Below are 1,028,970 nucleotides of genomic sequence, written 5' to 3'. Positions count from 1 at the left end.
TCTTCCAGCCCAACCAGTTCTAGTCTGTTCCTTCAACTAATTCTGTTCAATTTCAGTATTTCCTTAACAATTGCTTCCTTGCTGTGATTCGTTCCAGCCACTACTCCCATTCCAGCTCTCATCCACACTTCATTAACTCATATAGCTTACTCCTCCTTCATGCAGACTAGTCCCTGTCAGTGGAAAAGATGAGACAATAGGAAAGAGAGAGTCTCTTTACTCAATTACTTGCACCACAGTAGCAATAGTTACAGTAACAGTCCTGCTCACCCCCTGAATCCATAAGCTAAAGTATACTCAACCCAGGTGGAATCCTTGGAGAATTTATCTATTAAAATCTAAATATATGGCTGAGACAGTGGTGTCAATGTGAAGGTTTTGGATTCTTTGGCAATGGGCAGAAGTTCTGGGAAGGAGAGCTGCTATCAAGAGCTGGGATTCATTTGACCAGAATTAGAAAAAGCATCTTTGGGTGTCATCTGGCCAACCTAGTAAGGAAGGCTTTAAATTGGGTTCCACAGGGGATGTTGACAAAACCCCTCCAGCAACTGAGCAACAACCCAGAGGTGAAAGGACAGGAAGAAGTATTTCAACTCTGGAAAAGAGCTAGAGAACCACAGGTAAGCAATAAAGTGGTGTAAAATGGAACTGGGTAGATCAAAATGCAAAATACATCCAATATATGCATGTGTGTGTGTTATACATATATATGCATGCAAGAAATATGGGGAATAAGCAAGATGAGATGCAGCCTGTGAAACAAACTGATCTGATGGGTATCACAGCGATTTGGCAGGACAGCTTATGACTGGAATGTCAACACTGAGGGCTACACTCTTTAAGAAGAACAAGGTTGGGAGAAAAGGTGCTGGTGTCAACTTGTATATCAAAAACATATACACTTGTTCCCGGATTCAGGGAGGAAGAAGATAGCAGAGGAGAAGGCATTTGGGTGAAGATAAAAAATTAAAAATGCAGCATTGATATAATGGTGAGGGTTTATGATAAGCCACCAAGTCAGGAAGAGAAGGTAGATGAGGCACTCTTCAGAGAGGTGACCAAACTGTCCAAAACCTGTGAGAGGTCCTGATGGGAGACTTCAATTTTCCAGATATCTGCTGGACGAAAAATACAGCCAAACATAAAATGCTGAGCCAGTTCCTAACTTGTGTGGAGGACAAACTTTCTGTTCCAGAAGATGAAGATACATCCAAGACATTATCTATCTTAAACCTTGTATCTTGGATCTCATCCCGACCAACAGAGAAGAACTGGTGGAGGATGTGAAGGTGATGGGCAACTTGGGAGGAAGCAATCATAATATTATTAAATTCTGGATCCTGAGACTGGGAAAGCATGAGGTTGGCAAACCTAGGATGACAGCTTTCAAAAAAGCAGATTTCAGTGGACTCACGGAGGTAATAGCATGGTGCCATGGGAAGACAGACTGAAGGATAAAGATGCCCAGGAGAGCTGAGATCTTCTAAAGAGCACAGTATTGGAAGCCCAAAAAGAAACTGTTCTGACTCTACATATTGCATGCAGTTTTGGGCTCTACATTTTGAAAAGGACATGGAGAAGATAGAAAGGGTCCAGAGGCAGATGACAAAAATGATAAATGTCTTGGAAGGCAAGTCATAGAAGGAAAGGCTGAAGGAGCTAGGCATGTTCAGCTTGTGGAAAAGGTACTTAAGAGGGGACATGATAGTCTTCAAATACTTGAAGGACTGCCACAAAAAGAGAGAGAAAACACCTTCTCTTTCTTACTTCAGAGAGAAATGCACCAGTGCATGTGGACCAATGGCTTGAAGTTGCAGCAAAGTAGGTTTAGATTGGATATCAAGAAAAACTTCTTCACAGTTAGAACAGTGAGGTAGTAGAGCAGACTGCCTAGGGAAGGTGTAGATATCCATCACTGGATGTCAACAAGAGCTTGGACAACCACTGGTCAAAGGTGATCTAGGCCTCACTATGCCTATGTTCTACTATGGATATTTCCCATGCTTCTGGGATTTGCTCATTCCTGCATGGGACTGGGAGGGAATTTCACCCTTCTCTCCCCTGCCCCTGACTGCTACATGTGTCAGGGTCTTTTTTTTTTAAGCTTTCCTCAGAAGCATTGTGTGGTGGCTGCAATCAAGACTGGGAATTTTGACCAAAGTGTGCCAATGCTACCACTGGGACTTAAACATGGAGGTTCCCAGCTAAAGGGTCTTGTGCCTCCACTCAGGGTCAGACTGGTCACCATATTTGGGGTCAACAAGGAATTTTACCCAGTGGTAAAATGAGTTGTGGGTGGGGTTTGCCTTCTGTAACAAGTGGGCCTGCCCTGTTACTGGGCATTTCTACACGTACACTTTAATGCATAGTAGCCTATTTAACTGCACATTAAAAGCATTGCGTAAAAAACCATGCTACAGTAAAAGCTTTGTTATCCGGCATAAGCGGGGTAACAGGTGTGCCAGTTATCTAAAAATTCCAGTTATCTGAGAGTTATACGGGAAATACTTGATCTGGCATGCGCATATGCATGTGCATACTAGATAGGCTTGGCAAAGATTCCAGTTGCTAATGCAAGGATTTGTACTGGGAAACATTAGGAAGTCCAGTTAATAGAGTATTCTGGTTAGTAAAATACCAGTTAACACAGCTTTTACTGTATTACGCTATTGTGCAGTAAATTAGGCTACTGCGCATTAAGCATCACCTAACAAACATGCATTTGTGCTACTGCCCATTAGGGCAGCTTAATGTGCATTAAATTTAGTGCCTCACATTGGAGGTACTAAATTTAAGGTGCATTAGGAAAAGCGCATTAATGCATGTGTAGATGCACCCACCGAAAAAGCAGTGAAGTGAGGACTGCATCTTTAAGGCAAGCTTCTGAGAGACTGGAAGAGGTAGGTTGTAGGGGTATAAACCCTGCAACAGAGGCAGAGGAGGTCAGGCAGAGCTGGAGGCAGAAGTTTCCCGCTGGGAGTTGAGGAAAGCAGTACTGGGAACTGGAGCCTGGCTCAGGCTGTACAAGCAGAAGGAGCCCCTTGCACAAAGCTGAGAAGCAGGAACAGATGCTAGGGGAACTGTGAGTAGGCTCAAGCAGGCCAAAGCTGCAAGAAGCTGGTAGGATTTGGTAGGAGCCTGGGAAGGCCTTTTAGCAAGGATCCTTGAGCTGCAATTTAGTCGAGATGGAGTTTTGCTCATTGCATTTTGTGCTGCCAGGCCTGGGAGGAGCAGAAGGAGACCACTGAGAGCACTTGAAGAAGGTGCTGCAATTGGAAAAAAGATAGAGGCTGGGGGTTCACACTGAGGGGCTTCAGCCCAATGAACTGAACTGAGCCTGAGGGGCTGAGGGTCCTGAGATGGAGCTGAGGGGCAAAAGGATCACTCTGGTGGTCTGGGGCAGCCTCCAGAATTTCAAATAACATCAGTCAAAAAGCCTGAGGCTGAATTGATTCAGTCTTAGATTAGTCTAAAATGCAGAGATTAAACTGAAACAGAAGTGAACAGATATTTACCTTTGATTCAGTAAATGCAGCCACTGCCTCCAATGGCTGGGGTCAGAAGCCAGGGGACACTAGAGCATGGCTCTCTGGCTCCTAGCCAGATGAGCTGTGTGTTTGCTTCTACTTCCTGATGCCCCTGAGGTCTCTGGGATTTGCAGTCCACAATCACAGTAGCAGGACCCTGCAGGGTTATTTATCACTTCCTCTTCCTGCTTCCAGGTGCCTCTGGGATTTGTAGTCCACAGTTGCAGCCAGCAGTAAGTTTGAGTGGGGGGAAGGGGTGTTTAACCTCCCTCCCTAGCCCCAGCCAGGGTTTGCCTAAGGGGTTAGTCTGGGCTGCATCCCTAGCAGAGCTTACCCCCCTCCCCACTGCCTGCCCCCTTGTCAGCCAGCCCTCACTGCTCCAGCTAGGGAGCAGAGGGGCAAAGCCAGCTCTGCTCTCTGAAGTAGACAGCACAGCCCAGCCCAGCCCAGGCATGAAAAGCATGCTGGGATGCTGGAGGACTGTGATTTAACTTAAACCAGGAGGGGGTCTGGGACAGAAGTTTCCTAAACTGGTTTGACCCAAATCAATTAAGTCTGATACTACATTCAACCAGGTTTATCTGAAACCAGTTTGGGCCATTTTGAAACTGGTTTATGTGCACTGAGATTCTGTTCTGTTATAGGTTTAAACCAGTTTCTGATCACTTAAACTGGTTTATGTGTAACTTCTGTTGCTAGCCCAAAGGCACAGCAGGTGAGTGCAGGGAGGTACCCAGATTAACTGGAGAGGAGAGGAGTGGCCACCAGGAGGTGCTACACCTGCCTTAGTAATGGGTCCTGTTACAGCTTCCTCTGTGTCAAGAGGTGTGGCCCTCTTCCTGCGATCTCTCAAGCATCTATTAATAACCTTTGCAGCAGCAAGATATTGGCCTTCATGATCTTCCTGACATACCTGTGGCAGGTTAGGTTGTTAGGTCTTTTGTTGTTGGGGCTGACTGTATAGCTTTGCTAAGAGGATAGACAACAGATTTGTACAGGATAGTTTGAATAATGATAATGCTGGGGGGTGGACTAGATGACGTCTTGAGGTCCCTTCCAGTCCTGCTTCTCTGTGATTCTATGGCCATATTTAACCAGTTTTATATGAGTGCCTGCAAAAGATTTAGCCCTGATGTTTTAAACCTTTTTGTCAAAGCATGGAGGCGCTAAAACTTTTCTACTGTGGACCTGGTAGATTTATTTTTAACATGGGTAAAAAAGTTTATTTTTCTTGCTCTTAAAAATGGCTGAACCAGTTTTGCTGCAGTTCTCCAAAAAAGATTGTCTGAGGCAAATGCCCAGCATGGAAAATTTTGGCCTAAACATTTGGAAAAAAGATATTAAAAGGTGAAATGTCAAGTAACTTTAAGTGCTACAACCTTCTTTGCCTGTCATTTTAAAATTCAGATATGACCTCTTTATGATTACCCTGACTTAATATAAGTTAAAGCTACAGTAGAACAATATCAGTTACTTTCTTTTGATCCCAGTATAGGGAAAAAAGAGCATTAGTGAAACTTCTTTTCAGTTCCAGTAGGTGTCACTCTCCTTTGCTTTTTTTTTTTTTTCCACATAGCATCAGCTTTCAACTTCCAGATCTGTGAGCCACTGTCAGTATTGCTCAACGTGTGGATTCAATCTACTCTGTCTGGGCACTTGTAAAATTTGCAACTTTTGATTAAATACTGTGCTGTTTGTTGGACACCGCCTTCACACAGGGGGCTAAAATGTTCATCTTATGAAGTGTTGTTTTGAAGTGTCCGTATCCAGATTTTAGTATGTTCAGCTTGACCCAGGCTTCAGTATCAAGGTTGTGCCAAAGTGGGACTCATTTGCTGGTGCATGCCCCACAGTACAAAGCTTGTTGTCAAGTTGAAACCTAGGAACAAAGTTCAGACATGTTTGGATCCAAAACTTTCCTGAAAGACTGATCCATAATCTATGGGTATTTTTACATGTGGCACTGAGCGCTTTACTTAGTGAGCCACACTAATTAAAAGCACCTGCGCATCACATGCATCAGTGTTCCCTTGCTGAATAAATGATGGCACACTTTGAACTAAAGCTTATCGAACATGTTTTATTTCAAAGTTCCCTGCCATCATTTTTTCAGCGTGGGGACACACAGGGATGGTGAGACACATGATGCAGAAGGCTGCTGGAGCGTATCGATTTCTGTGCTCCAGCAGACTCGACTAATTGAGCCTGCTGCATTGCGTTGGATTTCTAAGCGCGTAAGAGCAGACTTGCCACGTGTCTATAGGAGCCCTAAATGTCTATACAGAGTTCAGAGCCTCGGCAGGTATAAACTGATTTCAGTCCAGCTGAGGATCTGCCCTGTAGACTCTTTCTATGCAAAAATAAGATGTCTTCCAATAGTGCCAGTCACTATAATTGCTCTAGCGCTTTCATCTTCAGATCATCAAGCAAACAGTAATTAAAGCAACCGTACAACAAGCCTGGTAAATAGGGGAGGAAACTTATCCCAGTTTTAACACATGGGGAAACTGAGACACAGGCCCAGGTTCTTTTCTGCACTAAAATCTGCCCTCCTCAGATGCTGGGGAGGCAGAGGCAGCAAAAGATCTGTAACTGGGCACTTGATTCTCATTGTTGTGGCAATGAGACCCCTGCCAGCTGGGAAGGGTCCCTATGAAACCTGACCTTGCTTGAGAATTGACAATTGAAAATGTGATCTGCTCTATGCCAGAACCACACTAAGGCCTGAGGGGTGGAACTTGCATAGAACAAGACGCTGTGGAGTTAATCCAGCTAAGAGTTCCAACATGCTGAGGGAGTTCCCAGCTGGTCGGCTCGGGGAAAAATTAGGCCATGCTGTATGAGGCAAAGAGGCTACAAGAGAGGCAGAAAATCTGAACTACAAAGAGATCAAGCAACTTGGCCAAGGTCTCTTGGGTAGTCTGTCTCTGAGACTGGGTATCAGAACTCTTACTTTCTAACCCAGTCTTCCCTGCTCTAACCATTAGGTACTGCTGCTTCTTGTGAAATTTTTCATCCACTTTTTTGCAAGAAGAATGCCCTTGTGTTATATCCCTAATACCCCTGAGCTTGGGACCTGCCTTACTCATCACCATTCAGGCTTCCCAGGCTGGGACTGAAGAGATAACACTGCAAAGAAGTCAGACCTTCTACACAGCAGCACTGATTAAGCCTTCCTAACTAATCCTTATTCCCTAGATTTTTGCACTAAATTTAATGCTGACTCACTCCGCTATATCTGCAAGAGGAGATTAGCTGAGTCAAGAATGGCACAGGCAGGCCACAGCAAGGTCATCCAGCTGCATGGCAGAGGAGAAATCGCACATAATTCAGGGTAGCTAAACTAATGTCTCTGCTTACCCTGACTAAACTGAGATGCACGTGGGTTACTGCATGCCATAAATCTGCTGAGGAAAGAGGAGTGAAGCCATGTGCTTTCAACCCAGGATCATCATCAGCACATGGGGTGATGACTCTAACGAGGCAAAACATGCCTAAAATGGAGAAGGAACAGGAAAACATAACACCAGTCTTGCTTTGTGTAAGGTCAGCAGTTCTAGCACTTCTGCCTTGGCCCTCTCCCCATCTTAGTGATGACTCTGAGCTTGTGGCCTGCCAGGGGTGGATCCAGAGGGAGTGCAGTGGTGTGGTCACGCTCCCTTTCCACAGTGAAAGCCCCCTACCACTATGGCTCTTTCCCCATGCCTGGGTTCCCTGTAGGGTCACACCAAGGCCCAGCTAGAGTGGGATAAAATGGGGAGCAGTTAAGGAAGGGGCTACTGGCAGCTGCTGTTCCTGTCTCCAGCTGACCCGGTGGTGAGGGAAGCCCCAGAGTTGCTCCTGCCCTGCTCCAGCTAAGAGTTGCAAGAAGCAGCTGGGTTTGATGGCAGTGGTGGGGTTTTATCCCTGCTCCCTCCCCTTCCACTGTGTTTGGAGGCTACACCTTCAGGGAACAGCCAGGCAGAGTTCTGGACAAGGCTGAGGACAGGGGCATCAGTGGATGATTCCTCCACCCCTGTCCTTCCCAGCACCTGGGGACACCTGGGGAGCAGGCAGAGTGGCAATGCCTGCTGGAGAGGGCGAGAGGGGAATGGAAGGGAGGTGCCTGCACTGCAGGGCGGGTGTGGAGAGAGCAGTAGGGGATGTATTAACTGCTTTGGGGACTCCAAAATGTGCCAGGACAGACTGCCTGCAATTATGGCGTGCGGGTAAGAGAGGGGGCTGCAACCCCCTTTCGGCACCAGTGGCATCTCCTGCACCCCACTTTTCAAATTCTTAGATCCACCCTTGGGCCCAGCTACTGTCAACTTGCTCACACCCCATCACTAATGGGATTTCCAAACCCAAATCCTCTGCGTGCTGTCGGACGTTGCTACCAGTACAAACCAGGTTCCATCAACCTGGTCTGTGCGGGGCTGCACTTCACGTGTCTTCTCCGTTAGGTGTCAGATCTTCCTCCTGAGTGCTGTTTAATAGAGGAACTCTTCTAGTCAGCCTCTTCCACGTGTCTTTCCAGCTGCCCAGTGGCAGGACGACTGCTATGCTTGGTCTCAGGCCCCCTAGGGAACACCGAGTGAAAGAGGCCGTGTCTCCTGGTATGTGGATATTTGCCTGGCTGTCTCCTGGGCACAACAACTCCTTTTAAATACGTTGTTTGTTTTAAATGAACAGCAAGAAACCCCACAACCTGCAGTGAAGTCAGCCCTGGCAGCCATCCCCACCACCCACAGTGCCTACAAGAAACATGCAATTGGCCAGTCTGGGAAATCCAAGTTTCAGTAATACGCCCCACCCCGTGCCTACTTCTGAGTCTATCCCCTCCGCCGCAGTGAGACAAGTCAGCCTTGTTCTGTGGAAGCATGTGACATGCTTGCCGAGAGATCAGAGGAGCCCTGCGTCAATGGAATATTGTTTCAGCTGGGCTAGGGAAATTTACAGGGGACCCTTGCCCAAAACCCATCCTTAATCCTTCCTTATTGCCCCTTATTCCTAGTCATAATGCCCTGTGTCACTACAAGACTGGAATGAAAACCTTTTCTGTCCCTTCCATCCAGATGCTAGAGAGAAGCAGCAACAGCTGCCTCAAGACTTTGATATTTGAGATAAGCATTCCCAAAGTCTCCTTCTGACTCTTACGCACACGCCAGATCAGATGCATTAATGGTGCTCCAGCAATGCACGTATCCCCGCAGCAGCACTGCCTAGGATTCCTGAGGGGAGAGATTTCCCCATGCCGGTGCCCTGTCTACACTGGTTATCCCAGATTTGTGGCTGTGGTTTAAAGGAAAGGAGTGAGGGGTGGAGACGGGGGTGCTTCAGGGAGGGCCTTGGCAATGCACCAAGTGCTTAGATGCTAACTGACAGCTCCACTGATAGCGTCTGAAATTGCAGCTTTAACTTTTGGCTGCATCTCAAGAGTATTTTAAAAACTCTGAAAACAGATAAGGCAAGACGTAAATGGATGTGTGTGTTAGGGAGGTGTACAGAGGTGTGTGTGTGAGTGCATATGCCAGTATTTGTGCACAGAAGTATAGGTAGAAGTGTTGAGGGTGGGGTTTCAAGTACCAGAAAGTATGCAGGGGAAAGGATTTCTGAGTCTCCCACACCTGGCTGCATGTTGGCTGCTGTTGCCCCCATGGTGTGGTCCAATTGCACACAGGCCACTGCTGCTATGGGCTGCCGCCGCCATGGTGCAGGCTCTCCAGGGGCCACCATTCTGGCACTCCCACTAAATTGGCACCCAGAGCTGGTGCTTCACTTAGTGTGCCCCACCCCACGTTATGTTACTGTTTGTGCCTATGTCTGTGCGTGTCCGTGTATATGCACACGTCTGCACATGTGCTGCTACATAAATTCAGCCACACATGCCTCATTTTCGTTCATCATAGAAAATTCATAAAAAGTAGCTTTTGTTTGAATGCCTGCTGAATTTCTGGATAAAGGACACACACACAGCCTGACCCAGTAAGATACTACAGCAGCAAAACACTACCACTGGCAAAAATGTTTCCGTGTCTCAGTCACAGCAGAAATTCCTTAGCATCAAGTGTGGAGTACTACAGCACTTTGAAAGGGAGCGAGCCCAAGTGAACCTGCTGCAAATATACAGAGCCGCTGAGTGTTGCATCAAGCATCTCTATGTGACCGCAGCTGGATTTCATGGGTAGGGCGTACCTTTTGAAGATTTCTTTTCAAAGAGCTTTATTAGCATTCAGTGATTAGTATCGGGAGAACCAGTTAACAAGTGGTTTGAACACCCAGCTGAGTGTGCAGAAAATTGCCGTGTTTGTGAAGGAGCTCAATGGGGTCCTTCACATGCTTGTCACCCTCTGCGAGTCAGTCTCTGAAAGAGGTCACTGAAGATGGAGAAACCCTGTTGGTCCAAACTACCCTTTCATATTCATCTAGTGCTACATCAAAAAGCAGCTGCCAAGACAAAGGTCAGAAGGGAAGTTAAATAGGTGGCTCTTAGCCATAAGCATTGCTTATTTCTCAGGTGCAGGAGCTATGAAGCCATGGACTGCTAGAAAAGGCAGTGCCAAAAGCTAGCAGTCACATCTTTCTGCCAAATAGGCTGGCTGATCAGAGTAGGCTGAAAAAATCGGTGAAGTCTAACAATGGCAAAGGCCAGAGTCAAAATATATAGAGAGACATAACAGGTGAGCTTCATACCCAGAGCTTCATGCAGCTCTGCACAGGGCAGCATTGCCTGCCATGCTGTCAACAGTGGTGGCATGGCTAAGAACCAGCTGCAGGAGTGGCTTTTTTTCTTTTTTGTTCCCCTTTGGCACCCAGGGTTGCAGCTCTTGTCACCCTTTATCTGATTTCTGCAGATAATGGGGGTTACCTGTATCAAACAGCCAGAAATCTTGTGATTCTTGACTTCCTGCAACCATCTTCAAAGAGAGAGAGAATATTCTTCGTCTTGGAGCTCTAGTCCTAGGGACAGTATAGTGCTGCTTTTATCCGAGATAGGTGGGTCTTCCTAAGTCAAAGCTTACCACATGAGCCATTTCATGCCGGACTTTTTGCAACACGGATTCAAGTTCCCTAGGAAATGAAACTGAGGCTCCAACAACCCCCTTTTGATTTGAACCAAATTAGAGCCCCACTTTGTAGGTTAAAGTAATAGGTTTTACACTCTTACTGATCTATCACCTCTCCCTTCCTTATCTCCATGTACCCCTTCTATTCCCAGCATCTTTATTTTCTGTAGCATTTCTTGCCAGGCTGTATTTAATTTATTTAGGATTTGGAGTAGCATTCATTACAAGTTTAACTAAGACACCAGTTTGGGTTCATATGCATCTAGCATTCAGTGAACTAAAAGGCCCAGGCTTTCTCCCTCTTGGCAGGCAGACATTGGCCCTATTATTGGTGGAGACTGTCAATGCTATGCTTTGAGAGAGCAAGACACCAGCTTCTCTTAAAGAAGCTACTGTTAGGCCTTTGCTCAGTAATAAACTATTGGTCAATGTTGATAATCTTGCTAATTATCATCTGGTTTCCTGTCTCCTTCTTTGGAGGGAGTCAGCAGAGAAGAAAGTCTGACAATAGCTGGTGTCCTCAGAGTCTCTGACCCTGACCTTTACCTCGGATTATAGCATGGAGGCTACAGTCATGTCCTTGGTCAGTAGCTATCTCCCAGCAATGGACCAAAATCAAGGTCCAGATTCCCAGCTGAAATGAGGAGTGTCTGAGAATCTAGAGCCATGTATTCATTCGTATACTTTTAAATCCATAGGCTGCCTTTTAATAACACAAACCAGAAGTTTTCTTTGCCACAAGTGGAGGAAAATGTTTTTGACTGGCTTGGGTGGGCCTGGTGGTTTGGGTTACGTTGCCGTCAATAGGCAGACGACACCAGTTCAGGTCCATCAGAGCACGAGGGCATTGCTGATGACCTTCTCAGTGCTTCACCGATCTACAGACTTGGGCGAGGCTAAACCAGCTGACATGGCCTAGATCAGAATGCAGTAAGGCCAGCTGGCAGCATAAACAACCGGAGAAAATAATGACTTCCATATTTCTCAGTCAGCTTCACAGCCTGCCACACTAGTCCTACTGGCTTCTCAGATGCTTCCAGAGACTTGGATAGTATCAGGAGCTCTTGTTACCCCCTAGAACTGTCTTGGAGGATTGGGGCCCTTTCTTTTGAAATTGCTCTCATGAAAATAGGCCACTGCCTCTCCCTGCCGTGCTTGATTAGCATTTTGTGAAAGAAACAGTTATTCCCTATGGTCCCTTTGTTTTTGGATTTGACTAATGAGAGGGCCTGTATTGCGGAAGACAAGGAGTCCACCTCCCACCCTACAGCCTGCAGCAAGCTATGCAATGTATAACACCCTCATTTTCTAAGCAGGTTCATCAAGGAGTTAGCAAAAAATAAATAAATTCTACCAGTCAGTTGTCAGGCTGCATCTTGGGGCAGGTAATGACACAATCTTTCTTTCTTTGGTGGATTACCTCATGCTGTCTACAGACAAGGGAGGAACCTCCGTGTTCATCCCACCTAACATCTCTGTGGCATCTAATACGGTCTGCCCCACCTCAAGATGCTGTAAGGCTGAATTGGCTCAGGTCCATCCTGTTTCACTGAGCTTCTGGAGTTGTTATGCATAACTTCTTCCACCCTTAAAGTCTATGAGACTTCAGCCCCTCTCTTGCATTATTCAGCATCTCTATACCTCTGTTGGCCAGCACTATTGGGTGTGAGCCAGTGCAAGTTTCCATGGATTCCTGGAAGGCTGGGTCCGCCTCTCATAACTGAGACTCAGGATCTGTGCTGTTTTGTTGTTTCCTCAGCAGAGGAAATCAAATAGTGCAGAGGACTAGCACAAGGGCAGTTTACCACTGAAGTCTCAAGGGCTCAAGTGACTATTTAATAGTCTGTGGACCTCTTGCTGAATCTCCACACCAGGAAGAAGCACCATCATTTTTCAGTAAGTGGTGTGCCTGCTTACATCAGTCCTGGAGCTGTCTGATTCTGGATGTCATCCCAAACATCTGCTTTGACATTGGAAGAGTTGCACCTTCAAACCTCAGTTTTCTCTTGGGAAGCAAAGGCTCAGGGTGTTTGAATAATACAGTACATAGTTTGGTTGGCAGCATAAAGAGTGATCTTATCTGGGTGGTGTCCTAATAATTAAAGGGAACTTAGTGCTGCCACATAGTGTTGGCTTGATGATCCCTCCAGGTTTGAATCAAATGTTCTATAGACCATCAGCAATAAAAGCCTCCCTATTCTGCTCCACGCAATGGGAAAGTAATTCTCTCTATGAATGCACTCAGTCTTGGTGGCTTTGCTGTGTTTTCAGTCCAAGTCCTACACCTTTTCTCTTGCAACTGCTCTTCTGGTGCCAGCTGATTCCTCCATAAATTTAAATGTTTTAAAGATGTGAGAGAATGCAACCCAAGTGCCTTGAGCATGTTCTTTCAAGTCAGTAAAAGGGAAAAAATGTGGGACATCAGCCTTTTGCAAACATATGACACAGCGTGAAAGAAAAAAGACCAAAGAGGAATCTGGAAATGCTGTAGTTGTAGTTTTTGCAACGGACAGTATTTCCAGTCCTCAGTCTTATGATTCAGGATTTCTGCTGCCCTGTTGCATTGGTCAAAAGCACTGACTTCATCCATATCTATGTGGGGCAAAAGTGAATCAGTCAGATTCTAGGGTCAAAGAACAACGAAGACTGTTGTCTCACCTACCAGACTTCTATGCTGCTATGCAGTCTGTGTTGGGGTGGGTCCAGGTAGGCCATGACTGTAATGGACAATTCTGCTCCTCTGGGTCTTCAAGCAATGATCTGCAGCTACTGCATGATGCTGGACCACTCTGCTGGTAAGAACCCCATTGTCCTGGTCTTTTCTAGCATCCCTAGCAGGAAGACATGCTGCTGGATGAATCCATTCTCCCATAATCCACCTTCTTCAGTGGCCATGTGACCTCAGGTGAGGCTGCTTCACTGCCTTTGGCCATAATAGTCCCTCTTCCCTCCAGCAATATTCTGCCAAGCTAGTCCATGTTGATCGTCATGTCATCTGTGTTGTTGATATGATAAGTATGCACCTCCATTCCCTGTTCCAGCTGTGGACCTCCTGCTGAGTCTCCACACCAGGAAAAAGCACCATCGTTATTCAGTAACTGCTGTGCCTGCTCACACCAAGGGATGTGTGAAAACAAAAACTCATCGGGATGTGTGAAAATGAAAACTCTTTGGAAGGAAATCTGCCTGCAGAAAGATTTGGTTTAGGCTTGGGTGAAGTTCTGGCCAGAAGCTCAAGCCTGCTCTTACTTGATGTAAACTAGTTCGTAGTTCTCACCCACATGGAGTGAGAGCTATGAACATGGAAGTGATTTTTAATGTGCTATAGATGCTACTGGATACTGCTATGATGGCTGAGAGAGAGTTGTTTCACAGCAAAAGGACCACGCTTGGAATAAGGAAACACGCTGGAAATTTGTACAACAAATAGGGAAGCACCCTACATGTAAGAGGTGCTCAGCAGAAGCAGAGATGCATGTCAAAAGCATAGTTGGCATGGAAGAAGATGCTTAAAATGGTGGGACATATGGGCACTCCTCCATCCACCCCTTTCATGGGTGGAACTAGCATAGCAGGCTGGCAGCCTTAACCCACATATCGGTTGTACCATGTCACGTAGCAAGATGCAGGCCCAACTTCTAAAGCAGGGGTGGGCAAAATAGGGACTGGCAATTCTTTGTCCAGCCCACAGCAGGTCCTTGGTCCTACCTGGCACAGGCACCATCCAGCCGTGGTGTGCCCTGCCACCCCCTGGGCAAGCAGCAGGGCTAGGGTGGTTCTCTGGCTGGACTGCCTTTCTTGGAAGCCTAGGTGGCAGCAGCTCCTTCCAGCTGCCACCACCACTGCCCCCAAGCCCCGCAGTACTGGTGGGGACCCACGCTGCACAGTCCTGACCCCATGCACCCCACGCATGCTCTGAGCTCGCCTGCCCGGGCTTGGTAGTGGTGGCACAGGACAGAAGCTGTTGTTCAGTGCAAGGGGAAAAGTGGCCCCTCACCCTTGCCAGGCAGTTTCTGCTGCAGCTGCCTAGAGCTGCACCACGCCAGGCTGCCCAGCACAGCAGCAGCAGCAGTGCAGAGCAGACACAGGACAGACATGGGCTCTGGGCTGTTGCGGGGCAGGAGCAGGTGCTGACCAGTTCAGGGGAGCAGATGCAGGGGCTCCCATGCCTACTCTACCATACCCACAAACCCTCCCCTGTAAGCCCCACAACCACACCCTCCCCCATGCACACATTCACACACCCCACAAACACTGTACCTATCCACCCTCACCCTCCCTCACACCCCTCCCCACACACACAAACACACACGCACACACCCGTGCCTTTGGGTGAAACCCCGCTCACTGTACACCCACCCACCCCACCCACACCCCCCTCCTCCTCCACACACCCCACAGCCCACCACCAACCCCATACCTATGCACACACCCACACATCCCCACAAACACCCCCCAGAAATCCCCATACCCACCCCCCAAATCCATACACACCCCACACCCTTCCCTACACCCCATACACACACACACACACACACACACACATACACACACAAAACTCCCCACAAACCCCATACCCACGCCCCCCACCCCTTCACACAATATACATGAGTAAGACTTCATTTTGAACTATTATGCAATCACCTCTATATACACCACAAAAACACACACAAATCAGGACAAAAATATTTTTTTAAAGAAAATTAAAATATGTTATTGTTAATGTTTGATCTTTAGTATATAATTGGGGGGGGGGGGGTTCATTTCCAAGATGGCAAACCCCCTTTCCAAAAGCAGTACTTCTGGAAGCAAGGAGAAGGACTTCTGGTGGCAAAGTTCAGGGGTTTGGGGGTGGGACTTCTGGTCCCAAAATGGTGGCCAGGGGGTGGGGCACCTGTCAAGGGGCGAGGCTACCCTTGAAGCCCTTGACAGCTCACCAAGACTCGTTAACTGAAAAAAATAAACAATCATTACCATTTATGTACCATTGTAGCCTCTTGATATTCCCCATCACATTCTGTCAGGGTGAGAGGAAGTGAAAAACATAAACAATCATTACCATTTATGTTTATGTAATGTTGTCTATTTATGACCATGGTATAGCTCTCCTTGGCCAATCACAGACTTCTAACCAAATATAATAAGAGGATGCTATTACTAACTGTGCATATGACCATATTAATTTTGATAGTGCTGCATAAAAGGCAGATGCAATGAGATAAATCATAGGCTCCTGCCCCAAGGAACAGACAAATAAACACAAAACAGCTCCTTAATACCTGCCTTCTAGCTTAAATGCTTAAGTCCTTAGATGTGTTCTCTGTAAGCAGAGACGGGAGCCAGAAAAGCCTGCACTGAGTGGGAGGGTGTTCCTAGCTGATGGGAGCGGGTGGCATAGAAGAAAACCTGAAGTCTGGAATGGGGGAAGATGAGAAATGGAGCAGTGAGGTTGCATGGGCAGAGCAAAGGAAACAGGAATGAGGATACCAGAAGTGGAGGGGACACAGAAGGCTAGACATGTGGGAACTTTGAAATGAAGGAGGAGACTTGGCTTTAACCCAGTAAGGCACTTTAAGCACATGAATAGTACTCTCCAGTAAAGTTATGGAGAGTACTCAAGTCAAAGTTCAGCCAGTATTCCAGTGTTTTGTTGGATCAAAGCCTTTTGCATGTGTTAAGATCAACATTTCTCCTGGATATGGTGTGCCATTATGCTTTTATGAATAAGATGCGCCTGTTTCTTGAGCCGACGGCACACAAGGGAGTGATGTAGCTAGCAACACACCTGGCTAACTTTTGACTCACCAGTCAGAATGAGTAGGTACTCATTTACAGCTAGGAAACTAGGGGCAGCGTTTTGCATAAGTCTGCATAAGGACTTGAACTAGAGCCATAGCAAAGCACCCTAAATGTTCTGTCCTCACCTCCTCCCTTTGTACAGAAGGGGAAATCAACAGAAGGAGCAGAGCATCAGGTAGGCACAGCCTAAATGGAAGGGAAAGAAAGACTGTCAGACTCTCTATGCTTGTACACTTGCCCTCTCCCCTCCCCACCAGCCCAATCACCCTAGTTTCCAAGCTCTCTGGCATCCATGTTGTGGGCGAGTATGAGAAAGCTGATGGTTTATCCTGCAGGTAGTTTCTAGATCCCTGGCAGCTCATGGGCGGAAGCTAAACACGGTACTCAAGTTTCAGAGAGAAGGGTAAAGCTCCTGGGAGCCTTGTGGCCTAAGAGGATGTGAGTGGATTTAATTAAAGTTAATTTGGTGTGTAATTAGAGGGTTGAGCATCACAAGCTGAAAAGGAGGAAAGAATTGGCAACGGGGTGTAAAGACAGTCAGGGTTTCAATTAAGCCTACGGAGGTATTTGCAGTGGGGGAAGCAACATGGGAGAACCTTCCACCCCCAGGAAGGTAAGGGAGGAGGAAGAGGAGTGGTGGAGTTTGGAGTTTACATTTGTAATGTGTGAAGCCAAACTCCCAAAAGACGTGAAGATGTGCAGAACAGCTGTATGCCCGCTGGCTCAGCTTGCTCCCATAAGTATGGGCAGGGTTAAAAGCACAATCTCTGTTGCTGAGGATGGATTCCCCTTCCCATTCACACTTGCTCAAGAAAGGTGAGGCTATGCTCAAAGCAGGCCTTCTCACCAGTGACAGACCATTGCCAATCTCTAGAGAAGAAATTCCTGTTGTTCGGGGCCTGTAGTTGGTCACGAGTTCACAACCCTTGCAAAAACAGGATGTCTTATCTTGTACATGTTCTTATTGCACTGGGAGCTCCCAGGTAAAATTTGTGGCTCACACAATCTGGAAGGGAATAAGATGGCTGCGTTTAACTCCTGGGCAAGATGGGGCCTGTGGGCAATGGAGGGGAGACTTGGAAGGAGGTGATACCCACTATTGGCTAGTCAGAGGGGCCTGCCTGTTGCAAGCCCAGAACAGGAGTCAGACTACCTGGGCCCTGATGCAAAGGTACCTGGGAAGCCTGAGAAAATGAATCAGACACAAGAGGAATGGATGACCAATTCCTATTCAGTATTGGTAACAGACCAGGCTTGCCAAGGGAAAGCATCAGCTGACCTACCAGTTGTGCCCATGTATGTGCTTAAAAGGGCAGGATGAGGGGAAACTGAGGCATAGTGGCACCCCCTCCTAGGGCCCAGGTCAGCCAGCTTTGTTATCCAGGTCAGTGATGCCCAACCTTTTGGCCACATGCTCTAGGATTGGGTCCTGTCCAGCCCCCAGGTACTGGGATCGAGTCCTGTGCCACACCTATGTGCCTGATCTAGTGTACAGGGCCATGATACCCAGCCTGGTACCATGATACCAGCAGGGCTTTCCACAGGTCCAGAAATTTAGCAGCAAAGAAGTGGGAATTAATGCTGCCAACACTCCTCCACTGCCAAATTTTCAGACTGTAGGGAGCCCTGTGAGCTGAGTGACACTGCTCCAGGGGCCAGATTAGGCCCATGGGCCAGGGGTTGAGCATCCCGATCTAGGCCAACCCTGGAAGGTACTGAAAGCCTTGATTCCCAGAGTGAGATTCCCCTTGCTCAGAAGTCAGCCGTGCATTAGAGCTCAGGTGGGACTGACATGATGCTCAGTCTGGATCTCCGCACCAGGGCACAGTTAACTACCTTCCGTGATTGGCCAGGCTGTGCCCAACCACTGACAAAACTGGGCTGTATGTGAGAGGTACCCCAAGAAAAATAACTATAATCCAGCCTTGGCTTTTTGCAGCTAGACTTCCTGTCTCTTCAAGGTCACCGCTGTCCTCACTGAAAATAAATGTTTGCTCAGGCATAGGGCCAGGTCTGCCTTAGAACTGGATGGAGCTGGCTGAGTATCTCAGTAGTTCAAAGAACTAGATTCTGGGTGACTTCTTTCATCCCTGAAAAACAGGACCAAGGCTTAACCCAGTAAATCATCCTCCCTCGCTGCTGTCTGCACAGATGGCTGGTTCCTGCCACCTTCCCTGAGGAAAAACAGGTCATCCTCACTGGAAAGAAGAGGGAGCACTCTGCCCTGTTCCTCACACCAATAATTAGAGCAACTTGACGTGCTGGTGGGCCCAGAGGGGATGATGTTTACTCAGCACCATTTAGAGAGATTTCTGTCATCTTAATGTATTTGTGGCTATCCACAAAAGGTGGTACAGCTGAGAGTAGCACCTGGTATCAGGCCATTCATCTGATGCCTACAAAAGCTTATGCCTCTCTGGACAATTTAGTCTCTAGTGCTACCCTGCTCTGCCCTCTGTCTGAGGTCAGACAAAACAGGTAACTACCCCTCTCTACCTGGGTATCACAAAGGGCAGGGGCCTTGAAGGATATAGATGTTCACCTAGGTGTCAAACCTAGCTCTGAATGATATCCTGCACACTCCTACTGGCATCACAATATTGATTATGACTTAAAGAGCCATCTCCTCAGTATATTGGTGTCACTCTACTGATTCCAAGGTAGCCACTGAGGGTTTGGTACATCAAACAATATAAACCGGCAGACTCATTCCTTTTCCCCTATGCATGTTACTCAAAAAAGGCACTAGCAAATATGTCACCTCCCCGCCACAAACCCACACACTTATATTTTAAATATATTTACCTCCGCTAAGATTTATGTGAAGGAGGAGTTGAGAGCACAGGCCACAAAACAGGCAGTTTCTGGGCTTATTCCACTCTCTTCTGGCTGCCATTGTTGCCAAGCATATCTCTGGCCACTGCACCTCCCCCTGCTCTTGCCTCTTCTTCCATCCTAACCTTTCCAAAGACCTCACCCCTCCTCTGTCTGCAACACTGACATTCTCATCCAAGCCCTCATCCTTGAGGCTTGCAGCCCCACCAAAGAGCTTCTGCTGTAAATCTTTCTTCTGTGTTAGATGCCTGCTCCAAAGGCCGCCAGTCAATGGGAGTTCTGTTTTGATTGCAATGGCTTAGGATCCAATAGCTCTATTCCATATTTTGCTGCTAAGATGACCCTTCTAACCCACCATTCTGACTGCATCGCTGCTGCAAACTAAACATAAGCTTCTTGTCATCTCCTTACAGCATAGTTCCCTCTACCCACTGGATATTATCTTATCTGCAACTACTCCCATCTCACTTTGGCAAAGACAATGACTCCCACCAGCTGTTGATCTACTGCTCCTCACAGGTAACTTTGCTACTTTTTCCATGCGACTCCATGCACATGAAACTTTCTCCCCACTAAAATCCAGAAAGCTACCATACTGTCTTGAGACTCACTGCTAGGTGCTGTGGGACACGGTCTGCTGATAATACTTGGAAAATGGGGAGTGGAGGCCGTTGTTTTTCCTCTGTTAACAGCTACTTGATGTACATCCACCATTGCTTTTACTATCGACTTGTCTCTACCTTCCCTTCCCTTCCCAGCTTTGAGTGTTTGTTTCAATTGCTTGTTACATCTTGTCTTCATCCTTTGCTACACATCCACACAGCTTCATGTCATGAGGCCCTCATCTCAGCTGGGCCTCCAAGCATTATGCAATAAAGATAATAGCAGCAATAATAATAATAACGAACAGTAAACTATTACTTTGGCCACTCCTGTGCTACACCTGTTTGTTGCTGTTCCTTTAACAGGAAAGAACAGGATAAGTACAATATTTACTTGCATATGACATGCACGTTTTCCCCAAGAATCAGGTCACCAAAATTGGGGTGGATGTCTTAAGTGTGGGAGCTGATTTTTCTTCACTGGAATGGAAGCATGTAGGGATACAAGCATGGGGATTGTCTACTGTAACAGCTGCCACTTCTCTCTGGCAAGGAGGAGGGGCTAAATGCAGTTTTAATAATCCCACAGCTGCTTCCAAATTGGTAGTAGCTTTTGGCTGCAACTAGGAAAGGGTTAACACTGGAACTTGTTCCTCAAGCAGTCAGTGAGCTGCTGCATGCATTCAATTCTCTTCTGGGACTCTGAAAAAATCTTTTTTTCTCTATACTCGGCTTCCCCAAAACAACGTGTGTATCTTATTTGGAGGTCTGTGGCATGCAAGAAACTACAGTACTATCTCCATCGAGCTTCAACAAGCAGCTTCCTTGCTTTCTATGTCTCCCACAGAAAGAAAACTTCTACATCATCCATGCTGTGCCTGCATGAGTCAAACTTATATTTAAAATATTCCAGATGATATCAGGCATTTAAATCTCCTGCCTAGCGTATTTGGTAAGCTCTTTTATAAGATCAGATAAGAGCTCACGTGTGTGGAAGTGAGTCATTTGGTCTGTTCTTCAGTTGTTATGATCCTCAGCAGTCAAGAGGAAGTTTGTCAATGATTTCTAGTGACCCAGTGTCAAACCTTAAGGAGAGGTTCAAAACTGCTGAACTCATTGGAAAGACTCCCCTGATTTCAATGGGCTCTGGATTAGGCCCCAAATATACAGGGAATATTTATAGAAGAGTTGAAGTGCTTTTCTAGGGCAGCCATTCACTGACACTTCTGGCCACTTGGCATGGGAGACTGTCTTGTCAAATACTCCAAGACAAATACTCCAAGCCCTTTTCCCAGTGACTGCTACTCCTGCTGTATTGACAGGAGAAAGTCATCATGACACAGAAGATGCTACCGTAGCTCTATACCGGTGGTTTTCAACCTTTTTTTATTTTGCACCCTAAAAACTTTTAAATGCAGATGTGGACCCTTTGGAAATTATGAATTGGAGGTGTGGACCCCTTTGAATTGTAAATGTGTGTAGTCATTCATGTATTTTTGATTGATCATAGTCATTTTTCACAGACCTTTTAGACACAGTCTACAGACCCCCAGAAGTCCACAGACCACAGATTGAAAACCACGGCCCTATACCACTTGAAGACTAGCCTGCCCCTAAGACATCTTTATGAGGTGAGTGCTGCTAGCTCTGCTAAACTGAAGCAACACTTAGCAGCTCCAAGGGGCTGGAAGGTGAGACTCTTTATGTGAAACCAAAGATGAAACGTTGGGCACTGCCTAAATAGAAGTGTAATGGATTGAGACCCCTGCAACACTTCTACTTATATCCTGTCTCCTGTATAGCCTTATATCCTGTCCCCTGTGCATAGCCTTGTTGGTCATGTTCCTGGTGATGCATGGTTGCTGGTTCTTGCCTTGAATGCCACAGTGACCCCAGCCCCTCAGACAGAGCCCCTTTGTGGCAGGGCAGCAGCACCAGTGCCTTGGTGGAGAGGAGTGCACCTAAGGAGGGGTGCCAGGGCCGGGGGGGGACACAAAAATACAAGTTTGTTGAGGGCACCATTTTCTCAGCCCTGCTGGTGTGGGTGGAACCCTAGTTCTCAGCCCCTGCTGGCAGTTTGGATGTCTGAATGGAATAAACTAGGTGTGCTCAACCTCCAGCCCACAGGCCAGATTTGGCCCACGACACTGTGTCATCTGGCCTACAGGACTTCCCAACATCCAGAAATTTGGCAGTGGGGGAGTGGTGGCATTGCTCCCCTCCTGCCAAATTTTTGGACCCATGGAGAGCCCTGAACCCTATGCGTCGAACCAGAAATCCAATCCCACCATGCAGGGCTGGACAAGGACAGTGCCAGGCCCTTAGGACCTAATTCTAGCAGGATGGGGGGTTGGGGTGGGATGGGTTGGTGCCAGACCCTCAGGGCTCAATCATGGCATGCAGGGAAGGGAATGGGACATGCCAAGGCCCAATCCTGCCCACAGACAGACCCCACTTCCCTCCTTTGACCTATGGAGCCAAAAGGTTGAATACCACTGGAGTAAACACGGTCAAGTGGGTGGCCAACTGGCTTAGGGACCGCACCCAGAGAGCGGTGGTGGATGGTTCCTTCTTGGCCTGGAGGGAAGTGGGCAGTGGGGTCCCACAGGGTTCGGTCCTCGGACCGATATTATTCAATATCTTCATCAGCGATTTGGACGAGGGCCTGGAGAGCACCCTCTCCAAGTCCACTGATGATACCAAGTTATGGGGCAAAGTTAGTACACCGGAGGGCAGGGAGCAGATTCAGGCTGACCTGGACAGGTTGGATCAATGGGCAGAGAGAAATAGGATGCAATTTAATAAAGATAAATGTAAGGTACTCCACCTGGGAAGGAGGAACCCCCAGCACACCTATAGGTTGGGGAGTGTCCTTCTCAGCAGCTCGGAGGCAGAGAGGGATCTTGGAGTCATAATTGACTCCAAGAAGAATGTGAGCCGGCAGTGTAACGAGGCCATCAACAAGGCCAATCGCACTTTGTCATGCATTAGCAGGTGCATGACTAATAGATCAAAGGTGATGCTCCCCCTCTATGCAGCACTGGTCAGGCTGCAGTTAGAGTACTGTATCCAGTTTTGGGCGCCGCACTTCAAGAGGGACGCAGGGAATCTTGAGAGGGTCCAGAGGAGGGCCACTCGCATGATTAGTGGCCTTCGTGATAGACCCTACAGGCGGAGGTTGAAAGAGCTGAATCTCTTCAGCCTTCACGAGAGACAGCTGAGGGGAGATCTTGTGGCCACCTATAAATTTATTAGGGGAGGTCAACGGGGAATAGGGGAAATGCTGTTTACTAAGGCACCCCAGGGAGTGACTAGGAATAACGAGTGTAAACTAGTTAAGAGTGGATTTAGGTTAGATATTAGGAAGAAATTTTTCACAGTAAGAGTGGTCAGGATCTGGAATAGGCTTCCAAGAGAGGTGGTGCTATCACCTAGCTTGGAGGTCTTCAAGAGGAGGCTAGATAATCACCTGGCTGGGGTCATCTGACCTCAGTCCTCTTTCCTGCCAGGGGCAGGAGGTCGGACACGATGATCCATTGTGGTCCCTTCTGACTCTACAATCTATGAATCTATGAAACTCTGAATAGCTTCCGGATAACATTGACGTGGAAATACCCAAAGTACTGCTAGAACTCCTGTTTTGATGGGAGGATGCTGTTTTCTGCATGGTGAAAGGGGTTTCTGAAGCTTAGTTTGAAGAAAGTAGTGTTTTTCATATCATAGATTCCCTAGGTGGAGTCACCATGTTCTGGGAAAGAGTCTGACGTTTCACTTCTGCCTTATGCGGCTCAGCCCCCTGTGCTGTCACCAGGCTATGGAGGCAGTGCAGCCCAGAAGACAGACCACTAGCGCAGAACTCAGAAGACCTGACTTCTCTTCCTGGCTCTGCCACAGACCTGCTTTGTGACCTTGAGCAAGCCTCCCTGGGCTCTTCCTCGTGCCTCTTGCCAACTTAAACTGTAAGCTCTTCAGGCAAGGGATTGTCTCTCACTGTGTGTGTGACTCAAGTGCCTTCAACAAGGAGATCCTGACCCTGTCTAGGTACTACATTGCTACAACAGTGCAAATACCAGACAGAAGGTTACGTTCCCTGCTGGTCTAAAAACACTGTGTCCCTTTTACAGCGGCTGGCCCATCCCTCCCATCAGTCTTTGACATGAATCCAACAGCTCCATGAAATGTGGCTGGGAGTGAGTTTTGCAGACCTGTCTGGAAAGCCTGCTACCTCGTTACCCTGGAATTGGTACCAATGAAGCAGGCTTCGAGATAAGCGACCACATCTATTGCTTTCTGATTGACATCAGAATCCACCCTGTCATTTTTTTCACCTGCTTTTCGCTGGCCAGGGGGGAAAGGGGGGTGGTGGTTTAGTGTTCTCCTGGTGCTTGCTTCCCAATGTTCCCGCACACACAGGTATCACCAGAACATGTTTCATCTTGCTGTCCGCATGCTTTGTCAAGGTGTAGGTGTCACTCTATCTGCTTTCTGTTCAGGGGTAGTTTTCTTTTTTTGTTTAGCCCTACAACAGGCTACAAAATATCATGTGATGGTTCTTCAGCGGGTGTAAAAAAATCAGCAAGAATAGGTGTACTTTCATTATCTGCTGAGGAGTGGTGCCAGCTTGAACCAGCAGGGATTTAGCCCCACATCTAATACGCTGTATATATGACCCCCTGCCCAGCTGCTGCTGGTCCCTGTACTGCTAATGTGACTTCTCTTGTGCTGTGTATCTTGTTCCATGTCCCCAGGCACCCCCCTGTAATTCATTGATTAACTCAGTGCCTGATGTCTGTGTGACTCAAATGCCTTACTCCAGTCAGACAAGGGTAAATGTGATATCTTTTATTAGACCAACTAAATAGTTGGAAAAATTGTTCTTTGCAAACTTTTGGATACAAACACCCTTCTTCAGGAAGAGGGAGAGTCAAGCAGGTTGGGCAGCCAGCATGCAGCTGGCCTGGCACTCAGACTGGTGGTTGCACTGTTCGGCCCTATAGTTTTGGTTCTTTCTCTGTCCATATCTCCTGTGCTGACGTGTGAAGTTGCCTGCTGTGGCAGTCTGAGATGTGTATGGCAGCAGGCTGCTCTCTCCTCCCAGACTCTCTTTGCCTGGTTCATAAAGAACCTGATTCCACTATCTGAACTCTGAGTGACTTATCCAGTTGACTTCAGTGCAACTGCTTGCATGAGCTCGGGGAGCTTGCATGAGCACTTGGCATGCTGTAATTTTCTCAGCAGCCAGCGGATAGTCAAGGGTCAGATCCCTGGCTGCACTCCAGCCACTGTACCAGCAGAACAAAGCAGCCATAAAACCTAGTTAACCGGTCCCTTGAGGATTCCCCCTGCTTCAGGAGGGGAAGAAGGGTCATGGCTGGAATGTCACCACTTGCCTGAGATACCTAGCTGTCGTTGGCTGGTGTGACAGCGCCAAAGCTGCTTTAATTTATACTGGGACCTGGACTGGCAGTCAGGGGAATTTGTAAAGCTGCCTGAAAGCCAACTTTGCATGCATGCACACACATCCCCACCCCTCCCAAGTTGCAGCAAACACAATTTCAGCCCATGGCATTTTTCATCACTCAGTGAAATAGTGTTTAATAAAAAACCACTGGCCTTAGCCCACATGGAGAAACAGGAGAGCACTTTGATCCTGGTGCTCAGAGCCAGCATTTGGTTCACAAATATAACCATAGACTTTTTTTCCCCTGTCTCAGTCCAACTGCACCTCATCCTCATATCAAAAATGGGCAGCATATACACTCTTGTTGTTTCCTCTTTGGCAGACAAAGGCTTTGATGGGCACTGCATTAAATAAAGCCATTTGTCCCCAAAATGCTTACATTCACTAGCCTGGAGGATGTTAAAGTCTACCTGTGTGATAGGACCTCTTGCAGTCGGTATGCTAGGATTTTCTCTGAGTTATGCTGGTTGGAACCAACTTTTACCCCAAATTGCACCTGCCTAAGTAAGAACAGTACTTTGCCCTTCTGGTTTCTATAGAGAGAACTGGAGGGACTCAGCACATGTACTGCAGATTTACACGGGCCTGTTTTTCATGCTGAAATTTTCAGGCAGAAGTGCTGCTGTTACTGTATACAGATTTAGGATGTGTTATTCTAAAATCTCCAATGGAGAAGACTCCATAGCTTCCTTAGGCAGCTTGTTCCACTGTCCTACTGTTCTGACAGTTAGGACATTTTTTTCTGTCATTTTGCTGCTGTTAAACCCATTGCCTCATGTCCTGTCCTCTGGAAAAGGAGAACAGTTGTTCTTCCTCTTCTTTATGGTAGCCTTCTTAATATGTGAAAACTGCTTTTATGTGGTTCCCCCACACACACCTCTTTTTCTTCTAACTAAGCATTTCCTCATACTGCTTGCATTCCAACTCCTTTATCATTGCCTGCCTTTGGATCCTCTCAAGTTTCTCTACGTCCTTCTTAAAATGCAGAGTACAGAACTACACACAATATTACAGCTGCCTAGCCAGTGGCAAGTATACTGGGATTATCACCCTGTGGGTCTTGCATACATTACCGCTGTTAATGCAACCCAAAACTGCCTTAAATTTTGTTTGCGTGTTTTGACAGCATCACATTGCTAGCTTGTGATCCTCCATAACCTCCAGATCCTTCTCAGTAATGCTACTGCCAAGCTAGTTATCCCTGTGTTGCCTTGATGCATTTGTTTTTAATTCCCTTGACCTAGCACCTTACACTAGCCTTTGTTGTATTTCATTTTGTTGTCTCAGTTTAACCCCTTTCACACACATAGGTTGACTAATCCTCACAGCACCTCCAGGAAAGAAGGAGTGTTATTTTCCCTATCTTCCCTATCTTACAGCTGATACACTGAGACAGAAAGTGAAATGACTTGTCTGTGGCCACAATACTAGTCAATAGCAGAGCCCAGAATAAAACCCAGGAGCTCTAATTCTCCCTTAAGGTATATCTATATCACATGCCTTGTATTTTCAGGGATACCCACTTCTGAGCATACCACACTCATGTCTCCACCTCATGTATCAAACCCAGACATGTATCAGTGGAACCCTCCAGGTGATCCGATCCCCTTCAGCTGCCCTTAAGCACATCAGAAACCAACGCTTTGAGAGCAGCTGCTAAGGGATGCCCCTGAAGCCACTCCACCGCCATGTCTCTGGGCTTGGCACCTGCAAGTGGGAGCAGGTAGATGGGGTGTGCTCAACAGCAGGTATTCCTGGTAGTGGTGGTAACGGGATGGAGACATAGTGTCAGTATCCTTCTCTGGGTATCTTTGAACCCCAGGGCTAGGGACAGAAGTTACACATAAACTGGTTTAAGTGATCAGAAACTGGTTTAAACTTGTAACAGAACAGAAGCTCAGTGCACATAAACCAGTTTCAAAATACCTGAAACTGGTTTAAGATAAACCTGGTTGCATGTAGTATCACACTTAACTGATTGTACTCAAACTGGCTAATGCAACTTCTGTCCCAGACCCCTTCCTGGTTCAAATTATATCACAGTCCCCCAGCATCCCAGCATGCTTTGCAGCCCTGGGCTGAGCTGTGCTGTCTGCTCCAGAGAGCAGGGCTGGCTCCGCCCATCTGTTCCCTAGCTGGAGCAGTGATGGATGACAAGGGGGTGGTAGGGTAAGCCTGGCTGAGGATGCAGCCTAGTCTGTGGGAAGGGGGTCTTCCCCATCCAAGCAAACCCCAGCTGGGGTCTGGGGCCAGGAAGTGGGGTTAAATACCCTTCCCCCACTCAAACTTACTGCTGGCTATAACTGGACTACAAATCCTAGAGGCACCTAGAAGCAGGAAGAAGTAGTGATGAGCAACCCTGCAGAGTCCTGCTGCTGTCATTTTGGACTGCAAATCCCAGAAATCTTGAGGGCAGCAGAGAGAGGAAGTGAACACGCAGCCCATGCTGGCTACATGCCAGAGAGCCATTCTATAGCACCCTCTGACTTCTGGTCTGAGCCACTGCAAGCATGTGATTGCATTTCCTGAAACAAAGGTAGATGTCTGTTCGATTCTGTTTCAATTTAATCTCTGCATTTTTAGACTAACCTGCAAAGACTGAATCAATTCAGCTTTGGGCTTTTTGATTTTCTGTACTTAGCCCAGGTGACTGGGTTTAGATGTCTTGACAGAGAAGTCACACTTTCAAAAGAAGAGGTTTCTTTGATGTAAAGGCTTTGGGCTGGAGTTTGGGAGACCTTGCTTCAAGGTTCTCCTCTATCATATTCTCCTTGACTGATACCTTGGCCAAGTCACTGAATCTTTCTACGTCTCTTTTCCCTGTCTGGAAGTCAAGGGGCAGGATCCTAGCTTAGCCTGTCTTTTCCATTTAGACTGTAGCCTAGAGGGGCTCTCAGGGGCTTCAGCTGAGGGTGCAATAGAAATAGTCACTCCTATTTTCCAACCTGGATTGAGAAAACAAGAGATCTTCAGATTTACCAGCAGCCAAGACTGCTTTAGGGCAGAGGGATCATGCTGTTTTGCTAGGATTCCAGAGGTATGAGTTCTAGACTTGTTCTAGAGGCTGCTGCCAATTGACCCCACTCGAAAATGGGTACCTTGTCATAGTCTCATAGTTGGTAGGGTCAGAAGGGACCTGAGCAGGTCACTAAGCCCAACCCCCTGCCATGGTCAGGAAAGAGTACTGGGGTCAAACGATCCTGGCTAGGTGATTATCTAGCCTCCTTCTGAAGACCCCCAGGGTAGGAGCAAGCACCACTTCCGTTGGAAGTTGGTTCCAGATCCTAGCTGCCCTGCCCTAATGTCCAGCCTGAACCTACTCTCAGTCAACTTATGGCCGTTATTCCTTGTTATTCCTGGTAGTGCTTGGGGGAACAGGGTCTCTCCCATTCCCTGCTGGTCCCCCTTGGTAAGTTTATAGATGGCCACCAGATCCCCTCTCAGCTTTCTCTTGTGGAGGCTGAACAGGTTCAGGTCCCGTAGCCTCCCCTCGTAGAGCCTGCTCTGCTGCCCCCGATCATGCGAGTGGCCCTCCTTTGGATACTCTCAATGCTGTCCACATCCCACCTGAAGTGCAGCGCCCAGAACTGGACGCAGTACTCCAACTGCAGCCTGACCATTGTTGCAAAGAGGGGGAGGATCACCTCCTTGGACCTGCTCGTGATGCATGTGTGGATGCATGACAAGGTGTGGTCAGCCTTACTGACAGCGTCCTCACATTGGCGGCCCATGTTCACCTTGGAATCAATAGTGACTCCAAGATCCTTTTCTGCCTCTGTGCTGACAAGAAGGGAGTTCCCCAGCCTGTAGGTCTGCTGCTGGTTCTTCCTCCCTAGGTGCAGCACCCTGCACTTGTCAGTGTTGAGATCCATCCTGTTCTCATCCACCCACCCCTGTAACCTGTCTAGATCTAGTTGTAGCCTGTCCCTCCCTTCTAGTGTGCCCACTTCTCCCCACATCTTAGTGTCATCCACGAATTTGAACAAGGTGCTTTTCTCCCTCTCCTCCAAGTAGCTGATGAAGATGTTGAACAGTGCAGGCCCAAGGACCGAGCCCTGGGGGACCCCACTGCCCACATCCCTCCAGGACAAAAATGACCCGTCCACCACCACTCTATGTGTGCGGTCCTCCAGCCAATTGGTGACTGTGGCGGCGAAGCGCCCCCACAGGCGAGCGAGGGGGAGCAAAGGGAACCCACAGACCCCAGACCCCGAGAGCAAGCCCCCAGAAGGGCATATGCACCGTCAGAGGGGCAGCGGGAGGAAGAGCCGCATCCGCGGCTGCAGCTGCGTGAGCCGCCATTACGCCGGCTCTGGCAACAGCTGTTCCCCGCACGGCGAACAGCTGAGCCAATCCCAGTGGCCGGAGCGGCCGCGGCGGGAGGATTTAAGAACGCCGGCAGAACAGGGAACACGCGGGAGCCAGGGAGAGAGAGTACGGGTGTGCTGCCCATGCCGCAGGCTCTCGCACGGGGCAGCGAGGACCCCGTCTGCGGGTCTCAAACAGGCAGTGTAGGCAGGAGCGGGAAGCCTGCCGCCAGCATCCAAGTGCGAGGCAGCCAGAGAGTGCACGCCGAGGCACTCTCTCAGCGTCCTGAAGCGGCAAACGCACAGGAGGCAGGGGAGCGCCCTGCGGATGGGAGGAGAGGGGAGACAGCGGAGGCCCCAGGAGGGGGCTGGCACCAGGGGAAGCACCCACCAGCTCCCCCTGGTGCGGAGGAGTATTATCTTTAAGGAAGGAGGAAGGAGAAACCCCTCTTAGCAGGAGGGAGGACAACCAGAACCGGTCAGGGGCCATCATACTGGGCCCGGCAACATCTGGACAACATCACCCAGCGGTTGGCGTGTGGACGGGGTGTAGGGGAGGCGGAGCCCCCTGGATCACCGCGTCCCGTAACCGTGAGTAACACCATCTATCGGGAGGTCCCACCCAGGATAAAGATCTCCACTGGAGACCCCTCTGAACGTAACTGATTACATCCAAGTCGTGGCAGGCGAGTTGAGGGGAGGGGCCACACCCCGATAGGCCAGGCGGAGCGAGGCACGGGCTCCACAGTGACCCATTTGACTGTGTGGGCATCGACACCACAGTTGCTTAATTTTTTAATGAGAATGGGGTGAGAGACAGTGTTGGTGTTCCTAAAGTTCAGAAAGACTACGTCCACTGCGACACCTATGTCCAAGGATTTTGTCATCCACACTAGGGAGTCAAAGGTGGCTGGACATGATGCTAGCCACCATGCTGCTTTGCTGTGCTGTTAGGTATAGAAGCTGGGGTATATTAATCATACTAAGGTTAAGTAAAATGTTGATCTTAATGTTTTGATGACTGGCCTATGATATCGCATGCAGCATCAGAAGTGATCAGTGAAAACTGCACCAGCAACACATATGTATTCGACAGCATTTATAGATTGTTGTAACACTAATATCTTACCATAAGAGCCATTCACTTGAGTACTCTGCTCTAAATTAAGCCTGGGAATGTAATAAAGTCAATATTAGCCTAGTGCTCCATTCTCTCTTGAGAAATAAGTCTCTCTAATGATATGGGTTGTACAGAGGAAGTGCTTTTTATCGCCTCTCCTGCACAATGGTATTAATTTAACAATTTCCCATGAAGATAGGATCATGCCTGTGCTTAATGGCAGGTAAAATAAAAGAGGGAATATAAATGGAACATGCAGCCAGATGTAATAATAGAGGTTCAGCATTATTGTTTTTGGTTCAGCATTATTGTTTTTGGCAGATTGGTGCTGGGCCCTGAACAGGAGAGTTGTTATAGAAGTAAAGAAGAGCTTGGTTATTTGAAACTAAATCATTTCAGATAATTGGTTATTCCATGGGTAGCATGTGCAATATCCCAATTGCAGCGGCAACCAACCTGTTTTGCAGCATGTAGCTAACCTGGGGTGGTGAGAAGAAAGGCAGCTTGGAAAGCTGGGGCCAGCTTCACAGCCCATGTAACTTCCTCCAGCATAGCTCCACAGCCCATGGGACTGGTAGAGATATGTCCATTGGCACCAGCTAAGGTTCAAGCCTCCCCCTGCAGCCATTAGTCAGGGAAGCCATTAAAGGATGAATCACTCTTGCCGTGAAACATTTGCAAAACTATTGGCCAGCTTCCAAAATCAAAATGAAACATTTTGTTAATGACTGAATGACAAAATCATTTTTTTAAGTGTTGGTTTATTAAAATAAATTTGAAAAATTCTGCTTTCAGTTAAAATGTATAAATCTTTTGGAATTGACAATAAGCCAAAAACTCCAGGTTATTTATATATACCACATCCAACACCCTTCCATCACATGCTGCTATTTTTTTAATCTACACTTCACAACTGGACAAATCAAAACACCAAGATCACAGAGGTGATTATTTTTTCCTGAAATACCTCAATTTTATTTTCAAAACTACCAGACCAGTTGAGTTCTCTTGAAATCAGGACTTGGGCACAAAAATTTCTTTGACTTTAGTGAGACTTAGGCTCCTAAGTGACTTGGGTACTTTTGAAAATAGGAGCTAAACACTTGTGAAAAATTCACCCTTACTGACTTTCCCAATGTCACAAAGGAAACTTTTGTTAGAGTCAGGAATCAAAGTAATCTCTCCTGTTTTCCAAGCATGGGCCTTAATCATAAGATTAACTCTTCTTATCATAGGATCAAGCTACCCATACCCCTGATCCTACCTGCTACAAGGTGTGTGCAGATGTGCATGTAACCCCATGGAGATCTGCTCCCATAAGGAGCTTGCAGGCCTAGGATACATTTACATGCAACCCACCATTATATATATATATATATATCACTGATGCATATAAGATAAGAGTATAGCACAGGTCCTGGCTACATGTGGGCCCAGATCTACAAAGATATTTAGGTGCCTGGCTCTCCATGATTTTAAGGAACAGAATCACATCCTCTGACTTCCAATCATAACCATCATCTAGGGATCCTGTTTCACTGGCAGAAGTTAGGTACTGAAACATTTTTAGGGAAATAGGCCCTGATCATAAGTTCAAAATGGATTTGCTTCCTCTTCCTAATTCTGAAGGCTCCCTGACCAAGGAAGTGGTGGGTATGTAATCTATTGTCCTTTGCTCATTGCTGTAGTAGCTGGATGCTCCATTGATAGTGGTGGTACCACGACCTATTGGAAACCCAAATATTTAAGACTTATTGCTATTTAAATTAGAAGAGCTGCACATCTCTAGGCATTGCCTATGAAGAGCTCTCCTAACCAGTAACTCACCATGGCTCCTCTGGGATTATATTTGCTTTGTACCCACACCTCTTTCAAGAAGAACTCTTTCAAAAGGCAGTTCAGATCAGCCAGGAGACCAAATTCAGGGGTGAGTCAAGTCTGAGTGGAGGGAGTTGACAGTAATATAAATTAGCCCTTTCAGCCTCCTCAGCATGCATTTTATTGCAATACAACTGCCACTGACATTCACTCAGGGAGCTACACCCACTTTTGATTTTTCATCCAAACCCCACCCTTGTATTTTGCTTGGGGCTGACAGAGAGAAATGTAGCAAAGAAAGCAACAACTGTGCAAGAATAGGAATAGGTGCAAGTTCAGGTACAAGACTCCTTCCAGCCCCTTATTTTCTTATAGACACTGGCAAAAAGGAGTCAGAAGCTCTAAAGGAATTTTAATATCTGTGAGTCTGTCTCGTAGGAGCCTTACTCATCCTATTTACCTTACATACCACCCAGTAGTGTAACTAAGGTGAGGGGGACTGGAATGCCAGCTGTAGGTGCTACTAAGTGGGGGTACTAGATTTAATATGCATTAACTTAAGCACATTAATGCACACATAGATGTGCCCACTGGGCACATCTACACATTCATTAATGCTCCTTGGATACTGCGCATTTAGTTTAGTACTCACTTAATAAAGTACTATTTAAATGCGCAGTACCTAGAGTTCTTGTACAGTAGCACTGGCGCAGGGTTATTTAGTGATGCTTACTGCATGTTAGCCTAAATAACATTGCGCAGGAGGCTATTAGCATGGTTTGTGCCGTGACATGCTACTGTGCAGTACTATTAAGCTAATGCCTGGTAGGCATTTCATGTAGACACACCCACTGAGTAGCAAACAAAGGATTTGACCCATGGAGTCTTATATTTTGTGCTTTAGCCCTTAGTGGGCTACAGTTATAAATATTATTGTCCATACATACATTTTTACAGTACCGGATGCTGCAGTAACCAGATCAGGTGATAGAATGGGAAATAGTGAATCACGCATGATAGCTGTGTGACCTTAAGTAAAGCTAATACTTGGAATTGCATGCTTTAATCCTGTTTAAAAAAATCCCTCTCTTGTGTTAACTGCATTAAGCCCTGTAAGGTATTTGGGGACAGAGGTTGCACAAAGGGCTCTGTACTAATCATTGCTTCATGCAGACTCTAAGATCAGCAGACTTTCCACTATGTTGTGGCCCTTATGATTCAGACCATTTTCATGTGAATGCACTGGCGTTGGTGTAGGCTGGAAAAGTGGGTTCCAGAAAGCCCGATCTGTGGCATTCATTGCTAGCTGGCAGATGATATGCTCTGGAATTTCTTCACATGGCCTCTAGTGCCCTTGTTAAGCTTTCTCCATTGGTGCCAAGTACCTGAATTCTCTCTGTATTGTGGGAGCCAAAAGAGGAATTGGCTTTGTATGAGTTTCACAAAAACACCCTTGTTCCTTTTCCCAGGCACTGGGTTATGCACAGGACATTTCCACACAGAGGCAAAAGGGAGAATCCTACCTACATCAATTGCCTCTGCAGAGCATGAGTAGATCCAACACTTAGCCAGCACTCTGGTGTTGCCCCCCCAAGGCTAGGGACAAACATTACATATAAACCAGTTTAAGTGATCAGAAACTGGTTTAAACCTGTAACAGAACAGATGTTCAGTGCACATACACCTGTTTGAGATAAACCTGGTTGAATGTAGTATCAGACTTAACTGATATGGGTCAAACTATCTTAATGCAATGTCTGTCCCAGACCCCTTGTTGGTTTAAGTTAAATGAGACTCCCCCAGCATCTCCACATGCTCTCTGGGCTGGGTGGGGCTATCTGCTCCACAGCAAAGCTGGCCCCTCCCCTCTGCTCCTTGGCTGGAGCTTGGCAGAGACTGCAGGGTCTGCCTGGCTTCCCCCTGCTCTCCCCTACCTTCCCCATCCCCTCCACCTTACACAGACACCTCTCAGCAGGTAATGGTAATGTCCCTCTGTTGGTTTCTTAATGGGGTGATAAACACTGAGTTAGGGCTGATAAATACGGTGTTATCAATCCTGCTGGGCTGGGCTGGGCTGGGCTGGGCTGGGAACCCCTCCCTAATCAGAGCATCCTACCCCATGCCCCTCTCAGCTCAGCACTATAGAAAGGGAGGGCTGCTCTAGCCCCCTCTGGCTTCTAGCCTGAGCCACTGCAGGCATATGCTTGCATTTCTGGGATGTCTGCACACTTACAAACTGGTTTAGCCTAGCCCAGTTAGACTAACTTGCAAAGATTGAATCAATTCAGGCTCAGGCTTTTTGAATGTCTGTCCTTAGCCCTAGAGATGATCTCAGAACAACGAAAGGTTTGGTGAGCCTGACCACCAATCAAGTACTTGAGAGAATAAGCTTAAATAAATGTTAATAGCATTTTAATATTGAAATACAAACCATATATGAATGATAAGACAGTATAAATAAAGTGTATCCAAACAAATAAATAAAAGAATTATCAGTCATTGAAATAAAAATAAATTAATCTTAAATTTACTAAGTCCTAAAGTCTCAAATGCCCCTAATAAGTTGCAAGCCTCTTAGGGAAAAAAGACTACTTATTTAGGGTTAGCAACTAAGTTTCAAAGAAGCGCTTATCTGCAGATGAGCCATTGAGCAAGAACCAGAAGCAAGTCCCAGCTCAGTTTCTACTTGAAGCCTACTCCCTCTCCCTTAAATATGTAGTCACAGGCCAGTAAGCAAAATGCTCGGCAGAGACCTCTCAAGACTGGAGAGCAAGATTCTGAGGTGAACCTGGATTTTTATACTCGATTACCTGGCCCAACTTCAAAAGCTTTTAAATAAGGCTTGAAAAAATAGACGTGTGCTTAATGGGTTACTTAGCCATTAATATCAATACAAACTCTTTTCTAATATGCTTATCAAGCCTATCTTGCTTGTTGTCCAGCAGAAATGCTTACTCTTAATCATCTGCCCTAAAGCAGATCTAGCTGGTGTAAAACCACTGACTTTAAGTGACCACAAGCTGATTTCTTTTAACTTGCATTTCTCTTGCCTTCTGTCTGACTTCAAATTAACACACCTAACTACCTCTCCTGCCTTCTGAATTCTTCTCACCGATGACATTTGCTTGCCTGCTCATTTCCTTTGGCCCTTACCCAAACTCTGATCAATCAGGCACAAACAAACACTTTATAGTAATGCAGTTTGGGGACCAACCTTTGTGGCAAGTATGATACAAATTAACCAGGCACCCTCTCAAAAGGCCACTCCAATCCTCTTCCAAAGCCTGATCTGCTGCTCTGCTTGCTACCCTAGCTGTCACTGTGCTGCCTGCCCCCTCCCCAGTCAGCCGTGTGCCCCACACACAGAGGCTGCCCAAGCCACATGTAGCACCTATGCCACAGGTTGGCAGTCTTGTCCTAGTAGGTATAATGTACTACCATTAAGCAGCTTAGGGCCTGCTACAGTGTACAGGACAGAGGCATCATACAGAAAGGAGGCATCATATCCCTGCCCCATTCACCAGCAGACAGTGTACTCTGTGTGTATTGTTTCCAGCTCCCCCTACAATATAAGACTTTCTTAGGGCCATGAACAAGAACAGGCAAACAGGATTTACCCCAAACTTTATTTTCCTTTGCCTAGAAATCACCTCCTGAATATCAGGAGCAACTAGGTTTACAGTCCCATCCTTCCCACGTATTTCTACAATAACAACTGAAAGCTTGCACAACAACAAGTTTTTCATGTGTTTGCCTGATGACAAACCATGCCACAGAAATCGCTTGGCAATCTAAAAGCTTGCCCACAAGCCAGATCTGGATCATTTCACTTCCAGATCTGACCTTGATTCCAAAAGTCTCCAACTACTCCTAGGAACATGAAGTGGGCACTTAGCAGTTTACTTTTCCTTTCTGAAATAAGCAGCTTTTTTTGTACTATGAGAGTGGTGGTTTTGAGTTCCACTCCTACTAGTTGATTCAGGTTGCTGTATAGTTATATTTTCCACATTCATCTCCCTCTTTTACCTTTCCTCCTCAACCCATCCCTCTCTCCACACCATTTTGGGGGATCCTTCCCCCAGAATAGCCTATTTCATCCTGCTACCCTCCCCCCTTTTTTTTTTTTTGATAGGAGGGGAAGAAAACGTAACTCTCTTGTCTTAATTCTCCTGTGCTGCCTTGATTCATCTTGCTATTTGATTGCCTCTGTTGTTACTTAGTTTGCTTCTCCGTGTTTAAACAGCACAAAAAACCCTCTATAAAAAAAACAAAACAAAACAAAACAGGATTGTAAGCCAATATCTTCATACTTGGGAGCTCAAATCCATGTGACAGAGTAGCAACAGGCCTGAAAGGCTGTGTTCTGTAAGTGTAGGAACTGTTGTACCAGATTGGATGTATGGCTCATCTGGTATCCCCTTTCCAATGATGGCCACCACTAGATGCTTCAGAGGAAGGGGCATAAACCCTGTACTAAACAGTTGTACATTAACTTGCCCACCAAGCTGTTTTCTCCGAAATCCCCTCATGGAGGGGCTGAGGTTTTATTTCTACTCCAACCATCTGGTTCTTTGGAGAAAGGGTTAAAAATGATTTTTTGCTAAGTCACTCATGCATGTGGCCTGTGGCCTTTCTCTGCTTTGGCCCTTGGTCAGGTTGAAGGAATGCTGCTTGTAACTCAGCTCAAGGGAAGCCTTTAGGAGTATCTTTTAGATGGTGAAGCAGATCCTGAACAAAGGTGACTTCATCCGGACTTCAGGAGAGTGTAATATTTTTAGACGGATACAGAGATGCCACTGGCTTATGTCTGACTCAATCCTATCCACTGTTTTAGACCACAGGAACACTTTTACTGTGCTGGGGCTGACAGAGAAACTGGCCAGAGTGAATTTTCTCTAAATTAGTGAGTTTGGGGATTGCACAGGCTGACTGGAAAAAAAATAGATACAATTTGAAGGGAAATAAAAGTGATAATATTGTGATTGGTGGAACAACCATGATCAGCCTCTGGTGCCATCTGGGACCCTTAGATTTCATAGATTTCATAGACATTAGGGCTGGAAGGGACCTCAGAAGATCATCGAGTCCAGCCCCCTGCCCGAGGGACAGGAAGTCAGCTGGAGTCATAGGATCCCAGCAAGATAAGCATCCAATTTACTCTTGAAGGTGTTCAATATAGGTGCTTGAACCACCTCCGATGGCAGGCTATTCCAGACCGTGGGGGCTCAGACAGTAAAGAAATTCTTCCTTATGTCCAGGCTGAATCGGTTTTGCAGTAGTTTGTAACGGTTCAACCTCGTCATCCCTTGGGGCGCTCTAGTGAACAATTGTTCCCCCAGATACTGGTGGTCACCCCTGATAAACTTATAGGTGGCCATCAGATCACCCCTGAGCCTATGCTTTTCCAGGCTAAAGAGCCCCATGGCTCTCAGCCTGTCGTCGTAAAGTCTGTTTTCCTGACCTCTGATCATGCGCGTGGCTCTCCTCTGGACTCTCTCAAGCTTCTCCACATCCTTTTTGAATTGCGGAGCCCAAAACTGGACGCAGTACTCCAGCTGCGGCCTCACAAGCCTGAGTACAAGGGGAGAATAACGTCCTAGGATTTGCTTGAGAAACATCTATGGATGCAAGTCAGCATTTTGGTCGCTTTACTAGCCGCAGCATCACATTGCAGGCACATGTTCATTTTGTGGTCAATGATGACCCCCAAGTCTCTTTCTTCTGTAGCGCTAGCCAGCATAGCACTGCTGAGCCTATAAGGATGCTGCAGGTTTTTCCTCCCAAGGTGAGAACCTTGCATTTTTCAGTGTTAAACACAATCAGGTTCCTGTCTGCCCATTTGCTGAGCCTGTCCAGGTCAGCCTGGATCGCCCTCCTGTCTTCAGGTGTGGATGCTTTGCCCCAAAGTTTGGTGTCATCGGCGAACTTGGCCAGTCCGCTTCTGACTCCAATGTCCACATCATTAATGAAGATGGTGAACAATATGGGTCCAAGGACAGAGCCTTGAGGTACCCCACTTGTCACAAGGCACCACGACGATTGACTTCCATCAATTACTACCCTCTGGGTCCGACCACGGAGCCAATTTCCCAGCCAGCAGATCGTGGTGGACCCAAGGCCACAAGTGGCCAGTTTTGCCAAAAGGTGATCATGGGATACCAGATAGAAGGTTTTTTTGAAGTCAAGATATATGACATCAATCTCTTCTCCCTTGTCCAGATGATAGGTCACCTGGTCATAGGAGGAAATGAGATTGGTCAAGCAAGACCTACCCTCAACAAACCCATGCTAGCTATCCCTCAGGATGTTGGTGTTGGCCAGTCCATTAAGGATTGCCTCTTTAATAAACTTTTCTACTATCTTCCCTGGGATAGAAGTCAGGCTGCTGGGCCTATAGTTTGCTGGATCCACTTTCCTCCCTTTCTTGAAGATAGGCACCACATTGGCCTTCTTCCAGTCTTTGGGCACTACACCAGAGCACCAAGAGTTTTCAAAGATCCATGCCAGTGGCTGGGCTATGATGCACTTGCTCTTGTTCAGGACTTTTCTGAACCTCAAGTGCTGCCTGGAAGCCCCAGCCCACCTGTAGCCATCACTGAAGTGGAAGATAGTACAGGGATGTAGCTAATTATGTTGGAATGGATGACTACTACTGCTTCATGGGAGAAGGAGCTCTGACTTAGCCACTGAGCACCATTCCTAATGAGAGAGAGAGAGAGAGAGAGAGAGAGAGAGACCAGCAGTATATCAGGGAGTGGAGCTGGCATTGGTCCCAACACTGCTCCAGCTTCTTGGAAATGTTCACACTTGGCTGCACTTGCTGGGATCCTATGATCCCTGCTGACTTCCTGCCCCTGGGGCAGGGGGCTGGTCTTGATGATCTTCCAAGGTCCCTTCCAGCCCTAATGCCTATGAAAATACCTACAATCTACTCGGGCTGAGGCAGTGCCAGTGACAGACAAATATGTACATCACTAGCACCCAAAGCAGAAGGGGTAGTAAGCAGAAGCTGGAACAAAGGCAAATAAGGCTGTTAATTGAGGTGGTTGGAGGGAGCCTCCAGGCCCCTGTGACCATATCCCTGCCATGACACACACAGTTCTGCCCTTATTGTTGCAAACTCTGGGACACGCTGCACATGTTAAATGCACTTAAAATTAGAGGTGCAATGATACACTGGTCTGATACCAGATTGGCACCAATATAAAGAAAACTGATTGCATCAGAAATTGGCCTGATGTGGCTGATAATTTGGCCGATAAATGCCCGTGCGTGTATGTGCAACGGCAGTGCAGCATGCAAGACGAGAGAAGCACAACCCGGCAGCTTGGAGAGCTGCGTGAAGCTGTTAAGTCTGTTGTGGTAGAAGGGAAGTGGGGAGGGAAGGGGCGTGGGGGAGGAGATCAATGCCCCTGCAGTGAGGGAGGGAGCGGGGCAGGCACTGCTCAGCCAAAGTGGGACAGGACACAGAACAGAGCCACGGCTTGTCTAGGGGGCAAAGCTCCCACTGCTACACGCACCCTGGGAGGGCACCAGGGCAGGGCAAGATGTGTGTCCCCAGATCTGTGCAAGGCAGGGTGGGCTGCCCAGCAGCACTGGGCTCTTCCTGGCAAAAAGCTAGACTAGGCTGTGCTCGGGGCAGGCAGTGGTCATGTTGAGAAGGGGACTATGGGGGGGGGCTGCAGTCACCCCATATTTCACTGTAGCCCCCTCCCAGTGCCACTGCCTGCCCCAGCTCTCATCCCCCCACGTGCCTGGGAAGAGCCCTGTGCAGCCCTGGTCCTAGCCCGCAGCTGCAGCCCACCCCGCCCCGTGCAGATCTGGGGGACACCCCCCCCACCATGCCCTCCCATGGTGTGTACAGCAATGGGAGCCACCCCCTCACCCAACAACCCCTGGATGAACCACAGCTCCATCCTGCACCCCGCCCCACCCTGCCCTGGCTGGGTAGAGCCTGCCCCAGCCCCAGCCCCAGCCCCACTCCCTCCCTCACCATGGAGGGTGTTTATATGCTCTCTCCGGGGCCCCTTGTCTCCCTCCTCCCTTCCACCACAACATACTTACCAGCTGCACGCAGCTGTATTGGAAATCAGATCGGTATTGACTGATATGCCTCCTTAAAATCAGCTAGAGGTATTGTCTTCCAAAATCTCTATCAGTACACCCCTACTTAAAATATGAGCATCTGCCCGTTCAAGCAGGCTAATATTTGCTGAATGCACTCTTATCACATCATAGCAAAGTTAGTCCTCACTGGGAAAGGCATATCTCTAGGTCATCTTAAGTAACACATGTTGAGCTAATGTTGCACTGCTCCACAGAGATAATACCATCAGTTCCGGTCCTGCTGATTGTGGGTCCCAGCCCCAGGACTGCACAGGAGTCTCAACATGGCTCCACTGCAGTCCTGGGGCTGAGACCAAAAACCAGCTGGCTGTCAGTTCCAACTGTGGCACTGCACTGGAGTCTCCAGTTGGCTCTGGTCCACAGCACTGGCACGAGCTGTGCATGTTATGAGATCGTAGCAAGCAGTCAGGCAACTGCACAGAACATGTTCTAACTTTAACATGTGCTAAGTGCCCAATTCAGCAAGGCTGAGGAAACTGACTGATAGGGAGACATGAGAGCTCACAGAAATCTCAGGGTGCCAGGACCCAAGCACTGCCCTCTACCCGTGCAGGTGAATTGAGGGAGAGTGAACAGTACAGGGGACACTGGGTCTACCTTCACAATGCAGTGGATAGAAATGGTCTTCCCTCTGCTCCTTCAGGTGGAGGAGCCCATTGGATATGAACAATGGGCCATAACCTGGCTGTACCCAATGGTTAAAATGGATGCAGAAAGAGAGGGTGTGACTGAGAAAGAAGGGCCCACATATTACACCTATCTGCACTTGTGGGACATGAGTGGAAACCTTCTGTATACTATATCCTGGGAGATGCCCAAAGAATGGGTATGGTTTAGGGGGTCTTGAACCAGGAACTGAGGGGATTTGCTACCCAGGCTCTCTGGTAACGCCAATGGCCCCCAAGAGTATTTGGTAATTGAGCCAAAGAGCATGCCCAGGCTACTGCTGAAGGAGGAAAGGATAGGATGCCGTACTAGCCTGAGACACCCCAGCCTGTTAGCAAGTGTTGCTCCTTTGGGGAAAGGAAGTGATTTTTGCTGACTCTGTTACAGCAGAGAAGGAAGCAGGCACAAACAGAGCATTAGGGTCTGGAAGAGTTATATACTGACCACTTTGCTGACTCATTGGCAGAGCTGGCCCATGACTACATATTCAATGGAGGTGGGAGTAGGCTTCAAGTGGAAACTGAGCTGGGACTTGCTTCCAGTTCCATGGTTTTGCTGACTCACTGGTTAGCTGGCACCTTCTCACACACTCTGGGGACACAGAGGAAGTAGGATTTGGCACACTACCGGCTTGCGGGTTTTGCTGACTCGCTCAACAGAATTAGTGCTTTACCACATGCTCGTAGGATACCAAGAAAGAAAGAACTGACGTGCCCCCAGACAGGGGGAAGGGATGCTAAGGGCCCTCAAGGTGGCGGGAAGAAGCCTGAGGCCCTGATATATCGACTTTTAGGAGCAGCCAGGCCTAGGGTTTCATGGGGGATAAGTTTTAGCAGTAAATAACCCTCTCTGAGCAAGCCTGAGCACAGGAAGGAGACTGTTCTTACTCTACAAACTTGCCAATGTATGTTGGTGACTTGGAAAGCCACTCACTGACCAACAACAAAGTAACTGGCTGCAACTCCTACTGCTGGCAGGGGAAGGGGTTTAAACATCAGACAAATTACAGGTAGGGCCAAAACTCTCCAGGAACAACTAGTGTTTTTTTCTTGGGTGTCTAACACAAGATGCCTACAACTGATTCAATTTCCAAGAAAATGTTGAGTTTTGGGCTTTTGAAAATCTGACCCTGGTAAAGAAGTCTGAAGCAGGGAGCCCCAAAATACTACATGTTCTGGAAAAATCTTGGTCTTGGCACCTAACTTTTAACCAGAGTTAAAAGATGCAACCCCAGTTAATGCATGCCACTCAGCTGTTCTCACCCTCTTGTCAATTTATCTTCCAAAAATGGTCAGCCATTACATCCTGGCAGCAGGTAACAAGGATGTTGATTAATATATTCTACTGAATATAGTTCCTTATGAGCAGAAAAATCTAAGTATTTGGAAACCCTGATGTGAAAACGGCCCTTTCCAAAGACAGAGTTGTTGTGCATTGAGCTGTAGAAATGTGGTACTCATAACCCTTGGGCTAGATACAGACAGTCAGAAGGCCTGAGGCTGAAATCTATCCAGTCTTTGCAGGTTGGTCTAAACTGCACAGATTAAATTGAATGAACTAAAGGGAGAATGGGGGAGCAGAAATGCAGTCTAAAAGAACTAGATATAATTCAATAAGACCAGAATACACCGGCAGGTATTGTCAATACATTTTGGGGAATAGCAAGGAAATGCAGAAATTACTGCCGTGCATCATAAACCTGTATAATAATAGCACTAAGGCTTTCCAAAGGGACTTGAAATTTTGGGTGCCTAACTGATAACCCCTTAAAAGGCCATGACTTTCCATGGGTATAGTCTCTGTTCTCTTGGAAAGTAAGACTCTATTAAGGGCATCCCAAACAGGGCACCAAAATTCACTTTCTAAAAATCTCAGGCCTTGAGCTGTATAATTAGCTCCTAGAGAGCTACCAGTTCCCACCTCATTTTACCTGACTCTAGTCTAGGAGACATGTGCCTTATCCATCAATCATTAGATGTCAAGGTGATCCCAGGTGAGACATGACATACAAGTTAACATTAGAAGGGTGTGGAGAGATTATTGTGAGGGAGAGTGGACCAGGAAGGATTCCTGGAAGAAATAGGTCTGGCATAAGAGAAAGGGTGCCTGGTGGACACTCAGAAGCATAAAGGGAGGGAGCACAAAATGGAGGTATGAGCGTGAGAGAGAGAAAGGGGCTGCAGGAAAGAAGACTAGGAGGGGCAAAGGGAGCAGGAAGAAAGGAGGAAGAGTGGAGGTGAGGTTGTGTAGGGTCTTCCAGCAGGAGGCATTTAAATCCAACACAGATCATTTGTGGGAATATAGTATCTACAGCACCAAGTCCAACTGACTGCTACAACTGGAACTTGGCAACCTGAGTAGAAAAATAGAAACTCAATGGGTTTGAGTGTGGAGAAGCCCCAGCTGTATCTATGTAGCGGATAAACAAAGGGTTGCAAGTCTGGTGCCATTAACCACCACTGAATCTTCTGAGAAGCTGGGCCCCTCACTCTTCCCTCCCTTCCTCACTGGTACTGCTCATAGCAGCATTTCCTGCCACTCTGTTATTAGTAGGGGTCGACAACCTTTTCTAGCAATGGGCCATTCTGGCCAAGCTCAGGTCTGAGTTGGGCCAATGCTAGGACCAAGCTACCACCACCCCCGCTTCTTCTCACAGCCACTTCTCCCTGCAGCCTGTCTGTGGCATGGTACAGGAAAGCTCCCAGTCACCCAGAAGCCTCTGCCACTGAACACCACCGAAGCCCCAGCTCCATGGGCTGGGTCCAGTCGCTCTGCAGACAAGATCCAGTCTGTGGGTCATAGATTGCTGACCCCTGAATTATTATCATTTTTCACATTGACTCAAAAGAAGATCTCAAATTCCAGGGGTGCATTTCATTAAGAAAATCCCAGTCTTCTATTACCTCTTGGCAACATAGATCATATAGGAGCCAGATTCACTATTTCACATAAGCCTGAAGCACTCAGACTGTATTGTTAAATCTGGCCCGCCGATTCCAGTCAGATAAAAAATGTACTCAAAACTACATTGCTTATAGTCAACTTTGCTAGCTCCCATGTTTCTTATCGAGAGTCATGAGATATCTAGTGTTTTCTCCCTGGCCCAGATGCTGGAATTAAGAATGTCAAGGTTTGGTTTGGCTTGGTTTGGTTTGAATGTTTCTAAAGCTCATGGTTGAAAAGAGAGGCTTGAAATGAGAACCAGTTATTTTTTTAAAGGCTCAAAACCCAGAAGAAAAAGGGAAGGAGGCCAACATTTATTATTCCTCCAGAGTTTTAAATCAGCCTTGTGATTTTGGGAGGTTGATTCCTGAGTTCTGATCCTAGAGATTAACTGCTCTGCCCACATCTTACTGTGCTTTCTGAACAGAACCCCACAGCATAAGCAAGTGGCAGACAAGGGCAGAGAGATAGCACTTTGCTTTTCCACTAAGTCTGGAGCTACTGTGTGCAGCGAAACTGTGCAGAGTAAGACCATCCTGTTCACACCTCCTTTCCTCCAGCTCCACTCTGTATGCTGGCAGAGGTGATGGGGTGGGGTAGGGGTCTTCATGGGAACTCTACCGCACTGGAAGTCCCTGCATTGGGATGTTTCTCTGGGACTGGATAAATAGCCTTGGAGGCTAGGTCCTGGTAGAAGTGTCAGTGACCTAGCCCCACACTACAGGAGGAGCCCATCAGTTATCTTCCATGTATGTAGTGTTTTCCATCTGGATAGATCACAAAGATTTTGCACACGATTCACCCAGGATTTGCGTTTCCATCTTTAGGGCAGACAGGAGCTGCAACAATGTTTGGAAGGGACACATTTTTTGCCCAAGAGCCATTTGCTTCTAAAGAAGTGCCACAGGATCCATAACCTCCATTGAGACTGGACAGCAGTAATCTTTTAGCCTCTGAAAAATCCAAAAGACCTGTTTCCCCTGTCTTGAAAGGATGTCTCCTCCCATACAGAATTCATACTTTGGGGACCAGGAGCCAAGGTACCACAAGCCTGCCAAGGACTCCTACATTGTGATCTACTGAGAGCCCACAAGGCTCTTGCTCCTGCACTTTAGAGAAGTGGCAGGTTGAGTAGGGTTACCTCCTCATCTCCAGCTGCTGGACTGCATGAAAAGGCAGGTGCCATTATGTTAAATACTTCCCTGACTACAGGTGAGCAGTAGCTGCCAAGGCCACAGGCAAGTTTGCAGGCCTACACTTGAGAGGGAGAGGTACTTAGATGTGTTAGTCAGGCAGGAGGCCCAGCACCTGTTGAAGGGAGCTTGCCTACAAAAGCTCATGCATCTCTGATTCAGTTAGCCCTGTGGTTTTCACCCTTCTTTTTAGACTTGAGGTGCCCCTCTGAAAATGCCAGCTCTTGGTTTCCACTTGCTTTTTGACTTGAGAAAGATATGACAGCCGTCTTCTGTGGTGAAGAACTCAGACCCCCAACAGATCAGAATGGTTTTGTAACGCTATGGATTCCTCTTGACAATCTCTGGTTTTATCTTGCTCACCTAACAGTGCAGGGCATCCCATGGAAAGGCTCCCCAGACATCCTGTGGCACCCTGACTGTGTTAATCTGCAAGGTACACCTCTACACTGCATGAAAAAGGGGAGAAGGAGGTACAGGACAGGTTTGCTCCCCCACTGCGTCCTTGTATTGCTAAACAGCAGCTCCCATCCCTATGCCTTGGAGTGAATGCAGTGTTGCTGAGGTCCATGATGATTGTATTTGTACAATAATTTCAGCCCTTATATGATGTACAATCAATAACAGTAAAAGTGTTCAAAACGTACAATGATTTTTGAGGGAGCTCATTGACGCAGCATGTGCAAAAACCCAAGTTGCTGTCAGGGAGTCTTAACCAACTTTTGGGTTTGCTGTCAGTGCTTTCTTATGACTCCTTGCCTCAAAATAAAGAAATGCTTCAACTTTGATTCAGTTCTCACTCACTCACTGGCAAGTTACAGCGAGCAATGCAATAAGAAGAAGGCTTATTTGTGCACTTACTTGCATAGTTGTTTGTAATTTTTTTCAGCGTATGATATTGTATTTGCTGAAAAACTAATTTTGCATTTCCAGTACAATGGTTTTGTATTTAAGACCTGGCAACGCTGAGTGCAGGTCATGGGAAGAGCTCTGAATTTCTGCTTGCCTGGCAGGAGAGGAAGGAAAAAAGGCGGCTGCTCACCCTAGCAAGAGGAAAGCAAAGGAAACGAGAGCCAGGTCTCATGATTGCACAGGGGCTGACTCATGCTGACAGGTTGCTGCAGCAGGGCCAGGGTTAATTCTTCCTTCCCCGCCCCTTGCTGGTCATGTGACCCTCAGTTGGCAATTTTAGGCTGTCAGCTGATCCTGTCTGCTGCTGCTGCTGCTGCTCAGTCATTCCTGTGAGAGCAGGCAGCTCAGCTGCAGCACTTGCACCCATGGCGCTCCGCAGCCTGGCCCTGCTCCTGACCCTGGCGCTGGCCTGCTCAGCGCTCATCAGGTGAGGAAGTGGGGGGTCCAACTTTGCAAAGTTCAGGGGTCAGCAGTGCAAGCCAAGCGGGCATGGGCCTTGCGGGTTGGAGAGCTGCTTGCTTCTCTGGCCTGTGCATCTTGTGGGGAAGGCCCTTGAGGCTGGGGGCGAGGAGCCAGCTGCAGGGTTTGGCTTCTGCAGGGAGGCAGGGTGCAGCCTCCAGCAAGAGCCCCTGAAGGAGAGACTTGCGGGGGAAAGCCAGCAGAGAGACAAATGCTGCTCCTGCGAGGCATTACTTTCATTACCTGGGAGAAACCGCTTTATCCCAGGACAAAGTGTGGTTGTGCAGGTTTTAGACAAGGCCTTGGCTAGGATGATCTAGTTGGGGAAGGTCCTGCTTTGAGCAGGGGTTGGACTAGATGTGACCTTCTGAGGTCCCTTCCGACCTTAACTTTCTATGATCTGTTGTTCTAAATGGCTTCATGGGGGGTGGGATGCAAGAAAGGGCTTGCCCTGGGATTTAGCAAAGTGTGCCTGAACTATAGTCCTGGGATTGCATTGTATCCAGGGCCAAAAAAGCAGCTGTGCCTTTAGCTGCTTGCTGAATCCTGACTGACAGGTATGCACAGGTCCTCCCAGGACTGTCCTGTTCTGGGACAAACAAGTGGACAGGCAGTCCCAGGACAAATACCATGTCTGTTTATAGTCTGGGCATGCCACTCCTGCAGGCTTCCATGTGGGTGTGGTTTGATCCATAAAGCTTTCACCTGGTTTTCTATTATAGCACCTGCAAGTGTCTCCCTGTCTTTAAACTTTTAAGAGCAAATACTTGGTGCCACCCAGGATACAGTGTACATGTTTCCCTAGTTGCCAGTGTGTAAAACAGCTCTGCCGTGGGCTAGGCATGCTTGCCTCACTGAAGTCGATGAGTTGTGGGTAAACACCGCTGGGTGGAATTTAGCCTTTGTGAAACAGCTATGGCTCAGCCTGGCTTCTCAGTGCTGAGCATTTACAGCCCCCTGGCCTTGTGGGTGCTCATCAGTTCTGAAAATCAGGCCTTGGCTATGTAAGAGCTAACATTGCTTCATGAGAGAGGTTTTGAGGCTTTATGTGACCAGTCTGGAGTTTTCCTGTCTTGTAGAAATAAAATGGTAGAAGGCTAGCATATATTTAACCAAATGAACCCCTTCCAGAAAATATATGCCTACCTGGAAAGTGGTTTGTTTGTTTTTGTTTGTTTTTGTTTGTTTTTGTTTGTTTTTGTTTGTTTTTGTTTGTTTTTGTTTTTAGCAGTTAATCTTGAGTGGGGATTTGTTGCAAGAGGAAGTCTTGCATTGTGGAAGCAAGCCTGCCATTTGTCATGCAATTGCTTTCTAGTGGCTGTGTCAGCTCAGTTGCTGAGACAAGTGACCTGTTGATTGTTGCTTTGCGCTAGCCAGAACAACTATGCAAGATGCAAAGTTGGGTCTGTGGGGCTCGGAGCAGATGGCAGCTTACCACCCTTCTCTGCGTGGATGAAAATAAGGGCTATGACCTTTAATTAGTCATGAATTAGGTTGTCAGGCTTTGCTGTATGAGCTGTGGCATACCAAGCTGGGCCTATGTCACATTAAACTGCTTTGTGATTTTTCTCATAGCTTTAAGACTTTAAGATCTCCATAAGAGTAGGGTTTTTTCTGTTTTGTACTCCTTTGGAAATGAGTAAGTGCATTCAATTGTTACTTCTGGTATGTTGTAAACAAAGAAAAAGGGTGGTATTTCTGTAGACAAGTAGTGTGGTTTCCTTCCCCTTCCCCCCGCCAAACAGGAAAGCTCCAAGTTGCATAAAGTCTCTGCTTTGTAGCTCATGGTCACTGAACTCTGAGTAGTTCTCAACAACTCTCTTGCTATAGTTGCTCTCTTCTGGCAGGCAGCAGAACTGTTTCCTGATGCAGTTTACAGGAATGTGGCCAAGTGTCAGGTGTGGATAGGGTTTGATCTACAAATGCATCCTAGAAAACAAAACTGGAAGTTGGGACATCAAGAGATCGTTCAGTCCATCCTGTTGATCTGTGTTAAGATCAACCATATCTAGACCAGGGTGGCCTGTTTTAACCTTTTAAAAAAAAACTTCCAGGGGTAGCGATTCCACAAGCTTCCTACGTTATCCCATTGCTTAACTGTCTTCACAGTTGGAAAGCTTTTTGATAACCAGTCAAGATCTCGCTTGTTGCAACTGAGGCTTGTTACTACCACTTCTCCTATCTCCACTGGAAACAGAACAATTTATAACCTTTATCTTTCTATAACCTTTTGCATATCTGAAGACTATAATATTCTCCCCTGAGTTTTATCTCTTCTAAACTAAGCAAGCTCGCTACTTTAAACTCTTGGTGGTGGGCCCATGTTTTCTAGATCTCTGGTCAGTTTGTTGGCAGAAAGGAGTTGGCAGAGTCCTTCCAAACAATATAGTAAAAATAGATTTTGTTATGAATTGGGTTGGTTTGGAGTGACAGGCTGGCTACCACATCTTCACAAGCAGGCAAGCCTCTTGAAGAGTTGTCCTATACCAAAACCAGCAGGTACAGACAGAAAAGCATGAGCAGTACAGGAGTTCTGGGCCTTTAAACTATTGTGAGCCTAGTGGTCGCAGTGGGAGACCTTCTGGCAAACAAATGCTGCGCTTAAACCAGCCAGTGTATGGTTGCCAGTGGGCCCGTCTACACAAGATGCTTTACTGCGCAGCAGACTAATTTGCTGTACAGTAAAGTGTCACTGTCTACACATGCACAGCAGTTAAGGTGCAGCAGGCTAATTTACTGCACTATCAGATAGTCGCATCAGATACAAGAGGTATTTAGCAACACAGTAAATCACTGTGCTTAAACACGTGTGGATGGTGATGTCAAGACTGAATATACTCCAGCTCAATTTGAGCTGGAGTACACTAGTCACATTAATTGCACATGTAGACATGTCCACTCTGTGGTGTTGTATAACTGTGATCAGGTGACTGGCTCAGGATCCAAAGAGGTTAGCTGCGAGCTTTGTTCCTTGATTCATAAGTACAGGAATTCCTGTTTCTGAGCCAAATGGTGCCATGTGCTACTCTTCCCCACCTTCCAAACTGCTGACTTGAAAACCCTTTCAAAGGGGAAATCTCCATTTGTACAGTGACCAGCACAAATCCTTTTGGATGTTCTTCATTATAAGGCAAGTTGGCCTCCTAGTGTGGGGTCTGACTACTGCAGTCAATGAAAAGATGCCCATTGACTCAGTGGACTTCAGATCTAACTCTGGTGTTAGTCAGCATGCACCAACAACTTCCACAATCTTTTTTTGGGCAAGGCTAAAGTTGACTTTGGCTGTGCTTATGGTCTGAGGAAGGCCATAAAGCTTTTCCAACAGGGAGGGAAGAGCAGAGGAGGAAACGGTAGCAGAAACCAAACTTGCTACCATTGTATTCTTCTGGCACTGGTATCGCACTGTTTACTCTTACAAAAACTCACCTGGGTCATGGAAACTGAGGTGAGCATCCAAAAACTGGAAGTGGTTAAACGTGGAAACATTGGAAATGGCTGTCTGTGAATTAGGCTTCCTGGGAAGCAGTGAGCTTGACTTCTCAGGCATAGACCCTGGGGGCTGTGAAGGCAGCATGACTTAGTAGCTAGGGGACACATGACTAGGTCTCTAGGGATATAGATTCTCTTCCTATCTCTGCTATGTAACTCTGCAAGTCAGTCTTATGTGGAGATAATCCTAGTTGTCATCTCCCCAGTATTTTTTTAAGACTGTCCCAGCTGGGACGAACTGTGAAGGGTTTACTTCAGACCCTGCCAGGTCCTCTTCCCTGTCCGAATCTTAATAGCATCGCAGAGCTCAGCATACCTTAATGTTGCTCATTAGGACCTGGATCTGCCTGTTGACACCAGAAGAGAACCCATTTGCTGTGCTTATTTTTTCAGCAGAAATTATAAGGCCCCATGTTCCTACAGAATCTGTTCTGCCTTTTTGCATACACAGTCCCACAAGATGAATCCAGGTGGTGACAAGTGCTGCAGCATGGCACTAGCAGGGTTACTTGTTCTAATGCTGTTGTTTTTTTTTTTCCTCTTTCCAAATAGAATCCCGCTAACCAAGTTCCCCTCAATGCGGCGTGTCCTAAATGAGGTGGGAAGTGAAATACCAGATCTGAACACTGTGAATGAATTCCTAAAGTACAAGCTGGATGTCCCAGGTATAGGGGAACCCACTCCAGAGATCTTAAAGAACTACATGGATGTAAGTACAGCAGGTGAATTGCCTTGCTTGCTGCCCTTGAGTACCACGGTTAATGGGAGACTCCCCTATGACACTTGGCACCTTGCTGTCACCCATGCCTCTTCATCATGCAGAAGGGCAAAGGAAAGAAGCAGTGGTTTGCATACAAGAGTAGCTGACATATGCTGTTAGAAAGGCTTTCTTGAGTGCCCAGCTCTTTTTGCTGTGAATATTAATAGTCACACTTGGACTTTGTTCCATTTGACCTGTCTAGCACATGAGCATTAGTTGTCTTCACATTTATAATGCACTTTTCCAGTGCTATGCTTCCCTTTTAGAATTTCTTCCCCATTTCTCCTGTCCTCCTTCCCCACCAGATGGACGTGGGGCCTCCATCTGCAATATCCCAGTATCCACAGTGATTCCCTGGAAGCTTTGGCAGATTAGCAATACTGGGTGATTTATACCTGCCTGGATCACAAAACCAAATGGGCATTTGAGGAGGGGTAGCAGGTGGAAGAAAAGTGGAGGGAGGGCTGCTAAAGTTTTTATTTTTGTCTTTGACAATGTGGAAGGTTGCTATTATCCTCCTCCAAAGATGTCTTGCCTCATCAGAAGTATGTCATGAATGTGGGCCCATGTTGTGCGTGTCATTGAAACAACCTTCTCTAAACCAGGTCTTAGAAGAAAAGACTCCAAGTGCACATCCAGTATTTTACTGCTGACTTCTTTGACTCTTACCAAAACCCTTCTCTTGCTTTTATTCTCCATATGCAAAGGGACATAATACCCAATTCACAGAAGTATTTCAAGGCATAGCTAGTTGGAGTCGGACTCAGCTTCCATTGAAGTAGCATTCCAGTTGTCTTGCGTGTGGTGTTTTGGATGGAGCAGGCCTTTAAAAGCTGAGGTGCTTTGGAAGCTGTACAACAGCTTCCAAATATGTAGGTGTGGTACAGATTCCCAGGGAATGGGGAGACATGGTATAGCAAGCCAGTCCCTCTTTCTCTAACTACTGTTGAACACTTCTAACTTAAGGTTGGGGGGGGGGGGAACAAACCTGCCACACCTATGCAAGTTTCCAAGCAGTTTTCCTAGCTTCAGTGACCTATTATTTTTTTTTTTTTTCTCCCTCTCTCACTAGTAATTAACCAACCTAAATGACTGGTAAATAATGCCTTTTAATCGGTCACCTTGTCCTAGCCCCATTTATTGTGATCTGCTGCCTGTGATCTAAGGACAGAATCAATTGTAGCTTTCTCCAAAAATGCTGAGCATGAAAACAACCTATTATTGCCTTAAGGCAAAGGCCTTGGGTCAAAACTGACTCTTGGTTCTGTTCTCTGATTGGCTAGCTGACCTTGGGCAAACTCTTCTGCAATGCCTCTACTTCCCCATGTGTAACATGGGAATAATGATGCTGACCTCCTTTGCAAAATACTTTTGGGATCTCTAGCTAAGAAGTGCCATGTGAGAGCTAATTGTTGTTTATGTTCCTGCCCTGCTCCAGCTAAGCACTTAAGCAAGTACGTAACTTGAAGCTCTTGGCTAACCCCATTAAACATTGATGCTTAATGGCTTTGCTGGAGCAGGGCCTGAACCCATATGTGGGAGATGCTGGGTGCTTGTATGCATGTCTGGCCTCGGTTGTAGGCACTAAGCACTTGACAGTCTGGCCCTGTGCTCTCTGGAGATTCTGGCCTTAATTTACCTGGCGATTGTGCCATCCAGAAGCCAACGGGCGGAAAGATCTTTAGGATCAGTTTTTATTTATTAGAAGTACTCATGATGGAAGACCAGGAAGAAAGGGAATCCAGAAAAAGAATGTAAGGTTTGACCTTTCACGAATGATGTAAACGGAGCTAAATGTGTCTCCAGAGCATGGGCTTCCTCCACAGAAGTGCATTAACTGGGATTGCTTTGGACCTGCAGTAAACCCATGATGTTTCATTTAAAAGAAAACAAGTGAGTCTTGTAGGCCGAGGCAGCTGTCCACTTCCAGTCTCTCTAAGGAGGTTGTATAACTCCAATTCTGGAGCCAAGTTTAATCATACTCTTAGCTATAGAGGGGTAATTTGTCAGCAGCTAGGAGGCTTTAATGGATCAGGTCTGAGCCAGAAGACTTGTAGGGCCCATAAAAGAGAGCCTACTTGTGATGTCATTACTGTTGTATGATGAATTCACTGGAGTGAGGCTGGTACTAGTATAGGATCATAGGAAAGTAGGGCTGGAAGGGACCTCCTGAGATCATCTAGTCCAGCCCCCTGCTCAGGGCAGGTTCTTCCCTGACTAACCCATCCCAGCTAAGTGTCTGTCCAACCTGCTCTTTAAACTTCCAGGGATGGAGATTTCACAACTTCTCTAGGGAGCCTGTTCTGATGCTTGAATACCTTCATAGCCAGAGATTTCCTCCTAAACACCAACCTAAATTTCCTCTGCTGTAATTTGGGGTCTTGCTTCTAGTTCTGTCCCATAGGGCCACAGAGAAGCCCATGTCCTTTCTCTCTAAAATCCCTCTTCAGATATTTGAAGACCATTACCAAATCCCCCCCCCCCCCAAAATCTCCTTTTCCAGACTAGACTAAATTACCCTAGTTCTTTCAGCCTTTCTTCAGAAGTCATGGTTCCCAGGCCTCTAATCATTTTTGGTTACTCTTAGCTGGACTCTTTCCAATCTGTCCCCATCTATCTTGAAATGAAAGTCCTGGAACTAGGTACAGTACTCAAGGTAAGGCCTTGTCAGTGCTGCATGTGGATATCCTTCATGCACTCAAGCAGCTGTAGGTATTTGTAGATGCGTGACAAGATGAAATGATAGGAAATGGATTACAAAATGGTGGTATAAGGCCAGAGCAGCAGAGTGATTGGGGAACAGCACTTGCAAGGATGTACCACTGTCAGCTGGGATTTAGGCATGCATCTTTACAAGAGGTGGGTGTTTTGTTTTGTTCTGTTCTTTGTTGGGGGGGGGGATGGAGATACATGGTGAATACCTGGGTGCACAAATGGGAGGGACTGCTTACTACCTGTGGTAAAGCCTCTTCTCTCCATCACTGACTTACCCCTAACCTTGTAAATAAACCTTCTAGTGGACTTTTGCTCAGGGTCTATATGGCACTTTATTTCCTAAAATTGGAGCCTACCCTGAGAGAGCTGTATGCGGCGGTTTTGTTCACCTCCAGGAAAGAAGTGTTTTCACTGCAGGAAGAACCACGATTCAAGCAGGTTTGTTCTCCTACCTGCTAGCTTTGCTGATGTACTCTAGCAAATTTACCTGCTCTTCTCCTTGGATAACCATACTAGGTCCCAAACTTCAAGGTGCTGCAGTGTAGCTTCTGGTTCTTGTTCTCACCCCACCCTCAAGGAGCTGTCCCTGCCTACCTTGTGATCCATATTGCCCCACACCTTTCCACTTGCCACTCCCCACTTCCTCTTCCCAATCACTGCTTCATGCCTTCTTGCCCCGTCTCCGCAGCAGGCTGCTTGCTTCGTATTATCTTGGACTTTTGTCATAAAAGTTAAACGCTTGACTCTGTCCTTAGACCCTTAAATAAGTGGCTTCCACCCCCTCCCTGAGATGCCAACAGGACCCACCGCTGCTCAGCCTCCTAGGTTGGGCCACCAAAGTTGACAAAGTCGTCAAGCTTCTTAAACTCGAACTGAAGGAATCAGCCTTGCAGATGCCCATGCATGTGTCCTGTGTTGCTCTCCTGGGAAAGGGAATAGTCTTCCCCCGCATTTCCCCTATCCTCTGGGCTCTTGTCAACCAGCCAATTTCTGCCTTTCTCAGGGAGGCAGTTCTCTGTTCATAGTAATCCCTTGGGAGCAGCAAGGAGGAAATGTGCATGTTCAACCAGCCATGTCGAAACGGGGAGCTGCGGATTGCACAACAGTGCAGCTCCGATTCCAAAATACTTCTGTTAGACCTGCTTGCTTGTCAGGAGCAGACACCAAGTCATTTTTCAGGTGCTACTTTCCTGCCTGCCAATACTACCAGTGAAAAACTACTTCCAATCCTCTTCATTTCATTTTTTTCCCAGTCCTAAGACTTCTGATTGTGACCAAGACAGAGGAAGGGATGAGACCCCTCAGCGCCAGCATGGGCAATGGTGCAAGTGAGAAGCCAGCACCTTCACATACTGAACAGAACCTATGTTCCTCTGGTCCTGTAGGCTCAAGTGTTGAGTGAGAGGAGAAGCCCCCATCTCTCAGGACCATTGTAGCCCTCTTGTCTGACCTCATTCACAGCACAGACCATCTTTCTTCCATCTCCAACTGTGAGGAGGCGGGTGTTCATTCCAGGCAGTGTCCCTCGTACTCCCTTCTTTTCCCCACCTGTCTGCCTTGTGCCTGAAGTAAAAATTAGAAAGGCTTCCATCTTCCTTCCCCTTCTAGTAAAATGTGCTCCAGTTGCTGCTGATTACTACCTCACGCTCATTGCTCTGCTGTTTTTAAATAGGCTGATCATCCTGCCCAGATATTTCTAGGAGATAGACTAGCAGTGTTCCCCTTTTCCAGAAACTGCCTTGCAAGTAGCCCATGGTGGTGCCTACTGCGCTGCAGGTCTGTGCTCCTTTTGCATTTGTTCCTCTTGGAAATGACACATTCTATGTTGGAGTAGAGTTTAGGGGGTTTTTTTGGGGGGGGTTGTCATCTCTTCCCTCCCCCCCCCCCGGTTTTGACTTTGTCTTTTTGGAAACAAGGTGGGGAACTTGTCTCATGCTGCCAGGGTGGGATGGCCGAGTCCTAGGACCCACCTAAAGAGCCAGGGGCTGGTGGATGGGTTGGGGCAGGGTGCCTCAAATGCTTCACAAGAAGTAGCTGTCTTCATTTTGGGGCCTACATGTGCAAACCTCTGGAAATCTGTGTGGTGGTGTAAGAATATTGTGACACTGTTTCTATTGCTTCAACCCTAGCCACACTTCTCTTCTTGCCCTACTCTTACAACACCCTCCTGATTTGCAGGAAGCAGTCTGTCTTCATTCAAATCTCTTCTTCAGGTTCCCCTTTTGGAGCTCACTGGTAATAAACAGTGGCACTTCTAGGTGTAGTTTCCAGTGTGACTACATGGAAAACCCCTCTTCCTTCTGTGTGTCCTAGCTAGTGCATTGTTCTCTCTGACTCTTCGGCTGTCTACAAGGGTGTAGGCTGTAGCTGTGTTGGTCTAAGGACATAGGCAGACAAGGTTCTTAGGGTGAATCTGTCTTTTTATTAAACCAACTTTAAATAGTTGGGGGGCGGGGGACAGGACATTTTTTATCAAGCTTTTGGGTTTTAAAACCCTCCACCAGGCTGAGGAAGCCTCTCCAGTTGGTGTGTGCTCTTCCTGGATGGAATGAATAGTAAAGAAGCCTTAGCTGTCTCCTGAATTCTTGCTGCAACGGCTTGCTATGGGGTCAACCTGTGGATTCCCTCAAATATAAACTTCCCTAGGAGGAAGAGAGATGAGTGTCAGGCCTCCCAGCCCTTTCCAACTCCCAATCTAGGAGGGGGACATGAGTAAAGTATTGCCACACTCCTGTGATATCCACATACCTGGGTAAAAAAAAAAAAAAAAAATTTTTTTTTCAAGGCAGGGAGGGGGTGGAGTGGTTTATTGCAGACAGATTAACGCAAAGAAACCTTAAGTTTCTATTCCAAGATGAACTAGGCCTGTGATCAACTTGGGTCTCGCTCTGGTCAGGTAATTGGGATCAGAAATTGTATTTTCAGTCTAACCAAGCAAGGTACTTCACCACATGCTTGATATTTTATTGTGAGATGAATTGTCCTGCTAAAACTGACATAACTGCTTTGTTGAATAACACATTTTTTGAAAATGCAGCTCTGTTCTAAAAGCTAAAGCTGTCAGGTCAGGGACTGGGGTTGAGGGATTTAGTGTTGTGTTTTTTTTGTTTGTTTTTTTTCCGTCCTGTTTTCTGGACAGATGAGTATTGTACAGTGCTCTACTTGGCCTCATACATAAGAGGGAGTTAAATAATCCATTGCTTGAAAGACCTTGTCACTGGTTGGACTCGGAGGCCTCTCAATATTTTGGGTCCCAATAAAGTGGTTTAGAAAAGTATTTTGTGGTGTGGGTGCTTCTCGTTCTAAACTCTTTGCCCGTGTACCCTGGAAAAAATTGCTGCTCATACCACTACCCCAACATGTTTCTGTGAACATGGATACTAATGTATAGCAACACCATTACTCATCATAAATGTTCAGTCAGAATTTCCACCACCATCATTAAAATGTAGGCATGTACCCTTTGGAAAAGCACTGCATACCCCAGTTTGACACCTCTGTCCTAAACCAATGGCTGTCCAACTCAGAACTGGTTTGTGGACCAGACCAGAACCAACACCCCATCAGATGATCCACAGTGCCAGGTGCTGCTCATGTTTCCTTCCAGTGTGTGGGTTGGACCTGGTATGGCAGGCAGCACAGAGGGTCAGCCCAGTCTGAGTGAGCCCTGGGGCTGGATCAGCCACATGGCTTGTATTCCATATGGCACCCTGCTTGCATGCTCTGTGCCCTGGCTCCAGTTCCAGCAGGACACTGCATGGAGCATGTATCCTGTGCCATTTAGACTTCAGGAAGGCCTTCGATATGGTATCCCACCCCATACTGTGACGAAGCCATCAAAAAAGCCAGTGGCACTTTATCGTGCATCAGCAGATGCATGACGAGTAGGTCCAAGGAGGTGATACTTCCCCTCTATCAGGCGCTGGTCAGACTGCAGTTGGAGTACTGCGTGCAATTTTGGGCGCCGCACTTCAAGAGGGATGCGGATAACCTGGAGAGGGTCCAGAGAAGGGCCACTCGTATGGTTAAGGGCCTGCAGTCCAAGCCTTATGAGGAGAGACTAGAGAAACTGGACCTTTTCAGCCTCCGCAAGAGAAGGTTGAGAGGCGACCTTGTGGCCGCCTATAAGTTCATCACAGGGGCACAGAAGGGAATTGGTGAGTATTTATTCACCAAGGCGCCCCTGGGGGTTACAAGAAATAATGGCCACAAGCTAGCAGAGAGCAGATTTAGACTGGACATTAGGAGGAACTTCTTCACAGTTCGAGTGGCCAAGGTCTGGAACGGGCTCCCAAGGGAGGTGGTGCTCTCCCCTACCCTGGGGGTCTTCAAGAGGAGGTTAGATGAGTATCTAGCTGGGGTCATTTAGACCCAGCACTCTTTCCTGCTTATGCAGGGGGTCGGACTCAATCTATTGAGGTCCCTTCTGACCCTAACCTCTATGAATCTCCCTATGCTGTATACAGCACGCATGGCTAGTCCAGCCCCCACATGCTGTATGCTAGACCAGCTGAGCCTGGGGCTTTCTATACATGCAGCCCTGGTCCAGTACAGGGTACACGCTGCCCACAGCATGTGGGCTGCCCACAACATAGGGGTCCAGGGTGTAAGCTGCATGTGGTATCCCAGACCCAACCCCTTTTGCTGCCTACAGCACACGCAGTGTCAGGTCCAGTGCATGCTCCAAGTGTACTATGCAGGGCTCAGGCTAGATGCTCTGACACCCTTAGTTTAGAAGGTCCTTAAATGTAAAGGAAACAGGAGAGACTCTGTCTTTGGAAAGACAAAAGTGCCTTGGCCAGGCACTGGTGACTGGTCAGAAGGTAAAAATCTCAGGGTACAGTTAAGCAGTTTCATGAGTGAAGATGCAGTCACTGGTCAGGCAGGCTGGCCTCCCTAGGTCAGCATTTTACTGGCAAACCATTGCAGAGCTGGATAAGGGATAGTACTATCAAATAAGCTTTTTATGTGCATAAAACCTTCTCATCCAAGGCAGTGAAAGGGAGTGGGTGGGGATGTGTGTCTCGCATTCCGTTTTGGGCTAAATGGGGGAGGGTGCTCAACTCCCAGTCTGCAAGTCGAATCCAGCTCATGGTGCTGATGTTATCCAGCCCGTGGGTCCAGAAATTTTGGCAGTGGGGGAGAGGTGGCAGCGCAGAAACCCAATCCTCACATGGAGCTCAGTCCAGCCTATGGACTGACCCTGCATCACTCACCTGGCCCACATGCCCTCCTCCCCAATTCTTCTGTTTTCACTTCTTTTCTAAGAGTTGCCGTCTTCCAGGGGGCTTGAGTCTCAGGGATTCCTCAAGTATAAAAAAGACTGGTCTAGATCCTCCTTGTTCAGTTTGGATCTGGTGCCATCTAGGTTTCATTAAAAAATCCCTCCAAGACTCTTACTGCTTTTGTCAAATTAAATCATTTTGCAACTAGCAATGAATTCTGTTGGCTTAATAAATACAGCTTAAATGAGCTGAGACAGCTGCTGCTGCTATTCTCTTACTATCCAGTGCCCCTGGAAGAAGATGCCTCTTTGCTGAGTTGATGGTAGTTGTCAGTAAAACAAATGACTCCAGCAGGGGTAAGACCTGTGCAGAATAGACTCTAGGAAATGGGGTGTGAACCTTACATGATGCAATCCTGAAATGTGCCCTAGGCTGACCCCTTCTTGCATGCACATAATGGGTTAACTTTTTCTGAGCTCCAGCAATTTATCATAGAACAATGGTGACTAATGTTGCTTTGCCTGTATACTTGATTGTAATGGATTATTAATTGCTTAATGAGCAGAACTCCTGTTTAAAAATACACTGCTAATTCTTTAGTAGCCAGACCTCTGCAGATGGCTCTGATTTACGTTGGACAAAATTGACCTTCTCCTATTTACAGTCTTTTTCCTAAAACCCTAGTCCTGTAAGCAGATCCCAGTTCTTGCTAGAGTCAGCAGAGCAGGCGTGGAGTGTAGTGATTATAGAAGGGTGGGCAAGGTGACCAGGTGACAGCTGACTGGGGTCCCTTGCACCATGGAGCCATTCCCAGGAGGAGCTGGGTGTCTCAAATCCCACTAGATCTGGCAGGTGCAAAACTGGGGTGGGGCTCTAACATAAACAGGGATTATATTGCAACAAGTCTCTTACTTCAGTGTGGTCACAGAGGATGGGGCATGTATGAAACCAAGCTGAGCTGAAGAGGAAGGGGTGGGATTGGCACAAACTACCAATCGGACTTGTCTAGAGGCAGCCCAGCTAGAACAGAGACAGGTCCTCTTCGTGCTTACAGATCGATAAGTAGGGTTCTGGATTTTCTGTGCACTTCTGGAGTTGCAGAAGTTCTGGATGGCCCTAGCTTGTCACTTCGCTCTCCAGCAGTACTTTTGATTTGCTTTTCCACGTGTGAGAATTTGTCTAGCACCAGGCACTCTCTGGACTTGGAGGCCAGGGAGACTGCAGAATGGATGGCAATGTTCATCTCTGACACTTGCCAGTAAGCCTTGAGCACCTACTATGCACCCTGCCTAAAAGCTCTGGCAGCCTTGGGCTTTCTTCTGCAGTTACTCAAATACAGGAAACCTGTGCTGCTGCATCCTGGTCGAGTATGGAAGCATCAGTACCTGGTAGGGTGTATTTCCTCCCTGAAGCTCAGTTGCTTGGCCATCCAATGTGTTGGGTGACCCAAGAAATCAGCTGGCAGATGCATCCCTAGTCCAGCCCTTTCCATAAGAATGACATATTCTCCCATTCTCTTTAATAAACGAGTGGAGGTGCAACTAAATGCAGTGGCTTCCCTGAATCTTAGGTGGACAGTGTTTTCTTGCATCTGGCACTTGAAGTTTAATTAGAGCCCTGCTATCCTCAGGATGAAGCCTGAAAGCCAGGGTGAAAGAGGTCTGTGGAGCTCTTGGGACCAATCATTGCCTTTTACACTATTGTTCAGTTTTACTCTGTGTGTGTGTGTGTGTGTGTGTGTGTGTGTGTGTGTGTGTGTGTGTGTGTGTGTGTGTGTAAATTATTGTATTGTATTATACAATATATAGCATTGTAGTACAATTTTCTACATGCATAATGTATAAATTATATACTGTATAATGCACCATAATTATTGCATGGATTATATTTTATTATATTATGTATTTTAAAGTGTGTGTGCATCTTTCCCTCTCTACCCCCTTTCCTCTTATCTCTCCTTCTCACCCTTTTAATATAACTTCCCCTATATTCAGTCAGGATGGAGTATTGTGCATTTGAAAGATACATTAAGGACAAGAAAGAAAGGTGTGGAGGAGAGGAGGCAGGGTAATCATGGAAGAAGAGGAGTATGGACAGATTTTGCATATACATTAAGTTGCCTCTTAAGAAAGAGAGTAAAGGCGGAAGGAAGGCAGGAATGGAACTGGATTGCTTCAAACTTGAGATGCATCTGAAAAACTGTTGGCCCAGCTTGTTTTGTCATCTTAAACTCGCAGATAAAATAGAGTATTTCACCTGACTTCTGCTTGCACGAGGTCAAAAGCCAGGGAGAAATGGCAGCAGTAGAGCCTGGCTCCTAGCATCAGCCTGCTTTCGGTTCCAAGCTGGGTCATTCCAGCTGCCTCTTGGAAAAACACTGCCAACAGCTGAGCTAGAGCACGGGATGATACCACCCCCACCCCCTCTCCTCCCCCATTTCTAGCTGCTAAGAAAAGGGAGGGTGGTGGAAAGTCTGAGGGTTGCCTTCCTCCATGGCAGCTTGAGACATCAAGGGATGATGGGCCTCACCACCTGTATCTGCTCCCTGTAGCTGGTAGCATTTTCTCTGGCTCCCTTTCTTGTTCCAAGTAACTCCTCAGCAACAAGTGAGAACTTCCCTTTCTACTATACTCCCCTTGCACCCTGTATTTTAATTTCCCCTTCCCCCAGGTGTTAGCTTTATTACTTGTCTCTACTTCGGATGCTGCAGCTGCTGAAGCGGGGTGGGGGGAATAGACAGATTGTTCAGACTTGTCTGGTTTTGCTGCCGTGCATTGGGTTTTAGAAGAATGACAAGGAAGCTTCTCAAAACTCTGGTCACATTTCACCCTGCTACACCTGGTCATGGAGGCACAAGAGCTGGCTGGTGCAGACTCAGGCAGACAGAACTGTATCCACAGGAGGTTGCCTGCACCATCAGGATTTGTTTGTTTTTTTTTTTTTTTAATGATGGCTAAGACTCCACAGAAGCTAAATCAGCTTGCTCTGACTAGAGATGAAAGCATGCATGGTCTTCTAGTGAAGCCGGAACAAAAGCTCCACTCAAGGCAATCTCTACTGACAGTGCATTCCTCAGACCAGATGTTTTTGTTTTCTTTACACTTTAAAAAATGTAAATTTATTCTTCAAAAATGGTTTTGGGAGGGAGGCCCACAGTGAGTGACTAGATAAGAAACAAAAGGAGAAGCAGGCTAATTTTGGTATGGGCTGCAATTGCCACCAAGGCGCACTCATCTACCCGGTGAACTGGAGCCATCTGCCTCCCCCTGTTACTACTTCCTCCTCCTCCCTGCCCCCTCGCCCCCAACTAGAGAGGAGGGTTACCTCCTCTGTTCTGAAGTGACTGGGGATGGAAGGCAGGGGTTGATAGCACTGATTTGGAAGGCCTCATTCTTTCGCATATGATCTTCCTTGTGTTTGCAGCTGATAGAAGGTGCCCTGTTGGGAGAGAAGAACCATTACAATGAAATAACCTCTGTCTGGCACTGCCTACAACGTACTGAGGAGTGACTGTAGCTCCTGTTGACATAACTAATGTAAAGCCAACACGGATAACTCAAGTGCTGAGTCCACTATAATTGTGGCAGCACAGAGTAGATCGGGGCGGGCAATTATATTGGGCGGAGGGCCGCTTACTGAGTTTTGGCAAGCCATTGACGGCCACGTGACAAGCAGCTAGGGGCAGATGTATATATTAATTTTCTACACTTCTTAGGAGCCTGCAAGCTGGATAGAATGGCCTGGTGGGCCGCATCTGGCCCGCGGGCTGCATTTTGCCCACCCCTGAGTAGATGCCCAGGTATTTCCCCAGGGGCTTGGGTATATGGTTCAGCCTGTGTAAGAAGGGATGTGTTCTTACCAGTAATCCAGCAAGTTTATCATTAGCTTGTGTAGGTCCATCAAAAATTCAGCCAAGGCCTCTGCTTTGCAGTGTAGATGTAGCATCAGTGTCCAAGTGGGATCTTTCCCAGGCATTTCTCTGTTTGGCCTAAAAGCCTCTCTACCATTCTGGCTGGCAGTATGCATGCGTGTAAAGACGACTCCTCCCTAGAAGAACATGAGCTCCACAGGCAAGACAAAGGGAGGTATCACTCTTACAGTTACATAACTGAGAGTTATGTGACTTTCCAAGATAGCACAGGAAATTGATGACCTCACTGAGACCTGAACGCAATTTTCTGGTTAATGCTATGATACACCAGACTGTCCTTTCTGTTCATTCTTTGTCCCTATGCATAGCTGGGGGAGGAGGGGGAGAGCCCCTATCTATGCAAATCGAGCCCATTGTGATGTGGTTGTATATGAGCAATACTATTTTCTATGCTGACTTACACCAAAAGGGCCTGAGACTGGGGTAGTTTTGAGCTCGCTATGACCACACTCTGCTACACTTCATAGAGCTTCTGGGGTGGGGGTAGGAGGGAGCAGGATTGCTGCTGTATTATGCCATAACCCTATATTTGCCCTTGTATTTCTTCTGGGGCTGATTCTCTCCCTGGTGCACTATGACTGTGTGATAATCTAAATACATTTGTGTTGCTCAATGTATTCATCTGTGTTTAATGCTCCTCCTTTCTTCCTTCTCCCTTTTTTCCTCGTACCCTACAGGCTCAGTACTATGGCGAGATTGGCATTGGGACCCCACCCCAGAAATTTACTGTGGTCTTTGATACAGGATCTTCCAACCTTTGGGTGCCCTCTATCCACTGTCACCTCCTGGACATTGCCTGCTGTAAGTACCTCTTTCCCTATGGAGCTGCCTGGTTGCGTGGCTTCACACAGCCTTTCATTCTGTGTATTGCAACTTCGGGCACCTAGCTCCCCACTAAGCCATCACAAGGGATTGCCTAGAAACCTTCCCTCCCCTCTGGCCTGCACAAGGTAGTGTCAGTTTCTAACAAGCCTGTCTCATTGACTCCCTGACCCATGGCAAAGCCAGCTTTAGAAATCAAGTGGCAGGTAACCCAACTGAACGTGGAAAGCTTTGGAAAGTCAAAACCTTGTATGCCAGTCCCCAGGACATCTCTTCCAGTTTAAGCAGCTGCAGCTGAGCTGGACACCAGCTCTTGAACAAGATGGGGCATGTCTGTGCTACATATGGCACTGTGATTTGCAACACATCATCCAGAGGCACCCACTGTAGTTTTCATCTAGGTTATTGATGGCAGCAAAACTACAGCAGCCATTAAGTAATTGCCTAGAGACCCACGTGGCCTTCTGCAGCCTCCACAGATGCCCCAGCTGTTGCTGTTTCACTGTTTTCAGCCAGAGCTAGTGAGATTCAAGCTAGTCTGAACTGGTCTGCGTGCTGAGCTGGTCTGCACATCACAACATACGTGACCACAGTCAGACCTTACCTGCCTTGCATACCTGTAGCCAGGAACTGGAGTCAGAATCCTCTCCTTTTTTTCCTACCTTTTTCCTTTTTAATTTTGTCCTACTCCAAGGCAGGGGAGGGAAGTTGAACACTTTGTATTCTTCAGTATTGTCAGAGGAAGCCTCTTCCTTCATCCGTCTCTCTAACAGTATCCCCACTGCATCATTGCAACTCTCACTCTGCTTTTTTTTATCTGGAAAACAATGCCCTTCTCCCCTTTTGAAGAAAGGGGAAAGAGATAAAACTATTTTGATTTGGGTTCGGCAGCTCACCCAAAATAGAGGTGTGGAACTGCAGGTGATAGGGAGTGGCATAGAAGAGTAATCACTCCACTAAACTCATGCAAGGGTTTTCATCCCTACATACACAAGCTTCATAATACCTGACTGAAGAGGGAGGGGTTGAGGGGAAATAAGGCATAGAGGTAAAGCAATTTGCCTGAGGTCCTCCAACAAATCGGTGGCAGAGCCAAGACAAGAACCCACATCTAAACCTCAGTCCAGGGTGCTGTTAATTTGGAAGGCCTTTGCTTCTCTCCTCTGTTCTTGTTTCTTTGTCACACCGCTGCCCACAGTCATTCATTTTTGCAATGTCCTTGTTAGGGTTAACAAGCCATTCCACGTGTTGCATTGCCTCTTCCCAAATCAGAGACCTATTGCTCAACATGAGCAAAAAAACCAAGCAAGGCCTTGTCTTGTCAGCTCTATTAAAAACTAGGATGGTTTGCATTTTGTTATTGTGAAGAGTATGTGCACCCATGTTTATGGATCTATAATTTAATAATAACCATGTAGACATCTTTTGTAGCCATCTAGCTTGTGAATTACAAGCTTTTTTGCTGTGTGATGCTACAATATAATAAATCACAAAAGAAGGTGGTGTCAAACCCAACCACAGGAAAATGCCTTTTAAAAGCCACTAGATGTGCTGCTTAAGCAGAACGGAGAACTATGTGGAGCCAACAAATACGTAAACATGAAAGGTGACCTAGAGTAGGTCTTCTGAAGAGGGAAGGGAAACTAGATTTGAGACTTACTTCTTCTTTGCAATGCAAAGAGGTGGCCGGGTACTTGGTGCATTGTGGGGTTTTTTTTGGAAGGGCAGGGGGGATTCTATGATTAGGAATTTGAGTATGCGTAGACAGGATACTCTGACATCTAGAGAGCAAGGGCAATGTTAAGTGAGAGCTGAGCAATAGAGGAAGGACTATAGTCCAGGAGCTCAAACTATGGTTCTGGTTTTCCATTTGTCTGGGAGTTCATTTTACATCTGTGCAGAGTGAGTGAAAAATGCTACCAAACCACAGTTCCGCCTACATAGGTAGAAGTGGCTGGACTTGAGGTGAAGGGAATGAGGTATGACCATCCTCTGTGGGCTTTTTAGCTTCCTTCTCTTTGGACAGGGCCCATTTAACTCCCTGAGTAGTAAACCTTCTGAGTAACGATATATTTGCAAAAGACTTGGTGCCTCTGCCCATTTAATTAAGAAACAATCCACATCCCCTGATGTATCCCTGAGGCCCTCCAGCAAAACCAAGAAGAATTAAAATCCCTGATCTTTCTAAGGCATAAAACAGAAAAATGAGAGTGAACTCCTCACACTTTTTAATGTAAAAGTCTCTCAGGGCATCTTCATAAAAAATCGAAAGAAAGGCTTGTGAACTGTTTTTAAAACAAAAAAAAAATCTTTTGGGTAATGTGTTAAGTGTTGTAATTGAATGAATGAATGAATGAATGAATAAAAATATTGAAACTTTGTTTACATCTGAGTAGAGTTAAAGGCTCCCATGTACTTCACAATATATGCTTCCTTCTCTTGAGGCACTTAGGATGACTTAAGCATCACCCTCTTGGTTTCTAATGTCCCCTGACACACCCGCCATGGCTAGTCTAGCATCTTAATATGTAGCAGCCAAATCCTATTAAACGGACAAATTGGATCTTGTTATTTAATTCCCCATCTGGTAGACACACGTGCTAAAGCAGTCCTGATTTTAAGACATCCTGGGGAGTGGCGGCCTGTTAAGCTTGGCTGTACAGCTCCCTGAAGTGTCTACAAATTTAAAAATGTTGTTTGAAATGTAGGAAAACCTGCGTGTGTGAGGGAGGGGACAAATGAGGAATTTCTGCAACACTTCCCCCTTCCCTTTTTTGACCTGCTTCATTTAACTAGTTTATCTCTTCACCGCTTTGAATGGACACAAAGCTGTGTGAAATCTCAGCAGTATTGACTTTGCATGCTTACATTGTATCCTTGATTGCAGTGTTGCATCACAAGTACGATGCCTCCAAATCTACCACATACGTGAAGAATGGCACGGACTTCGCCATCCATTATGGTACTGGGAGTCTGTCTGGATACCTCAGCCAGGATTTTGTAACGGTTAGTAATAACCACTGTCTACTTCTGCAAGCCATTAAGGTCACCTTTGTCAGCAAAGCACATGGGATCCTTTGACTTTCCATTAGGCTAGGGGCAGAGGTAGGAGTAGATCCTGTGTCCCTTGAGTCATGCTCCAGTACTACGGACGCTTGTCAACACTGCCTCCCTCTGCACCCTAGAGGTACATACTTCTGTTCATTGTTGAAGCCAGATCTTGCTTGGTGGTCTCAGCTCAGCTCCCTCAGGGACACATCTCTACATTATATTTGGCACCTTTTTGGCCAACTAAGCACTACATGGGAAGGGAGGTTGGACTATCCTGCCAGCACTAGAGGTCCTCCCATCATTCAAAGCCTGAAACGCATCTTTCAGAAATTGGGAGTATGTGAACTGCCCTTGACCTGGAGCCAAGTCTGAGGGAGGGAACTGGATTTTTCAGAGTTAAGAGGGTAGATGCTCAGTAAATTGGGTTCCTTGGAAACATCTTGGGCTGGACACCCAAGAAACAAAATACTCAACTATCACTTGTTACATTTGAAAATGTGTGCCTCCAGCTTTTAGAAGCACAGAGGTGAAGATCAGTGGGGCATGTTCTCCTAAACTATTTGATCTCCAGTGCTGGGTTGGGGTTCCTAAATATGCTGAGAAGGGGGCCTGTCTTTGATAGACATGTACACTGTAGGTATGTGCTACCTGTCCCAGTAGAAAAGTGTTAGCCAGCACTCTCTCCAGCTTTGTGGAATAGAAAAACTGCCTCAACCATACTTCCGGTCTGGCTAGGAATAGATTTTGCCAGACCCCCACTGCCAAAAGTTGTGCGCATTTTTTGTGCATGAAAACCTGACCTACAGTACAAACATCCCCCTGGCTTATGTTAGCACCTTTTTAAGCAGCTGGTGACTGTTGGACTGACTCAGAGTAGATCTCGGTCTATGCCACATCTGACCCCCCACCCCAGGCAGTACTGCAACATGTGCCCCATGACTGCTCATGTCACCATACCAGGACATGTGGTGTTACCTGCTGAAGATCTGTCTCCAGTGTTTTTGAGAGCAACTGTACCACCGCATTTCTGACCTTCACAAGTGTGAGCGGGAGCAGGGAGGTGGGGCTTGCTTGAGAACAGGTGCCACAGGCAGTTCTGGGAGAATGACCTAGACATACCCACAGTTGCTGGACAGACTTCACAGCTGCATCTGAGTTTTCCATTAGGGAAATTGATTAATTGGCAGTATTTCCTCAGGAGGAGCAGGGATTTGTCAGCCCAGAATGAACGTGGAGGTAGAACCTTCTAAAATGAGTAGAGTCCTTCTCCATTCATAAGCCCTGTCCTGGACTTTGGGGCTCTGCTATCCCTGACTGCTGCCTCCTGCAGCCACCTCTAGGTTCCTGGCACTGTGTCAAAGAGCTCGAGGAGGTGGTCTATGATAGTGATTCTCAGCCAGGGTGACCCAGCACTCTGGGGTGCTGTGAGATTCTTTTAAGGGTGTCACTCAATTTAAGCACTGTTAGGGGTGCAAACACCTACACAGGATTCACAGGATTAAACCCAAAGATTTGAAGTAGGAATCCCTAATGTCAAAAACATTATGACCTGTTGTGGTTGTTCCAAGTTTTGTAACAGAAGAATAGCGCTAATATTTTTCTGTAGTCAAAAAAATGAGTAAAAATTAAGAGCTGTCACTTTCTAAGGGTGGAAGGGCCCTTGAGTCTAATGAGGGGTGCCGTGGGTCAAAAAGAAGTTGAGAACCATTGGTCTAGACCCTAGTTGTTCAGTTGGGATCTGGTGGCATTTAGTGTGTTTTTTAAAAAAAAAAACAACAAAAAAACCCTCCAAGGCATTTACTGCTTTTGTTGAATTAAGTCATTTTGCAATTAGTGATGAATTCTGTTGGGTTAATAAATAAGATCTGAGCAAGCAGACAGCTGCTTCCATCCCTTGCCATCAGTTGCTGCTAATGGCATCAGTTGCCAGCAGGGAGAGAGCAGTGATGTGTGTTGGGTTTAGATGAGTGAAGGGAGGTGGTTTGGAAGGGGGCTTCTTTGGCAACAGAGTGGGAGCGGTGATCCAAAGCAGCTAGCTTTTTACTGAGCTGCAATTGTGCCGGCAGGTTTCGGTGCTTTCCGGTTTAATGGAGTGAGTGAAGTGAGTCAGAAGCTTTTTAAAATGATCATTTTAAATGCCGCCTTCTTAATTAGCTGTCTGCTTTCCAATGACTCTGAGGAAGGATTCTGCACCTGAGCCACATCACGGCCAACACAGTTTACCACTTGGTTTCCACAGGGGCAGGCGCGACAATACCTCTGGGCCTAATACTTCAAGGAGCTGAGTTCACAGCCCAAAGAAACTTTGAGTTCTCAGCACCTCATGGGTTCTAAGATCAAGGGCCCCAAGCCCAAGTGGCCTGATTTGTGTGCTTTGTGCACCCCAAACTCCCAGTGAAGCTTTGACTTAAAATACAGGCTTGGGTTAACTCAGGTCCTCGCTGGGGTGGAGACTGGCATAGCCACATCAAAGTCAGCAGGATTGTGCTCTGAGGGTATCTGGCAAGGAAACCTAAATAGTAGCTGAGCAGGAATGGGAGCCTGTGTTCTTTCCTGCCCTGGTTTCGCTCAACTCCTGCCCCTCACCATGAATTCTGGTGCTCCTGAATCCTGTATGCGCCACCCAGCAGATGTCTCGGAGCACTGGGCTTCCATGGTGGAGATGGGTTTGGCTCACCAAACAGTGGATGTGCCCATAGTAGGAGAATCCCTGCTCCTCTGAGTCCACTCAAGGCAGAATTCTACCAAGGTTGCACTGACTTAGTAGAAATTTTGAGGATGGGGCTGCTTCACAGCTGCAGTAGAGAAGGTGAAGGGAGCTGGAGAGTGAAGTCCTTCCTTAGCCACACAGCAGGTATAGTAATCTGGGTATGTGTTCCTCTGGCAGGCAGACTCTTCCTGGATGTCTCTCTGGATGGGAGAACTTGGGGCCAAATCCCTAACTGGAGTAAATGGCCACTGTTCCAGTGGAGTTGATGAAACTACTCAAATTTTATAGACTGGTTCCTCTGCAAATATTGTCTCCTGGCCCCTTTCTGTTCTTGGTCTTTCTGCTGACACTACTAACAAGCGTGCAAATTTGTGCTGCATGATGCAGACACCTGTCTGTAAGGAGCTGGAGTGAGGCCACCAAGCAGCCAACAACTGGTAATGATTTTTCGGTCACTTTGTACCTGGGCAGGTGCCAAGTGAGTGACTTGGAGGCAGAAGGTTTTGTAATTCATTGCTGGTGATCTGTTAACAATGCTTTCAGTTTTGGAGCTTGCAACCCTTCCTCCATCTGGTGAACCTGACACAGGAGGTGGTGTGAGACTGCTCAGAGGCAGTTACTCATGGGCATAACTGTTCAGTCGGATGTCACTAGGCAATTTTCTGGAAGGCAGATTTTGGAACTGAAAGAGAATTGTCTGGTGCCTCCAAACATGTTCCAGGTAATGTTCCAGCTGGTTCAGGCCAATAGGGGATATAGCTCTTCAAATATTTAATTTCTGATAAAAAGAAACGAAGGGTCAGGCTGGTACAGTAATCGCTTCTGCAGATTACACTGTATAACTGACTGCTGAAGCATGTGATACAGGATGTACATCCCAGCCCTTCTGCCCCACATCCTGTTTGTGTGGCTTTTAGTGTTTCATTTTAGATGACACGTGACATTTTAGATTACCATACTTGATGTACAATTCATGTAAAAGCTCCCTGTGCTACTACCATGCACTTCTTTGCATGTGCACAACCACCCTTGCTCAAACAAGGGGACCTAGTTAGAGGGATTTTTTTTTTTTTTTTTTTTTTTTTTTTTCCAAGTCAACTAAAGGAACTGAGCTCTTCATTGCAGGGTGGGACTTCTCACTGTGATGCTGCTGTTTGGAGTCTGACTCATCCTCGGTGGACTGCTGAGGAACAATTGGGATGCTTTCAGCATCCCAGTCTCATTAGTAAAGGCACCTGTGATTTGCTTTTAAGACCTTAGGAACTGCTAAAGTGAACCCCAAAGCCATCTCACCATTGGGTGAAAGCTGGCAGGGGAGTTTCAGAGGGGCTCCCTGGTTTGTGAGTTGGATACGAACACCATAGGAAAGCAAAAGATTTCAGCTTTCCTGTTACAAATGTGTGCCAGCCCAGGTGCCTGGCACAAAATATCTAACCTTAAATTCACATCCGCCTGACTGGCAGTTTGCCATTCCTGCTACCCCAAAATAGCACTTCCATTCCAGCTTCTTTCATGGCTGCTTAGCTGAGGGGGAGCATCTTTTCAGCTGGGAATGTTTGCTATCTCTGATCTCAAAGGATGTAGTTGGGTCCATAAGGATAAATGAGAAAGGTACCTTGCTGTGATGGCCTTACAGCACAAAGTGGACAAACATGCCACAGAGGCCAACAGTTGAGAAGGGAAGTTGCAGTGATGAGAAGTAGTAGACCAAGGGGTGAGGGATTGGGAGTCTTGAAGGAGGAGAGGCTATTTGAGATGTAGGAGCAGCATGATGCAAGCACTGAAGCTTGAGACACAGAGTAAAAAGGTGCGATGTAGGTATGGACAAGACTGGAGGGCCTTGTGGCTAGAGAGCAGGAGCTTGAATGCAATGCAGTAAATAACAAGAAGCCAGAGGAGGCTGGGTAGGGAGCAGTGAGGTGGTAAAGGCAAACAGATAGTGACTATCAGGTAGTAACGGGGAGAATAAGCACAGGGCAGGCTGGCCTGCTATAGGACTTGGAAACCAGCTGGCTAATGGCAGGGTGGAGAGAGCAGGGACTGGGAGACAGCAAGCGGGGTGAATTCCAACCATGTGGTTGGACACGCAAAGAGCAGAGACAGAGGGGAATGAAGGTGGGAGGCTTTCCACAGGAGCAGGGATTGGGAGGGGGCAGTGGGCTTCTCAGGCAGTGTCATAGAGGTGCTGGGTAACAATGAGCTGGGAAGTCTCATCCTGCACATGGAGGAGATGGGACAGGGGGTGCTGGGAAGCAGTTGCAGCAGAACATATGACCCAAGGAAGGTAATGTGAGCATTTCTGGCTTGAGAGCTGCAAGGAACCAGTTATTTTGCTCACTCTAGGCAGGAGGCACATCCCCAATGGCCTGTGTTTGCATCATGGTCTCCTAGCTTGGGATCCCTCCATGGCTGCTCTACTAAGCATGCATCAGGAGTGTAATATCTATAACTGCTCAACCAGAAACGGGTGGGAATGGGGACTGACTTGTTGACTTATGGTCTCCTGTTTCTAGGAAAGCAGCTTCTCCTATCCCTGTCCTGAGACGCTCTTTTCAACTGAATATTTTTATCTCCCTTCTCTCAGCTTGGTGGTTTAAAAGTCAAGGACCAGGTCTTTGGTGAAGCAGTCAAGCAGCCTGGCATAACGTTCATCGCTGCCAAGTTTGATGGCATCCTGGGCATGGCATTCCCAAAGATCTCAGTGAAAAAAGTCACGCCCTTCTTTGACAATGTCATGAGACAGCAGCTGATAGAGAAGAACATCTTTTCCTTCTACTTGAACAGGTGACTGGGGTTTGGGTAGTACAGAGTTTGCCTGCGAGGGCAAGAGTTTCTAGTTCTCTTCATTTACTGGAGGCCTCCTTTTTATTGCCTCCCTCCAGCTTAATCCTAGCTAGATTCTAACTCTGAGCCATGTCCCCAGCAAATATAATTGGGTGCAGCTGTAGCAAGCTGGTGGTGCTGTGCGATTTGGCCCCCAAATCCTATTTCTGTGGTATGGTCTGTTTCTGAACTGTATACTCCTTTGAAGGAAGTGGGGGGAGCTTGCTTCCACTCTAGAGTCTCCTTAAATATCAGCCTACTGAAAAAGTTAAGTTCTCTAGTCCTTGTCCCATCTGATATAAACTAGCATGACTTGGTCACTGGAGCTGTGCTATCTTACACCAGTTTATCACCTGGCCCTTTTATTGTATTTCTACAATGTTTCTGACACGGTACAAATTAATACAAACCCTGCCAGGGGAGCTTTGAAGCAAAAGGCCTGGTTGTCACTGGCCAAGAGAACTCTCCTCTCCCACTGGCTCACCCTGCATTCCTCTACTGCTTTGCCCTTCAATCAGAATGGAGGCTCTTTGTGTCCTTATAGGTGTCAGTGACTACACGGAGCAATGAAGTATTGGGCCCTGGCTGGATAAGCCCAATCCAGTATTTGAAAATAGAGGGAGCTGGTGAATTCCTCTTGGGTTTGTCCACACCAGCAATACATGTGCAGTACTTGATGGGTCTCGCTTCTAGGCCTTTCAGAAGGCCTGACCTTCCGCTTTCTTATATTGGTGTGTGGCATTCCACTGCTCTCAGACCAGCATGAGGAGACAGAGAATTGGGTTTTGATTTTAAAGAGGGAAGTGGGGGTGTTGTGTACCAGGCTATGAGCTGCTTGGTGGATAATGGTTGTGTGTAGGTTCCAAGCAGGTGAAGGGGCATGGAGAAGAGGGACCATGGCACGAGGAGGTGCTGATACTCCAAACAAGTCTTCTGACTTGTGAGAGATTCAAACTCCTCTGGCTGAAAAGCATCCTATCTTTTTAATTCTTGCAGCTAAAAAGCCAGCTCACCTCCCCCATGCCCTCAGTCACCATACTTCCTCACATCTGCTCGGTAGCCTTCTTGTCTTACAGTAACCTTGAGAATTCAGTTCTGTGGGTTGGTGGCTGTAACGGAGTCAGGCACTGATATCATAATCATAGTCAGCTGCATCTGTTCTCCTTCCTGTTTCCCCCTTCCCCCAACCACCTAGAGATATTCCCTCATTATTAGTGGAATGGAGGGTTTTGGCTCCGTGCCCTGTACAGGTGCTCATCCTGCTCTGGCCACCGCACCCTCTCTTCCTAACTTCCCCCTCACTCCAGTCACCCAGACAAAGAAGAAAACACCTGCAGCTACTGGTAAAACAAGTTGGTTAGCTTTGGGCTGTCACTGATCAGTGAGCTATCTTCCATTTGCCTTCTCCTGGCACGTAAGGATTTTATTTGGATCTCAGCATTAAAGGTGTGTGGCTGAGGCTAGATGAAATTGTGACAGAATACCTTGGCCCTTGGGCAGCCTCTAGAGTCCCCTTTTAAATCCACATACCTTCTTCCCTAAGCCTTAACTTCTGGTGGACCTTTCATATTAGCATCCTGCTTTTTCATTACTATCCCCTGCACCTGTCTGAAGTGCTCCCTGGTGGTGTGGGGGGAGGTGGTAAGAGAAGGTGTGTTCCCACCTCCACCCTTGAACTGAATAGACCTTGTTTCTTTTTCAGGGACCCAACAGCTCAGCCCGGAGGGGAGCTGCTGCTGGGGGGCACTGACCCCAAGTATTACAGTGGTGACTTCAACTGGGTGAATGTCACTCGCTCAGCATACTGGCAAATTCGCATGGACCAGTGAGTTCCTCTTGTTTTTGATTGCTTACATAGACACTCACTCACCCTAACGCTGGAGCCTGTCCCAGAGGCTCATAACCCAGAGCAGAACTAGACTAGCCAAGAGAGGAAATGCGTCTAATCTCTAGTCCAGCCTTTGGCCTTCTACAATGGACTGTACTGTTATCTTAATTTCAAGTAGGCTAAATCCCACCAAACTGTGGCTCCTAGCAGCCTCACTTGCCTCCCAAAGTAGTTTGCCATATGGATGACTGATGCCCCTAGTGGGGATGAAGCATCAGAACTGCCTGCATGTATGCAGGGACAGAACAAGGCCCAAAAAATTCGGCACTTGACTGAAGGGCCCTCTTAGCATGGGCTCACACTAGTAATCACTCATCATTGTTCGGGGAGAGCCAGAGAGAATGAACATGATTGAGTGGGCTGAGCTGTGAGCCAGGAAGCCCCGAGTCCTATTCTAAACTCTGCCATGTGGTGAGGATTTAATAGCAGTCTGTAATTACAGAGTGCCTTTTATCCACGGATCTCCAGTACCTCCCTTCCTTGCTCCTCCCTGGGACACAGTTTAAGTGTAATTATCCCCAGGTTATTTAGTGTTTGCAAAGTGACTTGGAACGCTTGGCTGAGAAGTTTTCACATGAGCACAAAGGACTGGGGTATTTAATGTGAGCCAAGACCCAGCCAGCCCCCAATCACCTACCTAATGTACTTGCTCTCCTCCCAAGATGGAAATGTTATTTAGTCCTTTAACCCTTTGCTTCTCACGGTAATACACATTATAACAAAAACCCCTGTAAAAATGGGAATAAAATATCTGCAGGGAAAATGCCAAAGAATGTGAGGCTTAATGCCTCACCATCCAGGGCTTCTGGCTCCCACTCACTGAGATGACCAGGTTTTGCATGACAACCAGGTTTTGCATGACAGGCTCCAGCCTTCCATGCTTGCCCTAGGCTCTTTACCTGGAGAGCATGTAAAACAGCAAGAGTACAAAGCAAAAAAATGTTGCTTTGCCCACCTATTGCTGCCCCCCCGGCACAGACTCTAGGAAAGCAGAGCTACAGTCCTTGCCCAGCAAAGCACAGGTGCAACTGCCAGCTCAGAAGTGCTGTCACTGATGTCAGGTGGGACTACTTGCACACTTGCAGTTCAGCTTTTGTGCTGGATCAGGACTTCTGAATGTTCATGCTCTGGGGTTTTTCTCTGCCTTCCCCAGTCCATGTTAGCATGTGGTTTTTATGTGGTTCTGTTTAAGCTTCATCTCTGGTAGCTGATTGTTATATGTGCAAATTCCACTCCAGCTGAACAAAGGTGTCTCCTTCTCTCCCACACACCCTTGCATGTGTGCCTGGGAACTGGGAATCTTCTGTGCATAGGTTGAATGTTGCCAATGGGCCGACGCTGTGCAAGGAAGGATGTGAAGCTATTGTGGATACAGGAACTTCCCTCATCACTGGGCCAACAGAGGAAGTGAAGGAACTGCAGAAGGCCATTGGAGCTAAACCACTCATTAAAGGACAGGTAATAAGTCTTAGGCAGGGGTGTTCAGAGTTGCCCTTTCTTCCTTGGTGTCAAGGTCCCAGGCATCATCACCTCCTTTGAACCTTGGCACTGGCTTCTCCCCCTCTTTCAACATATTAATGCCAGGCCTCTCTTCCATGTTTTGCAGACCTTCTTCTACCTTTTCCTCTCCTCTGCCCACCTTCCCATTTCTTGTGCCAACAGCCTCCTTTCACCTCCTTTGCTCAAGCCTGTCCCTATGCACTTGAGAGAAACTCTTGACTAATAGGCAGGGAGACAACTCTGAGCATATCACCCCTGAGCTTACACCTGTCCCATGTAAGTCCCAGGATAAACTCAGTCTAGATTTGTTCTGCATCCTGCCTGTTCTTGCCTCTAGACTGCCAGCCTCTTGGGGCAGAGACTTGCTACATCTCTGCCACAGTGAGGAATGAGCTGGACATCTTGCAGCGCTGCATAGAGACTTTTGGGCAGCAGCTTGTCAATTCCAAACAGCAATCGGTGCACTTAGATTTTCTCCTGCTTTGGAAGCTGACCTCTTTCTCAGTGAGAGAGGAGCCAGTTGCTATGGAGAAACTGTAGCTCCTGAACTGTAATGGCCCTAGTCCTACATAAACAAAGACTGAAGCAGCTAGTGATGGAGTGGACTGGAGACAAATTTCCTCCCCTCATCCTTTTATAGTTGGATCCCAAGTACCCTCCTTGGAAACTCAGGGAAGGGGGTTAGCCTGATATTGGAGGACTTCTATACTAAAGTCAGGTAGGATCCAGTGGGCAGTTCTCTTCTTCATTTTTTAAATGATCGTATGAAACCTAATAAAGAATCACATCTGCATCTCCATTCTAAAATTCTCCAGTGAAGTTTAAAAATCTCATTCTTTGGTAGAGATCTATAAAATAACCTCCTATAGATCACTGCTGGGTTCAGCTTTATTAACTTCCATAAGTCTTTCTTGTAGGACAGCAGGGCATGTATTGCAATGATTTCTCTGGACCTGTCCCCCTTCAGGACTCATCTATGCCACTCAAACTTTCATTATTAATGGAGGTTGACCTAAGCTATTAAACTGATCTCAAAGGTGTTTGTTTCGTTTGTTTTCATTTTGTTTTTTAAAAAGTAATTTTTATTTTTTATTTTTTTTTCAAGAGCCTGGAATTTTCCTGTGCAAAGGGAAGAGATGCTCCCCACTGCAAAGAGTGACAATGTTTAGCAGTTCAACTTGTTTTAGCAGTTAAAGCAGCTGTCTCTAAGCTTGGTAGCCACTCCTTAAATCCATCTTTACTGGATGCAAAGATAATCTATAAGTTTAACTGGCACAAGACCTTGAGAAGTCTCCTCAAACAGAGGGCTCTGTAAGCCCCATTGCCAAAACAGGGTCCGAGAAAAGCAGTATGAAGCACCAATGGACTTGGTCTCCTGTTTTGTCCTCCTGTTCTGCTTCCAGTCTTCCATGACTTCATGCCTCTATCCTTACTTATAGTCCAGTAGCTCTTAAAGGCTTCAAGTAAGACTAGCTTCCCCACCCCTGTGTTATAGAAAGATAATTCCTACTCTGATGCCCAGCCTTGGAGTTCTTCAGGCTGTTTTGTTTTTAATTAGACAGCCTGATGAGAAATGGTCAGAGAGACAAGGTGCCTTGCCCAAGATTACATGGTAGGTAGGAAACAAAGCTGGGAACCCAGGCTTCTACCTCAAAATCCAGTGCCCTCATTATTGGGATACATTGCCTCTTGATCCATGTCCCCTGCTGCACTAAACTATGCGGAGCCCATCTATTAAAGGACACCCTTCCTTCCCACACCTCTGTCCAACCCAGGACCTCATTTGGATTTGGCTGAAGGCCAGAGGGCAGTAGTTGGTTTTGGCTGCCATTTTTAAACTGTCAGAAGGGGGTTGTCTGGAGGTGGAAGTAGACCTGGATATCTCCCAGAGGAACTACCTTTTCCTCGGCGTGAGTAGGCAGAAGCCCTTACGTGGCTCAGGTTTTGCTCCTCAGTGTACTATTGCCGTTTCCTTTTCAGTACGTGATCCCTTGTGAGAAGGTGCCGACACTTCCTTCTGTCTCTCTTGTGCTGGGAGGAAAGCCCTATCAGCTCACCGGAGAGCAATACATCTTTAAAGTAAGTCCCAAGCACCCTTCACCTGCCTCCCTTTTTTTTCTATGCTATCCATTTTCACTAGGCCCCCAAGAAAATGTTGCAGTGGGTGAGATCCTTGCTCTGCTGAACCAAATGGTAGTTTTGCCATTAACTGCAGTGCAGCACTGACTTCACTTCATCATACCAGTTCTAGGCTACTGGATCTGTGAATAGCTGTGGAGAGCTCTCCCAGTGTGTTGCAGTAGCCTGACACCACCGAGTATAGCCATGGATATAGCATATGATAGATGCATGCATGGATTGAGTCCACTATACCATCGTAATCTCTCTATCATTAGGTTTTGATTGCGACAAGGCCTGGCCTTGAGCTATGGATATTAATGATGATTGCTTTCAATAATTCCCTCTCGCTGTAGACTCAGGTTTTCAACTGGCTCTGTAGAGTGGGCTTTTGGGCTGAAGGGAAAAAGGAGATTCAGTCTTCTTTTAACATATCTTCCTCTTTCTGTAGGTTACTGTACAAGGACAAACCATCTGCCTCAGTGGATTTTCAGGCCTAGATGTCCCACCTCCTGGAGGCCCACTCTGGATCCTGGGAGATGTCTTCATTGGCCCCTACTACACAGTCTTTGACCGTGATAATGAAGCTGTTGGCTTTGCCAAGTGTAACTGAGTACCCACTGCAACTCCCCTTACCACAGCCTCTCAAACATTGGAGCTGTAGAGAGTGATTACCAGGATTAGGAAGCAAATGAGAAAATGGAAATAGATTTAAAATGAAAAAGAAAAAAAAATCATTGGTGCCCTGCTAGCTAATGTTTGCCCTCTGTTAATAAGACCACTCTAGTTGATGACTCAACATAGAGTAATCTCCTGCCCTGTTAAGTCTTCCAGCATTTTGTTTTTAACATCAACTGTCAATGCTGAACGCTTCCCACTCTTGATTCCAGGCACTAATTTCACAAATAAGAGACAAAGCTTATTAGATCCACACAATGATTCCATTCCTCCTGCTGAGAAACCATGCTGATAACATAATCTTGGCATGCACTGTTTTGTTTTTGCTTTTTACATACTCAAACTTTCAGTTCCTTCTTGGGCTGATCATGGGGAGAGAAGCTGAGTTTGTCTCAACAGTTGATCTAAAATAGATGAGGAAGAAATCGGTACACTGATGGCTTTCAATAAGCTTGTTCTAGTTTAACATTCTTAATGTGCTTTGTGGTGCTGCATTGGAGGGCATAATAAGCTGACTATGTGAGAGATCCCTTTAAAATCCTTCTGTCAAGGTTTAGAATAAAAATACTTTCATCTTCTTTCCCATGTCCATGATGGCACATAATAAGAACATATAATTGTGAGTATCCACCTCTGTTGGAGTATCTCACATACCTAACTGGGCCGTGATGAAAATAGCAGCTCCAGATTGCAGAAACCTTCAGGAAGTAGGACTAGAAAGGGGGTTGTGGTAAGTTTTTGATAGCGGTCACCAAGCTTGTATCTACAAAGGCCTGTGTTCACCCTTGAGGTCAAGCAAACCAGTTTGGGTAAATAGATGACCCAGATTGTCTTGTGTGTAGTTAATTTTTCTGCCTCTTAAAATTTTCCCAGGTATCAGGATTTACTAGCTTAATCTAGACCTGGATCTGGGGGTAATATTTTTCTTTTCTTTATTTTCTTTTTTTAAGCCTAGATCCCATTGAAAATCAAAGGGAAAGGAGGCACTTCTACACCATGTAGTTGCTCTTGAAAATTATATTTGTAGTATTTTTGGATGGATCAAAATTAGATTGATTAGCAGTCATATGAGAGAGCTGAAAGGCCTCCAGATCAGAAGCATGGGGAAGCATCTGACGTTCCACTTGCTTCTCTCAGACAGTCTCTGAACCTTTTTGAAGCCAACTTATCTCTGCTGTACACTCCTTACTCAGTACTGTAGCTTCCTTATGAAAAACCTTTGAAGAGTCCTGTAAATGTATGCCAGGCTTCTCAAAAAGAATGAGGTGTGTTCCCAGCTTTGCAGAGCTTACAGTCTAAGGGTTTAGTTGTGCACACAGACTCTCTCTTACCCACACTGAGCAAGGGCCTGTACACACAGAAGCTGTGTGCACAGTTGGGCTGTAACTAAGAGAAGACAAACGCAAAGCCACAGTCCTGAGCAGAAAATGCAAGTTGGGGTTGGTGGCAGGAAGTAGGGTAAAAATGGGTTTTAAACGAGGGTATGTGGAAGAATGCTCCAAGGCCTAGTGAGCAAATGGAGAGACTCCAGTGGACATCATTAGGTTTGGAGTGAGGCCCCAAACATTGCCAGCAAGAGCAAAGTCAGAGCTGAAGGGTGGAACATGGAGATAACGAATCAAATCCTTGACTTGCTGAGGATGCAAAGCAATGTAAATAATAATTATTGTGGTGCAGGGATTGGGAGAGACCTAATGGGTGAAATCCTAGCTCCAGTGAAGTTGGCATGAGTCTTGCCGATTGACTTCATCAGAGCAGGATTTCACCCAGGAGGTAGCAGGTTAGAGGTGTTGGGTTTGGGTAGGTGGGAACCTGTCAAAGGAGAGTGGATCCATTGTCTTCCCAGGATTGAACCAAGTTGGAGCTTGGTGTTCAGGGACAGAAAAAAGCAAGGACACAGCTGACACTCAATGCTAAGTTCCACCCTTTTCTGGCCCTTTATCCCTGCTCTGAGTTTGCTAAGAGGGTTGGACTTGGGCTCTGATAGGTTGTATTTGACAGGTAGGATCACTACTATTCCTTACCCACAGGGAGAGGCCTAGCCAAAGCAGCTGTGACTGCAGGTGTAATCTAAAGCCCCAGGAGTAATCCATGTGCTGCTCCCAGAGCTTCCTTCTTCCTGCCTATCCTTAACTGCAGCCCTGGATTAGAAGCCTAAAGGCATCTGTTACAGCTGAAGGGCAAGAAGAGGTCACTAAAAAACGCATCAAATACAGATATTTATGTGCTCCCCAGAGAGCCCCATTTTCAAATTGATCAAGGGCCCAGAACTTATTAGTTCTGCTGATTCCTGTTTCTGCTGAAGACTTCATCCGCCACGGCAATTGAAACAAAGCAGGGGTTTTTTTGGTTGCAGGTTCCCATTAATTGGGCTTAGGGTGGGAAAATCCACCAAGAGAATTGACTGTTAATTTAGAATTTATTCAGGATTTAGCTTACCCCATGGTAAGATGTATGACTTACAATGTACACCCTCTAGTAACTCAAAGGTGATAAGATTGGGCCATTGTCTATCCTTAGACATGGAGAGCATTGACATCTTGGGGAAGACTCTGACGCATGGTCAAGTTCTAAAAGACATCTGTCTTTGGCCAGGCTGGGGGAGCATTTTATTTGACATAATGTATTTGCAATGCAAAGACCAGGGAACCACTGTGTGAGCCTCTTCCTCCCCCTGCCTCTCTGCCATTGTCTTGCCTGCTTTTTCAAAGTGAACTTTAAATGCTGTGTGACTTTAATTTTGGGGCTATTAAACTTGCTGTCAGAATTATTGTCTCATGGAAAGTTGAAATAAAAATGTTATTTTTTCTCCCTTACCTTGAGAGAGAGAGATTTGTCTTCTTAGGCTTTGGGTTGATAAAGAAGTATGCATATGTGTGTGCATACATATGTTACCTCAATCCATAGGTGCCAAGTACATGGGGGCCCAAAGGTGCTGGCCCCCCTTGGGAAGAGAATAGGGTGACCACCTGTCCCTAATTGGGAGGGACAGTCCTGAAATGGGAACCTCAAGTCCCAGTCCTGGGCTGCATGACTCTGGGACAGCATTTGTCCCAGATTCCCAGTGTCATGCAGGGATCCAGGTTTTCTGTTCACCGTGGAAAAATGCGGGGAAACATTAGGTTTTTCCTTGCAAGCTGGCAGTTTCAACCTGCAAGGGGCTGTGGGGAACGAGATGTGCACACATGCACGTGGCCAGGAATACAGCCCCAGGCACTGGTGAAAAGTAGCTTTTCCAGCTGCCTGCAGGTAAGTCTATGGTGGAGGGAGGAGTGGGGCAGGGGCTGGGCCTGGGGGTGCTGCCCAGCCAGGGTGGTGCATGGGGCCCAGGGCTGGGGTGGGGAGTGGGACAGCCATGGGCAGTTCATCCAAGGGCCAGGGGGAGGGGAGCATCTCCCTGCTGCTGTATGTAATCCCAGGGAGTGGGCCATGGGAGGGGCATATGCCCTCCAGACTTGTGTGTGGGGTGGATGTGGGATGCTTGGAGCTCTCTGCCCTGCTGCCTTCTCCCTGGAAGCCCTGTGCCAGCCATGCCACCTAACAGCAGTGGGGTGCACAACTCTGCGTGACTGCCCCCACTGCTGCAGGTGGGCCAGGGCCCCTCAGCTGGTGCAAGGCTCCCTGAGGGAGGGCAGAAGGGTGAGAAGCCCTGAGCCCACAATGCGTAGCCTGCATCCACCCCCATGAGAACTGCTCTGTTCTGGTTGTGCTGTTAGGGGGGGGCCATCATCTTAGCCCCCCTCACCTCCAGCAGAAATAAATGCACTGATGCCTCAGTTGGTTGCAGTGGGAGATTCTGTAGCAGGATGGAGAGGGGATACAGTGTACTTTAGTCAGTCACTTGGGGATGGAATTAAAAAGGAAATTCTCACAAGTTCAGTGGATGTTCCTTCAGGCATCAAGGAAGAGGCCAATACCTAGACTAGGCAAAATACAGCCTTAGAGGCTTCTCAGACACTGCTTCCTCTCTTTGCAGGTTTTGTGTCTCACTAGCTGCTCTCAGGGTGGCTCCTCTAGGCGCTCTCAGGGTGGCTCCTCTGTGATGGGGCTTAAGTGTTCTTGATTCTTTTCTTCCCTCTGGCCTTTCAGTTCAGAGATTTGGAGTGGGAAACAGGTACAAGGCAACACCATATGGCACTTAGGTGAACAAAAGCAGGTTGTGCAGAGCATTCCCAATGTTCTCCTGTCTCTACCTCAGTTAATAGTGTTGGTATCTTTCGTGTCACAAGTGGAAATCCAAGTTAGCACTCCCCTGAATAGGACTCTTCACATCTGTCAGACCTAAGGGTTCAGGCTGTCCTACAATCTGGGGCAGACCAAAGCATGTGGCTTTCCATAGGCGTACTTCTCAGCTGTTGGGGTTAGAAGCAGGCAGGGAGTTATTGTCTTGTTTTGCGTTTTGGTCCAAAAATATGACAGCTTTGTAGTGCCAGCCTAGCACAACTTGGCCCAATACGAGCTCTAGCCCCACTGCAAGCTTTACTGTAGTGCATCTGCAAAGCTGGCTATATCCTGGGGGTGTCAAACTCATCCAGTGTGCAGGGTTTTGGGACCCATCCGCATGTAGCACATGGGGCCAGTCTGGGGCACATGCTGCAGGTAGGGCTGTTTTGGCACAGGCACCATGTGCTGGATCTGGCTCAGGCCCATGGACTGGTCCTGGATCCAGCAAGCAGGGCTGCTCCAGGGTGGATGCCACATGCAGTGCTCACTCAAGGCTGGCCTTGTGTGCTGTGTACAGCCCCTGCACCATGTGCAGCCCATACCACATAGTCTCTGCTTGCCACACAGGCCCAAGGCCAGCACATACTGCATACAGCACACTCGCACAAGACTCAAAGGCAGTGCTGCAGGCCAGATGAGCGGGCTCCAGAAGCTGGATGTGCTCTGCAAGCTGTAACTTTGACATGTCTGTCTGCCATAGCCTAATCTATGTGAGGATTGTTCTAACAGCATGCCAGGGGCTTCATAGTGCAGTTGCTGAAGGTAGTCAGTATCGTTACCCACATTTTATAGTGAAAAAAAACCAGGACGACTTGTCAGGCTAATGGCAGAGCTAGGAACCAGAACCCTGATCCCCTGAGGGTTAGGTCAGCATAATATCAGCTCACTTGTACTGGCTTCCACTAGGAATCGCTCAGCCATTTGTAATCTCTTGCCCTCTAAAAGAGGGTGACATCATATTGGCTCTACCCACCGGATCACACGCTTACAGCAGGCTAGTCTTCCAATATCTGGTGGCTTTGAAACTATTTTGTGCTAGAAGTATGGCATAAACCAGTCCTACATTGGTTCAAGAGTGAGCCAGGGTTAGAAACCTGGGATCTTGTATCAGAGGTGTACTACAGGGTACACATCCCAAAGTCTTTCTGTGAGTCTGTTAGCGAAGTCCCCAATTTATAAAGTTGAAAGGTTTGGTGGAGAAGAACAACATTTATTTATTTATTTATTTATTCAATTGCCTGGAAAAGCCACCCTATTCTCTGTGCACCTTGGTATTATCTCTGCTGGTAATGGGGTGGTATTTACCCTTAAACAAGGGTAAAGCTTCTTTGCATTAGGTCCTGTACAAATACAGAATAAAACTTAAAGAATGTTAAAATACATGGGCAGAACAGACAAAGCAATGCAGTATTGTTTCCTTTTGACACATGAGGAACTGAGAATACAGAGAATTAAATGATTTGCCCAAGGACAAACAAGGAGTCTGGGATGGAGCAAGAAATGGAGTTTTTATCTCTTTAGTCCCAGTTCAGTGCTTACCCACATAATCCTCCTTGCCCTTATTAAAACAGATAACAATACAAAAAGACTGGCTGCAAAGATCCACCAAAATCCCAACCCTCCATCTACTGTTTCTTCATACCCCAAGAGAAAAAAAAATGCAATCGATTGCCAAATGCTTATTAATATAAATGAGGGGATGCTTCCTGCCTTAAAGACTTTGTTATACTAACTCTGAGGGAAGAGTTCCTGACACAGACCCATGCAGATGGCAGAGAACTGGGGCCTAAAATAGACTCCAGGGTGGAGGGAAGAAGGGGTGCGAAAAGAAGTTAGTAAGGGAGCAGTGATGTTAAACATGCCTCATTGCTTCCAGAAATCATTTCTTGTCTGGATTCAGATGTTCCCTGCAGTGTTTGCAACTGAGGCATTCTAGTGGGGCTGAATGAGAACCGAGTTTCAGGACTCCCTGTGGTGAGTGGGGAAACTGCCTGAAGCCCAGCACAAATGGTGTAAGCCCTGATACCTGGACCTGTCCACAGATCTAATGGTAGGGTCTGAGCCCAAACAGTGTCCAAGGAGAGAGAGACCCAACAAAATAAACAATCCTCCATAAAGAAGGTGGAAAATAAATTACTGAGTGTTCTTCAGTCATCACTGGTGCTCAGAGCCAGGCCTGGGGAAAATGGTGCCCTGGGCAAACTTGTATTTTGGCACTCTGTCCTGGCCCCAGCCCCCAAGTCAGTGGCAGTGCTGCAGGCAGAGGCACAGGGACAAGTGTGGCAGGGAGGCAGAGCAGCATGGTGCATCAGCAGTAATGTCAACTCTCACGAACAATCATGAGACTCCCAATTTCCAAGTCAAATAAACTCTGATTCATGGTCTTCTGATAGAGAGAGATCAAATCGCGGGATTTTTTCTTCCAGAGCATGTAGAGTGTGCCAAGCTGGGGGGGGGATGGGGACAGACTGAGGCCCCCATGGGGAGGAAGGGCATGGGGCAGGGGCTGGGATGAATGGGGCCCTAGGGTCAGGGGGGAAATAGCAAACATGTGCCCCCCTGGATTCGTGCACAGGGCAGAGGCAGGCTGCCTGCTGCAGGCTGGAGCTCTGCACCCTCCTGCCTTTGCCCTGGGAGCCATGCGCACACACTTCAAAAATAGCATTTCATGATTTACACTCCAAATCTCTTGATTTTTAAGAGTTTGTCTTGTGGTTTTTGACACGGTGGGGTTGGCAATACTGCATCAGGCAGGTGGGCAGTGGCTGGAGGCAGAGGGAAGGCTGAGCTGGGCACTGCTCCTCCTGCCTGGGGCAGGGATCAGCTGGGGTGGAGTCGGGGGGAGAGCACTGCTGTAAGCGTAGGCACGCGTGCGCGCGTGTGTGTGTAGCACCCTGGGTGGTTGCCCGTGTCACTGTCCCCTAAGGCCAGCTCTGCTGGTGGTGCTAATGCTACAGTGAGTAACCTTTGGGTTTGAAAATTGGACTGGCCAGCAGTTGGAGCCCCTGGAATACAAAAGGATTGTCAGATCTTTGTGGGCAAGGACTCTCGTTTTGTTGTGCGTGCAGTGCCCAGCACAATGGGGTCCTGTCCAGGATGAGGGCTAGGGGAGCGCTACTGCGATATAAACAATAATAATAATAAAAAAAAAGAGTGCTAAACAGCAATTTGCTCAGGCAGCACATGTCCTCTGAGTCCTCCCTGCTCTTTGCCTTCTCAGCATATCTTTGCCCCAGTGTGATCCAGTGAACACAGACTAGGGCAGGGGTCAGCAACCCCTTGCACAGGTGCCAGAGCATGGCACACACAGGCATTTTGCTTGGCAAATGTGCCTCAAGGCAGACAGTGGGGAAGGGGCCAGGGCTGCACTTCCACAACAAGGATTGGGCCCTTTGCAGCTTTCCCCTCACATGCCAACATCTTACAAGTTGAAGTTGGGGTGTTTTTGACACTCAGCCCAAAAATATTGCCAACCCCTGGGCTAGGGCTTTCTGCCTCTTGGCCACTGACTTTTTCCCATATGTCTGCAGACCACACTGTTTTCTAGGCAGCTGGAACTGAAGAGGGTTTTGTACCCACACGTGTCCTTTCATCTCCCCACTAGGAAGTGTTGCTGTTGCTGGAAGCAGTAACTTTTCCATGGCCTGTCCCCTTTGCCTGAATGGTTTCACCATAGGAAGGTGGCAGCTTTCCCCAGCTCAGTTCCTCTCAGGGGAACCAGAAAAGGCTGAAAGGTGGGAGCCCAGGCAGATATGAGGGCCATGGCTGAATGTGGGAGAGGGGCAGTGGAGCTGAAAGAGTGGATCTTCAGAGGTCTTGAGCACCCACAATTACTTCAGAAAATTCGGCCATTAAAATAACAGGAAGGAGAAGACCTGAGGGGATGGTTCACAGTATAGTGGGAGAAGGGAACAGACCTGGCGTCTAATTGGAAGAGGTCAGATAGTCTGCCAGTAGTTCACCACTTACACCAAAGCTGATTGGCAAGACTGCTCCTAGAAGATGACATAGGTAAAAGGGAGAATGGGCTTAGGAGACAGTGTATTATGTAGGTTGTATGGTCTAGTTCTCCTTCCCTCTGACCCGGCAAAAGTTTTGGGTGCTTTCCCAAACCTTTGGGATGTTCCCCATATGTGTTCTTGCCCTGCAGATGCCATGCTGTGCTTATACATCAAGCTCTGCATGCAACTTGTATTGTTGCAAGTCAACATCACACAACACCAATGCAAAGTTTTAGTTAATAGAGTCTTGGACTGCTTAGAGTTGACCTTGAAGATCCTGCAGCCGCCACCAGGAGGCCTGACTACTCAGGTGGCCATAGCTAAATAAGCTGAAATCCATCAGACCGTACCCATAGGATATGACTCACAGCTAGTCTGCACCTAGTGTCATTGTTGTGGACACCTGACTAAATGTTCTCCACCCTCCACAAGGCCTGAGACCCTCACAGCCCAGATCCTACTTCACCGCACTGTTTCATTACGTGTGTTGATGTAGTGTTAAACATTAGCCTTGGTTTCCCTTCCCCCTCCCCCCCATTTTCTTTCTGCAGAACTTGATCCACTTGCCATCTTTGGTGGCTGACTCTTAGGAAATTTTCCACTAAAACAACGATAAATATTATCATGGCAACATGGACAGAACAGCAGACGTGTGATGTGAGTACCAAGCATCCTCTTCTTGTGCCCTTTTTCTCCTCTCACTTACTCTCCTGCAAGTCAATTAGCTGCCAAATGCTTATTAGGTAATGAATCAACTTGGGTCCATGCTGTTATACCAATCCAAAAATGTGTAAGTAAATGGAAAATCTGGCCTCTTGTTCATGAAATCAAGATGCTCAGATAGTTGGTACAGCCCCTACAAGACAATTGGTTGCCTTTGGAAATAATTTTATTCCGAATGACTAAGCACTTTTGTTTTGAGGTTGTTGGGTTTCTCTTTTCTTTCTCCGCTTTGATGTATTTATTTTAGATTCCTTTGGGAGGAGAAAGGAAGTGGAAAGCAGCCTAACAGCTAGAGGACGAGAGAGAAAAAAACGTGGGAGGAGTGGGGGTACTTGCTTTTCCAAGCTTTGAAACCATATTACGATGCAGCAGGCTCAGAAACTGTTATAGAGAATCTCAAAGTACCGGGATAGGAAAGGGGAACTGGCTGCTCACTGCTGTGCCTCCTCGGCACAAAAAGGTGAGGAAAGCAGGCCTGTGGAAGTCTCCCAAGGTTGCTAACCTGGTTCAAGCCAAGATTTCTGAGACAGGACTTTATACACAGTGTTGCCAATGTGTGAGTCTCAGACATGTGGTAATTCTAAAGCTCTCCTCTAAAAAAAGGGATTTCAGCAGAATCTCTTAGTGACAAGGACCATCTTCTCGTTCTAAGTTTGTAGAGTCCTGGTCCAGGGCTGGGAAGCCAGGCTGAAACCAAAATGCAAACAAACCAACATTGCAGCTTTCATTTTAAAAAAGAAAAAAACTTTTAGTCCTGATTGTGGAAAAAACCTTGGATATGTAATTCCTAATGCCTCAGCCACCAGGAGGCAAATTAACACACACACACACACACACACACACACACACACACACACACACACACACAGATATATAGATAGATATATATCTAGATATATCTAGATAGATATATAGATAGATATATAGATAGATATATCTAGATAGATATATAGATAGATATATATCTAGATATATCTAGATAGATATATAGATAGATATATAGATAGATATATCTAGATAGATATATAGATAGATATATATCTAGATATCTATGTGTGTGTGTGTGTGTGTGTGTGTGTGTGTGTGTTTAATTTGCCTCCTGGTGGCTGAGGCATTAGGAATTACATATCCAAGGTTTTTTCCACAATCAGGACTAAAAGTTTTTTTCTTTTTTAAAATGAAAGCTGCAATGTTGGTTTGTTTGCATTTTGGTTTCAGCCTGGCTTCCCAGCCCTGGACCAGGACTCTAGTGTGCTTTACACACACACACACACACACATAGATATATAGATCTATATATTTATCTATATATCTATGTGTGTGTGTGTGTGTGCATGTATTAAAAGGACATATACACATCATGAGACTTCTAAATATATATACATTTAAAAGTCTCATTATATTTAATGATGTCTCATGATATTTAATTATATCTAATGTTAGAGGGCTTGACTCATGATTCCTAATGCTCAGAAAAACTCTTGTTTCTGATATTAGATTCAGTAGTCAGGTGACCTTGATAATATGCCCATTTATAATTTAGAATTGTTGCTGTCCAAAAGCATTATTAATGATAATTAAGAAAAGATCCTACAATGCTTTGCAAATTCTGAGCCTAATCCAGCACCCACAAGTGTAATGGGAAGATTCCCACTGATTTAACAGGCTGCAAATCAAGCCCCATTTATCCCACATGTAGCATTACTGAAATGCAGCCATCTCTGGGGTACCACAATAACAGCCAGCTGATGCACAGTACTGAAAGGGCTGACTTTTTTGGTCATGGAATCAGAGACTAGCAGGTATTCTTTTTCAGTGTCACTGTATCTAGGGAGAGCAGGCAGGGTCTTGGTTTTGAGGGTAACAGCCAAAAGCCCTATGTGTACATAGCAAATCCCATGGGACACACTCAACCAATTTTCAGGTGTGTTAAGACTCTTTTATAGCACTCTGACAATGCAAAAGGACCAGAAAAAGTGGAGTGGCACGTCATCTCAAAGCTTTGCAGGGAAAAGGGACAGGCATAGGCCACCATTCTGTGCCTATTCTCTGCTTTCCAGAGCACAGCTCACCTGCTTATCTGGCCTATTGAATTCGCTGGGAGGACGAAGGTCTGAGTCGGTGGTGTTGGCACCTGGGCCCATGGTTCCCGAGAGCCTGTGGTGTTTCAAGTATCCTCTGGCACAAAGGCCCTTTAGGGACTCTTGCAAACTGCAGGTATTCAGGTTGTAACAAGATCACGAGATCATTACAGAGGCATAATTCTGAAAGAGTCAAAGAAGGGAACGGTGTCTGTAGTGAAAGTGGAAGAAGAGACTGCCCCTCAGAGCTCCTGTGAGTCGGGCATTTCTCACACAGCTTTTGATGGTTTCCTCACCCTTCTCAGGTGGAATTACAGCCTTATGTTCTGCCACCAACCTTACAACCTTACATTCTACAATCGTTGGCTCTGGTGTGGCAGGGTCACCCTTCACTTCTGAGGCTCCTTCTCTAGATCCGAGTGAATGTTCCTTCACATTGTTATTATGTATGGCCACAGCTTATAACCTACCATCATGCACTCCTAAAAATCTACCTTTCCCAAATCAGGAGGCTCAAATTGACTACTAAAGCCTGGACAGAATCTCAGTTGACCTGCACTACTCGCCTTGCCGAAGGCAGAAGGTAAGGTCATTCAAATAGCCACCTAGGAGGCTCCCTCGTGTTCCCCCTATGTCAAGGGCGGGCAATTATTTTGGGCAGAGGGCCATTTACTGAGTTTTGGCAAGTCATTGGGGGCCGCGTGATAGGCAGCCAGGGGCAAATAAATATTAATTTTCTAAATGTTTTTAGGGGCCCCGCGGGCCAGATAGAATGGCCTGGCAGGCCACATCTGGCCCCCGGGCCGCATTTTGCCTGCCCCTGCGCTATGTGCACTCCAGCTCCACCTGGTTTCTCAGCTGCCCAGCAGAGCTAAAGGGACCAACCAGGGATTTCCCTTTGCAAAGACTTCTCCTTGCTGGTGGGGACTGCTGTGGTGTTGACACCGAGGCCAAGGAGACTGTGTCTCCCAGGGGCAAATCCAGGGAGGGTGCAGTGGTGCAGCTGCACTCCTTTTGGATTGAAGTGCACTGCAGGAGTCTCTGGGGTCTTTTCTAAGTCCCTGAAGCAGGTGAAAACCCCATTCCCTTCCCTTTGGTGCTCATAGGCATGCCCCTTCCCCCCGTCCTCCCTTCTCTGCTAGCCATTAATGCTTTCCTCCTGGTCCCAGGGATGAGGGAAGCCCTTTTGCCCCACCCAGCGGGGCTTTACGGGGAGGGTGCTCACCTGGGGACAGGAGCAGCAGCAATAGTGTGATGGGAAAGTAGTTTTCCCCTCCCTGCCTGGTCCCCTGATAACAAGCATGTGGAGGAAGACCCCCCCACACCCATCCCTACAGCTGCTGTCCAGCCCCTCTCCCTAGCTGAGCGCCCCCTCCTGCTCAGCCCAGGGGCAGCGGGCAGAAGCAGCTCTGGAGTTTCCCCTGGACAGCAGGGAAAACAGTAGCCACAAGGGAGGGAGCAAGGGAAGGGGAGGGCAGGGCATGTGCCTTTGAGCATGAAGGGGAAGGGAGGGAGGATTTTCATCTACTTTAGGCATTTGACAAAGTCCCTGGAGGCTACTGCAGGGGGACGGGGAGAAAGGAGGGTGGGGAGGCAGGGAGCAGGAGAGGTGCAGCTAACCCTGCAATGTAGGGTGCTGCTCCCTCACCACTCTTGGGAAATCCTGGATCCACTCCTCCTGCAAGTACTCAGCCAAAGGGAGCAGGAGAGACCAGGCCTTGTCAGCAGGGTGGGGATGAGTTCAAAGAGGGGACAGAGGCTGTCTTTGAGCTCCTGGTCTCCTACAGCGTGTTGCTTCTTGAAGCCCTGTACAGCCCCTGTGGAGTCCAGCAGTTCATTTTCCCTTTCGAGTGTGGGCCAGTCTGTCAAGCTGAGATAAGCTCTATGTACCCAGTAACAAACCTACTATCTCACTGGGCCAAGCCAGAGTAAGTCAGGGTGTTACTGCTCTATCAGCTTGAAGATCTCCCTGCCTCGTAAACAGCTGGTCTGTATGAACACAGCACACGAGACAGCCATGCCCAGGCTCACAGGCTCCAATAAAATCACAGCCCGGGGTGACACTGCTAGGAAGCTCAGAGGCACAAATTGCTGAGGCTGGCTAGTTAGGAACAAGGAGGTGGTTGTGGCTGTGCATCAATGAGAGGCTATCTCTTTCCCATCCCTTTCTCATAGAGATCAGCATTGAGGCTTTCTCTCCCTGGGTTTCTCACAGGAATAAACTCTCCTCTGTTATCTTTAGCAACACATCAGACTCGCTGTATGGGGGAGGGAGCCCAGCCTCAGCATTAGATAGCAGGATCAGAGGGCATCCCACTGATGGACATAACGGCACTGTGATCTTGTTGCCTCTTTGCCCTCAGCACTTTGCAGCTGGGGTTTTGAAGGGTTTTTCTTTGTTATGAAGAGAAATCAATTATATCCGGAATTGGAGGTTTTCTTGGCATAACCTTGTCTTTTTACAGTGAACATACTCAAATCTCTGTTTGCTTGAACACAGTAAAACCAAAGAGCAGGCAGTTTCCTTGCTCATAAATCCCCAAGTTTCCCATGCCAGTGCGATTGGTGCCCAGGATGTCCTGTCCATCTGCTCTTTCAGGTTCACACTCACAGTTCCTTCTCCTGGCATGGCCTCCAACTGTGACCAGTCTCCTACCCCTTGTTCGCCACCTAGGAAGATGCCATGCCTCAGACCTCTTACCACTATTTATTATATTGGTTTTGACTATGTACAGGGGCCTGATTCCTCCTTTTCTTGAGCCTGAAAGAAACTATTTGGCACACCTTCTGGATGTAAGGAGAGTTGTGATTGCCTTTGGATCTCTGGTTCCCCTAACGCAAGTCAGTATTACCTTTGAGCGTAACATTTTCAGTCCTGCATTCCAGTATATTCCCTATACATCCTTATACAGCTTTGTTTTTTATCACCACTGCTGTACATTGAGTAGAGGTTTTGCTTAAACCATCTACAGTTACCCCCAGGTATAAGTCCAGATTTAAAATTAATTTAGAGCCCAGCCCTTTGTCTGAGTAGTTTAAATGATCCCTGCCATTCTGCATTACACTGCAGCAATTGGCAACCATAGTCTTCTACTCATTCACTTAGCTTTGGTAGGTTTCTCTGAAGTCCCCCACAGGCTTCTTTGGGCTGGACTAATCTAAATACTTGTGTCTCATCTGCATGCTTTGCCACTTCATTGTTTACCTTGTTTTCCAGATCGTTAATGACTGTATTTAAAGACGCAGTTCTTTATATGGAACCTCATAGGGTCTCTGCTGGTAATTTTTCACTGTGCTGAAAATTGACTCTATTTTTCTATTGCCCAGAGCAGTTAACTAATATTTGGGGCCTTGCAGTTTGTTTCCATTAAGAGAGAAAATGGATGGCATGAGTCAGGTCGTTGTTTGATGCAATCTCACTTGTTTCCAATGAACATACACAAAGTCCTATTTCCTCGAACCCAGTAGGAACAAGGAAAAGCGGGCAGTTTCCTCCCTCACTGTTTCAATGTCTGTCCCTCTAGTCACTTCTATGCTCCAAGAACTTTAATGTCTCTGCTTCTTCTCAGGCACTTGTAAATAATGGCTTCTCTCTCTGCTTGCTGGTTTTCTCTCTCAGCTCTCTTTTCTGCATGTTAGACCCACACAGAACGTACCAAACCATCTTGTAGGCTCTACATTTGCAAATCAGCATAGTTTCCAAACGGGCTTAACTACAGAGCCCCTTGCCTTGGGCAGTGACTTTTTTTTTGTTTCCAGCAATTGCAGCACAAAAAGAGACTGCATTGCTTCTTCCACCTAGCATGAAGGAAAGAAAGATGCTCACCATAGGTTTGTCTATGGATCAGATGTTTGATAGCTTGTTTTACAGCACAAATTGATACCTTCCAGCAGATCTACTCTTTGCTTTCTGTCTCAGCCAATCTCCTATTCTCAGGGGGATTTTACCTCTCATCTTAGATACCCCAGTTTCCTTATTAGTCTCTTGTGAAGGACTTGCATCTTGTGTACACACAACAGTAGCATAATATTCATTTTGGCAGAAACAGATATGCATCAGCGCGTACCTCTGTTGCCCATTAATATATCCCTGTGTTAAATCAACAGACTGGTTCCCCATTTTTTATCCAGCACAGCTCTGTACCAGCTGAGTTAAACCAATGTGGTGGCAACACAGAAACCGCCTTACCTCAAAGGAGCTACATAGATTCATAGATTCATAGATGTTAGGGTCGGAAGGGACCTCAATAGCTCATCGAGTCCGACCCCCTGCATAGGCAGGAAAGAGTGCTGGGTCTAGATGACCCCAGCTAGATGCTTATCTAACCTCCTCTTGAAGACCCCCAGGGTAGGGGAGAGCACCACCTCCCTTGGGAGCCCGTTCCAGACCTTGGCCACTCGAACTGTAAAGAAGTTCTTCCTAATGTCCAGTCTAAATCTGCTCTCTGCTAGCTTGTGGCCATTATTTCTTGTAACCCCCGGGGGCGCCTTGGTGAATAAATACTCACCAATTCCCTTCTGTGCCCCTGTGATGAACTTATAGGCGGCCACAAGGTCGCCTCTCAACCTTCTCTTGCGGAGGCTGAAAAGGTCCAGTTTCTCTAGTCTCTCCTCATAAGGCTTGGACTGCAGGCCCTTAACCATACGAGTGGCCCTTCTCTGGACCCTCTCCAGGTTATCCGCATCCCTCTTGAAGTGCGGCGCCCAGAATTGCACGCAGTACTCCAACTGCGGTCTGACCAGCGCCTGATAGAGGGGAAGTATCACCTCCTTGGACCTATTCGTCATGCATCTGCTGATGCACGATAAAGTGCCATTGGCTTTTTTGATGGCTTCGTCACACTGCCGAATCATGTTCATCTTAGAGTTCACTAGGACTCCAAGATCCCTTTCCACTTCCGCGCCACCCAGCAGGTCATTCCCTAGGCTGTAGGTGTGCTGGACATTTTTCCTCCCTAGGTGCAGCACTTTGCATTTCTCCTTGTTGAACTGCATTCTGTTGTTTTCTGCCCACTTGTCCAACCTGTCCAGATCTGCTTGCAGCTGTTCCCTGCCCTCCGGCGTGTCTACATCCCCCCATAGCTTTGTGTCATCTGCAAACTTGGACAGAGTACATTTCACTCCCTCGTCCAAGTCACTGATGAAGACATTAAAGAGTATCGGTCCAAGGACCGAACCCTGCGGGACCCCACTGCCCACACCCTTCCAAGTCAAAACCGACCCATCCACCACAACTCTCTGGGTGCGACCCTCTAGCCAATTCGCCACCCACTGGACTGTGTAGTCATCCAAGTCACAACCTCTTAACTTGTTCACCAGTATGGGGTGGGATACCGTATCGAAGGCCTTCCTGAAGTCTAAGTATACAACATCCACCCCTCCTCCTGTGTCCAGGCGTTTCGTAACCTGGTCATAAAAAGAAACTAGATTGGTCAGGCACGATCTGCCTGCCACGAACCCGTGCTGATTTCCCCTCAGCATAATTTGTCCTGCTGGGCTCTCGCAAATGTGAGCCTTGATAATTTTTTCAAAGACTTTACCAAGGATGGAGGTGAGACTGACTGGCCTATAGTTGCCCGGGTCCTCCTTCCTCCCCTTTTTGAAAATGGGGACCACATTGGCCCTTTTCCAGTCCTCCGGGACTTGGCCCGTGCGCCACGAGCGTTCAAATATTCCCACCAGTGGCTCTGCAATGATGTCGGCCAGTGCCTTCAGCACCCTCGGATGGAGCTCATCCGGGCCTGCCGACTTAAAGGCATCCAGTTCTTCCAAGTGACTCTGCACCATCTCAGGATCTACGTATGGAAGTCTGGCACCTTGCTGCTGCCTCTCTACAACCCCAGTGAGAGACTTGTCGTGCCCCTCACTTAGGAACACTGAGGCAAAGAACTCGTTGAGGAGTTCAGCCTTGTCCCCCCTGTCCATCACCAATTGTTTCTGCCCATTTAGCAGGGGTCCTATTCCTCCCTGGGCCTTCCTTTTTCTCCCTATATATCTAAAAAACAATCTCTTGTTGTCTTTTACTTGGGTTGCCATCCTCAGCTCCATGGTACACTGGGGAAGGAAGTCTTCCTCCTGCTGTCCCAATCACTTTTACTAACAGGCTTAAAGCATTTGGAGAGGTGTCCCTTTCCTTTGAAAATGCTGTACTCATGACCTCTCCCAACCCAGTCTTTTTCTGTTTATCTTCATGTCTCACCATCTATTTTCACTTAATATTTGAACACGAGTGTCTCATCATTTTTACCTGTTTCCCTTTACTTTTCTCTACCCAAAGTCACAAAATGCAGCTCCTGTCCTCTGAACGAAACAGGTTAGGACACTCATTTATCTGGGCCCAGGGTCTTCTCTTGCTTCAGAGAAAGCTGGAGTTACTACCATGACTTGCTGGTGTGGTCTCCCCACCAACTGTGATACTGGAAATCAGCCCACAATCTCTGAGTCCACTACCTATCACCAAGAGTGACGATGTGGGCTTCAACTGAAGATGCAAGAAATCTCATGGTTAGAGCGTTTTTACATGCTCAGGGTGGGGGTGGGAGGGCTGTAATTAGAGCAGCTCTGAGAGCCACTCAAATTGAGAGTCTCGTGTATCAGCATCCCTACACTTCAAGATGGGGGGGGTTATTTAAAACTCCTTGAACAAGCTTTAGTTAAAGTGCCCCGCCACCATTTTCAAAGCGCAGGGATGCTGATACATGAGACGTGGAGGCTGGCTGGAGTGCACCAGTTAGCACACTCCAGGAGACTCATCCAGCAGACACAATGTGTCGGAGCAGCCTCCCAGCGTGTGCACAGGCACCCTACTCCAAGCCCATCTGCACCAGATCTAAATCCATTAATTGCAGAGTGACGTGAGAAGACCTCAATCCACCACCGCTATGGCTATGCCCTCTGGGATGAGCTGAAAGTCACCACCTGACACACAACTCCTTTGGCTATGCAGTTGTACCAACACCTGATGGGTATCCTTGCTGTTTCTGCGTAACGTTTGTGACAAGTGACAACTGGAAGTGGGAGCCATTTTGTCAAATCCATGCCAATACACAGGGCTGAGAGAAACGAGACCCAGATCCCAATGCTCCCAAGCTCTTTTTATCCTTAGTGACATCCCTGCATCCCCTCATCTCAGTGACACAGGGTACTTCTTCTTGTGTGCTTCCAGTTCCTGCTGGCCGGGGCATACTTCCATTGTTTTGATTCTCTTTCTGCTTGCACACACAATTATCCAATTTCTATCCATTCCCCCCGACCAGAGCACAAACACCATTTTCCTCCTCACAGCCCTGCACTCCTCGCTGAATACCGCTGCTCTATTATTCTCATCCTGGTTGCATTTAGACTGGCAGGGGAATCAGCCAACCCTTTATGGTATTTTTATTTTCAAGTTATACCATCCAGGCCTCCGCAGCAACTCCATAGTTAAGGCTGCATAGATCCCAATGTAAATACATCTGTGGATGCTGCTGCTGCTATGTTTCTGAGCCGATCTTCGGATCAAGAGCCTGTAACCCACCACCGCCAATGCCCACGCCATGGAGATGTGCTTTCCAGTAGGTAGGTACTAAGACATTTGAACCAGAAGGTTGCGCTCACATATGCGGCAGGAGGCCAGGAGGGCACGAGGAAAGGGCATCGGCAGCTGAAGTAAAGCAGAACTGTGTTGCCCAAAGGCTATAATGAGCATGTGCACCTTGTACTGTGTTTCGGGGAGGGGGGCAGTTGACCTCTTCCCCCCTCCACACACATACACACACGCGCGAGCGCGTGCTCTCCCTCCCCTCCTCCACCAACTCCAGTTATTAAGAAAGAAGAGCCGGAGACAGTGCGGAGACAGATATGCAGCAAGTCTCTGCATTCCTCCTTGTGAGTATCTCTCTCTTTCTGCTTTCCGAGGAGACGGATGGACAGACATGCGGGTGGCTAGAGGCAGACTGTTTCTCTAATTACACAGCTAATGGGGGGGGGAAGAGAAGGAGACGGCCTCTTCTCGCATCCCCTTCACCATCCCCTGTTCTCAGCCTCTCTTCCTCCTCCTCCTTTCTGACCACGGCGTTGTCCGAATGGGAGAAGCTGCTGACAGGTAAAAGAAAATGGGAAATTCAATTACATCAGGAATCCCACAGAGATGAGGACTCAGCAAAATAAAACCCAGAGAGAGAGAGAGGAGCTGGGGCTGTTCTGCCGCAGCTGCTAGGCAGGCTCCTCTGTAGAGATGGACAGCCGTTCTAGCTGCCCCCAGCAACCAGCTTTGATCTCAGAATGGGACAGGGAGCAGGAAGGCCCTGATGGACAGATGGACAGGCAGACGGGAAGGGTTGGACGAGGGGGTGGGGGAGGGTACCCTGGGCACAGCATCTGTTTGGGATCTCTCTTCATTCTCCTTCCCTTCCTCCCCCCTCCCCAAGCATATAAACACGCACACATGCCTCTTCAGAAGTGTTTCTTTCTTTCTTTCTTTCTTTCTTTCTTTCTTTCTTTCTTTCTTTCTTTCTGATATGTCCTCGATGTGAGGACTTTATATTAAATGGATTTTTGGAACTGGGAGATGGACTCGGAGCTTGCTCCATCCACTCCACGCATCTTTCTTTCTTTCTTTCTTTCAAGGATGACGCAAATTCGTGAAGCGTTCCATTTCTTTCTTTCTTGATGACACGCAAATTCTTTCTTTCTTTCTTTCTTTCTTTCTTTCTTTCTTTCTTTCTTTCTTTCTTTCTTTCTTTCTTCAGCCTCCTTCCTCCATTTCAGCTGGGGTTTTCTTGGGGAGGGGGGGCAGGAGCACGCAGGTTATGCATATCTGTGTGTATCTGTACGTGTGCGTGCATGCATGTGTGTGTGCAGTGCCAAGTGAGGAAACAGACCCATATGTTCTTGCCGGGTGCTACAGCAAAGGACTTTGGCAAAAACGCAGGAGCAAGAGAATGAGAGAGATTGGGGGAGAGAGAGAAAGGAAGAGGGTGATGCATGTTTAAGCTCCTTACCCTTTCCCAGTGTTTTACTGAACTCTAGTAGGGCTGGTGTGTGTGTGTGTGTGTGGAGGGATGGGGTGGGAGGAGGGAGGAAGGGAGAGCATACTGCAGGAGCTGGGACACCCAGCTGCATGGAGACGGGGAACTGTTAAGCTGCTGCATGCATTAAAGACTGCTCAGTGTGCAGGAGAAAGCTCCTTTGTGGTACATGAGTGTAAATAGTATTCTCTCCTCCCCTTTCCTTTCTGCCATCCTCCCTCTTTTCTACCTACTCCCTTTCCCTTCTCCTCACTCTCTCCTCTGTCCCCCTTCTCTGGTTTCTCCCTCTGTTGGCTCCTTCTGTCTCCCATTTTCCATCCCTTCTCCCAAATCCCCTTCCCTTTTTCCATCCCCATCGCTTTCCACCCCTCCCCCCACCTCCGTCTGTCACAGAAAATTTCACTTTGCCAGGATACAGTTTTGTGAATTCACGGCAGCCACCACGGAGAAAACACAAGAACCCCCCTTGGGCCCTCCATGTCCCTTTGAGGGGGCGTTCTGGACCCAGAGACCCACGAACATCCCCCACCAGGGGTGTTTCACTTGCATTTCCAAGCCCCCTGCCATACAGCCAGCTTTGCCTGTCCTGTCTCCTTCTTCTGCTGTTTACCTTATGGAGAACAAGAGCTGCAAAGGGGACAGCCTGCGGCCAGCGGTCCAGTGCAAGCACTCGGTGGAGAAGAAGACGATGACGAACCCCACCACAGTGATTGAGATTTACCCAGACACCACCGAAGTGAACGATTACTATCTCTGGTCCATCTTCAACTTCGTATACCTCAACTTCTGCTGTCTTGGCTTCATCGCCTTGGCCTATTCTCTGAAAGTAAGTACCGCTCCTACTAAGCTACGCTCCGGGGCTGCCTCGAGGGGAAACACGCTGTGCCATATCTGGTGTAAATTGGCATTGTGCTGTTGAAATCAGTGCAGCGATATTGATTTACACAGGCAAGGATCGGGTCCCGTTCCAGTAATACATGCTGTCAGCAGGAGATAATGGGTTTGGGAACATTGCTTTGTGATTGACACAGGTATTTTGCCTTGTGATTTTGATGTAAATCCATTTCTGTGAGATGAGGCTGTTGAATACAAAGGCACCTGGATACTTTGGTGATGGGCTTTGTAGAAGAAGCCAGGCTGAAAGATCAGGAGGGATCTCTGATGGGTCTGAGTCAGCTTTTGTTGTGACTGGAGAGATTTATAATTCTTTCTCTTTTGGTGCACTTGGGTACCCTGTCATGGCAAGCACGAGAATAGCTGAATATTTCAGCGGAAGGAAAAATAACCTGGTCACCAGCTAGCCAGAATCCCACAGCGTCTGGAGGGGTGCAGAAGGGAAAATACCCATTGTCAGAGGAGATGTTCTCAGGGTGCGGGGGAATCCAAATCGCAGACCAGTTGCTGCGTATCATAACAACAAGCACATTTATATTCTCCTAGCACTTTTGCAAATGATTCAGCCTTGTGACTTTCCTTAGGAAAAAGAGTCTGATCCCCATTTTGCAGATAGAAGTGCTGAGGCATGGTGGGGGGCTAGCATTCAGAGACCTGCCAGTGATCACTCAGGAAACTCATAGGAGAGCTGGGAACAGAAGCAGTGAATGTCTGGCTTGCGGTCCTGTGTTCACCACCCTAAAATCTCTTGCTTCAATATCACGCCAGCATCCTGAGGCACTGGGTATGGGAGTTTAGCTAAAGACCATGGGTCAGATCCACAGCTTGTATAAATCACAGTAGTTCTATTGACTGCGATAGAGCACTGCTGATTTACATTATTTAAGCCTCTGGCTTTGTACTGGAAAAGGAAGTTTTCATCCTTTTAAGTACCCTTTGATTTCAGAGGGTATGCTTCCTTTAATTTCAATGGGCCTTGGATCAGGACTATAGTAAGACTGTTTTATGGCATGAAGTGGGTAACAAGAGCTCCAAAGAGAAGAAATCCTTTAAGGAGAGAGAGTACCTGTGCAAGCTGGAGGGCCTCACAGACCCAGAAGACACCACTAGCCACTTCTGCCCTGTTTCTTGTCCCCTCTACACTATTCCTTGCATGCTCTGTCATTCAGAGCACAGCCCCTGCCTCCAGTGTCCTTCAGTGGTGGGACCAGAAAGGCATAAAACATTTTGCTTTTTCCCCTGTTTCTGCATAAAACACCAGGAAAGAAAGCAGCTCATGGCCTCCCTCTCCCTTGACCTCATGAATCATTAGGCCATATTCAGAGACCTGCCAGGACTGGCAAAATAAGCTCTGCTAACTAAAGAGGTGGGAGACCACAGCAGGCTTCACACACGAGAACTGTGGTTCTGGAAACAGATGCATTAGTGAAGCAGGAGTCCGTGTGTAAAGGCAGCTATGAGAGGGCCAGTGGGACTGTGTTGCTTCAGGGGTATCCAGGGTTAGTCTTGCAGCACTTGGTTTACTGGATCATCCTAGAAGTATTGCCCCGGTCTGGTACTTCTCCCTGATAGCGCTGTAACCTTTCATGAGGTAACATGATCCTTTGAGTCCATGAAACCTTCTGTAATTTTTCCCTGTAGCTGCAGGGTGAGAACAGACCAGCTGAGCTGCAGGATTTCATTGCTGGTGAGCTTGGCCAACAAGCATTTCCTGATCATCTGTCCAGAAAGGATCTGGGCTTTTGTTACCTTTTTAACAAAAACAATTAGGTGAATGTATATACAAATGAGATACAGTATGTACAAATGATTGGCCCTGAATGTAGCTTGGGTGGCTTCGGGGACAGGAATCAAGTTGATGAGCTTGGGTAGGGAGCATTTACAAAAGGCCAATCTACAGATGGAATTCAGCACAGAAACAGAATAGTTAACCCAGCGTTAGTGATCACAAACACTACGGGAGTGCAAGGAGGATGTGTCTAAATCAGGTATGCACCAGGGCTGTCTGGGGGTCAAGGCAGTGTGATATAGCACACCAACCACAGGACTTAGGATGGGAACAGTTTCATGTCTTCCCTTCAAACGGGTGTTGGGAACCTGAATTCACCATTGTTTATAAGACATTGAATGTACAGGGCTCTGCAGGTGGCAATCATGCCCACTGTCAGGACTGTCCCAAGGTCATACATTAACCTCAAAAGAATAGTGATAAGGATGACTGTCTTCTCACAGGTGACTCTCTTGAGTACAGTAAAGCATGTGGCAAGAAACAGGCTTTTTCCATCACAAAAAATGTATTTATTAATTTGAATGGGCTTTAATAACCTGTAATCTTCCTTACAACATGCACACACACACGGGTTGTAACCACGTAGGTTGAGGAAAGATTTAATTTCTGGAGCGCTAGGAATAAAACCGGAGATTTCAATACCCGCGACTCGCTGATGGGAAACAATAGCACGGGCAATACAGAAGCACCACTCAATCCCTTCAGGGATGCAAAAGAAAAGTTTTGTTTGCTTCTTGCAAGTCTTGTAAATAGCTTCCCCCTCTGCTCTCCCCTTATACCAAAAGGAAATGCCAGCTGGCAAGGAGAAGAAAAATCTCCATGCAAATGTTGTATAGTGGTAGGGCAGGGCCAGATCCTGACCTCTGTGGTAGACGAAAGGGCTTCTTCATCTTTCATGGGCACAGGCCCATAATCATCATCTGCAGAGATCTCATCCGATGAGAACTAGGGAAAAAGGAAATGCTGAACCTCAAAAAACAGCAATGTATTTTGGAGTGTGCAATCAGTAGCCTCTCAGACTGTGACACAATAGTCTCCTGTAAGGGAATCCCCATCAGTTTCTCTGCACACATACCCACCTCTACACCGAACCAAGCAACAGTGAATAAGCTGTAGGGAACAGTGGTGCTCTAGCACAGGACAGACTAAACCCTATAGGTCTTTGCCATCTCTCATGCTTTTGATTTTGTCACAGAAAGAAAACTAAGAACAAAACTGTTCTCAGTGCAGGGTGGTGACCACTACTTCTCAAGGCAGGCTTCTAGGGGCAGTCTAGGAGAGCATATCAGGCATATATGGCATCACATCAGGCATATCTGGAAGCAGCGAAAGTGCTTGTCTGGGAAAGCCCTACAGAACCTGAAAGCAAATGATATTCTCCTGGTATTCTTATTTATCCTGGAGAGTTTAATTTTTAAAGAACTGTATCCCTACTGAAGAATTTTTCTTGAGGTGGTGGGGGGCAGTGTTGTGTGCGTGTGTCCCTCTCTATTAGTTCCTGTGGAATTTTACAGTCACGCTTTCATCTCTGTTACATGCAATCAGCCTTTGCTGCAAGGCGAGAGGAGCCTGGAACAGGGAACACACAAGTTCCCTACTTAGACCTTCCCCGGAAATGAACTCTGAACTCAACATTTACAAACATGGATTTAGGCCTTGATTGTGCAAGGATCTCTGTGCCTAGAAGAGACCCCATGGGGACCTGACAGTCCGCTCATATGGAGTTCAGCACAAAACTGGGGCCTTGGTTGTGGTTGAAGTCAAAAGGCCAATCTTTGGAATCCCAGCTCTTTGCTGGGGATGCCTGGGTCTCTTGGTTGGAGGGCTGCCAATACGCTGAAGGCTGGGGACCCTGAGATTTGGTTTTTTACCCTTCTTTTTAACATAAATTAAACATTAAAAACCTTGTTTTAAATACCTGAAATAACTGCTTTCGATAAAACATAGTCAACATCATATATATTTGCCAAACTCAATCTTTTTTGTTTTATGACCCAGTTCAGCAAAGTACTTAAGCAGCTGTCTAATGCAGAGCATGTGAGCAGTCCCACTGACTTCACTAGGACTACGCAGGTGCAGGAAGTTAGGTATGTGCCTGCACTCCTTGCTGAATCAGGATCTTTAGGGTCCTCTCACATTACATTTTAAAATGTCTGATTCTCTTGCCTATCTTTTCACGTGCCTCAGGCACCATCATGAAAATAATACACTGACTTCTCTGCTTCCCATGACTTTATGCATCCCAAAATATAGGTAGCTAGCTAGAGCTTTCATTATGTGAATATACATAGGTTGTAGCACCAAAATGAGGTAGGTGGGCTAGAAACACATAGGTTCAAGCACCCTAGAGCTGACATTCTCAGTCAAAGAAACATACAAAGTTCTGGAGAGGCCAAGTCCACCAGCCAAGTGTTTCAGGTAATCTTTGTGGCTGAATATCTTGTCTTTTCTTATACCCTCTCTTTATAACCCTTGGTGAGCCAGATGCTCAGCTGGTATAAATCAGCGTCACTCATTGACTGTTACTAAGTTTTGCTCATTTCCACCAGCTAAGAATTTGTTCCAACATCTCAAGCTGCTCAGAAAAGGAAGCAGCAGGATTTGTAGCGAGCAGAAGTATGTTTTTAGAGGTAGGTAAAGGATATGATTAGGGATGAGGGTAGAGAAATGTTAAAGTCCCAGTTAGCATTAAGTTCAGCTTATACCGTCTCCTATCTTTGGATGGATAGATAGAGAGATATACGTTGTTTTCTCTTGCTACGAAGAAAAGTTGTGGCCTTGACTTGTACATGAGTTATTTAGCTTGCTTCCCACCTCTCCCCTATTTCCCAGTTCTAAGCTCTAATAAATGATGCATCAGCACTTGCTGTTAGGAGATCATACTTCAATCACCAGTAGATCTATCACAAGAGACTGCTAGAGAAAGCCAAATCCTTTGCTGAACCAATTACATAAAGAGGCAGTAGATCAGAGAAGCTGAGTTCTCAGTCAGATTTTATTATGGAAGGTTTGGACCTGGGGAAAACAAGGAATTCCAGCTTCTTGTTGTGTTCCAGGATTTTGCTTTCTGTGTATTATGTCCACCAGGTGATTCTGTCCCACCACAAAAGGATTCAAAACTACAAACCTCTCAGAGCTATAAGGCACCTGAGATCCCTGAATACCAGATCCCCACATTTTCTGTCTCAAAGCCCATAACTGCTGTCTATGAGAAAAGTATGCACTGCTGCCAGGTTGATGGGTAGATCCAGGACCTGCTACATATCAGGGAAAAGGAAACCAGTGGACTACTCACTCTGGGAGAAATTTCAGACCCTCTTTCCTTGCTAAGGGAGACCAGTCTGAGAAGGGCAGAAAGGTGCAGAAAGGGATATTGTACTCAGCTGTCATTTTGCTTAGGAGCCACTGAACTATATAATTCAGGGCTCCTAAAAAGCTTCCCCTCCTAGGAAGCCCCATAGGCAGCACAAGGTGCCTCAAGGTTTTGCCTTACCTCTACAAAATAGTATGTGCATCTCTGCACTTTCTTACCATCTAACCATGGGGAGTCAGCAATGATTCTCAACTAAGGTGCTGTTGCACCATTCAAGGAGATCCTTTCAAGGGTGCCTCAGGGTGTCCACTGTTGGGTGTACAAATATGATTCACAAGATAAACCTAGAGAGTTCAGGTAGGAATCCACAGTGTCAAAAACACCCTGACCTTTTGTGGTTTTTCAGAGTTCTTTGCAACAGAAGAATTGCTCTCATATTTCTCTGTAATCAAAAAAATTAGTGAAAACTACAATCTGGCATTTTCTAAGCCTATGAAGAGGTTCCTCAAGTCTAAAAATGTTGAGACACCTGGTCTAGTGAGTAGGGCTTGAAAATAGGAATCAGGAAACCTGGGTTCTAGTTTTGGCTCTGCCACTGATCTCCCATATGACCTTGGGCACTTCCCTTCTCTGGGTCCCCACCCACCCTTTGTCTGGGTTATTTAACTAGGTGTAAGCAGATGAGGATAAGTGTATGAATGCTGCCCTTGTAGGACAGGGTTGGGCTTGACCACCTCTAGTGTCTGTGACTGTGGTTTGAACTCTCAGGCAGATATTTGGTTCAAAAAGGACAGACACCAGTCTGCTCCCTTAGGAAACCAATTGCTTGTGGGAATGCAGGTTGAGGCAAGACAGCCACCTCCCAAGAAGCACCATGGCAGAAATAGCCAAATGAGACCGCGTTAGTCACCAAGGAGATGGGTCTGTACATGAAGTGTTCCAGAGCTGGAAGGCTTGTATCTGATTTCTGAAGCAATCAAATCCACCCCCTGCTACGTGGGAAGCTTTTTTATGTCTAGAGAAGCAGAACTGTATGTAATGTGCAGGGGACACGGAGTCACAGTCTTCTCAGCCAGTGCATGCAGCATATGCTATAACCAGCAGCAGGTCAAATACAGAAGTCTAGGCAATCTTAGACATCACCCCACCGGAAGTGTTAGTAGTAAGCCTGTAGCCAGTACAGCAAGTTAACAGCACTTTACTGCCCTACTGTGTAACCCATTAAGGATAAGAGGGAGACAAGGCCTAAAAACAGATGCTAGCATTCATGAAGAGATAGTTGCTGAGGAAGATGCAGAGAGAGAGTTTTCAGGGATGGTTGTGAGGAAAAGAAAGTGGGGTCCAGAACAGACAAGCCAAGGAGGGATCTCCAGGTCTAAGGGAAATGAAAATACAAAGTTTAATTGAAAGAAAAAGACAAAGGGAAGACATGATAAAAGAAGCCTGGGAGGTCTGCAAGGGCAAATTGAGCAGGAGTTTGGTGGGAGCTACTGGACTTGGGAGTTGATAAGCTGAGAGACAGGAAGCCAATGACAGGATACTGTTGCAGTTCAAAATATGTCTTTATCATTAACAAAGAGAGAGGAGGAGAGCCCGCACTGATAAAGGATGATCTTCTCTGAATGGCAATAGACTGGAATCCAACAGATCTGGGTTTGGTTTCTCTGCTCTGCTCCAGACTTCCTGTCTGGCCCTGGGCAAATCACTTAGCTTCTGTGCTTCGGTTCCCCTTGGGTCAACTACTCTTCTGCCTTCCAGGGTAGTGTGAAGAGCTTTCCTCAATGCTTGCAAGGTGATGATGGTGAACATGAGCTTGAAGATCAATAGTGGTGAGACAAAGATATAGGAAAGATGGGCATTTCCTTAATGATAGAGTAGGCAAAGAGAGGAAATGTGCATCCAATGGCAAAGAGATCTACTCCAATGAAAACCAAGTGGCAGGATATTTAAGGGGAGTGTGAGTTTAAGATGCAAGATCAGGCTGGACAAAGGAGGAGCAGAGGCTAGGGGAAGAGAGATGTAGGAAGCTTACCCAGCCTGTGAGCAAAGTCTGTCTTTTTGTTAGATCTGTGCACAGTGCCTACTACACTGAAGCCTTGATCCTTGGCTGGAGCCTCTGGACTCTACTGCAATATAAACGATAATGAATCACTTGTACTGAGGGGAGAGCTGAAGCCACAGAGTGTGTGAGAAAATAAGGAGCGAGGAGGAGGGGAGTAAGGAGAGAAGGCTGAAGGAGTCCTGCAGACTGCAGGGGGAGGGCCGATGAGGCGTGAACAAAGGGGAGGCCAGAACAGCCACTGAAGCAGTTTTAGGAGGACTGGGAGAGGAAGTCAAGAGGAAGAAAAGAATTGGGCATGCGGAGATACAGCAGAACACAGAGCCCCTTTGAAACTGCTAGAAGGAGGTGGGTCATCTCATGTCTTCAGCTGATATGTTGCTGGTGGACAAGAGCACTACATTGGTGTAGGAGTTTGCAGAAGGCAGACCAGACAGTCTTTAAAGAGGCAGGCAGGGCTGTAGAGTCAGCAGAGTGAGTGCCTTTGCTGAGGGGAGAGAGCCAGAAAGGAGGACTAAGGAGAAATGAGACAAAATGTGAAAAAGACAAGCTTTGACAGGAGGGGAATGAGAGGACGGGCTGAGGGACTGGGACACATTGGTCAGAAATGAGGGTGAAGAAGGAGAAGATGGGGCTGGACAAGGGAGTGGCTAAAGGTGTCAAAAGAAAGTTCTTGGCATACTAGCATGCAGTTTGAACACAAATGGAAAGAGCCTAGGTTGGGGAGGAGGTAGAGAAAGGCAGGAGCAAGGAGGAGGTTTTAGGGAGTGTTCAAGGCAGAAGAGATGGAGTGTCAGCAAAGAAGGCAAAAATTGATCCGGGACAAATAGCGGGTGCTGTGAGCAAGGAGGAGGGCACAGCTGGAAGGAAAGCGGCCATCTCTGCTGCCCAGGGATCATCCAGGCCTGTTCAGCAATGCAGAAACTGGAGAAGGAGCAAAAGAAGGGAAGAGCCAGGGTGGGCGATGGGAAGAAGGGGCAGCTCATTGCAAAGGGGAAGATGGAAGCTGTGCAAAGGAGAAGGTAAAGGTAGAAACAGGCCTGTCAGCAGCAAGTGAGGATAAGAAAGGGGAAAAAGAGAGGGAAGAAAGAGTACCCAATGGACTGAAGACAAAAGAAGGCATAGTGAGCTGTGGTGAAGGAGAGTAAGTAGCTGTCAGAGGACTAGATGAAAGAAAAGCACATGGAAAAAGTGTGGCTGAGCTGTGAGACACTGTCTAGAACTGGAGGCCGGACGAGGACCTCAGAGAGAAGTAGCAGACTCAGCTGGAGTAGGCTGGGGAACCTAAATCATTTATTCAGAGGGCAAAAATGGCAAAACTGGGCCCCACCAACTTGCTTGAGAGGGAAGAAAGGACAGCCACGAGGTCAGTAGATGTAGATCACAGGCTCAGAGAGGGTGGCAAGTGAGAAGTGAATATAGTGGGTCTCAAAGAAGGCAAACCAGGATGTAGGAACAGGAGACTGAAAATAGCATGGGGGAGAGGGGGATCCTAGCACCATAATTAGATCCAACTGCTGGGGCAGCTTCAGAGTTGCCCAGTCTCCATGGCTTGAGAGACCCAAGGCAAGAATGGGGGTGGCTGCAAGAGTGGGATCTTTCCAAAATGGACAGCCTTGACACCAGGTTCTGCCTAGCTGCTGTTTCTGGATAAACCAGTGAAATGTGTTTGATTTAAACACAGCCTGGGATCCCCACATGCCCACCTCAGCCATGCTTCCTCTCTCAAGTCCAGGCACCCAGACCTCCTACATCCAGAGGACAGATAAAGGAAGCAGCTTACACAGCACATTACTAGCTCAAGGCAGTCCAACTACTTGCAGTGATGCTGCATTACAGGACCTGCATTATAAACCTAAAGAGCAGGTGGTTTTGGCAGGCAGGTGCCCCAGGGCTTCACTCTTTATAGTCAATGCTTCAGATCCACCAGCCTCCTGGGCTTTGCTGGGCTTGTCTGAGGGAACTATTCCTGTCTGTCTGATTCCCAGCACAGCAATTGCTGCAGTTACCTGATATTAACTTAGCACTGATAATGCTGGTTGTTTCAAGAAGACTCTAAATCTGTGGAGTCATATAAGAGGCAGGTAACACAAGCACATCTAGTACAGGCACAGAGGGCTGCTGGAGTTGCCAGAAGTAACTCTGGCATCTCCTCAAAGCAACTCCTCACACCTGAAATCATCATTAAATCATGTGACAGAACCAAGCCCAGTTTGGGACTGAGATAAATCAACAAGGGAGGGTGTATACTAATCTGCCAGCAGTACCTTCCATCCTCCTGGCCTCCACTCAATGCCAGGCAGTGAAGAAAAGGCTCTTAGTATTGCATGTCCGCCTTGGAAAGCCCAGAAAAAGGAAAGGGGGAAGGGAAAATGGGGGCTGAAAGCTCCATCAGTCCATGGAGAATGGGGGGAGGCCCTAAGGAAGAGACATCAGCTGAGGGTTGAGTAAGGGCAGAGCACAGCCTATGCTGTTACACAGCTGTGCTATATTCAGAAATGTCATAGAAACATCACAATGTCTCAAATTGAGCTCCAAGACCTGCAGCCCTGATCCTCTCCCGGTGTTGACCAGCATGACTTCATTGTAATCAATGATCTTGTCTACCCAGTTATCCCCTACAGCTGGTTCTTCACAGAGTAAGTAACTGGAGTCATTGCTTCTTCCCCATCTATATACCCTGCAGATTCCCTGCCACACTCCACAAAGTATTAAGCTGTGCAGAATAGGAGATAGACCAAATTAATCTACAAAACAATAGGGAGGGGAGGACAGCATGCAGAGAGAGGAAGAGGAGAAGGTCAAAATAAAAAAAGAGAAGCTGAAAGAGAAAAAGGATACTAAGCTGCCTGACTTCCCTGCGTCGCTTCTCATTTTGACAGGGACATCTCACAGTATACAAGATAATGCCCACATTTTCAAATATATCCTGTACCCATGGCTCCCATTGACATGAAGGGGATTTGGATGTTCAGCACCTCTAAGAAGCAGCATGTGAAAGTCCTGAAGCAGCCTTGGGTCTGGTATGGTGCTAACATGGCTCAGTGCCTCTTAACATTAGCACCACAGTAGACTGATTGGAGGGGTTTTTCCCACAGAGTAAGTATGGGCAAAGGGCATGCCCAAGAGAAAGGAGGAAAGTAAAGGAGGAAGCAGGAGACAAGGGGTGTAGGGGAGAAAAGAAGGAAAATTTTTAAAAGGCAAAAGGATGGGTGGGGTGAAGATGGGATGAAGATGAATAGGGAAAGAAGGGTGAGAGAAGGGGCATGGAGCAGAGGAGGAGGCTGGAGAAGATCCTGGGGAGCAGAGCAGAAGCCAGGAGGAGGGAGATGGAAAGGCAGTCAAACGGCAGAAGATAGTTTCACTGGGAAGTGTGTTTTGTGCCATGAGTACCCGTTCTAGGCATAGGCACACTTGGGTTTCCTTTGACTCCAGCTCCCCCATGGTCCTCCTTAAAGTGACTTCCATTCCAAAGAGTGGGATATGGACCATGCCATTCTTGGGAAATCCCTGTTGAGTCCTTTGCCAAACTGACGTGTGCCAGCCCTGAAGCAGGCACGGGTGCTCACTACATGGTGTTTTGAGCCTTGAGTCCCACCTACCCTTTCTGTCCAAAACCCTGCTGTCCCAGGTTCTGCATCAGCATGCAAATGATCGTGCAGTAGTGCTTTGCACAGAAGAAGAGTTCTTGATTTTATTCTCTTATGTAGAAATCACAGTAGGTCCCCCTCTGAACATGGCTCGCTTCCCAGCTCCAGCTGCACCATGCTCGACCTGCCTACACAGCAGGAGCCCTCAGTGCCAGCCAGAATTTCAGAGTGCCCAGCCCATAGCAGATGCTGCTGTTCTCCATGGAACCTGTTGGGTGCTGTGCAATTCAGAAAATTTGGTTGTGTAGATAGCAGACACACTGAGTCTGGAGGCACCAACCTTGTGGTGGGGAACAGAGGAAGGAGGGGAATGTGAGAATTCAGCACTTATTGGAGACAAGAGAGGAAGAAAAAAAATCTCAGCAGCATGGATACAAAGCTAACATGATGCCTGTTGCAGTAGGTTCTCCCGTGCAACCATATGTGGGCAAACTACTCCATTCTGGAGGCTGGTATGCGGCATTCATTAAAAGCAAGGGGAAGGTTGGCAGAGGGATGTCCTTGCCTGGGTGGCAGAGGGGAAGATGTTGTATATTGGAGTGCACGGGACATTACTCTGGGGTCTGGAACAAGCTTTAGGCCCTTGGAGCTCAGCTAGCTGGAAGCACGCAGTGATTCCCTGGAAGGGGTGGGGGGCATAGGCTGCTGCTCTGCATGTAGTGAGGCCCTCCGGATAACGTCGCATTGTGAGCGCTGCGGGAGCTATAGAGGAAAACACTAGAGCATGGCTTGAATCAACCCTGGCATGTTTTCAGAAGGCTCCTGGTTGATAGGAGTGTTTGAGCCTTTCGAGGCAGGGCTCTGGAGCCAGCTCTGGGGTTTCAGTAGCTCACCAGTGACATCTAGTGTCCAGATGGGAACACTGTAAATGAATTAATGTTGAGCAAATGTAAGAGTGGTGGGAAGGAGAAGCGGGCTTCAGAGCCTTTTAGTCTGTTCACAGAACAGGTGCAACAAGGACCGACACCCTTACAACATTCCCAGGCTGCCTCACTAATACACCTTCACTCTGACTACGGAGGGACCCCCCTCATGGGGGCAGGGGTAAATCTTTGGGCCTATTCAGTTCTTACCCTATTTTCTGAGGCTGCCAGCAAGGACCTAATTAGTGCCAATTGTGCTGAGGGTTTTGTGATAGACATACTCCCCATCCAGAAGCAGTTAGAGATCCACATATTGTAAGCTACTGAACAGCTCCTGGAGAACAGCATCACCAATTACTGTCAGCCTGAATGGCGTTTGGGTGGGGGACATACAAGCTAGCAATATAGATGTACAAGGTCATTACCAGTCTTCAAAGTTTACTAGCCCTTCCCACTCCCAACATGGATGTGTTTAAAGTTACAGCCTCTGAAATAATGAACACACCAGACCATAACACAGGAACTGAAAAGTGCCGAGTCTAGTGTTGAGAGGCATAAGCTGCATAAGACCTGCAAAAGGAGTTCATTAAGCCAGGCCTATTAATATGCTGTAGGCTTGTGCAAAGCCTCTAACTGCAGTAGGATCCAGTGCCAGGTTTCACACTCCCAGCCCCTGAATGCAGTAGGAAGCACCCACACAACTGAGCAAGTGCCAGCTTTCCCACTCTTCAGTCAGTGGGATGCAAAGCCAGGTGTATTTATGTTGAGATTCACCGTCCTGGCTTCAGAAAGCAGTGGGGAGAATGCGTATTCTGTGTTCAGACTGGGATTCACAGAATGAACACAGAAAGGACCTACATCCCTGATGCACTATTGTGTTAAGATTCATGTGCAGTAGCATGGCCTGAACTTCGAGATGCAGATGAAGCCATGCGCTAGTGCCGGGATTCATACTGAATGCAACAGGATTGCCCTAAGGCAGGCAATTATAATGCCCAGATTCCTACCCAAGTGTATTAAAGTGCCTGGTTTCATGCCCCAATACATTATAGTGCCAGGATCTACACCTCAGGGCATTCTAGTGCCAGAATTTATGCTCCCCGCCTGCAAGTGCAGTAGGAACAGAACTTTAAAACTGATTAGCTTGCCTATATTTTTTCATGCATCTCCCAATGCTTTTTGTCTCAGGTCCGGGATAAGAAACTTCTCAATGACCTGAACGGAGCTGTTGAAGATGCCAAGACAGCCCGGCTTTTCAATATCACCAGCTCAGCACTCGCCACCTTCTGCATCATCCTTGTCTTCATCTTCCTGCGATACCCGCTCACTGACTATTAGAGCGAGGCCAGCAGCAGTTGCAGCCAAAATGCCTCGGTGCCAGAAGTGTCTGCCGTTATTTCCTGTAGCAAGGACACAAACAATGACCCATCTTGATTGCAAAAAATACAAATAAACCAATAAATAACTAAACCCAAGGGAGCATACCTTCCCTGACCCCAGCTGGTATGTGAACTTCTGTAGAAAAGGGTTTTACTTTTACATTTTTACAGGAAAATATTTATTTTTCGTGATGAAGAAAAACGTGCAACGATGATGATGGGCAAAGCAGAAAACTTTGATGCATCTTGAGCCAACAGACCTAGCTAGGGACAACAACCACAGCAGCGGAGGAGAAGACACCATCTAGAGAACATGGTGCCCTCCATAACCCAATGCTTCAAGTGAAGTGATATGACCAGCTCAAATGGTGGGCTGCTCAGGGGATGGAAACCAGTAGATGGCCTTATTGGGAGAGGGGACCTCCAGATCTCCCAGGCATCTCTCTGGAAGCATGTGCACTGATTAAAAGCTGGGGAGAGGGAGGAAAGAGTCCAGCAGCTGAGAGAAAAACCTGACAACCAAGACAGGGCTGATTCAGAAGCTATCAGATGGTTCAGGCCACTATTAAGCCCTCTTTCTTTCACTCTCTCTCCCTCCCTATGTATGTTTTGCTCTTTCCCCTTCTTTAATATAGGAATTTGTTCAATTTAATTTGAAGGCCATAATAATATCAACCCCACCACCACCTCCAGAGAGTGGAATTCTAGAGAATTCATACTAGAAAAACCCCTCAAGTCTCCAGATAAAGCCCCAAAGAATTAAAAGGAAAAACCCTCCTTGAAATCCTTCTGAGAATGCTGAGAATGTGGACGGATTCTGGAGGATTTGCATAGATCCTGTATACTGAGTGCTACTGTATTTCTGTAAACGTTCAATAAAGATACCTCTGACATCCGATGCCATTGGCTTTTTGTACAGTTACCTCTGATTGGGTTTTTCTACCCCTTCAGCCCATGTTTGGATCCAAGGGAAGGCAGAGGGGGAAATTAAAACACATGTTGGATCCTGTCTATACGGCTTCCCTCCTGAACAATGACAGTAAGTCCTGCCCACTCGATCCCACTGGGGCACACCAATGACCACCAGGTAGGTAGAGCAGATGATTCAGGAGTGGCCCCAAAAGGAGCTGAGCACCAGCCTTGCAGCACTGCCCCTATGTTCTCCTGAGGCAGAGAGCCTCAATATAGTGCTAATTGCCCGACTCTGGTGTCTCCAGATTGGGTGAGCAGGTAGAGTTTATTTTGTTAGAAGCAATGTAAACCTAGCTCTCCACCCATGACTGCTGGAGAAGAGTGTGATATCACTCAAGCATCCATGGAAAGGGGACCAGAATGAACACAGAAAGGACCCGCATCCCTGATGCACTATTGTGTTAGGATTCATGTGCAGTAGCATGGCCTGTACATGAAATACAGAGAGTGCTCCTACGGGCTAGTAACTTGTGGAGAAAGGTCCTGGCCTTTCTTGTAAGTCCCTTAGCAAAAAACGATTGAGGTAATATCATGCTTGCAGTCGTCTTAATGTGCTGTGACCCTAGGATTTCCAGAAAGGAAATGCAGTGTATGTACACCATGAATTCAGCTGTTAAGGGATTCAGGATCGCTGGGGGTTAGCATCTCGCTCTTGTCTCAGGACAGCTGGGTTCATAATGTGATGGGCCTTAACAGGAAGTCCACCTGGGCTTATTGCCTAGCTGGCAGCCCCTGCCTGGGGCTTTGACCCCGGTGTACCCTGACTTTGGCTCTGACTCCTGGCTCATCTTGACCTCAGCACTGGCTATCAGTTCCCAAAACTTGATTCAGCCTGTGACTGGGACTCTACCCATGGATTTCCCTTTGGATCTGGTAACTTGGTCTCTGATTCCTGCTCCCTGACTCAGCCTGCGATTTGACCCCTGCCCTCCCCCTAGGCAAGACTTTCTCTGCCCTGCTTCTCACACACAGAGCTGCAAGATGGAAGGTTAGCATTGACTCTGTAGAGAGCTGCTGCTCAGAAGAGCCTTCAGCTAGGAATAACAAGAGTCGCTGCAGGTCAGGGCTGACATGTACTGCTTGAGCTGTATGGGCACCTACAAGAAAACATCACACACATCAATCTATGGATAGAGATAGACCTCATCCTCCCCTGCACGGTTGTTCTCAATCCACTGAGAACAAACTGAAGTCCTAGCAGATAGATTCTTGCTCAGCTGGACTGGCCAGTTCTACATGTTTCTATCGGGGTTGCACAGTTAATATATAAAGTAGATGATGCCCATATACAGTAGTTTTCAAAGGGCTCCACAAAGGTGCAGAGGTTTTGCTCCATTTTGCAGGTATAGAAACTGAGGCCCATAGCTGTCATGGGACACCACCATCATTAGAGTTGCACATACCCAATTCCATTTGGAGGTGCCTAGAACCTGATGCTTAGCAATGCTGTGCACCCACCACTGGCTGAAGCTGTTGTGCAACTCTGTGGAAAATCAACTTGTGGGTATCCCAAGTTGGACACCCAGAAGTTGAGGTGCTGCAAATTAATGGACTTTTTAAAAATATAAGCTTCAGTGACTTGTCCAAGTCCTACAAGTTAATGGTAAAACCAGGTCTGATATCCAGCTTACTGAATGCATAGGCCTGCACTCAGTCTAGATCAGTGGTTTTCAAGCTGTGGTCTGTGAACCCCTGGGAATCCACAGACTATGTCTAAAGGGTCCGCAAAAGATGACCATGATCAATCAAAAGTAAATGAATACCCAGACTTTTCAAATGGGTCTGCACCTCTGTTGGAAATTTTCAAAAGGGTCTGCACCACCATTTCAAATTTTTCAGGGGTCCACAAATTTTAAAAGGTTGAAAACCACTGGTCTAGACCAATGGTGCTCAACATCTTGGCTGCACGGATCAAATGAGAGGTGTGGGGCTGGTCTGCTGACTAGATAGGGCCCACACACTGGGAATAGGCCCTGCACCACCCGAGACTAGTCCCATGCAGTGGGATTGGGCCCTGTGCTGCTCTGCACACCCAATCCAGTGCATGGGGCAATGCTATTTGGCCTGCAGGGCTCTTCACCGATCTGGAAATTTGGCAGGAGGGGAGCAGGTTAGTGGGTAAGTACCCCTGGTCTAGACAACCAGAATCACCTCATGTTGTTCTACCAGAGCTTGTGTGTTGACCTACCAGGCACACTGCAAAGCCTACCTGTTATCTCTGTCTTGTTCCTTTCTTGTGTGTGCATGCACATATGAGTGTTCATAAGCATTTTCCACCAGTGAGCCCTGCTTTGAATCCATCCATCCTTCTGCCACCACCCTTTTGACCAGCTATACTATCTACTCTCTGCCTTGTGAAAGCATCTTTAGGGGCATATCTTTACACCATTACCATGACAAACCTGGGCACACTGCTGAGAGATACAGCTGCCTGCTGGCTCCCACTCCTTATTCAAAGCCCCAAAATCAAGCAGTGTAGCCACTTTAGTGCTGCCCCTGAGCATGCTGCACCCAGGGCTTTTCTCAGCTGCTCCTTGGCATGCCCAAAGCCTGTGCATGAAAGATTACCTTAAAAATCCTTCCATACAGCCTCTGATCAGACGGGTTGGGATGGTGGGTTCTGGTGTTTCAAAGCAAATGCATTGTTCCTAAAAATGATGTATTGCAGAAACTCAGAACTGTAGCCTGGTCTGCATTTGAATAGCAAAACCAAAGATGGGAAGATCCATAACCCATTAGTAGCCTGAACTATGTAGTTCCCTGTTTGACAGAGAAGAACTGACATACTGGATGTCACTAGAGGCTCATCATGCCCGTAGTCCTGTCTCTGACAGCAGGCAGTATGTGGCACCTCATGGGGATCCTTGTCATGAACAATTATGAAATAATCTGCCCAGAGGCATGATTTCTTCTAACCTCTGTCAGTTATGAGGCATTTTACTCCCTGAAGCAAAGCATGAGGGCTTTAGGCCTTTGGAATTTTTATCCTTTCTAAAGAGCACCTGTTTCTGGTTCCCCTGTGGGACTAGGTGGTGCTCCAAGGGCCTGACAGGGGCTCTGGTGAGAGTGTGGCCAATGTGGTTTGCACTCTAGTTTTCCTGGGCTTTCACTGAGTGGTCCATTCATGGCTAACATAAAGTAAAGCTTCCCTAAAACTTCTGTACGTTAAGTCAAAGTCTGAATTGGCCTCTCAGTCATCTCTAGGCTCAGGGGCAGCAGATAGATGAAGTAATATAATTTCTTTCCTCCTCCTGTTGTCCTGGAAAAATTAGTTCAGTTAGACCCAAGTTCATCATCTTTTGTCTGATCAAGGCAATAGTTAGCATCACCTCACTAGTCGTACCACTCAGACTGCTGCACAGTATATAGCAAAAACCAAAAATGAGAGGTACAAAGAAATTATACATGTGATACACTTTAGAAGCTATAGGGTCCCTGCCTTCAGTGTCAATGATTGTGTCCTGTCAGGTTCATGGTTCTTTATTTCTGGTCTGATTTCAGCAGTAAAAGGAAGGAGCCACTGACTTTGTTTAACATATAAGCAATTGTCAGACTAAAATGATTGATTCCCCTTGAAACAAGGGACAGTCAAGCGTTAAGCTACTAGCAAATTTGTCCTTTATGCTGGGCCCGAGATGCTTACTGCTCAGTAGACTAATCTACTGCACAGTAAAGTATCACCATGTAACCGTGCGCAACAGCTACTGCACATAGTAAATTAAGCAAATTAAGTAAATTAAATTAAGTAAATTAATGCATGGTTTTCTACTACTTCTAAATACAGGTAGTAGATGAACTGTGCGTTAGCTACTGCTCAGTTGCACACATGTAGAGAGAAGCAAATAGCTCCCCGCAGGCAGCAGGAGGTGGGGGAACTGTTCCCTCCCCTAGCCATTTCCCAGTTTCAGGGTGCGGGGCTGGGAAACAGCTGCTAGGGGAGGGGACAGTTTCCAAGCCCCATGCCTAGATCTGCCAGTCAGGGCATGGGGCTGGAAAGCAGCTACCCCAGAGGTGGAACAGCTTCCCCTGCCCCCCAGAGCCCAGGCCTGACCCCAGTGCCTTGACCAGCCTGGGGCTGGCACCCAGGGGAGCCCAGAGCTCCCTCTGGCTGCTGCAGGTGGGCAGAGCAGGGCAGAAGTAACCCTGCACTGAATTGCTCCCATCGGGAGCAAATTTGCTCTCAACAGGTGCACATATAAATGCACTCCCAGGGAAAGCTTACTGTGCATAATTTTTCTGCCCAGTAAGCTTAAAGCACGTTAATAGCACATGTAGATGCACTCACCTTGGGTTTTCCAGCCATACAGGTTTCACTGGAGGGTGCTTTCTATGCTGAGATTATATCTTATTAGCTTCTGTGAAATCATATAGCCACTTCTGCAGCTCTCTTCATCTTGAGGTCTGTGCTTTAAGCAGAGGATATAGCAGGCTTATTTAGTATTCACAGCGCATGGCAAGGTTCAGATAAAGCGGAAGCTGACACAAACTGGAACTAGCCCAAACCAAGCCTTTCTTTCATTTAACAAGGGTTACAAGTGACTCAGGATCATCTCTATCTGTGATGGATGGTCTTATCTGAAAGAAAATGGATGATGTTTTAATGAACTCCTGGGAATATGGAATTGCCTCTCTGTCATTTTTGTATGTCTAAACTGCTAAGGACCAAGAGGGTGGATTTTTGTTAGTAGCAGTAGCTTTCATATTTATGGTCTGTTTTCAGTAACACCCAGGCTATTTTAAGTGTTTCCAAACAAAGGAACACAGGCATTTCAGTACTTGATTAGACTTGCAGCCCACCACCTCTCAGATCCCATCTCTCTGATGCCCATTCCTATGGTATCAAGCAGCCGCTTTTTGCACTTGATCCCAAACTGAAAGCAGGGAAAACAATGGGCTTGATCCTTTTATTTCCTAATGCTTCTCCATTGACTTTAGTGGAGGTCCTCTAAACTTCCACCGGTGGGAATGTGTCAGGGCTATTCATTCATTAAAAAGTAGCCCCTGGAAACTTCTAAGGAATTCACAAGAAATAGGCAAAAGGTATCGACCAAGAGCATTTGTTTTCTGCAGGAAGCAGTCTCCTCCTCCCAAACAAGTGCTACCGCATACAGAATAAATTCTCCTCTGGTATTAAAGAGTACAACTCGAGTGTACTTATAATCTCCCTCATTAGAAACAGCAAGTAGTTTGATTCTGCCTTTTCCCACCTTAGCTCTGTTCTTACTGTCATCATACGCTCAGTCTAATTTAGGGCTGCCACAACCCAATTAAGTAGTGCCCATGTCACAAACAAGTAAAACCATTCAAAACAGGGGGTTTTTTGCACTAGGTTAACTAAGGGTTAACAATAATGATAATAACCGCTTTTTTGCTGCGCATGTCAAAAAGAGATTTATAACTGCGACACTAACATGAAATAGAACTTAGCCTTCTGTGCTGTACATAAATCATTGTAACTGGTCAGAAAAAACAGGGAGTAACCCTATGATAACACCCTAGCGAAGACGGCTAGATAATTGGAGATTCTAATTAAATTTATGACGTGGCAAAAAACAATTGGCTATTACACAAATAAAACCCATCTTCACTTCCGTGAAGAATGGGAGACCTCCGCACACACAAAACCTCTGAACGTATGTGTAAAAATAACTGACAAATTGATCACTTGTCAGTCTCCCCCATCTCAACCTAATCAGACGTAAATCAACGACCTGCCGGCCCGACTTTTTTCTCCATTTATCTGCCCGACCGACGAACTCTTATGCAGACTGACGTACGACCTACGAACCTTAAGCTATAACTAACCAAGTATCTCTGACCTCCGCTATTCACCACCTTAACGGCGTAAATAAGTAATCTTGCTTTGCCACCGATAAGCATCCGCCTAATTAATTCTACTCCAAGCGTCACAAGTACCTGCATAACGGCCTTCTAAGGCCCCGGACCCTTATCTGCCCGGGTAGGAGTCAGAGAGAGCTGCTGGCTGGCTGCCCTGGGTCCCGACAAGGGCCTGCTCCTAAAAAACCATGTTCACACAAACAGTCTCAGCAGTTTAAAGACAGCAATTGCATGTGTAACAGTTTGCAGACGTGAGACCCACCACATGCACTCACGCTGCAATGAAAATCTTCGTAACTTCAGAGCCTGCTGAGCTGCCAGCCCCCACAGGCAACATGGGCCTAACTGCAGCTCCCGCCCCTGCTCTCCCCAAGACAAAACGTAAGGTGTTTGTTGTAGGAGACTCCCTCCTGAGGGGGACTGAGGGGCCAATCTGCCACCCCGACCCCTTAGCCCGGCAAGTCTGCTGCTTCCCAGGGGCCTGCATCCGGGACATTGCGGAGAGGATCCCAAAGCTCCTTAAACCCACAGACCACTATCCCATGCTCCTAATTCATGTGGGCACCAATGACACGGCTCGGAGCGCTCCCAGCCAGGTCATGAGGAGCTACAGGGATTTGGGAGCGGGGCTTAAGGGTCTGGGGGCACAGGTGGTGTTCTCGGCGATCCTCCCAGTCTCAGGCTATGGGCTGAGAAGGGACAGGAGGATCTATGTGGTCAACCAAAGACTGCAGCGCTGGTGTCGTCGGGAAGGCTTTGGCTTTCATGACCACAGCCCGCTCTTTGGCGAGAGAGGCCGCAAGCTGCTGGGAAGAGATGGCCTCCACCTCTCTCCCCTAGGGAGGAGGCTCTTCTCAGCCAGACTGGCTGACCTGCTCCACCGGGCTTTAAACTAAGCCCGTTGGGGGACGGGGGGACTACCGCCACTGCTGGCCCGCTGAGCAATCCTTGCAAAGCCAGCGGATCACGGTGCTTCAGGGAGCCCACCCCTGCCCCAGCCCTGGTAAAATCTGTGGGCAAGGAAGGAGCCCCCCAGGGGGCACTTGCCTGCCTGTACACAAATGCCAGGAGCTCATCCTCCTGCTCAGTGCAAACAATTACGATGTCATAGGGATAACGGAGACCTGGTGGGACTCCACCCATGACTGGACCACGGGTATAGATGGCTATACGTTGTACAGGAGGGATCATGTAGAGAAAAGGGGTGGGGGTGTAGCTCTCTATGTTAAGGAAAGCTATGCGTCCCTGCAAACCGATATTGGCGACCAGGGTGGACGGCTGGAGACCCTCTGGGTTAAAATCCATGGGGAACACGGCACAGGGGACACAATGCTGGGAGTCTACTACAGACCTCCCACCCAAAGTCCTGAGCTTGACCAGGAGTTTGCCCAGGAACTGGCTGAGGCAGCTTGCTCCAGGACCATAGTTGTCATGGGTGACTTCAATTACCCAGACATCTCGTGGGAGGATCGCTCAGCAAAATCTGAGTGGTCGCAGAGCTTCCTCTCATGCGTGGATGACCTCTACCTGACTCAAGAAGTCTATGGGCCAATGAAAGGCAAAGCGCTGCTCGACCTGGTACTGGCTACTGGCGATGACCTAGTCAGCGACCTAGTGATTGATGGGAAGCTGGGTGACAGCGACCACGAGCTGATCACCTTCACCATCCGCTGAAAAGCTGGCAAGTCAGTCAGCAACACGCAAGTCCTTGACTTCAGGAAAGCCGACTTTGACAAGCTCAGGAGGCTTGTCAGTGAGGCCCTAAGGGACTGTGACCACAGGGAGAGGGGAGTTCAAGAAGAGTGGTTGCTCCTCAAGGGAGCAATCCTCAATGCACAAACTAAGTCTATTCCATCTCAGAGGAAAGGCAGCCAGAGGGCACAGCAGCCCCCCTGGCTCTCCAGGGACCTAGCAGACCTCCTGAGGCTAAAAAGAAAGGCCTACAAAGGATGGAGGATGGGAGTCACCTCCAAGGAGAATTATTCTGCACTGGTCCAGTCCTGTAGGGAGCAGACCAGGAAAGCCAAGGCTGCAACTGAACTCCAGCTAGCTTTGAGCATCAAGGACAATAAAAAGTCCTTTTTCAGATATGTGGGGAGCTGGAGGAAAAGCAGGGACAACATTGGACCCCTGCTGAACCAGATGGGGCAACTGACAACTGACGCCCAGGAAAAAGCCAACCTATTAAATAGGTACTTTGCGTCAGTCTTTCATCAGCCCCATGGGACGCCCATGCCCGCTACAGGGCCGGGAAGTCCGGGTGAGGGTGATCCCCTGCCCTCCATTAATGCTGACTTCGTGAAGGAACATCTTGAGAAGCTGGATACCTTCAAGTCAGCTGGCCCTGACAATCTTCACCCCAGGGTACTCAAGGAGCTGGCGAGCATCATAGCCCAGGCTCTAGCACGGATCTTTGAAAACTCTTGGCGCTCTGGTGTAGTGCCCGAAGACTGGAAGAAGGCCAATGTGGTGCCTATCTTCAAGAAAGGGAGGAAAGTGGATCCGGCTAACTATAGGCCCATCAGCCTGACTTCTATCCCAGGGAAGAGCTTAGAAAAGTTTATTAAAGAGGCCATCCTTAATGAACTGGCTGACGTCAACATCTTAAGGGATAGCCAGCACGGGTTTGTTGCGGGTAGGTCTTGCTTGACCAATCTCATTTCCTTCTACGACCAGGTGACCTATCACCTGGACAAGGGAGAAGGGATTGATGTCATATATCTTGACTTCAAAAAAGCCTTTGATCTGGTGTCCCATGATCGCCTCTTGGAGAAACTGGCCAATTGTTGCCTTGGGTCCTCCACGATCCACTGGCTGGAAAATTGGCTCCAGGGTCAGACCCAGAGGGTAGTAATTGATAGAAGTCACTCATCGTGGTGTCCTGTGACCAGTGGTGTCCCCCAAGGCTCTGTCCTTGGACCCATACTGTTCAACATCTTCATTAATGATGTGGACACTGGAGTCAGAAGCGGACTGGCCAAGTTCGCTGATGACACCAAACTTTGGGGCAAAGCATCCACACCAGAAGACAGGCGGGTGATCCAGGCTGACCTGGACAGGCTCAGCAAGTGGGCGGACAAGAATCTGATGGTGTTCAACGCCGATAAATGCAAAGTTCTCCACCTTGCGAAAAAAACCCCGCAGCATCCTTATAGGCTCAGCAGTGCTATGTTGGCTAGCACTATGGAAGAAAGAGACTTGGGGGTCATCATTGACCATAAGATGAACATGAGCCTGCAATGCGATGCTGCGGCTAGTAAAGCGACCAAAACGCTGGCTTGCATCCATAGATGCTTCTCAAGCAAATCCCAGGACGTCATTCTCCCCCTGTACTCGGCCTTAGTGAGGCCACAGCTGGAGTACTGTGTCCAGTTTTGGGCTCCACAATTCAAAAAGGATGTGGAGAAGCTTGAGATAGTCCAGAGAAGAGCCATGTGCATGATCAGAGGTCAGGGAAGCAGACCCTACGAAGACAGGCTGAGAGCCCTGGGGCTCTTTAGCCTGGAAAAGCGCAGGCTCAGGGGTGATCTGATGGCCACCTACAAGTTTATCAGGGGTGACCACCAGTATCTGGGGGAATATTTGTTCACCAGAGCGCCCCAAGGGATGACGAGGTCGAATGGTCACAAACTACTTCAAGATGATTTCAGGCTGGACATAAGGAAGAATTTCTTTACTGTCCGAGCCCCCAAGGTCTGGAACAGCCTGCCACCGGAGGTTGTTCAAGCGCCTTCATTGAACACCTTCAAGATGAAACTGGATGCTTATCTTGCTGGGATCCTATGAACCCAGCTGACTTCCTGCCCTTTGGGCAGGGGGCTGGACTCGATGATCTTCCGAGGTCCCTTCCAGCCCTAATGTCTATGAAATCTATGAAAGTCTATGAAATAATGAAGCCATATCAGTGGCAAGCAGGTTCAGTGTTACTCACCCGGCAACATGCTCTTGCTAGGGCTGTGCAAAATGGCTATGTCTCAATTTGATTTCAGATTTGGCCATTTTAGAGGATAGGGATTCATTTTGGTGTTTTGGATCACCGTTCCATTTCGATTAGGCTGAATCTGTTTCGGAGTTTCGACCCTGCTTTGGAGATTCGACCGTAGGCTATAATGGGGAATCATTAAAATGCTTATAACTTTGTCATTTCTTGCCTGATTTGGATGAACATTTGAGATGGTAGCCCCTTCTGAGGGCATGAAGCCTGCTAAGTGCCAAGGAGATAGGTACAGGGGTTTCTGGGAAATTGCACCTCAAACTGTTCAAAGCATAACTCATGCAACATGTGTGTGTTAAGGTGGAGTGAGATGAAAACAGCAGGGATGGTAGCCCCTTCTCAGGGCATGAAGCCTGCCAGGTTTCAAGCAGATAGGTGCAGGGGTTTCTGGGAAACTGTACCTTAAATTGTTCAAAGCAAAACTCGTGACACTTGTGTGACTTTGTGTGTGTGTTAAGGCGCAGTGGTATCAAACCAGCTGGGCTGGTAGCCTGTAACAGGGGCCTTCCCAGTGCTGGTTAGATCTCTGCCCACCCACCTGTTTCTGGGCCAACCGCCCACCCCTCTTTTTCTGCCATACCTTAATGGAAAACTGATTCAGATGTTTCCCAGGTGGGTGGCTGCCCATTTAGGTGTCTTGGAGTGACATCCTTTCCACAACTCCATACCTCCCCTAACACTGCAGCCCATGACTCACACATTGCATCCTTCACCCTCTCCAAGACCTTTGGCTCCCCCTTAACCCCTGGCTCTGCCTTCAGGCCAGTCGAAATCCCAAGCCTCTTGCTCTGGGCACTCCTCGCCATGGGTCTCTGGCCCTTTGACCCCCCTTTGGGTCCTGGCCCCAGCACGGACCAGTTAAGGGTACCTCTGACATCTTTTATTAGACCAACTGAATAGTTGGAGAAATATCTTAGCAAGCTTTCGGGTTTAAAAACCCTTTGTCAGGCTGAGGAAGCATCTAGTTGGTATATGTGTGCTCTTCCTGGATGGAATGAATAGTGAAGAAGCCAGAGGCTGGCGTGCAATGTAGGCAAGAAAGCCAGTCAGCAAATACGTAAATTGAGGTGTCAGGGGGTAAGGGACAGGCTGGGGTGAGGTAGCAGGTAAAAATGGAGAGGTACCTGGGGAGTCAGATGTCAGGCAGGTTACAGTGTGTCATAAATCCAATGTCTGCATTGAGTCCATGAGTTTTTGTATCCAGGAGGTTGATGAAATGAAGTTCATAGGCTCGTCTGGAAAATGTGTGTGTGCGTGTGTAATATATCTTCTATGTCTTTACTATACCTTGTTCTTCTATTTGCTTATTTTACTATATGTGTTTAATATATCTTCTTCTATCTGCTTATTTGATTATATTTAGGGCTGTGCGAAACAGCACCATTTCATTTTGATTTCTGTTTGGCTGTTTGGATGGGACAGTGTTTCATTTCAAGTTTCATTTAATTTTGAAAGCACTGTTCCATTTCATTTCATCAAAACTGTTTCACTGTTTTGAGGCCGTTTTGACACTGTTTCAGCATTTTGCCCATAGGCTAAAATGGGGAAGCACAAAACTGCCTAGAACTTTGTCATTTTTTGGAAGATTTGGATGAAAACAGCAGGGACAGTAGCCCCTTCTAAGGGCATGAAGTCTGCCAAGCTTCAAGGAGACAGGTGCATGGATTTCTGGTAAACTAAACCTCAAAGTCATGAAAGCAAAACTCATGTCACTTGTAAGTGCGAAGGCACAGCAGGGTGAAAACTGCAGACTTGGTAGCCCCTGCTGAGGCCATGAAGCCTGACAAGTTTCAAGGAGATAGGTGAAGGGGTTTCTGGGAAACTGCACCTCAAGCTGCTGACAAGCAAAACTTGGGACATGGGTGACAGTGTGTGTGTGTTAAGGCGTGCCCTCACTGGCACTGGGGCCTCTACATGACATAGTAGTGTGTCCCAATAAGGTCTCCTCCACCTCTACAGCCTCATCTCGGTCCACAACTTTAAATAACATCAGGTAATAACTTAGTAAGCTGCACAGTAGCATCAGCAGCATCTCAAGCAGCCAAACTGTCATAAACTAGAGCCTTTCTTTCATCCTCAGCAGGAGCTGCTTCTCCAGCACCTGCCAGAGAACTCTCCCTGCCAGCCCCAGCCCAGGGGCTTAGATATGACCAGGGCCCTGTGTCCTTCAGTCAAGTGCTAGGGATGTTGGTCTAAGGACATGACACTGGCAGACAATGGACTTTGGGTCAATCTAATCTGGTATCTTTTAGCAAACCAAATGAATAGTTAGAGATATATATTTTAGCAAGGTTTTGGGTTGAAAACCCCTTCATCAGGCTGAGGAAGCACCTGCAGTTGGTGTGTGTGCTGTTCCTGGATGGAAGGAATAGTAAAGAAGCCAGAGGCTGGCACGCAATGCAGACAAGAAAGCCAGTCTGTGAAAATAGAAATGGAGGTGTCAGGGGGTGAAGGACAGGCTGGGGTCGGGGGAAAGGGGAGGTAGCAGCGCAGGTAAAAGTGCAGAGGTACCTGAGGAGTCAGATGTCCGGCAGGTTGTAGTGTGTCAGAATTCCACTGTCTATATTGAGTCCATGAGTTTCTGTACGTAGGAGGTTGATGAAGTGCAGTTCATAGGCTCATCTGTTAAAAGTGGTTTGTAAATTCAAACAAACACTGAACCTCACTAACTTCATCACCAGAAGCCAACTTCCTGCAGCCCAAAACATACTGAATGGATCCAGGCCATGCCATGACAAGACACGCAAAACCTGCCAACAATATCTCCAGTATGGAGATATCTTCACAATACAATACATATCTCCATCAGGTGCCCTGATGGAAGATATGTAGGAGACACCAAGCAACAACTGTGCACCAGAATGAGCGCACACTGGAAATCTACTAAAGACAAGAACAGAGCACCACCTGTCTCCAATCTCTCAGGCCTGATCCTCCAAGGGAATTTACAAACCACTTTTCAGCCAGGCCAGCCTCTGGCTTCTTTATTATTCCTTCCATCCAGAACCAGCACACACACAGACCAAATACAGGTGCTTCCTTGGCCTGACAAAGGGTTTTTCAACCCAAAAGCTGGCATCCCAGGCCTCTAAGCTGAGCTCACCTGGAGCTTCACAACTTCACTGTAACCAGCAAGCTTCAGGCCTGTCAAAGACATGATGGGTCTGGGCCTTCCCCAGCCAGGACTGTGTGTGTGCGTGTGGTGGCTGGAGGTCATGATGCTTTCTACCTGCTTTTCACCAGAGGGATCCTCGGTCCTGGCATTTCCTGGGGCTGTCATGCTACCAACAGTCCCACCAGGGCCCATGACCCTGGCAGAGTGCAGTTTTAATGGTCATGCCCAGGACCTGGGGTCTTCTCCTTCCCCATAGCCCCAGCCCATACCTCCAAGTTCATCCTGGCATGGAAGCTCAGCAGGGATATGTTCTTCCCCTGCTGGCTGGTGATGCAGTGAGTGCTACCTCCAGCTCTGAGAGTGGGACATTAAATGTTTTTTTAAAAATGAAAAAAGGACATAGGTGTGGATGGAGTGAGGAGGGTGGCACTCAGTCCATCTGCACGTGGAGCTTGGGGAACCCCCAACAGCAGAAGGTTCACCTTGAGGAACACCAGCTGCTCCATCCACAGCAAGAATCTCTCCAATGCTCAGGGTGATCCCGCTTGCCCTTGCAATGTGCCCCCCTTTCTGTCTGCCTTTCCCCCACTGTTCCAGCATGGCCTGCCTCTGCTTTGGGGGCATGGGGGCTTCCTTTTGGGCACGCTTCCACTGGTGCCAGGCTGAGGAGGAGCAAAGGCAAGGGGGTGGTGCCTGCAGAGATGCATCAGCACCCCCACGGTGCTCATGTGTTTTGTTCCCTTCCCCCGGCTGGTTTTGGCTTGGCAGTGCAGGCAGATAGTGTATATGGGATTATCTGTCAGCTCAAAATGATCCCAGACCTGCTTGCTTCTGGGGTGCAGGTACATGTGCAGATGGTGCCTTTTTCCCCTCCTCAGCAGGCAGAAGCACAACAACAGGAGGAGCAGACTCAGCTGAGCTGCTTGCCTCTGCAACCTCTACCTCAGCCTCCTCTGAAGTGCCTTCTGGGGAAGAAGACCTGGCTCTAGGGGAAACTTGAGGGGTGTGGAGCACAAACTCAGATGATTCCTCCTCCTTCCCCAGAATTTCCCTTGCTATGGCGCTCAGCTCCAGATCCAGCTCCAGCTCTTCCTCTGGCACTGGAAGGCCTAGCATGGGAAGTGAAATGTGGGTGGAGGAGACTGTCATGCTGGTGCTGCTGTTTGTTGTCATGATGGTGGTGGTGGTGGGGGTTATGGCTGATGTTCTTGGAGGGGATGCAGACTCAGGCACAGGCAGTGGCACTGGCGCTGCTCCCCTCTCCTTGCTGCCTGTAGAACTGGAAGTCTCATACCTGCTAGTTGTAGGAAAGAGGCTGTGTCTCAGTTTGGGGGACGGGGAACTTACACCTCTCCCTCTACCCCCTCTTCTGCCCTTCCCTGAAGGCTTGCCAGCTGCCTTTCCAGCACGCTTCATGGTGTGTTTCATAGTGTCTTGTTTTTATAAAAATATATAAATGTATATGTGTGTCTCTGTCCTCCTATATAAATTCTATAGTATAATATGCAATATAATTATGAAATTGGAAAGAATAAATCAATGAATATAATAATAAAATAAAAGGGTCTAGAAAGAAAGCAAAAGTTATTGCAGAATCCCACTTGCTAGGCTGGCAGGTAGGAAATCAGATCAATGGTAGTAATAGCCTTTGTTGTCTAACGCTCCTGAGCTTCTGGAAGACAGCTCAGTAACTGACCCCAAGTCAGAAAGCAGGCCAGTTCCAACAATGCTGCCTTTTATGCTGTTTTTCCATCCCTCCCCCAGAGCACTGGGACTGGAAGGGACCTCAGGGAAGGATGACAGTCACTGGCCAGCTACACAGTCAGTAAGAGAGCAGTCCTTCCCCTCTCTTCCCCCTCCCTCTCCTTTCTTTCTGTTTTCCTGCAAGCAAACCCAGATTCAGCTTTGAAACTCATAACTTTTAGAAGCTTTCAAAACATTTCAACTGCTCTTGTTTCATTTCGAGACTGTTTCAAAGCCCTTCGTTTCTTTTCAATTTGGCTGTTTTGAGCTCAAAACAAGTCAAAACAGTGTCAAAACGAAACAGCCAGGGAAATTTCGCACAGCCCTAATATCTATGTGTTTACTATATCTTCTTCTTCTATCTGTTTATTTTACTATATCTTCTATTTACTATATCTTCTATTTACTATATCTTCTTCTATCTGCTTACTATATCTTGTATCTGTAATATATTGGAAAGGTTTATCCAATCTTTTCCAAAAAGAGAGACTAGCAGGAAACTAACTAGGAAGCCAATCACTGCAGCCAGCCACGGTACCTTTCATGCGTTGTTGCTTCCAAAGAGACAGCTCACAAAAGGGACAGAAGGGCTTCACACAGAGCCTTATATGCTGTTTCTCCGTCCCTTCCCCAGAGCACTGGAATTGGAAGGGACCTCAGGGACAGATCGCAGACACTGGCCAGCTACAGATGTCAATACCAGAGCAGTCCTTCCTCCCTTTCCCCTCCCTCTTCTGAGTTTCTGTTTCCCTGCCAGCCTGGCTCTGAAACGCTGAAATTTTTTTAAACGTTTCGGCTGGTTTTGTTTCATTTCGGAGAAGTCTCAGAGCCTTCTGTTTCATTTCGGATTAGGTGTTTTGGATGCCAAAACGGGCTGAAACACCTCCAAAACAAAACATCTGCTGAAATTTCACACAGCCTGGTTCTTGCCACACTGACTGCCCAAAGCCACAGTTCAGTTCCCCAGTTGGGCCTTGTCGGTAATGTTCCAGCCACACACCATCTCCCATGGGTGCCCAGCTGAGACTGCTCTACTGAAAGGACATGTAAGTGGCATCTGCTCCAGTCTAACAGCCAGCAAGGAAGCCAACCCTGCTGTCTTTCTGTGCAGCTCCCTTCTGGATAGCTGCTTTGCACCACAAAGCAGCACTAACAGGCCACCTATTATCTGTCCAGTTGCTCAACCTCTTCTTTAACAGCTTGATGCCACCTATTCTATTGCAAATGACCCCTACCCAAATGTGCTTTGTTGCTCCAAGAACAAACCTTGTCTGGTATAATTGCTCATGGGAATATTATTTGCCTGTATATACAAAGGACAGGGCTGGACTCATAATGAACTGTTGTCCATGGCGCAAACCACCTTATGCCACTTGTTCTGTTCTACATGTAAGCCACAGCAGAGCATGTCTTGCTAGCACTAATATTCCCTGGGAGTAAGATCCATCAGTGCAAATCCCAGCTTTCCTTGTCAGGGATACTTCCCCACATAGACTTGGTCTGAGACTTCAGGGGCCCTTCCCAAAAGCTTGGAAGGTCTTGTACTCTTCTTGAGCCTACAATTATGCTTATTCACCTCTAACAAGATGCCCAGCACTTCTCAAAGCAAGCCAGTAGACCAGGTGTCAGGTCTGGTGCAACTAGGGTGACCACCTTTTCAAAATGGAAAGGCGGGACACGTACCTCCCCGCCATAGCCCTCTGCCCACCCTCCCCCACCCTCCACCATGGCATGGCCGGAGCAGAGCCAAGTGGAGCGGAGCCAGATGTAGGCTGCCTGCTGCAGGCTTTGGGCTCCCTGCCCCACTACTTTTCCCCAAAAGCTCATGCCAACTGCACGCCCCCTGCCCACCAAGCAGCAATGGGCGCTCAGCACTGCTGCTGCCCCTGCTGCTGCTGGGTGGGCAGGATGTGTGCAGCCGGCATGGGGGCATGGGGAATGGCATGGGGGGGCAAGAGAAATATAGTAGGGCAGGGAGCCCAGAGCCTGCAACAGGCAGCACACATCTGCACCACACCACGCACAAATCTGGGGGGGGGGGGGGCATGTGCTCCCTAGGGGGTGCATGCAGCAATGAGGAGTTGCCCTCTCCCCCCCATTGAGCCACCCATGGCTCCTTCCCATGCCCTGTCCCAGACCCTGGCCCCATGCACTGCCCTGGCTAGGCAGCACCCCCATTCCCAGTCCCTGCCCCACTCCCTCCATCAGTGTGGGGGCTGTGATCTGTCCCTTCGCATGCCTCCTTAACCCCCCATAGATCTGCCTGCAGGAAGCCGCTTTCCACACTGCCTGGCTGTCTTGCTGGCCATGTGCATGAGTGCAGGTGCTCACATGCATATGGTGCACCCTGCATCTTGCTCCTGGCAGCCCCAACCAGCCAACCTGCAGGGAAAACATGCCATTTCTCATCCCTACACAATATTATGGACCCGGGACAAATGCTGTCCTGGAGTCATGCAGCCCAGAACAGGGACTTGATGATCCCATTCAGGACTGTCCCACCCAATTAGGGACGGGTGGTCCCCTAGGTGCAACTCTGAACAAATGAATTCTGGGAAATGTAACCCAGAGGGGTGGACACAAGGTATGGATTGGGGAGCATGTGACCCACATCCAGTGTTTGGAAGTCTATGCAAAACATACTCCTTGCTCAGCAATCACCACCTCCCTTGGAAGCCCATTCCAGATTCTGGCAACCCTTACCATAAAGCAGTTCTTCCTTCTGAGCTGGTTAACTTAGTACATGGGCCAAAAGTGGTTGAGACAGACAGGTAGCTTCTTAGCAAGTCTTTCTGAGGCTTGTCATCATTATGGACTGGCTAGGGAGTGAAGCAGAGACACTAGTATCTATGCCATCCACACACTATGGAGGGCAGCAGCATGCTCAAATGTGCCTGCTGTTCTGTGCAGGCTAAGTCCTGAACTGGAAGCAGTTTGGCTCCATTTAGTGCAGCATTGAAGGAGGGCTAATATGCTCAGCATCTCCTTTGTACTAATTAGCCCACCCACAGTGCCACACAAATGGGATATGCTGCTTCTGGTCTGGGAGGCAGCAAGTGCAAAGCAGTGCTGTGTGTTTAAAGCATTCCTGGCACAATAAAGGTTCAGTGTACCTATGGCTTAAGTGACTTGACCAGGTTCATGTGGGAAGTTTGTGACAGAACTGGGAATGAACCCAGATTTTTCATCCCTGTCCAGTATCTTAATAACTGGAAAGTCCCTGCTTCTGCCTGTTGAGTCAGGCAAAAATCCTTTAGGGGCAGTTTCTTCACCCTTTGGTTTGGAGGTGCCATGTGTATTCCAAGAGGTATAGGCCTGGGATTTTCACATGGTGAGGTGATTTGCACAACCAATGTTCAAAGGGTGAAAGGGGCACTTAAGCCCTTGAGATGGGGTAGACGTGGTGCTCATGCTTCTGCACAGGGGTAGTTTCACCCAATGAAAGCAAGTTTTCACAGTGCTGTCCACCCTCTGCACAGCTGTGTAAAGGTGAACAAGGGTTCCTGGTCCATCAAACCTGGGCAACAAGTGTGTGTAGAGAGAGGTGAAGCACAGATGTTACTCTGGAACAAGATGTCAGCACCCCCAAAAGTATATAAACAGGTCCACTGTGACTCCCGGCATGTCTGCTCCCAGGCCTGTATTTAATGAGGAACTTTTTTATTAATGCTGAGGACCCCTGAGCATTGTGTGCATGCAAGTATAATGGTGTTTAGCATTAGCTGTGTCTTCCTGGCCTTAGGGGACCCTAAGCTAAGACCATGCCTTCTTGTCTTGACAGCACTGTCAAGACAGGGGCTGAGAAAGTTGCTTCCCGGAGCTGCTTATAAGCCTGTATCAGTCCTGAAGTTGTGTCAGGGACTGAAACATCTCCCCATCACTTCTCAGAAGTTCACAAGCTGCCTCTCCCTCTGTTTCAGTTTGGGGCCTTCTGGCAAGGTGTTCCCAGGGAAGGCATCTAGAATATGGCCTCTGGCTTCTCCCCCACCTGTAGTCTGCTAGAGCCTGAAGTTTGTCTGCTGTGGGAGATTCCCACATTGTTTCTGAGGCATCAGTACCTGGACTGATAGTGTCCTAAGCTAAGCTATGAGAGGGTGTGTCCTTGAAACTATGTAAACTGAAAGAAATAATCATTTGTCTGCCATTAGGCTCCTTTTTGAGAAACAGCGTTGTCTAATGGATAGGGATGTGGCAGAGCAATCAATCTGGTCCTGGCTCTGCCATTGACTTGCTGTGTGACTTTGAACAAATTAGTTCACTTTTTCCATGCCTCTCATCCTCTGTCTGTAGGACTGTCTCTTACTGCATGTCTGTACAGCTCCTAGCACAGTGGGATGTGACCTCTGCAACCAGCTGGAAATTGCCAACAAGACACATTCTTTAGCTGCCTCCCCCACTCCCATTTCAGGGAAATTCTGCAATTTCAGGTTTTCTTCCTTTTTACTACCAAATACCTCAGAAGAACTGAATCCAAGGAGCTGGTGCTCTGCTTTCTCCCATCTTCTTTTGGCTACTGTAAGAGAGACCCCTGCCCCTATTACTAGGAAGGACGGGAGTGGAGCCAGAGGCAAGCTGTGGGGAGTCCAAGGGCAAAGTGGCAGTAGATGAAAGCTGCCTGGGTGAACTGTGCAAAGGTGAGAAATTAAAGGACAGACTGATAATGGCAGAATTAACAGCACCTGGGCCCTGGGAGCATGAGATAGGGGCACTATAAGGGTGCTGGGCTTGGGTCATATAAGCCCAGCCTCTGGCCATAGAGGGGTATGGCTGCTACAGGATATAGAGCTCCTGGGAGAGAGCTAGCTGCAGTAAGGAGTTGAACTAGCCTAGCAGAGGTACTTGGAGGGATGGAGGCAAGCTGGCTAGAGAGGCAGGGCTCAAGCACTGGAGGCCCAGAGGGATGCATCTGAGTTAGGACTGATTAGGTGACTGTTTTGAATTGAACCAGAACTGTGTCGTAGCCACAGGGGAGGAGGTGGCCAGGGGTAGGGTGCCTGAGAGGCATTATCAGGGACCTCTATCTATCAGGGACTGGAGATAGACTAAACTTGAGAAAGCTGAAGCTGATATGAACCCACAAGGCTTGCTACACTACTCAAAACTTTTCAAAGTCTTCTCCATGACCAAAAAAGGTATTGTGTCTTTTATTCATAAAGAGATAATCTCTGTTGCACTTGCTAGCAAAAATGTGCTGTGTCAAAGGAAAGGGGAACACATTTCGAAAGCCTCTTCTGAAAGAAATTGTCTTGAAATTTCCTTTGAAATATCATCAAATCTATTTCTGCATGAAATGTTCCTTGACCATTTTGAGGGGTTAAGAACATTTTGAATAGTTACAAGCTACACTTGGTTCCTTCTTTCAATAGATGGGGCTGGCAGGGCTGAAATATCAGTCAACTGATGCCCTTGAGTTTTGTACAGGTCTACAGACACTTCCACCTAAGTGTTAATACTCCCTACCTCTCTCTGACTAGAGAGATGTACTGTAGTCAAGTTGTTTGCCTGAAATCATGAAGAAAGCAGGATAGAGGTGTGCCTTATAAAGGTCTATTTCTATGATTAACTAGGCCGGTCTTTCCTGCTTAAGAAGGCTGTTTGGGGGGGTTGTTTTGTTTCTCTCTGTCTCATGGTCCCATACACATCCAAGAACCATCCCAAGGTAAAAACATGCAGTGAAAACAAGACAAACTTATAAAGGTGAACCTCATGATCCCATTTGGAGTTGACCTTACCTACTCTCTAATATGGATATTTTTCCATGTTTCTGGGCTTTGCTGGTTGTTGCATGGGGCAAGGAAGATCGCCCCACCACACACACCTTCCTGTAGCTATGTGTGTCAGGGGTTTTATTTGCCTTCCTCAGAAGCATTGGGCACTGGCTGCAACCAAGACTGGGGACTTTGATTGGGGTGTGCCAGTGCTTCTGCTGGGACTAAAACCCGGAGGTTGCTGGCTAGACAGTCTTGCCCATCTGCTAAGGTCAGACTGATTGATCATCCCATTTGGGGTCAGGAAGGAATCTTCTTCCATGGTCAGAATGGTACAGACTGTGGAGCTTTTACCTTCCTCTATAACAAAAAAGGTGGCTCTCTTCCTTTGATCTCTTGAATGCATTTTAACAAGCCTTGCAGCAGCAGGACATTGACCACCATCATCCCATTGCTTTACCTGTGGCAAAATAGGCTGCAATGCTTTATGGTTTCATGGCAGGATTGCCTATGTAGTTGAAGTAATAGGTTAGACAAGGTTTTGCTTGGGATGGTTTAGATAGGAGTGGTCCCACTTCAGGTAGGGGTGGGTGGTTGGACTAAATGACCTCTAGGTTCCTTCCAGCCCTGCTTTTCTATGCTTCTCTTATCATAAAATAAAAATAATAGGCCTTGTTTGTTTTTACATCAGATATAGATCATGCTCACGAGTTACCTGGATGGAGTGGGGGGTTGGAAATAACCTCGGCCTTCTATCGGCAGAAATGTGTCCTTCCTCTGTGGACCAGAAAGGCTAAAACTTCAGTCTAACAGTTGCTGACTGAAAACATGAGCAAGAAGACTGTTTTAAAACAGGCAGGTAGAGGGCTCCCTTTGACTATCCAATGAGAGCATAAGGAACAGAGCCTCTCTGGGTTGCTGCACACATTTCAAAAGCCTCCACACTTAAAGAAGCCAGGAAGAACCAAAATGCTTCCCTCCCCTCCTTGCATGGTATGGACTCCCAATGCAGCCCCAGGGCAGGCTCTGGCTCATCATTTTGCATCCTTCTGAAGTGTGCCATTCACAGGTGATTCCTCTCTGTGCTGTCACCCCTGGGTGCTGGAGAAGTGCATGCCATGAGCCAGAGAAGAGGGGAAAACTCATCAGCTGCGTGAAAGGCTTGTGTAACAGGCATGGGATTGTTTGTTGGCATGACAAGAAAACTAAGCATTGGCCGGTGCATGACAACCACAGCCCCTTCCCACAAGACATTGACTTCATGTTTGTACTGATCACAGGTATGTGTGATGATGATGATGATGACATGCAGGGTACAGTGTGTAATTGCACATTAACCTCTTCCACGTTGCTGGTGACTAGTATAAGGCCAAGCAGAGCAAGGGGTGTGTAGCAGGCCTGTGAGCAAACGTGACTGCTGTTATGCAATGCTTGGTCTTGCCGCATGCCTGCCAGCACTCTCCCTGAGTCTGTCAGACACTCAGAGCTTATGCTGTTGCTGCAGCAAATGTCATCAAGCCAGTTTCAGATGCTGGGTCATACTCTCCGTGACAGTAGAGTAGGTTGACTCCTGTCGTGCTCCATTCTTGGTAAATGTGGCCCAACAGCCCCTCTTGTCCTGATGTCCAGGACAAAATAGCCCACAGGGAGCTCTGTGTTCAGTGAGTCAGACGGCAACTGGGGCAGCAGCAGCCTCCATGTTATACCCCTGTGCTCCCCAAACTATGTTGTTTCTAGTACCAGAGCCAACTTGGCTACCTCTGCATGGCACCTCAGTGTCTCGCATAGGCCTAGAGTCCCATAGCATGTGTACAGTGACAATCCTGAAGCTGAGCAGACAGCCTGTGCTCTGGTGCCACAGCACAGCATGGGAAGTCGGTTGAGCAGCCTCAGCCTTGAACCTGGCTGCCCTGAATTCTGCATTATTTCAATGCAACCATTCATATATGATTCCTAGTTCCTACTAAATAAACATAAAAAAAATCTGAGCAGTGCTAGTGTACCCTAGTGCTTCTGATTAAAACACAATGTTCTTCCCTGCCATCACATTGGCCCCAGATCCCTTGATGATGGGCTCCCTTCTCTGAGGGATCCAATGAGAAAGCATTTACTTTGGGCAGCCCTGTCCCAGAGTCAGGGCAGCATATGGGGACAGCACAGGGAGCTGCAACACTGGCTGCTTTTCTTTGCCCTGCTACTGACCTGCTGTTTGCCCTTATCCACATCACTTCACCTCCATTGCCCCTCTCTCCCATTTGTCATGTCAACTGTTGGCCTCTTGGGGAAAGGACTGTCCTGTTCTATGACACCACTTGGCACCACTGGGGCATAAGCTTGGTTAGGGCTTTGAGAGGCTCCTGCAGAACTAATAATTGGAAGTCAGTGCCGCAGCCATCAATAAGCAAAACACTGGGAGGAGAAACTGGGTAATAATGTTCTACACTACAGGGATCATTCACAATAGGTGAATGCTGACATTCATTTTAGGGATCCAAAGAGGAGTAGAAACTTGGGCAGATGAGACTAAAAAGGCACCATCATGTACACATATGTTAACACAGTTAAACTGAGTGCTAGAATTTTGGGTTGAGTGGGAAGCTTCCCTGTCCCCAGTTCGTATATAGGCAAAGAGACCACAGTGAGTGGGGAGGGAAAGGATTTGCTTTGCTTTGAAGTGCTGGATAGGGGATCATTTGCAATGATTTCCATAGGGGAATCCAAAGGTTATTAAGGTCTCTCTTCCCTCAGTTGTGTAACATGTAGAAGTGTTCTTGGGGGATCACTATTTGCAATAAAAGTACTGTTAAGTTTCTGTTCCTCCTTTTTTTAGTGCAAAGCCATCCCAATGACAGCTGGTCCTCAAGTTGTGGGTAGGTTCACTTGAAGGACTGGAGGCTGTTACAACCAAAACTTCAGTTGTTGCCATTGAGTTTGAATTCCTGAGAAGTTGCACTGGATACAGGACAAAGGTCCCTCCACCCCCCACAACTTTGACTTCCAGTCTCTGCAGATCAGCCACACCTGGGCACCGCACACTCATTGTAAGAAGAAAGGCTGCTTGACAGTGATGGGGCAGAAGCAGCTGCCACTTATCTTAAGTATGACATTCCTCTTTTGTAGCCAAGTGACCCCACCCTGATGCCTGCTGAGCTGAGGCAGAGTTGGTTCATCTGCAGAGTGAGGACCCACCTGACAACAAGACAGGCACGTTGATTTGAGGATTTAACTCTTCCCGGGCCTAATTCAAAACTGGTTGCAGCTCAAAAGGATCTCTGAGCTGGCTTCCTTGGTTGTTGATTTGACCCTTTAAAAGCTGCCAGCCAGACTGCACTCCTGTGAAGTGGGTCCTGACTAGTCCACGCTATAAGATGGCATGCATGGAACTCCAAAAATACAGAGCACTGCTTTCCCTGACACCTGACAGCTCTGGGCTGGCTTGCTCCTCAGTGCGTTTCTAGGACTCCACCCTGCACTCATTCAAATCTATGGGAAACCAGACCGTGGACTGCAATGATAGAGGATGGTGACCCTGTATTGGAGCTCAGCAGTGATCATCTTCTGGGGAAACAAGAGAGCTCCCTGTGCCTCAGTTGCTGTAAGGATTTACACGCACGTCCACCACTGATATAGCTGCAGTGGCATAAACCCTTCACATAGCCAGAATAAACTGCTCTTGGCTCCATTGAGTATGTTTGACTTACCCTGTTTTCAAACAGGTGTAAAACAGCAGCTCTGCCTCTTGACACCAGGGCTGTGCTTTACCAGCCCATTAGCTGCAATGGAGAGGTGGGGAGAAGAAAGGGGGGCGGGGACAATCCTCAGGAGTATAAAGAAATGACAGGTCAGTTAAAACTTGGTTCCTTTTTAAACGGATAAAGCTATGCTACCAGCCATTCCTTTCACTAGTTCTCTGACAGGTTGTGAGGTTGCAGTTTATGGGTTACCTAGCTGGACTAAGACTAAATGTACTAGATTTGCAGAAATATAGAGGGGGAAAACATTACAGCTGCAAGCATAGCTTGTATTCTAGGCATGCTGTTCAGATACAGTCGCTGTTCAGGTGTTCCCGACATTTTGGAGAAAAGGGAAAAATGGAGGGGAGGAGGGGAAAGCAGGGAACAGATATAAAGTAAGATAAAATTTATTTTACCTGAAGCACCGCTCTGTCCTTGTCCTCAGGGAACAAGCAGCCTGCTTAGTAATTCCTACTGAGCATACTAAGGAGAATGGAGCCTAGCCTAAACCTGAGTTCAGCTCATGCTGCCAATACATGTTTCCTGTCTGACCAGGGCAATGTGGATGCTTTTCTTTTTCTGCTTCCATTCTCCATCTATAAAATGGGATCAATAATTCTCAATTCAGACATGAAGAGCGCTCACTATGGATCTGCCCGGTGTTTAGCAGAGCAGTACTCAGATCTCAGTTGAGACATGGGACACCTACCTTCTGCAGCAGTACAAAGAAGAATCATTAGTCTCCCTTGTGTCCCCTGCCTGAGCCACAACCCTGGCTTCGCATCTCCGTGAGCACTGGAGGTTCAGGCAAAACAAGATTTGGTTCCAAATTATGTCAGCTCCTGGCTTTAGGCTTTGAAAGTATGACACCATCTATCTCCTGCCTCTGAAGTCCTCAGAATCTAGCAGAAATGAATCATTGTTTTGGACTCTATGCCTGCCTCTCTGGGTGAAGTAGGTGGGGTTGGTAGTAGAGACTGTAGGTTAGATTTCTCTTCTGGTAGCTACATCAACAATAACAAGTTTTCCCACTGTTGCCCTAGCCCAGATGAAGCAATGAATAGGTGTGCTAGCCTGCAACACGGGCATGAGGGCAAGCTTTGGAGTAGTAAAATGGGTGTGTTTGGTCTGTGCTCCTCCTCCACTGGCTAGGACCAACTGATTCCAGCCTCAGGCATTTCTCCTCTCTTGAAAGTTTGTTTTCCCTAGAGATTTTATGTTAAGTCTTGAGTGTTTCCATTAACCTAACCCCTTCAAATGTGAGGATCTCAGCTACACAATTTATGGCACCCCATTCTCATTAAGAAATTAGGCAACTGTGGCGTCGATGCCCACACAGTCAGATGGGTGGCAAATTGGCTGGAGGGTCGCACCCAGAGAGCGGTGGTGGACGGGTCATTTTTGACCTGGAGGGATGTGGGCAGTGGGGTCCCCCTAGGGCTCGGTCCTCAGGCCCACACTGTTCAACATCTTCATCAGCGACTTGGACGATGGGGTGAAAAGCACCTTGTTCAGATTTGCTGATGACACTAAGATGTGGGGAGAAGAGGGACAGGCTGCAACTAGATCTGGACAGATTACGGGGTGGACGGATGAGAACAGGATGGGTTTCAACACTGACAAGTGCAAGGTGCTGCACTTGGGGGGGAAGAACCAGCAGCTTACCTACAGGCTGGGGAACTCCCTTCTCGTCAGTGCAGAGGCAGAAAAGGATCTTGGAGTCATTATAGACTCCAAGATGAACATGAGCCGACAGTGTGGGGACGCAGTCAGGAAGGCTAACCACACCTTGTGTCATGCATCCACAGATGCATCATGAGCAGGTCCAAGGAGGTGATCCTCCCCCTCTATGCGACACTGGTCAGACCGCAGTTGGAGTACTGCGTCCGGTTCTGGGTGCCGCACTCCAGGAGGGATGTGAACAACATGGAGAGGGTCCAAAGGAGGGCCACTCACATGATCAGGGGGCAGCAGGGCAGGCACTACGAGGACAGGCTATGAGACCTGAACCAAGAGAAGGCTGAGAGGGGATCTGGTGACCATCTACAAACTGGCCAAGGGAGACGAGTAGGCTATGGGAGGGTCCCTGTTCCCCCGAGCACTACCGGGAGTAATGAGGAATAATGGCCATAAATTGACTGAGAATAGATTCAGGCTACACATCAGAAGGCACTACTTCTCAGTCAGGGCGGCTAGGATCTGGAACCAACTTCCAAGGGAAGTGGTGCTGGCTCCTACCCTGGGGGTCTTCAAAAGGAGGCTAGATAATTACTTGGTTGGGGTCATTTGACCTCAGCTTTTTTCTTTCCTGCCATGGCAGGGGGTCGGACTTGGTGATCTGCTCAGGTCCCTTCCGACTCTGCGAACTATGAAACTATGAAACTATGGCGATCCAGGATTGTTCTGGGGCTTTCCTTCTAGCTTGCTCCTTCAGCCTGTTGGATAGGGGCACATCTGAACTCGAAGGCCTCAGGGCTTGCACATAGGATGCTTGCTATGTATTTGGGAGTATCTGAAACCCCAGACTGAGAGTCAGTGGTAGCACCACACAGACTTGAATGATCAAGCTCTGCTCAGTCAACACAATTTGGAATGGATATGACTGATTTGGCCCGAGACACAAAATTAAAAAAAAAATACCCATCCCTTCTCTCCTCTCAAACCACTCATCTTGGCTGTGGTGACAATCGCAAGAAAGAGTTAACTGGCTGAGGGCTATGGGGAAATCTGAATCAGCTTCCCTCAAGAGCTGCCCCCTCACCCTGCACCTAGTGCCAAAGCAAGCTAGTGCCACAACACAGTTGCGGGCAGCTACTCTTGCAGTGTCTTCCCACAAATCCCTTTCCCATGGTTTCTTCTTCCTATCTTCCTAATCCTTGTCTCTTGACCAGGAGCAGCTTATTACTGCAACCAGAGCAGCTTGAAATCCACCCCCCCTGCAGTTACATGCAACTTCCAGTACCTGCAGCTGCTCTCATCACTGGTACTGAGCTGACTGCTTGCCACAGTCATCCTCTCTGTCGGCTGACATGGGGATTCTGATCTAGCACCGTGTCATTACAGCTGACTGGCAAAAGTGTTGGTTATAGAAGGAAAAATTTGGAATCCTCTTCCTTCTGCAGGTTTCGGTAGGCCATGACGCTTTGCCTCTGTAACAAGACATGAGCGAAAATCTCTGGTTTCAGACTTTTCAGTCATGTTTCCTTTCTCCACCCCATTTCTATGTTACCAGTATCTCTGGAAAAGATATGTAGGAGGGAGGGAGGGAGGGAAAAGGGGGTGGAAGGCAAGGGCATAACTAGCCTGTACTGTACCCCGGCTGGTAGAGGTGCATGGTGCTGAAGCAGTGGTAGGAGGCTCCTTGCTGCTGAAGATGTCACCTTTTTTTCTACTGCTGACCTGCAGGTTGATTGGCCAATCAACCACTGGTTTTCAGTGTGTGCCGGTGCTGCTTCTCTGTCCTCCCTGTCCGAACCAGAGCTGCTGCAGGGAAGGTGCAAGGGGTGGGAGGTGGAGGAGGGGAATGGGAAGGTGAAGTGCCCCTTTTGCTTCATTTTGGTGCCCCCTTTCCACTTAGGCACTGCCTGGCTCATGCCCTGCTTTCCTACACATCCTTATGGTCCTGCTGGGGTGGGGTTTGGTATCTAAAGAGTGGAAGGAAACCTGAAATTTTGAAGGAAAAAAAATCAGGGTTCGTGGGTAGGGGGTGCTCAGAATTTTATGAGTAAACTTTCTGGGGAATTTTCAGGTTTTGGAGAAAAGGTTTTTGTTTGTCATGTTTGAGCAGCTGCTTGTGCGTTACCTGCACTTTGCCCAGATATAAAGGGCTGACTTCACAAATTGCAAGGCACTGGAGAATTGGGCAGGGTTATAATGGTGCTGGAGTGCACTACAGGGCAGAAAAGCAGAGCTGGAGAGAGGAGATAGATATACATGATGTTTGAAAGACCCCCTCCCCTCCATGCCACTGGGGCAAACAGTGCAAATCCTTGATGCTGCTCAAAGCCAGCAGGTCTCAATCTTCTGAGCCTCCCTCGTTTTTCTGATTTTCACAGCACCTCAGTGGAGAGATCACTTTTCTAAGTTCAGAAAAGATCTGGAGGGGACCCTTGGGGATAAAAAAAGAGTTAAGGGTGGTTAGGACTTAACCCTGATGTAATCTATGTCCGCTGTCTGCACCCGCCCCACCCCAGTCTGTACCTGAAGGGGTAAGGGCAGTCCCTGTCTCTGATGCTGCTCCTCTAGGGCCTCATGTGCTGGTGACTGGTGACTGCTCTGTGGTCCCTCCAGCCTACCCCAGAAGGAGCAAACGGGATGAGCTGAGCTGTTAAGTATGGTTATAGCCCCATGTCTGCCCACAGCAGAACTTGCTGCTGGGAGCACGGTGGCAGCTGACCCAGGGATTGCCAGGGGAATGAGGGAGGGCAGCAGTGGTGGCAGTCCCAGAGGAACAATGGTGAGCAGCACCTCTTAGACAGACACAGATTGCCAGACATTGAGAGGAAAGCACTTACCTCCTCACTTAAAGCCAGGTGCTATGGTACTGTTGAAGGGATCTCGTAGCACCCCAGGGTGCCGTATCATCTCAGTGGAGAATCACTGCTCTAAGCCATGGCTTGGATTGCAGTAAGCTGACCTGGGGCAAGAGTGGCTCTGCCCATCAAGAATTGTACTGTTGCTCCTATGCTAGTACCTGGCCACTTACAATTGTACTGTGAGTCCGTCCCTGGTATAACCAGACCCGAAGCCATCCACTTCAAGCAGCCTAAGGACACAAAGTGAAGTCGGTACAATTGTTCCTCTCCCTATGTGCCCTGGACATATCCTACAGAGTTGATTTCTTGTGGGTGTAAGTGGGTCCTGAAAAAGTGGGGAAACCACAGTCCTTCCTTGATGCTGGTGATAGTTGTTTGCATCTCAGTAGTGCCAGGGCACTGTGATGTTTGGCACTGTGCAAATTTATTGCTGAGAGATGACCCAAAATTGCACCGTATATAAGCACCTGTGATACCCTGAAGCCTTTGTCTGGCCAGCTGATCTACAGGTGTCTGAGGAAAAGAGAGTTAAAATAAATTAGTGCAGCTCTTTCTCTGCCTTCCTGTGGGGCTGGCAAGGAGACTTTCCCTGATTTCCTAAGTACCAGCAAAAGCTTTTATAATGTAATCCCTATGTAAGGGGGCATCCATGGGCAGGAAGGAAATAACCACATCTTTTGCAGATGTTGAAGGTGGCCGGATGGTGCTCCTGAACCCCTTTGGGTGATGTGAGGGGGGACAGTTGGGCAGGGTACCTACTCTGGCAGTGGTGGTATCCTCTAGGCAGCGTGTTCTCACGCATGCCCCATCCACCCATTCCCTTACACCCATTCCCTTACACATCCTCCTAACTTGGAAATATGCCTGCAAAGGCACTCCAGGATGCCCCTATTCCACTGTTCCTGAGACCTCAGTGTCTGGCACACTGCAGAGGGACCACTGGGATGAACCTGAAGCAGCCTCACTTGGAAATACTCAGGTACAGATTGAGTCAGCTGGAGTGGAGTGGGGAAGTCTGGTCCTGGCCTAAGCATGTTCCCACTTGGATGTAGGCACATCCCCCAGAGGCCAAGACCTGGGCTGGTTCTGAGAGTTGCCTGTTGGGCTCACTGGAGCCTCCAAAAGGCTATTCTTAGGAGCTGACATTTCTTCTTCCAGCATTGACTCTAGTTTCTCCTTCCATCTTCATTTGGGCTGCTCGAATAACAGCTGGCTCCAGAGGTCTATATTAAATGTTCTGCACATTGCGGGGTGCTGCTTGCCTCAGATGGGGGTTCTTGTGTCTCCTGTGCTGTGCCTTTCTTATTTACCCACTGCAGGTAAGCTGGCCCTGAGTCACCTGTATGACCAGAAATAGGATCCATGGGGTTAGATCTTTCCCTGGGGATTTCATAGTTGCCTTTGTATTTTTAATCCCCCCTAATACTGGCACAGGAGGCATTCCCGTGTGAGCCAGAGCATGCACTCTAGTGGTTCCTAAAGGCCTGTTGAAGCTGATATAACTTAGAGCAGCCAATAAGTTGCTCTATGTTAAAGCAGACAGTGATTCAGACCCCAAAGCCTGGCAGAGCAGAATCATAACCTGAGGACAGAGATGATCAGAAAAATAGATTTTCTAACCCAGGGGAGATTTCAGAACCGATTTATCTAGATTCGGATAAAGTCAACGCGGGATTTTTTTTTTCAGAGAGCAACATGTTCTGAAACATGTACTCAACCCTCTTGCAGACGTGGTTTTAGATTTTGTTCTAAAAGTCAAACTTCATTCATTGGGCTGAGCCATTGTTTTCTGATGGTAAATTGATGGGAGCTGTCAAATCGCTGTTCCCTGAGAGCAAGGAGTTCCTCTGAAAATTTTTCAACCAGCTATGCAGAATAGTCACTTTTATCCCTCTCAGCTGCCACTCCAACACCAAGCACCATGGGAAATCGGGCCATTTCACTGGAGACAGACCCCATATTTTAAGGAAGTTGAGATCCAAGCCCAAACTTTGCTGCTCAGAGCAATGTCTTTTGTGAACTGTCACTCTCCATTATAAAAGCAACTAGAGGCCCCACTTGTGGATCATTGTGCTAGGTGCTATCCAGATCCATAAGGGAAAAGGGACAGTTGTGGCCCCACAAAACTTTCAAGCAGAACAAATGAGGAGAGACTGCCTGTGCATCTAATAGCTGGGGAAGCACAGGGTAAAAATGAAATTCCTATGACAGCCCACTAGCTGCCTCACCAGCATAGCATATATCACCAGGGGCCAACCTTTTTGGTAGGCATGACACAAGGTAAGCCCTGCCCCGTTCCTAAGTGCCACTCAAATCCCCATCCCTTTCCTGACCCGTTGCTCCGCTCTCTAGTTCTTGCTGCCCAGTCCATTGCTCTACTTACCTTATCTGCCGGATCTGCTGTGTGCCACATTATGCAATTGCATGTGCCACTTGTGGCATATGTACTGCGGGTTGATTACCCCTGGTGTATATGAAGTGCTGTAGTAGAGGAGAGATTGGGAGAAGAGCAACTTTGTGATTTTCCAGGGTGCTTATTTGCCTAAAAAGCAGCAAGGAGGCAAATGCTTAATGAAATCTTCTTACAGCTGTGGACCAGGGAGTGACTGGGGCCATCCTGTGTGCTCTGGAAAAACTCCCCCCTGTCATGTCCCTATGCTACAGAGGTGGGCATGCTTCTGTATGGGAACAGCACTACACTGAGACCCCAGTGCAGTAGGGCTCTTGCCTCATGGGCCAGCTGCCAGAAGGCAGCACCCTCAGGCCCTTTAGTTGGGGGGGTGGGGGAAGAGAGCCTTGCATGATTCAAAAGCTGATTAAGTCACAGCAGCAGTGCTGATGAGCTAAGGAAGCACTTTTGTCCAGTTGTCTCTGACCAGATGGAGGGAGGCGGTTGCTGTGTGAGGCTCTGAGGGTTAGATGGTGTTAAAGGGGAGGGGTGAGGGAGCCCATGGGATTTCTCAGGGGCACAGAGGACGCTCTGGGGGCAAGGGTTGAAGAAAAAAACAGTAATGAAGATGTGAGTGAACATTGCAGGCTGCCTTGGTCCCAGCAGGACCCACAGTATACGGTGGGGGGTGGGGGAGTACAGGTTAAACAAGAGGAGAAAGCCAAGCAACAGCTGGGCAGGGTGGGGAGACCTTGCACTGAATAAAGGCTGGGTTCTCATTTCCCCCCACACCTCTTCCTTTGTCCATTCTTATAGGAAGGTGGTGGAAGGCAGATGCTCGAGGGACCTGATCCAAAGCTTCTGGGATCTGTGGGGTAGGGTGTGTATGGGGAGGGTGAAAATAAGGACTTTAAAGGAAGAGAAGGGGGGTTAACACCTCATTCTTCTTGTTTTTTAGCACCACCCTTTGAATGAATCCAAGACTAAGCCCTGGCAGGGGTGGGATGCAGGGGTAAGTGGAGTGAAGGGAGCTTTCCAGGTTAGTAAGCTCTCCGCAAGCTTGTTAGCAATCTCTGCCCCTCCAGCTCGCACCACCAGCTGAGAGAAACCGTGCAGTTCCCTACTGCGTGTGGTTGATCTGTTTAGTGGGCAATAAAAATAAATGCCAAGGAGAAAAAGGCGCAGCCGGCCCTGCTGGGAACAGCCGCAAGAGAAATAAAGCAGGGGAAACTGTCTCTCCTTTCAAAAAAAAAGAAACGATGGGGTCTTTGTTTCACAGGAGCTCCAGGAGGCAAATGCCTGGGCATTTGTCACAGAATGAGCTGGAAAATTTTGCTTCTGCATTATGTTTCCCAGTAAGGAACCAGGGTCTCCCTCTTCACCTTCCCTCTTTCCTTAGCTCCCCGCCCCAAGGGGCTTATAAACACTGTGGTCTTTCCTTCCCATCCAGAGCATCCTCAGCTGAGCCAAGCACGCTGGAGTTGCTGCCTTCCTGTGAACAGCATGGCTCTGGGGCTGTGTTACCTAGCTTTCTTTTTTTATTTTAAGCATAAAATCCTCTAAGAGGTCACTGGAACAATCCATCCAAGAGGAGATGTAATTGCAGATGTGAACCTGCTACACCTTCTGTGGAGGGACGAAAGCCTTCCCCTCCCTTGGCAGCACTGGTAAATGCTTCCCAGTTCCTCTCTACAAGCAGCCGGGCATATCTACATGCTGATGAAACATGCTCTCCTTTACAACTCCCCCCCCCCGCAATGATAAATGCCAAATTGACTGCACACCAGTGGCTTGCTTTTTTGCACTGCTGCCTCCAGCTCCCTACACCCACTCTCCCATCTCCTTGGGCAGATGGTAAAACAGTGCATTTCCCTTTTAAGAGCTTGCAACCAGGGAGGGAATGAACTCAAGAAGAAACTAGGCCATTGCCCCTTTTAAGCTGCAGCTCTGCCTGCCTGTCTCCCTTTTAATCTGCACCCAAAGCCCCAGGATCAGAGGCTGACGTCACCCTGCCCCTAAGCCTCCCTCTCTGATTGGCTGGGGGTGACGTCAGGTGCTTTTTTTTCAAGGCATGACCTCATCCTCAGTTCATTTTTAGTTCTAAAGTGCAACCTTCTGTCTTCCTGGATCCCTTTAGCCCTGTTAATGCTTATCTTTGCCATCCACCCCCCACCCCTATGCAGGGACATGCCTGCCCCTTGGCTGCTGGGCTAGCATGATGATTACCTTTCAGTGGGAGTGCATGCGTGTGTCTGCAAGGGGCTAGAACCTGCATCATCAGCACTTGCACCAGCCTTTGCATGGCTCCTCATTTGATCATCTTGCAGTTGTGCTTAATTATCCCGACGAATGTGTAGAAATTTGCAATCAGCTGGAGGATTTCAGGAGCTCTGATTCCCTCCTCTCCTTCCCCGGCTGCAGAGGAAGTGCAGGAGGGTAAGTGTTTGAAACGTTGCATGGGAAGAGAAGGGGGCCTAGGACTTTTAATCATGCTTAATGTTTGAGTGACCCTGCGGGTTTTTGCAGGAGAGTATTGGAGGTTGGAATGGGAGAGAAGGTTTTAATATGCATGTGTCTTTACATGGAGATGTTTACTTCCTACTTCTGACCCCATTATACATAGTCCACCATGTACATTCATACACATGCATGTTCTATCTGCTTAACTATCAGGATATGTACCCATGGGTCCTATAAGAATAGGTTGCTAGGCATAGCTATCATGGGCATCTGTCATGGGTGCATGGCATGTATAGTGTCCTTGATCATGAAGATGTAGTGACTGGCGCACAAATTTGTGATCACAATGCAGGTCTTGCAGGGAATATTTGGGGTGAGACTGGTACATCTATCTATATCTATATAGATCTACATATCTGTATATCTTTCTAGATATAGATAAATATGTATATACATAGAGATCTATATAAATACATTTTGACTGTGTTTGATCTGTGTCATGCCTACCTCCTGGAGATGCTTTTGAAACAGATATTTGGAACGGGATTTGAGGCATCAATTCCTTTTGCACCAGAGGAATTAAAAAAAAAAAAAAAAAAAAAAAGCAAAGCTCTGCAGTAGACTGTATTGCAGTGGAGAGCTGCTGACAGGGAATTGCATGCTTCCTAAATCCTGCTTATTTGGATGGGAGTTCAGAAACAAACCTGCTTGATTATATGGGGAGTGAATAACATGGGAAGGGGATGGTGTGATGTGGGGGGAGTAGTATAAGGGGAGTGATGGATACATGTTCTTGCACTGTGGGATCTAGATCTTAAAAATATCTGGTTTCCCACCAGACATAAGGTTTAGCAGGGCGCTTCTCTCTGCTAAGCTAAGGTTTAAGATTTGAGCGGTTGATGTTAACAGCCCTGTGGTTTCCTGATGATGGAGTTTGGAGTATCACCCTATGTCCTTGGCATTTAAACGAACCCCAGGAAAAGGGCATGTGTGCAGCAGCAGGGGTTTCCATGCAGTGTTTCCTTGCCATGGCTTGAAGGGAGCTGCAAGTGATCCCTGAGTCGAGCATCCTACTCGCAGTGATTTCCCTCCTCTTGCAGTAAGGTGTAAAGCGTGGAGCAATTAATCAAAAGCACCAGTGCTCTTGCAACAATTGTTTTGCCTTCTGTGCCCTGACTCATCTCTGATGCCAGAAAGGGCCAGGAGAGCATAGTGGCTTGAAGATGCCTGGGTTTTCCTTTATTGATCAATAAATAAGGCACTCCTCTCCCATCCCCAATAATTAAATTCCTTGGCAATATCAAAAGCTGACGTCAGTCCTTAAGCTCACATTAGGCGAGCTGTACACATAGGGCTGTAATTTGTGGTTTTGTTTATAAGGAAGGAGGTGGTACAGTCACTGCTCTCTGTTAAAGATGTTTGGATTTGCTGAGCACGGATCAGAATGGTTGTCTATTAGAGCTGGACTGCGGTGGTGCCAAAAGACTCCAGGGCTGGCATCGGAGCACCTTGTAGCAGGCACTCTACTAGCTCACAACCAGGAGCTAGTCCCTGTCCCAACCAGCTTGCAGTTGTGAAGAATCTGTTGCCAAATGCTGCTCAACCCCGTCCAGTTATATAGACTCTGCACTGTAGATCAGTAACTCTCAGCCAAGATGCTGTGGCACCCTGGGGTGCCTTGATATCTTCTCAAGGGTGCCACGCAGTACGATGATCTGCTATCAGGTGTGCAAGCATGACTGACAAGTTAAAAGGAGAGAGCAAATAAGAATTTGTTGTGTTAAAAACATTGTGACCTGCTGGGGTCTGAGTTTTTTTGCAACTATAAAATTTCTCTCTCACTTTTCTATAGTCAAAAAACAAGTGAAAACTAAGAACTGGTATCTTCTGAGGGGTGCCTTGAGTCTAAAAAGACTGAGCAACTGCTGTAGATGAATATCCCTGGGGTAAAGGCCTTTAAAAGCTGTGCCTAGCACTGCTGTAGATCCATGAAGCCCTAGGTGGGTAACCAGGAAGGTCTTGATTGGCCATTCAGTAGGAGTTGTTTTGCATCTGAGTAACAGATGAGGTCACTCCTGAACTGAGTTTGTCAACCTCCACTGATTTATGTTTTGTTTTCACTTAGTATTGTCCAATTATTTTCTGGTGGGCAAGCTGGTTGGGAATTGACACAAAATAGCTAATGTACTGGTGAATGTGAGTTTGTTGCAAGATTCCCCCTTACTTTCCTACCCTGCAATTCACCATGAGGGATTTTGAGACATATTTAGCACCTTCTGGCCTTGTATTGCTTGTCCCATTAACCCCAGTCGAGGCAAAACCAAGTCCACCTAACATCACCTTTAAATCCCATTTTAGACAAGGGCTTAGGTACCTGAGTGCATGGCCCTGTTTAGAAATGGCAGTGGGAGGTGCTGGTGCTGAGTACAGTGTGAAAATATGGCCCTCGGCATTTGTTTGACTATTACGTTTTGCTGGGTGGTAGGCAGCTTGCAGACAAATTGGGCCTGGTGCCTGATTTGGAGGATTTACAATCTAAGTTTAGAGGCAACACAATTGCCGATAGCAAAATACAATAGAGGTTAGGGTGAGACTTCTTAGTCATCCATATATCCCTTATCACCAACCTACTTCTTTGGCAGACTGGAGAGTCCTACATTTAAAAGAAAGACTTAGAGGCTGAATTCTTCCTTCTTGCCCCAGACTGACAAAGTTTTTCTCTCTGGGTGAGTAGAAAGTTCTCCATCCCAGTCTCCATTCCTCTCAACAGATGGAGCTTTAGCATGGAAGCATATGCGATGTGTTCTAATCTAGATGGTGCCTTCCTAGTCTTTTGTAAGGCTGTTCTTAAAAACCAATGGCCAGTTTCTCAGCTAGTATAAATCAGCATAGCTCCTCTGCAGTCTGGCTCCAGAAGCAGATGCATGCTCAGAATAATGTTGAATGAAACCAGGGGGGGGGAAAAAGGCAGTTGCATGGGCACTTTCAACACCTTTGATTTATGACATCTGCTCAAAAAGTACCTACCCCTGTGGTATTTGGACAGCTATTGGAAACTGTATCGTACAGAGAATGAGGAGGGAAGCTTGTAAATAATGACAGAGAGACAGAAGGAAGGTTAAAATAGGCTAAAGAATTTGTAGATCTTTTTATCCCAGCCTGAGAGTTGGATAACAGCAGTTAAAGGAAAGGCAATAGCAAGAATCTGCAGAACTGGGGGCTCTGACTAATGCGCCCGAGCTCTTTGTGGCTGTGCAGATGCAGAATGCAATGTCTCTTCCAGCTTTGCAGTGGCTTCAGCGTTGGGGTTCTTTGAGGGAAAAAGACACATTGCTTGAAATTGCTTTTTGCACCCTTACGCCTGCTAGGTTTCCAAACCTGTTTTTCCAGCCTTGAATGTCTTCTTTTAAGATACACCTGTCATGCTTGATGCAAAATGAGTAGAGACGCCTGACACAATCAAGGACTGGCTTGGAGGTGGGGAAGGGAGGCTAATGGGCCAGAAGAATTCATCTGATAAGAAGCTGAATTAGCTCTTTACTAGCAATTTTCTCAGGCTTGCCTGGGAAAAACATGGTATGTACGAACATGGCTTTAAACTTGATGTAAGGAGTGCCAATATTGCAAAACTAGCTCTGCCTGGGCACTGTGTGATACTAAAATAAGTTTGTCTCTGTTCTAGCACAGCTAGTTCTTGCTGGGTGGGCAGCGATAGGATTGTGTAACATAGAGCAGCTCCACGTATGCAGGCCAGACCTTCCAGCGAGGCACTTTTTTCATTGTAACATCATAGTGCCCCAAAGTGATGCATTTCATTGTGCTTAAGGATGCTGAGACAGAACATCATTCTGAGCATGCTTGTAAAATGGCTTTGTTTTGTCCACGTGATGCTTGTTTGAGCCAGTTTTAGACACTATTGAAACACTGTGGGTTTTTTTGCTTTTTTATTGTTGTTTGTTTGAACCTGGCTGGCAAAGCCATTATAAAGGTAGAGGGGCAGGTCCTGAGCCATTGACTGAGGCGCACCATTTTGTCACCAATTTTTGTATTCAGTATAGGGTCCTGGACAGGAAAGCAGTACTTGACTGCTTCCTGCTCCAAGAGCTGCCTATAGAAATTTTACTTCATGGGGGGGAAAATAGTCTGGCAGCAGCATTTCCCAGGAGGATTGTAGGGTTGAGAACCAGACAAGCCTCACGTAGGTGGTAGGGACAGCAGTTAGACCTAAAGGTTTGTACACGCAAAGAAACGTACTAGCCTGTCTATAGCAAAATAAGCCGTTCTCCAGTAGCTATGCTGGAATAATGCCCTGTGTAGATAATATTTTGGGAGTTGTTCAAACAGAGCTATTTGATTGATTGATTTTTCTTTTAGCTGTGCCAAGCAATTTCCCCTTGTAGAGAAGCCCCTAATAAAAAAAAAAAAGGGAAATCTGAACTAATGACAGGCCTCTGTCTTTGCTGCATATGAAGCTTTTTCTGCAGCCTCACTTTTAAGACTTTGCATTTCTGGGTCAAGACTTTCAGAAGTGGCTAGTGGCATTGTGTGAACAATTTATGACACCTCAAAGAGGCCCGATGTTTCAGAAAGTGCTAAGTACAGAGCCCATTATATCAACCATCTTATAAACAGCGAGAGATTGTGATGCTGGAGTTGGTATCGGACTGGTGTGGCAGAGGTGGAAGTGGGTCTGAAGCAAGTAATGTGCTTTGTACTGAGGGAAAGTTAGGACATGTCCCAGAAATTTGGTTGCTATTGGGAGCATTTGACTTTCTCTTTCCTCCCCACTCCCACCCCAGGACTTTCTTGGTGCATCAAACACCCTCTCAATTACTGTCTACCAAGCCATCCACCTTGTATCATTGCCACAACTCCAAGATACTGTATTTACCTTGTCCAGATCACCCAGGTGCCATGACTTGGGTTATACCAGAGCTGTGCATATATGTGGATTGTGGAGATGTGCACACATTTAAACCAAGGATGGTAGGCTCTTACAGTTACCTCTGCCTGAGTTCACTCTGGCACCTATGTCTTGACTTGGCTTATGTGTCCCATCTAAAATGAATTAGTGTTTCCTCGGGACAAAACCCTTATGTTCTTCTGGGCGGCTCCTTAAAGCACTAAGTGGTGTTCTAATCATTCTTTATGACGGGGACTTTTCCTGGCATGTCTGTATTATGGGTAGCAAGAATATCCAGATTTCTAAAACGACTGAAATTTTGAAAACCAACGTAAACTCTAATGTTAGGGTATCAGCTAGTTTTCAACGAGAGATTACAAATTAAATGTGTATAGCAACAAGGCATTCCTTAATGATTTACAGCCTAGCTTTCTTCGCCTTCCTCAGAAGCATCTGGTATTGGTCAGTCTCCATGTGAAGTCGCTGGAGCAGATGAACCACTGGTCTGATGCTATATGACAGCACCTCACTGGCATCCTCCCCTTTTCCAGCACTTACCCCTGAGCTTTGCTGGTTACCTCACAACATCTTTCATGTTAGTCTTTGGCTAGCAGTGTTAGTCATCTGGCTAGTAGGTGTGTGCTACACCCACATCCATCACTTTTTAATTTTCTTTGCAGGATATTGCTATAAAAAGCAAGCAGATGATATTTCAGGTCCTGTTAGAAAGACTTGGGTAGAAGTTATGGTGGAACAAGACTGCACTTTATTGTACTGCTTGTGGTTCCTTCCTCCAGACAAAGCAATAACTTGCATCAAGGCTATGGTTCTCCTAAACGACCCACCTCCCATTGAACTGCAGATGTCTTGCGTAGCTCTCAAACTTTTCTCTTAAGCAAAGAGAGCAGAGTGCTATACAGAAAGCAATGGAGGGAAAATAGGCAAATTAGGTCTTTGAACAACTCTTGTTTCTGAATTCCTCACCTTGTGACTTGCTTTCTCATTGACTTTTATCTTGAGTGGAGGTGTTTTATTCCATCTTTATATGTCTTAGCCAGCAGCCCTTCTTGGAATACAGTTGGCCACATGCTGAAACCAGCTGGGCACCTCAGGCTGTTGGGTCGAGATGGCTTAGATGGTGCCAGCATTGCTGACCTCTATTAAACCAATGAATGAAATCATATAAACAGCACCAGAAAACAAACCTTGTGCTTCTCTCTTTTTCCCCCCCCCCCAACAATTTTTTTGCTGCTCACGTTGCAATTGGGGTCTTGCCCTGGTCTGGCTAGTGCCCAGCTACAAGTAGGGCAGCACTGTGATCTGGTTCTGTTTCTATTGATATTAGTGGGCCTGGGCCTTGTTAAGTAGCCCCACACAACTCTGCCAGCTCACCTGGGCTGAGATCCAGAAGCTTGAAGATGGTTTCCCAGTAGCCAGTTATTGCCAAAATAGTTGGACTGCGTTCTTATTTACTTGCTGTCTGCTGTTGGATGTATGGTTTGCATCCTGGTGGAAGGTAGATAGAATGCAGCAGCCCAGGGATGGAGCAGGACATAGCTATCGGCCTGCTCAGGCCTCAGAAGTTGCCTGCTGAATTGTTACGTGCTGTGGGGTAGCAGGTGAGAAAAGTTCAGACTAACCGTTGAATCCCAAGTAAAATTGCGTATTGCAACAATACCAATGCAGACATCTGACTGTGCAGATTCTGACTGAATGAACACTTACGTAAAGCAGCTGCATTGTACCATTAAAAATGGATGGAGCTGTGTGGGTTTTTTGTTTGGTTTGGTTCCCCCCCATGTGCTTGCTAAATGCTGACATGTATGATCCTGTGTCATCCTCACACTGCTTTTGGTTTTGGTATGGGTTACTTCTCTCTCTTTTGACTTCCCATGCATCTTGTACCCCAGCAAGGTTTGCTCAGCAGTAGTAGATACAAAGATGGGCGTGAGAGCAGAACTTGGAAGGATGGGCTTGGGGAAGAAAGCAAACTGATCTCACTGGGCTGAATGGCAGCTAGCAGTTCTGAAGTTTGAGACTTCCTAAATTCAGTGTATTATGCCCATGGAAGCTCTGGTCATCCGGATCTGCTGGTGTTGGGACTAGTTAGAGCAGGAGTGGGCAATTATTTTGGCTGGAGGGTCACTTGAGGAATTTTGGTGAGCTGTTGTGGGTTGGTGGGTGGTGCTGACCTGGCCTGGCATGGCTGGAGGGCAGGACTGGGCAGCAGGCAATTGATCCTATCCTACCTGGGTCCATCCAGCCTGCACCCACTGCAGGAGGCACTGGCAAAGTGCATTGGCGGGGTTGGCTGGGACCTCCACAAGCAGGAGGGCACACTCAGCTGGGCAGATGAGAGGGCTGCAGGACGGGGAGAGTGGTATCCAAGAATGGGACCGGCGGGTTGGAGCTGGGGCCAGGATCACAGGGTGGTGACAGCATGAGGCCAGGGCCCAGGTCCAGGGCAGAGTCGCGATCTGTTCCCTGCACGTCCCTGCGAGAGGTGCCAGTTATGCAGGCAGGGATGTGTGGGGAGCAAATTGTGGCTCTGCCCTGGGTCCTGGGCCCTGAGCTGTCACTGCCCTATGAACCTGACCTCAGTTGCCTGGCTATCCCACTCCTGGACACTGCTCCCCACCTGCCCATGACCCCATCCCATCTGCCTGGCTAAGCACTGCCTGCCCATGGGGGTCCTGGCCTGTGTCCATGGAGACCTCTCCCACCTGCTCTGTCTGGCACCCCTGGCAGTGGGTGTGGGACAGTCAGGCCAGAGTGCCTACGCAGTGGGACTGGGTCCAGCAGCAGTGGAGATACTAGCGGCAGCAGTCGGAAGGAGCCACTGCTACGGGCTCCTGGAAAACAGAGTCTGGTTACTGCATTGCCCTCCCCCCACCTCACTGTGTATGTCGTGGGGGCAGTGGGACTGCTCTCGCGTGTCACAGTCCAGGCTGCCTCCTGCTATGCCTGGGATGGGTGGGGCTGAGGGGCCTGCCATGGGCCATAGTTTGCCCACGCCTGAGTTAGGGGGACCTTGGGTCCCCATTGTATTGAATGCTCTGTTGTTTGACATTTGTGTGGTATAATTGCACAAGGTATACTCTTCTCTGGAATATGGCTAGGAGAGTAGATGCATACCACCTCCTGAGTTAGAGAGTTAACCCATCCTGTTCGCTATTATACTGATGACCCCTTTGAGAGGGTCTGCCGTGGAAAGCATGCGGTATCCAGCCTTTTCTAAATACGATAAACAGTGATGTTTATGATCTGGGAATGCAAGCCAGTGGGACACCAGTAAACCTTGACTCTGCATGGCGATTGACCATTTGTGGGTCTGGGATGGTTAGAAGAGAGGGAAGGGCTGAAAAGTTGCTTGGCTTGACCTCCACATGACTTAAGAATGACCAAATGAAACCAACCTACCATAAATTGCAATCTCAAGGTGAAAAGGTTAGAGCAGGGTAGGAATGTAGCATCTGTCTGCCAGATGTTCCTCCTCCTACCCTGTGTATTCTAGATAAAGATGAGCTTTTGAAACCCAGGAGTGGTGACTTCTCTTTGTGGCTCTGATAGGAGCATAAAAAGTACTAAACTGCTCACTTGTATTTGGCTAGACTTTCTATTGAGCATGCAAGGAATTAGGCAAGCTTTAAACACCCAAAATAACTACTCAAAGCCTATATATCTGGGCTTGGAGTTACGCAATCTCTTGGAAAATCAGTGTGGGGCCTCTCTTAGATTTGAGCTTAATTTCTGAGTCTCCCAACATGCCTAGTAACACAGGGCTAGGTTTTCAACTGGTGTAGAATGATTCAGCTCCCTTGATTTTCTGAATTGCTAATCCTGATTTATGCCAGCTGAGACCCTGTTGGAATCCATTCACAGGCCTCCTTATGCATCAGCTGGCATCAGAAATTACATAAAACCTTTCAGAGGAGGGACAGTCGCACTTATTTCTATTAAACTGTGAGTGCCTACTTTGACTCTTTCCATGTAAACTTGAATTTGTATTGCTTTCAACAGCTGGGCAGAGCGCAGACAGATTATTTCTACCATTGCACTTTGTCCTGACCTGCATTTCTGCTGATTTTCCTGGGCTTCACAGTTGACTATCGGTCATCCTGGGTAGCTTTGTGACTCAAGCGGTATATATCTGAGACTTGGTTGAGAGCAACAAGCATGTTTCACTTGCAGTTTGCTTTTTCAGAGGTGAAATGGGGGAGGCATTTATCCATTATGTGGATTCATCCAGAAGCACTTTTCTTTGAGATCTGTAGTTTAATTCAGTACAAACCTACCTCTCGCATGTAAACATTGAGCAAAGTACTGGTAGGCCTTTGCTACAGTCTTCTTCTCTCCTGGTGCACAGATGGTAGCACCTGACTCAGTGGCCATCTAATTTCAGTGCTTACTACAGTTTAACCAGTAAGAGGAGGATGGGGAAGATGCTCTTGCTCCCAGCCTAGATGCTACTCATCACAGGGAGGCACCTGGAGCCTGCAAACTCCCTGCTTTTTATAATCTGTGGTCTCTCTTGAGCTGAGTTTGCCAGCTGTGTCAAATTCACTATAGCTTAATATTGGAAGGGAGCTTTTTCTTCTTTTCAGGTGCTATATGTGGGCCCCAGATACTTTTTAAAGGTGCAGTTCAGCTGGTTTGTTCTCTGGGAAACCCCATACAATCCTCCATCTTGGGTGACAAGGCTGAGGTAAGGCATGTTTGTGCTAGCATATGTAGGAGGCTTTCTTTTATGTGGTGTTGACACATACATAACAACACCAAGCGGATCTGATTGTCTTAGTATGTGGAATGTCCTCTGACAAGAAATACCCCGTGCCTTTGGATGTAAGGGTATAATTAGACCAATGATTCTCAACTAGGGTGTCTTAAGAGCCTTTCAAGGGTGCCGTAGAGTGCCACGCAATGTTCAGTTAGCACTGCTGGGTGTTCAGGCATGACTTGCAAGATAAACTCGGAGATTTCAAATGGAAATCTATAATTGTGGTCTTTTTTGAGCTCTTTGCAACAGAAACTGCTGTATTTTTTCTGTAGTCAGAAAAAGAGTAAAAACTAGGAACTGGCATATTCCAAAGGGAGCCTCAAGTCTAAAAAACCTTGAGAACCACTGAATTAGGCTCTTGTGGGGAAAACCCATGGTCCAAGACCATGACCGTGTAGTGTTAGCTTGACAGTTTGGTGAACAACTCAAGCCCTAGAAATAATGATGGTGTTCCAGGATGCATTTGCCACAGCATTAGGTACACGCAAGACTGAAGATATTTCTATTCCATAGCACACATTTCTGACCGCATTAAAAAGAAATCCATTCTAAGAGCTGGGTATAGGAATTAAATGATAGATATTAAGAAGAATATGTGGCATGCAGTAGAGGGAAAGATCCAGCTAGTCTATGGGTTTGGTTCATTGACAAGTGCTGAGGGCTGCTGCTCAGCTGAGCAAAATAAATTAAAAAAAAAAAAAAAAAATAGGAAGCTCCTGGTTCCAAACTGCTGAAGGTTTTCTGGGCTCTGTTGGCACAATCAAGGTGCTGTGTAGAACCCAACTGCTCATGCTGGCCCTGTTTTTAGTGCAAGAGAGCAGACAGTGCTAAGGAATGGAGGGAGAATAGTGATCCCAAGTGGTTCCCCTGTCTTCAGGAGAATCCTCTCCACATTCTTCAGGGTGAGATGGGCCACTGGGCTGGGAGGCAGGAGATGTGGGTTCAATACCTGGCAATTACACTGACGTGCTTGCTGTGACCTTGGGCAAGGCATGCCCCTTCCTCCCCTCTGCCTGGCCTGATCTGATTAGAAAGTGAGTTCTTGCTTTGTGTTTGTACATTGCATAGTGAGCAGGGCTGTGCAAAACTTCGGCAGCCGTTTTGTTTCGGAGGTGTTTCGACGCCTGAAACACCGAATCCAAAATGAAAGGCTCTGAAACATCTTTGAAATGAAACTAAACCATCCAAATGTTTTGGAGGCACTCCCCCCAGGGAATAAAAGGAGGGCTGAAGGGCTGTGTGGACTAAAGTGGTGGGGCTGGGCAGGGCAGCCATGGGGGCTTCTCCCGTGGCTCCCCCTGCCTGGGGAGAGGCAGGCACAGCTGGAGGAGCAACACAAGAAGCGCACATAGCTGCCCTGCCCGGGCCCATCTACTGCCCAGTCCAGCCTCCTGGTACTTAAAAAAGCCCCGCACTCGCTGGGTGCAGCAGTGGCAATTGGGGCCTCTGGGTGCTCGTGGCAGAGCCCCCCCCCCCCAACACAGTGGGGATCGCACAGCTGTCCCATGGTGCGGGTGCAGTGCAGCTTGGCAGGGCACTGTGTGCTGTCTGGGAGCTGGGGCTAAGTGGTGCCAGGCTCCAGCTGACAGGTGGAGTCACCACAGCTCCCAGAGCGCGTGGCACCCTTCTGAGCTGTGCTGCACCTGCACAATGTGACATCTGCCACACGGGTGCCAAGTATGGGGGGAGGGTGATCTTCGTTGCCCCCACTACCCTGTGCTGCATGGGGGGACTCTGCCATGCGCCCCCAGAGGCCCTGTTCGCCATTGCTGCATCTGGTGAGTGCGGGGCTTTTTTAAAGTTCTGGGAGGCTGGGGCCAGGCAGAGTAACCATGGGGGCTTCTTCCATGGCTCCCCCCACCCAGGGAGAGGCAGGCACAGCCGGAGGAGCTGCGGTGAAAACCTGCAGCCACCCAGCTGTTCCTGCCTCTCCCCAGCTGATCTGAATTGCCAAAACAGCATTGAAACTCTGAAACGGATTTGGCCGAATCAAAACGGAACAGTGATCCGAAACACTGAAACAAATCGCTGTCCCTCTGAAACGGCCTGAAACATAGGGCTGTGTGAAATGGCTAATAGTGAGGCTCAGACATTGGCTGGGGTCTCTCGGCATTCGTGCAAACAAGTATGCAGTCTTTCTGCGTGGACTTGTTCTCCTGGAGTTCCCCCATTCTTGAGGTGGTACAGCAAATCTCTGCAGTCAAATGGATCCCTTCCAATCCCCTCTTTTTTTTTTTTTTTTCCTTTTTTTTAAGGAAGCAGTCCTGAGGCAAGTCAAACCTGATCTTGTGGTGTTAAACAATTCTCTGGGGTGAAGGCGGATGGGTAGACTTTGCATGTGAGCTAGTAAATCTTTGTGGCTGTGTGAAGCCTTCTCCAGTGAGGTTCCTTGTCAGTGATGTGCTAATTAAAATAACTCCCTTTCTGAGGGGGGAATTCCTTGAAGTGATGGTGAATCCTTTTAACTGGCATTGCTAGTAGCTGCTAATAAATCTCCAGGGGCTGTTATAATGCAGGTGCTTATTGTTGGCTCCTAGCTGCCTCCTCCAACGGCTAACCCAAATGTCCACCATCCTCCATGCAGGAATGCTTAGATCTCTCTCTGGGGATGAGACCAATGAGGCCACTTAACTGACAGTAGCCAAAAGGAGAATTGGAGATAGGCAACAGCTGGAGGCCAGCATGATGAAGGGGAAGCATCCTGCCTGCACTCTGCTTTGTGAGTTTGGTCCCTGCTGGGGATGCCTGGCACCATCCAAACCTACAATTAGGCTGTTTGGAGTTGACCAGGCCATGCCTATTGCAGTTAAGACCGGGCCAAGGCTTCTGTTGCTTGCTAGGTACCTTCACCACTGAGAAACCCAGCTAATATCTCCATGGGGCCTGAGAGGCAGCTGTTGCCTGGCAGCTACATGGTTGCCAGAGTAACCAAAGGTGCTACCTTGTTAATGAGCCCCATGTCCCTGATTTGCTGCTTCTGCAAAATAATAATAATAATTAGTAAGAGTCCTGTGATTTAGGAATCCCTCAGAGCGTGAGCCTGCCGAGGGGAGTTTACTAAGTGTTGGAGTACATGAAAGAAGGGGGGTGGTAAAGGTGCCAGAATAAATGCCTGGGGAGCTTAAGCCACCCTGCCTGTGGTTCAGGCTGTAAGCTGACAGTTACTTTCTTGGCAATCCTTTCCTCTGATGGTTATCTGCTGTCCCTAAGGTTGAACCAAGAATTGCTGAGAAATTCTGTCAGCTCCTGACCTGTGCACGCCATGGAAGGCAGAACGGGCCGGGTGCTAGCGTGAGATTCAGGAGACCTGGGTTGTGTTCCTGGCCTTGCCACGGTAAGGTAGGCAAATGACTTCAGTTCTCTGGGCTTCTGTCTCTCCGGGGGATGTGGGGCAGGGGGAGGATGACAACTGCCATGGTAAAGTCCTTGGCAGTCTGGGATAAAAAAAGTAAAGGGGTTGCTCTTCTGGCCTCTTTGCCCAAACAGGCAGTGGCTTTTCTCCCTACCAAACTTGACCCTCTGCACCTTGATTTCTGCCTTGCCATAGAATGGTAGAAAATGAGGGTTGGAAGGGACCTCAGGAGGTCATCTAGCCCAACCCCCTGCTCAAAGTAGGACCAGCCCCAACTAAATCATCCAAGCCAAGGCTTTGTCTACCTGGGTCTTAAAAACCTGCAAGGACAGAGACTGGGCAACCTGTTCCAGTGCTTTGCTACCCTCCTTGTGGGAGTTTTTCCTAATCTCGAGCCTAAACTTCCCTTGCTGCAGCTTGAGACTGTTGTTCGTTGTTCTGTCATCTGCCACCACTGAAAACAGTCTAGTTCCATCCCCTTTGTAACCAGCCTTCAGGTAGCTGACAGCTGCCCTTTAAATCCCCCCTCAGTCTTCTCTTCTCCAGACTAAATAAGCCCCGTTCCCTGAGCCTCTCCTCAGAAGTCATGCACCCTAGCCCCCTAATCATTTTCATGCCTGAGAGCCACTGGGCTACAAGCCAGGGAAAGCTTGTGGCATCACTCCCCTCCTTACCTGTGTCTTTTTGTACCAGGGCAAGGTGAATCCAGACTAGTCTGCTTCTGGGCTTCCCATGTTCTTGACTACAATATTAAAACAGACTGTGTGTGCAGGACAAGAGGCACATGCATGAATCCCCCAAGGACACAACAGTGCATGTCTGTCGTGTATGTGTAGGGAGTGAGTAGGTAGTTTATGCCAGTGATATTTGAGATGTACTATAATAAGTGACAAGCTTTCAGCTTGGGGCAGAAGGGTGAGGACCAGTGGCTACCTGTTGACCCATCATCCTCTGTCCTGTTTTAGAAGCCAGGTGCCACAAACTCTGCTGTTCCTTGGGAGATGCTGCTGAATCTCCTGTCTTGAGTCATCAGAGAGAGTTGATTTGGCTTCCCCTCCCCTCTCCATTGCCAGGCTCCCAGTGGGTGCAAGTCCCAAGCCCGCTGATGCTCATTTTGGAGGCGAACCTGCCCACTGTTTTCTGAGGGGCGTGTGGTTAGTGTAATGCGCACATTAAGCTGTCTGTTTTTCAGTCCCCAAGCTGCAGCATGGTGCCTCCTGCTTGGCTGTCCCCATTCACCTAAGCCTTGTGCCCATCTCCTCATTATAGGCACTCTAGGGAGAGGTGGGATTAAAGGATTATGGTAATGTTCTTCAGGAACACTTGAGACGATTAAGGCGGCTTTAATAAATTGGTAAGAGGGACATGGCTTTGTTTCTGAAACTATCATTTCAGTTCCAGGTTAACCTTTTTCCCCTCTTAGGAGTTTGTGGTCTTGTGTCATCATGGCAAGATAATAAGAGACTTCAGGCATGTTCATGTTTACTCCCTGTCCTTCCCTTTGACCCAGTTGGCAAGAATGAAGAAGATGGCGCTCTGATTTCTCTCCTTCCCCCTACGTTCTCCAGCTAACTTTGTGTTACCGTTTGTCTCTCTAGAAACTCTATGAAATACAGCTCTATGAGGCTGCACGTGAATCTTTCTGCTGCTCCCTCTCAAATGTGTTCACGTACAAATATCAAGGTTTTTTCTCTTCCCGGTCGGTACCCACTCTACATAACCAAACTCACTTGGTTTCATCTGCACTAGTGTGCTCTCCAGCCCCAAAACACCTTGGTCACTGACACTAGTACAGCTCTGCTGGCTCTGGTGAGGTTGGGAGCATGCATATAAGGGAGCTTTTGGGAGTGAAAAGGATCTCAGCTGGGCTGTGTGTGGGAGGCATGGCATGATGGCAAACACATTGGCTGCCACATCTCCTGCAGCCTCGGCCATACACTTCTTGGGATAGCAACAATAAACACTACATGCTGGCACCAGCCGTCTCTGGAATACCCACAAATGCAAGCAGTTTGTGTCTGCACAGGTATTACTGCCATTGCCCCCAGGCTTGAGCTAGGTGGTAAAAGCTGAGAGTTGGAGAAGGGGAGCAGTGACCAGTCTCTCCCTCCCCCTGTCCAAATGCCTAAACTCTTGGAAGTCACATTTTTGTTGTGCAGTTGGGGGATAAGCAATTGGGGATTGTGCCAGCTTCTCTGTTAAGAAGGGCAGGCAATAGGCACAGCCACAGCAAATGAATAACTTTTTTTTTTTTTTGTGCCTAGAGGCTAGAATTGAATTTTAGCCCCAGTTCCAGTGCAAAGAGTGAGGGTCTCTGCTCCAAAGCATTTGCAGCTGAAGCAAAGGGAATAGTAGGGGGAGGGACAGAAGTGAATGCTTGCTCAGGGCTCATAGCAGATTAGCAGGTGAACCAGAAACACAACCAAGCTCTCCTGAAACCCAGTCCAGTGCCTCTGTATCCAACAGACCCCTATGCCTCCCATGGTGCTGGCTGGGGATATGAGGGAAGGAGTACATATGCATCTGCTTAGTCACCTCAGCTATCCAGGTGGATCATGGCCATCCTTGTAGCCCTCATTCAGAAAAAGCCATCATGTTTCTCCTTCAGCATTGGAGAATGTTTACCTTTCTGCTTTTCTGCACCCAACTCATATCTGACAGGGATGTGGGGGGCATCCGTTGAACCCCTTGGACCTTAGGCCCATCATTATCCACAGTCTCTTTTAGTTTCATCCAGCTAAATGCTTGCTGGTCTGTCAGGATTCACTGCATATAACACCTCTTCCAAGCAGATTTCTCTATGAGCAATTAGGAGATAAAGGGGTCATTATCTTGCCTGGACCCCTCCAATTGTGTTTGAAAACCCCAGTACTATGCCATGTTCGTTATCTGGAGAGGGATGGGAATGGATCCTATTATCTCCCTGGATAATATGCCATTTTTCTTCCCCTTCTCTTCCCTCACCCTCCATCGGATCACCCCTTCATCCCACTTGAGTGTGTCATTCTTATCCTTCAGTCTCATCATTATCTCCACCTCTTCGTCTGTTGCCTTTCAATTAATATTTTTTCTTAGCTGGAATTCAAAGAATCGGGAGAGGAATTCGCTGCTTGTGTCTCTGGATGGGAAAGGGAGAAGGGACAGGAGCAAGGCAAGGGAGAGGGATGTAGCAAAAGCCAGCTTATTTGCATCCTTTCTGATTGCTCTGGCTCTATAGCCTTGGTGCAGCAGGGGGTCTCTGGCGAGGCTGTAACTACATAATGAGGTGTGTCATATCACAGCAGGAGCCAGCCTTTCCTCCCTCCGACCCCTTAATTAGAACTGTTTCAGTTCTAAAAACCCACCCTCTGAGGGGGGATGGGGTGCATGAATAGCCATGCTCCAGTGGCCGGGGAGGGATCACGAGCCTACCTCTAGAGGGGCAGCTGTAATTGGAATGCCTGCTCTGAGCCAAAATGACATGGGTACATGCTGGGGCAAGAAGCAGAGAAGGGGCAAAGCCATTGAAAAGCTTTTCCTGCTGTTGGGGGCAGTAATGACAGCAGTGGCGGCCATTGGGGCATTTCTCATTAATGTGGCAGGGTGCATGTGGGTTTGGGGGGGGGTTCTCTTGCCTTGTCTTTCTGATGTTATGTTTGGAGTAGAGTTTTCTGTTGTGGTCAGCGATGGATCAACTTGGAGTCTGGCACCACTGGTATCATAGTACTTGGGGTCGGAAGGGACCTAAACAGATCATCAGGTCCGACCCCCATGGTGGATGCGGGGGACAAGTCCTCATGTGTTGGGGTGCAGACCTGGTTGTTGAGAAGATGGGGATTTGTTACTGTGGCAGCTGCTTGAAAGTACAGCTAGTGGAAACACCCGTATCTTGAGGGCTGGCACCCACTGCCTGCTTCTAGTCTCCCATCTGCAGAGGTCTCCTAACTAGCTTCCTGCCTCCTCTCTGCTGAGAAGGACTTTTGCAAGAAGAATGGAGGCAGGGTTGAGTGTGTGCTTTGTCTCATCATCTGAAACCATGAGCTCTTCGAGGCAGGCACCGTCTTGCCTCATCAGCTTTAGTACGGAGCCAGCTTGATGATCTCGGGTAGGGCCCCCAGTTGCTGCCTATTACAGGATATGAAGAATAAAGACTGAATTAGCAGCAGCAAAAGAAAAGTGTGCGCGCTTTTTATTTTTTTGTTTCCCCCATTCCTTTCAGCTTTAAGTGGGAGTTGGTGTGAAAGCTGGTTATTGCTGTTATCTGACAGATTGGTTAACCAGTTCACTGCTGGAACTTGGATCAGATGCCCACATGCTTCCCCTACATGAATGGATGTGCCATGTGTTACTTCATCATAATATTTGAAAGGCTCTTTCCGTTTCTAGGAATGAGTCTGCAATAATTGGCTATCTCTGCAGTTGCTACCAGGAACTGGAGGATCATGACGACCTTTGTTCAGCTTTTAACCATTGTTGGGTGGCAAATCCTGCCTGTGTAGTACAGGGATCTAACTATGGAAAAAAAACTTAGCTTGATCACTAATGTAGCTTGTCAGTGGGTGTTGCAGAGATCCGTTACAGTCCTTGGGCCAAAACCTGGCCCAGGGAAGTCTGTGGGAGTCTTGGCACTACCCTCCATTGGCCTCTCTCTCATAGTGGTGTTCATTCACACTCTTCCTAGCTAGGGTGCATTGGACTACTGTAGTGCAGCTTCTGGGCTTTCTATAAAATACTGTCTACCAGCAGCAAGGGAGGCACTGTCATAATCCTGTTCTATTTCTGACCGACCTCTTGCATCTACCGGTGATGTGTGGCATTGATGCCCAAGGAGAGAGCCTGCGCCACCAAAAGAAACCACACCCCTGCACTTGCTAGGTAGAAACTCTGCAGATTTGTGTGAAGTGCCCCAGGATACTTTATCCATTCCTGAATTCTGGGCCCTGTGTAAAACTTGGCATTTCTGCAGAGGCTTACTTTGGGGATCTCTGACCGCTTCACCAGCACTAATGATCTTGGCTGCTTGACGCTTTTGAGAGCTAGTGAAGTCTCTGATTTGTCCAATGGTCCCCCACCACCAGCTTTGCAGAAGTGGTCAGCGTGTTTGGGGTTTTTTGTACGTTTGGTTTGGTGGCTTTTTTTTGCATGTATAGACTTCAGAAATTTTTAGAGTGCCCAAGTTCTAGAAATCTCTGAGCACCTACTCTCTGAAAATCCAGCTCTTTTAAAGGTATCATAAGTTCAGCTTCCTCCTTGAAATTCTTGGCCAAAGAGGTGCCAATTGTGAATCCCTTTTGATGTAATATCTAGCCTGTTTCTCCTTTGAACCCAAAGTGCCCGCTGTGTAGGTAATGCCAGCCCACTTGTGTTGTTAGCAGGCTCTGGCTTATACTGGCTGGTTCCTGTCTGGATACCTCTGAGAAGCTCTGCACTGTTGACCTGGGGAACTTCATTTCCTTCGAGGAAAAGTCATGATTTGTTCTAAACACTATGCAGCCTGCAGCCAGCTATGGAGAGAGGATGGTGGGTCATGAGCTGAGCTGACCAGTTTTGACTGGTTGATCCTAATTAAATGGCTAATATATCTTGGGATTCACTGTAGGGGAGAAGAATACCTTTAACTTTTTTGTTAATCTTGTGATATTTCTGCTGCTGCTGCTTTCCATCCTGACCTGCCTCTTACGCTGTCTCTTGGTGAGCTGACAGTGTTGAAGTCAAAGCAGCCTCTGTGGTGCTGATTCAGAAGTGTGTATGTGTTGTTGGGGATAGGGGGAGGGGATAAAAATGAGCTGCACAAGCTGGCAGTGATTGGGAGAGTAGAAAGCCCTGAGTTACATTGCTTCACAAAATTGCCACCTGGTATACTAAGATGATTGCCTGTGACCCCTCTTGCTTCCAGAGCCTAGACTGGGGTTCCTAGAACTGGTGAGGGAAAGGGTTTGGGAAGGAGGCTAATTCGCTGGGAAACTGCGAGATGTGCTGCAATAGAAAAGTGGAGACGTCTTCTGTGGTAGAGAGAGTTGGGCCCGAGGGATTTGCATGGAGCTGAGCAGTGGGATTGAGAGTAGGTAATGGCAGGATTGGGTTTTAGGGGCTGGAGGAAATCTTGCTGTAGATAGATAGTCTGCGAGGGGAAATAGGCCCTGGATGCTAGGGAACTGATTCTGAGCAAAGATCCACCTAGAGATGCTGTGCCAATTAGCGGGGATACCAGGCAAATAATATTCTGTGACCCAAAAGTTCTTGGCTCCATTGTGCCATCACTACTATCACCTTTTTGTCTCTGAATGGTTAAAGGTAAATCTAGTTAATTAGACTTAGATAAATGGCTGACACTCACTGTAGGAAGTGCCATGGTTGGGGTCAGATTCTGGTCTGGGTTACCTCTGTGTAGTTTTAAAATAATCCCAATGCACTCAGGAGCTTGGTCCAGGACTGAGATCTGACTTGAACCCTTGTGGGGAGTGGTGCTAGGGGAATTCTTGAGACTGCCCTTGCTGTCTTAGAGCCTCACTTTAATTTCCCTTTTCTCCTCCTTTCTCCACAGGTTTGACGCAATGACTTGGCATCCTGGGCTTTAGCAACACAGTGAGAAGCAAGACGGGTGCTGCCCTGCCTACACCGTCCCCCCCAGCTCCCTCTCACCCCTGGGAGAACTGTGCTGGCATCCCTGCCCCTGGCCTTCCCTCCCTCCCTCCCATTAGCTGTGGAGGGGACGGATCCGTTATGGCCGGGGACAGACTCCCACGCAAAGTGATGGACCCAAAGAAGCTGGCCATCCTCCTAAGGAACGGGGCTGAGGGCACCCTGGTCATAGACAGCCGCTCCTTCGTAGAGTACAACTCCTGGCACGTCCTTAGCTCTGTCAACATATGCTGTTCCAAGCTGGTCAAGCGGCGGCTTCAGCAGGACAAAGTCTCTATCACTGAGCTTATCCAGCCCGCCTCCAAGATGAAGGTACTGAATTTTGCCTTCCTTTGTCCCAGAGGGCCCCGCTTCCTGCTGCTATGCTGCAGGTCTTCTGACAACAGGGCCTGGCCATTGGTGGTGTGCAGTGTTGAACAGAGTAGCCTGGTGACTGGGCTACCAGCCCTTGACTGACTCACTCGCTTGCTCTCTCCAGCATCATTTCTGTCCCCCTTAAGTGCAACCCAGCTACTGCCCTTTCCCTCTGCCTGCACCTCCCACTTGGTAAAGAGAGAGCCCTTGTGCTCCAGCTCACCAGTCTGCCCGCCCATGGAGCTGCTGATGTGGCAGGGAGGGAGTTAAAGGGTATGGGGGATATCCTTTCCTTCTCCCTTACCTCAGGTGACCATGAGAAGGGGCTGACAGGCGCATTAGCCTTGGGTGAGAGGCATTGCTGAGAATCGGTTCAACCAGTGTTGAAAGTCTTCCCATCCCTAGCTCCCTTCAGGTACCTGCAACCCTCCTGTTTGTGTGGGCAGAAGCCCTTCTCTGATGTCACCACACCGTAGTAGCTGCCCTGTGCTTTTCTTGTGGCATCTCCCCTGTTTAAACAACAGAGGTGGCTCTGGGCTACAGAGGTCAGATCCAACTCTGATCTTCCTTAGCTGTTTGGGGTCAGACCTCTCTCTTTAAACTGGTCCAGGTGACCAAATTGCTGCCTTGGAGAGAGGGGGAGGAAGTGTCCAGCCCAGAACACAAATGGCAGTCAGAGGCACCACTGTCCCTTTGCCTTGGTGACATGCTCTGGCTGGATGGGAGCTTTGTTCCTCTCCTCACTGCCCTGAAACGAGCCAGCTGTCCACTGTGCGCACCCACGTGTTGGCTCCAAGGTATAGGTCAGCACTGCATGGGGCCTCTGTTCCAACCACTGGCATGGCTGGTACATCCCATGGGCCCCACCTTGCCTAACGGAAATGCCTCTCAGCATGCAGGCAGGCAGAGCCCATCTGCAAGCAGCCTTCCCTCCAGGAGCTTGGGGGTTAATGAAGATAATCCTTTTCAAGTGAGATTCATGTCCATGAGAACTAATTGCTTTTAGGGCATGCCATAGGGTCAGGGGAGGGAAGGCTCCAGCCTGCTGGCAATGGGGCATCATCGCCCCTGGCTTTGGCTCATTCAAGTGCTGCAGCCTCAGGGAAGGTGTGAAGGTGCACATCGTTGCCCACTTCAGGGTTTTCCCTGGCAGACTGGCCCAGAGGTTTGGGGGTTGGTGTAGAAGTCTTGCCCTTTTGCCCATGGTCTTCATTGCAGGACTGAGGTTATCCCCAGAGGCCATGTACCTTCTCCCATGCCCACTTGCTTTTGAGCTCTAGGGTCTCTTTGGCTGTCACTTACCATGTTTGTAGCTGGCAGAATCAGCCCACAAATCTTCTGGGCATGGGGTGGGTGGTGTTTATTGGCCAGGAGCCTCCATGGTGGGTAGGGGGCTCCAGGGAGCTGCTTCCATGCAAACTCGAATGTGCCAAATGCCCCTGTGCGAGTGCAGTCTCCTGTGGTATTCTCCTGCGAGTGCATTCTCCAGCTGGTGCTGAGCTTGTGTGTCTTCCCAGTGTCATCAGAGCCCTGAGTACCATGGTGCATCGTCCCTTCTCCTGCATGCCCCCCCACTCTGCATCCTCCTTCACGTTAACCCAGGTATGCAGGGTGCTTCCCAATGAGGAGCTCCCTCCCTCCCTAAGACTCTGAGGTTGTAGCTTGCTCTCAGCAGTTGGATTGCATGATTCCTGCTCTGCCGTTTTTCTTCCACGCCCTCCCCCCTTTCCCACCCACCCTCTGTCCTTATTTTATGGCAAAGTGAGGGTAATTCAGGCGATTAATCAAATGCTAGGCCCAGCTGGAGCCATCTGTGGAGTCCTCACACCCCCTCCCCATCCATGCATGCACACAGGCATGCTGATTGGCTGGTGGTGACATCATCCTGCCTAGATCAAGGTGGTTTGTGCTTGGGGGTGGGGGGGCAGAAGGGGGATTTTGCTTCCAATCTGTTTTGCTGATGCTCTGGGCCAGGTGATTGGAGGGGATTGTAGAGAATGATTCCTGAACGGCTTTAGCTGTTCTCAAATCCCTTGGAGAATAAAGCAGAATAATCAGTTTTTGCAAGCTGGGAGGAAGGGAGAGCGAGAGGCATCCACCTTCCTTTTGGCTGGGGTCACCCCTGCAGTGGATACCACCATGTGTAGAAGCGGCAGCACTGGTCTCCCCTGCCACACCAGTGCACACATCCAGGGTGCAAGACAGCCTATGCCAGGAGGGAGGAACAGGCTAAGCCATTAATGTCAGCTGCTAATTTACCTTGTGCCTTCCAGAAATCCAAGAGCACAGTGCCTTTCCAGTCTAGCAAAAAGGCACCAGCAGGAGGGGGAGGGCAATCCCTTCAGCACAAACTAGGGAGCACTTGGCGAGCCCTAGGAGAACAACATCCTATGATGCATGTTGATGTCTCATGGTGCACCTCTTCTCCCCACAAGGCCAAGGGCCCTCAAGAATTCTAAGGCCAAACAAGCATCCCAGATCACACCAGTCTAGCCCAGCATCCTGACTCTGACAATAGTGGCTTCAGTGCAGGTGCAGGAGATCCTGGAGTGTGTAGCAATCCAGGCTTTAAGCAGAGACCCTATTCTAGCTTTCTGACAGGGATGCTGCAGTGCTGGGAGTGGACTTCCTGTCCTATCCTTAACTTCTCTTTATTTGTAAGCCTAACACTTCTCATGGTGCTTCTGAAACCCAAAGCTCATGTTCTCCCAGCATGCCGAGATTGCCCTTCATTAATACCATCCAACATTAATAAAGGGCACTCTTGGGAGGGCGAGCTGCTTGCTGTAAGAAGCGGAGGATCTCCCTATTATAACACCTAGGGACCAGGAATCAGTCTTGTCTGTAATTTGAGGGTAGTTCTGTTGATGTCAGTAGAAGCTCCACTGTTTAACTACAGCTGAAGACCTGGCCTTGGGCTTGCTAACTCCAACTCACATCACTTAGGGGCCCACGTGTGAATCTCCCAAGAAACATGTACACGGGGCTGAGACAACTCCCTGACTTGACATGAATTGAGCATGCGCTGTGCTCCACTGAAGCTGGTGTGGGTATTGCTGTAGACTTGAAAAGGAGCCGAATGGAGTCTTATGCTTTCAAAGGGCCATTGCCTAACTGTTTTAGACTACAGTAAAAATGTTGCCCTTTCTCTGCTTCTCCTCTCCCCTGCCTCCCCCAGAATCCCACCTCCTTAATGTATGCATTGCTCTGTCATTTTTGTAGGGCATCTTATATTTGTGGTTGAGTTGGGGAAGTGGGGGGTGGGGGGGATGCTAAATGTTCCAGCTGGTAGGGGGTTGGCTCTTCCATGTAGCAGGGGGAAGGCAGCCATGTGGAGTTGCTGGTGAATAACTGATCCTACTTAGGGATAGTTGCTTCCCCCTCTCATCATGCAACCCTACTTCCCAACAAGCAGACCATTGCTCTTGTTAGGCATGACTTCCTATGCCATTTTGGAGCTGACTCTTGCTTTGCTAGCCTGCATGCCAGGAGGGGCCTGTAAAGCAGGGCTTAATGGGTCAGACAGAGCATGAGCATGTCACCAGCAAGTACCGGGATGGGTGAACAAATTGGTCCTTGCTGGCATAGAAGGCAATGTTGCCAGTACTGGTATTTCTATAATGCCTGGTGTTCAGAAGGGTTCAGCTCTTGTGGCTCAGACTAGAGCTCATGGAGCCCAGAACTAAGTTGATGACTCAGTTGGGTTTCCTTGGGCATGTCCCAGATTAGTCTAAACATGAGGTTGACACATGCAGGTGGCTAAGGAGTGCAAAGCAGCACTCTAGGAGGCGGGTTAATGACCCATGACAGCTCACCATACAGTGCAATGGCTGAGAATCTGGCCGAGGGAAGAATAGTGTAGACGGTAAAAGCCAAAGTGAAGGACAGGATCATAGTAGAGTCATAGAGAAGTAGGGCTAGCAGGGGTTTCTGGAGGTCCTCTAGTTCAGCCCCTTGCTTAAGTCATGATCATCCCTATCCAAACCATCTCACAAAAGTACTTGTCTAACCTATTCCGAAAACTACAGAAGCAACCGTGTTGCACAACGATGGGGCATGTTTTGCCCGTATACCAAGAGCATGGGAACCTACCATAGGCAAAGCTGGAGGACGAGGGCTGTCAATGTCCTGCCACTGCAAGAGGTGTTAAAACACACTTGGAGCATCCAAGTCAAGAGTCGGCTGCACCCAAAGCCTGGAAGTGAACTCTCCTTGCATCCCTTAGGGTCAAATCCAACTGCCCAAATCTGACCCTACAGGGTTTTGAAATCCCACCCTGGATTAGGAGTCCTGGCATGCGGTTTGGATTCGGCAGCTTGTTCCAAGGAAAGGCTTGGCCTGGCAACCAGGTTTCCATGCAGGGCTTTGGACAGGATTTGTTTGATCTGAAAACACTGGCCCTCGGCTTGAATTCCTGCTACCACCTCAAAAGCACTGCCTGCTGAAGTAGTAGGCAACCATTGATCCTCCTAGATCATGGTGTGTGCATAAGAGGTTACCAGGACCTTCGGCGCATATACCTAGGCAGGAGTATGGAGGAGTAGAGGCTGCTCACACCTTCCATTCCCCACTTTAGACCACTAAGACAGTATCCAAAGATCAGACCGAGTCCGGATGTTTGGTGCCTCTATGACTGTAGTTATATGCGTGTGGGGGAATGGAACCAGGGTCTCCCTCATGGCAGACAAGGTGGCATTACCACTGAATGGGACAGCATCCCCCTCTGGTGGCGAGCTGTAGTAAAGCATGGAGCAGGCTCCTGGATCTCTGTCCAATTTCCCTTGCCAAGAATAGTGTGAATGGATTCAGGAGCAAGCCTCTTTCCCCCTCCCCTCCCTGCTATGGTCCATTGAACAATATCAGTCGTGCTCTCCCTTGCTCACCAGTATTTTGTGCTCGGAGGAGGGGAGGGCAGCCGTTGAGTGAATCGTGCTCATGTGATCATGCGTGTGTGAGCTCTTTGCTTTGTGGGGGAGGGCGCAGGGGCGAGTGAGGCGGCTGCTGCTGAGTAGCAGATGGCAGGAAGGGTGACATCATAGGCGTGATTGTCCTACCCCATTATTCTTCCTGACAGGCCTCCCGCCCTCCTCCCTGGTTTCCTGCTGACAAGGTTTGGAGCTGGAGAAACAAAGGCAGCCAGGGCTCCACACCAATTTCTCACTTGAAGTCGTTGCTTTGGGTTCTCCTGATCTCTTCCTAGCCCTTGCACTCTTGGCCATCTTGCATTTCCCTCCTTGGTCAGGGATGGCTTCTGTCTGACTGTGGTGGGCCATTGCTGGAGGCTCAGGTATTGACGGGAGCTGTCCTTCTGTAGGCCGGGTCCACTGGGGAATCGCCTCAGCACTGCTTTCCCATCACTTTGGGCACAGTCCCTGGGGAGAGTAGGAGGCAGGGACGGTGCCTGCCATTCTGCAGCCATTTCTATTCTGAAATGCAGTTTGTTTGGTTTTTTTCCTCCACCTGCACCTCCAGCATCCTCATTCTCTTCTGTCTCTACACCTGCTTGACTTTCCCTCCATCCCTCTAATAAGGAGGGCAACAATTTCCATTGTGTCATTCTGGCACCAGTGACATCTCCTCCCCGCCCTCCCCCCATAAAAATGCTGTTTCGGATGCCCTGGGTTAGATTGGAGCCATCAGATGAGTAATGACAGACTCGTGGCTTCCCTTCTGCAACATCAGGGACGGGGGCACGTTGGGAGGACAGCAAGGCCTTGACAATGAAATTTCTCCCTTGGGATTTGTTATGAAATCTGCCGATGACCTGCCCCAGCGAATGCATAAAAGCAAACTGCAAGCCATGGGTTTGCAGGCCTCTCAGCTCAGCAGGCCCCTCATCTCTAGCAAAGAGGAGAAATACACTGCCAAATATCAAAAGTTTAAAACCCCTTTTGTCATGTATCCAGCCATGCTACTAGATTGCCAAGTTTGAGTTGTATTTTTTTTTCTAATAAGAAAAGGTCTTGCTCTAAGCTGCATCATGTGTTCAAACTTTTACAAGGTTTTCAGCAACAAACTGAACAGCTTTTGCCTCTTCTTTGTTTTTTTTTGGGGGGGGGGGAATCATCTTGTTTTATTACTTTGAAATGATTTTTGAAGAAGACAATGTATCTTGTTTTGAAACCTTTCATAGAATTTCTGTTGCTGGAGTTTTGTCGTACAGGTTAGACAAACATATGTGTGGGATGATTTAGACAGGGAAGGTTGTGGGGGTTGGACTATATGACCTTGTGAGGTCTTTTCAGCCCTATTATTTTTTTTTTTTTTTTTTCCAGTGGAACTGTGATATACTTAGTATTTTCTGACCTGCTGCACCTGTTTCAGCTCTTGAAATGTAGCTGCCTCTGGTGTAGAACTGCATCATTGGCTTAATGGTCCAGTGCCACATTACACAAGAGACCATCCCTTTTTTGGAAGGATAGCAGGGGAATTTACTCCGCGAACCTTTCTTGGCAATATTGTAGATGCGGCACCCGGCCCAGCCACCGGGAGCAACCGCCGAAAGCGTCCGCCCTCCTGGAGCGAAGGCCCGTTTCAAAAACCTCATACGGACTTCCAGGGACGGAGCTCGGGCGCCAGGTCGACCCCGGGCCAACCTCCCTGGCCCCAGCGCGGCTCAGCTCCCCCGCGGGAGTCGTCCGCCGCTTGCTCCGTAAGCCCCTGGGGCTGCCCAGCCTCGGGGCAGAGCACCGGGGCGAAGCTGGAATCGCGGGCGAGCTCCTGGAACTCCTGCCCGTCCTGCCCCGTGCAGGCCTCCCCGGGCTCCCGCCGCCTTGGCCCGGGACGACCGCCCCTCGCCGGGGTGCCTGGGCGGGCTCCGACCCCAGAGGCCCGGGTCCCTGCCGGGGCCCTTGGAGCTGCCCCCAGCCTGCCCTGCCACGGAGCTCTTGACCGGGACGAAACCGGAATTGTGGCCAGGCTCCTGGAACTCTCGCCCGGGCCGCGCCCGGGCCGGCCCTCCAGTCGACATGGATCCGAACTCGGCGTTGACCCCCTCCTGCAACACGGTCCTGCCCCGGAGGTTCCCCTGTTGGACCTCCTGGAACCGAAGATGGGCATCTAGGGTCCTGAAAACCGTGTCCCCGAAAATCTCCGCGAACCTTTCCTGGCAATATTGTAGATGCGGCACCCGGCCCAGCCACCGGGAGCAACCGCCGAAAGTGTCCGCCCTCCTGGAGCGAAGGCTCAGGCAAGGCCCGTTTCAAAAACCTCATACGGACTTCTGTGGCCGGAGCTCGGGCGCCAGGTCGACCCGGGGCCTCCCTCCCGGACCTTAGGGCGGCTCGTCTCCCCCGCGGGAGCAGCCCGCCGCCCGCGCCGAAGGCCCCCGGACCTGCCCAGCCTCCGGGCAGGGCACCGGGGAGAAGTAGGAATCGCGGCCGGGCTCCTGGAACTCCCGCCCGCCCGGCCCCGCGGAGGCCTGCCCCGGCTCCCGCCGCCCCGACCCAGGCCTTCCACCCCTCGCCGGGGTCGCTGCGCTCCGACCGCGGGTCCCCGCCGCCCTGCCGGGGCCCTGGGAGACGCCCCCGGCCCGCCCGCCCGCCGAGCGATTGACCGGGTCGAAGCCGGAATCGTGGCCGAGCTCCTGGAACTCCCGCCCGGCCTGCCCCGCGGAGTCCTGCCCGGGCTCCCGCCACCTTGGCCCGGGACGACCACCCCTCGTCGGGGTGCCTGGGCTCCCACCCCAGAGGCCCGGGTCCCTGCCGGGGCCCTTGGAGCTGACCCCGACCTGCCCGGCCACGGAACCCTTGACCGGGACGAATTCGGAATTGTGGCCGAGCTCCTGGAACTCTCGCCCGGCCTGACCGCCTTCTCCGGCCCTTTTCCGGATTTCCCCGTTGACCTGGCTCCAAACTCGGGTTTGGCCCCTCAATACGGCACGGTTCTGCCCCGAAGATCCCTCTGACCGACGTTCTGGAACCGAAGATGGGCATTTAGGGTCCTTAAAAACGTGTTCTCGAAAATCTCCGCGAACATTTCTTGGCTATATTGTAGATGCGGCACCCGGCCCAGCCACCGGGACGAACCGCCGAAAGTGTCCGCCCTCCTGGATCGAAGGCCCGGGCAAGGCCCGTTTCAAAAACCTCATACGGACTTCCGTGGGGGGGGCGGGCACCAGGTCAACCCCATGTATGCCTATGGGCGTTTTTGCTCCCCAGGTCAACCCTATGTATTCCTATGGGCTTTTTTCGCTCCCCGGGTCAGCCCCATGTATTTCTACGGGCTTTTTCGCTCCCCAGGTCAGCCCCATGTATGCCAAGGGGGATTTTTGGTGCCCAGGTCAACCCCATGTATTCCTATGGGGATTTTTGGTCCCCAGGTCAACCCCATGTATTCCTATGGGCTTTTTCGGGCGGCAGGTCCCCCCCATGTATGCCTATGGGCTCTCTCGGTCCCCAGGTCCCCCCCATGGATGCCGATGGGGATTCTCGGTCCCCAGGTCAACCCCATGGATGCCGATGGGCTTTTCCGCTCCCCAGGTCCACCTGCCCCTTGCATCGCAATCGGGACTTGTGGGCACCGTCTCAACCCCATGCCTTCCAGAGGGGCTTCCAGGCACCGTGTCCACCCCCAGCGAGCCTCTGGGGACCCCCGCCAGAAGGAGGTCCTCTGTTGTAGTATTGGGCCAATGCCATAGCACTAGCTTGGAGAAAAGTGCTGCAATTTGCTACCTGGAGCACAGGGATACTGGTGTTGCATGCTACAGTTGTGGCCTGAAGTACTTCCAGGTAGCTGGCAGGATCCTGTTGAGAGCAAGACTCTCTGGAATGGCATCATTAAAAAAGAGGGTTCAGTTCCTTGCAACCAGCCTATTCATCTGTGAATCTGGTGGCTCACCTTGTCCTAGTTACCCAAATGCCTCACTGGGGGTTTACTCAGAGCTGGGTCTAAAAGGGGCGGGGTTCTCCTCCAAACCCAAAGCCTCTGAGCTGGGCACTGTCCTGCCATCAGCCCCATAAGGACTGGCGCTCAAAGATGCAGCTGGTTGAAATGGACCTAGTGGTCCCCCTATAAAAGTGTCTATGCTGAAGCCTGAATATGGTGATGGCCTTGTGGATGCCTGGCTTATGAGTGGGAAGGTGTTGAAATAAGCCTGGGGTTTCTCAAAAGCCATTCTGAGTCCTGCCCCCCCCCCCCGGCAGGTGTTTATAATTATACCAGGGCAGTCACATACTCCTGGATGCATAGCTGCTCACAAATGTCTTGCCAAATTCTGGGGAGTCTCTGTGGTGTGCAGTTCTAGGCTTGGCTGAACCTCGGCCAAAAGAGAGGGGGAAAGAGACTGACTCTGTGGTTAGAAGGGGAGTTGAGTCTGCCTTGGGCACTGAGAAGTAGTGTCTAGTCTTCTGTTGCTGTGGGTGGGCTGGCTGGGCTACTGGGCTTAGCTCCATTCCCAGTGGCCAGGTGGGTTCTGTGATGAGCATACATGCACATACATGGTTTGTAGTATGGGCCAACTCATTGCTGGTCCTAATAGGAAGAACAGGGAGTATATGGACTTCTACACGTTGTTCCTCTCGAGATAATCGGAGCATCCAGTCCCATTAGCCACTGCCCTCTGCACCCAGACAGTCTGGCTGTGCGGCTGACAATCCTACCTCAGTCACTTGCATTGAGTTGACCCTAGGCAATATGGGGGGCATGTGTGATGGGTAGAATGGGCTGTCTGGCACAAATTAGTTAAACCCTAAGCCAGTGGCTCTCAACCTTTCTGGGCTTGTGGCACCCCTTGATAGGCTTGAGGCAGTCCTTGGAGAATGTCAGCTCTTAGTCTTCACTTGTTTTTTGACTACAAAAAATTAATGAATTGTTGATGGTAGTCTTATGTAGAGTTTAGTTATGTTTTGGATTGGTATGATCCTTTCTTAGGGAGAGGATTGGACTAGATGATCTCTAGAGGTCCCTTCCAGCCCTGCTTCTTCGTGCTTCTAATGGAGCAATTCATCCATTGCAAAGAACTCGGAAAGGCCACCACAGGTCTGAATGGTTTTGACGCTGTGGATTCCTAGTTGGCATCTCTGGGTTGATCTTGTGAATCACGTTTGCACACCTCAGCCCTCCACCACCCTGGTTGAGAATCACTGCCCTGAGCAGAAAGAAGCACTAGGTGGGAGCAGAAGTCAGTAGGGTTTGAAGTAGCTGGTGCGTTTGTTTTCAAACTGGCACTGTGCTTGGCTTATTGTCAAAAGACTAGATGTGATCTCTATACTGCTTGGCCAGTGTTGGGCAGAGACGCATTCTGGTAGCAGGAGCAGCTCCCAGTAGATTGTCATGTCCTGGGACGCTTCAGAATTGCAGTTGAGCATCCTTCCATCTGGATTTGGGACATAGGGCCATTTTGGGAGCCCTACAGGATGAGTCCAGGTGAGGTTGAAGTTATCGTTCATGGCGAAATGGTTAATTTACCCCCAGGCTGCTTCATTGCTTTACAACACTAGGTCACTGGCTAGACAAAGCTTTCCAAGAAAGCGTGCTAGGAAATGGTTAATGTTCTTTAACTTTCCTATGCCGTTAGTAGGAGATGTGGATTCTGGCTCCAGCATCTGATCCCCTGTCAGCTCTTCTCCTCTTTACAGCCAGGTCTAAAGTTGGGCCTAGCCTTCCCTGAAGTGCCAAAAGCACATTACTCCACAGGGAGTTCTGCTGTGCTGGCATGGTTGGGGTAGCCTAAGTGGCCATGTAATAAGGGTCCTTCCTCCTCACCTCTACAAGTCTCATCAGCCAGGAGCCCACCCAGAGCACTGTGTGTTTCTTCATAGCCAGATCAGCTAGGACTCCTCCAGCCCTGTGAGCTTCCACCCACCAGCATCTCAAGAGGCTTTGCAATCCCAGAAACATGACTGCCCTTTATATACTAATCCAGTTGCAGATTATTGCTTGCATCAGCTCCCTTGGCCACAGCATGCAGATGCTGGCCTGTCACCTTGCCTACTCTGTGGCACCTATTGAGGCGCAGTGTAGAGTTGGACCCAGGCCACAGTGGTGCTGTAACCCTGTGAAGCCCTGTCTGATCAAGGGCATCAGTGGTCTGTTTTAATGGTTGATGAGGAGAAGCCAGGGTCCTGGAGAGTAGAGGCAGAAACGGTCTCTCCTCTGTTTCTACACCAGCACCAGATCAGGGCTGGATTTGTCTGCTGCTCTTCACTCCAAAGACAAACAAATTAATTTTGATTAGATCCCAACCCTCCCATCACCCTATTTCCAGGGTCTCTCCCAGCAAACTTAGTATTTATCAGCTGCAGTCGGGCCATGTGAGGCCAGTGTTTGTTTGGCATTTATGTTGCCTGAAACCTTATAACTTTAATAAGATGTAAACCCTGTCACATATATCTGCTGTTGCCCAGCAACCCTTCAGTAATGGCCTAAACAAAGCCTCCCTGTGTGGAAGGAACACTAAATCCTATTGTGGGATAATTCTGCTGCCCAATGCTGTTATCTCTCTGACATGCCCCGTCCCCACCATCTCAGTGGTTTAGGTTTCATGGTGGGTAAGTGTCCTCTTCTATCCTCTCTTTCCTGTTTATACAGCGGTGTTTTGCTTGCCTTGCTTTTACCTGTAGGGAGGGAACTCTAATGCAGGGTAGCATCAGCAGTGGTGGGGGATGTACCTTGCAGGGCCACACTGGGTGTGGAATGTCTATATATTGGAGATGTGGAAGAAGCCTTGATGAAGTGGGTACAAGCAAAGCAGCCATGTTGCTTTATGGATTGTGTGGGACTAGAAAGTGGTGTTGTTCCCCTTTATTCCTCTCCCCGTCGTACAGGCCCAAATCCATTTCTCTTCCTGGCACTGTTGGGCACTGGCATTTTCCCAGGATCTGAACAAGAGTGCCCAGCTGCATGGGAAGCAGCGTTGTTCATATTATGAAACATTGTGAGACTCTGTGCTGAAGGGAAGAGGGGACCCTTGTGGTCATTTAGCCTGACCTCCTGTAAAACACAGGCCAGAAGGCTCCCCCTCATATGTCCCCATTTGGATTAGATCATATCTTAATTTTAAAGTTCCCAGTGTGGGAGACTTCACCTTGGCCTTTGCAAGTTGCTCCCTCTGTTAAAGCCCCGTGGTTTATTTCTAGCTGAATTTGCCTAGTTTCAGATTCCAGCTCTTGGATCTTGTTCTACCATTGTCAGCTAGACGGAAGAGCCCTTGATTATCTAGTTTCTGTCCCCTCTGAAAGTACTTGCAGGGCTGATCAGTTTTCCCTCTTTACTTTTACCTTGGAATTGTTAAGATATGCAGATGACACTCCTACTTTCCTTCATGATAAGGCCTAGGTCCTTTCAGTCCTTTCTTTGTTCTTGTGGCTATTCTGTAAACCCTCCCAGTTTACCAGCATCCTTTCTGATTTTGTGGCCTGTGTTCCAGCATGTGTGGTGTGTATCAGTTGATATTTGAGGTTGCATTTTTTTTTTCCCCACAATTTTTTTTTAATGATCCAAATTTATACCAGATTTGGTCTGCTCCATAGACTTTCACTTTCTGTACAGCCTATTTTCCATTAACTTGACTCAAGGAAGCATATGGGAAGGCTTTGAATTGTGTACTTTCACTCCAGTCCTAACAGTGGTGCAACTGTGCTGGTCCCAGGGGCCTCTCTTTCTCACCCACCTTGGTCTCCACCAGGAACAAGCAGCCGGCTGCCTCTTACAGATTCATTTCTGTTACTGCTGTTGGACTGGAGGATGCTCAGTACTTTGCAGAATTGAGTTCAGTGTCAGTCTAAGCACGAATTGTTCCCTTCAGTCAAGGAAGTCTTGGTTTGGGGGTGGAAATTATGGATAAGTTGGTGTCCATTCAGGACCTCGGGAAATCCACAGTCCCAGTGCTCCTCCTGCATTGCCTTAAGAAAGGTGTAGAGCTGTTGAAGAGAGTCTTGCTTTCTTGCACAGGTGGTGCATGGAAAGAGGTTGCTCCCACTTGCAAGGAATAGCAAGCCATGGGACAGCTCAGGCTCAGCTCCTGGAACTGAACCAAGAATGCTGTAGGTCAGAAGTCAACAGAAGCTGGGCTTCCTGTGCCAAGGGCACTTCCTGTGCAAGCCTCTGATGTATGGAGGGCCTGATTAGGTCCCTGGAGGACCCCTCCTCAAGCCCGAAGCCTGGGAATGCCAGTAATCCTGCCTTAGACGACATCCTGTAAAGCAAGGGCACTTGAGAGCAGCACTGCACAATATGCAGTGGTTAGCACTGCAGCATGGGGCTGAAGGGACTGGGTGAGGGAAGGGAATGTGAGTTTGGGGTTGTTCCTGTTCCCGGGAGAATGTGTTTGTCTCGGAAACTGGGAGGGCAACACTGCACCACTGGTGGCCAGGTGGGGCCTGATTTGGGCTTGACAGTGTTTTGCTTTTGAAAGGTGGGGTGACTGCTGAGTGCTGGGCAGGAAATGTGGCAGATGATAGAGCTGGAACTGGAACGCAACAACCTGAGGGATGGGTAGCTCTGGTATTTATATGCAGGGAGGTGGTAGGTTGGTGGTATGCAGCTGGGAAATGTGGGAAGCAATTGGACCCTGTTGCTGTGAGGGTTGTCCCTGAATCAGTGTCCTGAAGGGCTTGTGAGTATAGCACTAGGGAACAAGAGACTTGGTGGGACAACCCAGTTTGGTCCCCTGTGTTTTGTTTTTGTGTTTTTTTTTGTTTTTTTTTTTTTTTTTTTATAAGCAACCACATAATAAACATCAACCCAAAAAGCTCCACAAGAGCATATCTTTCTCACCCTCCAGCTCAGGGGAAATTTAAAATGTTATAGTACAAAAAATCTACTATGCGCTAGAGGAGGAGAGCAGGAGAGACGGGAGTGCCACTAAAGCCAGTGGCACGCAGTGTGTCTCTTACCCCAATACCAGATTTGGGGAAAAGATTCACACTCCAGACCCTGGACACTGGAGAGCTGTGACAACCAAGGCCCTGATGTGATATTGCAGTGAACAGATACATCTCACCCCAAGGGCTTGGAGACTGATAGTTCCTAAGGCAGGTGTATGCCACCCTGTTCAGCAAGTGCACTGAGCCATCGGGGCTCCTGGATTCTAGTAGCCTTTAATGAACTCATCTTTTGGGCTTCAGTGCCTCATAATCCTGTCACTGAATGCATGCCATGAGCCTCTTGGAGCACCATCTTCTCCAAAGGGTCTAGTGCTATGCCTAGACAAGAAGCTGGCAAGCCTCAGGGGTATGCCACCATGTACAAGCTTGGTGTAGCTTGGGCCTTGAGACAATAGCAGGGCTTGTGTGTGGTGCTCATGCACAGAAAGGGACACACGAGCTGGAAAAAGCCCTCCCATCATCCCTTGGAGTGCTCTGCTGTGTGTGGTCCCTGTTAGGAGTACCAAGAAGAAGGAGATGCTGAGAATCCACTTAACAAACTGAAGCTAATAGGAAGATATTGCCACACGTTTATGTGCTAAGGGCTATGTTTGATCCACAAGAGGTTTGGAATGAGCTAAAGCTCTCCTGGCAGAGCTAGAGAGGGGGGAGGCACAGCAGGTGGCAAATTACTACCCATTAATGTTGTGGTGATACCGAGGGAGGTCCCAGACTACAGGGCACTGTACGTACACAGGCTGAGTGCAGCCCTGCCCCAAAGAGTATCCAGTCCAAGCAACAACACAGGCACTGGGTGGGAAGGGAGATGAAGGCAGAGAGAGGGGAGGTGACTCCTATGAGATTACATAGCAGGTCAGTGACAGAGCAAGGCCTGAAATGCAGGTATCCTGAATGCCAGTCCATAGCCCTATCCACCTGAACCCGCTGCCTCATATACAGACTTGCGCACTGTCAGAGTAAGCTAATGCAGTTCTGGGGTTTGGATGCACAGATATTGTGCAATGGAGGGTGTGTAGATACCCCCTGCCCCTTGCCTTCAGACAGTGGAGCAGAGACTCTTTTCTCCCTCTGCACAGCTTGGCTAGGAACACCCTGACCTACAGAATATATTCCCTAGGATTTGAAAGACAAACAGGCAAAGAGTAGTGCAGGTCACTTGGCTTGTGAGGAAATAGTAAAAGAGCTAAATGGGGAAAACAGACATCCGCAGGTGTCTGGAGGTGCCACAGAGGGGAAGGTGTACGTATGTGGAGGTGTAACAGATGTGGCATGAAGTACCAGAAATCTTAGGTTGTAAACAAGGGAGCTAGTAGATTTGAGGTTGGAGTTTTGCAGGTGCTCACAGCTGGCCTAACCAGTCCCACAGGAGTCAATAGTAAAATGTTTGTAGGCATCATTGATCATTCTAGAAAATCTCAGCCTTCCTATCCAAAAAATCCTCTGGGCTGTGAGCTAATGGGCAAATTTTCTCTGGTTTTCATAGATTCATAAATGTTGGGGTCGGAAGGGACCTCAATAGATCATTGAGTCCGACCCCCTGCATAGGCAGGAAAGAGTGCTGAGTTCAGATGACCCCAGCTAGATGCCTATCTAACCTCCTCTTGAAGACCCCCAGGGTAGGGGAGAGCACCACCTCCCTTGGGAGCCCGTTCCAGACCTTGGCCACTCGAACTGTGAAGAAGTTCTACCTAATGTCTAGTCTAAATCTGCTCTCTGCTAGCTTATGGCCATTATTTCTTGTAACCCCCAGGGGCGCCTTGGTGAGTAAAGCCTCACCAATTCCTTTCTGTGCCCCCATGATGAACTTATAGGCAGCCATAAGGTCGTGTCTCAACCTTCTCTTGTGGAGGCTGAAGAGGTCCAGGTGCCCTAGTCTCTCCTCATAGGGCTTGGCCTGCAAGCCCCTAACCATACGAGTGGCCCTTCTCTGGACCCTCTCCAGGTTATCCGCATCCCTCTTGAAGTGTGGTGCCCAGAATTGCATGCAGTACTCCAATTGCGGTCTGGCCAGCGCCCGATAGAGGGGAAGTATCACCTCCTTGGATCTGTTCGTCATGCATCTGCTGATGCACGATAAAGTGCCGTTAGCTTTTCTGATGGCTTCGTCACACTGCTGACTCATGTTCATCTTGGAGTCCACTAGGACTCCAAGATCCCTTTCTGCTTCCGTGCCACCAAGCAGGTCATTTCCTAGGCAGTAGGTATGCTGGATGTTTTTCCTCCCTAGGTGCAGCACTTTGCATTTCTCGTTGTTGAATTGCATTCTGTTGTTTTCTGCCCATATGTCCAACTTGTCCAGGTCTGCTTGTAGTTGTTCCCTGCCCTCTGGCATGTCCACTTCTCCCCACAGTTGTCATCCACAAACTTGGACAGAGTACGCTTCACTCCCTCGTCCAAGTCGCTGATGAAGACATTGAAGAGTATCGGTCCAAGGACCAAGCCCTGTGGGACCCCACTACCCACACCCTTCCAGGTCGATACCGACCCATCCACTACGACTCTCTGGGTACGATCCTCTAGCCAATTCGCCACCCACTGAACTGTGTAGTCATCCAAGTCACAGCCTCTTAACTTGTTCACCAGTATGGGGTGGGATACCGTATCGAAGGCCTTCCTGAAGTCTAAGTAAATGATGTCAACCCCTACTCCTGCATCCAGGTGTCTTGTAACCTGGTCATAAAAAGAGACTAGATTAGTCAGGCATGATCTACCTGCTACGAACCCGTGCTGGTTTCCCCTCAGCATAATTTTTCCTGCCAGGCTCTCGCAAATGTGAGCCTTGATAATTTTTTTCAAAGACTTTGCCTAGGATGGAGGTGAGACTGACTTCCCTATAGTTGCCTGGGTCCTCCTTCCTCCCTGTCTTGAAAATGGGGACCACATTGGCCCTTTTCCAGTCCTCCGGGACCTGGCCCATATGCCATGAGTGTTCAAATATTCCCACCAGTGGCTGCAGGGATATTTGAACACTCAAATGTTTATAATGGAGTGGGACAGAATTCTTGATGGGCTGGGATAGCAGGGGCAAGAATGAGGGAGGCATAACTGCTTTCTGGTTCCTCTTACAGCAGTAGAGTCCCGCTCCATCTCCCACCTGGGTTAAGATAGGAGCCAGAGGTATGTCCTCTCTTTTCTGTGACTACCTGCTCCTCTCTTGTCTGTACCTCCATATTCAGCTCCCCATCCCTGATCTGCAGTCTAGACAGTGGAGGAGTTTGCTGCCTCATTCCTCAGGTTGGGGAATCCTTTCCAACAGAGAATGGGGAATCCCTGGCGATGCGGGGTATGAACTATGGGTAGCACAACTCCCTGCACTGTGGTCCCAGGTCAGGGATGATAGTTGTCCACCCCTGCATGCTGTAATGGTCTGTTGTGGTGGTTTCCTCCACAGGTGGAGGCAGAAGAGCACCAGGATGTGGTGGTCTATGACCAGAGCACCCGGGATGTGAATGGTTTGGCCGCCGACAGCTTCCTTTCTATCCTTCTGGGCAAGTTGGACAGCTGCTTCCACAGTGTCTCCATCCTCACAGGTAGGATTTGCTTGGATGTCCTTGGAGAAACCGGAGCTCTGCCTCTCCAGGACAGGGCAGAGAGGCCGTCTCTCGTGAGTGGTGATAACTGGAGGTTCTGGTGGGGGCCAGAGGGAGCATTTGAAGCCACTGCTTGGTTTGCTCATACTTGTAGTGATATTCCACGGTGTACTGCTTTGCTCTCAAAGGTGAGGTTTCCCTATCTGACATCATGTCAACAATGCTGTGTCTGGCTGCAGCATCCACCTCCTGGCAGGTGTGTGCCCATTACCATCATATGGGCTCATCTCTACCCCTGTCTTAACTTGGCCTTGGGTGTCCCGTATCTTGAGGCAGGTGCTTTAGCAACTTGCTGTCCACTTGTATATCTCTCTTTCTCTTCCCAGTGTGCTTTGCGCTCATACAACCTGTATAGGTCCACCTATCACTGGAAAGCAGCCTCCTCTGGGGTGTAACCCAGCTGTTGTTTAATAACACGGTGGAGTTAGCTCAGGAAATGAGGAATGATGTCACCACAGTAGAAAATGCAGAGGGAGTTTGAGTAAGGCAGGATGTAATTATCTGAGCTGGCATGTTGCCTGGGCACCAGGATAAACACCCTATACTTGTGCCATGGGATCTTTTACAAGTACGCAAGACTACTGCGTTATAGCTTCTCTTGGAGGATGCTTGATTATGGTGGGTTTAATGTGGCAGGGGCTGAACACACACACAGGTGTCAGTATGGTATAGTCTTCTGTATTAAGACCAGTTAGACTGTGTGGCTTTTGCCTGCTGAGCTTAAGGAACATCTCCCCATGGTAAATCGGCTCAGACACCAAAGGGCACCCACTGGTTCAACTTCGGAGTCTGGTCACTTTCCCCAGGAGAGGGCAGTGTTGCACATCAACACAAACCCACATGCACACACATGCAGAGGAGGATCCTGTGCTGTGGCGCTCTTCTCCTTGTACCTTCTGGTTCTTGGAGCATCTAGGGGACGTTTTCCATCTGCCTTCTGCTTGGAGGACAGAGCTAGCGGCAAGCAGAGCTATTATGTTACAGAACAGCTCTGCAGGGAAGGGCCGTGTGGGGAGTTGGCTGCACGGATGGGAGGATGCTGATGGGGCAGGAGGGGAGGGAGATCGTTGAATGTATCCAATTACCTACTTCCCTAAAGAAATCATTTGTCCCCGTCCCCATGCTGCTTAATATTTAAAGAGTGCACGCATGACCAGGAGCCCTTCCAGAGTAGCACACATTCTCACCCCTATTTAAAGAAAAAAAAATCCCAATGCATTCATTTGGAAACGGAATGGGAGGGCTGGGGGATGAGGGGGGGCGAAGGTTATCACTGGAATGAATCGGGGGTCTCCAGGGGACTGTGTTATCCAAGAGCACAGCCCGCAGGAGAGCAGGCAAGCACAATGTTCTAATTATAGCCTTTCGGCGGAGCGAGTGCCACAGTGATGGGGCAAGCAGAAACCGAGGGAGAGAAGACATGAATGAAAGGCTCCATGACATGTCTCCAGCTGGACAAAGGGAGGGGATAAAGGCAGCGGGTGGAGAGGAGGTTAAAAGCTCCTATTGATCCCAGTGGCTTGGAAGAAAGGGCTCCATCGGTGAGCCATCTGGCCTTCCAAGCACTCTATGTGGGTTGCCAGCAGCTTGCTTCTGTCCTTGGACACATGGCATAGGCAGCCTTGGGCAGCAGCTCAATATGTATTGGCACTGGTGCTGTGTTGAATATGTCCAGGTCAGGATCTGGTAGTTTATAGCAGGGGACTCCTGGGTCCTATTCCTGGCTCTGCCATGGATGGGCTGTGATTTTTATTTTGGACATAGGCAGATAAGACGTGTGGGGGCTGGAGGTGCTGACCTCTGCATCTGAGGTTTGCCATCTGAGCAAAATTGGATGAAATCTGTGAACACCCATGAAGAAGTCAGCCTTTACATCATAAAGGCTATGACTGGGTATAAATAAATCCAAAGCCTGTGGTAGTTGCATATTTTTGTCCTAAAAGGCAAAGCTGTGACAGACCATCTGCCCTGATCTGCAGCCTGCTGAGCACTGGGGTGGGGGGAAAGGTGCTTAATAACATGCCTGGGGGGGTCATAGTGGAGCCCTGGGAAGGAGACTCTGGGATGTAGGAGACCTGCGTTCTGTTTCTGGTTCCACCGTGGACCCGCTGGGTGACCATGGGGTACTGCATCGGCAATCTGTGCCTACGTTTCTCTTCCCATTTCTTTGTTGAGCTTGGGAGCTGTTTGGGGCAGGTCTTTTTGCTGTGTGCATTGCTCAGACTTGCAGGGATGAAGTCAGGAAGGCCAAAGTACAACTGGAATTGCAGCTAGCAAGGGACATGAAGGGCTTCTACAAGTATGTCGGTAGCCAAAGGAGGATCTGGGAAAGTGTGGTCCCTTACTGAATGACGGAGGCAACCTAGTGACAGAGGATGCAGAAAAAACTGAAGTGCTCAATGCCTTTTTTGCCTCATTTTTCACAGGCAAGGTCAGCTCCCAGACTAATTCACTGGGCAGCAGAGTTTGGCAAGGAGGTGAGCAGTCCTCAATGATGAAAGAACAGTTAAGAACTGCTTAGAAAAGCTGGATGTGTATAAGTCTATAGGACTGGATGGGATGCACCTGAGGGTGCTGAGGGATGTGATTGCAGTGCCATTGGCCATCATCTTTGAAAACTTATTGTGATCAGGAGAGGTCCTGGATGACTGGAAAAGGGCAAACATAGTGCCCATATTTAAGAAAGGGAAGGAGGAAGATCCAGGGAACTACAGAACAGTCAGCCTCACCTCAGTCCCTGGAAAAATCCTGGAGCAGATCCTCAAGGAATCCATTTCTAAGTACTTGGAGGAGAAGAAGGTGATTTAAGAACAGTCAGCATGGATTCACCAAGAGCAAGTGATGCCTGACCAACCTGATTGCCTTCTGTGATGAGGTGACTGGCTCTGTGAATGTGGAGAGAAACGGGTGGATGTGGTGTACCTTGATTTTAGCAAGGTTTTTGATACAGTCTCCCACAACATTCTTGCAGGCAAGTTAAGGAACTACGGGCAGGATGAATGGACTGTGAGATGGATAGGAAACTGGCTGGAGCACCAGGCTCAGAGTAGTAATCAATGGCTTGATATCTAGCTGGCAGCAGGCATCAAGTGGAGTGCCCTAGGGGTCAGTCCTGGGGCTGGTTTTATTCAATGGCATCATCAATGACTTGGAAGATGGCATAGAGTGCACCCTCAGCAAGTTTACAGATGACACCAAGCTGTGGGGAGTAGTAGATATGCTGGAGAGTAGGGCTAGGATTCAGAGCAACTTAAACAAATTAGAGTATTGGGCCAAAAGAAATCTTATGAGGTTCAACAAGGACAAGTGCCACGTCCTGCACTTAGGGTGGAACAGTCCCAGGCTGGGGGCTGACTGGCTGGGCAGCAGCTCTGCAGAAAAGGGCCTGAGAATTACAGTGGACAATAAGCTGAATATGAGCCAGCACTGCAGTGGCGACGTGTAGGGGGTGCACATGCACCCCCTGAGAGCACTGGTGCACCCCCTGATGGCTGCACTCGCTGCTTAGGCGATGGGCATGGGGCACAGATGGGAATGCCGGTGCCCCCCCTGCAAGCACCGGCTGATTGCTGCACTCACTGCAGCTGCTTTTGGGAGTGGCTGCAGCGATCAGCCGGTGCTTGCTCCTAGAAGCAGCTGCAGCGATTGGCTGCAGTGATTGGCTGTTGCAGGACATGCCAACTCTCTGGTGCCACACATGTGCATTTAGAACAGGGAGAGTCACTTCTGGAGGCAAGTACCTCTTGCCAGGTCTTCTGCTAGTCACCTCACAGAAGCCACCTAAGGTCTTCTCAGCTCTGATATTGTGCATGGACTTTGGGTTTCCCCTTTTACCTGTCCCCAGAAAAACTAACTGCATTTGCTCTTCCCTTGGCTTGTTTCCTGATGCCACACACTCTGCAAGTGCCAAACTGGGAAGGTGGGCAGAACAAGGGAAGAATGGAAGTATAACTAAGCCTTGTGCTAACAGACTTCTTTGGTTATAGCTGGGTTGTATTTCTGGATGCTAAAACTGGTTTTCCCCCCTAACTCCCCATGTATGAAAGCACCAGTGGCTGGGTTGTGAGCCTGATTTTTCTTTTTCTTTTTCTTTTTTCTCTCTCTCTTTTTTTTTGATTCTCAACCAGGGTGCCTTTTGAAATCCTTCAAGGATGATGTGGGGTACCATGTGATGTTAGCACTGTCAGGTGCACAGACACAATTGACAAGTTAAGCCCAGGGATTTCAAATAGGAATCCGTAGCACTGAAAACTTTCTGACCTATTATGATATCTGAGTTTTTTGCAACGGAAGAAATTCTCTATTATTTCTCCATAGTCAAAAAAACCGAAACAAAACAAACAAAAACAAGTGAAAACTAAGAGCTGGTGTTGTATGAGCAGGATCCCAAATCTAAAAAGTCTGAGAACCACTGCTCTAGAGCTTTCCCTGCCCTGGGATGATGACTGTTTCATGTTTGGGTGATGTGTTTTTGGGCAGCATGGGCAAAGTTTGGCCCTAGACATCCCCAGCTCCAAGCCCATGTCATCTCACTCTTTCTCTGCTCTTTGAAAACAATTGGTGTGTTCAACTGCTAGGGTTAGTCACAATGATGACCAACTGCCCTGTTTTCAAGCAGGCCTTTATCTGCCTAGACCAGGTGCCCAGTGGTGTTTAAAACATGCTAAATAAATCCTGCTCACGGGTTTCTAAGCCCTCCCTCCCCACTCCTCCTCTCTTCCCTTGTCATTTTCCCTGTGTAGAAGAAGCCCTCAAAGAGCAATCCCAGCCAGCACAGGAGGGAGTATGTTCCCAGAAGTGGCTGGTAATTGCTTTGCTGAGGTTTTGGCAAAATCTCCTGTGCTACTTTCATTGTGGCGTCATGAGCTGCACACCCTGGAGCCTGCCGATTTGCTAATGGGAAATACAGACCGCTAATGTGCGGGAAAAAAGGAACCGAAATGTAGAACACTGGGTCATGGCTGCTGAGTTTTATATGGAAACCATGACTCAAAAAACACTGCTGAAAACATTTAGAGGGTGACTGAGCACACTTTCTAACACACGCAGTTTCCTCCTTCCTGTAACGTGGGCAGCAGCCAGCTATTTTAGACCCAAATTGTGCAGCTCTTGGGAGGTCTGAGGGGGACGCACATGCTAGGCCAGATTCTGATCCCATGCCACAGTAAATGGGGCGATGCTGCTGAAGTTGGTGATGTCATCCCCTTGCAAATCTGGTGCAAAGGGAAGCAGTTTCAGGCCCCTTTTTCCTGCTTCCATACAAAGTTTTTGGTGGCTTGCTAAGACTGCAGAAGCACATGGAAGTATTGACTCAAATTCTGATCTGGCTTAGGTTGGCAGTAGTCCAAAGTCAGTCCACTGAAATCAGTGGGCGTACATATGCTAGTACACATGAGATAAGCAAGTCCTTGTCTGTATGGGATATGTAATGTGATTGTTTTGGGGATGGCTTTTTCATCTTATCCACATCCTATTGTCCTCAGCACAGGTTTTGGGGGTCAGTGCTGCAAGAGGCTTTGCAAGCTCTGTTTTCTGCAAAGCCCAGTTTTGTGGCCAGGGTATTGAACTTCATCTCAAAGTCTGAGTCAGTTCCCAGCTCCACTGCAGGTTGCCAGTGTGATCTTGGACAAGTTGCTTCATTTTTGCCCTAGTGTCCTTTTTCTATCCACCTTGTCCCTCCTAGGTTTTAAGCTCCTAAGGCCAGAGATGGTCTTAATATGTGTTTTGCACAGTGCCTTGAACAATGCACCCCAGTCTGCTTTATTATTATTATTCCATCTTTAGCCAGCCAGCTTCCAAGAAACTGAGAAAGTAGACCTCCAGAGAGACTGTCATGCTCTGGGACATCTGAGGACAGACATCTGAAGGAAAGCATACTTTGAAGCCTTCTCATAGCAGGAGTTCTTGGGCCCACCTTGGTGGTGGTGGTAGTGGTGGTGGTTGTTGTAGTAGCAGTGTGCATGAATCTGGACAGCCAGGTTAAAGGCGTATGAAGCCAAGACTTTCTAAACTGACTAATGCAGGGGTGGGCAAAATATGGCCCGTGGGCTGGATCCAGCCTGTGGGGCCCCTAAAAAAAATTTAGAAAATTAATATTTATCTGCCCTTGGTTCCTGTCAAAAATTACAGGAACCAAGGGCAGTAGGACCCAAGGGAAGCCTGGTGGGCTCCCACAACAGCAGGGCCTGCCCAGCCCTGGCCCAGCCCCCCCAGCTGGAAGCCTCAGGAGGGGCTTCTGGCCTGGGAGCACATGGCTGCCCCAGTGGTGCCAGCACCTCAGGTAAGGGGGAAGGGCAGGGGAGGACCCTGGGCAGAGAAGGAGCCTGGGGAGAAGTGGCCCGGGAGAAGCTGAGTGCGGGTAGGGGGGAAAGTGTCCCCTTGCCCACCCTATGGCCGGCAGCCTGTGCTCCATCCACTCGCAACCTGTGTGGGGCTGCTTGTGCCTGCTCCGGACAGCCCCACGGGCGGCGAGAGGCTGCATCAGGGAGCACTGGCCATGGGGCGGGTGAGGGACTGCTTTTCCTCGTGCTCGGCTTTTCTCCAGACTCCTTCCCAGCATGGAAGAAAGCGGCCCCTCCCCTGCCCTGTGGCCGGCACTGCAGCTGCTCGCAGCCCACACGGGGCTGTCCGGAGCAGGCACAGGCAGCCCCACATGGGCTGCGAGCGGCTGCAGCGCTGGCCACGGGGGGAGCGAGGGGCAGCTCCCCTGCCCCCCTCACTCAGCACCACCTTGTAACCTGGCCCCACTGCCAGCCTGGTGTGGGCGAGGGGCCGCTTTTTCCCCATGCTCAGCACCAGCTTCTTCCCTGCCGGCAAGCAGGGGGTCAGGGCTGTGCGCTGTTCCCTCCTGCCTGTACCGCAGGGCTGGGGGGCACTGGGTGTGAGTGGGTGCGGGAGCCATTGGGAACATGGGTCCTGCACCGGTGTCCCAGGGCCAGTGCCAGCAGAGCCCAGAGCAGGGTGGCAGGAATGCAGGGTCCTAGCTGCAGGGGCTGTATGGAGCCGGGCCAGCTCCCCCCTCTCCTTGCTGGTGCAGCCTAGCTCCACAGGCCCCTGCCAGCCTGTGCCCCACTTTGGGCTGCACCGGTGCTGGCCCTGGGATATTGGTCCCAAGATGGCGACCAGGGGTGGGGCTACTCATGCGGCCCTCAACAGCCTGCCAAAACTGGGTAAGCAGCCCTCTGCTTGAAATAGCTGCCCGCCCCTGGACTAATGGTTCTGGCTGTCTCCATTTTTGGGTGGGTTCAGCATTAAGAAGGAGGGGTTTTTTGCTTGTTTGTTTTTTCAGGTGGGTGCTGAAGACTCTTTGGGGCCTCTTCCAGAAGAGCACCCAAAAGCACTAGTCAGATTGGGAATCTTGGCTCATGAACCTTGTTCTGTGATGCTCAAAAAGTCGGTGCAGTCGTTCTACCCTGTGATGGCTGTGTTCTTCCTTTGCTAGGGAGAAAGAAGTCGTTCCCACCCTTTTCACTGCCATGGCTTAAAGTTGTAGCAAAATAGATTTAGATTAGAGATCAAGAAAAACTTCTTCACTGTTAGAACAGTGAGGCAGTGGAACAGACTGCCTAGGGAGGCAGTGGACTCTCCATCACTGGAGGTGTTCAAAAAAAAAAAAAAAAAAAAAAGAGGACTGGACAGCTACTGATCGGGGATTATCTAGGCATAGCTGTGCCTATCTTCTACTATGGGTATTTCCCATGTTTCTGGGCTTTGCTGATTGCCACATGAGGTGGGAAGGGAATTGTTCCCCCCCCACCAATTCTACATGTGTTTAGGGTTTGGTTTTGTATTTAAGCCTGCCTCAGAAGCATTGGGTGTTGGCTGCAGTCAAGGCTGGAGATTGTGACTGGCATATGCCAGTGCTTCTGCTGGGACTTAAAGCCAGAGGTTCCCAGCTCGGGGTCAGACCAGTTGGCATATTTGGGGTCAAGAAAGAATTTGACCTCATAGTCAGATTGGTATGGACTGTGGGGGGTTGTGTCTTCCTCTGTAGTGGGGAATGTGGCTTTCTTCCTGGGATCTCTTGAGCATATGTTAACGTTGACAACCTTTGTAGAAGCAGAATGTTGACCACCATGGTCCCGTTCCCCCGCACGTACACTTTACCTGTGGCAGGTTAGAGAGCTGCGTCTTGTGTTTGTGTCAGGGTTGACTGTATTTTTGCTAAGACATTAAACAATGGATTTGTACAGGATGGTTTAGGTAGGCATGATCCTGCCTCAAGCAGGATCAACCTAGGGGGTTGGACTAGGTGACCTATGGAAGTCCTTTCCAGCCCTGTTTCTCTGTGGTTCTGTAGCAGGTTGATCCTGATGCTAGAGCAATGGTCTTCAACCTGTGGTCCACGGACCCCTGGGGGTCAGCAGACTATGTGTAAAGGGTCCATGAAAGATGACTATGAATCAAAAGTATGTGACGACCCACACTTATAATTCCGAGACGTCTGTGTCTCCATTTGAAATTTCGAAAGAGGTCTGTCTGCATCTCCATTTGAAATTTTTTAGGGGTCTGCAAATGAAAAAAGGTTGAAAACCACTAGTGAGCTTTCTGCTGACTTACAGCTGCACTCTGAAGGAAGTTACATGATGATGCATGAGCTGGAACTCTCAGAAGCCCTGGTGACTTCATCCTGACCTGTTCATTCTCCTCCTCCAACAAGTGCAAGAGTTCTTAAAAACAGAGGAAAGGATGGTGTCCGCTCCCCAACCCATTTGATCAGATCCAGAGTAACTCGGCCTAAATCCCAGCAGCACAAGCCCGAAGGGAAAGGTGTCTTGTAGAGGAGCTGACTTGTCCTTCACCTTTTGGTCCAAAGTACAAATTCTGGTATTAGAAGCCAGATCTGTCTCTGGTCCCTTTCTGCACCTGACTTAAAGGCCATGCCATGACTAAAGGCCAGTGGACATCTCCTTGGAGTGGTGGTATTTTGTTTCACAGCTTGTGGGGAGATGAGGGAAACCCAGTGGAGAGCTTTCCAAAGCACTGCTCATCAGTCTAAACCCGGGGTGTCAAACTAGTCCAGCCTTGTGGGTCAGATGAGCATCCCTGAACTGGGAGTGAGCCCTTGTGGAGTGGCCACGGAACTGGGTCCAGCCCATGCACTGAGCACAGCACACACCAGCCCCAAGGGCTGGCATGGGGAGTGGGCTGCCCAGGACAGGGAGACTGTATGCAGCCCACCCCCAGGTCCCCTGTACCAGGTCTAGCCTGTGTACTGCAAGGAGTGTATGTTCCATACCAGCCCTGGGATCTGTGTGCCCAGCAGGCCCCAGGGCTAGCACCTGGGCTGGATGTGGCACTGCATGTGGCACAGGGGCTGGGTTGCAGGCTGCATTTGGTGCTGTGGAGCGAGCACTGTGATGCCTTCAGTGCATGTGACTTGGGTTCCATCCTATGTGCCACATGCAGTATGTAGGCTGGGGCTGGTTTATGGGGTCAGTCCAGTGACCCACAAGATGGATCTGGCCCGTGGTCTGTGTGTTTAACATCCCTGGTCCAAAACTTGCCTATGCTGTGAATTTTGGCAATTGATTGGTGGCTTGTCCCAGCTGACTGAAATCATAGACATACAAACAGGGATGGAAGGGACCTGGACCCCCCTGCCTGAAGCAGAGTCATCCCATCCCAGACCAGGAACTGTTTTACCCAAACATGGATAAGCAGTTTGTCCATCTTCACTCAAGGTCCAGAGGATGGTTTGCCCTTGTACACCTTGCTCCAGTTCCAGGCAGAGGTTACTTCCATCAGGACAAATGAGAGTTTTTCTTGTCTGCCCTAGGAGTGTGTGAGTGCAGCTTTACTGGGGACTGTAACCAAGGCAAATCTGCAGGGTTGGCAGCTTCTACCCTCAGTCTGTTTCACACAGTTCTCATGGGTTTGGGTTTTCTGAGATGAAACAAGAAACCTGAAAGTCAAATTGGTGGTTGTTTTTCTGTTTCAAGATGCACAGGCTGAGCAGTTAAACTCATGGCACTTGAGATTACCCTAGAAGAAGAATGGGGAAATTGGTGCAATTCCTGTGAAGCACCAAAACCTTTTGTTTTCTGCATTTGTGGCTGGAATTTCCGGGTGGCTGATGCTGATGAAATCTGATGGCTAATGAAGTCTGCCATAATATCTTGCACAGAGAGGAATTCCCAGTCATAAAGAAAGCCCTTTTTGCTTTCAAATAGCATGTTCTAGTGGCTAGGACAAGGAATCGAACCCAGGAGTCTTGGTTGTGCTGCCTTTGGTGAGTCTTTCCCTCTCTGTGCCTTGTTTCCCTGTGCTGTAGAAATTCAGCACCCTGCCCTGGTGGTACTGATAACTGTCCCAACTGATCCTTCAGCCCCAGTCAGCTGCATGGAAGGGCACTGAACATACAGGCACCTCATAGGGGCAGATGGACAGGAAAGGAAGAAGGTAAGGGGACAGAGGGCAGGAGTTTGTCAAGAATAAACACATCAGCAGCAAGGTAACCAAATGGGTTTGGGGGAAGGGAAAGAATCGGTGTCAATTATTCCCAGTGATGGAAATCATCATTGTCGTCTTGTTGTCTCCCCTCCCCATCCCCCCCTTTTTTAAGTATAAATAGTGCTGCTTGCTGCCCTTCATCTGTGGGAGCAGAAAGCCCATTGATTTATATGGTTTTCCTGACATCACATGAAGTGGTGGAAAACTGAATGGAGCCAACATTTTTCCTGCATTATGTAATGCCCCCTCCCTCCCTCCCTCCCAGCCACGCTTTGCTATTCCTGCAGGAGCCTGACTGTTCTTTAACCTTTGTTTATTCCAGCACAAACCCTTTGCTTTTCAAAAAAAAAAAAAAAAAGTCTCCCTCTTTTAAATTAATCGTTATTTATTTATGAAGCAGCAACAGCAGCCTGGCTCCACCAGCCCTGACGGCTTCTGGAGATGGGCTCTTGGACTGGAGAGCTCAATGCTCTCAGTGCTGCTGCTGTGATGTGCTTGGGCAGAAGGGTGTAGGTTGTCCTTAGGAGAACTAGTCTCCCATTCTCAAGCCCAGAACTTGGGGGAGCTCCCATGACTCCCTTTATCTCCAGGGCATGGCATATGTGTATCCATGCTGCCCCACAGACTGTTCTGCCTCGGTCTTGCATCTCCCTTACCCCAAATCATAGAGCCGAGCATCATGTTCTAATGTAACACTGAACAACCTTCCTGAGGTTGGGTCTAGAGTGACTTACCTGGCCAGGGAAGCAGATGCACAGCTCATTGGGCAACTTGGCTACTGTTTCCCAACTGCACTGTAAGCGTGGGGTGGGCTTATGAATTATTCTTCTTCCCTGGACCCCTGCTACAGCAGTGGGGAGAAGTGTATTGCTGCAAGCCTCTGTATAGATGCTGCATCAAAGTAAAAAGTGACATATGCTGCTACAGATTTATGCTGGGTCCAAGAAAAATAAAACAAAATGCTTAACAAGCAGTCTGGATGGCAAAGCTTCCCCTGGTACGCCCAGGAATGGTGGAGAGCCGTGGCCCTAGTAGGGAAGAAGAGGGAGGGACAGTGCATCAATGTGGCTCTTGATTTTTTTGGGGCGCAGGCACTCATACTGTAGCAATGGGGTGCCAGATAAAGGAGTGGTGTGCAGCCTGCTTCCAGCAGCTGGAGCATGCACTCATGCAAACCCCTTTTGCAGACAGCTTCATGCAGAGGGAGAAGCCAGGCCAGGTTCAACAGTGCCTTGTACCTATCTGCCTTACAGCTACTGGTCAAGGGTCTTCACACATAGCCTGTGGCCAAGATAGATGGCTCTAGACAGAGAGCACATCTGTGCCCCCTCTGGGATGAGAGGAGCAATGGCTTGTTTTGCTTTTTATTTATTTATTTTTTTTAAGGGAGGAGCAATTCTTGCACACTAACCTGAAATAGGCCCCTCGCTTGCTTTCTGAACTCAAGTCATGAGCTTTTCATCTGGCTCCGATGTGTGAGATCATCCCCAACCCTTCCCCCCCACTCTGTTTTGTACCAGTTCTTCAAGGAATGTTTAAATTTTCCAGTCCTGTTCTTTCTAAATTTGGAGCGTCTGTTTACTCCCAGGATTCGGAAAGAATTTAACAATATCATCGGTGAGAAATCCCTCCCAGCCCCTCCCTCCACCCTCTTCATCCTCCCTCCAAGCACTTCAGCAACCAGACTGGCCTTGACAGAATTGGCGAGGGTCCCAGACCACGTACACTCTAGTGGGACTGTAGCAAGGCAAAATGTTAGGTAGGAAGGAGCAGTATAAGTGTCAACTCCCCCACCCCTTTTATTTACTTTATTTATTTATTTTATTTGCTTCCTGCAAATATATAAATAAAATATATAGGAGAAGTCTTCTGGCATCCCTATGGTGTATGAGCAGCCTTGGAAGTGCGTCTTCATGCCCCTTTTGACAAGACAGTCTTTAGGTTGGGCCTTTTGATCCTTCCCTTTTTAGCCATGCTGCTGAAGAAGTGCCTGTTCCCAGCAGGATATCTACAGCTGACTGGACCCTAATTTTGTTGAAGGTATGTGAGCAAAAGAGTGGATTTAGGAGAATTAGTGGGCATGATTTACTGAGAGTTTCAAGGACCTTTTTGCTGAAGTCCTTTCCCAGAGGTGCTTATGGAAGCTCTCTGGTACTAGGAGCTGGCTAAGAGGCAGGTAACAAAGGCTGGCCATTCATTCTTTCTTTCCCATCTTTTTCTCATACCTCTACACCACATTTGACCATTATGTTACACATGCTTGTGCTCATTTATTGCACTTTGCAAGGTCTTTCATTATACATGTGCCTTCAAACAGCAGGCATTGCAGCAGGTGTTGCATAGTCTGAGACTCTGTGCCACAGTCACCGATGGTTGAACCAATGGTATAGCCCTGCTTCATTAGTTCCTCAGAGCATCCATCTCCAGTGCATAGGCAGTTGAGACATCACCACTTTTTTGCCATGGTCTGTCAGCCCCTGGTGGTAAAGACTTGGCTGCTGGAATGTCCATTTTTTTGCTGTCAGGTATTTTCTTCAGCCTCTCATTCCACATCTGTAGTTGTCTCCTTGGGTTTGGTGTCAAGAGGTTGGGCGCTGGTGGGGAAGCTCATGCGTGACTTCAGGCGTTTGTGTGCTGCGGGATGGTTGTACAGTGGGTGTCTCACATTTTCAGTTTGTCTTGATCGTTCTGTCTTTCTGGCCACTGCTCTTCTGATGTCGGGCAGAGTGATACCAAGCAGAAGGTACACACTGTTTTAGGCTGGTAGGCTTCAGACTTCCTATGATGCATCAGCAGCTTTCATTCAGAATGGGGTCAAGGTGCTTCTTTACCATGGCAAAGGTAACTGTGCAGAGAGGTCCCAAGTTGGCACGGGGTATAAAAACCAAAAAAACCAGGACTGTTGTGGGGTTGGCCATGTTGGCAGATGGTATATGAGTTTCAGGTATAGGCAAGCCCACAGAGGACTGGGGAACTTCAGAGGGGGCACTATTAAAGCCACATGAACTGGCAGCACAGGAGCAGCTGAAATCTAATGGGAATTCTCATTGGAAGGGAGAGCCTGAATTGCTCATACCTTTGCTTGGCTCAAAGTTACTTGCAACTGATCCAGAGAAAATGAGCTGGGACAGCTCAGTGAGAACCTCTGCTCAGTGTGCTCTGCTGAAAGCCAGCCAAATGTTAGGTTGGTAATCAACATGTTGAAAATATTATCCCATCTCTATGTGTAATTCATTGGACACTTTCCACTAACACAACACATTCATTGATAGTTGCTCTGTTTTAAAAACAGGTTTGGCTAAAATAAGAGGTCCAAGGAGTGCTGACAGAGAGAACCAGACATAGGGAAAGATGGCCATGTGTGGGGAAAGTGAAGAGGCTGGGACTTCTTAAGAGGCGATGAATAAGAAAGGGCATGCTAGAGGCAAGCAAAAGGACGAACGGGACAGAACTGAGAACAAGGCACTTCTGTATACCCATTCTTGTAATGCAAGACGAAGGGGGCAGCCGGTGACTCGAGACTTTAAAATAGAAATTACACTTTTTATTCAAAAACCCACAACATTCATTGTCATGGCTTTTACCAAAGAGAAGAGCTTAGCAGGAATCAAAACTGGCATCAAGGTATTTTTATAGACCCAGTTAGACTAGGTAGAGAGAGAACCCCTTATTGCTCAGGGTGTAAGCTGGAAGTTGACTGATGGGGGCTGAAAGGGAAGTTTCCCAGAGGGCAGGTTATTTCCTAATTGTCTATCATGGGACACTAGCACTTTCAACTGAAGCATGTAGTGTTTGTTCCACTCTTGAGTATAGTAGGCAGATTTCTTTTCTTGCCTGCGATCCAGACAACATGTTAAATAGCAACTGGCTGGACTGTGCCATCAGCCCTGAGATCTTTCAGATTCCCTGGACAGTTCTCTTTTGTGTGAGCTCCATATGGCAAGATACCTGGGTCCCTGCACCAGGTGCTCTGCAGTTTTGGCAAGTGTGTACATGCACATGTGCACACCTCTGCTAGCTAGCTGCTGTGGCTGGCAGCAGCCTGTGAATGGGGCAGCTCTGTTATGGGATAAATGGAGGCGGAGGGTGCCCCAGTAACAATAGAAATCAGTTCCAGCCTTCAGGTGGTGTCACTGACTTTCTGAAAAGCGTGATAGTTCAGACCAAAGACATGGCTCTGTTGCATGGATTTGCTAGAAAGTCTCTTTATTCAGCTGGCAGAGCATTTGCCCAAGATGCCCAGGGCACTGGGATTCAAGTTTTTATCTGTAATTTGCCAATTAATTGGCAGATAAGGGTCCCTGGTGGTGTAGCCTGCAGCTGTGCCATGCAGGGTCAGTTTTGTAAGATCTCGTAAGTGAGGCAGGGAAGAGGCTGCATTGGCACGCGGGTGGAAGATCTCAAAGCTAAATCCAGACTGTGAATCAGCAAGTGGCACTCTTCTACAGTCTATGGCAGCATCAAACTGGTGTTCCAGCTGGAGGGCATTATGCTGCTGGAAGCAGTGGGTTTCCACTTGTGGTCATTAATGGTCCCATGGCAGTTGTCACAAAAAAAAACTATTTTAAATTTCATTTCATGGCTGAATTCCAGCTTGAGTAATTATGTTTCTGCCAGCCTGCCTTTCCCTGCATGGTTTTAATAGGATGCAGTATTCCTCTTCCTGTTGTGAACAGTTGTAGCGCCTTCTTGCCATGACTGCTAATTGCCTGCGGCGTTCTGCTCCAGCCATGCTCTGCAGGTGGGTGAAGTGAGCTCTCTCTGCAGACAGCCTGCAGAATGGTTTGGAATCCCCCCAAAAGGGGAGTGCATTAGTGCTGTGGCTGCGGTGAGGTGGCTGGGGTGAGATGTTCCAGTTGTGAAACAAGGCCCTGTTGTACAAGAAGACCATCCTTGCTCCAGAGAGCTAGCTAAGCTATTGCATCAAAAATGTTTGTTCAGTTACGATTGTAGCAGAAGGGAGGCTGTGAATCCAGATCAGTTTTCTGAAAGCAGAACTATGTTTCCCCAAACCTACACAGAAAGCTATCCAGCTCCATATGAGCCCCAAGGCACCCTGTGTCAGCCTTCAGACTCCATATTAATATCACAGCATGCTTTCCCTGGCTTGCTTTCACCTTAAAGTTGGCTCTGGTGCTCCAAAGTAGATCCAAGGTAGTATTGTTGATAGGCATGAATCTATACAGCCATATGTTTAAGAAAAATAAGGAGATCATTCAGACCACTGAGCAGGAGCCTCTGTTTTATCTAGTGATTTCTTTAAGCACTTTCTATACCAGATTCTTAGCTAGTGCCAATCAGCATGCCTCTGTTGAAACTGCTTCCAATTTGCCATCAACCTGCATGTTGTGATGGGATTTACACTGGCCCAAAGTGGGTACAGCGTGTTGCTGTTCTGATTGGGTTACATTTTGCACACACTTTGCGCAAGGTGTGGGACGATGGTGAATCCAGCCTTTGAAATGGATCTGCTCCAAAGGTGGCGCAATGCATTTTTAGATGAGCACAGGTCTTTCCCTCTCAGTGGGATATCAGACTTTTTTTTTCCTTTAGGGAAAAAAATGTTTGTTCCAAGCCAAATCCATTCCAAATCCATGAGTCAGTCAAGAACTATAAGTGGCCCTATTACTGGCAAACATCCTCTACCCCAACCTGGGGCTTCAGATGTTTCCAAATCATTTGGCAAGCATCCTACGTGCAGGCCCAAGCCTAGAGGCATGGGGTTGGGATGCCCCCAAGTTTCGCTTGCCCTCAGCTGTCTGGCCACAGGAGCAAGCTTGGGAGGAATCTCCTGTTTCCATAAAGTGAGCATAAAGCCAAGATATTCCCACTGAAGCAGCAAGTGGAAGGTTTACTATATATTACCTCTGCAGGTACTAACCGGTGCCAGAAAAACAGTTATCCCCAGTGACTAGGAAAATCGCCTTAGTGGTCACAGTTTTTCCCCTGCTAGGTAAGTATAGGTCAGAGAGCTACCAGATAAATACGTCTGTCACTGTTTACTGCACCTTAAAGCTCAAGCATCGGGCAGTTTACAGCTGAGGTCCTGCCACAGAGAGCACCTTCTGAGTGTCCGGACACATGTAGCTGTTCCCAGTGATGGCTTTTTCAAGAGGGAAAGATGCTGTTTGTGAGTAGGCTTTACCTCTGCAACACCCGGGCATTATCAGAGAAGAGCCAACATCAGGAGTGTTAGGACTGTGCTGTTGTACATGTTGAAGTACTCTAGAATTGGAATAATTGCCTTTGTCCAATAGTTATTATTGTCTCATCTGCATTGAAGTGAGAAGCAGCAAGCTTTTTGACAGAATGGAGGCCTGCCAGCGCTGTGCTAAGTGGATTGAAATGTCACCTCTTTCCAGGGCAGTGTCTTTCCCTGCCTTTGTCCTCTGCGGGGGTGTTATTTTGTTCTCCTCTGACAATCGTGACAGATATCCCTATGCCTCCCCCCACCCCAAACTATGCTTCCTTTCTCCAGCAGCTGGAGAGTGCTGCTGTCCTACAGGCTGTGTTCAGTCAAGGCACTGGCCCTTTCTGCTGTGATAACAGCATCTGGAAAAATATATGCCCATGTGTTAAAGTGTTCAGCCTATTTTCTAGTAATCGAGTGCTCCATGGTAATCTAATTGTACTGTGGTGCAGGCTGACTGTCCAAGGCACTTAGAGTTACCAGCCCCTGTTCTCCCCTCAATGACAGCCATGCATCTCCCTTTCAAGTCCCACTACTTCCTCCTGAGCCAATTTTGAAAGTTGCAGCCCTCTGCATTTGTGGATGTCTCTCTCCTGGAGCATGTGCCTGTAGGCCCAGTCAAGCAGATCCTCAGTTGAAGTAAACGTGGTATAGATCTCTGCCAGAATTGCACCAGGCCTGGCTAGCATGCACCCTCGGAGTGCAACTGCACCAGCTCTCATGAGCCAAGGCCAAGCTCTGGCAAACCTCAGGAAGCCTGTATTCCTCAGCGAGGGTGACTTGCATTCCAGCCTCTGAGAAGAAAGGAGCTGCAGCCTTCCCCTGCCTCAAAGTGTGTTTCGAGCAGTGGTTCTTAATTAGAGCAACTCCTGGACAGCTGCTCTAATTAAAATGCCTCAACGTCATGTGTATTAAGCATCCTGCATTTCAAAGTGTCTGTGGGAGCATTTTAACTAGGGCTCATTCAAGTCAGTTAATCAAGCCTGCCTTGACACGTTCTAATTGGAACAACTCACCAGGGTATGTGTATATGCTTGTGAATATAGGTGTGACTATGGCAATCCTGATCAAACTATGGATCATGTAACAACACACTGGCCTGTATACAGATTTGACAGTGACATTGCAGAGATGCATTCCCTTTCCTTAAGAGAACATTAGACTGGTTAACTAACCTTAAACTGGACTTATAATTGTTGCTCCAAGTCAGCCATATGAAAGAAGAAGAACATAGGTGTCAGTTGTAGATACCACCTCACCTTGCCTCACTGGATGGTTTGACACGGTTGACCTCTCAGAGTGCCTATGTTTGGGGGGGGGGGGGAACCAGCAGCAGTGTTGCTTTCTTCTTAGCCGTTCCTGGACATTTGACTTTTCAGAAGGGTCAAATATCCAGAACTCTACTTAAGCTCAGTAAAGAGTGGTGACTATGCAGCACTTTTTTAAAAAATCAGCCCATTTTATTTAGGCCTCCAAGCATGGATGTGGAGTTGTAATGGTAGGGATCTGTATTTTGACTGTTATTGTCTCACTGGCCAATCGCCTTTCCTCCCATGCACAACTGTGCTCATGTCTGAAACAGAGGAGCTGCTTTCTTCACTGCAGCAAAATCCTGAGAGTGCCTCAACCTGGCCACAGGAGAGGATCTGTGGCACTGACTGCTGCTGTGTTGGATGAGCGTAGGCTGTTTGGAAATGGACATCACCTAGGCTGGCATTACTGGAAGGTTCTACATTGTCTTACCACCCCATCACCACTCTGGGGTGTGACTAAACCTAGTTGCATTCTGTCCTGATCAAAGCTGAACTGGGTGGGGGTTGGAGAATGACGTCCAAATCCCCCCTGTGTATGCACGGAAGGATTTGTTGTAGTCTATGCAGGCTGAGGTGTAGCATCCTGGTAGTGCTTCCACCCCTTCTCACCACACCCCAGCCCTACATTGGAAGCTGTCAGTGTCTTTGCTCTTTCTGAGAAGAAAAGAGTCAACTCTGCTTCACTGGGAGGGTTAAGCCAGGTCACATATGTGTGAGCTGACTGTATTCCAGCCCCATGTTCTAAATGTCCCTGTTTAGTAATGCTGTCATCAGAGGACTTGTTTTCCTGATTCTATAATTACTCTGTGGAGCTTTTACCTCCCTCAGGCTGCATTTTTAACAATTGGACCCTGAACAGGAGATGAGGGGGGCAGAGTGAAAAAAGGGAGGGGATGATAGGGTTCTTGTTGCCAAGACTTACAAAACCATCATGTCATTTCATGTTGCATTTCTGGAAAGCGGAAGGAAGGAAACTTTTCCAGTAAGAAATCCTGATAGACAGGAACCTGTGCCCAGTTATGATTTCCTTCCTTTGGAGAAGACTAGCTTCCCCTCCTCCACATCCCCTTTTCCTGAGGCCCTTGTCTCTGTGTGAAAGGTCTGCAACTGCAATTATTTTAAAGTCCCTATTCTGGGTGGGGTGGGGAGGAAAGGCTGGACCAACCCCAGCTGGGTTGCTGCTATGCTGTAGGTACAGTCATCATGCATGTAAGTGCTGGAGAGGAGCTCTTTGCTCCTCAGTGCTGCAGACATCTTGGCCCAGTTTCCTCCTAGGCGTAATGCTGCTGATTTCAGTGGAGCTGCAGCAAAGAAGATTTGCAGCCTTCCTGATTAGCATTTACTGTGGGGATGGCTGTTGATCTTGCCTGGAAGACCCAACTAGGATTGGAGCCCTGTTTGACTTGGCAGAGGGCACGTGTATAGGGGCTGGCTGCCCCTGCTGCAAAGAAGATAGTCTAAATAAGCAAGCTGGGTAAAGGGTGGGAGTAATGAGGAATTATTTCTCCCCCCAGAAGAACTGAGGCACTGAGAAATTAAAGGCTTTGCCTAAGGTCACAAAGGAAGTCTGGAGCAGGGACAAAGATTGGAGCCAAATGTCTTGAATCCCAGCCCAGTGATTTCACCACCAACCTATCCTAACTCTCTGTGCTTCCATCACCTCCCTGGGACGGATGGATTCCTTTTGCCACTGCCCTTCCTCTTTGAGAAGAAGCTCCTTCCCCTGATATTGCTTAGCAGCTCTCAGCACTCTTTATTTAAGTCGGGAGAAACCGGTGGGTGAGACATCCCATCTCTGAAGATGCTTGAAGTGAGATTTTGACAGAATGCTGAGATATGTGCCAGGGGGAATGACCCAGGACAAGCTACCGCAAGAACTTTCTTCCAACGGAGGAGAATCTCTTCTGACCCGTTTGTGTGCAGAACAGGCTGCTGTGGGTGGTCCACATGAGAAACAGTGTCTTTGCTGGGGAAATGTCTCTTCCCCTTCCTTCTACCCAAACTGGTGCCAAGAGGAACAGGGAACCCTGCAGGAGCCAGACCTGGAAGGAAGGGGCAATTCTACAAGGGCTCTCTGCGTGTGGATGGGTGGGCTGCAGATGGTATTTCTATGTGGGAGGAATTTTCATCTGGAATTGGAGTTCATTACTGTTTCTGGTGAAGAGGGGTTTTGTTGCCTGCTGCATGCACATGTCATTCAGGCGAGGGTGGGTGCAGATGTAGGGCTTTTCTAAAGAATCCTGCCTGGGGCTAGAGTTGCCAGCATCATGCAGAGACCAGCCAGAGCTGCCCCATCCATGCTGGCCTAAACCAAAAACCAAATTCATCCTGCGGGAACTTGGTAGCACAGAAATAACTCTTCTTTGGGATCTCGCAGGCACAAGGGAGCCAGTTTCCCACCAGTAAATTAGTGAGTAGCAAAGGAAGACGAACGCATTCTTAGCTTTGAAGGCTGTTATGACCACAAAGCGCAGTGCTGGCTGTAGAATTTCACCCAGTAATTCCTCTAGTTAAGTTAGAGTTACTCATGGACAATACAGATTGTCCAGGCAGTGCCACAATCACCAGTTGTGTAATAGTGGTCCTATTCAAACCATGTATGCAAGCGTGTTGTTGGAACTGGTTGCAGCAGAGTTGCCCCTGGTGTGAATGTGGCATGGCTTTGCTTTGCAGCATTCGGGGGGGGACCTTGGAACTTGGCTGTTCAACAGTCCCCCAGGCAACCTGTGCCTCATGGTGAAATCCTTTTTTATGTTGCTTCTCAACAGTGTTGTGAACAAGTCCCCTGTCACGTTTGCAAGCGTAGAGGGAGGACCACGCAACGGCAGTACAGTATCTGTTTTTTGGCCTTTGCCCACTGATGTCATGCTTCTTCAGAAGAGAGTGCAATGTATAGGACTGAGTTCCAAAGCATTGTTCTGGGTTTGAACACTGATTTTTTTTTTTTTTTTCTTCCCCCTTCCTCCCCCTGCCCCCCCACCTCGTTAGAGCATGCTTTGAATTTTATCCAACCTCTGACCCACATCTGATAATAATCAAACCATATTTGTTACAATAACAAGCCCCACTAGAACACTGGCTCCACTCAGGGCCGGGAGGGATGGGGGAGCTTGTTTAATAACCATGACTTCATCTCATGTGATGTCACGTTAAGGAAAAACACAGAAGTCACCTGTATCTAACTCAACCTTGGGTGTTCTTTTGTTTTCCTAACTTGTAAAGCTTCAGGGTTTCAGCAGCACAATGTGTCCTGTCCAGATGCTCTAATCCCGAGCGTTTTTTATGGAAGTCTGGGTACAGATCAATAAACCTTGAAAGAGGTGCTGAGACTAAAGAGTATGGAGTACGAAAGGGGGAAATTGCTTCTATCACAAAAGAGAAGGAATCGGGCTCCTGATCCCATCTCTGACTAGAGTCATCTTTGATGATTCATGAATCAAGCCCTATTATGAGTGAGAACTGGCTATTTGTACTGTAACTTTTTCACTATGTTGCCAATGACAAGTGTTGTCTGAGGGGTGTAATTCGGTCCTGCCCAACCTGCAAGTGCACTGAAGGACCTGGTTGCAGCAGAGTTGTCCTCCAGCATAGATAAGGCATGTCTCTGCTTTGCAGCACTAATGAGACCTTGACACTCCCAGATCCCTTGGTATAAAACACCAAAAAAACCCTCAAAAACCCAAGGGAGCACATGTGGCTCCTCCAGTAGACTTTACAAGAGCAGAGGGTGTCTTGCAGAAAGGAGAGGCAGTGGCTCAGGAGAGAGAGAGTCTTTCACTTCTACGTTGGTAGTTTGACTCTGCTGCAGATTGTGAGTGACTGTAGGCCTGTGTGAAGCAGCTAGTATTCGCTTCAGATTTGGCCAGTTTGGGGGACAGTGATTTGATTTGGATGACTCTCCAAATCAGCCAGGTCAGGCCCATTCTCCACCCCTCTTCCAGCCTGGCAATGGCTAGCCCAGATCCTGGCACTTGGGGGACTCAGCGGATGCTGCCAGGGAGGGAGCGATTCCCACTGCCCCCCATTGCCCCATGCTGTGTGGGGGGCTCTGCACAAGCCCCCAGCCCCCTCACAGGTGACCTGCCCAGGCCAGTTCTGGCCCTTTAAGAAACCCTCCCCCCCAGACTTGCCACTCCTGCTGGCAGGGGGTGATCCCTGCTGCCCCCCACTGCCCTGTGCCACGTGGAGGGCTCTCCATGAGCCCCAGAAGCCCAGAGGCCACTGCAGGAGCAGTGAGTCCCGGGGCTTTTTTTTCTTAAAGGGCCAGAGCTGGCCTGGGCAGACCACCCATGGGGGGCTGGGGAAGTGGGAGGTGGGGTCAGGGGGCTTGTGCAGAGCCCCCGATGCAGTGGGGGCAGCAGGGATCGCCCACTGCCTGGCAGGACCCAGTGAGCACCAGGGCTTTTTTTTTTTTTTAAGTACTGAGCTGGGGTGGGCGTGTCAGCCATGGGGGAGCGGGGGTGTTGAGGGAGCTGGCACAGGTCCTCCCGTGGTCCCCTCCCCGCTCCCCCAGCTCCGCTCCCCCACCCCCTGCTTACTAGCTCAGAGTCAGCTACAGCTCCCTGTTGCAGCCACTGGGGACTGTCCAAATCATCAAAGCTCTCCGAATCTTTTCCGAAGTTTTGGAGAGCTCTGAATCAATTTGGACCTTTAATTGGTCCCCTGATTCAGTTCAGATTCAGAGATTCAGCCACCAAATCAGACCAAATCTTCTCCGAATCGAATCACTACCCAAAGCTTCACGCAGCCCTAGTAAATTGTAGTCCATGTGACTTCTGTGGTCTCTGTGCAGGGCCTTGTGAATGAGTGACTGTATTGCTTGAAAATACCACCAGACCTGACCCTCATCGGAGTCTTTGTGGATGGTCCATTGCCAGCCTTGGTACAAAAACCAAGAACGAGATGGGGGAGGTTAGGGCCCTGGCCTTAGACTTGAGGGATTGAATTCAAGTCCCTTCTCTGCCACAGGCTTGTGTGATCTGATGCAATTCTCTCTCTCTGCCTCATGTTTGCCATCTGTAAAATGGACATAATTTTACTTCTCCGCATCTCAGAGGTGGTGTGAGAATGAATGAATGTGTTAAAGATTGTGAGGTTTGTATGTGTTAGGGTGATGGGGACCATAGAGTACCATAGAAAGAACCATGTGATAATGTGAACTGGTTTGCCCCCTCAGCCCTAGCTTTAACTTCCATTAGATGGAGGGATCTTTGCAGGTCAGCTGGGCAAGACCAGCTGCCATTATATTGTTGTGGGACTGAAGTGAGCACTCTGGGGTCTTGCACTATTCTCAGTCCAACATGAACGTGTCTCACTGTAGTATTTTAGGATCTAAAGAAATGGGAATGTGGAAGAATTATGGACTGGGGCTACCTAGCCTACAGATGTCCCTGGAATCTGTTTCTGTGCCTTTTTTCTTGCAGTCAGGGCTTTCCAGTTGTAGAAGTCTGTTGCAGAGCAGGGACTTGAATTCAGGTTTCCCCAAGTCCTTAGCTTAGTGCCCCAGGCCATCCTTCCTGTAGGCAATCCTTGCCTCTTGGAACGTACTGTACAAAAAAGACTTCTCACAGATGTTTAGCCCATCCTGCCATGACCAGCCCTTGCCCCATATACTTCCCCACAGGACAACAAGGAAAAGACCCATTTCCATCTCTTTCTCTATTGCTGCCTTGAGGCCCATCTGTCCTGCAAAAACCCACCTCCTTTGTGAAAGATGAACTTCAAGGCTGAATCCTCTGGGCAGGATTTCCTATTGCCTTTCACCATGGGCTGTCATTTGCGCTGACTACTCATTGCAGACAACATAAAATTGGACCCATTAACTTTAGTGGCAGCTGATAGGCTCTCAGGATTGGGTCCCCTGTGCAACTGGACAGGATCCCTGAATACTTCAGGACTTCCAGTAGCCATTAGCTCCCTCCTGGACCTCTTCCTGTGGGCTTGAAGCTGCAGTCTGTTCCTTAGGACTTCCAAGGGAGGTCTGAACATAGGGTAGTGCCAGCATCAGGCTTTGGAGGGCTTGTGATAAAATCAGCATGGCTAATTACAAGAACTTGTTTTCCTCTGTATGAGGCATAACTCCTACTTGTTTTATATGCTGACACTCGAGCAGAAAGCCAACTCGTTAAACAGACAACCAGGAGATTTTCTTGCTTCTTTTCATCGTGGAGAGCACTTGGGGCAGAAGAAAGGTTTCTTGCAGCCAGAAGTAATAGCAGTTTTCTTAGCACTTGCATTGGTGCTTGGATACCAAGGTGATGAATGCCTTATCATTGCATTAGAGCAGTGAATCTCAACTGGGGTGTCGTGGCACCCTGGGGTGCCTTGAGATCCTTTTGAGAGTGTTGTGGGGTGCTGCATGATGTTATCACTGTTTCACAAGATAAACCCAGTGATGTCAACCAGGAATCCATAGTGTTAAAAACTTTCTGATCTGGTATGGTCTTCCTCAGTTCTTTGCAACAGAAGGATTGCTCTAATATTTTTCTGTAGCCAAAAAACAAATGAGAAGTAAGAGCTGGCATTCTCTGAGGGGTGCCTTGAGTTTAGTGAGATGTACCTTGAGTAAAAAGGTTGAGATCCACTCCGTTAGATAGGAAGTGCCATACTGTCTACCTCCAAACCATTGTTCAAGCCTCAGCTGCTCTAAGCACACTGTGCTTGGTGCAAGTGTAGCAAAGGTCTTGTTGCCTGAAGCACCTTGTGCCTTCAGGGACCTGTCTGTCTTGCATCACCATCCAGGCAGCAATTGTTTGAGAGGGAATAGGGTTAAAGGGAGGAGAAAAATAGGCTGTTGCCCCTTTAAGCAGCTCAGCGAGCCATATGTCAGTCGTGTAGCCCATGAGTTAAACTGCGTGTCTGTGTGCTGAGTAAGGAATGCGGTTGCATGCCTGACCCGTTAGCTATGACTGCTCCTTGGTGGATCAGCAGGGCTCTTGCTCATGTGCTGAGCTCATTCAGGCTCGCTGGAGCCGGAGCTGCGCACACACAGGGAGGGAGAGGAGAGGCAAGAGGCAGGCAGCTGTGCTGGGGAAGGGTTTTAAAAGCTCTTCCCCTCTCCTTCGCCCCTTTTTCATTTTTCCTGAAATCTGGATTTGGGGGTGGGAGGGGGGGGGGGGGCTTTTAGGCTCCTTTTGGGGTTTTTTTGTTTTTTGGGTTTTTTTGTGAGAGAGGAAGGAGGGAGGTGGCTTTTTTTTTTTTTTTGGCCCGCCAGCTGTTGTTTTGCTAGGGCAAGAGGTGGCTCTGTGAGACGTAACCCAGCTGCCTGGATGCCTTTGGATGTGATGATCGCACCTCCTGAGGACCAGTTCTGGACAGACATGCACGAGGGGCAGATGAAGCTGAAAATCAGGGTGCGGAGGATGAAGGAGAGCAGGGATATGCGAGGTTGGTCAGCCGGCTTGCTTCCTCAGGGTGGGGGTGTGGAGAGAATGGGAACAAGGGGCGATGGCTCTGCCTGCCCCCGTGTTTTGCACTGCAGAGAGAGAGGCTGACTTTACTGCACAGCTGATGGGTGAGCGGTCCCCTGTGGTGTGCAGCGCAGACGGGGCAGGCTGCTTGCTTCTTTCAGGCATCTAGATGAAAGAAGGCGAGCAGTACTTTTGGATCAGGAGGGGAAGGTCAGGAATTTGCATCCTTCTGCAATTCCAGAGAGCTGTTTCAGAGCATCTAGCCTGATTCAGCAGAGTGCAGCAAAGGCAGATGTGAGGTCTTGAACCACAGGACAGCAGCTCCTTGCTTGAAGAAGCAAGTGAGATGCTGCTGGTGCAGAGCTCCCTGACTGCAAGAGGAAAATAAATGATGAGGCTAGCCTTAGGAATTGGCAGTCGGCTGGATCCCCCCTTTGTTACAAGAGTATGCACCCTTCCAGCTTCCCTCTAGAAACCAGGTGTGCTGCCAAGTGAATGGGACTAACCAGGTTGGGACCAAACACTGCTCAGTTAGGCAAGTTGGAGGTGCCAAGCAGAAGCGCTCAAAGGAGGAAAGCTCTGAGGGTTTTTCTGTTCTTACATAACCCACACTCTCACTTCAGCGGGACACAGGGGAGGTACAAGATTCTTGTGGACCTCTCTGTACATGAAGCTGCTTCATGCACTGGGCATCCAGGGGAAACACTGTCAGCTGTCATCTGCCCATGAGGCAAAGATTGTGTGTGGGGTGGGGGGGCTTCCCGCAGAAGAAAACGGCTGAGAATAAGGCACTGAAAGCACCAGCAGTAAGAAAGCAATGCTTTTGCTTCTGCCCAGCCATGACCAGATAACCACTGTCATTGTTTTACTTCTCTCTGGTGAGATTACACCACCTCCACCCATGAAAAGGTGACTTTTCAGAAAAGTCTCACAGGACTAGTTCTGCAGTACTAGAGGAAGGGAGAAAAAAGGGGGAAATGATACAGAGCAGCTTAAAATATGCCCAGCTGAGAATGACCTAGTTTGCCAAATGCTTGTATTAAGAAACTTCCCCTCCACCACCACTTAAAATGGGAATCTGCTAAAAGTGTTTGACGGGTTTTTGTGGCATGAGCCACATAACCCAGTGATGGTGTCATTAGTAATAAGTCACTCGTGGAAATGACACATTTTTCTTTACTTAGAACAAGTATGGCTGGTCAAGAGCAGGCAGTCACCAGAGGAAAATCAGGACCAGCAACTTCAGGGGCTGTTTCTGTGGGGTTTTTCCATCTCTTTCTTTAAGGAAATACCAAAAGCCCCTGTGGCCAGATTAAAAAGGGGCAGGCAACTGGAGTCGCCTGCATTTTGGGCATCTGGAAAGAACTTACCAGGTCAGCCAGTGGTGGCAGGTGGTCAAGGATTGGGCAGGATAACCAAGGCAAACTGGAGACAGATGGGTGGGAGCAGTTTGGGATGGGAGGAGGCGACTGTTGGAGAAATGGGGAATGCACCTAAGTCAGAATGGGGCTGATTCATCTGCTTCTCACTCACAACCTAGAAGAGGGAGTCTGCCACAGAGTGATGAAATCGGTCAATGTTGCCAAACCAAGAGAGAGTCAGAGGAAAGTTGGGGGCAGAGGAGGAGAGGTGTAAAAAGAAAAGGGTTGTGTGTGTACACACACACACACACACACACACACACACACACACATTAAAAGGCACTGAGATTTGGGATGACAAGGAGCATAGGGGAAAGATGTAATGGTGCATGTTTCTCAATGCTGCAATAAGGGGAGAAGAGTGAAAGAAAACCTAAATAGAGGTTTCCTGTGCTCAGGGGCTGTAGAATCCCTAACACACAGAGCAGTCTGGGAAGACCCTTCAGGACTGTCCTCAGCAGCAGTAAAAGCCATGTGAGCACTTGACTTTGCAGAGGCAATAAACCCAAATAAGAGGCACTTAATTCTAGCCCCTGCATGTGGGATGAGTGAATCCACATCTGGATATGCTGAGCAGTTCTGGCCATGTCTGATTTGCAGAAAGGGACCCTGGAGAAGAATCGAGTGTCCACCAGAGGGCGAGTTGACCAGGCTGAGAGGAGCATTGGATCTTTTATTAGGGAAAGAGAGAAACCAGAGCAGACCTTTACTGAATTATAGAAAAGGTAGCTGAAAAGCACATATTTCTCCTACAGCTGCCTGTCTGCCTCAGTCCTGACTTACAGCAATCCTTTGCTGGCCCAAGTCTGAGCCAAGGCTACTACTTCAAATGCTGCTGAACTCTGCTAGCATAGTAAGTGGGGATATGACACGGACAAGGTACAGCTAACTGGTCTAAACAGGGTCTTTTGTGCTTGAATTTCAGCAGGAAGCTGGGGCCAAGGTGTGAGAGGGGTGGCATTCTGTGAAAACAAAGGGCTATACATGGGACAGCCTCCGGCAGTGGAGAAATACTGAGAATGGCAGCAGTGGGAAAACTCCAAAACTTCCCAAAGAGCAGGAAGCTCTGACAAAGCCCAGGAAACTTCCCAACGCATGATGAGTAAGGGTGTCGGTAAATGCTATTTCATCATCTGGCTCCAATGCCCATACACATGGGTTGCCCTCAAGTAATAGAGGAGTCAGATCTAGGGGTGGGAGGTCAGTGCAGCAATGAGGGATTTTCCCAGTGGCTCAGCGGTGCTTTATTGTATGAATGCAGCTCTCTGCGTGTCTCCTTGTTTCTGCCTCGATCCAAAGGAGTCGTGAGCAATGTGTCTAGTCCTGTCATCGGGAGACCCAGGTGCATTTTGCCAAGACTAAATATGAGACGAGAAAGGGGCTGATGTTTTTTTAGGAGCTAGATCTCTCAGTCCTTATCCAGCCTGTGTTCAAGCCAAACTCCCATTGCTTCGTGGTATGATTCAGGTCCCAGATAAGCGATATACTTAGGCACGTACCTTGTGTAAGGAGTGCATTTCTCTGTACTCGGTGTGCTCAATGGGACTCACCTCCATGGGCAGTGCCCACAACCCTCTCTCACTGAGACGCTGACCCTTACCTTTGCTTCTCATTACTCAAAAGCAAGCTCGTCATGTGCTGAGCTCTGCCATGAATATCACCAGCCCCATCGGAGGTGATACATTTGCTGCTGAGGCTGCCAAGCAGCTCTGGAATGCCAGGCACAGCTCTGAGCACAGAGGCTTTAAATGGAGACATCACAGAGGCTCGGGCACTGAGAGCTGTTTCCCTGCTGAGGGGTGGGAGATCTGAGAGCAGATGGCCATACGTAACCCTGGATTGGAAGCCAGCCCCAGCAGGGGAGAGGGAGAGCCATATTAGCCTAATTGTCTATGAGGCTACACTTGACTTGTGCGCTCGACTGCATGTGCCACTGTACTTTCCTATGTGTTGCTGAGGGAGCATCTCTGAAACCTCTGCATGTTTTAGTGAGACCTGTGTGTGGCAGACCCTGAAGGAGAGAAGCCCACTGTGATAATGTGCTTTTCTTCCTCAAATGCTGGAGGCATTGGCAGTCTGGGAGTGTGCATGTCCCAGAGCAGATGCACTTAAGCACCTCCAGGCACAGACTGCATCGATTTATACAGGCTTTAGACCTGCGCCATGCTGTGTCAAACCAGCAGGTGGGGCTTTAAGCTGCAGCACAGGCTCCAGCACCTGTCTTTAAGGCAGGTATTGTGACAACATCAGGAAGGTGACTGTAGCAGCAGCTGCAGTTAAACAGCAGTTCCAGGATGGGTGCAAACCAGCTGCCACCTGTCCCTATAATGAACCTCCAGGGTCTCTGTCTACACCCTGAGAGAGGAGAGAAAGACACAGAAAGGGCAGGAGTCCTGCCAAAGCAAAGGGTAGCTGTCATTCTCTCTTCCACATAAACTTGGTCTCCCCGCACACCGCTCCAATAGACACCTTGGCTTTTGCTGACAGGGCAAAGTGTCAAGTGAAAGTGCACCTTCCCCTCGAGGTGCCCTACTGGAGGGACTATGAGATGAGGAGTGTCATAGCTCATGGCATATTTGTTCTTAGCAGAGAGGGAGATGTTGTATGTTCACTAAGGGGTCACAGGCACTCCTGGGAGTGGGAAAGATGGCACCCCCATGAGTGAAGGGCTGCCTCTGTGCTAGGGCATTGGCATGGGTGGTTGTTTCTTATTTTACTTACCTCAGACCTAGCCCTGCCCCACTGAAGTCTTGCCATTGACTTTACTGGGAACAGGACCTTGGTCCCAGTGCTGTGGATGTGGAATGTGCTTCACTGGAAAGAAACAGGAAGCCAAGGGCTCAAAACAAAAAGTTACCAGTCTCTCAAGCCCGGTTTGCCCTGTGTTCCCTTCTGTGTATTTCATGGTACCAGCTGTTGCTTCCAGCTTGCAAAGAAACCCTGACTGGGAGGAACAAACATCACAGCTGGCTAGGCCCAACATGCTCCCATAAAGTGGAATGGAATTCCTCCCTTCCTCCCCCCATGTGAAGAGCAGGGAATCCAGCTAGCCCTGCTTAACATGCCACATGTCCCTTTTGATCTCACTTCAGCACCTCCCCTCTCTTCTCCATCTAGCCTTGTTATCTCAAAGGCTTTTCCAAACCTTTCAATCCACAGACAGGCATAAGAAGTGTGCAGTCCTCCACCACTCTCCCTTGCAAAGGAAAATGCTGGTATCTTTTTATTCAGTATTGCAAGCTTTTAATCGGAGCCCCCTTCCCTGCTCTTAGAGCTTCTTTCACAGCTGCTAGCTTTGTCTGTGATCCTTGTAAGAGTGGCAGTGGAGTGGCTTCATGCTGTCTGGCTTGATGTAAATAAAGCTTCTTGTTCTTGCAGAGCTGGAGCTTCCTTCTGTGATGCTGTTCACCGTATGGGTTTATAAACCCCAAAAGCCTGGGCTTGCAATCTAGAGATAAGGCAGCATGGCACGGTGTCCCTGCCTCCACATGGAACTTATTCAACTTTGTGCAGTACTCTGCCCCTCCACATGTGCCCAGTTCAATGAAACACTAGGGAGTGTGCTAGAGAGAGCACTCCTTCACTGATGGAGAATGTGGACTAGAAGACCCAGTAGGTCTTTCCTGTCCTCTATGCCTTGGATGTGATCTGGCACATCCTGGCTGGTCTCAGTGCACGAGGCATATAGCTTAGAGGCTGGGCTTGAAGGCCAGGCCAGGGCACCCTATGGATCCGAAAATTTGGTGGCTGGGGAGAAATGCCAGTATTAATTGCTGCTCCCCTGCTGCCATGTGGGGCACAAAAGACTGGATAACATGGCCTTGCATGCTAGATCAAGTGTGCATGGCCAGGCCAAGGTGGCATGTGCCGGGACTGGGGGGGGTATAGGGCCTGATCTGGGCACATGGGGCCTGACCCCGCAAGGTACCCAACCCACAGACTGGCTCCACACTAGTCATCTGGCCCACCAAGCTGAAAGTTTGAGCACCAGTGCCCTAGTATTAGGGGGACAGGAAAGATTCGTACCATGTTTGTGACTGTACAAATGGGCCAGATCTCCTCATCTCCCTTGACATCAGCAGAGTGACAGCAGTTTATGTCAGCTGAAGACGTGGCCCTGCATGAATAACTACACAGCTATACTTTAAAGGGCGTACCAGGAAACCAATCGTTCCCGCTCACTCGCCACCATCCTTTTGTCCCAGGCCATTCCAGAGCCCTCCATCCCAGGAGTGGCTCTGACACAGTGCGGCTCTTTGTCCCCCTGTAGTTATAGGGATTTTCAGTTATTTTTGTCTCTGTGTTTGCTGGGTTTTGTGTGCTGGATTGTAGCCAGGCATGTGGTGAGATAACAGCACAGGGCTAAGAGGAACCTTCTTTATTTTCTCTATAAGCCCCATATTGTTGAGTTGACGGCTCTCCTCTCTTCCTATAGGGGAAGCCCATAGGATTCTATGTGATCCACAAACAGGCAAGGTAGTGAAAAAGAGAGAGAGAGAAAGGATACTGCAGCTCAGAGTCCATCTGCTGCCCCAGGTGACTAATTGATGAGCTTCTCCAAGACCCTGCTTTCTTCACCCCTGAACTTTCACAGTTCTCCCCCAGTGAAATTTGTTTTTAATGGGAAGGGGTCACTGATCTCAGCTGGGAAAACTAGGCAGCTGGGATGAGCCACAGGAGCAGTGAGGAGCTAGAACTGAGGGAAAAAAAAGTATTGTCCTTTAGAGTAGAAAGGTGTGCTTTTGAAAGGTATTAGGAAGGGAGGTCTGGCAATGAAGGTACAGCACTGAGGAACAGGAGTCAAGAGTCTTGTTCTGATGCTCCCACTCTAGTCTTGAGCTCTTACAGAAAATCAGTGGTTCAGTTTCTCTGCCTCCTAAACAAGGCTAACAGCATGTCTAGACTCTGTAAGGTGTTGAGTTCTTGAAACTCCTGGTCCCCATCCCTGTTCTCCCATCTCTCCCCATGGAAGTGGTAAGGCGTCAACCCTCTTAGCATGGAGGGGGAGAGGGGGGCCACAGGCACACATGCCCTCTGTTCACTTGAGCTCCACCCTTGCATGACATAGGTAATTCTAGAAGGCAGGAAAACATTGGATTTAGTAGGGAATGTTTTCTAAAGCCCTCAGGAATGCTGGAGTCTTGGCCAGGCCTAAGATTGTGTGCAGTGCGAAGGGACCAGCTCCCTTTCTTAAAGCCTCCACCAAGGCTGCTGCTTAAGGGGACATAAAGAAGAAACCCAAGATCCTTTTCCACCTACTCCATGCCCTCCCCCTTGTTCTTAATTCCATGCATGCCAGGAGACTCCCATTTCCCACCAATGTCAGGGAGAGGAGAGCAGTACAAATAAAGGAAGGTAGCCTAGAAAGGGCCCCCTGTTCTGAATTACAACTAGAACGTGCAGCCCTGTGTGTATCGGGGAAGGCCCAGGTATCGTTTGGAGTGCTGCCAGGGACATTCACTGCCTTTGGGGGTTTTTGGAGAAGCTGCTTTGCTGTCTCACAATGAAAGGCAAGTAGGAATAACAGAGTTTGGGCTGGGTCTTGTACTACTTGGAGTTTGGGGTTGTTGGGGTCCAGAGTGTCAGAATCTGGGATCCTTGGCTCAGACTGATTTCTGTGATTCTTTTGGAGGCCCACAGAGCTCAACAGCTGTGAGCAAGGATGTTTGAGAGGGAAAATGGGGACAGCCTTGTAATGGCCTAGGAATGTGCTGGGGAGGGGTTTCGGAAGGGTCAGAGCAGAAAATGGTAATGGCTTTGTTAGCAATGGGCCCTATTGGGTAAAGTGAAGTGCCACAGCCGCCTCTCTGACTTCGGTGGGAATACCCATGTGCTCTGCTCCAGTCTGTGGTGAAGGACCATGTCTCCTCCAGAGGGTCAGGAGGGAGATGCAAGCTAGAGCCAATAGAGACACTGCTGCAACTAGTGAACACCACCGTGTACACTGCACCCCCCCACACCCCCACCCTGGTGCTGCTTGCTTGTACTTTCCCCAAAAGAGCTGGCAAAAGATCTGCTGACAAGCAAGTGCTGGCAGGGGCAAGAGGAGAGGGGGAGATAGAGTTGCTAGGAGAGGGCAGCACGTCCCAGCCTGCTTTAGCTATGATGTCACCTCAAATGCTCCTGGCTTTTGAAGAGCATTTTGAGCTTTTTGCAGAGTGGGCTGGCTGTTAAAGGGCACAAGTGAGGGAGAGCAGGAGGGGAGCGACATGGGCTCCGACTTGCAGCCTGTATACAAGGGCATTGGGACAAAGCCAGGGAATCTGCACATGTCTGCTCCAGGTGGGAGGCTAATTTCAGTGCCATTGAGAGAGTTCCTAAGCCTTTGCAGTGGCTATTTTGTGTGAAGCAGATTCTAGTTCCTTTGAAGCCATGCAGTTTTTGCAAGAGGAAATACCATCTTCCCCCTGGTTACACACCCTCCGAATGAAAATGCAGGAGAAGGTCTTTTGTTTTCCTGGGGGTCAGAAGCTTGGATAAGAGAAAAAGTAGCCCCAGGGAAGAGATTAAGAAGTACCCTTTCTCCTGGGCTCCTAGTAGGGTTGCCTGTGTCAACTGAACCTCTTCTGTAGCCTCTAGATGTTTGGGTTATTTGCACTCAGAATTGAGATGTCCACATATACTGCCTCTACTCAGCCTGATGATTTATGTCCCTTGTTCACACTGATGTGATAGGGGAGGGGGCAGGGGTAACCAGAGCTCTTTCTTTCAGTCTGATTTCATATCTCAATTGAGGAGTTATGTCATGGCAGAAAGAGCAAGGGGGAGGGAAATACTGGGTGCTTTAGCATTTCATGTCCCAGCTGTGCCAGGTCTTTGGGGTGGTTCTGGTGATATCTGTCAGTGATGTGGAGGGAGTTTTACAGGAGAGGAGACGTGTTACAGGTTGAAGGTCAGTTTGTCTCCCAAAGTGGTGGCTTCAGGTGCGTGCTGCTGCAGAGTGGATATAAAGGAGATAAAGCCCTGGACTGTAGGTGAGGGTGAAGTAAGTGCCCCTTCAAAGCAGTCTAGGGTCTCCAGAAATTGGAATATCAAGTATGTCCTTTGTTTGGAGGGGAAAAACTAAGAATATCTTCCAAGCCTTGATAGTCAAGGCAGTCAGTCAGAAGCCTAGCTGCTGTAGATTTTCAGACATATCAGGTCTGGGGCTACATACTGTGGAAACTATTGTCTCACTCTTGCCCCAAAGAACTCAAGGTTTGGAGTCAACCCCAATGTGGGTTTCTCAGACAGAGCCTTATACTATGCTCCAGTTAAGGTAAGGAGGAACCCTTGAAAGGGTGAATCTTTGAGTAGGGAACTGTTGGCAAAAACCTAGTGAGGGGCTATCCTGGGTCTTCCTATATATCCCTAGAGAAAAAGTGATAGGATGGAAGGTCCTTTATTGAATAAAAGCTTTGGTTCAGTTGTGAGGATGGGACTGGGACTCTAATTCTGTTGGATCCATCTTTGTAGACTTGGATTTTCAAAAGGAATTAATGGAGTCAGGTATTCACGGTTGTTTGAAAGTCACCAGGAATTGTGCATCAACTCTGCTTAGCCCTTTGAAACATACCAGCATCTTTTACTCTTTAGCATCCACTGATTAAACCACCAGGGATTTACATCACTTACCATCCCTTGTAGTGATGCTGGCATTTGCCTTTGTAACCTAAAGTAGAGTTAGTTTTTTCTTCTAAGTGTTTCCAGACTTAACTCTGGTATGGAAAAGGCAGAGGTGGATGTTAGAAGACTGCTTCAGAAAATATAACTGATTTCTTACTTGTATAAGAAACCTAGGATAGCATGAGAAGGGTGTGCACTCAGCATTTCTGTAAATTCTGCATTTATATACACCAGCAAAGGGGTTGACTCAGGTCCCCATTCGGGCTATGCCACTGATCTTACTCAGGTCACTCCACTTCCCAGAGCTTCAGAATCCCCAGCCACAGGATGAGATGATGCTGCAACCTAGTGACATGGGGAGGTCCTAAGATCTGTTAAGGTACATACTGTACCTGGAGACCCCTGGCTGGAAAACATGATGTCATTGTCATTCCTGCCATTTGAGTTGGGTGATCATTTTCAGACACTCTAGAGCAGTGGTTTTCAATCTTTTTTTCATTTGCAGACCCCTATGGAAATTTTGAACGGAGTTTTTTTCATTTTTCATGTGTAGGACCCTTTGAATTGTAAATGTTGGTATTCACATACTTTTAAGTGATCGCAATCATCTTTTGTGGACGTGTCTGCCAACCACAGGCTAAAAACCACTGCTGTAGAGGAACTGGTTTGCATGTGGACCAGAGTATTTACAATTCTAGCAACAGTATCAATTTTGATGGTCAATCTATCTCTCTCATGCCCACCTCTGGGTTTTCCTTCCTAAGGTTGGCCTGTAGGGATTCCTGGTTTGAGACTGCAGCCTGGTGTAGGGCAGCAAATTGGACAGTACTCACTATCACATTTAGCAACATCTGACCATGAAAAATTGCCCAGAAATCTATTCAAAAGAAATCAGATTCCACCTTTTTGGTCCAAATATTTTCTGTCCCAGCCATCTTCCCCCCTCCCTCACTGTCTGCAGACTCACTTTTCTAATTGGTGTTCTACACACATGGCCATGCAATTCAGCTGCGAGTGAGGGAAGAGCTGCGTTTGTGTGCGTCTGTATGTGGATATTTGTAAAATGCCATTAATATGTTGTGTGAATGTGACTCTGATCCAATCCAAGTACAAAGGCCCGCAGCTATTGGTGTTGAGATCCGGTCAGAAATAAACAAGGTAAGCAGGGTTGGACTGGATGTATTAAAGACCTCCAAGGAATGGCTGAGCCCTGTCAGAAGGAGTGATGGGGATTGCTTAACTGACCCTTGTCCCTAAAGAACAGCCAGTACAGTACAAACAGCTTCCAGGCTGGTGGGTTGCTGTCTTCTGGATAACTCGAAAGCTGGGCACTGACCACTTATAGCCACTAAAGATCCTATGGCCCCCTTCAAAAGAGGAAGTGAGTTAGTCCAGGGGGTGTGGCCAGATTCTAACAGAGATCTTGCCTACCCAAAATTCTCCTTTTTGCTTTCAGTGTGTTTGTATTTAACTATAAGTTTACAATGCCCACTGCTACGATGCTTAGTTTTCTGCACTTCAGCTCCATAGTCACTGACTATGACTGGTGTGTCCTGCTTGTTAAGGAAAACCACACTTGATTGTCTTCAGCATGTAGGTGGATGTGTGAAGAGCGATTTACCCCACTGCAATTATGAAGAGGATGCCTTCAATCAAGTTAGAAATAGCAGGGTGTAGGATCGTGCTGGAATGATATGTGCTGTAACATCCAAATACAGTCAGGAAAGGAAAGGGCTAAGGGTGTTGCTTGGAATCTTGAATCTCAGTTATATGCTGGCTGGTTTAGAGATATGCCGCACAGTTGTCATAGCGTTAAAACTTCCAGTGGGGCTGGTGAGATCATGCTTGACTGTGGTTGTGTCAGATGCCCAACATGGTGTTCAGATTAGTGGCATGTTAGCACAAAGTGACTTTGACCATGTTTGAGGCCCCATTGTGCTAGGCACTGTATATACAATGAGCAAGAGACAAATCCTGCTGTTAAAGAGTGTATAATTTAAATCTCCTTCTCTCCACAGGGGGCTTTGCCACCTTCTCGTCTTGCTTCCCAGGCCTCTGTGAGGGGAAGCCAGCTGCCATTTTGCCAATGAGTATCTCCCAGCCATGCTTGCCAGTGGCCAACGTTGGTCCCACCCGCATCCTGCCACATCTCTACTTGGGCTCCCAGAAAGACGTTTTAAACAAGGTACACATCCTCACTGGCAAAAAGACACACCAACCCTATGCTTGGTTTTGCTCTTTTCATACATTGGGGGTGGCACTGCTCACACAGGTGGGGAATATAGCTCATTTCCAGTTTGAGGATAGTGTGCCTATAACTTTCAGTGGTCTGTCTAATGGTTTTGCCGGTCCAACCCCAATAAGGAGCAGCAGCACACATACACAGAGGGCCTTCAGATTGGCAGGAGTCTTACTAAATTTTTGCTATTGTGCTGCTGAGATGTAGTCCTGAGGAAGTTGGGATCGGCATGCCTTTCCTCTGCATTGTGATGGGAGCTTTGCAATTGCTCTTAGCACTGGACTCAACAGCAGCAAAGTGCAAGGAAGCATAGTCGGGAAAACAGATGGAAAAGTAGATCTGTTAGGAGATGGAATCCAAGCTGCAAGGGAGCAGAGAGTAGCACCAGGACCTCACTCCAAGGGAATCCCTGAGAGAGTTGCAGCAGGGAAGTCATCTTCTCCACACTGCTCCTTCCTACCAACCAGACTAATAAGACTAATACTACCCCCAGTCATTTCTTGAGCAGCTAGGGAGCCAGAGGGAGGAGAGTTAAGCTCAGACTATTAGCTGTAGGAGTGAGGTGTGGGGTGAGCAGTGACAGTTGGGAGCAGGGGCCTGAAAATGGACAAAGATTTGCTTTTGGGAAGGAAGGAAAGGAGGGAAAAGAGGGGCACTGTCTTTTTAAAGGTGCCAGAATGTTTGGGCAGTGATGTCACTGCAAGGAAGGAATTTTGTTTAAAGGGGAAAAAAACAAATAAGAGAAGAAAGAAACAGAAATTGTAGTTAAAATTCCAATGGGCGCCTACCACAGAGCAGGAGGGAGCCAGCCAGCCATTCGTGCCCGGGGGCAGTGCGGGGGGAGTGGGCCAGGGTAGAAGCATCTGACGGGTAGTGGGGGTGGACGTGGAAAGGAGAGAGAGAAATTATATACAGGGAGTAGAAGGAAATGAAAGAGAAACATGCCAGGAATGCGAGCTTGGGAGCCAGGCTGGCTCTCTAGAGCTGAGGTTAGGCTTCTACAGAGCCTGCTGAGGAACAGACTCTTATGTAAGCATAGTTAGGACAAGACCCACGATGTGGATCAAATGGTCAAAGAATCCTGAGGCAAAATATCAGATGCGTCTCCTGTATGTTAGGCTAAGTCATTTTCAGTACCGTCTTTCCCTTCCCAATCCCTGAATTGGCTTTTTACTCACTCCTTCACTCCAAGAGTTGTTTTCTTCCCCCCCCCGCCCCACCCCGTGCACTGAGATGATAGGTACCTTGTGGCCACTGGAGCATTAAAAATCATGGCCAAACATGAGGATGAGCTTGCAGAGAGCGACTCTGTGATGCTTCAGCACCCCAAAGCCATGGATATGTACTGCTGACCCCATTCATCACAATCCCACTCATTCCTCATGCTGGCTCCACCTGCCTGGCTTCTGCGATAATGAAGGGCTCACCCTGTGATGGGGGAGGTTTCTCTTATTCCTCTTTTTTTCCTCAGATCATTCTCTCTTCCACAGTGATTTTTATTTCCAACTCCTTTTCCCTCCTGTTTAATCCTGTATCATCCTCCAAAGTAACACAGAATAAATTTTAAGATCCAGCCACTGTAATCCCATGAGTTACAGATGATCCCCCTTGTTTCAGGCAATGTAATTTGAATTTTAAAGCATGGGAGGAACAACAGGCTGCATTCACCCCTGTGCTCTGGTGCCTTGTGGCACACTAGCACTGCTTTGCCCTTGAGATGGATTAGAGATTGCTACAGGCAAAAGGAATCAGAACTCATGGTAGAGATGATCTCTTTTATTAGACCAAGTAGATATCTGTAAAACAAATTCTTTATTTGCAAGCTTTCAGGCACACTCACCCTTCTTCAATGTGAAGATTGTAAAATTTCTCCTAGGTGGAAATTAAAATTCATATTTCACAGGAACACTGAAGGTGCTATAAGATCTCCTGGTTGGAAAAGTTCATATTGTGCAAATTAGGCTCAGATAAAAATGAGAGTTTATCTCAAAATTGTCTGATGACAAACAGGATGTTAGATTATATTTCCTTCTGGTTATGATATTTCATATTTCACAGGAGGGGGGATAGATTAAATGCTCTCCTGGGTAAGGAATTTCTCTTGTGTTGAGGCAGCTTTGTGCTCTGTAAAATGCAAATTTAGCTGGCAGGAGAAGCAGGGTGTCAGCTTCCAGGTGTCTACATGTTGATTTTTGCTTCCTTCTTGTAAAATTATGAAGTTTTCATTTTAAAAATGGCAAAAGTCAATATCTTCCATGTTTCAGGGATACAGGTTGTATCTGTATTGGTCTACAGGCAAAGGAATCAGCACTCATGGTAGAGATGATTATCACTTGCACAAAACCAATCCCAGAATGATTAATCTAACCCCAAGTGTTTCCTCCAAAGCCATGGTTACAATAAGGAAACAGTCCACCAGGAAGCAAACTGAAATGCATCACATGACTGCTGTGTCCCCCAACCAAAACAGCTTATATTCTGAATTGCCAGTTGCCAGTGTCCGGAACTGTATTTGGCCACAACCATTTTTTAAGCCGCTCATAGGCTGACAATGACTTCTGTAAACCAGCTAGTGAAAAATGTTGAACAGCAGGCTTTTCTCAGGCTATTTGGAACCGGAGAAAATGGGCTGACTTTGATAAATGAACGCATTGTTTGTTTCCAGTAGCAAACACATCTCCCAGTGAGGTGCTCAATCCCCCAAAACAATCTTTTCTGAGAGTTCACGTACAACAGACATTGTTTTGTTTTTCCTCATCGTCATTTCCCACTCTTTCTCTAGCCCCTGGATTCTTACTCTTTCCCCTACCACAACTCTGAGACGTAAGGGAAGGGCAGAATGGTTAGGAACATAAAGGAGCATCGTTCGTGAAGTTTCACCTAGGAACAACGGCTACAAAAATAGAGTAGCCACCACTATTTTAAGAGCTATGCTGCCTTTAATGTGCCCAGACCCTGTTCTATCACCCAGTCGCTTCTCTCTCCCCAGGACCTGATGACTCAGAATGGGATAAGCTACGTCCTCAATGCCAGCAACTCCTGCCCCAAGCCTGACTTCATCTGTGATAGTCATTTCATGCGCATTCCTGTCAATGACAACTACTGTGAGAAGTTGCTTCCCTGGCTGGACAAGTCCATTGAGTTTATTGGTGAGACAGCTCTCTGAATAGCTGGGCCTTTATTTATTAGCTTTGTCTTAAGCATTATCCATGTTATGGTGACCCCAGCCACTGGGAATGGGCTCTGCGTTCCTTGTCTTTGCCAGTTACAAAGCACAGACTCGTCTTCCCCCATTTTCTTGTTCAAACAGCCCATGCCTCTTCACCCACAGCTATGTGCAAAGTACAGGGTGTGCTTTCAGCATCTACACATGCGCAGCTATTAGGCTGCAGTAAACGAATTTACTCTGCAGCAGGTTAGTATATACAAGTACTATCCTGCTGCAGAGTAGAAAACTCCCTTGTGCCTCAGTCAGCCCCTCCACAGCATATGGAGCCGGCAGGAGCAGCCCTGGGCTGGCAGGCTGGCCACCAGGGCCCCCTGCCAGCTGGGGCCGCTCCAGCCCAGCTCCACATGCTGTGCGTGAATAAACCCAGAGCTGCTCCAGAATTAATTTCTCCCAGGTGCACGTTCAAACAGTGCACCCAGGAACAAAAAACTCCAGAGCAATAAGCCCTGGAGTTTATTCATGTGCACTAATTACATGTGTAGACATGCCCAACACCTCAGAGACTTGCTGTCTTCCTCAGTTCAGACCAATCCCTGGCCTTCAGTCAGTGAGAAGCGGGTAACGGAAGGAACAGTTCTCCTGGGAATGAAACACTAACTTTAGTCTGGCCAATACCTCCACCAGGAAAACCACCGCTGATTAACAGCTTTGGCAGAGGGGCCAAAGGTGGGCTGGGTCATGGAGACTGAACATCCCCGTCCCACCCCTAAGTCAGCCCAGAATCCTGTTGACGGGGTAGTTTGTGAGGGATGTCTGCTTTGTGGCCAGTCAGGTGATAGCCATTCTGACTCATCCTAGGGCTTTGATCTCCAGGACAGGCAGCCCGGCACCTTCACCAGAACTCAGGCCATTTCTAATGTGTGACCCCAGGGAGCACATTGTGCAGATTATAACACTGTACACAATTAAAGGGAGCTTCTCATGAAGGTCTAAGGGAGACTCAAAGACCAGGGTCCTTAGGCCTGTATTACAAATGGGGAACTAAGGCACAGAGAAGCTAGGTGGTTTGCCCTAGGTCCCACAGTGAGTCGGCACCAAAACCAATAGAGCCCAAAGGTCCTGACTCAGTTCCCGCTGGAGTCCATGTGTGTGGGTGGAGAGTGAGGATGGAATAAGTCTGTCCACAGTCTCTGGGGACATCACACTGAAAGTTGTTTTTTTCTGCTTCTTGTCCTGTGCTGCAGACAAGGCCAAGGTGTCCAGCTGCCAGGTGATAGTACACTGCTTAGCAGGGATTTCCCGCTCAGCCACCATTGCCATTGCTTATATCATGAAGACTATGGGCATGTCTTCAGATGACGCCTACAGGTAGGTGCTCTCCAGAAGAAGGAGGCAAAGAAGCTCACTACCAAGCTTTACCTTCACAAAGGGAAATAAAATGGGCCTAGGAGGAGTGAGGCTGTAGGAGAGGCTTTCCAAAAATTGTCTGGAGTGAATCTCCTGAGTGTTACCAGGACTGGCCCTATATTACCTGTCAGGAGGTGCTGTGCCCCTACTGGGATGCACACTGTATAGCACTGCCAGGGTGGCAGCATGCAACCTTCCTCCTCACTGATGTCCCATTCAGAGGAAGTGGTGGGCCCAGCTTCAAGCAGCAGTAACCTTGACCTGGCCAGCTAACACCACAATGGTTTCATTTCAGGAGTGGTTTCTAAAAATTTTATATCCATAAAGAGAACTTGTGGAAAGAGAGAAATCTGGAATCTAAGCAGTGCTGGATCTACCTACAGCGTTCTCCCTAAGCTGTGCAGTGTGCGAGGCTGCATAGGCACACCTGGCAGTGCAGCATGAGCACATCTGTGCAGCCACGCATGCCATGCAGCTTAGAGGGAGTGCTGTCTACCTATCCAGGCTGCTGTGAGGCACTGGTGTGATTTTTTTCCCCTGCTCTCTTTAAGTTCTGGCAGAGTGCTCTGGACACCAGTGATGCATCCTGAGCAGGGGCATCCTGACTGGTAGGTGAAAGATCCCATGATGATCACGACTGTTTGTCTACACCTGCAGGTTTGTCAAAGACCGACGCCCGTCCATATCGCCCAACTTCAACTTTCTGGGCCAGCTCCTGGAGTACGAGAGGAGCCTGAAACTCCTCAAGGCTTTAAAGGCCCAAGGCGATCGGAGTGAGGGTGATGCACCACAAGATGCAGCTGAGGTGCCCGAGAGCAGCAGGCACCTCACACCTACCTCAGACAAGGCTGAGGAGACACCAAAAAGCACAAGCTCAGTGCCCCCGTCCAGTGACCCTGAGAGGCCTGCAGGAGCTCCCAAAATTGTCTCACCCACAGCACTACAGCAAGGACTCAATGGCTTGCACCTGTCCTCAGAGCGCATTCAAGACACCAACCGACTAAAGCGCTCCTTCTCCTTGGACATCAAGTCAGCCTATTCCCCTGGCTTGAGGCAGGATGCCCCAGGCCCTGTCGACACAGGGGAAACCCCCAAGCTTTGCAAGTTGGACAGCCCTTCTGGACCCAACAGCATGTGCCAGTTCTCACCCATGCCTGACAGCCCTGACTGGCCCAGCGGGCCAGACTTCCTTCTGGAGGCCAAGGTACGGCAGAGGCGAAAGCACAGGCACCAAGCGGGCTCCCCCGCCCATGGACTGAGCCTCAACTTCAGTGGGATGTGTACCATGCACAAAAGCACCAGTATGGAGGATAGCCTCAAGCAGACACTTCGGCTGAGCCTCCCCAATACAGGGCAGCAGCCTATGCAGCCGGCCGCAGCACCGAACTCCACTGGCGGAGGGGGGGTTGGCTCCTGGGGCGTGCACTTAGAGTCGCCCAGCACCCCATCTTCAGAGACCCCCTGGTACTTTGGCACAGACTCAACGGTGAGCAGTGGCAGTGGTGGAGGGAACGCAGCCCTGTTTGCCAGCGCCAGCTCATACTCCTCATTCAGCTGCAACGCCATCCAGAGCAGCTGTGAGATCAGACTGAGAGACAAGCAGAGGGCAGAGCAGAGGGACGGGCGGCACAGCTGGCATGAGGATGCCAACACTGAGAAGCAGTTCAAGAGGAGGAGCTGCCAAATGGAGTTCGAGGAGACCATGTCAGAGGGCAGGTCCCGGGAAGACCTGGGCAAAATCGGGAAACAGTCTAGCTTTTCAGGCAGCATGGAAATCATTGAGGTGTCCTGACATTGATCCAGGAAGTTGGAATGCTGGGGCGGGGTGGGATATTTAATGGGGATAAGACAAGGTGGGGTGGCAGGGCGGGGGGCAGGGAGGGGCGGAGTATTTATATCGGTGTGTGTATTTCCAGGTGCACACACGCCAAAACAGAAGCAGAGACGAATGGATCTAAGTCAAGAAACATGATGGTCCAAGCTTAGTGCCTCTTCCCACTCCTCCCCCCAGCCATCCCCTCCCTTCCTCCACCCAAGCTACCCCACCCCAGACACTTTCCCTTTTGGGAGGGAGGAGCTGACATACCTTTTCCCATCTGAGTCCTTTGCTCCTACGTGCAGAGAATGGCTTGCGGGAGTGATGGGGGAGCTAGCTGACTATCAGCTGGAATGAGATGCAGACTCTTGATATCTGAGTATCCAACAGTTGAATTCTCAGCTTAAAGTTCAGGGTGGGGAGGGGAACTGCTTTTCTTTTTAGCAGCAGTTAAGCAATCAAAGAGGGGTGCTGGTCATCGTGCAGAGCACAGCATTTTCCTGACCCATGGGACAGGGCAGAAGCATCGCTTGTCCCTGCTCCCTTCCCTTTTATCAGGCTGGGGGAATGGAAAATTGGCAGTTCCCTCCCAGGGGTGGAACAGGGAAACCCATTGGGGATGTTTGCCCTTCTTTTTTTTTCCCCCTCAATGCACTAAGCATGTGCCCCCGTGTTTCTCTGGCTAAATATGCTAATAATGCTGCACGAGAGCGGCCCTATACATATATAAATATATATTATATATAATATAAAAAACACACACACACAAAGAAAAAAAGTAAATGGTTTTACTGCGATTTTTATTGAGACGTAAATAATATTTCAATTTTTTTTGTTTGTTTTTAATTTATTGAAGCTGTTCATTCTGGCAATGATTTGCAGACAATGTGGGGCGGTACTTTCAGCTCTATTTTTACTGTGTATGGTATTTAAATCTGAAACACGAGTTTCTAAGCAATATCTGAGGCCTGTGGCTCCTTCTGTAGCACTTGTCGGCGACAAAGATACCCCTCTGGGCAGGGCAAAAATGGGACAGGAAAATATCTTTTTTTGTGTGGTTTTTTTAAAAAAAAACAACAAAATAATCTCCTTACAACACAAACTGAGCCAAGAAAATCCCTCCTCAAAGTTTCTTCTTTACCTCTTGGTTCTTATATGTTTCTCTCCGGTCTCCATCGCATACACAGAACAATTTCTTCTCCGGGCGGCGGGCCGGAAGAGCTGGCTTTGTCCTGTGGTCATGTTGCTGGAGACTCTTAAGATCATTGAGGGAGGGTTCGGGGTTGCCTGAAATGAGGGTGCTGTGGAGATCGGGGGGTGGGGAGAAGTCTTGGTCGGGGGGCAGCATCCTGTCCTGGGCAGTGTTAAGAAAACTGACCACTGTGTAATGTTTGAAGGGCTTGATGCAGGGAGGGCTGAGCTCCCAGGGAAAGCTGCCCTTTCCCTAAGCTCAGCCTCCCCTTGGGAGCAAGTGAGAAGACCAATAGTGAGCCCTCCCAGATCCCCTAGTTCCACTGTTGCCCTTCCAGTGTTACTGCCTGAAGGGAAGAGGCCTGAGGCCTCCGGAGAGAAATAACAGCCTCATCCCGAGGCTCTCCGTGTGTGTGCGTGCTCATGTGAGTGTGCGTGTGTGCATGCGCACACGTATGTGTAAGGGAGTATCCAGGGTGGGAGTCTCAGTGGGAGTGACAGCAGGCAGGGAGAGAGCCATCTGAAGACAAAGGTGAAGCCAGTGAAAGACTCCACTGACTGGCCATTTCGGGGAAGAAGTAAAGAAGGGAGTGGACTGAAAGGCTAGAAACCAAACCAGAACGTTTGGGATTTAGCCTGGGCACATCTCCCCCACCTCAGCCTTTCACTGCCAGGCCCACGTCCAGCAGCCAGCATCCTCCCTCCCTCCTCCAGTGTGTTGCTAAGAAGATCTGTTTCACCATTCTCTTGTCCGGGTTTCTCCTTTTATTTTGCTTCAGAGACATTCTGTCAATTGATCGTTTTAGTGAGAGTGAAGTGAACGTGACGGCTCATTCTTGTGCGGCTAAAGGCAAGGCCTCCGACCCCAAGGAAACGTACCTCATCTGTCTCTTGGGGAGGAAAGGGTGAGGGTTTCCTAGGGAGATCCTTCTGTCTGGGATTCTTCAATTGATTTATTTTTGGGAATAATGAAGGGCCCCTTAGGACTCTACCATGGACTGAGGAAACAAGGTCCTACTGTCTTTGAAGTGCAAGGGAGATCCGCCTCCAGCAAGGAAATAAGCATTCAGAGAGCTTTGGTATTTTGGAAAGGACGGGCAGGGACGCAGGAGCACAAGTGACCATTCTCTGATGCATCTCCCCTCTCTCAAAAGTCCCTGTACTGATGGGGAGTGAAGCCCTTGTCCCAAAAACCCGTGTTTCTCCCAGGCAGCAGGAGACTTTGACCTGGCTAAGAAGCCCAGGCTTGATATGGCAGACTCAATGCTGCCTCTGCTGCTAAGGACATTTTTTTTTTCTCTCTGTGGCTGTCTTTGCTTTCCTTCTTTTAGTGTCATGCTAGTTTTCAAGCTAATACCTCAGGGTTTTTTGTTTGTGTGTCATTATTAATGTTGTATAATTTTGGGATCTTCACATACGTTCTTTCCCTTTCCCTTTCTTTCTCTCTTTTCTTTTTTCGTGTTGTTTTTAGTTTGGAATCAAACTACACAAGACAAAAAAAAAAAAAAATCTCAGGTTTAAATCTTAACCACAAAGCAAAGCTGTGAGGAGCTGCAGTAATAATAATACTGCTCTGGTTGCATCAGATTGTTGCTTTCCTTCTGACCATGGTCTGTCTCTGCTGCTGTATGCATGTTCTGAGCAAAAAGGGGTCTCCAGGGAGAGACTGCTGTCGTTAAGATTTTTGAGTTTTGGTTTGGTTTTTTTAAAGGAGTTATATAAGTTCGGATGTTCCAAATGATCCTGTCTCGTACCCCAAAAATGGGCTGGTGTGGGTGGTGGGACAAGGAGGAATGTGGATGATGAAAGGTGTATGTTTGGGGGGAGGTTTTGGGGGGGTTGTTTTTTTGCTGGGAGATTAATAAAATGTAAGCTTTGATTGATGACCCCTTTGCCTACCCCACCCTCCCCCATCTCCTGACAACTGTTTTGAAAGGGGGGTATGCTCACTTTTCCCCTTTCTTCAAAGCATCACAGTCATATTTCCTCTTGCAAGCACTTCATGCTTGCTCAGTGTTGCCGACTAGACTGCTTCATGGGGTAGGAGGATTGTGTCTCCTGCCTACTTGTGCAGAGCTGTATCTAGCATTGGTAGGGGATGGTACTCAAAGGGAAGCAGTGTGTCACCTAACACTTCCCATTCCTGCTGGATTGGGAGGCCTACAATGCAGAAAAGCTTTCCACGGGATTCTCCAGTGTTTCTTCCTAGTTGTTTTTGCACCATCTAACCCCCCCATCCCCAGCCATTGGCTGCAATGTGACTTGCCTCATTTTTTGACCCCTTATCTCCACCTTCCTGGAGCTGGTCACAAAAAAGGGAAACTATTTTTGCCTAGTCGCTTTTTCTCCCATTTAAAATGTTAACAAAAATGTGGGTCATAACTGAAAGGTTTTTCTGCTGAGCCTTGTCCAGAGGCTGATCAGCCCTATGAACAACACTGGAGAGCCAGTGGTTGCACTCAGAATCATCCCCAGTAGGCCACGTTTCCATGCTCGTACCTTGCCTGCGTCCTATAAGTCTAGTGCCTGGTGATGCACCATGAATGGACAGTTACCCTCAGTAGCCTCAGGACTATCCCATCATGCCCACACACAGGGCATGCTGAGAAAGCACCACTCTTTTTAGCCATCTCTCTAAGAATTCTTGGACACTGACCCTCTAGCAATGAGAAGAGCTATCTAGCTTCTTCACACCACTGACAGATGTGGTGTATCATTCCCCAAGTCACAAGGCCTGCTCTTGATCTCCCCAAGAGAGTGCAGACAATATATTGTTGGCCAGGTTTGTGGGAGTCCTGCTTACCCATTATTGGCTAAAGCATGAGCCAGAGCTATTTCAACAGCTATCCCAAGAAAACAGTGCTAGCAGAGATCCAGAGCAGGGGGTGGGGGTGGCAAATGGCTATGCCCCTTCTGCTGGAGCTGGCATTTCACACTTGTCGATCTCATTAACCCATCAGTGTTAGAGAGCGTGGGGCATTCCTTCTTCCTGCAGTACAAAAGTGCACAAGGCCTAAGCAATGCAGGGTGGGATTTTCCATAGCTCTCGGTGGGCACATCTGCACAAGATGTTTACTGTGCAGTAGACTAGCTGCACAGTAAACATTGTGCGTCTACCAGTGCACCCCAAATAGGCTGAAGTAAACTAATTTACTAGTCAATACAACTACTATCCTGCTACGGAGTAAAAAACTCTGCAGCAGTGCATGAGTAGATGCTGCCCTGGCTGGCTGGGGCATGAGGGTGCTGCAGTGCAGAGGCTGCCTGCCAACTAGCCCCACACTGGAGCACCCTTGTGCCCCAGCCAGCCCCTATGCAACATGTTGAGCTGGGTCGGAGCAGCCCTGGGCTGGCAGGCTGACCCCCTGGGCCTCCTGCCCACTGGGGCTGCTCTGACCCAGCTCAGCATGCTGCAGTCCCAGGCACATGTGTAGATGGGACACCTGGAAGCAATAAACTTTGGTGTGATATGTGCCAGGGCTTATTGCATCGCATTCATATGCACATGTAGATGTGGCCAGTGAGAGCAGTTAGACTAGCAACAAATGCTTTGAAAAGGGTCTAGGTAGAAGAAAAACACCACCTACCCTGTAAAGGTGAAAGGAATCTGTGTCTCAGGACATTGTTCACTTTTTTGGGGTGACCTACATCTCCATTTTCAGTGTGCCCCATTGGCCTCTGCAGCTCAAGAGACAGGGACTTTTCCTGCTTCCCTCTCTCCCTGTGTGGCATTGCAAAAACACCCCCGTCCTTCCCACCTCTCACAGAAGCATGAACATCACTGAGTGAGATGCCTTCCCAGCATCCTCTCAGCCCATTGCATAGATATTCATACATCATGTGCACATGATTTTGGTGAGAGCTGTGCTGCTTTGCCCTGGGCAGGGATCCATTCTAGAAAGAATATGTGTTCACAAAATCTGTTTCCAGATACTCAAACTGACCTATTTCTGGCTGCAATTGCTGTTCATCCCCCATCCATCTTATTTTCTATATCGTATGCGGAGAAGAAGAGGCTCTGACTGTTGCTCAACTAAAATCCCTACTGCACTCCCTTTTATTTTCTTCAGTGTCTCCCTGTTGCTAGCACCAACCCAACACCCTCATAGTAGCTCTGAAGAATGCAAGGCACCAGAGCATTTTCACCACTGGGGCATCTTGACTTGGTCAAGGCTCTTCACTGTCACTCCCACCATTGCTACTCCTGTTGCAGATGGAGTCATGTGAAATTGGGGACAGAGTTAAAGGACAGACACAAGATGGGAAGATCTCAACCCCCTTATCCCTGTATGAAGTCACTGCATGGGGTGCTGTCAAGCTCAGTCATGATTAACAATGAGAAGAGAGGGCCAGTGAATGGCAGAGTGTGGAATGGGTGCCACCTGGTGGCACACTAGGAAACAGCTATAGCAGCTTTGGAAATGTACCTGGATGTCATGGCTTTGGTCTACTCTCCCCAAGGATGTCCCTTTCCTCCAAGCCCTTCTCCAGATCTGTACACACCTTCAACTGTCTCTTCTGCATCCAAGAAAAGCATGCTAGCAATCATAGAACTGAATTAGAATCATAGAAAATGAGGGCTGGAAGGGACCTCAGGAGATCATCTAATCCAGCCCCCTGCTCAAAGTAGGACCAGCCCCAACTAAATCATCCCAGCCAAGGCTGTATTTAGCCAGGTTTTAAAAAGCTCCAAGGATGGAGATGCAACAACCTCTCAATTGGGGTGTTTATAATTCACCTCCCTGTGTGGCTTTGCACATGTCAACATTTTATTCTGTTCCTTCTGCTGGGCTCTGTGCAGGCTGGAAGCCAAGTCATCCCAGGCACTGGGCAAATGTTACCAAATGCCCTGCATGAGAGCAGTGCTTTAGGGGAGGAAGTGCAGCCAAAACCATGAAAGTCAAAGAAACCTTTCCAGTGGGCTTTGGATCAGCTCAATGTGGCCTGATACATCTCTTTCTGTCTCTGGATCAGGGGGCATCTGCTATTTTGAGGATTTTCTCTATTGCCCAGTGGATCTGCTTCACTTCATCCCAGTCCTCCTATGAACACTCCCAGTCAGGAGATCTGATGAGGAACTGGGCCTGATTTTGATTTCTGTGAGGTCTGATTCACAGCAGTGTAATTCCTTTGCCTTGAATGGAAGGACTTTTGACTCCCATCAGTGTAAGTGAGATCAGAATCTGGCCCACCGACATAAGTAGGGACAGGATTCAGCTGAAAGAGAGCCAACGCTACTCTCCATGGGACAATCGGATATAATTGCACAGCATGTGACTGGTGCCCTGCTGCCCGAAACGTCTGCTCATTTTTTGTCAGCCCTGCTCCATCTTCTTCAGGACAAACCATGTTCCTACCCAGATGACCATTCACTGGACCAGCAAAAATGCCCCCAGCTTCTCAGTGTTTGTGAGGCTGAGCTCTGCTCTGTTGCACTTAGCTGGAAATCTTCTTGGCACCATACTGCATCCCAGTCTATTTTTGCAATTTCAGAGAAGTGGGGAGGGAGCAGGAGGTTGTAGGAAAGGAGTCGGCAACACTGCAGCACAGAGCCTGTGTGAGGGGGACACTCCCAGCAGCTGTTTGTCTAGCTTGTGCTGTGACCCCAGCCATTCTCCCACTCTGATCTTTTTCTTTCTGGCCATTCATCCCTGTCTCACTTCCCCTTGCTGGGAAGCCGTTCCCTTTCTTCTTCCTTCCCCCACTTTGAATACTAATGATAATAAGCTATCAATGTTGTAATTGCAATCTATGAATTATAGATTTAAGTATTTATTATTATTATTATTACTATTATTATTATGTATTTTTTGCTTCTTAATCTCTGTATGTTGCTCTCTGTTTCTCTGTTGTGAATAAATGCAAGGCCTCCCCTCCCGCCCCCCCCAGTGGGGCTGGCTGCACTGTACTGTGCCAGGCTTCGCTCAGAGGTTGGAAGACACACACGCACCATGCTGGCAGGCCCACGCAAGATGTTGCGGAGGGTGAAACCTTCAGAGGTTCCCAAACCTCCAAGGCCCAGAGTGGCACCCTTCTCTTCTCCCTTGCCCCCCTTCCTTTTTGCATGCCTTGGAATCTACTCAAGTTTGTAAGGAGCAAAAATCCCCTTGGGTCAGAAATGGACAATTGCACAGGGAAAGCTTAAAATTTATGAAGAAAATTGACCAGCTGTCCAGGAGACAGTGAGTCAATTCCCACCTACTCTCAGGGTTTCTCCCACCCCCACTTCTTCCCCAGGGTGGCCAAATCCAGGAGTGCACCTTTACCAGGAGCAAATGAATGGTCTGGCATTTGCCAGCCAGTTCAGAAATCCCACCACCAAAGCCACTGAGTTTTTTGCACTGGCACTTTACTTCGGCAAGCTCTCCTGGTCTTTCTTGGGCTTGGCTTCCCAGCCACCCTGATGATCTTTCCCTATCCCAAAGGCAGCTCCTCCTGGGGAATAAGGATGTTCAGTATTAGCGTGACAGAGCATGCAACTTGAGGGAAGTCCATCACACTGGCCTCAGGTAGGATGCAGAAGAAGGGGAACGGCTTCTAACATGCATGTGTTGCTAACAGAAATGAATCTAGTTTTCCTGTCTTAAGACTGCAGAGAGACCTCAAGGGTCATATAGTCTGACCCCCTGCACAGATGCAGGGTATAGTGGTCTGTAACTATCCCAGATAAAATACACAGTTAGCAATGTTGTTATTTCTGAATAACCTTGCTGGGCAAAACCCAGTACTTACCCCAGCCTGATCTCCTCCAATCATCTCCCAGTGCCTAGTCTACTGCTAGGTAGTTGTTTTGCTGGGCTAACATATCAGAGGAAGGGGAAAGAAATAATTTCTGTGCCACATGATGAAATAATCTCTTTTTAGCTACCCTACCCCATTAAGAGTCATTTTAAGTCAAGGGAATTAATACTGCCCTTCCAGGAGCAGCCTTGGTCTCAATCATGAATTTGATTTACTATAGGTAGGGGGGTCTTTTTCATTATGCTGTGTTGAATTTATATAAAATGTTAATCTGAGTCCATTCTAGAGGAACAGAGAAATCTTCCTCAGGTTTTATTCTCCTTAAGAGTCATATGTAGACTACACTCCAGCCCTCCTTGCAAATTCAGTTCAGGCTCTGCTCTTCCCATCTCAAGTGTATTTTCAGCCTGAGACAGATAGAGGGTTAAATGCAGTAGGGAGGAGGGAGTCACCTATTTGGCTGATGATGTTGGGAGACTTGGCTGCCTTAGCTCCCATTAACACAGCTTACAGGTCCATGCCCTTCGTTAGCAAGCAAACAGTGACCTCAACACAGGTTTGGGATCCAAAAAAGCTCAGGTGGACCTGGGATGTATTCTGAGCCTGGAGTGGAGAGACAGTATCTTGCAACCAGCCCCTGCGGCCCACTGTTCCAGCCCCCTTTCCATTAGTCACTGTAACCAAATGCAACTCCTTTCTCCCTGTTAAGCAAATGCTGAAGTTGGATGTTGTCTGGCAGGACCAAGAGAGACACTCTGCCCCCAGCCTCGTCTTTATTTATTTATTTCCAGAGGCTGTAAACAACAGTGCTTTTTTATCCTCTTTCTTTTCCTTTCTTTTGTATTTTGGAACAACGTGTTGTAATAAATACCCAAATAGGTGTTTTACCAGCTGGCGTGAGCCTTGTTCTTTCCTTGCTTGACCATCGCAGGGTGGTGGTTGGGGGCTCCTGCCTGGAGCAGTGATTTTGGGGCAAGGGGGTATACATGTTGGCTCACAAGGGTGCACACTGGTATCAGTCAGCATGGGGAAGCCCTGGTAGAGATCTGCTCACCCACACTAAGGGTCTCATGGGTGGAAGGTGAAGCTAGACCAATTCACACCAGAAATAATAGGTACATGGAACAACAAAGTGAGGAACATGGTTTACTTTCCATCACTTGGCATCTCTCAATGGAGGTTAAATGTCCTTCTAAAAGGGGGGCCTCCAATTGGCCACAAACCCTTAAGCTAAAGGCAGAAAATGCTTGGCTTTAGTCTGTGGCTTCTGTTACAAAGGAGTCAGACAAGGATCCTAATCATCGCGTCTGGCCTTAACATCTCCAAATCATGTGCTGCCAGCACGTCCTCTCAGACGGTTGAAAACTGGCGAGTCTGCTCAGGACTGGAATAGCTGGGGGAGGCAGGGAGGAGAGGGCCAGGGGTGTTATATCAGTCAGGCTGAAGTTGGAAAGCACTGAAAAACTCCCAGGAGCAAAGGGTGATTTATAATATTGTACTATGACTGAACTAGGTCCCATCCAAATTGGAGAGGAAGGAGTTCCTTAAATCAACCACTCCCAGCTTCCCCCTGATCTAGCACTGGCTGATATTATGTCCTCCCATCCTATTCACTGTAAAGAGGAGAGGTTCTGTATAATTCCTACGTGTTGTGGGTATTTCTTAGAAGTCTGCATGGATCAAGCTGCAAATACAGACTCAACTGAGGGCTCTCCTCTTCCCCACCTGAGCAGCCACAGCCACTTCATTTCACAAGCCCAGGGTATATAATACTGGAACTTTCTTATGCTGCAGGCAGTCACCGAGACACTATTCCCCCACTATCGGCAACATTACCTTGAGCCAGGAGAGAAGATGAGCAGATACTCTGCAAACCAGCCTCCAGGAAACTACCATTGCTAAGTGTCATCAGCACTTTAATAACATCACTTTTCAATGAGTAGCTGTGGGCACAGGCACTGCTTACCCTCACAATCTTTCACAAATGCAACCCCACCTGCCTGGGTGAGCATTTAGCCACCCTGACCCATGCCCATGGCTACAGGGTCCCTGGAACAGCTATCGCCTCTCTCCTCATAAATGTTCTGAAGCAAGGTTCATGTCCCCTTTTCCGCTGGATGTGGCTGGACCTTGTTGGGACAAATCTTTACTATTTGAGCAGCTGGAGGCGACTGCTTGGACAAGCCCAAGGTGTGGGAATGAGTTGACAATCAGCCAGCTGAGACGTGCTTGAGCAACACTTCTTCCCGCTGGTTGACTGACCCCCTGCTATTTCTGCTGCAGAGGGACCAAGTGATATCTGCCTTCTCTCACGCAGATGGATGCAACCCACAGCCAATGAAGGGAGCAGGGGCCTGAGCCCCTTTTCTGGCACACATACACACCTCTCTGTCTCCAAGAGGTGCATCTTTCCTAGGACCTGAGCTCAAGGAAGCTTCCTAGTCCCAGTCACACAAGAGTGTACCTGCCAATACCCACAATGCAAGGTGATTTGCAGGTATCCAGGTTTTTCCTTTGTTGTGGAAAAAATGAGGATTTTCTCTTCCAAAGGAGAAAATCATGCATTTCTCCTTTAAAGGAGAAAAATGCAGGAAACTGCAGGTTTCCCCATGCAGGCTGGCAGTCTTCCAGACTGCAAGGGGCTGGTTGGGGCTGGTTGGAGCAGCACGCATGGGGCACAGGGTGCTACGTGCATTTGCGCATGCATACATGCACGTGACAGCCAGGCAGTGATGAAAAGCAGCTCCCACAGCTCCCTCCAGGGAAGTCTGTGGGGGCCAGCACCATACCTAGACTCCTGATGACCCTGGGCAAACTTTTAGTATTGGCCCCTCCTTCACCAGAGATAATGATAATAAGAATCATTATTTTCACTATTTTCAGGCCCCCTTTCTGTCCAGGCCCCAGGTGGCCACCTGGTTTGCCCATGCCTTTGTCCAGCCCTGATGGGGGCAGGGTGGCACAGGTGATGGGGTGTGGGGGCTGGGAGGACACGTGTACCCCCAGTTTTCTGTACCCACAGCACGGTACAGGACTGCAGCCAGGCTGGACCAGCTCTGGGCAGGAGCTGCTTCATGGCCTAGTGAATGGGACCCAGCATGGGAGGGAGTAGTGAACAGCCATGGCCACCAAGGTGAGGTGTGACAGTGGCATGTAGCTGCGTCCCCCGCTGCTGCCAGGTGGGCAAGGGGTGCCTCACCATAGTGGCACAGTGCTTCCTTCTGCCCTGGGTTCTGCCTGCTGGGCTGTGGATGTGTCTCCTCAAGAGCTGGTCCTACTCAGCTGCAGCCCTGCACCCCACTGTGGGTGCAGAAATCTGGGGGGTATGTGCCCCCTCACCCCCATACTCAACACCTGTGCCCCCCACCACATTGCCTGTGCCCACACACCCCTTTTCCCCACACACCCTCCCCGTTTCCCCCCCCACACACACCCATCCCCTTTCTCAAACACTGGGGGGCAGGGGCAGCAAGTCAGGAGTGATGGGTGCTGGCAGGGCCAGGGGGCTGTAGGCAGGGAGTGAGGAGTATCTACAGGGCCACGGGGCTGTGGGTTGGAAGTGAGGGGCACCAGCAAGGCTGCTGGGGCTGTGGGTCAGGAGTGAGGGGCAATGGTATAGACAGGGGCAGGACACTAGCATATCAGAGCTGCTCAGTGCCACAAAGCAGCAGTGGGGACAGCTACAGCTCGACCTGCGTCCTGGTGGGTGAAGGGAGCAGGGAGAGCTCTGATTTGCCATGATAAAAAAAACAAAATCAAACGCCAACATAGATAGGTATTTATAATTTATTTTATTATAAAGATTGAGGCACTGGTAGGCTTCCAAATTGCTTTAAAATTGTAAATATATCATTAAAACATTGTGTTCAACTGATACCTATATATAGTGGCATTTCATTTTAATTGCATAAAAATGGGTTTTGTGTTTTTTAATAAGAGAATGTGGGATTTTTAAACAGAGAAAAACAGGCTCCTAGGTGATATGACTACATAGCTGCATGGATTTGCGTCCTGGCCTAGAGAGGCTTGCAGCCACACGTTAGCCAAGGCCAGAGGGATGTAACTTGGCAGGGGCAGAGGGAAGTGTTCTAGCCTCATTCATGGCTTGTGTGGTATGATATCAGGGACCTGGCAGGGTTGCAGGGGGCCACTGAACACCACAGAAGGAAATGCTGCAGAGCCAGATGGTGGCTTGCTAGTAGAGCAGGTGATGGGGGAAACTTGCACAGCACCTGCTGGCAGGACCTCTGGCATTATGCAGCAATGTAAGCACTGTACTTTCCTAACTGCTGACCTCTTCAAAACGTAGGCACGTGCAAGCCAGCATTCCCTCTGTGCCTGCCAAGCTTCTGCTGTTTGAGATCAGCAGGCTGTTCCTTGCCACTGCATGCAGAGCACCTCCCACCACCGCCTGAAGCCTCCATGCCTTCTCGATCTATGCACCTGCATGTTACGCTAGACAGCAATATCGTGCAGCTTTGCTCAGGTAACTGGGAAAGGAGGTAACCTTGAAAGGGTTGGGAGTGGAGGTGAATGACTTCCCTATGCTTCAGGGTGGTGACAGGCTACTGAGTGGAGAAGACCCGTGGGTGACCTCCACACTCCCTTCCTTGAGTGAGAATCAAATCTTTGCCCTTCTGCTCAGGAGGCAGCATTGATCCAGGTGGACCCCAGGGGTGTCTGGTTCAAGCTGAGCTAGTAGCTGCTGTGTAAACTGTTCAGGCAGAGGTTTCAATCCCAGCTGCCTATCACAGGTGCTGGTGGTAGTCTGTCAGGCAATTAAATGAAATTAAAAGGAAGGAGCTGCACCCCTTTCCTCCCACCCCCCAGTGCAGATGTCTGTGCTGTACAGGGAACAAGGTCAAGAAGGGAAGTAAGCAGTCCCCACCCCCAGGGGACAGGGCCATGCAGGGAATGAACAGTACCCCCAAGGATACCAGATGGCAAGGTTTTGTGTGGCCAGATCAACCCTCCCCTAGCAGCAAGACTCAACACATGCTGATGGCACCACTGAGGCAGGAGAGCAGGGCTGCTCTGACTGTAAGGTTAAGGCACAGAGAGGAACTGGTTTCACTCCCTGCAACCACATGCCATGGACCAAAGGGAAGGTGAGAATCAAATCACTGGACTGAGCCTCCATCCTGGAGGAGCTTTGGTTCCTACCAGTGTTGGAAGGAGTGTCCCAAGGCCTGAGGAGAAAACGCAAGTAGGGGGCTGTGGACTCTGCAACTCATGGGGCCCACCAGTGTAAATGCTGAAACCAGAGCCCTGGGGACTCGGTGTGACTGTGTAGGAGCTAAAGCATCTGCCTCCCAGCAGTGTTGGGTCAGTGGGCTGATTCTTCTGAATTACCAAGCTCTGTCCCTTCCTCCCGAGCTCAACCTGGAATTTGGAAAAAGTGTTCCTTTTCCTGCTCCTACTTGTTGAAAGAAATCTCTTGTTAATGCAACTGTCTGGCTTGTGTGTGAATGTTTTGAGAGTACATGGCAAGAGCCGTGTGCTTCTTTACCTCTGACTACATCAGGTCTTGGTGGGGTGGGAGCCGGAGGGTGTCCCCACACTTTTGCTGGAATGCACATGAGGACATGTTGTTATGCATGCACTTCTTGGGGTGCCAAAGCATGTCCTCACTGGGGGGTAGGGATGTGGGTGCCAGTGAGGGGGGCGGGGGGAGGGAGTCTTTGGACCCATTTTGGAGGGTACGGACATTATACTTGGCCTACTTCCATCACCTTTGCCCTCACTTCACACCCTGGGGCTGCACCCTGTCTTATTTGTCACATCCCATATAGCAGCAACTGCAATTGCAAAAGAAAACCAGGACTGTCTTTTTTCCAGCTCTCAGGCTTTTATTGATTCAGAAGGGCTGCCAAGCCTATAAATAAATGTTCTTGTACTAAATATAGAAGGCATTGAAACAAGCTGCAGTCTATTTATTTAGCTTGTGGTCTCTTTGAAAGCTCGCCAAGGCCAGTATTACTTCTACCTTAGGTTTGACCCACACCATGCTGTGGCCACCCATGGAGGGGAAAAGATTGAATCAATGCAGGGAGAAGGGGTCATGAAAAGTATCCAGCATTTCAGAGGGGGTGGGGGGAAGTGGGGATTGGGTGTCAACCCACTGCTAAGTGCTCCCTTTCAGGGCCTCTTCAACCCACATCTGTCTGGGATAATGTCAAGGTGGTGGTAGCCTTATTGGGACACTTGGTAAAAGAAGAGGCCTTGGGGGCTCCCCAAACTAAGGAGATGGTGGGGTGGGAAGGGGCTGTGGTATCTGCAGCCTTCCAGGACAGCCTGTGTGGTATAATTCATCCTGCCACTGGGAGGGGATGTTAGCAGAATACCACATTCAGAGGATCAGAGCCAATGAGCCCCAGAGCACTTGCATCATGCTGACTTCCATTTCTGTCAGGAATTGTGGGGTCTCATACCAGTTAGGTATGATGTAACTCAAGACAGCTTGATATCAAACTTGCTCACTGCCCTGTCCCCAGTGCCATACCTAGACTCCTGGCGGCCCTGGGCAAACTTTTAGTATTGGGCCCCCCCTTTGCCAGAGATAATGATTTTTTTTGTTGCAAAATCTTTATCACAGCTGTGGTATCCATATCTTTAAATAGTTCATTCTCAATTGATGACATTGCCAGTCCCATATATGCGCAACATTAAAACTTTTTTTGTAATTGTACTTTTTTTTTTCATTTTCGGGCCCCCTTTCTGTCGGCCACCTGGTTAGCCCATGCTTGTGTCCAGGTCTGCCTGTTCCTACCAGAGAGGGCAGTTAGTTTGATTTTCCATTAATGTTGGGTGGAAGGGGAAAATGTAAGGAAGCTTCTGGGGAAATTTCTGACTTCAGCATACAAGAGTAGATATCTCCCCACGTCATAAAATCATGAATTGCCACATAACTCTATATAGAGCATACCTACACAGCACAAAACAGTGCCATGCTTAGGGATACCTGAGCTACCTGTGGTACTGGAAGCGGAAGAAAAAGAGTAGCTCGTCACTCGCCATATGCTAATAAACCCTGTGTTCCCCACTGTGTGAGAATTAACCCAGACACAGTTCCACGGTCACAAGAGCACACCACTTCCAGCACCTGAGCCAGCTCATTCAGATCTAGCTTGGTGATCACTGCTGGGCACTAGATTATCCTGCACAGACATCCCCAGAGTGGAGCTGCCATTAAGTTCATAAGCACGCTTTCCACAGCTGGTCTGTGCCACTGGATCTCATGGAGGCCAAGTGCCTAGTAAGACTCAGGAAATGACCAGACATTGGTATGGATCACAAGGTCATCTACCGTTACAGTGGTAAGGACTGTAATAGAACAAGAAAGCTTCAGGGCATAACACAAACCCTAGCCAGGGGGGTTAAGGGGAAAATATTTCAGAGAATTTGCTACCTCATTATGGCCTCTTGTACAGTTTCTTGCAGTACCCTGGAAAGCATCCAATTCTGGCCCCTGTCAGAGAAAGGATGCAGCATCAACTGAACCTCAGGTGTGACAATTTCTATGCTCATAAAATGACAGGCTCATTCTTTCTGAGGGCATCAGTACATCACAGAACTCACCCAGAACAAGGGAGTCGGATGTTTCTTTTTAATCTGCCCACTCTTCAAGGCCCAGGCTGTCCTTTACCACATCTCTGACCATTGCCTAGGACACTGAGGCCCTGAACCCACTTGGAGCTTCTGGGCACTACCATAATGTGAGTACTGCCTAGTAATGGTGAGGAACTCATTCTGAGAATCTGACCCATAGGCTGAGCTGGTGCATTGGAGGCTACTACCTCCATCTACCAGTGAAATCTTACAGAATTTTCCTTCTCCTCCCCCACCTTTGTGAACGTGAGCTCACAGTCCTGGTTGACTCCTTGCTCAGCTTACATGGGCAGGTGCGATCTTTCTGAAAATGCCTTCTTTCACCTCTAGCTTGCTAGGAAACATCACCCTCCCTTCTAGGGCAGGGCCTAGGCACAGTGATTGATGCACTTGTCACCTGAGGTTGGATTATGCTAATTCACTGCATCTTCAGCATTTTGATGGTACACCAATTAACAGAGATATTGGAGATCACTTCTGTAGAGCTGGTTGTGAGTTTAGGGTCCTAGGCCATGTCAGCATGCATGGTTTAACTAAGCTTACCCAGTTTAATTAGCACAGGGCTGTGGTGGCTGCCTGGAAGTTGGCTGCGTGTTAGTGACCCTATTCCCCCTTCTTCCATCTCCGGTGACGGAGGAGTCCTTAGGGTGCCTTAGCACAAATAGGGACATGCACTTGGGTTGGGCTGGCTCTCTGAACAGGGTCAACATGATTGCCTTGCTTACTGGATAAACAATCAGGCATATAAGCAGGGAACAACTCCTCTTGGTCGTGCATTGGCTTAATAGCTGATGGTGGAGGGCTGAACCTTTCTGGAACAGAAAATAGTGAAGGAAAAAATGTCAGAACTCCTTTTCCTGAAATAAGCACTGCAGCAGGCACTACCCAGTGCTTCATGCTCAACAGAAATAAGACACCACTCACCATGGGCTGTGATGACTTTACTGTAGTGTAGCTCCATGCCAGCTGAGGAAAAACCTAGTCACTCCCTGGAAAGGTATATTCACTCCTGGAGCAATAGGCAACATTAATAATGGCTAGAGCTTACACACAGCTTACCACACAGGCTGTCCTGGAAGACTCCAGATGCTATCTCCTCAGTCCGGGGAGCCTTTAAGGCCTCTTCTTTTACCAAGTGCCCCAGTAAGGCTACAACCACTTTTTCGCCCATGCGCGTCTGGGATAATGACATAGACCTTGGAAGGACATGCTTAGCAGTGGGTTTCTGCTTGACACCCAATCCTTCCCCCTCCCCGCCCCCCAGCTCTGAAATGCTGAATAATTTTCATGACCCCTTCTCTCTGCATTGATTTAGTCTTTCACCCTCCATGGGTGGCCACTGCATGATGTGGGTCAGACCTAAGGTAGAAGTAATACTGGGCTTGGTGAGCTTTCAGAGAGGCCCCAAACTAAATAAATGAACTAACCTTCACAGCACCAGAGGGAGGGAGAGAACTAATTATTATTATTATTGGGCCTGATTTTCCTTTTTCTTACCCCCTGAGGATCAGGATTATCCCCACTGAAGTCAGTGATTTTCCATGGCTGTAAATGAGAGGAGACTTGTGCCCATTATTTCAGCTTTGCAGATGGGGAAACTAGAACAGAAAGGTCAAGTAATTTCCCCCAGGTTACAGAGCAAGTCAGTGTCAAAGCTGTGATTAGAGCTCAGGGAATTATTGGCTCCTAGTTCTGTCATTAGGCTGCATCTCTCCAGTCCTAGAAGGATCAGTGTTTCTAACTACTGACTGTGAGCAGTCCCCTTGAAATCCTAGCCATGGATAGACACATGGAGGCTCTCCATGCTCATGCCACTGCTGGGACTCCCTGCAGACTAGAGGGCATCACAGCTGCAACCTAAGGAAGTGGGAGTAAATAGCCATGCAGCCCGCCATGCAGTAGCTAATTGCTCCAGTCCAGCTGGACTCAGAGAAGCATAATGAGCTGCCCTCACCTGTGCAATCCCACAAGGGTCCCATGCTATCCCTTGCTTCTTTTCAATACTCCTATGATACCAGGGGGGAGGGAGAGGAAAATGCCACAGACTCAGCTGCCCACAATATGCTGGAAATACTAACAGGCCGGGTGGCGTGAAGTCCTGGAGAGCAGGGAACTCACTACTGACACCTGATGAGTTGGGAGAAGAACAACTCCTTGCTGCTTGAGAAGTCCTTAGGTCAGAGGCTCTGCAGGAGCTGAAGAGCATGGGGAACTGACTGGATGGGCCAGGTCTCATTTGCATTTCAGGCATGAGAGAGAGATAGGCATTTTGGCCAAGCTGCAGATATGTTATGAGTTTGGGAGTAACAAGATGCCTTTGCCCCTACTGGGTACTGAGTAAGCAATAGAACTGTATCAAATGTAATTGAGTCCTTCAAACCAGTAAAGCGTCAGCCTAACAAGAGCTACCATCTAATGTTGTTGGGTAAGAGAGACAACGAGTGATATCAATTGAGAGTTTTTATTTGGTACTAATGGTCCTGTGTACTGTTGCTCCATGTCTAAGGGCTGGAACAGAGAAAAGTAGGGAGTGAGGAAGGGAAGGAGCTGAGGGAAGATTCACTACAACTGGCTGAGGTGACATGAAGGTATCAAGTGAAACTGGAAACTGGACTGCATGGCCTAGAGTCCCAGAAAGCTATAGCCTAGTGGTCCCTCTAGGACCAGAGCTGTAAGCACTTTAGCTGGGGAAGGTTTGAGGGTCCCTGGAACAAGACACAGACCTGCCTCTGATTTTTGTCCACACCAGCCTTGTACAACAAACTATGAGTAAGGCATAAAGGAGGTGGGCACTGTCTGACTACATTACCAATGTGTTCACAGCTGTGAGAGGAGGACTAGGGTAAGCACTTTTATTAAAATGCCCTTGATAAGGCAGGAATTCCTCCTTTCTGCCTTCCCCCCCCCCCCCCATACATTTCTCCTTGTTTTAAACCCAGTGAACTCATTGATTGAAGAAAGGGAAATAATACATCTTAGGCAATGCAATTTAGTATCCCAGGTTTCTGGGGGGAGGTCAAGCCAGTGTTTGCAGGGGGGGATTGTTTTGGGTCTTTTTTCAGAGGGAATTTCCAGACAATTGAACCCAGGACTTCTTACTGCTAGTAGCACCTGGTGGGGAGGGGAAAATCACACAGGCTAGGGACAGACATTACACATCAACCAGTTTAAGTGATTAGAAACTAGTTTAAACCTGTAACAGAACAGACATTCAGTGTACATAAACCAGTTTGAAAATGGCTGAAACCAGTTTGAGATAAACCTGGTTGAATGTAGTATCAGACTTAACTGACTTGGCTCAAACTGGTTGCAGTGTGTCCCAGAACCCTTCCTGGTTCAAGTTAAACCACAGTCCTCCAGCATCCCAGATGTTTTGTGGCATTGGGTGGGGCTCTCTGCTCCAGAGAGCTAGGCTGGCCCCACCCCTCCGCTCCCTGGCTGCAGCTCTGGCAGAGACTTGCAGGCACAGCAGGTCTGTCTGGCTTCTCCCTGCCCCATTCCTCTCCTCCACTTGCTGCTGAAGCAGAGATCCCTCCCTCTTCTCTTCCACAGCATGGACTGTAGCCAACATGTGGTATGCTAGCTGATGCTGAAAGGTACCTGTGTAACGCATACAGGACAGTGTCTGCTTAGGGCTTTTTGGAGCTAATCAGCAGGTAGCTGGTAAAGTCATTCCATTTCTTCCTTGGAAAAAGTTGTTTAAGAAGAGTTTGAACTAAAGAGAGGCTATTGCTTCGCTGATGGGCTGATAAATGCTGTGTAATTCCTTGCTGACTCCCTTGTCGCTGGTCAGAGGAGCAGCAGTGGGGGAACCCCTCCCTAATCAAAGTGTCCTGCTGGGGCCTGGCCACACACCCCTTCAGCTCAACACGATTGAAGGACTGCTTTAGCACCCCAGCTTCTAGCCTGAATCACTGCAGGCATGTGCCTGCATTTCTGGAATGAAAAGGGAACGTCTATTCACCTACAAATTGGTTCAAGATTTTCAGGTTAGACTAACCTGCAAAGATTGAATCAATTCAGGCTCAGGCTTTTTGAATGTCTGTCCCTAGCCACAGGCAACTGCATACCTCATTTTGCACTGATACAGCCAACACCATAACTAACATGGCAGAATTCCTGCAAAAAAACCAGTTTTGAATGAAAAAGCAACCCAGACAAAACAAAGGAATAATGGCTGGAAAAGGGAAATGCATTGGAGGCTAGTATCTCCATCTTCCAGTGAAAGCTTACAGAATTTCCCCCTCCTCCCCCACCTTTGTGAATGTGAGCTCACAGTCCTGGTTGACTCCTTGCTCAGCTTAGATGGGCAGGTAAGATCTCTTTCTAAAATGCCTTCTTTCACTTCTAACTTGCTAGGAAACATTACCTTTCCCTTCTAGGGCAGGGCCTAGGCATAGTGATTGATGCACTTATCACTTGAGGTTGGTTTATGCTAATTCACTGCATCTTCAGCAATTTGATGGTACACAGATGAACAGAGATATGGGAGACCACTTCTGTGGAGCTGGTTGTGAGTTTAGGGTCCTAGGCCATGTCAACATGCAAACTTGAACTAGTTAAACTGAGCAAGCTTAGTTAAATAAGCACAGGGCTGTGGTGGCTGCCTGGAAGTTGGTTGCATGTTAGTGACCTTATTCCCCCTTCTTCCATCTCTGGTGACGGAGGAGTCCTTATGGTGCCTTAGCACAAATAGGGAGACACACTTGGACAAGCCCAGGCTGGAGCTGTAGCAGGGACACAGTTACTCAGCTGCTCCAACCCCTAAAGTTCCTGATGGAGTAATTATTTTGTTTTATTTTTTGGAGCATTTAGCAAAGAGCATATTGCCCCACTTTTCAGGTTTGCTGACTAGGAAGACTGGGTTGGGGAGACCAAAGGGTCCACCCTCTCTGCACCTGCACACATAACACCACAGAGGGCACACAGTACCTGTCCCCTATACCCCATGTTTCAGCCAATATGTGTGCAAGAGGGTTGCTTTGTTATCACACCCCTCCACCCCGAAGACACATAATGGCTGGGCACTGCCTGGTCCGTTGATGTGAGCACAGGGTCTTGGAGTCTCCCTGAGGACAGTTGCCAGAACTAGATCCCCAGTTATTTTAGGCATTTGGGCAATGATACACATGTGGCCTGGTGCCTCCTCAGTCCCTGCCTGGAGAGGTTTATCGGTGAAGGACCCAATACTGCCTCAGGTACTTCCACAAAGTGGAACATTCTAATTAAATTAATGGACTCATTTGTACAGTAGAGTGCACCTCTACTGATGTATGGGTGGCAGAGTCATGCCTTGGGTTAAATGTAATGTAATGTAATAATGCTCCCAGAGGGGTGATCTGCAGGGGCTAAAATTGGGCCTCTGAACCTAAAAGTTTCAGCTCTCCCCTCAACCAGTTGCCTAAGCTAGAGAACCAACTCTGCTAATCCAAGAAGCATCAGCAAATTTCTGTACCTGGTATGTCGATATGAGTAGGCAATGAGTGAAGGTGCACTGAGCACATGCTGGCCATAAAACCACAGAAGGGGTTGAATGATGTAAAAATGAACCCTCCTCCACATCCCTCCCCTTCCACTTCAAAGCTGCCGCTTTCCCTTCTGGGGCATCTCTTGGAAAGGGAGCACAGTTAAGAATAGCCATCTCAATGGCTCCAGGATGGTTCTGTTTATTCAGTGACTCAGAGCTGGCTGGTGAGACCATTACTCAGAGGGCCCCATTACTCATCTGTCTGCACTGCCCCCAGGATGGGGTTTGTGTCTCTTGCTCTTCTCTCCGTTAAAGATATTTTCTTTATCTTTTTAAAAAGCCACATCCTAGTAGAAGAGCAAATCATCCAGCTGAGGATTCACCACTGAGTACTTTGTTTGCCCCAGAACTTCAAGCTCAGCTCTCTGCGTTCCCTGATAGCCCCAGGAGGGATCTTGTCAGCTCCATGCCAGAAAGCAGTTGTGTGGGCAGGAGCTGGACAAGGAGAAATGCTGCCAAATCAGGTTTCATGGCACTATGTGAAACACGTTAATACGATCCTCTACCTCAAAATGAAATGCTGGAAGCTGGCTTAGTGCAAGACTGGTCTCAATGTGACTTGCCAAAGGCAGTCTTTGAAGCCATCACGTATGGCCAGAACTGCCCTTACATTTAACCCAGGGGTAGCAAACTCATCTGGTCTCACCCTGCCTCATCTGGTCTGGACCCACAGACCAGCCCCACATTCTGGATATGGAGCAGAAACTACGTGGCAGTGAGGTCCTGCTGCAGCTGCCCCCTGGCTGTGCTACGGGGCCCCAGAGCCACTTCTGCCACAAAGCTGTGCTTCACAGCCCTGGAGCCCCAAAGTGGCCACTGCATGGAACACAGCCCCAAATCAGTGCGTGGCCACTCCATGGCTGTGCTGCTTGCAGCCATTGATTTGCCACCCCGAGATGCAAGCTGATAATGGATGCCCTGTGCAGTGCCCAGAGCCATCCAACACACTTTACATGCTGCCTGTGGATCACTCCAAGACCTATGGGTAGCACCAGAGGCATGATGCTACAGCTCCACTGGCCAGATGCAGCCTTTAACCCAAGCTAATTGCAGGCCCCAGTATTGGTGTTCTGCCCTTATCCAAGCAACTGGGCCTCTTTGCATGCTGGTGACTAGGACTTCTGCAAGCTGTTGGCACTGGCTTTATGACCCAGATACTTTGTTCTGGGTGGATGCAAACCCTCAGACTGACCATGACCTCTCCATTCGATCATAGGCAAATTTTATTGATACACAGTGATAGCAGATAAGAATAATGGAAACAATTCTATATCTACCCATCCCAGGGTTCACAGAGGGAAGGTACATTTGGCCAGTACATGAGTTTCACCATGAGGTTCTCTCTTGAATGTCAGATGTCAACAGCCTGGAGGTCAGAGGTTGAGGCCTACCCCCACCCAGTGGGGTGGGTGAGATGGGCTGGTGGTATGCTTTTATCCATGGGGGCCTTGGGTTCCCCTCTCGGGGACACTTTGCTGCTCTGAAATCCCTCCTTTTATATCCTTTCTCCCCTCTGATTCTCCATTCCTGGGCCTCACTGATTGGTCTCCCTGTGGTTGTCATACTGTTCACGTTCTGTTCTGTCAGCATATTCTTTTGCTTCACAAACCCATCGTATGCACACATCCTAATTTGGGCTTTTACCGGTTTCTCCTAATTTGGTCTGTTCACCAAAGCTGGAAATCTTAAGGGCCCTGCAGTTGGGCACTGTGACCTGGCCAACACAGCAGAGTCCTTTATCTCTATTAAGGAACAATGTGGTACAAATCTTCAATTTGCCAGCCTGTGCATCTGCTTGCTGCTCACCTGGGTCATACACAGGGTGTCTTGAAGGCAACTTTGTCACAAACAGACTTTTAGAAACCGATTAACCCTTGCCATTCCCCTGGACCATTGTTCTAATGCAATATCTAGTTTACCTATAAGCCAATTCCCAAAAGCAAACCTCTAAATACCATTTTATAGCCATCAATCCCCTCCTTGAAGGTCTTATACCTTCACATTATAAATGGAGCAAAATCAAGGCAATTACCTAGCAGGTTTATGAGATTTGTGAGGAGGATCTCCACCAGTCATCTTGGGAAAAGTATAATGGCATTCAAGATTAGGGGTTCCAATAGGCTGGATGTTGTGATGAACCCTTAACCGTTGTTCAAATGTTGCCCATACCCCCTGTGACTCAGTCTCTTGCCTCAGCATTCCCTAACCCTGCAACTGAGTTTTAGCCAATCAAGTTTAAGTAGGCCTCCTATACTGGGGCCAGGGAATGTATGGCCCAAGATACCTATTAAACCTTTTACTCAGCATTCTACTGAGCAATCAGCACATTATCTGATTGTCAAGGTGGCTGTTTAAACCAGAGAAACATCCCATGGTTAGAATTTTTGAGGATCAGATATGTTCCCAGCAATGTTATCCCTCCTGTACAATGGACGATAGTTTCCTCATTGTCCCAACTGTATTGCTTGCTTGGTGCCATGGTAGCACTGCCAGTGCCCCTCCTGCAAAAGGCTGGAGAAACACCAAAGGTTAGGCCATTCCTGTGCAAACAGCATGTGTGATTTCAATTGGGATGCCAAACTAAAGTGGGCTTCCTGTCTTACAAAGGACTTCATAAGAAAGGTGTCATCTTACTCATTTGATTTGCCCCCCAGGGGCCTTCTGAGCCACAATTGCTCTATGGTAGCAACAGAGAGATCTTTCCACTACTCCTTGCCCACAGTGAGCCCTGCTGTGCTATTGCATTTGAGGAAGAACCATTTGGTCCTGTTCCTCCTTGAGCATTGTTATCGCAATGATTATGGGGACCATCAGTTACATGTGGGCAAGATCTCAAAAGGCCTGGGGCTACACAGGTATCACTGGGAAAGAATTCATGCAGCTTTACTAGCAATGATTCTGGAAAAGGAAGCAACCCAGCTTGATCTTGTGGGCTGAATTTTAAAGGTTGGTAGTCAGAAGATAAATGTTTTTCCCAATGAAGTGGGTGTATCTGGTCTGCAGGGATCCTGGTTTTCCGTGATAAAAAAACTGCAAATTCTCTGATAAAAACCCAAAAATCCATGATAAAATTAAAGGCCCCCCTGGCCCTGCTGGTGCCCCTCTGCCCTCACAACAGTTCCTCAGCACTGCTTATGCCCCTTGCTCCCCACCCACAGCCCCTGCCCACTTGCCTTGCTGGAAAGGGCCCCAGCTGTCAGGGCTATGGGACCAGGGACCCAGGTCCACAGCTCCCTGCCCCCAACAGAAGGCAGTTGCAGCGGAAGCACGGAGCCGGCTCCCCCGCCACTGCTGCCTGCTGCTGACTCAGGCAGGGGTGGGGCTGGCTCCCGGCAGCCGCGTGCACTCCTGGGGAGCAAAGGGGACCCATGCCCCCAGATCTGTACAATGGGCAGGCTGTGGACTTGAGCTGTCTTCCTGCTTCCCTCCCGCATGGCTGCTGTAGCCCCACAGGCAAGACCCAGGGTGGCTGGGAGCAGTGGGGCCATGCCAGGATCTCCTTGCCTCCCCACTGCGCCTTCTGTGCCCACTGCTGCTCTGAGTGGTGGAGCCCTGCTTCCCTCAGTGCAGCTCTACATGCAGGAAGTGCATTGCTGGGGCAATGCGGAGCGAGCAGCTGCTAGGAAATCACCACTTGTCTCCTCTGTCCCCAACTGTATTGGGTCATAGGGAGGGGAGCAGGGTGGCAGGAATTTGCCTGTAGGAGATCACATGCCTCCTCTGTCCCCAGCCATGCCAGGTTGTGGAGAGGGGAACAGGGTGGCAGATCTGCCACCCTGCTCCCCTCCCTGTGATCCAGTGTGGCTGGGGACAGAGGAGCCATGCAGGGATCTCCTAGTAGCGGCTCACTGTGCGCTGCCCCAACGATGCACCTCCTGCACCCAGGGCTGCACTGAGGGAAGCGGGGCTCTGCCACTCAGAGCAGCAGCAGGCACAGGAGACGTGGCGGCAGGGCAAGGAGATCCCGGTGTGGCCCCACTATTTCTAGCCACCCCGAGTCTCACCTGCAGGGCTACAGCAGCCCCGTGAGAGGGAAGCAGGGAGAGAGCTCAAGCCCACAGCTTGAACAACACGGAGTACCCGGCTGGCTCCACATCTCCCAGCTCCTGACTGGCACCTCCATGTGCAGTTTCCCTTAAGGGCTGCTAGAGCCACTTCAGTTTCACCTGCCCCCAGCCAGGCACTCCGGCCATGAGCGGGGAGATGTGGAGTTGGCCGGGCACTCCATGTATTTCCCTAACACCTCCCTGCTCGCGGCCAGAGTGCCCGGCTGGGGGCACGTGAAACCTAAGCGGCTCTAGCAGCCCTTAAGGGAAGCCACACATAGAGGCACCGGCCAGGCACTCTGTGTATTTCCCCAGCACCTGCCCGCTCCCTCAGCCCCAAGCCAGCTTCTGCCCCAGGCCTGCCCCACAGCCCCCCAGCCCCCTGAAAGCCCCACTTACCAGTTCACAGGCTCCAGGAGGAAAGCAAGCCTGACCTAGGCCTTGTGACTGACTAAAAGCCGCAGGCTCCACCCTTCTCGCTCTGCCTCCCCCTGCCCCTCCAGGCAGGGTTGGGGCTTTTCCGCCCTTATTGCAAACAGCTCTTACAGGCTGGAGCTCAGCCAGCCTGCAGAACTCTTTGCAAAAGGGGGAAATCCACAGGTTTCTCTGCTAAAAAAGAAAATCCACGTTTTCTCTGATAAAACCAGGAAATCCATGGTTTTCTCTGTTTTTCCATGGGAAACAGAAAACCTGGATCCCTGCTGATCTGGATACTATTGAGATCTATTGGGACCCTGGGATGCCATTTTGACACGGCCCTTGTCAGCTTCCTTCACAGTCCTGCAATCTAACAATTTAGCTGAAGTGGGCTGGGACAACCAAGCTATGAGATTGTCATTCTCGGCTGGGGTATTGCTATGGGGCAGAGACTCCCCTTCTGCCTCTGGAGCCTGAGCTCTGGTTTTGGGCTGGAGGTCAGGCATGGGAATGAGTTTGTGGGCTTCATCCTAATCTCTCACTGAGTGGGTCAAAAAACAGTGGCCTGCCATTCAGTCAGAGTGCAGACCTGTAGAGGCACCAAGACAGAGGGATGGTTTCTGAGGATTATTTGTTAGGGATAGTGCCCAGGGGGGCTGCACACTTTCTAGATGGGCATCCCCAGGGGCCTCACAGGCACATCTATGCTGTGGCACTGACATATACTAACTGGGCTGTTCCAAAGCACAACCCATCCACTACCTACACCTGCATTCCCAGCACCTTTTGCTCTGTCACTGTTCCTGGTCTGCCTGCCTGGGCCTTGCATGTATCACAATTCTCTTTGGCTCCCCAAACTCCTCTACCATGCCCTGCCCTCTCCACCTTTAAAACCCACCTCTGTCCTGGTTTCTATAGCAAAGTTGATTGTTTTGGTTCAAAAAATCCCTTTAGCTGTTCCACAGTCCCTCATGCCTGCGTCCTTGACTTTCCATCTGTCCATCCTTGGAGTCTGTAGGTGTGTCAGCACTGCTGCCATGGGCTTTTCCAGCCTTGCATGTTTCTGAGTCCACTCTGCCCACTTGCTCCCACTCACACACTTGAAGACCAAAAATGCGTGGGTGAGTCCTTCATGGCCTCCATCTTTGGCATGCAAGAGTGGCTGCTGGGGGCGATCACAGAGCAACCTCACTGGTACATTTCTGGGCTGGGAACGCAGGTGTAGGTAGTGGATGGGTTGTGCTTTGGAGCAGCCCAGTCAGTATATGTCATGAATCCTCACAAGGACAGAGAAGTTGGCTGCTGGACTTCTACAGCTCAGAATTAGAGAGTGTGAGGAGTCAATGACTAAAAGGTCTTTTGGGATGGGGCTTCTCCCTGGGATGCTAATACAGGCCCTGTTACAGTGGTACCTCGGGGTCTCACCATCTTTTTCAACACATTTGTTACCACCACACTCCTGTGCTGCAGGAGTTTTATAGATGGGGCAGTGACATACCAAGAGATTGGGCAGTCTCGGGGTAGGGATTTGTGCATGGGTCTTGAGTTGGCCCCCTGACCAGCGCACCCTCCTTCCTCACAAGTGACATCACACTGCCTTCCCCTCCACTACAGTTCACCCGCTGTCCAGGGATCTGTTAAGAGTGCATGAGCTGGCCCTGCCAATCTAGGAAACCTGCCAGTTGAGGGAAATTTGGATCCCAAAGCAATTCTGGTCTCTGGAACTCGGACGCATCCCAGGTCAGCGCCACCTATCCACCTCCATTCCTCCCTTCCCACATATTCCCTGAGTCACAACTGAGCAAACAAAGGCGGCTCCGGTGGTTGGTGCACACTGGCTCCTCAGTCAGCTTAGGCTGTTGTTGTTTGAGTGAAGGTATGAGAGGGGGTGGATGTGCCAGACATATGTTTATGGCTCTGATGTGCCTTGTGGTTTGAGGAGTGCCCAGCGCTCTGGCTGCTGAATTCGCTGCAGTGAAGTCATTGCCGGCTTATTCCAGCAGAGACAGATGACATCAGCGTAATAGGGCTGCGCAGTGTAAACAGCACTGTGCAGCCAATGCAAATGAGGACCGGTGGCTCCATCTCACCGGTGCATTCTGCTCCCCTCTCCTGCTCTGTCGCATTCATTTTCTCCTCTTGCTGCTCCTTGGTCTCCTTTGTTCTCCTACCCCCTTCCTCTCCTTGAGACCCTCCACCTCACTCGCATCTCTTGGCTGACCCTCAGCATCCTCAGCACCCTGACTCATCCTCCCCTCTTTTCTTCTCACAGGCCAGTTTCTCAGCACAGTTTCAGCAGCAGAATGGGACCTTAATGGCAGCAGAAACAGCCCTCGGAAAACTCTATGTGAAGAAGGCCTCCTGACTATCTTAGGGTCTCTGCACTGGCCCTGCTCCCAGCCCCCAGCATATGCCAAGGCACAGCTGGAACGGCACACCCTGCTACAGTGGTTTTCTCTTTCCCATGCAGAAAGTATATTAGAGCTGCCTTTGAAGCTGCTTTAATTTTTACCAGGGGCAGGAGAGGTCTTCAAATGGCTCCAAAATATGCAATATCCCTTCCTCACATGTTTAATTCTAGCCACAAGTGCAGGAATGCAGCACCTGGTAGTCAGGCCATGAGTATTTTTTCCACTGTTGAAATCCCATGTCAGTCCACATAGGACCAAGTTGTAGGTGGCTACAACTTTTCAGGAGTCTCTACTTCTGCACTGAGTGGTGGTTGCATATATTCAATTTGACTGTGGCTTACAGCGTATGGGACAAGCACATCCAAAAGAAGCTAATCTAGAGACCTAAGGCTGCAGAAAAATAACAGGCCAGATACTGGTATTATAGCCCTCTCTTTTGGTGATTGTGAGATGAGAAGTGGCTTCACATGTCCAGCCAAGAGAGGGAAATGTTTAGTCCTGGAGGAAGCCCAAGGGATTCTTGGTACGTGTATGCACATGTACCTCTGCTCACTCTGCCCGCTTATGGAGCATGAGATCATGGTCTATTCAGCACCCTGAAGATGGTCTGTGCCACGTGAAATGTTGGCAGCCAGTGGGGGAGGAGCAAGCTGCTACCAGCATAGGAACTGAAAGGGCCATTGGATTAAGGCAGAAAAGTTTATGTGCCATGAAAATAGCTGTAACAGCGCATCTCCAGCTGCCCGAGATGGGGACACTGAGCCAGACAGCAGGAGTTATCTGCACGGACTGGAATCCATTACTCACTGTATGTAATGGGCTGACATTACCTCATCATGTCACTCTAGTTTGGAGGATTAACTCACTAAGAAAATAGGCACCAACGTGCACAGCTGCGCATGTACGGTACATATGAACACAGGCACCCCCCTGTAAACATATGCATGGACAGCAAATGGACATGCTTACCCAGAGACCTCTACCTAAATGCATGCATGAACAGCAAATATATACACAGTGTGTGTGTGTGTGTGTGTGTGTGTGTGTGTGTGTGCGTGTGCATGCACGTGCATCTGCGTGCATGTGCATGTGTGTACATGCATGTGACCAACATGTTGTGGCCCACATTCTCAGCTGATGTAAAGGGCTACAGCTCTGCTAACCTCAAATTGGCTACACTTGTTCCCAACAGGTGAGAATCTGGCCCACTGTTTTTACTCTGCCCTGTTCTACTCTGGGCAGGGGGCAGCCTAGGTGCTGACATGGGATGTGTGCTAACAGTTGGTTTCTGTCTCTCTTATAGAGGGAATGTGTGCTCTGCATCCTGCCCTGCCTTCAGAAGAGTTCCTAGTGCAAGGCAAGAACAACTCAAGGCAGGCAAATAAATGTCTTTCTGAATATTGTGAGCCAAGTCACTGGCTTGAAGCGCACCCAGAGGTGTGCAGGCCTATCCAGACCCGTGGGGTCAGCATCTTATTTGCATTCCCAAATTCAGCTCAAACTCTTCTTAGCCCAAGGCTGACCCCCATGGCTTTGAGCCATTTCCTCCTGCAGGCTATTCCCAGTCCAGGAGAGTCAGTGTCTGGCTTCCTTATCTGCTGGGCTGCACCCATCAGTAATCCCAGACCAGCAGGACCAGCTCCAGTACTGGACAGGCCTCCAGAAGGCTCCAGTGGCTCCATTTACATGAAAAGAGCAAGAAGCCAGTCACTAACAGTCAGGCCTACGGTTCTCCTAGTTCCCAATAAATTGGTAGATGAGGCAGCTCTTCCTCTTTGTCCACGCTGGCATGGTCTTTCCTTTGGTAAACCCCAAGTCAAATTTTCATATCCAGCCACGTGGACTGACTTGGCATGCAGCCTGCAGCCACTATGGCAGTGCTTTGACAAATGCTGCTTTGGCCAGGAGGCCATGCTGTGCCTGTGCCTCATGCATCCCAGACCCTCCTCTCTGCCAGGACTCATGTGGATTTCAAGAAGGGCTGGGCAATATAGGTCTGAGTCTCACTGAGTAAGCCAAGCTCGTCCCTGTCTAGCACTGCGATGGCCAGCTCATTCTGCTAATTTCAGAGGACTTTAGATCCAGCCCCAAAATGCACAGCTACTAGCTATGCTAGCTGATTAAGCATTGCAGGGCTTTTATATCATGGAGTGATTGATAGGAGGAAAGTGCTTCTGGACCAAATGCATTAGCTCTGCAGAGCTGAGCCCCAGGAAGCCCTCAGCTGCCAAGTCTCTTACAATGGGCAGGAGGGAAGCTGGAGGTGAATAATTGATGCAGCATTTCAGAGATGAAGGTGGGGGCTGGCAGACATGCCCCCAGCCCCAAATCATGTCTGTGGTGCACAGAGGGAAGGCAGGACACCCCTCCACTCATGAAGCTGAGGGATGCAATTGCAATGCGCAATTCATTTTTACTAACCACAAACCAGCTAATGTCATTGTCTGGATTACTGTGAACAGGGATGTCATCAGTGGAGCCATGGCAGTTGATGCTAACTCTGGATCTGGCCCCACCATGGAATTCATTAGCAGTAGCAGAGAAGCACCAAGTTCACTGGTGCACAGTCTATAGTGCCTGTGTAGTGGTTAGTGCAGTGGTGCCTGAGGAACAGATCATTGCCTGCTACCGTAATATTTGCATACTTCATCCTTGCCTGGCTCTTCCTTTTGGATAGTCCTTTACTTCATGTCACAGCCAGGTCCTAGTGGCAGCAGGACAGAAACTAACCTGGCCATGCAGCAGGGTGCCTACCTTAAAGGAATTGCTAGGGACAGAGTTCTGTTAGCCATGCTCATGTTGACTCCTGCTTTGCCCATGGCAGTCAGTGGGCCTGATGCTTCATTACCCTTCATCTTAGGTAACAGCTTACATCAGAGGAGAATGAGTAAAGCAGTGATGTAACATGCTACCAAACCAGAATAGTGGCATTTTGCACCTACTTTCCCTTGGTGCTAGCTCTATAACCATGGCTCCATGGGGCTTAAAGCCAAATCAGGGTCCCATTGCACCTGGCACTGTACCAACATGTCCAAAGAGATAAATGGTTCCTGCCCCAAAACACTTAACATCTAAATATGTACAGAACAGACAAAGGGTGGGAGGGGAAATAAAATATGGCAGGGGGTGCCTGAAGTGACTTGCCCATGATTGTCTGGAGCAGAACTAGGAGTACAGCCCAGGTCTCCTGAGTTGCAATCCAGTGCCTACTGAGCCACACTGCCACTCACACTGATTGCTATGCATGGACCCACTTGAGGTAAAGCGACTCGAGTCAGCCGTGCTGAAAAGGAATTGCCTCTCTACACGGATCTGAAGCTACTGTTACAGCCTCCATCCACCTTAGCTGAAATCTTTTAATGGACCACCTGATAGGGAAGAAGAGCTGTCAGACCGCAGAACCCTGTCTGAGGAGAAGATGGATCAGCAGCAGCCCAACAGCAACACCTCGTGGCCCGTGGATGCAAGTACAAACACTCCTTTCATTAGTGCTCTGAATTACCAAACCACAGGGAATTGACCCTGATTTGAGATTCTTTATGACTGGTCTCCTGGGCCTCTCTTTAAGTCAAACAGAGACAATTTTCTGGGGCTCTGGCAGAGCCGTTTGAGTGACACTATGGAACTTTAGTGCAAAAAAAATAAAAACCCAACCCCAAAACATGTGATATTCTGCTATTTGTACTGAGGTGCTGGACATCAGGAGGCTGAGTGTTGAAAGGGAACTTGGGGTTGGGGGATGAAGTCTTGCAGAATTTGCAGGGTGGTGTTTCCTTGAGGAGAAGACCAGGTCAGAACCCAGGAAGTCTATGGGCTAGTCCTGGTTTCACCATAGTCCTGCTGTACAGTGATAGGAAAAGTGCAACCCCCTGGCATGCCTCAGTTTCCCTACCTGGAAATAGGTATGCTGGTACTTATCTTGTTTGTAGTCTCTTGAGATCTGTGACTAGAAACTGCTGAGATACAGGGCATTTTCATTCTTTAGGGATCTTTGTCAAGTTAAATCTCCAATTTCATGCAGCTCTGCTTGGAAGGTAGAAAAGCACCTAATTCCCTGACCAAGCTAAGCCCAGCCACTGGCATACTCATTTCCAAGAGACAAATGCTGTGGTTCATAGAGCCGTGTCCCAGGTCTTCACCCTTATTCCTACTCTGTAAGCCACCTCTGCAGAAGGATGCACAGCAAGCTCCCGTGTTTTCCCCTTATCAGGGAGGGTTGAACCAGAGCCTTAGGAAGCCTTGGCTTCTGCCAGGTGGTGGTGTAAGTTTAAACAACCCTCACCAGTCAATATTTGCCATGGATGTGGTTACAAAGAGACCCTGAGGGGTCACCACATCCTCTTCAGCATGTACCAGAACCTTTTTCCCAGTATCCCAATCTGACCACATCATCAGTCTTGGATGAAGGACACAGGTACTTACTCTCCAGACAACAGATATAGCCCACTTCTCTTTGAATCTCCATTCTCCATCTCTCCCAAGTATTGACAAGCATCTTCACTATCCCTCTTCCCCATTCCCTATCTCTAAATACATTGCCTATGTGTATTACCACAACAAACTGTCATCTCTGACCTGATTCATCCCTCCCCGCCCCCCAACCCTCTTGCTGCCAGGAGTACCCTGAATATCTGCTTCTTGTCATTCACACAAGACCCCACAGGGTCAGAGTTTCCCTCTCTCCCCCTACTCTGGCTGTCTCCTGAAGGGTTCACAAGTTTGAGGAGCTCCATTTAGGTCAGTGATTAGGAACAACACAGCTTAGCTCTAATTTTTGCCCCCTCTGGAAATCTGTGTCCCACCATCTTTTCCAGGAGTGTTGCCTGGCCTGTCTGTTGACTTTGGGGTGGCGGAGAAGAGAAAAGACCTGCCCACCCTTTGCAGAAATGTTCACTCACGCCTCTCCTGGGCCCACTGAAGTGGCAGCTTAATGAAAATAACACCCTCCCTTGTGCCATTTATGGCAGTCCCATACGCACATGCCATCAGCTTTTTGTGTGGTGCAGTCCAAGTGCTGGGAGACAGATAGACTTCCAAATGGGGTGAGCTCCACAGAGCTCTTGTTAGCTCAAGCAGACGGACAGTTCTGTTTGGCTTACTTGGTAGAGCTGTGCTGCCTTCAGCTCTGTGGTACAACCGTGTGTCCAGGCACTGCAGAGAGACGTGGCTCCTTTTTTCAGACTGCTGGAGCATGTGGTCGTCACTTAGCAGACAGCGCAGTGACCTGGGTGCAGGTTAGGCAGCCCATTCTTTAGTCAGAGCCCATTAACAGGAACTGCTCTGAATCTTTCAGTTGAGGCAAGAACGAGAACACAACCTTCAGCATGATGTTTGCACTTCCTGCATCCCACTCCTTCTTTGCAAGCATGGTCAAGTGCTGGATGATGCATTCCTGAGCACAACGCCCAACTGGAACCTCCCTGGTACCTGATATACTTGGTTCAAATCTATTGAAGACTCCATGTGTGAGACTGCCTAGGCTGATCTGGGTATTTAGTCATCCAGCTCTTGTGGAAGTCAACAGGAGCTGTGAATCTGAATATCCTGGTGGATTATGCTCTCCCTATGCATATGTCTCTGTGATGCTATCTTCTGCAGGAGGGGTACAGGCAAACTGGGGAGAGCTCAGCATAGAGCAACCAGCACGACTAGGGTGGCAGAATCTGACTTAGTGACATGTAAGGGGAGATTGGCCATGCTATTCTTCCAGTAGCCAAAGGATTTATGAGGCTTGTGCTAGCTGATTGGGAGGCAGGTTTTTATTGCCTTCTAGTGGTTGCTCCATGTCAGAGATTTATGAGTCTGCTGCTGCTTCCACCTAGGGAAGTCTGTCATCATGCACAAGCTTTCCGTTCTGAAGGGCCTAGGCTTCAAACCTGGTTGTTAGCTGAGCAGGGTCTATCACAGGAACCCTGAGGTGGGATCCAACAAGACTTTGTATGGTGCACCATGAGATCTGTAAGACTGTTGTTCTCTTGCACAAGCGTGAGCAGAGGCCTCTCATATAGCAAACATATAAGGAGTGGCCTTGGGTGTTCCCTTCCACACAGAGTGGAGCTGAGCAGCCAGGCACAAGCCCTATGGGTACGCGGTAAGACAGAGACTAGGGGTAGGTTGAAAACAGCCACGGCCAAGGTTTCTGCACAAGCATCATGAGGTTTGTGGCTGCATACCCCCCTCACTCCAGCTGTGAGGTGCAGTGACTGGGTGAACATAAAGAAGCACTTCTACAAGTGCAGGATAAGACTCCTCTATCATCTAATTTTCCCTGAACCTAGATGTACCACCCTCATCTGCTGAGCCATGGAGAGCCAAGCCTTCCATGCAGGATATAGGGTTCAAATCAGGTGACCGATGAAGCTGGGCGACTAAAGCACTTGGGGCACTTTAACTGAACTAATGGGGACATACACAGAAGTAAACTGCAGAAGACTGAACTGTGGAGACTAGTCCTACATGAGCATTGCTGCAAGGGTTGGGACAAACCAACATGGCATTTCCACCTCTACCTGTCCCCAGTTATCAGTTATTTATGAGTCTTATCGTAGCACCCCAGAATCCCTATCAAGAAGCAAGACCCAACATGCACAGACAAATAACAGACAAGACAGTCCTTGTGCCAGGAAGCTCCCAGTCTAGGTGTCAGCCAGGATGTGTGCCCTCAGCTCCATGCACAGTGCTCTGGCTGCCTGCCTTCCAAGAAGCCACTGACAGAACTGGCTAACAGAGGCCCAAGGCAATGATCCCAAAACCTTGCTCTCCGTATATTGGCTGCCCTTGGTTTCAGCTTCCATCAGAAAAGCTAGCAGCAATGAGGTCACCCTGTATTATATCTGATCTGAAGCATCTGGGAGGCTCTCGGAAGCACAGTTATCGATTGGCATCCTCTTAGACTTCCCCCTCGGGGCTTCAGTTTCAGGAAATATCTTTGCCTTCTCTCTCTCTCTCTCTCTCTCTTTCTCTCTGTCTCTCTGCTGGGACTTAAAAGGAGCAGCAACTGAAAGTGCTATAAAAGGAGTTTGGCAATTATTGCCTGTTCAGTTTGCCTGGCTGCAATTTTTTTACTTTGGGAGCAGGAGTGAGTGTTGAGGAGAGGGGCATATTTTCCCTCACCATGAGTCAAGTTTCATATTGGAAAACCACTGCAGAGAACAAAATGAATGCCTGCAGATTCAATATTCCCATACCCATCTAACAAAGCTGGTTCATAGCCAGTGCTGCACAATCACATGAGAGAAAGGAGTGGCCCCAACCCTTGTGCCAGAGCTAGTGACAGTATGGCAGGGAGGTAAAGACATTGCCTATGGCTAGAGCTGCCAGTGATGCTAGCATTTCTAAAAGGTGTAGTATGGGCAGGATTACCTACCTTGCCAGGCATGGACATCTGTGTGCCCTGCATCCTGCCCAAGGTATGGGACCTGCCAGTCTGACAGGTCCTTCCCAGGAGCCCTCAGCAAACCTCTTCCCAACTCTTTCAAGGCAGGCCATGGATGGACCGAACTCACTTGCCTTCTGTCTGCCCTCAGGGTTACTTGCACCTTCTTTTGAAGCTTCCTGCTGCTGTCAGCAAAAGGTACTGGGACGACAAGATGGGCATGGGCTTTGGCCATAACTTAGCCCAAGGGCTGCAGTCAGTGAGGATCCAGTGCAGGTGGCCACCAGGTTCCATGGCAGGTGCGTCTCTACCTACAGACCTGAAGTGTTGCCAATCTCAACCAGGAGAGGAGGTAGCATTTCTTTCTCTTATTGCCAATGGCGAACTGAGGCACAAAGTGATTAAGTGTGCTGCCTGAGGTCTGGGTGGACAGGTAAGAGGAGAGGGAAGGAGAAGAACAGTTGCAGAGAAGGCACAAAACTCAGCTCCTCGGACTTCACACCAGTGCTTTAACCCTTACCGCTATCCTCTTTCTCTAGATCAGGGCTTTTCAACTTCTAAGCCCCCAGGTTCCAGATGCCGTGGGGACTGTCCCAGGCATGGGTGACTGGTACCACCTTAATTGGGGGAGGCACATCTCCCCCTCCCCCCCACAACCAATCTTGCCAACTGAGGGGGGTTCCCCCACGGCCAATCTCACTGACTGGGAAGTGGCCGTGGCACTCCCAAAAGGGGCTGCTCTACTACGTCCAGCGCTCCCACTCCCCAGCCAGCACTCACGTGAAGGGGGAGGGGGACACCAGCACTCCTGCCTGACCCCCTGCCCATCACCTAAGCAGGGAGCGCGGCCTGTCAGGAAGTGCACCAGCGACCCCTTATGCATCACAGCTGGTCGCAGACATGGTGCGCAGATGCTCTCCTCCCTCCCCCACCACAATTGCTGCAGCACGCGCCCACACAGCCAGCCCCCAGCATTGTCCCATGTGAGCAGGATTTCCCTCCCCACTCCCCACATGGTCCTGGACTAACCCTCAGATCTTTGCACTGCCACACTTCCCCACTCCCTGGAGCAAAGGCAGAAAGTGGTAGCTGGAGTGGAGTGGGGGGCTGGCAAGTCTAGCTACGATTGCAGCTGGAGCAATAGGGGGAATGGTAGTAGGTGAGAACCTGGGAGCTGCACATTAATCCCTCATGAGCCACCAGTTGGACAGCCCTGCTCTAAACTAATGGTGTTCTCTTGACTTTTCTTTTGCAAGACCATTGCATTTCCAGAATCTGTAGTTTTGGGTGGCTTAGGCTTTATACAATGATTTTTTGTCCACTCCCTCCTTCCCCTTCAAAGACTTTCAGTGCCCGGGCAAATTTTATAAATTAATAAGGAGCTATTGCAGGCATTTGCACGAAGGCTCTTTGCCAACAAATGGCAGAAATGAATCCTCCCCTGCTTTTATCAGCTCCACCCAGAAAACAAACTTGCCTTTGACAGCATTCAGTTAAGAAACAGTCAGACAGGACAACTGTGTGGTGTTCTAACATGGGTCTGGTAGACCACAAGGAGGTGTGAAGTCCAAGACAGTAGGAGTTTTTCCTTTCATCATCATAACCTACATGTAGGCATCTTCTGTGGAAAAAGCACTTTTCATGTTGGCATTAACACAGTTATTTTCCCTGTGGGGCAGGTTAAAATTGTACGCTGCATGAGTAGGGTGGCCATCATAAAGGACAGTCTGGTTGTCCTCTATTGATACAAAACTGGACACCTTTACATCAGACAGAGGATAGAGTAGCAGAAAACCCTATGCATGAGGCAGAGACTAGCATTTTCTTGTGTGTGTTTGTGGACCTGATTAGGCTCTCTAGGCTCTCTAGGCCATATTGGAGCACAAACTGCAATCCTAACACTGCCTACTAAAGGTCTTTTTAATTTCTCTGATTTGTCTGATACCAGCCACTCCTGAAGACAGGACACTGGAGTAGGAGGACCACTGATCTGATTCAGTATAGGGTAATATAGCTCCCAATGCCGTAACAGCCATAGCAGAAATGTTCACATTGCAGCCCCTGTCAGATGCTAATGAGTCTGGTAAATCCTGCTAAATACCTTGTCATCAACAATCTCAGATACGTATGATTCTGGCAAAACATCTAGTTGATGACAAGGACATAAGGAAAAGGAAAAGGAGAAGGTGTAGTGCAGGGTAATTCCTCTGCTCCCATATCTCAAGATAGAGAAAACTCCACATATTTGTTTTAGTTCATTTCATCTAGAAGATCTTAGCTAGTCTCTGCTGGGCCAAACTGACTATAATTCATTGAGTTTTCTCTGTGGGATCATTTAACTATAATGGCTGTGACAACCTAGGGCTGCATAAATTACTCTGGGCAAAGGCTTTTTCCTCAAATGCTACCATCACAATTTCTATGCAGTAGCATGTTAAGATATGAAGTTTACTACGTGGCTAACTCCTTATAGTTATATTCCTTTGTAGACACAAATGATGAAAGTGCAAGGGTACAAAAAGACAGGTCCCTGGCCATTGCTAGCACTCAGAACTACAGGTGAATTAGTCCAGTGAGGCAGGCACAGGAAAAGGGGAAGGGATATTCCTGCTCTTGCTAAAGAATTAAAACCTTCTTCAATAGAAAAATCGATTAAATATGACCTAGTAATTAACTACTCGTTGACTCTCATCTAAAACTAAACCACACAGGAGCAATGAACACACAGTCTGCCAGCTCCTCCTGCACCCACTCCAAAGCTCAGCCCCACGTGTCTGTACTGATCATCTTTCCAAAATGCCTCTGAGGACAGTGACTGTCTCTTTTTTCAGGGATTGCAGGTTATACAATAAATAGTGTTTTGTACCATGCACCCCTGCAGGCTTTGGCTGCATGAAAAAGCCACTGGCCAGCTAAGCTGGTACAACCGGCAGTGGAAGGCTAGCTAGGCTCAGATAAACTCAAAGATGCCCCCTGCCGCACCCTCAACCCACTGGGGTGGAAACATTGCTTCTGTGTTGCCTTCTTGACTTCTGCCAATCTACCAGTAAGATGCTAAGCTCTTAAAGCTGCTCCTGCCTCCTGATCAGGTTTGCAAATCTTGCTGTCCTCCTCTCCACACCCTGCTTTCAGTAAACCTGGTTCAGAGATGCTCTTAGCCCTTCTGACAGCTGCAACAGAGGGTGAAAGAGGTTGAGATTCCCCTTTTCCTCCTCCAGCACGCCCAAACCTTCTCACAGGCACCCTCCTGATTCCCCACCAAGACTTTCTGCTTTTACCTTACCCATCTTCCAAGTCCAGCTCCCTGGTCAACTTTTGGGAAAACACTATTACAAACCCCCTTGGCCACCCTGCTCCCCATCAATCTGAGAAAGGCTGGGTTTTTAAACTGTACTTCTTGCTCTTCTTTGACCATCAGATGGTGCCATTGAGTCTTCTTTGGTACTCATATGAAGCAACCAAGGCAACAGACTACCATCAGAGCCCAATAATCACTAATGTAACTGGTCCTTCAAAATCTGCTGCTTGGCCAGACTTGGAGTTTGGATTTTAAGACTGTGATACTAATTGGTTATTAATCTCCAGAATGCGGCTGATTGAAGAGAGCTTCTCAAATAGGGAGGCATTGGCCAGCTCTCAAAATCAGAATAACAGCAAACCCCAGTGTCTCTGTTCTCATGATTTTATCATCAGCTTTGCAATATTGCCTGTTCTTCTTAAAGTGCCAGGCCCTGAAGTCATGTGAATACAGGATAATCTCAACTTTAATATAGAGAAAATGAGCTCCTGGCCTTCAGGGTTGCAGAGAAAAGTCTGGAAATACAAGCCAAGTGTATCAGAGACCAAAAGGCAAAGAGAAAGAAACCTCCAATTTAGTGCTTCTAAACAAACTCATGATTTTTAAGCATATCTCATGCTTTTGAGGGCTCTACTGGTAATTCCTGAGTGCCTGGGGCTGTCAATATAGAGTTCAATATGACAGTCCCAGGAGAAATGATCTCATTTCTTGGGTCCTTATGCTAGTGAGTTTTCCTGTGGGGATAGTTGTACTGGTTCAGCTTCCCCAGCTGTATACCAGTGCAAAGCCTAGCATCTCTTTGTTTTGTGTTTATACATTACCTAGAACTATGGGTTCTGGTCCATGCCCAGGGTACTGAAATAAAAATAGCAATAACAAATATAACAACACTTCCCCATCCCTGTCTCCTAGCCCATTTTCTCTGGTCACACAATGTTCAGTTTGGCTTGGAGTGCTGAATCACTGCTAGAGGGACAGTCAGTGGTGTGGTTTCTCATGATCAGTACTGATAGCACCCTCTGAAGAGGTTAATGTATTTTCCCTTTCCTTGTTAGTTTTGCCCTTTTCTGTTTTCAAAGTAACCTCCCTCCCCTCCTCCCCACACACACCAGATAAATTTATTTAAAGCAGCTGGAGATGCAGCACGTCTCTGGGTTTCCTCCTTTGCTTCTGTGCCAGCATCTTCAATAATGTCCGCACAGCTACAGGAGGAGGGAAGCAGCTTGCACCAGTGCCAGGATGGAGATGCAGCTGGTCCCTCCCCAGTTCAGGGGTATTGTGGCGTAGACCTCTTGCTTGCCAAGGTAGCCCTCAGGGCTATTCTGAGTTATGCTTATGGTTCCTATGGGGTTTTGCAGGGACACCTGCATTCCCAGGTATGCCCTGGCTAGAAAGCCCCCTCCTCTTACTTCTGGCCACCTCCTCTTTTACCTCCTCTTCCTTCTGATTTTCCTGGGAAGGCTCCTGTGCCTGGAAAGGGTGCAGAGGTGTATCTTGATCTGGAAGAGAAGTCTCTTCTGCTGGGGTGTGTTCTTCTTAGGGGAAGCCCTATAGATGTCTGATGGCATTTCTGGGCTAGTTTAGACAATACACAGAGACTGTTGTGCAGCAGGAAATGAGTCTCTGGCTTGGTAGACCTACCTAGGCATTAGTGCTGTGCTCCCCACTCTGAAATCTGTGCACCTCACAATAAGCTGCTGCAGAATCAGGAGGAGAAGCCTGCAAGCCAAGACCAAACCAAATTAATGGGTTTTTTGAGAACTTAGCAAACTGTTGCCATAAAACACATTATCTCTACCTTGTTGGGTGGGTGCCCAAGGACACCCTCGATGCACACTGAGGATCACTTCACCCTGCCTGGGAACCTCTCAGAGATTTCATCCTCTAACGTTGTCAGGCTGGCCAGCAGCTTTCTTAGGGGAGGTGAGGCTGCAGGGCTGTTTTTGGAAGGGGCCATACCTAAGCATCCTACTGACCAACCAGGGATGCATCCCTACTAGGGTAAAGGCAGAAGGCAGGACAGGATGGCACCCTAGAGACTAACAGGTTTAGAGAAACATAAGTTATCATTGGGTACAGCCTGCTTCATTAGAAAGGAAAGACGCCAGTGGGGAATTAAGATGCTCAGCACATTGCTGGATTGAGCCCTTTGTTTGTACTCAACCGCATTAGCTAAGTGCCACTGTTTAGAGGCATTGAGCACACACAGTTTACTCAGATGAAGTAAGATGTCCCTTAGGAAAGCTTATGCCTCTCTGAATCAGTTAGTCTCTAAGGTGGCCCCTGCCCTGCCTTCTCCCTGACTTCAGACAAACGTGGCTAACTACATCTCATTAGTGAAAAGGGAGATCAGCTCTGGGTGGGGATAAGGCAGTTGTCATTTTTTTAAGTCAGCAGTTCAGGGTTAACACTAGTGTTTAACTTGACAGATAATCACCTTGTCCTTTTAGTTAGATGTAAGCTAGCACTTCTCCACCCTTCATACACATGCACATACACACCTCTGTCCCTAGCATGGACAAGCCTTTCTGTTTAAGGAGGCACACCTCCTCCAGATCCCTGGCAATTCAGGGAGCAGCCAGAAAAATGATGCAAGCTTTGTATACTAGGTGTAGGTGTCAGCCCCTCCAAGACTTGTCCTGCACTTTATGCAAGAAGAACAATTTAGAAATGATGAGACCCAGAGCTTGTGCTTCGATCTGGGAAAACTGCAAGAGACTTTCTGGCCACTGTAACATCTCTTTTCCAGACTAGGAGTCCTCTTGAGCACTTGTATGGATAGAGAGAGGAAGTTAGCTGTGTATAACACTCTTGAGAGCACAGATTGTCTTTGGTTACATGTCTTTAAGCATCTACTGCAAGTAGGGCTTTTTTCATGACTGGAGCATTAGCTACTATCACAGGTGAAATACATACATGGGCAGATCTAAAGTTTTGAAAAGTGGGGTGCATATGGTGTGGTGCATCATCACATATGAACTATAAGTTAAAAATGAACTATGAGCTTTACTAATATGCTAGGGATTTGGGCTGTATTATTCAATTTAGGATTGAAGTAAAAACAGCTATAACTGTGACCATGTGGCCTAATGGATCAGGTGTCTGACTTCGGATCAGAAGATTGAGGGTTTGAGTCCCTTCATGGTTGAATAGTTTTATGAGGAGAGACTAAGGGACCTGGATCTCTTCAGCCTCCACAAGAGAAGGCTGAGAGGTGATCTTGTAGCTGCCTACAAATTCATTAAGGGGATGCAGCAAGGGATTGGAGATGCTTCATTCACCAGGGTGCCTTTTGGGGTAACAAGAAACAATGGTCACAAAGTGACAGAGAGCAGGTTTAGGCTGGATATCAGGAAAAACTTCATGGTGAGGGTGGCCAAAATTTGGAATGGGCTTCCAAGGTGGGTGGTGCTCTCCCCTACCTTGGGGCTCTTTAAGAGAAGGCTGGATAGGCATCTGGCTGGGGTCATCTGACCCCAGAACTCTTTCCTGCCCAGGCAGGGGGTTGGGCTCGGTCTGTTCAGGTCCCTTCTGACCCTAGCAACTATGAATCTATAACTTAATTGGAATGAGTTCAAACAGTGGCAATGTGTAGCGGGGGCATGGGGGTGCACATGCACCCCCTGAGAGCACTGGTGCACCCCTTGACCGACCGCGCTTGCCACTTAGGCAATGAGTGGGGGGGCAGGCAGGAGTGCCAGTGAGCCCCCTGCAAGTGCCATCCGATTGCTGCAGCCACTTCCAGAAGTGATCGGCTATCACAGAATCGGCTGCGGGGGTCCTTCTGGGAAGTGAGATTGGCCGCGGAGGGACCACCCCCAGTCTACAGGATCAGCCAGTGGGACTGGTCACAGGGGGTCACATGCCTTGCCCAACTAAGGCGGCATCAGTTGCCCATGAGTTCAAACCAATCTTCAGGGCTGTGAAATAGGAGCTTCATCAGCAGAAGCAGTTAACAGACAGCAGAACTGCAGAACAAAGGGTAGCTTGACTGGTGGAACATCAAGACCATGAAACAGAAGAGAGGGTTCTTAATACCTGTGGAGTGAAAAATTTAGGAGGGATATGAAATCAAGTGACTCTCTCATCATTGCCTGAAACTTTGGGTGGACAAGAAATTAAAGGGGGGTGAAATGTGGGGGGGAGGTGCAATTGCACCAGTGCTCCCCCCGGGTTCTGCTCCTGAATACATCATCATCATCATCATCATAATGCTTGTTGTTATTGTTGTTATTTCCTAATATGGCTTTAGGTTTTATTGCCCCAAAGGAAATTTAAGTAATAAATATAGCAGTGTGAGAGAACAGAGGGGAGAGAGAGTGAGAGAAAGAGAAAGAGAGGAATAGTTGAATTTAGCCAGGGATAAGAATGGCAGCTGAGCAGGACTGGATAAGTTCTAAGCACAGTGGACTCCTGTTTCAATTTCACAGCATAATTTCTGTCTGTCCTTAAAATAACTTCTCTTCTCAGAGACCCTCTGGTGTTACAGTAGCCCAAGTAATGACCTGTGTTCCTCCCTCCCCATCCCTCACCCCCCACCCCATCCTCAGCACTAGGTTATTTTGGGAGCTATTTTTGGTGTCACACGCGTTGCAGCCAGGCCCAGCACTTCCAGCCCACATGGCCAGGAGGCTGTAAATGGAAGGGGGTTGGCTGCAAAGTCAAACCCAGCACTCAGTGAAGAAGGGGGCAGAGAGTTGGAGCAGGGGGAGCTAATTGTTCTGATCCCTGCCAACAAAAGGCTGCTTCCCTGAGCCAGTCAGCAGGGATGGGACCCTCTTTATTGTCTGGGCTAATTGCTCATGTGAGATGTATTTATAGAAGAAACTGTTTGTGCCGAGGCTGCAGACAAACAGGCTCCTGTTCTGCCAGGCTTTCTTTGTAATGGGTGGGGGCTGGGAATGCTTTAGTGCTGTCATGGGAAGCCTCATTTTCTACCAGCAGGTCCAATCCTGCACGGTGCGTAATGGCTGCTGGGAGTTCCTGAGTCCCCTCTATTCCCAGTGACTCCAACGGTAATGAAGGTGCCCAGTCTGTTCCCGGATCAAGCCCTTTGTTTGTACTCTACCATATGAGCTAAGTGCTGCTGTTTTGGAGGCGTTGAGCGCACACAGCTTTTGTTGACTCACTTGGCACCCTGGGCATTCAGCATGTCTGTAAACCAGGCCCTGGGACTAGATCCTGACAAAGGGAAGGTGAATCACACATATCCCCTTGTGGTTTGCATATGCAGGGCTTTCTCCATTTGGCAGAGCAGTCTGTGCACATGTGTGCATAGGAGGAGAGGACTGAGCCTAGCTAGTGACACCAATTTGTGCTGTTCTCTCTGTGGGGGAGGCTCAAAAGATTTGGTATGGAGTCTCAGACAGTAAAGATGATGTATAAGGAGCCCTGTGGGTGTGACGGGCTGTCCCCAGGAGCCATTCATCCCTATGGCTTAGTGATGCCATTACACAGTGAATGGGGTGTCTTTGTGGATGGTAGTAGTGACCGAGTAGAAGGCTTTTGCTCTCCGACTTAGTATGTTTCCCTTTTCAAGAACATGGCTTAAGGGGACTGTGCTGAAGGTTGTGGTTCCAGGGTCAATACAGGGAAGCTAGTCCATGGGTTAAATGACTTAACTGTACAGATGTACAGCATCTGACTGTACTGATCCAGTTATGGGATGGCCAACTGCTATGGGGAAATGCCAGAAAGCTGTTCTTGCCTTTGCAAATGTTCTCTATGCCCAGTCTAGCTAAAAGTTCCTAGGACTCCACAAGAGAGAAAAATGAAAAATACTTGAGCAGATTGTTTAGAGGCCTGACGTTTCTTCAAAGCCAAAGCCTTGAGAAGTCTTTTTGGCTTTTTGGTTTTTCCCCCCTACATGGGAAAAGGATGAGGCTTAAGTGAAGTAATGTAAACAATTTATGGAAAAAATCCAGGGTCTCCATCATTCTATGAACCAGTAAGGAAGGGAAAATTGTAGGTCTAGCTCCAGGTGTGAGGCATGTTGTTTGATGCTTCACATCTCAGTCTCACTAAGAGGGTGTCCTGCTTTTTATTCAAAGAGGCAGCCCCTGTTTCTCATCTTATGCCTTTCTTCCTTCCCTGGCAGTCATGACAGGTAAAAGGCATGTATCTGATGGCTGCTGCTTGAGGCCAATGCAGCACCAACCACAGAAGTTTACACAGCATCATTTTTACTGTAGCAATGGAGGAGAATGGTAAGAAGAAAATCTAAGCTAGAGTGGGGAGAAAATGCTTCCTGGAAATAATTTGCTTGTGGGGACTGGGGTTGCAGCATGGAATTGGAAGTATTCTTGGGAAGGCAAATGGGAGCTGAGCCCCTGTCAGCACATGGTCCCAGACCCCTGATCCAGGGGTTAAGGGCCCAAGCACTAGCTCAGCTCTCCACTAGGCCACAGCTCATGAAGGAAGGCAGAGTGGCAAAGAAAGGGGCCCTGCCAAGGAAAAGCTTTCTACCACTGGCTCTTGATTGGCCTAGGGCTCCCAGCCCCTGTTTGGATCCTCTTGCCTATATATGTTTTCCTGTTTTGTTGGGAAGCTGTCTGGACAATAAGACTTCTGCTTTCTGTGGACTGCCCTGATTCCAGATCTGACCACCCATTGCCGACCTTGCTTGGACTTCAACTTCTGCCTCACGTCTTGGTTTGTTGGAACTTGACTCTCACAGGCAAGACCTGGCTGGATCCCTGACCTTGCTCTGTCTCCTGTTTCAGCCCTGGCTCAGACTCTGGCTTTGACTTTGGCTATTCCTTGGACCTTAGCTAATGGCTTGTGCAAACCACCAGCCAGACTACGTATACCTCGGTACGTGACACTTCTTCCTGGTGGTACTGAGTAGTATACTGGATTTCTACTAAAGCTGATGGGAGTTGTGAGGGACCTTTAGCACCTCATGGATTCAAACTGTGGTGCAGTTCCTCTTCTAGTAAGTGTATGTCAACTAGTGCTTGATACAAGCAACATGCCTGAGAAGTTTTAGATTTACTGTCCTATGGCAATCCTGTATCTAAGATATTTTACTGTCATTGGCAGTGATCAATATTTATAACCACTTATGATACTTTTTCTTTTTTAAATCAAATGTTCCAGCAGGAAAAATATGTTGTTATTAATACCCAGGATGATTAATAATCACATTCTGAGCTGCAGACAGGCCCACGCTGCAAGCCACATGCACTTTATTTTTTCTAATGGCTATGCAGGAATTTGAACTGTAACATGTATAATACACACAGACAAAGGCGTTTTGTCCTAGGGAAGGAATATGTGGATGTTGTTGACTTAAAGAGCCAGTGCCACATTCAGGAGAATTTTACTTAGTGAATCTACCTACCAAAATGCCATAACTTTCTGCTAAACGTTGATTTCCTTTCCCTGCTGAAGAGAAGGTTCTGAGCTGGTATAAAATGATATAATTTTATATATTTCAAGAGGACCAAAGTGATTTTCATCAGTTGAAGATCTAACTCAGAGTGCAGTGGTAACTGGAGGAAATTAAGAAAGGGAAAAAATCAAGATACAAGAAAAATATTTCCAGTGAGACGTTTAGCAGTGGGACACTCTGTCAGGGGCTGGTGGGGAGAAAGTAGCAAATTTCATCACCTGGGACAACTCAAACTAGTTTGGACAACATGCTGCTAAGTGATCAGTAGTCAGGCACCCTGCCTCGATCAGCCGACGACCTACTATGGGTGGATAATTTGACATTACCCGGTGGGAAAAATGGAGTGAACGTGTGATGATAGCCTTCTAGCAGTTTAGGTCAGCTTACCTTGGGATAAAATTAACCTTCAGAAAGTCAAAAATAAGTATGCCCTGCGCAATCTACTAGCTTGTGAACAACTTGTTTGTCCCTTCTTCTGGCTGCTGTCCTACCAAATGTTTCTATTTTATCACCTACCCCACAGATGAGAGGGAATGGGCTGAGGTGGGCTTTCTTCTTCCCTTCTCTCTCTGGAAGGGTGAGAGACCCAGTTAGGAAGCACATTTTCTTCCCATGGTGTAGTGGTCATCCTGGTTTGTTGTGTAGTCTTCCAGCTCCATGACCCATGCCTGACAGTAAGGAATCTTACCTTCCACACCCAATCTTTTTGTGCCACTTCTTGTTTTTTGGATAGGCAGGAATTAGCCTCAGGCATTCATGTTGCACTCAGGTGAAAAAACCTCAGTACAGAAGATCATTCAAGGGCCCCTACCATGGACCATACATACATCCCTGGAGATATATTACAAGGTACAGAGTCACCAGCTTAAATATACAGGGTATTACTAACTTGCCCCATCAATAGTCCAGTCCTCTTCAAGACTCTCTGTCCTTACAGCAGGTACCTATTGCCTTTCACAGAATCTGCCACTGTTTGTGAATATTGCAAGCTTGGAATAACAAGTCCCACTGTACATATCCCTTCCATTGCTCTGGACTTCTCTATTGGGTGGGTCTAAGCTGCTCCTCCAGCTGGGCTAAGTCTTGTCTCCCTGATCACCTAGCCAGTATTTGGGCCTGCTTTCTCTGGCACCAAAATCCTTAGGCCCTAGCTATGTGTTACCCCTCTACTGTTATAACTGTGCCAGCAGACTGGCCCAGTTGATCAGGAAATGCTGGAATACAGTAGCAAGAGGAGGCAATATAAAATCTAAAATAACAACCTCTTTCTGTCCCCTTCAGGGCAGGGCTGTGCTCTTCCCTGGGAGAGGAATTGTTTCTACTAAGAGGAAAGTATACAGAAAGAAGTCATTGCTAAGATATCCTCCTAGCCTTCTGACCAACCAGAGCTCTAAACCAGTTTCCCACTCTGCCCATCCCCTAAGCCAGGAGTTGGCAACCTACAGTCTTCAGGCCATACCCAGTCCTTCAAGTGATTGTATTTGGCCTGTAGTGCAGTAGTGTAAATAAGGGAAGGAGATGGGGTCACCTTGGCCAACCTAAAGAGGGTGTCCCCAAGCTCTCTCCATCAGCATGTCACCTTTTGCTTCCAGTTTTTCGACAGTGCCACCTGCTGCTGCCTTGGCCCTCCCATGTGTGCCCCCTTACGGCAGTGGCCACTTTTCTTGCCACTGAGTTCAATGCTTGCAGCAGTCAGTGGTGACAGTTCATGGCAAAGGGTACAGAATGGCAACAGTAGACCTGCGCAAGAGTACAGAGCAAGGAGGGCTGGGATGACAGCAGGTAGCTTGGAATGGTGGCAACAGTAGGGGCACTGGCTGGGTTGCAAATAGTGGCCTGTCTCCAGACTCAGTTGCCTTTAAGAAGTGACAGGCTGAAATAAGGTAGCTAACCCATGCTTTATGTAGTCAGGTCTTATGGGAACCACACTGAACCTTTGACACTGCAGCCATGTGCCTGCAGATTAGGAGCTCAATGGAGAAGAGCTCCATGGACTCGTTGCTGAGACACCCATTCTCTCCTATCATGTGGTGCTATTGCTGCTCCACCCCCTGCCAGAACTATTGGGAGCCATGGAAAAGTCTCATCCAGGCATATTTTTTTCAGATTCTCCTACCTGTTAATGCCCTTCTGCCATTAGCTTAGAATAGGAAAGAGCACTCCATGGAAATGGACCTTCCTCTAGCCAGAAAGGGGACATCTCATTCTGTGGTTAACTATACCCTGACCCTTACCAAAACCCATGCTCTGCCAAGTACCTTCCTAGCCACTGTGACAGAGAAATATATGAGCCTACTTAAACCTTTTCTTTGTTTATAATACCTCACCTTCCAGATAAATTGGCTCATTCATTTTGCTGCCATTAGTTAAGTTACAAGATATTGGGTGTACTAGTTCAGCTGCTCATGTGAGGTTGTGGGGAGGGGATAGCTCCATCATCCCTGATGTGATAAACCAATAAGAGGGGCAAAGTTTGACTCCACTCCTTAGCAGCCAGCCATGTAAAATCAATGTTTGCCCACCTGCTAATTGTACTCACCATGGGTGCAAAAAGTAACACTAATAATATTGAAGGCATTGAATTAGGGGAGTGAGCTTGCACAGCCTCATATAGCCTTGATTACTTCCTTATGACAATCCTTTACAACACCCTTTTATTGTACACTAAACACAGAAAAGCACTTTTAAAAGCTGATACCAAGATCAGGTCTGCATGAGAAGCATCTGTTCTTTTATCAACATCCTGTTTTGTATGATTTTTGTACATGAGAAAAGCCACAAAAGGGGAAAAAGGAAGGAAACCATTTTTAATGTTCCTCAGACGTGCTGTTTGATTCCAAGGCAACTCTGAATACACTGAGCTGGATTCAGAAATGTGACTCCACTCTTCAGGGGCTATGAGGTCAGTGTGGCCCCTTCCTCAAACTGGGGCTGCTTTTAGAGATCCATTAATTTTTGCCCCTTCTTTACTGGACTTTGAACAACTGCCACAGGGCTGCTCTCATCCTTCCCTCTGCCAGGCCTCACTCACCCCTTTCTCTGCTAGTCAACCTCAAAATGCCCCTGTGCTCAGAACTGCTGCTGCAAAATGACTCTTCATCTGGGCATCAGGTGCCTATGGAAAGAGAAGGGAAAGAGGAATGCTTGTCTTACAAACCCTGTGTGCCAGCCATGCTGGGGAAAATGGACAGTAGGACAATGATGATGACTGGATCTCTGTGGAAGATATCAAGAGTCAAAGAGCTTTGCCTTTTTGTGCAGTCCTCCCTCTGAGAAGACTAGGTTCTAACAGAGAGAAACATAATACACAGGAGAATGGTTCTGGTGTGAGTCCATGTAAATATCTCATTACATTAGTTATAACCATCTCCCCATTTCCTTGAGCTCCCTGTCTTCATCTCTTACTCACTCATTGTCAAGAACTGATTGTCTAAGCCCTTTGATGGCAAAGGTCATCTTTTCATGATGTGTGTATACAGAGCCTGGTGAAGAGTCACAAACCCTGAATGGTCACGTACTGTCAAACAAATCATTGCTGCAGAGATCAACATTGGCAGCTTTTATGAAGGAATGGGCTTTCAATAGGGTTTAGAAATAGAAGAGATAAGTTATTGGTGTCAGTCACTGAGGGAGCATCATTCTCTTGGAACGTCTCATCATCTTCTGGGCTTCTCACTGGACAGGAAAATGTGACATACCTGGCCTCACTAGGGCAGGGGTTCCCAATGTGTAGGGGTGGCATGAAAAGAATTATAGTTGTAACTGGTAGTGCTTGAAGGGTGTTGTAGCCATGGTGGTCCAGGAAATATGCAGATGGCAAAGATTATTGTGCGTTGTATCTTCTATTGGACAAACTTCATGGTTAGGATAGACTGATCTACTGGACTGCATTCAAAAGCTTGTTTAAGTCTATCCCAACCATGCAGCTGGTTCAATAAAAGATAATCACCCAAACAATCCTTGGCTCTTACAGTTGTAATAATCATTTTAGCTCCCATAAAACCTATACCATACAAAAAATATGCTACTGTTTTTCAGTTAATCCAACACTAAGGTTTCAGGATATTGCAAGATATACTATAAACAATTAATGCCATAGGGCACGTATACAGTATACGCAAGCAGCAAGCTGCTCTGATGTGTTATAATTCTGGCACATCAGAGAAGACTTGATTAATGGAGTCTGCTGGAGCGTGGCAATTACTGTGCTCCAGCAGACTCTGGTACCTTGTGTAACAGCGTCCCTGCACTTAAAAATGGTGGTGGGGGCTCTTTAACTAAAGCTCATTGAATGAGTTTTAGTTAAAGTGCCCCCGCTGCCATTTTTAAGCATGGGGATGCTGATACACAAAATGCTCTGGGCGCTTTAATTAGAGCCACTGTAATTAAAGCATCCTCCCCATTCCCGGAGCATGTGTATAAATGCCCATAGATGTCAATATTCATGAGTTTATGTTGTGTTGGTTATTTTTCTTTGTCATTTGCCATGTATTTTCCTTGTTACTAGCAGGAAAAAAAATAACAAATTGTGCATGACAAACCCTTTGTATTAAGAGCCATCTATGGATTAAAATATGTGTCAGATGACTGAACACCCTACTCCTGGTACAATGCACCCCACAGTAAAATTGGATAGATTTCATCCTTAAGCACCCTGCCAAAAATACTTTTTACAAAGGGTAACAAGAAAACATAATTCAAATGAAGGACATCTGTTCTCCAATGTTTGCAGATAATGACTGGATCAAGTGTCTGCATAAAGGATAATTATCTTCTGCAGATGGTTTGATCCAGTATTTTAAATATTGTAAAAATGTTCCCATCCAAACCTCACACTAGAATATATGAGATTTCACTGGAAAGAGTGTGCGGGGGGCACTTTTCCTGTCCATTTGTTATTTACCAATGGGAGGAAAAAAAGAAAGAACAAGCTAATGTGATAAAGAACAATATTTTACTTGACAACAAAACAAGAAAATTTGGTCTCTTCTGCCTAGGCCATGCTGCCTTACATGGAGGTCATTTGCAATATGGAGGTTTACTAGGGGAAGAGGCAAATAAAGGGTCTAGATCGTGTTAAAAGAATTCCCAACAGATTTCTATGAGGAGTTATGCCTAAGAACTGATGGCATAGTATGGCTCTCAATGAAAAAGAAATTGCACCCCCTCTTCCAAGGAAACAGAGAAATAAAACTACCTCTGTGACATGCATTCTTATGCTTGCTTTTATTAAACCACCCTTGCAATTTATTTTTAGCTTAAGGATGATGTCCTTTGATTGCTGCTGTCAGCTGAGCATTTATAACCACTGGCAACTCAGTCATTCCCTTTGAATCTGAGTGGAGAGCACTCGGGTCAAGTGAATCTGGAGTTAGAGATGCTGAACAGCAGGGTCTTTGTGAGATCCTTCCCACATTCAGACAACCTCTGTCTTGAAGCACAGGAGGGTGTGTCACCTGCAGGCTGGGAGAAACAGATGATCTGTGTCCCTTGAGATGTATCCACTCAGGACTATTCAGAATATAGGTGATGGGAGGAGTAGAAATTCTAGTCATCTCCTAAGCACCTTGCACAATTCAGACTCCATTCACATACAATGCTGAATCCAGATGCCACCCAGGGCTGGACCACACACAGTTTTTGCACTGGTTTACTAATGATTATGATGATTCATTTTATTGCGTGTGTTTGTATTTGCAATAGTATCTAGAGCATCACTCACTGACAGAAACTCCCCCCAGCCTTGAATGTAGTCTCTCAAGCAACAGGCTACCTAACTCCCAGTCTCACCAAAGGACCAGTCCTCGCAATAGCCCCAGATGCCTTCTGTGCCCCAAATCAATACAGACTACTTTATCACTGGACCTAATTACACAGATTATAAATTATAACATCTGAGGTTCATTCACTTGCAATTCTACCAATGTCATATATACCATCACCTGCTCACAGTTCCCCGCTGCTGTCTGCTTTTAACAGACAGGGTGATCCCGACATGAAAGAATGAACGAACAGTGATCTGACATCAGCTGAAGAAAGACACAGAGGCCTGTGACAGAGCACTTGAACCTTCCTGCACACTCCATTGCTGACCTAAGAGTGACTGTTCTTAGATAGCAAACCTTTAAAAACCAATATGAATGGAAAATTGCAGGACAAGAAATCATCCACAGACTGGATTGCATTAAGTACAGTTTAAACAGGGACTGTGGATTCTTATCCTGGTACCTAGATTGGCTTTTGTGACTCCTTTGTTCCTATCGGTTTACTGCTTGCACGTTTGCTTCTCCCAGCACTTAACCCTTCCCTCCTCCCCTCTTCTGCTTTTATATTCAAATTTCTGTCTCTTTATACAGAGCTTTGTGCATATATTTTATAGCATCTGATGAAGTGAGCTTTGGTCCATGACAGTTTGTACTAAAAATCTACTTTGGCTAATCTATAGGGTTCATCTCTTCCTTGCCTTCTACTAAGAAGTATCAGGTACTGTACAAACACTGAACAAAAAGGTGGTCCCTGCTCTAAAGAGCTGGCAACCCTACACACAACTCTAAAGAGTTGGCAACCCTGCTTTACCTCTCTGATTTAACTTTTATCTTTCTAATTTCTACCTATTTACATTCTCACCGGCACCCTGCCACACTTTTAGCTTCTCTCATTTCTTGGAGTCTCAGAACAGCAGAGACTCCCTGTGCCTGAATAAGGGTAACTGTGCCTGAAAGCTTGCCAAGAACCTTTTTCCAGCTACTCAGTTGGTCTAATAAAAGATATCACATCTACTCAAAGAACTTTGCCTGCCCAACCCTACATATAAACCCAGAGACAATGGGTGGATTCAGACAAACAGGGAAGCATAAGGAAACAGTCAGACAATAATCTGTGCAACCTAAACCAATATAAACACTTTTAAAATTGATACACATCTCCCAACTAGATGTTTGAACCAATTTATCTATGCCTGTTATATCAAAACAGTGTATAGATCAGCCTTCAGAGTTGATGGTGCAGAAATCCATGAAATTAACAACCTTCTTTTTGGTTGCAGTTATATAGGTAACAATAATGAATGGCCATTCTTAGGCTTCAGAATTATTGCTTCCCTAAAAATGGATAGGACAGTTAACATCCTCAAGAGGTGTGGTTCCAGGCTGTCTTCAGAGTTAGTCAGAGAGCGCTGTCCCTGTTTTTGTCTGATTTACATTTGGGAAGTTATCTTTGCAACCAGAAGGACTGGTTGCAAAATCTCCAGCATGTTAAATAAAAGATTCTGGAGCACAAGATGCAGCCAGTAAGGGGAAGTATTAGCTTGCCCTGTGGGCTGCTCAAACCTAGTGGCCCTTTACAGGACTGTGGCAATCTTCCCTGCTGGTCTAAGACAGGCACTGTTTGGATGGCTAGCCCCTTATGGTAGAAATTTGGAAGGAGTTTTGAAATCTTGAAATCTTTGTTTCAATGGACCATACCTTGTGTATGGTAAGGATTTGGAAGAAGGTTTAAAATATAGCTCCTCTGATGAAATAATTCAGCTGTAGTTCTGGAAATGTGATCTCAGCACTTGATAACCCACCAGCATTAATTTCTGGACCATCACAGCTACAATATTACTCTTACATACCATATTATATCATATATTAGCATATATTATATGCATGATATATGTTATTTTACTGTATATTATATACAGTATACAATGTATTATATATTGGAAGCTTGATTCTGTTTTACCACTGAGCTGTTAAACATCAGATTGTTTGCCCTGGCTCTGGATGGTTCAGTCATTAAGTAATTAACTAGTAACCTGGGATGGTTATTATTCCATAGCGGTTATTAATATATACATATATCATGAAATATATATGTATATACGCATGCATGTAGGTATGTGTGTGTATATATATGTATATATGCATGTATATATGTATATATGTGCATGCATGCATGAAAGGTGTACATGGGTATGTACTCCCTTCTCCAATTGAAGGGGATTGTTAGCTGGCAGGTGTGCTATGGATGAAACTGCAGACTACTCACAGGTTCCCTCTGCCCCAAAGGAATGAGGCCAGGACAATCTGGAACATAACTATACACAAATTTATTATTATCTACACAAGTGGGTAAAATATAAAGATAAATGTAAACATATGTATATATATATATATATGTGTGTATATAAGTATATATTCAGATATATAACTATAAACCTTATGTTCTATAATGGGTTACCACCACCAGGGTTTCAGGTAAGTGACAGGTAAACACAGGTAAGTAATAGCAAGAGATCCCAGTGGATCCCCCAGGCAGGGTTATAGACTCTATATTGCAGCTATTCTACTGACTGGTGGCACATTTTCTCTTGTGGCTTTAAAAACCAATGTTTGACTTGCAGATCCTGCCACAGTGGTCACAGGTGTATATGCCATTAGGGGCTACTGTACTGACAGGCTGGTTCCTTTGGTCACATTTTTTTGTTGTAATTTGAGTGACCATTTCTCATCATGATGTTGGACTCCACAATTAAGAAGGGAACACCACTTTGTCCTGTCTCATGCTAATGCCTCCCAAAGGTTTGGGTCAATTCCAAAAGTCATCATATTCTGCTTGCAGACATCTTTGAAGTGCAGTTTTGGGTGCCCTGCTTTTCTCTCCACCTGCAATTTTCCCATACAATTTGAAATTTGCAAAGATAGCCAAGCCAACATAGGTGCTACTGTTTGAGTAGCGCAGTGATGGTTGGCAGGTTGGCTTTGGCAATGACTTCTGTGTTGGTGAATCTGTCTTGCCACTTGATGTCAAGGATGTGCTCTAAACAGCGTAGATGGAAGCTGTTCAGCTTCTTTTCTTGATATGCATATGTAGCCCAGGTATACACGGGTATGTACTCCCTTCTCCAATTGAAGGGGATTGTTAGCTGGCAGGTGTGCTATGGATGAAACTGCAGACTACTCACAGGTTCCCTCTGCCCCAAAGGAATGAGGCCAGGACAATCTGGAACATAACTATACACAAATTTATTATTATCTACACAAGTGGGTAAAATATAAACATAAATGTAAACATATGTATATATATATATGTGTATATAAGTATATATTCAGATATATAACTATAAACCTTATGTTCTATAATGGGTTACCACCACCGGGGTTTCAGGTAAGTGACAGGTAAACACAGGTAAGTAATAGCAAGAGATCCCAGTGGATCCCCCAGGCAGGGTTATAGACTCTATTAAACTACCAATTCACAAACACAGAAATACACAAAATATAAGGCACAATATTGCAAAATGTAAGGCACTCTCTCACAAAATAGAAGATGCATCAGCCTTAGACTAAACTTAACTCTTTAAGCCCCAGGGTCACAGGCTGATGCTGGGGCATTGGCTGTGCTCCAGCATCCAGTAAGGGGGGTGGGAATTTTGGGTCCCTGGTAGGGATGCCACCCAAAATAGCCCACCAGGGAGGGCCTGGCTGGGGTGTTTCTTCCCCTGTGGAAAAGACCCTTTTCTTACGTGGTAACTCAAGGTTCTGAGGGGGTCCCATCCAGGCGGGGGGGAGTCAGCGTACTCTTGGTCCTGCTGTTCCTCACTTGTGAGGAGGCCTCTGGGGCCAATGGCTCCCCTTGGGCTGCTGCCCACTGTGGGCCCTGGGCTCTGTCATGTGCACGTCGGACTGGCGTGGGGAGTCTTTGAGGCTCTTCTGGGCACTGGCTCCACCTGCTGAGCAGGTCTTCTGAGCTCTTCTTATGCCCCGCTCTCTCCTTCGTCCCCTGACGCATCTGCCGCATGCTGGGCACATTGCTTCTTTTATACCTTTTGGAGGCTCTGCCCCTGGATTGCAAACGGACCAATCGGGTTGAAGCAAAGTGCAGGCTTCAACCAGGTTTGGGGCTTTTCACCTCACCCCAGGTAGGGGCAAGGCAAGCCCCACCCAGCAGTTACCTGGTTGGTGGGCGTGTTCCACCAATAACAATGCAGATTCTCCAAGCCCAAACGTGCCAGGCTGTTATCGGTAAATCTGCCACAAGTACGTTGACCATGTCTCACTGCTTATATATAAGGACGCTGAGGATGAGGATGCAGGCTTTGTATATAAACAGCTTAGTTTTAATTATGAGTTTTGTTTTGTTCCAGACTCATTTGGAGAGTGTACTGAAAGTGGTAGCTGCCTTTCCAATGTGCACATTTAGCTCTTCATCTAGTGATAGGTTGTTGCTCACTGTGGATCTTAGATAGCAGAATTTGCTTACTGCCTTGAGAGGTGTGTTGCCAAGGCTGATAGATGGTGACTGGCAAACACCTTACCCTAGGACCATAGTCTTCTTGATGTCACTGCTCAGGGCAAACATAACGCAAGCAAGAGAGAGGCAATTCATAAGTTTTTATAGTTGGCCTTGAGTGTAGCATCATCAGCAAAAAGGAGCTCCCTAGTAAGTATGTGCCTCACTTTTGTCTTGGCTTTTTGATGTAATAGATTATAGAGTTTGCCATCTGATCTTGTGTGAAGGTATACACTTTCCTCCAAGCCACCAAACACATAGTGCAGCAGCATAGAAAAGAAGATCCCAAAAAGTGTAGGCACCAGAACCCAACCCTGCTTCGTTCCACTCTTCATCACAAACCTGTCAAAGTTTGATCCATTAAACTGAACTGTGGCCTGCATGTTTTCATGGAAGGAGTGTATCATGCTGAGTAATGTTGAGGGACATCCAATCTTTATCAGGACCTTGAACAAAGCTCTGCTGATAGTGTCAAAAGCTCTTGTCAGGTCAACAAATGTTACATACAGTGGCTTATTTTGTTCTCTGCATTTTTCTTCCAGTTGGCTTAAGGAGAATATCATGTACACTGTTGATCTCTCTGCTCTGAATCCACACTGTGATTCTGGGCAGACATAGTTAGCAATCTGTTGCAAGCATTTCAAGATGACTAGCAAAACCCTTGCCTATGATGCTGAGGAGACAGATGCTCCTATAGTTGTTGCAGTCACCCTTGTTCTTGTAGACAGTGACGATGTTCGCATCATGTGTGTCCTGGGGTTCTTGACCTTCCTTCCAGCATCGCACTAGGAGTTGATGAAGATGTGGCAGCAGGCTAGATTTCCTGCACTTGAGAATCTCAGCTGGGATGCCATCCTCCCCTGGTGCTTTTCTGCTTCCTAGAGTCTATGGCTTTGCTCAGTTCTTGGTTGTAGGTTCTTTGTCTAGCTGTGCCAGTACACGTAGAGTTGGGAGTTGATCCAGTGCCTCTTCTGAACTGTCTGGTTCATGGGAGTAAACCCCTAACGTTCAACCCAGTGTGACATCTGCTTGTTCTTGTCAGTGATTGTTACTTTGCCATCTTGAGACTTGAGGGAGGCAACTTTCATGACAGTTGAGCCAATAGTTTTCTTCAGGCCATCATACATAACTCGCATGTTCCCTGCATCTAAGGCAAACTGTATCTCTTGATATAGTTTGTCCAGTACCAGTTTGTGCAGCATCTGGCTGTTTTCTGTACCATTGCCCTGGCATGGTTCAGCTTAGTTTTGGAACTTTCTTTTGGATTAGGGTTGTGTTTCAGGTAGGCTGTGTTCTTGGTTTCAACAAGTGGTAGCATCTCTTCTGAGTGTGCCTCAAACCAGTCTTTATTTGACAATTTCCTTTTTCCAAATACTTCAGTGGCTCTTTCCTGGATGACTGCTGTTAGTCCACTCCAAGTTCCTTCAGCATTTGCAGTTGTTGCTTTTGTAAACATAGCTAGCTCAAAGGTCCTTTGAAAGTTGAGGCACTTGCTTTGGACTTCTGTGCTGTGTAATCTTGGATGACTCTTATGTTTGGCTCTGTGCAGCTGCATTGGTATCACTTTCACTTTGCAGACAATAAAAGAGTGGCCTGTGTCACAATATGCACTGTGATAATTGTGGGTGTGTAGTACACTGGGCAGGTCTTTCCTCCTGGTGATCAAGAGGTCTAATTGATACCAGTGGCCAGATTGTGGCTGTCTCCGTGATATTTTTTGATGCTCTTTGCCCACAAATTAGGTGTTAGTGATACACAGGTAGTTTAACGTGCAGAGTTTGAGACGAAGTTGGCCATTTTTATTCATTTTTCCAATGCCTGATGTCCTAGGCAGGTTGGCCAAGATTTGTGATCTTGCGCCTACTCAAGCATTAAAATGCTCTAGGAGGAGAAGCTGCTCATTTCATGGTAGGTAGCTCAAAAGCTTAGTGGGGAGCATTGTAGAAGCCAACTTTATCATCTGAACCTGCCTGTAAAGTTGGTGCATAGGTGCTAATGATGTTAAAACCGTCAATTGACAGTAGTTGGACTGCGATGATGTGATCTGATGTTTTAGTGGGAGTGTCAATGGTTTTGACCAACCTGTTGCAAATTGCAAATCTGACCCAGTGTAGGCAAGTATCTTTTGAACTCCTGGCTTCCCAGAAAAATGTGTGGATGGCCTCACAAATAGAGCCTGAGTTGGCCAATCTTGCCTCCTGCTAGTGTTCAATGTCAATGTTAAGTTTTTGCAGCTCTCGATCAATCAATGCTGTCTTCCAGACATTGTCTATCATCTGTAAATTGTCATTCATGCCAGGACATATGGTCCTGACATTCCAGCTTCCCAGCCGGAAGGTTTTAAGGTTTATTTTCTTGTTGCCTGTTACTTCATTTGCTGTCTGTTTTTCAATTTTTGGTCTAGCTGCATGCACCAAACAAGGCAGGAAGACCATGGTGGGTCAGCAGCTTACTGGGCTGCCCAGCTTCAGGTAGGTGGTAGCTGACCAGTGGAACACAATTGTTCCTCCCACCAACAACGGTGACCCATGGTGCTCTACTGTACACCAGTGGAGTTGAGCTTATAACCTGTAACTGCCACCTTTCATGTTGTGTCCATGCAAGTAGCAAAGATAGAGTGTCCTCTCCATTCAGTTTTGGCTGTGATGGCCTGGGCAGTCGATATGTAGATGCTTGAGTTGCCCATATATCAAAGTCCTCTTCTTGGCCTAGCTGGTTAATCCCAAAGGAAAGGCAGAAGCCAGTACAATTGGAGCCAGCTTGACTGCAGGAGCTGCTGGTATGAAGAAGATCTTCAATCTACCCACCTTTTGGGGCTCCACTCCTAGACTGGATGCCAACCAAGGCTGGAGAGCCCAGTCCACCATGCCTTTAAGTGGCATTTCCTCCAACAGCGGTAAGGACTACCAGCACTGTACATAGACTCCTGGTGGCCCCAGGAAAACTTTTAGTACTGGGCCCCCTCTTGCCAGATATAATGATAATAATAATAAAAAAATTACCATTTTCGGGCCCCCTTCCTGTCCAGGTCCTGGGCAGCCACCTGGTTCACCCATGCCTGTGTCTGGCCCTGAGGACCACTACTTCCCTCTAGGTTGCTCCTCCGCCTAAAGCCTTTTGCACCCTAAAGGTTGCTGGGCTATTTCCCGCCACCCAGCTCTTGGCATTGACAGCTGAAGCTACTACTGTCTACTGTCACAACAGTAGCAGACCTGGCGTGGTCTGACTTGATGTCTATATGTTAGGTTAGACTACTGCATGAATGTATGTGCATATATATATGTATATGTGTATATATGTGTACCTGCATATATGAGCTAAAGGAAAGAAAGTGCTCTCAGGGAGGCCAGAAGAAACACTTCAAGAACTCCCTCAAGTCGTCTTTGAAACATTTTAACATTGACCTGAAGTCCTGGGAAGATCTGGCTCATGATTGTTCCACCTGGTGAAGCTGGAGGTACCGTCTATGAACAGAGAAGAACTGCTGAGGCAAAGCAGAAGTGCAAACAGTGTAAATCTCGCAACAGCAGCACATCTGCCGTTGATCAAGCAACCCTTGCTTAGAGTGCCACAGACAGTTCAAAGCACAAATTGGCCTGATCAGCCATTCTTGTGTTCACATAAACCAAACCAGCCAGTGATGTCATGGTCATCATCACTCCTGCCACCCGACCCTGGTCCCTGCTGGCCCTGGCCCTGGGCACTGGCCCGGGCTCCATGCTCACACCCCCTGCCTGGTCCCCCACCTGCCCCTTCTCGCCCCTGCTGCTGCCACTGCTCCTCCCAGCTGGCTCCAGCACTATGTACCGGAGTGCACCCCACGCTCCTGCCGCCCATCCTTGGGCCCCTGCCGACACTCACCATCTCACTTTACGATGCTGCCACCGCTACCACCACTTCTACCCACCACCATGCCCAGAGTTATAGTGAAACGTGCTGAGCGCTAAGTGAAACCAGGTAGGCATTTTAAGTGAGCGCTATAGCAAAACCATGGTAAGAAAAACTACGTTAAGCAGGGGTTGCCCGTGTATGTGTGTATATATGCATGTATGGGCGTATATATATCTATGTGTGTGCATACATGTGTGTGTATCTATTTATTTGTGTTTATATATGGGCATATATGTGTCTATACATGTGTGTACATGTATGTATGGGTGTGTGTGTATATGTATGAATGTATATATGCGTATATATGTGTATGTGTGGACGTGTATGTATACATATATATGTATGTATGTATGTGTGTGAATATATGTATGTGTATACGCATGTGCGGGTGAGTATGTATGTATACATATGTGTGCGTACATGTGCATGTATATATGTGTGTGTGCTGCATTTCATAAAATCACGACCACTCATAACCAGCACCCAGCAATAACCACCACGGGCCATTAGCGTGTTAACTCCCTGCTAACTCCATCGCCCACCGCCAGCGCAGGAACCCAACGGCCCAGCCCGCGCCTGCGCGCACAGAACCTTCCCCCCTCCCCCCCACAGCCCGTGCCTCAGGCCTCCTCCGGCGCCAACTACACTTCCCACACTGCCCCGCGGGCCGGCACAGCCGCTTCCGGAGCGAAGGGGGCGGGGCTTCGCGTGTGTTTACTTCCGGCCAGCCTGCCTGTGTGTTCGTGTGTGCGCGCGCGCAAGGGGGTAGCCGGCGCGAGACCGGCGGAACCGCCTGCGTGCCTGCCTGCCCGCCCGCCGGCCGGGAGGGGGCGGGGCGCGGCCGGGCCGGGCCGGGCGGGGCGGGGCGGGGCGAGGCGAGGCGAGGCGCGGGGCGGGGCGGGGGCCTGCGCCAGCCCCATGCGCCGCGGCCGCCCCTGAGCTCGGCCGGCGTCGCGGGACAGCCATGGACTGGCTCATGGGGTGAGTCCCGCGTCCCCACGGAGCCCCGGGGCAAGTGGGGGCACCTGTCGCCTCCTGCCGAGGAGGCTTCTCCAGGGCTCGGACCGGGTGGGCGTGAGCTGCCCCTGCAGAAGGAGCCCGGAGCGAGGGAGCGGACGGGCCCCTGGGGGCAGCCCCCTGCCCTGCAGACCGGGGTGCGTAGCACTCACTGCACGCAGGCACGAGCCCGGGTCATCCGACGGGAGGGGATAAGAGCTTAGGACATAAATTTGGTGGTGTGCTCTGGGCCCGGGCACAGGTGAGCTGCAGGTAGGATGGAGAGTTTGCAGCCAGGCTCCTCGGCCCGGGTGGTGCTGCTCTGAGCCGGCGCTTGGACGATGTGCCGTCCAGCCCTGTGGCTTCTACCATGTCACGCGAGCAGGTTTTGTGCCTTTCAGCAGAGACTTGTGTTTCCGCACTGCTCGCTCTCGTGTTGGTTTCTTCTGGATCGTGGTTCGATCCCAGCGGGAGTTTTGTGGTCGATGTTTCCTCCCTTTTTGAAAGGGAACAGCACTGGCGGAGGGGGGCGCTGGGTCCAGCGGCCTGTTTTCCACACGTGTGGGAAAGCTGCTTGGGTCTGTTGGCTTTTATTTGGTTCTTAATTCATTGGCTAATGAGCAGGGCCATCGCCTGTGTCTGTGCACTTGTGTTAAGAGGACATCTTGAGACTGTGTGGCCAATACTTGAACTGTTTCCCTGTACTAGTTACAGAAGATTTGAGGCAGAGGTGGAAGACTCAATGGTTAAGTTTTGACTAATCAGTTAATGGGCATGAACTCCTGAGTGTGTACTGTGTGGACCAGTGGTGCCCAACTGTCTTGCCTTGTGGGCTGATTGGAGGGACCTGGCTCTGCCCGTGGGCCAGATCTGGTCACTGGGCCCGATCCAGCTACAGGGGGTTGTGCAGGCTGCCCCTGGCCTGTCCACCCTGGGGCAGGGGTTGGGGAGCAACCTGGGTCCTGATCTGGACACTTGGTGGGGAGGAAGCAGGGTAGTGGCCTGGATCCAGATGCTTGGGAGGGTCTGGGTGGGGCAAAGCATTTTTCTCCTCAAACCAGGCTTGAAGGGGCAGATAAAGGGAGCAGCTCAACTGGATCTGGATGTGCAGATGGCAACCCATCCTGCTGTGTGGGTAATGGTTTGGGCACGGCAGGATCCAGCCCTGCAGGGCTTCTGTGGCTCCCCACTGTCAAATTTTGACCTATGGAGCTCCCTGCAGGCTGCATGTTATGGCCTGCAACATAACATGCAGCCTGCAGGGCTGGCCATGTGGGCTGGGTTTGGCCCGTGGGACAGAGGTAGAGCACCCCTGGCATATGCCATGTTAGCATAGGTGTCTTCCAGTGTTCTCATGTTAACCTGGCCCTGGTGGGGCATGTAGTGGAAAGCTGCTAGAGCTGGTTTGGTTGGAAAGAAATATTCTGTTACGAAGTCATAATGAAGATGAGAGTTTAGCTAATGGGGTTTTCTTGATTGTGGTGTTTTAACTACAAAAGCATCTGGAGTTCAGTATATTTGGGTAAATAAACTTAACATAACACTGTGGAGAGCTAAGTGTAAGGAAGCTTTGTATTTTTTTTAAATATTGGATCTATAAAAGTACTGAGGTAAGATGGTTTTAAAATAGCTTGGATAACATAGTTGCATCTATTTTTGTGCCAACTAATCGCAGACTAGAAAAGAATAAAGCTTTGTGATCTAATTGTCAGTTCATCCCCATGTCAACTGATCTTCATTAGTATTTTTGACTCTTTAAAGCTCACTAATATTCTATACTTGATCTTTCCACAGAATGAGCGAACTCATGTTGAAGTGGAAAAAAGGCTGCCTGTGTTCCCTATTCTAATTAGGATTGTTCCCAAGTCATCTGTGGATTACATGCTTGTTCTTGGCTATTGCTTGGTACTTTTGTTGCAGGACCAAATCCTGCAGTGTCCACACTGCAGTCTTCAGTATTGTGCTGATTTCAGAGTTTGCAGAAGTTTTTCTTGTGCAGAAGGGAAAGCATTGTGGGTTTTTGGGGAGAAGCCCTCTTAATCCGTCCAAGTCATCGCAACTATCAGCACCCTTGTGCATCTAAGTGAAAAACCATTCCTTTGCCTATTAACTGGAAAAAAGACACTTATGGTATAAGTCACTTAGAACAGTGCTTTGAGTGAAGTCGGTCTGCCATATTCTAATATTATAAAAACCTTAGTATGTCTGTCTGTCCATAACGTTTTATTTGCCTACACTGGGGTCACTGCCTGCAGGGCTGACCTGGCCATGATATGGGGAGGAGTGGGCCTGATTGGGGCGGGTGGGGAGTGGAGGAGTGGGCCCAGGCCTGATGTGGGGGGGTGGGAGCAATGGGCCTGGCCTGATGCAGCAGCAGGTGGGGGAGGGGAGGAGTGGGCCTCCTCCCCCCTCAGGTCTGGGTCCACTCCCCCCCTCCCCCCCCATGTCGGCTCTGAGCCTGTTCCTCCTGTCAGCCTGCCACTGCCAGGTCTGCCCAGACCTGCTGCTCTTCCCTGTTTCTCCCCCCCCCCCACAACATTGGGCCCAGGCCTGCTCCTCCCCTCCCCTCCCCCCCCCCGCTGTGGCCAGGGGGGAGGATGGGCTCGGACCCCAAGTAGCAGGTGGGAAGGGGGGAGCAGGCACGGATGGGGCAGGGTGGAGTATGGGGCTCCATCACTGCTCGCTCCCTATCCCCTCCCTGTCATTCTTGACGGGCAGTTGGGTAGTCTTTAACTAAAACTGCAACTGTTCCAGCCTCTTGTAAGGGAAGGGATGAGCTGCAGAAAAACCTGCACAACCAGGCAAGATCAAAATGTCACACTTCACTAATTCTTACGTTTAATTTCTTCTTATGCTCTTCACATTAAATTGTACCAATCTGTTTCAATTGCATCAATCTAATAGTGTGTGTCTGCAATAGTACAGGGTTGATATGGAAATAATGGTATTTTTATTTTCAATTAGTTTGTAAATACCATTTTACAAGCTTGCTAGTGGTCTGCTATTCCTCTAAAATCGTGTCCAACTCCTCCATTTCATCTTGTCAGTCATGTGTTTCCATGACTGCTTTGGACTGGGAAGTGCTATTTTAACTAGCTATTTTAACTTTGTATCCTTACTGGAAATGACTTTCAAAAGGAATCTGGGCAGGGGATAACATTTAACCTTTCTGTTCTAGATATCCTCTCTTTGAGCTCATTTTGCATTTACCTTATAATGATTCGGAGATTAGGGTAGAGCGAGAGTCCTTTATTTCTTAAAGATCTTGTGTGCCTGTATACTAGGGAATGGGGGAAGGGTAAGTTTTCTTCATACCACAGAGGGCGGCAGCCTCAGGGTCTTGGATTGCTTCAGACAACTTTAGATATGAAACTGGAAGCCAAATACCATAAACAATAGCAATTTGTCACAAATTAAGTAAAAAGTAGTGTGCGCATGGTTACACACCAGAACTTTACTGTCATGTAGCTTGGCCTTTTCCTGTTGTCAGGTGCTTCAAAATGAAATGAAATCTAGAGAAAAGAGCTGAACAGCTGAGCTACTGGCATGTGTATAATCATACCTCAGTTTAACTCCAGAATAAGCCTTAATAAAGTCTCGTTGCATTAAGTAAATATCCTACATCCTTATTACTATTGTTAAGGGTATTTCTCAACGGTATTTGAGTAACTCTTATTAGCCACAGAAGAAGTAAGACACAAAAGGTTGTGTGTGTTTCTCTTGGAAGGAACAGAAGAGAAAGTTGTTTAGTGTCTCCAATCTTGATAAATATATATATAAGCTAACAAGCTTAAGCTTTTCGATTATACATAAGAAATATTTTATGTGGCTCTGACTGGAGATGGTTGATGTCTTTGTTCATTGGCATCTGAGGGGGACATATACTATACTTATTGGAAAAGGAATGATTTGTTATTAAAGATTTGGGCTGTATTTGTAACACCAAGTTTAAGTGACAACAAAGATGAGCTTTGTTCTTCCAGTTACATAACTTTTTTTTTAATTTGAATTTAAAGTTCTTAAGAGGAAATGCAACACTTTTTAAATGCAATTAAACCTGAGAGGACCTCCGTTCCAACTTTTTATCTTGATATCTGATGAAAGTTCTGTAACATTTCCTTTTTTTCTGAAAGTCTATATAGTAAAGTAACAAGCTTGCCAACAGTTCCCTGTTAATTACAGGCTGCTCTTATGAAGCCGTGTCTAAGCTACAAAGCTTTATAGGCATAGCATTGGGTCAGGAGTGGGAGGAGGGAGGTCATGCAAACCACCATGCATATGTTGGTGGTCACACACCCCTGATGTAGATGCAGCTTATATAGGCAAGAGTACTTTGACTAGAAGTTTAAATATAGCAGAAAAGACTTTTTGCCAGTACAAGTTGCATCTCCACTAGAGGGCTTTGGCAGTGTAAGTATGCTGATGAACCCTATGTAGTTCAGAAGAAGGGAGTGATTCAGTGGAGGAAAAATGAGTAATTAAAAAAAAATAAATTTTAAAACATCTCTCTTTATTAAATGATCAGCTTTCATTTAACTAATTCTTATTTGTACTCATAGGAGCATAGGACTGGAAGGGGCCTTCTGGGCCCTCAAGTCTACTCCCCAGTGATCACAGGCCCACACTTAGCAAATGAGTTTCCAAAATCGCTGCTTCAGGCCCTCACCTACAACTAACCAGACCAATATCTGAAACCCCTGGAACAGCCTAACCATGCAATAAGTAGAAGCAAAAGAGATAAAAGCCCTGCCACTTCAATGACGGGGAAGGATTTTGGTTAAGATTCATAGACGTTAGGGCTGGAAGGGACCTTGAAAATCATCAAGTCCAGCCCCCTGCCCCAGGGGCAGGAAGTCAGCTAGGGTCAAAGGACCCCAGCAAGATTTCTTGAATGAGTCCGGAGTAGGTGCCTATACCACTATGGACTCATGCTCAGAAGATCTGTGGAAAAAGACAATAACCCATGCTACAGAGGACTGTTTGTCTCCTCCACCCTCCCAGCCTGACATAGGTACACAGAGTCCACGTCAGTCTGACGTAGGGACGAAATCTTCCTGACTCAAATTAAGTGGTTGGTATGACCCTGAGGAGTAGAGCAAAGTCCTGTAGCAGTTTAAGAACACTTCAAATTGGAAAAGGTAAAAGTACAAACGTTTCAGAGAAGGAAAAGTAAATTCCTTGAAGTACTAATATCTGATAGTAGCAGTGCTCCTAATGCTCATGTATAACCACATGAAAGCCCTGCAGTTGAAGTCAGTTTGCAGAAATGAAGCGTTGTCAATACACGTTCATGAATATAATTCTCTGAATATATATCAGCAGTCAATCTACAGTAGAGCATAGGGTATTCCAGTATCTGTATTAGTGTCTGGAATGCTTGTAGGTTCCTGTATACAAATGTTTTATAGGTATTTCTGATGCCAGTAGTGCCTTTGAGCAAGTCTCATTAGTCCTCCTGTCCAGATTGGTTCAGTTTGTACGGTTTCAATGAAAGCATAGATGGTATTGCTGCTGTACTATTTCATTTGGTCTTCCCATTAAGTTGTCACCAGTCAAACTTCTATCACCAGTTTCTGGATCTACAAAGTTGCTGTTCAACTGACTGGTGTTTGTCTTTGTTCCATATGCCCTGGTCCTATCTTCCTTCAAAGAAAAGCAGAATTTAAAACAGTGCATTAGAAACCTTTTAAAATGTGGGATTTTTATTCTAAACATTTTTTCAGTAAAGCTTTACAGTAATTTTTGCGAGACCGTCTCTTGGAGAAAAAAATTACAAACGTTAATACAAACATGTTATACCCATGTTAATTTTACAGCAACCGAAGAATGTATTTGCCTTTGTGGGTTGAAATGATATGGGAATGAAGGGATTGCCTCAGTTGTATCTCAAAGACTTGAGATCTTGATAGGGTAAGAAGATTGGGATATACCCAAATGAGGCATTGTACACCCCAGTTAGATCCTAGAATTTTCTGTTCATGATGTTACAGCAGTCACTGGTCAGTGCTGTGTCTCTAAGTACTTGTACAGTGTACATGCACTGGGGGAGGAGAGAACTTGAACGGTTGTCCTTCCTCGAGACCACTTTTGTGCCTCCATCTTCAGGATAAATTAAAAAAAGGGAGCAGTTCAACAAAACTTAAAACTAGAAAAGTAAAAGATGCAAGCAAAATTGAAGAATTAAAAACAAAGCTCCTTATCTTGGAATATGAGCATCTAAAGGCCGCTGTGCTTGTAACAGATTCTGTGTTCAGCCTGTACAAGGAATCTCTGCCATACATGTGAATACTGTTATGAGGGGGAAGAGATCAAGGTACCTGCAGAATGCACAGAACCCTTGGGTGTAAATATTTGGTAACTTCACTGAATTAAACTAAAGTGGTAATACTAATGGCAAAAAATTGCAGTTGCATTACAGATTAAGCTATAGGGATTATAGATTCACTGCATATATGTAGTTTATAGAGCATGATTTTCATCCTGCTGCTACCATACATCTTTTTCTGGAGTTATAGGATAAATACCACAATTCACGGAGTGAATGTATCAGTCTTCACAAAATGCACTGTCATGTATAGACTTGGGTCCCTTTTAATAATAAACATTGCAAGAAAATCTCAGCTGTGATGTTTGACCTTTTGCAGAGATGCAGTCTTCAAATGTAGACAGGCTACACAATGTGAGTTAAATCTCACCCAGTATAGGTGTTTCAGCTTTATAATAAAAGTAGCAAGCAATGAAAGTACTCTCCCATTAGCAGGTCTTCTGACAATTGTTTCTTTTTCATTCAGATCATGGTTTGGAAAGTTCAAATGGTCCTGCAAGTTGTGAAGTTGTGGCATGGTTTAAAAATATTGCTACCTTTATAGATTCTGAAACTATTAGTACCTAATAGCAAAACCCAAGCTGGATATACCTAACTTGAGCACTTGAACTTTTGAACATGTGGAAGTCTCTCTGGAAAAATTCCTGTATTCTTGAGGTGCTGGCCAATTCAGAATTTACTTTGGTAGTTATATGATGCAGTTACAGGGAGGAGGCTTAGCATGGACCAGTACTTCTAGGCTAATGACTAGAGACTAAAGCTGAACAAGTAGCACTTAAGGTTAACCACTCTAGCAGCATCTAGCTCTGATTCAGTAAGAATAGGCTATGCTGGCATAAATCTATTAAACTTAATCATGGCTGCTTTTGGAAAGGATGCACTATTATAAGGAATAATGCATATTGCTAAGAGCAATGAAGTATGTATGTAGCATACTTCTTTCAGGTTGACTGATCTACCTAACACAGTTGAACAAGTTAAGGCTAAATGAAACGCATTCCTTGCCTGTTTAAGATGGGTATTTGGGTAAGAAAAGCTATCCTTGCTTTTGGAACTCGCAAATGCACTTCTTTACAAGCAGAGTGCCGAGGGTTTGGAACTGGCTTCCCCCAGAAGAGGTACAGTCATTCACCCTGGTGATCTTCAAAAAACGTCTTGATGCCATCTTGCTGGGATAATTTGATCCCAGTAGTCTTTCCTGTCCTTCCAGCCCTTAACAACTATGAAAAAACCCCAAATGAAACTGAATGTGACGGAGACAGCATTTCCTGCAGCCGACATAACCAAAGAGGCCAAATTATTTCCCTTCAGGCTGCTCTCATGAAGGAAATCTCCTGTATTATAAGGCGAACTCCCCCAGGAAACTTTCCTACAACCTTTCATAGTTGTACTATATATGCTTATTTTGTTTTTTTGGTTTTAAACTGACCTCACAACAGGTGTTTCCCTTCCATTATATTCCTTGCAAATTCTTGGTTTCATGAGCTGTTTTCCTTATTTGGCAAAAGTTGAAAATAACTCAGAACTCATAAAACAGACCTGCTTGGTCCCAGGGGGTGAAAGATTCACGTATTAACATACGAATGCAGTAAATAAAGAACAATGCCTACGCTCATTCAGAGGTTTGCTCCCAAGACCAACTGGTAGGTCTACCCAGTACAAAGGACCACGTGCTGTTAGTTGATAATTTAAAAGATACTGCTCCTGTTCCTCTTTAGATGGTCTTTAGCAAAAATCATCTTTACAGCTCCCAGAGCAAAACATCATATAGCTTACTAGTAGCTTCTAATCATTCTCCTGTGCAGATAAATAAAAGTAGGGATTTGAGGGGAAAATATTTATTTTAAAAATATTTCTTAGTATTAGTTCTGTCTACTTTATCACTGCTCACTTTACATCTCTGGATACTGAAGTTTACCCCTTGCAAAAACGAAGCAAGGATTAGACAACAGTAATTTTGACTTCTCTATACACTATGTACTATTGTTCCTTTGCACTTTGCCTGAGAGAGTCCAAGTATTCTGATAAGAACATAGCTGGTATTTGAGTTGTTGCCTTCTACTGTAGTGGTGTGTGGCCCTCTACCTGGGATCTCCCGAGCAGATATTAACCATTTACAGAAGCAGGGCATTGGCTGCTGTGGTCCCCCTGCTTTACCTGTGGCAGGTCAGGAAGTTATGTCTTGTGTTGTCATGGTTGACAGTAATTTTACTAAGAGGTTAGATCATAGATTTGTATAGGATTCTTTGGATACAGATGATCCTTCCTCAGGTAGGGCATTGTGCTAGATGACCTATGGAGGTCTCTTCCAGCCCTACTTGTGTAGGATTTGAAGTATTCTGTTAAGAACATAACTGGTGGCTTTAGGCTTGAACAGATGCAGAGACTTGCTGTCAAAAGAGACAGTAGTCATAATGGAATTGTGATGGAGGGGTTGCTCAGGATGGAAACTGAGACTGTCATCTCACTTTGAGTAAGCAGTGCACCATCAAATCATACATATTTGTGTTACTACTGCTCTAAATTGGATTCAAACCAGCCACCTGTGTCCTGTTACTAATCTCTTTAGATACCTTGTCTCCCAGATAAAAATACTTACCCAGCCCAACAGAATACCTGCTTTCTAGATTTATCTTGTAGGATGATTTTTAAAAAGTAACTATAGAGGCATGGACCCCCAAACACATTGGCATATCTGCTTACTGCTGTGTTTTGTGGCTTTGTGAAACACAAAAACAAGGCTTGCATTTTATTGGTGTGAGACTTGTGTTATTTTAGCAAACCTCGGAAACCTTATTTGTCATGATGAAGAGCCTTTCTTTAGTGGAAACAGACTTTTCCCTAAGAAGATGCTGCTTTGATCTGTACTCTTTGTACCCAAACAAAGTGTCTCTAGTAACCTTTAAAGTGAAGTCAAACTCTGTTCAGAGGAAACAAGCAAGTCATAGAACTGAAAGTTAATTAAGATGGTCACAATGGGTTTGTACCTCTCTCCTGGTGGGTTGAAGGCCTAAAGAAGATCAAATAATTCAGCAATTACTGTCCTGGGGATAGCAGAAAAAGCTTTGTCTTTTGCTATTCTTTAGAGATATTAATGGTTTTGCATACTGTGTTGAACTTCAGTTATTGATGAATTGCTTCCTCCTCTTGTTATGCAGCTGTACCACTCTGTGAGTAAGAGTGAATTAAAATTTCCTGGAAAGAGATGGAGCTTGTGGGGGGAGTGGGGTAGAGAGTGTGAACTTGTTTAATTTTTTTCCTCCTAGCCAGTTCCCTCAGAAGTGCTTGCTGTCAGCCATACTTTGCCCTCATTTACTTTTCTTTCTACGAGCAGCACAGCCACAGGGATGATAATAGCTACAAAACATATGCTTTTATATATTCATGTACATGAACAGTAACTTTCACATTGATTTGAATATCACCTGGGAAGAAAGCATTCTTTTCATCTAGCTTAATTCCAATCTTTGATCCACCTTGACATTATGGTAGTGATGAATTAAATAATCAACCTTTCTCCTAGTAGTATTCTGCCTACCTTATTGTGGGATATGTTAAATTAAAGGCTGCACCTCTTATCATGTAGGAAGTTCTGTAACGAAGGCATGTGATGCCTTGGCAGTGATGCATCAGTTTTAGTATTTGTTGGGGATTGTTATATCAGTAAGTCATGTCAGACTGTTGCAATACTTTGTGCAGTTGGCCTCCTAGACATTTCTCTCCTTGAGGTCATCCGTCTGGAGCAGATTTAATTTTAAAGTTAGTTAAAATGATGAGTATAACTTTCAGTACTCAGCAGCAGTAGGGAAATCTTGGAGTTTTAAGACACAAATTTCTTCATTTAAAAAAAAATGGTTTGACTACAGTCAGTCCTGGGGGAAGGGGTGGGGGGCAGGGAGAGAAGCTGGTGGGGGCGCTGTTCTTCTCAAAGCTTGCAAAAGATATGTTTGACTGGGGTGGGAAGGAGACCATGTGGAAGAAAACTAAATTGAATCTATTTTGTCAAGACACCTAAAATGGTTTTTACTGTAGACCAAATTTCTCGTTACTGAAACTGATCTTTGCGCCCTCAGCAAAGATCAGTTTCACTAAGCTAAAAATATATTTGTGCAAAATGTTTAACACTTCTTTTTAACAAGAATATTAACCTGCTAACCTAGAGTCTAGACTAGCAAGGCTAAAGACAAAATTGTCCATGTCACCCTTATTCAAATTCTTTAGTGTATACAACAGGAAGAGCACACACCAACTGCTGAAACTTCCTTAGCCTGACAAAGGGTTTTTGAACCCGAAAGCTTGCTTAATAACTATTCTACAACTATTTGGGTTGGTCTAATAAAAGATATCAAATTCACCCAAGGAACCTTGTCTGCTTAGTGTATACATTGTATTCATTTTTCATTATGTATTGGCATACTCTGTATTTTACATCAGTTGGACACCTGCCTCGTCCAGTGCAGAGTAGATGGTGTTCAGTGACTAAGACAGCTAGCTGCCTCATAACATTTTTTTGTCATTAGTGGCTAGTGACTGAATTAGTGAATCATTTGCTGTCTCCTGAACCAACTTCAGTGAGCGAGTTCCCCAAGTCACACTCTCATTGGCCATTTTGGGTGCTGTATAGCACAAGTCGCAAGGGGAGGGGTGTGGAAAAAGATATGATCTGTAATTGGAGATGGAATCATATAAGTGTGCATACTGGAGAGAATGGACATTGTGTAGGCAACCTTGATATTTTTTTATTTCTGAAATTCTTCTTTTCACAACCTTAATATTCCTTCAGTGCTGGACTGTGTGGAATTCTTTAATTAAAGGAAAGAAACTGAATAACATAATATTAAATGAGCCACTGTTCTGGAGTGTCATTGATGCACAAAAGTCAACTGACTCTAGGTTCTCTAATATTGTGGGGGGGGAGGGGGGAATTTGGAGGGGTTGTGTTAAAAGGTATTTTCCATTCTCTTCAGAGATGACATTTCTTGGAGTAGTTTGATCATCTTTGTGGTGTCAGGTCTGTCATGTGTAATAAGTAAGTAACCTTGTCTGATGTGAGCCAGTTTGAACTACCTCTTGTGAGCGCTCTCGCACACTTTTTTTTCCTCTGCTCTATAGGTATTGATGAAGCTTGAGGCTATGATCTTTAGGTGAAATGCAGGGCTCATGACCAGTAAAGAATAGCGTATTACTGCTGCCAATGGGAAACTTGTTCCTTTCTGATTTGGCAAGGTGCTGACATCTTAAGTTTGAAAAAAAATCTTACTGTTAATTGCCCTTACATGACTCTCTCCCTCCTCCCTTCCTTTTCCCCCTCCCCCTCCTCCCCCCACCCTAAAAGAGGGAAGAGATCTGAAAAAAGAGATTGTAACAGTGCAGTTTTTCAGTGGGGTCTGGAATTCACAAATACACTCAGTTCCATTCAACCTCTCCCACTCCCTCTCCCTTTTAATTTAGTTATGTTAGCCTTGCTTGGTTTGTTTGTAATACTTATTTGGAGGGTGCATGTGCATGGCTGCAGTTTCATCTGCTTGTAGTTGTTAAACTGTTATGTATCCTTTTTGTTGCTGCCAGGTAGTAAAATTATTTTGGATTAATGGCTGGCTGAGTTTGAGGTTTAGAAAAGTTAATGCTTATTGGGTGGGTGGAAAGAATCAGAAGATATCATCTCTACTCTCTCTTCTAAGATTTTGGGGGGTTTCTGCATGTGTTAAATTATATAATGTAGAGATCTTATTGAAACCTCTGCTGTTTCTGAATTGTCTGGTATAAATTATGGGGAAGAGACTATGCATCTTCCTCCATTATTGCTAAATTATAATGCTGGTACTTTTTTTTTTTTTTCTTCAGATGTGCAGCTAATCTAATTATGGTCTAACTTCCTGTTTGGATTACTGCAGTGCCCTATGTCAGGGGTGTTACACACCCCAGACCCCAGCCCTTCCTAGGCCAGCTCTGTGGGGCCAGCAGCAACTGCGGTGGGGTTGGTTGGGGCTGGGTGGTGCCATTGGTTTGAGGACCCCAAAGTCTGCAACAGACCACGCCCCTCAACTTTTGGTAGCCTGCTTGACAGGCCAGATGGAGCAGTTCTGTGGGTCAGATATGGCCCATGGGTCATATGTTTGACATTCCTGCCCTATAGTATGAGATACTTTGGGGACCTTTAAAAACTTCAGTTATCGCAGAATGCAGCTTCTTGCATGCTTAGTTGTATTTCTTGTACAGCTTATGGTACGGTTGTAATTGATAATTGTCACTGGCTTCTACATTCTTTATCGTTTGTGTTCTGAAAACCTAAGAGTATCTCTGCTTTCTTTCCTGTTCTCCCAGCCTGTCTGGCTGTTGAATTCACCTGTGGTGTTTGATCTGGTAGTGTAGTATACCATGCTCTGTAACTGTCTCCTTGACAGAAGAGAGCCTCTGCTAAAATTCATTTTGCACAACGAGGCATTTAGACTTGTATGTATATAGGGGATGTACTTAGTTTACTCTTCAGGTCTGTGGCCTTCCTGTTTTCATACAGTGCATGAAAAAACCCCCAGCAGAACACCTGTGCTTCTCCTATAACTAATGGTCATTTTAGGTGCATTTGAATAATAGAATCATAGGAAATGAGGGTTGGAAGGGACCTCAGGAGGTCATCTAGTCCACCCCCCTGCTCGAAGCAGGACCAGCCCCAACTAGATCATCCCAGCCGAGGTTTTGTCTAGCCGGGTTTTGAAAACCTCCGATGGAGCTTCTGCCACCTCTCTGAGTAACTCGTTCCAATGTTTTACTACTCTCCTAATGAGAAAATTATTCCTAATATCTAACTTAAACTTCCCTTACTGCTCCTTGTTCTATCATCTGCTACCACTGAGAACAGTTTAGCTTGCAGGCAGGATGTGCCCAACCATCCAGTGAAAAGCTGTGTAGCTATGTCAGAGCTACGTAGCTTCTCTGGTATAATTATCCAGGTGGACAAGATACTACCATCAGGCAAACAGCAGAATAGTTCTTCCTCGGGCCTGCTAAGAGTTGTTTTGTAGACTTGTAATCTATATATTCATCTGGGTTTTAAGTAAAATTAAAACCACCCTTGTTTGGTTAACTGGTAAAGTGTACTTAAGATTAGCTGCTTTAAGGAAAAAGTGTTTCTTCATTTCATAAAATAGATCTGACTATAATGTAACTGCTACTGCCCATAGTCATAAGGGTAGAATGGGATGCTAATATGATTTTGTGTTCTTGCTTATGTGATTTAATAAATGCCTGTAGAATGTGGATTCTTCAGCTTTAGTAGATTTTCTTTAAGACACATTTTTTCTGTTAAATAAAATGTAAAGAGGGACTCTTAAGCAACTGGAATCAATGTGTTTAGGATATGGCTGCATGGGATACACTTAGACTGCTTAAGTTAAATCAGATAAAAGTGTAAAATAACAATGCCCTTTGTGGACTTTGCAAATGGAACCAAAGTAACTTGAGGTCCCTTAACTCCCAAATGAGAGCACCTACATAGGTTGAATGTGCTTTAACTGATTTTTTAAAAAAAAATAAATTCATACCTTTAATTAAGCTTATCTTTCCGAGTTGCCAAGCCCTTGCCCGAGCACTAATAGTAAAGATTCTGCAATTACAACATAGCTGACAATGCATGAGATGTACTAGGATCCTGATGGTATGCTGTGCTAAGAATAGCCTACCATCAGAGTAAGCAGATATGATTCAAGCATACAGGAAGCAGCTATGTTTAGTAAGAAAGAGCTGTTCCATATAAGTAGAACCTTGTTAACCCACACACACAATGTTCTTTCCTCCAGTGAAGATTTAATAGCAGGATTAAATGATCTCCCATTAATATTAATACCCTACTTTTTAATAAAATACTGCTGGCCATTAATTAGTACATTGTAAAGTAGTATTATAAGTTTAAACTGATCTGTAACTGCCAAAATAAATGCCCCCAAAAGAACAAGTACTTCTGGTGATGAGCTTGAACCCTGGATCTTGATTATATGAGCTAAGAGCATAAATTGGTGTTTCTCAACCTTTCTATACTTGGTGGCTCTCTTTCCCGCTGCACGCCCGCCCCCCCCCCCCCCCCCCGAAAATGCTAGCTTTTAGTTTTCACTCCTTTTTTGACTACAGAAAAATAATAGAGCAGTTCTTTTGTTGCAAAGAACTCAAAGATCAGAGCTGGTCAGAACATTTTTTAACTCTATGGATTCCTATATGAATTCTGTGGGTTTGGCCTGTGAATTGTGTTTGCACACCCAACCATGACAACCAGGTTGGGAATCACTAGCACAAATAATGGATCAGTTGCTGTAACAGGACTTGACATAAGTGCATATTCTGCCATTGGGTTTGCGAGTCAGTATAGAATGGGCATCAGAAATCCTGGGTTCCTTTTGTGGATCTAGGAGAAAAGCGTTCTCTAATGCAGCATTTCTCAACCCATGAGTCATGACCCAAAAGTGGATCTCAAGAATATTTCAAAGAGTCATTGTGAGATGGGAGGAGAGAGCCCACCCCCCAGCTCGCCCCATGCCTCCCCTCTGCGACGCACTCCAATACTCATCGCAGGTGCAGCAAGGAGCGACAACTGGGGAGAGACGCAGAGATGGGGAGAGCAGGTGCGGCAGTTTCAGAGCTGCCCGAGCCTGCAAATCAGTGGGGGAAGGGAGTGTGGCCAGAGAGAGGTGCGGACCGCTCAAAAGGTAGCTGAAGACTCGGCTGGGGAGCACAGAAGGAGAGAGCCGAGCACCGGTAGGGAGACGCCAGCAGGAGATCCAGGGAAACCAAGCCCCAGGAACAGAGGGATGCCAGGGAGTGCTGCTGGGTTAAAGCAGCCCACTGGGATGCTGACACGGGCAGTCAGGGCTGCAAGGGGGAGACCCAGGAGATGCAGCAGAAGGTGGCACTGAGGGGCTGCTGGCACTCTTGGGCAGCACAGCAGGTAGAGGGTCATGGAGTGCCACAGAGCACAGTGAGGGATCCTCTCCAGAGAGATGAGCCGGGGAAACCGTGAAGTACGGGGAGAGAGAGATGGGCAGCACCGGCTGGTGGGACCCATACAGCTCAGCTTTGGGTCAGATGGGGCCAAGGTGGGAAGGGGCGGGGACCCAAAGGAGGTCCCCCCCCAACAGAGCTGACAGGCCCAGCAGGGAGCGGCTGCACCTCCCAGACAACTATTGGGCAGAAGGGAGCCAAGAAACCCCAAGCAGGACAGAGGACCCAGGAGGCAAGATCTCAGGGACCTATCAGCAGACACTGACCTCTTATGTTCATTGTATTCCTAAGTTTATAGTTAACCCAAGACTGGGGTATGTTAAGTTGCCAAGGCCGTGGTTCATAGGCAAAGGACGGCCTTTGGAAGACTGACAGCCAGAAGGTCACTGACCCTTGGAGGCGGGCAGCGTGGATGAGATGGGATCGTCTGAGAGCAGGACCTGTTGAGAGCAGAGTCCACCTCGGCTGTGGATGTGGTAAGGGTTGGGTAAAGGGCATGTTGGAGCCCCATGAAGAAACCCAGGTGTGAGATCCCATGGGCCATCTACTGGGAACTGTCTCCCTAGAAAATAATAAAACATCTAAGACGTGGCAAGCAAGTAGGAGCAGCAACCAAAGCTCATCGGTGGTACCAAATCCGTATCTCAGCCTGATGTCGCTGGGGAGCAAGGCACCAGTCAGGAAGGGGCCAAAGCCCTACAACACCTACCAGTGACTGTAGTGAACAAATTTTAAAAATAGATCAGCAGACTTTAAAAATAGATTCTTCTTTAAAGGAGAAAAATGTGGGAAACTGGCTAGAGCTCCAGCCTGCAAGGGGTTTACTTGGGACCTCCTATGCCCCGTGCACCCACTCATTACCCCATGCACTGGGGGCCAGTTGTAGAGAGTTAGTTGGGACATATGGTCCCCTTAAATGGTATGACTCTGACCTGGGCCTGTTATATTAGGGACCAAGGGCAGATCCAGGAGGGCTGTGTGGTGCAGTTGCACCCCTGTACCCCTTTTGATTCCTGGGTCATCCGGTGTTTAAAACTAACTGCTTGGCAGTGGCAGCAACAGTTCTGTTCAGGCAGCAGTGAGAGAGTCAGTTGACTTTATGGTTCATAATTAGGGTGACCATATGTCCGGGGCAAACTCTGCTTGTCTGCCTACCTTGCTCCCGCCCAGAAGCAGCAGTGCCATTGCATCTACCTGCCTGGCACACCATGCTGCTCTGCATCCCCATCTGTCTGCTCTGGGACATTTGACCAACCAGACTATTGGGACTGTCCTGGTTTGTCTGGGACATATGGTCCCCTTAATTATAATCTGTTTTATTCCTTTTTAAATTCTTCACTTCACAAGTGTTAATGACCCCCTCTCCTTTTTATTGTTTTTGATGTTCCACTGATCATTTTATCGTTCTGCTGTCTGTTAGCTGCTTATGGTAATACAACTTCTATTTCACAACCCTGGAGACAATATTTTTAGCTAGAGTTAAAAAAACTAACTCAGATGTGGAAATAACTTTCAGTAAGGCATTAGATGCACTGTCAAAACACCCAAGAAGGCTAGGTTTTGCTTTATGAATCTAAAAAAAAGGATGTTTTGTTAGTCCTGTAGACATTTGAATTAAGTGTACGCTTGATTATTTTTTGCCTAGTTTGGTGTGTTACATAATATATGATACAGGAAATTAATGCGTATTTCAATAAGGGTACTTTAGTTTTTGTTTTGATTTTAAATTGAATGATATAGCCTTAGGCATTTAGCGTATTAGTAAAGCTCTTAGTTTCTGGAGAAAAATGTGTTGTGTTTTCATTGGATGAGGCACCACACCATCCGCACAACACTTTTCAAAATTCTAGATCTGCCCATATTAGGGACTAGCTTTTTATTCCTAGCTTTGCCTGTAGTGTCCTTTTTTTGACTTGACTGCATCATAACATTTGCCTGTATGGCCTTCTACAATGTTGGAAGCTAAGACAGACACGGAAACAAACAATTTTTAATAGATGTAAGATTTGACTGCGTCTTCTAAATCATAGATCAGTGCACCCCCTCCTAGACTACCAACTGTTTTGATAGGAAAAGAGTCCTTATGTGCTTGAGAGCATTACCTTGCTTGCTTAGTTGGAAAGGTAGCTTGCTGAAGATGAAAGTGGGACATCCCACACAATTTGTATTGCACTATTTGGGCGGGGGGAGAGTTTGCTAACTGAGCCACATGGTCAAACTACACTTTTGCTAAATGGGATATGGAAACCAGAGGCTGCTGTAAAGAGAGAACCAGGCTGTGCTTATAAATCCAATTCACCCTGCACTTTGTCCGTAGCAAAATGGAAAACTAAGTAGGATGCAGCTTCCTTTTTCGTCTCCTGTGCACCTCTGAGCTAAATTTCCATCTATATTTATGGCTGGAAATGTTTCATAAGCTTGAGGGTGATCTTCAATACAGAAAGTGAAAACATAGTATATGTGTAGTTGCTGGTAACCACACATTTTTCTAGACAGACACCTGTAGGACCAGACTATTTCCTGGAGTTATGAAATGTCTCAGCCATATTCAGTGAAAAATGAAACTCTCTAGGCATTTGGAGTGGCATTAAGAAGTGATGTTGAACTAGCAAAGCTGATTTTCTGATGAGGTTTTAATGCACTTAGGATCCAAAGTTCAGTAGCCTTAAATAAGCAGAAAATTGCACTGGAGTTTGTCAGGATAAAGTTTTTTGTGAAAGAGTCTGTGAAACTGAATATGATTATCCCTTTATCCTGATGCCACTGTACTTCTCCCATGCAAGAAAAACAAAACAGCTGTCAGAATGATTAATCTAAATTGAATCCATTTTCTTGCTGAAAGTAAATGTAGTTGCTTATGGGAACTGTCCCCTTGGCATGTTTTATTGCGATCCCTGGAGCATACTAAAGAGGGTGGAGTATACAGTACGTGAAATGAGAAAACTATATAATAAACCTGTCCAAAAAGGAGTCTAATGTACAAGGAAGATGGCGATTATCATATAGCCACGGGCTACTTATTAACCAGTAACTTCCAAACAAATATTACTCAAAAGCAGCAGCCAACTCTTAAAATTAAATTACATTTTTTTTTTTCCCCTTGTCATCTCAGTTTGAACTTGCCTGCACGCCCCCTGGTATTAGAGCCTATAAGCACAGCTGGAATGGCAGTCTGAATGGATGTTGCCTCGGACCTTCTAACATAGAGAATCGATTCTTCAGCATGCCCTTATTCCCATTAAATGGGTTACAGGAGTCCTAAAGAACTCCAGGTTAGCTAAACATCAGCTAAATGCTTCATGATGTAGAAGCACAATTGCAAGATCAAGAGAAGGTGCATAAATGAATGTGGATGATAGATGATGTTCCAGTTTACTTCTACTGTAATACAAGAGAAACGGTGCCCTGCATACAGTTAAAAAGCTGGAAGGGCATAAAACTACTAAAAAGAAATACTTGTTTTATGCAACATCACATTAATCTGTAGTTGCATGCTATCACTAAGGTAAGTAGCTAAGTATAATTCAGTTGATACTAAATGCATTTAAAGCCAGAATATAAGCACTGCCCCTAGCTGCGCTAATTAGGATAAAATGTCTTCTTTTTTTTTCCCAGTCCTTTGGTCAGGGCATAAGATGGACATCCACAGCCAATAAGAAATTTTCCCTTGTGGGATACCGCTTGGTAATTAGTTGCATTTACAGAAACTCATGGTTTCATAGTTGTTAGGGGCTGAAAGGGACCGTATATATTATCGGGTCCAGCCCCCTTGCACTTAGGTCTCATTTGTCTGGTGTTGGCCATTGCTAGAGACAAGATATTGGGGTTGGTGGGCTATTTGTGTTTTTCTTAGTCTCATCTTGCACATGTTACTCTGCATCTCTCTCTCTGTCTCCAAAATACATTTTAGACTTTTGTGTAGTACAGAGTTAACCTTTCTGTTGCAGGGAAGCCACTTAGCTTCTATAGGTAAGCAAAATGATATCTTCTGTTACCAAGGGACAAAAATGCATTCATTTTTTTTTTCATTTTTCATATATACCTTTTTGTATTTCTACTACCTTCTTTACAGTAATAGTAAATGCATTAATCACTAATGTGACTTCCTTTGGAAGTTTAAAAGAGGGGAAGCAACTTATGCATCTTCTCAGTGTTTCAAGTCGGTGCTTTCTGTCTTTTCAGTGTTGAGTGCAGTTTTGCTTCCATGAGGACTTTCTATTGGATTGAGTTTTAACATCTCTTTATTTGCATCTTCTTGTAAAAGCAGTATATTATAGCAGCTAGTTTTTAAAAATGCCAGGACACTTGTGTGTTTCAGATATTTACTGTTCCCTAGTGTTGTGACATCACCTTTGAGATTTTGTCACATGTTTAGTACTTGTAGTGACTCTAAATGATAATGGAGGCCCTGGGGAGCTGCAGGGTGAGAGATCTGGACTTAATAGTAGAGCTGGCTGGACTTTCAGGGAACTCAGTGACTCTCCCAGACTGTAGTTGCATGTAATCACTGAGTCTGTTTGAAGACACTAACTCTCCCCTCCCTCAAAAACAGCGCTTTACTTTAAACTTGGCACACTCCCATGCATGTGAGAAGAGTCATCACGTTAGCTGAACCTGGCTCACCCAACATCTGTATAGATCGGGCACTTTAGTGGGGCTTTTTGCCGTTTTTATCTAATAGCCAGTTGAATCAGCTTTAGATAAAAGCCCCGCTGAAGTGCCCAGTCTATACAGATGCCACAGAGATGGGTTGAAGTAATGTGCTGCTTCTTCCAGTAAAGCATGTTTTAGTTTGGGGTTTTTGTGGTTTGTTTTGTTTTGTTTTGTTTTTTTTTAATGTCTGCAAGCAGCCTGAGAGACTTTTCTCTTTAGGACAGTGGTTTTTAACCTGTTGTCCATGGACCCCCGTGGATCTGAAGAGTATGTCTAAGAGGTCCGTGAAAGATTACCATGATCAATCAAAAGTATCTGAATACCCACGCTTACAATTCGAAGGGGTCCGCACTTCCAGTCAAAATTTTTTTAGGGGTCTGCGAAGGACAAAAGCTTGTAAACCACTGCTGTCTAGAGAAGAAAAGAGTAGAACATGGGAAAAATAATGCAGGAGTTGTATTATTGACCTGCTCTGCTCTTTACTCATGCAGGCTTTTATGTGGACAGCAAACTGTTTTTCCTGATAGTATTTCTTTTTTGGTCATGGCTGTAATTTGGGAAACAACAGCATATTGACCGTGGTCCTCTGTATTTGCTTATTTAATTATTTCTAAACAATTTTTTCTACTGACAATTAGCATGCTGTATTAGCTTTTATTCCAAGCTTATGCCTCATAAAATTGTTTTTTAGTAGGATCTTACTTGGATTAATTGTTTGGCTTCAGCTTGCATTCTTTTATGCGTATCAACATAAATAAATACAGAGGAAATGTGTAAGTACTATCTGTGAATTATAATACCTCACGGGGGGGGGGGGGAGGGGGGATGGGGATACACACCAAGCATCAGGAAAGATGCACTTAAGCTGAGATCCTGGGCTAATGAGTGCTTTTCCTAGACATAATCTGCCACTTAAAGAACTTCAGTGTTGAATTATTTATTCTCAATTTTTTTCTCCCCAAAAGAAGGGTAGGGAGGAGCCATTAAAGAAAGGACACGTGTTTGCTGGTTTGCTTTTAACACTGTTCAGCAGCACGTTTTTAACAGACATGCTAGTATATATAGAGAACAAGTGTTGACTCAAAAAAAAAAAAAAAAACCAACCAAAAAAACTTGGCTCTAAAAAATTTTCAGGTTGCTGACCCAGTACTAGCTAAATTGCCAAAATGTAACTTCATTCCCCCAGTGCTAGAGATGAGAAACTCCAATACATAGGAAACGTACAAAACGGTATGTAAAAGTGTACATGACACCCTTATACTGCAAAGTACAATTTGATTACCAGAACTGAGGTAGGAGGTAAGCCTTTGTATTTGGTGAAACTAGGTCAAACAACTTGATCACCTTGACATTGTCTCAAAGAGGGCACTCTCCTAGTAAGATAACTGAGTATTGTTTAGCTATTGGAGATGACCTTTTCCTGTTGCCTGAAACCCTTTCCTCTGTCCAGGCTTCATTTAATCACTTTTCTCTTTCTGTGCCATCCTCTCACCTGCCCAGTAAATTAAACTAAGATGAGATGAACCGCTTGTGAAAAGATTTAAGTGTCTGCACAGGATTTGCTTTAACCACATTGATTCAAAATGTCAATATAAAACAAGATGTTGAAAAGCCTTTTGTGCTGCAACTCTTGTTACAGGCACATATCTGAGATCCCTTCTCATAAAAATGCATTTGAATTTGGGTTGTTCAGATATACTGATATTCAAAGTTCCCTGGAGTAGATTAAACATTTCCTCAACTTTATTCCTGTAATACTGGAGACTACAGCAACTTTTACCTTTTTGGGTCTTTCATTATGAAAAGCCATCTAAATTCTGTTTGAGCGCTTTGCAGAAGTCTTGGTGAAGAAGTTGCTAATTGTTCTCTGCAAGGGTTTGAAAAATAGTTCCCATATTCAGGAGATGACGTAAGAAAGAGAGAGGTGAAGAAAGAGAGTGGTTGCTTCTTTGGCAGCCTTATTCAGCCACCCATTCACAGTAAAGGTATACAGTAAAACCCTGTTAATTCAAAATGCCTCCAAAAAACACTGACTTTGAAATAAATGAGTTTGAAATAGATGTATTCATGCTGATAGGGTCACAATGGCTTCCAATGCTGTTGACACTGCTGGGGTGCCCAGCCCACTGAACTGTATGGTAAATCATGAGCCTTTTGGCTTTGGGCTAATATCATACATAGTTTGTATTATATAGAAGCAAGTACAAAAATGCTGCTTAGAAACCTGTGATGAACCTTGCAGCATTTTGCAAAAAGATAAAAAGCACTGATTGTGGGTGAACTTAGCTGTGGCTTTGGATTCTGGGTTCTGTGACTAATGCCAAGGGATAAATGTTTTACCAAATGAGAACTGGTTTTGGTCAGTCCAGTTTCTCTTAAGCATGCTTTGTGTCTTAGTGGTTATTTCTGTGCAGTACCTGTAATTAAGGGGCAGACCTTTTTAATTTAAAGAGTAGTCTTACTGTAAAGTTGTGCAGTCATTATTTTACTTTACTACAACCTCCCACAAGAAAAAGAAACCATACAGAGGAGAACTTTTAAACCCTGCCTTCACATTGAAATACTTGAAAGTTGCAACTGATAAATGAACAGACCTTTAAAGCTTTTTGTAGCTCAACCTTGTTACTTAAAACCATTTGATTTTTTGCTACTTTGATTGGTATACTTTAGACAATACTTTTATGTTAGCTTTCTTGTTTGTTGGAAGTGGGATACTTGCAGGCATTCTCAGAATAATTGGTTCTCGTTGCTGTATGTGCGAAGTAGATGTTCTTGACTGAATATCTAATAAAAGAATATTGTATTCTCTCCTGGTGTACGATTGCAACCTAAAAGAAACTATGAACCCTAGTGGGAATATTAGTAGGGGATTAACAAAAGCCTTGTAGCTATGGAGTGAAGCTGGGGTTGTGTTTTTGGTGCCAATAACATCTTGATTTATGCATACTGGGAATGGTTTTTAAACATATAAGCAATAGGAAGTCAGTCAGTTAGCTTGCTTCAAGCCTGTGTTTCCTGCAGGGCTATTTGGCTTTGCCTTCCACTTTGACAACAGCCTTAGTCTAAGCATAATCTTACTACTCTTCCTTCATTCTCTGCTTTTTTTGGGGTTGCCAGCTATGTAAAACACTAGGTTTTGAAGCTATTCTCTGTTTCTCAGATCTCCAAAATCTCTCTTTTGCAGACATAAGTCGGCAGCGTACATGCACAGAACCTCCGATGTGCATCCTGTTTGCAGACTGCGTGTGCCGTGCCGTTTCTTTAGGTCTGTGCAAGGGCTACTTTAGAACGGGCCTGGAAGATGTCTCATTTTTGCAGCTGACACAGTTGGTGAATTCTGGCTTAGAAAAATGCACTTGTTCATGGGCTGTATACAAATTTAGGAGAACACTCTGGGCTTGTACCTAGTGTTTAAGCTTCAGTGTGTTTTTAGCTGTCTTGTCTTGTCTAGCATGTGTCTTGACTTGGAGGATTTTTCTTAGCTTCAGTAGTTCAAATAAAGCAATACTATAGTGGCATGATTATTTAGACTCTCATTTTGAAAGATCACCACCATGGGTAAAATACTGAAAGAGAGTCTAGGACAGGAAATTCAAATATCACCCAACATACTCTATTTCTGTGTTTCATGTGTGGAGATTGCTAGGTAAGCAAGCCTGCAAAGTCCAGAAAGTTAACTATGTTACTCTATGCAGACACACTCTGCTTTTTGATATCACATGGTTTTGAGAAGCCTGCTGCTGTTGACTTGCTGAAAGATGATGTCATTTGTGATCCTAATTGTGTCGCATCTCATTATCAAATATGTTTATTTGCTCTGGAAACGTGTTTAACGATACTTGAATAAATGGTCTAATAAAAGATATCACCTCTACCACGATTGCTTTTTCCCCTAGATCAATATGGCTACGATCTGGATACCTGAATACATGTTCACTTTTTAAATATATTGAAGGATTTTTTTTTAACATCATTTATCAAGACTTAAACAAGTAGCAGTTGTCTCAATTAACAAGTAATTTTTGAAGTGCTGGTTCTAATATTAATCTATACTATGTGCTTCTAGAGATGCTAGATGGCTGGACTGAATAAGCTTATTGCCTTACCAAAATTATTGATATAAGTTAAGCAAATATTACGGAAGAAGATGTTTTGAATGTACAGAAAGAGTTTACTACAGGGATGACTGGACCTCACTACTCCCATTTTGAATTCTTTAGGGACTGCCTTTGTTACAGTTTAAGATTATTTCTTTTAGTAAATATTTAACTAAAGTATTTAAATATGTGCTAGTTAACTTTAGTAAAAATTAAACATTTCACTTACTATGAGTTTTTTTTATACTGAACCAAATATTAATACTTTAATGTTTTGAAGTTTCTAAAAACATTGATGTTTTTTTTTATCCCATGAAGAACTAATTTGTATAGACTCAGTCTTTCACTAAGTGTTTAATGCTGTACACCACTGACTGGAGGAGCTTTATAAAAATGCATTGCCACTCTTCAGTGTGAAATGAGGGAAAGGCTTTTAAATGAAACATGGTGGAATTCGGTAGTGGGTTGGAAAGTATCTTAAACATGTAAGATGCTTTTATGATGAATAGAGAAGGATGGTGTGGGACAGATGCCTTTTTGGGGAGTGGAAGAAGATCTGGGCTGGAGCAGAACTAAGTCCAGTTACCTCTCATTACAGATGTAATGGTATATAGACAAGGAGAGGGTGCTGTATGAGCATAGGGGGCCTATGAATGCAAGACTCAATGGAGCAGGTTGCAAATGTAGTTAATATCTTTTGAGAGCTGCATCTGACTTCCTTTGCTTGGATCCACACTGTCTGTTTTTAAGCTTTGGAGGAATTGGAAACAGATGTACAATATCTACCGACTAGAATGGAACACTATATAGATCTATATATATCTATAGATGTATATCTATATCTAGATAGATATATAGTGTCCCATATAGATATTGTGCATCTATTTCCACAGCAGATATAAATATATGTATTTTTATCCATGGTATAATCTGTTTACTTTTCAGTGTCTCTTGCATTACATACCCTACATCTTTGCACCCTCTATCAGGGGCTGGCAATCTATGGCCCACAGTCTGGTTCTGGCCCACGAGGCCATTGGATCTGCCAGTGGAGCTGGGACTTTGCCTTTGGTATGGCCGGGTGGCTGCTGTGTTGGAAGCAGTGGCTTGCCTCACACGCGAGCTGTGTTGTTTCAGCCTACTGCTTGAAAATGTTTTCAACTGCTGTTTTACATAACTTGTGATACTTGTTGGTATTTGCATCCAAAAAAGTATGGGACTGTCTTCAAAATGTCTCTACCAGGTATATGCAATGTTGAAAGAGAGACCACCGCATCTCAAAAGGGCACTGTACTGCATCTGAAAGGCATAGGACTACTGGTTAAAGGAAAATAAAAAACCCCTCTCAACACTTTGAAATGTTTCTGTAAAACACCTGAAAAGCAAGACCTGTTGCTTCATGCTTGTTTGGGTCTCTACGTTTTATTCTTACATGCTGTGCCAAAAAATGTTCATACTTTTATAGCACTGTGACACTTAAATTATGCTGGCCTACTGAACTTTCTGGTTTTCAGTGATGCCCTTTGTTTCCTGTCCAATGCTAATAATGGCACATTTTTTCTGCAAAGCAGACTAACAGCCAGTCTTCAACTGAGTAATTGGCTTACATGTCCCCCCTCCCCACCTCCCAGGTATCCCTTCTATGCTCGACATTTGCATTTTACAAACGTCATCTCTGTGATGCATTTTCTTGCTTGCATCAGCTACAACAGGGATGTCAAACTCATCCAGCCCCATGAGCTAGATGAGTAGTAGAGAGCAGTCTGCAGGCTGGATTGGGTCCACAGACTAGTCCTGCATGCTGTATGTAGTGCACTGCTGTATGTGGCATGTAGGTCCAGATTGAGACCCGCAGGCTGAATATGTGACATCCTTGAGCTGCAGCAAATGCACTTGACCGCCTCTGCCCACTCTTGTTAAGGCAAGAAAACTAAGCTTAAGGTTGGTACCATGATGTAAAAGTTAAGCAGAAAAGCCTCTCTACTCTGCTACAAGAGCAGGTTTTTTTTAAAGTTGATATCCTGTTTTGTGTTGCATGAACTTGTCACCTTTCCAGATTGTTCTTATTTAGGGCTGATCTTGTAAGGGTTTGTAAAGGAGAATGTGTGATGTTTTGGAGAGCATCAGTGAATTCAGTCTGCTTAATGTGAGCCATGGCTCAGTATCCAGAAATGAACAGCAGTGACTTAAGGTCTAGTCTTTATAACCTGCTTAGCATTGGGCTACAGTATCAGTTTGCACAGCATTTCAGTCTTATTTTGAGCTAAAATTAAATTAGCATTCTTATCATAAGCATTACAGAATAGTTCTCAGCAAAGTGAACAAAGCATGTAGATCTGTTCGGTCTTGTATTTCATCTGCTGGGCTTCATCATTGCCAGGGAGGCAATAGCCAATGAAAGCACCAACTTCTAGTTTGCCTTGCTCCTTTTTCTTCTGGCATTAGGCATCTGAGTGATAAAGAGGGATGCTATGTTTTGGAGACAGGAATGGATTCCTCTATCACCTCTCTTTATTCAGATACAAAGGAAGCATACACATGTGATCATCTGATAAGGGAATAGGCCTGGTAAACAGCACTTATTGTCCATTGATTTGATGTGGCTTTTACAAGCAAAATCCTGTTAAATGAATATCTGATTATAGAAGAAATAATCCCCTCCCCACCGCACACACTCACATGTGCATGCACACACTGGCTCCCTCTATGGTTGCCACAGATGATAAAAGGCATTGGGACTTGTGGTAGAGGTGATATCTTTTATTAGACCAGCTAGATTTTTGCAAAAAATGTTCTTTAATTGCAAGCTTTTGGGCACAAACAGCCCGAAGGGTTTTTGTGCCCAAAAGCTTGCAATTAGTGCCAAAAAACTTGCAGTTAAGGATTTTTTTTTTTTTTTTGGCAAAAATCTTGTTGGTCTAAAAGAGATGACCTCTACCACAAGTCCTGATTGCTCTTTTCCCTAGACCAATATGGCTACAACCTGGATACCTGACAGATAGTAAAAGTATTCTGCCCAAGTGGCCTGGGAGTGGAAAAATGTGGCATCCTTGTTTTCCCTGGGAGGGGCCTTGCTAGGTGGATGTCTTGAGGCAAAAACAAACAAAAAATATCCCTCTTCTTTCTGCCCTACCCCAGTCCACGGTCAAGAACATGAAAGTATTGCTTTAAAATTGGTAACAGAAATTTTTCACACTCTGTCCTGCAATAAGCTTGAATCCTAGATTCATGAACAGAATAGGCCTGGGATTACGGGGTGCAGCTGTGTTCACTCAACCTCAAGTCCCAGCTTCCACTCAGAGTAGCTTCTTTTTGCTATGTTTATACACCCTGTTTTATTGGCTTATTTTCGCTATTGTTCCTCCTTGACCAAGTTGGGAGAAGCAATGACTGGATGCACTTGTTACAGAACGAAGTGTACTGTGTACAGTGACTGTTTCAGAGCTCTCGAGTGTATTATGAAATGCAGCCGTGTAGGTTTATTGGGAGCAGCTGCTTTTGTTCGGTTAGATGTTCCACTGAGGGGAGGGATCCAGTGGCTTTCAAGCAGATTAAACCCCCTGGGTGACAGTTTTGCCTGGGAAGTCTACCAAGTTTGAACAGAACTCAAAGTGGAGAAGGAGGGGAAGTGTCCAAATAGGCTCTCTGTAGCAATAGAGACCTTCAGAAATGGGTGTCTGTGTGTTCTTATTGCAGTCTTGCTATAACATGTTGAATATTGCTTCAAGATAGATCTGCTTGGTCTGTTACAGAAGCAAGCTGGACATACGAGGCCCTGGTGAGGGGTCAGAGCAGCTGTGTCCTTGCTCAGGGGAGAAGGAGGATGTCTGGTTTATTGGATTACCTTGTCAGATCGTGGCAGCAGTGCATGCTTCCTAAATCCCTCAGCATAGGCAGGGAGTGGCATTTAATAAGGGATGGCTTATTTTAGGCACATTGGCTTACATAGCAGCCTAGTTCATTGTTTTGTTTCTGCTGGGATACACTGTAGTATTTGCGTGGCAAACAATTTTTAATCTTCCAAGTGTGTTTATTGGGAGTGTATTGCTGTTTTTGTGAGTAGAAGTTGCATGGCAGATCTAAACTGGACAGAGAGCCTGCAGCAGTTAGTGATTTAGGTGTTTGTTGCTTAGCTTAATAGACTGGGGAGTAATCACTTTTTTCTCTTTGCTGCTGTTCATAGTCTCTCCTCTCTTACCTTTTCTTTCTCCAGGCATACATTAGCTAATGGCTGGAAATAAGTTTTTAATTGGACGTGCTTCCCTATTTTGAAGGTTGGGATTGATGGAATCTAGTTTTTGAGTAAAAGAGCAACCTGGGCTTTCCAGTCTCTTTCTTTCTTTTTGGAGCTCCACTGCTGTTTGGAGTTGCTGTGTTGTGGGAAGTTGGTTTTGCCAAGCAAGGCTCTTCACTGCTGTTGGAACCTGAGGTTGACCTGCCACTAAAACCTGGGCCCTTGCACCTACTTGTCCTGCAGGCTGTTTGCCTAGCCTGTGGAACAAATGGGGTTTCTGTTGCGTCCTAAAGAAATTAGGGGGGCAATTTTTCAATATGGTGTCAAAAATACAGTACCCGGTTGGTTACATTGAGGCACAAATAATTAAAATGCCTATTTTAGAGTGGTTTCCTGGTGGCTGTAACTGGTGCAGAAAGAGAAGGCTCCTTCTCTAGATGAGGGAGCATTAAGGATTTTGCAACTTACTTTCTCAACTGAAAGTAGCATGGTCTGTCTGTGAAGAATGGTGGCTGTGACTTGAGTAAGGCATAAAAGAAGAGTGACTTTAGGACTCCAGCAGAGCTGACCACTCCAGGGAAGGAATGTGGCATTTGAATTGTACAGGAGATGTGAAACAGCTTGCTGTAGGGACTAGCTCTATACAAATGTACAGCATGTAGCTGTGTGCTGCCTAAAACACTGAACTTGACATCCAGCTTTTTCGGGGTGATGCAAATAAAGATGAACGGGAGTTGGAAGCTGCTGAAGTAGCTTGTAGAAGGACAGTTTTGTAACAAAGAGGCTTGCAAGTACTTTTTTTCATGGTAAAAATATTGTGATTTTATAATTACTGAAAACCAATAGCAATGCACTTCGCTTCTTGGTCTCACCTGTTGCCTGAAAGTGGGGCTTACTAACTCCTATAGCTCTGAGAGCAGAGACTTTCTGCTGTTCTCTCCTCCCTCCCTACCTCTCTCCACCCAATTTTATTCGGGAACATTTCACAATGGTAATGAATTTGGCAAGAAAAGAGCCCTCTGCCTACTGCCAGAGGAAAGCAAACAAATAAGGAAAACAAAGGATCTCCCTGCTTGCCCTTCCTCCTCCACTCTCCCCTCCAATGGTTGCGGCAAAGTGGCTGGCACCACTATGCCATGCTGCAGGAAGGCTAGAGCGTCTTGCCTGGCATTCTACACAGATGGTCTGGATTCAATCCACAGTGAGCAAGGAAGAAAATGCTGTGATCTCAGTCCTGTTGCTTGTGACTTTAAACCCAGGAAAGGCCAACTAAAGAATTATATATAGTCAATTAAGGCTGTTTCATACTTCTAAAAAAAAGGTGCTTCTTGGGCATTAGTAATTTCCTCTCCCCCCCCCCCCCTTGTCATTGCACAAGAGCTGATTGAATGCATCCAAATAAAAGCATGTTGGCGCTCTTTCTTCAACCTGTACTTTACTGAAAAGAGCAGATACATTATCTGAGGGCAGAACAGGCAAAATGGGTGCAAAGGAACCTTCTAAAGAGAGAGAGGTTGTAGCTGTGTTGGTCTAGAAGGAAAGGCATCCAAAACTCTTGAGCAAGAGGTAATCAATATCTTTTATTTTAGACCAACTAGATAGTTGGAGAAAACTTCTTTGCAAACAGTTTTTTTTTAACTATCTAGTTGGTCTAATAAAAGATATAGCCTCTTCCTCAAGAGTTTTGGATACCTCCTAAATAGAACCACTTTTAAAAAATACTGTTGTGCTCAGCCTGGACATACCTCACAAACAACCAGTCTTTGCAGCCAGAGAGCACTGCTTCAGAGAGATCTTTGCCAGCTGCTTGTAGACAGTGATTTGGATGTGGGGCACTATAATACTCTTCAGTAGTGCTGCTACTTAGGAGTGGATAGGACTGGGAACAGCTGGTTACCATACTGTTGTATTGGAAGTGAATCACAATTATGAAAAATCTGCTTTCTCTGTTATGAGAGATTCACTGGTAACCCAAGTCCAGGTATTGGGTCCTGGGACATGTGGTTTTGACCCATGAGCGAGTCCTAGCCAAATATTTGTTAAAAGAAGTAACTTTCAGTCCAGAACTCCAGTATTGCCAACCCCACCATGCCAAAAATCGTGAGAGAAACTCTTTAAAAAAATCAAGAAATAGGCATGTAAATCATGAGATGTTATTTTTGAAGTGCGTGTGGGAGGGGTTATTTGTGAAGGGGTGGGAGTGCCTGTAGGATTTCGAGCCTGGGGAGGGAGGCTCCCAACACACCCTGGCAGGATGCAGGGTACTGTGGGTCAGGAGTGAGAGGCAGCAGAACAGCTGGGGGGCTGTGACTTGGGAGTGCAGGGCAGACCGAGAGGGACACACAGACAGCACCCAGCTGGTAAGTGGAGGGGGAGGGATGGCGGGAGAGGGAGGAGAGAGGAGGTTGAGGCCCCAACAGTGAAGGAGGTAGTGGGGCTGGGGTGAATGTGGCCCCGGGGTCTGGGCGGGTTGTCCAGAGGCACGGACAAAGGTGAGGCTCCCTGCAGCTGCGTGTGCCCCCAGGGGGGGCATGGGAGGCACATGTCCCTTGTGAGGGAAAGGCAGGCTAGGGGCTCAGTGCCATGCTGCCTTTTCCCCTGGGAGCTCAGCCGTGTAATTCCATTGTCACCCACTGGGCGGGTGGGGGACGCAGGGTGTGCTGGCTATGCAGTGCACCCCCTGCCCACCCAGTGGCAGAAAGCATGCTGGCATTGCGCGGCTGAGCTCCGGGAGCAAAGGCAGCAGGGCACAGAGCCCCAGTCCATAGCGGGCAGCCCAGTGCTGGCTTCCCCCCCCCCCCCCCCCCCCCCCCCCCGGATGACCTGCCCTTGCTCCTGCTCCCTCCCTTGGTGTGTGGGGTCCTCAATTCCACGCCCCCCATTCCCTTCCACAAACCTACCAGTTGGGAAAATCCAGATATTTGAGCGTTCGATTGGGAGCTCATGAGTCAGAGTTATTTTTACTTAGAAATCCCGGGTCTTGCGATTTTTTGTGACAGTTGGCATTACTGGAACTCTAAATTGATCTGAGCATGAAGGAAACTGTCTACACGCTGCAGTGCATAGGACGCTTCTAAATTAGGGGCTTGTCTGAGTCCCTTGTAAATGCAGCCTTCTGTCCCAAGACCGCTCACTACTTTATGCCTCCTTATCCAAGTTTGTAGATTGCACAAGGGGAAAAGTTTCTCCTTTCCTGTAGATCTTGTATTGTTTGGTCAGACACCATGAAGGAAGTATAACGCCCTACTCCTGATTGAAGGATATGGTAAGAATACTTTGTATCCATCCAGGAGGCAGAGTCTGCCTTTAGCATCAGGAACTGTTTGGTATCTGGAGAAGAAGAAACTAAACCTGGAGCGAAATTAGTTTATTAAAAAAACCCCCAAACAAATGGGCAATTAGTTGATGGACCTGATGCCATAACAGTTTTTGAGTAAAAGGCTTTTAAAAATATATTGTGCGTGTGTGCGTGCTCACACACACACGTTTGTGTGTTCTCCTGAGAATGGTGGCAGTCTGCTGTCTTTGGTATCTAGATGGTTGCATAAGGTTCCCCCCACCCCGTAATAGTATCATCCAGCATGTTAGCAAGCACAGTCTTGCATACGTTGGTACCAGAGGATATGGCAAAAAGTTAATTTCCAAACATTCTTTGCTTGCTTTTGACTTGCAGAGTTGTACTGTCACATAACCTGTTGGTTCATGTAGGAATATCCTCTGGGGATATGCAGCCTTTACCATTAATGGAGAAAAGGATTATGGTTGCAAGCAGTCATAATGGTCTAGTCATAAAAATCATAGGAGTGCAGATCAAAGGTTATTAATAAGGGTTCCCTGGGGAACACCCACTGCTCCTTGAACATGCATCTAAGCCTGTGGAAGCTGCCCAGTGAAACGGCTCCAAGATGTGCATGGATGAGCCTCATAGCCACCCAGGCTCCCTCTGGCAAGTGTTTACTTCCTAGTCTGATAGGTATAGAGTTTGGCCAGAGCCAGGAGGAAGCAGACAAAGTCCTGGGACTTGGTGGGACTATCTTTGCAGAAGTTAATCTTTCTTTTTAGCCTTCTGGTGATAGGAAACCAGAATCATTGTGTTGTCTTTTTTGGTTTCCATCTGTTTTTGAGCCAAGATTGAGTCCACTTGGGGGAAATGGAAATGTTTGTCCTTTCATGTCTTATTTTTGTAGGTAGACACAGTTGCATGTCCAATACTTTAGGGAACTTTTAGGTATTGCTTTGTTCATCAGTAGAAATATAAAACCTAAGTGCAAACCCAAGCCCAGTGAATTTAATAAATAATTTTTAAGTTTTGCTTTTTAAGCCTCCAACTTCACTCTTCAAATCTCTTAATTCCTTTAGTACAATTTTTACAAACTTTAATGGAGCAACAGTCTTAGAAACCTGTTTTGATTTTGTTAGAAAATGTTTGTTTTTAATAACTGAAACTTCTGTGCTGACCTTAAGAGGTGTTGCAATGTCGTTGCTAGAGTGAGACACTTCATATTCCTCTAGAAACTAAAGTTCCTTCCAGAAAGGAATCTTTACTTGTATTGCCAGATAAAGGGTAGCTTGGTTGACTGATATTTGGCCATCTTTTTTTGGCAGCTTGTATTTCACAATGCTTCTTCCAAAATTATCTAGCTGTTATTACCAAATGGCAAATTATTGTTGGATAATGGAGAATAGTATTGCTGGGAATCTCTTATTCTAGTATCTCCTTCCTTCTAACCACAGTTTAAAACAAAAACAAAAAACCAACATTAGTTAGTAGGGCTGTGCAAAGCTTTGGTTGCCAATTTGATTTGGCGGAGATTTAGCCAAACCAGTTTGGGAGTTTTGGTGCTGATTTGGAGAGTTGGATCAGCTGGGAAGTGATGGGCACAGCCAGGCAGCTGCAGGCTTTCCCGTGGCTCCTCTGGCTGTGCTTGCCTTTCTCTGGGCAGGGGGAGTCGCAGGAGAAGCCCCCAGGGCTCCCCTGCCCTGCCCTGCCCAGCCCAGTCATCCTCTCAGTCCCAGCCTAGTCCTGGCACTTAAAAAAAAAAATAATAATAATAATAAAAAAAAATAAAAGCCATGCACTCACCAGCTCTGGCAGCGATGATTTAGGGCCTCTGGGTGCACAGCCCCCCCATGCTATGGGGGGCAGCGGGGATCATCCTTTGCCCCCTGCTTGGCACCTACCACCTGCATAGCAGCTGTCGCATCTCATGAGTGCTGTGTGGCTTGGCAGTGCACCGCGTGCTGTCTGGGAGCTGAGGCAGCTCCACCTGTCAGCCTGGCACTGCTCAGCCCCAGCGGTCCCAGCTCCCAGACAGCGCGCAGCACCTTCTCGAGCCACGCTGCACCCGCACCATGGGGCAGCTGCCATGTGGGTTCCAGGCAGGAGGGGAGGGGGGTGGTGATCCCCGTTGCCCTGCCCTGCGCTGTATGGGAGGGGGGGCTCTGCCAAAATCCCCCACAGGCCCTGATTGCCGTTGCTACAGCTGGTGAGTACAGGGTTTTTTTAAAAGTGCCGGGACTAGGTTGGGGCCGGGCGGAGGATGGAGCTGAGCACAGCAGCCATGGGGGCTTCTCCCGTGGCTCCCCTTGCCCAAGGAGAGGCAGGCACAGCTGGAGGAACTGCGGGGAAAACCTGCAGCTGCCCAGCTGTGCCTGCCTCTTCCTGGCCAATCTGAATCTCTGAATTGGCACCAAAACAGCATTGAAACTCTGAAACAGATTCAGCCAAATCTAAATGGAACAGCGATCCAAAACACGGAAACGAATCACTGTCCTTCTGAAACAGCTGAAACCGAAATGAAACACAGCCGTTTCGCACAGCCCTATTAATTAATTGTTTGAAAATGACAACAGTTTTTGTCTTAACAAGCCATACAGTTCTTTCCATCACTCCCCTCATCCTTTTCGCCTGCCCAGTTGAGCTGAAAGGGGAGATAAGCTTCAGCTGGGCTCTGTATTTTTTCATAAATTGTTGCCTCCGACTAGTCAGGATTTCCCATCATTGTTTAGTTATGATGTTGGAAATTCTAGTGAGTTTTGGTTTAGTTCCTTCTGGAACAAATAGGTGAAACCACGCGATCAGTTAAAATAGGTACAACAAAATAAATGCGCACGTCCTTAGTGACACTACAGGTCCTGCCCTGTGAAACTACCCAGAGGCATGCATGGATGAGTGAAAAGACAGCTGCACAGTCACCCAGGTTCCCTCTGGCAAGCATCTCATTTCTGATCTGATAAATGAAGAACGCTAGAGCTTCCCTGTAAGAGCTCTGGAGCTAATAAAACCCTTGTTTACACCATGTTCCTTTTTTCATCCTATGTAGGACATGGCCTGCATTGGCCTATACACATTGTAACTTGTGAAACCCTGGCTTGCATGGTAGCGCCAACAGTTAAATCCCTTGTACATTGCAGCCACTACAGAGCAGCAAGATCACGTGTGAGCATGTCTGACATTCCTTTCAGTGAAGAGCTGGGGAATGTGCGCGCACAAGTGTCTGCATGTAATTCCAGAGAAGTGCTAAGATTGGAGATCAAATAAGTTGTTGTATTCAAAATTTGACCATTTTAAAAGTGTCTTATTTTGTAAGGGTTGTTGGTTATAGCCATGTTGGTCTAAGGACATAGGTAGGCAAGGTTCTTTGGGTAGTTGACATCTTTTATTAGACCAGCTAAATAGTTGGAAAAAAAGCTCTTCGATAGGATTTCAGGCACGCACATCTTCAGGGATTGGGAGATTCTTTGTGAGAAGGGTGTTAGTGCCTGAAAGTTTGCAAATAACTTTTTTTCCAACTATTTAGCTGGTCTAATTAAAAGATATTATCTACCCAAAGAATCTTGCCTGCCCTCTTACTTTGTAAAGAACTCGCCAAACTTTCTCCCCCAAAGAGAACAGTCTTATATTTAACTCTTAAACTCATAAAACTTAAAATAGCTCTTAAATTACGTTCCTGGTGTGAGTGGAGGAGGAAACCCTTCAGTGACATTGACATCAAGGTTTTCTAATACATTGTGTGTAATAAAAAAAATCCTTATTTGTAACAGAGGTTCTTTCTAAGGCAAACCAGTCCCTGCTGCAAGGTGGTATGTTTTTGTCTCAGTCTTGGAGTGAAATACCTGACTTAGTCTGACAGTAACTTCTATTTTCAGCAGTGACTTCTAAGACTATGTTATCTCCAGCTACATGTTCCAAGGCTTGCTGCTACTGACAGTAAAAAATCAGTTGATAAGATAAGATAAATGGGCAATACTGTTATAATGTAGGATAAGATTAAATTAATTTCACAAGCCCAGTCCAAATCCTGTTGAATCAGTAGAAAAGTTTGTGGTCTAGAAAAGCTCTAGACCAGGCTCATGTCTGAATGGTGTATGTTAGGAATGGGTTTTTTGCTATCAAATATTTGTCTCCAGGTTTTAAGGTAGGGTGAGTGGAATGATCTCAGTACCTAACCACCCTCATGATTTTTAAAAAGTAGCTCTGCCGAACCATTCCAATTCCATTTATTTAACTGCAAAAAGCACATTTAGTGACCTACTTTAATCCTAATACAATCAAATTTTGGCTTGACCTTGATATTTTACTATAAACTTGGGTGTTAACTGCAGCTGTCTGAACATTCTTAATTCTGCTTGCCTTGTATCTTTTGCATCTGTTTCTTCTCTTATCCTTTTATTCCTTTTACACTCTGCATTACTGAAGGGTATTATAGTGCCCCACATCCAAATCGCTGTCTACAGGCAGCTGGCAAAGATCTCTCTGAAGCAGTGTTCTTTGGCTGCAGAGACTGGTTGTTTGTAAGGTATGTCCAGGCAGGAGTCCAGTAATCTGTGGCAAATTCATTGGGCATAAGTGCTTTTGGGAAAAGATTAAATAGCATCCATGACTTGAAGTATATGGCAAATAAAATGCTTTACATTTTTAAAAAATGTTGTCTTTTTTATAACTTTAGAGCGGAGAAAAGTTATTGAATTTTTAGACCGAAAAGCCAAAGTTCTCTTGTCATAAAACAGACACTGCATGGATGGCAAAAATTAAAAAAGCTTTCTTCTCCACCATGCTATGTCCTGGAGGGATCACCATGGAAAGGTAATTCAGTCTCCATGCTCATCCATTTTGTGGCCTGTCCTCTGAGAATACCCACAAGAGTTTCAGTTTTGAGATATAGCCTCCTTTTTGCTAGAAACAGGACTGATGCTAACCACTGTCAAATGGAAGTAACTTTGAAATTACTGCTTCCTTGAGCATTTTTAAATTGGTTAGCTATAGATTAAAAGATCCATATTTTCTGCCACTTCCTCAAATTGTCCAAATCTCAAAACTATTGTTCGCTGTTCCTTTTCCATAATCCATAATGATGACAAGCATCAGAGAGACTTGCTGTCTGTCTCAACCACTTTTGGCCCATGTACTAAGTTAACCAGCTCAGAAGGAAGAACTTCTTCATGGTAAGGGTTGCCAGAATCTGGAATGGGCTTCCAAGGGGTCTCTTGTGGGTTATGGAATAGAGAAGATCCCACACAATTTACTGATTTGTTTTGATGCGCTGGCTGGGGGAGTAGTTAGCTGATTGCACGATTTCACAATGATTACACACTTAATTTATACAACACAATTTTATTTTAAAATTCTTTGCTACGTATATAACACTGCTTAGCTTTAAGAAACACCACAAACATTAAAAACACAATAATTACATAATCAGAAACAATGCTCCGAATGCACTTCCTTCCCAAACAATGCTATAAGAATTAGTATTACAAAAACAACTACGATTACAACTAAAAGTTAAATTTGAATCAATACTATTATTTTTCATAATATACTTACAATCCTAGAATTCCGAGAAGCCAAACACCTAAATACGGTTTCATTCCTCAGTAGTACAATTTAATGGGCTCGCCTCAGTAGTACGGTTCAATGGGCTCGCCTCAGTAGTACGGTTCAATGGGCTCGCCTCAGTAGTACGGTTCAATGGGCTGGCCTCAATACTGACAGGACTAAGTCCCCTTCTTTCAGTCCCTTTCGGGCGCTCTGCAGCTTCAGCGTGGACTAAGAGATTTGTGTTCACGGAGAAGGTGGTTCAGGTGATCAGTCTGATCCGGCCTACACTTGCGATTCTTCCTTCGTTGTTCTGCAAGTATAGTCACCTCCAATTTGGGAGAGTAAGTTACAGTTTTATTGAGTGAGCTGCCGTCTTGGGCCACTCCTACTCAAACCTGTCGTTACCCCCAAATTTGGGCTCGGATCTTACTCAACAGATTCTTTTGCTTAGTAATTAGTTTCTTTTGTTGATCATTTTAATTACTTTGGGGGAACTTCCATACCACTGCAAGTGACCTTTTCTTACCAATCTGGTCAAAAGGTTCTAGGGTTTGATCTCTCGGAACTCAGGATATTTGCTGAAGGGTCAATTTTAGGTTCTCTTTGTAAAAGACTTCTAAAGATAAAATTCAAGAGTTAAAACTTTAAGCAAAGTCTGGATTTTCCACACGTAGTCCAAAACAATGTCCTAGATAAGGAGATAAATCTTATCTTCTTCCTGAAACTGGCTAATGGGCAACCATTACAAACATTCAAACTATTTCATTCAATATGACACAAGGGAGGTGGTGCTCTCCCCTACCTCGGGGGTCTTTAAGAGGAGACTGGACAAGCACCTGGCTGGGGGTTGTCTAACCCCAGCTCTCTTTTCTGCCCAGGGTATGGGGTCAGACTCTGATTTGCTAAGGTCCCTTCTGACCCAAACATCTATGAATCTATGAACCCAGCTCTGAACGTTGCACTAGAGTAGACTTGGGGGGAACAGTGGATGTGTTATGGTATAGGATGCTGGATTGGGGATGTGGGGAGACCTAGGTTTTATTTTGGGTTTTGCCACTGTCCTGTGGGATGATCCTAAGCAAATGTCTTCACTTCCTGGTATTTCTGTTTACATTTGTGAAAGGGCAGGGGCTCCTTTTGGAAAGTGCTCTAACATCTGCTGATGGGATAGTTACGCAGGAGTAAGTGAATATGGTTGTTCGTTTTGTTGAGAAATCTTAAAGAAACAATGTTGTCTGGCCACAAACTTGTTTGATGTAAACATCTCAGAGGCACAGATAAGCTATTTCAGTGGTAACTCTGATTTTGGCTTACAGTTCAGGTAAGGGTGTTGCAGTGTGAAGCACATCTTGGAGGTTAGGAAACTGATGCCACAGGGACAGAAATATAAGTGAATAGACTGGAAATGAATGGTTTGTAGACCCATGAAGGTCTGTCCTCAGCCAATTGACTTGATGTTTGCAGCAGCCAGGTGGTCATGTTTAGCCAGTTCCTTTCCTGACACAAGATCTTCATCCTGCAGTGGGCAGAATGTGATGTTGGTGAAGACAGCTTTCAGTTTAAGGGCTGATTCACTGATGCATAACTACAGTTGGGACATGTAGCTTTTGTTATTAAGGCTCAGTGCATGTCTAACTACCTGAATGAAGGCAGAGCAGGTTGACATCTTAGATGCAAACTTGTTCAGAAAGGTGTGAACTTTTGTAGGTGATGGCCTACTTCGTTGCATGCTATGAATGGCATGTTAGAGCAAACATATGCCTCTCTGAGTTGGTCTCCAAGACTGTGATCCTTAAATAGGGTGTTGTGAGATCTTTTCAAGAGTGCTGCGGGATGCCATACAGTGCTCACACTGTTTGGTGTGCAAACATGATTCGCAAGCTAAACCCAGAGATTTCAAATAGGAATCCATAGTATCAAAAACATTCTGGCCTGTTCAGGTCTTCCTTAGTTCTTTGCAATAGAAAAAAATGCTCTGTTATTTTTTCCATATTAAAAAAGAGTGAAAAAAAAAAGCTAGCAATTTCCTTGAGTTGCTTGGTCTAAGGTGGTAGTTTTCAATCTTTTTAGACTTGAGGCACCCTTCTGTAACTTTTTGGAATTTAGCAGCACCCCATTTAAAGACTTTTTTTTTTTTTTCTTCAGCACCTACCTCCTTATATCCTGCAGCACCTACAAGGGTCTTGCAGGGTGGCAAGGTAGGCAGGCACCCTAGAAGACTGGTGCATGATGCTTGGCACTGGTAGGGACTGTTTGGTGGGGCAGGTTGTGAAGCTTGCAAGTAAGTCATTAGACCCCCGAAGTAGGCAGCTGTCCCTGCAGGAGGTGGAAGGAGGTGACAGTGGCTGCTACCAGTGGAGAGGCTAGTGCCAAGTGAAGGCAGCAGGTGCAGCACCCTGCTGAGCCCTGCTCTTCCTGCTGTTTGCCCCCTCATTAGCTGTCTCTACTTGAGGGAGGTAAGTGCAGCCCCTGCCATTGCAACTGCTCCTATAAGGGCTTGAATGAGCATACCCAGAGCAGCTGTTCCCTGTGGCTTTTTCCACCAGCTCCAGGAGCTTGGCCTCGCAGGGGAAGGGCCCTGCAGGTGCTGTTCAGAGCACAGGAGCAGTCACTGCAAGGGCAGTGAGTTATGCTTTCCAGCTCAGCTCATTGCCCTGCTCCTCCCGTGCTCCTGAAACTGGTTAGAGGGATGCAGAGAGTACTAATGCTGGGATGCTTAAGCAGGTGCAGGGTGCCTGGCATAGGGAAGAGCCAGTGCTAACCTCCTTTTATGGGGGCTGGATGTCATGGCACTGCAGCACCCTGACTGACAATGGAGCTCGGCACCGCAACACCCTGGCTGACCATGACCACTCTAAGTTGCCACCATGTGCTGCCCTGACTTCAGATTAACACAGCTAACTGCCTTTCTGTACCTGAGTGAAGTTTAGGACTTAAGGCTTTAGAGGCTGTGAAGTGTTAGTTTCTTCAAATCTCATTTAATATATTTAAAACTCGTTTCCATCTTGGCATGTGTGTAACCATCTTACTGAAGCAGATTTTTCAGCCTGTTTCAGGAAACGTGCATGCACAGACCTGCAAGTCAAAGTGCTGCAGGGTGTGAAACTAATTTGCCTTGTTGCTGTTCCACACAGAGGAATGGCTTAAGACAGGGGTATCCGAACATATGGCCTGTGTGCTGGATCCAGCCTGCAGAGCTCCATTATCCAGCCCCCAATGCTACCCGGGTCTGAACTGACCTGAACCTGGGATGCCTACTGCTTGCAGCACCCATTCCGGCTGCTCCAGGTCTTTATGGCTGCAATGTTTTCTGTTTGCTTTCAAAATATTGCTAAGCCTGATGTGTTTTCGCTAGATCACTGTAACCTTGAGGTCACCTTTTGATGGCTTATTTGTCCATTTTTTGAACAAGCTATCCTGTAAAATGGTTTAAAATACACAGATGAAGAACAGTCACTGTTGCATATGACACAAGTGTTGCAAATTTCAGTCCCTGTTAATCTGGGTTAGATTTTATGTTGCACTCTGGCTATGCAGCAAATGGTATTCATTTACTAATGGACAGGGTTTTGGGTTTCTTTGTTGTTTGTTTGTTTGTTTGTTTTACTGCCCAGTGTTACTGGTTCTTATTGGCAAATCTTAGGAGAAGCCAAGAACTAAATGGTCCTGGAGACTAACTAGTCCTCCTTCCCTTAGCTGAAACGGTTTCAAATGCTTTTGTATGGAAACTAGACCTGGTACTGCCTTTAAAATATCTGTCCTGAGACCCACGGACACAGGATATCAAACAGGTATTAATTCCAATCAGTATTTGAATAAATGCATCACAGAGGAGAGGAAGGCTTTTTGCAAACTTAATGCAACAAGACTCCCCTTCCCCCCCAAATGCCTCTACACATACACACGTGGGCATGGACTCTGGTGTAAGTAGAAAGTAATGAGCACTTAAGACAAAATATGCAACGGATGTAAGAAGATGACCTCACAGAAGGTTTCCAACAACCCCGATTAATTTTTGCAGTGGCTTAGAGGAGGAACTGTGTTCATGATGTATACACAGTCAGTAACCTTTGTGTGGGATCTTGCCAATCAAATAGGAAGCATATTTTTAAAAAGGGATGTGCTGAACAACTCTTACACCACTTTCTTTTAGTAGCAAGCCTTGTGGTAAGGCTACAAGAAGCACAGTTTTGTATAGTGAGGAATCCATGCCTTCTTACTGTTTGGTATGGCAGCCAATGTGCCAGATGTGAGCATGTACTCCACTAGTATCATCAAACCCTCCTGAGTAACCTAAACAGAAGGATTAAAGGACAGACCACTTGAGGAAGCAAGTTGCTACTTCTATGTTTCACAGATGTTCTGGGCTTCCCAAAAACCACATTTGTATAGACAGAATCGTTTCTCTAAACAAAAAAGCTGACTTTTTTTTTTTTTTTTGGCCAGGTTGTCAGGGCTGCTTATGTTCAAATTTTACTATGTCTTAAGTAGCAGCAGTGTTGTTGCTCAAAGGCAAGGGTGAGGTGGTTATGTGAAAGCCCGTATTTCTAAACTGTCAAAGGTAATAGTCCAATTTGTCTCATCCTGTACATCGTTCTTATATTAAAAAAATAATCAACATTTGGCTATGGAAATACTGCTCCAAATTAGTTTGTTTCACTTAACCATGACATTCTTTAAAGTTTCTGCTAAAGCTGGCATAAGAATGACCCCAAAGATTTGTAGAAATGTTCATAGTTGAAATGGTCACAGCTATTTTTATTGAGTATAATGGGTTTCCTTCCTTTTTAGATGCTGTTTGGGCAGACATGCCAGTAGGACAGCAGGATGGGCAGACTCAGTGGGCACTCTTACATATGTTCTGGGGGTGGAGGGCAGCGCTTTAATTAAAGCGGCTCCAAAAGCTGTTCTAATTAAAGTGCTGCTGTGCCTCATGTATAGGCCTCCCTGCATTTCCAAATGGCGACGGGGGGCCTTGAACTAAAGCTCACTTGATGAGCTTGATTTCAAGTGCCCCGATGCTATTTTTAAGTGCAGGGATGCTGAGACATGAGATGCAGGAGGCTGCTGGAGCACAGTATTTCCCACTCCCGAGCAGACTCAATTTAATTGAGTCTCCTTCGATGCGCTGCAATTCTGGTGTGTCGGAGCAGCCTCCACGCTCACGTATAGGTGCCTAGTGAACTTTGTCAGTCCAGTAACTGCTGGTGTTCTCCCCCACACGCCCCCCTCCCCCCACCCCCGCCCTCTGACCCCTCACTCATCCACTTTCCCATCTCTTGCCTGAGCTGGAAGGAGAGAAATGTGACATCACCAGATCCCTTGGTTTCAGCCAAGTCCTGAACACCTTAAATGGGAACCTGCAGTCCCTGCTGTCAATCCCTTGCTTGCATTTGTTTTCCTTCCTCACATGTATTTCTCCTTTCTGTGTTTCTCTTTTTTGCCTTTCGTCTAATAAGAACTGGCTTGGTCACCCAAGACGGCTTCACTTCTCACAATAGTGGTATGATTACATCGCGAGAATGGGAAGGTAAAAACAACCCAAGACTAGTAAAAACTGTTCAGGTCTCTGACTGACGAAGTTGTCTGCTGTGCCTGTAATTTCTTAGCAGCTAGATCATAAGTCGGAGAAAGCATCAGAATCCAAAACCTCATCCTGTGTCTTTTTATTACCCTTTTCTCTCTCTTTCTGGTGTTTGTCTTGTTTTACTTTTCAAGAAAACAGGGTTAGACTTCAGCAGTAGTCCAAACCTTTAAGAGAACTCTTTTGTGCTCTTCCCAGGAAGAGGCGTAATACCATTTAAAGGCTATCTAAAAGGGCTTCTGGTGTACAGCACTACATCCAAGAGAAATAACAATAAAACAGTTTGCCTTCAGTGATGAAGTTCTAAATGCTTCAACTAATTCACCTTTTTCGGTTTTCAAAAAAATGTAAGACTTAGCAATTGTGTTGGTTAAAATAGAAGCAAATAGTTCATAACTTGACAGAAAACCATGTACGACTATGGCTAACACTATGACTTCTTCACTAGCATCTTATCACTTATTGAGCATGGAGCACCCTTTTCTCGCAACAGAAGCCCAGCAGCAGAGGTCACAAAATCTATTTTTAATAAAAATTTACAGTAAGCTTTTAAATGCATTCAATTGCAGTGGATTCCATAGAGCCCTATGTTCCCCGCTGATGTCTAAAACGGCTGATTAGGAATGATTATTCTTTTGAAGTTCTCCAGGGAAGATTCACATCTTCTGTGCATAGTGGCTTGTTCATGTACAAGCATTTTGGTTTTGTTGAACACCTTGTCAAGGAGCTTTTTCACTTGTTTTCTAAAAACTCTAGTTCAGGTCCTTTTTTTTTTTTTCTCTTTCAAAACAGAACTTTCTCTGAGCAGAGGGGAAGGTGTGCTGTTTATGAGTGTGTTGTCTTCTCTTCCTGATTTTATGAGGGTTGGTTAAGGGAGGACTTTTTATTTAAAATCAGACTTCTTATTGCCAAAGTACAGAAATAGCATATGAAGTGGTGAGATGCAGCTCATCAGAACATAACGTTTCAGTGAAGGAACGGAGGCGTTTACCAAACAGGAAACTATTCTCTCAACTCGTGCTTTGCTTTTGCCTTTTATTTAATCAGTTGTCATAAGCTGACGGTTTCAAAGAGATCCATTAGCTTCAAAGGCAGACAAGGTTCTTTGGGAAGATGTGATATCTTTTATTAGATGAACTAAATAGTTGGAAAAATTGTTCTTTGCAAATTTTCAGGCACAAACACCATTCTTCCTTTTGTGCCTGCAAGTTTGCAGAGAACATTTTTTTTCCAGCTGTTGAGTTGGTCTAATGAAAGATATTACATCTCCCCAAAGAACCTTGTCTGTCTGTCTTTAGATTAACACAGCTACAGCCAGCAACCCCATAGCTTCATAGTGCTTTGCAGACTTGAAACAATATCCTTTGCAGTGGAGTTCCAAAGGCAGGGTTTCTCCATTTCGTAGAAGGGAAAAAGTGAATAGCTTGGACAGGAGGGAGGCTCAAAGGGGGCTTGGAAAGGGATCTTGGAGTCATCATTGACTCCAAGATGAGCATGGGCTGACAATGCGAGGTCACAGTTGGCAGGGCCAACTGGACCCTATCATGCATCCACAGGTGCATCTCAAGTAGGGCCAAGGAGGTGATCCTCCCCCTCTACGCGACACTGGTCAGGCCACAGCTGGAGTACTGTGTCCAGTTCTGGGCACCCCACTTCAAGAGGGATGTGGACAACATTGAGAGGGTCCAGAGGAGGACCACCCGCATGATCCGGGGACAGCAGGGGAGACCCTACAATGAGAGGCTACGGGACCTGAACCTGTTCAGCCTTCACAAGAGAAGGCTGAGGGGGGACCTGGTGACAGTCTATAAGCTCACTAGGGAGGACCAGAAGGGTTTGGGGGAGACCTTGTTTCCCCCAGCGCCCCCCGGGATAACAAGGAATAACGGCCACGAGTTGTTGGAGAGTAGGTTTAGATTAGACATCTGTAGGAACTACTTCACAGTCAGGGCGGCTAGGATCTGGAACCAACTTCCAAGGGAAGTGGTGCTGGCTTCTACCCTGGGGGTCTTTAAGAAGAGGCTTGATGCCTACCTGGCTGGGGTCATTTGAGCCCAGTTTTCCTCCTGCCCAGGCAGGGTTTCGGACTTGAAGATCTACAAGGTCCCTTCTGACCCTACTTCTATGATTCTGTGAAACATATGGTGAAGGTAATTTGTTTTAAAAGGGATGCTGCTTTGAGTTTTGAGAATGGGAGGAAGTGGAGCATTATTTCTTGTGGTTGTGTGAAGAGACTCTGTGGATCTGTGCTGTTGCATAATCGATTAGAAGTTAAGTCAGGTGTGGGATAAGACTAGTGGAGCAGCATGCTTTTATTTTGTTTTGTATGTGTCATATTTAGGAAGGTTCATAATCAGGAGATCAGAACTACAGTGTTATAAATGGATGGTGAGGCCATCCCCTTCCTCTCCAGTCACCCTGGTTAGCTTTTCTTTCCCGTACTTTTGCACTTACTGGGACTTTTGCACTGTTCTGGCTGGACGTAGATTTTCCATTCCAAGGGCTAAAAGATGTTTCCCAGTCTGTCTAGGAGTTTTGGAGGATACCATCCACTATGTTTTTTGCAATGTTCTTTATATAATGACATAAGGAGAACCTATTTATTACCGTTCTTGCAGAAATTGATACATTTTTTCAAACAGAGAGAAATTAATCTGGTTTTCACAGCAAACGGATCCAAATTTGGTAAACTGTATTGCAATTTTGCTTATAAGGCTGAGGTGATTAGGGTTAAATATCCTTTATTACTGATATGAGTGATGCATTTTAACATTAGATTTGATTTCATTGTCTCAATTGTGGATCTGCGTACAGCAATATTATAGATTTGTCTTGACTTACTACTATATTGTTTTTATGTTGGTGGGCTCTATTTTTAGTATAATATTTGTAGTTTGGTTACTTTGTTCAAACTTATTTATATTATGGTTGTATGTGTGTTATGTCGTTTTTGGGAGCATGGCATTTAGCCATTATCCTTTAAAGGAATTGAATTGATGGTGAGGCCAGTGCAATGCACCTTGCTGGTCTCTTCACTTTTGTCCTTAAAGACACTTTTTAGGGAGTCTTAAAACAATACTCTGGTATTGCTTAGAAGGCATAGGACAGGGGTCAGCAACATTTTTGAGCCCAAAACACCCTTGCAACCTTGACTTGTAAGATGTCCAGGGGTGGATGGCAGGGGAGCTGCAAAGGGCCTGACTCTTGTTGTATCAGCACAGCACCAGCCTCTTCCCCACCATCTGCCCAAGGCATATGTGCCAAGCAAAATGCCTTCTACTTCTGCCATAGGAGGATAGATTGCATCTTGAAAATATGCTCCACCCTTATGGGAAGAGAATTCCATGTATGTAAGTAGTCTCAAAGTATTTAAATGTTAGGGGGGCATCTAAGGTAATGTGGTTCTAATCCTGTAGTGAGGCCTGTAGACCCACTGTGTTAAAAATGTTAAATGGGCAAGACTTGAGTTTAGCTGGGACCTGAGTACAGTATTTCCATGATAGATTTGAAAGGAAGTGATGTGGATCCCTGAGGATCCAAACAACTTAACTTTTCCTCCCCTGGCAAGCAAGGTTCTTTGGTTCGTGATATTTTTTTTATTGGACCAACTGAATTGTTGGAAAACGTTCTTTGCAAGCTTTCAGGCACAAACCCTTCTTCAGGCAATGGGAGACTTTTTCTTCTCCTCTGACTTTCAGGTGTTGATTTGTTGCAGGTGTTTCCATCAGTCAGATTACCTGAACAGTTACTGTATTTGTTGGCATCATTGCATCCTGGTTTCTAGGCTATAAGTTTGTCAATTCAGTTTAGTCTTTTGCTCTCGCATGGTGCTGACTGCTGACACAAGTTCTATCCAAATTATCTTGACTTCTTACACATCTTTGAAGGGTGTGTATGTGTGTGTGTACTTTAAACTAATGCCACTGGTCAGCCAAATCAACATTATGTCAACCAGTGGCATTAGTTCCATTTTTCAGTTGGCTCATTTCAGTCAGTAGCACAGATTGCTTTTATTTTTGTGACCTTGCAAAACTTTGCGATTGAAAGCAGATATAAACTTAAGCTCTAGCTTTTTGCTGAGTTTCCATATCCTGAAACTTTTTTTAAGGTGAGGAATCTTGCTACATTCACATTTGTGTTTGTGTTGAACATGAGATTGGGTACACATTTACAGTCAATGATTACAATAGACACTTAAGTAAATTTGAAAGGAACATGACTGCTAGTATTTGCCCTGCATACATTGAAAGTGTTTTACTCTTGTGCTGTAGAAAGAGCTTCTGAACAAAAAGTCAACATGGACATCAGACAGGCTATTCTATGTAGCTTGTACTGTGGCTTTGAGCACACATTTTGTTTTGAATCCTTTCCAGCATGCTGGTGGGAAGAATTGAATTCTTCTTTGGATGCTAAACTAATGAAGATGGCATTGCACTTGGCCTTTCCAGTATTTCCATTTTTTAAGCTTCAGCTGGTGCATTTAGATCAGTGATTCTCAACCAGGATGTCCCGGCTTCCTAGGGTGCTTTGAGATCCTTTCAAGGGTGCCATGTTAGCACTGTTAAGTGTGCAGACAGGATTCACAAGGTATACCCAGAGATTTCAAATAGAAATGCATAGTGTCAAAACCATTCTGACCTGTTGGGGGGTGCATCCAGATGAGCATGCACGTGTAGTTTGCGGCACCTCAAACCTGTTTGTGGTGCCGCAAACCACACACAGCAAATGTGCAACTGTGCACCATGCTGCAAATTTGCAGCTTGGTGCCAAAATTTGATACTGGGATGTCCCAGTGGTTGTACGATCTGAACAAGTCCTGCACTACATAATGCTAGCTGTGCCATTGCCCTTTCATGCTCTTTATATTTGTGTTGCACTTTCCCTCAACTGTCCTATTTTCAAGAAGCCTGAATGAAATTGCTGCTTTAGTTTTCCCAATAGATGAGAGATGCATGGAAGCTAGTGCAAGTTAGGTGTGTTAAACTGTAAAGTCCAAATATTTTGTGATTCTGCATTTCAAACAGGTTTTGTAATACTATAATACACTTACAAGGAAGATGTGAACTTGTGACATCTAGATGCTTCAGAGCCACAGACATAGAGTAATTCTGTTGTCAGTCTCTGGCAGAAAAAACATGGAACTGGGACTTGGATGAGGGAAATGTTAAACGGTTCTTTTGTCAAAATGCTGTGATTTTTAGGATAAGGGTAGCCAGTATATCATTCCTATAGATGTACATGGCTGTCTTTTTGATCTGCCTGATAACATAGAGATGGTTTGTAGGGACTTAAAGTCTTGGGGTCTGGGGTGTTGCTTTGCATATTCCTCAGATCAGGTTGAAGCATTGCTGGCTGGCTCCTTAGTTTTGCTTTGTTATACCAAAAATGAGGATGAGCCCACTTGAGTCATCTTTCATAACAATTAGGTGAAATTCGCCCAATTCTCGGGTGGAGATCGCTTGAGTGAGCCTATTTCAGCTGACTATTTTTCTTTCCTTCCATGCAAAATAGCAGGTTTATGTCTACCCCCTTTTCCGTCTGATTTTTCTATCTTAATTTTGTGGGGAGTCTGTGTCGTACTAGTAAACAAGGTACTAGCTTGTTATCTCCTTATCTGTGGCCTAGAGATATGTGTGTGGTATTTGGGTATTACTCCAGTTTTACTGTTGTAGGTTTTCAGGCTTGATGGAGTGACAGAAGTGGATACAGGCTAGTCCTTTAGTCAGCCACCTCACTTCTCTGTTGCTAAGTTCTGTCACTTGCTGTTGCATGTTGCAAGGATGCTTGCTTTGGTGTTTTTAGTCAATTTGTACTTAATTTGTTCAATATGCTTATGGCTAGATTTCTAGAAAAGGTGGAGATCATAAATTTATATTGATTTGGCCATAGGTATGTCTTGACATATTCAAAGGAGGTGACGGAGGAAGCATAATATCTCAAAGTGGGAGAAACCAAGCAGATGGATGCCTCAGCTAAAGGATGATGATGATGAAGCATGGTGGGGCTACCAAGTGAAAAGTACTGCTGTAGTAATATCCCTCTGAGTTCACAAACAACTGCAGTTGAGACTTGTGGATACTAAAAATAGCCAGATCATGTCTAGCAGTTCTGTCACATTGTGGTGATATGGCCATTCTGTGATTGTTTAATATTGGAGGACAAAATTAGCTATATTTATTTTGATGAAGTGGTATTTGTAGTCTCTGCTCTTTTTTCAGAATTCTTTTTAAAAATATTTATTTTTTAGTTGACAGGCAAAATAAAAGCCATTCTTAATAGATGAAATATGCAAACATTGTAGATTTGTGCTAATTCATAGTGCAGTAACTCTGCACTGATTACATCACATCACTAATAACATGCTGACAGCACTAAGGTAAAGAGAACAAATGGACCTTGCAATATGAAGAATGTTAATCCTCTTAATTAAACCTGCAGTGTTTATAAGTTTAAGTGAGGCCAGGGTGAGAGTGTATGGCCATGGAGCTGTCACATTTGCTTCATAAGTAGAACAAAGAAAACAGTCTTTTTTTTTTTTTTAAAGTAGTGCTATAGGTTTGTTGTTTTTTTTTTTTAGAGAAATTGTTCATGCTTCTTAACTAAAAAGCAGATTTTCTAGAACTGGGGATGGTTCTACACATAAAGTTGGCAAGCCAGTTTTTATATGTTAGAGGTTCTTAAATATATTGATATGCGCATATTAAAGGGAGTTTTTTGGTCTACCCATCTATATGTGCTTTGTCATTGAAATTAATACTTTGCATCTTTTTCCTTGAGCCGTAAAATCTAGGAAAGAGGACAAGTGAGATGGGTGTATGCTCTTTATTAAAAGTTTTAGACTGCTGGCCATCATTATCATATCTGCATGCCCTCTTTGTAAAATCATTAGCAATTGAAAAGTGTACTTTGGAAAGCTAGAAAACTTCCTTTTAGGGGACACGGTAAAACTCTTGACTTTTTTGTGGGATTATCGGTGACAACCATTGATCTTCCTGGATCATGCATGAGGGCCATGCAGACTTTTGACACATATACCTTCGATGGAGGAGGGGCAGCTGCCCAGTCCTTCCATCCTTCCTTTAGGCCACTGAGGCAGAATCCAAAGACCAGACTGAGTCCAGATGTTTGGTGCGTCCACGACTAGTTATACAGGTGTCTGGGAATTGAACCCAGGTCTCCTGTGTGGTAGACAAGGATTCTACCACTGAATTACAGGGGACTCTGGGATCATTGGTAGGGATTGAGTATTGAAAGGAGATTGGAGATGTGAACATATGTATAAAGTTGCATGTTGGAGTTTCAGAACCTGTGGTAGAGTTGATATCTTTTATTAGACCAGCTACATTTTTGCAAAAAAGATTCTTTAATTGCAAGCTTTTGGGCACAAGCACCTTTCTTCAGGCATAGGAGAAAAGATTGCACAAGTTCTCCTGAGTAGAAATTAAAGTTCACATTTCATAGGAGAGTTGAAGGTGTTATAAAATCTACTGTTTGGAACAGTTCATTTTATATACAAATTGGGCTTAGAGAAAAGTTGGAATAGCTGAATACCTGACATATTTTAGAGTTTGGTGCCCAAAAAGAATATACATCGTCCACTCTACAGTTCAGACACATCTTCCCTGTCAGAATATTTTACAGGTAAGGATACAGATTATTACTGATTATTCCAGGAGAGGTGTTCATAATTAACTTGGAAAGCAGTGGAAGAATTTTTAAAGTACAGGCAGTCCTCGACTTACAACATTTCAAGTTACAACATTTCGCACTTAGGTTTATAAATTGACACCCTGTTTCAACCTTCTGACATCAGTTTAGACTTCACAGTGCTTGATCCAACGCCATGCCACCCCACACCAGCAAACAAGTTCACTGTGTTGCCCATCTCCCTGGAGAATATCTGTCCAACCTTGCTTGGATGCTTTCTTTAAGGAAGCAGACAAGACTCCAGAAAAACCTGCAACCGAGACTCCTGAGAAGACTTGAGCCAAGAGCCCTTCAAAAACTCCAGCAAAATCACCTCAAAGAAGTCCTTTCAAATCAATATGATTGCTATTTACAATATAAATACATTAATGTAGCTATTTTACTCATCTATAATTGATTGAGTACAAAATTTTGGATTATGTTTGGTGAAAATAAGGTATTGGGCCTTGGTTCAGGAACCAGCCCCCCATTTATAACTATTTGCTATGAGAAAATCAGTTCCGACTTAAACGCGGTTTTCAGGAACCAATTGTATCGTAACTCCGAGGACTGCCTGTAGAAGGAACTCATCCTTTGTATAGACCAGTCTTGCTTGTTGAGAAATCTTAGGACATACCACCTCTTGCAATGGTGAAGGAACACTAAGGCGGAAGCAGCATTTTTTGTTAAGGGGCTCAATATTTTTCATGCCCAGTGAGGGTTCTTGGTGTTGCAAAGGATCAGGCCTTGTTTTTCTCTTATCAAGTGAAAGCATCAGGCCCTTATTTTCTCCCACCAGCTGCACAGAAATTTCCACTTGTTGATCTTTCGGTCATTGTTGACAAATGAAACCAAGCACTGGATGCTGAATTGCTCTATCACTCCAGCATGATGTAATCTGCTTTCTCTTAGAAGCTGACTCCATGGCTCACCAGTTATCCAGCTGGGAGAACAGGCTAACAGCTCCCTCTGCAGCCACCTAGTTGCCAATGCTTTTACATGGATTTGCTCGTTATGATAGGTTGGGGTGTTTTGGATGATTTCTAGGGAACGGAATCAGCCTGCAGCAATGGAAACTTGCAAGTGCACAGAATGTTCTCTAATTGAATCTGAAGATTTTCTGCTGGATGCTGCCAGCTGGGATCTTGGGCTGAGGTTCAGGCTTTCCAAATTCCAGGCCAGCAGACACCCAACGTACGTACAAAGTGACCTGTTCTGCTTTGCTCTGCTCTGACCCATGTACTTACATCTTTTTTACAAGTTCAGGGACTTCATGTTCAGCTGTATGTTCTCTAATATTGCAAGCAGACTTACTATTGTGCCAGTGTCCTTTTGTGCTGTAAAAAAGGAATGCTTGCCTGTCAGGCATCTTAAGGTTGTACTGAACGCCTAAAACCTAAGAAAACGCCAAGCAATACACTGAAATGTGGAAATTGGTTTTCCTTGTGTTTGATTTAAAACAATGGAATTGTGCATACTTAGTCATCCCAAGTATTGAATTAGAATGAATTATATGAAACATGTTTTATGGTGAAACCTTTCAGCATTTTAAAATAAAGGTCATCTTATGTTGTAATAAAATTGATCTAGATGAGTTGCAAACAAAAATTAAGTTATAAATGCCTGAATTTCTTTCTTTTTGAGTCTAAAATTAGTAGCAAACAGTAAATAATGATATTCCTCCTTTTCCTCCCCCACCCTCATTAAGAGCACTTGGAGTGAGTTCCAGCAGCTGCTTGCACAAACTCCTAACTATAACAATACCCCAGGGATGGTTTAAATTTCATTTTGGGGAATGGTAATGTGAATAACTTGCAGTCTTTGCTGTGTTGTTAGTCAGACCTGGATAAACTTTTTCTGTGCAAGTTTTAATTAGTGGAATTTGTTATGATTTTCTTCATAAGGGGGTGTTTATGTTGAATTAGATGTGTAGTAGTACTGTGGACTTTTGCTTCTGTATAGGAAGAATTCAATTAGCTGTTTTGTTCCATTTGTTTTACCAGTAAATGTTCATGAGGTTGTCCATTACTATATTGTGCCTTTTTAGTGGTTTTTTCCTGCATTTCATAGAAATCATAGTAAATTAGGGTTGGAAGGGACCTCGGGAGGTCATCTCGTCCCAACCCACTGCTCAGTGCAGGACTAGCTGGACCTTAACAGCTTCCAGTGAGGGAGATTGCACCCTCTCTCTGGGTAATCTATTCCTGTCCTCCTAGTGAAAAAAGTTTTCCTAATATCTAACCTAAACTTCCCTTGCTGCAACCTGAGACCATTCTTGTTCTGTTATCTGCTACCACTGTCTACAAAATGGGAATGATCTTGGATCCTAGCAGGAATTATCCTAGAAAGCTCACTGCTTGAACAACATGGGGACTGGTGCTTTAGAAAGAAGCAAGGATTAGAAGTCATAGACATTACAGGAAGGAGCACTTTTATCTATTCATAAATATATAAAAATTAATTGAATTCCATTCGGTTGAGCAGATGAAGGTTGTCACGGGTGGCTTACATGAGTGGAGCTTTTTCTGTGCACATGAGAAGTACAGCCTTGTGTTTGAATTGATAAGAGGTGTGTAAGATCAGTATTATGCATATTTTAATCTTCATGTACTTTTAGTCTGCAAGGATAGTTATCTAGGAATTGCTGTATTCACGATAGACTATCATGTTATTGACTTAATGATTAGCTCTGAGATTTTCCTATGACCCTACTGTCTGTAGGAAGGTGTGAAAATACAAAGTAATGGATGCTTTGATTATGTTGCTGTCAAATCAGGGTGGTTTCCTTTTTTTCCCCCCTCATGTTATGTTTTCTGTATTGCTTGCTATCTGAGCACTTCAGATGCTTTGCAGAGCAGGACTTGAGTAGATTGTTTCTTTTCTGAAGGATGTGCTAAACATTGCTTTTACTAGAGCAGGATGCATTTTGTAACATGGGTGTATGTGAGAAGTGCCTGCTTGCCAAAGACAGTCTAATTATGATGGAGGCCATAAGAAGAGATTTCAACAAAAACCATGTATTTTTATAAGGTGCATGGTACAGCTCTAATATTTGAAATAAAGCTGAGTCATTTAATTACCCATTGAGTAGTGGGTATTCAATGTGAACTGGTATCATTAGCATAAGGGTTTTTTCTAGCATTGATAAAGTGACCAGTGCATGTATGATGTAAAAGGTGGTACGTTGGCACAAATCACTCACTGCAGTGGAGACTGAGTTCAAACTTGGATCCTAACTCCTCTTTTCACTTGCTTGGAATTTCCTGTTGGGAAATCCCTTTTTGGTTAAAATTTTCCTTCTTTGCTATGTAAAGAAAAGATTAAGTTTTTTGAGTTTTTGTCTTAAGCCTAAAATATATCAGTTCCACTGTTTTGAATTATGAGCTTGATTGCAGGTGTTGGGGCAGACAGAATAATTTTTCTCCTTGCTCTTCAGGTTTAAGAAATCTTTGTGTTTGGATAATTCAACCTTAACTTTTGAATGTCTTGCTGCTTAACCTTGTCATTGTTAGTATTGTATTTAAGTGGATACATCTTTTAAATAGCATGTCATTGCCTGAATTTTTCCTACCTGTGGTTCAGAGAAATGTTAAATATTTTGAATAATCATTTGCTTACAGTAAATTTGGTGTTGTCTCTGAAATATATGCTAATTGGAACATAATTATTAGTATCCAAAATTGGTAGTGTGACTTTAAGACATTGTTCCTTTAGTGAACTTTTTGTTTTTATGTAGGACAGTTGGTGACATTCAGTGATGTATATGGTCACGCAACAAGATTATCCTAGGTGGCACGTGTACACAATGTGTTCCCCTGTGCTCCCTTTGTTTGTAACTACCTGTTGTTGCATCATATACTTTGTAACTATCTGGGGCAGGACCCATTTCTTGATTGTGTGTACAGTGCCTAGCACAAAGGGACTCCTTGCTTGATCTCTGGAACTTGCATAAGTTGTTTTGATATCAAGCACTGTAAAGCATGCATGGAGCACTTCTGCAAAAACTTTTAGGTGTGTACAGAAGTCACTTTTTTCATCATTTAAAGCGCTCTATTGCTGTGATTTAACTGAAGTGCACAGTTTTGCAGCACTTAAAAAATGGGTACAGTGCTTTAAATTAACCCTTGCTTAAATGCAGTATTAAATTTGAGGCGCTGTATTTAACAGCGCTTTAGCAACCTAAGGTGCTTTAGTTAACGTCTGTACGCTTGTCAAATATCTGACCAGTGGAGAAGCCATAGGAAGTCATGGAGTGCCCCCTGCCTCCAAGCCCGAAATGTGCAGAGAGGCTCCCTACCAGTCACTGAACTTTTGCCATGTTTACGAGCACTGTGACTTTATAGTTCTATAAAAAGTATTTTAAATTAGAGCGCTGTACATAAAGCATGCATGGAGCACTTATGTACATATCTTTTGATGCTAGCTTTGCAGCCTGTGAACTTGTAGTTTCTACTCTGAAAATTCACCATCTAAGGGAAAAGATAGCAGCAGTAGCTGACTAAAGACAAGGGGCTTCAGCAAAAGGGGGAAATAAAGTACACACTTCTGTATAGGAAAAAACTAAGAGGGCATAGTAGTTAACACGAGTTGTTTGGGCATGGATACTTTTGTTTCTCACTAGAGGGCACCACTGGCTCAGTTAATATTCAAATACAGAAACTTAAAGTAGATCTAAGCAATATATATGGAAGACTGACTCTAGGCCATCCTTAAATTTGTTTGCATGCTAGCAAGTATGGTGTGTGTGTTTCTTTAAATATTATTTAAGGCTTGTTTTTAAAAGGTTGCTGGGAGGAGAGGGGGGGAAGGAGGAGGGGCTATACAGGTGAGAAGAGCTTCTAGCACTCATGGGTGATATTTTGTTAAGTCTGATATTATAAGACAGGGGAAGTTTAACTGTTTGCCTTTCTTGGGCATTTTAAAGTTAGGACTTCCATCTTTTCATGTTACCTACCCTGGATTAGTTTTCTGCAGAATATATCTGTTCACAGTTCCACATCCTCTCATGTCTGAACAGAACAGACCATGTTTGGAAGCATGGTGCTTGCAACATGAGTTTACTTCTGTTTGCTTTGCTGCCACAAAATAAAAAATATTCATCATTTGGGAGCTTAATTCACTGTGTAGATACAGGGGAAGTGCAAGTTCTAATGCTGAGCAAAGGAAATCTTCCATTAAAGCAGGGAGACAGTTGGGCACCTGGTAGATGGTATGAAGAAAAGTATCTGGTGGTTCACTGTACCTCTGTAAGCTGTATTCCATTGCCTCCACCCCCCAGAGCTACTTCCTTGTCATTTCAGGTATTTTCCGCAAGGTGGAAGTGTATAGCTCTTTACCTAGAAATCTTTTCCAGTTGAACAATAAGCAGAGAGGAATGGCTGAGAATTCCTTGAAGCAAGAACAAGCTTGCAGTGACCATTTGAAAACTGTATAGATGCAAGGGAATGGTGGGGTTTCATGGAAAAATGTCAGAAGGATGCAATATATATTTTGAATTTCACAAGGGCATTGCTCACTGGAATTGGTGACTTGTGGGTTTGGAAAAGTGCAAAGAACACAGTTTGCCGCTGGCACCATAATCTTCTACATTGGGAACGACCCTTTATCTGGTTCCAAAGTGGGCTGTTGAGGGGGTATTGCTAAATATTTCTGATGGGAGCAGTGAGTGTTGATTTTTCTGAACAGTCTGTCCTTAAACAACAGGCTGCAATTTTAATAAACTTTAGGAAAGTTACTGATAACAGCTGCTGTGGCAGATAGATAAAAGAAGGCAGGCTGCACTTTTCTTTTTCTTGAGCAACTCTCTCTTGCATGGGAGAAATCTGAGTAGCTCCTTTCTCTAGAATACATCTCTGTTTCCTTCTCTCCTTGCCAGGAGGAGTTGCTTTGCTGAAATCTGGAGAAGGGTGGTTATTTTGGGTTTTTTTCTTCTCTCCCCACCCAGCTCTGTGTCACTAACTAGGTCTCAAGGATCTACAAGAGTACCTCTCCTGTATTTTTTTTTTTTCCCTTGCGGTTTTGGCCCAACACAGGGTCCAAGGTATCATTCTTGCTTTTCTTTCATCTGATGGTGGTCCTCTTGGAAATCCCCTGATATTAATGCTGTTAGAATGGAATTCATCATCTGCTCGTCCTGCCGGGCTTGGTAAGAGGGTTCTTTATATTCACAGACATGTATGGGCTTGTACTGATGCTCCCTATGCAGGCAAAACCTGAGGAAGCAGTTGGGTGACACCTGGAGGAGGTGGTGGTGGTGGTGGTGGGAGGGGAAGCAACAGGAAGGAATTTCCAATTTTTCTGTCTTCAATTAGCTCTTTTTTCTGGGGGTACATGCAGTTGCTAACCCCTTTTCCACCTGGATGGGCAAGCACTGTTGAGATGGAAGGGACTGTTCACTGAGAGCAAGTCTACACATTCAATAATGTGCTTTAGGAAATGCAAAAATCTAGAACTCTTGGTTCAGAGATGATACCTTTTATTAGACCAAATGAGAAATTGCAACAACAAAAAATTTATATGTTTCTGCAAGCTTTTAGGCTCTCGCACCCTTCGTCAGGCTCAGGGAAAGTTCAAGATGGTAAAAATTCCCCATATGTAGAAAATAAACTTCATTTTTGCAGAGAGGAAGCTGAAGCTGGAAATCTGTTCTTCTGTGTCCACGAGTGTCTTTCTGAGGTGCTCTTTGTTGTGCAGATCAAGCAGGATTCCTTCCCTGATGGTGTCAGATGGCAGACAGGCAGGGAGGTGTAGACATCTTTCTTACTGTTTAGCAATTAAGTTTATAATCCAAACATTTAGGAAACGTGCATTAAATCTAGTACCTCCATTGTGAGGTACTAGAAAAAGGTGTGTTCACTAGGACTGTGTGAAACGGGCCCTGTTTGATTTGGATCCGACCCAAATTGGGAACAGCGATTCGATCCTTTGATTCAGATCACTGTCCCTGATTCAGTTTGGCCAAATCTGAATCTGAAGATTTGATGCTGATTCAGACACAGCTTTAAAAGGTTGTTTTTTGTTTGTTTGTTGTTAACACACCTTGAGGTAGCAGGCACAGCTCATGATCGCTGTGGTGCTGGGACGGATGGAGCGCCCCACAGGAGCTCTCCAGCGTGGACCAGGAAGTGGACCGGAAGTGCTTCTGCTGCTGAGCACTCTGGGGAGCCCCCTGTGCTTCTGTGGGATGCTGCATCTGCCTCAGCACCATTGTTTAGAGCCCCTGCTACCTAGAGGCATGTAGAAAAAACAGTTAAAACTGTATCTATGTTCAAATCGCCGAATCTCTCCGAACTGACTTGGAGGGGTCCGAATCAATCCGGGGAGATTAAAGGGTCCTCTGATTCGATTCAGATTCGGAGATTTGGCCACTGAATCGGGCCGAATCTGCCGAATTGAATCGGAGACCGAAGCTTCGCACGGTCTCCTGGTTGGGACAGCTTAGTTGGACCATGTACAGTGCTCTTTCCAAATTGGGACTATTTTTGTTGTCTCCATAGCACTAGTGAACAAGAGATGAAAAGCTAGCCATGGTTTTTCATTTGTCACTAGGTCACCAATCAGGTGCTGTAACAACTTGGATGGGAAAACTGCTGACTAGAAATAGCTCTTTTCCTCACTTGCTTAAAGGTGAACACTTGACACTGGTTTTTTTTCTGTTCTTTGGCTCCCACCTAAAGAAAACAGTACTGAGCAAGGAGCATGTTTAATGTTAAGAGCCTTGTGAATGTGGAATGTATTGTTTTTCTGTTGATCCTCCTGGGTTATATTTGGCAATGCAAGTCCTGGTGTGTGTGTGTGTGTGTGTGCATGTGAATTTTTTTTCCCCCCTATTCATGTGCAATGGGGCCTATATGTTCCCTGGTGTAAGTCTTGCCTTTTTAGCATATGTTCTGTATGCTCTGCTACAAAGCCAGGAAAGCTGAGAGCATTAGCATGAGATTTGTTAACTTGGCAGGCCCTTCTTGACTGTAAGAGGGAAGACATAATTCACATGAGCAAATAGGTAATGGAAACAATCAGAGATGATGAGTTTAAAGTGCTGGGCAAAGTTTATGGCAAATTCAGTTGAGAGCAGAGGCCATCATGTAATTGCATGGCCCAAAAGGATCTTCTAATGCAACACCAATGCTACCAACATCTAACTCTTATAGATCTTTTTTCAGTAGAGGACCTCAAAGCATTTTCTAAGGGAGGTAAGCAAAAGTTACACCCATTTTACAGATGTAGAAACTGAGGCACAGCAGTCAATTGATTTGGCCATAGTCACCCAGCAGGCTGCTGGATGAAGTGGTTCCAGGTGTGTCCTTTTGATCCTCATCAGATCTAAATGAGGAATTGTTCATTCTGTCTGTATGCTGCTATGTTTTCACAGATGCTCTCACTTTGTACACATGATCACTAGACAGCTTTTAAAAAGACATTGTTTAGAATTTCACCGGGTGTTTATGTTCACTTGCTTGCTAGCTCTAGTAACAACTGGTCACTGCTGGCTGAGCTGAAATTTGTCAGCACAATGAATGCTACAAGCCAGTTCTTTTGGACGGTTTCATGCAGAGCCCTGCCCTCTGTAATAGAACGTTAGGTTGTGGTTTGGAGATCTCATCTATCAGGAATAGAAATGTAACCAACAGGAAGGGAGTAATATGATGAGGGTGATGGCTGTAGTTCTGGCTTGCACCCTCTTGCGCCTGCATTTATGCAAAATATGGTTGGTTGTGGGCAAGAAGCTTCACTTCTTCCTCCCACTGGTCTCTGCCAGCATTGATATCCAGCTTCCAGAGACTTGTCTCCTTCATTGATATCCACCCTTACTCTTCCAGTACAAGATACGTTTTTCCTTTCTGACACTCAAAGCAATAGCAGAACCAGGCAGCTAGAAACCTCTAGATACAGACTTTTTGTAATGCTTAAACTTAAATCAGTGAGTCAACCTGTGTATTGCGCGTGGTGGGCTGTAAATCTGATTAGATGTTGTTACTTGGGTGGTTTTAGAGAGACCACAAATTGATATGTTGGATGGAGGGGAGAGGAGGTTCAGAGGGGGATGGAGGCTGAGAGTAAGGGTGCTAGAAATGCATTTAGAGGGATTGCATAGTTAAATTGCTCAGACCCATACATCAGTGTCAGGTAGATATGGCAAGAATGCCAGGAGCAGGCTGATAGGGGTACCCCTGACAGCTACAGAATGCAGTTGTCTGGGAAGAGAGGTTTTCTTAGCACTTCATAGCCAGCCAGATGATGGCTGCTTTATTTAAATCAACTTTGTCATGGAGGAATCAAAATAGCAACCCTGAAACAGAAGCTCCTAAGCTTTCTAAGGAATAGGCACATGCAAGTAGTTAATGGCAATGTAACCCCCTTTTGTATTTACATAGTTTGGTTGGCTGATGATGAGCATTTAGCTGGACTCCCTTTTATTTTCCCTTTTCTCTGAAAGTTTTGTTCCCAGAATTGATTTCAGAAGCAGTTCAGTTGAACAGTTTACTATCCACAGGTGAATGTGAAAATCCCATCGCAGTTTATAAGCAGAGGTGGGGGTGATAAAATGAGTTCTGAAGAAAAAACAACAAATAGTGAAAGCTTTCATAAGTGGGTGCCTAGATGCTGAGCTATCTGTAGTCTCAGTTTCCAATTGTTTTTCAATTGTCCGATCTGCTGCTTGATATATTTAGGGTTCATGAAACTGAAGACACATTTTATACTTTTCCTCTCATTGCTGGTCCCCTTGATCCTGGGAAGCACCTCGGTTCTTATTGCAATTCTGTGTCTTAAATTCAAAGGTAGCAGTTGTAGCTCGCTTGGATAAAGGGTTTGTGATGCGGATGCACTGATAGAGATTTTTTTGTGCCGGTACCAATAACCGATTTTTAAAGAAGCATATTGGCTGATACTGATCTGATTTCCAATACGCAACCCAGCAGCTTGAAGAGCAGTGTCTGGCTGGTAAGTCTGTTGTGATGGAAGGGGAAGGGGTGTTGGGGGGGGTGCAGATCGAAGCCCTATGGTGAGGGAGGGAGGGATTGGGGCTGGGGCAGGGGCTGCCCAGCTACAGTGGAGTGTGGGATCAAGCCACAGCTCATCGGGGTGGCGGTGGGGGGGAGCTCCTGCTGCTATGCACACAAGAGGAGGGCGTGGGGCCGTGTACCCCCAGATTTCTGTGTGGGGCCTGGCAGGGCGAGCTGCTGCTGTGGGCTGGAACCAGGGCTGCACTAGGCTCTTCCTGGCAGGGACTGGGCCAGGCTGCACTCAGAGTGGGTGTTGATGCTTGGAGGGGAGTTTGGGGGGGCTGCAGCAAATTTTGGGGTGGCTGCAGCCTCCCCCCCCCCCCCCCAGCCCTGCTCCCAGTGCCACCGCCACCTGTCCTGAGTGCAGCACGGCCCAGCCCTGGCCCCAGCCTGCAGTGGCAGCCTGCCCTGCCCTGTGCAGATCCAGGGACACATGCCCCCCATGCTGCCCCAGGGTCTGCATAGCGGCAGAAGCCACCCCCTTCCCTGTCCCCCCCACCCAAGCCCCTTCCCTTCACGGCTGTGTTCTGTGCCCTGGCCCAGAAAGGCAGTGCCTTCCCCAGCCCTTGCTCCAGCCCCACTTCCACTCCCTCCCTCACTGCAGGAGCCTTGATCTGCACCCCCCCCCCACCCAAGCCCCTTCCCTTCCCCCTCCCCTTCCACCACAACAGACTTACCAGCTGGATGCAGCTCTCCAGTGTGCTCCTGGCTCTGTTGATGCTGCAGCTAAGCCAAATGTGAAATTTGGCATCTGAAAATGGTGCTTAATCTAAAGGTACATCTCTATCCTGCCTTCTGCTCCATTCTAATGGCAATGAACCCTGCCATTTTACCAGAACAGTGTTAGTATAAAACTGCCATAAGGTAGACTGCCACTGCTCTCTAGTTTTCTCTCCTGCAAGAAAGCAATAATAAAAGCTCCTGAACACTGAAGGTGGTGGTGGTATTAATAAGGGTTAAAAAAGGCAGCGGGCATTTATTATTGCCTCTACTTCCATAAGGTACATTGAGCAAGAGATTGGTGAAATCACTGAGTGCCTTTCATCTCTAGATTACCAGTTGAAATCTGGCCAAGGTTTTTCAGTTTTCCCACTGCCTGCTCTCTTAAATTCTCAGATGCACGTAGGCACTTCAAGATGCTGTTAGTCATCTAGCAGGATGTTTCAGAAGTTTCTAAACAGCATGTAACCTGTGAAAATCTGTCCTCAATTCTGCCAGATGAGAAATACCTGGTTAATTTAGCTGTAATCGCATGCTTTCTCCTTCCAGAGGCCACAGCATATGCAGTGGAAACCTGCAGTCAACCCTTTTTTACATACTCCCTTGTTCCTTTACATCACCTATTTACTTATTCTTTCTCATAATGGATCATGATGCATCTCCTCATGCATTGTAGTCGATATCTGTACCTCCATTTTTTGTTTCCTTTCCCTCATAGTTTCACCTTTTGGTATTCCTATCTGTTCTGTGGTCTTTCCCCTCCTTTTCAAAGTGTCTATCATATATATTTTTTTAAAGCTAATGACCACAGGCTCCACGTCCCCCAATTCCTTCTCCCCTACCCGATCAACTCTCACATAGGACTTGGGAAATGTTTCAGACATCCAGGAAGTAGGTCTGTGCTGCATCCCTAATGCTCTTGGGGAGGGATGTTTTGGAGTATGCCTTGTCGCCTGCTCCTGCTCAAAGGCTTCAAACTTGGAAATGCAGGGTGAAACTGTTCTGGGGACCTGCCAGGGCTAAGACCTCTATCTGGCATGCTTGGGAGTAGTTGTAGGGCCACCTCGGAGCAAATTCAATTTGTTAAAGTAGGAGCAGTTGGATGCGTTGTGAATCCTGCCCCAGAACTCTGAGGACATAGTATATAGATCAGTGATTCTTAACTGGGGTGATGTAACACTCTTGGGTGCTCTGGGATCCTTTTTTGGGTGTCATGGGGGAGCATGCAGTATTAGCACTTCTAGGTGTGGAAACACATGTGCGTGACTCACAAGATAAAACCAGAAATTTCAAATGGAATATGTAGTGTGAAAAGCATTTTGACCTTTTGTGGTCCTTGAGTGCTTTGCTAAACAATTGCTCTGTGTCCTGTCCTGCCCTTGAAAAAATAGTGAAAGCTAAGATCTGGTTTTTCACTCAACTGTGTTGGGTTTCACAGATAGTAGCCTGGTTTAGCCTGCTCAGAAGCCCCAGCTTTTCATAGCTGTAACTGTTTAGGGGGTGGTAAAGCACATCTTCTAGTTGCAGTGAAGTATTTGGTTCCTTCAGCTTCTAATGTGCTCTGCTGACTTGAGTTAGAGCACTTCATTCCCTTGGACTATGTCTGGTTCGTTCCAACTGTGCTTAGTTTCAGATCAGCTGGGGTTAGGTTTATGGTGGGCTGGTTTTAATTTTCTTGGTCTCTGATCCCTTTTCTTCTTGCAAGTTAGATACTGATGAGCAGAACTCTAAATTCTGGGTCAGAGTCAGCTGGCATGAATTGAGCTATGTCAGTCATGGGTATGTAGGGTGTGGATTTGCTGGTACAGACTGAAAAGTCACATTTGGTAGAGCTACACCTTCAAATAAACAGTTGAGAAAATAAAGATTAGAAGAAGAAAAACAGGAAGCTCAAGTTAGTTTACCAGGGATGGCACTTGGAGGAGAAGGTGATTAGGAACAATCAGCATGCATTCACCAAGGGCAAGTCATGCCTGACCAACCTGATTGCCTTCTATGATGAGGCGACTGGCTCTGTGGATGCAGTGAAAGAAGCAGACATGATGCACCATGACTTCAGCAAGGCTTTTGATGTGGTCTCCCACAAGTTTCTTGCAAGCAAGCTAAGGATGTATGGGGTGGATGAATGGACTATAAGGTGGACAGAAAACTAGTTGTATTGTTGGGCTCAAAAGGTGGTAATCAATTGCTTGATGTCTTCTTGGCAGCTGGTATCAAGTGGAGTGCTCCAGGTGGGTCAGTCCTGGAGCTGGTTTTGTTCAATGTTTTCATCAGTGACCTGGAAGATGGCATTGAGTGCACCCTCAGCAAATTTGAAGATAACCCCAAGCTAGTGGGGAGTGATAGATACTCTGGAGGGTAGGGCTAGGATTTGGAGAGACCATGACACATTGAATGATTGGAGCAAAAGAAATCGTGTGAAGTTCAATAAAGACATGCGCAAAGTCCTGCATTTAGGACAGAACAGGGTTGAAAATCCCTGCTCTAAAGCATACAGTGGATGTTTTGTAAGAGGTTCTGATAACCTCCTCAATGAGGACATTCCTGTAAATACTTCTGGGAAGGAAGCTTGATATGATGCAGTAATTGGTATTGTTTTTTAATTATTTAAATAAAATATCACCAGCTGTACATAAAGGGGAGAGACCTGAGAACAGAGTTCTGAAAGCTGAATTACTTGTAGCTACAGGATGCTGCTCCAGTGGGGTGGTTGGGATCAGCAGTCTTCTGTTTTTCTAAAAATGAGGAAGGATGATTGAGTCCAAAAACTTGCTGAGAACTTCTTTTCAACTACTCAGTTTGTCTAATAAAAGATATCACAACTACTCAAAGAACCTTGCATGCAGAGTGTTTTGCTTTCTATAGCTAAAAGAAAGAGATGCCTGTGAGTATTCAATGTTGTGTACATATCCCATTCGAATTTTATTTTTGCAAATGTGCTGTCCATCCCATAGAAGGCAAAAGGATGGTCTGGAGCATGTTTCTCTTGTGTAATTAATAGAGCAATAGTGTAATGAACCCAGGAAGTGCATTAAGGGCTACACCAAAGTTCATAGGGCAGAATGTACTACTTTTTTTCAATGTCTTTTCTCGTTTCTTTAGCTTGCATTTTTACTCCTTGAGGGTCACCCTTCCAAAATACCTTCGTTTTATTAAGGTGTTCAGGTTGTAGCCATATTGGTCTAGAGGAAAACGCAATCAGGACTTGTAGTGGAGAGATTAAAGAAACTTTTTTGTAAAAATCATGTTGGTCTAATAAAAGATATCATCTGTACTGCAAATCCTGATTGCTTTGTTTATTAAGGCAGTTAGTCTGCCCCCAAGTTTGAGTTTGTGCGGGCCGGGTCAGGCCCCGGGCCCTTTTCGTCGCTCTGCACGTGGGCTGTGGCCGGCAGGCCGGGTCAGAGAGGGCGGGTGCCTAGCTAGAATTAGGCACAGACATGTAACGGTTGATTTTAAGATTGTTTACTTACACCGAGATGGTCGCGGTGCAGGCTGAGAACTTGCTTGAGTTGCGGTTACAAACAGAAAACACGAACAATCACGTGGAGTTTGCTAGGCTCCGCACAGACAGAACTCCGGATGTCCAGGACAAGCGCGCATAAAACTTGTCAATACATCTTATAGAAGGTTCCGTTCGAAGACGGGAAGAGGTGGGCGGTGGATCAGGCTGCCAAACTCCTCTGAGCAACACACAGGGTTTCTATTACCCTGCCGCGCACACCCAGAGTCCCCACGAGATGGATGCGGAGTCCTCTTCGGCTTGGGTGGAAACTGCTCAAGCCTCTTATACGGCTAGCAGGCCAATCGCCAGCCGCCACGTGTGAATAATTTAGCACTAGCCAATTGCGGGGTACGAATTTGCATACGACGAGCGGGAACTCTTTGCACCGTGCATTTCTGTGTTGCAAAGAAAATGCACCCTGCAAAGACAGCTGCAAAGTGGCGAGAACGCTCTCCTTTGCACGTGGGTTCTCTGTGCAGCAGAACTCCTCCGTGCAATGAGGCTGTAAACCCACGGGGATAATTCTTAGTTCCGAAGCACACACAAAAAAAATCAGACCTTTGGGTCATGACAGAGTTCACGCCAGAGCTTTTGGATATGAAATACATTTCTGCTTTTAAAAAAGAAACAAACTGAAATGATGCTGTGGTGCATAAATTTACCTTTGTATGTTGTCTTCCATTTAGATTATTCATGAGAAGGAAAAAGCACTTTCCCTTTAACCCCCATTGTTCTGTCTGCAGCAGGTAAGGAGATGAAGACCTCCAGTTCAGAGTACAGTATTGTATTCTCAGGTCCCTTCCTTTTGAATTGTTCTGACTCCACTTAAGCTCAGAAGTTTTCTTCCAGGGGAAGACTTTTACAAATACTTAGTACAAATTCATTCCTTACATTTAGCTTGCAGGCTAGAGATGAAAATCTTTCTGTTCCAGGAACTATATTGAGATCCAGTACAGAACAGGCTTTTGTCCAACATGCTTGTTGCATAATACAAAGTGTGTGAATGCTTCAACTCTGTAGCATTCAGCCTTAAGTAATTAGCATTAAAATCAGCTTGGATTCTTGTGGAGGGTGTCTCCCAGCTGGGAGGGTGTCTCCCAGCTGTGAATAATGAATGTATCAGGTGATGAAGGACTTCTAGATTCACTTTTTTAATCTCTTAATTCTTCTGCATGTGATTAATAACTAGAGTTGAATAGTCATCATGTAAGATCTCCTTTTCCAATTATCCTAGTAATTGTTTGTTTATTTATTTTAACTCCCTGGGCCACTCTGAAAACCAAAACCAAACCATGCTGGCTGTTTCTGATCCCAGCTGAGCAGGGAGGAGATAAATGAACTGACTTCTCTAACTTCAAACTGAGTTTTTTGCCATTAGCAGTCTCACATAGGTGAGAGTTAGCTTCAGCTAGCTTAAAAGGAAGAAACAGTATACTCTCCTGAGTAGCACTTTTGAGTTTGCAGTTGGAGTACTGGGACTTTGTCAGCTTCCCCTATTAGAGATGATCCGTAAACTCTCTCCTATAATAGAGTAAGGTCAACAAATCATGTTTTTGAAAAAGCTGGTTACATTATGCACACAACAGTAATATAAATTAATGCGTTTAGGCAATTTTTCCCAAGAATTACTCTTTCTTCCTTTCCTCAGCCTACATTCATCTGACTTGCAAGGAGGAGGCATTTAATACTGAACTTAGTTGGCTGCTCCTGCAGAGGCAGAAGCCAATTTTTTCTTCTTGGTAGCTACTCTCTCTCTTCCATTTTGCAGGTGTAGGCAGAGAGTCACCTGAGCTGGCAGGTTGGGGGGGGGGGGGGGGGGTTGTTCTTTTTGCTGTTTTGTTGTTGTTGTTGCTTTTCTTAAGCCAAATGATTGGTTTCTTCCAGACAGTGAGGAGGCTACTTTAGGAAGTAGTAAGAGCTGAGATAAAAATGAGGATATGAGAGCTGGATTTCTTTTGCCCACCCAGCACCATCTGCCCTGTAACAGCCCCTACCCTAGGGATGGTATCCTGCAAAACCTGTTCTAAAATCATGTACCTCAACAACCAAGTATGAAGCTGGCACAAGACACAATGCTATGCTATAAAGTCAAGGTATTGGGATGGGAAAGAGTATAATGATATGACTTTATGCTAATTTCTTGCATAACAATAGCTTACAATAATTACATGTGAACAATAACTGTACTGCCCAGGAATTAGTGCTGACTTTGAGGTAAACTTAATTTAAATTATTCTACCTATGTAGAATAGCTTGTCTTGAATTTCATTGTTTGTTCCATTATTTGGGTACTTGGCATCACAGTGGTGTTTGATTTTGATTTTTAAAAATAATTATTATTGAACTGTACAATGTGAAGCAAACTATTTTTACTCACCAGCAAGCTTATTTCAGAAGGCTGCTACTGAAGTACACAATTTAATTGTACCTTGAAATTGTTCTGGCACAAGCTTCATGTTGCCAACCTGAGTAGTCCTAGGCTTCTGGGATAGGCTCAGAGTGCATGGAAATGGATATGAAGATTTGTGTATGTCTATATTTATGCTCTTATTTCCAGCAGTTTTCCCCAGTAAATCTTGAATGGCCTGCTAGAACCATCTCTCACTGTGGAAAGACTGAATTGGCTTGTTTAGTGGTGATGGTCTGACTAACCTGCATTTCCTGGATAAAGTTGCTCATTTAAGCCCATTCCCAAGGTGGTTTGCTTTGCACATACTTTGATATCCTTTTGTTAGGACTAAACTGTTGATGCACTAAAAATCAGAATGATGGAAATAATGAATGAGGCTTGGCTGGGGAATCATCAGCAACTCATTAATGGCAAGGTGCTGTCTAGTTCTTGCATGTCTTGTTAAACAGCCCCAAACATGTGTAGCTACCTGCTTGACAAATGGTGGAAGAATGTTGGCAAAAAGCTAGCCATGATGAGTGTTCAGAGCTGTTCCTGAGCTGGTAAACATGACAGTGGGAAGACTTAAAGAACTCGTGCAACCAGAGCAACAAACTGTGGCATAATATGCAACTGTTGAACACGAGGAAAAATATTTAAGTACCAGATATATGAACTTTCATTTCTACCCAGGAGAACTTGTACAATCTTTTCTCCTATGCCTGAAGAAAGGTGTTTGTGCCCAAAAGCTGACAATTAAAGTGTTGTGTTTTTTTGCAAAATTCTAGTTGGTCTAATAAAAGATATCACCTCTACCATGTGTCCCAATTCCTTTAAACACCAGGTATATATTTGCAAAGCCCCTACCACAAAGGTAGGCATAACCCCTGCTGTAGGACTACTGTCAGTCTTCCCCAAAAGCCTTGTTTGGGGCACAATATTGTTTATTGGTTTTCCTTCAAATTTTGCTGTTGCTTTGCTGCCTTGAAATAGTCAAATAAATAAGACCTTCTAAAGTTCTCTGATGCTTTAGATAGCCTACGCCAAATGCTTACTATTGCTGAAAGTTTGTCATTATCTGGAGCAAATTACACCTTCACCCTGTTATCTCTAGGCCAAGACATCTGGGATGGTTATAGATATAAAGCTGCTCACTAGAGTTAGTTTTCAGTGGTTCTTAGTTCACAAATGGGTGTTTTCCAGAACAGATCTCATGCAGGTGATGGTGAGGAGTGGGAAAGGCACTTAACTAACTGATGTCAAGGTGGCTTCTGCTTTGAGAGAAATGGCTAGCCATATAGTGAAGTAGTAGAAGCTCTGGTTGCCCATCACATCTGATATCTACAGGGTGTTGTAAGGAGTAGATTGCATAAAGCATGGCCCTGGAAAGCATAGGCCATTAAAAGGTTTAAAATAACATCGTTGGAAGACAAAGAGGTTATTGAGGAAAGTTTAGAGAGCAAGACTGAGAGGACTTAATACAGTGCAACAGAGCCTTGTCTGTGTGAGACTTGGTTTGCCTGACCAAATTCCAACAGGCTGTTGAGAAGCAGGCCAAAAAAGGCTCTCCGGGACCCTGTTCCCCTCATCTGAAAGCTGCCATCTGGACAGAGGATGGCTGGAGGGTTCCTGGAACATATAGAAAGGAATCTTGAAGGCTGAAAATAAATTCCCTGTATCCAGTGGAGACAGGAAGCGTCTGAGACATGGAAGGGATGAAGGAAGGGAGCTGCTCAGCATTACTGTACTGTAGGTCATCCTAGCAGTAAGGATGAGAGGCAGATTAGGAAAACCACTGTGTTGCACTTAAAGGCGTATAGCTTCCCCTTTCAGGCCTAAATAGACTCCATTTAATGCTTGTGCGTGCATGGGTTTTTTAATTCACAGAACTGTTTTGCCTACCTTGTCTGGTATAGAAATACTTCTGTGGGGTGGTGTTTTCTTCCTGTATATAAACACTTCCTTTAGCCACCCAAAATAAACAAACAGGCTTTTTTTTGGAGATTTTGCATTTTCTTTTTAGTTATTGGCAAACCAGAAGTTTGGGATACAAAAAAAAAGTTTAAATCTGTGGGGAACTTTGGTGTCTAAAGTTAATCTTGCATTGCCTCGCATCCACATTTATTTGTGGTATTATATATCTCCTGACTAACAAAGCAGCAGGCCTGATTTTGTGGAAACATGGCTGTATGCTTTTGTAAGTAACAAAATGTGTGCCCTTTTGTTCTAATAGTCTGTCTCCTGTAGTAAGGCTAATGAAGAATGAGGGTATGCTTTCATTACTGTGCCTAAGTCGACATTTTATCTCTGGAGAGAAGCGTTCCGTCTTCCATGGCTTGCATTGTCTATGGAGCAAAATTCTCACCTAATATCCACCCACGCCTTTGTTTTAATCACTTCTCCTAGCCTCAGTGAAATCTTGTAAGGGGTTTTTCTGAATTTCTGCACACACCAATCTGAGTACTTTTTTTGGAAGGAGAAAGTCAAAATACTGGCAAATGTTTTGGTTGCAGGTCTTGGGGTGGTTCCTGGGCGGCATAACATTGAAAGGAGTATAGTGTACTTGCCTGAAGATCTTCACAGTGTAGTGCATTGTTCTTTGCTGCTAGCTATCATTTCAGTAGAGTAACATCAGTCTCATCTATGTCAGTGTCCTGTGATCAAAAGGACAGATTTGATCTGCTCTGATTAGTCATGGACACGCAATTGCTGACGTTATGATTGCGGGTCTGAAACGGCAAACTTTAAAAAGCATTCTGAATGGGAAATTGCAGACCAAGAAATTGTCCACAGACTGAATTGTATTTAGTATGGTTTAAAGAGGGACCATGGATTCTTCTCTTATTACTTGATTCTAGCTTTTGTGACCCCTTTTTTCCTATGAGTTCTTTGCTTATTGTTTGTCCCAGCATTGTTCCACTACCCCTTTCCCATGAACGCCGCCTTTTTGCAGGGGGTGCACCACCATGCTCAGGGGGTGCACGTGCAACCACGTGCACCCCCTACGCTTTGCCCCTGCCCCTCCTATTCCCTCTCTCCTTCCTCTTTTCTCACCTTTTTGTATTCAAATCACTTATTCCACTTTATATACTATTCTACCTTATCCTTTCACAGCATCTGATGAAGTAAAGTTGAGTTGAAAAAGGCCTGTGCTATATAGATATATATCTAACTGAGTCTATAAGGTGCACTTCTACCCTGCCTCCAGCTTTTACTGGGTCAAGCTCATTTAGGAAGGTTAGGCTGTAAAGCAAATACAGCTTGGTTTGCTTCAACTCTTTGAATCTGAACTTTGGGTAATGCCTTCATTTTGAAACTGCCTCTTTTAATTTCCTAGTGTCCTGTCAAGAGAAGATCTTGGACTATGTATAACATGTCTGTGGGACTGCTGTAGACATTTCATTGAACTTTGCAGCGGGGTGCAGTGGTCTGCAGCAGGTGTGGGATCCAGTGTACAGCAACCTTTCAGATGGGAAGTGGGAGCAGAGGGCATCTTGGATGCAGAACTGAGGACTTGTTTTCTCCTATCCAGGCACTCCTCAGACTTACGACACAATTGGTTCCTGAAAACCGTGTCTTAAGTCAAAATGTTGTAACTCAGAACCAATTTTCTCATAAGAAACAATGTTATAAATGGGGGATTGGTTCCTGAACCAAGGCCCAATATCCTATTTTCACCAAAAAATGTGAAACCCCAGAATGTTTTATTTGACTAATTATAGATGAGTAATATAGCAATATTAATGTATTTATATTGTAAATAGCAATCATTGATTTGGAAAGACTTCCTAGAGGTGACTTTGCTGGACTTTTTGAAAGGCTCTTGGCTGGAGTCTTCTCAGGAGTCTTGGTTGCAGGTTTTTCTGGAGTCTTGTCATCTTTGTTAAAGAAAGTGTCCAAGGAAGTTTGGACAGATGTTCTCCAGGGAGATGAGCAATGCGGCGAACTTGTTCGCTGGCGTGGTGTTGCATCGGATCAAGCATTGTAAAGTCGAAACTAACGTTATAAAGTTGAAACAGCGTGTCAGTTTATAAATGTTGTTAAGTGCAAAATGTTGTAACTTGAAACATTGTGAGTCAAGGACTGTCTGTACAATGTACTTAACCAGAAGGATGCTTTTTAAGGATACTTGAGAAGGCAGCTTTGGCACTGACATCACTGTAGTTGGGGAAGTTTTGTTGATACCTGATCTGGGAAGAAGGGCATAATTATAGGACAGACAGTGGAGGTACAGAAACCTGTCTAGATAGTTCCAGTAACTGCTGCTACCTTAATTCTTCGTTTTGTTGCGCATTTTAGGTCGGTATCTCTCAGTTCACTAAAACACCTTGTATAATTCCCAGGTGGTATTATGAAACTAAAATCCCACGTATTGACAGTATTCCCCTTATGCTTGTAACTTGCTAATCATGCACTGATGCAAAATGAAGTTTGAAAACCCTCTGAGAACTGAAAACTTGTCTTGTAACATTAGAAAAAAACAGCCTTTTATGCACTATGCACTTTACAGTAAATACTGTCCTTTCATGTGTGCCAGAATGACTTGCCTGATGCTGCTGAAAAGTTTATCTTCTTTGTTTTCTTGTTTTAGTTACTTGATACAATAGTTACAGACATTTCATCAGGAAAGGCCATCAATATTTCAGTGGCTCTGTACTGTAATTAAAAAAAAGTTGCAGGTTAATTTTCCTTATGTGCAACCTGCTCTATGACTAGGGTGATTTTTGCGGGTGCATGCCTGGCTTTATTGCGAAGCAAAGTACTATTATGTGCGTGTCCAAAATGCAGCATCGTTTTCTTTAATTAGACAAAGGCTGCTTACAGACATGGAAAAATAAAGCACTTTAGTGGAAGATGAAGTGAATTAGTTTGACCCGGCTCCATAGATCACGTGCTTCAGCAGGGCTTTTTGGCACTTTTATCACATGGCGGATTGCAGCTATGAGATAAAGCACCAGAAAGCCCTGTTGAAGTGCCCAATCTATATAAATGCTGGGCGAGCCAAGTCCAACTACCACAGTGACTCTGGGTATGTGCTGGGCTTGGTGAGAGGACATGCTGAGCTTGCAAAGTGCCACTTTTTTTCCTGTCTGTAAGCAGCCAAAACTGTAATGAATAATATGCACTGTCTAGTTCATTGTTTTCATTTTCCTGTTTTGCCATATACATCGTGGATTTTTATAGAATAACTTTGAAGCATTTTACAATCATAATTAAGCAGAAGTTGGTTTGGGTACACAGCTGTGTGTGAAAGGGAGTTTCTTCATGCACTGCTCATTACTATATTTTTTTTTCTGAGTCTCAGTAAGCCGGATGGAAGGAAGCAGCTTGCCAGTCTTAGGAGGAAAAAATATATTTTCTTCATTTGCTTTCAACTTTGGAAGTTGTCTGATCTTGGATTGCAGTGTTACGCCTTCATACTACCATCAGTGTTCTGACAATATGGATCTGGCAAATCTCATCTTTTCTTTGACTATCAGAAGAGAAGGTAGCAACATTGGAAACAAGTTCTCACGTCTTCCCTTCCAAGCGTGTAGAGCTTGTGAAATATTGTGCAATGCTTACAAGTGAAATGTGAAATCATATATTGTGATGAGGTATGTCTAAAAAGATGTTTTTAGTATAGGCTGTTGCTGTTTTGTCTGACCCTTTGTGTGAGCCAACTGTTTCCCGTGATGGATTCTCTGTGATAGTGAAGTTTCTGGGCAGTGTCCACAGATAAAGGAAATGAGGCATTACTTTGGCACAGTCACAAAGCGTATCTGGTGGGGAGAGGAGGAAGAGGAAGGGGTGACCTTGAAACTGAACACCCTAATATACCTTAAAACACTATAGTGCAATTCCCAAATGATAAGTTACGTTTCATGTAGGAGATGCAAGTTCATGCAAACTGTCTTCAAAGTACTGACTTAGAATATCACATTCTGGAGGCATTAGTACAATAAAGCCCCATCCATAAAATAAGGAGTCAAGGAGGTTAAAAGTTCTTTGCTTTACCAGTATCTTTGCTTAGGACTGGAACTTGTGGTTCCTAGCTCTGTGCTCATGCTGGGTGCATCTACACATGTGTTTTACTGCAGAGTAGACTAATAAACTCTGTGGTAAAGCATCACTGTCTACACATGCACCAATATTAGGGCACAGTAAATTAATTAACTCCACCATAAGATAGTAGTGTCAGTGGTCCCTACAACTTTCATTGTATTATTACCATATAACTGCATGACAAGATGAGGGGGAAACTATATACCAACTGAAATGGCAGCACCTAGCAGTAAAGCTCTAATTGTATTTACAGAGAGCCAGAACTTCCACTTTGGTTTTCAGTGTTCAAATATGTACCTTGAATGTTTAAATCATCATCAGACAAGGTTCCTTGGGTGAATTTGATATCTTTTATTAGACCAACCCAAATGGTTGGAGAATAGTTATTAAGCAAGCTTTCGGGTTCGAAAACCCTTTGTCAGGCTAAGGACGCTGCAGCAGTTGGTGTGTGCTCTTCCTGGATGGAATGAAAAGTAAACAAGCCGGGGCTGGGCTGGGCTGGGCTGGGCTGGGGAGTCAGTTGCCAGGCCGATTGTAATGTATCAAAAATCCAATGTGTGTGTTTAGTCCCTGATCTCTAGTATCCAGCAGGTTGATGAAATGGAGCTCATAGGCTCGTCTCTGGGATGTGTTGTGTAAATTTCCCTTGAGGATCAGGACTGAGAGATTGGAGAGAGAGTGGCCCTCCTGTGAGAAATGTGCCCCCACCGGTAATTGGGTGTTTCTGTCTTTGATGGATTTCCGGAGTGCGTTCATTCTAGTGCGCAGTTGTTGTCTGGTCTCTCCTACATATCTTCCATCAGGGCATTTGGTGCATTGGATGAGGTATACTACATTCCTGGAGGTGCAGCTGTAAGATCCTGGGATGCTGATGGCTCTGTTGTGGGGTGTAGTAATAGTGGAGGTGGTGGAGATGTGGGGGCAGGTTTTGCATTTCTTGTCATGGCACGGTCTGGATCCTTTTGGTGTGTTCTGGGGCTGAGGAAGTTTGCTTCTGGTGATGAGGTTGGCGAGGTTCGGTGCTTGTCTGAAGGCTAGGATGGGTGGCTCTGGGAAGATTTTTTTTAAGAATAGGGTCTTTTTCTAATATGGGTTGCAATTTTTTGAGGATTTTCCGTACAGGTTCAAGGGATGGGTGATAGGTCATAACCAGCGGTGTGCGATTTGTGGGTGTTTTTCTTCTGTACTGCAGCAGTTCTTCACGTGGTATCCGGGTGGCTCTTTCAAACGTGCGATCTACCTCTCTGGAGGAGTGTCCTTGCTGGGTGAAAGCCTTTTTAAGATTGGTGAGGTGGCGATCCCTGGTGTTCTCTTCAGTACAGATGCGGTGGTATCTGAGGGCTTGGCTGTATATCACAGCTTTTTTGGTGTGTTTCGGGTGATTGCTGGTTTTGTGCAGATATGTGTGTTGGTCTGTGGGTTTCTTGTATACTGTGGTCTGTATTTTACCCTTCTGGATACTGATCATTGTGTCTAAAAAGGGGATGTTGGTGCTGGAGTATTCTAAAGAAAGTCGGATGGAGGGATGGCGACTGTTGAATTTCTGGTGGAACTCAATTAGAGATTCCTGGTTCTCACTCCAAATGATGAAGATGTCATTGATATATCGTAAGTACAGCAAGGGTTTGATGGTGCAGTTCTTGAGGAAGTCTTCTTCCAGGTGGCTCATAAAAAGGTTGGCATACTGTGGGGGCATTTTAGTGCCCATAGCTGTTCCCATCGTCTGGAGGAAGTGTTGATTATTAAAAGTGAAATTGTTGTGTGTGAGGGTGAAGTGTATAAGCTCAGTGATATCTTTGGGCCTGTATTCTGGGTTGTAATCTTGTTCCTGTAGATATGTAAGGCAGGCATGGATGCCATCCTGGTGTGGGATGTTGGTGTATAGGCTGGTAACGTCCATGGTGGCTAGGAGTGTGTTGCTGGGAAGGTGGTCTATGTGTTTAAGTTTCCATAGCAAGTCTGTGGTGTCTTGGACAAAACTTGCTCTGTGGGTGACAAGCGGTTTTAGGATGGATTCAACAAAACCTGATATTTCTTCAGTTAGGGTCCCATGGTTGGATATGATAGGTCTGCCAGGGTTCCCTTATTTGTGGATTTTAGGGAGCATGTAAAAAGTCCCTGGGTTAGGTAGTGGGGGGATCAAGGTCTGTAGTTTTTCTTGTAATCTCGGTGGAAATGATTTGATGGTATTGTTGAGTTTTTTGGGTTTTTTTTACTTCACCTACTCTACTCCAGAAGAGACCAACTCAGGAAGGAAATCGTCATACACTACAACAACTTAAAAGATAGAAATCCATGCATGTTCCCTGACAATATACAGCAGATACAAAGAGACTACGAAAAACTTTCTACAGCATTCATCCTACATAAAAAGAAGAAATGGGACAAATTACTCCAAGAACAAGCTCCCCAGCCACAAAACAAACATCAGAGGAACAACACCAACACCTTACGACCTTCCAACCTCAGACTTGATGAAACTGCAAGCAGCAACCAACCCACAAATATTATCAATCGCTCCACACACGCGCTTACCAAAACTGAAAAATCTGTCCTTTCTAAAGGCCTAAATTTCTGTCCAGAAAAATACCCTAATAAAATACTTCAATGTGGAGAACTAGAAGAATTCTTCCGATGCCTGCGCCTCAAAGAATATTTCCACGACCACACTGAACCCACTCCCAACAACAACTCATCCTCTGACAACATTCAAGAAAAGATCAATGCCAAAAAACCCCAAAAACATCAGATTGGACACCTCTCAGTGCACGAAACCCTAACCTTGACCGCTACATTGACTACTTCAGGGAAAGAATGAACAATGAAATAATCAGCAACACGCGCCACCACAACAACCTCTCTCTACCAGAGAAAAAGGCCATAGAATCTCTAAGATCTAACCACCAAATAGTAATAAAACCAGCAAATAAAGGAGGAGCCATAGTCATCCTAAACCGTGAGGATTACATAAAGGAAGCCAACAGACAGCTCTCTGACACCACCTACTACAAAGAACTACAAGAAGATCCCACTCCCCTTTTCACCAAAAAACTCAACAATACCATCAAATCATTTCCACCGAGATTACAAGAAAAACTACAGACCTTGATCCCCCCACTACCTAACCCAGGGACTTTTTACATGCTCCCTAAAATCCACAAATAAGGGAACCCTGGCAGACCTATCATATCCAACCATGGGACCCTAACTGAAGAAATATCAGGTTTTGTTGAATCCATCCTAAAACCGCTTGTCACCCACAGAGCAAGTTTTGTCCAAGACACCACAGACTTGCTATGGAAACTTAAACACATAGACCACCTTCCCAGCAACACACTCCTAGCCACCATGGACGTTACCAGCCTATACACCAACATCCCACACCAGGATGGCATCCATGCCTGCCTTACATATCTACAGGAACAAGATTACAACCCAGAATACAGGCCCAAAGATATCACTGAGCTTATACACTTCACCCTCACACACAACAATTTCACTTTTAATAATCAACACTTCCTCCAGACGATGGGAACAGCTATGGGCACTAAAATGCCCCCACAGTATGCCAACCTTTTTATGAGCCACCTGGAAGAAGACTTCCTCAAGAACTGCACCATCAAACCCTTGCTGTACTTACGATATATCGATGACATCTTCATCATTTGGAGTGAGAACCAGGAATCTCTAATTGAGTTCCACCAGAAATTCAACAGTCGCCATCCCTCCATCCGACTTTCTTTAGAATACTCCAGCACCAACATCCCCTTTTTAGACACAATGATCAGTATCCAGAAGGGTAAAATACAGACCACAGTATACAAGAAACCCACAGACCAACACACATATCTGCACAAAACCAGCAATCACCCGAAACACACCAAAAAAGCTGTGATATACAGCCAAGCCCTCAGATACCACCGCATCTGTACTGAAGAGAACACCAGGGATCGCCACCTCACCAATCTTAAAAAGGCTTTCACCCAGCAAGGACACTCCTCCAGAGAGGTAGATCGCACGTTTGAAAGAGCCACCCGGATACCACGTGAAGAACTGCTGCAGTACAGAAGAAAAACACCCACAAATCGCACACCGCTGGTTATGACCTATCACCCATCCCTTGAACCTGTACGGAAAATCCTCAAAAAATTGCAACCCATATTAGAAAAAGACCCTATTCTTAAAAAAAATCTTCCCAGAGCCACCCATCCTAGCCTTCAGACAAGCACCGAACCTCGCCAACCTCATCACCAGAAGCAAACTTCCTCAGCCCCAGAACACACCAAAAGGATCCAGACCGTGCCATGACAAGAAATGCAAAACCTGCCCCCACATCTCCACCACCTCCACTATTACTACACCCCACAACAGAGCCATCAGCATCCCAGGATCTTACAGCTGCACCTCCAGGAATGTAGTATACCTCATCCAATGCACCAAATGCCCTGATGGAAGATATGTAGGAGAGACCAGACAACAACTGCGCACTAGAATGAACGCACTCCGGAAATCCATCAAAGACAGAAACACCCAATTACCGGTGGGGGCACATTTCTCACAGGAGGGCCACTCTCTCTCCAATCTCTCAGTCCTGATCCTCAAGGGAAATTTACACAACACATCCCAGAGACGAGCCTATGAGCTCCATTTCATCAACCTGCTGGATACTAGAGATCAGGGACTAAACACACACATTGGATTTTTGATACATTACAATCGGCCTGGCAACTGACTCCCCAGCCCAGCCCAGCCCAGCCCAGCCCCGGCTTGTTTACTTTTCATTCCATCCAGGAAGAGCACACACCAACTGCTGCAGCGTCCTTAGCCTGACAAAGGGTTTTCGAACCCGAAAGCTTGCTTAATAACTATTCTCCAACCATTTGGGTTGGTCTAATAAAAGATATCAAATTCACCCAAGGAACCTTGTCTGCCTATATCCTTAGACCAACACGGCTACAACCTAAACCCCTAAATCATCATCACACCTTTCAAAAGAAAGTTTCTGGTTTCTTTTTAGACTCATAAGTTAGTGCATCTTTACTGGATATGCTGTTACCATTTAATAGGCCTTACTAGCTTGCTTTGTTTTTAGTTAGTCATACTGACTTCTTTTAAAGGTGGTTCATAACCCAGTATTGTATTAGAGTGACTGGGATGTAGGGAAGTTCAGTGATTTATCTTTCACTGTTCTTAATTGAACTGGTTGAAAAAAGGAAAAACGTTTTAGGAATGGCTTGATTTTTTTTTTTTTTTTTTTTTTTTTCTTCAACTGAGAAATGGGATTGCAGGTATCTGAATGCTACACAGTAGAGATGGCGTTTTGTCAGTAACACCAGGTTAAATTCTTGGCAGTCTGAATGTAAACAGCTATTCTGGGAATGCAGCAGCTGCTTATCTGTTCACATAAATATCTGGATGTGCCTTTAGCTGTTCTCATGGGGGAATTAATGTATATTTAGTCAAGATCAAGGTAGAGGTGGGTGTGGATGTAGAGATGGAGTGTTCACATATGCTCAGACATGTGGCTGCCAGATTATTAAAATCTCCAAAGATGGCAGCTGCACTGCACATTTTCCAACCTGGAATTGGAGACTGAGGGCTTGCAATTGCTCTTCCCAGCAGTTGGGGGACAATTGTAGTGCCAGATATAGAAATGGAGAGCCACAGGGTGGTCTCTCTTGTTCTCTCAGTACTCCTTTTAATATCAAGCAAGCAGCAAGGAAAAGGGAAATCAGGTAGAGTAGAATGCCAAAGGGTGAAAGAAAAAAAAGGCAAGGGAGAAACAGCCCGCTTCCATCCCCCAGGGTCAGAGTGTAATGATGGTCCGGGCAGGGAATTGGTTGGGGAGTTCCAGATGGAGCCAGGTTGGGAGGTAGTTGGAAAGCTGGATGGAGAGTAAGGGAGAAGAAAAAGGCTTAGGCCACAGAGGTAAAGGGATCTCCAACAGGTATAGCACTTCTTTCTCCTAGCGCTTGGGTTTGAACCCAGGAGTCTATTGTCTCTACATCCCTCTGCTGTCACAAATAGCTGAAATACTGGCAAAGTGTCATTCCTTTCCAGATTTGGGCCCAGATGAAAAGTAAGTTTATTACTGTTACCAATTACTATTGATTAGCTCAAGTAGCAGCAGTATTGGGCAGTGGCTTTGAGTCTGTAGGTGAACATTTAGGAGGTCATTTTTGTCTTTTCCTTTTATATACCTTTTTCTTATTTAGAAAAACAAACCACTTTTACAAATGATTGGGGTGCAAAAATAGTACCCCAAATTAAAAAAAATGGCCAATTATGCATGCACACAAGCAGGTTAACCAAGGGTGCAAAGGCAGCCTCAATTTTACATTTCGTATCTGGAATGCTTGATATTTTGTAAACATTTTTAGATATATTGAATAACTAAAAATCTAGGATTTTGTTCAAAAAATTATTTTTATGCTTCCATTGTCTCTTGGTGTACAGGAGGTGCTCTTCAGACAGCCTTAATAGTACTTGCCTTACCAGACAGATGTAGGACATGTTGTGCTGCGTGCCTGTAACTTGTACTTTATAACATCTGACAGATGGTTGTATTTGTCCAAAATTTGGAAGAGGGTTCACCTGGGGTTCTCTGACTTCTTCCTACAAGCTGTAGTTCTGTGGCTACAAACTCCTACTGTATTTTACTTCTTGGGAAAAGTGTTTTTCAACCAGAAAATGTACGGACACAGATGATTCTGCAGGCTCTGGGGGATGTTGAGAGAGACTGTGGCTTGTTTGTCAGCTCTTTGGGTGTGAGGTCAAACCAGACTTCTTTGTTTTTGTGTTTTGCTGTGTTCAGTTTTCCAGATAACAAGATTGAGGCTTAATTTCAATATACTTAAACTTGTGCATGTATGGCAGGGATGACTAACCTGTGCCATGGGTCCCACTGGTGATATGGACACCATGTGTGTGATGGGGCAGATTGGGAAGAGGGCAGGCAGCATAGCAGGAGAAGGGGAAGGAAGCAGGAAGCCAAGCAGCGAATTGGTAGGGAACACCACAGGGCAAGGAGCAGAAAGCGGAGTGGCAGATTAGGTGAGGGAAAGGCATTAGAGTAGCACTTGGGGAGGGTGCTGGGCTAATTTGCAGCACATCTGCCAAAAATGTTGACCCTTGCTGATATACGGGATGGATTTCTCAATGCTTCAGGTTGTTACTTATATAATTAATGGTTCTACACACTTGTGTGGAGACAAACTGCTAGACAGCAATGCAGTCTTAGCTATCGGATTGAATGGCCTAGTGCCAGCAACTTGAGTTAAATTTTAGCTTTTACCACTGCTTTCCTATATGATACAAAACACTTGAAGTCTCAATTCAAATAACAAACTTAGTTTGTGGAAATGTATATACATTATTTGTCAATGCTGAACTGGCAGTATTTCCGCTTGCATCTTATTTCTGTATAGGTTTTTGCACTGCAGACATCACTAGTTCTTTGCCCTTCAGGAATGCAGAAAGCAAAGGGATATGAAACAAGTAAAAGAAAAGGGATAGTTACTCCAGCACAGGTGATCAAAAGCAAATTTCCCTTGATCCTCCTTGTCTAGTTCAGGGTTGGTCAACCTGAGGCATGTGTATGGGCAGCCTCTGTATGTGGCATGCAGCAGATCAGGGAGGCAACAGGCAGTAGCAGATAAGGCAGGAAGCAGAAAGCTGAGCGGGAGGTAGTCAGTTGGGGAACAGAATAGGGAGCAGAAAGCAGAGCAGCAGATTGGACAGAGAAAGGGGATCAGTGGCACTCTGGGAATATGCAGAGCTAAATTTTCCCCCACTGGTCTGGTAGGTTGTTTGCTAATACAAGGTCAACAAGGACAAGCTAATATCCTTTCCTCTAAGAGTAGCTTTAGCTCCTTTTCTAGCCTGGGAATGCCATAACCACTGGGGCACAGAAGGCAGGGTAGGGTGACACCTTTTATAAATTGACTCATTTGCAGAGTTGGGCTCAGTTCTTACATGTATTTATCAGCTGCTCTGTAGCCCTGTTTCAAGAGGAATATTGAAGTGTGTGTTTTTTTTTTTTTTTTTTTTTTCCATCCACCAGGCCTACTTTTGAACAGAATGATAGGGTGCTGTAGGGACATGGGACATCTGGGTTTAAACTCCCTCAGTGAGGAGGGCCTTTGACCCAGATCACCCACTTCCTGAGGAAATACCCTAACCACTAGGTTACTGGGCAAAAGATCAGCCCCATCACTGGTCATATGTCTGTCTCGCAAGCAGAACTAGGTCTAGTGGATCACAAGTGAATGGAGTGATTGAGGCTTTATGTGCCTCAGTTAGGCTGCAGATAAGCTCTGGATAAAGGTGAGTTCAGATGCAACTCTGTGCTTGGTATTTCCTATTTACTGCCTTCAGACACCTTCAGGCTTTCTGAATCACTTGGAAGTGTCTGCTTTTTCCCCTTTGGTGTCTATGTTTTCTACATAGTCTAATAGAATGGTGTCAAAAATACTGCCAGGGGGCTAGATATGGCTCGCACTCCTGCTCCATCCAGTCCAGTGGGCTACAAGAAGTGAGAGGCATGGGGGTTGCAGAATCTGGGGTGCTTGGATCTGGCCCAAGATGGAAGGTGAGTTTGACACCCCTGGTATAAACCTAATTGGATTCTCTCTCTCCAGAGTGGTGGCACCCTAGGTTTCAGGACAACTTAAAAAATGAAATGGGATCTGCTCCAATCTTTCAGCTAGTCTGTCTTTATTTAGATCTGCAGCAGGGGTGTGTGCAATGAGCTGTATTTGATTCAGATTTGGCTCGAATCGGGGACAGTGATTCGATTAGTTGATTTGGATCACTGTCCTGATTCAGTTCGATTGAATCTGAAGATTTGATACATAATCAAAGAATCAGCAATTCAGCCATGGACATGGCTTTAAATATTTTTTCTACATACCTCGAGGTACTAGGTGTGGCTCGTGAACACTCTGATGGTGGTGTGGGGGGGTATGAAGGGGCTACAGCAAAATTTGGGGTGGCTGCAGCTGGCCCTCCTCCCAGCGCCACCACCGGCCCTGAGCTTAGCTCTGGCCCAAACCCCATCCCCTACATGCGCCAGGAAGAGCCTGGCGCAGCCCCAGCCCACAGCTGCAGTCTCCCACACCCCGTGCAGATCTGATAGAACTGATCGTTTTGGGATTTGCACTCAACTGGTGGAGGGGAGGAATTCATGTGATCCATTCTGAGCTTGTCAGACAAGGTGGCAAGAAAAAATCTACTATTGAGAGAGACTGGGGCCTAGCTAGGTATAGGTTCATTGTGCTACCAGAAGTGGAGGGCATGGTGTCTCATGGAATCAGGGCACTTAGGTCTTGGTGGACATGGTAATGACTACTGAAAGAAAGAAATGAAAGGTTGGGAGGCTGGAGATCTCAGAGCTGGCTGAATTAAAAAAAAAAAATGCACTTGGTTAGCTGCAGGATAGATGAGATGTGGCTGAACCGAGGATGTTGGAGCCTTTCAAAGAGCTTGCAGCATACAAGCCTTTCTGAGACTAGACAGGATTTCATACAGTCCCGATATATCATGTGAAGCTTTGTGACGTCACCTGGTATTATAACACTGCGATTTCATGTTTTGAGTTTAATTAAATTGGTTGTTTTGAGCTGTTGCCACGGACTGTGCAGTGAAGAAGCAAACTATCTTTGGCCTTAGGTTAAAAAGAAGGTCTGAGTTGTTGCCATAAGTTGCTGCTGACATTTGGACTGTGTTTAGGCCAAGGCATAGAAAAGCTAGAGATGGCTAAGAAGGAAACCACAGCTGTCCAGAGCTGAAAGAGACCCTGGTGAGAGACCAAGTAAGAGACCTTTTTTGCTTTGTTTTTAAGGGAAGGCTAAGTTCACAAAGCTAGCAATAACTGTTTTAGGATCTATGAATCAATCTGGCCCAATAACTGTCTTGTTGCCTCATGTTTGCCTATTGCTTTGAGAAGGTAGGTTTATCACCTGAGCTGCTCTTCCGCTCAGATTATTGCATGCATGCCAAAAATATAAGAGGATAATTCTTGAGGGATTTTTGAAGGCAATTTAGCAGCTGCTGAATCAAGGACTATAGTGCTTTCTTTTCACTGTTGTAATTGTGTTATCCATCAAAAGGAGGTAAAGAAAAAACAACAAAAAACCCCAACAACACAGGAAAGATTACTAAAAATGAATCGGAAGCATTTATATTCTAAAACTGCGACTGTGATCAACAGCTTTAGTCTTGCTTTTACCTACTACTTTTAAAATGGTCAACTGTAGTATTGGTGTATTACACTAATCTCAATCTTATCATAAACAATCCTTTTTCACTTGCAAAACAGCATATCAGATGCGGTTGCATGAGATGCATCTCCCAGTTTTAATGGATAACTAACACACACACACACACACCCCCCCCCTGAAAGTTTGACAGTGTAGAGGGAGAGAGATATTATGTGTGATGACATGAGCAGTAGCCTGAATCCCCCAACTCAACAACACTAGCTTTTTTATGTAACTAACATTAATAACAGACTCCTAGCTGAGTAGGGTTTGGTTCCTATTATTTATATGTTCACAAGCACCCAAAAGTTTCCAGTGCAAGAAGAGGTCTTTGCAGACGTACGCTAAACATAATCCAGAGTCACCCAGCCTTTGAAGAAACAATGCTTCACCCCCCAAAATTTCTGCCTCTCACATAGTCTACATTTTTCCAAGCTGCTGAACAAACATTAATTAGTCAGTCTTTGACTATAGGAATTACCCACCTACATTTTACAGATAGGGAGATTGAGGCAGGAAATAGCTGTGGGTCAGTGGAATAGGCACAAGAATAGGAGCTTAAGATTCTGTTCTATCACTGCTGTGTAACCTTTGAGCTGCTCTGACCTCAGCCCGTCAGTCAAGAAGGTGTACTCTTAGTTCCTGTTTAGCTAAGATATGATAACCAGTGTGAAGTCGATTTCGAGACAGCTTGTCATTTTAGTGAGCTGGCAGACTGAGGTATAACCTCCCTGACATAGGTCCAGACAAACTACCAGCTAACACACTAAAACCACCAACTATCTTGTCTTCATTGGAATTGTACATTACATTGATTGCCAAGGTTTAGCTCCTGAGCTAAAATACCTCTCTGCCTCCTGAAGATGCCTCTGATTCCCCAACTATAAAATGGACAAGTATAATTGTACATATCTTTTCAAAACGCTTTGCAATTGCATAAGTTTTAAGGTTTTACTAGTACCAAATGTTCATACTATTCATTAACATCACTTTGTTTAAAGCTACATAAGCAAGTAAACGCTAGTAAGTTTCAGAACTTGCCAGTACCCAACCCAAGCCAAACCACCTTGGCTTAAGATGCTGTCTCTGGCTGTGTCCAGATGAGCGTGGCTGTGCGGTATGTGGTGCTGCATACCCACCTGTTGCTCCACACACTACACATTCAGGCATTTCCCACACTGCTACCTTGCAGTGCTGGGGGGTTTTTTTACCCCGGAAGATCCTGGGGTCCAAAAAAGCAGGGTGGCACATGTATCTGCAGCATGAGCAACTCAAAACGGGAGCCTGGCCTGCTGGAGCCACACTCCGGCTGCTAGCCAGGCTCCTACCTGCAGGAGCATCACGGCTGCAGCTTCCCTGGTCCCCAGGAAAGGCTGCTGGGGCCAGCACAGTTGCTGGCTTCAGCCTCCCCTACCCCACCTGGGGTAACTTATGTGCCAGAGGGCATATGGCATGGGTGCTCCCCAGGGACAAGTAGCAACAGCACAAGGTGTGCTGCTGCTTCTTGTCCCTGGGGAGCAAAGTACCTATATTGGTCTGGACTTGGGCCCCTGAGGGTAGCTTGGATTTCAGTTAACTCGAATTTAGCCCTGGGGCTGGGGGCGGGGGGGCGCGGGCGGAGGCGGACGAGGAGGATCTTTGATATTTCACAGGTACTGAAAGTGGGCTGTAGGATCCCAGAATAAAAAGGCTTCGTTCCTCTGCTTTTAGCTTGATGGTAACAAAGGATAACTTAGTTCGTGACAGGGTTCCTTGGGTGAATCTGATATCTTTTATTAGACCAACCAAATAGTTGGAGAATAGTTATTAAGCAAACTTTCGGGTTCAAAAACCCTTCGTTAGGCTAAGGAAGTTTCAGCAGTTGGTGTGTGCTCTTCCTGGATGGAATGAAAAGTGTTTCATTGATGAAGGGTTTTTGAACCCGAAAGCTTGCTTAATAACTATTTTCCAACTATTTGGGTTGGTCTAATAAAAGATATCAGATTCACCAAAGGAACCTTGTCTGCCTATGTCCTTAGACCAACAGAGCTACAACCTACATCCCTGCAACTTAGTTTGTGAAGTATCCAAGATAACACCCCTGCCCTTCCCCCCCCCCCCCCCCCCCCCCCCCCCCCCGTCCCCCTTGCGGACTGCAGGGAGGGGATGCAATTCAAATTAATTGCAGTTTTAAGCTGAGGGCCTTGTTACATGTTACACTGAGTTGCACAAATGTTGATGGGTGTTACTGCTAGCTCTAATTTGGAGCAGTCACATGTTCAGACCAGCAGGGGCCTGGAGAACTGAAAGGTAAGAATTCCCCCTTCCTATTCCAGGCTGCTCCCCTTCCCCCAACCCCCTTGTGGTTACCTGTGACATCTGTCCCAGGGGAGCAGGCAGAGAAGGGTTAGCCTGCCTGGTCACTGCTGCTGCTCTTGTTTAGGTTGAGTCTGCCCAGAGAGGGGCAGTGGCCAGGCAGGCAGGTTAATCCTTTGCTGCCTGCTTTCCCTAGGAGAGAGAGCATGACAGGCACATGAAACAAGGGGTTGGGGGGCAGTGAGCAGGGATCTGGGGTGCTAAGGAGGGGTGCAGTGGGCCTAATCCAGGCCAGTGGGGCAGAGGGGTTAGTGGGGTGTTTACACTAAGGTGTAGCCTAGAGTGGCTGCATGTTAATGTAACACAAATTGAATAACACAGATCAAAAATAATCCTTCCATGGAGCGGTGTAACTTTGAGCTGCCTAGTGAGTGCTTAAAACTAGTTTCAGGTGTTAATGTGCAGACAGTTCAGGTGTTAAGAGCTATGGGAGCTTCCCAGAATTACTGTGTAACAAGGCCCTAAGCATGTAAATGAGTGACTATCTGATGCAAGTTAAATCCCAGGACTGGAATAAACCTGACATCTGTTTGTATCCAAAGGAACTCTGGTTGGATTATAAGGGGAGAGTGTATCTTTAGAGGAGAGGTAGCTGTAGTTGGAGAGCTATTTGGGGTGGAAAAAAGGAGACTTGCAAAGACCTGTGTTGTGGTATCTGAGAGGTAAGTTGCAGTCACAGGGCAGTAGAACTTGAGCTAAGAAAAATATATTTGTAAACTGTCGTGATCACAGATCTACTCAACACAGCTCACAAAGACACTCTCATGGACCAAGAGGGACAGCCTTCCGTCTTCAGCTCCCTCTGTGCAAAAACAAAGTTTATTTCCTACCTATAGGGACTTTTTACCATCTTGTACCATCTACACTTTTCCCAGAGCCTGACAAAAGGCCTTTGATCCTGAAAGCTTGCAGAAAAGGACAGTTTTCTTGCCATTTTCCAGTTTGTCTAATAAGGTATAATTTTGGAACCAAGAGTTCTAGTTTTTTGTATGTCTTTTTGTAAACTGTAAAAATTCTTCTAAAAATTTCTACTGTTTTAATTAATGTTTCCTATTAAGAAGGTTGATTGATCATTCTGTTCTTAGTTGGTCATAGAAGAACCATAGGTGTTGACCCCAGTAGGACCTGTTGAGCCAGAATAGTTATAAGTGTGCGGGAGTCCTGTCTAAGGTCTTCCCTACACTTGAAATGTTTTGCAGTTTGCTTGAATTATTTCATGTTAAAATGTAGAGGTTCGATATCGGATTGGCACTGATATAAAGAAAATTTACTATTTTGGAAATTGACCTGAAGTGGCCGATAACTTGCTAATAAATGCCCTCGCACGTGCACAACCGCAGCACAGAACATAGGCAGTGAGGAGAACAGTCTGGCAGTGTGGAGAGCTGCGTGCAGCTGGTAAGTCTGGTGTGGTGGAAGGGTAGGGGAGAGAGGAAGAGCATGGGGAGGCAGATCATTGCCCCCCGCAGTGTGGAAGGGAGTGGGGCTGGGGTAAACGCTGCCCAGTCTAGGTAGGGTGGGTGCAGGACAGAGCCACAGTTTGTCCGGAGGGTGCAGGAAGAGTGGGGGGGACAGCTCTCAACTCCTGCATGCATCTTATTCAGGAGAGCACAGAGGGGGCATGTGCCCCCAGATCTGTGTGGGGTGGGCTGCAGCTGTGGGCTGGGGCCAGGGGCCATACTGTGCTTGGAGTGGGTGGCAGCGGCGCTGGGAGGGGGCTCTAATGGGGGCTATGATGAAATTTGGGGTGGCTGCAGCTCCCCCGTATCTTCCCTCCCAGCGCTGCCACCACCTGCCCCATGCCCCACCCCACACAGATCTGGGGCCATACTCTATTCTAATTGTGCAGAGACAAGAGGGCTGATGGGTAGGAATCAAGTCTGTTGTCTCTCATGTCCATGTAGAGCTGTTAACAAGGATGTTATTTCTGGGGGGAGTGGGGGCGGGAGAGGGTTCTGGCAGATGGCCAGACAGAGCCAGCGATGCAGGGAGCTCACATGTGGCCACCGCAGCCATCAATACGCTGTGTTGCTGCTGAGCGCTGCTTTCCTGTGCCCAAGTATCCCAGCTTCCCAGGTGCGCAGCAGTGGCATGGGGAGCTTGCATGTGGTGGCTGCCTCTGCCACCATCTATACACTTGGCACCACCACCGCGGGGCGGGGGGGGGAGGGGTGCTGATGGCTGGCTGGACACAAAGCCGGCGGCGTGGAGAAGCAGGAATACTTGGGTGCAGGAAAGTATTGCCCAGCAGCGGCACGGAGTGATGGCCCTGCCACGCACTGTTTTCCTGCACCCAAGTATCCCCACTTCTTCGTGTCTGGCCAGCTGTCAGCACGCCCTTCTTCCCCCCCCTCCCTCCCCGCAGCACGTGGCGACAGCACTGAGTGTATAGATGGTGGGAGACTGGCCACCACATGCCAGCAGGGGAGGGGGTGCTGCTTGCCAACCAGATACAAAGCTGGCAGCACCAAAAAGCGGGGATACTTAGGCGCAGGGAAGCGGTGCACGATGGTAGTGCCATGGAATGATGAATGGCGGCGGCCTCGCCCCCCACACCACTGCTTCCCAGGTACCCCTGCTTCTCCACGCTGCCGGCTTTGCATCGGCCAGCCATCGGCAATGCCCCTCTTCCCCCCCCCCCCCCCCCAACTGGCCGGACACAAAGCCCGCTGTGCAGAGAAGCGGGGGTACTTGAGCGCAGGGAACCTGCAATGTGGAGTGATGGATAGAGGCGGTGGCCCCACCCTGCATGCCGCCACTTCCCAAATGCCCCCGCTTTTCCACACTGCCACCGCATACCCCCCTGTGGCCTTCCCAAGTATCCCAAGAAGTACATGTACCCCTGGTTGACAACCCCTGTTCTAGACTGAGCAGTGAGTCCCACTGGGTGGAGTGGTTTTTTTAATCTTTACTAATCGACTAGCAGATTGCCTGTCATGAATGACGGAGGCGGGGATGGAATGCCACCATCCCCCATGACCCCTCCCACCCCTTACTGCTCCACCCTGTGCCACCGCCGGCTCCCAGGAACAAGGTGAGAGTGGCTGGCACGCAACATCCCCCCCCTCCCTTCCCTCACCACCGCTTCTGCCTTCCCCCTCTGCTGCCAGCTGTTGTTGGGGCTGGGCGACAGTGGCAGTGGGGGGAAGTGGGGGTGCTGCTACCAGAATGCTCCTCTTTCTCTTTCCCATTCTCTCCCCTCTTTCCTGCTGCCTCCCTCTCCCTGCCAACTGTTGTTGGGAAGTGGGGGCAGCTTCCTTGCCCCCATGTCGATAATGCTCTGGGTCCTTGCAGCCAGTCGGTGTGTGTCCTCTTGGCAGCGCATGCACAGTTGGCCTGGAGCGTTATAGATGGACAGACAGACTAAGGCTTTTATTATATTAAAATAGAGGAACCTCTGGGAACCCTATAAAATTGGGCCCCTAATATAGTCTGTAGCCTTTTGTGACTCACTTACAAAAGTTCTAAAAGTTTTATAGTTACATGAATATATTGTCTCAGATCATATATTACTAGAAGTTATAATTCCTATTCTATGATGATATCTTTGAGCTTAAACGTATCTTTAATTAAAACTACCTTCATAGAGGGTTTCTTTCCAAAAAAAAGCACCTTAAAAAAATGTGATTAAATAAAAAAACATCTGATTTTTAAATAAAATATCTGATTTTTTTGGTGTTTTTAAATAAATCGTTAATTTTTATCCACCCTGCTTGAACATGATCTTGTCAGTCAAGTGAACTACAGATGAAATTGCAGATTCCTGGGCTTTTGACCTATCCATCTGTTGCTCAAACTAGCAGCAGTGTTGGAGAGTAGTTCCAAGGCCGTGTTCCTTCCCTGCTCTTCCCACTTCGCCTCCCCCCTCCCCACCCCACTGAAGTATGCAAAAACAACCACTGTTTAAGATTGCTAGGTCCTGTCCCATGTTTCACTGTTGTGGTGCTTATTGCTGTCTCCTGCTTTGTTTGTCTCCATAGCCACCCCCACTCAAAATGATGGCACTTGCATGGGTTAATAAGGAGACTGCCTGAAGGAAAGAAATGTTCTAGGGTTTGTTTTCCTCCCCCTGTTGCAGTAGATACAGAAAAGAAAACATAATAAATCTTTCCTTTTTTTTTTTCTTTCTGGCTGCCTGTTCCACTAATTCTGACAGTGATAAGCCAGTGTGAGGTATTTATGAGGTAAATCGCCCTGCTCAGGGTATGTGGGGGCACTTACAGGGGGGGAAAAAAAATGCTTTTCAGGCACCTTGAAGGCCTTTTGTTTCTTCCTGGGTTACTGTGGAATTTTGCAGTGTATTTTATGGTGATTTTCACCAGGGTTTTTTCTGTGTGCTTTTCTAAAGTAGTAAAAAGAAAGTGCTCTAATTTGCATGGAAATGGCATGGCAATGCATATTTCTTGGTGCTGCTCTGTAGCTTGTGGTTTCCATTAACTCCTGCACCAGCTGTGGAGGCACTGCCCTGGCAAACAGCTGCCTTGCGTATCTTGTCTGTTGTCTTTCTGAACAGAATCCTTCTCTACCTTTTGGGGACACGTCCTGGGAACAGTTTGCAGAACTGTATATGCAACTCGGAGCCTGCCTCTGCTTCACTGTCTTCCTCCTCCTTATCGCTAAATACCAGCAGCTTAAATTACGGAGTAACAATGCGGTGTGGGTCAGGGGCAGATCTGGTATTTCCCATTAAGGGGGGTGCAGGAGCAGCACCCCAAATTGCAAGGGTGGCTGTACCTCTCCTGCTCCCAATCCCCATCTTCTTCCCCCCCCCCCCCCCCCACAAGTGCAGGTGCTGTCCCCAGAGGCTCTAACTTTTTAAGTCCCTGAAGAATGTGAAAATCCATCCTCTCTTTCCCTTTGTGCTCAGACACATCTTCTCCCCAACCTGCTGCTGCTGGCTTTCCCCATTGTCCCAGGGGGAAGTGGGGAGATCCAGAGCCACTTCTGTCCTCTCCAACCAGGTTCCACATAGACTGGGCTTGGCTGAGGATGGGATGGGGACTGGACAGAGGCAGCAGGAGTGGGTGGGGTGTTCTCCCTCCCTGGGGACTGGGAAGGGAGGACGAAACTGCTTTACCACAATGCTGTTCCTGCTGTCCCTGTCCCCAGTTAAGCCCAGCCTGTGTGCAACCCATGGATTGCAGGTATGTGGTCTAAGAATAGGCGAATCTGGCAAGTCCACCAAAGGAGAGGAGAAGTTATGAGACCTGACACTGTGGTGAGAACATGGGGAGGTGGGGACACAGTTGTGGGGGACAGTGGTGACGACACAGTTGTAGCACAGGTAAAGGGACAGATTTTGCAATAGTTTAATAAAAGTGACTTGCTTCAGCTAGTGGAACGATAAAGAATAGTGGTATTAAAAAGCTGGGTGTCATAGTGTTTTCCTTGACTCCTCTAAATGCTTTTCTGTTTCCTGTTTAGATTGATCCCCAGTAGTTTCTAGGTCAGTGGCTACAGGTTCAGTCTCAATCTCCGATCTACTTGTTGAAAAGCTTTTTTGGAATCCCAAATAAGCCATTTAGTTGAACGTAGCTTAAGCATTACATTTCATGGATATGGTGCCAGGATTCTGTGCCATGCCAGGGATAATGAGACCCCAATCCTGACAAAAATCTTTGTGCTGCATGTGGTTAACTTCAAATTTGAGTCAACTTTTGAAATGGCTTCCACATGAGTATTGCTTCTTCCACCAAAACCATAGATGTGATCTATGACTGCGTAACCTGCAAAACTGACAAATTTAGAAAAGCTGCCCCATAGGTGCTGGTATACTGGTGGGAATTGTACTTTATTTGTTCAAAAATGTTTTGCTAGATTACTACAGTAAGCTATTCCTGTAGACCTTGCATTTTGTATTCTATTTCTTGCTCAGAGCATGGTCTAGCTTAAAAGAATGGCATGCTGCTTCACAGTGGTGAAAGTTGTTGAACTTGCCTGAAGAGACAGAAAAATAGTTTTTCCTTTTGGAAAGGTACACAAACGTTCCTTGATTCACTGAGGAAACCAAATAGATTTATTTATTTATTTATTGCTGCTTTTGAATAGGTAATGTTGTTGCAAGGTACCTTTTTTTCTTTTTAACCTGAGAACACAGGAATTCCTTGCTTTTCTTAGGGACTGTCATAGAGATTTGCATGGGAGGTCAGAACATTTTATAATGTTATAGCAAAGAGGGCACTGACAAACAGATGGTACAATTCAGACCAGTAGCTTGAAAGGCAAGGCCTTTAAAGTTGCTGAGAAAAAAATGGAAAAAGGAAGAGAAAATGACCAGGCCAAAAATAATTCTCGATATTTTAACTGTATCCAGTAAGACATAGCTGGGATTGATAATCGAGGTTTAGGCCCTTTCTGCATTAATTCTCACTGCAGGCTGCAAGTCTTTCCCCCTCCAGCCACAACTGAGTGACCAGGTGCCAGATACTGATACCTCTGCAGGAAGGATAAGCTCAGATGCCATGAAGCAGCAGGCTCCAAATGGGAAGGAAGTACTGAGGGAGGGGATGGGCATCAGGGCACAGCTCCAGGATGCTGTTCCCCTGTGCTGGATTGGATATATTTGTGAGCCATAGGTTGAAGACCCCTGCATTAAGAAACTACCGGCTTAGGTCCATTGGTGCAAACTTTAATGGAGATAGGTCCAGGAATGAAAAAATTAACTCAAAACTCAAGAGGTGATATCTTTTATTAAACCAACTAGATATTTGCAGATAAATTTTTATTGACAAGCTTTTAGGCACACTGACCCTTCATCAGGCATAAGGGAGAGCAGAGCTTGTAAAAGTTCACCTAGGTAGAAATGAAAATTCATATTCTGCATTCTAAGTCTCTGTGGTCACACTTGTAGGCATACATGATCCAGCAAGAGTTGACCCCCGGCCAATATGAGGTGGTCAAGGCCTAGTGCATGACTGCATAGTTCTCCTGGTTTACATTTCTGCTCCAGTGACTCAACTTTCTTTGCAACTTAAAAGAGCAGGCATTTTTAACAATGAAACTCGTACTATTTTTGAAGTTAACTTTTTTTCGGGGAGCTTGCAAGATGGATGACTTGTTTTAATTCTGAAACCTAGATGATAGTTGAAATATCAGTATTGCTAATATTGCTACGTAACAGGATGCACCCTCCTGTTATGTGTCTGCTTCCAAATCCCAAACTATGCCTTGTGTCCCTGTAGTGCAGGAGCAGGCAATTATTTTGGGCAGAGGGCTGCTTACTGAGTTTTGGCAAGCCATTGAGGGCTGCATGACAGGCAGCCCAGGGCAGATGCATATTAACTTTTCAAATTTTTAGGGGCCCCACGGGCCGGATAGAATGGCCTGGTGGGCTGCATCCGGCCCCCAGGCCACATTTTGCTCATCCCTGCTGTAGAGTCAAGCCCCAAATATCCTGTCCACCGCTACCAAAATGGCTAGTCCCCCAGTAACTTCTGTAGTGCAGTTAAACATTTTTCAGTATAAAATATTTCTCTGCAAACTTAGCATGGGGCAGTGTAAAATAAATTGACTTGACTATAAATAGCACTGCCTTCTGCATTGATAGTATTGATTTTCATATTTAATGTAATTAAAATCTCTATATGTGAATATCTCAAGCTGATGTGGAATTTACAGTTTAGCCTTGCTTGGCTTAGTCAGTGAATTCTGTTGAGAGTTGGTCCACTTTCTTCTCACCATGCAGATTCTTCCATCCTATCACCAGTGGTGCACCTGACTGGGGAACAAATAAGGGCTACTTGCTCATCTAGGAGATGTTTAATTTCTCTTCATTCTTTCTCTCTACCTCTAGACACAGCTATTACCTCCTTCAAATCCAACCTCTTCAGTAGCTCCTTTATTCACTCACTCTACTCTTTTGCTTAGATGCATAAACAGCTGTGCCTGCGTTGATATCTGTGGGTTGGGGCTTATGTGAACTTCCTTCACCTTGGGCATATCTACACTTGCATTTAAGTGCGCCTTCTAAATTTAATTCACATTAGCTTAATGTACATTAAGTGGGTTTAGGCAGGTGTCTATACATGCAGACGTTAAAGTGCATTAATGCCGTGTCCCCCAAGTCAGTCGGTGTGATTAGCCCAAAATTGCCATTTTTAAAGCTCATTAAGGGTGTGCCCATGTAGACATGCACCCTAGTGTACCTTATATTTAGGCTAATGGTCCTTAAAGCGTCTCCTATATACATGCCCCTTGAGTAGAAAGGGGGGGGAGTGAGTAGAAACACTGGTTACTACTACCTACCCGAAGGAGAAGAATTGACAGATATTTGAAAGGAAGTAGCAAAAGAATTTCATAGAGTAAAAAAAAGTTTGAATAGGCAAACAGGCTTATGGGGGTGGGTCCCCCTTTGCCCAAATTATACAATTACAAATTAATTTTAATAATTAATTCAAATAGCACACATTTAATAGCCTACGCTTGATCTGTTAACTGATTTATTGCATATACTCTTAAACATATTCATATCATCCTGATGCATAGTTTAGCTTATGTTTTAGATTGCTTTCTTTGACCAGTGATACTACCTTTATTAGATTTTTAAATAAGCTTTTTTCCTTTTTTTCTGGCCCTGGCTCACTGCTACAAAAAAAAGTTAAAGGCTTTTAAGTTATGAAATGCCGAAATCATAATCAGTACACGATTTCTAGTGAAGCACATGGGTTTAAGAATGTAAAAAATTGTTTGGAACTTTATTGTGGAAGCAGTAGTTACGGGTAGATTTGTTCAAGCTCAGAATAAGAGCAACTTGGCTTAATTAAGTAAAAAAAAAAAAAAAAAGATCAGACACATAACATTGTGTCATCTAAACCTGTGATGTATTTTTTTTTTCAGGGCATTACAGTCTTTAGGTCTTCATAAGTAACAGTCTTGGTCTAATACACATTAGCTAGTCTCTTTCTCAGAAATGTCTCCTGCTCTCCCTCTGTGCTGCCTTCAAACTTTCCTCCTTCTGGATTGTATCATTAGCTAAATTTTGCAGCAAAGACTTTTATACCAAGTGGGATTGCTTGGGTGGGGCAATTTGGCAAGTCACACACAGTTGCTTCCTGTTCTTGGACTGAAGGGGTAGTGCCTGCTCTAAATTACCTGCTTGCTGCTTCTGCCAAAAACATCAATCTTCTCTTTCTGTTTATTGTGTTATTTAATGAATATTCCTCCTTAGCCATGATCTTGGGTGCTAATCTGAATGAGGGTCTTCATGCACTCCAGTTTTCAGCCATTTCTTGCAGATGTGTATCTAAGAGCTACTGTGGTCTCCTTGGTCAGTTCTATCCTCAATCTGCATAAAGCACAGGAACTTTTGCCTCCTGCCTCAAAAATGCAAGAGACTTTCATTAGCATATTTTATTAACTGTCTGTAGGCTCCTTTCTGCAATATAGAACTTCTATTTCAGTTCTTAAATTCTGCCTGGCGAGGGCTCTGTTTTTAGACATAGAAAAGTCATCTGTTAAAATCACTTAACCAATATAAAGTTTGTTTCAGCACTGCTATTAAATGTGCATTATCTGTAAGTTGTTAGGACATCCTCTGCAAGGAAAGAGCTGTCCATGCTTATTCACTTTCAGAACTGCCCCAACACACTGCCATAAATTGTAGGATCAAAGCAAGAAAAATGCCAGTGGCTTGTGTTTTGTGACTTCAGCACAGGCTAAAAATTGGCTCTTTCCAGTATTAAGCCTTGGGCAGATATCCATTGCGAATGATTAGGCAAAAAAGTTAAATTCTTGCTTTGTTTGCCTTTTTAACTCTGAATTCAAGTTTTTTGTGTGGGTGTGTATTTTTTCTAAATTTATAAAATACTGGCTTTTGTCCCTTGTGCGGTAGAGACTACTCACCCACCCTTTTCCGTTTCCAGGCGGATTGCTCTGGTATTATTTCAGTGCTGTTACTTTATCCAACCCTGTCCTGTTTGTTTATTCTGAAGTATTTGCCATAACCCTTTCAGTGCTGCTCTCCATCTTTTACCTTGTCAGGCTTGCTTCATATACAGGACATGGATGTAACATGATAGCTTTTAAAGTTGTCATGATGCTTGTGAAGCAGGGGTGGAAGGCTCTTTAGTCGGTAAGGAATGGAATGGATATGATAAGAAATGATATTTCATAACTAAGCTGGCAAGTTCTATAACCAGAGGCAGAACCATTTTCCCGTATAGACTGGATTGAAAGATCACTTATCTTTCAGTTTAAGACACTGCTGTTTCTGGATGCTCTTTTCATAGTGACATGTACATCCCTCGCTCATGCATCCCTTGAAAAGACAGGTGGTCTTTTCAAAGTATAATGTGGTCTAGGATACAATAGCAAACTGAGAATAGCAAATTATGTAGGGGTGCACTGATAGAGGTTTTTTAAGGCTGATACCAATGGCCATTTTTGTTGTTGTTGAGCCATATCAGCCTGGCCACAGCCCACCATGGCCATGCTGCCCAGTCCCCTGCCAGGAAGAACCTGGTACCACCCACAGCCTGCCCTCACCCTGCACACAGATTGGGGGGGCACATGCCCTCCATGGCCTCCTGGGGTGCATGCAGTGGCAGGAGCTGCCCCCCCACCCCTGAACAAGATGCAGCTCTATCCCATGCTCCACCCCAGCTGGGCAGCACTTGCCCCTGCCCCATTCCCTCCCTTACCACAGGAGCCTCACCCTTTGCTTCCCCCCTCCTTGCCCCTTCCCCACAACAGACTTACCAGCTGGATGCTGCTCTCCAAGCTGCCTGGGTGGCTGCATGCATGTGGTAGCTGCGCACGTGCATGTGGCACTTATCAGCAACATTTTTGGCCACATCAGCCCAAAAAAGCCAATTGTCAATAATGTCAATTTTTCTTTTATCAGTGCTGATACAATATGGGACCGATTATACCAGTGCACCTCTAAAATAAATTTTGCCTTTTTATTTCTTTAGAAGTTGTTACAGACTGAATTGCAGAATAGCTGACTGAACAGTCCTGGTTTTAACCTTTAGAAGGGATGCAATATTAAGGTAATGTTTAGCCTGGAAACAAAATGTTCTGTGAGAATGCATACAGATTATTCTTTGGGAAGGAATCTTCCTTTTAAAATATATTTTTTTTAAAAAGTGAAAAATTAATTCCAAACCAGGCATGAAAGTAATCTCCTTCCTCATTATGCATGGATTTATGCCTTTATCACTCTACTGGTTATTTGATTTACGTGATAAGTGGTGCACACGCACACATGCACGAAAAGAATTTCTTAAAGCACACCCAAGATTGAAATGCCAGTAGTCTCTATTGGCCCACACACCTTGTTCCTCCATAGGGTCCCCTAGTTACTGCACTAAATTATGGCTAAAACATTTGTTTGCTTCCAATTACTTTTAAGTATTTTGAGAACATATAGTGACTTTCCCTTTAGAAAGTGTTTTTTCAGTCTTTACTGATAAAATGAATTTCTTCAGGAGAGATCTTAAATAGGAATTAATGTAACAGTTGCACTGACCACTGGACTTTAGCTGTGTTTTTGTGGTAGGTGCTTTGACCTTGATGGCATTCTTGAAGCCCAGCATCAGTGTGGCTTGCTCAATTCTGATTGGCCAGTTTATATTTAGTTGCTTGTCTCCTCTAATAGCTTTCAGATGGAGACACTAAAGAACACGTACTGTTGTGTTGGTGTAATCCCCAAAAGAGAACAGCAGGAGGAAAAGAGAAAAGGGTATATGTTTCAGCAGGAGTTGAGTTGGAAGTGCCAGCAGCTGGTCATTGCAATGGCATGCTAAAATCTTCTATATAAGTAGTTAGATCACTAGTGAAAACACATTGATCATAGTTTAATTTAGATGTGCATCTACAACAGAGTTAAAGGACAGCAGGGAAGCATCCACATTTGGTAAAAGTTTCTGAACTCTCCAATTGACAGAATGACATGGTCTTAAATTGGTATCAGATGGTTTCTGGTAACTACTGGTCCAAGTCCCCCCAAACCATGGATGTCAGACTGCTAGCACAATGCCTAGGCATATTTATTATGTATCCAAAATACCATAACCTATTTGATTACTTTTGCCTGGCTGTATTTCTTAGGCAATTCTCAGTACCTAGTATATTGGTCTTTCCCATCTTCACAACCTGCTGGAGCTTACCAGATCTGAGCTCTTATCCTGGCTTTGTGACCACCCTCAGGAAGACTCCCCAGAGTTCTCTGCCTCAAAAGCGGACATATAACAGACTCCGAATCTTGTTTTAAAACAGATGAGTCCCCAGATTTTAAACTGTTTCAGTTTCTTCAAGAGTGTGGGTTCCCTTGCCACCCCATTCTTAAAGCTACTGAACTGAAAAGAACAAGGGGGTTTCTCATGGGAGCTGAGAGGAGAGTACTCTGCATCTCCTTCTGCCTCACCAATGGTAGACAGCAAGGCCATAGGAACTCAGTTTCCAGCCAGCATATGGGCAAGGTCAACTAGGGTTACCATACGTCCAGGTTTTCCCGGCTATGTCCTCCTTTTTTTTGATCCCCTGTCCTTGTATCTGGGCGGATTTTTAAAATGTGAGCGAATGTCCAGGTTTTTGCTTTGCCTCTGCTTTTCCTGGGCATGAGCAGCTTGGGTGCTTAGGGCTGGGAGCAGCAGGCAAGGTGATTGGTTGTCAGGGATCACATGCCCCAGCAAGCTGCTTCCAGGTAATAGTGTGTGTGGGAGCTGCGTGGGCAGCAGGCCTGGTGGGGAGCAGGGTGCTGGAAGTTAGGAGTGAGGGGCAGCAGCAGCGCTGGGGGGGCAGGGGCTTAGGAGTGAGGGGCAGAGGCAGGGCACAGGCATATCACTGCTTCCCCCCGCTCAATATAGCCCCACACACACATACTCCCCATTCCTCCCTCCCACAAGTATCCTCTTTTTTGCTCCTGGAGATATTGTAACCCTAGCGTCAGTGCTGAGATTGCTGCGAACATGCTGGTGAAACTACTTGTGTCATATGAACAAGGTGCATGTTGAGGAAGTTGAAAAATCCCTGCATGGTCTGTTCACTGAATCTTGGGGGAAGTCGCATATTGCAAACTCCGTTCTAGTAAGCCAGAGCAAAAAGTCCCTGCTTCCATTCGCCGTTCAAGACGTCCATGCTGAGATGGTGGTTGAGAAGCTCATAAAGCAATGGTGCTTAAACCCTGGCTTGCAGGCCAGATCTGGCCCCCAGAGCCATGTCATGCCCACAGATATGTGAGGAGTCCTGCGGGCTGTGCCCCTGCATGCTAGGTCAGACATGCAGGGCAGCGTGGGGCCTGATTCCAGCAAGCAGGAGTGGTATGGGCTCCTGGAGCCTGATCCCTGCTGGACAGGGGCAGTGAGGAACCTGATCCCAGCTGAGCAGGGTCGATGTGGACCCCTCTGCTATCCCCGCCTGGCCCCCACGCACCAGGATTGGGCCCCACACTGTCACCGCCTAGCTGGGATTGTGGTTTGGCTGGGCAGAAGTGATGCAGGGCCCTAGGGCCCGATCCCAGCACATGGCAGTGGCATGGGGCCCAAACTGGCCTGCAGACTGGCTGTGTGCCATTATCTGGCCCGTGGGGCTAAAAGTGTGAGCACAACTGCCTTCAAGCATTTTTCTTTCCCACAGCTTTAACTATGTGGCTATAAGCTGCCAGAAAACATGTCTGCTCCTGCAAGCTTTCTGATACTAGTGACTTGTTTGTTGCCAGTAGCTCTGGCTCTACTCCATGTTCTGTATATTTTAATCTCCACTCAGCCTGGATTTAGTAGGAGAGAGCAGAGTTTGGGGGATGATTCAGATCACTTGCCAGCAATTTTACAAGAGCTCAGAACTGCCCTATAGATTGCCTTTTCCTCGTTTTCTCTGGTAATACTTTCCCTTGTCCTTTCTCTGAAGAACAGTTATCACTCATGATGGGCTCTCAAAGGGCAAGCATATTTTAAAAATCTCCTATATGTCTCCTCTAGATTTTCTAATGATAAAGAGAAACTTCTCAAGCAAGATACCCCAGACTTTCAACTAAGAATCATGCACAGGTCAAAGGTCTACCTTGTCAACTTTTTTTTTTAGAAATGAAATGTCAAAATAACAGCAAAAATGAAATCCAGGGTTCATCTCTTAAATTTTCCTCCACATTTTCCTCAGCTGGCTTGAGGGAGTACTTAAGGTTGAATGGCAGTTTCCTTTCAAGACCTACTTGTATTTTAGGACTAAAAGGTCTTTATGGTATCTAGGGCTTAACTAGTAATGCACATACTCCTACACAGTTGTTCTGAATAGTCTATTTAAATCAGCAGAATAAGTAAGATCATTGCTCAGCCTACACTTCGGTATGGTAGCGTCAGCCGTTCATGTTGACTGTAGTTTTTGTGGTGGCGTGTGTTCCACTGAGCAACCATTGTTTGCATGCACACACACATATATAAAATCTGCTTCATAGTAAATTGCTGTAGCAGCTCTTTTACCTGACTGGTGCATTGCAAACCTCCAAAGGCATGTCCTGGCACTTACAGTTCCAGTGAAAGAAACAGGAACCTAACTACAGATGCTTTTACACTTTATTTTGTTGGTTGGCCCTTTGGGGACCATAGACAATCCATTGTTGGGCTTTCCCAAGAAGGAAAAAAGAAAGTTGGGCTTTCCCTCTCGTTTACTCCTTCAGCCTAGGGGCAAATGAGACTAGGGGGCATCTGAATTCCAAGGCCTCCAGAACTGGGGCTTGCATGTAGGATGCCTGCCATGGATTTGAGAATATCTGAAGCTCTGAAATGAAATCTGGGAGGTGGGATACTTGCCAGTGGGAGCGCCACACAGATTTGAATGACTGAGCTCTGCTCAGTCTATAGAATTCAGAACTGATTTGGCACAAGACATGGAATTAAAAAAAGCTTTTAGTGGCAGAACCTTCAAACTACTTTATTCTGAGGGGTCTTCTCTTAGAAACAGCTGCTTCTCTATGTTCTCACATACGTAAAAATGGGCTGATTGTCACACCAAAGGGGTGGGGGAGGAGATGGTCATTTACACACCTCTCTGTGTGTGTGTGTGTGTGTGTGTGTGTGTGTGTGTGTGTGTGTGTGTGTGTGGGGGGGAGGAGGGGAAGGTGTTGTCTCCTGTTTCACAGGTATTTAAAGTGGGACAATGGATTTGCATGCTTGTAGGATCCTGGAATAAAAGGCCTGATCCCTACAGAAATCTGAAGTCTGTTTTAAGCCATAGAAAATGGGTGTTTGAGATGTGTCAGGGAAAGATATTCCATAGAATTCACCCATCGTCCCCTTCCCCATAAACACTATGAACAAAACCCATCATAGCATCAGAAGATGAAAGTGTGTGATTTTTCCATGAGGCTAGAAACAGATGTGGATAGGCCTGCCAACCCTCCTGGATTGCCCAGGAGTCTACCGGAATCGGCATCAATCTCTTGGTGACTATTGAAAGCAATCCGGGAGACTGGTGTTGTGAACAGGTTGAACAGTACAGTTAATGACATTGTCATGATGGGGGAAAAAAAATCTCCTGGAGTAGCTTCAGTCAGAGTTGGCAAACCTAGACATGGATCCTGCTGCCCCTGGACAAAGCTTTTTATCCTGGGATCTTATAGAGGCCAAGCCTATAGTCCTACTTTAAGTACCTGTGAAATATCCAAATTAACACTTTGCCCACCCCCCTACAAGTTTAATTTGAGATAATTGCCATTCAGTCTGCATGTGTACATGACTTTCCAGCACCTATTTTAATGTAGGTCATCAGCACTTGATTAAACCCAAAGTCTGTTTTTAGCCTGAGACAGGTTTTGGGAAAGGTGAAGAGAAAAAACATAGTATGCAATCACTAAATCTCAGGTCACAAGGAGATTAAGATTCTGAGAGAAAGTAATGATCTAATCTGTACTTTTTCAACCTTAAAAATAAGCTATCTGGAGATCTTCTATAAATATAATAAAAGGTCAGAGTTCTTTGCTTTTAAATTTGTGACTTCTGCATTGGTATTCACAAATGCTATATCAGCCCCCACTTCATACATGTTTTTGTCCACACCTGTATGAGATGATCTTCCCATTGCTTAGAGCCCAGCAGGCATTGCTTAAGTCTTCAGAAATTTTGTTTTCAGAAAACAAGTGGAAAGGCAATTACAGTTTCTTAACACTCCAGCATGTCTTGTCATCCAAGATTATTTTAGAAAGAGATGTGGGGGCGGGGTGGGCTCATTTGTTAAATGTTAATGTACCCTAAGTCTATAGAGGGACCTTTCTAATATAGGGTCAGGGTACATGATGTTGGCCAAATTTCTTGGTGTGGATATAGCTTAATATCCACAATGCTGGGGTTTGTAACGTTGAAGTAAAATCATCGTCTAGCCCCTCTCTCTCCAATTGGAACAAGCTGTTCTAGTAAAAGCCCTGTTTTATTAATATAACTATGTCATTACTAGGGCTCACTTCTGACAGAACTGTGCTGGTCAGGGATCCACATCTCTTTTCACTTGTGGAAGGTACAAGTTAAAGATGTGATTCACTTCCTGTGCTGGTTTGTCTTGTGTGGCCCAGTTCTTGCTTTTGTTCCAACCCACAATTACAACAAATTGGTTACATACAGGTCATATTCTAGATTTAATTCTAGCTTCCTTTTGTTAATTTATTTTTGTTTATCATCACCTACCTGATATTACATCCAGGTCCCACATCTGGATCTTCTTGTATAATTTAGAGCTGGAGGGTATGGAAGTCAAAATCTGAACCTCATAGTATTGGTTTTGCTTGTAACTTTTCCTCTAAGTAGTTCTAGTACCTGGCTAACTGTCTGGAAATTTTCAACTGTCAGATATAATGAATCTGTAATCCTGAGCACTAGCCCTAAGTGCTTCTCCATGTGCAGTTGGAACTAAATATCAAATGTCTCCTGGGTTAAAATGCCAAAGATACTTAAAGTACTTAAGGATTTATCATAAAAGGTTACCCTATTCCTTTTCTATAGTGCTAGTACAGGATCACTCATCCAACCCCCTACTCAAAGCAGGACCACCCCCAACTAAATCATCCTAGCCAAAGCTTTGTCTAGCTGGGTTTTGGAAACCTCCAAGGATAGAGCTTCTACCACCTCTCTAGAGGGTAACCTGTTCCAGTGTTTCACTACCCTCCTAGTGAGAGAATTTTTCCTAATATCTAACCTAAACTTCCTTTGCTGCAACTTGACCATTGCTCCTTCTTCTGTCATCTGCCACCACTTTAGTGGTGGGCAAAATACAGCCTGTGGGCTGGATCCAGCCTGCCAGGCCATTCTATCCAGTCCATGGGGCCCCTAAAAAATTTAGAAAATTAGTACTGTACCTGCCCCTGGCTGCCTGTCAAGGATAAGAAGCCAGGGGCAGTAGGACCCAGGAAGAGCGTCTGGCAGGGTCAGTCTGCTGGAGAGGTAGGTTCAGCCCGGGCCCCTTTAGGCCCAGCTGGAAGCCTCTGCCTAACGGGCCTCTGGAGGCTTCTGGCCTGGGACTGCTCCTGCCTCCCCGCATCAAGGGAAATACAGATAAGAAAGTGGGGGGAGGCAGAGGAAGACCATGGGTGGGCAGGACCATGGGGCCTATGTCGGCAGGCCCAGAGCAGGGCAGCAGGAGTGTGTGGCGGGGGCTGCCTGGGGCACAATGGAGCCAGGCAGCACTGCTCAAGCAGGGAGAGGAGGGAGAGAGCTCGGCTCCTTAGTGCCCCTGGCAGCCTTTGCCCCAATGCTTCTGCCACCCCACTCTGGGCCCCGTTTGCGCTGGCCTGGGTCCCATGCTCCCATATGGCTGTTGCTGTGCTCCCACCTGCGCCTGCTAGCTGCCCTTTCCCCTCCCCGCTTGCTGCAGCCATTTCCCCGCTCCACCCACCCGTTGGCACCACGTGATTTCCAGCTGCAGCGCTGGGACTGCGGGAGCAGCTGGGACAGCAGAAGGGCAGTAGTGACAGATGGGGAGCAAGTGGCAGCAAGCAGCAGCATGGGGCCCACACCAGTGCCTTGGGGATAGGAACGATAGGAGTGCAGAGCCCAGGTTTGCAGGAGCACTGCAGGGGCTCAGCCTGCCATGCGGGGGGAGGTGGGAGCAGGGGCAGGTTGTGGGAAATCTCTCCCAAGCTACTCTCCCCCACACACTTGCAGCTGCCCACAAAACCCCTCCCACAATATAGAAGAGTAAGACTTCATTTTAATCCATTATACAATCACCTCTATGTATGCTACACAAATGTATGTAAATTGGGACAAAATTATTTTTTGAAATGAAATTAATGAATGTTGTAAGACGTTTAATTTTTACAATATAATTTGGTGTATTTCTGGTTCTGAGATGGCAAACCCTTTGCTGAAAGGAGTACTTCTGGGGAGGCAAGAGGGAGGGGCTTCTGGTGGCAAAGGTCAGGGGATAGGGGGTGAGACTTCCAGTTGCAAGATGGCAACCAGAGGGTGGGGCACCTGTCAAGGGGTGGGGCTGCCCATATGGCCCTTGATGGCTTGCCAAAACTGAGTAAGCCGTCCTCCACCGAAAATAATTGCCCACCCCTGGTCTAGCTCCATCCTCTTTCGAACCCTCTCCTTTAGGTAGTTGAAGGGGCTGCTATTAAGTCCCCTCTCAGTCTTCTCTTCTCTAGACTTAAATAAACCCAGTTCCTTTAGCTTTTCCTCATAAGTCATGTTCTTCAACCCCCTCACCATTTTTGTTGCCCTCCGCTGGACTCTCCAACTTGTCCACATCCTTTCTGTACTGGGAGGCCCAAAACTGAACACAGTACTCCAGATGTGGCCACCCCAGCACTGAATAGAGGGGCATAATCACCTCTCTTGACCTACTGCTCAGTCCAATCGCTTATAAAAACAAAAAAACCAAGTGCAACTATTAACTGCATTTAAAACAATTGATTAATTAAAGCGGGTGTCAGGACAATTTGGATTTACAGTACTGTTTACAGTGATGTTGTAGCTATCATGGTACAAGAATTATGCGAGAGGCAAGGATTTATTTTATCAAATACCTTGCATTTGAAAGCTTATCTGACTCTGTCCCAATTATGCAGTTGGTCCAATAAAAATATCACCCTAAGAAATCCTTCCCTCTCAATTTGTAGCACAGCAGAACACTTGAAACTCTGAATCAGTGGAAGCAACCAGAGAAAGGAAAAACGATCTCTGTCAAGTAGAGCAGTTAAAGTACATATATACCACATCTCTCTCACCTGCACTTGTGCAAAATACGTTAATACTTCAGGTTTAATTTTTGCAAGAGGAATTTCATTGACTTACCAGAAAGGAAGCAAAATGACAGACACTGTTAGAGGGACTCTTCTGCTTGATTCTGCAATCTTGCCTTTTCCATTAAGGTGATGTTTTGCTGCAGGTATCCAGGTTGTAGCCATATTGGTCTAAAGACAAAAGGAATAAGAACTTATGGTAGAAGTGATATCTTTTATTAGACCAACTAGATGTTTGCCAAAAAAAAAAAAAAATTCTTTACGTGCAAGCTTGCAGGCACAAACACCCTTCTTCAGGCATAGGAGAAGAAAACTGTAAAAGTTCTCCTAAATAGAAGAGAGAGTTCATATTTCACAGGAGAGTTGAAGGTGTTCAAAGTCTTCTGTCTGGAACAGTTCATTTTATGGAGATTAGGCCCAGAGAAAAATTGGAATAGTCTGTTTGCCTTGAAGTTGTTTGGTGGTGTGCAGGATGTAGTCTTCTTTCATTCTGATTATGGTGTTTCACATTTCACAGAAGAGTAAAAAGATGGAATGCTCTCCTGGGCAGGAATCTGTGATTTATGCTGCAAGCTTTTACTTGGTCAGGTTTGTGAATAGGTGAGATCCTGAGTGACTTAGCTGTGGCAGCAGAAGTTGGTAGTAAGGATGCATTTATCCTGGCAAAACAGCTTTACTCTGTTAACTTGTTTTGCTTATGGGAAGGGAGATGGTCATTAAACTAATAGGCCAGGTAAAATTGCATTTTACAGACTAACCGAATCCGTGATGCTTAAGCTTTCGTGAGCAACAGCTCACTTTGTCAGATGCTATGAAAAAACATGTACAGGTTTCCCTCGCTTTATGCGGGTTCTGTATGTGCAAATTTGCCCTTATGCGATGACCATTTTTATACCAAAAATTCATTATATGCAAGGTAAATTCACTCCTATGTGATCAGTGTGGTGGAAGCCCACAGTCAGCTGCTTTGTGCAGTGCATTGTGGGAGTGAAATGCACCAAAATATAATCTCCTGTCTGGATCTGTGCTTCTTGCTTGTTGTCTGCGAGATGTGTTTCTCTAGTTGCCATCCCCATTATGGTAGTGCCCTGTGTTTGTGTGTACTGTTTGCTGTTGGTGAGTACCAAAATTGTTTTCTAAAAGTGGTAGAAATGGGCCTCGGGGTCAATACAGTCGAGGTCTTGGACTGTATCCCTTTTTGTTGCATTGTAAAGTGGGTTCCCTTTATGTGAATTCGAGTTATGCGCCGTTTTCCAGGAGCGCATGTACAGCATAAAGCGAGGGAAACCTGTATCTGATGTGTATTCCATATCATCTGAGGAAGCTGGTGCTTATGAATGCTTGTGCACTTCTGATTCAGTTAATTTATAAAGTGCAACTCTAGGCAGCCTTCTGTCTGACTTCAGACTAACAAGGCTAACTACCTCTCTTGAACTTTGAGGGTGTGGACACAGAAATTCTTGGAGCCCTTTCAAAAGGGGAACAAAAGGGCAGGAACTGGTAAAATTAAATTGTGATGTCTGAATGAGCTGAGGACCTGGTAAATTCTGATTACCAGGTACTTGTGAATGGCTTTTCCTGGGCCGTGTTGGCAGAGAGAGAACTTGGAAAATTCAAGTGTCAAAATTATTCCAGGTCTGGTACCAAAAAATAAATATTCCATGCTCTTACAGAGGTGAGCAGTTTCTGGTTCTAGTACTTTATTTTTGTCTGTGATTTAATAAGCATCTCTTCCATGTTATCAGGATTTCTGAGAAAAGGTTTATGCATCTAAATTTACTTTGTCGTAACCTTTTGATCTATTCACATTTAGCAAAAATCAACAATCATCTGGTGAAAAATTCAGTTTATATAATAGATGCAGATGTCTAGTTCCCCGCTATTAGGAATGGCGGGTTGAACAGGAAAGGAAGTAAAGCCGCCTAATCAGAGATAGTGTGATCCTGTGATTTATGCAGGGCAGCTTGCCCAGCCCTAGGCTGCTGGAGGATATTTTTCTCTGCAGTGTGCAAGTGCGACTTTAGAGCTGCCTGTTTCAAACTAGCCTTGTACAAAACATAACCCACTTAAAGCTCTGTAATTCATTGTGTTCTTCTTTCTATGCAACTGTCTTCAGCTTGAGTCTTTTTACAACTTTAAGGAATCTGGATATCTGTTACTTGGGCTTGTGGAGTTGCCTTGTACTTCTGGGGTTGTGATGAATACTTGAATGATAGTCACATCAGGCTCAAGTGGAAGAGGGAAGAGCAGAAGCTGTTTCCAGGCTAATTGGAAGACAAGAAGCCTACAAATACCTTCTTCTACAAGGTTTTTGGCTTACTTTGAGGGTGACATGGGGTGTTGAACAGGTGTTTCATCTCCCTCCTCTCTGTTCCACTTTTCAGTTTTCTGCTTCTCTTTTGAAAAAAAAAGTTCAGGATTTTGGTGGAGGTTAGAGAAGAGTGGGAGTATTTTACACCTCAAGGCTTTTGTTTGGCTGGAGCGATTTCCTCTCCACCTCCTGTTAATTGGTTCAGCTGGCTGTTTCTTTTTGTTCCCTCTTGATGACTCAGAGAAACAGGAAAGAGATCCCTTGATTAACAAAAAAGCCCTACCAACAAACAGGTGCCTCCATTCTCGGCTAAACAGAGAACAGACAAAGCTCCTCATTCTGGATTTTTTCCTAAGATTCCTGTCCAGAAGTATGAGGCTCAAGAGGAATGGGTCATATACCCTAAACAGGTAAGAAGGAGACAGCATCTTTTACTACTTTGACTTCACCATTAAACCTGCATGGAACCACAACCTTCCGCATCCCAGTATGGCACACACGCACTTTGGGTGATGGGCAAGTGTTTTGCTCTAAAAGGCAGATTGCTGGAGTATGCTGTATGTATCCTAGTTAACTTCTGACTTTGTTAATTTTCTTTCATTTAGCATTTTGTCAGCTTTTTGTTTTTGAAGAGTGTACATCTGGAAAGGGATGAGGGTGGAGTGGAGGGCATGAAGGGGGAGAACAGAATGTGAAGTGCTGCCTGTGCAGTGCATTGAAACGAATTAAATTGTATCTGAGGGTGGAATAAACCATTGCTTAGTAAAGGTATTGAGTTTCAGAAAGTGCATGCTTTTTTGGGAGAAGGATGGCATTTAGTATTTTGGTCCTTGACATTTATAACTTTGTTAGCAAAAAGTCCTTACTTGGTACAAAATGAGGACCTGATTTCAGTAGCGATGCCCTTTCTAAAGGGACAACTGTCATATTCCAGTTGGTGACAAACTGGTTGAAAACAATTAATGACAAATTGTTTGCAAAATGCTGTTTTGTATAATTTCCAATATTTTAAACTGTCCTTGCAGCACTGTACAGTTTTATGGGCGTAAAAAAATACTTCTCTTCAGTTACCTCCTCTGTTGCTGTGTGAGAGGTTCTCTCAAAACAGGATACTCGATACAGAGGAATGTGTAGTAAATAATTAATCTTTCCTTAAATTGTTTGCATCCCCTTTGTTTTAAGGAATCCTATTTTGCTGTATAGAGATATGGATAGAAAAGGGAGCAGCAGTCGATGTTTTTGGAAGGTGTTAGGTTTTTCTCCCTCTAGTGAGTGAGCACCTCATCCAACAGAAAACTGTACTTTTGTCCCTTCAGATGAGCCAAATACAAGTTGGTGGCATCTGCTGATGACTGACTTCTAGAATTAAAACTGTTTCTACTTTAGTGTCATTTTACTCCAGTGTGTTGAATAGGTTTTGGGTTTTTTTTATCTGCTGTAAGGGACAATGACTAAATCTATTGTGCCCATAGGTCCTCTGTAGAGCTGTGTTGGCCCTTCACCTCTGGAGGCTTGGGAGTCAAGTACAGCTGAAGACTAGAATGAAACTCCCAAATTCATTTTCATATGTTTGGCGCTCTCTGCCCAAGACCAGCATTAGGGCTCTGCGAGGCTTTGGACAGAGCTTTGGATCCAGAGAAGCTTCAGGGTCTGAAGCAACACATCCGGGTCGAAGCGCTGGCCTCGTTCGGCTCCCCGAAGCGGTTCGGAGCTCCCGAAGAGCTTTGGAGCTGCCTCGGAGATCTAGCCATAGGGTATAATGGGGAAAACAATAAAATATATATAACTTTGTTGTTTTTTGTCCAATCTGGACGACATTTTCAGGGGCGGTAGACTCTGCAGAGAGGATGAAGCCTGCCAAGTTTCAAGGAAGTCAGTGCAGGGGTTTGGGGGGAACGGCACCCCAAATTCTTGAAAGCAAAACTCCTGTCACATTTTGTGTTACAACACAGGGGGGTCACAACTGCAGGGGTGGTAGCTCTTACTGAGGCCACAAAGCCTGCCAAGTTTCAAGAAGGCCGGTGCAGGGGTTTGGGAGAGCTGCCCCTCAAGCTGCGGACAAGCAAAACTCATGCCGTGGGTGCTTGTGGGACTGACTGTGTCTGTCTTGGGGCGGGGAGGGGAGACACTGCTGCAGGCCTGGCTGCTAAGCTGCTGTGTTACCAGCTACCAATCAGTCATGATTCACTCAGGGACCAGCTCAATACACAGGATCTAGCTACTACATAACGACTTAACGAGCATCAATTAGCACCTACAAAACCAGGCTAAGGAGAGGAAAGAATCAATACAGACCATCAAGTGCCTCAAGACACACAGTCTTGGCACGAGTTTTGCCTGTCAACAGCTAGGGCCCCAGAACCCCCCTGCACTGATCTCCTCAACACCTGACAGGTGTCATGGCCGCAGCAGGGGCCACCATCCCTGCAGCTGTCACGCTGCCGCGCCTTAGCACACGCAGTGTCACCTATGGCATGAGTTTTGCTTGTCTGCAGCTTGAAGGGCTGTTCCCCACAAAGCCCTGCACCAATCTTCTTGAAACTTGGCAGGCTTTGTGGCCTCAGTAAGAGCTACCACCTCTGCAGTTGTGACCCCCCTGTGTTGTAACACACATCTGTGACATGAGTTTTGCTTTCAAGAATTTGGGGTACAGTTGCCCCCAAACCCCTGCACTGATCTTCTTGAAACTTGGCAGGTTTCATGCGCTCAGTAGAGGCCACCATCCCTGCAAGTTTCATCCAAATCGGACAAAAAACAACAAAGTTATAGCTATTTCATTGATTCCTCATTATACCCTATGGCTGGATCTCCGAGGCGGCTCTGAAGCTTCGGAGCCACTTTGCCCGGATCAAGGTGGAAACCCGGTCCGGAGCTATGGATCAGATCGTGGCCATCCGAAGCAGCCGGATCCGAAGCCAGATCAGATCGCTGCCGACTCACACAGGCCTAACCAGCACGGGGTGTATGGGGCTTGAAGTGATCTGTTTTGGGGAAACCCACGCTGCTTTTGTCCCTGTTGTGGCATGCACAAGCCCAGTGGCAAGCTGTTGCTCATTCTTTTTAAGCCATATGTTTATGTTCGAGTCATCTTACAAACCCAATCTAGTTTTGATTTTATAGGAAAGGAGATCTAAATATTTAGATACTGAAGTCTTCAGAAAGATTTGTAGAACTATAATAGGAATTTGCTGCTTAGATATGAAGAAAAAAATTTAAAAACTAAGGTAAAACGCAACTTATCTGTAATTGAAAGTTTCTGGTGTACAGTGCATCTATAGAGTGTGAAGTTAAGTTTGTTGTATGATTAGAATTTAGTTGGGGGGGGGGGGATAAAAGATAAGAATATTCTTATTACCTGTTATTTCAGGTGGTAGCCTGGTGCAAAAAAGGCTTATCTTAAGTTAGGGCAAGGTCTAATAAAGGTTCATTATTTAGATTCAAAACACAGTATTGTTTGGTGACAACTAGTCTTAAGGTTTACATTGTGTCCTGGAAGAATAATTGTCTATTCCATTGATAACCATTTGTAATATACGGTGTAGAAGCCATGAACAAGTAAAGGTAGGATGAGATTTATGTGTAGATACTTTACCCCACTCTACATCTGAGGACACTATCATTACTTTGGGGGGGGACTTTGATCTTGATAGGCCATTGTGCCTGGTAGAGTAATCACTTGACTTCAAATGCTACCTTAATGTGAAATAGGCCAGTGGCACACTAGCTGTCTCTATGCGTGCTCCGGGGGAGAGGGGCACGTTTTAAATAAAGCCACTCTTGGGAACCTCTCTAATTAAAATGCCCATAGTGTTCATGTTAAAGCACGCCTGCTGCCAAAACATAACCCTCTTAAAACTCTGTAATTTATTGTGTTCCTCTTTCTATGCTACTGTCTTCAGCTTGAGTCTTTTTACAACTTTAAGGAAACTGGATATCTGTTACTCGGGCTTGTGGAGTTGTCTTGTACTTCCGGGGTTGTGATGAATACTTGAATGATAGTCACGACAAGCTCAAGTGGAAGAGGGAAGAGCAGAAGCTGCTTCCCTAATTGGAAGACAAGAAGCCTACAAATACCTTCTTCTACAAGGTTTTTGGCTTACTTTGAGGGTGTGGCATGGGGTGTTGAACAGGTGTTTCATCTCCCTCCTCTCTGTTCCACTTCCCATTTTTCTGCTTCTCTTTTGGGGAAAAAAAAAAAAAAAAAGGTTCAGGATTTTGGTGGAGGTTAGAGAGGAGTGGGAGTATTTGGGGGCAGTGTGCAACAGACATGATGCTGAAGCTGCTGGAGTGTTCTAATTAGAAAGCTCCAGGAGATGCAGGTAATCTGCTCTAATTAGAACATGTTGGAGCAGGTGTTGGGCATGTGTATAGGTGCCTTTAGATCAGGGGCGGGCAATTATTTCAGGTGGAGGGCTGCTTAATGAGGTTTGGTGAGCTTTTGAGGGCCACATGGGTAGCCCTGTCCCTTGAGAGTTGCCCCACTCCCTGGTTGCCATCTTGCAACTGGAAGTCCCACCCCCTAACCCCTGACCTTTGCCACTGGAAGTCCCTCCCCTTGCTACCCAGAAATAGTCCTTTTGGGCAGGGGGATTGCCATCTTAGAATCGGAAAAAACCCCAAATCATACACTAAAAATCAAACACTATCTATAACTTATTTTAATTTTATTACGAAAAAAATTGTTTTTGCATAGTGTATATGTAGAGACGATTGCATAATAACTAAAAAATAAATTCTTAGCCTTATATATTTTGTGTGTGTACACAATGGGTGGGGTGTGGTGGAAAGTGGCTGCGTGTGGGGGCATAGGGTACGATGGGAGTTGTGTATACATGGGGGGGTTGTGGGGGCAGGGTGGGGGTATGTGGCATTTATGGGGCGTGGAGGGGTGTGGGAAACCCCGCACACTCCCTCCATGGTGCAGCAGTAGGCGGGGCACTCATTCCCAGTGCAGACACTGGTGCCCGGTAGTGCGCAGTTCTGGCCAGCACTGCACGCTGCAGTGAGGGTCGCAGCCCCTGCTGGGCCTTCTCTATCGTTGGCCCTTCCCACAGTGCACACACAGTTCCTGCATTCGTGTGGCATGGGAGGATAGTCCCACATGCTGGAGCCAGCTATCTTCCCTGCCCCCTGCCACGCAGGTCATGGGGCAGGCAAGGCAGCTGGCTCCAGCACGGGGCTTCCCTCCTGTGCCGCATGAGTGTGGGGGCTGCATGTGCATAGTGGGAAGCACTGGTGATAGAGAAGGCCCAGTGGCGGCTGTGCTCTTCACCATTATGTACAGTTCTGGCTGGAGCCTTTTGTGACCTTGCCTGCTGCTGCCACTGCTGACATGGTCTGCAAGGGCTGCGCACAATGGGAGGAGCGTTGGAGGGGGTCCCCACACCCTGCCCATGCAGGCTCCACACTGCCCCCAGCTGCAGCTCGGCCCCTACCTCTTCCCTACCTGCTGCCCGGAGCAAGCAGGACATGGTAGAATCTGAGCAGGTCCCCAACAGCTGCAACAGCCCTGCCCAGAAACTGCCTGGTGACTGGACCAGGCCCTTCAGCCCATCTGGGTGGGAGCGAGGCACAGTAGGGTATGTTGGGGGCATGTGTATATGTGGGGGCCTCACTCCCACCCTTGTGGACAGAAGGGCTGGACAGGGTGCTACTTATTGGTTGGTGCCGCAGGCCAGGTGAGTGCCTGGTAGACCGGATCTGGCCCATAGGTCGTATTTTGCCCCAGGACCAGCTGGGTTTGAGGGGAGGGAGAGGTGGGGGGCACGTGCAGCAGAGCTTGTCTCAGCAGTGCTGTCCAGGGCTGCTCTGCATAAGGCTGAGCCCCACCTGGGGCAGCCCACAGTACGCTCCCACCCATGCCATGCTACCGCCTGCGCCTACTGGCCCAGCCCTGGCTAGCGCACAGCTTCTGTAGGGGCTGTTCCCAGTGATTTGCAGCCAGCCCAATGCTGCTTTGCTCCCCTCACCTCCATCAAGGAGGCAGAAATAAGATCAATTAAGGAGAGGGGATTTTCAACCTAAAATCTTTGCTCTGTTCCACAACCTCCTTTGTAGAGTTTAAGATTACAAGTTAAAAGCAAATTAGGATGACTGCCCCAGGCAGGCCCTCTTGCTTTGGGGGGCCCTGTGGTCAGTGCTGCACAGGCTGTACTGTGGCTGCCATGTGCCACTGCCAAGCACTGCTGGCTCTGGCCACTTGCTGCTGCTGCTTCTGCTGTCATGTCTGCCCCCCCCCCCCCCCCCCCCCCCCCCCCTGACCCCACACAGGCTGATATGCCCTCAGCCCCACACACCCCTAGGGATGGCTCTGCCTGATGCAAAAAAGGTTGAGAACCAGCGCTTAACACAATCCAGTCTGCAGATGATTTTTTTTGTTCTTTCTTTTCCCATTCAAATCACTTTTTAAAAGTTTGCTGTCTGAGATCAACCACCCTCAGGTCAGCGTTGGAGTATTCAGGCTGTTTAAAATGTTCCCCCATAGGCCTGCATTTCTTTCCACAGCTGATATCAAGAACAGTGTTCGTTCTTTGTTATATAGGGATTCCCATTGCCTGTCCGGTGTAGACAGCAGAGAAGCACTGTAATGAGATTTTTATTATTTTTCAGGTATCCATTGAGTCTCATTTCCAAATAAACATCTGCTCTCTATGCTCTCTGCTCTTTTTCTAGTCTAACTTACAATGTTTTTGCATGTTAATGACCTTGGCTTGAGATGTCAACCTGAAGCCAGTTACCTGTCTGCCTTGTTTCTTAAGTCTAATGAAGTAGGGCTCATAAATACTTCTGCTCTATCAAATACCTTGTGTGAGGGAGTTGTTTAGACTTTGGATTCCTCCCATAGCATGGAAGGCATTTGTAAAGGCTTTACATTTTTTTGTGAGCCTGTCCTCTGAGAGAGAAAACAAAGGCTCTTGCTTCTAATATACGCACTTGTAGAGTAGGTAAAGGAGGACACTGGAAGGGGACAGCATGAAAATTAATATTTTCTCTGCATGTCTCCAAGATTACAATTTAGACCTGTCCAGTGTGATGCCAGATAAATGTTTGCTTCTGCTGCCAAGGCTTTTCTTGTACTTGCTGCACCCTGACTTATTGAGGTTATAATGAGTCAAAAACAGGAAATTCCCATGAAAAGCTAGAAATTTAGGTTTATAAATACAGGTCTCCTAGGCTGTCACTCAGCTGGTGTGGACTTAGCATGCTTGCAAAAAATAAGATAGGGGAGAAATGAGTTGCAGAAAGCACTTCCTTTAGAAGGCTGTGAAGGTTAGCTTGGAGATGGTCGAAGGACACGTAGGAAGTCTGCCTTCATTCCGCTAGGAATGGAGCAGGAATCTCAGCTGCCAGCATCTCCCTGGCAATGCTGTAAGTCAGCTCTGCTGTTGCAGTGCTAGCTTTCAGTGTGTTGCTAGTATTTCTTTGCATTGCATATTTTCCTTTTGCAGATTGTCCCCTTTGGAGGTCATCCTAACTCTGGTGTGTTTTTGTTTTTTTTATTTGCTGAGTGTTGTACTTATTGGAAGTGAAAAATGCGTCAGTCATTAACTCTTTGTATGTAATTATTCTCTTTGCAAGTTCTGTGTTTTTATTACCTCTTCTGAATCCGTTCTCCACCTGGAATCACAGTGAATCAGCATTACTCTTGGTATGCTAGGGAGGCCAGGATGAGAGTTCTAGTGTCGTTGACCTCACACCACCTTCCTCCATGTTTTTTTTTTCCTCCATATGGTTTATTTATAGGAGGATGTATGACCAAGCATGATCCAAACCCACTTAGAGGGCATATGATGTGGGTTAAACTTTTAACAGGTGGATAATCATCTGTGCCTTGTTAAATCATTAAATATTGGTTTCCACACCCTTTGTATTGCTGTATCTATTAAAGCTGTCAGCATAACTACCCAAATTAGAGGGCTATGTCACCTTCATTGTGGCGTATCTTTTGTAGGCTTTGCTGGTATAGCTTATATCAGTGCCCAGTCCTCCTGTGGGCATGATCTGGTTCCCGTGGTGGGCGTGATGGGCACCATGTGGAGGAAATGGGAGTAGCCCAGCCCTTGGCCTTGCCCCTGGGAGGGAGGGGACATGTCCTGGCCTGGCCCCTATCCAAACATGGGGGAAGGGCCGTGACACAGCTCTGACTGGTCATGTTGGGTTTGGGAATTTGGCCACAGGAGTGGGTGGCCATATTAATGGCCACTACACCCCTGCTGCCATATTTCCATACCCAGCCCTGTGGACTGGATGGGGTGGCTCTGCGAGTTGCATTTGGCCCTCAGGCTGCAGGTTGAGCACCCCTGGCTTGTATCATAACAGCCAAGGTACTTGTAGTGTGGCACCATTCATTGACCAAACTGCACTTCTGCAAGTATAACTTCTTACAGCCCCGCCTCAAAAGAAATAAGCTGTACAGAGAAAAGCTCATGTCTACTGGTGAAACAGCATCTGCATTATGGCTTTTGCTAATGTAGCTACACTGGTCACATTTTATTCAGTTCTGGGAAATAATTTGCCAGAGAGAGGAACCTTTCCAGTGAGGTGAGATTGTATGAGCATGCAGGAGCTTGCATCCTCTTCTACAGTTTCTCAATATCTGTATTTATGCATGAGCTCCAAACTTCCACTGAGTTTGGTTGGCGCAGGCAGTTGGGTCACATTGAGACTTCATCAGATAAAGTTTCATCTTCTCTGAGACCCTGATCTAACTGAGGTGCTGAATGAATGCTGTTTGGGATCTATTACAGTCCCTGCAAAAGGTGAAAGGAAGGTAGTGAGGTGGTGCAGGTGGGAGGAAGGCTTGAAAACAGTGTTTGCAGTCAGTTAGCACCTCAGTGGTGGCTAAGCATTTGTTTAACCCTCTTGAAAAACTCTCCCTGTTCAGCCTATTGTGTCAACTGACCCTGTTGTGATTCAACCAGCTGAGCCCCCTTTTTTTACAAGGCCCTTTTGATTTCTTCTGTGTTTGGAAATGCTTGTTTGCTCCTTTCAGCTGAGGGGTGTGGATGTGGATGGTGAGAGTCCTCTGATTGTTGGAGACTACAAACACTCATTTGGAAAGCAAGCCAGCATGAGGCACCTCTAGCTAAGAAAATTGCTGATTCTGTTTATGTGCTATTTCATCCTACAATGTACAGCCAACTTCAGACAGCTTGCCATTTGTTTGGCCAATTGCCTTGAGTTTCTGCTTAATTAATAATCTCTATATGTCATCCACTTCGGCCACTGACAAACAGGATACTGGGCTAGATGGACCATTGCGGTGCAATCCTGTTTGTTTGTGGAGGGGGGGGGGGAATTTCTTTTGCAAAAACTTAGTTGGGCTAATAAGATATCACCTCTTCTACAAGTTCTGATTCCTTTGTGATCTGATGGCATTTAGGTTCCCTTCTCCCCCTCCAGTATGTTGAACTCCATCAGAAATTGGTGCGAGGCCATTGATATTTCTGTGGAAATCACATTCTATGCCACAATTTCTTATTTCCATGCAGGTAGGCCACAAAGCTATTTGTGTGGCTTTTCTTATATAGGACAGTTTTGAGCCTCAGTCTCTTAATGGATGAAAACTGGGAATGAAGCTTACCTAATCAAGATGAACTTACTTAATCACAGTAAATTAATTGCGAGAACCTTTGAAACCAGTTAATGCATTGACTTCTTAGGGTGAGGCAAGGAGGAAACTACAGGTGCAACGATACATTGTTTCGATATTCGCTCGGTACTGATATGAAGAAAATTGTCTATATCAAATATCGGCCCTATGGGGCAGATTAATTTGGCCGATAAATGCCCATGCTGCAGCGTGGGACTGGGAGCAGAGCTGCGGCAAAATATGGGGTGCATGCAGCCTCCTCCCAGCACCGCCGGAGCCCACTCCAAGCCCAGGCCCTGGTGAGAGGAGCCCTGCCCCACACCGATTCAGGGGCACATGCCACCCCCACCCCTCCCCCCGGGCTGCAAGCAGTGGCAGGAGCTGTCTCCACCACATGAGCCGTGGCTCCATCCTGCAACCTTTCCTAATGCCCCCTCCCTGCCTTCCCCTGGGCAGCGCCTGCCCCTGCCCCCTTCCTCACCATGGGGGTGTTGATCTGCCCCCTCCCACAGCCCTTCCTTCCCCTGTCCCCTTCCACTGCATTGGACTTACTACCTGGAGGCAGCTGTATCAGATATTGGATCAGTATTGGCTGATATGCCTCCTTAAATATTGGCTATTGGTATCAGCCCCCAAAATTTCTATCAGTGCACCCCTAGAGGAAACAGTCTTGCCATTAATCCATACTTTTTATTGGTATAATAGAATTGTTGATGTCTGAAGCAAGATGGTTATATGAGACTTAAAAGGTGGAAGTTGATGATAAATGAATGATGCAAATCCATTACTTTCCTATAGTATGGAGAAGTAAGATCTGCTTCCTCTTTCAAGCCATTGATTATAGCTATAATGTCTCTAATATGCTCGCCTAACTTTTTGAAATCGTTAAATTTGATTTCCAAGGTGGACTCCTCTCCTAGACCAACACAAACACAGAGAACGTGTGAAGAAAAGTCATCTTTTGCTTAACTTTTTCCCAAAATTATAGAGAGGGTAGAGAGCTGAAGATATCGTATCTGAAAGCTTTTTACTTGGCAGACCTGCAAGTGTGTATACAGCAAATGCATGCTAATAGAGGTGAAGAACCAGAGTAACAAACAGCACATGACAGCCCTTAAGGGTAGTTCATCTGAGAGACTAAGGATGTGTGAAAACCCATGACACTTTTGAGAAAAAGTAGTCGAGTAAGTTATTTGTAAAATTATTCCACACCATAGATCCTAGATCGGGGGAAAAATTACAGACCAATGAAAAATAATGTTGAGGGATCATCCTTGGAGATGCTGAAAAAGTCAGAAGCCATCAAATATATTGAGTACTGTAGTTTTCCCTGCCTTAGGAAAGGCTCCTAGTGGGGAAAAGACATGAGGCAAATTATAATTCCAGGAGTGCTGATATTAGCCAGTGGTGATATGATCTCAAGGTAAGTCTGTTTCTTTCTTGGTCTGAGATGGCTGTGCGTGCCGGTCTGATAATACCAGGCTGTAGTTAACAGAGGTTTAGGGGAATACACATCCACTTTCTTGAGTTAATTGTGAACTGATTCATTGCATATTTCACAAGTGATGTGTGAGTTGTCCATAATTCTGCTTAACTAGCATTAAAATAATCCTTCTTAGTAGATTTTTAAACACATGGATAAGTATCTGTAGGTAGTGTTGTGCACTTGTACAGCCAAATCCACCTGGTTTGAGGAAATTCTGACTGCTGAGCATGTAAAATGAAGCGAGAGGAAACAAACCTTTTGAATCAGCAGAGTTCAGCTAGCACTATCTTTGCTAGCACAATGGACAAAGCTTCCTTTTCCAAACAGTTAAAACTTTCCTGTACTCCTGGTCTTTCCCTGTTGAGTCAAAAGAGCCTGATTGTTGCTGCAAGTATGCAGCAAGTCAGCATCTGGCCTGGACTAAGAAAATGGGGAAACATTAGCACCACATATCAAGCACCATATGGAGATTTTACCTATTGGAGAGCTGCACCTTTTATGCTAAAATGATCTACAAAGTTCCACGCCCTACTGCCATTATTTATATTAGTGGTGCCCATGATTGCATCCATCTCTGATTCTTTAAGCCTGTCTTTTTCATGCATTGAGAAGTGAACAAGGAAATATATGGTACCTCAGGTATGGTCTGATAGTATTACACTACAAGATCTCAGAGGTGTAGGTTGTAGCCAAGTTGGTCTAAGGATGTAGATAGACAGGGTTATTTGGGTAAATCTGATATCTTTTATTAGACCAGCTCAAATAGTTGGAACAGTTCTTCTTAGCAAGCTTTTGGGTACAAATACCCTTTGTCAGACTGAGGAAGTGTCTGCAAATGGTCTGTGCTCTTCCTGGATGGAGTGACACTACAAGATCTCAATACTTTACAAAACTCAACTGTCTGTTGGATTGGATGCTGTGACCTATCTTCTGCTACTTGGAAAGGTTAGCACTGGCTGTCATGTAGCAAAAAATGTTTACAGAGGACTAGAAGGATACTTGAATCAAGGAATGAGATTATTAAAGGAACCTACATTTGGTTGGGGACATCTGAAACTGATTAAAGAAGGTACAGAAGAAAAAAAGTAAGGGATGTCAGAGTGGGAAGGCTGGCACTTAAGAGGGTGACACTTGAGACCTGTTGAGGCTAAAAGTCTTAATTAAAAAACTGACCAGCACAGTGGATGAATCATAAGTAGCTGGCACTCATTGGGTGGGTGAAGGACTGCTGGCAACTGTGTTAATGAAGGGTCATTTCTTGTTCATTGTTTAATACTCCCAAAGTATATAGGCATTCCTGCCAATCTGTGGCATGGACAGCTACTATACCCGAGAAAGGTGGTCTCTACTTTGCTGCCAGAAAATTGCCCAAGGCACAGTCTATGAAGGAGGTCTGCTGCAAAGAAACCCAAGCCCCTCATTCCAAAATTTGACTACAGGATGGTTGGTGCAGTACAGCTTCACCTTCATATATGGAGCTTCATTTAGGTAGCCTTAATAAAAATAGGGCAGAAACTATATATAACTGAGAGCACGCTTCTCTCTGGCATAATTGGACTGTTTTGGCAGCCTTTGCCCTCATATGTTCATTTTAGCATGTAAATGATGCCTGCTTTTTTGCAGGTATCTACTGGGGGGGAGAAATGTTTTTGGCAGTTTTGGTATCAATTGACTATTTACATTTAAATAACTTGAATTGTTTCCCCTCCCCCCCTCCCAAAAGAGCTTATAAATGTCATACTTCTAAGGATGAGATATCAGTAGCAGATGCACTAAACGTTGTGCGACATTATAGAACTGTTTCCAAATATGGACTTGGAACTGAGCCTTCCTCATGCTTCGGATGACTTAACTGTATTTTCTTATAATCAAATATTCTTTCAGATACCCTTTTCATCAGCCAATTATTCAGATCAGTGGAGCATGTAATGCAGCCTAATGCTATACCATAAATCTGGAACTTTAATCCTTAATGCCAGACTTTTATTTAAAACAACTTCAAGATTTTTTTTGTTAAAATGGGGGGGTCCCCCCCCCAAATGTGGCTATTCAATTATTTAAAAAATTAAAGGATCAGGATGCAATATTAAAAGATGCTAATCTCTAATAGACATTTTACACCATGCCAGGTTTAAATGAATTAGTCTTCCACCCTTTGGGAATAATATAAATCAATTATCATATTCCACTGTGAGTTACTTTTTAATGGATTAACTGCGTGCAGCCCACCAATAATTCTTAAGAAATGTTTAATGACAACAGGTATCAGAAGCAGTCACTAGATTTAGAATACCACGGAACATCCTCTGTGTGGATGCTTTGAGTCTTCTCATCACCACTTCTTCCCAGCATATACTTTTTTTTTTTGCCTATAAACCTTTCATGGTTGCATGTATGAACAGTGTCAGTGGTAGAGGTTCTGGAAAGCTGCTGTTTATGTTCTGATGCAAAATCTAAGTTGGTGAAAAATGCTCTGATCAGCACATGGGTGGGTGGTACTTTTAAGCAGGTACTCAAGTATTGCAGGGTTGGTCCACATTCAAGAATAGGATAAAACATGTTCCTTAACTATTAAAACTCAACATTTATTCCAGTCTCCTATCTTTTTTTAATTGGCTCCACACCCCCTTCACTAAACTGCATACTGGAGGGCTTTATATGTAGCTGGGGAAGTGCACATGCAAGGTGAGAATGCCTCTTAAAAACTGGGTGTTTTGAATTATCCACTAATATACTCCACAATACTGAAAGCCTATTTTCTAATTTCCTAGGGAAATTGAGGGTAGCCAGTAAGCCTTCCAAAGCTTCCTCTGTTCTGTCCTACACCAGTAACCACAACTACCAAGTGTAATGACTTACTGTGCGATGGGAATATCTTGCTCAGCTATATCCCCCTATCTGTTTTCAGAGGCTCTTCTGAGCCATCAGTTTTTAAGGGGAACTGACACCATAAAGAAGCAATATAAAAATGTGACCTACCCAGTTATTTTTTGTGTGACCTGAAGTATTTTATTGAAACAATGTAATACTTCACTCCCTTTCCTGTATACCCATCAGGCTGTCTGCATTATTGGTGATTGTGCAAGTTAAAGTTTGCCTCTTATTTGGTTAAACTCTTTCGTTGTCTTCTTGTCTGTTTGAGCTTTTCTGAAGCCAAGAAAGGAAAATAATGCAAAACTAGTAATTTTATCTATACTCTCCAACCATGCTGTTTTGTGCCAGCATTCAGAATAAAATACCAGTCACTTCACTTCGCTGCTATCTCAGTTTAAAATAAAGATGTTTTATTTTTGTGTTCTATGCAAGAGAACAGCAGCAGTGCTGATGTGTTTGGATGGTGAAGATTTCTTATATAATTTAATTGAAGGGGGATTGCAATACTTGTGATGATTTAGATGAGTAGCACTCAGCCCTTTTGCCTGGCAAGCTGGATTGGGAGTGCTGTGTCTGTCTGTGGGTGGAATCAGACGGTATTCCTGATCTGGTACCCAGGCAGGCATGGCAGCCACCTTCTTGCTATGCAGAAGGGGATAGGGGGCAGACCTGCCCCAAAGTAAACCCATGTGGGAAAGAGCTTGACCTGGCCCCATGGAGAGATAGAAGACGGCCATAATCTGGCTCAGGGGGCATGGCGTGGCCCACCCAGCTCTGGTGGGAGAAGGGGTGCTGCGCAGCCCTAGTAGGAGGGAAGGGAGCATGGCCAGGCTCCAACCCAGCCCTGCAGGGAGGGAAAGGGACAGACTTGGCCCTGATCCAGAAGCTGGAGGGATGGACATGACCCAGCCCTGCAGGAGATGGGGTTGCAGCATCCCAGCCCAGCTTGGCCTGCCCTGACCCTGACCCAGCTGTCTGGGGTTTGGGAATTCTGGCAGGGAATAGGGTGACTGTATTAATTACCTTCCCTGCAAGGAGCCTACCCTTGCTTTAGATGGTTTGTAGCTCTAAATTCTGACTTCTCTTTGCAAGTGTGAATGGGGGCTTGGAATCTCTCATCAGGGAGCAAGAAGGTACCTTACTTCATCTTGGTACACTCAAAATCATACATTTCTCTCTCAAGACACCTGCCAACTCATCACTTTAATTTCTTCCAAGTCAGCAAGGCTATTATTTTAATATCCATTGTTTTCAAGTATAGAGGTGCTTAGTTGCATTGAACAGAAGTCAGGCAGAAAGTGTTATGAGGTGGATGGCTCCTTTTTAGGGAGTGACTGGTTCAAAAAAGGCATGAGCTTTCATAGGCAGCCTGCTTTGTCAGATGCTGGAAAAGAGTGTTAGTTTGTGCTGCTCAGTGTAGGACAGCTGCAAAGTTTTTATAGTTTTTTTTTTGGGGGGGGGGGGGGGGGGTTGGTTGTGTGTTTTCCTCCTCCGCTCTTCACGGGGGGGCTGGGGGGGGGGGGGGTTGGGGGTTGTTTGTTTTTTTTTGTCTTGCTTCAGTTCCTGGTGCAGCTCCGTTTTTGTTACTGTTACTGTGGTTATAACAGAATTGCATTTGTCAGAGATCAACTTTATCTACTTCTGAATTTTAGTTCGACTAAAGTGTGTGTGGTTTTTTTTGCCATGTGTTGTTATAACAAATGCTTTGTAGAGCAATTTGACAAATGTGCATTATTCATATTTTATAAATGTTTATATGGGCTGTAAATGAAGTGTTTTATGTCATCCCTATGCTCTGTTTTTGTTTGGTTTTTTTGGCAGGGTGGGAGGGGAACTGCTCCTCCCATAAACAGACTTCATGCCTAACAAAACTGAAAACGGGGTGATAGTTCAGAAGTTGGAGGACATCAGGTTTTTCTAAGTAATAGCCCATATTTAAAATTTAATTTCCTTTCTTACTAGTTAAAATTAAACTTTCATAGTTAGGAACCTGGTTTTTTTTATACCAGATCAGTGAGTTTGAGTCCTGTTATCAAGTGAGACCAGTCTTTGGTGCATTTACACAAGACAAGTTCACTTCATACTGTTTGTCTTCTCCCAGTTGCACACATCTACCTACCCTGTTGCGCAGTGCCAGATACTAGATGAAGGATGGCTTCTGTGACCCTATGGGCAATCAGTTTGTGATCTGATTACCCTTATCTTAGCTTGCATAACTACAAATGTTACTAGGTGTCACTGAAATGATCTAGTCAGATGTTATTTGACATGTTCCGGTGAATTAAGCAAGCTGCCCATGTGTGCTGTGCCAAGGAGTGTTTCCTTGTATTTGTGTTGAATGTTCTAACTATTTAATGAGAATCACTTTGTTCTTTCAAGTATTGGGGTGGGTGGAGGAACTAGCCTTGCAAAATTGTACTTAGTTGGAAAATTATTGGTTGTCACTTCTTAATGGGCAAGTAAAATATCACTAGTGGTTTCTTCCCCCCCCCTCCCCCCCTGTCTTTAATCATGGCAAAGGATAGCCACATTTGTGCCTGGGCTGCTTTTTTGGTTTATTTGTTTTTAATCCAGGAAAGCAGCACCTTTATGGATCAGCGTGTTTCAAATATTTGTCAGCACCATGAAGATGAATTTGAGTTGCTAATCCAGGCTTTGCATAAATGACTTTCTTTGACCAAATTCTGCTGTGTGGTCAGGGTAACACCTGGACCATAAATCAGCTTTTTTAAAGTGTGGTGCATTTGTGAAGGTTTTTATCTTTTATTATAGGCAAAGATCTAAGCTCTCTTCTGCAGTGATTTTTACAAAGCTACTTCTGACATGACAAATGGACAAATTTTCGGGATTGGCTAGTGAGGAGCACAGGGTCTGCCAGATGCTTCAGGTCTGCAGCTGGTTTATCTCAGAATTTCCCTAACCTAGTGCATGTGTTAATGCATCTTTCAAGCCTGCTCCTAGGCATGAGAATTACCTACTACTTATGTGAGAGGCAAGATCTTTGGGTGATATATATATACCAAATATGCAGTTGGTCCAATAAAAGATGGTACCCAAGAAATCCTTGTCTCTGGCATAATTCCTGGAGCATTCCTCACTACATCATCACTTTAATGTTAGCTACTAATGTTAACTTTTTAAGCTGCACAGTGCTGGCATATGTATGTACTCTTGATTATTTATGACTGTTTATAGTTGTTACATTTTTCTAGGCTTAATACAGGCTACACCATCACTGTGTGTGTGTGGACATCTGTAGTCTGAGTTAAAATTGGCTCCAGTCCAAATGAACTAATCCTTGTTGAATGAAAATTAAAGTTAGTGCAGACTAGGGCAGTCCAAAAGAGGCAATTTAAACTGTATTAATTAACATGCATATGTGGCAGGTATGCAGGGCTTACTGTTGCTCATGCTCACCACTAGGTGTAGCACACTTTTTTGTGAGTTGTAGGCAGTGTCCAGCACCCTGCCATCTCTACTGCAGAAATGCACAAGAAAACCTCACTGATGGTCAGTGATCATCTATTAATCCTTTGTTTGATTTGAAATTTGATTTGAACTGTGTGATGCAAATCAATTAACATGGTTTAGAAAACGATGAGCATGACTGCAAATGGCCTTTGGGAGTAATTCTAAAACTGTCTGGAGCAGCTGAAGCATGGTGGCTTGTGGTAGGCAGGCTGTTGACCTTCTTTTAGAAAAAATATAGCAGTTTGTCTCGGTGAACTTTTTCTGATTTATTTATTTTTTTTTCATCCTTGTAGACACTTCTGTTGTTTTCTAGGGGCAAGTCTGCTTCTAGGCAAAAGTGTAATAATTGCGTGCCACCAGTGTTTTCTGACACTGTATCTGCACTCAAAACGGGATGGTCGTTTGTAAAAAAGGGGATAGAAATATCCAGTCACTTTCCTCACAGAGGTGTTAAATATACAAAAGTAATTGCTCATTCTTTAAAAATGCCAATTTATCTGGTGTGAGCCAATCTGTTGTAGGCATGTTGTTAGTTTGTCTCAGGAGCCCATTGGTGTGGGTCAGAACTTGCAACTGTATTGCTTCTAGATCCTTTATATAAAAGAGCAAAGGAAAGATTTTGTAGGAAGAGACAAAGCCTTTAAAAATCCAATAAATAGATGGCATTTTTATTAAAATCTTTTGATTTTTATGAGTAAGAGCACATGAAATATAAATAAATGCAAGAAGTAGAGCAGCAAGGACAAATGGCCAGAATCAGTAAATCGAGGCATCCGGTTTCTTACCTCCAAATAATTCAATGGCTTTGCATTTGAAGAACGAACCTTTAGTGATTCCAAACTCCCACCTTTTTCCTGTACTCTCCCTATGTGAGAGAGACTTTAGACCCACCTATTTCCCGTTTCCCAGACGAGGGAGGAGAAAATGTATATAGGTTTTTTCCTTGCTCAGAGAAACAAAAGAAAACAAAAAGACAATGGCTACAAATACAGTCAACTGCTGCTCAGAGGCTTGAGTTGAATATACAAACCATTGAAAAATAGAGTGAGTATTCCAGTTTGCCTCCTGGCTATACTGAATGTTATTATGATAGTCTGTCTTATTGATGGCCTTTCTTTTTGAAAGTTTTATAACTGATAACAAATTTATTACAGTTGATGCAGATGCTAGGCATTTGTTTTATTATGTCGCTTTGATCTAAAATAATGACTTCCCTTTAAAGCACTGGAAAAAGGGGTCGGCATCTTCCAAGTTTTTGCAGCAAGCCCTTGTTCATGCTTTTACCTACTGCATTTTGCCCAGGGTTGTTAGAAGCCTGTTTTGAAACTTTGGTCTAAGGCAGGGGTACTCAACCCCTGGCTTGTGGGCCAAATCTGGTCCACAGAACCATGTTATAAAGTCTGTGGGATGCCCAATGGGTCTGGAAATTTGGCAGGAGAGGAGCAGTGGCACTGCTCTCCTGCTGCCAAGTTTCCAGACCTGTAAAGAGCCCCAGGCCCTGTGCACTGGATTGGGCACCTAATTCCAGCTCACAGGGCAGGGCAGGAGCATTGTTGGACCCCTGGGGACCAATCCTGCCACACAAGGCAGATATGGGGCAGTGCTGAGCCCTAGGGCCCGTTGTGGCCTACAGGGTTCAGTCCGGCCCATCGACTAGCACCATGCCACTCATCTGTGGCCTACGGGGTCAAAAGGTTGAGCAGTATTGTTGTAAGGGATGGATGGGTCCAGAGGGAGTGACAAGCTATTGACCACTGAAATGTACCACTTTCATGGGGTGGAGAGGTAACACAAAGCTGTTACTAATATTAATGGTAAAGGGTACATTACTGTTGTAAAGTACAAGCGATAACATCTGCTTGTACAAGGAAATAAAAATCTGTTAAAACTACTTGTCATGTAAACTGGTATCAGAGTGAAGGTCTACTGGTAGCTTCAGTCTCAGACTTTTCTCGTCTGACAACCCTTTTTCCCCCTTCCCCCATCCTTCTCCTCTTCTCTTACCAGATCCTTCTTTTTTTTTTCACCAAGTATAGTTTTGTCTTTGTCTTCTGTTATGAAGCTCATTCCAATTTTGCTTTTTATTCCCCAAGCCTAGTACTTCAATTAGACTCCTGCCGCTGTTAGCATCCTTTGCTAACTTGTGTATGCGTATATATTTTGGGGAAGCCCTTGTCTCTGAAGTGGCTGCCACTCAGCCATTAAATATTTACAAATATGAGTAGTAATTAATAAATTTACTGCCTATTAAGATGCATATGGTGTCAATCTAGTTTTAAATAATCTAGCCTTAACTTTTTTTTTTTAACATTTCAGATATTGTACAGTAGTTTCCTTCTGCATATGCTGGTGTAAAATGCTACGAATTAGAATTGAAGTGTGTTATTCTTTGTGCTATAAAGCGTGTGTAAAGAAGTGAAAGATCAGAACCCATATTAAAAAACAAAAAAACAAAAAAACCCAAAACATCCGTACCTTCAATAGTTTGGAGTATTCTCATGTTCAAATCTTCCTCCTTTCCCTTTTGAAAATGGAAATAATTTATGCTCTTAATTCAAGCCTAACCTTTGTTTATAGTTCAGAGAGTTGTTTTAGCAACTGTATTGTATGTCATGATGTGTGTAAATATGGTGTCACATATAAGTGTTTGCCAGGCAATATGGGAAGCAATCTTATTCAAAACTTTTTTTCCTGCTTATTTCTTTTCTGTGTAATACATCCACCATACTTCATGAATAATCACTTTATAGATGAGCCAATTTTTATATTAAACAAAGTAAACCATATCTTAAGCCAGATAATTCAGTGCTGTGTTCAGAAAAATGTATATAAAGATTACTTCTGTCTGTTCCCCACGTGCATTATTACATATTGGAGGTAAACGAGGTATTTCCATCATAGGATAAAAAGTGTTATAAACAAATTAGTGACTTAGTCTCTCAGGGATGTCCCTCCTTAATTGCCCCTAGCAGAGGTGTCAGACTTCTATAGGCATTTTGGATCTGATACCACACCTTACACAGGTTGGTGTTTACTTCTGTCCTGCCACATGCAAGTGTGTCCTTGTTGTAAGTTCTGGTTGCATGCCTCTAGTAGTTCTTTCAGTGCGCTTCCTTGCTCCAGTGACTTTCACCTGAATGCTCTGGCAACATTAGCTGTTCTCTGTAATCTCTGACCAGCTGCCGAATTCTAAACCAGGGGTTGGCAACCCCAGCACACGTGCCAAGCATGGCAGACAAGGCCATTTTCCTTGGCATGCATTGGGGCTGTGAAGGCACAGCTATTTGCAGTCTGCCAGCTGCAGCCAGCCCCGGGTCTGGGTAGCTGCTGATAGCCACAGAGCCCAGGCTGCTCCCAGCAGGGCTTGCAGCGTTGGGCTCTTGGCCGCTGCAGCAGCAGCTACCCAGAGCCAGGGCTGGCTGCAGCTGAGAGACTATAAACAGCTGTTGCCTCCTGGCCCCGGCCCCAGTGGGCACAGTGCTGGCACCTTGGCATAGTGCCGAGGGCAGCACAGCCAGGAGCATTGCCAGTATGTGCTGCCTCCCTGGAGGCCGGGGCCGAGAGGCAGGAGATGTTTGCAGCTGGCCCAGGTTCTGGGTAGCTGCTGACAGCCACAGAGCCTGTGGGGACAAGGGGCACAAGCAGGGCATCCTGCCATGTACCCCCTGCCCTCATTTTGTTCTTCTGGCATGCCGGCACTCCGGCACCTTCTGTGGGTAGTATTGTGGGGGTTTTCGGCACTCTGGCCAAAAAATGTTGCCTGCCCCTGTTCTAGACCTTTGCTCTGAAACCTCACAGGCAATTGAACTCTTCAGCTTCTCAAGATTTTTTAAGAAGAAAAATAATTCCCAGCACAAGAAAATTCAGCCAGTCCAGCGAACTAGGAGCAGCTGAAAATCTGATCTAATGGGACAAACCTAATAACTTCACCTGTAGCAAGTACCACCGGTATACAGATATGCTACTAATACTGAAAGGATGTCACTTGAATATACAAGATTGAGTGGTTTGCTTTCATTTTAAATCGGCACATAGAGCATGATGAATTAACTGAACTTTAATTGTTTGCATTCGTATATGTGTAGGTATTTTCCTAAAATAAATAAATAGGCATAATTCTGTGCTACTTTCACTAACCAAGAAAATGCATATGTAACTAATCACCAAACTTTACATATACTTCTTCTGTTTCTTAATCTTTATTTTCATAAAAGCATCTTAAAATGCTTTCTTAAGGGAACTGCCTTAAATGTGTTGGACAGATTTCATATTTAAAACTGATTTATTAAACAAAGAAGGAAAGAATGTATTATCTGTAGTCAGGAAGTTGACCTGATGTGTTTCTAGTTGATGTATATTTCAAGACTTTTAACTCCTAGAGCTCTTCCTTTCATGTCTAGCTCTTATTCCTAGATTGTAAAAGGAAAAAATACAAGCTTTCTTCTCTTTTTTTTCAATTCCTAGCAAGTTTCTCAATGTTGAATGGACAAGTGATTGATTGAATTGAACCAGTGGAATTAACTGGAAATTATATATCCTTTCTACATATGTAGAAGTGCCTACTGCTGTCCAAAGCCAGTTTAACACTTGAACATATTCTGATCACAGGTGCTTAGTCAGTCATTTCTGCTATTTCAATGGGTTGACTTTTTATCTAAAATTTGGCTGCAAACATGTAGCCTTGAATACTCATTTCACTTAATTTACATTATTTTAATAAATTATAAGCATTTTAGGCTTTGTCACATCTCATAGTTGCACATTTTCATTTGAAATACACTTTTCCTTTAAATCTCATGTTAAACCACTCTGATTTATATTCTCCTTTTAAGTGTTTTGTTTTCTATCCTGTTGAACAGCGGTACCGGATCTGTGTTCTCTAGTATTTATTTGGAGGCTCCAATTGTTCATTGCTTTCATTGAAATGCAAGGCCATTTGGAAAAGGTTGCAAAAGCAAAACAAGTGCCAAATTGCTGATCTGATTCAAGTTGCTCACACTGTTTCTTCTTGAAAGTACAGTCTGCCAAATAGAAGCTGTGATCCTGAAGTAGATATGAACTCTACTGTTTAGGAAGAAAATCTATTTTTCTCGATATTGTACAATCATTGACTTCTATTCTCATGCATATCATTCTTTAATATGAATGAGACAATAAATGGGGGCAACAAAAACGTTAACCTCATCTGGCACTCTGGTACAACACCTTGGAGGTAGAGGATTATGTACGCAAGCTCTGACTTGCATATTAACAATCCGTTAAACCTTTTTGTTTTCATCCTCCAGGCAGGGTTCAGCAGTTCCTGAAGAATATAGGTCATGTTTGTGTTAAAGGTAGTAGGGGTGGATGAGGCTTTTGGATCTGTGAGAGTAAGGCAAGGGGAGGAGGGAGTCGGTGTGCATGCTGCGGTAGAGAGTACTTGCATCTCACGTTCTTAGTGCTGCAGGAAGCTGAACTGCTATATGAATCTTTTTTCTAAATTATAGGAGAACTTGTCTATCCATTCTAGACAAGGTTCTTTGGGTAAATCTGATATATTTTATTAGACCAGCTCAAACAGTTGGAAAAGTTCTTCTTTGCAAGCTTTCGGGTATAAATACCCTGAGTCAGGCTGAAGAAACATCTGCAATTGGTGTGTGCTCTTCCTGGATGGAATGAATAGTAAAGAAGCTGTGTCCGTAGACCAACATGGCTACAACCTATACCCTTTTATCCATTTTAGGCATTCAAAGTGGGGATTTAGTGAATGTAGTGAGACACTGGAGTGTGGTATGAGTCTGACTCCACACTGTAGCTGGTTGTTTATTACTGAAGAATTACACTCACTCAAATTAGACTCTTCTTCCCCTTCAGCCAGACAGCTTACATTTAAGCATGGATGAAGTACAGTGCCTGTTTTAATGCAAGGGAAGCAGTAGTATGATGGGACTATAGTGGCAACACTGAAATTGCAACTAGAGTTGAATTTGTGGTGAGAGGACAATATGTTGTGTGGTCCATGTGTAGTTTGATAGCTGAATTGAGTAGTGTAAAGTGGGGTGAGCAGGCAGGGCACTAGCCCTGGCTGTCAATTTAGTGGGGACACTAAAATGATACCTTCTTCTCTCTTCCCACCCTAAGGAGCTTACACCCTGGCAGCAGTGGCCAGGTGCACAGACTCCAGACTACTTGTATAGCATTAACAACTGGGATGGGCTGACCATACTGCCGCAGCAGCAATATCTGGGGACTATGGACACGTTTACACATGCTTTGGGGGTGGGAATGGGGCTTTAAGTAGAGCAGCTTCAAGAGCCGCTATAATTTAAAGTGCTGCCACACCTCATATATCAACGGCCCCGTGCTTAAAAATGGCAGTTCCAGCACCCCACCACCAGTTTTAAGCACGGGGACGCTGATGCATGAGACTTGAGGCTGCTGGAGCATGGCAATTGCCATGCTCCAGCAGACTTGATTAATCGCGTCTGCTCCAACACACTGGAATTCCAGTGCGTCGGAACAGCCTCGGCGCCTGTATGTAGGCGCCCTTTGAGTCCCTGGAACAGATAGGATTCCTACCCTGGCTCTTGGCACCCCCACTGCTCTGATGCTCAATGGCACTTCCCTCAAACCTTGCTCATTACACCTCTGGTTGAATTGTTAGGACAGATTGGACCTAGGTAAATGAAAAAAACAGAGCAAATAGATTACAACGTACTTGTTTTTTTCCCTTGAGTATTTGATAAAATACAGCACAATTTCAAATTCATTAGAGATGCAAAGGTTTTCATAATAGAACAGAGTGATATGTTAAAGTTATGTTTCTTGGAGAAAAGAGCTATAAACCTATGACTGATTTTATGTTCTTCATTTTTTGTTCAAGTCCATCATGATGCTCATCTTCATCCTTCTTCAGAGTAACCTATCAATTCATGGAACTTTGAGAAGCTTGGCACTTAAATAGAGAAATGCTTTTTCATCCTGCACCATGCATTTGTGCAGTGCAAAGTAGTGCCATGCTGAGGTATGCAGTATCTACTCAGCCTGTGTTAGTTCCTGAACCAGAAGTAGTGGTGCTATCTTAATGTGGTAGTGTACATGCTAGTAAACTCAGGCTTAAAGTGCAGGTGCAAAAGCACATCTGCACTTTATATTCTCCTTTTAAGTGTTTTGTTTTCTATCCTGTTGAACAGCGGTACCGGATCTGTGTTCTCTAGTATTTATTTGGAGGCTCCAATTCTTCATTGCTTTCATTGAAATGGAAGGCCATTTGGAAAAGGTTACAAACGCATCATGCATTTGTACAGTGCAAAGCAGTGCCATGCTGAGGCATGCGTTATCTACTCAGCCTCACATGTGAAGCAAGCATCACATGTCTCAGTACATCAACATTAAGGCTCAGCATGCTACTGCTTTGTGCTGTGTAGGCGCACACTCAGTCTTGAGCTAGCTTCTGAGAAAGTTTGGTCTCCTGCATAAAAAAGCTTTATTTTTATGGTAAAAAATTTCCATTGTGCCTGAGGAGCTGAGGTATTCACCATGGATCATCATCCTGTAGTTTTGGACTATCTTCAGTAAGGTGGGCCTAACCATTGATCTTCTTTAAATATGAGGACTGAGACCTTAAACTTGTGTAAAGGCAGTGTAGACAGTAGTGGACACATTCTCAGTGTAACTCAGGGTGGAAACAGACATTGCCTGATGTCCCATTTATGCCTCCACAAAAACTTTTTTGATAGCACAGATGGAGAGCAAATAGACACCCCTTTGTTGCACCACACCGGAGGAGAATCAGTGGTGCAGCAAAAAGTAGTAATAAGACGCTGCTGCTTTTTTGCTGTGGATGTCCGTTAGTGACAGGAGGGTACAGGCAGCCTGAGCTGCTTGTACTCTCTAGCCACCCTAGACAGGTGTTCTGGCAGCTGGAGGACCTCTTAAGTCCCTGAAACACCCGCTTAGCTTTCCCTGCTTAGAGAGAGCACCTCCTGGGTGCCTCTCTATAAGCAGGGAAGTCAACCAGACCCATCCCCAGAGATCCCAGGAGCCAGTCTGGGTGAGTGGGGAAACCCTGTGCTTGCAGATGTGCCCCCCATGTTGGGGACTGAGGGAATCCCTTGCAGGGGATTTCCTCAAGGTGCCTGTGAGATGGCAGGGAGAGAGGGGTTCCCCCTCTCCATGCTTGCAGACATGCCCCTCATGTTAGAGCAGAGGTGTATATGCCAGTGGAATCCCTCTGCATGTGTGTTTGCAAGTGGAGGGAGGAGCTCCTGTGGGAGTTGCCCATCTCTTGCACTTCTGTACACATTCACTAGGTAAATCTCTATCATCACACAGTACTTGATACCTTTCTGTAGACCTTTATGGAGCAGGATCAGCTGTGCTGCAGTATTTGGGGGCTCTCCACAATAGACATTTGTTTCCAGCCTCAGTTGTTGAAATGTCACAATACAGCATTCTTTACCAGAGCTCCTTGAGTTTTGATAGCTTTATGGTCAGTTCCAGTGTATTGCTGTGGTCCAGATGGGAGGTGATTTAAAAAAAAAATGTGTATAATTGAGGTCTTGTCATTTTTTGCCAGGGTACAACAGTTCCCTAGTCAGCTGAAGATGGTAAAACGCAGTATTTGTGGATGCTGCTGTTTGAAAGTTAATGTTGATAGGGAATCCCAGAGTACCGTTTAAACTATGAACCAACTTGACGGATTGCAGGTTTGTGTCTTCTACCAAAGTAGACTGCACCATGACTTCTATGTTCTCCAAAGTGTCTTCCTTTCTCCAGCAGCAAGCTAGGTCTTGGTTTAGCTTCAGTGAACTTCTTAGCATGTGGGCCGATTTCAGGCAGTAGGGCAGTGATGCAGGAGAATGTGAAGTTCTTACTGATGGAGAAAGGCAGAAGTGTTCAATAAATAGTTGTTTTGCACTTGTTAAGAAGCAGAATTGTACTCTAGTATTGGAGGAGGAGGAGGAAGTACTTTTTAATTTGGTACTATTTTTAATTTGTAAAATATTTTACTTGTATTCAGATTTTCTCCCCCCACCCCCCAAAAAAGGATATTTTGTATGACTGTCTTTGTCTTCATTAACAAAGTGAAAGATAAGTAGAGCTGTGTGTTATCTGCAAGGTATAGGGGAGCCATGCCATTTTACCAGCTCTTACTACCTACCTGTATGTAAATGGTAAACTGGATCAGATGGGTCCTTGATTCTTGTTGGGTTTCAAATGCAGTTTTCCATCACTCTTCCTTTGGTGTGCTTCTCTCTAGGAAATACTTCAACCGTTTTAGTTTTAGTCCATTCATCTGTATCCCCAACGCTTTGGCAGAATAGTAATATCTTACAGTTGACGGTGTCAGTTACAGCACAGATGTCCAAGAAATAAGACTGGATCCATTGACTGAAAGGGTTATTTTTCAATGCAGTCAAACCTGGTTCTGTCCTGTGTTCTGGATTGTGCCAGTTCAGTGATTTGGAGCTGGCCTTCAGTGATCATCTCTGCGAGCTTGGTAAGGAATGGAAGGATAAATAAAGGGCTGTTGGCAGAAGGTAATCCTACTAGACAGAAGTTACAGTGGTAGAGTCGAGACTTCAGGCATGAGCAAGGATTTTGGTTTTCTTTGATTTAAAAAATTACAATTTCTCTAATAAAAATCACAAATTGTCTGATTAAAAACTCCAAAATCTGTGATTAAAATGCAATGCTGATGGATGGATGGAACATAGTATGATTTTTAAAGTAATTGGGAAGCCTACCAGTGCCTCAATCATTACAATCAAATAAATTTGAAATACTGATTTTGGTTTTTTTATCATGGAAAATCAGAACTTCCCTTTTCCCCTTAGCTCACAGAACACGGGTCCAGACCCTTCACTCCCCCCAGCCCTGCTGAAGGGGGTCCCCAGCTGCCAAGGCTATGGGGCCAAGGACCAAGGTATGCAACCCTCTGCCTCCACAGCAGCAACCCGAGCCCCGGTTGCTGCCTGTGGAAGGTGGTGGCGACTGCAACATAGTGGAACCTGGCTCCTCCTCCCCTGTGGGCAGCAAAGCTAGTGTTGTGGGCTTGGGCGGAGGTGGGGGGGCAGCTTCCCAAAACTGAGCACACTTCTGTGGAGTAGGGGAACCTGTGCCTCAGGCTGGATGGGGAAGCTCCTTGCTGCTGGGCGCTTTGCACTGCCCTGGCAATACACCCCAAGCCCACCCTGCAGCAGCGAGGGGCGCAATCCTATGCTGCTGCTCCCACTGCTGCCGAGCAGGAAGGAGACACCTCACTAGGGCAATGCGGGGCTTGCAGCAGCAAGAACCTTTTCGTGCCGTGCCAGGTCCCACTTGCTGGGCTGCAGTAGCCCTGGGGAGGGCAGCAGGGTGGGGAGCTCAAGTCTGCTCCCACACAGGTCACCTCTGCCCTCCCTCCTCCTCCTCCCCCCCCCCAAGAGTATGTGCAGTGGTGGGGAGCCAGCTTCTTCCCCATCCCCTGGATGAGCCACCTGCAGCCCCATCCTGCTCCCCACTGGTGCCCTGCAGCCACACATTCCAGCTCCGGGCTCCAAGCCCCATGTACTGCCCAGCTGGGCAGCAGCCCCAGCCCTCCCCCCACCCCTTTCCCACCATGGAGGGCCCTCAATTCCCTGGCCCCCTACCTACCCCACCTGACTTTCTTGTGGGAGCTGCTCTCCAGGCTGCCTGGTGGCCATGTGCATATTCACACACATGGTGCCCCTGCTTGACCACCCTCCTCCTGCTCCCCCCAGCCCTTGCAGGCTAGCAATCTGCCAGCCTGCAGAGAGCTCTTTGCAAAAATGCAAAATCCATGCACATCTCTGCTACAGTGATAAATCCACGTTTTTCTCTAGTAAAGGCAGAAATCCATGTTTTTTTTTCTCAGTTCTCCATGATCCCTAGTCATGAGCAGAGCTCTGAATACGTGCTGGCTGTTAGATGGATATACATACAGATGCTGCTAATTTGTGAAATAATGCATTTGGTTATGCATCAACAGGCAGTGCTAAGCAGTGATTGACCTTGCAGCTGCTTATGATTGGTGTTGTATCTATTAGGACACGAAGTCTTTTATGAAGCACTTTCACAGATGGTTTCCCCTTGAGTGTTTTTGTATATAGGCATACACTGTATAGTCAACAAAAAAAAAAAGCCTTTTCTTGTGTATATGGTTTCATGTTCCCTCTTTTTTTGAGACGCTGCATCCTACTGATGATTTTTCTTTCCTAGGAGGACTGGTTTGGGCTGCTTTTAAGCCTTAGTTCAGCAAAACACTTAAATCATTATTCCTCTTCAGTTTGACCATATGGGTTGCCCCAGAACAAAGAGGAATGGAATGTACTGGCTCTACAGCACCTGAGTTTTTCAGCAGCCAAGGATATGAAAAGCTAGACCTGGAAATCTAACCAAAGGCTTTAACATGGTAGCATAAAACAATTAGCACAGAGTAACCAGGCTGTAAACTGGCTGACTCCAGCATTGACTAGAGAGTTAGGCTGCTTCCAAAGAACTTGACTTATTTCACTCTTCTGGCCAATGAATAGAAATACTTGCATAGTTGGATGTTGCTTTTAGCATGCCGCAGCGTTCTGCTCATGGAAACTTGCATTTCAAAAGCACTGTACTGCTCTCAAATCATACTTGCAAGTATGTTATATGGAAGCATTAGGAGAAGCTCCCTCCACCTTCTTCCTTCCCCCCGCCTCACCCTGTTAAACCTGTGTTTACAAGCTGAATATTAGGAATCAAAACTCGTGGAAGAGGTGGTATCTTATTAGACCAACTAATATTTGCAAATAAATTATTTTATTTATTTGCAAGCTTTCAGGCACATTCACCCTTTATGAGCCATAGCAGAGAGCAGAGATTATAAAAGTTTTCCTAGGTAGGAATGAAAATTAATCTTTCAAGCTGAATATTACAATTTTAAACAGAAAAAAATGACAGCACTTTTTTTACATGTTTTCAGTTTTCCCTTATACAGTTTGTGGTAGGAGGGTTGAGGCTGTGTGGCAAAAAGCTAAAAGGAAGATGATATTTTCCAATTAAAAGAAAAATATATATTCAGACATATATAAAGTTGCTTAATTATTTTCTTAACCAAGAGGAAAAGAGTAAAGACTTGATTGGGCACATGCAATTGTAAGTATTTGCATAATTCAGGTAAAATATATTTTAGCAATCTAAGAATAATGGTTAATATTCGTATTCGTAGCGTATCCTGGGCACAATTCAGTTGTCAGCAGAATGTACTATAATTGTAGAGGGAAGGTTGCTTTTTACACACTGGAACCGTGTGTTTTTTCCAAAGTTTCATTTCATTTTTAGACCAATATGTCAGAGACCGGGGTTTGATTATATCCTTATATGGACTAGCGACCAATTGCCTCATACACATTACCCACCTTCGTAAGTACAGGAAGTAGATAGGAGAGACCAGGGTATATACATGCCACCCCAACTATTTTTGGCATGTCTCTTTCTCTGTTAAAAAGACACTGATAGAAGTGCATTAGCAAACTAGCTTTTAGGTCACAAGTATGGACTGAATTTCCTCTGATCCTCAAGCATATTGTGCTCTTTAGAAAAAGAATGGAATGATGTTAACTAGGAGTTTGGGCAACATTTTTGTCAGCTGACCCATCTTGCTTTGATTAATCTCAAATCCTTCTTCTACCCTCTTTCCCTTTCATTGACAATGCCTTTCCCCATCACCTGTTGTACAAGAGCCTAGATATTTTTGGCTTTGTTTTATGTACTTAAAGCAGTAAAGGGCTTGCTGGTAGCAGTATAAAAAGTATTGTTTGCATATAATTGAATCATGCATTGTTCTGGTGTTTGTTTGTGGTCACCTAAGTCCCTGAAGCAAATAGCTAGCACAAACAGACAAGGTAAAGCACAGGAAAGGTAATAGTAGCATCTTCAGTTTATAGACGTGGAACTGAGGTGCACAAGCTAAGTTATTTTTGTGGATATCACACAGGAAGTCCTAGACAGAGCCAAGAATTTGGTCTAAACTACTTTGTTACCGGTCTGGTGCCTTAACCTCAAGACTTCCTCTGTCTACTGGAGCAGCCAATTACAGATGGGCCAAGGATAATTTTCTACACAGGGTTGCAGCCAGCACTGTTTTCTGCTGCATTCCTCTCAGGGCCAGAAACTGAAACCAGGCCGTGGTGAATATACCTGTCTGGAACAAGCAGTCAGAAGCTTTTCTATTGTCCATTGTTCCTACTCTCTTTTTTCTAGTTAATGAAGACCCACTCCAGAGGTATAATACTCAACAGAAGCAGGTTTGAAATACTAATCTGTGCTGAATTTTTAGATGAGACAGTGGTAGGTAATCAGAGCTCTTGGGCAAAACTGCCATCTTCATCTACATTTAAAATTATCGCATGCTAGACATCTAGCAAGACCCGCGTATGCTGTATATCCTGCTTGGTTTTCCTTTCGTGCTCTGATGACACTGATTCTTAAAAGCTTTCTTTATTCCTTTTTCAGTTAAGAGTTACAAGATTTTAACCAGGCTTTGAGGCAGTGCAGGCATGTGCCATTATTGTAACAGAGCCATTTGTGTCACCAGGGCCTATTACAGCAGGAGCTTGGGTGGCACTTCCATCATAAGCTTCTCTTTCAGGAGCTTGTAATTTTGGGGGGTTGCTATCCTTTGGTTAAAATTACTTCCATGTATTCTGAGGCCAGTGAGGAAGTGTTTAATAATTAAGAAAAATGCCATTTAGTTAATTTTTACAATTATTAAAGTGTGAAGAAATGGTAGCTTCCACCATCACTTCAATCTTTCAGATGTCTTGATGATAAAATCCCTCTCTAAACTTTGTCTCCAATTTATTCAGTAAGGAATAATGACATTAGACCTGTTTTTGAAGAACTTCTGTTTATGTGTAATAGAATTTATTAAAGCTATAAAATAGTATGCGTAGGATTCTGGATTTTTTACTTTACCAATTGCTTCATATACCAAAATGCTTTGCATCAGATGTCTGGTATGTGATTCTTGAATACCCTGTAAATCATTGTTAACATGGAGTAGTCTGGATCTTGGTCAGTCAGTTTCAGTCTGAATCCCCCCAGTACCATGCTTATTTGAACACATGATTGTAAGATTAGATGTCTAATTCAACCCTTTTTTTTTTTTTTTTTGCAGTGTCACAAGTTATACAGCCTCCAAACATGCAACAGTTGAATGAGTAATTGTGTTTGATGAAGTGCACAGACATCTTTACATGAAACAAAAAATGTAAAAACAATCTCAAAAGTGAAAGGAGATTCTGAGTGCCCCAGGCGATTTGGAAGGATGGTAGTTCAGCCTACTGCTGTCTCATGTAGCCAAGGCAGGCATGCTCCACATGCAGTAAAGTTTGGATGTGCACAGACTAGAGCCCACTTACCAGACAATCTTGGAGCATTTGCTTTGGTAAAAATATGAAGTTTCTACTATAATAAAACATAAGGAGTTTTTTGCATTCCCCACACAGGAAAATTTTAAAATTGTTAAAATTCATCTTTTCCCCCACCCCAGTAGTCCTCAACTAAGGTGCATAGCAGCAACAGTGACAGCCAATTAAAACTGTATTGTGTGCAAGGCTGTGGCATACACATGCTTCCTGCATTAGGTTTCTATAACCCTAAAGCAGGTAGGAGAGCTGCCTTGCTTGTAGCTGTTCCTGGTTCGCTGCTTTTTCTCTTCCCTGTCTCCCTCTCTCCAGAAATAAGTGCACAGGACAGTTCCACCTATCCCGCACATCCAGGAGATGCTGTGCAGGGTTGGACCATCAAGGGCTATATCGCAGGACGGCTCTTCTGCCTACTTTAGGCTTAGAGCCCCTAATGCAGGAGGAACACATGTGCCACAACCCTTCCCGGTCTGGTTGTGCAGAAGGCACACAGGGCAGGCTTAACCTGGCAGCAGAAGTTAAGAAACACTGAGGTAAATTGAGCCCAGTGGTTCTCAACCAGGGTTGCTGCAAATGCTCAAAATTGTGGAGCGAGGGGTACCCTGATTCTGAAAAGATTAAGAACGACTGCCCCATGGTCGTACTAAAAACACTTGGGACTTGGCATACATCAGGCTTGATGGTGAGCCCTCTGTCTTCAGTGCTACCACTTGCAGGCTGGACTTTTTAAAACAATCCTCTCTGCTTTGTGGTTAGTGATAAATAGTTTTATGGGATGGGGGACTGGTTAAATTCCTTCTTCCATCCTATACCTGCCTCTTCTTCAAACGGCCCTGCTGAAATGAGACGAGCAGATAAACAGCGCCACAGATAAAGCTGTTGCAGTTTAAAGTCTTTCATGCATTTCACAAACTCCTATGGGTTTGGGTATGTAATTTAGAAGACTTATGGTGCGACTTACATGCCAGGAGTTGATATGCACATATCCCAACACTGAGTTAGGATGGCACTCTTGCTGCACTGAAAATAAGCCAAAGGCTAGCATGTGTATTCTAGGTTCCCAAACCGTGGCGCACACACTTCTGGGGGTACGCAAGAGAACTTGTGTAATTGTGGATTTAATTTTCATTATAATAGTGATTGGCATTTAAGGGGTTAAATATAAACCATATGGGGTTATAAAACAAGGGGTTAAAATATAAAGCATTTAATGATAATTGGTATTTAAGGGGTTAAAATATAAAACCTTATTCCTGCCCAGAGAAGGGTGGTTGGACTCAGTCTTTCATGGTCCCTTCCAGCCCTTAATTTCTACAATTCTGTGGTATGCTGGTAGGGGTAGGTCATCAGCTGATAAATCAGGAAGGGGTATGCAGTAAGGAAGTTTTGGGGAACCTCTGTTCTAAGTGAAGCCAATCCTATAAGAATTGTAAAAGTATTGTAGGCTAACAGGTACTGGGCTGGGTGTGAACCAGCTTTGTGCCTTCAGAATTATGGGGCCTTACTTTTAACAATTGTAACTCAGAAATTATTTGGTAAGTGCCATGAGTTACAGTGAATGGGCTCCACTGTTTTAATGTTACATAATGTAAGCTGTGTTCCACATGTATTTAATAAAACATGCCTGGAGAGAATTCTCTGACAGTATACTTTAGTTGCTTTTATGAATCCTCGTTTTCCCCATGCCCTCATCTGAAGTGCATTTATTATCAGATAAAATTGTCTACAGTGCTACTGCCTGGAGCAGATTCAAATGGGGCTGGAGTCATAACACCAAAAGAGAGACATTTCAACTTCCTCAGTGCTTTTTTTCTGGAAGAACTTGGCAAGAACTTTCTGTCTCCCCCTTACCCTTTTTGGGGGGGCAGTTTTCATCTTCTCCTTTCCCACCCAACTGGTGATGGTCCTTCCCTTTCTATGCAGACTCCATCTTGCAGCCCTCATCCTAGAATTTCACACCAGCTTGCAATTAGGGCTTTGTTTGCTGTGCCATATTGACACAAGTCTGTAAAAACAGTAGTTGCGTTGTAAATCTTACAGGGAGAGTTTTGTATAAGGGTAGCAAGTCATTTCAAATATGTTAACTGATCCCTCAGGAGAATTTCTTAGCCAAGTTTTAGAAGTTCAGCCTCTTTATGAAGCTTGGGGTCCTGTGTGTTTTGAGGGGAGAGAGGGAGGAAAACAGGAGTCCTTCATTTTAGCTCTTGAGTATTAAAATGTATTATTGCTCTAATTCTTCCCTGGAGAGCAGCTTATTTTAAGCTTCGTGAATAGGCAAGAAAAGAAAATGAATGGTTAAGGTTGCACTGAAACTCCCATCTCTGTCATGAGAGAAATAGGCTTAGGTTATGAATAGGTTATGAATGACACAAAATGTGCATCCTCTTTCTTTCTGCCAGGAGTACCCATGTGGCACTAGCAACTACTAGTCTGACTTGAGGGTATCCATGTCAACTGACTTCCTTTGATGCTTTCACAGAGATGGATCATCAGCTGTGGCTCTGCTCGTTTGTGGAATCCCACTCCTTCAGCCCCTGGCGCCCCCCCCCCGCAAGTTGTAGGGGAGAGAAATGTGTCCTTTCCTCTGTCTAAGATTAATTGTTTTTCCTCCTAATTACTAGCATGTGCAGTCAGCCACTGCAAGGTTTTCATTGTGATTTGGCAGCCTGGAAGATCCTGCTAACAGAAACGGTGGCTATTCGGTTTTTGTTTTTGTTTTTTCTGAGAGTGAGAGGTACTAGTTAGGCTTGTTAGTCTGAAATCAGGCAAAAGACAGAACAAGGTGGCACCTTAGAAACTATCTCATTCAGCAAGATATAAGCTTATATAGGCAGCAGCTTACTGCTTCATCAGATGCTGTCACCTACAAAACCTTATGCCTCTCTTGGAAGAGTTACTCTAAGGTGCCACCCTGCCCTGCTTTCCATCTATTTTTCTTCATCTTTCCACTTTTTAAGCTAAGTACAGCATCTCTACTGTTGTACCAAGTAGGGTTTCTTTGCAAATCCAACTGTTCTGCCTGTGGACAGAGGTAAGGTATCTACACCAAATAATAGTTTTGTTCTTGGTGCCTTCTATTTGAATGTCATAGCATTTTGCAGACTAAAAAAAGCTCACAGGAGCTATGCAAGAAAGCTGCAAACAGGGACCATTTAATTTATTACTGTATGCAACCACCTTTACATCTGAGGATCAGGCCACCCAGTGTCATAGAGTAGTATAGTACAGGCAACGAAGAACATGCTTTCAGGCAGAATATAATTAATGTTGGGGTCAAAATCCAACTCAGTCTGCACCTCTTGCAGAAAGCTGTGTGTGTATGTACATACACATGCATTTGTTAACTATTACTAATTCAAACTTCAGCTGTATATCCAAGGGCTCTCTTCACTGTGAAGCAGGGCTGTCCAACTCATGGCCTGCAGGATGCATGTAGTTCACAAAGACCTTAGTCTTCTGAATGTTAAGCATCAGTCCCGTTTTTTTGTATGCCTTGGTAAAGATGGTTGCCTGAATGTCTGTCTGCTTCTGAGTGAGCACACACTACCGCATCATCATCATGCTAGAGCTCGATGGCTGAGGTTGGGGTGGTCTTTATTTTGGATCAGAGGTGGCTGAGATTTAAACAGTTTGCCTTCCATTCAGTAGTTTAACTCCACTTTGACTGGATGCTTGCCGGTGGTCAGATGTAGCATCGCAGTAAGGAATATTGAAGAGTGTTGGAGTGATGATGTAGTCTTGCTTAACTTTACAGTAAGGGTTGCCAGAATCTGGAATGGGCTTCCAAGGAAGGTGGTGCTCTCCTCTACCTTGGGGGTCTTTAAGAGGAGACTGGACAAGCATGTGGCTGGGGTCATATGACCCCAGCACTCTTTCCTGCCCAGGGCAGGGGGTCAGACTCGATCTATTGAGGCCCCTTCCAACCCTAACTACTGTGAAACATATGAAACTCATGTCTTAACTTCAAAAGGATCTGTGACAGATCCATTATTGAAAAACATGGCTCACATACCACCATGGAGCAGGCAAAAAATGGTGATGAATTTCAGTGGGCATCTATACTTCAGAAGGATCCTCCACAGTGGTTCTCTGTTGACAGAGTTGAAGGCTTTCGTGAGGTCAGAGAAGGCCATGTAGAGGGCTGTATGTTGTTCCTGACATTTTTTCTGCTGCTGGTGAGCAGTGAAGATGTCAGTTGTGCCTCTTGATGCCCTAAACCCACATTGAGATTCTAGGAGGAGCTCTTCAGCAAATGGAAGGAGTTGGTTCAGGAAGGTTCTTGCAATGATCAGCAAGGTGATCTCTTTGTAATTTCCACACTTGGACTTGTCTCCATCAACAAGCTCTTAATGAGCAAACCCCAGCTCCAGTAATTCATATTCATGGAGGAAAAATCTGCTGCAAGGATCTCAGTACTTTGAAACTTTATGATGGCAACGGGAGACAGGAAAATGGGAGTGGCAGAAACAGCGTCTTGTGGACCAAACCAGTAACCCAGAGCTGCCTGCCCTGGCCAGAAATATGTGCCTGAGCTGCAACAGAAGCTATTCTGGATAGGCCTTGTCAGCCATCTTCGGACCCATAGATAAGACACTCATGGAATACAGTCATCCTCGACTGTGCGGGATTGCCAATGATGCGTCCACAAGGGGCCACCATTCCTCTTATTGCTCTGGCTGCTGCTGGGGTCCCTGGGCTCCCCTCTTCTTTTGGTTTCTGCTTTCTGCCCCCACCCCTGGGGATCGAGCAGCAGGGCTCAGGACTCTAGGGAGCCCCGCATGGCAAAGGGAGAGTATGGGGAGGCCCAGGCAGTGGCAGGGGACCCATACAGCATATAGCCTGGGAGGCTGCGGCATGCAGCCTAAGCCACTGAGAAGTTGGAAGGCTCTGCTGTGAAGTTAATCAGGACCTGTAACTTGGATGTTGTCTCTAACTCAAGTCCCAGCCAAACTAATGTACTTTTAACTCAAGCATGATAGTGCTTTTAACTCTTTAGCAGCTCACCTATTCAGAGAGCTAAAGCTCAAGATAGCACACGTTCGTCGACTGTTAATATGATAGCTCTGCAGTGTAGATTCATGCTAGTGCTAATAGTCATACTCCTGGAAAGGTAAAGAGGTTTTATTAGAGCTTGCTAGGGAAATTCATAACGAGAGCCAGCTAACTACAAATGTAGAGAATCATAAAATACACCCCCTGAAGTCTCACTGCCACCCAAGCAAATGTCATGGCTACGTGGACAGAAGCTTGAGTATAATTTTGCCATGTAACTGCTTTTGTTTGAGCTAGGCAACCTCAAGAGGAGTCACTAAAGTGTAAATAACTCATGGCAGACAAGGTTCTTTGGGTAGATGTGATTATCTTTTATTAGACCAACTAAATGGTTCGAAAAATTGTTATTTGCAAGCTTTCTGGTGCAATCACCTTTCTTCAGGCATAGGAAATCTCTACTGTACTGTGGCTCCAAGGAGTGGAAGAAGCCCTAGATAACTCGTATAAACCCCACGGGAAAGACCTGGTAAGCCAGAGGACAGTTTCTGCAGCCAACCACACGAATAGTTCTTAGGTACTTATAGATTCATAGATGTTAGGGTCGGAAGGGACCTCAATAGATCATCGAGTCCGACCCCCTGCATAAGCAGGAAAGAGTGCTGGGTCTAGATGACCCCAGCTAGATGCTCATCTAACCTCCTCTTGAAGACCCCCAGGGTAGGGGAGAGCACCACCTCCCTTGGGAGCCCGTTCCAGACCTTGGCCACTCGAACTGTGAAGAAGTTCTTCCTAATGTCCATTCTAAATCTGCTCTCTGCTAGCTTGTGGCCATTGTTTCTTGTAACCCCCAGGGGCGCCTTGGTGAATAAATACTCACCAATTCCCTTCTGCGCCCCCGTGATGAACTTAAAGGCAGCCACAAGGTCACCTCTCAACCTTCTCTTGCGGAGGCTGAAAAGGTCCAGTTTCTGTAGTCTCTCCTCGTAGGGCTTGGTCTGCAGGCCCTTGACCATACGAGTTGCCCTTCTCTGGACCCTCTCCAGGTTATCCGCATCCTTCTTGAAGTGTGGCGCCCAGAATTGCACGCAGTACTCCAACTGCGGTCTGACCAGCGCCCGATAGAGGGGAAGTATCACCTCCTTGGTCCTATTCGTCATGTACCTGCTGATGCACGATAAAGTGCCATTGGCTTTTTTGATGGCTTCGTCACACTGCTGGCTCATGTTTATCTTGGAGTCCACTAGGATTACAAGATCCCTTTCCACCTCTGTGCCACCCAGCAGGTCATTCCCTAGGCTGTAGGTGTGCTGGACATTTTTCCTCCCTAGGTGCAGCACTTTGCATTTCTCCTTGTTGAACTGCATCCTGTTGTTTTCTGCCCATTTGTCCAACCTATCCAGGTCTGCCTGCAGCTGTCGCCTGCCCTCCAGCGTGTCCACATCTCCCCATAGCTTTGTGTCATCTGCAAACTTGGACAGAGTACATTTCACTCCCTCGTCCAAGTCACTGATGAAGACATTAAAGAGTATTGTTCCAAGGACCGAGCCCTGCGGGACCCCACTGCCCACACCCTTCCAGGTCGAGACTGACCCATCCACCACGACTCTCTGGGTGCGACCCTCTAGCCAATTCGCCACCCACCGGACTGTGTAGTCATCCACGTCACAGCCTCTTAACTTGTTCACCAGTATGGGGTGGGATACCGTATCGAAGGCCTTCCTGAAGTCTAAGTATACGACATCCACCCCTCCTCCTGTGTCCAGGCGTTTCGTAACCTGGTCATAGAAAGAGACTAGATTGGTCAGGCACGATCTGCCCGCCACAAACCCGTGCTGGTTTCCCCTCAGCATAATTTGCCCTGCTGGGCTCTCTCAAATGTGAGCCTTGATAATTTTTTCAAAGACTTTACCAAGGATGGAGGTGAGACTGACTGGCCTATAGTTGCCCGGGTCCTCCTTCCTCCCCTTTTTGAAAATGGAGACCACGTTAGCCCTTTTCCAGTCGTCCGGGACTTGGCCCGTGCGCCACGAGCGTTCGAATATTCCTGCCAGTGGCTCTGCAATGATGTCGGCCAGTGCCTTCAGCACCCTCGGATGGAGCTCATCCGGGCCTGCCGACTTAAAGGCATCCAGTTCTTCCAAGTGACTCTGCGCCATCTCAGGGTCTACGCTTGGAAGTCTGGCGCCTTGCTGCTGCCTCTCTACAAGCCCAGTGAGAGACTTGTCATGCCCCTCGCTTAGGAACACTGAGGCAAAGAACTCGTTGAGGAGTTCAGCCTTGTCCCCCCTGTCTGTCACCAATTGTTTCTGCCCATTTAGCAGGGTATTCCTCCCTGGGCCTTCCTTTTACTCCCTATATATCTAAAAAACAATTTCTTGTTGTCTTTTACTTGGGTTGCCATCCTCAGCTCCATGGTAGCTTTGGTCCGTCTAACTGCCTCCCTACAAGCACGAGCAGAGGAGGTATATTCATCTTTAGTGATCTCACCTTGTTTCCACTTTTTATGTGCTCCCCTTTTGGCCCTTAGGCTGCCCTGGATTTCTCTGGTCAGCCATGGAAGCCTCCTGGCCCCTTTCCCACTTTTGCCTCGCTCGGGGATCGTCTTGCTTTGTGCCCGAAGGATTGTTTCCTTAAGGCACAGCCACCTTTCTTGGGCTCCCATCCCTTCAAAACTCCTACTCTGCAGTGTGTCCGTGACTAATTGCCTGAGTTCATTGAGATCAGCTTTCCTAAAGTCTAGCACTTTCACCCTACTAGTTACCTTACCCACTCGACCTCTTATGTTGAATTCTATTATTAGGTGAACCTTACTTGCTCAGTCTGAAGCAGAGTCATTAGTGTTATCACCTGATGAACTGCTACTTCCAGCCTATTTGCATTCCTTTGAAGTTTGTGTCCAACTACAGACATGGCCTCCACCCCTGCATAATTTAAAATTTGGTGAGAACGCAATACAAGGTTGTATGGGTGTGGGCCTACATGTTTTCCAAAAAATTGCTGGTGTTACTTACCCTAATGACATATATTCATTACCCTATATTCTGTTAGTCACATACTCATCTACTTTCTTATTTTTGATAAGGTCTGAACTGAAACCTGAAATCTCAGCTTCCCTGCTTGTTTGTATTTTGGGGGATAGACAAAAAAGAAAACACACACAATCTTTGTGTAATTCCTCTTGGCACTTGAACAATATTTTGAGACTTTGTTTCTTGGCTTTTACTGATGTGCTGCTCTTGACACCAGCAGATGTTTGTTTCTGGTGTTTGCGATCAATGATGATATTGTACCAGTTTTTCTCCCTGCCTCTTGCAGAGCAAACCACAGCGTAGCCGAAGCCAAGAATAGTGGTTGCTGGACCACGTGCTTCAAGTACTGACTCTTACCACTGCCACCAGAGCTTTTAGGAATTCAGTAGAATATTGATTGGTGTCAGTACCCTTTCAGCTCAGTTTTTGAGCATTCAGTTTAACAGACTTTCTGAAATACTTGCAACTGCCGAGTTGCAAGGTTTTTACTTTGCACTGGATGGTCAAGAGGTTGAGTTTTCACCCTGGTGTGTGTTCTGGACCGAAGCTGAAGTATATTTCTGATTTTCCTATTTTTTTTTAATTCAGCATCTCTATCTCAGCACTAAACGTCTAGAGGCTTAGTTCAACCTTTCTTTTTTTGTCCAAACATAAGTCTTTAAACACGATTCAAAGTACTTCTCCCTTGCTGTTATTTGGATGATGGCAGAGTGGAGATTGAAATAACTACTTTCCACTGTAAATCCCATGTGGAGGCAAACTGAAAGCTGTAAACATTCCTGCTGCTAATTCTATAGTGGCCCCAGAGCTCTTGGGACGCATTCAGAGGTAATTGGAAAGGTTACTTGGCTAGGTAGTAGCACAAGCACATTAAAATCAAACAAAAGGGGCAATTAGCTAGCAGAATTGAAGCATTACATGTCAGGCAGGGACGTGCAATAGTCTATGATTTAATTTAAAACAGAACTTTACGGCCTGACATCACAAGGCCTTATTTCTCGTATCTAAACTCTGAGTTGCACTTCATTCAAAATGGGCTCTGTGTTTTGTTTCTTACTTGCATTGTTCACTTAAATGAGTGGTTCTGACTTGGTCTTTTCTGAGCCTCTTGATACTATTATACTTCTGGCTGTTTTACACTTAACTCTTATGGAATCCTGAAAGAGGCAACTAAATAGTTTAATTGAGCTATGCTTGCTTATAAAATGGTTATAACTAAACATAAAGCATTATTCATAATATTTCAAAATATCACAGTTTGGACTTCATAAGTGAGCATTGTGAATGGGGTAAGGTCTGAGTTTAGATGTTATCCACCATAAAGCAGCTTTCTCTCTGTGCTGGTGGTAGTTCAGATAAGCATAACAACTTGCCATCAATATATCACATATGCATGTTTTATATGTAGATGGCAGGAAATATGTCCTTCCCACTGTTTATCCTATGTTCTCAGTTTCCCATATATCATCATTCATCAGTAGTGTTGACTCGATTATTTACTCTTTTATGTAGTGATGTGTAATTCTTTTACTTGGATATCTGTAATACTGCTGCATAACGAAGTACACTTTTGTGCCTGCAAGCACCTATGTTTTTAATGGGGAGAATTCTCTAACTTCTAATGTGTTGTTCCCTCCCCACTCCACCCCCTAGAGGAAAAAAAAAAACCCTCTGCTTTCTACCACTTTCTGGGGTTGAAGGTCATATAGGAACCATTTTGTCCACTACTGTAAAAGCACCTATCGTACTTACCCAAATCCAAAGCAACTTTGAAATTAAGGTGAGCCCTCTCCCCCCCTCCCAACAATTATATCCTATACATGGAAGGCTGTAAATGTATAATTGTTGGGGTGGGGGTGTCTTAAATTAGTCCCCCCACTGCTGTGGAGGGGAAAGCAGACCCCTGCCTGTCTCTTGTCAGTCTTTGCCTTCCCTCTCCTCTCCCTGCCCAGCCACTTGCTGCTTCTTCCCTGCCCCCCCCAGCCACTTACCCTGTGCCACTTACCCCATCCATTTGTCTCTGAACATGTGATTCAAATATCTTGTTTTAAAACACTTAAAATCCAAAGTTATGACTTCCACAGCACCTGACTCGGCCATGTTTTGCATGTTTTAAGTTACTAAATCTGATGCCATACACCATAAAAATATACATGCTCGGGCTGTGTTTCCTAAGATAACTTTTTGCTTGCGACCTCATGATTTGGGGGCATTTATAATTAGAACCCATGAAGTAGCATTTTTTTTAAAGAGACTATATTGGGTTTTACACTAGACTGTACCAGCCACCCAAAAAGGTATGTCTTGTCAGGTTTTTTTCTGTCCAGTTGGCAAATGAAGGAGAGAAAAAAAAAGGATTGTTTCATAGGGTGGTAAAAAAAAAAAAAAATGCATGGAAAGTGGAAGTGGTGTGTACTGTGTACAGCAGTGGATCATTTAGTATATCAAGGGTGTAAAAGAATAGTCTGAAAACGTCATGTCATAAGTTTCTTCACTGTCACTATTTTTTTCCTTGAGACAAATCACAGCCTCTAAAGGCTGTCCTCTGTGTAGGGGTGTTGAGGGCTTCCATCTCTGCATCATAAATATTCTAGCATTCTTGGTAAAACTATTGTATTATCATAGCACTTTATTTTGGTTTGATCCATGGACTCCCTTTTAATTTACCTTGGAAACAGCAGCTGTCTCCTCACTGCTTATTGTTAGCGCAATAAAAAGATTTTTGTCAAATGCTAGTTTTAAACCAGGTTTTAAGAGGCCTGAATTGTTTCTGTATGGACTTCGTTTGTGAATAAAAAGTATATGGGTCTGTTGCAGGTAACCTGCCTCATTCTACTTGTACTCTTGTTGTTGGCTTAGTGACACGTCTGTGGATGCTTGCAGACGTGGGTCCAGGGGGAACAGCACTTCACTTTCAGCTTGGTACGCCAAGCACATCCCATGCCTGGAAGAGCAGTTGAATCAGTTTAACCCAGCTCGCCCAGCATCAGTATAGCTCACAAGCTTCCATGAGGCTTTTTGGCTTTTTTATATAGTAGCTGATTTGAATCAGCTATTCTATAAAAATGCCAAAAGGCCCCGCTGAAACATGCAAGCTATACAGACACTGGGAGGGGGATCAAACTAATGTGATTCTTTTTCTGGTAAAGCACTGGTTTTGTGGGGGAAGGGAGAGGGGCTTCCCACATCTGTCAGCACCCTGTGTTAGTTATGGAGAAGATTGGGTGGTATGAGGCTATTCCAAGAGAGGCCTGGTTTGTCCTTAAGATGCAGGGTTGCAATTTGGCTCTTCTCATCTCTTGCCTGGCTCCTGGGAGAAGTGGGGAAGTTATTTAACATCTCAGATGGATCCCCTGAAAAACAGGGACAACACTGTCTTCCTCTATGTTATTTCTCAACCTCAGAAGGACGCTGCAACCAACTTGATTGGCATTTGCAAATCTGACTTCTGTGGATAGAAGGTATTTCACAGAACAGTTATTTTGCACCTTTTTGGGTGTTTGGATGATGGAAAGTAGCAGGCTCCCCACAGGTGTTCTCGTGCACCTATATGGCGGTGACCCCTTAGGTTGCTGAATATACACCATTAACAGCCGCTCCTGTCCCTTCTGACTTTGTTTTAAAGCAAGTGATCTGCTGGTGATGGTCACGTGGATAGCATTATCAGGACTTCGTTTAGTTAAAGAAGGATACATGCAGGAATGTATCCTTACCACAGTAAACCAGTTTCTGTTTCTGGAAAGCTTGGCATTTGCCAACTTGTTTTCAGCCTGCTCCTTTCGAATGAATGGAGTTGCTGAATGAGATGCTGTGTGAAGTGGAAAAAACACTGGTGGTGGGTTACCCTCTTACTTCCAGTCTTTGGGAGGGTTTGGGGTTTGTTTGTTTTTTGAGGTAATTGTTCTTGTCACAATCTGAATGATGACGTAGGGTTTTAGATCCATGCGACTCATTTTAGCTCCTCATTTTGTATTATGACTTGACTACCTTTCCATCAGGTAAATCACTGCCTTGCCAGGTTGCAGGTATGCATCTGATCTGGCATCTATAGCTATACATTAAATGGATGTGCATGTGCCCAAGGTAAGGGATCAGATATGCAGCATACACCTAAAAATGTATTAATGGATGTCTGAAATGGAACGGAGTGTTAGTTGGACCAGTGAATATTGTAAATGTGAGGGAGAGACCACTTTTTTCTTACTTTTCCCCTCCTTCTATCTACACTTCTACAGGATTCCTTCATTAGTTAAGGATCTGGATTCTTTCAACCATGTTTTTACAATGGAAAATCATATGTCCGATATGGAACCAATATAATTCACTTATGTAACTTTGCAGAGCTGTGGCTCACATATGCCATGCAGGTCTCTGGAGAGAAACACGCAACCTTGCTGACAGTAGGTCTTAATTATTCCCATTTCTAACAAGTTTCCAGCATGGTTATTTTATTAGCTTGTGCACAAGCTGCAGACAACAGTGTGTTTGTTCCCTGTCTAGAGACCCTCTGATCCTAGATTGCCTTGTTTGCTTATTGGCTGCCTTTACAGTGTTGAACTGACTTGACTTTGATATCAAAATGCCTAAATGGCAACCGGGGCAATTGTGCCTTTGCTATGGAGGCTTTCAGGATGACCACAACTACTCCACATGCATTTGAACTTGCTTGTTCCATGTCTTGTAAAATGAAAGTATTTTATTATTTCACAGATGTGGTGTTTAATTATTTTGTTTCCTGTGTTTGGATTCATCTCTTCATGTAATATTTCTCCCTCCATTATTTCTGCACTTAGTTCTAATTTGTCATTGAAAAGCTTTGCAAGAGGACTTGCTGAAATGAGGTTATTAGACATAGGGTTTGCTGTCTATTCCAACCCACCCATGGCCACAGTTAAGGCTGAGAATAGAAGTAGCAAGGTACGAAGCTGCATATGAAAGTGCTGCTTGTTTTCCTCTGTAGGGGTTAATGCAGTATCATTCCCAACACAACATGCTAAGAGCTTGGCTGAAAGAGGCTTACTTTTCCCCCACACTACTACTCTTGTCTTGGTGCACGGCCGGCGCCGGTTTGAAAAGGGCAATTCAGACACTCCCTTATTGGCCCTGGCTCCTCAGACTTGGCTGTGGCTCAGAGTATGTAAAAAGGAGCAGCTGTTTGTCTCTCCAGCTGAGGGTTTGTGTGTGTGGGGTTTTTTTTTCCACTCTTACTGTTTGCCTATTGGTGGAGGAAAATAGGGAGGGAGGCCTGGATGAAGTAAGCTGTGTACACTCAGTGAATGTGGTTGGACTCGTTTTCAGAGGGGGAGAAGCAAGCTGGAAGAGTGGAAGAGAGTCTGTGCTGCCCGTTCCCCCAACTTTTTTCCCTTCCCGTCCCCATTTTCTCTTTGTACAATGGTTGGGGATCATTGTAACCTTTCCGGAGAAAGGCCCGTACTCTCCCAGAGTCCCAAAACTGGATTAAGCTGCAAAATGGTTCTGCAGGCGGTGGGCAAAGTTCTCAGGTAAAAAACAAGTTTGTCAGTGTTTTAAGAAGTAAAAGGGAGAGGCGGTACAGCATGCACAGCTAAAGGGGCATGTACTCTGTTTTGCTGGTGTAAGCAAGTAGGTAAGTAATGGGGGAACTCTTCAAAGTAGAGGTTTATTGTAAGCAGGCAGGGGAGGACTTGGTCCTAAGGTTGCAGCTGCCCCAGTGACTTGATTTTACCCAATACTTTTTATCCAGTGAAGTCAAGTTTTGATTTGCTTCTGTATCTAACTAGCATACATACTGTATAAAGATGGATTTTCTAATATTAATAACTTCTCTTAAACTTCTATGTCACGCTTACACATACTTAAGTACAGTACAATACTTGTAGCCATCCAGAAAGATCACACACCAGCTGCAGATGCTTCCTCAGCCTGATGAAGGGTATTTATCCTGAAAGCTTGCAAAGAAGACTTGTTCCAACTACTTGAGTTGGTCTAATACAAGATATCAGATTTACCCAAAGAACCTTGTATGCTTATTTGTTCATGCTCCTGCTTGGAGCTCTAAAAGCCCTACATTTCAGTGGTAGCTGTTCTTTATTTTTTTTTTTCCCCCACCAGTAATGTTAACTGAGCAAGGCATCTGACTCCAAACCTGAAAAGGTTTCATGTGTATTTTGTACACAAAGTGTGTGCCTCTGTGTGTGGGGGGGAAGGGGGAGAAAAAAGAGAGACAAAAAAATCTTTGGCAAGGAAGCAAGTAAACCTAGTGTGTTGACAAGGGACAGTTCTTGTCTGTTCTGAGTCAAGGGGGGAGATTGCAACACAAAGTCTTTTACCCTCCAGTATTGGTAAACAGCTATAGTTTCTCATTTTGGTTGAATGAATTGAGATATTCTGCGAAGTAGCATGGAATTGGTGCACTGCTGCAAAGAGGGGCTTTGTGAGTTGCGTAACTCTTTATTTAGCAAACCCCGTTCTGTGGCTGTTTTCCACCATTGATGACTAACTTTTCTATTGACTAAACATTTTTGGCATGATCTCTTCTCTTTCTTTCTTTATGCATAGGTTGTCTTGCTCTGCCATCTCTGTAATTAGACTAGAGACATGGATTTCTTAACACTATACTAGTACCTTGACCACTAACTAAACTGAAGTGAGAAACTGGACTGATATGTGCCTTGACTTCGACTAGCGACGTTTACCTGCACTTAAATTAAATGGATTGTTTTAAGTTTATTTTAAAGAACCACTGTATTGCCACTTTTTGTAGGTTCTTTGTCATTGACAGAGGAGACATTTTTAAAGAATATAAGATTCCTTTCCTGCCTTTCTGACGACTTTTAAACTTTCACAACTGTTTCACATTGCTTCTTTGTTTGCAAGCTCTTCCATCATTCAGTCTGGTGCTATCCAGCAAGTTGTATCATAAAATACTTTGGCCAGAGGCTGGCTATTCATGTTGTGAACCTTTTGAAGTTTTGGTAGCATTATGTTGGCATCCTACCTGAGATGTAGATAGATCTGTGTGTCTCTAGAAAAGCATTGCCAAAAGCCTTCATTTGAGGTCTGTAACAGTTGATTTTAAAGCTTAGGTGACTTCCCCAGGCTTGTGAGTGACCTGTTTGTTTGTTTGAATAGTTTTGAAAAGTTGTAATGTGTACTAAATCTGAAAAAATAATTCCCTCCCTCCCCCACCATCAGCGTGCATATCGCATTTCCATATAACTTGCATTTCAGAGCTATTAATTTCTTCTGAAGCTACTCATGTTCAAATTACTCAAAGGCATATTCCAAAACCTCTAGTATGAAATAAGGAAAAAGCTGTTATACTTTAAGTAACGTTTTGGACTTCAGTATTGTAAAAGGAATAGATTAACTTTTCTGTGTCTGGCTTGCTTTTGGGCAGGTGTTGCTGATAGGTGAATTAGTATTTTGTGTTGCCATGAACAAGTACTAGCCCTTTCTCTTGGAGTCAAATGCTTCAAGTCGATGGCCACTGTGGCTTCATCTAGTCTCTTCATTCTGGTCCATCAACTTTTATGTCCAATAAAATAAAAATATCAAATTACAATACTGTCCTGTCATGAGGTAGCACTGGAGAGCGGCCTAAGTCAATGTAAGTCTCTCTACGCATACACCACCATTACTGCTGTTTTTATGGAGTTGCATGGGTTGAGAAGTAAGCCTCAATTTTTATGATGTCAGTGCAGCCTGACACAGGGCTCTTCTCCTAGCAAATCCGTTGTATTTTTGTATAACTCTGAAATGTTATGATTAACTCTTTCCTTTTGAACCTTCAACTTTGGCATGTATTTTGTTAGCTGGTTCTATAGGTTTAAGTCCTGTGGGGTAATAGGTGTCAGGTAATGCGTCTCATTTGGAAGAGAACGGTGCGGCAAGATCAATACACATTTTAAGAATTGTATTGAAAGGAGATAAATTGGGGAGGGAAGGAAAAGTCTGACATAGAATAGAGGGAAGGAAGAAGAAAATACAGGGAAAGGAGTGAGAGGGAAGGTGATAGCAAGGCATTCAAGAAAGGGAGAAAAGGAACTAGGAGGTGACTGGGGAGTATGTAAATCAAGATGTCATATAGCAAAGAAAGGAGAGTTGGGAAATGAAACCAGAAAGACAAAAGAAGCTATACCAAAAGGGGTGGATATGTCTTCAGTCCACTTGTAGTTATTTTTATTAAACCTATGATTGTGTTTAATAATTTCTCTAACTTCCAGGGGATTAAAGTAATTTGTGGGCAGTGCCTTTACCTTTGATGCTCAGCAAAGCTTGTGAGCTTTCTGTAGTATCTAGTAGTCTGGGTTTACTATCCTTTTTCCAAGGACTCTGAAATACCGTTAGAACATCATCTCTTGGTGTAGCTAAAAAGAAGCTTCATTACTCCTTAGCAGATTCTTTGTTAAGATTCCCCTACAACAGAATAGGCTGTCCAATACAAACGTCTTTTTTAATTATGTTCATTTCAAAATCTTCCCTTACTGTAATTAACTCTGTACAGTTATTCATTCAGTAGCTGAAAGAAAACAAATGCAATTATTTTTGTTCCTTTGGTTTGTTACTGGATGGTTGTGTTGGAGGTGGGTCAGGCAGGGGAGGATAAGATTAATAAGGCAGATGCTCTTTAACAGTGGTTTTTTGCTACATTTTACCCATTTCACATCGTTCCTCAGATTTTAGTAAAACAGAAAAAGCAGCAGTGCATTACTAGACTTTTTCAGGGAAGCCTGCTTTTTATTTCTACTAAATAATCAAACGATAGAGGGAGGAAAGCTAATCTTTCCCTGTGTTTGTTTTGTTGTCATTAGTAATTGAGCTGGGCCACTTGAGGCCTTGATCCTTTCCCGAAGTTGTACATTAAAAAAGGATTGCAGGATACAGTTTTCACTACCTGCATGAGCGTCTTCATCATGTGATTAGACAACCAAGTGTGATTCAAAACCAGAGTTAGCAGTGGGAGTTGCGTGTGATGTGTCTGCCTTTCCTTTTGTCAGTTCTGACCTTGTGCAGACAATATTTGGAAATTTACTTACTTGATCATGTGGCATCTCCTCCAGTGCATTTCCTTTTTAAGTCTTTGGTGAAACCTATTAATCCTGGGTTGGTTGTTTTGGATCACAGCCATGTTGCCATGATGTAAATTGAGGTTTTGCATTCATTGTGGTGTCATTGTCTGTTAAAATACTATAAATTGTGTGTATAATGCTTTATTCTAGGCATTTCTATTCTCAGAGAATCTGTCAAAACACCAAACAAAAAATACTCTAAAAACCAGGCCACTTAACTCTCCTCTGTGGCTAAAGCTTCCCCTTCCTTTGTAGCCAGATGTAGGAGATGATTTGGAAATGAGAAAGGAACATATGCATCTCTTGTCTTGTAGGTTAACACTTAGCTTTGTTTGCAAAATGGCATGCTTCCTGTTACCATTCAGGGCTGTGATCCCATAACTTGTCTTGGTGGCAGTTTGGTAATGACCTCTTAAACAAATTAGGCTTTTGCTCTAGGAGTCTCACTGTGTGGTATTTTTCTTGTATGGTAACTACAAACAAATTTGCAAAACCAGTTTCTACTTTTTATTGAGTCTTCTCAAGTGCCAATAGGGAGGATAAAAAGAAATCCAGTGGCTTAATTTTGACATTGTGCTTTTTCACAATCCTGTTCTCTCCTAGAGGTCATCTTGACGTGGGATGCTGCTCGCTTAGATTGGTTGCGTGGGGAAGCAATGTGTATGTACAGTATAGGCAAAATGTCTGCACCATATTGGTCTTTCATCAATATCTGTGAGGGCTGTTATAAACCAGTAGAAATGATTTAAATGAGATTATGCCTGCGCAGTATGGGTAGGGCCAGACCAACCTTAAAAATATTTTCTGGTTTAAGTTAGGCTAAACATCTTAAACACCATTTGGCCCACTGTCCACCATTAGACAATGCGCTATCTAGAAATGTGTTTACTATTCCCTAATATGGATAAACTGTAGCTGGGACCAGAGACTTATAGGTTAAATACCATTTACGACTGCCTAGACTATTTTCATGGGTTTTTTTGTTTTTCTAACTTTCCATTGTACCAAAATAGCTCAGAAGGGGGAACATTTGTGACGCAGGGCGAACTGATGTCTCCAGTTGCATTGTAGTGTCTCGCTTTAAAAAAGGAGTATGATTGCCCCTTAATAAAAATCATTGTTCGTTCTTCATTTCATAATTGCAGTGGATCTCAAGCTTTTTAGATGCTAGGCAACCTTCACTAATCTCAAGGCCTCCCTTGGAAATTGTCAGCTCTTAGTTTTCACTCATTTCTTGGCTGCTGAAAAATAGAGCAATTTTTTGGGTGCAGAAAACTCAGAAAGATCACAAAAGGTTTCTTATTTGAAATCTTTGGGTTTATCTTGTGAAATTGTGTGTGCACACCTAACAGTGTGCAAACTTGTGTCACCCTTGAAAGGGTCTTGGGCTACCCTGATGGGAATCGCTGCATCATTGCATAATCAAGAAGTGCTATTGAGGGACTCATGTTAGGCACTAGGCAGGATTTTATTTTCCACTGCAGGAGTAGGAAGTAGTATATAAGGGATTTGTGAGTGATATTTTTTTTTTTTAACTTTGTTCATGTGAATGAAAATGTTAGCCAAAAAAACCCCCATTGGAGACCATTTCTAGACAAAGAAATTTTCCACTAAGCGCAGAATGGATACAGCGTTCTCCATGCTGCTTTGCTAATAGGCTTAGTATTCCCTTGTGGGGAGGCCATCCCTTGAGATAAAAACACAGCTGATTCAGCCCTTAGCAGAACAGTTGCTTCTGGTGGTGGTAGTGGTATGGCTTTCTTGGAGTTCACTTTAGAACTCGCCCATTAATACCCATCAGATTACTTTCTGTCAAAGTATACTAATAACTTGGTCTAGCTTTGGGGCTGGATTTGAAGTGATGTTCTAGGTCAGGGGTGGCCAACCTGCAGCACAGCTTGTATGTGGCATGTGGAAGACCGGTGTGGGGGGGCAGGCAGCACAGTGGCAGATAGGGCAGGGGGCAGAAAGCAGAGCAGCAGATCAAGCAGGGGAAGGGGATCAGAGTGGCACTCAGGGAGGATACAAGACTAATGTGGCACACCTGCAAATTAGTTTAGCCTCCACTGATCTGGAGAGAATTGGTGTCCCATTACTAGCAGCCTAACCAAATTGAGGCAGCAGACAGGTTATTTTGCAGGCCTATCGCGTTGCTGGTCACCATTTTCATGGGTTTATTGTGGCAGGGCCCCCCATCTCTGATTGGCTGAGGGCCCCTGGCAGTCCTGCCTCTCACTGCTGATTGGCTGAGAGGTCTAACCTTCATGCAGCCCCACCCCTCACTTGTAATTGGAGGAGAGGGGTGGGGACACAGGAAAAGCAGCCTCTCAGACAATCAGCAGCAGAGGAAGGAAGGGGTGGCCACCTTCTTGGCTCCTCCTCTTCATACTGGCGGCTCCCCGCCCCCCCGGGTATGCTGCAAAGCCCACCAGGGAGCCAGCATTTTATTGTTAGTAAGTCTTTTTTCCAGTGATTCTGTGCAAAATTGCAGAAACCGCTTTTTTATGGTTTCCACAGAAGTTGCAATTTGAGTAGGTCCATACCCATTACCAACCTACTGAGTCGTACAGTCCTCTGTCTCACTTGAGGTGGCTGTCTACTGATTGCCTACTAGCTTGCAGGAATGTCGTGACTCAAGCATTTATAAAACTGAGCTGTTGTCTGGTGTTAGATAAATGAAGAAGAGTTGGTTACATACTTTGCCTCCTGAGAAATAGTAACCAGAGGGATATGACTATTAAAATTATTTTTTCTGTATGAAATAACCCTCTACATATTTTTTTTTTTCTGTACTATTAGAGGAAGAATGTCTGAGTTTGGAGTAGCAGTACTTCTTTGGGATCTGATAATCCTGATGTATTCTTATCTGAAGATGCATCTTTGAGGTTCTTTCTGTCTTTCAGGGTCCTGTCTTTTGAGGATAAGACTAAATCACAGTAATCTGAATGGTTCTGCCATCCTTTAGCTCTTGATTTCTTGTTAAGATTTTCATTATAGGAGTTGCTTTAGGTTTTAGCTTCTCTTAACTTCTTCCTAGACCAGCAGTTCCCAAACTGTGGTATGCGTCTCCCCCTGGGGGGGGTATGCAAGACATCTCTGGGGGGTACACGGGATAAATTTGTGTAATGGCAGATTTAATTGTCATTATAAAAATAACCGGCATTTAAGGGTCTAAAATATAAAACCCTATGTTGGTGGGGGTACTCAAGCAGCTGGTAAATCTGGAAGGGGATACACAAGAAGAAAAAGTTTGGGAACCTCTCTCCTAGACTGTGAGCTCTCCTGTACTTAGAAGACATTAAATAAACTGTGTTCTTTTTCCTGGGAGCTCATTGAAATCCTTGATTGGTTTCTTTTTATCTCTCATTTTAATGACACATCTTTCTGTCTCCCCTGATGTTGGAAAGGGTATGTGTCTCTCATATTTCAGGTATGCGCCAAATATTGTGTGATAGCCATCTATGCCAGGTTTGTTCACTTTGTATAAACTCTCCCACCCTACCCCCCTGCAAACCAGAGCTTTTCCTGTTAATATATGTATGGCTTTTTTAACTGAGATGATATAACTCAGGACAGATAAATCCATCCATTGTATAGCTCAGATGAGTAATTTTCTAATCTCATTTTTATGGCTTGCACAACTGGGTACCTCAAAACTTCTGCGAAGACCTCTATATCTTTACATTACAAAAAAAAAAAAAAAGTGCCATAACTTTTAAAGTGATTTAACTTGCACTGCCAGTACTAAATCCAGGAAAAGAGGAAAGAAAAGATTGCGTGCATTCATAGTGCTTTGGTTTAATCATGGCCATTCTCAGCGAAATAATTGGTGACTTTTCCTCATGAAAGGAAATCTCCTGGTGTGTGGATTAGTCTGCCATCCACTCTGAAGGAAGATAAGGTTTTCTGAGTTAACGCGAATCTTTAAAAGATCTGCACAAGGTCCATTGAGGACACGGATACAATGGAAATCTGTCTGATGTAATAGTGTGTTTGCACTGGAGTGGCACTTCTGGCTAAAATCTGTCTTCCCATCTTTTCTCCCATCTCTGGGGTTAGGTTTAGTTCAGTGTGTGTCAGGGCCATTGCTTGAATGGGTGAAAAGAGGATGATTTTTAACAGATTTTAGGATAGATGGTTCTAACTGAAGCAACACTGTGGGAGAAGGCATGGAAGTGCAAGGGCATTATACACACATACAAACTAGGGGTTCAAAGCAGATAGTGACAGCAGGCAGCCCCCTTTTCCCCTGCCTGAATTTTAGTATTGTGCTGTTACATTTCCAAAGAGCAGTTTCAGAGAAAATGATCTTAACACCTCTTTCATAGAGAAGGAATTACTATAAATTTAACACAGGGGCAGGGGCTAAAATGAATTAGTAGGTTTGGGTTTTAAATTCAGATGCCAGTAGGATCCAATTTAAAATTACAGGGAGGGGCGGGACCTCCATTCACTAGGGATCTTTTTTACTCGCATTACTGATCAGGGCTGTGGGGTTCAGCATGTGCTGAAGAGTACCTAAAACTGATGGAAATGTATATTAAGCATCAGGACTAGGAGTGCTGATATGAAGAAATTTTAATTAGACTTTAGTCTTAAACTGTGTACTAAGAACCCAGCCCTCAATCTTAAGTGTGAGGGTAGGTATCACTCGTTTTGTCTCTTTAAAACTACTGATGCTTCAATCGAGTCATACAGAACAGATAGAATCTGAAAAGCAATATTTAATGTGCAAGATGCCAAACTGGATTCAGTCTCATCTGAAAACATTTCTGGTTTTTTGCTGTTTTCTATTTTAAACAGTCAATCTCTTTACCCCCAGGTGCAGCATACAAACCTTTCCAAAATCAAGCTTTGTGATTGACATTTTACTCCCAGTCCTGTTAATTAACCTGCTCTCTGATCCCAGCTGTAAAGTTCAAAGATTCTTCTTCTTTTCTTCTTCACGTGAAATTCCTAGGAATTTTGAGCCTAGTGGTTTCTGTAAAGAAACTATTGCAAAGCAACTGGAAGCACCTGATGAACTGTTCATGTGAGACCAGTTTTGGAAATGTTGGGGCAATTTTATCCTACAGTTCTCTCAAATGAACAAACTCACGCAACTGAAAACTAGAAAGCACATTATGCACATTGAAACATGGAGTAACTGTGGTAAGATTGTGTCTTTGCAAGAAGAAAGTTGTACTGTAAAATGTTCACCTAATGGATTTTATCTAACCTGAAGTGAAACGCAGCTTTGTGTTTGTTGCAGACAGGGCAAGATGCAGTTAAAAAATTATTAGCTGGCTGCAATCATCCCATTTTAAGGTATGATTTTTGAGAACAAGTAACCTGAGCAATAATGCACCTCCCTTATTTATGCCTTGTCATCTCAGTGAGTGCAAGCAGAGTTTGACAGTGTTTGTACATGTAAATTGGCTAATGGCAAAAAATTGGATGACCAGTTAAAGGTATAACTGGCCATTCATGTGCAGTTATAATAACTGAATGCATAAATTCATAATCAAGAATATGACAGACCGTTTAAAATAGACATTGTGCTTCAGCTTCTCCCTCAAGGAGTGAACTGTCCATTTCAGTAAACCTTTTTGAGGTAGCATTCCAAAATTTGGGGCACTATTTTATTTGCTTACTGCTCTATGCATCTCTACAAGGATGTTCTTAATAATGCTGTTTAGTCTCCCATAGGGTATTCTGTAAATTTAGAAATTAGGGGTCACTTTTAATTAGGATTGCAAATTGCTACCTGCTCACAAACCAATTAACGCTCACCAGTTGGTATGGTATAACTTCTGTTAATTAAAACTATAATACTCTGTGGTGTGTTTTATCAATCAGTCAGATAATCCTTACTTCTAAATATAATTCTATAGGCAAGGTTTTTAAATTTTAAGTCACTGCATGTTGGTATTATATGTAATGTGGGATTTTAATGAGAGTAGTTTTCTGGGAAGTGTTGAAACAGGTGTGTGCAAACAGATAAAATGGGAAGAGATCCACATCACGGACTTCTGTTCTAAAGTTAATTACTAATCTGTATTGCTGGATTAGTAAATGATTTGCACAAACCCTACGCTAATCAGGGTATTAAAATTAAATTGACCCTGTGACCTTTTCCATCTCCGTGGAGACCTAGCTATATCTTTTGGTTGTGGGTTTTAGCTCTTCTCTTTACCAAAACCCTTAATAGATTAAGACTAGAACGGATTGTCTCTTATCTTCTAATCTGACCTGCTGTACAGCAAAATGCATTGAGACTCCCTTCGTTTGATTTGCAGAATATCTCTTAGAAAAACAAACATCCAATCATGATTTTTAACATTTGCCATGGTTGGAAAATCTTACACAACCTGTGGGAACTTCCAGCAGTTAAATACCCTTCCTGTTAAATGTTTATGCATTTTACTATACTTAGTCTAATCAAAGGCAAGTACAGCATAGGCAGGTGGGCCTCACCTTGGATTCAAATACCTGCCTGAGGTATTTTTTCCAGCTACTCAGTTGGTCAAATAAAAGATATCACATCTATCCAAAGAAGCTTGCCTGCTAGGGCAGGCACTGGCTCAGCTCCAGCTTCAGCCTCAGACTCGGGGCCAAAGCTGGAGTTGAGCTACTGCCTGCCCGAGGCCAGAGTAGCTCATTTGGTGGGGGAGGGGGCTCACAGCCAGGAAAGCAGAGAGCGGAATGGGAGGTGGGGGGTAAGATGTCCCCCCCCACTCTTTTCTCCCCTTTCCCCCCCTTGCCTTCTACTTTGGTCCCTACAGTCCCAACCCAGCCTGGTTGGGAGCTGCAACTGCTTCTCCCTGGCAGGGCTGGGCTGGAGCCAGGGTACACTGCTGCCTCTAACTGCCCTGGAGGAGCAGAGCTAAGGGGAAAGTAAGGGGAGTGGGTAGGGGAGTGGAGGTTTAGTAGGCACAAGGGAAGATGGGGGCATGGGTGGCAGGGGTCAGGTAGAGGTGTGTGGGGGGCAAAGAGGGAAGCAGGGAGTGGGGGTTAGGCAAGGGCAGGAGGCATGTGGTAGGGGGTACATGGTAGAGTGCAGGCAGTAGGGGGTGGGTAGGCACAGGCATGGGGGACAAGGAACAAGGGGTGGGGGTCTGGACCATTGCTGCTTTCCCCACCACAACGGGGGGGGGGGGGGGGGAGTGAATTTCAGACGGCCTTTCACTAATTAGATTCTCTACATGGAAAATTATAACAAATTTACTATTTTCCCATGGACAGAATCTAGTTACTGGTGGGGTCATCTTAAATTTGAAGTTGTCCTGAATTTGGGTAAATGTGGTATTTCTGATTTAACACACCAACAGGTACAGTGCGAGGAAAGAACAACTATCTTCTGGTGGGTCTCTTCTCAGCTTTCACGTACATGTATGTTTTGGCATAGCTGTCTAATTCCTAGTGTTTCTATGTGCAACTGAACTTCCAACATCAGCATATAGAGGCACGCATACATTGAAGTACTGGTGCTTTAAAATAAGTACACAGGTGTAGAGGTATAGAATTGCCTGTGAAATGCTTAAGAAAAATGATTGTGAAAATCCCACCCAAAGAAACATACCGTTCTTCACAACAGGAAGACCAAACCTATACTTGGCACATTTGGTTGACGTCACATGGCTATTAAATTAGCTTCTTAGTAACATAAAGGGAATGGTAAAGTGAAATTCTGCCATTAATGGAAACAGGCAAGCAAAGAGTGTCCAAGGCATGCACACGGTCCTCCAAGGTGGCCTGGCATCCTTCTGATAAGGATTAAGTTCTTTTGTAACTTTTATCAGACATGAAACAACCTCTGTGCCTGCACAGTGGATCCACTGGCCTATTTCTTGATTTACCATTTGTTCAAGCACAAATTGACTTCCTCAACAATTAAATTTAAAACTGTGCTGGACATTTGTGGGGCTTTGAAGGTATTAAGACAGAAGGAGGCAGATATGAAAAATTTAGTTTCTGTCCCAGCCTGCCTCCCCACCCTCTCCATTCCCCTCCAGCCCTTAACAAGAGAAGGTAAACATACTCCAATTCGGGTCACTTTTTTCATGCCTGGATAGTTGCAACTTGCCTGGTCCTGCCAGAAGTTAGACAGTCTTTTACTGTTTTTCCCCTCTGGGGAGCTGAAGAGAAACAACAGCTATGACTGAGCTCAGCTTAGAACTGACATGTTTCATCGTGTTGCAAAACATTGTGTTTGAAGAGCTCAGCTATTGAAACAAGCATTCTTGTTAACTGGTTGGGGGCAGCGCTGTGGGATCTCTACAGTCCTTTGTCATGAGGGCATCTTTGTAAAAACTTTTAAAGATTCTTATTTACCTGAAAGAGGCTATAAAATTGGCTTACAGGTACAAAAAAACTGCATGCACTTGTATCCTTTCGACACAGGTATTGGTAGATAGGTATGGATGAAATGGCTGGGGTGGCCTTCATCTCTAATGAAAGAGTATCAAAATCATCTGGTCCCAGGGGCTGGATTGGACCCACAGACCCTCCCCTCTTTCCCAGTATACTAGATCTGGCTCCTGCTCCAGCCAGTCTGGGACCTGTTGCATGCGGTGCAAATCCCAGGGTGGCCAGAACAGGCACCATGTGCAATGCAGTCCAGTCGGGGACATATAGCATAGATTCCAGCCTGGCTGGAGGAGGTGCCATGATGCCTACCGCAGCCAGATTGCCACACATGGCACCTGCTCTGGGAACTGTGTTGCACATAGCGCCTGCTCAAGCAAGTCTGGGCCCCACGGTGCATGCAGTGCTTGCAGCCACCACGTGCAGCACAGGTTCTGGACTGGCTGGAGCAGGTGTTGTGTATGGTGCGGGCATGCATTACATGTGGTGCTCTCTGGCCAGGGCGGGCAGCACAGCACTTGCACTGGTTAGTCTGGGATCCATGCTGCACTTCCCCAGCTGGACTGTGCTGCAGGTTGAACCTGTTCCAGCCACTCCAGGATCCGCACTGCACATGTTCACCTGTGCAGCACAGTCCTGAAGCAGCTGGGGCAGGCCCTACATGCACAGCGTGTCCCCGGCCCTGTCGTCAGGGCTGGGCTGGCACACGTTGTGCCCCATCTGGGTCTCCACTGGGGGCCAGATGGCAGGCCACATCCAGCCCGTGGTCCATGTGTTTCACCCATGCTCTAGTGTATTTGCTTTAGATTAGGATTTCCGCAAGCTAGTGTAACACTCAAAAACAGTTAGGGTGCTGTTAGTCAGAAGTTTCTCCCAAGGTGTAAGTGTTTGCAAAGGAAAAACGACAATGGAGAAAGTAAAACAGCAGCAGTACAAAGGGAAACCTGTCTGAACCCTGCTTTTCCTCTCTGTAAACAGCAATCTGTCTGCGTGTGCATGTCTTGGGTTATAGCAGCAGAAAGTCTTGAGTGCTGAAGCCAGGTTGCCATGGTGAAACAGTTCCCTGCTATTGAACCATGGTTGTGCTTTGAAAAGTGTATATGGCATTGTGAAGTACCATGATTATGAGCCTCACTTTCCAGACCGGGTTTGCTCAGTTTACCAATGGAAAAAGTGGCCTTGCAAACTTCTGGCCCTGCAAATTCATGTGGAACTGAGAAACAAGCTCTTTTTTAGTGTGCACATCCTCTGCTGTCTAACACAGTGGTTTTCAGCCTTTTTGGACATGAGGCAGTAACCCTCATTGGACTTGGGGAAGCTGTCACTGACACCCAGCTGCAGCTTCTGTGTTGGGTAGTTTGAGCAGTTGAAAGTGGCTGCTTCTGTTTCAGCATTGGCCTCTGGAAAGAAGTCCACAATTTTTTTTTCTGTTCCTTTCCCTAATGAAGTCCTTGTCACCACTCATGCATGCAACTCCCTGGCAAATGTTGCTTGTAAGGGAACTCAGAGGAATGAAATGTTAATTATACAGTCAGAAGTCAGTCATCAGGATGATGGGAGAAGCTGCATCCTCTACTTTTAGGCAGGGGAGGAGTTCTGGCAGGTAGGCAGGAATAAAAAGGAAGCTGTAGTCCAGCATGTTTTACCACAAAGTGCACTCCACACATTCTTGTAGCATTAACTGAGATGTCTGCAGGCCCAGCCTTGCCTCTAGTTGTTCCTCTGAGGGCTGAACCAAGGGAGAAAGCTGGAAATTAGTACAGTGTAGTACCTGTATCTGGATGCCAGCAAATACTTGTAATTGAGCCTCTTGTATCAAAAGGCAGCTGTTCTGATAGGCAGCTAACATGGCTCATCAGGTCTATGTAAGCATTGTGTGCAAACAGTGTAGCAAACTTGGCTTTTTGGGGGGAAAAAACCAGTAGGACTGGGAAACTGTCATGTTCCCTTATATACCATGTACTGCAGGTATGCTCTGTTTCTCCCATTCCAAGGTGAAACCAGCTACAGCTTTGTTTGGCCTGAAATTGTGTCAATAATTGTATTAAGCTCTTTTTGAGAAGGAGCATTATGAAATAGTGTTATGGCACTTGTCATCCTTAACATGCTTGCCATGCCTTGGCACGGGCTGTTTACAGCACAGCATCCGGAGGTCAAGCAAAGATTGCCTTTTAAGGGAACGAGCTACTATGAGAATAGGGAAGAAAAATGGTTCCCTGGCATGCTTGGAACATTCTTCTTTCCTCCTCCTCTTAAACAAACTCCTAGTAACTTTTAAAAACAGAACAAAAATGAAAAAGCAAGGCCAAGGTTGCTGCCAAAGATACTTTATTCTGCGCAGCCCCCTTCGAGCTGCATCTTACCCGGGTTTTGGAACTGACCCAGGTTGGAAGAGAAGAAGAATGAAATGTTGAGGTCATGGGGGTCTGTCAGAGGGAGGAAAAGGGAGGCAGGAAATCATGATAGGTACTGTATAAAAAGTTTTAGGCTGCTTCTCTTTGCCAAGCCCTAGGGAAACAATCTGACCACGACAATCTATGAGCAATTTTGGCTTATGTTGCAATGGAATTTGGGCTTGCTCTTATTACCTTCCAAATGTCCTTTGCATGTTGACCTTCCTGTCCTCCCTTTCCTGAAAATATGCATCTGTTGGGCTTCTGTTGCCGTACTGGGCTCAGCGCCAGATATCCTAAGTCTCCAGTCAGGCTATAGATGCACATAGGACTTAAACCAATTTAAATGTAGTTTAAACCTCAAATGGACAGGCATACAAACTGTTTAGACTGGTTTAAAACTGCCTGAAATGGAGCATCAGCTGCAGGTCACCTTTTACGGGGCACTCTCAGCATAAGTGTGCCCATGCGTCTCCCCATTTGCTCACTGTAAAGCGTACTGGGCTGGATGCTGTCTCCTTCCCCCGGTGTCCGAAACACAGCACTTCAGCACCAAAAAAGTAGCCCTTCTACTTTGAACACTAGGGCACTGCAGGCACCTCAACACTTGGGCACTGGTTCCTAAAAAATGAAGTTTGGGAATGGATCAGTTGCCATGTGTGTCCATACCCTTACCAGAAGAATCTGGAAGAATATAAATTACAGTATATTAGAATTTAGCCTTTTAAAGTAATCAAAACTTGTGGAAGAGGTGATCTTTTTTATTAGACCAATAATATATTTGCAAACAAATTATTTTTTTAATTTGCAAGCTTTCGGGCACACTCCCCCTTCATCAGGCATAGGAGAGAGCAGAGATTGTAAAAGTTCTAGGTGGAAATGAGAATTCATATTCATATTTTAAAGTCTACACTTGAAACGTGGGACCAGATATTACCAGTAGGGACAGAACTAGGCCTGAGAACCAGAATAACTCGGCGCAAAGCAGTGGTGAAGTTGCAGCCACCACTCTAGCATCTTGGCTGTATTGTAATTTCTTTCTGCTTGCTAGATTAAATGAAGGCTCCACGTAGGCTACAGCAGCCCACCTCCCTGTGCTGACCTGTTAACTTCTGGAGACAGGAAAGCAGCATCATATTGTAATATGCCTAGCTGTTGGCTTAGAAAGAGGAAGGGAGAGGTAACATAGTAGTCTCAGGCTTCTGTCAAGGTAGTGGGTGAATGTTGCTTTTCCAAGTGCAGTGACTGCTGATTTGCCAAACCTGGAAGCAAATGAACAGGGCCTGCAGTTATCAGAGGGTGGTTGTAAAGGGTTAGGAAAGTTTACATTTGCTATCTCTATTTATTTTGAGCCTTTTTTTTTTAAAGAGTTGAAAGAAAGGATGGATAAGGGTGGCTGAGAATTGGGAGTGCAGACAGAGTATAACACATCTTATACCTCTTCTAAAACCATTGCTGCAGTCTGCGTCTTCCTTGTTTCAAAAAGAGTTCCTCACCTACAACCTAAACCAAAGAAATAAATCTTAAGTTTCAAGCAGTTTCTTTTCTGTGACAAATTGGTTCAGAAAAACCTTAATCTAACTTGGGTGCTCAACCTCCTGCCATAGTCACAATCCAGTCTACAGTGCTGTCATCCACCCCGTTGGTCCAGAAGTGTAACAGCAGGAGAGCAGTGGCACTGCTCCCCTGTAGCCAAATCTCTGGACCCATGGGGAACCCTGGGCCCTCAGTGCTGGATCCAGTACCTGATCCCATTGTACAGGGCCAGGCAGAGCCAGTGCCAGGGCCCAGAATCAGTAGCGGGGTTGAGAGGGGTGGCATTGCTCCCCTGGAACCCAGAGGGAGTGGATGGCATCATTTTCCTTGGGACCCAATCTCAGCATGTGGCGGCATGGGAGGTGCTGGGCTTCACACTGCTCCTCTGGCCACAGAGGCAAAATATTGAGCACCATTGAACTAACCAGTAGCATACCTCCACTAACAAAGCCTAGTGTCTATTAGGGTTTTCTTCCCGTGTCTGTTATGGGGGGGAAGTGGGGAGAAAGAACTGCAATGAAGTAATCCAATAAGAGTTACTCTACATTCCCTGTAAAGCCTTGGCCTGCCTTATGGATGGATTGTCCTCTGCAAAGAGAGCATTTAAAAATGCAAGACTTCTCTTCCAGCTGTTCATTCTCCCTTTCTCCTTCTCCTCACCTCCTGCTTGATTTATTACACAGAGAAAGGAGGTGGAGAGAAGCTGGGAGTAAAATATTCATCATAATATTCTTTTTGAATTGTATCCCTTTTGAGCTCTCTTCACTACAAAACATAAAAATCTTCAAGGAATTCAAATAAAGACTTGGCCTATAAGACGCGATTAAACTGTTGGCTCAGTGCCTGTGTAATTCCACATAAGCTACATTTTAAGAAGCCAACTCCTGTCTTTAGAGACTACTGAGAAGGTAGTGTCTGGCAAGAAAACTTCACACTAGAATAATTTATCAGTTGTTCTATCTAAGAGCTTTAAAACACAACTTTTCGTTTACTTCTGAAATCTCAAGAATAAATCGGATAAACGAGCCAAGACACTGACACATCACCTGATATTTATGGTAAAACGTGTGTAAAATGTAATATGGAGTCATGTCTGGACTGTTGGCTCTCTGAATTCTCTGGAGCTTGCAAAGCGTCCACATAGTTATTTCAGTTTGAAACAAAGCATTGGAGTTCACCAATTAATTCCTTATGACAATTTCTGAATGCTCAACGTTTTTTTTCAGAATATTTTTTTATTAGTAAATACATATACTTGTGGAGCTGGCTTTTTTTCTTCTTTCATTTTTTATGTAGCTAAACAATTTCATATAGGTTTCCATCTCAAACTGAGTTTACATGACCTTTGTATAGACATTTTGTTTTCTCTTGAAAAGATCTAAACTGATTAACCTTTTGGAAAGAACTGATTGCAATGCTCTGAAAGGATTCTTGTTCCATCTTTGCATGCCTAGTTTAAAAAAAAAAGTGGTGCCAGGTCACTAAAGCAAAGCTGTTCTATGTTAAAGAAGGTGCTTTGTCCTGAATTAGTAGGGTTTTTTAGGATTGTATTGCTTCAATCTTACCTTTGGATGACAATGAGAATTGCAAATCAATGATTTTTTTAAAAAGAAAGAGCTACAGCATATTCTGTTTCAGTGGGGACCAACCTTTTTGGCAGGAATACCACAAATTTGCCACACATCCTCCTTAAGTGTCACTCTGATCCCCTTCCCCTGCTAGGATTTCTGCTCTAAACCCTGTGAACCCTGCCTGGTTGCTGGTCTGCTTTCTGCGTCCTTTCCTGTGCTACCTACTCAATGTGCTACTTCACTTTCCACTCCCTGTCTGGGTTCCACTCCCTCCCGGATCTGCTGTATATCCCACACAGAGGCTTCCTGCACTACAGGTTGGTCACCCATACTCTATTTCATTGCTTTCTTAACTCTAGTTCCTATGCTAGAAATTTCTCTTCTTTCCTGAGATTTGGGATGGCTTGCTGTTTTAAGATTTGCAAGTGGAGAGACGGGAAACTTGGTGTGGAGTCCCTGTCCGACTTGCTATATCAATTTCCACATGTTTGAAACTGGGTTGGAATCAGAACTTGGTACACATTCCAGAAAGAGAGAAAAGCATTGGAGCTGTGCCTTGCAGCTCTCTGCTTCTCTCTGTTGCTTTCTCTTTCAACTTAGATGACTCTCAAAGTGATGATGATTTTCAAAGGGCTTTAGATAGGCCAGCCTTTTTCTTTACTGGTGATCAAAATGATTGCATGGGATCAAAATTGGTTAATTTTTAGGGAGGAAAGAGCCAGAGAGTAGAATTTTGTCATTATTAAGAAATTCAAGAGTTAAATATGTTCTGTGAGAAGTCACACAGCAGCCCCCCTGATAATGGGGGTTACCTACCATTGCTGTGCTACCCTGCCACTGAGAGAGACAGGGCACTGGGCTATGGATGAACCTGTGCTCTTATGCAGTCTGGTCTGTCTTATGTTCTTACACTGAATGTTGAGTTTAGCATCTTCAAAACAACGTACAAGTATTCATTTAGCCCTACATTATGCTTCTGGTTGTAACATGTTGGAACAACAGAGGAGTATGCGCCTTAGTGTGTAGAGACTAGTGTAACTTGCTGAATTTGAGACAGACTGTCTTTGGGCAAGTCATTGAAGCCTGTTCTGTGTGATCTAGTTAAACTGGTGCAAAGCCCTGATGCAGATATATTTATACCGGATTAAGCCCTATTTAATTTGCCTTTAGCTTAACTTGGGTCTTGTTACACAGGAACAACCAGAATTTTTTTTAACGAACTAAAGGACAATCTTAGAGCTGATTAGTTAGGCAGCATTAAACCCCTGAGTAGTTGCTGTCATTCAGAACTCGTATGAAGTAAATTTGACTTGGCTTACTTCACTTTCACTATGAATGAAAGAGGGCTATGTTTCCATAGATTGGCTTTCATTTAAAAAATGCATGCATAGGCTGTTAGCGCAGAACAGATGATGCACAGTAATTCTCCATTTCTTTACCTCCCAATAACTAGCTCATATACCCATACCCAAATGCGGGGGTGGGCAAAATATGGCCCGCGGGCCAAATCAGGCCCATAGAGGCTGGGACAGCTTGGCAGCTGAACCACATTTCTAGGCAGCCCAGGCAGTGACAGCTCCTCCTGGTTGTTGCTGCTGCTGCTGCTGCTGCTGGCCCCAGCCCCATGGTAATGGCAGGGACACATGCGTACAGCCCTGCCCCCAGCCCGCCCCGCGCCTGCTTTGGACTTGCCCCAGCCAGAGTGGACTAGCTCCATATTAGCTGGAACCTGCATGCACAGCCCCAGCCCCAGCTCGCCCTGCGCCTGCTTCAGACCTCCTGTCCACCCCGAGCAGCGGTGGCAGTGGGCGGGCAGACACTGCTGCTGGGCATAGGGGAAAAGCGGCCCCTCACCCTTCCTACTGCTGGGCCCTTTTTGCTGCAGCCACCTGGAGCCTGCACCCGGGCTGCCCTGCAGCTCCTTTCCACTGTTATGGCTGCCCTACTAGGTGACCCGGAGGCATCAGTGACAGTGGCGGAGCGGAGCCACAAGGCAGCCTGGGTGCGGGCTCCAGGCAGCTACAGCAAGAAAGGCCTGCAGCAGCCAGAGGGATGGGCCACTTTTTTCCTCCATGCCCAGCAGCAGCCCCTGCCCAGCTGCCACCACTGCTCTGTATGGGCGGGTGGTCTGGAGCAGGCACAGGATTGGGGCTGCATGCATGGGTTTCAGCTGGTCGAGAGCTGGTCTGTTCCAGCCAGGGTGAGTCCAGAGTGGACAGGGGTCAAGCTGCTGCTGGGTGCTGGTGGCTGTGGTGGGGAGGAGCTTTGGGGCATGTGGGCTCTGGGCTGTTGCAAGGGTGCGGGAGATGCTGACCAGCTTGTGACCGCTCCCCAGAATTAGTGGCCTGTGGGCCCAAATAATTGCCCACCCCTGCCCTAATGTGTACAGGCTTTGAACATCTTACTTTCCACCTGTGACCCAAGGGTAATACCTTGCAAGAGCATGGGGCTAAATTAATACCTGTACTTTGTTTTCAAGACACTCAACTCAAAAGGCGGTGTTTAGGTCAAAAATGTTATTGAACTGCAAACTGAGGACAAATGGAAGAAGGGTTGGGGTAGCAGGAGCTCCATATCTTGATTTAATGGAATTAGGCTAATAGACCTGGGACCTGAGGTGCAGGGTGTTCACATTTTTATTAAATCTTTTTAAGAAATAGAATGTGGCTGGTTAAGGAAAGTGATCAAAGCCACTCAGCTGGCTTGTTGCGAGCTGCAGTTGTCCTCTATGTCCTGTTTCTCTTGAAAAGATCCAGGCAGGCGTCCAGCTGAAATGTTTTCTCAGCTGAGTACAAAGCTGAGAGTATGGCAGCCCAGCTAGAAGCAGCAGAGCTTTAATGAATGTATTGTCTGTCTGGAGCCGGTTTACTTTCTTCAAAAACTCTTCACATAGTGACCTGTGTACTGACAGTCTCCTATCTTTATTCTTGTCCCTCCTCCCTCCCTCCTTGCTCTTGATATGGTATGGTTCATATTGTGGCACTTTCTTCCGCTAAGCTTTTTCTTTGGATATAACTTTTTACTTGGACAGTTGTCTGAAAGAGATTTGTTTGTAATCCTGCTTCCCTGTTAGTAAACAGAGCTGATCTGTATTTTCTCGTAGATGGTGGAAAGAAGTAAACTGTTCCTATATCCCAACAGGAAAGGAATTCCTTTAAATCCTTCAGTATATGCTAAATATCAATTAAAATGTGGATTATCTGACTTGTTAACTGTACCCACCAAATGTGTGCGCAAAAGACAAAAGCTTTTGCAAATTTTGTGGCCCCAAGTTAAAGAATCCTGAATAGTAAGTGGAGGTAATGGTAAAGCCCATTGAATGGAGGTGTAAAGTCCGAATCAAGACACGGTTTGTATAGAGGGTTGACAGTGCAGTGTAGTGCAGCATGTGGCTACTCTTCAAGAGGTCCCATTTTCTATGTATCCCTTCAAAACACTGGATCCAGGATTCCTCCAGGTAGGCAATGATGTTAGATATTTCTTGAGCAAGTTGTAAAAACCCCAGGATGCATCCTAGCTGTGCCATTCTCATCATAAGCAGGTTGCTGTATTTGAAGGCTGTGTGAGTTCTTGCTGTGTGCACTCTGATATTGTGGAAGAAGCCATGTAAAACTCTTATTTTTTCCTTTAATTTTTTAAAATTAAATCAAGAAATCAGAAAGACCTTCTTGACTCGAACCTTTTATAACATGCATAAAAAGGAGTGTAAAGGATGCTTCATATGGCATTGGTGTTGGAGGTATAGGTGTTTCCTAGAAACAACTTTGTGTAGTAACCAAACGTGAAATGAATGGGGATGGCAGGGGAAACCAGAGAGCTTGTTAATTTATATTTGTAGGTAACTACATTCACTATGAACATTTAGTTGAATATGTAATACCAGGTTGAGAGAGCAGTTTGCTTGCAGCACAATTAATGTGGGTTCTTCCTCAAGTGTTATCCTGCTTAAGAAATGTATTTTTCCACAGTGCAGTTGCCTGGTGGTATCCTGGTTTGTGTGGTGAGTGCGGTCACACAAAAAACCCACACACTTGTGATGACCAGCTTGCAAACTAGAAATGGCACTTTGCACCTGGGACACTTGGATAATACAATTAATTCAGCTCAGCTAATAGGCCAGGAACATTGCTTTGCAATTTGAGGTGTGCCCCTTTGAAAGAAGATATGCAGTTTTGGCAAGTGTAAAATTTGATGCACTTGCCTCTTAAATTTGCCTTTTTCCTGCAATATAAAATGATATTATTTCCACATAAATAACCTGCTACTGTTGCACCATCACCCTGAATTATCCAGCAGAAACAACTTTTGTAGGCTTTCTTCAGCACTCAGCAGCAGCAAAAGGTTAGCAAAATATTTTCTGCCGTTGTCTGCAGCTTGACTTTCAAGAGTTTTTGCTGACTGAATAAAGCTTCTGTATTGAAGACGGTATGTTGATTTGGCAGGCAGAGTTTTGGCCGTCCACTCATGTTTTGGGAGACTGACCAAAACATCTGAAAAGGGTCTTCAGGAAGCTCATTTCTGAGATGCTTGAGATTCAGAGCCCAGGTTTTTGTAGAGAGGGATTTAGCATCCTTTAACTCTGCAATGACACAAAGTAGTTGTGTACGCCAGTTGAGCAGAGTAACTAATCTACATGTGGAGAGCTAGAGGTTTTATGAAGGATGGCACATAGCAATTTGTGTTCAGAAACTTGCTAACTCAGTGAAAGTAAATTGCTTTGTACTGAGAACATCTTATTTTTGGAGGGGGAAGAGGCATTGTGCAAGGACAGGGTAGGAACAACCCACTTCTTATTCACTGAATACTGAATGAACCTCAATCTCCCCATGTCTGGCTTCCTGCGGTGGTTGCTCCCCCCACCTCCAGCCCTTCATGACAGGCTTTCTTAATCCTTCTCTTCATGCAAGTTTGTTCTTGGCTGACATGTCACAGTATCCTTCCACCCTGTCTCCAGCCCTTGATGTCACAGTGTCCTAAAGTTGAGATAAGGATCAAATTTTGTTCTTGGAGCACCACTTTCCATTAGTATGAGCCAATAGTGGTTTAGCGATTTTTATTTTTATTTTTATTTTTTTTTCATGATGGTCCTTTAGGATTGAGGACACTTGTGCAGTTTCTCCAGTTCTGAACTGGTTTCAGTTTTGAAAACTGACCCCTATTTACTGTTGTGAATGCTCTGAATCCTCCTAAAATAAGATTTTTAACCCACGCACACAGTGTTTTTCTGCTACTGGTGCCCAGCAGACGTGAAAGCACTGCACAAAACCTGCCTGGGTTGGTTTGAGCAGCATGTTGCAGGGGATATTGATCTCTGCTCGGAACAAAATGAATTGGTTGCCTGGAGTCCTCTTGGCTAGCTTGGGGCGAAGCACATAGTTTCAACTGGATTTATGCTGTTTTCTATCAGGATAAGCTGGTTCCAAGTCTGAGCGTGGCATTCCTGCGCAAGGAAGAGGTCAAACAGGCTGCTCCTATGTTTACAGGGTAGTCTGATTTAAAAAAAAGAGGCTGGCTACTGCAAAAGACTGTTTTCTTCTGGTGCTACTCAACCTTTTCACTCCACAGCAGTTGGGAGTGTTGTGAGTCTTTGAGTAGATCTAGGAACTGAGCATAAGTAAAATATACCTGCATAGCTGCTTTAAAACCCCTCAGAGCAACAGTTGCTTATTTTAGACTTTTTGTTTTTTGTACCTGGAGAATAAAATAAGATGTAGCAAACAAAGTGAAGACGAGCCATTTGTTCTCCGTACCTGGAATGGTGTGGGTTTTACTTTGCAGCTCTCCTGTGTTTAATGCCTCTACTGTAAGGCATGCTTTAATATGAAGAAATTGAACCCAAGCCCAATGCAGAATGCCTCTTTGGGTGATAGTTGGAAGAATTAGTTCATGGTTCAGGTTCTGTTAATTTGATGAACTCAGGAAAGAAACCTTCTTCTAGATTTTTATAAACTTGATCTGGTCAATTTTGCTCATGGTAGGAACTGGGTGAGATAAGCAGTATAATAAATTTAGCTAGTTTTTGCATAGGTAGAAATTTAGTTGACCTTCTTGTTCCACTTCTCTTAGTTTATATATAATACTTTGGGTCACAAAAGTACTGTCTCACAGCCAGGAAATTTAAACCTTGTTACTGTACTGAGATGAAGTACAACCATGTTCCGTAAGCTTGAGACTTCCTATAGTGTTTTCTGTGGCTTGTAAACACTCATGTGTACACATGGCATGTGTGTGTACAATGTTCAGACAAACAAGGTGAGGGAGTCCTTTGCAGCAAAGATGATCTCTCTGTTGCTTCTTTTCTTGGTCTTTTCTCAAGGCAGTAAGCAAGTTGCATCTTCCCATTACTTTTGCTGGTCCTGGTCAGAAAAAAGACAATGTGCTATGTGTAAAACTGATGTGGTTGTGAGGCACTCCCATATGGTTGTCCTAGTTTCTGCCATCTCACAGATTCACATAAGTTTAGGGCTGGATGGGACCTTGTGAGATCATCGGGTCCAGCCCCCTGCTCTGGCCAGGAAAGACTGCTGGGGTCAAATAATCCCAGCAAGGTGTGCGTCCAGTCTCCTTTTGAAGATCTCCAGGGTAGGTGCCTGCACCACCGCTGCTGGGAGTCTAACCCAGAGTCTGGTCACACGAACTGTGAAGACGTTTCGCCTTATCTGGTCTGACACTTTGGTAAATAGTTGTTTGCCTAGCCCCTGATGCTCTCCCCTGATATATTTGTAATGTCACAGAGTAAGAGAGCATAACACCAGTCTAGGTCTCCCATACAAAGGTGCAGAATAATGGCATGGGCCATGTGAATTGTTTTTTGGTTTCTTCTTCCTAGGTTTATTCCTTGAAGTTAAATCCTGATAATCCTTGTCTCTTTGGTAGTGGGAGACACTGTAGTCTTCCTTCAGGCTTTACTGAGCTGTAAATCATGGTTTCCACAGGGTCTTCTGCAGTTGTAATTACAGTTCCCATGCATCCGGACAAGGGCACTGCTTGAAGATTCCTTTGAAGTCTGCATGCTGCCCGTTTGTAGCATGAAAGTGAAGTCGGATTTCCCTGGGAGAGAATCAGGGTTAATTTTGACAAACTTGCTGCCTTGATCTCCAGAGGTGGGCTCTTCATGTAGCTCTGAGAAGCATAGTTTATACTAACCAAGTGTGATCAAAAGTAATCTTGGCATCTGCTGTCCTAGAATGTATGCGCCAGTGCTAAGCACGCAGTACTTGCAGTATTCTCCTGCTCAGCACCAAAGCTGAGTCTTCCAGTTAGGTTGGCTTTGTGTCTGCAGAGACATGGGAGACCAATGCACAGAAGCTGGAGTCTGCATGCTGCCTCCTGAAAAGGTGGTGTATTAGCACATTCAGACCCTAGTTAGTGACAGTCAGGCATAGTACTATAGTTTGGATTGAGATTCTTGGGATTGGACTCTGAGGAAGGCTGTGGCAATTGTGGGGTAGGTGGTTTCTCTTCAATAAGGTAGAGGGAAAAGATAACATGTCTTGTATGTAAATACACATTGTAGCATGTGGCTGTTTGCCTTTTAGAAAAACCCCAGCGATGGGTTCCATAACACCGTTGCACTGGTATCTGCTGTGCACTTCCAAATTTCTCATAGCTGAAGTATGAGATGTTGGGTGATTTGAAATGTGATCTAATGCATCAAGTCGTTCTGTCCAGTAGACCTGAACACAAGGGCACAGTTTGAAATGGCAAGAGCTGGTTTTATCTTAATCTTCACTGCACAGTTGCCTACCATGCTCACTCTAGAAAATCTCTCAGCAGAGTCCTGGGACTGGAATGCTGTTGCTCAAAAATGATCTTCTCTAATCTGGCTGTGTTAGGGAAACCTTGATTATGAAACCTTTACTTGTACCACTGACTTCACGTGTAACGATCTGAACTGTTTTATTCCTCCTCAACATACCCCCCCTTCAATAGCAAGTACTAAATGCTGTTGTAGTATACAACAGACATATTAATATATGTTTGCATTATGGGAGTTCCTAAAGGCCCCAGTGCCGTGTTGTTCTAGGCACTGTCCATATGCCTAATGAAACTGTCAGTGCCTGAAAAGAGCCTGCAGGCCAAATAGACAAGATAGAGTAGAGGATCTATAATACCTAAGTCTGCAAGATGAAACCCCAACTTTGCATGATAATTCAAAGAAAGTGTGTACTTTCTTTCACTGTGTTTGTTTTTAATTACCTGCATTGTCTTTAATACAAAAAACTTGTGAGAGAAATGCAAAATACCTGAAGCTGAAGGCAGGTGACCTTCAGATATGAGAGTTCCTGGGTGTTACCCTACTTACTGTAATAGAAGGCATCCCTGAATATGACCCCCCCCCAATAATTAGATTCTATATAAATTTGTTATAATTTTCCAGGTATAGAATCTAAGTATTGGAGGGTTGTCTTGAATTCCCCCCCCCCCCCAACACGCGCACACAGTACAGCAGGGGAAGGCAGTAGATGGGCGGGGGGGGGAGGTCAGGTGGATCCCTCACTCTTTGCCCTGTCCACTTCTTCCCTCTGCAGTCTTTCTGCCCCCTGCCACCTGCACTCCCCACTCCCAGCTCCACAGCCTCTGCTCTTCCCCCCTGCTCCTAGTCTTTCCCCTTCCCCCTTCAACTCCCCCAGTCTCTGCTTCTTCCCCTTCTCTCCTCCCTTCACCCCTGCCCCCATAACTGACCTTGCTCAAGTTGCAGCACAGCACATGGCAGCTCAGCCCTTGCCTGGCTGTGCAGCAGTGTCCAGGGCAGGTGAAGGAGTTCCCCAAAAGAAACCCCAGTCTGAGCCTTGAGCCAAGCTAGGAAGGAGGGAAGTGGGAGGGGGGGCAGAAGCTGCAGGAGGAGGCTGTGGGTCTGACTTTGTCCCTGGCTCAGGGCCAGAGTTGGAGCCTCATCAGCTGCCTGCTTCCCCTTCCACTTTGTATGCAAATCTAAGACAAGGGGGTTTCCCCCTCATGCTGATGGTGGGGGGAGGGGGTCATCTTATATTAAAGTAAATACAGTACATTCCTATTCTTTGCTAGTTCAAATGGCAGGGATCTGTGCAGAACAGTGAAATGAATGAATCAGATGATGTGCTACAAAAGAGAGCAGCAAATGCAGGCAAATGGGAGACAAACGTGCGGTGGAGAAATTAGATAGTCAGCACTGCAGTGCTTTCCAGGACTAATGGTAGCTTTTCCTTTCCATTTTTGTTCCTTTGCAGGAAATCCAAGGGAAAACCAAATGGTAAAAAGCCAGCGCCAGAAGAGAAGAAACTCTATCTAGAGCCAGAATACACAAAGTCCAGAATTACTGACTTTGAATTCAAGGAACTAGTGATGTTACCGCGAGAAATAGATCTCAATGAGTGGCTAGCCAGTAACAGTAAGTAACATAAATACAGCTTGAAGCCTGACATCCACACCCAGAAAGCCTCTTATTTTTCAGGTTTCCTATTTTCAACACTTAAATAGTCACTGAATGTTTTAACATGATTATTATGTAATGTTGGCCAGCGTATCTCAAAGGGAAGCTAAGGGTATGGAGAAACATACATTTTTATTATAGCTGCTTTAGAAGGGGTAGGGAAGCTGCTGGAAGCATGTCAAGCTGCATGATACAATTTAGCTAAATTGCCCTAACTTTTGACCCTAAGAATGAAACAGATTGAGTTCGAGTGGTTTCACTGCACTTCATTGACTACAGGCTCATGCAGACATAAGTTGCATCTTAACAGCTTGTATTAGTATTCTTTGATATTGTTGCAGTTATTACATCTCTCTTTACCCAAAATTTTTTGGTGCAAACCAGCTGCACTCTTCAGGGTAGAAACATTAATGTATTCTTCCCCTTCTTACCCCTCTCAATGATTCACTGATGAAGACATTAACCTCTTTAGAGGTCTCTTGAGGGCCATCATTTTCCTTTTGAAGGGTCTGCTAAGCCTGCTGACTCGACATGTTTATGGCTGGAGGTGTTGGTGTTCTAAAAACATTTTTTAAGAAGTCTGACTTGTAGGCAAGTCCTAATGAATCACCCAGATTGTCGTTTTTTCTTTCTTTCTTTTTTTTTTAAAGCAGGCAGCATATAACTTTTGGCTGGATTTTCTTCTCCATTCCCTTCCAAATCTCTGTGGAATTAGCTTGAATGTCCTCAGTCCTCATACAAGTGGCTGACTAAAAGTTATATTCTGTGAGCAAATGCTGCATCAGTACCCCATTGTCTCTTCTTTCTGACCAGTTGCCTGCCTCCTGCTGTTCAGACAACTTTACTAGTCCTAACCTGAAGCTACACCCAGTCATGGTTATTTCTTGAGCAGTTGGTGCTAATCCTGAGAAACTGCTTGCTGGCCTTTTGGGTGCTGACAGTTTCATTATGCATCTGAACAGTGCCTAGAAGGCCTTTAGGACCTCCTGTAAATCCAAATGTATGTTAATACAAAGTATACTAGTGCTCATTAGGAATTGGCTAGACCACTCTAGTCCTGTTTCTCTGGAGCAGGATTTAAATCCTGTGAGTTGACACATTGTGCCAGTTAAAACTCTTAAAATTAATTTGTAATAGTTCCCTTGCTCTTCAGTTAAATTACTGTTATGCTGATTTTGTGTGTGGGAGCTGAGGTGCTTTACAAGGGAGCACAGTGTAACAGTGTGTGCTTTAAACATAGCAGGAAAAACTGCATTAAGTCCAACTTAAAACAACAAGACTGAGCAAGTCTCTTGACTTGAGGTCGAAAGAGTTGGCCATTTGGCTACACAGGTGAAGCTTACTGTTGGGACATTTCCATTCTCGCTGGTTAGTGAGTGAGCGGAGCTGATGCCTTACGGTGTTTTTGCTAAAGGAAAACAGAACCATTCATGCCTCATCTTTGTTTAACCCCGCAGTTACTTAATTACTAAGTTGAACAGGATTTGGCCAAAGGAGACTGAATGCATACAAAAGCACAAGTACAGGATAAAGCCATTTATTAGGGGGATTACCAGTGTTAATAAAAGTGGTTTATATCGCTGAATTTGTGTCTTTTTTTCTTTTTTCAGCCACCACCTTCTTCCACCACATCAATTTACAGTATAGTACAATCTCAGAGTTTTGTACAGGAGAGTCTTGTCAGACCATGGCAGTGTGCAATACGTAAGTGACAACCTGTACATGTTCACTGTTGAGGGCTATGGTGGCTTGAGGGCTTTGGTGGCTTCAGCACAGCCTAGAGAGCCACTGGCTGGACCTGATGGGAGGGAGGGGGGTGGAAATGCAGGCAGATTGGGAGGTGGTTACAGGCACCATCCACTCAACCACAGAGGGTGAGGAAAATCACCCTTTCCCACAATACAAAGCAAGGTATAAGCGAGTTCTTGCAAAGCCAGCTTAATCAGCAAAGCAGCAGGATCATCAGCAGTAGCAAAATGCCTTGTTTGGGGTGGGCTGGAGGAGGCATGGAAAGCAAAAATGGTACTTGACTGCAAGTGCTGGTGGGAGTTCATAAGAGGCAAGAAAGAATAAAAGAATTAGTGAAAGCCTCCCAGGACTCCCTCCAGAGCTGGAATGCTAGCTGGGCACTGGGCCACTTGACAGATAACCCTCTCTGTGGGCCACTGGCTGTCTGCCTGGGCTCTTGGGCATGGAGAATACAAATGACAGCACCGCAAAAGGAAAAGGTCTCTATGTGTCCACTCTAGTCTTGATCCAGTCTCTTAAGGCTGGCTACCTGTCAAGCATGAAGGAAAGCACTGTTTCCCTGTGTACATTTGAATATGCTAGGTGCAGTTGGGGGCATGAGAAGTAAGGAATTAAATTGCTGCACTTGTCTAAGACATGATGAAATCTGAAAGCTTCAGCCAGAGTGTAATTTATCTCATGTGAGCTTCAAAAGGTGTTAGTATCTTACATGTTGACAGGACCTCAAGTATAGGAGGCTTGAGAGGCAATCCTCCTGTATCCACATGCTTGAGGACTGTAGCATGTGCGGTCTAGGTGTAGAAGTAAACAGGAAGAGACTGATGATTTTGTTACTGACAATTACCAGGAGATAACTGAGATCCATTTCTGCAAGGAATATGGAACTGTCTGAATGTTTCAGAAGTAGCCTGGAATGTTGAGTGATAAAACCAGGGCAGTCGCAACGATGGTGGGCACCGTGGCTTGGTACATGAAATCTGTTGATTGACAGGGTAAAAGATACTAGTCGAACAGTCATTTTCACCTCCAAGCTTCCTTTTCTGCTTATCCCTGTTGTAGTTCAGGCTTTCAAAGGAGTTATCTTGTTAATGTGACTAGATAAACAGCACAGGGGCTGAAGCTGGTAGGATGCAAGTGGAGAAAAGTCACAGGGTAGTCTTCATGCTTGTGCTCTACTTTAACCGTGTGAGTTTAATGGTTTTCTCTAAGCATTTGATATCCCATAAAATAGAGAAGTTGTAATTTTGCACTAACTATGGAAAATGTGAGCAAGACGATTTAAAAAAAAACAAACCAACAACCCAAAAATGAGCGACTGGGATAGAGCAAAGAAATAAATGGATTTTTATCTCTGAAAAGTTTGATAGCCTTTTTCACTTAGAGTGCACTTCATCCGAACTAGAGGAAGCGTTGCTGAAAGCTGCATTTCTGTGCACGCTGTTACGTCTCAGCTCTGTGTTCTCGGGCAACCCTGGCACAGGACGCAGCCTGTCTGACTCACAAAGGACTCACCCTCCCTCCCCCCCTCTACATAAACGAAACTGATTAAGATGCAGTGAGAGACGCACCTAAGACCCTCCAGATAAGGGTGACAAGAGTGAAACAACTGCCCTAGGTCTCATTTGCATCCCAGATGAAACCAAATGACCATTCATTTACATGAGAGATGGAGAACAGAAAGCCTGAAGCAGAGACTACAGTGAATTCTGGGACCAGAGAAGCAGGGGAGCGCTGCATGATGGGGAATCTGTGCTCCAAATGCTAATCAATCCATGTTCACACACACCCAGCTCAGCATTTATCAGACCAGTTCTAATCTGGGTTTACAAAGGACTCCTCCCCCCCCCCCACACACACACACCCCCCTACCTCTAAGTTTAATAGGCATCTCAGGCCGTACATTCCCCGGTCCCACTATGGGAGGCCTATTTAAACTTGATTGACTAAAACTCGGTTGCCAGGTTAGGGAATGCTGAGGCAAGAGACTGAATCAGAGGGGGTATGGGCAACATTTGAACAATGGGTAAGGGTTCATCGCAGCGTCCAGCCTGTTGGAGCCCTAACCACAGGTGTTGTCATGCTTTTCCCAGGATGACTGGTGGAAGTCCTCCTGCCCAAAGTTTATAAACACTCCAATAATTGCCTTAAGTCTGTTAAAAGACTATAGTAAGATCTGGAAAAGTCATGCTAAGCTGAGGCTTGTTCACAACAAGTAAAAATCCAAAATCCTGATGCTGCAAGCTATCTATTGTTTCTGAAGAAACCGTGAGATATCCCATCAGTATATCTGCTATCTGTAGGAATTTCAAGCTGGCTCCCAAGTATCTGGTTACTCCCTAACCTTATGTGTTTCCTGATTATCAATCAGTTTTTCTTGAGATGTTCCAACCCAGATAAGCCCTTGTTAAGAGAAAAGACAATGATTTACACTATTGAGAATGCTTCGAAGCAGCTAAACTGAGGATATAAAAATCCGTAAAAAGCAGCAATGTGCGTGCTTCAAGAAGAAAAATCGTGTGCTGACACCATCCCCTGTTTTTTCTTGGGACGCTGGAAGAACAGATCATCTCCCTTCAAAGATTGTGCTAAGAATTTTACCTGTCAGCTTTGAGACTCATGTACCTTGGACTGGTGAGATCCCAGTGCTCGCTCTCTCTTTCTCTCTAGGCATAAATTTCTGAACCTGAACTGTATTAGTTAAGCTTGAGCTAAGTATTCCCAAATACTTAGTGAAACCAGGGTAGTATTGTAATTGTTTGTGTGTGTTTTTCCTTTGCATGTCTATTACTACTAGTACCATTATATATTTCATATACTTAGCAATAAATAACCTTTATAGTCAAACTGGTAGTAACTGGGTACATTTTTCCTTCTCTACTTCTCCTTCCTCACGTGCTCTGCAGCAACGCTTCTTTTACCTAAGCTAGAGATCCCTGTGAAGCCCAAAAATACTGTGGGGTCTGCTCATCAAGAGGCCAGAGATTGAGACGCGCTGAGTTTGAAACACATAAGGGGATCAGCTTGTACAGGCTGATTGACCCAGTTTGACTCGGACGTGCCCTTATGAACTGAGTGCTGGCCCATGAGGGTGTCAGCTGGACACCCAGCTGGATTCAGAGGGATTCTGTTTACCTGTGTGCTTGTGTCTGACTGCAGTTTATTGTTGCTCTGATGAACTGATTCTTGGCACATGAGGGTGTCAGCCTGTCTGTGCTGATCAACCCGGCCGGGTCAGGCGTGTCATGTTAATCTGTGTGTGTTTGTGTGTATGACTGATTTGGTGACTGGAGGAACCCAGCCCCATTGAAACTGAGTCCTGCAAAATAGCTCTATTGGGGGTGAGGACTTGCAGAAGGGAGATATACAGCTCCATATAGAAACACAAGTAACACAAGCAGCACATTGACAGAATTACCAAGACCTTAAAAATGTATCCCTTAAATGAGCACACCCCAAAGTAATGGGCAAATCTGGTAACAGTGCATGGACAGAAGAGTTGACAAACTGATAAGAGGAAAGATGACTTAGAGGAGCTCTTTTTAAAGCTTCCTCAACAAAGGAAGCACCGTTTGAGTAGAAATTGGCAAAAGAAAATGAGAGCAGATGCAGGCTGTAGCCAGAGAAGATTCCGAGTTCTGTAGTTGTCTTTTCAGCGCCAGAAGCTGATACAGGCAAGGGACGAGTGTTCCTGCTCTTTGTTTCAGAAAACTAAAGTTGCAGCTGTTTGGAAATACCAGGAAGCAGGTCTGCACTTTGTTTACAGAATTTCACCCAACTGGATTTTCTTCCTTGTACCCTGGGGCAGATGAGTGAATCATATTTACAAACTTCAGCCTTGGTGCTCTTCTGCTTGATATTGAGTCCCCAGTTATGGGGAAACACAGGCCGGGGGTCATCCTCCTAAGTGCCTGTACATGTATGTGTAAAGCCAGTACATGTATGTGTAAAGCCTTTACTTGGAAGCTCTGGTCCTAGTTTCTTGCTCTGAAGGTACCTCACTTTTTACTTGTTTTAATCATTATATGCTTGTCTTCTCTCACTTCACCCCAAAACCCACCAGCACTTATAAAAGAGCAGCAGCCCCAACAGCTACACCAGGACTGTCCTGTTTTGGGGGAGCCAGGGGCTGCATACTAGAAGAGCTACAGACCTAGGGGATGCACACCACATGGCTGGGTGGGTGCTCCTCCCAGTCTTCCCCCTCCCTACTGTATGGGCTGCCCAACTCATTCCCTGTCACCTGCATAGTGTGGGTATTGCTTCCCCTCTAGCAGCTGTTCATGCCACACAGGCAACCTGGCCCCTCTGCCTCTCCTGGCCATGTGTACCACCCACCCATGATGTGGGCAGCCCAGCTCCCTTTGCCATATGCACAGCTTGGGCACTTCAGCTGCCTCTTGGCTGCTGAGGTAAGAGCAACTTGGGTGGGGACTGTCACCTGGGTGGGAGCCCCCATGCTTAACCCTTCAGGGGTTACATACAGCTCACAGGCCACCAGTTGGACAGCACTGAGCTACACTACAAGTTATGTAGTGATTGAAGGGAGTTGCCCCAGTTACTTATGCATGACTGTATGCCACTTAAACTCCACTGGCATTAGGCTCATTTTTTCACCCTGTCATATAGCATATCCCTATCCTTGTTCCATTGGACTGAAAAGCCTTGGACTGATATAATTTAGTTCAGTAGTTGGACTTATTTAAAAGAGAGTGCTGGATGTGGTTGGATATTGTGGTAATGATCTAGTGTTTTGTAGTTGTCACTTACTCTCCACCCTCCTTTCATACCATGTCTATGTAAATCTTCTCAGGGCTTAACTGCTTCTCCGTGTGTGTAGATCTGTTTAGATTATCAACTCTTATTCAAGGCTTAAATATCAGCAGCATATATAATTTCATAATATTTTCTATTCTAGGGCTACCTCCTACACCAGTGGTGCTCAACTGCTAGCCCACGGGCCAGATCAAACCCCCAGTGCCAAGTCATTTGGTGCTCGGGGTTCCCCATGGGTTATGTGGGAAACTGCAGGGGCTGTGTTCTTGCGGGTTAGATTGGATGTGCATGACAGTGCATGGCCTAATTCTGATGCACAGGGCCAAGCAGGGGTGGCATGGGGCCCTGGAGCCTGAGACCACATGTGCAAGAGTGCAGCAGGACCTGATCCTGGCATGTGGGTTCAGATCCAGCCCACAGACTAGCCCTGTACCATTCACTTAGCCCATGAGGTAGAGATGTTGAGCACCGCTAATCTTTTGGAAATAAATTCCAGATGTAATCTAGCCTTTTGCTATGTGGTGTGTTCCCTTGGAATGAGACTAGAGCTGTCTCACCTTTTTCAGTATTCATGTGTTACTTCTTAGTAGTCCACCTAGGCCAGCATGTTATGTCATCACAATATGGGATCCTGTGTTCAGAGAGATTCCTGGACATTTACCAAAAGCTTTTCTTGGGGTCTTCCTTCACAGATTTGGTCCAGTCTTTTCTTTATGAAGGACTTTTTTAAAAAAGATTTTTCTTGTCAAAATGACAGGTGAGACTCTTAGTTTATCCGGCATCCAAAGTCAATTAAATAGTCTTCCAGGTGGTGCTGGCTTTGTTAAAGAAAACTCTCTTTGTTGAAAGCAAACAGAGTAGGGAAATTTCTATAGGTAAAATATGGCACGAGGTTTTTAATCTCAAAAGATCTCGAACCAGTTCATAATCTGCAGATGGAGCCCTGCCAGGCATAGCAGCTAGTGCAGCCACAGGCAGTAGGTAGCCAGGGTGGCACCTTCACAGCTGTAAATGGAGGAAACTTCTGGTCACAGTTACCGAGGCAGTTGGCTTTTATGAAAGAAGGCCATGAGATGTTCAGTGTCCAAGAAGAGGAAACAGGAGGGGATGCAGATGCATCTGGTATAAAGGCCAGAACGGCGACTGGCTTGGCAGCCTTAATAGTGGTAACAGTGCAAATATCTCAGTAAATCCCTTTTGCAAATCACTTACTTTTTTTTTTTGCTCATTAATATGATCACTTCTGGCCCATTCTAGCTGTCTCTCAAATTAAAAGTTGTGTTTAGCATATGCTTGGTAAGAATTTTGGAGCAAATATAGGTCCCACAGTTTCAAGTGTCACACTTTTTGGGTAGACGCAGAACCCAAGCTGCTCCTGAAGGTAACTGAGCAGACCTGCTTCAGCAGGGAATTGTAAAAACTGCTCACAGATGATGGGACAAGAGCAAACTGCTAGTACATTAATTTTAGGGTCTTTCCACAATTTATGGTTGTCTTTAAATTAGCATGTTCATTTTCCTAAGGTTTTTCTCCCTCTTCGGCAATCTGTGTCAAATTCTCCTCCTTCCCTCCTCTTCTGACTTGAGGCAGAAATTTCAAAGCAGCCTAGGTGACTGAGCCTGCAAGCTGGCTAATGTGCTCACAAGTACTTACTGTAGGTCTGCTAACTTCCCTTGCAGTGAATGTTTAAGATCAACTGACAGTCACTGGAGTATAGGTTTCTAAATTGCCTGGGTGGATTTTATTCTTGTATGAGGTGTCCTGTACCATCCACTGAAATCCTGAATTTGTCAATTCTAACCCACCCCCTCATTTTCTTATCCTCTACTCTCCTTGTCAGCTGCTCTGTTCTAGGCTTTTATCCTTGCTTTAAGGAGAGTGTGTTGCCTATCTATCCTAAAGAAAGCCAGACTAAAACCAGCACATTTTGCTTCATCGCCCTTCTTACAAGCTGTTACAAGTTTTGACTCCCCTGCCCCCCCATCCTCTTCCAATCTGACTTACCCTGAAACAATTACTGAAACTCTTTTCCAAAGTCACTAATGATGACTGTAACCATTGCACTTTATCTGCCATGCATTTGATACAATTAACTGCTTTTCACTTCATACCCTTTCTTCCTTGAGCCTCTGCAATGATGGATTGTCTGTAGAGTTTCCCCCCGCTCCATTCAGCATTACTTTTGGATTAGCTGCTTCCTTCTTACCCAGATCTAGGGTGGACCTGAGCAATCTGCCTTAGTGTACCATGCTTTTCTGTCCTTTTGCACTTGTCCTCTTCTGTTCCCCGGTCTCTTATCACCTTGATGCTGACTAACTAAACTTTTGTCTGTGCGCTAACTCCTCATAATACTTATCCTCTTCTGTAAAGCATAGCAAAAAGCTACACTTATTTCTAGGGATAGGATCTCTGTGCAGCCACTATTGCCAGATCATAAGCTGCCTGCTTAGAAGAGTGTCCCCTGGGAGGTGGGTTCATATCTGCTTTGCTCCAGCATTTGTTCACTGAGTTAGGACACTTATTTCATGCAGGTCCCTGTATTAAAACTGGATAGAAACCAGCTACAGAGTTGTTACACATTTTCAAGCACTAACTTTATAACTGGTTGACTCACAATAGTCATTTTTGTGTGATAATTACTTTGCACATGTGGCCAGTCTAAATTTATTGTGTGATTAACCAGTTAATTGCATAATAAATGTAATGTAAAGCAGGGACAGTATATTAGGCACTAATATAGTGTGAGGTTAAAACAGTCTGCCACTTCTGGCTGATTTCCCCCCCACACTGCATTGAGGCCCGATTCCTAAGTCTGGTTCCAGCATTTTCTTTGTACCTATTTTGCAGAGGTAGGCTCTCTTCTCATGTGCCATCCAAAGTAGGACTCGATTATTGTACTGACTCACCCAGAAGGTGATCACAGTTCTTTGTGCCCTTGGCACAAATTGGGAAAACATTTACAAATGCTTAAACACATTAGGCGCAGTCCACACTATGTAAACAACTTAACTAAAAAGTTGATCGGGCCTATGCTGATGGTGATCCTTCCACAAGATTCAAACTCAATTGATAAAATGGTTTGTAAACCTGAGGCAGATGCCTCTGACTCCTTCGCCCTATAATGGGTGCTTTGTCAGGTAGCTGTGTGTTCTGCGGCATGGAAGAGCATAGCCAGCTCTCCGCCAGCTGCTTCCCCCTCTTGGCACAGGAGGTGTTTCAGGGCAGAGAAAGGTAGCGTCAGCACAGCGTGTTCCAACAGTGCTGGACTAATGGAACTTATTGAGCCCAGTGTAAATTATGTGTAACTGTGTCATTGTGGCTTACTCAGGTCTGGGGCTGGCTCAGCCCTGATGACTCCTGGTATTTGAGTTTTGGTTAGTTGTGTAAAGCAGAATATGTTATTTTAAAGAGAATTAAAACTGGTGGTAGGAGACAGGATCTTAAATAACGGACATCCCCCTGGGACAAAGCCTTTTATTCTGGGATCCAGATATACAAGGATTATTTTGGTATACAGATAAACAAGCCCATTATCTGAACCCAAGTACCTGTGAAGTGTTTGAATTAACACTTTGCACAGGACTAATGTGAGTTAATTGCCATTCAATTCATTTGCACTGATTGTCCTGGCCTGTTTTGATGGGAGTCTAAACCTGGAGGATCAGCCCCGGATTAAAGGGTTGGGTTATCTGTTTTTAGATTCAGATGGAGGTTCTGTCTTTCAAGGCAGGTCTTTGCCTGATATAGCTCTACAGAGATTTCTAATCAGTCAATTTTTGCACTTGCTTGCTCACATATACCCTACTAGAGTCAGACCTACTGTTTTCAAAAAGCTGAGCAAGGATATGCATTGTCAGCACCACGTTAAAAATGTGCAGAGAATGTATCAGTGCATAGTCTTTAACTTGCTGCCAATTGAGGGAAATTCCTACAAATCTATACAGGTTTGTTCCTGCAGTTTTCTGTCTCTCATGATTACTGTAGTGTGCTGCGGGTCTGTTGAAACTACAGCTGTAATGGGGAGACTGGTGCCAGGAAAGCCGCCGGCTCCCCCCCCCCCCCATTTCTGTGGACCAGCTCCAGGCAAATCTCTGGAGAGGTTTCTTCTCCCTCCGTACAGCTTGGTTCATGCATAAAGGTCCTTAGGGATATTTTTTTTTATCTGGGCAATGGAAAAATTCTGTTAATAGAACACCATTTTAATTACTACTTAATCTCAAACCCAATATTTCCATTTAATTGCTTCAGGATTTATCTGTTAATCAGTGTGTACACAAGGAGCTTCACTTCTAGCCTGTGCTCCTATATCTTTCCAGCTGGATGCGGTCTGGGCCTGCTCTGGGCAGACCAAATCAACATGTCACCCAGTCTTCTGGGCACCCTACCCAGGATATGAAGGAGTGTTCCTAGGTGAGCCTAATGCCCACCTTATCAGGGATTATTGATACATAAATGGCTAGACGTAGTGTAGTGAAGCAATAGTTTGGCTAGGGCTACAGGATTAATCTCACTTAATCGTTTCCAGAAATAGCTTGTCTGAGGAACGTCATATAACAGATCCCTGGCTTGCTGTAGACAGTTGAGTTCAGCATTTGGAACGATCTACAGAGAAGCTGTGTCTGATTTTTGTAGCAAAGAAGGAAAAAAAATGTATATCCTTCTCCAGCTTGGACTTACAAATGGAGCTACATGAAGACTTGCATGGTGGCTAGTAAACCCTGCCCACACCACAGTCTAAACTGGTAGACATCCCAGTGCAGTCTGTGTCTGGCAATTGACTGATAACTGAGGAGTGCCCAGGATGCTGTTTGAGTCAGTCCTCTTCCTTCTCTTGAAGGATGACTCAGAAATTTAAACCTGGATCTCCCAGTTCTAGCAGGCACTCCTTGTGTAACCTTGGGCAAAGGCTGCTTCATCTTTCCCAGTTCCCCATCTTTAAAACGTAACTGATATTGCTTTTCCCTCGCTCTGGCTTTCTGGGTATGTCTCTTCCTACGCATGCATGCACATAATGGATTCCTTATCTTGGTTAGGCCCTTAGGGTGGCACTATGATACAAATCAGTAGCTTTGTCAGCCTTCTTAAAGTTAGCCCTTTTGTTGATACCACCTTTTTTGGTAGAAGGGAGATAATGTATTTTTCTCAGTGGTGTAACTACTGGGGTAGCCACCCTGGGCACTGATTTGCAGGGGAAGGGATCAGAAAAAGAAGCTCATGTCACTGCTGCGTGAGCACAATTGTATGGCACGGCAGAGACCAGAAGATACTCTGTGCATGGCAGCTTCCCTTAGGTGCCTGGCCATGTCACTACGCCTCTGGTAGCCTTTATTCATTTTATTACATTTTTCTGTTGTCTTTAGAAATGGAGATCTTTGATAGCTGAAGCTAATCAACGTGCCTCTGGCCAGTGGACCCAATTATGATTGCTCTCAAGGGAATTGACGCTTTGTCAGGACTTGATGTTTTGACATTTACAGTTTGCCCGTCTCCTGCCCTTTCTAAAAAAAGGCTCAATCACTTGTTCAGAATAGTGAATATAAGGGCAGGGGTGTAGGTTGTAGCCATGTTGGTCTAAGGACATAGGCAGACAAGGTTCTTTGGGTAAATCCAATATCTTCTTTGCAAGCTTTTGGGTACAAATGCCCTTTGTCAGGCTGACAAGGTTCTTTGGGTGAATCTGATATCTTTTATTAGACCAACTTAAATAGTTGGAAAAAGGCTGAGCTGTTTGTAAGTGCAGGCACCTGCAGTAGCTCAGGAGCAGAGGAGTTGGGGTCTGGCCTAGTGAACAGCAGGGATGCAGGAGAGATCTGACTAGTTGCACAAGCTCTTGAAATTGCATGGATCTGGTATAGCAGTTAATGCTGCAGGAGCATAGGAGACTCGGAGTCCAGGATAGGGTAGCTGGTATTATGAGGCCACCTTCTGGTAACTTATTATTATTACATTAAATAGCATTTTATCTGGTCTAGAAACTTCAGCCTCCTGTCTGATTTTTTTTTTTTTTTTTTAAAGTAGAGCCAGAGCTAGAACCAATAGTGTCATTGTTTCTTCATTAAACCATAGTTTCTTAAATACTTAGCACTTGCTTCATGTGTTCTCTTGGAAGCTTTCCAAAGTACTTCACAAACAATTAAGCCCTATTATATGGAGAGTAGGGAGGTAGGCAGATTTCCCCCCCCCTCTCACTTGAAGGTTAAGTGATGTAACCAAGGTCACTCAGTGCATCTATGTGAAAGCTGGGAACATAATTGAGGAGTTTCAAGTCTTGCTCTAACAAAAGTGTCTCCCAGTGTTACCTCTGGCCCTTTTCTGTCGATCTGCCCTCTGTTGGAGGAGCGTATCACTTCAGTGAGGAAAACTTTATTTGGGGCTTTGGTTATGGAAGCATTTCATTTAGAAGCTGCCTGTGATTTTAAGCTTATTGCTAGGACAACTGAGCAAGCTAATGAGAAAAAGAACTGGCCAGCAGAAAGTGTTGTGCTGTATTAAAAGAGAAGTGGATGCATTGTATGGTTTCAAGGATGTATTTGGTAGCCATGTTGGTCTGAGACCAAAAGAAATGCAAAATTCTTGGTTCAGAGATGGTACCTTTTATTAGACCAACTAAGAAATCCCCCCAAAAATCTTTCTTTGCAAGCTTTTGAGTGCACACACCCTTCTTCAGGCTGAGGGAAAATAAAAGATGGTAGAAGTCCCCCATGGGTAGAGAACAAACTTCATTTTGCACAGAGGAAGCTGAAGGTAGATGTCTGTTCCTCTGGGTCCATGAGAGTTCCTTTGTGGGACTTGCTCTTTGATGTGCAAATAAGGCAGGATTTATTCCCTTGGGGGTATCAGGTAGCAGAAAGGCTGAGAGGTATAGAAAACTTTTTGTTGTTTAGCATTGAAGTTTATAATTCCAAAATCGGCTAAAATTCATCATCTTCCTTGTTTCAGGGATGTATTTGTTAGGCGTGTTGGTTTGAGACGAAAAAGAAATGCAAAATTCTAAAACTCTTGGTTCAAAGATGATACCTTATTTTATTATTTTATTGTCCCCAAAAGCTTGCAAAGAAAGAAGTTTTTTCCCTCCGATTTCTTAGTTGGTCTAATAAAAGGTATCATCTCTGAACCAAGAGTTTTAGAGTTTTTTTGCACTTCTTGTATGGCTTCAAGCCATTTAGCAAGACATTCTATAGTGAGCTCCTTCTACGGAATGGAATCAGAACTTGTGGTAGAGGCAATTATCGTTTATTAGACCAACTAGATTTTTGCAAAAACAATTCTTTAATTGAAAGCTTTCGAGCATCCTGTAATACAGCTACAACCTGGATACCTTCTACAGGAATGGACACCTGTGCTTCAGTGGCAATAGATAGCTGTCTTGTGGTTGAAGTTGATAGGTCACGTACAACTTTAAACTACATGGCCAGACATGCCCGTGTGTTTTTAGCAACCTGCTGTAAATTGAGCTAAGGGTCCTAGGTATAATGCATGACGCTGTCAATTTTCTCCACAGACAGTACTACTGGTATGATGAGCGGGGAAAGAAGATAAAGTGCACGGCTCCTCAGTATGTTGATTTCGTCATGAGTTCGGTGCAGAAGCTAGTGACAGATGAGGATGTCTTTCCTACAAAATATGGTACGTTTCCTTCTGGGGAAGGCCCCCTGTGAATCCCAGTAAAAGGGATTAGGGTCTTGAACGAGACATATATTTTTCTTTGCTTAGCTTTGATTTGACTCGGGCTAATTGTTTTGAAATGTAGTAAAATCTCTACCGCAGGACTTTCTATGGATTGCTTTTTGACAGGAGTCCAAGATGCTTCTGGTAGCAATAAGAAAGAGGCATTCCCCGTTACTTTCAGTAACGTGCACTGGAGTGAAACTTCAGCCTGATTTATCGGCCTTGTAGCCTCTCCTGTGAAATTTCCCTTCCTTGCACATTCTTGCATGACTTAGGGCCTTGTTTCATTGCTTCAGTAGACAACAAGGAAACCCAAGCCAATTCAGTAATGGTAGCCTAACCGGAAATAAACATGTGATATTGGGGCAGATAATCTTCAGAGTAGGACTTTCTAGGAGTCTGAATGCCAGAGGCTGTAGGGCAGTGGTGTAACTGGGTGGAGCGAAGAGGCAAGAGGGGCAACTGTCCCAGAAGTTGACCAGGGGTGGAAAAAAAGCAGCTGCTGCCATCAGCCACATCTTCATGATCATGGCAGCAACCAGAAAGTCACCACTTCCTCTTTGCTCCAGGTGCCTGGCCACATCCCAATACTGCTGCTGTAGGGGGGAGTGGGGCAGGAAACAGGCATCAGTCTGAATTGGCCCAGCATAAATATTCTTTTCATTAGCATCTGCTGGGTGTTGCTGTGAGAGATGGGATACTGGGACCTTCTAGGACCTGTGGTCTGTGCCAGTCTGGCACTTCTTATGTCCTTATAAACACAGCCTACTTAACTCCTGGTGTTTGTGACACGTTTCATGCCATGCATTTAATTTGGGAAAAGGCAACTCGCTTATCAGAATTGTCAGATATTTTCAAAATATGGACCATATCTTTAGTCAACGTTGTCCAATTTCTAAGTGCCCAGAAGCCAAATGCCCTATAGGCTACACCATGGTGAGCCTTGGCCCTCCTGGGCTGCACACTGCGGGAGCGTCCTGTCCGTCTGTCCGTCCATCCGATTTCCCCTCCTCCCCCCCCAACCTCAACTGATGCACTGTCTGGCCCTCTCCCCCCACTGCACTTTGTCCAAGTAGCCACCCTCAGGCTCATGCTCAGCTCCCTGTACCATGCTGCCCTTCCCCCTGGGGCAGAGGCAGGAAGCAGAAGCCAGAGGGAGGGGGAGCCTAGATATTTCTTCTGCTGTTGCAGCCAGACTAGTGGGAGAAATGGAAGCAGGGTAGGAGCCCAGGGGCTGCGACCTCGCCCCTCGTGGGTCACCAGTTGGACAGCTCAGTCTTGAGTCATAGGGACTGCTCCTATCACACACTCAGCTGCAAAACCATGCTGCAAAATTAGGACTTGCTTACAGAATTAATAGTGGAAGCTCATTTAATTATTTAACCGTTCTGCTGGTGGCTACAGTTGTATTGGAAGCCTTGTGCTACCACCTTCTCCCCCTCATTGTTGCCAGGCAGCTTTCTCTTTCCTGTTTCTAAATGCAGTGATCCAGGTGATAGGGCTATCACCAGGCAACCTGTCAAAGGGCTATAGATTTAATAACACACTGATACACATGTCCCTGAAGATGAATCCTAGCAGAGATAAGGAGACCCTGGAGACCTGCAGAGTCCTGTGCTCCTTAGCCCAGCATATCTTTTTGGCTGCTTGACAGATGTGGCTGTCAGATTGTTTTGTAGCCAAGCAACTTACTGGCTGATGTGCAGGTCAGGCTGAAGGGGAAAACGGACCACCTGCCTCTGTTACATTCCTAGGGCCCTTGTCCCACACTATACCTTGGGATGCTAATAATGAGTGTACAGAGCCAGAGGAGAAATTTAGCAGTGAAGCGGTCATGGTGCCATTTACAAGGACTTTGGCTGTGGTCAAATTTCTGCCCCAATCCACATGTGGTTGGTGCACCCAGGACTCTGCATGGGTATGTCCAAGGGACAGGATACCATTTAAATTTAGCTTGTCTAAACTTACGTATTAGCTTTCTGGGGCACCTGGGCTTTTTTCCTAAGACTGATGGCCTGTAGCTCTACGACACACTCCAAAAATGAAAGACGTAGTTACCCATGTTAGCCTGAGGTCAAGCAGAAGGTAGGGTAGATTTGCACACTCTGGAATACCAGAATTGTGATTCTAAATGAGTGCATTTAGGTTCTGCAGCACGCTATACATTTTGCAGCAAACAACTTTGAGGTCTGGATGGGCTGTGTACATGCTAGTACCTAAGCTGGTAATGTGTGTAGAATTTCCTTCTGTCAGCTCATTCCTTTGCTCTGTGGATCCTTCAGCTTTCACATGCATATTTGTCCCACCCATGCTAAAGGCCATGGGAAAACCCATGCATGGGTGGACTGAGACTACAGGTAGGGCAGAAATGCAGTTGGAAGTAGGGGAGTGGCAAAGGTTGAGACACAGAGAGGCATGTCTTTGCTGTTTTCCTAGTTCAGGAGTTGGTATTAGTGCAGCCATCCCAAACAACTTCAAAATTCCAAAGTCAGGCACCCTGAATTAGGCAATTAGAAATGTAAGTGGGGGTACTTCTTTATATGGTTCCTAGCTCCTGAGTCTTTAGCGTTCATTCTTTCTGGCCTCTTCTGCAATGAGGAAAACAAGAAGCTTATGTTTAAAAAAAGAAAAAGAAAAGAAAGCCGAGACTTTCTTTGCAAAATCCCTGAAGTCTTGGATTAAAAAAAAAAAAAAGACCAGGAAGTCTCATTGAACGGGGAATCGGGTGTGGTATGTCAGCTGATGGGCTGTTTTCTAGGTGCAGAAAGCTGAAGATAATGCCCCAGTGTGGGGATTGCCAGCCTGCAGCACATTTATTGTAAGTAGCATGAGCCACCTGTGTGGCACATGTCAGATTGAGCAGGGAAAGGGGATTAGAATGGCACTCAAGGAGGGTGTGGGGCAACCAGAAAGGTTGTCGTGCAATCTTGTTTCTGCTTTACTGCTTCGTAGGCAGCAAATGGTGGCACTAGCCTGCTTAATGCCCAGGAGCAGATGGAAATGACAGAGTTGACTGCCTAGAGCTCTTCTGCATGTAATGGCTTTTTCTTTTCATCTCTCTCATAGGCAAGGAATTCCCCAACTCCTTCGAGTCCTTAGTGAAGAAGATTTGCAAGTACCTGTTCCACGTGCTGGCCCACATCTACTCCTCACATTTTAAGGAGACTTTGGCACTGGAGCTGCATGGACATTTAAACACCCTCTACACACACTTCATCCTATTCATCAGGGAGTTCAACCTGGTGGACCCTAAAGAGACCATCATCATGGACGACCTCACAGAGGTCCTCTGCAGCAGCAGCAGCGGCAGTGGGAGTGGGGGTAGCAGTAACGGGAGCGGCAATGGTAGCAGCGCCGGAGCACAGAACCACGTGAAGGAGAGATGAGCCTTCCCCTAGGATCAAAACTAACATTAACCGAAAAACAATATTCTATATCCTATGTGTGTATGCGTATGTATATGTGCTGATATATACGGACATACACAGCGATGAGTTTGAGAGAATGCTGCCACCACAGGACGTGTAGTCGTATGGGAGTGTCCGGAGCTTTTGTTTAATTCACCATCTGGCGAGAAGTTGCACCAATTTTATTTTATTTCCCTCCCACTTCCTCTTCCTTTCTCCCCATTCAGACAGATGCCGAGTGCTGTTTTTAGAGAAGAAACAAGGTTTTGAATCAGGCTGCTGTTTTTCGGTCAGTCTTCGGTCGCAAGTGCAAGTCCTCCTGTCTGTCTTTCTAGGATGGTGGTACTGCCATTTTAAAAATATATCTTATTATGTTATCAGAAGTGACTTTTACTTTGAAGTGGCTTAATGCAGATTTTTTTTTTGTTTTGGTTTTGGGGTTTGGTTTTCGGTTTGGTTTTTACATAGACTGCCCCTTCCCCTGCCAAACTTCCCAGCCGATTGCATCTTGCCCTTGGCTGTCATGGAACGGGAAGAAGAAACGCCTGGCTTGACTAGAGTAGTAGTAGGGGCTTGCGACACATTTAGCGGGTGCGACTCCCATCTGTCCCGTCTACCTAGTCATGGTGTGTGAACCTGCAAGAGAATCCACAAGCCTGTCTGCTTAGTGCTCCTACCAAATATTTACTAGTTTCTCTGCCCCTCCCCTGCCTCCAGCTCCTCCTTTCCCAGGCACGCATCCAAGAGCAAGTGCAGTGAGATTGCTGGGGTCTGAACCCCTCTGCGTATGAGCCACAACCATTCATTTCCCATTGAAAAGGGAGCCCGGGGGAGGGGAGAAGGGTGCACTGAGTCAGTCACCGCCTGTGCTAGAGAGATGGCTGCTGGCATAAAATTATATTGTTGGCTTATTTTAGTTCATCTGTTCAATAATAATAATAAAAAAATTCTATCAGGCACCAGCCTCGTTTCTGTGTGCGCAGCGTCACAAGTCAAGAAAACTGCCCACAGAAGATGCAAGGGCTGGTTTGCCAGGAGTTAACACAGGGTGCTGATGGGTTGGCACACTGTCCATGGAGTTGGGTTGAAAACGATGCCATCAACCAGTGCAAACAATTCTAATACCACCTTTTTTTAAATTTTCATTACTAAAATGCTCATGCTGTTGCATGCCCTTAACATGATTGGGACTCCATAGTACTAAATGCTGCACAAAGAACTGCACAGTGCTCCTGGGCTGAACACCTTATGGTCTTGGAAGTAAAAGAACATGGCTACAATCCTGCAGATGCATCAGATGCTGGTTAATTTGCCACTGGGTATCTCTTATGAATCCAGTTCAAGCAGGATGTGAATTTGGGAAGAACTAAGTCTGTCTTAGTTGCATTTCTAATGGACTTTTTACAAACATAGTTCTTGAGATCACTCCTGTGTACAGACAGTGTCATACACTACCAGGGTAACTATGGAAATATGGAATTGCTTCTCTTGCCTGCTTTCATATCCCACCTAATCAGTGCATAAACATTCATCTCCCCATTTTTGAGCTCTGAAAAGAAGGTAGGTTAAGTGTGGAGGCTGATTTATAAATTTAGGATATCTGCTGCTCTTGAGCATGACTTTCACAGATCTGTTTTGTAACCTCTGAAGAATGTGCCACTATAGGGTGTGCACCAGTGTTGGGTAAGTGGTGCTACTTGCTTACATGCAGCTGCAAAAGGTTTGATTCTCCTTAAATTAAGGGGTAAACCTCTGCACTGTCAATGGGTTTCATATCTGTGCCCTGCCTATGCTGTGGTGAAGCCTTTGCATAGAAAGCACCAAATTCTATTGCTATTTATTTATTTGATTTATACCCTGCCCTACCCAGACAGGCTCAGGGCAGCTTACAATAAATGACAAGCAACTCAGAGATAAGAAACAGTAGGTTCAACCAACACCCTAAACTTCTAAAGCAATCCCTATCCCACCCACTCCCAATTCCCTGTCTGTCATCCATGACAGCAAGCTCTCAGGCATGTAAACTTTTAGAAACAAATGCTGCCTTAACTCAAAGCAAAGCTTAGGTCCACTGATAGCCATTTAGGTAGCCAAACCTCAGTTTTTTTCAAGCTATGCAAGTGGGACAAGCAAGAAACCTCAAGGTGGGATTTGAACCTGTCTCTCACCAATTTTCTAACGTTGTGCTTGGACCATCAGGATACAAGTTGAGCATAAGCTTGGCTCTTCTCCAGCCTTCTTCCTAGAGCAGATCCACTGCTTCTGGCATTTAATAGCCATTGGCTAAAATAGATGGAGAGTGGTGCAGTGGGGAATATTTCTGTCCCACTGAGAGCAAGGATCCAGACTAGAACTGTAGACCTGCTGCTTCTATGGCCACATCCTCTAGCTTCAGCTCTTCCTCTTGGCCTTCTGTATCTCTTTTTTCTTGGTTGCCCAGCTTCAAAAGGAGGACTGGAGAGGTGCCTAGCTAATGCCTGACCTGTGGTATAGCTGTCCTGGGCAGTCGAGAGAGAAGCAGGTTCAAAACCACTCGTGGAGGCTTAGAATCCCAGGTGTGTGCCTTAAACACTCAGCTATTAGGGCTGCAACGTGGGGAGCCCCTCTCCACACCCTGTTCCTGTCTGGCATTTGTAGTCATGGGATTTTGCTAGGCAGAATAATGTGATTTATGCTTGCCCAGCTTACACACCTATAGAGCCACAGACCTGCCTGGCCATTGCGTAGCCTGCTGCATCTGCTTATTAGCCATGTGGACATTTATTTACCTATGCTGCATTGGTAATGGAAACACAAACTACACTGAAGTGCCAAAAATACAGCTGGAAAACTGCCATTTGGGCATTTAAACAGGCAATAAACTTTAGCCCCTGGTGTATACATGCTGTATCGGGTGCAAGAAAAGCTACCACACAAATGCAGTATGTGAAATGCTGGAAGCCTCTGTAATAAGCCAGTTCAAGGGTGCTCAACCAATGGCCCACAGGCCAGATCTGACCCATGGGGCTCATCCCCACAGGTCCAGAAATTTTTTGGGGTGATGGTATCATCAATTGCTGCTTCCCAGCTGCCCAATTTCCAGATCCATGGAGAGCCCCAAGGGGGTGTGGGTGGGGAGGAATAGTGCAGGGCTGAGGCACCACCGGGCTTGATTTAGGCACGCAGGGCTTGACCCCCACATGGGATCCAGGCCCTGTGCCACTCATCTGGTTTATAGGGCTAAAAGGTTGAGCACCACTGAGCCTAGGTGATGAATTCCTGAAACAAGCTGCTTAAAACCATTTCTCCCATAGAAATGTATCTCATTAGTGGGATTGTCATCTGCTAGTAGGAGCATTCAAGACTGCTTGCTGCCTCTAACTGAAGTTGTTAATTATGTGTCAAATAAACTACTTCTTTGAGAGGACTAATTGCAAAATAGACTTCAGGCTTGTTTAAAGTGGGGAACTTTTTTTTAGTCCCAGGACTTGGTTTTGAAACATGTTACTGTGTTAGAAGAAAATTTCTTCCTAAAGATAAACCCCTTCAAATGAATTAATATTCCAGTTCACTAGGGAAATCTGGAGAGGAGATGGAAACTTTACTACACTGGCTTGGATCAGTGTTGATTCACTCTGCATGGAGACTGCTCCCAGCTTGTGAAACACAGTTGTCCTCTCTTCTACTGAACAAAAGGGGAAATCACACGTGTTCCTCCCAGGATGGGTTTGACAACCAAATGGTTCTGAAACACCTGATTTGCTCTTAGGGATAATGCTTTCAGGTTAAAGGAAGGAGCATCAGGTAAAAAAGAGCCTGTACTTCCCTGCCATCAAATCTGCATCTCTTGCCGGCATTAGAATCGTTCTGGAACTGGTTTAATGTCATCTAAACTCTTACAGAAGCAAAATATGCTAAAATCAACCATGATGCCCTTTCCCTGGTTACTTCTTCCTGTGTGATCTGGGATTTCACAAAGGAGGAAAATGTTGCTGTGCGTGAACTGGATGCGAATGATGTATATGCACACATCTCTGTAATTCTCAAGACAGCTGAATTCAAGTGCATATAGTAGTATGCTCTACTGTACTGTATTGCTACCTGTGGAAGTGGCAGCTGTTGTTCACAGGAAGCTACCAACTGAACCCAGGCATCTGTCCCGTGTTTAATCTGCATAGGTTCAATTTATAAAAGAGATTCATCATCCAGGGCAGTGGCCTTCCAGGTCTTCATTTTATCAAACACTGGTACAAGGACAAGAAGGGTAGATAGAAGCCTGTCTCAATGCAAGAGACCTTGAGATGTACAAACTGATGCCTGCCTCTCTTGCTCATCTGTCAGTGCTGTAGACCTAATTTCCTGTTGCCAAAAGCAGTACACTGATGGCCTTCTGCTTATTCACACAGCAGGCCAGCAACACTAAATTTTCCCCTGCTCATGACCACATGGGACTATGTTGAGGAATTAGAGAGATCAGGCCCAATGCTAGTGCTCAGTGTAGGGTTTGAGTTAAGATTAGCAGGTATTTGTATCCCTAAATTACTGCTGCATAAGACAAACCAAGTCTATTTGCAAAGGTCACTGAACAATTTTTATAGGGTGACTGTAATAAAGGTGTAATGCAGAGGAGTGCTAATAAGAATTGTAACCTAAATTCTCAAACCTGCACCTTGGTTTGTCAGTGAAGTTCCCTACATATCAGGCAGTTCTGGGTATTTCCAGAAGCTTGACAGTGCTGTAAGACTGACTCGTGGATGGCTGTCCTGTCATCTTTCCATTAACTTAAATAGCTGCTTTTTTTTTTTTTTTAGGTAAGAGGTGACAAGTCCTGTTCCATTCAAGCAATTTGACTTTCTGTGCATAGTCGACCTCTGTAGTCAAGAAGCAAGTGAATGCAAAGGGCTGGTATTTTTTGTGGGGAGTTTTGAGTCTAAAAAAGGTTGCAAGCCACAGAGTTAGTGCTTACTACAGGGCACACTATGTGGGGCCGAATTTTCAAAATTGAATGGTGTGCTTTGGGAATCTAATATTCCAAAATGAATATTTAAGGTGTCATGTTAGGACTGCAAAAAAAAAAAAAATTGAAGAGGGGGGTGCATCAAGCATTTGTGCAGTGGCATGATGATATCTTCTGTTTTGTTTTCAACTCCCTTCTTAATGATGCCCACTGTTTTATTGTGGGAGGCAAAGATTTCTTAGGGTGATATCTTTTTTTGGACCAGCTGTGTAGTTGGGATAAAGTTAGACAAACTTCCAAATGCCTCTGATTATAGGAAGCCAAGCAAAGCAAATTAAGCGCAGCATAGGGGGGGGGAGGGGGATGAAAGAAGTTTTCAGGCACAGCAGGCGCACAATTAGCAAAAGAAGCTGATTACTGGAAGATCAAAGCCTATCAAAAAGCTCTCACCTTCCTTGTGTAGAAAGTATTCAGGCATCAGATTATAATGGGCCATAAATCCAATATCAGTCTTTAGTCCTTGATTCTTAATGTCCAGCCAGCTTATGCATTTTTGTTCCCAATTTCACCTTTTAAAGGCATTGGGTATATTTCCCTTGAGCACGAGGATAGCGAGGTCAAAGATGGAGTGGTTGTTCTGTGAGAAATGTGCTCCTAGTGATTCATAGATTCAGACATTAGGGCTGGAAGGGACCTTGAAGATCACTGAGTCCAGCCCCCTGCCCCAGGGTTCAGGAAGTCAGCTGGGGTTAAAGGATTCCAGCAAGATAAACATCCAAACATTTCTTGAAAGAGTCCAGAGTAGGTGTCTGCACCACTTCTGGAGGGAGTCTATTCCAGGCCTTGGGGGCTCGGACAGTAAAGAAGTTTTTCCTTATGTCCAGCCTAAAACGGTCATGGAGGAGTTTATGCCAGTTGGTCCTTGTTCTCCCTTGGGGCGTTCTGGTGAACAGACGTTCCCCCAGATCCTGATGCACACCCCTTACGTACTTGTAGGCAGCCACCAGGTCCCCCCAAGCCTGCACCTTAGCACCATGAATTTTCAAATATTTTTGCCAATGGTTGGGCTATGACACCTGCCAGCTCCTTGAGTACTCTCTAGGGTGTAATTTGTCAGGACCAGCTGACTTGAAGGTGTCCAGCCTCTCAAGGTGATCCTTTACAAGGTCTGCACCGATGCTGGGTATAGATATGCCCTCACCCTGGCCGTCCCGCATCATGCTAGGCAGGACGGTCACTTTGGTCTGATGAAAGACCAATGTATAGTACCCATTAAGCAGGTTGGCTTTTTCCTGGGTGTCAGTTATCAGGATATCTTACAACAAAACCTACGTAGTATGAAACAGAAACATAGCAAACCTTAAAAACATCACTGCATCCACCCCTGCCCATCACATCCATGCTTCCCAAACCTCTGTTCACATCTGGGTCTTATTCAGACAGAAGCCCTCTTTCCACACTGGCCCATAGCAGACCCCCTATCACTCGGGGGAGCCCCCTCCTCCCTCTCTGCCAGAGGGGCTATGGTTGTTCCCCAAAATGCATCAATCTTCCCCTTCACATAGAACAACCTCATGAAAGAGCGAAAGCCCCCTCCACCCCTGGCTTTATTCCACTGTTTTGGGAAGAAATCCGTATTGAAGTTTTAAGTGAAGAGATGTAGTTTTAAGCAAGGGCAAAAGCCTGCTACTCAAGTCCAACTGCCTTGGGTTAAAAAGCAGGTGTCTCATGCTGTGCTCCACAAGCCCGCTGTCAAGCCAACCTCTCATGCATCCTCCTGGAGCGTTTCTACTGTTTGACTGCTCTTCTGGCTCTACAGGGAATGAAAGACCCTGTGACCCTCCACAGACTGGACTTGTCCCTCAACATCACTTCCCTTTTTCAAAGCTTTTCACCTCACCCGTTGCTTCAGACACCTCAAAATAAAGCTTAGCTGCAAAAAGCCAGATCACTATTCTCTCTCCTAACCCTTAGCATAGCCTGTGAGTTGGACTACTTCCCAGGTGTAGGACAGTTCTCCCTTCACTGCCCAGACCTAGTGGTGTTGATTCAATTTTCCCTACTACTCTGTACAGGGAAGTACCCACAGAGGACTGGAAAAAAATAGGCTGTAAGGGACACGAACTTCCTTTTCCCCACTACCTATGAGTGGAGTGAGGCAGCGGGTCAGGTTCAACCTGCCCTTTAAGTACCAAGAGCTGCTTCTCTGACAGCAGAACTCCTTTTACTACCTGTTCATTTGCATCTCCCACCACTGCTCTCTCCTCCTTCCCTTTTCTTTTCTATTCTAATTTTTCTCTCCTTTTATTTCTAAATGTCCTTTCACAGCATCTGATGAAGTGTATTTCAGCTTTATAACCACATGCGTGCACGCACATGCTTCGGTCAGTTCCTTGTTACGGGTTAATTTTAGTAATCTCCTTGAGCTCTTAACCCTTGGGTTGTCCACATGTCAAAACCGGAAACTAGTTTTAAGCACGCTTTAGGCGGCTTAAAGTTATGCCACTCCAGGGCAAGTTTATTTCTGATCTCATGCTACATTAATGTGTAGTCACTCTAGACTATATGTTAGTGTAAACACCCTACCCTAGGGGGCAGGGAGGAGACCAGGGTGGGAGCGGGGTGGTTAGGAAGGAAACCTGAGGGGGTCTCTTACCTTTCTGACCTCAAGGGCACTGTTGATTTGAACATGCAACTGTTCCAAACTTGAGCTAGCTCTAACATGGATCAACATTTGAGCAGCTCAAAGTGCAAGGTGTTAACAAGGCCCTTAGTCTATAAGATGCAAATCTACCTGCCTTCAGCAGAACTCTGCCATTATCTCCACCTGAGGCCTAGGATAAAGAGCACTTGACACACTGCACAGCAGTCATGTGAATGTAGCAAAGGCCAAGCACACTAAAGAGCTGATCTCAAGGAAAGGAGACCAGTTCTTATAACAGCCAAAGGGATTGAATACTATATGCTTAATGAAGATACTTGCAGGCAAAGTACTGGGAAACTCTGCTGAAGAAGCCTACAGTTGCTCTCAAGATGCTATCTATAGAGATCTATTGCCATCCTCATATGCTCCCTGAAAAAGGAGAGTTTTCTGCCACTGTGGGTCACGGTGCTTTGCTCTAATGTCCAGGCTGTTGTTCCAGCAGCTGGCCTGATGTAGAAGAACAAGCTGAAAATGAACAGTCTTGTTGCTACTGAGAACTGTGGTTACCAACTGATCAATCACGGAGCCTGTTACAGTCGATCTGAGGCTGGAAGGGGTGGGAAGTTGAGCATGCACATGCATGTGTGTGTACATGCCTCCCCTCCCCCCAGCCCAGCAGGTCAGTCCATGGGGGAGGGAATGGGCAAGGGCCAGATTGAGGCCCCCATGATGAGGGACAGAGTGCAGCAGAGATGGGAGCAGTGGTAAGGTGACTGGTGACTGGTGCTCCTAGTGAATAGTAATATGGCCTAAGTACAGGGCTAGAAGATGCTCACAAATTGCTCTTTGTGAATTCAGCTCTGGCACACTGACATCTGTGTGCAGTTCATGGAGGTTGTGTGCATTGGGCCTGCCACTCTCCAGCAGGCCGACTGGAATTGAATAGCAAGATGGCAGCCATGTGAATAAGGTCAGGTTAGAGCACAATGGGGCATCATTCAGGTCAGGCGGGGCACCCACCACTCAAAATGAGAGGGAGAGGAATGTTTCAGCCCATCAAGCGATTCTGATTAGATTAGCAGCCCTCAGTGCTTTATGACAATCTCCCCGATGAAGCCAGAAGCTGAATTACAGCTGCAGAAGAGAGATTAGAAAATCCATTATAGCAGTTTAATTGTCCATTATTATCGGATTAATGTTCATTTCTGATCCAGGTGCCCCTCAGATACACAACTCCAGTGTTTCCTAGAGGGTTGTTCCATTCTGCCTGGTCCTTTCTCGGTAAAAGGCACTTGGCTTGCGTGGTGAAACATGGTGCGCCTGGGTCTTTTTCTCTTTGTTACCATTACAGCTGGCAGGCTGCTTCACAGCTGGTGGGAACAAGGCTTCCTCTGGTTTATCTGACTCTGACAAAGCTGTTGTGTGTCTTAATGCTACCTAGCTTGCTAGGGGACTGAAGATCCCAGCAGACTCCTGGCGTGGAAGCTCTCTTTGATGGCTGAAGACTGGTGTACCTTTTGTTTTGTACATGCTGTCTTGGGTGCAGTGAGAAGGAAGAAGCTGTGAATGCCCTACCATCAGAGCAGCTCCTAAACTTGCTACGTCTGTTACATCATTAACACACAGTCTGCCTGCTCGCTCAGGAACAGGCCCTCAGGGTTGCTAGAACAGCCACCAAGAGCATGGCTTGGTGATTATAGTTAAGGCTCCCCGTCCAGATTTGGCAAGACTTGGCTACAATTCAAAGCTCTGCCACAGATTTCCTGTGTGGCCATAAGCAAGTCTCTTAATTATGCTGTGACAGCTCTCCAGGATAACAATTAAGGTAATAATACTTTCTTTCCCCCACCCTTTAGCACAGAGGTTTGCAACCTTTTTTTACAGTGCAGAGCGGGATGTGGCGCATGGAGCCAGCTGCCTCCCTCCTGAGCTTGCCCCGTTGCCCAGCTTTAACTCTGCATGTGACTGCTGTGGGTGGAAGCTGCTTGCCCAGGCGGACAGACGGGGGTCTGAGCAGGGGGCTCGTGCCACGACCCGGCAGCCAACCCTTTGCAGCCCAGTGGTTGGGAACCTCTGCATTAGCGTATCTATTTAGATTGTAGGCCTCTGGGGGTAGGACTGTCCCTTTCTAGCTTCTGTAAAGAACCTTACAGATTGTGGGCTGGATCTCAAACGAGGTATCCATGTGTTGTTCGAGATGGCACAGAGAATGATCAAGGGTACCTGGTGGAGCCTTCCTTGTCTTCTCTGGGTTTCTGAGGCAGGGGCAGTAGCTATGGCCATGGCTATCCTTCCCTACTCACAGCTGACTAGGACATTTTGCACCCTTTCTTCTCACAGAGAGGAGTTTGCTAGGCCTTTAGAGGCCGTTCCCCTAGCCTTCACACCCAATTTGCTACCCTTCAGGACAGGGTGAAAAGTGCACCAAATCCCTCCAAACATCCCCTACCAAGTCAGTGCGGCATCCCAGTGACCCCATCTCCAGCCCCTCTGTGGAAATTTTTTACTAGCTACTTATCAATTCTTCTTTGTGGTCTTCTGAGTGGTGAAAGGACAATGCATCTCCCCCTTGCAAGGAAGGGGCAGAGGGAACAGCATGTGGACTAACAGGTTTAACTCCATTCATGCTGCATTTTGCAAACCACTCCACAGCACCTGTGACTAGAGGAAGTAGCACTTGGACCCTGGGGGGTAACCATAACCTTTCCATGCTGCGCACGTCTGAGCCTGATTTATGTATTCCTTCTGAAACCAACTTACATAGCACTGCTCCATTGCCCCCCAGGATGAGGAACAGGCTGGTGGAACCAGATACTGTGCATGCACAGATGAGCACAGGATGTGGCCAATTATTTGGAGCTACAACACCAGCCATTTACCTCTCGGAGAGAAGCCAACCCTTTCTATCACTTAGAGAGTGATGGTGCATCATTCAGGAAAGACAGAGGCCAAGGGCAGAGTTTCTTGGATTCCCCACTTTGATAAATAAGTTCCTTGGGCAGTCACCTTGTTTTCCTTGCTTTGTTGGGGATCTCTCAGAAAAGGTGTCTTCTGTCTGTAGTTTCCTGTCTTTAATCAAAGCTGGGTAACTTTGCTGACAGCTGTTCAGCCAGGGCCTTCACTCTAGGGCATCTACTAATACAAACACACCATGCAGATATTTCATGTTGCATAGGGCAGGGCTCCAGTCAGAAATGCTTGTCACTGGCATGGATTAGGTCACTACACAAAGCCCAAGAGACTGCTGTGCTCCTTCCCAAAAGCCATTTATGGGCAGCAATCCCTGCATCTATCTTTCAAGTTAAGCTTTCCTCCATAGAAGGCTGTTAAATAATTTAGGTACACTGTTCTGGATGCCAGCTTTATTGTTAAAGGTCAACTGTCACACGGGACTGCCTCTTCTTGGAGAGTACAGTGGGGCAAAGGGTATCCCTTTAACACCCAAAGCAGCCTTGCTTTCCCCATATTTTGCGTTACCACGATGATCCTCCAAGCTGAAGTCTTGCACAGCACAAGGCAGACAACCGCACTGAGCGATTGATACGCTGAGCCCCATGAGCTGAACTAGAACTGGAGCACCTCCTTTAGGATGACGGCCTTTCCTTTGCTCTCCAGTTTGGTGCTGATTGCTAGGAAAGAAAGGAACATGTCCCCCAGAATGATCCAGTCATTTAGATTTGAGCTATTCAACTGATGGTCTATGGGTTCCTGCTTCTGATGTAGCTGGGATCGCTAGGTGCACGCTCCCTCTTCCAAATGCCACATCCTGCCCCTGGCCTGGGGGGGTGCAGCCTGCAGGGTGGGGATGCCAAGTGGCATTCCCCCCCCCCCCCCCCGCTCTCAGAAGTTGGCCAACCCTGATCTAGAGCAGCATTTCTCAACCCATGGGGCGTGATCCAAAAGTGGGTCGTAAGAATATATGAAAGGGTTGCAAACAAACTTTAAAAATGGGTCAACAAACTTCAAAAATGGATTCTCCTTTAAAGGAGAAAAACATGGGAAACTGTGGTTTTCCCTTCCAGGCGGTCAGAGTACCAGCCTGCGAGAGGCTGCTTGGGGCCCCTCATGCCCCACACACTACAGGGCTGGGGGCAGGGGGCAGTGGGTTGGGAGCGAGGGGCTTGGGGTTGAGACTGGCCATCAATATTTACAAATGGGTCCTGGTACAAAAAAAGGTTGATAACCACTGATTTAGAGTCCAGGTGAGGTGTAATAACCTCTGAAATCTGCTACATAGCAAGGCAGAGGGGGAGCAAGGAAGGTAGGCAAGAGTATATTCCAGAGCCCAAAACCAGAGCTGTTCCAGTCAGGGCTGTGTCTGCAGCTGGCAATAATCAGCTTACCTCCCCGGAGGCCAATGGCCACATGGGAGCTATTGTGCAACAGCCACAGGCTGATTGATCCCCAGTGAGGATGTGGTGATTTGTCTGCTCCTAGCAGATCACTTGTTTCCAAAATGTTCCTCTCTTGTGCATCCCGTGGCTGTAGCCTGCACTGTGTTTCTCAGACCAGACACGTCAAGTTAGTCTTTTCCACTTTGCATTCTGTGGCTCATTTGTCCTCTTCTAAAAATTAATTAATGTGACTGAAATGCAATTCCTCCTGGGAGTCTAATCAGATCCTTTTCATTTACAATGTTAATTTGTGCTTTATGAAAGGCTCAGACCACTCACTGGTTGGGCAAAAGGCAAGCTGTTATCTTTATGCTGCCTTCTGATGGGTTAGGGTTGTCTAACTTGTGCTAGGACTGAAGGTCTGTGGTGCATGGGGTGCCCCTATGACCCAGACGCACCTTCCACACCAAGGTGATCCTTCTGGATTGGTAAAGGTGAGGCTGGATGCAGCACAGGTGCAGAGTGCTGCAGAGATCAGGACAAGGTAAAAAAGGATAAAGCAGAAGGACCTGACTGCACTGAGAGGGCTGCAGTGTGGACCCTTCACAGAAGGATCATGGCCAACAAAGGCAAAGCCAAGAGCCATGGGAGCACAATGAAGTTAAGCCCATGTCACCACTTACCATCCAGCCTCTCCTACCCAATCACTTTCAGTAGGGAAGGGGCGGGTACTCATTCCTCCCTACTGTAGAGGATTACAGCAGGAGTGCAGTTTTCAGTAGGGCTGAGGGTCCATAGAAAAGTGTTAATACCCAAACTTTAATAGAAGGAGAGACTAAATAAGCTAGGACTTTTCAGTTTAGAGAAGAGACATTTGGGAGGCAGCGGATGGGGAGGGGGGAGAACATGATAGAGGGTTACAAAATGGTGCAGAGACAATAAATAGGACCGTATACTTGACTAGCTCTCACAATATTAGAACTAAAGGGTATACAATGAACCAATTAGGTTACAGGTTTAAAGCTAACAAAGGGCAGTTGGGTTTTTTTTTTCTCACAGCACATAATTAACTTGTGGAACTCATTGCCCCAAGATGTTGGGATAGTTGCTAGTTTAACCAGTTCAAAATGGGTTTAGATAAATTTATGGAGGACAGGTTCATCAGCATGTATTGGACATGGTAGACAGAGGGGGTGCAACCTCAGAAACAGAGCTTCCTAGACCTCTGAAGGCTGGAAGCTGCCACAGGAGAAGATCGAGGTAGTGGCAAATGCTGGACATGCCCAGTTTACCCTCCCCCTCAGCATCTACTCTCTACCATTTTGTGAGATAGGATACTGGGCTAGCTGAACCAATGGTCTAACAGTAAGTAACAGTTCCTATCATATCTTCTTATGTTAACTATACTTAGTTGCAGGAATCTTCCAACCATCATCTTAGCCACATTATGCCTGCCTCATATGTCCTCTTGCTTCTACTCTGCACATAAGCATTAGCAGGAAAGACTGCTAAGAAGAGAGACAGGGCTCTAGTTTCACCTGGAGCCCAGTTTAGACTAGTGTGCACACAACTCTGGCACACACTATCTCAATGGGAAGACATCTGTGTTCCCCATCTCTCTTTTAATTGACATCCTTTCTAAAAACAGTGTATGGATTGGCCATTAGTGCAGGTAAGTTTTCCTACAGATGGTGCAAAATCTTCCCCCCATATCCCCAATTAGGGGACATGATTTGCAATGAAGTTTTCAAAGACTGCAAGCTCCTAGGCAAAGGGCAGCCTGGAGCAATGGACCTTTATGGCACCCCACCCAACCCACCTCTTCCCCCGACATATATGCCCTTGTGTGTGGAGCACTGTGTATTTTGGCCACTGTTGCCATATAAGGTGGATGCCCCAGTAATGTCTGTCTTCCTGAAAGAACATTTGGAAGGCCCCTTGAACCTGTCAGTATTTTCTTTCCCTTCTCAGCCCTTTGTGGGCTGTGGGAACATGCCCTTCACATTTTTCCAGACTGGCATAGGCAACTGTGGTAGCCTGCCATTGATTACATGTGGAGGGATATAATCCAGGGGTGTGTGACTACAACACTAGCATATCCTAGGCTCTGTTTTTCTTTAATGCTGTGAGGGGAAGGTGGAATGCTTCTGGAGTTTGGCTTGTCAAGGAGGCTCTTACCTTCTGGACAGTGACTACACCTATCCAGCACAGTGCACTGATACTTAAGTCAGCTCTATGGGAGCTAGCCTGCATGCATACCAGGAGTCCTGACCCTGCTGGATGGTACAATACACAGGCTAATGGAGTGCAGTGCACCTTCCCACACGTGAACTAGCTCAGACATCTCTGTAGGGCATCCCCAGGGCATTGTGTCCATGCTACCCGATAATACACACCCCTGTGCTCTGCCTTGGGGTGAGCAGTTACTTCTCAGCCCTTGCTCCAGCACAGGGGCTGCCTTGGACAGAACTGGGCCCACTGAGTGCTTTGCCACTAAATCTGAAGTGGAACCGGAGCAGGTCTGAACTGTTCAGTCTTCTCGCCTCAATTCAGGGGCTGCCGGGACTGAGAAAGTTTCAGATCATGACTTGCGGGTGGCATACGGCAGATCAGGGAAGGGACAGGCAGTGCCACAGCAGATAGGACAGGGAGCAGAAAGGGGAACAGTAGAGAGGGCAGGGGAAGGGCACTGGAGTGGCACTCAGGTAGGGCATGGGGCTAAGTGGATGCCCGCATGCCAAAGAGGTTGCCCCCCCATGGAATTAGGGTTTGTATTAGAGTTGCCAACTGAGATCTGGATCCCAGAGCTATACAAACTCAGAGAGGGCATAATGCTCTATACAGGACAGACAAAGGGCAGAAGAGGAGCCATATGCCCAGAGAGACACGGGCACTTGCCTGAGATCAAGAAGCAGAGGAGTAGTACTTCAGGAACAGCCCCAGGTCTCCCAGCCCCCTAAGCAGTGCCTTGCCCATCCTCCCATACTCTCTCTATTATTAGGTCTGCCTCTTAAGGCACAGTACAGATACAGAAAACACCAGTTTGGGCTTGGAAAAAAATATGCCTGTAGCTCTGTGCTTTCATGTACCACTGCCCCATTACCGACTATCCCACCAGGAGGACGCTACTCCATCTGTTAGGCAAAGAGTGGAAACTCCTGTAATCTGGAGCTGGAACCCCATCCGTGAAGGTGAGCCCACACCAGGTCTCTGCTCAGCCACGCTCCCTGCCAAGCTTCGTGCACTTTCCCGACAGTCGGTGACTGCACAACTCCTGCAGGAAGTCTGAACCACAGGGATTGAGCCTGAACAACAGCTCCTGCAATTGTCTGGGCTGTCAAACCGGAAAGGCTCTGGAGGTCAGATCACATATACACAGTCCAGAGGTACAAGGGCAGCATCTATTTAAACAGGAATGTCCTGCTGAGACAGTATTTGTTCTGCCCTGTAGCTGAGGAAAGTAAATAAAGTATACTCTGATGAATGGGGAATCGCTGGTTTGGGAAACGACTGTATAATCTTGCATGAGATAATCGTTGAGTAATCACCAATGTGAGTTCCCCGTGCTGGTATCAATGTTCAGAGCAAGGTTATCCTGATAAGTGTAACAGGCTAATCAGAGGAATAATGAACATACTCAGAACCACAGCGGTGGTCTCTGTGGAGGGGTCAGTTCAGAGCCCTCTGCATAAACACATCACACTCCCAAACCTGCCAGCAGTAGAGCTGGGCTCAGACAGACCTCTACTGTCAGCTGGTGGTCAAGGATGGCCACTGCAGGCCAGCTGTACAATTTTTCCAATTATTTTTTAGTTGGTCTAATAAAAGATACCACATTTACCCAAAGAACCTTGTCTGCCTATGTCCTTAGACCAACACGGCTACAACCAACACCCCTGACGCATTGTACACGTGCCTCGCAGAAGCCTTGTGCAGGGCAGAAGTGCTAGGTCGCAGATGGGGAACACAGACGCAGAGAGACCTGCCTCAGGTCACACAGGAAGGCTGTGGCTAGGCAGAAAGCTGGGCCCATTTTTGTCCACATCCCAGAGTTGCACCCTGGGTACTGTTTCCTCCTATTAGGTGGAACAGCAGCTCTGTAGCAGAAAGGAAAACGCTGCTAGTTTGTTGTAACACCTTGGGGGCCTGACCCTCTCCCTCATGTCCCCTCCAATCCCAAGGTCACTAAGCATTCAACTGAGTAGGAGCTATGGGACTCAGCCCCTCACAGGACCAAACCCAAGGGAGCTAAATAAAAAGCTAAGACAGATGTGCATTACAGGGTGACCAAATTCTAGCAAGAACATGTGAGATATCAGGGTAGGTGGGGGAAAAATGTGTGTGCATGTGTGTGTGCATGCGTGTGTGTTTTGGGTGGTGGGGTGGATGGTATGGTGGCTTCTGGGGAGCTCAGTCTTGTGTTACCAAGTAGGACTCAATTACCTTTGTTATTAGCCATCCTGGAAAGCTGAGGTTGCTCGGCCTTTACTTGGAAATGAATTCAGCCCTCAGAGTTTACACCTCTTTGGCTAAGGACAGACACTCAAAAAGATGGAGCCTGAATTGATTCAAGCTTTGCAGGTTTTTCGCCATGGAAGACACTCATGCTTGGGGAAATGAGGATGGGGGCTGCTGCCCTGTCACAGTTGCTCCCCCATTGCTACACCAGTGGCTGGGTGGGGGCTGGGGCAGGGCCAGGTGCTGCCTGCGGGGCTTCTGGGCAGGGCAGAGAGTGGGGTTATTCCCTGCCCTGCCCCCAGGGCACCACAGCTGGCTCTGTCTGCCTCAGCCTCAGCCACTGCTCAGTCTCACTCGAGGCAGTGTCCGGTGGAATAAACCCCCCTCCTGCCAGGAGAGAGCTGGCCCTGAGCTGCAGCTGCCACTTGGTCTGTGCGTAGGGCCCAAGTGCAGACTGAGCGTCAGCTGCAGCTGAGCCAGGTAGACCCGGCTGCAGTGGACTGGGGTCAGAGTGGGGAATAATCCCACTCCCTGCCTCCACCAGAGGCCCTGCATCTCCCACCCCCACCTGGCTTCTGGAGCAATGAGGGGGGAGTGACTGTGATAGGGGCAGCAGCTCCCATCCCCGTTTCCCCAAGTGCTCTTCCCGGCTCTTCCTCCTCTCTCTGGCATCCAGCAGAGGGGTCAGCAAGGGGCCTATTCCACCTCAGGGAGCAAGTGTGGCGGCAACAGTGGGCAGCCCTGGCTGCCAGTAGGGGTAGAGGGGAGACTAACTCTGTGGGCCACAGGGGCCATGGTGCTCCACTGCTGCAACAGTGAGAGGGGAGCACCCAGCAGACCCAGCTCAGGTCCCTGCTGGTGGGATAGAGAGGGGGGAATTAAACCCCGCCCTGGCCAGACCTCTGCCTCTGCTTCTCCCTGCTTCAGCTGGGGAGCAGAGGGGCAGGGCCAGGCTGGCTGGGCTGGCGCAGAACCAGAGAGCATGCCGGGGTGCTGAGGGAGTCTGGTTTAACTTAAACTAGGAAGGGCCCTGGAACAGACATTGCATAAACTGGTTTGAACCAAATCAATTAAATGATACTACATTCAACCAGGTTTATCTCAAACTGGTTTCAGCCATTTTGAAACTGGTTTATGTGCACTGAATGTGTGTTCTGTTACAGGTTTAAATCAGTTTCTGATCACTTAAACCAGTTTATGTGTAATGTTTGTCCCTAGCCCTGATCTCCCAGCCCAGTCCAAGGGTGGCTAGAGCTGTGTTGCCTCCAACACTGAGCTATGGCAAAATCCATTGCTGGAATAAATCTGTGCCTTGCCTTATTTGCCACCTCACCTGCACACCTACAGCCACTGCCCCTAATCTGTTCACTTCCCACTGCTTGAAGGTTGGTTTTATTCTTAAGTAACATCATATATTAATGCTAGCATGAAAGGCAGCTGCTCCAGGGTCCCTTGTCTTTCCCTAAGGCAGACAAGTTTTAATGCCCTATGTTGGAGCTTATGAGACCCACCTGCTCTTCCCACCAGGGGTAAGCCGGCTAACTAACTCTCCATTTTCACACAGAATCATAACACTGGATATCTAGTTACAGCGAGGTAAATCAGCTGTAGATTTGTTGTTCCCACCCATTCTGCTGCCCTATTCCTTCTTCTCACTGGTAAATGGTTCGCATGCTCTTGGTTAAAATGCCTCATGGGTGATCAGTAACAGCCATAAAGGAAAATACACCAGCTTGGCTCTTCTGAGTAAGTCTTGAAGCTCTGACAGCAAAGATAAGAGGCTTGTCATGCCTCCTATGACGCTGGATGTATTGATCCATGTTCTGGATACTGAGAGTTACTCTACTGAGTACACTGAATGAGTTTTCTATACACTGTGTTTTGATTTCTATGGGAGTGCAAACAAAGGGCATGCAACACTGCCAAGCTAAGCAGTACAACGAGCACAACGTTGCCAAGCTAAGCAGTACAACGAACACACACCAGGCCCAATTCACCCCTCCGTACGGGCGTCTACACAAGATGCTAACTGCACAGTAGCCTAATAACACCACGTAGTACCATGCTGGGCAAAAACTGTGCTAATACACTACCATGCAGTAATATTAGGCTATTGCACAGTAAGCATCACTAAAAACCCATGCGCTGGCAGTACTGTGCAGTAGTGCAAGTTACTGTGCATTGATTTAGTACTTGATTATCCAAGTACTAAACTTAATGCGCAGTACCTATGGCACATTAATGAATGTGTAGATGTACCCACTGATGCCTTTTCAGCAACAGAGCTCCTGTTATGTCTGGTTTGCTCTGCTGCAACTGAGATGAGAATGAGGCTAAGTGCTGTATTGAGCCTCTTACTGAGTGCAAGAGCACAGGCTGAGGTGTTTCATGAGCAAAAACCTGCAGCTGCAGGAGACCCTACGCAAAATTAGTAAGCAATAGAGAAACCCACAGGACAAATGAATGTCCCTGTCATTTCTGATATGGGCCATTCTAGACCTGACCTCCTGTTCTACACCGGCATAAATAAGAAGTAATATAATAATTATGATGATACAGAGCAATTTTAATCAGTAGATCTCATGGTGCTTTTCAGAGGAGGTGAGGCTCATCAGCCTCTTTTCATAGACAGGGAAACCGAGGTACAGGAAACAACTTGCCTAAGGTTGTCATCTCAGCAGGCCAGTAGCAGGGCTGGCTATAGGCTCAGCACTCCTAATACAACACTCTGTCCATTAGGTCAGGAAGTGGCAGCCTTCAAGGAGATGGTGACCGCATTAACCCAGTTCAGTCCAAAAGCTGACTGCTGCTTGGAATCTGGCTACTACCCTGACTTGCTGCCGACATCCTGGTTGCAACCTGTATGTTGTCAACCTCTGCTCTAGGTCATGTTTGAATCATTGGTGCTGAGCAGTGTCAGGGTGTTACCTGACAATAATAAGGCACCAGCCTCGGCGCCAGGAGCCATGGATTGAAGACTGTTCCCAGCTTTGCTATGAAGCTGGTATGTGATGCTGAGCACATCCCTTTGCTTTTCCATGCCTCTGGTTCTCCTGGTTCTTCTCTGGTTTCCCTTGGGGAACCAGCCTGTTTGGGAGTGTTTTGGAGGTGGAAAATATTTCTTTCTATATCTCTGTACAAAGGCTAGCACAACCTCAGGTCTTGCCACTAAGCCTTTTTTTTTTTTTCATTCAAACAAGGAAGGGAGTTATATCTGTATGAGATCAGCCCCTGTGTCTTTTTGTGCGGCAACCATCTATCCTCCTGGATCATGGTGTATGCATGAGGGCCACCCAGACCTTGGATGCAGATGCCTGGGCAGGAATTTTTGGAGAAGTGGAGGCTGCCCAGTCCTTCCATCCTCCCTTTAGGCCATTGAGACAGAATCCAAAGACCAGACTGAGTCCAGATGTTTGGTGCCTTAATGGCTGTAGTTGTATACGTGTCTGGGAATTGGACCCAGGTCTTCTGTGTGGTAGACAAGGATTCTACCACTGAAACCCAGGGGAGTCCTCCACCCGTGCATCTAGTGTGATCCCAAAGCTAGTGCATTACTCTTAGGCTGTAAGCAAATATCTCAACTGAAGCTGGGCTGATTGCTGTGGGGTTTAACCTGGTTCAAAACAAAGCAGCATACTCACTTATACCCTTCTCAGCTGTGTTCCTGCTTCTTTGTGGGTAGGAGGCCAGTGGAAGCACACAGCCCAACAGGCTTGTACCTGCAATGAACCACAATAACCATACAGATGTAAAACAGGATGTCCCAGGAAAAAGCACTCATAGGCTGTGTCCAAACGAAAATGGTCATGCCCAAGTGCAACACACTGCACTTTCAGGTGTTTCCTGCACTGCTTGGGGGTGATTTTTGACCCTGGGAGATCCCGGGGTCAAAAAAACCCACACAGAGAAAAAGTGGGGCAGTGCATGTGGAGGCAGCATGTACTGCCCAAAACTGGAGCCTGGCCGGCTAGAGCCATGCTCCGGCTGCTGGTCAGGCTCCCAGCTGCAGGAGCTATGTGGCTGCAATTTCCCGGCCCCCAGGTAAGGCTGCTGCAGCCTCTCCTACTCCACCCCTGCCACATGCCAGAGGGCACATGGCATGGGTGTTCCCCAGGGACAACTAGCAGTGGCCATACATTTTATCCACTGAGACCTGAAGTGGAACAATGGACATGTGCAGCTGTACGATCCCAGGACAAAAAGCTTTCACCCAGAACAAATGTGCCATCAGTTCATAGCCTCCATGCTTTCCAGGTACTTCTCTGTCCTCTCTAAGTCTCTGATAAATGCAAACATTGGCAGGCAAAGACCCTGAACCATTATGCATGGAAGTCATTTGTTTTGTACAGAAAGCTGAGCACTCCAGGACAGTGTTTCTCGACTATGGTGCCACCAGATTCTTTGAAGGGTGCCACAGAAAGTGTGAGGAGCTAAGCAGATACAGATAGGCTCAAGCTCATCCTGCCTGGCTGTTTTCCCACCCCCACTGCTCAACACTTCTGAAAGAGGGAAAACACTGTAATAAATCAATTAGGTCTTGAAATGGGGTGCGGATCAATTCACAAAAGTTACAGAGTAGTGCCATGAGTTTAAAATGATTGAGAACCACTGCTCTGGGACATTTTACTGCCATAATGGGACCCAACCTGTGCAGTGCTGGAATAGATTAGGGTCCATCCGCACTTGAGCTTCTCCAGGAATAGTTATTCCAGAAGAGCGCTGGTGGAATAACCACAGGCGTGGTTCTGAATGCCAAGGCCTGGGTTTCTGTTTGCAAACCAGATTCAGCTGAGCTGGTTTTATTCCAAGATAAGAATGTGCATGTTTGGACATATCTGGAACCAGCGATTGCAACTTGACATTTCCATCCTACCTCAGTCTGAATTCACTTTCAAAAGCAGGCAAGCCCTGACAGTACCCAAAGCTGAGATTTCTGCCCTGTTCAATCAATGAAAGTGCTTCCCACACCCAGGAGCGGTGGAAGGGAGACAGCAGGGCTGCACAGTTCCTTAGACCAATACCAGTTAGACTAGGGGTCCAGCACCATAAGCAGCTCTTCAGCTTGTCATCTGTTGCTCCTCCTAGAAAATGTTATGGGTGGAAGGGGTGTTTCTGTGTGCACTGGGGCTGTCTTTTCTGCTATCAGTGCAGAGCAGGCAGTCCTGGACTGTGCACATGAACACAGTTATAAGGGCCTATTGTCTTTCAAACTGGAATATATTTGCCACAGTTCCCCTCAGGTCATATATACACTTGTAGCTCTTTGGCTCTTGCAACCCATGAGCCAGCAGGGACTGACTGCTTTACATGACCCTGTACTGCTTTCCTTTTTTCTGGGGTGAAACACAGTGGTGGAACTGAGGAGCAGGAACACAAAACTAGCCGCCACCTCCTTGTGTAGAGCTGCTGCCCAGGCCACGGAGTGACCTTATTATGCCTCTGGTGACAGGGCAGGCTGCAGTACTGCCTCCCAGTCCCATATGCCGAGACATGAAGAATAAAAAGTAGCAAGAATGCATGAAACCTAGGAGGAGTGAGGAGCTCAAGTGTGGGGAAATGCCTTTCCCTTAGTCTCCCCAGAAGCTGACCCTATAAACTGGTTTCCACTGCCTGGGCAGGGTGAGGGCAACTCTCCAGTCCAAATGTGGCTATGGAAATACTATCATCTTGTCTTCAAATGCTATAGTACTGCCTCACCTCGAGAAGGAATTCTTGTGTCTTCCCTGTCCTTGAAGCCTGCCTTATCTCCTCTGGCTGGGAGGATGCGATAATAGCTCCTGACAATGGGGAGCATGCTCTGAGCTGGTGGAAGAGGAAATCCCATTTCTCAGGCCTTACCAAAGCCTGCCAGCTAGGCTGGCACTGCTCCTTCTGACTGGCATGTGGTGAGATTAGGACACTAAAAATAACCAGCCCACCCTCCCACAGCAAGTTGTGTATTGAGAAATAGAAACAAGAACTTCGCCTGGGCATGGGCTTCCCCTTCTGCTTCCCAGCCAGCCAGCTCAGTTTGAATTGAACTGGAACTACAGCAGTGGGGGGGAGCTGTTAAATGAAATAAGAAGATTAAAAGGCACAATCAGAGGTTAAGGTATTTCCTAGATCGGCTCTCCCCGCCCCGCTCTGTTTTCTATAATAAGCTTTTGGAACTGAAATGTGCTTCCCTACCAATAACCTTCCACCCCCCCCCCCCCAAAAAAAAAATAAAAAAAATCTCTCTTCCATTAGGCACCTGAGCTTATTAGGTATGGAGAGGTGGAGAGAGACAGAAGGCAGGGCAGCATGGTACTTCAGAGACTGTGTTCAAGTTGTTAGTCTCTGAGGCAACCATTTTTAGCCTTTTTTAGATCAAGGCACCGCTCAGAAAATGTCATCCCTCCTGTTGCTCACCCCCTTAGCGACCTCTGCTGCAGCTCCATGTGCTCTGAACTGCTGCAGATCAAGCCTGAGACTCAGAGAATCATCGAAAATGAGGGTTGGAGAGGACCTCGGGAGGTCATCTAGTCCAACCCCCTGCTCAAAACAGGACCAACCCCAAATAGATCATTCCAGCCAAGGCTTTGTCTAGCCAAGCCTTAAAAACCTCTAAGGATAGAGAGTCCACTACCGCTAGGTAACCTGTTCCAGTGCTTCACCACCCTCCTCGTGAGAACATTTTTCCTAATATCCAACCTAAACTTCCCTTGCTGCAACTGGAGACCATTGCCCCTTCTTCTGTCATCTGGTATCACTGAGAGCAGTCTAGCTCCATCCTCCTTGGAGCCACCCTTCAGGCAGTTGAAGGCTGCTATCAAAACCATGTCTTAGGTCAGGCACACAGACAAGGAAGAACACACAGCCAGCGCTCACCTGTGGCAGAGGCAGAGAGACATCCCTGTTCTCCTAGTGCAGCTTTCAACCCCCTTAATACTGAAACCCCTTCTCTCCTTGCAGTGCCTTGTCTCATGCCTTACCCAGTGTCTGCCACAAATGGGCCTGTGGCCCTACAGAAAACAGCTTCTCTTGCCAAATACAACTCTGATTAACCCCCACCAACAGCATAGCCAGTCTTGTAGAAACAGCGTGTGGGCGATCTAACAGCAGACTGCATCATCAGGTGCATGCTCAAGGGGGTTGAATTACAGTTGTGTAGGCCAGAGAACCTTAATTCAAACAGGTCCTTGCTGCTGGGGGGACTGACTTCACCATTTTTTTAATCTACGAGGGTGTTTTCGAGGGGGTGGGGGGGAGGTGCAATTACAAATAGGCAGGCTAAAGAATGACTTTACCGACAGCTTGGGAGGAAGGAGTATGGGAACCAATAGAAAAAATATGTGACAGAACTGGAAAAGTTCTCCCCAAACATCCCTCACTTTAATTTTAGTCACCTCTGTGCCTTGCTAATAAGACTTCTCCTTTCAGTACTAGGGCTGTGGGGTACTGGACTTCCTTGCACACAACATGCACATTTTCCAAAAAAAATCAGTGCCTCTCCCAAAAAAATTGTCTGTGCATTAAGAAGCTGATGTTCTACCTGGGATAAAAACACCCTGCTTTGGTTCCTGCTCCACAGGGTTGTAGCTATGGCATTCCTGTTCAGGCTGTTGAGGGAGTCAAATGCCTTAATGGGTTTTTGTTTGTAGCCGTGTTGTTCTAAGGACATGGGCAGGCAAGGTTCTTTGGGTAGATGTGATATCTTTTATTAGACCAAGTGAGTAGTTGGAAAAAAGTTCTTGGCAAGCTTTGGAGTGCAGTCACCTTTCTTCAGGCACAGGGAGCCTCTGCTGGTCTGAGACTCCAAGAAGTGAGAGAAGCTAAAAGTGTGGCAGGGTGCCAGTGAGAATGTAAATAGGTAGAATGGCTCATTGCTCTTCACTCCACAGGTGTTAATGACCATCTCTCCTTGTTAAATGTCTTGATGATCCATTCTTCAAGCTAGACTTTCTTAGGGCAGTTTTGCTGCCTGCTAGCTGCTCCTGATTTCTCCCCTCCTATTTCACAGATGAAGCAGCAAAAGGAGGCTGAGTCAGCTGAAGATTTGCTCTATGCAACCGTGACTCTGGAAAAATCTTTTTTCCTTCAGTCTTCCTTTTAAAAACAAGGTATTATATTCCAGGGTATGTTGTATGTGAGGAAATATGGCATATAAAAAGTGCAGAAGCATGAATGTGACTCAATAGAAAAACTCCTTTCCTCTAAGCCCGCAGCATTTAAAACCTCCTTCATGTAGAGGCAGGTCATTGGACTGATCAGGGTTATCCAACTAGAGGCCAACAGGCTGCATATAACTCACAAAGAGTTAACTTGTGGCCCCTGGGCTCTCACCTAGGTGCCGCTTCCCCGCATCAACTTCTCTTGCTGCTGCTGCCAGGTCTCTGAATTCCTCCTCCTCTGCTCCAGCTTTTGATTCCTGCCCCCTCCTCCAGGCATGGAGAGGTATGTCCCAGAGGCCGTGTGGCCCATGCAGCATGCAGCCCTGGGAAGTTGGACAGCCCTGGGCTAACTGACCTCCTGCTACCACTACAGATGTGGACACCCTGTCCCTTTGTAATCAAGCACACAACTATTGCCTCCAAGGAGATGCCATTTGGTATAGAAATAGCTTGGTCCACCATAGCAGCAGTTCTCAAACTGGTCTGCAGACCACTGCTGGTCTTTCAAATGCTTGCTGACAATCTGCAAAGAGCTGGCAGGTCAAATGGTGCTGGCTACTAACCCACGGGTGGGCAAAATGCAGCCCAGGGCCTGGATGCAGCCCGCCAGGCCATTTTATCCGGCCCACGGGGCCCCTAAAAAATTTAGAAAATATTTATCTGCCCCTGGTTGTCTATCATGTGGCCCTTGATGGCTTGCCAAAGCTCAGGAAGCAGCCCTCCACCCAAAATAATTGCCTGCCCCTGTACTAACCACTCACTTCCATCTACTTCTGCAGATATTGAAGCTTCTTGTCATGGAGATGAAAAGCTGGGATCCTTGTTAAACCAGCTGGAAAGAGGGCACTCACACTACCTGCTCCAAGAGAAAACAGGGGCCTATCATACACTGAGGAGCTACCACCCAAATAGATCAAATTAACTACTTTATTTTTATTGTACTTCTCCAAATAAGCATTTGCTGTGGTCACCTCAAGGCAGAAGGGACATGTCTACAGACAGTCTCAACTACCATGTGGCTCATCCCAGGAATCTGGGTTTTCCGTTCACTGTGGAAAAACATGGAGAAACACGGATTTTCTCTTTAAAGGAGAAAAACACAGGAAATAGCGGGTTTCCCCTTGCAGGTTGGCAGAGTTTTAGCCTGCAAGGGGCTGCAGGAGTGGGAGGAGAGTGATCAGGCAGGGGACGCCATGTACATGTGTGTGCACATATGCATGTGGCAGCCATGCAGCAGTGGAAAGCAGCTCCTGCAGCTCCCTCCAGGTAAGTCTATGGGGGAAGGTAGGGAGGAGGGGGGCACAAGCCAGGTATTGGTGGGGGGGGGCACAGATGATGTGGGGGGGGCACATGCCCACCCAATTTTCTGTGCCCACAGCAGGGCACAGTGCTGCAGCCAGGCTGAAACTGCCTCTGTGGCCCAACAGGTAGAACCTGGAGTGGGAGGAAGCGCCATGCCACTATGGCCACCAAGGTAAGGAGTCCCCTGCCCGCCTGGCAACAGCAGGGGCACAACTCTGTATCACCGCCACTGCTGCACCTCACTTTGGCAGTGCAGTGGTCCTTCCCACACCATGTTCCACCCACTGGGCCGTAGAGGTGGCTCCTGTCTGGAGCTGGTCCAGCTTGGCTGCAGCCCCACACCCCACTGCAGGTGCAGAAAACTGGGATGGGGCATGTGGCCCCTCTGCCGCATCACTTGTGCCCCCTGGCCCGTGCTGCATCACCTGCTAGGGGTGGGGGGCAGCAGGTCAGGAGTGAGGGGCACTAGCAGGGCTGTGGGTTGCAAGTGAGGGGCAACAGCATAGGCAGGGGCAGGGCACCAGCATATCAGGGCTGCTCAGTGCTACAAAGCAGTAGGGGGGATAGCTACAGCTGGACCTACATCCTGGTGAGTGAAGGGGTCAGGGGGAGATCTGATTTTCCATGGTAAAAGGACCAAAACCAAAATATATAGGTATTTAGAATTAATTTTATTATAATGACTGAGGCACCAGTAGGCTTTCAAATTGCTTTAAAATTGTAAATATATTAGTAAAACATTGCATTCAACTGATACATACATACATATATATATATATATACACATATATTCATAGATTCATAGATGTTAGGGTCGGAAGGGACCTCAATAGATCATCAAGTCCGACCCCCTGCATAAGCAGGAAAGAGTGCTGGGTCTAGATGACCCCAGCTAGATACTCGTCTAACCTCTTCTTGAAGACCCCCAGGGTAGGGGAGAGCACCACCTCCCTTGGGAGCCCGTTCCAGACCTTGGCCACTCGAACTGTGAAGAAGTTCTTCCTAATGTCCAGTCTAAATCTGCTCTCTGCTAGCTTGTGGCCATTGTTTCTTGTAACCCCCGGGGGCGCCTTGGTGAATAAATCCTCACCAATTCCCTTCTGTGCCCCTGTGATGAACTTATAGGCAGCCACAAGGTCGCCTCTCAACCTTCTCTTGCGGAGGCTGAAAAGGTCCAGTTTCTCTAGTCTCTCCTCGTAGGGCTTGGTCTGCAGGCCCTTGACCATACGAGTTGCCCTTCACTGTACCCTCTCCAGGTTATCCGCATCCTTCTTGAAGTGTGGCACCCAGAATTGCACGCAGTACTCCAACTGTGGTCTGACCAACGCCCTATAGAGGGGAAGTATCACCTCCCTGGACCTATTTGTCATGCATCTGCTGATGCACGATAAAGTGCCATTGGCTTTTCTGATGGCTTCGTCACACTGCCGGCTCATGTTCAACTTGGAGTCCACTAGGACTCCAAGATCCCTTTCCACCTCTGTGCCACCCAGCAGGTCATTCCCTAGGCTGTAGGTGTGCTGGACATTTTTCCTCCCTAGGTGCAGCACTTTGCATTTCTCCTTGTTGAACTGCATCCTGTTGTTTTCTGCCCACTTGTCCAGCCTATCCAGGTCTGCCTGCAGCTGTTCCCTGCCCTCCGGCGTGTCCACTTCTCCCCATAGCTTTGTGTCATCTGCAAACTTGGACAGAGTACATTTCACTCCCATGTCCAAGTCGCTGATGAAGACATTAAAGAGTATCGGTCCAAGGACCGAACCCTGCGGGACCCCACTGCCCACACCCTTCCAGGTCGAGACTGACCCATCCACCACGACTCTTTGGGTGTGACCCTCTAGCCAATTCGCCACCCACCGGACTGTGCAGTCATCCACATCACAGCCTCTTAATTTGTTCACCAGTATGGGGTGGGATACCGTATCGAAGGCCTTCCTGAAGTCCAGGTATACGACATCCACCCCTCCTCCTGTGTCCAGGCATTTCGTAACCTGGTCATAGAAAGAGACTAGGTTGGTCAGGCACGATCTGCCCGCCACAAACCCATGCTGGTTTCCCCTCAGCATAATTTGCCCTGCCGGGCTCTCACAAATGTGAGCCTTGATAATTTTTTCAAATACTTTACCAAGGATGGAGGTGAGACTGACCGGCCTATAGTTGCCCGGGTCCTCCTTCCTCCCCTTTTTGAAAATGGGGACCACGTTAGCCCTTTTCCAGTCCTCCGGGACTTGGCCTGTGCGCCACGAGCATTCGAATATTCCCGCCAGTGGCTCTGCAATGACGTCGGCCAGTGCCTTCAGCAACCTCGGATGGAGCCCATCCGGGCCTGCCGACTTAAAGGCATCCAGTTCTTCCAAATGACTCTGCACCATCTCAGGGTCTACGCATGGAAGTCTGGCGCCTTGCTGCTGCCTCTCTACAATCCCAGTGAGAGACTTGTCGTGCCCCTCGCTTAGGAACAATGAGGCAAAGAACTCGTTGAGGAGTTCAGCCTTGTCCCCCCTATCTGTCACCAATTGCTTCTGCCCATTTAGCAGGGGTCCTATTCCTCCCTGGGCCTTCCTTTTACTCCCTATGTATCTAAAAAACAATTTCTTGTTGTCCTTTACTTGGGTTGCCATCCTCAGCTCCATGGTAGCTTTGGCGTGTATACATATACAGTGTGTATACATATATATATGTATACACACACACACACATATATATATCTATACACACATACACACACATATATATAATGTCGTTTCATTTTAATTGCAGAAAAATGTGGATTTTGTGTGTGTTTTAATCAGAGAATTTGCAATTTTTAAACAGAAAACAGGGATCCTTGGTCATCACTATGACAACATCTGAGAGCCACTGCATGTGGTATCTTCTGTCTGCCTTGCTGGACTACAGAATGGGACCTTTAGCTGGAAATGGACAGAGCAAACATGCAAACTATGTTATTCTTACACCCTGAAGGTGACTACTGACACACTTGCCTTTTCTTAGTCATCATCTCTGCAGACCACCTGACAATTTGACATACCAAGACATACAGTGAACACCAAAACACAGCAACCTCAGTTCTCTATGGGATTTTCTATGCATCTGATGAAAAATGTCCTCTTTTCACCCTTACATAACCTTCACTTTCTGACATACAGGGCAATGCAAACCTTCCTTCTCTTTTTGCATCTTTCTGTGCCCTGCAGCACAGAGGAGGACTTTCTGAAAGCTATGTTTCTGGGTCACCTCTGGAGGAACCTTTCCCCCAGCTACACTCCTCAGAATGAAATTCATTCCTCCACAGGCACAGCAGAGCCACCAAGCACCATGTTGGGGTAGAAAGTGTGGGAGGGTGGGAAAGGACCCATGCCTATATATACCACTCTGGCAGATCAGCTGCCTGGCCCTCACACAACATACAAGTGTTAATAAACCTGGCATAATATCTGACAGGTAGAAAATGGGAGATACAGGGCAAGTAAACTGGTGACCAAACCAACAAGCAACAAAAATCCATTTCAGGGAGACATACCTGTGAAGCCTCTTGAAATACACTTGAGTGGTAGGGTGCTCCAGAGAGAAAGTATAACACGTGGTTTCTTGGGTCTTACATCCAGAGCTGATGTGGATGATGAAATTAGAAATGAGACTAAATAACTGCAGCACTGATGTTGGGTGCTGGCTCTGACCTTTTCCAAGGTGTGAGCCTGCTCTTTGAGGGGTTTAGTTTAGTTCCATCTCAGATTCAGATTGGCCTTTTGCAAGAGTTACCAAAAGAAACAGCAACTGGACTATCCTTGCTGTCTGTCCAGCCTTGGTGCAGCTCTGCTGGGTGGATGCAGGACTCTGCCAGGCTGGGCCAAGCATTCAAGTCACTAATGCCTGACAAGTCTTGCATTAATTTCATGGTCAAGAAGATGCTGAGTTAAGTTGAAGCTGTACTTTTCTGCCTGGGGTGGAAGGCCTCAGTACAGTACTTACCGGAGGCTGGTACTGGTGAATGGAGAGACAAGACTGTCTGTCAAGGACATAAACAGGACACTCCACAGCTAGTATCTTTACTGAATGAATTTATTGGTTTTTGAACTAAAGTTGCTCACAGTTATTTAACAAGGGATACATCAGATCTTTTTTTGTCCATTTTAAACTGTTAAATAATGTCAGTTTGTGTCTGTATATATGTGTGTGTGTGTGTGTGTGTGTGTGTATGTGTGTGCGCGTGTGTCATCAGAGTACAAAATAGGAAGGATAACAAGAGGTATTGCTTTCGTTTATTCTTATATCTTGTGTAAGTAATCCCCTTCCTGCTTGTACCACATGGGTTTTACTGATATAGGTTTTTTAATTATTATTATTATTTTGTATTGAAATCCCAGCCTTTTGTAGAGGTACAATGTAACAGAAGCATCAAAATCTATACACAAGGGAAGAGAAAGGAGGGAAAAGAGGGGGAGGCGCATGGGAGGGGAGCTTGGAGGAGAGGTGTAGAGTGGGTGGAGGCAGGAAAGACAACAAAAGCAAAAGAGACTAATTTACAGCAATGTCATGCAATTAAAACTGTCCCCCTCTCCTGCACCCTTGCCTTCCCCCCCATCCCTGGCCATCAGCCCTGGCGCCTGACATGCATACAGCAATACAAGAGAAAAAGTTGGAGAACAGGGAAAAGAAAGAAAGAAAAAAACCCAAAAAACAAAAAAAGAAACCAAATCCCTCCCATTTGGGGGATGGGGGTCAAAGGGCAAGGGTGAAAGGTCATTGCCCTAAATGTGTTGTTAAAAAAATTGCCTCTTTTTTTTCAATCTTCAAACCTATGTACAAGTAAAACTGATCCAAGAGGGGGGAAATTAAAATAAAGAACAACGACAATCACCAAAAAAAGAAAGAAAAGAAAGGAAGAAAAACGAGAGAGAGAGAGAGAGAGAGAGAGAGAGAAACCATCCAACATTATCATCAAAAAGAAAAAAAAATCTTGTGGTACAACATACACCCATAGGAACCCAACAAACAGCAATCAAAGGTCATAAGAGAATTGCACACTAATGCTAAGCCTACATTCTTAAATCTCAGTAAAGAAGTACTTCTCATTGTGTTTTTGTCTTCGACGCATAAAAACTGTGTTTGATTTGTTTAACCTTGGAACTTGGGCCACAATAAGTTACCCTTTGTCATGTACCTCAGGGGGGAGAAAAAAAAGACGAAAAAAAGAGAGAAAATTGTAGAGTTCACAAGATGAACATTTAAGGGCCTTCATGTCTTTTTTCCCCCTCCCCAACATAAATAGGAATCCGTGTCGCCTCTACACAGTAATTAAACAGAACAGAAGATATATCTAACAGCTTATTTTTTTAAATATATATATGTATATATAAATAATCAAGACCTAATAACTTAAACACAAAAAACAGTCCCCCATCCACCCTACCCCACCCCCTAGCCCCCTTTCTAAACAAAAAGAGTTTATAAAAATATCTTGCAGTACTTTTTAAAGTTTACAGTAGCTTTGTGATTAACTCGCCCATAGCACTGACCCTTCTTGTCTTGCTCAGATGAACTAAGTGCCAGTGGTTTACACACGCACACACACGGAAACAACAGAAATAATCCTCATAATAATTCTCTTCTCTTTGTCTTTAAAAAAAATTAAACAAAACAACCCAACACATCAAATAAATAAAGTGAAACCAGCAAATAAATAATAATACTGATATTTTGATGCAGCACTAGCGACACGAAGATTGCATCCAAATGCGCGATGAGACGGAGGGTCCGGCTGGGGGAGGAAGATCTCAATGCGGTTGCGGCATGGTTGGAGGGAGTCGATAGGCAGGGTAGAAGGTGGAGAAGAAGGAGCAGCAGTAGCAGCAACGGCAACGATGGTTGGCAGCAGGAGAGACTGTCCTTGGCTAGGTAGGATCCTGTCCCTCATCTTTGCGGCCAGACGTTGCCTTTTCCCTAAGTTTCAATATTCGTTTGTGTTTGTTTGCTATCCCTACCCCCCCAAGTCTATCTTGTCTCCCTCCAGCAGGTTGAAAAGAAAAATTATAGAGTATATAAAAAAACTAAACTCAATTAAAAAAAAACAAAATAAAGAAAGGAAGAAGAAAGGGCGGTGGGGGGAGGAAAAAGACATCTGAGAATATTCCCCCACTGGAGCTCTCCAGTAACTTTCTTGGTTCAATGCTTTGATTTGACTCGTTCCTTGGTGGTCTCTGAAGACAGTGCGCCCTAGGCTTCTTGTACCATTTCCTCCCTTTGTTTCGCGCCCCCCTCCCCCTTCACCTCTGAGTTCACCTGCACAGATGAATGTTGTCAAGAACAATGATGTCGTTCCAACAATTGCAACCTGCTTCCAGCCCAGACCGTGCAATCCCATTACTGAGCAGATCTCTCTCGTGGAGCACCAAAAAGAAAAAGAGAAAAAGCGTGTGTTGGGGAGGCGTTTGGGGGTGGGAGCGTGGGGGAGAAACCCATTTCCCAGAGGGAGGGGGAGAGGCTGGGAACCTCAAACAGGACTGGTCCTTGGACAGTCTACATCGGTTGCCTTCCGTCAACAAGTGTCCGCAGAGCACAGAAGGTGAAGCCGTGGCTGGCATGTTAACTTTTCGGGATAATTCCTGGTAGCAGAGCGGAAACAAGTGGTGTCGTCAGAAACACAGAGAGCATGAACGGAACAAGAAACAAAAACAAAAGAAAAAGAAATCAGGAGGGAAAAATGGGGAAAAAAATAGTCCAAAAATGGGGAGAAGAAAAAAAATAACAAAACCAAAAAAAGAAAAGGAAAAAAAAACCCACAACCCAAGATCTGGCGAACTGGGTTTTGTCATCTGTGCTACCTTTTCTTTGCTTTCTTTTTTTTTTTTTTTGTTTTTTATTTTTGTGTTTGTTTCTGAGATATATATTATATATCATATATAAATATATATATGTATATATATACAGTCATTCCTTCATACAAAATTTGTCTATAGACAGTTTTGTACTGTTGTGGCAAGGTATATACATCCTTCTAGTTTAGAGGCTAGCTTGCTAAGGAATATTCTTTCATTCTTTCTTGCTTTTTTAAAGTTATTTAATTTATTTTTTTAAGTATGTTTATTTAAGGTTGGTCTTGTAGGCCGACCGATGAGACCATCTTTGCCTTGTCTTTGCCAGCGGGGTACTTATTGTCTCCTCTAGACCCATAGTCATTAGCATCGGAATCGCTCCGCTTGCTGTTTGCGCTATGCTTGGTTGGCGTGCCGGGGGGGTGGCTCACCTGCCCGTTCTTCTCGTCTGAAAAAAGTTGTTTAATTACGTCAAAGAAGTTACTCAATGGGCTGCCTGGGTACACAAAACAGAGGAGACAAAGAAAAAAAAAAAACAAAGAGGGAGAGAGAAAGAGAGAGAGGAGAGAGAGAGAACAAACAAACAAATGAACAATGGGGTTTTTAACGAGAAGAACGTGATGAGAGGTCCAGAGCCACGTGCGTGGGGGTGTGTGGAGGATGAAGACAATGAGCAGGAAGAGGAAGAGTGTTCGAATGGGACACCTATGGAAATAGAGAGGCTGGGACCACAGCCAAAGGGGGATGAGCTAATTTCATACCAGGGGGCAGGGTACTGAGGCCTAACCGAGCAGGGAGGGTGCTGCAGCTGCTTGAGCCTGGCACGCAACACCACACTGTTGAAACAGCTATACGTATAGCTTGGAGTTACTTGGCAACTTGAAGGGCAAGTGGAAAGTAGCCATTCCTGGAAAACTGCATTGATTAAAATGGGGCATGAATGCATGGTCACCAAATCATACTTCACTTTGCCTTGCAGCCTTAGTAAGTTCCCGGTCTCTAACTACGACTCCCCTTCCTTCAGTTTGACTGACTGGGCTTTCCCTGAACACCTGCTCATCTGATTCAGCCAGCCCTTGGATCTGATGCATTTGTGCATTATTGGGGGGGATCAAAGCACTTGAAAATACTGCGGGGCTGGCATGCAAGGGAGTAAGACTCCATCAGCACATGTGACTTGTGGTCTGATCCTTCAATGTGCTGGGCATCCTTCAGAGTGGTTGACAAGAGTGGGGGACGGGAAACAGAGAATGCTTAGCACTTTGTAGGTGCAGGTCCCAATGCATATGCTTATTTCCATTTTACATCTACCCAAAGAACCGTGCCTGCCTACACTTATTTCCGGCATCTGCCAGGACCAAGAGTTGTGATATGGTGGATGTACTTTAGGTTTTGCCCTCTTTAAAATGCTGTCTTTGTTACACTGAGCTTCACTGTACTGATGCAGGAGGCATTGCAAGGTTATACGCTCATAGAACATGAGGAAGCTCTGGTGAATCTGGACACAAGATCAGGGGACAACAATGGCACAGGTTAGGCTCTGTTGCTCTCTCAGGACACAGCTCTTCATACTATTCCCAAAATGTCTTTGTCCACCCTTTCACCATTTTGTAAAACATGAGATACATTTGATAGTTGCCAGTTGCCATTCCCAACTGTGCAATGGAAAGACACTAAGGCACATGCTGGACTTAGTGCAGTAGGTCGGTTGAGAAGAAGGGCATGTTGGGAGTTCCTCACTTTACAAGGCACAAATAGTATATAGGGAGTCCAGAGAGTGGATCTACTTCCATAACACCCATGTGCCTGCTTTTATTTAGTAACTATCATGTATCCTATGGTGGCTTCATGCATCAACTGATTGCTTGGCAGTTATACATCCTCAAAAGTTCAGAGGGCAGAAGGAATCAGGGTATTTACCCTGTATGGGTCAGGCATGTTATCATTTTAGCTGTGCTAGCATATGACAAATGTGATGTAACTAAAGGCTTAATTGTGACACTACCATGGGCAAGAGGTGGTACATAAGCTGTACCACTCCAGGAATCCTCCTTGGAAACTTTGTGACCTCTGTGTAACAGTTTCAGCTAGGCAAGAGGCAGATATTTTCTGCTGGCCGATCTCAGCCACAAATTGAGATGCTCTCCAAACTGGCACAGACATGCTGGCAAATGAACAGCAGGGAAGAGAGTCCAAACTCTTCCCATGCCTCAGGCAGGTGCTCGAGAAAGAAGGGAGGGTGCATATTACATCACCCCTGCATGACTTGACAAGAGGTTACAGAAACTTTTGTGGAGACAAAAGTAGGCATCTCTTAGTTCCTCTTACTCTCTTGCATGAAGCCAAGATCCAAAACTATGCCTGAGTAGTCTGAATCCTTGTTGTCTCCAAACACATCAACCTAAGCCTATGGTCTTCTCAGAGCTAAGAAGATTCAGGCTTGAGTGATTCCAGAACTGGTGTCCTCCCAGGTGCTATGATGCTGAAGGCACTGGTTGTCAGATCAAATATAACACAAGGTCCTGACTGTTCTTCGACCAAGATTCAAATTGATCCCTTGGGTCACCAAAGGGGATTAAGGTGGAATTCAGCTGCCTAAGTGCCAAAGAGTGACTCAGAGTGGCCCCCACAGCTCATTAACTCTCTGAATTCATCAGGAAGGCACCTTCATTTTGAACTGCTAAGTTCCTTAAATGGTAAGCAGGGGTAATGCAGGGGTGTGCAGTTTGTAGGGCCACAAACCACTTTGTGGTCCCACAAACCACATGCAGAGAACATGAAAAAGTGTGCCGCACTGCAAAAAAAAAAAAGTCCTGGGAAAAAAGCAGTATGCACCAGAAAAAATGGAGGGTTGGCCATCCAGAGCAATGCTCTGGTTGCCTGCCAGGCTCTGTGATGCTAGATCTGAAAACCTGCTGCACCAGGATACCAGGTAATAATGCTGAGGCTTGCTGGTCCTAGCCTCCCCTACCTGGGACAAGTGCTGGCCCTAGCCTCCCCTACCTGGGACAATTTGCTGCGCACCAAATTTGTGCTGCTGTTATTTGTGCCTCTGCAAGTACACACCCCTGCATGTGGGGACCTGCCCTACAGCTTCTGCAAATACTCTGAAATGATTCAGGTGGTATGCCTAACTATCACAGAGACCCCTTTAGGATTCAGTTGTTTGCTAGGAGAAGTTTAGACTCCACTTATGTCCCGGGAGAGGCTGCTGTCAGGTACCGCACAATAAAAAATAATGTCTGACTTGCCCTGACAGTATGGAGTGCAGCACATGAAAAGACAAGAGCAGTGGCACTGTTGCTCAGCTTCTGGCCAATAATCAAGTAGCAAGAGCACTTGGCTGGGAAGTGAGAGACTTGGCTTTTATGGTACATCACCCTGAGAAGATGTGAAAACACACCTCCGCTTTTCCAGGTGAATGCCCTAAACATTCAGTCTCCACCCCCACTGGGTGGATAAGAGAGCAAGAGTCCTCAGAAGGCCAGAAGAAACCTGCCTCTTTAGAGCCAAGTGGTGACAGCCTTCCCTTTGGAGGAGATGGTTCCCAAGTTCTAGTCCCTGCTTGATGCTGTTTAGTCAAAACCCAGAAATAACCCTAGCAACTAGTGTCCCTACTTGAGGGGGTAGCTATCCTCAACATGCTGCAGAGGTAAGCTCCCACATGCTCCGAAATGTTTATGCATCCGAACTTTGACCAACATGTGTTAAAGAAGCAGAAATAAGCCTGGCAGCAGAACCCAGGATTCACTGTTGACAAGGGAGAGCTTTTTCCTCTTGCCTACCTTTGCAGTGTTCATTTTATTTGTTCTGCTGGCCTACAGGACACTCCAGTGCCCTTCCCTAGCCTCTGCCCTAGCCTGGGGGAAGGGCATTTTCTGAAAGGTGGAAGATATGGGCTCAAACCTCCTAGAAGGAAAAGAGTCTGTCTCCTGCTTCCTGGATGAATGCTTTAACCATGAAGCTAATGGACAAAACGTGGGTGCTACCTTTCCAATGGCATGCCCATCTTCTGAAACCATGAGGTGGCTATCCCTTGAAGTTAGGTTAAGTATTGTGGATTGCAAGTGAATAGAAACACCTAATGGATTTGGGTGAGTTAGGAGCCTAAGCTCCTAAAAGGAACAATGGTTAAGAACAGCCCCTGTGCTTCAGCATTTCACTTTGGTAGGTTTGGCATCTCTAAGAGGAAACTACCACTCCAGGTTCTCTGTACAGGCCCCTAGGTTCCTCTGAAGTCTCTTTCAAGGATCCTAGGCACCTAATCTGGACAAACTGAATCACCCACCAGAGTGAGGAGCTTAATGTGTAGGCACTGCAATGCATAAACGAAGGCATCAAAGGAAACAATTTGAATCCTGGCTCTGGTCACTATCATCAGCACATTTTTTCTTTCAAAAGTAGGATTTTTTGGATCTGTTGCCAGAAGCCTAGTTGGGCAGCTCTATGCTCTGAGACAGTGTTGGCTGCCAAAGTTGCAGGCATTTTTGCGCCCCCTTCCACAGGGGCAGCACCCAGGGCTACTGCCCTAGGCACCCCTCTCCCCCCAGTTATGTTACTGTCCACTGTCCCATGAGATAATTACACCCTGGCTATGTACAGTGATCCTGCATCTCCTAATGAATACAGACTGCTTTGATTCCTGCTAGCAGCGCTGCTGTGTGTTATGAAAAGGCTTGTGCCTTCCAATTCAAATGTGGCTGCATTTCACTATTAGCTGCAGTAAGAAGACATTGGTGGCTGCGATGGTGCACTGTTTACCAACACTTCAGTAGCTCAGATGCCAGTGTGGGCAATTTAGGCTTTTTAATGGTGACCATTATACATAGCCGGCTTTCAGATCCTTTAATTAAAGGTGCTAGACAGGCATCAATTACTATGATTATCCATAGCTCTTTTGCAAGGAAAGAGGATATAAACTGCCTTTGTGCCTTGTAAAAGAGTGGTTGCTTTAGTCAACTCCGTGGAGCCCAAGCAGCTGCAGTTCTCTCCCCGCATGCTAACAGGCACTGAGAAATCACCTGGCTGGCACATTTAAGGTGCCAAGCCTGCCAGTCTGTTCTAGGGCAACTTGCCCTCTGTCTCCCTCCATTTGCTGCTTTAAATAAAATGTCATGTTTAACTAGGAGCAGTGTAGGTTCTGCCTGGCTCTGCCTGTGCATTCAGCTACATCCCTGCTACATCCAAATAGCCACTAGGTGCTGGATAGGTGTGACTCTGCTGACTGACTGTGTTGTAAAGATGTGGCCAAACCAAACCCCAGATCACAGTACCGCTAGACTGGGGCGGCGGGAGGGAAGTGAAATCTGGACCTCAGTTTTAGGACTGAGATGGGACAAGCCCTGAACTTCATAGGCGTGTATCCAGGTCAGGACACAGTTATCTCACCACAGAGTGGGAGGGGGAAAGAGGAACAGAAATTTCCAAGGTAGGGTTTTTATTTGGGCCCTTCTGTAACACTTGTGTCAAAACCTCTGAGCCAGCAAGCTCTGGTTAGGTCAGGTTTGTCTGCTCCGGTCAGGTTTCTCTCTGCTTCTTTTAGACCATCACTTTCTTTCAATGAGAAAAACAAGGAAGGGGGAAAACCACAACACTCAGTTGTGAATGCAAGACTATGGCCAGGTCAGGTTCTAATGTGGCTTTGGACCCCTCGTCTTCATATGCAAATGGAATCAGCAGACAGAAAAAATGGAAAAAAGCACTGAAAAAAATACTGGAGAGGGAAAGACTGCTGGGGAGGGAAGGAAGGGGAGAGGTGTCTCTAGTCATTCAGCTGAGCAGTTTATTCAACAAGCTTAGAGGAACAGGGCAGGGCAGAATAAGCAGGATTCTACAGGGATTGGGGAAGTTTAACTTTCGCAGAGCCAGGTATAGAAGAAAAAAGGTACAATTTGCAAAAATGGACCAATAAAACATTACAACATTTTATATGCAAATGCCCCGCATTTGGTGAGCCTTGATACTGGATTTTTAATCCTTATACTAAAATATGCAACCCCTTCATACTCCCCCCCTCTGCCTGCCCTATTGGCTTTGAAGTGTCTAGGGATTTACTGGGGGCAACGGCATTTAATAGGCTGCCTTCCCTTTGCTGATATCACTACTGAATTCCTTATAATCAGCATTTTCCACTAAAATTTTAATGGGAGGTAAGAAATCCTCCGGGATATTCAGAGCAAGCTACTAAAAAATAAAAATAGGCCATTTCTCTAACCCTTTCCTTTCTTTGCCTTTTACAGTAGCAGGGGCTGTAATGATATAGTTTGTCTCCATGCTCTCTCTTCTGGCAACCAAGAACCAATCCAACAGCCAGATACTATGGAGACTTAGAGCATCAATGGCATGCACATTCTTGCCTGTTGCACCACCTAGCTCAGATTGTGGCCTTGGAGAGGGTGAAAGGAGCCCTGTGCTCTATGGAAGGTAGACCTGAGTCATTGAAATGTAAAAGGTAAAAATTGAAGTGGTGAGCACTGTCGCTCTTAATGCCAGCTTTTAAATGCCAGTCCCCCTGGGTTGATGATGCCAGGAAAACAAGCCCCAAAATGCTGTAGCTAGTGGAATGCCAATAGTATGTTTGGCAGGCTCTGATTAGTGGCTAGCACAAACTGGGCTGTAGTATGCCACAATTGCAAACCAGCTGGGAGTCTCATGGGACTGTTATAATACTCAAGATCTCCTATTTCACCTGGATGGGGCAGAGACAGTTTCATATCATCAGTGCCTCCGCTCTCTCCAGACCTGCGACTCTGGGCTTCTTTCCCTCAAGTACAAACCCCTGTGGACACAATGTACACACTGGGAGAAGGGCAGCAAGGATGATTAAGAGCAAGAGGGATCAGAGCAGTACAGAGAGACGCAGAGCATTAGGTCTGTATTCCTTAGGAGGAAGAGACTGAGATGCTATATGATGAAGCACGTGTATTTCCATGCCTAGTTCAGGAGGTGAATGTTGCAAAGGAGCGGGAGAAGATAGGCTAAAAACAAATGCTGAATCTTACAGAGGTTTGGGTACTTAAAGAGTGCAAGAGAAATATCTTGATTCAGAGGGTAATTTATGTGTGGGCCAGTCACTGCCAGATGCCACAAGAGAGGCTGATGCCTTTAATGTACTAAATTCAACATGCACTTAGAGGTAAGAAGAAGGACTGGGGATAGACACCAGGTCCAGGAGATGGAGAGATGCTGCAGACTTGGGTTGCAAGGACTCCTTCTGTCCCTGATATTTAATTTCCCATTACTATGAAATCTGCCCCTGCTGGCGATAGTAGGTCATGGGTGCCGTAGGCAAAGCTGAGATGCTGCAGATGTTTGTAGTTGGGAAAGAAGATTAGGTTGGCTGCACCTTAGTCCTCATAAAGGACCTCAAAGTCCTGTGCAGGAAATACAAAAAGTGAAGAGGAGCTAGAAGGACTTGGGACAGCACCCAAAGTGGTTTGGAAACAGCTGCTGCTGCCAGAAGCCCATCCTTGCATGAATTTCTTAGGCAGCTGTACAGATCCGAACTCAGGCTAGGGTTCAAGCACCTCACAGTAGCTGCTTCAACTTAGGTGCTGTTCTGTGTAATTTTTGAGATATTCAGAGTGACCCAGTTAGGGACTTAAGATCCTTATACACTTAATGAAGAGACTTTAGATAGGGCTGTGCAAAGCTTTGGTAGCTGATTTGATTTGGAGGAGATTTGGCCTGATTTGGGGACCAAATCTCTGAATCCGAATCACATTGAGAAACCAAACAAAAACAACTGAATTGATTCTAAGCATCTGAATCGACTTGGAAAAGCTTCAGCTGCTTTGGAGATTCAGCCATAGACTAAATAGGCAGCTGACACAGCTGCCTCCAGCTGGTAAGTCTGTTGGGGTTGGGGGAGTGAGAAGGAAAGGTGGGTTGGGGAAGGAGGGATTGGGGCTGGGACAAGTTGCCCAGCCGGGACAGGGGGGCATGTTACTTAGGGAGGGGGACGGGGAGGCATGGGATGTGGGTGCGGCTCACTCTAGGCAGAAGGGGGCAAGCAGCAGCAGGGCATAGCCCCTGTTCCCAGCGCTGCCGCACCCACGTCCTGCACTCTCTGTGCCCCCGCGCCAGCTGGCAAGCGGCAGCAGGGCAGAGCCCCGCTCCCAGTACTGATGCAGGCGTGGCAGCGCTGGGAGTGTGGGCTATGCCCTGCTGCCACCCAGAGTGAGCTGCGCCTACATCACACTCCTCTGCCTCCACGCCGGCTGGGCAAGCAGCAGCAGGGCATAGCCCCCACAGCTCCCCACACCGGGGCAGAGGCAGGCACAGCCAGAGAAGCCGTGGGAGAAGCCCCCATGGCTGCCCTGCCCAGCCCCATCACGAGCCCAGCCTCCCTGCACTTAAAAAAAAAGAAAAGAAAAAAAAGCCCTGCACTTACTGGTCACTGCAGTGGCAATTGGGGCCTCTGGGCATTCATGGCAGAGCCTCCCCGTGCAGTGCAGGGCAGTGGGGAGCAGTGGGGATCGTCCCCTTGCCTGGCACCCATGCAGCAGCTGCCCCACGGCACGGGTGCAGCATGGCTCGGCAGGGCGCCGTGCACTGTCTAGGAGCTTGGGCAGCTCCAGCAGTCAGCTGGAGCCCAGCAATGCTCAGCTCCAGTGGCTCCAGCTCCCAGAAAGTGTACTGTGCCCTGCTGAGCCATGCTGCACCCATGCCATGGAGCAGCTGCCGTGCAGGTGTCAGATACAGCGGGTTCTCCACTGCTCCCTGCTGCCATGCACTGAATGGGGGGGCTCTGCAATGAGCCCTCAGAGGCTCCAATCACCGCTGCTGCAACTGGTGAGTGCAATGCTTTTTTTTTAATTTTAATTTTTTAAAGTGCAGGGACTAGGCTGGGGCTGACCAGGGGATGGGGCCGGGCAGGGCAGCCATGGGGGCTTCTCCCATGGCTCCCTCCACCCAGGGAGAGGCAGGCACAGCCAGAGGAATGGTGGGAGAATCTGCAGCCACCTGGCTGTGCCTGCCTCTCCCCGGCCGATCTGAATCACTGAATCTCTCCAAAGCGGCGCCAAATCTTCCAATGCCAGTTCAGCCAAATTGATTCAGGACAGTGATCTGAATCTCCGAATTGAATCACTGTCCTCCAAATCGGCTGAATCCAAATTCAAACTGAATACTTCCCTATTTGCCCAGGCCTAACATTAGAGATGTCTGTAGGCAATTCAGGCTTCAGCCCTAAATGTCTTACACGGAGAATGGGGAGCAGTACACATATCAGAAGGGAAATGCCAAAAGCCTGAAAGTGCCATGGGGTAGATAATAGGAAATTCTAAAGCATGGAGGGTTAAGTTAATACCTACCCATCTCGGGAGCTTAGACATTAGAGCTATTTAAACTGTCCATCAGGTACTTCTTTTCACTTGCAATCCACAATGCCTAATGCCTTTTCTACAACAGCTGTACAGTGGGTTTCATGCCTGATCTCCCTCCCAGTAATGGTGGTGGTGCCCACCTTTTGCCCAAAAGTTTAGTAGTTACAGCTCCAGGTGGTGGAGAATTTGGGTTTTAGTCTCACTTCACTAGGGCAAGATTCAAACTCATATCTTCCAAGAAGACTGTCCTAATCACCTGTCAGTGGAACAGGCTAGGTGAGGGACCCTCCACCCGTCTTGCTGAAGCTGGTGGCCAGGAGTGCAAGAGTTATGGGGGCTAGAAAGAGAGGATAAGCAAGAGGGAATCTACCCCTGTAGCTTAGTGGATACAACCCTCTCTTATGAGGGTAAGGTCCTGGGTATCAGTCTCTGCTACCAGGTTTATTTTTGTTTCTAACCAATAAGTGTCTGTAATAATAACATGCATGAAAGAGTCCTCACAGCCACAAGCACTGGATAAAGAAGCAGGCTTTGTCTTGCTGACTCTGCTTTGGCCCCAGGACTCTGGGACTCTTTGCTGCCAAGTGGCCCAGTTTCAACAGAAGGGGTGGAGAGTGCCCTTGATTAGCTTATTCCTTAGCCTGACGGTTAGGGCACTCTCCTGGGAATGGGGGCTGAAGTGCTTAGATAGGATTTAGAAGCCCAGGAATACTATGAATTGTATTCGTGCTTAGATAGGACTTAGAAGCTATGGTGCGCCTAAATGGTCTCCTTGAATCACTCCTGAGCTTGCAGAGAAGCCTACTGTGGATGCTTAGGAGAACTTTGCAGTCCAAAATGGAGGTGCCTGAAAAGTTTTAGATGCCTAATGAGTTTGGTGGCTCCTGGCACAGGGCTATGTCAAATGACTTTTTAAAATGTAGTTGCTTGAACTCCACCCAAGACCCACTTAAGTGTTTAAGGAGGCACTTAGGGTTCTGCTTTCAGTCCTGCTGCCATTGAAGCAACCGGCAGAATTCCTATTGACTTCAGTGGAACCAGGTCCTCAAGGCTTTTCTTGGGCATTTTTAAAGCATCCACCCTAGTGGTGCCTGATCATAAAGAAACAGGCTTTTAGCAGAACTATTCTCTCTGCCCTTCCCTCATGTAAAGCTGGATTTTGGTTCCCTACATCTCTTAACTTGGTTAGTGGAAAAAGACGGGTCTTATACTTCACCAAGAAGGCAAGAAGCCCCCTGTTAATCTTGTCATCTATGCTCTTCCTAACTTCCAAGGGAAGTGGTGCTGGCTCCTACCTTGGGGGTCTTTAAGAGGAGGCTTGATAATTACCTAGCTGGAGTCATATGAGCCCATTATTCACTCCTGCCCAGGGTAGGGGGTCGGACTTGATGATCTACTTAGGTCCCTTCTGACCCTACCTACTATGAAACTATGAAACCTTTGTTGTAGGTGGCCTCTCTGCTTCATGCTTGTCTTGGATCCTCATGTTTTCTCCCTGTATCAAGTTTCTTTCCCTGGTTCTCCATATTTTTTCATTCCACCCTCCTCCTGTATCTTAGTAGCAGCTGTGGTTTCAGTGAATCGTAGTGAAAATCCAACTCCCAGCTCACAAAGAATTGACACCCTCTTCAATATGCAACAACTCATTTCTCTTCTGTTCTGAGAAGGCTGTGCCTTTTTTTTCAGGTAAGAGTTATAGTTGTTTGCTTGTTCTGAGTTGGCAAGCACTGGCCTTTGGAACAAGAAGATCCAAAACAAGAGGATACACTTATAGGACATGGGGCAAGAATTCCCAGCAACAAGGGTGCAGGAAAGGTGAAAGTATCTTGTTCCTCCTCTCACAATTATTATTTGTTTATAATGCAAGCCCCTCACCATCCCTATCAAGGACCAGGGCTCAATTATGTCAGGCACTGACAAAAACTACTCACAATCTCATGATGCATGATGTCAGAGGAAAAATGCCACATGTGAATGGGTTGGATGTATGAAGCTATCATGTCTGGTGGAGGAAAACAGCAGACAGGCCTGACTCTTACCTGTCTTGCTAGAGGTCAAAATGTAAGAGTCAGTGGAAATTATTTTATTTCAAGTTGCTTTTGTCTTGGCTTATACAATTCTACTTGGATCACTGAGTGAAAGGTGAAGGAGCAGAAAGCTTAGAGTTGCTGCCACCTTTTGAAAAAGATAATGTACAGCAGTGGTTCTGAACCGGGGGTACATGTACCCCCAGGGGGTACTTGAGATATATTTCATACATTGTCTAACACGAAGGGCATAAAAAAAATTAATTTCCCATCGAAAGGGGGTATGTGAAATCTCACTCTCAGACCAAAGGGTACGTCGACTGAAAAAGGTTCAGAACTGCTGAGGTACAGCATTACAGATGTTTCTAGAGAAATTTCCTACTTGACATTTTTTTAGGTGGCATCAGAATCAGTGCGCTTGTCTTACAACCCTGAAAATGATCATTTATTTTAGTTCAATTTAGTACCAGCTGATGAATGTGGGTTGACAGGGTGGGAGACTGAGGTCTACATTCCCACAGAACAGCTTCAACTTTCCCAGTGATACACCTCAAGCCTGACCCAGAAGGACAACTTCTACAAATGAAAGGAGAGCTCAGTGTCTAGGGTCCACTCAGTCCCTGACTTCTACACTGTTCCTGATGGAGCTAAACAATGGCTACTTTTAAACAATGGATACCCTTCTTTCAAGGACTGCACAGAATCCATCATACACACATTTTTTTGTGTGCATGTCTCCACACCAGCATCCCTTGGTGGTGATGTTCAGTCTGAACTGGCACCCTACAAGTTAAATGCTCTATCTATAGCCTGTCTTTATCTTCAGTCCCCCAGATGATACACTCTTCAATGTAGGAGTGAAGTTCTGTATTTATGGCAGATCACAGGTATTGGGGGGTAGGGGAGATACCCACCTCTACCTTGTACACTCATGTTTGCTGTCTCTCATACATACACAATGCAGCAGATGGCTTGCTCAGCCTCCAGTGGGTCAGACAATATCATGTAACCAGGCAGCTTTCAGGGAATAGGTGGTGGAAGCTGCAGAGTGGGGGGAATATGGGTCGGGTATACTGAGCTCTCTTGCACCTTCCTTTTCTATTACCATTTCAGAAGTGTGGCATAGTGCAAAGACATCAGTTCATCCTTAAAAAACAGAAGCAAAAACACTAGCAAGGCTGGGTCAACAGCACCGAGTAATGTTATAATGAGGGGGCTAGTTGAGTAAGTGGAGGGGTTTGTTATCTCTGGTTCACCACTGGGCATTTTTTCTATCACAAGTTTCCTCTCTTAAATAAAAGCACCCTGCACATGTGGGGTGTGGAAGGAGAGGAGGCTGGTGTTTATACCTGTAAGGCCACAGAAATTGGCAGCATCACTAGGACCACTACTCAGTTTTCTTAAAGGTGCTTGCTTCTCTGTCCTCACCTTGTACCCAAAGGTAACACGCCCTGTGCTGTCTGCAGAACACCAGCACTTGAAACCAGGATTTGCCCCTTTTCTACCAGCTAGATGGGCAGCTGTGACCTCATGAGTTCCCAGTTTCCTGAACTGCCCCCATGGAGACAAACCAGAGCCTTATTTACATGGGGGGAAAGTTCAGTTCCTTCCTCTCAACTCTGGTTTCTTGTGTAGCAATGCCATTGCCACATGATGTTATTAAAAAAAAAGTCAGTTCAGTTTAGCTCAGCAAAGCAAAGCAAACACTCACGTGGGGCCTTCACTGACTGATGCAAATCAAGTATATATTGTATAACACCTTTCTTATTCAAAGCATACATTTCCAAGTTTTCTTCAGGGAGCTGTACAGCTGCAGTAGAAAAGGCAGGGTCCTGAGTCTGATTTAGAAATCTGGACATCAGCATCACAATAAGAGCTGCTGGATGCTGAACACTTGCAATTCTGACCCTTCCTTTTCCTCACTAAATATTTGGAAATCGGGTCCAGAGCATGCTGAAAAATCCATCCAACCATGTTTCCTGGTTTAAATTTTGACTTGGTTTATCATTTTTTAAGATGGACTTCCCCCTGCTTGGGTCACAATTCATCCCCATATCAGTCAAATTATATCAGTAATATTCATTACAGCTAATAGCCATCAGGACACAGAGAAATGTCAGAAATAGCAAATGTCTGGAGGAATCCAGAAGGAATAGGATGTCTAGTGCTTACAAGATCAGGACCGCTCTAGCTCCAAGTCTGGATACTCTGCTATTCAATATCTTTACATTAGCTACACACAGAGATGCCTTGTTTCAGCTAGAGACCAAATATAGTCTAATGAAGCATAAAGCATACAACCTGTCCCAAATCCTGGCTCAGTACAGAGGTGTCTGGCCACTGACATAGGGTTGCCAGGGGAAATAGAAAGAAGAACCTTTACTGCCCTACAGTCCTTCGCTGTGCAGCGTTCCTGTTCATTGGAGATGAAGGTCAGGTGACTCCAATTACGAAGCCATGACAAGTTCTCCAAGATTCAAGGAGCAAGAGACAAGAGCAAGATGAGTTATGGGAATACAAAAGGCAACTGGACACCACTGTGCTTCTGCTATGACCCAAGCATCACTGTAAAAATCACTAATTCACCAAGATGACCAGGATGCTCTTTAACAATTTGGGGTAGGGCCCAAGGCTTTCCAGCACAAGTAGCCAACAAAAGATACAGCAGAGTAGACAGGAAAGCTCCTAAACAGCCTGAGGTCAACAGAACTGGGCTGTGAATTCTTTGGGGTAGATGTCTGTACCCTGGACTCCTGATCTGATGCAGGCCTTGAGCTGCTACTTGTAATACGAATAATAAATACTATCCCTTTCTTCATCTCATCCCAAGCTGCTGCCATGGAAGTGCTGATGATACAGACTTAGGACTTTGCTACAGATTCATCAGGAAAGAGAAATAAGCAATGTCTGTTTTCCCTGGGGGGGATGGAGACCCAGCCCCAAACAGATCTGGTTCAGGGAATGGAAAGTTCCTGTGGTGAATGGCAAAGTGTTTCTCAGCATGTAAAATCAAGTTTTAGAATCGGATGGGCTTCTCAGAGCCCCCTGTCAGCAGCCAGCATCTGGATTGGGCTTGTACACTAGGGTACTTATTTTTTATTACCACTCTAGTAGCTCATTGGTGAACATTATTTCAATCTCATCTGATAAGGTTGCTTGCCTGCAAAGTCATAGTGGAGAGTTTCCCTGTTGTGGGTAAAATTCTGCCATCACTTGTCCCCACACAAACTGAATGAGAACTCCTCTAAAGATTGAAGGATGGCTTGGGATTTACACACTGTCCCTATATTGTACCCTACAGAATGTTTCTATATACCAGCTGTTACTACTTTCTCTCTCATCCCTTGTTAGTAGTGAGGCTGACACCCTGACAGCTGTTGGGCCTGGCTGAATGGGGAATAAACAGTGATACATTGTCTAGTGAGCCCAGAGCACTGCCTAGCTTTCTGTGTGGGTCTGTTAACTTGCAAGCAATCAGCATTTCCACATTTTTGCATGATGTTGATGCCAGTTTTAGGCAAGTATTTGAGGCTTGAAGGCAAGGAGAGATTTTCTGTTCCATGCTAAAGGAGAGATTGGAGGGCTGCCTGGGAACTAAATGAACTTCCAGGAGAAATCTGGAAGTCACATACCTAGGAGCAAAAATGACAAATCAAAATGAGCCCCCCTCAGAGGAGAACAAAAAATGCTTCCAGCTGATATGTATTTTAAAGGAAAGACTCGTGTAGGTAAAAGGAAATGGACCAAATTCAGCTTTTAGTTCCCTAGTATAAATCTGGTATGGCCTCCATTGCAAAGCCAAAGTAACTCTTCAGACACTAAGGGCATTTATACACATGCTCCCGGGGTGGACACATGCTTTAACTAGAGTGGCGCTGAGACCTTCAGTGCCCAGTGCATGACGTGTATCAGCATCCCCACACTGAAAAAATGATGGCGGGGCACTTTAACTAAAGCTCGTCGAACAAGCTGGGGGCTTCAACTACAGCTTGTTGAACGAACTTTAGTTAAAGTGCCATTTTTCAGTGAGGGGACACTGATATATGTGATGCTGGAATCTGCTGGAGTGTGGTAATTACCACGTTCCAGCAGACTTGATTGAGTCTGCTCCAATGTGCTGTAATTACAGTGTCAGACCAGCCTTGCTGCATGTGTACAGGAGCCCCAAAGCTGTTACTTTGGATTGCTGGTGGTGTAAGGGACAGCAGTGTTTGGATCAGCAAAGAGATTCCCCATGCACTTACAATTTTAGGTTCTTATAAATGTCTGAATGTTTTGGTGCTTTTCCTACCCTCTCTGACCTGCAATTCTGGCCTGCAAATTTAAAGAGAGCAGACTCTCTTGTGTTATTCGGGGCATTTCCTGTTTGGGCCAAAAGGATTATGAGAAAGGCCTCTATCACTGTCTTTGGGCATTTCTGCTCTTGCTGTCAATGAGACTGAGGAAGGGAAGATGGAGTGAAAGACAGGCTGTGTGTGGGAATGGAGCTGAAATCTCTGGAATCCTCAAGCAAGGAGAGAGTGACTTTAGGGGGAAACTGCCTCTCCCATCCCTAGTGGAGAAACTTAAATTAACTGCAGCACACATCCCTCACTCTACTAGTAGAAGTAATATCAGCTGTCAGGATCAGACTGGAATGATGCCAATTTATACAGCTTATGTATTTGCCCATGGCATGGAATTTATTTTAGGAGCTGGACTTCCAGGAGCAAAAGGTCCTTGGACATTTGGTGGGGAGGGGAGCAGATGCTGACTCTTTAGCAGGTAACACTAGGAAGCAGCAGCTGAGACTATGGTCTCAGCTTCACAGAAGCAGGGGATGTGGACACAAATTCTGACTCAGTGGCAAAAACCCCCCACTGAGAGCAGCTGAGAGTGAGGGAAGGAACTCACAAGTGGATCGACACACACCTGTGATAGGCAGGGGTAAATTATGATAGGTCCTGTGGGCCCGTGTATGGATGGGGAGAAGCAGAATAGGGGTGTGTATATGTGTGTACATAAAGGTGAGGGGCACAGTACATTGCTAGGGGGTGAATGGGTGTGCCAGGGGCATGGGAAGGGGCAGGGTGGTGAGATGTTATTCAGCAGGGCTTTGGGGAGGGAGAAAAGGTGGAAGGGAAGTTCTTACCACATTTGGAAAGTCTGCCAGTCATCAACTCCATACAGTTAGTGGTGTCTGGATCATAGAACGGAAAGAGGAGGGAGGGAGGGAAAAACATAAAAAGAAGGTTTCCATACCTCTGTGCACAAAGGAGTCACTTAGCACATTATCTTCTGAAGCAGGAAACGCACAAAGCTGGGAGCTTACACAGCCCAGGTCAAATTCTGCCCCCGTTTGCATTAGCGCAGCCCCAATAGTGTAACTGAGAGTGGAGCTTGCCTTGTTCCCCTCCCATTTCTACCCACCCGCTTATCTTAGTTGATAGGCATTTACCAAAAACCAAACAGATTTTTGCAACTCTGTTAATGAACAGAAAGCCTGCAAACCCAGTGTTCTGCCTGGCCATCCCTGAAAACATTCCTGCAAAACTGAAGTTATGTCTAGCCCCCTGACCTGTCCATCAACACTGTGAGGAAAACCTATTATGGTGTAAGTGTGCTATTTTATATGTGGCCTAGGTGTTAGCTGTGCTCTTCTGGCACCTCAATGCCTCAAAAAGTCACCCTTTAGACTCCAGGGATAACTTCCCAGCCTCAGAAATTATTTTGCTTCCCCTTCTCATGGGGAGTAGCCTGCTTATCAAGTACTCACAGACTACAGGACTGCTTAACTAAATGATGGCAGAATCTGGCTCTTAATCACTTTATCTTATCCATCAGAGCTGTCTATAGCTGCCATCACTTTAGTACCTAAGCCTTTCTTAACCGAATGCAGTAAACTGGGATGCAGAGGGAGGAAGAAATATAAGTTTCAATACAGGAAGGACATCTTTATAGAAAATGGCACAGAGGAACACTTAACACTTTCTTACCCCACTTAAATGGGGGTAAGAAAATATCTTCCCCAGTCACTCTGTCTGGGTTTTGACAGCACTCAGAACCCAAGAGAGCGGCTTTTTGGTGCTGGGTAGTCTGGAGTGTCCACTGGCTGTTCCCACCAGTCCCAAAGCTCCTTGCACTGAGTTTTGTCTCACCATTAAGACTCATGTCCCCAGGCTACAGGATTCTTGGAAACATATACATTCATATGTATATGGAACGTCCTTGAATGCTAGATGTTTTTAGGTGTTCTCTTTCTGCCAACTGCTCAGCAAGGGAGCCAAGAAGGAGGCAGGCCAGAGTAACCAGTCAGTCCTTCTACTGAATTAGTTATTGGGTAAGTCATGCTGGAGAGCAGGCAGCTGACAGACTAACTCCTTGGGTCCACCAGCACTTGTCAAAAGCAGCAGAGAAGACCTTCCAGCAGTCTCTACCACCAAGGTTAGAGTCAGGCCAGCACAGGGAAGAGGGAAATAACACCCACTGGGAACAGGCAGCCTCTAAAAAGGGACAGGGTAGGGGAAAAAGGGAAAAAGAAAGGGGTTGGGGAGCAGAGGGCATAGGATTTGTGAAGGGGGCCTAGAGGAAGGGAAGGAGGAAACAGAAGCGATATACGGCATGTGAGAAGGGGCTTAGGTGGAGGACATCAGGGAGCTGGGTGCTAGGGTGTGTCAGGGTATTTAGGGGTGGGAGTGGGGTATGTAAGGAAGGCCAGGACTTTTAATGGTTTGGCAGCCATTCTGCACCTGACAGAATGAGTGTAGGATTTCCTGGCCATGTACAGGCAGAAAAAACTAGGCTCCTCATTGAAGCTGTGCAACACATTTTAGCCCTTAATTAAAGCTGTTTGAATCTGCAAACACCCAAGAGCCAGGCTAGCATGGGCATACAGCATGCTATTCACTTGCAACTTTAGCCTTCTTCATTCCTCCAATGGAGGAATTCCTCCAATGGTCTCCAGTTTGGACTGCCTGCTCCTATTCCAAGTGATGCCATGGTATGCTGGTGATATTTCACCAACTGCAGAGCCAAGCCAGAGACAGAGAGAGACAGGCATGTACCACGACAGTCCCTATTCTACTAGGTGTCCTGGATTTTCACAGGTTTTCTTGTTCATGTTACTTTATTGTATCTCTTGTAGTTCACATAATATTTAAAACTTGCGTATTGAGTTCCAAAATGTAGATCCACAATTTTAACACCAAGATTAAGGGCCAACTCTATTATAAACAGCTTTGCAAAACTGGGCCATATAGCAAAATGGACTGTGAAATTTGAGACAGCCACTCTACCTGACAGCTACAGGCTCCATTTGTGTTCTCTGGCTGAAGTAAAGCCACCAGCATAAATATGTATTGGGGCATCAGTCTAGAGCAGGACCAGTAATCCAAATGGGTCTAGATGATAACCATTGTCCTTAACAAGGATATGGCATAGCATTGTATTAATTCTGGGAACCATAGTTCTCAGGGCATCTACTGAAAAACTGACATGCTAAAACCCCTTCATTTTTTCTTATAGACATAAATTTCATACTTAATATCATTTCTATCATGGCAATAGAAAAAATACAATTTTTAACCATAAAGCATTAACCCTCCCATCCCCCCAGCAAATGATTGAGAGTCATTTTCTGTCCATGGATAATAATATTTAATCTGATGCCTGGGGAATATAGATGTGCTTCTGAGGCAAATATGACAAATTCCACATGCCTTCAAGGCACCCAAGAACTGTGGGTGTGCCATGTCATTACCTTTTTTAATATGTGGTGTAGACTTTAATTAAAACATGTATATGGCTGTTCATGACCTATGTGATGACCCAGGTCTCTTTATGTTGCAGTGATCTGCACAGTCAATTGCATGTTGGCTTATTATCAGGAACCTGGTTATAACTCAGATCCAGTCTGTTTCATGAGGGAGTGGGCAAATTGGTTTAGTTAAAATGAAAACTTTGCATATAAACCAAGCCTGGAACATCCTCCACTCACCCTCCCCACTTTCTTAAAGGTCCCTTAACTTTTCTTTTCTTCTTTGATTTTTTCTTAACCTTTTCACCTCTTTCACTGCTGTCTAATTTTGGCTGCAAAAAGGGTCTTCCAGACTTCTGTGAAACTATAAATTGTGCCAATCCCAGAAATCTCATGCAAATAACTGCTGCCGTGAAACTTCAAGACCAAAGGACTGATGCTTTGAAGTGCAAAGCCTTTCCTGTGACATGACAAGTGACCTCAATGACCATTATCAGCACCCTGTAGGAACTGCTCAGTTCCAAGGCAGTTCACATACATTTCCCAGCTTCTAGGTGCTCGTCTAATGTGGACTGTCTTTCCATCAAGACTGAGGATGACTGCTGGGATGTCATTCTCATGGTTCAGGTCTTCATCAGAATTATTTCCCTGAAAAGCCCTACAACTCAGTCGCTAGTCATTCCTTATATCCAGCTGATGATTACAGCTTCAGTTCTTTTTATGCATTTGGTTGCCTCAAGTTTCTTCTCAGTCTTTTGACTACTTAACCAACCTATTGGATTGTTACAGCTCTGGGCTAACATGTGACCATGCAGATGTAAATGCTTATAAACTAATAAAGCTAATTCAGTCATTAAAGCATCTTTTACTCTGTACAGTGAATGTACCACACCAATGCGATAGGAGAGTGGCTCTGTATTATTTTCTGAATGTAGGCTGGTATTATAGAAGAAAGCACCCAGACAGGTTCTGTTTTGAGGCTTAAATATCGTTTCTAACCAATTGCTAACTCTAATGCTGGGAGCTGGAATTTCCAGCTGTGACACTGAGAAGCTCTGAAACCGCCAGCTGCCAAAAGGCTAAAACCTGACATAAAGCAGAAAAAAGTATGCAGAGAAGCTGAGAGTCCAGTGCAGAGTTGTTAAGAAAGGCTGCATCAACACTGCTATTTGCCCAGAAACTGGGACAAAGGGATATGCAAGAGAACTCCCTTCAGCAGAAGGAAATGCTAATGTGGGCAAAATTGACATCCAGTGAAGGGTCACTGTTTGCTCTGGCTAACCTCCATTCACCAGCTGTTCCTACTGCTATTGCTTCTATTATCCTATTGCACCAGAGGAAAGTGGAGCACAGTTTAACAGGGATTGTACTAGATTAAAACAAAAGCAAAGATCTGGGATTTCTCCCCTCTACAGAGACTGCCCCCGCCTCCCTTATTTTTCCCCCCAGCATAGAATGGTCCTTTTTCTAGGTTAGGTTTGAGGTGCATAGAGCAGGGTGTGAACTGGGATCAAGGCTGAATGTCCACAGAGACAATATTCTCTCTTGACCCAGGAGAGAGTGATTCTTTTAGGGGCAGGGCTGAACATAATGGATTCTGTGATGTTGGTTTTGTCCCAGTGGCTGTCTTATCCAAGGGATTAATTGGTGCAGCACTGGAGGAGAAGGTGGGCTGGACTGATCCTGCCCAGCTGGACTGTGTTTCTGATAGAGACTGGAATTTTTAATGAGTGACTTTTACTTCCAATATGGCTGTCATGGATTTAGACTTTTAATGGTGACTTTTATTTTATTCATTCTGAGAAGCTGAAAGGGAATAAGCAGAGTGAATTCCTGGACACAGGAAGAGGGGTGAATGATACTAACTGGGGAGCGAGACTATAGAGCATGACACAGAAACACACCTACCTCTATCAAAGAGGGAGACATACACATGCACACTCAGATACACACTCAGAAGCACACACATGTGTGCGCACACACACATAGACAACGTAACATCTACAAAGGCTTTTGTGAGCTGGAGGAAATGAGAAACAAAGGAAAGTGAGTCCTGTTCTGAAACCCAGGCAAGCCAGTTTAGTGGGCTGGCATGTTGCTCAAGTGGATCAAAGAGGGGCAGGAGAGAGAATGAGCATCAGTATCAGGAGCCAAGAGGTCCTTGCTGATGCTGCTGATGGAAGGGGAGACACTTTCAGGGATGAGCTGCCCTGCTCTAAAGCATGACTGTTGAAACATATCCTTCCACATGCCTCACTTTATATGCAAGGCAGAGGCCTGCATAGCTGGTAGGCAGTGAGCAGGGGAAGTGAAACCGTATATAGCACGCATCCTTCCAGCCTTACTGAGGCTGAGCTGCATCACCCCATGAGTAATGCTGTTGGTTTCAGAGAGACTAATACAGAGTCAGGCATTATCTGACATGCAGGAAGTGTGGGAGCATCTGGCTGTGAATGATTTGGGGTGAAAGGCTGGTGGGTTGGCAACCCCTTGCTAACTGACCTGTCTTTACCAGGCTGCAGGGGCCAAATGCAATAGAGCTTATTAACATAACATGAGGAACAGTTCTGGGATACAGCCATGCTGATGTAGAGGCTCACAGGGCCCAGGGTGGGGCTGTTAAAAGTATTTAGAGAGCAGAGCAGAGTTCAACGCATGTTGGCAGGTGCCGAAGCAGCATGAGGTGAACATCCTGATACTGCTGGTTTCAGTGCCTTTGAAGTCATCAGAGAGGAAGGTCAAAGAGAACTGTATATTAACTTTGTTTCCTGGGATGGGGTATGGGATCCATACTGCTGCCTCCTCCCCTCCCTTTTCCAAGAGAGGCCACCCTGCAGTGTGGCATCCTTCAAATGAGAAAGGCTGGGCCTGACTCACCAAAGAACTCACTGCCTCTCCCATGGCTGAGCCCCCTGCCTTCACTTCACCTTCACACCGTGTTTCCAGGCATTTTGTACATGCCACACAATTTCCATGTGTCAGGGGGACAGGAAGGAAACCGAGTTCTCTTTTGCCTCTCCCATGGACAGAGTTAACTGATCTCACTCTAGTTTCTGGGAAATGACTGTCACAACTGCCACCTAATGATGACAAGTCCTTCTGTCCAATCGCAGCCCATCTGGACCAGATGAGGAATTGCTGTTCTCAATCTCTCAAACCATCCTGTATCCCAGTTGAGCTCAAGAGATGTGTCCTATGGCTTGCCTGATTTGAGATACTGGCTATCACTTTCACTGTAATAATCTTCTTTTAATTCTTTCCCCCCAGCCTGTTGTTTCCCTTGTTTCTCCTGGACTCTGGATTCCAAGCTACATTTTCCAAGTGCATCCATTCTCTCCTCAGGAAACACACACACCTTCTTTAGCAGGGCATTTGATTACAAGGTTGGTTGTTTGAGATGGGCCACCCTACTGCCTGGATGTCTCCACATGCTGGGGGAGACTCATTTTCAGTTCCAGGAGCCTGGCTGTTCTTTTTCTAGGCATGTGCAAGTTTTATATACACTCCCCCCACCCCCCCTTTTCACTGATGGAGGGCTGAACTTTCCTTGCTACTGACAGATACTCTGGTGAAGCTTTAGACAGAAGGGAAGGAGATTCTGAATCTACAATTTGAGTTCCCCATTCCAGAAACAGAGCAAAACTGTGCATCAGATGCATTTCCCACAGAATGATTGTCCTGAACACTTTCCTTCACCTGTTAGGCAAGCAAATGTATTTCACTCCATGTCACTGATAGAACTCTCCAAACGGAAACGTTCAGGCAGCGTCCCATGTTTAGGAGAAACAAGGTCTAAATCTTTCTAGCCAGTCTCAGCAAATGAAGCAATAAGGGCCTGGGTGTGGTGGGGATTAGAGAAGTTGCAAACTTCTTTAAGGGGGTTTGCTCAGCAAATCTCCAATCCAGTTCAATGGCAGGTTTGCACAAAGATCAAAATAGAAATTGGTTCTCAGGTATAATTTTTACTGAACAATTTTTTTTATTATGTTCATCATCACACCCTGGCAAGGTTCTCTGCGCAGTGTCTGACTTCACCTTCTCTTCCTTTCACTGTCTTGATCCCTCTTCCCTGTCTTTGAGAGTCTCCTCTTTTCTACCCCCTGTATTTTCATCTCTTAAGGAACCCCTGATGCCCAACCCTCCCGAGCAGTTTAACTCTCTGCTTTCTTCTCTCTCTTAAAATGATCGGCATAGAAAGAGGTAATGCTGCTATTTGTCAAATGTCATCTGTAAAATGTCATCATTAGGTTTTAGAGTGAACGCTCTGCCATGTTTTGTGGATTGGAGCCAGTCTGCACCTCTGAGTCACTATTTCAGGTTGGCCGCAGACTCAGGAAGAGGACACCACAACGGGCTGCATTTGGAAGGCTTTCATTACAACAGTGAAAGAAACTAAATTCTTCTTTGAAGTGAAAGCTCCAGTTCTGCAGAACCTAAATGCGTTGTGTGGTCTGTGATCTCCTGGCCCTCAGAGAGGTTTTGCTGTTAATTTCTTGCTAATCTGAGAATCTCTGGTGCTGGGATTTTCACGGCATGCTTGCTGGGTCTTTAATCTGGTGTCTTTTACACATCTCCCTATGCTGAAGGGTTCTGGGGCTGAAGAAAACCTGGAATGTCGGCTGATGGCACTGTCCTGGAAGAGGGTACAAATGGCTCTTTGGGCAAGAGGAGGGGTTGCTGCTTACTTTGGGAATGTGTGTGGGATGCCGGAGTGGGAATGAGGGAGGGAGGAATGGGGTGGGTGAGAGGGGAGTTCTTGTTCTGTCTGACCAGAGCTAGATTGTAGTTGCAGTCAGAGGGACATGCTCCCTGGCCCTTCAGGCCTGAGAGATGCTTCACCTTCATGTCCTTGCTAAAGCAAAGCTCTTGACAGCTGAATGACTTACCTGATAATTGCTGCACTGAAGGCTGGTCATGTGTGCTTAACAACTGTGCCTGAATGGTTTCTACTACCCTCTTAAAGCGACGGCTTGGACCTGCGGGGGGGAGAACCACAAATGGCTGTGAGAGGAGTGTCCCCGTGCAGTCGCACAGGATTTGCGAGGAGACAGAAAAGGCATATCTCCTTCAGTCTTCTCCCCCAGCATCAGACTGGGATAGCATCTGTGACTTAGCAAAGGAGTGTGACCATGAGATGCTACTGCAGCACCATGCAGGACTCAATAGGAGGGCCATACTTAGGAGCTGCTCTTCCTTCTTGGCATCTGAGACCCCATCAGGACTGGTTTGCTAAATGTGGGGCCACTTTTTCTTCTCGAGTTTTCCTCCTCCCTCCAACAGCTCCCCTGCCATCCTGAACTGGGAATTACGGCCATTTTCACTCCCAAAGGTTGTTAATTGACAGATCCATTCCAATTTCCACCTAACCGAGTTTGACCTTAGACTATGCTATCTTACCAAAGCTGAGGCCATTTGCAAACGAGTAGTGCCAGGGCAGCCTGAAATCAACTTGTGGCACCCACAAATTCGCTGGGCCTTAGAGCCACCAGGATTCATAAATAGGAAAGACTCCTTCCTCAGACCTGACAGGCAGCCTGTGATAAGCAAGGGGATGCCAGGAGAGGAAGGCGAAGGGCACACACTAAGCTTTTGCAACCAGCAGTGGGATCTGATGAGGGACTGGGATTTATTCCTCTGCCTTTGGTGAAGGGAAGTAAATCAGAAAGAGGAGGGAGATGGGGACACAGAAGACACAGAAGAGAATCCAGGTTAGTGAGAGGCTCAGTTCTGCAGTCCCTCCCCCTCAGTTTGAGCTGGCCCACCTCTCCCACCTGTGATTAGCTAAAACAGCAGAGTGGCTATTACATGTAACATATGCTCCTGGTAAGGGAGGGAGCCCTGTGGCCACTCAATGCTGAGAGACAGACATTTACTGAAATAGCAAGGCACAACAGAATAGAACCTAGCAAGTTCAATGCACGCAATGGCATCCTGCCATGACACATAGACGATAGCACAGGACTTGGAAGGAACAAGGATAAGCCAGCCACAACATTATAAACTCTGATGTTGATGATGCTTTTGGGCGTTCCTTTACTTCCTGGTGTGCACACTGCTGCACAAGTCATCACAGGTCTATGCTGTCGTCTATGCTGTCTCTTGTGTTCCTCCGTTTCTACACTCTCCCTCTCCTCATGAGTTCTGGATCTCCATCTTCCTCCCTCCCATTGCTCAGCTCCTGCTCTGGGCTCCCCGGCAGAGGGGTGGATTGTGGCTGTTACCTGATAAGAGTGTGAAAGTGACCGAGTAGATCCCATTCTCCTTCTGGGCCTCGCCCCCTTCCGTGTATGTTATGTCCACCTGGAACTTCACCGGCTTCTGGAAGACAGCGGGACCTCCCGTGGACTTGTATTCTGCACGGAAACTTGTCTGTGAGATGACGCTGTGACTGAGGCTGGGGATCTGAAATGGGGTGGTGGGGAGCAGGAGACAGTACAGTCAGAGGACAGATACCAAGATGACAAAAATTCTAGTTAAGGAGAACCCTTTTTTTTCTCTGGAGGACTCCAAAGACATCAGAGGGGGAAAGATTTGCTTCCTCTAGGCTCAAACTTACAAAGCCTTGTGTATTTTCCTGGGAACAGAGAGAGTGGAAGGTGTCCAGCACCTCACAAAAATATACAGCACCTTGCTGGATTGAGCCATAGTTACAGAGTGCATGCCAGTCAAGTATCTGACATGCTTCAAAGCTCCATTTGTTCTGTAACTGGGTACAACCAAGTACGGGTGACACCAATACTTACAACTCAGTAACAGCTGATATCAGGTGGAGGCAGAAAATTTATGGTTCAGTTTCAAAGAGACCAGGAATAGGGATGGATACCTGATCGCTGACCTGGACACAAAGTGTACCAGAATCTGGACTACGCAAAAGGATCTGCCCCCATCAGGAAACACCAGCGCTGGTAAAATCTCGGCAGTGAAAACAATCCGTGAGCTGTCAGTACTAAGCAGAATACTCCTTGTACCTTCACACTTGAAGAGCTTCACAATTACTCAGGGCTCAGTTCGCATTCATGGCTCAGGTCAAAATTTCAAATACACCCAGCTCCAACTTATTCTTCTATGTAAGAGCCAAAATTTCACAAGTGCTGAAAGCCTTAGAAATTTAACCACTGATCTGGGATCAAAAAAAAGGAGCTGAGTTCTTTGAAATATCTAACCCTAGGGATTTACTTAGCAGGTTGATGCCTTGCTTTTAATTATGAAGCTGGCTAGGAGATAGAATTGGGGTCTTCAGAGTGAATGCACTACTAAAAGAGACAGGACTGTGAACTGAGGCACTCTACAAACCCTTTGTTCTGAGTTGAATTTGTGGACCTGGTGATGGGACAGACGCAGTTTACATAAGCGTGTGCTGGTTACCGTGGGTGACGGACACTATTATGTTACGCTCTGCTGTGTACGAAAAGGTTAGGGGGTCCTGACTATGGAGAGCAAGTCTTCAGTGTAGGTCTATCATTAGGACTGAAACTGACTGTGAAAAACAATGTTATTTTGGCAAACTATATTAAAAAAACCCAACCCTTAAATTTGGGATCTGGGAGGACACTTAAACGAAATATGGGTGTTTCCAATGCTTTTGAAATTAAAAGAGCATCTGAATCAACATCTACCTCATTTATATGTTCTTTGTGCTTTGGGCGAGGGGAGAGAATGAGATCTCTGGATTTGGAAAGGTGAATCTCTTGGTGCCTCTACACACACACACACACACACACACACACACACACACACACACACTGCACACTGTAGTAGTGGTCATCTCCAGAGGTGGTCATGATGCCCCTGGAGACCCCCTCAGCCCTTGCCTCCTTGGCCTTCTGTGGGCAATCTCCCCTTCACGTCACTTGCCATGCTTTGATGAAATGATACTTTTAGGAAAAAGAGGTTGCCCCAGGGCTCCCCAAGTCAGATCTCTCATGAACACAAGTGTCCATGCTCATTGCCTTAAGGGCTAATCACATGGCTCCAACCACCCCTTACACCCTACCTATACCTAGCAGATGCTACTCCTTCCTCCTTCCTTCCTGAGCTATGGGCTCCCAGCCCCAGTCCTTGTCCCTTTTGGGCTATGGGCTCCTTAGTCTCCTTGGTCTTTGGCTGTGACTTCCCAGTCTTTGACTCCTCTCTCTGAGGCCTGGCTTCACTCCTAGGCCAGTCGAGATTGCTGGGGCCCCCTGGCCCTGCCAGTCTCTGGCTGTGGCCCTCCATGGCCTCCTTCCTCCCCTACTGGGCCAGTGAGACCTTTGGGCTCTCTGGCCCTGCTGGTACTCACCCCTCATGGGCTACAAGCCTCCAGGTTCTCTGGCCCCTCTTTCGCTTCTTGGCCAGCTGCAACCTCCTTACCTCCCCTTAGTCCCTTCCACAAACCTCCAGACTTGCGGGCCACTTCTTACTCAGCCTCTTCCCCTCAAAGCGATAGGCATGCTAAGTGCCTTGTCACACGTACACATGCACAACATGCAGGGGTGCCAGTCCCAGAGATCACACATGTGAAAGAGAAAAACCTGAGCTGCAGATTGAAATCACCACACCCCTGCCACTGAGGTTGCAGTCCTTGAAGGAAACGAGCCTGCTCCATTCATGAGGTGCAGAGAAAGAGGATTAAACTTAAGATGCAGAAGTCTGATGTGATGCAGGTTTACCTGCCTGGTGCAAGGGAAAGAGCACTCTGAGGACTGTCAAGGCACCCAGAGGGAGAAAGGAAGGATAATGTGACATAAATATAATGGAACCATTGATTAAGGAAATTAACTTTCTACACAGTGCAGTGGCACTTTAAGCTCTGGATGTATTTCAGCTGTGAGCACAGCAAGCCTGGAGAACCTGCCTTGGATTTCTCCAAACAGATGGTAAACTCTTAAGTGGAAAAGCATTGCACCTCCCCAGTTGGACAGGTTGAAGCATGGAACTAAGGAAGGAATAGACTGCAGGAATAGGCACATAAGGGATAGATGCAAGACAGTATAAGTTTTGCCTGAACACAGTTGGGTTCACAAAGTCTCTAGAATTGAACAGTGAGAGGAGTGAACAGCACATGCTGGATTGACTTACCGAAAGGAAAGCGTGGACAATGTCAGCCTTGATGGAGCTTAGCGGTTTGTCCTTAATGACCACAAAGATCTGTTCTTCTTTTTCTAGGTTGATGAAGTTACCAAACCAGGATTTTTTGGCAAGCCTGACAGGAACAGAAAAGAAAAAAAGAAACCAAAAGAAGGAAGCTTTAAAATAGATAAGCACAATTTCATGGGCACCTGGGACTTGGACAAACAACATAGGGAACTGTGTGTACTAATTCAAAGGTGACACTGCTATGTTGAGTGGCTGGCATGATATAACCTGAAGCATCAGAGAACAATGCATTAACTCAGAAAAAAGCCACCAAACTATGGATTGCATGGTTTTGCTAGAGCAGCATATGTGATCAGCAGTAGAAAACTAGGAGCGAGTGTAGCAGTTTTAACTGTTTTAACACACCAGTCGGTCCTGTCTTTGGTGCAGGATGCCTTCAATCTGTGTGCAGGTCTCAAAAATCCCTGCAAGGCTCTCTCTGTTTCTTGTGCCTCTTTGTGGATACTGCTATCACTGGCAACCTGGAATTTGGGGGTCACTCCAGCCCAGTTTCAACCTACTTGGTTTTTCAGTTGTAATGCTTCTTCCCTGAAGATGTTGCCCTTTGCTGATGGTATGTATCAAATATACATCCTTCTTTCAAGTAAACTGTGCCTCTCACTGTCAGTGGGCAGAATATAGCCAGCAAGAGGACTAGACCTTACCATAAGTGCCATCTAGGAAATCTAAGCAAGACATGGTCCTTGTGCTAACCACTGCGCCGCTGCCCGCCCCCACCCCGGGAATTTCTTGCAGCATCAAGCCACATACATGCACAAAACACCATTCAGGAATGTAAAAGTCAGTGACATCCTCCCCACCCCTACTGTTACATGTGTCAGGGTTTTTTTAAGCCTTCCTCAGAGGCACCGGATGTTGGCTGCAGCCACAGCTGGGGATTTTGACTAGGTGTGCCAATGCTCCTTCTGGGATTTAAACCTGGAGGTTCCTGGTTAGAGGGTCTTGCTCCTCCACACAGGGTCAGACCAATCACCATACTTGGTGTTAGGAAGGAATTTCACCCCATGGTCAGACTGGTATGGACTGTGGAGGCTTTTGCTTTCCTTTGTAGTGGGGGGCATGGCCCTCTTCCTGGGATGTCTTGAGCATATATCAACATCCTTTCCATCAGTAGGATGTTGGCCACCATGGTCCCCCTGCTATACCTGTGACAGGATAGGATGTTATGTCTTGTGTTGTGCCAGGCTTGGCTGTAGTTTTGTTAAACAGTTAGACAACTGATTTGTACAGAATGGTTTGGACAGGGATGATCCTGCCTCAGGCAGGGGGTTGAACTTGATGACCTCCAGATGTCCCTTCCAGCCCTACTTCTCTATGACTCTATGACCAATCCCCAGTGCTCCATCAAGTATTCAGTCCATCAAAAATGAAATTATTTTGTTGTCTCCACACTGGCACTTTCACCAAATGTTTGTTTCCCTCCATGTGGTTCCACCAAGGCCATTTTTTTAGCATTCATTGATAAAATAAAAGGTCCTATGGGAAAACTGTATGGCCATGTACACCAATGGGAAGTTACTAGAGGCTTGAGGGTAATTTATGACCCTTATGGAAAATTAGGGGGGCAGAGAGAAGACAATTGCAGCTGCAGGATGCAACCACAGAACTACTGGTCAAATTAACCCTAAGGGATACTCCACTGAAATCAGACAAGCTGTGCCAGGGATGCATTTACTTCATTTATTAGAGATGGAAAGACCTGCCACTTAGTTCACCTTCCTAAGAATGCAAGATTATAACCTGCAGAGCATTTTACAGCACTGGGTCAAGTCTGATTTGCAGTGCATAAAGGTTCTCTTGCTTCTTGTGGGATGCTGTTTCACAGCTTAATAGAAGAAAGAGACGCTCCAGGCTACATTTTCTCAGTAAAGGAAGACCATCTGGAGAAGAAATTATTACTGTTCAAAATTCCAACAAAGCGGCATGCAGCCGAAAAAAGATGTGAGCAGGATCTGCTTCACAGAGTAGATAAAGCTGGTTAGACTGACAGTCCTTGAGGACAGACTGGGGTTCAGGGGGGAGAGAGGAGCAAACTGGAAAGCTCATTTGGACTCCTGACCTCTGGGAGGGAGAACAAAGCTTGTTTTCAGTTTAGCTGGCCTCAGTCCTGACTTGTGGATAGCTCCATGTATCCCAGTACCATCGCCTTGTTGCTCATTTAATCCACACAGAGGAAAGATCAGAGCTGGAAGATGGCTCAGTGTTAATAAGCTTCTGTTTCCATCTACCCCAAGCGACCAACAGCACAGTGCAAAAGGATACACTTGCAGTTCGGTAAATCACCACTCCCCTCAATTAAAGGAAGCTAGAAAACCATAACTCCCTAAAATATTCATAGGCAGCTGTAACTAAGCCAGTGAGCCAAAGATTAGCATAGGGAGTAGCAAAGAGAAAGGGCCTCTCATTTAAAAGGGTCGTTAAGGAGCCAGGGTTAGAGTATGAAAGGAAATTACATACTAATTAGCTCATGTGTCTCACACACACCATAACAACTCTGGAGGCCCTGGGAGAGCTGGGGAAACCGCTCCCTGCATGTTAAGGGCCTTTGCTCATTAGCTGATTTGTACCTGGTTATCCATCTAAACTGTCTGGTTGTCCTAGGCCCATATCTATCTTAATCTGAACTGGGAATTGGCTGTACTGACTGCTGGGACCTAGTGTCTCTCTCACGTATGCTCCTTGCAACCTGGGGTTCGCCAAGATGCGAATATTTAAACATGGCTCTGCAGTCTGAAATTGCCTTTTATTTTATTTTTTTTAAAATGACATTGTGAGTCCCTGTATTTATTGGCCCCTTTAATGACTGAAGGTCAAAAGGGCCCAGTTTATAAGGAAAGTAATGAGGTTTTCTCCTGCCAGCTCTGCAAACTCAGCCTGGGATCTCAGAGTCCAGATGGGTACTTTTCTTCTGATGCATTACTGCTGGTAATAAAGGCTTAACAGACCAGTTTAGGACCTCAGTGATACCTGTGCCACCCTCCTGCCTCCAGTTTTGCTAATGATATACAAGATGGCATAGACTTCAAATAAACTTCCTGGATCTGCACTGGCTGTGCATGAAGCTTTCCACTCTTCCCTTTTTATGCTTGCCTCCTACTGTCTCTTGTCTCCTGGTAACAAACTCCCTCCTCCTGATTCTCTTCAGCTCTCTTGGCTTTCCCATACTGCTTCTTTCCTAGAAAAACCTCTCAGGAGCTGTTTGAGCAGCAGGAAGATGGGAGGCATGTTGCTCCCATGACAGCCAGTCCTTTCAGCCCTCATAAGATAGGACAGTACATGGTTAAGAATGACTACCTTGTGGACATTGTCCCATTGGGTAGGGTCTCTTTTTCACTGAAACAAAGGAGAAGCATGAAGTATGTAGTCTAGTACCTCATCCTCCAATTGGCTCAGAAGTGGACAAACCTCCACCACTGACCTCCAGGGTAGGGAATCTCTCTTTCCTTTTAGTCACACTGACAATTTTCACTGCTGACCTGGTTTTGCATGGCTCCCTCCTGGTTTTCTCTTGCTCTGAAGGGCAGCAGCAGTTTGGGATTGGCCTGTGCCAAGACCTGACTGCAATATCCTTTCTGCAGGGCAGATTTGAGGTGGAGAAGTGAAAAATTTGGGGTGGAGAAGTGAAAAAAATGTTCTGCACATTCCCTACTCACCCTAGGATCTGAGGAATCAGGCAGAAGTGAAAGAGCGATTTACACGTCCCTTTACTTCCCCACATAGATCCCTGTGTCTAAGTCATAATCTAGCTTTAAGTAGGTAAAAGAGACAAAGGATGGGAGGAAGAAAGCATTCTTATCCCCAAAGCACAGGGGAAGACAATGATGCATACAAGGATTAACTGACTCATCCAGGGACTCATACAGGGAGTCTGGCAGAGCAGAGAATCAAACCTAGGCCTCTCAAGACTCAGTCTGAATCTCAAACACATCAGTATGTATGTCCAGTCCATGTTGTCCTTTCTAATCCCCGTTACTTTGCACTGGTTAACACTGAATTCCAGCTACTAACATGTTGCTCATTCTTTCCATTTTAAATGACCATAGGTCCTTCTGGATAGCTTCACAATCCTGCCTAGTCCTCACTCATCTTCCTCATTTGCCAGCTTCAATAAGGTTTGCTACCACAAGGCTCACTCCTCTTCCTTCTGGGTGGCATCAGTTTTTGAAGAAGCTGACAAGAGATGATGCATCACCTGCAGAAGGGCTGACTGACTTTGGGAGGGAAGAGTGATGGCCTGAGGAGCCCAAGACCACCTATCAGTGGGAGGAAGAGACATTGGGCCAAAAACAAAGAAGAGTAAAAGAAAACAAAGGAAGTGCATGGTGAGAAGATGCAAGAGGAGGAGGGGGGAATGGAATGAAAGGGGTGGAGAAGAGGAGAGCCAAAAGCAGAAAGGTGTGAGAGCTGGGAGCACAACCACTTCTGGCCTCAAATAAAGAAACAGGCATGCAGCAAAGACATCCTCCTTGAAAGAGGCAGCCACTGTCCAGCCATGGAAGAGAAGGAAAGGGGTATTTTGAGGAGTGAAGAGAAAGGATGGGATGTCCCTGACAGATGAAACAATACCCATCTCTTATAGCAAGGGTGTCAAACTCACATTGTACCCCAGGCTAGATCTTGGCCTGCAGGGCCCCAGATCCAGCCTGGGGCATGAGGAAGCCATGGTGGCAAGGGCAGCTCTGACTCTGACCTGAGCGTGAAGCAGCAGCTCCAGTCCCTGCCCCATGCCCCATGCTGAAGCCAGAGCTGTTGTGGCTGCATGCCGCATGCCTCTGTACCAGCTCCAGCTCCAGCACTGGATATGCAGTAGGGACCAGCAGCTGGGAGGTAGGGCTGCAGTACTGGTGACAAGTGAAGCAGCTGGAGGGCGACCAGAGCTATATCAAGCCCTTGCTGGCCCTTCTGCAGCTGCTCACCACATCCATTGGGGCCCAAGGGTCTCAGGTTCTGTATCAGGCCGCTCTTTCCCAGCTACATCCAGTGGTCCACTGGTACTCTGGCTCGCTGTAAGTTTGAGGCTTCTGCCTTACAGAAAAGACTTGCAAAAAGATCTAATCATTAGGGATAACCTTTTCAGAGTGTTTTTTCCTTTTGAATAATTATGAAGAAGTTCACAGAGAATTTTATTCCTGGCAAAAAAGTTCCAAAGCTCTACTTTCTCCCTTAAATTCTCAAGAACCCTGCGGGCCAGCTCCTCACTTAGACTTAGACTCAGCATGATATTAAAGCTCAAGTATCAGTGTGAGCCAGTGAGCAGTCCTGCTGATACAGAGGGGGCATCTCACATGTTTAATGTTCCACACATGCTGAAGTGCCTTGTCAAACTGGGGATCTCCGGCGTACCTAAGTGCAGCTCTATTCAGGCAAATGGAACAGTACTGCTTTATCCAAAAGAGAGAGAAGGTGGCCCTTTAGGACTCATTACTAAAAGATTCTCTGGGACTTTTTCATAAAAGAAAAAACAGCCATTACTTAGACATGCCAAGGTACATTACCTAATCATGAGGACTGTTAAATGAATGAAGATTGTTAAAAGATGTCATAAAGCAAAGCAGCACATTTTTTGAGGTCAATAGAGGTCCTGATGAGGCTATCTTGTTTCTTATGGGGGGAGGGGGAGGGGAAAGAAAAGAAAAGTAGAAGTGGGCACTGAGCAACAAGACATCTATCGTTCAAATCAAATCCAGTTCATTATTTTTTACGACTTTTATTATGTTTACTGCGGGGTGCAACCCAATTGAACTCATTAATTCAGCAATTATACAGAACAGGGAAAAAGGGCCTTAGGCCTTGACTTGCATCCAAACTGCCTCAAATGACAGGCTCCAGCTCTCTGCACCAGCTCTTAAAAGAGGGGAATGGAGTGAAGAAGGCAATCAATTCAGAGAGGAGCTTCCACTGACACACGTAAATGAGAAAGAAAGGAAGGATTTCACTCACAGGCCTTTTATGCTTTTACACACAACAGAGCATTTGAGGTAAGCCCATCATTTCTTTCTTTCCTGCAAATCTGTCCTCTTTATGAAGTTCCCTTACGCTTCCTCACAGCGGTAAACATGCCCATACTTTAAATACACAGTGTACTATATTTTCCCTTCTGGATTTCTTCCTGACTCTTCACCCTGCTCCTTGGTGTAGCCTCAAAAATGGGCAGCCCATCTTTCACACTACAAATCCCTGGGATGAGGAAACCTGTTTAGGCAAAGGCACTCTCTCCAATTAGAAATCTTTGGACCCAAAATCTTCATCTAGGGCTCATGAATATTTCACGCACATGGCTAGACAGAGAGCCAAATCGCCTTGGTTGGCAGGGAAATTCTATGGGCATCGGGTGCACAAACACAAGCTGTGAAAATAAAAAGGAATAATTTGGCGTCTGGTGCACGTATGAGGGAACGTTTGGAGCAGTGTTCTCCAGCAGGGCCTTCCAAATGCATTGTGCAGCAACGCATATTTGTGCAGCAAAATTGTTTCAATTGTGCACCGATGTTTAGCGATGTGCATGGTGAATATGAAACAGCTGCCAGAGCTCCTGGGGCTGCTGCCCAAACCAGTGCTGCATTTGCTACCACTGCCAATGACTTTTCTGTACTGCTTCAGGAATGACTATTGAAACCTATGCCTGGGATACAAACGGTGCTACTCTAAGGTAAAGCTGTGACTGCATGGCCACAGCCAGTTATATGATATGTATCCTCCTACCAAGCAATGGTCTGTTGGAGAAACACAGGACGAGAGAAAGAAGCAGGATGGTGTCTCAAAATGGGCAAAGTCAGTGTCCCAAAGAAAGCAAGATGGCTATTTGAAGCATGATCTAGCTCCTGCTGACATCATCAGGCATTAGTCTGTATCTATGAGCCATAGCAGAAGAGCAGCTTCACCCCCCGAGTGCATGCACAAGTGACTGGCTGTATTCACAGCATCTTTTGAGTCTTGGAACACTGTGCAGGTGCACTGCAATAGGCAGCAGGCACGGGAAGAAAATGCATGGGTGGCAAGGTAAGCAGTGTATTAATGAATTACTTACTCTGGGGAAGATTCTGGGGTTAAATTGGACATCTCCTCCGGTGTAGGTACTGCATGCACATACACAGCCAAAGAGAGGGAGGGAGAAAAAGGACACGGTGAATAAGCAGACCCTTCTCTTCCTACTTCTGTACCAATGAAATCATCTTTGCACCACACTCCCCATGCATCTCTCTCTTGTAAATAGTGAGCAAATCCAATAGTCTCAGCATAGGCCTTCTGCCTCTAGATCCCTGCACTGATTCTCCTTTAATTTAGTGATGCACTTGGGGTCTGACCCAGAGATCACTGAGGTCAAAGGGATGTTTAAGTGGCTCCAGTGGCTCTGGGTCAGGTTATTCCTGTGGTCTCTGATCGTCACTTTCCATTGTTCCCTGCCTTCTCCTGCCTTCCCCTTGCAATTAGCAAATAAATAAAAGCCCATGGTTAATTCTCACACTTTAATCAAGCTTTTTGTCCAGAGATTGTCCATATCCATTGAAAATAGGGAGGTAAACCTTGTGAACTCTCCTAGGTAAAGACAAGGTATGAAAGCCCATCACATCAGCACCTCATCCCAAATCCAGCAGGCTCCAGCCAGAGGCTCAGGCTGGTGCCTAAGTCAGGTCATGATGTCCAGTCCTTCTCTGGATGGATCTACCACCATGGATACAGAGACTCTGACAATCAGGGCCTATGCCTCAGCTCTTCAACACTAGAACTCAGGTAGTCCTCCTCCCGTGAAGGACTCAAACCCACACCTTAGCTATACAACCATAAGCAATCAGATTAGATTCTCAGAGCATCTGGGGTTATCCAGGTGACTTTAGGTGTCCTATGCCAGACAGGAAATAGCCACCTGGGTCCTGTACAAATAAACTTGTCCCTCTCAGGACTCCAGGGTCTCCAGCAATGGAAACACCCCACACAGACCTGGAAGTGCTGATTATATTCAGGGGAAGTTTATACTGAATGTACAGGGAAAGAAAGAGTTAAACAGGATTATAAAATGAGCTGCACCATGGGTAGACAATCTCACTCTGTTCTCATCAACTGAGCACCTGGCTTGGGAAATAACAAGGCGCATTCTAGCAAAGGTTCTGCAGATCAGGGCTAAAGGTCAAATTTAGCCAAGCTGTAGGAAGAATTGAGGAGTGTGGGGAGACCTGATAAGGGTCTACAGGATGGGGATAGCAGGAAACATTGCAAGTCCTAACTCAAGTATACTGGCAGAGATGTGTGGGGACTCGGGGGATGCTTCAGGCTGAGATCATAGTTCAGGAGCAGAGCTGTGCTGTTGGAATTCGTACAGAGCCTGCTCCTACTTTTCTGGGACTGGCAACGACCAGAGCTACTACTCTCTTGTTCTGTCAGCACTAACAGGCATATCTCAGCAAATGAGATTAACATGGTCACTCCGAGGTATGAGAATGCCCGGGGGTGTTTGGACAATGGACTCACCTTGCAGTTTCCGGCGATGGAAGCGAGGAGACCCCAGGAAGCTGTTCTTGATGGAGTTGAGTCGTGTCCTCCAGGGCATTCCTCCAATGCTGGGGCTGGATGGTGGCGTTGGGTTGGGTGTACCTGCTGGGCTCTCCTTTGGCGTATGGACAGGTGTCCCCTTGGGGGTAGGGAGGGGACTTCCCCTTGGAGAGGGGTGAGGGGTGACCTGTATGATGGGGATAGATTTGGTGCTTGGGTCAGTACTAGAAGGGAGTAATCTAACAGGAGACATAGGGTTGGTCTGCACTGTAGGAACGGCCAGCTGTGGGTTAAAGCCGGTGGCAGGCGGGCGACTTGGAGTGTTCTGCACAGGGGGATTCTGGGAAGAGGGGGGGTTAGCATTGCTAGTAGGGAGTGGGTTGGATTTGGTAGACTGGAGCGGTTTTTCAGCCAATTTGCTCTTGGATGGCAAAGTCTGCGTCTTTGGGTTGGGCTGCAGTGCTGGCTTTGGTTGGAGAACATGTCCAGGCCTGGAGACGTTCCTACAAGCATCGGGTTCCAAGGAGACTTGGGGTCGGGGGGAGAAAGGGAGGTCAGGGTTTTGCGGAGGGATGAAAAACTTTCTGATAGGCTACAAAGACAGACGCAGTGTGTCCATGCACATTGAGAGCAGTGAGACACCCACACGGCGGGTGAGCAGACAAAGGAAAGTCAGAATAAAATCCATTCGAGGCACAAAGAGGCAGCATGGCACAAGGAGATGGGAGAGATGGAGGTGAAGGGGTGGTGGGAGGGGGTTTGCAAAGAAACAAAAAACAAACAAACACACACAAAACAAAAAAAACATGCAGTTAGCTGGGAACGCAGCATAATCAACAACAGCGGCGGCGGCAGCAGCAAGAACAACAGTGTCATAGCAGGTGTTATTATATTAACCAACCATGTGTCAGCCAAGGAAAACCACAGAGAGCAAAGGAACACAAATTAAAAGAAAAAAAAAGGGGGGGGGAGGAAAATTAAAATAACCAAGAAAAAAGCAGAAGGAGAGAGACGCCACTTCCCTGGGAGTGCTCTGAGTGCCCCATGGTGAGGGAAGCACAAGGTGAGGAAGGGGGAAAAAGAGCCATTCCAGCCATACAGAAACTGAGACATGCTTAGATTGGGCATATCTCCCGGAGCTCTGAGTGCCCATCATTGAGCCCAAGCGAGAGGTGCAAGTTCAAAAGAAAAAAGGGCGCGAGGCACATGTGAAGTAGCAGTAGTGGCACACAGGTTACTGCAGGCACCAAACAGAACCTTTCCCTGCCTTTCCCCTTCCTTCCTCCCCTCACTCAAATTGGCACGTGGGCTCCAGACACCCATCAGTGAAAGACTGAAAAAAGGGAGAGCTTCATCCACCTTCCTCCCCTGGCCAGGTTGGCATAACCTGCTTGGCATTAGCAAGGAGAATATGAAGCACAGCAGGGAGGGGAGGGTCCTAAACCAGGGTTAAACTGGGTGCTGGTTTGCAAACAGCTGAAGAATGAGAATCCCCAAAGATCCTGGCTAGACTATCTCCCAAAGAAGGAAGGAGACCTCCCATGAGCCCCGTGGTCTCCTTCCTGGCCTCCATTCCCCCGCAGCTTCCGATTCCCTTCATCAACCAGTTGGGCACTCTTATTCCACCGCATTAGCAAGGAGAATATGAAGCACAGCAGGGAGGGTTGGGTCCTAACCAACCATGTGCTAATTTTGCACATGGTTGGTCCTAATATTAACCAACCATGTGCAAAATTGGCTATGAAGTCCCAGTAGCACATTCTGGGCATGGTGGTGGTGACTGTCACAGAACGTAGTTAAAAAGGGGCAAGCAAAATCTCATAATCCAGTAGTGAGTGATCAAGACAAGGGATCACGCCTCTTTTTTTTTTGGGTGGAGGGAACATTCACACATGTTAGTTACATGGGTGTTCTGGGAAAGTAGTTTAAATGAGCTCAGCAAACAGCAATGCACAAACACAGGAAGTAAAAGTCTTTAAAAAAAGGACACTGGTGGTCTAAAATTCATGTATTTGAAACAAAACTATTTTCTTAGATGTTGCTAATAATGACAGGCATAGTATGTGCTGAAAACATTGTAAAAACTCACTCCTTTGGCTCTTTTATTTTTGACCCAGCACTCAGCTTCTCTGGGTCTCTAATGATTTTCATTCATATTGCTGTTAACACCTAAAGGCTCTAATTAAGAGTCGTACAGACATATGACCAGGCCCCAAGTTTTAGTGAGTGGACCAATGGTTTTCATGTCCTGGGTCTCATGGACTAGCACACGACTTCAACGTTTGAACAAATATGGAGGAATGGTTAAAGGCAAACAAACAAGACTGTTTGCATTGAGGCAGACCTACTCCAAAGACCCCTGAAAGCAATGAGAGGCTTTTTATTGACTTCAGTGGGCTTTAATTCAGGCCCTGAATGCCAAAAGAAAACTACTACATTAAAACATTTCTATTAACCTTAGGTTCCACAAATCTGTTTCAAAATTAGAACATCTGATCTTTTTAGATAAGCTCCAATTACCACTGGGAACAGAAAGGCAAACAGATTAGGAATGTGGCTGGCTTGTGCAAGTCGCTAGCAGGAATCGGTCATTAACCGTTTGCAAACCATTCCAGTGGAAAAGCATGGGAATGTAATAATGAGAAAGATTCTCCTGCAATTTTTGCAGTTCATGCACCAGATGATGTTTGGCAGCTCAGGACTCAGACTTATTAAAAATCAAACTAAACCGCTCTCAGTTAAATCAGCATAAATTTGAAGTAAAGCCATTAATTTTACTGGGTTTACAGCTGTGTAACAGGAATACAATTTGGCCCATGCCTTATTGGTGCAACTAGGATACTAAAAGGTGCACTAAATTCCTGATCTTCTGGGATTCAAGCTCTTTCAACTACCACTGAACTCAGCATCTCATGGAATTGTGCCCAATAGCATAAATACATGTTTTATTGTTAAATTACTTTCCTATTTGCAATAATCTTAATGGTGCCTATACATGTGTTACTTAGCATTCTAATTAGAATGCTAATTAATTACTCAATTAATTGAGTCTGCTCCACATTCTAATTACAATGTTCCAGCATTCCCACAGCGACAAGTGTATTAAGCCCCCAGGTTTCAAAATGGCTGCAGGGGCGCAGAGTTAAAGCACCCTCACGGCCATTTTGAAATGCTTAATACATGTGACGGTGAGTTGTTTTAATTAGAACGGCTCTCTGAGAACTGCTTTAATTAACACACCCCCAAGCACGTGTTTAGGTGCTAGAATAAGCATCACTTAGGCCTTTTTAAATTAAATGATTTTTTACCCCAAGTATGTCCCTGTAAGTCCAAAATGTACCCCACTTACAATAGTTATGGCCTGTTGAGAATGCCATCTGGGTGCGAAACAGCTTTTCAAAATTTTTTTAATCAAATGTGCCTAAGTATTAATCTTAAGGCATAGTCACAATAGACCAGACACAGGAAATCTTATTCATGAAAGCATTTCTTATACAATCAAGCAGTCCCACTGAGGACAAGGGAAGCAAGTGCCCCTGTGAGAAAAGTTTGCTTACATGATTTAGGTTGGCAGGACTGGCTGCCTATTTTTGTGCACAAAACTATTTTGGGGGCTTCCAGAGCAACAGTTAATGCCAGTCTCAGAAGCCTACCCATTCCTGCTAATATCAATGATGCCAATGCACAGACAATGCCAGTGCATGAAATGGAGCTTTGCTGGCTCCTGGTGTACTAAATTCATAGAAGGAAGGGATCTAAAATGTCTGTTTGGTGCCAGACAGGAGAAATACTGATGGAAAAAGCTTCAGAACTCAAATACTTCTAAGAAAATGTTTAAAACAATGCTGAAGCTGGTAAAGTCAGTGAAGCTTGTATGTGATGGTGGCTCTGGGAATGTGAACTACACACAGCTGTTTTACTGGTAGTGGCAATTTGAAGCACATGGGATGCTGGTATTATTTATACATGTATTAGGGCATGAATTTTCATAGGATGGGGTTGTATCTTCTCACAGAAAGACTGGGGATTTGGAAAGGGCTATGATGACCCTCAAAACTGTGAGAGACAAGTCCTCAGCTGTTGCAAGTCACCACAGACTAGGCTCAAGGATAAGGACATGAGCCTTCTGTTGTGGCTCTGGGCTGGGAGCTGCACTGACAAAACTTTCCTTGCCAGATGCTATTCCTGGAATCCTTCTCTCTGCCCCAAAAGAGGCTCCCCACCAAAACAGGGCCTCTGTCCAACAGCGATTGCACCCTGGCTCTGTTATGGCTTGGCATTAGTTTCACTGATCATTGCTGAAGATTGTGCATGACATAAGGCCCCCAAGACTTTCCACCTTTTCCACCAGATCAAGCTTGATTCCCGGCTGGTGGTGGTGATGTCTCTCCTGCCCCAGCTCTCCGCACCCCCCCCCCCCCCCCAAAAAAAAAAAAAAAAAAAGGATAGCCCCTAGGTGGATAAGACAGTCTGTGCACTGATACTCAGGGAATTATTCTCTTATGTTTAATTTGGTTTTCACTCAGCTAAGAGCCTACTAGGACTAAAGGGAATTTTGCCTTGGCAGGGTTTGACTAGACAAAATTTGGTTCACTGATGAGATACAGAAATGAGTGCCTCGGTTTCCCCAGCCTTTCAGTGCACCAACCTTAGGTTTCCATCAGGCTTCTGCTCCACCCTCAGCTACCTATAATTTCTTTTCCCAGAAGCAGTAACTACAGTAGATGGATGAAGCATGGTGCTTACTACCATGTTCCATCAGAGTCCCCTGTGCTAGCCAGACTGACTTTTTGTCAAGCATGGTTCTGTTGTAGCAAGCAAGAGCCAAAGCAACTCTTGCTAACATGGTTTGCTGCTCCAGCATGGCTTTGTAATAATCTGAACATTCGCTGAAACCATGCCACACAGTCTTCAGCCGGGCATTACAGGCCCCAGCCATGCTTAATCATAAGGGTGGCTTTAAACATTATTATGATGCAAAGGATGAGGAGGGCTACAGCAAAATGACTGCATCGCCACAGGCAATACAGGACACATGTATGGTAAGAGAGACTGCTCTTGGCTCCAAAAAAACAACATCTCCCTGACCCATACAAACTGATGGCAAGTCAAGGAAAATAAAAAGCATTGCACACAAAACCACAGCTCTACCGGAATAGCTGCTGAGAAGCAATAAGCATGGCTAAGGGTATTGTATGAAGAAAACCTAAAGCAATGTCACTTACCCTTGGACTGCTGAGGGGGCTGGTGGAGAGGCCAGATGAAGCTCCGCTGATCGACCGAGACCTGAGTGGACACAACAAGTAGAGATGGCCCTCAGAACCTCTGGGCGAGCAACATCCCCTGAACACCAGCCACCCCATGCACAGGCATGAGGTGAGGAGCAGGAGGAACGCTGCCACTCAGAAAAGCACATAGCTCTCCTCATCCTCTCATTACTGTGATGCATCTGACATATATTCCGATTCCCTGGCCTCCACATCAAGTCTTAGGGAAAGGACCCTATTAACTCCCAGGTACTCTCTCTCTGAGTGGAGCTGGGCACTATCACCTGCTTTTGAGTCTGGGTATTCACACATGGACAGCTACTGCTTCCTGCTGTTGGAAACTAACACAGCTCAAGGCAAAAGGCCTTATCAGAAGCTCGGTGCGTGTGTTGAGAATTATTTTTGGCACAAGTTATCTATGTACAGAAAGAAAAATCCTTTGTATGTCATAGGTGAAGCCCTCCACAACATAGAAAACCATCCATGGGTTATTTGCAGGAGCAGGATATTGTTCCAGGTACTAAGAAAAGACTGACTCTACCATAAGCATGGTATGCTATCTTCTCACATCAGAGGACTATCCCAGTGAACCCAAAACTCAGATCTGTTGTGCGTGTTTGTTTAAAGCTAAGCCACCATTTCCAGCTCCTTGCTGGCAGGATTTGCCATGTCATGGGCTCTCCAGATAGGTTTCTATATGAAATCACTGTTCCCTTCTGCTCTCTAGGGAACTTCATGTAGGGGACCACAGGCTTTCATGCTTGTCAGAGGGCTCCTCTGTATGAAACCATCTACTCTCCTGTTCACCAGAATGGCTCAAAGACCAATCTGCTAAGAGCTCAGCCCTGCTGTGCACACACCAGGATAGCCTCTCTTTCAGATCATGAGGTCTTCACCTCTAGGGGGTTACCCGGTGGGATTACTGCCTCTTCTGCCTGTTGATGAGTTCTACGAAGCAGCAATTTCACACCAACCTGTCACTGTAGGGGCCCATGGGGCCCTTCTAATCACTGACAATATTTCTTATGGGTTGGCCTGCTGCTCTGTCAATGAGCATGTTGTACTTTATGGGAGTGCTAGCATTCACATGGAATCACCTGCCCTTGTATTCTCAAACAAAGGTCCCTGCAACAATCTTTGGCAGCTACCAATCTAAACACATCAATGCTGTGCTAAGGCAAGTAGTCCTAAACTGAAGGGACAGGCAGGCCAAATGGGGGATGTAATACTTGAGCAGGGACAAAATTATCTGCTAGAGCAGAAAGCACTTCCTGTCATCCTGCACGGATCCAGAAGTAGGACTTAAAAGCTTCAGAGGCCACTACTTTCAATCCTCCTCAACGAGAAGGTTCAATCTTGAAAAACAATTTTGGAAGAAGATTACACTGGAGAAACAACCCAGCCCAAAGCTACCATAGAAAATGTCAGTAGCCCAGTGTTGCAAGTGTCTCACCAATATATGAATATAGCACCTTCTTTTGGAAATAAAAAACAGTTATTCACCTTCAGCTAACACGAAAAAGAAATGATGAAAACTTCTAAGTGTTTGTAAAACAGAATATACATGCGTAAACATGCACACGCAAAAACGTGTGTTTTAGGTGTATACATATAAGCATAAATAGATTTAAATAGGCATTCATTACAAATGAGTGTGTATGTGTGTGTGTTTGTGTGTATAGATATATCCATATATATATATGGATTTGTAAGAATATGCAGCCCTTAAGAAAACCCAGAATACATTAAGCCAATGCCTCTTGTCTATCAGTCTTATTCAGAGCTCAGCAGCCTAGGCCTATGGGCTGGATCTGGCCCATGGAAGCACTGGATACAGCCCATGAAGCTGGGACTTTGATGCTGCTGCTCCACAGCCAGGCAGTGGAGAGTAATGGCTCCAGGGAGAAGTGCAATCCAGGTCCTAGCGCCTCAGAGCTGACCTGAGCCATTCCAGCCCACCACCAGAAAATGCTGCTGACCACTGGTTTCATTGATCTCCTCTATAAGAATCAGATCATAAATGTAGTTGCAGGATGGTTTCACATCTGCATTTTCTAAAAAAAGAAAAGATATGATAGCATTTTAAAATTCTATGAGAAGCAGGAGAAATATTTTCACTGAGGGCTTCAGCTAATATAAAACACAGTGGTAAGTCCCATCCTCATAGTTCATATCAAATGCAGAAACCCTCTGTGGAATTCCTTCCTTGTATCTCAGTGTCGTTGGGCCATTATTCTGCATCTCTATAAAATCTACAGGCCTAAACTCTGCATTTGCATCCCGGTGGGGTTCCCAAGAGTAGACAGCTGCGTAGATTCAAGTAGAGTATGGATTGTTTTGTAAATATGCTCTACTTTCGCTGGATTTTTTTAAAGTTTTCTTTTACTTCTCACTCTTAATTGAACCAGTTAAATGCAAACACAGCTGTGGCCCTGTGTACTGAATGTCCAGTTAGTTACCATCACCTCTGTGTGTATGAGAGTTATCAGGGAAAGATCCCTCCAAACCAGATGTACCAACAAACAACACATCACCCTGCAGCATGTTTTTACAGGTAATTCCTGTAAATACCTTCAAAGCACTCAGGCCCCTAACTTCCACTGGGAGCTGTTCCCATTAACACTCCAGCATGGCTAGAAGTGGATCTTTAGCACTCATCTGAATTTTAGAACCGTTTGATTAAAGCCTTCAATCCTCTAACTTCTCTCTCCAATTGGGTCTGCTCCCAGGTATCCCAACTCCCCCCTCCACCTGCCTCCCCACATTTAATAAAGCAAATAGTCACGAAGATGGGGGCACAACATAGCAAGGCCCCACCTCCTACACCACAATTCTTTATGAAAGGAGTGGTCATGTCATGAGTTTTCATCCAGTTTAGAAGTCTGTAGCAGGGGACAGAACAAAGGGTTCATGTAAACTCCACTGGGAAAAACATTCAGCATCTATATCACTGCTTATATGCAATCAGCCTTACTTATACTCAGTGGTTTCTGGTGTTCTTTATACAAATGAGGTAAGAGGTAGCATCAACCCTGTAATCTTGCTTAGCTTTACAACACTAGAAATTGTGTGTTGGGGACACTGGGCAGAGTTTAGGAGGTTCATGATTTATTTTAAGTGGAAATAAAAGCACTTCCTATTTGAAACATTTTCTATCTCCTGGAAAGCAAAGGAGGGGCAAGAGGGGGACTGATTCTTTGAGTTCTCCTTTGTACTTTCCTATTTTTAAGTATTCCCAAAATTTGCAGTGACCAGTGGGAAAAAGTTCCCAAATTGGTCGGGGGGAACTCACACATGGCAGGCTCTTCAGCTTCCCCAAAGAAAAGCCATCAAGCAAAAATCAGAGCTTTTTCTTCTTCCCAGAAAGATCACCTTCACTTGGAAATACTTGAGTCTTGGCTGCAACAGGTTATGTTGCTCCTGCATCTGTCATTCCAGTGCATGGGACCAAGGGAAAGGGCGAAAAGCAGTTGAGAAAAGGCGCCCTAGTTATGGCATGATGAGACAAAAGAACAGAGATAATTTAAATATATATATGTAGCTCCTGGACAGTGGAAGTGGAGGCAGTTTAGTGTGCCTGCAGGCAGTACATTGGCACAGCAGAACCTGAATGATCTTGCCGAGTGCGGAAAAAGAAAGATGAATGTGGGAAACCACAATGGAAAAAGTACCTTTCATCTATGACTATGAAATAAGTTTATTTAGATGAAAATATTTCTTGGTGTATAACCTTCTCAGAGTCTCTAAGGGTGCTGAGCATCATTGAAAGTTAAGTAATAAATCTATAGTTATTCAAATTTAAAAACCCATGTGAGACCTTGGGTACCTATCAGTATACCTTTCATGAAACTTGTGTGAGACTTGTTGCCTGTGCTCTGTGTTGTTCCCTGCACCTGATGGATGAAGTTAAGTTGAAGGAGGCTAAAGGGCTTCTTAAAGAAAGCAGGCAGGGAAGGAAAAAAAATGATCTGGCTAAGGAGCATCCTCTCAAATATGATGGCCAGGACTTCTCGGCCCCAACCCTATTACAATTTATCAACCGTTTATTAAAAGCCTCTCTTAATTATTTGTCCTCCTGATGCTTCATATTATAAAGGAAAGTTTAACCTAAATTACACACAAGTAGATGGATGATTAGAGGTGCTGATCTACTAAAAGCTCAGTTGTATGGGGGATAGGGGTGCTGTGAGTTGCCAAGGGTGGGTCAGTGAAGAAGCAGACAGGCTGGGAAGGCCCCCTGAGACAGAGATACCTCTCATATGCTAAGAGCAGTGCATGTTATTCCTCCTCACAAAGAGATGGGGAATAAACTAGACTTGCCTGAGCTATGCTGAATTTAGAGAAGGGGTTGTGCATGTAGGACTCTTTTTTTGTCGTATGCCTTGGCATGGGGTGGTTTGTTCCTTTTGGTGTGGGAATAAGTAGTGCTTTTTTTTTTGAAGAGGGTATTGGGTCACTTAATTAGCTACCTCCAAATGCAAACCCTTGCAGGGTCCAGCCCCATTTGGACCTGATGAGGTAGTCACTGTGAGGATGCACCCAAGGGGCTGCCCTCAGATCTAAGACATCTGGGCTGCCTATACACGTGTTGCTTTGCATTCTAATTAGAATGCTTTAGCATGGCCTTATCATGACATGTATAAGCCCTCATGCATTTAAAAATGACTGTGGGGGCGCGTTATCTAAACCTTGTTGAATGAGGTTTAGATAAAGCATCTTGCAACCATTTTTAAATGTGCAGGGGCTTAATACACATGATGGTGATATGTTTTAATTAGGGTGGCTCTCTAGGAACCACTCTAAATAAAATGCACCTGCACCCCTGTGCATATGTATAAGCAGCCCTGGTGAGGAGAGATAAAGAGATGAGGGCCAGGATCTGTGTGTGTGGAAGAGTACTCCATGGCACCCTGAGAAGGCAGCTGAGCTGGTACCTCTTTATAATGAATAATATAGCACACCTCATTTGGCCTTATGTGACAATGCTTCAGATAGTACATGTCCCAGTACTGTGTACTGTGCACCACTGCTCATCAATCTTTTTATTGGTCACACATGACTGTCTGGTCTAAGAGAAAGGCACTATCACCATACTAAATGGGTGCAAATAAAGCTTTTGGGGTGGGATTTTCAAAAGCACTTATATCACTTATGAGCATAAGCCCTTTTCGTTTTCAAGGGGATTTTGGCTCCTAAGTCACTTCAGTGCTACTGAAAAACTCATCCTCATACCATGCTGTTATGGACCTTGTATAGGCTATGTGTTTTCAGAAACAAAATATTAAAAATTTTTTTTTTAAAGGTGATTAGTGTTATTTCTCATACCCTTCTACCAGTGAAACCAAGTATCTTAGAACCATAAGTTCAAATCAGGGATAAATTCTGTAGGTTGCCATTTTACCCTTGGGTCTAATTAATGCTCTTTGATAAACTGCAGACATATTGCTTTTTCTCAGCTCCTCAACAGCCTCTAGGACACTAGAAATCATTTGTTCAAACAATTCTAAACCCATACAGTTAAGAAAAGATTAAAGGCTTGTTTTGCCTCCTCTCTGACAGCAATATTAGCAAAGAACAACCAAAATGTTTCACTTCTGCCAAAAAATTAGAATCCAGTGACAAATCTACACTGGACTTACTTTACCTTCGTTTTCTGTTTAAATAAAACTCTTACAAGTTTTTACAGTGTCAGATGAAATTCAGTGCTTTGTAGGAGACATGAATTCAACCACTTTCAGAATTTTCTTTTCTAATAAATGGTACTGTTTGGTCCCAGCATTTTAGCTATGCACATCTGGGAGTTTGCATCCAAGAATGGGAGCTTGAAGCATGAATGCAGCACATAGTATGTGCACTGAATTTGCATCCCTGGGGGGTGATCACTGAAACCAGAACTTTGGATTTGTCCAGTCCCATCAGTGGCAGAACAAATTTCTGTCAAAGGATCCAGCTAGCCACTTGCTCATTTTTTAAAAGCACAAATCCTTTGGAATCAAACAAACTAAATTCCTTTATGCTTGCTATGATAAAGATACCTAAACTGTAACACCAAGTCCAAGTTCTCCAGAAAGCTGATTGGAGAGCAGTCCAATTGGTCTTTCAACATTGGTAAATGACTGGAGAGCAGTCCAATTGGTCTCTCAACATTTCAAGCTGGGGCTGGCTCCCTAATCCATCTAAGCCTTTGGTCTTAAGCACTAACCAGAAAACTTTTTGTTGTCCCTTTGAAAAATTGTGCATAAGACTGGAAGATTGAGAGGCTAATGCAAGTTCAGCACCATGGAGAGTTAGGCCTCATACTCCTAGGGCTCCACTCTGCAACTGCTTCCTACTGTAAATAGATATGTTAAAGTTCACAGACCTAACCATAGAAGTTAATTGTACCCCAATAGAAAATGGAGGCAAAATCTTTTAGAATCTCATACACATGGCGAAATGAGCAGGTGTGAGGGATAACTTGCTCCATTCTGCTCTGGTTTCATTAAGAGTATTCTTTGTCACACTGGGCACATCTACACATTCATTAATGCGCTGTAATTATGGCGCATTAAGTTTAGTACCTGTAATAACATGTACTAACTTAATGCACCGTAATTGGTGCTACTATGCAGTAGCACTTTTACACACCTTTTTGTGATGCTAATGTGCAGTACACTAATTCTAGTGGACATTAGTGCATTAGCACAGTTTTTGCCTGCCACACTAATGCACATTAGAATTAGTCTACTGCACTTCTAGCGTCTCGTGTAGATGTGCCCACTGCATATTAAAATTAATAGTTTATAAAGAATTAATAAATAATTAGTATGTGTTATAAACCTGAGTTAACATGAACAATATGTTACAAGTTGTAATCTCTACATCAGCACAAGATGCTTTCACTGCCGGTATTCCATGGTTCAAAGTGCCTGTTGACTTTTTGGACACTGTAACATCCTACTGAAATTTATTAATAAATATAATATTTTAATAAATATTAAAAAACATTTTAAAATTATTTGTCATCCTGATGTTACACATTTATAAAGGAATGTTTATCCTAAAGTGTGACCATATTCCTAGGTATACCTAGAGTCTATTTACAGTACAGAAAAACAAAGAATTTGTGTCTATTTCTAGGGCCAACTGCTTATTTCTCTATAGAAAAAGGATTTGTGCTAAGTGGAGAGAAAATGCCAAAAAATTATTTCAGATCAAGCATGGGACTGAGTTTTGTTGTAAAAAGCAAAACAAAAAACCATGAGGATCAATAATAACTGGAGTGTGCCAGACAGACAGGAGAAGTGCATTGGATGGGGAAGGGGTTCCCATTCTCAAGGTGTTCAGGTATCTGCACAATGTCTGGGATTAACTCTATGCCCCCATAAACATTGAGACCTCCCCACCCCAAACAATCAAAAAAGAAAACAAAACCAAAAGAAGAAAAGTCTATGGAGTATGACCCCAACACAAAAACACACAAACGCATACAAAGGCACCCAAAAATGCTTCTTCCCACATCTCTCTCCTTGCTAGAAAGTCTCATTCAATAAAGGATAGAAATCAATATTTGTAAACTGTGCAAATGATAAGAGTCCTTGTACAGGATATAACAGGTCCCACAACAGGTATAATCCAAAACTGAAGCTTACCCCAATAGATCAGCACTCGCCATCCTCGGAAGAGGGGAATAAGAGGAGAGAGAGAAAGACAGAGTGGGACGTGGGAGCAAGTGGAGAGAAGAGTATGAAAAGCAGAGTGAAATACTGTTCAGAGAACTGAAAGGTCATTATTATTGCCATGGGATTCTCCCCTTTGGGAGACAGGGGATACTAGGGGTACAGTTTAATTTACTATACAATGGTTTTTGTACTGCACATAAACACTGCAGACATGCCAGACTTCTGCATGGGGAGAGCTTAGGGGAGAGACATACCAAGGCATTAGGGACCCCAACCACACCCAAATAACTCGGTCAACAGAGTGAGTAGTTCAGGTTCCTTGCTCAGTTTCCATGCAGTCTCTTAGCTGAAGCACAGTCAGATCAGTATAGCATCCCTCTGCTCCCCAAAATGTTTCCCTTGTACAAACTGTGAAAAGCATTGGTCATTAAAATGTGCATCTCTGAGCTAGCCTGGGAGCCCAGTAAGTGAGACTGTAGGCCACATAGCAATCCTGCTTTGACACTGGCTTAACAGTGGTGTGGGAGCACTTACTGTGTTAAACTCAGGGATTCAGACTGGCTTGGCCATGCCAGCTCAGCAATCCAGTGTTTATCGCTGCGGGTGAGTTACATGCTCCAGAATCTCACTTTCCATTTAAAATAAATTAAGTCTCTGGGCCTTAGAAATTGCAAAGATAACAGTTCCAATGTGAATGGAGTATAAATCAATGCAGTGCTGAAGACAGCCTGAAAGAACAGCCCTGGAAAAGGGGTGCAGGCAGTCAATTTATCTCCCTGGAGTGTTAACTCTGAAGCCTAATGATGGCAACATTCCTAATTTTTCACTGAAGATCAGAGCACCCAAGAAGAAAGGAGCTGGTCAGATTATTAATCTCTCAGGACACACCTGGCCTATGACTAACCTTCAGAGAGTATCACTACTTTTTATTTTCCCGATCTGGCCTTCAGCTTATGTAAAATCTCTGGTTTGACATTCAACCAAACTCCTTTCAAATAGGGTGGGATAGGACTGTTTTCTCTCTCTTCCTCTTTCTCACTCTCCGGCTCCTGGAATGGGCTCCCAAGTTGCCAGTGTTTCCCATATGATGGGATCCATTCTCCATGGGATGGTCACCATGAGAAATGCCAAAATGAGTATTTGCCAAGTAGATTTCACAGTTTACATATAAACGAAGCCGGGCATGCATCTCATGGCATGAACATTCCAAACACCGTATAGGGAGGTTTAAGACAGTTTAAGACTAAGACTCAATTTGAATAGAAAGAAATCATTATGTTATACATTGACAGAGAAGTGGAAAGAAGCATTAGAGTAAGCGCTTTTTCATGTGCTGAATGATGCTCCACTTGTACTTTGGTTTGGAGTTACAATTTAGATAAGTATAGGGCCAAATGTTGTTCTCAGCTGCATCTGGCAACTGAGATTAGCATTTGGCACCCAGGCTATGCATATGTGATACACCCACATTCACACTCAGCATATTTAAATATGCATATAATGGATATGTATTGATTTATCAATTTTTCTTTCAAGGTATTTTCCCCAAAGGGAAAGGGACTGAGGATTTTAACAGAGAATGGAAAGCAAATCAACAATGGGGGAAAAGGAGAAGGGAAATGAGATTAAAAACAACAATCCCAGGACACAATACACCCAGCAGCGCAGACATGTGCATTCCCTACAATACTGAAGCAAGTGAACTACGGAGCTGTAGCAACCCAGATACAGAAGAGAAAAAAGCATCGAGAGGGAGAGAGAGAGAAAGTGAGGAAAGAGAAAGAAAGAAAAAGAAATAGAAGAGAGCAAAAGAGAGAGAGAGTGAGAGAGAGAGAAGAAGAAAGTGACAGTGGCCTCAGCTACTAAGACAACCATGTGCATCTAGAGGGACAGGATCCTTAAAGATGCAGTATTCCTTTTAGAAGAATCAACCAAAATATTGGATAATGAAACATTGGCCAAAGATTTAGTGGCCACCATGACTAGTTAGAAGAGTCATTTTGCTGGGGTTCTCTTTGCTGCCCATTCTTCCCCACTCCATCAGCGGACATGGAGTAAATTTCTATTCCCTGTAGCATCTCTCTCCTTAGTCCGTTCAAGAACAGGGATCTGTGGAGGCTCTCAGGCAGTAACCTGGCCCTCTGTCTCCAGCCCTCTGAAAATATCTCCCCTAGAATGGAGCTAAAAGTGAGGCTATGCTTTTAGTGGACTGCCCCAGCAGCCTCTGAACTCATTTCTCCATGCTTCACCCAGATGCAGCAGCTACAGAAGAAATGCAAAAAGAAATGCATGGAGCCAGAAAGTCCTGGCAGACATTTACTGGGTCACAAACAAGATAGAAAGGCCTCTCTCTGCCTGTGGGGGAGGTCTAGGTGCTGTTGAAGAGCTATACTTTTTGGTAGGCCTAAAAAAGAAATGGCCACACTTTTAAGAACTCAGCTCTCTCACCTTCTGCTTCAGTGAGGGGATTACAGTGGGAAACACACAGTGTCTTTGTCTCATGATAACAGCAGTGGGAAGCTCAGTGACCAAATGGACACTGTGTGGTGACATGTCATGACCACTTCCTGGCAATAAGCTTTTATGAATTTCTAATATCTTGGGTGCCATGCTCATTTCTTTGAGGACCTCCTAAGAGCAAGTGATCCTGGAGCTGTCTCTTCATCTGCAGGCAAACCTGGTGCTTTCTGCCTGTTTTTTTGTTGTTGGTTTTTTTGTTTTTTTACTGTGGCACCCTTGCATATTTAAACAGTATGCACACTGGATTGTCTCAGCCTGCAAAAGGCTGATAGTTTCAGCCTCAAATGCTGAATGTCTCCAAAAAAGGTCCCTAGCTATAGTTCAAGGGTGCTGGGGAGGAGACTTCTCCAGTTCTCGTGTGGGGCCTTGAGGAATCCTCAGATTCATAGATTCATAGATGTTAGGGTCGGAAGGGACCTCAATAGATCATCAAGTCCGACCCCTGCATAAGCAGGAAAGAGTGCTGGGTCTAGATGACCCCAGCTAGATACTCGTCTAACCTCCTCTTGAAGACCCCCAGGGTAGGGGAGAGCACCACCTCCCTTGGGAGCCCATTCCAGACCTTGGCCACTCGAACTGTGAAGAAGTTCTTCCTAATGTCCAGTCTAAATCTGCTCTCTGCTAGCTTGTGGCCATTGTTTCTTGTAACCCCCGGGGGCGCCTTGGTGAATAAATCCTCACCAATTCCCTTCTGTGCCCCTGTGATGAACTTATAGGCAGCCACAAGGTCGCCTCTCAACCTTCTCTTGCGGAGGCTGAAAAGGTCCAGCTTCTCTAGTCTCTCCTCGTAGGGCTTGGTCTGCAGGCCCTTGACCATACGAGTTGCCCTTCTCTGGACCCTCTCCAGGTTATCCGCATCCTTCTTGAAGCGTGGCGCCCAGAATTGCACGCAGTACTCCAACTGCGGTCTGACCAACGCCCTATAGAGGGGAAGTATCACCTCCCTGGACCTATTCGTCATGCATCTGCTGATGCACGATAAAGTGCCATTGGCTTTTCTGATGGCTTCGTCACACTGCCGGCTCATGTTCATCTTGGAGTCCACTAGGAGCACTCAGCTCCCCCTCATATGGGTGATATGGGGAAGCCTCTGTCCTGGCTGTGGACTCCGGCACTGGCTAACCTGGCCCTTTAACTCGGTGAATTTCGGGGTTAATACCTCCATACGTTAAAACATACAGCAAAATATAAATATTCGGTATGACTCTGATAGCGATTAATATATGGGATGAATAACTAGAATGGACTTCTTGCTTCCTCTCTCCCTCCGCTTTTCCTACAAGACATGCACGTGTGGGAAAGGAACCCCTTAAAGACAGACCACCAGACTAGTTCAGGGAATAAGTAGGCTGGGGAAAAGGCCCATAGCACATGAGGGCTACAGTGTGGTGGGGAGCTACCCATTAGGTGTAGCCAGCCACTACCCCTAGGAAAGAGTTCCACCACTATTTATGAACAGATCACCATAAACCCAAAGAGTTTAAACTGACCCAAAAATGTCCTCTTATATCCTCTAATTTGGCTGACTCTTTGCTCCTCCTCCCTGCCTCTCTATTTCATTTTCTCTTCCCTGCTTACGCACAACTACTTACCCCACCACTGAGTCTAATATGTCATCATTATACCTTGCCTGCAACTATTCTTTTTTGTATTTTGCTTTCTAGTGAGTACTAGCCTTATAGAGCCAGCTCTTACTTGACAAACACTGATCTGAACATTTCCTACCATTCCTACCACTGGTTGGGCCACACTCTCATTGGTAATGGCAAGGAGCACAGTCTAGACCAGGCACCAGGCAGCTCCTGACCTTCTAAGCACAGTGCAACTCACACTTGATACAGCAGCTTGAGTCAATACAGTGATTAAAACACAAGTGCCCTTTCTACACTGGTCCCTGTATCAGTGTGAGAACGAGTGCTGAATCAGAGATAGCAATCACATAAAAGTTTATGGGGAAATCCTACTGCAGGCACAGCCTGTCCATGATGCATTTGGTGATTGACCCAGATGAATGGTCTGCATGAAAAGATACAGCACTGTACCCTAAAAGAGTAAAACTAAAATGGTGCCCACCCCCCCTGGCTCTCTCTAGGGCATGAGCAGCAGTTGTCCCCATGTGAAGAAGGTAAGTACTGCATCTTTAAGGTCTCAGCAGTGAGGTAGAGGAGAGGAACAGATTGTCAGTGTTTATACCTTTCTTCTTTGTTGAATTTGGGATTGGCTTCAGAGATATCCAGGCTTTTACTGAACATTGTTTTACTATGGCAGGAACAAAGTGAGAAAACAGAGTTACTAATGTGGACATTCATCAATGAGAGCCACCTGAAGCAGTCCCTGACTCCCAGCCCTCCCAACCCACCCTTTCTTTTGTAAGCACGGCTCCAGAACACCTTTTCTGTCCGCTCTTGATCACTGGGCCAACCCTGCATGGTCCTGACCATTTCTTGAACATCTCATTGACTTTAACAAGAATTGAGGCCTTAAGCACATGGCAGGATCAGACCCCCACAGAATAAGTATTCTCTAGCACTAAAGGCTACCAGCGCATGTGGTCTGTGACCTCCCCAGTGTGCGTGTGCACACACACATGTGCACACACACACACATCCTCTTTGTTGGACTAAGGACCTCAGGTAGAGTTCACTTGCTTATATTTCCTAGGGGAGATGGACAATGCCCGAATATGAAAATAGCAAAACTTTCTTTACCCCAGCTGGGAATCTGAAAGCCTTTCCTGGAAGTCATTAACACTAAGCATAGTCTGGGCAAAGATTCAAAACAGCATGCAGGTCTACTTAAAGAGAAAGGGCTCTCTTATTTTTGCCTCTTCGTAGCTCACCCCTGCCAGTGCCAATCCCATTCCTCTCTCCAACAAGACATGTTCTGCTTCTCAAACTTAGGTCCTGATTCATGAAGCTGAGAAGCAGGATTCCACACACCTCTGTATCATGGGTAAATCTGCTCTACAAAATACTGTCTTCCAACACTGGCAGTAGTGTTGGAAGACAATGTTTCTACCACTAGTTTTGGTGGAAACTATCTACTTTGGTAACTCACAAAAAAAAAAGAATGGAAGGGATATGAATAGTCAATGGAGCCCTCATAGGAAGTTTGATGGATTCTTCCCACCTCAGGACCCTGCAGCTGCAAACTCTTGGCAATCTCAGCAGAGATTCTAGCTGCTGAACTAGTGGAAGATGCCATCTCTCCAGTGCCAAACCAGCTGTGTAAAACCAGCTGTGCAAAACCAGCTAGCTTTAAACAGCTCCATGTGCTATCCTCTCTCACCAAACATCTCTAGGAAATATCATGAAACCTAACTGGTGGGGGAGGCAAGAACATACATAGTGGAGAAGCTCAGGGCTACCCAATATACTTGAGCTGGCATGCAGTATGTTGAGCAACAATCAACCCAACCTCACTACTAAATGTAGATGGAGTTGGTGTTGTGTCTCTTTAGTGGGCATTTACTGTCAGAGACACAGTGGAAAGGACTTGGAGAGGCCAAAACAAATGTTTCAAGAAAGTGGAGGGCCAGCTAGAGGATAAGCTGGAAGCCATTTGTTGCACAGGACTCCACTCTATCCACTATTCCTTAGTCCACTAAGTTGGACTTTTCTTAAGAGCAGAAAGCCCCATCCCAGCCTGTTGCATTCAAGTTCTCTATTCCAAGCTTTAATGGCTTCTGCAGCAGGACATAAAAGCCGTATTTTCAAAATGAGAACTTCCTGGGACCCTGAGCTGGATGAAAGATGTGCAGTTCACCATACAGACACATACAACTGGAGGTTATCATACACATCCCCTATCTGCAAATAAGCAACTGTTCACTACAGGGAGAGCCGGGAGTAGGATTAAAACACAACTCACAAGGAGAGCAGTGAAAGGACCGTTTCTGCTAGCTTGTGAAGGAAGCAGTGGCTAGAGATTTTCTAATGATTATATAGTCTCTAATTTCTAACAAAGGAAACTGTCTCCTGTTCCCTCCCTCCACCTTCCTAGTACTGTACCACCCTCTGGCATGAAGTCATGATTATCCACCCTCCTAGATTGTGAGTGTCATTTTCCAGGACAGCATCACTCTCTGAAAGTCACAGACCTAAAATGCAATGCTGCAAAATCCACTCTCAGTGGGTCACTTGCTGCTGAATACTACAGATCTAGCCTTGAAAAGCCTGATCCTTGGTGCAAGGCACTCATTGCTTTGTTGCTGACTGTCCTGACAGATGGTGTCCCAACAGCACTGCCTCATCCCCAGACACTCCCCATGCGGTGGCGTTTGTTAATGAAGCCAGTTCATGTTATAAATGATCATGCTGCCAGCAACGCATGCTGTGCCATTGTCATCTGTGGATGCAGACTGTGTATGAGTAATGAAAGCTCAAGTCTGAAATCTAATAGCACCTTCCTTTTAACCCCTTCCAAAACAAGCACCACTGAGCTGGGTCTCATTCCTCATAATGTCAATGTGTCCATGTTCCCTGCCCTTGATCCAAACTGTACATCCCACTTCAGCTGACACTGTTTGGCACACATGCCCCCAGTGTAACCCTCTTGATTGCTCCTGATGCTCCCTTTGGCATGTGTCCCATCTCCCTTTAACCTAGAGTCATCCCTCACTGACATAAAGCCAAGGCTTTCCTCTCTTCTTTCTCTGGGATTGCCTGAGACATTCTCTTTGCATCCTTTGCAGCTGACCAGCTGCTACTGCAACTTTTTTTTTTCATTTGCAGGGCTGAATGAGACATTCAAAAAAAATAAAGCACTCAGCGTAACAAGAGACATAGATAGCTCTGTCTGGTTCAGCTTCCTGGCAGCTTGCTATGGAATAACAAAGCAAAGGTGAGAGGTGGGAGGGAGCGTTCCAGCTATCAGAAATCATCAGGATCAAAACAGGAAGCTCTAGGCTGGCTGAACAACTTGCTCAGTTGGTCGGTGTCACCAGGCTATTCCTCTTTGTTTCACCTAGTTAAATGCTCTCCACAAGCCAATGCAGTTACCTCTAACTCAAACTGTCTACTTCCTATTGTCCACATGTTGCGCCTCATCCCTTACAAGCAAACCTCCTCAGTAGCATGACTTCATACTACAGGAGCAGTAGAGAGAGAATAGCATTTGATTTGTGTGTTGCCATAAATGCTCAGTCTTGGTCTCCATCTTACATCCTTTGATCTCGATGGCCTCTGTGAAATCACCATTTCCCCTACATACTCTACAAATAACAAAGAACATTTTTGACTAATTGGCATTCATCCTGTCCTAAACAGGGGAACTTTTTAGATACTGCGTCTCAAAGATACCTGGCCAAGGACTCTGTGAATAAGTCCTACCAGGTCTTGGGAAATTGTTCTCCTCACCCTAGCAAATACTGGCACAGCTATCTAGCAAGTCAGAGGTAGTTCTAAGGACCCCTATACTTCTTTATTTCATGCTCTTCACCCATCCATCAGACAACACAAGCATTTCTAGAAGTAGACGACTTTTCCCAGAAGATCTAAACAGCTGAGGGATAAGTCCATGGCACAAAATGTCAAATTACAACTTAAAGCACTGACCATTTTCATGTGTGACTAGTGTTTATTAATAAAAAGTGATGTACCTCTGTGTCTTTCCCAATGCACACATCTTCCTTCTGCCTATCATTAATGCGGCCCTGGTGTAATGACTGTGGAAACCTCATCCATGAGACATTACAACTAGAAGACCCCAAATATGCATGTTACAGGGACCCCATTTCCCCTACAGCTCCCTTAACACCACATGGTGACATTTTCCCTACATCTGAGAGATCTAGAATCATACTTGCCCACTGTCCTCAAAACATGTGCTAAACAATAAATGACAGAGAAAGCTGGATACCACTTGTAACTGTCTGGGATCCTGAGTGAAAAGCAGGAAAAGACAGGACCCCTCCAGCTACAGGAAGAATTTCTACTGCCACGTGAGTAACCATGGCACTGGTGGTTAACTACCTCTTGAGTGTTGTTGGGTGTTGCTGTGATTGTTGATGTGGACAGAAAAGCTTCTGCAATTCCTCCGTGTATAGGGGACATAGGGGAGTTAAGGGAGGCAATAGGACAGGGTTCATCACTCCTAGCTATGGGGACCACCTACCTCTGTCCATGTTGTGCCATTTCAATAGCTCTGCGAGCTGGGACTGGGGAGCCGCCATCTGTCACACTGAGAACCTCCATCGACTTCCTCTCTGGCCGCCGCTTCCCATGTCTGTTCAGCATCGGGGAGTCCACACGTTTCCTGGGGGGATCTTTATGAAGAAAGAATGCAGTCAGCTAGATTTGACTGTGACCTGCAGCACATGTCAGCCTGGCAAAATCCAACACTTCCCTTGAGCAATCTACTCTCACATGTCTGCAATATTCTCACTACTCTGTGCTTTAAGCACATGGAATGGTGCATGATTTTAGTATGTGCTAGTAAAGAAAGTTCAAGGCTTCCAGAAGCCCTGTGTATATGTTCTGGTTGCTATTGCATGCTAAAGCCTTTACTGCTGTAATTACCTGGGACAGCTAAAATTATACCTCAACTTTGCTGTGTAATGTGCCCTCTCGATGCTTCTTTATTAATGTATGGAAAAGGCCTAAAACACTCTTTCAAAAATAAAATTTAAGATTCCCCTCATCTTGTTCCATTAGATGTGTAAGTCTTGTTTATTCTAGATGATAACTGGAGAGGTCATGAAACACTTCTCTCTGTGCATGTCTACATGTGCAATTAATGTGACTGAGTATACTCTGGCTCAATTTGAGCAGGAGTAAACTAATTCCAACGTCACCATCTACATGTCCATTTAAGCACAGTAATTTACTGCACTGCTGGATACCACTTGTATCTGACAAGACTATCTGGCAGTGCAGTAAATTAATCTACTATATCCTAATTGCCATGTATGTGTAGAAGGTGACACTTCACTGTGCAGCAAATTAGTCTGCTGTGCAGTAAAGTGTAGACGTGTAGGTTCTATTACTATAGTAATTGAGTCTTCACACAATACTTCTGCAAGGTAAAGAGGTGCTATTATCTTTATTTTACAAAAGGAAAAACAGAATACTAAGGGCTGGATTTTTAAAGGCTTTTGGGTTCCTAATGATACATACAAAGGCCTAGCGAGTTTTTCAAAAGGACCTAAATCCCACTGACATCAGCATCTTTAGGAACCTGAATACCCTTAAGAATTTGCCTTTAGATGACCTGTCAGAGCACACAGGAAATCCATAGTGGAAAGAGAGCTGCAGTCAGGTCTACTGAACTGCAGACTAGTGGCCTCTACCATTGGACCATCCCTCTGCTAATGGTATCACATCAGCAAAAAGAAGTGAAGAAAGGGGCAGCAATTTTCTCAATGTTAGGCTATTTAAAGCCCCTTGTAACGGACACCTTCAGGAAAGGGCATCTTTTTTCTGAGTGCCACAATATATTTTTGCTGACAATAGTGATACTCCTATTCTTTCTGCTACTTCATTCTTCCCTTGTGCTCCTACCCACTTGTTTCACCTCTCTATTATGTCTGGTCTCTTAGGCTACTGACAGACATTAAAAAGAAGGGATGATGGGATCTGATGTGCTATTGTGGGATTCAGCTTCAGATCCCATCATGCCATACTGCCAGTGCAGGGGGAGCCTGGGATCTCCCTGCACCAGCAATTTTTGCTCTTGTGGCTGGGAGTCCCCTCACTTGGTCAGAGCTCCCAGCTCTGGGGGAGAAGTGGAGGGACAGGACCATGCACTTCCATGGCTGAAAGCTCTAATCAGCTGACACCTCTAATTAGCTGTCTAATTAGCTACCGGGAGCTCTGAACACTGATGGGGATCCCAGCTGTGGGGGTGCATGGTGTCCCCCTCTGATCAATGACTGGAGCACTCAGCTATGGCAGGAGGAGGCGGGGACACCCTGCACTTCTGTAGCTGGGAGCTCCATCAACTGATCAGGGCTCCCAGCCAGAGAAGCTCATTGTGTTCCCCAAGCTGGGAACCCCGATCAGCTGACCAGTGCTCCCAGCTTCCTGAGTACATGGGAGTATGGTCTGGAGGCCGGAAGCACTGTCCACACCTTCAATTAAAGACATGAAAGAAACCAGCAACAAAGTTATTACACATATTTAGTGTAATAACATGGTTGCTTATTCTTGGTTTTATCACATTGTTAATTGAATGAAATTGTGGTCAGGCCATTACTTATGATGTAAGTCAGGGGTCAGCAACCCCCGGCACGTGTGCCGAGCATGGTACATGAGGCCATTTTGTTTGGCACACCATAGCCAGCCCCGACTCTGGGTAGCTGCTGCCAGTGACGGAGCCCAGGCTACTCCCAGCAGGGCTTGCAGCATCCGAGCTGCCTGCTGGGAGCAGCCCGGGCTCCTGGCTGGCAGCAGCTCCCCAGAGCCGGGGCCAGCTGCAGCCGGGAGGCTGCAAACAGCTGTGCCAGGCTCCAGAGCCCCGGCATCAGCTCTGTATTGGTGTATGCACGCGTGTCTCGGAGCAGGCAGTGGGGAAGGGGCCTGAGGCAGCGCAACCCCGGTCTCTTCCCCGCTCCCAGCACAGAGCTGGTGACTGGGCTCCGGAGCCCGGCACAGCTGCTTGCAGCCTTCCGGCCAAACCCTGGAAAAGTTCTTTTCAAACTTTTTTTCATATGTCACAAAAGAAGCAGAAAATACTAGCAGGATTACATTACGGACCTCCACATCAGAAGAAATATATTGTGCATGTAGTGTTAAGGGAAATCAAAGCAGCAGCCAAATCCAATAACGCAGTAATAATGGATGACTTCAAGTGCAGGCATATAAAATGGTCAAATGTCACATCAGGAAAAGGTTCAGGGACATAACTTCTTGACCCTTTAAATGACTGCTGCTTCAAACAGCTAACACGAGATGAGAGGCTGTTCTGAACTTAGTCCTGTGTAACACACAGCAGCTTCTTCAAGTCGTAACTGGAGCGGAGTCATTGGGTGCATCTACACGTGCCCAGGACTGTGTACTGTGCAGTCCCGGCAGCACACAGTTATTTTTAGACTCATTGTTGCCGTAGTGATGAGCTACGGCGACACAGCTCATTGCTATGGTGACGTAACATCAGCATCGTGGTTTGTGCCTGTCGACACCATGTTGCCATAGTGACAAGCAATGTCACTGTAACATGTCGCTACAGTGACTTATCATCTTGTGTAGACGCGCCCATTGAGTAATAGTGACCAGAAGATAATTAAGTTTGATGTCCTTAGTAGGGGGTTGGCACCGGGGGCTCTTATGGGGACACCAAACTATAGAAAGGGGGATTTAAAACTGAGAGTTAGTTAGAAAGAATCGAAGGTCAAAAGGGAGGAAATGAAAACCTTAAGAGTCAGCACCAAAATTACTTAGGCCTGGAAACACGAGTCCTGCTAGTTATGAAATAACCCTGCAGAAAAAGGAAGTCAGAAGAGGAGGAAAATCACTGTATGATTAAATGGCAAGGGTGAAGGGGGTGATTTGAACCAAACTGGATCAAAACAGAAGGCATCAGAGAATGGAAATCCAGCTGGAGTGACACTTATAAAATGGAGCATTAAGTAGTGCAAGTTAAATGCAATCTGGGCATTAGAAATGAGCTCTGGAGGATGTTGAAGCACAATTAGCCAATGACAGAAACATTAGTAACGTGGCATTTTGCAAGTTGGTAAGGAGGAAACTTGTGAGAGGATGAATGGTAGGTCAGCCTAGGCTTACAGCTTGCACCCAGTCTTTCTAAACTCTATTACACAAAGAAAGAGCGAGCGCTCAGTATATGACTGTGTAATTTTGTTTGGCAAAGCTCAGGCAACATGCATCTCTGAGGAATACAGTCTCTTAAAGCAACTATTATTAAATCCATTACCATTTCCCTGCTCTTCTATCATTACGCAAGGCCATTGCTAATGGCTAATGATGAGATATTCATCAGAAACATGATTGCTCTTAATTAAACCTTGCCCCATGTTCCCAGAGATATGGCTGGGAGCAGAGGAGGTAGAAACCTCCAGTGGGAAAGGAAGTACAACTTACTAACACTTGAATAATAATGCTCAGGGATTCTAAAATGTGCTGATGTGGCACAATGATATCTTCAGCCCACAGTTAATCTAACTCTACTGGGGAACACTTTTTTTCCCTGTGCTGAAGATTCCAGCACAGGTGAACAATAGTTTGAATCAGCACATGAAAATAATTTGGGATATGGGAGGAGAGAGAGATGATATATCTGGGGCATGGCTTTGCATTCACTTGTGCATATGAAGCTGAAGATTCAGCTACTACAGTTAAAGTTTTTGACAGTAAAAGCATCTGAGCTGCAAAATTATCTGTCAAAGATACCTGATGTATTAGATATCTTTGATCATGTGATCTGCACTCTGCCCACTAACCCATTCCACTGGGGTCACTGCTAGCATTGTCTCAATTTTAACAACTAACTTGTCAGAAAAGCATTACCTATTCTCCTCCAAATACAAGATTTTATTTTTGCAATATTAGACATGCCAGTGGCCCAGAACGCAAGTCCTGGAGCAGCAGCAGGTGTAAAGTTCAACACTTTATGTCCCCGAAGGGCAGAGGAGACTCCAGACTTGCCAATGAAACAGAAAGCAGGGCTCATCTTTTCAGTTTGTTTTTGCGCGGTGAATAACAGTGACGAATAACAGTGTCCTGGTTTATAGCTAATTTTGCAGGAGACTTACAGTGTTACAGCAATACATGACTTAAAAAAATTGGTATTTTATAAAACTGTCCAAAACTTTCTCAACTAGCTTTAATATACGATAGTAAGGTGTGTAGGAGAAACATTTGGGTGCAACTACATATATGCGTGTTTGTCTATATATCTACCTATGCAACAATCCCTACTTGCCAATGACACCTATTTTATTTTTCACAGAAATAAATAGAGGAAAAAATTAGGATTAATTTTCTCCCCCTTTTTTTCCAACCTTTTCTACACCTGGTTGAAATTTAAGATATTTTAAGATTTTCACATCTGTTATGACATTTCAAGTTTTGCTGATGCATAAAAAAAATTGTCGGTTTTGTAATCTTCCCAGTTTCATCACTGGCTATGTAGCTAAGAGTAAGCTTCCATTTTTTAAAGATTTTTATTCGTCTTACCTTCTTTTAATTTTTATATTTTTTTCCTGATATCAATTGATGTAATTTCCTTCGAAGACTTATATGCTGCAAAGACTTAGGTACTTGTTTAGCTGTAGATACGCAGGCAATCCAATGACTTCACTAAAAATACTTGCATATGTAAAACTCACTGTGATTGTGCCCTTGAGCCTTTGCAAGACTGGGGTCTAAGAGACCCATTAAAGAGTGAAAAACGTATGTCTTACTGATTATCTCCTGGTCCTGCTGTGTTTGACCTTGAACAGTGGAGATGGCCAGATTTAGTTATTAAGGTTACCATGCTGGCAGCCCTGGGGCTGGTATAACACCAGTGTAAGAGATCCTTAGTGTAACTGAGAGCCTTTAGGGTTTGTACAGCAGCTGCTGGAGCTGTACAGAACCTCAGCGCTGTCATTTTCCATTTCAGTGGGGGGAACGAGGGGCGGATGGGAGGCAGAATGCCAAAGGGCGGACAGTGCTAGGAAGGATGGACTGAAACATGTCAAAGGTGCCTGGAGTCAACTTTAAAGTACCTATTTCATTCCTGGGGGGCAGGTCCTCATCCTCATGACTGGGATACCTCTCTTTACGATCCAGGAGAAGAAAATAAATCATTTTCTCTTGGTTTTCTCTGAAAGAAAAAGAAACAAATGAAGGACGCTTCAAATTTGTTGCAGCCAAAAAAGAAGGAAAAAAAATGCTGTAACCCCAAAGCTAATGATCTATCTCATGCTGATCACCACAGCATAAGCTTGTAGTGGATCTTATCCTCACAAAATCCTTGTGAGAAAAGGAGGCATTATCTCTTCATCCCTTCATGGCACAGGGTAGACTGAATGACTTGGTCACTCAGGTGCCTATCTGAGCCAAGGTGGTCCCCTGGCTTCCAGTCTGCTGCCTTGGGCCTGCCAGACCCTTGGGAAAGCTGTCAAGACTCAGAGCTTGGGAGACTAAAACCCTTTATTTACCCATGACTGCAGACACAGCATATTGGGTTTCTGGATTCAGCATATCCTGGATCAATATCTTCCAGGGAAGGGAGGGATCGAATATTTACCCATGAATGCAGACACAGCATAATATGCTGTAGACACCCCATGCTGCCCTGATAACATTTGCCAATCCTCACTTAGAAGCAAGACAGAGAATTCATCACTCCTTGGACTTTTAGCCTCTGAGCTCTAGAGTACAGAGGGTGCCACATGATGGTAATTTATGAGATGGGGAAGACCTATGCTCTAAAAAGTGTGCAGAGACCTCATCCTCCACCTATTTCTCCCTCATTATTCATTTCCGAATGAACACTGGAAACTGGAACTGATTGTTGGTCTCTACTTATATGGGACAGGGTCTTACCACTGATTTCAAGTGGCAGGAGTGGGTAACCCATTATTTCTTCTTTTTTTTTTTTTTAGTTACATAATTTTATTTTTAAGTAGAAGAAGAAATCAACTGTTGTTCAATCAGGGCAGAAACTGTGGATGGTTCATACTTCCAGTTGCGTGGCAGTGCTCTCTTGGTCTTGTAGTGGTGATATAGCTTGTGAATTCTGCTCTCAGTCAGAATCAGATGGAATTTGGTCACCCATTTCTAACCCCATGAGCATACAAACCCTCAGACACCAACCAGTGTCACAGCTCGGTGAGCACTTACTCTTCTGACAACAAGTCCTGTAAGAGTTTATTTCGGTCACGGAAGCAGCCTAATGAGTGCATGCTATCTAACACATCTGGATCAATATCTTCCAGGGAAGGGAGAGATCGAATCTGGACCTTTCGAGGAACTGGTTGCTCTGGTTCTGGCTCGTTCTTACCCCCTCTGCAAGTGAGATGAAAGAAGAAGTGGTAGTGGGGAAAGAGAAGAATTGAATTACAAACATACCCATTGCTTTGAGACATGCTGTGCAGCAAGAGTGTCAGAACCTGTTAAGAGGCTTGCCTTTGCAAAACAGATAAGTATTTTCTTCAGGCCAAATTCAGTGGGAGCTGAGAGCAATTAGCATCATCCTGGATTGCCCCTTAATGAGAAACTTCCATGCTTGGTCAGAAATTCAGTCAGATTCTCATCCAGCAATAGACCCAATAACCTACCTGCTGTTCAATGCTCTAATGCTATAAACTTATAAATCATTTCAGGATTCTAGAGATGCTGCCTCACAGACAGATCAGGCCTTGGGCTATGCAGCTACAATGGACATTTGAATAATCATCTCAGACTATCAGCTATGAACACACTGACACCACACTCTGCTAATTATAACAGAAAGGGGCTTCTGAGCAGTTTACATACAAGGAGCTTGAACTTATGAAAGGTGTCACAGGTTTGGGATGCCCAATGTGAAGTACCTTACAAGGGTCAGATTTTAGGAGAAGATGACTTTGGAAAAGAAGTCCCCTAATTTGACTGCCTAGATATGCACTTAGCTGCCCCTCTTCAGACATCCAACTTTGAAAATTCTGACCTGGGTATCTTGCCCAAGGTCACACACCGAGTCTGTAGCAGGGCTGGGAGTACAAAACCAATCAGCAGTAGAAGCACATTATTTTTTTAAAGGTGGTTAGCACAAACTGCCTGCATAATTATCTCATTTCATTCACTGAAAGCAGGAAATATTGATTAGTCATTACAATGAAAAACTCTGGCGATAAATAACGTGTCAAGATTTCAGTCTAGATATACCGGTAGCAGGCTGAATAATATAAAGTACAAAGCACACCAAATATCCTTCAAGTTCATTCACTGGGACCCAAACCCTGTAGCCTGCACCACACTCAAACAGTAGGCTTCTTGGCAGGAGATGGGTAGGCAACAACCTTGAACCATCCCAGGAGATGGTGTGGATGCCTCAGGATGGATTGGCAGCGACTGGACAACTGTAGCTTCTAGATGTGTGACTCCCCTATCCCTTTACACCGCATGAGGGCCTGGAAGTTGCAGCTGGACTAATGGCACCAGAATCCTGAGTCTGAAGATACTGGCCCCCTTGCTTGTCTGTGGTAACACCCCTCACTTATTACAATGGAACTCTATCCCAGAAATCAGCTACTATTCAGTGGGAGTAAAGGTTATTAAGATGTAAACCTACAGTAGTCATGGATAAGCTCTGATGCCAGTCCCACAGTCAATGGGTTTCAAAAATGCCACTGATTTCAAAGGCTGTATGATTGTGTCTGATGTCCCATGGTCACCCCTTGTCGGTTTGGGCTCTTAGGTGAGTGTGGCTTGTAGCCTTTTTACGTGAAATTCATTATTGTCAGGTGTTGGCTGAGTTGAACATCATCATTACATGGTGAGCAGGAGACCTCAGAGTTATTAACATTATTTTTTTTTTTTATGAATGTTTTTGAAAATCCTCTGAGCCTTCGTGGCTCTCCTTTTAGGACCCCTGTTCTGAGACAGTGCAGCACCATGACACTTGCTTTACATCAGCAATGGACTGTTTCTAAAGAGTATTGCTTGCTATCATGCAACAAAATGGGCTCTTTTTTTGCACCTCACATTCAAATGCCCTCAGTCACCATCAAGCTACACATGTATACTCAGACTTTCACACTTCTTTATCAAGTACAAGGGAAGGCTTCAAAAAAAAAAAAAAATCAATCACCACCAGCAAGGCACTCGTTGCTCCAGGTAATGAAAATCACCAGTTCTGTGCTACAACTGGCATGACTGTATTGCCTGTTCTACTCCACGTCTGAAACAAATTGCAGATTGCATGCATTTCAGCCTACAGGCACATCAAGCAACATCAGTCCATGAATACTGCAGAGCATACATGAGAGTGCCTTAAGAACAAGGCCTTCTTTGTAAATGACGCTGCCTGCAATGGACTTGATACCTGTGTATGTTGGGTTTCTTAATCCTTGTCATGAACCTCCAGCATGAACCTCATTGATGCCCACAATAAGTACCTCAATTCCCAGCAGCATGCATAAAATCAGAACTAGTACCATTATTTTCCCAATGGTTTAGTACAGTTGGGGTCAACCTTCTTGGCAGACATACCACAAATTAAGCCCCATGCCCTCCTGAGTGCCACTCCAATCCCCGTCTATAGGATTTTTTGCTTTCTGTGCCCTGCCTAATCTGCTGTTCTGCTTTCTGCTCCATTCCCTGCTGGCCACTGTGCTGCCTGTCCCCCCCCCGATCTGCTGTGTGCCATGCACACAGCCACTTGTAGTACATGTGCCACAATTTCAGTAAATGTTGTGCCACCTCTAGCAGGGCACTGACCAACAAGTGTTAGAAGATTCTGCATCTCTGAGTTCACCATAATACTTCACTTCATTCAGCTACTTGTTTTATCAGTAAAGGCAAAAAAAACTGAGTTATGGCAAGTTATGTTCTGGGTCATCTTCCAGCATAAGGTTTAGTAGCATTGTGGAAAATTTATCTCAGTTAAAAAAGGTCTAAAACCTATCCTTAAAGTAGCTACCATATTAGTGTGTAGTGAATTGGAGTGCTGAGGCAGGTATAATCCTGTCCTGAGAGGTTGGGTGAGGTGACCTCCCAAGGTCCCTTCCAGCCCTACTTTTCTATGATTGTATGACACAGTAATTTTTCTGGGGAAGTGCTTGTGCCTTGAGGTCTAAACTTTCATGGATTCTCTAAATCTCTCTCTGATTAGTCACAATTAAATCCTTCCCAGAGATTAGTATGACCCTAATTATCTATTTCAAGAGTTAAGTGAAATCACTTAATAAGTACTGAGTACAAATTCCAAGTCATTAATCTGCCATCTTATATGATCCAAGGCCATGAATAAAGGTTTTATGGGAAGTTGGATGATAGCTTTACATTAAAACAAAAAGAGTGGAACCAAAAGGGCTTCCCCAAATTTTGCATGTAGCCTATCACTGACACTGCCTTTTGCTACTCTTTCCTTGTCAGCCTCAATATACCTGTGCAAAGCAGACAGAAAGCTATTAGAGATTTATACTTAGTTTTTACAAGGATAAACAACGCTACATAGTGCTAAGAAGTGGGGAGTCGGGCCCTTCTTCAGAAAATAAGTTTAGCTCTCTTGTCTTCAAAGACAAAACCTCCATTTTGTAAACCCGGTGTAAAGTAACGCAGCGATATCTGCCTACATCTGCAAATGGTCTGAAAGAATAACTCATGGAGATGTGAGCTGATCATTTAAAATATAATCACAATTTTGATTTTTAACATTTATTTCTCTCCTGATCACAGTGTGCAAATCAAAAGGAACAAGAAAGTCAATCAGCTGGTGTCACCCCGTGGACAGCAGGCAAAAACTAAGTAGAATGACTGCATCACCAAGATCTGTGCTGTCCGTTGTGGGCAGCATTTAGGGCTGGGATTCCAGGGGATGTCTTCTTGTTTGTGATGTAAGACTTGGAAGGGTTTTACCAGGGGTTCTTTCTTTCTTTTTTATTTCTGTTTGCCCTGGCTCTTCGGGAGATTTTTTTAAAAAAAATCTCTACTATAAAATTCAAGGCTTTCTCTGGTATTGAAAGCTGCCACATTTCCTGGGTGTAGGTCTACCAGCACAACACAGTGCAAACCAGTGCAGAGATATTCCCTACTTCTCAGCAGGGTTAATTGGCCTGGCCAGTGATTCATATTAATACAGCCATATTGGTTTGAGAGCCTAAGCTAATTTGTTCAGAACTAGTGTGTCCCCCCTTGATGGGACGCTATTACCATTACAGGATAATAGAAAACAAACCAGGCAATCCTGTGAGGTGCTGAACGCCCTCCTTTCCCACTGAAATCACCGGAGGCCTAGGGAATGCCTCCGTCCAATAAAACCACAAGGAAAATGCACACATACGCCCCTGCCCCCAGGGGTTGTTTCCTGGTGAGGTTTAAAAGAAAAAACAATGGGTGAGGACAACATACACCTATTCCCAAAACTTCCTGAGTGCAGTGACAGAAAAGCTGTCAAAGCCTGACTTTCTGTGGCCCACATCCAAGTGCTACTAGGTGTATTGACCTCTCAGAGGCATGTGTCAAAGCATCATTTCCTTGTGTATCAGTGATAATTTTTAGTCTCACTGGGTTACCATCCACATAAACCAAAGAGACTATTTATCCACGGTTCATGAAGTGCTACCAGAGTTATACAAAGCGCAAAGCCACTTTAGAAAAGCCACAAAGCCTTCCCTTCACCCAAACCAGAGCAGAATTGCCTTTTCTTATAGACTTCATGTTCCATGACATGAGGCTGCTGCTGTCAGTCAAGCCACGGGACCATGCATACATCAACAGGTCATGAGCCAGCCTCTTAGTTTACTGTGAAGAAAGGGAAAGAGGGACCAGGTGGTCCTTCATTATCATGCAATACAGCTTCTTTTTTAAAGATATCTCTTATTATTCCCCATCTTTGGAGGAAACCCGTGAAAGTCAGAAAGAAATAAAAAAACCCTTGGCAGTCAAGAAGCTTTTACTAGGGATTCCCTGTAAGCCAAGTAATCATAGATGCTCATCTCTTGTTATCACACTGAAGTATCTTCCTAGGTGCGGTGTATTCAGAAAGCAATTTCATAGTTTGGAAAGATGACCTGTGGTTAAATGGAGCTGTTGCCACACAGATGTTCCTATACATATGAAAGTCCCTGAGCTGAATCTACATAAAGGCAATTGTATTCACAGCAAGGAAAGTCATCATCACTGGCTGTTCCACCATTTTCTTTGTAACATGTGGAGAAACAGAATTCAATACCCATTCTATCCCTTTCATAGATTTCTAGAGAACCAGCTCCCCTTTCAACAGCAATAACACTAAAGATAATATATAAGATTAAGAAAATTTTACTTACATATACCATATGTGTTTCTGAATGTGTTCTAGCTAAAAAGAAAGAGAAAACAAGGAGTTAGTACAGAAAAAAAGAACAAGTAAGTGCATTTTATGACTTATAACACTGGCAGATGACACCCAGCTGCCAGAATGTTACCAAAACTATGAAGGATAGAATCCGGATTTGAAAATGACCTCGACAAATAAGAGCAATGGTCTGAAACCAAAAAGAAATTCAATAGATGCAAGTGTAAAGTGCTAAACTTAGTAAGCAGAAATCAAATGTATAAATAGAAAACGGGAGATATTAGAGTAGACAACAGTATGGCAGAGAAGAATCTATTATTACAGTGGATCAGAAACGAAATACTACTTAACATAGCGATGCGGTTACAGAAAAGGTACAGCTCATACCAAGTTGTATTAATTTAGGAGTGCTGTGGTTACAACACAGGAGATAAACATTCTGCTCTGCTTTGTGCTCGTTGAGCCTAGAGGAGGAGTACTATGTCAAGTTTGCGGCACCACATTTGAAGAAAGACACAGACAAACAGGAAGCAATCAGGAGAAGAGCAATAACAATGCTAACAGGTTGTGTAAACATTACCTATATGGAAAGGTTGAAGGAAGGGAAGACTAATCTAGAATGAAAGACTAAGGGAAGCCCTGATAACAGTTTTCCAATGTACACAAGATTGTTATAAAGTAGTCTTGAAGAAGGACCAGAAGAAAATCAGCTTAATTTGCAGCAAAGAAGTCTGAGGTTGGACTTTAGGAAATATTGCTGGGGTAGTGAAATACTGCAAGAAGGGATGCAGCAAGCTTCACTGGAGGTTTTTAAGAACAGGTTAGACCTGTGGTTCTCAGGTTCTCTTAAACCTGTGGTGTCATGCAAAGCACCCCTCGGAAAATGCCAGCTCTTAGCTTTCAGGGGTGTAGGTTTCAGGTAGGTTTACTTATTAGACCAACTGTTTGAGTTGGTCCAATAAAAAATATCGGATTTACCCAAATAATCATGTCTGCCTAGCTCTTAGCTTTTGCTTTTAGCTTTCACTTATTTTTTGACTGTGGAAAAATACTAGAGCAACTCTTCTGTTGCAAAGAACTCAGAAAGAACACAGTAGGCCAGCAATATATTTTTGGTGCTATGGATTCCTATTTGAAATCTCTGGGTTTATCTTGTAAATCATGTGGAGGTGTTTGCACACTTATCAGTGCTAACATTGTGAAGCAACCCGCAACACCCATAGATGGATCTTATGACACCTTGACTGAGAATCACTGGGTTAGATATACATCTGTCAAGGAAGGCGGAAGTATACTTGATACTATCTCAGTGCAGGATGTTGAACTGGATGATCTCTTGAGGTCCCTTCCTATACAGCAACACATACAAGGTCTCTTGACCTTCTGATGCTCCCACTTCAATAGCAAGTCTGATATTCTTAACAGGCGTTTTTTTCATGAGAGAAAAATGGACAGGAGGGACAAGTTCAGAAAAGATGAAGTAAGTGATGACAACATCAGGCTGATCTTCTACCATAAATCACTCCTGATGGACCACATCAGATCTTAGCAGCTTCATGGAGGCAAAGTAAAGTGAGATTGTGTGCTATGGTAATAATATTTACGACCCTGGCACCTATGGTGCATACACCAGTTTCCTCAGTGGGCCTCCACCATTTCCACTCCAGTCCTACATTCCTTATAGGAGGATGATGGAACTATGCTGGTATGACTGAGTGCTAAATGGACAATGATGTGTACGGAGAAGAATGGGCCAATGATTAAAGTTTGACAGTAGCAATGTCTGCCTACAGTAGGCAAGACCCAGAAACTGTTTCATGGTGGGAACACATTTCTACAAGGATGGGGAAAAACAAAGAAAAAAAAAATGTCCATACAGAACTCTTCTCCCTGATGCAGAGAGAGGACAACTCCAGCTCATATAAACCCTTGCAGTAAAACCTTTCTAAGCTTGTGTCTGCAGCAGGATCCCAGAAGAAAAGGACCATTCCTGGGTGCTAAGACAGGAACCTTTGTGCATGTGTTGTGCAACGTGTGCACTTGCTGCGTGCACACATGGGCTGGTACAGCATGATAGCGAAAGGCTGGAGGGAGAGCTGGAAGGAAACTCAAGTGCTAACGGCTGTAAGAGGAAATTTGAGGCCCATTAAACCGGTCAGCAAGAACGGAGACAGCTGTCCCACTCTTATTGCTTTCCACTTCATTTCCAGACTAATGGGAACTGGCAAGCCAAAAGCAGAGAGGGACAGACAGACGCTCAGAGGCAGAGACCAACGTAAAGAGAGAGAGGAATCAAATGTGTCTGTCCATTATATAACAACAGCTCGCCCTGGAAATCTCAGCATAGCTGTGGCTGAGTCTTTATGAGATCATTTGTTAAGCATGACAGGGTTTTTTCTGGAATAAAAGAAACAAGGAAATGTGACTTAGAAAAGCATGGCAGGAGGGCAGCAGGGGAAGGATGAGATATGAACAATCTCCTTCAGAACTGGGGCCATATCCACACTGCAGTCATGGGAGCATATGGAAGTACACCTGAGCTTGCTTTCATCTGGCCTGCTGCGGTACCATTAGCATTACAGCTGCCCAAGCGTCTACTCAGGGCAGTCTGGTACAAATGGATTCAAAGCTTAAGCCACCAGGTGGCTTTCCTGCTCCTGGTTCTTGAGCTGGCCAGACTAAGGTTAACTCAGGTACGTCTACGCTTCTGCAATCACTCCTCTGACTGCAATGTAGACAAAACCTCAGAAGCAAAGATTAAGCCTGCTGTTGTAACATTCCCACTCATGCAAAAGCCCCAACTGGATTTCCCAGGCTCCATTTCATAATCATAAAGCAGAAGCAGCAGCCATGTCTGTGTGCAGGTGAGAAGAGTGCATATGTAGGCCTGCAGTATTACCCTGTGTTGTTCAGTCTCTGGAGCTTAGGTGTTTGGGATTAAAAAGAGCAGAATCATTCTTGTCCTTCTGACCTTTTCATTCTGGACAGTCTGGCCGAGGGTGGCATGTAGCCACCTTTCCATGCTTTGCCCCACTTCCATTCACCACCAAAAATATCCACTCGCTTAGCCATGATCCATACCCAGTTTAGCAATATGGTAAGGGAAAGTAATCATGACCTTGGGACCAATGGGTGAATTCCACCTGGATTGAGAACCTGTGCCCAGGAAGCATTAATATTATGCATTAGTATTATATATTACACATACTGTGGTTAAACCTAGGAACCCTAGCCTTGGTCCAGAAACCCAATGTGCAAGGTGCTGTACAAACAGATTAAAGAGACAGTCCAGCTTGTATCTCTTCTCTTTTTTTCCCCCTTTTCTCTGGGACAGGATTCTAACATAGCCAATCACCAGTTCTAGCAAATAGTAAGACCCTAGGGTATGGTTTTTGAGGAGGCCCCCTTACATTGTAGTAACTACTTCCATCTCACACAGAAAAGCCACCCCAAAGAGCACTAGTACTCGACCTAGTATATAGCGCACACCATGTGGAGGGATGAAGCCATTAATGATTTCAGACAAGGCATAAATGATAGAGCTAAGCTATGTCCAAATCTTTTTCATATGTGCCTCTTCCACATTCTTCTCTTCCTCTCAGTGGGCATGTCTACATGTGAACTTAAGCGGGCTTAAATTTAACGTGCGTTAAGCTAATGAGCATTAAGCATTTTTTGGCAGGTGTCTACATGTGGTGGGACTTGGGACTAACTTTAATCCCAGGTCTGTGCAGCCTTGCCATGTGCCCCTCTGGCCACTGGGGGGGAACTCCAGACTCCGGACACATGGCTGCCAGCACTTGGCAGCTATGTTGAAGCTGGAACCACCTGCCAACACCCAGCAGACATCTTGAAAGTACACCCTCCATTCTGTGACCACTAAGGTGATGCTTTCTGTGTCAGAGAATCAGCATGGCAGACACAGGCAGCATGTGTCTGCTCTGCTCCTGCTGCAGCTGCACTTCCCAGCCCTTCCTGTCCCAGATCCTGGCCCTAGAGCCCAGGGACAGGGTCCCCAGCTCCTCAGGGCTGATGCAGCTGTCTTGCTCACCCACCGCCATTCCATGCGCCTGCCACTCAGCCACCCAGTGCTGCTCGATTTCCACACCTGCTCTAGCCACCTGTTGGACGATTGGTACACAGCCTTCCAGGGCCTCCGCTGCTGCACAGCTGCTGCTGCCAGCCCCAGCAACCATGGGCTCCAGGACACTACCGCACTCCTGTCCCACCAGCCCCACCACCTCTGGGCCCGCTGCATCAGCCAGCACTGTTGATAGTGCATCCTGCTGCAGGAATGGGATGATGATCAGTGGGTTGACGCATCTACCACGCCATTCACACACTTCCTACCCCCTGCCCACCCCCAAGCACCATTCCAAGACACACACATATTTGTAATGAAAACCTTTATTCCCCTTGCACCCCCTACCCCCATCCCCCACACCTTACTCCTCAGCCAACAGAGCTCCTTCCTCCTCCCTCCCTGACACACACAGCCTCTCCACCATCCTCCCCGCCTGTCAACAATAAAAACACTCCTCCCAAACACTGAAAACTATATACAGCAGTCTCGGTCTTTGTCTGAGTCCCAGAGTGGGGAGCTGTGGGGTGGGGGCGTTCACAGCACATAACCCAGCAGCAGGCAGCCAGCACCTGGCTGTGGCAGTTCCCTTGTGGGTCCAGGGTCTGTGGTGAATGCTAGGAGCTCCTGCAGGTGTGAGGTGGTGGAAGCCCTCCTCCCAGACCAAGGTGGGGGCCTGCTGTGGGGCAGCGGGCAGGACCCATGGGCCCTGACTGGCTAGTTGCTGTAGGGCCCAGTGCACCTGCTGTACTGGGTCCCATGCTTCTTTGTAGGCAGTCTCCTGTGTAATGTCCTCATCCTGCCATGCCAGCTCCTGCACCTGCTGCCAAGCCTGCTCTCACACCACCTAGTTGTCAACTGCTGCCACCTGCTGCTGGAGCCAGAGGGTGTGCTGCTAGCACAGTTGGCATGTCTGGGCAACTCCAGCAGTGGGTGGCAGCAACCCTGCTGTGGCACTCCCCCAGTGCCCTGCAGACTCTCTCCTACATCCAGATGTTGACCCTGCAGAGGCAAGAGACAGAAAGCTTTTATGTGAGTTTGCAACATTGCAGAGATAAGATGCTCTGCACCCGAGGTGCTGCACTGCCCAGCCTCAGATTGTAGGTTGGCTTTGTGTGGGTGCCCAGGGACCATGGTAAGCTGTCTGGGTAGGGATGGGCCCAGGCGGCCACCAGCTGAGTCCTTGAGCCCTGCTTGCTTTCCTGGGGCCAGCAGGCTACTGGCCAGAGGCAACTTGCCTCCCCTGCCCCCTTCCCAGGGTGGGCCAGACTAGGCTGCTGGCAGCTCCAGACAGGGGCCAAAAACTCTGTTGCACTGCTGCCCACCATACGGTGCCCAGGCTCAGGGTGTGTGGGGCTCCCGGACAACTGGGGTGAAGGGGTGGTGGTGCCCCCACCTTCCCACAGGGGGTCTCTCCAGGGAGGTGCCCCAGGGCCAACCCTCTCCCCTGCACTGCCAGTGCACCCTGAGTGTGCCACTGCTGTGTGTGTCCTGGGCGGTGCATGATGAGCTGTTTGTACAGGTGGAGGGCTGCGTGAGCCATTACATCCTGCTGATGATGATTCTGCTGGTGCCCTGGGCACACCAGCACTCCTGGTTTGGGACCCTGAGCTATGACAGTGCAGCGAGCAAGCCCAAGCTGCCCCGCAACCTCCACTACTGCCTGGAGGGCTATCTGTCACAGTGCTATACATCCCTCCCCCTGCTGCTGAGGAGGACATCGCTGTTGGCATTGATGCCTTCCTTGCCATGTGAGAGGCCTGTGCCCAGCCAGCTGTGGGGACACAGACTGCTCAATAAAGTTTTGAACTGTGTCCTGCCTCTCTGTGTGCTGTGGAGGGGGAACCTGGGGCCAGGGGAGTACGGGTGGTCTGGGCAGGGAGCAGGGGCAGAGAGCAGGGGCAGGGGCCAAGGGCAGGGGAAGAGCAGGGCCAGGGCCTGGGAGGGCCCTCAGTACAGGACTTACCACATGTTCAGAGCTGGTGATGCTGGCAGCTTGGTGCAGGGCTCTCTATCAGCAACAGTGTCTGGCTGCATCCGGTGTCCACAGCCTGTGATGAGCAGCAGGCCAGCACCCAGCCAGGGCCCCCCCAAGGATGAGGTGCAGGTGCTGGTGACCAGTGGTGTGCCCGGCTGCTCCTCATGGCAGTGTGTGGGGGGGCAGAGCTGAGGGTGAGGCAGCTGCTGGGCATGGCTTCACAAGCTGCCAGTGGATGCAGCAGCCAGGGAGGTGGGCAGGGTGGGGTGCTGAAGGCCCAAGCTCCTGTCCTCCAGTGACGCATGACTGGAGGCATCAGGGCGGGGTGTGCGTGAGAGCAGGCTGTCCCTGCTCATGGCACCTGTAGGGGTGTGGCCTGTCTCCCAGGGTACCAAATGAAGGTCAGCTCCCATATAAAGGGTATAGTCTTACGGGCACAACTGGACAGACAATTGATGTCAGTCATGGCCACCCACCATGCCCATAAGACCTTGGTCTTCACGCAGCACTGCTAAGCCATCCAGGAGTGGCCACGTTCAAGCATTCTGGTTGAAATGGTCTCATAAATGTGAGTGTTCAAGCGCCCACCCCACACAAACTGCCTCTGGACGTTGGGCCTGCCCCAGAGCTCCACATGGTTGTGCACCTCGTCTTAAGCCCAGTTGGGGCTCCAGGCACTTGGAATGGGCATGGGCACATGGGCAGGGCCAGGGCTTGATGGGGAAGATGTGCTGGACATGCTCATGTCAGCTGTCTGGGGCCCTGCGTGGCTGTCCCTGCGATGCCACCCTGGAGGGCTGCCAGCAGCACCCAGGACAGGGGCACGACCAGGGACAGGGACCCTTGCTACACAGGTGCTTCACCACAGTGCCTGCAAAGAGACAGAACTGGGGGTGAGCAGAAGCAGGTGCTGGCCCTGCTGCTATAGAGAGCAGGGGCAGCATCCCTGGGAGGAATCTCAGGCATGGGCAAGGGATGCAGCAGACTGCAGTCCTTTGCAACACTCCCCTGTGGTCAATGAGCAGCTCTAGCTAGGGGACAGGACTGGCAGAGGCTGCCTGGGTCTTGCCCAGGGGGGCACATGGGGGCTGATGGGCTTCTGAACACAGCAACATGCTTGTCTAAGCTCATGGTATGTGTGCCCTAAGGCACACAGTGGCTGGAGGCCTTTATAGACTGCAGCTAGGGGCTGCCAGAGAATGGCCCAGCCCTGGACCAGGACAGGCAGCCAGCCAAGAGCCCTGGGGCTGGGCTCTGGCCAGCCCCCTAGTGGCTGGGCAGACCCAGCACTAAAGGCCCTGCATTAATGCGCACTAACGTGCCTATATGTGCATTAAGGCACTTTAAATAATCGAGCCTAAATTTTGTACTTGCTTTATGCAAGTCTCAAATTTAGGCATGATTAGCCTAAAATCACCATTTTTTAGGCACATTAAGGACACGCATGTGTAGACATGTACCTTTAATGTGCCTTAAATAGGGCAAATGCACATTAAATGCCCACATGTAGACACACCCAGTGTGTTGGCTGTCCTCTCGTGTCTGTGATATGCAAAAATGTCAGCATGGTTGAGGCGACAGCATGTCAGTCTCCAAGACAGAGCAAGGAGTCATAAGTTCATGTCCTGGTCAAAACATCTTCAGGCTCCTTCAGTTGAGCCATTAAATTGAAGTCCCTTCTGCCTGTCTCTGTTAGCCATTCCAGATTATGTGAAAGATCCCATGGCCTTTACAAAAAGTGGACTGCCCCATAAAAATAGATACAAGAGTGTGTGACAGCTCTTGCTGACTGCACAATGACAACTGTTTGCCCACACAACAGCAGCACTACCTGTATTAAAATAATTAAAATCATTAGTGAAAAGCCCTTTGGGATATCTCAGGTATGAAGAATACTCTGCAAAACCAATGTCTATACTGATTTGAATGTAATTGCATTGAAATGTTAATATAATACTGTGCAAGTGTGCTTGCTGCTGCCAACATCTTCACTGCTTTTTTCAGGTAATTAATTAATGCTTTGTTGCTTTTCATCTGCATTAAAGTGACAGGAGGGGTTATGGAAGGGCGATTGGTTTTGACAAGAAGTCTGTAGCTTTTTTACTATGCAGTGTAAAGGAGGGTGATCCATTGTGGGAGCCACTCTCACTCCTCCTGTCTTCCTTTAAACACAAGGTTTAAATGCATTTAAGCGATGAAGGCCATTTAACAGCCTTTCCCAGAGGGTTTTCTCACTGTTTGCACAGAGGTTTGCCAAATTTAATGCCATTTTATGGAGGCTGTAAAAATCCTGCTTCCTCCTATCTCTCAACCACTGCAGGCAATGGCCACATGATGCTGGCTTTGAAACAACAAAAAGCAGGCGCAGATATGGTGCACATGCACAGAGACAGCGGAGGCTTCCTGAAGCTCAAATGATGGCCCTGGAAGGAGAGGGGGCTAATTCCCAGTGTGAAAGCTTTGGGACAAAATGAATCCAATGGATATTATTTATTTGAACTCCAGCAGTGCCTAGGAGCCTTGCTCCTGGGCCAGAATCCCATTGTGCTAGGCACTGTACAAACTCAGAACAAAAAAGACTGAAAGCTCCCCCAAAGAGCTTTCAGTCTGAGTCAGGAAACAACAGATGGCTGTAGACAGGCAGATGGGGGACCATGAAGAAACAATGGGACAATATTGGCAGCATGACAAGCAGTGGCCTCAACAGAGCAGCTGCCTTGGCGTAGTGATGGGCCAAGCTAAAAAGCTCTGCTCCAGACACAAACTCTCCCATGATATTTGTGGGCATTCATACAGAGGCTGTTGGTTTGACTCGTCTCTACGCTGTGCTATTTTGAGTGTGGTCTGTTTGCTCTAAGTCAACCCATTTGTCAGGCCAGTTCATTTATCAAGAGCCATCTTCATTCAAGAACAGTTCTATGTTCAATCCTTACACCTGTTGTGTCATACTGAGAGATTTTCATAGCCAAAAAGAATGCAAAGTGAAAGGAGAAGAAAGTAATGCTGACATACTATAATTATTGTAATTAATAATTATTAATACTAATTAATATTATTTGTAATATGGGATCATCTAGAGAGTCCGACATGAATCAGAGCCGTACTTCGCTTGGTACTGTACAAACCCAGTTCTTCCTAATACTTGACCTAATTTTCCCTTGCTGCAATTTAAGCCTATTATTTCTTGTCCTGTCCCTTGCAGCCACAGACAATAGACGTTTCCTAGCCCTTTCATCATTTTTGCTGCTCTCTGCTGAACTCTTTCTAATTTATCCATGTCTTTCTTGAAATACGGTTCTCAAACTGGACTCAGGACTCCAGGTGAGATTTTACCAGTGCCCCAGAGAGTGAAAGAGTCACTTCTGTTGGTTTGCAAGAAATGTTCCTATTAATACAGCCCAGTACGATACGGGTTCTTTTTGCAAAAACCACACACTGTTGGCTCAGGTTACAGTCCACTATAACCCCCGGCTGCAAGCCAGTCATTTTACAGTCTGTATTTGTGGATATGTTTATACCATCTTAAGTACAGGACTTTGTGCTTGTCTTTACTGAATTTGATTCCATTGATTTTTGGATCATATCTTCAGTTTATCCAGGTCATTCTGAATCCTTGTCCTATCCTCTAAATTGTGTGCAGCTCCACCCAGCTTAGTGTCACCTTCAAATTTGCTAACTGTGAGATGAATCCCCCTCTCCAAATCATAACTGATTCTTTCTAATTTGTCTATGTCTTTCGTGAATTATGTTCCCTAAAACTAACCTTTTAAAGTAAGAGTTCATTGACCTCAATTCACTAGGTCTGGGTCTTTGTGAGTAAAATAGGAACATCTGAATTGCTCAGATCTGTGTGAATTCCCATGACATTCTCATTAACAAGCTAAGGAAATATAGACTAAAGTACTGTAAGGTGGATACATAACTAGTTGGATCATTGTACTCAAAAAGTAGTTATTAGTAGCTCAATGTCTAGTTGGGAGGAAATATCAAGTGAGATTTCCCAGGGTTTGTCCTGTGTCTGGTATGGTTTACTACTTTCAGTAAAGATTTGGACTGTGGAATTGAGTGCATATTTAGCAATTTGTAGATGACATCAATCTGGGTGGAGTTGCAGACACTTTGGAAGACAGGGCTGGGACCCAGAATGACCTGGGTAAACTGGAAAAATGGTTCACAATCAAGCAAATGAAATTCAGCAGGGATAAGTACAAAATCCTGCACTTGGGACAGAATAACTGCATGTAGAAATACAGACTGACTAAGCTGCAGTACTGCAGAAAAAGACCTGTGGGTTAGAATAGACCATAAGCTGAATATGAACCAATGGTGCTGAATATAAACCAACAGTAATATGATCTATTCTGCACTTGTGAGGCCTCACCTGGAGTACTGTGTCCAGTTTTGGACCCCATACTTCAAGAAAGATGTGGACAGTTCGGAAAGAGTCCAATGCTGAGCAACGAAAATTATTAGAAACATGGGAAGCATGACTTATAAGAAAAAGTTGAAGGAGCCAGGGTTATTTAGTCAGAAGAGAAGACTGAGGAGGGATTCAATAATAGTCTTGAAATACCTGCAGGACAACTACAGAGGGGATGCAGATGGGCTTTTCTTTATGGCTGTAGGGGCAGGAGTAGGAACAATGGCCTCAAACAGCAGCAGAGGAAATTTAGGATGGAAATTAGGAGGAAATTTCTGACTGTGAGGGTGGCCAAGCGTTGGAACAGGCTCCTAGAGACTTTGTGGAATCTTCAGCCCTAGAAATTTTCAAGAGCAGGTTGGACAGACACTTGGTTGGGATGATTTAGTCCCGGTTGGGATGGGACAATCCTGCCTTGGGCAAGGGGGCCTGTGAGGTCCCTTCCAGCCCTACTTGCTTATTCTATAGCTGCTAAACAAGCTGAAGACTTCTATAAGTAGAAAACAAGATAGCATGCTGTTCACTATTAAGGTTGAATTGGTGTTGAACTGGGTATGTGTCATAATCAGGGATCCTGGTTTTCTCTGATAAAAAAATCCCCAATTTTCAAATTCAAAAGCAACTCAAAATCCCCATTTTTCTGTGATTAAAATGAAATACCATAATATATATATCTATATATTAGTGGCAGTTCATTTTAATCATAGAAAAATGTGGATTTGGGGTTACTTTCTTTTATCCAAAAATTGGGGATAATTTTTTATCAGAGAAAACCAGGATCCTTGGTCATAATGGCTCCCACCACATCAATCCATGTATGTTTCACCATCTTTAGAATATTTTTCTTCCAAATAGCCCAGTCAAGTAGGGAAGCAGTGTTAACTATGTTATAGGCAGGGAACTGAGGCACAGAGAAGTAAAGTGACATGCCCAAGTTCATTAAGAAAGTCTGTGTCAAAACAAGGAATGGAAGCTAGGACTGCCCAGTCTAAGTCAGTACTTATGCTAATGAAACCATCTTCCTTTGGGTCCCTCTGAATTTGGTGGGACAGAACCAAGGTCTCATAGAGTAGGGCTATGAATAATTTGTGCAAAAATTCAATATTTTTAAATTGGTCTTCTTTCAAGGTAGTTTGGAACCCATTTTTTTTCTCTTTAAAATACTGTATTTTCCATTTTTTCCATATTTTTTGTTGAAAACCTCCGAAACATCAGCAAAATTTTGCACACGGAGGACCAAATTGCAGGAAATAAAAAGCTTTGATTACCGTTTAGAAAACACTCATAATTAAAGTCTCAAACATATGGAATTTCATGAAAAACTTGAAAAAGTTAAAAAGATATTCTTAAAAAAAAATTTGGGAAAAACTGAGCTTTTCAACGAATATTTTTTATTTGATAAAATTTTCTCTTCTACTAGAATGCAACTTCCTTGGGAAATTCCTGGTTTGGGTTATTAAAAATGACACTCTGGACTTTTCACCTGTGAGCTACTGCACAGTCAATGTCTTGTGTAGACATGGCCAGTGAGACTCAAAGCCCACAGTGCCGGCACTGGGCAGCATTCCGAAGTGAGGCAGGGAGGAAGGTTCAATTCACTTCCTGGAAGACTGGTATCTGCATCCCCAAATCACCACCATCTAGTGCAGACTCATGCTGCTGTTAGCAGTCCCAGCAGAGATGCCAAGTGCTCATCTGTGAGTTAATTTATAAATATTTTTGCAGAAAGAAGAACCAGGAAGAATTTTAAATTTACATTTCTTTATACCCCACTCAGAATCTGAAAGCATAAGTTTGTATAAAAACATCATCAGATCCTGATGATATATATGATTTACAAGGGCAAAAATGCCCATCAAGCCAGAAACCTCCACTGAATACCAGGCAATCTTGCTTTTTAAAATTATTTTGACTTTTATATTTTCAAATTACCCAAGGAGCTTTAAGATGATGTCAATGCAGGATATCATCACTGCAGTGCACTCAAGCTCTAGGGTCTCAGATGGTGGTGGGATTAATCTTAGATGGAGTATTTTGGGGGACTCAGCATGAGGTACCTAGGGCACAAGGTGCACAAAGATACAACACAAAGTCTAAAGAGTCTGGAAAACACAGTTCCAAACATTTGTTATTCATGCTGGCAGAGGACAGCATGCAGGGTCCAGGACAGAAGGCAGTATATCCTGAAAGAAAGGAGACTACTTAACATAGGGTCCAGAGGTTCTGGAGGGTAATATAGGGTTGAGAGGGTCCAGAGGAGGGCCACTCGCATGGTCAAGGGGCAGCGGGGCAGGCCCTACGAGGAGAGGCTAAAGGGCCTGAATCTATTCAGCCTCCACAAGAGAAGGCTGAGAGGGGATCTTGTGGCTGTTTACAAACTCACCAGGGGGGACCAGCAGGCATTGGGGGAGGCTCTGTTCCCCTGGGCACCACCTGGGCTTACTAGGAATAATGGCCACAGATTGTTAGAGAGCAGGTTCAGGATGGACATCAGGAGACATTACTTCACAGTTAGGGCTGGCAGGCTCTGGAATGGGCTCCCAAGGGAGGTGGTGCTCTCTCCTACCTTGGGGGTCTTCAAGAAGAAGCTGGACAGATATTTGGCTGGCGTGTTATGATCCTGCACTCCTTCCTGCCCGGGGCAGGGGGTTGGACCCGATGATCTGTTTAGGTCCCTTCCGACCCTAAGCACTATGAAACTATAGAGCATATCTTCAGTCAGAAATGCAAAAGATGGGGACACCTAGGAAAGGAAGGTGGGGAAGAGCAGTCTTGGCACAAAACCCTCTGCCAGTCTGGGGTACCAGAGCATACAGGCTGACTCCAAAATGTACTCCATCTATGAAGGAATAGATTTCTACTAGAGGAATCCATTTCTACATGAAGGACCAGAGTGGAAACAAAACAAACTGCCCGCAACATTTTTTAAAAAGAAAGACAGTCAGATTATCCTATAAACCTTCATCTACCTCCCTTTATTCATGCTCCAGGGAGAGAGGCCTGTCAGCAGCAGTGGAGAGTAGAGCTACTTGAACTGTGCAAAAATAAACACAAGGGGGGAAGATCTGGAGGAAACTCAAACATACGTATGGAGATGGAAAGTCCTGCTAATGCTCTAGTCACCTGATGGAAGCAAATCCAGGAAGAGTACACACCAACTGTTGAAACTTCCTTAGCCTGACGAAGGGTTTTTGAACCCGAAAGCTTGCTTAATAAATATTCTCCAACTATTTGGGTTGGTCTAATAAAAGATATCAAATTCACCCAAGGAACCTTGCCTGCCCTTACCGTGAGACGTTTCGAGGCATCCACTTCAATCATCCCCCGCAAGAGGTTCTGACAGTCTGGGGGGATAAAATGTGGCATGTGGAACACTCCGCGCTTCACCTTTTCCAAGAGCTGCCGCAAATTGTCATCGTCAAATGGCAGGGCACCCTGCAGGGACACAATAGTGGGAATGGTAAGGGGGAGAGGAAGGAAAGGAAAATAGGAGAAGGGCAAAAGAGAAAAATTGAGCCAAATGCCAAGAAAGAGAGGAAGAAAGAAAGATGTATTACTTCACACCGTACTATAACAAGCGAAGCATATTTTTCCTCACCAAAAGAAGATAATTTCTTAGCGTTGCTTAATTTTCTCCAACATGGAAAACAAAGCATGAGACACAGCTTTTTCTATTAAATTTTTTATTAGCAAATAAGTAACTGAATAAAAGATAATACAAAATGCGATATTGCCTTCTCAGGCAAATTTACCAAAGATACAGTGATCCACTTAAATTCAGCTCAATGTTTGGTAACAGTCTCAAGCCTTTGATCTCTGAGCAGTCCTCTTGGGCATACTCTGACTACAGCAATGTTTATCAGCTCCTTAATTCTAATTTTCCTTGGACATATTTATTCCAAACATCAAGAGCGAAGCAAGGGGCATATGAGAGACTTTTAAAGGGGAAAAAGAACCCATCTAAATGGAGCAATGAAATGAAATAGCTGGAAAAAATGCAAACCAGTAGCATCTGTGTGCATCACTTCTAAAGAAACAAGGACATTCAGCCTCTCTGACTTGGACTGTCCAGCTTCCACACTAAGGTTATTATCTCATACTGTCCACCAAATGCTATTGCTCACTGCCCTCTTCCATGATATTTCTTAGAGCTTTTTGAGATGAAATTTCCATCACCAGCAGAACACAATCTTGTCAGAAAAAGAAGCAAAAGATCTATCCTTTATTGCAAGATCAAAATCAACCACCTTAACTTCAAAGGAAAGCTCAGCTGGATAAACCTATGATATTTTTTATTATAACCTTATTTCTCACCCGCGGATGTCTCTCATGAAAGACATTCTCCCCCAGTTAAAGGCTGTATCTTGCTAGGCAATGCGTTTCCTTATATCGCATTAAAGTCTGTGGGAGTGGCAGGTCCTCAGTTACTGCTACATTTTCAACATTTTCAGTGTTTGTGTTGTATTTATTTCAGTCAATGTAGACCTTGTGTATGTTAATACTTTGTATGTAATATCCAGAAACTACTGACTTTATTTACAGAATCTACCAAAGCCAAACTAATGGTAAAAGCCAATGGATGCTATCACCCTACATTTGTTCCAGCTAGTGGTCTAGAAGCAAAAGGCCCCATATTACATTACCAGTCTCATAATCCAGTTCTTTGTGTCCTGGACTTCAAATAAAAACTATACTGAGAGTTTGGTACTTTGGCTAATATAGAATAATTCACAATAAAGTTAGTGAGACTGCTTTGCAACATTTCCTGGAGGTAAAAAATTAAGGGCTTTTTATTAACAACTGCTATTATGATCCAACACTTTTTGAGAGTATTAGTCCTGATATAATTCATTGAGTGCTCTGTTCTCAGCATAAATGATGGGCTTCTTTCAATTGTTTTCCAGAGTCAGGTTTATTTCCAAATATAAACCAAGGCATTTTTTAAAGACAGTGGGGTACAAGAGAAGAGAATCCTCCAGGAAAAGGAGAATTTATTCTTACAGTGCATGGCCAGTTATCCTTCCTGCTTTAGATTTTCCTATAGATTCAAAACATGAAATCATCAGTTTCTTACTCCTTCATAAGTCCTGGTATACCTCTTCAAATGTCTTCTTAAGAACTCAGTAATAGGGCAGGGCAAGACTTGGTTTTTGAGATATCTAAAACTTTTCCTATCCCAAGTTAGGGTGGCTATCTGAAAGCTTAAAAAATTATCTGAATAAAAAAATAATGGGAAAAAATAGTTCAAGTCACTCCAAACATTTCATTTAAATGATTTCAGAAAGCTTTCTTTTGATTTTGACCATTTTTTTTACAACAGTCAACTTAAATTCTGAAAACACACTGACAATCTGAAGCATTTTTCAAAATTGCTCGAGTCAAAATTCAGCAATACCAACTCCCACAAAAATGTTTTTTTCTCACAAAAAAAGTTGAATTGAAAAATTCCTGAATAGCTTTAAGAGTAACTAAACAAGGATGTCAGAATTTGGGTCAAATACTTTAACCTGATACAAATAAAATATTTGAACTAATACAAATAAAAATGTAATTACACATGCATATTAAATCTATCCCATTTCTTGCATATGATAGGCTACTTCTTCCTTGTATGAGTATAAACTACCTGTTCCTTAGAGACCCCATAAGGACACTTTCATAACCAAACAAAAAGGAAGTGATTTCCAGTGTAGCTACATTTTTCCCGGTTTGGGGGATTCATATCATCATGGGAGCTCAGAGCAAGTTAGAAATAATGAGCCTTTATCTGAGCCAGAGATGAGCTTTAATGTAGTACATTTGAGCAGCCTGGAAAGAATTAGAGTGTAATATTACCCTTTATGTGCCCAAATGGCAGTTTTCCAACTGCGTAAGGAACGCAGTTTGCAACTCTAGTGCCTACACAGCGTGGATGCACCAGAGCCACGCAACAACTGAGCATGTACAGGAGGCTGCACGCTGGCTGGGCAAGTGCATAGCTATGCTGGGTAGGATGGGCAGGATTAAGTCACAAAATTCTACCCAGCAAAAAGCCATGTATCTTGGTTGCTCCAGCCTAGCCCCTTGCTTTCAACAGGGCAGAAACTTCTTCACTGTTCCCCATCCCTTTTATCTGTTGAATATTAAATAAAAGGTGCAGTGGCTCAGCTTGAAAAGGAGGATTGAAGAAGGGACTCAATAATATCTCACCTGTGGCCTTGGCATTAGAGCCCTATGCTAAAATATCAAAGAGATACAGGTTCAAAGCCCCTCCAAGTGAAAGGCACCTGAAACCAAGGTCTCCTAGGGCAGTGTTTCTCAACCTTTTAAGTAGCAAGTACCCCCTAGCTTCTAAAAATTTTAATAAGTACCCCAACACTTAATTTTTCAGGGGATTTTATATATACACACTAATGTGTGCCATATGTTGGAATAAGGGTTGTGTATATAAGGCCATGATATGACAGATGTCTGATCTGGTGTGGGTAGGGTTGCTACCTTTTACACCAGGGGTGCTCATGAAAGTACCTGGCCTAGAGGTGATGTTGGCCAAAGCTAGGAGGGCTGAACCTAGTGTCGTGCAAAGTGTGGCACACCAAATTATTGCTGGGGAATTTAAAGTGTTGTGCAATGTGCAGTGCGCCAAATTTTTTGCCATAGTTTTGAAAGGAGGAAGCGGTAAGAAACAGGGAAAGAGGGTGAAAGAGAGAGAGAGAGCGGAAAAGAGGGTGAGAGAGACAGACAGATAAGGATATAGGATGAGAGAGAGAGAGTGAGACAGGGAAGTGGGGAGGGTGAAGAGAGAGAGGGAAGGGGGGAGAGAGAGGGGACAAGTAGCAACCGCAATTGTGGTGCAGGCAGGTGGTATCGGCTTCTTCTGGAGCCACTGCAGCAAGGGTTGGGGTGATGGGGAGAAGCAGAGGACTGCGGCACGGCGAGGTAAGTCTGTAGGGCAGGGGTTGGCAATCCCCAGGGCACATGTGCCGAGCATGGCACGCAAGGCCATTTTGCTTGGCACTCCACTGCCAGCCTGGGCTCTAGGCAGGTGCTGCCAGCCATGGAGCCCGGGCTGTTCCCAGAAGGCAGCTGGGGAGGCTGCAAGCCCTGTTACAAGCAACCCGGGCTCTGTGGCTGGCAGCAGCTACCCAGAGCCTGGGCTGGCTACAGCCAGGAGACTGCAAAGGAGCTGCTCCAGGCTCCAGCATCCTGCAGCTATGAGCAGACAGTAGGGGGGTGGGCCCTGAGGCACCACAGCCCAGAAAAGTGCTGTGCCACTGCCAGCACTGCCTGTATCCAGCCTGGGCTCTGGGCAGCTGCAGCAGGGAGGCTGCAAACAGCTGCACCGGGCTCCACAGCCCCAGCATCAGCTCCATGCTGGTGGCGACTGCATGGGTGCCTCAGAGCAGAGAGCGGGGATAAACCCACTCTCTGCTTTGGGGCGCACGTGCAGTTGCCGCCAGCATGGAGCTGATGCTGGGGCTGTGGAGCCTGGTGCAGTTGTTTGCAGCCTGACTGTTGCCTGCTGCAGCTGCCCCAGAGCCCAGGCTGGCTACAGGTGGGGGCTGACAGCGGCACAGGGTTTTTCCCCATGTTCAGCAGCAGTGGTGCTGGGGCGGGCAGGCAGCAGCCCCCCTCCCATCAACGCAGCCTGCCCCAAGTGCTGGGAAGAACCCGGTGCCACTGCCAGCCCTCTCGCCCACAGTGAACTGGTCCCCGGGTGGGCTGGGCCAATCCCCACAGTGCAGGAGGGAGTGTGCAGCGCCCTGCCCCTCCCTTCCCACACTCTGGGGGTCTCAGTCTGCCCCCCTCTCCCCCAAAGCCCAGGCAGGATAAAAAAGAAAGAAAACTTACCTGCCTGTTGGTGGGGAGTGCACGGGTATCTGTGTGCCCGCCCTCCACCTCCTGCAGCAGCCTTTAGCTGGCTTGGGGGTGGGGGCGAGTGGCCGGACGTGAACCTGGCAGCAGAAGGGGGAGTGGCGGTGCCCCCTCGCTGTGGGGGTTTTCCACGCCTGCATATCCCCTGCTTGTGTCTCACGTACCCCCTGGGGTACACGTACCATGGGTTGAGAAACTATGGCCTAGGGTGCCTATAAATGTGCTTGGGGGTGAGGCATTTTAAATAGAGCAGGTCCCGGAGAGCCACTCTAATTAAAATGCCTGTTTTCATGTATATTAAGGATCCCATGTTTCAAAATGACTATTTCACCTGACATGCATATGCAGTAACAAACACCAAACCAAATCAAACCACAGCAAGAAAAATGCAAAAAACTAGAACCTCCTCACACAGTTAAATAAGGAGAAAACAGAAACAAAAGCAAAAACCCAAGATGGTTTGGTGATCTGGTAAAGATCAGCTTTCCTAGTGCCCCAGCAGTTACAACCTTGACCATCTTGCCCCTTTGAGGCCAATTGACTTCAATGAGTTTTGAATCAAGCTAACGTGCTGCACTATCATAACAGAGCAAAGAGCATTTAGGGGAAGAAAGTTCTCCCACAATCCTCTCTGCTTTGCTGTACAGGGGCAGCAGCACTTCAAGAAGCAGTGAAACATTTTTCATGTGCTTCCTATGGGACTCACGCAGAGAGAAAGATAGTACATGCAGCAGAGAGTTATAGAAATATAGAGAACTCAGGAGAAATGTACACCATGTCAATACATTTAACATTAAATACAGCAGCCTTGTTGATTTTTATTGTGTTTTTCTTTTAAAGGCTGTAGCAAAGATGATGACTCACCACTAACAATGCGAACAAAATGACACCACAGCTCCAGACATCTGCTTTTCTTCCATCGTATTTTTCTCCCTGTGCAACACGAAGATAGGAGCTTAAATTAGATGTCCTTGAAGAACAGGGCAGGAAGACTGAAGGACTGGAAGTGGTGACCAAAGCAGCTGCCTTCCAAGGAAATGCTCCTAACTAGCAGGCAAGGGGGTTCATACATTGGCTTCTCATGAAAGTCAGGACATGCCCTTGTCTGTGACTTGGGGAATGTGAGAAAATGGGGCCTACAATATGGGAAGGCTGGGAATGGCCTTACACCACTAAAATAACTGGATTCAGCTCTTCATCAGAGATCCCTTAATGATATCAAGAGTTTTTTTCTCTCCTGGTTTGTTCTTAATGGGGCTTGAAATTAGTCATATTATTTGCTAACATGTAATGTTTTCTGGCCATTCTCATTTATTTTTTTAACTTCACAGTTGTGGTACTCATCAGTAGGGGTTGGAGGGGAAAGGGAATTGGGTCTTTTCTAGATGCCTACAGGCTGCATGCACTCAGCCTTTGGGGAGGAAGGGATACAGGGAAAATGGGAATTTCCTATTGCTCAACAGTGAGCCAAGGAAGTGCCAACTGTCCAGTTCCACTTTCCTCAGCTGGAAGCTAAGGATTGTAATGGCAGGGTGATGTCTTTAGGGATTTCATAGCTGGCCCCACTGGATGGAAACAATCAAGCAAACCAAGATTATGTGTATCTAGCTCAGGGGTGGGCAAAATATGGCCTGTGGGCTGGATCCAGCCCATGGTGTGATTTTGCCCAGCCTGTGGTGGGTCCCTTTGCCCCGCTGACCCAGGCATGGGGGCAGCCTGGGCCATGGTGTATGTGGCTGGTCCTACCCTGCCTGTGTGCTCCCAGCTGACTTCCACGGAGACTGGCCCCCAGCCCTGGATGCAGCTCCCCACCTGGCTGCATGCCTGGCCACAAGGCTCCTGGCCAGTATCCACGGAGACTGGCCCCTGGCCCTGGCTGCAGCATCTTCACTGGGGCTCCCACCATTTCCACTGCCCCTGCACCGCTTCACTCCATGCCACTATGTCCAAGCCGAGCTGGCAGGGTGGCAAGGGATGGGGGGGGGGGGAGAGGGGCAGTGCTCCCTGCCTCACCTGGCCCCAGCCCAGTCCTGGGTGCTGCTTACAAGTGTGTGGTGGGGCAAACACCGTCACCACCCCAAGTGATGTGGAATTGACACTGGGTCCACCCCGCTCCTTCCCCAGCTTGCGGGCCATGCACCTCGGGCCAGGGGAGGGGAGAGGTGAGGGAAGGGAGGCTAAGTTTCCCCCACTTGGTGGGGCTGGCATTGCCCCATGGCTATTTCCTGCCCCTGCCACCCCTCCTTGGCCTCTCGAGCCCCCTCCATGGGGCTCGCAGCCCTCCTCTCCCCCTTGTGGGTGTTGTGGCCCCTCAGCAAGGCTCGGCGGCACCTTCCAGCTCTGCCCCAGTGCTATGCTGTCACCGCCCCAAGATCCTGGCCATGGCCCCAGAAGCAGCTCCCCACCTGGCTGTGCACTGCATCCAGGGTCGCTCTCCATGGACAGGCGAGGGCAGGATCACAGGGCTAGATTATGGACCGGTGACAGCGTGGGCCTGGGGCAGAGCAGAGCTGCTATCTGCTCCTTGCATGCTCCTGCCTGAAGAACCAGAGCCCATCATAGGGGCATGCTGGCAGCAGATCATGGCTCTGACCCAGCCCCAGCCCTGTACTGTCACCATCCTGTGACTCCATCCTGTGACCCTGGCCTCACATGCCCATCCTGCTCCTGAACACCACTTCCTAGGGCCCCATCCCACATAGGGAGTTTTGGTGAGCTGTTGCACAGGGGAGATGGTGGGGAGGGGGGTGCTGACCCAGCTTGTGACAGCTCATCAAAATTGCCTATGTGGACCTCAGGCCCAAATAACTGCTCACCGCAGATCCAGCTGTTCATCTGATTGTGAATGGATGGATTCCTCAGTGAACTGTGCCCTCTGACACAGACATATTGTCACCTCTTTCCACTACTGGAACGACATACTTCTAGGCCTCACTACATGAGAGAAAATGTTTGCCATATTAAGTATTTCCTCTTCAATGTTGACTGGCTTAAGAGTCCTTTGCTGTGGAGACTGACTTTCTGCACGTTTAATGAGTGACACATTTTTACACGGGTATTAATTTTTCAAAGTAACTTACCCGGATTACTTCGGGACAGGCATAATGTGGTGATCTGTAAAGGAAAAAACAATTAGATAAGTATACAACACTATTTAGTATGTGCATGTCTTCTTTGTCTACCATGGTGGTATCTGGGTACTGTTTACATAAATTGAATTGGAAGGAACAGAACAACACCCCCCTTCCTTCTTTCTGCCACAATCTGTTTCTGAGATGGATTTATATTCAGGATGTGGAATAATCCTAAAGCATATTTTAGACAAAACCTTCAGAGACAGATGCAACATCAATTTAGTCTCTGATCCATCTCTTTCAGAATACAATTATTGTCCCAATTAAGCAAATCCTACCAAAATCAGTGGAAAGACACTGACTTCTGCAGGCTTTGGAACAGTTTCAAAGTGACCAAGGTCTTGTTCTGAGGATCATCATGTTCCTGGGACCTTGTTTGGAGTTTACAGATCCATTTTGGTGGACCTGTAGCTGTATATACTTATTGGGAAGCTCTCCTCTCTCTCATTTGGTATACAAAAAAATTACCCTCTCCACTTCCCCCTGCCCCCAAACATGGTAATTTATAAGTCAGACCAGGATTCTTTTCCTGCCAGCACCAGAGATAGCATCTGTCCCTACTCCATACCAGATTAGGAGAAAAGGCTTTGGGCTAGAATAAAGGGGTGAAGAATGATACACCACTGCTGCACAACTCCAGCTCAATTGCCTTCACTCAGATATTTTTACTTCACCCTGTGTGTGAAATTAAAGGCAATCCAGACACACAAGTGGCTCAGCTTTTTAAAAATGTCCCCCCAGACCAATCAAACCCAGACATCTAACACATCACCCTGCTTTCCTGCAACCATCATTAAAGATAATGTAATCTCATACTTGCTCCTGGCATTTCAAGTGGGCAGAAAAGTCACTAACCCATAAGATTAAAATGCAACATCTTGTTTAAAAGAGGAAAGGATGGGCAGCATCAGCTTTACCTAATGAGGTGACCTGTGCTCATAGCAACTTGCACCCTATACCACTGGTTGATTCCTGACTGAGAAACTGTTCCCCAGAAGGGTCAGTTACTCGAGTATGCCAGGCAATAATTTTAATTACTAAACAGAACAGCAATGGTTATTTGTTTTATAGGCTTCATTAAAAGCCTGACAAAAGAGAAGGGACAAAACTATAATAAGCATATATGCAAACCTGTACAAAGCATCTACTGATGCTTCCCTGTAGGTAGTAAGCTGTCTCCTTCATATATTTGTCCTATGTGCTTGGTGTGCCTGTTTTGTGTCATAATATTTGTATCATTGTTTCAGGATGCTGCATTAATGTACAATGATATCTCTATGTGTACAGTACTTGCATCATGATAAAATGTCATTGTGTGTAGATGGAATGCCCGGATGTGAGGATTCAATACTGTGTTTCTAGGAAGACCGTCACCACAAACTCATGATAAGTTTGGGACTCCAACTGCCCTACAAGTTAAGCTCAAGCAATGTGATATATACTTGTAAGGTCAAACACATCAAGTTGGGGAAAGGTAGAAACTGGGCGCATCTACACAAGATGCTTTACATGAGATTAAACCAAATTACTGCGCAGTAAGCATTACCATGTACATGTGCAGACATTTACTGCACAGCAATTTACTCTAGTTGTGAGTAAATTTGTTACCTGTAATACAAGTAGCAAATTTACTTGCAAGTAATTAAAACAAGTTCCCAGCCCCCATTCGGCAAGCGTAGAGGAAGGGCTGGGAAAAAGCTCCCAGCCCCTAATCCATGATCGTGGAACCGGGGCTGGGAGCTCCCTGCATGAGATTTTCCCACCTAACCTGGAGCTGGCTGGAACCTGCCTGACTGGGACAGTTCCCAGCCAGCCCTGGGTTGCCTGGGGAAGTCTGCATGTGGCCTGGAGGTGGCTGGAGACTATTTCATTTCAGGCAGTCCCCAGCCAGCTCCGAGCAGACTTCCCCTTGCAGCCTGGGGCTGGCTGGGAACTGTCCTGGTCAGGGGCAGGTCCCAGCCCTGTGCCCCGATCAGGTGATTGAAGCATGGGACTTGGAAAGAGCTGCAGGAGAGGGTCAAGTCCCAGACCATCTCCTGCAGCTCTTTCCAAGCCCCCTGCTCCCAACTGGGGAGCTGGGGCTAGGAGCTCCCTGCTGCTGAGGCAGGGGGACACTGCCCCTTCATGGGCTTCACTACAGAGCCTACCCAAGCAGCAAAGCTCCCAGGGGCAGGGAGCAACCTCCCAGCTGTCTCCTGGCCCCATGCTCCCTGACAGCCCCTGGGCTAGCACCCAGGGGGAGGGTACAACTCCCCTTGGCTGCTGCAGGGGGCCAGTGCAGGGCCAGCGGGGGCAGAAGCAGCAAATCTGCTCCTTCATCCCCGCATATGTAGATGCTTGCCTGGGGTGGTCAGGCAAGCATCTACACATAAACTCGCTCTGGGTTACTTTCTCTAGAGTAAACCCACTTTGCAGCATTTGCACATGTAGATGTGCCCATTTTCCATGGAAGGCAGCGAATTTAAAAAGCTTTGCTTTCTTGAGCAGAAGGCAGTGTAGAGATGCACATTATAGATTAACAGAATCAGAGATGCATAAACTTTCATGAGCAGGAGCTGACTTTATCAGATGTTATGACAGCATTTGATTATATCTGATGAAGTGAGCTCCTGCTCACAAACACATGCATCTCTGATTCAGTTAAGATACATCTCTACCCTACCTTCTGCCTCACTTCAGACTAACATGGCTAATTACTTCTCCTTTCTGGAAGTTACAGTGGATATTTTAACCAGGTCTATTAGCTTAAGCGGTCTTAAGGAAATCAGTAAATCTAGCTTAACGAGTCAAAGTAGACTAAGGTTCAATGCCAGTTTAGAAAAAAATGATCTCTGTCTTCATACAGTGGGTAGAACTGGTATGGGTGTATACTAGCGCATTGCGGGGCAGGATGGTTATGTGGCTAGTGCCTAGGACAAGGTATTAGATTCTCTGGGCTCTCCTGCCAGCCCTGCCACTGATGTCCTAGATGATCTCTGGCAAGCTACATAGACCAGCATTTTCCAATATGACTGCTAGTTGGGATATTTAAAATCAATGACCATTTCTGAAAAATGTGACCTTAATTTTTCTGTGTTTCTGAGTTTCACTGCTTGCGAAGTAGCAGTGGCCATAATATTAATCCTTACTTCACAAAGCTGTGGCAAGGTTTAATTCACTGGAGTCTGCATAAGGCTTTGAGATGCTTGAACTGAAATTGCTATAAAGTGGAAAGTACAATGACAAATAGTAATACGTAATAATATTGTTTCCCCCTGAGTAGTGATTGCTTTAAACACTGGTTTGTTACAAGGCACTGGGTGCAATGGGTTAATGCACAGGTTTTCAGACTTGGGCTCAAATACATCATGGATCACAAATTAAATTATTCTGGTGAGTAACAAAGTCCCTGGCAGATATTTACATACACCATGAAACCGCTGCACAGGTGGCAGTCACCGCTTAAGAGAGACCCAGGTCAGGAATGAGGAGCCATAACAGAGTTTGGGCTGAAGCCCAAGACTGGACTAATGGAGCAAATTGCAAACTGAAGCCAAGTTGTTCAGTCAGAGCAGTGTGAGAACATGGGCTAGGAGATGCAGAAAACAACAAATACCGGCAGAGACAAAGCAAAAACAACTTACACCTTGGACATCTGTGTCTACCAAGCTGCTCAGTTTAGTCACCTGAGACTGGAAATATTAGGCCCCTGGCAAACGTTACGCTTAAGGTGTGATCAACCAGTTACACACAGCTTAAGTAGTAACCAAGCCACACATTCATGCAATTAATGGCACAATAAAACATGGAATAAGCCACAAAGTTATTACACAAAATAAGTGTAATAACTTTGTGGCCAGTTCTCATTGTGCCTTAAATTGCACACGTGGCTAGGCATCAGCTGATCGGGGCTTCCATCCTGGGGAGCACATAAGAGTCAAGAGTTCTCATGTGCTTCTAAGACTAGGGGCCCCAATTAGTCGACTGCCACTCCCAGACGTGGGGATGCCTCAGAGTCAAGGGCTCCAGTGTGCCCACAAGGCTCGGAGCTGCAATCAGCTGCTATTCTCAGCCCTGGGGACACATCAGAGACATTGAGTCTGTTGTGGTCCAGAGGCGGGGAGCAACAGCTGATTGGGGGTCTCAGCATCAGAGATATATCAGAGTCGAGGGCTCTGGTGTGTCGAGGCTGGGAGTCGCAGTCAGCCGATCAGTGTTCCCAGCCTTGGGGGATCACTGGAGCCCTTAACTTCAATATGTTCTGAGGGTGGGAGCGGAGATCAGCTGACTGGCTTCCTACTTACCCATTGCAGGGACAGCCTGGGATCATAATCCCAGGCTCTGCTTGCAGTGACAATATGGCACTTAGGGGATCCGATCCTCAATCAACAGCACAGCAGGAAGTGAGATTGTTGGGATCATGGATCAGATCCCATGGCACCTTTAACTAAATGTATACCAGGGTCCTCAATTTTAACACATTTTCTACTGCTGAGCCAGAGCAGCATTCTGGAAAAGGTGTATCCGGAGGTAGGCTGCAGTCTAGTTTTTATACGGCCCCCTAGGACCATAGTATTGGAATGTCTTACAGTGCTGAAAGAATTTTAACCACACAACGCCTCTCTGAGGTAGAAAAGGGCTATCCTATTTTTAAGATGGGGAATTCAGGTACCTGATAAATGAAAAGACCTGCCCAGCATTACAGAGGACATTGGACATTCATCTCAAAACTGAGCCCAGATCACTTAGTCTCAGCCTAGTATCCTGTGTGATTCATCAGTCACCCTTGCTACCTGGAGGATCAGAACGCTCCTTGAGTGGACACAGCATACTGAGGAGCACTGAGTTGATGAACAAGTTTCCACCTCAGTAATATGGATCATCTCTCCATGCTGATTTTATCAGTGACAAGGGCTGATAGATTTAGCTTTGGATACAGAGGTAGGTAAGACCAGAATACATTCACCCTGATTGCTTTTCATGGTAACATCCTTCCAAAAGAGAGGGGCTCCAGTGTCGCACAAGCTCCAGGTAACCCACATACCCACTTACTTTTTCTGTGTAATGCTAGCAAGCATACCCAATGAAACCCCATCTTCTGATCTGAATAAGAATGGAGTCTTATAAGATTCTTAGAGGATTCCCCCTCTGGATGCCATAAAAATTTTACTATGAATTGGAAAGAGAGGAAAGAAGAATACAGAACTCTTGGTGGAAGAAGCACTCAACCGTATGCAAGATGAAAGACCAAACAGTCATGAAAAAAAATGGCAATAGCATCTAATGTGGAAAGTTGGGCCAACTAAGTCAATGCTGCTGCTGAGCTTGAGTATATATATATATATATATATATATATATATATATATATATATATATTTGGGTAGGATCCAAGGAGAAAGTAGGGGGATCAGAAGGTGGGTCAACCTGACCATTCAAATAGCTGCACTGCAATTGTCAAGAGTGCAGGCTTCTGGCAAAGCCACTCTAAATTCTCGCCAGTGCAGGGCAGCTGTATATTTGCAGCGTTATCTTGGCTAACAGCTCTGAACGGGATCCCCGGGCCAGCCAGAATCCATAGAAAACTCATTTCCACACTGCCAATCATGAAGCAACTTCAACCACTTTAAAGAGAAAACTCAAATTTAATCAGAAATCTATTTATCTTTCCACGGAGTCATGAATATTTCTTTGGCTCTTATCACTAATTATTCAATATATATGTGTGCCTAAGCAACTTTCTCTGCCTCTTCCCCCCAGGCCAACTCCTCATCCCTTCAGCTGCATCTCCATGCTGCAAAGCCACAATCTGTACCTGATAACAAATAATAATATCAGTGAGCAAGATCAAGAAGCAAGTTTTGCCTGCAGGCTCTACTGTGCCGAGGCACCAAAACCAGCAGTGCTTATTTCAGGAGTGGTGTTGACTTCCCTGGGCCACAGCCTGCCCAGGGGGCCAGGGATGCTCTGAATGGTCATTCTGCAGCTTTGACTCCTGGGAGAAGCAGTGCTATATGAAGCCCCAACCGCTGGAGGCAGTATGATTTCTGAGATTGTACTTGCTCACTCGCTTTCTCTCTCTCTCTTTCTCCCTGTTGTCCTTATGTCCTAATTCTATTGTTAAAAGAAGGCACATACATTTCTCTGTTCCTGCCACTAGCTCTTGTTTCTGCTGCTGGGGCTGTCAGCAGCTGCATCTCTTCTTCTTCTGCTGGTCTTCACTGTCTTCCAGTTGGCTTTCAAAGGCAGCAAGTTAACCACCAGCACTAAAGCCCTCCCATTCTCTCAAATGGCTGAGGTGAAGGGGAATGTCAGTGGGGTAAGGCAAGAGGAAAATGAAATTGGACAGGAGGAAGAAGTAGATGACAGGAATGCTTTGGAGGAAGACTTGAGTGGTAAGATGGCAAAGCAGACTGGAGAAGACGTCAATGTGGGGAAGGCCTAGAAAGCTTTAAGCTGAGGAGAGGGGTACCGTTCATGGGTTCTGGTAACAGCCTTATCATTTAGCTCAATTAAAGCAGGGATGCAAGCCTTTGGCTCCACATATCCACAAAAAACTTCAAGCACTTACTTCTTTTAAATACAGACCAACCTGCTTTTTTTTGAGAATTGCAAAGCAAACCCATTAATTAGCTTTGGAATTCAACTGAATTAACAAACTGGCTCCTTTAAGAAAGCTAGCATCTGTGTCGGTCTTTCCTTTGTCCCAAATGATCCGGGCAACTGAATACAGATGCTTTCAAGTTTTAGTGGGCTAAAAGTAACTGAAATCTTGTGCATAATGTACACTCAAAGAAATTAAGTTACAATTTAGCAAGGTTATTAACAATTGTTGTATCTAATTATATACATGATATAGATAGACAGGCTCAAGTAACTCTTACGTGGAGCTACTGACATCAAAGATAATTCAGTTAGTCATCATCCTGTATACCTAATTTGCATGCAACAATTCTATTAGCCGTAATGAGTCAGTAGTTAAAAGACAACTGTACCCGTGTGCCAAGCCATGTTTTCTCACTGGTGGATTGTGTGGATCAAAATTTACTGCTCTTTATAAGTTCCATAGCTTCATGTTCACTCAGAGCATTAGTGGTTCACCATGACGTTGCTGTCCTGACTCCAGTGCCAACTAAGCCAGCTCTTTTGGGACAACAAAGGCAAGATCATAAAGGAAGTTGCGGAGAAGCCAGGACTGTGGTTTGGTTCTCCTAACCCTCCTTTCATGTAGCATCAAACTTACTAAACCAACAAGACAATAGCTATGCCTCTATTTCATTGTTAACCCAAGTGACAGGCACCTGGATCCAGCTGTCTGTGGTGTGTATCCCTATGATTTCAGGGCATTCCCCACAGATTTTAGCACTGCAGTAAATTAGGCTGTTCTATGATTCTTTCCCCATGAATTATGGGAGAACTCATCTGTCTTGTCTTCACAATGGGAGGAATTTTGGGAAGCCACTGAAGAACTACCAGCAATCGAGTGGCTTGGTCTGCTTCCTCCCTGTAAAGTGGATGGGTTTAGACTGCACAACAGGCTTTAGCTTACATATCAGGGTAGGCTAGGTATCCCAAACAGCATCTCACGCAAGCTAGAGGGCTGTGTGCACACATGGTAGCCAATTTACAGCAGCACACGAGTTGGACCCTCCAGTGAATTTACTGGAGACAAACCCATTTTCAATATCAAGTCATATTCACCAGTGCACCCTTTAGATGGTTTTTGTTCCTCCTGAAATGCCAAAGCAACTGGAAAACAAATTTAACTGGAGATTAGGATTTAGCTGCTTGTTGCTTTTCCGGTATACCTGTGATCTGGCCCTTAAAATAGATGTTTAGTAATTTCAAAAAATCTAGCATATCCCCATACAAAAAGCTAAACACTAGTAATACAGACTTAGTTAATTCACATTTAAATTAACACAAGGAACTTGCAGTGAGGGAGGCGAGTATGGGAGGCAAAAGGAACTGGAACTTGGAGTTGGATAGGGAGCCAGAGGGGAGCAGGACTGGGAGCTAAGGAGGAAAATGGATGTGGGGAATTGAAACCACTCATGCACGGGAAAAGGAAACATTAATTCTGGTGGCTCCTACATTTTGAAAGCTTGATTTTGCTACCAGAATAATTTTCTTTCAAGGTATTTTCATATACATACAGAGAGAGAGAAATGAGTGCAAGGCACATGACAGGTTCCTTAAAATCAGGACCAGCTCCTGAAAATCCATAACTGGCACTGCTAGGCCCCTACCTTTAACCAGAGGCATGGTCACGTACAAAACACCGGTAGCATGGATTTGGGGCTATGGGATGTCTGTCAGGGCCTCCTCCATGCTGTGCTGGTTGCTATAGATAGAGAACACATCCTGTGCCCACACTTAACTGATAATCATCCCTCCTGGGCACACATACTTATTTTACAGATGCAGGGAGTCTGTGGGCCTGCAAAGGGTTACTGGGAAATGTCTAGTGGGAGAGCGGTGGGCAGAGGAATTCACTGTGTTGGGGTTCTCTTCTTCTGTTGTGGAACTGACAGGTGCAAGACTTTTCCTCCTTTCTAAATCAAATCAGAAACCATAATCATCATCATTCTTCCCACACGCATGCAGCTTTTTGGATCAGGGCAGGGATTCCCCATGGAGGCACTGATGTAAGGCGATTGCTGCATACAGCTAGTTAATTGAGGACCTGTCAGGAGCAGTGTCAGTCTCTGTACTGACTGCCTCTTTGGGGGCTGGGCTTGGAACGGGGGCGAGCTGCATTTGCATGTCAGCTTTGCCTTCCTTACTATTCATTTTGGGCACAGAGATTTAGAGCCAGCAAGCACAGAGACCAACACGGCCACTAGGTTCTCAATCACCCACCTGCCTACCGCCATCCCGTTCCCTCTAGGACTCTCCTACATGGTGATAAAGTGAAAGGAAGAAAAAGTGGGAAGAGGGTGAAAAGAGATTTCCAGGTTTCTAAGAGTGACAAAAATCATTGCAAACTCTCAAATATTGTTCCTCGGTGATGCCTCTGTATTCCTCTGTGGTCTTGTTTTCCTGTTGCACTGTATTTCCTCTCATACAACACCCCCTCCCCCCACCAAATACAACAAAAACCTTATTTTTAAAAGGCAGAATGAAGAAAAAAAGGTCTTTCCTTGAAACTACTGAGAAGTAGCAGAAGGAGCCTCTGAGATGCAGAGTAGGGGGTGAAGTGTCTACAGCCAGCGTTACTTTTACTCTCCTCCATCAGAGGCAGAAATTGATATTATGCTATTTCCTCACTTATAATGCACAGCCCAATTTCAAGAAGCTAAATTTTGGGAAAATGGTATGTGTTACATGCAAGAAAATATGGTAATACTGTATCACAAATCCCACTTTACAGACGGAGAATTGAGGCACAGAGATCTCGAGTGACTTGTCAAAGGTCACACAGGATGTCTGTAACGGACACAGAAGTCAGTCCCAGGTTTCCCGAATCCCAGTCCAGTGGCTTTACCATTCTTGTCATCTAGTGACAGTGAAACACACCTGGCAAATATCTACCACTCTAAAATGTCATTATTCAGCGCACAGCAAAAAAGCAGTTGGGATTTGGAAGGAAGTGATTTGGGAATTTCTCAGCATTTAATTGTCTGGACTTTTCTTTGCCTGGAAGGGTAAAGCTGAGGAAGAAATGAAGAAATCTGAACTAATAAAAGCTGCCTGCTGCCAAGTCCCCAGCTCCATTTGCAGCCTGTTGTTTGCTCCTGGGCCTCCTGGTCTCTGGGAGGAATGCAAAAAACCTGCTGTATTACTTCCACACTTCAGGGACAGCTTCTCCAGAAGATTGCCTTGTGGTACAGTTTCTGCAATGAGTTGTGCTGCCAGAGTCACAGTTTTCCCCTCAGACCCTAAGCGCCATTTCTCCTCCCCTTGAGGGTCCAGGGACATGTGTTTAAAACTGTCGGTTATGTCTCTACCCTGTGTATAATGAGGATTTGAGTGATACAGGTTTCTCGTAATGGGGATTTATTACAGCCAAGGCCTGACATGAAGTCAGTCAGTGACAAATTATGTCAATGAAACAGCAAGTCCACCTTCCCCCTCCTCTTTCATGTTCTCCAACACACACAAACACAATCAGACTGCACTTTTATAATTTCCTCCAGGGATGTTTTTATCGGTAGCCATCAATGTTACAGAAAACAATCTGCGCTGATCCAATGAGTATTTCCTATCAAACACTGAAACTGAGGCATGGAATATTAAATATGAGAAGCTACAGGAAAGTAATACTCCCGGCCATGTGACATTGCTACGGATGTCAGTTGACATTGGGAGATCTCAAACCCATCCAAACTCTACATGATGCTAAGCAGTTCCATCCACATTGAGGAGGGCTTTTGACTGCACGCTGTAACCCTGGCATTGCACCAACATAAAGTTAGTTCTACTACGCTGCTGAATCCCACCGGATCCACTCATTGCCACTGACCTGGCGGCGCCTTGTGTGGCTATTGATGGAAATGTTACAGTTTCATTTCGTTATTGACGCTCACAGCATGGATAAAAACATTCTGGAAATTAACTTCTAGGTGCATTGGAGGAGCTGCTCATTAAAGCTTAATAACAGCCATGATTCACTCTGCATTGCATTTTTTTTTTTTGCTATGTCAAGTGCAGGTAACGCTGTTGCTTTGAAAAGCTCTGATATTGGTTCCTGAATGCTTCACAGGAAGGGTAGCCAGGATTCTACTGCCTTCCTTTGTCAATGTGCAGCACAACATTACTTATTCCTTCCTCCCTCCCTCCCTCCTTTCACCCCCAAACCAGATATATCACAAGGCACCAGTATGAGCCCTGGTGGGCCCCATGCCAGGAGAATTAATGAAGTGGTGTAATAGCTCACATGGAAGCCCGGTGATTGGCACCGTGCTTAAAATGCATCTGCAAGGCAGGAGATCACAGTGTTGCTGTGTTCTGTTTATTACAGTCACGTCTCTTCCATGCCACTGATTTCTTTATTAGTGTGTTTTAAGGCAGCAACATGGGGGCTGCCTCTGCTTGAGGCACTGAGGTTTGAATTCCAGCACTGCTGATGGAAGGGAGGTCTCCCTTCAAGACTGTACGCAGGGATGACACTGCCATCCACTAACAAGAATTGGATCCCTGCTGAGTGGTTCCCTAGGAGTTTGAAGGACCCTGCAGGGCTATATGAGATTGGGTTTTTTCAAGGTGGGGGGAGTTAGGGGGTGAGCGGAAGCAGGAAAGAGTTTTCTTGAGAACAATATACAGGCTTTGCGGTAACTGAGGTGAGAATTTCAATTCTCAGCTGAGAGTAAAGATTTCAGAGCAGCTGCAAGCAATAAAATGGAGGTTCAGAGCTCTTTCTTGGCATACAGGTAAGCGTTCAAATCCTGCCACAGGGTATCACTGGAAAGGAATTAATGAGTCTCAATCCATTCATCGCTGGACATTTGCCCACATTACATAATTTTGCTCTCCTGGCAGCTTTGCCCGTTAAAGGTCAAGGATCATGAAAACAAGGGTAATATGGAGGATTGAGAGGAACTGGCCATCTTAGGTAGGTACCCAGGGCCTGCTGCATGTTCACAGTGAAATGTAGTGGCAGAGCTGTGAAGGGGCTGTAGGCTAGAGCAATAGGGCTGCATGAGGTTGAGGATTGTGTTGTGCTCACCAAGCTGTGTGGGACGCTCAAGACTGCAACTCCAGAAGGTGCTGAAGGGTTGTGTGTGAAGACGCTTGTGAACCTGACTGCACTGTGTGTAGACCATGGGAGTTGAGGGGCACAGCCTCTGAATCAAACTTCCTAGATCCAAAATGCTGGAGGCTGCAAGTGGGAAAGGAACAGTAGAAAATCCCCCAGTCATACACTGTTCACTCTCCCTTCCAGCACCCACTCTTTGCCAGTATGTTACACAGGGGGCATGTCTACACATTCATTAATGCGCTGTAATTACAGTGCATTAAGGTTAGTACTTGTAATGACAGGTACTAACTTAATGCACCATAATCAGTGCTACTGAGCATTAGTGCAGATGGACTATTTTTTTTTGTTGTGATGCTACTGTGCATCTACCGCACATTAGCAGTCTTTTCCTGCCATAGTAACACAAGGTAGAATTAGTCTTCTGCACATTAAGCATCTCATGTAGATGCGTCCAGGATACTGGGCAAGATGGATCTACTGTGTGACGCAGTAAATGACAGTTCTTAGGTTCTTATGTGTAACTCGGACTACTTATGGTTAGGAGAAACACATTCACACCAAATTTAAAAGGATTAGGTTTAAGTTCTGTCTCTCACATGGACAACGTAAGAATAACTGCTCCAAACTGTATTCAACCTACCATTTCATGAGAATTTTCTTCTGTTGCAAGTGGGATTCAGAGATGACCTTCCACTGGGCAGCAACCGGTCAGGAAAGCAATTCCCAAGTGTTACCAGTAGGTGGTGCTACCATACAGCAGGTCCCACTCGGGGGTAACCTGCTGCTGAGTCACTGCAAACATTACAGCTTGGAGTGGCTTGAGAAACTGGGGCTCTCACTCCTGCATGCTCCAGTTCATTAGGAAGAAGATTTAGGGAACCTGGCATGTGGCTTCTATTTTTAGTCATTTCTAGTGTTTATTTTTCGCTGTCTTAGAGTCTTTGAACTTCCTAGAAAGGCCCTGTTTTTCCCTCCACTCCCCAAAGAGGCTCATGTGAATGGCAATGGCATAAATTTGATCGGCTCCATCATTAAATCCGATCATTGATCAGCTCCTCATCCTCATCAAAAAACTAGGCAACTGTGGCATCGATGCCTACACAGTCAGATGGATTGCAAATTGGCTGAAGGGTCGTACTCAGAGGGTGTGGTGGACGGGTCATATTCAACCTGGGGGGAAGTGGGCAGTGGAGTCCCCCAGGGCTCGGTCCTTGGGCCTGCATTGTTCAATTTCTTTATCAGCGATTTGGACAACGGGGTGAAAAGCAACCTGTTCAAATTTGCTGATGATACCAAAATCTGGGGTGAGTTGGGAACGTTAGCAGGGAGGGAAAGACTCCAGAAAGACCTGGATAGGTTGCAGGGGTGGGCTAACAAAAACAGGATGCGTTTCAATACGGACAAGTGCAGGGTGCTGCACTTGGGCAGTAGTAATCAGCAGCACACTTATAGGATGGGAAACTTCCTTCTTGAGAGCACGGAGGCAGAAAGGGATCTTGGAGTCATCACTGACTCCAAGATGAGCATGGGCCAACAACGCAAGGTCACGGTCGGCAGGGCTAACTAGACCCTATCATGCATCCACAGGTGCATCTCAAGTAGGGCCAAGGAGGTGATCCTCCCCCTCTACGTGACACTGGTCAGGCCACAGCTGGAGTACTGTGTCCAGTTCTGGGCACCCCACTTCAAGAGGGATGTGGACAACATTGAGAGGGTCCAGAGGAGGGCCACCCACATGATCCGGGGCAGCAGGGTAGGCCCTACACTGAGAGGCTACGGGACCTGAACCTGTTCAGCCTTCACAAGAGAAGACTAAGGGGGAACCTGGTGACTGTCTATAAACTCACTAGGGGGGACCAGAAGGGTTTGGGGGAGACCGTTTCCCCTAGCACCCCCCAGGATAACAAGGAATAACGGCCACAAGTTGTTGGACAGTAGGTTTAGATTAGACATCCGTAAGAACTACTTCACCTTTGATGCCTGTTTTACTCACTCAGCATCTATGCTGAGGGACCCTAACCTGCCTGTGCTCAGTCAGGCTGGGCTTGGAGATCCCTTTGCAAAAGGAGGTTGGATGAACAAAACAGGAAAGAGAAAACCTAAGGAAAAGTGCAGGTAGGGAGATTAAAAGGGGGTGGGGTAAGGGTAAGCACTGCAAAGCCATGAGCCGGATCCCCCTGCTGCTTGCTGCTCTAGGCCAAGTCCTATACCCTCCTGCCCTTCCTTTCCCCACCAATGGCCCAGACAGTGCTGGTGTCATTTCTTGCAAACTGCCTGCATGAAAGCCAGCAGGGAATGGGCGGTAGCTGGGCTTTTGGGCACATGTTGCTCCAGGGAAAGCCCTATTCTCCTCCACCTGACCAGCACAACTGTTGTGATGAAGGAACACATTTCTGGCATTGGAGTCAGCAGGGAATGGGTAAGTGGTGTGCAGCCCTGGCAGCTAGGGCAGGTAAGGAAAATCCCATCTTCTCTTTCCCATCCCCTCCATGTGCCTAGGACAGGATCCTGGGAACCAGGGCACTCCACTGCACTGGGGAAAGTCCCATTCTCTCTTCCCCTCTCCTCCACTTGGCCAGCTTGAACAGCTGCTGCCATATAGGCAGAAAACTACACCTAAGCCAGGGCTCCCAGAGTCCAGGGCACATACTGCTTTGGGGGAAAGTCCTATCCCCTCTTCCAGCGGTTCCCAATCTGTGGTACGGGTACCACCTGTGGTATGCAGACAACCTGTCTGTGGTACATGTTAAGAGATTTATTATAATTACTTTATACGACAAAAAAATTGTGGGCGGTACTTAAGGTTGTATCATTTTAAATTGGTGGTGTGCAATCTGTCCGAGTTTGGGAACCGCTGCAGGCCTCTTCCCTTAACCTAGTCAGCACAGCTACTTCAGTGAAGGAGCAACTTGCTGGTACCAGAGCCAGCAGGGACTGGGTTAACTGGTGTGGGCTTAGGTGCCTGCCCATTCATCTCTATCCCCTCCCCTCCCCTTGGCTAACAAGGCTGCTGCAATGAGGGAGAAAACTGCCTACCAGGGAATGATTAAGCAGCGCCTTGTCCTGAGCCATGCTCTTCAGAATTTGGCTTTTTCGTGTGCATGGCCGCCTGGGCTCCACCCCCAACCTCCCTGTAGCAGCCCAAAGAACAGCAACAGTGAAAGACCTGGCTTGTCCTTAAAGACTCACTTTAAGGCTTCCCAGAGCCATATGTGTCTGCAGCTTCTTCACTATGCTCCTGCCAAAAAGATGATAGAAAATTAGGGTGGGAAGGGACCTCTGGAGGTCATCTAGTCCAACCCCTTGCTCAAAGCAGGACCACCCCCAAATAGATCATCCCAGCCAAAGCTCTGTCTAGTCGGGTCTTGAAAACCTCCAAGGATGGAGAGTCCACAACCTCTCTGGATATCCTGTTCCAGTGCTTCACCACCCTCCTAGCGAGAAAGTTTTTCCTAATATCCAACCCAAACTACCCTTGCTGCAACTTGGGACTGTTGCTCCTTGTTCTGTCATCTGCCACCAATACGAACAGTTTAACAGTCTAGCTGTGCTTGTTGCAGTCCCACACCTTACAGATCTTCCTCACTCATGTTGCTACTTACTGCTCTTGAGGCAAGGATTTTTTGTGATATGTTTACTGGACCAGCTGTATAGTTGCATAGTTTTTACTTAATATATAATATAACACAATCCTGCATAATTCAGTAAAATTATATTTGTTTTTGCTTCAATCTCAAGCTGAATAATATTGATGCACCATACTATCTGCAAACCCCTTTTCAAAATCCTAGATCCACCCAGGCAAGGTTTTCAGGAATGAAGTAATTGGAATCCCTTGATTTCTGTAGCTAGTTGAGATATCTGAAAGGGGCCTGGTTTTCAGAAAGCGTTGCACACCCTGTCCTTTATGGTGGTAGTCAGCAGTCTTTTAAGGATGCAGGCTGGATAGACTGGGTTAAGGTCAGAGGTGATGGGCAGGTGAGTGGGTGCTGAGACCCCACCACATAAGTCACTTTTCTCATGGCAGCACAAGGAAAGCACCTGCAACTCATGCTTTTCCCCATGGCAGCATAGGAAGGTAACTGCTGCCTAAGCCCCCTGCCACCAAATGCCATTGAAGCCCTATGTCTGTAAGCAAGGTTCAGATGGCCTCAAAGGCCAAATCTGGCCCTGCCAAAGTGGTATTCCACTTTGGGCTATCAAAAACAGAGGCTCTCACAATTGCTAGGCATATTTACTCAAATTACTACCATACTTACTCAAATAGAAGATGACCCTGATTATAAGACAACCTCCAAAATAATTAGATTCTATATATGGAAAATTTAAAAACTTGTTATAATTTTCTAGGTATAGTATCTAATTATTGAAGGTTTACCTTGAATTTCTCACCCTCCCACTACTACAGCAGGGAAAATAAATCTGGGGGTTAGGTAGCCCTTTTGCTTTCTACTTCCCTCCAATTTTTTCCCCTTGCCAGCCCCTTCCCCCTCTTTTTACTGTCATACTCTGCTGCCCCCAAGCACATAGAAATGAAGAGCAAATTTAAAAACAGTAACCTTGAAATTAAACATAGCTGTAGCAATTTGCATATAGCACCCATGTACTTTGTTCATCCAGAATTGATACATATTGCCATTTTATGAAACTGCTACAAGTTTTAGCACATGTACTCCATAAACACAATTTTGAGCAGCACTTTGGTATCCAATACAAACTGCATATGATATTAGTCCAAAGCCAAAAGCTGGTGATTTTTCACACAGTTCACTGCGCTGGGCCCCAGCAGTCAACAGCATTTCAAGCCATGGTGACTCCATAGCTCAGCACTGTTCAGTATGTGTATACTCCAGATACCCCTGACAAAGAAACCATATGCTAATTCGTCCCTGCTCGTGCCGGGAACCACGCATTCTTGTGAAGAGAGCCAGGATGCTCCAAAAATGTATATGCAGAAGAGGCACAAGGCAACCTGGTCTGGCTTCACCTCAAGGAGGGCAGAACCACACTAATCATATGTGGCAGACTGAGAGAGGGGGCAACAGAGAGATTTGGGGTGATTGTCCAGGCCCCATTTTGTGATGTTTGCCAGGCATTTAAGGCTCATGAAGAAACATTGTTAATGAGAAAGAAAGACACAGCTCAGCAGTAGCAGTGAAGAGGAAGTCAAAATGTATGCAATATCATGGCTCAACATGACTTGAAAAAGAGCCAGTGGTCAAGGGGACTGAGCTTAATGGGTACTACCAGATGTCTTATACAGGTGGGCTTCACTAGCCTATCCTTATGGTAGGTTTGCATTCGCATGCTTGCCTAGTGTAGGCCAGGTGTTTTATAGCTATGCTTAGTGTTGGCTGCATTTAATCAATTTCATAGTTGGTTTTCATTGCTGACCACATACTGACTTTGGCAGCAGTTTAATGAAAGACAATGAGATTTCTGTGTATACATTTATGACGGGGCTTTTTTCCCCCTTTGTGGGGGAAAACCTGGTCTTGTATTTGAGTAAATACAGCATCTCAGTCTAGTTCACATACACACCATGTATGTCTTAGGGACTCACTATCTTACTGGGAAAAAACTGCACTTGATGTAGGCAAGTATAAGTCCACTGCAATCCCTAGGCCATATAGCATATGTGTTGCCTGCCCATGCATCTCTATCCTACAAACACAAAACAGCAAGGTGCTAAAATCATCAAGCATTTACCTAAAATAATAAAACTCAAAGCAACAAGCGTTCAAGAGAGCTTCTGCTTAGGGGTGGAGAGTCACTGGATGATCAGAGAGGTTTCTTCCCACCTCTGACTTGTATAATGCAATTGGAAACACTCACCCACAGCTGGTTTCTAATAAGCTGTCCCCAACCTGCAGTGATGCCATTCCGAAGTCTGCTATCCGGATATTGTTCTTTTCATCCAACAGTAAGTTTTCTGGTTTTAAGTCCCTGTGGCTGTGGAAAAAGAATTGGAACAAGGTTTAAAACATCCAGATCTCCTCTACAATTTGTCCTCTAACCCATGTCCTCTACTGCAGTTTATTTCAATTGACTTCACTTTTCTCCCTCCTGGGACAGAGAATGCACAACAGGGGATGTCTTTGGGATGTTCAGAGCATTTCCCATTGCCGTTCTTGACTCTTATATGGCTTAAACCTTTAATGCCCTGACATCAACAGAAACTGAGGGTTCTCACTGGGAATGGGGTTTCATCTGGCTTTTATGTTTGGGATGTCATGTACCAGCTTGATGAAGCAGGAGAGAAGCTACAATATATTTTATTAATGGCAGAAAACACAGTGAATGACATTCCAGGAGACAAAAAATGCTGTATGAATTACCTCCCTGCCAAATAAGCTTCATCCAAGGAGTGATGTATATAGACATGTGCCACAGAGCCATATCTTGGATATTACGAAGGATATCAATATCTTTAATCAAGGGTCTAAATAACAATTCCTGATTAATCATCCTTTACTTTCCTATGCCAAGGCCATCATGGACCTAATGCCTTCCCTTCGTGTTAGCACAAGTGCCATTAAACAGTTCTTAAACAACAAGCTTCATTAAGAAACAAACCACCGAGAGAGAATCCATAAAATATGGGTCAAAATTTGTGGAGTTTTTCCAGTTTCGTCATTTTTAAAAATTATTCTCAAGTCACTAAGAGGGCAGATGTCTCATAAAAACCAAGACAAGTTTTAAATGGAACTTCTCTTGCATCCCTTGGTGCCTATGCAGCTCAGTGAGGTGTGGCATGCACCTAAACCATAAGTGGCCGGAGAGTCTGCAGTCCCTAGCTGCTTAGAAGTTGAACAGCCCTGGGTTACAAGTCTCCTGTTTTAGCACTAGGGTATGGTGATAAGAGAATGTTTTGCAAACTAAGTGCTGATGCCTTGATGCAATGTAACTAAAAAGCTCTTAAATGTCCAGGCAGTCTATGTATGGGTCTACACCGCACCCTCGGCACGCCCCCAGCAGGGATGCTGCCGCATATGCTCCATTCACTTGCTCCTGCTTGCACACAGTCAACCTAGAAATGAAAGTGAAGTCACTCTGGGGTCATCTTCCCCAGAGATTTATCTCAGTGGATTGTTTTTCAGAGCTAATGATATACTACTGAGGTTGGAGGCATTACTTTGTGATAATCTGTCTGTTAGGTTGCCCAGGAAAGTGATTAATTTAAGGCACTGGTTACTGCCTGGAACACTAATGCTGCTGATTAGAGGCATTCCCCACAATCTGGTGATCCATACTAAACTCCACTTCCTAGAACCTCCCTACCACAAACAATAATTCCTTCATAGCTTTGGTTCCTTCATAGCTTTGGCAATAGATTCAATTTTTGATCTACAGAAAAGTTTGAGTCTTAACATCCCTTTGAAGCAGCCCCCACAAAAAAGGACGTGGTTGTTGCATATATCTGTATGTCATATGGCGTGTCTACATGAGATGCTTTACTGTGCAGTAGACTGTTCTACTGCCCAATAAAGCATCACTATAGAACTGCGCGCTGAGCTACTATGCAGTAAAATAGGCCAATGTGCAGTAAATTTACTACCTGTATTTACGCATATGTAGATGTTGACTGGAAGCAATTTGCTCCTAGTCAGCCCAGGCAGCAGGAGGCCCACTGCTGCCTGGCTAAGCTCCAATGTAGTAGGGAGCTGTACTGGCTGCAGGGGCAGCTGTCTCCCTGCCACATACAGATCAGGACCATCCTGATTCCCACATGGCCAGGAGAACTGCCCTGGCAGCCAGGACTGCTGCATTGCAGCCAGGTGGGGATCAGGTCAGGACCCGATCCCCATGTGGCCAGGAGAGGCGTCCCTGCCCAGGAGGGATACTGCCTGCTGGGAACATCTCTCCCAGTCATATGGGGATTGGGACCCTCCTGATTCCCACATGGTCGCCAGGTAGCATCCCCCCTGAACAGGGGCACCTTTCCCAACCCTTCTGATCCCCATGTGGCTACCAGGCAGCATCCTCACCAAGTGTACCTGCTGAGAGGGGAAGCCTCTCCTACCTATGTGGGGGCTGTACAGCAAATTAGTCTGCTGTGCAGTAAAGTGTCTCGTGTAGACATACCCTTTAACATGCAAGGTTAGTCCCTTCTCCAGGTCCATTCAGCTATGGGCCTTAGAGCTGAGGTGGTCAGCAAGGGTGCCAATTAACACCAAATGGGAAGGTGGCTTCTCTAGGAACTGTACTAACATCACCAACTCACTTCACATGAACCACTGAAGAGCCTGAATAGGGTCACAGCTGTGGATCCCACTGATCTGGATTTGATATGAGTTAGTGACCAAAAAATAGAGATCTCAGGGGTGTTTCCTAAATCTAGGCTTATCCCTATTAAGAAAAGCTCCTGTGATAAATGACGAGGCGTTCTGAATTTCAAGACAATGAATGTAGTAGAAAACATCAAAATGTATTGTCTCTCAATGCCTCAAAAGTGTAACTAGGGTAGGGCGACCATGGCAGCCACCCAGAGTGCCAACTTTGAAGGAACAGAATAAAACGGCTATTGTCACAGCTGCATCAGTGCGATGGCAACCAGAACTTGTTACTGCCCCCACGTGTGGCAGCTGCCCCTGACACCCAGCCACATTGTTACACCTTTACACAGTAACCATTGAGCCATTATCAAATTTCTAGAAACTATGGAAAATGAGATGAAAGGGATTTTGAGATCATGTAAATAAAAAATGAAGCTTCTCATTATTATTAATTCTTACCAATAAATTAATTATTTGTAAGCACCATCATTGTGCAAGGCACTTCTAACAGACATATAGTAGGACAATTACTCTATGATCTACCTCCACTGGGAATTTGGGGTCCGTGGGGAAAGCATTGATCAAGTGGCCCACACTATATTACTTGTGTGTTACCACCAGTCTTTCTGGTCCTATTACATTTTACAACAGGACCAGCATACAGTGTCAACTCTGAAGCCTGTCTCACCCCTAAGACCCTGAGGATGACAGCCTTCTACCAGTAACATTAATAGCACTGGAGAATAGGCAGTGACATCTTCCTAAGTGAGTAGGGGGTAGGGGAATGGGAAGGAGGAAGACCACTATGCTCTCCCCACTAGCCCAGGTTTGCTCTTGTAATGTACTGTGATGAACCCAGTCTCCTCTGCTGTATCTGCCTTCCCAAAACATCTGTTTTGAGCAACATAGCTATCACCATTTTGGAAACCAGAGGTTGGGACCCCTATGAAAGGGAATCCTGACTGACAATAAAATGGTCTCACTTTGCTCCTAGGCAAAAGAACATAAAGGGAAATGATCAGTCCTGATTATAGCCCACACCAAGATGCACTCATCACAAGAGGGAGGGAGGGCCACACATTGACTGATGTCCTGGTCTGGGCCCTGCCATAAGCCTGAGCATCGCCATGGAGAAGCCTTCTTCCTCTGTCCGTTCCCCATTCCTTTTTAAATATGTCCCCTATAATGAGCAGGGACCTGCCCTCCCTGCCCCCCGGTCTTCCAGTCATTTTATAGCTATTTTTGATGTATTGACATAACACTTAGAGACTCCCTCTGTGGCCTTTGTTCCACTGTACTGGTCAGTACACACATGAGCCAAAAGACAGTCACTATCCTGGATGAGAATTCCTGCTGACTGGGGACAATTCTCAGCTGTTGAGGTTAGCTCCACTTTTGCTGCTCAGGCAGTGTTGAGGGAATAGGCCTGAGGCTGAAATGCTGGACTAGAATACTACTAGGGACAAGACATGCGCTCCGCATTTGCATTCTCCATCTTTGTTATCACCAGCTCCTCCTGCACCCAGGAGGAAGAGAAAGATGAGCAAATGGATCAGTGAATATTTACTTTAATTTGCCTATGAGCCCAGCAGCCTGGGCAGTGGAACACATTCATATTCAGAAAGAATTCTCTTGAGCCAAAATGAAACAAAACAAAATGAAAACCCCACCACGTGTGATAATTATTTGATATTTAATGGAACATCACCAAGTAAATTAACTTAATTTGGTTCCCTTCCAGCCGATCTCTCAGCTCCGTGTCTTACATGACCAATGTCACCTCCTTGCTCTGCAGGTGAACAGAGGACTCCTTGCCCTCTGATTGTTATAAAAGGCTGAAAAGCCCTCGGGGCTTTCTCCACACTGTCTGGGAAGACGGATGAAAGAATACAGCCTCCTTAGTGAACAGGCTGGGCAAATTCCCCCATAGAGCACTGCTGAGTGCTGAGAAGGAAGATAAAAAGAAAAGAGATGCAGCCCAGTGTACCCCAGCAGAAGCTTGGGTTAGTCCCATGCAAGACACAGTTTAATGCCCAGAGCCCCTCAACCAAAACAAAGGAGCAAGCTGATCCTGAATAAGGCAGGATTTTTGGTTATAGTAGGAGCATCTACACATGGAATTAACATGATGCACTAAACTCTGGTGCATATTGCACCAGAGTTTATTGCTCCTGGGCATTACATTTACATGTGCACCTGGGACTGCATCACACTGAGCCAAGTCAGAGCAGACCCAGCTGGCAAGGAGCCAGGGGGGAGGGGGGGGGGGGGGGCGGAGAGTCAGTTTGCCAGCCCAGGGCTGCTCTGACCTGGCTCAACATGCTGCCGAGGGGCTGGCTGGGGCATGAGGGTGCTCCAGTGCTGGCCTAGCCGGCAGGCAGCCCCCACACTGAAGCACCCTCATGACCCGGCGAGACCTGTCAACATCTACATGTGCACTGCTGAGTACTAAAGAACGCCGCTGTAGGATAGTACTTGTGTTTCCAAGTACCAACCTACACCACAGCTAATTAGTTTACTGTGACCTAATAGGGCCGCAAGTGTAGATGTTGAGACTTTACTGAAGAGCTAATTAGGCAGTTCTGTAGTAAATGTCTTGAGTGCATGCACCCAGTATGTGTGAGTAAGAGTCACGTACCAAGCAATCACAAAGACAGCACACAGTGGCAGACACTGCAAGTAACTACAATAACACACATGAACACATAAACATACAGCACAGAAAGGACTCTAAAATTCCTGCAGTGAAAAAGAGAAAAGGGTGAGAGGCTTGAAAGGATGTTCCTGGGAAAACAGACCACAACTCTATGACATAGAGGAGATGGAAGGAGAGAATAATCTGCACCTGCCTATGTGTTGTCTGGCTCCCCAGTCACTGGTGACTCTCGATGATGCTATCCAGGTCATCCTAGCTCCCTGTCTTATTCCATTTGTGAGTGCCTGCTCTCCTACACTGTGACTATCATCTCATCTCTGCTGCAGGCAGCAACAACATATGTGTAATACAAGGTATAACTTATAACCCTTGCTGTCACCCAAGGCTGACATGAGATATCTGGATAAAGACCGAACTGGAAAATTGGATTCAAAGGAGCTATGATAATTTAAACTAGTCGAGGTATTGACCCATCATTTTAAAGTAATTTTTTAGTTGAAACATTCAGGTTGGTTTCTATGACAACTTCTTTTAGTTCCCAGATTTCTAACCACAATACCGCCTTGTTGGAGAAATTGCAGGTCATAAGTAATACTCATAGCGTGGGCCACTTGACCAGTGCTTTCCCAGTGACCCCAAATTCCCAGTGGAGGTAGATCATAGAATAATTGTCCTACTATATGTCTGTTAAAAGTGCCTTGCACAATGATGGTGCTTACAAATAATTAATTTATTGGTAAGAATGAATAATAATGAGAAGCTTCATTTTTTATTTACATGATCACAAAATCCCTTTCATCTCATTTTCCATAGCTCCTAGAAATTTGATAATGGCCCAACAGTTACTGTAATTTTAGATTTGAATACACATCTGTATCTTAAAAATGAAAAAGTATAATGTGGCATTAATTAATGTTGCTCTATAATATTTGAATCAGATTGTCACTGACTTCTGGATGTTATTAGTGTCAGGGGAAAAAAGAAAACAACTTTTAATATATATTCATACATTTTACAGCTAGAAGGCACCATCTCATCTGACCTCCTGCATAAGACAGGACATAGAATTTTATCCAGTTATGCCTGTTCTTCATGTACATGCGTGGGGATCGATGACAGCCACTTCCACGTAGTGATCCCTGGTAATATCTCTGATGGCCAAGGGCTCCCGAATCAACAAAAATGCCAAAGCGCACAAAGACAAAAGATACAGACACTTATTTTGTCATAGAAAGAAGAGTGTCCATATGTCAAAATTAAAGTTCCATGATAGTTTCTGAAACTTTGTGTATTAATACAGGGTTGTGGGAGAAGCACAGTAATAGTGTGTTACATTTTATACTGGCACAGGGAAATAAAGAAGAATGGCTGTTGTCCTTAACTGGTTATTTCCTAGTTCAGTGGTTTTCAACCTGTGGTATGAGGACTCTTGGGGGTCCACAGATTATATCTAAGGGGTCTGCGAAAAATGACTATGATCAATCAAAAGTATGGGATACTAACACTTACAATTCAAAGGGGTCTGCACCTCCATTCAAAACTTTTAGGGATCCGCAAATGAAAAATAGTTGAAAACCACTGTCCTAGCTTTACAGTATTTGAAAAAATGGTATGAAAGCAGAACCTAGCAACCTTAATAAGCATTATTGTTTATTGTTAGGCACTTTTTTTTTCCTTTGTGAATTTCCCTAATCTTTAAAGAAACTTTGTATATTGGAGCTGAAATACTAAAAAACCACATGGCCTCACAACAAATGATGGATATAAAGCAAACACAAGGTTTGAAGCTGGAGGGATTGACTATGGGGATTAAATTAAATGTGGCCATTTCAATGTGGCAAATCTGCCTTGTGTATAACACACAGGATGCTACTTCAAAGAAAATGCTGTCACTGGTTAAGGTGGTACTTTCATACTGCCAGTGGCAAAATCAAACTAGAAATTAAAGGAAGTAAGGCTTCTGGAATTCGTCAGGTTGACTGTTGTGTATACATATCAGTTGCTGCCCAGCACACAAAATCATCGTATTGTTAATGTAGCACTTGGTGAATTCACTGCTATGGGTAGTACACCAAGGTTCCTGATGTGCAAATACTAGTTACATAACATCCAAGCTGCACTTTCAAATTGGCACAGCTCAAATTGGTTACTGAATAAAATATATTGTTTCCCTACATTTGCAAATGGAAAATGATAATAGTGGTATTTGTGTAAAGAACAGGCATGCAGTTATCCGCAGCAGAAGCTTGGTATGGTGTTCTTGTCGGCAGGTTCCAAGAAACAGCAGGATGATAGGGATCCAGTTTAAAAATCCAGCTCTTTTTAATCCAAAATACATTTAAAGCTGTGACTCCCCTACAACTCCTAAAAACATACAGAAAATTAAAAGCTATGCTGTATTTCATTTAGTAAGTTTTGAGGTCTTTTTTTCCCCCTAGAGTAAAACATTCAGTAGATATTCCATTTTTTTCTCCCTCTTAAACACTATGTGCTATAACCTTAACCCTGCTGTAACTCCTTCATCATACACATACAGTTACACCGTACCATCATGTACTGTTCCTGTGTGTTTGTGTGTGTGTGTGTGTATGTGTGCGCGCATGCGCGTATGGGTGTATTTTCTACTGTTCTCATGTGTGTGTGTACTTTCTACTGCTCTTGTGTATGTGTGTGCATGTGCATGCATGTGTGCGTGTGTGTCTGTTCTCTCTACTTCTCCCTGTGTGTACGGAGGAAGGGGGAGAGAGTACAATGCTATGTAGCGTGCCATAGCATAATGGCTTCTTTCTTCATAAGCTATGAATTCTGCAGGTTATCCCAAACCCTGTTGTCTGTCCAGGCCTATTTCCAAAGTGCAAGGAGGACAGGGGCAGTCACCATGTGTTGCTCTGAAGTAGATTCATGGAGTGGGAGGGGGCAGCTTCTTGTGTGTGCATCTGTCCCTGTACAGCTAAGCAAGGAAGGGCATCCCATGATCTGGCTCACAGGGTCTCTTTCTTTCACCACCGCCTGATTTTGTGAGAATGCTTCCATGAGTGATAAGACAAATGAGGTGTCCTCTGACCCTCTCCCAGGCTGTACCTGTGGTATTGTGGCTGCTGTGGTAGGTGAGGGCACTCAGGGTCCCTGCATATAAGAATCCTGTCACTATTTTGAGCTATTTGCATTCAGCTGTATTTTAAATCTGAAATTCCTGGAGCCAGGTGACTACTAAGGACTCTCAGTTTCCCTTGAGCTGTGCATGTGAAGTTTCCTACAGCCTAGAAATGCTCAGAGGCCAGAAAGCAAGGATCTCCCAGTTTTTAAGGCAATCTCACAGCTTAAGGCCCAGCTCAGGACTGCTCAACAGTCCTAGTGCACATAATCCTATGCATTCACTAGACAATCCCTACAAAATACTGTCATGCACTCTTTACAGAGAAGGGAGGGCAAAAATTGCCGTTGCTAGAAAGCGGATACTGTTTTCCAGAGCAAGCCTGAAGTCTTTCCTAAAGGTGTACAGTACTCTGTCTGATCTCTGCTGCTTCTTGAGGACATCCCAGGTCCTTCCCCCTGCCTGCCCTTCCCTTTAATCAAAGACTGCTGTAGGAATGGCTGTGGTTCCCTATCGTGCCAGGGGAGTTTTGGATATTGCTGCAATCCTGAAGTATTATTTCATAACAGCCCTTTCTCCTCCCCACTGGTGGGAAGAATGCAGGGCAAAGCCAAACAAAGCTCTTTTTCACTGCCTTAGTCCCTTCTATGTCATACACCCACTTGCATCTACACATACACGCACGCACTTTAGCGTGAGCACTCTGCAAACGCAAGCAGACAGAGCCTCAGGCGATGAAAGAAGAAGCCCTCGTAATTGTCATTTATCAATATTCATAGAGAACCTGCCTTAACCCCACCATGCACTCCCTGAAAAAAATCATGCCCAGCCAAAATAGAAATAAAATGAAATAATGCCACTGCTCCTCATTACCAGAGGGAATTTCCTCTCAATGTCACCGCTATCCTGTGCAGTAATTGGCATTATCTGTTATCTCTGAAGCTTAATAAGGTTTGCCATGGGGCTTTTTTGTAATCATCTTTTTATTTGTCAGCTCACAAGATAGAGGAACCAAATATGAGCTTGACCAGAGGAAAATCCCAACACACACAAAACACAACTCAGACCAATCACAAGCTTGGTTGGTGATGTCATGCCCAGCCAATCAGGAGTGTTTTAGCTGTTCTCTTCTATGTATTTCCAGATTCATTTCTCTCTGCAGCCTCTGCTTTTTCTACCTGCAAGGGGACTCCTCTTGGGGAAACCCAGCAATGGCACAGCTGTGAGCTCTGTCACTATCACTGCCCTGGCATCCTACCTAGAGGGACTGTGCTGGGAACAAATGTAGCTTCAGCTCCTTCACAGTCGGCACTCCTTCCAAATTCTCATAATGAATGTACCTGAGACTGAAGTAACAATGTGATTTGGTCTCTGTGATGTTCAAAAGAGATTACTGATTTTGGGTTCCCCAGCTTGGGACAACCTTTGTGATCTTGTTCTTCAGAGGCTGGATGCCTCCCAGCACTTACTGAACAGCATCTTTTTTTTTTTAAGGCTTTCCACTCCAGGTGGGCACCCCAAAATTAAGGCAGCGAGCCTCATTATTTATGTTTGAAAAATGCAACCCATATCACAGAGGCCCATACCACTGGCCTATGAAACCTGCCTAGCTGTGAATTCCTGCAAGCTGGTATTCCTAGACCCTGCAGTCCTTCAAAGGAGGACTATAACTGAGGTAAATGTGAACTCTCCTGTAGCCCACTCTTTTAAAAAAGCTTCTGCTACAGCTGCTACTGGGAGGAGGCTAGCATCAAGTGCCCATTAAAAAACAAAGAAGTTAGACTAGGAAGCTCCTACTGATGTAAACTATCCTTCAGAGAAACACAAGCAAATCACAAATCCATTCTATATCTTGCTTGGGCTGATAGCTTGAAAACCCATCCTCAGACACAGGCAATCCCTACCATTGGTGGGCACTATGAGGAAAACATCACGGGTTCTTTGATGCAAGAATCGTAAGCCTTCAGTGGATTTAAGGCAGCGACAGGAGAACTTAGCAGAATGAAGAAGAAACTGGGAGCCTTAGGAATTTCTCTGAATCTTCAGGGGAGGGAAGGTGGAAGAAAATGAGACATGATATGGGGTGGGGGGGGCAGAGAGCTACCATTTATTCTGCCTGTGGGTTAGAGGCACCCACATTCAGTCATTAGCCAAAGGAGGGATGCCTTCATTTTTCAGTGTGGTCATAACTGGATAACCTGGATGATGAGATGATTTGTCATCTCACTGCCCCACGACAGGACAAGGTCAGGCTTCACTGCGTAGGAAAGCATATTAAATTTTACACACATGCACAAACACACTCTGATTTCTTAAACCCCTTTGATGGTGACTGTTTAGACTTTGGCATCGTCTCAGGAGACACGCGGTTCTCATAGACACGGTGGAGGATGGGGTTGCTCATGCCTTACTTCAGGTTGACTTGAAAGCAAGTCGCAAAGCTGGGGTGGGGGAGGAAATTAGGGAAACATTCACTTCTTAACAAGAAGGATATTGCTTCACAATCCAAACAGGCATTTGGTGAACCTTTGGTGAAGCGATCCTCAATCCCTGAAAATTCCCTAGAAATTCTTAATCTCGCAGAAGTACATACTCATCCAACAGCCTCACTAAAACCTTCAACACAGTTTGTTAAAGACAGTGATGCCGGGAGCTGGCTGTCCATCTTCCTACATGTGCCATACTCATCACAATAGTCCTTATGGACTAATAGATACACTTGCACATCCACTAAATTCAGGCAAATATTGAAAACATTTGTCTGTACATAAAAGTTTGAATTCTTAAGTGAATTACCTTTGGTTGTGCCTGCACCTTTTGTGTGCGACATGCCTGGGAATATTCAAGTGAGCAAGTATACTAGAAGCAATATTCATGGGGACAATACACTGTAAGAGACTAATAGAGAATATTTCCAGATTGTGCACTGTAAATTAGCCAACATGACACCTGAAGCCTGATCCTGGACAGACTCAGGAAAACATCCTTATTCAAAAACAGTGCTTAGTGTATATGTTTAAAAGCTTTCTGGAAACAGAATCTCTATGAGTTGAATTTTGGCAATCAGAGAATGGAAATACTTATGTATTGATATACACATACTTATGTATATGATCAAAAAGAATTGTGATCACAGGAAAGTAGGGCTGAAAGGGACCTCACAAGGTCATCTAGTCCAGCCCCCTGCTTAAGACAGGATCAGCCCTGACTAAACCATTCCAGCTACATGTCTGTCTAACCTGCTCTTGAAAGTTTTTGAAAGACTCTACAGCTTCTTTAGGTACCCTGCTCCAATGCCTGACTACTTGCATAGTCAGAAAGTTCCTCCTAATCTCCAGTCTACATTCTTCCTGTTGCAGAAGAGTCCATCTACATCCTTTCTACAATCACCCTTCAGGTATCTTAAGACTGGTATCAAATCCCCCTTCAGTTGTCTCTTTTCCAGGCTGATTAACACTATTTCTTTCAGTCTTTTGTCCTAAGTCTTGCCTCCCAGGCCCCTATCATTTTGTTGCCTTGAGCTGGACTCTCTCCAAACTGTCCACATCTTTCTTGAAGTGTGGGGTCCAAAACTGGACAAAGTACTCCAGTTCAGCACTGAAGCCTCACCACTGCTGAAAAGAGTGGAAGAATAATTTCACTTGATTTGCAAATGATCACCTTATGTAGTTAGTGGCTAGTTCTGAAAAACAACTACATTTGAGGTAATCATGATCCTTTTACAAGCAAAAAACCCGAAATTCACAGCACAATGTATTTGCTAGAATCATTTGCTAACAGAGAAAACCTTCAGGACCTGATCCAAAAGCAAATGAAGCCCATGGAAGTCTCTCAATCACTTCATTGTTTTTTTTTTCACAGGGCACTAATGTTTTTATTGCTTGTCCTCTATGAACTCCAGGCTCTTTTGATTATCAAGTTGTACATATCAGCTGGCACTAGAACTTCCCAGTCCACAGGCCTGTAACCAACACGGTTACTCCAAACTCTGAACTAGCCCCTTCCATAAGAATGATCTTCTTGGTATTTCCCTGTTGCTACTTTTGCTCATGGAGAAAGGCTCATATCTTCTAGAAACATATTCCCTTTGAAATTATTGAGTATTTTCTATTTGGGGTTAGGTAACGATGGGTAGAGCAGGTCAGACAATTGGGTGGCCATTCTCACTATGGGCATACGGACAGGGAATTCTGAGGACAGCAGCTGGTAAAACCAGAGAGATATAGATAATTACTGCATGATTATGAAGAAATAAACACACAGTAATTATGCAAATCTCTGTACTCTCATTGTCTAATATGGTCCTCATCCTATCAGAACGGAGGTATCTGCATGCTGTATGCGGTTACTGAGAAACAACTGTGCAGTCTTTATGTAAATCATAACCCCTGAGCCAACCAGAGTGCAAAGAATTGCATTACTACGAAATAAGTGTGCAGTTATGGGTCAGCAACTGCACAGAAACCCTGCTTTCAGATTGGCTGTGACAACTCAATTTCAGTATAATTTAAATTACCTGAACTTCTTAAAAGATGAAGTGGAAACTAGTTCAATTTAAAATGCCACCTGAAAGTTACAGGTTAAACCGTACTCAACCGTTAAATCATCTGACTGAGTTAACAAGTATCAATAATAGACTGATAAAGGAAATTACTCCCTACTGGAAAGGAAATTGAAGGTAACAGTGAGGCAAATGCCCAGAAGGAGCCTAGACAAGGTTGCCAAATGCCAGCAGGTTTCTTACAATGTGAGGAGGCCATAAAGCGATTCTGTTGTATTAGTAACTGTCTCAAGTTTCTACAAGGACTACCGCTGATGCAGCATAGATTATTCTTGGTTATTGGCATCTGCCACCCAAAAACACGGAAAGGAAGCCACACATCCCCCTGGGCTTTGATTTTCCTGGATAAAGCATTTGCTACAAATGATTATGACAGCAGCTGCCCCCTCCCCTCATGCTTACTACTGAACGTCTGGTTTGCTTCCCAATGGAAATCAGAAATGAGTCATTCTACATATATTACAATCAGGGCCAAAGGGAAGTCACAGGCAATCTTCTGCATGACCAATCTGTGTATGTCTCCTGCAGTGTTCACAGACTGAGCCAGGAAGCAGCAACATTTAATACAGCACTTCTGGACTCCAAAGAGCTTCACAACATTAATCACTTAATAGCAAGTAAAAGTTCCAGAAACTAAAGCCCCATGTCATGGCCACCACCTATTGTAAACCTGCTGTACTCACCATATTGAATGACTATGGCAGAAGTCTAAAGCGGATATGATTTGTCGGAAGAACTTTCTGGCTTCTTTTGGTGTTAATCTTCCTTTTTTTACAAGATAGTCGAAGAGCTCCCCACCTGACACATGTTCTAGCACCAAATACCTAGAAAAGAATGAAGCCAGGTCTTTGTTAGTATATATAATATCACACTTCCTGTTACACACACACACACACACACACACCCCTTCCACAGTCCTGAGGAATTTTTTACATCTGTAGAACAAGGCATTTGGAAAATAAGCAGCTGTGAACATTTAAAATGAGTCAAGGGTTTTTTGGACTATTGTAACTTTTAGGCAGGTTTGAAGAAGTGGGCTGAATTCAGTTTTCAGTGGGCACATCTACATGAGACATTTACTGCAGAGTTGCTTAATTAGCTCCACAGTAAAGTCTCAGCCTCTACACGTGCAGCCCTAATAGGTTGCAGTAAACTAACAAATGCCGCCATAGCTTAGTCGTTGTAAACACAAGTACTATTCTCCGATGGTGTTATTTACTGCACTACAGCGCATGTGTAGACACTGACAGGGCTGGCTGGAGCATGAGAGTGCTTCAGTGCAGGAGTTGCCTGCTGGCTAGCCCCACACTGGAGCACCCTTGTGCCCCAGCCAGCCACTCTGCAGCACCTTGAGCAGGGTTGGTGCAGTCCTGGGTTGGCAGGCTGACTCCCCAGACCCTTGTCAGTAAGGGCTGCTCTAGCCTGGCTCAACGTGCTGCAGTCCCAGGTGCATGTATAAACAGAGGAGCAATATACTCCAGTGCAAACTGCACCAGAGTTTTTTCAATTGTATTAATAGCACATGTAGATACTCCCAGTGATTCCTAGGAGTAAGAGAATATCTAGAAGGTAAGAAGAATAGGAAGGAGCAGTTGGAATATCCATAATATGGCCACTGTAAAAGCTAACAGAATGTTATGCTGCATATTCAGAGACATAAGGTCACTAAATCAGGGTGGACAGTGATAGTACCAGCTGTGGTAAAACCACCCACATACTGTCTGCAGTTCTGCAAAAAATTACAGAGAATTCACAGAACTGCAGAAAAATGATGGGCAGGTTGATTTATGAGGAAAGATTAAAAGAACAATGTACGTATATGCATAGAGTCTGGGTGCACTGTAAATGGCTCGATTCTGTAACTCCACCCACACATGCTGAACAGCACTGATTCACTCAGTAACTTCATGAGGAATACTCGTGTATAAAGAGATACACAGCAGGCGCATCTACATGAGACGCTTTACTGTGTAGCAGACTAATTTGCTGCACAGTAAAATGTCACTGGGCATGTCTACACAAGATGTTAACTGCACAATAGCCTAATAATGCTGCGCAGTAGTGTGCTAGGCAAAAAACAGTTAACTTGGTACTAAACTTAATGTGCAATAACTACGGTGCATTAATGAGCATGTAGACATGCCCACTGGCTACACATTCATGGCAATTAGGATGCAGTAGACTAATTTACTGTGCTGCCAGACAGTCCCATCAGATACAAGCGGTATCTGGTGATGGCTAAAAAATGATATATAGAGATTTGCTTTTAGGAATCAGCTTCTAGGTAGAATAGATATTGCATTAGAACAATGGTCCAGGGGAATGGCAAGGGTTAATTGGTTTCTAAAAGTCTATCTGTGGCAAAGTTTCTCAGCCTTCAAGGCAGACACCCTGTCTGAGGCCAACAGATACACAGGCTGGGAAACTGAACACATGTACTATATTGTTCCCTAATAATCCATAACATAAGATAGGCTTGCTGTGTTGTAGCCAGGTCATAGTGACCAGCTGCAGAGCATGTGGGATTTCCGGTTTTGGTGGACAGACCAAATTAGGAGGCCGGGGTATGCCCAAATTAAGACATGACCAAATGACCAAATTAAAACGTGTGCATGTGATGGGTTTGGGAAACAAAGGAATACACTGCCAGAAAAGACCATGGACAGTATGATGACCACAGTACCCAGAATCAACTGTACCTAGAGATGAAGAGTCATCAAGAGGAAAAAGAATACAAAAGGAGGGCAGCAAAGGATCCTAGAAGGGGAAACCCAAGGCCACCATGGGCAAAGGGTGCACCACCAGCTCGTCTTACCCACCCCACTGAGAGGGGCAGGGAAGGGGGCACATTGGCCCTCGCCTTCCAAGACTGCTGATGTTCAAGAAAGAACCAAAGGGTGAAGCTCACATGCTGGCCAAGTATACCTTCCTTCTGTGACAGCCTTAGACTCATGGGGGTTATTTTGTTTTCCTTGCCTGCATTATTCCTATCCCCTATCACTATGTATCAAAAACATTTGCCTATTATCGAATGGAGAAGTCATGGTCAGTCTGAGGGTTTGGGTCCACCCAGAATAAGGTATCTGGGTCATAAATCTAGTGCCAAAATCCAACAGCACAGTAAATTACTGTGCTTAAATGTACGTGCAGATGGTGACATTGGGATGAGTTTACTCTGGCTCAAACTGAGCTGGAGTATATCTTCAGCTGCATTAATTGCATGTGTAGATGTTTCCAGCATGAATAAGCGTTTAGAATTAGGCTATAAAAGTGGAATAGAATAACTTCAGGCTATTATCAAGAATTTGAAGATACAACAAGGCAAGGAATGGAGAGGAATTGTCTGGGGTGGTTCAGTGTCATTAGAACTAGGGGTAATGAGATGCAACCAAGCAAAGGGAAATATATAGAAATGTTTCCTAACATTGTAGCTCTATCAGACCATGGAATAATTTCCTTAGGGAAGTGACAGATGCCATATCTACTGAGCCACTTAAAACTGGACCAGATAAAACATAGGGCAGGTAACAAACCTGCAACAGCAGCAGGACTTTCAAGAGACCCTGAGGCCATTTCCATCTCTGCTTACTGTGATTCTTTGCTATGGCACAGTGTTACAGCTGTCCTTGCATATACAGTATATTGTATGCGTGGGGACTAAATGAGGCAATGATGCTGTGGTACTGTGCAAAGGTTTCACTGGTCTGAGTACAATTGGTATTACCATGAAGATGAGGACAAACTTTTTTTAAAGTGTTTTAGAGAATAATGTTCAAGGTGTCATTTTTGGACTCCTCTGTTTGTAAGACAAGGAACGGTAGGCCTTACACAGCACAGAAAAAGAAAGGACTTCTCCAGGGCTATATATCACCTTTCCTGTACCTCAGAACAGAACTTGGGATGGGAATTTGGATGGAAAGAGGAACATATTTTGTAGCCTCTTTTTTTGAACAGTATATTTTTGGGATATTGTTGTAGTTGTAATGGTCCACAAAGTCTATAAGAGGCAGAGATTTTTTGTGATACCTTTTATTGGGCCAATTGTATATTAGAGAGAGCTGCTGGGCAAGCTTTCAGGCATCAAGTGCCCTTCCTCAGGTCTAAGTTTTTGAAGCTACCAACAGACTTGGAATAGAAGAATTATCAGAAGCGTTGAAGTGATATAGCTGTGATGCACGGTTGCCACCTCAAGATTTTTTTTTTAAACTGACAATCTCCTAGCTTTTTACTGACAAACTTTTCTACTGACATATTTTTACTGGTATATGTTTTACATACGGTAAATGTAGCTCTTCTGCCAGGCCTTGCTCTGCTTCCAAATCCCAGTTAGAAGGGTCAGGTTCAAATTTAGAGGTTTACATCAACCACAGCATAAAAGTAAACCTTTGGCTGTCAGTGGCTGCATCAATATGAGACACTGACTGCACAGTCATAAATGACTTCACAGTAACCTGCGTTACTGCGCAGTAGCACCGATGAACAGCTTTTTTTGTGACACTGACTGTACAGTAGCCTGAGACTACTGCACAGTAGCACAGCATCACTGTTTCTGTCACGTGAAGCTACTGTGCAGTAGCCTCGGGCTACTGCGCAGTCAGTGTCTGATGTAGATGCAGCCAGTAAAAAGTGTGCATTAAAAAAGAATGTTTTTGGATTGGCAATGCTGCTTGACTGCACCAATGGTTTTACATTGTGTTGGCACACCCCATTGGGCAGGAGTCCCCTACTTGTTCACATTCCCTGATGCCCCTGTACCAGGCTGCCCTGCCAGCCCACTCCCCAGGCTTATTCCTCTCAGCCTCACTCCCCTTGGCTAACACAGACCCCTAAAGAAGCCTACCTATAACTCAGAAGTATTACAGACAGTCTGGGATGCAGCAGCAGCAGCAGCACATAGCTGAGATAGTGCTCCCTGCAGGGTGATATGCTCCTGCTCAGGAACCAGGTGGTGTGGCGGTGCACTGCCTGTCAGAGCTTCAATCAAGTTGCAGCTGCTTAGTGTTTTTACTGATGGTTGAAGATTTATTACAGACTTTACTGACAGCCATTTTAACCTGATTTTTTACTGATAAATTTACTGACAGTTGGCACTCTTTCCAAGATGGTCCAGCGAATATGCAAGAAACAAGGATTCTGCAGGTGATATCTTTTATTGGATGAACTACAAGGTCAGGACAGACAGTCCTTAAAATGCAATGCGTTCTTCTTCAGGTCTCAAGAAAGTAAAGAGTGTAGAGCAGTTACTAGCCTTCAACCTGTGAGCTCTGGGTCCTTGTCCCTGCTTTGCCACTGACCCGCTGTTTGAATTATTTAGATTCTGGGAATTATTTAGACGTGTGAAATGAAGATAACAGTACTTCCCTACCTCACAGAGATGTATGTCTAGGGGGAGAATTCATTAAAAGATTGTGAGGTGCTTAATACTGTAGTGATGGCTAAGCAAGTAGAATAGAAAACAAGCAAAGGGCAAATGTAATAAATGTCATCGTCTTTTTTTTGGGGGGGTAAAAATTCAACACTTCAAATTTTTGGCAAAATATCAAAATGCCAGAAAACAAATCACAAAAGTTGAGCCAATTTTTCATTTAATTTCTTACATCAAAATAAATAAGGGAAATGAAACTTTTAATTGATGAAGCAGGTTTCAGGAAAGTTGCAGTAGCTCTAGGCCAGAAGGAAATGGATTATTGGCCAGAATGTAGACAGAGCTGTCATGAAAACTATGATAAATGCAATGGACATAGCCATTGTATACGTGACACAGAAACAGATGTTAATATAGGACCAGGCTCTCTCTTTCGATCTGTTGTTTTTCCATCACTTTCAGTGCCATGAGGGGAGAAAAACTTGCTTGCATCTCCCCAGCTCAGAATATCCCTTGATTGCAGGAGGCCCTGGTGAGTACAGAGCCACTGTAAGCCATCCCTATGACAACATATCTTCAGTATAGAGGTATGCTAGGGTAAGGACCAAAAGAGTCGCATTCCATCTATTTCCAACTGATGCATAACACTGAATTGAGATGCCTGAGCCCTTGACTGGATAGACTTTGCTTGCAAGATACACTGGACCAGAATTTCTGCTGTCTTCCTCATGCTAGAGATAGATCTTGTCTAATCTTTCCTATGGCAAATCCCAAACTGATCATGCAAGTAAGTGAAAGAGACTTTCTGATAGCTCTATATGCCCAGAAGATGCAAGTTATAACCATGAACCTGGGCCACAAAATTCAGCCGTAAGACACATTGATTTGTAAGAAGGAACCTTATAGAGATGTTTGTATGTACAAGCATGCAGATCCCCTCACATAAGTTTCAAATGCAGTTTCAGAAAATTACAGACCTAGCATTTCTGTCACCCACAGCAGGAACTGCAAAGCAATTTATTTTCATCAACTTTGCCTTATTAAAAACACTTGGAAAAAACGCACCGACATGTCGCATGAAAAATAAAACAAATTGAAAGACGGGGAGCATTTACAAGGTTATTTATTTTTTGTTTACCACCCAGAAGCACCAGATATAATAATGCAAATGAAAGGGGAAAACATCTGAAAAAAGATTTGTGCTGGAGATAGAGTCGAGGGACAAGTGAGAAGTGCAGAGACAATGTATTCTGATCTGACAGAGCTCTTAGCGTGATGGGCATGAGAAGGGCGACAAACCCATTCCCTAGTGGTCAAGTGCAAGAGCTCAATGCTGAAAGGATCATTCCACAAGTACAGGGCAGTTAATGCTTTATTCAGAATTTCTTAGTTTCAACTTGCAGCTGTACCAGAGAGAGTCATCAATCAGGGCAACTGTTGGGGTTTTTTTTTTAAGTATCATCCTAAACTAGGAGATTTTTGATTATACAAGGTCAAAATTCAGCCTCTGCCTTCTCCTCTGTGTAAACCAATGCCTCGCAATTGTGTTACAGGGGAAAAAAGCAATCAGTCTGGGACTGTGGGTTTAATATTTTCCAAGGCTGGTTGTACCCCTGTGAATTATCTTTATTATTATATACTGGGCAAGTCTACACATGCAATGAATGTGGCTGAATATACTGTGGCTCAATTTGAGCTGGAGTAAACTAATACTGACATTACTATCTACACGTGTATTTAAGCGTAGTAATTTACTGTGCTGCTAGATATCACTTGTATCTGACAGGCCTATCTGGCAGTTGACTAAATTAGTCTACTGCACCCTAATTGCCATGTATGTGTAGACAGCGATGCTTTACTGTGCAGCAAATTAGTCTGCTGTGTGGTAAAGCATCTTGTGTAGACACCCCCACTGCTGCTTAGGAGCTTCTATTTTTTGTCAGTGTTATATACACACACAATCATACTTGCTCATATATCCATTAAAAGACAATCTCATAGAAGGCACAGACAACCCCCTTGCATTATCTTATTTTAAGGGGAACTGAGGCAAAGACAGACAATGACTTTCCTTAGGTTGCAGTAGGCGGTGGCAAAACTAGGGAAAGAACCAAGTATCCTGAGTCCCAAATCAGTGTCTAAATCACACAATATGTTAGACAGCGCTCACCGAGTTTAGCAGAAAGCAGTAAGAATAGAGCCTTGTCCTGTTCTTGGATGAGTTAAGGGGCAGCTGACCAACAAAACACACGCAGCTTGTAGAAGCTGTCATGGAAGACAGAATTTTCTTGAGGTTTTCCTTTTCCCTCAACCCAACCCATTACAATTTCTTTTGTTACCAATTTGGTACTTCACTGTTCCCATTCATTTCAAGCCATACAATGAATACAAAGCAACTGTCAAGGGAGTCTCATCTGATGTAAAAGCACTTCCTTCTAAAATCTCTTTTTAATCCCGCCCATGGTAAGACAAGTAACACCAGTCACTAACTCTCCCCAGTACAAAACTACCTATAAAACTATACTGTGCACCTCTCTCTGGTTGGAAACTGATGTTAATCTTTGTGCCACTGTAAGCATTTTTCTAGTGGCACAAAGGCCAAGCAAACAGGCATCCATGCTCCTTGTCATGCTACAAATGCCCAAAACTGTGGCAGTGACAATATGTAGTATAAATATGTGTTGCCTTTTGAGGTGGACATCTGTTTGGGTTGGGAAAGCATGGGCAGCCTGAAGCTGCCCATGCTTTTCAGTCACCCTGGGCAGGCACTTAAGGGCCTCAGGAGCCTGATGCTGCATGCCCTGGGAATTCTCCTTCCTACAGCATGCAGGATTGGGCCCCTGTCCCCAGAAGTGTCTACCTGGGATCCCTCATTTGCAGAGGCATGTCCAGGGAATCCCCCAGCAGAGGACTCTCCAGGTGTATGCATTGTACTGCTGTGCCCCAATGTGGGGTGTGCTTGTAAAAACGGGGGAACCCCAGGTTCCCTGCTTGCAGATGTGCACCCTGGGAATCATCTGGCAGAGAATTCCCTAGACACTCATATCACACTGCTGTGCCCCAAATTGGGGTGTCTCTCTGCAAGCACAGAAACCTTGGGGTTCCCCCATTTGCAGAGGCATGGCCTGCGTGTTATCTTGCAGGATCAGGCCCCTGCCACTTCCAGGAGAGGCAGGGACCCAACTCTGCAGAAGAACAGGCAATGTCTGTTTCACCCAATAAAGCAGATCAGCTGTGCCAGGACACCTCCCGGCAGAGTTGAACCACTTCATTTGATGACATCTTTTTATAGCCTCTAAAAAGTTACTGCGGAGAAAACAGGGGGAGAGAAAAGAGCCAATCTCCATGTAGCAGCATGCTGTCTGCCCACCTGCTGTGATAATCACAACAGGGGCTATCCCAGGATGGAAACCTCTGCAAGAGCACTTAGCTTGTACGTTCTGAACGTGCTGTACAAGCATTAACTCATTTAATCCTCTTGCCAGCCCTGGGAGAGAGACACTAGAAGTGCTGTCACCCTCATTTCACAGATGGGTAGCTGGGAAGCATAGTGACTTGACCAAGTCAGAATTAGAGTGGAGAAAATAATTCCCTGGATCCCTCTGCCCATGTTCACGTACATCATGTTGCCCTGACCAACCTTCCTCTTTAGCTTTTATTGCTGTGGTCATTTTGACTGCAGCAGAGGTCCCTCCATTTTTGGGACATCACTGTATCTGGTAGGAGCAGCTGTCAGGCTCCACCAGAGACATAGCAATTTTGTTTAAATTATTAAACCATTTCTCTACTGGGGGTATTCAGTAATACAGGGCAGGCTAGGACAAGCTTTGGTTCTTGGAAGTCACCAATGTCCAGGCCTAAGGACACAGCATTTCTTCAGGGCTTTGCTACAAGCCACAACATGACATGAAAGATTGCAGGGAACACTTCTAAGATTCAAGGAGACCAAACCCTAATGTTTAAAGACAAAAAAACAACAACAAATTAATGCTTAATAGAAGGAATGATTTCATCCATTGGAGAGGAGCAGAGAGAACACATGCAGCAGCCGAACGATATTCCCCAACATGTTTTATTTATTATATCTATTCCCTTTGCAACTTTTCCTTCTCTATCCCACACATACCACCTCCCCAATCAAAGCTAACAAGCTACTAACCTCAAACGGCCTCTAGGTATCACATCAGAAACTCTGTGCAGCTACGTAAATCAGTAAAGCTAGACTCTCTCCACCCACATTCCCCACATCTCTGAGAGAATCTTAAAGGTGCTAAAATCTGTAAAAATGCTACCAGCCATCAGAGGCCTGGATTCTGTTTTCAGCCCATGACTGAGAAGGTGCAGGCCAGAAGGAGGGTGGGGAAAAATAGCTATAAACTATCTTTGTGCTTCCCAGACTCTACTGTTTTAGACAGTGCTGTCACTGTTCCCAATGTGTTCCAATTTACAGCAGCCTCCCCATGACTTACCTGTGGGCTGCTCTGCAATTTATAGAAATATAGCACAAAGCATGGAGCCTACTCCCTTTCCTGTCCCCAAAATGTCCCTTTGCTGGAAAATGTGAGAAGGGACAGCACAGGGTCCACATATTGTTTTGTGCTGCGGAGTATGCCTGGTAGCAAACCCGTGATGAGTCTCACTTCCTTCTTTCATTGCTCCTTGAGTTCTGCCATCTTTCTTGCTAAACTCTATTGTTTTCCAAGATAAACAAATCCTATGCCTGCAATCCCAGCCACTTTTTTACCACCTCTGACTCACTCCTCAAACCTTGCCTTCCTCTTACCTATATTTGTCTCTGCAAACAAGATTTCATGGGTTTCTTCCAAAAAAAGCTGAAAAGTGTGATGTGACACCACTTGCTTCCCTTTGATGCACCCTCCCTTCTCCGTTCCCCTCCTACAACTTGCTCCTGGTCACAAACTTAAGAGGTTTCTCTTTTCTCCTCTGACACCTGCCACTCAATCCAGTACCCCCAACCAATTCCATCTTCTGAGGTCCCTCACACCCAATCTCATCCTCCTCTTTATGCCTCTACAGAAGCTCTCACTCTCCTATGGCTCTACTTCCCACACAGTACCAGCAAGGTTAAGGATATGTCTATATTGCATACTCAACAAGAAAAAACAGTTATTGCAGAACTCCATGCTACTGCAGATATACTGTTTCTAGGACTCAAGCTATCTAAGAGGCTACTAGGGTATCTTTGTATTATACCATAGTGCACAGTGTAAACATGCCCTTTAAAAACGGCACTTTTAACTCCACTTGCCTCTCCAGCAGGTGCCCTTCTCTCTGTTTGTATTTTCATCATTGAGCAAATTATATGTGATATTTGCAGTCACTGTCTGGAGTCCCTCTCCTCTAGTCCACCCTAGAGCCTCTCCAGTCTGGATTTATCTCTTTGTGCTCCACTGAGGCCACTTTCCCCAAAGCATCTAACAGCCTCTTTGTAGAAGAAGTCCATCCTCCCTGACCTGTCGGATGCCTTGACCATGGTCCTCTTCTAGAAATTTTGCCTTCCCTGGTCACTTTGTTCTCTCCCAGTTTTCTCTCCCTTCTCCAATCACTCATTATCTCCCTCTCCTACTTCCAGTAAGGGTCCCCAGGCCCTGTCTTGTTCTCCTTCTCTTCTTCCTCTGCACAAACTCTAGATAATCTCATCTGTACACACAAATTCAATGCCCTTCTCTATGCTGATAAATTATACATCTACCTCTCTGCTTCACACCTGTCTCTTGCTGTCCAGACTAAAATCTCAGCCTGTCTGTTTGGCATGGCCTAATGGATGTCTAGCTGCCTGTTCAAGCTCAGTATGACTAAAACTGAGCTCTTAATTTTCCTCCAAAGCCCTCCCACCTGTCTCCTTTCTCAAACACTATGGACAACATCACCATCCTGCCTGTCACTAAGATCCATAACCTGGGTGGCAGCTTTGACACAGACCTCTGTCTACATTTCCGCTTCCAACCTATGTCCAACCATGACAGATTTCTTCTGAATAACTTCTCTAAGATATGTCTTTTTCTGTCCATCCCTACAGCTAAAACTTTACCTAGATTCTCCTCATCTCACATTTCAATTACTGCATTTGCTCAAATATAAGACAAGATCCCCGCCTAAGCAGCATCGGGAGACAGTCTTACATTTACGTACAAGAAAACATCATTAAATACATTGTCTATTTTAGGACTGCTGCTAAAGGCAGTATGCACTCAGTAATGAAAACCAACTAAGAAGTTGATTAAATGCAGCCAACATTGAGCATGACTATATAATACATGGCCCACTCTGGGCAAACGTGATGATGAAACCCTACCACAGGTTAGTATAACCCATTTAAATAAGATATATGGTAGTGCTCATTAAGCGCAGTCCTGATCAGCAACGACTCTTTTTCAAGTCATGGTGAGCCACTACATTGAATACATTTGACATGCTCTTAATTCCCACATCTGAGCTGCACCTTTCTTACCCATTTCCAATCATTCTGTTTCTTCACCACACTTAAATGTTTGGCAATCTTTACCAAACAGGGCCCCAAACAGTTCACCCCCAATCCCTCTCTTGGCACCTCTCTCAGCCTGTTGCATATGATTAGTGTGGCCTTGCCCTCTATGAGGTGAAGTTGGACCAGACTGCCCTGCATCTCATCTGCATATACACTGGAGGACCCCAGGGCTCATGATAATAACATTTAGTTCCAGTCATGTGTGGGAGCTAATTAGCACGTGGATCTTTTGTGGGGGGTATCTGGAGTACATGCACGTACTGAGTAGTGATGAGATGTGTGGTCATCATGGCTTGAAATGCTACTGACTCTGTTGGAGTCCAGCCCAATGAACTATATGATAAATCATGAGCCTTTTGCCACTGTATTAATATCATGTGTCTACTTGTTCTATATATAAGTAGATGCAAAAGTGCTACTTAAAAGTGTGTTGATGGAGTATCTGTACTAAAACTTGTAGTTTTAAAAAAGGTAGACCGCATCAGTTCTGAATGAACTAAGTCTATGCGTACAATATACAAATTACTACCACTATGTTTATTTCAAAGTCAGTTTTACAAATTTGTTCCACATTTCCATGTGCTCAGGGAGAGCAGGGTCTGCCATCTTACAGGAAGGCAGGGGGAGGGGCTGCAGGGGAAAGAAACTGAGGGGGCAAAGGGGCTACATGAACCCAGATTTATTTTCCCTGCTGTAGCAGTGTGGCAGGGTTGGGGTGGTGGGGAGGGAAGAAAGGGAAGACAAACCTCCAAAAATTAGATTTTATACCTGGAAAATTATATGAAATGTATACATCTTCCATATATAGAATCTAATTTGGGAGGGGGGGGTCATATTATAATCAGGGTCATCTTATATTCAAGTAAATATGGTACCACAATATCCATTTCTCTTGCCTTGACACATACACTCTTGCTTTCTTCACTTGTAGGCCATTTGCAGATGACACTTTTTAGTGGGTTTAAAGTGGGTTAAATGCCTTTTGTACCGCTTTAATAGCATTGCTGTTTGCACATTTGGTGGCGTATTGCGTGTTAATTCCAGTCACTGTAGCACATTCAGTGGCACAATGAGTCTTAAATTACTTTGGGATGCAGCAAATTACTTTGGGGCACTGCGAAGTAAAACAGCTCGGCGGAGTTTTAGTTTCCTAATCTACAGCCACGCAGGGAAGCACTGGGCTTTGTGTGGCTCAGGGGCTGTGCAGGCAAACCACGCAGGCAGCCCGACAGCAGCCTGGGAAGGCAGGCTTCACAGAAGGAAAAGAAAGCCCAGCGACAAGCCTGATCTTTTTTTCTTTTCCCCCACTGGAGCCTGCATGCCTGCCTGAGTTGTGCAGGGGCTGGGTGCTTCCCTCCATGGCTGCGGTGCCCCCCGGGACTGCACGAGCTGGGTGCCTGCGGGTAGGTGCTCCCACTGCCACAGAGGGAAGCACCAGCCCCACCCTACAGCTCAGGGACTGCTCTGCCCGCCAGCAGCTCACTCTCCCCTCCCTGCCGCTGGAGAGGCAGGTAAGGATTGGGCTCCAATGTGGGTGTACATGACATGGGGGTTTATTTTGCCCTAAATTGAAGCGGTGTTTTTAAAAAGCACCGCTTCAATTTAAGGAGAATTAAACCCCTGTGTCATCTACAAATACCCAGATTAGTGCCCAGACAAATGCCCAAATAGAATCCAAGATAGTGCTACAAAGTTAATTTCTTTAGCCCGTCACTTTGGCCATCTCTTTGTGTCCCTCCACCAGCTCTCTCTTCTCTATTGCATCAAACATGAGCTACTTGTCTGCACTGTCAGGGCCCTTCATGACCTATATTTTTCCTACCTATCATCTCTCATTTGACTGTGGGAGCTTGACTCCTGCCTCTGATTGGCCTAGGATGGGAGCCTCCCTCACCCTCTTGTCAAACTTTCAAGCACACGCCTTTTTTTTTTTAATCCTATGTTGTGTCTCACGTTTGGGAGGAGCTGACTGACTTCCACAAAGCCCTGTTGCATATTACACCTAGCATGTGTTAACTGCACTTACAACCCTAGTGTACAAGTGTTCAAGAAGTAAAATGTGCTAAATGCTATTGTAGAACAGCAAAGTTAGGACATTTCAAGCAAAGAGTATCTTCAGATTGTAATACCTTGCACTTGTTGAGCTGATGTCCAACTGCTCCACAGAGGTAATGTGACCAGGAGACTCTGATGTGGTAGGGACGCTGGGACCGAAAAACAGCTCTTTATCAGTCCCAGTCCCTGTAGCATTTGGTGTCTTCAAGGGTTCCAGTGTTTAGGAGGTTTTATTTAGATCACAGTAAGCATTACTGTGTGACTGCTCAGAAATCTTTCTAATTTGTAGCAATGCTTACTACAATCCAAATAAAATATGCTTTAGGTGTAATGTGTGACAAGGCCCTCGGATTATAGGTTGGCTGGGATGGAAGTCATCATTTTGTTCTGTTTGTGTATAGCACCCAGTATGCTGGGATCTTGCTCTGTGACTAGGTCATTTTGATTATACAGGGCATGTCTACAAATGAATATTAATGTGACACAGTAAACTCTGGTGCAGTTTGCATTGGAGTTTATTACTCCTGGGTGCTGTGTTTATATGTGTGCCCAAGTCCATAGCATGTTGAGCTGGGGTGGCACAGTTCCAGCTGATAAGGGGTCCAGGGGGTCAGCCTGTCAGCCCAGGGTTGCTCCTGCCTTGCTTAACATTCTGTGGAGTGGCTGGCTGGGGCTCAAGTTTGCTCCAGTGTGGGGCTAGCTGGCAGGCAGCCTCTGCACTGTACCACCCTTATGCCCCAGCCAGCCCTGGTCACCGTCTACATGTGCGTTGCAGTGGAGTTAATAACTCTGCTGTAGGACAGTACTTGTATTGGGCAGTACTAACCAATGGTGGAGTTAATTAGTTTACTTCGGCCTAATACCTCCACATGTATAGACAGAGACGCTTTACTGCAGAGCTAATTGGGGAACTTCGCAGAAAGCATCTTGTGTAGATGCCCCCACAATTATACACACTAAACCAGTGGTTCCCAACCTTTTTTTGCTGCAACCCTAAATTGGCCACCAACAGGACTTCCCAACCTGGCACCGCAGGGGCTGCTGGGAGTGGAGTGTGGTGGCAGTTACTCAGGGGTTGGAGTGGGGGAGCTGCCATTGCTCCCTTTGTGCGCAGTGGCCCCACCCTGCTCACCCGCCTGCTGCTCCAAGGCCGCACACACAAATGTGCTATGTGTGTGGGCCTTTCAAGACCCTACTGAGGACCCCCGCAACCCTGATTTGGATTGTGCCCTGAAGTTGGGAACCAATGCACTAAACACTGACTTCACTCCCCACTCCTTAAGACTATCGTTAGAGCTGGTTGGCTGCATGGCAGAAGCAATATATAGCACACTATGAGTGAGTTGCATGTCCTGAAAGAGAGCCTTATATAGGCAGTGCTGTTCCATGGAGCTGCATTCCTATAGAATAAGAGAACCTAGAGTAATTTAAGGAAACCCAGCACTTATGTAAAGGCTGAAAGGCACAGAAAATACCAGGTCTATATATCACAAAGTAGTCAGGGTGCAATATCTAGGAAGAACATTCCAGTTTTAGGGTTATAGAAACAGATAAGGTGTTTGAAAACCCTCAACAGAAATGCCTGAGAATATGACACAGTATACTACCCCATTATTTCTTTCACCAGCCCACCACTATAGCACTGTGTCAAAATGCAATTAGTATTTTCCCAGGTCTAAAGACCAACAGCATTTATGAGACATCTACCCTTACACAAATTAGACCCTTTGGGGCAACATGGATTATTATTATTATCATTGCTATTTTTATTGTACTATAGAGCACGAAGCAAATTGAGGTTTTTGGATGAAAGCTGATCTGGAAGTGCAAAGAATGCTATTAAGCATTCTATATGCAAAATAACAACACCATAATTGTCATCACCAACACTTCAAATTTATAATACATAATATCTGCACTTCCATCACTTTCTATCAAAGATCTCATAAGCCTTAACAAGCCTTATAACTTCCTTGTAAAATAGGGAGATTTTTTTTATTGGTTCAGTAGTAGAATTCCTTCCTCTCATGTAGGAGACCTAGGTCCAATATTTTTTGGGGGGTAGTCAAGCACTTGAACAGGCCACCTAGAACAGTTGTGGAATTTCTATCCCTGGAAATTTTCAAGAGCAGGTTAGATGGACACTTGTTTGGGATGATTTAGTCAGGGATGATACTGCCTTGAGCAGGGGGTTGGATTAGATATTTCACATAAGCGAAAAAGAAGCACAGAAAGTGCAGTTAGTTATTTTCTTGACTTGCTGTGACCTTTTAAGAACTGACTTAGAGCTCCTGATTTGTGGATATATGTTTTCGTACTGGCCATCATCTCTGATCTCAGAAAAATCTGAAAGTACTTTTCAGGTGGAATGCTCACACTATTATTTATTATAATGTGAAGTTTCTTGAAGAGTTTTCAGCTGTAGCATGAAGGCATCTGACTAACAAAATGTAAAAAGAATAACTTATATAGATGACTCAGAAGGAGTGCAATTAAAAAATAAACTGGAGTGATTTGGCCAGGAATAAAATCAAATAGAATCAGCTTCCTCTGCTGCTCTCTACCACCACAAGGAAAACAAAATCTGATAAAAGCTAAATCAAATAGAATATCTTACACAGAACTAGATCTTTGCCGTGATAGACTGATAAGGAGTGAATGCATAGGAGAGAACTTCTTGTCCAGTGTGTTTAATTGGTAAGAAGTCTATAGCACATCCTAACCGTGTTCTCATGGCACACAGGGTGAGATGGTATCTCACTGGCTTGAATTTCAGACCCCACAGGCTTCTAGCAGCTATTACACATAACTTTGGCTGTGTGTAGATGAAACAAGAGGCGTGTGTGCACGACACTTTAAAGCAGGCTAAATGCTTTTGTACTGCTTCAATGGTGTCAGTGTTTGCACGCCTGGGTGGTGTATTGCATGTTAATTCCAGCCACTGTAGGAAATTTGGCAGTGTAATGCGCCTTAAATGACTTGGGCTGCAGCAAACTAAAACTCCTGCGAGGAGTTTTACTTTGCTGCCCCTACAGCTCCACGGCTCTGCAAGAAGCCCTGCTGGCAATGAAAGACACTGTGGAACATCTAGATCGGGATTCTCAACCAGGGTGCCATTCATCCTGGGGTGCCCACACCAGATTGTTTGAGAGGTGCTATGACGTGTGAAGAGATAAACAGGTAAGAGCAAGCGCAGGCTTGTCCCTGTCTGGCCCATCCACCACCCGCACTGCCTAGCCCCTCTGCAAGGAGGCAAGCACTGTTTGCTTTTGAAAAGTAGGTGCTACTCAATTCCCAAAAGTTATGGAAGGGTGCCTCATATCCAACAAAGGGCACCACAAGCCCAATGAGGCTGAGAACCAATGATCTAGAGACAGCAAAGGATCTGATAGGGCCCATACTACTTTAGCAAAGGCCAGCCTTATCCTCAGTATACAGTGCAGACGCTACTTTCCTCCAACCTGTATCCATGTCCTCTCTCCTCTAAATGCTTCTGATTGCCAAACAAGAATCCTTTTTGTTTCCTCTAGCAGCATCAGGTAATTCACTTTCAAGCAGCTCCCTTTTTTGGTTGGCAACTGAGAGAACAACGCTTCAGAGTCTGGATATGATGAAAGGGAGATCCAGAGCTGAGTAACTGCTGAGGCAGAAACTATTCACCCACTTGAAAGGACAGCCATTTCTGTGGCAAAATACCGCAGCAACATTATATCACAGTTTTTAGGAAGAAAAGGGTAGCTCTTCTATGGCCTGTGCTGTGCAGCAGGTCTGAACAGAGGGTCATAATGGTCTTGTTTGACCAAAACTAAGACACCATATTCATATTTGAGTAAGAGGCAACAGGCTCTGAAGGACTGTCAGAAATGACTTTTCAAGACAATGAAAATAAGCACAGCTCCTACTTATCCAAATAGGAGAAGTTTCCCTTCGGGCTTATCCAGGACAGCTGGTGCCCACAGGTTCTGAAGAACAAGGTTTGAGATTTGGCTGCACTGTGGTGATGTTCAGCCTCCAGATGCAGTCCTTTACTGATTACCAAAACTGGCCCTTGTCTTCCAACTTATCCTTTGCCTGTTACAGGACAAGGATGAGAAGGATGCGAAGACCAGGTAAGAGCACAGACAATGGGCACTCTGGAGTTAGCATGAATGCCTGATGAAAAGCAGCATGAGAACCACAAGTCAAACAGGAATCCCAGATATACACAGAGACACATTGATAGCTCTTTGCCTTCCACAAGGCCACCAGTACACACATTGTTAAAAACTACTATGAAATTAGGCTACCAGAACACCAGCTGTTGAGCTTTATCAGGAATGCCACATGCTAAGCACAATCCATCTGTCTCAGAGAAGTCCAAGAGTAATAGCAGGTCCTCTCCTCAACAGTCTCGGTGTATTACTCATTGGAAAGCAAATCCTACTTCCAACCCACTCAGCCGAGAGCTAGAAAACTCATTACATTTCAAAGCTGCTGTGTACTGGCAAGGGAGCAGTCAACAATACCAAATCTCTGGAAAAGAGCTTACAGCAAAATGAGGGCTTCCAGTTTTCTCCTTTGTCCCCCTGCTTTGTCTGCAAAATGGCTTAGAAGCTACAATCCAGCTGGGGAAGGGTTAAAAAGTGTCCAGCCAGGATTGACATGTAGTTCTCTGATGGCTTTTTTGCTGCACTGTTTTGCTATTGATTAAATAATCTCTATCAGATATTAAGCCCCTTGTTATTGGCGTAGCCTATAAATTATTCAGGAGTTATATAAATTCTTATGGCGGGCATGAATTTTTAAACCCTAATTTGGCACCGAGCCATAAGTTTTTATTTTATTTCAGTCTTTTAGTTCTTTTTTTTTCTGACTGGCGAAAAAATGTATGTGTTTTTCTTTTTCTTTTTTCCTTAAAGGACCCGTTTCTACTCCGATCTGCTTGTTGGACGGGAGTTTTCATTTGGTTGCTAATTATGTTTGGGTATGGAGGGTTTTATTTTAGGTGGTGATGATGGGGGGAATTATGCTGTTGTGCTGTTTCTACTTTTGATTTATTGGGGATGAAAGGTGTTCTGAGTGCTGCCTGGGTTGCTATTTACAGTGTGTAGTCATGCATGCCAAAACTCTGCAGCAATTCCCTACACAGGCACGTGGAATGGATCCAGGCAGAGGAATCCTCGGCACAGGCTGGGCAAGGCTGAGGTAACACCTATTAACTAGCATATTGTTTTGTTCCTTGTCGCAAATCTGCTTGTGGCAACTGGAAAGCACCCTCAAGCCGTCTTCTTAAGAGCTTTGTGACCTTTTATTTACAGACTATGCCTCTCTCTAAGCCAGGGATTCTCAACTGGGGTGTCATGGCACCCTGGGTGCTGTGAGACCCTTTTAAGGGTGTTGTAGGTGCTACATAACATCAGCACCTTTAGGCAAGCAAACACTTGCACATAATTACAAGATAAACCTAGAGATTTCAGTTAGGAATCCAAAGTGTCAAAAATATTCTCGCCTGTTATGGTGTTCCTGAGTTCCTGGCAACAAAAGAATTGCTCTATTATTTTTCCATGGTAAAAAAAGGAGTGAAAACTAAGAGGCAGCATTTTCCAAGAGGTGTCTTGAGTCTAACAAGGGATGTCTTGGGTCTAAAAATGTTCAAAACCACTTCTCTAAGCCCTTACCCATATCATAGCCCTACCAACAATCCTATTTCCTTCCCAGCAAGTAAGGAGTTAAGGAGACTGAAACCCATGTAGATGTACCAGGCTCAGCCATGAGCTGAAGGCCCAATCTGGCTCTAAGGTGGAATTTGAGATGCTCTGTAAAAACAGTTCTCCAACAAAACAGGGACTGTAAGGTGTTGGTTATAAACAGTTTCCATGCTTGTAACTCAGGCCAAGATTTTTTTGTCTTCTAATCATATGAACTAGTGTTTGCTCTCTCCTGCTGTAGCGGATGCATTTGAAAACCCTAAGGGCAGAACAACAAGAAACTGCCTGGCTGAGAGATAATTTTTCAGTGCTGAGCCCACTGATCTCCTCTGCCTGTTTACATCTGTGCTCTTCCTTTTGAAACCCACACAGGGTTTTCCCACAGGTGGGTCTCATCTCAGAACCTATGACTACCAATAAAAAAAGAAATGAGCATGGCCCCTTGCATCCTTTTTCATCTCACATTAGTTTTCAAGACAGATAAACATAATTAAAAGAAAATCAAGCTGGAGTGCACTGGCAGCATGAATGCCTCTGCCGACACCCCTGGAGCAATACATCTTCCACACCTGCTGTCAATTGATCTTGTCCACGCCAGATATGTGAGTTGCACAGGGGTGGAAGGGTAATTTGGTTTTGTTAGATGGCTCACTGTGTAGTAGTCTCATCTCTGAAATCAAAAGGTTCTTAATCTCGTAAGAAGATTTAGTTTCATACCCAATGGTGACGTCCAGGGTTGCCAACCTGAAATGGGTTTTTTTTTTACTGACAATCTGCATACTTTTTATCGACTGCAAACTTTTTACTGACACATGTTTTTACTGACATACGTTTTCCAAAATATAAATGTAGATGTAATGTTTCTGCCAGGCCCTGAACAGCAGTAACAAGGGTCAAGTTCAAATTTAGGGGTTTAAAGCCAACTTTCTCTATCTGGCTTGAGCTCCCACCCAGAAACATGAGAAAATAAATGTTATATTCCCCCCTTCCTCTTCCACCCAGTGCCTCAGACTACTGGGGGTCATGCAGCCTTCCCCACCTGCCTGTATCTATCACCAGTTGTAATAATTCTTGAAAACTATAGCACTTTATATTTGGTGCTCAGTCTGGATGGTGGCCAGGATCAGATTTTAACAAGAAGTCAGTATATTGAGCATATGCAATATGTGGGGGGAGAGGCACAGGGGGGCACATGCCCCCCTGCCAGATTTCTGTGCTGACAGTGGGGTGTGGGGCTGCAGCCTGGCCGGAGTCAGCACCCAGCAGCAGTGGGGGTGATGGCACTGAGTTGTGCCCCCCAGTGTCAATACTTACATGTCATTAATGATAATGGGTACTCAGCTCTCTTGAAAATCTCACAAAATTGTCACAACAGGAGCTGCTGCAAACTGAAAACTTCGAAGATTCAACCTTTATTCAGATGCTTAAAATGGGAACTGAGCTGGCCTGAAAAAGTGGCCCAGTTGTAGTTGCCAAACACTTAAATTCAACCCCACACCATTTACACAAGTGACGAAGACCCTCCCTATGTTGGTCAAGATTGAGCACCAATTCAATGTTAGATTTCAGGACAGGATCCCAGTTTCCAGCCTCCCAGACCTGTGCTCAGTTTCTGAATACATAATGGCTATTGCACCTTACTGCACTGTTAAGGTACGACCAATTTCCACCTCAAAGCTTTGTGAAGCCCTTCGTGATACACCAGGCAGAGAAAGTACTTCTTTACGCATACAGTCTCCATGACTTTCCCAGGGGATTATGGTTACACCTAGTGCACCTCACTTACAAGGTCTCTACAGTACTTTTGTCTATAGTTGCCAAACTGTTTGGAAGTGAGGAGGTAGCATGCTAATACTACCTGTGACTGTTCCATGGTATGATCAGCCACTGCTCTCAATAAGCTCCTAAGCACACTGAATCAGATCCTTCTCAGTCAAAAGCATAAGGCACTGCAAGGCTGGGGCTTCTACCTATATTTAGGACATGAGGACACGCTGCATGGATGTGAAATACCTCTCTTAGTAGCCATTATCAGATTTATGGGGAAATGGGGAGTTAATTAACATGTATTTTGTAAGTAGCTTTCCTGAGTTATGACGACGTTAAAACACAGTCACAGGGAAAGAGCAGGAGTAGAAGTGGGACAAAAAGCCTAGACCCATTTGCATGCTAGCGTCCATGCTGCTGCTTGTCCAGCTGCATCCCGCTAGGCAAGCATTAACCTAATATCCAAACTCAGTGCATACAGGGCCAAAAAACAGATTATTTAATTCAGATAAATAACTAAATTAGATATATAGAGAGAGCCAGTGCCCTCATCCCTCCCATGAAGGAGTTTTATTGCTAAATTCTACTAGATGAATGTCCTTTGGAAACAGGAATATACTCCTATTCTGAGCTGTATGTTGGCACTGAAGTTGCTATGCTAACAGCACTTTAAATAACTGGTTAGTTGCTTTTGCAAGGCCAGAAGGAAAGACAGACCCATGGGATAGTAAGCTGCGTATCAGGGACTTTAAAATATGTTTTAAAATTGCTCCCTAGAAAAATCTGCACCATCTATTCCATGCATGAGGAGTGCTAAGTTTTATATTTCCCCTTATTTAATTCACAAGTCTTTGCAAGAGCACAACTCTTGCTCACTTACAATGTTGGTGCTGTTAATGGTGTGTGAGCTGCTCCCTTCTACCTGTCTGCTGTATACGTACATCCTTTCTGCCTAGGCTCAGTTTGTGTGGGAGCTTCTTTACATGCTCTGCAGGAGGTGGGGCACAGAATCTACTCTCAGATTTCCATAGGACATAGTGTGTTATCTTTTGTGTAATGAAAATCTGTGTGTATGCATACAGCAGGTAACAAAGACATCATAAGCAGCTGGGATCTGTGCTAAGCATAAGGATGCAGCTGTGGAATAAGAGACTTCCGGTCCATCAAGGACTGAAGGGGTTCTGGTGGTATCAAGCCACAAGGATGATGTACAAGTCACCAGAAATCCAAAGCAGAAATACAGCTGTAATGCACCCACACACACATTTCTTGTATATAATATACAGACCCAGACTCTAGATGCATGCACAGATCTTCTCTCTCCTTGCTATTCCCTGCTCTTTGCATCTAGATCCCCTGGGAAGCTCCTGTTCTTGTGAGGAGATGTGCTTACAGCTATACCAGTCTGACCTTTGTTTACTTCAGAACTTGATCTGTGACATTTAAACATACCCTGCGTCAGGGCAGCATGCCTGAGACTCGACTCTACAGGTAAGCAGAACAGGGATGAAGTAAAGACTGAGCAGTGAGGGGACTACTGCAGCTGGCTGGACAGTTTCTGATGATGGGCTTGGCATCATGGGTGGATCCAGGTGTGGTGCAGTGGCATGGATGTACACCCCTTGCTGCTTTCAATCATAGGCAGAGGAAGAAAATATGATTTGGGGGGGCTGAGTGCTTGTGCACACTCCCCCTCCAGCAGGTAGGTCTGTCATGGGGAAGGGGCAGGAGGGCAGATAGAGACCCCTGCAGTAAGGGAGGGAATGGGGCAGGGGCTGGGGTGAATGGAGCCCCAGGGTTGGGGTGGGTTGGGGGGTGCTTGGAGCCTGGACGGCTCATCCAGGGGTACGGGGGGCTCCTGCTGCCATGCACAGGAGCAGGCACAGAGGATACGTGCCCCCTGGATCTGCGTGTGGGGCGGAGGTGGCTGCTGCTGTGGTCTGTGCTCCGCAACCCGCTGCCAGTGCCCCAGCAGCCACATGACACTACGTGCCTCTCACTGCCAGGCAGGCGGCGTAGCCAGCATGCAGGAGGCATGTGGCATTGTGCCGCTCCAGGAGCACTGGTAGCAGGATGTGAAGCGCAACCTGCAGCAACAGTTGCCTCCACCCAGCACACAGATCTGGGGGGGCATGTGCCCCCTGTGCACACCCCGGGGATGCGCATGGCGGCGGCAGCCGCCCTGGTGCCCCTGGACGAGCTGCCCGGGCTCCAAGCATCTCATGACCTGCCCCAAGGCCCTATTCGCTATCCACACCCCTCCCCCCGCAGGGACCTTGATTTGCCCCCCCCATAACCCTTCCCTCCCCCATGCCCCTTCCTGTCCACACATTTACCTTCTAGGCACTGCTCCATACAGGGCTGGGCGGGGCTGAATCCCCCACCGCCTGCAGACTCCGGCTGTTCTCTGTGTCTGCGCATGCCCCGCCCCACTACCCTGCTGCAGCTGCCCAGAGCCCGCGCCTGGGCTGCCTGCATTTGGGGGAGCTAAGCCCTGTTAGCCCTGGCCTTCTGCAGCTTATGCTTTCAGTTGACCATGCCATGGAAGAAGGAGCTGGGGAGGTTGGTTTTTTTTAATGTCCTGGAAACAAGTGAGAATTTCCTCGACCCTTTTCCACCATGCTCAGCAGCACTTCCCTTCCCTCCCATGCTCCCCCTCCCCAACCCATCACTACCACTGTCTCTGGTTGGGGGAGGAGCTCCAGAGCTACTCCTGGCCTGCTCTAGCCAGGCTCCACACAGAGCTGGGCTCAACCAGGGATAGTGGCAGCAGCAGGTACGTCCCTATTCTCTGCCAGATCTCCCCAATGTTCCCACTCATCTTGGGTAAGTCACTAAATTCCTCTTGCCCTGACTAGACTAAAGATCGATATTGTACACCACACAGTTAAAAATAGTCTTTACCCTGGGCATAACAAAACAGAGCAACAGTTGCATCAGACCTAAGGTCCACCTAGTCCAGTGACCTGTCTCCAACAGTGGCCAGCACTAGATACTTTTGAGAAGGATGGAAGCACCCAGCAGTAGGTAGATGAGAAGTAATCTACCTTCAGTAACAGTTATATCCCAAACACTGATCATCACAAATTATCTTAAATCCTAAATCACAGAAGTTTTTTCCATTCCTTCCAGAACTTTTTGTTTTAACTAAGAGTTATTATCCTGAGTATTATAGTTACCTGGATAGAATCAAAATCATAGAAAAAAAGGGCTGGAAGGGACCTCCAGAAATCATCTCATCCAATCCCCTACACATTTGCTCCTTGTTTGAATCTGGTCAAATTCCTGACCTTAAAGAAATTCTGTGACAATGAGTTACGCAGACTAGCTAGCACTGAATCAAACAAAATAGGGTTTCTTTTTATCAGTTTTGAATTTTCTATCTTTCATTTTCACTGAATGTCATCTCATTCTGGGGCCCTGAGAAAGAAAGAGCAGAAGCTCCTGATTTAGGGGACTGAATAACTAACATTTTGGTTCCCTGATCAAACCCACAAATCTAAACAAACAAACAATCTTTTCCTTTGGATCCCAAACAAAACAAATCTTAGCAACTTGACAAAAAAAATCAGTGTATTTTTTAAAAATTATTTTGAATAAAAGAAAAATATATCAGTAGAACTGATACGTGTTTCAAAATTTATGTTACGTTTATTCGTAATAATTTGAATAATTCAGAATATATGGGTGCATCTACATGTGCAAATGCTGCAGGGTGGGTTTACGCTAGAGTAAATTACTCTAGCATAAACCCACCCTGGGCAGGTATCTACACATGTGGGGATTCAGGAGACGGTTTGCTGCTCCTAGCAGCAGTCTGTTCCTGGCCACTCTGGTCCTACACCAGCCCCCTGCAGCAGCCAGTGTCTGGCATAGAGCATGAGGCCAGGAGACAGCTGTCTCCTGGCTGGGACTGGGAGACTGCTCCTTGCCCCCAGGAGTTGCCTGCTGCCAGGACAGGCTCTGGAGACAGAGCCCAGGTGGGGAAAATGTCCCTGTGCCCTGGGAGCAGGGAGCTCCTGGCCCCAGCTTCCCAGCTGGGGGCAGGAGACTTGGAAAGACCTGCAGGAGAGGGGAAAGTCCCAGCCCTCTGCCCCAACCTCCCAGTGGGGAAGCTAGCAGTGAGCCACCTGGCTGGGTAGAGAATCCCTGCTGCTTGCTGCTAGCTGCCCCACTAGCAGATTGGTGCAGGGAGCTGGGACCTGCCCCTCCCCCACAGCTTTTTCTAAATGCCATGCCTCGACTGCCTGATCAGGGCACAGGCCAGGAAAAATCTGCAGGGCTGGGACCTGCCTCTGACCGGGACAATTCCCGGTCAGTCCTGGGCGAAGTCTACATGTGCAGCCTGGAGTTGGCTGGGGATCACCTGAAATGAGACAGTCCCCACCCACCTTCTGGCTGCATGTGCAGACTTCCCTGTGCAGCCTGGGGCTGGTCAGGAATTGTCCTGATCAGGAGCTGGTCCTAGCCAGCTCCAGGCTGGGTGGGGAACTCTCCTCATGCAGGGAGCTCCCAGCCCCTGCTGTGTGAATGCAATCATGGATCTGAGGCTGGGAATAAGCTCCTAGTTTCCCATTCTGCAATTGTGGAGCTGGGAGTGGGAACAATCTCCTAGCCCCTGCTCTGCAACTGTGGAGCTGGGAGTAATCTCCCAGCCCCTACTCTGCGATTATGAAGCAGGGGCTAGGAGCTCCCTGCTGCTGGGGCAGGGGGACATTGTCCCCACCTGGGCTCTGGTGGCAGAATCCACCCCGGCAGTAGGCAGCTGCTGGGGGCAGGGAGCAATCTCCCACCCTATGGTGCACAGCTGACTGGGAGCAAATTTGCTCCCAGTCAGCAGTCTACACATGCCATACTGCACAGTAATTACTTGGCATTTAATTTTCTACTTGCATTTGCAGGTAGCAAATTAACTGCTGAGAAGAGCAAATTACTCTACAGTAAGGGTCAGCATATGTAGACAGCGACGCTTACTATGCAGTAATTAACTCTACTGAGTAGTAAAATGTCCCATGTAGATGCACCCTATGTAACTTTTATTCAAAATAATCTGAATAATTGAAAAATTCTGTGATTTCATCCTGAAAAAGTTGAAAAACTTGTTTCAACTTTCAAGGAATATTTTTGGGTGGGGGGGAGGGGGTTGACTGACACAGTTCACTGAAATAGCACAAAATTACAATATTTCAATCAAATCAAATCTGCATTTTTGAGTGAAAAACTTCGTCCAAATGGCAGCTGAACAATTTCACCTGCCTCTACCTTCTTCATGCCATTTATTATTTTATAAACTTTTCTTATGTTCTCTCTTTCTCATCTCCTTTTTAAGATAAGCCATACTGATTTTTTCAATCTCTTTACATACAAGAGTTTTTTCCTGCTAACTTTCATCACCCTTCTCTGAACCCACTCTTGTTCTGTGGTATCTTTTTTGAAATGGGGGAGCAGTACTGCCTGTTTATCTTTTCTAAATGCAACTGCAGACAGAACGAAAGTCATTACTGGCCACCCCACAGTGGTGGTCAAGTCCTTTCCTTGATTTGCTACAGTGATTTTGAACACTGAAGGTGTATGCATAGTTAAAATGTTCCCCTTCAGCTTGGTATAATGTTGCCCATTCACTTTGCTTCTTTAGGCCTCTGGAAAGCTCCTCATTGTTTGGACTTGATTAATCTTCCTAACTAGGCCATCTGCAGATTCCTGCTACCTCACTGCTCAGCCCTCCTTCCAGTTCATTAACAAAATGTATTAAGCCACCTTCAACCTGGTCCTGACAAAGCCTCTATGCCTCAGTTCTCTACCTTCTTCTCACCCATCTTGGCTATTTAAATAACGCATTTTTCAGGACAAGGACTGTCTTTAGCTGTGTCTGTACATCACCTCTTGCACCAGGGCCTCTGTGAAAGACTCTTGTTGCTATTGTCACATAAGACATAATAAAAGCAACTGGAAATAAATGACGTTACATTGGACTATCCCGCCCATGTTGTTCTAGGACCATATTACAAACTGGAGTTGTGATTCTGCCCTATGTACCTATCATGATATTTTGCAGACATGTGGCTAAATAAGATAAATCAATGTGCTGGATACAAAGCAAAAAACATAAGCCTTAAAACCAGCTTTGTATCTCTAACCATCCCAATTAAAGAAACGGAACCAAGAAGAAATGACTGTTACGTTAACATAGCCACACTCCTAGATTTTTATCATTATTTTTTTGAAAACTCATTTTCAGTGTTAAATAAACTGTGGAAAAAGGATTTGATTCATGGCTGCATTAGGAATCTACTCAACCAAAGCCCCTTGTCACAAATTAAATCATAAACCGAAAGTCAAACATGATTTGTGAAATTAACATTTATCGAGGAAATGCTCCCCAGCACCATGCTGCGATTAGTCTCTGGCATCCAAAATATCACCCATAATTCATAAACTGCCTAAGAAACTATGCCACTGCTGCTGTTGTCAAGATGTCAGGTTTGATGGAAAGGTGCTGCAGCAAACAGAGAGCTGTTTGTTGCTGATGGTGGAGGTCACTAAGCTTTGGTATCTGTGAACACACACACACACACACACACACACACAAAATATCTCTTCCCACACAGATGTGTACCATTCTCCTCTCCTCTATTCTGCCCTCTTCCCCACCCTGCACAGGCACTTTTTCTTTGCTTAAGTTTATCCAGGGTCATACTCATTTCTATTTCTGAACAAAACAATCTGGCACAAAATTTGCATTGTGCCATTTCATTAATATTATGACTAAGACAAACTCCTAATGAATGATCGATTGCACTTTTGTCACAAGAGACTTCCAATAGCGGGGCTCAGCACCTCTCTGAGGGAGGCAAGAGAACCCCTATGTTATGGATTATGGGACTACGGTACACAGCAGGGGGAATGACTTTTGTAAGGTAAGACAGTGGTACAGCCAGTAATAAAATCCAGGATTCATGGACAAGATTTTCAGTCCAGACTGAGAGATATAAGATGCTTCCAATATTCAAGTGTCCAACTGGAGACACCATAGCAGATCCTCAACAACACTACTCTCTTTTGACTCTTGAGCCAAGAGTGCCCTTGCTCTAACCACAAAACAATTCTTCCTTCCACACAGAAAATGAACTCCAGAGCCCAGGAGGGGAACAAAACCTAACCTGTGTCACTCATTGTCTGTACTTATGTGCAGTGACGGGTTGCTGAAGGCTTCAGTGCTTATAAGTGAGCGAAGTAAGACGCACAACTGTCTATGCAGTGAATATTTGGATCCTTTAACCCCAAATCTTCTTGGACCATTCTACCTGGCCTTCATTCTCAATGCACTTAGACTGCATTATCTAAATACATCCAGCCTATCAATGGGAAGGAAGGAAGGAAGGAAGGAAGGAAGGAAGGAAGGAAGGACTTTGACTTTTTAACTAATTTATTCAGGGGTTTGGGGTACAAAAAGTTGAACTCTCCGGGGTCCAGATCCAATATACAAAACAAAGACAAACAAATTACCATCAAACCAAGAGCGCCATGTTATTACATTCATAACATCACACTGTGACAGACACTTTTGCTGAATTACATGTCAAGCCTAACATGCCGTTATGCGGCTGGGATACTGGCCACACGGTCGTACAGACTAAAGCCCTCTATAAACAAAAGATTCCTACCCTGCTCTGTCCAATCATACACGTGACAACACATTCAACTTCCCACACAAAGAAAAAATGCAAAAAGCAGCCTGGTGAGCACCAAGGGAACAGCACAAGCTGGGAGTTGTAGTCCACCACCAAGCCTAGGAGGGAAGGAAGGGAGGAGAAATGGATCACCAGTATCCCACAAAGGGACCTGATGCCAATCTCCACTGAAGTCACTAAGAGTTTTCCCATTGCCTTCAGTAGGCAACAAGAGCAAGTCCCCGCTTATCATCAATACTTCCTCCGAATTAAACCAGAATGTCTTGTCTACAGAGACACTGTTCCTATTTGTCACTTCACCTCCTTTCACTACCACCTCCATGCAAAAAATGCTGTGTTGTCAGGACATGAGGGGCTCTGCTCAGCTGCAGTGAACTGGAAATCAGTGGATCCATGACTATGTACACCAGCTGTGGATCTGGCCCACAGCCCATGACTCAAAATGCATCTGAGGTAGTCTCCACCCAGCACCTAAGACGGCTGCCCCTGACAGCCACAGGTCACCACTGAAAGCACGCTCTGCCCCAGAGGAAGATTTGGAGTCCAGAAAAAATTACTGCCCGCTCTGTTAAGCTAACCCTTGAACTCCAAGGCCTCACTTCTTGAAATAAGAATTCATTGCTCCAGTAACAAGATTGGTCGTACAGTCCATGTGGAATTATTACCTCCATTCAACACACTTTCCTCGGTTCAGCAATTGCACCCTTCTTATGCTGAGACAATAAAGGGTCACCACTGGACAGTGGTTTTTAAAAACAGTTTTAAATTTTCTTTAAATGCTTTCTGCTGCTTACAGCAGTCTGTTAAACCTCTGAAAATAACATTTCATCCCTTACTGGGTTTGCCCTTTTCCATTTGGAAACCACTGATTTTTTTTCTCACTTGAGCCAAGATTAATGTGGCTTTTTTTCCTTTGATAACAAACTCAACATATCCAGCACCTGTCCAGCCAAAATAACAGTATCTGTGGATCTGTACCACTGACTGGTGTTGACCATACTCTGGGAATTAGGCCAGCTAGATGCCAGGTACTAGAGAACCTGCAATGATATATATAAGACATCTCAGTCTTTTTGTAGGCTCTATAAAAATAACAATAGGAATTGTTTGGTTAAAAAGGGTCCATGGTGAAAGGGCTGACAGTTTAGTTTAGGTTTTAGAATACAAAGGACTTCATCCAACATATCAAAATGATTTTGGTCTGGGCCACTTGTGGAGTCTGTACAAACTTGGACTGGCCCCCTCTGTATCTGCTACGGATTGTCCCTTTTGTTAACAATAGGGAAGGAAAAACAAAAGAAATAGAGAAGAAAAATAGGAATAAGAAAAGCAATATGGATACCATATTCTCCTCAGCTAGGCTTTGACAGCAGGTCTTGTGGGGACAGAAAGTTAAGACTGACTTCAGACACTACTTGCATTCTCTCTACATTGTTACCTAATTTCAACGTGTCCCCCCGCTCCTCCTTCTCCACCCCATACAGATATCCCCCACCACATCCCCTCCTTCCCAGTTTCTTTCCTCCCCGCCCTCCCCCCCCAGGAAAAGCCAATAATACCTACAAATATTTTTTATTTTCATAAACGTCATGCAGCTTTAAAACGTGAGGATGTTCTATCAACTTCAGGATGGCTATTTCCCGCTCCACCTGTAATAAAAGAGAGAAATAAGGACGGTTAGAAGCCATGCCTCAGTTTGCGTTAGACATCATCACATATTCTACCTCTCTGATCTTCTCCTTTACATACAATGGAGCAAACAGGACAGTAGCAGTTTTAAGACTTAAAAATACTTAGCATTATACAGGACTGTGCCATATATTAAGTAATTCATCCTCAGAATCCCCTTCCCTATAAAGGCAGGTAGATGATAATATTGTCCTGCTATCACAGCGAGGTAGAGGGATAAGTGTTCAGTCTAACGGAGGGAATAAATCATAGAATGTATCTGATCACAGCCAGATGCTCACATAATGCCTCTCAAACTACAGAAGGTCAAAACCATAATCTAGACTCCCACTGATTTCAGGAGGCATTGGTCTTACCATGTTTGACACAGTACATTCACAGCGTAAGAGAGTTTGTGCCCCAAAGAGTTTATAATCTAACCAGGCAGGAAAATGGGTAGGAGACAGGAGCTATTATTGGTTTACACATGCTAAATGGAGACAGACAGAGTAAGGGACACACACAACATATAAAAATTCAATAACAGAGCCAGGAATTGAACCCAGCTTTCTGGAGACCCAGTCTTATGCTGGGTTAAAAAATTCAAGACCCAGACTATCCTTCCTCTCAAAACTTGTCCAAAATATGGTTACTTGTAAGGGCTTATCTTCAAAGCAGAGTTAACCTGAATTATAACTCGGGTGTTGCTCTTGACCTGAATCCTAGCTGCACACAAGAACCTTAACTCCAGAATGGCAGTGCTTTTAATTCAAGCTCCCTGGCCTGTCAGGCTACAGCTGGAATTAGTGAAACTCACCACACACTAATATAGTACCTTTGCACCTTGAGTGCTGTTTTGCAATGCAGCCTCACGTGATCGAAGCAAACAAAAGAAAAGTTAATATAAACTGCTGGTGAGTGCAGTTGATTGGCAGTAACTATGCAGTGAAAACACAGCCCCAAGCTCTGCAAACTCAGGGAGATAGGTCCCAGATCAGTTTACAGAAGTCCAACAAGGCAGGATTACCTCCTCATCCCAGAGCAGCAAGGAGAGGAGTTCACTTGAACGTTCCCCTCAACTCCAAATAATTGCCTACCTTCTAGCTATCATCCTTGCAATCACAACATTAGCACACTGCAATGCCAAGTCAGAGCCTAAACCCACTAGTAAGTAGGCAGTCCTTCAGGAGCTTTTTCCAGTACAGCTTTATTTCTTGGTGTTCTTTAATTTGCAGAGGTACTTTCCTCTACCAGACCTACAGCATAGAATAACTGCCTCGAAAAGACCGTCTCCCAGAACACTCTCTGCCACAGGAAGGGCCTCAGGTCTTCTTGCTCAGTGAGTGAAACCAGTGAAAGCTGCTTTAACCTCATAAATACCTTTGGGCTTCCTCTTCCACTCAGGTTGGAAGAAAGGGTGTACAGCTACACAGTCTTGTTCTTATTCTTTCAAGTTGCTATTGTCAATGTTTTATTTTTTCAAGTGGTTTGCTATCTGCAGACTGAGAAGCAATCTCATGGATTTACTTTCCCACCTGTTGTCTCAGGAGGTATTGATTTCATAGCTGGGTTGGGGGAAATGCATCAGGAGGTGGGACAGGTAGATGGAGAAGGTGTGAAATCAGTGGCATTCTACTAGAAGGATTGTGCGTATAAGCATACACCTACAGGTTTCCCTTGCTTTATGCTGTACATGCATTCCCGGAAAATGGCGCATAACTCGAATTCCCATAAGGGGAACCCACTTTACAAAGTAACAAATAGGGATACGTTCCAAGACCTTGACTGTACTGACCCCCAGACCCATTTCTATCACTTTTACAAGAAAATTTTGGTACACACAAGCACAGGGTGGTGGTGAATGTTACCATAATGGGGATGGCAACTACAGACACACGTGTTGCAGACAACAAGCGAGGAGCACAGATCCACACAGGAGATTATATTTGGTGCGCATCAGTCCTACAATGTACTGCACAAAGCAGCTGACTTTGGGCTTCCAGCACACTGATTGCATAAGAGTGAATTTACCTTGCATATAACGAATTTTTGGTATAAAAAGGTTCATTGCATAAGAGCGAATTCACACATACAGAACCCTCATAAAGCGAGGGAAACCTGTACTGCTGTAATTCCCATAGGAGTCTCCTATGAATGAGACATGCATTGCCTGATGGTGATAACTGTGAAGGCAACATCTACCTATCACCATCACTAAATAGGGCGCAATTCATGCAGCCAGAAATCAGCACTGTGCAGCTTTCGTCTTTCCAATGGCTCCATAAAAATGGGATTTACTGCACCTCACCATGCTGCCCCTTTCCCTCAAAAGACCCCACTGTCCTTTATCTCACAAGAGAGTTGGCAGTATTCAAAGGGTTCTGATCAAGTGCTTGCCCTGACAAGGTTGTGTTTGCTGCATAGGAACAAAATAATAATAATAAAAAAAAAACCTTAAGACTCATTCGTATTCAGGAAAATTTCCCTGGAATCAATTCCCCTTTCTGTCTCTGAGCCAGCACCTTGGAGAAAGGAACTGCCCAAGTGCAGTGCAGCTTGCCAAAATAATAGTGACGGGCCACTATCGGGATGCAAAACTCTTCTAATGCTCTGTGGCAGCTCAGCCTATTTGCATTCATTCCCCCACTCTCCAAGGTCAGGTCAGACTGGGGAGGGAAGGGAAGACTGGGTGGCGGCTGTTATGCCTTGGTCAGTAACCAAACTGCTAGGCTATATGATGACTGACTGATGAACTTAAGCATATGTCCATTTGTCCATGAGAGTCCATCACTAATGTCACAAATTATTCCCTATTCTGTATTTTAGTTAGGGATATGGGCAGAGCAAGCATGGGATTTTTCTCTTGGTGGACACCCTTGAAACACTATGGTATAGGAATAGTCCTGACCAATCACATAGCAAGCATGTGTCTTGACTCTTTTGCCATGGTGGGATGGGGGTATTTTACCACTGATGTAAAATACATCTGTCAGGTGGCAGGGCTCTCCCACAGGGCAGCCTTGTGTCCATTTGCTTGAATGATGAAGGCATTTGTCTGCACTACTGAAGTGAGAGTGTTCAGAATTGGGATCTGGCACAAACTCATGTTTAATGATAAATGGAGAGAATGGGGGCCAAAGGCATCCAAACATGTGTACTTAGCTGGCCAGAAGGGAGACAGTCATGCAGAAGAAAGAAGCGTCACAACCTGATGCAGCATTAAAGAAAGGAGAGGGGAAGGAAAGCTCAGTTGCATGAGATCTGTGACATCTCATATACCTTCAGAAGACTAAGCCAAATCATGGGACAATCTTTAGGATGAAAATAACTGTGCCACAGACTCGCCAAGTCATGCAGAGCTCACAGCCAGGTGCTGTGCACACAAACTCAGCCTGAGTTTTCAGTGCATTCTGACCTCAGACCCCAGCACTGGGGGAATGAGCTCACCTAACCTTTTTGGTGTAAGCCTATATCCCAAATGCCAGCACCTCATGTACCAGCATAATAACCTTTCAGTACATGCATTTCTGACAGTTCAGTTCTCTACACTATGCACAGAAAAGCTCTTCAACCTTTCAAGATATTCCCAGGGCTCAGACACCAGCACTGGGCATATGAGCTCCTCAATGCTGAAAGAGCGACACCAAAGGAAAGGTGTGTAGGAGGGTGGTGAGGGAGGTGAGATTTTTCTTGGGAAGTGTGATCACTTTACCAGATATGGAACTAAAGAGCTGACTTCAGATCTCTTTACCTTTAGGTCTCAGCCCTTCCTCTGGGCTTGCCTGCCTGCAAAATCGGCAGATGAAGAATCCCTGGTGGAGATTCATCAAAAAGCCTGTTGGCAGTGGCACTGATAACATGTCTGGCATGAGTGAGTGATGGATGGCAGCCTCTATCCAGGGTTTGTTTGGTTACTGTCCTAACAAGAGAAAGGAGGCAGCACAAAGGGGGAGAGATTTATGACAAAGTCACTTGGAAGAAAGAATTCCATTATGATACTAGCTGGTTGTCTTTAAACAAGAGAAAAGACATTAAATGAATCAAACATCCACTTTTTATTCCACCGTCTTGTGCCAGGAACAATATCCTTTCACTTAGCTTGGGGCATTCTGGCTTCAGCAGTTTGGGTGCATGTCTCTAGAGAGTCCTACATTTATTTTTTCAAACACAGACATGTGAACCTGCCGGTATCTGAATTCTGAGGGGATTTCAACAATCCTGATTCCATGTCTATGGAGATTATCGGGCTTGATGCGCTGCAGGGTACCACCACAAATTTTCTCCAAGGCTAGATTGCACCTCTAGGCGGTACCCAGCAGTCCATTTTATAAGAACATATTGCCTTGTCACTGGATCAGTGGAAGTGACTAGTATTCTTAGGAGCCACAAACTTGCTTTATGACTGACTTCTAGTTATAGGGTCTCTTTGTACCTTCCTTTTTGCATCTGCATAACGAAGATAATGGAACCTACCTAGCTGTATTATACAACATTTGGGCAAAAGGTGCTTTATGACAGCAAAGGCATATTGGTAATATTATTGTATCTTTGTCCAGGCCAGGAGCCTGAGTAACAAGTGTGCACCGAAGGCTGGGCTGCTTTGCTTCATGAGCTAGGGAGAACACAAGAGTCCCTGTCCAGCAGCCTACACCATTGAAATACATACTGCAGAGACTTACTCCTTCTTCACAGCAACACCACAGACTCTGGAGGGTTTCCCTACACCTCACTCTCAGTCCCAGACCCCACTCCCCCATTCCCAAAGAGATGCCACCGGGCAAGATGGTGAGATGTGGTGTGTCCCTCTGAAAAGTTATTCCACCCATGCACAGCTTACAATGGACTACAAGCAATCTGTATGATTACCAAACACAGGGTCCCAGGCCTCTAAAGCAAAGTGGAGCAACCTTTTAACAAGGCACAGCTCTGCCTTCTGTTCCTGACCTTAGCTAGCTATTGGCATCATTTTCATGCAGCCCTGTACAAGCATATCCACGTATTGCTGCCCAGCTCTGAGCTGGCAAAGACAAGGGAATGGAGAGTCCTGCGGAGGCGTTTGTTTTAATGCAGAAGCAGAGCAAGTTAAGCCTGGACTGGCTTGTCTAGAAAGGCTCAGAGAGTCTGCGGTAAACAGGAAACAAGGAGAACCATTTGCATAACAGCATTTCCCCCCACCCTGCCTAAAAAAAAAAAGGACCCATCCATCCACCACACAAATGCTAGATCTCATTAAAGGCTTCTGGTTATGCCTGGCTCCCCTTACCCTGCACTTGCTACTTCTGCGCAGCCTTCAAGCTGGTGGGGAAGGAGTTATGAAAGACAATGCAGGGCAGATAGACTCTTTGTGCTGACTTGTGACCTTGCAGGCGCCCATTAGAGGTTTTTAAGATCCACGCAGGAAGCTGATTAGTGGAAGGAGGCTCCAGTGATCCGGCTAATGATAGAGACCAGCACCAGGGCAACATAACCGTGAGCAGGAGTAATGTAAAAACCTTCACTTGGTCCCCCTCTCCTCCCCCTCCCCAGCTTTGCCTCTAGAGGGACTCACATCCTTCTGGTTTAAGCCCATCTCATCTGAATATTTCCCAGCGATGATAAGTGCTGCACTTTCACTCTCTCACCTCCTGACTCCCAGCACACTCATACACGGATAAGGTGGGGACAAGAGCCAGAGGGAGTTATGAGATTGGTTTCAATCATTCCAAAGGTTTACTTTTCATTCACATCTGTCTGCTTGGTATTTGTGACTGCGCCACCTCCCTGTAAAGGGAAGAAGTAAGCATTTGCTGAAAGGGCTGCATGGTTGTTCAGTGTTGTCAGGCAATAGCTTTTCAGTACTCAGTCTTTTCAAACACCATTAACGGCCACACTTCCCCACCAACCAGAATGGAGGGCCCTATATCCAGCATGCAAAGGCATGGAGGTAGGCATTTCTTTTCCATTGCTGTGGAAGTATCCCTATAGGGTGCCACGTATTGGTCCTGTCTTGGTTAAAATGAAGACCTCAGAAGGCAGCATGAGATGGCAGGGAAAGAGGAGAGATAAAGCCATGATAGGTCATTGACCTACCACCTGCCTTCCCCTACCCAGGGTGTTTGGTGTTTAACATGAAATCTCTCTAATGTCAACCCTGCTTTATTTTAAAGGTAATTAACTGAATATTTCCTCACCAATTGCTAGTACTAGGAGATGGGCACAAACCAAGAAGGCTTGGTTTGGACCTGAACTTCCCCAGAGTTTTGGAATGTTCAACTTGAATGCTTATCTGGCTAAATAAGCAATTTGGATGGTTTGGGCTAGAACATGGGCTGGAAATCTTGCAGTAATACTATTTTGTCCCTTACGGAGTCATTTATACTTTTTTCCTGTGTTTGGCCAGTTTTTTCATGAGCGAAGATAAAGCTTTTCCCGAGTGAATAGAGGAATGAGTTAGCAAAACCCGAGGCTGATATCTGAATAGAAAATAATTTCCAGTTTCAAAAGCTAGTGTGAAATCCAAAGGGGATGAAATCTGCCAAAATGAAACAATGAGAATGTTTGTGGGAACCACTCCCTGGGTTTTGACAGAGTTCCTGAAGTGGGGAGAACAGGCCTGCACTGACAGGGTAATTTTCATGTCCTTAAGTGAGGATATTTGGTTTATAGCTGGTCCTTAGTTCATCAATGCAGTTCATGGCAGCCCCTACTCATACCTGCTGTCTAACTCCAGGGAGTTCAACACCTGTAGGGCTTCTTGCCACAGCTAGACAGTACATGCATTCCTTTATGGCATTTAGGCTCGTCTACAACGCATGTCTCTTTAAGCAGCATCTGTGTTTTATGCCGTCAACACTGATGGGACTTGACAACAAGTGGATTTATTCATTCAGTGCTTGGGATTATCAGCTGCCCAATGGTATACAGCAATCAAGTGACTGACGTGCAACTCTGACAACACTCAGCAGAATTAGCTCCTCTGCAGCAGAAGACGGACGGCCTTGCTGTGCGTCCTGTCACTACCACTGGCTGCCACATCACAATTGCCTTCAGTGAGGAGTGCAGGACAAAGGACACAAATCAAAGAGACACCGTTGAGTATGAATGACCTGATATTTGACCTGCCTTTCTTGCTTATCCTTGTCCCAGCTTGTCATTTTTATGCGCTGTTTTCTCCTTCTGCACCACAACAAAAGGTTGCTCTGCTGTTTCCCTGCAAAAACGCCACACTGCAGCAGACCAGCATGCATGGGCAACCTGGCCATGACAGAGTAGAGTGCATGTGGCAAAACAGCCCATCCTGTGTACCATTAAACATGCTTGAGGAATCCTGGCATGAAGAAAGAGAATGTACACTGCTCACCTACAGTCACCACCAACTAGGATGGGGTGGTCAATCTGCAGCACAAGGGCCACAAGTGGCACAGGAAGCCTCTGTGTGTGGCACATGATAGATCAGTGAGGGGACAGGCAGCACAGCAGTAGACAGGGCAGGAAGCAGGAGGAAGAGCAGGAGACTGGGCAGGGAGCACAGAGTAGGGAGCAGAAATCTGAGCAGCAGATTGGTCAGGGGAAGGTGATTGGAGTGGCACCCAGGGAGGGTACAGGGCTAATTTGTGGCATGGCTGTCCAATGGATTGGCCCTCAGTGAACTAGAACAAGGGCTCAGCACCCATGAACAACCCGCCAGCTGTTACCAAACCAAAATTCAATTCCCTGGCAGCCTGAGTCCCCTCCAGCTGCCCCCAAAAATTGTGTCTGTAGTTCCCATGTTCATGAGCATTCCTTTAACCACCAGTATCTCTCCTGGCTCAGATTACGTGTTTATTGGCTAGACCAGGGATTAACAACATATGGTCCATGGGCTGGATCTGGCTTGGAGGGTTTGGCCTGTGCCTACACCCTTGCAACTACGGTGCTACCAGGGCTGGGCAGTGAGGAGCGGTGCTGGGGTCAGACAGTTTCCAGCTGCATTTGTGCCCCTGCTCCTTCTCCCCACCCTCTGGGTTCTGGTCCGACACAGGCTGGGGGGATTCAGTGGCATATTAGCAGCAGGAGACTTTGTCTGTGCCCACACCACTGAAAGGCAGCTGAGAGTTGCACCCACACAGCTGCTGCCTCCCTCAGCCCCCTGGTCCCTGGATGTGCATGAGTGCAGCTTTGAGCCTGTGGGGAGCTTCATTGAGGCCAGGCATCTGCAAACTACATCTGCACTGCTTCCTTTCCTCTCCCAACCCTCCCCTTCACATGCGTGCAGCTTCCACTTGGTGGGGAGCTGCATTGGGGCCAGGCAGCTTCCAGCTGTGCCTGTGCCACAGCGGTGGGGGGAGGAGGGAAAAGGGGGAGTGAGGAGAAGAGGCAACAGCACAGATGCAGTTTGCAGATGCCTGGTCCCAGCACAGCTCCCTGTGGTCTGGAAGCTGTGATCATGCTGCAGTTGGACAACAAGGCACAGAGAAAAGCAGTGATGGTGTGGATACAGGTCCCAGCTCCTTGGTCCCAGTGTGGATGTGGGGAAAGCCCCCTGGCACTGACTTACCACTAGTGCCACCGAGCTCACACCAGACTACAGCCAGATTGTTCTCACCCACAGCTTTTAAAAGGTAGCTGGCCTCTTGGCGAAACAACCCAATCAGAGCAGCAGCCAGCATGCAGCCCTAAAGCAGCAATACAGAGAAGGAAGCAACCTGGGAGCCTATAATCATGGTATGTGAGTAGGAGATACTGACATTTCTCACAGCTCTCAAAGGAGCACTTCTGGTTTGCAGAACTGTAGGACAATGTGGGAGGCCCAGATGATGTACTAAGAATAAAGGGATTGCATAAAAAGGTGGGGAGAGTTCAATTAAAAAAAATCAACTGCCACATTGTTCTAACAAACAGCACCTGTGTAATGGATTTGGAAAAGACAGCACTGAAGAGAAGAAGATGACAAAGAAGACGACAATGACGATGACCAAAGGCATTGGTTGGGAAGAGATGAGAAGACAAACTCTCAAGCAACCTAGGCAGGATTCAGTGTGACAGTAGAAATTACCATAAGCTCAAGGCAGTGAGTCTGAGAATGGGGAGCACAGAGTTACAAGGAGGGATATGCTCTCAGTGCTGTGGGGTGGATTCTCACAGATGGGGGTGGCAGGCATTATGAAGAGGAGAGAAAAAGGACAGAAAGAAGGGAGAGGAGTGTCCCAAAATTATGTTCTGGAAAACTGAAAGAGACTCTCTGGCCATCCAAACCTACTCAAACTAGTCCCTGACTATGTCACTCCCTCCAAACTCCCACTCCAAACCTTTTCCCCATCTCCCCTGCTCCATTAAACAAAATGCCCTCACTCAGCTCTTTGTCAGCTTCTCACACAAACAGCTCCATGCTCTCTCTCAAATGCCCTCCCAGAACTGATTGCTGGGGCCTCAACCAGCTCCATCTTTGCATCTTTCTGTACCAGCCAGCTTGGGTGCCTGCAGGAAATCAGCTAGTTGTTGACAGCTCTGGGAAGAGACCAGAATGGCTGGAAATTGGGACCAGATTATCAGCTGATGCAGATCAACCTAGTTCCATTAAAGTCAAGGGTATAGCCAGTGCAGCCACATTGGTCTACAGCAGTCTGGTACCCATCCATTAATCTAGTACTATCAGTAACTTCAAAAATGCGAAAGCATGCATACAACTGGATAAAGAGAAGTACTTATTCTAATGCATCCCTCCACCCCACCTTCTCTAAGACTGCCAGTATTGCAGGATCAGGGGTCACATCCCTGAACAGGCTGAGATAGTCCCTAGCAGAATGGGGAGCTAATCTTTAGGGATCTGCAGGGTCATACTATAATATTGATGCACATTCTATAAATAAGAGCTTTCACAGTATCAGCACACCACAATCATCTCAGTTAGACTGATAAACCTGGGGAGCAGCAGGTCAGTGTAGGATGAGAGGCATTCTCAACCTATCAGTGCTCCAAGGAGGACCAGCTGTTGAGTATGCCTAAAGGTGGCACTGATGGCAGCAGATAGGAGCAAGCCACATCTTTTCCTTTTCTTTCCTTCTTTAAAAGTGTGCTTGCCAAGCAGAACTGCTGCTTCCAGAGGGATTGGTGCCATTGCTCCAAGTCAAACAGTACTGCAGATTTTACCCAGGCAGAGTGAAAAGGCCAAGGGCAGCACATCCACAAAACTGTTTGCACTTCTCTCTGCAGTGAAGAGGGAACCTGGAGGGGAAGCTGGGCAACCAGTAACAGAGGACTGGACTGCTGGAATTGTGCCAGGCAGTAGAGTCAACACAACCATGACAAGGGAGGCCCGGCTGCATCTCCAAGCTCTGCCCTTTTCTCACAATCGGGCTGTGTTTCTCAGTGCAACCCTTCCCCACCCTGCACTGTTTCCATGTTAATACAGCCAGGCCCAGCCTGGTTTAAATACTGATCCGAGAAACTAGTTCTTTTTTATCCAGGATGTTGAAATCAGTCTGTTTTATTCATAAGGTGAATGTGCCAGGCACAGACACGCTGCTCCCACTGTAGCCTCCTGTCAATGCATTCGCTACGTTCTCTCTTGTACTGACTTTGCAGCAAAGGGAAAAAGATAAGCTATGAACAGATTGCTTTCTGAACTCTGGAGATCTCACAGGGCAGAATGTGGGTCCTGTATATAAATATCCATTAACTTGACTGGAAAGAAGGAGATTTGGACTGTGAAGCTGGATGCTGATAGTACAGAAAAGTCAATTCATAACTGGAGCCAGTTCTTTCAAAAAGGCTGGTAATACTGACTTTTTTGACAAATCCAGCCCCTCGGTGGGTGATGAGAACTTAAAAATCTGTCCACACACCAGAACTGAGATGAATCGGTACTTCAGATGGGAACGTGCCCTGCTCCTGTCTACACATACAGACGTGTCAATTCTAGGGTTTAAAGTCCAGTTCTACATTTTGTAGCACAGGCCTCATTTCTACAGTCAATATTTCTTTGAGTGCCATGACTGAGGGCAAGCAGGGGGGCTGGATGGATCAGGTCATTAGCAGTGAGTCCAAAGGGTGTATCTGCACGCTGCCCCAGGTGCTCTCGGAGAAGGACATTTCTAAATACACCTTATCCACTCAGATGTGGTAAGCCTGGAAAGGCAGAAGTGATGCTACTCAGGAAAGCCCTGGTCAGGTATACTGGAGATGAGGGTGCCACCTGGAGTAGCTTCACTGTCATATTTTTGGGTTTGGCTCGAGACAGCTGGATTAATTAAATTCCCCAGTGCTTTGCTCAGCCTGGGTGGGATTTTTCAAAAGCACATTCCAGCTTAACTCTGGTCCCACTGAAGTCAGTGGGAATGTAACCATTAATTTCAGGGAACAGAGGTGACCAACAATGAATCATATCTCCTGTCATTTTGGTTTTAAATATGCCAAATAATGAAGTTTCTACCACATGCCCTAATGAACAGCTTTGGAGCTTCACAGAAGCTTCTGAATGCTGCAGGACATTTACTCTGAAGACTGTTTCCAATCCATACTAGATGATCCCTGTGCTTTAGCAAAGACCTCTTTAAATTTTACCAGTGCTGGAAGGGGCCCCCAAAGAAACCTGTTTGTTAACCTGCTTGAACTTCTCCGGCCCAGACACTGATTTTTAGCATTAAAGCCTGGGTAAAATCTTCCTGTGTCTGTCTGAAACAGGCTAGAGGCACATCCCACAGCTGAACACTGCAATGAAAATACCCACACTAAAATGTTATTTTTGGTCTGAACCAAAGAAAGACATAGGGAGGAAGGCATTATGAATTCTTCTTTGTCCCTCAAGGTTCATTGGGAAGACTGCATTCTCAAAATGAGCCTCTCTACCCTTAGGCATCACTGCTTGATTGTGTTTGCCCTCAACCCCTCCCACCTGCCCCTGCACAAAGCACCCAATTACAAGGGGCCCAGAATAATTTGTCTCCCTGAAAGAGAAAAGGGGAAGGATGGGGTCCTGGGTATCCCAAAGGATTAGTCCCTGGTGAGAATAGTGGTTACTACTCAGCGGTCACAGGAAGGGAGAAAGGAGAGAAATGAGAAAGCTAACTAGCTTGTCTCCAGTCTCTGACAACTGCAGAGTCTGTGGACCTGCTCATGCTGGTTATTCCCAGAGGAGGCTGAGTCAGCATAAGAAGACCAGAAAAGCAGAAGGACACGGCTAACGCTACTAAATCCTCCTTCAACCCAGAACACCCTAGGATTGTTTGGCACATGTATTAATATGCAATATCCTTTCCACAATACACCTTGATATCTGTGGCACTCTCTAAATACAAAGAACAAATACGTCTGTAGACTGCAGAATGACTTTGCAGGCAATTTACTAGCCAAAATGGGGTCTAAATTAGGAACGAGCACTATTTGAAAAGGATACCTGGGCCAGTTCTAACCCAGAGTACCTCCTCACATTTTCTACCAGGGCCCACATTTATTAGCTGACAACCCCTTACGCTGAAACATATCAAGTGTGGCCTGCAAGTCAGGGGAGCTTCCCAAAGCAAATCAATAAGATCATATCAGGGTTTCAGCATCAAAAGGCATGGGATGCTATACATGTCATTTTCTATCTCAGCAGAAATGAAAACCAATTACACGTCTTTATGTGAGACACAATTAGCTTCTCTCTCCAATGGAGAAAGCCTTTCTCTGAATGCAGCTTTTTACTGCCTCTCACACAAACGGGAGACAGGCAAAAAATCTGCTGAGGCCTGAAGCCATGCTGGGGAAAACCCAGCAGCAGGCTGAGAAGGAAGGAGGCAGCATCCATGCTACCAGGGAATGGGCAGAGTCTTGGCTTAGGCATATGAACTAGGAAAGGAAGTAACAGAGAGATGCAGGCTCCATTCCACTTAGTCTTCTGGGTATTAAGGCAAAATAACCAACTAAGTGAATCACAGGGGAAGAGGATCATTTTGTCACAACACGTATGATGTCAGAGGGTTGTATTATGTCACTTGGCTAAAATAATATGGCTTTGCATAGTAGGGTGCTAATTTTTTAGTAGCATCTCCAACCTACACGCACCCTCCCACCCAAGCTGGAGGCTGCATCATTAGAGCTGTGGCCTCACCCCATAGTCCTTATTATCGTATTTTGATGATAAGTCTTCTATTGCTTCTATTGCTTATATATTGATAAGTCTTCTGGCTGCAGTTTTCCGTAAACCTGTGAGCCAGGGTGTAGGATTTGGCAGGTGCAGTTTGCTGCTGAACTTAACAGAACAGTGGGAAAGAATTCCTCTATGTCACCTGGCTCTTGCCAGGGTGGGGAAACCAAACGATATTTAGGACCTGTCCAAGTGCTCCTAGTAGAAGGCTTTATGAAGTTTGCCCCAAATTAATCTGGTCTCTTGCCTTCTCTGGGAGATCTAATGACATTGACAAGTCAATGGTCCTCAAGTTCAGTGGGTCTCAACCTTTTTAGAGACTCAAACCTCACCTTGAAAAATGCCATCTCTTAATTGAACTTATTTTTTTACTACAAAAAAAATAAAAGAGCAATTGTTCTGTTGCAAAGAACACAGAAACAGCATGACAGGTCATTTTTTTTTGACATTATGGATTCTTATTTGCAATCTCCAGGTTTATCTTGCACACCTAACTTTGTTAATATCATGCGGCACCCTTAAAAGGGTCTTGTGGCAGTGGCACCCTGGTTGAGAATCACTGCTCTAGCTGCTGTTGCATGCAGTTCAGTAAGCCAGGCCAGAATGGCAGCTGATAAGCTGTGGTGAGGTTATGAGACACTGTAACACAGATTTGTATCACAGGTAACAGAAACATTTCCTCTGTGTTGTTGTCTTGTTTTCTCCTATGTGCGATTTTGGGCATTTATTCTGGAAGCTTGTTGCTTCCTTGGATGGAACTTTATTGGCCTGCCACGTTGCCACATGTACAATAAGTTAACTTTACCCATCCACCTGAGAGGCCTCATTTTTCACTTGGGGACCAATCCTAACATTCATATTGGCAGTTCCTTATTGTATTAACAGTCCTATGAAAGCAGGGAAGTGTGGCACCTTATATAGACTAACTTGTTCAGAGAGCATGAGCTCTCTGAACAAGTTAGTCTATAAGGTGCGACACTGCCCTGTATTTTGACTAGCTTCAGACTAACACAACTAACTACCTCTCTCTAGTCCCATGAAGTCACCCTCATGCTATAAAGTGCTATTCAGCATTAGGAAAGGTGACAAAACACGTTCCTTACTAGCTAGTTGATTCTATTCCACAATGTCCTGGAAATCAGAGGACTTTTGTTAGACTGCATTTCTCAATCTACAATGCTGCTTTATAGACTATTAATCTTTTCTGTCCCAGGAAGGTTGATAAATTTGTGTTGCTGAACTGGGTAACTTTTTGAAGCACTGAGGACTGTTTTTAAGGTTTCCCTTAGGGTGGCCAATGACATAACATTGACTAGCAGATATATTTTAGCTCTGTGATCGTGAAATGCTTAAAAAGACAGACAGGGAAGGGAATCCAAGAGAACGATGGATTCTACTCCTCCCAGATGAAAATATTTTTTTAGGATCTTCTATATTCTTTGGAAGTCTGTGGCCAGCAGATATTTTCCTGATTTAAGGTTGGCCTTTGTATGACATAATCCTGTGCTTGCTCTCTCTCTTTCAGAAGTTTATCTGTCCTTTTCAGGTGATAATATAACTTTATTTTTCTTTGTCCTCCCCCTCCCATTCTTCCCAACTCCATCTGACTTCCAGTGTTCACAGCAGGCAGCAAGGTAAACTACTGAACATATCTGACCACAGGCACTGTCTTGCCAGTCTACTCCCACCTGTAGGGAGCATGATGCGTCTCTCAGAAAGGTTGATAAATTTGTGTTGCTGAACTGGGACTAGATGTTTTCAGGATAAGAGCCCAAGTGAGGAAATGAGCCAGTCTGTGATCCAGTGTTGCTAATATTAAGAGCCTGGAAGAGTCCTGTTTAAGGCTACATGGTCTCAAAATGGAGAACTGGTAGCAATAGATGGTTTGAACTATCACTGCTAAGGTAAAACATGCCTTTAGTTTTGAAAGATGATACAAGAAAAAAAAAGTAAAAATAGAGCAAACAAAAAAAAACATTAACTAAAAGCTGTATGGGCCCTGGTAAAAATGACAACCTTCCTGCCAGGGGCTTGAGGGAGAGAAGGTTAGAGAAGGAAGAGAGATGAAAGCTGTGGGGCACAGCTATCCCTTCTCTGCTCTACAATCAAATTCACCTTCCTCATTATATCTCCTGGTAGACATGTGTTCTTATAGACAGGTCTAGGTTGGCTGCAAAGGGGGAAGTACTATCCCTGTTTGGTGTTGGACATCAGAAGGCAAAAGCTTCTTTCTGGAACAGGATCTGCCTGCAGTCCGATTCATTTTGACCTGAATTACCTCCATCCATTTTGTTGTGGTTTTCTCTTTCCTAGGACATCTCTCTCATTCTCATTGTGGCTTAAGCTGGGAGTGGATGCTAGGATTCCAGTAATGAAAAGTAAATGTCCAAATTGACAGCCCACTCAGGCATAAGTGAGCAAAATCATGTCTCAAAGTCTATACTCCACCTGGCAGCCAGTTGCATCTTACCTGTTTGTTCAACTAAAAATGGTTTTCAAGTCACACAAGGCTGTGGTACATGTGGGCAAGGTGCACTCATCAGACACCCCTTTGGCAGAACACCTTCATTTTTGGCTCTTTAGTCCTCCCGCTAGAGAACTACTGTATTCTGCCTCCCAGCTGTCTTTAAGTCCTATACAAACTTCCCTTTTCAGAAAATGCCAGGGACCAAGCAGACCCATAGACTAGGTAGTAGAGCAATCATTTAGGCTAGGGACAGAAGTTACACATGAACTGGTTTAAGTGATCAGAAACTGGCTTAAACCTGTAACAGCATGTAAGTTCAATGCACATAAACTAGTTTCAAAATGGCTGAAACTGGTTTCAGATCCACCTGGTTGAATGTAGGATCAGACTTCACTGATTTGGGTCAAACTGGGTTATGCAATGTCTGCCCCAGACCTTACTGCCTCCAGTGCTGTCTAGTACTGTTGTTTACCCCAAGCCATGGTAGGGAGTATAGGCAGCTCCGGTTCTGCTGCAAGAACCTGGGTCACACTTCTAGAAATGGGCTCGTTTCCACAGAGCCCTCGCTCCTGAAACAATGCTGCTGCGTTTTGCTTCACCAGGGAGACTGTAACAGCAGAACGCATCTATTGAGGGGTTAAAATAGGATTCACATTTTATTTTTAACCAAATCTGGAGAATTCCCTTCTCTCCTCCACCCCCTCCCCTTATGGCTCCCTGCGTTTCCTTTAAATAGAGCTGCTTCTTTCAGCACCAAACCCACCCACGGCAGAGGGGGTCAAGCCGCACTGCTTAACTTCCTTTGTTCAAGGGAGCAGTGTGGGGGCATGAGATAAGTCTTTGCAGGAGCCACCAGCACAGCTCTGACGATTAAGACATCAGCACCATTAAGAGCAGCTGCCTTCTGTGCAGTCAGCTTTCTCTAAGCTGCCCCCACTCCCCTGTCTTGCAGAAGCAGCCCGCCTTTCCCTGGGGGATCCCCACAGCCAGTTCTGCATCAGGGCTCACGCTCCTTTCCTCACAGACAGCCTGCCTGCTCATTAATCATTCTGGATGTGGATGCGGTGGCTGCTGCTGCCACCACCTCAGAACGAAAGATGTTGTCTCTTCAAGGCTGGAAAAGGTTTCTCTGCTTTTCTCTCTCCCTCTCCTAACACCTTGAACAGTTCATTCCCTGATTCTGCGCTGCAGCGCTAAGGCAAAGGTTCCAACTCGAAACACAGGCGCCCTTGAAAGGAAAAAGTCTCCCTGGATTGTAACCTTTTCAGACTCTGGGCCTGATTCTCTGTTATGCTGAGGACCCATTCAAGCCACTCTGTCAGTGTAAAACAACAAGGAAGTGTGCGGAAATGGCTCTCTGCACAAAACTCACACTTGATATAGTGACTTTATGCTGGCCCCCACCCTACCCTAGCATAGGTCTGAATAAAGACCATGTCAGAAGTGTGCCAAAGAGCATGGCTATTCTCTCGCTCTTTCCCCCACAGCATATGGCCTGACAGAAAACAGAGCAAAAGTTAGAGCAGCCAAGAGATTGCTCTAATTTGCACTGAGGGCCAGACACCTTTGCCTTGCCTTCTCGTTCAGGAGCACTGTACCTGAGAATCAAGCCTGCTATTTTAAGCTCCTGCAGCAGCTATAACCTTTTGGTAAGCTGCAGTTTATAATATCAAAGTGGTTCCTTGTTCAACGATGGATTTTAGATGGATTCTCAAGGAGGAACCAATGAGCAGGTCCAAAAGCTCACTGCCAGCAATCCCAAAAATAGAAGGTATATTCCCAATTCTCATCTGGTCTCTAGGAAAATTAAGGAGCCCTATATTATTTAGCCATTAGCAACAAAGCACCCGCATAGGATGATGCTGTAGCACCAAGCACTGATACAGTAACCGCCCCCCCCAAATAAAATTCTGACTCCCCAATACAACTCAGTAGTATGCTTGTCCTGTCTGGCAAGACAATTACAGAGGGGGATCTAGACATAAATAAGGGGTCCTGAGAGGATAAGGCTGCTTCCCAAAGACTCCAGGGTCTGTTCTGATAGAGTGAAGAGGACATTTGCACCTTATCACACGGGAAGTTTTGCATCTACATCACTTTCATGCGAAGTAGGTGAGAGAAGCTTAAACTCCCAAATGATGTCAACCTTCATTCACATTTTTTTTCTAGAAAATGAGGTGCCTGTACTAGCAAATCAGGCACCAGGCAGCCTCTTCAAGGAGATACAACCATTTTCTGTTTTCTTTTGTTCTTCATCCCTTCCAGCTACCTTTCCTTACACGTAGGAGGAGGCCTGGTTCGTGTCCTCTTTCCAGACCAGGGCTGGTAATACCTGGACACAGAATCCAGGGCCTGATCAAGAATATGACTGTGGATAGGCTATTCAGAAGAGCACTAGCATTGAAGTCCAAATACATCCTCCTGACTGGGGACTACTGTCAGTCACTGCAAAGCAACCTTGTCCATGCCGGTATAACCCAGCTCTGGTTCCTAAAATGCATTAAGATTTTCCCATCCTGGGGAAAATATTTTCTGAAGTGGAATCCACACATGAAATGCTGAGCACTGAATCCAGACTAAAAGAATCCACAGCCAAAAGTTCCCCCATGAAGGAAGAATTATTAAAAAAAAAAAAAAAAAAAAAAAAAAAAAAATTCAATCCTTGTATTAAGAGATCTCACCAGTAAAAAAAATACTAAAAAGCTTTCCATAACACTATGCTTTTTTAACAGGCAGCCCTACATATTCTCCAAACTTTTAGATATCCCCTGGGGAATGCTAGATGCTGACAACTTTCCCCAGTGGGTCCCTTGAAAAAAAGTTTTAAAAGCACTCCTGCGGGTGGAAGCTGAAAGTAACACTTAACTTTTCAAAGGTTCTGACTATCTTTGGGTGCCTTCTTGAAACCTCATGTGGCCAGATTTCCAATTGCTCAGCACTTGCAATGGAAACTTGATTTTTAGAAAGGCTTGGAAGCAATTATAGTTTTCTATAATAGCACTTAAAATTCCAGCTTACAAAAGTATTCAACAATCATAGTCCCAGAGATAAGTAGCTCAATGGCCAGGACTGGGTCCTTCTAAAAATCCTGGAACTAAGGCCTGAGGGAGTGCTGAACAGATGTAGCTGCTATTGATTTCAATGAGAGTTGCAGGTGTTACCACCTTTAAAAAAATCAGATCCTGAACTTATCAATTGGGCATCTAAAAATGAAGGCACCAAGAATAAGTGGATGCATCTGAAATTGCTGGTATATATGTACAAATAAAATAAGAAATCAGATACATGGGTGCACATGAGATCCTTTGATCTGGAGTCTGTTGAACTAGTCAGGGGATGCATGTACTTATTTTTAGCACTGAATTTGCCCTTCGTTTATGGTCTTGGTCTTGAATCAGATTCAAAACAGAATGAAGTCTTGTTTCCAGGTCCAGTGCCCACGTAATGGAAATCTTTACCCTGTGAGCTTGTGAGATTTCAGTGGCCTCAAATCCCAGTCACAAGCCTTTTTTTTCCCACTTCATATTTCAACCCAGTTAAGATCCACATTCAAGCAAGACCTTGTTCTATCTCTATGTACAATTAGAGCTTGGATCTTTCATTGTGCACCACTGTCACCCCTGGTCAGGGGTGAACTCCTGGTCTGGTGTGAAATAAATGCTAAAAACAAAGTGATGCTATTTTGAAACAGTGAAATGTTGCCTGGTTTGGGGCATAAATGACGGAAGTTGTAAGTGTTTTGTATGGTCTCCAGATGAACAGCAGATCTGTTCAGGCTCATTCATAACTTGGTTCAGATTCAAATGAAAGAATCACCAACCCTGGCAAACCTTTTTGGAAGTGCGGCCTGAGTCTTGCCTAGCTGTGCCTGGGGTGTGCACAGATCTAAAACAACATTAGTAGTCAGACAGAGAAGGTCCTGTGGGTGAGGAATGGATTGGGATTTAGGGGATTGGGACTCATTGGGCCTCCTAGCTCCACCAGGACTTACCTGGAGTAAGTTACTTAGGCCCAAATCCTATTTAGCCTCTACAGTCATCATCTGCTTGCTGGTTATCTCAAATGTAGGAACCTCCCTCAGGAGACTTAATCCCATTACAGTGCAGTCCCAAAATGCAATCCTACTATACCCTGCAGAGATCCTTAAGCCTCCTATTTTGGGGAAGGGAAGCATAGGCACCTCCATGAGCAACCCCATTCTTCATGCTGATCCTATTATACCCACTGGAGACAAACACCTTAATATGTACAACCCTTTCCAACTATATCAGTAGGGATACTTATGAGCTGTATAAAGCACCTCTGTCAGGACATTCAGTGATTCAGGACATTCGAACTCATTAAATGGGAAGGCACTGTATTAGGGGCCCTCGCTCATGGCTAGTACACCTAACATAGCACATATCAGAGGAGGAGGAAGGCTTTCTTACCTCTTAGCTTTACAGTTTAGTGGTTACAACTCTTGCCCAAGAAATGGTAAACACAGGTCATAGGCCCTGACCTTCACCGTGAAAGGGTTTCAACCCACATCCCTTGATCTGGGGGAAGGCAGAATAAGAGTTGGGAGGATGAGAGGGGCAGAAGCAAAAGAGAAACTGCCTCTGTGGCCCCATGAAGGGGCGATGGCTTTCGGAGAGAGGAAGCCATGGGTTTTGCTCTCCACTCCCCAGCCCCCACGCTAGATACCCATTTTATTCATGGACCATGTAATGCCAAATACATAAAAAGGTGAGCTCTAACCAGTAAGCTATTGGACTACAAGGTACTCTTGTTCTGGCATATCAGAAGCTGCCCATGGTCCTTTCTTACTCATGCATATGGAAACTTATGTGGAATTTCTGTCCCCTCCCACAAGCATCAAGATTAGAAAGGGGCAAAAGTGGTGTAAGATTCCCCGGTGGCCATACCAAGTCTCTTCTGATCATGCCCAAGGTAAGGCACACAGGAGCTGTAGGCATGTTTCTGGGCTAAGAGGGAAACACCTACATGAAACATAAAGGTTTTGGCTAAGTGGAATTCAAGGTGTTTCATGGAGGTTTAATTAGATGCCCTTTACTTCCTAAGTGGTCCTTAGGCATGTTAGAGACTTAATAGGATTTGGACCTTACTTTTTTCCAGCACCTTAGTTCCCAATCTGTAAAGCAGAGACAATTATACACCCTTTTCTGTCCTATTTTGTCTGTGCTGTCTATTTAGAACAGAGGAATGAAGATTTGAAATGTCACTGATGATTCAGCCCATGGCTACAAAGAACGGCACAGTCTAGGGAAAAATATGTAAACTCCCACTTGAAGGAGCAAAGTATGGGTCCACAGCACTCTAACAAGGCTGCACATTGGACCAAACACTGTTTTCTTTTGGTGGATTTGCCTGCCACTCTGGTTGATTGCTCCATGCTCAGAGGTGGGCAGGGGACAAGTATCCCCAGGAGTCAGCACACACTGGCCATTCACCAGATGGAAGCAGGCAGAGGGATGGTATGACATCTGTGCAGCCATAGGGAAAAAGCAGTACCCTGGACTTTGGGAGTGATGGCAGGTCACAGAGAAGGTGTGATGGTAATAACAGCATGGGCCTCATTTTCAAAAGCAGGTAGATTTTTTCATGATAACAGAGATTTTGAGCTACAGAATATGCACAGAAATGTAAATGTAGGCTGTATTCTGGGTCTCCCTCTCTCAACACGTAGCTGCCAATGGAAGTGAAAAATGCAGTTTTATTTTTAAAAAGTCTCTGGAGAAAGAGCTAGCAAGTATGTTTGTCACTCAGTATTTCATGCAATGTCCTGGACAGAGATTGACTCCCTTTGAAAGATATTTCTGACTGTTCCTCCTTGAAGCAGGAACTGTGAGTGCTGTGCTAAGTAGATTGAAAGACTTGCCTAGCTTTATCTGCAGTTTCCCTAACTGCCTCCATGTCCTCTGCTGAACCATTGTTTTGTAACATCTTTGATGGTAGAACATACTCTGTGGGGACATACCAGAGCTATCCTTCTGCCTCCTACTGCGGCAGCATTCAAGAGTGGGGGCAGCTGGGGGAGGAGATAGGTATTTTTCCTCCCAGCAAGGGGATAAGCATCATGCACAAATAAATCTGTGTCTCTGGGACTCTCCACACCCGCTCCCTGTCTTGCACCTAAACCAGAAAATTTAACCAGCTGCTTATTTTCAGTCTGTGCCACAAGTCCTTCAGGTTGCATGAACACAGCTTGCTGCGGCTAACACGTCATATTGCAACTGCTTCTGAATATGTACTGAGGCAGGTGTAGCAGAAGGCTCTGCTTCAGTGGTCCAAGGAGAAAGCCCTGCCAGCTTGTGCCCCTCAATAACAGGCAGTGATTTGGGCAGAGGCTGAGTGTTACTAGGGGAAGACAGAAAGCCATCTGGGGAACAGCACAGTGCAAGCGCTGGGCTCTGTAATCTATTATGAGGGCAAGTTAGACGCAATTTCTCTGCTGCTAGCTCAGTTACAGAAGAAGCTAATGCAATTGGTCAGGTAAAGCATGGTTTTTAGAAGCTAATACAAGTAAACATATGGAGGCCCTGGGATCTTTTCAGAGTTCACGACTGGCCCATTAGAGAGAGAAGAATCAGTTGGGAAATTCAGACGTGGATCAGGGTTTGGACTCCCCCAGAGCTCCCCCAAAATTTAAGGAGAGGGGTGGAAATAGGTTGTTTTGAGATTTCAGTTTAGGTCTGTGTGGGCTTAAAACAATTAAAACACGTCTCTCTGTATTCAGGTGGGTTTTTTGGCACAGTTGGTGCTTTTAGTGCAATGGATGAGGGTGCACAACACACATGCGTACACACACACGCGCGCGCGTGCACACGTCACAACCCACGTGCATGACACCAAAGCGAGAGGCTGGAATTTGGGGCTTGAACTGGACAGAGATCTACACACCTTACTGGAGACCTCCGCAGCTCCGTACTGAGGCACAGTAGTTTGGTCACTTGATTTGCTGTGACTGTTCTGGTGGCTAAACTGAGGGACAATTATGTGGAAGGTCTCTTTCTTTCAACCGGGTACCTTGTACCAACATAAAGACGTAGGTAAAAAGCCTTAAGAGGCTGATTTAAAAATGAGGGAGAAGACGCGGCAAATCCGGTGTGGTGCAAACTGCACTGGAGAAAGACCACATTCTCTGCGGTCAGCTTCTTAAACGCCAGAAGGATTAAGGGTTTTCCATTATGGACAAAGGGTCCTGTCTAAAGCCCACTGACAGCCATCGAAAAGACTCCCCTTGACCTCAGTGGGCTTTGGATCCTGCTGTGACTGTCCCTGCCAAGGCTGCAGAGTTTCATTGAGGACCTAGTAATGGAGCAGGGGAGTTTGCTGCTCTTTTCTGCAGCAATAATGAACCTGGAATGAGAATGTGGGCCACAGTTTGGCCATGGATGCATGAGCCAGAACAGAACACGCTTTTTATTTCTGTAGCTAGATGAGGCCCTGCAGTGCTGACAGTAACAACAGCTTGTTTTTGTCAGCCAACTAAGCAGCTCTGACTCAAGAGACTTGTCGGGAGCAGGTAGAAAGGCAGGGATACTGGTGCTGTTTGTACAGGCATTTTTTTTCTGATCAGAACCACACTAAAACCTTTTGGGAACAGCCCTGTCTCACCTGGCCGTCTGGAAGGAGCAGAAGAGAGGGGATGGGGTTCTCAAGCCAGACCAAAGAGGCAGGCTATGCTCTCGCAGCTCTTTATTGTTGCTTCTCTCTCTCTCTCTCTCTTTTTTTTTTTTTTTTTTTTTTTGCAGGACTGCAGCCTCCACTTCCTCCTCCCCTTCCCAAAAATAAAGCTCCATGATGTAAAATGTTCCTCTGGGGCTGGAGGTGGAAAAACTAGGACAGCGTAGTTTGGAAAATGCTCATCACTGCATGAAATATTCACTATCAACTGAAACAGGTTTACCCAGAGGAGGGTGTGATGGGGAGGTGGGGGAATCGATTTCACTGCCCTACGAATTGTTATTTTGGCTTTCTTTCCTCAAAATAAGCTAGGGCTTCCAAAGCTTCTGTCTGACCCAATTTGCACTCCCGTGCCTTTCATTTCCCACCCCTCCTGGTTTATGAGCAAACGAACACTTGTCCTATAGGCATCCTTGCACAATCCTAAATGCTGCTGCTCTCTGGAATGGGAGTAATAAAATAACAATGCATCAGAGAGAGGAGTGCATGCAGCCAGGCTATCTATCATGTGGGCACCAGGGGGATGGGAAAGACTGCAAAGCACTCCTTAGTCTGTTAAAAGACGTTCCAGTTCCCTTGGTAGACACGAGAGGAACACAATAAATGTCAAAAGAAGGACTTGTTTCTTTGTCCCCACATTCCCTCATCCCTACTTAAGCTGCACCTAGGTATCTGAAAGTAAGCTGATATGCTGCTGCTTTTGTTTTCTATGCGGAGAAAAAGTTTACACAGACACCCATCACGTATAAAAGAACAGAAAATCTGTGGAGCTGGAGAAAATGCCTGGGTTACTGCTGATTCAGTCTTTCACTGCTTGGATTCTACATTCAACTGTAGCTCCAGTCCTAAGTAAATGAGTTTGGTGGCTTGTTGTCTGGACCTAGTAGAGGCATCTCCAACATCATCAAAACTACATGCCCCAGTCAGCATCATTCAGTACACCTGCCAGTCTTTCTTTCCTCAGAGGTATATGAGGATGCAGGCAGGAGGGTGTTGTGTGTCAGTATGCTGATGAAGCAGAGGGGTTGGAGAACAGACCTTGAATCGCTATGGTGGGTGCATTGGTAGTACTGCGTGGGGACCTTGGACTAGACCACCGAACAGTGCTTAACCTAAAGCAGAACTGTGACATGGAAGTGTGCTAACTATCTGTACACAACACAAGTGCAGTACAACCAGACTGAATGGAGTCAGAACTCATGGTGGAGGTGATATTTTTGATTAGACCAACTAGATCTTTGCAAAAAAACAAAAAAAAATTAATTATTGGAAAGCTTCCAGGCACAAGAACCCTTCTTCAGGCATAGGAGAAAAGATTGTAAAAGTTCTCCTAGGTAGGAGAAGAGAGCTTGTGCCTGAAAGCTTGCAAATAAAGAATTTATTTTTGGCAGAAATAAGGTAGATCTAATAAAAAATATCACCTCCACCACAAGCTCTGATTCCTTTTGCCTCTAAACCAGGGGTGGGCAAAATGTGGCCCGGGGGCCAGATGCGGCCTGCCAGGCCATTCTATCCGGCCCGTGGGGCCCCTAAAAAAGTTAGAAAGTTAATATTTATCTGCCCCTTGTTGCCTGTCATGCAGCCCTCAATGGCTTGCCAAAACTCAGTAAGCAGCCCTCTGCCTGAAATAATTGCTCGCCCCTGCTCTAAACCAATATGGCTACAACCCGGATGCTGCACAACCAGACTCTAACTTTCATGAGCACCAGTCACCCACTTAAAAAACAACATTCAGCACACGACTTACCAAAGCAGAACATACCGAGGAGCACAGCAAGGATCCTTTGCAATGGACCCTGACATTCATGAAACAAAGTCCCAATACACTGAAAGGTAAACCATTTAAAACACAAAGTTAATCTGTAGTGAACCAGGTTGTAGCCGTATTGTAGAGCAGGGGTGTCCAACTTTTTTGAGTATGTGGCCGGATCATGAACTTTTTATCACCCAGTGGGCCGGCGAGCTATATTCAAAGACCTCACAGGAAGCGGTATCACATCACCCCCCCGAAACGAAAGTACAGTGTTTACTTTCGTTTTCCGTTGCAGCACCTCGGGCCTCAGAAAACAGCTTGGAGGGCCGCATGGCGGCCCACGGGCCGTATGTTGGACAAGTCTGGTCTAGAGGAAAAGGCAATCAGGACTCATAGTAGAGACGATATCTTTACTACGTAGTAGAGATGATAAAAGACAATCTGTAGTGAATACATTTTCTGTTCAGCTGCAGCCCAAATAGTCCAACAAAGAAGCTTTCTGGGTGACCACCTGCTCCAAGAGCATTTTCCTAAGGGCACGGAGCATGTGTGCTGAACACCGAGTCCAGTGCCAGGGAAGGAGCTAAGAAGCGCAGCACAACAGAAGCTGTGGTTGCCTGGCCCACCACACAGCACCTTTTACTGTCTCCAAGAACAGCTGCTGTTTCTTTTGCCAGTCAACAACTCTGTATACTTGTTAGCATCCCTGTGTTAGGCCAGGAAGGGACATTTAAAGCCCTTAAAAGAAGGGTTGGCTGGATCACCATACTCCTAAAATAATGGGCCAATCAGAGGTGACCTTGCATTTAACAGACCCCCACAAAGGCTGAAATTCAAAAAGCCATTGCCAAAGACTAAAATGCATTATTGTCATAAGCCTGCAAGATTGATCGATCCCTCCTTTTTTTTGCCTCAACATGTTATTAGGGATGCTATTTAAAGTCAGTGTTGACCAGACGACATTTCTGGAGTGTTTGCCAAGTATTGTTATTATTATTTATATTTATTGCCAAGGGATTCCAGCTGAGATCAGACCCCTATCATGCTGTATGCATTTACATGCAAGAAACAGGGTTAATTTTGGCGATATCTTTTATCGGACCAACTGTGTAGCTGGGAGCAATCTTACACCAGTGCTTGTTTAAATAGACAAAAACAGTGGAAAGGGAAGTGGCAGCACACTGAGGTGAAGTGACTAACCCAAAGTCACCCAGAAGGTCAGTGTCAGAACCAGGTCCCCTGAGTCCCTGTACAATGCCCTACATCCTCAAAGGGGTGCTGGTGGTAGCCATGCTGGTCTAAGGACTTAGGCAGACACGGTTCTTTGGGTAAATGTGATCTCTTTTATCACCATTTTATCAATATTTTATCATCAGGTCAACATTCCCCTGTTCCCCGTACCTACCTATCTCACACCTATTGGCTCCCATGGCCTCTGATCCTCACTGCCACACATCTGCATTTTCACAGACCTACATTTTACATATTGGTTTCTATTCCATCCAGGAGAACACAAAACAGCAGCAGACTCTCCCTATGCCTGAAGAAGGGTGTTTGTGCCTGAAAGCTTGCAAAGAACAATTCTTCCAACTATTCGGTTGGTCAGATAAAAGATATCACCAGTACTCTTTTTGTGCAGAGATGCATACATGTACATGATGTGATACACATATACAGAACCACAGAATGGCAGAAAATGTATGACTGGAACCTCAAGAGATTATCCTTTCTGACCCCTGCACTGAAGCAGAATTAAATATACCTGTAACATTTCCGTGAGATGCTTAGGTAACCTGCTCTTTAAAAACTCCGGTGAAGGAGATTCCACAAGCACTTTAGGTAGCCTGCTCCATTGTTGTACCACCCTCGCAAACAGGAAGTTTTTTCCTACTGTCCAGCCTAAATCTCATTTGCTACAATATAAAGCCGACTTCTTCTTGCCCTCCTCCCAGTAGCCACAGAGAACAATTGATCACTGCTCCCTAGATAACAAACTTTTACATGGTTGAAAGACTGTTGTTTCCTGTCCCTCCTCAGTCATCTCTTTTCTGGGCTAAACAGACCTAATTCTTTCAACCTTTTTTATCGGGGATGTATTTTTTACCTACTTGTCATTCTTGTTGCTCTCTTCTCCACTCTCTCCAGTCAGTGCATGTCTGTGAATTTAAACCCCTTTCTGCTCAGACCCAGAAAAATGGCTGCTTCTTCAGCCGATCTAGCATGACCTAGTACAAAGAAGCTATGCCAATAAATGCTAGGGGACAATCTGGTCTTTTGTATATACTTGATTTTTCATTACTTCTATAATGAGGGAGACATCTTAAAAGAGGTATATTCTAGAAGGACTGTGCAATATATTGAAAGGATGGACAACAATCATAGGCGTTTTAGTTGGTACAGAAAATTCCTAAGAGAAAAAGAGAAGGAATGGGTGGGGGAAGGAGTTATAAAAGTGTTCATGTTTTATATCAGCTTAATTAAGTTGATAACAGTTTGCATTTACTTACCCACAATGCTTTGCAATAGAAATCTGGCTCTTTACAGCACCTGCTGTTAATATTTGCTTTCAGGGATAAAGTTTGGCTTTATGATCTGTTGATTTTGCTCTTTTATTTTATTTTAATTAAAATACAAGGGAATGGTTGCTAAACAGGTGGCACATTAGAAAAAGGAGCAAAGTTAGTTCTTCCAAGCTGCTTCCCTAATATTAAGTGTGATTCAAAAGAGAGAAGACAACTCAGAACTGAAGTCCTGAAGGTCCCCAGAGTTGATGTCCTTGAGGAACTGCTGATATTCACTGTACAGCCCACTTTATACTGGACCTCTTAGCAGTATGCTGCGTCTTTGTTCCCTATACAATATTAAAAAGGAGAGGAAACCACAGAGATGAGACTGAATTGCAATTCAGGGTGTTTTCTAACGGTCTAAACAGGTAAGGCCTAGCTCAATTTTGATCTGAGCCAGAAAGGCCATATACGTTGCTCTCTTGTAAGGTTCCTGTGGCTTCTGTAATACAGGACAGGGAGACCTGTTAGAAAGATCACAAAGGTAACTTTTAAGGTAACTTTTAGTTCCTACATACTCCTCAGTGCTTACTGAAAACCTCCAAATAAAAGTCCTAGTGAGAACGAAGAGCTGATCCCAGACAGCGCAGAAGTACATCCCTTGATAATCACAAGATCCAGCTCATAGCAACACAATCTGACTTGGCCAAAAGGGCCAGCAGAAGGACTCTAAGCAATTTCATCTTCTCCTGAGCTTGCTATCTGTCACCACTGCATTGGCAGCAGGCTGTGAATAGGCGCACAACACTTGAAACTCAGCTCCCAGACATGTGAAAAACTATTTTCCCTGAAAAGCCAGCGCACTTCTGCAATGCTTCATCACTGGCCACGAGAACAGCCTCCCTCTCTCACTGTCTGACTGTGGCATGCCTGGAGCTGAGGCTTGGGGGAAGAGGGAGGCAGTTGCAAATCTTGCCCCTGCTATCTTGGGGAGTTTTCTCTAGGGGAAGGTTCCACTTTCTTCTGTCTCCCACAACCAGAGACCACCCTTCCTACTGGCATGTGTGTTCAGAGTTGGTCTGTAGCTCCACCTTCCCCAGGAACCAGCAGGACACAGTCTTGAGCCCGAGCTGCCTATTTCAAACATAATGCTTTGAAAAGTGTCCCCAGCAATGATGTTTCAGAGCACAACAGGAAGCCCCAGAACACAGAAGTGCAAGGCTTTTCAGGCATGGTGCTTCTCAGGCATGGTGCATGACTGGAGGGAGGCATAGGACAGTGCCACATGGGAAGCAGCAGCAGTGAGGACACAACCAAAACAGTGCAATGCTTCAGGACAGGTCCCAATTTCTTCAGTATGATGGTGGAAGATTCAGGCTGGAACTGGTATCATGTAGAAGTGCATCTAGCAGTCATTCCTGTGAGGAAGCAGAGGGCTAGAAGCCAGGATGCTTGGGTTCACTTGCTCTTTGACCTCAGGCTAGTCACTTATTTGTGCTTCAGTTTGCTGTTGTATGGAGTTGATAATAATAACTACCGTCGAGGAGTGTCACCTTGGTTAACTAGTTAATGTTTTAAAGCATTTTAGAGTCCTCTGATGAAAGGGACATATGCATAAAAGCATTGTGGGTGAATGGATGGGGCACTGGGTTATCCTTCCAGCTCTGCCACTGACCAGCTACGTGACTCTAAGTACGTCACTTAACCTCTCTGGGTCTCTCCATGCCTTCCTCCTCTTTATCCATCTTAGGTCTTTAGAATGCAAACTCTTTTAGGGCAGAAACTCTCAGCATATTTTTGTAAAATGCCTAGGGCAGTGGAGTCTTAATCTTGGTTGGAGCCACTTAATTTTAATGTGATACAAACAGTCAAAATGTAAAAAACCTGTCATGTGTCTCACGTTACTCTGTTCAGCTTCTTCTTGTAACATACACAGAAGATACTGGAAAAATAAGTGTTTGTAAGAAATAGAGCACTGTGAGTTCTGGAGAAAAACAGTTTCCCTATTTGTAACTGGCATAGATAGCCCTTTGGGATTATTAACATCCATCACAAACCCAGCTTCCAGTGGTGACTTCTTTGGGATCAAAGGGTGACTTTCTTTTCCTTCACAGAAGGTGTTCCAGGGCTACTTACAAGCAACCCTTCTGATGGCTGTATTCTCCCGGGGATTTCTGCAGCTAGCTTATGGTGATGTGCATCTCCCTGGGATATATTCCTGTTTCTCTCCTCCTCCCTCCACACAGGCTCTTCCCTGGCACACAACCAACAGAGGGCACTGTCAGACAGGGGCTGCTAGTCCAAATGAAATGGGCAGAGCACCCTGCACAGGTGCAGAGCTCAGAGCAAGTGATCACAGCCTGGAGTCAAATGCTTCAGTCTAATGGATTAGAGAAGTTGGCACCTGGCCACATAAAACCACCAGTGGGATAAAATGTGTGCCTCTGAATGCAGCAATGTCAAACTGCACCAGGTTATCAAGGAAAGGAGGAGGAAGGTGGTAGAGCAAGCATGAGTTGCAAACATGCAAGTCAACCAAGTCTTGCAGACCAAAGAAGGGAAAGATAAGAATAGTAGATGCTCAACACATCCTACTGCTGAAAGCTCTGTCCTGCCGAACTTGGTGGATGATTAATGTTGCTTTATAGCACATGCAGGTCTGTTCTGACTATGAAACCCTCTGGTGTGAAGATGGGAAGAATGCCACTCAGGCTGCATGAGGGATTTGTGGGGAGTGGAACAACTCTTTATTGCCATTTAAATCATTTCACTGCTGGCTGAAGTTTATGCCTGAACTCCATGCTGTGCCTTTTCCTGTCTCCTGATTGGCCAGCAGACCTACCTGCACTGGCAGCAAATGCTCTCTCTATGCAAATCATGATACTCAGAAGGTGGAGAAGTATGAAGGATGCGGGGAAAGGGAAGCAGTTTCACTGTGTCATTTAATGGCATATCAGGCTGGTGTGCCTTAGGCCTTGTAACAGCCTGATATCAAAGTCTCTAAGCATTAATGCTTGGTGGTGGGCTCCCCAATTTTTTCACACTCTAAGAACTCAGTATTCCTATCCTTAAATGCTTTTCCAGTGGGCAGAGGGGGTGTCTCTTAGTCTGTTACGTAAGCTATCAATACAGGGGGTACAGGATAGGGAACAGAAAGCAGAGCAGTAGATTGGGCAGGAGAGAGGAATCGGTGTGGGTATTCAGTGAGAGTGTGGGGCTTAATTTGTGGCATACCTGCCAAAAAGCTTGGCCACAGCTGTCCTACAACACCAGGAGGCTCTAGATCAGGGCAGGCAATTATTTTGGGCAGAGGGCTGCTTACTGAGTTTTGGCAAGCCATCGAGGGTCGCGTGACAGGCAGCCCAGGGCAGATAAATATTAATTTTCTAAATTTTTTAGGGGCCCCACAGGCCGGATAGAATGGCCTGGCGGGCTGCATCTGGCCCCTGGGCCGCATTCTGCTCACCCCTGCTCTAGATCCACCTAAGGCTCTTCATAGGATATAGAACAGAGGTGTTAAAAATGAGAATGTCTCATATTTTGGGGACAAGCAGAGATGCGGAGAGTCACTTTGCCAGCCATGTGCAAATCTTTTTTCTCTGAGAACTCAGGATCAATTTATAGAACCTGGGAGCTGCAGTGTGCATGCTTTAAGTTCATGTCCACTTGCTGCCTATAAACACAGAGCTCCTCTGCATTCTTTAAGTCTTCAACCAGCCATTGGGGTGACTGCATCCTTGCAGAGAATGAGCAGAGACGTCAGCGCACCACATGCTGACCTGCAGGTGGAAAGGGACAGTGGCCTGCTCTTCCCCCTCACCAAAACAGAAAGCATTGAAAGGTCAAATCCACAAAGACACAGGAATTCACAAGGGAATATGAGCTCCCTGGTAATGTCCTGGATTCAGTTGTACTCAGCTAGTAAGAGGTTCAAGACTAGAGTAGCATCTGGCTGGAGGTCAGGGCTTTAATATCGAAGATTCTGCTGATCAGGATTGCACTGGTACAGTGGTGTGAAAACCACAGGGCTAAGAATGGGTGCAGCAGGTCAGGACTGAGATATGGCAGGCTGAGGTGTACAATGACTGAATGCTTGAACTATGGGGTGACAGCTTGCATACCTCCGCACTATGTCTAGCTTGGGCCAACCTCATCAGGGACAGCAAATTATCTCAACATAGTTAAGAGAAAGCAGTACTTTCAAGACTCCCCAGCCATCCTCTCCATTCAATTTTCTCTCTACAGTTCACTTCTAAATGCAACTCCCCTGCTTCTTGTATCTACCCTCCAGACCTCCAGGCGTTGTACAGAACCAGCTTGGGAAACTCTGACTTGTGTAGGCATGTCCAAGCTATCCTACCTTTAATCAAAAGGGAAGCCCAGTCAGTGCCAATGGACCACACCAAAGAGAAAACTTCAGAGCACTAGTGTATACCCAGATTTCACACAAGTCTTGCCACTGTTAGACACCAGCACTACAGTAAAGAGAGGCTCCTGCCTGACCTGTGAACAAAATGCAATAGCATCTGGCTCTCTCCAGATAATAGTATTAGCCATCACTGTCACCACTCTTATGTACACCTGAGCACTGACTACTTACAGTGGCTGGCACTAGTTTTCATACAAGGAGCTCATGTGATAAAAACACCTAGAGCACTAAATACTCACCTCTTTGCCATTTGTATCTTTCCCCATGAGAACTGAGCTTACACAGGGCATCAAGGTTTTTGCTTTTTGCTCAGTTTTCCAGCTGGTTTCACACAGGGATCAAGTGACTTGCCCAAGGCCACACAATCAGTCAGCTAGTATCTCAGTCAGCATTAGATCCCAGGCACCTCCAATCTCACACTCCTTTGCTGTAGTCACTAGACCATGAGGCTTCCTAGTGAATTCTCAAGCTGCGTGTGCAACAAATAAGGGAGGGAAGGATTCTTTTTGTTGACCTCCTGCTGTCACACATGTGAGGCGAGGAGGTGTGCAGGAGGCAGTACCATGCGAATGTAGCAGTAATGAGGGTAGGCGCAGGTGTGGGAATTTTCATTGAGGAGACAAACAGCTGCACGCAGTGACAGACGGAGCCTATAAGCCATCCGCTTTAATGAGAGTGACTTAGAAGTCCGCAGCAGCGTCCTGGATAGGTGGAGCCAGAAGGCTCACAAAAGAAAGGAAGAACCAAGTGGGAACCAGGCTCCAACTGAGGCAATATTTTACAGTTAGGACGTCCAAAATCTGGAACCAACTTCCCAGGGAAGTGGTCCTCACCCCTACCTTGGGCAAATTCAGGAGGAGGTTGGATGATCGTGTGTCTGGGGTCTTGCGAACCCAGCATTCATTCCTGCCTGTGGCAGGGGGTCAGGCTAGATGATCTGTTCAGGTCCCTCCTGACCCTAGCTACTATGAAACTATGAAACTACAAAAGAGACTTTTCAAACTGCTACACTGACCTTCGCTTGCAGGAAAACTAGTTCCCATAGAGGAGGGGGAAATGGAGAGAATGCAGCATACCAGGGCCACGTGTTTTATTAATGACAGAGACCTAGGAAGGAAAAGCTTCAAAGAGTGTAGGACACCTCCTTGCCTCCTGGGAACAGCCTAGCTAAATAAGTATCCTTATTTCTAAATGAAGGGAACAAACACTGCCAAAGAAATGTGAGGAAAGTTTGCAACCATGACAAAAGACCAAGCCTGTAATCCTACTCCCACTCCCTCCTTACCCTGATCCTCCTTCCCCCATGCTTACAGGAAGCAGCCCCACTTCCTTACTCAAGATTGCTTCACAGCTTAAAGGTGTCAAAAATGTTATTTATTTGTATTTAAAATGATCTTTCCTGCTGCATGTTTAATTCTCCTTTGGGATGGTCTGAAACAGGGATTGGGATTGCAGTCTGAAGTGCCCATCCCATTTTCCTTCCAGAAGGTAAAGGGGAATCAACAGCTCAGCTACCCTTCCTCCCATGATTATAAATACCTAAGGGCTTGTCAACACAGAGAAGTCATTCTGAAATAAGATAGAAGGCAGGAAAAGGTGGCATCTTAGAGATTAATTCATTCAGAAAGGCATCAGCTTTCATAGGCAACAGTCTACTTTGTCAGATGCTCTGAAGACAGGAAGGAAATTTAAATCACAACACCTATCTCAGAAGAGCTCCCCATGCTGACACACTTCTTCTGGAATAGGAGTGCCATCTTTCAGTTTAGCTTCCAAAACAAATTGTCCGAATAAAAGAAAGACTCATTCCAGAATAAGGGTGTCCAAATAGAGAGCTATTCTGGAATGCCTGTTGCAGAATAGCTTTCCTTGCATAAGCCAAACCTAAGGAAAATTCCCAAAGAGTTCAAACAACCAGGAGATAAAGATTATTTTCCCCTGTTCCTATGCCACACTTAGGGCCCTTGTACACATGATGAAATTGCCCCTTTTAGCAGTTTAATTGCCCTTTTTAGCAATTTACTTGCATAACACTGTACACATTCAGTGGCATATTGCAATTAAATTTCATAAGTGTACACGTTCAGAGGTGTATTTCAATTTAACTGACTTTTGAATGTAAAAGTAAAACACATCCGATGTATTTTAGTTTGCTATGTAACAAATTACAGTGATATTTGTCACGTGTACAAGGGCCATACATTAGGAGATGGCAGTGGGGACAGTCCATAGGGTGCTAGAAGACTGCCAAGCCCGAGCTTCCGCAAGCACATCTGGGCTTCCAGCACCTCGTGCACCACTGGATCCAGTGGGTGCTGCTTCCAAGCTGGGGCAGCCCACCTGGGTGATCCCGGCAGGTACCACTGCTGCAGGGGGAAGCACTGGGCTTTCCTGCAGCTCAGGGTCTGTATGACCCAGCAACAGATTGTGTGGGAAGGCTCTGTCGAGACAAAAAAAAAAAAGTGGCAAGGTGCCCACTTTTTTTTCTTCCTGGTGGAGCCTGCCCACATCTCCCGCGGCTGAGGAGCGAGCTGCTAGCAGGCCATGCGGTCCATGAACTGCAGGGGACCCCGCTGTTTCCTCTGTGGCAGCAGCACCCCCTGGGTGGCACCCACCTGGTGGCATTCTGCCCAGGCGGTCCTAGGGGGTGCCACCACTGCAGAGGGAAGCACCAGGATCCCCCACAGCTCAGGGACCACCCGGCCCGCCAACAGCTTGCTCCCCAGCCATAGGAGATGCAGGTAGGTTCTACCGGGGGGGAGGGAAAGTGGGCCGCTTTTTTTCTTCTGCACGGCCTGCCTGCAAAGGGGGGGGGGGGGCAGGATGTGAGCTGACGGGGGTGTCGCTGTTCCACTACAGTGACAGAAGTCCCTAAAATTGAAACAGTGGGTTTTTAATCGACACAATTAAAAACCCACCAATTAAAAACCCACCGTTTCAATTTAGGGAGAACTAAACCCCTGGCACATGTACAAGCACCATTAAAGACCAGCAAGTTCATAGGCAGACAACCTAGTCTAGTGGTTAAAACACAGACCTAGGCACCAGGAGATCAGGGTTGTAATGCAGGCTTCCTGTGTGACTAGCAGGAGGCTTGGTGCTCCTGCTACTTAAGAGCTGGCAGGCTGCCTGGGGTGGAAGAGAGCTCTAGGGGTCCAGGAGTCTAGAGAGGGGGTGAGATGGGACAACAGGGTCCCAGCTTAACCAGTAGAGAAGGGCCAGGGAGCCCAGAGGTCTGTAGCCCAGGAGGAGCGAGTATGAACAGGGCCAGGGAGTCTGGAGGTATTACTGGCCAGGGAGTGTGGCCGGAGACCAGGGAAAGGCTGAAGGCTGAGGAGGGTCACAGCCAGAGACTGGTGGGGCCAGAAGAGCCCAGGAGTCTCACCTGCCCTAGGAGTGGGGCCAGGGGTCAAAGTCTGGAGGATATAGCTGGAAACGGGGGGCGACAAGGGGTTCATAGCCCAAGATGGGTGAGGACTGGTACTAGGAGCTCATAGCCATGGAGAGGCATGTGACATTAGGAAGTCATAGCACCTGTGAGTCACAGGGTGTGGTGTAGGGGAGCCACACAATTAGCCTTTAAGGCAAGATCAGGCTTGGGAGGCCCTGGTGCAGTGGGCAAGAGTGAAGGGGAGTTTCACCTGAGAGGCGGTGAGGCTAAGAAGGTACTTCAGGGGCAGGGTGGCCACCCTTGGAGTGAGGAGCCTGTTATAGTGACCTTGGGAAAATCCTTGTTCTCTGTCCCACAAGTAAAATAAACTAACAAGGTGGAGAAAAATAAGAGCCACTTGAGAATATTGTTTGCCATGAAAGCAGACACAACTGGGGCAGGGCAGAATATGCAGGGAAGGTATACTGCATGGGGTCAGGTGCTCTGAAAAATGGATACCTCATTGCTGTCTTAGTCATGTTTAGAGAGAGCAATACAAACTCAGGGACTCTGCTCATTCTCCTGCCTGACAAGTTAGGTGACAGGCAGAACTTGGAAACCAATTATGCTCTCTCTCCAGAGTAGAATATCTTAAAAGAAATGAGTTGACTAAGCAAATTATGAGCCCTAGAGTGAAACAGTCTCTGAGAGATGCAGAGGATAAGAAGGCATTGCTGCTAAACCCGAGGGCCAGCAAGAAGGATTGCTTATGTAAGGGAGGCTGGAGGAGAAGCAGCTGTTTTTCTTCTAGCTGCAATGTCCTGTACCTAGAAGGGAAGGTTCCCAGCCTAGATCTTCCCCTTCATCCTCCCTATTATACCACAGTGTTGTTTCTGCACCTTCTCACTTCACTTACTATTGCTTGCCACACAATCAAAAAATATCCCAGGCAGTTCACATGCTTTAGTCATGGTAAAAAGACTCATAGGCCATGTCCAGATGAGTGCGGCCATGCAGTATGTGCTGCCGCGGACACATCTGTGGCGCCCCATACCACACACTCAGCTGTTCTCCGTGCTGCAAAGGAGTGCGGGGGGGGGGGGGGGGTGGATATCCAGGGTTAAAAAAAACCTGCATCAAAAAAGTGGAGCATGTACACAGGGGCAGCATGCACCATACAAAACCAGAGCCTGGCTGGCTGGAGCCACATGCCAGTTGCCAGCCAGACTCTGAGAGGCAGGATCAGCACTGCTGCAGCCCCAGGAGGCCTCCAGGACCCCAGGTAAGGCTGTTGGGGCCATCCCAGTGCTAACCTCAGCCTCTCCTACCCCACCTGGGGTAACTTGCCAGAGGGCACGTGGCACAGGTGTTCCCCAGGGACAACTAGTGGTAGCACAAAGTGTGCCGCTGCTAGTTGTTCCCAGGGAACCAAATGTCCACACTTGTGTGGATGTGCCCATACTGGCCAAAGTGATTGCTGGACCTGTGGTAGCAGCCTCTGCCTGCTATGCTTTCTGGCTGTGCTGTACCAGCTCCAATTAGCCACTCTGCAAAGCTCCAGTCCTGCTCTCTGTAATGTGCACGTTCACTTCCATTAAAGTGAACCGCACTGAACCTGCCCTATTGTGCAGATAAGCCAGTTCGTAAATCACTAAAATGGGGAAGGAAACCAGCAAGGAAAACCTCATAGAGGGGCAGCAGAGGTACATTTATTAAGCTACATGGCTGCAAGCTGGGCACTGGTAGGAAGAGCCCCTAGTAACACATTGAGAATTCACACAGTAACTTAGAGCAAGTAACCGGCTCCAGTGATTTATGGGCTGGCACAGCAGTGGGTGCAGATTACAGCTGTGCTGAATCAGATAGAATAACTCCTGAAAATGAGATGCCAGCTACTACATGGCAAAAGACAGAGGGAGGCCCCTAGAGTGCCTAAGATTGGGGAATTACACCCTCATCCACTGTGCAAATAATTATTTGGCTTCCATTAGGAATCCTCTCTGCTGCTGTTGCAGCTTTCCTGAAGCACAACCCACCCTTTATTACCAATATAAAAAAGCAAATCATTCTAAAAACAAACAAAACATACAATAGTGTCTATTCAGCCTTGGTGTCTGAAAGCTAAACCTTTAATGCCTCTTGGTTATAAGGTCAAAGGGAAAAGGCTGCAAGAAATAAGACAAGAGCAACAGACACCAGCACAGCTGTAAAGCCAACAGGAGCCTAAGTGTTTTGAAAATGAGCATTACTCCAAATGGCTAATGCTTCCTCTCGCAGGGGAGGTTTTGCTCAGTTGCTATATGAGCAGCATTTTCAGAAGTGCACTTTAAGATGTCAAGCCTGCTTCAGCCTTCAGGGCCAAGGAAAAAATTCAGGCACCCACATACCCACTCACTGGCACGGAATGCTGCTCCACAAATGGCAGGGGGAATGGCATAAGGGCAAGAGAAAGCAGGCATGGGAAGATTAAGACACACATTTTCAATGACTTGGAAAATGTGAATGTTCTAGGTACCTAACCTTGAGACATGCTGGTATCTCCTATTTAACACTCGGGACCAGTCAGCACTCGCACACTGTAGCCTCAAAAACTTACTCAAGACCACACAGGAATGCAGTATCAGACCAAGGAGCACAGAAATCATAGGAATCAAAGAGAAGCAGGGCTGGAAGGGACCTCTGGAGGTCACTTGGTCCAATCCGCTACTGGGGGCAGGATCATCCTTTTCCAAACCATCCCATAAAAATCCGTAATCTAAACTCTTCATAAAACTACTATCAACCCTGATATAACACCCTAATCTGTCACAGGTAAAGCAAGGGAACCATCGCAGTCAATGTTCTGCTTCTATAAAAGGTTGCCAATACATGCTTAAGAGATCCCAGGAAGAGGGCCATGTCCCTTGCTACAGAGGAAGGCAAGAAACCCCACAGTCTCACCATACGGTACAATTCCTTCCTGACCCCAAATGTGGCAATTGCTCTAACCCTGAGTGAAGAGGCAAGAGCTGCTAGCCAGAACCGCTGTCTTTGGTCCCAGCAGGAGCATTGGTACACCCCAAGATAAATATCCAGGGACCAACAGTTTTAAATGACTAGTGTTTTCAGATACTTTCGAGACTTTCAAAGGGCCCGGTTTTAAAACTGGAGATACAAAAACAAAGACACTCCATAGTATTAATCACTTGTGAACTGGGACTCCAGACTGCCAAGGGACATTTCATCTCTGCAGCTGAACTAAACTCAAGGTGAAGATAAACCTTCAGATGGCCTTGAAGCTTCCCTACAATGGGACTGTCACAAGATAAAACAGTCTGGGAGCATCTATACGAGACATTTACAGAACAGCTGACTAATTAGTTGTGCTGTAAACATCTTGGTGTCTACAAGTGTGCCCCTATTAGACTGGAGTAAACTAATTTAATTTGCAGCAGGATAGCACTTGCTAGCCTATGGTTCCCTTGCTTTACCTGTGGCACTTGTTATCCTGCTGTAGAGTAAAAAACTCTGCAGCAGCACACAGTGTAGATACTGGAGTGGCTGGCTAGAGCATGAGCTTGCTTCAGTGAGGGAGCTGTCTGTTGACTACCCCCACAAAGAAGCTCCCTTGTGCCCCAGCCAGCTCCCCTGTAGCACATTGAGCCGTGGGGAGCAGCCCTGGGCTGGCATGCTGGCCCTCACAACCCACTACCAGGTGCAGCTGCTCCGTCCTGGCTCAACATGCTGTAGTCCCAGGTGCATGTGGAAATGTGGTGTCCAGAAGCAATAAACTCCGGCACAAACTGTGCCGGCATTTATTCAGGAACATTAGTTGCATGTGTAGACGCACCCACTGATTCCTAAAATGAAGCTTTGGAAAAAAAAAAAAAAAAGAAAGGACAAGAACACTGCAATCTGAAAAGAAAAAGAAATGAAATACAGAATATCTCCTAGGGACCAAGTTGACGGACTTAGCTAAATAGCAGAGATGGCGTGAGTTAGGAGAGAGCTTTTATATTTATAACATTGTTTCAACAGAGCCAGAGTTAAAAATGAAAACTGCTAACTAGTCAACCAACCCACATGTGTTCACCAGGCATAATCAAATTAAAGTAGGCAGAAAAAAACCATTTAAAAATAATAAATAAAAATGAATAATATAAATTAAAAGGCGCCAAGGAAGGTATGTAAATTGCATGCCACAAGGTTTTGTTTTTTATTTACGAAGAATGTGTTTTCGGTTTGATGGAGAGGCATCATTACGGAGGGAATTCGAGGCATTTTAAACAGCAGAGGCATTCATTAAGAATTCATTTTCAACAGGAAGGCTGGGAAAAAAATTAAAATTAATGAGGAGGATGAGGGAGAGGGGGGATAAACTTTGAAGATGACAGCTTCTTGCTAAAAAAAAGACACACTTGATGTTAATCAGAGGCAGTTCACATCCAAGCATACCCTCTAACTCCATTGCCAGCCTCTAGACCTGACTCAGTGTGCCTCAGCCCCTTTGCACCAGCTGATCTGATACAAAGAGTCTGTAGGGCTAGTGGAAGCAAGGGAGAGTGTCGCTGTGGGATATGAAGGACAGAAGTGTGCAACAGGCAGAAGAAGTTGTAGCGCGCACATTTTCATACTCTCATGATGCCTGTATCTCTGCAATAGGTGCTGTGTGGACACTGTAACAGGTACAAATAAAGTCCATTGTAAGACCCCAAACTAACATCATGCAGCCTCCAAACAGGGAAAGCCCAGGGCACCTTTTTCCATGCTCCTCTGCCTTCTTGAACCAGACCAGATGAATAAAATGTCATAAAACCATTTTGGTCACATTCAGTGCTCTATGGACCAATTTCAGATACTGCAAAACACCCACTGGTTTCTGTGGAACTAGGATCTCGGCATCAGAGAGCCTCATCCCACACCTAACCCTTACCCATCTCATCCAGATCTGGATAGGAGATGGTCTGAAGCATATACTAATGATGGGCTTGAGAGCTGCTTCAGTGGCACAGATAGTATAAATTTTTCTGTTTGTCAGCTAGCAACCTGTCCTCAAAGGATGCAGATCATTATTTTGATTGTTTCTCTCACCTGCTTTTTCTTCTTTTTTTTAACTTTTATCTTCCCCAGCAAAAAAAGTTTATTTGGGGATTTTGATATAGGCTGGCTATGGAGAACTAGCAACTCCAGGAAGGAGGCTGGGGAAAGACCTTGTTTACATTGGACCTTGCTTCCTTTCATTTTGGTACAAAACTCCCTGGGAAGAGAGGTGGGAAAGGATGAATTAATTCAAGCTAAACTCCCAGTGGTTTTGTGAGTTGGAATCCTTACCAGATTCCAACTTAGTATGGCTGGAAAGCTGGACAGACAACTGAAAAGGCAGCAGAAACCCCTCTGGGACAAGGGGCAAACAGAAGTACTTCTTTCTGCTGGGAGAGAACTAACAAAAGTGGAAATGGACAAACATGCTATCTGATCAAACTCCTGTTTTCTTTCTGGGGCTTAGGGATAAAGCTCTGTGAAGTGCCTTGTCTGTTCAGTGAACTCTTACATGAGAAAACATTTACAATGCCCTATTCTCTCCTCCCCCTTGATTCAGGACTGCTTCAGTGTGATACTCTGCTCTGCACTGTGATCTTCTCTGTGTCTCCTACGAGAAGAGTTTTTCTTTCTAACCAGGTAGAATTCCTTGACAAAGGGATTGCCTGCAGGGTGACTATAGTTAAAGTTTTATGTACAGACAATTGCTCTGAAAACTATTTTGGAGTCTGAGCCAAAGCCTTCTAAAATCAATGGAAAAATTCCCATAGACTTCAACGGATTGTGGATATGGCCCTTAGCGATCTCATTCAGAGCAATACCAGTGGCTCAGCTGAAGTTACTCGGATAACAGAAGTGGCAGCAATGGTACAACAGGCAGTTTACAATTATATAATAATTTCTTATTAATAATTGTGCTTGTCACTTTAAGTTTTGGCATTTCTCACAATAATGTATGAAAAGGGGTTGAAAAGACTGCATGAAAATTCTGGTTTAGGAGTAGTTGACCCAAATACACAGTTCTCTTGCTCAGAATTCTCCTATAAGGTACTGAGAGAAAAGCAGCTCTGTTGCCTCTCTCTTATTTTTTCCATAATGCTGCATTGCAGGACTGAAATTTCTGATCATCGCACAGCATCTCCTTTTGACAGTACCTGTCCCCAAATTAAAACAAGTCCAGCACTTCTAAGGCCTTCAAAAAAGATCTGGCTCCTGTTTCTCTGGGGTTACTGGTGACTTTTCTGCAGGTGGGCAGGTATGATAAGAAGAACAACTACACTTCAGATTTCCATCAGCACAGCTGTGTCAGCCAGTAGTGTGAGTAAGAGCGATCTCTGACCAGCACAGTCCTCCCATCAGATGTTTCAAGTGCAGATGCAGCTATACTGGCAAAATCCTCATTAACAGTGGTTTGCTGGTACATTATAGCAGTATTATTACACCAGAACAGCATTTCTACGGTAGGCCTAGCCTATGCAGGGCCCTGTCTACACATTACATTTATGCTGTGATTAACGTGTTAACCACCACAGAAGTGGGAAGGGTACCATATATGTACTCAATTTAAGGTACCATATAATGGGAAGCAAACCACAGAATGTTCCGTATATAATGTAGAACATTTTTTATGGCTAGTTTGTGTGGAGACTTAAACTTAATATGTGGCCAGGGTTGACAATCAGCTCACTGTCATTCCTGGGGCCCAAACCACATTTAGGATCAGAGGTTCCTGGCAGCAAGGGTTCCTTTTACTGACAGCCTATAATTCTCTGTGCCAGAACTGCCAAACTTGAGGTTTAAAGTCCCTAGTGGGGGAAGCCCTTCAGCTCCCCCCTGGTGGGAACCCCTAATCTACTTCTGGGCACAGGTTTTTGGCTGCATGCTGATTGTTGGCCCTGGCCCAGACAGATATGGATCTCAAATACAGAGCTGTCCAGGTCAGAGCTGAAAATCAGCCGATCATCTCCCTGATAGTCTGGAATGAACCAGACCTTGGACTGTCCAGGGTTGGGGCTGACAATCAGCTGATTGTTGGCCTGGATCCCCAAATAGCCTTGGGTCTTGAAAGAGACCTAGGACTGTCTGACCCAAGCCAACAATGTGGGGCTGCAGCACTGGGCTTTCAACGTGCCAGTGCAGGGCAAGTAGTAATGGTGTGATTGCCTCTTGCCACGCATGTGAAGCATGGCAGGAGGTATAATTGCTGGGGTATGGGATCAGATTCCATTGCACCATTAAATGAATGTGTACTAGGGACCAGAGAAACAGCATCCTCTGTCTCAACTCATTTTACACCCTCTTGCATATGCAGTGTCATTTCTGTTTAACTGAATGACAAAAATGCATTTTCAATACTCCTGTTACCCCTGCAGAACTAGGGTAATCTGACAGAAAAATTTGTTTTCTGTTCTGTTCTGAAACTGTCAATGAGACTAACTAGCTACTTTCCAATTGCAGAAAGACTGGATAATGGGTGAGGGGGCTCAGGGACTGAAGTGAGGTTTGGGTGCTCAGAAGGGGAGGGGAGGGCTCAGTATGGTGTGAAGGGAATAATGAGGGGTCAGGGGGCTGGAATGTGATAGAGACGAGCCTGTGTAGGGTACAGTAGATTCATGGGGCTAGTAAGGGGCCAGGGTAGGACTGTACAGGGCATCATGGGGTGGGTGGTTGTGATGAGTTTAAGACCTGATGGGGTAGGGCTGAGTATGGGGCTATGTGGGATAAAAGGGGACAAAGTGGAGCCAGGGGGCATTTGAGGTGGCAGGGGCAATACATAAAGAACTATGAGGGGCACTGGTGCAGTGTGTGGGGGTGCAGGGGCCAGTTCTGTCTGTGGCCAGGCTTTGGAGGTAATAGCTGCTGCCTGTCCTATCTTGAATCTGGCAGTCAGACCCCAAGGGCTCAGTTATATTTGTTTTTGCTTGAAGCATAAGTTGAATAACAGCCTTAGGCCCCTAGCATATTCATAAAGTTTCTAGTTTCTTTTAAATTAGAGAAAAATATATGGTTGTGTTGCGTGTTGTGTTGTACGTGGTATGGTTTGGTGTGGTGTTGTGTTGCCCCACACTACCTGCACCCCTCCTTTTCAAATCCTAGATCTGCCCATGTCATAGAATCATATAAAGTGAGGGTTGGCAGGGGCCTCAGGAGGTCATCTAGTCCAACCCCCTGCTCAAAGCAGGACCACCCCGAATAGATCATCCCAGGCAAAGCTTTGTCTTGCTACGTCTTAAAAACCTCCAAGGATGGAGCTTCTACAACTTCTCTAGGTAACCTGTTCCAGTGTTTTACTACCCTCCCTGTAAGAAAATTCTTCCTAATATTTAACGTAATCTTCCCTTGCTGCAGCTTGAGACTGTTCCTCCTTGTTCTGTCATCTGCCACCACTGAGAACAGTTTAGCTCCATTTCAGGACTGCCTCTTTGCTGAATGCCTGAGTTGGGTATGGGGAACCAGAGATGATCTATAAGCCAAGCACAACAGAACCTGACTTTCAGGTAACAGGCTGGATAGGTTTGTGGTCTGGCTACCAGGAAAAAAATGTCTTTTTTTCCCCCTTTTGCATATTTGGGCATTACAGCAGCAGGGAGCATCAGCCTAGATGGGAAGGAAGGAATGGCCCATGAGAGTAGAAAGCCTTCCTGTAACCCTGTCAGCAATGAATTGGCACCCTTGCACCAACCCGGATACCAATATTGGGGGGCAGGGGAGCATAAGAAGTGGCTGCTTTTAACAGTCACACCAGTACATTGAGATCATGATGGAGACAGGATGCCTGTGCACTGGACCCCTGGCTGCATCCCTAAGCTGCCGAGCCCAGTTGATCAGTGACATTGTTTATGGACCTACTGTGGCATGCTGTACCCCTTCAAAATGTCAGCAGGATATTTACATGAGTAAAGAATAAAGATACTACTGGAATGGTCTGTCACTAAAGTATGCATCCCATCAGTAGTGGAAGGAGAAAGAAAGGAAGACCACTGAAACTGAGCTAGACAGTAATAACGGTCCTGAGGGGGAAGCAGATTGTCCCCAGTTCTTAGAAATCAGGAGATACTGTAACCAAGCTTCAGACACCCACTGCACATACGTGCAAGGCAGGAAGTATGTCTCAACCCATTTCAAATGGAAATTCTAGGTGGTCCTCTCCACAGGGCTCTCTAGACCTTCGTAGGTTGCAGGCTGGTGCCCTTTGTCCACTCACTTGTCAAATGAAAGAACAATAAAGACAAAACAAATAATATATTGCACTCCCAGACTGATGGCAGGTTTAAAGCGGAAGGGTGGAGAGATGCAAAAGGCTGAGCTGATGAGCACACGTAGTGCAGGAACAGGTTCAGAGGGTAAATTGCTTTGCAAAAGAAGGAAGTTTAGCTTTTGCCTATAATTAAGTGGAAAGCTAAGTCAAGAACTGCTTAATTGAGGGCAGGGAGGCAAACCGAGTGCAAACTGGGAAATGCAGAATAGGCAAAGGAAGAAAAGCAGCTGTCAAGATCTGATTTTCCCTTAAAGTTTCTATTTACCATTTGAGGGTGAATGCCATATGTTATCGCATATAACATGACCCAGAATATAGAACAGACTGTTTTTGAAAGGCAGAATGAAGAAAAAAGAAGATTTTTCCAGTTGTATGGCTTCATAGACCAGGGACAAAGCCTAATCTTCAGCTGACTCACCCCCTCTTTCCTGCTTAACTAAAAAGTTGAAACCCCAGCTGCTGCTGAAGGCTGGTCAGCATGAGCGGATCTATGATTTTAAAAAGAGCAAAATAATCTCTGGGGCTGTGAAATAGGAGGAGAGAAACTAGGGACAGCTAGCAGACAGCCTAAGAAAGGTTAACTTGATTAGTAGAACATCAGCACCATTACAAAAGAGAGACCACGCTTAACACCTGTAGAGTGAAGAACAATGACCAGTAAGTCAACAGACTCCTTCAGCTGCCTAAACAGTAATGCCACAGCTGCTGTGCTGCAGGGCAGGAATCAAAGCTGGGTGCATCTAACCTGGTTAGCAAATCAGCTTCTCCACTTAATACACATACTCCAATGTTGGCAGGCTGATGTTTGGGGGGAACAGCATGTGTTCTATACAAGAAAATCTAGTATGTCTTTTACTCTTTTGTGTTGCTGCTCTAATTCCTTGGAATTGCTGGGAATCTACTACAGGAGCTACTACCTAAGACAGTCACTAAATAACTAGCTTTATGCCAGTATCAGTCCACTAAATTCAATGATGTTTCCCTGAAGTAGAAGTGGAGGAACATAGCAGCAAATAAGGCCCTATAAACATTATTTATTCATTCCACACAGGCAAGGTTAGTACTAGATTTACAAGACATTTGGACTAAGAAAATGGGAGCTAGAGACTGAATCCTACCATGCTAGAAGAAGAGAAAGCCTTCCTTTTTTGGACTTCCCCACTGTGGACATATAGAGACAAAATGTCCCATTTTATCTAGAACACTATGATCTCCAAGGTATGTTATCAGCCCTTCCCTGTGTCAGCCACTTTCCTGCTTCATCTGCTGAGACAGGAGTGTTTAAAGTAATTTTCAAGTGAATTAGAACCTCAGGCTCTAGTTCGTGCTGTTATTTGTACAGCAGTAGCCATGGTGTCCTGGGCATTCTTTACATTATAGTGTATTTTGCCCACATTTCCCTTATAAAATGCCTTTTCAAGGAAATTTGTTTTCATTTATTTCTAAAAACAAAAACAAAAAACCCTTACATGTTCCTAAAAAATTGATTTAATAAGATTTTATATTTTTGGCCGTTTGTGGAGCAGTGCATTGATTCTAGAAGACCCACGTGGAAACTTGTACTCTGTAGGAAAAGAAAGACTCATATTAGAAACAAAGTGCTTTCTATTGCAGTCTGTGCCCTTTGGTGTTCTGGAAGAGATGTCAAGGTGCCACAGAAATCTGTGCACCCTTCTTGCATCACTTTGTCAGAGACTGAATGGGAGGTGCCCAGAAGCTAAGCAGCATTTACCATAATGAGTCAAAACTAGCCTGGAGCATCTTAAGCTAGCCACTTGAAGTTACAATTTCTACAGTTAAGAGCCACTCTGTATACACAGTTTACCATGGAAAACACTTAAACATGAAAGAAACAAAAAAAATCAAATATATCTGTTTGAGAAGAGGGATATTATAGTTTGGAAAAACGCTTATAAACTTTAGAGCCAAAATGCCTCAAGTTCACCAAATCAAGATCTAGGGTTGATGGTTCAAACGGCAAAATTTGATATCCTCCATGTTCTAAGGTTGTTGGCAAAATACAGCATCTTTCATGCTTTAGGGTTGTGTTTAAAGCACACAAATCACAAGCAGACTCTCCCTATGCCTAAAGAAGGGTATTTGTGCCCAAAAGCTTGCAAAGAACAATATTTCCAAGTATTTTGTTGGTCTGATAAAATATATTACATCTACCCAAAGAACCCTGTCTGCCAAATCAAGATCATCTCTCAAAACTCCAGAATCAGGTAGTCTGCCAGATTTGTTTCAGAGGAGACATTGTGGATATACAGCCATATTCATGAGCCCGATTCAGGACTAGATCAAGTGGGTGCAATTCCATTGTAACCATCTGGAGTTGTGTCTGCTTTTCAGTCTGACTTATCAATATCTTTTATAGACTTTTTAACCAATGGGACTGCAGTATGATATACTGAAGTCATTTGTGTGATTGCTGGTAGCATTACCTCATATGCCACATCTACATCAGACAACAATTAGCTGTTCCAAATTATTTGGCTATAAACTTAAGTTATGAATTTTCCCCAGGGAAAAATCTCTGGGGTTAAATTTGGCCTTTCTGTATGTAGGAGCAACTTTGACTCTTCCAACTATACATCTCCTTGAGTTCCTAAATCTCAGAGTCAAAGCAAAGCATTATTTTAACTTTAAGTATGTATTTAAGTCCATCCCTAGCCAACAAAGGACTTTTAAATAGGCTATAAGTTCCTACAAGATTTAACTGCGTGCTTAAAGTTTAAAGCTTAAAAGCTCAGCATATGCTTAAATCCTTTACACAGTATAAGTTAAAAAGGATCTTTAACTTTTTGTCAAATAGGTCAGAGCTAGTATTCTTAGTACATACATAGGTAGTCATAATAGAACAAGTAATAAACAAACAAACACCCCCCCTTAACTTTTTAACATCCTCTCTGCCTATTCCCACACTGCATCATTGGTTTTTAAACTGTTTCAAGGGTTTACAGCAAGGGTTCACATACTTTTTAGACTTAAGATAACCCTTGCGTGGCTTTAGGACCCCCTTGGAAAACTACAGCTCTTACTTCCGACCATTTTTTGCCTGCAGAATAATAGCACAATTCTTCAGTTGCAAAGAACTCAGAGGCTAGGGACAGACATTACACATAAACCAGTTTAAGTGATCAGAAACTGGTTTAAACCTGTAACAGAACAGATGTTCAGTACACATAAACTAGTCTGAAAATGACTGAAACCAGTTTGAGATACACCTGGTTGAATGTAGAATCAGACTTAACTGATTTTGGTCAAACCGGTTTATGCCATGTCTGTCTCAGACCCCTTCCTGGTTTAACTTAAACTAGAGTCCCCCAGCATCCCAGATGCTTTGCAGCACTGGACAGGGTTTTCTGCTCCACAGCAGAGGTGTCCTCACTCCTCTGCTCCCTGGCTGAAGCATCTGCCTGGCTTCCTCCTGCCACCCCACCTCCTCCTGCCATCCCCCACTCCCTGCTCAAGCTGGGATTCCTCCTCCTCCCCTCTCCCACAGCACAGATGTACCTAGCATGTGGCATGCTAGCTAATGCTGACAGATGCCTGTGTAAGGCAGACAGGACAAAGGCAGACATGACAATGTCCGCTTAGGGCTCTTTGGAGCTAAAAGAAGAGTGTGAACTAATGAGAGAGGCTCCTGTTTTCTTGATGGGCTGATAAACGCTGTGTTACTCCCTGTGTAAATTCCTGCTGTGTAATTTACTCCCTGTGTAACTCCATGCTGTCTCCCCCTCTGGTCAGGAGCAGCAAGGTGGGGAGGGGAACCCCTCTCTAATAAAAGCATCCTGCTGGGGCCTGGCCATATCCCCACTCCCTCAGCTCAGTACTGTGGAAGGAAAGGGAGGGCTGCTCTAGCACCCCCTGGATTCTTGCCTGAGCCACTGCAGGCATATGCCTGCATTTCCTCGGTCCAGAGGTGATGTCTGTGAAGTTACAAACCAGTTCAGCCTAGCTAGGTTAGACTAGCCTGCAAAGATTGAATCAATTCAGGCTCAGGCTTTTTGAATGTTTGTCCCTAGCCAGAAAGACCACAACAGCTCAAAGGATGCTGACAAATGTGGTGCCCCCCTCCTCCCCCCACAAATCTTGGCACCTTACCAGAAGAGGAAGTGCATTAGTTCCACCTGAATCCCCAGTGTCTGTATGGATTGAACACTTCAGTGGGGCTTTTTGATGCTTCTATCTAATAGCCAATAGATTTTATCAGCTTTTAGATAAAAGCACCAAAAAGCCCTGCTGAAGCGCCTGAACTACATAGATGTTGGGTGAGCTGGGTCAAACTAATGCAATGCCTCTTCTGGGCACGCACTGCTCTTGGTGCAGGGCACACCAAGATTAAAGTGCCATTTTGGGATGGGGACTGACATCTGTAAGCAGCCAAAATATTTTTAACACTATAACTTCCTATGTGAAATCTCTAGGATAATTTTATGAATCATATTTGCACACCCAACAGTGTTAACATTGTGTGACACCTCGCAGGACCCTTGAAAGGGTCTCAAGAAACCCCAGGGTGCTGGAGCAGCCTGGTTGAGGGTCATTGGTCTATAGACTCCAGAAGTCTGTATCACATATAGAAAGATGGTTGGCCATCCATATACATTTCAGATATCATAGAATCATAGAAGTAGGGTCGGAAGGGACCTTGTAGATCTTCAAGTCCACCCCCCTCCCTGGGCAGGAGGGAAACTGGGCTCAAGTGACCCCAGCCAGGTAGGCATCGAGCTGCTTCTTAAAGACCCCCAGGGTAGGAGCCAGCACCACTTCCCTTGGAAATTGGTTCCAGATCCTAACTGTGAAGTAGTTCCTACGGATGTCTAATCTAAACCTACTCTCCAACAACTTGTGGCCGTTATTCCTTGTTATCCCGGGGGGCGCTAGGGGAAACAATGTCTCCCCCGAACCCTTCTGGTCCCCCCTAGTGAGTTTATAGATGGTCACCAGGTCCCCCCTCAGCCTTCTCTTGTGAAGGATGAACAGGTTCAGGTCCCGTAGCCTCTCAATAACTTATTTTGGTTATTTTCCTGGGGAGCTGCAGAAGTCCATCAGAAGCTGTCAGTGGAAGGGACATCAGTTCTCCTGAGCTAAAGCTTTTTTGCATGTGGCCTAATATTCTACACTCTCCACTAGGTTAGAAGTTGTCATATGCTGGCATTGTGGTCATGGATTGCCTCTCCCTTGACATTTCTCCATCCCCCTCAGCTACCATCCTGATGCCTAGGAATCACCCCATTGACTCCTGGTTCAGTTTCCACTGGCTTATTTCAGGGACTAAGCTGATGCTTGTAGCTATGAGTCTACTTAAATTGTGGGTTCATGGATTTTCAGAAGCTGTAAAATCTAGTACTGTCCAGGAAGTCAACAACAAACACATTTAATAAAAATAAAATGCTGACTCCCCAGTGGGAGCCAGTGATCCTCACTATTGCTGTGGCCCAGCCTGGAAGTCCACCTAGAGGGGCAAGGTGCCAGCCAGTGGGGTAGCACAGGAGGCAGCAGAAATGATGGCTGCCACCCCCCAATCTTTCCTTTACCTCAGGGCCTCTCTGCCAATCAGCGTCAAGGGACAGGGCCACCACAGCACATCCATGAAATGTCTGCGGAATTAGCTTTTTATGCCGTGATCAACCCAAGCCAATTGGTAAGTCTAACCGTGATTTAAGTAGACCCCTACTTATAGGCATTCATACCCACATGGACCTGCCAAAAGGTGTGCCAACAGGTGGCCAGATGGCTTATCTAGCTCAGTGCGCCACAAACAATTCCTTTCATCATGAACAGTGGATACTTTTGTCCCAAGGCAAATGAGATAGCTGATCCTTAATCACTGGTAATGAATGGTAATGATTTCTTTTCAGTACCCTATTAAGTGATCCCCAGAATGAGAGTACTCTTTTCTCACTCATATTGAGGATATTCTGGTCTCGTGGCAAATCAAATCTAAAGGTTTGCATTGCCTTACTGCCCAACAGCAAGCGATACTCCTGTAGGTCAGCTGCTATAAACTCCAGACAATATCATCTCTTGTTTTGTTACTAACAGCTTGCATTTGTCTCCTGTTCAGCACCACACCTGGTCACATTTCTCAGGCTATTATTGAAGACTATCAATTCTTATTGACTATTATATTGTAGCTGGCTCCACCATCCGGCTGGAATCAAATTGGTCATTTATCTAAAAGTGTAAGCTGCAAAGATTATAGCAGAACAGCTAGTGGTTTCTTGTGCAGTGCATGCATATTACAGATATCTACCTCTTTACTGGATACCTGTACATCCTCAGTTATGGCAGGGACTGTTGCTTCTTGGGATAGGGGAGGCATTGGGACACAGAGGGCCCCTGTACTACCATTAATTTTTCTTCCTGCCTTTTACATTGCTTCCCACAGCCTACACACAATACCTACATTCCTGGACATGACACTTCTGTCCTGCTTCCTGGGTTCCTTTGGCCTGAGCCTGAGGATTTGTTTTACACCAGTGATAGTTGTTGTTTTGATCTGTGCCCTAGACAGGTCAGATGCCCTTGTGTTTGGACGAATTTCTTTGGGTTTAGATCTGTTTTTATTCACACTATCACCTGTAAACAGGATTCACTGCATCTCACAAATAAGCTTTCTCTAATAAGGAGATCATTAATATCTTCCAAATATCATACAAATACCAGAACTCTCAGCTTTGTAATGCAAGTATCCATCCCCTCTTCTGTTTTCTGATTTTGGATTTTTTTTAAAATCTCTCTCTCTAAAGTCAGGAGTCAAAGCAGGCATCAAACATCTTTATCAGCTCTTCCAGTGTTTGGGCGTTATTCCTGTTAAAAGCATCTCACTCGTTTCTCATCCTTTTTTTGCAATGCAACAGCAAAACAGCTTTACCTTCATTTTCTTATCTTTATCCCCCACAACCAGCTCTGTATACAGACTCAATTCTTGCTTTGTCTAGTCCTATGCTTGTGCAACATTTTTTTTTTGTCTGGATATCCAGCATTCCCACTAGTGAATTTATGATGCCTGTTCGCTCTGTTTCTAGGTGCTGCTTTGTTTTCATGTTAATTCTTGCTGTAAGTCTTACAAAACTGATTATTCCAGCCATGTTTCATGTATTGCATGCTGGGTAATAACATGAGAGGATTCTGATTCCATGCTTGTAAAACTAAACTGGCTCTTTAGTAAGACAGCCAAATAAGATATAGTACAGCTGTAGTTAGCATTCCAGCCAGGTACACATAGACTGACTTCAGTTCTGGAGCCTTTTTCACACTCTTCCCCTCCTGTAAGCTGTACCACAGAGGTTGTTATATTCTCAGTTTATACCATACGTCAGAAAGCAGTGGAAATGCTACATTCGGTGCTTACGTAGTACAGATATAGACCTTTCCTTCCTTTCCCAATGTCTTCTCCTATTCACTTACAAGAGGACCACTTCTAAAAAGATGCAACACAGAACAAGTAAAGGCCACCGGTTGTTTGATTTAAAAATAAAGGAGCAGCTTTCAAGGGTAGAAAGCTGTGAAAAAATGAATATCTTCCCCATGAGAGAATAAAGTGGTCTCTTACTTCCTTTGGTTTTGAATATGCTGCAGTGGTCACTGATGGACAACAGAAGGTTATTGAGGTACAGAGGGGATTTAGGAAATTCAGGGACATCTGAGAGGGTAGGAGAGAAAAAAAAGAATTCATCAAAGAAAAGAGATAAGAACATTAGAATAAGGGGATTTATTTCAGAGGTATTAGGAAAGAAATTTAAGAAGAAAAATCCCTTCAAAATAGATCTTTGGGAGATGGGGGATGTGATTCAGACTCCCTCGATAATGAACACTTTCTGCTAAGCCTTCTACATGCACACAGGCGAGCATGCACTCCTTGCATTTGTGCCTACTGATCAACACGGTGCAAATACTCAGGATTCACTAAGACATTTGCCTCCTGGAGACAATGACAGAACTCCTGAAACATCCCAGATCTGCTCTGAGTTCAAGGTCTTCTAAGGAAATCACAAAAGTGTATCCCAAATCTCTGGGAGAACTGAATGGGTGCAGTGAGGAAAGGGGAGATGATTTCTCATTTCTTTGCATACTTGATATGGAAGCTGGGACAGAGACTGACCCAGCTGCTGCCTGTGGAAGTACACATGCTAGGGGTAGCCCTTTTTTGTGTTCTCCTGGCTCTGGTTACCTGGTTACACAGAACTGCAATCTGTCTGGCAGCAGGCCACGGACAGTTGGCAAGAACTGGGAGACATTAAAGAGCAACAGTCCCCGATCCCATTAACAGCCAGGAGCCCTTTTGTCCCAGAGATATCAAATGAAACTGGTTTCTGTTGTCATGTTGATGTATTTTGCTATTGCTGAAGTCTACTGAAGTTTTTTCTTTTTCTTTTTGCGTTTGGGCTTGTCCTCTTCCCTACTGGGAAACCAGTAAATGATAGCTTTGAGGATGCTTCAACCTGCAAGAGCAGCAGGAAGGTTGGAGTCAGGAAAAATGCAGGACTGACATGCTGGCTTGAAAGGGTTATTATATTCGGCAATTACATTCCATCAGCACCTTTCAGATGAATGTACAGAAGTAGAGAAACACATCTTTAAGGCCGCAGGCACTTTCAGAGTCATTTCTGCATGTGGGGCCTGTCAAGAATAGAAGGAGGAAGTCAATCTCCCTGGTCCAGATTTTTCTTATTAAGACTTTACCATGAATGCTCTGCCTTACCAGAAACTTCTACAAATACCCATGGATATTTCAAAAGGAAAACACTTGATGACCTTGGTAACGCCTGGCTGAAATTCTCAAAAGCAGCTAGTGATTTTATTTGCTTCCTTGCAACATCTTCAAAGGGGCTGGATTTTTCAAAAAGTTCTGAAGACCTGCCCTCTGAAAAAGATGTTTCTAAGCTTCTAAGATGTTTGAAGCTGCACATGCCAAAATCTCTACCCACTTGTAAAAATCTGTCTCTGTCAGTAGCTACACACAAAAACCCAAAGGTGATGCTAGAGAGAAAACATCCCACAGTGATATATTGACTCAAATTGGCAGCAGGCCACAGCAGGCCAGTATCAAGTGGAGTGTCCCAGGGATCGGTCCTGGGACCAGATTTATTCAATATCTTCATTAACAATCTGGAAGATGGGATGGAGTGCACCCTCAGCAAGTTCATGGATGACACCAAGCTGGGGTAGATACAGTGGAGAGAAGGGCTAGGATTCAGAGTGATCTAGACAAATTGGAGGACTGGGCCAAAAGAAATCTCATGAGGTTCGGCAAGAACAAGTGCAAAGTCCTGCACTTAGGATGGAACAATCCCATGCACCAGTGCAGGCTGGGGGCTGACTGGCTGGGCAGCAGCTCTGCAGAAAAGGACCTGGGGGTTACAGCAAACAATAAGCTGAATATGAACCAACAATGTGACCTTGTTGTCAAGGAACACTGCCAGCAGATCAGGGTAGAAGCTCATTGACACTGCTGGGAGCTCCACACAGCCATGGCGAGGCACCCCCTAACCACCTGGCAGCAGCTGGGGTGGTGGCATGGAGTTGTGCCCCTCGCTGCTATCGGGCTTGCAGGGGGTGGCTCACCATGGTGGTATGGAGCTCCCAGCAGCAGCATGAATCTCCCCACTTGACCCTGTTCTGCCCCGTTGTACCAGGTCCTGCCCGCTGGGCCCTAGAGGCTCCGAGGGGATGGCAGCAGGGCAGGGAGCCCTGAGTCCACATCAGGTAGCCTGCATCCATGCCCCTGCCCCCATGGTCTTTGCTCTGGCCATGCCACCTGTGGGAGAGGGGGAGCCAGGCTCTGTGCCCCACTCCGCCGCAGCAGCCACCACCTCCTGTGGGTGGCAGCCAGGGTTCAGACACTGCTGCGGGAGGGCAGGGGGCTGTGGACCCAAGTCCCTGTCTCTAGGGACAGCCCTGGCAGCTGGCGACCCCTGTCAGGGGTGAGGAGGGGGGGCAGGGAGGTACGGGTGGGGAGTGAGGGGCACCAGCAGGGCTGGTTCGGGAGCGAGGAGAAATGGCACGGGCAGAGCATCAGCATATCAGGGCTGCTTAGCACCACAAAGCAGGGGGAGGTTACAACCACAGCTGGACTCGTGTCCTGCTGAGCAAAGTGGGCAGAGGGAGCATGATAAAAAACCCAAAATCAAATGCCAAAATGTATAGGAATTTATAATTTATTTTATCATAGTAACTGAGGCACTAGTAGGCTTCCAAACTACTTTAAAATTATAAATATATCAATAAAATATTGTGTTCAACTGATAACTATATATCTATATATAGTGGTGTTTCATTTTAATCATGGAACAACACAGATTTGGGGGTTTTTAAATCAGATAATTTACATTTTTTATAAGAAACTTTGTGATATTTAGACAGAGAAAACTGGAATCCCTGCTTATGAGGACAGGCTGAGGGAACTGGATTTATTTAGTCTGCAGAAGAGAAGACTGAGAGGGGAATTAATAGCTGTCTTCAACTACCTGAAAGGTGGTTCCAAAGAGGATGGAGCTGGACTGTTGTCAGTGGTGACAGATGACAGAACAAGGAGCAATGGTCTCAACTTGCAGCAAGGGAGGTTTAAGTTGGATATTAGGAAAAACTCTCATGGGGTGGGTGGGGAAGCACTGGAACAGGTTACATAGCAGTGGTGGAATTTCCATCCCTGGGGGTTTTTAAGGCCTGGCTTAACAAAGCTCTCCCTGGAATGATCTAATTGGGGATGATCCTGCCTTGAGCAGTGGGCTGGACTAGATGACCTCCTGAGGTCTCTTCCAACCCTAATTTTCTATGATTCTATGAATCTAAATGCAAGATTTTAAGAAAAAGCTCCTTCCTATGGTCTCCACAGATGTGGGGTGCATATTATCCTCACTGTGGAACAATTAAATAGTGCAGCTGCAAAGATCATCATAATTTATTACAAAGTAAGCTGGTCAAGAACGCAAAGTACACTAACAAACAGGTCACTGATTGCACATACCACTGTTTTTGAAGCAGCTTGCACAAGGACTGCAAATATTGTAACTGGCCTAAAAAGAGCAGACTCAGCAGAGGACTAAAAATGCGTGGAAGATTTTCCTTGAGTTGAGCAGAAAAAGGCCAGAAGGTTTAGAACTGAACGTCAAGAGCTCTATTCCTCACTGACAATGTATGCAGTCTGGCTGAAGGCAGTAGTGTCTGCATGAAGTATGCAAAGGACACAGTTCATCACTTCATTGACTCTGTCATACTGACCAGTATGACAGTATCCAGAGTAGATTCAGCATATCCAATGTGCCACGAAACATGTTCAGGGTTAGCATCTGCTGGTTTCCAGAAGAGAAGGTGAAGTAACCCATTGCTTAAAAATGCTTTCTTTGAGAGACAGAATAGCATGCTCTAATTGTGGTAAAGCAAACCAAAGGCCTGTCATGTCCAGTTTTATCTGGCTGTTCTGGACACGTTAGCTGGGTTGGGATCTGTCCCTCCTAGCTTTTTCTAAAGCTCTTGCCAGATTGTTAGGAGCATATGCAGACTAAAGAGTGGTATACATTGAAACATTTTGCTGACATAGTTGTGCCAGTTAGAAATGCAAAAAATCCACAACCCCAAACTGATAAAAACCCTAGTGTAGACATACTTATACCAGCATAAATGTCCTTTTGCTGCTATAGTTTATTGGATCACTAAAAGCATCATTTGCAGGTATACTCTGCATGTCTTCTAGGCAGGTTTCTGTACTACATGGGCCTTGCTGGTATAACTCTACCAGTACAACTTGCTTAAACTGTCAAGTTGAGACGAGCTCTGGCTGAAGTCTTTACTCCTGGGGCTGGCCTCAGATCAACCGAAATGGATTATAATCCTTAATTGGGTCTGGACCAACATCACAGTGCTTGTAATAGGACTCTATATGCTAGAGGCATTAAAACTGAATCTGCACTTAGTCCATCTAGTTATGTAACTCTGCTTATGGATGAACATATCATTATTTGGAAAGGAAATATACTTGCTGTTTCAATCCTGATCCTCTCCTAAACAAAGGCTTCTGGTGAGGATTATGGATTTTGATATATAAACCAATATAAACAGATCAAAATAATGTTCTTTGCAACTCAGTAAAACAACTAAAATGGAAGGAAACACATACATTAACTATTGTTCTGTTGCCAAGTTGTTCTTGCTCCTTACTGCTATCTGTTTGCAAAGCATGAGTGTCCTGTTACAAAGCTGACACCTCTCTACCTTCCTGAATCTGGTGACAAGCTTGCAGTGGTGCTCTGAACAGACACCAGCTTTATGGGCACCTATACAAGTGCAGCAAAGCTGCTTTGACATGGTGTAATTACAGCATATCAGAGCAGACTCGAACGAGTCTGCTGGAGTGTGGTAATTACTGCACTCCAGCAGACTCCAAGGTCTCATGTATTGGCATCCCCACACTGAGAAATGGTGGCAGGGGGCACTTTAACTAAAACTCGTTCAATAAGCTTTAGTTAAAGTGCCCTAGCACCATTTTTCAGTGCAAGGACACTGATAGCAACGCTCCAAGTGCTTTAATTAGAGTGGCTCTGGGAGCCGCTCTAATTAAAGCATGTCCCTGCCACCCCAGAGCATGTGTATAAACACCCTGTGATTTTAGGCATGGCAGAAGCACGAAGGCAGAGTAGAGATGTCTTTGATAAATGCATCGCATCAAGGCAAAATAATTGTTTGCTCCAAGCCAGCACAGAAAGAAACACTAAACAGGAGGTGTGATACTCCCAAGGCTGACTTCTAAATTGTTTGGCCAACAGAAGGCTCAGATTATTGACTGCATGTGAAATGTGGTCTGGACTTTGTCCTCACTACAGCCAGGTAGAAGGAATAAAAACAAGGTGAAGATCAATTAGTCTGACTTTCTGGTTATATACAAAGAGCAAGCCCTGATTACTTGCAATTAGTGCAGATGACATGGAGCGCTTCATAAGAAATGCAGGATTTCTGGTTCACAGATATTTCAGTGTTTTTAAAAGGGGTTGTCAGCCTGAATCAATCCCAAATTATTCCCCCCGCCACCCCAAAATTACTCATGAACCAGGCAGACTGCTCTAGGCTGGAGCCCTCCAAGTCTTCCTGGGAGCAAGCTGTTCCAGGAGTTTGGAAACCGTGGGATGCCTGACTAGGCTCAGTCCTGAAGCATGTTTTACAATCTGAGTCCCACCTCAGCAAGAAAAAGCCTGAAAATGCAGGCACTAACCAGGGGCTTCAGACTCTCTCCTATGCAACAGGAAACCTTGGCATAGGCTGGCTACCCCATCGCTGTGGACCCTAGTGGCCTGACAGTCCCAGGTAGTACATATAGGTCTGGGCGCCAACACATTTCTGGAACCTGCAAACCCAGGGCAGCTCTGGACCCTGGATCCCCTTCCAAGTCATTAAACCTTCTAGTTCCCTTCCACTGAGGGAAGCCCAGAAGTCTTGGTTAGAACCACAACTCCACGGGTTTCCAGGTTTCCTCCTGTGCGCCTGGGAAGCAACAGCTTCCTCAGCAGCCCACCCAAACTCCAGGGAGGGCTGTGTGGGAGCCATCCATGCCTTTGCTTTGCAGAACGTTCATTGAGCTATGATTAGGGACTGGCTTAAATTGAGCTTTTGTGATCTTCATGGAAACTGAAAAACAGCAGTTTCTGCAACTGCTGTAAAAAATGGTGCTTGCCATGATTTCCCACAGAATTCCCCCCACCAAATAAAAACATACTAAAAATAAAAAGCTAGTTCCCAAGTGGGAGCCAGCAGTCCTCATGGCCGCTGCTGCTCAGCCTTGCAGGCTGCCAGGAGAGAGGAAGGTGTTGGCTGATGGAGTGGCATGAAGGGGAGCAGCCAAGAAAGTGGCTTTTTCCTTGTCCCTCCTCCTCCACCGTGGCATCTCCACCAATCAGTGGCAAAGGGCAGCCCTCTCTGTCAATCACCGGCAAGGGGCGGGAACACATGAAGGGCAGCCCTCTATGCCAATCAGAGGTGAGGGGGAAGTGACTCCAAGGCTTCTCGACCAACCAGTGGTGAGGGGTGAGGCGGTCACAAAATGCCCATGAAAGTGGCTCTGCACACCATGAGCAGGCCACAAAAAAACCGTAGTCTTCCTCTGCTTTAGGTAGGTCCCTACCTATGATGCTTCAGACACCATATTTCAGGTTCAATGAATCAGCATTTTCTGACAAAACTCTGCCTTCTCAAAAAATTCCAATCAGCTAGGTCATAGAAACCAGTTTGAAGCCAAGGTTTTGTATTCTTCTCCCTGATTATAAATTTGGTAAATGCAATGAGAAAGGATAAGTAAAAAAAAGGTCTTTGTGGTGCTCTCTCTTGTAGCAGTCTCATCTGCAGGACAGAAGGTAGTGTATGTAGATGCAGCCAACATAAACGGGAAAACCATATTCTTTCCTCACTATGAGGTTCCAGTTGTCTATCCAGGCATGATCCAAAGCCCGCCAAAATTAATGGAAATGATTTTGTTGACTTCAACAGGATTTGGACTAGGCCCTTGTAGCCCATTTGGGCCCTTGTAGGACTCAGCAAGGCTGGGGAGGGTGGAAAGTACTGTATTTGACTGCGTGTTCACCCATACAGAACTGCAGGGAGAACGTGACTGACATGAGAGGCTTGAGTAAGACTGTTCTTATGTAGGCTTGCAAAAAGAAGGTGGGGGGGAAATAGGTACAATTATTTCTATAATTTGCCCAAACATACCAATTGATTCCTCTAAATTTAGAGAGCAAAAGGCATCATGTACTGTTGACAGGTTTATTCTGCTGACAAGTACGTCATGGGCTCATGATTCGTGTTTAATTCCCTTCCTAAAGAATAACTCAAACTGTGCTGAGTTGAGGGCGTGGTGGAAAGTGGAGGAGGAAAGCGATTCTACTATGAAGAAAAATGCACTTATCCAACGTCTTTAACTGTTCACACAGATGCCATGTGAACAATTGTTCAATGCTGCTCGCCAGCTTCAGATTAAAACCAAACACTGCACATTATACACGCAGTAACAGATCCCTAGTCCCAAATTCCCTATAGAAAGAGGGAGCCAGTGAAAATAAGCCCCTTTTATTTTCCCATGTTTGCCATACACCAAGGCGCTTTTTTTGGTCCCTTTGAACCTAGAAGACAGTCTCACTTATGAAGTTGTGCTGTGCTAAATGGCTTGTTACTGGAATACACACGAAGGCAGTGGGGAACATGGTGGGGGTGTCTGCATGTGTGTTTGTGCACTTGAATTCTTTGATGAGCGACAATCATTCCTACAATTTGTTCACCACCTCCACGTTGTCAGGCACATCCACAGACGTGCACGTACTTCTATTTTGTCTTCTTTCAGTGGTAAAAAGAGGTCAAGCAAATGGCAATTCCCTGGGTTCAAGATATACTAAACAGGGAGTGTGCATGCACACATAAACACATTCAGCAGAGATAAGCCATGGCAGTGTGAGCACATGCATCTATGTGCTGTGTGCCCCACAGCCTCCAACATGGAAGACTAATTTTGTGTCAGTTTGTGTGTATTCATGGGGAAATCTTTATTTTCCCATTTAATAAGAATGTGTGTCAAGGGTATAAAAAAAGTCTTCTGGGTGATTCCTTTTCTAAGACTATGTGACAACTTTTTAATTAGTCAGTCAGTGATAACAGACCAATACAAGAAGGACAATGTGGGGTTTCTTAATCAGAGGTTGACAGGTTGGGTGGATATTTTAAACTCTTAGAAGCTTCTGTTTATTAATAGGAAATGGTTTTCCTCCTCTTTGTTACTTTTAACACCTGAGTACTCCAGAACACTTGTCACTCAGTGTCCTAGCTTGATATGAAAGCACTACACTAGCGAAATATGCTGGTTTCACGTTTTTTTTCTGCTGGTTTATACTCAAGTGGATAAGGTGTTCAGAAGTCCACAGCATTGGCCTTGCTCCCCACTCTCCCCTCACCCCCACCTGGGAGTGACTGCAACTGGAGCAAACTTAGGTTAATGCTGAGCACTTTGAATAAGCCCCACCACTGGGTCAAATTCGGCCCTGGCATAATTGGGTGCAATTCTGTTAATTTATGCCAAAGCTGGATTTGACCCCAGGGGCCTCGTTGAATCTTTTTTCTCGGTGTCTTGGAATTAATTTCTCCCTGAAGTTTTTCTGAACTTTTGAGGAAAGTTCTGGTGGGTGAAATGCCCCTTCCAACATGAGAGAGAAGGAAACAACTTCTAACTGTTCTCTTCCTGATCAAATATTTAACTCTAACATTTGGTTGGCTCTCTCAGCAAGACACCCTTGCCTTGAGAACTCATAGAAAACGTCCCTTATCACCTCGTTGTTTATCAGCTTTTGACAGAGCAGGAAGACCCAAGGAGGGTGTAATGAGGGGGTGGTCTTGCATACCCGTGGGACCATTTTTTATTGTACTCTCAAAACCTAATCTGAGGCCAAATGAAGGCATTGTAGGGGCTACTGTTGAGTTCAAGAGACTTCCAATCTGGCACCAAATCAGCTGGGACAATTAAGTTGACAGTCCTAAAATGACCAGTGTCTATACACATGCTCTGGGGTTGGGGTGTTTTAATTAGAATGGCTCTTGGACAGCCGCTCTGATTAAAATGCTGCAGCATCGCATGTATTCAATGTCCCATTTTTCAAAGTGGCTGCGGGGACACTTTAACTAAAGCTCATTTAACAAGTTTTAGTTAAAACACTCCCACTGCCATTTTCAAATGTGGGTTGCTGAATACATGCAACACTGAAGCGTGCTGGAGTGTTTTAATTGAGTAATCGAGTCTCCTCCGACGTTAATTAAAATGCATTGGAGCATGTGTATAGGCACCCAACCATGTTTGCGAGTTAGGTCACAAGAAAGGACTCCAGACTTCAGAACTCCCTTCCCTGTCTTCATTCGACTCAGTCTGGGTCTGTATACCAGCAGGGCACACTGCAAGAGCAACTTTTTTATTTTGTCTTTTCACAGGAGGGAGGTTTTCTGTAGAGGTTGGAGAACTGAAGATCTTTTGGGTAGAAGCCTGAATCATTATTAGCTGACACTGCATCAGGCATGTGTGACTTCTAAATAGATTTTAACCATGGGCCTTGAAATTTCAGCATTCATACATTTTAAGCAGAGCGGCCCTTGTGCTCAACTAGTTTGCCTGCCTGGTTAACACAGGTCATGGAGCTGCCTTCAGTCTATCCTGCTGCAAAGTCCAATAGTTCGGTTTGAAATAGAGCATATTTTATAGGAAAAATCACCCAATCTTGATTTAAATATGTCCCGTAACGGAGTTTATCAAGCTGTGGTAAGTTGTTCCAGCAGATAATTATCCTCACTGTTGAAAATTTGTATTTTCTAAACTTGCCCAACTTCAACTTTACTGCATCTGATTATTTGTTAAATTTAATGCCCCTCTAGTGTCAAATTTCTATCCCTCAAATAGGGACTGATAGTCTGTAATCAGATTGCCTCTTCCTTCCATCTCTGGTAAGAGATTGAGTGCCTCAGCTGTCTCACAAACATGTATGTTTTCTAAGCTGCTAATCATTTTGGTGGCTCTTCTCTGAACCCAATTCAATTTTTCAGCACACTTTTTGAAGTAGGGATACTGGAACTGCAAACAGTATTCACAAACACAACATAGCCAAAGGAGGAGGTAACACAACCTCCCATGTTCTACTCCCATGTTTATGCAGGCAGGGATCACTTTAGCTTTCTTGGCCACGTTGTTACACTGGAAATTCATGTTCAGCTGATTATCCGCAAGTCTTTTTCAGATACTGCTTCCTGGGATGGAGCCATTTTCCTTCTAACTATGCTTCTGGATGTGACCTAATGGTTGGCTATAACACTTCTTGTTTGCATTAACTCATTTTACCAATCAATCTAGATAATTCTGTATCAGGAATCTGTCCTCATTAATTACCACTCTTTCGTGTACAATAGGTATATTTTATAAAACAGAAAAAATTAAATGAACATATTGGACTGAGGAGGGCAGCATAAGTTTGAGGAATATGACTGACCTGGGACAATTATCCAAACCAATTTCCCTTGGTGCCAACAATCTACTAAAAGTGCAGATTGAACCAGACACCTTTTCGTGACATGTACAGCCTTGTAGGAACTTCATTCCTAGTGGATGTGAGACAAGGAAGAATGGGAAAGATGAGGGTGCAGAAAAGACTGGTTGAGAAAGCACAGACATATGCCCTTTGTATAGACGTATGCACTCACAAACTTACATTCCTTGTACAAATACGGACATGCACACACTGACTCACCGACACCAGACATAGAATGGTATTTAATAAATATGAAGCAGAAAAAAGCTGGTATTGAACAAGACTAGAGAAGGCAAGGGCTGAGCCACATACTCTGCTTTAGTCAAGGGACCTCTGTCAAGCCTGAGTCCCCCTCAGCTGGCTCACTGAATGTTACCCACAAAGGGACTAGTGTGTCCCTGGGTCCTCCTGAAATTACCCATCAGCCTTCAGCTTGCATAAAACTTCAGAACGTGTCAGAGAAGCCGATGAGTTTGATCAGAGAGCGATTCAGAAGCAAACAGGTCACTCATCATTCATCTAGCTAGGGTAGACGGGGGCCTGGTGGGGAGAGACGCCCCCTGCCCAATCCCATACTGCTTCAACATGGTCTGGATAGGCCCCTTATAATTTAAAGAAGTAAAATACTCTGTTAAGAAAGTCATAAGATGGATGTATTAATAGGAAGATGGGTAAAGAGTGTCAAATAGGTATCTAAGACAAAGAGAGGTCTGTACTTTGGGAGGGAGGGAGAAAGGGGTACACCTATATGGGGAAAAATGGACAGGGATACCTCACTTGCAGTCCAGGAACTTATCCCCAAAGTGCTACAAAGAGAAGCAATCAGTCTCCCTGGAGCTCTACTGCACAAGTATGAGGCATGGGACAAAAGACTGGGAGGAAGAAGAAAAGGGATGTAGAGGGAAAGCAAAGAGAGATTGGTCAGCAGAAGCAGCAGAAACCAAGTAAAGCAAGGGGCAGATGCAAAATGGAAAACAGAGGACAAAGAGTGAGAGGCTGGCAGATACTGAATGGCTCACCAAAGGAAGAGGAACAAAGACAGAGAGAAATAGGAAATAATAATATGGGGCAAGTGAACAGAGGGATGACAGGGAGGAAAAAAAGAGCTAAGACAGGTGAAAGAGAATGGAGAAAAATGAGAAGATGATTGTAGGAAAAAGTAGGAAAGAAAAAATAAGGAAATAAAAAAAAAAAAAAGAACTGAAAGAAAAGCAAGAGAACATTAACAGAATTTCCAAGCTGGTACATCTTATTTATTCATTCTTGCTCTCACGTGGATTTTATTGGCAGTTCCAATGGGCAGGCTCACCTCCTGACATTTTTCTCACCTCCCCTCCATTTCAGGCAGCCAAGTGCTATCTTTAAGGCTGAGAGCTGCACTGTGGATTGTGGAGCCCCTCAGGCTTAAAGAACACAAGCCACAACTCCCTCCAGCCTCTGCCCATAAAGCTGCAGGGGAGGCAGAATTAATATGCAGTGCAGGGCTTTACAGAAAAGAGCTCAGACGGCATCAGGAAGGGAAATGATGAAGAGGGCCCAGTCACCCGTGCTCCCCCCTTAAAAGACCTGCTTCCCCAAAAGGCCAGTGCTCGAGGCAATGGTTAAAATAAATAAAGGGCACATGCACACAAAGAAGCACAAGTGGTGGAAAGGCAGCAGGAAGAGGGGGGCCGAAAGGGGAAGGGAACAAGCCTCTGTCATCAACCCTGGGCACATCTGTCGCTTTCTCAGGATTTTGCATGTTCAAATACACTAATCAAAGGCCAGCTGTCCCATTTCCCACCCTTCACCCTGTACTTTTTCCTATGCTGCTACCACCGTAGCTATCCCAGGAGAGAGACATCAGACAGCACCAGGGAAAAAAGATGTCAGGAGAAAAATTGTTTAAAAAAAGAAAAAACTGAATAGGCATCTGTGAACTTTCTGACTGGGGCTTAGGTGACTCCCCGAACCTTTCTGAATATGCTTCAGCTGCCTCAGACAGAGGAGCTCCTTATCCCTCCCATCCCAAGCTCAGGACTGTTTCACCTCAAAGGGATCTTCCCCTTGCCAGCCTACACATTATGACAGAGTATGTCTCACTGTCTGTTTTTCTGACCGTCTCCTGGTGCAGTATTAAAACCAGCGAAAGCTTATTCCAACCAGGGATAATTCAATAAACCTGCACTGGTCCTAGGGTGAAGTTACGCATCACACTTAGACCATACTAATGGCACTTAAAATGTGAGTCTCCACATGTTACAGCTCATTAATTTGTGTTAGATGACTTCTGAGCATTTCAAAATTAACTCTGGGATATGCTACCTAGCTTGTGTTAGGGTAACTTCAGTCTGCTCCATAAAAATAAAATGAACAATTTCCAGTCCTCCAGCATCCCAGGATGCACTGCTCCTAGCCCCCCTCCACCCAGAGTAGGGGTAGAGCCCATCTGTCCTGGCTCCTAGCTTGCCAGGCCTCTAGTAGCAAGTCAGAGCTGTGCAGGCAAGAAACAGTGTTAACTCGGAACATATGTATGATTGCTAACAGCAGGCATGTCTACTTGAGATGTTTACTGCAGAGCAGACTAATTAGCTCTGCCGTAAATGTCTCATATCTACATGTGCGCCCTATTAGGCCACAGGAAACTAACTGACTCCACAGCAGGATAGTACTTATAAATACAAGTACTACTCTGCTGCAGTTTTTTTATTCTGCAGCAGTGCATGTGTAGACATCGATATGGCTGGCTAGGGCACAAGGGTGCTTCAGTGTGGGGGCTGCCCACCAGCTAGCCCTGCACTGGAGTACCCTTGTGCCCCAGCCATCTGCTCTGCAGCATGTTGAGCCAGGGGGAGCAGCCCTGGGCTGACAGGATGACCTCCTGGGCCCCGTGCCAGCCAGGACTGCTCCAGCCTGGCTCAATGTGCTATGGTCCTGGGCACAAGTGTAAATGTGATGCCCGGAAGCACATGTGGTGCACCAGAGTTTATTGCATTGTATTAATATGCACCTGTAGATGCACTCAGCATGCTCTAATTTTAATACTGCTTACGATTCCACAGATTTAGTACAGTCTAAGTGTCCTGTACCTTCACCCTCAGTAAGAGTGGTCTGACTGGTAATTTAACTATCACTGACCAGAGCAGCATTGTTTCCTTTTATATTCTATTACCCATGGAGCAATCTTGTGGCCTGAATTCTCAGTTGCACTAAGGCCCTTGTGACAGTATAACGGGATCTTAAAATAGGAATAAATGATGTCAGAAAAGAGGCATCATAAAAAAAAAATTAAAAAAAAGGTACTGTGGGCCTTGTTACACATCTTTTTCCCTGGAGAGATGCATAAAGACTGAACTTGAGCTTTGGAACAGCATCACTGATGGCAGCATTCACTGGCCTATGGCAGTGACAACACTGGCATTTAGATCACAGGCCAGCAATTTATGTTTCAAGGGCTGGGTCAAGCCTGCTGAGTGATTTCATTAGATCTGCAAAGTTCAGATATTAGCACTGTTGGGGCAAGGTTGGTGGCAATTTAGGCACCAGGGATAAGTGGCCGTGGCACCAGAAGCAGGGTCAGAAGCACCAGCCCACCTTGGGCTAAACTAAGTTATGGTGGTCCACTGCTCCAAAATGGTGGCGAGCCCTTGATTTAGACAATCACCTACTTGGTCATTTCACAGTAACGCCACCAGTACCTGTTACGGTATTCAGGGATGTGTGCATTCTGTGATACGAATGCACCATTTACCACTGAATCTACCTCTGGGTAGCAGAATCTAAACTTATTTTAAAAAGAGAATGTAATGATGTGTCTAGGCTTTATGGTCAGGCAGAAAATCTTGGACATGTTAATGAAGTTTAAACTCATGAGTCTGTAGAAAGAGTGAAACATCAGCTCTGAGAGGTGTGACCTCACTATCTTCATCTCAAAGACGGTAGTAACTGAAAGCAAAACAAACTTTCTTGTCAACATCATTAACCAATATACTGTAAAACTATTGCACTGATTTGCTTACTTCACAGTCCCCAGCACCAACCACACATCTTCCTGCATGCCAAAAAGCAGCAATGCCTTCTTATCCATTTGCTAAAGACTCAAACTTTAACCCGACAACAGATTTGAAACATATAGGAACAGGTGACAGAATGCATTAGAATGACAAAAAAGCTCCCCTTCAAATGTGCGATTAGCATAAATTAAACAGATTGTAATATCATAATAAATAACAGAGGGGCTACATACTGACTGTATGATTCATTTTCATGTTTAATTATTTATAACCCCCCTTTTTAAAACTTAAAATGACACTGCTGCAGATTTTCTGGTCTGTGCATCATGTAGAGTTCTGCACAATGCAGAATCCTCATTACAGAGCACATAAGGCCTTTTACAGATTTGAAAGGCCCACAGCATTTCCAGGTCAGTGAATTAGCAACTCTGAATAATCCCTCTCTAGAGGATATATATTTAAAATGCAATACAGGGGTTGAGATTTTAAACTGACTAGGGGATTTAGCCACCCATTAATTTCAGGGGGGAATATGAAGCTAAATGCCCTAGTCTGAAAATCTCATACCAGAGTCTTTGAAAATGCCAGTCTTTGAAAATCTCCACTACCAGCTGAAAATCTGAATGGCCTTTTGCGTTTAGTACAAACCCATTTATGGATATTGGACGCTCAGCCTGGTTGCCTCTGAATTACATAACAGCAAAGCAGAATTAAGTCCACTGAAGTTAATGAGGCAGATTCCCATCTGCAGAAAGACTCCATAACCCAAATAAGTTTCTTCCAATGTGTGATAGTAGAGAATAAGGCCCAGAGTGCTCACAGGGTATGTTACCAAACAGGCAGCCCAAATTTATTAAACTATGAGAAAGTGGAGTGAGGTCAGAATCCAACTCTACTTTTCTACGATTTTATGAATCTGCCTTTTTTCTGGCACTGGAAATTATGGCCATGTATAGCTTTGTCCCCCCAAAGCCATATTTCCAATAGGACACAGGCAGGATTATGCAAGGAGCACAGCTCTCAAATTTATTCATAACGTGGGAGAACGTGACAGTCTGGAAAGCCAAGTGCACACTCTACAGACCATCCATACACATCTGCTTAGTAGTCTACCTACAAGCCAGTCCCTTTTTGATAGGGCAGTGCACATGATACATTTACTGCAGCTTCATGCTGCACCATCCCTGCCCATGCATCATCTCCATAGCGGCAGTTTTGTTAATTGAGACCAGCTGCTTCAATCCCGAATTATTCTCTCCAGAAATATTGATAGTATTACGTTATGATTAGAAAGCACTTTACCAAATGCCTCTCAATTCTGCACAGTTCAGCTGAAGAGCAGCTGCAGAGAGAGAAGGGACAGTTCCCTGAACGTACAAAATAAAAGTGCTAGCTGCAAAAATACTGGAGAAAGAAAGGCTGTAAGAAGCAAGTAGAGACAGAATGATGAGGCAACCTTCTGTAGGACTGAGCAGCTTGCTCTCTCTGCCAATGTTTGTCATTTTAGATGCTGGAAGGCCTGTGGGCAGGCTTCTTTATGCTAGAAGAAATGGCCACTGTACTGCACTTCTGCATCTGCCTGCTGTTGGTGTGAATGTTTTTCATGTCTAGGTTTTTTTTTGCTTTTTCCTTCCAGAGGTAGATTAAAGCTGGTTTGGGAGAGAGGATTTATAACACATTAATCCAAGGACTGATATGGCTGGTCCGACGGGAGGGAGACCCGAGGCTGTCATCGGAGCTAAACCAGAGGAAGATTTGCAGGGTGGGAATGCCACCACAGTGCGCTGTTCGGCTTTACCCTCAGCTTCTTTCCTATTGCTGCCGACTCTGCCCTGTGGGCTTTCAGCTGGCCGGCTGGCAGCAACTGCACGCTGTTGCTGAAAGCTGGCAAGAATGTAACTTGGAAGCAACTGAATCCTCAGTTTTTTTTCCCATCAGCCTGCCTGGATTAAGCAGGCTAACATGGCAGTCTGCTCCAAGGTCATTTAAAAGGACCAAAGCCCTGCCTCTCTGTCAGACATGGGACAATCCTGAAATCACTGTAGTTATGGAAAAGATACCTTCTCCACTTCATATACTGCTGCCATATACTGAACATCTAGTGGAGAACTCATGTCCAAGAAAGCTCTGGGGAGAGTTGGTCTGAAGGAGTATAGCAGGGAATCCCAGTATAATACACGGGAAGAACCCTAAAGGAAACATAGCACACTTCAGCACTCCTCATTGTAGAGAAGGGCCCGATGCACAGTTGCAATCTTCTAGTTTTACGACACAACTGGGCAGAGCAACAGGGAATCAGGTCCAAAGAAAGACTGTTTTGCAATCTGAAAGGTTCTACTCTGCCCCCTACTCTGAAAATAATGAGATAAATAAAATCTTTTACACAAGATACCAAGCATGGAAAGGATCTCACAGTCAACACAAATGTTAAATGAATTCCTTAATTGTCTCGCTAATGAGATTATTCAAAACGTTTAAGGTCTCATTTAAACTTTACCATTTATGCAGTTTATTTACTATTTGCATTTCACTCATCTTGGACAAAATAGGGAGTTTCTCTCTAAATTATGGTTCTGTGGTCAGCCCTTTTCACTTCCTGGCCTTTATGCATTAGCAAAGAGTTGTTTAAGTTCACAATGTTGGGGCTAGGGACAGGGAGAATGTTTCATTGAAATTCCAAAACACCTAGAAAGTGAATATATTTCCTTGTCAAGAGGGTCTGCAACCCCCCCCCCCCCTTTAAAAATATACACATATATTCATGCCTGAAGAAGGGTGATTGCACCTGAAAGCTTGCAAAGGACTTTTTTCCAACTACTCAGTTGGTCTAATAAAAGATATCACATGTACCCAAAGAACCTTGCTTAAACATATATCCCAAATTTGGGCACCCAAATAAGCAGTATGTTCCTTTAATCTTCACTTTTACATCTGCACCCAGAAAGATGTGTTTTCTTTATTCTGCCTTTCAGAAACAAGGTGTGTAATATAATCTGGGGCATGTTGTATAAGAGAAAATACAGTATCTGTCCTCCACAAGCATGCAGACTAAGAATGCCTCCAGTGACAAGTGCTGTTTCGGCTCCTATGCAAGTTCCCTCAAACCGCAGATATAGGCCAAATTCACAGGTAGTTTAAACCAGGTGTGCTCGCTCATGTTAGTGTTGGGTCTGGCCTTGCTGTTCACAAAAATCAGGCAAAAGCAACAGGAAGTTTGTTCATTTATGTCGTTCAGTAGCCAAGACCAGCTTTATGGTATGGATGTAAACCCTCAAGTCAGTCCTCCTGTGGGAATTAAGAGCAACGGGGCTAGAACAGTTCAGCTGACACCGATGAAATGGAACCAGTTTATGCTGGATGAGGATGCGGTGCATCAGATCAGGATGAACCCATACAGCAGAACAAAGTCTATATCCTCACAAAACTGCCCTCATGATGAAATTCAAATGCACCCATCTCCACACACAGCCTGCATCACACACCATCGCTCTCGTGGTGGATCTGCTAACCCTAGCACACCCATCTGCCATAGCATAGCAGTAACAGCTCTAAGACTGGCCATTAATTTTGCTCTTAATTAAAGCACAGGCATACTCCTCTTTAATTCCAGCCTCCCTAGCCTCCCCCCCCACCCCTGAATTATTATTATTATGCGCAACACAGTCTTAGTACTGACAGGAATGTTTGTTAAACATAATTAAAGATATTAATTTTGCATGGAACAGGAGCCACGGAGCCAAGAACTTTACTTTTTTTTCCCCTCCGAATCTCCCATTAGAAAATTACCTTCATTAGCACCGACTCGCTGAGCTTCTCTCTGTTGACAATTTTTATCGCGACCTTTTGACATGTTACACAGTGAACCCCCAACTTCACAAGCCCTGCAGGAGAAACAGAGTGAGAGAGAGAGAGAGAGAGAGAGAGGGAGAGAGAGACAGAGGGAGAGGGAGAGGGACAGGGAGAGAGAGAGAGAAAGAGAGATGGTTAGAGACATCCTCCGTGAAGCTCTTTGCTGTTAGTACCTCACAAAGCAGTCTGGGTATTTATATGCAAATGGATTTCCATTAGTCCTTCTTCCAACCAAATAAAAACCAGTGAATAATGAACAAACAGAGCCTGCAGCATTAGAAGGTCTACCTACAAATATTTAAGCAGCCTACCTAGTTATACCATACCAGCACACCGGTAAAACACTCCTAACGCTGACAGAGCTTTTACCAGCAAAATTGCGTGTGTTTTGCCTGTGTTGTTTATTCCTGGCCCCACACAGTGAAATCAGCTGTAGCAGCAAAAGTTTTTTCCATTATGACTGCATCTACACAAGGGGGGTTTACCATCACAATTATGTTAATCAGAGATCACAGCCCTGCCTGACAGACCTAGGCTGAGAAATGTTCATAGTAGAGACCTGGCCTAAGCATCTCTTCTGGCTTTGCCTAGTGCTGTTACACTTAGGCCTCTGCTACACATTACATATATTATGCAACTGACTGGTTAATTGTACAATAAATTTAGACCAGTCACACATGCAAAGACTGGCCACAAGTACAAATTAATTATCACACAATTGATTGGTTAATTGCACAATAAATGTATACCGGTCACTCGTGCAAAGTAATTATTACATGATAAAAATTACTATCCAGCTATAAGAAGAGCCAGCCAGCTATAAAGTTAGTGCTTCAAAATGTGTAACAACTCTGTAGCTGGTTTCAATCTAGCTTTAATTTGAATGTGTAGCAGAGCCCTCATAAATAAAAGCCAAATAATGGAGTTATCATCCTTCAATTCCAGCCTGTGCTTTAGACAATACGATGCAATATAACCACAGAAAATGAAGGCACATGTTGATGCAGTGTTATGAACAAATGATGATATCCTGCTCCAAAGTAATCTTCAGGGCAGTTAAATGATGATGGATGTGGGAATTCCCTCTTCCCCAGTATATCTGCGACAATACCAAAAAATGCAGGAGAGGCGGCAAAGTGAAAATGAAGAATTAAAGCAAATTGGTACCCGGCACTGGTGTACTGTGAAATTACAGGTTTGGGGGCCAAGTTCTGCTTTCACTTGCAACAGGGTAAATCAGAGAGAGCAAATATCACCCTGAGCTCTCTACTCCCCTCTATAAAGTATAGTTTCATTCTGAAAGGTGGAAGGATGAAAAAAAAAAGTTTGCCTCTTACCCAGCAGATCTACTTCCTCTGCTGCAGAGACAGATCTGCTTGCTTTGGCAATTAAGGAAGTTTTTATTGCTTTTTACTCCTGTCTACCCTTTAGGACAAACACAAATGTAAGAAAGTGTGCTGGGTTCTACTGCTTCTTGTGTTTCACCATGAGAATCGTCTACTCCATTCATATAATTTGTATCTGCGTGACCAATGGAATTGCACAGGGGTCACCCAAGGTCCAGTCTGGCCGTCAGAGAGAGAGCTCGTTGCTGAAAACAGACAAGATGCAAGGAATCCTGCTCGACTTTCCTAGGCAGAGTTTGCATTTAGGGAGGAACCCCCCTGCCCACCCCCATCCTTTTACCTCTAAGCAGAATGCACTGGATTTAGATCCTATAAACCAACAAGCAGTGGAGCCCACAAATGCTGTGTCACAGAATAACTATCCATGAATCCCCCATGGGAATGGGTCCACTCATAAGGCCTCTCTTTCTTCTGCATGAACAACCACTGATTTGCAGTTCAGAATTTAAAAGTTACTGGGTACATCTACACATTCATTAGTGTGCTTTACGTAATGCACATTAAATCTAGTACCTCCATTGTGAGGTACTAGAAAAATGCACATTATCTTATTTTAATGTGCCTTAGCTAAAGAGAACTTTTTGTGATGCTTTAATGCAGATTAAAATAGGCTAATATGCATTAAAGCACTTGTGTAGACATGCCCACTGTGATATAAAAATAGGGCAAACATGAAGGTAGCCTGACCACTGTTAGACTTTGCATTCACTACAGTGGAGCCAGATCTTTTTGAGATGCAAGCTAATATAGGTCCATCTGGAAGTCTGGTTTAGCCCTGAGTAGTTAGTTACTCTTTGAAAAACTATGTGGGTTTCTCTATTCTTTGGCTTATATTGTGCAAGACTGCTGGAACTTCCTTACAATGTACCATGTCCCAGTCTCAGGTGGTCAAGTGTGAATGCTTTTCAGCTGCAACATAAGCAAGTCACAGAAAATAGCGCTGGGGACTGAAAAATCCACTTCAAATCAGGTACCGCAACAACCTGCCCACAACCTGATGCAACAAAGAGCACCGCTGGGTGAGGATAGCGGGATGACTGGCCAGATTTCATTCCCACATTTTAATTCTCTCTGCTCAGTAAATTAGGAGGGTCACCCACACCACTGTTGGCACCACATTCACCTCTGCAACTGCAGCTCTGTCACAGCTCTTTGGCTTTGCTGCTCTGCTTGGACAGTGACTTTCTAGAACCACTATATTGCAAGAATGTACAGGTTTTAATCGGAGATGTTACCTTCATACTGAGAGGCAGCTGTGCATTGCTTTTATAGTAAAAATGCATCTCTGTTTGCATTATGTCCAGCACCCACCCTCTACTACAAAACTGTGGTCTAACTTCCAATTCTACTTTTACACTTCCAGCATCTACTATTTCCATGTCATAATGACAGCACTTGATGGAGCACAAGCTTTAAGACAGCAGCTAAAGTGACAAAGGTCTCACTCAGGCGGTGAGAACATTTTTCCAGTTTTGGGCCGAAATGGCTCTGCTTGAGTCTGAGTCAGGCCAGAACAAAGCCCTCTGCTGTCAACCCCCCCGGGCTCCGTGGGCTGCTGTAGGTTGCTGACACCTAGCTAACTGGATAGCAGTGTGTTTCCTTTAGGTAGCATACATTACTGCAGATACCTTACATTCACAGAACCAATGAGAAGTAGGGCTGGAAGTGACCTCCAGAGCTCATTTAGTACTACCCCCTGCCTGAGGCAGGATCATCCCTATCCAAACCATCCTATACAAATCTATAATCTAAACTCATTGTAAAATTACCATCAACACTGACACAAGACATTACACCCTACCCGACTGCAGGTAAAGCAAGAGAACCATGGCAGTCAACATCCTGCTGCTATAAAAGGTTGTTAATAAACACCCAAGAGATTCCAGGTCATGCCCCCCACTAAAGAGGAAGGCAAAAAAACCCTTCGTCCATGCCAGTCTGACCACAGTATAAAATTCCTTCCTGATCCCAAACGTGGCAACTAGTTTAATGTGTGGATGTGAATCTGCATCCTGCTAGTGGGTGGTTCATGTTATAACAAAAAGATTCTACTGCTGCTGCTAAAAGAAAAAGAATTTTAGCTCAAGTAGAGAAGGCTCATGTCTTTGAGCTGAAAAATTCAAATTTCTATCCTTGGAGAAGACCAAGGAGAGCCGATGGATGGTGGCTGGTGTGCAAGAGAATTTGAACCCCTATGTCTTTCAGTTGCTTGGGATGGGTTTCTTCCGATGCAAGGAGGGTGTAATGTGGAAGGTGGGCTATGCCTTCCAGCAGAGGCATAGCAAGCTCTTTCAGTGCCCAAGACAGAGGGAGGGAGGGAATATGCTGACCACTGAAGAAGTAGGAGAGCAGAGGGTAGTGGAGTCTTACCTACTGGGGCTCTCTCACTTGAGTGGCAGCTACTACTTCTGCAACTGCTGCAGCTGAGGGACAGGCAGTGGCATGGGCTCCCCAGGGGCTGCTCCTGGTGACCTATTCACTCTCCCTTGGGAGCAGGGCTGTGAATCCCCTGGCAAAGCCTCCCTGCAGAGAGGCCTCATTCCACCCCCTCCTCCATGCCTCCTCTTCCTTCTGATACACTAGTAGGCATGGGGCTTTGCCTGCCCAGCTCCTATGGTTCAGCTGCACCTGCCAAGGTAAAGACTCATGGATGAAGGGGGCCATACTGGCATCACCTTTAAGTCAGCACCTGGGGCTGGTATCCTGCTAGCCCCTACTTCCCCTGCTACTGCCTTCCAGGGTTACACGCCAAATATATGGTCCTCTGGTGGCTATTCCTAGTACTGTTCAGCTGCTGCTAGAATTGCTGCTGTAAATAAAGTGGTTCCACAGTCCATTCCTCTTGCTGGTGAGGATGTTATAAAAGTCATGACCTACTCCCTGTTTAGTTCTCATTCTACTGTAAAACTGCCAGGTATGAGGTCCCTGAGTCCTCACAGAGATCTGATTTAGCAAGCTCACTAGCTAAAAGCATGTTGGTACAACATTTTGGAAGTCCACAGCATTCTCTACCGTCTGGGCAGGGGCTGTTGTCTCTGCACAACTGCAAGCACCAAGGGAGACAGACAAAGCACCTAGTAGGGTGATTTGCTCCAGCACAGCTTGCCCAGCTTCCAAACCCAAGCAAGTTGCAATAGTATAAATTACAGCTTTACCAGTCTACCATTAGGGTTTGCAGTCTTACCACAACATTGGGTGTTGGCTGCAGTCACAACTGGGAATTTTGACTGGTATGTGCCAATGCTCCTGCTGCAACTAAAACCCAGAGGTTCCTGGTTACAGGGTCTTGCCCCTTTGCTTAGGGTCAGACTGATCACCATGTTGGGATCAGGAGCAAATTTTACATCACGACCAGATGGCACAGATTGTAGGGGGAAGGGGGTGTCCTTCCTCTGTAGGTCTGGCATGACCCACTTCCTTGGATCTCTCAAGTGCATTTTGTCAACCCTTGCAGTGGCAGACAGTGACAAGTCCATGCACCCCTGCTTTATCTGTGGAAGGTTAGGATGCTTTAGGTGTCTTTGGGCAACATGACTTGTAGTTGCATGCCAGGGATACCTGCGTAGTTTTAGGAATACATTAGACAAGGACTTCTGTAGATAGTTTGGCTGGGGATGATCCTACCTTGAGCAGGGGGCTGAGCTAGGTGACCTCCATATGTCCCATCCAGTCTTACTATTCTATGATTCTATATTGCAGCTATGCCAGTGGCTGATCCCTCCCCACCCACGTAGAAAAAAAATCAATATTGTTATTAAAGAGTTAACTCTGGTCTCTACAGAGGTGGTAAGAGAATCAAGCAAGTACAAATACAAGGTTCACATAAACCCTCCCCCTTACTCTTTTCCCCTCATCCCCTGAGGGACTTCCACTTTCTATCCCCAGGTACCCAAGAGCTCTGGGGCACTGACAGCCAGGGGCTGTGAAATGGGCTGCTAGAGATTATGATATGCAAACATTAGACATTTTCTCAGGCTGCCTTTGATCTCAGCCACTGAGCTTCATCGAGAACAGAGCCCTATAATTTCAGGTCAGGGAGAAAAAAAAAATGAGGGAGGGAGAGTAACTTACATCATCTTTTCATTTATAATTAAAGCCATGAGCTGAAAATTGATGAGAGTGCGTTGCTGTTTTCCACCAAAAAGAAAGAAAGAAACCCCCAGATGATACAAGGGAAAGGCTGACATGAGAACAAGAAGAGCAGAGGGAAGCTTCTAAGCCCTACATATCCTAATGCGGCACTGTCCTGCTGACAAACACGTCTGAGCATTTTGCTCTTAGTAAGCTCCCAGCATGCCGTTGTTTAAAGATAAACAGATCTGTTCTGAAAATGACATAAACACTGGCGATGGGCCTGCCCTAATCTCTAGTCTAGGTTAGATTACATGAGATAGCTAGATGAACAGTTAATCCCAGAATCCCAGAGACTGAAATTTTACTCAGATAGAAAATATAGTGCAAACAGGGGGAATACAAGATCCCCTTGATCTGAGGACAAATGGGAGAGAGCTCTAACCTGGAAGGAGATGCAATATGGTTTAGACTAGAGTACAGGTTCCCAAACTTTTTCGTATAGCATACTCCCTTTCAGATTTACCAGTTGCCCGCAAACCCCTACCAGCACACATTTTATATTTTAACCCCTTTATAATGAATATTAAATCCACCATTATACAATTTCTCCCATGTACCCCCTCCCCCCCCGAAATACCTTGCGTGCCCCCAGGATTATGTATACCATAGTTTGGGAATCCCTGATCCAGAGTGTGGTCAGTAGTCTCCTCCCATGACTGCTTAATCTAGGTCAAGATTTGAAAAGACCTTGGGCCTAGAGGCATAAGGTAAACTGTTAGCACCCTTGGTAGCATTGGTGGGGTGGGAAAGGGGGAGAGGGCAAAGGATTACCTACAAGTGCAGGCTGCTGCCTCCATGCAGACTCCCCAAACATGGGCTGCTGGCTCCCTGGGGATTCCTATTTCAGTGCCCCCTTTGAATCCGCATCCAGACCTCAGCACCCAGTGCTGTATTCGTCTTTCCCCTGCCTCCCCCATTGTTACACTATGGCTTGGGCCTGAATCCCCACCATATTGCAGTGTGTGAAGTCATTTACATTTGTGAGTTTATAGACCCTACCATCATAAAATAGTTTATTTTAATATCTTTCTTTGCACAGGTGTAATGAAAACATTAGGTGCAGGACAGTGGAAAATATGGATCTGTGTGCAGCGTATTATTCTAGGAGCTAGAAAACTACAGATTCATACAGGAAGATTAGCCCCAATATATGCACATTACATTTATATTTATTACATCAAGTCCTGCCTCTCCTCTTCTGTGAGAGATACTGAACAGGCAATATAAAAGATAATTTTTCTGGGAAAAAGTCAAACCTTGGTATCTTCTGTTGCCAGGAGTAGACAAATCCTCATTTTGGAAGAGACCAATAAAAATCCTGAATTAAGTATTAACACTGCCCTTTAAATGTTATGTTCATGCTACAGACTCTGAGCAAGACTTCTCCAATTTTGCCAGTGTTATGGGACTCCTTAGACATGATTCATTGCTCTTATTTTTACAAGCCAATGCATTATAGAGTCAAGAAGAATTTTAGTTAAATAAAAGAATTTAGCATAAACCATTCTGTCCCATTAATAAAAATGGAGGTATGTTCAGTTTTCACTGAAAGGAAAATGACCCAATGCCATGTGTATGAGTGTTGATAAATCCCCATATTATGAAAGCTATTGGAACTTAAATTGCTGATCAAAAAATAAGCAGATTAACATGATGGCCTACAAAATTAACACCAGCTACTATCTATTTCTTGTAATCTTCACTGCTGTGAGACTGGAGTACTGAAGGGCAATTCTATTGTAGAAGCTTGCTCTGATATGCCCAGTTTGATTTTAATGTTATTCGCTTTGTTAAAAAGTGCCTCCGCATCTACTGAGCATTAAAGCACCATTTAAATCTGGGCAAGATCATCAGCTGATGTAAATGAGTGTGGCTCAAGTATATGAGCAGAAATGAATAAATGAACGTGGTTCATGCAACCATCCATGTATATGGGAAACAACTCTGTGTATCCACCTAGGTTTTTAAAGCCACTTAGGGTTTTTTTCCCAGTGATTTTAGGCAATTCAGTTTATTTCAAATATCAGGCACCATTACACTCAGTACTAAGTTAGCACGGAAGAGAGGGACAGTTTAATTTGTGGCAGCACTGCAAAGACTGTCGACTGCCATTTAAAATGTTTATTGTTTAGCTACCAGTTACTATCTCTCCAGTGGGAACAGAATGGTTCATAAATGGCCAATTGTGCTAGGTAACTCTTGGCATATAAATCGGCACAAGTGCTGTGCAGTGCATCCAAAGAAGCAACGTACAAATAAGTTTTCAGTTTTCAGACACTTTCAATGAAATACCAGAGCCCAAGAGTCACAGAAGTGAGTACTTCGTGGATACAGGAAGCAGTTATGATCAAATGCTAATCCCTGCGAAATCAGTGGCATAAATGAGACATAACTGGCCAAATCCTGCAATGCAATACTCGGAGCCGCATGCTACTCCACCTATTACATGCCTCAGTGGACTTGGATGCTTAAGTGTGATCCTGTGCCATCATCTTAGACTTAAAATGAAGTCACACAAAGTGGCAAATAGAGGGAAGACTACCCATCTTTGTCCTTAAACATTTTTCAGGCCAGGTGGATTTAGATCACACTCAGGCACCTCATATCATAGGTGGAAGAGGATCTGGCCTACAGGACCTACTCTGACACAATTCCACAAGGACTTTGATGGGAGTTTTGTCCGAGTACTACACAAAGCAGAATATTTTGTTTGCCTCATAATTTGTGCAGCAAGTTCAGAAATGTCACATGGAAAATGAAAGTGCTGGTCATTTTTGTTACATGCCCCAGCAGCTCCTTTGGAACTTCAGGGGGTCCATCCTATCCACATCCGAAAGCTTCAATGGTTTCATGCAAAACCCCACTGCACCCCAATCAATATCTCAAAGCTCATGTAGACTCTCTCTCATGCACTGCTGTCCCCTTTGAAGAGACCCCAAGACTGGAAAGACTGGAGATAAAGGGGCTTAAAAAACAAAAAGCAAATTACCACTCAGATCCTTGTAAGTAATAAAGCACAGAAGATGCTGGTGCTCTGTGTTCCCAATATAGCAGCTTGGCCAGTGACTTAAGTTAGCCACTACATTGCAGGTACAGGATATAAAGGCAGAATACCAACAGTACTGATCAGAGCAATGAATTAAAGTGCCCTGTCTAGCCAATGTTACATTGTTTGGTTAAATTAGCACTTATGGGCATGTTTAGACTAGAGGCACTTGCTTCAAACTTGAGTTAACTAATTGCCAATTAACTTGAATCAACAGACACCTTTGAAAACATTAACCTAGACACTCCAAGACACAAACATTTGTGATTTCCTCCAGCACTGCATCTGGCACTAGCAATAAATTAATATGAGTTAAACCAGGAGCAAGCACTCTAGCCCGGATGCATGTGAAGTGACATATTTTTTAAAGGAGTCTCAACATAGCTTTGTGTGCATACTTAGCAAACACTGAAACTTGAGCCTACACACAAGAGAATGCATATACCCAAAGAAGTTGGCATTTGCTTTTGCTGGGTCGGTTGCAGTCTCAGAGCTGGGAATGACAATGAGATGACTGTTGATTCCAGCCTGGGAGCTGCACGGTGCACACCGGGCTGTGGGCAACCAGTTTTCAACTTATTGGTGCTGGGGAAGCCCTGCACTGGCAAGGAGTAATCATCTGATCCCTGATCCTAAATCACCTGTCCTGCCACATACATATGGCATAGCAGGAAGTGTGATTGTTGGGATCAGGGATTGGATTCTATCATGCCATTAAATGAACATGTGCCCAGGGGCTTACTCTCAACAATTATCCTCAAATACATTCTCTAACATGGTTTCCTTTGAGGTCAAATCAGCTGAGTTACCCAGGAGAGCTCCAGTGACTTACTTCAATGAAGTCACTTTGGGTCTATGATGGTGTAACAGGGATTAGTATTTGGCCCACAGAGGCTCAATTTCCACAGCTGTACAATACGGATAATAATACTTACCTCCCTACCTCACAAGGATTCTAGGAGGATTAATTGATTAATCCTTATAAAGAACTTAGAAAAAATATCTAAAGCCCTGTGTAAGTTCTAAGTATTAATACCAGCAGAATTGCATCTAAAATACGATTCTGGAAAGAAATGCCTGGATAATTTCTTCTTAACTGCTCCTATTTAATTCACCAAGTTTTCTTAGTACAAAACTTTACAGCTCTCTACAATATGCTTCCTCATTTCTTCTTAGCTGCATTTGCGGTAACTTTGTGGCAGAACATCTTGCTTATGGAAACCAATAATTGGCCTTAATTACTCAATCCTCTCATTGAGCAGATGTTTATTTTTCTATAGCAATTGTTATCTCTAATTATTGTCTTTAAAATAAACAGAGTCTTCTATCAAGTGACACACAAATTATATGGTGTCAAATTTATAACTGGATGTGGTGGGGGAGGGCTGCCTGTCAAGCTAAGCAGAAGTGGATGGAACTACCCTGCTTGGTAATGAAGTAATTTGACCATGAGCTGTTCCACAGAGAGGATCCAATGCTGGAAGGCTGTTCCGAGAAGCGCGTGCAATAACCGCTTCTAAATTGAATAAACTGTAATTACAGTAGGACTAAAGCCAGAGTTCAAATTCTCAGCAGGAGCATACAAAGAGCTGCTCCTCTGTGCCAGGATTCACACTCTCTGGCTCAGAGCACAATGGGAGCTCTGTATCAACCTCACTAGACTCCTTCTCCAAAGACAAGAGCACTATGAATGAAATATCCAGTAGCTCACCCAGCCCAGGAGACGAGCCTGTGCTTGGAGTGAGAGCAATGCACCAGCTCAGTAATGGTTGGATACATGCTCTTACTCTGGGAGTGTGCTGGAGGCAGAGGAGAAATGCATGCTAGTTCATCACAGCTAGGACAAGATCCAGACTGGTTCATTCTGCCTAGGATCAATAAAGTAGATACCAGAACAAAGAGCAATAGTCTGAAGTTGCAGCAAGGGAAGTTTAAGTTTGAGATTAGGAAAAACTCTCTCACGAGCAAGGTAGTAAAGCACTGGAACAGGCTACGCAGAGAGGCTGTGGAATCTCCATCCTTGGAGGTTTGTTTTTAAGACCCATGTAGACAAAGCCTTAGCTAGAATGATAGTTGGGGATGGTTCTGCTTTGAGCAGGAAGTCGGACTAGATGACCTCCTGAGGTCCCTTCCAATCCTCATTATCTATGATTCTAAATGGGACCTGGATGGAATTTAGGTGCCTAATTTGCTAAAACCAATCCAAATCGACCCCACTCTGGCCACCACAAAACTCAACAGGTACCTAAGCTCATTCAGTGCCTACATTTTGGGCAGTAAAGGTGCTGGGATGCCCAAAGATAGGCTTCTGCACAGGCACAGAATCATCACAGTCTGACCTGCTAGGCCCCCTTGCTATGAGGACTACTTCTGTTTTTTTACCAATGTGTAACTAAATCTGGAACCAGTGACCATAACCCAGGGATGTCCTCTCCCATGGGTTACAGGCTTATGCTTGCTCTTGTTGGCTTCCTTTCTGACATGATAGCTCTTCCATTCTTGGCTGTCCAGTGGTTTAGCATCCCCAGTCAGCTTCTTCTATAGACTTGTGGATAAGGCACTCTCTTGGGATGGGGGAGGCATTGGTTTGAATCCCCTCAGGGACTGAGAAGGGCCCACTCCCATTGTATTGGTAAGTGTTTTAACCAGAAGGCTATTACACAAAATGTGGGCAGCAAGCAGCCCCTATACTATTGGCTTGTCCTCCTCTGGCTGCATCTTAAAAAGAGACAGTCCTTGTTGGTCCTAGCCTCAGAGGAGGACTCTACCCTGGATCCTGAGAAGGCAGGGGTCCCTAATATACAGCCTAGAGTCAGGCAATTAAGCTCCAGGAAGAGGTAGGAGTTCTGCCTGGTACTTAGCATTCCCTTTTGGCTGGCTCCAGCCTATTCCCTGTTCAGTATCTGGGCCCACTGAATTGCCCTTCAGAGGCACCATCCTTTCCCTCACCCTAGAGAGAGCCAAGGCACCTTCCTGTTTCTTTAAATCATCTTTCTGGGGGCAGACACCTGAATTTTAAGCAAGCTGAAGTGTAAATTGCAGGCACCTAATGAGCCAATCGGGATTCTGACCCTAACCCCAAGCCACATGTTACAATTAAGATGTAATTAACCAATTAACTTCTCACCCAGCCACATGTTCAATCAATTAATGGTGTGATAAAAGGAGGAATAAGCCATAAAGTTATTTCACAAAATATGTCCAATAACTTTGTGGCTGGTTCCTGTCACATCATTAACTGAATGTGTAGCCAAGAGCCCCTGCCGCTGGGAGCCCCATCAACTGATTGGGGCTTCCAGCCAGGGGCTCATGTGTGTCCCTGTCGGCTGTGGGAGCACATGCCCTGAAGCTGGGAGTCTCATCAGCTGACAGGGCTCCCAGCTGCAGGGGTGCCCCATGTGTCCCCACAGCTGGGAGTCTGCAGCTGACATGGGTTCCCAGCCGTGGGAGCACTCCAGGAGCCCCAGTGACTAGAAGCCTGTCAGCTATGGCCTCCAGCTGCAGGGACTCCTGAAGCACCCCTGCAGCTGAGAGCCTGGGCAAGCTGACAGGGCTCCCAGCCATTGAAGTGCATGGTGCCCCTCTGTGGCTGGGAGCCCCATCAGCTGAGAGGGCTCTCAGCTGCAAGAGCTTGCTATTTGGCAGTGTAAGGGGAGCCCAGGATCATGATTCTGGGCTCCGCCAGCACCAGCAGTAAGACATGATGGGATCTGATGAGCAGTCCCACAATCATGCCACCTGCCAGGCATGTGTGACACAGCAAGAAGCTCAGTTGTGTGGATCACACATCAGATCCCATTGCGCCTTTACCTGCACATCTAGAGGGGCCCTAAGTTTCACACTGTGTACATTGGCACCCTCTGAGCTCAGCCAGGATCAAAACACACTTCTACTGTTTCTTGCCTTCATCTCTTATATTTTGTAAATCAATATTTCTTGCAAGCCCTTTGTGCTCACTGCATGGAGCAAGGGTTCCTCTGATACATTGCTTTCCTGAATTGTTAAACCAGTGGCGTGACCTAGGACAGGACCCTTACTGGGAAAGCTGAAATTATCATTAGTAAAATAATTTTATTTCACTGTCAGGAAGGGGGAACCAGAGACTAGCAACACTTAAGTTTTTTGGGATCTGTCAACAGCTTGTGACTTCCTGCCAGCTGGGCTTTTATTTTACATTGGCTCTTTCTTCCCACGTAAAACAATCAGGAAATGAGATTTTGCTGCCATTGGAGAGGCAAAAGCAGAAGCTCTCAGAGTGTACATGTGAAAGCACCCAGAAAAGGCCCCTTGAGGAAAAGGAAAGACGATGGAAGCTTCATTTTTTAATTAAGCAGATATAAAAATATTACAGAGCTTTTGACTGCTGGAGCAGTGAAAATTGCCATTTTCACAGCTCTGGATGAGTCCTGGGAAAGCTCTGTTTCTGATCCCTTACTGCCAGCCCCAGAAGCTGAGAGAAAAGACAGCAAGCGTGGGTCCCATCCCGCCTGTAGCAACCAGCTTGTGCATCTCCTGGAGGAATGATGAGATCAAAGTCTACCTTCAGACCTCATTAATCTACTGTCAGTAGATGCCTGAGGACAGCCGTTCTCAGGTATTAGGGAGAAGAAGTACGAGGCAGAGCAGAGCCTTGGCTGTCTATCCTTCGTAAGGTGTCTTTTAGAAAACATGTCAGTGTAATTAGGTAGCATCTGGGTAATGAGCCATGCTGTCCCGCCTTGGTCCAGTGATCTACTGAGGAGGATTGATGCACTAACAAGCAGGGAACAACTTGGAGAGGGGAGGGAGATTGTGGGGCGGCGAGTGTTCTTCGCATGTGCTTTTGACTGATGTTTTAATCGTGTTTTCTTTGGTTATTTCTCACGTTCTCTCCTCCTCCCTCAGTTCACTTCTCCATCTTTCTTGCATGAGGCTTACTCATGGCAAGGTACCTCTTCCCCAACTCTCACTCCACATTTCCAGGTACTTGACTTATACTTCTTTGTGTTGTCCTGAAGTTGACTGCACAATCCCAAAACGATGCTAAGCTTAACCCCTCATTGGCTGAAGATGGCTAGGATGTTTTTGATCCTGCATCTTCCTTGGCACAGATAAGAGCACACCAAAACAATGGTTTGGGCGAGGTGTGGCAAGTGTGAATGGAGGATACAACTGGTTGCAAGTAGAGGTAAACACTAAAGGCTTGATCCTGCATGGAAGAAATAATGCTCTATGGGTATGAGCAGAGGTAATGAGTAGGGTAAGGCTCTCAGGAAAACCTGATCCTTTCTGGAGGTGGGATGCAGCACCCACTGATATCAACTGAAAGACTTGCAAAGGCTTCAATAGACTTTGGATTAAATCTCTTTTGGGAACACTGCAATGTGGACCAAGTCCCTGTCAGGAACAGGGATTTGTTAGGCCAAGGAGAGAGTACAGCCAAACTGTTAGGCCAAGGAAAGAGTACAGTACAGAGCTATACACTTCCCTTGTATGAGGAGTATTACATGCATCTCTTTCAACTCACCTACCAATGCATCTTTTCCTTTTTGCCTTGTGCTCCTGCGATCAGGGAAGCATGTATGAAAGAGGCTTGAGACTTATCATTGCTCTGTGCAGATTACTGCGCATACAGTTTAACCACCTCATTTGCAATGAGATTCATAGATTTTGAGGCCCCAAGTGACTTTTGTGATCATTTAGTATGACCTCCTGAATAACAGAGGTCAGAGAATTGCCCTATATTAATGGTAAAATCAGCGCCAACATCATTCAGTAAGGGATTTAAGTACAGGCCTTACTTTTAATTGACTTAAATAAAGCTACTCACATACTTAAAACCTGACACATGCTTAAGCATCTTGGTGAATCAATGCCTATACTGGGGAGTGAAGAAGAGTTATTATTTTAAATTGCTCACTGTTAAAAATATTGGGTTTAAAAACAAAAAGAATTGGTTCCTTAATGCAAGATCTACTCCCAGTCATTTAAGACTCCATGCTCTCTTTACATATAGCTGCAATTTCAACCTCGTATTGGTTTAACTCCAAAGTAATGAAGATATATGGTCTGGGTGATAATCCAAGATTTCCCACCCCCTTTTCACAGTTTCATCACAATTGAAGAATTTTCTCAGTCTTGGTTAAATTAATATTAGGGGAAGGACAGCATTCTCCATTAATGGTAACTGCTTAAGGGTTCTGGTACAGAAAACCTTTATAAAAAGCCAGAGATTGCAATTTGGAAAGAGATCGAAACTATGCAGTTCAGGTCACCTCCACATCCATCTGGGACAGCTCCTGTATCAAGAAGGAAGTCCCATTTTTGTCCATGAAAAGGGCAAATACTGAAAGCACTGGAGGCTTATTTACAGCTTTGCTTCTTCCCCAATAAATGCCAGCACTGATAAGACAGAAAAGGTCTCTTGCCGGATCTTGACATCTCTTTTACATTTGTGTCACTCCATTTGCTTCCTTAGCGTTAATCTTGCTTTACACTAATGTAACAGAGATGAACCAGGCTCAGGATTGGATTAAGACCATTCAAGGCCTTTAGGCCAGACCACAGGTAATCTGCAGGCTTCCCACTCACCCTCCTACTATTGCTGTATCACCTCTCGGGGGGGGGGGGGGGGGCAGGGGGAGAGAGAGGGACAATGGGACCCATCATCTCTGCAGGGGACAGAAGTGACATCCACTCATTTCTTTTCCTTCAGGAACAATCAGGGTCCCTTGTCGCCATCATGAGAAACTTTCGGTACTTCCCAAGAGCCAGATTGTGTCTGCTGGGGTGATGGGCCTGGCCCTTCTCCTGTCCCACAGAGTCCCTATGCTGGATCTGTGATAGCAGGGTGTCCAAGAGCAGTGAGTCTTGAGGTTTCTTGAGATTATGTCCCATTGAGATAAATGGGAGGGAGTTGCTGCTGCTGCTTTCATTATGGCAGCAACACTAAGATGCCAGGCCCACTGTGTAGACACCAAACCTTTGGCAGAAGGAGGCTTTGGCCACCAGGACAACATCACCTCCAAATGGAATAGCTAAATCATTAGATGTGGACCTAAAAGGTGCCTGCAGACATGCTGAGAGGCTGCTCTGACACACTGTAATTACATCTCATTGGAGCAGACTCAATTAATTGAGTCTGCTGGAGCATGGTAGTTACTGCGCTCCAGTCAGCCTCCACATCTTGTGTATCAGTGCCCCTGTAGTTCAAAATGGTGGTGGAGGTGCTTTAACTAAAGCTCATTGAACGATATTTAGTTCAAACACCCCCACAATTTTGAAGTGCAGGGACACTGATACACGAGATACTGAGGCACTTTAATTAGAGCTGCTCTCACATGTGCAGCATCTCTCCCACATCCACCCCCACCACCGGAGCACGTGTAAAGCTGCCTTCCATTGTGAGGTACTAAGAAAATGAGCATTAGCTTTTCTAACTAAACAGCACAGTTTTTTCAGTGATGCTTTAATGTGCATTAAAATAGGCACATGTGTGGATGCGCCCAAAGGGTTTTCATCTGGACATGTTCACTTGTAGTGATCTTTTAGTGCTCCCTGATCCTCCACGGTACTTTGAATTTGTTGTGTTGTGCCAGGCTATACAAGGCCAGACAACTGCATGGCACAAATATAAAAAAAAATGGCCTTTCTTGTCCCACAGGACTCACCTCTACGCTCAAAGGGCAGGAAATCCAAAATATGATATTCCTACTGTGAGACTGTAGTCTGAAAAATCTTAGAAAATCTCTCTATGATTAAGCAGGACCAAGAATAACTGTGTGCATCTACACGTTCAATTAATGCAAAGCAACAAACCCCAACGTTATATTGCATTGAAGTTTATTGTTCCTGGGTGCCACATTTATACATGTGCCTCAGACCACAGCACAGTGAGTCAGGTTGGAGCAGTCCCAGCTAGCGGGGGACCCTGGGGGTCAGCCTGCCAGCCGAGGGTGGCTCTGCCTCAGCTCAATGGGCTGCAGAGGGGCTGTCTGGGGAACGAAGGGGCTTTAGTGTAGGGCTAGCCCCAGCCAACCCCATCAACATCTACACATATATTGCTGCACAGTAAATAACACTGCCACAGGACAGTATTTGTATTTACAAGTACTAACTTATGTCGGTGTTTATTAATTTACTGTGACATAATAGGGCCGCCCATGTAGATGCAAAGACTTTTCCCGCGAAGCTAATTAGGCAGCTCCACAGTGCATGCCTCATGTAGACATGCCTACTGAAATCCAACCTCCAGCTTACAAAAGTAAACTTATAGACAAAAGATAAAAGATCAAAATAATTAGACTAGCATCATTTTAATGACAAACAGAAACAGGACCATAAAAAGTCCTTAACTTCCAAATGTACAATTTTTAACATGGAAGTCATGGTTTAGGTCACAGCATGGAATGGAAGGTGTTTGCTGCTATCTATATTAGGAAGAATAAGACTTGCCTCATCCCTGCTCCTGACTCATTGGCTAGGGACAGCCATTATACATGAACCAGTTTAACTGATCAGAAACTGGTTTAAACCTGTAACAGAACAGATGTTCAGTGCATATAAACCACTTTGAAAATGACTAAAACTGGTCTGAGATAAACCTGGCTGAATACAGTATCAGACTTAAATGATTTGGCTCAAAGTGGTTTATGCAATATCTGTCCCAGACCTCTTCTTGGTTTAAGTTAAATCAGAGTCCCGCAGCATCCCGGCATGCTCTCTGGGCTGGGAAGGGCGCTCTGCTCCAGAGCAGGGATGGTCCCTCCCCTCTGCTCCCTGGCTGAAGCTCCTGCACAGACTGCACATACAGTAGTGTCTGCCTGGCTTCCTCCTGCTCCCCCCTCCCCTCACCACTCCATGCTAAAGCAGGGATTCCCCCCTCCCTTCTGACTTACACAGACACCTCTCAGCATTAGCTAACATACCACATGCTGGCTACAGTCCGTGCTGTAGGAGATGGATCAAAGGCAGACAGGATTGTGTTGGTTTAGGGATTTTTGGAGCTAATCAACAGGTAGCTGGTAATGTCCCTCCATTCCTTCCTTGGAAAAGCTGTTTAAGAAGAGCCTGAACTAATGGAGAGAGGCTTTGTTTTCTGATGGGGTGAAAAACAGGAGTTAGGGGTGATAAACACTGTGTTATCAAGGGGTGATAAACACTGTGTTATCAGCTCCCTGCTGGGCTGCTCAAAAGGGAGGGGGGGAAGCTCCTCCCTAATCAGAGCATCCTGCCTGGTCTGGCCACACCCTCCCCTCAGCTCAGCAATGTAGAAGGGAAGGGAGGACTGCTCTAGCACCCCCTGGCTTCTAGCTTGAGCCACTGCAGGCATGTGCCTGTATTTCTGAGATGTCTTTGCAGTTACAAACCGGTTCAGCCTAGCCAAGTCAGACTAACTTGCAAAGATTAAATAAATTCAGGCTCAGGCTTTTTGAATGTCTGTCGCTAGCCATCATGCTCCATACATAGACAAGAGCAGAGAGTCAGCCTGAGTATACCTTTAGAGTAGAGAAGGCCCCAGCTCCTGAATATTTTAGGGTAGTACTTATGAGAGACAATATAACAGCTACAAGAAGAAGGTCAGAAGTGCATGGTAAAATTAAAAAATAAATAAATTTCCCTTTGGAAGAAAAATTGTTAGATAAACTCACCCCAACATGTACATACAAATTCAGCTTCTGGTATGGAGCTACATAATGGGAGTTTCTTGCCAGTTAGTAGAGGCAAAGCATGCCATGTCAGCACAAAATCTTGACTTTTCAAGCACAGTACAGGGGTGTGAAGAGGGCTGTCAAAGCGTACCTTTGTAACGTGCCCCTATTTCAGCTTTCCCCTGCAAGAACAACTTACTAGGAGTAGGAGACCATGAGAGATCTTATAGTTACTCTCATCTCAACCTCTCCCACCAGGCAGGCCCCTAGGCCTGCTCTAAAGCCCACTGATGTCAATGGAAAGACCGTCATTAACTTCAATGGACTGTCGATCAGCTTCTCTGTCAGGAGCCCACTGCCACCAAGCCCGGGCTTCCCCTAAGACACATTTGCTGTGTACAATGCGACAGAAGTGCTGACTGCAAATGAGCTCACAGCTATGCTAGTTCCAGCTGTTCCCAGCAGCAGTCAACATAGTTAAACCCATATGAGTGTTAGCTGTTGGCAGGGAAAAATTATCTGCAGGGATGCAGGGATTTTTATTCTTTAATCGACAGTGCATGGCTACAATCTGCAGCACTTCCTCACACAGGAAGGGACTCTGTCCCCACTCTGGCTTTTCTATGCCCCTTCAGCATAACAACCACCATGCATCATTAAGAACAGCTCTAGATGCACCTCCTCACAAACACTAAGATACCTCAAAGACCAGAATGAAGAAGGCTATGAGGTCTCAAGCTACTCTGGCCTCTATGAAGCACAGCAGAGAATCTCACCCCAAATAATTTTTTCCACTCCCTTTTTAGGAACATTTACATTGTGGTGGCAGACAGCTCAATTTCACTGCAGAAGCAAGACACTTCACTCACCTGCTCCCATTCCACGTGCAATTCTCCCACAGATGAAACAGTGCAGATGACCTGGAGATGCCCCAAGCCAGTGATCTCTCAAGGGTGTCAGAAACCCAGGTCTTAAAACAGTTCTAGGGGTGCCCCCAAGATAATCCCACTGTCTCATTTCCAGAGTTTATGTGTATGGAGCCAGAAAGGATGGATGGTGCTTGCTGTCTCAGTGATGAGACTGAGCATTCTTTCGATGGTGTGGGAGCAGACCCCTTGTTTCCTACTCTGATTGGCCCTACAGTTAAATGATAAAAGCAGGTACAAGATAAAGAAGTCACTCAGATCATCAAACTGGGTACAACTGGAAACACAAGTCGGGCCAATATAATAAAACACAGTATGTTGTAAAAGGCTGAACAGCCTGTCTCTTGCCTGCAAGCCAGAAAACCTGGGGAAGCATTAAAATTAGCACCCCCCCCCCCCAAGTCTTACCTTCATACCCATCTCAGGACCTGATTTTTCTATCACTGGCAGTGGTATATCACTCTTGACTCCCCTGAAGTCATTTCCCATTTCTCACTGGTGGAAGCAAGAGTGGGAGTAGGCTCCTTCAGTCTTGCTTAGAACACAGCTGTGTGTGTGATGCTCTAAGGTTAGGGGTGGCCAATCTGTGGCACAGGCAGCCTGTGTGTGTCATACATGTCAGATCAGGGAGGAGATGGGCAGCCGTGGCAGACAGGGCATGGAGCAAAAAGCAAGAGCAGCAGATCAGGCAGCGGAAGGGAATTAGAGTGGCACTTGTGGAGGGGTGTGGGGTTAATTTGTGGCATGCCTGCCAAAAAAGTAAGGGGTTCAGCATGCAGGCACAGGTAAGGAAGTTCATAGGGTCAGTCCCCCAGTCCACAGTCTGGTCGTATGCAAAGGACAAGCATACTGAAATAAAAGACTGCACTACCCAGCCATTAATGGCAGCAGAGCATAATACTTTCTTCAATACCAGTGGAGCAGAGTATCACTTTCTGCAAGATCATCTTAGAGATGCGATCTAAGAACATGGGAGATGGCTATATAATTTTTATGAATATTACCTTAACTTATGTATCCCTGTTTGAATTTATGAACTCTTGTGGCAGTGTGTGTAGTGTGCCAGACCCTTAAAGGGGACCGGCAGCCTGCAAGTGGTGAGAGGGCCAAGGACAGCCTCACCTGACAGGGAAAGGACTGGGCTTAGCTAGGATATAAGCCCAAACCATGAACAGAGTGAACAGCAAGATCTTGAGGGTGCTGACAGGGAACATCAGGCAGACAGGTTGCAGCTGAGACAGGTTGCAGGTGCAGCAGAAAGCAATCAGGGGCCACATGGCTGAGGGAAGGGGCTGGGTTTAGACAAGGTATAAGCCTGGGCCCAGAGCTGACCCAGCAATAGGATGTTCCTGCTGAGGGAACATCTCCAGCTCCTGTATGCCAGAGTGGAGAGTGTGGCCCTGAGAAACACAAAGAGAGGAGCTCCAGGCAGCAGGACAGCAGCTGGGCTCCTGAGATGACTAGGAGCATGCTGGGGTAAGCAACTCTACAGGCCTGGGGAATGAGGGAGTGACACCTGGGTGGAGAAAGAGTTGTTTTATAGATTTCATAGACATTAGGGCTAGAAGGGACCCTGCAAAATCATCAGGTCCAACCCCCTGCCCAAAGGGCAGGCAGTCAGTAGGGGTCAAATGATCCCAGCAAGATAGACATCCAAGTGTTTCTTAAAGGAATCCAGAGTAGGTGCTTGCACCACCTCTGGGGGGAGTTTATTCCAGGCCCTGGGGACTCGGACAGTAAAGAAGTTCTTCCTTATGTCCAGCCTAAAATGGTCTTCCAAGAGTTTGTGACTGTTGGACCTTGTCTTCCCATAGGGTGCTTTGGTGAACAGTCGTTCTCCCAGTTCCCGGTGCACACCGCTTATATAAGGCTGCCACCAAGTCACCCCTGAGCCTACGCTTCTCCAGGCTGAAGAGTCCCATATCCATTAGCCTCTCCCCATAAGGCCTGCCCTCTTGTCTTCTAAACATTCGCATGGCTCTCCTCTGGACTCCCTCGAGCTTCATACAGACAAGTGGCTGTTGGTTCAAGACAGAACCCAGAAAGGGCTGCAGGTGCAGGAGGGACCACCGCTGGAGACAGAGCCCAGTGTGGGCAAGTTGGGCCAAGGGGGTCCTGAGGTCTTGACTGGCCAAAGACAGGACCAGGGTCCAGGAGGGGCTAAAGGTTCAGAAGGGACTACCAGAACAAGGTGGCCCCAGAGTGGGGAGTGCGGGCTGAGCCAAGGGGGTCCAGAGGTCTGTAGCCCAGCAACAGCAAAGAGAAGGGGCACAGAGACCATAGCTCAGAGGGACAAGTGTGAGCCCAGAGAGACCAGGGACTGAGAATGAGACCAGCAAGCCTGGGAGCTTAGAAGGGATGGGTGATATCAGCAGGAGGCCAAAAGGCCCATAACCCAGGAAGGGCAAGGATGGCTAGGGCAAGATAGCTCAGGAGCTGGTCCTGGGCAAGACAGAAAATTGCACCTACTGGGATATGCAGTCATAGTGGTAGGACTGCTTGTGGTGGGGCAGTCCCTATAATGCACCACTGATGACAAGCCCCAGGGAAAGGTGAATACAGGGTACCCAAAAACTGCAGGAGCCAGAGAGGAGCTCAGAGATCTCAAAAGCCTGAGGCAGGGGAGGACCTGGGAAACAGTAGGGCAAAGGTCAGAAAGGACTACAGCCAGAGAGGAAGGGAATCAGAGAAACTGAGGCCCTGAATGAAGATGGCCAAGATTAACCTTTCATCAACTAGGATTGCCCTAAGAGAATGAGAAAGTGAGGGCCAAAGTGCAGCACCCAACTGAAGGGTCATGAGAGCATGGAAGGCCAGGGACTCGTAGTCTGAAGGGGGCATGAGACTGAGTCAGTGACTTGTAGCCCAAGAGGGGCATGCAGGGTCAAGAGGCACAGAGGTCTCAACTGACCTGGAGTGGGGCCAGGGCCCAGGAGGGGCCAAAGGTCAAGGGAGGACCACTGCCACAGACCACAGGTTAGAGACACACAGTCCAGAGAAGGGTGGAGTATGGACCAGTGCCTGGTGCCTTAGGAGAAGCTGAGAGTGAACAGGGACACCTACAAGGCTGGGAAAGAGCGGGACCAGAAGGGTCCAGGGGCCTGGAGAGAGGCTGAGAGTGGGACCAAAGGGTCCAGAAGCCTAAAGAAAGGCTGGGTGAGAGACCAAGAGGTCTGAGGGCCAGAGAAGGGGCTAAGAGAGCATAAAGAGAGAACATCAGGGAGTGATGCCATCTGCGAGGCTGGGGGCATGGTATAGGGGCAGAATGGAGCCATGCAGTTAGCCCTTAAGGCAAGGACCATAGACACCTGGTGGTCATTAGGAAATTGGGTCTGGGAAGCCCTGGGGCATCCTCCCTTTTAGAATCATAAAATACATCAAGGCATGGCAGGTAAGTGAAGGGGTGACTGTCCCCAAAGCAAGCAGGGTAAAAAGTAATTTTTTTGGCCTCCAGGGGCTTACAGCCACCCCTGGAGAAGGCCCCTGCTACAAACCCTCTATATGATTATACCATCAAGGATGCCCACTCTTGTGAAATATCATGGTAGATTGTATCATTCCTCTTGTGCTACGGTTATGGGATCTAGTTCCCAAGTGAACATCCCTGAAAAGGATGGACATCAGCAGCTTCATAGCCCTTTCTGTAAGAAGACAATTGGGATTATCAACAGAGATGCTACCTATTAACATTTCTCTATGCCCAGCACACACAGGAAGGGAGGATGCAGCCCTCACCTCACCGAGGGTGGAAAAACCTCAGCAGGTAGACAGGAAGAAGCTAGTTGTTAAGAAATTACTTGCAAGAGAAGGCAGAGATCAGAACCAAAAGAAAAGTCTCAGTCCTGTAAGTAGGATGAAAATGCAGGATCTGCATATGAATAGATGGTAATCTAGTCCCCAGGAAGGTGACAGTACCAAGGATAAGTTAGGCATGCCTAGGTCTTGAAGAAAATGCAATAGGTATGACAATGCATGTCTTTTGTTATTATAACTTTTTTTTTTCTCATTGCTTGCTATGTTCCTACAGGTATATAAATAGTACTTTGTTCTGAAGAGACTGTTTTGTTGCTATATTTTTGTAATGTTCGCAGTTCCCTGAGGAAAATCTAGAGCATGAACCAAATACAGCTGGTGAGGAGATGCAGTTAGTAAACAAGGCAGCTGAAAAGTGGAGATTCGTTTGAGAGCCGGGTGAATCGCTGGATTCCATTCTCAGATATACTCAGGCGCTGGACTTGTCATTCAAAAAGGTACACATGGAAAGATTGAGTAAATAGCTGAAGAACAGCTTACTCTGGAACGAGGATGCTGCCTTTTGCTGCATCTACCACCAGCAGCACACCGAGTTTATTTCTACTACTTGGAGAGGGTTTTGTTTTTTTTTTAAATCAATGCCATTTACCTGCAGGAAAAAGCAAACCTCTCCTCCTAAAGCACTGGGATAAAGTTGGCTGTAAACATTTCAATTGTTTTTAGGACTGCATGCACTCTCGCTAAGAGTAGGACAAATTGTGAAAGGTCTGGATGAAAGAAAGAAGGATGATGGTATAAGCAAAAATGCACATGGGGCACGACATGGAAGGATAGCGAACAATTAACTCTTCTCAATTACAATAATTTGTAACAACAGTAACAGTAGTATCTGTGTGCCTCAACTGAGATTAGAGATGTTCAGGAAATGTAGATTATTTTTTTTTTAATTGAAAAACTATTTTTTTCAATCAAAAACTCAAAATGTTTCCTTACATTTCTGAACAACAAAACTGACTGGAACTGCCCCCACCCCTTAAAAATTGGCTACTTTATAAACAGAAATTTTTTATGAAGGTTTTCATTTCGTCAAAGGACCAATTTCCTATTACAAAAAGGGTTTAAAGAAAAATGTTGGAGTAGCCCTACCTACTCTGTTAAGCAATATACAAGCACAAAAAGAGAGAGTCAGAAATAGATTCTAGGTCTCCTGAAACCCAGTGCCCATTAGGCCACACTGCCTGTCACATAAACGAAGATGCTGCACAACTAGTGGCCCATAGGCTGCATCCAACCCACAAGGGGTTAAAATGTGGGTTGGATGCAGCTCCTGTCTGGCTGCCTCTCCCCACATTGTTCCCGTTGTTGCAGTGACTGTGATCTCCACGCTCTCCCTCCCTCCTCCAGCTTCTGCTTCCTGCACTCCCCGCTTTCCCCATCACTCCTGAGGCCAGCACAGTGCTGGGCAGCAGGAGGGCGCTGTGTGTATGGCAGGGGGAGATCCAGGCTGTCCATGTGGCAAGAAAGGCTGGTTTGCCAGTGCTGTGCATGTGGCTGAAAATCAGGCTGCGCTGCCTACCCAGTAGAAGGGAGCCAGGTTGCCTGCATTACCCATTCGGTGGGGGGGAAGCCAGCTGACTGCATGGCTGGGGGGTGGTTCCAGGAGAGAGGGCGCTCGCAAGGTGTGCGCTCTGGGGATCTGTTGCCAGAAGTTGGACAGCTCTGTCCTTGTGAATGAAGAGGCTTTTCCACTGAGCTTCTTAACAACAGCATCCCTTCCAGATGCAGAAGGGTTTGCCCTGGGTTTTGCAGGACCCATTTTTACTTGTGAAATTCTTTCTTTATGTATACATGGCATCATCAACACCTATCGCCACCTGCTTCTTGCCTCTGATAGCTCTGCCCTACAGGCAGTGGATTCCTTCCCTTCCTCTCTGCTGGGCTGCAAGCCTTTGACAGTGAAACGAGAGAGAGAAAAAAACACAAGAACAACATACAATTCATTTCTCAGATTAAGTGCATGCAAATGGAGGCTGCTCACAGCTTCAGTCAAGAAGGGGAGGACTAAGCTAGTGGTCAATAGGTTCCACTCTAGTCAGAGTAGAGGAATTAAGGTAATATGGTGGGCAGGCACAATTATGATGTACCAAATATAAGGTGAAATTCCCAGTCATCCAAGGGAACCAGCAGGAAGACTTGTGTACCCTATAAGCCATGCTTACGGTTGAGATTTCTAAAGAATGCTAAGACAGTTAGGCAACCACACCTCCATGCATTTCAATGGGATCCAGGTGCCTAAATCTTTTAGGCTCTCTTGAAACTTTCCTGCATAAGTCCTCAAACTTAGTTCATCTGCTCCAGTGTGGGAATCATCCAAAAAGACCCCTGGGACATTGTGCAAATAGTGCTCTCTCTGTGTGCCAAAACTTTAAAACAGGATGCTAAATTGGAAAGAGAAGGTGCTTTCAAGGAGCACAACAGCAACTACATAGGTGAGTTCCAGAGCACAAAGTCTAAGATAAGAGCTGAATGGGGATGGTAGGTTGCTATGGAGGATTTAAAGAAAAACTGGGCAGCAGCCGGTCCCTTATTTAGAAATCAGATTTATGCAATAAACAACAACAATTTTTCTGGACAGTGAAATACAGAATGCTTTCACTGTCCTTTGTCAGGCTAGCTGGTACACAAAGGTCATGGGGATCCCACAGAATGTCACTGGATTAACTGTTGGTTTCAATGATGCTACCCTGGTTTATCCCTACTGAGAACATATTCCACCGATTCTAACTGCTCAGCTTGGCATCTGAGGTGCATCCACTGCTGCGAAACAAATCTACAGTCTACCATGGACTACAAACAGCCTGCTTCACTTTGTCTGCCCAGATTGAAGAAGCTGGAGCACAATTTACTAGGCAGGGAAGGGAGCAAGAAATGAAGATGGGTAGCTTAGCTCCAATCCTAGCTTCCTGGAATTAGATGGGATAACAGATGGAGAATCAAGACTGGCATTCTCCAGGGATGTTGTACATGATACATGGAAGGATGGGATATGGGGTGGTCCTTGAGCTGTCCCAGTAGAAAGATGTCTCGTCATGTCCACTCCACCTGTATTGTAACTGTCTTCTCCATTTAATGTGAAGAGTCATGAACTGACAAAGGCTTAATAAAGGAAGAAGCAAATGAACCCAAGATCAAATGCAGCCCCTCAGCTCCTTAGATGATGCTGTCTACACTTTTCCCTAGGGGCCCTCTAGCCGCTATTCTACAGAGCTGTCTCCTGATTTACACAGAGATGCAGGACAGAACATTTGTAACAACAGCCTAGCTTGAACTCTCTATTCAAAGGCTTTAGGATCTACCTGGAAATAGAAGCAAACCATGTACAACACATTAAGGCAAGTAAACTTTTGTCACTGGATTACAATTTTTCACAAAGCACATCTCCAGCATGGGATATTCCTTCAACTCTGCAAGTACAGAAGGGAAATCCAGATTTGGAATTACAATAAGCAATAAAAAGCAGATCAAATTTGGCCTCTTGAGCTTATGGGGTGGTTGTTGTTCATGGGCAGGTGCTCATCTCTAGTGCTAGAAAGTGTTTCAGCACTTACATGGTGTATAGGGCGAGGGATAGACATTACGCATAAACTAGTTTAATGATCAGAAACTGGTTTAAACCTGTAACAGAACAGATGTTCAGTGCACATAAACCAGTTTGAAAATGGCTGAAACCGGTTTGAGATAAATGTGGTTGAATGTAGTATCAGACTTAACTGATCTGGCTCAAACTAGTTTATGCAATGTCTATATCTAGACATTGCCAAGGGAGCCAAACACTACCTCCTTCTCCTTTGGAGGTCAGGCAGGGGAGAGAGAAAGTAGGGGACAAAGAAAAGCTGCGGGTTTTACAGACCTGTGTCACACGTAGCAATACAAAATGTAGTCCTACTAAGCAGTTCCTCCTTGGAAGAGGTGATATTTTGTAGCATTTGCACCCTCTTTGCAACACTACAAACAGCTTGAACTGATGTATGCTCACTTTTGTAGCGCTACAAAGGGGTATTTAGCGCTACCAATGTAATGCCTGCCTGTGGCCAAATAATGAAAGTTAGTTGCTATCATTTATCCACTTTTCACTGCCCTCTCCACTAATTTCAGCCTTTACAATGAACTACCATGGGGTAAGGCATAATACTTAGTGCCCAAAAGAACTGTCATCTGTTTGGGTGTTTCTTGCCACTCCCTCCCTTTAGCTATCAATGAGCAATCAATGCCTTCAGATACCTTTATATACCTTTAATTAAAAAACAGTGCTCATCTGCACGCAGCTGACTCCATTGCATCTAAATCCTTCCAACATTCTCCTCTTTTTTTGTTGGCCTAAATGCTGCTGTCTTCACCAGAGAAGGAAACCAAAACAAAACCAAATCAGAAGCTGCATACCATACAGAGACAATGGTGTGAATGAATTGCTTGTGTTCCTTCAGATATGGCACGGCCCTTCAGATATGGCCATTTACAGAAGCCCTCCTATGAACAGGGACATCACTGGCTCGAGGTTAACTTTACATGCCTGTGCTCTGAATGTAAACAGTGTGGTACATGGTGGAGTCCTGTGGACAATTCATGCCTTTACTACCAAGATGCTGTGAAACAAGTGCAGATTTGTACTCCCTATAAAACCCCAGGACAACTGTCTGTTTCAGCAACTTACACTATTTTAGCTGTTGCCCTCTCAGGCACAGTGGATCAACATACATTATTTAAATTTAAAGTGATGAAAAACCTGTGTTGATGGCTAAAGCTAAATGTAATCTAGGAATATACTTTAAATTACATACAAAAATGATATTCAGAGGAGTGAATGCTTGCTGCTGAAATTTTAAAGACAATCAAACCACCACACTGGTGGAAGTCACTAGGCTAAGCATCTGGAAACAGAATTTGTTGAAGTCATAAACCAGGTGTTGACATCAACAGCCTATTCTCTGGCTAGAGAGAGACTATTTTCTTTCTTTCTTTCAGTTTATTCATAAATTCAATTATTTTTTTTTAAGCTGTAGTCTACTGAAAGTCAAGAAAACAACTGGGAGTTGAAAAAGCAGGAAAACTAATTTTCCTCTTTTAATTTATGAATAAATGAGAGAAAGAGATTTATAAGTTCAGAAATCCTTCCTTTGTTTAACATATCAGTTTTAATTGCAATGCATATTTTGATAAATTTACTTTTTCCTTATGTATCCAGCATATTTAAGGCAGGTTTATTTAAGAAAAACAATTTTAAAGTGATTTTTTTTTTAATTTTAAATTAATTGCATTTTTTAACCAAACAGAACTTGGCATACATCACAAGTGAAAAAATGAATAATCATCCAGTAAGCAACAACTATCATTCACCATCTAATGTTATGAAAATGTCAAAACAAAGAAGAGGAAGAAATGTAGGTTAAGCTATGAAATTGCTTTAAAAATGTACACAGATGCAGGTCGGAAAAAGTAAGCATCACATTTAATGAAAAGACTATATTTAATTGCAAAGCAACATGTCTTAATGGTTACCAAACATGGGAATTAACCTATTTTTAAGGAAAATAACTAAAAATTAGAAATGCAAATTACGATTAAAATGAATTACTAAAATCCTGGTTTTCTACTTGTTGATTTTAATCATAATTAAAATCAGCAATTTTAAATTACTCTGATTTCAATCAATTCACTCAGCTCTTAGGATCTGCCTTTACGATAAAGCTGACCTGGATATTTGGCACCCAGGTCTGAGCATGCAGGTTAGCTGAAACAGAGTTTGACAGTTCCCGCAACCAAGCCATGCCCATATATATTCACCCATGTATAAGCATTTTGGGGCACCATCCCTCACTCTTAGTGCTAAGAGGCTCTAGGATTCCTTCCCAGTCAATTGTGGGAGAATTTGTCTATCCTTCAGAGGGAATTGTGGGAAAGGCATAGGAGAACTATTAACACTTGAGCGCCATGCTGTTTATGTGGGTAGACTCCTGTAGGACATAGGATCTTCACTTGTACTCCCATCCAAACTACTGTAGTTAATTTGAAATTAAAAGCACCTTCAAGACCAGGTAAGAGGTTTTTTTTGCATGGATGATAGGAGAACTGTATAAATCCCAGGTGTCAGTCTGTTTTAACTGGGCAGCAAAGACCTGTTCTTACTTTTGTAAGTGGCAAATCTACCTTTTCTCTTTGACGCAGCCGTGTTTGAGCAGACACTGAAAGGTGGAGGCAGTGTCCAGGGTGGCCTGGGAGAGGCTTGGTTCAGTGACACATTTTTCAGATGTGCATGGTAGGAAGAAAGGACAGAAAAGATAGTTTGAAAAACTGTTGATGTAGACAACATAATTTCAAATCTTAAAAAGATAATTAAGGAATTTTTTTTTTTTTTTAAGAGAAAGAACATTTTATAAAGCAAAGAACAGCACTGTATATATGTGTATGTCATCAAATCATTATTTATATTACAGAGGAACTTAAAAGCCTCAAACAAAGTTAGAAATCATTGTGATAAACACTGCATATATGCACAAGCAGGTAAAAGGTACCCCAAAGGTTTAAAAGCCTAAATAGATGAGGCAGTTGAAGGAGAGTAGAGAGAGTGCTGTTATCTCCATTTTAAAGCAGAGGAATTAAAGCCTAAGGGGGCTTGTGACCTGAAGTCTGCAGAAGAGCAGAAAATGGAACTCATCTTTGGCCATATCTCAGGCTGAATAGCAGCTCATGGTATCAACCTGGTGGAGAAGACATGGTTTAGATCAGAGGGCAGGAAGGGAGAGCCTATCAGAGAGCATGAAGGGAAACAGGAGGCCCCAAGAGGCATACAGGGTCAGACAGCAAAGCTTAGTTGCTCTGATACCAAAACTATAAAGGCAAATGGACCTAGAAATAGTGTGTTTTCAATTATAAACCTAGAGTCATAGCCTGAGTACTTGGGTAATGGACCGTCATTTCTACCATATACTGGGACACACTCCTCCCTCGATTATGCTGGTGTAAACCCATTGTGACTCCAATCACATCCTAAGCTCTTCTCCAGATTTTTACTGGAGTATCTAAGAACATATTTTTGGCCCGCTTTCTTTATATGGGTGCATATGAATATACCAACTCAGTGAACAGCTTTAAAATTTATGTCCCATAACAGAAATTAAATGTGACAATAAATTTCAGGTGGGGGAAGACCATTGGTTTCTGGGAGCGACGGCAGAAAAACAGCAAAAGCCACAAAGGAAAAAAAAACCTGTCTCCTACTTCTGACTATCATTCTCTCAGCCCCATTCGAGGAGCAGGACTGAGTCTGTAGCAAATTGAAAAACAAATCAAGACAATAAGCTGTTCAAATGGACAGGGTTCAATCCATTTGGCCAGTGGAGCAGGGGCAGGGGGATAATCATCCTAGGCCTGTTCATGTTTCTACAGGCAGCAGCAGGGGGATGGCTGCTGGAGCTAGCTGTCTACTCACCCGGATCAGCTGAGTATCCCCTTGTCTCCAAAGCGCGGCTAGGGCAGGTTTATTGTGCTGCCTGTGCTCCGGGACCAAAGAGCTGACTGAGATGATAAGAGCCGCTCTGCAGAGCAGCAGGAATACCGACTGGCACGTGCAGGGTAGAGCAGTACGGTAATCTCCCATCTGCACTACCCAGCTTTGAGTCTCTTCTTTTACAGCTCAATAGGTGCATCTGCTGCCCCTTTGCTAATCCTTGGCATTGTTTAAAATGCAGATCAGCATGGTACCCCATGCTTGTCTCACAGCTTGGACCACCACAGCATAATGAAGGAGTTTTAGAGCATATTTTTGTGTCTTGTGCTTGGTCTGCTCGCTCATTCCTTCCTACTTGTTTTTGTGTGAAAACAGCCGCTGTATGAAGAGCTAACTAGTGAGGGGAGAGGCAAGGATTTTTGTGGGTGATATCATTTACTGGACCAACAGTAAGAGTTAGAAGGGATACAGATGAGTGTTCGGGTACCTTTGTACCCTTCCTCGTGTCTTAGTGAAGGGAGCTAATTTCTGAGCCAGCTGGGGAATCTGTTATAGTTCCCACAATTATGGAGTTACTCTTAGAAGACTGCAATTGCGAAAAGGGAAATATGCAGCTGGAACTCAGATCAGTAAGCCCCTGAAAAAGTGTAGCTGAGCAAAATGGATCTATAATATTTTTTTTTTTATATGCAAAACCCAAAACAAAGCACAAACCCACATTAACACACTATCCACAGCGAACATTTAAAAACCTCAGGGCACACAAGAGTTAAAGGGAAATGCAGGCTCTTGCTCACATGGCTGTAAATCCAAAGAAATTCTGTGGACCTGGAGCTCCTACACATTTGTACGCATGCAAAGGAAGGGGTTGATGCAAGGCTCTTACGGCACTTGATTTGGCTACACTGCCTATCGGGAGAGATAAAATCTGCCATCCAGTGTCCCATCTGTCTCCTTGAGGTCAGTGAGAGGTATGGGCAGATTTGAAAAGAAGATTTCAACCTGTTGAATTTACTATTTGCCTTTTTTCTTATTACATTTATTAAATGACTGCCATTCAAAGTTGAATGACCAGTACAAACAACTCAAGTTCTCTGGTGATGCCCACAGAAGATGACCAGAAAGTCACTGCAGCTTCTGGATGAATAGATAAGCATGAGAAATACAGCTGTGAATGGTATCCACTGTCTAATAACTTTTGTTGGCAGTCAAGATTATTTACCTGGGGCGAACTGGTCCTCTACAACCACTTCTTGATTCAAATGAATCTTTCAGTGCCCAGAAAGATGCTTCTTGCTGTTGAATGAGTGAGTTCACACAAGCTGTCAGAGAAGAATGATGCCACAAGATTTACAATAGAAATGCAGTAGATCTTGGATTATTTGTATTGGATTATTCAGCATGTTTACAGAAGGTATGGTGGAGATGAGAGAAGAGGAAATGCATGTATTTAAGCAGTAGGTCCAAGGTGTATACAATGTCTCCAGAGATGGAGGTAAAGCAACAAGTTCAGGGCCTTCCAGCAGCATGCAACTAGCAGAGGACCATCATAATGCCAACCTTTTGCTTATCTGTGAAGGCTTTGCAAGTGGTGTGCAACCCACTGACTCTCCTTCTGAGGCAGAGAGCCAGCGTGCCCTGGCATACTTTATCCGGAAGAGGTAGCCCCACCTTGCAGTGTTCTCCTTTATTTGAAATCACCAGAGACCATACCAGCAACATTGTGTGTTCCAGATTTGCTGATCAAGGGCAGCCCAGCACGTGGTTGTCTCCTGCCAGTTACTATCATACCAATTAAAGGGAAAAAGACTATGGGCTGAGACATTTCATCAGTGCACAGATGCATATATTATTTGTCTCATTATGTAGATACAATGTGATTTCAATTAGCTGTCTAACAGTGTGATCGAACACAAGATACTTTAATTATGTATTTCATGGACATGCTTCAAAGGTGCTGTTTCCATCTCAAAATAATTAGCCACATGCACTGACAACTTGGAGAATTCCAGAGGGCCTGCAGTTGCTTCCTTTTTTCAAGATGCAAAGAGCAATTTGAGCTTCCAAGAGTAAACAGCTACTGGTAGCTACTCCTGGTATGGCTGGGAAGGCAGTCATGTGTGTGCACCTGAGTATGCTCTTCTCCTTGCCCCAAGGCACTCTGGGAGATGACGTAACTTTGATAGGATAAATAAGCAGTTCAGAATATGCTTTTAAGATGGACTCTCTCATGAAACTGAAAAATTTGTAAGGGCTACACCTGGACCCAGGAAGGCAGCATGAAGGAGGAAACCCCCCTCTGTAAGGGCTACTTGGACATAAATCAAGACAATGTAGAAGCGAGCAGGTATGCCTTGCAATGGAAGCCCCACTGATTTTAGTGCTCAGAGATGCTGACCTGGAGCAGAAGTCTATCACTTTGTTGTTGGTAATAAGCAGGTGCAAATTACTGCACTTTGAGAGTAAAGAGAAAGCAGGGAAGGAAGTGTGGTGCATAAGTGAGCGTTGATTCACAATGCCTCTCAGGGCCACTTACACGTCTTCCCTTGTTAATGACTGTACCCAAAGTCACAGTCTAGTTCCTCTCCATGTTACTAAGCTATTTCAAGCAGTGATAAAGTGGGAAGGTAAGTACGGGTAATGCAATGAAAATGAATATTCTTTTTTCTTGTTTTTTTCTAATTCTCCTATTATTAATAGAAATGTTATAAAAGAATTCTGTCTCCCACCATTCTCTCCCCTGCCACCCCTAGGGGTTATCAGATGTTACATATTTCATTGAAGATAGGGCTTTTTTTAACATCTGTTCTAGGGTTATTGAAATCTGTGCCAAATGGAATTAGGAGCACTAACTGGTGGGGAGAAATGGCAAGTAGAAATGTTGCCAGAGGGATAATTAATTTCACCACAGCCAAAGTGCCGTATGACATCTCTCTCAAGAACCAGTCAACTTTTCCACTAACTACTCAATAACTCAATTATCTCTGTTAGAGTTAAGACTATGTTCTGCCTCTTCTCATCCTTTGTAGTATATATGCATCTCTCTCTACATCACAGTAGCACTGTCAACCCCAGGAAGAAGTTCATTCTGTGGGAATAAGAACTGACAGGAAAGCAAGGCAAAATTTGGAAGGCATAGTGAGTGCCATTTTCTGCAATTACAGATTGTAGTTGGTTTTTTTGCTCTTTTTTATGTGAAGCCAACTAAGCTTCAGGAATTCATTTTGGAATTTATTACTGCTTTACATTAAAGAGAGATTTTGACACTGATAAGGGCTTTTAACCTACCATGCTGGGGAAAAAAAAGAGAGAAGTAGTTTACTATTTTAGAGCATGTGATAGAGTAAGAAATCTCATACAGGGAAGGAAACAAACTCTTCCACAAACATCCGACCATCCTTGTACTCTGTTAACAGAGTAGAAAGATGAGGAGGCAATCCTCAAGACACCAGGTTCAGGCTCATGATGGATGGAGTGTGTCAAGCGACAAGAAACACAGCAGAAGAGAGTAAGGACTGCCTTGCAGGTCTATTATTGGACTCTGATGCAGAGGAGGCAGGTTCAATTCCATTCTTTGCTGTAGACTTCCAGTGCAACTTCTCTCAGCCTTGCTTTCCCATCTCTAAAATGGGGATAACACTATTGTGCCTTTGTCTGTTCAGTCTGTTTTGACTGTAGACTATTTTGGATCGGGGCTGCCTCTTGATACAGTTTATATAGTAATTGCACAGTAATTTGTATAGTCATTTCACTGGAGTCTCTAGGAACCACTTAATAAAAATAACAAATAACAGTAAGAGAGGAGGAAGGTCGGGCAGAGAGAGAGAATTGACAGCTGTGCTCATGTATGCTCAAAGTCCATGGAAACAGAATACGATACAACTTACTTTGAGACATGGTTAAAGCAATGCCTGCCATACATGTTTTATCCTGCGCTATAACTAAGTAAGGCATTTCCACAGGACTACAGCTGATAACAGAGGTGAGGAAGACTGATTTTATGGTTAAGGTAGAGGGTTGGAAGTTATGCTATCTTTCCATCTCTATTTCATACTTTCTGTGCAACCAGGCAGACACTAAGGGACAAACCGTTGGGAGTCAGGTACCTACATACACATATGGATCAGTGCCTTGTCCTCTCTTGTGCCTCAGATTCCTCTACCAGTGAAACAGCAATTATTTCATAGATTTCATAGACATTAGGGCTGGAAGGGACCTCGGAAGATCATCGAGTCCAGCCTCCTGCCCAAAGGGCAGGAAGTCAGCCGGGTTCATAGGATCCCAGCAAGATGAGCATCCAGTTTGCTCTTGAAGGTGTTCAATGTAGGTGCTTGAACCACCTCCGGTGGCAGGCTGTTCCAGACCTTGGGGGTTTGGACAGTAAAGAAATTCTTCCTTATGTCCAGCCTGAAACGTTCTTGTAGTAGTTTATGACCATTCAACCTAGTCATCATCCCTTGGGGCGCTCTAGTGAACAAACGTTCCCCCAGATACTGGTGGTCACCCCTGATAAACTTATAGGTGGCCATCAGATCACCCCTGAGCCTGCGCTTTTCCAGGCTAGAGCCCCAGGGCTCTCAGCCTGTCATCGTAGGGCCTGCTTCCCTGACCTCTGATCATGCGCGTGGCTCTTCTCTGGACTCTCTCAAGCTTCTCCGCATCCTTTTTGAATTGTGGAGCCCAAAACTGGACGCAGTACTCCAGCTGCGGCCTCACTAAGGCTGAGTACAAGGGGAGAATGACGTCCCAGGATTTGCTTGAGAAGCATCTATGAATGCAAGCCAGCATTTTGGTCGCTTTACTAGCCGCAGCATCGCATTGCAGGCTCATGTTCATCTTGTGGTCAATGATGACCCCCAAGTCTCTTTCTTGCATAGTGTTGGCCAACATAGCACTACCGAGCCTATAAGGATGCTGCGGGTTTTTCTTCCCAAGGTGGAGAACCTTGTATTTATCAGCGTTGAACTCCATCAGATTCTCGCCCGCCCACTTGCTGAGCCTGTCCAGGTCAGCCTGGATCACCCGCCTGTCTTCTGGTGTGGATGCTTTGCCCCAAAGTTTGGTGTCATCAGCGAACTTGGCCAGTCCGCTTCTGACTCCAGTGTCCACATCATTAATGAAGATGTTGAACAGTATGGGTCCAAGGACAGAGCCTTGGGGGACCCCACTGGTCACAGGACACCATGATGAGTGACTTCCATCAATTACTACCCTCTGGGTCCGACCCCGGAGCCAATTTTCCAGCCAGTGGATCATGGAGGACCCAAGGCGACAATTGGCCAGTTTCTCTAAGAGGTGATTATGGGAAACCAGGTCAAAGCCTTTTTTGAAGTCAAGATATATGACATCAATCTCATCTCCCTTGTCCAGGTGATAGGTCACCTGGCCGTAGAAGGAAATGAGATTGGTCAAGCAAGACCTACCCGCAACAAACCTGTGCTGGCTATCCCTTAAGATGTTGGCGTCAGTCAGTCCATTAAGGATGGCCTCTTTGATAAACTTTTCTAAGATCTTCCCCGGGATAGAAGTCAGGCTAATGGGCCTATAGTTAGCTGGATCCACTTTCCTCCCTTTCTTGAAGATAGGCACCACATTGGCCTTCTTTTCTGTATAAGATATATGTATCTTTTCTAAGTATAATTATACTTATCTGTCTAATAGAGACAGGGTGAGAGTTAACATATGGATAGTAGCAAAATGATGCAATATTCCTTAAGGTTCAAATGTCCAATTTATAAAAGATAAATATTTATCTTCCTAAATAAACTGCAATGTGCAAGGTCTTTAATGCTAAACATGGTGTGCAAAATCCATCCACTCTCTCCAGCCAGTCAGGCTTATGCAGAATAAGTCAGCTAGGACTACACTTATGAGTAACAAGTCCATCTCAAATTCACACCTGCAGAATCTTTATGTAATACCATCACCCTCCATCACATATTCTCTCATCATGAGAGCTGCTCAGAAAACAGATACCCTTTCCACTTTGAATTTCTGTCAGAAAAATAAAACTCAGGAATAAAGAGTTAGTGGCTGTCAGTTAAAAGTTTCCAGTTTGGGGATCTCTGACATACAGTCACGAATCTCCAGAGAAAGGAGACAACTTTCTGCAAGAATGATGATCACAGGATCAGAGGAAAGGAGGGCTGAAAAGGACCTCACAAGGTCATGCAGTCCAGCCCCCTGCTCAAGGCAGGATTAGCCCTGATTAAACTATCCCAGCCAAATGTCTGTCTAACCTCATCCTGAACAAGGATGGAGATTCCACAATTTCTCCAAGTAGCCTGTTCTAATGCTGAACCAACCTCAAAGTCCAAATGTTCCTCCTAATCTCCAGCCTAAATCTCCCCTGCTGTAGTTTAAGGTTGTTGCTTTTAATCCTGACCCCTACAGCTACAGAGAAAAGCCAACCTCCATCTCTATAATTGCCCCTCAGGTATTTGAAACTGTTAATAAGTCCTCCCTCAGTCTTCTCTTCTCCAGGATAAATAACTGTAGTTCATACACCCTTTTCTCATAAGTCTTGCCTCTGAGACCCCTAATCAAATTTGTTGCCATGCACTGGACTCCTTCCAAACTGCCCTTCTTGAAGTGGGGGGCCCAAACCTGGACACAGTACTCCAAGTGAGGACTCACTGGTGCTGAATAGAGAGGAAGAATCACCTTTCTTTGATTTGCAAGTGACACTCCAGTTAATGAAACCCAGTATACTACTGGCTTTTTTGTCAACAAGAGCACACTTGGCTCATATTCAGCTCATATGATTTGGTCTAAAATATTTATTTTCCCTAGGAAAAAAAGGTAGCCAGGCTTTTTTTTCCAATCTGTCCTCCTGCTTGCTAGCAATAATAATCATTAACAATAAATATCCCTCAAGTAATAATCAGAAAGCTAAATATATTGCTTTCTTATTGAAAATGATGCACCTGCAGAAGGATGGATCAATGCTCACATCTCTCAGGAGCACAGAAGTAAAACTGGATCATGCACTGCTAAGTCAGGTCCAATCATGCACACATCACTCATGATTACCTGAACTGATCAATTATTTGCTTTAATGATTTCCTCTTACACTTTTAGCTTCCAAACTGAATGACTTTTTCAGGGAAGTTATTAGTCTGTGGTACTCACCTCTTTTGGGTTTGTGAGTTTGTGTGTGTGTAATGTGTCTTTCTTCCTTAAAAAACAAACCACGCTTTTCTAGTTCACAAGCCCCCTTGTTGGGCTTTATTATGGTAGATAATAAATGTCTATTTTCTCCTTTGTGCTCTTCCTTTCTACATGGGCAAGTCCTTCACCACCCTATGGGGAAATTGGCAAATAAACCCTTTCCAAATCATAGAAAGTGAGGGTTGGAAGGGACCTCAGCGATCATCTAATCCAACCCCCTGCTCGAGGCAGGACCAGCCCCAGCTAGATCATCCCAGCCAAAGCTTTCTTTAGTAGGATCTTAAAAACCTCCAAGGGTATAGATTCCACAGCCTCTCTGGGTAACCTGTTCCAGTGTTTTACTATCCTCCTAGTAAGACAAATTCTTTCTGATATCTAACCTAAACTTCCCTTGCTGCAACTTCAAACCATTGCTCCTCATTCTGTTATTTGCCACCACAAAACAGTCTAGCTCCATCCTCTTTCGAACCCCCCTTCAGGTAGTAGAAGGATGCTATTAAATCCACTCTCAGTCTTCTCTTCTCTAGACTAAATAAGCCCAGTTCCCTGAGTCTGTCTTCATAAGTCATGTCCCCCAGCCCCCTCACCATTTTTGTTGCCCTCCACTGGACTCTCTTCAATTTGTCCGCATCCTTTCTGTAATGGGGGGCCCAAAACTGAACACAATACTGGAAGCTGACCTTGCCTTTGAAGACTGAGGCGAAAAAGGCATTGAGCACTTCAGCTTTTTCTGCATCCTCTGTCACAAGGCTGCCACCCCAAATGGCATACCACAAGTCATAATAACTTAGCTGAGGATATATGTGGCTGGAGAGAGTAGTTTTTGATCCACAAAAGCGATATTTAGGTGGGTGACACTGATAGCAGTAAAACAAAGGAGCTTGAGAGAATACATATGGCAGCTATAACTCTGTTGGATACATAGATAGCTTCATCCTGGTTATACTGGTGTATATCAATAGTGAATTAATTAAGATTGGTGGAACTGCATTTAAAAAAAAGTATATATGAGAAAGACTTGACTGTCTGGGAACAGATACTGCCTCTAACAAGGAGGCTGTCATTTCACAGTCATTTTTCTAACCATGCTTGCATTCTGAGCAGTGACAGTACCATCACACTGCTTTATAAGTCAATGACCTAGCTCCCCAGGGGAAAAAATTATGCCAAAGATCTTAGCCAAATGAGAGAACCAGGGGCTCAAACTGGATGTGCTCAATTCACTTACAACAGGGAAAATCTGCCTTTGGACCTCTGCTTCTTACTACTTAATGCACTGCTGATTTGAAGTTCATTTTAAAGAAAAAAAATATCCCTATGAAATGTGTTTCAGTCTCCGGTGCACAAAAACATCACTGACTAATAATTGGGATCATTTTACTAAAGATAGTCAAGCTCTTGAGCTTTTTTTATGCAGGCTATGGAATTCACACGCGCACACACACACACACATGCACAAGATTATGCAAATAAAACAAAAATAAAACATTATGCAAACAAGAGTAACCGTGCTGCACACAGGCTCACATCAGAGGGAAGGGCTGTTCTTTTCCTGTGACAGCTACCTACGATCATGCTAAGCCGAGGTCTCACCAATTTAAGCGGAACGCAGGCTTCGCATTTCAGAGTCTCTCAGGGACTATCTGTGAATACACACTTTGGCTAGGGACAGACATTCAAGAAGCCAGAGCCTGAACTGATTCAACCTTTGCAGGTTAGTCTAACCTGGCCAGGCTGAATTGGTTTGTAACAGGACAAACATTCTCTCTGGACTGAGGCAATGTAGGTACATGCCTGCAGTTGCTCAGGCCAGGAGCCAGGGGGGTGCTAGAGTGTGCCCTCGGCTGCAGAGAAGCTGCGCTGGGGCAGCGTGGCCAGTCCAGGCTGAACTGGCCAGGGAGGGGTTTGATTTCCCCCTCTCTATCCCACCAGCAGGGACCAAGCCAGGTCTGCTGGGTGCTCCTCCCTTGCTGCTGCAGCAGTGGACACCATAGCCCCTAAGGCAGAGGAGGGCAGGGAACAGATTTAGTCTACCCTCTACCCCCACTGGCAGCCAGGTCTGCCCGCCATTTCCACCATACTTCCTGCCAATAGGCTCCCTGCTGACTCCTCTGCCAGACAAGGGAGGGAGAAGGAATAACCCCTGTCCCTGCCCCACCTCCCCAAGGGACCCTGCTGGCCAGTGTCTGGTTATGCCCCTGCCCAAATGCTGCAGCAGGAAGCGGCAGGGCCCTTGTTGAGGGCAGCAGCGCCTGTCATAATGTATGACCCCTTCCCAGTGAGGGTGCTGCACTGAGGAGCTGGCAGAGCTGTGGCAGGCTGCGCACAGCAGTACCGGGATCCCAAGCAGGCCAGAGACCACTGGCACCGCAGTGGGATCTGCCCAGCCTGGCTGCAGCCGCTTTGTGCTCTGGGGCAGTGGCTGAATAAGCCACCTCCTGCCAGGAGGGGGCTGGCCCTGAGCACAGACTAAGTGGCGAAGGCTGGGCAGCAAGCGGTGAGTAACTGTGACAGGCAGCAGCCTGTCATGGCTTCCTGCCACGCAAGCCCCTTCCTGGTGGGAGCCGCTTTGCGGTGCCTATAGAACTGCTGTGGAGCATGGCAGCACCGCAGGGGGCTTGCAGGGCTCTGGCCTGCTCTGGACCCTGGTGCTACTGCATGCAGCCTGCTGCAGCTCTGCCAGCCCCGCAACACAGCGCCCTTGCTGGGAAGGGGCTCCCACTCCCCCACATTATGACAGAGGCTGGTGCCCTCAACAAGGGCCCTGTCCCCTCCCACTGCAGCAACAGGGAGGGGGCACGGCCAGGCAGGGCTCCTGGGGTGGGGGGCAGGGAGCATGGTGGTGATGGAGGGCAGACCCAGCTGCCAGTGGGGCTAGAGGGGACACTAACTCTCCTCCTTGTGCCCCTCTGCCTCAGAAGCCATGGTGCCCAGTGCTGTAGCAGCAAGGGGGGAGCACCTGGCAGACCTGGTTTGGGTCCCTGCCACTGGAATAGAGAGGCAGGGAATTAAATCCCTTCCTGGCCAGAGCCCTGCCCCTGCCTGTCCCTGCTCTGGCTGGGGAGCAGAGGAGTGGGGCCAGCCTGGCTGGGCTAAAGCAGAGAGCCCAGCCCAGAGAGCATGCTGGGATGCTGGGGGTCTCTGGTTTAACTTAACCCAGCAAGGGGTCTGGGACAGACATTGCATAAGCTGATTTGAGCAAAATCAGTTAAGTCTAATATTACATTCAATCAGGTTTATCTCAAACTGGTCTCAGACATTTTGAAACTGGTTTATGTGCACTGAATATCTGTTCTGTTACAGGTTTAAACTAATTTCTGATCACTTAAACTGGTTTATGTGTAATGTATGTTCCTAGCCAGGGTGCAGCTGAACCAACATGCCAAGACAATATGAACAGGAGTATGACCAAAATGCAATGTACATTTCCCATTATGTAGCACAGCATGTTGGTTACTAGACATAATCAAAAGGGACATTAGTGGGTTGAAGTCTGCTCTCAGATACATCAGTGTAAATTCTGAATACCTTCAGTGATTCAAGTTTGTACCAGGCTTATATTAATACAACTAGAATTAGAATTGGGCCTGCCACAATGGCTGTGTATATCGTTGTGGGATTCCCTGCTTACTCTCTCAGTGATTTCCACATCAAGTTTGCTCAATTTGCTCAATTTACAAAGCAAGAATGATGTGTCTGACTGCCACAGCTGCGTACCTTCTGTTCTGTACGTCACCACTAATAATTTTCATCTCGGGGGAAGACTGTCACAAAGGTTGTGGTACGGCAATGCTGGAATTCCCTAAGGTCCTCTGTTTTTTAGCCCTCCATCTCTCTGATTTTAGGTCTGGTTATACTACAGTGGATATTCTGGTTGCACTGAATGATGGATTCCTTCTGGTAATAAGTAGAGATCTGAACTGTCCAAACTGATTGCTTCAGATTGATAAAATGTCATAAGGACATGGCTGTAGGCCCTAACAGAAGGAGATTAAATAGCTCTGGAGTAGCTTTCTTAAGAAGGATGCTATTGGGTGAATGCTTGTTTGACCAAAGTCTCTTCCTTGTCGGGATCCATTCAGTTACCCCACTTTTTCAAGGTGTTTTTTGGCCTGATGCAAAGCCCTTTAAAAATTAATGGGAGTCTTTCTACACACTTCAGTGGGATTTGGATGAGGCCTTGTTAAAGAAGCAAGGGGTTGGGAGGGAAGCAAGGGATTTGGATGAGGCCTTGTTAAAGAAGCAAGGGGTTGGGAGGGAAGTGTCTGCACAGTGGAGTCCTGTGCCTCCATTCTGTCAGACTCAGACAATGCTGTTGAGCAACTTATGTAATTTTTGGCTGAGACTGAAGCTTGAGTGATGGCTAGTTGGCTGCAGCTCAGAAAGATGAGCTAGATTAGGAAGGACATGGTGCCAAAGGTTGTTGAATGAAATACTGCCAACACCTCTTGTGAGCATTATGGGACTGAATTCAACATTTGTTCACCCAGGATCCCCATGTCTGCACACAGAGAAAAGTAAAAGCTGGACCTGCAGGGATTTTACCCATATGATGAGATGGTTCCTCACAATGGGAAGGACTCAAATCAGTCAACAACTGAACTTAAAAGCATAATCATGCCTGGGCTGCCTCAGTGAGCTGAATATTTCCTTATCTCCTGTATTCAGTAGGACTCATGCTTCACCCCTATTTAACAAAATGATCAGTTACAAAAGAACTCTCAAAACCCACAAGAGACCCAATTATCAAAACCAGTAAAAACTGAGAGAGGCAAGCTGAATGCAACAAGAAGACATGACATATTATTAGAACAGGATCTCTTTCCTTCCCTAAAAGTCTTTCCTTCCTGTCCAGAGAATACACGTTCTGTGGGGTACTTTCTCTTTAGGCAAGAGATGCTGAAAGAGTTGAACGTTACTGACTGACGGTAGCAGCAGCAATCAACACCTTGTTTGGCTGGACGATCTATGCATCCCAAAGGCCTCTGGGCAAAGACCCAAAAGAAAAGAAACTCATGAGAAGGCAGCAGGAGTGGCCACCAAACTGCCTTCACATTTGAGAGGACCAGAAATGTTCCAGCAGTCACCTCTACTTGCTCTTCTTTGGAAACTGTTTGATATGGAATAAGTATTTCCATCTTCTTTGAGCCCCACGTCTTCTGTAGTCCTCTTTCTTTTACCTGCCACAAATGCAGATCTACAATCATTTCACTCACCACTATAACACTTCTGCTCTCTGTTACCTCACCCTGCCCCAATCACACAAAGCATAAGCTCCTTGCAGGAAAAACAAAATAAAAATACAATCTGTTAAATCCTATCAATAAATTCAAGCAGTATTGTACACCCTGATAACATGAGAAGCAGTATCAATTGCTTCAAACTTAAATCCGTTCAGGCCAATGTGGAATAAGGATTTGCCTCTGACAAAGACAAAGAGCTTCAGTTCTACAAGTCTCCCAGGTAACTGGGCTAATCCACCTCTCCTCAAATCTCCCCATATAATATAATATATATATTAGATAATATTATATATTTAGATAATATATATATATATATTATCTAAAACTAGCCCAAACAGCAACTCAGTCAATAAGTGTGGGGATGAGGCAGGGAAAAAAAAGGCAACATAGTTTAGCTTCCTATATAATGCATAACTGAATAACCAATTCAGCACAAATTGTGGCAAAAAAACAACACAAAAAAAATGAAGGGGAGAAAAATAATTGCAGTTTTTCAGCCTGCTACATTTCACATCTCAGTAGCATTCCAGTTTTACAAGATTTTACTTCCCCAAACGAAAAGAGCAGCTCCAAGGCCTGAAAACCAAGTCAGCAGAAACTGTTCAAAGAGGCAACTTAAAATCTCTTATGAATAAAAGTTATTTTAAAAGTGCTCACTTCTTGCTGCCTCCTACTTTCCTCCTAAATGTGCTGACAGAGAAAAGTGACTGAGGATAACAGGACTAAAGACTGCCTGTAACTAACTATTTGAGTTTTGAAAGTGCTGAATGCATGGGGTTGGGATAAGGAAGCAGAACCAGGGACCATTTCATCTAAACCACTAAATATTAAGCTAAAAGCCCTAGTTTTGACCCATCTTTACTAAGCGTAACTGTAAACACCAGAAAAACCACAGCACGGTGAGATGTCATTACAGCAGACACGATGACTTCATGATGGCTTCAGAATACATCACATTTGGTTGAATATAAGACTAGATACCCCTCCACTCCACCCAAATCACCATAGGGAAAAAAGCTCCTTGTCTTAAAAATCACATACAAGCAACATATGTTCAGTAATGGAAGTCAGCTATGGAGTTGATTAAAATGCAGCCAACACTGAGCATGACTAGAAAACACATGGCCCAGATTTGGCAAACACACCAATGGCCACCTATACCTCTACTGGGCAAACATACCAGAACCTACCCTTTTTTGTTTTTAAAGAAATTTTTCATGTTCCAAGCCATATCAGCCAAATCAAGTCCACACCCAAGGGTCAGTCTAGAGCTATAAGTGCCTTTACAACCAGCAAACATCCTCCAGCCCCACCAGGGGCTTCAGATATTTCCAAAGTCTTTTGGAGGCATCCTACGTGCAAGCCCAAGCCTGGAGGCTTGGGGTTTGGATGCCCCCAAGTTTCAACTGCTCTCAGCCATATGGCCACAGAAGCAAGTTAGGGAGGAGCCTCCCATTTCCATAAAGTGGGCCTCAAGCCCCAACAGCTTGGCAGGTACTAAACCACACCAGAAGAACAGTTATCCCTGTGAATGCTTAAGGAAAACTGCCCTCATGCACCCAGACACATGGTGTTTCCCCTGCCAGGTCCTATCACAAGGCTAAACTAGTACAACCCATCTAAATAAGATATAGGACTGTTCCGTTTGTGCTCAGCCCCCCTCAGTGAAGACTCTTTTACCAGTCATTCAGAGTCACTAAACTGAATATATTTTGATTTCCTCTTCACTCCCATACCTGAGCTGTGCCTTTCTTTCCAATTTCCAATGATTCCAGTTTCCACTTATTCCTGTTTCTTCACCACCCTTAAATGTCTGGCAAACATCACCAAACAGCGTCCTAAACAGTTCACCCAGAAACCCTCTGTTGCTCCTTTGATCAGCCTGTCGCATATAATTAGTGTGGCACTGCGCTCCACAAGGTTGCCCTGCATCTGATCTGCATAAAAAATGTGGAGGATCCCAGGACTAATGACAAGAACAACCCATTCCAGTCATAAATGGGGGGCTAATTAGCAAATGCATCCATTGTGGGGCAGAGGGGCTTCTGTGATACATGTACCTACTGAGCAGTGTTGAAATCTGGGATCACCATGGCTTGAAATGCTGTGGACTCTGCTGGGGCCCAGTGCAATGAACTATATAGTAAATTATGAGGCTTTTGATTAATATCATGCATAAAATTATGGATTATCAAGTGAACCAGATTGGTCATAAAACAGAACTGTAAAGAAATAGGTGTATGCATAGATACTATATATACACACACATATATATATATTTTTTGCCAAAAAAAGTTTGTACTCTATATAAGGCTATACAAAAGTGCTGCTTAAAAGTGTTTGTGGTGTACCTGTTCTAAAACTTGCAGCATTTAAAAAAAATGCATCAATTCACCTGTCAGTGTTTTCAGAGTTGGTCCTCATTTCCAGGTACTCATGGAGAACAAGGTCTGATAGTAGGGTGGGGAGGGGAGGGGAGGGGAGGGGAGGGGAGGGGCTGCAGGAGGAAGACTTTAAGGGGACAGAGGGCAAGGGGGCTAACCTGACACTCCCCAGATTTATTTTCCCTGCAATAGCAGTGGGAGGGTGGCAAAATCAAGGCAAACCTCCAATAATTAAATTCAATAACTGGAAAATTGTAACACGCTTATAATTTTTCCATAAACAGAATCTGATTATTAGGGGGTCATCTTATAATCAGAGTTATTTTATATTTGAGTTAATATGGTCATCAGAAATCTACATTCTCAATCTTTTCCATACCATGAGAACACTTTACAACAGAAAAACATGTCGAGGACCCCTTCCTATTCACCCATTATTGTGATCTCAACTCAAAATGCTTAAAGAAGTATTCTCAACCAGGGTGCTACAGCTCTCTGGGGTACCACAGAGGATCCTTTTAAAGGTGTTGTACAATATAAGCACTGCTGGTGATTCACATGATAGCCCCAGAGATTTCAAACAGGAACCCATAGTGTCAAAACACTGTGGCCTGTTTGTGGTCTGAATTCTTTGCAACAGAAAAATTGTTCTATTTTTTCTATAGTAAAAAAAATGTGTAAAAGGTGAGAGCTGGCATTTTCCATGGGATACCCTGAGTCTATTGGGTGGGTTGACTCTAACAAGGGATACTTTGAGTCTTAAAAGGTTGAGAACCATTGGCTTAAACACATGCTAAAATCCCATTCAAATCAATGGGACTAAAAGATGAGACTTATGCTGAATAAAGTTGGTATGCAGATCAGGAATCAAAGAAAAGGAGTGGGGCTATTATTAGAATGGATAATATTTTTCAGCTGAAAATATTTTCACCAATCCCCCACCCATCTGGTGACACTGAAACATTTTGTGAATTAATTTTGGTTTGTTCATGTCACTAAAAAGCAACCCCAAAAGTCAGAATTTTTCATTTGAACATTTTCAAAATAAAGCATTTTGCTCTTTTGATCTAGCAGAGTTTTTTTTAACTGTAGGTGTTCTTTAATTGTATTTTTTTAAATGTTGTAAAATGTTTGAAAATGAAATGAAGTATTCCATTTTGGGTTAAACGAAATTGTTTGTTTGACCTGAAACATTGTTCTCCCAATTTTTCAATTCACTGAAAATGAAAAAGGAAAATAAAAACAGAACCTAAACTTTTAGCACTAGTTGTGACTTCCCAGTTGACAATCATACTGTAAAACAGATGCTGAAGATTCAGCAAAAGAAAGTTATTAGTGCACATAGAATCAATGGATGTTTACATGCTTTATCTGCAGTAGTTTCAGGTTTTAGTTTTTCCATTCTCCGAATGTAATGCTTAGGTTTACACCTACTACATAAGCAGTTTGCAAAATGCTAGTGGCTAGGATATGTCATAGAGTAGTTTACTCGCATAGTCAAAATTCGACTGGCAGAATACAGATTTCTAGTCTGTTTTTAAAAATCTTTCGGTGTCTTGTTTCTTCTTGTGTGTACCGGCTACTAACTGCAGAAGCCTCTCATGACCAACAATTGTGCAGGGACCTTGTCTACTTCTATGCTTGGCACACAATCACAGAATCATAGAAAATGAGGGTTGTAAGGGACCTTGGGAGGTCATCTAGCTCAACCTCCTGATCAAAGCAGGACTAGCCCCAACTAGATCATCCCAGCCAAAGCTTTGTCTAGCCAGGTCTTAAAAACCTCCAAGGATGGAGATTCCACAACTTCTCTGGGTAACCCGTTCCAGTGCTTTACAATTCTCCTAGTGAGAAAGTTTTTCCTAATATCCAGCCTAAACTTCCCTTGCTGCAACTTGAGACTGTTGCTTCTTGTTCTGTCACCTGCCACCACTGAGAACAGCCTAGCTCAGGGGCAGGCAATTATTTCAGGCAGAGGGCCACTTACTGAGTTTTGGCAAGCTGTCGAAGACCACATGGGTAGCTCTGCCCCCTGGTCAGCATCTTGGGGCCAGAAGTCTCACCCCCAAACCTCCAGGTTTTGCCACCAGAAGTCCTCCCACTTGCCCCTGGAAATAATGCTTTCTTTCAGCAAGGGGTTTTGCCATATCAGAACCAGAAAAATACCAAATTATATTCTAAAAATCAAACATCTACAACATTCATTGATTTCCTCCTCCCAACATTAATTTGATTTCAAAAAATATTTTTGTCCTGATTTATATGTGTTTGTGTAGTGTAAACAGAGGTGATCACACAATAGCTTAAAATGAAATCTTACTCTTGTATACTGTGGGGGATAGGTATAGGTTTCTGGGGGGCTGTGGCTGTGTGTGGGGGGTTTGTGGTGGGGTGGATAGGCATTAGTGTGTGGGTGGGTATGGGGCTTGCGGGGGGTTGTGCGTGGGGGGAGGGTGTCTGGGGTGTGTGAGGGGGTGTGGGTGTGGGGGTCTGTATGTATGGCATTGTGAGAGGGGGGTGAGTGTATGTGTATGGTGGAGTGTGCTGGTGGGACTTGCCCTATGAACACACGCGCACGCACACACTGTGTCTCCCTCACCACAGACAGACAGACAGACCCTCTCTCTCTCTCCTTCCTTCATTGTACTATCTGTCTCTCTCTCCCCCTCCCTCATTGCATGCACATACACTTTGCCTCTTGTTCCTGGCCCTGGGGTACTGGCGCGGCCCCATGTCCCCACGGTCCAGCGATGCAGCTCAGGGCCACAGGGTGCGGGAGCAGCAGGCTAGCATGCAGGGAATCAGTGAAAGCTGGTGCAGGCAGAGGCTTCCAGTTGGGGTGGGCAGGGGTTGGGGGGAAAGGATCAGGCTGGCCTTTCTCTCGAGTCCTGCCGGCTTCTCCTGGGTCCTACTGCCCCTGGCTCCTGTCATCTTTCAGAGGCAGCCAGGAGCAGATAAATATTAATTTTCTAAACTTTGTAGGTGCCCCACGGGCCAGACAGAATTGCCTGGTGGCCTGGATTTGGTCCATGGGCCATATTTTGCCCACCCCTGGTATAGCTTCATTCTCTTTGTAACTGCCCTTCAGATAGTTTTAGTCTGTTATTAAATCCCCTTCAGTCTTCTCTTCTCCAAACTAAATAAGCCCAGTTCCCCCAGCCCAGATTTCCCTCAGAAATCATGTTCCCCAGCCTTCTAACCATTTTCATTGCCCTCCACTGGACTCTCTCAATGCAGCCTTCATCATAATCCAGGCCTTCAGGTATTCCCAGAGGAGACATTCTAAATAAAAACTAAATCAGTAATAATGGGATGGAGTCTGCTGAAGACGGTAGGAAGGAATCAGAACTCGTGGTAGAGGTGATCCCTTTTATTAGACCAACTAAATTTTTGCAAAAAAAATTATTTAATTGCAAGCTTTAGGGCACAAGCTCCCTTTTTCAGGCATAGGGGAAAAGTTTGTAAAAGTTCTAGGTAGAAATGAAAGTTAATATTTCATAGGAGAGTTGGTGTGGTAAAATCTCCTGTTTGTAACAGCTCATTTTATGCAGATTAGACTCAGAAAAAAGTTGGGATAGCCTATTTACCCTGAAGTTGTTTGGTGGCAAGCAGGATATAGAGTCATATTTCCTTCGGGTTATGATGCTTAATATTTCACAGAAGAGTAAAAAGAGGAATGTTCTTCTGGGCAGGAATTGTTTATGTGATGAGGTATCTCTCGGCTTTGAGATAACGCAAATAACCTCATACAGGCAGGAGCACGGTCTCAAGTTTCAGGTGGAAAAACTTTCTTCCTCCTTGTCAAATTATGAAGATTCCATTTAAAAAAAAAATCAGGTACAACTCGATATCATCCACACATCAGGTACTTAGGTTGTAGCCATATTGGTGAAGCAGGTATGATACTGGCGTGGACAGAAGGAAGTCAAAACTCTATTCTTGGCTCAATTGCTGATCTACTGTATGATCTCTAGCTAGTCACTTTACCTCTTGGAACCTCTGTGTCTCCTCCCAAACTTTTCTGTTTTGTCTGTTTAGATTGAAAATTCCTCCAGGTAGCAACTCTCTCAAATTATGTGTTGTCTTACTAACAAAACGGAGCTTTTTTCTCAACACACGTCTTGAGATGCTACTGAAATATAAACAATAAATGATGGCAACCATCTTCAACCAGCATATAAATAATGTTTTCAGTCTCCCATTTGCTCTCTTCGATTGATTTCACTATTTCTTTTATCCAAGAACATGGCTGGTGGCACCAACCATTTCTCAAAACAACGCTTAAAAAGTGTTTTTAAATGTACTTTTGATCCCATTAGCTTTACTCGTTTTCCATTATTTTTGTTTTCTACTTTAACTGACAAGCCTAAAAAACAGCCGACATGTAACAAAATGCACCATTAATGGCACATTAGAAGCAAGTAGAACGTAAACATCTCAGATATAGAGCCTTTTTGCCCTAAAACATGCTGCAGCACTAACATTCCTCTTATGCATAAGCATTTCTAGTTGAGGTCACAAGGTCACCTGATCCTAATATCAGCTCAAAAAAAAAAATCCTAAAATTCTTGGCCACTAATGCTACAGTAATGCAGGACATTTAGATCGGGTAACCCTGCCTTAGTCAATTTGAATGCTCTCGTTATTTCAAGAACAGAAATTAATTAGAGAAAATTGACTGAATAAAGAGGTCCACAGAGTAGAAAAAAAATGTGCCGACTGGTTTTTCCTGTTCATATGGCAGACACATGATTATTTGATCCAAAAACCAGAGATCATCATGTAGCCTGAAAGCCAGAAGTAGAGCTGAATGAACTGTCCACAATGAATGATTTACTCAATGAATTTAGCTTTGTTTCCTCCTTATGAAATGTTTGTATTTCATGGTTTCTGACTTATTTTACTCCCACAAATTTAAAAAAAAAGGAAAGGAAAAAAAACCAACTGGGGCACATCCAGACGAGCGCACGTGTCCTGTCTGAGGTGCTGCACACTGTACACAGCGCACATGCTTGCTGCGCTGCTAATTTGCAATGCTGCACCAAAATTTGACACAGGGAGATCCTGATGTAAAAAACAAAAAACAAACAAACAAAAAATCACTCTTAAGAGTGGCGTGATGTATGTAGCAGCAGCATGAGCCACCAGAAACAGAGCCTGGCCATCCAGAGCCATGTTCTGGCTGCCATCCAGGCTCCATACCACTGGATCGGCATCGCTGCTGCCCCAGGACCCCAGATAAGGCTTCTGGGACCAGCTCAAGTTCTGGCCGCAACGGCCTCTATCCCACCCAAGCTAATTTCACACGTGCCAGAGCATACGTGAAGAGGCATTCCCTGGGGCACAAAGCAGTGGAAGAAGTATGTGCCACTGCTATTTGTGCCATTGGAAGTGCACACCCCTGCACATGCACACTCATCTGGACACGCCCCTGAAGACCAAAATGTATGACTATTAAGTTTCATGTATGTGTTAGAATTCTGGGTTTTCTCAGATATGTTAATCGTTTAAGTTATTTGCAGAAAGCCTAGTTGTCATATTCTTCCTCACACTGAATAGCACTTTATTAACATCCCCATTGAACTCAAGGGGATTTCTCTTGGAAAGATGCAATCAATACTAGTAAGGATATCAGAATGCCCTAAACTACTGGTGAGATGTTTTTAATTTCTCTACAGAGAGACTGTGCAAGCACTCCATAGTAAGGGATACACGGTGTCTGAAATTCGGACAGAGAGGCCAGTTATCACTGATCCCATATAATTCGCGAAGTTACCAGACTAGATGATGAAATTCTGAAAATTAGGAGGAAGACCTGAAGAAGCCATTGGACTTTTAAGGCTCACAGGCAACAGCCCTCACTTCATAATGGAGTGGAAAATAAGCAAGGTTGGGGATTTTTAAAATATTTTAAACATTTTTCTTCCTGAGAAGCACAGACCTTGCCCTAAGGCAACAATTCTAGTAAAATTAAACTGCTATGAGATTTGTTGGAGGAATCCAGAATCTAAATGCATTTTTCTCTAGTGACTCAAATAGCGTAACTTCATGCATTTGGGCTACCACATATGCAAGCTATATTCACACCACTAGTATACTTGTGTAATTACCTCTGTGCCAGGGTTCTAGCAAAGGGACATGGGAACTCTGGCCCAAACATTATGCCAAGCAGTGCTTCATTGTGTTGAGAACATCCCGCGTGTATTGCTGAATTTACTGGTCTGTAATTTTCTATCATCACAGTCTGAGATACTAAGCAATTTTTTGCACGTGCATACTCACACTGCCATCCAGTTCATTCTATTGCTTCTGTGAAGCAGCCCCCTAAAAAGGGCTGGAGAAACTCACCCCCTAAATGTGCCGCATGTCACAGAATGCATACAACTTTGAATGCTATTTCCCCTTGTACATCTAAATGACAGTTTTCCAACCATATGCATAGCCATTTTTTGCCCTGCCTCTCCCCTATGGACACAAAGTTATACACATAGACTGAGCCCAGTGATTCGGCTATGTAGTGACTGGACGCATACATGCATATCTAAATGTAAATCAAGGAAAAAAAGGGGGAGAGAGAGCAAGGAGGAGGATCATAAAAACACTAGGACTGCAAGAAGGGCTCTCATGAGATCATCTAGTCCAAACCCTTGCTCAAGGAAGGATCATCCCTAGCTAAATTACCCCAGGCAAGTGTCTGTCTAACCTGGTCTTGAAAACTTTTGAGGATGGAGATTTCACAACACTTCTAGGTAGCCTGTTACAATATGTAATCACCCTCGTAGTTAGAAAGGTCTTCCTAATCTTTAATCCAAAACTTCTCTGCCACAGTTTGAGACCATGGCTCTCAGTCCTGTCTCTTACAGCTATGAAGAAAAGCCAATCTCTGTCCTCTCTATAACCACCCTTCAGGTATTGGAAGGTTTTTTAAATCAAATCTCCCTCTCAGTGCTCTCTTCCCCAGACTAAACAGCCCTAGCTCCTTCAGCCTATCCTCAATAAGTCACGTTTCCCAGGCCCCTAACTTTTTTTTGTTGTTCTTGCTTTCCATTAGACCCTGCCCAATCTGTCAACATCTTTCTTGAAGTGTGAGGCCCAAAACTGGACACAGTACTCCAGGGGAAGTTAGTCTTCCTCTCTATTTAGCACTGGTGAGTCCTCACCTGATTTACAAGAAGCACTCCTGTTAATACAACCCAGGATGCTGTTGGCACTTTTTGCAACAAAAGGACCCTCTTGGCTCTCATTCTGCTTATGATCCACTGCAACCCCTGGGTCCTTCTCTGCAGTCCTACAGTCTAGACACTCATCCTGGCAGCAGCAGCAGACGGCAGCAAGTCAGGGTGCTCGTGCCTTGGGCAAGCTGTGTGGGGCTGTGCTCCTCACCCCCAGCACAGTGCTGGCTGCCTCTATCACAGCTCCGCACGGTGCCTGCAACTCTGCACTCACAGAGGGGAAGCCCTGTGCTGGACACAGGGAAGAAGGCAGGCAGGACTCCCTCCACTCTCAGCAGAGTACAGGACCTGCACAGTGGGGAGCAGGGGGAGCAGCTGGCTCCAGTGCAGGGCTTCCCCTGCTGCAGGCTCAGGGCCACAGGGATAAGGCAGGCTCCACTCCCTCCCCCTGTGCAGCACTCAGCCTCCTCATGGGAGGGAGGGCCGCTCTAGCACTTTCGAGCTTCTGGCTCGAGCCACTGCAGGCATGTGCTGACCGTCTATTCACTTGCAAACCAGTTCACTCTCTGCAGGTTAGACTAACTTGCAAAGACTGAATTCATTTAGGCTCAGGTTTTTTGAATGTTTGTTCCTAGCCCCAGCAGAGATCCTGATAATTAAACCCCACCATGGGAACTAAGTCCTGTTATCTGGAAGCATACACCCTCTGTTTAAAGAAAATTTCATCCACCTCCTCCTCCTGGTTTGGAGACGTTAAAAATGTTTTTATGGTTTCGGGGTCCCTTTTTATTCCTACCAAAAACCCCCCCAAAAACCCTAAGAAGGAAAAAGAAGAACATCTGAAGGCTAAAATACATGATTAGTTTCAGGCATGTGACAGAACTGTGTAATGTGGAAGGTAAAAAAAAAACAAAAATTAACCTAAAGATAAAAGAGCTTGGCAACTGTACATCTGCAGTACTTTCCTATGTTTACTAGAGACAATTTCCTTAATATTAAAAATACTGAATTTGTTGATTGAAAGCATGGTTTGTTGCCTAAATCAACTGGCAGTTCCATGCTATATGTTTTGAGAAGTACAGGGACTTCCCATGTCAGGAACTTTTGGGTATTTATTACTTGCTGTAAAATGCGCAAATTGTCATAGGAATTTTGAACCATTCAGCCATAGTTGCACTGTGATGCTGTTTGAGTTGGTAGGCTAACAAATTCCCTTTTTCCCCCATCCTTTAGATTTTTTTTGGTAAGATGACAAAAGTCAAATCAAACCTGGATAGCAATCCATACCCAAAAAACGAGGGAATACAAAGCAGTTCTGGTACTGGATTGAGAAAAGATTTAAAAGGCCTGATTCCTCTGACAGGGGCATAGCATTGACCCTGTTCTAGTTAGAAAAAACATGCCTGACAAAGTAATTCCATCTGGGACAACAAGTCCCAGAAGCGTCCAACAAACTTAAGGCTAGACCATGACCCTAAAGACTTCTCTGCGTAAGGGACACGGTGTTGCCAGCCGTTTCAGGAGCACGAGTCTCAGGAGTACAAACAAAAGACCTGAGTTTAAGACCGTGAAAACAGTTTCCCTCATTCCACTTGCTTACAACAGGGAAACCAGAAATGTATTTATATAAAATACATTTGCTCTTTCACATATGGAAAAATCTTTAGACTGCAAGCTATTGAGGCAGGGAGCATCTCATTCTGTGACTATATCACAGCAGAATGGGATTTTGGTTTACGTTTGGGAATTGTAGTTGCTAAGAGAATACAAACAATGCTTCATTATGTAAAAAAAAAAAAAAAGTACCTATAGCCTCAGAGTTTTAAATCTCAGTCTCTTTCTCTCTCTTACTCACGAGCTGCAACACGTGTTAAAAGAAAAAATATATATATATTGCCCTATTTCTCATCCTTGGCACATGCGACATTCAGACTCAAGCATTTATTCTGTTTTGGTTGAATTTAGATGACAAAAAAGTAATCAGATTAAAAAAAAATTAACTTAGGGGGGAAAGATGCCCACAGAACAGTCTGTACAATTCAAAGGAATCCTGCAAAATGTAATTTTCAGTTGCTTTCTTAATTTTAATTAGAAATAAAATAAATGCATATTTTGCTCTTTCTTTACAGTAATTAATACACTGGAGGCTTGAGGCCTTTTATTAACATTGCGGGGATTTGTGTTTGTGGTACTAGTGTTGTTCTTATTCCCTTCAAAAGGATATTCATGAATCAGAGGGAAAACTCTTTGAAGTATGCAGCAGGGGCTTCTTCTGCCCACTCCTTATACATAACAACTCTTCCAACATACTCTGACCGAAATGCAGTTTTTCCCCTCCAGCCCTATGGAGCATGAATCTTACATCAGTCAGATCTCATGGCCCAGCTCCTTACACTTTTACTAGAGTAAGAGATGAGAAAGGAACTTGCATTCTCCTTGCGGGGGGGGGGCAGGAGAAGAGGCTCCTATTCTGATGATCACAGCAGCTTCCATAGATTGCAAAGGAACAGAAGTGGAGTTCATCTTATGACGTAATTCAAGCATGGCATATTATGCATTGTTCCCTGATGCAGTCTGTACAGGAAGGCACTATATTGGGGGGTGGAAGGCAGGAACTGGTTGCTGAACTTTTCAGTTAAAATACGTTGGTAAAAAGAAAGGGGGGATCAAAGTCGAAAGGGATTCAAACTTGGGTCCCGTTTGAACTGAATAACTGAAGTTGAAAGAGGGCAGCACAGGAATTCAGATAAATTATTTAGATGTAGAAACACAAAGAAGGACAAAGAAAATGAAGCAGGGGATTTGTTCTGAGAAAAACAAAATCAGGTATTTAAGATTCAGATCTGAAAAGTTCAGGGGGAAGAGGGAATTTTGGGGTCTAAACCATTTATATGTCTACAGGGTCAAATCCTGACCATACTGAAGTCAGTGAAGGATTTAGACCTTGATTCAGCAAGAAGCACTCAGTGGCTCAATGTCTTGCTGGGAGGAGGTATCAAGTGGAACTCCCAAGGGGTCTTTCCTGAGTCTGACATTGTTCAACATCTTCGTTAATGATTTGGATGATGGGATCAAATGCATGCTTAACAAATTTACAGATGACACCAAGTTGCGTGGAGGGTAGGGCTAGGATCCAAAATGACTTGGACAGGGGTAGAGAAATGTTTCATAAATCAATCAGATGAAATTCAACAAGGACAAGTGCAAAGTCCTGCACTTAGGATGGAAAAAAATTCATGCACAAATACAGACTGGGGAATGACTAGCTAGGTTGTAGTAGTGCAGAGAAGGACCTAGGGACTACAGCAGACCATAAACTGAATATGATCCAACAGTGTGTTCCTGTTGTACAAAGCCAACAACATACTCGGTTGCATTAACAGGAGTGTCACTTGCAAATAAAGGGAAAATGAATCTTCCTCTCTATTCAGCACTGGTAAGGCCACACTGGAGTACTGTGTCCAGTTTGGGGTCCCACGCTTCAACAAAGATGTGGACAGTTTGAAAAGAGTTCAGTGTAGGGCAAAGATGATTAGGGACCTCAGATCAAAACTTGAGGAAAGTGGGTATGAACTAGAGTTATTTAGCCTGGAGAAAAGACTGAGGCAGGATTTGATGACGGTCTTCAAATACCTGAAAGGTGATTATAGAGAGGATGGAGGTTGGCTTTTCTCTGTGGTTGTAGGGGACAAGACTAGGAGCAACAGCCTCACGCTGTAGCAGGGGAAATTTACATTGGAGATTAGGGGAAACTTTCTGACTATGAGAGTGGTCAGGTATTGGAACAGGCTACCTAGAGAGCTTGTGGAATCAATCACCCTGCTTGGAAACTCAAGAGCAGACACTTGGCTGGGATAGTTTAGTCAGGGCTGATCCTGCTTTGAGCAGGGGGGTTGGCCTTGATGACCCTTTGAGGTCCCTTCCAGTCCTACTTTTCTATCATCTTATGATGTGTGAACCTAGCTGCACAAAAGTGCACACATGTCATGGTAGGAGTATGGGTCAACTGCTTCTAGCACAACACATTCTCCTTTCCCTTCTGGAAGCCTGAAGGCTCTCCCTGTGTTTCAGGGAACTGCCATTAGCTAGCTACAAAGCAGCATCCAAGAGATAACAAGGCTGAGAGGAATGCTTAAGTCCACTGTGGTCTATCTTGAGAACCTGCAGTCCATTCAAGAATTAACGTAGACTTGGACTGCAATACCTTTCTCATCGAGATTCTTCCATGCCAGGCAAGCCCTCTTGAGCAGGCTTCAAGGCAAAAGCATGCCCCAGGTTCCACCAGAGCCACATAGCTCAGAAGCTAGAGGTGGGGTACTGTGTACAGAGATGGTGGGGAAGCAGGGCACCTGCAGGTTCTGGATGCCCAACACCTTGCTCTTTCTGCAAGAGGACAAATCTTGATGGCTTGTTCCTCTCAACCCATCCAATGGGATGATCTGGGGGGCAGTTTTCCCCTGCTTGCCAGGCCCCCTTCCATGGGCTTTTCCACAAGAGACAGCATCCCTCCTCATAAGAGTGCATTTGAAAAGCAACTGTTTTAACAGTCACGGTCAAATGTAGCTCATCTGTAGAACAGACTAAAGGTGGAAACAGATGACACCTCTGTGCTGCCATAAAAGAATTTATGGTGGCACAAAATGAAAGCAAACAGATACCCATCCTTTCTGTCACACCAGAAATGATCAAATTTGTGGCTGCAACAGAAGATAATAGCCTGAGCCACTTTATTGCTGCCCATGTCTGTCTGTTTATGGCCGGAGAGCCTGAGCAGAGGGAAGCTGCCTGTGGTCTTCAGCTGCCCAAAGGCAGGTGCTCTGTGGGCTTGAGGGGCCAGATCCTGCACACCATGGGAATTCCCAGGCAAGATCAGGCGACTCAAGCCGTGGGAGTTCATGCCTCGATTTCCCCACTGACCCAGATGTGTCCCCTCCAGGGATTCATTTGGGTAAGCGGGGAAAGTCATGGCTTTGGGCTGAGTGTCTACAAATGAGGGTTATCTGCTTGCAGACATGAACCAGGGGAATCCCTCTGCAGGAGATTTCCCTGTTTGTTCCTGCAAATACATATAGGGGAACTCCTACAGAGGGGGTCCCCGCTTGGTGTTTGCAACCTATGCCCTGCACTGCTCCCAGAAATGCACTCCCTGCAGCAAAATCCCTCAGCAGAGGGACTTCCCCACATGCGCCTGCAAACACAGAGCAGGGGGGACCCCTACGGGAGTTTCCACCCTCCACACTTTCAGGTGCACTTGAGGAAATCCCTTACAGGAGACTTCCCCACTTCCCAGCACAGGGAATGCATTTGCAAGCAGATTTTCCCGGAAACTGGGGATGTCTGTACATGTCCTTGGAGAGTGATGAGCTGGGCCGTGACATATCGCAGCACAGCTGATCACACTCCATCTACAAAGTCTGTTTCTAGCCTAAGTGGCAGGAGCTGGGAAAGGAACACAAACCCCATATCCAAGGCTACCACCACAACTGAAAAAGCCACCTCTGCTCTCTAACTGTTCATAAAAACACCCAATAAAATGGGAGCAGAAATGTATATAGCATGAGAGAAAAAAAATGAGTAGTCATACTAAGTTTACTTTATCATCTCCTATGGGGCAGACCTTATTCTTCCCAAGCTAAGGTTTCCTGTATCCTGACCAGCAATCATCATTCAAATCCCAAACTGTTCTTCCTTTGTCCTCGGGCTGTTTGTAATGATGTATGAAGCAGGAAGATGACCGGTTCTCATGAGCCAGGTTGGTGCTTCAGGGCTTTGGGTAGCAGAAACTAGTTTTGACAAGTTATCCATGCAAATATGACGTACAAGTCATGGAGCAAGTGTCGCTACGCAGTAATCCAGTGTCACTTTCACAGAGACTGATAAGAGACATCTTCCATATCCATAGTTAAACCAGTCTCATTTCGCTCATACTTTATTACAAAACAAAATACCAATAACCTATGATGCTTCAGTAACAGCAATGTTTCACTGTGCAGCAATACAACATCATTGTAACATGCAAAGCTATGTATCCACCAAACTATGAATCCCCTACCATAGCCTCCAGAAACACTAAGCTATGTAATATTTCCATCAATTCAGTCTTTTTTGCCCTTTTGCTTTCTCCCCAATGATCAAGGAAGATGCTCCTGCTTTTTCCTCTGCCAATTATCAGATGCAGGAAATATAGTAGAAAACCTTAATGGATACACAAAGATACTTAGATGTCGGGTTGTTTGGGATGAGGGCTGACTTTGTTATGTATGCAGTAACAACACCACCACTATCCAAAGGGAGCAAAGGAGTGAGAGAATTAGCCCACAACAAGGGGGATTAATTTGTCTTGCTATAATTAGCCACAAATATGCATGATTAATGCTTTCCAAAGGACCTCTCCTATATAGGCATGTGAACAAAGCAAACAAAGGAAAGGACTTAGAACATGTTGGCTAGTCTTGGGTACCAGCCCATATGCATGCTCTTATCCCTCAGTAAGTGTAAGCTAAACCGTGGCAGCTTAGGTTACCATACGAAATAGGTTACCATAGGATAGTTTTCACTTACCCAGAGTAAGAATGTACGTCTCCATGGGCAGTAACCACAGCGCAGATGACACATGGTAAAGCCCGACCTTTTCTACCCACAGTAAACTGTTTGTGCATCTATACCCTCAGACAATGAATGCATTTTTCAAAGGCCATACTGGCGTCACATACCAATTTTATAAAGCATGAAGTTGTCCTCTTTGGGAGGTACCTCTCCTCCAAGAAGAAAATAAGTCACTTGGTACGAGACTTAGAAGAATGATTCAGAAATATATCTGGGGAGTAGAGGGCGTCACTGATACTATTTTCCACAAAGGATCTACTTTTTGGAGGAAATTGGGGGAAAAAAAGAAATGATTCATAACCCAGGTAGGCTTAGAAATAACAGACATGCTTCACACTGCCTGAATGCAGCTATACACTGTATTTTATAAACAGTTCATTGCCAGCACTCGCTAAGTTCCTAGTAGAAGTTCAGTGACAACTCCCTTGGGTAACTTTGAGCCTATTATGAAAGCCCAAAAGCAAACTGGAAAGCCGTTTAAAAAGTTTTAGCAAACAGTCATCAAGGAAAAGAATATACTGTATTATTGTAGGGGTTTCTAACTGCAGGGATGTAGGGCAGGCAAAGCCGCTGCACCTAGTAAGACTGCTTAAATTTGCTGTCTAGCACACTGGGATTTTTTACAGACTTGAAAAGCCTGATACATAGAGAAGAATATGATGAATGTTGGCTAAACACCTGTAACATCATAGCTGTGCACTCAAGAAAGCTTCAGAGTCACCATTAAAATCTTCCTATTTAAAAGCTTTCTTCTTCATCAGGGTATGATTTGCAAAGCAGGATAAGGAGAAGCTAAAAATGTAAGACAGGGATAGGGCAGGGAAGCAAGAGGGATGGGGCTACCTAGACTAAATTTCCAGTCACATTAACCCCCTTCTGCTTTGAGAATCTTTATTTTAAACTACTGATAGATATTAAAAAGCTCCTGCTTGGTTTCTTATTATATTCTCCCCATGTTGTTGCACCTAATAACACAGAAGGTTTTGGCAATGTTTGAGCTTTCATTACTCTGTCCTATTGAATGCTTAGTTGCTTAAAGCATTTAACAACTTTATCATTTACAGTTATTTAGATCCCAAATAAACTGTAAATTGATTTAAACTATTTGAAGGGTATAAACAGCAAGGGGGAGGGGCAGGGAAAAGGAATGACTTAGCATGGTTTGAAGTCATAAATCTGTGTAACATGATGAAATTCAGCAAAAGAAAATTTAGGTTAAGTATCAGAAATTATTTAATGCCAGTAAGATCTATTAGACAGAAGAATAAACTCCTACGTTAAGCAGTGGAATCCCTTTCGCTAAAGCACTGAAAACTGGACTGCTTAAAGCAGTGGGAAATAAAACCCAGGGAAGAGTATTCTGTAGCCTCCTGGGGAAGGGATAAAATGACCTAACTGAGCTTTTTCATCTTCATTTCTATCATTCTGTAAAGATTCACTAACTTCACCTTGAGGAGAAGGGAACCTCCACAACACAGCACATTATATCACACCTCAACCTTAATTAGAGAGTGGTATAACCAAGCTGCCACGAAATATACATTACAAGGGTCAGATCCTGCTCTCGCTGAAGTCAAGAGCAAAACTGCCATTTGTATCAACTGAAGCAGAAATAACATTGTATTGCAGCATCTCAGCAGTTTGGATTTCCCAATGTGATGAAACACCCCTGTCCTGTTCTGTTAAGCATTTTGTGTTGTCCTGCTTTTTTAGGCTCCAATTCAAGAAGGTGTGTATGTCAGGACAGCACTTACATGTGTGATTAACTTTTACTGACATCACTGTGGTTTAAACACATATCAAATTTTAAACTTGCATCTAACTACAATTCTGAATCATGATATGCTTCTTTAAATGCCTTCCTGAATTAGGTCTTTTACGTTGGAGAAACCTGCTTAAGTGGTTAGGTTCACTATCTAGATCTTTTTAGTACTATTATTTGCAATAGTTGCTATATACTAGGCTCTTTCCAAACTCTTAAGGACAAGCTCTGTTCTGAGGATCTCAAATTCTAGAGAGAAACCTTTAACCTCTTAAAATCAGGTACATCAAAAACAATAAAATATCTACAACAAATAAAAGCATACCAAACTAGCCTAACAGAGAAAAACAACTAAATGATGTAATGTAAAGGAACGCGCAGTTGCCCACCTTTTTAACCTATCAAGAATGTGAACTAACTGTTTACACAACAGACATATAAAGTGGGAGAGTATTATTCCCATTTTACAGGTGGGAAAAAATGAAGTTTAGAAATAGCAGATGCCTTGTTCAAGGCTGCAAAATAAACCAGTGGCAGAGGTGCATGTATTGTCAAAAGCACATCTTATTTTAACTGCCTACAGTCTTTTTACGGCACTAACCACCAGACTACTTAAGCTCTTCACAATGTTCTAATCAACGCATCCCCACAATTTTCCTGTCAGGAAAGTTGTTGGCATTTTCTCACTGTTACAGATAAAGAAATTGAGACAGAGAAGTTATGTGAATTGACCAAGCCAATTCCTATAGGGAGCTTGTGGCTGAGGCAGGAATAGAGTCCAGATCTTCTGAAGCTCAGGCTGGTGCCAGACCTTTGCCTCCAGACCAACCAGGATGCTGTGGCACCTTGGGGTGCCAGGAGATTCTTTGAAGGGTGCTGCAAGGCGTCTTTTAGTATCAGCATGGCTAGGTGTTCAAACACCAATATGTGATTCATAAGATAAACCCAGAGATTTCGAATAGGAATCCAGAATGCCAAAAGCATTCAGTCCTGCTTTCAGTCCTTTGCAACAGAAGAGCTGCTTTATTATTTTTCCATAGTCAAAAAACACATGAAAGCCAACAGCTGGCACTTTCTGGGGTCTAAAAAGGTTGAGAACCACAGTTTGAAATGTTGCTTCCTTTCCTTTTGAACAAATGTTCTCATTTTCCTAAAGAGATGGAAGAATCCTGAGCTTGGTGTTTCTCCGATTATGTTTCTCACCATCAAAACTCTTTGGACTCCCTGAGAGGCATTAATCTGTCCTGCCACTCTGAACTGAAAGCAGCATCTGGCAAAAAACACCAGTGGTGCTAATTTATGGAGGAATGCAATCAGGTGGGGTGAAGGGATGGAAGTGGGAATTAAAATGAAGCACTGTATCCTAGCAACAGTGCAAAGGGATTTTGGTTAAAAACCAAAAAAACAAACAAACCCCAAACCTGGTGTTTTCTTTTTGACCATTAGGGCCACATCCACATGAGTGTGGATGTTTGTTTCCTTGGGGACAACTAGCAGTGGGACATCTCGTGCTGCCACTGGCTGTCCCCAGGGAACGCCTGTGCCACGCACCCTCTGGCACGTGGCAGGTTACCCCAGGTGGGGTAGGAGAGGCTGGGGTTAGCACTGGGCTGGCTCCAGCAGCCTTACCTGGGGTCCTGGGGCCTCCTGGGGCTGCAGCAGCAGCGATCCTGACACTTGGAGTCTAGCCATCAGCTGAAGTGTGGCTCTGGCCAGCCTTGCTCCACTTTTGAATGGTGTGTGCTGCCCTGTGTGCACCACTCTGCTTTTTTGTGTGTGGGGTTTTTTTGACCCCTGGGTAGCCAGGGGTCAAAACCCATCCCTGCAGCCCCCACACTGCTCCCTTACAGCATGGAAAACACCTGAATGTGTGGTATGTGGTGCCAGAGATGTGTCTACAGCACCACATACCTCATGGCTCTGCTCATCTTGATATGGCCTAGAAAGCAAGGCATTATTCTGTTATTAACAGCCATGCTATAAAAAGTCCCCATACAGTGATGCAATTGGGGAAAGTAGGGTGGAGAAGGAATGGTCTTCCCTCCAGGTCTCTCTTCACAGTGGCATACATACAAACCCCTCATTGGCTAAGTACAGACAGTCAAAAAGCCCAAGGAGGAATTGATTCAACCTACATAGTTTTCTCTAAACTGCATAGACTGGACCGTTAATGAGTAGAATACACTTTCACTCATCAGTTGGCCAAAGCTGGCAGATGGCTAGGCTGAAGCAGACAAGCTGGTGTGGAGGCTAGCCCACCTGACCTGGTGGGGGCTGCAATGCATCCTGGGATGCAGGGGGACTCAGACCTAATTTGTGTCAGGAGGCTATCTGTGACAGAAGTTCGCTAGCCTAGTTTAACCTAATCAGTTAAGTCTGATGCTGCATCCATCCAGGTCTATCTTAAACTGGTTTCAGGCATTTTGAAAGAGGTTTCTGTGCACTGAACTTCTGTTCTGTTACAGGTTTAAACTGGTTTCTGATCACTTATACTGGCTTATGTATAATGTCTGACCCTAGCCATCAAGTCTCACATGGATTCACTTGAGAAAATGAGCAAACTCAAAAGTTCAAGATGGAAAACAGCCAGAGCTGCTAACTTCTGTTTGGTTTTGGGACAAAGCTATGTGAAACTATCAGGCGATACACCTGTTACAAAGCCCTTGGTTTGGCTGCTTTTCCTTCCCTCAGTTTATCCTTAATGCTCATTCAGGGTAAGGGAAGAAACCCTAGGATAGGAATAGACAAGACTTAAGGGACTCTCTGCTTGTGGGATACCTCTCCAGAGTTTATTAGCAAGTGCTTCCTTTCCTCTGGGGACTACAGTACAGAGCTAGAAAATGCTAAGAAATATTAAAATTTGCCAAGCTCTTATATTTTCTTTATCTCTCCAGCAAATAGTTCAGAAAGGCTCAACCTGTTTGATGTTTTAGTGTTGCAATATATATCCTATGGCATGAGCTGGATTTAGGGAGCTAGCTATAGTTCCACTCAGCACCCAAGGTAACGAAGCTTAAGTAACTTCATGCTGTAATGATGGCACAGGGATAGCATTAAGATATGGCCAGAGGTGAGTTTCTCAGATTGCTGATCAAGGGATAAAAGCAGGCCTGTATTCAGCTACCAGAAATGCCCACATGGAGTGCAGTACATCATTTTCTCAGGACTGCGTTATACAATACATGCTTGCTGCCATAGGAGTTAACTGCCCTTTTGCTACATGTATGCTCACCCATACCACTGGTCCTCAGACTTGCCTTCTGTTTTGCTTAGCTGAAAGCACATGGTCAGAGTGTACTGTGAGACAGGACAGATGCACAAAACAGTTAAAACAGAACACCCTGATATGCTGTAAATCCTTCCCCTACCCTTTTAAACTAGTGCAGTAGAAACAAGATTTTCCATAGTCTCTGCAAGGATGATAGAGAGCTTACAATAGTTAGGGACATATATAGCCACAACAAACAGCTGTGTTGGACTGCTGAGGTGCTCCAGCTGTTTGTCACGGCTTTTGTTTCAAACTGTATCTCCAATCAAACTGGGCAAGATGAGCTCCAGCTGATCAGAGAAGAGGAGCCCTTTGAGGCCAAAGCCTCAGGAATCAGCTGAGTGGCTTGTCTTTAATTCACAAACTTGCTATGAATCAAGCAGGTTGCAAACCACCCTGGTACAAAAATTCCAGGTTCTACTCTATAACTCTTTCATTGTCCATACACAAACACCCATTTTGCACTGGTTGGAGGTGACAATGCACAGTGGGAAGCAGTAAAAAATGAGCCAACAAAGGTTGAAGTATGTTTTAAAATCTGACCATGCTTGACAATTTGGTCTTTCCGATCTTTATGCCCCTGAGTCCCCCATGTTCTTTGTGGCCCCTGCTACATTATATATATATATTACACAATTAGCTGGTTAATTGTGCAATAAATTTAGACTAGCCACCCATGAAGAGTAATAATCACACCATATAAATATCCATCCAGCTATAAAGTCAGTGCCTGAAAATGTGCAACAACTTTATAGCTTTAATTTGAATGAGGGGCAGAGTCCCGAGTAGTATCTCATTATGCTTGTGGTCAACAACCATGGCCCTCTGCTAGAGAAAGCCCCATTTCAATTTAGCAATGAAAAGAGTAGGGTGGTCCCAATCCTCTGACACTGGTTTATCATCTCCATGTTGCAAACTTATGGCTTTGTCAAGATGGCGTATGAAAGACCAACCAGGAATTCTACATCAATGGTAGCTTGGAGATATTTTTTTTGTGACAGCAAGAGGGATAAAGAAGAGATTATGTAACTGAGCTTTATTGCACAGTCAAAAAATTCCTATTATTTCTCCAATAATGTCACAAAATGGATTTCCTTGTTCTGACATAGTGCCAAATTCAAGTAGGGGTGTGTTTTTTTTTAAAGTTATTTACAGCAGGTTGGCCAGCCACAAGATAGAGAATTGGTGCATTGCACTGGGAACTCTTACCTGGGTATCAGTGCTGCTACCTCAATCCTTGCTTTCAGCAGCAGTATGTGACGCATTCGCTTTTTAGTCTCTGGGGATTCCCATTATTTAAACAAATCATCATATCAGAACTGTCTTCTGGTCTGGTCTCTACCTAAACGAGGCATTTTAACAAGGCAATGTCTTTGCTCTCTTTCTCTCTCTGCCCATAACTTCATCATTTGCTTTTAATCATTCCACAAACTCCCTGTCTCTCTCTTTCAGTTTGCTCATTTCTTTGATTGGCAACCAAGCTACTCTCGTGCTGCCTGTTTCTGTTGTTGATGTAGTTGCCTCATTTCAGAGCTGCTAATCATGGTGGGATACTAAAGTCTTTTATAGCCACAGTGGCTGATGGGTTGAAGCTCATTTATGAGCTTAGGGCTTTATTCCTAATGTTGTATTTTTTATTACACATTTCCAACCCACAAAACATATCTAAATATAAAACAGTCATGAGATAAAAATTGTATTTTTTAAAAAATTGCCCTCTGCTGCTACTATCCCATTACACTATTAAAATGGAAAATGTATTAAGACTCTAAATTACTTTTTTTACCATTTGCTGGCTGCCATTTGATTATTTATTGCTTTTCACTCAAATTGGACAATGAAAATGGATAAGCCACACTCATGTCTATTATACTCAATTTCATGCACTGTGTTAGACTTTTCATCTTAGAAGGATGTATTTAAATTCAGAGCTTTCTATTCCCTGCTCCTAAAAACTATTTTTACTGATACCTAAAGAAAGAAGTTGAATCATGACAGTTCATAGCAGAATCCATAAAATTCTTGTTCTAAAAGATCAAACATTTTGGGTCCAATTTCAGACTTCTTTATCACGTGAGGTAGGATGGCCTTGCAGTTAAAACAGTAGACTAGTAGATCTGGGTTTAACTACTGACCATGTCCTAGGCTTCCTGCATAAACAATGCTCTCAAAAATCTAAAAATGAGCAATTTTTCCCAAAATATACTCTATGAAATAGCTGGAGGCAGTTTATAATTTCAAGAAAGCTGCTGGATATAGTGATGTTCATAAACAGATGACAATCAATTTAAAAATCACATAAGCACAATCTCCCATTCAAATACACAGTACCATCATCAACCATCTCCACCTGATCTCTCCAAATGTCTTGTCTCACCCACATCATTGGCTAGAGTCACTTCTCCAAATTTCAGATTTTAACCATGGACACAATTCTGGGATTTTTGACTTGCCTGTTCAATTAAGCACTTTCAAAGCTCAAAACCTAACAATTAAGAAAAGCGAGGAAGGGAAAATGAACCAGATGAAAAAATATTGCGTATTTGTGAAATGAACCAGATGAAAAAATAAGGCTTCCTCTTTATATATGCATGTGCAAAGAGAGGAAGAGAATGTTTATATATGTATTTATTTACAGTATATCTGGCAACCTGTATAAAGTATATGAGAAAGAAGGATAAAATATAATGAATATTTTACTGGAACACTGAGATTTCAATACAATTAAAATCAAGAAATACAGGCTTAAACTCAGTAGCAGCCTTCAGTTTCCCTTATAACACCACTGATGCATGCACCTGATATTTTATTAAAGCAGGGCTGTACAATGACAGGTCACATCTGGTCCATAAAGGAATTGATCTGTGGCCAGCCCCTGGGCTGCTACTCTGGGTGCTGCTCCTCCTACGACTCCAGCTGCTGCTACCATCACTAGTCTCTGGGCACCCCCTTCTTTCTCTGGCTTCTGCTTCCTATCCCTGAAACTCAGGACAGAACTGAGAGAGCACACAAATGAGTGGCTCAGAGCAGGTGGGGATGAAGGTCTACAGACCCCACGTGGAAAACTGTGGGGAAGCTAACACAGCACAGTAAGATCATACCTGCCAAACAACACGGTAGGGAGAGAGGGCACATGGTGCAGCACAGTATTCAGGGTGTGCAGGTGCTGGAACGGTGCATGGTGCAGCACAGCATGCCACCTACACGGTATGGCTGGGGGGCTTGCAGCTCCCAGCAACTCAAAGGCTGGCTTGCCCTGCATTAAATAATCAAAGGGCCTTTTATTAAATAAACTGATAATACTGGGCAATGTGATATTAATCCTCAATATGTTTCTGACGTGGCAGAGGCACACTGAACTTTCAATAGGTAATCTTGCCTCAATTAGCAAAATCCCTGAGCACACATTAAATACCACTGACTTCAATGGGAGTTAAGTTAGGGTGACCATACACCCCCATTTGGCTGGAACAGTCCTGCTTTTCGGAGGCTAGTCCCAGCCGAGCAGTGAAAATAAAAACAAATGTCCCAGGTGCACAGGGAGGTGGAGCACCATGAGCTAGGAAAAAGGAAGCACTAGCAGATAGCAAAATTGCCCTAAAATAGGCTAGCTTGATTAGTGGAATGACGATTAGAAAGGGGAGATGATTATTAACACCTGTGCTGTAAAGAAAAATGGGTCATTAACGGGCCATTGACTTCCTTTGCTGCCTGAAGAGTAATAGCAGAGCTGCACCATGCGGCCACACTCCCACCTAAGCCTACAGCAGCACCGCTGACTTGAAAGGGAGGAGAGAAGAGCAGTGTCCCGGTCCCATGAAGTCACCCTAATTAAAGTGCATGCTTAGGTGCTTTTGCTACATCAGTGTTTATAAGGCTAGGTCTATGTTAGGAATGCTTTGTTGACTGACCTATACCAATATACTACACCAGCAATGTGTTCCTAGTGTGGACACAACAACTACAATGGCAAAGCGAGGCTTTGGACCAGTATACTAATATTACTCCCCTTTGAGCAAAACAAGCTCTAAACAGAGAGGTTTTCTGTTAAAACCGCATCTATACTTGAATGCAGCATCTATACTTTCTATCATGAAGCACACCAGCAGTGTCCAGTGATCACACAGGAACATAGGACTGGAGTGGGTCTACTCGACCATTGAGTCTAGTCTTTTGCACCTGCAGTCATTAATTAACCAAAGAAATCCCCAAAACTGTCACTTTGAACCCTCACCCACAGTGACAAGAAACAATATCCAAAACAACCAGTGAAAGCTGAGGTGAGGAGGGCACTGCCAGGGTCAGTGTAACAAAAAGGAAGTAGCTGGTTGGTTAATGAATGCTCAGAAGATCCCAGGAAAATGGCAATGGCTCACACTACAGAGGAAGGCAAAATATCCCAGAATCTGAACCAATCTGACCTTGGGAAAAATTTCTTCATGAGTAATTTAGAAACTAGTATGACCCTGAGCATAACAGCAAAAAACTATTAACCAGAAACCCCTGGGTTTCTAATACTGGCAAAGGCATCAGCATACTGCAACCTCCTCCTCCTCCTGCCTTAGCTATCTATGCCCAATGTCCAGCAAACATTTATAAAGTCCGCCACCTATGTTGCCAGAATAAGCTTTGTCTCCATGAGCAGGATGTGCCAGTATAGCTATAGTTATGACGATATTAGCAGACCCTTTCAAATGCAGGCAGGGCTAGAGCAGCAAAATTATGGCTTCTGTGAAAACCTCTGATGCAAATTCCAATGCTCTCCTGTAATTATAGCCTCGCACTTTATGTTGCATTAATGTACCCTTTAGCAACTAATCACCTTTTGGGGTTTTTTTGTTTAAACCAACAGCCCTAAAAAGAAAAAAAATCTAGTGCTTTTGCTTTAGTCCTTTTCTGGTAAATAATGTGCAAGGGAAGTAAAAGGCCATTCGCTATCATTAAAAACTGTACCTCCATTTGGTAGAATAAACTTGTTACACTTACCAATACAGGCCTGGAAGGGACCCCCCCTGGTCCTTGGGCCCAGGTCCCTGATGACACAGGTAACTACATTATAGAATTTCCTTTTATAAACTTATCAAGATCCATCTTGAAATCTGTGAGGTTTCTTGCCCCCTTTACAGAGAGCAGGCAACCTTTTAAGCTTTTCATAACTAAACAAAATTTATGTAATACCAATCTACAGTTGTTCTGAGAAGAAGCATTACACTCAAGGCCAAAACATATAGAGACCACTAAAAATAAATGGCTAGAATGAAAATACCATCTCAAGCATAACTACAAGAGAAAACAATAATGAATAAAACAATCATTCAATCCAAAAAATATAAAAATGGAAAAACCCGATGTAGACAGAAAAGAATTCTGAAAGGTAACCAAGAGAATAAACATCAAATGAAAGATTATTCTTATTTGAGAAGAATCCATTCCAGCAAGAAATTGAACCAGGGACCCATGAATCCAAAAGCAGTAAAGCAACCTATTGAACTGCAGGCGAATCTGTTTTTTCTGCCAATACTCTTATTTGAGACCTGTAAACAAGAGAGGGAATGAAATATATTCTATATCTGTCTGTCTATAGATAGCTAGCTAGCTAGCTAGCTAGCTAGCTAGCTAGCTAGCAGGGCTGCGCAAAGTTTCGGTAGCCTATTCGATTTGGAGGAGATTCGGCCCAATTCGGTGGCCGAACCTCCAAATCCAAATGGAATCAGGAGACCAATTAAAAGCTCCAAATCAAATCGGAAGCCTTCAAATCTATTCAGAAAAGATTCGGCCAAATTTGGAGATTTGGCCATAGATTAAACAGGCAGCAGTCCTCGAGGACACTAGACACAGCTGCCTCCAGCTGGTAAGTCTGGTGTGGTGGATGAAGCAGAGAGGGAGGGGGTGTGTGGGGTTGGGGGGCGGGGGGCAGATCAACACCACCACAGCGGGGGAGGCATAGGGCCTGGGGCTGGGACAAGCTACCCAGCCAGGGTGGGGGTGGTGTGGGACTTTGGAGGGGGTGGGGTTGGGCAGGGGTCATGCCACCCGTCTGGGAGGGCATGGAAGTGGGCGTGTGCCCCTGGACCTGTGCAGGACAGGCTGGGCCGGGCTGCACTCTGGGAAGCTAGCCCCAGCTGTCCACCACCAGGCTGTGCTCCGCGGGGCAGGTGGAACCAGGGCTATGCTCTGGGTGGCTAGACCCAGCCAAAGCCTGGAGCTCCACCCACCCCACAGAGCACAGTGGAGCAGGGGTTATGGAGGGGCTTCAGCCACCCTAAAATTCCCCACAGACCCTGCTGCCAGGCCCGGCCCGATCCGGGTGCACATGCCTGCCCCCATGCCCTGCCACTGCTCATCTTGCCAGGGCAAAGCTGCGGCTTGTCTGAGAGGCATGGGGAGGATAAGCGAGCAGCAGGAGGGCATAGCCCCTGCTCCCAGCGCCTTCCACCACCTGTCTGGAGTGCAGCCCGGCCCAGTCCACCCTGCACAGATCCAGGAGCACATGCCCACTCCCATGCCCTCCTGGACTGGCAGCGTGAGCCCTCCTCCCTAAGTTCTGTGCCCAGGGTTGTCCCGGGGGTGGGGGGGGGGGTAGAATTAGGGCAACCGCCCTGGGCCCCACACTTTGGGGGGCCCCACGGACAGTCCCGTACAGGTCCCACTGCATCCGTCACATGCCACTGCATGACATGCTGCTGGCTCTGCTGCTGTTGAGCACTGCCGGCTCTGGCTGCTGGTGAGGACTGCTGCCTGTTTAGTCTATGGGCGAATCCCTGAAGTGGTGCTGAATCTTCGGATCTGATTCAGCCAGATCGAATCGGGACAGTTATTCAAATCGCTGACTCGAATCACTGGCCCCCCGAATCAGCCAAATCTAAACCCGAAGCAAATACTTGCTGCTTTGGACAGGCCTGATAGATAGATCTATCAATCTATATGTAGCAGTCTCCTTTTTTCAACCTTATATATCTTCCACCCAAGTGCTAAGACCAAACCCTGCTCATTTTTTTAACCTAGTAAAAACCTAATATATTCAAGACATCAATCATGTGTTGTCAAACTCCTGCATCTGCCTCTTCACTTGCAATACTTGCAACTATGAGGTTGCATATATGCCTCTTTTCTATAATCAATGGAACTTTATTACCTTTGAAAAGATTTAAGCCACTCCTCAGATAACACGTCAAAGAGGATCCCCGTTGCAGAACACGCATGCTGCTTACAAAGTACTAACGTTCTGGATGTATATAAAATAGCTACAAGACAAGAAGTAGCATCTCTTATTCTGAAATGTTACTAGGTCCAATCCCACTCCTGTTCTTTCCCTGCATTGAGTGAATAAAAGAGCAAATAAAGATGCATGTTTTCATGCTTTATTCATGTTTCAATTCAGCAAGGCACTTAAGGACAGGCTTAAAATCAAACATGGTTTTAAGTGCTTTGCTAAATTAGGCCCCTAAATAGCTGCAGAAATAACTGCCTAAGGACATTACTGTGTCTTTAAGGACATCCTCCTCCACCCCCTCTAAAGGATGTTATGCAGGCAGCCCGCCAACCAAGGAAACACCAACAGGCATAGTGCCAGCCTGCAGTGGATGGCTCTTTATAACTTCCCCTCCTGGCTTGATGGCTCCTAGGGAGAAGCATCTCTCTTCCAACCACCCAGAGCCATGATAGAAAAAGCTCTATACAGACAGCCCAAAGGGAAGGAAGAAGGAAGCCCTTATTACAAGCTCTGCTTTTAATGGCCATGTGGAGTCCAGGCATGATCTAGCTCTTAGCAATTTTAAAACAGTTTTTGTAAAACAAAGCAAAGACATTCATCCTCTTTCAAGACTACAAACACTGCAATTCTGTCATATTTGAGTTATCCCCTCCAAAAAAACAGTCGAAAAAAAAATCTAACTGATTAAAAATATGTTTTCCACCCATGCCCACATCTACCCTTTGGCAGAGAAGTGGTGTGGGAAATTTCAGCCTGAAAGGTAATTTTCAGAGAAAGTTAAGTGACTGAGAATAAAGGTTTAAGAAGGAAAAAAGTGCCATCTCTAGCTTAACTGTAGCATTGCTGCTGCAAGGCTATAATGAAATGATGTAGTCGTGAGCAAGAGGGAGATGGAGTACTAAGTCGGAGAGAACTGACACAGATGAACAGTTGTTTCTTTGCTATTCAAGGATTAAAAAAAATATTTTTCCACGTGACAGAATTCTGTCTCTGTGTCATAAATTTCAAAAGGGAAGTGTCAATATCACAAATGGTAATACGCCCTCCAGATGACATTCAAAAAAGAATGGAATTAAGCTCATATGGAAGACTTGAGAGATTAGGCGCTGGGGAGATAAAAACCCATCAATTTACTTGCAGAGTAGGTACAAAAAATGATTTTGCTCACCATCTTAGACTCTGCATCTATTTGCCTGCCAATACTAACTGGATATCACTCCACAGGACACAGACTTGTCACTAGTGTAACTGGACATGTTACATGCAGGAATAAGGAATGGTCACTTCCTCCAGTAGCAAAGCCGATTAAGTTACTGTACAACTGAAAAAGACACTTTCTAATATACGTCCAATTTGTGCTTCTTCATAAGTAAAGACAAAAGTCTTTTACAATGATTGTAGTGGATATGTTAGGTTATTTTTTTAAATAAAGTGTCTTGCTATTTGAGGCATGGAGCTAAAGGACGACCATAAGGGTAACAGGAACTGATTAAATAGGAACAGGAAGTAGTAATGGCAACTAAAACAGGCCAACCAAGGGCCAATGATCTGACAATCAAGACACTTTCAGATAGCAGAAAGGAGAGAATTTCCCTGCCGTCATCACTTAGGAGAGGAAGCAGAAGGATTTGATAATGAGACTTTAAGAGAGAGAGGGGTTTAGAGTGGTAGAGCCCTCCCACAATGTCATGCTAGCAGAGACACACGTTTAGCTTGCTTCTGTAAAGCACTGAGCATTTGTGCTCTCTCAAGCTGTACCTCTCTCAGCACTTCTCAGAATCTAGATTTGTGTGTTATAGGAGTCACTGATTACATAAGAGAAGCCATCTCAATGAAACATTTGCTGAGTTTGTCACAATGGGAAGCACAGACTGGTAGTGCAGACCGGTTCTGGACTCAATAGCCCATTTCTTCAGGGGAGTGAGAGGCACTTCAAATTGTGGACAAGGAGCTTGATGGATAGGCCATGAAACAAAGGAACTCCTATGGATTTCCAAGCCTACAGTAACCTCTAGAAAGTGACTCCAGGGCTTCTCTGATCCACAGGGAGAGAGTTCATGCAATAAAAACCTGATTCAGAGACTGGATATAAAAGTTTCTTCATTGCACGTAAAGCCACAGTCATGTCCCGTCCCTCCCCCGGCCACATTAGACCAAAGGTATCTGTTATAATTTCATAGCTTTTAAGATACATCAGTTAACAGAAAGCAGTAGCCAAAGGTATTTTAGATGAAGTAAAACACCAGAAGAACCATATATAACAATCATCACTTATTAGAATCACATTGGACAGAGCACATTTGATAACAACTGTCCATTCTAATAAGTGGCAGCAAAGCGAAAAGCTTTTGTTGAGTCCCATCAAGAAACTGTACTATTTTGGCATTTCATACTAGTTTACTCATTTTTTACTATAAGCATATAGTAAAGTTGTACCCTAGCTGTGTAGTTACCATGCACACACACTTAGCCCATGTGAACTGAAGTAGACTTGATTCCAAGAGCCAGCAGGAGAAAAGCTTCTATACACAGATTACAGGTTAAGATTCTGACTGTAACCAGCAGCTGATTCTATAAAGCAAGATGCTAATAAGTGGAGTGGAAGAAAATTCACCTGTTACAATGCTTTTAGTGTTTGGTTTTGGGGCTGATTCTATTAAGCACAATTCTAATAGGTAACAGACACTGTGAGCATTTCTTAAAATTTTTTATTAGGGACAATGCAAGCTTTATGTCTCGTGGACTGTTAGTAAAGAAATCTCCCTCAAAGAGTATCTGCTTTGCCTTTGTCTATTTTGGCAAAGGTGGAGTAGTAGCAGTGTTTGTCAGTGATGTGACAGACTGCTCAGAAATAAGAAATGTTTGCAACAATAATATGTAAATTAGTGAAAAACATTTGGAAAAAACATGGTAAAAGAGGTTCTATTAGGGGTAGTGCTTGGAGATGGCTATAAACTGCCAGGGTTAGATTTGGATATGGATGTAGATAAAGATCTCTGTAATGTTACAGAGATAAATACTACAACGAACTGCATCAGTATAGGAAAATAAAGTCCCACATGCAGATTGAAGAACAGAAGCCAGGAATTCCTGGATAAGAAAGCTGACAGATTTCTTTACCAAATTAATCACTGAACCAACAAGAAGTGATACAATGGTACTATTTTAGATCTGCGTTTGGAAAGCAGTCAGGATATTAGAGAAGAACTGGTCAGAAAAAATAATGTTGAAATGGGTGATCAAAGAAAAATACAGCTAGAAGGGACCTCAGGAGACCATTTTATCTAACCCCCTGTTTGTACAGAAGAGCTGCAGACCTAGCTGAATGAATAACTACCTTAAGGGGGATATTATGTATAAGCAGAAGAAACGTAAAAAAAATTATCAGAAAAAGCTATAGCATAAAGGTCAGAAAGTGCAGTGATAATGTGAGAATTAACGACTTAAGCTGAGGATGATCTTGTGAAGAAAATTATAGCATAATAAATGATTCTTTAGCCATATAAAAGTAACAAGAGAACAAGAAAAGAAGCAGCAGGCCTTCTCTGCAGTGATAATGCAATAGAGATTAAATATAATCTAAGTATGTCCCAAATTATTGGATATAGTTGGTCCAATAAAAGACATCACCAGGGATCCTGGTTTTCTCTAATACGCCCCCCCCCCCCCCAAAAAAAAATAAAATTCTCCAATTAAAACCTAAAAATATGTGATTAAAATGAAAGGCCACTGTGTTCAAGTGCTATATATATATAGAGAGAGAGAGAGAGAGAGAGAGAGACAGAGAGAGAGATCTCTCTCTGTCTGTCTCTCTCTCTCTCTCTCTATCTATCTTTTAGTGATATATTTACATTTTTTAAGTAATTGGGAAGCCTACCAGTGCCTCAATCACTATAATAAAGTAAATTCTAAATACCTATATATTTTGGCATTTGATTTTGGGTTTTTCATCATGGCAAGTCAGAGCTCCTGCTGAGACAACTCTGTACACCCCAGAGAATTATATGCAGAAAAATTCAAAATTATGCAAAATTAATTACTTAACCCCCCCCCAAAAAAATTAAACTAAATATAACACTATTTGAACCTTCTTTAGAAATATATGCAGGTACTCTGTATGGTTTGGGGGTTGGTCTGGGGGGTGTGGGTGTGGGATTTGTGAGCCAGTGTAGGGTTTGTGGGGGTGTGGAAGTATGTGGGGCTTGTGGGGGGTGTGAAGGGATGTGGTAGAGTGTGGGTGTGTGTGGGTATGGGAATATGTGGGGTTTGTGGGTGGTGTTGTGAAGGGATTTGGAGAGGTGTGGGGTGGGGGGTGTGGAGTTTGTGGGTGGGTGTGGGGTTTGCCCAGTGGCTCAGCAGCTGCAGGTAGCAGGCCCTCATGGCCATGGCAGGCAGAGCCCCTGGCACTGCACACTTCTGGCTGAGTCCCAGGGCCTGCATGTGCTGGCATGGGAGTCAGCCCGGCCCACTGGTGCATGCCTTCAAACCATACCAGGGTGGCTTCGTGCCAGCAAGTGGGGCTCACATCACTGTAGGCAGGAGCTGCACGCCATTTGGCCAGGAAGGCTTTGTGCCTCCATGTGTGGCTTCCTGTTGGAGTGCTGGAAGCCCCATGTAAGGGTATGGAGATCAGCCAGCCAGGCTGGATGGTGCACGGACTGAGAGCCGTGTGCCATCAGGCTGGGTGGGCTCCTTGCCACCACATGGGGCTTCCAACACTCCAGCGGGAAGCCGCACATGGAGGCAAGCAGGAGCCCGCTCGACCCGACTACACATGACTGACTCCATGTGCAGTTTCCTGCCTGGCCTGATGGTGTGTAGCTCCTGGTCCATGCGCCATCAGGCCAGGCCAGCCCTCCACGTGGGGCTTCCCACAGATACCTCCCCACTCCCTCAGCCCCCACCCACACACCCCTGCCCTTGCAAGGGTTTTAAATAAACCTATCAAATCATGAATGGTACCATATGGCAAAGCACAAAAAACAGAGTACTTATTTTCAAGAAAATAAAGAAAAAAGTGATCTGGGCAACTATTGATTAATCAGTCTGACCTCAATATTATGTAGTGCTTTAGCACAAATGTCAAAAGACGGAATAATGAAAGGTGTGACAGTCAGTGTAAAATGGTATATAACACAATATGGGTTTACCAAAGGTCAAGTCAGACCGATATCTTTCTTTGACAAGTGTCACAAACTCACCCTAAAAGTCGGAATATTTTGCAGCATCAGTTACTAATATATTTACCGCTTCTTAATACAGCATTTGTTCTCTATTTGTAGCTAACATTGACCTGTGTTTAGTGTTATCATTTTTATGCTTATTTAATCATATTTCATGTAAATATATTTGTGTATTTTATAAAGGGCTAATATTAGACAGTCAAGTGATTGTTGATTACGTGTCAGGACAAACAAAAGCTATTCACACCAAAGAAGACCAATGTCTAGTTGGCCAAGGAAAAGAAATAGCTGAGAATTCACACGTGAGATGGCTATGCATATTAGCCTGCAAAAATGCTGGGTGCCTACCTAACCTAGACCCATTTTCAAACAGACAATGCTGATTTATACTTCTAAGGGGGACACTATAGCAAGGCCAACACCTTCAAATAGTCTTGTCTGATATCTGTAAACTGTACATAGAAAAAGTGAGGAACTATGTTTTTGACAGCTAAGGATCATAGACTACTTCCTATAACTGACTCAGGAAAGATGCCCGACCTGTAAAACAGATATCTATCTGGGGGAAGAAGTTATATGCATAGCATATGCTTCCCAAGAATTCAACAGAAGTGTGTAGATTAGCAGATAAAAATAACTACTTAAGAACTGTTTTGGGCATAAGTTCTTTTCTAAGAAGCCATCAGCTTTGGATGGCTTAGTGCCCCAGCTGGTGAAGGCTAAACAGGTTTGCTTGCAAGAACTTTTGATTCTGGTCAGAAACTAACAGCTGTATTCTAGTCAGCAAAACAAGCTAGGGTAAAATTCAATTGTACTTCTTACAGACTCTTGTTTATTTTTCAGGTCTCTAACTCAGTACAAGGTTACTACTTCTTATTATTTCTCTTCTTCATGGAATGATTTTGTTTTACTATTTTTTATATTTAACTTATTGTCTGTGGTAAATGTGATTTCAGAACATTCAACTATACAGACCGATCATTCCTAGAAGAGCAACGACTTATAATTTTTTACACAAGCTGGACATGGTGTGATTCTTTAAACTGGCAAAAATCTCTGCAAGAATTTGCAAGGCTGAGAAGAGACAGGTGGAGCTGAGGTACCCAAGATCAAGGAGCTGGCCATATGGCACATCTCAGCAGTTAAGCAGTGGAAAGTGGTTTGGGCTAATGGACATTTTTGAAGGTGCAAATGCACCCCACTTGTATTACAATAAGTGCCGGTAATTTTCTAGACAAAGGAAACGCAGCAGATTTAATCTATGTAGGATTTGGTAAAGTACTTGTGACTATGCCATATAGGAAAAGACTACTTCAAAAGGGATTACTTCAAGAACCATAAGGTTGCTAAGGAAGTGGCTAAACAGGAGACGATAAGGGACTGCACTGAAAGAGAAACTTCTCATTTTATTACGAATTGGCTAGTAGAGATCTTCAAGGAACAGTCTTGAGACTTCTCTTATTTAAGAACTTCATTAAATGAACCTGACAAAGTGGGAGCATGCTAATAAAATGTTTGGATGACAACATTGGGAGGCTTCATCAATACAGAGGATAATCAGGACATCATACAGGCATTCCTAGGTAGCTTTGAGGACTACAACAGACACAGAAGGTACAGTCTGCAAGGGCATGTACTAAAGTTTAATGAAAATAATTTATTTTAAAAAGAGGGAGTTCATCAGTTGGAAATGACCAAGGAACTATACCTAAGTATATCTGTGTACCACAGAATAACTGTAAGTCACTGGTGAGACGTAGACATAAGAGAGGCAGGTATGATCTCAGGACATTTCAGGCAAGTTATTTCCAGCAGAGATAGGAAAGTACTAATCCCACCGTATAAGGCACCAGTGAGACTTCATTTGCAACATCATGCACAATTTTGGTCATTTTTGTTCTGGAAAGATGAATCCAAAATGGAACAGTTATGGAGAAGGGCGGCTAGAGTGATCAGATGAATGGAAAGCCTATTTCTCAAGAGGAGAGAAGGAGAGCATAATTTGTCTATTCTAGTAAAATAGTGTCTCAGAGGGGGCATCATTACTCCTTATAAATAGGCTGAGGGGTAAACATCAGGGAGGGAGAAGAATTATTTGATCTAATGGAGAATATTGGCACAAGAACAAATGGATCTAAAAAGGCTAGGAATAAATTTAGGCTGAATATTAGAAGATTTGTAGCCTTCAGAGGAATGAGGCTCTGAAGCAGCCTTTAACAGGAGTAGTGTGGGGAAAAGCCTGTAATTAGCATTAAGATGGAGCCTAATAATTTTATCACACAATACTGTTGTCTGCAGTAGAAGAGAGCTGGAAATGATGAGCTAGGAAACCCCTTCCAGTCCCATATCCTCTGATATTGGGACCCTGATAAAATAATGAAATTGAACCAGAAGGAACAAGAAAGGTTCTTGGTAGATAATTCCTGCTGCTATCCATACCTCGTCTAAAATATCAAGTGGAACCTCTGTCATATCCTCAACTGAGGGCTCATTCTCCCAGGATGCTCACAGACTTCACAGTCAGGCATTTGCCTGCTTTCTGCACTCTATCTTGTTCCTCTATCTACTTGCCTACATCAGTGTTATCACAAAATAGGCTCTGTTTTCTGCTGGTGGAGGAAAAGACATATACTTTTTGGTCAGCATATGAGCTGTGTCTGCAAGCAAGGCCCTTTTTTGTTAAGACCCTGAGGCATCTGATGTCCAATTCCCTTTGGACATGGATCACTGCAGTTTGGCATCATAGCATGGGGATTCGAACGCTGGGAGAGCCTTAGTCTGAGAAGGCTTATCTGCCATTGCAGAAGCCCCAGCTGAGGGTAATTAAATTGTGTAAAGGGCAGCTTTCTATTGCCTATGCATGTTTTTGAACATGCTCCCTTTCCAGTACCAAGTGTCATTAAGGTCAGACTAAAGTTTTCTTGTTGCTCCTGAAGAAACATTTTTGAGAAAAAAAAAATCCTCAAGTGTTGATGAGAATGCCACAAACTGACGACAGTGTGATTGCTGAGCCTGCTAGCTGTCTGAAGAGAGGTCAGAACGAAGTTGAGACCAGGCCCAAATGCTACCCCCTCAGCTCTGCAGACAGTTTTCAATCCTCTGACAGAAGCAGAGGTAACCTGGCTTGGAGGAGTGCTGGCCACGAGCTCATCAGAGAATGCAACAGCTTGATGGCAGAATCAATTAAAAACCTCTGATCCAAGTTCCAAGGCCCTTGAGAACCACAGCAGAGCTTGAAGTCCTTGTTTCTCACAACTGCTTTATGTAGTTTGCATGGCACATAAAGCTTTCTTAGGGCAGGAGCCCAAGAAGAAGTAGTGAAGTAGGGTGATATAGGTGTTACTTCTTCATTTGTATTCACTATATTATGGAAACTCTCTCTCTCTCATCTTTTTTTCCTTTGGGAAGGGGAGGAATTAAAAATGAAAGAACAACCTTTTAGCTCCTCACTTCCACTGTCCATTCATTGTGAAATCCAACTAGCCAAATGCTGGAGTGAAAGGACATAACTGGAATCCCGATTTGTAATATTGTAAACTATCACTAATTAGAACGGATGAACGATCAAGACTTCAGTATTCCATTCAGAGGTTCAGGAAGGGTAGGGCTTTCCATGCTGATCTAGGTGAGATGTGAAAAAATCCATTTGACCTTGCTTCAAGATACAGTTCTTGTTTAAACAACTGAAAACATTGCTAATTGGCTCTATTTTTACATATGGGCACTAATGGGAGAGGAAGGCTATTTAGTTCCAGCAGAAACAAGAAGGTGAAAGGGGGAAATATTAAGTCAACTTAACTTAAATGGTAAAAGAAAAATTAGCAATTATCTTAAGGCCTGATTCCACTAGCTTTACCTAGCCTGAGAAATACTTTACTCAGTAAGTCAAAAGGTCAACATTAAAGGTGCACCTTTCAATAACCTATCAAACTAGCACAGTTAGGACACACCAGCTTCTCTAATGAATGGCACACAGGGGAGCGATGGGGTCAACTTTGCTTCTGCAGCCAAAGCAATTGGATATCCCTTTACAAGGTGAGGAGGAAGAGACATGGCAACAGCCTTCACCAGACCAAGACTTGAATTCACACTTCTGAGGCTGTAGTGTGACACCTTTACTCTGCAGGCTGTCCCACTGAAATCATGCAGTAAGGTACAGTTCTGTAAGTGAGGATAGAAATATTGAGCACTCAGTTATCTATGTCAGCTCCTTGAGCCAAAATAAACCCTGATGTAACAACACTGATTTCAGTGGGTTTACTCCAGGGATGAATCTGGTCTACTGCATAGGGAAACACTACTCTGGCTGTCATTAAACACTTCTCTGCTATGAATATCTGACCCTTGAATAATGAGGTATCTACTATCCTGCTTGAAACATGAACTTTATAGTTTATTTTGTCTCATGGATAAACTCAATCACAATGGGGAGGGAGGAGATTGGAGGGGAGGGGTTGCCCTGTTTTGTTTTTTATTATATAACACAATTGCTGACCAAGTGTTTTCCAGTGCCTAACATGAATAGCTTAAATGACACTTCATGCTGTTATGTGCCACTTAGCAAGATCGACAATGATTCAGGCCCTGAAAGTAGATTACATCCATCATATGGGGAACAACATGACTGGGGGGGGGGGGGGGGGGGACACAACAAATGCTGCTTTCTTTTTGTAATAACTAACATTAGTAAGCTTGCCTTCTTGGATGAATGTAGGAAAGCACCGCAAGAACTAAGGCTTTACAGTTACAAAATAACAACCGTCTTTGTATCCCACTGTATTTTTAGCAGGAATCATTCAAGTAGAGTGATGAGCCAATTTTATCAGTAAAACTAGTCCCTATATTCAGTTACCAAGTTGTTCTTCCACCCAAAGAGAGGACTTCCAGTTTGTAATGTGTTTATCCAGGCCCGCTAGCATTATTTCAAAAGCCTGTGATTCTCTATGGTATTAACACAGAAAACAACCATCGCCTCTTCATGTATTCCTTAAATTAAAACAGAACTGAACTGTGAAGGCCTTCGTGCATAGCTTCAAAACTGGAAGGAGAGAGAGCGAAAAAGTGAGAGAGCAAGAACACAAAATTAAACAAGAAGACTTGATACCTCCAGTTCCAATAGTTGAAACAGTAAACAACATTTTAGCATCTCTCAGAATGATGTGCTATTACAGTCATCTACCCAAAGGGTTAGTTCCTACCACAATGAACCTCAGAGGTGTCTAAACACTGACAAAATACAAAATATTATCACCAACAACAGCAACAACAGGAGTAATATTTCCTAATTAAAAAAATTATTTTAATGTGCATAACACAAACATCTTTTTCCTGGAAATTAGCCATCCAAAATTGGGGTGCATGTCTTAAGTGAGGAAACTGATATCCTTACCAGAATGGAGGACTGGGACCCTGAAGTGGCTGCCAGGAGCTGCGCTCTGCTCCCAGGCACATGGAGCAGGGTCAGAGTCCATTTGTCAGTGTCATTCTCTCTCTCCCCTTGCTGCTCAGCCAAAAACTAGATGTTTAACTCTCTCACAGATGCTGCCAAATTGGCAGTAGCTTTTAGCTGAGCAGTGAAAGGATGGTGAAGAGAAATTAATGAGTGGACTTCACCCTTGCTCCATGTGGACAGCATTCAGCTGTGGTGCACCAGTGCTGGGCCTGGTGAGACCAGAAAAACCGGTTTTTGTTCATTCCACCTCCCCCTCCCCCCCCCCCCGCACATCTTATTCAGAGACGCATGAAATGTCAATAATTATGATAATATATAAACAAAAGGTCTCCTGCTTAAGAGAAAATTACCTTCTTATGTTAGATGAGGAGCTCACATAGAAGCCAAATTCTTCCATGGGAGATGATGGGGCAATGGCAGCAGGAATCCTAACAAATTATTTCCTGAATAATATTGTGGAAGACAGGGTCTGGCAGGTTTAGGTATGGTGAAAGAGTCATGTGGCAATGGGGAGATGAACAAAAGCAGCACTGGGCAAGCATTCGTGCAGCAGTGGGCTGTGAAGGGCTGATATGGATCAAAGAAGCTATCTTCCTTCTCTCTCCTAAAGTTCTTCATGGATCATGAAGTCATGCTATGACACCTCTACATGGAACAATTTTTGTGAAACATCCGCCATCAGCTATCCATAAATAAAATCAAATATCTTATCTTTGGTGTGTCTAGCCTCCACTTACCTAGTAACTTTGGCTGTATTCATGCCCTGCTCTCTAATAACTCAAATTAGTGAAATGCTACAGCACTCCACAGCTCTTATTTAACTCTACTCAGCTAAATTATTTAGTAATTCTCAGGCCTTGGCCCATAATTATGGGCATCCCAAAGTTAATCAGTTAAAAATCTGTTTTAGTTTCTCCATAGCCTAAAACTTGAGGGTCTGCTGCTGAACATGCATCAGGCTAAGGGGGTAAATCAATATTGATTTATATTCAAAACTTCAGGAGTTTTAGAGTTACTTGAGTTGTCTGCTGCAACCAAGGACATGATTCTGCAGTCCCCGTTGAAATCTATGATAAAGCCTCCAATGACTTTATTAGTATGAGGTCAAACTTTAAGAGACTAATTCTGCAAAGGACTGGTGGCTGAGGAAGGATCGTGAGCCCTGTGAGAGGTGAGAGTGCTTACTACCCTGCAGGACTGAGTCCTGAAAGTGTTAAAATCAGCTTTTTCAGTCACCAGGAAATGCACCTTAGGGTACTGGTCTATAGACATGGAGTGAACATGCAATCAACCGGTAAAAACAGCTTAGAGTTTTGTCATGCCAGAACAGTTTCCTTATGGAGATAGAGACTTGTCCATACATATTCAAGAGGTCTTGGAATATTTATCTGGACTATGCCCCCAGAATCCTGAAATGTGCTTCTGCTCCATGATCCATGGTATATCATGCCAAAACATCTCTCCAGCTCTGCATAGTGAAATTAAAATAGCATACATCTCACTCAGAGTTGTTTCATGAATGTCTTTCTTGAAACAACTCACGAGGAGAGGAAGGAGTAAGACGTCAAGTATAATTAGATAATAAAATAGTTTAAGTAAAAAATCATATGGGGCAGAGATCACAGTATAACTTTAAATGAGGTATTTAAGAGTAGAAGAGGGAGTAGAATCTACAAGAAACTTAAGGAATAATAAAACAGCAACAAATTCATCAGTTCTTCCCTTCCATTTACAACTTGGGAATGGCAAAATAATATTTCTATACTGAAACTCTATTCTGGATAATTTCTGGGGCTTCAAATGAGCAGAATGGGTAGTTCCAATATTAACAACTCATCATGAGTGGTAAGACGAGAGTAAAGAAATGTTTTAATTAACCTTTGAAATAGGAAGGAAAGAATGGGGGACAGCAAAGGAGTTTGTTACTCCTTTTGTCACTGATTCAGTACATTAGTTTCTCAGCCCGGCTGCTGTTAAGCCTCACAGCAGAAAGCAGCAGCTTAGCAGTAGTAGTTTTACAGCCACACAAAGACAAAGGAGAAGTATTTGTATGGCAGTGAACAGCAACTACTTGATTTCAGCACCACGGACAGGGAGAACCTTTCTGATCTGCCAGGGAGAGCCTGAGTCTCTGAAGCAAGTAAAACATTTAGCCCTGAATATCAGCTGTTGACATGAAGGGAATAGGGTGAGCCAGAGCTCAGCAATGCCACCTGGCAGGTATTGGTTCCATGGTTATTAGTACACAGCAAGACATCTGGTGACTGACTATGAGCCATTGATCCTCAACATTTCTTGTTAAGTCATTCATCTTCTTTTACTCTCTTTTGCTAAATGACAACAGTTTCCAAATACAGCCTAAGCTTACATTTCTCAGTCTTTCTTAGGCTCTGAGCAATATAACTGACGCCTATAAGGCAGACCCATATTTCCCAATTATTGATATCCATATGAGAACTAACACTTTAGGGTTCAGACTAGGCTTCTGGGTTGTGCCCTGCCTCTCTTGCCTTTACCTGCTCATGTTCTAACCTGGCATGAGGCTCACACCATGAGATTTTGAATAGTCCCAAGATTCAGGGAATTTGGGAGTGAACACGAATGAAGGAGAGGCAAAATATTCCGGCAGTTCTGCATCATTCAATTGACATCATGGTGCTAGACTATATCATAGCATTCTTCTGGAGGTCTTAATCTAATCAGCTACGTCTGCCAGCCAGAAAAATAGAGAAGATCTAACCTTCTCTACTAGATTTTCTAAACCAAAACATAAGAAAAGCAGTATGTATGTGTGTGTACTTCCTAGTAAGTTGATCAGGACTCTCATAACTGTAATATATATCAGTCTATTTCCATCCAGTTAGTATTTGTCAGGATAATAAAATGATTTTATGTATACATATATATCTCCAGAAAGTACATGTCGTAACAGCCTGTAAAGTAATTGAAAGCAAAATATTTGGGAAAAGAAATATACTAGATAGATTTTTCTTTTTTCCCCTTTCTTTTTCTGGATTGTCCTCAAAAACTGTAAAATGGATGAATATATTTGCTAAACATTAATTCCTTTAACAAATAATTTTTGGTCTACAACGCTATCAGAACAGCAAACACTACCAACTGTTATGCAACCTGGAGTGTAAATTTCTTAACTCTCACAACTAATTAAATACAAGAGAATGAGTGTCAGGTAGCATGTAACCAGCCAGCACAACAAACCGAGAATTGAAATGTACTTACATCAAATATTCAACCTACCAGTATACTTTTTCAGAACAAGCACGGCTGATAAAGCTAAAGCACATGAATGTTGGCAGAAAATAAACACAAAAAGGTCCCAAGCACATTCAAATTGAAGTTTTGTTTGTAAATTTTAGTGAATATTTGTAGAAGTCATATTTTATTTCATTCTCTGCCATCCTCAGTAAGAGCCTGTGTAGCTTAAAGGAGAGATGATGGAGAGCAAACATGAGCTAGTCTTAGCAGTATCACTGAGTACTCAGCACCATGTTAGGTGCCTGATTCTCATGGAAGGAAAATCCAAAGTGGTATAATGAATATAAATGGAACATTTCAATTTATAGACCATGTTAATAATTAAATGATGGGCACACTATTAGCATCTTCCCTACACCCCCACCTACAGGTTCCTTAATCATCTAACAGCGGGCAGCTCATGTTTTGAAGACACTTCCTCTTATTGATTCCTATGGAGCATGAAACTTTACCCACTTCTTCCTATATCATTGCTCTCTTTCTTGCTCTGCTTGCCAGAGTTAAAAGATTCGTGTCACCTTGTGGCTCCTGGCATTCAGGTGTCAGGGCAGGCAGCCCGATTCATGTGTCCTTAGAAAACCAAACAGGCACAAGCAAAGGCTTCATAAAAAATGGGATAAACCAAGAAAGCCTCACAGAGCTGGACCATTAGAAACAACTGCCATTTGAGAGGTAACAGTCACTGCTCAAGACAGAGAAAAGGACTCAGATTGTCATTCACTGTGAGTTTCAATGCTATGGATGACCAATTCCCATCCAAGAAAGTTACTGACTTAATTCTCCTTCCACAGTAATCTCAAAAAAGGGGCAATCCCTTTCCCCACTTTCCACTGTAACAGAACAGTCAAGCACTTTCTATGAGCCTGGCAACAAAGGTGCTTTTGCTTTGGTAAGTTTGCGGCACAGCAAGAAGCCATCTGCAGCCTAGGAAGACACAGGGCAGAACCTGATTAGTGATTCTGTGCAGGTTTCCTATCTTCCATCATCATTCTCCCCTCCCCCTTCATTCCCTAGGGAGATGAGTTTCATATTCAAAGCAGCCTGGGGTCTTCAGGCACAGAAATGTGCATGAATTGTACTTGGCATTAAAGCAGGAATAGAACTCCAAAATTATAGCAGCTGCATCCAGCTCCTCAGACGGCCTACAACCGATAAGGGACTCGGAGGGTCCCATAATTCATTTCACCTGCAGCAGCAGCATCAGGGGAGGTTAAATGTGTCACTCCATCACGGCAAGGTAGTGGGTTGGGGGAAGCCATCATCATTCATTCTGTCAGCTCCCCACCTCCCTCCACCTTGCATCAGCAGGGGGAAATGGGAAAGATTTCTTATAAGCATATGAACAACCCAGTGGGGTGTTCGATGACCTTATGAGTTCCTTTCTAATTCATTAATTGTCAACACCTGCTTTGCTCCACCACCTCCCTTCACTCTGTTCCTCCTTCACCTACTACTAAGGGCCTGAGCCTGCAATACAGACTCACATATGCAACTCTGCTAGCCTTGCAGGACTCTCTCAGCAAATGCCTTTACACAAAGAAGGGTTTTGGGATGGGCTGTGACAGAATTCAATTGTGTTAATCAGTGACATTTGAATGTTGTTCCAATGTTTTGAAACATTCACCCATGGCTTCCATATTGGATAGGGACCAAATTTTGTTGCTGTTTCTACTGAATCACTTTGTTGAGTTAGTTTGGGGCCTAGTTATTCACAAAGATTTTCTAAATGGATCTCTGTATGTCCCAGTGACTACACTGTTGTTATTAGGGCTGTGCGAAGCTTCGGTAACTGATTCAGAAAAGATTTGGCCCGATTCAGGGACCGAATCCCCTAATCAGAATTGACCAAGTAAAAGCTCCAAATCTATTTGAAGCATCTGAATTAATTCGGAAAAAGATTCAGCCGCTTTGGAGATTCGGCCATCAACTAAACAGGTAGCTAACAACTGCCGCCAGCTGGTAAGTCTGTTGAGGCTGGGGGGAGGGGGAAGGGATTGGGGCTGGGACAAGCTGCCCAGCCGGCGTGGTGGGGCATGTTACTTGGGGAGGGGGATGGGGGGGCATGGGCTGCGAGTGTGGCAGCGCTGGGAGCGGGGGCTCTGCCCTGCTGCTGCTTGCCCAGCCGAAGCGGGTGTGGGGACAGGATGGGGGTGCAGCTTGTTCCAGGTGGAAGGGGCAAGTAGCAGTAGAGCACAGCCCCTGCTTCTAGCACTGATGTAGGCACAGCAGCACTGGGAGTGGAGACTACGCCCTGCTGGTGACTGGAGCAAGCCGCACCTGCATCGCACACACCCAGCCTCCCACCACCCCCTGCATGCTGGCTGGTCATGAGGGGGCAGGGCAGAGCCCCCGTGACTTCCCGTGCTGAGGCAGAGGCAGGCACAACTGAAGGAGCTGTGGGAGAAGCCCCCATGGCTGCCCTGCCCTGCCCAGCCCCTGCCCCTGCCTCTGCCCAGCCCCTGCCCAGCATCCCAGCACTTAAAAAAAAAAGGCCCCATAATCACCGGCTGCAGCAGTGGCCTCTGAGGGCTTGTGACAGAACCCCCCACACAGCATGGGGTGGGGGCAGGGGGGGGGAAGAGCAGGGTTCACCCTCCCCGCTTGGCACCTGTGCGGCAGCTGCCCCATGGCACGGGTGCAGCATGGCTCAGCAGGGTGCCGCATACTGTCTGGGAGCTGGGGTGGCTCCATCTGTCAGCCAAAGCCTGGCACCATTCAGCCCCAGCTCCCAGACAGTGCACAGCACCCTCCTGAGCCACGCTGTACCCGCACCATAGGGCAGCTGCCGCATGGGTGCCAAGCGGAGGAGGCCATCCCCACTGCCCCCACTATCCCACGCTGTGTGGAGAGGCTCTGCCACGAGCACCCAGAGGCCCCAAATCACTGCTGCCAGAGCTGGTGAGAGTGGGGCTTTTTTTTTTCCTTCTTTTTTTTAAAGTGCCAGGACTCGGCTGGGGTTGGGTGAGGGATGGGGCTGGGCAGGGCAGCCATGGGTGCTTCTCCTGCGGCTCTCCCCACTGGGGGAAAGTCAGGCAAAGCCGGAGGAGCTGCCAGACTGTGCCTGCCTCTCCCCAGTCAATCCAAATCACCAAATTTTTCCAAATCAGCGCTGAATCTTCTGAAGCTGATTCAGCCAAATCTGTTCAGGACAGCGATCCAAATCTCTGAATCGAATCACTGGCCTCTGAATCTGCCAAATCCGAATCAAATACTTCCCTATTTGCACAGGCCTAGTTGTTATCTATGTTGCATTGCTTGTTTGAGTTCCATTGTGAGCTCTTCAGGGTAGGGAGCCTGTCTTTTTCAGTGTAAAAAAGGGTCATGGGCATTTTACACACTAAGGCCCCCTCTACATGTAGCAGGTATTGCACAATTAGCTGGTTAATTGCACAAATAATGGGAACCAGCTATACGTGCAAAGTACCTATCACGTCATAAAAAGCTCCAAGCAGCTATAAAGTTAGACCTTGAAAATGTGTATTATCTTTATACCTGGTTGGTATCCAGATTTAATTTGCCCTGTGGCTAGGAGTCCTGTCAGATAACCGGGCTGCCAGCTGCAGGGGTGCAACGTGTCCATGCGGGGCTGGGAGTCCTGAAACTGAGGGGCCTCTCAGCTCCACCAGCTGCTGACTCTGGGTCCTAGCAGTGTCCCGCAGCTGCCAGGACCCAGAGTCCTGCAGAAGCTGCGTCACAGCAGCACACCTCCACATACTGGGACCCACTTGGCACAGCTGCCTTACCAGCCCCTGGTGTGTGTGTAGCCACCATGGATGGGAGATGACAATTACCATGGTCTCCCAGCCTCAGGGGTGCGTGAAACCCCCAGGGCTGGGAGACAACAGCTCCCACGATCTCCTAGCCTTGGGGGCACATGAAACCCCTGGGGCTGGGAAATTGTGGCTGTTGTGGTCTGCTATCCCAGGGGATACCTTAAACCCCCAGAGCTGGGAGACCATAGCAGCTGTAGTCTCCTAGCCCTGGGGGCTTCACACCTCCACCCCCTTCCAGGGCTGAGAGATTACAGCAGCTGCATCTCTCAACCACAGGAGCTTGCTTCTTGATGGTGCAAGGGGAGCCTGTGATCTAATGTACAATGTGAGAAAATACTGGATTCTCATTAAGGCCCCCTCTACACATGCAGGTAAAGAGTATAACGTGTGATCCCACAATCACACCTCCTGCCATGCACATGTGGCATCACACATTGGATCCCATCATGCCTTTACCTGCAAATGTGGAGGGGGCCTTAATGAGAATTGAGTATTTTCTCACATACAATGTGCCCCAGAATGGGAGATGCACCTTGTTTTTGAAAGGCAGAATGAAACAAAAGTATTAAGTGACTGAGTAGGAGCAGCTAGGGAGCCAAGCCTGCTCACTGTGGATGGTATGCAGACTTTGACTTTGCTTTTGCATGGTAAGTACCAGAAACCATTTTACAGTATTTCTCACATACAATGCTCACTCAAATTTCTATCTGCTGGCTCTTGGGGAAAAGGCATGTGTTGTAAGCAATAAAATCCAGTACCCTGCCAGCAGTTAAGTCTTTGGAAACATTGGCCTAACCACAGTTTCCTTCTTACCCCTAACACCCACCAGTCCTGTGCCCCTTCCCCTCCCCTCAGATTCCTGCTTCTGATAGAAGTCTTATAAATATCAGCAGAACCATGGTCACCGGTTCTGCAAATGCAAATGGCATATTAAGTAGAAAAAAAGGAAAATGCAATGTCTAAGCAGACTGAAAAGTTGTTATGGACTTGTACCCTGCTGTTATCCACATCCACTTGAGATAGGAGAGATGTTTTCTTTTGTTTCTCCCTCCCCCCACCTCCAATAAATTTAATTTTTTGTCACATATTTTTGGCAACATGCCCAAGAAACTTGAAGATAAGGACCATTAGATGAGACAAAAACTCAAGCATTTCTATTCCTCAAACAAATATGTACTTAGGAAAACAACCCATTTCTGGGAGCCCTCCAAAACTAAACAAGATATTTTCATTCAGTTATATAATTGTGAACACCCCCGCCCTAAAAGAATTCAAAAGCAACTGAATAAGTATTCAAGTTTTGGTCAACTTTTGCCTTGCCTTTCCTCCTTACCCTGGACAGAGAAATTCCTATAAATAAATCAGAGTATTAATAGACACTCAAATGCGGTTTCTGTTCATACAGTACATATGTTGAAGCACTAACAAAAGAGCTAAAAGCTAATTCTGATTCATTACAGAAGCTGGAACCTTAAGTAAAGAACTAGTCCATTAGCCTCCTAAAGAAACACTCACAACACTTTCTTTTCATGCTTTGACAAAGACAAAATACAATCTCATTTGGAAGTGTTAAATAAATAAGAGCGTTTCAGGAATATATTTTTCATGCCTGAGGGCTACATCTTTGACAGATTTTCACTATATTTTTTCCCTGGCTTGAGCAGCTAAACTCAGAAGCACTGGGCCTCTGGCAATCTATTCTGCTTTGCCACTGGTGTTATTTCAAACATGATGAAGAACTGAAGGAGGAGGGGAGGGTTCACAAGCAAATTAACATCAGGCAAAAGGATCACCACAACTGTCAGATAGTCACAGGTCACGTGCACATGGCTGTAAAACAACAAATAAGAGAGTGAGAGAGCATGAGCACAAGAACGAGCGAGTGGTAGGTGCAGAATCTAAAGCATCTTTTACTTCTCCATGGCATTTCATAACAGGGTTGGCAACATCAAAAGCAGCCTAAACTGGATTTCAGCAGGTCCCAGGCTAGTAAATGATAAGCGTCTGTCCAGATCATAAAGCCATAGAAAAAAACATGGAAATTATCAGCCTGTGATGAGGCCTATAACTGGACTACAGAAATACGCATTGCAGCTCAGGACTTAATTACGTTGTTAAAACCATGGAGGTAGCCCCCAAACCTGGATTAGTAGGGCATACTAAGGTTGGCATCAGGATGCATTATGTCAGCATATGTTGGATGGCTGGGAAAAAACCTAACATAATATGCTTTTCTTACCTTGCATTATGGGATCTCCATATTGACAAGCATCAACACTAAAAAAAAAATCTAAAATGGTTTAATTCTTCGCATTTGGATCAGAAACTACATCCTACCAAATTCAAAGTAGTTTATATGCACTGCACCCAGGAGATGCAGGTGTATCAGGAAATCGAATCTTCCCTGCCATTGTCCACCAGGAGTCTTGAACCATGGTGTCTTTTGGAGCACAGCAAATAATGCTACCGTTGTCCCTAAAAGATCTGTTCCATTGAAGGGGCTGACATTATTTCTAACACACCAAAGCTGTGAAGCCTTCCACTCACCTCATCCTCCACCAGACATCCTGCCCTACCTCTTTCATTACTGTGGGAAAACTCCAAAGAAAAACTTAATTAATTAAATATGACAACTAAAGCTGGGATTTTAAAGGACACTAAAACACACTTGCTCTACTGAATCCCTTAGCTTTTTTTGAAAATAGCCTAAATTTTTTAATTGCTGTCATTTTTATTATGTATTGCAGCATGTTCAAAGGTTCCAATTGGGATTCAGGCCTCATTGTATTGGGTAAAAGACAAACACCTCAAATTCAGGAAAACATGGCTACTGACCCAAACGGCTTAGAATTTAATCTGCAAAAGAAGACACAAGTCAGAGCAAAAGATTGGTCAAAAGAAGCTGCGAGGGGAAACAAGAGCAAGGATAAGCTGATCATATGGTAATATAAACTGGCTATTCAGGATCTCTGAATGTTTTACTTTCCATAAAACACATGAATAAATAAATACCATCAGTTATCCCCAGACCTCCACTCAACTTAGCTATCATTAGCAGGCTGATTGCTTATAGGCACTGAAAAAGAAGCAAGTCTTAAGGAGCGTTTTGGAGGGGGGGCGGGGTTACAGAATAATTCAGGGGGACAGTCCATGCATGAGGGGCAGCATGATAAGACTGGCAGGAGAAGTAGGTTAATAAGCAAAGCACTGGCAAATGAAGAATGCAGTGGGTGTGATGCAGTCAAAGGAAAGATGGTTTTGGGGAGTGAAGTTAGAAGGCAACTGTTTTTGGAGGTGAAGATGAGGAGCTTGAATTTGAATCAGTAGAAACCAGTGTCGAGCAGTGAGATTCTAAGTAACTGTGACCAATCAATGTGATAGGCAAGAAAGATCCTTTCTTCAGGTGGCTGGAGTGAAGTGGGGGTGCAGAAGGTGCCTGAGAGTCCAGAGAAGAGGCAATTTCCGTAATCAGTACAAAAGATAACACAGAGCATGCATTATGTTTAAAAAGCATAGGCAGACACTGGGAGTAAAGTTTGTGGTCAGAAGGAAAAATGGAGCTACTCTATGGAGGTTCTCTCTCGTGCATTGAGTGGCTGTACCTTGAAACAAACTGCTCTCTCCAGGAGCCCTTCACCACCCTGCAAAGTCCAAAAGTAGACCACATTTTTAATGTTATATGTGAAAAAAAACTATTTTGTAGGTCATCTATTATATATTTCTTTTCTCAGTGTGAATAAGATCAAAACAACAAACCTATCTGTCAATCCTGGAAATACTGACAGGTTTGTAGGTAGTGTAGTGGTAGATCATCTTTTATACAGCTTTGTACCCCAGCATCTGGAATTGTAACTATCACAGTTTAGGTATTACCTGCTTCTGCTGCTGCAGGGTAGAATGTGAATAGTGGCTGAAGTAAGGGCAGACAGTGGTTAGTTTTTACAGAAGATTTCCATTTGGCAATAAAAATGTGCTGAGTAAATGCTTCTACCAAAACTTCTTCCATGAACAACTAATCTGTTCCTTTAGTGCAGCGGTGGGCAAAATACAGCCCAGGGGCCGGATCCAGGCCACCAACTGACTGTATCCGGCCTGCAGCTCTTGCTGCGGTGCTCCACGTGGCACCTGCTCCCACCTGGGGCAGCCTGCGCTGAACTCCTGCCTGCACCTGCCCTGTGCCCACCAATGGCACTGCCCTGTCCCTGTCCCTGTCCAGCGTGCACAGTGCTGCTGCTGCAGCCATCCAGGTACTTCTTGGTTCGCCCTCCCTCCAGCAGCTCCTCCTGCTTCTGCCCCTGCTGCGCTGCTCCAGGCAACAGGTAGCACAGGAAAGTGGTGGCTGCTATGGGGGCATATGTCAGGCAACACATGCCCAGCCAGATTGGGGGGGGGAAGCTGCAGCCAGGCTCCTGGCCACCTTCCCCCCACTCAGCTGCCTGCTGCTGGCTGCTCATTGCGCTGGCCAGAGCTATCAGTGAGAATGGGGCAGGTGCGGTTAGAAGCATGGCACAGGCTGCCCTGGGCAGGGCTTGGCCTGATGCAGAGCACTGTGGGGGCTGTTGTATGGAAGCGGGGCAGGCAGCACCTGCACTTGCACCACACTGCCTGGGCAAGCTCTGCTGCAAGCGCCCCCTGCTCCCGACCTTCCCTGCCCTCACCCCAGCCAGCTCCTAGGACCTAGGGCACAGGCAGCACCCCATATCTCTCCTCACCCACACACTCCACCCCCACAAAGTCCCTCCACCAACCAACCCCACATCCACCCCTCCACACCCCTCCCACATACACAATATACAAGAGTAAGACTATTTTGAACTGTTATGCAATCGTCTCTACATATACTACACAACAAAACAACATCAGGAGAAAAAATATTTTTTTAAATAAAATTAAAATATGTTATAGATGTTTGATTTTTAGTATATGATTTGGTCTTTATCTATAATGTGTTAAAATGATATCTTCTAAAAGGTTGTGTGTGTGCAGCCCTTGACAGCTCAAAACTTGGTAAGTGACCCGCCAGCCAAATAACTGTCCACCCCTACCTTGGTACATCGTGGACCCAAATAAGAATCATTACACGGTATTCAGAGAAGCAATGAGCTGCCAGAGATAGCAATGCAAGCTACTGAAGGGCATGGTGGTAACTTTAGTTATTGCCAAACAGAGACAGTAACAAATAGGAACTATAACAAGAGGTCCTGTCTCTGCATCATAACCTTTTGATTTATATGGCATTTCTAACTCTTCTGTTTTTTTTCTTTTTTACATGACAGTGGTAGGATTTGTTTTGTTTTGCTTTTGCATCTTTATGTCAGCTCTTATAAAGCTTACAGAAGACAATTACTCTGACTGATGTAGAATAGCCATGTAACCTGCTTTTATGTCTCTGTAATTCATTGTAACTTTTGCCATACTACGATTTCCAGCATGTTGCCCACTGGCTATCACAAACCTGACTAGTCAGTCTGTTAGTGTGTCAAGTTGTTCTTATGCAGGCTAACGTCCCAGGCACTGTCACCCCTGGCAGATGTGCAATTCAAGGAGTGGTAGGATCTGATACATGATCCCATAACTGCCCTTCTTGCCATGCCACACGTGCATGGCAGGAGGTACAATTGTAGGATCCAGCTTCAGATGCCAATTATGCCATGATCCCAGGCTCCACCCCACCATGCCAGCAGCTTGGGTGCCTGACGGCCAGCTGATCGTTGGCTACTTCTGGGGGCCCACAGATGGTTCGAAGTCCCCTGTGGTCTCTGGAGCACCCAACAATCAGCTGATGGTCAGTTGATCAGGACTGCCCGCTAAGGCTCGAGTCCAGCTGGCAGAGGTCACCCTGAGGTTCTAGCCCTTCAGTAGGTTGGTAGCCATCACAGCCCCAGAGCTATCCCAACCTCCTGTCACCTGGGACTGAAATCCTGGGGTGATCCCTGCCAGCTGAAGATAAATTGACTTGAGCCCCTGGGAAGTCCCTTTCAGCTGAAAGCTGACCAGGACCACTCTGGTTCTTGAGCCCTGGGATGGTCCCTGACAGTTGGCAGGAGATTGGGATAGCCCTGGGGCTCTATTTCCTGGGCCATCTCACTCTCCTGTCAGCTGGCAGGGACTACCCCAGGGCTTGAATCTTGGGCAGTCCATTCCAGCTGATAGGTGATCAGGACCACTCTGGGGCTCCAGTCCTGGGGTAGTCCCTACATGGCCTGCCACAATCTCAAATTATGATGCCCTACAAACCAGCCACAAAGATACTGCACATTTTCTAAGTAATATCTTTGTGGCTGTCTTGTGATTTTATGGCACCATAAATTCTTTGAATGCGTGGCCAGTTGCTATTTTTGGTGCAATTAACACCTTAATAGCACCAGAAAAATTACGTGCCAGGGGCCTAAGACAGTACACACCGGGAGTTGTAGCTTTTGGGAGGTGCAGTCTCTTGTCTTGGAGAGTCTGAAGCTGCTGCCTTTGATGAACACAGGTGAAGCTACAGTAAACAGCTCAGTACTTTTAAGTTCGTAGTCTGGGCATGTGTCTGGGGCTGCTGGACAGCATCTCTTATTTCTTTATCTTTAAAACCTCACTATTTCTCCTCTCTGAAACTCATCTCTGAGTGTTATGCTCACAATCATCTACGTTTCCAACCATGACCACGGATCTTCTGCTCTGAGTGGCTGTTCAGCCTCCCTTAGCACTGCTGATGGGTTGGCATTTAAACAAAATACCAAGAAAAGATACCAGAGCATACAACCAAACAGAGAATCCAACAATGGACTTGCCAACTCACTCACCCATGGAGACCTGTGGCAATGAGTCTCTGAAAGCATTCCTCGCCCCCCCCCCCCAGTTTTCATAAGAATGAAAGATGATGCAGGTTGTTGAACAGCTCTCAGGCACTAACTACTCTGTTTGCAGCCTTGGGGTTTGTCTATCTTTTTAGCACTGTATACAGCCAGATAGTGTCCCGGGATAAAGTGTGCTTTACACTCACACACACTTGAGAAGACAAGGCCTCTCTCCCCTGCATAGTTGACACATCTCATTTGCGGTGCAGACCATTAAAGAGCATCAGCAAATACCTTCAGGCTGGAGACCCACAACTGGGGGCTTTGCACAATACTGAGTTTAAGGCAGGAATCCAAGGCGGAATAGAAGGGAGGTTGTTGTATGGAAAGCAAGAGGCTATTATATACGCAATCTGGCTACTTCTACATTGCTATTAGAGCTAGGATTATAGCATGCCTAGACTTATGCATGCTAGTCTTCATCTATCTAGTTCAGATACCATTAAAAGTGAATTGTTATGGCAAAGATTTCAGAGCATGTTAGATACCCAAGTACACAGAATCAGAGGGCAGCAAAGTCCAGGCTAAAACAGCATTACTGTTACTGCTATCCTATATTAAAGTTAGTTTGAGTATCACTACCTGTGCTGTAGTCACTCCTCCCGACTACAGTGCATAGAGTTCTCAAGGGTGGGAGAAGGAGCAACAAAGGGAGAGGGCAGGTTAGAATGCAAGGTTTAAAGAAAATGAGAGTTGGACTGTAGGCAGGGGGGGAAGCATGCAGAGTCTGGAAGTGAGAATGGGAAGTGGGGACTTTATTGAGAAAAATAAAGGAGCAGTAGAGATCAGTGGACGAAATGTGAAAAACAAAAAGGAGTGGGCAACGAAGATTAATTTCATTGAAGGATTTTGGATGGACTGGACCAAAGAGAGATTTAAAAAAAAAGAGGAGAAAGGGTTGGGGAATCTGAATCAAGATAGGCCCAAAGCATTTTTCCTTTCCGGTGTGGGCAGCTAGTCTGAGTTACAAATTAGCCCTTGGGAATTCCAAAGCATGAAAATAAGCTATGTTATTAGAGGCTGTAACCACTAACAGAGTAACATAATAGAAGACCACACATCCTATTAGTTGACCATTAAAAATAAAACCACCACTCACCCTCAAAATACAAGCTTAAGAGCATTTAGAAATGTTCAGCTAAAGCATCTTCCTCCTGGAATACAACCAAGCCCCACCATTTGTTCCTGACCCATATTACTTTTACATGAGCTCCTAGATTTTGCATGCAATACAGGACATCATAGAAAGTCTAAACCTGATGTGAAGTCCTCTGTAGGCAGGCAGAGTGTCAGACAGAATGATAACATTTCACCCAGATTCACAGACCTGCTTCAGAGTGCCAAAAATACACTGCAATGACTAATCTTGCATTGGTAGGTCATTAATTGGATGACTTCACACATGTACATTCCATCTCTAACTCCCATGACCCTTTTCTAGAATTGCACTATTATTCTTACCAGGGAAAAATGCAAGCTATTTTCTTCTGGTTCTGGACCAATATTTTGAAATGCCTGTCTACTAACATTTGTGCTCCACACAGGGCTTTGCTGGAGCTATCAAGGCAAAGCATGTACAGATTTTCAGTTCAAGGGCTGTGACTCAATATCCAAAAATTCATATCAAGCTATTCCCAGAGTTGACTTCATGGTCAAAGTGAAAGAAACTAAGGGCAAAGTCCAAAGCCTCGAGGAAGTCGATAGAGAGGCTCCCATCCCTTTCAGTAGGTGCTGGGTCAGGACAGAAGTTCTGATGTGTTCACTGAGACTAGCTAGTATCTCTGCACCCTTCACTATTACTAAATATGTGCAGCTTTAGGTTGCCTGTAGTAGGATTGTTCCGTTTCTACCTGCCAGTCCTTCCACTTCAGGCAGGAGCCTCCTAGTTTTCTTGTAGGACTTATGTGTCTCCCAACCATTTGCCCCATTAGAAAGTTGCCCATGGGGAAATAATAAAATTTAGCATGAGAGCTAGAGCCATTGAAAAAAAGGAGGGGCAGGAAAGGGAGAAGAGCACATTAACTGTGTTAACACTGCTACATGCAAGACTGACATCCAATCTTCTGTGCTAGAGAGGCAAGGTTCAGAACTACATTGCAAATTTCTCAAAGTTCAGTTGAGAGGGTTGGACCCAGGGGTTTGGTTTGGGTTATCTCAAACTTTAAATTGCTCTATAGGGCAACCTGCGTGTACGTCTCCTCTTATTCTTGACATATCTCCCCCCCCCCAAATTGTTTGGCTTCCTTATGTTTTCATTTATTGCATGTATTCCCAGTACACATCCATTACACTGTGGGGAGGGAGGGTACCAATATATCAGTTGGCTATCAGATCGGCACCAATAAAAAGAGAAATGACATTATCAACTATCAGCTTTTTTTGGTTGTTGTAGCCGATATTTACAGCTGCATGCCTGGAGTACCCTAGCGAACATAGTCCGGTCCCCGTGTGCTGCTGCCAGCCCGATCCCATAGCATACTGCAGGTCCCCGCGAGCAGTGGAAGGGGGAGGGGACCCCGGAGAGTGGTCCCAGGGCAACAAAGGGACCATTACCGACACCTGCTGATGCTGCTGCTGCCAGTGCCACGGCAATGCTGGACACGCAGCAGGGGCCTGAGTGTCAGGAGATGTCAGGCTGGACGCAGATGGGGTAAGGCACCTTGCGACTCTGCTGGGCACTGAACACCTTTGCAAAAGCAGCTTCTCCCTGGTGGCTGTGGGAGCTTGGCTGCTCAGGGCCCACCAGCATTGAGGCAGTGGCATGCTCCAGGCTCAACTGTCCAGCACCACTGTCCACACGAGGATCTGCCCCACCTGCATGGGAAAGCAGCATGGGCTGTGCATGGAGTGGGGCTGCAGGTAGTAGCCAGGGGCAGGGCGGCAACGTGCGTGGGAATAAGGCGGTCACCACCTTCCTCATCAAGGGCTGGAGGAGGCAGACAGCCCGTGTGTCTGTTATAAATGCAAAACAAACCAAAAAAGGTTTATGTCACTAGTTTAAAATGTCTTTAACTATTACTAAATATTGGTTATCAGATTGACATTGGCCAATATGGCTGATTAATCATCGGCTATCGGTATTGGCCAAGAAACTCTTTAATTGGCACACTCCTACATTACACCTATATGAACAAGGCTCATGACAGCAGACATGCAGCCTTTTATGAACAGCTCAGACTCATAAAGTACTTTTTGTGAAAAAAAATTATGCAAGAAGTAAAAAATAACATAGAGCCTGATCCTGTCCCTCTTTGCACAAGAAAAGCTTTCACTGTGCAGGCGTGGGCCTAGATGTAGTCTAAAAGAGAGGATATAGATTACTAGCATTCTTGTTATTTGTGTTTCATGATGTCATAGGAGAATTTTCCTAAGTACTGTAAAATTAAAGGAAACCTTAGAAATTTCCAAGTGGCAGAATCTGTTCTACAGCATCTCAGCTACCTTACAGATCTGAAGTGGGCCACACACTTTTTCTATCAGGATACAGGACATACACAGGACCAGGCTACAAAAGCAGTGCCAGCCAAGCCAATCCTTTGCACTGAACTGGTACATCATAAAAATTCCATGGGCCAGCATTTCCAGATTCTCACAGGTTGCCTGAAGCAAAAGGATCAGTTATGGTATTACCCCGGGCATAGGAAACTGCCCAGAAGTGATCTGGAGGAAACAGTTGTCCCTGCTAGTACGGGTGGATTGGCACCCTCCACTAGCTTCTCTGCTTAGTCTAGGAAGGCATCAAAGTTGGCTCCTGTTCCTCCCTCCCCCACACCTGGAATGAATTCAAAGTAGTTTGGAGAATTTCTGACAGTTCCCCCAAGTCAAGTTTTTCTGCACAGTACTTGAGCTCCATTCATAAACTATATCAAAATCCTAGATGCTTTCCTTCCTTCTTCTCCTCCCTCTCCCCAAAGCCACAAATCATAAGATTTTTTATTAAAATATCCATACCTATTACACAAAAACCAAAAAAGTTCTTTTTTGTCTGGGTTTTTGGAATCTGATGAACCAGGGACTTCCAGTACCATCTCTTTGATGTTTGCAGAAACATCAAAAGATCAGACTTGTAATCAACATCATTAGCACGGCCTGGATACGCTGTTTAATACCCCAGCATGCACAAAAAATGCAGCATAGAATCTCCCAGTGGACCTTGCCCTGTTTTTATTCCTTCTTCTTTAATTTTTATTTTTACATCTGTTTTACAGCTATCATTCCCTGCCCCCTCCCCCAGTCACCTCTCATTAAATCCCAGCCAGAGGTCTATGGTGGTGACCTGCTGTTCCTTCCTCAGGGGCGACAGGGACTACATCCTTCCCACTCTCCCCCACCCCAGAGTAACATGCACCAGTTCTCCATTTACTCACTGAAATTCCTTTCTTGAGAGGGTGCAGTCAGAAGTCAGAAGAAAGTTGTGTGGTTTGGGGATTTTTGTTTTGTTTTGATTTTACAGAAAGTATGAAACAAGAATGGCCTCATTCTTCAAGCAAACATCTGAGGGGGAGAAGATTGGGAATAGGGAGAAGCAATGGATCATTTAGAGAGGCAAAAGAAGACTGTAAGAGCTTTGCCTGTATGAGCAATTGTGCAATCCTGGGAAATCTCATTCTCCACAGTTTTAATAGCAAACAAAAAATAAACACAAAAAGGTTAATCCTAAATGGAATATATATCGTGCCATTTCACACCACTCATGAATAAAGGCTTCCTTTCCTTAATCCAAATACACACTGTAAGATATTGTCCCTTCTGTCAAGAAATTTAGGAAGGGATTCAATTGTGCCAGAAATCTTTGTTGGACTGACTCTGGAATAGTGATCCATTGGAGAACTGGAGAATGAGGGTGAGGATGCTCCACAAAAATACCTTGGGGAATTCCTGGGATTCAAAAGACTGAAGACCTTGAAGGAGGACTGAAGAAAAACCTAATAGGATATACATCAGGATCCCTGGAACTTTAAACCAAGAACTTCTGAAGGTTCACAGATGTCCAGCACTACCATTTGGAGCTTGGGGAAAAAAAAAACAAAGACCTCTGCTTACCTGGTGGAAAATAATAAGTTCAGAATATCAGAGTAAGGCCTGTTGATCAATGAGCGCCAGGGAAACTCCAGAGCCAAAAAGTCATCACCTTTATACTACTTACACCCCATGGACCACTTGTATAGCTGAGATGCCCAACATCCACTATAGGTTAGCACTAAAATATTACTAGAAACAGTGTCATGCAATGGAATATTTAGTAGGGCTGTGAAAAGCTTCAGGTGCTGATTCGATTTGGAGGAGATTCGGCCCAATTCAGCGGCCAAATCTATGAATCTGAATCAAATCAAGAGATCAATAAAAAGGTCAGAATCAATTCCAAATTGATTCAAAAAAGATTTGGAGACCTTCGGAGATTTGGGCAGTCCCCGCTTGCTGCCACAGAGAGCTGGAGCCGGACTCCGTGCCAGTAAGTAAGCGGGGGTGGGGCTGGAGGAGGAGGAAGGGGACCATGGGGGGACCCCTGCCAGGCCCCATCCCCTGTCTTCTCCCCCAGTCCCACTGAGTGCCCCCAACCCCCGCCTACTGTCCCAGCCCCGACCATGGCTGACCTGCCCGGCCCAGCTTCCGGCTCTTTAAAAAAGCCCCGCACTCACCAGTTGCTGCAGTGGCTGTTGGGGTTTCTGGGGGCTCATGGCAGAGCCCCCCCATGCAGCGCAGGGCAGTGGAGAGCAGCAGGGATTGATGCCCCACCCGTCAAGAGCCAGTGAGAGTGGGGTTTTTCTTTTTTTAAAGAGCTGGGGCCAGGTGGGGCAGCTGTTGATGGGTTTGGGAGAGCGAGTGGGGGTTGGGGCCTGTTTGATTCGGAGATTCAGCTGACTCAGCAGCGGCCAAATCTGAATCAGATTCGGCCGAATCGATTCGGGACAGTGATTCGTATCACCAAGCTGAATCACTGGCCTCCGAATCAGCCAAATCTGAATCCGAAGTGAATACTAGCTGAATATTTAGCTGCAAGAAGCACCAAAGAAATGTCTGCCATCCCCTCTTATCCACATCATGCAACTCTATCATTTGAAAGCCATCTTCCTCTCTCGTGATGAAAAATCCACCTCAAGCAATTATTCACCCCAAACTGAACCTAATTATAGCTGAGCCTCTCATTGTCAAAAGCTAGACATGGGCTGAAGAAACTCACTGCATATATTATCTGCACCTAAATCCAATCCAAGTCCACTCCAGGATGCAGCAAACAGCTCAACATAAATGTTTCAAGCAAGGTGCTTTCATAGTGTGAACTCTCTCAAGAGACAGACAGTGCACTGAACAAACTCATGGTGTGAATGGCTTGTGGCCAGGTTCCAAATCAGATCACCTTCAGCAATCTCCAGTCGGTGCATATTCACTCTGCGAGGCGAGGGCTGAGACTAAAAGTGTTCTTTTGAAGATGAGTCACATACTCTGGCTCTCAGAAGGATCTGCACTTTTCTCTGCTTAAGCACCTGATGATTAGCAATCTAACTGGTTCCTTCTCTGTACCAGCCACCCTTCACTGAGAGCTCATGTCACCAATCTGCATTTGCTAATGCCACATTAAGGAGCACATGGTGAGCAGAGAGCACCTTGAGTATATACAGCAGCATTGAAAAGCACTGAGAGAGGTGACTCAATTAGGCCAATTAAATCATGTTTGCTTTTTAATTCATGATTCTGGCACCAAGCTGATCTGCAGCGTGCTGATCTTCCACTCTTACCCTATCTAGCCCTTTTCTTCTCCCCATCAACATCCTCCTCTTCCCTGAACCAACTATAAATAGCATGCAGTGTCCTTCTAGAGAGCAAACAAACAAAGAGGTCCTATGACCCATGCTATTAGGCTCTTTTCCACCCCATAAAAAGCACCTGCTGGCATCAAAATCACATAGGTCTCTCTGCTCTGCTCACCATGATTAATGTTTGGGGGTTTAATCACCCACAAAAACTAAAGCTGCCTTTTGTACTCTACTATGAGAGCTGTATTTCATCCCCGAATGCTTGGCTCTAAGAGTATTTGCATAATCGTTCTCTGTTGGAGCATGCAGGAAATTTGCATAAAGCTCTCACTGTTAAAAAAAATAATCAGATATAAGTGCAATTTGGTTAGATTCTCCTACATGCATTCAGATGCCACAATAATGGTCAGCCATATGTCTTGGGGTCCAGAGTTCTTATGGACTGCCATCCCCCATTGTCCTGCCTAGACTCAGTGCTGTTAAGTGGACACAGTCAAATGGTGTTGGCATTGCAGCGCACGTAAGCATAGCCCAAGTTAGCACGTATTCAGTATTACTCTGTTAGCTGTGCTAATGATGTCATGTCTACCCACACTGCAGTCATGCCGCCATTCAGCTGTGTAGACATAAGCCAAGAGAACTGCAGAGGAAACTCTGTAGTGTTTGGGTCAAATTGATGCAGTGGTTTTCATGCATTGATCTTTTCCTTCTGGAAACTTTGGCTCAAATCTGCTTTAGGAAGCAAGTAGCATCTGAGGGGTGTCTTTACAGTCTCACCCAAGTAAGCCCCCACCCCTCAAAACACGTGGCCCACTTTGAGCGCTAGTTTTTGCTGCAGAGCAGCACAGACTGAACTGGGAGGGTTCTCACTGGTCAGAGAAGGTGTGTCTATCTGACAGCCAGATGTGTGAGAAGCTTGCACAATAGCTAGCTGCCTGCAACAAGGTATGTCTGACCCTGCTAGGAGCTACACTAAAGATTGCTCACTTACAATTACCAATGATGCATCAAAAATTAACCAAAATGTTTGAAAAATTACAAGGTGAGACATACAGGATACAGTGCCTCTATTAGGAGAGACAAGTGAGTTTTTGCCGCAGAAATCATTTCTATCACGTTTGATAGGAGAGTAGCAATGATTGGTGGGTTTCAGAAGCACTGCATGGTTACAGGTATAGCTCTATAGTATAAATAGATCACTTTATGATGTGTCTGCACTTAAAGGCTGTGCTCCTCCTATTATTTGCAACACTCGGTTTTATAGCACAGTGTCCAGAAGTGCTGAACTGCTAGAAGGCTGCCATCCTTCAGACCTTGGGCGTATACTGTTGGCTGACAGCTGCTGCTCAAGATGATGGGCCAAATTTAGACTGGTTTAAACAGACGTATACCTTTGTTTTCAATGGAGTCACAACCACGTACACTGGACTTGAATTTGGCTCTGCTTCCTTTGTGCTTTCTGAATACACTATGAGAGCAAAAGCAATGTCAGGAGACATTTATCCCTCCCAACTCCTAATGGAATGCCCCAGCAAGGCTTCACTTAGCTAAAATCTTTATAGAAAATCTTCAGGACATGCCACCTTCAAGCTGCTGTGAAGTACACTTAGGAACTTTCAGATTTGACATCACTCATCCTAACAGAGGCAATATGGTCCAGTGTGCAGGATAGCGTGTTAGCACTAAAAAGCACCTCTGTTTCATTCCCACCTCAGCCACTGGTCTGCTAGCTGACCTTTGCTAAGTCGCTTCTCTTCTCCACTCTGGTTTCTTCATTTGTAAAACAGAGTTCATAATTTTTAACTCACAGGTAAAGAACTGTGAGATCTATAGGCTAAACTTATTATAATCAGGACTAGGTGATATTTTTTAAGTCTGCTCTCTGGATGCATTTAAGAGATCCCTCCACAAGGTACTGAAGTATCTTGAACTTTTATTGAAGACAGTGGGAAATGAGAAGGCTTGATACCACACCAGCCTGGCCCTTAATGAGTCACTCAGAGAGCATGTGCTCCTCCTTTCTTGATGCTGCATAACTTGTCTATCTAGTTCAAGCTAGGCCAAACTAAGCAAACAAGCAGTCTTGGCATTACTTGCCCCTTTTTTCTGAATCCCTTTGGATACAGAGAGACAAAGGCTATTCGTGTGACTGGAAATACGCCAGCATGAAAAATCTGGGCAGCCTAACAACTTCCTACAAGACACATGAAAATAAAGTGGTGTCATGACAATGGGAGGCAAATTAAAATCTACAAATTCAGTCTTTCTGGGGATGGGGGATTAAGGAACTAAGATTTTGACATTCACCCTCTCCCCCCCATCAAAGATTTCCCTGGCAATGGAACATGGAGGGGGTAGAGTCTCATTTTATTCATCACCACTGGTTGCCACAGTTTGATGAAAAGATTAGAATAAAGCCCTACAAATAAAGAAGGTTTGTTACTCTACTATTCTGCAATCCTGCTTCTTTGACTGGGTAAAGGAAAATACATGCAACATTTACTGGTGCCCAGTGCAGAAAGAGATAGTGCCCTGTTTTCTTCCATCGCTCAACAGAGAGAAATACCTTTTCCACCCTCCACTTCATCGTTGCTTTTGACACTGCAGGAGACAGAATGATATTTGTTAAGATACTGCTACTGGGGATATTGCAAAAAACATTGTTTTCTGCAGTGGATGCCAAGTCATGCACAAAAGATACGAAGATATTAAAGAAGCATCTCAGTCCATTTCAAGGAATCATAGACAACAATGATCCCAGAGATGTTCTTCGCTTATTACATTCAAGGAGCAAGATTCTCATCTACACTCGCTGTCTGCATTGTTTTCATCTAATCAACTCATTGACAGTGTTTCAAGCCCCTCTGTCCTATTTTAAAAAGGCATCCTTTCAACACAGGTGAAACAAGAATAAATATATTGGACAAAAAAAAATCAAATCTCAACCATGAGCATTTTACTGAATAAAAAATAATACCAGTGACAAATCAGAGATCCTTCCCATCTTCCCGGCGTCTGTTTGTGTATGATGCTAGCGTACTGATTCTGTAACAACAGCAACTAGTTAGACACTAGATATTGCCCGACTCCTGTGTGGGATGCACAAGGGTAGGGGAAATGAAGAGTTTGATATCATGTCCACATCACATCTACGTGGAACAAGGACAGAAGTGCCAGACATGCTCCCAAAGAAAATGAGAAATAATCAGGCCATGATCTTGACTCATGTCTACTTCTACAGACACACCGAGCACGTCTATACTGTACATTCATAGATTTGTGGATGTTAGGGTCAGAAGGGACCTCAGTAGGTCATCGAGTCCGACCCCCTGCCCTGGGCAAGAAAGAGCACTGGGGTCAGATGACCCCAGCTAGGTGTTTGTCCAGTCTCCTCTTGAAGACCCCAAAGGTAGGGAAGAGCACCACCTCTCTTGGAAGCCCATTCCAGATTCTGGCAACCCTTTCTGTGAAGAAGTTCTTTCTAATGTCCAACCTAAACTACTCTCCAACAATTTGTGGCCATTGTTCCTAGTTATTCCAGGGGGTGCACTAGTAAATAGAGCATCTCCTATTCCCTGCTGCCCTCCCCTGATGAATTTATAGGCAGCCACAAGATCCCCTCTCAGCCTTCTCTTGTGAAGGCTGAAGAGATCCAGTTCCCTCAGTCTCTCCTCATAGGGCCTTGCTTGCAGGCCTCTGACCCCGTTCAAAATTCTCCGCATCCCTCTTGAAGTGTGGCGCCCAAAACTGGATGCAGTACATCAACTGCGGCCTGACCAATGCCACATAGAAGGGAAGCATCACCTCCCTGGACCTGTGCATGACAAAGTGTGGTTAGCCTTGTTGCTCACTTCGTCACATTGACAACTCATGTTCATCTTGAGTCAACTATGACTCCAAGATCCCTTTCTGCTGCTCTGCTGCTGAGGCGGTCACCCTCCAGCCTGTAAGTGTGTTGGTGGTTCCTCATTAATTCATTAATGTGCAGTGCCTACTGTGCAAAAAATTTAGTATTTGCAACAGGAAATATTAAATAAATGCTCAATAGGCTTTCCTACTGTGCCTGAGCACAATTGCATGCTTTTTTCATGACGGTTAATGTGCAGTAGACTAATACTACTGCACATTAGCATAATAGCACAGTTTTTTCTGTGACACTGTAATGTGCAGTCAATCAGTCTACTGCACATTAATCATCTTGTGTAGACATGCCCACAGAAGAGTATCATCCTTCTCTGGGGATCGACATTTCCTCACTACCCAACCCCCACAAGACGGTATGTAGTGGACTTAAGCACAGTGTAAGATAGACTTAAAGCCAACAGGCAATATCAAAAAGCACCTAACAATCTCCAGGTTTTTCCATTTCTAGGCTGATAACTTGAAACACGTTAGATGGAACTGATTTTCTGAGAAGACATGTTGAGCCCTTTATGAAAACCAGGCCCCTTTAAAATGTCCCAGCCTGGCACCTAAAAACCGTAACATTTGAAAACAACTAAGTACTTTGTAAAATCTAGTCTTACTATGCTTATGACCCTAATCTTGAGTCCTCCTTTTCTTGTCATCGAAATAAAGACAGAACATCTCACAGGGCAAATACTTGAGGTCAGAGAAGAAGACTCTTACATTAAAAGATGAAACATTTCATAAGCTAGACACAGAAAATCATATTTCTTCCTCTCTGCAGCTGATATCACGCACAGTTTCTTTTTATACATCTCCATCACCCAAATATACCTGTGCATGGAAACGCACACAAGCAGAATAAGCTGTTGCTATGTCAACAGTAACTACACAAGAGGGAGAGGTAGATACTGGAAGGGGGGGGGCAGGAAAGCAAGCAAGCAGCAGCCATAATTAGCAACTTCCTCTTCTAAGGACAACTACAATGGAACTGTTTACTTCTGAGCTGTGGAAATAAAACAACAAACCTTTCATTAGCATTCACAGTTAGTGAAAATCTCTTTGCAAAGCTCATCAGGATTAACTGGCTGCATAAGCACCAGGAACAAAACATGCATGCACATCACTATAAAAGAAAGGGAACTCTTTTCAGGAACCAGGAGAAGGGGGAGCCTGGGGAGGTAGGCAGGGCCATGGCTCCCATAGGAGACTGGCATGAAGGCAATTCAAAAGGCAGCCTGCCTGCAGGTTCCATCCCCCTGCATCAAATCTCCTGGGGGATTCCTGCATCTAAACAAGATCAGTCCTCTCAAGCTGTGCAAACACTGCTAATGGGCAAGGCGTATAAAACATGGTGCCAAAATAAACAAATGAATGGAATGGAAACTTCACAGAGAAACTTCAGGGAGAAAAATCAGCCAAACAGAACTACCCTGGTAAAGGGATTCATACCAGTTTACATCAGTAGGGACCTCAACCCAAAGTGTGGACAGCACAGCACACACAGGTTAACTAGCAGATGAACAGAATTTCACATTCTGAAAGAATGAAGAGGAAGAGCACCAGCTACACAGGGGGGACATTTAGGCTACCTATAGATGTGCTTGTTCGTGTTTTAATTGGAACACTCAAGTCTTCTCCATGTTCCAATTAAAACATTCCAGCGTAACCACAGTGTCACCTCCTCCCCCCACACCCCCACGGCATTTCAAATGGTTGCAGGGGTGCTTTAACTAAAGCTTGTTGAATGAGCTTTAGTTAAAGCATCCTGTAGCTATTTTTAAACATGCAGGGGGTTAATACATGTGACAGTGAGGCGTTTTAATTAGAGCAGCTCGCCAGGAACCACTCTAATTAAAACACCCTACCTCACACCCATGCATTTGTATAGCCAGCCTTAGATACCACTTGCAGGTGAATGGGGGAGCTTAGTCTCCATGTTTTGTTGTAAGCCAGAGCTCACTTCATCAACTGCTTATGCATCTCTGATTTAGTCTATAAGGGGCACCTTTACCTTGCCTTCTGCCTGACTTCAGAGTAACACAGCTAATTACCTCTCTATAATATTTGTCCTTTATGCTCTTTGGTATCTCCATTTATAACTTGGGGATAATAATACTTGCATAGGTTTGTAAAATACTTTCAAGCTACAGATGAAAAGGATCATGGAATTATTATAAAGCACAGTATTAATATCATTATTGGTAATTATATATAACAATATAGTATATAATATAGTATAATATTATATGCTGCATTTAATAATAACAATAACAACAATGATGATGACAATGATAATAGTTATAATAAAATATTAAAAAGTCTGCTACCTTGTAAGCATAGCTGTGACACTGAACTCAACTCTAGTTGGATAGCTGAGCACAGGTATTTATTTGTCTCTAGGGCTAAGTATAAACAGTCAAAAAGCCCGAGGCTGAATTGATTCAATCTTCACAGGTTAGTCTAAGCTGTGTAGATTGAACTGACAAGCAAATGAACAGACATTCACTTTTCATTCCAGAAATGCAGCCACATGCTTGCAGTGGCCCAGGCCAGAAGCTGGGGGTGCTAGAGCACACCTTCCTGCTCAGTTGGAGAAGACACTGAGCCAAGGCTAGCCTGCCCACCCTGGAAGGGGGAGATTGGAGGGAGATGCAAAGTATCCTGGGATGGTGGGAAACTGTAAGTTAACTTGAATCTGGAGGGGATCTAGGACAGAAGTTCAATAAACAGGTTTAACCTAAATCAGTTAAGTCTGATACTACATCCATCCACGTTTATCTTAAACCAGTTCTGGCCATTTTGAAAGTGGTTTATATGCACTGAACTTCTGTTGCCTTACAGATTTGAACCAGCTTCCAATTTCTGCTACCATGTTATGTGTAATTCTGTCCCTAGCCTAGATCAGCAATTTTCAGCAAGGATGCCACAAGATCCTTTGAAGGATGCCATAAGGTATGAGGAGATAAGAATGGGCTCAGACTCTTCCTTGACTGGCCGTTTCCTTTGCCCACTGCTAGGCCCCTTTGGAAGGAAGTAAACATTGAAATAAATGCATTCATTTTTTAAATGGGATGTCATTCAAAAGTTATGGAGGCATCAAATGAGGGGTGCCTTGAATCTAAGAAAGTTGAGACCTGCTGCTTTGGATATTAAGTATGTAATGCAACTTCTAAAAAATACTGCCTGCTAGCCATCCAGACATGGACAAAACATCAAGTCCATTAATATTTTCTGAAAGAAACAACAGTGCTTCACATTTACAGAGCAACTATTGTTCTTCAATATCTCAAAGCTTGTTACAAACTATGATTCTGACTCACCTATACAAAACTCCTGTTATATGCCAGGGTAATTCCATTAAAAGTCAATGGGGTTACACCAGTGTAAAATGGAAAAACACAATCTCGTCTAACATCTCTGCCAACTATACAATTGGTCCAATAAAAGGTATCAGCCTGATATATGTTTTATGTAATATAAATGTAACTGTTATGCCAGGGCCAAGTTAGAATGTTTAGGTTCAAATTTAGGGGTTTAACATCAACCACAGTTAAAAAAAAAGTTTTGAATGTCAGTATAAAGTTTGTAGTAAAATAAATGTACTTGGATTGGCAACCTTGCTTGACTACAGTAATAGGTTTCACACTGAGCTGCCCTTCCCTTCCCCCCACAACTCCCTACTCATCCCCAAAACCTGATGCCCCCGACCACATCCTGCTCCCCACAGCTCACCCACCAGCCTTACCCTTGCTGGCCCCACTCCCCCTGTCCCACCACAGACTCCCAAAGAAGCCTAGCTGCAACCCAGCAGTATTACAGGTAGCCTTGGATGCACCAGCAGCAGCACATGGCTGAGAGGACACTCCCTGCAGGGTACTGTGGTCTTGCTTTGACACCTGGTGGTACTACTGTGCTCTATCTGTTGGAACTTTAATCAAGCTGCAGCTGATTAGTGTTTCTACTGATAGCTAATTTTTTATGGACTTTACTGACAGCTATTTTTAGTCCTATTTTTTACTGACAGCTGGCAACCCTATCTGAGACAAAGAGTGAAAGAATGAATAAACGAAGGAGAACATAAAAGAACTGGGATGCAAAGCTGGGCAAAAGTAGATGCTGTTACTCTGAACATCCTCACATTTTATATCTAACTAGAGAAGGATGTCTACAGTCATATCCCAAGGGCTCCTATCTTACCCATTCTCCACCCTTTAGTAATGAGTTCTTTATAGCTTAAATTATTCCTTCTAGAACAGGATAAAAAATGGTATTTACTGAGTCCCTGTGACCTCTGCTTATTGATGCAGTAGGTTGAACAAACATTCCAGGAAAAAAACCACCCAACAGATCAGGTGTTTGGTTTCATATCACTGGAGCAAATGGTTTCCTAAGCTGACTAGCAGAAAGGCTGAGAACCCAGTATGCTTTGTAAGCTGAGTATAGACATAACTGAAATCTAGTTCTACTCAATTCATGTTGGAGTTGGAGTTTACCTGAGGTCAGATCTTTAGCTAGTGCAAATTGGTTCAGCCCTATTGAAGTTGCCACTGGGGTCAATTAAGTGATGTCAGCTCACACCTCCTAAGAATTTAGACTTCACTTTTCAAACATGTAGATAGCCACTTCATTGGAGCTTTGCTCATATACAGAAATTGATTTTGACAGTATCATTTTAATCACTAATGGACAGTAGTTCATACCAAAACATTGTTTGGTCTGATATAACTTGTTTTCTGCTTACAAGAGGACTGGAATAGGATACTGATGCATCAGTTTCAGCTGCATTAATGGAGCTATGAAGAGGTGAATGGAGGTGTAAGGCACGTTGGCACAGCAATATAAAAGGTACCTGGCTATAACCAGAACTCCTAGGCCTTTGTCCAAATGCTATGGAAGTCAATAGGGGCGTTCTCATTCACTTCAATGGGTGAATCAATCCCTTGGCCTCTTATTTTCGAAAGAGATAATGGGGAAAAAGGCATAACAATTATAACTGTTCTCGATGTTCCAAACTATCTGTAACTACTGAGGTGGGAGGGGGGAACAAACCAAAACTGTAACCTTCATGTGAAGAGAATGTAAAACGAATGTGAAGTACGCTCTGTGTGAATGAGGTCACAGCTCTTGGAAACACCAATTAAGAGTCTTCAGATGCTGAAACAATGATGCTCTACTAAGTGCTAATCCTTCTGTTGAAGAGGAAAGAGGCTGAGAGGAAGACGGTTTAAATTATTAATATGACCCCATGCTAGTCTGCTTGGTTGGAACACTGAGATGAATTATGGCAAGGGCAATGTTAATTTAAATTTCTCTCAGCTAGGTTCTGCAAGGTGTGGAACATCTACTCATTTCCCATGTTCCTGTTCCTTTCTAGTTGCTCAATATAAACGTATTTATCTGAGCCAAACATATTTCACACATTAAAAAAACCCCAAAAAACAGTAATTACTGAAATAGCAATTCAACTCTATGGAGATGAGTTTTCTAGAGAGCAGCCACATTACAGAATGGGCAGACTCTATGTGCATTTAACACAGTCCTGTAGGAGAGATGACACTGAGTGGCTGTAGGAGAGGTGACACAAGACGCTGACTGCGCAGTTGTTACTGTGAAATCATTTAGTACTTGCATACCCAAGTACTAAATGACTGTGCAGTAACCGGTGTTACTGCACAGTGGTGTCCCCACACAGCTCTTCGGTGATGCTGATGGTGCAATAACTTGTTACTACTGCACAGTAGCATTGCATCACCATTCATGCTGTGTTGGACACTACTGCGCAGTAGTAATGAGCTACTGCACAGTTAGTGTCTCATGTAAATATGCCCACTGTGTAGGAACAATGAAAGAAAATAAGACCACAAGCTAGCAGAGAGCAGATTTAGATTGGACATTAGGAAGAACTTCTTCACAGTTCGAGTGGCCAAGGTCTGGAACAGGCTCCCAAGGGAAGTAGTGCTCTCCCCTACCCTGGGGGTCTTCAAGAGGAGGTTAGATAACCATCTAGATGGGGTCATCTAGACCCAGCACTCTTCCCTGCCTATGCAGGGGGTCAGACTCAATGATCACCCATATGATCAGAGACTTGCAAGGCAAGCCATACGAGGAAAGGCTGAGGGACTTGGGTCTCTTCAGCCTATAAAAAGAGAAGTCTGAGAGGGGACTTAGTAGCAACTATATCAGGGGAATACATCAAATGTTCAGCAAACAACTGTTCACCAGGGCATCCTTGGGGAAGAGCAGGAATAATGGCCACAAACTCCTGCAAGACTGTTTCAGACTTAACACTAGGAAAAACTTCATAGTTAGGTTGTCCAGACTGTGGAATAAACTTCCTTCAGAGATGGTGCAATCACCTACCCTGGAAATCTTTGAGAAGAGACTGGATGGTCACCTCGCTGGGGTCACCTGATCCCAGTTGTCTTTTCTGCCTAGTGCAAGGGGCCTGGACCTGATGATCTTGCGAGGTCCCTTCCAGCCCCTACCAATCTATGAATTCTTTCAGATTTGTACTAATACATGGGAGAGAAGAATCAAACACAAATACTTTGGATTCTAATTTTTAAACATACTCAAAAGGGGGGCATATATGTTTAGAGCAGTAACACAAACAACACACAAACTCCAGCTAGTATTAACAGGAATGAACTATATTGCAAGTAAGCAGGTGAGTCTTAACTGAAAACTTATTTCCCTTTTGTGGAACCAATTTCCTGCTCCATATTACAGAGCAATGCAAAATAAATAAAATTAAGTTTAGACTGGGTCTCAGGTGACTTGGTTTTATTCCCATTTCTGTCTCTGGCCATCTGGATGATTTTAGGCAAGTCACTTCACACTTCTGTGCCTCAGTTTCCCCTTGTATAAAATACAGGAACCGAATTCCTTTGCATAAAGTGCTTGATGTCCACTGTTGAAAAATGCTTATAAGAGGTAGGTATTCTTATTAATAATTAAAGCTCTCCTGCTTCCTATACTGACATTAGCACATACTGCAAATATTTCCTACTTGTCTCGTGTCTCCCCATTCATTTATCCTAATGCTCTGCTCTGCCCTTGCTCTGGTTTAAGAGGCTCTCTTCGGACTCTCTCTCCCATCTTTCTCTTCCAAAAAGCACAGGATCATAGGAAAGGAGGGCTAGAAGGGACCCCATGGGCACATCCACACATGCAGGCACATGTGCTTGCAGCAGCTCAAATAGGAGTGGCACAAATTTGAACCAGGGATTTTTGCCTCTGGGCACATGCCCACAGATGCACTTTGGTGTTGGGCAAGTTGTGCCACTTGGGGCAAAATAATCCTGCCCAGCTCTTCCCGGATCTGCAGCCAGGAGGAGCCAAAGCCTGAGGCCAGCACCTGTGCTGACCCCAGCAATATAAAAACCTGCCCTGTGCTGGCCTCAGCAGTATAAAAAGCTGCCCTGGCAAGCAACTCAGAGCTACTTGCTCTCAGAAGCTTCTGGGACCTGGCCAATTGGTATCTGAGGACACTAGCCCCTTGTGTCAGCTGGACTGCTGAAGCAGCCCTAACTGAGAGTTCCCTGGACCTTTTACCCACTGCAGCAGTCTGGCAGTGGGGGCTGCTGTCTGGCTGTGACCTGCTTCCACCTGCAAAAGATTGTGGCCCCAAGGCTGCATGCCAGCCAGACCCGGATGGGGACTGCATGGCCACAGCAGAGGCATCTGAACCTCTGGGCCAGCTGCCAGCAGACTGTGGCTGCACAGTTGGCCTTTGTGCAGCACTACTGCCATATGTGCCATCACCCTGCCATCTGGGCAGCTATCGCCCGGCAGATGTTCTCAGTGCGGTAGCCTGCTTTGAACTGTCAAGGCATGTCCTCCTGGCCCCAAGTGGCCAGGAGGTCAGCCATCTCCAGCTGGGTCCTGGATGCTAGCCCTGAGCAGGCTCCTCTGCCTGGGTCCTGCCACTTGCCTCATTAGCAGGAATCCTGGTGTTCCCTATTTAAAAACTGCAAAATCTCTGATAAAAAAAATCCCAAATTCACTCTTTAAAATACCCCCAAATCCATGTTCTTCCAAACTTAAAACAAAATACCACTCTCTCACACACACAACACACACACACACAGAGAGAGAGAGAGAGAGAGAGAGAGAGAGAGAGAGAGAGAGAGAGAGAGAGAGATCAGTTGGCCAATGTTTTATTGATATGTTTACAATGTTTAAGCAATTTGGAAGCCTGCTAGTGTTTCTATCGCCATAATAAAATGAATTCTAGATACCTATATGTTTTGCTGTTTGCCTTTGGTTTTCTTACCATAGAGCAGTTAGAGCTCCCCCTGATCCCTTCACTAACCAGGATGTGGGGACAGCCACCCCTGCAGCCACAGTTCCTGCCACCAGGTCTCATCCTGTCTCGCAGCTGGGCACAATAGTTGTGTAATGGGGAGAGGGGTTTAGGAGAGGGGTGTGGGTGTGGAGGAATGTGGAGGGGCATGGGGTGTGTGGGTAGGTGTGGGGGGGACTGCTCAGGAGGGGTGGGTCCCCTGCCCCCCCCACAACACATGGGTGGGCCATGCAGGGGGGGACTGCCCCTCCTCCCACAGGGTCCCAGTCCCCCCCTGCATGGCCCACATGCCTTCACACAGGGTCCATATACCCCCCCTGTACAGCCCACATGCCCCCTGCACAGCCCCAGCCCACCCCCACCCCACTGCCCATGGCTCATCTGCAGCAGCAGCAGCCGCCGCCGCCGCCGCTGCCGCCATTGGGGCACTCGGGGCTTCCTGGTACAGCCCCCTCATGGTGTGGGGCAGCGCGGCTCAGCCCCGGCCCCTGGTTCCTGGTGCTATCATGCAGGCCCAGCCTGGCTTGGTGCGGCACCATGCGCCTTTGGGCAGCTCCGGGCCACTTGGGCTGTCACCCAGGGCCCCATGCCGCTCACAGGGACCACCTGTCATGCCAGGCTGGGTCCTGTGTACACAGGCCCCATGAGCCATCAGGCTGAAGCTGCCTGAAGGCACATGACACAGCACTGAGCCAGGCTGGGCCCACGCGATGTGACACAGGCAGTGCTGGATGCCAGGTGGCCGAGGCCAAGCTACACTGGCCCACACTGTGTGGGGGTGCTTTGCCAGGAGGCCCCGAGCACCCTGATGGCCGCTGCTGCTGCCGGTGAGCTGTGGGCCATGCGGGGAGTGGGCAGGGGACCCACCCATCCTAAGCTGCCCCTGCTCACAGTCCCCCATACCCTCGCAGCCCCCTCTCCTGCCTCCAGCACCCCCACTCCCTACTTACCTGGAACGGAGCCTGGGTCCAGGTCGCAGCAGCCTGCATCGCTGTTTGCCCTGCACGGGCAGGCAGCACTCTGCAGCAGCAGAGCAATTGGCAGGCATAGAGATGCTCTGGCTGGCTACCAAAGCATCTCTTTGGAGGACCTGAGTCTCCAGTTGCCTCAGGACATGGTCCTGGACTGTGCCCTGCCCCACATTTTTTCTGGGGGCTTTTTTTTTTGGTACCTGGATATCCAAGTATCAAATTTTGAGCCTGTGCTGTAAATATGCAGTGTGGGGAAGGGTTTTTTGGTCCCAGCATGCTTCTTGCCATGTCTCAAACTGCTTTGAGATGCGGCAACAGGCACATGTGGGCTCATCTGGACACGCCCCATGAGGTCGTCTAATCCAGCCCCTTGGTCAAGGTAGGATCATCCCTGACTATATCATCCCAGTCAAGCATCTGCCTACTTTGCTCTTGAAAATTTCAAGGGATGGAGATTCCACAACTTCTCTAGGTAGCCGGTTCCAATGCTTCACCACCCTCATAGTCAGAAAGTTCTTCCTAAACTCCAATATAAATTTCCTCTGCCACAGTTTGAGGCCATTGCTCTTTATCCTGTCCCCTACAGCTATGGAGAAAAAACTCTCTCTTTTCTTTATAATCACCCTTTAAGTATTGGAAAGCTCTTACCAAACCCTGCTCAGTTCTCTCTTCTCCAGACTAAACAGCCTTGTTCTTTCAGACTCTCTCAATATGTCACGATTCCCAGGCCTCTAACCTTTTTCTGCTGCTCTCCACTAGACTCTGTCCAATCTGTCCACATCTTTTTGAAATGTGGAACCCAAAACTGGACAGCATATTATATGTTGGTTCTTACCAATGCTGAATACAGTAGAAGAATCACTTGCTTTGATTTACAAGAGTCACTCCTGTTAATACAACCCAGTATGCTGTTGGCATTTTATTTATTTATTTGTTTATTGCAATAAGAGCATCTTGTTGGTTCGTATTCAGTTTATGGTCCACTGTAATCCCCAGGTCCTTCTCTGCAGTCCTGCAGCCTAGCCACTCATCTCCTAGTTCGTATTTGCTCGTGCAGTTATTCCATCACAAGTGCATGACTTCACACTTGTCCCTGTTGAATTTCATCTAATTGATTGTGAACCATTTCTCTAGTTTACCTAGGTCATTCTGGATCCTAACCCTACCCTCTAGACTGCCTGCAGCTCCACCCAACTGGTGTCATCTACAAATTTGCTAAGCATGCACTCAACCCCATTGTCCAATTCATTAATAAAGATATGAAACAATATCAGACAAAGGACAGACCCCTGGGAAACCCCATTTGCTACCTCCTCTGAACTAGACAGTGATGACTACTTACCAAATATATTTATCCAACCAGTTATGTACCCACCTTACAGTACTTTCATGTAAAAAATGTAGTCCATGGGCCAGATCCAGCTCATGGAGCCACATCATCTGGCCCCCCCATGCCAGCCCTGGGTCTTGAGTGGACCCACATGGTGCATGTAGGACCTGGGATCACCTGTAATTACAGCTTTATCCTCCATCACTTTAATGTATAACTGATAGAATTGGCTCAAACAGCCTCCATCTTTAGGACTGGCTTGGAAGATTTGCTATCCTGGGTAAAAGGCAGAGTAGTGGAAGTGAGGGGAGGTGGGGGTGGGAGTGAGAGTGGCATAGAGCTTTCATATTTTGGAGTGTCATTTGGAAAGTCTGCTGTTGTTTCTAATCTGTGGGGTTTTTGTCATTTATTTTAAGCTGACTGAACCTGTCTGGTACTAGCAAATATTACTATTACTATTCTCATCAACACTACCATCATCATCTTTTGAAAAAAAAAACAACCCAAAAAACCTCCTTAGAGATATGTCCAAATCCAAATTTCTGATTTTTTTTTTTGCCTGAAGTCAGGCTTTTAAATCCATGCAGGCTGCAACTCAGCTCCTTCCAGCTGAAACACCTGTGGTGTCTTGGGGTGGAGAAGGCCTAACCAGCATTTCTGCTGCTTGCTATATTGGATGAAACCTCATTTATTGTCTTCAATCCTGTGACTGCCTGTATGGACTGCCCATATCAGAATCAGATATGCACTGGCTAAGAATAACTATTTACCTATACTGGAGAACACTTGACTGATGATTGCATTGATGCTGAATCCACATCTGCCTTTATTACTGCTATATCTTGGTTATAAACATACATCTTTTGATTTTAGAGTTCACTATGGCACTGATCAGTATACTATACAGATTTGGTGCTTGGTTCTTTTGGGAGAACTTGGTAATGGGCATATTGGTAAAGAGTTCTGCATACCTTTCTGCAACTACTTTTATGTCCAATTTTATGGTGGCCCTTATGGATAGAACAGAATCATAGATAACCTGACCATGTTCTGCATCTGCAACAGAATACGCAAAGTGCCATTCCTCCTCCAAGTGAGCAAAGACTTAAAGCTTGAAAACTAGATCTCCACACCAGTCTTTCAGCATCTGCAACTTTCTTTCTGGCATTAACTTCTCCCTGCTTCTCCTCTAACACAGGGAGACAAATAAAAGCACTCTCTCTCTCTCCATTTCACTCTACCAAAAAAAAAATCTTGGAGATGGTGGTTTCCTCATGTCCATGCAAAATACTATAACTATTCATGGGTCTGCAAGTTTGGGTATCAAATACAGCGACTGTCCTAGAAATGAAAAATTCTCAAGCATGGGAGAGAGTGGGAGGGGCATACTTCACATGACATTTTGCCAAAAGAAATCCAAAGTGTATACCTTAGGCCTTAAGAGACCTCGGACCTCCCCAGTGCAAAAAGGCTATGATGGTAGAGTGTAACATCTATAATAATAATGGGCTTATTCTGTCTGGAGCACTCTAATTGGTTGTCTCATCAGCCAATCATAACGCTTACTGAAACAACCAATCAGAGTGCTCCAGACAGAGACAGCAGGCTCCACTGAAGGGTGGGTGTGGAAAGTGGCGAAGGGCCCGATCCCTTCCCACCCCACCACATCCCCCGGAGCCTGCCCGCCTCTCCCGCAGTCAGGGGAGAGCTGCTGGTGAGTCCTGAGCTGCAAGGGGGCTGTGGTGCTTGCCTCTGTGGTAGTGGCACCCCCCGGGACCACCCACCAGGTGTCCATGGGTGGGTGCTGCCCAGGGAGCGCTGCCACTGTGAAGGGAAGCACTGGGGTCCCCTGCAGCTGTGGTCCCACCAGCAGCTCGCTTCCCAGCCACGGGAGATGCAGGCAGGCTCTGGAAAGAAAAAAAAAAAGATCAGGCTCCTCACCATTTTTTTTTTTTTCCTTCGGCAGAACCTGCCTGCGCGAGCTGCTGCCAGGTTGCACAGCACCTGAGCTGCGGAGGGAGGCAGGGCGGGGCCTGCTGCTTCCCTCTGTGGTGGTGGTGGCCCCTGGGGTTGCCTGGGCAGGATGCTAGCTGTGCAGGTGCAGCTCCAGCTTGCAGCACCCCCTGAATCTAACAGTACACGGGGCACTGGAAGCCTGAGTATGTTCGGAGAAGCCCAGGCTTGGGAGGCTTCCAGTGCCCCATGCACTGTCCTCACCACCTTCCTGCCACCTGGGACTGCCCGGGAATGGGCTGGTTGCTCCGGGAAGGAGGCAGGAGGATGGCAGGGACAGTGCCTTTCACGGTTGAGAAGTTTTGATTCTGTTACAGCATTTGGTCAGAGGAAAACTAAAAATCCTGTATTTAAAGAAATACTTTTGCAATAAAAAATGATTCACAAATGTTTTGCAGGTTTCAGCTAGTTGTTGAATAAAAGGCGTCAATCAAATCCACAGAGGGACTACCCAGCTGCTTCAGGCAGCAGGGGTCTGTGCTTGTTACTACCTAGAAACCCGTCACTTGTGAATAAAAAACAAAAGAAAAATCCTTACTAAATTAAAAATACATCCTGACACTGTTTTAAATGGGCTGTAATATTGTTGTAGCCATAATAGTTTAGAAATATATGAGGAACGGAACATGTTTGGTAACAGCTTTCAGTAGATCAATTATATCACATTGGGATAACTGTTTCATCAGCTTTTGGCACAAAATAGCCTTCCTCAGATCTGGGAAAGAAGCAGATACAGCCAGACACGAAACAGGACACTTTGTACCCAAAAGATGCTATAACAGGGGTGGGCAAATTACAGCCCACTAGGTAATTTTATCCAGCCCACAGGGCACCTAAATGTTAATCTTATGAACTTTTTATCTGCTCCTGGCTGCCTGTCAAAGGTGACAGGAGCCAGGGGCAGTAGGACCCAGGGGAAGCCAGGAATCAGAAGCAAAGCCGGCCTAGCCCCACCCCTGAGTCCCCTCCCAACTCTACCCTGCACCCAGAAGTCTCTGCCTGCCGCAGCTTTCCCTGCATAAAGCCAGCTGTTCCTGCACCATGTGGTCCTGAGCTGCACCAGTACCCTGGGGCCAGGAGTGAGGGAAGGGGGGTGTAGTGAGAGAGGCACACAGTTTGGGGGCGGGGGGTGTCTGTGCAATGAGGAAGGGAGACAGTGTGCGTGTCTGTGGGTTTGTCTGTGCAATGAGGGAGGGGGAGAGAGAGAGAGAGAGAGAGAGCGAGCGAGAGAGTATGTGTGTGTAGTGAGGGAAGCACAGAGAGTGTGTGTGTGTGTGTGTGTATGTGTGTGTGTGTGGGGTAAAGGAGACACAGAGTGTGCGTATGTGTAGTGAGGGAGGCAGAGTGTGTGTGCAATGAGGGAGGGAGGGAGAGGGAGACTGTGCATCTGTGTGTGTGTTCATAGGGGAAGTCCCACACCCCCCACCACCATACACAGGCACCCGCACCCCCCCTTGCACTGCCATACACGCAGACCCCATACCTACACCCTCTCACACACCCCAGCCACCCTCCCCCAACACACAGCCCCCCACAAACCCCATACCCACCCATACACTGCACACCCACATGCTCCCTCACCCCACACCCATACCCACCCACACCCTCCCCCAGATACGCACACACTCACAGCCCCCGACAAATCTATACCTACCTCCCATACCTCCCCCCCCGCAATATATGAGAAAGACTTCATTTTAATCTATTGTGCAAACACCTGTGTGTACACTACACAAATGCATGTAAATCAGGAGAAAAATCTTTTTTGAAATCAAATTAATTAATGTTGTAGATGTTTACTTTTTAGAATACAGTTTGGTATTTTATGGTTCTGAAATGGCAAATTCCTTGCTGAAAGGAGTATGTCTGGGGGGCAAGCGGAGGGACTTCTGGTGGCAAAGGTCGGGAGTTAGGGGGCGGGACTTCCAGTCCCAAGATGACAACCAGGGGGGTAGGGCACCTGTCAAGGGATGGGGCTACCCATGCGGCCCTTGACAGCTTGCCAAAACTTGGTAAGCAGCTCTCTGTCGGAAATAATTGCCCACCCGAGTGATATAACATCTTTCTCAGCTATATAAGCTGGTCTAATTAAAGACAGTTCCTAGCAAACTTCTTAAAATGTTTAACCATTCAGCATTTTTGTTTTCACTCATCTTTGTCTATACACACATTCAAAACTGCCTACAAACTACACAAAACTCTTTTATGCCAGGTGATAGCCTGGTACAGAGCCTTTCATAACAACAGCAACAGTGTCATATTTCTCAGCGGTTGAGAATTTTGCAGCTATGAAATCCTGTTCACCATGGCTCACTATGCTGAATTTTGATAGGAGAAATTCCTGACTGGAGAGTTCAGATATGCACATAAGCCTGTGTAGGCCCCACATGCCACTGATCCAAAATTATAAGAGCTGTACTTCTTCACTCTCCAGGAAATTTCTGACAGGGTCACTCTCACCTGGTCAGAGGGAAGTGTTCTCCATATCTGCCTCCTTCCCATCTCTCTCAACAACACCCTGCAAGAGCAATGGAAAGCAAGAACAGATTCTCTACCTAGGATCTGTTTGACAGAATGGTTTCTTGGTCCTCAGCCAAAACATATGGATTCTGAAGAGCATTACCATCTTCAGCTGTACTACCTGGGGCTGTGATTTAATCAGCTGTCATAAGCAAAGCAAGATCACAAAACCTGGTCAGTATACAGATGGGAGACCTTGCAATAAATCCTAAGCTGATAGAGGTGCTAGCATTAGCTAATTTTAGAGTTAGAAAAGCAGGAATCTTTATTCAGATGCAGGCACCATATTCTGAACAAGATGTAAAATCTGGTGTCCTGAATTGTGTTACACATTAAAGGGTCCAGAGCATTTTTTCTAATCATAGATATGGCAGAAGGCAGTGTAGTGTTGCACCTTCTAGACCAGGGGCAGGCAATTATTTCCGGTGAAGGGCCAGTTATCGAGTTTTCGCAAGCTGTCAAGGGCTGCATGGATAGCCCCAGCCCTCGACAGGTGCCCCCACCCACCTCCAGTCGCCATCTTGCGACTGGAAATCCCACTCCCTAACCCCCGACCTTTGCCATCAGACGTCTCTCCCCTTGCCCCTGTAAATACTCCTTTCAGCAAGGAGTTCAGCCACCTCAGAACTGGAAAAATACCAAATTATATTCTAAAAATCAAACATCTACAACATTTATTAATTTGATTTCAAAATATATTTTTGTCCTGATTTACATGCATTTGTGTAGTGTGCACAGAGGTGATTGCACAATAGCTTAAAATGAAGTCTTATTCTTGTATACTGTGGGGGGTGGGTATAGGTTTCTGGGGGGGCTGTGGGTGTGAGGGTATCTGGGGGAGGGTGTGGATGCGTCTGTGGTGGGTGGATAGGTGTGGGGGTGGGTGTGGGGTGAGGGAGCATGTTGATGTGTGTGTGGATATGTGGGGTGTGGGTGGATATGGGGCTTGTAGGGGGGCTGTGTGTGGGGGAGGGGGTGTGAGTGTGTGTATGGCACTGCAAGGGGGGGTGTGCGTGCATGTGTATGGTGAGGTGTGCTTGTGGGACTCGCCCTTGAACACAGTCTCCCTCTCCCTCCCTCCCCAATTTCTGTGCTTCTCTCACTGTACATATAATCACTCACTACACTCTCTCTCTCTCCCCCTCCCTCATTGCATGGACAGTCACAGAGACACACACACTGTCTCTCCCTCCCTCACTGTACGTACACACACACACACACCCCTCCTACTCCTGGCCCTGGGATACCGGCACGGCCATGCAGACCCGTGATGCAACCGGGGACCACATGGTGTTGGACCAGCCATGTGCAGGGAAAGCTGCTACAGGCAGAGACTTCCAGGTACGGGAGTCAGGGGTGCGGAGTTGGGAGGGGGATGGGGCCGGGCTGGGCCGGCCTTGTTCCTGACTGCTGCTGGCTTCCCCTGGCTCCTACTGCACCTGGCTCCTGTCATCTTTGACAGGCAGCCAGGAGCAGATAAATATTTATCTTCTCAACATTTTAGGTGCCCCGTGGGCTGGACACAATGGCCTGGCGGGCCAGATTCAGCCCACGGGCCATGTTTTGCCTACCCCTTTTCTAGACTTAACTAATTTAGATGTCTATATTCTTTTGCAAGCAACAGTTCACTTCATCCAATGAATGATCTACATGAAAAGTATTGTATCTATTAGTGGGGTGCTCTGCAGGCCTTATTCGATTTGGACTGAATCAGGGATAGTGATTGGATTTGTTGATTCAGATCACTGTCCCTGATACGATTCGACCGAATCCAAATCTGGAGAGTCAATGCTGATTCAGAGAATCAGTGATTTGGACATAGACACAGCTTTAAATGTTTTTTCCACATACCTTGAAGTAGCAGGCATGGTTCATGATTGCTGTGATGCTAGGGCAGATGGAGTGTCCCACAGAAGCATGGAGGGGGCCCCCCCTGCGCGCACCCTGGTGGACCCAGAAGTGCTTCTGGTCCACTTCTGGGTCTGCTGCTGAGCGCACTCTCTCAAATAATAGAAGTATCTATTTAATGTCTAAGTCCCTTACCCCTTGTGTATGTCATTATACTGCAGACTCAAGGAGAGAGTACAGATGAGAAGAAATGAGCAGTACATGCAGGAAAAGCCCGCAATTTCCCACACTCTCATGTAGGACAGTGTAATTGAAAATGCTCATCACACCTCAGTAGTGCTGATCAGGAGCCCAAATATATGAGCCAAAAAATCACAATCTGTTTTAGCTGATTGTGGCATCTTTTCCTTGTTTCAAGGCATTACACACAACATTACTCAGTTGAACTGTCCACACCCTTCAATTGCCACTTTTAACACCATGCACCTTTGAGGCAATGGTTTTCAGAAATAGAAAGCAGTCAAATCAAATCCACCCAATATAAAAAGGAGCATCTTACCAACCTAACCATGAAATTCATTTTACTTCTCTGCCACTGGTATGTGAGAAACTCCACGTCACCTTTAATAAACTTCTCCAAGCAAGCACGATGATAACTAAACAATATGACATGTCCAACAGTGAGAAGACAGAAACCCCAAAACAATTACATTATAAAACTGAAGGATTGGGGAAGTGAGGGGGGAGGAAGCAGGCTGGAAATTTCTGACTCCAAAGTTTTGTTAGGTTAAGGCACTGGAGCTCTGAGGGGAAGCAGCTCCCCCCGGTTTAACAGTGCCCATGTGTCAGGCTTCCTTTTCCCCTTGTACTGAGCTTATTCTGACATTACAGGGAGAGACTGGATTAATAACTAAGTATTGTCTTAGAAAGTGTCAGGGCTGGAGGATTTGCCTTGCCTTCACTCAGCAATTCCTAGATATTGCCAAATGCAGCAAATATGCTGATTATCAGCAATAATCTTACCAAAAAGTTGTGGGGTTACTTTTGTTTTGCTTTGCTTTTCAGTCAATGAGACTTCAGTGAGAGATGCTGGACGTGTGACTTGAAAAATCAAATATCTTAAAATCAGTAAACATGACAGAACATACTACCATAAGCAAGGGGAGAATGAACTAACTTAGTGCTAAAGATTCTTCTTTTCACCTTCTAAATAGAGCTCAGTAGTTCAACATTGTTCAAACAAAGTTTTACTTATATTGAAAAATGTGGGTTTTCAATTTTTTTGGAAGTTGCCATTTTCTAACAAATGTGAAAACTAAAAGATTTAGTACGGTTTTTTCCCTTGTTTATTCTTTCCTCCTTTCCTTTTTCTGAGGAGAAGCAAGAAAGGAGAAATGAGGAAAAAGTGAGAGAAAGTGAGGCAAAAAAAGGAAAGCCAATTGAAAATCCTAAAGAAATGAAGTCAGTAAAATAAACTGAAACAATTAAAAACAAAAATGTTGAAGTAGCAACTATAAATAAAAGGAAGTGGTCTTTCTAAAAACGTGGGAAGCAAAAATGGATGGAAATTTTCCATTTATTTTCATAATGTTTTTAATTCTTCTTCCCTACTTCTTAACCAGCTTTAATTCTCAGCCAGAGACTTTAATGGAACAACATCAGTTTGCACCAGCTAAGGATGTAGCCCATCATATTAAGTATTTCCCAGCATGAGCATCCCTCTGAATTAATAATTAAGATATTTCAAGCCATCACAGACAGGATCTTTATTTCAGTTTCTTGACTGATCTCAATACACACTCAGAGGGCTCAGGGCTACATTTAAAGTTAGGTGAATGGAAACATTTGTTTATACATTTTGAATGCTAATGCTGCTCCCGGTGCCTAAGTACTATGGACATCTCAGATGTGCACTGGAAATATCCAGGAAAAAAATGGGTGCCAACATTATTGTTGACCTTGACATGTAATACGCGATGGTATTTACTTCTCTAGTGTCAAGTTGGTATACTTGTAAGTAGCTTTCTTTCTACCTTGTCTAAGTTGTTTTTTTTTCTTTTCAGGGACAGTAACCAGGGGCCAGATTTTTCAAACAAAATTTTATTCACATTAAAAAATTAGCATCTGGGGTTTTTTTAATTTGTCATTTGGAGGAGTGGGGCACCTAAATGCCTTTGTGGATATGGGCCCACGTGTTTACGGCCAAAAAGGCCCCAATCACAAAGCTAATCTCCCTCCTCTAGAGCCCTGTAGACGTCATTCCTCTCTCTCCCTGACACAGGCACCAATCAGGAATAATACAAGTTAATAGTTACGCCAACTTGAAAACTAACATAGCCTATTGCCACAACTAGACTCTAGTACAACAGAATGTACAATATGACCAGCTTCAGTTCAGACTGCAGTGATGCATTCATCTATACTATGCCTTGGATTCGATATGGGAATACAAAAGCAATTTTCCATAAAGTCTCTCCAATTTTGCTTCACTGTGAGTCAACTTTGGCTTTCATTATGGGTTGTTATATGTTGTGTACAAGTCTGAGTTGAACTCCATTGAAATAAATGGAAACTTTTCATCCGATTGGTTGACTGGCAAGTTGATATTTGATCCTCAATCCAATGAAGTAAAACCAAGCCTTGATTACTTTGACATGCCAATAGGCGTTTTCATGTGCAGCTGAAGTTTTGTCTGTCAAATCTGCTCATTTCAGTGCCACTAGGCAGACTATTGGCATCAGTCAGTGAAGACAAATGTTTACTTCCTTCCCTAATGTGAGAGGTGCAGGTTCAAAATGGCTAGTTTCCATGCAGAACAGCAGAAAAAGGAGCTAACCTGCAATTTGTATTCCCCCAGCTGGAGAATAATCTGAAAAGACAATTAAAACAGTATCATTGAGGGCCTGATTTCAGGCCTATCAAAGCTAGTAGGAGACTTTCCAATGATTACAGCAGGCTTTAGAGCAGACCCTTTATGGGGTTGTTGAGGTTTGTTTATTGTTTTATTTTGCATCTCATTTTTATTTTATCTTTCCTTGCTCCAAGAACCTGCTCTTTCCCCCTCTTGAGTCCTTTCAGTAATGCTGGCCAAAACAAAACACAGAAAATTACAAAGAGAGAAAATATTCCTCCTATAGGTGACAAAAAGACGACAGGTCAAAACTGGAAAGAAAAAGTAAATCATCAGAAGTGGACAGAATGGAAGAAAAAAAAAAAAAAGCATTTTTATTTGGAAAAGGAAAAAAACAAACAAACTGTGGCTGAAGGCAAGTTAACAAATATTTCCACTTCAGTTCATGCTGGTGGCAATTTATTTTCCCAGCATGGTCCCTTGGCTTTAATAACCTGATGTCTCAAAAGCTTTTATTTTTCCAACCTGTGTGTCACTGCGCACTCCAGCAAACTGCTTGACCACAGGAAGCTTGTAAAACATGATCAGGACACTCAAAAGCGTGACGTAAGGAAGAGGGAGTAACTTTGCCAATCTCATTCAAGACATATAATTATAGGATGGACAGTGTATTCACGGTATTGTACACAATACATTAAGATGCATCATTAAGATAAGATTAAAAAGAAAAAAAAAATCAGGCGTGACTGAAAAATGAGACCCTTTATCTGAACACATTTGTAGTTCAGGTAACACATTTTAAAACAGGTAGGGACTGTTATACTGTTGTACAGAAAGCTTGTATAACAAGCCTGTAACTTTTTCCTATGATAGAATGGGTCTTTTAAAAAGCCTGCAAGTGACTGAGAAGCCACCTCTTCTCTAAGCAAGCTTTGCCAATGGCTGGTTACAAGCACAGAAAAGATTTGCACTTTATTTCTAGTCTGAATATGTCAGCTTCAACTTTCTTGTTTTACTTTCAACTGCTATATTACAAGTCCTCTAATAAAAATGGCACGCAGGTCAAAACCAGCCCTGGTCTGGTTTTGCAAATTCAAAAACTGAATGACAAGATACCTCATGATCAAACCGCTGCAAATAGCTCATTATAGTAGTGAGCAAAACTTTTCTTCCAAGCTCCCTCAATTTTTGGTGGTTAAGATAGGATCAGGATTCAAACTCGAAATGCACCCAGCAAAGTTTTGCAATACGAACAGCAGAGAATACCTGGCTACTTGGCAAATACTTAGAATGGACAAGAACAGATCTATACAGAAAAGCAGGAAGTGAAAGGCCGCTGTATATAAAAGACTACACACATTGTATAAAGGGAAAATGCATTCTAATTAAAATTACATATATTCTGAGCATGTTGACATTTCCAGGTTATTTTGCAAGGATCTACTCCCAGCAACCACAACCAACAACTCCTGCCTCACTCAGCACACAGGATAGTGCAAAGTTTGAAATAATACTATTTAGGGAATCCACTGGGGACATCCATCTTGTCTGAAAGAAAAAAGAATACAAACAACTCTGTTTAATAACACCTCGCTTTATGTTTCAGTGGCTGTCCTCTCACATCAGGTTTCTATAAAGCAATAACTATATAGGCCTAGTGATTTCAAAAGGGGATCTAAATATGTGCATAAAACAAGCTCCAAAATATCTATATTTTGCACTAGAAAATATTTATACTATAGATTTCTATACATTGTTGAAAAAGGAATGAAAACATTTATGAAAAAGGTTAGCATTTTCTTTTCAGTTCCATTGGATTTTGCTATAAGGTTTATTGAATATGGAAATAAGTCCTCACAATGCATGAAAACAGAGGTCAAGCTGGTGCCCCTTTGAAGATCTGGCCCATGGCATGCAATTATATATCTCATATGCAAGGTAAATCATGCAGTTCAACCACTCACTGGGGAAGTCAGAGTAGACATTCAGAGCTAAGCCCCAAGGCAGAACAACAGAACAGATTTTGCCCTCATATACTCTACATATCCCTAGTGGTTTTACAGTTTGATCCAAAACCACCAGATCTGGCAGTTGTATAGACTCTGGCAACAGAGGCTATGCAAAGAGTACCTGCAAAGGGTAAGACTAGTAGGGTACAGTAACTTCTGTAACCACAAACTAACATCATTCCCTATAGCTTCACACTAAAAATAAAACACGAAGCAAAGAATGAAATGAGACAAGAAGAGAAAAGAAAATGTGCACACTGAAAAATGGAAATGATAGAAGGTCTAAAATAGGCAGAAGAATAGGAGATTCTGGGACACTGGAGACCAATTCAACGCACATCACCTGAAAGGAAGTGTTGTATCAAGGGATTAAGGGACTAGATACTAGGGGTGTGCGAAACAGGCCCTATTCGATTCGGATTTGGCCCAATTTGGGGACAGTGATTTGATTTGATTCAGATCACTGTCCCCAATGCGATTTGGCTGAATCCGACTCTGAAGATTCGATGCTGATTTGGAGAATCAGTGATTTGGACACAGACACAGCTTTAAATGTTTTTTCTACATACCTCGTGGGGCCAGGCATAGCTCGTGAATGCTGCAAAGCTGGGGCGGATGGAGTGTCCCACAGGAGTGAGGCCCCCCCCACTGTTGTGCTCAGCAGCAAACCCAGAAGTGGACCAGACATACTTCTGGTCCACTTCCAGGTCTGCCGGGAAGCGTGTAGCGGGGTGCCCCCTGTGCTCTCCCGACTCGGTGATTAGCCATGGGGGGACCCTGCATGCCCCCTCAGACCCAGGAGGCACCAGTCGCTGAGCTGGGGAAGCGTGGGTGGGGGGCAGCATGCTCTCTGGCAGACCCTGAAGTGGACCAGAAGTGCTTCTGGTCCACCTCCTGGGTCTGCTGCCGAGCGCACTGGGGAGACCCCCGTGCTTCTGTGGGACACGCCATGCACCCCAGCATCACAGCATTCACCTGCCACCTGCTGTCTAGAGGTACGTAGAAAAAAAACATTTAAAGCTGTGTCTATAGCCGAATCTTTCTGAATCAATTCAGAGAGATTAAAGGGTCTCCTGATTCGATTTGGAGATTCGGCCAGCTAATTGGGCCGAATCTCCACCGAATCGAATAAGGGACCGAAGCTTTGCACAGCACTACTAGATACCTGGGTTTATCACCAGCTCCATCACTCATGCACTTTTATCCTGGGGAGGGAGGGGAGGTAAAATCATTCTGATCTTGAACCTGTTCGCCCTCATTAACAGAAGTAAAGGGCTCAGAATTGAGCCCTTTACTCCGAGTCACAATCAGCAGGGTCTAATTTTCAAAAGTGCTGAGTATCCACAATGCCAAATTAATGCACAAACTACAGATTCTCAGCACCTGGGGGGGAGAGGGGGAGGGGTGGAAAATCAGGCCTCCCACTTACCTACCTCACTGGGCTGCTGGGAGAATTAACTAACTGATGTCTGTAAGACATTCAGAACGTACTGCCGAACAGTATTTTTAATCATGTGCCATGCAATCACAGTGCAGGTTTGGCGGAAAGGCAGAACAGTGGGGTCTACAAACCAAGATTAGACAGTTCCTTGGCTAAAAATACATGGGCAATACCAAGGTACAATGCCACCCACAGCATTTGGTCCAGTAGTGGGATGAAAGAGAAGCTGCCCTATAAAACCAAAGCCCAGAAGAGAAAGCAGAGCTAGCTTATAACATGCAGCACATTCCTCCCCCTGGTTCCTGAAGCTGAAGCAGAGTAGAAATTAGAGAAATACTCCTTCTGCTAGACACGGCCCTTTTTTCATACCACACACAAGAATAAGACAAGAACAGGACCTGAGGAGATGACAGCAGCACCAGCTGCCCACCATTCCCACCCCCGCCTTCTTACACATGCACACATAGATTGCCATCTTTCACCTGATTAATCCTCTCCTAGGACAGATTAATGCTTATCTGCTCACTATCCATCTGCTTTGTGACTTCTGTAGATTGTAACCAATCCCAGGGCCTTATCAGTGCCACTTCCCCCATAGGCAGATGGGAAAAGATGGAAATCACTGTATTCTATTAGCAATGGCATTGACAACATGCAATCGCAGCTGCCTCCTCCCCTTTGCTTCCTGATTTAGACTACATGGCACAGGAACACAAGTGCGTTGCAGCACAGCCAAATCTCCCACCCCTGTCTCCCTTTGGTTGCTGCTCCTTTGAATTGATGAATTTAGAGAGGGAGGTAACAGCTAAACACCTCATTCCAAAAATGGGTTAAGATCACAGCATAAGCATTTCCACCCCTGCAGAAAGAACCAAATGGATTGATTGGGGTGGAAATCAGGACACACTAACAAAATCCCTGAACTGTTAAGTCTTTCCACATATCAGCACTACAAAACAGTCAAAAACAGCCACCCTGGCTACGGCATAACACTATGCAATGACCTATCTCCTTGCTACAATGAAGTGAAGTAGTAGTTCAAAGGCGTCCCAGACCCATCTAAACCTCTGGCTCCCACTGCCTGCTCCTGCTTCTCTGCAATTCTCGGCTCAATGCCAACATTTTATTTTAAAAGACCCATTGGCAAATTGGGAAAACAATGTATCAAGACGTGCCATTCATTCACAAAGGGGACAAGTCCTGGTATATCTCTCAGAATGGAGCAAATGCCTTAACTGCACACAAATGTAAAAATATCGATTTTGCTTCTTCTGTGTTTATTATCTTTTTGTGCTCACAGTCTGCGAATATTTAGTAAATGTCATTACTGTCAGAAACGTACAGGGAAACGCACATTTTAAATGGACATCAAATAAAAAAAAAATCATACTTCTAAGAACATCTTCAACACCTTTCCTATGTGCAATGCCCCACACTGCTGAACTGAAAAACTGGGGGGGGGGAAGAGGGGACAGTCCAGTTTCCTTGTTTGGGCATTTAACATTACTTTATCTCCAGTCAAGTTTGCTCTTTCCCCTAGACAGTCATACTGTTTATGTTCATTTTTAACACAGAAAAAGAAGGAGGTTGGAGGAGGAGAAGATAGAGTTCAAAATAGAAAATATGATTTTAAAACCATTAAAATTGGTAAGAAGACACAGAAACTCCACAGGTCTACTTTTAATTGACAGCTCTATGCTAAGGAGATTCAAGCTGACATTAAACAAGTATCAAAGAATATTTACAGAAAGGAAATTCTGAATTCATAAATGAACAAGCAAACAGCAGGTGCTTCTGCAATCCGAAGTTGTGACTGCATCCCAGGTACATTATCTGGGCTCACTTTAAACCAACTCGTTCAGCTACTAGCGGCAGTGTAGCTGCATCAGCTCGAGATCCAGCAGGCAAGCATTTTGCCCAGAGTGGCAGAGAACTAGTATTCCACTGCTTTCAAGAAACTTGCTTTCTCTCTCTCCATTAGCTTAAAAAGTTAAATTTCTACTTGGTAGCTCTGACAATTCTCCTTTTCTGTATCCTGTAGGTCATAATCCAGTATAATCTAGCACCCATGCTGTTTACAAGCTAGCTTGCTAAATTAAACCTTTTGCAATTTATGCTATGTTCTTTAACTGAAACTTAGTTGTGGAGCACTATTAGGATCATAGACCCACGCACTTATCTGCTTGGCTTAGCCTAGCGGGGGTGAGGGGGTATTATTATTTAGCTTAGGTTTGCTAGAGAAGAGTGCCCCTGCTGCTTTTGCCTCTGCTTTACTGTAAATACTTCTACAGTCCTGTCTATGGTTCCCTTTCTTGAGTGTCATGTTCTTTCAGCTCTTGCTCGTCCACTTCTACCATTCCTTTGCTCACTTGATCAATGTCTTCATACATTTGGCAAACCATACAGCCCAACTCCTAGCCTGTCATAAGGTGGCAGATAGTGCTTGAGGTTCTGGCATAGTTAGCATTCTCCTAAGGATTATTTTCTATTTTACACCATCAGTAAGCTCGTCTGATCTGCCCCTCACACCGGGCATTCTTTTTTTAATGTGTCAATTGACTTAGCTCAGACAGTGCTCGAGTAATGTGATTTGCTGCTTAGATACACTGCAGCTCTTGTTTGTAACTTCTGGCACTTGTCTGGTCAATTCCAAACAAGTACTTTTGGGGCTCCTCCGCCTCTCTGCAGTCTCTGAATAGAACTGTGCAAGTGTGGTATTCAGTATGACAACACTTGTTATGACAGTGCCAGTTATGATGACACTTGCCTTTAAGGCTAAGTACAGACAGTCAAAAAGCCCGAGGGTGAATCGATTCAATCTTCGCAGGTGAGTCTAAACTGCGCAGATTGAACTGATAAACAAGTGAAAAGAAATTTACTTTTGATTCTGGAAATGCAGCCACATGTCTGCAGTAGTTCAGGCCAGAAGCCGGAGGGTGCTAGAGCCTGTCTCCCTGCTCTGCTGGAGCAGACAGCTTGAATCTGGAGGGGACCTGGGACAGAAGTTCAGTGAACCAATTTAACCTAAACCTGTTAAGTCTGATACTACTTCCACCCAAGTTAATCTTTAACCAGTTTCTGTCGTTTTGAATGTCGTTTATGTGCTGTGAAGTTTGTCATATTGAATGAAATAGTTTGAATGTTTGTAAAGGTTGCCCATTAGCCAGTTTCAGGAAGAAGATAAGATTTATCTCCTTATCTAGTTCATTGTTTTGGGGACTACGTGCAAAAGGTCCTGACTTCGCTTAAAGTCTTAATTTAAATTTCATCTTTTAGAAATCTTTTACAAAGAGAGCAAATATCCTGAATTCCAAGAGATCAAACCCTGAGGCCTTTTGACCAGGTTGGTAAGAAAAGGGCATTTGCAGTGATATGGAAGTTTCCCAAAGGTAATTTAAAATGCTCAACAAAGGTAAAAGAATCTGTTGAGTAAGATCCAAGCCCAAATTTGGGAGCAACCATATATTGAGTAGGAGGAGCCCTCTGATGGCAACTCGCTCAATAAAAACGGTAACTTGCTGTCCCAATTTGGAGGTGACTATACTTGTAGAACAACGAAGGAAAAATCGCAAGTATAGCCCAGTTCAGACTGATCACCTGAACCACCCTCTCCGTGAACACGAATCTCTTAGTTCACGCTGAAGCCGCGGAGCACCTGAAAAGGACTGAAGGAAGGGGACTTAGTCCTATCACTGCTGAGGCCAGCCTATTGAATTGTATTGCTGAGCCCATTTCATTGAACCGTACTACTGAGGCCAACCCATTGAATCGTACTACTGAGGAATGAAACCATATTTTGGTATTTGGCTTCTTGGAATTCTAGGATTGTAAGTATAATATGAAAAATAATAGTATTGATTCAAATTTAACTTTTAGTTGTAATTGTAGTTGTTTTTGTAACACTAATTCTTATAGTATTGTTTGGGAAGGAAGTGCATTCGGAGCATTGTTTATATGTAGTTATTGTGTTTTTAATGTTTGTGGTGTTTCTTAAAGCTAAGCAGTGTTATATACGTAGCAAAGAGTTTTAAAATAAAATTGTGTTGTATAAATTAAGTGTGTAATCATTGTGAAATTGTGCAATCAGTTAACTATTCCCCCAGCCAGTGCATCAAAACGAATCAGTAAATTGTGTGGGATTTTCTCTATTCCATAACCCACTAGAGACAAAGTTCTGTTGTGTTACAGTTTTGAACCATTTTCCAATCACTTGTACCAGTTTGTATGTAATTTCTGTCCCTAGCCTAAGGGAGTACCCTTTCTCTTTCCTGTTACTCCAGCCATTTCTCCATCCCTCCTGGACCCTATTACTGGTATTCCAATTCTTTAATAAAGTATTCAAGCTCCAAGACATCTACTGTTCCTAAATCACTTACACCTCTGTTTTGATTTCCTCTGACAGCTCTTCCTGGTCCACACAAGTTTCAGGCCTTTCCATGTTCTCTGTCTCCTGCACTCATGCACTTCTCCAGGCCTTCTTTCACACCATATTACATGACAGAAACAGCTTTCCAACTAACATACATCTAGCACCCCTTCCTTCCTCAGCTGAAAGCCTAAAAACCTCTTAAAATACAACTGGCTGGCAAAGCATTTCACCTCCAAAGATTGCACAATGCCGCATATGCCTGTATTATAACCCCTCATACCTTGAATCTGTTCCCTCTTCAGAGCAGGGAGCTTGCCCTTTGTTCCTGCCCATCTGATGTGCTGTCAAGCTCTGTGTACACTTCATGGCACATGATGCATGCAACAGCACAGTAGACTTAATGCTCATGTTTCAAAACACAAGGATGTGGATGGATACGTCGGTCATTTTGTCAAGTCTCTCTTTTTGGTCACAAGCTTGTCTGTGCTCCAAACTGGACATACCATTAGAGTCCTGTGGCTGTCAGATTTTATATTCTCTTGTTCTTTAAAAATATGCTATTTAAAAAACCACTCTCTCATGCAAATGACAAACTGAAAGCAAATGCATTGCATTTCTAGGTATTTTATGTCTTCTATAATCAGATACTATATTGAGCATTATTTGGTGTCTTTGCCTACTGGGCTCCCCTCTATTTCTAATTTCATGCTATTGCTTTGGCACAGGAATCAAGTGGTAGGCATCGGTCCATATTTCCTACTCTCTCTGAGAACTGTTTGTGCTCTTCCATCTGTTTGTCTGACTGGATGGATGTCTAGGAATAGTAGTAGCTAACTGTTCCACCCACACTCAATGTTCATTAGTGCTTCAGTGGAAGGGGGTGGTGACATTTTGCACTACTTATGTCAACAAGAGCAAAGGCACTGACGGGGCAGGATGGCAAAGAAGGATCTGGCTCATCTCTTTGGGAGCTCGGCTATATGATTTGCTCCATCTCTTCAAAAAGTGCTGAATGTAGATTATTTGCCACTACGGGGGAGGATGCTGATGATCCCCTGGTGGGCGACACCATCTGTCTATTTGCTGAACATGTTCTTACATTGGAGATATGAGCAGAGACTGCACACTCCCTGGCAAGATGCACAATGAGTTCTGGGCTCCCACTTGCGCTCACTGTTGGGCATTCATCCCACGTGGACTGGCACTGCATTTCGTACATTCAGAGGTTTCTCTTCTGGCAACGTTGCAATATAAAAGAACTTGGGCCCGATTCTCATTCCACAAAAGTTAAGTGAGGGGAAATTTACACGTGCATTTAATCATGACTAAATTTAATGTGCATTAAGCTAATGCGCATTAAGCAATTTTTGAAAGGTGTCTACACATTCAGGGACTTGGCACTAAAGTTAGTACCAAGTCCCTGCAGCCCTGCCATGAGCTCCTAGTGGCTGGGCAGACCCAGCACTAAAGTTAGCACTGGGTTGCATCTACATATATATCAATGCACTTTAATGGTGCCTAAATTTGATACCTGTATTTGCAGGCATCAAATTAAGTGTGATTAGCCTAATTTCACAATTTTTAATGTGCACTAAGAGCATGCATGTGTAGATGCATGTCCACAATGCGCATTAAATTAGGCTAATGTTCATCAACGTGTCTCATGTAGACGTGCCCTGAGCGATGCAGACTTGCATCAACTGAGAATTGGGCTTAACGGCTTCTGAAGAGGAGCCCCTGCACATATGGCTTTCTTTTCTGAGACAGCTCCACTTCCAGTGTAGTTAGGGAATTTCACCTTTTGCCAGGGCAGGCACTGTATCCTATTGCCTAGTTGGTACCTTTAATTGTGTGTTTAACTGATTTTTTTTTATATACCTCTGGCTACAGTATTTATTGTCTCACTCCATTAACACACCCTGATGCACAATAGTATAGTATAGTATAGTATAGTATAGTATAGTATAGTATAGTATAGTATATGAACAGAAGAAACAAGAAGGATCCCAAGAATGGACAGAATAAATCATTCATGCCCTCCTAGTTTTACTGCTACCTACTCTTGGTCACATTGCTCTTTTTTATTGCCAGATACAGTGCTTAGTACGACACCTTGAGGATGCTTCGATTAACCTTTGGGGAAAAAAAAGAGACTTTCCATTTCCCTGGAAGGATAAGAGAGATACAAGTCTGGTCTGACCCATCCTTGGGGGCAAATCACAATGAAATATTTAAAATATAAAAACATTTATGCACAAAGACCTACTGTATCCATAGGACAGAGCTACATTGAGATATACAGACCCCTTTGGGAGGGAAAACAAATAGTATCTCCATCAATAATCCATCATCCTCCAGTCTTCTTGCTTGCAGGACATTTTTAAAGTTAGTTGCTCTACTCTCACACTGCATCAACTCCCTGCCCCAAAGGAAAAGGGTGCACATAAAATTCGTTCTCACACAAAAACATTGTTGCATAAAGTTAAGATTAAAGACGTAAGCCAGTGGACTTAATCCATATTTCAGAAACAATCCTTTCAAGAATTCTAACAATAAAATAAATATACAAACAAACAAACAAAAAAAAGACAAGGCTGCTCATATGGCACCACACCAAGCATTATTCTTTTCATGCAAGATTTCCAATTCTGTTATATGGGCCATTATGTACCTGTAAAAATGCTAGCTCTGTGGATAATGATACCAAGATAACTGGTTGTCATGAGGACTTATAGGATACATACAGAAGTTACATTTAGGTCAACCTAATTATGGTTAGGTCAATCTAAATGCCTAATCATGTAGACATTCAGGGAAGTTAAATTAGGCAAAAAATGGCAGGCACAGTCTAAATTAGCTCACCAGAGGAGGTGAACTAGCAGGTTAGCCCGATCTAGTGAACGCATGTACACATTCACAGTGCAGTCCTGGGGCTAGGAAGGCCCAGCCATGCACCCCAGCCCCAGAGCTGTGCTATTACTACCCCCTGACCCTAACTGGACTATTTTTAGCCCCCCAAAGGAAAGCCCCCCAGTGCCACCTGTCCCTTTCTTCACCCCAAGTTACTTACTCCAGTTTTCCTGCACAGCTCCTGGGACCAGTGAACGTCTGTCTGTACATGCTGCTCTCAGTCTACATTCACATGGCTTGAAGCGAGCCATGTGAAAACATAGACCAGGTATAGCGAAAGAGTGTACACACCCTTAGTGTGCAAGATTGCAAGAAACATGTTATTGCTCTAATATGGAATTCACAACATTCTTCTGTTCGCTTTCTGTATGGCTGCAAAGAAAGCTACAGTTATGTGCAATCACTATTGCATTGTGAAGTGACCACGTACTAGAAACAAGTGATTCTAGTTTTAATAGTAACGGATAAAATAAACCTTGAACTAATAGGTAAGATAAAGATTTTTCTTATTGCTTTAATGGGGGTAGCTAAGCTGCCTTATAGTCCAGGTCACAATGCCACCCAATAGGCCTGCTCAAAGAAAGGCAGTACTTAACAAAGAGTGGGTGAACAAATTTGGCCCTATAGTCCTACACTAGCAGTCAGCAACCTTTTCTGGCTGCGGACCAGAATGACCTAGCTCAGGTCAGAGGTAAATGGGAGTTAGGGAGGAAGCACCATGGGAGGAAGCACCCACTGCTGCTGCTTCTGTCTGCTGTGACAAAAGAGAAACACCCACATCTGTGGACTGGATGCAGTGGTTCTGCATGTTGCTTCCAGGCCATGAGCCATAGATTGCCAACAGCAGTCCTACACAATAGGTGTCTTAGTGAGCAACAGCCCTTTGGAGGAGGGACAGAACCCTAATTTCCTCTTCTTCCGTTTTCTTAACCAGATAATTTCTTACAGCTCATCCTGCCCCCTATCTGCAAAGACACAGCTATTCCATGCCCCTACTGTCCTTGCTGTGGGATGGCTATGTGTACTCTAAAAAACAACACTGTTTTTTAACCTTCTGGGAACTCTACAAGGTCAATTTTCTCATCCAGGTTTACTTCTGCAGAGATGCTTAGTGGATGTTTTGAGTTTCAGGCAGAGTTTTCTAGTTGCATTAGCTAGCACTGTTTTCCTGAGTGGTGGTGATATTAGTAGTGGTGATATGTTATTTAACTTACCACAAACACACCTACAGGCTGTAACCTTCAATGGAAAAAAATAAGATATATGTATTGTGCCTTCTATTTTCTGATAATACCCATCATTGTCATAACCAGGGATCCTGGTTTCTTTGTTTAAAAATCATAAATTCTCCAATTAAAAAAATGAAAATTTTCCAATTAAACCCCCCCCTAAAATGCACAATTAAAATGAAACGCTACTTTACATATAGTATCAGATGAACACTGTGTTTTATTCATATATTTACAATTTTAAAGCAATCTGCAAGCCTACCAGGGCCTTAACCACTAGAATAAAACAAATACGAAATTTCTATAAATTTTGGCATTTGATTTGGGGGTTGTTTTAATCATGAAAACACAGAGCTCCCCCTGCTCCCTACACTCACCAGGACGCAGGTCCAGGCCCCTCACTCCCAAGCCACAGCTCTGCAGCCCTGCTGGTGCCCCTCATTCCCCACCCACAGCCCCCTCCCCACCCCCATGCTCTCCAGCCCTGCCCGAGGGGCCCCCCAGCTGCTAGGGCTATGGGGCAAAGGACCTGGGTCTGCAGTCCCCCTACCCCCCAGCAGTGCCTGAGCCCCATTTGCTGCCCATGAGAGGTGGTGGGTGCTGTGGCAGAGCAGAGTACAGAGCCCGAATCCCCCTCCACCACAGATGGCATGGCTGGAGTGAAGCCCATGGGAGGGGCAGATGCAGGTGCAGGCTGCCGGCTGCAGGCTCAGGCTCGCCACCCTGCTTCCCTCCCCCAACCCCCAGGGCTTCCACAGCCCAGTGGGTGGGACCCAGTGCGCCAGGGCACAGCGGGCCTGGGAGGCTTGTGCCACCTCTGGGACCTCTGCACCACCATGGCAAGGTGCCCGCTGCCTGTCCAGCAGCAGCAGGGGGCACAACTCCACGCTGCCACCCCCACTGTCACTGGGTCGGCAGGATGGCAGCCTGGGACTCACAGCAGCAAGGGGAAACCAAGGGAAAAAAAATATTTCCCGCATTTTTATCCTTGAAAGGAAAGAATCTAGGTTTTTCTTGTTAAAAATGAGAAAATCCAGGTTTTACCACGTTTTCCCATAGCGAACGGAAAACCCGGATCCCTGGTCATAACCACATAGGGTACATACAGCAAAGATATGAGTTGTTATATCCACACAGAAACTTGAGGTAGCACTCAGAAATTACTAATCTGTTACTTTTGTTTTCAGTTAAACTGCTATAAAAAAAGCCAAGGGATTCCCAGCACCAGAGATAATTCAGGAACTAAATGAACATGTAACCTAGGACCCAAACCTGAATGGCACTTTGCATCCCCATTTCTTACTTAGATTAACAGGAGCTGAGGATGCTTGCATGAGGACTCCAAACATCTTGTGGGACAGACTCTGATTATAAGAAAGGCAGCAATCAACGCTGATGACCTCCAAAAGGTCACCTACCTATTGAATAATGCTTTTTCCCAGTCATGTAAATGAGAGGGACCAGGAGGCTGGACAAGTGGGGTAACACAAAACATGAATGGATCCATCTCCTTTTCCTTTCTGTTCTTATGGCTTAGCCTTAAGCCTAAATTGGCAATATGTTAGAGGAGTAAACATATTAACATTTTTTTCAGGGGCTCAAGTAGAGTGGAATTAGTATTGCACTTGGGCAGTCTGCAGGTGAAAGAGGATTTGACCCAGAGCTGCCAGGAGCGAAACAGAATAGGTGGGGCAAATCACATATAAACACCTGCGATCAAAACCATAGCAGTTACAGCTGTACCAACCATGAGCGCTTCTTTAAGGGGGGGGTGGGAAAGACATCTCTAATAGCGTCACTCTTACAACAAGATTCTATCTGCAGTTAACTCGGCCATAATATCCTACTATTAACTCAGGAACAGCCTTATGTCACTAGAGGCCACACTAGTCACTAGACAGGAAAGTACGAATGGAGCACATCCTTTTGAGAGAAAAGCAGGCAGAAACGCCCCATCTTCAGAGCAGTCCCGCAAACATGAATATCACCAACACCAGCTCTGCCTCAGAACAAGGAAAGTCCAAACTCCCCACTGCTCGGAGCCATTGTCTGCCTGTATGAAAATGCAAATGCAGCAGGGCTGGATGCCATGGCCTCGTGGGAAGCTAAGTGCCACTGTGTAAAATTGCTTTGCAATTCACGTCTTGCTCAAAGCCGCCTCTGCTCCCTGCACCTTGAGCATCAGAAGGGATTTAATTTCCCTGCAAGGGCCCATGAGAAATGAACAATACAATGTGCACAGTGGGCATAATCCTTGACTCTTGTTGACGCCACACAGAAATCCATTCTATCTTCTTCTAATCCTAGCACATAGCCAAAGCTTGCATGATAAAGCTGAAGGGACAGGAGCTATTTATAGCCTTTAATTTCACCCTGCATCAGTGGATTTTCAAGCAAAGGAAACAGAGTTTTTAGCTTGTTTCCTTTTTTTAACCTGTTCAAAGCTCACAGCTTGGGTAAGTCAAAAGATGTTTATTTCAGAAAGGTTACAGGCAGGAAAAAAAAATTAAATAAAAATAGATCTGAGAGTGCTGGAAGCTCGAACCCACTGTTTTATTTACAGGAAAGGAGCAAAGCAGGGTTTCCCAGTGCCCCTAGAGCTCTACACATGTAAGGTAGAAGAGGAAATAGGTGAGGTAATGAAGATCATCACAGATTCAACCAATAAGGGATAGGCAGGGGCCGTATTTCTCTCCCTAACTCTTCATCATCTTTCTGTTCTCTTCTTGTGGCTACAAGGCTTATGCCTTCTCCCTCCTCCACCTCCAATGTGGTTTTTTAATGTGGGTGCACCACCGCAGAGGACGAGTTTCATGCAGGTGCACAAAGCAGACAGAGCTGCCCATGTGAGATAACAGACCTCCAGAGAGAGCGATGTTTCTTAATGCCACTAATCTCAAGTGCACAAAGCACCAACCTCGTGCTAACAGAACTGAGAGGACAATTTGAAATGATGAAGGCATTCTATGAATTTCGGATTTCTTCTTGTACCCGTATTGAGATCTGCTTCTTTTGCAAGCTTAATCTTTGTTCAGTTATATTTACCATGATTTTTGTTTTCTCTGTGGTTTGCTAGTCCAATCTGAAATGTGAGCTATGTTGGGACTGGTTTAATCAGACACAAAATTGGTTTCCCCCCCCCCCCCCAAGTGGAGAAGCACAAACTTTCTACTCGATTGTAAAGTGAATTTTAAAAGATGTTGCTTCTGAGAATCCACACAAAACTGAACAGCATAAGTGTGTGTGGGTAAGGTGACCGCAAAAATGATGTGAACAGGGCTGGAGAATATTCTAACAGGCATAACAAAGTGCAGAAACTGCAAAAATTATTGCAGTATTCACTGTAATCACCAAGACAAGGAATGGAGATTTATTCTCCTCTGCACTGTGCTACACTGGAGGAGAACGGGTGGGGACACCAAAAGGGAAATGGGCAAACAACTAATTTACCTGCTTATATAGCCAACACTAAGCAATATGAGGCCACAATTTTCAGTCACCCTGGAGCAGTCAGGATGAGAAGATAACTTACCCCTCATTTTCAGAGAGCCTATACATGCTCTCTATGTGGTTTCAAAAGTCCGACATTCAAATGACATTGCCCACTCTATCCAGTTGGAGGGAGCATTTACCTTTTCTGATGCATCAAAAGGGAAGAACGCAGACTACATTTTCCTCTCCTACTATGAATCATGGAATAGTTTTTGGGGTTGTACATACAGAAGCCTTTTGTTTCAGAGCAAGGCAACATATCCATGAGATCTAGAACTTAAATGCTGGAGGCTGCAATGGGGGAGGAACAGTGGAAAAAACCCTGGTCATACTCAGTTCACTCTCCCTTTCAGCATCCACTCTCTGACTCTGTATGACATAAGATGCTGGGCAAGGTGGACTGATGGTCTAACCCAGTGAATAGCAATTTTTAGGTTCTTATATCATGCCTATCTTACAGCTGCTTTCAGTCCACTGACTATTTCTTGCAGATAATTCCTCTCTCTTTTGCCTTTAATGTTTTTCCTGCTGAAACCATATTTGGGTTGGAAATCACTAAAGATGAGGAAGCCAGTAGTGAAAGATTCTTGAAACCCAACTGCATTTTTAGTCACATTTAGAAGAGACACTCATTTTTGGTTAGTTTCCAAATTCAGGTTCCATACTGCTTCAGTTACTGCAGTGACACTTAAAAAAACCCATATGCCTGGCTCGGGCACCAGTTCTGCTAGACATGATACAGGCAAGAAAACCTGGTGGGAAGAGTTCACAGTCTAATTCAAAACATAACTCAATGAAAAACCATAATAAGCAGCATGAAAAAAGCGGAAAAGGCGAAGATAGGATCAGGTGATTTTCTGTACGCATATAGTAGCTCTATATTAGTTGAAAGAGTACTTTTCCTTTTCCTATGTACACAAGTAATGCTGGCAGCTAATCCCAATTACCACTCAGTCTGGTTGGCTGGCTTTTTGTATGCATCACAGCAGCAGTAGGCTTTGAGGAGGGATCAGAACGAGAGAAGGGTGACTATATATATGTGTGTGTATATACATGTATATGTATGTGTGTACACACGCACACACACACACACACACACAGTCACTCTCCTCTCCTTCCGATCCCTCCTCAAAGCCTACTGCCGCTGTGATGCATACAAAAAGCCAGCCAACCAGACTGAGTGGTAATTGGGATTAGCTGCCAGCATTACTTAGCAGCCAGAATTACTTTTTCAACTAATTTTCAGTCTATATGCGCGTGCGCACACACACACACACACACACACACACACACACAGAGTAATACAGTATATGGATTACTTCAAGGAAAGCGCTTCTATGTTTATTAAAGCACAATGACATTCAGCAGTCAGGCACACTGGGTGTTATATAGTGGAGTGGAATCAAAATATAACATTATGGTAGTGAAAAGAACCACCCAGTGGAACTGACTCTGAATGTTAAGTGAATCTGACCAGCCCAGAAATCTTCCTAGTTCAACGTAAGTGAAGTGCAAACAATACAGTAAAAACCCATGAGGAGTAGAAACAAATTAATTATTAAATAAATAAGGCCATTCAGGTTCAAGACCTAGTAAGACGGTTGAGAATCTTAATATAAATACAGGATAGGAATGATTTCTCTCTTTAAGCAGGCATCAAAGGGTGACTTTTGTATTTCAAAGCTTGTGACATATCATTTATCATGTGAGGTTTGGGGATTACTTGGATTACTAACCAAGAGATAAACCTGATGCAGAACCTGGCATGTAGGAAAGAGAACTACTATCAACAAATTGGTAGATTCATAACCAACCATTTTCTATATATGCCATCAAAATTAGAAAACACTTTAGACTGAATAAATGGTATTACAGTGTTGAGAATCAGGGCTAAAAATAGCACATCAGCTATGAAAAGCAGGCAACTGGAACAAAGGGTGCTTTGCTCCTGCTTTTCTCAAGTATCTTTGAGAAGTATTCTATTAGCTTGTGAGAAGACAGATCTACTCTGTCATGAAAACATATAAACTTAAGCTTTGTCAAGGTTCAGCATTTGACTCCTGAGTTTTTACACACTGAGGGATCAGCTTTGGGTTCCTGGATGTGTAACCCTGCATTTCATGGCTGACTACATAGTCGTGCAGGCCAGCAACAACATAAGAAAAACCAAAGCTCCCATAAAGAGCTAACTGGCTAAGACACTCACTTGGGAAGCCAAGAAACCTTGAGTCTAGGCCTCATCATCCACCGGGGCTTTGAACCTGGGTCCGTCTCAATTCTCAGCGCAGCACTCTAACCACCATGCCACAGGTCAGAAAACATCCAGTCCTTTCTCTGGTGCTCTTTTTTGAAGCTGACCTCTGGGCAACCACAAAACAAAAACCTGGCACCAGAAGGAAGGGACCAAATGAGGAGATGTGGGTCAATGAACTGACTTGGTTTGGGTGGAAGGGGACCTTGGGGTGTAGCTGGGGGTCTTGATCTCGGTGAGACAGGAGCTTCTCTTGTGCACTGCCTTCCATCCATGTTTTCCAATGGCACAGCTTTAAATGGAGTGCTGGAGAAAGGAGCAAATAATTGCTGAACTGTGGTGTCATGGTTAGCATGCTTTGCTGAGAAGTCAGAGGCACCCAAATTCAGAACTCCTCTGGGTAGATGGTGGTGCGAGGCACATAAATCCAGGACCTCCAACTTCCCAGATGAGTTCCCTAGATACTGAGCTTTGGGGGCAAATGAGGAATACTCCCCATTCTTTTTTTGTTGTTCCTCGGTCTAAGTTTGGCAATCATACATTTTGACCAACTCCAATTTCAGGCATCTACGGTTGCTATGTGTCTACAAGGGCCATTCCTATGTGCTAACGCTACCGCTGCACATGCTCAGTTAGTGCGACTGTAGCTGCATATAATCATTCATGTGCTCAGGGTTACATGTCCAGAAACAGAATACCTCTGGGCACATAAGTACCAAGAGTACCCTGGAGATGACTACAGAATGGCCACCCAGACTACCAGGAAAGAAGAGAATGTCATCCCAAGTGACCACAGCTGAAGTGAACCAGAATACAATATTATTTCCCAAACCAAGACCAAACAGTATGATGCAAGGCCATGAACAGCTTCTCCCTCAGTCTCATTTTAGGTAGAAGTATGAGGATCTGGAAGTAAGGCTGGCCGGAGCTTGTTGCATGGCTCCATACAGATTCTTCCTACTACATTATTGCCCTTGCATTTCCTGCCCATGTCCAGCCTCTCTGAGACTGGTCAGGCTACAGGGAACCTCTTCCTTTCTCACCTCTTTTTGATACTTCCTGGTTTCTCCTGCTCCCATTTATTTGGAACAAGAAGCCAGGAGAAAAGAGCAATGCAAACTTCTAAGCAGGGAAGACAAGTATGCCATTCAGTTTCTTAACTGGGCAGGAGAGCCTGACTGGCAGTGAACATGTCCTTTTCACAATTTCTTCATGAGCCCTGAAGAAACCCAGAAGTTTACACAAAGTTTTGAGGATGAACAAACTCAGTTAAATTCTAGGTAGGTGTAACCCCCTGCCAAACTTCCTGCTGTACTGGTACTGGCACTGCATGAAACGGAAACCACTTCAAGGCCTCACCTTCCTGCCCAGTAAAACATGCCCACGCAGTGGGCACATTGTAAAAACAATGTATTTAAGAGGTATTGTGGATGCCAGCAATTCTCTGCAGCCCATTGTTTTGAATACAGGGGGGGTATTGCTGGAACCAAAGTTACCGCTAAAGCCAAAAAGTACTTTGAAACTATACCCACTATGAAACCTTGCACAGGTCTGCTTAACATTGTACTTCTCCCTCCAACTCCCACTGAATTCTTGTTTTAGGAATTTCTGGGTACTGTACATAAAGGAGGCTGGGGATCATCCCTCAGGAACTGCATGTACCTGTCAGCATGCCCTTAAAAGCAGATTCGTTATCAGATATTCATTTGAGCAGGCTGACAGGATGGCAGATGCACACAGGTAGTCCCATTTTATGATGCTTTTGCCAAGATCTCCATTAAGTAGGGAAACATACAACCACCCCTAGTAAGGAGTAAATTCCCGGACCCAGTGAAGTTCACAGTGGCTCCCCATTTTACCATCCTGATCACAGCGTTTTCTTCAGTTTCTATAAGCCTTTTAAACATCGTGAATAATTAAAGATGCTTGATTACATTAATATTGCTAACGTAAATGACAGTAAGCAAAGATCTCATATCAGCTGCCTCTTCCTTCTTCCTGTTCTCCCCATCTACTCTCTTTCCCTTCCCCAAATCATTTTTCACTAGTTCCCACATAGCCCACATTTCACAGCTAGTGTTTCTCTTGGACATGCATAAGTGACCCAGGCCAAAACTTAAGTCAACACTAATGAGGGAAAGAGATGGATTGGGAAGGAGATGGCAAACGAGCTAGTCCTCACCGATCAACGCAAGAACAACAATGAACCATTATCATTGTAAGAACAACAATGGACTGAGCAGAAATGAGCTATTTCAAGAGGTGTGTGTGTATATGTATAGGTAAACAATAAAATAGACAAGTCTCTTATCTTGTGAAGTATTAGGGCACTGTAAGACCAATAAAACTTCATCTAACTGTACACTGCTTCCTCTCTGTAGCTTTTGGCACCAACTCTACCAGGGCAGACAATGGACAAAGCTGTAGCTTTGCCTCCCCACTTGCCAGCAGCTCTGTCAAGCTCATGAGGGCAGTGGGGATTATTTTAAGCCTCACACCTGCAAAGGCTTATGCACACGTTTAAATTTATGCATGGGATCAGACCCATTCAAAAAATGAAGCACTTGCTAATCCTCTGCAATATTCAGGCCTTACTGCAAGTGCAGGGCAGCCACAAATGTCAAGTCCCTAGGAGCAAGAAGGAAGTAGGGAGAGAACTGCAACACAGGGAATGTGTCTGCTCTTGTGCACTGTGCTGACCATCCCTACCACATGGGTGTGCCTAAAGTCACAGTCAAGGATATAATTATATTTATGTGGCAACCAATTATGATGTCATTAAGAGAAGACTGCGATGTCAAATAGAGAATAAGCTGTTTTTGCAAAGAAAACACATTTGCTATTGTATGAAGATAAGTTTGAGGAACCAGAACAACTCTGCCAGAAAAAGACTGATAAATTGACTGGTTTTTAATACATACCAGCTTTTTCCCTTGGGCCTCTTTTCCTCCACTTTATCATATCCCAGTCTACAAAGCATATGAGGATATAAGCACCCCAGGCTATCCGATTCAGACTATTTACAGTAGTCCTGACCACATGAAAAACACATGTGCACTCTGCACATCTGCCACAATACTCCAGGCAAAAGAAAAGTGAGCCAAGACTTGCAACAAGATTTCTAGCATACAAGGTGCAGTGATGTATTAGCAACATATCATCAGGGTCTGCACTCAACCCTACAGGGGCAAAAGCAGATGGCTCGGTATTACACCCCAGATCCTGGATTGCCAAGTGTTAATAGGGTTGTAAATCACTGCCACAAAATCAGGTAGAGGAAGTGTAAATGTGTGTTTTTATTTCCGCACCAAAACGTCTGTGATATATGTATGATGCTGTCTGCTCTATAAACATGTTCCTCTTCAAGTACTTCACGGGCAACTCCTGTGACAACAGTAATGTCTAATCCAAGAAAGAAGAGACACAAAAATACAGCTTTTCTGTGAAGTTCATTGGGAAATCCTAAAAAGTCACAGCCTTCTCTTTTATCCCCCACTTCCTGGCCCGGCTTCATAAATGTCACCTCTACTTCCTTTTCAGTCTCCACAGGGTCAGGGAACTTCACTCCCTCCAGCCCTCCCTGGGTCTTGAACATGCCAGTTCAGCACACTTCACCACAGAGGCGATTGATCATTACAGTCATAAAGTCAAAAGCCACCAGCAGAAGTCTCACTGGCTGCTGAAAAGGAATATGTTGTGAAGGCATCTTGTCTGAAAATGGGAGCTTGATAGTAAACACTGTAGCAGGAGATAAGACCCCAAAAGTGTGATGTAGTGATGGAGGAAAATCCAAAGAAACCTTCACAGGATGAACTGAGTAAAACAGAATTTATGCACCCATTGCCCGGATTGGCCTAACTCAAAGGGACAAGCAAAACTGACAATTCAGTCAGCATGCAACTCTTTTTAATGCTGGCCTAATGTGTTCACAGATGGCAATATTACATTGGTAGCTAGAAGCAACTCCTATGCATGTAGAGCAGTATGTTCTACTTTGTATCAGAAAGGTCTAAAAACGGCTAAGCGTCTCAGCGATTCATAGATGTTGGGGTCGGAAGGGACCTCAATAGATCATCGAGTCCAACCCCCTGCATAAGCAGGAAAGAGTGCTGGGTCTAGATGACCCCAGCTAGATGCCTATCTAACCTCCTCTTGAAAACCCCCAGGGTAGGGGAGAGCACCACCTCCCTTGGGAGCCCATTCCAGACCCTGGCCACTCGAACTGTGAAGAAGTTCTTCCTAATGTCCAGTCTAAATCTGCTCTCTGCTAGCTTGTGGCCATTATTTCTTGTAACCCCCGGGGGCGCCTTGGTGAATAAATACTCACCAATTCCCTTCTGTGCCCCGGTGATGAACTTATAGGCAGGACTACAGCATGGACTACAGCACTGAGTTGTGGGCATTAAATAAGTGTGATGCTGTCTAGGCACAAGTTAAAAAAAACAGTGGTACACAGCAGTGAGCAGGCAACACGCTGAGCAGAACATTATAGTTTGCAAATGTGTTTGATGGCAGGTATGGTAGTAAGTCATTGCATTTTCAGCACAGAAGCCAGAGTACTGTTAGTAAATTGCCAGAAGTCCCCCCAAAATAGAAAATGTTAGATTTTCTAATGCCAAATTTACAAACTTGGGCTTGTCAAGCATGGCACCCAAACCCACTCCCTAATCGCACCTAAACAAGCAGCCTGATTTTCATATCCCCGAGTACCCCACATAGCATTAATTTATACTGCAAAAGTTGAAAGCATTAGCCTGGTAGAAGATGTTACAAGATACCCCAACACCCCCCCCCTCCCCTTTTTAAAATAAAGTCTGTATATGTGTTCTCAACCCTGGATCCTGTTGTAAATCCCTCCCGAACACCTGACTGGAAGGATCCAGTAGCTTTGTAGATCAAATTATTTTTGTTTTTGTTTTTTTACTAATCTACCATGAATAGTGCCAGCATGCACTTTTCTTAAGTCATCATTGTATGGTATATGGGCAAACCAGCATCTCTGCTCAGTATATTTCTACTTTACCATCATTCTCCATTTGGTGGGAGCAGTTCTTTACTCAACTCATGAAGTCCCTATGTTAGACCGCTTATTTGTTCATCAAAGGTAATAGTGCAAGGATTCAGCTACGAAATAGAAAAAACTTTCACTTGGTTCTAATATAAAAGGACTGCGGGTGCAGGGCAACAAAAGAACCACCAGGACCATATTTAATTGAAATCAATGTAAGCACAAGACCAAGAGATTTATTCAATTAATCAATAAGCTAAGGGATGGAACAATCCTCTTTATAAAACATTCAGGGCCTCCAGCATAACAAAGAGCATCCAGAATTTTGATCTCCTCCTGTCCCTTCGGCCCACCAAAAAAAGGCAGAGAAGGGACAAATATAAAACATGAGTGGAACGCCGAAGGTTGGAGTTAGTTGGGAGCAGCAAAGAGGGGGAATCAAGGATCTTCTTGTCACCACAACAAAAGAAAGATTTTATTTCCAAATTATGTCATCTTTCACTGTATGGGTGACATTTTTATGACATTAAACAATGTTAAGCATCTTGCATTGCACTCAGAATTGAGACTATCCAATTGCATTAAGACTCGGATGCAGTACTTCTAAAATTAGATTTCTAATCCAGCCTAAATCGGGCACAGGAACCCTCTCAAAGCAAAACCACGGACTTTTACATAGCTCAGCTAATAATACAAGCAATAACAATAGCAGCTCTGTCTCAGGCACCAGAGGTGACTTTTTCCAAAAAAAAAAAAAGAGGTGGTACGTGGACAATCAGGTACACACAAAGGGACAAATCTTCCTTTGTGCAAGCATTCACAACTCTTTTTAACTACAGGGGAAAGCTGCACCTCGTAATGCCTAGGCTGATATTTTGTCCTGCACATTTTCAAGACCAGACTGTCATCTGGTGTAAATCAGTTTAATTCCAATGACCTCAGGGGACCTATGGCATTTTACACCCATTGAGGATCTAGCCCTATGCATACCTTTCTGAGTCCTTTTCCTTCAGCTAATTTAAATGACCCTCAGTTTCCATGGTTACTCTTAAGGCATTCAAAAGCTGCCTGCAGGATGTAATCAGCAAAATGACTAGGCACAAAAATTGATGTTCCTGTGAAACAGGCTGCTTACCCAGTATTGCAAACCAAAGGGTTGTAAAGCGGATGCTGAGGTTGTAATATTTACTTGCAGTGACATCAAATTAGTATTTATACAGTAGTGCACTTAGTGACACAGGGCACAAATGTTTTTGTTTGAGCAAAACCCAGCCTGTTAAGTTTATTCCAATCAGGCTTTAACACAATGGAGATATGCCACTCAAAGAGCACAAAACAATGAGCTATTATCTAGCTCATTTATCTGGCCCATCAGACAGAGCGCAAAAAAACCCTTTAAAAAAACCTTATTTCTTTAATAAATTGTGTAATAAAGTACAAGAGAGATGGCAGAAACTCTCCCTCTACACTTTACTGTTCTGCATTCAGTAAACTCTTAGGGCATTTGTACACATGCTTGCTCTGTAGTGCCGAATGCTTTTAAAAGCACCTGGCGCTGCAGCACATGCATTTGTATAAACAGTAAATGCACGTCAGCGTTGAAAAAAATGGCAGTGGCACGCTTTTGAACTAAAACACATTGAAGGTGTTTTAGTTCAAAAGCGTACCACCACTATTTTCTCAGCGCTGATGAGCATTTTGCTGTTTATACAAACGTATGCAACGCAGCGCCAGGTGTGTCAGCTTGCACGCGGAGCAGACTCAATTAATCAAGTCTGCTCTGATGCACTGGATTTTCGGTGCGTTGGAGCAAACAAATGTACAGTATGTACATAAATGCCCTTAGGGCCTTGCTACACCTTACTCTGTGAGCTGCACAAATATTGATCAGTGTTAGTGCTAGTTTGGAGCAGTCACACACTTGGTCTACAAGTCTTTTCTGTCCCCCACCTGCACTGCCGTGACTTGGCACTAGAGGCCTGGTGAGCAGGGGCAGGACTAGGAGCTGTAGTTGTGAATTGCCGCTACAGGGCTGGTGAGTTGAGACAGGATCTATCCCTGCTCTACGGGTGGGAGTGAGATTGTGGGATACTGGAGGACTTCAACTTGACCAGCACATTTGCAGGGAGTGGCCACACCTTAATGGAACAGGACCTGGGTAGCCCAGATCAGAGATGATCCTACCCTGGAGTGGTGTAACTTTGAGTCACATAATGAGTACTTAAAACCATTTTAAGGTGTTAATGTATAGAAAATCCAAGGATTAAGAGCTCCAGGAGCCACCCAAAATTACCGTGTAACAAAGCCCTTAAAGACACAGCACAGTGTCTCTCCTGCTCCCTCCCACACCCATATCCACACAACACAATGCAATTATCAAATCTAAATTGCAGCAAAACCTTTGTTAAACAAAAAGAGGTAGAGCAAACCAATGTGGTAACATCCAGCTATCTCTCTACAGCATGGCTATTTATACAAATTATCAATGTGGATACATTTGAGCTCAATAAAATCTGTTATTTTAACAATGATCTAGAAAGTGTTGGAGTAACATTTTTTCCTAACACATTTTAATTCACTAACCTGCCTCAGGCTAACTACTCAATAACTCACCATTTTCCTCCTCACCCTTTAGCCTGGTGCCATCTGTGACACAAAACAATAGAAGGACACAATAAGGAAGATATGTTAAATGAAATCCAGCCAATGGGGTCAGGTATGTTTTTCATTAATTAAGAAAATTGATTGGATTTATTATTATTATTCATATCTAGTTAAAACCTGTAGTATTGATTGTAGTATTACTGATTGATTCAGTAAACAACTGAATGCAAACAGCTGAAACACTGTTTCCTCCTTTCATTATCAAGCAAGTTCAGGATGCCATGTTTGCCCTGCAGTAGAAGATGACATGCTGACACCTCCAAGTACAGTAGAAAATTGCTGTTTTAGGCCCTGGTTCTGCACCATTTAAGCCCTTGAGAGCTTTGCTATTGACTTCAACAGTCTCAGGATCAAGCCCTTAGATGTCAGTGCTGTCATAAGCTGTTGTAAGTGAACAACTGAACTCAGGTTTTCGGCAGGTAAGGGGCTTTGTAATTCACCATTAAAAGCTGGTTGCACAACCCCCTAAAGCTTCCACTTTTGGCACCTCTGTTCAGGAGCTGTGACATTTTTTAGTCTTTGCAAATAAATTAGGTGACAATAAGACACATATTCAGCTCTCTAGGAACACTGGGTATAAGCTGAAATTTAGAGCTGAACCAAAGGCTTTAAAACAGCTGTCATTGGCAGTCCCTTGATATGAGGATAACAGTTTCCTAGTAAATAGGGAAGTCCTTGTTGAGTCCCCAGGTGATTGAAGAGGCCGATCTGAGATCCACATGTTCAACTGTAGATGTGGCAAGTAGTTCTGGAAGGAAGGGATAAATCCTGGTGCTGTCAGGTCACAGCTTTTTCCCTTTGTCTCTGTCACCTCTCTACCTCCATATTGTGGCAAGTTTGGCCAAAATTATCAATGCCTTGTCATACATTATGGCAGCAATGGGGACTATTCAGAACTTGAATCTCAGAATCTCCCAGGTATAGATGTTAACACTGCATTTCTTCAGATTGTCCTTGAAGGTATCTTTGAATCTCTTCTTTTTTCCATCTTCAGAGCGGTGACCACTGGTGAGCTGGCAGCACAGGACCTATTTTGCGAGCTGGGTGTCAGGCATCCTTATGATATGTCCTGTCCAAGGGAGCTGGTGCCATCTAAACATTGTTTCAATGCTGGCAGTACTTGCTTGAGTCGGAATGCCAGTCTTTGTTCTTCTGTCCTTCATCTTTGAGGGATGAAAGATGAAAAGCACTCCACAGAAGGAAAAAACCTGCAGATGTTAAGATACACATCCAGAAGTGAGGGCAAGAAACTACCTGGGTGTTGCTTGGTTGGGACTGATGTTTAAAGAGGAGTCAGTCCATCCAGCCTAGAAGCTTCAATACAGGTGCCAAGGCAAAATGAAGGCAGCATGGATATATACCTTATAGACTGATTAAATCAAAGTTGCATAAGCTTAAGATGCATAGGATCCTGTAGGGTGTTCTGCAAAGACTGCTTTCTAGTGGCTGCACTTGTAGTAGGAGGCAGGGAAGTATAACCATATAGCTACATCTATTACTCCTTTATGTTATCCATGATGGAAGGCAGTATCAAGGCTGAGGTCCAAGCCTCCATTCTATCATCTGCTGCAGTGCAGAGTGCCATTCACGCTATTTGGTTGCATCTGCTGTGTACAGCTGTAAATGAGGGACAGTAAATGCACTCCAGACTAACTTTTGGACCTCTCTTCTGAAGTGTACAGGTATTCTTGGCATCCACCAGGTGCTTAGACAAATTTCCTGGGGCATTCCTAAGGGTTAACAAGAAGCAAATCTTCCAGCTTGTTTAATGTTGGGATCTTTACAAGTACATATGCAGCTGATGTGGGGGGTAGGACTGAGGAAGGGGAATATGAGCACTTCCCCAGTCTTTACATAACATGCTCTATTATTAAGCAGCAGCAGGAGTGTGAATATCCCAGCTGTCCAGCATCTGTTCTTGTTTCAGCAGACAGAAGATGGCTGGCGAGGCTGCAGAACAAGCAGCAGGAGGCCCTGCATCACCAACCCATTCTTACCTTGCAGAAAAGGAGAGGAGCAAGAGCTGCATCCATTTTCAATGCCCTCCAGGTCATGGCAACATGAAGACTGTACTCAGCACTTCATGCTCTGAATGACTCTGCTCTAAAGGGCAGGTAACCAAAGGATAGATACAGTCACAAAAGCTAAAGAGAAACAGAGAGTTGCTCAGGGAAATCCTCTTGCAATGAAGCCCAATGCAAAATGATATACAAGCAGTCCTCAACTTACGACTTTTGAGTTACGACGAACAACACTTACGACCTTTATAAATGTACACCCTGATTTGAGGTTCTGACATGGGTTTCGACTTTACAACACTGGACACAGCTGCCTCCAGTTGACCAGTTCCTTATTGGGGGGGGGGGGAAGGGGAGTAGGTAGATAGCTCAACGCCCCCTCAGTTAGGAAGGGATTGGGGCTGGGACAAGTGCTGCCCAGCTGCACCAGGGGGGCACGGAGAGGGGGTGGGGCTGCTCCCACTGCTGTGCGCCGCTGGTCCAGGAGCTGCTCCTGCCCCCCATACCCAGGAGGCACCAGTCACAGAGCCAAGAGGGCATGGAGGGCCCCCCCTGCATGTTTCCCAGGATACCCAGAAGTGGACTGGAAGTGCTTCTGGTCCACTTCCAGGTCTGCTGCCTAGCGCTCTGGGGAGCCCCTCATGCTCCTGTGGAACACTCCATCTGCCCCACCATTGCAGCATTCACGACCCACCTGACACCTTGAGGTATGTTGTAAAAAACATTTAAAGCTGTGTCTATGCCCAAATCGCCAAATCTTTCCAAATCGATGTGGAACGTTTCGATTCGATTTGGAGATATTAAAAGGGTCTCCTGATTCATTCAGTTTTGGAGATTCGACCACCGAATCAGGCCAAATCTCGACCAAATTAAATCAGGGACCGAAGCTTCGCACAGCCCTAACAGGCACCACTCCCAGCGCCTACTACTACCCACCCAGAGTGGAGCCCAGTGCAGCCTCAGCCCCACCTGCCCCGTGCAGATTTAGGGGCACATGCCCCCCCCCCGCCCAACCGATCTGGCAATGGGAGCAATCAAGCAGCTCCCGGACCGGCAGCGTGCAGTGGTGGGAGCCACCCTACCCCCTCCCCACACCCTCAGCCCAAGCTGGGCATGCTCAGCCCAGAGCCTGTCCCAGCCCCAGCCCCAATCCCTCCCTCACTGCAGGGGCATTGATCTGCCCCCGCACAGCCCTTTCCTCCCCATCCCTCCCACCACAAAGGACATACCAGCTGGATGCAGCTGTGTCTAGCATTGTAAAGGAACCAATCCCCCTTTTATAACATTGTTTCTATGGGAAAATTGGTTCCAACTTACCATGTTTTGACTTAAGACATGGTTTTCAGGAACCAATTGCATCGTAAGTCTGAGGACTACCTGTATTAAAAATCTGTCAGACTATAACCACTGCATTGAGGGCCTGAACAAGGATCTCTCTATTTTTGATGAAAACACATCATCAAGGATGCAGCAGGCCATACATAGAGCATGTAGAGATCCAACATGTGCCAACATCTGGCTGTGAATACATGCATGCCTGGAAGGGGAAACTGATTTTTCAGGAAGAACCTTTTTCTTTTCTTTTTTTTTTTTTTTTTCTTAGAGAGAGAGAGAGAGAGAGAGAGAGAGAGAATGTCCGCCTTAAATAAGAAAATTAATTATGCTCTTTTGAGTGCATCATCATCATGCTGCAAATCAAACCTATTCCTTCCTAAATATGAATATATAGCAATTACAGCTGCGCAAAACTCATTGCTTACTCACTTTATATGGTTCCACGCAGACTTGATTCACATCTACATTGTGTGGGTTATTTTTACTCCCTTATTTCCTCTGTTAATTTCCAGTTTGGCCCAAGGTCCCTGAAGCTTGAGGTCCTTAAGGTTGGGGGCTTATTTTCACTCTTAGCTAGAATATAAGCACTGTTGCACCAGGACAATCTTTCCATCATGGGAGTGTCCAGTATGTTGCAAGATGAGACCCCAGTTAGGCAATATTAGTCTAGGCACTATCAGAGCGCAAATCACAAATCCAGTGAGAAACAAAAAGCTCAGATTGAGACACATTTAATTGGTATGTTTTAAAGGTGGAAGGAAAACCACATTTGAGATTACTTCCTTCAATTCATGTTCAGTGCAAAGGCAGGCCACATTCACCTGAATTATCAGGCCTATGAACTTCAGGAATAAATAAAATCCCAAAGCAGCCACCTTATCCCAGAATGGGACCAGAAAAAAAAAAGTTATGATTGTTTTTAGTTTTTTAAGTGACACAGGACACATCTACATGAGACATTTACTGCAGAGTTCCCTAATTAGCTCCGCAGTAAAGTCTCAGCAGTTACATGTGCAGCCCTATTAGGCATCAGGAAACTAATAAATTCTGCTGTGGGTTAGAGCTTGCAATGCAAATACTATCTTGAGGTGGTATTATTTAGTGTGCTGCAACACACATGTAGACACTGACGGGGCTGGCTGGAGCATGAGGGTACTTCAGTGCAGGGGTTGCATGGCAGCTAGCCCCACACTGGAGTACTTTCATACCCCAGCCAGCACCTCTGCAGCACACTGAGTCAGGTCAGAGCAGCTCCAGGCTGGGGGGCTGACCCCCCAGGAACTCCTGCCAGCTGGGGCTGCACTGACCTGGTTTAACATGCTATGGTCAGTGCTATGTGTAAATGCGGCTCCTGGGAGCAATAAACTCCAGCGTGACTGTGCCGGAATTTACTCAATTGCATTAATAACGCATGTAGATGCGCCCACAGAAAAATAAAGATGATAACTAACAGAATGAAGAAAGGAAGACAAAAGAGGGGAAACAAATTGATAGGTCCAAGCACAGTAATGTTCAGCCTTGCTCAGTATCCTCTTTTACTATACGTAGGGTGACCATACATCCTGGCTTGGCTGGGACAGTCCTGGATTTTGAAGGCCAGTCCCAGCCAGCTGGTGAAAATTAAAATGAGTATCCCAGGTGCTGGGCAAGGAGGCAGAGCAGCAGGAGCTGTCAAGCAGTAAGCCTTAGTAGGCAGCAAAATTGCCCTAAAATAGGTTAGCTTGATTAGTGGAATGACCAGTAACACTAATTGTTACTTCACAGGTGGTTGGCACCTGTGAAGTAAAGAACAATGTATCATTAATTGGTCATTGACTCCCTGCAGAAGTTGAAGGTGGGTGGGGAACCAGTGTCTGGGATTTCACATTGCCCCACATGGTCACTCTAACTATATGCCTCTTTACCTGTTACTCCCAGCCTGAGCTCAATGATATAAAACTGAGTTTAATCTGGGAAGTTGCCACACCATCACAAGGAAGGACAGGCATCAAATCACAAACTGGCATGTGAATCTTGAAAAAACATTCAGTGGTCTATTTCTGCTACTGAAAACAGAAGTGCTGATGGCACCTACCATTTTAGGAAGACAAGCGTAACCAGACAACAGCTGTGGTGAACAGTGTACTAGAGAACACGTGAGAATACCTGAATAAAGGTAAAATCCTCACTAGCTACTGGATAGGTCCATTTCACTCACCTGACCTTGGTCCTATGAATCAAAATTTTTGCTTCCATGAAAAGTGACATTTTAGAAAAAAACAAATTAGACCAACAGTTCAGTAACCATGGCATCCTGCCTTCGGCAATAAGTAATAACCATAATTCCAGAGGACAGCAAGAACCATTCTGCAATGGTTTCAGAAGTTTCTGAAAAGTGAGATTTTCAAAAGAGGTCAGCTTAGTCATCCCAACCCTATCCCACTGAGGTTAGGAACAGACACTGGCACAAGTTGTGTCCATGTTTGTCCCAGAACAGAAAAGTCCTGGGACTGAAGTGTACACACACCACCTTTCCAATCAGGGTTTAATGAGCATCTGAATGTACCCTCCTTTTCTACCCTTAATTCAATGATGGAATCCCAGGACTGTTCAGACACACTTTGCGGTGTCCCAAGAAAAACCATTAGCACTTCTTATCCCTTGAATCCTTTTAGGGTTTTTTCCTGAGACAAAGCACATGGATGTATGAATGACTGCACCTTTCAGTTCTGTGCAACATACTTCTCTGGATTGGACCTCCACCTCTCTACAAATATCAGTATATAGAAGACTTGCAGCAAAACCTCACTGTGGCACCAAATGGACAGCAAAATAAATTCCATATGTGAGGACCAAGTAAAATCCATTTAGTCATGTTAGAATAAAAAAAATGATAGCAGAACTTTTACAAGCCTCCTCAACCTGTACCTCACTTGGACTACTTGGCAGGTGACCACCCAGTGATCTGTTGTACATCATCTATTCATCTTCTTGATGCTTGTCTTGTACTATGATGACCTGATAACAACTTCCAGAGATACTTCACCAAAATTACTGTTATCTCTATGCCTGGTGAAACCAAAGTACGTAAGTTTCAGCCTACTGATTTTTTACTTCAGAGTCCAATTTTCTCCACTAATATTTTAAACATAAGCATTACATCCAGGAAATATAAAAAGCCTTTTCCCACACCACACCTCAAAGGTTTTAATTTGTTCCTGTCACTAGCAGGTTCCCATGCTTTGCCTTTATATATTCATATAAAAAAATTCAGGATGCCATATCCCATCATAAAACGGATGGCTCTATTTCCATGCTCTCCTTATCCTATATTGTGAATTGCTTTTATGATGCATACCAATTGGCATTTTCTCCAGTAGTGTTAGATATCAACCATCAGCGATGGTTTTGCTATCATGATCTTCTGTTCTATTCAATCCAAGGGAGAATTATCTGATAAGAAGTCTAACGGTTGAGAACATATCTTTTGTACTATTACTCCATCTGATTCCCAAGGTCTATACTTCTTGTCCTTGTACTAACTCTTGTCTCGTCTTCCTTCGGAACTGCCTGATTAGTTCTTTGTAACCTCTTCTACTTTCCTCATTCTCCAAGACTCTTTATTTTCTTCTCTTTTACTCTTTATTGTTCTTCTATTAATTCAAACAACATCTCCTTTAAGCATGTTAACCAGGCCCTTCCTCTAACTTGAGGTCTGACATTACTTGGAATGTACATATTGGCAGATTCAAGTTTTCATTTAATTCTAAAATTCATTCAGCTTTTGGCAATTCTAGGCAAGCCCAGCTACAGTGGACCTGCCAAAACTCTTAAGTTTTCAGATTTATGTTAGAGGCCAACATTTGATTATCTGAGCAGCAGTCTGCACCCAGGAAAGTCTGTTCACTGAAAGCTCTATCTCTAACACTTTTTTTTTTAACCAGTATATAGTCTACTTGTTTCTCATTTTGTAAACCCGGACTACTGCTTCCATTACTTTTTCACGACAGCATCATATACTTCCAACTCACGTATTCAGCTCTTTGTTTACAAGGGTGATAGCTTCCCTTGGTGTTTTAATCAGTGTCTCTTCAAGCTGTTCATATAGCTCAGTCGCGTCATCATCAGCTGCTGTCATGAGAACATAAACTTGCATGATCAACATAATGACTGGATTTGCTCAAAAGGTGAATTATAATGATTTTATCACCGACTGGTATCACTTCGATAACTCCTCAGATGAGAGAAACATGACTCCATTTTCTCAGATTCTATGTTGTGCAAGATATGTCCATCCATCATGAAAAGACTGCATCACTGCTCAGAGAATCTGCAAATATCTATCTTATTCCTTTACAATTTTTTTTAGTCAAAATGGAACTCTTCCTTTCACACACACTCCTTACATTCCTTATAACTACTCTGATGATTTTCTTATGAATGTTCAGGTCATCCTTTTCATTGGTACAAACATCAGACACTGTACTCAAAGGATTTGGTACAGCCCCATGGTAAATGCAACCAGTGCTCTTAGTGGACAGGTGTTCCCCCGAGAACGCTATTGTACACTCTGGCCCGAGTCTCACTATTCAATACCAGTGACCCCATAAAAAGAGTGATAGCTGCATCATCAACAAGGACTTGGAGGCAGGAGGTAGGGGAGTTGGGGAGAATGGGGGGAGAAAATATTTCTCATTAAAAAAATGCATACCAGGAAGTCATCCTGCTAGTTGTCAAAAGATGGCACTTCAGTGAGCTGGTTTTAAGGGAGATGGTTTTGAGGGATTATAGTCAAAGTTCTCAGCTTTACAGGGAAATGTTTAGCTATGTAAGAGTTAAAGATGCTACTGGCATAACTCAGGCTAGCAGGTCTCTATTATACTTCCCCCCCGCAATGATTCTTTCACTAGTGTTGTGCCTGATTTCCGGTTGAAAGGAAAGACCATGGCAGTCATTGCAGAAATGAAACTCATACAAGGTGTTAGAGATTTCATGACCAATCAGCCTTCCGGCACACCACTTCAGATGAGTTCATCCCAACGAACCTATATATTTATACTGACAAGCTGTCCCCAGGTCATTTCTGTCTGTGTGCACATGACTCTCTAAGAAAGTCTGCACATGACTCTCTAAGAAGGTAACAGTTACACAGGCTATAATTCCACTGTGAGGGTAAAGATGATATCATATTCCTGGTGTCAGCAGAACCTCAAGATGAAAGACCTCTGCATTCCCTTTGCTGCCTTCTTCTGCTGTTATTTCTTGGATCAAAGCAATATTTATTTACTTTTCCCCAAGTAAAACTCTCATTGGTAGCAACACAAACTTTGCCATTTTGCCTGAGTAAAAATGAAGCAAAACCCAGTTAAGGACTACAGGATTTAACCTTATATGAGCTGAAAGGTCTCACTGAAAAATAATAGTAAAATCATATGTCGATATCAGTCTGCTCCATTCAGTTGAGTATTTCCAGCGATACAATGTTATTCCTGAAATAAGGAAGCAATGGGACCCGATCCAGAAAAGCATGTATCTAGGGACAAGGGATGAACAAGTCCAAACAAGCAAGAAAATGCACACTGAAGATAACTATTGCAACCTTAACACATGTCATTTTGCCTATGGACTGCAATCTAAATATTATTATTAGACTTTATTTATATTGAAGTAATGCCCAAATTGCCTCAAGCAATAAAAGGGCCCATTTTCACTAGGCTATATATTGTTGTCAAGCACCTGCAATTCTGGGATACTACAAAATGCCGGAACAAAGGTTAAGCTTCCATTCCGAATTCCCTCATAGTCATCGGGTCAAGTTAGAAGCTTGATATTATCAGAATTTCGGGTATTTCATTACGACACGTCAGGCAGGATCCTCCAAGTGAAGATTCTTGGCAGCACCTCCATTAGAACTTACTGCTTTCGGCTAAAATAAATTCCCTCTGGGATAAGCTAGATATATAATACTTATACACCCACATATCCATAAATATACATATGGCATGATATTCCATCAGAGCCCACAAAGAATGGCATGACTAAATATTCAGTCCCAGGAGATATCATGAAGAGGAGACATTAATTATAAGGAAAAACAGAACATATTTAATCAGTTTTCATCTTTCTTCCTTTCCAAAATGGAAAGAACTAATTCTTCCCCAGCCACAAAAACCTCTCTCTCCCCTCCTCTTTTTTTCCCTCTCTTGCACACATACTTGTCCTTACCTGTCAATAATAGGGAGATGCGACTCACGAAGGGCTTCTTGGTACCCTGACAGTTCTGACAGCCCTTACTATTACAGCTTATTAAGAGAGAGTACAGAGCATGATACCAGTGCCTTAAAATCCCCTCCCCAAGCCTACCTTTTTACATGGCATTTCTTAACTTCAGCTGGCAGCTCCCTTGTTCCTTCTGGGATTGAGGGGCTCATGGTTTATAGAAACTCCTCTTCACCAGAAGGTCAAAAATTCCATCAAATTAAGAATCCCTGCTCTCTTTTTATCAGGTATTAATTCACAGAAGCAGTGAGAATCAGCATATTAAAATAGGCAATAAAGTTTTGAGCTAAAGTCCATTGAAGTCAGTGGGATTCCTTCCACTGAATACGATTGGCCTTGGCTCCCAGAACACATTTCCAATAGGGGATGTTTGGCTCTAAGCAAAATTTTTAGGTATCACCAAAGATCATTTTAAGAGCAACGTTACTGTCTGACAGATTACAGTGGCCCCACACATGAAAATGTACAAGAGGCCGCGAGGCCACACTCTGTGCATTTCATAACTCCGAAGCTACAGGGATTGAAACCTTCAGAAAAACTTAAATTAGCAATAGAGTTTACGAAGGCTGAAGAATTAATAGCAACAGAAACTGTCCTTCCCTGTTTACATTTGTTCTTCTACAGGGGTACAGCAGTGCAGTCACTTTCCCTTTGACTGCATCACATGTGACCTCTCGGCATGGGGTCTGCCCAAAGCCTCTTGCCTTTCCATATGGCTGAAGTTCAGAGCAGGAGCAATGCTGTTGCTGTTTGTCCCTTCCTTTCTCCTACTGATGTATTCAGCAGGAAAGGGGAGGGCAAACAGCAGTAGATTTCACCTCTTGGGCTCTGGAGCTATGGGAAAGCAGGAGCTCCCACCAGCCTCAGCCCCGATCAGCTGGTGATCTCAGAGCGTACTGCTCTTGTGCAGCTCCAGCTGAAGACCAGACTGACCAGTCAGTGAGCTCAAAGCTCACTGGACAGGCATGACACAGCAAAAGTGGGGGCTGCACACCCCTTGGCCTGTTCCTGACTCTCCTACTGCATACAGCTCCATTGTTCCAGAGATACTAGTAAAGTAGGTTTCAGAAGCAGGCATCTTGCTCATTTTCATTCTATTACAAGTTCTTACATTGGGCACATCATCCTGCCACCTGAGCCCTAAAAGGTAGGGCTTAAACTCACAACATACGGTATAGTCCAGCTTCAATGAACACAGCATGTTACCTTAGAATTACAGAATCATAGAAAGTTAAGGTTGGAAGGGACCTCAGGAGGTCATCTAGTCCACCCCCTGCTCAAAGCAGAACCATCCCCAACTAGATCATCCCAACCAAGGCTTTGTCTAGCCAGGTCTTAAAAGCTCCGAAGGGTGGAAATCCAATAACCTCTCTGGGTAAACCTGTTCCAGTGCTTTACGAGTGAGAAAGTTTTTCCTTACATCTAACCTAAGCTTCCCTTGCTTCAACCTGAGACCACTGCTCCTTGTTATATCAGCTGCTACCACCAAGAACAGTCCAGCTCCATCCTCTTTGGAACCGGGTAGTTCAGGTAGTTAAAGGCTGCTGTTAAATCCCCCCTCAGTCTTCTTTTCTTTACTCTTAATAAGCCCATTTCCCTTAGCCTCTCCTTGTAAGTCATGTGCCCCTCCCCCCCCATTTTTGTTGCCCTCCACTGAACTCTCTCCAATTTGTCCACATCCTTTCTATAGTAGGGCGCCCGAAACTGGACACAGTACTCTGGATGTGGCTTCACCAATGCTGAATAGAGGGGAATAATCACTTCCCTTGATCTGCTGGCAATACTCCTATCAATGCAGTCCAGTCTGCCATTAGCCTTCTTGGCAACAAGGGTACACTGTTGGCTCATATTCAGCTTATTGTCCACTGTAACCCCCAGGTCCTTTTCTGAAGAGAAGCTGCTTAGTCAATCAGTCCCCAGCCTGTACCAGTACATGGGACTGTTCTGTCCTAAGTGCAGGACTTTGTACTTGTCCTCACTGAACCTCATGAGATTTCTTTTGGTCCAATCCTCCAATTTGTCTAGGCCTCTTTGAATCCTAACCCTATTCTCCAGCATATCTACTACTCCCCCAGCTTGGTGCAGTCTGCAAAGTTGCTGAGTATAGCCTGGGTGTATATGGGTTTGTACTCTCCTCTCCAATTGAGGGAATTATTGGCAGGGCAGTGTGCTGTGGAGGGCCACAGCAGCCCAGTGGCCACCTCCATCTCCTATAGACTCAGGCCCAGTCAATCAATTACTTAACTATATATACACACATTTATTATTAAAACAAAAACATTAAAGGGTAAGGACATAGATTATATACATGTACAAATTTACAAAACAATAAACCCTGTAACACACACACCCACACCAATTATTACTCAAAAATACGGATGAACAATGAAACAACCCAGAACAAAGGATATTGATCGGGCAACCTTATAACTCTATTAATATACAAACTATTGCTTCAACTTATTCACATAGACTGTAAGGCACAGTCTACAAATATAACAAGCAATCCTTAGACTACCTTGGCACCCTCCAGGGCAGGGGCCCCACTCCCAAGGTATCACTACAGTAAAGGAGGTGGGGGGAAAGAAAAGGAGAGGGAGACCCCAAAGACTCCTAAGTGCCCCCTATCACCCAGGAGCGGCCCACGTGGTGCCCCTTCACACCCCTGGGGGTCCCTCCCCTGTGGGGACCCTCTCTCCAGGGTAACTTACTACTCCACAGTCCCGGAGGGTTGCCTCCCATTCTCCAGCTCAAGCTCTGCTCCCTGCTGGGCTTTCCTGCCGCTTGACTCTGCTGCCACCAGCCCAACTTAGGGCCACATGCACCACTGCATGTATCAAGCGCGTCACCTTGTGCTAGGAGTTGGAGGCCTGGGCAGCCTTGTGCAGCACTGGGGCTCGGTCTGCTCCTGGACCCTCTGTGCAGTGTTGTCTGCACTGAGCTGCTGCCCCATGCCAGCAGCTGTAGAGCCAAGCCTCCTCAAGTGGCTCTCACGATCTCTCACCCTCCATGCAGCGCCTCCTGCGCCCAGGTGGCTCCAAAGATCCTGCTGCAAGCACCAGCCTGTGCACCGTGTCTCTGGCTGCACGCCAAAGGTTGCAGACCCAAGACACCTCACCCAACTCCCAGGGTCTGGATACCATGCGTCATGCTGCACACCGAAAACCTAACCACTAGAGCCATCCGCAGCTCCCCGCCGATAGAAGTCTTCAGGGTCTCTTCCGGGCTACTGCTTCACCCTGCTGAGCAGCTCTCCTCAGCAATTCTAAGCCCTGCTCTCCTCTCTTCTCTGTCCCTGACTCATCTCCCTTGTGCTGGGCACGCAGCTCCTTTTACATGCTCCAGGGCTCCACCCCTGAAGTCTTCTTGACTTGACAGTGTTGCAGTCTTCAATCAGGTCTGGGGGAGCTCCTCTCCCCCTCCCTCAGGAAAGGGCCATGACTTCACTTCTTTTGCTGCCTCCTGATTCGTGGATGGGCTCCACCAATCAAAACAGCAAAATCTCAAGCCTGGGACTCCGCTCAAGCTCCAAAAGGTAAACCTGCCACATGACAATGCACTATTATCTTCCTTGGAAGATATTGAACAAAGCCACCCCCAAGACCGACCCCCCTGGGCATTCCACTTGATACCAGCTATTCACTAGACATCAAGCCATTGATTACTACCCTCTGAGCCTGATGATCCAGCCAGTTTTCTATTCTCTTTAAAAGTACATTCATCTAACCTGTACTTCCTTATCTCTCTTGTGAGAATGTTGTGAGAGATTTATCAAAAGTCTTGCTAAAGTCAAAATATAGCACCTCCACTGGTCTCTCCACATCCATGGAGCCAGTTATCCCACCATAAAAGGCAAACAGGTTGGTCAGGCATAATTTTCCCCTGGTAAATCCATGTTGACTGTTCCTAATAAATCACCTTCTCCTCCAAGTGCTTAGAAATGGATTCTTTGAGGACTTGTTCCACGATTTTTCCAGGGACTGAGGTGAGGCTGATTGGTCTGTAGTTCCCTGGATCCTCCTTTTTCCCCTTTCTTAAATATGGGCACTATATTTGCCCTTTTCCAATTGTCCAGGACCCCTCCTAATCCCTAGGAGTTTTCAAAGATGATGGCCAGAGGCTGTGAAATCACATCAGTGAACTCCTTTCAGCACCCTCAGGTACATCCCGTCTGGCCCCATGGACATGTACACATCTAGCTTTTCTAAATAATCCCTACCCTGTTCTTTTGCCAATGCTTGCTACTCACCTCCTCCCCAAACTGTGCTGCCCAGTGCAGTAGTCTGGGCACTAACCTTGCCTGTGAAGATTGGGTGAAAGAGGCATTGATCACTTCAGCCTTTTCTGCATCCTCTGTCACTAAGTTGACTCCCGCATTCGGTAAGGGACCCACACTTTCCCTCATCCTCCACTTGCTACCGACACACTGGTAGAAACCCTCCACAACCTTGTTAGCTTCAACTCCAATTGCAGTTTGGCCTTCCTGACTTCATCCCTGCATGCCCGAGCAACGCTCTTATACTCCTCCCTAATTGTTCAACCAAGTTTCCATTTCTTATAAGCTTGTTTTTGTGATTTAGCTTACTGAAGAGTTCCCTAAGACAAGCTGGTTTTCTGCCATACTTACTGGTCTTCCTGCACGTTAGGATCGCTTGTTCCTGCATTCTTGGTAAGGTTTCTTTAAAGTACAGCTAGCTCTCCTGGACTCCTTTCCCCCTCAGACTGGCCTCACAGGTTATCCTGCCCACCAGTTCCCCGAGCGAGTCAAAGTCAGCTTGTCTGAAGTTCAGGGTCCTTACTCTGCAGCTCTCCTTCCTTCCTTTCCTCAGGATCCTGAACTCAGTCATCTTGTGGTCACTGCTTACCAAATTGCCATCCACTACTACATTCCCCACCAATTCTTCCCTGTTTGTGAGCAGCAGGGCAAAAAGAGCATGGCTCCTAGTTTGCTGCTCCAGCATGTACACCAGGAAGCATGTACACCAACACCCAACTTCTGTGATAACTTTAGGGGCTAATGTAACATGCAGTGTGCCCATTCCTAAAAAGTTATCAAGTCATCTTTTTTCAGTCCTCAGACTAAATAGCCAGTACCTAAAACAACTAAGTAAGTCTCATAGGCAGAAATCCACCTACCTCTCTGGTCTGATACTTTCACTGCCACCTAAGGCCCCTGCTACACATTACACATATTATGCAACTTACTGGTTAATCACACAATACATTTAGACCAGCCACACATGCAAAGTGAGACTGACCACAAGTGCAAATTAGCAATCACACTATTAACTGGGTAACTGCACAATAAATTTCTAGACCAGTCACATGTGCAAAGTAATTACCACAAGATACATATGACTATCCAGCTATAAAAAGAGCCAACCAGCTATAAAGTTAGTGCTTGAAAATGTGTAACAAATCTACAGCTGGTTTCCATCCAGCTCTAATTTGAAGGTGTAGCAGAGCCCTAAAAGACCTGGATATACACTTCCCAGTAAAATTGTAAACTGGCGTAGGCTTCAAATTTTAAGTGCCGGATATATTGTGCCATCACACTTTGTTTCCCTCAAGATTTTTAAATCCCTAAGTTGAAGTCTCAACCTCGGCCCCCTTCATCCAAGCAGTACATACAAGATTTGTTTGGTGCCGCTTTAATAGAGCAAGCAAGATATCTGCAGGGGGGCACCATGGAAACTGAAACCGGAAAAGGCATCACATTAAACTGTAAACATCGCTACTAATTTTTTTAAAGCAAGAATCTCCCAGTGGTTTAAAACATTAACACCCCTCATATTTCAATGGCATGGTAGTGGCCCCTTACTTCCCTTTCTTATTTGGGTTTCCTTGCTTATTTTTAAAGCCTTTTAAAATCTCTCTCTCCTTCCCCACTGTGGATGTTGTACTTCGTTGGTTAAATTCTGATCTGATATAAACCGTGGAAGTCAACTGCCTTCAAGGGAGCTGCACCCACTTTTTGAGGCTCTAAATTTGCCCTTAAGATCATTGTGTTTTTACCCTCTCAGTATGTGCAATGAGAAAACAGACTTCTCACATATTTCTGAACCATTTCCTCACTAAAATAGGATACCTTCTTCCCTCTTTCTCCTTTTGGCCCCACCTCAGAGTTTAGATTAATAAGAGTTATTACTCTCAAATGACCTCCCCATGCTACTATACACTCCTTGGAACTAGGACTCTAATCAAGTCAACACACTTACTGTTCTTCCATCTAGCTCAGTCAGACACAACATGGCGATATCAGGGGACAGAAGAGTAATGCTACTTCTCTCTGTAAGAACCTGTACACCGTAGTGTGCCTGACTGACCAACTATTGCCACCACTTTATTGTACATATGAGATTTTTCTGCCCTTCCCTTTTTTACACTGTGAATCTACTTCCTTCCATATCTTGCTTTCCCACTGCCCAATTACCTCTTTAACTTTATCCAACCTACATAATGAAACTATTAGGGTCCCAATATGATCCTTATTCAGATACCCAGGTATCTCTCAGGAAATAGGATACTTTTCTTAGGCTACGCATTTTTTTCTTCAATCAATAATATATTTGCCAAAAATTGCCATTCCAGTTGCTCCAAAGCTATTAATGAATTTCCTCAACAGTTTTTGGTGGGAAAAAATTGCAGGTCTAGACTGATAACGCTGCTGGAGCAGGAGGTGGTGATGCTAGTGATATGCATCTTATATTACCCAACAGTCCTGTTTGGAGCACTCACCCAAGTCATGGAAGATATATCAGACAGAAGATTTGAACCAAAGTCCCAATTTCTCAGGTGAATGTCCTAAACACCAGACTGTAGAGTATTCCAAGGTGGGTGCTCCCCAATTTCTCCTGTTGGGCTCTTCTACTTGGCATAAAATACTTAACTAATCACTGAAAGGGTAAGCAAGCAAACATGGCTCTCTAGTCTGATGGTCAGAAGCCCCAGCTAAGAGATGAAACACTTGAATTCTAGTCTCTAAGCTAATGAATAAGCAGCTAGTTAAACAAAATGAAAGAGCATCAGCAAGAGAGAGTGAAAACTCCCTAGGTTCCCCAGACCACCTATAGCAAGGATGTCCAACTGCCAAGCAGCCAGGTGACATGTCGCACAGGACTCATAGAGATGATCACATGCCCTGCAGGCTACATACCACAGATCCTTCACCCCTGCAGCAATACATGCCCACAAGGCTCCCCACCTCCCCCACCAATGTACTGCATACCTGTGTACCCTCCTACTGCTACACTGTGCACGTGGGCATGCACCATACTGCACCCCACTCCAATGCTATACTGTGCACTTACAATCCCACTGGCCCTCCCAACCCCTGCTGTACTGCACAGTGGTTTATCTTTAGCTGCCCACATTGACCCACCCCTTGGGGGACCCTGGAGAGTTCAGCTGCTGTTACTGCAGAGCAATGGGGGGGGGGGGGGCGGGGGGGCAGAGAAACAGTGACCAGGCAGAAGCCATGATATGACCTCTTGCGGGCCACTAGTTGGGCAGCCCCAATTTGCAGCATGCTACGTAGGGCACGCTCTTAAACGGTGTAGGCTCAAAGCTTCCCCAGGCAGAGGATGAAATTGAATCCTGGTCTCTTACATTTTGGGGAAGTGCTCTAACCCCTGGTCTATTAGATAAAAGGGAGGCAACCCCACCCACCAGCAGTGGGGTTAATCAAATAGTTCTTTTTGATGTCTGTACAACTGCCTAGAAAATAAAAAAAAAAGTTTGGCCCCATGGTTTATGGAAGATTTTATTTGACAAAAAGATTAACATTTTTCTTATTAAATTAGGAACAAATATAAAACAAAAAAACTACAGTTTATTCCAAGCTATTTTTCCCACAGTTTGACTATTACAAAATAATTTATTTGCACTGTCCTATTTGTTACAGTTTCTATTAATTTGCTATGACTTGATTTTTATTAAAGTCAGAGAGTGGTCACCTTAGGCAAAACCTAGACATGAATACTCTAAACACCTTAGGTGTTTGAAAGCTATGATAAAAATTCACATTTTGGGGCTTGTGCCCATCTTTAGTGAAAATATTAATACATTTCATATCTTGTTTAAAGCTGAACCAGATAGCATCTGCCTTTTTCTTCCAGGCAGGCTGGACAGTCAGAGTTAGAGAGAGAACTCACTGCTTCTATATGCCAAAGGCCTTTTTCATGAAAACACCTGTGGCTGTTATTTATCTCATCCAGAGCCAACTACCAATTCTCTAGACCAAAGCCTGAAATAAAAGAATAAAAAATGCTGTAGGAACATGCACACTGAAGTTCCCAAACCAGCATTTCATTTTCCATCTTATGAGGCTATTGCTGCAAAAGAGGCATTTGGTCATTAGACCAGAAAGGAGTGGAGCACAACAAACAAGAGACTTGAAGTGGTGCTACAGTGATGATGTTACCTCCATAACAAAGTGATAAACCCTTTTGTGGAAACGTAAAATGGAATCACCAAGTTATTTTATTTTACACTCCACTCAGACATTGTGAATTTTGTTTTAAAAAAAATCTTGGCCTACATTTTGCATTCACTTAAAAACTGCTTCGATTAGTAAGTCCTTCCATTCCTCTAAAAACAACTATTTTAAAAAATATTTCAGGCCAGATCATGAAAACTGTCATCAACACCTCTAATTTACAGAAACACTTTACTCTACCAAAAGGTAGCATAATTTTCAACTAGCAACACGCAACACATGGTTCTCTAATAGACCATGTCTCTCTCTCTCTTTTTTTTTTTTTTTTTTACTGGAAAAGTCATTTTATTGGACTTGGTGCCAGTCTACAAGGCAAAGTTCAGCACTTATAAACTGAAAGGAAGTAAAAGACCTTTGAAATTTGGGGAGGAATCGACTTGAAAATAGGAATTACACGAACATTATAAGAAATGCATGGGGAGGATCCAGATTATATTAATAGGAGAATTTAAGCTAATCAAATGGGTCCTAGGTACAATCATTGTGATAGCCTGTTTATCTGTTTTGTGGATTAAAAAGTTATTCCATTACTTCCATTCCTGGTACAACTCCAAAGTCAACGGAGCTACCCCAGGACCAAACAGGACACATTACTTGCAAAACAGTTTGGTGATGAAATATTGTGCAACTGCCAAATAAGACCAGTCACTTATTTATTCCTCTGCAAATAGCAACAATTTAGGAAGAAATGGGAGCCAGAAAGTATTGGACAAAAAACACTTGGACACAATGTCTTTTGTCCTGGAAAGCATGGGACAAAAAACCCCCGACTCCCCTTTGCTCAGGGTACCAATTTTTGGAACTTTACTAAGAGTCAAATTCGCCATAGAAAGGAAAGTAAAACACAATTGGCTCAAGTCTCAGCTGCAGCTGGCAGTAAAGAGGACTTTACACAGACTCTTGTTTCAGACTCTTGTTCTGGTGCTGAGTAGAGGAAATCTATACCCCTTACTACAGCACAAAGTAGTCTTGAAGCAGTTAGTACTGGCAGTAGCAGGTAACAACTCTCAGGAAGACATTCCACAAATGAGGCATTTTCCCTGGCAATTTGTCTGACTTGCTAACTGCTAATCAACTCTTTGGACACTGAGTTTCCTGAAGGAATCCTTCATATGAAATTGTCGGTGTTTTCTTTCTAAAAGATCAGATATGAGACATGTACTTTTCTTCAGAAGTAGCAGCCAGTTGATTTTTCAGGTCTTCATTTGAAAGAGACGTAGAGAAAATGGAAAACATTTACTTTTAAGCTCTCTAAGACACAGTTATGGACTTTGTCTGCTACGACGCCTGGTGAACCCTTCAATGATTTTCTGTCTTGTGAAATGTTAATTTCCCCTGTACCTGACGTTCTTGCTGTTGGTTTTGTTTCCACCACATCCCTCCATAGTTATGCATGGGTAAATGTATATGGCTGGGCTTGCAATCACACAGTTAAGGCGGCACAGGGAATGTGACGTATATATAAAGCAAACTAATTTAGTGGGGCTCTTGGGATGAGATCAAAGACACAATGTGCCACTTCTTCCCACCCAGACACTCTGCCATATTAGAGGGAGCAGAGGGCTAGCCTCACAACAAGGTGTGTAGGAAAAGGAAATATATCCAGAACGGAGGACTGCACATGTAATGAAGGAGGAGACATCCTGATTCCCTGGGTATGATGACTACAGAGCTAAAAAGTCAGCACATATCTAATACATTATGCAGCAAGAATAGTACCACTGAAACCTGTATTTGCAGGATAAGGCCAGGGACAGATCCGGGTTGGTGGGGAAGGAATTCAGTGGTGCAGTTGTACTCCTCCTTTGATTTCTGCTCCACACAAAGTTTAAAACTAACTGCTTGGCAGTGGCAGCAGCATTTGTATTCAAGCAGCAGCGTGGGAGTCACTAGACTTCATGATCATTATGATCTACCCAATTCCTTCTAAATGCTTCACTGCAAGGGTGTTAATGACCATTTCTCCTCTTTCAATAGTTTTAATGTTCCACTAATCAAGCTATTCTTTTCTTCTGCAATTCTCTTTTCTGCTGCTCCTGGCAATGTAGATCCTATTTCACAGCCCTGAAGATTCTTTTTAACTCGGGCTAAAAACATTAACTCGGATGAACATTAACTCAGATGTGGAAATAATTTTCAGGGAAACATTGAATACACTGTCAAGATGCTCAAGAAGGTTTGATTTTGTTTTATGAATCTGAAAGATATATACATTCAATTCTAATAAACTACAAGAAATAAGATTTTTTGATTATCTATTAAAACACACACAAACTAGGAAAAAATAATGTCCGGTATTGCAAATTTAATGCACTTTGTGTATTGTGTTATATGTGATGATGCATCACAGTCTCTGCACTCCACTTTTCAAAATTTTAGATCCGCCATGGGTGAGGCCCCCAGTTGTGAAAGAGATTTCAAGCTACCAACTTGGCAGCTGTGCCCAGCCCAGTCCCACCAACCCATTTCACTGAACAGGTCCACTCTATATGCATGTACGTACATACATGTATCTTTAGGAGGGCAGAGACAAATGTACACTTGGAACTACTTCAAAAGGGGAGTGGGAGCATCTGTTTCAGACTCTGTTGCAAACATGACACTGTAACTGTTACGTGTGCAGAATCCTGTAGCAACAAAAGCTTGGCAAAACCACTCCAACTTTAACCCTGTTTCATTCAGGCTCCAAGTTGGGCCGATTTAGCTCGCTTGTATTGCTCCCACATTGTGCCAAGTAACAGTTAGAGCTTCATTCCCAAACAGCACCTCTCCCTCCCCTTTTGAAGCTGCTCTATTGGTATGTTTGTCTATATGCTAAGCGCCAAACATACCATATTGAGGAATATATTATGGTCTCTTATAATTCCCTTGGAGGGAGTATTTTCATTCTGCAGCTTGGTTACAAGGGACATTTTTACATGTGCTCTGGGGGTAGAAGGCGGGGAGGGAAGTTTTAATTAGAATGGCTCTGAGAACTGCTGTAATTAAAGCACACTCAGCATCTCGTGTATCAGTGTCCTCCGCACTTCAGAAAGGCAGCAGGGGTGCTTTAACTAAAGCCTGTTCAATGAGCTTTAGTTAAAGTGCCCCTGCTGCCATTTTGAAGCACAGGGATGCTGATACACAAGACGTGGAGGCTGGCTAGAGGGCGCCAGTTAGCGCTGTAATTACAGCGTGTTGGAGCAGCCTCCTGGCATGCCTACAAGCACCCTGGGTTTTTGTCTTTAGGACAGAGCTGGGCATTGAAGTGCCTTATGATGTAGTGATTATCCATTGTTCTTTAAGACTTTAAAAGTAGAATTACATTGAAAAAAAAGGCAGTAAAAAAAAAAATATATATATATATATAAAAGAACTTACTCATCTTTTACCTAACTTTTCTTATAGTAGTAAATACTGTATGGTAGCACATACCCTGTTTCCTACTCACCCTCCTACACTCTCCAAACTATATGCAACAAAATCTCCAAGCAGACTAAATTCTATAATTGTTAACACTATTGGAGAAGAGCTGGGACCTCATTTCTGATTGCGTTAGTTGATTTTATTAGATATTTATTAACTGGGATTTTTTTCAGTTCAATATTCTTAAATTAGTTCAATTCAATGCTTTGATTGAGTTCAATTACAATTTTGTAATTCAATACCACAAACTGTTTTTATTCAATGTTCTAATTTACTATGTCACATACTTTCCTCTTCACAATGAATGGTTTCAATATTTTGTTTATTGTAAATCAAATCAATGTGAAATAAATAGACAGTTTCCAATGGGAACTCCAATGGTACACTGAATTGGTGCATTAAAAACACCAGTTTATGAGTGCTGGATTCAAACCTAGGCTAGTTCCAAAGCAAAATGAATTTGGCTGTCTTAATCTGGCCCTAGCACACATTTGTCCCCCTCACACAAAATGCCCTATGTAGTCTGCTATAACTGTCAGTCTCTGCTGATACAAGACATGGGGCTGGCTTGCTGTAAATTGGGACAGGAATATTAGCAGAGCCGTGTGAGGTTCCAGCAAATTAAACCATTTAAGGTGCACTGGCATAATAGCATAAGAGAAGCAGATATGCTGCCTACCCACATTATGGCTGGTTCTATTAAGTGCCATCAGTCCTTAATGTTCAGGTACACAAAGCTTCATTAAGATTTTATTTCAATGAGAAAATGCAGTAAGACAAATAATCTGCTCTCAGATCTAGATGCAGGCAACAATTAATCTGGGTTTACACCAACTTCTGCTGATATAAGTGGTGGTACAGCAGGGGCCTTGTGCTTAGGACATCAAGCTCAGACCCAAGGACTTATTCCAGTTCCTAGCTGTGACAGCAACTCATGTGAACTTGGACAAATCATATAGGGCTGGATCCAGTAAGAGACTTGGGGCATGGCCTACACAGTGTTCTTCCCAGCTCGTTCCCCTCCACTCATTCCCTCCCACTTGGGCACATCAGAAACCATAGGTGAGACAGACTAAATGGGTTGGAGGGGCCATGGATGGGAACCACAAGACCATGCTCACAGTCTTGGTTTCATTAGAAGCTGTGAATGGGGCTTCTCAGAGCTACTCCAAGCTACCTGGGGCCACTCCAGAATCATTTAGTCTGTCTAATGACTACCTAAACAGGGCAAGCGTGTGAGTATGTGTGCGTGCTGGGCGGGGGAAAGGGGGGCTAATCCACTGGTGACAAAAACCCAGGGTTGGGAAAAAGGACCAAGTAGACCTGGCCTTGGGCAGCTACAAAATAGGCACTACCATGTCTAACTTTTAGGTGTCTGGCCCACAGACAGAATCAAAACCAAGAGCTGAATACTAAATCTAGACTTCCTAGACAGTGCATGGGGGAATCAGGCATCTCCGAAAAGACGGTGGTTCAAAAACTACTGGGTGCAAAGGAGCCCAGAGCTAATAACTAGTAGGAAATAGTCAGCTACAGAAACATGCATGAATTCCTGTCACTCTCCAGAGACTAAGTTTCCAAGCCAGGGCTACATGCCTCTGAGACCTAACACCCAGAATCCTTCCCCAAAGCTATGGAGAGTAAGCAGTCTGACTTCAACATAATGGACAGGCTACTCACTCAGACATGAAGAATACTGGCTCCTGGTCCTGGCTCCCAGGACTCTGTATGCATTTTATATGGAATAGTCATTGATTAAAATAGAGAGAAAACCTGGGAGCAGAAACTAGACATTGTGATACCCCCTACTCCATCCTCCTCCCCAGATGAATGCCTGGCCTAGATACTAGTTAGTTACAAAGTCAGGCTTCTTCTTGCTTGCACTCCCTCTGGTCCCATGCATTTTATACACACATTCACTGAATATGGACATCACAGATTTCTGCAGGCATTGATCTCTGTTGGGGACAGTAAGACAATGATATGTTGCTCCCTGCAAAAATGCCATGCAGTAGGTTGTAAGGTGATAGATCGCTGTGTACAACAGAGAACAGACCTCTGAGCCTAGCAACCTTAGTCCTCCTCCTATAACATCTGGAGACATACAGTACACTTCAAGAAACCATGGACAAATGCAGAATAAAAACAGAGGATGAACTAAAGGGGTGAAAATGGAAGGGAATGAAGGGAATTCTATCAAGGCGCTGTTTGTATTTTCTTTCACTCTCTCTTTTTCCCCCAACCTTATCTACCACTCTGCCCCTCTTCTCTTTAGTCACCCACCGTGAAATAAGTCTGTTAATTGTTCTGTAACCAAAGCCGTCTTTCCCGCAGATTGACTGAGAAAGCAGAGCTACTGTCTAGGGATTACAGGCCCTTTGGTGACAGTTTTAATTCTGGTCAGAGTGAAGAAGTCAATAAATCGTTTTAGCAGAAGTCGTTACTGACCCTGAGCAAGCCCTGGGAGAAGAGAAGCAATATCCATCCACTGGAAAATAAAAAATATATATTTAAACCTCCCCAGCCCACCCCCCACCAGATGCAAAGCAAATAAAAGCCAAACAGCCAGCTGAAGTTTCAGAGCAAAATGCCTGCATACATCTCTGCCTCTGTATCCGATGAGAAGGAGAATAACTGGTGAGTTCAGTTGTTTATAAAAGAGATCAAATGAAATCTCATATCAAACAGTGGAGTCAAAGCTGTGCTGCCAATTTTAGTCAAGGCTCCTATAATGCATGACCAGACATGTGTACAGGCCTTCCTTAAAAGACTTTGGTTCGCTACCATGCCTCACTCAGAAAAGAGCTCCCACAGGTCAGGGTGTTCTGGCTATTTTTTTTGTTGGGGGGTGGGCATTGGAGTTAAATCATTTCATAGACAGTCAGTTCATATAACTGGGTGCAGTAATATTGGATTTGAATGGAGCTATGGCAGCTTATAGACGCTGAGGCTCTGTCCCCACGATGTTCAGATAAATACTTGTGTTACTTGTTCTCTTCACAAACTAGCTTCAGAGATCTTCAGTAACAGGAACTTTATAATTGTTGGCCCACTTTTTCCTTTAGGTTACATGACTGACTTGATGGACCTCTGCGGGATTATACCGGGGTGGGCAAAATACAGCCCGCTTGGTGGATTCGGTCCACCAAGGGATTTTATCCAGCCCCCAGCAGGTCTCTTGTCCCTGCCCAACCCAGGCATGGGTGCAGCCTGGGCCATGGCACATGTGGCTGATCCCACTGCCCCCAAGCATGCAGTGGGGATGAGGTGACCCGCCAGCCAGACTCTGCTTTTCAGCAGCCCCAGTGGCAGTGGCTCCCTTTGGCTGCTGCTGCTGCTAGTGTCACCACCACTGCCAGACCTGGCTCTGCTGCCCAGGCACCCCAGCCCACCTGCCCTGCACCCACTGCCGGGGGGACTGGATGAAGCAGGCAGGCAGAGTTTCCATGGAGACCAGCCGGGACCCCTTTGGGCAGAGTGCTGTCGGCTGGGCACATGGTATGGGCAGGCGGGCAGGGAGCCGAGTCCTACAGCAGGACAGGTAGGCAGGGATATGGCTGGGGCTGGGACTGTGTGGCTGTACAGGGAGCAGACTGCAGCTCTGCGCCAGGCTCTGACCCCATGCTTTCACTGCCGCATGATCCCAGCCCTGGCTCTGCCCACCTGTCCCACTCCCAGGAGCTCTTCCCCCCCACCCCATGGTCCCATCCCATGTGCCTGACCAAGAGCACCTTGGCCACAGGGGTCCATGGAGACCCAGTCCAACCCACTCCATCCAGTGCCCCCAGACCACTCAGGGAGTTACGAGCTGACCTAGCCCACAACTGTTCAAACCTTCTTAAGTGGCCCTCCAGCCCAAATAATTGCCTATTCCTGGATTATAACCACATGCTAATAGGAGAATTTTGTTTACTAACTTTATTTTCAAAATCGTCATGAACCTTTAAGACTTATTTTATGACCAACTGAGATTTTTAATTTTTTTTTTTTTTTTTTTTTTTTTTTACTATGCCAGCCAAAGTTATGCCTCCAAAAGTTTTTTAAAAACCCATAGGAAATGCATAGTTAAAGGTTGCCTTTCTTAAATAGGACACTAAAAAGGTCTTACCTCCATCCTCCTGGAAATGTCAACCCACTACTTACTCTTCTTGGAGACTGTGAAAAAAATGTACCACAGAATACTACTTTTAGCACTTGTTTTATAAGTGCACATCATGCTAATTTTTTCTCTTTTCATATAATTGCCCTCATTTTATTACCTAGGTACATAAAGATTGTAGTATGGGAATACACTAACTTTGGAGACAATTTCTAAGCTGCTCTGATTCTTTCCAGTCACTGAGCACAAAGAAAGCAGAGACAAGCTGCAATGTTGTTGATGGAAACTTCTTAGGCATAGGGCACTCCCTACACACACAGCCATTGCAGTCTGCTCCCAGCCTATCGTCCACACAGCTTTTTGTGTATGTGGGAGGGAAGGCTGTCCAGGGCAAATGCTATATGTTATTTGCCAGCTGGCAAACACTCCACTGCCAGCTGGTGCATGTTAGTGTAGACCTTAGGATGCACTACATCCATTGCAGGAGGTAGACTGGTTTCTTGATGGCCCCACCTCCAACCTGCTGTTGCATCAAATATAGTAGCGTACCTGATCTTCTGTATCTAATAACCTTTGACATACAGGACACCACATGGGATATAGGGGCCTGATTCTACATGGCCTGTGAAATACTGGACACCATCAGAACCTGACAGGATTAGGCTTCTTGATAACAAATGGGAATGGACTACCTTCAGATTGATATCTACCTTACCAGAATGGGTAACATTCTTGCATGCATATTTTTAAGCAGTAAGGCAATATAACCACCATACAATTAAGATATAAGACACTGGTAACATGAACTACATTCTGACAGAGAAAGCTGCATGAGTTTCAGCCTCTAAGCACAGGACACTGAAGATGTTAGCACTTGGATACCATAGTTGATGAGATGGATAAGACATGTTGATATCTTGTAGCATCCTCAGCCCTACACTGATTCCAGATGTTGGACTCTGTCATGCTGCTGAATCAATTTGAATTTTGCAGCTGATTTCTAAAGGAGTGCTGAGGCCTCTATGAACCAAGAAACATTTTTGTGAGGAGGAAAAGGAAGAGAAGAAATATCAAATAAAGTGGGTGGAGAGGAACCATACAAGTGTTAACAGCAAAGGAGAAAGGGAACAGCTAAACCTAGCTATTAGTGTAATTCTATATTGTTTTACTGGAGAAAATAAATTACAATTTCTCTACTGTACTTGGTATATTGCAAAAAAATTACAATTGTGTGTCCAAGGCACAGCACAGGTAAAGAAAGCAGGGCAGCACCTACAATTGTTTTTTTAGTGCTTCACTTCCTCATTGACTGGAATGCATGGGGGGTGGAAATCAATAAGAGCCCTATACGAACATATCTTCCCTAATAAAACATATGCAGCTTACATATATCAAGCCCTAACAAGTGTGCTTGCATGCTCAAGGGAGAAAAATTACAACATGTAACAATCCCAGGGGAGAATCTAAAAAGGTGCCCAAGGATGGGTCAAAACTGAGTAAGGACTCCATCAACGTGCAGAAGGATAGCAAATGGAACTTGCCTTTAACATGCTCAACTTGATGGGACAATGGTTTGAGCCCTGATGGCAAAATTCATTTCACAGCTGTCTTTCCCCCTCTCCCCCCTCACAGCAGTTGCTAACATGGTCTGAACAAGAGCCAGTGGCATGGAGTGAAATCCTGAATTCCATGGCTGATCTTTGGAACCACCTGGTTTCTTAGAGGAATGACTAATTTTAATGAGAAGCAAACTACTTTTTTGGGGATAAATTATCTTCTCTCTTGTGGGTGTGCTGCGAAACAGTGAGGCAAGGACAGGGACAAAGGGTTAAGGAAAGCAAATATTTTTAGTCCTTTCTGGTTGGGAAGAGTCTTCAGTGTGTTACACCAATAGAAAACTACCATTTTAAAGGGAAACTCCATTGAAATATCTATACTCTAATCATATGGAGTTATAAAAAAAATGAATTACTTAAAAACAATAGGCCTCAACTGAAAGAAAAGACCTATCAGCCAGCAAGCTGCAATATCAAATGGTAGCTCCTGCACAGCAGAAGGGAGAAGATGCATCTTTCACTGAAAGGCATAAAAAAAGAATTTCAAAGCTTACTTAAAAGGTAAGTTCTCTCTTGCACACATTTTTTCTTTTGACAACACTAGTTCTTTAAAAAGTATCAATTCAACCCAGTAGAGTCCAATCCCCTCTTGTGTAGAACGTGCCCAATAAGGGGACTTAAAATACCAGGAAGTTATGAAGAGGCTTCCATAATAGTGTTAGCTTGACAGTGTGTTCCACATCCCAAAAAGCAAGCAGGGAACAAGGCCAGCAAACCAAGTCTATCTTCAGAGATTTAAAGAGGTCAAGTAAAGCCCCTGCATATTTCTATTTATACAAGTTTTCTGCCTTCTCAAGTCTTCTGTTTGCTTTCCTGGAAATTCTCCGGTTTCCAGGCAAGAGCTGAATTCTTCCTGTTCTATTCTGCAAAAGACCCAGGAAGTACCCCAAGCATAAAGCCCCCCACCCAGCTGGCCAAAGCTTGACAAAACTACAGCAACCTGGGGTTTTGAGTCATGATTACTTCTCCATGCTATCCACTGGGAGATGCAGGGTTGCACCATCACATAACTGAATAAAGCTTCAGGTCTAGTCTTAAGGGATAACTCGGCAGCCCTCTTTTCTTTTAAAGGCAGGCAAACACCACAGCAGCTAAGAAACAGGGGAAGGCCCTTCCACCCCAGTTTGCCTTGATTCCGGATATATGTTAAATGGTAAAATAAATAAATAAATAGAAATGTTTGGAGAACACCACAGTTAAGCTCCATCCTCTTTAATTACACAGCAGCACCAGTCAGTTGGCTTTGTGCTGCCCACTGTACAGGGCAAATCTCACCTGCAAAATTAAGGGATACTGCCTACTACATATGGCTCCTTTTAATAAAATGAGCTTTCTTTTCACTCTTTTTTCCATAAGGCCAATGTGGCTTTTTTAATTCATTTCTGAGGGCACCTGGATCAATTTCTGTAACTGGCCACATCAAGGGATCAACCTGCTTGTGATGGAAACAATTCACACGTGTCTGTTCACTGTGTTGCATGAAATATTTCCTTTAGTTCCATGAGGGTCAGACTTTAATTGTAGTGTAGGCAGGAGGCATAGCTTACATGTATACTTAAAAATAAATTAATTAATTAATTAAGGGGGTGACGCAACAGAGAAGGATCTTGCTTACAGAGCCGACAGCATACATCTTAAACAGCAGTACATTGACACTTAGAAATGATGGGGATAGATCCAACAATATCTTCTCCAACCTGGGCATCAGTGCTAAAGAACCCCAGGTGTGTAAATTGATTCTTTGTTGACTACCCTGGATTTGAATTATTAATAAGCTCAAAAGTTACACAAACTGGCATAAAGCGATCGGAAATCGGTTCAAAGCTGTAAAACAACAGAAATTCAGTGCATATAAACTGCTTTCAAAACAGCAGAAATCAATTCACTTTCCCCCACCCACCCCAGTTTCTGGCCCAGGACACTGCAGATACGAGGCCACATTTCCAGAATCAAAAGTGAATGTTTGTTCACTTGCTTAATCGGTTCAATCTACGCATCTTAGACTGACCTGTGAAGACTGAATCAATGAAGTCTTGGGATTTTTCACTGTCTGTACTTAGTCCTGTTGTGTGACAGGTTTGAACCAGTTTCCAATCACTTATACTGATTTATATATAATTTTGTCCCTAGCCCTAATGTCAATCTCTTGTATACAAAAATGGAAACCAGGTTTATGAGAGGAACATCCAATAAGTGAAAAGATATGGATCATCAAAACTCTGCCTTGCACTGAATGGGCAAATAAAGGAACACCAAAATAATAATGTCAAGGCAACTAGAAAAGAAAGGATTGAATTTGTGTTGTCTACCTTATTCAAAGTTCCTGCATTTCTTTGCAAAAAAATAAGTTTATCACTCAAAAATAATGGGGATTTTTGGCAGAGCTGGAGGGGAGGGTTTGGGTTTTGTTTTTAAGTAGAACTGCAACGGGAAGGTCAGTTTATTTAAAAGGCTTCCATGAGTCAGGTAATAAGTGTGACACCTCCCCTACCCTCTATACATTTTAACTACAGTCACATCACCATGGTTTGTAATCTCACGAGTGCACATAAGCTGAACAGGACTGATCCAGGACCGCAGTGCTGCAGGAAGCAGTGTCGGTATCACTTTCCCATGTCAATACTGAACTAAAATTCCAATATGGCAGCGAGGAATACTGCACAGCCGGAAGTATTTTTTGTCTTTTCCAAAATACCATAAAATACAAGGCCCACTTGTCATCAAAGATTGCAGGGTGTTACATACTGACATCCTACTTCTAGTTTTGAACACAGCAGCCATGACTTCCTATCTTTAGCTGTTGAATTATTGCTGTGCATAGTTAAACAATTGCCAGGTTCCACTCCATAGATGGCTGCATTTCCGAAAAAGTTGCCATGATTTATAGTTTGTCGTCAGTGCTCTTGGTTTTAGTGGGGTTTTTTGTTGTTTTTTTTAAATAAAAGGGACTATATAAACATAAGATCATTATCCCTTACCAAGCACCACAGTTTTTGCTGTTGCCCAGTTGGTATGCTGTTGATTTATTCACTTAGAATAGGTTTATATGCATTGAGAAACAGTTTAAAGACTGTGATTATCTCCACCCAGGAGAACCATTTTATTTCTTTACCAGACACCTCCCTAATACATTCTACTATGTAACAACAGGGTGGGATCAATCACTGCACAGTAAAAATATTCCTTTAAAAAACAGATTTATTCCCTGGCCAGGGACTGGCAAGTTGTCCCCCTTCCTCCAGTTAACAGAAGCTCTTTGTTGGAAAGCTCAGCCCACAAATACAGATGAAGGAGGGCAATTGCTGTGAAAGGGTAGAGAGAAGGAGGGGAGGGTAACATACTGGAGATGAGAGAATTCGACAGCCCATAAAAACAGGGAAAGAAATAAAGAGGACATTTCTGGCCAGAAGTGATGTTGATTCAATGAAGAACAAAAACATCTGTTTTCTCCCACTTCCACCTACCAAGTAAATATTCAGCTAAGCAAGCAGCTGCATTAGTGTCTTTTTATTACTGTCAGCAATATACAACATGGAAGAAGCCTTGACTGTAACCCCCCTATGTATTACATCAAATCTGTTATTACCAGGAAAAGTTGTAGTCCAAATTCTAGAATACCTATCAACTTCCTAGTCCCAGCTCCCACCCTCACCTCTCGGAGAATAAGAAAAAGAAGAAATGATACATACAGGATTGCGTTTTGTCCAGAAGACAATACAATGCACATGCCATTGCTTACTCCTTCTCTCTAATGATATGTCTCATAAAACTCACAAGAGGAGTTTTGCAAGAGGAGACAAGCAGAAGAAGGAAAAAAAATGAGAGGAGTAGGGGAAGAGAAAAATTGAATTCCCTACTCCATAAACAAAAATTCTAGCCCAGTTAAATATGCACTGGCTAAATTAAGTCACAGGACTCTCAAAAGGTCAATCTGTGCTGCATGCGCTTCCCACATCCGTCATATTGTTTGGACATTTATAAAATGTGCTGAGATTGTATTTCATGCATTCACGCAAACACCTCTGTGGGCAAAATGATGTCAGACAATGTCAGGTAAGACAGTCAATATTATGGTCGTGTTAGCTAAGAAAAACAATGGAGACAACGAACAGGAAAGTGCTGCATCTGAAGCATATTATGCTGCTGCAGTTCCCATGAGCACTGATAAATTCAAGGTACATAGAAAAACAGCTGTACCATTTCCTTTTGAATTAGAAACAAGGTTATCAAGTCACCCCTAAAACAGTATTGTAACCTTTGTTGATACATCATACTTACACATATTATTCCATAGGCTCCAGGGGGGCAACTGTGCTGAAATGCCATATTAAGGAAAAAGATCCTGAAACAGAGCTGGTGGGATGCTCAGGATAAACAAGTTCCTTCCTTAACATTCAATCAACATTTTTCAATGCATTAAAAAAAAGGTTGTATACTGGAAAGCTGAACCTCTAAGGGAATCTATGTTTTTCATAATAGCCAATGTGTTCTCCATAAAATGTTCACATAATTTAAGGGTAATCTATTTAGCCACACCAGAGGGTGACCATAATTGTATAAGGCAAAGTACAGCAGAATTTCACTCAAGAAGCCTAATCCTACAACACAATCCTGCAAAGCCATATTGTAGACCTACTCCCACCACTACAAAAAGCCCTCCCAAAGTCAGTAGGGCTTTGCACAGCAGCAGGGACCTGCCCACATAGACAAAGCAAGTTGCACAAATGATGCCTAAATTTGTGCACCGAATTTGCAAATCTGTGTTTACGTGAACAAGTGCCGACAAAGGAAGTGAGAAAAGCATGGCTGTAGCATCACAAGGTACTGGATCATTTTTATCTAGGGTGTTGTACCTTTATTATTTATTTTTGATTAAACATATGTGGCACCCTTCCTGACAAAGGCTCAAGACAGCTTACATAAGAGAGCTAAATAACTGATAAAACAAGAGAAGAAAGAGAGAAATGAAATAACTTAGAAAAACCAACAGAGTATTAGAAACATTGTAAGTGTGCACAATGCTTAAAAAAAATAAAATGATTCTTCTGTCTTCTGGAGCTTCCAACAGAGGTTCAACAAATGCACTACTTTTGTTTTGTAAAATGCATATTTTAATATGTACTAGTGTTTAGTGCATATTCAAATTACTGTAGGACTTTTAAGAGGAAAAAAATCTTAGAATGCGAGGCCTTATGACAGCACCTTGCAATGGTTCCAAACAATGCACCATACTAATCCAATGCTCTGTGATGGCTGATGATAACTGGAAGTTAAAATTAAAATGACATGCATTGAAGCACTTTTTGCCAAGAGGTATCCCAAAGCACTTTATAAATTCTGTATTGCATATATGAGAATCTTTTTTATCCATTATACACCACAGGAATTCAACTGCACAGGTAGTGCCACCTGACAGCTGTTTATTGACATACAGCAGCACTTTGCAATAGCTGAGGACAGGAGACCAAAGAATGCAGAATCCAACTGAGAGAGTTTACAATCAGGACAGTGACATAAAAGACCAAAGTTTCTAAAGTCCCTGAAATATTTTTCATCAATAATGCTCAAGGAGATCCACAGATGACAGCAGACTAGGTATGTGCTTGTTAATACTATTATTAATAATCATGTTTACTCTGGTGTGACTTGAAAGCCGGCTGAGAAGGCACCTGCAGGGTGCTAGGCACTACACAAAGAGTAGCAAGTGGTCCTAGCACCAAAGAGCTCCCAATTTTAACAGACAAAGCAGGTGCAAGGTAGGGCTCTAACACACAAGCAGAGAAAACAAGATGAGGGGACAAACCATATTAGTTCATGGTGTGCGTACAAGCCGCTGAATTAATAAAGGAAGGGATCATTCCGATGAACAGAGATGGGGATGTGGCAGGCATAAAGAGGGACAGAGAGCAGGTGTGGAGTGAAACTGGAGTGAGCAAGCTGTGCAGAAAGAAAATAAGGAAGAGTAGATCAAATTGTCAAATCAGAACTAGGAAGAAACATCCCAGGCAGAACTAGGAAATCTCCTGAATGTCCACAGGTCCCTACTGGGCTGCTTCTGCAGATGCTTCTGAAGACAACTTCTGCAGAAGCAGATGCTTCTGACTGCTCATCCTTGGTTCACCCCCTTTTCCCCTCACAGCCACACATGTTGGAGGGAAGGGCAAGGGGAGACGCTATTTAGGTCCTAGTATCAACTGTAAGGGGAGGGGAGGGGACATTCTCCCTGGCATAGTTCTGGAACTGGAGGTACCACCAGGACAGGGATGGTCCTGGCTGCAAGGGAGGCCAATGCAATGGCCTTTGAAGCAGGCACCATGCCTGGGTGTAATCCTGTCTAGAATCTTTCATGTGGTTCAGGGAATCACATACCCCAAAAAGATGCTAACATTAACTTGAAAGATTTCAGAAAAGAGAGAAACAATATGATCACAGGACTGGAAGGATGGATTTAAGAAGAATATATATTTTTAAAACCAAACGTAGAGTTAGGATAATAGGCACCAGGTAAGAGGCATGATATGGGTCTACAACTATTCTGGCAGGCTTAAACACCAATGGACACCAAAGAGTTATTTACTGCAGTAAATGGGAGTACAATGGAAAGAGAAGGGAAGACATTAAGAAAGGGGAAATGTAAACTGAATATCAGGTAAAGCCTCCCACAAAGATGAGCTATACTAGGCTGTAGAACAGTCTCTGAAGGGAAATGGGAAGTTTAGACCCTTTAAAATTAGAGTGCACCAAACAAAAAGGAGAAAAAAAAACCCCAAACCAAACAAAAACCACCACAACAACAATAAAAAAAAATAACCACCCACCCGCAACCTGAAATTGTACAGCAGGCAACAAACAACCCTGCACTGAAAGAGTGCCAGACAGGATCATTTAATCAGCCTCTTCCATTTGGAACACTTATTTTTGACTCTGTAATTTCACTGAAAATAAGGGCAATGGAGGCTCTCACAATGCAGCTGAATAATCTGGCATTTGCTCAGACCATGGACTAACTCATCATCTTGGTGAATGGTAGTAGGAAACACTATACTCAAGTCTTTAAAAATATATATGTAGCAGTAGTAAGACAAACATCATCATAAAACAGAATCCAAATTTATATTTCATATTGCAAAACTGAGGAGAACAGGGACAAAAATGTAAATTACTAATATGCCAACTCAAAGAATACAATGTGATGTTTCCCGTGGAACACACATGCTGAAAGCTTTATTCTATTTCCTTAAAAGGGGCAGATTTACTACAAAAATGTACAGTGTGACCTGATGACTTCTATAATTTATTTTAACATTATTCTATATTTCTTTTACAGCATGGTTGAATTAAATATGCAGAAGATCAAAAAAAAGGAACTGAGAAAATTAAATCAAACGCTACCATATAAAAGACAGATACTAGGGGAAAAAAATTCCTAACATAATGAGATCATAACATTAAGGCCCCAATACTTGTAACTTACAAGTCATTCTCTTGCTTTATGGGGTATTTTCCTTCACTCATATACACACTCCATTATGCATTATAGATAATGTACATGGGAGACTTAATGCAAGAAATTCCAATAAGCATTTCATACAAGATAATGGAAATGATACATGATGTAAGGAAGGCTTAGCATTGGTGGAGAAATCCGCTTATCTGGCACTCCACAGTATTCCAGCTATTTATGTAAAGTTCAAGCTTTATTACCTGGGGAAAGGGGGAAAAAGGAAGACACACAGGGAGGAAGGCTGTTCATTTGCTCCAATAATCCTGTGCCATTACCTCTCCCTTAGCCCCTGCATTCCAAAAAGACTACCCTAGATTCAGACTCTGAACTCATTCCCAAGGTTACTGTTAACAGTAAGAGTTGAAGAAGGGGAGGGTTGTGCCCTTAGCACAGTGATGTGGTGGTGCAGGGCAAAAAAGAGGGACATTCATGTGGGAATTCTTTTATTGCATCCCTTATATATGCTTTGGCACCAAGGCGAAAATGCCTTAATATTTCAAAATTCAGAATCCTATCAGTGCTCCATTTCTAATGCAGTTATCTCTGTACTGCAAGCTTTGAGCCAAAGTTTACCTAATGGAGAGTAAACAGAAACATCTTGTTGGGAACAATGAGATGCTATCTACCCGACTCAGCAGTTCAGTGACCCATCCAAAATGGGCAGAGTCCAACCGCTGATTTTAATGAGAGCTGAATCAGAACTAGAACTTTTGACCCCACCCATACTAGGATCACAATCACAATTACAACACGATGCTTGATCAATGCTTTATACATCAGTATAAATACCTTATTTTCCTCACATACGGCACTCACCTTTCCCCCAAACCGAGCTGCTGGAAATTGGAGTGTTTGTGTTTGAGAAATATAGTAAGAGCAGGTCCCGTCACAACCTGGCCAAAATGGAAAGTAAAATCTGGAGCAATTCACAGGGAGTAAAACTAAGCGCGGATTCGGCTCCCTAGCTACTGTTATTCAGTTATGACAAGGAAAGATTTTTTTTTCTTCATTCTGCTGTTCAAAAACAAGGTGTGTATTATGTTCGGGGGGGGGTGTATGTAAGAAAATACAGTGTAACGTGAATAGTCTCCATCTTCTTTTCAAGGTCCTAAAAAGTACATGAGCATTAATTAACAAAGCCACAGAACACCTCTTTGATGGCAGGGAAGTATTTAACGGGCCAGAAAACAGATACAGAGATGTTTTCCAAACCTGCCAGAGTTTACAGGCTCAGACCTCACTCTAGAACACAAAAGTCCTGACTCCCAAGCTTCTGGTCTAGCAGATGCTGTTTTGGGGAGAGACAATTTGGATTATAAATGCATGCTAGAAAGCGAGGCAGAAGCTAGAAATGGGGAAGTTGTTCATCTTCCTTATCTGCCAGCTAGAGCACCACAGACTACAGATATACAAAACTCCTTATTTTGCAAAGACAAACATAGCTATAAAATACCCCCGAGTTGTAAAAGCTTTTGGGGGAACGGATGATGCAAATAAGCATGCTGCACATTGACAGTGGACATGTGAATGAGTTTTTCAAATGCCTTATGTCCCATATTTTTACAAAACATTTTTTAAATACTGGCATTAAAGGTTTTTTAAAGATATGAAGGTCCTTCTAATATTCTAACTATGTATTCAGCTAGTTTAACTGAAAGGGGAAAAATGGATGACAGTAATATTTATTTGTAGTAAAAAACAAAACAAAGGCTGCAGCCCTGCTTGGTGCTCTGTTTTGAGCTCTGTACATATTCATGTTGATACATTTCCTGAATATTTTACAGGGGTTGAGTATTCTTAAAAACAAGCTAGGACATTCATTGTTAACACCAGAAGGCTCTCCACCACTGTTAAGAGATTCAAACCCCAAAATACCCCATTCAGGCCAAACCCTGTTATGAGTGACGGGACTGGAATGCTGGCAAACCAGGCTGTAGCACAGCAGTGGGGGAAGCAAGATTCAGAACAGAGGACTTTTCATTGAAAATATCCTGTCTTCAGTGCCTGCATTGTCAAATCCAGAGATTTCCAACAAACGGCCCAGATGATTTCAGCTGGCACAGAAAAAAAGGATGTCCCTCAGGCAGCTGAACTAAAAATCACATCCATCTTTATTGACAGAGTTAAATCAAGATAACACCCAGAAACAAAACTGAAACCAGCATAATCTTGGGAGGATCTATCTATCTAGCTCTATGGGGTGGGGCAGAGGGGCAGGATATGCGCATACCCAAACACAAGGTGTACACATGTGATAGGCAGTAGAGAAAGGAAAGCTATGCATAGCAAGTTAAAGGCTTTCTTTAAAAACAAATATTGCTTACGCCTGGCATTGGAAAATTTTGTTTTTGGGACAATCGCCCTATGAAAATGATTACAAGGGATCACAGGATTTGAAAAAGACAAATGCACAGCAAAAGCCTTGTGTGCTCCATGACTTCCAGTGTACCCTGTACATGCGTTCCTTGTTTTCTTGGCTTCCCAGTTGGAAAACTTATTACAGAATACTACAAAGAAAATAAATAAGATCTCTATTAAACAACCCCTCTCCGAGTTCTTTACAGCCCTGTAGCATCATTTCAGAATTACATATACTCTTATGGCGACAAACAAGTTAGCATTTTATTTTTTTATCCCTGGAGTAAAAAAAATAAAATAAAGGTCTTCACCTTTTCCAACAGAAATATGGATACTGAATCACTGTCTGATCCTGGACTTTTAATTACATTTGGCATTTGGTTGAACTGACGTTTAAACATGGGTAGTTAAAATGTTTTCTGCCACAAGGATTTTAAATAATGAATGTCTACATTTATTCCCCTTGACTAAAATCTTCAAAAAGAAGATCTTCAAGTGGGATCCCATGTCCTATTCCAGCACATAAGGATGAGATCTCTCAAGCACTTAGGTGATTTAGGAGCCTAAGCCCTACTGATATCAAAGCACTTACATATGGACCTGATCACCTGAAGTTAATCATTCTTTTGAAAATCTTGGCCCCAAGGCATTATTTTAAAATGCTTTGACTCCACATACACAGGCTAAGTAACTAAGCCATTTTCTTACCTTGCTCTACATGGGACAGAACAGTTGCTCCTGCTATTTATTTGTGCTCTAGATTAGAATTAAAACCGTTTAAAACACACTTAACAGAGAAGGACATATAGGTAAGCAAATTTTATGACTTCACAAAGAAAAATACTTAAGATGCCGAGAGGCTTAAAGATGCCTAGATTTTTAAAACAGGCTTCTCTTACCTTTCAAACTAGAAGACAAGCCTAATCTTGCCACTAAATGTAGTTATTTATACTTCTGCTCAGAAAGACATTGTTCAAAGCATGGGCCTAATATAGCTGGCTGCAGTTTGACAATTAGTGTGAGCAGATACTATTTTGGTTTCCCCATATGGATTTGCTAATACACTTGTAAGAGTGCAGCACTTCCCAGCCCAACCTGAAGATTGAATGACACCTCAGCCAGTGAACAGCCCAACCAGCAAAGAGTGGAAACCCACCGGCACTGCCTCAAAAAGCACTAGTAGCAGGCTTACAATCTATCCTTTTGTCACATAAAAGACGACCTGAGAAGCCCTGTTACTGCAGGAAAAAAGACACAGTTTGCGGAGTGGTTGAGTAATAAATAATAATGATTATCACAAGAATTGTTCCAATTGTGTAACCATATAATTAAAAAAAAGCAGCAGTCTGTTGTTGTTTTTGATTTAATTAAAAACCCTTGCCACACACACCCCTGTGGACATACAAGTCTTCTCATACCTAGCTAGGACAGCTCCAGAGGTAAAATGTTTCATTCCCTTCTGGACTTGAATCAAGTTACATTATTTTAGCTGCTCAGTTTATGAGTGGAAAGTTGATAAGAATATGGATATACTGCTAAATTTATAAACCTGCAGACAGTACAGGCTACTCAAAGGAGCTGCCCAACACAGGAAAGAAGTCCACAAGATTTAGAGTTGTGTATCAGCTTGAACATAGAAGTATCTCATCTTTCACGTTACCTCATAAACACCCTTTGAAGTTTTACCGCTAAGAAACCCAAGTTGGACTCTCCAGACCCAAAACAAACAAACAGCCAGCCATACCCAGGACTGGATCCTTGGCATAAGCATGGGTATCACACATGTATATGAACATAACTGAGACAGAAAACATCCCTCCATCTGCTGGTTATGAACACTTAATCTTCCCTACCATTACAAGTCAAAGAGATACCAGTATCAAGACCTACCGATGAAATCTCATACATCATTAAATTCAAAATCATACTCATAGGGAACTATAAAACCAAGACATCAAGGAGAAGATGAAGCAGGTAAGTGCATCCAGAGCTCTCTAACTACTGCTGTATGTATTCTACTTCAAAGAGCCCTTTCCCAAAAACTATAAACACTATTCAGGCTCAGGTGACCTGTAACAAAAAGTCTAAAGGGGGAAAAAAAAATAAAGCAACCTTGAGCAATAGCAGCAGAAAGCACCACTCTAATATAGACTCAAATACAGGCCCAAGAAATGTCTTCAAACCTATGCTGTGGATAGGTTTGCCTTTGCAACAGAGGCAATAATAAGAGTCACATCCTGCAGGCTGTAAAATTCTCCATTAAACTGCCTCCATACAAGACCAGAACACAGCACTAGGAAGAATGACTGTATTTCAGAAGGACCATCCTCATTTGGTATGGCCTCAGGATCCACCACTACCACCTGGCTCAGAGTTGAGCCACAATTAGAACTTGGGTCTTCTGCATGTTAGGCTCATAACTATCTACTAGGGCTGCGCAAAGCTTCGGCCCCTGATTCAATTCAGCCGAGATTCAGCCCAATTCTGTGGCTGAATCAAATCAGATGACCCTTTAATCTCTCTGAATCGAATCGGAGCGATTAAAGGGTCCTCTGAATCGATTCAGAGAGATTCAAAAAGATCTGGAGATTTGGACAGAGGCAGCTTTGAATGTTTTTTCTACGTACCTCTAGGTAGCAGGGGCTTGTGAGTGCTGCAATGCTGGGGTGCATGGAGAGTCCAACAGAAGCGCAGGGGGCTCCCCAGCACGCTCGGCAGCAGACTTGGAAGTGGACTGAAAGCACTTCTGGGTTCACCGCCAAGCACGTGGAGGGCCCCCTCCCCTTGTGGGACGCTCCATCTGCCCCAGCATCACAGCATTCACGAGCCACGGTGGTACCTCAAGGTACGAAGAAAAAAAACTTTTCAAGCTGTGTTTATGGCTGAATCACTGATTCTCTGAATCAGCATTGAATCTTCAGATTCGGATTTGGCCGAATCAAATCAGGGACAGTGATCCAAATCAACACAATCGAATCACTGTCCCTGATTCAGTCCGAATCCAAAATCGAATAGGGCCCACTTTGCATACCCCTACGATCTACCTCAAACATCATGCCTTCCTGAACTGTTTGTTCTTAATGCCATTCACTCGGCTCTTGCCCTCCCCCTCCCCCCACCTGCCTTCAATTTGGTTTTCACATATTTGATAAAATAACACTACCACAGCACAGCTATGTTAGTTTAGAGTGATGTTGTAGCTGTCATGGTCCAAGTAGGTGAGAGAGACAAGGATTTTTGTGGGTGATCTTTTATTGGACCAACTGCATGGTTGGAATAAAAGTTAGACAAGCTTTCAAATGCAGTTGGTCCAATAGAGATATTATCCAAAAAAAAAATCCTTTCCTATAGATATGCTAATAACTCCAGAAGGCCTATGAGCAATGTTCCCCTTTAATAAGGAATACCTCTCCCAGCTTACCCTAAAGCAGAGCTTCGCATAGAGTAGGGCCCATGGGCCAAGGGATTAAATTGTAGCCCCAGGCTTTCATTTGGCCAATGGTCCCCTCCCATCTCTCCAGCTGCAACAGCTGGAGCTCCCCCTCCCTCCTCTGGCTCTTGCTTCCTGCCCGAGCTCCAGCAGATGGGGCAGTGCATTGCACTGTGTGGGCTGCTGAAGGTCAGCCCAGGTTGCGTGCAAGAGGGAAGGGAAAAGGGGCAAAAAAAAAAAATCAGGGCCACACAGGGAGAAGGATGTACCCACACAAGGGAGAGGAAAGAGGCATCCACATAGATCTGTGGCACAGCTAGGTGGAGTGTCTTCTACACAGTGCGTGAGCTGGCTGCTTGTGCCTTGCATGGTGCGGCCTGTGCAGCATAAAGGCCCCAGACACAAAGAAGTCAGACAGCCCTGATACAGAGTGTACAGCATACCATGAAAACTGTCCTGGTTTAAATTCACTCACTGGCATAGTGAGACTTTAAGGAAGCAACTGATTGCCAATAATTTTTCCTTTTGCATGTTATGGGAACTCTAGGTTTTAACACCTTTCTGTTTCCTCACTCTCCAGGCATTGAAAGCTTAAATTTAACATTTTATTCCTGGCTTGTCACCTCACCCATCAAATTAAAAAGGAACCACAAACAGGTTGGTTTGTTACAAAACTGAGGGGGGGGAGGTGGAAAGAGAGCTATACACTGGGGTTGGGGAGACCATTCAGGTAGTGTTGCTTGCAAAACAATGGTATATGCAGAACCAGCCCACTTGATTGAAATGAAGCCTGAAAGTCAGAAGTGGTTGTGTGCTATGACATCTGCCACATTCCCCATGCTGGAGTTAAAGACAATCCAGCCCAGATGCAGACTGAATCTGCTGAAGAGTTGCAACACTTCCTCACCATAAACACTTATGTTACATTCCCTTCTATAAAGCATGTTCCTGTGTTATGTATGTAACAGGAGCCAACCAACGATATGCTCTTCAGATAGAGGCATCCTGAGTTTTTACACATACCTCCAATAGCATTTTTAAAATAAAAACTAATGTATTGTATTACTAATGTAATGTATTACTGCCACCATGATTCCCTTTGGTTCATTGCTAATCTGAAACTATGCACCCTTCTTCCCCATCCCCTTTTGGAACTGGGCTATACAAGCCTTTGTAATGGATGGTGTCAGGTCCTTCTTAAGTCTTTAAAGTCCTTGTTTTAATTAAAAGTGGTATGTCAGAATGGCTGGCTGGATCCAGTTGAGAAGACAGGAACATCATTTGAAATACGTTAGTACATTAACAAAGTTACAGCAGTGGTAGCACAATACATTGTACATAGTTAAAGGATGTAATGAGGTTTAAAAGCAACAGCATAATTATATAAGTAGTATCTGAAAATATTTTGGGATAAAATTAAATTTCCTACTATAGTATCTATGCAAACTTTGCCTAGTGTTGCAGAACCCAGATTTAGGAACACTTTCAAAACTTTCATGTTTTTTAAATTGCTTTTTAATTGTCTGCATTTGTTTCAAGTAGTCAGGAGAGAGAAAAAAGAAGGAAGGAAACATGGTAAAGATTCCACTGCCATTCACAAGCACCTTCACAGCACCAGCCCCTTGAGCACTTGATAGTGATCAAAATTAATTTCATGACCATTGCAGAATCCCATAATCGCAATCAGGATCATAAAAATAATCCATTTTGATAGGGTTATGACAGATCTTTTGGCTACAGTAACCCTCAGCATCAGAATAACCCTGCGACATTATAATGTTTTGGCAAGAGCTTATGACAGGAGTGATATTAGCCCATGTCACTGCTCAAAATTCTTCTGCCAAAAGCATTCAGGACTCACAATTCTGAAGACATTGAAAAATAAGGTAGAATTTACAAACTATGTGAAAATAAGCCCACCAATATTATTTGATCCTGAAATTAAGACTCCATTGTGCCTATTCCTGAAAAACTGGTTGGCAAACAATACAATACAATACATTTGAGAAACGCCACTGGCAATATCAGTCTCTGGAATACTCGCATCTTAATGACAAAGCCAGAGTGAACAAGCGTATATACTTGCCCATGGGTAGATGGATCTAGGCCTTTGAAAAAGAAGGTGCAGATGGCATGGCGCCCCATCACTTATAACACAACACATTTTTCTCCAGTTAAAAAGAAACCAGAATCTTTACTAAAAATCTAAGGGCCTATGGCTATACTATTCAGTTTAAGATTGAAGCAAAAAAAAATATTGGAATGAATTTGCTATATCATATATTATATACATCATCACAACATAGCAAAAAAAAAGATGTTTCAGTAGTCCAACAGTCATTTGAATTAAACGTATAGCTCTTTTTTAGATTCATAAAACAAAAATCTAGCCTTCTTAAGAACCTTGACAATGTATCCAATGCTTCTCTGAGCCATTTCCACACCCAAATTAATAGTCACCTGACTTAACATTTCCACACCAAAGTTAAGATTTCTAGAGTTAAAACAGTCCTCAGGACTGTGAAATAGGTGCTATGTTGCCAGGAGCAGCTAACAAATAGCAGAATTGCAGATGAAATGATGCTTGATTAATGGAACTGTTGAAGACCATTAAAAAGGAGAGAGGCTCATTAATGTCAGTGGAATGAAGTTTAAAAGGAACCAGGTAGATTCTAGTGACCCATAAAGTCAACTGACATTGCCTGAATAGAAATGCTGCTGCCACTGCCAGGCAATTGATTTTAAATGTTGGGTAGACCAGGAATCCAAGGGGGCTGCAACTGCTGCACCACTGCACCCCTCACTCTCTGGATCCACCCCAGGACTTGGCTATTCAAATACTATATCCTGGCCAAACGTAACCAAATTCTTCTATGTTATACCAAATATATATGACATAAGATATAGAGTGATACGTGGTAAATTTAAAAAAATACTGAATTGACAGAGAATATGCAATTTCTAGGCATTCCTGTAAAACAGACTGGACTAGATGAATTCATCAGATTTCAGTTCAGTCATGAGAGCCCATTTTTTCCACTAAAATTTACATTGTACTTAGAACATGTATGGGGACATTGGCCAGGTCTCCTGTTTTGCACTTTTCATAAAGGGAGAGAGAGGACTGATTTCAAGTTTTACACAGGTTCCCCTTATATGGCATTATATAGTAAGCAAGTCAGTATGCCTTTAAAAGATAAATGATTTTGGACCAAATTCCTTACTGTGCAAGGAGCCCCTTTGATTGCAGTGAACTACCTGAAGAATCAGATACAACTCATAACCATTAAGTGTGGCAAAAATCAGGCCTTTGATGAGCAAATGGCATCTTAGTCACACTGACAGTTATCTTGAACATTATTCTTTTTACCTGTGAAAAGCAATAAGCAATAGGTACAGGCAAGCAATGTTGGGAATTTGCACAGGGATCTTCGATTACGTAAGCATGGGCATCCTTAACAAATTCAGCAGGGGGTTGTGCGTGTTTAGATTATTTTCGTACAAGAACTGAATATAAAAGTTGGTCATTTGCTTCCTTCAGACAAAGCTTCAATATAAAGCTGCTTTAGCACCGTATGTGGCTCACGCAGAGATCCATGCCAATAACTCCCAAACAAAATTTCCATGCCAGCCAAAGCCTACAGTTCCAGCCACTGATCTTATAATTGCGAACTTCAGTAAACTAAAGAAAGTGATGGTTAATTTCACAGACCGGTCATGGTGAAATGGGGAGAATTTCACAGTTTTATTCTGGAAATGAAGAACAAAGGCAGAAAGTTGAGAGGGGGGCGGTTCTTTAAATCTATACATATACATAGCGCTGATCTTTACTGTAGATGTTTAAAACTGAGGTTGGAAAAGGAAAAACTGCAACAAATCTCATGGATACAAATCTCATGGATGCAACAATCAGGAAATCTCTTTAGGAACACAGGAATTGCTTACATGAAAGAGGAATGTTCCATCTCATCCAATGTCCTGTCTCTGACAACAGCCGGTGCCAGAAGCTTTGGATACCTATGATCACCGAATTCTTTCTTGCTTAAAGATTTTGTGCAGTCTCCCCGGTGCTGAACCTTCCACCTCACTTCCATTTGGTAATAGCACACTCTTTAGTGGACTTCATACATTTCTTAGTTTTTTGGATTATAAAAAGCTCTGTTTGAAGCAAGTTGTATGTTTTCCCTGTGAAGGACAGTAACGATGGCAGATACCACAAACACTGTTCTGTTGGAAAGGCTTTATCACGTCAGGAATATGTTGTGGTCAGTCTTTGGACTCGCCTAATCTCAGAAATCTGTTCCACAGCCAGACATTCTTAGCTAAGAATACTTTGTCTCTCACATATTTCTTCTAGGACAGCAATGATAACAAGGCCCAGGATGAGTGCAACTTTGTGATGACTCTCAGCTGCAAATGCAGTCTCTGATGTAAATGAGTCCTGATACACTAAGGGTTTGGAAGACTAGGACCAAGGTGAGAGAAGCAGAGCAAGTGGAAGTGCACCAGAATACAGGTCTGACAAACTCACAGAAGCCCATAATATAGAGGAGGCAGGGAGCAGCCTTGTACATCAGCAGAAGCTTTCACATTGTTTTGCTATTCAGCTTCCCTTTACCACAGTTGGGAGGTCAAGAAATAAGAAGTATCTTATGGAGTTCCAGGGCTATGAACAGGCTTCCACCTTGCAGGAAGGAAAAGCACAAAAGGAAAATGCTCCGCCTGCTTCCGACTCAAGTCTTTCTGGAATCAGATACCTCTCTCATAGTCCAGCATCCCCCTACAAAGGCTGATGATGATACGGTTGATGTGTACAAATGGCTTCTTGCATATTCATAGATGTTAGGGTCAGAAGGGACCTCAATAGATCATCAAGTCCGACCCCCTGCATAAGCAGGAAAGAGTGCTGGGTCTAAATGACCCCAGCTAGATACTCGTCTAACCTCCTCTTGAAGACCCCCAGGGTAGGGGAGAGCACCACCTCCCTTGGGAGCCCGTTCCAGACCTTGGCCACTCGAACTGTGAAGAAGTTCTTCCTAATGTCCAGTCTAAATCTGCTCTCTGCTAGCTTGTGGCCATTGTTTCTTGTAACCCCCGGGGGCACCTCGGTGAATAAATCCTCACCAATTCCCTTCTGTGCCCCCGTGATGAACTTATAGGCAGCCACAAGGTCGCCTCTCAACCTTCTCTTGCGGAGGCTGAAAAGGTCCAGTTTCTCTAGTCTCTCCTCATAGGGCTTGGTCTGCAGGCCCTTGACCATACGAGTTGCCCTTTGCTGTACCCTCTCCAGGTTATCCGCATCCTTCTTGAAGTGTGGCGCCCAGAATTGCACGCAGTACTCCAACTGCGGTCTGACCAACGCCCTATAGAGGGGAAGTATCACCTCCCTGGACCTATTTGTCATGCATCTGCTGATGCACGATAAAGTGCCATTGGCTTTTCTGATGGCTTCGTCACACTGCCGGCTCATGTTCAACTTGGAGTCCACTAGGACTCCAAGATCCCTTTCCACCTCCGTGCCACCCAGCAGGTCATTCCCTAGGCTGTAGGTGTGCTGGACATTTTTCCTCCCTAGGTGCAGCACTTTGCATTTCTCCTTGTTGAACTGCATCCTGTTGTTTTCTGCCCACTTGTCCAGCCTATCCAGGTCTGCCTGCAGCTGTTCCCTGCCCTCCGGCGTGTCCACTTCTCCCCATAGCTTTGTGTCATCTGCAAACTTGGACAGAGTACATTTCACTCCCACGTCCAAGTCGCTGATGAAGACATTAAAGAGTATCGGTCCAAGGACCGAACCCTGCGGGACCCCACTGCCCACACCCTTCCAGGTCGAGACCGACCCATCTACCACGACTCTTTGGGTGCGACCCTCTAGCCAATTCGCCACCCACCAGACTGTGCAGTCATCCACATCACAGCCTCTTAATTTGTTCACCAGTATGGGGTGGGATACCGTATCGAAGGCCTTCCTGAAGTCCAGGTATACGACATCCACCCCTCCTCCTGTGTCCAGGCGTTTCGTAACCTGGTCATAGAAAGAGACTAGGTTGGTCAGGCACGATCTGCCCGCCACAAACCCATGCTGGTTTCCCCTCAGCATAATTTGTCCTGCCGGGCTCTCACAAATGTGAGCCTTGATAATTTTTTCAAATACTTTACCAAGGATGGAGGTGAGACTGACCGGCCTATAGTTGCCCGGGTCCTCCTTCCTCCCCTTTTTGAAAATGGGGACCACGTTAGCCCTTTTCCAGTCCTCCGGGACTTGGCCTGTGCGCCACGAGCATTCGAATATTCCCGCCAGTGGCTCTGCAATGACGTCGGCCAGTGCCTTCAGCACCCTGGGATGGAGCCCATCCGGGCCTGCCAACTTAAAGGCATCCAGTTCTTCCAAGTGACCCTGCACCACCTCAGGATCTACGCATGGAAGTCTGGCGCCTTGCTGCTGCCTCTCTACAACCCCAGTGAGAGACTTGTCGTGCCCCTCGCTTAGGAACACTGAGGCAAAGAACTCGTTGAGGAGTTCAGCCTTGTCCCCTCTATCTGTCACCAATTGCTTCTGCCCATTTAGCAGGGGTCCTATTCCTCCCTGGGCCTTCCTTTTACTCCCTATGTATCTAAAAAACAATTTCTTGTTGTCCTTTACTTGGGTTGCCATCCTCAGCTCCATGGTAGCTTTGGCCCGCCTAACTGCCTCCCTACAAGCACGAGCAGAGGAGGTATATTCATCTTTAGTGATCTCACCCTGTTTCCACTTTTTATGTGCTCCCCTTTTGGCCCTTAGGCTGCCCTGGATTTCTCTGGTCAGCCATGGAAGCCTCCTGGCCCCTTTCCCTCTTTTGCCTCGCTCGGGGATCGTCTTGTATTGTTACTCTGCGCCTTGGAAAATGGTGAATAATTAAATAGCTGAAGAAACAACGTTTTTTAAAAAGATGAATGAGCCCACCCATAGGGAGTCTTACCACTGAAGAAGCCAGGAACTGGATTTCAACATTTCATACATTTCCTGCCAAAGTATACTTGCTCATAATTTCCACTGATGACTTGGAGCAGTGAACTTGTTTCTTTGTTCCTTCTAGGCTTGCTTGACATTTTCCATATGATAGCTCAACAGGAAGCTAGCCTCCTGTGGCCATTTTGGGATACACTGGCAAGGCTGCATTACCCCCAAGTCAACAACACTCCTAGAAGCCAATAGTTACAAGAGTGGCATACTCATTTGGATGGTCTTTGTAGAGCATTTCTTTTTAATTACCAATAAGGAATTACTTTCTCTAGTCTGCCAAGCACAAAAAAAAACAACAAAAAAACCCACCTGCCAAGTTTCAAATAATGACTCAGAGAAAAGGATGGGGTCTTGGCAACTTTTGCAATCTCCCACTGCTTGTCTCCAAATAAGGGAGCTGTATATATATCCCTTTGGGAGTGCAAAATCCTTTGTTTCGACAGAAAAAAATAGGTACTAAAAAGGGCAGCTGCTGGGTCCACCCTCTGTGCCAAAACTTCAGGTGTGTATACACACATGCAGGGCAGGCATTTCCAAAGGAACTGTAACTTTTGTGCTTTACTTAAAGTTCTTTAGGTACAGCACCTTAACACTTAATAGACTTTCCATGGCTTGATGGGAGTTTCATGCCTTGCTTGATGGGAGTTTCTGTAGAGTAGGAGGCAGAGGGCACCGGATGCTGCACAACACAGCCGGAGGCCACGGGGAAGCCCCAGGTAAATATATGTGCAATAAAGGCAAATGCACTACCGCAGTTCACCTTACATTTAAACCACACACAACAAGGTTTAATTAAGGCATTTTCCACCATTTAAAAAGCATTCTGAAAAGTCACCCACATGTATTAAGTGACAGCTTTAGAACACTTCCAATGGTGAAAACTCTCATGCATATAGGCATCCTTAGAGATTACATTTGAATACCCTTTAAGAAGAAGAGCACCAGCCAAAGCCTCTGTAGCTTTCAATTAAGTGGTCAAATGGAAAACCTTTCAAAGGAAGTTGATTATACAACAGACCTAGGGGACTCCTCTAGGTAGCACACAAGTTACATGTGGTCTCTATTCTTGAGGTACATAAACAAGACTTGCTTACAAAAGACACTTACTTAGTCATGAATGAGTCTAACCTATGTCCACTTAGATGGTCCAGCTAGATAAAACAAGTATTTATTACCTAGGACAGGGGTGCTCAACCCCCTGGCCCGTTGACCAGATCTGGCAGTAAAAGTAATGCTGTATTCCTTTTCACAAGTATTGCTATTTATGAATGATGCTGCATTTGCAACATAACTATCCCTCTGTGTCATTAAATATGAAGCTGGATAAGAGCACTGATTTTTGGCCTGTGACAACTGTGACTCTGCAAAAGACAGAACAAGACACAATCAGCAAAACCACTGGCTACCAGCTGCTAATATTCACATCATTCCCCATGGTATTCAAATTCGATCCATCTGCTTTTTCCTTCCATTCCCCATCTACACTTAGGTTACAGAGGAGGATTTTTCTGATGGTACCTCCAATAGGCTTTGCCAAGAGCTGAAGTAACAGTCCACCAGTTGCATTATGAATGTCAAAGTTGTCCTGGGAAGTTTAAGAAATCGAATGCAGAGACTGCCATGGAAATGGAGATGGATTGCAGAATTGTGTCTTCCATTCCCCTGACTGCCAATCACCTTTCAGCTTTGATAAAGAGTGAAGGGAATGGACAAAAAGAAGAGAAAGGTGGAAGGATAAGGAGGAGGGGAGGGAAATGGAGAGGAAGTGAGCTGTTTCCAGCTCATTTAAAGGATCTCAGAATTCAGGAAGGTTGCTTTCTTCCTATAAGCAAAAGCAGCTGTTCATTATCAAGAACTGATGGAGACATGCAGGTGGCTGGTATAAAGTGAAAAGTGAGAAACAGGGCATCTATACCAGCTCCTTGCCCTCAGTTCATCTCATTAAGGCAGGCATTGGAGTTTGTATTGAAGAAGCCCTATGCAGTATCATTAATAAAAAGCAATAAAAATTACTAGTGATTCTGGGTGCCACAATAACCTTCTAAAAACGATCAAGTCCCCTTACAATGTCTGAAGTTAACATCTGCAAATTTCTAGCTGCCTTTGAAAACTTTGGCCTACATATTCAAATCATTCTACAACAATGAACTAATTAAGCTTCATACGGTGTCAGTGAGGCAGTTATTAAAATATTTAAACCCCTATTTTATAGGTGATGTAACTGAGGCAGTAATTCATTTTTAAAATATATGTACAAATACATAACATATAGAATGCATTGTACAGTATATAGATTTTAGAGTTATAACATACATACATACAAACATACATATATTGTTTCAAATTTTGGCATAACTCGAATATAACTAGAGAAGCCTGAAAATAATTTTTTCATGGCACTGGAAATTTTTTCTGTCTCGTCAGCACAGGTTCTAATTTGCCCTGTGTTTTTACTGCAGCAGAAGACACCGAGGCGTCATATTTCTTTACCATCCATCCTCAAGAATGATGGCATCACTCAAGGAACAAGACCTAACAGTTCACTGCTGTTTCAGAACCTCTATCTACACAATCAAATATTTAGATTTCTTAACGAAAAATTGGTTTTACGATTTTTTTTGCCCCACTGCTGTTTAGGTCTTGGGAAAAAATAGTTTAAAAACCCCACTTATTTCACCCAAATAAAATCATGCTTTTAAAATGAATCAAAAGTTGGTCTCTAAACTAATTTACAGAACTCCATTACAAACTCATTCAGGAATGATTAGAAAAACTTTGAGATAGATATTTGAAAGCATTTAGCTAATAATGAAGACAAATACTATTTTTCTCATTGTAACATCATTATCCAACGTGGTAGGCTTGATATCTTTTTTCCATAATCTGTTCCATTTGTTGTAATAATTGTGTGTGCATCCACTTGTCTCCATCATCTTTAACAGGAACATTGGTAAAAAGAAAGTTAGTAAAATGTCAAGCAAAAATTGTGTGCGTGTGTGGGGGAAGCAACAACAGCCAGTCAGAGATGCAACCAAAGCCAACCTAGGACTTGGCATGAAACTCTGCAAGACATGATAAAAAGGAGCAAATTTCTGGTCATTGTGCCACACTAGATTTTGATTCTGATCAGTGGAAAGCTGCACAAAACCTCCCTCTGGCAATCATTTAAATCAGATGCTCCCAAAATTTCTTATTGTATACCCTCTTGCAGATTTACCAGCTGCCTGCATACCTCCACCACCATACATTTTATATTTTAACACCCTAAATGCCAATTATCATTATAATGAAAATTAAATCTGCCATTACACAATTTCTTCCCTGTAGCCAGAGATGTCTTGCATACCCCAGTTTGGAATCCCCTGATCTAAATAATGATCATTTTAACAGCTCTGCTTTGGAGAAGAAGGTTCCACCATTAATTTGGTTCTCCCACACTAGTTAGAAACACTGCAGGTGTGGCTCCTGCCTCAAAAAAACTGGAGGTACTGAGGAAGCTACAGCAGCCTACAGGGCTCTGAACAATCCTTACCTCACTTACGATGTATGGTTTATCTGGGTGCATCTTTTATTGGCTACTGATGACAGTGGTAGGCAGAGACAAGACAAAGAAGTGAGAGAGATTCAATAGGGACTTAGAATAAAGAGAATGGTGACTTGCTTCTTAATGTAAATCCTTGCCTTGTCACTGAATGCCCCCCTGAAACATCTGACATCTGGATAGTGGGCAAGAAGCCCATGCATATGGAGGTTTGATATCATAATTTACATCTGAATAGTAAGCAAGAAGCCAAAACACACATGTAGGTTCGATGTCTATTCAGTTAAATACTTCACATACCTCAGAAAATTAAATCTTTTGGACAATATACAAGAGAGAAGAAACCTACATTCACAGAGTGTGGAGCAAGAGAATGAATGAAAAAAAATAAAAGCTAGTGTGGCACACAGCCCACCCTTGTCACTCCGATTTCAGTTCTGTACCTGGAGGCAGGTCTGTGACTCTGCATCAGCGATGACCCCATTCACATTAGAGCAATACTGATAAAAGGGTGAGAAGGCTAGGCCATTTAAGGCAAAATTCCAGCTTCCAATACTTGTGCCATCTTGGAAGAACAAATGAAAAGCAATGATGAGGTTTTAACTCTTCAAAAAAAAAAAAAAAGTCAAGTAACAGTTAGTTTTCTAAACCTCTGTTTAGTGAAGCCTCTAGATCCTCTGTTATGAATGACATGACAGGAACTTCCTTGGATATTTTTAAAGGCTTTCCAAATAAAACTCTGAATATGAATATAAATAATATGGAAGCAGAAGTTCATCAAGACATCAAGTCTCAGGTAGAGATAACTTATGTTTGCTTGCAATTAAGCTGCGAGGCATGGGAGTGGCTGAAGGGGTGGAAAGAAGCCACTGAGGGCACCTGGGCTAGGGACAGATGATACAAATAAACAAGTGATCAGAAACTGGCTTAAGCCTGTAACAGAACAGATGTTCAGTGCACATAAACAGTTTGAAAATGGCTGAAACCAGCTTGAGATAAACCTGGTTGAATGTAGTATCAGACTTAGCTGATTTGGGTCAACCAGTTTATGTAATGTCTGTCCCAAACCCCTTCCTGGCTTAAGTTAAACCAGAGTCCCCCAGCATGCTCTTGGGTTGAGTGGGGCTCTCTGATCCTCAGCAGAGCTGGCCCCTTCCCCCCCCCCCGCTGCTCCCTGGCTGGGGCTCCAGCAGAGACTGCAGGGGTCTGCCTGGCTTCCTTTTTCTCCCCCACCCCTGCTAAGCAAGGATCCCCCCTCCCCTCTGCCTGACATAAACACCTTACAGAATTAGCTAGCATACCACATGCTGGCTATGACCCATACTGTGGCAGACAAGACAAAGGCAGTGTCTTTTTTGGAGCTAATCAACAGGTAGTTGGTAATGTCCTTCCTTGGAATGTTCCCTTCCTTGGAAAAAGTTGTTTAAGAAGAGCTTGAATTAATGAGAGGAGCTTTGTTTCCTGATGGGATGTTAAATGCTGATAACAAACCTAATAAATACTCTAGTATCAAGGAGCGGGGGGGGGCAGGGAACCCCTCCCTAATCAGAGTGTCATGCCAGGGCCTGGCCCTGCCCCCCCTCAGCTCTGCACTGTAGAAGGGAAGGGAGGGCTGTTCTAGAGCCCCCTGGCTTCTAGCCTGAGCCACTGCAGGCATGTGCTAGCATTTCTGGGATACTTTTGCAATTACAAACCGGTTTAGCCAAGCCAGGTTAAACTAACCTGCAAAGACTGAATCAATTCAGGCTCAGGCTTTTTGAATGTCCGTCCCTACCCCTGGTAAAGGGGCTGCTGGTGAACCCTGCATGGGCAATGGTAGGGCTCAGGGACTATGTGTGGGCTACAGCAGGACTCAAGAGCCCAGCCATAGAGAAATAGAGCTCTCCTCACCGGGAAAAGGAGTTTCTGGGCCGGCAGTGTGGCAGTTTGAGAGCAGTCTCCTAAACGTATCTTTGGTTACAAGCAGGCAAGGCGAGAGAGTGTGCCAGTTGCCAGATAGAGGGAAACAGGAGGCAAGGGCAGGGCACCAGGGGACTAGAAACTGCCTAAGACACCCCAAACTTTGCTACAGAAAGTCACACAGGAAGTCTATCTCCGAGAAAAATGTCAATGAAGATCTTCTGAATGACTAAAATTCAAGGCCACACATCTCTTGCATCATTTGGAAAATGCAAGGCTATATTATGTTAACCTGTCCTGGAAACAAAGTTCATCTCTTCTGAAGAAATTCTTATTCCTTTTCAGACTGGAGGGGGGGGAGAGGGAAAAGGGGGAGGTCTAGATCCATTCTCCTCTTTTCCAGTGCAAGATGGAAGAAGGTGGAGATAATGTACTACAGCCCCAGCCCTGCTATGCCTCAGTGAAACTGGAAAGAAACTGCAGGCAGAACTAAGTTTCTCTTGAGAGCATGATATTCAAGACTGCTTTCATTGAAACTTGAGTTCAAACAAAATGAAAGACAGATAAATACATTAGGGAAAGGTAAAAAAAAAAAGAGCATGCACAAGACTCTATTTCCTACCACTTCCTGTACAATCAATGATAATGCACAAAGTCACCAGCTATAAGCAATCTATCTGATTTCAGAGACAGTCTAAAGATGGCCTTGATTCCATCTTCAGGGCTGGAATAAACACTCAGGTTATTCAGATGATATTCTGTTCTCTCACTCACCTCATATAGATATTCTCTATTATTGTTTTGGTTTTGAAATGCAAAGAATCTACCAGCTACAAGAAAGTGAGTTTTTAAAGGGGTACAGAAGGTGCTTTGTTGATAAGGGATATAAGGATTGAAAGCCTTTAAGGAAAAACGTGAAATTTTTATTGAAGCCAACTTTACTAGAGATAGGAAGAAGGCACGACTGATGGACTCTAGTTAACAAAACAGCAATGTATCTGGAAACCTGGGACCTGATCCAATACTCACTGAAGTCAATGGAAAGACTCATATTGATTACAATGGATTTAGGAATAGAATCTGAGGGCTTAATCTAACTCTATCACAGATGCCTGCAACTCTTTGGTAAGTCACTTACCATCTCTGATTCAGTTTTCCCATATGCAAAATATGCATAATGATGTATGTTTTATCTCAAAGCAACGTCATGAGGCTAAATTCACGAATGCCTGAAAAGCAGTTTAAGAGCCTTGGATAGAAGTTGCCACAGAAATGTAATTGATATATTAATTATTAAGAAACTGGATTTATAATTATGCGAAAGGATTCTGATCTTATGTACGAAGCCCATATCATTTGAGATCTGTACACAGTATGAAAATATACATCTCATATGCCTACACATGTATCAGATAAATCAAGCATGTATATGTTGAATGAAACTAGATAGCTGCTGGCAACCTATAGCATTAAGACAATTTATAGAACCTCATTGCTAAAAACCTACAAGCCTGCCTTTTGCCAAATAAGGACTGCCGAGCATTTATTAACTATCCCCAGCTCTCTCAGAAAGCGACAGTCATTAAGAACTGCTGAAAGCCCTGCTTATGGCTTGACATTTCCATATAGAATATTGATCACTTGGCAAAACAATGAGACTCTCAGACTGTTTCATTTAATTACTGTTTGTACGGCATCTTTCAACACAGACAGACCCATGATGCACTTGTTAGTGCAGAGGAACTCCCAGTACTCCATGGAAGAGCTGAATTAAACAGCATCTCCATTGCCATTTACAGTTCCAATCACAGGATAAGAGTTAGAGTGCAACAGCATGAATGTGGCAAGATTAGGAAATACTTGGTGGGCTGCAGAAGGAGAGGGCATTAAAAGGGGAACAACATTAGTGAGACAAAATTTCAAATGCATTTAAGATAAAAATGGGCATCTTTCTTCTGAGGATCTCAAAGCATTTTTCAATTCTTAGCATCAGTGTGAGGTAGATGAATATTATTAGACCTGTTTTACAAGTGGGGAAACTGAGGCTGACAGACGCATCAGAAGTAGTTTTCAAATTTGGGTAATTATGCTTACTTAGCCTTAGGGGTATATAATCAGCAACAGTGAAATCAGGTCATTTATTGACACGTCTAAAAGTAAGATATGGATTTGGGTACCCAGCTTCAAGCATCCAAGTATGAAATGGCTGGCATAAAACAACTTTCCCTAAGGTCAAACAGCGAGGTGATGGCAAATACAGGAATAGAAACCCAAATACCAGCTTCTCCATTCCTTGCTCCAATCATTAAATTATCCGTCTTACTTAGCTTGAAAGTTGGGTCCCAAAGAAGAATGGAAAATTAAAAGGTCATCCTGGGGGCTTGCCTAGATGGCACAATGCAGTGCCATTTTAGAGAGACTTATGTTGGCTCTAAACCAGCTCAGCTTGGGTAACAAAAGCAGAATCTGCATTAGCACATCTTTCCCCCTGGGCTAATTAACCCTGCTGAGAAGTGACATCATGCCATGTAGACATGCCCTAAAAAGGCAAAGAAAAGTCTGATTTTCCAAGGAGCATTAACCTCACTTCCATTAAACATATATACGCTCCCTGAGCATTATTACCCAAGTATGCCTGTGACAATTTGTGTGTGCAAGCATCATTGTGACTTTCATGGAAGTAAACTCTTTTCCTTGCATACAGAAGGGACAGTTTCTCTCCCAAACATGTAAAGACAAGTGCTGAGAATCAGTATTTGCTTACCAACTCCCAAATGGTGCTCACACTTAACAGATTAGTTGCTCACTAATTGCAGTTGATTACACCATGTAAAAAAAAAAAAAAAAAAAAACAACCCAAAGACTGTGCCTGTAGATGAATTCTTCAGTGATATGTGCATTTACACCTATTTTAGGAAGTAACTTTTAACACTGGGTTAGCAAAAGAGTACAGGCGAAACTGAAAGACCCTCATGCTGGCTGCTGGTGCACAGAATGTTGTCAGAAGGCCCCAAGTAATAACTACAAACATTAGAAGTCCATTCACAATAAAATAACTTTGTTACAGGCCCCTTCCCTGCTCCTACTATGGCCTATAAACTAGTCAACTTGCATGAGAGCAAGAACAAGCCACAATTTTATACAAATTCTCTAGACAAAATAATTATTTTTAGCACACTTCCTTTGGGCGAAAAAAGAAACAAAGAAAGAAACAAACCCAAATGTGATTCTTAAATCCATAGGTAAAACCAATGTAAAAGTGATCAGATTTTCAAAACGGTTGTTGAACTACCCAACCTTCTCTGATGGCAACAAAATCACCTACGAAAGATCAGAGCATTTTTATTATACACCTAACTACGGATTTAGGAGCCAACCTTTGAGAATCTTGGCTACTACTACTGGAAAGAATTTTGTGATATTTTTATTGATCCAACTGTGATTGTCCAACTGTGATTTTATTGATTCAGCAGTGGTTGTCAACCTTTTTGGACTCAAGGCACCCTTCGTTAGACTTGAGGTAACCCTTGCAAGAAGACAGCTCTTGGCTTTCACTTGTTTTTTGACTCTGTTGCAAAGAACTCAGAAAGAGCCCAATGGGTCAGAATTATTTTAACACTGTGGATTCCTATTTGAAATCTCTGGGTTTATTTCGTGAATCAAGTTTGTACATCTAACAGTGTTAACATTTTGTGGCACCCCACGGCACCCTTGAAAGGACTGCAAGGCACCCAAAGGAGCTGCAGAACCCTGTTTGAGAATCACTAGTATACAGCGACTGCTGAAAAAAACTACTACTGTTTCAGGTGTTCAAGGCACTCTTCAGCCAAGTATCCAATATGGTATTATCGACACACTACAAGCATTTTATTAGATGACTGCTGCTGAAGTACTGCCATTACTTTCATATATCTTATAACAAACGAACCAATGTATAGTTTTAATTGTCTCAGAAACTAAATGGTATTTTTACAAGGCTATCATATTTACAATTAAGGAAAATTTCCCAATCCAATTATAAACAGTTTTAAAGCAGGACAAATGTATAAGAATTAACTTTTATGTTAATAGGATTGGAGCTGAAAACTGTTGTATTGCAAAGCTGCATCTCACTATGGTCAGATTTCTGTTCAGAATTTATGTAAACATGAAGGGCCTAACCCTCAGCTTGCTTTAATGAGTGACAAAACATCCTTTGACTGCAATGGTTCAGAATCAAAACCTGAAAGAAAAGTTAACATATAATATGCTGCGAATACACCTGATATATTGCTACTAGAGGAGGGAAGGAGCTTGAAAGACATCTGTGTAGAGAACCAGTGGCAATTAGAAGGATACATTTTTGATCCACTAATTAAAAAAAAAACAAATTTTCTAAAATATGGTGTCCAATATGGATCAGCAAAAGGTTTTCCAAGAAATGAATGGAAAATGGGCTGAGAACATGCAGCATCCTTCCAAGAACCATTTGAGGTTGTAGTATATATATTTTTAAGCCTCTAGAGCTAAATTTTGGCCATTTTTATTTTATTTTTTTTTCCTCTCCATATGCACTTTCCAGCTGGTGAATATCCCGTGACATTTTTGTATTACACATTGCCCACCAGCCAAATGCAAAGCACCATCTCAGCTGACCCAGCCATATCAGCAATAGGCTGTATCTATAAATCAACTCCCCTTCTTCCTCTCTCTGCAGATCAATGTCACCAGCAAGTATCGTGGGACCAGGAGGGCAGCCAAGCCAGTGACAATGTTCAAACCACTCTGGTGGGTTAGCGAGCAACAGCATAGGTGCTGCAGTCCAGTGAATCTGATGTGTTTCTCCCTGTGGACCCCCGAGTGTTTCATATGAAGTAGTTCATCATGAAAACAATGGTATAGGACTGCTTTCATATCATGCAATCCACTTTCTCGAGAAGGTCAGTGAGTCAGAGAAGCTTCAGGGCAGAGGAATAAAAATAAAGCTACTAATGTAGGTTTATAGTGTATAGAATATTAACTCCTACTCAAATAAATGCTCTTTATAGTCTCTTTTTAGTTCTCTAGTTAGCAAGGCACTAATCTACATCATTACCATAATCACTGGCACTTCCCTCACATATAAATAAAATAATTAAAACTCCCTCCTCCCCTTTTTTGTGTAACACAAGTATCAATTACTCCAGTTACTTATTAACCCAAGTCTCACAATTAGAACAATCAGGGAAGTATAATGAGAAGAAAATGGGACAAGTTAACTATCCTTCCAAGCACTGTAAACTACACTGCTGAGCCAGAGGGAGAGGAAAGGAAAGATTAAAGAGAAAGAGAACAGAAATGCAAAGAGGATCTGGATTTCTGGATAAGTGTATCATCAATAAAAATATGCGATAAAAGAAAACTGCACTCTACTCTCATTCACAATGCTGGATCCAAAGCCCTTGAAAGTCAAGAGGGAGTCCTTCTATTGACTTTAGAGTGCTCTGGATGAGGCCTGTTGTAATTCATATCCAAGGTCTTAATGCTTAATTGTGCAAGGTACTGACTGCCCTTAACTCCCATTGATTTTAGTGAGAGCTGAGGACTCTGTACCACACAAAATGGGCCCTCTTTCCTGAAGTGAACAAAAAAAGTCAAGAGATAGGCAACTTATAGTTCATGAGTCAGTGTTGATTCATATCTTATACATCAAATCAAAACGAGAAAGAAATCATTGGCAGATCTTCCAATAAATTCTCTCTTCCTTCCAAATAAAAAAAAGGGAGTTATTTGATCTGAAAAATTAAACAGGAACTCAGCAGTACGAATGAGTCATCCAAGCAATTAGGAAAAAAGAAAAATCACCCTCAGCCCCACGCAGTGGTATCTCTGCCGATAAAGCTTTCCGTGGTTTTCAAGGCATCGGGGGCCCCTACGGAGGCCTGGTGGACTGCACCAGCCTTGCAGTATTTTTTACAGGTTTATGCTTATGCCTGCCTGTGTTTTGGCTTGGTCCAATGCACAGGCGGTGCAGCTTAATGCTTTGCGAGAGGCTTTCAGTTCTTACTTAACAAAGCTTTCCTCCCACATGTCATATGTATTCAGGCTACAGAATGTTTGTCTAATATCTCTCCTTTCTCTTTCTCTCTCTCCCTTCCCCCCCACCTCCTCTTCCCCAGTAGAGAATAACCATAATGTGCCTATCGCTTGCAGAAACAGACAGCTCAGCTCCCCCTTGCCATCTGGTCATACTTTGGTCTCTCAGCTGTTGTCAACATATGAATCCTGTTGTTTTGACTAGTGGGGTCCCAAGGAACAAGCAACAGTGCAGATTGCAGAGAGCCAGAATGCCCTTTTCTCTCTTCCTCAAACCAAAGAGCAACCCCACATAATTAGAGGGAGGTTGTTTGTGAAGTGCAATAGAAAGCAAAAACCAAGTCTCCCTTTCTCACGTGCTGGGAATGATGCCAGCCACGCCAGGCTATGCTGTATCTCGACAAATTAATACGTTTAGACACCGACCTAAGTTTCACAGGACACGTGTTCTTCTGCTTTAATCACCAGCAGGTGATCCTCCCCTCTGCCCCATTCACCGGCGTTTTACCTCCTCAAAACGAATTCCCCCTAAAACTAAAGTGATGGTAAGAGAAAGTTGCTCAGAAGACATGAATACATCTTCTAGGCAAGCTGCTAGGTTTCCTAAGCCACGTCCCACTAAGTTATCTCAAAGCTTGCCCCTATTGTTCAAACAGCTAAAAAAAAAAAAAAAAAGACAAGCAAAAGACAGGATGCTAACCAGCTTATAAAACAGTTATCTAGTTGCCATGAAGACCAATTATTTGCACATATGTAGAAAGAGTATGGGTGAACATGCGTTCGTGCCACAGCTAAATGGCAAGTGAACTGTACTGCTTTGCAGGAAGCTCAAGTTAAGATTTGGGGGGTTGATGCTTCACTCTCTGCACGCAGACTGTGGTAGAGATAGCAAGTTGTGACTCATTCAGCATCACCCCTCTTGGCTGTTTAAAGAAGGACACTGACAGACCCCAAGCCAAGTCTTGTAGCGGGACTCATGCGTGCCCCTTGTCCCAGAATAGAGACAGCAGAGCTCATAAGAACACAAGAGATGCCACGCTGGGTCATGCCAGAGGTCCATCTAGCACAGTGTTCAGTACTTTGCACTGGTACGGGACAGACATGAAGAGAAAGTATTTGTGCAGGGCCTCTCTTACAGCTTCCAGCATGTATAGGCCTAAAAGTCTGTACGAGACTGCCCATGCAGATCCCCTTAAAATGTCAGGGCCTTACGTTAGAGCAAAGCTGTCCAGCTTCTAAACCCCGAGGGCCATACATGTACCAAGGGTGCCACACAGATGCTCCTCCATCTCCTAGCGTGCCCCTCCTCCGGCGCTATGATGAAAGAATTCTCCTCCATCTCCCACTGCTTCGCCACACAATCCCCCTTCCACCATGCCAGTGTGTTCCCCTCCCCACCTCCCCCTACTGCAATGCCCACATGGGCACCCCTCCCCAATGCTTCCTGCACCACGTGGGCAGAATTCCCCCCACATGTGGCCCTGATTCCCCTCTTAGGCACAGGGCCAGATTCACCCTTAGCTCCCCACATTGTGCCACCCCTTGGGGAAAGCCGGAAGTGCCGGAGGAGGGAGGGAGGAACTTGGAAAGTCCAGCTGTTCTTGCACCCAGAGTGACAGTCCTGGGGAGGAGTGGCTGGGTGAAAGCCTGGGAGCTGCAGATTAACCCCTAACAGGCCACATGCTGTCTGTGGACCACCAGCTGGACAGCCCTGTGTTGGACAACTGCAAAAAGGGCTGTTGAATATTAAACCATATGCGCAGAGAGGGAAGGAGGGAATAACTCAGAAGGGGATTAAAAAAGAGGAGGAGGGGGAAAAAGAAAGAGGAAAACATTTTATTAGTACATTTGGGTAGAGTGTGTTTTTCCTTAATCAGGACAGCTGTGGCAAAGCTCCCAGAGATTCACTTCTGTATTGCACTTTTCAATGCCTAGGTTCTGTGTAAATGAGATTGCAGCTCTCCCCACTCTCACTAAAATTATTCATCTTGTGATATTTTATTCAATCAGGAAAGTGACTTGCTGCAACAGTTCAGCATGTGTGCACACATTCATACATCTAGCAACTGTTATATATTTAAACCTTTGTCTTTGAATATGTTAAGAGGTTTTACGTTGCAGAATGCATGCAAACAACCAGCAGGAACAAAGCACAACAGAATTTCAAATTACATTCAAACAAAGGGCTCCATATCCTTTTCTCAGTATGCTAGAGGAGCGGAAATCATCAGGTTTGACCAAAGCAGTCAAAGTATGGGAGTATGACTGGTGGCCTCTGGGGATTAAAAGGGGCATTGAGCCTTTCAACTTCAATGTATACATATATGTTTAGTATATGACCAGGAGGTATTCCCACTAGTGTTTGTTCAATGCTGTTACAATGAGAATTGGTGGTCTCAGGTCAGTTCTTAGCAAGTCAGGCCTCTGGAGACATTACATTTAATGGCACAATGAGATCTGACCCCTAATCCCAACAATTGACACCCATGTATGGCAAGATGTGAATCACACACTTGCTGCTGCAGCCAGCAACACCCTTTCAACTTGTCGTGCATCTGGAGCCTGGACTCATAATCCCGGGCTCCGCACGCACTGGCAGGTTGAAAACCATGCAGAGTGAAGCCCCTATGTTGGGTTGCCAGGCACAACTTTGATTTGCCAAGCAGAGGGAACCAACTGGCTCCCCCTCATCCAGCACTTGCAGATCTCCCTCGGCAGCCCCAGCTAGTTTAGGCTGCCTCAGTTCCCATCCTGACAAATAGCTGATTGCTGGCACCAGAACTGGAACAACTCAGGGTCTTGAGTTTGGCCATGCCACAGAAATGTTCTGCATTATGTCCCACAGTTTTATGGCACTACAAACTGACTGAATGTGTGGCATGCTGCCATTTATGGCATGATTAACATGCTCATCTCACCAAAAATGTAATGTCTGCTACAGTGCTCAGCAGCCCAAGAATATGACTACAGCACAACTGGAGGTGAGATTACAATGTGCAAGACAATCCCCAAGTTAACATCAAGCCCACACATTGAAAAACAAAAATAATGCCAGTGAAAAGCAGCCCAGACTTTAGCATGAAGTTTCTGCTCAAGGAAGTGCTGAGGGGCCTGGGCTGGCTAGTACAATCTGCAACAAAGTCCATGCCACTGTGGCTTCACTGCTATCGAATGATAACTAGAGTAAAGCTAGCTGTGGTATATTGTACTAACACTTGTGAGTACAGCGCAAAAAGAGGCCAGGTCACAAAACCAGTACTGAAATATTCAGAAATAAAGGGGCCATGGTGATTAATCCACTCTAGAGGATCCCTCCAGAAGGCTGAAGAACTTTAGTAGAGCAATATAGGAAATTTTATATTACCAATTCCTGCCCTTTAGCTGCATTTGAACTGAGTAATCAATTCAGCTCCTTTCCCTAACCTCTAAAACTTTACTTAAGCCATAAAAACTAACAGCCAGATTCTGCATTACCTTCTCCTTTGCTGAGTAAGGGAAGGGTGGATGGAGAACAGGGAAAAGGCAGCTATAAGTTGTGTACACCTCTAATTCCAGGTGCTGTTGGTAACCTGCTGGTGCCAACTGCAACTTAAAGTAGCCCCAGAATTACAGTGGCTTCCTGTAACAGGGCCTTTGGCCCCAGGACTAGCCATGCCTGCAGCATACCCTCTATGCAGGAAACGGAGAGAATTAGCCCTATACCATGGGGAATTCCTTCTCATGCAGTGAGACATTCCCCGGCACACCTGCATTTATCTCCCCATAAAAGCCATTTCATATGTCCTTCACTGGCACAGCAAAATGACCTTTAATTCACACAGGCACGTATACATAAATGTATGTTTTTATGCCCATTTATATACAGTACATCTTTCTCTATAAAATTTTGTCAGAGGATATTTTATCTGTGCTGCTTTATGATTAGCTGTAAATCCTTTGGGATTTTTTGGTTTAAATTCAATACACCACAAATCTGAAAAGAACTGTCCGTCCCCTTATAGATAAACCGGTATCTAACCCCACTTCTTATCTGCCCAGCACAGCAACCTCTCCCAACCTCCCTTGCAATCAGAAAATATATTTCCTATCTATACAAAGTCAAGCCTCTGACAAGACTTTTCCCCTTTCAAATGTCACCATCATTCCAGTCACTTTTTTTTTAATCTTGTCATTTAGCAGGGAAACCCTTTCCCTGAAAGCTATCAGAAAGACACATTCCAAAATCCTACTTAGGCCTGTTTTTGCTTCTTTTTTTGGCTCCCATCTTTCCTTCTCCCCATCACAAAACACCACTACAACTACACAGTAACTAATCTTTCATTATTAAAACTAGTTCATTAATAGCTTGATAGCAGCAATAACAGAGCATTGCAAGCTGCTTTATTATATACTCTAGCTCATACCAATCAAAATATTTAGGCTTACAACTCTTCATTAAGCCATCTTGAAATAAGCAGCCAATTTGCCTTCCAGACTGCTTTGGTAGAAACCAACATCGTTCTGCAGGGGGTAGAAAACATTATTTCTAATGTAGATTGTGACATGAAGATTTAATACCAAAGTAATGCACATAATTCCAAATGACTGATGGCTATGCTCGAAATGAGCCAAGGACCAAATAAATGCATAAACAGAACCACTTGTCAGTCCTAAAAAGAAGGGTGGGTTCATTTGTCTAAGAGGAATGAGGAGCATTTCACAAAGCACTAAAGGAAACTTTCTCCTCCAGCTGGTTATGTGACACTGGCTTGGAGAGAAAGGATTTCCATTTCCAGAGCTTCCTTAAACCACTCAAGAGGACAGCTCATCATACATTTCAGTGCAGCCAGAGGACTTCTCCTTACCCAGCTGTAACTTACAGCAAGTGAATATAATTTGTGTGACACCACACAGGATTCTTGCAATATCCAACTAAAACTGCAACTTTCAGTAAGCTCCCTTTTTCAACCATCTCTTTCACCCCCTATTTTCTGCACTAATAGCTCAACTATCTTAGCTTTAGGCCTTACATATTCACAGTGAGCATAAGACAGATGCAAAATAATGGAAGACTGGTGCTAAACTTTGTTGATGTAGGAGTTCAGGACAAAAAATGATAAAATATCACATTTTTAAAATAGATATGTGACTTCTGGGTATACAACTTCACATTACATACCCAGTACTGGACATTATAGGGTAGACATGGCAAAAGGTACTATACCCAGCAATGGACAATCTGCAGCCTAGGTGGCACCACCCCATAGGTCAGGTTTCAGAAGCAGTAAATGACCCAAAACTAAGAGTATCCACCTGTCCAAAGTGGGGTATTAATCAATATTTATGTAGAAGTGATATTCCAAAGATAAGAATCAATGAAGGGAAGTAAGGAGCAATAAAAGTGAGAAATGTATATGCAATAATTAAATCAGCAACAAGACTTTACTCATGGGATATAACCACTTCAGCAACCTAATGTGTAACAGCTCCACAACATGGTTTACATAGTCCTTTTGGCTTGAGTTCCTCCTCCTCCTTGAACTTATATACACAGAAGAGGGATACCAGTCACCCCAGGAGGACACCTCTGCACCCAGAATACCACTCAAGGCCACTTTTGTTCATATCTGATAGACACCCTCCTTCATACTTAATATATGGTATGTACTTTAACAGGATACAGAAAAGACAAAAAAGGAGTGAAAAATATATTTGAGTTTCCCATAGATTTCTATAGGAAAGCTACAGAAATTTCAGATATCTCTTTAAATCAGGGGCAGGCAATTATTTTGGGCAGAGGGCTGCTTATTGAGTTTCAGCAAGCCATCAAGGGCCACATGACAGGCAGCCAGGAGCAGATAAATATTAATTTTTTAATTTTTTTAGGGGCCCCGTGGGCTGGAAAGAATGACCTGGCGGGCTGCATTTTGCCCACTCCTGCTTTAAATCATGGCTTCGGAAGAACATAAACATGACTTGGCACTAGCTGCACCATATTGAGCAGAACAACTACTATCACTTTAAACTGAAAAGGATTTCAGTATCTTTTTTTTTTTTTTTTTTTTAATCACAGGGCAGGAGTCTTTCTGCCCAGATTTTGTAGGATCGTTATTGGGATCACAGATAGCACTAATACATATTCATTCTATGACAACAATTAGCAAACCCTACCTTTGTCTTCTATAATATGAAGGTCTATTTTTTTCTGAACGAGGAAGGGCAATTACAAAATAATCTATTAGTCTATTTTTAATATAGAAATTGCACTGTACATGTCAGGTGGTTGGAACACAAAAACATGAAAGCAGGAAAATGAACAGTTAATTAAAATGGAAAACATGTTCAAGTACCTAGGCACAACTGAGTCCCTAAAATGGAAACCTGGGTATGGTTTTTGGGTCAGATAAAGTATATTTCAATTAGCTGAGACCCTAAATCCAGAAAAGAGTTTAAGCAAGTGCTTAAGTCCATCCCTATTCAGCAGAGTACCTACTTAACTTTAAGTGATTACAACTTGAGTGCTTTGTTATACCGCACCTTGAGTTTACAAGGCTTTTGCTATTTTGCTATTTTTTCTCCTGTGTGGTTTAAGTGAGAATTTCATTAAAGCTTGATCCAAAGCCCACTGGAGTCTAAAGGAATATTTCTGATGACTTTAAATGGGTTTTGGAACAAGGTCTTATTCAAAAAAAAAAAAAACCCCAAACAAGGCAGCAGAACAAAAAAAAAAAAAGCCCAAGCAAAACATACAAATACACACAAAAATGTAATCTATGCATTAAAAGAATTGATCCAGTTATAAAGCCCCTCAGTGGGCTATCTGAATGCATTAACAATGAACCCATCACTACAGCTGCAGTATAGGTCAATGCTGGGATCAGATCATCTCTGAGGAAGCACATCTCTGAGCAGAGGCTGCTGCTCTGAAGTAGATTGCAGATAGAGAGCAAGAGAGAGAAAAGGAGAGAGAAAGAGAGGTAGGGGGGAGAGGGAGAGGGAGAGAGAGAGAGAGAGAACATTTCTGCAAGTTATACCACTCAGAACCAGGCACGATGACAGGCTGATTTACTGCCGCTGCTACCAATGACTTGCAGACATTAGGAGATTGTCAGAAATATGTCAATGCAGCTTTAAGGACTCCTTTGTGGAGTCATTTTGAATTAACAGCTAATGGTATGCTCTTTTCCTTTGATAGCTCTTTTATAGCTGGCTGATGAAAATCAACCACAAAGGAAGAAGTGATTTTGTGTATCGTTGGTTTTGAATTCTTTTAGATAGTTTTCCGATGGTTGCTACAGAATCCCAGAAACAAAATAAATCCATTTTTTGCAAAACTCAGACAAATTGAATCCATAAATTATTTCTATTTTTTACTTCCCACCCTTACCCCCTGCCACAAGGTTTCTGGATCGTATCTTTTTGACATGTGTTTATAGTTCTAAGCTGAGTCTGGATATCTAGGGATGCCATCATACACCACTGGGATCCCTCCAAGTAGGATGCAGTTTCTGCATGTTACACCCTTTCACAGACTAATACCTTGGAGTGCATTTGTGAGAAAGAAACACAAAAGTTAAGTTTCTCTTTTATTCTATTATACTTAAAGCAAGATATAAGCATGGTGGTTTTTTTGTCCACATCAACTGACCAGTTCAAATACAGATAGAAATTGCTTGTAAAGAGAGGGAGAGAGAGAGAAGCTTTTATGTGCCCGAAAGACAAAATTAAAAGACACTTTAAATTTTACCACTGCTCTAATGCTTTCAGATTGGGAGATGCTGGACAGTTCCTTTTGTCTCCTCAAAACCAAATCATTTTCTCACTAACACATGGTTTCATGTAGCAGAAAATTGCTCAGACAAAGTCATAAAAGTAGCCTGGCAACATTCTGTGCATGTCGCCACTTGAAGTGAAGTGTTTGTATTCATAAAGATGGGAGTTAACGACTTGCGTGCCTATAATTTTGTGACACCAGTGTGCCCTCAACACTGAAGGCAGAAGAAGAGCGAAAGGGGAGTGGAATGTGTGCTTTGCTGAGTACTGCTATAGTTCAAGGAATCATGGAAGCGCAATTCAGTGGGACACACAGGAGGAACTACAAAAACTAATAATACTAGGCAATATTTCAATCCTTTTATCAAAAAAATAGGAGCTCCCATTTCAAAATATATGGAATAAAATACTCAAAAAAACCTATGTTTAATATAAAGAAAAAAATTCCTACTTATGCCTTTCACTGTACGCATGCACACCACACTTCACAGTGGAGCAACGATCCTAGCTGGGGTCTTGGGACACTAATGTAATACAAGTAAAAACAACAGTTATTGAATGTTTATTTTTACCTGATGACTTGCCTCTTTATTCCTCTGCTACCTTAAGTTTTGAGAAAACAGGAAGCATATGTATGGCTCAGTGAGCATAAACCTGTGCAGCCAGACCTATTAATGCTCCTGGTAAGCCAGTTCATTTGCAGACAGTATGCAAGAACGCAAGCAGGAGAAAAATGAGTGAAAAATAACTACAGGCAACCCCTGCTTAAATGCCCTTAGTTGGTTCCTGAAAAGCCGAGCGTTAAGTGAAACCAAAAGTATTTGATGATCCAAGATGGCAGTCACATTTTTAATGATTCAAGATAGCAACTGCGAGCATTATAACAAAACTTGCTGAGCGCTAAGTGAAATCAGGTATCAATTTAAAATGAGCTTTATAGTGAAACAGCACTAAGCAAACAGCACTAAGCAGGGGTTGCCTGTATTCACATACCCAGACTCTCAGCCATCACACAGTATCATGACAATAGGCCAACTACATCAAACAATTTGTTCTCACCTAAAAAGACACAATTCATACGTGCCATGGTTATGTTACAGAACTATGCAAAAGGATTGTAAAAACAAGATGTCCAATTGTCTATTCACTCCATGTGAAATAACTTGTGGAAGTCAAAGGGAATGATGTCTTTCCTGCACAAGGGCAGAATTTGTCCCCATGGCTCTAACATACTTCCATGCTGAGATTTTAACGTGGCTTGCTCTCATCTACACTGGCAAGAACAGCACAAAAGAGATGAGATAGCGGTATTTCCCAGCATGGTCAACCTACAAATAAACTTACAGAAAGCATTGATTTTTCACTTCACTTACATTCTTTCTCCAGTTGCTGCATTGGAGTTGTACTGTTTTCTGACTACCTAAAGTGACAGTGTGAATGTTGAAGCCTTCAAAATTATATGGTGCTGCCCACCAACCTTTCACTTAACAATTTTAAAAATAAAATCAACCTACAATTATTTCTCTATTGTAGCAAATAAAAGGTGCAGCTGTTGACAAGGCCAAAGGGCCCAATTCAAAGTCCAAAGAATTCGGTACAATGGCTACCACTATCTTCAACTGGCTTTGGATCAGGGCCCATTTTAGGGAGTTCAACATACAAAGGATAAGAAGTTAAATTTCTCTCCTGCTATACTTCCAATGTAAAGAAGCATGCTAAAGGAGATTTCTCCTTTACAATTCAAAATGGAAGGGCTAAAGTACTGCCTACTCCACCAGCCTGGAACTCAGGCACGTAAGATGGAGGCAATTATTGACTACACAGGAGGCCCTTGTACAACACAAGCAGGGTATGAACTAGACCAAAACTGCACATGACTGCCACAGACGCTTTTGAAAATAAAGGGTAAAAAATTAAGTATACAAATTACCGCAGACTGTGCATGACAATCAATTTCATGGGCAAGACTCTGGAACTGGACTAAGAAAACCCAAAACAGAGCAAAATTTGCTCTGCCAGCAGTTGCTTTATCAAGTGTCAGGTGTAAAAGCTGCAGCCACTGTAGCCTTGTAATCGCATGCTGCACAGACAGAAGCCAAAGCATAGTGACTTTATTAGTTTAAAACGGCCAACTGGCCAAATGATTGTTACCTATTACCATGTGACATGCAGCAGCTGTTGAGTCATTCTGAAATATTCCTCTGCCTTCCAGCAAAAAACCTACAGAAACTAAAAGGCAGTTTATACCCTACCCTCCATTCCTGTCAGCATAGCTTCTGCTGCTGTTCTTGGAAAGACCATACTGAAGCAGAAATCTGAGAAGACCACCCAAGGCTAAGGAAGACCAATAGTAAATGCTAGCTCCACTGAAGCTTGCCACACTGGCTGTAAGATCTTAAAACTATAATAGCAATACTTAGCATTTATTCAACAGTTTGTGTTTAGTGCAATTTATATAATATTGACTGATTACGATAAAAGTTCCCATTTTTTAAAAATCATTATTGTTTAGCATGCTCCTGCCATGAGTGCAGGCACAATAAAATGATATATAAGAAAGGTAGCAATTCAGGTAGCAATTTTTTGTCTCCAGCTGGTTTAAATCAGCACTGACTTCAATAAAGCTATATCAAGTGAGGATCTGGTCCATTATTTCCCCATTCTGCAGATTTTATTCCCATAAACTAGTCCTTATTCACTAGGTTAGCCACACTGGCTTAAACAAAGCTCCTATAAATGTGTGTAAGTTATAGAATAAGGCCTTTCTCTATTACTTTCCAGATTAATGTCCCAATACCTTGCCTGGTACAGAAGAGAATACAGAAGAGCTTTACAAATCTCTAGACAATGGGGTTTACACTTTATTTGGTAATAAAAACAATATTATTCTTGCATAAGATGAGTGGTTTAGCAGACATCTCTGCCCACACAGGGAGATTCAAGCTTTGTGCTCCATTGTTTTTCCACTGCATTTTTATCGGCCCTGAAAGCAGATCGCTAGGTCTAAGGAAAGTTTCTCTGCTGGGGCTGAGCTGTCCTCAGCGCATGGCATGAGGGGTCATGAAGGAGCCACTGAAGCTCTCTGAGAATCAGTCTGGGTCAATCAAGCCTGGCAAGAGGTGGAGTAGAAAAGGGGCTAGTCTAATGTATGCAACTGGCGCCAGGTCTCTCAGGTTTATAGGTCCCATTAGTGAAGGATCAGTGTGGCATCTCTCTTTCCTCCCCTTGCATTCTCTATATACCAGGGGTGATGGAAAAGGCTGGCACAAGAGCCATCTCCACCAGCTTCACCCCAGAAGGGGAAGTTCTTGCTGGTCTCCTATGGCTAGAACCAGGCCCTTCTGCAGAGAACTCAGCAAAGAATGGATCTGTCCCTTAAAAGCATAGTGAGTAACGCTGAGGTTTTGTTGATGCTGTGTTGAAGAGGAAGGGGGGGGGGGTATCATGACCTTGTGAGGTCCCTTCTGACCCTACTTTCCTATGATCCTATTATTTATGTCAAGACCAACAGGCAATGCAGCATTTCTTCAATGGCTTGTGTGAACAACTGCCCCACTTCAATGGCCCATCCTAAGATTCACTCAGACCTTCCCGATTCACAATGGAGTGCCTATTCTAACATCTATATAAGTCTCCAAAGTTTGATGGTTATTATTACAGACCTCTGCTTTCAGTTACTGAAGAGGTTCTCGAGCTCCTGGACTCAAAAATGAGGTACATTAATCGTGACCAATAATGTTCAGTCTATACTATGGATAAAATGCTTCTTTTCCCAGAGAGTTAGCAAATTTTGTGTAATGCTTAAGGGTCTATTTTGTGGGCTTTGCAGCATACAGAGCCTTTAAACTGGCCTATGCCAGGGGGCAATTTTATCCAATCCAAGCTTTTGCTTGGTTATCCATTTCCTGTGCTAGTAGGTACAATACTTAAAATAAAACCTGGGAACTTCTACATGCCTGAGGCGTGATTCTGCTCTCATATCAAAAAGAAATACACCAGTGTCTAGGAAATGCCACTGGTTAGAAATTTGCAGGTGCTGTCTTCCAGGCATTACAGGGATCTCTACTGAGGGTGGTGCTGATGCTTTTAAAGTTTTACTTACTCAAAAGTCATATAGTAATCAATGCAAGGGGTTACCCTGGGAAACAAGAACTATGAGACTTCCCTACATACACACAAGTAGAAGAGCTTGAGAACAGAGAGAAAATGATTTTTAAAGATGTGTTATTTCATATTAATCCATCCAACCATCTGTTTTTGGGAAAAGCACTTTTCCAAACATCAAATTAATGGACATTGTTCCTGTATGACAGCCATACTCTTGCACACTTTCTGGGGGAATGCTATTCTGTGTCTAAACAGTAATCCCTGGTTGTGACAACATAACCATCCTCACAGGAACAGACTGCAACCTTAGAAACAGAGGACTATGCCTTCTCAATCTGAACTAGCTGGAGAAAGAGCTGGTTTAGGAAAAGGCATCAGGTAGCTTATCAAATGATTCCTATCCAAAGTAACTATACTTACTAAGTATGATAACTACCGTGGCTTATTTTAAGAATTAAGTTATTTCCTGAGTCCTGAGTTTAATTTACTTTTGGAAAAAATTGAGGATGGGAATAAAAAGGGAAACCTACACATGAGAAAGAGTAAGAGAGATCAAAATCTTCATTTTCAGCAGCCTGGGTCCGCATACTCGGTTTATAGTGTGCAATACCTGCTTGCCTTTGAAAGGGACAACAAAACACCAGTCTGAGGAACTGAACTGGTACTGGATCTGCTCTGCTTCTTTCCTTGTATAAAAACCGAAGCCAAGAAACAGCAAGAGACCACTCTAACCAGAATATGTAGAGGTTGCTTCTTTCTTTGAAGTGATTTTTTATTCTCAAAAAAAGGGCAATATACTCATTTTTATTCTCTTCCTAAGCATAACAGGAGGATGAAAGGCTGCTGGACACTCAGACATAGCACTTACTGGCTTGGTGCTGTTTCACCACTCTATAGCTCATAACAACACACAGGATAGGGGAAGACCTTCTGGTATGCAAGGTCACTTCTGAACCACAAATATTATCAGTGAGAACCTCCAGGTTCTGACAATGTCATGATAGCACCCGTCAGTGGTTAATGGAAGCTGTGGATTGTCATTAAAGGGCTCCCTCCTCTCCTTCAATTTCATGATGATTAAAAAAAGATCCATAAATAAGTCAGGGCAAATAAGTCATACCTAAGCCAGGCAGGCAGGCAGGCACGCCATACCTCTCACATACTCTGATAGCCAGCTCCGGGAGAATAGTAGAAAGAAAATGATTGGGAGAGGAAGTGGGAGTTTGTTCATTAAAGAGCTACATTTCTGTCAACCAAACTGCTAAGTAATAGTGTCACTGTGTGTTTAGCTGGTGCTGCCACAAACTGAATCCACTAAGACACTAGCAGTTTTCTCTTTTCCTTCCCACCACACTTCATAAGCAGGATTTCCATGATCAGACAGGCAGCCACTGAATAGCTGGACACAGTTTGCTGATTTCACAGCAATCAGTGATCACTGACCCCATCGACTTCCCTTCTCAAACTAGAGCTACCAAAAAATAGTAATAATCAGCTTGAGGGGGAAACAAAATCTTCCATCAGTCTGGATTCTGTACCCGTCTGAAGTATAGATTTCTTTAGCCGGGTTATAGTTTGGAAGCAGGAAGAAGAATCACTGCCTTCAGGTATTTTGTGGCCATGCATGCATGCATGTTCAGTTTTCTGGCATAGCTAAAAACAACCACAATTTTGTTGATGAGCAGCAAGACAGACTGCCACACATGCGCTCTTAAATAATAACATTTGCTTATACCTAAAGATATTTAGGTCTTCTGTACTCCTGCTCATTTTCAGTTCTCAAAGTACTATGTTTAAGGAAAAAACATTCAATATTTCATAGATCAGCAACAAAGGACTGAAGTGATTTGGTAGCATCGCAAATAAGTCAAACCTAGAGACAGCCGCAGAACTCAGATCTCTAGTCATAGTTTGGAACACCATCCACTTGAACAAACAGCCTCTCAAGCTGAAACCCAAGAAATGCAATAGTGGTCTGGCACCAGCAAAGAGGGATGTCATGGGCAAAAGAACAGAATAGAAGAAGGGCTTTAAAATCTACTTTGTTTTGGTCTTTGTTTACTTTGAAAATGCATCTTGGACTGTGGATCTATCAGAGAAAGAGAATCAGCAACTAGATACAATAACAGTGACCTTTTCCAGACTCAGAATATTCTCAAACCTCTATGGATTCTGACTTGTGTATTTTCCCTGCGGCATTAATGGTGGAGACCGTTACAACCTTTAAACACTGGATACTGATATGTCAAATTTGTGGTGCACATCCTAAATGTGATGCCAAGGCTTAAAAAGTCCACAAAGAAGGGGTTAAGAGAGAAATTTGATCCCTTGTGTTGCCCCAGGAAATATACAGTAGATCTGTGATTAACCTGACAGGATGCATCAGTTCACAAAGGGTGAAATCTACCCTTGTGCAGCAGGCCAACAGAAGGCCAACGTATTATTTAATTCCCACTTAAGCCCCCAATAGAGACGTAACAAAGCTAGGTGAATGGGCAGCGTGACTGCAGATGAAATTCAGTGTTGACAAAAGCACAATGGAAAGAAAAATGTGAACTACTCATACACATTGCCAAGCTCTAAATTAACTGTAGCCATTCAAGAGAAGACCTAGCCATCACTTCAGACAGCTTAATAAAAATATCTGCTCAAAGGGTGGGATGAGGGGTAAAAAGAGAGAGCATACAAAAATGTTAGGTTGAATGAAGAATGAGGTAGTTACACTTGGAAATATTCTAATGTCATCACAGAAATCATTGGCACATCCTCATCTGGAATACCATACTCAGCAATTATTACTCAGGAAAGCAATAGCAGAAGCAGGGGGTGTTGAGAGACAAGCGACAAGACAAGCAGCAGCATCAGACGATTTCCATATGAAGGCAGACTGAAAAGACTGAAATGGTTTACTTCAAAAGAGATGAATACAAGGGAACTTGAGAAGGAAATACAAGATGATGACTGGTATAGCCTAAGCAAATCAGGCAGTCTTTACTCTCTCTCAATTCTAGGATTGCCTGAAATGGAAATGAACTGAAAGGCAACAACATTAAAGCTAAAGGGGGGAAAGAATGCATGTGCAGGGGTTTTTGTTTGTTTTATTTTGCATAATACACAATCCACATGAAAAAGTCTTTGCTAAGATTTTAATAAGCTTCAAGATAAGATAATAGGTTCAAGAAAAAATTATATTCATATTTCATTTGCAGATATGGGAAAAGTAGCTAGAGATATTAATGCTCACATATCTGTACATAGAAGCTAGCCACTATTGGATGCTGCAAAGACATTTCTGTTACTATCAAGTTAATCTCTTGTGGGATGTGGAGGCTGCAGAGGGAGTGAGCATGCTCTGTGCAGTGCAGACTGAGGTGCAGTATGCAGAACTCACAGTAGCTTTAAACCAGCTGACTCAGGTACTGGTAAACAGTCTGGCCACAGCAGCACATTACACAGCAGAAGCTAACTACCCTGCTCTTGCCCAGAGACTGAATCACGGCTGAAAAGCCGGGTTCAGATTTGATGGTGCCAAAATCTCATGGATTGTTTGCATGATATTCTGCCCACATGGCAAAATTGATCCAGAGGATAAGTTCCTTGCAGTTTTGGATCCAACATGAACCAAAACTGCATGTCTGACTAAGTTCACATCTGGAACATGAAAACCCCTTTCATTTTAGCCTGAGCCTGAAATTCAAAGGGGTGCAGATTTCAGGTTTAAATTTTTGCCTGGGCCCAATAACAGCACCTGCCTTTATTCTCATTCCACCTACTTAAGAGGTTAACAATGGGGAAATATTGATCATCAAAACTTCTCCTGGTGTTCCAGGAAAAATATACAAAAGACAGATGTGGCAAGGGCTGGATACAGGAAAGAAACAAACGGAGTAGACCTCAAACGAAGGATTACCCTTATTTTTCAGGAACTTAGTTCCAGCAAGAACCTGTACCAGCAACCTTCACTTCCTTACAGCTCCCTACCACTCCCCACAGGCAGATAACTCCAAGCCAGACAAACAGATTTTTATCAAGACTTTTTTTTTTAGGGATTAAAAAGGCACTTTTTCACTAAAGGCCAGGAATTTCACTAAAGCAGAAGGAATTTTAAACCTAAAGGTTAATTCTCCGAGAAAATTATAAGTGTTTGTAAATAGTTTAGAAAGAGGACAGCATCTAAGCTGTAGCTATAACAGGGGCGGGCAATTATTTTGGGCGCAGGGCCGCTTACCCAGTTTTGGCAAGCTGTCAAGGGCTGCATGGGTAGCCCCACCCCTTGACAGGTGCCCCGCCCCCTAGTCACCATCTTGTGGCCAGAAGTCCCGCTCCCTAACCCCTGACCTTTGCCACCAGAAGTCCCTCCCCTTGCCCCAAGAAGTACTCCTTTCAGCAAAGGGGTTTGCCATCTTGGAACCAGAAATATACCAAATTATATTCTAAAAAGTGAGGATCTAAAACATTGCAAAAAATATTTCTTTCCTGGTTTACTTGTGTTTATGTAGTGTACATAGAGGTGATTGTATATAATAGCTTAAAATTAAGTCTTACTCTTGTATACTATGGGGGGAGGGTAGGTATAGGTTTGTGGGGGGCTGTGGGGTGAGGGAGTACACACAGCCCCTCCCCCCCCCACACACACACTGGGGTACCAGCGTGGCTCTGTGCTTCCGGTCTGGCGATGCAGCTGGGAGTCACGTAGTGCTGGAGCAGTGCAGGGGCAGGAAGGCAGGGAAATGGCTAGGGGTGGGGCGGGTTGGGCTGCTGGTCCTGCTGAGGCTTACCATGGGTCCTACTGCCCCTGGCTCCTATCATCTTTGACAGGCAGCCAGGAGCAGATAAATATTTTCCTACATTTTTTAGGGGCCCTGCAGGCCAAATAGAATGGCCTGGCAGGCCAGATCCAGCCCATGGGCCGTACTTTGCCCACCCCGAGCTATAACATCAGTACAATACTACTACAGTAAGGCTGCCATCAATTCAGAGGAAGTTTACTGATTGAGGGAGGGGAAGGAGGTTGGGGAAAAAGAGTGAGCGCATCTACACGTTCATTAATGCATCTTTGCTAACTGTCCATTAAGTTTAGTACCTCTAACATGGAGACACTAGATAAAGGTGCGGAAGGTATGCTAATGCACAGTAGCAACAGTGAACATTGTGTGATACCCAGCGCATGGTAAAATAATTCTACTGAGCATCAGTGTGGTTTTTACCATGATACACTAATGTGCAGTAGAACAGACCACTGACATTAAGGCATCTTGTGGAGATGCACCCAGTGAGTTTCAGAGAAGAGGAAGGCACAGGTACTTGCAAACAATGTGTGATGATTTCTTAACCCCTAAAGACATGAACATTGTTTTCATAATAGATACCTGAAATGAAAGAACCGAGTATATTCTGAGCCCTTTCCAGAATCTTAAAACTTTGTTTCTATTTGGCCCAGTACAACTCAACCATGGATGTAAATCAGTATAGCCCTACTGAAGTAAAAGGAATTACATTGATTTGCACCAAATGAAGATCTGGTCCATGAAATCATTGGGGCTGGTAAGTTCCTGTGTGGCTTGCCAGAAATACATGGTCAAATTAACTTGCCTGTATAAAACTACAGGTCCTAAGGAATAGTACCATATTTACAGCAGACTTGATGTAAGCACACTACAGAGAGAGAAAGACCCTGGGATTCTTTGTGATCTCACTTAACCTACTTTGACAGCATTCTTCTCCCACAGATTCCATTAAGTTACTCTTGACTGTGAGCTCACTTACTATCAGACCCTATGGTGCTAAGCCTAGACAAGTGGCATATATTTCAAAAGGTATGTGCAGGTCTTGATCCAAATGTGGATTGCTCCAGCTTGGTTTTTTTTAACTAGCCCCATTGCTTCCAAAAGCTGCAATTCAATTTTACAGTGCTGCTGGGGAAGTTGAGAATCAAGCTAAATTCAGATGCACCCAGCAGAGAGAGCTGCCACAGGGAAAGTGTGAGGAAAAAAAAGGAAAAAAAAAAAAATCAAAGGGTGAGAGGGAAAGTGATCCTATTTCGCTGACCTGCCAAACACCAGTTGATGCAATAAAGGCCTCACAGAAAGGAGGGGGACAGGGAAATCATATAGCAGTGATATTTGCTAATGCTATCAGTATAGGTGCCAGAGACAGATTTTTTTTTTCAATCAGGTGCCTTCTCTTAGGGCTTTCTTACACTGCAAGATGCACAAACTTTGATCAGTGCTAGTGCTAGCTTGGAGCAGTCACATTCTTAGTCTAGAAATCTCTGACCGTCCCCAACCTGCACAGCTGTGACTTGCAACTAGGGGCCTGGTGAGCAGGGGCAGGACTAGGAGCTGTAGCTGCGAGTTGCTACTACAAGGCTGGTGGGCCAAGACGGACTTCTATGCCTGCTCTATGGGCAAGGTGAAAGAGATCCTGGGATACTGGAGGACTTCAACTTGGGTGGCAGATCTGTAGGGAGTGGCCGTACCTTAAGGAACAGGAGCTGGATAGCGTGGGTTCGAATTAATCCTGCCCTTGAGAGGCACAACTTTGAGCCACGTAACAAGTGCTTAAAACCACTTTACGGGGTTAATGTGTAGACAATTCAAGGGTTAAGAGCTCGAGGAGCCGCTCAAAATTACCACATAACAAGGCCCTTAGTCATCCATTTAGGCTTAAATTATTAAATGCTACATTTCAGCCCTGTAGCTTATTTTAAACAAGCAATGTGGCTGACAATAAGTAAATATGTGGGTTTCTTTTCCTTCTGCAGTTACAAGGAAGTTGTTCTGGACTAACACATTAATACATATTCTTTGCTTTAAGGCATTTGGCCTAGATCCTTGGCCTCTCTTTAGCTGTGTGCAGCAAAACTTCTTCTCCCAAAAAAAGGGGGGCAAACTAAAGACAGATTCTAAGGTACCTTCAAGCTCCAACAATACTGGGCCACTTATTTTCAGTTAGGTCAGAGCTGCTTCTCATAGTTAGAACTGTTAACTTCTGAGTTACATAAGGCATCAGGTGAAATATTCTCCTCTCACTTACCATGGATTTCTGCTGGTATAACTCCATTGACCTGAGCACAATGACTCCTGATTACATGGATGTTAACGACAAGAGAATTAAGCCCATACTGGGCTTTATGTTGCTGTCACTTGTACCACTGTAAATCAGAAGTAACTTCATGCAGGATACCGGAGTTACAGTGGGGGGTTAAAAGAGAGAAAGAGCCTATTATTGATACAGGATTCTCATGTAATATGCAAAAAATGGCTAAGGCATGCAAGGGTGGCAGTCTTGCTCATGCCCTAAGCAACGTCTGACAGCAGATTCCACCACCAAAGCAAGAATTCGGGTAAGGTAAGCCATTCCACCAGGCCAGATGAAATGTCTGGGACAGAAATGTCTCAGCATAAAAGCTATTACCAAAGACTTGATTTGCAAAAAAACCTAGTTCACATTACAAAACATAAAAATGGTTGCAGGAAGAGCAGTTGTTCAGTGCTTCCTAATGGGCAAACATTAAGAAGGCCATGTCACCGAAGAGAAACGGGTATGAGAACAAGGCAGGAAGTGGAGGGAACCACAACAACAAAACAAGCATTTTTCTTTCAGAACTCAATCTTTTGTAGGTTAGAAAATCGTGGGAAGCAGGAAAACGTTATTTCAGATGTGCCACTATCACAAGGGAAAGCACACACTAGTGATGTAATAGTAGTCACAGCAGAGACAATTTCATTACATGTTTATGTAGGTCATTATAACTTCCTGAAGAAGTAGGGTGGAAAACACCCTTTGGCATTTGGAATTCCTCATGCTTATTCCCAGCCTAAAGGAGAATTTTGTTTGGAAAAAGTTGTTTGGTCATTTAGAATAATCAAAAAGTCAAGAAAGAAAAATAAAAAGCCTTATTCCTGTGCCACCCAAGCTGAGATCTGATTCACTTTTTACAACCCCTCCCTGCAATCTGGGAACCACAAACAGCTTCTTTCTTAAAGCTCCAAACTTGCCAGGGGCTTGAGGGCAAACTTTGCTCTCAGAGAGAAATCCCAAGAGCTAAACTGAGACTCAACTGGCCTTATGCTACTAGCCTTTTGTACCAAGGTTAATTTCACCCTTGGTTAGTTACACCAGCATAACAGAGAAGAAAAATGGCTCAAAGTCCTCAATTAAGGTGAATGTCGTGAACACATTCATTTGATTTGGGGATAAAGCAATAAGCACTGCCAAGCTGTACCACTCATGCATAATAGTGATTTTCCACTGCACACGTACTTGGAGGAAAAGAGCATATGCAGCAAAAACAGTAAGTGGACAGACCCTGGCTTTTGTGCATGCACCTTGCTTTTGCATTGCTATTGCATAAGGATTTAGCCAAGATTGTTTTAAACAGCCCAATGAATGTCAGAGGAGCTGCTTTTGCTTCTGTTTTTTTACTCAAATTTGACAGTCATTCTATTAAAAAAAAAAAACCATCCAAGAGCCTGTTTTTTCCACCCATGAACAATATCGCCTGAGTTGGCATAATCTGCTTTTAATCTGCTCAAATTAAATGACCAGCAACCTGCTGCAGCCATGAGCTATGAGACGCTTCTACTTGAAACTTCAAGAAAGAAGCTGAATAAATGAAACTGCAAGTCTCATGGAGTGGAGGATGAAGGAAACAACATCCCCTAGGAAAGAGGATGACATTCTTCTCACATCCTATTCATCTTCTAAATACTAATGATAAAATGACAGCCATCCAAAGGTTCTGAGTTCTTAAAACTTAAAGGGCTAGAATTTGTGTTTGTATCTGTCTGTACCCATGCAACTCCAATAATACCAATGGATTTACTCCAGATTTACAACAGTGCGACCCAGACCAGAAAAGTATCCTATAGGTTTTTGCCTTCTCAGGTCATTGGCCATTTGAATTGTTTTGGATCATTGCCCCCATCTCCCCACAACTTTCCTTTCACTCCCCCTACATCCTCCCTCTTTCCTGCTCCCATTAACATCAATAAAGGTATTACATTAAACAGCACATACGGCCCACTAAAGGGAGACTGCTAATTTAACAATCCAAGGATACATTCCTGTCAATGTCTAAGGCTCTCTGTGTCACTTTGGCAGCAGGAATAGGTTAAAGGTACCCTAATTGTGCAGCTGATGAGCCCCATGGCTTCAAAAACTCCACAGCTGGAATAAAGGGTATGTCAGGGACCTGCCCAGGAAAGGTCATGTGGCTAGATTACCATTTCACTCTAGCGCACCTCAGCTAACAAAGATGCCTGTTGAGTCGGTGGAAGCCAGTCTAAATCAGAGAAGGCCTGAAGCTCTTCAAACTGAAGCTGGGAGTTGCAAAGGGCACATCACCACCCAACCTTTGGGTCTTGCATGGAGTGCAGTTCAGCCACATCTAACGATTAGGTTCCCTCTGCAAAAATACACTTTGGAACCTTGGTTGTTAACACCACCGTCACTTATTAAAAGATTAAAAACAAATTAAAATCCAGTGCACCAGCGTACCATCTTAATGCTCTTTGTTTGCTTTTCCCGCACAAAGGAAGCAGGCCTAGTGCACTGTCATTTATATTCAGTGTTTCCAAACAAATTACAACCAGGATGGTTTTGGTTCATCATCTCAAAAACAGTATTGAGCTGCAACATTTTTCCCTATCCCTACTCGTTTCTGAGCTCCCACTTTTGGTTCCCGGTGTAGATAGCCCGTCCAAATCCAACACATTATTTCTCTCTCAAAAGTATGGCCTCAGTGGTACCTAGGCCTTGTGTAGACAATGACTGAATTTTACCACTTGGGCTCTGATGGACAGACAGAAAGCCTCATGCCCTCTTCCCTGCCATTAGTTAAAATAATGGTCCAGCCATAAAGCAGCAGGATAATTATCAGGAACATCTGTAACTCAGCCTTTTAAGGTCATGCCTTATAAAAATATTTCACTTTTCTCAGTTTCATTAGCAGCCCCCTCAGAAATGCCTGAATTCCTAACAATTCAGCTGGTTTGTCAAAAAAACCCCATCAGCCTATCCACCCACCTCACTCCTGGAAGCAAAAGCTTATTGAAATGGAATTTGGTAAACTTCACTTTGCCAGATAAGCCTCCTGGCATTATACATTGGCTGTATCCATTAACCTGAATGCACCTTAAATCTTGAGCTATCTGATTTCTGAAGGCTTCAAATAGTAATTTAAAAACTGAAAGCATTTTTAAAGTTTCTTTCACTGGCCTGTCAGAATTTCCAAATAAGTCTCAAAAACACCAGAGGGCTGTTGTCTATTGGAAAATGAAGCAGCTGCATTTTAACACCGTGGTATAATTCTATCAACTTTATAGGAGCATAAATAAAACTGATCGAGTTATAAATCCTTTGTAAGCAGAACAAACAGCATCATATAAACATAGTTTACGCAGTGACATTTGTTTTCGAGATCAGGGACAAATGTCCTCAAGGAAAGAAGCAGTGGAAATCACTGGGGCCAGGAATTGTCACACCGGGAACATCAAAGCAATTTCTCTATTTTATGGAACAGCTAAAGCAACTTTAATTTTAAGTTGCAGCCATTACAATTTCAACATTTGTACTGCCAAAAAATACCATCGCCAAAAGGAAAGTCTATAGCAGAAGGGGAGGGAGCAGGGAAACAGCAAGGGTTCCAACCCCCTCCTCCTCCCCAGAGATGAAAAATTTTCATCCTCAATGGATGAAAATTAACATGACTCCATTGACTTCTGTGAACCTATACATACTAACACCAGCCAAGGGACTGGACAGATGGATCAAAATGCAGAGCTAGCCCATTAACTGCAATAACATCATCACATTTCCACAGCGCTTTGTGTCCTCAAAGACTTGTACAAATGTTAACTAAATAGGTGAACGAGAATTAATTTAATTTACACCTGGGAATGCCACAGAAGCCGGCCTGCAAAGGCCAACCCCGATGAAGCCCTCCAACTCTTCTGTTTCTTGGTCCAGGTGCATCAAGTTTAAATTTGGACACCTCGCCTTACAGCAAAATGTGGAGCAGTTTGTGTTGAACTGGACCATTGAGGGGGCACTCTGCAAAGGCTGAAGACAGACAACTGGTTCTACATGTGTAGCCCCCGTGAGGGAAATAAGGGAGGGGGTTTCAATCTCCACTGACATGGTTTCATGTTCAGCCCCTGGGATGGCCACATACTAAAAACATGTGTTGCAAGTGCAGAAGTATTGGGAGAGAGAGAGAGAGAGAGAGAAAGAGAGAGAGCGCGAGAGAGAGAGAGAGAGAGAGATTCCCTTGCCCAAGAACATACATCAAGATAATAGCAGAATCACAGTTAGAGTTCTCAAACCCCCTAATGCCCCACTATGTACTGATTCCTTCAGACCACACTTGTTTTCCAGCTACATCAAGAGAGAAGCAGAACCTGCACTGTACATTAGATGAGCTCTCCTGCAAGCAATGGCACAGACAGGATTTTATATTTATTCAAACAAAGTCAATACAATTGTGATTGCTCAGACAGGGATGCAGTCCTGTAAGATTCCAAAAGCCCTTAAACTCAATCAAGTTTGAAACCCTGAAGAACCGCATAGGAGATATTCGGAACTTTATGGGAACAGGCAAAAGGTTGGTATGATGCACAGTGCACGTATGTAATTGCTGGCTTATCCATATTAGACTTTTTCCATAAGAAAGACAAATGTAAAATAAAAAAAAAAAAAAGAGTGGTTTTGGGCTTGTTCATGCAAAAAAAATGAAGGTGCGATTGTAGCACAGACGTACAAATCCACATAATTAAAGATGTGGCAATGTGGACTTCAGTGTAGGCTGTCAAACAAGTCTAGACTTGGGATCTTTGGCAGGTTTGTAGAGCCCACACAGAAGTCTGTGCAGTTGTGTCTTCCCTAATACCATTACCTGAGCTGGCTGACTACATACATGGATATGTCTCTATCTGTGCTACCACCATGCCTCTCACTGCAATGCAGACAAGTCTTTCAAGCAAGTCACTTTACTTCTTTGGGTCTCAGACTGGCTAGCTGAGAAATGTAGATAATGACAACTCCCTTGTGATCTGCAATAAAGAGGATTTCTAGAGGTGAAGGGAACCTATGTCAACTGGTTCAGCTCCCCAAAGGCAGCAGTGGTGGAAATAATGTGAAAGCCACAACTTGGGCAAACTCTGGCATTTTCTCTCATGGCATCATCTAGCCTTATTCTTAGTAGAGTTAGTCAATGTGATAGCTAGTGAGAACACCAATGCCCTATCCACCATGGTATTCTATTACTACCACTAGCAAAGTTACAATGAAAGACCAACAGTGGGAGATTTGACACAAAAAGGCTAGCATAGATTTATTGAGTGGCTTTGCTCCAGGGGTGTGATGGGATGTGGCTAACAGCTATTCTTTCACAGCACTGCATTCTATGCCCTTGCTTTTCTTGATTCTACTCATAGGTGAGCACAGACTGACTTTAGATGGAACACATCAGTTTTGGAAGCAAGGAGAGATGTCAGCCTCTCAATAAGTCTACACTGAATTACTCTACCCTGCCAATTCACTTTGTGCCCTTAATTTTCTTGATTCTTCAATGCACTGGAAACAAAATGCAATCCTCTCAACTAGAAGAGTGCAACAAACTAGTTTACGGATCAGCTCCTTCTCTAAGATACATTGGCGCAAGCTTCTGAAAGTTATTGGGATTTCACTGGTGTAACTGAGAAGGGAATTTGACTAATTAATATGGTAATGGCAATCAGACAACAGCCAGAGACAATAAATACAGTATCAAAGAAATAAATAGTGAAATAAATACAGAAAAAGCATTAAAGAAAGACACAAACCTTGGGATAGATCTTCCTCTGGTGTTAATCATCACAGACTTTTAGCAACTGAGGATCTGGACCAATTTTTATTTTTAATATTTGGGTTTAAATTAAGCTTCAGAAAGCAAATGAGAGGAATCCTGTTTACAGCTGCTGTGCACTGTACAGCATAAGGATTCTCAAGAGCTGTGCAGCTCATGGCTATGTCTTTCCAGCAAAACAAATGCCTCTTGTTTAACAGGGCTGTGGCAGTTGTGTCACTGCCAAATCCTAATATAATGCTTGGCTTTGTCTTTGGAGACCATTTTTACATAGACGTGCATAGAGAACAGGCACATGTCAATCTTCCTCCTTGTCCTTGTACAAAAAAAGACCTACTTCGGATAATGCCACTGTACCCCAATAAAGGCATGGGAAAAGCAGAGCAAAAGCCGCCTTTGTTCTCACTCACCCCAATCTTTGAACCTCAGCTTGCAAACAGATGAGGTGAGGTCCTGGCCTCTATTCTGCTTGCTTTGCACTGCTCTGCCAGCACAAAGTAGGCAGAAATCCAGCTTACCCAGCTGGTTGGGGATTTTCCCAGCACTGGGAAATCCCAGGATGGTTCTATGTCATTTTTCCATGCCAGTTCTGGCACAGGGGGCAAGACCAAGGTGAGGGGGGATAGGTGAACAGTTGCTGAACTCTAGCAATCCCCTTCTGCCAAAGTTGCACCATATCATTAAGGCCACAAGTGGCTATCTAAAGCAGCCATACAGTTTATTATCAATTCATTTTTTCTTCAATACCTGTATTAGGATAACACCAAGAGGTGCCAACTGAAATTAGAGGTCTGTTAGGTTAGGCATTGTACTAAAGAGACTCTTTGCCTTAAAGAGTTTACAATTTAAATCAGACAAAAGGTGGGAGTAGAGCAGATGGAGAAAGAAGAAAGGACTTTTCCAGGGTCACACAATAGGTTAGCGTGAGAGCTGGGAATGGAACCCAAGATGCCTTTAGCTGGCTCACCATCTTATTTACAGGACCACAGAGTTTCTGTAATCTTTCTCTCTCTCTCTCTCTCTCATATTTATACCTTTTGGGACCAGCTGAATCCTTGTTCTCTGCATGTTTTTACTTGCCCTTGTAATAACTATGACATTGATTTTGAATAAGCAGTAAAGGACTAGGGGCTATACTGGAAACCATAATGTTAGCAAAAGGCTTTTAGAGAAAACCTTCTTTAGTTCTTCCTTTGCTGCTGCTTCTCAAATAGAAACTATGGGGAAAAAAAATCAAAGACAATCTTTCCCACATGTCCTATAATAAGGAAACTGGCACCTTGTATCTCTTTCCAGCTGAGTGAGGCAATACTACCCTAACATTAAAAAACTACAACACACCACCATAAAATTTGCAAGGGGAAAAGCAACTGAAGACCATGGCAAACATCTTACTTTTAATAGGGGCAAGATCAGGCTTTAAACAAAGACCAATATCCAAGAGCTTATGGTTTAGGAAGGACAAATTAACTTCAGAGGGAGAGAGACGGACAGAAAAACTAACCTGGGAAAAATCAGTGGGTCATATTCAACTTTCAATAGAACGACCTCAAGTAGTAGCTTCATTGTTTACTGTGGATCAATCTACCCATTTGCAGATGGCCAACCCAAGACATGCGAGTGACATTATCCCTACCTGGAAAATATATGTACTGCACAAGACTTGTGCTGGCTTCCAGCCCATGGGTAGATTTTAGTTAGTAGAAAAGCTGAAAGCAGAAGTCATCGTTTCTTTACTGCCTATGCTGGGTTCCCCCCCCCCCCCCTTCCCCCCTTTATTTAGCTGCAATACGGTGCTCTTAAGTGCATATGTGAAATTTCACTCTGCAATTTTAATAAGTTGGAATGTTTTGAAGGAAGCTTTAGCTGGATCAGGCAACAAAATTATGTCTCCTCTGGTTCTCTCTCAAGCGCAATTATGATTCATCATCAGCTTCATATTCTGGTGCCAACAATCACAGCCACTGAATAGAAGACCGTAATTCAGCAGCAACCTTAACACCCTCGCTACTCTGAAGAAGCTTCAATTGAAGCTGAAGGCAAAGCCATCAGACTTACTAGGATTATTAGAAAATAAGAGAATAAGGACTATGCAGTTTTCCCTGCAATCTCATTTTAGCCCCCCTCCACTACTACTTGTATTAGTGCAGTGCCCAGGAGCCCTAGTTGTAAGCCAGCTTCTCATTGTGTCGGGCATTGTACAAGCACAAGTGAAAGACGGCTCCTGACCATGTTTTTGTTGTGCGCTATCAGCAATAAAATACTTATACTGATGGCCATACATGGCATGGCATATGCAAACTGAATGAAAGAGGAGAAAGTGTTAAAGGATCCCATCTAAATCTCTTCTGGGATCAGAAATAAGACCTGACAAAAATTTAGTATCCATTTTCCAAATTAAGTACCAAGGCCCATCCTGTGACCAAATTTGGATAGATAGGTCAGCACCAGGTTCTGCTGGGCCTCTGAAAAGTAAAACCTCTGTGTCCCAATCCAGATTCACTTTCCACCCACCATTCCAATTCCCCTTCCCCCCCAAGAGCTGCTTCTCATTTATTTGTACGCCAGTCAATGGTGCTTTTAATGGCACGATGGCTAGAGGACTGAGTTTATGGTACGTTTGGCCCGATGACATCCCAAAGAATGATTCTACAGAAGCAACACCTGTTAAATAATGTTTTACAACAGTATCTCACACACACACACACACACACACACACACACACACACACACACACACACACACACACACACGCGCGCGAACCTCTCAGATTTATCTTTTTGTCTCCATAAAATGCTTACTTCAAAATAATACGGAAATAAACTGCCTCATGAAACAGAGAACATGCTGCTGGCAATTTGCATGGGCAACTAGAAGTGCTGTTAACAAACTGAGACTCAAAAACAGTTTTCCACCAGCTTTTGAAAAAAAAGTTTAAACCAAGCAATTTATTGGGAAATACAGTTATACCTGTCACAGCCTATTGGTTTGGACTGGATTACAGAGAGATGCAGAGTAAGCCACTTCACTAGGCATTCTTTTTCCCTCTATCAACCCAATCTCTAAATGTTACAGATCTTGGAGTTTTTAAAACAGCAGTAAATCCCTAAGTCAATCATTAGAATGCAAACTATCTATTGGTTCCTCCACACACCTTCATTACCAAACCAGTGATTAACTACTGATAATAGATTGCTCTAGGATTTATCTAACATTCACCTGCAAGTAATTAGGACCAGGAATGATCCCACAACAAAGAAAAACAATGATTTAAACATGAAATACAAAGTTGTTTATTTTTCCCCTTAGCTACAAGCAAGTCTTTAAACAAAGATGCACCTTGTCAACAGAATAAGCCAGACCTGAAAAATAATAGTGTAAGGAGGAAGATGGGGTGGGGAAGTGGGGTGGGGAGAAAGGAAACCATAAAGGCGACTCAAGACAACACCATATCTTGTTTTGTTTTGGGTCCAGTGCTGATCCTACTGTAATTCAGAGCAACCTCAGGATTACTTTAATTTACACTGGCTAACAATGGCCAGGAGGCTATTTTGGCAACTGGGGATCAATTGCATGAACAGAAATAATTATCATCTAGAAATGATCATTTAGTTGCTAAGGTGGCTCTACACCACTTGAGCAGTTCCACTTCAGCAAAGGGGCCTCTGGGTACTGCAGTAATGGGAACAAGTAATATTATGTCAGAATATTTGCAGCTAGGTATATCAACTGCCATTTATCCCTCTGCACAAAACCAAAAGAAGCCTTGTGCTCCAGCTAAATCCCACTTAAACACAATTTTGAGGAATTAAGTGGCACTTCAATAGTATTCTGTACAGCTATGAATTTCATCAGTAGCAGTATTCATATATAAAGAGGCCTAAAAAAATTAAACTGTTTACATCATCCTGTACAAGTCATAGCTACTATTCATGATACAAACCAATGGAGCTGGGTGAATAATCTAAAAAAGATGTCCTAAAAATATTCATTTAAATTCATAAATTAATTTGGTCACATTTGTGCCTCTTATCTTTTCTTTCTGCAAGCATGTGCTTGTTTGACTCTTCCTGGTATACTTTTCTGGGATCTTAAAACTTGCTATCCTGTGCACAGTGTCAATTTTGCAAGCACAAATTTTCATCTTGAAATTGCCTGCACACATGTCCAACAGAACAGTATTATGCAACTTCACGTATTAAATCGGATCCAAAAGGACAACTCAAACCTTTGAATATCAATTAAGCACGATCAATCTGTAGAGAGGAAAACAAATCAGAATAGATCTCCATCAAATAAACTGAAATGAGGAAAGACTTCAAGGAAATCGCTATCTGGTCATGGATGTATCAGAGGAAGGTAGAGCTCACTGAATAAATTGTGAGAGAGAAACTATTCACTTCACTCTACAAATCGGCATGGACGTCTTATGATAGAGCACTGTCGTTTCACGTACAACACCCGAGAACCGAGCGATTCTGGTACTTTACCACAAACAAAATCATTTTCACTGGTTAACCTTGTTTACATCATTGTATTGTTTATAACCATAAAATAAAGACAACGCCTCTGGGAAACTCTAGAATGGAGCTTTGACTCTTGATGGATTGTTGTATTATTCCATATTTATAATGGGCCTGACCATGTTCCCACTGACAGCAGTTCAACTGAAAGCATCCCTTGCATTGACTGACATCACTGGGAGCAAGCATTTTACCTATCCCTATAAAGTGCCTCAGCTGTTGCAGAAGAGTAGCATTAAGAGCATCTATGTATGCCAGTACTTTGAGCTCATCTCTGCCAAAACCTCCAGTCATGCTTCCTTCTAGTCTAATTTTGGCTGTTAAACCAAACCCTACTTCTGCTCTAACATGTGGAAAATCTGCTACTTATAGGACCAAGCACACAGAGAAATAACAGTGTAAACCCACATGCACAACAATGCTACTGGATTACCCACATGTTTTAGGATGCAAATCAAGGCTGTCCCTCATTTCTAAATCCCTTGAGCAAGTATTGTTGACCTCCTTTTTCTCTTTCGTCTACCTTCCTTAGTCCTTTTTAATTCATATACTAGTAGCTTTATCTGTATCCCCTGATGTACTCTCAATGCTGCTGAATCAAGAGTCATCCTTGCAACTTCAGTCCTCTGGAAAGGCCTTATTGCATCCTCCTCTAGGACCTTCCCTGACTCCCCTGTGAAGTCAAAGAGAATCTTTTCACTGAAGTCAATGGGTGCCAAATCGAGCTCCAGTGTTCCATGCCCTTTCAAATTTCATTGGACCACCATTTTGACTCTTTCACCTATCACTTTCCATTCCCATGTTTTACAGTTAATTATAAAAGCTAATTTATCATTAACATATTATTATTATTATTATAATAAAAGGTAAATTATAAATGTTAATATTAGTTAATTTATAGCAGTTCAACTCTTCAATGTTTCAACTCTATTATTTAATTCTGTAAAGCACTCAGGACTAGACACTGCATAAAAGACCCCATATGAAATAGACTTAAAAATATATTGCAAAAAAGCTTAAGGAGGTAGAGGAATCCAGACCATTCACTGGCTGGTGAGGAAAACATACCATAGTTTAGAAAAGCAATTGTAGGGACGCATTTAAAATACTGTCCAGTGGAGCTAGAAGTTGCTTGGAGATCAGAAATAATCTCTCTCTAGAGATAAATTCTATTGAGAAATGTTTTTAATTTCTCCAGCCTTCCTTATCATTCCAGTGTATACTCTTCCCCACTGTAGTGATGATAAATGCCATTAGAGCGGTCATGGAAAGTAAGAAGCTGTTTCAGCAGTGTGAAAACGCTGTGTCTGGAATCACCGTCCCTACAGACCCGGCTGATGTCTGAGATTCAGTTATACTATATGAATTGTCAAACAACCCCATTTGCTTGACTGCGTGGATTTCCACAACTTGCAGGGCAAAAAAGTTGTATTTTTAACAAACAAATTACAAACCTGCTCCTGTTTTCACTTAAGTCAGTGGCAGTTTTGCTACTAATTTCAAGGGAAACGAGATTGGACTGGAAGGCCCCCATTCTGCAATGTGTTCTGTGCAGTTGGGTGCAGGCAAATTGTATGGAGGTGGGTCAGCAGGGAGCCCTTTGCAGGTCAGGTCCTAAAATGGTATCTTGGGTCACTTGCTGAATTTAGTGAAACAATAATCTGGACATTGCTATGACACTTACAAATCAAAAATCTGAACAGGACCCCTCATTTACGGTTTCACAGTTTTTGACATTTGTGATACCTGAAGCTGGTTTTTCAGATCTACTTGCCACTGCTGCACCCATTTCCTTCAGGTCACAAGTCCTTAGCATATCTAAAAGTCAGGCAGAAGATACCCCAAGCTGGGCACGCAGTCTAGGGTTTGGGGGGGGGGGGGGGAGGGGGGATGGTAGTGAGTATCCTTCTTTTATCACATAACCACCACCTTCCCATAGTTAACACTGAGAATCCAAACATATAGAAACTGGCTATGATGTCAATGTATCTTGGCAACATTTCATTGAAGATAGTGCCTTAGGCAATTGATATTTCTAACATTATACTTCTGATTGTGAGATTACTAATTAAATTAGCCATTTACAATGGAAAATTATAGAATCACAGAAAATAAAGAGTTGGAAGGGACCTCAGGAGGTCATCTAGTCCAACACCCTGCTCAGAGAAGGACCATCCCCAACTGTATCAAAGCCACGGCTTCATCTAGTCAGGTCTTAAAAGCCTCCAAGGATAGAGATTCCACCCCCTCTGGGAAACTCACATGAACTAGACTGTTCCAGTGCTTTACTACCCTCCTAGTAAGAAAGTTTTTCCTAACATCTAAGTTAAACTTCCCTTGCTGCAACTTGAGACCATTGCTCCTTGTTCTGTCATCTGCCACCACTGAGAAGTCCCCTCCCAGATCAGAAGTCCTAACTGGCTATCACTGAAAGAGACACAGATTCAAATAAGGCCCCGCTACTATTAAGACAGACTCCTAAAAGCTAAGTTAGGAATGTGTTGAAAAATATAAATAAAATAAAGATGTGTTTGAGAAGGAGCAAGCATAATGGCATCTACAAACCATTTCCACCACTTTGGCTTGAAAGCATGGCTGAGGAGCCAAATTCAAAGCAGCTGTGTTAATTTTCACCATCTCTGGATCTGGACTTTAGCATCTATAAAAGTAAAATAATGACAGTATGGAGGAAGCTGATGACAGAAGAAGCAGCAGGATCACAATTCTACCACTAAGTAGCTCAATAGCATACTAATATACAGTTGATTAATAGCTGATAAACATACAAATGTGTTGTAATTTATATACAACAGAGCACAGTTTTTCAGTACAGAAGGCTGATCACACAAATTCTCCATATGCAGAGCTGACACTGGCTTCAGCTGAAATTCTGTGCAGGGAATGCCTGCAGAATTAGGCCCAAACATTACAGAGCTGGGTGAGTGATACAAAATGGAGAGGCAGTGTTATGATCTATACTTTAAAAAAGAAGAAACACGGATCAAGACATGACTCTGAGCCAGGAAAAGTATTGCAGTGTCGGCAGAGAAAGAAGCACTCTGAAAATTTTAACTGGACTGTCATTTGAAGCAAAGGAAAACAAATATAAATAATATTGAAGTCTATATATAATGGTCTTTAACATGGGTAAGTCCACTTAAATACTGAAGCACTTAGCAAGGAATACTTCAGTTCGTATCTCTATCTTCACTAATAAACATTCACTACAGTTAATCAGAATTATTGGAAAGTGTCTCAGGGGTGAAAGAGGGGCCAAAACGAACATATGAACCAAAATATTTCTGGTATTAAAAGAGTGAAAAATCCAGAAAAAGCTGATTCCATACAGAATGAATGGCAAATGAGGATGGGCCTGTCTCTAATCTGAATAATAAATCTGAATCTCTGCTTTTTTTCCACATCCGATTTGTTTTCTATGCATAATGTCTCCTGGTGTGTTATTGTTATACAAGGCACATTCTTTTTGCCCATTACTGTTAATTACAATGAAAACCTCCTATAATTAACTGTAGTACAATGTAATTCAATGAAACTTACATAAACTAACCCCCCCTCCCCATACACCCTTGTGTACATCGTCATCATCTCTCTTACGCTGACATTTCTTTACAATGAAATATTCCGAATACTATATGGTGCTCCTTGTACTTTTGAGAAACCCTCCAGATACAGATTCCATGAGCTATTAGTCCAGTTTCAGGAAACAATGGCAGAGATGCTTTGAATTCAGCTTAATACAAACAACAAAAGGGCAGTTGTCTTACTACAGCATTCTAATTCAATTATACATGTATAGAATTCTTATGCTGCGTTATTCAGAATTTCTTCTCCGCGCTCTTGCCTCGCTCGCAGTATTATCGGACATCTGAGTACAAACATTTTTCACTGTTTCGCTGCGTATTCTTCGCCTGCTTTTCAAACTAAGAGGCCCTAATCCTCTCTTTGTGACATCCGTCATTCTCAGCAAGCTTGATGCCCCAGCACTGGGGGCTCCTCAGGGTTATTGTGAATCAGAATCTACCCCATTTTGAATCAGAATCTGCATGGTCCTTACCCAGCACTTTGAACTGGATCTGAGCACACTTTTTCATGTCAGTTTTGCCCACCCACGACCAGATGTCACCAGCTTCCACTGATGTCACACACGGAGCTGCTGGGCTCCTTTGCCAGCGCCAGCAGGCTCCTGTTGGCAAATGCTTCACTTTCAGAGCTAGCAAGAAGGAAATCAGTTATAGTTGCATGGAGGCTGAAACATACCATTCAAAGTTCTGCTGAATGTGGAATTCCCCTTCCAGGGCATCCTTTCTAAGCCTGCCATGAACTGTGCCCTCCTCCCCCTTCCCAATCCCTCTTCCTTTGATTTTAAGAACTAGCCACTGTAACTGAAGGGCAGGCAGGAGGTACCGAGAGGTTTGCATAATATTTAATACAACCAGGAGTGAAGGAAGGGCCACACAACTGAAACAGCTTTCAAATCAAGGATCCCTTCACTTAAAAGAAGAGTGAGCGACATAAAGATCAATGACAAAGGAAAAAGGACTTTGTATAATAGGATTGCATATTTTCCTTGTGTCCATCATTAAATTTTGCCAGCTGTCTCTTAAAGTCCCACCACCAGGGAGAGGAAGACAGGAAAGCAGGGGGAATACACACACATACAAAAACTCTGACCTAACTTTACAAGCTGTAATTCTTCTAGTCTCTCCCTCAAGTTTATTATTACCATTCCTTCCCTCCAGTTTTAGGCCAGCATTAACCATCTACTTCAATGGAGTTTTATTAGCATAGAAGAGAGGGGGCAAATCAGGCCCTCACACTGAGGTGTTAGCACCTCACTAAACTCCCCAATCCAGGATGAGGTGGGGAGCCACACACCATAGGCTGCCCATTCAATTCTGCATGTTCCCAAACCTGATTAGCACAGAAAATGCCAGAAGAGCAAGTAACATGTTTCCCATGACCATCCATATACACGTAACACCAAGTCAGGGTTCACTTCAATGCATTATACCAGTTTATCAAGGATGGGTATGGTAAGGAAGACAGAGGCTGGCATCAGCTATTTTTGAGCTTTATCCTTCCTCCTCTTCCGAAACAGGGCATTGCGTGTTTGGGTGCATGCACGGTTGTGCAAACAGCAAAGGCTCATCTATAAAGATCTGTTATAGTTTAAAATTGCAGAGGGCAACTTTCAGTCTAGTCCAGCTGGTCAAATAACTACAGAGTCCAACAGCAGCAAACCCTTTAAATACATGCTTTCTCCCCCTCTGCCTCCATCTCTCTCTCTCTGTCTCTCTCTCTTACTAATCACTTAGGAGGGAGATAGGAAGATTAGCAAAGGAAAAAAATAGCCAAAGCTTCAGATAACCCTTTAGGACCATAATATCAGACTATGTGATCAGGGGCAAAAGGTTAATACAGCGGTATTTTCAGGAATCTAAGAGACAATCATGATATAAGGTTTTGGGAGAGAGGGGATAAGATGCTGACAGGAAGAGGATGAGAATGACATGGGCATAAAAGACAAAAAATATATTTGTAGACCTTTGGATGGTTTTATGATCACTTGGAGTACCCAGGAAGAGATTAACTGCAGAAATAGAATACAGTTTTATTACCACCCAGACACTGCAATTTTTGGTGGGGTATTTTGTTGTTATCAGGACAGATTTTATGGAGAAAGCATCTGGAGAGATCAAGGGTTCATTCAGCAAAGTGAAGCATAAAGGTGGGGACCAAAACAATGAGAGATGGATACCTTTAAGAGTCACAGCATTTTAAAGATCTGGGGGGAGGGAATAAAAATAAAAGTCACTTTCATTTCAAGACAATGTCATCCTCATCCCATCTACATTTCCAAATGGTTGCTATGGGTTTTTTTAGAGGAGAAAGAATGAGGGGGGTGGGTCATAATCAATCATCTCAGAAGAGCATTGCTTCTTACAGAGAAAGATCTGGATTTTGACTGTGTCCCTAAGAAAATTGTGGACTGCAGAGCTGCTGCCATGCAGGGCAGTGAGGAAGCAAGCAGAGCAGAGGCAGCAGCTGGGGATGGAAACGCCTATTAAATCCTTTAGACAACAGATGGGCAAAGCTCGCCTGGGTTTAAAACATACACACACCATGCATCATGTTTTATTGTCCCACTATAATGAACAACACTTAACACCCACAAGTCCAAAGCGGCCTCCCCCAACCCCCAAATTATAACCTGGAGTATCAACACACTTTTGGGCTTCTCCCAACCAAACCAATTTGCCAGACAGGCCCCTTTGCTCACTACACCTGGTACTAAAAAAAGAAATTAAAAAAAAAATGGGAAAGGCTCTTGCGTTTTCTTTTTTATTTTAAAATATTCTTCTTCCCAATTACTGCTCCCTGCCCTTGAAGTGAATACAAGCAACAGCGAGTCCAGATCTTGAACGCATTTAAGGGATCTAATTATGTCATGTAGGACAGAAGCACCTGCTCTCTTCTAATTCCCTCCTTTTAATATATCTGGCCATTGTTCCTTTCAGACAAATCTGCTGGGGGCCAGTTGGACAACCAGAAGCTTTTAAATGCCCCAAACACCCAACAGTGAATTCTGCTGACAATCATTTTCTTTTACATAAAAAATAACAATAATTGGACTAAACCACAAAAAAAAAAATTAAATCTACCCATCCATATTTTCTAAATAGTCACAGCAGCCAGTACCACAGACTGTGGTGTGTATATATATATATATATATATATATATATATATATATATTCTTCCCCCACCAACTGCACCTTAAGGACTACACCCTTTTCAATCATGATGTCATGAAATACTGCTGGTGACTCCCCCGCTACCACCACCACCACCACCTTTTCTCCACTATGCCCTGTGCACCTCTCATTTCAATTTAATGCCATTAAAAAGAGAAGGAAGGGAAGTGGGGCAGGGATGTAATTGACATGAAATTCACCAACAGCAGACACCATCCCCCTTTTCCTCTGCATGCACTTTGACTGTCATCAGAACAACACCCCTTCATGGGAGGGATGCACAGGCAAAGCAACACAGTGTATTTGAAAATCAGCAAGCAGAAAAGCTCACCAAGGCAAAAATCTCCTATAAAGATTATTTCCACTGCAACAGCAAAAGTGAGGGAAACAACCCCCACCCCCAACCTCCACATCTCCTGTCCCCACCAGCTCAAGAGCTGCTCCAGCATCTTCTCCCTAGTGCAGCTGCTGCAAAGGAACTAACCTGTCTGTCCTTTGCCCAGGGTTTTCTCCAGACGATAGGGTCCAACATACTGGGCATGCTGAGCTCCGCTGCCTTCTTTCCCTGTTGATGTCATTTCTACCTGGCTCTGTAATTCTGCAATGTGTGTGCGGTGGGGAGCTGGGATTGCTCTTTGCAGGTCTTTAAATTCCCACTTTGCAGCTATGCAAGCAAAGCACCCTCTCTCTCCCTCTTTGCTGCTTTAGTCCACTTGGCTGCAGGTTTTCTCTTCCTCCTTTTCTTTCTTGCTCTCTCTCTGGATCTGTCTGTCTGCAAAACTGATGGACAGAGCAGTTATTACCAGTGTTCAAAGAAGGGACGGGAGGGGAGGGGGGCGATCTACGATCCAAGCCCAAGGACCATGGTGCTGGTGATCTGAGCTCCGCACGCCTTGTTCTCTCCAGGAGCTGTTCAAGGGAGAGCTAGAGCTAGAGCAGCGGAAGAGCTGGTGCTGGGAGGTCTGAGTGACATTGCAACCAGCCAATCCTCTGCAAAACCTCAGCTTCCACCTCTTTCTCCCCTCCTCCTCCTATTACCTTTTCTTTTCCATCAGTAGCAGCAGCAGTTGCTGGCTCTCTCTGCTACAAACCGTCCTAATCAATAGGCAAGAGCAATAAACCTATGGGTATCAGGGCTGATAAGGCAGCACTCAAACATCACTCTCTATTGTGCTATTTTAATAATCATCTGCATGCCCATGGTTCCCCCCCCAACCTCCCAAGTTATTCCCTACTAGGCAGCTGCCACTCTAGTTTGCCCTCTGCAAGCTGCATCAGAGTTATTCCGAGGCTCTGGCATTAAATAAGAGGAAAGAAATCCATCTTGGATGATGAGCTTGTAAGATTTACAGGTGCTGCTTCCAAAGGAAGCACATCCTTTTCTGCTGTTCCATAAGGAGACTATTTCAGAGCTGATGGCTTATGAAAAACAGGGTTTAATCTTTCTCCAATTGAACTCTGTGGGAGATTGGTTTTCAAATTCAATGACAGCAAATAGCTTTGGGGTCCTGGGATGTATAGACCGAAAAAAAAAAAAAAAAAAGAGAAAGACAAAACTAGTGGCTTGATTAGAAGTCACAACAAAAAGGCCAAGGATTACTGTAATACACTTAGAAACTAGACTTACCCTCTCAATACTGCAAGTGAAGTCTAGGACTGTGACACACTGGGCACGTCTACATGTTCACGCAACTGTGCAATAACCATTGGTACTGCGAGTCCTACTGCGCCATACAGGTTGTTTCCTACCCTACTGTACAGTAGCTCATTGCTACTACGCAGTAGTGGCAGCATCATAGTTTGTGCCTACTGATGCTATGTCGCTGCAGCGTCCCATGTAGACACATCCACTGAGTATATGTTAGACAGAAAGCTTTATACTACTTTTTTTCCCCCTATGACATCTGTTCTGCAAAGACAATTCATCCAGGCATTTAAGCATTTAGGAACAGGAAAAAAATCCCACTGCAATCAACCACAATACACAGATGCTTCAAAGCAGGCACATACTTATGCACCTTATTTTCTCTAGGTCATTTATATGCACTCTGTCAAGCTAATATCTTTCACTACTAGCTAATTTCCACCCTGAGCCTTTTGGATAGGGCAGGACATAAATCTAAAAAAGAAATAACTCCATAATTACTTGTGCTTCATAAGTAGGTGCAATCCTGTCCTATCACATTCCCAATTACCTGGTGGTTGTGACGTCCTCCTCTGGGTTGCACGCAGAGGCATTGTGCGCAAGGATTCCTCAAACACGTAGGAAGCTCTTGGGGAACCTGCAAAGAGAAGAAAGAGTAAAGAGAAGAAAATGTAAAAGAGATTTCCACTAGCTTTATCCTCATCCACTGCTCATGGAGACAGAATTTTTTTTTAAACTAACTGTGTTGCAACATAACCTCTAGAGGCAAAATTGACACAGTCATCCAGCTTCTATTTTAACTTGTATAAAGAGGCACAGTCCTAGGACTAGCTTGACACGAACTGAGCAATATTGTCCAAAGACTTGCAGAAGAGCCTCAGTGGTTGGTTTGGGGGGATGAGACGAAGGTGGGGGGCAATGAAGGAGTGAAAAAAAATGAGACACCATGAGACCTGTCCTTTTGGATTCAACACCTAACAAGTTTCTAAAGTAGTTTCTTCTCTCCTTAGAAAATTAAACCCCAGCAGCTATTTTGACCTGGTACTATCTCTCTGTTCACAGTGCCTTCAGAAACCATGCTGGTTTTCCACCCAGCTCAGGTTCTCCACTCCTTCTCTCCACACATCATACCACGTGGATTCTCCCTAGGTTTTCCTACTGCCCATAAACTCTTCCAGGGTCTCCCCGCTTCCAGGACACTCCCAAACTGCCTTTTCTTCCCCTTACCCACAGATACCAGTCTCCCCATTACAAGAATTCCCTCACTTGTTCCCAGCCTCCAAACTCACCTCATTTGCTCTAGTCCAAGCCCCTGACTTCTTCCCAAAAAGGCTCCTGCCAGCATCTGTCCTCCTCCCTGTCTCTTGCTGGATGTACCCCAATAACTGCTGCCCCTCATCCCAACCACTATGCTATGTTCTGTTGTTTCTGTCTCTCCAACAGCTGTACACCATTTCTCCCATCCCAGGGTCTCCCATAACTCCTTCTTCTGGTTCCTGCCCCCTATAGGCAATCCCCATACCTGTTCCTTGCCCCACCTCCATATCTGTACCCTCTGGCTTCTCTCCTCTACCTGTGGAATGACACTGAAAGATTGAGCAGGGGAAAGACTGTGCCGGCGAGGGCAGCTCCTTCCTGTGCCAGGACCAGCCTCCTGCCGCCCAAATCCTTCAGACCTAGCACAGGTGCCTGTTCCAACCAGGGGTGCAGGACAAGGAAGTATAGCAGACCCTGCAAACAGGAATTTGCTATCACACATGCACTCCCCACTTCCTTTTGAGCCCAACAGTTGAACAGGGGTGAGGAGGAATGGGTGTTTCTCCCACATAACCTTCTGCCTCTTTGCTTTTTTCCCTGTTCCTTCCCTTCCTATCATGCCCACCAAGAATTGTGAGCAGGGACAGGGGACAGCATTATTGTCTCCTTCAAGATTCAAGTGTATGGGACTAGCATTAGGCTTGTGGATTCTGTTGTGGACTGCATTGCTTTTACCTCATAACAGCTTGAGCTGAATTAATTTCTGACACGCACAACTTGCATTCCAGAATCAGGTCCCAGGACGTAAGAAAAGCTGCATTATACTCTGTGCATTAACAAAACAAGAACCTATTACAGCTTTTACTCAATACCTAATACACACTGAAACCATCAATAGTGCCAAATGCAAGCATTCAAAAATTATGACTCAACCCAAAATAGCAGGAGGGTTTGAATACAGTCTCCTGAGCACTTGAAACATTTCTTTAACTGCTTGACCTAGAGGACTGTGTTCTAGTAAACTCATCACCTCTAATGTGGAACTGCCAATATAGATAGGGAGAAAGACCTGTCCTTTCCTAGCTGGGTTAACACTCAGCTACAAGGAAGTGTTAATTAACGTATGCTGCACAGCTGTAGGGGGATTGCCTCTATTGGCAAGATTCTCAACTGGTGTAAATTGGCATAGAAACTCTGATTTTAATCCAAATAAAACCATTTAACAGCAGCTAAAAGCTGCCCCCCTGTTTTCAATGTGTTACACCTTAATAATGTGTCTTCCCACCCACTTTTAAAATATTGTCTGTAAGAAAGTAGATAAATTAAAAATGAAGCATTCTGGGTTTGATTTCTGGAATAATTTTTGTGCAGCATAAATGGCCAATTATTTGTCTACATTGCCATTGGCATGTCCAGGTGTATTCAGGTTATCTACACCGTATTAACAGCAAGGCACAGGAAAACAAACAGGTATGAAAACCTACAGCTTTTGAATATTGTACCCTTAAAGTCTCAATAGCATCCAGTTCTAAACTATAACTGTGGGCAGAGAGACCATATATATTCGCTTTGAAGTGAAGATCAGAATGAAAGGAAAAGCTGAGAAACTGGTCGTTATTATTTGTGTACATTCCTATTGATATGGATCCCAATTTATTCCTGGTTAGGCTGTGTACTTCATTGTGCACACTGGTGCTAATCCACACTGTTCATTACAGGGTGTCAATATTCCAAGAATCAACACTATGTCTGGAGTAGTGGTGACAGCTTGTTAAGGTTCACACATTTGACTATGAATAGATGAAAGAAAGTCTCCACCAGAACTCCAGTTAATGTGGAAAAAAAAACCCTCAAAGCCCTCAGGATCCATTTAGGTATTTTGTTTCCACTGGAGGTATGTAGTTTTCTACTGCTCAGACTATACAATAGCCTTGGACAGTCTTCAAAATCTCTTTTTGAAAAATGTTTGGACACCTCTGGATTTTTGAATAATCAAACGGTTGTTTATTTCATTTGTTCATATTCAGTTAAATCCTATTTATCTGCACCCCTTTGATCTGAAATGCACTTCTTTGAATCTAGGTTATGTCCCTCTGGTGTGAATTACTTATACAATAACTCTTTCAATTATTTGAAGCCCTGTTTATCCAAATGGTTTGATGTCCCAGAAACATTTTGAATAAACAAGGCTATGCTGTCATTGGATGTATCAGATATCTTTGGGGATGCATATAGAATGATTTCCTTGACCTTATTCTATATCATACTCTGCTAATATAAACAGGCAATATAAACTAAGCAGCATAGTTAATTTATTGGCTAATTAAGCATGGTATTGTCTTCAGTGCATTGTTTTGCATCCCCATTAATGCTTTGTTTTAGTTTTCTTTTTCTGTTTAAAACAGCAAATCCTGAGTAGCTCACTCAAGAAGAACCCCTAGAGAAGCCAGTACAAATGTTTCCTAAGAATTAAGTAAAAAAGAGAAAGTATCTCAGATTCTGGGTCAAGTACTACCATACTCCTGAAATATAGCATAGCTGACCTTCGGGGAGCAAAATCCAGGATATATTCCTGGATGCTTCTCAAACTTCCGGAACTGCAAGTTGATGCTAAAACAGATTTAGAAAAGACAAGGCTGACAGAGACAGTAATGCCTAGCCTTACTTCCCTACCTATGTTCCCCTTGTGGGATGAGGTCATCTCTCTGATTCATTTAACAACAAGGCGTGGTAGGTAAGTAAAGGAGACCGAGTGTGGGACCAGCTGGAGACCAAACTCCAGTCATCCACCAGCATTGCTCTGTAACAGATGCACTGACTGTTCTGAGTGCAGCACTACAAGAACATGGTGCCAGGCAGTATTGCTCTCTGTCCTCTCAGCAAGCACAGCAGGATGCTACCCAGTGCAATATGGGACCAATTTCTGCAAATTCAGGACTTAAGTCCAGTTTCAGGGAGACTCTGGGGATACTGGGACACAAACCTGAAATTTGAGACTGTACTAGAAAATGTCAGGCAATTGTTCACTTTACATGCAAGGAAGCATTCACACGAACCATGTGAAATTGTGTGGTTTCATTTGAACTGCTGAAACCCCTACCAGTAGAGCACTCTACAAGCATTCAGTTTTCAGGACAGGAGACATACAAACAGCCTGTGCTGGCAACAACCTGCAGCCCAGGGGCCCCTGTGTACACATCCTGGCATGCTTGGTGGGCTGCTTGGGCTGCCAGAGATTGACAAAAAGCAGCTGAATATATAGAACAGCACTAAATGGTTGGCAGCCACAGGAGACCACCTTCCCTCCCACCCCCTTTCACAACAGTCTCTGGGGATAGTGGGACACAAACCTGAAATTTGAGACTGTGCTAGAAAATGGCCTCTCTCCCTTCTCCAAGGCTTCCAGAGAAGAGATCTGGAGTGGAGCCCCTCTCTCTTGTTAGTTGCAAATATATAACTTTCTGTACCTGCACCCTGCCATTGATTCCTGCCTCTCACATGCAAACCCATGGACCAAGAGTTGCACCAAGTCCTCATCATTGCCCTACACAACTCTTGCCAGAGGCATTGGGGGATTTCATGTGCTTGTCAGAAATTGACCCGTAAGTTGCTCATGCCCATAAGTTGCTTCCTCCACAGGGCTCAGAAGCCTGAACTACCACAGCGGGCCACTTACCAGACTCTATGACCACCAAGCATCCTGGATGCAGCCAACTACTTCCACAACAAAGACTAGGTCCTCCTGGATACCTTATTGTCTGTGTTGCTGTGGGAGAAACTCCAGATCATTGAACGGTGCTTCAGGGCCCATGAGACAAGCGGTGACTGGTGGGAGTACATTGTCCTGAGCACCTGGGATGGCAGGCAGCAGCTGCAGATCTTCTGCAGGTGTTGGACCACATGGACATTGTCAAGCTGGCCCCTCATATGGAGCAGTAGAATGTCAATGTAGCCCACGCCAGGTTAGCACCAGCTTCTGCTTGGCGGCCTTCCCCAGCTGTGTGTAGAGCATCAACGTTGCACACATCCACAGCTTCTGACTTCCCAAATGCTCCATGGAGTTCATCAACAGCAAGAACTTATTCTCTGTTGTGCTGCAGGGATTTTGAGGACCACTACTGCCACTTAATTCCCAGCTTTGGGTGGGGAAGCAGTGCCTGCAACTCTACCCTCCCCCAGTTGATAGAGAACAGACAGTATGTCCCTGTGGCCCCTAGCATCAAGGTTAGTGGCGTCCTTATCTCACCCCTCATCACTGGGGACCAGGCCTACCCTCTCCTCCCTTGGCTTGTGACACATGGATTGCAGGAAGAAGCACTTCAACCACTGCCTCAGCAGGTCCCATGTGACCATTGAGCATAGCTTCATCCACCTCATGGTGCACTGGAGGGCTCTGGCTATATGCCTCAACACACCTGAAGAGAACTTGCTACACTTCAATCCCTTCTGCCTATGTCTAATCTCTGAGGTTAGTGGGGAAATAGTTCATGAGGCCTGGGAGGTACAGCATGACAACAAAGCATGATGCTCAGATGCAATCCATGGCATGCATTTGCAAGGCATCCATGCCCAGGGTAAACCAGCCAGCAGAGAATCCTGGTCAGGGGAGCCCTGGCAGATTATCCCCTAGTACACTAGGATATGGGGTAGCACTTGGAGGACTAGGGTGGGTAAGGCTCAGTGGGACTGGAAACTCTAACCAACCAAATGCCAGTCTTGGGTGGGAGAACTGTACACCAAGCTGCTCCTGTCCAATTTCACCATCCGCAGTGTTGATGGAACCACTCTTCCCTGGGGCATTGCAAGGGGGCTGGGGTCAAGGAAGCCCTGCCCAGCTGAACACTGCCTTGTCTGGACATGGGAGAATACAAGGCAGGAACAAATCATGCCTCAGTTTACCTTTTTCAGTAGCAAAATACGAGTTTCTTTAATAAAAACCATTGAACATTAAACTGTCCCTCTTCCCTTTGTGCAAAACTACAAAAGTAATGTGTTGGCAGGGAAGGGTGAGATAACTTGGAAGGGTGGGTATGATAGGAAACCAAGAGCATGCCAATGGGGCAGCACTCTTCACAAAAAGCAAGAAACGACTTGGGTGGGGAGAGAGGGGAGGCTACATGTCCCAATGCTCTAAGTTCCTGGCTCCAGACTGAAGACTACGCACATCTCAGTGTAGGTGGAGATCAAGTAGGTAACCCTTTGTCCCATACATCTGGGGGTACAGCAAGAGTTGGCTCCATTGCTGGATGCTTTACACTCCAAAATAGGGGTTGCCAGATCTCTCTCCACTCTGGGGCTGGAGCAGTTCCAATGACCAGGACTACAGTCCCAGGGACAAGACCTGCTCCCCACTGTGGGTCATGGGTATGGCAGGGGGAGAACTGACTGCAACAGTCTGGCACAACAGGGTTATGAGCTGTGGTCAGGCCCTTGAGCTTAGTGGTCCCATGCCTTGCAGGACCGTCCTAATATCACTTTGGGGGTCTGCAGATCAGGTGGCAGAGCAGGAGGGGGGTAGCTGCCAGGACTGTTGGTCAGATAGCTGTAATTAGGAGGACTGTGGTGTCCAAGACAATTCCTGTTCTGCTGCTCTCCCTCAACCCCTGGAGATGGTATAGCCAATTGCCCTTCTTGCCACCAGTTGTCCAGGTCCTGGAGTCTCTGGCCCCACCACTCCTGTCCCTGGTCCTTCTCCTGCTTCCCATGCCACTAATCAAGGCACCAACCCTTCCTGCTCTGCCTCCAGGGGTGCCACATTCAGGACCCCTGTTTCCATTTTGGGATAGATCCCCCACAGTGGGGATTGCCATGGTGACTGGGGCTGGGCAGATGCCTCTCTCACTGTGAAGCAAGGTGGGGCATGTCTCTGTGACCAGGTGCTCAGTGCACCTGTCATTTTAAGAGAGTGTGGCTGCCTGAGAAGCAGCCCATAGGTGTGGCAGGTAGCTGATTAGAGAGTCACCTAGCTGGGAGAGGGCTGGGCTTAGCTGGGAGATAAGCCTAAACCCTGAAGGCAGTAGGCAGTCTAGCCCTGAGTGTCACAAGGAGAGGAGCTCCTGGCAGCAGGGCTGTATTGGGGCTCTGGAGAGTGGCAGACCTGGGGTAAGTAATCTAGAAGCTAGGGACCAGAGATGGCTTCAAGAAGCAACCTAGGGGCCAGGAGCCTAGAGAGAGGCTGTGTGTGTGGAACCAGAAGGGTCCAGAGGCCCAGAGAGGGGCTGAGTGAGAAAGGTGAACATCAATGACTAATAACACCTATGAGTCATGGCATGTGGTGTAGGGGTGGATTGGAGCCATGCAATTAGCCCTTAGGATGATGACCATAGGTACCTTGTGGTTATTAAATGATGATCAAGATTGGGAAGCTCTGGGGCAACCTGATTTACATAAATAACAATAAACATCAATGTGCGGCAGGTGAGAGAAGAGGTGACTGCCCAAAGACAGCAAGGGCTGAAGGAATTTTAGGGTCTTCATAGCTGCCCCTGGAGATGGTACCCCATAACAGTCTCCCAGGGAAAAAGCAGTGATGCTACTCTAGAATGTCATAGGTTGCCACAAAAGAAACCAGGACCCTGCCCATGTACTCTCTCTCCTGCCCTGGGATGCTGCCAGGTTGGCCAAAGTGCAGATAGCCTTCTCAAGATACTGTGTAGCCATTTCCACTGCCTAGTCTTGCACCTTGGTAGACCAGCTGAAGGCATCTGTCACCCTCATGATGTCCCCTCCTCTGCATCTGCATCTCTCCTCATGTCAGTTCTGAAGCTTGTGGTACCAGAAGTTAGTGCCTTGAGCATCTCCTCTTTGTTGCACTGTCTTCTGTCCTGGACAGTTCTTATCCATTCTGCAACTGTGCAGTAGCTCATCCTTGAGCCTTAATCATGACCTCCGTGTTTTCTCCCCTCCATTGTTCCTGGCAATGGAGGCAAGTAACACTGTGGCTTTGTAAAATATATTCAGAAAACATAGGGTTTAACTGTGGAAGTTTTGCCCTCCTGCTGTATTTCAGGCAACAAATCCCTTAGTACAGGAGCTAGAAATGCCAAAACTCCCATATGCTTGGTCTCCCTGGAGGTCCAGGGACTGGAAGGGCTGCCTAGCAGGGTAAAGGTGGGTGGGATGCTCCCAAGACAGGCAGGCACTTGCTCCTTTCATTGCTCTGTCCCATGGACATGGGGTCCTGCTGGGATTCAAGGCTTCCCAGAAACATACTACCCTCTTGCAGGCCAAACTATCCAACCCCCTCCCCTATCATTGTAGAAGTGGTACTTTCTTCCCAACATTTCCATGGCGAAAAGGCACCCAGTACCAGAGGCAGGAGCTTTATTATTGTGCCGGGGGGGGGGAGGGGGGCTACTCTCTCTATGCTCTACTTGTTCTTCAGGAAATGGTGCCCCAAAGGGTTTATGAGTCTGGGGGGGAGGGTGCACATCCTTTGATGGCAAGACTGAAAGGCTAGGGATCCCTCTCAATATAATAATAAGGTCTGAGTGCTAGCTATGGCTCAGATGATGAACTGACCCCCCCAAGACACATCGTCCATTGTGGCAATCATTGATGCAGCGCTCACCTTATGAACATCCCACTGAGCAAGTTTTACATCCACCCACCATGCCCCAAGCATGGCCCTGCCAGTCACTGCCCTCAGCTGCCATGCTTAGTTCCTATGCTTACTGTTAAGGGGGGGGGGGGGGGGGAAGGAGAAGGAACTATCTAATCTGTGTCCCTACTCCTGAGCCACTGCAAGCTCCCTGTGAGCTACTCTGCTACCAATATGTCTTGATGTGGCAGGGAGAGCTGGACCTTGTGGGAATGAGTTGATACGTGTTTTCTTGGGGTCTGGAAAAGGGAAGTGGCGAGATGTATTTTCAGGGAAAAGATCAGGGCTGCATTGGGTCTTGATAATTCAGTGACTGTTTCCACTTCAAGACTCACAGGCATGGACATTGCTGTAGGATTGAGGAATAGACCACTCAAGTGTTGCCTGCAAAACTCACCAGGACCTTTCATAGATTTCATAGATATTCAGGCTGGAAGGGACCCCAAAGGATTAGAGTCCAGCCCCTTGCCCCAGGGGCAGGAAGTCAGAAGGGATCATAGGATCCCAGCAAGATAAACATCCAAATGTGTCTTGAAGGCATTCAAAGCAGGTGCTTGAACCACCTCTGGCGGCAGTCTATTCCAAACCTTGGGGGCTCCAACAGTAATGAAGTTCTTCCTTATGTCCAGTCTGAATTGGTCACAGTGGAGTTTGTGACTTTTTGATCTTGTCATCCCTTGGGGCGCTCTGGTGAACAGACGTTCCCTCAGATGCTGGTGAACACCCCTGATAAACTTGTAGGTAGCCACCAGATCGCCCCTGAGCCTGCGTTTTTCCAGGCTGAAGAGTCCCATGGCTCTCAGCCTCTCATCATAAGGTCTGTTTTCCTGACCTGATTATGCGTGTGGCTCTCCTCTGCACTCTCTCAAGCTTCTCCACATCCTTTTTTAAATTGTGGAGCCCAAAACTGGACGCAGTACTCCAGCTGTGGCCTCACCAAGGCTGAGTAAAACGGGAGAATGATGTCCTAGGATTTGCTTGAGAAGCATCTATGGATGCAAGCCAGCATTTTGCTCACTTTACTAGCAGCAGCATCACACTGAAGCCTCATGTTCATCTTGTGGTCAATCATGACCCCCAAGTCCCTTTCATCTGTAGTGCTAACCAGCATAGCACTGCCGAGCCTATAAGCATGCTGCAGGTTTTTCCTCCCAAGGTGAAGAACCTTGCATTTCAGTGTTAAACAGCATCAGGTTCTCATCCACCCATTTCACGAGCCTGTCAAAATCTGCCTTGATCACCCTCCTTGACCTCAGATTGACCCCTCCTTCAGCACTGGCTAGTTGTGCCTTTTTTCTCCCATGGGACTCTTCCCTTCTCCCCTGTGCCTTTCTTGGCGATGAAGTGGGCTTTAGGAGGGATGCATGATCTTTGGGTCACCAGGGCCAGTGGGGGTCCAGCTGGGACCACCCATCAGTGGGATACAGGGGAGGCCAGGGAATATTGATTAAGACCATTGATGGATTTGGAGGGAGGAAGAACCACACTTCCCACTGCACTGGACAGGGAAGCAGGGTGGAGTGGGGGTGATTCCAGTGTTTGCGGGGGGGCGGGGCAGGGAAGGGATTGGTCTGCTCTTCTGAGCAACAAAGGATGGCATTGAAGGATACTCATGGTGCTGTGACTGGTCCTGAATTATTTTCTCCCTTGTTGACTGATGTGGTGCAAAATGCCCAAAGATGTGGGCTGGGTGGCTCTGGTTGATCTTAGAGAAAAGGGCCAAGGGAGGTAGGATCTGACCAGTATTGATTGAATGTACAGTCATTAGCATCATGGGCCACATGCATTGTCCACCTAGGGTGGAAGCATAATACTGCCCCACCCCCAGTTCTCCATGCACTTGGGGATGCAGACAGAAGTGACAGTTTTTGAGTGATCCAGCCCCTGAAAGCACTCTACAGCCATGACTTAACAGATGTACATGGCTTCAGAGTACTTTAAAAATAACTAATTGCATGAAAAATTAGTCCTGGTTAAATCAGGTATTACATTAAGGTGCTGAAAAGCAGAGTGCCTTACATAGCTTCTGTTCCCTCCTGGGTTGAGTTTTTGGGGGAGGGGGCAGGGCTGGACTGGTACCCAGGCCCACCTCCCAGGCTGTCAGGGGGAAGGAGAGAGAGCTGCTGAAAAGCCAGAGCTAGGGGAGGGGGCAGGGAATGGAGCCCCCTTGTCTTGAAGCCCCACTAGTTACCCCTCATCTTGCATCCCCTCCAGCTACCCCAACTGGGGTATTGGGGCAGCCAGGTTGGGCCGTGAGATGAGGGGCCCCCATTGCACCACTCTTAGCTGCTCTATGTCCAGAGCTGATAGGGATGGGTGTGGGGAATGGAGCTCCCTCATCTCATGGGCCCAACTTGGCTCCCCCCAGTACCCTAGCTGTGGTACCTGGGGTGGGCCCATGAGGCATGAGGGCCCCATTCCCAGCTCTCCCCCCCCTCTCCAGCTCTGGCCATTCAGCAGCTGGGAGCCCCCTTGCTGACAGCCCCAGAGCTGGGGGGGGAGGGTGAGGCTGGGGGTGCTGAGGGAAGGCAGCTTGGCAGCTTCCTGGAAGGCTGCTGGAGAGCTCCTGCCTGCTGGCCAGGCTGCCTGCCTCCCCCTCCTTGCTCTGACCCAATAGCTGTTGGGTTGGGGGAGCGGGCACTATAACTCGGTGCTTTATGTAAAGTGCCATGAGTTAGATCAGCACCCTAACATCTGTTTGCACCCTGGAACATTCCCTTTAGGGGCTGGAGTCAGGGGTCCTGACTAAAAAGGTACCCAGTACCAGTCACAACAGGGGTGGGGTGCACCCAAACACCTTCAGGCGACAATCTTGGATGAGCTATGGGGTCCTCTGTGCTGCTCCTACCCTGCTGTCCTGTCTCTGGGTCTGGACCATAAATGGCCACCACCCAAAGTGGTAGGGCTTTCCCATACACCTGGATCCCTATCATGTCCAATAAGTGCAGCATAGAGCCATACCTTTCTGCTGCAGGCTCTGGCTCAGCAGTATCACCATCTCAGCTAGAACCAAGAGGAAGGGTAAGTGCTGTTCAGGTCCCCAGGCCGGGACCAGGAAGAGGAGTGCGTTCTCTTCTGCTCCCCATGCTGTGACCAGAAGTGGAAGGTGGTCTGTGTGTCAGTGGCAGGGGCTATGAGAAGCTGCCAGAAGGTATTCTGGTTCCTTTCCTCTTCGGCCCTGACAAAGGAAACAGTGTCACCAGGCACAGGGCATTCCCCAGATTCATGGGGGTCAAGTTCTGTTGGTATTCATCACAGGGCCACCTGTGACATGGACAGCATGGCATCAGAGTTCATGTCTTGCATTTCAATCACCACACAGTCTGAGGTGCCCCCTGCTGCTGTCCCCAGCTGGAGTAGTTGGAGGGGAAGAGAGCAAGGTGGGGGGAAAGCATGTACTACCCCCAGGCTCACTCTTTCCAGGATCACACTACCCACTTTCCCCAACAAGGCTAGCCTCACATATGCCAAGCCCTGGGTCAGGTACCTGCCAGCTACAAACAACCAACCATGCCAAGCCCACCCAAGCCCCCAACTCACCAGTCACCTCTCAACTGGCCTGAACCAGTCCATCCATACCTCACCCCAGACCTGAAATGCCAGAACTGGCTCCCACCCACTAAGGGTAGGGCCATGTCATGGTCTGTGTCCACATGTCTTTGGTTCTAGGGTTTTGGGTCTGGATTTATGTGGTGGGGTCCTGGGTCTGTTCCAGTCTTGGGGGTCTTTTTGTTTGTGTGTGGGTCTTGGGGCTTTGAGACTGCATCTTATGGTTGTTGAAGTGTGGGGGTCTGGCCCTATGTCTCAGGGGTCCTGAGGTCTGCATTCTATACTGTTGTTTCAGTACCTCCTCTTCCCTGCCTTTCCTCCCCATTTCTCCCTGAAACCTGGAGGGCAGTATGTGGATGGTGAGAGGGGCTGAGCTTTCTTGGTCCTGAGGCAGCTAGGGGGCAGAGTTTTCTCCATGCTTGGCTGGGGCAGTGGAGTGCAACCAGAGTGTTTCCCTTGTTGGAAAAGAGACAGGGGCTGGAACAATGTAGTCTGGGATGTTGGAGGGCAGGAAAATGACTCCTATCAATAGAGGAAGTGTACTGGTTCAATGAACATTTGTAGAAGCTCTATCATGTGTGCCATTTTTAGTGCAGAGGAAGCATTTTGACTACTTATATACCTAGCATTTCTACTGGTGAAGCTGCAAGTGTATCAGTATAAATGTAATGCTTGTACACACCTATAACAGGGGACCTTTGCCCTTTTATTGTAAGAAGCCAGGGGGAGGGGGAAAGGGGCAAATACAACTGGCACAGTCCATTTAAAAAAGTAGGATTTCTGTGGCCTAGAGTGGTGGAGACTCAAAGGAGGAAAAGACAGCTGCAGGGACCATGAAGGAGAAGTCCTATATGGCAAGCAGTGAAAAAGACTAGATAAAGTCCCTGAAATTGTCAGTAGCCCTGCACTGAGGAGGGGCTGAACTCAGAAGGGATTGTAGTCAAAGGGCAAGTAGCTATCAGGGCTGCAGGGACTAATAAGGAACCCCTGTGTTCAGACTGGACAATAGGTCCCCTGAGCAGACCAAAAAGGGACAAGAATTCATGTGCTTTCTGGCTGGGAGTGCCCACAGGAGCAGTATTTTCTTTGGATTTAAGCTAGTAAATGCCAGAGGCCCACAAGTGGCTGGGAAAGAAGGTTTGGAGGCCACATTGTAGACTCCTTAAAGTGCCCTTTGAGTTTAGCCCCTTAGAGACAGAGTTTAACCCCTTTGAGGCCAGGGGGCCAATGGTCCAGAATATAGGCTGTGGGGTTTAAAGTTCCAGCCACGCAGCAGTTGCTGAGAAGCCAAGGCCAGAATAAGGCAGCCCCAGGTTAAAAGGTAGCAGCCAGAGTAAGTAGGCCAAGACCAAGAGGGTCAAGTTTTAAACAAGTAAAATGGGTGGAGCTGGGTGGCCCAAAGGAAAAAGATACCACTCCAAGGCTCCCGATGCCTCTAGTAGAAGTGGTTATTCCATTGAGGCAAGACACAGGGTGTTGGTATGGAAGAGCTGGAGTGGGGGCAGACTAGCCAGTGACTGGGTGTTGCTACCATCGGGCATGGCTAGTTCTGTCCTAACACCCTTTACTGTAGCAGAGCCAGGCAGCCCCATTCTTCTCCCTGAGGTCTTTCACTCACTCTCACTGACACCAGCTTGTTAAAATTACTTGTGTTCAGTTGCCTTCTCAGCTGTCAGCTAGGATCTGTCTTCTTTTTTATGCTCTGCTTTTGGCAGAGCAGTATTCAGCAGTCCTCAATCATTCTTCCTTAGGGATGTCAATCATGGCTATTTGTTATATGCATCCTGTTGACTTGAGGTCTTTGAGGACCAAGAGATCTGCCTGGACCTTAAGAAGTATAAGGCCTGGATAAGAGATGAGGCTCTGTGAAAGCCTGAGGACTATGAACCATAGGGAACTCAGGGACTACGAGTTCCACAGGATCCTTAAGGATCAAACATGATTCTTAAGGTTTAGGAGAGCCTTGCAAGGGAATAAAGTACTATATACTATAGCATAAACCATTTTTTAAAAGTGTTTCTTAATGTGTCTTTTTCTTCCAATGTGTTACATTCAGTCTTTGGGATTTCTACATTGCTGATTTTGATGCCTCATCCTAGTCAGAGATGGGACTAAATATGAGCTTTTCCCATTTCAAAATGAAAGGAAAAAAAAAAAAAAAATGATTCTGACATTTTGGATTTAAAACAAGCAAGCAAACAAAAATGCATTTAAGAAATACAGACAAATTCAGTCTTCTAGAAAGTCAAAATTATTTCAAAATTCCTCTAAGATTGTTTGGGTTAGCCTTGTCAGTAGCTCAGAGGCATTCAGCATTTCTTTACTACTTGACTAGTAAGCCTTCTACAAACTTTTCAACAGGATGATCAGGGTATTGAGGCCAACAGAGCTCCCTGCCTGCCTCTAGACCAGAGGTTCCCAAACTTTGGTCCATGAGCTCCATTCAGGTGGCCCGCAGAAAGGTTGCAGAACAAATTGAGAATATCTGTACTTGTAAGATAAGACTACAGATATTAAAATATGAGTGGCGTGCTTAGATTTGTAGAACAAAAAAAAAAAGTTTATTAAGTGGTCCGCCAAGACCCTCAGCAATTTAAGTGGTCTGTGATTAAAAAAAAAAAAAAAAAGAGGTTGAGGACCACTGCTCTAGACTCCTTTCTATATCCCATATGCCAGTGGAGGGGAATTGGCGAGAGCCACTTCCACTTAGTGATGGCTGGTAACATTTCTGATGGCCAAGAGCTCCCAAATTGATAAAAACACCAAAGCGCACAAAGACAAAGATACAGACACCATTTTTGATTTCCACTGACTTCTTTCTTACAACAATCTCCAGACCATGGGCCAGATCTGGCCCTTGAGGATATGTCATCCAGTCCATAGATCTTCTTGTGAGTCCAAAAATTTGGTGGTGGGAGGCAGTGGCAGCATTAATTGCTGCTCCCCTGCTGTGAAGTTTCTAGACCCCTGGGAGCCCTTCAGGCTGGATGATGTGGCCTTGCATGCTAGATTGTGGTAGCACATAGTGGGACTGCAGCATAGGATCACTCCCTGGCCAGACCAAGAGGTGGAACAGGGCTAGCACCAAGCTACATCCAGTGCATAGGGCTTGGCTAGCAAGCCAGACTGAGTGCAGGATTAGTCCATGAGTGCAGTCTGGACCACAGACCAGCCCATGGCACTTATCTGATCTACAGGGGTCAAAGGGTGAGCACTACTAATCATTCCAGAGTGGAAAATTCAGCCTCATCTGCTCTCTTAGCTATTTCTGAAGGAGATGAGCTCTATTTTACTCTTCACCTCTAGGAAACAGACATCTGGGCAGTATTGCCTAGTGGTAAGACAACTGATGTGCACATGCAGTTTAGGATAGTTTCCCCAAGGAGCAGGAAGGGGTCCAGAGGGGTCTGACATCAGAACTGGATTTAGGAGCCAATGTGGGGACAAGCTAAGTCAAGGATTAACCAGGACCAGACACCAAAGCCAGAACTGAGGTCAAACCAGGATCACAAATAGGGAACTGGAATCAGGGGATACCAAGTGTCTTACTGGAGCTAGAAGCCAGAATCAAAGCCACAAGTCAAACTAAAGATCACCCAGCAGCATACAGACCATCAGAAGCAAGAACTTACCTTTGCATGACAAGGAGACTGCAGGCTAGACCTGGTTTTTAAGAGCTGCAGTGGCTGGGGCCTGCTGCCTGTGGCTTTCAGGGTTTAGCTGCCCTGATTGCCTCGCTCAGCCCAGCTGAGACCAGGGCATTGCTTTGGGCTTGGTGCAGGTGGTGCTTGTTCTGCAGATGACTTTCCCTGATCTCTTGATTCAAACCAGCTAAGTCCAGGATTCAGGGCTGGCCTTATTACACCACTTACCTTGGCATCAAAGAGCTGTATTCTTTTTCATCTCTGTCCTTCACTTTTATCTGTTTCCTCTGTCTAAAACCTCCAAATGCTTCCTTTCAGTCTCCGTCTTTCCCTTCCTGTCTCCACCTCCCCATAATTTTCAGCTCCCCACTTCCTCCTCCATCCCTTTCCCAACATTTTCCTTCTCAGTTTCTTGTTCTATCACATCCCCCCCTTCCTGTCACTCTCCCAGCCTCCTACTCTGTGCCCACATTTCTCATTTCTAAAATGTTCTTTGCCTTGCTGTCCACATTCTTATATCCCATCCACTCTCTGCCCTCTTGGCTTCCCCTCCCATATCTGCTTAAATTAGTATCTCTTCCCTCACCAGCATCGTTCCGTGTTGTGTTCTGCCCAATCTTCTGTATAGTCAAAAAAGTCTCAACATTGTCTACCCCCAGTATTCTCAGGTTCCCCTGTATTCAGCAGCTCATTTCTTTCCCCTGTTCCCTATATCCATCTCTTTCTCCAATGTCTTTTTACAGTTTCCTCTCTGCCCACTCCATTGATTTCATATTTATCTGTCCCTTATATTCATGTGTCTCTCCTTACCTCCTTATAGCATAGGTTAGTTCATGTTCCAAGTGCTGGGTAATAACATGAAAAGACTACATGATTATAAAACTAAAATGGCTCTTTGTTAAGAAAGTTATTTAGACACTTACATTTTACAGAAATGCTGCACTGAGGTGAGCATACCCTATCCACTCTCCTTTTCAGCATTACTTTCTGCCAGAGGTTATCAGTATATAGTCCACTCTAGGAACATAACATTTAACTTCACTCAGCAGCAGTAAATGAAGCTACATAAGTCCTGTCAGTATGTTGGTACTGGAACCTGTTTTTGACTTTTTGTTTGTGCCATCACCAGGGATCTGGGTTTTCTGTTTGCTACAGAAAAATGCAGATTTTCTATTTTTAGGGAGAAAAACACAGATTTTCTCCTTTAAAGGAAGAAAATGCAGAAAATGGTGGGTTTCCACTTGCAGGCTGGCAGAGTTCCAGCCTTCAAGGGGCTGGGGGAGTGGGAGGAGGGTGATCAGGCAGAGGGTGCCACACGCATGTGGCAGCCAGGCAGCATGAGAGTAACTCCTGCAGCTCCCTGCAGATAAGTCTGGGTGGGAACAGAGATTGAGAGAGGGAGGGAGGGAGTTGGGCAGGGCTGGGGCTGGGGCGGTGCATGGGGCCTGGGGTCTAGAGTGGGAATGCACAGATACAGGGCCCAGCTGGGGAACAGGACAGAGCCACGGGTGACTTGTCCAGAGGATTGCAGGGGGACTGGCTCCGCATCATTGCACTCAGTCCTGGGGGGGTGGCATGAGGGGCATGTGCCCCCCAGATTTGTGTGTGGGGCAGGGTGGATATGGGTTGGCTGCTGAGGACTTGGGGCTCTTTGCTCTGCTGCCCTCCCTGCCAGGGGCCTCCATGGCCTAGGAGAGAGGACCCAGTGTATCAGGGCAGAGTGGGGTGGAGAGGCTCAGTGCCTTCACTGCTCTCCTACAGCAGCACAGGCAGCATCCAGGACTCAGGTGCTGCTGGGAGTCAAGGGACTGCAGACCTGAGTCTTGGCCCTGTAGCCCTGGCAGTTGGGGGCTCCCTCCAGAAGGGCAGCGGGAGAGGGGCTGCAGGTCATGAGTAAGGGGCACCACTAGGGCCACGAGGCCATGGTGGGGAGTGAAGGATACTGGCAGGGCTGGCAGGCTGTGGCTTGGGGCTGAGGGTCAATGTCATGGGAAGGGCACCAGCACATCAGGGCTGCTCAGCACCACAAAGCCATGCAGGGAGACAGCCACAGCTGGATCAGCATCCTGGGAGAAGGGGGCAGGGGGAGCTCTGAGTTTCCATGATAAAAACCCCAAATCAAACACCAAAATATATGGGTATTTAGAATTTATTTTATTCTAGTGGTTGAAGCACTGGTAGGCTTCCAAATTGCTTTAAAATTGTAAATATATCATTAAAACATTGTGTTCAACTGATACCTATATAATGGCATTTCATTTTAATCATGGAAAAATGCAGATTTTGGGTTTTTAGTCAGACAATTTGGGATTTTTTTTTTAAATCAGAATTTGCGATTTTAAACAGAGAAAACCAGGATCCCAGGCTATCACTATTGGTGTTGGATATGCTTCCATTTTTTTGCTGCTTTCATCCTGGTGGGTGGCATCCTATTGGTCCTCTATAAGGTTCATGTATTTTATTTTTTTACTCCCTTGCTTCAAATCAGCTGAGGTTTTTTTCTATGCTCTCCTGCCCAGGGCTCAGGTCAATCTGTGGACAGTGCAAGCTTTCTGCTGCTATTTTGTGATTCTCTTCAATTTCATATCCATCTACCCTGAAGCTGCCCCATATAGTCTGTGTTCTGCTATGACCTGGCTATTGCATTTGTGGTGATATGATAAATAGACCTGTTCTCACCAGTGCATAGTGGCCTAAGGCCCTTGATTGCTTTATTGTAGTGGGCTTCCCGCTTAGCTTGGCATTCTCTTGACTGCTTCTGTGTATTGTCTATTGTTCCCCTGTTGGACTGCTGTAGACATGGAAAGTAGAGTCTTGCTTCTCTGCCCACCAGTTGCTTTGATGGACTTCTTTCTAATTCCTGGAAAGGTTTAATGTAGTGGTTGACTATTACCAGGCAAGGGTAATAATAATGTGAATTCTCCCAGATGATTCTGTCGTTAAGTGTCTGAGCACATATACTTGTGTAATCATGTACTTCTTGTCATGTGCCACTTTTTGTCATGACAGTTCTTAAAGATGCTATAATTACTGCTCACTCACAGAATCCTATGTTGCATCTCTTGCTTGGTAGTAGGAGGTAATCTCTTGTGGCACTTGCTCATGGCACTGGGGCCAGTCTTCAAGCATGGTGCATCTTACTGCCTATAGCACCTCATCCTCTTTGATGCTTTGTTGGATGTCTATGAGATCCAAAACTACTGTATCATGTTGATAGATTTTTACTTTCTGTTCCGCAGAACCATTTGTGTTGCATTCTGAAATATATTCCCCAAAGCAGCTTTCCTGGACCCTAAGTTATCCTCACCTCATAGTGTGGGCACCCTAACAATAGGCTGTAGTCATTCACATCCACCCAGCAGTGGCTTCCTCATGATGTTTTCTCATAGCTTGTGATCAGACTGCACATCCACCTTGTGCTCAAAAGTGAGCTGAATGGAATAATAGCCCCATTCCAAAAAAAACCCACAGTCTCTTCTTCCTGACCATATCCTCTTTCTAGATCTGTCTGCTCTCTACTAGCAAATGCTTTGGTCTTCTGGCTTTGTATCACTGCTACTCGTTAGATCTCCTGCAGCATCACAGTGTAGCTGTAGCTGCTCCACAGGTTCACAGAACATTAGGAGTGATGCCCTGCTTATGATGTCCTTTACTCGGTCAAATGCCTGCTCTTGGGTCTCTGCCATTCCCACCTTGCATCACTAGTTGTAAATTTTGTCAAGGGTTCATCCACTTCTGATAATTGTGTACAGAACTTAGTAAAACAGTTGGCTATCCATATAAATTGCTGAAATCTGGGCATTTCTTTAATGGATCTTAGTTTTTACGGAGTTCCTAAAAAATCAACAGATTTCCCACTGACGGCAGTTCTCTTCAGATTCACCTTGTCTTCATTCAACCAAATATTCTGTTCTCCCCACTTGCATAGGTGTTGTGGCATCTCAGTATCATGGTCTGCCAGAATTCTCCCAGAATTGTGTCTATACCATGGTTGTGCATGGAGGCACTGCCATGAGGCACAGCTCGCCTGTTTACTCCTATGCTGTGTGCACCAAATCCTGAAGAAATGCGGCTGCCATTGAAGAATACACACATTGAGGACTGCTCATGTGCAAATCATGGGGCAGTCAACTTGCCACTGATATTGAATAATGAAAAGATAGACAAAAAGCTTGACTATCAATCTGTTTTTTGAAGGTTTGATCCATGGTTATTTTGGGTGTGCTGGGATTGATGATAACTGTTGGGCTACTCAGTGACACTATGCCAGGAAGTGAAAAAAGAGTGCCTGCATTTTGTTAAATATGAAGGGATAATTCTACAAAGCTCACAAGCTTACAAAAATGGGATAAGATATTTGACATGGCTGCAATTTAGTGGTGCCTTTAAAACACACACTTAAAATCAGTGGGATTATTCATATTATTTGCCTCAAAACACTCAAGAGTTTTGATAAACTGGAGCACATGAGAGGTCAAAACCTTAGTTTGATACTTCAAGCAAAAAACAGCAGTGCCTTCATTAGCATTTGTTTCCTAACATACTACCACACTCATTCATTCAGTGGGGACTTGGAAAGAAGATGACCATTTATTGACTCTCCTCCAGTAACTCCTATAGCAACAGAAGTTTCCTTGGAGGTCTTCCTTCTGGGTGCTAATCGGGTCCAAAGTTGCTCAGCTTGTGAGATCAGATGAGATCAAAGCTAAAGCTTTTACTGAAATAATTTTGGGGGTTATGTGCCCCAGGAAATATGCTTTTCTAAAGTAAGCCTTAATTGGCGCATCATGATTGTGATACTTTAATTATGTTCAGTATTATTGAGTCTTGCTACTGTTGCTCATATTATCAGTAGAGTTGCTATTTATCAGAGTTTGAAACCCCTGACAATTGCAGAATCCAGAGAATAACAAACAGGGCCCTGTAAAAGACCAATACTTAACTATTTTATCCCTAGGGAGCAGGGGATGGTAGGAGGATAGTTTAAAAGGCTCTTCTTAAAGGGGAAAAAAGGACTCTGGGAATTCTGTGGAGTCACTGGGGCACTAAAAGGTCACAGTTCCAAGCTCTGCAGGTGATCCAGCTTCTCAGGGAAGTCAGGCCCTTGGGAAAGCCTGTCGCAAAATAAAACAACATTAAGATGAAAGTTGCAAAGGTGACCAAAAGGTGAACAGCAAAGTGCTTTTCTAAATCCCTTCCTGCTGGCTGTATAAAGTACAAAACAAACTCCCATATTGTAATGATTAAAACTACAGCTCTAGATTAAGCGGGAAGGATACTGGGCTGCCAATGAGCTGAATACCCATCCTGGAGGAATGAGGATGCCCAAGGCTCTTTTTGCCTCACTCTGGCACTGACTCACACTGTGTCCAGGCAAATATTACTGAGACAAGATTTTCAAAAGCAACTGGTGATTTTGGGTTGTTTAGTGGCCTGCTTGAGATGCCTTATGAAGTGCTAAGCCCCTGCTGTCTCAAAATTAGGCCGTTTAGAGTTCTCTTTTGTTGAACAGTCAAAACCTGAGATGCCTGAAATCACTAATCACCTGTCAAAGTCTTGTCTTTCACTTCCCTGTATCTCACTTTCTTCTCTTCATGTGGGTATTGTGAAGCTTAACTGATATTTATAATACAGTTTGAATCCTTTGAGCAAGGCATTCTTTGCTTAAAAAATGCAGGGCACTGCTGCAGCAATGAACATTCTCAGTGCACTGATTTTCTTTCACCTACTTAGAAATGGGCGTTAACATTAACAACTGCTTTGATAAGTAGACTGAAGATTTGTTTGGTTTGAAAGCTGCTGACTCTGCAGTGACTTTTTCACCGTCTTGCTGACACGCTGGCCTGCAACTTTTCAATGTTCAGTGAACCTCATTAGATATCCATATACTTCTGCTGTAGTAGAAACAGCATCACATTAGAAGTGGGGGCTAGGTTTTTCCTTTCCCTCTATGGGGGGAGAATGTTGTATTCCCAAAGAAGCACTTCATCGGGTTACCTGCTTTTTCTCACTGTTAATAGTAGGTCATGCACATAAAAACAGATCATGCCTATTTGTCACAGGCCTGCCACAGTATGTTCTGTATCAGGGGACCTTCTGGGAAGTATTGTGCTTTGCCCTGCCTTCTGCACCACAGCTTGAGCTTGCCCGGGGCCACGGTGCAAGCCACAGTGGTGCCTGAGGAGCACCAGGGTGTTTTAAGCCCTTTATGGGTTGGTCCAAAACACAGTCAGGCCAAAGCTAGGAAGGTTAAAGCCTGCAGGAGAGGTGACCTGAACCCATGAGGGCTAGGGTCAGAGCCTGAGAGGGGCAGGAACAAGGGCTGGGACCCAGAAGCTGGGGCCCAGAACAGTAGACTGTGGACTGGGGGGGACCCAGCCAGAGGAAAGGGGCTAAAGTCAGGAAAGCTGGAGCCCCAACAAAGTTCTTATGGCCAAAGGGCCAAGCAGCTCAGAGGGGCAAGAGGGTCCAGTTAAATTGAATGATAACTTGTGAGGCATGGGCTATAGAGGAGGAAGGATGCCATAGATCTAACCCCTGTGGCAGAAAGGGCCTGACATAGACACTTGGAACCATAAGAAAGAGAGAGGTTTCTCATTCACCCTGGCAAGGCAGCCTTTCTTCATTATTTTCGTTACCAGCAAGGCGTAGCAGATGAGTGAACAGGTTGCAACCCGGGAAGGGGTGAGCAGAGTCATACTAGACTGAAGGGGCTCTCAGGGGACAAGGGGCATGTACAGTAGCCCCTTGAACATTTAAGCCATCACATGCCCATAAGACGAATGGACAGAAGGTATTCGTGGCTTCTACATGGAAGCATGATGGAGGGCAAAACTTCTGGTGCTCTTTGCACATTGTTCACATCAATACAAGGACCAAACAGATTCTGGACCATAATGTAGAGACTTGAATAAATGCCTCTAGGATTTCCCAACTGTATATTATTCTACTATGAGAGATCCTCCCCTCTCTCACTCTCCCCCAAAATAAAGCTAGTTTATTTTGGAATCACAAACTTAGAAAGCACTAAATAAAAACAGGCTGTAAGGAGTCCTTTAATCGATTGTGTTAATTACTGAAAGGTAAAAGTCTCAAGGGTTTCTTTCATGGAAGCATTTACATGACACTTGTTAATAAAGAAATAAAGAATTTCAATTCAGTTTGTGCCCTCATCAGTGCATATACATAGTTCCCATTAAGGTTAATGAAAATTACATGCATATACCAATGGGAAGCTAGACCCCAGGTCTAGTGAAAACCGTCTGAAGAAAAAAGCAGTGGTAAAATAATGATGTCTGTGATAGGGCCTGTTCATCTCCCTTTACTCCGGAAGGTGTCTTTAAATACCCTAACTTGACAGTTGTTCTGCGTTTTCCCACCAATGGGAATTTCCAAACCCTGAGTTATTTCATTAGATAACACCACCTGTATTTAAAATGTCAGACTCAAGCTGCTTTCTCCAGTGCAAAAGCTGAATACCAGGGCCCCAAGGAAAGTTTTATGGCATCGATTAACTGCAACCATTTATAGATCTGACAAAGAGCCATGTAAAATGTTTATTCTGACTTTTAGATGCGAGCATTGTGCATCATTTTTATAACATGCAAGCCAATGATGATGTACTTTGTTATTGCAGGTCAAAGCAACTTCCCGGTACCAGGTAAATCACAGAGACTGACATTAGCAGTTTTAGAAAGAGTCATAATTTCTAAGACATGGGCTGATGGAGGTCTTATAAGAGGTTTTCCATTGGGCTTTTCCATTTATTCTCTTTCCATAGGGAAAAGGGAAATATACTTGAATTGAAGTATCAATGTACAAACCATGTGCAAAGGATGATCACAACAAAATAAACTAATATAAGCACTGGAAGAGGATGAAATACTCACAGTAACATAAAACACACTTAGTCTAGAACAGGCTCATATCTTTTTAAGAGTCCAAGTGCCAGTGTAAATTAGCATTTTTAAACTGAACCGGTAAATTGACTTGGAGATACAGTACCTGAAAATCTGGTTTCAAGGCTTGACCCATTTTAATGAATGTTTCACCCAAAAGCAATATTTTTTTTTTCAAACAAGCCATTTAAAAAATGGTTTCCATCATGGAAATGTAGTAAATGTCATGATTTTACAAGTTACTATTTATTTACAGACCACAGTATCACCAAGAGGCTTGAATCAGGGTAAGAATCTCATGTGCTAAGTGCTGTACAGACATTTTGTAAGTGACATTCCAAGCCCCAAGGAGTTTGTAAGTTAGAAGGAAAAAGGAAGAATTATTGTTCCTGAGGCATGGAGAGATTAAATAATTTACTCACAGTCACAGAGGAAATCAGGCACTCAGGCAGGAATTAAACCCAAACCTTGAGTCCCAGACCACTGCTTTTACCACAAACCCATGATTCCTCACCATTTTTACTAAATGTCATGAAATATTTTCTGAAAAAGCCCACAAGTTTAATACATACTATAAAGTCAGGAGTGTGGAACAATCACTATCTAGCCACTGAGGTTTTGTAATCAGAAACAGATTTGCAAATAAAACAAGGAAGATTCAGAGAGAAGAACAGAATAGCCCAAAGAACAATATATTGTTCTTGCCCACTAGTCCACACTATAGTAGAAATGGTATTAACACTAACCCTGTTCAAAGATTGCTGTTCCTTGCACTCTCTTATAAGCACTGTGGATAGAACCCTTAATGGTGTGTGTGTGTGTGTGTGTGTGTGTGTGTGTGTGTGTGTGTGTGTGTGCGTGTGTGTGTGTGTGTGTGTGTGTGTGATGTATAAATGAAGGCAATGCAGTGTAACTGCCCTATCAACTGTCCTAATGCTTGAAAAGTCCTTCTACCCAATGTAGAGCATATATTCATGTAGAGACTCCTGGACAGGAAATGCTTTCCAGTATAGAAAGAAAGTAATTTCTGTACCAGAGTGCAAATTGGATGTCTTAGTTCCAAGGTCACTTTCAATAATTTCCATTCTGCCTGTAAAGACTCAGATAATTACATATCAAACACCTCTTGCCCTATCATGCATAAAACCACACTGAAAGGTCTGTCAGCATTAGTGATGGTGCGATGCGCTTAAGTTATTTCCAGTGTTCTTGTAATGGTTTGGGCAAAATAATAGACTTTGTTACCTTCATGTTCTATATTTGTCTCATTTTGGCCCAGATCTTGCAGGGGCATATGCACATGGGTAACTTCAGTTATACTATAGTGCCTATTGAACTCGATGGAATATCTCACATGATGTAGATTTCTAGGGTGGGAAGGGACCTATTAGATCATCGAGTCTCACCCCCTGCTCTGGGCAGGAAAGCATCTTCATCACAGTGGACCAAAGACCATGGTTTTGTTTGTTTTCTGTAAAGTGTTGTGCAGTATGGGCACTGACTGTTCTTGTTATTAATTATTATTATAGAACTCCTTCAATGACACTGCAAAAAACAACATATTGCAGTGAGTGCAATGATACAGCAGCACTCAACTGTGGCAGTGATTGCTGCCATATACACAGTCAGCAAATAGAACATGTTGATGTTGGAGATTGACTGTGAACTTCTGCAAGTGACTGGTAATTTTTGACTCCCACAATTTTCCGCTGCCTAGTAATTGTCTGTACAGGGTTACATGGTCCTGCTTCTGTTACTTAGATTAAATATGGAATTATGGGGCCTTGTCCTTTCTCCCCTATTTAGCAATCCCTTTTTACATTCTTCCTTTCCGTGTTCACATGTTATTTTAAACTGAATTTGTTAATACAGTCCTCCTATTCTCCTCCCTGTAATGTACTGGCTAGTGCATGTGTGTTTCAGTGCCCTCTAGTGGCTGACCTACCAAAGTTGAAAGTCCCCCTATCATCTGGCTCCAAGAGTTATGCTGGGCTGGTCCTTGGGTCTGATCTGGAACATAGAGCCAGTCTAGGGCTAGATCTGGAGTGCAGGGCCATGTCATCTGGCCCATGGGGCTGCCTGTAGGGCTGAAAATTTGCCAGTGGCAGTGTTAAGTGCCCCAGCTCCCAGAGCTGCACCCATCTCTGGAGTGGTGACAGCTGCTGGTACTTCTGCGACCAAATTTCCTGCTCTGTGGGCCAGAAGACATGGCTTCATGCTCTGGATCTGGCCCACAGGGCTCCACACAGGGACAAAATTTGGTGATTGGGGGAGAGGCAACAGCATTAATTGCCATGGTTCCTGGAGGTCTGACAATTAGGTCGGACTCGATGATCTATTGAGGTCCCTTCCGACCCTAACATCTATGAATCTATGAATTAATGCTACCATAGCTCCTCCTGCTGGCCCTGTGGGGAGCCCCATGGACCAGATGATACCGCTGCTCTAAAGAGAATTTCTTATTTACCTTAGGCAAAATATAAGGCAGGGTGGCATCCTAGAGTGCCTTTACACAAGCAGAGAAGGTGCTCCAGCACACTGGAATTCCAGTGCGTTAGAGCAGAATCGATTAACTGAGTTGTCTGTCAGGATGAAGTATATACATTCAGTAATATCTTTGGGTCTGTATTCTGAGTTTTAATCTTGCTTTGTAGATATGTAAGGCAGGCTTGTAGCCACCCTGGATGGATGTTACCAGTTTATATACCAACATCCCACACCAGGATGGTATCCGCACACACAACAACTTCACTTTCAGTAACCAACAATTCCTCCAGACCATGGGCACAGCTACAGGCACCAAAATGGAGCCCGTGGACACAGTATGCTCACCTTTTTATGAGCCACCTGGAAGAAGAATTCCTCCAGGACTGCACCATCAAACTTTTGCTATACTTGATATATATCAATGAGACGATGACATCTTCATTATTTGGACTGAAAACCTGCAATCTCTGATTGTTTTCCATCAGAAATTCACAACAATCATCACCCCCCCTCCATCAGACTATCTCTTGAATACTCCAGCACCAGCATTTCCTTTTTAGACATGATGATTACTATCCAGAATGGTAAAATACAGACCACCGTATACAAGAAGTCCATGGACCAACATACATATCTGCACAGAACCAGCAATCACCCTGAACACACCAAGAAAGCTGTAATATACAGCCAAGCCCTCCAATACCACTGAATTTGCACTGAGGAGAGCACCCATGATTGTCACCTCACAAATCTCAAAAGGGCTTTCACTCAACAAGTACACTCCTCCAGAGAGATAGGCATCCTCCTGTCATCTAGCACACAGATCGGATGCTGGCACCCCCAGGAGGAGTCCAGCACAGCCCACCCCGGGGTGCAGGCGGGCCCCCAATCTGTGTGCTGGAAGACAGGAGGCTGCTGCTGCCAGCTGGGCCCAGCCCTGGGTGCACCCCATGTTGAGGAGCACTGGGAAGACTGCTGCTACTAGATACAGGGTCTGATCTTAGTCCCATGAGTCTGGTACTCGAGGTCCCCTGCTGCGTTGGCTGCTTGCCCTGTTCTTCCCTGCACATGTCCCAAGGCAGCCACCTCTTGGGTCTAGTCCCACCCTTACCTTCAGGGTCAGGATGAACCCCCTCCACCTGAAGAGGTAATCCCATCTGTGCCTCTCCTTCCTTCTAGAGTCCTGAAGCAGTTCTCTTCACGCCTCGAGACTGGGTTTACGGACAAAGGGACATCCTCTATCACATCACCAGCTCCTCTCAGGTAAGTCTGGGGGCCAAGGCTTTCCCCCAAGCCTCGGGGTTGGCTCCTCTTCTCATCTGTGCTTGGTGCCTCCTCTTTCTGCACCTCAATCTTCCTCTCCCTGGGCCACCCTCGGACTTTCCCGGCATCCCCTTAAATTCCCCTTTTCCCCTGCTGTGTCCCCTGTGGCAGCATCTGATTTGCTGTGTTTGGGGCACAGCTGTTCTCCCTTTTCTTTCTCGGTGCAGTTCTTCTCTTTTCTGCCTGCCACACCATTTTTCTTCCCCCAGCCTCGAACTCTGGCAGCTGGGCTTGCTGCAGCAGCCTTTGATCTACCATGGCCCCAGCTGTCTCCTTTAATTAGTCGGGGCGCAGTGCTCTTCTACCTCAGCCTGACGCGGTTTCCTTGCTGTCCTCCAGTAAATTTTGTTTCTTTATTTCACTGTGACAGGGTGTTTTGGCCATCCTGCCACAACTTGTTTTGTTTCGAAGCCATTTTGAAGGCTTTTTTTTGTTTCAATTTTTGCTGTTTTGAGCTTGAAATGTGTCTAAACAGCTTCAAAATGAAACACCCAGCAAAATTTTGCACGGCTGTAGTAACCTCTCTACCATTTACCAGCTATATTCATTCCCCCCCCACCCGCCCCACCCCTCACTCATTTACTACCTCAATTTGCATTTCCACTGACTGGCTTTCTCACATACATACTGGCTTCTGGCTTTTTAACTATTCCATCCAGGAAGAGCACAGACTAACTGCAGATGCTTCCTCAGTTTGATGAAGGGTATTTGTACCCAAAAGCTTGCAAAGAAGATTTTTTCTAGCTATATGAGTTGGTCTAATAAAAGATATTGGATTTACCCAAAGAACCTTGTCTGCCTATGTCCTTAGATCAACATGGCTACAACCTACACCCCTGGGATAAAAGGTTAATGCCTTCAGGGGAATTTTAACAACTGGAGTTATCAGCTTATCCAAGTAATGGGATCCATAATTGATGCTGAGACTATGCTTAACACAATTCAGTCTAAGGTGCTTCCCTTCCCTGCCTTCTACAGTTCAGTCTGTGGATGCCTTCTTGTTCCATGATTTCATGTTCAAGCTGGTTTTTAAAATTGTATTATTTAAAGACAGCTACTCTGAGGTCAGTGATGGAATGTCCTGGGAGGTTAAAAGTATTCTGCCATAGTCTTTTGTGTGTTTCTGGAACCGTGTCCATTCATTCTTTCAAATAGAGATTGCCCCATCTGGCCAATGTAGACAGCAGAGGGGCACTGTGAGCAGGTGATGGTATATATAATGGTAGAGAAGCAAGTGAATGAACCCTGGACATTATAATACATGTTGTTTGGTCATGTGGTCTGTGTTGATGAGGGGTCAAAGCTGGCATCTAAGTCTGCTACAAAGCCTGGTGGCTTGGTAAGAATTGGAGTTAGATTGTCTGTTGCTGGAGAGACATTGTTGGAGGCTGGGGGCTTCCTGTAATGTGCATTGACTTGTCAGATAAAGGAACATCTTCAGAGAAAAGAACATCTTCAGATGAGACATCTTCAGAGTTCTGTCTTATTCTCTTTGTTGACTGCAGTGGTATTCCAATGAGAGAATCCTGTGTCTGCAACTAATCGCAAACTGCTGTCAATCATTTTTCAGCACTGGCAGCAATAATTTTCTACTCTCAGCGCAAAGTCCCTTCAGTATTTGTGTAATATATAGCACTGCATGAATACTGCAGGGGTTTGCAAATATACAGAGACAAGGCCAGATCCTCAGCTGGTGTAAATTAGGACAGTGCCATTAATGTCGCAAGCTATATTATTTGAACAGAAGATTTATTCGGTATGTCAGTCATTAGGTTCACGTTTTCCTTTTCACAAAGGAAACTCCTCTACTTAGTGGATTTCCAGTCTCTATCTTATTACACAGTCTTATATTTAAACAAAGCTCTCAGTCACCTCATATTCACTTGTTTTCTTTTTTCATTATAACTGCTGCTACCTGAAGTATTCTTAAATATGCTCATGCAGCACATTTAAGCCTTCTTTGGTTGTGAGTTTAATAAGCTGACAGTGTATTACAAAGGACTGGAACAAAAAGAGTTCAGCTTTTCTGAATGGACATGTGCCAGAACTACAGATAACTTCCCCTTTGCATCTTACTGGTCATTTCTCTGGTTTTCTGCATGACCATAGCTTGAGTGGTGCTAGCAATGGTGAAAAACTGTACTGTAACTAGTGCACAGGCAGGGTTTCAGATAATGCATGGAGAGAAATGCTGGCTTCACCTTCACCACTTTTATGATTTCTATCATCAACTGAGTGTTACTGGTGCAAAAACAAACTGGTGCAAAACACAAAGAGAAGAATACCCCACTAACTGTGCAGGTACACTTCTCACAGGACAATCACTCCCTGTCTGATCTCTCAGTTCTGATCCTCAAAGGGAATTTACAAAACACCTTTCATAGATGAGCTTACGAACTTCACTTCATAAATCTATTGGATACAAAAACTCATGGACTCAATATAGATATTGGATTCATGACACATTACAACCTGCCTGACATCTGGTTCACCAGGCACCTGCCAGACCTGACCTCTTACATTTTTCTTTCCCCCGACCTTTTCTCCCCATCTCTCCCTGACTTTTCTGCTCTTTGTCTTCCTGTTTTCTAGCTATTTCCTTTTTCACAGACAGCCTCTTTTCTACCTTGAATTACTACCACCCTTAATCATCTTTGGCCTTTTCCTCTCTGCTTTTTTGCCCTTCCCCTCCCTGCTTTACCTTTTGTTTTTCTAATTTCTGCCTATTTACATTCTCATTGACATCCTGCCACACTTTTAGCTTCTCTCATTCCTTGGAGTCTTAGAACAGCAGACACTTCCTATGCCTGAAGCAGGGTGACTGCACCTGAAACCTTGCTAAGAACTTTTTCCCACCTATCCAGTTGGTCTAATAAAAGATATCAAATCTACCCAAAGAACCTTGACTGGTGCAAAAAGACATTTTAAATTATCCTGGTATAGACAAGGAGCCAATGACAAGTAAAACTCCCTAAGTGGATTGACTGAAGATGATTCTGTCTTCGTAGTTATGTCTTTCTGGGGACATGGAGAGAACTTAACATAATGATATCTTTCTGTGACTTCCCTTCTTCAATACTTCTCATCCTTGCTAGAGACCAAGGCTCAGCTTTCTATTCCATTGCAGTTGTAGACACACCTGTGTAGTGCAACCTACTGCACACCTATGTGCAGCCAGTCTCTAACTTTACAGACAAAATTACCTCTCAACCTGTCAAGACCAGAATATATATGAAGCAACATAGGGTAAAGAATGAAAATGAAGTGATTTGGATAAGAGACTACACGAAAAGTGATTTGGATAAGAGACTTTAAATGCTTTGGGATTCCTCCCTGTAATGCCAAAAGCAAAGCCCTCTTCCTTGAATCTTTCGGTCATTTTTCTGCATTGCTAATGTAGATCATTTTCAACTTTTGAAATGAGAAAATGCTACATTCATGCAGTCATTCATTCATTCATTCAATGTATATGCCATCCTTCTCAACAAAGGACTAGGGCATCTTACAATAAGAGGACAGACTAACTTACTGTACAGGGGAGCAACAAGAGAGCAACAATGTAAAAGGGAACTAGAGTACTCACATAAAGCAGAGAGACCTGCCTAACAATATCTTAGCCTGGCCTTGCTTGCTGAATGCCTTCCACATAGGAAGGTCTTTGCTTCTGAAACATGTCCAGGCTTGGGCTCTGATGGGCCTCAAGAGGGAATTCTAGAGCTGAGGAGCAATTGCCAAGAATGACCTCCTACTCATGTTTGCCAAGTGTACTTGGCATATTCATGGTCATGGTACCTGCAAAAGGTTGCTCCCAGCTGACCTTGCGGATTGCCATGGGGCATAATGAAGAAGGCGCTCCCTTAGGTATATAGGGTGCTGGCTGGTGTGCACTGCTCAGAGTCTCCCCTTGCAGTACTTGTTACTAACCTTTAACCCGCACTCCCATGCCTGTTATCACATTTGTTGTCCCAAGAAATCAATTGTTGTGTCCCCAGTAGCCCTCCCAATTAAGGCAGGCTTAAAGTTTTCGTGATGGATCTAAGGCTCATTGTTACAATAGCACAACAAATGGGTCTTAGATATATAGGGTTCAGACTGTTTAGGGCCTTTTAGGTCAAAGCTAGCACCTTGAATTGCAACCAGAAAACTCTTGGGAGCCAGTTATGAGAAACATGGATAACTTTGGCACTAACATAAATACTATTCCTTAAAATGCAGCGTGTCTTTTTACACAGAGTTCTTATATAATGAGACAAAGTATAAAATGAAGAGATGGACTATAAAATGTTATTTAAAAAAAGAAAAACATTGCTTAGGGGTATTTTTTTATTTCTTTTTCTTTTGGTTTCCAAATCAGACTTTTATTTTAGGGAAAACGTCTTTTTGAAGAGATGCCTTGTCTCCTAAAGACAAGATCTGTTATTTTGAATGGTTAATTTTAGTTCTAGCTTCAGTCCCTGCAAATATGGTGCAATTAACACACGTGGTGGACAGTCTGATGTTTGAGCTGTAGGTGGTGGTGTTGCTTTGTGGGAGATTATGTTCAATGTGGATGGACTCACTTAAAGGAACAAAAACAGAGGATAAATAATTATTGGCTTTTCCTTTTGTTAACCACTCTCTTGTAAAGGCAACCTTCCTCCCTGTTCTCATACAGTCAAAAAGTGTAAAATATGCAAACCCTTAATTTGTAATACAATATAGGAACAGATAACTACAACTAATATAAGGCATAACAATTCTAATCAAGTAAAGTTGGCATTTTCAGTTAAGTTGTTGATGGGTTTTTTTTACTTATTACTTTCCTGTTTTTCCTTGTAAAAAAGCTCTTTGCAGTTCCATATCCTCTTGGGTCTCAAAGCACTTTGCAAAATAAATCATGCTGTATATTGCTCTTTCAGAAGACATGAACATAAGATCTATCCTGCAAACACAATGTAATTTTGTACCCACCAAAGTTAGTTTGCTTCCGTGGGCTTTGTATATGCTAGAAACCTATTGATTCAGTGCTAGTTTCTAAGATGAAGAATTAGACATTACAACTGTATTCTTGTCTTTAGGCCTATGAATCTTCTGTTCCTAATGAGAGCTTTGTGTTCCTTCGTGGAGAACTTATGCACTAGCACAGTGCTTCTCAATCTCACTGGACTCAAGGCACCCCTCATTGGACTCAAGGCACCTCTCCATAACTGTTGTGAATTGAGTGGCACCTAGTTTCAAAAACTAATTTATATATTAGAGTACTTACCTCCTTGCAGAGAGGCTAGGTGATGGGGATGAAGGAATTAGCCAGGCAGGGACAAGCCTGAGCCTGCGCTTTCTGCTTTGCGCATCTGCTTATCTTCTCATACCTTGTGGCACCCTACAAATGATTTGGCAGCACCCAAGGTGTTGTGACACCTTGGGCGAGAATCACTATACTAGAATTTCTTGAGAAAACAGTGAGCCTGAATGTCTTCTAATTTATTTCAGAATTACATCACTGTGGGCACGTCTACACAAGATGCTGACTGCAGTAGTTTGATACTAATACGCAGTAGCATCACATGGCAACAACCATGATGAGATAATAATGCACTATAGTACTAGGCTACTGCATAGGAGCATCACAAAAAACCCATTGATTAGCACTACTATGCAGTAACTCTGGTTACTATGCAGTCATTTAGTAAATGACTGCGCAATAATGACTGTGCAGTCAGCTTCTCATTTAGACGCAGCCTGTAATGCCCATAATTCCAATGACTTACCTTGATAGAAAGGAGGTGGGAAACAGGGACAACATTTTTCGCCACGTGAGAAATTACTGTTTCAGACCCTATCCCTAAAGTAAGCACACAAGATACCCCCTTTTTGACTTCAACAGGAATTCCCTGTTATCTGTAATCCGTTTCTGCAATATATCAATATATCATGCATTCCTAGGTGTTACCAGAAATTTTAAATTTCCCTGGCAGTCATATGGAGTTGTAGTGATCAGCACCTCACAAAAAGCACCCAGCACTGTCCAGGAATGTCCCACGCTCCTACTCTACATTGTGGGTAGATGTGTACTCAGCCCAGCAGGGAAAGAAATTTTCAAGGAGTAGCTTCATTTCTCCCTAATAGGTGTCCACACAAAATGCCTTCAAGTCAGTTTTATGTTAAACTAAATGTCTGGAACAAATAAGAACCTTTGGGGTGAGGACTCAGTTCTACTTATGTGTAGGTCACACCAAGTAACTGCTATGCATACCAAAGAAAAGTAATCAAATGTAATGTTGATTAGTAATGTATCACCTCACACAACAATCTTATTTTTTCTGAGCAGCAGTGGAACCTTTGATATCCAAGTGTAGGCTTCCCTTCAACTCTTTGTCTTTCCAAAGCTCATATTAGCCAGTGCAGGTTATGGTCTTCATTTCCTCTTGCTCATCACAACTGCAATAGATAGAAAGGTGAGGGTGCAAGCCTTCCCCAAGGCTTAAGGATAGAAGGCTAAAGGAACATACACAGAGCCTATTACAATCTTCAGGCCCTCTTGCAAGAAGATAGCCACCTCACCTCTGCAATGCTCCAACTCAGGGCACCTGGGGGGGGGGGAAGAATTTAATGATGGAATAGTACACGGGGAATTGTAGGTTCAAGGGCTCCAATCCGTTAAATGTTTAAAACACATGCTTGGAGAGGTTTGCTTAATCAGGGGGAACAAATAAGGATCTTCTGGGACATAATTCAGTGTAGTTCTTACACCAGGTTTTCCTTCCTCAGAGTGTTATGAGGAAGTCTGCATGGTTCCTACTTGTTCTGGGATAAAAGGATTTCAGTATAGAAATGTCAGTCTCACAGATTATGGTTTTGCTTTCCTTCCCTTGGGAAGGAGCTTGCTGTGTCCTCCCAGCAACTACAACTCATCTTAATCAACATTTAAACTGCCTCTATTTAGTCTCATGTGTCCTCATTCTAGTTACCATTGCTGTGTAGCTGCATCTCCCAGATTAGACTAAGAAATTATATTCCCCCCCTTTGCTTTTTTTTCTTGCTCTTCATAGGTGTTGGCACCTGATAACTTGACCTGAGCTTTTCTGATGCTTATATAATTGTAACAAATGTTAAATAGCACTTGCTATCCTCAGATAGCCTATACAAGTGATTTTAATTTATTTTAATGATATGGAAGTTTGAAGCATCTGTCTTATTTGTTGTTAAGATCATTCTGGACCAAGAAAAGACTGATACACACAACACACTCCATGAAGGGCTGGTTTTTCATTCAATTTAACGTTAACTACTTATGGATTTATTTATTTTCAGAAATAAATGGATTTATTTATTCTCAGAAAATTCATTCTGTACTAAAACGGTGTTATATGTTTGGGGCTGGCAAACTATATTTTCCACATGTATCAAACAGGCTAAGTTCTTCACTAATTGCAATACAGAAATGTGAACTCTGGAGTTTTGACCATCACCTTTACATGTTTTCATAAGCATATGCAAATAACCATTTAAAAATACTAAGGTTTCTATGTCAAACAAGTTCAGGATGTGCTAGCATTAAAACTGCATGCATTGTAAGTCAGTCCATGATTACATACTGCTTTTTCCACAGGACCCTGCCTAATTTGCTGAATACAGTGCTCACATAATACCCAGCTATTCAGTGTTTTATTTTTGTCCTCATTGTTCACTGTTATTGGCTATACATTAGTCAAACCCTGCTCAAGAGATAGTTAATAATTTCCTTGTGCACTTTTCTAGGGCTGTCATCACTAAAGTACCCACATGCTTTACATATTAATTTACTTTTAACAACACTCCTGTTCTGTGAGGAGGTATATTTATCCCCATTTTACAGATGGGAACTGAGGTACAGTGAGATTGAGGTCACACATATGCCCTTGCGTGGTGAACCCAATTTGAGTCCTGAGTTGTCAGAATATTCAGTATTATCAGAGGTATAACTGGGCAATTATGTGCCCTGAGCAATGGTGGTGCATGAGGCAATGGTGGCAATGGGACAGCACCTGCAGTGGCAGAAACAGTCTTTAGGCCAGCAGCATAGAAGTTGCTCTTTTTGCACCCTTGCTTAGTTGGTGCCTGGACCTGGTGCCCTGATTGCTCTGCCCCAAATTTATTTAGGCTACTGATCATTATATATTCAAACAAAGTTTCCACTGACTTCAGTTGTAGATGTAATCGCTCAGCACTTCTTCAAATCAGGACCCCAAAGTTTCAAATCAGGGAATTAGAAAATGAGAAATACAGTTAACAGTTGTAAAATGTTTGGTTTAGGCACCTTGGCCAGTGCATTAGGAACCCTGTGGCAGAGGCAAAGCTAAAATCTGTCTCCAGGGCAGCATTGACTGCTTTAAACATGGCACCTTCCTTTTTATTCTTGCAGACCTCACCCACTACTCAACTTACAGCCTCTATCCAAAATCAGACAGGCTACCTACAGCCTCCTTTGTACTCCACTGCCCTGATTCATCTTCAAAGCAAATATATCTTCTGCAGTAATAAAGCTGGGTCCTCTGGAAAAGATATTATTGGATCATGTAAGTCGAACTTGTATCATGATATCGATGCATAAGAAGGCAGAATTGAGGCTCAAATACTCCCTACTTTTTTGATGCCCAATTTTGCAAACATAAAGTTCTTTTAATGTAGTCTTTATTTTTAGTTTTCCTGGTTTTTTTAAAGCTAAATGTAGAAACAGGAAATTCTACTATGTGGCATCATATTGATACTCACAGGCAGAGATGTAACTTGGCAGTTCTGTGCCCTGGGTGGTGGTGGTGGTTTATATGAGGCTGTACCCACAGCCAAGCTGCCGGTAGCACAAGAACAGGAGAGCAGTTGGTATTTTTGTACCCCCTTTATATTGCTGCCCTGATTAACCCCTGTAGTTATGCTACTGCTCAAAGAGGTCATTATCAGGGGTGGGACCTTTAGACCAACTCTACAGCGCTCTCCAGTTTTACCAGTAGAGCAACTGGTAACATTAGAAGATTGTCATTCTCTATGTTGTAACAGAAAACAAAAAAGGGGCAAACAGAGTCCAGAGAGACAAGAAAAGGGCTATCTGTAAAGGGATAGGCAACCAGAGCCTAATAAATGGGAAGTACCTATTGCTGTGCTACTTGCACAGCAACAGTACAATAGTAGTGTACTTAGTGTGAGCAGCAAGAAGCCTCCTGCAGGACTAGCAAATTTCCAGCAGTATTCCAAGGCAGAGTCTTGTTCGGGAGGACTGTGGAATATACTGTGATACAAGGTTCCCAAACTTTTTCTTATTGCATGCCCCTTCCAGATTTACTAGCTGTCTGTATACATTTAACCCATTAAGTGCCAATTATTATTATCAAGAAAATTAAATCCACAATTACCAATTTCTCCCATTTATCCCCCAGAGATGTCTTATGTACCCCCAGGGCTATGTGTACCACAGTTTGGGAACCCCACCACTACCTACACCACTAACTGAGAAAGAAAGATGGTTCTATCTAAGGAAAGTTCAGCTGCAAAAACAAAGGAGATAAGCATATTCATGCTACAAGTCTATTTAAATGACACTTATTAACCCAAACACATGCAAAGCACTGTAAACAGGGGGGGGGGGAGGGGGCTGCCTGTGTTGTTCTCTCTTTTCCTTGTGAATGCCCTGAAAAATATTGATGTATAAAAGGAACTGTAGCAAAAGCAATTGGGCATAAAATAAATGGCATTGTGTATACTCATCTGATTGATAATGGGTTATATCAAAACCTAATATTGTTTATTCTCATGTGAGATATGGCTTAATATTCCATGCATTTTTAGTATGACTGTCTTTTGTATTTACTTGTTTAATGAAATATGGTTCTGGAGACCTTTGCAAAGCTCTTTCTGCTGAAGAAACTCTGTGAAGTGGAAGGTGAATATACTCAGCCATGTAATGGGATCATTTATTTATGTTTTCAATTTTTTTCCCTTTAGTTCCACCCTCCCCCCCCAAATTAGGCATACATCATAAACCAGATGGTATGTGAAAGGAGACATGTAGAGAAGCAAGTAGGCACAATGGAATGCTCTTTAGTTATAAGTAATAGAAAAATATCTAAAAATAAATACTGTCTGTTAAAACAAATCTAGTTTAGTGCACGCATAGCATATTTCTTTACATTTGCCCATCTTATCAATATGTACCTCTAGATATTGAACCACAATATTTAACTAGTTCTCAGCACGCATGTCTACATGCCCATTAATGTGCTGTAGTTATAGTGCATTAAGGTTAGTACCTGTAATAACAGGTACTAAATGCACGGTAACTGCACTGTAGTGCCAGCACACATCTTTTCAGTGACACTAATGTGTAGTAGAATAATTTTACCGTGCATTAGTGCATTAGCCACAGCTTTTGCCATGATGCACTAATGCACAGTAGAATTAGTTTGCTGCACATTTAACGTCTTGTATAGATGCATCCAGTGGTCCTAACAGGCAACCCAGCCTGGGCTAATTGTCTAGTGGGCCACACCTGCCTTGGGCTTTGATTGGCAGCCCTAACCCAGCTAATGACTCCAGCTGGCCACTGTCTGTGCCTCCTGATTGGCTGCTGGGAGAGCAGCTTCCCCATTTAGCTCCAGTTGTGGCAGCAGACTCTAGGCCAGCCAATAGTTTCTGCTGAAGGCTAGCCCTGGGAAGCCTCTGATTTGGTACTCCTGGTTTCCTGACCCTGTGTTTTAGACTGTCCCTGTTTCTAGTCTTCTACTGGTGGCCTAACCACTAGACCAGATTGCCCACAACCTGGTCCCTTATACTAGCTTGTGAATTTTATTTAGCAGTGGCTTGTTTATTTTTCTTAATATAAACTGTTACTCTTAATGGGCTTGATCCAAAGTCAAATGAGATATTGCATCATGTTCAGTAGGAATTTCTTAGGTGTCTTTTTTTTTTGGATATTCTTTGCATAATTTGGGTTTGTGGTACAAATGTTTGATATAGGTAAGAGACTGAGCCATTTATTTCAGAGTTTAGCTTGTTAATGTTTATCTTATTTTGTTTAAGAAACACATGATGTTCATGTATACAAACCTGTTTACTCAAGTAGGCAAGCAAATTCTTTCAGCTCTATTCAGTGGTCTCCCTAGAAGACAGTTTCTTCAGCATGGCAAGATTCACAGCTGCAGAGTACCTAGTGGAAAAAAAATAACCAAGCAAACTTTGCCCTTCATCGTAGCATAACCGCAGGGGGTTGGACTCGATGATCTTCCGAGGTCTCTTCCAGCCCTAATGTCTATGAAAATGCTATCAAGCAAACAAGTCAAATTTCTATATCTCAGCTTTAGTTTCCTAGGGTTTTCAAGGTAAAGTTACTGCATAGTGCAGTCAGATAGTCTTGAAGTGACAGAGGAAGGGATGGCTTTGGTCGCATCTATTTTTGACAGAGTCATTTAGTGATGGACCTCACTTCAGTGATGGATCTCAGCGGACACCTTTACAAGGTGGTCAACCCTTAACTTGCATTCCTTCTTAGCAGGAACGTTATAAATGAGAATCTAGGTGGGATCTTATCTGCTGTAAATCAACTATATTATTCTCTCATGACTTCAGCAACTAATGTAATTCCCAAAGTTTTCTGTAGCTTTAGAATCCAGGCTGTCATCCTTAACAGTAAATGGCTGTTACAGGACAAAGTGAAAGTGCTTCTCTTAATGCCTATGAATTCCCAGGCCTCACCCTGCTCATTATTTTCATATCTTGAAATTCAGCCAAAATGCTTAGAATGATCTCCAGGGGATGAGAGATCTGTGACAAAAACAACAGGAAAGTGATCTCTAGAGCTA

General features: G+C 45.3%; 5 protein-coding genes across 22 annotated transcripts; 4 read left to right on the top strand and 1 right to left on the bottom strand.

Moving 5' to 3' along the window:
* Positions 1 to 46,657: 46,657 nt before the first annotated feature.
* Positions 46,658 to 81,341, top strand: CTSD (cathepsin D). The gene is made up of 9 exons (XM_006278837.4): positions 46,658 to 46,783; positions 50,857 to 51,013; positions 63,613 to 63,736; positions 66,645 to 66,763; positions 72,103 to 72,302; positions 74,044 to 74,166; positions 75,543 to 75,687; positions 77,710 to 77,808; positions 78,299 to 81,341. Exons 1-9 carry the CDS (start codon positions 46,722 to 46,724, stop codon positions 78,458 to 78,460), a joined length of 1,191 nt encoding a protein of 396 aa, XP_006278899.1. The 5' UTR covers positions 46,658 to 46,721; the 3' UTR covers positions 78,461 to 81,341.
* Positions 81,342 to 97,465: 16,124 nt separating this feature from the next.
* Positions 97,466 to 113,407, top strand: IFITM10 (interferon induced transmembrane protein 10). 2 transcript variants are annotated; one of them, XM_019477189.2, is made up of 3 exons: positions 97,466 to 97,637; positions 98,956 to 99,388; positions 112,319 to 113,407. In XM_019477189.2, the coding sequence occupies exons 1-3, from the start codon at positions 97,618 to 97,620 to the stop codon at positions 112,466 to 112,468; spliced, it is 603 nt and encodes a 200-aa protein (XP_019332734.1). In that variant the 5' UTR covers positions 97,466 to 97,617; the 3' UTR covers positions 112,469 to 113,407. The 2 variants fall into 2 exon arrangements, with proteins under 2 accessions (XP_019332734.1, XP_019332733.1); XM_019477188.2 differs by lacking the exon at positions 97,466 to 97,637 and having other exon boundaries at positions 97,681 to 99,388.
* Positions 113,408 to 146,597: 33,190 nt separating this feature from the next.
* DUSP8 (dual specificity phosphatase 8) lies at positions 146,598 to 236,263 on the top strand. Of its 5 annotated transcripts, none has more exons than XM_014602402.3 (8): positions 146,598 to 146,973; positions 159,888 to 160,011; positions 166,553 to 166,962; positions 184,222 to 184,360; positions 220,829 to 220,995; positions 224,039 to 224,198; positions 225,463 to 225,586; positions 226,283 to 236,263. In XM_014602402.3, the coding sequence occupies exons 3-8, from the start codon at positions 166,732 to 166,734 to the stop codon at positions 227,415 to 227,417; spliced, it is 1,956 nt and encodes a 651-aa protein (XP_014457888.1). In that variant the 5' UTR covers positions 146,598 to 146,973; positions 159,888 to 160,011; positions 166,553 to 166,731; the 3' UTR covers positions 227,418 to 236,263. The 5 variants fall into 5 exon arrangements, with proteins under 5 accessions (XP_014457888.1, XP_014457887.1, XP_014457889.1 ...); XM_014602401.3 differs by having other exon boundaries at positions 159,888 to 160,016; XM_059722581.1 differs by lacking the exon at positions 146,598 to 146,973 and adding an exon at positions 156,590 to 156,605 and having other exon boundaries at positions 159,888 to 160,016.
* A 52,226-nt stretch (positions 236,264 to 288,489) lies between these two features.
* MOB2 (MOB kinase activator 2) lies at positions 288,490 to 486,447 on the top strand. 5 transcript variants are annotated; one of them, XM_014602396.3, is made up of 5 exons: positions 288,490 to 288,595; positions 467,691 to 467,851; positions 469,504 to 469,597; positions 481,917 to 482,041; positions 485,150 to 486,447. In XM_014602396.3, the coding sequence occupies exons 1-5, from the start codon at positions 288,579 to 288,581 to the stop codon at positions 485,467 to 485,469; spliced, it is 717 nt and encodes a 238-aa protein (XP_014457882.1). In that variant the 5' UTR covers positions 288,490 to 288,578; the 3' UTR covers positions 485,470 to 486,447. The 5 variants fall into 5 exon arrangements, with proteins under 5 accessions (XP_014457882.1, XP_014457880.1, XP_006259734.1 ...); XM_014602394.3 differs by lacking the exon at positions 288,490 to 288,595 and adding an exon at positions 345,094 to 345,143; XM_006259672.4 differs by lacking the exon at positions 288,490 to 288,595 and adding an exon at positions 395,978 to 396,164.
* Positions 486,448 to 515,337: 28,890 nt separating this feature from the next.
* BRSK2 (BR serine/threonine kinase 2) lies at positions 515,338 to 1,005,560 on the bottom strand. 9 transcript variants are annotated; one of them, XM_059722574.1, is made up of 23 exons: positions 1,005,444 to 1,005,560; positions 1,001,224 to 1,001,526; positions 989,956 to 990,042; positions 741,063 to 741,157; positions 670,560 to 670,645; positions 640,607 to 640,747; positions 627,172 to 627,288; positions 609,605 to 609,638; positions 607,389 to 607,457; positions 601,959 to 602,105; positions 588,184 to 588,215; positions 583,052 to 583,216; positions 581,932 to 582,029; positions 576,381 to 576,531; positions 572,460 to 572,525; positions 560,044 to 560,104; positions 554,798 to 555,005; positions 553,359 to 553,407; positions 546,254 to 546,377; positions 543,418 to 543,598; positions 542,083 to 542,172; positions 534,593 to 534,640; positions 515,338 to 518,556 (listed from the first exon to the last, which is right to left on the bottom strand). In XM_059722574.1, the coding sequence occupies exons 2-23, from the start codon at positions 1,001,258 to 1,001,260 to the stop codon at positions 518,381 to 518,383; spliced, it is 2,262 nt and encodes a 753-aa protein (XP_059578557.1). In that variant the 5' UTR covers positions 1,001,261 to 1,001,526; positions 1,005,444 to 1,005,560; the 3' UTR covers positions 515,338 to 518,380. The 9 variants fall into 9 exon arrangements, with proteins under 9 accessions (XP_059578557.1, XP_059578562.1, XP_059578559.1 ...); XM_059722579.1 differs by having other exon boundaries at positions 515,338 to 517,898; positions 1,005,444 to 1,005,559; XM_059722576.1 differs by lacking the exon at positions 534,593 to 534,640.
* Positions 1,005,561 to 1,028,970: the final 23,410 nt, after the last annotated feature.

The sequence above is a fragment of the Alligator mississippiensis genome, chromosome 2, assembly GCF_030867095.1.
Source record: "Alligator mississippiensis isolate rAllMis1 chromosome 2, rAllMis1, whole genome shotgun sequence".
Lineage (NCBI taxonomy): Eukaryota > Metazoa > Chordata > Crocodylia > Alligatoridae > Alligator > Alligator mississippiensis.
This window is presented reverse-complemented; position numbering and strand designations above follow the sequence as displayed.

Bases quoted from the DNA above. Each gene is read 5' to 3' on its own strand.
- CTSD (XM_006278837.4), top strand. From the start codon at position 46,722: ATGGCGCTCCGCAGCCTGGCCCTGCTCCTGACCCTGGCGCTGGCCTGC. The intron at 66,764-72,102 runs GTTAGTAATAAC...CCCTTCTCTCAG, and splicing joins TCAGCCAGGATTTTGTAACG to CTTGGTGGTTTAAAAGTCAA. The intron at 77,809-78,298 runs GTAAGTCCCAAG...CTCTTTCTGTAG, and splicing joins GAGAGCAATACATCTTTAAA to GTTACTGTACAAGGACAAAC.
- IFITM10 (XM_019477188.2), top strand. From the start codon at position 98,732: ATGAGTGTAAATAGTATTCTCTCCTCCCCTTTCCTTTCTGCCATCCTC. The intron at 99,389-112,318 runs GTAAGTACCGCT...TTTTTGTCTCAG, and splicing joins CCTTGGCCTATTCTCTGAAA to GTCCGGGATAAGAAACTTCT.
- DUSP8 (XM_014602403.3), top strand. From the start codon at position 166,732: ATGGCCGGGGACAGACTCCCACGCAAAGTGATGGACCCAAAGAAGCTG. The intron at 166,963-184,221 runs GTACTGAATTTT...TTTCCTCCACAG, and splicing joins AGCCCGCCTCCAAGATGAAG to GTGGAGGCAGAAGAGCACCA. The intron at 220,996-224,038 runs GTACACATCCTC...CTCTCTCCCCAG, and splicing joins AGAAAGACGTTTTAAACAAG to GACCTGATGACTCAGAATGG.
- MOB2 (XM_006259671.4), top strand. From the start codon at position 440,977: ATGGTTGGGGATCATTGTAACCTTTCCGGAGAAAGGCCCGTACTCTCC. The intron at 441,087-467,690 runs GTAAAAAACAAG...GTTCCTTTGCAG, and splicing joins GCGGTGGGCAAAGTTCTCAG to GAAATCCAAGGGAAAACCAA. The intron at 482,042-485,149 runs GTACGTTTCCTT...TCTCTCTCATAG, and splicing joins TGTCTTTCCTACAAAATATG to GCAAGGAATTCCCCAACTCC.
- BRSK2 (XM_059722574.1), bottom strand. From the start codon at position 1,001,260: ATGGTGATACTGCTGAGCCAGAGCCTGCAGCAGAAAG. The intron at 542,173-543,417 runs GTAACAGCCACA...TCCCCCCCGCAG, and splicing joins CACTTTCACACTCTTATCAG to GTCCAAGCCGTCGCTTTAAG. The intron at 518,557-534,592 runs GTAAGAACTTCC...AACTTTTTTCAG, and splicing joins TGGCAGACTTTCCAAATGTG to ACGAGAAGAACGGGCAGGTG.